The 962,922-nt window shown below is 44.0% G+C and overlaps 15 protein-coding genes, 6 long non-coding RNA genes, 3 other non-coding genes and 1 pseudogene across 47 annotated transcripts; 13 read left to right on the top strand and 12 right to left on the bottom strand.

The window, feature by feature from the left end:
• Positions 1-7,181: 7,181 nt before the first annotated feature.
• Positions 7,182-102,533, bottom strand: SCN10A (sodium voltage-gated channel alpha subunit 10). Its single transcript, XM_032459183.1, has 30 exons — positions 102,429-102,533; positions 101,432-101,602; positions 101,225-101,303; positions 83,205-83,483; positions 81,690-81,808; positions 77,909-77,989; positions 64,605-64,733; positions 63,911-64,002; positions 61,221-61,412; positions 60,722-60,788; positions 57,352-57,493; positions 56,546-56,743; positions 55,680-55,850; positions 52,823-53,116; positions 50,286-50,394; positions 44,111-44,349; positions 41,360-41,533; positions 34,319-34,678; positions 32,538-32,984; positions 31,032-31,172; positions 29,291-29,414; positions 28,228-28,382; positions 24,994-25,167; positions 21,060-21,182; positions 19,507-19,791; positions 18,674-18,727; positions 17,738-17,875; positions 17,391-17,495; positions 11,588-11,858; positions 7,182-8,924 (listed from the first exon to the last, which is right to left on the bottom strand). The coding sequence occupies exons 4-30, from the start codon at positions 83,472-83,474 to the stop codon at positions 7,717-7,719; spliced, it is 5,862 nt and encodes a 1,953-aa protein (XP_032315074.1). The 5' UTR covers positions 83,475-83,483; positions 101,225-101,303; positions 101,432-101,602; positions 102,429-102,533; the 3' UTR covers positions 7,182-7,716.
• A 17,024-nt stretch (positions 102,534-119,557) lies between these two features.
• On the bottom strand, positions 119,558-125,435 carry LOC116657265. The gene is made up of 4 exons (XR_004312353.1): positions 125,363-125,435; positions 124,583-124,801; positions 120,495-120,618; positions 119,558-119,692 (listed from the first exon to the last, which is right to left on the bottom strand). It is a non-coding gene; the product is annotated as an uncharacterized LOC116657265 (long non-coding RNA).
• A 2,048-nt stretch (positions 125,436-127,483) lies between these two features.
• On the bottom strand, positions 127,484-250,406 carry SCN11A (sodium voltage-gated channel alpha subunit 11). Its single transcript, XM_014552505.2, is given in 35 exon segments — positions 127,484-129,142; positions 132,054-132,324; positions 134,603-134,707; positions 139,720-139,857; positions 142,453-142,506; positions 143,201-143,470; positions 143,949-144,050; positions 148,512-148,685; positions 152,290-152,444; positions 155,098-155,212; positions 155,926-156,039; positions 163,694-163,866; positions 163,869-164,124; positions 165,361-165,708; positions 167,743-167,931; positions 171,419-171,657; positions 172,687-172,816; positions 175,470-175,643; positions 176,534-176,731; positions 177,343-177,484; positions 179,708-179,771; positions 180,523-180,699; positions 184,407-184,501; positions 185,767-185,895; positions 189,051-189,149; positions 190,392-190,510; positions 193,863-194,136; positions 201,291-201,425; positions 203,015-203,159; positions 204,320-204,474; positions 219,369-219,523; positions 221,441-221,645; positions 245,803-245,920; positions 248,930-249,168; positions 250,290-250,406. Coding segments are annotated over 29 exon segments (5,535 nt in total). The 5' UTR covers positions 203,086-203,159; positions 204,320-204,474; positions 219,369-219,523; positions 221,441-221,645; positions 245,803-245,920; positions 248,930-249,168; positions 250,290-250,406; the 3' UTR covers positions 127,484-128,117.
• On the top strand, positions 250,378-288,728 carry WDR48 (WD repeat domain 48). 2 transcript variants are annotated; one of them, XM_032459185.1, is made up of 20 exons: positions 250,378-250,476; positions 260,802-260,942; positions 262,832-262,910; positions 263,621-263,703; positions 263,821-263,950; positions 265,897-265,985; positions 266,382-266,483; positions 270,452-270,676; positions 272,351-272,425; positions 273,316-273,418; positions 274,258-274,355; positions 275,470-275,577; positions 275,889-275,985; positions 278,612-278,707; positions 280,876-280,981; positions 281,910-281,997; positions 282,735-282,770; positions 284,411-284,487; positions 285,915-286,107; positions 286,725-288,726. In XM_032459185.1, the coding sequence occupies exons 1-20, from the start codon at positions 250,429-250,431 to the stop codon at positions 286,818-286,820; spliced, it is 2,070 nt and encodes a 689-aa protein (XP_032315076.1). In that variant the 5' UTR covers positions 250,378-250,428; the 3' UTR covers positions 286,821-288,726. The 2 variants fall into 2 exon arrangements, with proteins under 2 accessions (XP_032315076.1, XP_032315077.1); XM_032459186.1 differs by lacking the exon at positions 282,735-282,770 and having other exon boundaries at positions 286,725-288,728.
• Positions 288,729-299,452, bottom strand: GORASP1 (golgi reassembly stacking protein 1). Its single transcript, XM_032459191.1, is given in 10 exon segments — positions 288,729-290,814; positions 291,056-291,208; positions 291,621-291,771; positions 292,501-292,723; positions 292,961-293,016; positions 293,018-293,092; positions 293,242-293,328; positions 294,541-294,744; positions 295,311-295,391; positions 299,244-299,452. Coding segments are annotated over 10 exon segments (1,347 nt in total). The 5' UTR covers positions 299,307-299,452; the 3' UTR covers positions 288,729-290,560.
• Positions 299,453-299,606: 154 nt separating this feature from the next.
• On the top strand, positions 299,607-330,854 carry TTC21A (tetratricopeptide repeat domain 21A). The gene is given in 30 exon segments (XM_014552507.2): positions 299,607-299,633; positions 300,925-301,054; positions 301,832-301,942; positions 302,654-302,820; positions 304,361-304,483; positions 306,325-306,482; positions 310,298-310,382; positions 312,096-312,194; positions 313,166-313,358; positions 316,786-316,883; positions 317,055-317,255; positions 317,919-318,048; positions 319,765-319,922; positions 320,115-320,330; positions 322,458-322,696; positions 323,494-323,566; positions 323,661-323,771; positions 324,055-324,193; positions 324,372-324,475; positions 325,691-325,879; positions 326,770-326,880; positions 327,536-327,617; positions 328,424-328,574; positions 328,802-328,922; positions 328,924-328,964; positions 329,111-329,294; positions 329,394-329,618; positions 330,027-330,147; positions 330,288-330,355; positions 330,441-330,854. Coding segments are annotated over 30 exon segments (3,933 nt in total). The 3' UTR covers positions 330,519-330,854.
• Positions 330,855-333,375: 2,521 nt separating this feature from the next.
• CSRNP1 (cysteine and serine rich nuclear protein 1) lies at positions 333,376-346,459 on the bottom strand. 6 transcript variants are annotated; one of them, XM_014552511.2, is made up of 5 exons: positions 346,378-346,457; positions 338,555-338,806; positions 336,421-336,680; positions 335,642-335,956; positions 333,376-335,529 (listed from the first exon to the last, which is right to left on the bottom strand). In XM_014552511.2, exons 2-5 carry the CDS (start codon positions 338,766-338,768, stop codon positions 334,549-334,551), a joined length of 1,770 nt encoding a protein of 589 aa, XP_014407997.1. In that variant the 5' UTR covers positions 338,769-338,806; positions 346,378-346,457; the 3' UTR covers positions 333,376-334,548. The 6 variants fall into 6 exon arrangements, with proteins under 6 accessions (XP_014407997.1, XP_014407996.1, XP_032315078.1 ...); XM_014552510.2 differs by lacking the exon at positions 346,378-346,457 and adding an exon at positions 346,339-346,362; XM_032459187.1 differs by lacking the exon at positions 346,378-346,457 and adding an exon at positions 345,167-345,358.
• Positions 345,474-362,995, top strand: LOC116657264. Of its 3 annotated transcripts, XR_004312352.1 has the most exons (5): positions 345,474-345,700; positions 345,987-346,224; positions 360,690-360,712; positions 361,942-362,282; positions 362,718-362,995. It is a non-coding gene; the product is annotated as an uncharacterized LOC116657264 (long non-coding RNA). The 3 variants fall into 3 exon arrangements; XR_004312351.1 differs by lacking the exon at positions 360,690-360,712 and having other exon boundaries at positions 345,475-345,700; XR_004312350.1 differs by lacking the exons at positions 345,987-346,224; positions 360,690-360,712 and having other exon boundaries at positions 345,477-345,700.
• Positions 362,996-367,108: 4,113 nt separating this feature from the next.
• Positions 367,109-377,081, bottom strand: XIRP1 (xin actin binding repeat containing 1). The gene is given in 3 exon segments (XM_032459184.1): positions 367,109-373,696; positions 373,698-374,004; positions 376,947-377,081. Coding segments are annotated over 2 exon segments (5,526 nt in total). The 5' UTR covers position 374,004; positions 376,947-377,081; the 3' UTR covers positions 367,109-368,476.
• A 125-nt stretch (positions 377,082-377,206) lies between these two features.
• On the top strand, positions 377,207-490,886 carry CCR8 (C-C motif chemokine receptor 8). 2 transcript variants are annotated; one of them, XM_032459192.1, is made up of 14 exons: positions 377,207-377,315; positions 390,630-390,964; positions 393,115-393,221; positions 445,036-445,268; positions 449,181-449,828; positions 451,024-451,116; positions 452,447-452,561; positions 470,478-470,648; positions 475,356-475,490; positions 475,720-475,763; positions 476,950-480,195; positions 484,139-484,258; positions 484,947-485,041; positions 489,473-490,886. In XM_032459192.1, exon 14 carries the CDS (start codon positions 489,503-489,505, stop codon positions 490,565-490,567), a length of 1,065 nt encoding a protein of 354 aa, XP_032315083.1. In that variant the 5' UTR covers positions 377,207-377,315; positions 390,630-390,964; positions 393,115-393,221; positions 445,036-445,268; positions 449,181-449,828; positions 451,024-451,116; positions 452,447-452,561; positions 470,478-470,648; positions 475,356-475,490; positions 475,720-475,763; positions 476,950-480,195; positions 484,139-484,258; positions 484,947-485,041; positions 489,473-489,502; the 3' UTR covers positions 490,568-490,886. The 2 variants fall into 2 exon arrangements, with proteins under 2 accessions (XP_032315083.1, XP_032315084.1); XM_032459193.1 differs by lacking the exons at positions 377,207-377,315; positions 390,630-390,964; positions 393,115-393,221; ... (5 more) ...; positions 475,356-475,490; positions 476,950-480,195 and having other exon boundaries at positions 475,525-475,763.
• On the bottom strand, positions 431,389-444,466 carry CX3CR1 (C-X3-C motif chemokine receptor 1). The gene is made up of 2 exons (XM_006194695.3): positions 444,353-444,466; positions 431,389-434,353 (listed from the first exon to the last, which is right to left on the bottom strand). The coding sequence occupies exon 2, from the start codon at positions 434,342-434,344 to the stop codon at positions 433,268-433,270; it is 1,077 nt and encodes a 358-aa protein (XP_006194757.1). The 5' UTR covers positions 434,345-434,353; positions 444,353-444,466; the 3' UTR covers positions 431,389-433,267.
• A 2,393-nt stretch (positions 490,887-493,279) lies between the features above and the next one.
• On the bottom strand, positions 493,280-494,009 carry LOC102516523 (annotated as a pseudogene).
• Positions 494,010-499,017: 5,008 nt separating this feature from the next.
• On the bottom strand, positions 499,018-519,320 carry LOC116657263. Its single transcript, XR_004312349.1, has 3 exons — positions 519,309-519,320; positions 510,133-510,140; positions 499,018-499,092 (listed from the first exon to the last, which is right to left on the bottom strand). It is a non-coding gene; the product is annotated as an uncharacterized LOC116657263 (long non-coding RNA).
• Positions 504,693-515,224, top strand: SLC25A38 (solute carrier family 25 member 38). 2 transcript variants are annotated; one of them, XM_006194697.3, is made up of 7 exons: positions 504,695-505,065; positions 508,991-509,112; positions 509,806-509,890; positions 510,532-510,711; positions 510,956-511,127; positions 512,898-513,064; positions 514,415-515,224. In XM_006194697.3, the coding sequence occupies exons 1-7, from the start codon at positions 504,997-504,999 to the stop codon at positions 514,535-514,537; spliced, it is 918 nt and encodes a 305-aa protein (XP_006194759.1). In that variant the 5' UTR covers positions 504,695-504,996; the 3' UTR covers positions 514,538-515,224. The 2 variants fall into 2 exon arrangements, with proteins under 2 accessions (XP_032315073.1, XP_006194759.1); XM_032459182.1 differs by lacking the exon at positions 512,898-513,064 and having other exon boundaries at positions 504,693-505,065.
• Positions 518,500-534,913, top strand: LOC102516775 (caspase-14). Of its 2 annotated transcripts, XM_032459179.1 has the most exons (8): positions 518,500-519,161; positions 520,664-520,716; positions 521,646-521,795; positions 525,425-525,650; positions 526,124-526,240; positions 528,772-528,810; positions 531,879-531,988; positions 532,942-534,913. In XM_032459179.1, exons 1-8 carry the CDS (start codon positions 518,810-518,812, stop codon positions 533,041-533,043), a joined length of 1,149 nt encoding a protein of 382 aa, XP_032315070.1. In that variant the 5' UTR covers positions 518,500-518,809; the 3' UTR covers positions 533,044-534,913. The 2 variants fall into 2 exon arrangements, with proteins under 2 accessions (XP_032315070.1, XP_032315071.1); XM_032459180.1 differs by lacking the exon at positions 528,772-528,810 and having other exon boundaries at positions 518,523-519,161.
• A 2,078-nt stretch (positions 534,914-536,991) lies between these two features.
• On the top strand, positions 536,992-542,876 carry RPSA (ribosomal protein SA). The gene is made up of 7 exons (XM_006194699.3): positions 536,992-537,104; positions 537,964-538,129; positions 538,991-539,109; positions 540,530-540,775; positions 542,021-542,149; positions 542,259-542,424; positions 542,716-542,876. The coding sequence occupies exons 2-7, from the start codon at positions 537,997-537,999 to the stop codon at positions 542,808-542,810; spliced, it is 888 nt and encodes a 295-aa protein (XP_006194761.1). The 5' UTR covers positions 536,992-537,104; positions 537,964-537,996; the 3' UTR covers positions 542,811-542,876.
• LOC116657354 lies at positions 538,770-538,919 on the top strand. Its single transcript, XR_004312473.1, has one exon. It is a non-coding gene; the product is annotated as a small nucleolar RNA SNORA62/SNORA6 family (small nucleolar RNA).
• Positions 540,835-540,988, top strand: LOC116657353. Its single transcript, XR_004312472.1, has one exon. It is a non-coding gene; the product is annotated as a small nucleolar RNA SNORA62/SNORA6 family (small nucleolar RNA).
• LOC106731046 lies at positions 542,424-567,939 on the bottom strand. 8 transcript variants are annotated; one of them, XR_004312344.1, is made up of 11 exons: positions 567,378-567,939; positions 555,446-555,597; positions 554,440-554,562; positions 554,220-554,314; positions 553,161-553,373; positions 552,524-552,755; positions 549,927-550,001; positions 549,620-549,794; positions 548,900-549,003; positions 543,675-543,756; positions 542,424-542,630 (listed from the first exon to the last, which is right to left on the bottom strand). It is a non-coding gene; the product is annotated as an uncharacterized LOC106731046 (long non-coding RNA). The 8 variants fall into 8 exon arrangements; XR_004312343.1 differs by having other exon boundaries at positions 554,220-554,376; positions 554,459-554,562; XR_004312345.1 differs by having other exon boundaries at positions 554,220-554,372; positions 554,459-554,562.
• Positions 567,940-572,393: 4,454 nt separating this feature from the next.
• LOC116657262 lies at positions 572,394-737,697 on the bottom strand. Its single transcript, XR_004312348.1, has 3 exons — positions 737,627-737,697; positions 669,331-669,431; positions 572,394-572,469 (listed from the first exon to the last, which is right to left on the bottom strand). It is a non-coding gene; the product is annotated as an uncharacterized LOC116657262 (long non-coding RNA).
• Positions 581,536-625,260, top strand: MOBP (myelin associated oligodendrocyte basic protein). Of its 4 annotated transcripts, XR_001367476.2 has the most exons (7): positions 581,536-581,679; positions 587,643-587,720; positions 602,997-603,206; positions 603,509-603,799; positions 610,087-610,291; positions 622,002-622,084; positions 622,202-625,260. XR_001367476.2 is itself a non-coding variant. In XM_032459175.1 (4 exons), the coding sequence occupies exons 3-4, from the start codon at positions 603,001-603,003 to the stop codon at positions 603,762-603,764; spliced, it is 462 nt and encodes a 153-aa protein (XP_032315066.1). In that variant the 5' UTR covers positions 581,536-581,679; positions 587,643-587,720; positions 602,997-603,000; the 3' UTR covers positions 603,765-603,802. The 4 variants fall into 4 exon arrangements, 1 of the variants encoding a protein (XP_032315066.1); XR_001367479.2 differs by lacking the exons at positions 622,002-622,084; positions 622,202-625,260 and adding an exon at positions 611,695-612,764; XR_004312336.1 differs by lacking the exons at positions 603,509-603,799; positions 622,002-622,084; positions 622,202-625,260 and adding an exon at positions 611,695-612,764 and having other exon boundaries at positions 581,537-581,679.
• An 8,301-nt stretch (positions 737,698-745,998) lies between the features above and the next one.
• MYRIP (myosin VIIA and Rab interacting protein) lies at positions 745,999-899,823 on the top strand. The gene is given in 19 exon segments (XM_032459177.1): positions 745,999-746,479; positions 767,172-767,316; positions 818,069-818,290; positions 844,047-844,183; positions 849,600-849,680; positions 851,335-851,432; positions 851,658-851,684; positions 851,686-851,739; positions 853,189-853,332; positions 860,449-860,597; positions 865,989-866,499; positions 866,501-866,623; positions 875,135-875,374; positions 884,926-885,120; positions 889,085-889,246; positions 892,146-892,250; positions 892,363-892,423; positions 893,830-893,948; positions 897,661-899,823. Coding segments are annotated over 18 exon segments (2,571 nt in total). The 5' UTR covers positions 745,999-746,479; positions 767,172-767,206; the 3' UTR covers positions 897,694-899,823.
• On the bottom strand, positions 878,000-920,555 carry LOC106731044. 3 transcript variants are annotated; one of them, XR_004312337.1, is made up of 4 exons: positions 920,349-920,555; positions 892,997-893,109; positions 883,669-887,463; positions 878,000-882,577 (listed from the first exon to the last, which is right to left on the bottom strand). It is a non-coding gene; the product is annotated as an uncharacterized LOC106731044 (long non-coding RNA). The 3 variants fall into 3 exon arrangements; XR_004312338.1 differs by having other exon boundaries at positions 878,000-884,121; positions 884,538-887,463; XR_004312339.1 differs by having other exon boundaries at positions 878,000-885,108; positions 887,158-887,463.
• A 164-nt stretch (positions 920,556-920,719) lies between these two features.
• On the top strand, positions 920,720-923,299 carry EIF1B (eukaryotic translation initiation factor 1B). Its single transcript, XM_032459176.1, has 4 exons — positions 920,720-921,002; positions 921,926-922,089; positions 922,502-922,603; positions 922,906-923,299. The coding sequence occupies exons 1-4, from the start codon at positions 920,972-920,974 to the stop codon at positions 922,948-922,950; spliced, it is 342 nt and encodes a 113-aa protein (XP_032315067.1). The 5' UTR covers positions 920,720-920,971; the 3' UTR covers positions 922,951-923,299.
• Positions 923,300-948,314: 25,015 nt separating this feature from the next.
• LOC116657322 lies at positions 948,315-948,478 on the top strand. Its single transcript, XR_004312445.1, has one exon. It is a non-coding gene; the product is annotated as a U1 spliceosomal RNA (small nuclear RNA).
• The last annotated feature ends 14,444 nt before the right edge of the window (positions 948,479-962,922 follow it).

Raw genomic sequence — 962,922 nt, 5'->3', positions numbered from 1 at the left:
GGGGAGATGACAGTATCACTTCTGGGTGGGACCCTTTGCACACCCCACATAACCTAGGGGAAATGATCCCCTTCCTGCAGACCTTTGCCCAGGAGCCATGGATAGCAAGTCTGCAGATAGGCTGATGGGCATGTGGACAGCATGAGGAAGCAGCTTCCTAATTCTGAAGAGGGGGATACCTGAGAGTTTGTCTTAGTTTGTATTCCCCCAAATCAGGAGCTGAGACAAGGATTTGGGAGCAGGTAGTTTATTTCAGAGGTGATGCCAGGAGGCAAAAGTAAAGAAGCAGAGAGAGAATTAGCTAAGGAGGGGAGAAACTCCTCAAAAGGCTGGCTAGTGCTGTAGGCAACTGGGCAGGAAAGGGTTAAGGTGAGCCCAGAAAGGCACCTAGGGTACAAAAGGTAAGGGGTATTTACTCCCAGGATTGTGAAAAACTGGCCCAACAATGAGGGCTCAACTTCCTATGGATTCTCAGAGAAACTTGACTCAGAACTGTTCCTCCATGGCATGGGAGGCTAGGGTATTTATGGATCTTTCAACTCGTGTCTTGTGTTGGTTGAGGACTGTTAAGGATGTCAACATCTCCCCTTCCCTCTGTACTTCTGGGCTGCTGTGCCTGTGTAAGGAAAAGCTCAGTGGCTTTAGAGAAAGCCCTGAAACAAAAAACTACCTAGTTCTATCCAAAGTCAGATGAGGCCAGGAATGTGGCATGGGGCACCAGTAGTATCTGCTGTAGGACCCAACAGTAGGATGCAAGCATGGCCTCCCATAGTGGATTTTGGAAGAACTAGCTTCCATCCTGACCACCAAAGTGCTGGTCGTGTCCAGGGAGGGCCCCGCATGTGTTAGATGCTCCTTTGCTTGTGAAGCACAGTGTTACCCACCCAACACCTCTATACACACTTAATGGGGGAGGGGCACAGCATTGCCCTGTGTGAGGACTACCCTGGGACAATGTGTGGCAGGATGGGTTCTCTAATTTTCCCCCCTTTTATTTTTCTGCTTCTTCCAGTGGGCAGAGAGGAAATTTTTTTTATCTCCATTAAACCTCTTTGGTGGGTTTGGCAGGGCAGAAATCTTTATTCCCATTGTATAGACAAGGAAGGTTGTTCAGAGAGGTCGTGACATGTGAGCAAGAGAAGGTCTGGAATCAAAGTGGGACTTTCTGCCCTCATCCAGAGTTCGGTCCAGAGCACCGTATTGTTAACCGATGAGTTGAGTGTTTCTGTGCGGCTCATTTGCAGACAGCTTCAGCTACCACGTGGTTCTGAGGCTCCCTGTTCTAACTACAAGAAGCATCATTATTCGGCAGGCGCACACACATGCCTTTATATTGCTTTATAATTTGATTAAATCTGTAAGCAAGAGCAGCCACATTTCTAATAATCAATTAACTCAGGTCTGGTCAGGAAGAAAAATGAGTCCTCTTCATGCATACCCCTTTAGAATTTGTTATCTTTGTACAATGAATCATATTGACCAAATTTTATTGTGGTTGTTGGCCTTCTTGTCAGAACTGGTCTTTTAAAGGGGTCAACAGTAGAGCCGAACTTTCTTGGTACAGATTCGATGCCCACAGGCAAATCCTGCCTTCCTCTGCCTGAACTCACTTGGATGATGATTCATCTGGGGCTTCTCAGGAGAACACACTTCAGACATATTTCCACTTCAGGGAAAGCATGATCGATTTCCTGAAGACAGAGTGCAGTGCTGATATTTGGGTCCTAGGGAGCATTTATTTGGAGGAAAAGAACTTGGACCTGTCATCAGAGATGAAGATGGAAGCTGGCACCCTAGTCCATGCTGTAGGGGTTCTATCTGAGCAGACTTAGTGACTTTTAGTCAATGTGCATGAGAGACTCAAAAATCCATAGTTTAGGTTCCCCTTTTGCACCAACTTCAACTTCTCTGTTAATTTATTACTGTTGCCAGAGGGATCTTTACAAAGCATGAATTTTTGCCAGCCCAGCCTCCTTCTTTCATTTGTTAACAGTGCATTAACTTTTTTTGTGTGTGTGGTGGGGTGGACAGATACAGAGGGGTGGGAAGAGGCAATTGACTGCAGTCCTGTTGGAGCTGTCGATCAAAATGCCCCTCCCTTTTCTTTCTAGAGATGGGCCAATCAGATGCTCTTTCCTTGGACTCTGAATCCTAACTGGACACCCTCAAGGAAAAAAGAGGGAACTAACTGGTTCTGGCTCTATGAAGAGATTGTCTATTGGCTGCTGTACTTGCTGATTGTTTAGCATTTAGTTCCATTCTGAGCTTCCCCATAGCCTTCCAGTAAATTCTTTTTATGCTGGAATGGGTTTCTGTTGCTTATAACCAAATAACACCTGCTGACATAGAAACTGATACATGGAGACTGGTATTACTATTAATAGAGCTTAAAGTGTGGCATTGGCCAAGATGAGATGGGGTCAGACACTGAGAATCTCCTATCCCCAGGTCTGAATTTTGAAATTCCTATTATGCTTTTATCTGTAGTCTATTATATCTGGAGACTCGGACCCCCTACTTCTTGCAGCAGGAGTTTAAGGACCTTGATAGAAAAACCTCTAGAATTTTGTAAGGTGTGGGCTACTTCTTGCAGACTTAGTAAAGACACACACAAAAAGACAAACTTGGCCTAAACAGGCCCATATGAAAGCAGAAAGGGAGGCCTTTTCTGCCTATGACCAGCAACCCGAGATCTTATAGTCATGCCTTGGAGAGTAGGAAAAAAAGCAAATTTCTTTCCCAAGCTAATATTGGTGGAGAAAAGACAGGGAGGTTGGAGACAGCAGTGTGCTGGAGACAGCTTGTACTGATTCGAGTCGACGTCTCTTCCCAGTTCTGCCTTCAGAGGTGTCACATCAGTAGCTTGACGTGGGCCACGGTGGGAGTATTTACATCAGATAAGTCAGAAAGTGCTACAAATCAGGGATTTCCTTTTTTCTCCTGAACAGCTAATTGTTAAACATTTACCAGCATGCTGATTATTCTAATAGAATACAGACTAGAGTAGGCGCAGGTGAGCTGTGCCTCTATACTCAAGCCAGCTGTTTTTCAATAATATCTATAGATGGTGGCTGCCTGAGGCCAGGAGGCAGGCAATTCACCTGAGGGGTGAAGGAGGGCAAAACGCCTATTGCTAAAAGACAGTAATATCCAGTCCTAATTCTGGATCGAAGGACCATAACCCAACAAGATCTATTGAGTTGGTACAATGCTAGAGCTAGAAATCATGCTAGTGTTTTAAGGGAGTTGTATGGCCAGAGAAATTTCAGTCCAGGGAGATAATGGCCCATGACTGCTCAAACCTGAAGACAGTTTCCAGGGCTCACTGATAACCAATGGCAAGTGCAGTAAGCTGTCCATTCCTCTGAAGAAATTTCTTCCCAGAGCTCCTGTCTCATGAGAGAGTAGAACAGTGGATGAGGAATTCTCCCAGAAGCAGGACCAAGGTATCTTTCCACTGTCAAGACAAGCAGTCCATGCTCCAGGGTATCCTGTGGACTGGCACTTCTGAATGTGTTTTCCTTTTCTAAATAGAGATGTTTTTTGAAGTTAGTATGTTTTATCTTCTACTGTCATCTATGGGATGGCTAGCTGTTGGGTACTGGGCCATGAGGGAGCTACCTTTGGACTGATTAAGAGGAAAGAACTTAACTCACTGAATGAATATTGCGGATTTACTTTGACACTGTTCTAGGTGCTGGGGATACATTTGTGAGCAAGCAGAGTCCTTGCCCTCACGGAGCTTACCTTCCAGTGGGGAAGACAGGCAATGAGCAAGTACCTATGTGACATCCCAGAGGGTGATCAGTGCTGGATGTGGCTGGTCATTAGATAGGTTGGTCCGGGAAGAACCGAAGAAAGTATAGGAGTGAGTTGCGTGGATGTAACAGCTGAGGGAAAAGCAAGTTCCATGGGCCTTTGCCCTGAGGCAAGACATGCCTGGTGTATTTAAGGAGCAGCAAGGAGGGCAGTGTGGCTGAAGTACAGAGAGTTGGGGGGAGATGAGGAGAGGAGGAAGGGCCAGATTACACAAAACCATTGTAATGATGTTGACTTGGAGTGTATAGAAGCCAAGGGTGGGTTTTGAGCTCTGGCTAGTATTTCAGAGTAGACTGCTGGGGACAAGAGTAGCAATGAGGAACACGTTGGAACTTTATGGAAATAACACTGGTGAGAGATGGTGGTTACTTTGATAAAGCTGATAGTTGAAAGTTCCCTTTCTTTCGAATTTTCTCTTCTATTACCCACTACCGAACTCCTATTCCTTTTACAACTCAGCTCAGATAATCCAAGTCCAAGGTAGAAATGCTAAAATTCAAAGCAGCAGATGGTAACTGCTTCTGTGAAGATGCAGAATCTAACCTAAGCTATTCAAAATGTTTAACTTGTGAGATATGACACACACATAGAAACATGCATTAGACATATATGTTTAGCTTAATACGTGGTTATAAAGACAGCACTCAGAAAGAGAACCACCTAGCTGGGAAATTAGAACATTGCCAAAGACACAGTCACAAAGACATAGTCCTTCCCCCTATCGGTAACCTCCAACCTGACTTTTATGGACTCACTGTTGCTTTTCTTTATGCATTCCTAAACAATATATTTAACTTTGCCTGTTTTGGGACCTCATAAAATTAAGTAGTATATATAGTTTGGTGTCTGGCTTCTTTCACTCAATGTTATGTTTCTAAGAAGCATCTAGATGTGTATGAGGCTATAACTCATCCATTCTCATTACTTCATAAAATTACATTTAAAAAATGTACCACAATTTATTAATTTATTCTACTGCTGGTGGACATTAGGTTTTTTTCTAATTTGGGTCTATTATGAACAATGATGGTAAGAAATCTTGTTCATGTCTCCCAGAGCATGTGTGCATGGATATCTCTAGGTTTCAAACCTACCAGTAGAAAACCTGGGTCACAGGTATATATACCTTCAACTCTTTTAGTAAAGTTAAACTGTTCTCCAAATGATTGTGCCAATTTACACTCTCCAGCAGCGCGTGACAGTTCCTGTTGCTCTCCGTCTTTGCCAATGCTTGGTATTCGTTAGATTATAAGAGTTTTAAAGATGGGATAGATGTGTAGTGGTATTTCACGATGGTTTTAATTTGCATTTCCCTGATTACTAATTAGGTTGTGCACCTTTTTATATGCTTATTGCTTATTCAGGTTTCCTCTTTTGTGAAGTGCCTCTTCAGATCTCTTGCCATTTTTTCTACTGTGTTGTCTATTATGTATTGATTTGCAGACGTTAATAAAAATCTCCTCTGAATATTAGACTTTTGCTGGATATAAGTGTTTTATATATTTTATCCATTCTATAAATTTGCATTTTCACTCTTTTTGATGATGTATTTTAATGAAAGGTTTATGTTCTAAATTTTAATGTAGTCGAGTTTATCAGCCTTTTCTTTACTCCACGGTCATGTAGATAGATAGTTTTCTGTATTAAAAGCTTTATAGATTTGCCTTTCACATTTAGGTTCACCTGCAATCGATTTTAAGTACAGTTTTAGGCCATCATTTTCTGCTTCTGCCTCTGTCTTCACATACTTGTCCTCTCTCTCTTTCTCTGTGTCTTCACACGGCATCCTCTTCTCTGTATGTCTATGTTCACATTTTCCTCATGTTTTAGGACACCAGTCATTGGATTAGGACCTACTTTAACCCAGGATGACTGCATCCTACTTTGATTACATCTGGAAAGACTTTATTCCCAATAAGGTCACATTCCCAGGTACCAAGGGTCAGGAATTATCTTTTGGAGGGACCCAATTCAGCTCACAATCTGGGGCAAAACATGTAACAAGAATATTTTTGAAATATCTTCTAATACCATCTACTTAATAAAATTAGTTTGATGGTTGGGTATGTTTAATTCTTCTACATAACACTGTAAAAGTAGGCCAGTCCCCAAGCTTTCTGTCTACTCAGCCATCTTATAAACACTTGGGCAAGCATCCTCTCAGATGGCATTTTCATTGACTGCATGAGATTTAACTATTGAAGAAGCTGTACAGTCAATATGTGTCTGCTCTGGTCCAGTGGAACTAGGGAGGAAGAGCCATTTGGTTAAAGTCATTGTTAAGATACCAACCAGGCATCCGGAGAATAGCTGATTTGTACTGGGTCAGCCAGTACCTTCAGATATTCCATCATTATCTTATTAACCTGTATCTGTGGGTGCTTGCAAACCCCAACAAGCATTCTGAAAGCCTCTTTGGCCTCTGATGGGCCAACTGTGACAGAGAAAGGAGAGCAAGAAAATCTGTGTCCACGACGCATGTAAGGTAAACCAGTCTCTAGGCTTTGTAATTATATAAATAGGAAATCTTATGAAGCCATCAAACACGTATCAATGAATTGACCTGATCCTTGTCATTGTGGCAGAGAATGTTCCAAGAGGTACTAGAAAATCATGGCTGTCATTAGATCCTTTATGTCCTACATTGTCACTCGAACTTCACTCTCCTTCATCTTAAGACCTGCTCCATGCCTTTGGCCTGAATACCATCCCCTGACAACTCTCGCTCCATTCACTGCATCAATCCAGTTAATCTTTGGGGGCTTAACTCCCATTACGGAGTTAGAGCAATGTCTGTCATGTAATAGGTACTTAATAACTTTTGTAGGATGAATTAAAGAAACTATTGGCCGTACCTTTTATCTTCCAATCATTTTCTCAAAATGTCCCTTTTCTTTTGATTTTATAATTATGGCGTCATGCTCCAAGAGAAATGTGAAAATCTTCCTCTTTAAAGTCTGTGGGATGTGAAACAGGTTCTGGAATATATTCAAAAGTTGCCTCTTGGCTACACGGCAGAAAGGTTTAGCCACTGCAGTTTCAGAAGAGAGTGTTTTTGTCATCTAAGTTGGTACAGGGCCCCACTGAGTTCTACAACATGAAATGCAAGGGCTGCAGAGAGAATCTGCTCTATATGCCACCACCATGGGGAAAGAGGTTCACAGGGGAAAGAGTTTGGCTCAGGTCAGCCAGGCAAGCAGTGGAAGAGTTAGGATTAGAACAAGCTCCCAGGACCATACTCCTTCCTGCCCACCCAGCCATAAGCACAAACTGCAAAATATCAGGAACCCTGAAAGTGAAGATGTGATTTATGACACATCAGTATCACATAATTTTTAAAAATGATGCTTTAACATATAACATTGGTTTTGACATACCTTTAAAAATATTAATTTTAATGGATATCTCAAAGGACTTTCATGACATAGACCACAGATGTTACCTTGGGCTGGAGCAATGGTGTGGCAGCTCTCAACATGCAGTCATGCAAAATCCTAAATAACACTGCCAATCTCAGTGTGGTGTTTCACAGAGGACTAGTTGGGACCTTCAGCAACATCCTTGCCATATATCTTTGGAAGGTCTGGTCCTGAGATGTTGGTCTTGGTAAATAGGAGCTCTGGTCACAATCAGAATCAAAAGGACTAGGGTTATTTTCCGGAAAGCAAGGGAACCCATCATCTGATACTGAAATTTAAAAGGGAAATTACAGTGGAGATGTCCTTGCCTTCTGACTCCTGTTGGTGTGTGAGGGCTTCTCCAAAGGTGGGTACCAACTGCATTCCCTGTCCAGTTCTGACAGTGTGACCAGTGGCATGCATTGGTGAGGTGGTAGTGGTAAGCTGTCACAGAGCAGAAGGACACATCAGAACTGGATATGCCCATGCTAAAGTGTCCTCAGCAGGGACTACTGGCTTCCTTACTGACAGCATCACCTTCATTTTGCACTGAGCTAGGTGTGTGCATGTTGATTTGATCACCGAGGCCTCTAGTGACACTGTCGTAGGATGGTGGGAAAGATGTGACAGATGTACTTGCAGATTTGTCTGGGAGCACACCATTTTCATTTGCCATGAATGCAGCAAAGCCTTCATCTGGGAGTGACACAGCCTCCTCCTCAGCCCTGGGCACACCTAGGGGGTTGGAGATGGTCAGGGAGCGGTGCAGCACATAGCTCCGATAGGCCTTTTGGATAACAGTGGCTGAAATGTCTTCTTGCTTCCACCGGAGCGTGGTTGCTATTGGTTCATAGGATGCTTTTGAAAGATTAGTTGCCATAAATTTCTCCTCCATATTTGACTTCAAAGAATCCAACTCCCCAGATTCTCCCAGAACATTCTTGGTAAAGGCAAACAGGATATCCAAACAGTGGATCTTATCTCCAGGGACCAAAGGCAAGTCCATCTGGATTAACGTGTTGCAATTGGGTTTGGGGATTCGCAGGGGGCCAGAGAGGGCGTCTGCAAAGTCTGAGAGGGCAGAGAAGGTAATGAACTGAGTGGCCTCTGGGTCGAACTTTTCCCAAGTCTCATAGAACATGTCAAAGTCATCCTCACTCAGGGGCTCTGTGCTCTCTTCCGTGGCCACATTGAAGTTCTCCAGAATCACAGCGATGTACATATTGACCACAATGAGGAAGGAGATGATGATGTAGGTGGTGAAGAAGAGGATGCCCAAGGCTGGGTTCCCACAGTCCCCTCTGACGCCGTTGTTGACCACATTGGGGTCGCAGTAGGGGGGCCCCGTGTTGAGGATGGGGCTGAGGAGACCGTCCCAGCCAGCCGATGTGGTGATCTGGAAGAGGCACAGCATGCTGTTGGCGAAGGTCTGGAAGTTGAACATGTCGTCGATGCCAGCCTCCCACTTGACGTAAGCGAAGTTGGCCATGCCGAAGATGGAGTAGATGAACATGACGAGGAAGAGCAGCAGCCCGATGTTGAAGAGGGCGGGCAGGGACATCATGAGGGCGAAGAGCAGCGTGCGGATGCCCTTGGCCCCGCGGATCAGCCGGAGGATGCGGCCGATTCGGGCCAGGCGGATGACTCGGAAGAGCGTTGGGGAGAATAAATTTCCAAGTGATGTAAGAATTGCAGAAAACACCAGGCCTTTAAAAAGTAAGGGGAAATGATCTAATTAGTACTTCCAACCATCTGACAAAGTTGGCTGTCATCACCCGCCCCCCGCTCCGTATGGACCTCCATCTGAGAATCTGTATTCAAGGACTCTGGGTCCTCTGAACCTGGCACGGGGGTTGGCATAAAGTAGGGGTTCAGTAGGTGTCCACGGCATAAACCCTCTCCCCCTCAAGGCTCACCCTTCCTACCGTTTTCTTATCTTTCCCTCCATCCAGAAATCTTCTTAGTCCACCTCCATGATCAGAACCCTACCTTCTGCAGCCTAGTTCGGCTGGAAGCGACTACACCCTAGTCCACACGAACATAGTGCTTTGTTTCTGTCTGTGACACAGACCCTGCTCTTCCCCAAGAATTCAGCCTTTAGGTCGTGCCTTCTCTTCCACCCCAGTCCTGTGCTTGTGAAGGCTGGGACCCCTTATGATTTATCTCCCTATCTCCTACTGTGAAGATTGACTTAGTTCCTGGCATATGGTCCTGTAGATAATTGTACAGAGCCTAGTATTAATTATAAGGGGCCTGAGGAGTTGGGCAACTTGCTGACAACTGAAGCAGAATGGCTTTAATGGCCAGCTGTCTACATAATGGCTTTTATTTGTTTCTTTCATTTCCAGCTGTGTTTGAACTCTGTGTTAGGGCCTGGAGATCAGCTTGTTTAGGGTCAGTTACAGAACCCCCACTACCCGAACTACGAATAAGGTTGGAGAGATGGAGAATGTATACGCCTTCCTATGTGATATCTAACTTGAAGGTTTGTGAAGCTTGGTCTTGGGGACCTGTGGAGCCCTGTTAAGACCACCAAAGATTAGGCAGGACCTTTAGATCACACAGGATTCAGAACCTCTCTGGACAAATGGTGAACGGTATGGTAGCAAGAAGGGCAGGGTGGCTCTCTCTCCTTGCAGGGCTCCCTTGACCCTCTTTCCCTACTTGTCTTTGTTGTGTGAACGTGGGTGGTCACAGTATTATGTTGGAAGGAGGGAGGAAATGAGAGGAGAATTGGGAAATAATTATAATTTTGTATTATGAAATCTTTACGAAAGCCCCTCTCTTAAAGTCCAGAGTCTTCATACTTGGAACGTTTACTCAGTACATATCTTACTGGTGGCAAGAAAGAAAAGGGGAGAGGGAGGGAGGGCAGGAGCATGGTTGGTGGGTTCTTGCAATTGTTTTCAAGCTGTCTCTGTGAGTGATTTCTGCCCATGAAGGGTTTTGCTGTGTAGGTCATAGGAACTGGTAGTTAAGGTGTCCCCATGATAGAATGGAGTACTTTAAGAAATATTTCATGTCTATAGTATTGACATGGGAAGTCACATAAGCAAGCTCCCTCTTCTAATATAAAACCAAAAATGGCCTTTAGAGTCTCTCACTTTGGAATGCAAACAATCAAAACAAACTTCCTACAAAAAAAAAAAAAAAACCCACAAAAAACCCACAGCAGCAGTGGGAAAATAAAACAAAACGAAAAAACAAAACCAAATTTAAGCACCTCCCCCCAAACAAACACGCCCCCCAGGGCTGTGTGTTTCAGCCCCAGGACAGGGAGATTAAGTGCTGCCACGCTGCATTAGATGCTATTAGCTCTTGATGGTAAATCAACGGAAAATGAAATCCACAGCTATGCCCTGACAGGAAAAGTAAGCAGGTCGTGATATAACAGGACAGGATATATTTATTATGCAAAGTAAAGCTGGTGTGCTGGGATTTGGCCTTTATAGGGCCAAACTTTGGCTAAGCCACATGAAGGCCAGGAACAGTCTCCTGGTTGTTGGTGGGAGGCTGTTAGTTTATTAAAAAGAACATTATTAGCCAGGTCTAAATTCAGCTCCAAACGATATGACTTGGGATAACTTAATCTCTGAGGCTCAGTACAATGTTTAAAATGAGTACAGTAATATTCCTTCACAGGGTTTCTGTGAAGGTCCATGGATCCCAGGCCAGTCCTCAGAACTCAGCTAGCATTCAATTATGGTGGCTCCAGCCCCAGCTTTAGCCTCTGACTCCATTCATTTTCTCTGAACACCACTGGCCCCCAAATACTGGACCTGTCATTCAACCACACCCAGACTAGGTCATAATAGCATTGATCTCTTGGCACTGGTCCCTTGACTTTTCTGTCACTCATATTCCCTAAGTGGACAGTTATACAGAGATTTAATTCCAGACCCTTGACTCAAGAATCTCCTTTGAACAATGTCCTCCCAGTCTTTCCTCACTCTTCTGGCAACCACCTCCTTTTCCAGAAAGCATTTTATGACTCACCTCACACCACACCACCCACTCTTTGCTTTGAAGGACATAAAGATAAGACCCACTGGAAACTCCATCATCTTAGGTTCTTTGGCGAGTGATTGTTTCTTTTCAGGCCCCAATGTTCTGGCGATGGCTGTGCACACAATAGGTGCCTGAATATACTTCATGGCAGCGTGGAGAAGGTCAGTGGAACTTCTCCATTTCACTGAGAGGCCCGGGGGCATTTTAAATCTGCTGCTCTTGTGAAGGAGCAAATACTGGGCTCCTCTAACATACAACATGCGTTTTTGTAAAACTTTGTTAGTTGTCCCCTTGGATTTGAAAGAGCAGCCGAAACAACCCCAAGCAGAGGCTGGGCATCCCCACATGTGATGCCCACTTACTCGTAATGGAGAGGATGACGACGATGAAGTCAAACACATTCCAGCCATTGGTGAAGTAATAATGCCTCAAGGCGAATATCTTCATGACACACTCGCCCGTGAAGACGGCCACAAAGAACTGGTTGATTTTGTTCAGGACTTTTGTCTTTTCTTCACTCTGCTCATCAGTCTCCACCATCATGGTGATCATGTTGAGGCAGATAAGGACCATGACGATGATGTCAAAAGTCTGCCTGGTCACGATGTCAAAGACAAAACCCTGGTACTTGTTCTGAGGAAACAAGACATGGTACATCAGGCCTTTCTACCAACATAATAAACAGGCATCTGGAGAGGCTGTGTTCTTCATAGATGGGTTTTTACAGTCTGTCTCTTTTGTCTCCCTCACACTCCACATCCAAGTAGAAGCTGAGTTCTGTCCTTACCTCTCCCCAAATCTCATTCTTAGTTGATTCTACCTCATTGCCTCAATTCAAGTCCTCATCGCCTCTCCTGGCCCCATGAAGTCACCAGGCACTTTGTCCTTGTCCATGCTCTTTTCTCTACTTGCAATGCCTTTCTGCTCTTTCTCTTGGCCATCTAAATTCCAATAGCCCTTATCACCAAAAAGAACACAAGTAACAAATGTGGGCAAGGATATGGAGAAAAGGGAACCCTCCTACACTGTTGGTGGGAATGTAAATTGGTGAAGCCACTATGGAAAATAGTATGGAGGTTTATCAAAAAACTAAAAACAGAACTACCATATAACCCAGAAATTCCACTCCTGGGTATATATCCAAAAAAAACACAAAAAACAAAAACACTAATTCGAAAAGATACATGCACCCCAATGTTCATACCAGCATTATTTATAATCGCCAAGATATGGAAATAACCTAAGTGTCCATCAGTTGAATGGATAAAGATGATGTAGTATATATGTAAATGGAATAGTACTCAGCCTTAAAAATGAATGCCATTTGCAGCAACATGGATGGACTTGGAGGCTGTTCTGCTAAGTGAAATAAATCAGACACAAAAGACAAATACTGTATGATATCACTTATATGTTGAATCTAAAAAATACAACAAACTAGCGAATATAATAAAAAAGAAGCAGACTCACAGATATAGAGAACAAACTAATGGTTGCTTACCAGTTTGGGAGGGAGGGAAAGTATAGGGATGGGAGAGTGGGAGGTACTAACTACTGGGTGTAAGATAGGTTCAAGGATGTATTATACAACACGGGTAACAGAGCTAATATTTTGTATTAACTGTAAATGGAAAGCAATCTTTAAAAATTGTATAATAAATCAGTCAATCCCAATAGCCTTGAGTAATCCATCTCTCTTAAGCTCCACTTCCTCCAGGGAAGTCTTCCTTAATCACATCACACCACATCTCTCTGTCCCTTTTTTGGGCTCCCACGGCCTTTACAGTCAGTCTTGAGTTCTAGTATTTCACGCATGCTTCTTTTCTTTTTCTAATAGACAATGAGCTCTTTGAGGATGGAGCCATGTCTTATTTAACCCTGTGTTTCTGTAGTGCAGGAACTGCATAGGGCAAGAGTTCAAGAACTGCTTGAAAAATTATTGATTCGAGGGTAAAATCAACTGTAATGATTCACCTTATTGTTCTGCAAATGTTCTCTTTATTTCTGGGACTGTGCAGATGTCTAAACAAACACAGGTACAGGGCATGGAGTCAGGTCTTGGTTGTTTGCATTCTTGTAATGAGGTAGAGTGGTCCGGACAACACAGAGATCATTTCTATTTGGCTATTTTTTTATGGTGTTTAAAAAAGAATTCCTTAGTATGGCCCTCTAGTCATTCCTGTGCTGTTAGCATCTTACTGCTCTGTGAGTTCTTAATTCCAAATTTACCCTCCACCCTCACCTTCTTTTGGACACTTCTGAACTCTGCTTTGATTTTGCAAAACTCTCCTCCTACTCAGTGGCTGCTTATTCTCCCCACCCCATAGACTCTAGGGCTGAGGGACAGGCCTGAGGTCCCTCTATTCCCCACGGTCACTCCCAGATCTTTGCTCCTCCTGTGTCTCGTAAAACCCTTCCTCCTTTGATGCCTGTGTCATCGAATTAGCCCACCTTTGCCTTCTTTTCCTTGCTGCCTCTTAACAACCTCCTGGTCCCTTTGCTTCACTACTCATGAGTGAGGCTCTTGGCCACTCTCGGTTATAACTTCTCACTTCATTAGCTACGTCTCTAATGACTGAGTTTTCCTAACTTCAAGAAAAGTCTTCCTGAACCTCACATCTCCCTCCAGCTACCACCCTACTCCTCTCCCCACTTCCACAGTTAAATTTCTTGAAAGAGTTGTGTGCAGTCACTATTTCCCATTCACTCCTCAACCAACTCCAACACAGCTCTTGTCCCCATCCTGCCATTGAAATGGTCCTTGTTAAGATCACTCATAACCTCCGTGATACGAAATCCTCAAACCCTTGTTTGGCGTGGCTTACCACCCCTCCCACTGAAACTCTCCTTTCTTGGTTCCCATCAGGCCTTACTTCGCTGGTTCTTTGCTTGCCTTCTTGGATGCTCTTTTTTGAGTCTCCTTTATTCAACCTTTAGATGTTAAGAGCTCCTCAAGGCTCATTACTCGGTATCCTTTGCTCCTCACCCATTCTTTCTCCCTCAGTGATCTCTCCAGCCTGTGAATTCATATCTGTGTGATTTTTGCTAATTTTTTTCCTGTGTCTCTGGACTGTCATCTCTGTGAGGGCAGGAACTTTGTCCATCTTACTCCCTGCTCTATCCCTAGTGTCTGCACGGTACCTGGCATGCAATAGATACTCAACAGATAGATGAACAAATGGATGACGGAATGGACAGCTCTGAATTACCCACACCTCAAATGAAACTATAAAGCCACTCCAGTCAGTTGGTTAAATATACTTCTGGACAACAGGCACTTGCTGAATGTGTACTATATGCTGGGCTCTGCATGAGTGCTTGTGAGGGAGAGAGGACCCTGTTACGAGTCTCACCAGGGAGCTCCCAGGAGCTGCAAAAGCAGGCGGAGGGGAGAAGGGCTGTGACAGAGGCTGGTTCCTGCTTTCTGCTTCATGGTAGAGATGGGTTGCCACCCTGCAGGGTTAGAGCAAAGACTCAGACCCCAGTGGGCTTGGCTCCAGTTATAACTGCTGGCTCACGTCTTTTCTGGGATGGAGAGGCAGATTGCAGAGCCACTAATAGCTTTCATTTCATCACTGAAAATGGTGAAAAAAAATTAAAGGCCCATTCATGGCCATGTGACTTCTAATTACATAGAGTAGGCGACGGTTACTAAGATCTGGGCATCAAGTTTGCCCTGGATCTTCAGCTGCTGGGGATGGAGCAGCTTGCTGGCTTAGCCTGTGGGCAGGGATCACTTCTTTGCAACCCTCAGTGCTCTCGGAGATGATGAAGTGGGTGAATGATGATGTGATATTCTACAGCCTATTATTTTCCTATAAAGTGGAGTATGTTAAACCTGCTTTTAGTGATTTCTATAGCAGGGAATTGTATAGAATAAAATTTACCAGTCTCATGGAAGGCAGGCTAAGACTTCATTCATAGCAAAGATTAAGCCTTAGTCTTTGCTACAAATGAAGCATAAGATTTAGAATTTGGACTTCACCTGTGGCAAGGAGTACTATGTACATGCCTGTATTGGGGGTCCCTGTGTCACCTGAGGTTGGCCCTGCCATGAGCTGGAACCAGTGCGCCTGTGGAATACAGTCCTACAGCCTGTGCTCAGCTTACCTGAGCAGCTCGACCCATTGGGACCCCTCAGGGAAGAAGGTGGGTATTCCTGTGCCGATAACCTGGTGAAAAGGAAGCTGGACCTGGGAAGGTGTGTTTTAGGTGGGAATTCATCTTTTTGCTTGGGTTTCTTTCTTGGCTCTGGACTTTGTGGAAGACACATGATCAGGCTTGTCTCATGGGGTGGTGGGTGCCAAGATGCTGCCTGCCATATGGATGCCATCCAGGAGTTAGGATGGACAAAGGCTGTGTGCCCTGGAGAGCAGCCATGTGCAATTGTTGCTTGGGCCCTGCTCTGCTAGCTTCCCTTCTGGCATCCCGAAGCCTCAAAGTCTCATTTAAATGTTTCAGGCTTGCCTCAGTTATGCTAAGGGGAGCAAAGGAAAGAATGTTTGCCCTGCTTGGACCAGAATATTAAGGAGAGAGCCATGTTCCTACAGTAAAGCCAGTATAGATTTGATAGCTAATTAGTAATATACCACCCCAACTCCCATCCGAAAGAATGGCTAATCTCAGGAACACAGCTGGGCTATGAGGTCTCACTTCCCTTATCCATGTGGAAGACCTCCTCGAGCACCAGCCTTGGAGGAGCCTAGTTATGGCTTAATTAGGAGACATGATGACCTTGTTGTAGGTCTTCCTGCCCAACCACTGACTTCTACTCCTACTGCAGTGCCTAGAATTGCAACATTAGGTTCCTACCTTTGTAATTAACATAGTGTTCTCTCCAGGGTCCCTTTTTGAAATGCAGCTCACCCTGTCCAAAGGAAATCGTCCTCCTGTGAAGAGGAAGCTATGGTGGTCTGTAGGATTGGCTGATGAGAGGGGAGAAGCTGAGATGTTATAGAGAAATCGAGCAAGTATGTAGGGAAAGGGTTGCCCCAGCATAGGGCTTCCCGGTGTCTGGTTCAAATGTGGGTTCAACATCAGTCCAGCTCCTAGTAAAGACCAGCAGGGACTCAGCTGTTTGCTTCTCAGTGGGTCTTAGGACCCTCCTCCTGTGACCCCTACTTGACTGATTGGCTGGGCTCAGCCTTTCACTTACATCTCTTAATTTTGAGCTTGTTCTTTCCCATTGAACCTTGGAGGGATACTCCCTGAGCCTTAAGGACTTTCCCTCAAGCTCACTCAACCCCAGTTATCTAGATCTTATGGGGGATTTGGAAGGAGACCTCTGCCCCTACAGAGGTCTGAACACCCTATCACTCCCCATTGTAACACTTATTATCAGAATTGAGAATAGTAGTAAATCTGTGACCACTGTTTCCAAGTAAAATGTGTAAAAGGTCATAGAAAGCATATTTTCCCCCTCCTGTCAATGTTTTCAGAACCTCATGTTCATGAAGTTATTTGTAACTGATGCAAACCCCATGCCATGATTTAGAAATCCTAATGCCTTAGCCAACAGAATGTATGTCTCCTTAATTCATGTAGGGAAAGGCCTGTACCTTTGTTGAAGGTCCTTAGGCTTTGCCCTTGTGTGGGGAAGGGCTCATGGGATTATGCCATGGATCTCTGTGAATGAAGGAACCAAAGGGAAGTATGTATCTAAGTTCTGGTCAGTCTTTAACACTAGAGTGGGATAATTTTTGGTTCCTTTTGTGTCACCTGATCATGACCAGGACTGGGCCCAGGATCCCAGGGGGGTTGCGTCTGGCCATTTCCTTTCTGTCTACCTGTAGGCAAGGGGTGGCGTGTGGCGTGAGGCTGGTGATCCCTTGCAACCTAGATGATGATGCGTAACCACACACATTTCATCTCAGGGCTCCTTACTGTCATTTAGCCTAATCTGCTCCAAAACCTGTGTGGAATCCTCAGCCTGTTAGGCAGCTCAGCACCTCTCCAAGCAGTCTATCTGGAGCCCCTGTAGGAGATACGTTCACTCCAGAAGGCCAGAGTGTCTTCTTCCAGGCTTTTCATCCCTTGGGCCTGGGAACGTTCATTATCTCCTCCCCAAACTCACCCCAGGTCTCCTCCTCCACAGAGAGCACTGGCCGGACCTCCCAGCCTTAGATTTCCAGACTCACTCTGCTAGAAGGGAGCTCTAGGACTCACCAGGGGCCGTGGGATGGGCTTCTGGGGCTTCTTGGAGCCCAGCTTCTTCATGGCATTGTAGTACTTCTTCTGCTCCTCTGTCATGAAGATGTCCTGGCCCCCTAAGTGCAGAGACAGAATAACACACACTGCTGTTATTGCCCTCAATTGCAGCCAACCCCCCTGGGGTCCCCATACAGGGGTGAAGGCTGCAATCAGGGGGCAAAGGTCAGTGTTGGTGCTCAAGGCCAAGACTGGGATCCCAGTAAGGCATGAGGGCTGTGAATAATGTTGGCTTCAGTCATGAGGCCAGGGGTCTGGAAGTAGAAGACTTGCCACTACTGCAGAAAGACCTGAGCCCCACTTATCTTTTTTTTCTGTTGGTTGAAGTTGTCAATTATGACCCCAACGAAGAGATTGAGTGTGAAGAAGCCACCGAAAATGATGAAGATGACAAAGTAGAAGTACATGTACACGTTGTCCTCCCACTTGGGCTGCATGTTGACCTGTGAGCACAGTAGGAGGGGGCATCTTAGTTTGTGTTCACCTCCAGGGAACCCTGAGACAAGGACCTGGGTGTAGGTGGCTTATCTGGGAGGCGATGCCAGGAAACAAGGATGAAGGAGGGGGAGGGGAGGCAGGAAGAGGATGAAGGCAGTAAAGGGGGTGGTCAAGCAGACCATCAACCTGGGCAACCGGCACCATGGCCTCTCAGGACTGTAGAACACACATGAGAATTGTACCTCCAATCTAAAGATTGCCAAAGCTCATCTGGGAGGGTTGCCCCTGTAGGCTTGCAGTCCTCCACCTGCACCTCCATCTGAGGCACTGAAGAAAGTCAAATCGCAGACAGAATCAGAAACACAGCCTGCGAGTGAACTCAGAGGTGGGCTGAGCGGGGGTGCGGCAGGGCATCAGCAGTGTCTGTGTAGTGGGAAAGGGTCCTTCCCCAGCAGCGCGCATCTCCCCCGCCTGGCTGCCAGGCTAGTCCCTGAAATTCCATTGTTCTAGCCACTGCCCTCGCTCCTGCCTCTGCCCGGGGAGCACCCTCACACACAGTCCTTCAGGCGTTATCTGATCATTTCCTCAACGGTGAGCAGAGGAAGAACTTGATAAGCCTGGAAGACCAGCTTGAACGTCCAACAGAGGTCCAGCTGGAAAACTCTTCCAGGGAGGGATAGTGCCAGGTGGCTGGGTGACTGCCTCTTCCAGCACCAAGGCCACTTTCACTCCATTTCAAAAAAGACGAACGTGGGCGGGACACACAGAGGGGGAGGCAGCAGGCGCCGTGGGCTGAGACTCACCTCCCGGGAATCCACAGCTGCATACATGATGTCCATCCAGCCTTTAAAGGTTGCCTAGAAACAAGGAGCAGAGGCCGCTCAGTGTCTGCCCATCCATCCACGCTGGCCTCTATCTTGATTCACTTATTTCTCTGTTTTTCTTATAGAGCATTGACCTGCCTAGAGCCAGATTTGACATGCTTCTGTATCTCCCAGGGCTGATTTCACCGCCCGGCACACCGTAGCAACTTGGGGACTAGCTTTTCAACGAACTCATGAACAAATGGTGGAGTGCAGGAGGTTGTGAGTAACTGCATGACAAATGTATAAGCGACTGCATTAACACCTGAATGAATGGAGGACTGAATGAACAAGTGGGTGAAGGCAAGGGAAGAATGAATGAATGAATGAATGAATGAATGAATGAATGAATGAAAGGAAATGTGAATGTTACTGTCATCATCACAAGCATTACCTATCATGACAGTAGACCTGGCATATAGTTTTACTACCCTCTAGGAGATGATTTGTGGTGGAAGACTGACCCTGTGGCTATAGCAGGTCTATTAGCACAAGTAGTGAACTCGAAGTCTTCACTTGCTAAACAGTCCCACTGCAGGCCATCCCTTTGTTCTATTCTATGAGCCCACATTGGTCTAACTGCACCACTGTGAGATCACACTCATTGGTAAGGCCCTCAAGCCTCACGGTGTGGTCTGCAGGACTAGGGAATGATCTCGGGTCACACTGAGTGCTACCCCTTGCAGTCTCCACATAGCATCTTCTGGAAGACTCCAGACCCTCCATGTTATTGAGCAGCCAAAGGAAGAGACGTGGTTGATCTCAGGACTCACCACCTGCAGAAGTGCGAGGTAGCCCATTGCAACGTTATCAAAGTTGACCTTCACGTTGACCCAAAAGAACTTTCCAGTGTAGTTTTGACGTTCACATTCAGACATGTTAGTCACAGTAGTCCAAGGCACAAGGGAAAAGTCTTCATTGGTGGTGTTGATGCATCTCTGAAACTTCCCCGCGAAGAGGTTCACGCCCATGATACTGAAGATGAGCCAGAAGATGAGGCAGACGAGGAGGACGTTCATGATGGATGGGATGGCGCCCACCAGGGCATCCACCACCACCTGGGAGAAAGGAAAAAAAGACCTGGAACTCCACAAACACCCCACCCTCCTTGCCAGATTCCACTTCCTTCTACCCTCATGCAGGCTGCTTCACGAGCCAGTGGCATTTGGAAGCAAGAGAAGTGAGTTAATTAGAGCCATAATTCAAACTCAGAAGACTGAGAGACCCTAGGCAGCTGAAGATGGCTTTATAGCTTTATACCTTCTCTGTCAGTTTCATTTAGGGCAGGTTTCAGTTTCTCTCCTCAGACTTGGGGAAATGGACAAGTTTACAAGTACATACATGCTCATTTAGCGGGGTGAGGGCGTGTGTTGTGCTTGCACATACTAACTTCTAGAACCTTGCTTTCTTTTCCTGAAATACAATACACAACATATAGTTTATGGTGTGCTTTGGTCAAGAATCAGTGAAAACCCAAAGCCATGTTCACCATCGTGCTTATCTGTAAATCAGCAACCCAGAAATAAATTAAAATCAAAGTATTTCAATCATAAGCTCCTAGCGTTTGTAAAGATGTAAGTCAATTTTAGAACTCCACTTTTGTTTCAAAGATATGATGTCTTCTTTGAAGCAAGGGTGGAGGAAGAAAGCAAACTTTACTTTCTGTACCAGGAGGCTTTCATAATCATGAAGAAGGGGAGGGGGAAAACTAGCAGTTCCTCATCCTCCCATAAGACAAGGGCCAGGCTTGTTAGCATTCCATCCTGAGGAAAACGGTGAGAGCAAGGTGGAGGCTGATAGTGAAGGATGAGGAAAGGGATGGATGAAAAGGGAGAACCCTCAGGACCAGATAACTGCCCTAAGTTGGACAGAAGATGCATTCCAGTTGGTGGTGGCTGAGCTGATGATGTCACTATATTTAAATGGCTTATCAGAGGAAAGACCCAGTTTTCATGGAAAGATGAAGAGCTTGGGTTCCGGAGATTTCGGCAATAAGGACAAAAGGCAGGGCTGGTGGGGAGATTGAGGTAAGAGATGTTTGTGAAGCCATGAAGCAGGATCACCTCACTAAGAGCAGGAGAGAGTGAGGCCTGAGTCCTGGTAGATGTGGTCTTTGAGGTGAGAAGGGAGAAGGGCTTACAGACAGACTTGAAGGAGAACCGGGACTGAGGACACTGTGGCACCACCAACATGACAGCAGGAAGTGGGGACCCCGAGCCGACCTGTGGGGGTGGGGCCGGAGCTCAGGGTCAGTGGTATTGAAGGCATAAAGAGGGGAAGAGGTACCAAATTCTGCAGACCAGAATGGTTTGGAGATAGGTCTTACCCGCATGCCTTCAAATCGAGACAGGGCCCGCAGTGGCCGCAGGGCACGGAGGGTCCGAAGGGTTTTGATGGATTCCATATCAGAATACTTCATCATCTTCGCTATAAGGCTTGTCAGTGAGATCTGGGCATAGACAGAGAGGAAAAGCATCACCCTAGGGTTCCAGAAAGACGGCCCTGGTGGAAGGAGGCAGGAAATCCCTCCCACCTCCTACTCTATCGGAGCCATCATCCTGGCTCCCACCTTATTCCAAACTCCAACCAGAGGTAGATCAAGAGTCCAGTCCCTTCCCTTTCATAAAAGATTTCCTTCATCATTATCTGAATCTTTGAGCAAGAAAAACTCAGTCTCCCACATTGCCACCCTTGGTATGTAAGTGGTCAAGCTCCCAGTGTAGTAGATCAGCCTTCCCTTTCCCCTCTGTGGGTACCAGCCTGGTCCCAACAGCCTTGAAAATTTGACTGACTTTCAGAGACTTGGAGAGATGATGGTCGTTCACGGGGGTTATACTGAAAGTCTATTTTGATGAATATAAAGTGAGTCTCAATTGTTTTTGCTTAAAAAGTGGAGTGGAAAGAGTCCTGGGCTGGGTAGGGTCTAGTTCCCCCCAAACCCTGATTTCATTGTGATGCTGGATCAGTGCCTTGCTAGTCCAGGTTGCACTTTCACCCCCTATAAAATGAGGAGTCAGACTAAGAAAACTCCGAGGCCCTTATGGCTCTGCAGTTCTTCAGTAAGAATGACTGGCATGGGGCCATGAGATCCAGCTTTGACAGACAGCTGAAATATAATGACTGAGTCATGAGTCCCTGTTGGTTGGTCAATTCTGCATTCTTTTAAGTGTCGGACCAAGGACTGCAAAGGACACAAACTGACATCGAAAAATGGTCCACCTCCCAGAACTTTGAAGGTGCCAGGGGATACCATATGCATTGGCTTAAGCTTGCCAGACACTGTGACCCAGTCCTGGGAGACCCCAACTGCACCATGACTGGTGGGCTGAATTCAGGCTCAGCTTAGCTTGACAGCTAGGTAGGGATGGACACCAGAACCTCCGAAAGGGAAGGGTTTACACTTGGGTGCTAGAGCCTCAAACAAGGTCTGTTCTCTGAATAGTGGCTTATTCCACCAAGACAGAAAAAAAAAAAAAAAAAAGCAGAATAGAAAGGACCCCCTTCCTTCATTCAGGCAAGGCTCCAGACACCAGCAGATGGTACCCAGCTGCCTAGCTGACTGAGAATAGGAGGTTTGGGGCCAATTCCATGCTGGCCCCTGTTCAGTCCTTTGCTCAGCCCCTGGGAAGGCTGCCTCAAGTGCAGAATCTGCAGTTGGGGCGATCAGGAGCTGGGCCTCTCCACCAAGCTCTCCCCTCAAAGCCCCATTCCTTTCCCACTGCTTAGGCCACTAGCCTCCCAATCGGTCTCTAGGTCCCAGTATTGCATCCATCCCATCCATTCCCCACTGCAGATTTGATTATGGTCATGTTTCCCTCTTTCTCCCAACCTTCACTCATGCTTTATCATCTTCAGGATAAGCTCCAGACTCCTGAGCCAGTATTATATGGCCACAGCCTGCTTTTCTAGTCATATTTCACCCATATCCTCCCCGCAAATCAAATTATTCCCTAAATGTACCTGTGTCTGTGCCTTTGCCCAGGGTCATTCTTTAATTAAAATTGGCCATCCCCAGTCCTTTTTGCACCTTGTGGCTCCTATTCATTTTAAGCCTTACACAACCCCTAGAGTGGAAGGAGGCTCATGTCTCTGTGTCTCATAGACACTAATTTCCAGCAGTGCTCACTACATCCCCCCTCATCATATGTTTATTTCTCTATGTGTGTCTTATCTGCTGGAAGATTAAAGTGTAAACCCCTGGGGGTAGGGAGTTTTAATTTCTTGGCTTCTATCTCTCCCGGAATAGTTCATAAAACAATCCTATATTCAGTAGTTATAAATAAACATTTGATAAATTGAAGAAAAGCTGGAAGCATGTTGGGATGGATGGATGGAAGGAAGAAAAGAAGGAAATAAGAAATCTTGATAGAAAGTTGAAGGATGGTTGGATAGAATGAATTAAATGATACAAAGATAGATACGATAGTTGAAAGGAAGTGTGGAAGAAAGAAAGCAAAGAAGAAAGGACAAAATACAGAAGCATGGATAGTGGATGGATGGGATGGATGGCTGGGTAATATGATTGATGGATGAGTGAAAAGATAGATGGATAGAATAGACAAATGGAAGGGACTGGAGAATGGGTGGAGGGTTGACTGGATGGATGGAGGGTTAACTGGATGGATGAATGGATGCGTGGATGGATGAATGGAAGAAAAAGCGATGAATGGACAGATGGGTGGAAAAAAGGAAGGATAGATGGATGAGTTAAAGGAAGAAGAGAAAGATGAAAAATGAATGAATAGAAGGATGCTTGGATGGAAGATGCTTGAATGAGTGAATAGAAGGTTAGATGAGAGGATAGTTAGAAACACAAATCAAAAAGTAGGAAGGAAAAAGGAAAGGTGAATGGTTGGACAGATGGAAGGAGGGGTGTATGGAAGGAAGGGTGGATGATCAGAAGGAAGAATTAGTAGGAGGACGGATGGATGGATGAGTGGGTGGCCATTTCAGGTGATCAGGAATGAAACTAGTGAGACTTACTTAGGTAGGAGTGACTGTGCCCTTAACAGGGGTGGGTAGCCAGAATAAAACATTTCCTTTTTTTTATGAATATTTGATATACACAAAACTATCACCTGTGACTCAGACTTCAGGCCTCACAGCGAATCCCTGTGGTACAGTGGCCTGATGCTGCTAGTGCACTGGTATCAGGAGAGAAAAGAATTGGGTGCACAGACCTGCTGTGGAGGGCCTGCCAACACAGGAGGCTGGACAGAATGTTCTGAACTGGACCCAGTCCAGCTTCAGGAGGCAAGCACCAAATACAGACACATTTCCTAACACCTCTGATGTGCAGACCTTGGCACTGGTGACTGCGGGAGTGTGGGAGGCAGAGACAAACATAGCACGTGCCTCCTCCTGCCTGCAGGGACCCTCAGATGTGCAGCAGTGAACAAATAACTCAGACAGCCACCCTGCAAAGCCAAGACTGCAAGGGCCTGGACGGATATAGGGCTGTATGGCTAAGAGGAGGGAGAGACCACTCCTGGCTTTGGCGGCTAGGAAGGCTCCTAGAGACTTTACTGAGGATGGTCCCCTCACAGCTTTGAGGAAGCTCAAGTGTAACATGTGGGAGGCACCTGGTAAATCCCCTAATGCAGGGTTAGTGGACACATGTTAGTCTGGACACACGAGCTCCAGCTCATAACCTCTGCAAAGGGACCCTCTGCCCCTTTTAGTGCCACTGAGGAGATTCCAGTAGTGTAAACTCAGTGGTTCTCAATCCTATCTGCATATTAGACGTGCCCAGAAGCTTTTACAAAATCCTGATGCCTGGACTCCACCCAGGATCAGTAGTAAGACCCAAATCTCTGGGAAGAGTAGCGTTTGTTCACTGTGTTCTTAAGAGCTCCCCAGGTGATTCCAAAGCACAGCCAGGACCGGGGACCACTGAGTCAGTGGGAGGGCAGGTTCTCTGCGCTGGGCAGTCCTCAATATCCCTAGGTCCAGAAGCTCTGTCAATGGACACAAGGGCACGTGCCATCTTGCTCTGGATGTAAAATATAGAGGGCGGTAAGTGGGCTTTCTGGATGGAGACCTAGGAACTGAGGACTCATCTGAGGGTCACCACTGTGTTGGAATCATGTACTGCCTAGACCTTATCATTCACAGGTATGCAGGGCTACCCTCGGACCCCTTGCTAAGACTTCTCTTTGGAGTAGCCCTTGAAGGCCAGGCCTCTGAGCTTCCTTTGCACCAGCTGCAGCCATCAGCCAGAGAAGACCCCAAACCCCACAAGTGCCCACTGGGCCACTCACATTCACGATGAGGAAGTCCAGCCAGCACCAGGCATTGGTGAAGTAACTTTTAAAGCCATAGGCCACCCACTTGAGCAGCATCTCAAACACAAAGATAAAGGTGAACACCCTGTCGGTGTACTCCAGCAAGGCCTTCACCTTGGGCTTCTGGTCGAGGTAAAAATCTTCAAAGGCCTGGAAAGAAGGGAGCAAAATGGTAGGCGGCCTGAATCCACAGCACTAGGGTTTGGGGACAGGGAAGGACCAGCCAGCCCTGCCTGCAGCCCCGGGAGAGCTTTGGTAACCACCTTGCCTGCATCATTTTGTTTTCTCTGCTCTGGGGAGATAGTGGAGGAGGCACTGGGAGATACAAACCAGGACTTCCTCGGAGCGGACGGGGACACACAGCCCTGCTTATATTTTGCAGGGGAGCTGAACACAAGTGAGAAAGGAAACCTGCTCGAATTGGATTCTGGAAGTGAACCAAAGGGATCGCTAACAGTGACTGGGTTTAAAAATAAAAGCATCCAAGGATGTTCTTCACGAAAATGAAAGTAAGACTCGCCAATGAACTCTGAAAAAGAATGTTCCATCTCACTGGTAATCAAGGAAATTCAAATGAAAAGAAGCTGCCGTGTCTCTTTTGTCAGACTGATGAAGATGAGAAGGCATGGGTGAGGGAGACGAGGGAACCCTCGCATTGGGGTGGCTGAGGGGAAGCAGCTACTCCCCTACAGGGCTGAGGGGAGGGAAAACCAGTTCAGCCTTCTGGGAAGCCGATTTGGTAACATGACTCAAAGGCTTTAGAGACTCAGCAATTCTGCCTTCACACTGTAACTGCAAGTACTTAAAAAAAAAAAAAGCATGTATCCTAAGGACACTAGACATTGTGAGTGCCCCACCCACATCCTGTTTAAGGGGCCAGTGTGACCATACCCAGCTGCTGTGACCGTTGGCTGCCAGTAGCTGGTGAGTGCCTCCATTGCCCGAGCACACTTCCCTGGGCTGAGGGGATCTGCCCCCAACTTAGGAGATTATGTCACTCCTCTGGGGGGCAACCACAGGCCCTCTGATCGTCCCCTTGCTTCAAAGTGGGACAGTCCCATGGGCCCTCTGGGCTTCAGAGCTTCCATGAGATCAGGCTGAGGCTGGACCTTTCCCTGCTCTGCCCTCCTTCCTTCACATGCTCCAGCTCAGAGCGCACCTTCCACATACTGCACCCGAATTTCTGTGTCCTAAGACTAGACCTATGTTGGGAAATAAGCCAACGTCTCCAAAGAGTATATATAAGGATGTTCAATCCTTTTTAGAAGAGAGCTTGGGATGGCAGTTAAATAAATGATGACACACTCCTGTCATGGAATACTCTGCAGCCATTTAATGAGGTAGGACTGGATTACTGAGAAAATTGACTGAGAAATTACAGAATGCACAAATGAGGCTTCCGTTTTGTAATATTTATGTATTACATGCCTGAGAAAGATGGGAAGGAAGTACACCAAAATGTTTTCAAAGTGAGATTCACTGAGTGATAGGGAAATGGGTGATACTTCTTTCTTTGCATTTTTCCATAATTTCCAAGTGGTTTTTTTTTTTTTTGCACTTTGTCAGATAAAAACTCATGCTATTTATTTTTTTAAAACGTACTCAAAGTAAAAGCATAAGGAAGACTAAATTTGGTGCCAGCCTGTTCAGTCCCTGGGGGAAGGAGATGGGGAGGTGAGGGAGAGCAGCTGGGGGCGGGGCCGGCAGCTGGTGATGGGAGCTCCCTGTGGGGAGGGAGGGGGAGGGAAGGAGAGAGAAGGGAGGGAGTAAGGGACAGCGTAGAGGAGAAATGAGGAGAGAAGGCCCAGGGGAGCTAACGAGGTGATGAAGAAGGCACCTAGTCCCCAGCACACATGGTTATATTCCCATTAAATGATCAAGGTTGTTTTCAGGACAGAGGGAAGGGCAGGTGTGGCGAATGCTCTGCCCAGCCTCCTCTTGCTCTGCAAAGTGGCAGCTATTCTGGGTGGACAATGGGCACTGTCAGATGCCACCATCCCTTCTCCACTCAGCCAAGATGGCAGATCAACCTGCTCCGTGCAACTCTCTTCTCCCTTGGCTTCGTGCTATCGCTAGCCTAGTCCTCCTCCCACCTATTAGCTCTCCAACCTCTTCTCACCTGCCTTTGCTCCTCCCTCAGGCTGAGACAACACCCTGAGCAGTTCTGCTCCCTTCCTGGGAAACCTGGCATTAAAGGCGGTGCCCAGGTGGTCAGTAGATTGTTTTCAGGGAATAAATGACATGTAGGGAGCAAGGCAAGTGGAAACACTTGGAGCCGTGAATCAAGAGACGGCTCTAGTTCTCCCTTTAACTAATAGCTGGGACCCTGAGCAGCTCCCTCTGTGTCTTTGGACTTTGACTTCCTCATCTATGGAATGTGGACAACTGGGGATGAGGAGTCCCTTCCTGTGTCTACATCTATCTTGGTTCATTGGGAAGATTGTTGAGACTGGGTAGTGAGCCTAAGCCATGGTGCAGAGAGAAACATCCTTCCTTGTCCTACAAAGCTGGGTGTTCAGCAAGGGGCTTAGGAATTGTCTCTTAACTCTGAATCTCTTGGCTGGTAAGGCCTTGTTATTCAAAGTGCGGTCTGTGGACGGCAGCAGCATCCTCACCTAGGAGCTTGTTGGGAATGCAAATTCTCAGGCTCCAACCCAGCTCTACTGAATCAGAATCTGCATTTTAACAAGCTCCCCAGGTGATTAAATTTTAAGAAGTCCTGTTACAATGATTTGCTGTGAGCTATGAATGAGTAATAGCCATATTTGCAAGTGGCTTGCTAGGGCAGGGAGGGATGGTCGTCTTTGTACTGGGCCCTCAGGAAAGGTCTGTGAGTTTGAGAGGACAGAAGGTGGAAAGGTGGAAAGTCAGGGGCTTTGGGATCAAATGAGGGCAAAGTTAGGTTTTGGTACTGACAAGCTGGATAACCTTGCACAAGTCAAGTCCCCTAAGCCCTCTGAGTGTCAGTTTCCCCATCTATAAAGTGGGCTGAATACATGCATTGCTTGAAATCCTTGCAGCCAGTACATCAGGCACCTCAAACACCTGCTCAGAGGAGCTGGCAGGCTGGGCTGCAGCTCGACTTCCAGCCACACGTTGGGGACTTTCAGCCCAGGAAGCAGGGGAGCCCACTGCTGCAGCTCTGGGGCCTTTGGATTGTGGGGGAACCCGCCTGGAGGGCTCTGGGGCAGGGACCCCACCTCCCCTTACTAGAGATCCACTGCTGAGCAGGATCATGAAGACGATGAAGCTCTCGAACCAGCTGTGCTCCACGATGTGGTAGCAGGTCTTGCGCACCTGCCAGCCCACGGTCCAGGGAAACTTGGTGACGTTCACTTTGCAGCAGGGATAGTAGCGAACGCAGCCTGTGGGGAGAGGAGACTGAGAGTGAGTGATGTCCCACTGGTAAAGGAGGAGTGTTCTTGCTTCAGCCTGGTGGGGAAACCCCTCTGCTGGGAAATCCACTGGCCACTCCTTTGGAAAAGAATTCTTTCCTGGAATAGGAGAGAAGTGGGGTCTCTTTCAGGCAGCCTCTCCATCCTGCCCTTCAGGTGTCCCTTTCCTCCCCCTGGTCTTGCCCAGTCTCACCTCCTCCCAACCATCTTCCTCCCTACAGATGATACCAGTGGTCCCTGTCCTGGTGCCCGTCCTCTCTGGAGGCTTGAGAAGCCACAGGGCCTGGGCCTGGGGTTGTATGAGGGGCTATGTTCTGAGCCAGTGCTGAACTGAGAGGTCAACAACGTGGCTGGGATGGGGTCTGGGTGCAGCCCAGCCCAGGGTCATGTGAAACTGGAAACTCATTGAAGTGTGTGTTTTTTTTTAAATTACTTTTATGGTATGAACTATATGATTATTCATTTATTGCACAAATATCTATGGACAATACAATGGGCCCCGCTGTTCTAAATATCCAGGAAAAAGAAGAGTAAGAGGCAGGTTTGCCTTTCAGAGTCACACAAAAGATGGAGGGACACAGACGCATCATGGCCTGCCTTTGAGTCCTTTATGTCCCAAATCAAGAGTTTATGGCAGTGGCTGTTTTTCCCTTTAAACCTCAAGAGGGCCAGTTTATAACTCAGGTGTTTTCGAGGGTGATGAGGAAAGCACAGCCTTTGTTTGCCTCTGTGTCTGAATGAGGCAGCCAGAGGCCCAAGTTGTCTGTCTCCTGTGGACCCCAGGCCACGGCCCTGGACAGTGGTGGTGGGATGTTTGTGGAGCTGGATTCTGGCCCTCAGGAATGTCAAGGGGAGGAGGCCTGTGGCTACCACTCTACCTTCTGTGAAGCAGTCATCTGGTTCATCGAGGTCATCTGCCAGCTCGGGGATCTTCCTCAGGATCTCCTGGGGATCTGGGCAGTCCACGGTGCTGCATTCCGAGGAGCTCATGTCATCCACTCCCTGCAGGGCAGAAGCCCCAGCAGTGAACCCAGCTCTCTGCAGGGCCCAGGAATCTGCACATGGTCACTGCAGGTCTGACCAGCCCAGAGCTCCAAGACACAGCGAGAGGCCCTCAGGGCTGGACCACCACGGCAGTCCCTTATGTTTTGGTGCCTCGCCAGCTGAGCCCCAGAATAGCACTGCTCTCTGCAGAGCCCCAGAGGTTCAGCTGTGAGAGGCTTTAAACCTCCAGGCCCCTGATGGAGTGCTGGCGATGGCCCCGAGACACCGTAATTACACCCATAAAGACTCTCAGCCTTCACTGGGTTTGAATATTTAATCACGGAGCTATGCTGCAGGGGCCCTGCTGCCCTCCTGGCAGCTTCAGCCCTATCGTGTCTCCAGATGAATTCAATTAGGAGCTGAAGCTGCTCTCATATTAGTAAACCTGATCGCTTGGCTAATGGACCCAAGTGGAGGGGTGGGTCTCCATCTGTCACTGTCAGGCCCCTCCCTGCCTGGCCAGGGTCATGGACAAAAACAAAAACAAAAACAATCCCCAGCAGCTGTGTACTGAAAACACCCAGTAGAGAAAACTAGCCAGGGGAGTCCTTAGAATGCCCAGGAGAAACACGCTGTCCATGTGTAGAAGGTGGTAGCCCTCATCCTGCTGGACCCAAGTGGCTGGTGTTCACCCAGGGCCCTCAGATCCCATCTCAGACCCCTCTCTTATCTCACCCCGCTGGGTAAGCCTTGCCCAGCGGCACACAGCCAGTGGCTGGCACTCCTCAAGCTGATGGGCTTGATAACTTTGGGATGAATTATGTCTTTCTTATCTTTGCTTTCCCAGTGCCTGTCACCGCCAGCACTCAGTGGCTAGGTGTCAAGTTAAATTCTTGAATTTAATACAGTGCTATTACAGATGCTAAATCTTTATGGATACCTCTTTCAATGTAGCTTTTTTTTTTTTTTAAGATTTGTAATGAGACTACCAAGTTTATTTTTACCTTTTATATGATGTTCCTAAACCCCGAATCTTCTTCCTGCTCAGTCTCTGTAAGGCTGTCAGCACACCGTTCAGCACAGACAGCCTCTGCCCAGTACCAGTCTGGTTTTGACCAGAGAAGACAGTGTGGACAAAAGAAAGCGGGGGTTGGGGGTGGCTACAGGGAAGACTTCCTCACAGCAACTCTGACTTTCATCTGTTGGCTCTTGAAAGATACTTAACTTTTCTCTGTGCATTGTCTTTTGTTTCCTTTTTTTCTTGGTTGTCATTTTCTGGGCATTTATTCCATTTCTGGCAGGAGCTAAACACTTGACAAGCAGCATCTCATTTAAGCTTCAAAAGAATCCTACCAAGAGGCATTACTGCTCATTTTTACAGATGGAGACATGGAGGCTCAGAGAGGTTGAGGAACTGGTCTTCCATCCCCAGTTCATAGAACCTCACTCTTCCTGCTGAAATCATGCTGATTAGCCCAGAGGTTAAGGAGGACTTTAAAAATTTCCAGGAAGAGACATGAGGTTATGTGGTTGAGTGCAGTTTGGAATACTCCACCCCCATCCTCCAGCCGCCACCATCCCACTGGTCAGTGTCCAGCAGACTGTTCAACCTCTCCAGGAAGCTCACACACCTACCTCTGCAGGGCCCTGCGCAGCAGCCTCGTCTTCCCGCTTCTCACCTAGGTTCGGAGCTAGGTCCTCAGAGGACATCCCAGAATCTGGGCTCCTGGGCGTCAGGTGATCCTCGTGTCTCCCAACTTGCAGCAGCTGCTCCTGCTAGTGAGAGAGGGTCCCAGCTTGGGTGCCTGGGCCCATCCTCAGCTGACTACTAAAGTTGAAGAGATCTTGCCCATACAATCTGCCAGAACCAAGGACCTAATATATGCAACTAACGTACAGACATACATACACTTGGGTAGAGTGAGCATGGAGAACTCTATAGCCAGACAGATCTGTGTGTAACTCTTGGTGTGTCATTACTTACAAGCTGTGTGACCTTAGGCAAGTTATTTAACCTCTCTTATCTTCATTTTTTTTTTCCCATTTGCAAACTTGAGAAGGCCAGTTCTACTTCATTTGGTTATTTTGATGACTTAATATGTTAATACTTGCAAAACACTTCCCATGCAGTGCTTGGTTTCACAGATGTTAGCCGTGACCATTATTACTTGTCCAGAGGTCAGAATTAGGCCCTCTGGAGACCCCAAGAACCCCTAAAGTTACTAAAAATGACTCTGAGTGGAGACAGCCATCACAGAGTTCATGTCCTTTATTCTGGGGATGGTGACGCCCTGCCCTCGGCTGTCACCCAGACAAAGGCATGTAAAATATGGCAGCTGATAACAGCAGCTGCTGGAATGCAAGAGAACTGACAGCTGCAGGGGAAGGAGGCTATGGAAGAGCTCCAGACTCAAGGCACAGCTGTCTGAGGCCACTTAGTGGCCTGGCCAGCAGCACTCTGTGTCCCTGGGCCCTACAGGGATCCCCGTCTCCCTACCTTGTGCAGATGTGCGTGCCCCGAGTTGTTGAGATGAGGTTAACTAGGGTTGACTTATCAGCTTAAGGTGGTAAGGAACTGTGCAAAGCATTTAAAAATATATATTACCAAAAAATGTGTTTTACATTCTTTGGTGTCAAAGGAACAAGTGTCATTTCCCTGTGACATCCCTTGTGGCAAAAAGCTGGATGAATGAGTCACATAATGATCGGGACTCTTTCGTCTGCTGGTGAAGATTAGACGAGCCTTGCTCTTGGACAACATCCCGTTCTTAGAGGAATCTTATTAGCATCTCCTGCACAGAGCCTGGCTTGGGCAGAGTGAATGGGGCAGCTGTGTGAAAGACAATTCCAAGCACCTCGAAGTGGCCAGGGCCTCAGGCGCTACCCCTCCTCCCTGCTTGCCTGAGGAATTCTGACCCTTTCTTCCAGGCCCTGTTTAAATGCCACCTCCTCCAGAGAGCTTGGCACAGTTTAGTGCTTCCTTACGTCAAGGGCTCTTCTGCCTTGCTGGCCTGGGGCTCTTCAAGGCTGTGCCAGCCCTGAGGTTGGAAAACCTCTTTATCACAATCTCCCTACTGCCCCTGGTCACTCCAGCCCCGAGGCCCCTCCCTGCTTCCTGTGGCGGTGCCGTAGAACTCTCACCTGCCCTTGGGGGATCACTTGCTGCTGGGTGCTCCAAGCATCCTCCTCACCATCATCTTCCAGTTCATCAAGATCAGATTCACCCTCGGCAATGGGCACAGAGACCCATATGTTAGGATTGGTGATGAAATCACTGTGGTCATCCCTGGGGCCTTGGGGAGCCAGGAGTCCTCCAGGACTCCCCACGGCCGTGTCTGCTGCAATGTGGTTCTTGGCTTTGGTGGTGGACAGTGGAAGTTTCACCACCAGCTGGGGCTCTGATTTGGGCCGGGGGAGCAAGCAGGGTCGGCTGAGGAAGCTGCGAAGGGCCTTCTTGGTGCGACGGCTAAACACCTGGATCCGTGCAAGGGCCACCTGCAGCTTGTTCACCTCCCCGTCCTCCTCTGGGGCTGTGAGGTTGTCGGCGCTAAAAGAATTCAGGAGCAGGGCGATGAAGAGGTTAAGTACCTGAAGAGAAAGAGTGGAAGGGAACATCACTCAATCAATGAGCTGAGCCCCGCCACGGCCCACCAGGTCGGCAGCTGGGTGGCAGGACAGCCGCACCTAGGCTTCTCCCTGCCCACCCAGGATGCTTTCCCTCTTGGGGGAGTGGACACTCTGACAGCAATTGAGGGGGTCCTTGGGGATGCCCCAAGTGACCTGCCTCATGTGGACAAGGCTTGGAAACACATTCTCCACCACAGAGGAGGATCACCTCTGCTGAGCAAAGGGACATCCAGGGATGACAAAGAGGAGCAGGCGTGGGTTTGCCCCAGGACTACCCTCATCATCCACACCCTGGGTTCTGTTGCTTATTCTGGAATCCTGGGCACATCTCCTGTCACCCATAAGCAGAGAGGGCATTATACCCAATATCTTTTAATAACCTATAATGGAATATAATCTGCAAAAAAAAAACCCCAGTTGCTATGCTATACATCTGAAACTAACACAATATTATAAATCAACTACATTTCAATAAAAAAAAAAAAAAAAGAAAGGGGCTCCTGGAAATCACATCTCCCACCTGAACCCTGGCCAGAGCTGGGAGAGCAAGGGTGCCAAGAATTTGAGTGAGTTAGAGACAAGCTGAGGATGTGGAGCCAGGCTTGGCCAGAGGAGGGGTGCTGGGACCAGTTGGAAGAAAGGTCACCAAAGGGGCTCCCCCCAGCCTAGTTTTGGTATTATCATCGCGTTGGCTGTTGTCCATGATCCAGCTCCTCTCCTTCCTCTTGTCTCATTGTGTTTGCCCACCTACTCCTACCGAGACCCCGTGTAGCTTGGAGACGTCAGCTAGTTCCTACTCCCCTGGAAAAAGATGTCTTCTGAGACCCCCTAGAGTGGGCACAGGAAATCTCCCTTCAATAACTAACAGCTACTGTTAATTGAGTGCCTGTTGTGGCCCAGACACTGCACTAGGCAATTTGCATATATCATTCCTGTAATTTAATTCTCCCAATAAGCCCATGAGTAAGCACTGTTTTCTTGATTTTAAGGAAATTAAAGCTCGGGAGATTGTCTCTTGTGCTGGGTCACCCAGCTTTATTAGAAGTGGAGCTGGGATTCTAAACCAGGTCTTTTCTTCTCTGTCGTATCTGCTATTTCCAGCTGCGTCCCAACCAAGAGTTCTTATGATGCGTCATCCCTGGGGCCTCGGGGAGCCGGGAGTCCTTCAGCCGGGGTGGGGGGCCGATGTGGGCAGAACATGTGCAAAACTTCCTAGGGTCCCCGGGATGTCTCCTGCACGGCCCACAAGACAGTGGGGGGCTCAGCACTCACCACCCAGGGGGCTCAGCACTCACCACCAGGTTCCCCAGAACCATCACGGTCAAGAAGAGGATGAGGCAGATGGATTTATCACCGACTTCCATGCAGGCCCACATGTTCTCGATCCACTCTCCGCAGAGGATCCGGAAGACGATGAGGAAGGAGTGGAAGAAGTCATGCATGTGCCAGCGCGGCCAGTCTTCGTTGGGCGCAGAGATTTTGTGCCGGTTTTTCTTGTAGTTGTCCCCAAGGAGCTGTTTGCCAACCAGGGCGAAGACAAAGACGATGATGGCCAGGATGATGGTGAGGTTTCCCAGAGCACCCACCGAGTTTCCGATGATCTTGATGAGCGTGTTTAAGGTTGGCCAGGACTTGGCCAGCTTGAAGACCCGCAGCTGCAGAGAAATGGAGACTGTGTCAGGTCCTGGAGGCTGCTTTCATCACCTTTCATCTCAAGTCTTGGCCAGAAACCAAAGGTGTGGGAAAAGCAGGTGGCAGCTCATTCCATTAACATGGGTTGATCCCGGGAAGCTGCTTTCAGAGAACTTTCTTCCTATGTCACCAGTTACTCAAAAATATGACCAGCCCTCTATGGTCCCTATGTGCTCCACTGTCTGTAGCAAAGTCAGGAGTCTCATACTGGCATGGGGGTCTTGTGACATGTACTCTGTTCTGTAGCCACAAGCCTCCTGAATGTGGATCTATTCTGTGGAGTGGAGTAGGGTATGATGGAGCTCACAAATGTGTGAAAACAGCCCACTTTTGACCTGCAGAGAGGCTAGCCTCCTGCATGTGGGGCATGACCCACTGCATTTGAGAGATATTGGCTAACCATCATCTTAGGGCATTTTTCATCTGGAGGGCGGACAACATCCATTGTCCTAATCAGCTCTGAAATGGCAAGTATGCGTGATTTCATGGAACTGGGATTCGTAAGTTTGTTTAATTGACCAATCTACCTATTTTGTTGAATGCCAGCCAGGCATGTGCATGGCACTGTACTAACCTGTGAGGTATATGGGGAGAGGTACATGGGCTTCTACCCTCATGGAACTAATGGTTAGTTACAGAGACAAGGCAAAGACTCAAAGTCTTCATTGTCAACCCAAATGTGCTAAGTCCCACAAGAGAGCAAAAGCACCATGCATGAGATGTCTAAATATTAAAAAAAAATACATTTGTGTAGTTCTCTAATTTGTTAGAAAGAAATATGTGAGCTTAGCGATCATGGATGGGCTATTTACAGAGTACTTATAAGAGCCAGGCTCTGGCCAAGGTGCTAGGATGCCATGCTGGACAGAAGAGCAGTTTTATCTTCCAACACAGCAATGAGTAAGTCCCAAGGGAGGAGATTTAATCCTCTTATACAGAAAGTTCCATATCCATTTTTTGATGTGATTGGGGAGGCGGTCTATGTTCCCTTTAGATCTAACCTGGAACTTACTTTAATGAGGATGCTTTACTTTTAGAATAGAATGCAAGGTAAGTCTAATAGCTGTCCTCTATTGGGGAGGTCACCACTTGATGGTGAAATGAGTCTTACACTTGTGAAGAGTATCAGAAGACAGAGTAATACGGTAGACTACACTGGGTCCCCCGTGGGTTCCACTTTCCATCAGAAAGTTACTAAAAATGCTAGGTAATAAAATCTTAAGCACATTGATGATATGTCAATAAAGTAAGTAATTCTTTAGCCAAAAATTAAGTGACTATGGGAATTTAGAAATATAAACAGATTGCTGAGGCCAGCTTTTTCTCTGAAGACATTTGCAAAACTGAGTGAATCTGAGCATACGTTTTAATGGCCTCATGAGGCATAGCAAGCAGGAAACACATCCTAGGGCCTGCCTAAGGTAGAGAGTAAACAGGAATTTCTACCCCTGCCCCATTAAGGCTAGATTCCATAAGAAGTATCTCTCAAGACAAGGGCAAACTGAGTGGCAAATTTTAGATAAAACTGAGAGAGGTTACTGCCAGAAGGCATTCACTAAAAGAAATTCTAAATGAAGTCCTTCAGGCAGAAAGAAAGTGATCCCAGAAGGATGGTATTCTATGCAAGAAGTATAAAGAGCAAGGAAGGGCCAAGTATGAGACTGAATCTAAACAAACCCTGAATGGACACAACAATAAAATCTCATGGGGCAGGGCAGAGCCTGCCTATATGGTCCCCATGCACATTTACTCATCTCAGACACAAAAGAAGACTTTTCCAGCTTTACTTGCAAATACTTGTGGTCATATTATTGGATTCCGGCTGATGGAATAGAGATGGGGATGGAAGTAACATACACTACTTTCAGGCAGAGCCATAAAAAGCCATGCACTTTCTCCTCCCCTCCCATGGCCGCCATAGAGGCCACCCAGTGAAGATGGTGACATCACATCATCCTGGATCCCTGAGTCACTACTTGGAGTGGACACATCAGGAAAGCTTCCCAACCAGCACTGAGTATGTTGCAAAACATAAACCTTTATTACATTAACTCACAGATTTAGAGATTGTCACTGCAACTACTTGTACTTATCTTGAGTAATGTAGCAATTGGTACACTGAAGAGAGCCGTTGCCATATCAACATCATCAAATGCATGACACTGGCTTTGTGATTACATGGTGGACAACAGGGAAACTGACATGAGGCTTGGAAAGTGGTGATCTGTGTTGTGGTGGCAAAATGATTGCCTGCAATAATTCTGGGGCAGATCGTGAGCCAGCAGCCCTAGGGAAAGGGTCTATAAAACAGAACCTTAGCATTGTGTGTCAGTTGTAATTGGTTATGTTTGTCGAGATTGCTACAAGAACGAGATGAGCTCAGGGACTATTTGGCTGATTGATAAGAAATAAGAGGAAATAGAATCCAGGAGTTTAGAGTCTTGAAGGTTTAGGGAAGTACACTGCTTTAGATCTCCAAGAGCAACCAAAGGGATGAAATCTTTATGTGTTGAAGACCAGTTAAACTTGTCAATGAAATGAAGCAAATCTTAGCGAAGATCATATTAATGGTATAGCTGCCATTTGAGAGAAAAAGGCATGGAGACAAGGGGGAAATAAAGGCAGAATTGAGAACCTTGTTAAAGAAAGCACACAGAGAGGTCTGAAGACATCTCAGTTTTGGAGGACTTGTACTGCAAAAGAAACGATGGCCCCTGACTGAAAAAGCCTTTGACTGTGTAAACTTGGCCATCTTTCTACAAGCAGAAGGCGAACTTTGAAGGTCATACAGGTCTTCTTCATACATGGCACAGTCCCTTCTAAAAGGAGTCCCACCTAGAGCTGACTGGCTTGCATCAGACTATGATGTGAGTACGGAATAAACCTTTACTGGGTTAAGCTGCTGAATTTTGGGTATAGTTTGTACAAATCGGGGATTATTTATCATTGATTAAGTCACATAGCTTTTTAAAAACAAGATAAAATGAAAGTACTTAAGACAACAGTTGGAAAAGGGTAACTGGAATAAAAAGTCATCCTGGGAAATAACAATATTACCTAGATTTTAAGTTAACTATACATGTTGTCATTTCTAAGGTAACCTCTCAAAGAATAAAAACAGAGTATTTAGTTTCAAATCAATAAAAGAGGAAAATGGAACAGGGGAAAACAAATAGTCCAAAATAAGTCTATAAGATAGAGAGAACAAAAATACTAGAACAGAGGAAGGAAATAGAGAACCCAGAATACAATGATAGAACACATACCCAAATATATCAGTATTCGCAATAAAATAAGTGGATGAAATGCTTTGGTTAGAAGACAAAGAGCAGATTGTCAGAACTGAATAAGAATCTAAAATCCGACCGTATACTATTTATAACAGACATATAAAAACTCTAATGATACACAAAGGCTGGAAGTAAAAGGATGGATAAAGATATATCAGGCAAATTCAAAACTAAAAGAAAACAGAGTTGTTTAATTAATATTAGGCAAAAGAAATTTTTTAGAGCAAAAAAACTTCTCTAGTGATAAAGACGCTCAATTCTTACTGATAAAAGTTTCACTTTACTTACCGGGAAGATGTAATAACTTAAAATATGTATGCATTTAATAACACAGCCTCAAGATAGAACCACAAGGAAAAACAGACCATGCCGTAAACAGAGTGGGAGATATTTTTGTACACTACCATCTCAGTAATTGCTAAAACAAGTAGACAAAAATAAGCAGGGTTGTAGAATATTTGGACCACACACTGAACTTTCTCTATCCAATGGATATACATGCAGGGTGCTACATCCAACAGCTGCAGAAGACACATTCTTTTCAAGTGCATAGGAACATTTTCACTATACTGAGCCAAAAGAAAATTATCAATAAATTTCAAAGCTTTAAAATCATACAGTGCATGTTCTCTGAGTATAATACAATTAAGCTAGGCCTTGGTGGCATAAAGATAACTGGACATACCACGTAACGTTTCAAAATTAAGAACCAGGCTTCTAATTAACCTTTGAGTCAAAGAATAAGTCAAATTTGAAATTAGGAAAAATTTAGAACCAAACAATAAGGAAAATTCTACATATTACAGCAGTTCTTAGAAGGCAATTGAAGTCTTAAATGAAAATACTGGAAAAGAAAATAGGTTGAAAATTCCATCTAAGAAGTTAGAAAAGAATAAAATATGTTGAATGGAGGATGTAATTAAGATAAGATGCAGGATTAATTGAAGTAGAAAACATCAATGAAGTAGAGAGGATCAACAAACTGAAAGTTGGTTCTTTGAAGAGACTAATTAAATTGACGATCTTTGGCAAGACTAATAAAAAGAGACAGGAGAAAGCAAAAATCACTATTTTTAAAGAAAGAAAAAATACCGTAAGTATAGGTGATAGAGAGCATTAAAAGATAACGGCACAGCATACACAACTTTATGCCAATCAACTCGAAAATTTAGATAAGAAGGAAAAATTTTTAGAAAAATATAATTTACCAAAACCAATCTGAGAAATAGAAAATCTGACTAGTTTCACAACCATCAGGAAAATTAAATCAGTAATGAAAAATCTTGACCTCCAGATGGCTTAATTAGTGAATTCTACCAAACTTACAACGAACAAATCAGTCCAATCTTACCCAAAGATTGGGTGGAGAAGAAGAGGAACACTCCTCACCTCTTTTTATGGAGATTAGCATAACTTTGATAACTAAATACCAAAACCTAGCAAGGACAATGCAAATAAGGAAAACCACAGGCCAAATATTACTCATCAATATGGATGCAAACATTAAAAAAACTATTAGCAAACTTAATCTTACAATGTATTAAAAGTGTATCATGATCAACTTGGGCTTATCCCAGGAATGCAAAGTTGATTTAACATTAGGAAATCAATTAGTATAATTCACTACTTTAACAGATTAGAGAAAACCATGTGATTATCTTAATCATGCAGAACAATTATCTGATAAAATTAAACATCCATCCATGATTAATATTCTTAACAAAAGAGAATTTCCCTAAAGTGATAGAGGCTTTTTTTTTAAATCTTGAAAAAAAAAAAAAAAAACCTGCCACAAATATCAGACTTGCTGAAATGCTGAAAGCATTTTCTTTGAGATCAGGAAAACAGCAAGGATGTCTGCTATTAACACTTCTTTTCAACAGTGTACTGAATGTCCTAACTAGCACAGTAAAGTAATAAAAAAACCAAATGGTATACGGATTAGAAAGGAAAAAACAAAACACATCATTTGCATATGATGCAATTGTGTTAACGAATGTAAAAGATTAAGTAGATAAATCATGAGAATTAATAACAGAGGTATCTGGATAGAAAAACATTAAATGACAAAATCTAGCAAAAAAAAAACAACACTCAGAAAAGGCCATTGAAAAAGAGATTTCATTTAAAATAGCATAATGAACTATGGAATATCTAGGAATAAACTTAACAAAATATGGAGAAAGCCCCGTATGGAGAAATTATGAAATGACTGAAAGACTGAAGTAAGTGGAGGGTAAACCGTGTTCAGGGATCCGAAGACTGCGTAACATAGCGGGTACATTTCTTCCCAAACCGATCTATAGATTAGTGCAGTCCCAATAGGAAAACAAAACAACAACAATTCTGTGTGTATGTCGGTGTGCGACTTGGCAAGTTGATTCTGAAACGAATACAAAGTGCAGGGGCCACGATATTCCTGAAAAAATACAGCAAGGTGGGTGACTTGACTTACAGACACTGGACGTATTCAAGGCAATTGCAGTCATGGAGACAGTGCAGTACTGGTACCAGGGCAGATCAATGGGATTAACGGAGCCAGGCTTTAAATGATGGGGAGGGAAGCGATGCTACTTTGAGAGGAAGGAAAAAGTAAGAATGAAAACAGAATTTTCATTCCTTCCTTCTTTCCTTTTTTCTTCCTTTTTCCTTTCCTTCCTTTCTTCAATCAACAGGCGTTGATTGAGTTCCTAGGATGTGCTAGGCTTTGTGCTAGGCCCTTGGGATAGAATGGTAAACCATCCTGAAACATGAGGCTAGTAGGAGGCAGTTTTTGAGGTGCGTGAGACATCGGGGCTGTGATCTGGGGATCCGGGGAATGACCTCCTTGGGACAGGAGCTGGGACTCTGGAGTCAGGCAGCCTGGCTTAGAGATGCAGGTCTGAGGCTCACTCAGCAGCGGGGAGACTTTGAGCCATCGTTTAGCCACCATGTCTCAGTTTTCCTCGTCTATCTGTGGGGACAGTAAAAGCAATACTGTCAAGGGTGATGGAAGCATATAGTAAGGTATGTTGTGTCGAGGGGTTAACTCTGTGTCTGACGCATTGTCAGAGCTCAAGAAACCGTAGCTGCTATGACGGTTGGTCGTTGTTACTGATAAGAGAACAAGAGGGTGCTGGGAAGTCCCCTCTTGGTGCAGATGAGGGGCCCCAGGTCTGGAGAGGAGAAGGCCGACCCTCACTTTGAGTAAGTGGAAAAGCACCAAGTTTCCAGGTCCCAGGAGCCATGCCCTGCCTCCTCCTACAGGGACTGGAGAGGAAGAGAGAGCTGGCTGGTAGGGTCCCCAAAGGACAGTCTGTTCCAGGGGAGCCTGCCTAGATGTGGTTTCCCCAACTCGCCAAGAGAGCGCATTACCAGGCGGAAGGTCCGCAGCACCGTCAGGCTCCCCTTCCTAGCTGTACCCAGTTCTATCAGGCTCACGGTGACGATGATGCAGTCGAAGATGTTCCACCTCTTCTGGAAGTAATAGTAAGGGTCGAAGGCTATGATTTTGAAGACCATTTCAGCAGTAAATATCACGGTAAAGACCTATGGACAGAAACAGGGATCCGTCTCAGCTTGGTCTGTGGAGTCAGGGGACAATGACAAATAGGGTGGGGGTGGGAGAAATGTCCTGTTTATAAAACAGCAACTCCTTTTACTTTGTTTTTATTCGGTTTCCATGTTATCTGTGGGCTCCTGAAGGACCAGAGATGGGAACGCTCAATGTGGCAGCATAGGGAAATCTCTGGACCAGGGAATACACATTACTGTTTCTGTGCCTCAGTGTTTCCCTATGAATGGTGTTAGACACGGAGTAAGCGGATAACCATTAGGATAATAATTATATAATTATGTGAATGAGAAGTCAGTCTGGTTCAGTAGTTTAAAAGCAGAGATTGTGGGGCAATACAGACCCAGATAAAAATCCCAACTCAGCCATTTCCTAGCTTGTATAAGCTTGGACAAAGAGTGCATCCTCTCTACCTCAATTTCTTCATCTGTATAATGGGCTTAACATGAGATAATGCATATGCAATTCTTAGCAAAGGTCCTGGCAGATAGTACTTCATTAATAAGTAATAGCTATTAGCAAGAACAATAATAATACATTGTCTCAAGTTTCTTTCAGCTCTGAGTAGCCTAAATGGTCTACAACAGGGCAGAATTCTGACACTGAGAGAGGTCAGGACCAGGCTCAGGTCACACAACAACCAGCAGGGAAGGGAGACAGGCAAGGAAGAAACCAAAGACCAGGGTCAGGCAATTTTTTCTCATTTGCTATCATCCAAGCCTCTCACCAGCCTGGGAAACAGAGGCAGTTGCAACCCTTTTGCAGAGAAGGATATGGCTGAGAGTTTAAGTGACTTGCCTGATGCCGCAAGGCTGCAACTGTCTGAGTGCCCTTTGTGGGCAAATCAGTGTGATGTGGTGGGTGGTGGGGGTGAGGTCCTATGCCCTAGACAAACTGGGGTCACCACTGGCTCCACCTTCACCAGCTATGCCACCTTGGGCAGGACACTTAACCTCTGAGTCTTAATGCTCCCTTCTGGGCTGTGAGGGTGGTGATAATTTCATAGGATTGCTGTGATACTGAGATGACACTTCCAAAGCACCTGACTTGTAAGCACCACACGGCGCTTGCCTTTCTTCCTTTTTTAAAAATGGCACTGTGCTCTGTCACAGCGGTCAAGCCTTTGGTCTTTCTTGACTCAACGTCTCCAACTGTAAGGTGTGGGGTGGGCTCCAAGCTCCCTTCCATAAGACTCTCTGGGATCTATGATGACTTCTTGGCAATAAGCTCTCTCTTCGCTTCCCATTTCCCCTTTTCCCACACAGAATGTGATCTCTTAGCCTAGATGCTGCTGAAACATATGACATGCTGGCTCCACAGTGTCCAGAACACAGTGGCATCCTTGGATTCTGGGGGAGGCAGGGAGGTTCCTAGAGAAGATTAGTCACACTTCCTGTGGGACCCTTCCTTCTACCTTAGCCGCCTACAAGGAGTCAGAAGAGCTGGATGTCCTGGTAGACCTAGTAAACCACCTGCAGAAGATGGCCAATGGTGTGGACATGGAGGCAGGACCCTGACCTTCCTAGCTTCTGCTTTTCTTGTGTGCGTGTGCGCACACACATTTACACAACACACACAACACAAACACTCTCTCTGTCACACACACACACACAGCAGTAGGTCTTGTGAGGGAATTTAGCCCAGTAGTTGAAAAGGGTGAACTTCAGAGCCATTTGGCCTGGTTTCAAATCATAACCCTGCCACTTACCTCTATGAACTTGGGCAAATTAACCTCCCATGCCTCTGTTTTTCCACCTGTGAAAGGGCATAGTAATAGTGCCTGCCATACTAGGTCTTTGTGACAATAAAATGAGATAACCTGAGAGAAGCATCTGAGACCATGTCTGGTCTTGAGTAGGTGTCACTGTTACTGTTTCTAAGGGGGCTGAGGACAGATGTTCTGCCTCTGAGTCAGATACTTTACCCAGCATATGGTGAAATCCAGGATGGATTTTACCTTGTTAAAAGCAAATAATACTAAAAAATAATGGAGGAAAATTTAAAGGAGCATCATGTCTAAACCAGAAAAGAAAAAAGTTCTGACTCCCTGATGCCTTTACTACACCAACCACGTTCTCACGTTCCCTCCTTATTATCTTCCCTTCCCTCCCCTCCCCTTTCTGCCCTTAAATGACAGCTTTGAAAAGCCAGAGCCACTGTGTTTAGCAGTCACAGAAGCAATCAAACCAGAAGGAAATTTGCAAGTTCATAGATTACCTTAAGATGGGAAAGTGGCATTCATTTTAAGGTAGAGGCAGCTGAGATCCAGAGAATTCTGTAGGTTCTGTAAAGGGGGAGCTGGCTGCCCCTAGGTCAGGGCTCTCTCCATCCTCTTCTCTGTGCTCCTTCATCCCAAAGCAGTTCCCACCAGCTCAGCCTTGTCCTCGACTTGACTTCCCCCACTCAGTGTCCACACATCTCCCATCCTGCTGCTCTGCTCTCAGCAAGCTTGACCAACACTCCAGGGAGGGAGGGCATGCTGCCAGCACCCCTACCTCACCCCAAAGCCCCCCAGCCATGACAGCGTGGGCAGTGGCTGCCAGTGCACTCACAATGTTGCCTGTCTGGAGCATGGTGTCAAAGGCGAAGCTCATGCCATAGTGCTCCATGGCCATGAAGATGGTGTTCACCACGATGCACAAGGTGATGGTGAGCTCTGCAAAGGGGTCCGTCACAATCCCAAAGAGAAGTTCCTTAAGTTTCACCCAGGTGGGGCAGCACTCCCAGATCAGATACTTCTGCGCCAAGCTGGTCAAGCGGGGTGGGCACCTCTGTTTAGACTCCTCCAACTCTGCATCACAGGTGTGGTCATTGACAGCTGTTAGCCAGGCATGGACTCAGACGCCCAACCCATGGCCAACCCCTAGACCTTGTCATTCCCAATAATGGCCAACTCCAGTCTCCACTGCAGCTCTCTCTCTTTCTCTCTCTGATGATCAGTTCCTCCTTTTTGAGCTCCCGTAGTCTAGCAAGTGCAACCCAATCTCTGTCCCCATTCAGTCCTTCAAACCAGGGACCTTATACTTTATAACTGCCTATCGTGTAGGTCATGTCTTCTCAACTCCCCAACTTAGATTTCAGGTCCACCCCTCTTTACACTCTTGCTGACTCCCCCATTCCCTCACTCTCTCCCCTCTCCGTTGTGCTTGCCTGGTAAAACCCTAGCTTTGAATAAACCCAAGAGACAGAGGACTCTATACCTGCAGCCAACCAGCTGAACCACGTTGGAAAAAATACACAACCATGCCGACTGGTCCCAGCTTGTCACTGCCCAGAACTTCTGCCGCATTTCTCTATTTCAGTCAGTTCCTTCAATCTTACAGACCAGCACTTCTCACTTCCTCCCTTCTCCTCCAACCTCCACCTCCTCCTCTCAAATCCTTGCTCTCTGCTGATGAGCTCCCTTTGATTTCCATCAGAATACAGAATCACAGGCATATGGACTTCCTTTTCTTCCTATTGCTGAGCCTCCAGTCAATCTGCAAGGCCATCCCCAGATCTGCCTCATGCCCCGCCCAGCGCGTGAGCTGGCTCCACTCCTCCCACGTGTGTAGGGACCCCCTATTCTCACACCTACTCATGCCTGTGTCATCCCCCTTCTCTCCCCTCTGGACCATTCCCATCATCATTCAAGCATGTTTTAGTTTTATCTCCACTTTTTAAAAGGTCTCCCTGGACCCCATGATATCCTTCATCAAATGTCCTCTGAACAGCAAAATTCCTTATAAGAGTTTGCTACACTTAACCTCCACTTTCTCACTTCCTGTTTCCTTCCCAGCCCCTGGAATCAGGCTATTATCCCTTCCAAATTCAAACCATCAATTTCCAGTCCTCACCTTACTCTGCCTCTCACAGCAGATGACAGCGTTTATAATGCTCTCTTTGAAACCTTCTGTCTATCTGGTCCAGGATGTCATGATCTCGGTTTTTCTTCCATGTCAGTGACTACTTCTCAATTTCTGTTCCTGTCTCCCTCTTCCCTTCCTGCCTTTAAAATGTTGGAGAACTCAAGCATTCTCTCCTTAGTCTCTCTCTCTCTCTCTCTCTCTCTCTTTTTCTCTCTCTAGGTGATCTCGTTGAGCCGCCTTAACAAATAAATCATCTCTAGGCAGATTCTTCCCAAATTATATGTCAAGTTTCTGATCTCTTCCTTAGGATCCAGATTCACATCTCTAGCTGCTTATATAAATTTCCACTTGGATGTGTAACTGGGGCCACCTCTATGGAGGTTAATTACATAGCTTTGGGTCTATCTATGAATTTCACTGCAAGATATACACACTGCAGATATACCACCTCTTTCTTTGTGGACCACTGTTTATAAGAACAAAAAAAAGGAAACTAGTAAAATACATTATGAAAAAGGATGAGGCAGATATATTTCTGGAGATATAAAAAACTTTATATATATATATATAGTACACTGTTGATTGGAATGTAAATTGGTGCAGCTGCTATGGAAAACAGTATGGAGCTCTCTTAAAAAGTTAAGAATAGAACTACCACATGATCCAACAAGACCCAATTCTGGGTCTATACACAAAGGAAATGAAACCGCTGTCTCAAAGAGATAGCTGCACTCCCATGTTTACTGCAGCATTATTCACAGTAGCCAAGATATGGAAACAATCTAAGTGTCCAACAATGGATGAATGATTTAAAAAGATGTGGTATATAAACACAATGGAATATTACTCAGCAATGAGAAAGAAGGAAATTCTGTTTGCCCTTAACCATGAGGGCATTATGCTAAGTGAAATAAGCCAGACAGAGAAAGACCAATACTGATACTGCATGGTATCACTTGTATGTGGAATCTTGAAAAAAAAAGGTCACACTCAGAAAAGTGGTTGCCAAGGGCTGGGAGTAGGGGAAATAGGAAGAGTTTGGTAAGGGTACAAACTAGATTCAGCTGTAAGATGAATGATGTCCAAGGATCTAATGTATAACATGGTGACTGTAGTTGATAACACTGTATTGTATCATTGAAATTTGCTAAGAGTAGAAAATAAATATTTTCACCAAAAAAAAAAAAAAAAGATAAATATGTGAGGTGATGGAGGTGTTAACTTGATGGGGGAATCCTTTCACAACGTGTACTTAAATCATCTCAATGTACACTTTAAGTATTTTACAATTTTATTTGTCTATATCTGTATATACACATATTGTCTACTGGGTTCTGAATCTTATGCCCCCTAGATAGCTCTCAAATCCTTCCATTTCCCATCGTCCCCTCTGCCACTTCCCCAGAGCCCAGCCTCTGCCATCGCTTACCTGGTTTCCTCCTAACTGGTTTCCCTGCCAACAGTTTTCCCCTCTTAATTCCATTCTCTGCATGTATTCAGAGTAACCTTTATAAAGCACAAATATAGCCCCTGCCTCCAGTCCTTTAATGGCACCTCACTGCTTTTAGGATGAAGTCCCAAGTCCTTAGTATAGTGTAGGAAGTTCCATGGGTCTGGCCCCAGGCGGTCCCTCCAGCCTTATTTTGAGCCCCTCTCCTCCTTGCTCTCTGTACTCCAGCCACATTGGGCTTTTTCATTTCTTCAAGTGTTACATTCTTTTCTGCTTCAGGCTTTGGCTGTCCTTTCTGCCTAAATACTTCCCCAACCCCAGGCTAAACTTTCCATATTTCCCTTAGCATTCTGCACTTCTCCCCTCAGGACACTCAGCGTCCTGGTAATAACTTGTTCCCTGTCCTTCTCTCCCACTGGTACAGACTGGGCTGTGCTCACAGCTGTGCTCCTGCTTCTGGTTGTCTGGTTTGGACAACTGTCCAGTCTTAGTTTGTATGCTGGCATACACGGTTCACATGCCCGGAGCTCAATGAAATGCCAAGTTCTTACTGGCTTGGGCCAGAACTTCTCAGGCGCAAACACTCCCAAAGAGGTGACCTTTGTCAATCCTATAACAATTCTGACAGTGTCAAGCAACCCTTATGTATTCCATGGGCGTGGTGGATATAATGTCCAACCCAAAAGATCACAGGTCACCTGCCCTCTACTCAAAAAACTTTGATCTCTTTGACTTAACCTAAGGTTGTCTTTATCCAGATTCTTTAAAAAATGTCAGTGTTTCCCCTGCCTTTCCTAGTCTACTCTCACAGAATCTTCTTGAGGGAAAGTCTAACCTACTTCACATTATCTGACCATTTCTTCTTCTCCTGTTCATCAGCTCAAGTCATTATAAATTAGCATCACACCCCAAACATCACCTTTGTGCCTCCTACTCATTCAACAACTGTTTGTTGAGTGCCTATGCACTGCTCTTCTGGGACCAGAAATCCAGCTATGAGCAAATCTTTGCCCTTGTGGAATCTATAACCTAGTGAAGAACAGCCAGTATCTGCTAAGTATCTCCTCTCTGCCGGTCACGGACCTAAGCACCTTCCTTACACTAACTCACCAACACAACACTGCAAGGTAAGTACATTTCCCCTATTTTACAGGTGAGAAAACTGAGGCACAGAGCAGCTGATGGCGCTTCAAGGTGGTACATCTTAGCAGAAGTGGCAAAGCCGGGATGCAAACCCTGACAGTCAGGCTCCAGGGCCTGTGTTCCTAACTCCCACCTCTGCTGCTTCTCGTCCATCTCACGACCTCTTTAGTTCTTACCTCAGTTGGAGTGTGTAAAGGACACTCGTTTTGTTCATTCCTGCCTCATTCCTGCAAAATGCATTGCATTTGCTGTTCATCTGTCTGGAACCCTGTCCCCCAGGTTCTCATAAGGCAGATTCCCTTACTTCATTCAGATTTCTGGTCTCCTTGAAGAGCAAGGCCTTCGGCAACCACCTTCTCTAAAACAACCCCTTCTGCAGCCCCTGTATTCTATCTCCTTCCCTACTTTATTTTTTCTCCTATGTCTTATCACTACCTGAATATCTACTTGTGTTCATTATCTGTAGACCCCAGCCCCCAGGATGGAGATTCCATGAACACAGGCTTCTATCTTGTTTACCAATGAATCCTCAACACCTGGAGCAATGCCAGACCCATAGCAGGCACTCAACAAATGTTTGTTGGGTGAATAAATGAAAAAAAGAGAGAAGGAGGGAGCTGATAGCTCTCGGGAGTAAGTGAAAAAGCAAGCTGTTTGTATTTAACATTTACTGTTTGAGGGCTAACATCAAAAAATAAAAAAAATCCAAGCAACCTACCTGGCTAACAAAAAGTTGTGGGCATAGTAGCAGGGTGAAATTCTATGCAGCCATGAAAAATGTTAGATGTGCAGACACCATCACAATGAGAAGTCATTATTGGTAGTTATCCATGAGGAAAAATAACATAAGTGAGTATGTACAAATTGTTTTTACTGGAATATGTACACATTTCTCAAAACTCAAACTCAGGTATGCAAGAAATATAACTTAAGGGTTTTTCCCCCCACAACTGAATTCAATTCATGCTGTGTCTGAGTTCTAGGGAGCTCAAGGTTCATAGAGGGTTGAACTGGTCCTTAGTCATTGCCAAATGTATTTCACTTGAGTCATCAACATTCTCATCTGGCTGCTGGTGGGAGAGCCAGGGAGATGGCTGTTCCCTCTTTGCCTTTCCAGGTTCCCTCTTTGGCTCTCACTCATCTCCTTCTGTAGCCTTCAGTGGGAGCAAGGTCATCATCCAGATACTCTCCTGTCATGCAGGGACCGCAAGGGACCCTCTAAACAGCCTCAGAGCATCTCTACTTGGGAACATTACTAGCACGTCCTACCCCACAGTTTCTGTCATGCTGGGCGTGTGGGTCTCTCTCTAAGACTTGCCACTCCCAGATTTACCTAGACATTAAGGCACAGATTGGCTCTGTTTTCAAATACCTCAAACATCTTTTTCGGTTTCTTTTGTCCACCATGCCCTGCCCTGCAGTTAGGATTCAGCCCAGGGCTCGGAGGGGAGACCACAGAACCCCTTCTCAGGGACACACCAACCTCCAAGCTCCCTTCTCCCTCCTCCAGCACAGGACATTTTACACTTGTCTAGGGCAGGTAAGTAACTGGATATGACTAAGGCCATATTTTTCATACACTGGGGCAAAACAAAGGTTGGATAAGAAGACAGGTCTTTTACTCAGGTGAGAAGGATGCAGCCATGCTCTCAGGGAACTTGATTGTCATGTAGTCGTTTTCTTTCTCCACCCACTTGACTTAGCGTAAGCAGCGGGAACTTAGATGCATCCCTGTGAAGACTGAGTGGATTCCCACTTGATGACAGAACCCTGAATTGACAAGGATTTAGTTAAATTGACTAATTAATTTGCTTAAATTGTCTTCCAATGCTCAGCATGATAGGGGCTTGAGATGGAAATTAAATTACAACCGTAAAAGTTACAGCCATGAAATACATCAGAATAATTTTTCTATATTTGAAAATTAAAGATTGTTAAATTTCTTGCATACCCGAGTGGTAGCCTGAAAATCTCTGGTGCCTGTGGATCACTTTTTCAAATCTACTTTTGTGAATACATATGAAACAGATGTTCATTTGAACAAGAGATGAACTACGGCATTTCATTCATTGGAGTCCATTGTTTTAAAATTTTTATCCACATTAAAAAAACACCCACATTGATCAAGGGTAACAGAGCCAAGGATATAAAAAAGAGGAGTATTTAGAATCTCAGGACACAGAGGTGGGTGCCCTTTGACACAGGTTTAGGAGGTTCCATCTTCTGCTCATAGGGGGACTCATCATTGTGGCACAAAGAATGGATGTTCCAATGAGCAATACTTACCCTCGAGGACGGAGGTCACGACACTGACAACACTCAACGCCCTTTGAACTCGAAGAGATTCGTCTAAGTATTCCGCTGTTAAGAAAGTCTTCTGTCCTGCATCCAGTGCCTGCTGGGACACAGACAGAGTCAGGACACTCCCCCAACAGGAAGTCTTCTGTGGCAAGGACAGATCACAGCCTCTTACTGGCCTGGCTCAGGTGGTTGCAAGTTGCCCCATGAAGCTAAGATCCTCTGCAGTCATGCTTAGAGTAAAGGGGCTGATGCATGAACTTGGGGTAAGAACATGAGGAGCAGGACACAGAGCTGAGGTGCAGCCAGAGCCTGGGTTCATAGCTAACAGATGACCCGTGCAAAGTCTGCCCTTGGACAAGCACCTGGGTCCAGGGTGAGGATGAGGCTGCCTCAAGTGCCTCTGAGGTTTCCACCAAAGGGAGGTGAGAGCTGCAGGGGGATCAGGCCAGGCGGTCATTATTAGACTTCTTCTGGGCTGTGCATATGACAATTACACAAATTCCTACTCCATGACAGGCCTCCTTGACCTCCCTCCTAAGAGCCCTGTTTCTCTCGCCAACATCTGACCTAGTTTCAATTCCACCCCATCTCTTTCTTTCTGAGGGAATATTTGTGTCTTGATTGCCCATTTCTCAGTTTCTGACACAATCCTTTTGACTCTTCCCTCTCTGTGCCTTCACTGGAAGTTCTGTCTGGGTCCTGGGCTAGGCCTTTAACTCTGGTCACATGCACACCCTGGAGGTGGGGCGTCCCAGGCCCACAGCAGCTGACTCAGCACTGCACAAACCATCCAGAATCCAAATTCAACAAACATTTATTGAGCACCTGCCACAGGTGAAGCTCATAGGTATACAGTCAGTGCTTGATAGATATACAGAAAGTCTGGAAAGTTTTCAACCATGAGGACTCAACTAAAGACACTAACATCTGCTATTGTTATTGGTCTGACGCATATATAAATGGAGGCAATCTGTGATTCCATTAGCCTTTTAGCTATTTAGAAACTTTTCTTAATCAGGGGAGACATGGAGGCTTGAAAAATTTAAGGGACTTGCTAAAGGTAACTCAGTAGGTAAATGGCACAGCTGTGACTGAAATCCCAGTCCATCTGACACGGAAGGGCTTAAGAAGTTATCTTGCCCTAGCCAAATAATTTCACTAAAAAAAATCAAGGTCGGAATATCTAGGAAAGTAGTAATCTAGGCAGCAATAACAAGCTTTCTTGAATGTGGCATTTTTGAGTGTTAAAGCACCTCCAAGAGAGCCCTGCAGCCTGGCTTTGACTTGAGGACTCTGGGTTGGTGATTCTCTGTTGGTCTATCCTCTACCATCCCTGTCCTGCTCTGTACCTGGGGATGGTGACCTGGACAAACTGCATCACCCTCACCCCCTGGTTCTGGTCAGGTTTGGCCAATGAGAGGCACAGACAGGAGATGACACTGGAAAGAGAGAGGAGCTGGCTATCTGTCAGCTGGCTTCTTCCCTGCTGGGCTGTGTCTGAGTAGTGGCTGTGATCCACCACCTCTGTCAGGCTGCCTCTCACATACAAGGGCAGTTCTCACTGGGTTCTGGTCCTTCCCCTCCCTCCTTCAGCCTAGGCTTGTAACACCTTCCCACTGTGGCTAGTCTCTCAGTGCCTCACTGCTCCTTCTCAGTTCTGGAGCCCAGTGCACACCTCTGTAAATACTTTAATAAGTTCTCTCCACTTGTCCACTGGGAGTGTTCCATCTGTTTCTTGCTGGGACCCTGAATCCCAGGCATCTAATCAGAGATGGAGCAAAGGTAATTCTGTAAGACTTATCCAAGTCACTGGAGCCACAGAATGGCCAGCCTACAAGTCTGTTTGCAGTCGATTCTGTGTCCTGGGCTGGTCATAGGGCAAAAGAAAAACACTCGAAGCATCATTACTGAAGCTGGAGGGAGAGTTTAAATTAAATCACAGCTCCTATCCAATGAGGAGTCCCTGAATTGCCATTACACTCCGTGATTATTCTATTAAGAGCGCTGGTCAGCTAGTCACTGTTGTCTAATTTGTGCATTTCAGCAACTTACTGCTTCTCCGAATAAAGCCAGGGATACTCTGCTTCAGCTAAGATCTGTCCAAGGCACCTTCCAAGATTTCTCTGAGTCTTAACTGTCAAGCCCAGGGTAGTTTGTACAGTTACAGGCAAAACGAGAAGAACCTTTAATTTTTTCATACTCATCCAGGGAGAAGGCAGGCCTATCTCTAAAGCGGTGACAGTGAGAAAGGACAGAGAAACACTGGAGAAAAAATGAGATCAGCTGAAAAATCATCTGTATCACTATAGTGCAGAGTAAACCAGAAAACCTGCTTGACCTCAGGGAAACCCAATCTCTCCCTCTGGGTCTCACATGACCGGTCTGTAAAATGAGGGTAGATGGGAGATGTTGGGCAGAGTGATGTCTAAAGGATGGGTCCACAGGTGACACTCAGGGCTCCTTGGCCTGAGTCCTCTAGCTGGAGAGCAGCCCAAAAGAGTCTGAAGCATTCACAAACTTACCGAGACTTCGACGGCTCCAGGGGAAAGCTCACCAGTGGGCAATGTGGGGTGGCCATCTTCTCCATGCCCTGAGCCAGGGTTGAGGGTTTGAGGCAGTGGACTCCCAGGGAGGGGGCCTTGCTGGCTTGCACCCCTATCCAGCAGCAGAGAGCCCCGATGGCTTTCACGGTCTCCAGGAAAGATTCTGACATCTGTGACCTCATCAGGGAATGAGATGTCTCGGCCGATGGCCTGGAAATGGAACACACTGCCATGGCTAGCTCGGCGTCTTCCAGAGGTGAGGCCTAGGAAAGACTGGGTGTGGCCCCAAAAGAGCCCAAAAGAAGGCAAGCTGGAGGGTCATCCTGCAGGCAAACCTGGAATTCAATACTTCCCTCCACCCACTCCCATTTCCCTGCCTTTAGCTTCCCGACTTTCCAGTGGAAAATCAGACACAGACCTAAGGGGTATTCTAGGTAAACATGGAGAGAGGACTGGAGAACAGAATATTCCTGATACAGCGCAGGAAAATGCCAAGAGAGATGAGAGACTGCAAGGTGCAGAAGATCAACAAATAGGTCATCACAGCCAAGGACATATCAGAGGACAACCTTGTCACCCAGATGACAGTTGTTGGCCAGCCTTCTGCCATGGGGCTGGACCAAACTGTCTTAAGTTCCCTGCTTTAATGCAAAGTTGCGATCTCAGAAGACTTATTACACCAGGACAGGAACAAGCTTGGTAAATGGTTGTTGAATGGCTGAGTGCTCTTTATTGTTTGAAAATTAGGTTCTACAATTCATCAGATCTAGCCTACAAAGGTGTGAGAGTTTGTGCCGCAAAGGAGGAGACAACAGCTTTGTAATATAATGAGCTTCCAGGATCCCTTGAGGCAAACTTTGAACAGTCAACAATGGGGAGATTGAAGGGACAGTTGCAGCCTAATTTCCTGGAAGAATAGCGCCATTCCTCCCAATCAATAAACATTTCCCATCAAAATCTTCCTCTAAGGGAACTATGTGGCTTACAGTTGCCAGAGGAAAGGAGCTAATTCATAGGGCCCAGAGCCCCTGGGGAGTCAGTATGCTGGGTTGGCTAGTTCCCGTGACCACTGTGCGAACCTGACCACAACAAGTTACCAATTCTGTCTTCAGGTCATAGAGAGTGTTTCTAAAATCTAAACACTGACTTCCTATCAAACTTTGATCATACTGCTGAATTTCCCTCCCTTCCTTAATTCATTGTATTTACTAAATTACTAAAGTTGAGACATTTTGTCAATTAAAGTCCTCCATACTTATTCCCCTCTCCCACATAACTGAGGTTTGCTTTCTTGATAATTGGGACCTCAATCCTCTATGAGAACCAACACTGTAATTTGGTATTAAAACCACAGCACTCTTTGCATAGAATATATATCTATGGCCCATGAGTTCATAAGAATCCATGAATCCTTCCTACTTTTAAAGCAAAGGAACAGAATTGGCAAATCCTTAGTAAAGATGGGACAACTGAGCTATTTGCACTTGGGCACTAAGCACACTAATAAAGACACTAAGCAGAAAAATTTGTTGTTGAATTAACAAGACACAGTTCCTCTTTTTCCCTTTGAAGGTAAACTAAGCAGTAAAGACAAGCACATACACACACAGAGAACAAACAATTATTGGACATCCAAGTGCTAATCTATGTGGGGCTGACTGAATGGGAGAAATTAAAGCCCAATTCAGAATGTCACTGACATTTCCGTGGAAGCTGTGATTCATCCTGTTCTATGATTGTCAGAGCCCTACTCAAAACCACTCTGTAACAGCTTCTGAACTGTGCCCTGTCTATGCCAGGTGCTGCTCAAAAGAGGCAGAGCAAGGCCAGGAAGGGCACAAATACAGACTCTAATAAATGCTGAAGCGTGGGTGTCACCAAGGCCAGTGCACATGTGAGCGTGTCTGTGTACGTACATGCACACATCAGTCTGGGGGTTTTAGAGGTTGTATTCCAAAAAGTAGGGAAGAGGGAAGTGAGCAACAGCAGGCCTGAAAAATATCCATGTTGATCCCCTTCTCCATATGATTAGTGTGGGACCTACTCTACCACAAAGGGGTTATTACCTCTCAGGCGTGTAGAAAGGGTCTATTTGGAGTACACGGGACTTTCAAGGGAGAAGGAGCTGGCAGGAGGAAGCTTGATAGGCACAGGGATCTGGGAGTAGGAGGCAGAGGGTTATGACGGTGGGTAGAATCACTACAGGGTCTGAAGTGAGGTACTGGAGTTATTCCTAGGCTGGACTGTATCACAGAGGTGGGTGTGTGCTGGGATCTCTTGTGCCAACAGTAGGTGAGAAATCTGAGCTGCGGAGGCTGAGGCATGAGGTCAGAAAGCAGCTTGTAACTGATTTCAGCACAATGAACAAGGACCCCCTTTCCTGCTCCAGAACTGCTGGTCAGAGTGTCAGAAGGAAGCCAACCCTTGATGTCCACACGTCCACAGACACCTCAAGGTCAGCATGTTCAAGGTCACCAACTTTCCTTACACCTTCCCACCTTCCCTACCTTCCTCCTGTGCTTCTGTCTTAGACTCATCACCTACTTAACTGCCCAACTTGAAACCTGGAGTCATTTTGGACTTCTCCCTTCCTGTTCAACATTCCACAGTCTCAGGCTTGTTGACTCCCCTCAGCCCCCATAAAAGTCTTTATAATCCACCCTTCCTCCATCTTGTTTAGGCTACCATTTTGGGGTGGGAATCTGGATTACCAAAATATCCTCCTAGTCTTTGTGCCTGCAGCTATCTCTGCTACAAACCTCTTCCCATGTCAAAGTATTATCCATGGCAGCTGCAAATGTGGGTGATCCTTAAGGCACAACCCTGAGCCCCTTACCATTCGGTGCTGGTTGTAAGGCTCAGATTGGAGTGATCTGTTGTCATCTGTGGAGCCCTCTGACACCCTTGGCTTCAGTATATGCCTTCTCTCACTGGCATTTATGGAGGTTAAAGGTGATCCATTATAGGATTGGAGAGAGGCTGTGTCAACCCCCAGTGCTACCAGCACCTGAAGAGAGAGAACAGCAAGTGTAGCCAACAGTATCTGGTTGAACTTAGCATAAATGTATGTCCCCCCCAGACCTGGGGTGACACAGAGATGAGAGCATCTAAAACAGAGGAGGTCAGGATTAAGACCAGGGTGGTGGTGGGACTGAGACATGGCAGCAAGAGCCACCTCTGGGTCACCTCTGTCATTCATATCCTGTAGATTCTGTTGATACCCTGCCCAGATCTCTTTTACCAGGAAAGTACACTCATCTCCAGTGATTTGAACATTACCTACTAATGGGTTACAGCTACAGCCTTCCCCAGACAATTTCCTTTGACTGTATATTTGGTTGGGGCCAGTATAAGGGGTAAAAGGGCTAGCCCTCTTGCCTCAGGGTGGAGCTAACTCTGGTAGAAGTCATGCCCTGGAGCTCCCCATGGAATCAGGCTGAAGGTAGTCTCTAGCCAAGATCACTTTCTTGTTTAATTCTTCCCCTGTCTCATCTTGTTTCCTTCACTCCTCTCCTGAGAGCACCCCTCAATGAATCACTTCCACAAGCTCTTCATTCATATTCTTTTTTGAGACAACCTAACCTAAGATGAATCTTCCTATAGTTCCCTAAAATGACAGGCTTAATGTAAGAGGCTGGTCCAGATCTCTGCCCAAGAACGTACAGTCTGCAACTGACTCCACAAAGATCCACCCCAACAGACCTCTTGTTCCTTCCGGAGCAACTTGAGGGCCTCTTGGAAGTTCTTCTCCCTGGTTTCAGTTTCATCAATGGTTGCCTGGTTCTGCTCCTCATATGCCATGGTGACCACAGCCAAGATCAAGTTAACCAGGTAGAAAGACCCCAGGAAGATAACAAGCACGAAAAAAACCATATACATTTTCCCAGAAGCCCTCAGGGTCTGAAGATTCAAAAGAAAGAAGAGAGACATGTACCCAGAGAACATGGGCCTCTGACATGGTCAGGGTTCTCCAGGAAAACTGTAGTCAAGCAGACTTAGAGATGATCACACTAAGTGAAGTAATATAGAGAAAGACAAGTATCATATGATAACACTTACATGTGGAATCTAAAATAAGATGCAAATGAACTTATTTATAAAGCAGAAACAGACTCATAGACATAGAAAAGAAACTTATGTTTACAAAATAAAAGGGAAGGGAGGGGAGGAATAAATTAGGAGTTTGGGATTAGCAGATACAAACTATTATATATAAAATGACAAACAACAAGGCTTCCACTACTGTGTAGCACAGGGAACTATTTCAATATCTTATAATAACCTTTAATGGAAAATAATATAAAGAAGAGTTTATGTACACACACACACACACACACACACACAGACAGACATATGTATAACTGAATCACTCTGCTGTACCCCAGAAACTAATGCAACATTGCAAATCAACTATTTAATTTAAAAAAATTTAAAAAATCTTAAAAAAAAAAATGTAGCCATGCATACAGCCTTCAACTCAGTCTGTATGGGGACATGCAGATCAGTACCTGCTGGTAGAGGCGTTCCCAGGAATCCTGTGTCATGAGGCGGAACAATGAGAGGAAAGCCCAAGCGAAGGAATCAAAGCTGGTGTAGTTAAAATCTGGGTTGCTGGATGTTTTAAGGCAGAAATAACCCTCAGGGCAGTGGCTGTAGCAAAAACAGAGACAGTCATCAGTTTCACAGCCTCCTAGGCTTACTAGGGGCAAAGCAGCCCAGGGCTGCGGGAAGAGCACAGGGTTTGAAGTCAAAGACTGGAGTTCAGGGACTAGTCTTCCTTCTATTAGCTGGTGACCTTGGTCACTCAATCTCTTTAGGTCTCAGTTTCTCTTGCTCATCAAATGGGGATGAGGAAATGTTTACTTCAGGGTTTCATGTAGAGGGAAATGCCCTGGAGAAGGCTAGTTGGCTGCCCAGACAGGATCCCATAAGGTGGAAAGCTCTTCGCAAATTCATACCAGATGAGGGAGAATCAGTATCAATAATGCAGACTTAAAACCTGAGCCAGCTGGCATCACCGGCAGAGTTGTCTTTGAAAGAGGACTCACATTAGCCAAGTTCAGTGACCGATTATATATAACAAAGAAAACAACTGTCACTTACTGAGCATTTACTGTGTGCCTCTCTCTCCCCTAAGTGCTTTACAAATGCTGTAATTGAATCATCGCAACAATTTTTTTTTTCTTGCGAATGTGGAAGCTGGGGTTCAGAGAGAAGTCAGTTGTCTAGGACCACACAGATGTCAATGGATTTATTTAAAAGGAAAACTATAACTGTCAAGTAGCCTATGAAGACTGACCTATGAAGGAAGGCCAGATTGAAGATGATTGGTAAGTGCTGGGGTGGGGAGTGCCATACTGCTCTCTCTCTCATAATAAGGGGTGAGTTGATGTCGTGAAGTATCTCTAAGCTCAAGGCATGTGAGGTGCTCTCCTCCACCCCAGTGGGATGGTCTGTTTAAGGGAACAGTAATGCCTTTTTTGTGGTGCGGGGTTCTACTTTAGGACTCCTCCACCAACACCAATCTTATTCCAGACATGCACGTAAACATACAATCTTGGGACCCATACAATTGATTAGGGCCAGACAACTTGATTATAACCAAATCCCTATTCTATCCCCAGCCTTGGTTGGAGATTTGTGAGTCCCAGACTCTGTGGACCCATATTTAAAGACAGTCTCTTGGGAGCTAGTTAACCTGTAGGTTTGGTAATTAACTCCAAGGGCAGCCTATTTCTACATCTTCTGTAGAGCCCCCCTGTAGCTGCTACACATCATCAGCTAACTGCTTTGAGAACTAAATGAGACTGAGGTGCAAAGGTTCTTGCAAAGTGCCTTCAACACAGTAAATATTATATGCAAAATGCAAAATTAAAATTCTTGGTGTTTTTAACCTGAAGCTACCAAAAGGATGGACTGGAATAACATATGTGAAAGAATGCTGAAAATCATCAAGTAATTCCTGGTACTTGTTCTCCACCTTGAGACCCCAGATTTTCTTTCTACAGTGCCACTGGTCAGGGTGGGCTTTTGCTCAGGGCTCTGGCTTTTCAGAGGCTCAGCACAGTACCCGGGTTTGGTGTTGACAGCATGCCCGTTAGGGCTCACTCCACCCATCGTCTGACCTGGCCTCTACTTGACATCCCAGCCCAATCCTTTCCTTTCCCATGTGGCCAGGGCCTACCCAGCAGGGTATCTGGTCTCTCTCAGAGCTTGGATCCCAGGGACCGATCCATGGAGCTTGGAGACCACAGACAGGGCTTGTGCTACTGTGGAACCATCCTCATGAGAAATGCCATTATTCAGACAGGAAAAGGACACTGAGGGGCCCTCGGTTTTGATTTTAAGTCAAAGGCAAATGTATAGTTCTGTTGGCCACTCGGGGAGCAAGGTCATGTGGGCTTGGGGTTCCAGACGCCCCCACCATGGAGATTCGGGAGATGAGCCTTTCTGATCTGCTGCCTGATCTCTCTGCTCATGCCTCCACCTGCGGTCAAAGCAGCAGGCAGACCTGAGGAGTCCCCTACCCCTTTGCTTTGTCTCACATTCTGTTCTGCCACTTGGAATGGCTCTGTGCAAACCCTCTCGTGCTCACCCAGCCTGGAGACATCCCTTCAATCTCACTTCAACCACCACCTCTAGGAAACCTTCCCTGACATCCTTCCTGCTTCACACCATCATCTCGCTGTGTTTCCCCAGCCTGTGGAGCTTCTAGGACAACCCTGGATCTCCACAGTATAGCATCTTTATGTATGTGCATCAGAGCTCACAAACTGGCAGATTGCTGGCTGTTTTTGCACTGCTGAAACATTTTGTTTGGCCCACAATATGTAGACATTTTTGGAATTGGTAGCCAATGTTTATAGTTAGGAGAGTTCACATAAAATTCTAAATCTCCCATCTCTCTTTTAAGATTTGGAAGGTTTGGAAGCAGTGGACCCACATTTCCACATGACATCCAAAAGCTGGACTGGTCAGTGGCTACCCCTTTAGATGTGGCATGAACTGTCATTGCCGTGGTTCCCACCCAGCCTGCTCCTCACATTTGTTGTTATGTGTCTGGCTTCTGTAAGGATTTGAGATTGCCAAGTCTGATGCATGTGTTCTTTCCTCTGTTATGTGAGGATAATAAAACCCATGTGATGAAGTTGTGATAATTAAACGTACAGCATCTGACACAAACCATATTTAATAAATATTGGTTCCCTCCTGGGGTAGACTGTTTGCAAAAATGATTACAATTATTCCCCTCCCTGTATCCATATCCCTTAGCAATGAGATGTTGCAGGTTCTCCCATCAAGAGATAGAGTCTGTTTCCCCCACTGCTTGGGTCTGGACTGGCCTGTGCCTTGCTTTAGTCAATAGGATACAGTAGAAGTGACATTGTGCCTTGGCCTCAAGAGACCTTGCCCACTTCCACTCTTTCTGTTGGAATCCTGCCTCCACCATGAGAATAAGCCTGGGCTAGTCTGCTGAGGGATGAGAGAACAGATGGAGAAGAGACAAGACACCCCAGCTGAGGCTCTCCTAGATCCGTTGGACCCCTGCTAATCTGTCCACTTTGTAGATGTGTAAATGAGCCCAGTCAACGCTAGAAGAGCACCAGGCTGATCGCAGCCCAATGTGCAGATGCACAGAATCCTGAGCTAAATAAATGGCTTATGTTTTAAGCCACAGAATCTTGGAGGTTGCTGGTTATACAGCAAGCACTAACTCATACACTCCCTCTCCATGAGCCTGGGATGGCAGAGGCCGTAACTCATTAATTTCTACATCTTCCTCAGGACTTGCAACCCAGGCTTCACCCAGAAAGAGCTGATGACAAGAAGAAGAAAGGGCTGCTAGGCATTGTGCTTTGTCATGGGTTGGACACTCACCCTGAATCAGATCCATTGCCACACAGTAAGGGATCAGAGGTGCCTGATTTGTTTTTGTAGAAATCTGCAAAATAAAGGAAGACATGAAAGCCTCATATAGGGTTTTGAAGCCTCAAGTCAAGCCTTGAGTGGTGAAAGCAACACTGGCTGAGTCTTCTGCCCAAGCAAGGAGAGCTCCTTTGGCTGTCTGCCCTCAGTGGACAAGCTTGAATGCAGGGAAGGGAATATGTCTCATCTGGGAAGAGAAAAGCTGGGGACTGGCTTCAGCTCTGAGCCTCCTCCAGCAGAAGCAAAATGACCTGTCCCTGGATTTACAGCTCATTTCCTTATAAAAGGGACACTGGGCAACGGAAAATGGGTGGCCCCTAAAGTAAAACCCAACTCAGGAGAAGCATTTCAGCAGGAAAGAGGAATCAAAATATATGTCTGTACATGGATGCAGGTGCTTAACAACCCCGGCCAACCAGACCTTGGTCCCTACGACAGAAATTTCACTTGCGTTTTTCGTGAGAAGAATAATTGGCTGTCTCGTTGACAGCTGTGCAATTCTTGACACATTTGTTCTTGAGGTTGCCCTTGAAGAGCTGCAGGCCGACCAGGGCAAAGACACTCAGGCAGAAGACGGTGAGGATGGTCACATCAGCCAGCTTCCTCACTGAGTGGATCAGGGCCCCCACGATGACCTTCAGCCCTGTGGGAAGATGACAGTGATACTCCCACGTGGATGAGATGCCACACACAGAGCACACGTGTGTGCCTGGCACGCATGCATCTTAGCTGTCCTACCCTCTCATCACGTACGGGTGTGAGGTGTTTTGCAAACTGGCAGCTCCAAGCCCAGTTCCTCATCCGAACTTTACAATAAACCCAAGAAGCATGCAGGTAGAGATTACTGTCCCATTGTAAAAATGAGGTAACTGAGATTCAGGCAATGCATTTTTAAAATCAGTCTGAAGCTAATAAATTTTTGACAGTAGCGATTTCAATTTGACAGTAGCAATTCAACTCAACTAATTGTTGAGTACCTGCTGTGTTCCTGGCACTGTGCTGGGGGTAAGACTACTAACTTCACTCCAGTCATTTGGTATTTGTTTTTCTGTCCTCATCTCAGTCCTGGGAGGCAGCTTGAGGCTGGGGACACATGAACCTCAGTGCATGTATGCGTGTGTGTGTGTGTGTGTGTGTGTGTGTGTGTGTGTGAGAACGAGAGAGAGGTGGGAAGGAGGGGGAGGAAGAAGAGGAGGAGAGGGAGGAAGGGGGGTGAGGGAGAGACACACAAGGGAGATAGAATGAGACAGAGACACAAAGACACAGAGAGATGAACACAGCAATAAAGCGAGGCCATGAGAGACACCGAGAGTCACTGAGGCAGAAAAAGACTCTGAGAAGGAGCACAGCTGGTAGCAAAGATGGGGCCCCTGCTTGTTTAAAGAAGGATGATTTTTTGCTCTGGCAAAGGAAATCACCTTCTTTGGGGAAGCAGCTCCACAAGTAGCAGAAAGAGCTGTCTGACCAGGGAAGCAGGTGGCGAGCTAGCCTTGCCTTGTCATTTTGATCAGCAAATAACCCACTGAGTACCCCTTGGCCCATGTGGTCCCTGCCTGGGAGCCAAGCAATTGTTAAGGCACTGGCGTGGGGTGGTGTATGCAGTGAGGGGAAACTACATTACTGAGCAGGTGGGCACACTTAGGAACAGCGCTCACAGAAGCCTGGGGCTGGGGTGGGGTGGGGTGGGGTGGGGTGGGATTTGGGGAAGTTAGGGGAGGACCAGGCAGTCTCCTTGAGGAGGTCAGACCATGGCAGAGCCCTGAGGATGAGTATGGGTTGAATGAAGAGAGGAGCAGGGATCCTCCTGACAGAAGAGCAGCGTGGCCAAAAGCTGGAAGATGAGCAAAGGCATGGAGTGTTTGTGGAACCACAAGCTGATTCTGGAAGGTGATGCAAGGTGGGTGGGTAGAGGAGAGAGATGAGGCAGGAGGAGGGTCTGGAGAGGCCAGGTCTTGTATACAATACTCAAGGTCTTCCTGGCTAAGAGCTGGTGAGAGAGACACAAAGCAGCAGAACTGACTACTCATTGCTATGATTTTCTTCATGAAGAATCTTCCCCAGTAGAACTTGAGCTTCATTATATGCTCACTGTAACACGTTAGCATGATAAATAACATGCCCACAGGTGCTATGACAGTCCCAAGGCTAACCACAAAAGGTCAAAGAGTGGGCTGCGGCCCAATTCCTGGGAATCCCAGCCCCTTCCACAGGGTAGCTGGAATACTCCTCCCACTTGTAGGCGTGGAGCTACTGAGCCCGTAAAAACTGCCAACACCACGCCTCATTGCTGCCTGTTTTTGCTCCCTCATATTTGGAGGCATCCCACACTCTGTCTATGGAGTGTGTACCTACTTTTACTTTAACCTGAGCTCCTAACTCCCACACCTCGTGGCTTTTCTCTTGCTTTACACTCTATGCAGTACGTATCTCTCCAAATAAATCTACTTTTACTCAACTGTGGCTTGCTCTTAAATTATTTCTTGCACAAAGCCAAGGACCCACACTTGGCAGGGCACGTCCCAGGGACTCAACCGAGACCTGGGACATGGCCCTACTCATGCCCAACATCCGTTTTTCCTGCATCAGCAACAGAGATCTTGGCGCCCACTAAGATGAACCCGGCTGGACTACTTTGGTTGCTGAATTGTCTGTAATCAAGAATTGCCTAATTATTTTCTCTTCTGTAGGACCAAAGACAGGGCTGAGGTTCAAACTTTCAGATTCTTGGAAATGGTGAAGACACTCACCAGACACTGCCTTTTCACCCCTTCCCTGTTTTCAAGTTTACACTTTTGGTATAAAGTATAAATGAGAATCTGACTAGAGGCTTGCCTGAACCCCCCAAATGCAAACATATAACAAGGACATGGCCTTCTCATCATTTATTGATGGTGGGGTCATGTGTTCTATGGACAGAGCGTTGGTTAGGAACTGGGATGTGAGGTTTCCAGGTCATACTTCGCCTTTAGGGATGAGGATTTGGGTTTTTGTTTTCTACTCTCTGGGCCTCAGTTTCCTTGTCTCTCAAATGGGGACAATAGTCCATGCCCTGGAACTTTATGGGGCTTTTGTGAAAATCAAAGCAGGCTGTGGAAACAACACACACTCTATGAATAAACATGCTGGTTTAAAGCAGCTCACCCGGGATCACAGACACCGTCTTTAAAGCTCTAAGAACTCTGAACGTCCGCAGGCCTGAGATCCCTCGGCGATCTATTGCTTCACATATGTATCTGTAGGACCAGAAGTCAGTCAGCAACTCTGTAAGAAGAGAGTCTTGGGGGAATTCATGCGGCATAAATAAATAAGAACAACGTTGGGTAACATGAGCCTAGGAAGGACCCAGAACAGACACTGAGAATCTACTAGCACTTCTACCTATAGACTGAAGCCGACGCTAATTTAATTATGGCACTATTTTCCAGAATGGCCCCTTTGAAAAGATGCATTATGATCTAGGAGGCTCCGTGGGCTACGGATGGATGGATGGATATTCAAGCATGTATGTGTGGCCAACCAGTCTCCTCAGGCCCTGGTTCCTCAGGGAAAGGCCTTCACGTCTGGTAGGTACAAGACTGAGCTTTGTCTGATTCACTCTGGCGGGCCAGTTATCAGCTCAGATCTGAGGTCTCCAACTTCTCCCCAAGAGTGTGGGACTAACCTTAGAAAATGGCTCCCGGATCAACAGTCTGTGTCAAAGAAACCCCTGGCCATGCAGTCCCGAATAAGGAAGCTGAACAGAGAGAGATAAGGGAACACTCCCAGAGTGGAAGCCTGGACACAACGACAAGCCCCACACAGACATACAAACAGATCAGCATGGAGAAACACTCACGCCAGGGTGATGACACTAAAATCCAGCCAGTTCCAAGGATCCCGCAGGTAAGTGAACTCATTTAGACAAAATCCTCTTGCCAGTATCTTTATCAAGGCTTCAAAGGTATAAATGACAGTGAAGACATATCTGGAAGGGAAGGTGGAAAAGGAGTATTAACTGTTCCTTGGAGAGAAGTCAGAGGGAGCGTTGCTGTGATGGTTCCAAAGGAAAACACGTGAAGATTATCACCGAGGAGGGGAAGGGGAAGAAGGGAAGGCAGGGAGGTGAGACACAGACTGAGGAACTCAGAGGAGGCACACAGATGCTGGAGAGTCCGGAGGAGGGATGGGTGTGGCTGAGATGACTGGCAGCATCTGCTGCTCAGAAGGTAGGCAGAGGTCAATGACCGGCAACCACCGCAAGGTTCAGAACAAAGTTTCTTTAATTCTATGAGGTTCCCCGAGGTTCCCTGCCCTGAGTGAGGGAAGCTGGCAGCTCCTCTCTCAATTTGTTGACTGCTGAAGATTTGAAGGAGGAAGGAGGCTCTCCTATATCCCTCCTCTCCAAACTTCGTTACTGTCTCACTTCTTCTCACCCCATGCTTGGTCTGCTGGCATTTCTGGCTTCAGGGATCCCAGTCTAAGAGCCACAGAAGGCAGTAAACAGGTAGGGGCCATGGAAGAAAAAAAGGACTTAGATTCACAAACATTTTCTCAGGAAGATGGATCCTGTTAGAAGAAGTCATCTCAAAACAGCCTTTTTATTGTGCTGGGCACTTTGTGGTTTTGGATTTGAAGTGATGGATTAGAAGCTGAGCTTGAGAGGAGGGCCGTATTTCTCAAATGTTCAGAATCCCTCAGTCACTAACAGCAGTGGTTCTCAAACTCTAGCCTGCATCTGACCGACTACCTGATGGGCTTGTTCAAATGTAGATTTCTGGGCTGTACCCCAGAGTTTCTGATTTGGTAAGTCCGGGGTAGGGCCTAAGAACTTGCATTTCTCACAAGTTCCCAGCAGCGGCTAATGCAACTGACCTGGAGAACTACCCTTTTAGAACCACTGACCAAAGGAATTCGGACGCATGCATAAATCACACTTAATTTTGGCTACATTTAAAAAATTGTAAACACTGTATTATGTTTCATACCAAGAAACACTGGTATAAAAAATGAAGACTTTTGATTAAGTATGGCAGATTGAACCTTATGTATTTACACCTCTATCCTTTCTGAAACCCTTCTTAAAGGTAGTAACAGGAATTTTTTAAAAAGCATACATTCACTAAGACAATGATAATGGAGAGCACAACAGCATTTTGGAAATTAGAGTTAGGACGGATGAGTGGTAACTGACAGAGCAGACCCTAGAAAGCTGAAACCTTAGCTGGAAGGAGGGAGTCAGAAGCAAGGCAACCCACACCGCAGAGCTTCTTAGGACTTAGGGATGCTAAACACCTCTGAAAGTGGGGTTTGGGGAGATGGTGGCAAGTGGGGCTGAAAGGGCAGTTTAAAAGTCTTCACAAGAAGTGTAATAGGGAAGAACAAATCTGACTCTGTATTAGATCTGTTCCTTCAGCTCTAACCCTGGGCTGTTTCTTATGCTTAGTTATACTGGCTCTGCACCTTTTGTAAAAGAACGTTGCCTACAGCCTGCAATATGCAAGATAGCCCATTCCCAAGGCTCTGATCTTGAAGGGTCTAACACTTTCCCATTCATATAGAGATACAAAGTTGCAGGACAGAGAACGGTATTTGTCTTGGTGGTGGTTTACAGGGACACCATAACCTGACCAGCTGCAAGAACAAAGGATTCCAACACCAAGAAAACCAACCACACCCCTTCCCCTTTTTAGTGTAAAAGTAACTTGAATTCTGACTTGGGTAAGATGGTTGTCTAGGACATTAGCACCCTAACTTCTCTGCCCCCTGGCTTTCCAAAAAAAAAAAAAAATTATTTCTTGCCTTAACACCTGTCGGGCAGCAAGCAGAAAGAGTTTGGACTTGGTAACAAATTTGGGGGAAGCCAGCCGGGGGCCCTGCTGTTCATGGCCAGCCAGCCCTGGTTGGGCAATTTTGGAGTAAGGCTCTAGCAGCTTCTGGGACCACCTGTTCTGAGGATCTTCCCTTCAGAATTCCTGGAAGCAGCACTGGCTGCCCCAGTGCTTGGCAGTTAAAGCAAGAAATTGGCATCTGGGAGCCGATGGGCTCCACACAGTGGGGTGAGTCGCTTCAGTGTGGATAGCCGGAAGCTTCATTACTTTCCATTTGGGTTTTTTTTTCCCCCTCCAGAATAAGCCAATTTTGTTTTGTATTTGAGTGGGGTACCCTGTTGGAGAGAGGAAATAGTTGTTAGACTTTTACCCGATTTATGAACTGGTTCATTTGTTTCTTTAGATGCTAGCATTTGTGTGCACTGTTTGTGTTTTGTTTGACCTGTATTTCTGTCTTTAAAAAGTGGGGAATATTTCAAACATCCCTAAGGAAAGTCTTCTGAGGTGCATTTTGGATAAGTGGTCTGATTCCAGCTACGAACTCACACCTAAGAGGAAGATGAACAATGTGTGGCTGTAGTACCTGTTCGGATCCTCACAAGCGGTTTATGCAGGTTAATTCCCATATGCTGCCAACCTTGCTGTGTTGATTACACCATTTGTGGTCTCCTGTGTCCTTGGTATATGGAAGACCCGATGGTGGTAAAAAAAATGGCTTAAGATTGTGCCAAACCCAGGAATACCAGTCCCACATATCCAGCTGGTAAATTAAACTTCTCCAAAAGAAAGAGGGACAATGTAGGATAGGGTAAGCCAGAACATGAGCTGAGTGAGGTGATGATGAAGGATATAGGGCAACCTTGGGTAAAGTGATGAGCTTCCAGAATGAGTGTTTCCCTGTTGTTTCACACTTTAAAAGCAACATCTATCAATTTCTCCAAACTGAGGGATCTAAGTATTCAGTTAAAAACACCCACAAGTATTCAGGAAAATGAATGAAAAAGGCTCATATCAAGGCATAACATCACAAAATTTGGGAACATTGTACACAAAGAGAACCTAACTTTTTTTGAGGGAGTGAAAGTCACAGCTCATATATAAAAAAGATTGGGAATCAAAATATCATCAGATTTCTTAACAGCAACCTTGGAAGTTATAAGACAATGAAACAATGCCTTGAAATCTTTGAGGAAAATAATTTCTAATATAGAGTTTCTTTTCCAGTTAAACTGCTTAGATGAGGGTAGAATAAAGACAGGCCAAGTCTTAGAAAATTTACATCCCACCTACTCGTCCAAGACAGAGTTACTAGAGGATGTGCTCCACCAAAAACAAGGACAGAACCAATAAAGAGGAAGACACAGGATGCGGGGGAGTGACAAATGGAATCCAAAAGATTCTATAAAAGAGCTGTGAATGAGGATCAGGAAACATCTAGACCAGACTGAGGCAGGAGGGGGGAACTATAAGAGGGATTTTCCCAAGAAAAATGGAAACTGATGGATAACCTGATGTGTTCAAGTAAACTGAAGCAATAGTTAAACCACTGGAGAAGAGTTTGGGTACAAAAGAGTGATACATATATAGAAAACTGAGCAAATGAAGAAATGAAATCCTTCCTAACTCCACAGAAAGTAAAAACACTGTGCAAAGAGGAAATGTAACCAAAGTACACTGCACGATACAGTTGTGAATAATATTTGCCTAGCAATACAATTATATGGTCATATATGTAGTCAGACTGTGCATGTTATCAGGTTATCTAACAAAAAATTATAACTATAATGCATAGGTGAGTGTGAGAGGAAATGAGTGGTGTGTATGTGGACTGAAGTTTTTCCCTCATAACAAAAAGCTAACAGATAGTATCTAACATGGAAAAATAAAAAAAAAATAGTAGTCTGAGTATATTATTAGAGATAGGGAGGTATCAGAAGAAAGCAGTGAAAAAGCTGAGAGTGGTTGCCTCTAGAAATACAGGATTAGGGGTGAGGAGATGAGAAGCATGAAATTGATGTTTTTGTTAGAATCTTTATGGAACTATGTGACCTTTTGAACCATGGATCTCTATACCTTAAATAAAAGTAAAAATCAAATTTAAAAAAGTGAATAGCAGTAATTTTTTCCCCTCTCTGTGAGAGGAGAAATAATGTTTGAAATCTTTCGCGAAGCAATCTGTATCTGGCCGGATAGCTGCTTGAGCTGTCAGCTACCATAGCTTGCTGGGCTTCCCCCCACTCTGTGTTTTCTAAATTAGAAAATCTTAACTCAGAATTATAGGTTGTTGGGAAACTTTGACAGATATTTCTGGCTTTTCAGATCAAATGCAGATTCTGAAAATATGGAGAGAGTTCTCTCTAAAGACTATTTGCAGTGTTTCACCAGAGGACAAGTGCCCCAGTTTAGTGCCACTGAAAGCTAGAAGGTTAAAGGTCTCAACCTGGGAGACAGCGGCTGATGGAGTCACACCCTCCCTTCGGTGGTATCTGGCTCCGAAGGTATTTGTGCATGTTCAATTGCAGCATTTGGATGTGATTTTTAATATGCAATGACATATCTTAGGCGTTTTTTTCCTGATAAATGGAGAAAATCGTTGGTGTGGGGGAAAAGTGAAACTTTCAGCCACTGAGCCCCTTGCACCACTGTTCAGTTTTAAGAAATCCTGATGTCTAGTCATTAAAAATCCTGATATTTGGCCCTGAAGTCAAAGACCCATACTATTCAAAATCTTAAGTGTAATACTGAGACATGCCATGTGTATTCACAGAAATGGCCATTTAAAAAGATTTCATTCCTTATTTAAAACATTGCAAACCATTTTTTGTTTGCCAGCCAGAGCAATTTAGCACTGGAGAGCATCTTATACTCGCTATTCATTTCATCCCTGTGGTCTGGAGATACATATACTAAGTGACCGCAATCACATTGTAGTCACAACTTCCATGATGTCCCTCAACAGCAAATCAGGGCCTGGAGGTGTGCTATGGACCCCTGCTGTTTTCATCAGTAAGGTACATCCGGCATTTGGACACATTTTCCATATTTGTATAGCGATGCCTTTCCTTGCTAACTATGTAGTGGAGCTTCCTCGGTATCAATTCAACCATCTTTTTCTCTTCAATTGTGTTAAAATATAACATGAAATTTACTACTTTAACCATTATTAATTATGCAATTCAGTGGTATTAAGTACATTCACAGAACTGTGCAGCCATCACCACTATCCAGCGCCAGAACTTTTTCATCATCCTAAACAGAAACTCTGTGCTCATTAAACAGCAGCTCTCCATTCCTCCTTCCCCTGATTCCTGACAACCTCTATTCTCCCTTCCGCCTCCATAAATTTGCCTATTCTAGGGACCTGATATAAGTAAAATCATACAATATCTGTCCTTTTGTGTCTGGCTGATTTTACTTAGCATAATGTTTTAAAGGCTCATCCATGTTGTGACATGTACCAGAATCTCATTCGTTTTTAAGGCTGACGAGTATTATTCCGTTGTATGTATATACCGTAGATATAAGGTAAAATGTCTGCTTGTTTACATACATAACAGTCACTAATTTTAAATGCCAGTCACATTATAAGAAATACAGTAGTTCTGATAAAGGAATTCTACCGATCATTTCCTGCTTTCTTTCCAATTATAATTATTTGTCATTGGTTTTTAAGCTGGTTTCATATCTTACCAGCAAGGGTATAACTTTGCTTGTTTTACTATGAGGGCAAATGATGACGCTACAGTTTTCATGTCTTTCAACCTTTAACATCAAATTTTGACAATTTTGTACTGGAAATCCTTACTTTGTATAGAGAAAGTCAATTGGTTTAAAAGTGATAAACTTTTTTGGAAAATGATATGAAAGCTTTGGTAGCTTTCTGTTATTATTTCATAAAAATGTTAACAGATAATGAACTAAGTACTAGAAAAAACGGATCATTGATCCAATAAAATTTAATGATCATCTTTCATTGTCAGGCTCCCTGTTTTCTTACTTATCTTTATCTGCCTTTGTGAGATTATCCACATCCATTGCCCACTTGTCTCATGACATACAGATTCAAGGTTTATATTTGTGACAGAGTCCATTCATATTTGTGACCTTATTTCATATTGTAGGATTTGTTTTTCTATTTTCATCACCATTGTTATGTTTCTGCAAACTGCCTGTGAAATGATGGTTCATTTTTTTGAATTGTGATATTTTGCAACAAGTAGGAATGACAAATGCAAGTTTAACAAACGTAAACCACAAATGTGAATGTGATGTCAGACGACAATAAAATCGTTAAGGTCAACTACCCATGATTAACTCCAGGTTAACCAGTGTGAACTAAGTCAGTCCCTGAAGCACAAACACAGCTTTTAAAAACATAAAAATTCAGAAGTTCTGTGAAAATTGTGATTAATCTTCTATTTCAGATTTTTAAATTATCTGTGCATAAAATGACTGTATTGTTTTTTCTTCTGAATCTGTCAAGTGATTTAGAGGCTACTGAGATACTTCGATCACTTATTGAGAAACACTGTAGGGGATGAGAGAGCTGAATTGCTCTGCAGAACAGAGGGAGAACTTGGAATTCCTAGGGACAATACAGAAGGAAGACCACAAGGCAGAAAGACGGAAAAGCAACCCAAAGAGACAGCTTTCTTCTTCACTTTGTCCTGGTGATTCTCTGGTTTCTTTCTGAGCACTAGAAGCGATTTAAAAAATGGAATACACACATACATGGAATGGAATATATACATAACCCTCTCACAAGCAGACAGATAGGCAGGCAGGCAGGAGGCAGGGAACTACCTTTATCAGCAGGTAACAGGGCAAAGTTAATGTTTCAAGGAGGTATAAGGGCAAGGAGGGGAGATAAGGGATGGAAACCACTTGTGTCCAAAAGACTGTTTCAAGAACATGGCAGTAGGGTTGGCTCCTGGTGCTGCACTGACTACAGTTTAATTTTTACTAAAAAATACACAGCATGATCGTTGCAGCCCCAGTCTACCCCAAGGAGATCTACTCTTTTCCTCCCAGAGACAGTACTTAACCCATGGCTATTACCAGTTTTGTTATCAGTTTTTCAAAAATAAAATCCAGAGTCTGATAATTTTCTTGAGGCCAAGGATGCTATCTCTTTAAACAATATCTCTTATTTCCATTAATTCTCTTTCCTTTCCCTTCTGTGTCACTTAATACCTGTCACATAAATTTCTAGCACTAGGACCAGATAGGTTGATTTTTATCTTTGCTGTTTTTAAAATTGTGTTTATAAAGGAAACTTTGTCACAATTTAATTAATACAAAGTCTGAAGAATAGATTTAATAATTACTGGGAATGGAAATTGGTACAACTTTGGAAAACAGTTTGGTAGTATCTCACAAACTAAAATTGTACATCCCTTTGAGCCAGCAATCCCATTCCCCTCACATTTACGCACATTGCGTATGCAAAGATACATGTGTAAGGATGTTCACCAAAGAATCATGATGGCAAAATATGAGGATTATGTTGATTAGGATCAACAGAAATACCTAATCCATAGAATAACAGTTACATAAATTTTGCACCATCCATGTAAGTAAAATCTTTTCAGTCAGTTTCTGCAAAACATGCTGCTGAGATTTTTATTGGGATTTCATTGAATCTATAGATTAATGTGGGCAGCACTGACATTTTTAACAATAGTGAGTCTTCTCATTCATTAAATTTATTTAGATACTTTAAAATTTCTCTCAGTAAAGTTCTGTCATTGTCAAAATACTTTATACTGTCATTTTTTTCAGCATAAAAGACTTGTGCATATTTTTTACATTAACTTTTGGGTTTATAAGTTCTGTTCTTTTCTTTTCTAGCTAATTAATTTTTTCTTTTACATTATTCATTTCTTCTTGCTGTTTTCATTTATTTTATTCTTCTTTTTATAGTTTTAGGTTAAGTAATTCATTTTTTACTGATATAAATATTCTATGCTTCAGTGCTATGGATTATCCTCTGTGCTCATCTTTAACTGCACCCTATAGGTGCTGATTAAAGTGTTCTTGAATTTTTTCTACCCTAGAAATTCTATAATTTTGGTCTGTAGCTTTTCTTTCAACTAAGATTTCTTTAAGAGAGGTTTTAAAAATTTTACCAAATGGAAAGACCTCTCTTTTTTTTTTTCTGATTTTGTTTTTATTTTCTCATTTTATTGCAGTGAGATAAAAGGATATTTTATTATTTCTACTTTGGGATATTATTAAGGTTTTTTTGTTTAATATTTGGCTGATTTATATGATTATTCTTCAGGGAATATAGTTTTAAATGTATTAATTAGATCTCATTAATTATGTTACTTCGGTCATCTATTTCTTTATATACCTTTTAATGCATTTGATCTGTCAGGGCTGAAAGAAATTAATTACACTTTTCTATCTCTATAATGTTCTTGTCTATTTACCCTAATATTCCCATAAGTTTTGATTTGTGAACATTGTTGTCGCATTATTTGTTTGTGAAGATATACATTACTGTTTATGAATTGTTAAGTATTACTGTGTGTCATTTTTCTTCTGTTTAATAATTTTTGGCCTAAAGCCCACCTTCCCTGATATTAAGATCATGCCTCCTGCTCTTTCTGTTTGCTTTTGCCTATATCTTTGTCCATTCTTTAATTTTTGGCCTTTCTGTATTACTATGAGCAGTACATTTTTGAGTTAACATACAGTTTAATATTGCTTTGTTATAAAACACAAATTTTTTTAAGCAGATGAGTCAAATTCATTTATATTTATTGACATGATAGATTTATTTGATCTAAGTTTGCTTATATTCTGTTATGTTTTTAATCATTTAAAAAATATTTCATTGTCTGGTATATTTTACTTGCTTTATTTTTCCTCTGTATGATTCTGAATGTTGAAAAGCTTTTATTTTAGTTCTAGTAGTTGCCTTAAAAGTATACATGCACAGTTATAATTAGAACTCTGTACGTTGCCCTTAGGATGCTATCTCTTTAAACAGTATCTCTTAATTTTCATTAATTCTTTCCTTTTCCCTCTGTTTTATCCATCATATGATTGTATTTAATATCTTTTTCCTGCTTACCTTTGTACTGTTAAATATAATTTTAAACTTCTTTATACATCAACTTTAAAGAATGCACTTTAACTTCTCACTATAATAGAAGCAACAATAAATGTACATCCTCAGCTCCCACGTATTCCCCTCTTCCTAGTCCCAGTTTTTGCTATTTGTACCCTGTCAGCATTTTCAGGGCCTCCGGGATTTTCGGGGGTAAAATGCCCTGATCCTCATTTTTATCCCTCTCTGCAGGCACTGTTGTTTAACAAGCCCTGGTCTGCTGAGTCATTTACCAGTCCTCCACCCACTTTCGGTCTTCGAGATTGTTTTGACATCTTTTGTCCTCTGTGCTTCCTTTTCTACTTCTCTTTGTTCTTGTATATTCTTATTCCCATGCTGTCATTTCATTGGCATTTTGAGAGGGCTGGGGTAAAATATTCATGCTATCTTCCACATTTAACCAGGATCCCCAAAATAACTCTTACTTTTGAGAGAAAATGCTTTGCATTAAAAGTTTAAAAGGATAAAAATTTTACATGCCATATCATCTCAGCATACATATAGAGAAAATAAACTAAAACACTAACAGCGATTTATCTACCTAGTTGCTATCTTCTGACTTTTGTTTTTCAGTGTTCTGCATTTTATGCAATAGTCACTTACTTTAAAATTATTTTTTTAAAGCTTTTCATTATGATATGTAATATGCATAATGAAAATGAACATGAAATTGAAATTAGTTGTAAAGTGAATGTCTGTGTATTAGTCGGCTCAGGCTGCCATAACAAATACCATAGACTGAGTGGTTACACATCTAATATTTATTTTCTCACAGTTCTAGGGGCAGGTGCTGGCATCATCAGATTCTGGTGAGAGCCCTCTTCCTGGCTTGCTAATGGCAGTTTCTTGCTGTGCCCTTACATGGTGGAGAGAGAGCTCTGGGGTCCATTCTTCCTATAAAGGTACCAGCTCTGTTGGATCCTAGCTCTGTCCTTACGACCTCATTTAAGCTAAATTGGCCTGCTTAAAGTCTCCTTCTCCAGTACAGTCACATGAGGTAGGGGTTAGGGCTTCAATACATGAGTTTGGGAGGCCACTATTCAGTCCACAGCAGCTCTGTGACAACTAATCATGTCACTAAATTGTACATTTTGAGCACCCACAAGCCCCTTCTCTCCTCTGCCTTTACAGGTTACTACTATCCTAATTTTTGGTGGTTTTTTTTCTTGCCTTTTAAATTTATATTTTTACCTCCTAAGTATGTATCCCTAAACAAAACAGTTGTTTTGTTTGTTTTTGAATTTTGTATAAATGGAATCATATTTTTGTAATATTTTGTGTCTGGCTTTTTTTGTTCAATATTATATTCTGAAGATTCATTCTTATGTGGAGATAGTTTATTCATATCCACTGATGTAAATGATCCCTTCTTAAGGATTTAACAGAGATATTTAATGTATTCAAAAATATATGAACATTTTGGTTGTTTCTACTTTGGGGCTTTTATAGGGAAGGTGCATGGACTTTCTTGCAGCTGTACCCTGGTGCCTATAAGTACATATTTCTGTTGAGTGTATGTATCTAACAGTATAATTAGAGGATCACAGTATATGTGTGTTTTCACCTTTACTTGATAATATCCACTGCTTTCCAAAAAGGTTGTACAAATTTACATTCCCACCAGAAATATGAGTTTCTGTGGCTCCATATCTTTCTCAATACTTGATATTGTCACACTTAGAATTGTCCTCATTTGATGAGTATGTAATAATCTCTCAGTGTGATTTTATTCGCATTTCCTTGATTAAGAAAAAGGTTAGGAATATTTTCATATGTTTATCAACCATGTGGATTTCTACTTTTGTGAAATGCCTATTTAATTTTTTTGCTCATTTTCCAATTGATTGCTCTGACATATTTCTAATTCATTTGCAGGGGGCCATTATTCTGGATATAAACACTTTTTAGGCATATATGTTGCAAATATCTTCTACTCTGTAGCTTTACTTTTTCACTCTCATAAAGTTGTCCTCTGATTAACAGAAATTCTTAATTTTAGCATACTAAAACATATCAGTATTTTCCTCCATGGTTAGTGCTTCTTGTGTCATATGTAATAAATCTTTCCCTAACCTGAGGTCATGAAGACATTCTCCTTTGTTTGTTTGTTTTTTAACCTTCTGAAAACTTTATGTCTTTGTCTTTCACAAAGAAATTTTGATTCTTTTTTTAATTAAAAAATTTTCTTTAAATTTTGGTGGGAGAGGTAATTAGGTTTATTTTCTTTTAATGGAGGTACTGGGGATTGAACCTAGGACCTCATGCATGCTAAGCACGCACTCTACCACTAAGCTATACCCTCCCCCAGAAATTTAGATCTTAATCCACCTAGCATTGATTCTTGTGCATGGTGTAAAGCTGGATGTTCAATGTAATTTTTCTGTTCGAATTTTTAATTCTTTAGCATCATTTACTGAATACCGCCCTTTCTCGGTTGTTCTGCAATGCCACTTTTGTTGCCAATTCAAGGTCTGTATGTGCATTGGCCTATTTACGGGCCAACTGCTCTGTTCCACTGGTCTGACGAATCGTATGCCAATGGCACACTGCTTCAATTATTAGAGCTTTATAGTAAATCTTGATATCCAGTAGAGCACATTATTTTCTCCCACCTTGTTTTTCTTCCTCAAAAGTGTCTTGGTTATAATTTGCTCTTTGCATTTTCATATAAATCTTAGAGTCAGTTTGTCAATTTATACAAAAAAAAGCCTGTTGGGATTTTGATTGGAATCATATTAAATTTATTAGTCATTTTGGGGAGTCTTACAATATTGTGCCTTTGAATGTAAGAATATAATATATCACTCCATTTTGGGGGTTTTCTTAATATTTTTATAATTTTCTTTATAGAGATCTTACTCATACTTTGATAATCTTATTTCTAGAAACTTGGTATTTTTAACTGCCAGTGTAAATCGTATTTTTAAAAACTATTTCATTTTCTGTTTGTTGCTAGTATATAGAGATACAATTGATTTATGTGTATCAATTTGTACCTAGCTACTTTCCTATACTCTCTTATTAATTCTAATGGTTAATCTCTGGATTATATTGGCCATTTTATGCTCACAGTTATAGTATGTGTATATCGTGGCATCTTTGGTATTTCTTTCCTTATTCTTATACTTGTTATTTCTTCTCCTTGTCTTACTACACTGGCTAAAATCTCCTTTGCAAAGTTGAATAGAACTGATGAAACAGACATCTTTTCCTTTTCCCCCCGTCTAATCTCAAAGAGAAAGTTTGCCATGTTTCACAATTAAATATGATGTTTGCTCCTTTCTTCCAGTGGTTACCCTTTATAATAGTATAGCAATTCCCTTTTATTCCTACTTTTCTAAGAGTTTTTAATCACAAACAGGTATCAAACTTTATGAAATGATTTTTCAGCATCAAGATGGCCACTTGATATTTCTTCATTAACTGATTAATAGAAATAGAACATATTTCCTATTGTAGCAGGTATTAATATAGTCAGAAAAAGATAAAAATAAGGAAGTTGGAAAAAGAGAAAGGTCTACAGAACACCAAAAATATGTCTGGCTTGAGCTGGGCCAGGGGCACCCCTCCCAGATGTGTTGGTACAGGATGTTTTTGAAAAGGCCCCATAGTCTGAAACTACAGAGATTCCATCACTAACCCAGGGAGACAGAATAATCTCAGGAATATTAAGGTCACTTTGAAGTATACAAGTCATGATAACTTAAACAGCTTCATTGATGGGTCATTTTCTGATACGTTCCAGGACCATTTGTTCTTAGCTCTGCCTCACTTTTGCTCCTGTCTCTCTTTCCAAGTGGCTCTTCCCTCAGCTTCACTCAGGTGTGCACATAGCAGGTGAATGTGTGTGTGGGTGGGGTGGGGTGGAAGGCAGGGGGTTCATCTGCCCAGGTCACCCCAGACAATGACATCAGACCCTCTGGGGTTGGGACCCAGGCATCCATATTTTAAAAAATCTCCCCAGGGGATTCCAACAGGCAGTCAAGGTTGAGAATTTTTAATCTATAGTTCTTTGAAGCTGAAAATCAGATGTACATTTATGAAACAAAGTCCACAGAGAAGACATTTAACCATTACAAAATCAAATAGGCAATAGGATTCCACGTTGCCTGGATGAGACCCAGCAGGATGAATAAAAGAAACAAGCCGCCCAGTGAAGGAAGAGAAGGAGAGGACACAAAGGAAAAGCACAAGAATGACAGCAAATCTACTCACTCGATTTTCTCTGGAAGTTCGGTTTGGGTCATGCCCACACAGTTGACCAAAATAGTGATTGTTATAAATAAACTGAACCACCTGAGAGGCCTGTGTTAAGGAAAAGCTGAGAGTCACCATGTTTTCCACATGTCACTCACGATCACCTAGACGCCTGAATTGATTAAATTCATAACTCTTTCCCGGGATCAGCTTTATGGTCTTGTCACATGACAACTGCTAACACTTACTGAGTGCCCACCCTGGGGTGAAAACTTCATCCACGTTACTTCCAATACAACAAGTCTACAGGTGGATATTATTACCTACCCATTAGAGCTAAGAAAATAGGCTGACAAAGCTTGAATATTTTTCCAAGGTCATACAGATAGTCAACCATGGCGCTGAGATGTGGACTCAGACTGCAAGATGAAAGGAAACAGAATCTGTTCCAAAATGTTCTTCTGCCTTGACATCTGCATTTCACTATACAGTATGGCCTGAAATTTCATCCTGCAAATGTCTTTTTTCCTCAAAGACAAAGAGAATGCTATGGTCCCCCTTATCCATGGTTTCATTTTCTGCCATTTCAGTTAACCATAGTCAGTGGTGGTCTGAAAATATTAAATGGTAAATCCCAGAAATAATTCATAAGTTTTAAATTACCCATCATTCTGAGTTAGCTTGATGACATCTCAGCCATGCTACTCTCTCCCACCAGGGACCCCCAACCATCAACATTGTTTCTTTTTTTTTTTTTTCAGTGGTGTGAACTCAAGACCTCATGCATGCTAAGAACACAGTCTACTACTGAGCTATTTCCCTCCCCACCGACACTGCTTCTGACACCCAACCATCAACATCATCATGTCCCCACAATACAGGATCACCCGAAGCAGATGATCCTCCCTCTGATTTATGGTCAGAAGGTCACTGGCAGCCTGACGCTGTGTCACAGTGCCTATGTCATTCATCTCACTTCACCTCATCACATGGGTTTTATCTCACCTCACATCATCACAAGAAGAAGGATGCGTAGAGTACAGTAAGAAATTTTTAGAGAGAGATCACATTCACCTAACTTTTATTACAGTATTTTGTTAGAATTGCTCTATTTTATTATTAGTTATTGTTGTCAAATCTTTTACTGTGCCTAGTTTATAACTCAAACTTTACCATAGGCAGATATGTATAGGAAAAAACGTAGTATATATGGGCCTGGTACTATCTGTGGTTTCAGACATCCACTGGGGGTCTGGGAACGCGTCTCCAATGGATAGTAGGGGATGACTGTACTCCTAGGAAGTCAGAGATAAGGGGAGGGCTACAAGTTTTCATGGGAATTAGGTTAGTCAGATTGTCTGAGATCAGTCACACTAAGGAAATGGACATCTGGTTAGGAATGGTAGAGGCAGCACAGGGGAGTGAAATGCTGGCTCAAGGAGAACATTCCAAACAGGATTAGGCTGTCATGGAGAACTCTGAATAGCAAGAGAGGAGAATTTTACAGGAGAGGTTGGGGGCAAAGGGATTACCAGAAAGGGAAGGAGACACTGAAAAGGAAGGTGAGTGGAAGAGGGTAAATAGATGGAGAAGAAATGTTGATAGGAAAATCCACAGATAAATTTCTCCCACTGGACATTTTTTTGAGGACTAGGCGGGTTCCTAACAGTTACTTCCTAAAGAAAGACAATGCCTGAAGAGAAACTTGACCTACAGAGAGAGTGAACTACTCATCTTTCATAATTTCAATTTGAGCAGAAGTATCTAAATCTATTTTAGGTTTCTGTAAATGCCTTTAATGTGCCCTGTTTTGCAGTTACTTAGGAACACATCTATTTTGAAAGGGGAAATTCTACTAATTAAGCCACATTTTCCTGTTGACTTGCAATTAAATTAAGAAATGTGTTCACATAGGGGGAAACGTTAACCCAAGGATTAAATTAAAATCATATCTCCAACTCCACAAGCCTTTGGAAGAATTATAATTTATTCTGATAATATTACTTATGAAAACATTCATAGCAAATTTTATTAGAATTATAATTTTGGTGAAATATTAATAATAGGACATTGAGAATTCCATACCTTGAAGAATATTTTGGGGGACTGGAGCTACCAAATTCATGAGATCTAAATATATAAATGCAGATTTTTATGAGGAGACCCTTAATAGCTTTTCTGTCTGGCTGTGACTCCACCCAGAAATTATTTACTCATCAAGTCTCAAGACAAAAAGCATATTTACTGGTTACTTGGTTCTTTAAGGGGATTTTATTTCTAATTAGTTGTTTCTTAGTGAACTAGATGTAATTCAACCAGGATAGATGAAGAGGTATTTGTATATTTGCTATTTTTATTTCTAATTTTTATGTAATTGTATATATTTTTAAAAATACCCAAGTAGAGGTAACATACTGAGAGAATAGATTACTCTAATTTATTTCCATTAACTGCCTACTTCCTTATTGCTGATACTGCTCTAAGCAAGAGGCAGGCTGGACCTTATAACAAGCTGTGTGACCCTGGACAATTAATTTAACGCCTCTGAGTACCAGTTTCATCATCTGTAAGATGAGGATGCTAATCCCTTCTTCAGGGGTTTCTATACCTATGACAATGTTGATGCTTGGAAGATATTTAGCAAATGGTAGCCTAATATTATCATTAAATACTCTTCTACAGCATTAGGAAAGCCAAGACTGAATGAAGAAAATATAATTCCCACTAGTTGGCAATAAAGATAAAGCACGTAAAGGGAAAATGTAATGCAACTGTATCTAGCAGTGCAGTTCCATGTGGAGATGACTGTGCCAGGTCTGCTAGTTCACTGAGTGCTGTCCAGCGATCCAGCAAGCTGCCCCAGAGGGTAAGGAGAGAGCTCCTTTAACTGCACCCTCCCTGAGAAAAGGCTGGCTACCATCTGCCAGGCAGCTGAGGCAAGACTGTTCTTGCAAATCAACCTCGTAGAAGCCAGGGCTGAACTTGTTATTAGGAACCTCCAATTTGGACAGTCACCAGGGAAGATCCTTGGAAACCAAGCCAAAGTCTCTTGTTTGTCCTAGTTTGGCTTGCCTTGGGGGCGGGAGGGAAGAGAAACAAGAGCTGGAGGCAGCTTCTGAAGCTACCTAAAGCAATTAATTTAATACAGACATTTGACCAATGTGTCTCTAATTATGACTACATTCCCCAATGGCATGAACCTCAGATTACTGACATTTTTAACCTGCTAGTAGTTTGGGGGTAACTTGTGCCGTAGGCAGTGTCCCATGACCAATATGGTCCCATTGAGATGGTCTTCGTTCTGCCCATTGCAGTCTGTTCTCTTTGCCCTCTAGGAAGAGCTGCTCTTTTGCCAACTAAGCAGCCACTCCAGCATCATGGCAATGGCACAGAGTAACAACCCACACCCATCTCATTTGCCCAAAGAAGCCTTGGGGCCTCCTACTGGTTATTACTTTGTGGGAAGAGCAGGCCACGTGTGGTGAGAATGTGCCTGGGTGCATCAGCAATCTCCCCTCATAAAGAGGATATTTTTCAAGTTGTGCATCCACAGATGTGTCCAGACTAGTCTAGGTGAACCCAAACCCACCTGTGGGTTGCTTGAACACCTCCTGTGTCTTGGGACTGCATTCCGATGTTGAATATATTAAAGCCACAAACTCTTTTTTCAATTTAACGATCTCATTGTTTTAGGATTCAACTGGAGGAAGGCTCTATTGTTAACCCCTGAAGAAGGTACTGGACACAGCAGGCAAGGCCTGATTCTAACACATGCAAGAGGCAACTGTGCAAAGGATACGAGTGGACAGACACTTTGATGGCTGTTCTTCTGATCAGGTTGAAAGGGCTGAATAACCACAGGGCCCGAGTGGCACTAAACCGTGAAATGGTCCTCTCTTTGTTGAGCACCATAAATGTCTACAACAAAACAAAAGAGAAGGTGGATCTCCAGTGAGAAACACACATCCTCCCCCAACCATGGTTTTCAGCATAAGTGAGATCACCTCAGGCTCAAGAGAGAACCCATGGGTCAATGAGAGGCAAACGGAGGGGCAGGGAGTTAGGGAGGATTAGGAACTAAAAGCCATATCTTCACCCTCCTAGCAAGACCCCAAGCCCCATGGCTGACTGCATCAAGGTGGGCTCCTGAGAGTGCCCAGTGAACAGGAAGCTGACCCGGGGGCTGGTGAGATGCATCGTGCCCAGGGTGAGGACTGGCAGCAGGAGAGTGGGGTTCTGGTTGCATGTAATTCCTCTTCTGATTAGTGGATCATCCCTGGTCTATGATGGTCCTTCTGTTCTCCACCTCCTAGGTCTCCCCTTTTACACCCTGTACTGTACCCTCCTCTGAGCATCTAGGGGGATGCAGGCTTTTAGCAGGTGAGAGGAGAGAAAAGACATTCCAGTGCCTTTTAATTTGCTCTACAAACCATATTTGAGGTGATTCATTCCTGCCCCTCCCAACTCCCAAACACACACACACCACTGTTTTCATCCAAGATACAACACAAACTGGATAATTGGCATGAAATAGCTCTTGTTTAAACTAGTGGTTCACAAACTTTGATTTCAGGACCCTTTATACTCTTAAAAATTATTTAGGACTTTAAAGGTTAATGTTTATACCTTTTTGCTTATACCGTGTGTGTATGTATGTGTGTGTGTGTGTGTGTGTGTGTGTGTGTGTGTGTCTATAAGCGCGCGCATGTGTGTGTATACTATTAGAAATTTAACACATAGAAAATTTAAAAACACAGGCATATACAAACATACATTCTAGTAGACAGATGTGATCCTCCATCAATAGCCTCTGTGTTCACTATTACATGTTCATAAAAGTGTGAGTGAAAAAGACAAATGACATCTAAGTATTGTTAAGAAATACTTCTGAACTCCTGAAAGGTTTTGGGAACCCCAGGGGGTTTTAGATCATACTTCGAGGACCATTGGTTTAAATCACCCTGATTTTGGTTCCCTTTCCTTACTCTACCCACTACCTACCAGCCTCAAGACCTCTGCTCCCTGCTTGCAAAGAGAGCTAACACCTCTGAAAATTTGAGGCCAGAACTCATCCAAGGAAACAGCCAAATTCCTCTGAAAACTCCACAGCAGCTGTCACTGCTTTTGAGGATTGGGGTTTAATTAACCTCTATCATAAACACCATTGAGATTCAAAGACAGCATCAAGGAGGTGAGTTAGATCTATTTTTCATTAATGGAGTCCAGTTTACAGCCACATCAGCCAGGGTGCAGGAGGGCTCCCAGGCTTCCTCTCCCAGAGCAGAGAACAGCCGTTCCGGCCAGCAGCCCTTACCCGGTGTGTATTGTAGAAGGGGTCCAAGTCCTCCAAGGGCTCCCCGACCAGCTCTGCCGGGAGCTTGCCATAGAACTTGGGCAGCTTGTTGCAGGCTTTCAAGCATAGCTGTGGCCGAGACTTCTCTTCTTGGTCCTTCTGCTTCTTGGGCTTCTCTTGGACTTTCTTTGCCGCCTGCTTGGCAGCAATTCGTTTTTCAATAGCCACCAGGGACTCTGGAGTGAATCGACGGAAGTGGGGAGCTTGCGGGGACCCAAAGGGGAATTCCATCTTCTCATTCTTCTTCAGGAAGAATTTATACTCTTAGGAGGGTGGACATAACCACAGAGAGGTAACAGTGTGCCCACTGGCCCTTTCCCTCCCATCTCTCCCACCCTGATTGCTAGAATAGAACAGTTTCTTCCCCAACCTGTCTCCAGTTACTTCCTTAACTCACACTGAGCTCCCCCGGGACCTCACTGCCCCTGCAGCATGCTCAGGGGGAGGCTGTTTATTCCACCCTACTCCAGGTAACTCAGAGTCATGTCTACACTCTCTGTGAGCTTCCAAGTCATTGCCTCTTCATCACTTTGTAACACATCCCCACCAGATTCAACCATACTGCCCTCTCTCCTTGTTTCTAGGACCACTGAACAGCAGTCACTCTCCTGCATTCATCAAAAACTTCAGGTCATGGTCTACTTTATCTTGAATCTCATCCTACTTTTTGACCACAACTTTTAATATATTTTTATATTATTGATTTATATATTTTTAAATTAAAAAAAATTTTATTGAAGTATGGTCAATTTAAAATGTGTCCATTTCTCAACATAACACCATTTGCAGCAACATGGATGCTCCTGGAGAATGTCATTCTAAATGAAGTAAGCCAGAAAGAGAAAGAAAAATACCATATGAGATTGTTCATATGTGAAATCTAAAAACAAACAAACAAAACATAAATACAAAACAGAAACAGACTCATAGATATAGAATAGAGACTTGTGGTTGCCAAGGGGGTGGGGGGTGGGAAGGGATAGACTAGGATTTCAAAATGTAGAACAGATAAACAAGATTATACTGTATAGCACAGGGAAATATACACAAGATCTTATTGTAGCTCACAGAGAAAAAAATGTGACAATGAATATATATATGTTCATGTATAACTGAAAAATTGTGCTCTACACTGGAATTTGACACAACATTGTAAAATGATTATAAATCAATAAAAAATGTTCCAAAAAAAGAAAAATTGTCCATTTCTAGTGCACAGAAATTAACACGTTTCAGTCATCCATAATGCATACATATACATACATGCCTTTTCCAATCTATTATTTATTGACATTTTCAATGTTTCTCCCCCAATCTGAACTTCATTTGGACCCCTGGGCTAATTTCTCTTTGTCCATAGCTGAATACTTCTCTCCACATCCAGATCAGATCCCATGGTCTACCATTTTGACCACTCCCCTGTCCTTACCCTAAATACCAAGTCTAGGTCAATCTAGATGAGTCTAATTCAGGTTTCTCTGAATCTGAACTATTGAAGGGTGATGGGGAACATCGATGCCCCTTGGGAATCATAGGGTTTCTCTAGGAAACAGTTTATTCTAGTCTGATATTTCAAATACTGTTCATCTTTTCTGACTACTACTTTCCATTTCCTCCTGCAGTAAGATAATAATCATGCTCCCTACCTCACAAAGGAAACACAGCTCCCTCAACCTCATGCCCCCCAAGCCTCCAGCTTACCTGTGTTTACATGCTCCTTTCCTCCCTTCCTCCTGACACAGCCGGGAGAATATCACCTCTCATTCTGACTGAGGCCAATCTTTTCCTTCTGCTTTGGATCTTACCCCCTCACTACCTCATTTCTCTCTCTCTGCTGGCTCCTTCCTGTCAACATTTAGAGATGCTTAAGTCTCCTTCAGCTTTAAAAACTTTTACCTGATACACAGCCCGTCCAGTTCTTCCCTCTTCTCCTTCCATCCTCTACTGAGTTTCATAAAGAGCTCATTTCCACTCACTGTCTCAGGTCATTCTGCAGTTTTAGCAGCTTGACTTCTGTGTCCAGTGACACACTAAAATGCCTCCTTGCAAGGACAGCAGAGACCTTCCTGAATTCAGGGGGAACTTCTCAGTTCTGATTTTGATGGGGCTATTGGCTATTTTGACTACTTCCTCCTTCTTTAACCACAGTCTGTCCTCAACTGCTGTGACACACTCAATCTCCTTTTCCTCACTTTCTCCCATATGTGACTATGACTCTTGGGGCTCTACATTATGCTTTTTAAATTTTTGAATAATGGTAATAATAATAACATCAACAGCACTGATAATACCTAGCATTTGCAGAGACCTACTATGTTCCAGATTCTGGATTAAGAAATTTGCATGCATTAACATATTAATCATCACTGTACCCAATGAGGTATTACCTCTAATACATAAATGAGAAACCAGAGTGGCAAAGTTGACTTTCCCAAGATCACAATGTTAGTAAGTGGCAGGACAGGTACTCCATCCTGGGTCTGTCTGACACCATCTCCTGAGAGCATTTCATCCATACCCATGGTTTCAGTTCTCATATATCTGCAGATGACTCCTGAGTCTTTATCTCCAGCTCTCATTATGTCCATGGGGCTCAGACCCTAATTTGGCATCTCCACTTGAATGTCTACTGGGCACCTCAAGCTCAACATGCCCCAAACGGAACTTATTATCCTCTCTTCATCCTTTTCTAATCAGTACCTGCCTCTCCTCTAAGGCTCTCTCCCTCTGTGAATGGCCCCAAATAGCCTATTTCAGTACTTGCTCACAACCTAGGTATCATCATGGTGTCCTTTCTATTTCATTCCCACATCCAATCAGACATCCAGTGCCACTGATTCCATCTCCTTAGTATCTTCTCCCCATGTCCCTTTAGTCTCTCCATCATATACTTGTGGTTCAATCACTGTCATCCAATGACCCACTATGCATCATTTTGCTTCCCCTTTAGTGCTTTTTCATCTTTTCTCCAACTGTAACCAAATGATCTTTCCAAAATGCATATATGGTTATAATATATTCTTATTTAAAATCCTTCTAAAGCTTTTTACAGCACTCAAGATAACCCAAACTGTGTGCTTAACTCTCTAGCACTGTGATTGCCAGACATACTATTTTTATTAGTTTCTCCTTGAGCCAGACCCATTCTTTTTCATTTTAAGACCTTTCTATGTTCTATTTCCTTTGTCTGAAATTATTCCCACACCCTGCTTTGCCTGATTAATACCCTGTCATTCTTTAACTCTTGGTTTCTAGATAACTCCTCCATTCCTACCCCTATATGAAGTCTGTGCTTAGGGTCCCCATTTCATGCTCCCATAACTCACTGCATTTTCTCTATAAACCTGTGATTTGTAATTGCTGTTTGCTTTTCTATTTCTCTAACTAAATTGTAAGCTCAGTGAGGGAACAATTTATCTTTTTCAGCATTGATACTCCAGGTCCTAACATAGTGTCTGGCATTTAGGAAATACTCAGCAGGTATTTGCTAAATGAATAATGTTAAACGAATATAAAGTTCAGAAACTGAAAAAACTAAAGACTGTTTTGTTTAGAAAAATACAGCAAAACCCACAAATCCAATCATAGGAAGACACGGAATCAAAGAGATTACTGAGTCTACTGACATTTTTGGCTAGCACACCCCAAAGTCAAGGAGATGCTGGCAGAGACAGCTCTTGAAACTATATCCCTGTGATGAAGACCCTGGTCACTGCTGCCAGTTCTATGTACTGTGCTTCTAGGAGAAGCCCTCAATTCTCTGACATCACTCCTCTTCATTAATGCCTTCCATGACTTTCTCCAGGAAACTTTCTCTTCCTCCTTTTCACTTCTCTGCCTTCTACCCATTTGTACTTGATCTATTAAGGAACTTCCCAAAGTTTATCTACATTACAGGACTGAACATCTGTATTCTATCCTAGAAGTTCTGTGTGCTTCATGCTCATGTCCTGATTCATGTGATGTTTTTATGTGATGGTCACTCAAAGGGTGTTGACTTGATTGAATCCCATCAGTGTCTTTAATTCTTCCCTTCTGAGCAACAAGAGCTAAGCTAACTTTCTCTTCTTTGTCTAGGGGAGAAGAGCTACTTATATGTCAGAAACAAACTTACATCCCAGGACTCAGTTATACAGGAACAAGGCAAGAACTCTCTCAGTGACACTGGAATGAAATGTTGAAGATTAAGTGCAGGACTAAGCCAGAATTCCAGGTGCTAGAACTGGAGCGTGGGGTCAAAGCAGACTCAATCATAAGGCTGACTTGATGCCAAATGTCTGTAATAATTCTGTTGAATGGCCAAGGACACAGTTGTTTTCAGTGTTAGAAGGTGGAATTATATTCACAGGTGGGAATTTGTAGTGATGTGATATAGGTACAATGGTCTAATTCTTCTCCCAAGATTTTCCAATCAGGAGAGAGCTCTGGAATTGCAATCCTTTGATCACAGTGCTCTGTCTCTTTCCACCTATTGCCCAGTGATTTTACATGGCATCCTGAGAGAGACATTTGGGTGCAAGCAGTTTGAGAGTTAATTCCAGGAAACTCAAAGATGAGTGGAAAGGTAAGAAAGAAGAAAGCCAACAGTATTTTTACAATCAGATTACTCTTGTGGGCAACCAGGGCTCAGAACTGTTTCACTGAAGGATAAGGATATTGAGGTTTTATCTACCAGTCCCACCCCTCATGGGCTGAGAGTTATAATAAACTAATAATCCAGTAAGTAAAATGTTTATCTAAGTTCTTTGAGCTTCTCTAGTGAATTAATCAAACTCAAGGAGGGGGTCATGGGAACCACTGATTTTTAGCCAGCTGGTCAGAAGCCGAGGTAACAAACCCGGGCTTGTAATTGTTGTCTGAAGATTGGGAGGCAGAAGAAGTCTTGTGAGTTTTTAACCCTTGATGCTACCTCCAGGTAGATAATGTCTGAATTGAGTTGAATTGTAGGACATACAGCTGGTGTCTGGAGAATTGCTCCTGGTGGTGGTGGGGCGGAAACACCATCCCACCTCCCTGGAAACACAGACACACACATATTGGAATTGGGTATTAGAACATCTTAGCAGGACAGAGTGTGCTTTCTCCTAGCTTCTGTTGTTCTTACTAGGAAAAATATTTCTCTGATCATACAGCAAATCTGAGTTGATCACAAAGATGGCTGAGACTCATGAGAAGAACTATTTAATTCATCAATCCATAGGAACAATAGCAGTGGGCATAATTATCTCTTTTAATCCCCACAGAAATCCTTAAGAGTAGATAGAAGGTATTTTCTTCTGTATGAGAATGAAGAACCACTAGGGTCTGTGCTAATTATAAGTTATAAAGATACTAACTGGACTAAACAAGTTTGTCTCTGAGTCTTTTGAGTCCATATCCAGTGTTCTCCCATTTCTGGGACAGTCTGGCTGGCTGAAGCAGCTCTGGAATCCTACTGACTGGGGCATCATTGGAGGTCTCTGGGACTAAACTGAATGCATTCAGATTTGCTGAGGTTTTAAGGAGCCTCTTTTTGTCTTATATAGCTCACTGAGGCTCTTAAAAATCCAATAGAGGATGTTCTCCACTAATGTAGCATTTGTCTCTGTATGGCAGATACGATGTGGGCAAACAGATAATTACAGTTTTTCCAGAGCCTGATTAGTAGGTGAAAGTGTCAGCCTCCTATCCCTTATAGGATTACATCTCCTCATGCTTCTTGTGGTCATTCTCATCTACTTATATACAACCAAAGTTATCATTTCATGCAGGTGACTCCTAAATCTCACATTTCTCCTGAGCTCCAGACCCACTAATCCAATGCCTTCGTATAATACTCTTAAGTGCTCTATAGACAGCTCAAATCATTGTCTCCCAGGATAGTATCTCTACTCCATCTTCTTCTGTGTTGCCTATCTCAAACTACATAACAGTTTTTCTAATAATGGAAACCTAAGGGTCCTTCCTTTATGCTTCTTTCTGCCTCAAGTCTTCCTCCATTATGCCAGACACTGTTTTAGATTCTGGGGATACAAAGTGAACAAGTTATAGAGCTATAACCTTTGGGAGCTTAAATGTAGCTCTGGGTCTCAGCCAACTTTTCTGGCCAGTGTCCCAGGCAGACACTTTTCAGAGAAGAATAAGACTGAAGTTATTATGACAACATGGGTAGTCTGGGGTCACATTTGAAACACAGATCTAAATGTATTATCTCCAGCTTGGGCCTTTCACCTACATTCCAAATTCTTAAATTCAACTGTCCACTCATCACTCCTCACCTGCACGTCTGATTGATTTATAAAGCCTACCTATTGATTTCATTATTCCAAATGTACTTCTTTTCTTAGTCATTTTCTTTTCTTTTCTTTTTTAACATTTTTTATTGATTTATGATAATTTTACAATGTTGTGTCAAATTCCAGTGTAGAGCAAAATTTTTCAATTATACATGAACATATATATATATATATACATACATACATTGTCACATTTTTTCTCTGTGAGCTACCATAAAATCTTGTGTATATTTCCCTGTGCTATACAGTATAATCTTGTTTTAGTCATTTTCAATTCAATAAATCAAAACTTTATCCTTCCAGTGGTTCATGCCCAAGTCTTGAAACTTCAGAATTAGCTATTACCTTTCCTTCTCAAATCTCAAATTTGTCCCTCAGAAAATTCTAATAACCCTGTTTCTGAAGTGTAGCTGTCTGCTTCACATCACAGCTGTGGCTACTACCATACTCAAAACCACTAATCACCCACCTCCACTGCCACCTCCATTCATCATCATCCCTTTCCTGGGCTGCTTTTCTGTCTTCTCAATGTGTCTCACTGCTAGCATTCTCTCAAATCCACGTAGCCTATACTTTTGAATCAGTAAGAGTGATCCTTTAAAAACATGCTCTGAAGTGTGTTCCCATAATTTTATCCCTGCGCTCACCTCATACTATTCTCTCCATTGCTCCCTAGCCCAGTCCCATAGACTACCTTGCTGGTTTGTTGGGTGCATTGAACACAGTCTTGCCTCAAGGTTTTGCTGCTATCTCTGCCTGGTATTCTCTTCCCATTTATAACCACATGGCTCATTCAAATATCACCCTTTTAGGGAAGCTTCCCCTGACCAGGTCCCCCCCAACAACAGTCCCTGGCCACTCTCTATCCCTTTACTTCTCTTCATGTTTCCACATAATCTACTTTTAATCAACTAATATTAACATTTTATTTGTTTACAATCTATCTCCTTCAACCAGATTTTTTTGCTCCCCAATATTGTGGATTTTGTCTGTTTGGTTAACTATTGAACCATTAACACTCAGAACAGTGTTTGGCACATACTAGGTGGTCAACAAATATTTGTGGAATAAATGAATGAATAAATCCTGACTGGCTATGTACCCGAGGTTTATAGAACACTGCTAGAGATTTTTATCTACCACCAGAATTGAGTTTTAGGAAAACAAGGAAGAGACAGCACTAGGACCTGGGCTGTGAGACCAGGGTGGGTAGAAACTGACCATATACCATGTTACTGGGGAAAAAAGCATTTTCTGTTCACTAACAACTTAAGGTGGGCATTCCTAAAATCCACCCTAATTTGATTAAATTTGTTTTTCAAGGTGGAAGGAGAACAGTGAGGGCTGTACCCTGGAGGGATGTAGGGGTGAAGAGGTGCTGAACATTACAGAGGTGCTGTAGCCAGAAAGGAAGAACAAGGACCTGTCAATGTTGTAGAAAAGCAGGAAGAAAAGTTTTAAGAATTGCCGAGTCTTATTCTAGTAACGGGAATGGTTTTAGTCATGGGGATTCTGGGGGAGTGTGAATAGTACTGTGGAGCAGAAATAATGTGACTAGATTGCTTGAGTTGCTGAAAGAGAGTGGTTGGTATATGGGTGTAATTACAAACATGATTAAACTAATTATGAGGGTACCCAAAGAGCAGGACCATGATAGTGAGCTGCGTCAGGTTCTGCATCTGTGACTTGGCTGCCTGGTGGAGCAGCAAGCTTGTCATCAGGATGTCACTAGGACTAAGAATGTGGTTTGGACCTTTCATGGGTGGATTGTAAATGTGACTAAGCTGGTGCTGAGAAATAGAAACCAAGCTACTGACAGATCTGAGTGAAACTGTGTTGTGCATGGTGCTGACAGTGTGGTTAGGCTCTTTAGTTAGTGGAATGAGCAGCCTAGCTAGCTTTAGCACTGGGGATATTGTTGGGCTCTCCATGCTAATGGGAGCGTGGAATTAAATGTCCCTGTTTTGAGGGCTGTGGCCAGACTAGTCAAGACTTAGTGTAGTCCCCAAATGTCAGCATTTTAGATAGTTGGTGATACTGACATATGTCCAGCTGAGCTGTCCATTGCCCTGAAAATTTTAATTGTAGGCATCTGATTGGAGCAACAGGGAAACTGGACATGTGGGTAAGCTGTCCAGAGAAGAGATAGAGTTTGAAGTATGATGCCACTGGGAAAGTGCAATAAACTGTGGTGACGAAAGTGAGACCACATTGTCCATGGTCCTGCCCAGTCACTGGAGATTGAGCCTCAGCTATCTGGGACATCAGAAAAATATGTCTAAGCTGTCTTTGAAGTTGAATAGCCCTGAGTTGCCCCTGGTGCTAAAGGAATGGGGCTATGGGATCCTTGCAGAGCATAATTTACCTCAAAATGATTGAGAGATAATAGCTAGCTAAGTATTTACAGTGTGGAGAAAAATGGCATGCACTGTTCGTGGTGCTGAAAGAGCAAGGGAGTGCCGAGTGTGCCCTTGAGCTGTCCGTGGTGCTGACCAAGACCTGTGGAGATGGGTGAGAGCTGAGTGGGAATGGAATTCTATGAGGCTTGGTAAGTAACTGACCTGTTTGTAGTGCTCGATGAGTGTGCCAGGATAAAGTTCTGAGAATAATCAAACTTCTGTGGGGGATACAGTGAAATAAAGGAGTAATTCAAGGAAGAAAGAAATGTGGGAGTTTGGGGGGAAAGTGCCTAGCAATAATTTAATCAAAACATCTCTGCCCACTAGAACAGAGATCCAAACAAAGCTGAAGAGGAGGAAAATATTCTTTTCTCAAGGGTCTTTGTATCCCAACCCCAACCTAATGAAAACAGAATCAGAATGAGGGGAAATATTTTTGTCAGTAAGGAAAGAAATAAGTTCTTCATCACATGATGTGGGAGTGTTATGGACCCAGAAACTCAGGATGCTGGATTGAGTCAGTATTAGAGACTTCAAGTTATAACTACTAAAAAAAAGAAAAACCAGAGAGATAGTGTGATTTTGTTAAAATAGCACTGGAATTGGTTGTCTTACCCTTATTTCTATAATTTGTGAACTGCAGACAATAACATCTGCCCTCCTAATCTGACACTGTTGTTGGGAGAATCAAATAATATATGTGAAAGCATTTTGAAAGCTAAGTGCTGTGTAAATGCACAACGTAACTTTAATATTCCCCATTACACGTGCGATTTAATAGCCAATAGCCACTTAGCCTATTTCAATTCCCTACCACTAGTTCTCAGAATACAAACTAAACATGTGAGGTCATTTACAATTAAACACAATATAAAAACTCATGGAGGGGAGGGTATAGCTCAGTGGTAGAGTGCATGCCTAGCATGCATGATGTCCTGGGTTCAACACCCAGTACCTCCATTAAGTAAATAGATGAATAAACCTAATTACCTTCCCTCCTAAAAAACTCATAATGTTTCTACTTTATTTCTCCATGCCAAACCTTTAGTATATAAATACTTTTGAATATGATTCAGCTGCCCCAAATTAAAATGTCTATTTAATGAGATAATGCAAATTACAATATACTTAATAATTTGAAGGGAATGCATGCTAGGGATAAGTGTTTTTATTAAAAACATATAAAATCTTTTATCTTTCTCCTATTTCTGATACCCTCTCCCAACAGAATTCTTATCCTATCCAACAGGTCTCTATCAGAGTGTATCATTAACAAACCTTCAGAATTCTTGGGTGAGGGAACCTGGCAAGCACTGGGAGTCCTCATAATTTTTAAAACTGTGGCTTACACATGCCCAGGTATATTTAAGAAAGCTAAACACTTTCTAAGGATAAAGTGCAAGCTTGATTCAACAAGAATACTAAAATCACCACATAGACGATTTTTTGCCATTTGTAAATTCCTGGATGTCAACTGCATAACTGATTAAGGGTTTTTAGGGATGTTGGGGTCTTCTAGCATCAGACTTAACTAGATGACATAATTTCATAAAGGACATCACGGCAAATGCATCCTTTAATACATGGCATTACTCTTCAACACACTCTAATATGTCTCTCTCTTTCACCAAAGCTTTATCTAAGTTATAAATGACCTCCAGGGTACCAAATCCAGATGAACTTTTAGATCTTGACTTATTTTGTTCTCAGCAGGACTTGACACAGTTAACCACTCTCTTTTTCTTGAAATTCTTTCTCTTTGTTCCATCTGAGACTTCATTGAAGACTTATTTTCTACCTGGCTGTTAAATATTGGAGCTTCTTGGGGTTCTGTCCTAGCCCTCTTCTGTAACTCCTCTAATGGAAATATGATCTTTTCACATGGATTTAACTTCCACTCAAACTTCTCTTTTGTGCCAGTCCTGACTACCTGCCTCTTCTTTTTGGATATCTCCTTCATCTAAACTGGCTTCTTCCTCTTCCTTATTTTGTTAAATAGCACCATCAAGCACCTAGATGCACATACATCATAAACCCATAGGCTCTCTAGCTCTCCCTCACTCTTTAAGCCCATCCATCTTTTATCTGACCTCTGTGCTTAGTTATTATCTGGTCTCTCTGAATATTCTATTTTGCCTACATACACAGCAACCATCATAATCATTTTTAAAATGTAAATCTGATTATAAGCTCCTCTGACTACACCTTTCAAAGGCTTCCTATGCCCTCACGACAGTGTCTAAATTCATTCACATCACATGTAAGGCCGAGCATGGTCTGGTCCCTTCCCATATCTCCTTCCACATCACTCTTTCCCTTGCCTTCCTCCCAGTAGCTACCCTGGTATTCCTTCAATGACAAACTCACCAAGTTCCTTCTGCTTTGATAGCTTTACACATGCATTTTTTTCTCTCAATAATTTTTTTCCCTTTCTTTCCTGACTCGCTTCTATTTTTCCTTCAGTTTGGCTTAAATATCACTTTTTTACAGCAGCCTTTCCTGACCCTCTGGACTAGACTAGTTTTCTTTTTCACTCATTTGCACGGCAGCCTGTACTGTCATGGTTGCCAATGATTTCAGTAATTATCTGTTCAGCATCTGCTCCAATGTTAGGAAGTAAGCTCCCTCAGGCCAGAGACCATGCCTATCTCTCCCCCTGCTTTACTATTAGTACCTAGAATAAGGTGACACATGTAAGTGTTTGATAAATATTTGAGTGAATGGTGCTGACTTTCTTGCAGACAGGCTGTTTTAAAGGAGGGTGATGAATGTGACCCATGATTGTTCAGTCTAGAATTTTTGTTGTCAGCGTGCCTGATTTGACCTTGGTGTGGAAAAGATTGTTCCCACTCCCCAGACAAGCTGAGCCTGACTGGGCTTCTCTGGTGTAGAGAGAGGAGCCTGGAGCTATATGTGGAGGCAAGAAGGCTGAAGTGGGGAGAAGACGACTGAAAGAGAATTCAATTACATTTACCAAGAGAGAGTCGTTGCAATACAACAGAAAGAACTATGATTTAGGAGTGAGGAGACCTGGGTTCAGTCCCGGACCTTCTGCTGACTTGGTTTCTGATATGAGGTTTTTGTTGTTGCTGTTGTTGTTTGTCTCTGAGAAGCAGTTACCACACAGGAAGATGAGAAAGTACTCTGAGGTGAGTTTTGTGACTGCTGGTGTCTTATGAATCTGGAAATAATGCTATGACTTTGACTCACTCTGAGTGTGCTCTTATGAGGAAACCAAGGTTTTGTCTAGTTAAGGCTTAAGTAGGTTCCATGAAGACAGGTTGACTGCAACAGCAAACATCAGGACTGGGTTTGGTCATGCACCTGCCGGAAGTACTTCTCCTTGACATGACTGATCTGTTCAGTTGCCTTCTGGATACTACTCCTGGAGGAAGAAGATGATTGTCCTTCTTATTTATTTTGGTTCTTGACTCTCTAGGGAATGGGAGACAACAGATCTGTGATCTCTTGGCTCCAGTCAAATGTGAGCATGGCCTTAGGCCTTTGAGCTTTAGGGATTCTCTTTGGAAACTGCCATAGCCTGGAAGTGCTCAGCTGAGCTGCTGGAGGTTGCAAGGTGAGTCAGGAATACTTAGAATTCTTCCATTCTCAGTCATTGCTAAAGGCTTACTGTGCATTTAGCACTCACGGGTGTTGTGGAAGATGGTGTGGTGCAGAGGAAAGAGCACTGGGCTAGAAGTTAGAAGACTGGAATCCCAGCCACAGATCTGTAATAAACCTTGCTCAGTCTTCAGGTATCTTCTCTCTCTGGATTTGTTTTCTCATTTGTACAATGAGGGAATTGGTCTCGATGTACACTGAGGCCCTTCCATCTTGACAAAAAGCCATGTTTCTTGCTTTAGAGACTTTTGAGTCTTCTCAGGGAGAAAAGAAACCCTAACAATTAGGAAACAACTAGAAAAAAACACATAGGCTATATTATGTGGTTCTGACAATGGGCTTTTAAGCCATAAAGACAAGTGCCGGAGGGTACTGAAGACACATCACATAAATGGGAGAAACTGGTGAAGGCTTCCTGCAGGAGACTGTTTGTAGAGTGTTTTTTATGACTGCATGTGTCATAGTATGTATGTCACATACTGTAGCTGGGAAAGGCACAAGTGCACTGTGTGCTCAGGGACCTAAAAGAATATGCAAATTCACACCTAGGCTGACAGCTCCCACTGGAGCACTTTCTCTCTGGGTCTGGCCTTGGCTGAACACCTCCTAAAAGCATCAGTAATTATATAAGGCCCCCTTCCAATGAAGCAATTCTATGGTTGTTCATCTTCTTCTTAAACATTAATTATTTCAGAGTCAAATATGTTTCTTGTGAACAATAATCCCCCTTTTTTGTTGCTAAGTTTCAAAAGAAAATATATGCAAATTCTGACAGGTAGAAATGGGTTTTGGACAAGTTTCTAAGGCAAGAGCGCTGTGAATATTATGCCAATGCCAACTAATATAATGCAGTCCATTCATTTATTCCAGGGAAGCAAAAGGTACTCAGAAAATCCTGTGCTGCTGTGTGGCTCTGGACATTGAAGGAATCCGCCTTTTGTCCACAAATCACATTCTGATTTGGCCCTAAAATTCTGCTCTCAAATGGCAAATGACAAAAATAGCCTATCTCCTTTCAGGTCACTGCTTAAATGTCACTTCCTCAGAGAGGCCTTCCTTGATCTTGCCTTTCTAAATTAGATGCCTTCAAGATGCTCTCCCAAAGAATCCTATTCTGTCTTAATACTTATCACAGTTTATAATTCTCCTTATTTGTATGTTTGTTTAATATCTGTCTGTCCCAGTAGACTGTAAGGCCTTTGAGGGCAGAAACAAATTCATTCTGTCCACAGCTGTGTCCCCCACCCAGTGCCTTGCACAGTGTACAGCATGAAACGTTGTCATTAGGTTAAAATGGGGCCTCAATGAAATAGTCACACTTAAAAACCTATATGGCACATGGTTAGTGTTTCAGATCTCTCAAAATGCACTATGTGATTTCATCTATTATTTGAGCCTTCTAAAACTTTTAATGCATTTTTACCTCTCCTTCAATATAATAAAATATTTCCCATTGTGGGGGGTAAGAAGCCAATATGTAGAGAGGCAACAGAGTGTAATGGTTAAATTCTTGGATTCTAGAGCCAGACTATCTGAGTTAAAATCCCCACTCTACACATTTCTAGCTGTGCGACACTGGGAAGTTTACTGAATTTTTGTGTCCCCAGTTTTCTCATCCATAAACAGGCATAATAACAGCACTGTGAGGTAATCATGAGATTAAATAAGTGCTTAGAACAACACTGTTATATAGTCTTAAGAACAATGACTGGAACATAGGAAGCATATATTAATTTTGCTGTTAATATTATTACTTCCCAAGGAAACATAATTATTAGGTAGTTGACCCAGAAGTGCTACACAATCCGTCTGATTTCACATCAAACCTCACAGTCTCCTTGAAGTACAACTATCTCTAGTCAACAGATGAAGAATCTGAGACTCGGGTGGATGATGGCATTTGCCTGAGTCCTCCAGCTAGAAAGAGGCACAGCTGGGACAACCCAGATAAATGCAGTGCTTTTTACATTCCGGCACCCACGCTGTCAGTTTCCCCAGGGTTCCCTTTCTCCTGCCCTCAGGCTGATGTTCCAGAGCTAGGACTGGAATAGATGGGAGCAGGAGATACAGTGCCGTGTCTGGACAAATGCTGAACCAGCTGGCCAGCCTGGACGTTCAGAGATAACCCTATTACTAACCCATTTCTATAGATTAGGCACTAAAGCCTTGAGGTTGACGTAGCCAAGGTCAGAGCCTACTGGGGACCTAAGTCATTATTCTTATCTGTTCTGCCCAGAAGGTAAAGAAAAAACAACATTTGCACTGATTCCTTTGGGGATTATTACTGGTGATTTCTTTCAATAGAGGGATAATATACATACATGAAATAAGGGGATCTAACCTTAAGTTTACAGTTTGATGCTTTTTTTTTTAACTTCTGCAAACACCTGTGTAACTACTCCCAAGACCAAGACACAGAACATTACCTGCACCCCAGAAGACTCCCCTGTTCACCACTATTCTGATTTCTGTCATCAGGGTCGGCACTTTCTTAGGTATCTCAGATCCTTTGCCTATGTCTCCTTGCCCTGCACTTCTCTCTTCTTCATCTATCAAAAGCCCACCCACTCTTCAGGGCCTCCCTCAAATCCTGTCTCCTTTAAGCATCTCTGATTTGTCCTGCCAGTCAGTTCTGTGAGCACCACAGAGTAATAATAACAATAATAATGATAATAATGATAATGATAATAATAATAATAATAATAGCAGTAACAACAATACTACTACTAGCACGACTCAGTCCACCTCCTTTCCGTAGGACTGTGTCTAACACAAGGTCAAGCTCACACCTGCCGATGCATTCGTACTCGGCTTTGAGTGCCTCGGCCCCTCCCTGCAGAGTGTGAACAAAGCATTTCAGTAGAGCTCCCCTCCTGTCACCTCAGAGCCAGTCAGTGCCATGTGGCAAGGAGAATGCCTCCCAAGTGGCAGGGAACCTGGTTCCTGCTCCCTGTGCCAGTAACCAGCTATGGGACCTTGAATGATGGGTGGGCTTTGAGAATAAGTCACTGAAACTGAAATTCCAAGTCTCAGTTTCTTTAACTATAAAATGAGGGCAATGGACTAAATAATAAGAGAAATAGTAACTAACAGCCCTTACTAAGTCCTTTATACATCCCCCTGTTTGAACCTCATGATCGTCTCATGAAGTAGGTATTACGGCCATTTCACAGCTGAAGACACAAAAGGGAGCGGGGAGAGTTGCCTAATGTGCTAATAAATAGCAAAGCTGGGACACTATCCAAGGTCTGGCTCCTCCAGGAGGCCTGTGCTCTTAGTCCCTGTACTCTCCACCTGCCTGTGGTCACTATTACCTCTTCCCGCTCTTCTGATCCAGTTCATGAAACATGACTCCAGTCCATGAAACATGACTCCAGTCCTCTTTGGAGAACCAGGGGAAGGCATGACAATGACTAGCAAGGAGAGAGGAGTGACCATGGGGTCTAATAAGTAAGACAGACCACAGTGACATCTTCCCAAAGGACAAAGAGTTCTAAGCCTCCCAGAATTGATGCCAGAAGGCAAGGGAGAGAACACATTTGCTTGAAGCGGGAGAGTGGGAGAAGGTGCTACTATGTTTGAATCTTCTTCCCATATGACCCAGAACCCCAAGCTATGATTTTTATTCAGGAAGCACTTACTGAGCTGCTGGTGTGTACAGAGTTGTGATGGGGGTATAAAAATCAAGAAGGCTGAGACTCTGCCATTCAGAAACTCACTCTGGTGGGCACACACCATACAAAGAAATGTAAATGAAGCTGTGAAGCAGAAGCAGAGAAGGGGAGAGAGGGCACTGCGTCTTTTAGGAGAATGAGGTCTTTCCAGGGCTTTGAAGGACAGGTGAGATCTGGGCAGGAAGTGATTAGGCAGAAAGGGTGAGCCCAACGATGAGGAACGCATGAGGACAGGCACAGCAGTCATGGGAGGAAGGGGCGGCGTTTCCTTCATGGGATCCGGAGGTACGGACCCCACGCACATGGTGATGGTTTGTACATGGGATGTAGGATGGGTCTGTTCTGGGAGATGGGGAGCTAATGGAAAGCAGGAGGCTGCTGCTCATAAAAAGCTGAGGTCTCAGGAGTCTTTTTGACTTGGCTGGGCTCTGACACAAGGGAATGCACGCCCAGAGCGGGCGATCACTGGTTCTTCTCCTCCCAGAACAGCATTTCCTTGGCAATATTTATTTGAGAAAGACACCTTATCCCCCATTTACCATTACAGACCCTTCTCTTTTTCCATTTCCTTCTGATAATGATTTCCTTAAAACCATCCTTGCAGATATCTACCCTTACATGTATCTGGGGCAAAAAATGCTAATTTTTCACTTTAAATGCTTGTTCATTATTATTATTATTATCATCACCATTATTTAATTGCTAAGTGAGTGGACAGGGAACCAGCAAATTACTTCCTAAGACCAGTCTAAGATCCTCCTAACATTTGAAACCAACTTTACGCCATTTCAAAACAAATTCTTCCATCAAACTAAAAGCAATTCATTTTGCTCTGTCATTTCCGCCTTCCTCCCACACCAGGCGGCTAGAAGCTCACCTTTTAGGCTGCTGTTACTCAAAATACATATGTGTGGTTGCTTCTACCTCCTTCATTCTGCAAGTTCAATAAAGCTTGCGTTTTAAAATCATAGCAGACTGTTCTCTCTTTTTCTGGCACTCATCCAAGCAGGTAATCTCAAAGAGTAAATCATGATCAAGAATCAAATGTACACTAAGTGCACTTAAACTATGAGGGGAAAATAAGCCAAACAGAGCCAGAACCATAGAAATTTCTGAATGAGTCATTCTTTCGAATTGCAGATTTGGGGCTAAAACCAAAGCAGAGGTGGCTTTAAATCTACCTGTTGTCATCCTCTCTAAACATGTATAAATGCTCCCCAGAGGCTTGGAAAACACCCTTGGTCACCTGGTTTGTCTTTTTCACCACAATCTTAAAGCAGGAATTCCTCAACCTGCTTGCCCATCAGAATGTTCTGGAGAGCACTGAAAAAAATATAGATTCCTAGTGTTCACTCCTAGAACTTAAGATTCAGTAGGATTTGAGTGGGGTCCAGGAGTCTGTTTTTAAAAAGTTCTCCAGGTTATTCTGATTTGTGACCAAGAGTGGAAACCACTGCTTTCAACCTTACTCATATTTCTCTAACAAAAGGACTTGTTGCCTTGAACTTGCAGCAAAACTTATCTCTAAAGCAATGTCTCACCTCCTACCCAAAGACCATGGATTCTCTACTTTCTATGTCCTTTCTTATTTAGTTTTAAGTGTTTTCATCAACACTCAGGATATTTGGCCTCTGTTACCACAGCTTTGGTAAAATTTCTGAAATCACACATGCTAATAAAACATCTCTTTATATCCGTGTGACTCTTTGAAGAGCGTACACTTGACATTGATGTGGCATACACTTTTGATCGTATTTGGATTTAGCCATAATTTCCCCCACCCCTTATCCTTCAGAGGAAGGGAATCTGTGAGAGTTGTCAATATAAACAAATTAACAGTAACTACTCTCTAAGAACAATGTGTGTTTGGGGAAGGGAATGGATTCAAACAGCCTCCAGAACATGCCTCATTTTTGGATCATGGACAAAACCTGTAATTCTTCCCATATTGCCCCAAACATAAATCTTTACACCATTAGCCAGAGACAGGCCCCCAAGTCCCACAGTCAAACCTTTGCTGCTCAATCTTGTCTTCTAGGTGAGAGATCGTCTCTTCTAGCCCAGACTGCCTCCACTGGAAACCATGAGCTCCTGGAACAGATGCTCAGCTTAACACTCAAGCACAGCAAGAAGATACTCCAACTGACGTCTGCTTGGAGGCTGTGAGCGACTCTGGGAGGGGAAGCACGTCCGGGAGCCCCAGTTTGGCAAAGACTTACACTTAGGTTGTCCTCCTCAGTGAGGTGGTTCGGCCTGTCTGATGGGAACCTTGCTGTTGTTCACGGAACTGCAAGGCATCCTGCTTTCTTGGGTGTCCTTCCCATTTCCCGTCACGAGATCCACCCTGGCTGCGGATGCTCTAGAAAGTGCACTCTTCGGATGGATGCGGGCTGTGGGGAGGGGGTGGAGATGCTTATGTGTGATTAGATGGTAAAGTAACAAATGTGATTTTAAATGATCTCATGGGAAATGCTGAAACTTGAGGAAGCAAAGAAGCTGCACTTTAGATTACAATGCCTCCAGCGTCCAAGATAGAGTCCCAGTCCCTAGCAAGGCTGCCTTGGAGAGCCGGACAGGCAGTTTCCCACCATTGACCCAGGAGGGCAGAGCTGCACTCATTCATATGGTGCCTTCCTTGTTTCTATGTTCTGGTCCCAGAACAAACACTCACATTTATTATTGTTCCCCCTCCCCAACCAAAACTTTAAAATTGTTTTGCTTGTATTTTGAAAAAATTTAATTGAAAAATGTATTTGAGTAATTCTCCCATCTTTTGTGTATACTCAGTAATCGGTCAGGTCTTATGAAACATAGGTTTGAAATGAAATTACAAAAAAGGTCTAAAACCTCAGATTTGGTAAAAGAAAAGAGCAGGAGAAAAATAACCTGTCCACATGGTCATGGGACCAAGGCAGAGGGGAGTGAAGCTGACAGGTCAGCCCATCCTGACTACTCTGAGGCTGCCTGGCTCACCCTGGGCTGGCATGGGAGTCATCCATCAAGGCCAGTCTACCTTGTAGGAAACTGGCTGAATGTTTTATTGCATTACAACTTCATTTATTCAAAATTTCCCAAGTCAAACAAAAAGCAGCTTCTTCAGGTTAGGAATAAGTTCTTATGAATCAGCTCTTATGAAGTCTTGGTCTCTCCCTACAGGAGCTAAAACCTTGGAAGAAACAGGCCAAGGAGGGCCGACACCCTTGCTCTAAGGCATACCTTGGTAGAAGGGTGGAGGCTGGAAGGTTTGGGCATCACAATGTCTCCGTAGAGGGAAGGAGGGGAGGATGGTTCTTCTTCTGCCCCAGCAACCTCTTCAAGATGCTTGTGGTCCATCCAGGCCATGGCATCTGAATAACTGCCTCAAAAGATGAAGCTTCCAGAGTATTTACGGATGGAATGACATGATGTCTGGGATTTGCTGCAGAATAGTCTAAGAAGGAGAGGATGAAGATGAAACAAGATTGGCCACAAATAGATAATTGTGAAATTGGAGAAAGTAAGGATTTATTATCCTATTCTTTCCAATTTGGTGTATGCTTGAATTTCTATAACAAAATGTTTTAAAAACATTTTCCTACAAAGGTATTAGTAATAGGTTGTTCTATTATGTGGATTATGACACTATATTGATCCTAACTTTATAAAAAAATATAGCTATCTCCATGCCCCACAGATACTGGGCCACTGTCAGATGCTTGAACACATCATGCTGTCTTCCAATTCGGAGACTCTGGAGATGTTGTCCTTTCTTGTTTTCTTATATTTCATTTCTTCTTCTTCCCTTCTCTCACTCACTTCTAGTGATCCTTTTTTCTCAGACTGAACATGACTCCCTTGAGATTCCCTGATCCCTCCAAACCAAACTCATGTTATTCCCTCCCATGGATTTTTTTCATTCACTCCACACATATTTATTGAATACCACCTACATGCCAAGAGCCCACTGTCTAATCGGGAGACAGACATTGGACAAATAATTCTGAAAATGGCTGTGATAATGTGCCTTGTGATGACATATCCCCTGATAATGCAAATCCAGACAGACAGCAATCAGCGATTGGCTCTCAGCCGTGGTCACTTCGTGAGCCTCACGTTAACGCAACACACATGCTACACGACTGAACTTTTGGGGCCTCACTTAAGGCGTGATGAGAGGATTTTACTGTGCAACCAATTTATATCATTGAAAATGTAAAGCATTTCTTCAAGCCATTTGTTCTATGCCTATCTGCCCTCGTACTGTATTTATTTAACTAGTGTTTCATAAGAACCTATGATGCATCTGTGCTGAGTGCTGAGCTTATAGAAATGAAAAGGTGAAGTTCTGCTCTCACAGACCTTACATTCAGGGGGTGGGGGGTTGGGGGTGGAAATAAGCAGTTAAGAAACTAATGAATGCATATGTGATGTGATTTATAACAGAAATACATACTTGACCTTCACCCCCGTTTCTGGCACACAGTTCCTGAAACTTGAAATTTCCTAGGTGATGAGAGCCCCTAAAGGTGACTTCTGGAGTGCACTTAAGGATGGTTGTATGTTAAAGGATTAGAACTTTTGGTCTCACCCTTAACCTCTGGGGAGGAGAGGGGGCTGGAGGTTGAATCAGTTCCCAACGGCCAATGATTTGATCAATGGTGCCTCTGTAATGAAGCCTCCATAAAAATCCAAAAGGATGGGATTTGGGGGAACCTCTGGGTGAGTGAATAGCTGAAGATTCAGGGAGACTAAGGCTGGGAGAGGTCATCGACAGTTCTCGGCCCTTGCCTGTACCTTGCCCTGTGCATCTTTAAAAAAATTTTTTTTACTATTATTTTTAAATGGAGGTATTGGGGATTGAACCCAGGGTCTCGTGCATGCTAACTAAGCATGTGCTCTATCACTGAGCTATATACATGCCCCCACCCCCATGCATCTCTTCCACCTGGCTATTCCTGAGTTATATCTTTTTATAACAAACCAGTAATCTGTGAGCAAATGAGTTCCCTGAGAGCCATCCTAGCAAATTAATCAAACCCAAGGAAGGGGTGATGGGAACCTCTGCTTTATAGCCAGTTGGTCAGAAGCACAGGTGACAACTTGTGCTTGTAACTGGCATCTGAAGAGGACGGTGGTCTTGCAGGTCTGAGCCCTTAGCTTGTGGAATCTGATGCTTTCCCTGGGTAGACAGGTGTCAGAATTGAGTTGAATTGTAAGACACCCAGCTTGCTGGGTGTCAAACATGGATTTGCTTGGTGGATGTGAGGGAAACCTCCCTACCACACACACGTTGGAACTGGGTGCTCAGGACACTTCTAGCATATTTAAGAAGAAATATTTTTGAGAAAGTAACATATTTTGCAGAGTCTTCCTCTGCTCCAGACAACCAGAGAATTATTTTTCACCCCTTTTAATTCAACCTCACAAAAGTCTTCTTCCCCGTAAGTTACTGCCTTCCTTCTGTGTTTCACAGGTATGTCTCTTGTGTTCATCTCTCTAAGCTTTATTTGTGCTCCTTGAGAAAAGTGTGACTGTCTCGTCTGACATGCCTCACAGTACTGAGCACACAGTAGGTCAACAAAGACACTTTCTGTGAGGCTAGGAGTCCCTCCAGGGCAGGACCCAGGACTTATCATGGGTCCCCAGCCCCTGGCACCATGCCTGTCAGGACAGAGAGGTCTTGAGCTCGGATTAATAGAAGAAAGAAAGGAATTGCTCCTTTTCATCCATCAGCGAATTGTTGGGCTTGCATTTATCTAATTGTTTTGGATAAGATGTTTTTAGCCTGCTAGTGTACCAATTGCTTATACGTACGAGGGCTTTTTAGCTTACACTTTACTTTGAATAATGATTCTTGATGGACATCTGGAAGAGCAAATGGTCCGTGTTTTATAGGTGGGGAGACTGGGTGTAGAGAGGCTGAGAGGCTTCACCTGTGACCCCTGGCTCTCCAGTATGAGGACAAGGGATAAGAACACAAGGTCCCCTAATCCAAGGCTCTTGATACCACAGGTTCCCCAGATGTGACCCCGCCTCCTTCCGTTCCCTCTCCTTGGAAAAGCCATCTCCTTTCAGGCAGTAACCTTCCCCGGGAATCATGACAGTGGTAAGATGCAGTGGAAGGAAGAGAATCATTGCCAGTTTCTTGTCTCTCTACTCTCCTTTCTTCTCTGAGCCCCTGCCATCCATCTCTGTGCCCGAGATGTGCCCTGGACACAGGCTGAGAGGGCGAGGAGGAGTCCAGTGGCGAGGGCGCTCTGTGGAGTCTGGGATCCCTGTCAGAACTCCAAGCACCAAGGAAAGGCGAGCAGCTTGGTTTCCATGGCGACCTGCCCACCCAGTCCCTGCAGCTGCAGCCCCTCTCTGGCCCCCTGAGGCGGGGGCTGCGGGTGACCCGAGCCAGTCCTGTGCCCACGTCGGCCCCCGCCAGGTTCAGGCCTGAGGCAGGCTGTTCATTCTGAGCTGGAGCTCTGCCTGACACGGTTCCCATGGGGACGGCTGTGGGCACACGCTGCCTGCGGTCAGATCCCCAGATCAGAACTGCCCTGCGATTCAGGCAGCTCCTCTCGGGCTCAGGGCCTTTGGAAGAACAAATGAATTTCAGCTGCCCTAGTCCCTCAACTCGCCCCCATCCCCACCAAAGGTAGATTCAAGAACTTGGCACTGTGGGGCCTTTTGTGCCGCATACAGGGCATTCCCTCTGTGCCAGGGCCTGGGGACGCTAAGATCCCTGAGGCACAGTCCTCATTATTAAGAGGGGTGAGCAGGGAAGACAGTTCATCAAGCTGGTAATTACAGCACAGTGGGGCCCAGCAGCAGTGGGACTAAGGACGAGAAACAGGAGTGACCGCTCAGCTCTGGGAAAGTTTCAGTAGGGGAACAGGAGGCATCCCAGAGGGAGGGAGGGACTCCTACAAAAATGTAAGAGAATATGTAAGGATTTGCTGTGTAGAAAAGCGAAGTTCCAGGTGTTGTGGAGGGAGGGGGATGTGCAGGAGCCCCGTCCTGAGCCGGAGCTGGGCTGTGTCCTCTAGGGAAAGAAGAGTCATTTTACACAGGAGAGCGGTGTAGCTGGATTTAGAAAGTTCACCGAAAATGCTGTGAAGGGACCGATTTAAGGAGGAGGAGATTAGAGGTGGGGAGGACAGCGAGGTAGCTACAGAAATCCTGGTGAGGTCCCAGAGGCTAGTGACTCATCCCTCAGATTCAGGGCCTCCTTTCCCCCAGGTGTGGCTAAGGGCATCCAGTCTGGTACCTTCATGTTGAAATGGCAGGAGACAGGAGATCTGGCTGACAGCTGCCCCACTCACCTGCTCTCCTGGGTCCAGAAGACTTTCAGGGAGGGTGGCCTGCCAAGGTCATGTTTGTTAGGGAGCATCCTGGGTCAGCACCTGTGAGGGAAAGGCAGTGGCAGGACTGGGCAGGTAGAAAGGTCAACTGTGACCGACCCAGCAGGCAGCTCTGGAGCTCAGATGCCTGTCAGAGCTGTCTTGTGGCAGGTGGGTGGCTGGGCTGTAACATCCCCGCCTTGGTGGGTCATGGATATGGGCATGCCCAGAAGGACAGGGCCTGGAAGCCGCTACCTGCTACTGAGTGTGTCCCCGAGTGCTGGCAGCTGTGTCCGCCTCCAGCATTCCCAGAGCCAGGCGCTGAGTCTTCACTGCAGGGGATTTGTGCACAGTTAGTCCACACCTACAACTTTGCCCTGCTTGCTGTGGGGCCCTGTACAGCTCTCCCCACTGGCAGATGGATGGTCCAGGAGATCTAGAAAGTTCTCTCAAGCTTGATTCTAATCCTGGGTGTCTCTTAAGTCAGGGAGATGGTACTAATAGCAAAAATAACTATCATATGCTGAGTGCCTACAACATGTGTACTGACTTTACTTAATATCCTCTCGTTTCATCCTATGAGATAGGCACACCTGTTATCTCATTCTGTAGAGGAGGATGCAGGGGTCTGAGAGATAAAGTAATGCCCAGGTCCACAGCACTTAAGTGGCAGAGTCCAGCCCCTGTGCCAAGTGTCTCACCTCCAGGCAGAACGGCTTCCTTCCTCATTGCAGTTCACATGGCCGTGCAGGAAGGAGGTGACTACATGACCATCATACAATTATGGGCCAGTCCACGAGGTATCGCTACCTGCCAGGAGCCCTGGGTACCAGGGTGAGGCTTGCAGCACCTTTTCCCACTCACCCACTGTCTACTTAAGCATCCACAGCTAGGGCCTAGGATTGTCTTCCAGGCCTTGGGAATGAAGCAGTGACACCTAAAAGAAAAGATATTGCCCTCACTGAGAAATACACTTGTCTGGTTTATAAACAGAAATCCATTCACTGAAAGAGGGGGAGGGGTGGGAAGCTGAGCTCTGAGGACCTTAGATGTAATTCACTTGTAATCTTCCCCCAGCACCTGCATCCCCTTCTCCTCTCTTATAAGTTCTGTCCACGAGGTGGACTCTGCTCCTCTCTCCACCTCCAGACAGCTATCCTTAGCAAGACGGTCACCTCCATTCACTGAATGGCCAGGACATGCCAGGCTTGTGCCTGGACCTCATCTCACTCTCACGACAGCCCTGGGAGACAGGGGCTGACATCCCCATCTCACAGAGGAGTAAATTGAGTCCCAAATGCATTAAATCACTCACCTGGGTCACAGTCATTATGGGGCAGGTCTTGAATCTAACCAGTCTATCTGCCCAACCGTAGTGTTGAGGGGATTGAGAGAGTCTGGATAAAGGGGCCAGGATTACAGAAGGATGTAGTCTCGTGGGCCATAGTAGGAAGGAGTGGAAAGTCATGCACACCCACAGGGATGCTGGGGCTGGTTGTTCTGGAAGCCATGGCAAGGGGAGCTTCTGGGGCAGAATCTTGGGGGGATTTGGAGTTGTGGGAAAAGGGCAGTTTAGATGAGCTGGCTTGGTGACCATTATGGGTGATCTTGGAGTGGGTTTAAAGGCAAAGCTGAATGATAGCCCACTGGGGACTCAGGAGACCTGGTCTCCTGTGTCTGAGTTTCAGGGTTCTTTGGTATAAAATGACCAGGGAGGTGGGGGTAGGGAGAAGATGAGATGGAATGGTTTAGAACATGGTTCTCAAATCTCAGTGTGCATTCAAATCACCAGGAGAGCATGTTAGAACACATCCCTGGCTCCATCCCATTGGCTCTGACTCCAGAGGGGAGGTCGGGGGTGGGGGATGTTTTTCATTCCTAGTGCAGGGGATGCTGATGCTGTGAGGAGCACTGGTGTGATGGCTTCCGTGGGCACCACCTCCTCTGGCATCCCAGAGATTATGAGTTCAGCTTCCCAAGCAGGGCCCCTCTCCCTAGGGATGGCCACTGCTGACTCAGGCAGGAGAGAAAGGACCATCTTGCTCCAGAAGCCATGACTGAGAGTGGCCGCCGCTCTTAACATGCTTTTTGTGCCAACTTTATAGATACTAAGCCTGGAGCTCAGAGAGGTGGCCCCAGAGGTTACACAGCCAGTAAGTGCTAAAGCCAAGATTAAATCCTGGAGCTCAGCTGAGAACCAAGGGGATGAGGTTGCAGGCACTAAGGGGACTCATGTGAGACTCTTCAGGACTTGGAATGCCCACTGCTCTGTGGGAGGTATAACAGGATACTGGTCTGGGAGACCTGGGGCTCTGCAGGCACGAGATTCTTTGATTCACCTCCCACCCCAAAATCCTGACACAGTGAGGTCACTAGGATGAAAGAAGGACACCTTGCATAGGGTCACGGAGTCCTCTGGGAGGAAATAGATTGATACCATGGCTTCCCCCGGGACCCCAACTTACCAGGACATGGATGGACCGAATACAGTGAACACAACATTTCAGTTCCTGAGCTTTGCATAAGAGGACGTTACTAGGGAAGAAAGACACCTTCACGGGGAACAGAACAGAGCATGGAGTTATATGAGTCTGAATACTAAAGGAGGTGTAATTTTATTTTGTACCCCCAGCTCCTCGCTACAAAAGGATTAGATGGGGGTGTTACCAGCAGGAGAGTGCGTTACCACTCACATTATCTTTAAAACAGATTCACGTTCATTAAAATGACAATTGTTTTAGAGTCATAATTGATACCTGTTTTCACAATTTCAAAGTAAGACAAAAAAAAAAAAAATAGGTAGAAGAAAAGAGGCCTAAATCAGCGATGGCAGTGAAATCAGGAGATGCCAGCCTAAAACAATGACACTTCATTTTACATTCCTGTAAAATTTCCTGTAATGTAAAAAATGTAAAATGTAAAAATGTAAATTCCATTTTACAGAACACTGTTCAGAGGAAAACACATTACCTGATGTGGATTCAGTAGAAGTTGGCTGAAGAGATTTATTTTTCTAAGAAGAGAAAACATTTGGGATCTCAGACCTCTTAGCCCTTATCTGGAGGAAAAACTCAGAGCTGGGCTGGAAGAAACAGGGTGTGTTCTAAGAGCTGTGCCGTGCCCTGGAGACTCGGGAGCTCGGAATACAACTTCATCTAAATGGACAAAGGAAATACAGGATGGATGTTAATGGATATTTCAATCCAAGATGAAATATGAGTCCAAGGAGCATTTCAACATAATATATATTTAATTGAAATGAACTACGTATCTTAAATCAAAAATGATGTTAGCAATTCCATACCGATAGAGAATTGCTCTGTGACCTTCATTTTTCTCCCTCTCTCTTGCTTACTTGGGGAAAGAACTGTTAGCTCAAGGATTTGCTGAATGAATGATTGAATGAATGAATTTAAATTGGCAAAGGAGGTTTTTGAAAATGTCCTTTTAATAATGTTAATTTCCTGTGCTTTCCAGGTTTTCTCCAGTGAAAAGAAATTACTTTCACAGATTAGAACTTGGTGGGAGGGCCTGGGTAGGAATCTGTTCTCTTAGGGGAGAGCTTCTTGGGATGGGTAGTAAGATACCCACTCTCCCAGGCCAGAGATGATACCCTCCTGACCCATGACCCAACCCAGAGAGAAGGATGATGGAAGATGCTGGTCAGCAAGGCTGGGATGGTGAACTGGCTGGGACTGAGTCTTTCTGTGTCAGGAGCTGTGCGTGGAGCTGGCAGTCCAGGGAAGGTACTCAGACGGCCTCTCCCTCCACAAACTCATGCTTTTGGCTGTGATAGTTCATGCACTTGGCACATGTAATTCTGGAGCAACCTGTCTATGTCTGTGGCCAATAAAACAGCAGAGCCGGAGCGGAGCTGAAGAAAAACAGCTGGCAGATGGGTGGGAACCGTGTCGGTTAAGAAACAGCTGCTAATGCAAAGGAGAATGGTGGGTCCTGGCCCAAGACCTCTCTCACTGGTCAGAAACGACTGGAACATGACAAATCCTCTCAGATCTCCCTAGGGCACGCTTCCTAGCACTCAGAGCAGAAAATCCATTCAAGGTTTTCACTGGAGGGGGGTGGGGTCAGGGTGGACTGGAGCCTTCCTGGAAGGGGCAAGGCTGTATCTGGGCTGCTCTGGATGGGAAGGGGATGGGGGCATGGGTGGAGACCCAGCAGAGGGGCATCTAAACGCTGTTGGCAGGAGTGCTCTGTCCAGCAGCATCTGTCCAACTTCAGGAATTGCCTGGGTGGTTCTGAAATGCGCAGTCCAGAGCCCCATTCCTAGAGATTTCTTTTCTTTTCTCTTCTTTTCTTTTCTTTTTTTCTTTTCTTTTCTTTTCCTTTCTTTTCTTTTTTCTCTTCTCTTCTCTTTTCTCTTCTTTTCCCTTCTTTTCTCTTCTCCTTCCTTCCTTTTTTTGTAGGTTTGGAGTTGATTCCAAGAATCTACATTTTTCACAAGTACTCTGGATGATTCTGATGCAGCATGTCAGGCACAACACTTTGGATACTGTTTTAGCGTTGGGCTGTCATGACAAAATACCACAGGCTGGGTGGCTTAAACAACAGAAGTTTATTCTCTTGTAGTTCTGCAGGCTAGGAAGTCCCAGGTCAAGCCTGGCTGGATCGGGTTTCTGGTGGGAGCTCTCCTCCAGGCTGTCAACAGCCACCTCCCCTCAGTGTTCTCATCCGGCCTGTCTTCTGTGCCCATGTGATCTCCAGTGTCTCTTCCTCTTCCTATAAGAAGACTAGTCCTGTCAGGTTAGGGCCTCGTCCTTATGATTGCATTTAACTTTGGTTATCTTCTTAACTATCTTCTGTCTCCAAAAACAGTCACATTGGGAGGTAGGGTTTCAAACCACGAATTTGGGGGGACATAAACCAATCCTCAGCCAGTACCACTCCTGTGGAAAGGGAGTGGGGCTTGAATACCTGGCAGAGGATGGTGGAGGCTGTTTACTGAGACAGGCCAAAACTCTGGCAAAGGATCTTGTGCAGGGAAATGACTGATGCCAATACTGCCACCTGTTTCAGAGCACTTGAGAATCTGCGTGTAGTAAGCAGGGGTTTTGCTGCTCTACAATGCTTGGGTGCAAGTTATGCTACGAGACTTTATTTTTCTAAAATTAAATGACATATGTCTGTGAGCCCCCACACCTTTAAGGAATGATAATTCATCTCGGTCATCCCTGGGGCTCTTCCTCTCCCTACCTCCTCCCAGGGGCTAGTGAGGCTCTCCAGGCCTTCCTGACAAGGACTGGGATACTTGGGGAAGATGCACTGACCTTGCGCCCACACCACTTGCAGCAGGCTTGCTCGTTGTCTAAACCTGTGTGGTCTCTTGAAGATGGCAAGTGACTGCATGGTACCCTGCATGGCAAGACATCTTTTGCCAGGGCTGGGACACCCAGAGCTTAGAACGCAGCTTCCCTTTAACATCACAAGGCTATTGTGCTCTGGTTCTCCCTCACCCCTGAACACCCTCATTAGTCCTAGCTCAAAACTTCTCCCCAGCTAAACTGAATAGAGTGTGCAAAGCATTGAGGTCTCTAGCGCTCAAGAAAATCCCCTTCCTGGTTCCAGAAAATGTACACTTCATTCTTAGACCCAGGCCATTACTCCTACACCACCCTATGCCTCGCTGCCCTGGGAGGGACCCCATGATCTGTGCCAGGAGGCCTGTGATGGAACAATGCTGTCCCTATTCCTTGGTCAGGGATTGGATAAGAAGAGGTGAAACCTGGTGATCTGGTGAACGCTGAAATCGGAGAAACACTGCTCTGCAGAGTTTAATGATCTACCCCTCTTGGCTCCCTTGGAGTGTTCAGGCTTCTGGAAGCCAGGGAACCATATGCAGTATCACCCAGCCCTGGAAGGCAGCAAAGAACCATTGGGGCATATTTCCTAATTATCTGAAAAGTAATGGGGCCAAAAGGATTCCAGAGTGTCTCCACAAGAATAAACAGACCATAGAATGTCAGCGCTGGAGAGAACCGAGAGCTTATCTGACCTGTTTTCTTGTTTCTCAGGTGGGGAAGCAGCACTATTGCTAACAGTGATACTCGCTGACTCTTATTGGTGCTTGTAATGGGCCAAGAGCCTTACGTGGTTATCCCACTTAATTCCCAGAACCAAGTGAGGACAAAGGTGGTGGAGCTGCCGGTGAGGAGAAGGGGTTTGCCGAGTGACGTTTGGGAGGCTGGGATGGATAAAGCTAACTGAGGAACCAATGTGAGGCACGAGGGAGAGGAAGAACCAAGAGTGGCCCCAAGAGTGGTCCCTCTGATGAAAATGTTCTAAGCGAGTTTGGAGTCTACCTCTGAACTCACCCCCAAACTCTTCAGCCATCAGCCACCCTGGTTGGTAAAAGCAAGTGTCTGTGTGTGTGTGTGTGTATGTGTGTGTGTGTGTGTGTGTGTGTGTGTGTGTGTGTGTGTGTGTGTGTGTGTGTGTCCTGCTGGCCATGGCTCCACAACAAGGGTGGATAGAGAGCAAGGGAAGGAGACTGATTATGGCCCCCAAACCATATTTCCCCTCCTTCCTGGACCTGGTACCTGAGGAGCTCTTCCTGACCTGGCTGATGCTGGGAGGGGCCCCACCAGCCATTAGGGGCAGAACTAGGCAGCTCTTGGAAAAGAGGGGAGGAAAGATTCCCTTCTGCAGGTATTTCTCCAGGAGGCAATGCTGGGGTGGGCACAGACAGGTCTCAGGCAGGCAGACGTTAGAGGCAGCACTGCCCTCACTGCCTTGCCAGGGAGTGACTTGTTTATTTGTGTAAGCGTCAGTTTATCATAATTATTCTTGTGATTCCCCCTTCTTCCTGTCCCTCCAGGTCCAGCACCAAGGGGGGCTACTGCATTTGTCCATAGCCAGCCCTCTGGGCGGCAGCAGTGGGTACTGGTATGTGGACCCCTCAGTCTGAGAGGTGCCGAGAAGGAGGGCAGGCTGGGGCCTGGACTCACAGGCTGACTTACTAGAAGGAGGATGGACACCAACTCTTACCAGGTGACGGGCAGCACACCCACCCTCCCCCTACAAGCCTCCCTGAGCTCTCAAAGCATCCCTGAGTCACTAGTGATTTTATCTTTCTCATATTAACACCAAGGAAACTGAATTAGGGACAAATTTTTCTAAATCAAAAGGGAAAGGCCAGTGCCAAAACATTACTGAAGAAAATGAAAGAGGCTGGAGGAATAACTCTCCCAGACTTCAGACAATACTATAGAGCTACAGTCATCAAGACAGCATGGTATTGGTACAAAAACAGACATATAGACCAATGGAACAGAATAGACAGCCCAGAAATGAACCCACAAACTTTTGGTCAACTAATCTTCGACAAAGGAGGTAAGAACATACAATGGAATAAAGACAGTCTCTTCAGCAAATGGTGTTGGGAAAACTGGACAGCTGCATGTAAAGCAATGAAGCTAGAACACTCCCTTACACTATACACAAAAATCAACTCAAAACAGATCAAAGACTTAAACATAAGGCAAGATACAATAAACCTTCTAGAAGAAAATATAGGCAAAACATTATCTGACATACATCTCAAAAATGTTCTCCTAGAACAGTCTACCCAAGCAATAGAAATAAAAGCAAGAATAAACAAATGGGACCTAAGGAAACTTACAAGCTTTTGCACAGCAGAGGAAACCATAAGTAAAACAAAAAGACAACATACAGAATGGGAGAAAATTTTTGCAAATGAAACTAACAAAGGCTTGATCTCCAGAATATATAAGCAGCTCATACAACTTAATAAGAAGAAAACAAACAACCCAATCCCAAAATGGGCAGAAGACCTAAACAAGCAATTATCCAAGGAAGACACACAAATGATCAATAGGCACATGAAAAAATGTTCAATATCACTAATTAATCAGAGAAATGCAAATCAAAACTACAATGAGGTATCACCTCACAACAGTCAGAATGGCCATCATTCAAAAATCCACAAATGACAAATGCTGGAGAGGCTGTAGAGAAAAGGGAACCCTCCTACACTGCTGGTGGGAATGCAGTTTGGTGCAGCCACTGTGGAAAACAGTATGGAGATTCCTCAAAAGAATAGGAATAGACTTACCATATGACCCTGGGCATATATCCAGAAGGAACCCACTTGAAAAAGACACCTGCACCCCAGTGTTCATAGCAGCACTATTTACAATAGCCAAGACATGGAAGCAGCCTAAATGTCCATCAACAGATGACTGGATAAAGAAGATGTGGTATATTTATACAATGGAATACTACTCAGCCATAAAAACCAACAACATAATGCCATTTGCAGCAACATGGATGTTCCTGGAGAATGTCATTTTAAGTGAAGTAAGCCAGAAAGAGAAAGAAAAATACCATATGAGATCGCTTATATGTGGAATCTAAAAAAAAAAAAAACAAACCAAACAAACAAAACATAAATACAAAACAGAAACAGACTCACAGACATACAATACAAACTTGTGGTTGCCAAGGGGGCGGGGGTGGGGTGGGGGTGGGAAGGGATAGACGGATTTCAAAATGTAGAATAGATAAACAAGATTATACTGTATAGCACAGGGAAATATATACAAGATCTTATGGTAGCTCACAGAGAAAAAAATGTGACAATGAATTATATATATGTTCATGTATAACTGAAAAATCGTGCTCTACTCTGGAATTTGACACAACATTGTAAAATGATTACAAATCAATAAAAAATGTTTAAAAAAAAATGGAAAGGCCAGGCAAGACCGTGAGGCGGCCGTTCCTTGAAGACCTCTGCACTGTTCAGAGCACCCAATGAAAAACCCATTCAGAACTCACCCTGCAGAGTCCCAAGGGACTTTGGAAAACAGACTCCAGGGAAAGTGTCCACCCAGAGGCTGGCGGGGCTGGGTCCCAGGATACAGGCTCACACACAGAGCTCTTTCTTTGGCAGCATCTGAATGATTTCATAACAATCAAGGCAGGCAACAACCATCTTTAAGGAATGAGACTGGGGATTCTTTGGAGGAATAGGACTACTTTTCTGTCATCTTTGTACTCCCATCCCAACCCTTCAAAATCTAACCAATAAATATTTCATTTAATATTATTTCATTTCATTCAATAAATATTTAATACAAAGTAATAATAATAATATTAATTGAGTCATATCTCATTTAAAGATCATAACCTCCTCATGAAGTAAGTAGGGTCATTATCGTCTCCATTTTTTAAGTGATTAGAGCCTCAGAGAGACTGAGGACTGGGTCCAAGGTCAACCTGCTGCTGTTGGGTAGCATGGATGTGAGACCCATCCAAATAGCCTCCACTGCCTGCCATGTTTTCAGCCCAGAGAGAGTAAAAGAGTCCTGGCAGTGAGGGTGGTACAGGGCTGGGAGCCGACTGCATTCACAGACCCAGTGGCACCCTTTCTAGCTCACCCCACTCAAATTTATCTATTTCTGGTCATTTTAAATCCAATTTAAATTCCATTATTTCATTCTGGGAATGGAATACATAGGAAATGTTGTGTCACCCTTTAAGGCTGATGACAGAACCATTGTTATCAGTTAGAAATTCCCCGTAATCACTTGAAACAGACTCACTAAAGATTGGCTTAAAGAATTGGAATCTCTTTTTCTGTTACATAATGTAATGTGCAAAGGTAGGTGGTTCAGAGCTAGTGCAGCAGAGCCATGATTCCCTCAGGTCTCACACTCTTTCCATCTTTTGGCTCTGCCATCCTGAGGCTGTGACTTCCATTCTTTAGTGTGCCTCATGGTCACATTATGGCTATTGGAGCCCAACCATCACATCTGTATTCCAGGTATGAAGAAGGAGGAGGTGGTAAAGAATAAAAAGGCATATATCAACTGATTTAGCCCCCTCTTTTAAGGAGCTTTTCTAGAAGCCTCATCCAGCAATGTCCACTATAACTCATTGGCTAGAATTTAGAGAAAGTCTACCCCTAGGTTCAAGGGAGAATTAAAACCGTATTTTTTTAAGGTGGGCTGACAAAAATCCCATTTTTTACTAAGGACAGGAGACTGGATATTGGGTGGGACCCTCATCACCTCTGCCACAGCTTTACTTTGTCTTGGCTACTTTGGTCCCAGTAGTTAAGGACAGTCCTGGGGAGCACTTTCATAGAGACTAAGCTGTGAGTGGCCTGGTCATCAGAAACCTGGGGTGAGTCTGGCCTTGCTCTAAACCCTTCCCATTAGCAGCCTCAGTAGCACAGCCTGTCAGTCAGTGGGCTGGCCTCAGTGCGGATATCTTGTATATCCCAGGAGAATAAATACCTTTGACTTAACTATGTCCCATGGCTGCCATGAGCCTCAGGGATGCTAATATACATAACAGCAATTTATAAACTATGATATCCAGGACGTCACTACTAAAATGGGGCCCACAAGCCAACAGCATTGGCATCACAGCTGGGAACTTGCTAGAAATGAAAATTCTCAGTCCCACGACAGCCCTACTGAACCAGAATCTGCATTGCAACCTGGCTGCAGGTGTACGTTAAAGTTTAAGAAGCACTTTCTTCTAGAGCTGTGGGCCTGAATCATAAAGGAGGTCAGGTGACAGGAGACAGGTAAACTGGCCTGAGACACTTCCTCTAGCCTGATGAAGTATCTTGGGAAAGTCATGCCCCACCTCCGTGCTGTCTTCCCCCCTGTTAGAGGAGGATATGTACTAGACCCTTGCTCCACAAAGTGTGGTCTTGGATCAACAGCATCAGCATCAGCATTACCCTGGTAGAAGTGCAGAATATCAGCTACCCCCTCCTCCACCAAGTGACTGAATAAGAACCTGCACTTTGGCAACCTCCCCAGGCGATGCATCTATGTATTCCAGTTTAAGAGATTTGCAGATACTAACTACTATATATAAAACAGATAAACAACAAGGTCCTACTGTATAGCACATGGAACTATATTCAATGTTTTGTAATGACCTATAATGAAAAAGAGTATGAAAATGAATATATGTATGTATATGTATGACTAAAACATACTGTACACCAGAAATTGATACAATGTTGTAAACTGACTATACTTCTATAAGAATAAATTTTTAAAAATAACATTTGAGAAACCCTGTACTAGATGTTCTGTGTGCTCTGAAGTGAGAAATCAAAGTAATTAAGGCAACTGGTCCTAGGGTCTCAGACCAGGATGTGGATGATGGAAGACCACTGATTCCTGGAGCCTCTTGGGTTGAGCTGAGTGGAGATAAACTCCATTTGAAAGCTCAGTGACTGGCAGACCACAGGGTAGCGAGCCACATGGTTGGTACTGTGGGTACCTAGACTAGGTCTGGAGCAAGGGTCAATCAGGCTTGGGGGGTTCCTCATCAGGCATTCCTCCTCTGGAGCCCGAAGCAGCAGCTACAGGCAGCGCTTTGGGGATGGCTCTGGACCACGCCTCCCTCCTCCCCTTCTCTCTCTCCAGGGCAGAGGTGGGCACACCTGAGTTGCACAGGTGAGCAATGAGGACACCATGGAGTCATTGCTGCCGGTTTTCATCAGGAGAAGGAGGTGAAGCCTACCTCACCAGCCTTCTTGCCACTGAGCACTGTGTTATTTTAAAAAATCCTTTAAGACTGTTTGATGTTTTGGACAAAATAAAGCTGTACTCCCACTCCAATTGAGCTTATAATGGAGTCTAATTTTATAAAGAAGCCAATTAATGGCTTTGTAAATATAAAAGAAAGGATCCCTGCTTTTTTCTTGACCAAAAGGCCCCAGAAGTTAGTCCTGTAAAAATGTCAAATCTTGCTTTAAAGAATGGCAGGACTTCTCCGGGGAGAATAACAGGAAATGACTCACAGAGGGTGCCCCGAGGCCACTCAGCTGTACAAAGGGGCCCCCTGCGCAGTAATGCGAGGCTGCGGGCCCACTGCGGGGAGGAAAGTGCCCCGCCCACGGCAGGGGAAGCTGTCTTCTCCAGGCTGGGGCTCTCTGAGGGCCCAGAGATGCTGGCACGCTGGCTCGCAGAGACAGAACATCACAGTGAGGCTGAGGGCCTGACAGAGTCAGGATTTGGCGCCTTGAGAAAAACTTACCTTGAAATAATGCCAATTTAACCACACAAAACTGCCAGTCCAGGGACTGTTATCCATACTGGACTCTCTGGCTCTCACCCTGGTCCCATTTGATGAGCAGATGGAGACCGGGAAGATGCCTTCCTGGTTTCTTGTCAACTAACGCAGGCCTGAATCTTCTATTCTGCCATCTAGCTCCCTATTTGCCTCCCTTCCACTTTCTTTCTCCCTCCACCCACCTTGTCCCCCAGGCCCTATACCCTCCACAATCCCCAGTCTTGTCCTGTCCAAACCCGCACTAAGGACAGCGGCTCAACTGCAGATGCCCAGATCTTCAGGTGATGGATGGGCTAGAAGATATTCAGATGGAACCCATCAGTACAACCACACCATGGTTCAGATATTGAATTTTTTTCTGTGCTGGTTGTGAAGTGACTGCTGCCTTGAGCCCCTGTACTAGTCAGAGAGCAGAATTCACCTCAGATGATTCAGGAAACAGGAATGCAGGACAGAGGTGTGGATGAGTTGCTTTTAGTTATCTATTGCTGTGTAACAAATTACCCAACATTTTGCAGCTTAAACCAATACACATTTATGATTTCACATAGTTTCTTAGGGATGAGAATCTGGAAGTACCCTAGCTGGATTCTTCTGACTCAAGTCTCTCAAGAGGTTTCAACCAAGCTGTTCATAGGGGAGCAGTCATCTCAAGACTTGGCTGGGGATGCAGGGACCATTTCCAAGCCCATGCAGGGGATTGTTGGCAAGCTGCAGTTCTTTCTTGCTGGCTATTAGTGAGAGACGTCAGTTTTTCACTAGGGTGGGCTTTTCGGTAGGGCTGCTCATGACCTGGCAGCCTGCCTCCCCAAGAATGAATGACCCAAAAGAGACCTAGAGGGGACCCAAGACAAGATCTGTCATCTTTTGTAACCTCACCCCCAAAGTGACATACCACCACTTCTGCCGCATGCTATAGTGGGAACAAATCCACAAAACAAACCTGGTACAAGGTGGAAGAGGACTACTCAAGGGATGAATATCTGAAGGCAAAGATCACTGGAGCCATCCTGGTGTCTGGCTCCCACAGGCGTTAAGGATCTCGAAGCACTCAGGGATCAGCCATGGCAGGAAGCATTTCCATTCCTATACCTGAAGAGGGAAGGGAATCTACTGTTACCAGAGCCTAGGGAGGGCTAGACCCACAGAGAAGAGGAGTGCACAGCAGGAGCTATCACATTCGAGGAACTGCTAGATGTATAGCTCTGAGCAAGCAGGAAGCAGGGAAGAATACCCTGGCTGCTTCCTCTTTCTTCTCTTCAATCTCATCTTGGTGCCTCCCATTGGGTGAACCCAAGTGGAAGTCAGGGGACAAGTGAGTCTGACTGATGCAGCCTGAAGGGCTCTGTCTGCTTGGACACTGATCAAGGAGAAGAAAGGCAGAGAATGGATCTTAGGTGGGCATGTGGATAAATGGATTCTAACCGGCACCCTCAAATGACCTCTGGCTGCCCAAGCTGCCCTGGCTACTCCCCTGGGACCCCCACACCCACCATATGTCTTGTGAATCAATAACTAAAGAGTCACACTGGCCATCCCTCTTATCCTCCCCCATATTACCTCCACTTTGGCCACTCCCAAGGACCCTCTCAGTGACATCCATTCTGTTTGATCAATGCCCAAGTCTTACCAGGGTAAATACTTCGAAGCCAAAATAGACAGCAAAAGAATTAATTTTAACCAATGTGGAGAATGACGGCCCATGGGAAGTTAAATAAGGGAGTTCTGTCTGGAAAGGGGAGAACCTCTGGTTCACATACTGTTCCACATTTTTAAAGCAGCCTCAACCAGCAGCAGAATCAAGCTCTTCTGTCCATGGGGAAAGACTCCCCTGTCTCAAAAGAGCTCCATTATTGGATTTGGAATAAATCTCTCAGGGCCACCAGAATTTTACCTGTGATTTGCTGTGCTGTGTAGGGCTCCAGTGGCAAGACAGGGGCAGGGTCCAGTTCTGGGGGCAGCAGACAGAGCTCGTGTTCCCAGACAGAGCCTCTTCCACCCCGTGTTTAAGCTGTTCCCTGCATAGTGACAAGATATACAGGTTTGGAGAGAAGGCAGGGATCTTCTAAGTCATCTTGGCATGAAGTTAAGCAGAGAGGCTTCCTGAGGTCGAGTCCAGAGCTGCTTTGGGAAGGGGACAAGAAGCAGGGGGCATTCTAGCAGAGGGGATTGGATGGAAGAAGATGTTGGGGCAGAAACCACCAGGATTCTGCAATGATCAGCCTGAGGGCTGGCAGGGCCTGAATGAGAAGTAGTGAGTGGGTGGGTCCATTAGAGGTAAATTGTCCATCGTGACTACACGAGAAGACCCAGGAACCTTCACTCTTCCTCTCCCTGGGGCCTGCTGGAGTCACTTGGCCCATGCCTGAAGACAGCTGTGCTACATCTAGGGCCAGCTGATGAAGGTCTGCAGCAATGGATGGAGTTGGACGCCATACAGGAAGGGTGGCCAGGTCGCTGTAACCTGGACTGCGCTTTGCAAAATTCTTGGCACGTCAGTTCTAATGTGTTCACCCTCTAAACAAACAGAAACCCATGCAGAATTTCTCTCTCTTTTCCAACACCTGTTTTTTTTTTGTTTTTTTTTGGCATTTCTGCCTCTGACCATCCCCTTATAGGTCTCCTCCAATTGCTGTTCTTGCTCTGTTCACCTAGAGATGAAGGGCTGTGAAGAAGTTAAGCACTTGCCTCAGAACCTTTGAGGCAGCCTTTCCTTTTCATTCATGTCAAAGTTAGGCCTGTAGAAAGGGCTGGGCCTTGCTCAAGGTCAGACAGCAAGTTGGTGGCAAAGCAGAGCTCAGGCTCCCTCTGCACGGTGAGGACAGGCAGGGAGGTTTTCTCAGCATCTTGTAGAGGGAGCGGGAAAGCAGCTGCAAGCCCCAGTGGCTCTGAGAAAAGGCTGCTGTGGGCTCAGCAGAGCATTCTTAAGTGTAATTGACTTTAAGGCATTAAACTTTTACCAGAATGAGCTCACAAAGTCTTCAGGGAGAAGGAAAGTGCCTGGCATTTCCTGCCTCTCGGGGCAGCATCTGGGGTACAGAGAGCCCATCCTCCAGGCGGCAGGATGGAGCCTTCCCCTGGGAGGGAGAAGAGGGGTGAGGCCCCAGGAGAGCCTGCAGACTGAGTGTTCGGTGGCCAACTGGTCCTCACTAATTCTGGTGTGTGGGAGACAGGGATTAAGACCACCCACTCAACAGCCCTCCAGCAGCGATGTCTGTGCAGGGAGTGACTACTGCAGGGGTGGGGAGAAGAGACAGAGAACTCAGTCCCTGCTCGCAGGGACAGCTCCTGTACCTTGACCATGTTCACTCACCTTTTGTCCCTAAATCTGTCCAACCATCAATCATGAACCTGATTTAAATCCCTACCAATCTCTGGACATCAGTTTTCTTATCTGTATAATGAGGAGCTGGACAAGATGATGTCTTGAAATTTTTTGAGCTTTTCTTTCCCTAATGAGGGAGTTATACCAATTCTTATCCCAGGGTATCTTTCCAAATATTGCAGCAGCCATTCCTCACCCCCAGGCAGGGGATCACCTTGGTTTGATGTATCTGCCAGGTAGACGGGTGGGTGCCAAAGCTTAGAAGCCATCCCTAGAACAACAGCAGCCTCTCCCTTCAGACTTCAGTGCTAAAATAAGAGATCCAGAGGCTTACTGAGACTTCCATTTAGATTAAAAAACTCAAGGGCTTTTCTTCCCCCACAGGCTTATTGAAGTATATTTGACATACCGTGAACTGCACATACTTGAATACAATTTGATAAATTTTGACATAATTATTCCCTTGTAAAACCATCACTGTGATCAAGATAGTAAACATATTCACCATCCCCTCAAGTTTCTTCATGCCCTTTTTTCCTCACTTTTTACCAACACTTCCCCCATCCCCAGGTTATTGATATACTTTGTCACTATAGTTTAGTCTACATTTTCTAGAATTTTATATAAATGGAATTATATAGCACATACTTGCTTTTACCTAGTTTCTTTCACTTAGCATACCCATTCTTTGCAGACCCATTCATGTTATTGCATGCATCAATAGTTCTTTGAAATGAGTCACATAGCATTGGATGGATAACCACAATGTATTTATCCATTCACCTGCTAATAGACATTTGGGTGGTTCACAGTTTGGGGCTATTAAAAATAAAGCTGCTATTCATACTTGTGGATAAGTCTTTACGTGGGCATATGCTTTCATTCCTATTGGATAAATACACAGGAGTGGAATGGCTGAGTTGTGTTACAGGTGTATGTTTAACTTTGTAAGAAATAACTGAACTATTTTCCAAAGTGTTCACACCATTTTATACTTATCAGCGATGTATGGCAGTTCATTTGCTCCACAGCTTCACCAAAACCTGATGCTGTCAGTTTTTTTTTTTTCCTCTTCTCTCTCTTTTTCCCCCTTTGGGCCACTTTAGTAGGTATGCAGTGGTATCTCACTGAGGTTTTAATTTGCATTTGCCTTGTGACTAGTGGTGTTGGGCATCTTTTCATGTACTTTTCCTGTCATCTATTCAAACATTTTACCCATTCATTTATTAGATTGTTTTTCTTCTTCTTATTGAGTCAGAAGAGCCTTCATATGTTCCAGATACAAGTCTTTGTCTTACATATTCTTTGAAAATATTTTCTCCCAGGCTGTGGCTTATCTTCCCATTTTCTTAAGACTGTCTTTTAAGAGAAAATGTTTTCATTCTGAAATCCAAGAGTACTACCCTCAGCAAAATTTCTGTTCAGAAATGAAGGGGAGATCTCCTTTAGCTTTTGTTTATTTGGGAATGTCTTTATTTCACCTTCATTTCCAAAGATCTTGATACCACCACTGTCTGACTATCACACTTGAAATCTACACTAATACAAGTATAGTGTCCAAAAGGAGGGGAGAGCCTCCTCCTTCCCCCTGGGCACCAGGTGCTAGAGGAGACAGATTAACCAGAGTTTGCCTGGAGAAAGGGGGAGAAAATAGTCAAAGGATAGAAACTACATCAAAATATGAGGGAACTGAGTACACTGACAGAATTGACGGTGTTAAATTTGGAGAGGGAGCACAGTGTCTCCCACATGGAGGATGTTTCCACAGTGTAAAAACTTTGAAGACAGGCGTAGTCTCCAAAGGAGAAGAAATGGATGGTAAAAGATTCACAGATGTAACCAGGAAAACTCTGTACCCTCCCTTTAACTTCAGTCACACTATCCCTTTTTGTCTGTAGGCAGGGTGGTGTAGCAGTGATAGCCTGAGCTCTGGAGCCAGACTGCTGGGGTCTGAATGTTGTCAGGGCCACTTATTGGTTCCATGGCCTTGAATAAGCCTCTTATGTCCTCTACATCCCTCTGTTTTTTTCTCATCAGAATAATGAAAACAGTTGATCTCTAATAGAACTGTTGTGAAGATTAAACGAGGTAATACTGGGAAAGTGGCTACTGAGTCCAGACTAAATGCTCAATAAATGCTCGCACTTGTTTTCTCACTGCCTCTTTGATTACTCCTGTACAGGGAGGGACGGGATTGCCCACTGAATGACCCTGGAGTTTCTATCTGGGTTGCCAGGCAACAACCATCTGGGATCATCGGCTCCCTCTCCCTGAGCAGGAGATGCTGTACAGGATTTCAGCCTCCCCAAGGGCACTGGGCGCTAGTAGCTGACATTCCAAGACAGCTCCCCGGAACACCTGGCCCATGAGCCTGGATTGTTTTAGAAGGCAAGCTCTTACGCTTGTTCATGAAAAGGTAGAGGGGTAGGGAGTGAGATACCTTCCTGGAACACAACCATGTTGCACCCTGGCTTCTTGTATGCTTCTTTTTTTTTTAATTTTTTTATTGAGTTATAGTCATTTTACAATGTTGTGTCATTGTATGCTTCTTAGTGGAAGGGATGAAAAGGTGGGACCCTGTCTCATCTCGTTACCTGTGAATTTCTCACATTCTGTTCTGTGTCCATGCTGCCTGTCGTGGTGTGACCTTCACTTACCTTCTCTGAACCGCCTCACTCCTCATCTTTAGCCTCTGAAAGCATGCCCCCAGGCTGAGTCCTCTGCCTCCATCTAGAGCTGGGGATGCTCACTCCTCCATGATTTCACCTGCTCCTGGGGCTTCAAACGTCACCCTTGTGCTGAGGACTCTTGTCTAGGCCATGTCCTCAAGTTCTAGGCCCAGCTGAACAATGTCACTTGGACCTGGCATCTTAAACCTTCAAAAATGTTCAAAAGGGAATTGATTTTTAGATTTTCTTCTGTCTTAGCCATGAAAACAAACAAAAATAAATGCAAAAAACACTCGTCCCTCCTATGCTCACTAATTTGGTAACTTGTACTGCCATCTATATTGTCACCCTGGCCCCAAACCCTAAGGTTCCCCCTAGTCTCCTCCCCCACAGTCAGGCGTTTGGCACAAGCATCCTAGTCACTCCACGTTGCCCCCTGCCTCCCTCCTCACTCAGTGCCTCTTCCACACCAGGATCAGGATTCTGGTCTCTTTCTCCCCCACTTCACCTGAACACTCTGTCCGGTTAATTTTCCTCCCCTGCTCAAGCACCACCAATTGCTCTTTATTATCTAAGTATGTTATTACTCTTCACTCTCCACAAAACACTCCACTTCTAGATTCAGTTTCTGCTGCTCTGAGTCCAGTCAATTGGGTGGTTCGTACTCCCTTACACAGTCTACGCTCCTTACCCTTTGATGTGCTGCCTATACAGTCTCCCCCCTTTCAAACACCCTCCTGAACCATCTCCACCTGTCACAATCCCCACCTTTCTCTTGTGAAACTGTCCGAAGAGCCTGTCTTCACTCACACTTTGAGAGCAGAGCTGTGTCCTGATTTATGCACTTGTTACTTCGTATTGTAGTATCATCCCATGAACACTCATCTAATTCTCCTCTCAATTAGCATATATACTCTTGAGGTGAAGAGCCATTTGTTAGAAGCAGTTTGCATAAGGTGGTACTGCATCGGCTCTCAGGAAATTGTCTGTTGATTGAATTGAGCAGAGGCTGATTTGCCTGGAGAAAAGAAGGCTCAGAAGACAGGACTGGATTCATGTGCCTGTGGGACTGTTCGCCATGGACATTCAGCACGGCCCCAGGAGGATGAAGCTCAGACCAACATCTCTGCCTCTTGGGGGGTATCCTGGGTCCTTGCACAGTGAGAGCTATCTCTGGGGAGTGTGAGTTTTCTACCATCCATCAGGGGTAATTCATTACTTCCTGCCTTGGCTGTCTTCTCCCTTAGCCCTGTGGCTCTTTGAGTGCTGCAGATAGACACTGTGTAGCTCTAAAAAAGAATGTGTCAGGTACTTGCTGCCATCTAGTGAAGGAAGCATGGTTCAGTCTCTTGCAAATACCAAACAGATCCTGTGCTCACCTCAGGAGCTGGCTCCAAGAATTCAGCACTGGGGAAAGGGGACCACATGGGGGTGGACAGGTATGTGTGAGAATGGCCGAAGACACTGCATAGAACAGAAGATATTCAAGCCCCTAAACTGTAATCTGAAATAGGCAAGACCATACCCTTCCAAATCCTCCTTTATCTCCAGCCAGGAGTTATCCCTACTGGAATGATGGCCAGCCATCTTTGCCAGAAAACTTGGTAGGGATCCATAAAATATCCAGAGTTCAGAATCAGAGGCATCTTTTAGGAAAGCCATAGGTAATCCCCAGTGCCTCAAGCACAACTGGCTCTGGCTTTAGAACGGGTGATTTCCACAAGGCTCCTGCAGCCAGCCCTGCATGGGAGCCCCTGTGACCCTGTCTCAAAAGTACCCTCGTTCTGGGAACATCCATTCCCTCTGCCCCAGCACAGCACAGAGGCTCAGGTCTACCTGGTGAGTGACTGCATACTGACCGAGTTATTGTGAGGTACAAATGAGATTTTGCAGGGCAAATGCTCAGCCAGTGCCTGATGCAAAGCAAATGCTAAGTAAAAATTAGATACTGATAGTGATTAGATAATGATATTAATACTTTTTGCCAGTGCTCCAGAGCACGAGGCTGCCCACAGAACTCAAGACTTAATTCAGAGCCTGGACACTGAGTCATAGTTACACATGACAATCCTATACACATTGGAAATTACCACTCCCTCAGTGCACCACAGCATCCGGCACTGGTCTTCCCTCCACTGGACAGCGAGAAGCAGGTCAGAGGCTCAGGCCTCAGACTCCAGGCTGCTGACAGACACATCAGCTCCTCTAGCCTGTCTGAGATACAGGGCTATTTCTGCAGGATTTTCCTCTGTGTCTAAATTATCACAATGTAGTTCTTTGCCCTCAATCCAGTCTCTTTGGGGGCTGACAGCCTAATGTCTTGTTTGGTTTCTGGGCATCTCCAATTTTTAGAGAGGTGCTGGGCTGCTCCTGGGGCCAGGCCCTTCTGTTATACCTGGGTTGTTCTCTGGGCTGAGTTTCATGCAGACATTCAGCCAGAACTGAGTGTACGGCTCATCAAATGGCTGAGATTACTGGCTACGCAGTACATCTTACGGCTTTCCCACCTGTGGGGTCCAGGTGTTCTAAGAGGGTGCTCTTTCCATCCAAGGTGCCCATTGCAGATATTTTAACCAGAGGCAAGTGAGACCATCTTTCTGGTTCCAGCCAGCGGTGTGCTGAGCCAGCTCGAGCCAGCTCATGAGAACTGATGGTGGACGCCTCTTCCCAACTCTACGTTCAGAAACATCACGTTGGTAGCTTGAAATTTGCTGTGATGGGAGCATTCACCATAGAAATCAGTAGATGCTACAAATCATGGCTTTTTTTTTTTTCCTGAAGAGCAACTGTTATACTCTTACCCACATGTCACTGGCTCCCACGTTTAATTCCAAGCAAAGCACCACATTTAAACTACTACTCGCAGAGCCACTAAGCAATCTGAATGAATTGCAAACCCAAAGTCTCATTTATTTATTTATTTTCCAAATATATATAACAGATTGCAGCTGGTGAAAGATAGAGTGGTACTGATAAGTCACGATCATGCTTTTAGGAGGCTTAAAAAAAAAACCAAACCTGAAGTATTTAATGTTGGTAAAAAAAATCTGTAATAAGCTATTTATTTATTGGCAGGTTTTGAATTTTCACTTAGCATGCAGAAGAGTTACATGTGATAAGCCGCATACTTTTACTGGGAAAAACATCAGGCAAAGGTATTGGATATTAAGGAGCATCTGGAAAAACACAATTTAAAAATTTAATGTGTGTGTTGTTTGTTTGTTTTGGTTTCTTATCCTTTTCTTTTGCCATAATTTGAGCTGTGTTTCAATCCTCTCATTAGTGTGTCCTCTCCAGCCCTTTCTAGGGCCTTTTTCCTTACTAAAACAGTACCAGTGGTTATAGTCAGGAAGTCTCTATAAGAACCATTTGAAGTGAATCCTGAAATATCATTTCTTTTAGCCTGGAAAAAAATGGAATGTCTAGTTCAGTAAGTCCACTGTTTGTTCCACACTGAGCTGTGGATCCCTTGGAGCTCAGAAGCTGGAGGCAAGGCTGTGAGGTAGGGGTGGAGGTGAGGGGCTCAGTCATAGTGGACCTTGCCCTCGGTGGCCCCAGAGCTGGACAAGTCCCCATTGCAGAGCACCTGGAGTGGTGAATGAGGCCTGTCTTCCAAGGCACACTTGGTCATCTTGTACTTTCGAAAGGCCTTTTGAATAACAGCAGCACATCGTTCTTCTTCCTTCCTTTTGGTGGTAGTGACTATGGGTTCATATAACTTCTTGAAAGGGTTGGCTTCCATGAACTTCTCCTCCATCACTGCTTTCATGCTATCCAGGCCACTGGATTCTCCAAGTACCCTAGCGGTGAAAGCAAAGAGAATATCCAGGCAATGGAGGCGATCTCCGCTCACCATGGGCAAGTCCATTACTAAAAATTGGTACCTATTTGGCTTTGCCACTCGCAAAGGCTCAGGAAGGGCATCAGCAAAGTCAGAAAGGGAAGAATATCTGATAAACTGTGTTGCTTCTGGGTCAAACTTTTCCCAGACTTCGTAGAACATTTCAAAGTCATCTTCCCCCAATGGGTCCTCACTTTCTTCAGTGGCTGTATTGAAATTCTCTAGAATCACAGCAATATACATATTGACAACGATGAGAAAGGAGATGATGATGTAACTAACGAAGTAGGCTATGGCTATGGTAGATAAGTGACAGTTTTCTGACTTAGGGTTACATAAGTCTTCTGATTGCAACATGGGGTTGAGGAGGGCATCCCAGCCTGCTGATGTGGTTATCTGGAAGAGGCAGAGCATGCTGCCTACAAAAGTCTGAAAGTTGAATATGTCATCAATTCCAGACGCTGGCTTTACTTTGTAAAAACAGTTCATACCAAAAATGGCATAAATAAACATAACCAGAAAGAGTAGAAGACCGATGTTGAATAGAGAGGGAAGGGACATCATCAGAGCAAAAAGGAGAGTTCTGATTCCTCGTGCTGCCCGAACGAGTCTCAGGATTCGGCCAATCCGGGCCAAGCGGATAATTCTGAAGAGTGTTGGAGGGAAAGGAATGTGCTCCTGGTTCTCCAAGGCAGAAATCATTGTACCTTAAGAGAAGGAGAAGGTTCGATCAATTTCCAGCATGTCGACTGGCTTTAGACCTTGCCTGTCTCTCCTATCATGGATAATGAGTGGAACTAACTTTTTATCATTACGTTTTAATTTCTGTACAAAATTTAAAAAATTTTACCCATATCAGGGAATATATATATCTGTGCCTTAAAAGTGGAAAATAATTTCCAAGGGTCATACTGTTTTAGATGAGACAGGTCTAAAGTACCGACGACATCCAAGGAAAAGAAATGAAACAGTTTATGAAAGGCTATTTTGTGAGTTATCTTAGGCACTTGAAGTACATTTGTCTATGTTGGGCATTTAAAGTCACTCATGGGGTAACAAATATAATAGTTTTCCATATTTATTATATAAACAGAATGGAAAACAGATAAACTACGGATGCAGTCATTTAGGTTAGAATGCAAGAAGAAATTTCTGCTACTGAAGGTTGGCTTGAGCCTGAGCTATCAGTGGAAACTGTACAGCCCTTAACCCCAAAGTTTCTTAAACAAACAAGTTCTTATTATTATAGAGGGACTTGGATGCAGCCTGCTGCAGGAGAGGACAGGACTGGAGGAAGAGGGTCGTGTTGGGAATGTTTATCTTTTGGCTGAAGCTGCCATGAATCTCTCATATTTGCCAATATGCTCATTCCAAGGACTCCTGGAAGTCCAAAGTCAAAAAGCTTAAGGGATTAAACTGGAGATAGTTTCTCCATTGTTGCAGACACCCCAGAAATGACACCTCAAGCAGAGGTTTTGGCAGACTGCTGAATATTTGGCCTAAAATGTCATCTTGTTTTCTCATTGCTTGCTCTGCAAGCAAGTAATACAAGGATTTAAAAAGAACTCACATTTTGGCCCAAATATTACAGAATGGCTGGAGCACGCCTGCCTTGTGTAGATCTGGCCTTGTTCTTGCTCTGAGGATCCTCTAATGACTTTAGCCAAAACTATCTGCCATCACTTGTTGACTGAAGAGAACTAGTTGATGATATACTTCATTGGCTGCCCAAATGTGCCAAGGAAGTTTAATTCATATGCTCATTGGGCAACCAACTCTGATGAGATGTGGAACGTACTAAGTATCGACTAAGTAACAACTGGAGGAGGTCTATCCTTCAAGGTCCACTGCCTCCATGAATTTTTTTTGAGTAATCAAGTCCACAGTAATCTGTCCTTCCTCTGAGCTCAATTCTTCTGTGTAACATATGATTTTGTGTTCAATTAACTTCTCTTTTTCTGACCCATTAAGGTGGTAGATCTTAATACTTCCACTGGATTTTTAATTCCTAGAGAGATTCACTTTCACTTCCACTCATTTTGTATTTCTTTAAAAGTTTAGGAGAGAGTGTGAAAAAATGCAGAGAGGCTAAGTGTTGGATAGCAGACCATCTGGCAAAAGCATATAAAATGCTGTCCACGTTGGTGAGTAGGATTTGGCATAATGTGTGGATTTTCTCATCTGTTGGAGCAAGCTGCTGTACAGTGCTATGCAGTGCAGCTGCAATTGCCTAGAAGTTGTTCAAAGGACAGAAGTCAGAGGTAGTTCCATGAACTCTACAATGCCTGGCACTGCCTGGAAGTTCAATAAATAGTGGAATGAATGAATTGTTCTCTGCATATTGGAGGGAGAGCTTTTTAAGCTCTCTGAGGGCTGCCTCAAACTCATCCTATCATCATTTTCTAACTTTATTCCTGCTGTCAATTTCACCAGGACTTGCTTGGAATTGACTAAAGATTAACAACAGCCTTATTTAATCATAAGCATGTGGAAGCATCTATCACTAAACTTTATCTACATAAACTTCATGGCTTAGAAACCACAATAGACCATGAACTGTACCATTTTCTTGATCTCTGAAACATCTGCATTGCTGTGGTAGCAATAGGAACCAAAATATTTTGATCCAGTTTATCTGTTTAATGCAACCCTTCTGAGATTAGCCCAAGACCTTCCACTTATGAAATCAGTTTTCATTGTCTCCATTGCTTTTAGAACTATGAGAAGGGCCCCTGGGCAGTTTTACATAGTTAAAAAAAAAGTCAAATTATTGGTTTAGTTAAAAGTAGACGTCAAAAACCCAGAGTAAAACTGTATAGTTTAGTCATAAAGAATTCAATTTCAAAGTTGGTGTGTGTCTGTTTTATAGAAAGGTACATGGCAATAATCCTCTTTTTTCCTTTATTTTTCTTCTATAAACCTTACAGTTAATTCCTGTCTGCAGTTGAGAAAAATATACTGATTATAGAGTGAGGCTGGTTGGTGAATAGGGTCCAAGCTGTTGAGACAAGTGTAGTTCACCCTGTGGTTTAAGTTGGCTTGGGATACAGAATAAAGAGAAAGCATTACTTGTCCTTATGACACATTCTTGGGAGCCTAACTGAGGTTGGGTCCTGAAGGCCCTGCACAAGGAGGAGGTAAAGGAAGTCCTGGCAATGTCATAGGGCACAATAATTGTGATCTGATACCCACACGGATTTTGAACTATGCAAAAACATGGAAATTAAATGCCAAATTCTTAAAACAAACAAACAAAATGCTCATTAGGGCTTATAGTTGCACACGGAAGGTAGAATCTTGACTCAATTCCATGGATAAAGCAAGTACCCCCATAAAACTTTTTAAGTCATCTTAATTTTGTCTGTCTCCATTGAATAAATTATGCACATAATTAATTAACTCTATTTCAACTGGGTAGACAGTCAAGGGAATGGAAATCACCGTACCTCCTAGCTACTTCCCAGAAGAGAATGGCATTAGTTCACCTATTTTTACAAAAATCACATTAAGCCTAATTTTCTGCCTTGTGGATACTTTGGACACACTTCCAAATGAAAAGATTTACAAGTTTACCTCTGATTCTCAAATTAAAGCCCTTTGGCTGCCAGTTTTACTTACTAACAATAGAAAGGATCACGATCACACAATCAAATAAATTCCAGCCATTGGCGAAGTAGTATTGTCTCAAAGCAAAGATTTTGATGAGACACTCAATTGTAAAGATGACCACAAAGGCCAGGTTGAGATGCTCAAGGATGAGTTTCTTGTGATCGGGCTGGCCATATGATTCAGCCATCATGCTAATCATGTTGAGGAGAATGAGGATGATGATGATGATGTCAAAGACCTGGCTTGTGACCAGGTCAAACACAAGACCCTGGCATTTGTTCTGAGGGAAAAAAATAAAAAGGAATCATAGATCATTTTGAGTTGTAGAAATGAAATCACATACATAAAAGGCACATATAACAGAACCTGTCCTCTCTTACAATTAAAGCAGTTTATTGGAAAATGTACAAACCCCTTTTAAAGGGCAGGAAATTCTTCTATATATATATTTTTCATTTAAATTTAATCAGATTACTGGTTTTAAGCTGTAGGCTTATTGTGTTCATTCCATTTTAAAACAAAAAGCAAAAAAAATTTTTTTAGTAATAACACAACTTTGATGCGGTGGATGACATCATTTTGCTGAAATAAAACAGCTCATGTTGAATTATTAGTAAAAAAGGAACTCTAGTCTCTATACTTCATCTGCTTCTATATTTTGACTTCAATAATATTAATACAAAGACTATCTGCTGACATAATTATGTTGGGCAAAATGGAATTAACATCTCCAAAGCTCCATTTGTCAGTTCAGAATAATCAGACTTTATACTTAACCAAAACCCTGTATTCAAGCAATTCTTGAATGCCAGCTTTCTAATTCTTGTTCACTTGAAGATAAAGCTAGATAAATGGGATTATGATTCAATGATTACTAAAAATGGAAACAGAAAAACTGATTATTTCACGTTATCACTGTTGGTAAACTTGCATGTTGGTTTGTGCATGGATGGCCTGCTCCAAGCTAAGGATGTGCTGATTGCTCTGGTACAGGTTCTACCTCAAATCTGTCTGTCTAATCTACCATGTGCAGTGAAATGACTCAATTATTCCACTATTTTCTTTAATCTAACCTCTATAAGGTACTACTTTGTTCTTTATTTAGGTGGAGAACTGTTCTTAAACACAAACTCAGACACTGATATTGTATGGCATTCTTGGATATACATTTTTACAATATATGTATATATTACACTATTTTATATTATATATTATCCAATCTAAGTAAACATACAGTATTCTATTTAGAAACCTCATAAACCCCTAAGAATTCACCTTTATAATCCCAGGTATCTGTTAAGGTAATCCAGGCAAAAAATGATGTTGGTTTTTGGTGGTTAACAATGGGGAAAGACATGAGCATTTAGGTTTAAGAACTAATATGGAAGTAGAAGCAGGAGTCAGAGACTGTTTGAATGGAGTAGGTTATGGGAAAGTTAAGGCTGAGGCTGTCATTTCTGGTTCGTGGAGCATTCAACCAACCAGAGAACAGAGGATGAGGAGTTTTGGGGGGAGAGGATAGATCTGTCCCAAGCACTTGGAGTCTGAGGTGCCAGTGGGACATCTAAGGGACATGGGCAGTTAGAGGTGTAGGTCTGGAGCTCAAGCAGAGAGCTGGAATGCAGATGTGGAGTTCAACAGCATCAGTACTGAAACGAATTAAAATCAGAGAGTGAATCACAGCAGTCAGAGAAAGCAAGGGCAATGAGGAGAAAGAGGGTAGGTATGCTGTACACCAGAAATTGACACATTGTAAACTGACTATACTTCAATTAAAAAAAAAAAAAGAAGAAGAAGAAAGAAGGTAGGGACTGCAGTAGAAGTTGATGTCTTTCAAACTTTGCTCCAGGAGCCCTAAAGCTTATCACCTGTTTTTGTAACCCATGAGCTCAGAATGGGTTTTACACTTTTAAATGTTTGAGGAAAAACTCAAAAGAATAAAATTTTGACATATGAAAATTATATGAAATCCAAATTTTAGTGTGTATAAATAAACTTGTACTGGAGCACTGTCAAGCACATTTATTCTGTATCATCAATGTCTGATTTTGTGCTGCAACAGTGGAGTTTAGTAGCAGCAGCAGAGAACACATGGCCTGCAAAGCCTAAAATATTTACTGTCTGACCTTTAACAGAAAAAGTTTGTCTGCTCCTCATCTAGAAAGTTTATCATAAGTACTTGTGAAGTAGAAGTGAGTATGCATGACCTCAACTTCACACCAGAAGAAGCTGGTAAAAGATCTTATAAATGCATTTTAAATTGGCCAAGATTAAATTAAAACCAACTGCTAAATTCACATCATTGCAATAAGTATATACTAAACACCTATTGTGTGCTTGCTAAAAACCAAACTAAAGTTGTTGCCCGGGATCATACTGTTGAATTGGAATGTATAATTTTCCTAACTACTTGAGCCGTACACCAGTGTATCTGGGTTCCTATTGAGTTCTTAGATAAAGTCTATAAATTTAAAAATTAAAGAAGACTGGTACTGCAGATATCTGGGTTCCTCATAACCATTTAATGCATCTATGTATTTAGAATTAAGTGCTCTCACCAGAGGCCTTGGAATGGGCCTTTGAGGTTTTTTGGATCCTAGTTTTTTCATTGCATTATAGTATTTCTTCTGCTCTTCTGTCATAAAAATGTCTTGGCCACCTAAGTATATGGAGAAGATGAGCGCTAATTATCATTAATGGATTTTTGGAAATAAGTTTTGAATTTTCAGAAACAGTTTTCAAGTCATATTACATTTCTATCAACAATTCCTAAAATTCCAATGGGAAGCAAAAAGAGACTCTAAGGGAGGGCTGAAAGGAAACAGGTTTTAAATGATGGAATAAGGGAGAAATGTTACTTTTATCAGTTATATTTCACTTTTATAATATAAACAAAGATTACAAATTTTTCACAAACATCACAGAATCTTTACAAAAAATGAATACATTTCAAGTTGCATAAATCAAACCACCATGCAACAAAAACAGAAATTAGTAACAAAAATTTAAACAAACAAAAAAATCCTCCAAACTACCAATTAAAAATTCTCCTAAATATGTGAATGCATGTATCAATACTAATAAAATCTGTCCAGAGCCACTCTCAGAAAAAAAAAAAAAAAAAACAGAGCTTTAAATGTTTTCACTACTGAGGAAGAAAAAATAGAAAAATGAGCTAGGATTTTCATTTCTGGAAATTTGGGTGTAGGGTGGGAAATAACCAGAAATGCTGGATAAAATAGAACAGAATTCCTTTAAAATATATAGCTGAACTTGCACAAAAGTAAGGAAAATCTCCATTGTCTGAAAATCAAGAGAGATCAAAAAGGCAGAGTAGTAAATTAGTCCTGAAGCCATGGTTGGCATAAGAGCATATGCTAATCTCTATAAAAATTAGAATCTTGGGGCTTAATAACTACATGGGGTCATGGGGAAAAGGCAGTGGGGTTAGGCCAAGAAGCCTGAGTGAGTTTGGGACTCTCCAAGTGCTGCCATTAAAGGCTGAAGAAGAAAACCAAATCTGTCGGCAATGGAAGACAACCAGGAAACTGTTTCAGTCTGTACTATGGGTAAAAACCTAGTGTTTCTTAATAATTTGTGAATCCAAGCCTGCCTTGATGAGGGTGTGGGGTTTGAATTTATGCTACCAGTTCGAACCGAAAATAATCAGTCCTAGGACAGTCTTTTAAACAAATGATGCTAGGGAAACTGGATATCAACATGCAAAAGAATGAAGCTGAATGATTATCTAACACTATATACACAAATTAACTAAAAAATGGATCAAACACATAAATATAAGACCTAGAATAATAAAACTCTTAGAAGAAAACACAGAACAAAAGCTTCACAACATTGGATTTAGCAATGATTTCTTAGATATGACTCAAAAGACAAAAGGAAAAATAGACAAATTGGACTTCATAATAATTTTAAAATTTTGTGCATCTATGGTACTATCAACGGAATAAGAAGGCAACCCACAGAATGGGGAAAATACTTGCAAATCATATATCTGATAAGAGATTAATACCCAGAATATAGAGAGAACTCCTAAAATATGACAACAAAAAGACAAACAACCAGATTCAAAAATGGGCAAAGGGCTTGAATAGACATTTCTCCAAAGGAGATACATGAATGGCCAATAAGCACACACAAAAAAATATTCAGCACCACTAATCATTAGGGAAACGCAAATCAAAGCCAAAATGAGACACCTTACCTCCATAAGAATGACAATTATTAAAAAAAAAAAAAAGAGAGAAAACAGGTGTTGGTGAGGATGTAGAGAAATTAGAACCTTTGTACACTGTACATATTACCATATGATCCAGCAATTTTACTTTTGGGTACAGACCCAAAAGAACTGAAAGTAGGGTCTCAAAGAGGTATTTGCACATCCATGTTCATAGGGTCTTTATTCACAATAGCTAAAATGTGGAAGCAACCCAATTGTCCATTGAGAGATGAATGAATGAGCAAAATGTGGTACATACACACAGTGGAATATTCAGTCTTAAACAGGAAGGAAATTCTGCAATATACAACATAGATGAACCTTAAAGACATTACGTGGAATGAAATAAACCAGTCACAAAAAGACAAGCACTGTATGATTTCACTTACATGAGATACTTAGCATAGTCAAAATCATGGGAGACAGAAAACAGAACGGAAGTTGCCAGGGGCTGGAGGGAAGAATGGGGAGTTATTGTTTAATGGGTATAGAGTTTCAGTTTTACAAGATGAAGAATTATGGAAGTGGATGGTGATAATGGTTGTACAACATTTGGGATGTATTTAATATCACTTAACTGTGCACTAAAAAATGGTTAAGATGATAAATTTTATGAGTATTTTGCCACAGTAAGAAAAAATCTTTTTGAAAAAAATATAGCCCTGGAAATTAACCAGGTATTTTCAAGATGCCTGGCAGACACAAGTGTCTTTGGTAACCATATGCATCTTGATAATATTAAGACTATTATTCTGAGACTGTCCCATGTGTGCGTTGTGGGATAAAGAAAATGAGTAATTATGGAAATTCAACTTCTGTACCCATGAGAACCAGTTTTTTCAGTGAGGAAAAGAAGATATACAGATGTATTAGGTAAGTGAAAACCTTGAGTCCTGAATTTGAATGATCAGTATTCATACTTCCACAGATATATTTCCTTGCAGACCTAAATTTGAAGTAGCTCTGTCCACTGAAAAAGCCTCAGAACAATGACAATGAGCATTCCAGACTGTAGTCTTGGAACACCACCCCCTGCAGCAAAACCAGCACTACTTAAAGAGATGGCTGATTCCAGATCTGGGGCAGGAAGGATACAAACTAAGCCTAGAACATACTGTCATTCCAGACAGCAAGGAAGTCATCAAATGGGAAGAACTCATTTGAATCTTGATTTGAACAGAAACGAACTTTAATGTCAATCAATGAAAGAATTAATATTTGAAGGACATAAGAGACTAGAGGTAGTTGATGAATTTAGAGAATTCATATTAAACTTTTTAGGTGTGATGATGGCATTGTAATTATGTTTAAGAAGAGATATGTTCTGAAATATTTGTGAATGAAATGATATGATGTCCTGGATCTGCTCTATAAAATATACAGTGGCAGGATTGGGCAATGACACAGATGCTATAAGGATGTTCTTAAGTTAATAAATGTTGTGTTGAGTGAAGGATATTTTAGGTTCATTTTACCATACTCTTAACGCATGTTTGACATTTTCTGTAATAAAAAGTAAACCAAAACAGAACAAAGATGCTATGGACTGATCAAAACAGTGATTTCAAATGTAAGGTTAAATCCAAAATCACAAGGCCGGACGTTCAAATTGCAGGTATTGATTGCAATCAAGCTGCATATTACAGAGGTGGCTCTTCATAGCACACTCCCGAGTCACAGTAGCGATATCATTGCTGAAGGACTGTGACTCTCCCAGCAGACACTAAGAGAGCTGAGCAGTAGCAAGGTACATTTTAGATGTATTAAAAAAGCTCACCAGAAGAAAGTAAAAAGAGCCACAAAACAATTAGGAAAATCAAAGGTGAATATTTACCTGATTTTAAGATTAAGAAATGCCATTAGTATATAAATGCAAGGAAAAAAAGCCAAGAAGGACCAGATTGAGAGTTTGATTCCATAAAAATGCTAAACATATAAGTCAAAAATGTCATTACAAAAACATAAGAGGCAAGTCACAAACTGGACTTACTATATAAAAAACATAAGAAAAAGATGATAATGTCAATTTTAAAGAGATAAAGACCAAAACCAGATAACGCTTAAGGAAGAAATACTTATGACCATCAACCTATGAAAATGTGTAGAACCTCACAAATAAGCTAATTAATAAATGAATGTAAAACTATGAGGTAACACTTTGACCCATTAAGGTAGAAAAGACAATTAGAAATTACAGAAATCAGAATGATGAGAAGAGAGTAAACAAGCATTTTCATGGCTTATAAAAGGAGCTTTTCATAGCTTTCACAGCTTACAAAAGCACAGCATTTGACAATATATCTTTAATGCCTTAAATTCTAGGAATTTATCCAAGGAAATAATCAGAGATACACAGAGAGGATTTCAAGAATGTTCATGATTATTTTAGAGGAGCAAAAAATTCGGAAATGACCTAAGGGTCCCTAAGATGGGGGGAATGATTAGGACAAATTATGACCTATCCATAACATGGGATGGAATTCAGCCCCTAAAATTCTCATAACAAAGATGATCTCATGACATGGACTCATAACTAATGGGGAGGAGGAGAACCCACAAAATTAAAAATATCATGTAATCTCAACATGGGACACAAGTTTACTGAAAGAGTTTACAGACCTTCCTGGACTTACAATGGGATTACATCCCAATAAACCCATTGTAAGTTGGAAATGCATTTAATACACAACCTACTGAACAACACAGTTTAGTCTAGCATCCCTTAAAGGTGCTCAGAACACTCACATTAGCCTACAGATGGGCAAAATCATGTGACACAAAGCTTGTTTTACAATGAAGTGTTGAATAGCTCATGCACTTCATTGAATACTGAACTGAAAGTGAAAAACAGAATGGTCATATGGGTATAGGAATGTTGTTTTTAAGTGTATTGGCTGTTTACCCTTGTGATCGCATGGCTGACTGGGAGCTGTGGCTGCTCCTTCCAGCATCATGAGAGAGGACAGTACCACATACCTCTAGCCCAGGAAAAGTTCACAGTTCAAACTCTGAAGTAAGGTTTCCACTCAACGCATATCACTTTCGCATCATCATAAAGTTGAAAACTCCTAAGTCGAACTATCCTAAGTTGGGGGTCATCTATACTGCTTTTTATCCTAGATAACAAAGGTACACTTGAAAGGTTGCTATGTCATAAATACTAATCCTGGTAGTTGTTTTTGAATTAGGATTCAAGAGTGTCCTTGGTTTAAGAGGGTAGAGTGGAGAGTAAAAACAATGATTTAATAAAACCCAGCTGTTTTCAGTCCCTTTTCAGCTACATCTTCAAGAATCTGCTCCAGAAGGCTCCCTCTCTGTTGTCATGCAGATGATAAACTCTGCTTTGCACAACAGCCTAGAACAGATTTATGCTCCATTCAAGTTTTTCAGAGAAGAGAGGCGAAAATACCAAATCCCGACAATCCCCATACTTATCTTTTTCTGCTGCTGGTTGAAGTTGTCAATAATAACACCAATAAAGAGATTCAGAGTGAAGAATGAGCCAAAGATGATAAAAACTACGAAGTAAAGGTACATATATAGGTTCACCTCAAACGCTGGCTGCTGTCCTTCCTGTTTGGGGTGTTTTAAATGAGAGAAGAAAACAATTACTAGAGAAAAAGATAAGCTATCCGAACTGCCTGGTCCAGAGGATCAAAGTGTTTCTCAGCAGCATTAACCACTGAGCTTCCTCCAGTTAGCTGTGGTCCTGCAGGGAGCCCCCTTCCCTTTTTTAGTTTCCCCCTGCGCAGCTTGAGTGGTATCTTGCAGTGGGGAGAGGATGTGGTAGAGGATTAGGCTTTTTCTTCCAAGCAATGGAGAATCATTGCAGGGTTGTGCGAGAGGGGAGTGGCACAGTCATCTTCGGAAAGGTCTCTAGGATGTCCATGCGGACACATAATTGGAGGGAGTCAGACTGGAGATGGCCACCAGAGAAAGGGCATGTTCACCTCAGGCAGAGGAGATTGACTACCAACTCTTGTTGAATGGCTACGTCCTTCATGCAGAGCCCACTGTTGTATTTAGTCTGCACTTGTGTCCTGTCACTCTTGAACTCCTAGTGCCTGGCTTAGCTGACGGCATGTAGATTCTCCATACAAATTGAATGAATGTATTAATGAATGAATGAATCATCAAGCTCCAGAATGGACACAAATGGACTACAACCAAGCTCCCTTGGTCAAGGTGTGACCAACAGCATCTGAGATCTTTTTTGTCCAAGTTTTTCACATTGTTGTTGGTTTTAATCAGTTTGGGGATAGGTGGTGGGAGCATTTCTCTTTTCTTTCCCCTGATCACATTCAAAGATAGAGATGAGTGTTGATGGCTCTCTCGTCTGTTGAATGTACTTACAGTATGTTATGCAAAATTCACCACATAGACTAGTGTGATAGAGTTAAATATTTGAAACAATGATTTTTCTCTTTTGTCTTGAAGAGTACCTGACTTTAGTCCCAGTTGGCTTGAGGTATCTACTTGTTTGAATTAAGGGTAAGCATTAGTCTAGAAATAATGTAATGGGAAGAAAGAATTAATATTCAGCATCTGACATTTAAAATAAGATTATGCAGCAGGCTAGTAATCTTGCAAAGGGAGATTCAGATAGAAAGAGGAACAGACAAAAGCTGACCTCACTTGTACCCAGGGAATTGTCAGAAAGAGAAACAGAGAGGCAGAGAACATCAGAGCTACGAGATGTGCGTCCTGAGACTTTTCCTTCTTTGGGTTTGGAGAGGGAACTTGGGGTCTAGTAAATTGAGGGGAACATGGAGGGCAAAGAGTGTGTTTTCTGGTTCAACTTTGGTATTTTTCTAAGAGAAAAGTACTGCTGGGAAGGCCTGGGATACACTGGGCAGGCAGGATGACTTAAGAGGATGGAGTAGCATAATTGGGTAGACAGAGGTCTCTTGAAGCTTTTTCAGTTCTCATATGGCTTGGACATGGAGTTGATAGCCATGGGCTTGCCATGGCTTAAAAGCAAGGGATAGGAGTGGACTGCTGGGCCAAGGGACCATGTGAAGAATATGGCAGAAAGACAGTGCTTGAAACCAGGAGGAGTTGAAGGAGGAGAAAGGCTTGTATTTGTTACCACCAGGATGCTCTGTGACTACACAGACAAGGGCCATCATGCTGAAAGCCAGTACACACCAGTTAGAATGTCCCAGGACCAGCATCAGGATAGGCACACCTCCACCCACCTATCATTCATTCAGAGAGCATATGTAAGACACATACTACTTCTATCAAACAGAAGACTTCCTCCCCATCCCCCATCTCTGCCTCAAGGCAGATGGATGTCTAAGGTAAATTAAGGATGAAAATCACGTATTTAGACAAAAAATGAGCAAATTAATATTTTAAAATATTTCCTTTGTTATAAATTGCCCCTACTACTACTATAACACACCTATACCACTTCTACTGCCACTATCAGCTCACATGTATTGAACACCTACTATGTGCCAGCCATCAACTGGGCACACTCTCAAACAATAGCATATAACTGTGTGATGATAGTAAAACAAACTACAATGCTGGTTCCATTCTTGATTTTACCATTTGTTAGCACTACGACTTCAGATAGCACTCTCTCTTTCTATTCCTCAGTTTTCCCAACTGGGAAATAGAAATGTACTAGATTGTTGAGTACTCTTCTAACTTTGGGAATCCATGATCACTTTTTATTTAACTAGGATGTAACAGCTGACAATTACTAGAAGCCCCCTTAGTCTCTGGGCAGCCTGAAGCCATTGGAAGGGTCCCTCTTGTTCAGACTGAGTCCAGTCTTAAGGTTCTGCCACCTTAAGAGAGCAAGTACCCTTTGAAATGTGGCTTCTGCCTGTCCACTCAATTGAAGAAGAGGTGAGAGAGGGAAATAAAGGCATCCTGTAATTCTGTTGCTTCTGGCTCCATCTCCTACACGAGTGGTTTCTCCTTGGTCACTATAGAGAAAGAAGACTGGACTTTGGAGCATGCGAGCATGTAATACTCACGGCAGGACGAACACCCTTTTTTATCACTGTTTCATAGTGTTTGGCCTAATGAAAACAAGATAAAGAACGCTGCCCACTGGAACTATGATACAGGAAGCTCTCTGGACTGTCCTTGTCATCATGATATTCTTGATTTGATCCTAGCACTCTAAAACATGGTAGAACACAGGCTCACCTCTCTGGAATCAACAGCTGCATACATAATTTCCATCCAGCCCTTAAATGTTGCCTACAACAAAAGCAGAGAAATATCAACACAATTATATAGACTTGCCATCACCAGACAAGTGTCATGCAAAAGCCAGTGGGCAGATGCATGTAAGATGATGTTCTACCTTTCCAGGACAGAATATCCACATAAAAGAAAAGCAGAAGGAAATTCAAGGATAGGTGCCTTGGATTTGTTTTCTTCTTCACTTGTGCAAGATAAAAAGTTTAAAAACAAGAGAAATTTTTGCCTTAAAAACTGCTAGAGAAGCTATGGACCAACTGCTGCAAAGAGCCTGATTAAGACTCTTTCCTGATGCCATAATCTGTTTGCACTATCTGTCCAAAATTTTGAGACCAGGGTTTGATCTGGGACCGACTTCCAACAGGGAACTGTTACTAATGGCATGGCTTAGTATCTGAGGTTCCACAGTTCTCTGGCTGGAGCTCTGGAGAGCAAGGAACTGCTATATGGTACAGGTGGCATATACAGGGTGCTTAGAGGGCATCACTTGAAGGTTGAGGCTCAGTAGACAATAAAGTTGGAGATGCTCAGTAGGGAACAATTCCAGAGGGTATTAGCTTCCAAATAAAAAAATTGGGATTTGCTTCTAGGGAATCTCAATAGAGCCACTGTATTTTTATTAGCTGAGGAATGATTATGATTCTTTAAAGGTTTCTTTCCCCAAAGTGAAACACATATCAACAGAACTTACCACTTGCAGCAGGGCGAGGTAAGCCATTCCCACATTGTCAAAGTTGACTTGCAGGGTGCTCCAGTAGTGGTACTTTTCTTCACATTGACTTCGGTTTGCAACAATTTTGTAATCTATAACTGAGTTTGCGCCTGTTACATTAACACATCTTCCAAATTTTCCAGAAAACAAATTTACTCCCAGGATACAAAATATGAGCCAGAAAATGAGACAGACAAGCAAAACGTTCAGAATGGCAGGTATGGCACCTACTAGAGCATTAACTACCACCTTAAGGAAACAAAACAGAAGAAAAGCATAATAGGTGTGTGAGACTCACCAAGCTCTTGACCTCCCAGGATAGCCCTGATGTGTGGGACTGGACCTTTTGGAGTTTCATCTTTACTTTCCAACCCTGACCACCCATCCCAAGGAAAGCCCTGCTCTCAGCTCCATATGTCACGGGTCCTTTCTGTTGCCACTGAGGATCACTTGAGAATTGTACTCTGATGACAGTGTTGGAGATTTATGGGACACTTGCTCTGGGGTTAAAGGGAGGCCACAGACTGTCTCAGCTGTCACAGAAGTGCTTTTAGGATGAAGGCTGTGTCTTAGACTCTTCTCCATCCCTGAAATTCTAAGCAGTGGGCTGGTTGGGAAGGGTCCAGGAAAAGTCTGGCAATTTAAGGAGTCCAGACCAAGAAGAGCGATCAGACTCTTCTCCCTTCCCTGCTAGCTGATCTCCCTCCCATCCATGTGAAGAATGTACCTTCATTCCTTCAAACTGGGACAGTGCTCGCAGGGGCCTCAGGGCTCGTAGAGTCCGGAAGGACTTCAAGCCCTTTAAATCAATGAGACTGGTCACAGAGACCTGGTGGAAAAGAAGTCACAGGTAGTGCACCCAACTTGATGCCCAGAAAAGCCTGTAGGGGGCTGAGAACCCTCTGTCTGAGAGGCAAAAGCATTATGGCCACAGTGGATTACCCAGACACAGAAACCAGCCAGACCCTGCTGGAAGGGGAGAGCAGGTAGAGAGGCTAATTTTCTCCTTGTCTGGCAAAGCTACTGCCCATCTAGGTGAGAATGCATTTACATTATTTGTTTAACACAGAAAAGCTGAGAAATTGATGTGAATTAAAGGAAACCATAGAGACACGACAATGATACATCATGAGGGGTCCTGAGTTGAATCCTGGATTGGGGTTGGGTGAAAGGTGATGGTGGGTGGGCAGGGAGAAGTGGCCATAAAGGACCTTGTGACAACTCACCAAATTTGAAAATGGATGTGGGTTTTAGTATTGGATCATGTTAGATTTCCTAATTTTGATAACTGTATTGAGACTGTGTGAGATAGTATCTTTGTTCTTAGGAAATATACACTGAAATATTGACGGGTAAAGGAGCATGGTGCATACAGCTTAATCTCCAGCAGTTTAGGAAAACAATAGAGCAAAAATGATAAAGCAAATGGGGTGAAAGTTAATTACTGGTGAATCTGGGGAAAGAGTATAAGGGGTTCTTTACATTACTTCTTGCTACTATTCTGTAAGTTTGAAATGATATCAAAATAAGAAATTACAAAGAAATAATAATTCTTTGCTAATATTTCCCCTCACTCAAAATAGCTCCTTTTTGGGAAGTTGAATCCAATTTTCTCTCCCAACATACTTCTTCCCAATGGAACAGAACTGAGGATGGGTAAACTCTGTGAGCACATTAGATTAAAATTTAACAAATAAGCTGAGCTTAAACTGAAGACCACTATTTGCAGCTCTCCGGCTGTTCTTACCGATTATGCAGAGCCTTCAGAGGCTCAGCTTGGAAGGGGAGTTGCTCAGCAGGACAGAAAGTGAGTTACTGATATTCCTGACTAAGCCGATGTCAAAGTTCACTATTATCTAAAAATACTCCCTACTAATCCTGCCAATCTCACTGTGGTAGTAAAATATTTGCAAACTGAGAGAAATTGAGTGAATATGACAGAATAGCCAGATTTAAAAATTTGTAATCAACTTTTAAAAATCACCACCAATTCAAAGTGTTTTTATTTATTATTATTTTTTTCCAAACAGGCTTTTTTTGTTCTTTGGTTTGTGACAGTATTGTCTGTAGGGAGAGTTACTTAAGCAACTTTTCCAAATACTCCTTCTTTGTTCCTAGCCAGAGGGTAAAGAACGGCAAAGCTTAGCAGTTCTGACTTTACCAAGTGACTGTTACCACGGGTGGGAAAGAAGTGTTTCTAGAAGGACACTGTACACTTTCATCAGGAACCTCACCCCTGGTTTCTGTTCCAGTTCTGAGGCATTGATGAGACAGGCAGATACAAAAACATCCACACTCTTTCCCACTCTACAACATTATTCAGGGTGGGAAGTCTTCTGCTAGTTTTATTTCTACCTGACTTGATTTATCACTCTGCATTATGTTTTTGAGATTTATCATGTTGATATATATTCTTTTTAACTGTTATGAAATATTACTGTATATAAACATTCATATTTTATGGATCCATTCCCCTTTGGTGAATATCTAAGTTATTTCCATTTCTTCGCTACTATGGACAACAGCAAACTGAATGGACATGTGCATTTTTCCTGGGTACACACATGAGAGTTTTCCTTAGATGTATAACTAGAAGTGGTATTTCTGGATTGCAAACTGGGCTCATTTGTAATTTTACTTAATAGTGCAAAACTTTCCCCAAACTGACTATAACAATAATTAGCAGTAATAAGAGATTCCATTTTTCTAAATCCTTCTTGTATTAGATATTATCCAATTAAAAATTTTTTGTCTATCTGATGAGTAAAAAGAAGTCTCTCATTTTAATATGCAGTTCTGTGCTAGCTTGTGATATAACTAGTATGCATATGTTCTTCACACATTTATTAGAAAATCGAATTTCTGTGAATTGCCTGTTTGCATCCTCGTCATTCTTACACTGGGTTGTCTTTTTCTGGTTGATCTGTAGGGAGTATTTATATACTGTAGATTATAATTATTTGTTATGTATATGACAAATACTCTCTTCAGGGCCTAGCCTGTCTTTACCTCTAATTATAGTACTGCTGAATAGAAAAACAAAGGTTTACACTTTAATATAGTTGAACTTATATATACAGTTTTTGTGGTTATGTTTTACATTTTTCTACTCCAAAATTATAAAGATCATTTTATGCAATCTCAACTAATAAGCAACATAAAAGGATTATTCACATACATTCTCTCTCATTTAATCAGCACAGTAATGTTCTGAATCAAGCAGTGTTACACATCACCACCACGTTGTAGATAAGGAAGCCTGAGCACAGGGGATCAACTTCTTTCAGGTAGAATTGGGTCTGTTGGATGCTAAGTCTAACAACAGTAATGGTGCACCACACTCTGAGTGCTTTCTTTGGGATTTACAAAGCTATCTCATTATAAGATTATTTCTTTTCTTGTTCTACTCATTTTTGTTCCATTCACCATTATCAAGGTTTTGCTAGTCCCATTACGTAAGTTTGCAAGCCTCCTCTATTTTTCTGTTCTTTGTAACAATTTAAATAAGGTTGGAGTTAACTGCTTGTCTTAGTTCAGGCTGCTATAACAGAATACCATAGCCTGGATGTATAAACTTATGCAGAGTATCATTTCTCACAGTCTGGAGGCTGGGAATCCCAAGAGCAAGGTGCTGGCAGTGTCTGGTTGAGGGCCTGCTTCCTGGTTCACTAAAGCCATCTTCTTGCTAAGTCTTCACATGGTAGAAGGGGTGAGGAAGCTCTGTGGGGTCTCTTACAAGATCACTAACCCCATTTGTGAGGGTCTGTGAATGCCTTCTTGTCTTAATCAAATGGCCCACCTCCAAACACCAACATACTGGAGGTTAGGTTTTAACATATGAATTTCTAGAGGACACAAACATTCAGTCTGTAACACTGTTCCTTGGAAGTTCGGTAAAACTTGTCTGTGAAACCACCTGGGCCTGTGCCCTTTTTGACAGTGTAGTATCGGGCTACTGTTTTGATATTTTAAATGGTTATTGTTAGATTTATGTTATCTATTTTGTATCTAGTCAAACTTGGGTAATTTATAGCCCACATTCTCATTTTTATTCATATGGAAACTTACGTCAAAACCTTAAGCACTTTGCTTGAGGTTACACAGAAAGAGAGCAAACAAAGGAACTTGAGGACCAGTCTCCTAAATTTAGGCCAGTAAACCACGTCCCTAGAATAGACACACCAATCTGTCCATCACCTTATGGAGTTTTCACTATAATCTAATAAGACAATTGGTGCGCAGTAATTAGCACTTTGGAAACTGACAGGGTGCCACACAATGAACACGGGGATGCTTGTGTTGGAGCTCCCATGGCACTGACACCTTTCTAAAATGCCTGAACCACATGGCCTATTTGTGCCCTCCAACAGCATTATGGCTCTCCATGTGGTGTGCTGACCACATGGCTTATGCTATGCACTTGTTATATCTACTTCCTTAAATAGCACAGACAAAGTCTAATTAGCTCCTGGAGAAAAAGGATATAGATATTTAAATCAAGGGCTTTGGAGTGAGGCTTACTAGGTTTGAGTCTCATCTCCATCACTTCTAGCTGGACAATCTTGAACATGTTTCTTAGCCTCTCTTTTACTTAGTTTACCTACCATATGAAATGGCTGTGATAATTAAAATAGAGAATGCATAGGCACATGGCAGAGTACATGCTATAGAGAAAGCAGTTGAAAAATGCGATCTACTATGATGACTACTGGCCTTAGCGTCATACAGAGTGAGGTGTGAATTCCAATTTCACCTGAAACAAGTTGCTAACTCTCTGAGTTTCAGGTTTCCTTGTCTGCAATATGGTAGGTGTGTATGTAATATGGTAGGTATAACTCTGCTTAACTTGAAACACTGTTGTACAGATTAAATGCAAAAAAAAATGTATTTGAATAATCTTTTTGTTGCTTTATAATCAAGATGGAGACCAGTCTAGTCTGTTGGCTGCTAACCTGCTTTGAGAAGTCTTGAAAGGAAATGAAAGGTTGGGAGGAGAAGGAAAACTCAAGGATATGTAAAGTTACTCTGGGTGTACATCAGACATAAGCAGTGCTTATGGAAAGAAGTGGATGAGCACTATCATGGAAAGGGTTGGGGTGGTGAGTGTATGAAGCATGAGGAATGGGACACAGGGAAGGCTGGACTGCTGATGGATAAATATGAAGAAAACTATTCTGGAGAGGCACTCATATGAGGCACACAGGAAAAGCAGCTCCCACGTGATCCTCTCCCCGATCCCTTCCCACCCCGCACCCACTGCCTACCTGAGACACAGAGATGGTAAACTTACAATCACAATGATGAAATCGAGCCAGCACCAGGCACTGGTGAAATATTTCCCAAATCCAAAGGCCACCCATTTCAGACCCATCTCCAAGATAAAAATGTATGTGAAAATATTGTCAGTACAATGAAGCAATGCTTCGATTTGAGGTTTTCCATTAAGGTGAATATCTTCAAATACCTGAAATGATAAGGCACAGCCACAGGCCAGGTTGAATTCCCTGCTGGCTTTACTTATTATTTTTCTTCCTTATTTGAATAAACTAGTATCTCTCTTGGTGATGAGGTTTTACTTAAAAAGTATTAATGCTGAATTTTTCCAATGGAAACAATTCATTAAGTAAAACCAGAAGAATGAAAATCCTATTTCTAGATTTCTGCTGCCACTATAGTTTCCCAGGCTCTCATCACTAACCTCTAGAATTAAAAATAATAATAATCTTCCTAATGGACAACCACACTACTTACTGGTCTTTCTAATCCTTTCAACTCTTGCCAACAATATCTTGTAAATTTTTCCAGAACCTCCCAGTGGCATATACCCTCTCTTTCATCCTCCCAGTTACCTAAGTGGCTCTATTCTGTGGCCCTCCATTGCTTATAACATCAAGTTCAAATGCCTTAGCCCACACTCTAGATCCTGCCAACCCTAAGGCTCATCATCGTCCACCACAGACAGCATTATCCACTTACCCCAGTGTTTCCTACAGATCTGATCATTTTGTATGTGGACCACGATATGTAACAGTTTGAGAAGCATTGGGCTAGAGCTCCCAGTATAAATTATTTTGACTATTAAACCTTCATTAAGGGTGACTTACAAAAATAAGACAACCTAGCTTTTGGAGAGATCCTTTTCCACATTACATACAAACATTTCTCTCACCCAAAGTGTATGTATGTGTTCATGTGTGTGGTTCCTCAGGGTCTATATGACTTAGGGTATAAGCTGTCCCTTTGGCATTTACAGTGTTACTGAGGATGAAATAAAGGAGAGAAGGGGCCTGGGCACTAAACTTGCCAAGACGTTAGGGCAAACTCTGAAGGCAAGAAAGAAATCAGCCCTGCTGTCAGGGACTAAGGATGTCCCACAACCCCATGACCCTAGGGAAAAATACTGCAAAAGAATAAAACAGTCTCACTTCCAACCCCCAAGTGGGCTTTTGACTGAAGAAGACCCTTAATCTCCCCCACTGGCTCCTCGCCTGCCTTTAGATTGCAGTTTAGCTCACATCTTCTATAGGAAACTGTCCTTCCACAGGAACGGGTTAGACGCCATCCTGCATGGCCCCATGTCCCCCACTGCTTCTCTGAGTGTATCACTATGGCCCCGGGCTATTACTGCCTAGACGCCACCTGTCTTCCTTACTAGCCTCCCAACTCACTCAGGTCAGGGGTTGTCTTTTCGCCTCTTTTTTTTTTTTTTAACATTTTTTATTGATTTATAATCATTTTACAATGTTGTGTCAAATTCCAGTGTTCAGCACAATTTTTCAGTCATTCATGGACATATACACACTCATTGTCACATTTTTTTCTCTGTGAGTTATCATAACATTTTGTGTATATTTCCCTGTGCTATACAGTGTAATCTTGTTTATCTATTCTACAATTTTGAAATCCCACTCTATCCCTTCCCACCCTCCACCCCCCTGGCAACCACAAGTCTGTATTCTCTGTCTGTGAGTCTATTTCTGTCCTGTATTTATGCTTTGTTTTTGTTTGTTTGCTTGTTTTTTGTTTTTGTTTTTTAGATTCTCTTCAGGAGAGACAAATCTGAATGGTGTTGGAAGCTCATTTCCTCTCTCATTTTGGAAACATAGCAACAGGCTGTCACAGCACATCTGAGTTTGCTCAGTGGAAGAGCTGATGTTAGCAACTGAGCTTTGGAGGCTCCCACACTATAACTAGTTATAACACATTTATAACTAGGCTATTTCCTAATCCAGGAAGTTCTTATTATTACCTAGTTGCCCAAATCAGAGTTTTGCAAACTCTAATGAGCCCCAAATCACCCAGGTTCTGATTCAGCAGGTCTGGGGTGGGCCCATGACTGTACATTTTTAACAAGCTACCAGGTGGCACTGGGGCTGCCGGTCCATTTACCACATTTGGTGGCAGGGGACTGGATGTTTTTTGTCTCCTTTTCTCTACAAATATGTACAATGAAACAGGGCCTGGGTCCCACTCTTGAAACCCTCTACATTGTGTGTTCAGTCTCACTCTGCCCAGCCTGTGCTTGCCTCATCTGAAGGCAGATAAGAGCCAGGAGGATTGTGTGACCTCTGCTACTTCTCTGATTATATGCTTTCTCATGGGGTGCCATGCGGCATGTGTCTGTGACCTTTTGACAACACCACTGCTTTCACACTGACTGGTACAGGGCATGGTAAACAATTACCATTTGTGGAATAAATGCAAGAACCCTATCACTTGAAAGAGTAGACAGCTAGAGAAATGTAATGACCAGAAGATTACAGGGAATCCTAGACTGAGGGTTACCAATAAAAATTAATCAAGGGAGTTCTCTGGGATAGTTTTAGAGAAACTTGCTTTTTTGTTTCAGGAATAATTTACATTGCAGAAGTAGGTAAACGAGGATGTCTGTTGATCACAGGCTCTGGTGGGCCCCAGTATGTGTCCCATCTCCTTTCACCTAGAGTTACAAAGGTATAAAGCACTTACCAGGAAGGCAGGGGTGCAGAAGCAAGACATTTCATTGTCCCTGCTAGCAACTTTTTTTTTTTTTTGAGTAAAGGTAGATTTATTTAGAGAGATACATACTGCATAGAGTGTAAGGCAAGAGAAAGGCAAGGAAAGAGGTGTGGGAATCGGGTGCTCAGGTTAAAGTAAAAGTAGGTACACACTCCATAGACACAGTGAGGGCCGTCTCCAAAGAGGAGGGAGAGAAAAAGGGCCCCTGCTAGCAACTTCTTGTGAAATGTTCTGTGACTCTAAATCAATAAGGGGGAATCAGTATTCTATTCACTTGACATGACAAAATAGTAAGGGAATTTAGTTTTATCTTATGGCCATTTTAAGAGGAGACACAAGACATAATGGGAGGGAGAGAGAGAGAAACATGTAGGTGATAAGAGAGATCATCCTGTTGTTCAAAGTGGGGGTGTGTGTGTGCAGAAGGGGAAAGAAGGACCAAAAGGTAAGGAGAACGAGCAGAAAGGAGTTTACGACTATATGGCCAGGAAGGCTGATGGATTCAGTTATTTCTAAGCCTCACTGGAAATCACACCACACCTCAGTTTTGGAAGGATCTGTCACGCACAGAAAGCAATATCTCTTTGTCCTGCCCCTCAAGGGATCATGAGTGGAAAAAATAACAAGGTAACTTATATCCTAATCTGGTCCCTGCAGCCTTCAAATCTATTGTTTTACCTTTTAGAAAGCAGCACTATGGTCTTCAGGAAAAGAGAGAGTAAGAACATTGCTGTCTAGAGGAGGAAACATGTAGGATATGGTGAAAATTTCTAGAAATCCTCCAGGAATAATGGACAGATCTGGAGTCCAGGGCTAGGCTCCAACAGCCACTTTAAAGTGCTGATGTGGGTCATGCTTCCCACAGATATAGCATCTTTGGCTGGGGGACTTCCCAGTTGTAGCATGCCTCCAGAACTTGTGTAAAATCCTGTTGCCTAAGTGGATCCACTAACAGAGATCCCACTTCTGCCTGGTCTCCCCACATTCACAGCCCCATGAGGGGCCAAGTCAGAATGAAGCCTCCCAGCTGACTTGATCCCCAGTGTCCCCAAAAAACCATGATAATTTACCAGTGCCCCACTGCTCAGCAGAATCACAAAGATAATAAAGCTCTCAAACCAGCTGTGTTTCACTATTTGGTAGCAGGTTTTCCGTAGGTTCCACCAAATGATCCAAGGGGACTTTCTCTTGTCCATAGCACAGCATGGAAAGCAGCAATTCAGGCCTGCAAGGAATTAGACCAGCACATCATCATTAGTGTCTGTAGTAAATCTGCACTCATAGCCCAACTCCACACCCCTACCTGTACACACCACGTGACTTCACAAATCCTCCAGCTAAAGAAGTGGTGTCGTTTTCCCAACCCTGGGAATCTGGGCTCAGCCATGTGACAAAATTTGGCCAATAGAGCAGAGTAGGAGTCATAATGTGCCAGGTCTGACTCAGTGAAAACTTCAACAAAGACACAGAAACTACAGAAAATATTAAAAAGAACCAATCATAACTGACAAATAATTGACATTAAAAATGCCCTAGAGGGAATTAACAACAGATTAGAGGATGCATAGGAACAGAACAGCAGTCTGGAAGACAGAGCAGTGGAAATCACCCAATCAGAACAGTAAAAAAGAAGAAAGAATTTTTTAAATGTGGAGTGTTTAAGAGACCCCTGGGACAACATCAAGCATACTAACATTAGCATTATAGGGAGAACCTCCATGAGACTATTGGTGAGTTTTCAGCAGAAACTTTACAGAGCAGAGGGACTGGTATAATATATTCAGAATGCTGAAAGAAAAAACTTACAACCAAGAATACTCTGTCTGGCAGGCGAACATTCAGAATTGAAGGAGAGAGGGTTTCTCAGACAAGCAAAAGCTAAAGGAGTTCATCACCACTACACCAACCTTACAAGAAATGTTAAAGAACTTATTTAAACAAAAAAGAAAAGGCTATATAACTAGAAACAAGAGAATTATGGAAGAAAAACCTCACTGGTAAAGGCAAACATATAGTAAAGGTAGTGGATAACCATCTGTAAAGCTAGTCTGAATTTATTGTACCAGGTTCTCTTGTATATGACTGATTGTTTTTCTCCAGCTGCTTTTAAGATTCTCTATCTTTAATTTTTGACATTTTAATTATAATGTGTGTTGAGGTGGATCTCTTTGGGTTCATCTTGTTTAGGAATCACTATGCTCCCTGGACGTGGATGTCTGTTTTCTTCCCTAGATTAGGGAAGTTTTTGGCCATTATTTCTTCACATGACATTTCTGTCCCTTTTCTCTTTCTTCTCCTTCTGAGGCCCCTATAATGCCAATGTTAGTACGTTTGATGTTGTCCCAGGGGTCCCTTAAACGCTTCACATTTTTAAAAATTCTTTCTTCTTTCTGCTGTTCTGATTAGTGATTTCCACTGCCCTGTCTTCAAGACCACTAATTTGTTCTTCTGTGTCCTCTAATCCATTGTTAATTCCCTCTAGTGTATTTTTCCTACATTTTCTAAGTCTTTGTTAAAGTTCTTCCTGGAATTAAGTTCTCCATCTTTCTCCCTAGTTTGGTGAGAATTCTTATGATCATATCTATGAACTCTTTATCAGGGAAATTACTTACCTCTGTTTCTTTAGGGTTTTTTTTCTGGGGTTTCATTTTGTTCTTTCATTTGGAATATATTCTTCTGCCTCCTCATTTTGTTTGACTTTTAGTTTTTGCTTCTATGAATTAGGTGAAACAGCTACCTATCCTGGCCCTGAAGGAGTGGACTTGTGTGGGTGTGTCCCCTGTGTAGACTGCTTATGCCTAACAGCTTTAGCAGGGCAACTGGGGCTGGAGCATGCCTGGGGCACTACAACCCAAGGCCACATAGGCAGAGCAGCTAGGGTTAGAGTGGGCTTGAGCTGGGGTCAGTCTCTGTGGAGCACTGAGGTCACCTTGGTGGGACTGCTGAGGCTGGGCAGGCCTAGGCTAAGGGCAGTCCCTGGGGAGTGCTGAGCCCAAGGCTGCCTTGGTGGCATACACAGAGCTGGAGTCAGTGAGGGCCGGGCGAAGTTCTGGGGGGAAGCAAACAAAGGCTCTTGCTGGTACCTCGGACCCCACAGAGGGCTCCAGCAGTTCCCTGCCCATTTGGCAGAAGCTCTAGGGTTAGTACATGGATTTCCTTCCAGTATAGGCTAGATGTCATTTAGGACATCTTTTGCTGTGTCCTAAGGTGGGAGCCAGTACTCAGGCCCCTTAGTAATATCCCTTCCTGTTGCACATCACTACACTGGGGGTGGTGTTCCCATGGATACCATGTCTCCATATTTCCGCCCTGCTTCTATGTGGTCCTTCTATATGTAATAGCTGTTCAATCAGCCTACACTTCTTTTTCAGGAGGAACTTATCTATATGTAGGTGTAGATTTGGTGTGTCCATGGGAGGAGGTGAGCTCAGAGTCTTCCTACATCACCATCTTGGACCCCTTCTCCCAGAGAAAAATCTTGAGGGATGAGTTGAGGGCCTGGTAGGAACTCCAGCCAACCCCAGACTTATGGTCAAATTCTCCTGGTCTGTGACCTCAAGTACATCCTGACAATTGATGTCCTGGGGACTACAAAAAGTGGCAGCAATATTGGCCAGTAGGTTTTCCAGGGAAAATTTCTAGAGTTTCTACCCTGGTTTTGGGGCTGTATAAGTTGAGCCCACTTGAATCAAGAATTTCCTAAAATCCTTTTTGCCTGGACCTGATAATCCAGGGGAGACCTTTCTTTCTTTTTTTTTTTTTTTTTTGTCTCCAGGAGAAGTAGAAAGAAGGTATCTATCAAAACTATACAGCTTCAAAGAATAACAGAATACCATCCAAATATTCCATTAACTGAATGTAGAAATACTGCCACTTACCTTTGGGCAAACATCTCTCTGGTTCCTTCTTGGAAACCATGTCAGGTATCTGCCTGAAAGGATCCTGTGGATCAATGGTGCTACATTCTGAGAGGACACTGGTATCATCAGACTTCTGTACAGCAGAACAAAGGAAAGGAGGAATCATTTACCAACACCCTCCCTCACCATGGTAGTACCTAATACTTCATTTTGTGACTTTTTAGGCATGAAACTAGCTTATGAGGGTTGTCTAGAAAGCATCCCTCTTGTTAGATCCTTTTCTAATGCTCTGACCAGCCCTGAGTTCAGGAGAGAATTCTCTAACTGCTCTTGCTTGGCTGATGAAAGGCAAGGCACATGAAGATCTCAACTTCCTTCTATCCAAATCCTACCTCTGATCCACTAATCTTAAATACAGAAGCCAGGTGAAGAAGAGGAGGCCACTTTACTGAGACTGAAATTATCAGCTACCTCAACTCCCAGAATAATAGGCCTAGACCAGTGGTTTTCCTGCAGGAGGAATCTTGACCTCCAGGAGACATTCTGACAATGTTTAAAGACACTTTTAAAATTTTTAAAATTGGGGGGGGGGGGATACTATGGGCATCTAGTGGGTAGAGGCCAAGGTGCTACTAGTCACTCTCAACACACAGAATAGTCCACCACAATAAGGAATTATTCCAAATGTCACAGTAGAGAGGCTGAGAAACTCTGGCCTAGAGCTGTACTTAACATCTAATTCTGGCAGTTTGCTCTGCACAAATCTTGATATTTTCCCATAGTGACTATCTTAGAGAAGGTTATGGATGAGCCATGTTTTGTCTGGGAATAACTTGGGGAAATTACCTTTTGGGGATTCTGTATTGACAGATAAGGATCATCTTCAGAGAATACATCAATTTCTACACTTTGAGCTCCTGGACTGGTGGACTCCTTGTTCTTCTGATGTAGTTCATAAGCCTGACAGAGAAACCCAGAATAGAATTAATATTCCTCCTGGACATCTCACTTGAGATGAAACAAGTTTAAATTCCTTTTGGTTTTCTGTTTGTTATGAAAATTGTGACATTATTAATCTTTTTCTTTTTACTTTTTAAAAATGCTCCCGGAAAAACTGAACATATAATAATTCTGGGAAAACGGCTATACAAAACAGATAAAAAAAACTTACTCATAAGTAATATAACCAAAACAATATGGTTTGGGTACCAAATTCACTAGATAATTAAGAGGTGAAACTTACTGTATCCTCACTCACACTCAACCCCAAACAGCAGAATACACATTCTTCTCAAGTGCACATAAAATACTTCCAATATAGACAACATGCTAGGCCATAAGGGAGCCTCAATAAATCTGAAAGGATTGAAATTGTACAGAGTATGTTCTCTGATCACAATGAATTAAAATTAGAAATGAACAACAACAACAAAAATTTGAAGAATTCACAAATATGTGGAAATTAAAATATTCTTAAATAGACAACAGGTCAAATAAATCACAAAAGAAATTAGAAAAGATTTTAAGATAAATGGAAATGAAAATACAATATGCCAAAATTTGTTGAATGCAGCTAACAGTGCCTAGAGGGAAATTTATAGCTATAAATAGCTATAATTTAATAAAAGAAACATCTCAAATCAATAGCCTAAACTTCTATCTTAAGTCACTGGAAAAGGAAGAGAAAACTAAACTCAGAGCAAGTAGAAAAAAGCATGAGCAGAAATTAATAAAATAAAATAGATAGACAAAATCAACAAAACCAAGAGTTGATTATTCTAAAAGATCAACAAAAGTTGACAAAACTAACAAAACTGACCATGAGAGAAGATCAAATTACTAAAATCAGGAATGAAAGAAGGGATATTACTATCAACCTTACAGGAATCAAGAAGACTTTAAGGAAATACTATGAATAACTGTATGTCAACAAATTAGATAATTTCAATGAAATGGACATATTCCTAGAAATACAAAAACTACCAAAACAGACTCAAGAAGAAATAGGAAATCTAAATAGCCATATAACAAATAAAGAGATTGGATTTGTAATTTAAAATCTTCCCATAGAGACTTCCAGTTTCTGGTCTGACATGTAAGAAGACATGTAGGTCTCCACTCTACCTTAAGAAGTAAATGCTGGAACAACTGGAAAATCAACAAATCTTAGATTCATAAGAGAAGTGAGATCCAGGGCAAACTGCTGTCTCCCAAGCTGGAAAGACAGACAAGCAAGTACAGAGAATCACAACTTACTGGAGCAGAAACCCAAGAGCAAAACCAGCTGTGGGAACCAGTGTCAGGATAGGGAAACCTGAACTATTATTGACAAATTGCCAGTGGCTCAGTATGCACAAGTCTAAGAGATAAAAAAGCTCCAGGGGACCCAGCCCTCAGGAGGCCACCACAGTTTTGTGGGTTTTACTTCTTGGAGCTCTACCAGGTTCTCACAGCGAATATCAGAGAAAAATCCCCTCGTGCTTCTGAAAAGGGGAGTAGAAAAGGAATCGCTTCAAAAAATGGGAGAGCGTTCTGTTCTTAACAAGGTCTGCCCTCCAAAGAAACTAGTTAACTAGTGCCTAACCTGCTGGGGTTTTATCAGGGCCTGACCTGGGTGATGGAAATACCCAGTTGCAGCCAGCTTTAGGTTTCCACATGGAGGGAGGGAAATATCCAACTCCAGGTCACTCTAGCCATTCTGTCCCACCTAAGGTGGTGAGTGGGAGGGGGGTACTGAGCAACACTGTGGAGTTCACAGTCCAGAAGCACAAGTGACTAAAAGACTGAAACCTAAACATAGGACTACAGAACTCTTCCATTCTCCCCACACCTTACCAATACATTACCAAAGGCCTATCTGCAGCCATTCCATCTATCCAGTACATCAAGTCTGACAATGAAGAAAAAATTTAAAAACATACCAAAAGGCAAAAAATGCAGTTTGAAGAGGCAGAGAAAGCTTCAGAACTAGACTCAATATGGCAGAGATGTTGGAATTACCACTTTAGGAATTTAAAATAACTATGATTAAAATGTTAAAGGCTCTACTGGATAATGTAAGCATGCAAGAATATACAAGCAATTTAAACAGACAGACAGAAATTCTCAGAAAGAATAAAAAAGAAATGCCAGAGATCAAAAACACTCTAACAGAGCTAATGAATGCCATTAGCAGGCTTATTAGTAGAGTGGACACCGGTGAGGAAAGAATCTTTGCACTCAAGGCCAGCTCAATAGAAACCTTTAAAACTGAAAAGCAAAGAGAAAAAACACAGAACAAAACAGAACTGAATACCAAAGACCTGTAGGGAAACTACAAAGATATAATATACTTATAATGGGAATAGCAGAAGGAGAAGAAAGAAAAGAACAGAACAAATATTTGAAACAATAATAACTGAGAATTTTCCAAACAATATTAAATCTCAATTATAGTTTGTAACATTATTTGGATGGACCTTGAGGACATTATGTTCAAGTGAAATAAGTCAGACTGAGAAAGATAAATACTTTATGATATTTATATGTGGAATCTTAAAATATCAGAATTTGGAAAAACAGAGAGTAGAATCATGGTTACCAGGGGCTGGAAAGTGGGGGAATTGGGGAGATGTTAGTTAAAAAGTACAAACTTCCAATTAAAAGATGAATAAGTCAGGGAATCTAACATACAGCATTGTGATTATTGTAAACAATACTGTATTATATACTTGAAGTTGCTAATATAGTGAACCTTAAATGTTCTCACCACAAAGAAAGAAATGATAATTATGTGACATGATGGAGATGTTACTAATGCTGCTGCTACAGTGGTAATCATATTGTAATAGATATATGTACTAAATTGTGTTGTACACTTTAAATGTACACAAGGTCCTATGGTGGTTATATCTCAATAAAGCTGGGGGAAAAAGAAAAAGAAGAGGAGGAAGACTTCTCAACTCATTTAATGAGGTCCGTATTAACCTGATACCAAATCCAGGCAGACACATTACAAGGGAAAAACCTAGAGATGCAAAATTATTAACAAAATATTAATAAACTGAATCCAAATATATATAAAAGGATAATATACTTTAACTGAGTAGGGATAATCCAAGGAAAGCTGCAGTTGATTTAACATTCAAAATAAACAAGAAACTATTAGTGAGACTGAATATCCTATTGGTAATTTACATTTTCTGTATTTATGTGTAGCCTTCGATTTATTTTCTATTGATTTATATTTATATGTATAATTTATATGGGTTTACTATCTATATATATAGACAGACCATATATATATATACCATATATAAATACATAAAAAAATTAAGATTGCCCCAACTCTCAATTCTACTAAAAATAAATAAATGAGAAAAAAAACCCCTATGATTATACCAATAAATATAGGAAATGCATTTCAGAAAGTTCAATATGTATTAATGGTTTAAAAAAAAAAAACCTCCTAACAAACCAGGAATAAAGGGAACTTCCTCAACTAAGATCTTAATGGGGAAAGGCTTTATGTTTCCACCTAAGATCAGGAGCCAGGCAATATATACACTCTCATGACTCCTAGTCAACACTAAACTGATGGCCCTAACCAATGTAATAAGGCAAGGAAAAAGAAAATTGTTTTAAAAAGTAAAATTATCTTTGAAGATGAAATAATTATATGCATAGAAAATTCTAAGGCATCTATAAAAAAAGCTTTTGGAATTACCAAGTCAGTTCACCAAGGTTGCAGGACACAAGGTCAAAATACAAAAGCCAATTACATTTCTGTGAACTAATTATGAACATTTGGTAATTGAAATTCTAAAAATTACCATTTAAGATATCATAAAGACATTAACTACTTAGGGGTAAATTTAACCAAATACGTCAAGACTTCTACACTGTAAACTACAAAACATTGTTAAGAGAAATCAAAGAAAATCTGCATAGGTGGAGAACTATACACGTTCATGAATCGGAACATACAATATTGTTAAGATGCCAATTATCTACAAAAAGATCTATATATTCAATGCAATTCTAAACAAAATCCCAGCAGTCTTTCCTATGAAAAGTTGGCAAGCTGAATGTAAAATGCATAAGGAAATGCAAAGGACTACAACAGCCCAATAGCCAAAATAAATCTGATAAAGAGTGAAGTTATGTAACTTGCTTTAAAAAATTATTATAAATCTACAGTAATAAAGACAGTGCAGTATGGCTATAAAATAGATACACAGATCAATTAAACAGAATTAAGAGTTCATAAAAAGGTATATATCTATATATACACACACACAATTGATTTGTTAATTTTATTTTATTGAGTTATAGTCAGTTTACAATGTTGTGTCAATTTCCAGTGTAGAACACAATTTTTCAGTTATATGTGAACATACATATATTCATTGTCGCATACTTTTTTACCATGAGCTACCACAAGATCTTGTATCTATTTCTCTGTGCTATATAGTATAATCTTGTTCATCTATTCTATATATACCTGTCAGTATCTACAAATTTCAAACTCCAATTTGTCCCTTCCCACCCCGCTATCCCCTGGCAACCACAAGTTTATATTCTATGCCTATGACTCTGTTTCTCTGTTGTATTTATGTTCATTTGTCTTTTTCTTTTCTTTTCTTTTCTTCTCTTTTCTTTTGTCTTCCTGTCTTCCTTCCTTCCTGTCTTCCTTCCTTGCTTCCTTCCTTTCTTTCTCTCTTTCTTTCAGATTCCACATATGAGCGATCTCATATGGTATTTTTCTTCCTCCTTCTGGCTTACTTCACTTAGAATGACATCCTCCAGGGACATCCATGTTGCTGCAAATGGCATTATGTTGTCATTTTTATGGCTGAATAGTATTCCATTGTATAAATATACCACTTCTTTATCCATTCCTCTGTCGATGGACATTTAGGCTGTTTCCATGTCTTGGCTATTGTAAATAGTGCTGCTATGAACACTGGGGTGCAGGTGTCTTTTTGAAGTAGAGTTCCTTCTGGATATGTGCCCAGGAGTAGGATTACTGGGTCATATGGTAAGTCTATTCCTAGTCTTTTGAGGAATCTCCATACTGTTTTCCACGGTGGATGCACCAAACTGCATTTCCACCAGCAATGTAGGAAGGTTCCCTTTTCTCCACAGCCTCTCCAGCATTTGTCATTTGTGGACTTTTGAATGATGGCCATTCTGACTGGTGTGAGGTGATACCTCATTGTAGTTTTGATTTGCATTTCTCTGATAATTAGTGATACTGAGCATTTTTTCACGTGCCTGTTGGTCATTTGTAGGTCTTCACTGCAGAATTGCTTGTTTAGGTCTTCTGCCCATTTTGGGATTGGCTTGTCTGTTTTTTTCTTATTAAGTCATGTGAGCTGCTTATATATTCTGGAGATCAAGCCTTTGTCAGTTTCATCTTTTGCAAATATTTTCTCCCATTCCACAGGCTGTCGTTTTGTTTTGCTTATGGTTTCCTTTGCTGTGCAAAAGCTTGTAAGTTTAATTAGGTCCCATTTGTTTATTCTTGCTTTTATTTCTATTGCTTGGGTACACTGCCCTAGAAGAACATTTTTGAGATGTATGTGAGATAATGTTTTGCCTATGTTTTCTTCTAGAAGGTTTATTGTATCTTGTCTTATGTTTAAGTCTGATCCATTTTGAGTTTATTTTTGTGTATGGTGTAAGGGAATGTTCTAGCTTCATTGATTTACATGCTGCTGTCCAGTTTTCTCAACACCATTTGCTGAAGAGACTGTCTTTATTTCATTGTATATTCTCGCCTCCTTTGTCAAAGATTAGTTGACCAAAAGCTTGTGGGTTCATTTCTGGGCTCTCTATTCTGTTCCACTGGTCCATATGTCTGTTTTTGTACCAATATCATGCTGTTTTGATTACTGTAGCTATGTAGTATTTGAAGTCTCAGAGGGTTATTCCTCCAGCCTCTTTCTTTTTCTGCAGTAATGTTTTGGCAATTCTAGGTCTTTTGTGATTCCATATAAATTTTATTATGATTTGTTCTAGTTCTGTGAAATATGTCCTGGGTAATTTGATAGGGATTGCATTAAGTTTGTAGATTACCTTGGGCATTAAATATGACCATTTTAACAATATTGATTCTTCCAATCCAGGAGCATGGGATATCTTTCCATTTTTTAAAGTCTTCTTTAATTTCCTTCATCAATGTTTTATAGTTCTCCGTATTTAAGTCTTTCACCTCCTTGGGTAGATTTATTCCTAGGTATTTTATTATGTTGGGTGCTATTTTAAAGGGGATTGTTTCTTTACTTTCTTTTCAATTCTTTGTTGATTCATCATTAGTGTAAAGAAATGCAGCTGATTTTTGAACGTTAATCTTGTAACCTGCAACCTTGCTGAATTCTTTGATTAATTCTAGTAGTTTTTGTACATACAATTGATTTTTAACAAAGATAATAAGTTGATTCATTGGGATAAGAATAGTCTTTTCAATATAATGTACTAGAATTACTAAATATATATACAGGGAAAAAATGACTCAACTCATACCATTTATAAAAATTAAACTGGAATGCATTATGGACTTGAACCTCAGAATTAAGCCTATAAAATCCTCAAAGAAAACATTTGAAACTTTAGGTTTTTTAAATACTTTTTGGAATGGAAACAAAACACATGAACCATAGTGGTAATACTGATAAATTATATTTCATCAAAATTGAAAATTTCTGCTCATTGAAAGATACCATTAAGAAAATTAAAGGTGAACTACAGACAGAAAATATATGCAATATACATATCAGAATAAGGACTTACACATATTCAGAATATGTAATAAACTCTTACAACTCAATAATAAGAAAACAAATCCCTCAATAAAAGTGAGCAATAGATACATCACCAATGAAGATATTATGCAATATCACTATTTGTCATTGAAATAAAAATTAAAACCACAGTGGGGTACCACTACAAACCTATTACACTGGTTAAAATTTTAAAAGGGATTTAAAACATAATGTTTGATGACATCAAACATTGGCAAGGATATGGAGTAATGGAACTCCTGTACATTGCTGGTGGGTGGGAATGCAGTATGTTACAACCATTATGGAAACCTCAGGAATATACAAACAGCCCTGCTGCATCCAGAATGAAGTCTGTAGGTGTCCATTTAGGACATCCATCACCTGCCACTCCCTGACAGCCCTCATCTCTCACCACTTCTCACCCATGAGCCCCTCACTGGTCCCTGCAGAGACTCTAAGTTTTTTTCCCACCACTGTCTCTTTTGCTATGCTACTCTTTTAACCTTCCACATTCCCTTTCCTCACCTTTCAGCCAATTCAAACTCTATATTTCTTCTTTCAGGGCTCAACCAAAGGCACTTGTTTCCCCTGTTGCCCCAGCCCACTCTGATCTTGCTCCCCTCTGAATCTCTCTGACACCTCCCATCTGTACCACATGTGCACGACCATGATTAGAACCAGCCCTGGGATGTGTATATTGGTCTTGAGGGGCAGCCACTCAACAAACTAAGGGTACATTTTATACCCTTATCATCTCTGCACAGTGCTCAGAACAGGGCAGTCAACCCGGTGCCCCATGGCAACTCTAGCTTTAGACAACATCTAAGTCTACGTGTGAACCTTCATACCTGTTTTCCAGCCTCAGGTTGTGTGACACACTGTGTCTTATCTTCATCAGGAGATTCAGCATTATCTTCTTCCTCTGCAAGTGGGGCCAACCAAGTCCGATCATGTCCGATACTCAAGGTCTTTGGTGCATAAGTCAGTACCCCAAACTCCTCCTGGGTCTCTGGGCCCCTTTAATCTCTGTAACCAGGGGAATGACGTCTTTGTTCTCTGCAGCAAGGCCTCCTGTCACCTCTTTTTGCTTTGGTAAATGCTGCCTCCTGTACTGCTTGCGACAAAAATGCTCAAGAGTATGTATCACAAAACAAAAAGCCCGGCGGAACCTATCCAGGGCTAACTGTACTTTGGTTTTCCTGGCCTCTCCTTCCAAGTGGCCATCTCTCTCCTCATTGCTGAAGGAATTTAGCAGCAAGGCAATGAAGAGGTTGAGTACCTGGGAAGGGGCAAAGGAGAGGGGTGGGTTATAGCTCAGTGGTAGAGTGTATGCTTAGCATGCACAAGGTCCTGGGTTCAATTGTACCTCCACTATTAAAAAAAAAAATTAGCAAAGGAAAGAATAAGTAGGTTTCCAGAACTTTTCCCCAAGACCCAAAACAAAGTCAAATAAGAGTTCTCTGTCCTTCTGTCTTCCAAGAAAGTTCATCTATAAAATAAATAAAGAGGACAGAAGACTGAGGAAGTTTAGAGACATCAAGATAAGACTGAAGAAAAACTGAAGTTAAGGAGTACAGAGAGCCTCTATTTGCTAAGTCCTCTTTGCTACTTAAGTGCCCTTCTCAAGTACCGTGTCTTCCTAGTGCTCCCTTTCCACTCCCTTGGGTGATATCTGATCTTCTGATCTCTTGTATCTCTTACTGTCTATCAACAACACTTATAAGGTACTTAGGATAAAGCTATTATGTATGGATAGATTTGCATTATAGCCCCAACTTGATTCTGAAGATCTTGTGCTCAGGTATCCCTGTCTGTCTCCTGTCTCCTCACACCCTCACTGGTGTACGCCTAGTTAGCCTCTCCATAAATATCCACATTTCCAGCTGCAAGTAACAGACTTAGCACAGCTTACACAATAAGAAAATGTAACATGACAAGATGATTGACACTAAAACAGGGGACCAATTATGACCTGACGATAGGTTTGTTCCACCTTCCCTCTATGTTCTTCAGTGTTGACTTCGTCTTAGTTTGGTTCTTCTAATGGTCCCATAATGGCTGCAGTTCTACCAGGAACCACAGTCATAAAAGGCCCAGAGGAGGTAAAAAGGACCATTTTTCCCCCCTTATCCCTTCTTCTCCTTCTCCTCCATCATCATCTTCTTTTAAAGAACAAGAAACCTTCCGCAGGGGACATCTCTTTACATTTTACTGACCAAATTCAGTCAAAAACCCCTACCTCAGCAAATCAGCAAATCAATGGTTTTTGAATAATTACCTAGCGTAGAATAGACATTGGGGCATTAGTCTTCATGAGTACTACGTGATAAGGTTTTGTTTCATGTTTACTGTAGTTCCCTCAAACCAAATTCAAATGCAGATTTTTACATACAATAAATTTATAGTTCCATATTTAGAATAACAATTTTCACTAGTGAAGTGCTGCAAAAGAAGATAATGCATTTTTTAGTTCATGTATTAACTACAGCAACAACAACAAAACTAAGACACTCACCACGAGTTTTCCCATCACCATGATCAGCAGAAAGACAATAACGCACAGGTATCGATCAGCTTCTTGCATACATTCCCACATGTTTTCGATCCATTCCCCACACAGGATGCGGAATACCACCAGAAAGGAGTGGTAGAAATCCCCCATGTGCCAGCGTCGGGGTTCTTCCGAATTACTCTTTTTATAACTGAATTGAGAGCCAAAAAGCTGCATGCCAACTACTGAGAAAATGAAGACCACAATGCCCAAGACCACAGTCAGGTTTCCAAGGGCCCCAACAGAATGGCCAATTATCTTAATCAGTGTGTTTAAAGTTGGCCAGGATTTGGCTAACTTGAAGACCCTCAGCTGTAAAAACAGACAATAAACAAAAAGTGGAAGAAAAGCCAGTTAAGGACAAATTCCATCTGCTCAGCTATAATTCAAATGACATGTTCCCAAAACACAGCATTTATGACTATCAAAAATCTTTTCAAAGCCAAATTCATCTTAAACATTGTCACCAACACCATGTCCTAATATAATATTCACCTGTATCTACTTTTTGTTTTAAAAATGGAATAGTTTGGTCTAATTTTTTAATGATAAACACTTTAGGATCATAACGGTGGAATTCAGCATACATATTTATTAAATAAAATGAATGTTTTGGAACCCTATATAATATACCAAGGGTCAAAAACTCTGGCCCCAGTGTCAAATCCAACCTACTGGCTGTTTTTATATGGTCTGACAGGTAGGAGTGTTTTTTACATTTTTAAATGATTGGAAATAATCAAAAGAAAAATATTTCATTACACATGAAAATTGTATGAAGTTCAAATTTCCATGTCCATAAATAAAGTTTTATTGGAACACATTTATTCTCTGATGTCTACAGCTACTTTCGTGCAACAATGGCAAAACTGAATGGTTTCAACAGAGAACATGTGGCCTGTAAGGCTGAAAATATTTACGATCTGGCCTTTTACAGACAAAGTTTGCTAACTCTTGGATTATATAATTAAGGTTACAAGTTTGAATATAGACTTTGTAACAATAATGAGAGTAACATGATGTTTTGTACCTAAGAGAGAAAAGGCACTCAGCTACTCAAGACATGCTCTTCTTCCAAGGAGAAATTTTCTCCATGGAAACTGACAGACCTCATAGGAGACAATAACCTTAGGAAAAAACACAACAACTAGTTTCATAGATTCTTTCTGATATTAACTTCCAATGTAAACCGTGGTTTCACCCCAAAGTATACTCCTGTTAAATATCAACTATTTAGGGCTAGAAATATTCCAGGTCAGTAAGACTTATATCATAAGAGAAGGACCACCACTGTCTACTCAGAGGAGAGCGGTGGGCATCTCAGGGAGAAATCATAGTTCTGTTCTCATACACAGATAACACCAGAGTTCCTTGCCTCAGAGCATGGCTGTAATGAGCCTAAACAATAGTAATACAAATGTAATTTTGCTCACCTAAGCACCAATAAAAGTTTAGGGAACAGCCTAATTATGCCTGACTTTAAGCAGTGTGATTTTCTAACATATGCCAAGTATAAAATATATGCTTAGGTAACTGAATCAAATAAGTGATTATTCTACAGGCTTAGAAATCCTATCCACATTAGAAAAAAAAAAAGTAAATCTTTGAAAGAGGACAAAAGGCCACCTTTCACGGTTTCCCCAGTCCCCTCTCAGATGTGATTTCTCTGTAGCTTTCTATCCATACCTCTTGCGGGGTCTGCCATACTCTACTGTGCCTCATGGTCATTTCTGGGCCTGTCTTGTATCTTCCCTAGACTGCAAACTCCTTGAAGGCAGTGCTTTCCTCATCTTTGAGCCTCCCCTTGTGTCAGCTCACAGCAGGTACTCGCAAAGGTTGCCCTGATGCTTCCAAAGGTTAACAGATGGAGTGCAAAGATTGCAGAACAGGAACATGACAGTGGCAGCAGTGAGGAGGGACCTTAAGAGACAGTATCTGCTGGCAGCACTGGTTCCCCTCGTAGGCTCCTGTAGGCTACATCCCTTGATGAACCCCGCCGAGAGGGTGCCTAGCTCAGGGCTCCATTGGGGAAGAGATAACTGGAGGGGTTGTACACAAAGCAAGGAGCATAGTCCTGACACTGAAAGACACAACTTTGCATCGGGTTGCCTGAAGGGTTATCTTGTGTGTTACAGAAGGCAGGTGGAAAAAGTAGGGGTTCAGCTGGTAGAAGACACCCTGGGACTCAAAAGGGTTATTAAAGACCTGGGTGGGAGGAGTGCAGTTTTGGTTCTCAGGTTAAGATAAGATGGTAAAGTTTTATCCAAAATAACCACTGAACTTACTCAAGACTCTCCAAATCCTGGCAGCTAAGTTATTCAGTAAGATAAGAAAGTAGTGCCTTACCACTCTTAAGGAACGAAGGAATAACATCCAACTTCGTTTCCTTGCAGCTGTACTAGCTAACATCGCGTCTATAAAACTCAGAAGAGCAACAATGCTATCAAAAATGTTCCAGCCTCGGCGAAAGTAATGGTAGGGATCTAGTGCGATGATTTTTAGGCACATTTCAGCCATGAAAATGCCAGTAAAAACCTACAGTGAGACAAAGAAAAATGAGAACAGGAAGTTACCTCTTCTTGCAGATACACTTTTAAGAACAGTCCAAGGGAATTACAGAGGTTATAAAGAAATAAAATGTATTCTTATGCTTGATACAATACACCCTGAAATTCATGAAAAAGAACCATTTACCACTATAGCATGAACCTCACTCTACCTTTGCTCCTCACTCCATCCCCTTTCTATGGTGCCACTCCAGTGTCACCAAGCTCACAAACATCAGGATGGAGAATAAATATTATTTCCCATTTTGTTGAAAATGAAGCAAAATTGGCTTCTTGGTAGATGGAAGAATAATAGAAAGTGTCAAGCAATTCCTCTTCTGAATTCTCTTCAAAATACTAACAAAAACTTCAAAACAGGGGGTGTACATAACAGCCCTGAAACTAAATTTAAATACTGTCCATAAACCAGAATCCAGGAAGAGTTCACCTAATCACTCAATCTCAACACCGCTTGATCAGAAAAAAATTTAAAAAGGGCCCAGAGCAGAGAACTGAAAAATAGTACCAAGGACAAAAAAATGTCTTTGAGCAACCTAATACATAGGATAAATCCTAGATTGGCTATGGTTGAAAAGAGGATTAGTGAGTCAGAATATAATCCTAAAAACTCATTAGAATGCATGGCACATCATGCCAGAACAAAATATCAAAGAATTAAAAGGAAGGGCAAGCGTTTAAAAAGTACTAAACTATGTGTTTTCCTTGGGAAAAATTAGTTTTTTGTCTTTAACAATTAGATAAATTCAGGCTTAAGAAATTTGCAAAATGTTGAATCTGTTATCTTTGCAGAAGATAAAGCAAAGCATTTCTTCATAGCAAATAACACATTCTCTATCACACACACACAAATTAAACAGAAATGAGAAAAATGATAGTATGACAATAATATGATAATATTAAAAGGTTAAAGCCTTTAAAAATGTTGTCAGTTATAAGACTCTCCTCTTCAGTTCTAGAAAAAGCAACAACAACCCATAAATGATTACATCTCCTTATTAAAAGTAACAGATGATGTAGTTTTATAAATAATTCAATGACTTACTATTTATAAAACATATCTGTAAAATAAAATGGCACAAGCTAAATAAAAGGTTGGGCAAAGATAAATCCAGGATAGGCAAATAAAAAGAAATCAAGGGTGGCAAAGAAAATTCAAAGCTTTAAACTTTCCCTTTAAACACTGCTGCCTACCCCTGCCCAATGCCACAATCAGTGCCTAAAAGCACATGGAGTTCCCTGTTCCGGTTAATTGGGCTGGACTGATCCCTATCCCCTTTTGACTCGCTCTTCCTCCTCCTGTCTCCTTTAGGCTTTAGGTATCTTAGCCCTACAGCATCCCCAGATGCTTTGGGACCATTGGTTTTACAATCCAACTCAACTGCCATTTATAGCTTCTAGAGAGCTCAACATACTCCCCTGATTCAAACAATCCCAAAGTCTGCAGAGTCCATTCTTAAGTCTAGTCCATAGATCTCCACAGACCAGCTTAATCCTGATGCACTCATCAGAAGAGGGAGGTCTGAATGTGTTCTCTGGAGCTCAGGGCTCCAAGGCCTCCATCCACCACCACTATGGGGGCACAACAGATGAGGTGGCTGCTACTTTTTAGTGCATGTCTAGAGAATGGGGCACATGGTGTGGAAGCACAGGCTATGTAAGCAGCTCTGTGTGTTACTCTTCAGTTTTCAGGACCCCAGCTGCTGCCTGTGTCCTCAGATACCAAATGTCCCTATGCCTCCTTCTGTATCTGGAGAGGGTGAAGAAGAATGTCACTTAATTAGTCAGTTTCAACTGCAAAATACAACTTCGCCTCAGCACCCAGGACGCCTGGTCAGTGGGAAATCTGAGAGGGCGCTTTGGTCATTTCCCACAGTTGGACCAGCAGACGAAGTGACTGGATAGACCACCTCTGCAATTTGGAAGCCCTGCCCAGGGGGATGTCTCTGGGTTCTTTGGTTATTCTCTGGAACTTATCCAGTAACTCCATCTACCAGAAGGTGATAAAAGATGGGTCTGCCGAACTTGTTGAGGTTGGGACAGTGGCCCTGAGGGCACAGCATTGTGCCTCCAAGTGAAACAACATGGAGAGGCCATTCTGGGATACCTCAACAGGAGAGAGCTGAATACACTTGCCTGGAGCCCAGAAGACCCCCGCCTGTTTGAAGGTACTGCATGTGTTAGGTTTATGGTGCAACATGGAATTGAATCTGACCAATGTACACCCCACAGGGTACTTCTTCCCAAAGGCAGCATGGAGAAAGGAAATTAAATGCAGACTGTCTGTAAGGAGACCCAACCTGGTCTTTATACTGCAATCCCAATATGTCCTGCTCCTCCTGGGAGGGATGTGGAACCAAGGGTGACATGCACCTATCTACAGTTCTACACCATCCTAAAACTGATGCATGAAAGTAGCTCTGTGGATCAGCTTCTGATTCAATAGATACAATGGGTTCTTGTCAATGTAAAAAAAAAAAAAAAAACTTTAAAAAAAATGCATACATATATACATACTGCCTGAAAATACTCTGCAATGCTAAAAATGATCATCTTTGCTAGTAAGACCACAGGAAACGAGTTTCTTCTTTGTATTTCCCTTATCTGTATTTTTCCTTATTCTTAAAATAATTTAAAAAAACAAGCACTGCCTTTTAAATCAGAAAAATGAAACTTTAAAGAAAGGGCTAGATATTCTGGTAAGATTTTTAGCTAATTAACTCATTAGAAAATTAGGGTAGAACATTCACTGGGTAATTACTTGTTATTTCTGATATTTGGGAGACTAATTTTCCCTTGGGGGAAATGTCTTCTGCGGGAACTATAGATTAAAGCGAACAGTTCTTGAAAAGTCTGTTACCCTATTTTAGTTTCCCCAATTTAACTGAGACTAGATCCATCCAATGAGAAATATATCGAAGCAGGCTCAAGTCTGAAACCTCACCCCACCCCACAGGCCTCAAACCCCCACTTCTAGAAAAGTAAACCTCTTACTGCTTCTAGGGGACTCTTTCCAGGGGAGTAACACGTAGTAATGGCATTCACATTATTTTGTGACAAATGATGTCATCAGTGTCACTGGGGCTCATGGTACTCATCGTCATGGGTCTCTGAATATGGTCAATATTTTCTTGATTATCTGAAATAGTTGACCTTTAACAAGTCTCCTTGCTTCTGGCTTGCCACAGGATGACTCTTTAATACTAGAGGGCCAACACAGGCCCATGGAAAATTACTGAACTGGGTAAAAATAAAATTCTAACAGTCATCTCTTCCCTCTACTCAACTTAAGGGGACCAAAGACCTATGTTAGGTTAGGCCACTCACAAAATGTTTAGGCTTAACAAGAATTATAATTCAAAGTTTGAAATCTCTACACAAACACTACAGGCCAGAAGGCAGTGGCAAGATATATTCAAAGTTCTGAATGTTTTATATTTTAAAAAGCCTGAAGTTACCAAATTCCCCGTGGACAACATTTTCTCAAAACCCGGGTCCATTTTGTAATGTTCCATGGCCAAGAAGACAGTGTTGATTATGATGCAGATGGTGATGGCCAGCTCAGTAAAGGGGTCGGTCATCACAGTCCTCAGGGCCTTCTTAATGCACAGCCACCGGGGGCTACAGTCCCACACGAGGTATTTGGATGCCAGGTTTTCTCCACACGAGAGGCAAGGCTCCTGTGATTTTTCTTGTTCTGGAGAAGGAGAATGAAAGAGCACTTGAGGAGCTAGCTCTGAACCAGTCTGGCTCCTCTGTGCCTGAGTGCACTGCTTCCTCCCTCTTCCCTAGCATCACTACAACGTGATCAGTCAAGAAGGGCACTGAGTGGTATAGCTGACAGGCTTCCTACATACAACTTCCATGTGGCAAGTTCATCAAGTCTTTATACTTATAATGAGCATCTGGGAGCTGGGCTGCACTGTGAGAGATATAGATGGGGAAGTCAACACCAACTGGCTGTGAACCCATAAGAGAGATAAACACAGCCCAAGTTATGTTCACTCAAGGCAGACCATGGTGATGGCTGTACCACACCACAGGAAGCTACCAGGGCTCCGGGCACGAGGAGACATTCAGGCAGGGGTATCTGTAAGCACTGAAACAAAAGGCACTCTATCAGCTGGTTGAGTTCAGGCCAGAAAGCAGCTGCACCCCTAACTTCCCCACAATTTCAGGGACTTACACAGGACAAATGAGGTGATATAATGGGCTCAAAAGTGCTAAGAATCTATTTAACCCCATCCTTGCTGGGACTTGAGTCTTGCCGTTAAACACCAAACCCCTTAGTTGAGTCCTTGTTAGCTGCTGTTGTTAATCAGGTCCATCAGATGGTTCCAGCCTGTCTACACAAGTCTTCTATTGTCCATGCCAGATTCCTACTCTAACTTCAATGACAACTGTCACCTCCTGGAAACTTCTATGTCTTCTCTTTTCTGGCTGACCATCACTGTCACTGAGAACTCCTGTGATGGCCTGGCCTGATCAGGAAATCCCAGTGGTACTCTTGGTCCCACCACTACCCAAGTGTCAGCTAAGGGTGGACCCACAGGATAGGTCCACTTCTTCCAAGCCATTTTGCTCACATGCTCCAAAGAAGCATGGGAAGTCACACTTAGCAGGAAGTACAGTGGGCTGCAGGAGGTTTCTCGGGGGCTGGAGAGAGGAAGAAGGGAAGGACATCATTGCAGTTAGGCTCCCCCTTGGCCTGGGAGGCAAAACTTACCGTGCATGGTGATAGTGAGGATGCTGACGGCACTCAGAGCTCTCTGCCTTTGGAAGGGGTCTCCGTGCTCATCACTGTAGTCCACTGACAGATTCTGGGACAGTCGTTTGGTTTGCTCTAGGAGGTGTGACTATAAGAGAAGGCGTGGCCCTTCTAAGGGAAGGGGCATCCTCTCCTCAAAACTTGACAAACTACTCTGTTCCAATGCCACATGCAGTGAAGATGTTCTACTCACTTCAACTTCGTGGCATGCCAAATGTTCAGTTTTCTTAATTCACATTTAATAGATAAGAGAAATACGGTTTGAACATTCATATTTCTTATGTACGCATGCTTCTGTGTTTTATTCATTGTCAACAAAGAGCAAACAAAATTTTACAAAAACTAATAAGCAATGGTTCAGGGTGTGAAAGCAATGAAAAGAGTAGTTTAGAAACAATGTCTGCAAGGGGTGAAGTGGGAGATAAATTTAGAAAGGTGGATTGGGGCCAGACAGTGAATGCTTTGAGTGGCTGCCTAAAAAGATTGTGAAAAAATCAGTAACTAAAAAAGAATAGTCAAAATAAATATCCTCAAATCTATATACTAAACTTCAAGTACTCTCTCAGTGTCTGAGAGTTAACTGATTCTTACCTACAATTCTAAAGCCTCTAGGGACTAAAGGACATAAACCTTCAGCTACGCAGAAAACTCAGGCATTTTTAATGACTTATTCCCCTTAAGTTCTGACCAACCAGGGAGAACTGTCCCTTTGTGGAAAGCTGTTTCAAAGGTAGCCTGTAGTCTTGGTACAGATATTTTATGGCCTAGTTAAGGGAAAAGACACTTTATATTAGATGTCTGGGTCTTTGTCTATTTTGTGAAATGAGGAAAAACTTTCAAAATGTTAAAAACATATATGCAGTCTCTTCAATATGCTGCAGTCTGACAGCAAAGAAGCCCCTAAACCATAAGATCTTTCCCTGTCACTCCACCGGAGAGCTGCTCACAGTAGAGGGTGAGGTTTGTCCATCCACGTCTACAAAGGCCCCTGAACTCCCTCTCCCCACTCCATTCTCAGGCATGCACACCCGCTTTCTGCCTACATCATCTCCCTCCTGCCTCAGGAAAGTGACACTGGCCATCATTCCCTGATCCATATCTCCAGCGTCTTCCTCTCTTCTGATTTCTCTCTCCCCAATTAAAACAGGTTCCAACATCCCCCACTTCAATGACAAGAATAAGCATTTTTCCCCTACTGCACATCCTTTCATAGCTTCATTTCTGCATATCCCGCTGCCTCCTCAGTGTCTTGGCCTGGATGCCCCACAGCCACCACAAAACTGGCATGTGCGAAGCTGGACTTGCCATCCTCCCCATCCCCAGAACATACTCCTCTTCCATCTCGGTAAATTACCTACCGTCAAGTTGGCTACCCAAGCCATACACCAGTGTCATTCCCACCCTCTGCATCTAGTCAATTGCTAAATCTTGTCTTCTGTAGATCACTGCAAACAGTTCATCTCTCTTCAGCCTCACTGCCCTATCCATTGTTTTAAACCAGTTTCACCTCTGACTTGTATCACCGCAACCACTTCTTAATTGGTTGCCTCCAGACTCGCCCTCCTTCAATCCCCTCTCTTCAACATACCCAGGATTTCCAAAATATAAATCTGGTCGTAACACCCTTTTGCTTAAAACCTTTCCATATTTCTTACCCCTCTCTCTCTCAGTATAAAGAATGAACTCCTGAGCTTGGCTTCAGGGCCTTTTGCAATGGCCCCTATCTTACCATTAGAGCCTCTTGCCAACCCCCCAACCTCATCTCACACACACATACACACACACACTCACTCTCACTCACTCACTCTTTCTCTCTCTCTCTCTCTCTCTCTCTCTCTCTCTCTCTCTCTCTCTCTCGCACGTTTTCTCCTGGGTCATGTTCTTCTGCTCTCCTTTGCATCCAGGCCTATGCATGTGCTGTTCTCTCTCCCTGTGGTGCTTCATGCTTCCTTTTACCTGGTTAATTCATCCTTTCAGTTATACGCTGCTTCCTCGGGGAGCTCTTTCCTGATCCACTGCTCTTTCCCCAGCCTCCACCAAGTCTGAAGCTAGTGCTATTGCTGGCCCCATCCATATGTCCTCAGGCTTTCTCTGGCAACCCAAACACTTTTCCCCTAACACACAATAGAAAAATTATTGTTTCCTGACCCTAGGAGTCCTGAATCAATGATGGACCAAAGTTGGTGCATAAATACTCTAGTGCCCTCACTTCAGGGAGAGTAAGCTCCAATTACCTTCAGTGGTAACTGGCTTAATAATACATCTTAATTGGGCACCTTCTCTTCCATTATCACTTGTCTCCTCCCCTCTCAGTGTTTCCTGAGATCACTTCCCAAATAATCTACTTGCACTCTAATGTCTCAGGGTTTGCTTTGGAGGAACAAACATTGCTCTTAAAACGTTGCTCCTCCTCTGCTCTCCCTCAGTGACCATCATGTCAGTCAATATGTTGGACAGTAACTGCCTCTTGATCAGTGTGTCTTCATTAGATGTCTGTATATCTCATGTATCCCCAGTACCTATCTTGGTGCCAAGTAGATGTAAACACTGTCAATACTTTAAACAGATATTTGTAAATAAATGGATAACTGAATAGACACATGGATGCAGGGAAGTATGTGCAAATGAATGAATGGATAAATGAGTGAATGAATGAATGAATCCTTTCAATCAGATTGACAACTTGACCTGTCCCCCATGAACAGTGCTAAAGTATCACTAATCCTTTGGCCAAAACTTGCCTTTTTTGAAGAATCTTCATCAGAATCTGATCCTGAAACCTGTTCTTTCCCAGACTCTCTCAAAAAGAAGGATTTTCTTCTCTTATTACCAAATAGCTTTCTCTTCTTTGGGGAAAAAGATGACGCTTCAAGGGAATTAAGTGAACTTCTGTCAATTCCCATGGCAACCAGAGCCTGAGAAAGTGAACAAAAACAATTAATGGACAGATTCCACCTCCCTATGGAACACTGCAAATGACCTCGACCTTGGTGAGCATTCTCTCCTCTCTTCTGGTAGCATCAGACCATTTCTATTGCTCATCACCCAATAGGAATATGCTAGCTTTGTCCTAGTTTATCTTGGGGAACATGTCCTGTTTGCCCACGAGGTGGCAGCTCTCAAAGGCAGGGCTGACTCTTCCATATCTCTGTATCACTAACTTTTAGCACAGGGTCCAGCATGTGCTAGGCACTCAATGATGCAGATATTAAGCATTCAGGATGGGTTTCCTCCTGAAAAAACTCTGTGGAGGATGAGAAAAAGTATAAAACATGGTTCCCCGCCCTGAAATCTTAGAACTGAATTTTAGAATCTTAGAATTGAAAAAAATGTAAAGATGCCAGGGAAATAGTAAAAATGGATTGTAAATGTAACAGGAATTATAAGAAGGGAGAGATGATCACAACTGTTATCTCTACAGCCACTATGATTGCTCTCCCAAATTCTCAAGTCCCTGAACATGAACATCTCCAGATTCCCACAAGAAAGATTGGAGCAGAGTCTTAATTTCCATCAACCCATATTTTATCCTCTAGCCAGCAATTTGGGAATCTGTCTTTGAAGGCTCAGGTTTTAGAAGCTCAAAGATCATCAAGATCAAGGGTCCCTGTTCTCAAGAGCCCTGTGCCTGGACATCTTAATGAGAAACAGCAGCAGAATCAGTCTGCAAGGGGCTTAAACTCTCAGAAAAGTGCCGTTAGGGAAAGCACTGAGGCCAGGCCTCGTACAGAAACTTTGGATATCAGACTCTATGGCCTCTGGGGTCCCTACAGCAGACCCACTGTCTGACACCACGTGCCCCTACCTCCTTCTCCTCCTTTAACAGCTGCTGAGCTTCCTGGAACATCCTCTCCTTGGCTTCCGTCTCAGCAGCTACGTTCTTGTTCTGTTCCTCGTAAGCCATGGTGACAACAGCCAGGGTTAAGTTAACCAGGTAGAAAGAGCCCAGGAAGATGACCACCACAAAGAAGAAGACTGAGTAGAGCCCCGAGGTACGCAAGGTCTGCAAAGGACAGAGCACACGCTTGCATCTGAAGCCCTCCTCTGCAGAGGGGCGACTTCATCCTGAGCAGAGATTATACAGTAGCGATTGGTCTCTCCCCAGCACCTGCTGGCTCAGCTGTCCACAGCATCATCTACTGCCTCCCCAGTCACCCAGGAACACATGATGCCCTATCCCTCAGCAAGCCATCTGTACATTCATATGGAAGTCCTAGTGACTTTACTGTGAACTTCTCAAGGGTATTTGCATTTTTTTTAAATAAAAAAGGCAAGAGAAATAGCAATGTGCATGAAAACTGAAGCACTAGTGGTGGAACTTTCATCAGTGGGGAATCTGGAGAAGAGTGATATTTCTAGGAAGAGGAGATTTTTTTTTTGGACTCTTCTTCCAAATATCACATTCATGGTTTTTTTGGTGTTTCTAATGGAATTTCTAAAACAGAATTTAACAGTACTGTTAAAGACAAGAAATAGATGACAAAGGTGAAGGAGAGATGGTAGGTTATAAAAATGATAAAGAGGGACAGATAAGCGATGCAGAGGGGAGAGGGAAGCAGGGAGGGAGACGAGCAGGGAGGGGAGGGACAGAGAGAGAATGAATAAATAGATAACCTGTTGATAAAGCTTCTCCCAGGAATCTTGGGTCATAAGCCGGAACATGGCAAGAAAAGACCAGCCAAAGTTGTCAAAATTCGTGTAATTATAGTCAGGATTTGTCGTGGTGTGCCTGCATTCAAATTGTTCAGAACAAGTTCTAGATATTGGGAACAAAGGAACAGAGAAAGAATTACATACCCTGCTGCCCAGGTTCCCCCTTCCCTCCACCGTCCAAGGCACTGATTCTTCCAAGAACCATGGGCTCACACCCGAAAGTCCTTGGTGAAGAGAATATTTGTAGAGTGGCCATCCACCGTCTTCCAAGCCTTCCAGCCTATAGCCACACTTGATTTCCCTCATTTCCTGGTCACCATTCAAAATACAAGCTTGTTTTGTTCTGTCTCCTTCTCTGGATACAGGTGGTTATGTCTCTCCTCCAGCGTTCCTATCTCAGCAAAGGTATCACCAGTCACTCACACCAGAAACATGGATAATACTTTTCTCTCCACTGCACTTCTGACGACTAACCTACACGTACATTTGCACACACATATACATGCCAACACCCCCTCTTTAACCCACAAGTCTTGTTCTTTCTGCCTCCAAATGTCTTTGGGATCCATCCATCCATTTCTCTTCATCTCTGCTAAACAGCTTTGTGACTCTTATCTGTATTAAAAGAACCTCCTAAGTGGCTGTCTAATCTACTCTATTCATCTGTTCTCCAAGCAGCAGCCATAAGTGACTTTGAAAAATACCTAATCTGCTCAGGTCTTGATTCCTTTATGATCGAGGTCAACATCTCTGACAGTGATGGGCTACCATGTCCTGCGTGGTTGGCTCCTGTCTGCTGCTGGGCTTCTTACTATCCCTGACATGTCCCCATATCCCAAGGCCTTCACCCTTGCTATCTGTACTGTCTGGAATTGTCTGCTCTATCTCCTCATCTACAAGAACCTCCCACACATGCTTCAGATCCACCCTGTAGTCACCTGTCAGCCAGTCCTCAGGGAAGGAGGCAGTGGGCAAAGGTTGAAAACCAGGACTTGGCCCTGAATAGACAAAAGCCTGCCTGGGAAGGTGACCTCAGATCTGCCATCTCCTTAGAGACTACTGTGTTATGATCAATGTGGAAGGTCATGTATTAGGAGCAGGTTTATTATAAAACTCCTGAGCTTTGAGACTATACCTATACTGAGAGAGCTGTGATTGGCACACAATCTTAGACAGATGAGAACATTATCAAGATCGGTTGGAAACCAAGGCTTCTGCATCTGTCTGCTTAGGAGGCCTACCCACCTTAGATTTTGCTTACAGTAACCATACTGGCTCTGCATGGATGATGGATGACAGAAGCACTGTTGTGACAGCTGCTGGGCCCTCACTGAATGAAAACACTGTAGGTGCAGTGTGTCCTGTCAAGGGTCATTCTAGAGAGCTCAGTAAACCTTGTGTTAGATTAACGCCTAATAAGTGCTGGGAGTTTGACCTAACCCAAACCTGTGACCACCACAAGTGGCATTAGAGAAGACTTCCCTCATTTTATAGATAGGGTTACATCCCTGTTATCTCCCTCACTATCTACATGTCTCTCTTGTAACACTCATCACACTTTCAAGGGTTTACTGTACATCTCTCTTCCCTGAAAGATGTCAGTTTCAAGAGGGCAGCACTCCATTGTTTGTACTCGGATTCCTCGGGCCTAACACAGAGCTTGGCACACTATTGGCTCTTGATACTTGTTTTAAGGAATGACTGTAGTCGATTTCATCAGAGTGACTAGCATATTATCTTAATTTGAAATACACTCAACAAATCTACACTGAATCTCACCACAGAGAGCACTGATATCCTGGAAGAGGGAAGGGTATGGAAGGGTATCCCAAAGGGCCAGGGGGCTACTAGCTATTGAGGTGAATGTGTATGAACACACATACAACAGTGTGCATAATTAGAGGCGGTAGCGGTCACAGACCAACAAACGGAAGTGCACATGTGGTCTTGCATCAGAGCCATGCCACTGAACAGGAACTAGGTCTAAATGGGTCTTTCAGTTACAGCCTCATTTCTTACCTTTGATAGTCTTGAATATTTACTCCATAAAGTTGAAATATCACTATAATTTTCAGTAGGCTTCTTATCAAACAGAAATTCAACATAATTTAGGGGAGAAATCCTCTCTAAACTCTTGAAAATAATTTTTAATTTAGTAATGCCCATCTAAACTTGCTTAGACACATGAAATAATCAGCAGTGTTTGAGAACTACCGCCACCGCTTCCATAAGACTGTTTTCCATATCATGTCAAAAGGTCTAGCTGTATTCTGCTTAGGAGAAAAATATACATATTTTTATTTAATATATATTATAAACATCTTACCCGTTACCCATCCAGAGACCACACATTCTGAATTCAGTGGAATCTTTCTTTTCAAAGCAATATTCTGAGAAGGAAAGAATCATATTCAGATTTAAAAAAAAACACTGAAAGAAAAGAGAATAGCAAATATGCCAGATTATACTTGAAACAGATGGTTCAGAATCCTCCAAAATGATCAAAGTGGGTGTCCAGAGAGGAACTGGAGCCTAAGCCCTCAGAAAGGAGCAAGAGGAAAGAAGGGAAAAGAAGAAGGAGGAGGAAGCAGTGAGACCAGCACCACTCTGCCTCTCAGGACATAAAACTGAACCAGAGACCACCCACTGGGGGAAGCTGGACACAAGGTCAGCCCATGAGACACTCACAAGCCAAGACAGATATGGAGAAAGTGTAGCCACATGAGACTCAGGACACATGAAACTGAGATAGGGTCGACCTCAGTGCAGAGAGGGGGCAACATAAAAGAAGTGATATCATTGGAGAAAATATTTTGAGAACAGGGCTGGGAAGTTGCTGGTTCCCTTTGGCCAAATCCAGACATTCTGAAGACTTCTGCAAAACATGACAATGAAGGGGCAGAGATGGAAGGTGACACCCTCTTCTGAATGTGGCTTCAGGCTTTTCCTTCTCCATGGAAACCCAGGGAATGAGGCTAAGAATTTCTTACAGAAATGCATTTGCCTGCATGAGAACCCTGGAGGGATCAAGTTACCCTTTGCTCTTAAGAGACTCTTTAATGCAGATCTGTAGCTAGTATGAGTGGGGATAAATAAAAGCTAACCATGCACAGAGCAAGAACTGAAAGGTGAGGTGTTTACCTTTACTGTTAGAGTCACAGTCCTTCATGCCTTTCCTGACACATTTCCGGTTCAGATTTCCCATGAAGAGCTGCTGACCTACCAGGGCGAAGATGCTGAGGCAAAAGAGAGTCAGGATCATCACATCGACAAGTTTCTTCACAGAGCGCAGCAAGGCCCCAACAATGACCTTCAGACCTGAGGAGGAGGACAGGTGTGGAGGACACACACTCACACCAGATGCAGACAAGGAGCAGAGATGAAACAGTGTGGCCTCGAAAGTTGTCTCACTGGGGCGGGAACTGGAGACTGGCCTGACCTGGGACTCTGATGCCATAAGTCCTAGTTCTAACCCTGTGCCTGAGAAGCTGTGTGTCATCAGAGTGGGCCACCAGTCTAGGACTCAGTCTCTTTGTCCTGCCCCAAGTCTGCCAAAAGGCTGCTCTGAAGAGCAGGTGAGAAGACTATGAGCCACACATGCCACACAGACACAAGACAGAACTTGGTTACAGTTGTGCCGGCCCCCCCACAGCTGGGGGGTCACAGGCAGAGTTAAGGCCAAAGTGAGGCCTCCCTAGAGAAGGCACTAGAGCTGTACATTTCATGGCTACTACCTACTACAAGGTACAACAGGCACCATGAGCTATAGCTAAATTGGGGGGGTGGGGGTAGGGAGTTGGAAGGAGGAACTTTGTCTGAACCCAAATAATAAGAATGTCCGAGGAAAAAAAACTCAGATTATTACTTACAATAAGGATTTTTTTTTCATTCGTTCAAGAGATACTTACTAAGCACCTATTGTGACCATGGTACACTGTTAGGCTGCCAAAGTTACAAGATAAAAAGGACATAGTCTTGTAGTATGCTGGTAAATGTTTAAAATCAGCTGTCTGCGGGGAGGAGGGGGGTGCAAGGAAAGTCCTCATTTGTAGCATTTACAGATGTCCTTGTTTGCTGAATCCACAGTGTAGATCCTTCTCCCTCCATACACCCTTCTCCCCCAGCTGGTTTCAAGCTACCAACATGACATCCCTAGATGTGGCATTAGAAAAAGACGTGCACAGTGCCGGGGAGCCAGGACAAGTCAGCCCCACCAAGTCACCGGCTCTGCTCTCAATGCGGCTGGAGAGATCCACCACCAGATGAGGTCTGTAATGTGGGGCATGACACTAAGTGACAAAGTTTCAGTTGATCAGCGTAAACCATGAATGGTAGACTTGAGAACACAGAGCAGCATCCATCCCCAAGCCCACAGTTGATGACCTTCCTGCCAAGGGTGATGCCCCATGAGGATGACATTTGGGCCAAGCTGGGACATTCCCTGGTTTCACCACTGCATTCGTGTCCATATCAAGATCACGCTTTCCCTGCACGGTCAGGGGCACCAAACACAAAAACACTCTTAACCTCATCTAAGCCTGATTTTTACCTATCATGAGAGGCTTAAGTCTTCTACAAAGCAAGATGATTTATATGAAAGATGGTTGCGATTCCTGAATAATTTTTACATAGTCCCATAAAAGATTGTCCCTCATACCCTTACTTCCAAAAAGCATCAAGTGATCTCACGTGTTTCATGAGTCAAAATGGAGACTATGTTCGCTCATTTAGAGATAAAGAAGGGAACATGGAAGCTGTAAAGTTACTGCCTGGATGTATATTTTACCCGCATGAAATACGAGGGACTCAGCTCAGGCAGAAAGCCTCTAAGTCCACCTGGGAAACCAAGGTCCACCTTGCCAAAAAGGAAGAGAAAGAAGAAGAGGGACAAATTCTATATAAAGGGTCCTCTGACTGCCAGTTTCTTTATCATTATGCAGTTGTTCTTCTGGAGTTTCCAAAAATAACCTACTCCCTCTGATTGAAAGGATCCAAATTGCCTGGGGTTTTGATGGAAGAGACTAGAAGGGAAGAGAAAAAGAAGGGGGGAGAATGTAGTCCAGGGAGGGAACATTTTTTAATTAAAAAATTTTTGTAAGGGAAAGAGAGGAAAGGGGAAGGAGAAGAGTGTGCCATAATAACCTCATTTTTGATAAACTGGAATTCATATTCACAACCCATCCTTGGCTTCATCCTGATCCACACAGCCCATTCCTTGCCTGGCTTCTGGAAGACCACCTTTGCTCTCCTTCCAACTTTACAAGTGGCTCCTAGTCGTCTCCATTGCTGTTTCCCTTTCTCCCCTGCCCTTTAAGGCTGCAATACCCAGGGACTCAGCCCTTGGTCCTCTTCTACTTCCATCAGTGCTCATTTTTTGGGTGATTTTATCAGATTTCGTGGCTCTAAATAGCATCTATAGTCATGTAATCTCCAAAAATTGTATCTGCAGCCCTGGGACTCCAGACTCGTATATCTAATTGCCTCTTGGATACTCTGACTTGTATGTCTCAGAGCCATCTCAAATGGAACTTGTCCGAAGCTAACTCCTAATCTGACTTCCAAGGCCTGCTTCTCTCACTGACTACTTTTCCATCTTTCTAGTCACTCAGACAAAAACCTTGACTCATCCTTGACTCTTCTTTTGCTCACATAATGTATACAATCATTTCCTGTCAGGAAATCCTATTGTTTCCTCCTTCAAATTTATACAAAATCTGACCACTGTCCACCAACTCCTCTTCCACCGCCGGATCTGAGAGCACCACCACCTCTTGCTTGGACTATGGCAGTAGTCGTGGGTGTCAGTCTGGTTCCCCTGAGAAGCAGATTCTCTGGGACCGATGTACAAGACATTTCTTGGGGAAATGCCTGTGAAGAATAAAGGGGAGGGAGCAGAGGAGGCCAGAAGAGCCTCAGATCGTGACACAGGGCTGACACCTGGGAAAGGAGAGGAGGAAGGAAGCAGGGTAGACAGGAAGAGCCTCAGACTGTAGTGCTACTGTGAGAAAGCCTCAACCAGGTTGCTGGGGAGCTCCCGAGCCAAAGTACCCCCACAGAGGAGTCCCATACCCTTCAGGGTGGGGCCAGTACTTGTCCTCCCTACATGCAGGGAGAGCATGATCTTGGTATGACCATGATTGCAGTGATGAATCCAGAGTGGAGGCAGCTGCGACCATTAGTCAGTTGTGCTCCCTGAGGCAGGAGACCTGAGCAGCACGTTTCCATAGTGACCACCATGCCTCCTATCAGGTCTTCCTGCTCCTACCTTTGCTCCCCCACATTCTGTTCCCCACACAACAGCCAGAGTAATCCTTTTAAAACCTGAGTCAGACCATGTGATTCTTCTGCTAAAGCCCTCATTTGGCTCCCATTTCTCTCAGAGCAAAGCCCGAGTCCTCCTGGTGCTTCTATGCCTCCCCTTCACCTCTGTGGTCCTGCCTCCACCACCGGGCTCCTTGCTCTGTCTGCTCCAGCCCCATCCACAGCTTTTTTAATTCTTCTGTCTTTGAACTGGCTGCCTCCTATGCTCAGAACACTCTTTCTCACATATCTGCTTCTGAAACTCCCTTACCACCTTCAAATCTGCTCACATCTCACCTTCTCAATAACACCTATCCTGACCACTCCACTGAAAACTGCAACCTGCCTCCCTGAACCACTGTAACTTTCAAGAGTCCCTATGTTGTTTACTTTTCCATTTTATTTCTCCATGGCACATATCACTTTCTAGCATGCTATACAATTTACTTAGTTACAGCTTAAGTCTGTCTCCCAGCTCCCCACCTAGAATGTAAACTCCGTGAGGGCAAGGATCTTTGTTTGCTCCCTGCTATATCCCAAGCAGCCAGCACAGCGCCTGGACATTCTAGGTGCTCAATATATAGCTGTTGAAAGAGCAAATAAATGAATAAAGCAGGGTTTGTTTGTTAGTTTGTTGTTTGTATGACATATTGAAAAACTTTAACTATAATAAAATAAACATTCTCTTCTGCTAAGAACCAGTGTTGAAAGTTCGGGTGTCTTACCTGAAACTACTGAAATTGCTTTCAAAGCTCTGAATACTCGGAAGGTACGCAGGGATGACACACTGACCTTGATATTCGGTAAATATGATATAAACCTACAAGACAAAGCACAGGGCTTGCTTAGTTCTGTGAACATCTCCATGAAGGCGTCAAGGAAGCACAGCCTGGGGCCTGTGTCCCCCAGAGGGAAATTCGCAACCTCACCTCCCAGCCCCACCTTTATCTTAGGACTTGGCAATACCACTCTCTGTTGCTATGGACTCTAGATTGCACAGGAATCTCTTCTCAGCTCATCTTTATACTTGGACATAGATGAAGATTCCTTGAAATAGTCACCACAATTGTGGCTACATCCATGGATAACAGAAATCAACTTAAATGTTTATGACTCGCTACCTAGTTCTAGGCCCAGTGTACTTTCCTAAGGTCTCACCATGCGGCAAAGCCCAGGAGGAACCTAGGCCATCTGGTTCCAGGGCTCACCATCTTCACCACTGCACTGCACCACCTTTCAACAACCGTTGAACTTCAAATGGTAAACTCTGAAATTAACAGCACTTACATCAAAGAGCTTTCGTGAATATTAAATAGGTAAATATATGCAAAGTGCTTAAAATAATGGCTGCCACAAATTAAACAATGTTAGGTTTACTATTATTGTGCTGTCAATGGGCCACTGCTCCTCTTGCTTTTTATTTTGCTGACTCATAAATTTGGCATCTCATCATTCAGATGCCAAATTGAGTTCCTTCAGGAAGAACTTCAACTCTCACCTCATGCCATATGCAATAATTGACTCAAAATGGATCTGGACTTAATTAAACATAAGAGCCAAAATGATAGCATCTCTAGAAGAAAACATGAGAGAAACTCTTTGTGACCTTGTAGCAGACAAAGACATCTTAGACTCCCTGGTTCCTCCTACACACTGACTGTCAGGTACATGCACAGCTCCTATCCTAGCACTCACTGTAGCAGGTTACAATGGTCACTTATTGCCTCACTTCTTCTCTGGACTATGAGCTTCAAGGGGGTGGAACCATGCATGATTTTTTGTCATTATCATAACCCCTGTATCTTGCAGAGAATCTGGCCCATGACAGGCCAGTGTTTGATGAGTGAATGGCTGAAGAAATAAGACCATGAATGTTGGCCTAGAAATGGATTTGTCTGTGTGAAGGCCTCTGGCCAGTTGGCTACATGGTACAGTTTAGTAACAACCAATGCTGCACTCAAGAGTTCTAGGCTTTACCTGGCTGCACTCAGCCACTCATGTGGATCCACATAGAGCCCCATCAAAAGCCAAAGGGCTTCTTTCCTACCCCAAGTCTCTTCAGTAAAAGTCTTTTAACATTCTTACGCTGTTGCAATGACAATGGAGTCCAGCCAGTTCCATGGATCTCGAAGGAAAGAAAACTCATCCAGAATAAAACCTCTTGCCAATATTTTAATTAATGCTTCAAATATATAAATCCCCATGAAGACATACCTACAAAGCAAATCATTCAGAACAAGAATAAATATGATAAGAGATGTGAAAAACAGAGAGCCCATCTATCTGATCTGATCTTCATGAAGTTTTACTGTGTGACATTTAACATTCTGGTCTTAACATACCAGAATTCAGAAAGGTAAGGTCCTCAAGTAAGTTCTGGTATTTGGGATTTCTGAGAAACAGTCCCATGGATAAAGTTGTAAAGCTGATTTTCAATGCTTTGCTTCACAGCTATATTCTTGAGAGTAGTTTTAGCCAACAGGGGTCCCTAGGACTGGGGGCTGTAGTTTGTCACCGTTATTCTAGAGTTGTCTCTCTGATGTACACAATGGGACAATGGCAAAGGAACAAAAAGAGTAAATGACAAGGCTAAAAACCAGATCTTTCTACATCTCATGCTCATGGAGTGGAAGATAATATTGTTAAAATGTTTATGTTACTCAAGGTGACCTAAAGATTCAATGCAATCCCTATCAAAATCCCAGTGGAATTTTTTTGTAGAAATTGAAAAATCTGTCCTAAAATTCATATGGAATTTCAAAGGACCCTGAGTAGCCAAGACAATGTTGAAAAAAATTAAATCAAAATTCTTATATCAAAATTTATCACAAAGCTACAGTAATCAAAACAGTGTGGTACTGGCATAAAGGCAGACATACAGACCACTGGAATAGAACAGAGAGCCCAGAAATAAGCCTTCACATGTACAGTCAAATGACTTTCAACAAGAATAACAAGACTATTCAGTGGGAAAAGGACAGTCTTTTCAACAAATGGTGTTGGGAAAGCTCAATAGTCACATGCAAAAGAATGAAGTTGGACCCTTCCCTTATACCACGTACAAAAATTAACTCAAAATGGATTAGAACTAAATGTAAGACCTGAAGCTGTAAGACTCATAGAAGAAAATATCTGCAAATCATATGTCTGATGAGAGGTTAATATTCAGGATATATAAAGAACCCCTACAACTCAACAACAAAAAATTAAATAATTCAACTTAAAAATGGCCAAATGACTTGAATAGACATTTCTCCAAAGATGATATACAAATGGCCAACAAGCATATGAAAAGATGCTCATTATCACTAATTATCAGAGAAATGCAAATCAAAGCTACAATGAGCTATCACTATACTTTTAAAAAACTGGAAAATAACAAGTATTGGTGAGAATGTGGAGAGATTGAAATCCTATGTACTACTGGTGGAATCGTAAAATGGTGCAACTGCCATGAAAAGAAAATGGGAATTCTTGAAAAGATTAAAGATAGAATTACCATATGATCCAGCAATCCCACTTCTGGCTATATATACAAAGAACAGAAAGCACAGTCTTGAAGAGATATTTGCACACCCATTTTCATAGCAGCACTATTCACAATAGCCAAGAGAGAGAAGCAACCCAAATGTCCATGGATATATGAATAGATGAATAAAATGTGGTATATACATGCAATGGAATATTATTCAACCTTGAAAAGGAAGAAAATTCTGTCACATGCTACAGTGTGGATAAACCTTGAGGCCATATGCTAAGGAAAATAAATTAGTTATGCAAAGACAAATATTTTATGATTCCACTTACATGAAGCACTTAGAGTAACTGAATACATAGAAAGTAGAATGGTGGTTGCCGGGGGACTGGAGGTGGGGGAAGAATGGGCAGTTATTGTTTAATGGGTACAGAGTTTCAGTTTTGCAAGATGAAAGAGTTGTGGAGGTGGAAACTGGTAATGGTGCACAACTATGTAAATATACTTAATACCGCTGATGTGTGCACATAAAAATTATTAAGATGGTAAATTTTATGTAATGTGTGTTTTATCACAATTTTAAAAAATGATTCCCATTTTCTTCCTTTAGTCCTTCATTGTCTGTCCTCTAATTTATTTCCCTTCTTCTCCTTCCTCCTTCTCCAAAAAAGCAAAAAACAATACTCTATCTCTCTTGTTATGATCCCAATAAAAAATGCTGGGTCATCACACACACACAGGTTCCACATTTAGGACAAAAACAATTCAAACAATCTGTTAGTCCAGAGTAAAGGAAGTAGACCTTTTCTGGTAGAGTATCCAGCCATTGTTAGCTCTCAAAACTAAAGAATTAAGGTCTTGGGAACTTGAAAAATCCCACAGCAGCCACGTTCAAGAGCAGAAATGGTCATGAGGCTGCCGTAGGTAAGAGCTACTTCTGCTTCAGCCTTTTTCTAAGCTGCTCACTTTTTAGGTGACAAATAAACACAGCAGATTAACTAATGTCTGCCCTGAAATGCCGTCTTTTAAATTCAGATATAACTGATAAAATTATAGGTATCTTGAAAAAAGTCTGTAATTGCAGATGTGTGGGATTCTGCAAGTCTTCATCTAGATCTCAAACAAATGAGACAGCCAACTCTGACTGCAATTTCTGGCTGGCCATCTTAACCTTCCATCTCCCACTCCTACCATTCTCTCTATTCCAGCAGAAGCCTGACCACTGGTGGGACATGCAGACCAAGATGACATCTGATGTGGAGTACAACCATGCCCACCAGCGGGAAGCAGGGCTTGGAAGCTCCGTGATAGGGAGATCTCAACCCGCCAGGCAAATCAGGCCCTCTGGAGTGTGTAACTGTCAGTTCAACCACAGTTAGGGTATCTAGTCAGGGCCATGGGTATCCAGCTAGTAAACCCTTTTCTAAGATTCCATTCTAAGAAAATAATGATTTTTTAAAAGCTTTATGCCAAATGATGCTTGCTGCAATGCTATTTATAGTAGTAAAATATAAGAGTGGTAACTGCCTGCCTTTTGACTTATCTCCTTCTGAGGCCACAGGATCCCATAAGTAAATTATGGTTCAGTCATCAGATAAAATATTGTTTAGGCATCAACACTGACTCCTATAAAGCCTATATAAGCACAAAGAAAACCACTTAAAACTAGACATAAAATTTGAATGTGTGCTGTTTATTTCTTAAAAGGCCTTTCTAAAGACAGTTGTAAATATATACACACAAAAATGAAACTGACTCTGCCAGCATTTGTGTTGGGGAATTGGGATCACGGGTCACGTTTTCTTCTCTACAGCTAAACTCTGATGTAATCACAATTCTTTCGGGTCTGTTCATTTAAAAACGTAGGACAGGTGAGTGCAGGACAAACACTTACTCAGCGCTTTCAATATTTACATTGCTGCTGTCCCCGCGAGCTGAGGCCATAAACACGCAGTTGATGATGACGGTGCAGATGATGAACATGCTGAATAATGTGACCGGGGTCTGTTAAGGCAGGTAAACTGCAGGATGGCACGTGTCATTAGTCATTGTAGTGGAGGCTGTGGGTGTCCCTGCAGGGCCCCTTTTCTGCAGAAGCATCTGTCTTCTGTGAGTGTTGGCTAAGAACAACTCACAGCTGTTTCCGCCCTTGAAGAACTGTCCTTGGCTACATGACAGTCTCCTAACCCCGGAGGGCTACACACTCTGGCCTCTGGCTTTCAAGCCGGGCAGCTCCAGGGCTCCCCATGGGCTTAGGTTGATGCCTGATGCATGCTCAGCTGAGACCCTGCCCTTGCTTGGCTCCTCCTTTTGCTCCATGCTGCTTCCCTTTTTCCTTCTCCAGAGAGCACCACCCCCCAAACCCACTACTAAATCACTTAAATAAATCTCATCTCAGGCTCTGCTTCTAGAGAACCCAACTTAAAATAGTTGTCCCTTCCTGTTCTCCTGAGTACTCCATTATGTCTACCAACCCATGTCTTTTTCACTTCCCCCAGTCTAAAACTGCCTACTGTCTCCCACCTTCTGCACACAAAAGAAATGCCTAAGACTTCCTACCTGTCTCTATCCTCTAAGATTGCGGTTGCAAACTTAAAGTCTCAGGAACCTGATAAATCACAGAAATGGGAGAAATGGACTGATGCTGGGTCACAGGGAGGGTGGAGATGTGGTGAAATGGAGCTTGCACATCCTCTAAAAGAGGCGGCCATTTCTCACTGCACCCATTCTTGCCAGGCAGGAATACAGGCCTAGCCTTGCCAGAGGTTCCATATTTCAAGAGAAGCTGGAAATCTAGATTTTTAACACTAGAAACTGTTTCAAAATATTTTTAAAGACTGTAGTTCTAACACATTTATCGGCTAAACATGGTATACAGGTTGACAGTTTTCAATCTTCATTTGGGTCTCAACCTAGATCTTTCTTTCTCCAGGAAGCCATCCTTGATGTCTCCAAAGCACAGCAGTACCTCTCCTCACTCCCACTTCCAGATTGTTCATCTCACTAAAGAAACTGCCTGCCTTTTGACCTGTCTCTCTCTGAGGCCACAGGGTCCCAGCTGGGGGCCACGCCTTGTTCACAACCAGCATCAGCACGGCCCTGCCGAGCAGCAGGGGCACTCAACCGTACTTGTTGTAAGAATGAGCTGTTTCCACTCAACAAACATGTGAACACCCTGGGGCTTGTGCACGCTTCACCTGACCTGGACTTAGTAAAAGAAGCAACAAAAGGATATGAATGGACTGAGATTCTAATGGCTAAACTTCTGATTGAATTGAAAGGTCCCAAAATGAACAAGGCTCGTTTGGCACTAAAGCGGTAGATTGTTCTCTTTTTGTTCAACACCATAAATGTCTGCAAAAAAACAAACACAATAGGAATTACATGCAATGACAAAACAATATTTACCATGAGTTCATTTAGAGAAAATACGGTGGGACGACAGGTTGAAGCGTAGTGTGTCATTATGATGACTATGACTTCTGATTGGAGAGCTGTCTTCTGAAGCCAGAGGTAGTTTCTGACCACTGTTACTATGGAAGCCAACAGAACCCCCAAGTGGCTTAGGTCTCACCCAGAGTCCCAAGGTAAGTGTTGGGACTCAGAGTCCCATGACTCTGATCTATTGAAAGGCAGCCCTCACTCCCAAAATAACTGTTGAGCTGTGGACTGTTCACCCAGTGAATACTCAAGAGGCCCCAGAAATGAAGCACATGGGCCCTGCAAATAAAAAAGTAGGGGTGAAGAGTAATAACTGTGGCAAACAAAACCCTTTGTACTGTACTCCATGGCAGATATTTATGAAGACAAGGACTAGAAGAGAAGTTAAAGAGACAGAAGTAGAATTGAACATTCACATTTGGCAGATTTTTAAAAATTATTTTGATTACTAATAAAGACTTTGTAATGAATCTTAGAATAGTGAGGGAACTAGAGAGTTCATATTGTTATGCCTGGGCAGTTCTACGTGAAACAGTCTGCCTATCAATTCTAACCTTGAGGATCTTCAATAAAAAAAGTCATCAAGGTTCCCAGACTTGCTCTCCCATTCCCCACTGGACATAGGCAAATTTGCCTGTAGTTTTCAACCAGAAGGGGAGGCCCCACAAAAGGCATCTAGAAATGTGTGTGGGTGTTTTTGGTTGTCTGTCACAAACACTGGAGGATCTACTGGCCTTTGGTGGGTACATCCAGGGATGCCAAACCCAGGACAGACCTGCCAAATGGTGCACTGACCACCCAAAGTGTCTAATTGGGCCCCAATGAAGAACACCAAACTTGTGCCATTTCCTCCTTGCATGTCTTCCTGGGCTCTGGGCATGAGCTGCCCCTGGACAACAACCTAGCCCTCACAGACTTCTAACATCAACCCTCAGATCTCCCCCTTTCCATTGAACTGTCATCTGGCTGTCTCCTTATGCATCCCTAAGGCTGCTAGTTACAAAAATCTTCACAGAACTAGGGTCGTTCCTATCTCCTGTGTCTGTGGTCCTTTCAGATTTGCAAAAAGTAATGTTTGACACAGAATCCAGCATGTTCTCAGACAGGAGAGACAGGTCCTGTCACCCAGGCACAGAAGCAGTGGGGCAGCTGCAGCCTTGGCTGAGGCACCAGAACTTCAGTCACTGCCAGGCCTCAAACCTTCCTTCACTGAGTTGCTGGACTTTGCTTGTCTGCTGGCCACCTGGCTGCAGGGAAAATGTGAACTAGGATATTTTCCTTTGCCTCCATAACAAAATGAAGTGGGCCACAGGGTTCTTTAAAAGCTATGAGCCCAGGGGCCCAAGACTCACTTTGGGAATCCTATGCCCTTCCTTTGGCTAGAAAGACGATTTTAGGGCAGACAGCAAACTTCTCCTTGACAGAGGTCACCCCAGATTAATAGGGAGCATGATATGGCTCTGCTTCTGTGCCCTTTGATTTTGATATTTTATTAATGCCTCCTCTGACTGCTTTCAATATTTCAACTAATGGTGTATTTAACTACACTTGCCAGGGTTTTAATGATTTAAATGATAGGTATCAGCTCCTCCTGTCTGCTTGCTGACACTTCTCCACCCCTTTCCTTGTAGCGCTTCAAAAATGGAAATTTGGAAAGAAAGGAAGTGAACTGCGACTGCAGAAAGAATCCTTGGGTTTGAGTCCAGCTCCACCACTGATTGGCTGTTTGACTGGGTGTAAGCCACTCCCAACTAGGCTTTGGTTTCCTCATCTGTAAGGTGCTAACGACACTACACACAGCTCACATAACTGCTAGAGCACTGGCCATGCGAGGTCATGGGTATGCAGAGCTCTGAACAAGTATCATGTCTCCTAATTTAAAGGGAGAACCCAGGCTGAGAAGAGGTGGTCCTAGAACATCCACCCTGGTTGGAAAAGAGACTGTCCTCCCAGGACTATCCACAACGCACTAGGCTGCCTGCCTTGTGGGTCTCCTGCCCAACCATGAGGCAGAAGGAAGCCTCTAAGAGTTAACTCACCTCTAAAAGCTCTGCCTCCAAGAAGCCCCTGGAATTCTGGGGCATTAGGAAAAGGAGAAGCATTGGAGTGTTTTTGCTCCTTCATCTCTTTTCCCCTTTCTTGTCCTTCCCAGTCATCCCCCACTTCCCTCTATACACACAGTCCCTATTTGGCTTGGTCTAATTCAACGACATACAAACCAGGCAATCTTTCTTTGGAGAGGTCAGTTTCCCACTGGTGCCAGCGAAGGATGTTCTGGGTATCCCATATCTTCCAAAACTTGCCCCAGACTCCCCAGCCTCCTTCCTCTCTGTCCTCAGTCTGGCTAAGTAGGTTTTCCATTCCCTGCTGGATCACATAGTAAGATGATGATGGTTCGGTCTTCTGAGTCTTTCTTGAAAGGGGATGGTCTGTAAAGGGCTGTTCTCACTATCTCAGCCTTTCAAACAGCTATCAGGAGAGCCTGAGCTCACATTTCTTCACCCAGGAGCCCCTCTGAAGAACTTTTATGAGAATTTCCCTACATCCAAGTAGATAAAACAGCAAGCCTGTCGCACATTGGCATGTGGTTTACATATAATCTGCACATGCCCACTTGATTACAATATTTTTAAACTTCATTCATTGAGCTCCTCTTGTGTGTCAAGTGTTGGTCTAGGACTTTAAACTTCATAAATCTCATTTAATAGCCTAAAAAGCCTATTGTCTACGAGTTTTTCAAGGTAAATGCTTGTTCCTGAAACAGACATTCATGGACAGTGATATTAGTCTTTCATATCAGTATAATGCTTTATACTTTATAAAGTACCTCCACAATATGTCTATACTGTAATGTAGGGAAAGCAGGCATTATTCCCATGTTACTGATTAGAAAAGTGAGAATTAGTGAAGTGGTTCACCCAAAGTTATAAATCCAATCACTTGAAATGGACTACACCCAACTTTTCTGACTGCTAGTCCAATCCTCCTTCCTGACACCATTTTATGTTTTATCTGTTCTCCTTTTAATCTCTCTGCTGCTCCTAGTCCTCATCTTCTTCTCCAAGACACACATTATTACAGAGAGAAAATTAGTACTGAAAGCTGTTCTAAGAATTATGAAAGCAATGACAGGGGATGATAGCAAAGGAGAAGCTGGGTCTGACCTCTCTATACCCCAAGATCAGTATTTGGAGATTCTTGTAACACCAGTTATAATCGGTGGTTAGAACATGGTTAGAACACCCCAAACTCCCCACAGAGGTACCTTATGATTTCTGTAGAATGGGTCCAGGTCTTCCAGGGGTTTTGCTATCAGCTCAGGGGGAATATCTCCATAGAGCTTGGGCAACTTTCTGGAGACCTTTAGGTCAAGCTGAGGTCGAAGCTGGGGTTCTGCTGATTTCTGGTCTTTGGACTTCTTTTCCTCGTTTTGGATGGCGATCTGCTTCTCAATTGCAGCCAGAGAGTCAGGAGTGAAGGGGCGGAAATTCCGTGCATCTGGGAAGATCACTGGGTAGCACCTCTCGTCCATCTTCTCCCTTGGGGCAGAGACAACCAGCAGACCCTCAGAGAGCTCTGGGTGGTAGAAATCACACTGTCTGCCCTGGGATTCCACTCTCCAAGGACAATATCATGGAGTCTAAAAGAGTTGAGACTGAGGTGAGGGAGCTTGGGAGCTCATTAGCTATGGGGAAAGTCAGAAGAGGTGGCCACCACTGTGGATATAGCACGAACTTTGGGCATTGGCAAGACCAAAGCAGGGCATCATTCCTGGAAGACCTGGGTATAGGTGGGAAGTTGAGTTCAAGGTCAATATGCAGAAGAAGTTCAGTCTCTAAAACTGAGACCCAAGCATTGAGCAAGACAATAAGGCTGAACAAGCTGAAATATAAAATGGGACCTGCAGATGGCAGACAAATGGCCACAATGTGACCAGAAGGGGAAGAAATAGGGAATCAAGTGAGCCATAGCTGTGGGTTGTAAAATCAAAACTATGAGTGCATGAGTCTTTCCTCAACTTTGGTCAGCAAAGTTCTTAAAATGTGATGGAATGGAAACAAAAGATCCATAAACATAAAATGAACATTTACATTAACATCTATGATCCTATGCTAGCTCCCTTACTTATGAGACCCAGACCTGGCAGAAGTGAGACCCCAAGAAAGCAGAAAGGATTTGCCAAGGCTAATATGGTCACTCTATCATGGGATAGTAGTTCTCCCAGTCTCTACCCCTTTCCTTTCTACAAGGGCTTTCTCTACAGTCTCAGGTTTAAAACTAGACTCTGAGAAAAAGCAGTAATGTTGAAGTTGAATGCATTTATTCCCCATGCCAGGAGTCCTCTTCCTTTCTAATTTACTGAATGCCAATCTAGGATTGACTCCCAAACCACTCTGGAGAATTACAATGGGGAATCCAACATGCGACTGGTTTTATTCATTCAACAACCATGTGCTCAGTGTCTGTTCTAGGCACAGTGCTACCAGGCACTAATGGGTGAAAAAACCATAGTTACTTCTCTGGGCCCTACAGCTATGCTGCCCTGATATAGTGGAGAAGACAGATAAAAGACAGGAAGTTACAATAGAGTAAGACAAACGTTACTATAGGAAGAAATAGAGGGTGCTATGTCTGTGCATAGGATAAGCATCTAACCAGTTTTGTGGAATCAGGGATGGCTTGCCAAAGCTTTAATGTCTCAGCTGAGACCTAAAGGAGATGTAAGACTTAGAGAAGAAAAAAAGGGGACATTAGAGTGTTGCAGAGGGAGCAAAGAACATGTACAAGGATCCATGGGTGAAAAAGAACGTGGTGTCCATCAACAGGTTTTGTTTGCCCAAAATGGAGATTTTGTGGAGCAGAATGTCCAGATAAGGCTCCAGTCAGCATGAGAGCATATGGGGGCTTGTAATCCCTAGCAAAGACAATGCACTTCACCCTGAGGGTAGTAAGAAATTGCTAAAGGGTGGGTTATTACTATTATTATTATTATTAGAGAGGGGTAACATTATCATTTTTTAAATATCCCACTTACTGGTGCGAATGGGTAGGGCTTGGGATAGGGGAATGAAGGAGTTGAGGAGGCTGCAACAGGAGAAATGAGCTTGGAAATAGTTGCAAAAAATCATAATCACTGAGGACACCTAATGGAATGGACAGATTTGAGACCCACTAAAAAACAGCCTTCATGAGTGGGATTCACGAGAAGGGAGGGATCTGAGGGATAGGAAGGAGCCAAGACTCCCAGCTTGGGCAAGTGGGTCAGCAGTTGTGCCACTCACTCAGATAGAAAGCACTAGGGAAGGAGGAAGCTCTGGGGGAAGGGATTCAGTTTAAACACATGGAGTTGAAGCTGCTGATGGAATCTGCAAGTGGAGAGAACCAGGAGGCACGTAAATATGAGAAATCACAGCTTATACATGTTAGACTCTGAAAGCAGCATGTAAGAAAAAAACAGAAACAAAAACATAATCAAAACTTCTCTTGCAAATCCCTCAGGAAGGCACCATACTGAAGAGGCATCCCAACAAACTGGTCAACAAATTCAATACAGCCAACTTTTCTTCCAGTGCCAGAACCAGTCACTCTTTCTTTAGTGAAGCCTCAAAGTAGCTGGACTGTGTTTAAGGGCTATAATAAAGGCAATATGTGTGTCTTTAAACGCACTAAGGGTAATGAGATAGTCGCAATGTGTGAGCCGCAAGTCAACAGAAATCAAATATGGGACAGCAGATTCAGTGCATTCTATCCTGCATTCATTCAGGGTCAAGCTCTTAATGGATGAGCCTGGATGATGGAATTGGCCATACTATGTAAATTACTCGCTTTCCATTCCCCTCTCCTCCATTCTGCTCCCACTCCACTTCACTCCTCTCTTTCTCTCTCTCTTAAACATATATAATTAAATTTGTATAAATGAAGTGAGGGTATAATGAGACTCTGTTGTATTTGGCTCTAGATCTCATAAAAGACATTTAAGACAAGGATGAAGTCTTTTTCAGTAAGCAGCATAGAAATGTTAGCTGATCCTTTAAAACGGATGAGCCTAGAAAGAACCTGAATGGTAAAAACTGGACTTTATGCTAAGTTGCAGCAAGGAATCCAGTGGAGGGCTGCTGCCACAATAATGAGACCACTAGAAAAGAAACTGGACACTCTGACCCTGCTGTTCTGACCCTGGGGTATTCTGCCTGGGTTCTTGAAGAGACTCGATAAAAATAAATAACGCAAAATAAAACTGACAACCCCCGAAACTGCACACATCAAAAATTTGTTATAGATGATGTCATAACTAAAGAACCACACCTTAAAGGTAACACTGAAAACAGCAAAAATTGACCCAGGGAAACGAGGACTTTATAAAATTATCAACTCGAATCTGACAAAATAAAATCACATGGAGTAAAATTTTCCAATTAAGTGAAAAAAATTGATAGAAGAATCAAAATTTTTTTTAATAAAAGTAGACTCGGGAAAACTGGACTGTGGAAATAGAGGCTGCACATGCAAAATTAAATTAATGAAGTAATAAGCATCAATATGGCACATATTGTAAATGATAACATTTGGAAATATTCAAATCTTCACTGTGAAATTTATACATAAATACTTAATTCTGAAAATTTCTGTACAGAAAATAATTGCATTGCTTGGAAAATTAGTTACACAATTAAATTGGCTAAGTGCAATTATTTCCTAAGCCTCACTATTACTCACATATGAAGGCAAATTTTTCAGACACTAAATGTCTCTTTACAAAAAAATTATTTGCGCATATGCTCCTAAACAATGATAAGGGAATCCAAAAAATGGAGAGTGCATGGAATCCAAGACATAGTGTACCCAATCCAAGAGTGCACTAAAAATATTCCAGGGTGACAGCACCTCAACTGTCCTGAAAAGCAATTGATCCAAGTAGAATTAGAAGTCAGAAAGCCCCAAGAAAAATTCTTCAAGAATAAAGTAAATTTTCTGTAACAAAGAAACTGATTTCTTAACAGGTGAAAAAAGAAAGGTAATTGGAAATTCCATGAAAACAAAATGTTCTTCAGAAAGTCATGTTTTACATATGAAGCCAACTAAACAATCTGAGCAGTTGATGGAATATAAGAAGAGGAAAAGAAGAGAGTCCACTTGACCCTCACACTCAGAACATTCTCCCTTATGCAGCAGAAGGTCACTGACATCAGAATCCATCCCCTTGTTTATGGGTCCAAATATAGTACTTGGTTTTAGAGACTAGTAGCTACAAAGCCATTGTATCATAAAGGTTATATATTAGTTTTTGATTTTTAACAATCATCTGATAGATAAAGAATTAATTATAATTACAGAGTATACTTCAACTGTTATAAATGTTATAAAATTTTGTTTTGCAAGCCAGAGTTGGAGAGAAAAGATTAAGGGAAGTTCAGAGGCATCAATTTCCTCATCTTAAACACTTGGAGAATCAAGACATTTTATGGAAGTTCAATGGATCAAGCAATACAGGTGTAAGTCTATCTGTTAAAATTATCAGGTAATCAAGTGCAAAACCAAATTTGAAGTATAAGCAACAAAAACTGGAAGAAATCATGAGGAGGGCAGAAAGATTGCTGTCAATAAGCTAAACTCATCTCACATACAGACAATTCAGTAACTTCTACTTAAACTTGACAAATCAATAAATAGAAGTATAAAAGAATCATGTAGAGTTAGCAAGACAATGACCAGAAGAATGAAAACTCAAATGGTTAAAATGGGACTGGGCATATAGGTGAAGATGGAGATATTTTATTTTTTATGTTATATCCTTCCCAACATTTTCCCCATCTGAGCTATTTGAGTTACCTGCATGTACATGTCACATTTATAGGACTGCAAAAGGATTGTAAAAATCCTTCAAAGGCTCAGAACATCCTCTGATTCAAAGTAGAGTTGAGGGGTGGGGATATAGCTCAATGGTAGAGTGTGTGCTTAGCATGCACGAGATCCAGGGTTCAATCCCCAGTACCTCCGGTTAAATAAAAAAAAGTAGAGAGTCAAAATATCAGATATAATGACAGGTTCTAAATCTCTTTGAGTCATAAAGGAAACAAGCTATTTGCAGTCCTAAGCCAGGAGGCCAGTGGCATGTGAATTATGATTTGACACTGGAAATCATGGAGACATGGAGTGATGGGCTAGACTTGCAAGGGAGGTGGGAAACTACCTGTTACCATGCTTCTCTGAGGACTGGCTTGGGCTCAGCAGTCTCCCGGGTCCACTTCCCACTGAACAGACAGAAAACAAACACTTATGGGGAATCAGGTAAATCAGGGAGGACGGATGAAACCACACAATGGGTGTGGCTGCACTAGGGAAGCACTGAGTGCTGTGGTGCAAAGAAGGGCATGGTTATGAAGACTGGAAGTCACTGAGCTGGGAGGAGAGAGGGAGGTGTACGCATGTATGAAAGCACTGAGCGTAGCAAAGGGCTTTTGTTTCGTATTTATGACTTTATCTATAATTACAAAAGTTACATAACCTTACTGTGCTGGCCACCTTCAGTTTGCCCTCCAGATCTCTTCACCATCCTTCTCCATGAGTGCCTGTGAAGCTGATTCACATGGACGCCTCACTGGGGCCCCTTGAACTCTGGCTTCTGGTTGAATTTGGCTGATGGGAGGCACCAGAAAGAGACCCAGAGAATGGTGGGGAGTGAGGTCAGGGATCTCTTTCCCATCTCTCTTCCTGATGGTGGCCTTGTGCCACAGCTCCTGTCAGATGGCCCGTCCACACAGCTTTCTCTCCAGTTCTTTAGTAGCTCCCTCCCCTGCCCCTTCACATGTGGGATGTAATGGCACCCCACTCCCACAACCCCTGAGAATAGCACTCTCATTTATTTCTGTTACTGTAACTGTGCTTCAACTTTTGTAAAATATCCTTCAATACAACATCCTCAAAATGCCCAGTTTGAATGCATCACATGTTTCCTGCCAGGGCCCTGGCTGATAGAATCATTTATTAAATAAAGTTTAGAAAACAAGAAAAGGAAATGATCACCCACAAAACAAAGCTACCTAACACATTCATGTTACAACATTCTGGTGTACTTTTCCATAGTCTTTTCGTGAATATGTTTATATAACTGTCATTTGTGATGCATATGCAATTTTACCTTGTGATTAATTAATCACAAACTTTTTCACAATAATAGATGTCATTTAATGGTGTCTACCCTGTTCCAGGCAAAATCTTGAGTGTGTTGATATATATTATCTCATTTAATCCTCAGAGTAATCTCATGAGATAAATATTATCCTTGGGGGATTTCTGAAAGGAAATACTCAACTGGAATTAAGGTTAATTCTTCTCCTAAGCGGCAGAGGTAAATTAACCCTACATCTTCCTTTTACTAGTGTTTTGCTCTAGTTTTTCCTCCAAGCAAGGAGCCAAACTAGACAACCTGACCCTTACACTTTACCCTAACCGGTGAGAAAAGTCACAAAAGGATTATACCTGCACAGCCAAAACGTTTTAGCATGGATCCGGCTGTCACAAGCCAAAATGCCCAAGGTCCGTGCTGAGGTTAGTGAGAGTTCTGAGCTATGGGCTAAGCAGAGTCAAACGCTTTAAATGGATTATCTTTCACAATTTCCCAAGAAAGCTACAGGGTAGATATTATTACATCACCCATATTTTACAGAAGAGAAACACTAGGGCTTAGAGAAATGGAGACACTTGCCTATGATCCTGTGAGTGCTGGAGCATCTCAACCCCAAACAATCACCACCATGCAATTCCACCTACATGCCTAGTTCTTCATACTCAAGCTAAGACATCCCACGGAGGTGAGAGGAGGGAGTCCGGAGGAGAAAGCCACACAGCTTCCAGCAGGGCTGGGCTGGGTTGATGGCACCCTCGGTGGGGGTGATGTTCTTCCCTCGACATCAGCGTCGCTGCCACCTCCCCATCCACATGTCACTCCCACAGGCATTCCACTGGCCCCACCATGTCACCCTCCCACTCACCCAAGCCAGACAGCCCAATGGTGGATGCATCCTACAGGAAGGGGCATCCATCCATCCAAATCCTTCATCCATTTTTGGGTGCTGGTTTGTATAACACGTTCCTAATTTTGGTGACACATAGCCATGCTTGTTAATGTGGGTTACAAATATATATATATATATACTCTTCCTCCTTCATAGATCCCAAAAGAAAATCAGAAAGCAAAGGAACATGAACAGACTTTAACACAATTTGATCTCAGTCCAAAGCCAATCCCAAGATTAGGTTGCTAGCCCTTCAGAAAAACAAAACAAGAAACAAACAAACAAAAACCCTTGCATACATAAATTTCTGATTAAGTTAACTGGCCACAGGGAATTCAGAAAATATTTGGAGGATTTGCACTACAGCCTCCGATGGAGACAAGAGTTGAGCACATCATTTCTAGAAAAGTGCAATTCCTGACACAAAGTCCAGGGTTGCGAGCACCTATCAGGCCAGCCATCTGGTCTCCATGCCTTCATGCATTTGAAAGGAGGAAAACCACCTCATCACCCTGAGCCACATATCTTGTACCTGCTCTCTGCCTCTTATTTGAACAGGAAAAGGTTACAAAAGGCCTGTACTCCATCCAAATGAAAAAACAGAGCAAGTTCCATAGTGGCAGGTCCAGCCTTGGAAGGACAGAAGAACAGGGCTGCCCCCAGCCCAGAGGACTTACCTGCCTTCTGGTAAGATGGCTCCAGGCAGCAGCCCTGGGTGTACCTCGTGAAACTCTCCACAGAGCAAGTCCCTCACGGAGTCCGAGCTCCTGCTCCTGGCAGTTGAAGCCCTTCTAGGAGGGGCGGCTCCAAAGCTGGGTGGAGAGCACGGAGGAGGGCAGATGGGAAGAGAGCCAAAGTGATTTTAAAGAATCGTGTAGGAAACCCTGTAACTGGAGAAGTGACTGAGATGGTACTTACATTTATACTTTGGAAGCATCTGCCTTTAATCAGTGCTTAATCTAACTCTGCAGAAAGCATCATTAATAAAGAAACAGGTTGGTTTTTTTTTCCTTTGGTCTCATCCAAGTGGGTGCGAAAATACAGAAAAGTCTATCTGAAAAGCCATGCTGTTTCTGTATTCAGCTTAGTCTGCAGGCAGCCTAACTCGGGGCCCCCTAGGGTCCTGCCCCCCAGGACCTCCCAAGGTCCACAATGTGAAACTGTTCACAAAGCACCCATTCATTTCCTCCTCCTTGCTTTTTTCTTATGCCATCAACACTTGGGTTCAGACCTATGAAAATACATGTTTGCTTATGTGTTTGTCGTAAGGGACACTAAGAAGACCCCTTGGCCACCAAAGCAACATTGCAATGGACCTGTCACCATACCCAAAACTCTCCCATGTAGGCTTCTGTTTTGTTAATGCTTGGGGAAAATTGAAATTTCTCTGGGCAGTGTAAGCATAAGAAATTCTCAACCACGTCACCTTCCAGAGGCTAGCTGAAAGCCAACTGAGGTAAAAGACAGAGGACGTGTGTTTATAAGAAGTCAGGAGGTAGGAAGTAGGTATTTAAAGGAGTGTCGGATTGGAATCACAGGCAGATTTTGGTCCTGCCAGAAAGGGCACTGAATACTAGTCAAAAGAACTGGGCTCTACCACTGTAAGCTGTGTGATATTGGAAGGGTCATTCAATTTCTCTGAACCTTAATTTTCTTCCTATAAAATGGGATAATCTTTCAAATCACCTTAGTCTTAAGAAGCAAATGTGATAACAGCTGTAAAAACACTTTGCAAGCACTAGATATAAGTACCTTAATTTAACAGAGAAAAGGCCTGGTTGCTTTTCTCCCCCTACTGACTCAACATCTGGACCCCATGGAAAGGATGAAATCACAGACATCGGATGGGATTAGAACCAGGCCTGGCACAGCGTATATGACCTGACTTTTTAAGGCAGTGATCAGAAATTCTAAACCTTTGTCTGATTTCAGGGTGACTCTCGGAATAAGGGAAGATCAAAGAATAAGCGAAATACTTAGAGTTAATAAGCATTTTTTACATGGATAAAAATGTGTGCATTTGAAGAGGTAAAGGAGGCCTCTAAATCCATTATCTTAAGAGGCCTGACCTTTTTTTAATATAAACTCTTTGCAAATATTATTTTCCTAAGCTATTAAGTCAGATTCAGACTTCCCACTCTGAAGTTTAAAAGAATCTTTCCAGCTCCATCTTCAAGCAAGTGAAAATGATTCGAAATGCAAGGACTGAAGCGACAAAGAGTAATACAAAAACACAGGCTGCCTAAGCCATTTGGGGTTTGCGTTCAGGACTTTCCCCAGACTCCCCTCTCCTATGGAGAACTTAGGGAAGGCAAACATGCATTTGAAAGATGGAGCAGAGCACCTGTGCTGGATCCTCCTTGGAAGATATGCCAACACCAGAGCACCCACATTTGCATACCTCAAGCCATACAGCATCGCCGCTTCCCTCAAGTGCTGCAGGCAGCAAGACCTTGCCAGTCTCACCACCATCTGATACGCTGATCAGCTTCAGCATCAGTGGCCAAGTATGGGGCAGCGGCTTCAGCAGCAGCCACGCCTCCCATCTGTTGATTTAGCAAAGATGACATTGAACCTCCACTACTGCAGAGCAATACCAAAACAAGACCTGAACCTTTGAGTAGCCTGCAGTCTCTTTATGACAAAGAAAGGTGTACACAGAACTATAAAGCAAGAAAGAGAGCATCAGGGAGTTGAAAGCAAGATGCAAACAGAGGCCTTCAGAGCATGGAGCAGAGAGAAACTCAAGTTATACAAAAGTACAGCTCTATTATTATTTGAGAACCAGTATAGTGTAGAGAGGAAACACATACACACACACATCTTAGAATCAAAGACTTGGTCTGAATCCCATCTTGTTCTGCCACCTAATAGATCTGTGATCAATCTTTTTGTAAAACTTCTCTGAGCCTCAGTTTCTTCATCCAGAAACTGATAAAACCTACTGCACAAAGGATTCGTGAGATTAAAATATTCAGGAGATAACACTTTGTAAGGTACAAGCTGAAATAAATGCATGTGTCTGCAGTAAGAGTTAGCATTTATATATGGCATCTTCCACTAACTACCATGTCCCTATCCTTCACATGCGTACAAATACACACACACTCCAAATTCTTTATACCCACCACAGCCACAACCACATTTAAGCTCTAGGAGGTCGTAGCTACAGAGGATTGCTGACTTACTTGTGCAGGAGGGAGGAGGGAAGAGGTGGTGGGGAGGAGGGAGGGAAGGAACAAGGCAGGCAGATAGGCACGCCGCCAGCCTGAGGCTGGGATAGGTGGCCAAGTCTATAAGGAAGGCCAATGAAGGGACTGGCTGGAAGTCAAAAAGGATATAATTAACTTAAGAATTACAATAAACTTGTAGCCACGCTTAATAGGTTTCAAACATTTTTCAATTTACCCTGGCTTCATTCTTCTCCGTTTGCTCTTGTTGGGGAGGAAGGGAAGAGGAAAAGACAACATAAAGTCTTAAAGAAGCAGCACCACCAAGCTTGTAAAAGGGAGGAATGGGTCTAGGTTTTGAACAAAAACTCAGTGGCTTGCAGTGACATCAGATATCTGCACAGTCACTCCTTAGGGAACACAGAGGAAGGGAGTTGAGCTATAGTGACAGGAAGAAACACATCTGAACTGACTGTGAAGCTGCCGTCCTGACCTCCTCCTTCCCATCCTCCCTCTCTGCCCCCTCCCCAACATCCCTTGGAGGCTGAAGGTGGTCCAGGGGATGCAGTTCAGTGTCCCCTGAGATGACATGTCAGCTTTCTTTCTCTGCTTTTTCCTGATGAGGCAGAAAGTGGATGTTGCTATTTCTACAGCAAATTCAAAGTCTTCTGGAAATGAATTCACAATGTACCTGGAAGAGATACAATATCTGCTGAGGCTCAAGTTCAGAAATAGAATGACTGGGCGTCACAGAAATCGGAAGACCTTCCTCCTCAGTTCACCACGTGGCCCCAGGTTAACTGCTTCAAGTCAAAACCCTAAACTGGCTGAGACTCAGTTCTCTCTCCACGAGCACAAAACCTCCCTGGCTACCTCCATGTAAGGTGGCTCAACCAAAACCCCCAGGCGTGCTTGAACCTGTGGCCATCTATTACATTAAAAGAATGTGTCCTTTTATCTGTAGTGCCTGTGTTAGCTGCCTGTCCCTCTGCTGTCACCTGTGTCCACTCCTGCCGCCCCTTGCTTCTGGCCCTGGAGGAGCTCTCTTGGCCTTCCCTGACACCACTGGACCCTCAATTCTTTCTATTCATCTAAATTTCCTACTGCCTTTCCTCTCAGAAATGAGAAAAACTTCTTTAGATGTCTTGAGTGTAACAGCTTCAAAGATGCCCCTCTCTATTTTTTTACATGCCTGCCCTTGGGGTCTTAACTGCCATCTCAAGCAATTTATCTGAGTATTTTTTTCAAATAAATAATATGCTTTCCCCAAAAGAAATTTTAGTAAAGAAATATGTCTCCACTTCATTGGATTCCCATAATTTTGAATTAAAGGGAATGTTGTCTTCTTTTATTTGGTCTCAATTTTACATTTAATTTTAGAAATTAAAATAAATACCAGAAATCTTAATTTTTTCTTCCCTCTGAGGCCTCATTTTTAAGACATTTTAGCCAAGAGACACCTTGAAGTGAGAACATGAGTACAGGCTCCTAGATGCCTGGAGAGTCAGACCTCTGAGGTCTGTCCACAGTTTCTCCCTCCTCAGCTCACTCTCTGGGATGATCTGTGTCTTGGGCAGTGCTGCCTCTTAGTGCCTTGGCTCCTTGGAAGTCCAGTGGGACCCCTCCCCCAGCACATTGTTTCCTTCTGAAAAGGGGTCATTGTGCTGGGCTATGGGCACACTGACCATGGGATCTTAAATGTGCCCTCCGAGCCCTGGGACCTTGCTCAAGAGGAGGGATCTGCACTGGGTGCTCCCCCAGCCCCTCTGAAGGTCCAGGCTTCCCTATCTCCCCATCCTGAGCCCCAAACTCCACCATCGGGGAGCTGACCAGGCTGCAGGTAGAGACAGATCTGCCTGCTATCAGGGCCTCTTGGGGGCCCAGGGTCTTATAGCCTCAGTGACTCAATGCTATGGTCCCTGCTGCCCCAGTTCTGTTATTACCACTCCAGCCTCAAATCCAGAAACACAAGTGTGTGATGAGAGTCCCTGAGAGTCAAGGTGTGCATTCATATGCACTCGATCACTCATACACACACACAGACACACACACACACACACAACACACACACACACACACACACACACACACACACACACATGCAACTACATACAGCCCAGAATACAGCACTGAAAGTAAATAGACCCAGAAGACCTAAAACTTCACTGGGGCCACTGCCTGACTTCCTCTGCAAGGTTGGGCTGTCCACACCCTAGAAACCTTGGGGTTAAGGAAAGAAGGCTCACAGGTCAGGTGATCCCAAAGATAAGATAAACTAGCAAGCAGGCAGACAAAAGGCCCCTAACAAGCACTAGCCTGGATAAGGTTCACATCCCTGACCTCACCTTACCTGCCCTCATGCCAGATTGCCCAAATCCACACCTGTGTGCCCACAGGGCCCCTGCGTAGGCTGCCCTCTCCTCTACTGCCTCCCCAAATCCACAATGACATTCAGAACTCAGTTTCAGTCCTTTCATCCAGGGAGCTTTTCTCACAGCCTTACTGTGCTGACACTGACAAATACAGTCCCCTCCGTCCTCCTCTCACTGCTTCGTGTTGGATAAGTCTCATCTCCCCAGTTAGGCTGAAAGCTGGTCCAGGGTAAAGACAGTACCCTCTTCCCTTGCACCTCTCAGCACCCAGCTTGGAGTTCATGCTCATAAATTAACACTTAAGCTCCCTATTAAATGGGATAAGGATGCTAGAGGAGAGGTGGCTCAGCTGCTTCCAGAAAGACACTAGTGCTTCAAAGCTCAAGAAGGCAGGAGGAGGGAGGGAAAGTGGAGGGAGGGAGGGAAAACACTCGCTAAAAGCTTATGGAATACACAAAAGAGCTGAGCATCAGAACAAAGACTCATTTAAAAGGGCAAAGGAAACACTAGATGGCTGTTAATGGTGAACTGAATATGATAAATTATTACTTAAATCACTTGGTTTCACTCCTTGTTATTATGCACAGTTAATTGGAGGGAACAAAATGCTGGGCCTGCCTGAATGAGGAGGGGAGGTGGGAGCAGTCTCAGACTTGTAGCTTCTCCAGGACCACATAGCCATCATGCAGAGATGACAGGTATTGGGCCAACCTCCCTCCCCAGCCCCCTGCAGTGGCCAAGGCCCATTTACCAACACTCCGATGCCCCTTTGGCTGGGGCTGTTGGCAGACAGGTGGCCTAAGAGAGAGAGAATCAGAGGGGTGGGCTGAGTGGCAGGAGATCACCTCAAGATTCCCCAGGCTTTGAACACCAGCTTTGCCGCTGCTGGGCCCCACTCAGATGTCTCGCACCCTAAAGAAAGCCAAGTGGCCTCAATAGCAGATTTAATTACTATTCAAAAACTTGGATTTTGACTCTGTTTTTCTTCTTATGTTTCTATTCTATTCATCATATTCATGAGTTCCTACTAAATTATAAAGCACTTAGACACAGAAATGAGTAAAACACAGCTTCTATCTTCACTCAGTTGAGAGGGTATATACAAGCATATTGAACTCACTGTGGGCTGCACAGAAAAAAAAAAACCTTTCAAACATTCACTTTATGACAAAGAATGTGTTATAGTCTGGGAATAAATTAATATTTCCATGGTCAAAGACAGAAGAGGCAAAGTGAATCTGACACCATCAACAAAGAAAGAAATTAAGAAACATATAGAACTGTTACAGACCTGGATTTCACAAGTAATGCTTATACGACAGTTATTAGCAAGACCTGGAGAGTTACAGTTACATGATATGGCAGATGACATTCAAATGTGGAAGTCCACGTGTCTATGAGACAGTTTAACAAACATTAGCAAAAGACACTTTTATGATTACAGAACTAGAAAAAGAGAGTTTTAAGACATAGCACAGGTAGAAGTTTGAAGGCCATGTTCCTTTTCCTAAACACTCATATAAATTTATATTTAATTTTATGTTTAAAGACTATTCTCAACCTTCAGTTTTATCACACACACAAAATATTAATTGCTATATTCCTTTCCATGAAGCTTTTGTGTAAATAAATGTACTCTCAAGAGAAAAAAACTTTTTCACAAGCCTGTTAATTAGAGGCTCACAGGTTCTTCTTAAAGTCAGGAGTCAGTACTGAAACTATATATATACATATATACATATCTCAAATCAAAATGCTAACAAAGAAAGGAGTATGAGATAATGGCTTTTATATAAAGAAAATGTGAAGCTTCAAGATGACCCTGGAGTGACATTTCCATCAGTATAGAGAGTTAGATACCTTAAATAATTCTTGCAATTGAAACAACTAAAATATTGGATAAAATATTAAAAGATGAAGAATTAAAACATTTAAAAAGCTCTGAGAACTTTAGAGATAAAGAGATAATAGAAGGCCTTGGATGGAAGAGAGTGTTGGCACTACCTTTTACTGGAAGGGTCTCTGCCACACCCTCAAGACCTTATGCGTCCATTTAGATGACCACACAGAGTGTGGAGCAGGACAGAAGGTCTGGGGCCCTCTAAAGTGGGATGTTTAAGAGGAGTCCACTGTGTAAAACTGGAGCATCAAAGGGCCATACCTACAAAATAAGGTGAGCAAGAGATAAAATTTGCCTCTAGAAAGAGGCTAGCAGACACAAAAACAAATCCTTTCTGGAGAAATTCAACTTTTATCCCGACCTCAAGCAATTCCCACAAATAAAGTTTTAATAAAAATTAGCAGTTCACAATCAAAATCATAAAACATAGAAGGAAATAAGTCACCATTTGTGAGAGCCAGTCAAAACAATGGACAACACAAAGATTTCAGGTACTGGAATTATCAGACAGAAAATTTAAGAACTAACAGAAAGCATATGAGGGAACAAGAGACTGTAAAGAATGATCTTGGCAAATTTTAAAGTGAAACAAATAGAATGACTAGGATTTAAAATATTTAGCAACTGCAAGTAGAAATGAATATGTAGGTTAAATAGCAGATTAGACACACAAGCAGAGACAAATTTTTAAATGGAAGGTAAATATAAAGAAATTAAACCAAAGTGCAGCACAGGAACACAAAATGATGCAAAACAAAAAGAGGAGTTAAGAGACATGGAAGATAGATCAAGAAAGTCTAATATTAGTCCAATTAAATGGGCACTTAGGTTATTTCTGTATTTTGGCTATTGTGAATGAAAATTTACCATCTTTTAAATACAAATTTCAATAGTGTTAAGCATTCACATTGTTGTGAGACCAACCTTCAGAATTCTTTTCATCTCGCAAAACTGAAACTCTGTACCCATTAAACATCTCCCTATTCTCCCCTCCCTCCAGTCCTGCCAACCACCATTCTACTTTCTGTCTCTAAATTCACTACTCATAGGTACCTCATATAAGTAGAATCATACAGCATTTGTCTTTTTGTGACTGGCTTATTTCACTTTGCATAATGTCCAACAATCTCCATTCTTTACTCCTTTTCTTTTTCTTACCATCATTTTCTCCTCAACTTATTTGGAAGTTACACATCCTAATTCCAATCAAAGTTCCAAAAAGAAATAATAGAGACAAAGATAAAAAGACAACAAAGTGCATTATAATAACGGAGAAATTCCCAAAATTGTTAGAAAAACACAATATTTGAGTCCAAGAAGCTCAATAAATCCAAAGAAAGATTTTTAAATCTTTTAAAAAAAACCTTTACAACATCCAAGGCAACTAGGTTTTGAAAGCTGCCACAGAGAAAAAACAGATCATGTACCAATGAATGGACAACTGAATTGATGGCTGACACCTCAGCAGCAATAAAGGAATACAGAAGGGAACAGAATAAAATGCCTAATGCACTGAGAGTGAGAAAAAAAACAAAAACCTGTCAACCTAAAATTCTATGCTGGTAAAACTATCTTTCAAGAACAACAGTGAAATACAGACAATTTCAGACAAAAACTAAGAAAAGTTTATCATAAAAAGATCCTCCCTAAAGAAAATCCTAAAAAATACACTTCAAGCTGAAGAAAATTTTTCCCAGATAGAAAGGCTAAGACACATGTAAAAATGATAAGTAAAAATATACTAATATGTGGCTTAACTAAGCAAACACTGACTCTGAAATTAATAATAACGCTAATGATAATAATGATGATGATAATAATAATAATAATGCCTAATTTGAGGGGTGAAAAGGAAGGCTAGAAGTAAAACATTGGATAACTGGGAGACGATCATTGTCTAATTCAGCACGGGGATTAAAATGTTAACTTCAGACTAGTGTAGGAATGTTAAAATAACTTGCTAAAGAAATAGACACAGAAAGTGCAAATTATAACTTTTATTTATAATAGCCAAGATATGTAAACAACCTAAGAGCCCATCAATAGATGACTGGATAAGGATGTGGTACATATACAATGGAACACTACTCAGCCATAAAAAAATAAGAAGACCCCGCCATTTGCAACAACATGAATGGACTTTGAAGGCATGATGCTAAGTGAAATAAGTCAGATGGATAAAGACAAATACTATATGATTTCATTCATATGTGGAATCTAAAAACAGAAAGAAACAAACAAAAAATTGAGCAAACAAAATAAAACAAAACCAAACTCACAGATACAGAGAACAGATTAATAGTTACCAGAGGGGAAGGGGATTGGGGGTGGGTGAAATGAGTGAGAGGGGTCAACTGTGTCATGATGGGTGGTAACTAAACTTGTGATCACTTTGTACTGTATACAAATGTTGAATTATAATGCTGTACACCTGAAACTTACATAATAAAAAAGATGATAAATTTTGTTATGTGTATTTTACCACAATTTTTTCTTTTTTAAAAAAAGACAATAGAGTTGGTTTAAAAAATAAGAAAACAGAAAGTGCAATATAAAAAGAAACATAATAAATTAGTAGAAATATATCAATCTATCAGTAACCACTATAAAGGCAAATAGGCTGAACTCTCCAGTTTCAAATAACATTGTATTAGATTTAAAGTAAAAAGTCCAGTTATATGCTTGTTATGAGATATAACTAAAAGAAAACAGAAATACTGAAAGTTAAACAACAGAAATACATATACTATCATAAACCAAGTTCCCATATTTATGAGGATTGTTTCCATTTTCACACACTCAAAACCATCCACTCACACTTCATGTAAGACATTTTTGAATGCAGGGGACTTGACTGAAGGCCTGGAGAGACGAGGGCAGGGGTTTTATGTAACAGGAAAACAAGCCATTTCACATCAAAGATTGCACACCCCTGATCTGAACAGCTCTTTGGTCACCTTCCCCAAATCCCCCATCTCACACGATCTCCCTGGTTCTCCTATCTCCCTGTCTCATTTGCACCAGGATCAGCTCTTCCTGCTCTTCATGCTGAGCAATTCAGCTTTCTCCAGGCTCTCTACCCAAATCCAGGCTTTTTACTTACCAAGAGCCTTGCTCCTCAGAAGGTAGTGATTTATCATTACATGTATGACTAGGAGTAGCCAGGGAGATATTTAATATCTGTTCAGAGTGTGGATCATTTCAGAGCAGTGGTTCCTAAACCAGGAATGAGATATAAGCTCCCTTAAAAGTTTCTCTTCAGAGATAAGATGTCCTATGGTGAATTTAGATCCATAAAGCATTTCTGTTCAATAACAGAGACAACAAAAGGAATTATTGAATTGTTGCTGAGTACATAGTAGTTACTAAAAAATAAAAACAGAAAAAAAAGAAGAGTGGGTTTCTGCTCCACTCTGAATTTCCACCAGCCTAGACTGGTTCTTATAAGTTATCTGAAATGTTACCACAGTTGCCTCTCTGGCCAGCCTGCCTCCCAATCCTCCTGCCCTCCATCCACCCTGCACATGCCACTTCGGAGACCAGAGCTGCTCAGAAGGCCTGGAGGACTCCCCATTAGCTACTGATTGAGTTACATAATCTTGAACAAGCATCTTAACCTCTCTGTGCCTCAGTTTCCTCATCTGTAAATTAGAGAAAACAGTCATTGACATGAGGTCATGAGATTGATATGAGAATGAAGAGTTAATATTTGAAAAATATTTAGAACATTGCCTGACACATCATAAGTGCTCCACAGATGTGAGCCATTACTATTGTTAGTGTTATTTTTCTTTTCGCTCAGTCTTGTTTTGGTCATAGTTACCTACCCTTCAGATTAAGCTGCACAGTATGACTCTACCCTCACCTGCCTTTCTGGACTCATTTCCCACTCTAACCCAAATTGGATCATCTCCACTCCCCTGAACGTGCCGATGATCGCACTTCTGCACCTGTACTCACTGTATCTTCCACTTGGGATGCAGGGTGTTTTTTGGTGTTTTTTCTCTCTACATATTGATTAACAAGCAGATTGGCCATTTTTTAAAGACATAACTCCAGTGTTACCTTCTCTCCAGTCTTTCCTCTTCTTGCTACCACCCTGTGTCACAATGTGTCACTTCTTTCCAGGAATATGTGAATAGTCAAACTGCCCTCAGCCTCTCCCCACCATCACCATCCTGGATGCTTCCAGAAAACTTTTTCTCCTTCGAAGAACATTCTCTGATTGTCTGTGATGTGCCAGGCACTGTGAGAACCTTCTACAATGTTTCATTACTCATCGCAGCCACTCACACAAAGCAGGTATTATCATCCCTATTTTACAGAAAAGAAAACTGGTGCTCAGTGCCCAGGTCACAGAGCTGGTGGTGCAGGGGCCAGGATTTCAAACCAGGCCTGCTCCCTCCAGCATCCACTGTCCTTCCACAAGAGTTCTCTGTGCCACGTTTGTGATTCTTGCCAGTTCTGCCTGCCACCCATATAACAATTAGCTTACTATTTTTACTTAACTCAAGTCAGCTTTCCATCTTAAATATATTTTTCTAAAGAATCTGTATGTCACCATTATCCATTAGAAACCAATAATACTTGCCATAAATAGAAAGTAATCCTAAAAAAAGTAATACAGTGAAGACAACATGATGTGATCAGACTTTAAACACAATGAGCAAGGATAAAGACAAGCCCCTTATCATCGTGGCTCACAGGCCTGGTGGGGTCTGGCCCTGCCCTCTCCAGCCTCCTGTCCCTTCATTCTTCCCCTTGCCCTTTCCACTCTGGCCACAACAGCTTTCTTTCTGTCCTTACTGCTCTCCAAGTCTCCACAGGATTTTTGCACACTGCTGTTCCCCCACCCCAACCTCAGAACCCTCTTTCCCACCCTCTTAGCTCACCTGAACTCCTTCCAGTCTAAGATATTTTCTTGAGAAAACCTTCACAGACCTCCCTGATTGGGCCAAATCCTCCCACTCTCAGACCTTAGAGCACTGGGAGTCTCCCCCTAGAACTTATCCCAATGGCAGTTTTCCATTTGTTTATGAGATTGGTTAACATCTGTCTTTCCCTCCAGATTATGTAAATTGCACGAGGGCTCTGACCATTCCTGGTTTTGCTCACCATTAAATTTCCATAATCAGGCACGGTGCCTGATACTTCGTAGGCACTTGATGGTATTTGTTGAATGAATGAGTGGATGAATGAATGAGTGGATGAATTAATGAGTGAATGAATCTTAGATTTTTGAGATATAAAGTTGTAGAGTCCTGCAATTCCTTGTGGATATAACTTTTATCTTCCTTATTCAGCCTCTCTGTTTCCATTTTGATAATGAGGCATGGGAGATACTGCAAGCTTTCTTCAGTGAGGCCAGAACTGCTTCCTGGGACCACAAAGGCACAGCAGGGTGTGCTGCTCCCAGGTTTTGAGAATCAGAGCTTTCTGAACCTTTTGAGTACTCGAGACACTACCATTTCCATATCCATTTTCAGCAGACCTCCACCATGTCATTCATGTGAGACCATGACAGGCAGGGACTTCAACACATAAAAATAAACACATAACTAATAAAATTTTCAACGGACTTCCATCAACCTTTTAAACTTCACCGTTCATAAAATACTTCTCTGCTAAGTCTGCATATAGCTCCTCTGAAATCTCTTCTAACTTTTTTTCTCCATCACCAGTGCCAATCCTGCTCCCGTCCTCTGGCATATGGACCATTATAATAGACCCCTCCAGCCCTTGTCTTCTCTGATCGATTCTCTACACAGTCAAAAATTCATATATGGGCAGGTTATCGCTTAGCTAAAAAAACTGAAGTCTCCCAATTCGCTACAAAATCTCTTCAAGAATTCCCCAGCAAACATTTAAGATCCTCCTCAGCATGGCACTAACCTCACCACTTGGCCTCTTTCCTCAATAAGAAAGCTGTTCTGTGGTCACCCTGAGATTTAACCCAGGCCTGCAGCATGCCAATAGCCCACTTCCAGAGGCAAAGTGGTTTTTTAAACATCTTTCCAAGGAGAGAAGTTAATGGGTGAGCAGTGCAACAAAATACCCAGAACCAGTGCAGTCAACTGTGTACAGTGATCTCAGTCATTAAGGGGAATCAGGAGATGCAGCTACCACATGTGCTGACAGCAGGAGCCCAGGCAGGCCACTTCCCTCTCCAAGTCTGCAGTATGGAGACTACAAACTGAACACCATGGGAAAGGCAAGAGGACAAGGAGAGACGTGTGAGAGTCTTCAGGTGTCTCTGAACCCAGGAGAGTTATGGGGGTTTTCTGCGTTTCTGGTAGGTGATTGTGTCTAGCAGGGAGGAACAAAACTTGACACTGATCGATCTCTGGTCTTCCTTTGTCTACTTCCACCCTTCTCCCTACATCTGTCTGCGTGCGTCACAATTTCCAACGTTACAGTTCACTTTATGTGGCTCCTTATCTTCTCATTCAGAAAAACCTTAATCTCATCAACCACAAGCCTTCTCTGGAGTTGGACCTTCCATCTATTATGGAAATTCTTATTATCCAAGAATGTCACTTCCTGACCTGATGGGCAAATGCAAAGAGTGCAGCTGTCTCCCCTTCCACCAAAATTACATTTCCCAGAAGTAGTTCAGAAAAACAGACCTGGAAAATGGCTTACAGTTGGCTCCAATAGGAAATACAGCTCTGCCAGCTGAGGAAAAAGTGGCAAACTTGAAAACCAGGGGAAACCAGTGGCTACCGGGCCCAGCACCATGTGGTGTCTTTAGAGATAGGTCTTCAGGTTCTCTTCTTATACTCTTCATCTCTGGAAAGGGCAGCAGGCCATCTGACTATGGCAGATTTGGGGGGGGTCAAGTGCCATGGTGGCCTTCCGCAAGGCAAAGAAGGAGGCAACAGGGCAATCCACAGGGAGAATTCCAGTTCAAAAACCAAGAGGGGCAGAGAGTGCTCCCATTCAACCTGAGACGTTCTAGTGAGGGAGATGAATCTGACAGGGAGAGAAAGTGAGGTGGCATTAGCTCAGAACCACAAGAATAAGTATAGGTCAAAAGTAGAGACTGAGGCCAATACTAGGTCCTGTTTGGAGCTGTTAGGGCCAAAAAGCCGAGTGCTCAGGGGGAAATGGTAGTCCTGTTGCCTGCTCTGTTGGGACCACACCTGGATGAGCTCAGGATGCAGAAGTCCCGGAACCTTTAATGAGTGTAAACAGCATTTTCCACAGAGCAAGAGGAAATTAGCTTCACTCTCAACAAAGTGCATAAATCGTCCTAGCCCACGAAGCAGCATTTTTCTTAATGGTTTAATGGCCCTGGGTAAACAGTAGGTGAGCCCCTGGCTTAAATAGAGAAGTCTGAGTTTGTACAATATAGGCCCTTGGAGTTAGTAAAATAGGGAGGGAGGTGCTTCAAAGCTGATAGTCCTATGTGAACTTAAAGGCAGAAGAAAGAACTTTGCGGGTTGTCTGCTGAAACAAATTTAAAGAAAGGTTTCGTTTATTCAGGGAAGGAGATTTCTCTAAAAATAGGAAATCAGCAGAAATACAGTGGCAAGTAGCATGTGGTTACCTAAATGTGTCATGCTACACAATGAAGGTGGTTGATGGCCCAGGACAGAGTTGGGGCAGGAGAGGGAAACCAGGAAGGAAGAGCCCCAGCCCAGGGTCAGAAGCCTGGGTGGGCCAACCTGTAGTATCTACCACTGTGAACCTGTGGAGTCCCTTCTGGGCCTTGGCTTCCATATCCATGAAGTGCAATAATAATGACAGAACCAACACTTACTGAGACCTTCCTCAACATACCACATGCATGTTCCAAGTACTTTAGCTGGATTACTTCATTTAATTGTCAGAATAATCTCATGAGGTAGGAGAAAAAAAGGTCTGGCTTCTCTTGAAAAATCAGAAAATCTGACAACGTTGGGTACCAGTCCAACATGGCAGAATAAGCCAGCGCTGAGAAGAAGCCAGGTTGTTTTAGATGAGGCCATCAGCCGCAGCCCTTACATGCCTCTTGTCCCGCTTATTTTGCTCAAGGCACTTAGTACCTGAGTGGCTCTTGCAGCCTGTGGGCCTAAGGCCCCTGGATTACATGGTCTCAGTGATTTCTCCTCCATGAAAGCTGATGCTCTTTTCTCTGTGTCACTTTGTCCAGAGTGGTCAGGCCTCAGACAAAGAGCACAGGACACTGGACTCCCCCACTTGAGGACTCCCAAGAAGCAGAAACACTGCGGACTGAGAAGGGCACTGCTGTGCCCTATAAGATAGTTTCAGTGGACACTGGGTCCTCTACAGCCTGCCCTCCCCTGTGCTGGGAGCTTGAGTCTCACTCGAATGGAGAAAGGAAGTAATGGAAGAATGAGCAAGGAAATCCTGAAACCCCCAAGGGCTAGGCTCAGACAAATGATAACCCATCTATTCTAGGAGCAAGAAAAGGCGATTACTTAACCTCTCTATGCCTCAGTTTCCTCACCTATGAGTTAATAATAGCTCCTAGCTCACAGGGGGGTTGTGAGAAATAGAGTAGAACCCCTCTGAGTTACTAAGGACTCTGAATTTTCTGGTTCTAGCCTTTGGCCATTATGAATGACCAGTGGTTTCATGGAAGAATGATTTCTCTCTATTTAAAAAACAAAGCCACTTTCTGCTTAAGCTAAGCTTGTGTTGGGTTTCACCCACCAGGAAGTTAAAGACAGAAATTACTTAGAGATATATTTACACACTACATGTCCTTTGGTTCTATGTGCTTTTTCTATGTTCTGTTTCTAAATGGGCCTCTGGTGAAGATAATGATCAGTTCATTGATTTGTTCCCAGGAGAATGGGGTAAAATGAAGTCCTGCTCATCACATTTCTAATTCTTTTTAGTCTAATTACTTCGGGAAGGTTTCTACACGAGTCATCCTTCTCCAAGCTCTTCTTTCCTCCTGACTGTGTCGGCTCCTTGACCACCAGGCCATAGGAGGAATCCCAGAGTAGTCCTGCTCTGTGACCAGCAGGTCTTTTTTAATAAGAGCTCTCAGACTGCACTCCCCAAGTTGGGCTTATTCATTCTTCAACTGAAGTCCCCCCATTGGAATGGTACCATGTCCAGCTAGAGATGTTCAGAGCCGCCTGTTATCTGGCTTTTCCTGGCTCTTCAACATTGCCTTCAATCAAATGAACTCTTCTCCCATCTTTCCACCATTGCTATTTTAAATAGGAAAGAGTCAGTTTCCGTTGTTTGCAACCCAAGAACTGATATGGTACCTCAGTGGTGAGAGCAAGGGAGTAGATGGGAAAGGGAAGTGTTTATATTGAATTGTTGAGAAAGGCCTTTCTAAGGAGGTGAAATTTATGCTGAGCCTTCAATAAAATGTGGGAACAAGGCAGATGAAGACCTGGGGAGGAGCATTCTAGGAAGGTAACAGCAAATGCAAATTTATTGAGGTGGGATAGTCAAGGAGCAGTAAGGAAGGCCAATGCGGCTACAGCCAAGTGAGGGAGCAAGAAAGTGGTTAGGAGATGAGGGCAGAGAGCTAGGCAAGAACTGAATCATGGAGTGTCTCTGGGCCGCAGTGAGGAGTTTGCTTTATGATGTGGCATTAGCCACCAGAGGGCCTGAACAGAGGAGTGACGTAAGCTGATTTTTAAAAAATATATCTTTCCGGCTAGTTGTCTTGAGAACTGACTACAGGAGACAAGTGTAGAAATAGAAAAATGAATGAAAACACTGCTCCAGGAGTCCAGGCAAGAGGTGACAGTGGCCATGGCAGTGAAGGTAGAGAAGAGCAGACAGACTTATAATGCAGTTTTCAGGAAAAGCTGTCTTAAAGGACTTGCTGATGTGGGATGTGAGGGGAAGAGAAGGATCTAGGTAGACTGCTGAAGTAGATGGAGCTGCCATTTGCTAAGATGGGAAAAACTGTGGGCGAGATAGACATCATTTAATAGTCTGTATTAGTCATCTACTGCTACATGAGAAATGACCATAAAACTTAGAGGCTTAAAATAACAGTCAACTGTTATTATCTCACAGTTTCTGTTGGTCAGGAATTCAAATGTGGCTTACTAGGTGCTTCTAGCTCATGGTCTCTCATGAGGCTGCAGCCAAGACATGGGCTGTTGTCATCCAAAGTCTTGACTGGGGCTGGAGGATCTGCTTCACAGGTGGCTCACTCACTGGCTGGCAGGTTGTGCTGGCTGTTGGTGGGAAACTTCGATTCCCCACTACCTGGATCTTTCCACAGTCTGCTTGAGTGTCCACACACATGACAGCTGCCTTACCCAGAATAAATGATGTAAGAAAGTAAGGAAAAGCCACAATCTCTCTTATGGCCTAGCCTCAGAAGTCACACTTTGTTATTCCCACAGTTTCCTCTTGATTACACAGCTCAGCCCTATTCAGTGTGAGAGGAGACTACACAGGGGCGTGATCCCAGGGGGCAAGAATGACTAGAGGCTATCTGGTGGCTGGCTCCCACACTGTCCACACAGATGCCAGAAGGAAGTGCAGATACAGCCAGTAGGTGTGTCAGATGGACCCGACCAGCAGAGAGAAAGTGGAGAATAGGTAGGGCTGAAGTGGAGTGGTGAGGTTCTGAGAGGTACAAATGGGTCCAAGGGAGTGGTTCCAGATGTGTAGAATAGACTTCAGTGGGGCTAGATGTTCCCCATTCAAGGAAGAGTTTGGCTGGACAGACCCTGCTTCTGCCCTGTTTTTCAAACTCTTCATAGATTCCTGCTTGGAGTTCAGAATGTACAAAGGGACCCACCAGAGTTAATGAATGGGCGACATGACCAATTGAAGGAAAAGGAATTAATGGAAGTTCCAGCTAAAGATGTAAAGGAAATTGACCAAGGCTACTAATCATTGTCAAGGTGCAAGCATTTCTCTCTCTCTCTCTTTCTCTTTCTCTTTCTTTCTGATACATACATACATACACACACACACACACACACACACACACACACACACACACACACACCCCTCCTGTTTTACAGGGATCACTGTCACTCTGCTGGGCTGGCTAGTGGTACAGGCGTGCCTGGGGTCCATATCCCTAGCTTATGGCTTTTTCCTTACATGACAGGGTCTCTCCAACGCCTGAACTCTCCCAGAGACTCATGAAGGAATGTGGGTTGACTACTGAAGAAGGAAGTGATCTCCCCAACTCTGAGACTCAAAAGTTGCCTCCCAAGACCAGGCCTCACATGAAGGAGGCAGCTATCTGCCCATGTCATCTGAAAGACTCTAACTTCACCCCCAAGTTGGTCAACCTATGAAAACCATCAAACTCATTCTGTGCACTGACATTTTAGTGAATGCTAATTGATCAGCTTTACTGAGTCTTACCTTAAAAATGCAAAGACCAGAAGATTCCAGCCTCCAGCTGTCAAGTGAACCCTGTCAAGCAGGGAATACATGTCCTTTCAGCTGAGGCCCCAGACATCATGAAGCAGACAAGCCATCCTCATTGTTGCCCTGCCTGAATTCCCGACTCACAGGATCTGTGAATATAAGATGGTTGTTGGAGGACAATCAGTTTTGGGGTGATTTGTTATGCAGCAGTAAATGGAACAGACACATACAACCCATGCATCTGTCCACTAATATTGAAGTCACAAATTTGACATGACTTCCTCTAACAGCTTTTCAGAATTCTCTTACCAGGAACCAAGGAGGTGCCACTTTTGGAGAATGTGCTTAGAGCAGGGTTTCCTCCCTACTCATCCACACTCCTCACTTTAGCCAGGTCTGCTTTCTGAAAGAAGTGGACAGGCTAGGGTGTTAATTCCAGTGTGATATTAAACTCTCTGAAGTTCTGGGCCTCCTCTCTAAAATGAGAGATGGAGAGCAATTCTTACTGCATGGATCTGTTGGATGATCTAGGAAAGCAAAGGCGTAAACCTGCTCTGAGAACCCTTCAGCACACTTTAAGGATAATCATGAAGGCCACCTATAGCCTGTTTCCCCTCTCTGCCCACGCCACAGCCCCTCCTTTTGCCTTGAAGCCTGGTAGATATGGTCTGACTCTGCTGAAATAATTTTCCCAGCCCAAGCCATTAGCTCTGCAGAGCCTCACACAGCTGCCATCCTTCCCCTCTTGTTTTCACCTTTCCAATAAAAGCCTTGCCTCTTTTGATTACAGGAGAATTCTCCACTCTAATTGACTTCCAGGCATTAAAGTTTTACTGAGATGATCTCAGAGGCTCCCTGGGGAGAGGAAAAGTGCCGAGCATTGTCACCCTTAGGGCCCTGTTACTAGCAGAGAGTTTCTAAAACTGCTCTAACTTTTGGCAAGGCATCTTGTGGGGAATATAAAGAGGAGCTCAAAGCAAGGGAAGCACTCGATTCCCCTCTCCCCTTCAGCACCAAGGGGAGGGGCAGCTGGGTCTTGAGCTCCCTGACCTCTCAGTGAAAGCCAGCAAGCAGGACACAGACCTGGAGGTCCTCGCACCTACATTCCTGCCCCACCTCTGTTCATGCAATGCCTCTGCAAAGACACAAAGAAGTGAGAGGCATGACACCTGCCCTCGACAGGTCAACAATGCGCAGGCACATATGACCCATGTTGAGAAAATTTGGTGGCATAATTAGTCCTAAAGGAGGTAAGGTGGAGAAGGAGAGAGGAGCAAGAACTAGGGATGATTGAGAAAGGTTTCGTAGTAGAAAGGAAACAAATGCTAGACCTTTGAGAACAATAATAATAGTAAACACCCATACACCACTTGATCTGTGCCAAATCTTGCCCCAAGCCCTTCATATATCTTAACACATTTAATTTCAATATAATAACAACCCTTTGAGACAGATTCTACTTTCAGTGCCCTTTTCATAGACGAGAAAATCATGGCATGAGTAATTTCAGCTAGAAACTGAGCTAGTAAATGGGAGAGCCAGGATGTGGAGCCAGAAAGTCTGACTTGGGGTATGTGTTCTGCACTGCGCTGCCTTTAAAGGCATTCACGCAAGGAGAAGAGGAGAGAGGCCTTCCAAGCAGGAGACACTATAGACATAAAGACACAGAGATGGGACTGTGCTCTCTGTTCAGTGGCCTATCACATTTCTCCTCTGCCTCCTAGAAGAAAAAAAAAGAAATCATGTGTAGGGTTTTATATGCTTAGAAAGTTTCTGGAATAATAGACAAAAAATGTTATCAGTGATTACTTCTTAGAAATGGAAATGGAGAGGAGGAGAGAGATGGGAGGAGAGCTCTCACTTTTTATTTTCTACTCTCCAAATGTTAGAAAATGTTGCCTTGAATCACTTTGACAATTCCACATTGTTTTGTAAAAAATAAACAAAGGAAAGACTCTTCTCTCCATGTGCCCACTGTTTCCCTCAAGGAAATCGCTGCTATGTGCAGGGAGCAGACCAAGTCAGAGCCAGTCCCTGGGCTACAGGAGTGTGCTAGGAAGACGCACCTCTACATCCTGTCCTCCATCCACAGAGAGCCGACGACCAGCCCTCCTGACAGGAAGTGTCCATCACTCAGGCCCAGGAGTCCAGGCTCACTGCCACCCTCTCTTATCTCTTCTCTGAACTTCCCCAGCTTTCCACCCATCACCCTGTGTTTGCAGAGGTCACAAAGAAAGCTGCAGATCCATGTTTTGCCATTTTATTAAAGAGCTGTAAAAAATTGAGAAATTCCATGTAAACATCTAGATTTCTTTCTTCTTTAAACCAAACCAGATCATCTGGCAATTCTAAGTCTGCATTCTCTCCGAGCAACTTGGAAGCTGAGCTGGGGCTACTGCCCCTTTGACATGACTCAAGCTCTGTTTGCTCTGTCTTCACCATTCCTGATATTTTCACATTAAGGTCCAATGTCATTTAGATTCCATCCATGCAATTGTTTTCTTACAACTGGCGTGCTTCCTTAGATACATCACCTGCTGGGTCCCGGTAAGCAGTTGAACTTGCGGTCTGTGGTTTAGACTGCAAAATAATCTCCAGTTGTTTCACAGTTCTGTTCTCCCCAAGATCCTTAAGTGATGAAACCAAGTCCAACACAGCCTTTGCAATTCACACATGCTCTAACAGTGAAGCTTTTCACCGAAGGCCTGATGAACTGACTCATCATAGTTAAGTAACAGAATAAAGACCTAGATTTCAACCCATCCAGGACTGGCTGTGGCCAAATCATTCATGGAGCTCAATACTCAATCTTCGTCAAGAACGTGCTGTGATTTTTGCCTCAAAACACTTGATAGACAGCAGACTGCTCTCCCCTCAGCCTATAGTTTTACTAAATATGACTACTGACTTCTGTATCTGTCTTACAGACCATCTGCATCCCTCTGGCTGGTTGATCTTCCCCTTCTTGACATTCAACTTCCCATTACATCCCTCTCCTGCTCACACAGTCTACATGATTCAATGAAAGGAGGAATTCCTTTACCTTCTACCTGATACCTTTTAAATAGTTAAAAAAAAAAAAAAAAAAACCTTTACAGTCATTGTGTCCTGCTAAAACTCTCACACCTTTAATCTCACTTACTCCTTACAGAAACCCCATCAGAGTGGCATAGTCACTACTTTTGAGATTAGGTGACCAATCCACAGATAGGTTAAGTGACTTGTCAAGCATCACACAGCCCAGCTGGCACCTGACTCTCATCCGGTGCTTTTTCTTGATTTCCAAGGACAGGGAGAGTTTGGTTGATTCTCAGGAGCAGTGGATAATGCTGCACTTGGCCCACCAGCCCCAGAGAATGGGCTGCAATGAGAAGAGGAAAGGAAAATTCAGTTCTCCTGGGGCACCTCTTTATCTCTCAGGCTGGTTTGACTGATCTTTCCTGGGCTTGCTATCATCAACTGTTGGGTTGGCTGGATGCTGGATGATCTCAGATCATCTGTTTGACACTATTATGTCACTCATATATCTGGCAACTGTTTGGCTATCAGCTGAGGTGAGGATGGCCTTTTATTTGCTGGGAGGCTAGCTTGAAGCTTGTTCACATGGTGGTCTCAGATTTCCAGCTCAGCAAGGGAAAGCAAGCCCCAGTGTGCAAACATTTCTTAAACCTCTATTTGTATCACATTTACCAATGTCCTACTGGTCAAAGCAAGACATAGCCAAGCCCAGATATAAGAGTTAGAGAAACAGATTCTATTTCTGGTGATGGAGGAAGCTGCATAATCACATTGCAATGGAACATGTGCACCTTATAAGCTCATATGGGGTAGAATTAAGGAGTTCTTAGAAGAAAAGTTTCTGAGGATAATTAACCCTGGGGAAAGGTCACTTTAAGTGAATCCACTTAAATGAGAAGCAACATTTTAGAACAAATAGTGTGGGAGGGAGTAGAAGGAGTGTGAATTGGGATTTCATCTTAAAAAGAACTAAAAATTATGATAGTAAATTTATTTTTATATTGGATTACATTTTGATTGTAACTGCAAAAAATGGACTAATTCTTAGAACAGAAAAATGATTTAAGACTCGTTTGGGGAATGCTTTTTTCCTGAAAAAAAAAATTGTAAGACAGCAAAATATGACATCAATCACTTTTCATTTGACGGTCACAGAAAGGTTTTTAAGAAGCAAATTTTGCAAAATAGTCAAGGGGTTCATCACTTTTCCCCAGGACTTCTCTGAACCTTTTGAATTTCCAATCATCTCCTTCTGAAACCTCTATTATATCATCATCTTTGGTGATTTTCTCTTTTTCAGTTGTAACCAGACAAACTCTGCCACATTATCATTTCTTGGAGGTTTTCTGACAATTATTGAATCAGTCCTCTACCATCACTTTCATTATTTTTATGAAATCCTGCATCTTTTGCAAGACTGGCAATTTCACTTTGCAATTGGTTGGCATGGTAATCACAGTGACAACATCTGACAGTTATGTTGGGTGGGGTGTAGATACCAGTGTTAAACCAGAGGAGGTGTGAATGGGGACTATCTTTATATGGATTGATTTAATAGTGAACATTTCATATTATGATGGACTTTACTTCCCAACTTGTAATTATGGGTACTCCAGCAGTAAGTACTCTGGGAATGAGGTTCCCTTGCACTCAAAAACAGGAATTAGTATTGTAGTTTCTGGGTGAAAAGACTCCACTGGGGAAAGTGTGATGAGACTACCACTGATGAAGGTGGTCAACTGTAAACTTTGTGATGCTGGCTGAGGATTGACTAAGGTCCCTACAGGCCCTGGCTTCCAGACCCAGTGCACTTAAGCCCTAAAGCTGTGGTCAACACCTAAAGCTAAAATAACTGAAAAGAAATACAAATATCTGCTTTGTCACTACTGCCATCTACTGAAATTAAGCTTCACTTCCAATTTTACTATTACTGACACTGTAACTGACTCTTGGGACCAATGCATTGCAGTCCAATCACTTGGATACATTAGCTTAGCTCTAAACAGGTCAGAAGAGCTTTGCAAGGTCTGGCAAGGCTTAAAAGCCCTTCTTCCTGTTGAGAGATTCTGGATTTGTGTCTGGTTTGGCCTGGACTGGGTGAGGTCTGGCTCTACAAGTCTTCAAGGCTTGCACAGTAATTGGGAAATTCATTCTTGGAATATGGTTCATCCTTTTAAGTCTGACTTTGCACATATTCCTTATACTGCTCACCCACTTCTCCACTTGGCAAACTGTTCTCCTTCAAGATTAAGTTCAAATGTATCCTCTAGAAAGGCTTTCTCAATCTCCCCAAAGTTGTTCACCCTTTCTTCTGTGCTTGGATAAGTTTTACTCGGTTCTATTACAACACTTACCATATGCAACTTAATTATTTAATAGTCACTTCCTCCTCTAGACTAAACCATTTTTGGGTACAACAGTCATGATTTAACCTTGTTAGTATGTGCGTTTCACTACCTAGCACACTGAAGATACTCACTAAACATTTATTAAATGAATGAATAAACACCATGCTCATGTCAAATGACCCAAGGTTACATCAGCCTCCCGAACTTAGTTTTTTAATGACGTAAAGTTCACCATTTAAATCATTTTAAAGTGTACAGTCAATGGCTTTTAGTATATTTACAATGTTGTGCACTAGGATTATAGCCATTCAAGTGGATATAAAGCGGTATCTCATTGCAGTCTCGATTTGCATTTCTTTAATGACTAACGATGTTGAGCATTATCATGTGTTTATTGGCCATTTGTATGTAGGGGCTCAGAATATGTCAGCTCAGAATATGTCACCCCAAAATATGTCACTTTGGCATACTGATTATGTTGAATTAAAGGTATCTGAAAAACAGCCAGTGCAAGAAGGACACTCTGACCCTCCTCTGTCCCCCTGAAAGCAGGAGATAAATCTCTCAGGTGAAAGGTACTCTCCATGTACCAGGAGGGTAGAAGACATCCTTAACACCCAAGACAGGGAACTTAGGGCCAAGGGGGCTCTATAACAAACCTTGTTACTTCTTCACCATTTCACTACCCTTAGGCCAAACCCCTTTGTCTTGTCAATTCTTCAAAGATATATTGTTTCTTTGTCTAAAAGATATAAGAGCTTCTTCCTTTGGTGACTTCTTTGAGTCTCATATATTTGTGGAGTTCTCATACATATATACTTAATTAAATTTGTTTTTCTCCTGTTAATCTGTCTTATTGCCAGGGGGATGGGAGGGATGGGAGAGGGTGTCAGAAAAAACCTAGAAGCATAGAGGGAAAATTACTTTTCTTCCCCTACATGTATATCTTCCTAGAAGAAATGCTACTGAGCTGTTTGTCTCTTTGTTGTTTAGCTGGATATGAGACCCTTATCAGATCCTATGATTTACAATATTTTCCCCATTCTATGAGTTGCCTTTTCACTTTCTTGGTAGTGTCCTTTAATGCACAAAGTTTTAATTTTGAGGAAATCCGATTTACCTATTTTTCTTTTTATTATTTGTGATTTTGGTGTCATACTTAAGAAATCATTGCCCAGTCCAAGGTCATGAAGATTTATAGATATGCTACTCTCTAAGAGTTTTATAGTTTCACTACTTCCATTTAGGCCTTTGATCCATTTTGAATTAATTTTTATAAAAGGCATGAGGTAGGGAGTCCAATTTCCTTATTTTGCATGGGGCTATTGAGCTGTTCCAGCAGCATTTGTTGAAAAGGTCATTTTTTTCCCTCAATGAATACTCTTGGCATCCTTGTCAAAAATCAGCTGATCACAGATATATGGATTTACTTATGGACTTTCAATTCTATTCCATTCATCTCTATGCCCATCCTTCTACCATTAGCACAATATTTTGATTACTGTAGTGTGCAGTAAGTTTTGAAATCTGACCAATGATTATTAACCAGTAAGGTACAAAGAAGTCTAAATGAGATACAAATATTGTGAAATGTGTACTTGTAAGTTTATTTTGCCTGTAATATGCCCCATGACCAGTGCTACGATAAATTTTCCTTACTCACAGATACTTTGTGTAAATGGAATATTTTTGTGAAGTAAAAAGAGAGCTGAGTTTCACCAGCTGGGATGATTCATTCAAGCAAAAGCCCATGGGCAAAAAGGACCATAAAAACTTCGAAGTAACCAAGATGTCCTTTAGTGGGTGAATGGATAAATAAACTGTGGTACATCTAGGCAATGGAATATTATGCAGTATTTAAAAAGAAATAAACTATAAAGCCATGAAAAGACATGGAGGAAACATAAAGGCATATTACTAAGTGAAAGAAGCCAATCTAAAAGGCTACAAACTATACAATTCCAACTATATGACAACCTGGAAAAGGTGAAACTATGAAGACAGTAAAAATACCAGTGTTTGCAAGGGGTTAGGAGTCAGGGAGGGATGACTAGATCCAGCACAGAGTATCTGTATGGCAGTGAAACTATTCTGTATGATACTATAACGTTGAATACATGACATTATACATTTGTCAAAATCCATAGAATGTACATTACCAAGAGTGAACCCTAGTGTTAACTATGGACTTTGGGTGATAATGATATGTCAGTGTAGGTTCATTGATTTAACAGATGTACCATGCTGGTTTGGGATGTTGATAGTGGAAGAAGCTATGCTTGTGTGGGGGCAAAAGGTATTTGGGTACCTTCTGCTTAATTTTGCTGTGAACCTTAGAAAATAAAGTTTACTTAAAATTTTAAAATTAAAAAAAATATTTGAGGGGTACTGGGTGGACTGATAGTACCTGTAATAGGCACCATCCTCAAATTAGAAGGACTGAATATTTACTTGCTGAATGCTAAGATTTCTAGTGGGCTTCTTCTGTGGTGCTCCAGAACACTGGTAGCCAGATCTATACTCTTGTGAGACTGTGATTTATAATAAGAAACATGTATTTGACCTTTGTCCTGTTCCTGACACAGATCTCCTCAAACACTTGTAATTTCCTAAGTGACAAAGAGTTATGGTAGCATCTTTAACTATAATATTTGGTCTTTTGTCCTTGGTTCCCAAAATAGTTCCAAAGGGAGCTATTAACCCTATAGGTGAAAGGGATATCTTTTATCATTCCTAACAAGTTCCTTTCAATCACACTTGAGTTTATGTTAATGAGGTGATTTTTGGAAAGCCCCTAGATAGCCTCAGGATAGGGGCTGGTTGCCAGGGAGCACCTAGAGAGTTGGAACTTTCATCCTCACCCCCTGACGTCCATATAGCAAAGAGGGACTTGAGGTCGAGTTAATCACTGATGACCAATAATTCAATCAGTCATGCTTACATAATGAAGTCTCCATACAAACTCAAAAAGACAAGGTTCAGAGGATTGCCAGGTTGTTAACAACCTAGAATTGCTGGGAAGGAGTGCACCTCAAGAGAACATGGAGCTCCACACCCCTTCTGCCATACTTTGTCCAATGCATCTCTTCCATTGGTAATGGTAAGTAAACTGTTTTCTTAAATTCTCTGAGCTGCTTTAGCAAATTAATCAAACCTGAGGAGGGGGTTGTGGAAACCTTCAATTTATAGCATGTCAGAACCTGGACAACCTGGACTTATCACTGGAGTCTTAATACAGGAAGTCTTATGGGACTGAACCCTTAACCTGTGTGATCTGACATGATCTCCAGATAGATAGCGTTAGAATTCAGTTAAGTCATAGGACATTCAGTCAGTTCCAGCAAAGAGCTGGAAAATTGCTTGATGTGGAAAAAAAAAAAAAAAAAACCACACACTTGGTGACCAGAATCAAGAATAGCAAAGGAAAAAGAAGAGTGATTAGTCTTGTTTTGCTATAACTAAATACCAGATTGGGTGGCTTACACAACAGAAATTTATTTCTCACAGTTCTGGAGGCTGGAGACCAGAGAACCAGCATGATTGGGTTCTGCTAAGAGTCCTCTTCCAGGCCAGACTTATTGTACCCTTACATGGCAGAAGAGACAAAGGTGCTCCCCTGGGCCTCGTTTATAAGGGCATTAATCTTATTTATGAGGGCCCTGCCCTAATCACCTCCTAAAGGCCCTAGTCTCCTTATACCATCACACTGGGAGCTAAAATTTCAACGTATGAATTTGAGAAACACAAGCATTTAGACCATAGCAAGGAATGTTTTTCCTTTACAACCCTCTAGGCAGGAGATTGAAAGAGGCTTCTCTGGGGAATCTGATTAGCCCAATAAGAAAGATTTAATGATACCAACATTGAGGTTTCCTTGACAAATGACCCAGCCATATAATCCTCCAGTGAAGCCCACATTTGAAATGTCTGATCAAGGGTTTTCATGGCCCACCATTATATAACCAACCAAGAATCACCAGACATCTAGAGAGAATTTTCAACATGAGAGATAGAGACAAAAATAAAAAATAAAAAAACTAGAGGAAAGAGAGATTCTGAAGGGAGAAGAAAACAGGAAAAAAAAGTCATCAATATCATCAGAACACTAGGAGAAGATATTGTAGCCAAGGAACAATATAAATACACTATTTTAAAAAGAAACATTCAGAGGACTTTAATGCAATTAGAAGATAAAAAATTTAATTCAATAGAAGAATTGAAAAATAAAATTGAGAAAATCTTAAAAAAGTAGAACAAAAATAAACTAGATATTTCTAAAAAATGGAAGGGGAGGATGATTAGTAAACCAGCCCAGAAGGCCCAAGATCTGAACAGTAGTTTCAGAAAGAGAAAAGATTTACGTGAGACTATCAACAAAGGAAAAATTCAAGAATATTTCACAGAAAGGAAAATAAAGGGAAAAGTGTTTTTCCACACTCCCAACACTTCTGACATCAAATGTGTGTGTTTTTTCATCACATCAAGCAATTCTGACACTAAGTACTTAGGGTCAGTAGAGACCCCACAGGTTAAGGGCTCAATCCCACAGGACTTCGCCCCACTTCAGACGCCAGTCACAAAGAAGAGGTCCCCGGGTTACCCATCCTTCTATCTGATATGGTTACAAACTGGAGGTTCGCACAACCCTCTTCTCAGAGTAGACAGTTTGCTATAATGACTCAAAGAACTCAGGAAAACACTTTCCTTAATATTACTGGTGTATTACAAAGGATATTACAAAGGATACAAATGAGCAGCCAGATGAAGAGGTACATAGAGTGGGGTCCACAAGGATCCCAAGGAATTTCTGTTTCCATGGAGTTTGGGGTGCACCACCCACTCAGCTTCACCAATGAGTAAGCTTTCCAAACCCCTTCATTTAGGTTTTCATGGCGGTTCCATTATATAGGCACTAATTAAACAATTGGTCATTGGTCATTAGTAATTAACTCAATTCCCAGTCCCTCTCCCCTCTGAGGAAGTTGAGGGGTTGAGACTGAAAGTTCCAACCCTATAATCACATGGTTGGTTTCCTCTGGCAATCAGCTCTCATCTTTCAAGAGTCTCTACATCAGCACAAACTAAGATATGGTTGAAAAGGATTTGTTACAAATAACAAAAGATGTTCCTCTCAACCCTACTGTTCAAGAATTTCCAAAGGTTTTAAAAGCTCTGAGCCAGGAAACAGAGATGAAGATCAAATATATATTTATTATATCACAATATCACAGAAAGACAGAATTTCTGAAATTAAGGACTCAGAAAATGCCAGCACAGTGAGCTCACACCAGGATTTATCATTGTGAAGCTTCAGAACACTGAGAACAAGGTTCTCTAAAGTCAAATAAATAGGACCAGGAATCAACATAGCTTTTGACTTCTCAACAGCAACATAGGAAGCTAAAATAATGGATTAATGCATTCAAAATAATGATGGAAAAATCATTTTCAAGTTATTATAAATTCAGCCAAGTTCTCAATGAAGTATGAGAATAAGAATAAAGTCATTTTCAGACATGCAAGATTTGGAAAAGCGTTATCTTCCATGAAATCATTTCACAGAAGGCTACTGCAAAATGTACTCTACCAAAGCAAGATAGAGAAATTCTTGGAATCTAGGAAGCAGAGGATACAGAACAGGAGAGAAGTGAAGAGAATCCCTTGGATTTTGGTAAAGGGAAATCCCAGGATAATAGCTGGGCACCAGATATAGAGGGAAACCAGTCCACACTGGACCAGTCAGAAGGATTCAAAGCAATTTTCTAAAAGATTAAATTGTTAGAACACCTGTTGTATCTAAATATATTTAGATCAGTAATTCTCAAAGTGAGGTCCAGTGACCCTAGGGGGTCCTCAAGACCCTGTCAGGCAATCTGCAAGGTCAATAGTATGCATTTTCACATATCTCATTGTCTCATAAGCATACAGTGAAGTTTTCCAGAGGCCACATAATACAGAACATATATATAACAGATGGAATGCAAAAGCAGAAATAAGAACCCAGCTATCTACTAATAAGCCCAACATTAAAGGGACTTGGAAATATGTAAAACAGTATCACTCTTCTTATTAAAGTTGTTTTGTTTTATAAAATATAGTTACATTTCATAAACATGTTATTGTTAATATGAAATGGGTTTATTACTGTTCTAATGTATAAATAAATAAATATTTAAATATTTTTTCAGTTTTGATTTCTACTATGGTACATGTCAATAGATATGATCCACATAAACAAAAACTCTTTGGGATCATCTATAATATTAACAGTGAAAAGATCCTGAGACCAGAAAGTTTGAGAACTGCTGACTCAGACAATGAATGGAGTGTTTGGATTGACTTTGTGTTAAGCAGACCTAAGCAAATAAAACAAACAAGACAATTAAAACTCCAGAGGAAAGGAAAAAAACTGAATTGAACAGAAAAGGAAAAAATAATCATAAAACAAAATCAAAGATCTTTAAGTGCTCTCATGGACTGTAGATAATATTCTGAGCCATATCCTTGAGCTGTTTTGCAGATATTAAAACCCCCACCAGGGGGAAGGAGTTAACTGCATGCTGACAGCCAGCATGTAGACCCCAGACTGGTTGGAACTAGGCTGTGATGTTGACTCCCAATTGCCTCAGCACCACTTAATCAGAAAAACATCCATGAGCTGATCAGGCACACTGTGACCTTCTCCTTCATCTTATCTTTTAAAAGCCTTCCCCTGAAAGTCATTGGGGAACTTGAATCTTTTGAGCATTAGCCATCCATACTCCTTGCTGAGCTTTGTAGTAAATGCTGCACTTTCTTTTCTGCAACTCTATGTCAACAGGTTGGCTTTCCTGCACATGGATGAATGAACCCAAGTTTGGTTCAGTAACAATTTTTCCAAGAAGCCCAGCGGAGCTATTTGACTCTTTGATTCTAATCATGCATAGTTTTGTTAAAGATAAAAACTGAAAATTGAAAGAAGATAATACAAGTAGAAGTTTTAGTGTTTTTTTCTTGACCCCCATTTGAAAACCTCTGCATAAACAATAAGCTCCTGAATGAACAGCAGGATCTGTGCCTCTGGAGCCCATCACAGAGCCTGGGGCATGAATGTAAACTTAGGAAATGAATGAAAAGAAACAGATAAATACAAGTTTTCTTAAGAAAAGGTATTTCAAGTTATCTATAGCCCCTATCATGCAGCTATGATCCAATTTGTTTCAGATTAACATGGAGATGATCAAGTTATTTCTATATCTTGCATATATATTTTTCTGTGGAAAAAAAGAATAGAATCTGGAAAATGGGATTGATTTGTTCATAAGAGATAGCAGCTTAATCTTACGATGCAGAGACTACCATCATAGTTAACTTGGGATTTTTACATTTTGATTTGAGAAATGGAAGATTATAAAATGTTGGTTTTCAACTGGAGGAGGGAACATAAGAGAATTACAAGAATGTTGAACAAGGGTACCTGTAGTTTGAGAAAACCACTGTTTAAGAACCACTAATATTTATAGGAAGCAAAAAAGGTAGAGTCAAGAGGATGGTTTATGGTTCTGGTTTTGCCAATTACTCACCAAACCAAGTCATTTGGTTTCAATTTCCTATTAAATGGAGAGGGTTGCACTTGATGGTCACTAAGATTACAATTAAGTCTAAAAATTGTTTTATGTTCTACCAATATTCTGAACGGCAAAGGCAAGTCAGAATGATCTAGACAAGGAAATTTTTATCCTTAAAATAGAAATAAAAACATTTTGGAAAAGAAAGTAATATTTGATTTGGGCTTTGAGATTTATCAGTTAAATAATATATAATTCTATTTGTTGAATAAAATAAGTTGTACTTGATAGTTTCTTTACATGAAAATGCTATGGTGTTTTTATTTTACTCCTTGCCAACAGCTTCCCTGCTTCATAAATTCTATTTAGATGTTATTTTCTCTTCCTGATCTCCATGTGGCTAGAAAAAAAGGAATCATGCTTAAGCAGTAAGTGATGACACTCATTTCTTTTTCTCTTTTCATTTCTGTGATCCACTACACTTATATTTCTTTACTACAGATGCCTTAAAATGCCCCTGCAGCAAGAGCTTGTAAATGCAAGGTAAATGCTTGATTAGCTGCAATTAGGGGTTCATGAAAATAAATACCAGGTGATAGTTTGCACTATTCATCAAAGAGCATTAATGAAGGTGAGAGAACATATTTCTTTTTCTGTTTTAAAAGTAACCAAATGAGGAAAAGTCATCAATAATGCTAACCACTTGGAGAAAACCACCCTTAATAGACTACATCATTAATAGTGTCTCCATTCCTTCTCCTGGAGCTATAGCAAGCACAGTGGCCTAGAGACACATTTCAAAGTCTTAGCACACACACAAACTTTCACATGCATAAAACTCTGTATGTGCCATAGTTGACCTATGGTGGAGACACAGCCCTTACCAGAGATGATGCTCAGGACAGAAAGGAAAAAATTCCTTGGCTTCTTCCTTTCTTTTTTCTCCAGTTTCCTGGTAGTGCTGACCCCAGCCAGAAGCCAGCTGACAAGAGATTCTGGAAAACGTAGCCTGCAGCGGGGAATCCCAGTCAATCAGGGTGGGGCATAAACAAGCACAGGATCCGCACAGGCCACCCCTTTGGCTACTCAGCATTCACCCTCATCCTTCTACCCACACTTAACTCTCTGAAACGACTTTGTGCTTCTGCCTAACACAAGACGATAGTCTAAGTGTCCGACATTAGGCTTTTTAATTGTAGTCTAAGTGCCTGGCATTAGGATTTTGATCGCTGAGGCATCCATTTCAAAAGATATACATCTTGAATAAGCATATTGCCAGTTGTATGACACAGCTACTGGCAAAACAACCAGATAACCAGATAACAACCAGATAGGCTACCACCACCCATGAAGTTCCCTCTTTCAGAGAGCCCCAGAGAACCTAGGTAACTGACCACTTGAGTGACCTGCTTCTCCCTTCCCGTGCCCTATTTCCTACTCTTGTGCTTTAAATTAGCCAACAAAGAGTGAACCCATGAAACCCTGGACACCCTACCATGAGACCCTAACAAAGACAGAGCCTAGGTTCTCTTCTCTCTGATTGAAATGCAAATACTAAGAAGTGAATGAATCCTCTGATTCCAGACACAGCCTTATCTGTCTCCATAGTATATAAATTCCCCCACATCAATAGAATCATTGTTGTTTATCCTGATGGAAGCATTTCACTTTTGGGAATAAAGACTTCTAGATAAGAGAAGCCAAGGTCACAGAGATGAGAAGCCAAACTCTTCCACATAGGTTACTAGCTGTGAGAAGTCCCTGTCACTTTTATCCCTTTGTTCCCAATCTATGTGCTCTTGCCATGAGAGATGCAATGTATTTGTTGGTTCAAATCATATTCTATAAGACAACACCCCAACTTGGTAAGGTGCCACAGTGGAGTCTTCAGCAGATTATTCCAACATTTCATTAGGCCAACTGCTTCTAGATTTGGGGACACATGGAAAGACTAGTTGAATCTCTTGCTGCAGTTGCTTATGATAACAGTTCTTTGGATGGAAGCAATGTTGTGTGATGATGAATGGGAATGACATAAGTCCCTGGATAATGGTGCTGGCAGAAGCTAACGGACAAAGAAAAATAAACTATGTTCAGAAAAAATCAATGAGGGCAAACTGCTGCCCACTTAATGATGGAAGGGCTCCAATGTACCTGACCTACCACCAGGTGGTAGGCTGGTCCCCAAGGAAATGAAGCCATATGAAGGACTCGGAATTGACCTTTGCTGTTGGCATACTGTGCACTCAACAGTAGTGGTAGACAGATCAACCTTAGTGTAAGAAAGTCCATGCTGTTGAGCCCAAGCATGGCCTGCATTCCTAATGTCATGGCCACTTTATTCATAAACCTGAGTAAGCAACAGAGTGGCTGAAAAAGAGAACTAAATTACATCCACAGGATGATCATCCTGTCCACCACATTACTGTGAGGCTCCACTGATATAAATGTTTTTTGGCCAGTATTTACATTGGGTACAGACAACTTGATACTCTGTGCCTCTCCTAGGCCAGGTTTCCCAGAAGTAGAGCTTGAGACAGAGGTTCATATATTGTGATATATTTTTAGAGCACTCTCAGGAGAGTCTTATAAGGGAGTGAGGGAGGCAGAATAGGGAAGGGATTGGAACTGTGCAAGAATGTGGTTTCAGGTGAAGCCTAGCTTTGTCCTGATCCCACGGGGAGCTCTGAGGGGTAAATTGTACCAGAGAATTTTCCCGCGTTGAGCCAAAGGAAAGGGCTTTTACATTGGCTATGGGCTACCAGGGTAGGGAAGGCAGACTAATTCCCAGGCACCGCTGGATAAAATAGCTTCAATTGCTCAAGGGTAATCATCCTGATGAAGCTGTAAGTATGAAGCATTGCCTGAGCACCCACGTCAGCTCAGAGATGTGCACCCAAACCAAGCATTAAAAGAATCCCATTCTAGTGGTTTTCATTCTCTTGTATAGATTCAGATTTCTATCATATTACTTTCCTTCTACCTGAAGGACATCTTTTAACATTTGTGTTACGTAGTAGTGATTAATTCTTTTGGCCTGTATAAGTCTGAAAACATCTTTATTTCACTTTCAGTTTTGAAAGATTCTTACTGGGTATAGATTTCTCGGTTGATAGGGTTTTTTTTCTTTTAGTTCTTTAAAGGTATTGCCCCATTATCTTCTCACTTGCATTGTTTACAACAAGAAGCCTGAAGTTATTCTAATCCTTGTTTCTCTAAATGTAGCATGCCTTTTTTTCTCTGGCTGTTCTTAAGATTTTCTCTTTATCACTGGTTTTAAGCAATATGATTATGATGTGCCTTAGTGTTGTTTTCTTCATGTTTCTTGTGCTTGAGTACTTGTGGACTTTCTTCAATATATAGGTTTACAGTTTCCATCAAATTTGGGAAATTTCCAGCCATCATTTCTTTAAATAGTCTTTCTGTCTTTGCCTCTTTCCTCTCCTTTGGGGACTCCAACTATACTTATATTAGGCTGCTTGAAGTTGTTCTACAGTCCTCCTACATTACTCTCAAAGCTCTGTTTACATCTTTTAAAAAAATTTCTTCCATGCCTTCACTTAACTTTTTGAATATATGTACACTGTCAATAACTTTTAATACCCTTTCTGCTCATTCAAATGTCTGTGCCCATTCTGGGTGATTTCAACTGAGTAATTTGTCTTCTCATTATGGGTCATATCTTCCTACTTCTTTGCATTGCCTGATGACATTTTATAGGATGGCAGATATGGTAGAATTTACCTAACAAAGTACGGAAATTTATCTCTCTATAAATATCCCTGTGTTTTGTTTTGAGACACTGTTAAGTAACCTGGAAAGAGTTTGATCCTTTTGGGTCTCGCTTTTAAGATTTGTTAGGTGGGACTTTAACAGTGTTCATTTTAGGGCTAATTATTTCCTGTCATTACTGAGGAAAGATTCTTCTATGTAGTCTACCCAGTGCCTGCTGAACTTTGAAGTTTCTTAGTCTGGCTGGTGGGAACACACACTGTTCCTGGCTCTGTTTGAGCACTGGGCATTGTTACCTCTCCTCCTCTTTGGTACTTCTTTCCCTGGCCTCGGGTTGTTTTTTCACATACATTCGCTGATCAGTATTCTGCTGAATACTTGAAGAGAATCCTCTACAAGCCTCTGGTTTCTCTCTGTGTGCAGTTCTCCCCTCTTTGGGAGCCTGTCCTGAGAACTCTTGCTGTCTTATTCTCCTTCAAACTATAAGTTTCTTCTCCTCAACTCAAGGAGTCTGCGGCTCTACCTGGGTTCCCCTCCTGTACCAATACCTGGAAATTCAAAGAAAGGCTCAATTCCTGTTTCCCATCAGGGATTCCTGTCCTTTGTTGCCTGACACTGAGTATCTTAAAAACCACTGTTTAATGTTTTGTCTGTTTTTTGATTGTTCACGCAAGAGATTACATTCATTTCCTGTTATTTCATCTTGACCCGAATTAGAAGTCCTCTCTTTTGTCATTTGTATTAATTTCTTACTTCCTTACGTCTAAGGTTAATTTGTTCTTTTCCTAAACTTTTGAGTAGAATGTTTAATTCATATAACATCACTGTTATTTATAACGATATTCTTTTTTATCACAGCTTTAACAATAACTCATAAATTTTGCCATGTAGGGTTTTTCTTATCATTGCTTCTATTTTTCTCTGTAGAGAAATTCTTTAATTCCCAAATGGTTGGCATATTTATTGGTGGATCATTTATATCATTGTTATTATTAACATGTGGGAAAGCCACATTATGATTAAAGGCTGTGGGGAAGCACATCCCATAGTGGTTAGCAGCTTGCATTCTTGAGTTAGAACGCTAGGGTTTAAATTCCTGCTCCGTCTTTTTCTAGCTATGACCTTAGGCAGAGTATTTAATTTAAGGTTCAATTTCTTCATTTGTAAAATTGAGATAATAATAATACCTACCTCAGATGGTTGCCTTGAGAGTTAAATTATGATAATTCATGTAAAACACACAGTAAGTGTTCAACAAAACTTAGTTAATTCTATTTGGGGGAATTTATAGAGGGATTCTTTGTAGTTAACTTTTGCTGTTCAAGTGGCACTTGCAAGAATTACGAAAAAGGATGTTCTCTGTAAGTGTAAAATTCAATTTGGCAGCACATGTCTTGATCCCAGCTCCATAGCCCCTTGGCCCTCTCTGAATTTGCCTGCAGCTGTAGGGGACAGTGTGCTGACAGTCCCTTCATGGACCTATATATCCTTGCTTCTCTACTGAAGCTATCCAGCAGGGTTTGGGACTTCAGACCTTTAGAAATAATTCTCACTCAAGGAGGGACAGGAGAAATTGGACAAATACCCCATCTTTGCTGTCCCTTCATAGATCAAAGTTAAGGTGCATACCATATGTTCCTCAGAGAATCCCCAGAGGAACTAAGCTTCAGTTACCCACAGAGGAAACATGCTCATTTAATTCTGGCTGGGGTTTTCCTCCTTTCTGTCTTACTATCCATGTTCTTTTCCTTGTGCTTCCTGAGATTACTTCCTAAATAAACCAGTTGCACTAAGACCTCACACAGAATCTGCCTTCTGGAGGAACACAGACTAACACAGTTACATATGTATTAGATTATCCTAGTAATTGTATTGTTCACATCCTCTAAGGAGAGGTTCTCAAATCTCATTTCATATTATAATCAACTGGTGAAAAATATATCAAAATTTCTGGGGCTTGTCAAATAAAAAGATAAATCCAGATTTAGTAAAGAGAGACTTTATGTAAAGGATTACTGTAGTCTCTTCAGCAAGTGGTACTGGGATAACTGGACAACTGCATGTAAATCAATGAAGTTAGAATACTCCCTCATACCATACACAAAAATAAACTCAAAATGGCTTAAAGACTTAAACATAAGACACTATAAACCTCTTAGAAGAAAACATAGGCAAAACATTATCTCACATAAATCTTAGCAATGTTCTCCTAGGGCAGTCTACCCAGGCAATAGAAATAAAAACAAAAATAAACCAATGAGACCTAATTAAACTTATAAGCTTTTTCACAGCAAAGGAAACCATAAGCAAACAAAAAGACTACCTACAGAATGGGAAAAAATATTTGCAAAAGACGAGACTGACAAGGGCATAATTTCCAGTATATAAACAGCTCATACAACTTAAGAAGAAAACAAACAAACAACCCAATCCAAAAATGGGCAGAAGACTTAAATAAACAGTTCTCCAATGAAGACATACAAATGGCCAAAAGGCACATTGAAAAAAAAAAAGCTCAATATCACTAATTACCAGAGAAACGCAAATCAAAACTACAATAAGGTATCACCTCACACCAGTCAGAATGGCCATCATTCAAAAGTCCACAAATGATAAATGCTGGAAAGGCTGTGGATAAAAGGGACCCCTCCTACTCTGCTGGTAGGAATGTAGTTTGGTATAGCCATTATGGAAAACAATATAGAGATTCCTAAAAAGAATAAAAATAGACTTATCATATGATCCAGCATTCCCACTCCTGGGCATATACCTGGAGAGAACTGTGTTTCAAAAAGATACATGCACCCCAATGTTCATAACAGCACTATATACAATAGCCAATACATGGAAACAACCTAAATGTCCATCAACAGAGGAATGGATAAAGAAGTTGTGATATATTTATACAATGGAATACTCAGCCTTGAAAAAGAATACAATAATGCCATTTGCAGCAACATAGATGGACCTGGAGAATGTCATTCAAAGTGAAGAAAGCCAGAAAAAGAAAGAAAAATACCATATGATATCACTTATATGAGGAATCTTAAAAAAAAAAAGACAATTGAACTTATTTACAAAACAGAAACAGACTCAAAGACATAGAAAACAAACTTATAGTTACCAGGGAGGGAAGGAGGTGGGAAGGGATAAATTGGGAGTTAAGAGATTTGCAGATACTAATATAAATAAAATAAATAAACAAGTTCATACTGTATACCACAGTTACTACAGCATCTTGTAGTAACTTATGGTGAAAAAGAACATGAAAATGAATATAAGAATGAAGCATTATGCTGTACACCAGAAATTGACACAACATTGTAAAGTGACTATACTTCAGTACAAATACACACACAAAATTTTTTTTAAAAAAAGGATTATTGCAAAGGTGGGTGGGAGAGACCTTTGCACTAAGGGGAGGAGAACTATTAGAATAGGGAGATGCTCTGACCATAAGATCTCAAGGGTTAGGCAAAAAGAGTTTTTCTTTTATAGAGGAGAGTAAACAAGTCTAGAAAGAACCAGGTGTGGGAAAATGGGGTGAAAGAGTGATGCTGGGAAGAGGGAAATTTCCCCCACTACCCCTTTTGAGTCCCTGTACCTGGACTAATACTAAAATTGACACAAGACAGATTAACAGGAGAAAAAGAAACCAATTATAATTTGTGCACGTGGAGGTCTCATAGAAATGGGATCTAAGAAGTGGCCAAAGCAGGCAGCTTTGATATTTTTTAAAGAGAAATAATACATTTGTGAGGATTTGACAGGACAAAGAAACTTGGGCTTTGGGGCCTTAATGAGTAAGGAATTTAAGCATAGTTTGGGTTTGGGTAGTAAATTAGTGAAGTAACAAAGTTTGTTTGCATAGGCTTCTCAGTCCTAAATTCTCTCTTTCTAATGATAAGGATTCCCTTTCTACCTACTGGTACAGAGAGGGAAACTTTCATAAGGATAATTATTTCCTGTTTTTAGAGAGACAGAGAGGAGGGTCAGTGTCCCTTTTGCCCTGGCCATTCCTTAGGTAAGTTTAACTCAAAATAATCAATATGCCATTTGGGGTGTATTTTGGGATAGCCTGCCCTGGGCCTCAACAATGACCTGATGGGAGTAGATCAGAGAATGTTGTACCCTGAAGCCAGCCTTTTCTCAGGAGAGGTTGTTAAGGATACTGACTTTAAGAAAAATGCACAATATGAGATTTGTGAGTTTAAGTTTTCTTCACGGTCTCACTGAGAACTATAGCCTGGGAGCCTGCCACTCAGTAGCTCTGCTCCAAAGAGGTAGGGGAGGAGCCAGTATTTTTCTAAATTTTTTGGCTAGAAAATATATGTAGTCAACCATACATCTCTCTAAAAGATTAGTGCTAATCACAAACAAAATCAAGTTAATGATTTCAGTGCTTTTGCATATATAAGAAGATGCAAGAATCTGAGATCGCTGAATTTCTTCCTGAGATATGCATCTTAACTATCTAGGGGCCCAGTTATGTTTATTCAAAGAACAGAATGCCTCATTTTGGTTTTTCATCCTAATTCCCTGCAGGGCGCATTATAGGTAGGTGACTGCAGTGGGACTGTGACTTAACCCTTGTAGAAGCAGATGGTGAGGGACATTCTTCATTCTTTTTTAGTTCACAAGGAGCTGTGTGCTGGCTCAGTCTGGGGGTGGGCTCAGGGACCTGGAAGGACAGAATCTTAACCAATATTTGGTCAACAAGAATTTTGTTCTGATTGGTCAATGGGGATAAGCAGTTCAGTTAATCATTTATGAGGCCAAAAATGGGAACTTAGAGAGTCTGTGTCTAGTCTTGTCATAGGTAAACAAGGGGGCACACATGAGTCTTACCTAAGTCACATGGAAGATGATTATTCTTTGCAGTCTTTCCCAAAACACAGAAGAGGCTCTGTGTGCATGTGCATGTGCGTGTGTGTACTTCTTTAACTGTCACCGTTTTCCAGGAGCACAGGGCTCAGGCAAAATTCAATATTGTCAGGATGAAGCCTGGACTACATTATTTCTACAAGTTCCCAGGTAATGTATAGATTATAATAAGAGACTTGAAAGACACATCACCTAAGCAAAATGCATGGACCTTATTCAAATCCTAATTCAAACACAACTATTTGTAAAAATGATCTTTATAAAATAATTGGAAATTTTAATACTGAATCTTTGATGAAGTTAAAGTATTACTGCTTTTTTTAGGTGGAATAATGATATTGTGCCTACGAATTTTTAATTTTAAAAAAGTGATAATGGTATTGTGGTTATGTTTTTTAAAAAGATTCCTTATATTTTAGAGATACTCACTGGAGGAAATGTTTATAGGTTAAATGATACAATTCCTGGGATTTGCTTTCATATAATACAGAAGAGAGGAAAGTTGGTCATAAACTGGTAACTGTTGAAGTTGGGTGGTGGGTCACGTGGGTTCATTAGCTTGGTCTGTCTACTCTTGCATATGTTTGAAATAAAAAAGCTCTTCTAAGCTCCCTCATTGTTCTTAATAGGCAGCACATGTTAAAAACGGCATATTACAGCCTTAATGATTTTTTTTGCCTGCTCAATTGCCAAGACCTGAAAGAGGTCTCCTAAGGGCTCTCCTCCCATGGCAACTGCATTTCTATCCATTTCTTCTTGTATTTTCTGCAATGCTTGATTTATATAATTCATTGCTTTATTATTTGTCACACTAAGTTTATGAAAGATTTCCTTTTCCTTAAAAAAAAAGTTCATGGCAAAACAAAAGAAATCAAGCAGTATAAAAGCGTATAGAATGAAAAACAGATTTCCCTTTCATTCCCAACTTTCAGTCCCCTCCAGAGTGCCAGACACAATTACTAATTTCTTCTGTCTCCACCAAGGAATAGTCAATGTGTATGTGAACATATGTATGTACACACATACATATACTTGGAAGGCAGCTATGCTCACCACTATACCACCAATGCCATACTGATGTACATATACTTGAACATCCTTTTTTTTTAATGTATGTAATTGGGACCACAGGATTTTACACTGTTAGACTCCTTGCATTTATCACTTATATCTTATATAGAAAATAGCTTCAATGGAACACTACACACTTTGGTCAACCCTGCAGCATTACTGATTCTGTTTCTATGAAAGCTATCTTACAACTCTGCAAATTACAGATAACTGAAAACAAGGCAAAATAACTCCTGTCTATAGACATGCAAATCAATTCTGTCAGGTGCAGAGACAACCTCCCCAACCTGTGAAAAACCAGTTTGGCCCCTATTTGCACACTGATTTCAACATTCCTTACTGCACATAAATCTGTACTTCTTTGACTTGTCCTTTGAGCCAGTTATGATATCTGCCTAGTTCTGAAACTTAGCAGGACCCTGCGGGGCCCTCCTAAGTACAAAAGTCTTTCTGTGTCCCCGTTTCTTATTTGTAGAAAAAAGGCCTCAGTCTCCTAGGCCTTCCTGATGTTCCAAGGGGCAGGCTCAAGCAGTTAAAGATTAGGACAATAGAATCACAGGACCCCCTGACTGGATATAGACAACAATCTGATGCATATCTTTTGAGTTATTCTGCAGACACTAAGACCCTCACCCAGGTAGAGGATGGTGACTACATGCAGATCATAAGCACACAGACCCCAGTCTGGTTGGAACCAGAGGTTGAGACTCAGGAAACATCACCATGTAACCTTACTACCAACCAATCAGAAGAAGGTCCATAAGCTGATCGGGCATTCTATGACCCTCTCCCCTAACACTGTCTTGAAAAACCCTTGCCTGAAAGCCATCAGCGAATTCAGGTCTTTTGAGCACTAAACACCTGATATCCTTGCTTGGCCCTTGCAATAAACCTTTCTCTGCTCCAAATGCCAATGTTTTGATTTGTCTGGCCTCACTGTGTGTTGAGCACACAAAATTAGGTTCAACAACAGTTCCTTCACTATGAGCAAAATGAAATCTTTAACACTTGTTCAATTTACATCTGTATGAGAGTCATGATTTTCCTTTTCCTTTCTTTCTTTTTTTTTTTTTTTTTTTTGAGTTACCCTTTAACAATGTTTAGCAAATAGGTTGAACATACAACTCTGGGATTTGAGGAAAACCCAACTTTATTTTTGTCTCTCATTGTCTAGTGTGAACAACTGTCTGGATGTATCAATAACTTGCTTAATCTGTCCCACTCGATTTGCACCAACAATGCTTCAATAGTCTTTTACTTGTATTTTTAAGTCAAATGTAATTATACTTATAGGATGAATTTCTAGAAAAGAAACTGCTAAATCACTCTCCAAAGAGATTATACCAATTTACCCTCCCACTAAAAGCCCACTATAAAATGATGGGTCTTCCACATTCTTTGAACAGAGTACGTTATCAAACTTTTAGATCTCTTCCAATCTGGTAGGTGAAAAATGGAATCTAATTTAAATATGCATTTCCTTCATTATGAATAAGATTAAAAACCATTTTCATACAATATAAGCCATTAATTTTCTTTTTCTGTAAGCTGCCTATTTGTGTCCTTTGCTCACTTTTTTCTATTGTTTTGGTATTGCTCATATTAACTTGTAAGTTCTCTTTGTATATGAAGGAAATTGGTCCTTTGTCATGTGTGCTGCAAATATATTTTCCCATGATGGGGCTACCATGAAGAGATGGGGCAAGACAAGTGTAGTACAACTCAGTGGATTCAGAATGCACTGTTTCTAGAAAGGCTGTAGTTCACATCTCCTCTGGCCTTAACTGAGCTGTTACCTACTCATTCACAGCAGCTCAGCAATGAAGATCTAATTGAAGTGCAAGAAAAGGGGTGCATTGAAAAGTTACCATGGAAACAGCTCCTCCCACAGCATTCACCATTCAAAGGCTTCTGCAGACATTCATGTACAACAAATTATCAAAGGAAGATTACCAGACTCACAACCCTAATTCTGAATGCAGTTTAAAGGTGTTTGGAGGCACAAAGAATACCTGTGGTTTCTATAGGAAGATCACTAGGAAAAGAATTGTCTTGGGTTCCAGCTTCTGCACAGGGTAATTTGTTGAGACATTAGTGGGTATTTTGTTTTTGCTGCAATTTTCCCTCCTCCACCTTCTGCTGATGGTTGCCAGTCTATAGTGCTTGCTGATCTCAAGAACAGTTCATAATGGTGGGCCTAAATCTACCTCTGGCTTTGCCTTTAGTGAAAGTCCAAGCTCACTGAAAAGATTAAGCTAGGAGTCTAGGTGGGAAAGGGTGTCCAGGGGAAAAATGCATTCTCTTTGTAGAGCCAAGAAGTAGTCACTGAATGCAGGAGGAAATGTTCTGCAAGCAGTGAAGACTTGTGACCACTGTTAAAAGCATCCTGGTTGGTGACAGAAACTGGTCAATGGTGGCTGGAAATCTTACGGAGGTGGGGCCCTAGGGACTGGGATTTTCAACTGTAACAAAAAACCCCAGTCACAATGGAGGTACAGAACAGAGGCCTGGCCACTTTCAAAGCTCACTGGATACCTCAGCCCTAACCACTGTGGCCTGAGGACCGTTGTGCCTCCCAGTGTACGACCCATGGGATCTACGAGTGACCTTACGGTGGATCAAGGTAGTCAGGGGAGTCTTACCAATGACTGAGGTTGACTTTCCAATCATTTTGGCCATCGAGAAGCTCAAAATTATAATTAATTTAATTTTAATAATCTAACATGATATATTATCAGAGTCTTGGAGTAAGAATCACACCCACTGTACTTTTTTGGACTAGTATATTAGGAAGCCTCAGTCAGTTCAGCTCCTATACAAAAAAAATCCCACCACAAAAAACAACATTTGCAATGTAGTTTTAATTTTCTTTTTTTGCCTATTTAGTAAATATTTATAAATGCACACAGTTTGTTTTATTTTTATTCTCACAATCAATTATGTGTTTTTTATAGGAGTGAACAGGCTTCCTGAAAAGGCATTTTGATTATGACATTTTATCAGGAGGAAATATGTATTAAGAATTTTAAGGTCTGACTTGTCACACTAGAGTCAGTGAGGTTCAAAATCAGGGATGGCCTGGATGGTTCTCTACTGCCCTCCAGTGGGAAAGCGAGATAGAGGTCAAAACATTTTTGGAATGGAAAAGAGACTGGTTTGCATTTCTAATGTTGGCATGTAAAAATACAGACAGAAAGAGACAAAAAGAACTAAAGGATATTTATTTCCTAGTGTGTTGAGAAATAAGTTAATGTTGAGTAATGAGTCATTTAGTACCATGCCTTCTACAAGACTGTACTTAAACCTCAGGATTTGCTGACAAGACACAAAATAGCATATAACTTTTGACATAAGCATCTTAAGCATTCTGAGCCTCTATGTTTATATAATACTGCTTCACTTATACATACTTATTTAATTATGCTCTTGTAATCTACCATATAACACCCAATTTCTCTAGGGAAGCACTGTTTTAGGGAATCATCGAAGAATTATATGGAAATTATGCAGCTTTTCAATTTCTCCATGAAATCTGGTTGGTATCATGACAGGCTTGCATGAAAAAGTTTATTTATCACTTCTGCATTACCTACATGAGGCTTAAAATTCTATTCTTTTTAAAATTCACCTTTAAAATACCCAAATCAATGCATTTAAGCCCTAGCAGACAGTAGTAGTTGCAAACCAAGACTCTACATGATTGCATGTTTTTAAATAAATTTTCAAACCATATTAATTCCTCTTAAACAATCAAAACAAAAAACATGAAAACATTCACGTCTCCCACCCAGTGGCGGTCCTAGGGTAAGTTTGAGGTATGGTACATACCAGATCACCATCACTTCCACCAGAAAATGGATTGATCACGGAGCCAGAAAACATGTATTTCAGCATGTGGACAATCTGTTAAAAGGCCTTATCACTTCATGAATCTTTTTCTAGGCTGCTGAAAACAAGAAGCAAGAACAAAAGATGAAATTTCAAACTTTAAAAAGTGATACAGGCTACATTACATAAAACTTAGAAGGACATCTACCCTAGGAAATTACAGCACTTTGGCAGTGTTATAATACCTTGGCAATGTTTCCTGAGCAAGGTGATCATTAAAAATGATACCTAAAATATACTGAATATTTCCTACCTACTAAGTACTGTGCTAAGATTATTTTATAAGCACCACATGATTACAGACACAGAAAACAAACTTGTGGTTACTAGGAGGGAAAGAGGGGTGGAGAGATAAATTGGGAGTTTGGAATTTGCAGATACTAAATACTATATATAAAATAGATAGACAGCAAGGTCCCACTGAATAGTACAGGGAACTATATTTAATACCTTGTAATAGTCTATAATGAAAAAATATGGAAAAGAATATATATATGGATAACCGAATCACTATACTGTATAGCAGAAATTAAGACATCGTAAACTGACTATACTTCAATAAAAAAATTTTTTAAAACTATATGAAATAGGTTACTGTTGCTATTCCATTTTACACATTAAAAAATTGAAGATGCCAGAAATTAATTAACTTGCTCAAGTAACTCGCAGAGCAAAGGGTCAACCTCCAGAGCAAGATTTAAGAAGTCTGGTTTATTTGGAAGTAGAAGTCTTCCAGAACTCTTACTTACTTTTTAAATTGATTGTATTTTAATTTAATATGTGTGTTGATTTTTTTTCAGGATACTAAAGTTTTCATGTTGTGTAGGACTTTAAACAGACTCAAAATCTGAGAACAATATAGTAGGTGTCAAGGCTTCTTAAATTTGAATAAAGATGCCAATCTTCCTGTGTAGGAAATTGAGAGATTGATGGAGGAATTCTGCCAGAATAAGCCTCCTGACAATTACAGGAGAGAAGACAAAGAATTAAATGGAGACTGAAGAAGCTGATAGAATATCTTTGTAAAGTTGTGAAAGTGCTGTGATGTTTCCTCTTCTGGTGGAGAAGGGAGAGTGATTAGTTATCTGCTGCTGCATAACAAATGAACCCACAATTATCCGGTAACAGTAAACATTTATTATCTTACACAGTTTCTGTAGTGGCAGGAATCTGGGAGCAGTTTAACTGAACAGTGCTGGCTCAGAGCTTCTCATCAAGTGACAGTCAGGATGTCATCTGATTAATCAAGTCAAGGTCACATGCACACACTCTCGCTATAAGAAGGCTAGAAAAACTGAGTAACTGTCTTTTTTCATTTTCTGTAAGCAGTGCTCACCACCACTGAGACACACAGTGGGGAATTCCCCAAACACAGAAAGAGAATGATGGACAGCAGAAAACAAAACCACAAAAACGTCAAACATAAATTCAAACCTCTGGCTGTCCAGCACCAATATAACCACTGCTCTCAATGCTTATACTTCAAAAAAAAAAGTTGCCACTTAAAATACTGCAACTATCATTTACATGGTCAAAGATGCCCTCAATTCTGTCACCCTCCAAGAGAGTCAACTCAGTATTTCAGCAGTTACCACATCTATCACCCATTTCTAAGTCTAGAACCTCTAGCTGACATTCCTCTGCAACTTATGGACTAAATAATGAAGTTCACCAACAGTAGTATACCCCACATATAATAGCGAAATAAAGAGTAAAGAAAGAAAATAAAAGTTAAAACATTTAAAAGTATACATGACACACCAAGAAAGGAAAGATGACTGCTTTTGTTTCTTCCCCTGATCATGAGGACTTCACTTCTCTCCATGACTTCTTTTCCACCAGCTGCTCTGTTTTCCCTTTACCTTCAACCAACACCTTCATTTCTAAGGGATCTATTTGATAGGCCTGTTTAAAGCTATATCAACAAACTTATTTCTACTTAATGATCAGGGTTAATTACTCCCACCAAAATCATAACCTTGTTCTTCTCTTCCTCTTGCCTAGTCAGTGACACAAGACATACAAAATGGTGAGATGGCAGTCCCAGCTCCAAATTAATGGAACCATTGTTCAACTTTGTTGGTAGATTTCCTTTTATGGATAACCTTTAAACCAGCAAAGCCCAGAATCTCAGAGAATAACAGTTGAAAAAAATAAAGTGGGGGGGTCATTGGGTATAATTTCCCTTTGTTTATAAATCCACTAATTTTACCTATGGAAGTGTAGTACTTTCAAAACATATCCACAGAGTCTTTCACATTTCTCCCATTAAAGAAAAAAAGGAGTCTCCTTAGATATAAGCAGCCTTAGTGACTAAGTCCTAATGAACTGAATGTGGCCTGAAGTGACACCAACAGGACTTCCATTATTAGTTTAGAAAAAGCATTACTACTTAAAAAAAAAAAAAAAGACATTACAGGTTCCACGTGGATTTCTCTCTTTTGGGATGCCTGCCCTTGGAACCTAGCTACCATGCGGAGGAAGCAAACAGCACAGTGGAAAGGCCATGAGTAGGTGTTCTGGCCTCAGATTCAGCATCAGTCACCAGGCATGTTAAGGAGTGGGCCTTCAGATGATTGCAGGTCCCAACTTTTAGTTACTCCAACTGGCGTCAAGTGGAAAGTGGAGCTGAGATAAACTGTCCCCACTAAGCCCTACATAAATTACAGATTTGTGAGCAAAGTAAATGTTGAAGTTGTCTTAAACAACTAAGTTTTGGGTGGTTATACAGCAACAGATAAAAGGAACAGGAAGAGCACCAAATATTGGACACTAGTTCAAAGCACATACTGTATCCTGTAAGACAGCATCAAAAATGGTTATCTCCCAGAAAGCACCATAACTACATCTTCAATAAGACCAGGTGCTTCTTGGTGATAGACTATTCAATTAGACCAATCAATTCTGTGGGCAATAGCCCATTGCATTGCTTCTTTCAGTAGAGTGAGCTTCTTGGTCAGAAGCAATATAGAGCCGGACACAATGTCAGTGTAAGGAGCATTCAGTAAGTCCCCAGAAGGTGGTGCTGACAGAGCACAGCAAGAAGGGAAAGCAAACCTAAACTTACTCTAAGTGTATCTCAGAGAGGACAAATACGGATTCCACAGTGATCAAGGTGGGCCAATGAAAGCCACTTGCCTCCAAGTGGTTGCCTGAGCCTCCTGGAGCATGAGGTACATCACCAACTCAGGTCTGGTCACTGCTGCGAGCAACCTGAACACTCAGCAGTGGCTTGGTGATCTATGTATAGCTCCAATCTTGTTTTCACCGCCACTTCATTCATGATTCCACTAGCAAGCACTGAGCCTGGAAAAGGAGGCTGAGTTTAATCCACAAAACTGGTTCATTTCATCCATGATTCTTAAGATTCATTCTGCAAAGTCCACCACCCTATCCCTTCCCAAGTTCCCCTTGTCACCAGTTCTCCAGTCTTGCTCTTTCCAAGTCCTTGATCAACTGGCCAAAAAATTAACCTTGGACCTTGTAACCCAAGACCTATAATTAGAGTCAGGAAAACTTCCTCAAGCCAAACCTTCATCCAGAAAGGTCTAACTGCCCCAGTATAAGAGATGATTTAGCCGGGGAGGTATAGCTCAGTGGTAGAGCCCATGCCTAGCATGCACAAGGTTCTGGGTTCAACCCCTAGCACCTCCGGTTAAAAATAAATAATAACCTGGCTGCCTCGCCAACTTCACTCAGTCTATGGAATGCATCACCTCGTGGCCTTTATCTTGCCTTTGGAACAGCCTACACTCTAAGCAGTATGTATCTCTCTAAATAAATCTAACTTTACTAAATAAATAAGTAAATAAACAAACAAACGAACCTAATTACCTCCTTCCCTACTCCCAAAAAATGAAAATGTGAACTTATAAAAAAAAATGCTCAAAAAGAATAATTAAATTTCTTTAAAAAGAGAGAGATGAATTAAACCAGGTATCAGATAAACGACATGGGAGTGAGTCCCAACTCCTTAAGGACCTGGAACTTAGAAAACTGTCTCTGTAAACAATTTTAACTAGTGTGGGGTTTTTTTCTCCTTCCTATAACATCCATTTATTTATGTGGATACTTCGCTCCTCCTGAACATCGGGGCTACCTCCTTTGCAAACCCTTCCATTTCTCCTCCTTCCAGGCCAATTTAAAATTCGCCGCAATTTTAAGTACTTCTGGCAAATTCATGGGGATTCCCTTGGCTGCCTAATAAAGTTTGTCGGGCTGGCGTCCAAGACGCCCGTATCTAACATTATTAATTCTGTCAGCGCTTTTCCTTTGTCCGCTTGGGCCTCAGGAGGAGACGCTCGGAGAACAGCGCAAGCCAGGGTTCAGGCCCAAACAGAAGTGGATTCTGGTTACTCCCTCGGCTCAAAAATCGGCTCTCTCTCCGCCAGCATTATATGCAAGCAACAGTTTTCACGTGTTTTTACCTCACCACAAGGCCTCCGGCCACAGCGACAGACAGCCCTTGGGCCTCACACCACCTGCCCTTGGCCAAAGAGGAAGAGGCGGGACATCCGCCCGGTCTGAGCCACTTTCGGAAGTGACGTAGGAGTGTCAACATGCAAGATGGCGGCTCATCACCGGCAGAACACGGCAGGGCGGAGGAAAGTGCAGGTAGCGAAGCCCGGCTCCTCGACCTCCCGGGCGTGGCTGGCAGCCCCAGGCCCACCTCGAGCGAGTAGATGCCTCGGGCAGTGGTCGACCAGGGTAGCGGCTTGGCGCGAGCGGGACGGGGCGCGGCCGGCGGCGAGGGGTGGGGCCGCGGCGTTAACGGCTTGAGGAAGGGGCGGGAGGGCGGCCGACTGGACCTGTTGGGCCCAGTCTTGCGACCCTCGGGCTCGCGGTTGGGAGCCCGGCGTTGCAGTTTGCCCGCTTTCTCGTAGACTTGGGTTTGCGGGGTCGGGCTGGGCTCGTTCCCCTCCCACCTACCTCCCCCTTCCCTTGCTGTCTCCAAAGCGCTCTGCCCTAGCCTCGTCGGAGCGGAGGCCTCCAGGCGCTTTCTCGCTTGGCGCGGCGTGGGTGGGCCAGTGCGGGGGCGTGGTGGGGCGACTGAGCCCTGTGGGGTTCCTGCGCTGTGTTCTGCACGTGGAAGCCCCGGCCTTCTTTTATGCTGGAGCTTGCTCGCGGGTGAGGTGGAAACGACGTGGGAGTGTGCTGGTGCTAGTGGGGGAATTGTTATTTTCATTCTCTTGGAATTTAATTTCGTCTTCACCGTTTTTCCATCTTCAGTGTGCATCCTTGAATCTTTTTGTTTCTCTAATGTATTATCCAGAGGTAAAGAGTTATCATAACCCTTATGGGTGTGCTTTATGCCTTCGTGAATCCATTTTTGTTTTGGATACATTTAGGAGTTATTGCTGCCTATTATTTTCAGCGATACAGGGAGAAAAACCCTATTACAGGTGTTTATTTGCATGTATATTGTATGTCGTGGTGATAGTATGGTGCACTTATTCATTAAACATTTACTGAGTACTTAGTTTAGGCTCTAAAATGTGCAAAGAATTGAGAGTGTAGGAATCAGTAACACCCAGGCTTTCTTTATAAAACACAGCATTGTATGTAGTTTTACACGTTGAAATCAGTGAGTGTTTACTAGGTAGTCAAGACAAGGAATTCCTCCATTGAGGTAAAACCCAGGACGTGGCTGTGGGTTATAAAGTCTTCTGGCCAGTTCATTTTTTTTTTCAATTGATCTCATTGATCAGTACAGTGTACTAAGCACTCACTAGATGTTTGTTGAATTGAGTGACATGAATAAAAATCTAAAATAGCTTACTCTGTTAGGTGACTTTAAGTGCATCAGTGAGGAGATTAAGTAATCCCAGCATCCAAGTCAGGTGGTGAAAATGTCTGTTCCTGACTAAAATGTAACTCAAAATCATAACTTAATTGTATTCTAGACGCTAGAGTGGTAGGTAGTAAGAAGAGTTAGTCTTAGTTTTTTTGCCTTTAGACTTAAAAGGCAGTTTAAAAGTACAGGATGGGGAAAATGTAAATTAGCTGCAGCATGTGTGGAAAAACTGAGTATTTTAATAAGCTGAATGTGAGCCATTGTATGCAGAATGAGGGTGATGACAATTTCACTCTTCACTAATCAGAGTGAAAAACTAGAGTTTGGGGATCAGTACTGAGCACCTTGTTCTTAATAGGTGTAGCAATTAGATTGGTGAAGTGACTTGAAGCTATTTCTTAGGAAGAGCATTCAGAAGAACTGTCTTAAGACCAGCCTGCTGAAGGGAAGATTTATTGAGTCTTGTTAGCTGGTTTCAGAATTGATCTCTAAGGAATAGAACTAATATGGGAAGCCATAGAGATTGATTTTACCTCAACATGAGGGAGAACTTTCGTTATGGCAGTGTTTTTTAAACTTGCAGTGCAACCCCCCCCCCCAAACAATACAAAAGTATAAATGATAATTGTCCTTAACTCTTCAGAGAAAACTATCGTGGACAGTGATATATAATCCTGGACCAGAGTTTTTTGTTCTGAGCACTTTTGGCATTTTGGGCCAGACTATTCTTGATGGTGGGAGGGCTGTTGTTTTGCATCATCTTACCTTCCCACTAGACGTTGGCACCTTCCCAGTTGTGACAACCAGAATTGACTAGACATTTTCAAATGTCCCCTGGAGGGCAGAGTTGTCACTGGTTGAAAACTAATGTTCTGTACCTCTTTGTGTACCAGGCTTATTTGATTTTTTTATTCTGAATAGAGTCATGGTATTCAGTTTCACGTCTTGCTGTTTGTCAAAATTTTAAATACACGTTCTTGACCCAGCAATTCCTTATCTAAAAAAATTGTTTTACAAAAGTACGTATGCATTTATCTTTCTCTCGTTATACATGGGTGTTTATTATAGGAATGTTCTTCATCAGAAGTCAAGTGGTAGATAAGTTAGGTACGTTTATATAATAGATTAATTTGCAGTTAGAAAGATAAGCTAGATCTATATTATTAAAAAGGAAAGATACCCAGAAGTCAAAATAGGAAATTAACATAGCATAGTCCCATTTCCACAAAGGAAGTAATGCCTTTTCAAAGTCTGGAAGGATATCAATAGTGATTATTTCTGGGTTATTAGATTGTGTGATTATAGGTAAGGCAGGAAAGAGGGTATCTTTTACTTTAAACTACATAAACCTTTTTACAATATTCTTCACGCTTATAAATAAATCCATTTTGGAAAAAATATATGTGGCTACACAGATATATATTTTGCTGTTTGGCTCTCTGTGTCTTGTACCAAGAGGCAGTAGCCCTGAGCTCTATTATCAAATAGTAGGCTAGAAAGAACCCTTGAGACTTAACAATATTGATAAATAACCAGTGGAGAAGGGTCCAAACATACTACTTATCAATTATAGACATAATGAAGAATGAGCACATGTCCTTCCGTCTTCAACTTCTAAGGAGGCTGGAGGTGAGTATAAGGAGGTGGGGTGGATTTGTGTTTGTCAGAAACATGATCAGACAATTGTGTGAATTTAGGTATATAATGCAGCTTTTCTCCTGGTAATCAAGATATCAGAGAAAGTCTTTTCATTCCCTGGCAATCCCTTTAGCGTTATGGTTTTCCAACAATCTGGGTCTGTTAGTCAACTCCTGTGTCTCCATCTTTGACTCAACTGTGGCCTCTTTCCTTTCTTGCTTCAGAACTGTTGGGATGGAGTTGGACCAAAGTCACTAGTATTCCTGGTTTGGGAGTAGTAACCATGCCCTACTACTCGGTGTTAGTTCAAGAATAGAAATACTTAGTCTTTCATAACTGGAGGATTCTTTTGGTTGGAAATGACCACAAATCCACCATAACCAGGTTCACATAATAAAGATATGTATTGGCTCTTGTGAATGATAACTCAAGAGGTGGTGCTAGTTTCATGCAAATCTTGAACCAGCAGACTCACTATGACTCTCTACCCTAAGAAGTGATATAAAGTCATCTTTACCATTGGGCTGCCTACAAGTTGTCTACTTCTATTTCCAGACTCTTAGATCTATGGCAGAACTAATCTATGGTAGAACTAATCTATGGTGAAAAAAGTCAGTTCTAGATTGTCAAGGGGTAGGGTATAGAGATTGGGAAGAGGATGAGAGAACTTTCTAAGGTTCTTGATGTTTTGTATCTCTAGGTAGGGTTTTGTATTACACGGGTGTATTTGTCAGAATTATCTATGTATATTAAATTTTTTACATTTCACTGTATGTAAATTTTACCTTTAAGAAAGGCATAAATAAATAATGAACTCTGGTCAATGATATACATGCTGAAGTACTTAAGGGGAAATGTTATTTATGATGTGCAACTTACTTTGAAAGCCATCAAAAAATAACATGGATCAAATGGATGGATGGGTATGCAATAAGCAAGTATAGAAAATGTTCGTTGTAGAATATACGTGGTGAGTACATGGATGTTTGCTGTGTAATTCTTTCAACTTTTGTATATGCTCTAAATTTTTCATAATAAAACATTGGGGGAAAATAACCTTTAGAGGTCAAAAAATGATTAGATACTGATAGGCAGCAGAGGCTGGGGAAGACAATTTTTAGCTGTAGCCAGAGAAGGCCTTATTGAGAGGCTGACTTTTGAGTCAGGACCTGAAGAAAATGAGGAAACAAGATCGCCATCTGGGAGAAGAGCATTCCAGTGAGAATATCAAATGCAAAAGTCCTGAGGTGGGAATGTATCTGCCTGTTTGGAACAATGAAGATGCCTTTGTGGCTTCCATGAGTGAGTGATGGGAAGAGGAGTAGGAGATGAAATCAGAGAGGTCACTGCAGGCCAGATCATGTAGAGTCCCGTAGGCCCTAGTACGGGCTTTGGCTTTTACTCTTGAGTGAGATGAGAAGCCGCTGGTGAATTTTGAGCAGAAAAAATGTGTTTTTTTTAGGATCACCTGACTGCAGGTGAGCAAGGGCAGAGCAAAGAGACCAGTAGCTATGTAAGAAATCCAGATGCTGTATGATAGTGGCCCCACCCAGGGTGGTGACAAGTGGTTGAGTTCTGGATGACAAGACTTGCTGACAGGTTGTGGGATGAGAGAAGTTGAAGTAAGAATGGCATTAAGGTTTTGGGCCTGAGCTACTGGAAGAATGGAGTTGCTATTAACTCCATCAGCAAGGAAGACTGCAGGAAAAGCTTATTGGGAGAGGACTATCAGGAGCTCAGTTTGGGACGTGCCGTGATTAAGATGTCTGTTAGACACCCATGTGGGGACAAGTTAATGAGTTAATGCACACCTCCGGAAAGCCTGTGGAAATAACCCAGAGTGTCCCCTTTGTGAGGCTGAAATGTTTTTAAGTCTCCCTTCTTTTCTTAAAAATACTGTGATTTTGGACTCATTCCATAATAGATCCACATTTGTTTTCATACAAAAAATTGTTTAGTTACTATGGTGGGCAGAATGCCCCCCCATACCAAAATGCCCATGCCCTAATCCCTGGAATTTGTGAATATGTTATGGTTATATGATTAAAAAAAAGATTTTGCAGGTGTAATTAAGGTTACAGACCTTAAAATAGGGGGATTATCCTGGATTATCCCAGTGGGCCCAGTTTAATCACATGAGCCCTTAAGAGCAGTGAACTTTCTCACTGGAGACAGAAATCAGAGAGATATGAGGCATGAGAGGGACCGTCTGTTGCAAGAGAGAGCACATAGAAAGCATGAGAGGGATTGCAGGCAGCCTCTGGGAGCAAGGATCGAGCCCTAGCTGACAGCCAGCAAGGAAACAGGGCCCTCAAACCTACAACTACAACTACAGGGAGCTGAATTCAACCACTAAGCTGGATGAGCTTGAAAGCAGGCTGTCCCAGTGTAACCTAACTGGATATTTGCTGCTGGGGGACTGCCCTGTTATTTTTCTCCCTGTCAGAATCCCTTTAATTGTCTCTTCCAAGTACATGCTTCATGCTGAAGGTCTGGCTTCCCATGCTTTGCAGATTCCCTATAGTACCTTCTCCTTCTTCCTTTTAAAAAAAATTTTTTAAAGCAAATCAAAACAGGTATATCTTCATCTCCTCTGGCTTTGCCTGTACTCTTAACTTTGCCTAAATGAAGTTTTTCCAGAACTTTGTTCACTCATCTGTTGGTTCTGTCTCCAGCACCTTCGACTTTTCTTTTTCTTTTACTTCCATATCTTCTGCCTGCAGAACTCGCCTGTATCTTGAGAAGAAGGAAAAAAACTTGCTGTCACTCCTAGTTATGTTCTTTCCCCCACTATAATAAAAGCTCCAGGAGGGCCTCTGTGCTCACTATTGTATCCTCAGCATTTAGAATAGAGCCTGGCAACTGGGGATGCTTAATCAGTATTTGTTGAAAGGCTTGAATCCTATTTTTCTTCTGTCTACAACCAAATTTTTTTTTCTTTAACAAGTTGTTAATGTAGTTATGTCTTGGAATATACCATTGTATGTAGTTCATTCTCTAATAATCATGTAGAATGGATGTACTGTAATTGATCTAGCCATTTCCTTATTGAAGATACTGTTATTTTGTCCATCATACTAAAATTTACTTTAAAAATTAATAGAATTATGAAATAGTAAAGGAAAAGGAAAATAAGTTTTACAAAAGTAAGCAAAAGGACAGAGATAGATAATACAGAATGAGTAAAAGATGAAGAATCAGTTTGAAAGTTCCAACACATGACTGATAAGAGTTAAGAAGGAGCAAAGAAAACAGTTATTAATGAATTGATACAAGAAGATTTCCCTCAGCTGCAAGTTTCTAGATTGAAAGACCTTTCAAAATGCATAGCAAAATTAATGATAAAATGACCAAAAATGATAATGATAAAGAACTCCCGCCCCCCCCCAAAAAAAACCCACCAAGTAAAAAGAAGATCCTAAAATCTTGGGGAAGGGTGTGTAGGTGATGGTGCAGGAGAAAATAAAAATGGGATCACCTTATAGATGAATGAAACAGAATGGCACTGAATTCAGTGGCGGCACTGATGCTAGAGGAAGTTTGAGTAAAGCCTTCAAAAGCTGAGCTTTTTCTATTTTGTTTTTTGTTTTTGGAGGGGAGATGATTAGGTTTATTTATTTTTACTAGAGATACTGGGGATTGAACCAGGACCTCGCTCATGCTAGGCATGCACTTTACCAGTGAGCTATACCCTCCCCCCAAAAGCTAAGTTTTTTCTGCATGGACTTCTTTATTCTGCCAAGTCAAGTGTAAAGGTAAAGACCTTTTCAGACATGCAAGGGCTAACTCCCCTCCATGTACCTTCTTCAGGTTAGTTTCTTAAGGTCCTGGGAGTGTACTGCTGCCAAACTGAGAAGTGAACAAAGAATGGAGACACTGGAATTCAGGAAACAATGGCTCTACCCTAGTAAAGCAGTAGAGGGACACACGAGAGGTGACAACTGTGCTAACAGACTGAGAGGGCAGCAAGCCCAGATTGGAGTGAGAACATGAAGGATTCTGAAGGGGAAGCCTTCTGGGAAAAGGAGGGTAGAAATGAGTTCTTGCTGGACTGTCTAATATGGTCCAGCAATTAAAGAAAATTGAAGTTAAAGTAAAGGAAATCATTGAAGAAAAGAAGGAACTCTAGGGAAAACAAAGGGCTCTCTGAGGAGGAAAATGTGTTCGTAATATAGTACTTGGCTAGACAGTAGACAGCAGTTACAGTCAGTGTAGCATTGATTATTTATTTAACCAAAATAGTGATAGATCTATCTATATTAGAAGAGAGAGGGGAAGTTATTGAGGGAAGTGTCAGAGAGACATCCTAATCTAGTATAGCTTGAGCAGATAGGCAGTGTCTAAATGGATAAACCAGAAAGTTGTAGAATAACACAATATTCAAAGAAATGCTGTAGCTGTCTAGTAGAAACAACAGATAAGGGGGCCTTGAAGCCCCAGAGAAAGAGACATTGAGAGAGACTAAAATTGGCATTGAAACCAGCTTGTTTCCTGATGGCTTTTCAATATCAGATTCACGCAAGAAATATTTATGAAATGTTTATTATATGCCAGATACTATAATTAGGGTACAGTGGTGGGAGGGACAAGGCAGACAACTTCCTTGCCCTCTTGTAGCTTTTATTCTAATGGAGAAGATACTACAAAAAAGATAACCATGGAGTGTGGTGAGAGAACTGTAAAAGATATGAGTAGGGGAAGGAAATGGGGAAGGGCTTTTAGAGGAAGTGACTTTTCTATTAAGACCTGGAGGGTGAGGGTGAGCCAGACAAAATAAATGCTGGGGGAAGAGTATTGCTGTGGAGATTGGAGAGGTGAGGAATCCTCTTGGCGCAGGGAAGAGTAAATTGGAGACCCTAGGATGGAAAAGAGCTTGATGTGTTTAGGGAACAGAAAGGAGTTTGGTGTGATTGTCATGAAAGAGGGTAGGGGAGGTTAGTGTGAGGATGCAGGGCAGAACCAAAGCCTATGAGGAATTTGGACTTGACTCTAAGAGCAGTGAAAAGCTTCAGCAAAGAAATGTCATGATTTTATTTTTAAAATGTCCCTTATGAGTCATGACAGTATTTCCTGCCCTTGGGCTTTGTGAGATATCCTTGTTAAATTCTCCTTTAAAAAAAAATTAAGCTAGTTTGAGTAGATTTCAGTTACAGTTACTTGCATACAAAAGGCTTGGTTAAGATAACATCCTTGCCTTTGTGTTTACAACTCTGACCCTTTCTATGTCTGATTATTTATGTGTTTGTTGGCCATTTTCTTTTCTTTTAAAAAAATTTCCTCTTCATAATCTTCGTTCCTCTTTCTGTTGGAGAGTTTGACTAAGTTTTTCTTAGTGTTTTCTAAGAAATCTTTGTGTGTTGTCAGAGCAAACTTTTGTCTTTTGTATTTACTTCATTTTTTTTTCCCAGTTAGATGTTTCCCTTGTAACCTTGCATTATTTTTTGACGTTCAGAAGTTGGTTTTGTTTTAAATAACAGCTTTAATGAGATAAAATTCACACAAATTCACCCTGTTAACGTGTACAATTCACTGATGCTTTTTACAAAGTGTGTTAATCACCTAATTCCAGAACATCTTCATCACCCCAAAAAAGAAATCCCATACCAGTAGTAGTCATTCCCTATTCTCCTCTCCTCCAAGCCTGGTAACCATTGATCTACTTTCTATCTCTGTGGATTTACTTATTCTGGACATTTCATATAGATAGAATCATAAAATATGTGGCCTTTTGTAACATGCTTCTTTTACATAGCATATTGTTTTAAGATTCATCCATGTTGTGGCATTTATCAGCGTATCACTCCTTTTATGGCTGAGTAATATTCCATTGTGTGAGTATACCACAGTTTGTTTATCCTTTGTCAGTTGATGGCCATTTGAGTTGTTTCCACTTTTTGGCTATTGTGAATAATGCTGCAGTGAACATTTGTGTATGTACAGAGAGTTTTGGCTTGTGTTTGGTCAGATCAACTTTGCTCTTTTCCTTCATAAAGATCACTTTCTTGTCAAGTTACCAAAGCCTTCTCTATGTAGAGACTATATAAATACTTGTCTGTCTTTTTTAAAGTATTTGTATGATTAGAGTATTAAATTTTGATCTTTGGTTCATATGAAAATTCATTTTGGTTTACGATTTGGAGAAAGGATATAATTTTTCCCAGTAGAATAACTAGATGCTCCTAAATAATTTATTAAATAATTTATTATGCCCTCATTGATTTGACATGCTGTTTATATCAAAATAAAAAATGTATCATGGGAAAATGTTTCCAAATTCTGTTTTATTCTGTTGATCCTTTTATGTATTCCTATTGTGGTCCTCCATTGTAATTCTGGTAACCTTATAATACCTTTTAAGATCTTTAAAATTATCCTTTCATTTAAAAAAATGACTGGGTATTCCCTCAAAGATTGTACTATATATTTGGTCAACTTCTAGAAAGAAATCCAGTGAGACTCTAACTAAAGTTGGGTTGAATTCACAAATTTAGGGGAAAAAAATGTTTATTTTGAATTTTCTGTGCCCCAATATGGCATGTCTCCTTTATTCAGGTTTTTCTTTTATGTACCTTGTCCCCTTGATTGTGTATCTTCTTTACAAAGTGTATTTCTAGATATTTATTTTTGTTGCTGTTTTTAATTCTCCCCCCCCCATTATATCCTGATTATTTTATTAGAATAGAAAAGTTTTGGTTTTGGCTGCCAGTCAGCTTGTTGAGTTTTTCTTAATTATAATTGCTTTTGGTTGGTCCTCTTGAGTTTTCAAGTGGAGCAGACAGAGATTACCGACAATAACAAAGTAGGGGAAAGCACCCTGAAGGAAAAGTTTAGTGTGTTATTGGAGCACAAAATCTCATTTTGCTTTGGCAGATCAGAGAAGGCCTTTTTGAGGAAGCATCTTTTCAACAAATCTAAAGACTGCAGTAGGAGTTAGCCAGACAGAGTGGGAGGAAGAGCTTCCAGACGAGGGGACCAGCGCATGTGCCGTTTCAGAGGCACAGTGTGTGCAAGGATGGGAAGCAGTGAGCAAAGATGAGTGTCAGGAGAGGGCTGGAGGCCCTGTTGAGGATTTAAATCAGATTGTGAGTCTAGCAGAGTCAGCAGCCAGACAGGCTTTTTGATGGAGGAGGATGGGGACGATGACAACATCACTATTTACAATTTTTAAAGACATTCCTGTTTCTGTTTTTTAAAGATTCATCCAGCTGCTTTGTGGAAGATGGATTAAAGACAAGCAAGGATGGGAGAGGAGTCCAGTTCGGAGGCATTTGTAGTAGTTTAGCCTCAAACTTGCTTGTCTTGGGCAAGGCTGTTATGACTGTCACCCTTGTTTTCTCCTCAGCCCTTCAGTCTCTATGGAGTAAACAAAAATTTTTATTGGATTGGGGAATAAGTTTTGTATTGGAAAACATGGGATTTTGAATTTCAAATGGGCCACTAGTAGGCTACATTTTATTATTGCATGTTTTATAACTTCATGAACAGCCAATCTTGACATATTTGTCAGGTCTCCTATGTTATTCGCGATGAGGTGGAGAAGTACAACCGAAATGGAGTCAATGCCCTGCAGCTGGACCCAGCGCTAAACAGACTTTTCACGGCTGGTCGAGACTCCATCATAAGAATATGGAGTGTCAGTCAGCACAAGGTAAGACAGGGATTGAGTCTATATTTTAAATCTCTACTCAGTAAGTTTTGGTCTGTCTAATACAATGCCTTTCACAGTTTCAGATTTAATTTCTTTGAGCACTGAGGTATGTGGTACACTCAGAATTCAGTAAGCCTCTGCGAAAACACTCCTAGGAGAGTTTCAGAAGTGTTTTAGCTAAGACAGGGACTCCGTAAACTAGGTTTGCAGTAAGAGTTCTTTGCTACAAAGGAACAAAGAGATTCATCTGGTAGGGGGATTTTTTTCAACAGTTTTTCTGTTTTAAATGTGTGCCCGAAAAGCTTCATGGCAACCCGAATTTCCAGTGGTACTAAAAAAAGACTGTATATGCTTTTACATTTATAATTAATCTTGAACTTTTATTTAAAGGTGATTAGAGTGCCCACAAAACCCATAGGGCCTTATTATGTAGTATAAAGTTGGTGTAAAAAATATGGAAACAGGGAGCAGGACTTAAGTATATGTAAAGATAAATCCCCAGTCAAATGGAAAGGAACTCTCTTTGTATTTTGTTTGACTGCCTGTATCATGAATGACAAGAGAAAGGAAGATTCAGGGAAGAAGGAGCATTTCTTGAACTCCTAGCTATGTACCAGACACTCTTAGCACTTTTATGTCCAGTATGGTTTTAATTCTCAAAATAATCCTTATGATCCAGTTTCATAGATGGGAAAACAGGTTCAGAGAAACCCATGGTTAAATAGCTACTTAGTGACAGAGAGTTAGAACCCAATCTAACCTTGAAACCCTGATGCTAGACCTTGTTTTAAAAGTCTGTGTCTTTAGCAAGCTCTACAAGTCTGATGTTCAGTCTAAAAAAGAACCACTACTTTGCACAGTTGCTGGATGGTTTCTTTAAATGGACTTTAGTCCAGTGGGCTTTGAATTCTTTAAGCAGTGGAAACAGTAGTGGCATAATGTTTAAAACATGGAAAGTAAGAAAACTATGGCTCTGAAATGCTTTTTGGAACTTATATTTGAATTGGAAAGTCACCTTTCTGGGCATTTACAGTATTTCAAACAAATTAAGGAAAGCACTCACAAGAGCTAACCTGAAAGAATCTAGAAAGCTGCCTATCCTGCTTTCAGACATCTCTTTTTCTGGTCTTCATTTTATGACAAGATTGAATAGCATCATTTCTCAAATAGACTTGTAGAGAGCTGTTCTCTTTGCCATGAAGCATTTTGAATGTGCCTGTCTTAGATGTAGGAGGTAACTAAATACTCTTCTTTAAAAGGCCTCTCCTGGTAGTTAAGCCAAGTGACAGGAATAGAAAAATCTTGAGTTACAGAACTGAAATGGTGATCCTTTAGCCCTTGGCTTCCATTCTTCTCAGAAGGACTGTAGATACTGTGAAGAAAACATTAAGTTCACAGGTAGAAACAGCAATAAGAAGCTAAGAGCAGAAGTGTGCATCTCCCTCTGCAACCATTAGAGGCTTCTCACCGCTCTCATCAGCTTCCTTTCTGCCCCTGCTGTCTGCTCTGAGCCTTTATCACTGCTGATTCATATCCCCCCAGCCTGAAGATTTGTTCCTGTCCTGTCCTTTCTAGTAAACCCTTTCCTGTTTCATACACAATGTGTAGTCCAGGTCTTGTTACCTTTACTAACTCAAGGCATTAAAAATTAAGCATTTGTCCTGGAAACCTAGACTTTCGTCCATAATAAAACTGTCCTGAAACAAAACTTCCATTTGCATCTGTCATATTGGAAGCATCAATTGTTTGATGAAATTCTACTCTGAATTCAGTTGTCGGTTTTAAGACCTTAGAGCAATGTATCACATTAATTGAAGAACCTAAACTTCTATCTATATCTGGTAATATATTTTATCCTCTAATGACATTCTTACGATTTTTAATTTCAGCAAGATCCATATATAGCATCTATGGAACACCATACTGATTGGGTAAATGACATTGTTCTCTGTTGTAATGGGAAAACATGTAAGTATTTCTTTGGATTATTGGGCTTCTGGAAGTTTTTAATTCAATTTGATTTTTTTTTTATTTTTCATGTGAGTGTTTTATTGGAGTATAGCATATATACAGAAAAGCACACAAACTTTGAGAGTACAGCTTAATAAAATTTTACAACGTGAACACCCGTATTAAGAAACAGATTATCAGAACCTCTTTATGCTGCCCTTTCAGTCACTACTCCTTGCCCCAAGATAACCGCTCTCATGTCTTCTAAACACTCTTGGTTAGTTTGCCTGCATTTGCACTGTATATAAATAGACTCGTACAGTATGTATTCTTCTTTTAGCCTTATTAGTATCTTTTTGTTATTATGGTAAGATCAACTTACTGGTTTTGCAGTCTGTGTTAGAGCAATTTTTCTCAAATTAGTTGTGCCTTCAACTGGAACATTAAAAACGTTTTCCCTTCCTATTTCAAAAAATATTTGAGATAAAATACAATAGGTTTCTAGAAAGAGCTTTTAGCTATATGTGTACGTATGTGTATGAATATTAAAATGTTTGAATTAATGTTAGGAATATTATAAATAAATTATAAATACTCAAATATATATTTATGTATGACCATTTTGTATGTATGTATGAGAGTTTGAGACAATGTTACATTGTTTTAAGTCTTTAAAATGGTGATAAGTCACACTACTAAGGGGTTTATTAATTCTTTGCCTCTTCTAGTAATATCTGCTTCTTCTGACACGACAGTAAAAGTATGGAATGCACATAAGGGATTTTGCATGTCAACATTAAGGACACATAAGGTAAAACAGTTAACATAGTTTGCAATATCTTTAATGTAATACTGGGATCTCAGTATTTTATGTGGCTCACTTGATTATATCTACAGAGTAGATTATAGTATTTGTGTTCTGTTACAGGATTACGTAAAGGCCTTAGCTTATGCCAAGGATAAAGAACTGGTAGCATCGGCTGGGTTGGACAGACAAATATTCCTGTGGGATGTGAATACTCTGACAGCATTGACTGCCTCAAATAACACTGTCACAAGTAAGGTGTTTGAAGAATATTTCATTGAAAGTGATCCAAATTGACATAAATAAAGAATGGATTATAAAACATCTTTGATAAGTTTGCATCAAGACAGTGGTTCATATTTTGAGAGTGCTTCTACCTACAGCGTTCTAGCCCCCAAGAGTATGATTGAACAACAAGGAGCTAGTTCCTCACTATAGTCTAAAAAGGGTAACTTCTCCAGGTGTAACCTGGTTATTTTTGAAAATGTGCATGTATTAGCTCCCTAGCTAAAGTGTAAGCTCCTACAGGGCAGAAGTGTCTGTCTTATTACTATTTTGTATCCCCCACAGTTTTGCCTAACCCAAAGCCACATTCTAGACAGATATTATTGATAGAAGTGGTGATTACCTGGCAAAGTAGGCAACTTTTGACTTTTAAAAGTGCTACTATATACTAGGAGCCTTTGAGTTAATAGCCAAGTTGGAAAACACCCAAAGAAAGATTTTTAGTGCCAATATTATGGGAGCATCTCAGAGCAGCCCTAAGGAATTGAGCCAATCACAGAAGAATTCAGGGAGGCCAGGGTGCTTCTAGAGGCAATTCAGAGACATTCACAGCACCTTAATAGCATGGCTACCTCATCAGCTAGGAGATCTCAGATTACCCAGTTAGACCGAGACAGGTCTAGACTTGAAACTCAGCCTCACACTTGGCCCAGCCTACTGGAGTTCTCTGGGCCAGGTGTTGGTAGAGACTTTTAAGAGCACATGTTCAGCTAAGCCTGGCCTAAAAGGTCTGTGTTCAGGATATGGGCCTGAACTATCTAGATCCCTACATAATAGGTCCAGTTTGTCATGACTCTGTGGAATACTCACATTGACATTAACTAACGGTTCTAATATAACCTAGTATATGCCATGAAGGGCAGGTTGGGAGACTGGGGTTTATAATATCTTGAATGTTATTTTGCCCTTTTTCTCAAGAAATACATGAAAGTCTGAACACCTTGTTCTCCATGATTTTTCACCTGTACACAATCTCAGAGATTCAGCAGCTGGTGCCTACTGGGGGCTGTCACAATACATCATTTAGTTCTCTCTAGATGTAAGGCCTGCCTGAAAGAGACACTAGTAAGAGAGAACAAAACAAAACAAAACAAAAAAGCAGGATTGTGCCAGGGTCAGAGATCAGGCTTAGTGATTATAGATTCTGCAACAGATATGTTTTGCTTAGACTTGTTTAGAGAAGATATCAAATCAATTTTTTATAATTATGGGAATAATAATAATAGCTAACATTTATTGAGGACTTAATACAAGCAGTTACTTTTCTAAATACATGTACTTTCCTTTACTCTTTAACATGTTTGTTTGTTTGTACTTATTCTTTGTTGTAAAATTAGAATCATGCTATGTAGAGTTTTATATACATACTTCAGTGGTATTGAGTTCTGAATCAAAGGGCGTGAATATGATTCTTGCTATACATTGTCTAATTTCCTTCCAGAGGTGTTGTACCAAATTATCCTTCCACAAGTAATAGATGAGAGTGCCATTTTAACTATTTTTTAAGAATTAAGTATTGCTTTGTTTTTTTAATCTGATTTGGTAGGTGAAACTTGTATTTTTATTTTGATTTGTGTTTTCTTGTAAATAGTGCATTTAGCCATAGTTTTCATATTTATTGGCACATGTGTATCTTTAAAACTACATGACTTACGTGAATTGTTTTTAAATGGCAGTGCAATTGAATTTAACAAATATTTATTGAGCACATGTGTATTCTCAAATCCAGAAGAGATGTAAGTTTGGTTAACAATAATATTATCTAGAATTATCCCCATTATAGATAGATTTCTTTTCCTTAGAAATACTCAGAAAGATAAGATTTTCTAAATCAAATAATAAACTTACAGTTTGTGCTGACTAGCTGCTCAGCAGCTGATGACTTTAACATTTAGCTCCATTTATTTTTAATAGCTTCTTCTTTAAGTGGAAACAAAGATTCCATTTATAGCCTGGCAATGAATCAACTGGGAACAATCATTGTATCAGGGTCCACTGAGAAGGTAAGAGGAGCTTAAAGGGTGTATTTTAACACTAGAAAACAAAGAAACCAAAATAGTTTGATCTATGTAATTATAAAATATATAGACAGTGTTTTTGCTTGGTAGATGCTAAAAGAAAGGTTTCATTTGAACAAATGAGAGTACAACTGTATAATTACTGTCATGTGTGGTGATGGGTGTGGAGGATGGCGTGGAGGGGTGGCCTGTGCATTTTTGGACATTAAAAACGCTTCTTCCTACCTGAAAAAGTTAGGAGCCTTGGACACTGTCTATTGGCAGAAGTATTACTTCCCTTTCAGAGTCTAATAGTTGTCATTTGATTTATAAAAGCCATCTGTTATTTAAATTTGATCATGTATATGCTCAGTTTGTGTGATACTTTGTTAAAACTCACAGGTGTTAAGAGTATGGGATCCAAGAACATGTGCAAAACTGATGAAGCTGAAAGGGCACACAGATAATGTGAAAGCATTGCTGTTGAACAGAGATGGCACACAGGTAGGCAGTGTTAAATGAGCACTTACCTACTGACCTTGTCAAAAATTTAATATGGCAGAAATTCCCCCACTTTCTATATTGCTGCACAGTTGATTGAACCAAAAGCCACACATAAACTGTGGTCTAATTTTTAAATCCTTAAAATACTCAGTTGCACATATAATAATCCACATTTTGAAATTACTCTGTTTACATCACTTTTAAACAAAGGAATTTCCTAAAATAAGGAATTTCCTAAGAATAATTCTTTATGCAGGTGAGTATGTGCAATTATGATATGTATGGACTAAAATAATTTAAAATGTTCCTTTGTGTAAAGCAGAAGGAAACTGGTATTGAGTGCTTTCTGGCAGTGTAGTAAATGGAAGATTTCCTCAGTGGGTCTGGTTTCGGGGCAGATCTTGTCTGTTGACTATGTAGATATGGTCTATAAGTTTAGTTGTCTAAAACAGTACTTAGAGCCAACATTTCAAAGAAAAACATTCAAGTCATGTTTGAACATGTATTAGCACTCTGTTGGCCACGTAATTTGTGAATTATAAATCACAGTTCTATCTGTTGTGTAGCAGTAGACAAAATTATCTTTCATCAGTGTAGATAATAAAAAACAAAAACTGAGCACCATTTAATGTTATGACACACCTCTAACATGTGCCCCTGCCATTCTTTTCATAGGACAGGGATACTTGGAATTGATTGTGATGGGGTTAGAAGAAGGAGGGTAGGGATGTGATGAGATGAAAAACGCTGTCAGCCCGTTACTCCTGTGGAAAGTACAGCATGGAAATTGCCTCACACATGAGTTAGAGAAGCCTTTGTCTCCAGAGGTGAAAGGAAAGTTTGAAAAACTAGCTAAAGGAAGGAAATCATTTCTCAGAACCAGGCAGAGAGGCTTAAAGATGCCCATAGGGGTCTTTGGAGATGTGGGCGGGTCTTGATGTTAATGTATTGTGTGGCCTTGAGGAGAGGACTCTTCTTTACTTGTCCATAGATTGCTCATCTGCAAAGTGGGAATCATAGTATTTAGTTAGTATGGTTGGTGAGAGGAGTGGAAGTAAGAGGTATATTCTTATCTGTAAGCCACAGCATTTTCTAAATCTCCTGAGTTTCCTTGCAGCAGCATTTTCATTTGAGTCTAAAAAGCCCAGTGCAGTCAGTTCCTCACTGTTTTGTAGTAGCTGCTACACTGCACATGAGATGGTCATCCATGCCATATTCTGTTAGCTGTGTCCAGGGTTGATCTGTGTCATACCATCTCCATGGGACTGCCCTTAAGAAGGGGCTGTAGACAAGATGGTTTCCAGAAGTGAGCTGTGGGCCTGGTGGGCTTTCTTAAATCTCCTCCTGTCTGCTACACTCCATGCCTTGTTTCCTGTACATACAATTATGAATATGCTTTTACCTTTTTCCTCCTCTGTTTCCTCCTCCATTCATTTTCCCTACTGGCAACTAGAGACTAAATGTAAATTTAACCACCAATAATAACAGGGCATTTTTACATTAGGGAATTGATCAAGAAAATAGTAACTACTCAATTGGGAAAAAGAGAGGAGGGAGAAAGAAATTTTTACTTACTTATTCTGAAAGTCTTGTAATACAGAAGAGATAGTTATCAGTTACTGGGCCAGAGTATATATTGCATCCTGCAGAGTTGCCTGCAAGCTTCTCATGTAGGGTCTCTGATGGCATCGTATCTGACTTGTGATCAGATATGTATAATAGGCCAGTGAATCCCATGGGTGTCAGCCTATTGCCTCACTTCCTTTGTCGTAGTAAGATATTTAGCAAATCCTACTCTTTGAGGTCTGTCACCGTTGTAGTTGTTTTGCTTGGTGCCAGCTTTACCGGGCTGAGCCAGTACCTGCTTGGGCTGTTGCTAGAGGAGCTGGAGCAACCTACCATCTTGCCCTGAGTCAGTCACGTCCTTGTGTGTCACTCACAATATTTTCCTTGGTGGGACAAGTCCTGCTGATCCTAGCTTTGGGTCTGGGGGTCTCTAAGCATTAGGCCACTCCTTGCCCCTGATTTGCCCACTGGGCTGCTCACTATTGGCATTTACAGTCGTGTATGAGTGACCATCCCAAACACTTTGTGTACATTGACAGCATCCTGGCCCCAATACCCTGGTACCACTCATCTCTGTTGGCAGAAACACAGAGCACCTGATCAGGCTGTAGAGTCTGTTCCCCTACATATGACTTAGCAGAACCTTTTAGGGCATTCTGTCTTAGTCCCAAAAGCCACCCCATAATGAAGGGGTCTTCACGTTTATCCAGTGGAAGGGTGGAGGGGGTGGGAAATGTTTTCATGATTCCTCTAGCTCCTACAGAATATCAGGCACTAGAAAGCCTATAAAATAGACACATACTTCAACTATACTACCAAATGCTGCGAAGATGTTCGCCAACATTATGTTTTAAAAGTGATTACCATCTATTTGTGGGCCTGATTTTTAGCAGTCTTAGAATACTGACTACCATCAAAGGTTATTTTGTGTTCTGTATCAATATTGATACAGAACTCTGATATACTCTGTGTTTCTTCATCCACTTTCAGCTATGTATTCTGGGTTTGGGACTTAGCTCTGTATTGTTGCAAGTCACCCAGGCTGTGAGGACTTCCAGCCCATCATCTTTGCCTTCCTTGTTCTAAAGTTCTCAGACCCTACTCCCTGTAGCTACATGGTCTAGGGTCTGAGTGAGCATAGCTTTACTCATAGCTTTGCCACCGCAGAGTAGCATCTCTTCCTGGAATGGAGAGCTCCTGCCTTCTCCCCATCAGCCTGCCACAGTGCTCCTGCACACATGATGAAGATCTGATTGTGACCTTACTCCTGACAGATTCTTCATTGGTTAGTCTCTTGGTTCTCTTGTGAACTAGTTGTAATAGGTGATTAAAACACTGATGATCCTGACAGCTTGTGGTGGAGTCTGTTAGTAAGTGTTTGTTTAATTAAACATGGCCAGAGTTTTGAAGGCACCTTCAAGTCACAGAGCAGGCCAGTAAATCCTTAATATTCCTGAAGGCCTCATCTGTTCAAACACTGTCCAGATCTCCAAACCCCTCAACTGTCTTCTCTCCTTTGAAAATCTTTGCCCACTTAATTTCATATGCCAACACCAGTTGCTTTCTCCTCGGGGCCATGTTTTCCCCAAAGAAATAAGTTTTTGTCCTCTTCTTCAAGTCACCAGAGTAACTGGTAGGGAACACCAGGTATGCTGAATGTGAATGTGGGGTGGCGGATTCCGTCTGTCTCTGTCAGACTCACAGTGTGCTCAGTCCTGACTGTGAGCCAGAGACTTCCATGTAGTTAACGCTGCTGAGCCTGTAGAAGCTGTCAAAATTGTCAGGGTTAACTCTGAATGCTGAGGGTCCACGCTTTGTACTAATGGATGTTGAACTTGAGGCTTATATGGGAAGTACTCAAGGTCACAGAGAGTGAGTGGTAAGCCTGGATTTTGCTTTTGGCTTTTGTCAGTAACCTAAGAGACCTGGCAGGCCATCAGGAATCCAGAGCCGTGAGGGAGGGAATGAGACAGAGTTGTGACTCAGAGCTCCAGAAGGTTTGTGGCCTAGTGCACTGCCTGTCAGACTTGGCATACCTGGAGAGAGTGTCAGAATCTCCACAGATTGCTGGACCCCTGCCAGAGTTTCTGCCTCAATAGGTCTGGAATGGAACCCAGGAATTTACATTTTTAAAATGTTCCCAAGGGATGCTGATGCTGCTGGTGGCCAGATACAGAGGATAAAGGAGGTTGGCTCAGAGGTTTCCCCTCCTTGAGCCTACGCTGTTGCCTTTGGTCATTTCAGTCTGTGGTACATGCTTGTCAGAAATCTTTATCGGAGGCAGGAGTACAGGTTGTTAGAGCTGTGTTAACGACATGGAGTCAAGAGAGAAGCCAAGTGCAAAACACAAGAAAGCAGGAACTTCTGGGCAGGTTTCTAACCTTAGCTTTCTTTGTTCCCAGTGCCTTTCTGGCAGTTCTGATGGGACAATTCGCCTTTGGTCCCTTGGCCAGCAGAGATGTATAGCAACGTACCGAGTCCATGACGAAGGTGTTTGGGCTCTGCAGGTCAATGACGCCTTCACACACGTTTACTCTGGAGGAAGGGACAGGAAGATTTATTGTACAGACCTAAGAAACCCTGACATTCGGGTGCTGATTTGTGAAGAAAAAGCACCAGTTCTCAAGGTATGTCATATATTTTAGTTTTACAATTAAGATTGTTACATGTGCTAGCCAAATACAGCTAAATCAATATTAAAAACACAAGTCAACTGTGGGGTTGTAAGAGAGATACTTTAACATAATTATTAGTCACCTGTAGAAGAAATGTTGACTTCTTGGGTACATCAGGGATGGATGGCTCCCCCACTGGCAAATCCTAGTGAGGTGGCCCCACAGTGTTCCTGAGCTCCCTGGCTCTCCTAACCTGGCCTTAGAGCAGGAGTGTGAGGAGTTCAGGTGTCTGTGAGCAGACAGCAAAGCAGAAATGTGTCCACTGCCTCAAGAGGATGTGAAGGACTGCTCCTGAAGAAGGGAGAACGAGCTGGTTCATATTCCAAACCACTGCTGCCTCACAGTAGTCCTGGGAGGTGGGTAAAAGGGTACTTGAGAAGCCATCCATGTTGACACTTCCTAAAAATGAAGCCTAGACTAAAACTTGGCCAGTCATCATCTGACGAGATGTTCAGTCTCACTGATATCCACAGAACTGTACATTAAAACAACAGTGAGGAGATTTCCAGATTTAAAATGGAGGCATGAAGACAGCGGTATTCACTCTTCTCAGAAATCATCTGAAAACAAGGAAAGCAAGAAACAACTGCAGATACCCATCATTTACGAAACTAAGTGACATCTGAAACCCAGACCACAGTGTAGAAGGAAGGGCTAAAGGGGAGTGGAGGTCAAATGAGGCATTGAGAGGATGCCTGTGGTCTAAGAGCTCACATAAACTTGGCCAAGTAAGTTATTTAAAAGAGATGACACAACCTAATAGACGCAAGCAATAATCCTTTAGAGAAACAGGAGAGTTGAAGCTTGCAGTCACACAGACACAGCATGTGTGCAGGAAGCACGCTGGTGGGGAGAGATAAGTGTGGCGGAGAAACACTGTGTCTTGACTCCTGCAGCTGCCAGGATCTCTTGGTTGTGGAGAAAAAGACTAGAAGAATTTAGCATAGACATAACCATGTTACAAGGAACATCCCTTTGAACTGAAGAGGATTCCTTCTTGCCAGTGGTTCAGCCCTGTCCCCATGTCTCCAAACCTGCAGTTTCCTGTTGCAGGAGGAATGGTGGGCAAGTGCAGAGTGATTCCATCTGTGTGATATATACATGGGTATATGTATATTTTATATTGATAGTATATTAAAAATACAGGAGGACATAATAAACTGTCTACAGGGTGCAGCTGTGTTCCTGAGACAAGGTAGGGGGGGTGAATTTTATTGGTACTTTTTACTTTTGCTTTATTGTTAGAATGGTTTTGGGTTTTGAGGGGGTTTTTTTCTTTCTTTCTTTTTTGCTACAAACATTTTCAAAGAAAAAAGAAACATATTTCCTTGTTACTAAAAGCATAAAAACAAAACAAAAGGATGGCAAAGCCAAAAAGTTATGGTAAGTCATCCTTTTCACTGTACCCATTTAGAACCCTTAAATTAACCACTCTTAAAACTCTAAGCTACTGTCTTTGGTAAAAGTCACCTCTATTACACGTTTATATGGCCATGAGTTCCTTTAGCAAAGAGACTCTCATTTTTCTGTGCATCCCTGGCTGTTAACACATGCCATGGTATAGTCAACACACAAATGTCAAAGAGCGAATATTCCACAAAGCAGTATTTTTGTGGTTTGTTTCAGATGGAGCTTGATAGATCAGCTGATCCCCCTCCTGCAATCTGGGTCGCAACAACGAAGTCTACAGTAAATAAATGGGTAAGTGAACCACTAGCAGAGGATTTTAAACATGGTTTGTTATGACAGGCCTGCTAGGTACCAGTGGCAAATGCTCAGTATAAGCCTGACTTTCAGCGTGGTTTTGGGCTGTGGCAAAGATCTAAAAGCCCCAGCGAATGCAGGTATAATCCTAAGAATTGTACAAAAATTAAGGTCTTAGTCAAAATGCAGCTTCTGACTTCTTTGTCAGGAGCCAAGATATACGTTTGATGTGCTCACAATAGGCACTGTTCCTTGATAAAGCCAGCGAAGACTAGTACAGCTTCTGACCTCACGAAGCTGCATTTGAAAAGAGGCAGGCCGAGTACCAGCACGGCAGGGAGACTCATTAGGATTCTGTTTTTCTAAACATAAGAGAAAGCAGAAAATTGTTTTTTCAAATTCATTTCCTTTTTCTTCGTAGCATAAAGAACAGGGATAGAAATAGAGAGAAGTCATCAAAAGTACTATTAATTTTTAAATCTTAAAGATTTTACATTTTCTTGCTTAACAGACTTCTTATGAAAAGCAGAAGAGAAAGTGTTTGCATTCATTTCTGTTTATATACCAATCAGGTTGTCTTTCTCTGTACCTGTAATTAAAAGAAAAGCTATATATCCTCTCTAAATTTCATTGTGCCAGTTTGAGATAAATATAGCTTTACCTGAAAGAATGCCTAGTGTTCTCTCCAAAAAGACAATATTCCCTTTTTAATATTTTTTTATATTTTTTCAATCACGGTAGATAGTTGTACTTTGTGACTATTTTTTTGATTAATGTTGTTATTGTTGGGTTTTTCTCATTTGTTCTTTGTTTTTCTTGCCACTTTGAACAAATTGGCAAAGCTTATAAAGTATATAATGATTAAATAATTAATTTTATTCCTTTAGATATTGAAGGGAATTCATAATTTTAGAGCCTCTGGAGATTATGACAACGACTGTACAAATCCTATAACACCCCTTTGTACACAGTCTGACCAGGTTATTAAAGGTAAGTAAGGGTATTGGGAGGGATTGTACCTTTTATCGAGGTTAATTATAGTTACTAAGAGACTGACAAAAATAAAGGAGATGACCTTCTTTTAAGTGTAATTCTGATGTCAACAAAAGACTAATAGTATATTGGTATATTTTTAATAGAAGAAAAAAAATTTTAATGCTTTTTAGTGACTTTAAAAGTTGAGCTTTCTTGAGTTAACCTTTTTGCCCAGCATTAGGATAATCATGGTCTTGGTAAAAGTCTTTGTAAAAGGTGTAAAGTTTGATGTTGTCTTTTGGCACAACCAGAAAGGGTCAGATCTGGTCCTAGAATTCTGCACGTTACAACTGGGAGTGGCAGCTCTGACTTCAATGTCACAGTCTGGAATTAGAGTATTGAATGACACATTTATCTGTAGTTAGATGTCAGTGCATTTAGGACAGGATGTCCATTTAGTAGACATAAATGAGAAGGAAAAAAGAGAAGGAAGATAGAAAGCAAAAACTGGTAAGAGATGGGACTATTCAGAGATTTCCTGTCATCATTTGGACTTTTTTCAGTGGATAAAACTGTTTGCCCTTAACAATTTTCTACTTGTAGTCCCTTGAAGTAAAGAGTCAATTGCCTTAGACATAATTTTTATATATATTAAATTTTTATATATATATAAAAATATATATTATTATTTTATATATATATATAACTTAGATATAATTATATAGTCTTCTGATTTACCTTCTTTCTGGAGGCTAGTATGGTTTACATTCTGTTACATGCCAGTTAAATTCACAGTACTGCACTAATGTTAAGTGTAGGATTGGTTTGCTAATTGTGTGGATTTTTTTTTTTAGGGGGTGCTAGTATTATTCAGTGTCACATTCTTAATGATAAGAGGCATATATTAACCAAAGACACCAATAATAATGTGGCATATTGGGATGTACTGAAGGTGAGTATCTTTTTGTAATTAAATATAGGTTACTGGATTATATATCCCTTTATTTTTTATTGTAATTTGTGTGTGTTGTATATGTGTGTGTGTATAATAACCAGGATAGTAAATATATAAAGATTTAATTGCAGCCTAATTTTGGGGTGGATACTTTTTTATGTGAATATTAGATGAGAACGTAGTTTATCTTTTTAGTTACCTAGAATTTGAATGGAACCATGTTCTCTATTTAGTGTATTATAAAACTGTGTTATGCTGCCTTCCCTTAAAATGAATATGTCGGAGTCTGTCATCCTTGACACTATTGACATTTTAGGCCTGATAAGTCCTTGTTGTGGGTAGGAGAGGGGAGCGGGGTTTGTTCTGTGCATTGTAGAATGTTTAGGAACATCGCTTAGCCTGTACCCCGTAGATACAAGTAACCACCTTCATCCCCGCCTCCCACTTAATTTGTGACAACCAAAAACGTCTCTAGACGTTGCCAGATATTTGGGGGATGAAGGAAGAATAAGTATACAAAGTCACCCTTTGAGAAGATGACTAACGAGGTAGGACCATCAGGAAAGAGCCAGGTTGCTGTTAGGATGAAGAGGTGGAGGGAGCATTCTGTGATACAGTTCAAGATTGAGATGTACTGGGATTGGAAATGTTCTGTGGCACCAAGAAAAGTTCATGGCGTACTTTTGGGAAGCATACATATTTAGGGAATGAATAAGAAAGATTACAATGGTCAAGAAAGAGAAACTTAAAATTGCTGCCTATGTTATAGCTGTTGTCTGAAGGTAGCGTCACAATTCTCTTAAAGTGCTTAGAAATTGTTATTTATTCCTTGAAGATTTTTTTGCTTCCAGATACATGTGGTATATCAATTTCAGCAAAATTACAGTTTCCAAAAAAAGAACATTTTGTGTTTAATTTAAAACTTTAATAGGAGGTAGTTATTTGAGGGTAAATGCTTTAAGATAAAAATATTTGACCACATTCTTCTTAAAATGTATTTTAGAGTCCATATTATTTAGACAGATCTATAAAATTTTGAGTAGCTAAGTCAGAATCAAATCAGTAGACCACTTAATATTGATAATTATCTTACTTTCTTTTTGATGTACAGGCATGTAAAGTTGAAGATCTGGGTAAAGTGGATTTTGAAGATGAAATTAAGAAAAGATTTAAGATGGTATACGTACCAAATTGGTTCTCAGTAGACTTAAAAACTGGGGTAAGTTAGCAATTGATACTTGTGCAGTTTGGGGTAGTTGAAAATTTCTAATATAGCTCATAATCAAGTATTAATAGTTACACAGACCTACATTTAGGTGTGAAAGGAAAAAAATCTTATGCAGTTTTAATGCCTCTTTGTATCCCAATAGATTAAATTGTAGTTGCATTGAATCACATGAAACACATTTTGGTTCTGAATCTGTGGCTTCGCACTTCAGTCAAATAGTACAAATAAATAAGGGGGGTTTAGAGACTTATTTCAAGGATGTATTCAAATGGAATGCCACTAACAATTTTTTCTCTTGATAGATGTTGACAATTACTTTGGATGAGAGTGACTGTTTTGCTGCTTGGGTTTCTGCAAAAGATGCTGGCTTCAGCAGCCCCGATGGCTCAGATCCAAAGTGTGAGTTTGTGTCCTTCCTTCACTTCCTCCTTCCAAAACAGAAGGTGTATCTTTGCTGTTTTTTTTGCTATGTGTTCATCTTTTTTTTTTTTAAATAATATTTGGGGTTTAAAAAAATCATTTTTCAAGAAATCTATATATTCTCTCAAGACAGAAAAAGGGAAGTAGTCCTAATTCTGCTTCCTCCAGCCTACAGAGAGCCAACCCCTCAACTGTTTCCTTCTTCCCCAGTGCTCCTCTCTATACGTATATGGTTTATGGAAAAATGCAAAGAAATAGAGTCTGGGTCTCTTTTCTCTTCACTTAACTGTGTCCTTGTACATAATTAAAATTTGCCACGGTTATTTAGTAAATCTTGTGCGGGCCATCACTTTGTGTTTCTCTCTCTCTTTTAGTGTTTCTCTCTCTCTTTTAGTGTTTCTCTACCTGGATGTTGGAGCCTAAGGGTTCCACATAGAGCTCAAGTGGCCATACTTGGAGTCATAGTTGGGGGTGGGGTGGGGAAAGAAATCCATATATTCTCTCATATGGAAATGGAAAATACTATTCCATTTTAAATGTTTTGGGGATCTTTATTTTTCTCACAATCATGATTTACCTTTAACAATTAAATATGCAGCAAACTTTCTACCCTTAAACCACTCTGGAAATCTGTTCAGTTAAGAAAAGTGAAGCTGGAAAATAGTTTCCCCAATTTAAAAAAAAATGTATTGAAGTGTAATTGATATGTGCTAGTTTCAGATGTACAACATAATGATTCAGTATTTGTATATATTGCAAAATAATCACTACAGTAAGTCTAGTTAGCATTCATTACCATATATAGTTAGGAAAATTTTTTTTTCTTGATGAGAATTTTTATGATTTACTCTCTTAGCAACTTTCAAATATGCAATATAGTGTTATTAACTATGGTCACCCATGCTGTATATTACATCCCCCTGACTTATCTATTTTATAACTGAAAGTTTGTACCTTTTGACCCCCTTCACCCATTTTGCCAATCACCCTAGGCCCCATCTCTGGCAGACATCAATCTGGTCTCTATATCTATGAGCTTGAGTTTTTCTGGGTTTTTTTTTTTTTGCTTTTTTTGCTTTTAGATTCCACATATAAGTGAGATCATATGATACTTGTCTTTCTAACATCGACTTATTTCACTTAACATAGTACCTTTAAGGTTCATCCCTACTGTCACACATGGCAAGACTTCATTCTTTTTTATAAGTGAATAATATTTCTCTCTGTGTGTGACATTTTCTTTATCCATTCATCCATCAGTAGACAATAAGGTTGTTTCTAATATCTTGGTTATTATAAATTATGCTGCAGTGAACATGGAGGTGTATATAGTATTTTGAATTAGTGTTCTCATTTTCTTTAGATAAATACTCAGAAGTGGAATTACTAGATTATATGATAGTTTTATTTTTGAGGATCCACCATACTGTTTTCCACAGTGGCTGCACCAGTTTACATTCCCATCAACAGTGCAACAGATTCCCTTTTCTCCACATACTCTCCAACATTCGTTATTTCTTACCTCTTTGATAAAAGCCATTCTAACAGGTGTGAGGGAATATCTCATTGTGGTTTTGATTTGCGTTTCCCTGGTGATTAGTGATGTTGAGCATCTTTTCATGTACCTGTTGGCTATCTATCTGTTTGTCTTCTTTGGAAAAATGTCTATTCAGATCTTCTGCCTGTTTTTTAATTGGATTTGTAAGTTTTTTGCTATTGAGTTGTAGGAGTTCTTTATATATTTTGGATATTATAACCCTTCTTAGATAAATGATTTGCAAATATTTTCTCCCATTCAGTAAGCTGCCTTTTCATTTTCTTGATGATTTCCTTTGCTGTGCAGAAGCTTTTTAGTTTGATGTAGTCCTCCTTGTTTATTTTTGCCTTCATTGCTTTTGCCTTTGGTTTAAGATCCAAAAAAACCATTGTCAAGACCAATGTCAGCAAGCTTACCATCCACATTTTCTTCTAGGAGTTTTGTGGTTTCGGGTCTTACATCCAAGTCTTTAATTCATGTTGAGTTAATTTTTGTGTGCAGTGAGAAGAGACTTGTCTTCTTAAGAGTCTACTTTATTTTGTCAATTATGTCTTTGATCTGTATTCTAAGAATGTAGCATGTAGAAATACCTGATGTATATAAATGTAGTTTAGTGGCTTTATATGGAAATAGCTCTTTAAAGAATATAATTGCTATTTTTGTTTGTTCATTTTTAAATAATGACTACATCTGAACAACCAAATGGAATATATGTTTGCTCCATGTTATCACTGCTTTAAACATTCTAAGATAAAATTTAATAAACATAAAATCTCTGAAGTCTTTTAAACATCATTGGCATTGGGTTAAGAACGTAACATCAGAATACGTGAAACTTTTAGAGGGATGGTATAGCTTAAGTGGTAGAGAGCATGCTTAGCATGCACGAGGTCCTGGGTTCAATCCCTAGTACCTCCAGTAAAATAAATAAATAAATAAACCTAATTACACCCCCGCAAAAAAGAGTATGTGGAAACTTTTAATTTTTATTTCTTTCCCTCTATTTTTAGGTTAAAGCTAATAATTCTTTTTTCCATTCCTTTCCTTTTTTTAATAACTCTTTTGCAGTGAACTTAGGTGGACTTCTACTCCAGGCACTTCTAGAATATTGGCCTAGAACACATGTGAATCCAATGGACGAAGAAGAAAATGAAGTAAACCATGGTTCGTGTTTTTATATCACAATAATTGATTTAAAAATTACTTAGAAGTAATGTTTATTATTATCCTGAGAATGTTTAAAAAATTTTTAAGCATTTGCTAAGTGTGACATAGTATTTGTGGTGTTTCCAGTTTATTAAGCCCTCCCTTCCTAAAGTAAGAACTATACATCCAGTCTTGACTGAGATTCCAAGAGAGCTTTTAATTAGTGAGACTACACAGGACGTATAGAATAAACCTTGTGTATTCAGATGACCTTTGTCCTTAGAAGAAGGCAGCTTAGCCAGCTTATTCCAAAGGTGGACCTGCTGGATTTACCTCCAGGCTAGCTAACGAGCTGCATCAGAAAGCCATGATTTGTCCTTGTGTGGTCATACTTCACATTGGCCTGAAATGTAGATATCACCTACTCTATAATCTACCTGATGTTGGCTCTGAATGTTTCAAAAAATCAGATCCCCAACTCAGAATTGTCAGGGTAAGTAAATGAGTATGTATAAAGAATTCATGTCATTGAGGACATTCAAAAGCTGTGTGTACCACAGGCAGTGGCAGTACCTTTCTCTGGGCAGCAGAGGAGAATTTTGAACGTATGAGTTTGGCTCAGTTTGATTAAAGAACGGGGGGGAAAAAACTTAAAAGTTCAGAAGTCATATGTTACCTACAGCTGGTTGAAGAGTCCTTGAGTCCCACCCACCGAGGACTTATTCTGCTGAAGATTGATTGCCCACCTGTGACAGTGACAAGGACCTCCTGCCAGAGACTTTGTTCTGGCTGACTGATTCATCCATAATGATTTTTGTAGTTGAAATCTCTTTTGCAAGGATGACATGGCTCTTTGAAAGCCAGTCTCCTGATCTCAGAGAGAGAGCACTGACCCCTCCCATGATGGCTTTTCTTTTATGTCACCTGGCCCACCTCATTTCCCTTCAGAATTGTACTGCAGACTGTGAGCCAGAGAAACTCAATGGTAAGGTCTCTTCACAGAGGATTGAGAGGGCTAGATTCTGGTATGGGCTCTGCCATTTATCAGCTGTATAGCTATGGGCATGTCATTTCCTGTTCTTGGTTTGTTTTTCTCCATCTGTAACATGACAGGGTGCCCTCAGAGGCCCAAGTAGCCAATAGATTAAATAATCAAAAAACAGCACCTCTTGGATCCAGGCTTTGGTTCAGGGAATAAGGAAGAAGTCACGGGAAACCCCAAATCATCCTTAAAATCAAACTGCCGTAGTAAAGGCAGGGCAGGGCCCACCCAAGATCCCAGGCAGAGTTCAGGACACCACATGCTGTACCTGTCCAGTAATCTGCTACTCCTGCCCCGTACTCAGTGGATACTCAAGAGTTGCTTAGATTGTACTTGATGAGCTGCTCAAGTATTCAGAGTCCTGTAGTGAGTTGCAGGTGGGGGTAAAAAAGATAAATGGGCAAGGACCCCATCCTTCAGAGACTGGCTTTCCAGTTGGGCAAAGGGCCGCTTACATCAAGCATTGAGATGAGAGGGTTGGTGCTATGAGAGAGGTTCTGAGAGTGCTGTAGGAGGGATTTCAGACAGTGAGGTTGTTTCCAGATTCATTAGGGAAATGTGAACAAATTGGTGCTTGAGTTGGGGGGTCCCCTGCACTTGGTTCACGAGATTACAAAGGCAGCAGAGTGGAATGAAATCTACAGAACAGTAAAAATGAGATAATGACTGCTTTGAGATTTTTATTTTTTACTGACACCTCTGCCATTAGTTATGGCTGCCAGTAAACACAATTTTTTTTTTCTGGCACAAGAAACTTTTCTGAGCTTGGTATTTGATGCAACTCCCCCCACCGACCGCCCCAAAAGAAGCAGATCATCGTTTATAAAGAGGCTGCCCTAGACATCCCTGTGGCTGAAATGGTTATGTTTTTGTTTCAAATCTCAAACATTGATCTCTTCTATTAAAATCCTCTAAAATGTAGTCATTTCTTAAGAGGTACATCGCAAGTTACAGTATTTCTTATTTTCAGGAATTCAGCTTTTTTTTTTTTTTTTTTTTGGCCTTTGTTTCTGACTCTGGCTGACTTACAGGGCTTTTGATTTTAAAAATCTTGCAGTGGTTGAACTCTGTGGAAACAAAATATTTAGAATCTGTGTTTTTAGCACTAACTCTGGGTACTGACACCATCTGTACCTTTTCCTAGTAAATGGGGAGCAGGAGAACCGAGTTCAGAAGGGAAATGGCTATTTTCAAGTGCCCCCACACACCCCTGTGATCTTCGGTGAAGCTGGAGGTCGCACCCTGTTCAGGTATGGGTCATGAAGGCTAAGAATGCATCCTGTTTGCCAAGAAGTATTGATTCAAGCAGATGTTACACATTGTTTATCATCAACTTCTAGGGGTGTCAGGGGTTTGGAAGCATTTTTAGCTTCATGAAACAGTTAAGTGTCTGATGCTGTTGGGTCACATTCTAATTGAACCTTGCCTCAAAGCAGCTTCTTAGCAGTTACTGCAAGAAACTCATTTTTTCACAGCCAGCATAACTGCCAGGGTCAGGGAAAAGATAGAATCACCAGAAGTCCCCACCCACAGGACAGCATCAGAGTAGATAATTTCCCTCAGGCTGGGCCAGGTAAGATGGGTTGGGCTGCTCCTGGGAACTGTTGTGCCCAACGGTAGACCAGCCTGAGGTGCGAGGCAGTCCTTGTGAGGCCCTGCAGGCAAGAGCTGGACTGGCTTCCCGTCCAGGTTGCCAGCAGGGCCCAGGGAGAGTCATAGGGGAGAGCCTTCTAGAGTCGTCTATAGGGCCAGAAGTACGAAAAATGTTTGTCTTGCCCTTGAGGCCAGGATTCTCTTCCTTTATGGTGGTTTCCTGAGAGTGTGGTTACCAAAAATATCCTGACCCATTACGTGTGGAGGCCTGTGCTCTGCACTGTAGCACTGGCGGGCGACCTTTCTTGAGTGCTTTGCCTCCACCCAGGTTTCCTGTCATCACCCAGGGCCTCAGAGAGGCAGCTGCACTGTATGCCTGGCCTCAGAATCGGGGGCCTGGGTGTTAGGGCCTTGCTCGCTCTCTTAACACAGTGAGTCATTCTGCCTGGTTGTGCTTTGTTTCCTCAGCTGTCAGGTGGGGGTTATCCTAAATGAACTCTGTAAGGGTCCCTCCCTCCAATGTTGGCTGACAGTGACTTTGTTATCTGTGTTTGTGTCACTTACTACCTGATGAATTATGTTTAGGCTGCTCTGCCGAGACTCCGGGGGTGAGACTGAGTCCATGCTTCTTAATGAGACGGTGCCACAATGGGTAATTGACATCACTGTGGATGTAAGTGTCCTCCACTCCCATTTTGCCCTTTTATTTTTTTCCAAACCATGAAGAAAATTAAGAACTGCTTTAGACTGTTCTAGTTGGAGTTCTAGTTCTAATAAAAACTAGACTGCCAAGTGGAATCCTCTTCTGCTTCCCTGCAGTTCCAAAGTTGCAGAAAGTATTCATGATTATATTTATCTTTACTTTTAATCATATAAATAATATATGCTTATCAAAGAAAAAAAATAAGGTGAAATTCCCATCTCTTTCCCAATCACTCCTTCTATTCTACTCACTCCCTGTTCTCCCTAGAAGTAATAACTATTAATAGTTTAATATGTAGCTTCTAGTACCTTTTTCTATGCCTACACAAGCATATATTATTAATGTGTGTATATATGTGTGTGTGTATAGCTCATTTTATTTTGTACAAAATCTATTATATATAGATTTTTAATACATGTATTTAATAAGTATATAATATATATTATATTATGTATATTATACTGTTCTGCAACTTGGTTTTTTGGGGTTTTTTTTTTTTTCCACTTAAAAAACATCTTGAACTTTTTTTTCATGTTTGCATATGGATCATTCCTTTTTAATGACTGCATAGTATTCCATTGTATAAATGTACCATGATTTATTTAACCAGTTCCTATTAATGGACGTTTAGGTTGTATCCAATGTTTTCTATTACAAACAATGCTTCAGTGAACACCCTTGTACATATATCTTTGTGTACTTTTTAGGATAAATTCCTAGAAGTGGAATTGCTGGATCAAAGGGTATGCACATTTTAAATTTCGATAGATATTGCCAAATTGCCCTCCAGAAAGGCTGTATCAGTTTCCACTCTCACCAACAGTATATGAGTACCCAGTACCCCACACCCTCACCAACGCTGGATACTTAAAATCTTTGCTGAAAGATAGGCAGATATTATCTCATTGTTTTAATGTGTGTTTTGGGGTTGTTATTTTTGTGTGTGTGTAATGAGGTTAAGCACCTTTTCATATTGGCCATTTATATTTCTTTTGTGAATTGTCTGTATTCTTTACTCAGTTTTCTATTGGGTTATTTATCCTTCTTATTGATTTGTAGGAGTTCTTTGTATTGAATATTAACCCTTTGACTACTGTCCTGCCTCTCAATTGAATTTTTACTTTGTTTATAGTGTCTTTTGTCAGGCAAAATGTTTTCATTTTTTATATGACCAGATTGATCTTTTATGGCTCTGAGTTTCATGTCTTGCTTAGGTATTTCCTACTCCAAAGTAACAAAAATGTTCTCTTGTATTCTCTTCTAGTATATTTATGATAATGGTTTACATCTAGGTCTTTAATCTATTAGAATTCATTATGATTGGTGTAAAGTTGGATGCTAACTTTCTCCAAATGGATAGCCAGTGTGCCAACAGTTTACTGAATAATTTGCCCTTTTCCTTCTAATTAGAAATGCTGTCTTTATCATATACTAAATTTCTGTGTACACACGGGTCTGTTTCTAGACTCTCTTTTGTGCTGTTGACCTATCTTTTAAATTTCTAAAGCCATATGAAAAGAGATTTAATCTCTAGAACCTTCAGAAAATTTGTTTTCTGTCCCAGATACACCTCCAAGAACTTAAAACCAGTCTGACACCTGATGGATATTCTATAGTCTTCTCTAAGTCCTGAGTCGCCCATAAACCACTACTTCCTTTGAGTGTAAAACTCACCTAGGATGCATTGTTGACTTTAGGCCTGTGGCTTATTCCTCAGAGGAGACATTCAAAGACAGGATATGACGTGGAGGCTCAGAGGAGATTAACACCCAGAGAAAAGATGACCAGTTAATTTTATCCTTCATCTAACTATGTTGTTTACTTCATGGTAGACATCTAGGTGGTTGGTTGAAGTTTCTACTCTTGTTTAAACTTCAGACCTCACTCTGATGTCAGAGGGAAGAAAGTGGGAGAGGACTTGATTGGCCTTTTCAGTTTTGGATAATGGGCCTCACCAGTGTAGAGTATGGTTTTGCTCAAAAGTGAATGTTCTGGGTTTCTCTAAGACAATTACTTTTTTATTTGGGCATTTATTGTACAATGGAGATTTTTGGTTTGTATGGCTTAATAATCATTTAATTCATAAAGTTTGTTTCCCTTTAATACTTTGAATTGTTACTTGAGAATAGCGATGCTGCAATTTCATATTGACTGACAATGCATATAATTGTCTTTATGTTATCTTTTACTACAAAATGAAACATTATACTTTTCTGTTCTCTAAGGCTGATGTAGATAATTTGATAGCTTACTATAAATTTAATAGAAAGTCACTTTTAATTGTAAAATAACTGTTAACTTGTAAATCATATTTTCCTATTGACATCATTTTATTTTATCAGCTAATAGAAACTATTACACTTTTTTCACTTTAATATTTCAGAAAAATATGCCCAAATTCAACAAAATTCCTTTCTACCTCCAACCTCATGCATCTTCAGGAGCAAAAACCTTAAAAAAGTAAGTAAATGGAGTGTCATGTGATAACCTTGATCTAATTAATTACCAGAGAGATTTGTTTAAATTCCCTATAGTTGCTTTTATAGCAGAGGAGACAAGTACAAGATCTAAGGCTAAGTTCATAATATTGAAAGTTTATATAATTTAACCATTTACCAAGTACCTACTGTGGCTGGTTACAGATGTTCAAAATAAATAAGACATAGATTTTGTCTCTTGTCATAATGCGTAAGTTAGGACACAGTCTGTGTATAATAACTCTGTTTTTATGAATACTTAGAGAATGATGAGAGTAGGGAGAAAGAAATAAATTTTTGGCTGGTGCTTTCCAGAAAAGTTTTTTGAAGGACATGGAATTTGAACTAGACGTGTAAGGATGGATAGAACTTCAAAAGAGAAATATTCCAGGTCTAGAAAATGGTTTGATCGGGGATATGGAAGGAGGAGCATGCATAAGATAAGTTAGCGAGGACCTATGTAGCTGCAGCATAGGGTGGAGGGGTGGCCGAAAGGAAGGCAGTCAGAAAGGAAAGGAAAAGTTTCATTGATGTGTATCCCAGCAAGTAAAGTCAACCAGACTTGAAAACCTTCTGTTAGGGAAATGTACAAATGTATGCAAAAAAAGAGAATGGGAGAATGAACCCCCATTATCCCATCAAACAGCTTAAGTAATTATCAACATATGGCTAAACATTTTGTTTCATCTATACCTCTACCTACCTTCCCTCCCACTGAGCCCACCTACCTACACACACAAACACTCACATGCACACACGGGATTATTTTAAAGCAAATTCCAAGTATCACTTCAAATAGATTTAATGACTGAAGTTCAAGGTGGCTTTCCTGAGCTTGAGCTACTTTGTTAACTGATGTCAAAAAATAGGGAAGTAGGTTGAGGGGTAAGGAAGTTGCTGAATCTAGTTTTGGACATGTAGAGTTTGAGATGCCCTTGGGACATCCAGCTGGAGATGCCCAGCCAGCTTTTGGGTTTGTTGGTCTGGAGATCAAGCAGGCAGTTGAAACTGAAGGTCTTAGGTGTAGGAGAAAGCCCTGTGAGAAATGAGCACATGCATGATCGGAGCCTGGTAAGCACTGGGGGCTGCCTTCCCTTCCAGGAGCGTTTAGTTTGCCCGTGCTCTGGGAAAGTCTTTAAGGGAATAAAACCCAGAAGCCTATTCTGTATGTATATGTAGGGTTTAAGAATGTGTATTTAATCTCACTTAGTTGCACGTAACTTGTGTCTTAGGACACTATAGAAAACCTGTTGGCAGTTCTAATAATGGATTGAAGCAGTGACTGAGAACATTTAATGGTTTATGTTTCTGTGGTATGTTTTATCTTTATCAAATGTTAACACCAAAGAATATGGAAAAGATAGTATCCAGTGATTTCCTGATATCACAATCTGCCCTTGCTTTTTACAGAGACAGACTTTCTGCTAGTGACATGCTTCAAGTCCGGAAAGTAATGGAACATGTCTATGAGAAAATCATCAATTTGGATAATGAGTCTCAAACCACTAGCTCTTCTAATAATGAAAAACCAGGAGAACAGGAAAAAGAAGAGGATATTGCTGTGTTGGCAGAGGAGAAAATTGAACTTCTGTGCCAGGATCAGGTAAGTGGACTTGAGGACACTGCCCCATTTTTTCCAGCGCTGGTTCTCAGAATTTCATCATGTAGTGGGATTGTGGTCTCCAAGTCTGTTGCCTATGGGGGGTTTCTGCTTTTAGAGAGACTATAAGGAGCACTGGGTCTTTCCCACCCATTTGTGAGGCCCCTTCTTGAGGGGCTCTTCAGCCCACCATAAAGCTTCTATTTACCCCAGGGCAGTTTTCAGGAAAGGGACATGGAGATTTCAGTGTACACACAGACCATTGTGGATGTGCTGGTGACATTTTTTGCCTGACAAGAAAAACGCATGCTCGTCTTGATTTGCAGAACAGTGTCTGCCGTGTTAGTTTTGAAGATCTGAAGTGGTGGTGGGTGGAGTAGTGGTGGAGATGTTGTAAATGAGGATGCATTCAGTGCATTTCTTCAGAGGAATGGCTGAACACGGTGTGTCTGGCTTAGCCACACAAGCTGCACGTCTCACTGCACCCAGGTTCATGCCTGAGTGCAAGGCAGCTGTGTCAACAGGAACAGGCCACCAGGCATAGGTGAGGAGAGTGCCAGAGTTAACAATAACTGTTGGCTCTTAGATACCTTTTTTATTATTTATTTTTTGCTAATCAGGTTTTGGATCCAAATATGGACCTTCGAACAGTGAAACACTTCATATGGAAGAGTGGTGGTGACCTCACCCTCCATTACCGTCAGAAGTCCACGTGAAGGGTGGGCAAACACTTCTGGCTATTCATTTACTGACCTTCCTCTATGGCCCCAAGAGTAGTCCTAGGAAGCCCACTGAGCCCCAGCGGGAACAAGACTTCTAACGGCCGTTGTGATATGGACCGAGATTCTTTTTAATTGAAGTGACTAATCGAGATGTAATATAGAAACCAGTCTCCATGTGTAGATTAAGCTGTCCCCAGGAAGGCAGAGTGCCCGAGCAGACTGTGTCTTGTGATGTACAGAGAACTGACGACAGGCCAGGACAGACTTTGCTTCCTCCTTTTGTTTCAAAGGACCTTATCTTGATCTGTTAGCACTTGTTAGAGACACACTGGTAGGGCCACATCTATCACTGTGTTTCAACTCTGAACCCATACACTCTAGCTTTTCTAAGAGTACATTCCATTCATGCAGTATCTATGAAGGCTTTTTCCAAGTTTGTCATTAAAAAAAAAAGTTGTTTTTGCCGTTTAAGACAGTTATTTTTAATAGGAATTTACTGCTGCACAATTCTAGAGCCAGCCCATTTAATAATAAATGATTATTGTTGGGCTTCTTTTTAATATTGTATCTCAGATATGTTCTTGTAGGAAGACCCGTTGGAATTCCAGGTGCGGGATCGTAGCACTTGGACTGCCAGACTAGAGCACGCCCAGCGATGCCGCCCCCAACAGTGCCCAGGCTGTGGCAGCCACAGGGAGGTGCGGCTGTGTGACTCCTTCCTCCACTGTGTCGTTTTATTTATGGGCAGAGTCAGGTGACATCACAGGCTCTTGCTCTGGTGAGCAGCTTGATACCATCCAAACTTAAGACCATGGTGAAATTTTAATTTCATTGAAATGCTACCTAATATTTATGGTGTCAGACTGAAAGGATTTCATAGTGGGTTGATTTGATATTCATATTCTGAAAGTGTACATGTTTATTTTTTCCAGTTTTATATGCAGGTTTTTGTTGTTGTTGTACCTGTATCCAGATTTCTTTTCACTGTTCTTTCTAACAATCTAAAGCTTTCATAGAATCATTTGGATCTTGTACAGAATATAACTTATTGGGTATAAACACTTCAACTTTTGGCAGAAAAAAATACTTTGGATTCTCCCCAAGGTCATTTGTATTTGGGAGAGAACAATGGCCCACCCCCGTAAAACTACATAAGACAAGCCTCCTGTATGAAGCCAGAAGCACAAGTGCCTTCAGAGGGCAGTTTATTCCAGACCAGTTGCCTCCCCAGCTTGTGTGCAGCCTGTCCCTACAACAGCAGGGACTGGGGAAGGAGGGGGTGGGGCAGGCTTTCCCTTTTCTACATCTTCACAGGTTCAGCTGGAGGCAGCTGACCTGGGTCCAGACCTTACTATTTGAGATACTCTGATCCGCACAACCGTAGAGACAGGGTTCCCTCACTGCTGGTCAGCCTCCTTTGGAAAGTGGACAAGTCATTGCCTCCAGCACTTCGATGAAGTGAGCAAAGACACACCACATTTCCAGTGAGTCTTTCTCCCTTACGCAGAGAGCAACCGGCTTCTTTTTTTAAAAATACTTTCTATCTGTTGAATACAACAGTGTACTTTTGGTGCACATTTTTTAGCAATAGTTGTGAACTAATGGCAAAAAAGAAAAAAAAAAAAAAAAAACCTCATTTACCAGCCCTGAGTTGTGTTTGCATGAGGGGCCCTTGGGCTGAAGGAATGGGTCTGGCCGGGCCATGCTGCCTGTGTGCTGATCCTGAGGGTGGCCACGCTCCCTTTCTGTCATAGGTCTGTCCCCCAAGCATGGTTGTGATTTTTTTTGTTGTTGTTCCAGTCAAACCAGTAATAGTTTCCAGAAAATCTGACAGTCTGCAATGCCAAAAGGGTAAAAATCTGTATTTCACAGTTGTATAGAATAAAGGCTTTAGTTAAAATATTTCAGAGTGTAGTACACATTTATTTATTTTTTCATTTGTCATTTTCCTTCATAGCAGGTTACAGAGAAAGTAAGAAACTTCTGGTTTACCCTGGAAATAATTAGCATTGGTATCCATTTTATCCCCCAATTTAGGGAAGGGCGGGTGTAAAAGTGAGGGAGGAAAGAACCAGGTCTCTTGGGGGAGAGTGACTCTAGGTCAGTGAAGGGAAGCTGGCCTCAGAACAGTCCCGTGGTGATTCCATTCTGCTTCCTGGATTCCTGCAGGCAGACACCGGGCTCCCAGACAATCCAGGAACCAGGCTCCGGCACTGGCTTGGACACAATGCCTCTCTGTTCTGCAGGCTTATCAGCTGCTCTGGTAGACTTGACAAAGGCTTGCTTTTTAAATGCAGTCACAGTGCTAGAAACTTGAAGTGTTGGCTAATTTGGTGCCCTCCTTCCATATACTTGGTCTTTGCCCCCCACAGCAGTCCTTGTCCTATGAGCCTAACAGAGCTCTGAATTCCCTGTAAGTGTAGATATTCCAAAACAACTGGTAAAGTTGGGACATTTGACTGGGCCAAGGCTAGAAGGCAAGGCCAAGGGCAGCTTTCATGGTAATCAGCAAGGGGTGTGGGAAGGTGAGGGACTCTAGCCAAAGAGGAGAGGACTTTGGTGAGGGGCCATCCTTGGTTGGAGCCTCCTCTTCCTGCAGGAACCAGGCAGAGCAGAAGACCCAACCTAATCTTAGCTTTCCGCAGCACTGGAGGTGAAGGGAAAGGCTTCCCATTGCTGTGGGAAAGTGCTTTCACCCACTCTTGTCCAGGCCCTGCGTCCCCTTTGGGGTAGGAGTTCTTTGTAAAGAGGCCCTGTCAGGAGGACTGGCTTTGAGCGTCTGCTTAGGATGGGGAACTTAAGTTTGTAACTTTTATTCACCACTGGGGCTGGCTGGCTGACTTGTATATTTAGAAGAGATGGTTACAACCAAGTTTGGGAGCAGACAGGAATCACAGCTGGGGATACTAGGTCTGAGGGATGCAAGCCCTGGGGAAGAAGCAGCATTGCAGTCCAGGCGCAGGTGAGTCTCTGCTAAAGGGCCTAGAATTTCCAGCCCTCCTCCCTCAGGAGACGTTGGCAAGTTTTCTTCTCCAACCGCAACTGGAATCTGCAGTCAGCCTGAGCCAACTGTGCAGTGTAGCGGAGGGATGGGGCCACAGAGGTTCCCAGGGCTTGGGGGTGCCTTCCATTACAGCTCAGGCTGGCTGAGCTACGCAGGAAGAATCAAGGCAAGCCCTACAAAGCAACCAGGCAAACACCCCACACCAACCCCTTCCTCCCTTACCCCATCTTCACACCTGGTCCAGCCTGGACTCTGCCACCTCCCATGCAGCCGTAGTGACCAGAGCAGGAGCAAGCACTGGACCTGAGGGTCCATGGCCAAAAGATGCCCTTCCTCAAGGCCCTCTTTTACTCTCCCACTGAGGCTCCATGCCCCACCCAAGCACAAAGAATCCTTTCCTACCCTAGCTCCTGGAAAACTAACTTACTCTGGGAGTTTCTCCCAGCCCCCTAGCACCCCAAAAGCACTTGTTTGAGATTCTCAAACAAGTGCCCAATACCCCAAAGCCAGGACCATCAGGCAAAATAATGCTGGAAGGTCATCTGCTGGAGACCAGTAGAGTCTGAGTGGACACAAACCCCCTGCCAGCAGCAGCCCCTGCACGGCCTCGGAGCCGCAGCCTGGGGAGCTTAACGCAGGGGGCTGGGCCGCACAGTGTGGCCCGAGCTGCTTCCCTGCTGCCAGGCCTCATGAAATGCCATCAAAGCCCACCGTGTCACAGTGCAGGGTTTCATTGAGGGGTGGAGAGCTGGGCCTGGCTGGCTGCCCCCTCAGCCTCTGCCACAGAATCTGGGCTCCCTGTGCGTGCGGGCTCCTCCTCAGCCTGAGCTTCGAGCAGCTCGGCAGACAGCCCGTCTTCTGGTGAGGCTGCAGAGGTGAGGCTGTCGGGAAGTGTCAGCTGAGGCAGGTGGTCCGGCGGCACCTGGGCGCCTGGGCTGTCTGGGAAGGAGACCTCAAACTCTGACCCAGACCATGTGGCCTCACCTGAAACACACAGGGTGGGGCTGAGGAGGCCTGCAGAACAGGGCCAGTGTGGCCTGGGCCAGTAACCCCACTGCAGCTCCCACCCCTGGCATTGATGGGGGGTGGGAGAGCTAGTGTACAGATGCCTTGATGTAGCTGTATTCCACCGCAGGCCCGTCTCTAACCCCACTGAGAGTCAGGGCAGCCTTCCCCACAACCCGGGGTCCTTCCCAGAAGGTTTCAGAAGGTGCCGGCCACTCACCGCCATGCTCGTGAGAACCGCTGCTGGAGCAGACGTCCTCCGGGCCTGAGGCTGAGACCGCTGTGGAGGTCAGCTCTGTGGAGGAGGGCAGGCTGGGCCAGACGCTGGTGTTGCTGCTGTCCAAGAGGGAGATGCCCGACACGTCCAGGAAGCCTAGGGGAGGGGGCGCAGTTCTCTGCCAGCACAAATCCCTCACCGTGGGAAGGCCAGCACCCTGCACTCTGCCCTGCTCCCGGGGCATCAGGGGACTGTAATCTCCTCAGCCCGTGGCAATGCCCCCACACAACCCCAGAGGTTCCCCACTGCCCGTTTCTGAGGAAACAAAGAGGCTGGGTATCATGGGGATAGCCCAATGGCAGAGGGCCCAGACCCCACTCTGTGCCCAGTGTGCTGTGTGACCTTAAGCAGGCTGCCTCTCTTGTCTGGATGGCAGTCTCCCCATCCATACACTGGTCAGATCATCTGCAACCATCTTGGCAGGTAAGAGATAGGAGGGCTCAGCGGATCCGGCCAAGTCCAGCCCTGAGCCCAGGGCCCCTCAGCCTCCTCTCGGCCTGCTCAGTACCTGGGTCCATGACTCTCTGCACTGGAGGCGGAGGCTGGAGAGGAATCTCCATGGAACGTGCAAGATCGCCAAGGTCTAGAGCACCATGGCTGGGACTCTCAGGCCCAGGAAGCTGTTCCTCCGTGGAGGAACCAGGTGCCTGCAGTAGGGCCTGCGGGGAGCCAGGGGAAAAGAGGAACAGGAGGGGCCAATCGAGACAGTGTAGTCTCACGTCACCCCCAGCCCACACCCACCCCAGAGCACCACTCAGCTGGAGGGAGCACACAGCCGTGGTGTTGCTTCCTCTACAATGGGTGTGAAATCAGGCAAGAGGGGCCTGGCTGACCTCCCATGTGGTGCTGATACAGTTGGGGGCACTCTGTCCACTCTATTGAACAGCCCCAGGGGCCCACAGGAAGAGTCCATGCCTGGGGAGCAGTCCTCCGGTACCCTCCGTGCAGACCCCAGGCACCAGCCCAGTGCTCAGGGGGGACTTAAGGGACCTGTTCAACAGCCATGACCAGGCTGAGACCTGGCCAGACAGACCACCCCTGAACACCCAGACCCTGGCCCAACTTTACCAAAGACACGGAGGCAGAGAACAAGGCTCTGCCCACCTCTGAAACTCAGTTTCCCACTCGTGAAATGAAAATAACAACCAGCACCTCACCAGTGCCCTCATCTCCAGACCCAAGTGGCAGGAGAACCAAAGTAGGTTTCAGCTGTCCCAGGAGGGGTATATCTGCTCCCACTGGTTCCCATAAGCAGCTGGGCCTCCCAAGGGCTCCAAAGACAGGCCCCTGGTGAGGCAGCCTCCAGAGTCTTCTCTCTTCCCAGCTGTAGGCTCCTCTGCCCAGATGAAGCTCCCTCTTCCCCCAGCTGGCAGGTGCTCCCCATGTACCTCTACGTAGTCACCCTGCTTGGAGCCTGCCTCCAGGCCAGGAGGGGCAGGAGAGTCCTGCGGGGTGGGTCCAGGTGGTGGGGTCCCAGGTGGTTGGGTCCCAGGTGGTTGGGTCCCAGGTGGCGGGGCACCAGGTGGTGGGGCACCAGTTGGCTTCTTGTGGTAGCTTGGGGGCTGGGTTGGGATCCGGTGCAGATACCCGTAGCCAATACCGCACCCCAGACTGCCAAAGGCCAGAAAACATTCGCTCCAGGGGCTTGTCCTACAGCCCTTCCTATCTCTGCCACCCCAACCCACTAGCAGTGAGGGGCCTCCCAGACCACCAGTCAACCTCAGGACCCCTGGGCCCAGGACCCAGCCCTCCACCCCTACTGTGGGATTCAAGGTCCATGCCCAATGGCCAGGCCCACCACAGCCCCACCAGGGCCCCACCCTGCAGCCCTCCAACCCCAGGAAGTACCTGCCCTCTCCACCCCAAGCTGCATTGGGAGTGACAGTCACCTCCCGGCAGGAGTCAGGACTCGGAGTTATAAATCATCAGCTTCAAGGGCTTCCCCTCGTGGGACTCAATGAGCGAGAAGAAGTCCTCAGACTACAACAGACACATGGCGCCTGAGCCCTGCTCCCGACACTGGGGTTGGAAGCCTCAGCAAAACAAGACAGTTCTCATAGACAGTACCCATCTCTCCATGCCCCATCCAAGGGGCCAGGGACTGAGGGGGCCAGCCACAGGTTCCTCACCTCCTGGAGGATCTGGTCTGAGCCAATCACATAGTCTGTGTAGGGGCGCAGGCCAGCAAGGGAGGCAGGTGAAGAGGGTTCCACATCCTGAGGAAAGAATCAAGAACAATTAAATCATCAGCCTTGCTGGGGGAACAGGGGCTGGGGGAGCTGCCTCCCCAGGTGGTAAATAAGACACCTGTCCTCTGTCCCTAGGCCAGGATCTCAAACTCTGACTCTCCCACTAGCGCGTAATTCCTCAGCCTCCCCCAGGTCCACAGCCTGTCCAGCAGAGGGCAGCACTGTGTCATGGTGCTGAGCTCCGGACTCGACCTGGCGCAAACTCCAGCTTTCACCAGCTGCTCGCTGGGGTGCTGTGGACACTTAACCCCTCAGCCTCCGTTTCCCCACAACTATAAGTGGGATACATAGTACTTACTCACAGGGTTGCTGAGAAGATTAAAAAAATATATGTATATATGTCCAGAATGAAAGCCACACCTTGGCCCACAGTAAGTACCCAACTGCATTGCTGTTACTGCCGCAGGCATATGGCTGAAGACCCCCAGGTGAGGCTGGAGGCGAGGACAGTGAGAAGTGGGTACGAGGATTGCCTTCTCCCTTGGGAAGCTCCACCACTCCCAGTCTCCCAGGGAAATGTAAAGGGATTTACATCATCACTCCCACTGCACTCATGGACAAATTGAGGCAGGCTGAAAAGGCTGAGAAGTCTCTGGCAAGAAGTCAGCGAGCAATAGTGAGGGCTAGAAACCAAATCAATTTCCAGCTCAGGGCATCCTCTGTTCACCAAGCCTTGGGACTGACCATTCGAGAACTTAGGGGACCATCAGTGAATGTGCGATGAACAGACACTAACAGACACATCTGGGACAACCCAGTCATGGAGCTTCATTAAGGTTCAGGCCCCAGGCACCAGCCCAGTGCCCAAAGGTGCTCTCGGGGGACCTGCCCAAAGAACCATGATACTGGTCTACCATAGAATATACCAGAAAGCACACTACAGATAAAGACTCCTAGCAGCAGTAGCAGCATTCTGGCAGCACAAGCATGCTTCCAGGAGGTGGCACCCCCACCATCCAAAAGAAGAAACCAAGCTCTAGAGGGCAAGAAATGGCCCAGAGTCACAGGGCAAACAAGAAGCAGCGTGCACTGTTCAGGGGACAGTGAGTTGTCCTCTCTGGGACACTGGAGCAGGTGAGACCACACCTGCCCCTCCCAACCCTCTTAACAGACCTGTTGGCTGTTGGCCTCTCCCAGGTGCCACCCCGCCCCACCCCCACGTGCCCCGCCCCCACTCACCAGCACGTGCCACACGTGCTCGCTGGCCCTGCGGAAGCTGCAGAAGCGCACGCTGGCGCCCAGCAGGCCCTGGCCGCCCCACATGTTGCTGGGCACCACCTCCACCTCGCGCACCTTCATAGTCTTCATGTTGAACACCTCCAGCTTCACGGGCTTCTCCACGTTGGCCTTCAGCAGGGCCTTGAGCGTGTCATTCTCCTTGTTCTGCAGGGGCAGCGGGGCTGACTCCGGGGCACCCCCGCACCCAGCCAGGCCCCCCAGACGAGTGTGGGTCTGAGATGGGGTGAGGATGTTGGTGGCCAGCTGCCCCTGCAGGGCCTGATGCAGGGCTGGGCCGGGGCAGTGGCTGGGCCCCGGGTCCACAGGTCGGGCCTGGGCCTGTGGCCACTGTGACCCCCAGCACCCCTAAGCCCTGCTAAACCTTCCTCCCTCAGTCCCCTGCCAGAAAACACAACATAACCCAAGAGCCCCTGGGTCTAGAGCACTGAGGCACTGCCCGTCTCAGAGTCCCCACACCTCTCAGGCCCCTCTTGGCAGGCCACATAGGCCTTGCAGCCAGTTCCAAGAGTCCATCTGCCTCCAGTCCACTCCCAAGGGCCCAGGAGCTGAGCTCCAGGCCGGACCCCAGTCAGGCTCAGTGATGCCCTGGGAGAAGGGGACATGGGGCTCGGCCTCCCTCCAGCAGAAAAGGGTGCTGGGGCCCCCTGAGGGACAGAAGGAGACACATGCACACACACAAGCAAAGCAGAGGCAGGACAGGGGCTCCTCACCAGCCGCAAGTGCCCGATGGTGATGATGAAGTCGAAGTAGGGCTCCAGGCCTGCCTGCTGGGCAGGGGAGTTCTCCTGCACCTGCAACGGGCAGAGGCCACAGTCACTGCACCCAGCCCAAGACTCTCCCAGGAGCCCCCAGCCCTCAAATTCTAGACATACATTGGCATACATCTAGACACATACACTGGCATGAACTGTTCTGAGGAGGCCACGTGTGGGTGTGGTCAAAGTTCACTCCATCCTCTCACTACCTTCCCTGGCACAAGTTTTCCTCTTTTGGAAAATGACTCTTTCCTGAACCTGTTCCACAGACCATGCTTCCAGAGATGCCTCCAAGGACAGCCCAGGGCAGTAGGCCACACAGAGACAGGGCAACGCAGATACTCCCCCGGGGGGCTGGTCAGGGGCCGCTAGAAAGCCAGAGGGGTTGACCAGAAAGCTTTAGATGAGGACAGGAAGGGAGTACCCCAATGGACAGAACCAGGGCTGTGCCCAGAAAGACCGAATGGGGAAGGCAGCCTGGGGCCAGATCCCAGAGGGCCCCAGACCCTGTGGTAACAGATTCAAGCTCAGGCCTGCAGGTGATGGGAGCTATTGAGGCGGGGAGGCTAAGGAAAGCAGACCCCAGGGTCTGGAATGAGTCTGAGCCACGGAGCTTGCAGCCCGGAAGTAGCGCCAAGTCCCCCTCACAATCTAACCTCATCCTACACAGGACGGCTCCTCCAGGAGCCATTCCTGGCCCAAGGGTGCTCTCTGCCCTGCCCTCAACTCCCAAACTCACTGCTATCTCCAAAAGCACAACAACCAGGCTTGTAGCCATGGTGGAACTCCATCTCAAAGGCCCCATTCACAGAGCCCTGCTCAGACAATGTGGTCTTTATCCTCAGGTCTGGACTGAAGGTGGGCCCCACACCCTCAGGCCTTTGGCTGTGAGCATTTGATGCCCTGCCGGTCAGGTCTCAGCCAGGCCCCGGCCCACAGGGCACAGGGCTCATGTGGCCTCAGGTTCTGGATGCCTCCTTGAGGGGAAGGGCCCATGGCTTCTGCCAACCACCAGCCCCTCCAGTCTTGGAGTCCCCAGACAGAAGGAGAGGCCAATTTGCCCCTGGAATCGGGACTCCTTCTAGCAGTGTCAGCAACAGAGCCCCTCCCTGCCATCTCCAGAAGCTGTCACGGCTTCCACTGAGAATGAGTTCAAAAACCAACTCCAGCCCTAGGTGGCCTGGCCCGGAGGGCAGCTGCTCAGAGCCTGCCCTGTCTCTTCCAGGGAAGCCGGGATGAGGTGTCTTTTGAAAATCAGAGGACAGTTAATCAGAGAAAGCTAGCAGGGAGACGCTCCCTGCTAGCTCTCTACCCTCCTCAGTGCCGTGTGTCAGTCACCCTGTCATTAATGAGGCCCAGAAGCTCGGAGTCCAGAGCACATGCCCGGCCCTCTCCCAGCCCATCCAGCGCCTCTGCCTACCCTCTCCTGTGGCCTAGTCCTCGGTCTGGCCCTACTCCACTACTCTTGTCGTGGGCCTTGTCATCGCCCACTCTTGTCTCCACAGCAGAAATCACCTATGCCACTGCCTCCTTGCACACACAGGCCTGCAACCAGCACCGCCCTCTGTCTGGCTATCCCATGGGGGCTCCCATTACACCCAACCCCGCAGCCCCACAACACATGCTGCTTTCATAGCACTCCCCTAGAGTTCCCCATCAGGGCACCTGATTAACAAGGACAGCAGCTTACACTTCCTGAGGGTTGGCTGGGCGCCAGAGCCTGCACCACCTGCTTCTTCTGTCATTTTACCCTCTCACTAACCCCAACAGACACAGGAGGAAAAGTACTCAGTTATTCAACAACAATCTGACCCCAGGAAATATGATCCAGAGCCTGCTCCTGCCCACAGCCCCCAGGAACAGCCGTTTCCTGGTGAATCCTCCACTGTTCTAAGTTTGCTGAGGGAAGGGACGTCGCCAGCATGCCTGGGACACAGTGGGAACGCCAATATTTACAGAAGGCAGCACACGTGTTCTTTGGTTTTTAAAAACGTTAAGTAGGTAATGTCATACTTCCACTTAAAACCTTCCAATGACTCCACATCTTGGAATAAAATCTTAAATCCTCAGAACAGCACGCAAGGCCCAACACAACCTGGCCTCGTCCTTTACCACTCTCCTCAGAGGGGCCACGCCATCTAAGCACACCAGCCCCACGTCCCTGCTTCTCCTCAAGCACAGAAAACACAGTTGCACCTCAGGGCCTCCCTCTGCCCAGTATGCTCTTCCCCCAAATATCTGTACTGTCCACTCCTTTCTTCCTTGCAATGTGTCTGTTCAAATGTTACTTGATCAGAGGCCTTTCCTGACCCCTCTATCCAAAACAGCACCCACTCATCACTCTGGATTCCCCCTACCTGCTTTATTTTTCTCCCTAGCAATGATCACCACCTACCATATATTTCTATTTCTTGTCTGCCTCCCTTTCCTCCCTGCCAGCATCCAAATGAGAATAGGGACAGTGTCTGTTCTGTTCACTGCTTTATCTCCGGGGCCTAGAACGCTGCCCACCACCGAGTATGTGCTCAAAAATCACTGTTCTGTGAACGAAGACCTCCAATCCCTCAATCTCTCCTCTCTGTCCCCCTCCAACAGGCCCTTCCTGTCTTCACTCCCACCATGGTCCCCAAGCCTTGTCAATATCCTCAATTTGCCTTCCTGGAAAACATTCTCCGCCGCATGCATTCCCCTGTCCACCTTTGCTGTCTGGTGCCTCTCCATGATGTCCACTAGGGAAAGTCCATCACGGAGCACAAATCCTGTCACCTCTGGGTTCTGAAGCCATCCTGGCTTTCCTTTTAGAAAACCCCTTCTTTAGCTCCTCAGCCTCCATCTCCTGGTTGGTAACAGAGCCTCCCATCACAATACAGAGACCACTCAACAGCCAGGCACCAAATTGACAGCCTATCTATGCCCATCTCTGCAGCCATCCACCATGCAAAAGAGAAAAAGGAGTCCTGGCTCTAGGGGCAGAGACCTTCCAGCCCCTCTCATCTACGTTATAGCCCCTCCTTCTCAGCAGTACAAAGCACCCCAAATCTCCATCTGGACGCAGGCCCCTCTCCTCACCTTCGTACTCTAGGAACCCACTGCATCTCCACTTTCCCCGGGATTGCTCACCTAGACCTCTCTGTGGCGACACCGAGGGCACATTCTCAGCCGCAGACCTTTACCGCGCTTCTCCTCAATGTTCCACCTAGGGACCCTCCCCTTGCTGCAAACTCTCTTTCCGAACCCTCTATCGCACTCTCTTGGCTCTCCTGCTCCCATTTTCTCTGGATGGTTCTCCCTGATCCTCTACCTCACCCCAGCGGATGGCACCACCATTTGATCCCCCAGCCATTACTCTTCCCCATACCCATCTCCAGATGCTATCGACCTCACGATGAGCGGGATACGCGCCAGCGGGCTCCCCTAAAAGGTGGCGTCCACTTGGCTACCCCGACCCCCTGGATCCAAGGCCGGGACTTGAGCGTTGTCGGCTCTCTCCCCAGGCCCAGTGCGGAGCGCGGTGCACAGCAGGCGATCATAAATGTGACTCAAGTGCATAAAGGCGTATCGACTGGACCTGGTGCACTCACTCTTCACCCTGGGATAAGTGCCATTCCGGGGCGGCCCAACCTGACCAGGAAACGCTCCGCTTCCTGCAGAGCTGGCACTCGGGGCTGGCACCGGGCCGACAGCGGCCACAGACGGGCCGGGGCCCAGAAGTGCCGCGGGACCGCCTCTCGCCCGTGGCTTCCACTGGAAAGTGGCACCACCGTCTCCCCCGGCGGCCGCACTAGGGCCGGGACCCCGCCACTGTCGCCCCCCCGCCGGCAATCGGGAGTCCCAGCTCGTCGGTGCCGGCGCCAGGCCAAGGTCACTGGCGCCGCGGGGACGACTCACCCCGTGCAGGTGGAAGCCCTCGGCACCGCCCGCAGGCTGCTCGGCACTGGCGCCCAGCCCCATGGTCACCGCCGGCTCCGGCACCTGTGCCCGGGACCGCGGCGCCTAGCGGGGAGGCCGACCCAGCGCCACCAGCGCGGACTCGCCCTCTCGGCGCTCGATTACCCTCGCCTTGTCACGTGAGCGCATGGCCACGCCCACCCTTTACAGAGACGCTCTGGACAGCTGGTGGCAGTTCCGTTTCCAAGGACGCGCGCGCCTCCAACTTCCGGCCGCGAGAGGCGTGCCCAGGACCCTAACTTGGGAATCCCGCTCCGCGCGGCACCACCAGACCTAGACTCGGACGAGCCGGGACGCCCGGAGATGGGCAGCAATGACTCCTCCCTTATGGTGCGTGGCCCAGGCACTGCCCAGCTGCTCCCTCCGGGACTCTTCGACCCTGTCCGGTGACCCCCGCGCCCTGCAGCTCTCCTGCCACCACTCTGACCGCTCCTGCTGTCCCCTCTGCCCGCCTTTTGCTGTCCCCGGCCGCTGCAAGCGGTCTTGGTCCCTTCTCGCCTCACTCTCCCTGGCAATTGCATCCTCTCTAGTGTTCTGTGTGCACCCTGAGCCCCCAGTCGTCATCCCCACCCAGTCCGTTCCAAGCTTCCCCAGACCAAAGCATCCAAAACCCACCTCCACCATCTTGCCATTATCTCCCCTCTCTGCCTGTGCCTCTTTCGTATCCTTCACCCCAGTGGATGGCACCACCGTTTGATCCCCCAGCCATTACTCTTCCCCATACCCATCTCCAGATGCTGTCTATCGGCAGGAAATGTCAGCTCCTAAATGTCCTCCTGAGATCACCCACTTTATCTCATAGCCCAGGATCACCACCATATCCTCCCTGGGCACCTGCGACAGTTCCCCTCCTAACTGGTTTCTCTGCTTCAGCTGTCTTCACCTGCAGACCCCGCCCCACCACTACCAAACACCCCAACACACACACAGCAGCCAGAGTGGTTTTTGCAAGAACACCCCTCTGAACACACCCATACCCCTACTGCCTCCACACTCAAAACCATTCCAACTGCTTCCTGTTAGCCTCAGGATGATGTCTGAGCCCTTTCATATGGCCCACAAGGCAGTTTACAATCCAACCACATCTATCCCCAACCCCAGCACCCACAAACCTTAGGGGAAGTGAGACTTTGCTTGGAAATCTCAGCCCCTATTGTTGCATGACCTTTGGCAAGCCACTGTCTGCATGGGCTTTGGCTTCCTTAACTCTGAAGGATATGGAGAGGATAATGCATAAGATAATGTGTGTAAAGCCCTTGATACAGTTTCCAATGGGTGATTAGCCCACAATAACTTGTAACTCTTAAACTACTGGTGCAATGATTCTCATTATTGGTCCTCTCTCTTTCCCCTTATTTCCTTCCTAAGGCAAAACCTGTGTTGAATTCTCCATCACCTTTGAACCAGAATCTGGATAATTCCAAAACAAACATCTCCAGACTCCTTCCCAGGGAAACTTCTGGAGTTGTTCCTGGGGCTGAGGAGAAGCAGGATGAGGCCTGGATAGTCTTTCTCTTCTCTTTACAGAGCTGAGGAGGATCAGAGAATAGGGGAGAGGGCAGGTCAGAACAGAGACAGAGAAGGAACTGGGGCTATCGCAACTATGTCTTTCTCCTCGCAGGCTGGGATCATTTACTACAGCCGAGAAAAGTACTTTCGCCATGTGCAGCAAGGCGCAGCCATGGGCCTGGAAAAATTCAGCAATGACCCCGTGCTGCAGTTCTTTAAAGCCTATGGAGTCCTCGGGGAAGGTAAGGGCTTATCAGTGTTGGCCTCCTAACCCAAGGCGCTAGCCCAGCACTGACTTGCTGACTCCACCTTGATGTCTCCTTCTACCCTAGCTGTGTTCCCATGGAAACAGTCTTACACTCAGTGGCTAGATTCCCAGGTTAATCCACAGAAGGCTGTGTGATCCATATCTAGTTGACTTTTGAGACCTTAGAGAGCTCACTACCCCTGCTCTGCCCCTGAGTTTCCCTGTGTGTAAAATGAGTTGGTGGAGAGATGACTGCAGTTACTGAATCAATCCCAGGCTTGGAAACAGAGAGCCAGTAGTGCAGAAAAAGGGGAAGTGATGGGTGTGAATCCAGGCAGATATGGGACAGGAGCAGAGAGAGGAGTGGGGCCCATGCAGGTGCTGACTCACTGACATTCAGAAGGTAGTCCTGGGGGTGGCAGGCAGCTGAGCTGTCCATGGCCAGTGTTAGTGGACATGGAAGGAGAAAGGTAAATGGTGGCTCTGAGCAGCTGGCTTGGAATGCCCAGAGGTCGTTCTTCAGAACCGACCCACAGGTATCCCTGCAAGTACTCACAGGTACATCTCTCAGCTCCAAGCCCTCCATCCCCTGGCAGCCCGGACCATGGTGCTAGCAGCCCTTTCAGGAAGCTTCAGTCTTCAGGGAATTTGAGCCATTTGGGACCTTTTGGACCCATTAGTCCAAGTCTTGGGTCAGCCTGTGTCTGCCATGGAGCCTCCTGCCCTCTGAGCATGGAGACCAAGAGCATAACCATGTGGGCTCTCTCCACAGAGCGCATCCAGGATGCCATCAGCAGCCTGGAGAGCATCCGGAATCACCCAGATGTGTCCCTGTGCTCCATCATGGCCCTTATTTATGCTCACAAGTGCTGCAAAACCATTGGTGAGTGCAGCCACGCTCCGCTGGGCCTGGCTTAGCAGAGAAAACAGAGCCCACCCCACCCCAGAGACATAGCCCCGCTGAAGGCTACTTCAGGATGTGTGTGCAGTTATGACTGCAGATGCTGTTGGCCAGTAGTGAGGAGTGGCTGTGCTCCCCTCCCCACCCCAGAGACCTCAGAAAAGACCCCATGCCTGGGCCCAGTTGAATGGGAGCCACAGGCAGAGAGCATAACAGAGAGCGGGGGGGCCTCCTTCCAGATCCCAAAGACTGGGGAGACACCCTGCTTTCCTTTGCCAGGATATTGTCAAGAAAAATTAAGCTGATAGAAATAATTCTACCCCTAATCTCCACCCCTCTGGAGTCAGGGAGAGATTCCAAGAGACTGTGGACAGACTGTTTCACTACCCAAAATAGACTCTGGGCCTGAGGTGGGGATTCAGGTTTGATCTGTCTGCTTAGCAAACTGCTGAGCCGAGAGGAGAAAAGGTAAATCCCAGCCAGCAAACCCAAGTCCAGGCATGGGCAGCCCCTGACATCGCAGGAGCTAGTGTTGCTGGTTCCCAGGCCCTGGGCTGTGGGGTAGTTGGCTACATGTGTACAGGGAGGCCCAGACTGTCCAGGGGCAGTTCCCTGGGCCCTCAGTGTCCCCTGCAGGACCAGACAGACTTCCTCACCCTAACTTGCCTACTTCCTCCTCTCTGGGATTCCCAGACCAAAAAGAGATTCAGGAGCTGGAGAGCAGCCTGAAGGAAACCCGCAAGACAGCCAGCAGAACTGCCCTGTACTATGCCGGCCTCTTCCTCTGGCTCATAGGCTACCATGACAAGGCCAAGGAGTACACTGACCGCATGCTGAAGATCTCCAGCAGCTCCAGAGAGGTACCTGCCACAGGCATTGTAGGGGTAACAGCCGAAGAAAGCAGCCTCCAAACACATCATAAAGGGTGGCCCTTAGCCCCACGGAGGGCCCTGGGGCTGGGGGAGGGCCACACCTAGGCACCGACAAGACCCACGTTGGCTGGGTTTGGCCGAGTACACACTGGCCTTTTTCCATACAGTATGATCTGTGGATAGGTGTTTTATGGCCTGCACTCTCTATATATATACGCATGTGTGTCTGTTTTACACAGATGCTCAAAGCAGTTTTATTCGATCTCAAACTGGAGTAAAGATATTTTAAGTTAGAGAAACAGTGAAAAATTAGCCATATTCATCAGTGTTTGCAAAAATAAACTCCCACACTAAGAAAATAAAGTCTGCACTATATATTTTTAGAATCTTGAATTAGTTGCTGACCTTTAGAAATCAGATTTTTGCCTAAAATTCCAGATGTCCTGGTTCTTTTTAAAAACTAGATGAACTGGCTCCACTGGGCCTGCATTCCCTTCATGCAGTGATGTTCTCGGTACCAGTGGAGTGCACTGCAGTAGATCTCATATGTGGTGGAGTCATATACAGTAGATCTCTTATGTGGTAGAATTGTACTAATGGTAGAATTTGAAGCCTCTCTAGGGCATACATCTCAGCAGAAGACATATCACATCCCATCCCCACACCCCTGCCAAGGGGGTGAAAATTGGTTCTTGGAGGAGGGGGTGAAAAAATCTTATATGTAAAACACAGATATACATACAGCACAGAAAGCATGTATCTGTGTTATTAACATTTCTAGGAGAAGAGGGGGAACGATTAGGGGAGGAATGTCTAAAAAGGCTCCTTAGGAGGGCAGTAATGGAAAAGAGTTGAGAAACATGCTCCAGGCCATGAGGGATGGTTGAGGGCAGGGTCTTCCGAGGCCCCTCTGATCCTACCTCCCAGGCCTGGCCTGCTGCACCTGTTGCACCTGCACCTGCCTCTGCCGGGAGAGGCGGTGAAGGATGAAGACAGAGGAGTCTGGTAGGCCATTTGCCCACCCACAGGGCATTCCTGGCTTCCTGGACAGGCCGGGACTTGCACTGGTCTAAACTGTGGAGAGAGCCGGGGCAGCCCTGCCCTGGTGCCCTGCGTTGACCTCTTGACCCCAATGTAAAGTAAACTGGCAATGACAAGACAGGTGGTACCATCTCTGTAAGGGTCCAGAGAACTATGGCGGGTCATGGGGAGGGCCCAGCCCCAGCCTGGAAGGTCAAGGAAGGTCAAAGACGGCCTCCTATAGGAGGGGCCCTAGGCTGAGTTTGAAAGACTGTGGTAGTTTATCAAATGACAGGATTTGGTTTGCGGCGGCATGTGCTGGGCAGGGCATCCCAGGTGAAGGAACATGAGGTACAAATGCCTGGCAGTGAGAGAGCAGGGCTGCCCTGGGATCTGGGAGCATTGGTTACTGGCAGGGCCTCGGGGAGTGGAGTGACAAAGGGCAGGACAGGAGGCAGGAGAGGCAGGCGTGAGGAGGACGTCATATTTCCTCTTGTTCTTATGCCAGGGCTGTGTGCTCAGAGGCTGGGTGGACCTCAGTTCGGACAAGCCTCACACAGTGAAGAAGTCTATCAAGTACCTGGAGCAAGGAATTCAGGACACCAACGATGTGCTGGGGCTGATGGGAAAGGTGGGCATTGGTGCAGGGGATGGAGTGGTAGTGTCCCCACCCTGGGACTTCAGTCTCCATGCCTCCCACCTGGTGGATCCCGAGACAGTCAGGGTCACAGAGCAGCCCCGGGCCCACTCCAGTCCTCCCTGCATCCTGCCCTGTTGGAGTTTCCATCCTCTTCTGTGTGGGGTCTTCTCGGGGGCTGGGCTTCCTGGGCTCTTGGGGGCTTTCCCTCTTTGCCTACTGGTTTCACCCACTGCCCCTTTTCTCTGCATCCTTCTTTCATACTCTCTCATCTCACTTGTTAAATCCACATACTTGGCCGTAAGAGAAGGGAGGTCTTGTATTTTCTGATCTTAATTTAAAGTAAGTTCCTTTTTTCTGATATGACCCTCATTGAATCAATCTATGAGAGAAAAACCATCCACTTATTCACTTCTGTTTGTATATAACTTTCGTACAATATGAATATGTACTCATAAAAAAAAAACCCAGAAGTCTAAAAAAGTCAAAAGATGAATTAAAATGGCACCCTTAGCCCTACTGCCCCCTAATAACCCCTGTTAATATGGGAGGGCACTGTCTCGGAGTCTTTCTTCTCCGCATTGGTTCAGGGTGTGCTTAGGTGGTTTTCTGGGAAGCAGAGGCTGTGAGGTTATCATGCAGGAGGCTTAGCAGGTTGTGCTCTTGGGACCAACACCTGTGGGGAAAGGGAAAGGAGTAGGACTGGGTGGAGGGAGAGTCTGGGCAGTGAAGCAGTCCCAGCAGAGGCCGCAGCCAGCTCTGCTTGGAATTGTGGTGCTGGGATGGCCCTTCACTGACGCCCTCACAGGCAAGATGCTGGCTGTGGGTGCCCTGGGGGAGGGGTGTGACTTGGTACCAGGCAGCTCCCTTTAGCCACGGGTGATCCCAGAAACTGCCAACTCCCCTGGTCCAGAAGGAGCTCACACACAGCCGCACCGTGGATGGGAGATAGTGTGGTTATTTCATCTAGTTGTAATCACGGGGGTGTCCTACAGTTTAGTTTCTTTCTCTTCGTGTCAGGTGCTGTCATAAGCACATGCCATTTTGAACTTTCTATATGAAGCCGGTCTCCTGCTGTGAGGGCCTAATGTGACTTGCCAGCCTAACCGCCTGCCCTTTAGATATTGAAATTGTTTTCAGTCGCACACGTAGAAAGTGCTACAGTAAACACCTCTGTGCATAAATCTTTATTGAGAAGAATCTTACTCTGGTTTTTAATGTCTCTTAATGGAAGCTGACTGTAAGGCTTAAGCCATCCTTTCAGAGTCCAGTTTCAAGCCTTTTGTGAACACTGTCCTCTGCCCCTCAGGCATCTGTGTCATGAGTCACCCAGGAGAGCCTGCTGGCTGGCTGCCTGCAAGGGCCATGACCCCAGCCGGGTGGGCCTTGACGGGGTTGGGGGGAAGTATTGCAGCTTTGCTATGGCGGGGAGGGGGTTACCTGCAAACCCTAACTGACTCCAAGTTGCTGCACTGGCCTCGATGAGAGTTTTCAGTGAACTTCAGAAAAGCAAATGGGATGAGGGTCTTGTTGTGGACTTGGAAATTTCCCAGCAACCCCATCTTCCCCGCCAGAGGTGGCTCTCCCTGCTCCCCATCCCCCCAATAGCCTTGCTTTATCCTAGGTGGGCTTGGGGCTCAGCTGTCTGCTGGAGCCCCTGCCTTGCCTGTGCAGGAACCCAAGACCTCCGTGGACCCTGATTTGTCACTCAGAGTGATGACTTCCTGCCCGTGTATCAGGCCCTGCTCCTGTCCTGGTGGGAACACTGACGCTGCCCACCCAACCCCCAATCCTTTGTGGGCACTGACAGGGCTCTTCTTGTTGGCTTTTGACAGGCAACTTACTTCATGATGCTGCAGAATTACTCAGGGGCTCTGGAGGTGGTGAACCAGATCACTGTCATCTCGGGGAGCTTCCTGCCCGCCTTGGTCCTAAAAATGCGGCTGTTCTTGGCTCGGCAGGACTGGGACCAGACGGTAGAAATGGGACACAGGTGAGGGACGGGGCCCACCTGCTGCTTCCTTCCTTTGCCAGCCTAGGGGGCTAATAGGTTCCCATCTTACCAGGTGGGGGATGGGAGATACTGTGCAGTTGATGAAACGAGACATAAAAGTCAGTGTTGTCACCAGAGGAGTTAGGAATAGTGATATGATCATACTGGGAGGGACAGGAGAGGGAGAATGGATGTGAACGAGAACCCGTTGTAGCAGGAAGCCAGCAGCAGAGGCCTGCGATGGCAGAGTCAGGAAATAGGGGTATCAAATAAATAAATAAATATTTAGCATAAAATAAAATTAGGATCAATAAATATGAAAAAAAAAGAAATAGGCATATTGAGAGGTATAAGCATAGTGTTTAAGAGAGAGATGGAGGGAACTACCAAAGGAACCCAAAGCAACAAGAGTTACAGGCTGGAAAGCAGTTGTCTTTGAGGAGTGCAGGGGAGGGGAGAGTAAAGGGAGAAAGGGATTATTGTATTATTTAATTTTTAAAAGTATGGGTGTCAATCAAAAAATGGGCAGAAGACCTGAATAAACATTTCTCTGAAGACATACAGATGGCCAACAGACACGTGAAAAGATGTTCAGCATCACTAATTACTACAGAAATGCAAATCAAAATTACAATGATGTATCATCTCACACCAGTCAGAATGGCCATCATTCCAAAGTCCACAAATGATAAAGGCTGGAGAGGCTGTGGAGAAAAGGGAACCCTCCCACACTGTTGGTAGGAATGTAAATTGGTGCAGCTACTATGCAAAACAGTATGGCGGTTCCTTAAAAAACTAAAAATAGAGTTACCATATGGTCTAGCAATCCCACTCCTGGGCATATATCCAGAGAAAACCCTAATTTGAAAAGATACATGCACCCCAGTGTTCATAGCAACACTATTTACAATAGCTAAGATATGAAAGCAACCTAAATGTCCATCAACAGATGACTGGATGAAGATGTGATGTATATATACACAATGGAATATTACTCAGCCACAAAAAAGAATGAAATGGGCAGGGGGCAGTTATAACTCCGTGACAGAGTGCATGTTTTACATGCACAAGGTGCTGGGTTCAATCCCCAGTACCTCCATTTAAAAAAAAAATGAAATACTGCCATTGGCAGCAGCATGGAAGGACCTAGAGATTATCATACTAAGTGAAATAAGTCAGACAGAGAAAGAAAAATATTATATGATATCACTTATATGTGGAATCTAAAAAATGATGCAAATGAACTTATTTATAAAACAAACAAATTCACAGAAAACAAATTTATAGTTACCAAAGGGAAAATGGGGTTGGGGATAAAGTAGGAGTTTGGGATTAGCAGATACAAACTACTACATATAAAACATATAAACAACAGGGTCCTACTGTATATAGCACAGGGAACTATATTCAGTATCTCATAATAAACTATAATGGAAAAGATTCTGAAATATATAGGTATAACTGAATCACTTTGCTGTACACCTGAAACTAACACAACATTGTAAATCAACTATACTTCAATTTAAGAAATAAATATATACACACATAAATATATAAATAAAACACAGTTAAAAAAACTATGGGTGTGATGGACTACAAACTTCAGGGGACAAAAGTCATCACTGGCCGAGAGAAGACTTTAGTTGCAGGCTGGGTGCATCAGGAAGACAGCAGAGGGTTCAGGAGAAACTGGGACTTTTGGAAGCCAGACGCCAAGTAGAGGGTGATCTTGAAGCATTTTGGTTGTGAATAGAGATGAAGATGGCTTTGGAGGAGGGATGTTTGATGGAGGGTTTTTTGAAAATGGAATTTTCTGGATAACTAAAGCTTATCTCTTTAAACTCTAAAGCTTTAACTATTTTTTATCCCAGTAACCCTCAAATGTATAGTACTGATTTTCTTCCTAAAAAGAGTCAATGGACTATGTTTTTTCTTCTGAGTGACGACAAGTCACCACTGCAAATTGTTACTAAGTGGTATGGAAAAAAACCGAAACACAAACAAACGTCTTCCTTCGGTGCGGAGGGATGATAACTCCTCTGACGAGACCTGGAATCTGAGGGGTGCTGTAGGAGACTGGAAGCGATTCCAGCCTGTGTCAGCCCTGGGCCATCAGACTCCCTCCCTCACAGTTTACGCCTTGGCAGGAGTTGGGTCAAGAGCTTGCCTTGGAGGCCCCGCCTGGGGCCCACAGGGTACCTGGAGGCACCTGGCTGAAGGCCATGCCCATCGGTGGGTGTGCTTGTCCTCCCTCTCCCAGGCCTTGCCGCCCCCACCTGCAGGGAGACGATGTTGTGCCAGCAAATTGAGTTCAAGGCCCAACGGAGGCCTTTCACAGCTCAGAGTTCCCCCTTTAACTTAAAATTTAACGTCCTTGAAATCTCTGCTCTCTCTATGTGTCTTTCTCTTTTCATCCCTAATATTGCTTATTTTTCCCTTCTCCCTTGTTTTTCTTCACCAGTACGGAAATCATTCGTCTCTTTTGTCAGTCTTGTTAAAGAACCAGCTTTGAGTTTTGTTGATGCTGTTATATCTTTGTTTTCTAATTTGTTCGTTTCTGTTCTTTATTATTTTCTGCCAACTACTTCCTGTGGAGTGACTCTGCTGTTATTTTCTGACTCTCAAGCTGGATGCCCGCCCATCCATTCTCAGTCTTCTTTAGGATATAAGCATTGAAGTCTCTGGATGGCCCTTGAGGTCCCATCTAATGGTACCTACACATTTGCATGTGTAGTGTCTTCAGTATCATTTGGCTCTAAGAATTTTCTAATATCCATTCTGATTCTATTTTGCTCTATATGTCATTTAAAAGTGTTTTTTTTTTTAATTTCCAAAGTATGAGCTTCACAGTGCCTTCAAAATTATCATAAATGCTTAGAACTCTGAATGTTGACTGTGTCTAATCATGTTGGAATTTTACACAGTCAATTAGAGTAACCCTCTGTTAAGAAGAAGGGCCTTTCCCTGACCGAGGCTGAAAAGTATGAGATTTCCTATAAAGATACAGAATATTGAAAACTCCATTGTGTGATCAGAAGCTGCAGATTCACAATGACACATGATGGAAACTAACGTTCCTTTTCCATCTTACAGCTTCAGACTGCCCACCCTCCTCCCCTAAGCAGTGCTCTGGCCACCCCCCAGACCATGGTGTCATGGTCATGCCTGTGTTCGTTGGGTTATAAATGGGCTACTGTCACAAAGACACCCCAAAATACATGACTTAAATGGCAAGAGGTTACCCCTCTCTCAGGGAAAAGTTTGGGTGCTGGGCCAGGGCTGGGATAACAGCTTACCTCTGGAGGGTCCCAGACCCTTTCTGTCTCACACTCTCTTATTCCTAGGATATTGCATTCCAGCCTTCAGGAAGGAGAGAAGAGAATAAATGGAAGCATAAAAGAGCATAAAAGGGGGCACCACTGGACACACACTGGGCACTTTCACTTACATCCTATTGGCCAGAACTTAATCACATGATCACACCTACAAAGGGAAGCTGGGCAATGGAGTCTTTATTCTGGTAGCCATGTGTCCCACCAGTTTGGGGGTTCTATTATTAAAAGGAGAAGGGGAGAACAGCTATTAGAAGACAGTTAGAGGGGGAGGGGCAATACAGGTGTGGGAGGAGAAAAAGGAGGTAGTATGGGATTATATGAAATCATGTGGGTGAAACTTGAAAATTGTAAAGCACTACAGAGTTTAACAAATCTTTCATCCAGTTAAAACAAAAAGAAGACAATTAGAAGTTGCCACCACACCATCCTAGCCTTGCCTAGGAAAACCTTCAATTCATGTGGCTCCTCTCCCTGTTTCAGAATCCTAGAAAAGGATGAAAGCAATATTGATGCCTGCCAAATTCTAGCTCTGCATGAGCTTGCAAGAGAAGGAAACATCACCACGGTAAGTGCTTTCGAGACTCAGAAGCTGAGCCTGGGAACAAACACAGCCAAGGAGGAACCCCTCGTAGCACCTCCATCCCCTTGGCCTTGGAGGGCCCTTCCTGGGTCTCAGCTCCCTCTCACTCCCCAACACTGCTGGCCAAGGAGGTCTCCTCCTGTTTGGCCTTTGAGCCACACGGTTCCAAAGGCAGGTAGTGAGGCTATGTGACCCCGGTTGGGCAGGTATCTTCACCTGGATGAGCCCAGATCTGCATTTGTAAAATGCAGATCATTCCACCCACTCTGTGAGGTTGTTATAAGGACTGAATGAGATGACAGGTGGGACAACTTGGAACAGTGCCCGCTACACTAAAATAATTGGCTCCATGTTAACTGATAGACGTCACAATTCTGCTTCAGATTTCTGGAAATGCCCTTTTTTTTCTTTTAAGGGAATGATTGGAGTTGCTCAGTTATTGACCAGGCAGTACCTGGCCCCAAACTTACTCCTAAGCCTTGTCGTTTTCCAAAGAAACCCCTAACAGCCCTCAGATGCAGTCGGCAACACCTAGAATTCTCAGTGAAAACCTCAATGCCCAGACAGGTTCTGATTTGCAAAAAGAGTCTTTGTTTTCAGCCAAAGCATTGCCTTCTGAATAAATATATCACCTCTGTGGAAAGTGTGAAAAATCAAGAGGCTCTTCGGGGGTCATGGTGGGAAGAGGATGTTTCTGGTTCCTTCTGCCCAGCTCTGAGATTGTGGATTTTGCAGGGTGGGGTGAGGTGCAGGGCACTGTCCGTCTTTGGGAGGAACCCTCAAAAAGCCCTGACACTGTCTCTGGGGAGGAATAAGAGAACAGGCCTGTCCTCAGCTCCCTGAGATCCCAGAGCCCTGGGCAGGCCTTCCTAAGGCTTGGCCTGAGGGTTATTCCCAAGGGCGGAGTTAGTAGTTAATGCCCCTCCTTCGTCCCCCGACCTCAATCCCTGGACTCTGCTTCCCTTGCCCGGCCTTGCTGCTCAGTACTCAGCTTGCTGAGCGGAGAGGCTCCACCCGATCCAGGTCTTTCCTGTGACACTTCTTTGCATCTGGGAACTAAGAGCTCCCTACCCCTGCAGAGAGAGCAGGCAGGTGAGGCCACTGGAAAGAACACAGTCTTTGGACTCAAGTCAGCCACCTAGTTGGCTGGGTAACCTCAGGCGATTTACCTAACCCTTCTGACCCTTCCTCTGCCGGACTGGAAAATGCGGGTTGTTACACTGACTTACAGGGCCCTTGGGAGGATTCGCCAGAATGACAGAGAGGCACCGATGTGGTGACTCACGTCAAAACGGAGCAGAGGTTTGGGGCCAGGGACCTGCCCTGACCACTGGCTCCGGGGGCCAGCCCAGGTGTTTTGCAGCCAGCTTAGTAGGCTGTGCTGTGGGCACAGTGACAGTTGGCTCCTGCCCCAGCTTGGTGCGTCCAAAAGGGCAACTGCTCTTCACGCATTCATGAACAGAGGGGCAGTGCCAGCTCTTGGGGGAATAACGTTCCTGAAAGCTCCACCTATGGGGCTCCAATGTCATCCTGAAGCCGCCCCCCCCCCCCCGAGGCCAGTTGAATCTGTATTTCTGGGGCTGGCATATGGGCCCAGGTGTTTTTAAAATCTCCCAGCTGCTGCTTGTGGGAAGCTAGGGTTAATAACCAATTCTATGGTACATACTGCCTTTGATATTGTCTGTTTTGTCCCTGCAGGCTGCCGAGCACATTAGAAATCTGATTAAGGCGCTGGAGACAAGAGAGCCCCAAAATCCAAGCCTCCATCTTAAAAAAATTCTTGTAGTGGGCAGACTGGTAAGAAGGTTCCTTCCTGGTTTCTGAACTAGAGCCTCTCGTTGAGTTCCTTGGGGAGACCTGGGGGCCCCCACCCCTCATCAGAAGCTCCCTGAGGACCCTGCCCCTCCACTCTCTAGCTCAAACTTGGCCTCTGAGGCTGATGGCCCAGACCCCAGGGCCCCTGCTGGCCCCTAGTCAATAACTGTATCTTGTGGACTCTGTATCCTGTGTCCACATGCCCCTCAGAGATGCTATGAAGAGCCAGGAGATGAGGTCTAGAAGCCCTTTCAGAGTCGGAGGCGCCAGTGTTTGAGGAAGGAGGGCAGTGTCACAGCTGTGGTCCAGCAGAGCCACGCCCGGCTCCAGCCTAGGGGTGCTGGGGCACCGGACTCCCATATTCTCTCTGTGGAAGTGAGCTGGGAAGGCTGGCCTGCCTAGGCCTCTCAAACACCAGGCAAAGTGCAGACAGACCAGTCTGCCAAACCGTCTGTCTCTATCTGACACTTCAGCCCCAGAGCAAGATTTACTGGAAGGAATTGCCATAAGAACAAGGGCAGGTCTGGGAGTCGAAGCCACTGGGACATCACCTCTCCCTCCACATCTGTGTCTGATTCTCTCTGCCTCACTTTCCACACATGGCAGGGAATGTGGCTGCTTGAAGCCTTCAGGGCCACTCCCCACCAGTGGGACATGAAGAGCTTCTCGCACCCAGCTTCAATTTGTGAAGATCCTCCTGGTGACTCAGACCAATGACTATGGCCAGACAAGGGATGGGCCCCTTGGAGGACCCCGTGGCTGGAGGCAGCTTCCACAGATGTGCCCAGTGGGGGATCTTGGGGAGCTAAACAGCTACTCGGACCCAGCTGACCAAACTAGGGTACCTCTTGGGAACCCCCTCAGGCCTGCCAAAGTGCCCCCCATTGGTGACGTGGCCTTGCTCAGACAGGCTGGACTGACTGGTTTCCCATTCCTGTCTCTGTCCTTTGCAGTGTGGGAGGCACCAGACGATTCTGCAGCTAGTGTGTAGCTTCATTGAGCGAAACTTCAAGGCCACATCCTCCTACGCCCACGTGGCCACCGAGCTGGGCTATCTCCTCATCCTGCAGGACCAAGTGAGGGAGGCGGCTCTGTGGTACTCGGAGGCCATGAAACTGGATGTGAGCAGTGTGGCCGCCTTGACAGGTCTGTGCAGGCTGGGCAGGGTAGGGGACAGGATCCAAGCAGGGTGGCCTCCATGGGTCCAGATGAGAGGCTAGAAAGCATTCTCCTAAGAGAGTGTGTGAGTTTGGGGGCGCATTGTATGATGGGGTGTCTTTCCACAAATCTACAAGTATAGACGTAAGAAGCACAGGAATTCTTGAAAGTGCTCAAGGCCATTATGATCTACACCAGACCTCCAGTATCCACACTCTGAGCCCCCAGAAGACCGATGGCCTGCCCATCACGCTTGGTCAGCTCTGCCTCTTCTCAGGCCTCACAGGCCAATGTTGGAGATAGTCCTGCTCCCAGGGCACCCTCTCCCCAAAGCCTCTAGCCTCACCTCTGTAGAGTTTCCCTCTGCAGGCCTCTGAGCTGAAAGGCCATCAGAGTTAGTAGTTTTGAGAGTTTTACTTCCCTGTCTGTCCCAATGCTTCCCCCACCCACCCCTCACTTTATATAAATGTCATGAATTTTCCAGAGTCCAATTTTCATTTTTACACACAGCCCTCAAATCTGTGGTCTCTGGTAAATCCTGAACCAGCAGTGTTTGATTTTCATGGAGGTAGCCTTATGATCAGTGCTCCAGGCAGGCCAGCTTCTTGTCCTGGCTCTGAGGAGTTGGGTCTTTTTGCAAAAGTGACTTCTCTCGATGCTCCAGGCTCCCCATCTGTGCAGCAGAGTGTTTGGTCTTGATTCCTGGTTCAGCACTGTCAGGCTGACTCCTCAGTCATTGCCTTTTCCTCCCTCCCCAAATCCCACCAAAGTGATGGATGACGTTTTAAAAAGTTAATAAGTCCCCACTGCAGCCCCAGGAAGAGGACAAGGTACCTTCAGTGCACCAAAAACTTTGAAGAACTTTGCATTTCCTGAAGAGATAAAGCAGATTGCACCCAACACATGGAAACCCCAAGCAGGGCTAGAAACTTATAAGCCAGCATGGGCAGAGCTGGGTCAGCTAAAGAAATGAGTAGATCAGCTTTCCCCCAAAGGGCTCCAGGAAAAACAAAAACTGGAAAACATAAGCTCAGGGTCCCCAGAGACTGGGAGCAGAACACGCTGTGGGGCAGTTCGCGAGACAACAGGAGAGTTATCGCAGGTCAGAGGATGGGGCCAAGGGGACTCTTATGGGTGATGGGGCAGGAGGCAGCAGAACAGAGCCCCTGATGACGTTCCACCGCCATCAGGGACTTGAAGAACAAAAAGACACAGAGGCAAAATCCCCCGAAACACTCCTCCACCAGGCTGAGACCTTCGCCACTTCCTCATTCAAGGGAGAGCCCCAGCTGGCCAGCCAGGAGGGAAGTCCACTGGTCAGAACGTCTGCCTCACACACTCCAGCCCAGGCATGGAGGGGATCCGCGGCTCACCCATCTTATCTGGCCTGGCTGAGGAAACCAGTGACCTTAATAGTTTGGGAAATCTGGCCCGGTTGCTAATACTCATCACTCTAGTCCATTTATAAATCTGCTGGCAGTTTGAGAGAGGGGCCGAGTGGAACATGCAAAGCAGTGGCCATCTGAGGAGCAAAGTTAAGGCCAGATACAGAAAAAGGCCCCCCTCCCCTGAAAAACCTCCCGCGCTGGCTGGCTCGAGAGGCTGTGATGTCAGTGTGGAAGGAACACGCGTCTATGAAAATATACAGAGCACAAAAAAGAGTGGCTGGAGATTAAAAATGAGACCGCAAAGTAAAAAATTCCATAGATGAGCCAAATAGTGGGACGGATACAATCGAAAACCAAGGTGGTGATTAGGAAGACAGGAATAAATGCATCAAAATGGCCAAGGAATGTATCTTATAAAAGAAGAACAGTGGGGGCAGAAGGGATTTGTCCTCCCCAACAGCAAAACATATCACAAGAGTAGTGAAGTCAGTTTGAGGTCAACGCTGGAATAAACAAATAGATAAATGGGACAGAAACAGGTCTTATGATAAAAATGACATTTCAAACCAATGGAGTTCCAACAACTCGTAGTCGGACACCTGGCTATCCTTCTGAAAAGCATGAAGGTAAATGCCCTTCTTACACCGTACTCAAAAATCAGTTCCAGATGAATTAGGCATTTAAACATAAACATTAAATTGGACTTGGCGTCCCTGGGGGATTCTAAGCCTGACCACAAACTCAGAAGCTGTAAAGGAAAATATTTTACTAATTTGACTATGTCAAATGTAAAACCAATGGATGGCAAAATACACTGTAAAAATAGTTAAAAGGTAAATGGCAAACTAATGGAAAATGTTTGCAATAAAAGGTATATATAAAGAGAATATAAACATTTATAAATATATATAATACATTTATATATTTACATATAAAATATTAAATGTTTATTATATAATATACATATATATAAAGAAAATACATGTGTGTGTGTGTATATATGTATAGAGAAAGAGAGAAAGAAATCAGTCCAGAGAAAATCAGCCAAAGGCTAGGAACAGAACAGAAAAAAAAAGAACAGAATAAAAAAAAAGGCTATGAACAGGAAATTCACAGTAGAAAAGAAAAGGCTATTAAGTATATGAAAAGATGCTCATTCTCCCTAATAAATAAAAAGTAAAATGAATTAAAATGAGTTACTACTCACTTTTTAGAGTGGTAAAGAGCAAAACGTGTTTGTGAGGTTGTGGGAAAAGAAAGGACACTTTCAAATTCTCGGCAGTAAGATTAATTTAAATATCCTTGGAGGGCAAGCTGACCTCACGTAGCAACGTTTTAGATACGCGGGCCCTTTGACCCGCCTACTCTATTTCAGGATGCAGAACACACAAAAATGCTGACCATGGCATTGCAAGACAAACCAAATATGAAATGAGGAGGCCTTCAAAAGGGCAATAGTTAAATAAATGGTTACATCCACAGTGGAGTATTAAATCATTAAAGAGCATGGGGTAGATTTGTATGAACGGATGGGAAAATGTGGTAAACACTGATAATGTGAAATGCTTTGAAAGATGTTTGAAGGAATATATCTTCAAACTGTTAATAGTGTTCCTCTAGAGAGAGACACGGTTAAAGCCAGAGTGTGAGTTAGGGGTGTTTTTCTTGCCTTGTAATTTGAATTCTTTTTTTTTAATTGACGTATAGTCAATTTACAATGTATTTCTGGTGTACAGTACAGTGATTCATATATATATATATAAATATATATACACACACATATATATACACATACATATGTGTGTGTTCCTTTTGATATTCTTTTTCACTACAAACCATTACAAGGTATTGAAAATAGTTCCCTGTACTATTTGAATTCTTTACTATAAGCATTTATTACTCTTTAACTTTATGAAGATGTTGGAAGTTCCCCTGCCGTCCGCTGTCTCATCCCTGCGCCTTGGCCTGCTGGACTGCTGGCTCTGCTTCGGAGCTGGATGCTCATCCTTCTTCTGTCCCCTTCCCAGGGATCATCTGGGGCCAGATCTTAGAGGGCCACCTGGAGGAGGCCGAGCACCAGCTGGAATTCCTGAAGGAGGTGCAGCAGTCCCTTGGGAAGTCTGAGGTCAGAGCTCTCTGGGGGCCTGGGTTGCTCCAGGATCGTGTCGCCCTCCCTCCTCCCAACCCCAGCTTCCAGTAGAGCAGCCAAGACGGCCTAGGCGTCTCCCTCGCCCTGCGGGCCTGCTGACTCTGCCCAGTGGGCGTGGCTTGCAAGACCAGGGCCTGCCTCCCACAGGTGCTGGTTTTCCTCCAAGCCCTCCTGGCGTCCAGGAAGCACAAGGGGGAGCAGGAGACCACAGCGCTGCTGAAGGAGGCAGCCGAGCTGCACTTCTCCAACATGCAGGCCCTCCCCCTGGGCCCTGAGTACTTCGAAAGGCTCGACCCCTTCTTCCTGGTCTGCATCGCCAAGGAGTACTTGTTCTTCTGCCCCAAGCAGGTTAGAGGAAGGTACTTCTTCATGGGGAGGGGTCTGGAGGACAGGTCTGGACAGAGGCAGGACCTCACCTTGCCAGACACCTGGCTGCTCTGAGCCTCAGGTGGCTGGGGAGCCCAGTGCTCTCCACACTCACAGGTGCAGCGAGCCAAGCTTCTGGGAAGCAGCGTGCGAGCCCTCCATCTCCCAGGTGATGCTGATGCTTGTGGTTCAGGGCCCGCCGTGAAGGAGCAGGGCACTGGCCCAGGCCCCTGCATTTATCCTAAAGAAGACCTGGGCTCCCTTTTTCCCAGACGTCTTCTAAGAAATATATTGGTCTTTACTTGTTTGTCCTGCTTTCCCAGCCAGTTGAGATTCCTTGTGGGCAAGGGTCGTATCTTACAGGCCTTAATATCCCCCTAGTGCCTTATAATGAGTCTTTCCACAAATATTTATTGAGTGCAGTACCATGTGCCAGACGCCATGCAGGTAGTGGGGACACACAGTGAACAAAAGGAAGTCCTCATTCTCTGGAGCTTATGTTCTAGCAAATGTACGAGAGATGGTACAGAGTGGATGATGAATATGTGTGGAATAAAGTAAAATTCCTTTGCTGTTTTCTGAGTGCTCCAAGAGTCTCTCTTGGCATAGTGGAAACCATGCAGCCAGACCCCCGTGTTCCTACAGCCCCGGTTGCCAGGCCAGATCGTGTCTCCGCTTCTTAAACAAGTTGCTGCGATCCTGAATCCTGTAGTCAAGGCAGCACCAGCTCTGATCGACCCGCTGTATGTCATGGCCCAGGTCAAGTATCTCTCAGGTGAGCCTGTGGGCCCTTGTGGCCAGTGGGGCCCCTGGGTTAGCGTCCACAGGCTTCATGCCTGGGCTACTCCACGCACACACCCTCACCCTCACCAGACCTGCCCACTCCTTCCAGCCTCCAATCCCCAAGACTCCGTCCTGACTCCCCACCAGCAGGGGTCTCTCCCACTCAGCCCTTTTGCTGATTGCTGACTTGATCTGTGCCAGGTAATAATCACTGAACTTGCGTTAGGTGCAGGCACTGCTCTAATCCTGGGCTACAACAGTACTCACAACAGGCAAGAAGTTCATCATGGAGTTTGCATCCTCCATGTAAGGATGTAGGGGACATAGACAATAAACGTAGTCTTGCACTGGAGAAAAGTAAAGTGAGGAAGGGGTGCGGGGGTGACAGGGTTGCAGTTTTTAAAAGGTGGTCAGGAAGGTCTCATGGGGAAGTGAGACCCTGTACCATTCGACTTTCAGAGCCTCCAGCAGCCAGAATGGTACCCGTCCACCCTCTCATATCAAGGCCCAGATCCCAGAGAGAGAAGGAGAGGGGAGCCTTCCATGGGTGCCTGTTACCCTCTGAAATACTCTCTCCCTTCGGCCTTTTACCCCTGTCTGCCTGAAAGCCAAGCTGATCTCTTGTCCAGAGGCTTCCAAAGAATCCAGAATGCTGTGGCGTGCCTATGTGCTCTGGCTCTGTGTGGGTTGCCCTCTGCTAAGAGCTCCCCTGTCTTCACCCTCAGTCCTCCCAGTGTCCATCTGGGTGCCAGGTTTACTCACAGCTTCAAGGTCTCCTGGGTACAAGGCAAGGACAGAACCCCTGCCACCACCCTCCATCCCCCCAACCCCACAGGGGTGCTGCCAGCTGCCAGCAGCTTTAGGGACAAAGCAAGGTCTCCAGCTGCTTAGGTTGCCATGGTGACATCTTCACATTTCTGCAGTACACAAGGAAGGAGCAGGGAGTCTGGGACCCAGAAGCCAGTGCCTGGGTTATAGACCCCGAGCAGGAGCTGTTGAGGGACCTGACTGCAGAGAGAGGAGGGCTTTCCCACCACCTCACTGGACCTGACCCCTGGGCTGCCACTGCTGCCTGCGAAGGGCCAGCCAGGCTGCAGGGGGGGCTTCTCAGCCCATGGTGCCCAGGCATTCAGAGCTCAGCTTCAGAAGCCAGTGGCCCTGGATTTAACTGCTGAGTTTGTCCCTTCTAAGAGAGTAACTTACATCACTGAAGTTTCAGTCCTACGTGTAAAAGACAAGCATGGTAATACCAAGCCTGCAGTGAGTGACAGGCAGGTATTAAACTAGCCTTTCTGAAGTGCTTTGCCTGTGTTGGCACAGAGCAGGTGTTTCTTCGGTTGTGGCTATTATAGTTGCTATTATTATTAGGTTTTGTTCTGCTCTTAGGGGTGGGAATCGAGACTTAAGTGTTTCCCCGAGCTTCCAGATGGAGCAGTGCAGTGACTTAGCCATCTCCCTGAGGGTACAGGGAGAAGGGAGGGGTCACACCAAGGCTTGAGTTTCCTGGCTTTTGTCTGGGTCAAGGCAAAAACTGTGCAGTTCTAATTTTAGGAAGAGACCTCTAAGTGGAGCAGAACAGAGCTGGATAAAATGCCCAACTTGGGTATTTCTGGGGAAAAGGACATGTAAAATTTATTCTGCCTTTACATATCCAGTCCTGAGAGTCCCCAAGCATCCCTGGATGTAGAGCTTTGTTTATTGTTTCTAGGAGAGTTGGAGAATGCCCAGAGCATCCTGCAGCGTTGCCTAGAGCTGGACCCCACCTTCGTGGACGCCCACCTCCTCATGGCCCAGATCTACCTGGCTCAGGGCAACTTTGCCATGTGCTCCCACTGCTTGGAGCTGGGCGTCAGCCACAACTTCCAGGTGCAAACCCCTCTGCCCTGTCACCCACTCAGCGTCACACAGCTCAGTTAGCTGCAGCCTTCACTTGCCTTGGGAAAGCAGCCCTAGGAGCTGCCTGTATCCCCCAGTCCCTTCTGCTGCACAGGCTCTGTGGGCCCCTGTGGCTTTCTGTCCTCTGGGTGCTGGAGCCCCACCTCTGCTCTGTTCCTCTAGGTCCGAGACCACCCCCTCTACCATTTCATCAAGGCCAGGGCCCTCAACAAGTCTGGGGACTACCCAGAAGCCATAAAGGCACTGAAGATGATCGTAAAATTACCAACTCAGAAGATGGAAGAAAGCAAGAAGTTCCGTGGGCCCTCGGTGCGGTCCGGTGAGCGGGTATCCATCCTACTGGAACTGGCAGATGCCCTCCGGATGAATGGGGAACTGGTAAGAAATGCCACACTCTCTTCCTTGGTGCTCGGGCAGGCTGGAGGTCCAGAGTGGGCCTGGGAACCAGGCTCTTTGATTCTGGCTGATGTCTCCTTGTGCTTTATTTGAGTCTTTATTCATTTGGGAGCCTATTTCTCCCCTGCCTAAAAGGCTTCAGTGACTCCCATTGACCTCAAGATCAAGTCCACGCCCTGCTGAGCCCTGCATGATCTGTCCCCTGCCTACCCCACTGTCCGCATGAGGATCTCAGGGAGGCAGAGCACACAGGCCCATCAGGGCCACCACAGATGGTTGTGCAGGTTGGGCAGTACACTGTTCCAGTGGATGCTGGTTGTGTCCCCTTGGAATTTTGCAGTGTACAGCCTGCTCAACTGTATGAGGCAGCCCTGGGGCCTTGGATGGAATGGCTGAGCAAAGGCGGGGAGCACCTGGGCATCCTATGCTGGTACACAGGAGCAATGGGGAACACAGAGTCAGGGGCAAAGCCTAGGGGAGCTGGATTCCACGTACTCCCTTGGCCTCACTGGCCTCATCTGCTCACCTGCTCACCGGGAGGGTGTTTGCCAGCAGAGCTCCTGGGACATTGGACTTTCTCCTGTGATGATCCTGGCATAGAGAAGAAACCAGCCCATGTGGCCTTTTCTCCTTAAAGTTAAAAATGGCAAAGATGGGAGTGTGAAATCCTGTTTATTGTACTTTCCTCCTTTAAATCTGTCAAAAAAAGAACACAAGAATTAAGAGTAGAGAAGGAATCTCCATCTGTAACAAAATGTATTCAGCTGTTGATTGAGGGCCTGCTATCTATGCCAGGCGCTGCGGTGGGGCCTGGGGGTAAAGGAGAACAGGCCAGCAAGAGTCCTATCCTTTCACAAGTTCCCATCAGGGGAAGAGAGAGAAGTCAGGGTGCAGTGAGGGGGGAGTGAGGTTCCTGCATTTGCTTGAAACTCTGAACTGGAGATGTGGTCACACCAGGAAAAACAGGGGCATCCCTAAAGGAACCCAGCTCCAGGGAGGGTTACTGACCAGGAACTCCCTGTTGAAATGTGTCCGTGGTTTTCTCTGCCCTGGGCTCCTGTCTAGAAGAGATGGGCCAGAGGAAAGAAAGGAGGGAAGTAACCTGAAAACCAGTTTTGCAGCTTGCTTTGCTAAAATAACAGATCTGTGAGCTGTGGCCTTCCCTGGGAGCCATGGGGTCCATCCTGAGCCCAGCTTCTCACCGCCAAAGGGAGGACCCACAGAAAGCTAAGGGGAGATGTGCTCCCAGGGCCGCTGTGCCAGGGCGCTCTCTCCCCAGCCTGGTTCTTGAGAAAAGGGCAGGGTTAGATGGAGCTGTTCCCCTTAGAGGATGAGTGGTGATGGGAAGGGGTCCAACATGGAACTATAGATGGTTATGAGAAAGGGAGGGAGGGAGGGAGGGATGGGAGAAATGAAAGAGAGGAAAAAGAAGGGAGGGTGGAGGGGAGGAAAGCAAGAGAAGAGAGAGAAAGGAAAGAGAAATAACAAGAAAAAGACAAGTAGAAATTACACTTTGGGAGAAAGAATACTATAAAAAATAGAAGAAATATTTTTTCAGGAAACTTTACTGCACTCAAGGAAAGTAAAAAGAACATGGAATCTTGTAAAACCAGCTCAAAGTAGAGCATAAGAGATCAACAAAGGGGTCCTAGTAAAACAGGGAAAGATGATAGGTCAGCTGGCAGAGTTAAAGAAAGCAGCCCCAGGAAACAATGATAGCATTATAAAATTATAAAATGCAGTCCCTTGAGAAACCTAGGAAGTAGGCTTGCCCTTGCTGAATTGACAACAGACTTTGGGATGCCCAGGGCAGGTGCTCACAGTCAGGGCTTTGGTGCACCCCAGCTGACCCCACCCTCCAGGAACAGTGGCCATGGACACGCAAGGGCTCTCTCTCCTTCCTGCCGCTCTGAGGTGGAGGTGGGCCATTGTGTCTTGGCTTCTGTGTTGCAGGATAGCTCCCAGCTGTCTCCGTGTCCCGTGTCTCTCTGGGGGCAAGAGTGGAAACGGGAGGGCGGCTTTAAGCTTCCCAGAAGAGGTTTTAAGTGTTGTCAGGCCACATGTGGTGGGTGACGGCAGATGGAGGTCTGTTGGCTCCCCATGTCTTAGCACGAGGCCACCAAGATCATGCAGGACGCCATCAATGAGTTCAGCGGTACGCCAGAGGAGATCTGCATCACCATCGCCAACGTGGACTTGGCCCTGAGCAAGGGGGACGTGGACCTGGCGCTGAGCGTGCTGAGGAACGTCACACCCAAGCAGCCCTGCTACACGGAGGCCAAGGAGAAGATGGCCAGCATCTACCTGCAGACGCGCAAGGACGTCCGCCTCTACATCGGGTGCTACCGGTGAGCTCTCACAGCCTCCGCCCCAGGAGCGTCTTAGGGAGTGTTTTCTCCAGATTGTCCCCTGCAATCTGGGTCTTCAGAGTGTGTTTGAGGAAAGTATGGACTTTCCCATGGGTTAGAATTTGAGCGTGATGGGTCGGTCCTGTCGCCTTGCTGCTGAGTTGTGAGGATACAGGGCTGCATCTGCCCTGAGTCATGCTTGCCCATGCCACCATGTCTCACATCCTGGGGGAACCATGGTTCTGCCCTGGCCCCTGGCCCCACTACTCCTTGAGGAAATGTTCAGCAACTCAGATGTGACCGATGTGAGCAAAGGAGGATGGAGAGCACGGGTGGATAGCCCCAAGCTGCTGCCTCTCCGACTTGACATTGGGACCTCAAGGGTCCCTTCCCTGTCCCCTTTCTCAGGCAAAACTCCATCTCTGCAGGTCAGGTGGAAGGAGAGTGCTGTCTGGGGCATTGGGGAGGTGATGCCAAGAGCAGTGGGAAACCAATAAACAGTGGGGTGACAGTCACACTGGAGGTTTAGAAAGAGCAGGCTGCCTCGTGAAGAGGGTTGAGGGGCTGGGAGCGGAGGTCAGAGGAATGGGTGGAAGTGCTGGCAGTGGTCCAGATGACAGATGAGGGGAGCCCGGACGAAGGGCTCCAGCACCTGCCTCATATGAACTAATAAGTATTGGATGATGAGTGACTGAATGAATGAATGAATGTCAGCCAGAATGAACGGGAAAGAGGAGGCAGTGGATTCAGGAATAGGAAGGACACACAGGTCTAAGTGCAGGTGCTTACTTTTGCAGGGAGCTCTGTGAACATCTGCCCAGCCCCCACACCAGTCTGCTACTGGGTGATGCTTTCATGAACATTCAGGAGGTGAGTGAAGGCCTCATGGCCTTGCCAAGTGGACCCCCAGTCTCACTTCTCCCATGAGAGAGACGAGAGAGACCCCTGACCCTTTCCCCCATAGCCTGAGAAGGCCCTGGAGGTCTACAACGAAGCCTACAGAAAGAACCCACACGATGCATCGCTGGTCAGCAGGATTGGGCAAGCTTACGTGAAGACCCACCAGTACACCAAGGTCAGGCTGGACTCGGGTGGGGAGGGCCAGCCCAGCAGGGAAGATGGAGGAGGGTGCACGGGTGAGGGGCTGCATGGGAGGGGAGACCCTGCTGAACTGGGTGCCAAGGGGAAAACTCAGCAACTCCCCACCCCCCACCCCCACGTACTGAGGCTGAGGTTTGAGTCATGTGCCAGCCAGGAGGCCTTCACCTCAGAGGCTTCTGTGTTCTGGAGGGGCACGCAGTGTGCGGTGCTCAAGCGTATAACCAGCCCTGATGCCGACATTTCCTGTTGGCACCAAGGCAATTAATTATTATGAGGCTGCTCAGAAGATTAGTGGACAGGACTTTCTGTGCTGTGATCTGGCTGAACTGCTTCTGAAGCTGAAGAAGTTCAACAAAGCAGAAAAAATTCTGAAGCAGGCACTGGATCATGACTTTGGTGAGGCAGCACTGTAACTCAGTCCCCTAGCATTCGGAGCAGACAGACTGCCCTCGGCCCACACCCTCTTCTCCTGCAGAATGGTGCAGGGGACGGGCTCTGAACCTAGCCCCCCTCCTTGGTCCATCCCCCGCTTCCCAGGGGCCAGAAAGCACTAATTTGAGTTTCCATTTTGCAGTCAAAGACATCCCATCCATGATGAATGATGTCAAGTGCTTACTTTTGCTGGCAAAGGTTTACAAGAGCCATAAAAAAGAAGATGTGGTAGAAACTTTGAACAAGGTAATTGACAAGTAGATGCAAGCTCTTTATCTGCTATTTCCTGATGGGAGCTGAAGATAGGATAGAATAGATAGGACTGGAAGGCTCCAGGCCTGGTCCTCAAAAGAGGATCTAGGTTACCACTCTGCCCTCCACCTTCCATTCATTCCCCCGCCCTTGCTCTTTTACTGATGGTGCACTCAAGTCCTCTGAGCCCAGCTGAGCTGGGCTGGAGAAGGCAGGGGGTCAGACAGTGCCTTTGTCCTCAAGGATGCTGATGCTGATGGTAACAGACAATGCCAGCAGCTCCCTTGCACTGAATGCTCTGTGCTGAGTTCTGTACTCGGCTTTTTGTTTTCTTATTTAATTCTCACAGTAGCTCTTTGAGATGAGCTCTGTGACATTCTATTTGACAGGTAAGGCTCAAAGAAGTTAAGAAATATACCCAAAGTCACTGCTAGTAAGTGGTGGGACTGAGATTTGAACTGGGTCTGGCTTGTCCCAACCCACACTCTCCCCACTGGGCTGCCCCTGACGGGAGACTCCTGGCCATTCTTGCCACGCCCTCCTCACTCCTCTATCTGAGCATGTGGCCTGGCACTTACCCCTGGGGTGTGTTCTGTGGTTGGAGAACATCTCTGCTTGAGATGACGTATTCTTTTGTTTCCCACTGGCTTTCCATTCCTCTGTTTGGCCCTCGGTGAACCAAGGGCAGACTTGTGCCCGCTTCCCAAAACTTAACGCTGGCATCATCATTTCCTCTTGCCCTGATGCTCTCTGTTTACTCACTGGATCATTGTATGTCGTGCACATTGGTGGGGGCTGCCTCAGATCCCAAGCAGGGCATTATTCAGAATGAATACACCCATCAAAATGCAGCCTGTGTTGAGTACCTACTGTGTGCTTGGTCTAGCCTGTAGGACAGCTGAAGCAAATTAGACGCAATGAGTGCCAAGGTGTGATGGAAACAGGTAAACAAGTTGAGTACAATAGAGTGTTTTGTTCAAGTGCCTTTGCTTCTGCTCCTGCCCCAGAGGCAGTGCCAGCTCGCCTCCTGAGTACTCAGCCAGTGGTCTCGCCTGTCCGGAGTGACCTACATTTGCTCAAGCGCCCTTGAGATGCCCCTTCTAAGACGGCTGGCCCTGAGATGAGAGCTTGGGGACTTACTGTGAATTGGCCTGAGATCTGGCACATCAGGCTCCAGGTTTCTGATGCTGAGTTTGCTGGTTTCCCAAGGCCATGGACCTCCAGTCTCGGATCTTGAAGCGTGTCCCCCTGGAGCAACCGGAAATGATCCCCTCCCAGAAGCAACTAGCATCCTCCATCTGCATCCAGTTTGGGGAGTACTACCTGGCCGAGAAGGAGTTCACCAAGGCAGTGCGGTCTTACAAGGACGCCCTCTCCTACTCGCCCACTGACAATAAGGTGGGATCATTAGAGTGAGACCCTGTTCCGTCTCTTGGGGCACAGAGCCTTGCAGAGCTCCCTGTCCAGGAGTGGAGGCCAGCTCCCTCTCTGTGTCTCCCTGAGGAGCTGCAGGTGCAAGGGGCAGGGACCCCTGGGCCCCCACCCACTGCAGCCCTCAGAGCAAGGCTGGAAGCCCATCTTTGGACAGCCATACATGGTGGGTGGAGCAGGGAAGGCATTACTGAAAGACACTGCAGGTTAGTCTGGCGTTTTCAGGTCCCCCTTATAGGTGGAGAGACGATGAGAGGGTAGTTGGCAGGGGCTCTTTGGGTGTGAAGCCCAGGCTAAGCTTCCAAGGAGGTTTAGAGTTGCTCAGCAGGTGTGGCTTCAGGTAGCTGGAGTTCACGCTAAGGAGTAGATGAAGAGCTTAGTGACAGACCCACTCGTGTATTTAATATGCTCTCACTGAACAGGTTCCCGGTGTGTGCCAGGTACTGTGCTAGGCCCTGTACCTACTCCTTGCCCACAGGCTGCCCTCAGGCACAGGGTACAGACAAGTACATACACAGTTCTAATACCATGTGATACCCGCAGGGGGCTCAGGGCACTATAGGAACTCAGAAGAGGGGCACCTGTCCCAGAGTCTGGTCTCAGAGGGCCTCCTGGAGGAGGTGAGGTCAGAGCTAAAGCTGAAGGATGAGTATGAGTTAACCAGATCCTGACTGTCAGAGGTTAGTAAAAGGCCTGGTGTGACTGGAGTATTGGGTGGGAGACTAGGAGGACCAGAGACATTTTCCTAGCAGATCAAAGACATATTTGGAAGGCAGAGCTGATGCAGGAACAAGGCATCAGTCCCCAAGTTTTCCCATGATGCTCATTGCTTAGTTATCATATCCAATCTTGTCCAGGTGGAGCTGGAGCTGGCGCGGCTCTACCTCCTGCAGGGGCACCTGGACTTGTGCGAGCAGCAGTGCGCCATCCTCCTGCAGACCGAGAACAACCATGAGATGGCCTCTGTGGTGAGAGGCTCCGGGACCTCTTCCCTGCCCTCCCCAGCCCTGTGACCACATGCCGGCTACTTCCTAGCCCCATAACCCCAGATGCCTGGCTGACCTGCCCCCAAAAGTGGACTCAGCACTGGACCTGCTGTCCTTCGGACAGGAGGGGTGGGCTGGCAGCAGGGGGCAGCATCGACCTCCCAGGCCACTCTGAGGGAAGGTGGGGAGGCTGATTCACTCCAGGGGAAACCACACCCACGGGTGAAGGCACGGGTGGGCCAGGTTCCTGGGGCTTCGGGAAGTGTGTGGGAACAGCCCTCCCCAGTGCCACCTCTCTCTTCCTGGTCACCCAGACCACCTCCAGGGCTGCCCCAGCGGAGGTGGAGAATCCCCATTCCACCTCATCACCTGGAGCTGGCAGTTCTCAGATGGGGGCGGAGGGACCGGTTCCGTGGGTGTCTACCCCTGGCTTTTCCTTCCCACTTCCATCCTCACCCACCTTCCCCTTCCCCAGGGCCGCCCCGCCTCTTGGGCTTCTCCTGTGGCAGCTTCTCCCAGTGCCCAGAGAGGCGACAGGAAGGAAGTCCTCTCCCACTTTCCCTCCTTACTGCTCCCCACAGCCTCCCCAACACGCCCATGCAAGTGGCTGTCCCAGCATTGTGGGTTTTTCTGATAGATGATGGCTGACCTGATGTTTAGAAAACAGAAATATGAAGCTGCCATCAATCTCTACCACCAAGTCCTGGAGAAAGCGCCAGGTAACTGCCTGCCTGGAGCTGCCCACTGAGACTGCCTGTGTCAGTTCCCACCAAGCCAGGGCTGCTCTCTCCTAGAAGGGTGGGCCCTCTCCCCTCCTTCCTGACCCGGCAGGGAAGCCCCTTCCTCTCTGATTGTTCCCAGAGAGGCAGGAAGCTGATAAAGTCCCAGTGGAACATGCTGGCCCTTCCCAAGTCCAAGGGGCCAGTTCCTGGTCTCAGGCAGGGCAGCAGTTGGCACTGGACCCGAGACAGCCTGTCTGTCCCCAAATCACAGACACTGGGGCTCAACAGAAGTCCCTTTTTGAGGTCACAGCCACCTGAAGGTGGCTAGAAATTTACCTCGATATACAGCTCCATTCCCACTCACTGCAGCATAAAACCACCTTTTCTTGCTGGAGAAGGCTTGAGCCGAACAGGAGACTCAGGCTGGAGCCCCAGTCAGGCCCACAGCAGAGTCGCCCAGAGGCCCAGCAGATTGTAGCCGTTAGCAGTGTGGGTCCTGGAGCCAGACCAGCTAGGTAAGAATCCTGGTCTTTCACTTACCAGCTATGTAACCTTTGGCAGATTGCTGCACTTCTTTGTTCCTCAGTCGCCTCATCTGTAAAATGGGGACAATAAGAGTACTTACTTCATTGTGTCTCACTGGAGACCAGTGGAGACACTGGAGCTGCTGGGATATCCCTGCTCAGTTCAGATGAGTAGTGTCTCCTGGTCCTCCCTCCCCTCTCCCTGCCAGGTCACAGAGCACCCTGCCTGAATTAGCAATTGGTTATCACAGCCTGGAGATTTCTGCTCTCTTCTTTTAGACAATTTTCCTGTATTGAACAAACTAATCGATCTGCTGCGAAGAAGTGGCAAACTTGAAGATGCCCCTGCCTTCTTTGAATTGGCCAAGAAGATGTCCAGCCGGGTGCCTTGGGAGCCAGGGTTCAACTACTGCAGGGGCATCTACTGCTGGTGGGTTGTAGGGGGGCGGTGTCTGCAGTTATGCGCAGGAGGCTCTCCCTAACAGACGTACAGGGCTTTGCTAGGGAAGCAGAAACTCAGTTTCCAGATCTGGAAGTAGGGAGACCAGCGATCCTGCCCCTGCTTTATGCAGATTCCCAGAGTGAGCCTTGTATGTCCCTGCAGTCTCCAGGCCAGATTCCCTATCTGATTCTTGGTGCTTCTCTCGTCCACCACAGGTACCTAGGGCAGCCCAATGAAGCCCTGAAGTTCCTGAACAAAGCGCGCAGGGACAGCACTTGGGGCCAGAGCGCCACCTATTACATGGTGCAGATCTGTTTGAACCCAGACAACGAGATCAGTGGGTGGAGAAGCTTTCGAGAACCTGGTGGCTGAGAGCAAGTGAGGGCCTGGCTGGGCGGCGAGGCAGGGGCGGGACCCTGGGGGAGGCACGGAGAGCCTATGGCCTCTGGGTCGAGGCCCGGTGAGGGTCACAACGGCAGGCTGACGCCCTCCAGCTCAGCGTCTGATGCCTGCGGCTCCACCAGCAGGAAGGAATGGGAGCAGCACGGCGTGCGCACCGCAGAGAAGCTGCTGCGGGAGTTCTACCCGCACTCCGCCTGGGGCCAGACCCAGCTGCGGCTGCTGCAGAGCCTGTGCCTGCTGGCCACCAGGGAGAAGGCTAATGTGGAGGCGGCCCTGGGCACCTTCATTGAGATGGCCCAGGCCGAGGTGCGCGGGCTACTGGGAAGGGATGGGCAGGCAGGAGGGCAGGCAGGCGGGGAGGGTCCCAGGGCCCGGCACGACAACGCCTGCTTCCCACCCCCACAGAAGGACAGCGTCCCCGCTCTGCTGGCCATGGCGCAGGCCTACATGCTGCTGAAGCAGGTCCCCAAGGCGCGCACGCAGTTGAAGCGTCTGGCCAAGGCTCCGTGGGCACTGGCCGAGGCTGAGGACCTGGAGAAGAGCTGGCTCCTGCTGGCCGACATCTACTGCCAGGGCAGCAAGTTCGACCTGGCCTCGGAGCTGCTGCGGCGCTGCGTGCAGTACAACAAGGCGAGGAGTGCGCCGCCGTCGGGACGAGTGGGCTTTGGGGATGAAAGAGGTGGGACAAGCCGGGGCACATGCACCACAGAGCATGGGGAGCAAGGTAGCCCCCGACCAGGGACAGGGAAAGGGGAAGAGAAATGGGAAAGGGCCTCAAGGTCGAGGGGCCTGCCGGGAGGGGTGGGTGGAGCCTGGAGAGGCTTTGGCAGGTCAGAACTGGACACATTAGTTTCAGAATAACTGAGAAGGGGGCTCACGGTCACCCCTCGCCAAGAATGCGAGGTGCTGCTGGGGTCTCCTAGTGGTTTGGGCTAATGCAGCCCACTGCCCATCCCTGGCTCCCACTGTGTCCCACCCCAGCGCTGGGACGGGATGTGGCTTCCCCTCCGCGGAGGCTCTGACCGGCTTTCCCTGCAGTCCTGCTGCAAGGCCTACGAGTACATGGGCTTCATCATGGAGAGGGAGCATTCCTACAAGGATGCAGTCACCAACTACGAGCTGGCCTGGAAGTACAGCCATCACACCAACCCCACCATTGGTAAGGCAGCCAGGCCAGGTGTACCTGGTACAGGAGGGAGGTGGGCACAAAGCCTGTGTTCTGACTGTTGTGGGAACCCGAGGAGTTTTCGGGTCATCCAGGTGCCAGCCCTTATCTGTATTCTCCCTGCCCCGGGACAGGCTTCAGACTCGCTTTCAACTACTTGAAGGACAAGAGGTTCGTGGAGGCCATCGAAGTCTGCCACAATGTGAGCTGCTGGCAGTGGCGGGGGGCTTGGTACAGCGGCGGGGCCCCCTGCCTGATGTTTCACACCCCTTCTCTCTCTGTCCCAGGTCCTCAGGGAGCACCCCCACTACCCCAAAATCAGAGAAGAAATTCTGGAAAAGGCCCAAGGGTCTCTGCGGCCATAGATGTGGTCAGTGGGAACCAGGGTGGGTAGAAGCCATCAACCTACAGAAGTTTCATGGAGGAGTGGGAAGTGGGTCAGGGGAGAAGAGGTTCAGAGAATAACATATTCTTCCCCATTTCTTTATTGTGTGTGGTTAATTTGAATCATGCCTCATCTGGTCTAAGGGGCACCCCAAGGCTTTGTGTTTTTAAGGCACAAGAAGCAGTTTTGCTCTGGGGAAGAAAGAGATCAGCCACCTTAGCTTCTGCTGGGCTTATTGGACAACTTCTAATGGGCCCCCCTTCTATCCCAGACTCTCAGGGAGCAGAGAGGAACAAAGAGGTGATTAAAAAAAATACCCTACAGCTATTTTAATATTTTTATGTCAGCCCATAAATGCCTCCCCTCTCCTGTCTGGTCCCCAGAATCCTGGATTAAAGAAGCAACCGCTTCTCCCTGCCAAGCTGCCCACTGCATCCTTCCTGGCAGTGGCCCAGAAGTCCTACTCTGTCCATACATTCTGTCTCCTCCTCCCCATGTCTTAAGCGGGCCTCTGCTGGTCCTTATCAGTTTGGGACAAACCTGATTATTCTTGCTTTGGGCAGGAACATGCATCCCAAGGAAAACTAGTTCCCATTTCAGCTTTTGTAAAAGACAGTGACCAACTAATTCATCCTCCAGAAACCCTTTTAAAACCTAAGGGGACAAAACCAGTGGTCCCTAGTTAGATGAATAATGTTGATTGTCACTGACAAGAGGGTGACAGCAGTCACCTTTGCTGTGTTCCCAATACCTCTCTTCCTGTTTTTCAGGATGGCAGTAATGGGCCAGTCTGATCTCATGGGAAGGAACTCTGAATTGGGAGGCCTAGAGTCTCCCCAGGTGACCTTCCCCTCTGGGTCTGTGTCCCCCTCTATGGCAGGAAATTAGACTAGGTCTGTGTGTTCCCAATCATGACAAATCCCTGCCAGTGATATCCAGCAAACATTTTTAAGTTTAATAACTGTGTGTTTAAGTATCTTCTTTATATAACAGAGAAAAATAGCACAACAAACTTGAGAATTCGTGGGTGTTGTGGCATAGAATGGTTCTAACTTTTAAGCATATTGATAAAACTGATACAAAGTAAAATACTTAGTATGAGTAGAACGCAGATGTGGCAAAGTTGTCCAGTGACGAAGGTTTGGTGACAGTGAACGGGTAAGGATCCCTTCTAGCCCGAGTTGTCCTTGATGGCTGCGAGCTGTGTTTTTGTAACATATTGCTGATCAGGTACATGGCCTCTTGGTATGAGTCAATGATCTGGAACTCTTTCCCCAGGTAACTCCCATCATTCCTATGGGAAGCCAGCTGCCTTAATTATGACCTGCTTTACAGCCTAGTTTCTTAGAGTGGGTTCTGTTGAGAGAAAAAAAAAACAAAAAACAAGAAGTGATCCTGTGGCCCTAGATGGGGAGCGGACAGGCTTAGTCCAGCCACGGGCTGTGTCCTTGGGTTGGGAGCCTGCAGGGGCTTCCTGCTAGGGTATTGGAGCTGTGGGGGGCTGCCGCCCAGATCCCCAGGCTGGTTTTGGAATATGCATGCTGGAGCAATCTCTGCAAAAGAGTTCCCAGGGATCAGTGTGATGGGACACAAGGCAGCTTGATGCACCGAGGTACTCCACCCTGAGAAGCCTAAGACCCGGCTGTCCCCACCCAAGCTGGTTACAGGGACAGGCTGCCCCACCACAGGCCAGACTCCAAGCCCTGAGCTCTCTAATGGCCACTGACGATATGGCCATGTGACCATGGCAAGAGATAGATACCTAAAGGGTGACAGAACTGCCAAAGAGGAGGATAAAACATATAGAAACAGAGGCAGACACAGGAAAACAACTTAAGCCTCAAACATGCACACGAGGCTTGCACATTCCAGGGCCTCCTCTGAGTGCTGGGTGCGTATGAACTGAGCAAGCACATGAGGTGAGCAGTGTGATTATTTGGACAATATTGGGGACACTCAGGAACAGAGAGGGGATGTAATTTGCACAAGTCACCTCACTAGTTAGTAGAAGAGCTGGGATTTGAACCCCAGCACTCTGGATCTCTGCTCTTAACCAGTAATCCATAGAGAAGAAATGAGGGGAGCCCAGCACAGGCCAGAGGCAGATAATTAGAGCAAGAAATGGAGACCCAAGTCAGGTCTCTTTTTGGTGCCCCCTCCCAGTGCTTGTATAAATCACGACCATTCCTAGAGGGGAGGTCGACCTTGCTCCACAGGCCCCTAGACTGGGGCTCCCCAGGGCAGGGTGCAGCCTGCTCTTCTGGCCTTTGGCCCGAGCTGCCAGGGACAGGTCAGACAGGTCTGGTTGGTGCAGATGGATGAGGTTCTGCTGCTTCCGGTGCTCAAGTCCCCAGGGACCTCAGCCACTCAGTCCCACACAAGGCCTCCACCAGCCACAATCCCACTGCCCGCCCCCACCGAGAGGGTATGACTTCATCCTAGGGCCAGGACCCAGCTCAGTGTGGGTGAGCAGCAAGTATGCCCTCACCCATCCCAAGCAGGTAGCCCTGTCCCAGAAGACTGCCCTGCTTCTGCTCCCTACCTCTGCCCAGGTGACCACTGGAGATGGGTTCATCCAAGGGGAAAACGGCTCCATCTGCCTGGCCAGCCTCTTCTAGCTGGCTTCCTGTCTCCAAGTTAACTGACTGGCATGGGAAGAGGCCCAATGTGTTGTGTCCCCCACTTCTGTCCCCAACACAGCCTTAGTGTCTGTACTGCCCGGCAGGGCCTGTCTCCCTCTCCCTCTCCGCTGCCTCCCCGTCTCTCCCCACTGCCTCCGGAGGGTGTACCCGTGCTCCCAGTCCCAAAAATGTGTTCCCAGATCCACAAACGCAGAGCACAGTTAAAAATAGAGTCTCTTTATTGGTACCTGTAAGCTCAGGTACAAGGTGTTCCCACAAGCTCACAGGCTGGCAAGGCCTCCTAGGCAAGAGGGCAGGCCCAGAGCCTGGGCTTCTTGGCACAGACACAGAAAAATGAATAAATTATAGTTCTAATACTCAGGGACAATATAGAAATTATGATGCAAAATTCAACATCAGCAAACAAATGGCATAAAAGCCATAGTCACCCTTCGCCCCAGCCATCTGGCCTTAGGGTGCAGGCAGGTGGACCAGGCTGGAGTGCAGTGCCCAGAAGGCCCTGAGGGGCGTGCGATGGGCCCTGAGGCAGCCCCTTACCTTCTCTGGGCCTCCTGCTTCCCCCTCCTGCGTTGATGGGCTCAGGATAAAGGCTGTGGACTTTGGTGGGGAAGGAGGGAGGCAGGGCCGAGGACAGGAAGCAGAGGGGGCTGCATGGGGCAGAAGAGGGTTTGGTCACGGTTGGTCAGCCCAGCCCCTCCCCCTGCCCAGACACTGTCCTGGGCCAGCCCCTGCTTGCTCAGCCATCCAGAGCCAGGAAGCTGCCATATTAGACAGAGGGCTCAAATCCACGCCTGGTCTACCCCAAAGCCCGGACAGGGCAGGGCTGCAGGACTACAAGGCAAAAAGACTCACAGGGGGTCTGTGCCCCACCCTAAGCCCAGCATTGCCCACCAGTCAGAGAGGAGAGGCCAAAACCACCTAATCTCCAAATAAATTATGGAAATAAATTACAGTTTTCACAGTCCAGAAGATTCAGCCACCCATGGGTCTAGGGCTCAGAGTGGCAGGAGAAGCCATAAGAAGTGGCTGATTTCCTCCCCGTCTGGCTGTCTTTGGGCTGAGGAACATTATACAAGACAGAAGAGGAGTCTACAAAGCTCCAGGGGAGCCACATTTCTTCCTGGCCCGTGCCGTAGAAATGGAGGAGATGGTGTGGGCAAGGGGGGCTGGGCAGCCAAAAGGGGACCCCCCCCACCCCCCTCAGCACAGAAAGTTACAAAAATAAATAAATCAATCCAGAGTGTTGCACGAAAATTAGGAGTGCCCACATGGGAGCCGGCCAATACATACAGAAAGACCTCAGGGAGCCCCCAAATTACAATGAAGCAGCAACAGGACTCTTGGCGCCGGAAAAAGGCACTGTAGCCCTCACACCAGCACAGGCTCCACCAGTGAGGCCGGGGCAGTGTCCTCAAACAATTGGCTGTCCACAAAGGGAGCCAGGGCCTCCGCAGCTGGCTCAGACAAGCCCATGATGGACTCCAGGAAGCAAGTACTGGCATCCCCGGGGGGAGAAAAGGCAGGCAAGGCAAAGTGGGGCACCTCAAGGTGGTCAAGGCTGTCAGACACCTTCCGGGAGGTGTAGTGGGGCCCCAGACTATAGTCCGGCAAGGCCTGGAGCAGCTCAAAGGAGTCACAGGAAGACAAGCTGAGGTCCACTGAGCTGCTCTGGTGGGCATCCGTGCTGGTTGGCACTGGGGGGCCAGGGAGGCTGCCTTCCCCTGACCCTTCAAGGCCACTGTTGAGGAAGCAGCTGGCGTCCAGGTTGGCGTTCTCATCCAGGATGCCTGATGTAAGGCTGGAGCTGGAATAGCTATGGGTCCAGCTGGCCAGGCCAGCGGGGTCACTGGTACCAAAGATGTCAGCTGGGTGGAAGCAGCTGAGGTTGTCCAGGCCGCCCACACCCCCTTCCTCCTCCTCCTCCTCCTCTCCGCCCAGGTCAGAGTCACTGAAGCTCAGGATCCGAGCCAGGTTGTCGTCGTCCACACCAGGCTGGAAGCCAGGGCCGGGCAGGGCCGGGTGGGCAGGGCCATCAGGGGCCTCGCTGGTGCCCGAGGCTGTGGACGAATCGGTCATGTCGCTGCTGCAGCTGTTGTCTCCCAGCTCACTGCTCACGGGGGGCTTGGCCAGCGGGAATGTGGAGGCCAAGGCCTGCTCCCCAGGGCTGGGTACACCACCCTGGGCTGAGGCCTCCAGCTCCCCAAGGCTCTCGGCTCCCTGCTCTAGCTGTAGGCGGGTAAGCGTGTGGATAAAATGGGTCTGAACTCGAGCCTGGTTAAATTCCACACGGCCCTTGGGGTTCTCACAGCCCTCCCTGCAGCAGCCACAGGGGAATGCTGTGTGGTCCATCTGCAAAGACAGCAAAGGTGTGGGGGTAGGGTGAGGATCCAGTGGAGCTCGGAGAAGCCCCCAACTCAGGCTCACCCTCCCAGCCCAGCCCAGCCCAGCCCGGCCCCCGTACCTGACACTTGATGCCCGCCAGGCTGCAGCTGCAGGTCTCAGGATCACAGACCCTGTCACAGCGACAGCCGCAGTCCTCCCGGGACTGGCGCAGAGCCTGGAGCTCTCGCTTCTCCTCACGATCGATCCTCCGCACACCCGCAGTCCGCAGCAGAGCCCGCCGCTGCCGGGCTGGGTAGGGCTGTAGGAAGGTCATTTCCTCCAACCGGCCGCCTGCCACGGCCACTGCCAAGTCCTCCTCCACAGAGGCATCGTCTATGGCATCCACTGTAAGCGGCAGGCCGGCCTCCGTCTTGGGTACCCCAGCCTCTGAAAGCTGTGTCCAGGGAGACAGGAGGGATTTGAGAGGCACGCCATCGGTCACTTAAATGCCCCCCAGGTTGGGGACTTGTGGATGCCATGGCAAACGAAGAGCCAAAAGCACACCCTCGGGGCATTTGCAAAGAGATTTCCTGTTCTGTCACTCCCCAGTTCATGGACATACCCCCTCCCACAGCCAGACAGATACACCAACCCCCAAGTCCTATCCACTCCCCATCCCCAGTGAGGTCAGACAGATTCGGGCACTACACCCCCTGCCCTGCAGCAAGCAAACACATCTGTCTGCAGATAATTCAGCAGCAGACCCTGATCAAGCCAATCACAGCCCCCCCAGACCTCTTTCCCCACATACACAACGAGCAAATCAGCATCCACCTCCCCACGCCTGTGCCCATTCCCCCCACCCAGGCCAGGACTTCAGAGCTGCCCCGGGGCGTGGGCCACGGAGGGTCTCCCCACCTTCCATCGTAGCACCTCCAGCTTCTCTTCCTTCAAGCGCAGGCGCAGCTTCTCATGCCGTGCCCGGGCTTGCTCCTGCGTAAACTCAGCCAACGAGAAGCGGCGGCAGGCACTGTGGCGAGGGGCCATACCCAGAGTGCAGCCGCCGCGGCTAGGCACGCTAGTGAAGCCCTGGCACCGAGGGAAGTAGAAGACGGTGATGCCATCGAAGGCTACGCGGCCTGGGCGCTTCCGGGGAGCCCGCTTCAGGATGGACAGGGCTGGAGGGCAGGCAGGGGAGGGGCAGGCATTAGTTCTCTGTGAGGCAGGGCCTGGCCCCTAGAAGATGATGCTGAACTATATCTCTCCTTCCACCCCACCCACCTCCCAAAAAAGAAATGGACCTGAGTTTAGGAGCCAACCTGGCTGAGAATGGAGCTGATAAAATCCAGTATCACCCTTTGTCAGCACTGGCTTATTGTTATTTATCAGTCCAAATGAGAGCATGTGTAAGATTAAACATCTTTCCCATCTTTAGTAGCCATTTACAGTTCCCTTGTACAGTTTTCTATAGTTTAAAAAAATGGATTTGTAGGTGCTTTTACATTAGACATGGTAATCATGTGTCTAACCTATCTACACAAATATTTCAGTCTTTTATTTTTGCTCATGGCCTTTTACAAAATAATTTCTAAGGTTTATGTAATCAAAGATATATTGCTCTTTTCCTTTATGGCTTCTGCATTTTGCAACAGGCCTTGAAAGGTCTACCCTTTATAAGTTATTAAGTATATTGATTAGTAAGCTATGTATTGGTTTATTCAATACGCATATTGGTATTTGTTGATTTTTATTAGGTTGAGCCATAAGAAATTACCATAAAATAATCAAATCTTGGCAATTCCATATATTTAAACTTAATATTATATCCAGCTACTTGAAGGAATTCCCTTTACTAGGTTTCCTGTATACATATACTTAAATTCACCACATGGTAGTCAACCACGTGCAAATGATGGCAATTCTGCCTGTCCTCACCCAATATATTTAATTCTCATCCTCTCTGCTAACTGAATTGGCCAGCACTTCCTGAACAAGGTTAACTAACAGTGGTGACAGTGTCTTCATCTTGTTCCTGACTTAGTGGCACTGCTTCCAGTATTTCCTCATTAATCACAATGCCAGTTTTGGGGTTGAGACATATCTTCTTCTTCTTCTTTTTTTTTTTAACCATTTAGCATAGAATTCTCTTCTTCCTATCCTAGCGAGGGTCTTATCTAGACGGAATGTTGCATTTTATAAAATATTCTTTCAGTATCTACAGCAGCTCTCCTATTTTCCCTCCTCTGACACAGTCACAGTAAACTATATGATTAGATTTTATAGTATTAAACATCCTTATATTTCCAGAGAAAACCCATAGTAGTTTAGTCAGTTAACGTACTGTTACATTCTATCTGCTAAAAATTACTCTTTTCTACGTATAATGCACAGATATGCATATAGTACATAAACAGACATATCCATAGTATTAAGATGTCACGGTGGGGATGATTAGGGAAAAAATGTCTAATTGGGCTCCTTGAAATTGGGGGTGCAATAATGAAAAACAAGGTTGAGAAACACTACTCTAGGGCCATCTTTTGTCAGTTTGGAATCAGAATTATGCAAGCTGGAAAAATAACTAGGGAAAAACCTTTTCATTGCATTCAGGCAAAGCCGAACAGCATTTCGACAGGCAAGGGACTAGCCTGACAGGCCCCAACGCGGAGAAGCATGAGGCGTGGGACTCGGGCAGCTCAGCTGGTAGAGGAAAGGGTTCCTTCCAGCTGGAGAAACGAAACTAGAACTAAAAGACGGAACCAGGCGGGAAGGTCCCAGGGCCACTGAGCAGCCCTGCCCTGAACAGATGACTTCGAAGCTGGAGAGTCCCAAGGTCAAAGGTGAACTGAGTTGGGCCCAAGTGCTTCTGGACAGGGGGCATTCCTGAGTGACCCATGCGACGGAAGTGGAGGAAGTGGAGAGCCAAGTAGGGGAGTTAAAGCCATGGGGACACGACCTCCAGAGGCTGGGACGACTTTGACGGGGCCTCCTGATTTCGGCCTCAGGAAGGAAGGAGGTGTGTGACAGGGTCCCCAGGGGCAGAGGGACTCACGGGTAAAACTTCGCGGGCCACAGAAGTCACGATCAGGTGGGGGCATCTGATCCCAGGGGCTCTCCTCCTCGGAGTCCCAGGCGGGGGAGGCTGACGAGCTCGGGGAGCAGGAGGGAGAGTGGTGGCCGGAGAAGGACGAAGAGGAGGAGGACGAGCAGAGCGAGGAGGCGTCCTCATCCAGCTGGTCAAACTTCCTCTTCAGCAGCCCGGTCATGGTGGCGAGGGGTGCTCTGGGGTCTGGGCACACACAGCCTGGAATGGGAAAGGGTAAGCTCTAGATGGCAGGCCTGAGGACAGGAGATGGGCGCCCAGCCCCCGCTGTCACCTCTCCCTCCCACCCTCCAAGGTGGCCCAGGCCTCCCTGGAGAGCTCTGCATGCCAGGCCCCATCTCCAGGAGGCTTCCTTCTTTGCACAAGACAGAGCACAAAGGTCCAAATCCACATTCTGGCACTTGCAGACTCTAGCCACCTCTGCTCCAAAGCCTTCCTGGGACAGCGCCAGGCACCTTCCCCACAACCCCCTCCAACCCACCTACACGCTTGCATACACCAGACCGACAGATGGACCGACAGACCTCAGCCTGGCCTCACTCATTCCCCGACAGGAATCCTGGGGGCTGACTCACGGGCTGGGTGATTCACACGGCTGCATCTGTGTGCCTTTGTGTGTGTGAGGCCGTCTGCGCGCCAACAGCCTGCACAGCCCTCATACGGTGACTCGGCTTCCTCCTCCTCCTGCCCCCCGCACACCCACAGATACGCCACCCTGCACACACCAGCCACCCTGCACACACCAGCGGCGGGCCCTTGCTCAGGGCCAGGCTGACCAGGGCACGTCAGGGAACAGGCTGGCTTTGACACTGGCCCTGATTCCCAGACGCAGAACTTTCCTGAGCCCTTCCTCTCCAGTGAAGTTGCTGCTCAGACTTTCCCTCAGAAACCCCCACACACAGAAGTCCCCTGCCTCCAGGCCTGACTGTGGGACCAGAGCCACCTGGGCTTCGTGTCTCTTTAGTATCTCCTGTTTGATCTTCGAAATTCACCTTCACCTTGCCCTCCACTCCCAATATCTAACCCTGTTAGTTTGAATTACAAACTTCCTACGGAAATTATTTTTTCTCTTAAAAAAAAAAAAAACACAACAAACCTTCTTCTAGTGAAACTGACCGGCCAAGATGATTTCTCACTCTCTCCTGTCTGTAGCTGGGTGACCCCAGGACACACTGCTTGCTGTGTCTTCCCTTTAAGGGTCTCAGCCTTCCATGGGAATACAACCAGAGACTCGCACAGCCCGGCTGGCCTCCTCCGAGTGGAGGGGACTTGGGGTTCCTTCCACTAAATGCTGCAGCAAATAATAGCCCCTCCCACTGCTTGGGAATCCCCAAAGGACTCGGTCCTTAGGGTTGAGCACAGCTACCTTGTCTCTCTGTGGTCCTGCGGCACTCAGGGCTGGGCCCCAGGAGGTCACCAGGAGGAAGGGGAAACGATGCAGAGGCCCCAGTGCTTGGGAGCCCCTCCCCCACTGCCATCACAGGAAATGAGAGAGAACAGGAAAAACCAACAAGAAGGCTGGCCATCTCCCCTCCTCAGGTGTCCTTTCTAAACACCCCTATCCCTCCTTGCCTATCCTCCCACAAAGTCCTTGGATCCCAAACTGGGGTGGTATGCTGTCAATCGACTTACTGGATGGAATTCACCCCAGGGACAGCCTCTCCCCACAGGGACAAGAGCAGCCAGAGAAGCTCCCTGGCTTGCCAATCCTCCAATAACGCTGGGCCCAGGGGAAGAGGACACACAGGTGTTTCCGGGGGCTTCTCAGCAGTTTCTCAGGCTTGGCACCCCCCACCCCAGGGTCAAACCACAAACAAAAACAACCCAGCTCTCAGCTGACCTTGAAGTCTCTCCCAGGAGATGGGGGAATGCATGGCCCAGAGGCAGGCACACATATACACACATGCAGACAGAGCACAGAGGCACTGAGACGCACAAACACGCTTGGACAAACCACACCCACACATCTCGTCCCCACCACAATCCTGCTGGGAGACCCCATCCTTTCCTAAACTCCAGATGCTGTGCACAGGATGCTGAATGCCTCCCTAATCACATGCCTGAGACTCCCCCAAACCAGATGCCCACTTGGTCTCTGCCTGGTCATCCCTTAGAAACAAAATTCTGCAGGCCTCAAATCGAACCCCTTGTCTCTGTTCCCCACCCCCCATGCCATCTGTTCCTCTTCCTGTGTTCCCTATCTTAGTAACAGCACTGCCACCCACCCAGTTACTCAAGCCAGAAACCTGCAGTCATCCTCAACCCCTTCCTGTCTCCCTCCATCCACATCCAATCACCGGGTCCTGGAAGCACACATTAGCTCATTTAATCCACACAGGGCCAGGCACAGACTTGGCAGGAATCATGGAGGCCACCCAGCATTAAGAAACTTGACTCCAGAATCAGACTGCTGCCATTTGAACCTTGGCTTGGCTCTCAATTCATTGGATGACCCTGGGCAAGTTTCTTAATTCCCCTGTGTCTTCAATTCTTTGTCTTACAACCTTATAGGGTTGGGAGGTAAACATGAACCCATACATGTCAAGTTCTTAGAACAGTGGTAACTGCTTAGTGAATGTGTCATTCTACACTGTGAAAAAAGAACGAGCTTCTGGATACACACAACACAGATGACTCTCTGTGATACTATGCTGAGTGACAGAAGCCAGACACAAGAATACACGTGAATGAAGTTTAAGAAAAGGCGAATCCAATCAGTGACAATACAAGTCAGAATTGTGGTTACCCCGACAGCTGTGAAGGGCATGCACTGGGGACAGTCGGAAGGGAATCTTCTGGGGGGCCCTGGAAATGTTCTATGTTGATCCGGGTGGTAGTTCCGTGGGTGTCTAAAACTGTAAAAATTCATCTCACTGTACACACAGGACTCATATACTTTATGCATTTACATATGTCACCTTCAATTCTGCAGCTTTATTACCCCTATGTCTCTGTCCCACAGCTACTACCCATGTCCCCTGCCTCTGGTCTCGTCCTCTCCCCACAGCCATTCTTTACCCTGCAGCCAAAGTGATCTTATTAAACCACATATCTACCTGCCACTCTCAGGCTTAGAATCACTCCTCAGCTCCCCTTAGGGGAGCTTGCCCTCAGGATCAAGCCCAGAATTCCAAGAGAAGCTAAAGCACATCTGGCTGCTGCCTCCCCTCCAGACTCATCATGCAAGGCTCTCCCGACCCCCTCACTTTACACTCCAGCTGAACTTGCAGTTGTCCTGATGGCCATGACCTGCTCAACCCTTGGCCTCTGCACAAGCTGGAACCCTGCCTCACCCCCCCTTAGAAGTCATCTTCAAGAGGACCTCCCTGAAACCCTCACTCCTCCCCACTACATGCCTCTCTGGGCTCCCCTGGGCCCTGGGATTCCCCGATCACAGCCCTTATGGCCCCTTCCTGCAACGGCCTCACAGCTCATCTTCCTCACACCAGGCTGAGGGCCTTTCTGCCTGGCTGTCACTGTGCCTGTGCCTGGAATGGAGTCTGGCACAGACAAAGCACCTGAGGACCATCAAGGGTAGGCAGGCTGGCACTGCAGATCAGGTATAAACAGAGATAAGATTTAGGCACACCAGGCTCTGGGGGCCATTGGTCAGTGTGCCCTTCTCCTGCTCCTTCACAGTTAGTTTGGAGGCAGGGCACATGCTCATCCCCCAGCCTGTGCCAGAAGGTTTCAGCAAGAAGAGTACCCAGAAGGGGGCAGCCCTCAGGGCAGGAGCAGGAAGCTCAGGCTGCAAGCAGGTGCCAACACAGGTATCTTAGGATGCAGGTTCAAGCCAGACACCCTGGCTTTGCCTCAGGGATGTCTACAGAATGAGAGCTTAAGGTGAGGGGGTTATAAACTCCAAGGCTGTAGACAGGGAAACCGGGACACAGGGAAGCCACAGCCATGATGCAGGTTCTAGTGATGAGCCCCTAGCAAAATCTGCAGAACTGGAAGTGAGAAATTACCTCCTCCCTGATGCTGGGGGAGGAGGAGGAGCCCCTGGGTCTTGTGCTTGGCTGTCCCACCTGGGAATCCAGAGGCTGAGAGAGGCAGAGGCAGATGAGACAAAAAGCCTCAGCCAGAGACAAGGAGAGGCCAAGTCAGAAAAGGAATGAAAGATAGTGAAAGAGTCCAAGAAAAGTGTCAGACAGTGAGTCAGAGGGTGGGGGAGGGGCCCTAAGCAGCTACCCAGGAATCAAGATTCCTGACCGTGGCACTGTTCCCAGGGTGAGCACAGCCCCCTCCGAGGGTCCTGGAGGAAAGAAAAGCAATTCCCAGGAGCTGGCTCAGACAGAAATACCACACCCCCGAGGAGCCCCGGAGACAGGCCCTGAATCAAGGAGAACCAGGCTTCTTCCGGGATCTGCCTGGGCCCTGAGAATCAGGCCGCCCTACTGCCACCACACACAGGAGCTGACAGCCTGTGATGAGGGGGTGACCCCCACATCCAACTCACCACCACTGTCTACACCCTCAGACCACACTCTGTGAACTCAGGGAAGGCCACCTCATCCTAGACACCAAGCAAGTAAAGGCTATTTGGGTGCGGAGATCCTCAGGCCTCTGAATTGTCACACCAACTCCTCTTCAACCTCAGCAGTCCCAAAGCCCCAGCACCCAGTCAGAGCTGCTATTGGGAAGTGGGGCACCTTCAGCTGCCTCCACTCCCTTTCAGGAACCTGAAGAATGAGTCCTTTAACCTCACAGCCCCAGGCCTTGGCCAGGTCAGTTCCCCCCCCCCCCCCCCCCCCCCGACACCTGGGGTCACATGACCTCGGACCCGAGGAACTCCTTCCTGGGAGAAGGTGGGGTGGGCATGGGGGCTGGCTAGAAAAACAGCCAGGGCAGCCCAGAGAGGGCAGATAGGAAGCCTTGGCACACCCCCCCCCACCCCTCCCTCTGAAAGTGATCCCTGGGGGAGGGGACAGTTCCTCAGCCTTGGCGTCCAGGGCCTGGCACTGGAGAGGTGCCAAATGTTTGCTGGCTACATAAGGCAATTGCTCCTGCAGAAGGGAAATTGCACCTGACAGCCACTACTTCCCCCACCAAGACTCCTTCACTTCCATTCATTCATTCATTCCCAACAAACATTTATTGAGGGCCCATGATATGCCAAGCCCTGTGTCAGACACCTGGGCACACATGGAGCAAGACATACATTCCTGCAGCCACCTTGAAGCTTTGAGTTTAGTGGGGAGGAGTATAATCAGAGTTAGGAATCTTGTTGACTGCTGGGATGGAGGGCAGGAGGGGTACAGCTGGGGGTGAAGACTGGTCTCTCAGAGGAAAGGATGGGATGTGCGAAAAGTTCTAGAAAGAGAGAGAGGGACACAGCAGGTGCGAGGGACTTGAGAAGGGAGAGCCAGAGAGGTGAGGGGGAAGGGGTTTTTTCAGGAGCCAGCGCTGACGAAGCAGGCTTTACCCTGAGGGCACAGGAAGCCACAGAAGGGTTAAGTAGGGAGTGACAAGACCAGATTTGCATTTTAAAAAGATGGCTCAGCACTGGGACAGGAGGGGGTGTGACCGGTTGGACCGAGCTGCCAGAGCTAGGTGAGAGATGACAGGCCAAAGGCTTAGGAGAAAGGGGAAAGGAACTTGGTGACCTCTGGATATAGGGACAGAAGAGGGCAGTGATGTCAAGGATTTGGGGGCTAGTGATGAGTTCCACCTCGCGGGACTGTGAGACATCTGAGTGGAGGTGTCGGGTGGGCAGTAGAACCGAAGAGGGACCCTCCCGTGTCAGGAGTGTGGGCTGTGTGTGACTGTGCCAGGGAGCAGGAGTGACTAAGTGTGTGACGGCTGCTGTGGTGTGGGCATCTCTACTGCGCGTGCCGATGAAAGGGCCCCCGGGGAGGGGAAACTGAGGACAGGGAGGACGTACGTGCTGGGGAGGGGGCCGCGCGTGGGAGAAGCCTACGTGTGCCCGCGGGTGGCCGGTGTAGCTGCGCCCGTGACTCACAGCGGTGGCCTCTGCGTGTGACGGTGACTGACAAACAGGTGAGCGTACGACACAATCCCTCCTCCTCCCTCCCTCCCTCCTGGGGTCCATGACTCACGGAGCCTCACTCCTCGCTCATCCCTCCACTCCCTCCCTGACCGGCGCCAGGCACTCGCCGCAGCCCCGGCACCCGCCCCCGGGGGGAGCCCGAGGAGGAAGGCGACAAATGTCACCTGCTCCGGCCACGCGAGGAACTTCTGAAAAGTTCTCAGGCAACTAGGTCAAAAGGGAACTCACCCGAGGACACGCGCCCGCTGCCACCCCGCCACCCGCGCGCAATCCCGACTCGGCCGCCACTTGTCCGGCGCTCGGGGTGCTCGGACCTCTCGGGGTCCCGAAGGCGGGGCGGGGGAGGGGACCGGAAAACCCGCGACTGTCGCCTCCCGGGCTGCTTGCCCGGACTCTGGCCATGGCGCGCAGTCCGGGGCCGGGCTGCCCGGCCCCATCGCCCACGAAGAGTGATAGGGGGCAAACGGCAGGGGCTGGAAAGCAGAGCCCCCAGCGCGGGACGCCCCCTCCTCAAAGTCCTGTCCCGCGGGCCCGGAGCCGCCGGTGCTTACCTGAGATCCCCACACTAGCCAAGGGCAGCGCAGCGATCCGCGTCCCGGCCGGGGACGCCCCCCGCGCCGCGACCCCGCGCTCGCTCGCTCGCTCGCTCGCCCGCCGGGCCGGCAGCCGTCGGCCCAGCAGCCCCTCGCTCCGAGCGTCCGGCAGCGGCGGCGGCGGCGGGAGACTGGCTGCTCCCGGCCCCGCCCGTCGCTCCGCCCTCCTCGTCAGTGGAAAACTCTGGGGCTCACGGCGCTGACGCACGCCGGGCCTCCCGCCCGCCGCCCCGCCCCGCCCCGCCCCGCCCCGCCCCGCCCCGGAGGCACCGCCCCCTCCTCCGCCCCAGCCGGCGCAGCGTCCGCAGGGCCTCCGGGCGGACTCTGACCCCGCGCCAGCGCCGAGGCCTCTCCGCCCCCAGCACCCTCCCGCGCCCCTCCGCCGCCCTCCCCGGTGCTCTCCCGCGCACCTTCCGAGAGTCGCCGACGCTCAGGGCCGGCAGAACAGGGTCGCAAACTTCGCCCCCCTCACCTCATGGCCCCCGTTTACAGGTGGGTAGACTGACGCCCGGAGCAGCGCGGAGCGTCCGTCAGGCCCCCCGGCGAGACAGTGGCAGAGCCGAGGCCTCCTGCACGCCCTAACCCTCACCCCGTCCGAGACAGTGTACTATAATCCCAACAAAACGTTCCTTCCTCCGCCAACGCCGCACCACCCACTCCCAGATCCTCCAGGAAAGTAAACTCTGACAAGAGATGAACCAGAGGTGGGGGGTGGGGATTCAGGGAGGGGGTAGGGGGAGGAGGTCCTCCTTGAGTCTGACCTTCACCTCTACCCAAGGGCCAGACTCTACAGAAGCCTTGAGCTTGGGGTTCCTGGAACCAGCTTACTCCCATCACTCCGCACCACCACACCATCCTTCCCCTAAAAAAGAAGAAAACGGCTGGATTCTTCTGAGCCAGACCCTGGCCACTTAAAATGGCCCACTGCCTTCTCTGCTCCCGCCAAGGCCTTCCTGACTAGAGGCCAACTCTCACTGTATTACTGCGCCGGGGAAAGTGTGTGCATGCGCCGGCAGGTCAGTGAGTTCTGGCCCAGGAGCAACCCCCCCTCCCCTCCCCACTGCCACCCTCCCCCACCCCACACCCCCACCCTTCCCCCTCTACCCAACGGCTGGTCAGATCCTACCCACCATGTGTCCCGTGTCCCCTGAGCGTTTCTACCCTCACACCTTTGCTGCTGTTCTCTCGTCTGGGGTACCTTCTTGCCCTGTCGCCGCTTAGCAGAATCCCATCGCCTTTAAGGTCTCAGCTTGCACTGCCTCCTCCAGGGAGCCTTCGTGGGAGTCTGATCCTCCCCCTCCCAGCCGAGCTCCCGCTGCATTCTGGGTTCTTTCTGACTGTCCTAGATGAATGCTGTCTGTGACTAGCCCAGCCCTCGGGATTTCCTTTCTACCTAACTCCAGGTGGGGGTTGGAGGTGACCTATCCTGCGTGGATGGCATCTAGGGTAGAGATAGTGGTGAGGGCCCCTCTTTAGCCACGGGTGTGTATGTAGAGGGGGACCAGGAGGGGTCTGCCTGCCCCTTACCTTTCCAAGGAAGAACCATAGGAGAAATGCAGGTTGGGGGACGCTACAGCTCCTGTCCCTCCAGAAAGCTTTGAATGTGTACCTGGGGGGCCTGCAGGGGGTGGTGTCTGGACAGACAGCTGAAGCTAAGCTTCCCAGAGCCCTTAGAATGAAGTCTTAACTCCGTGGAGCCTACAAAGCCAGAATAATCTATCCCTTCCCCACCTTTTCGGCCTCACCTCCCGCTCTTCAAACTCCCATCCCCCACTCCCTTTCCTGCTCTTCCGTTTTAACATCTTTAATGTGTGCAGATCTTTTTATTTGTACATTGTGCTTTAACATTGTACAACTGCACGTGGTTTTAATTTGCACACGGAGTATTCTGTTCTGTACCGCCTTAAGTTTCTTCCACCCTTACCTCTGCCCTCCTACCCCACACCCTTGATAACTGCACGCCAGCCCTGATTGCCAGCAGTCAGTTCTTGGGGTGTGTCCTGCTCATCCTGGTTTAAACTTCCAAAGATGCTTATCTCCAGCCTGTACCTGCCTTGCACCTACTTAGTTGTATGGTTTCCTTGTGCATTTCTTTGTGAGTCGTCCGTGAGCACTGGGACGGCAGAGGCTGTGTCTGGTTATCCTCTGTGCTGGTTAAGAATGTACTGAATAAATTAAGTCTGCCTAGTACATATGTACAAGGCAGCTGACGCTCAAGGAAAGGGCAGGGCTGGAAGTGGAGATGGCAGGGTCATCAGCATACAGCCGGTGAAGCCATGGGTGTGGCTGAGACAGCTCAAGAGTGTGTTTAAGGTCTACAGAGCTGAGTGTCCGTTGCTAGAGGTGACTCAGCCCTTAAGGGCTGTGAGGCTGGTGGCCACCCACCCACTCTCACCCCCCCATCAAATACTCAGCTGTGCTGTCCCCTGTGGCTGCTGGTTGCAGACCTAACTGGTCCCATGGAATCATTTCTTCCACTGCCTCCTCCTTCCTGCCTCTAATCTGCTAGCTAGGTCCCCAGGAGAAAGAGCGAGTCTCTGGGACCTACAGTGAAGTTTTAGTTTTCTCTGTCTTTCTCTCTCTCTCTTAAGTCTTCCAATTTGTAAAATGGGAACGCTGGACCAGTGAACCCCACCCCACCTTCAACATTCCTTGAGTTAGTTTCTAGAAGATGCTGCCTGCTAATGAGGGAACTGGGCAGGGTTAAGCACTGGAGTTTATGAGGGTCTCAGGCTGCCTCGGTTTGCATCCTGCTGGGCTGTGTATGAGGGAAACCAGACAGGACAGAATCCAGGGCAGGGAATTGGCTAGAGCTGGAGGGGGTGCTTAGAGCAGGGAGCCCAGTGGGTGATGGGGTTTGGGAGGCAGGAAGAGAAGGAAAGAATAAGGGCAAATATAGGCAAGTAAAAAAAAAAATCAAAGAAATGATGTGTTTTCTCTAGACAAGCATCACCCTGTCCTGGGATGGGCTTACCAGATGTTCCCCAGATGTTGCTGGTGATGGGAAACATCTTCCTCTGGGATCCCAACTAAGCTCTTCCTGTTGGTGGGGAAACGAAGGGTCTGTTCCAAGGCAAGGAGGGTGGGGTCTGGAGCAGCATCGATCTGTGACTATGGCACATACATAGGCAAAAACACACCCACACATCCTCAGGGAATTTCTGAATACTTAGGAGAGTCTGATGAGTTTCTCAAACATTCAGTGTCCACAGACCACCCACTTTTAGGTACATAAAAAATTACTACTAGTTTTAAATAAACCATTTTAAAAATTAAAAATTAATGATGCATTTCCATCTAAATGACTAAAATTAAAAGAACAATTTCTTTTAAGGAACAAAATGTGGCAAGATTGAGAATTCGCCAGATTTTATCATACATTGTAGGTGGGAGGGTGAATTGATAGTTTGGAAAATAATTTGGCAGTACCTACCAAGGCCAAACTATAATGTTGTAATTCTACTCAGTATATTCCAAAGAGAAAAATGTGCCTATGTCCACTGAAAGACACAAGCAGCTTTATAACAGCCTAAAACTGGAAACACCCCAAATGTCTAATAGGTGAGTGAAAACAATTGTGATTTATCATATAATGGAATATTATACAGGAATGAAAAAGGACAAATGATTGCCTTATACAATGACAGGGATAAATCTTAAAAAACATTATGTTGATTAAAAGAATCCATGCACAAAAGAAGAATAACTATGATTCCATTTATTTATATGAAGTTTAAAAACAGGTGGAACAAATGCATAGTGATAGATAACATTACCTTCAGGAGTATCGGCTGGGAAAGGTGACAAAAGCCTTCTGGGGTGCTGGAGACGTTCCATGTCTTGTTCTGGACAGTGCTTGGACACTACATATGTAAAAATTCAACTCCTATACTTAAGATTTGTTCACTGTATGTAAGTCTTACCTTGATAAAAGGAGGGGAGTAGGGGGTGACAATCATGGTGCTATAACTGTGAAAAGGATGCCACTGTTCTCAGGCTTCCACCAGTAAGTCTGCCTCCTGACCAGTGAGGGATACCTGAGGCTGAAAGGTCAAGTTCAGCAGTTTGGGTTTCTCTCCACTTAAGAGAAATTAGTGTAAGAATTTTATTCCACCATGATTCTTAGTTGCAGGGACGTTCATACTTCTTGCGTGGTTTTGCATGGTTTTAGCTCTGACATTTACATCTTTGAATGATTCAGAGTTAATTTTTGTATATGATATAAGGTCAAAGTTCAGCTTCATTCCTTTGCATGTGAATATCTAGTTTTCCCAGCATCCTGTGTTGAAAAGAAACTATTTTTCAAAATCAAATCAAAACAGCTAAGTCCCCAGAAGACCTGCAACCTCCGTCAGCCTCCCATGTGCTGCCTCCGGGGTTTGTCTGAGGAATGGGGACGGCTTCCTCTGTCTAGGATGGCCTGGCTCTCTGTCCAGGTTGTCTGCTTGTGATAACATGCCCTTGTAAATGCCTGTGGATTCACCAAGAGTAGGTGGTGGGCTCTGCTGTTTCTGAGCCACCCTTGGTTGTGGGGAGGGAAGGGAGGAGTCTTTAGTGATGCTGGGAACAAGGACTAAGGTCTTATCCCCTTAGGAGGCTCAAACATCCCTCTGGGGACAATCCCACTCTACCCTCCTCCTCTTCCCAGTCCTGGGGAGAGTCCTGTACCTCTCCACCGTGCCTCTTCCTCCTTTCCCTCAAAGGAACTCACCTCTCCAAGCCCCCATCTCACCACCCACCCTAGTCCCTGAAACAGGCTAAAGGTGTGGCTCCCAGACCAGTAGCATCAGCATCACCTGAGAACTTGTTAGAAATGCAGATTCTTGGGTCCTCCCGAGACCCACTGAATCAGAAAGTCTGGCAGCGGGGCCCAGCAACCTGTGTTCTAACAAGCCCTCCATTCATTCCGATGCACATCAAAGATTGAGACCCACTGACTTAAGGCTGTGGAAAGCAAAACGCAGGAGAGGGAACTGTCTTCAAGCACATTTCTTGAACATCCTTGTTTATCTAAAGTGAAGACTTCTTAGTATAGACCTGTCGATTGAAAATCTGAGCGGTTGAGTTCTGGGTCAAAGGATTTTAACAGTATCTGCCAAATCACCCTCCCAAAAGTTGTGCCATTTTCAGTTTCAACCAATAGTATTTGAGCTTGCCTTTTTCCCAGTAGCCTCCCTGGCACTGAATGTTATCAAACTTACTGACCTCTGCCAATCTGATAGGAGAAGCCAAGAAGAGATCTTACTGTTTTAATTGCATTGCTCTAATTATGAGTGGAGCTGAGGCTCTTATAAGCCATTTGTGGTTCCCTCTAAACCCCTGAATTATACTCTTTATTTATCTTGTATTGTGTTGTTTTAGGTCTTTGAGGATTAGGGAAGTGAACCCTTCTGACTATCACACATGTGGCACTTAATCTGGTTTGTTTTTTACCCTGGTTGATAATATGTTTTATCATACAGAAGTTTTAAATTTTTATGTAGTCAAATTTCTTCATTATTTAACTTAGGGATCCTGGCTTCATGTGCTGCATTCTCTATCATAAATATTACAAACAAATCCACCTACTCTTTTCTCTAAAGTTTTATGGTTTTATTTTTAATATATAAATCCTTTATCTATTCGGAATTTATTTGACTTAAGGAATGGTATAGGATTTCCACTTTATTTTTTCTTTCAAATGATCAGTTAACTTTCCTCCCACCTTTCTCTTTTAATTTAAATGTCATCTTAAACAGAAATTGAATTCTCATGTGTAGTGGGATCTATTTCTGGTTTTCCATTCTGGTCGACTGGGTTGTCTGTTTCCTCTTTGGGTACCAAATTGCTTTACACATTACAATTTCATAACGTGTTTTATCATCTGATAGGTGTAGGCCCATCATGTTACTTTTCTTTTCAGGCTCCTTATTGAATTCCCAGTTTGAGTTTCATATCATTTTTTGGTAAGCTCCCCACCTGACAAAAAAATCCTACGAGTATTTTAATTAGAGTCACATTGAATTGATATATTAATTGAGCATTGACAGTTTTATAATATTGCACCCTTCTCTTCGAAAGTACAGTGTAGAATGTTCCCTGTATAATTATAGTATTCATAAAGGCCTTTATATGTCTTTTAAATATTGTTCTGAATATTTTATCTTTTGATTGCTATTGTAACTGCAGTTTCTATAATATTTTTGTTAAGTTGTATTTTTTTAATGTAAAGGAAGGCTACTGAGTTTTGTACATTAACCTTTGTAAACTGCCACCATCCTGAATTCTCCTATTGTCTGTAACAGTTGTGCATTTTTCAGTCAAATCATCTATACATAACTTTGCCTTTCTGTTGTGGTTTTGTTTGTTTTAAGCAGGAATGGATGTGGGATATTTGTCAAATGTCTTTTTGGCATCTATTGAGAAGACATTACATAGCTCTCCTTTGATCTATTAACAGGGTCAATTTTATTAGAGATTTCCTAATATTGAACCGCCTGCATTACTAGAAGGAACTTACTTGGATATGATAAATAATCTTTTGAGGGTATTGTTGATTTTATTTGCTAGTCTTTTATTTAAGATCTTTGCACCTCCTGTTTTGTGATATTTAATTGCTATTATGATTCTTTACATTCCTCCTTATCTTTTGTTTCTAAATAGGTCATGAGTTGATGAGGTCAATTAAAATGTACTCATGTCTTGTCCAATTTTACTTGAATTTTCTTTACATACATTATTCTTAGCTCTCATATCTTATTCTTGATTTTGAAACTGTGCCATTTGGGGCATAGAGATTTGTAAGACTAGATTCTTAATGTGGATACTGCTTTCTCTCCTGTTTAACTTCCGTTTGTCTCATTTAACATTTTTATTTTGAATTTGACCTTGATTGATGGTAACATTGCAGCCCCAGCTCAGTATTTTCTTGTATATCTTGGTTTATATTTTATTTTTAACTTTTCTGAGTTATTTTGGTAAAGATATATCTCTTCTATACAACATACAACATTATTTTCTCATCTGATGTGAGATTTTTTTCTATTACAAGGATGGGTTTAACCTATTTACATTTGTTGACGTAGCATATATTGGCCTTACTTCTGTCATCTTACCTTCTGCTATGTTTTCTATTTTAATGCTTCCTCAGTTTTCTATGTTTTACATGTCTATTTTTCTTATGATATGCATGTGTGCTCGCATGCATGTGTTTGTATTTTTGTCTGATGATTTGAAGGTTTATAGTCTGTTTTTAATTTTTCTAGTGGTTGCCTTTATATTGATGTATTTCTCTGCCAAGAGACCTTCAAATGTAGGGAAAGAGTCATATTCTCACAGGCTGAGCCTTGGCACCACTGTTTGGTCTTCAGATTCTTGATACCCTCAACATGAAAAATGGTGATGGTCTTGCCCTGAAGCCAAAGGGCCAGGGTAATCAGGATGCTGAATGTGTCACTGAGATGGTTCTTGAGTGAGCAAGCCACCTACAGCGAAGGACCCTTGGAGCCACAAAGGGGTGCTGTATCTCATCTCTTATTTCAAAACCTCATGTGAATATCTTTCCCTCAACACCCAGGCTCCTTTGTTCAACAGTGTCTTTTACTTGCTGTCCATTTCTCTGCACAGTGTTCTGAAAAGGCATAGTCGGAGAGGCCGTGAATGGAGGGCATTGACTCTTCTTGCTGTTTGTTTCTTCACATATCCAGATCAGGAGCCAGATTGTTGCCTGACAGCTGGTCTTTGTGAATACAGTGGTGTGTGGTTAGCGTTCAGATGCAAGTTTATGTGTGTGTGTGTGTGTGTGTGTTTTCTTTTAAACCTGATGCTGGTTGATTAGTCAGTGTACCAACAGATAATGGCATACTCAAAATAGAATCATTTTAGGAAAGCTTATTTACAAAGGGACTGTTTACAAACCTGTGGGTGTAGGGGCACCCCAAGGGATGGTACAATAACCTGGATAAGCAGCAGCAGAGCTGTTACCACCAATAGGCCTGAAGGGAAAAGGGGAAGGGAGGGTCACTAGAAGGAGGAGAACTGAGCGGGATGGCTGCCTCAGGAGGACCAGTGGCCTCCTTTGGAGGATACATTCAACCCATGGAGACACACAGGCAGGAGACCAAAGGACTAAATGCTTTCATCTCTCTCTGTTCCCTCTCCTTTCCCTACTGGGGCTCCCCATGGCTGAACCCTACTAGAAGCTTGTAAAAGCATTAGTGATAAATAGAACAAGAAGTCATCAGGTACATTGCCCTCGTGTGTTTTTGGAAAATATGAGGAGAGCTGACTCATCAGAGGTAACCCATTAGGAATGCTTTCAATTACTAGTCATAGAGGATCCAGCCCAGTTTACTTCTGTACTGTAACCAGAAGGCTGGAAGTAGGAAGCCACTGACATTCAATAATGTCAGTGCTGGTGTCTCTAGAATCCTCTCAGCCTTTCCTTTGAGCTGCTTGCTTCATGTCTGCAACATGGCTGCCCAGCTCCAGGCATCACGACCATGGTTAAGTTAGGAAGAAGGGGAAAAAGGAGTACCAGCATGTATGCCCATTTTCTTAAAAAAATGTATTTTCATAGAAGTGCCCTCAGCAGACTTTTCATCATATTTCATTGGTCAGAACTGGATCTCCTATAGCAGCAAGGGAGACTGGGAAAGTGGGAAATAGACTGGTCGTGATTGATTTAGACCACTTGCAATTGATTGCCTGAGACTGGAGACTTTGGTGCATGGATCAAAATCAGGAATCTGTTACCAAGAAAGAAGGGATGGAATAAATTCTGGATCAACAATGAACAAGGCTTGCCACAAGTGGTTTGTATGCAACAATAAGGCCAGTTGTCTGCTAGCACTCACTCAGGACAGCCACTGCTCTTTTATACTACGTGCCACTGATTTTATGTGACATCCAGAAGTGTTGTTTGATCAAGAAATTTTTCCAGGAGCTTGCTCTGCTTTCCACGGTAGCCTCTGACTCAATTTACAAGTTACAGCTAGAACTAGTTTTCACTGTAAGTTGGGTAGTTTTAATGATGCTTCTCTGGGTTTGATCTTTTCTCTGCCTTTTGTGACAAATGTATCTTGAGCACACTGGACATTATTATTTTGCCCATGTTATGGAAAGATGTGATCAGGTTTCTAACAAGCTTACAGGACCTGATGTGAAGATGATGCAAAAGTCTCAGTGGGCTTCCTGCCAGTATTTGACAAAGTTTCATAAGAGATGATGCCTCTGGGACTAGAGGAAATGATTACCAACTAACAAAATTCCATTTTTAGATATTCCTTCCCATATCTGTCTTTCTGAGTCACACTTTTTTTTTCTCCTTGTGTAAAATTATCTCATTCTACATACTTATTTACCCTGGGCATATGTGATCACGTTGTATATTGCAGTGTTTTTGTTAATATTTTCAATACCACTTTTACACTTTAATGAACCTCTTTTGAACTACTGATTCATCTTTATGATTTGGAGCCATACTAGAATACTACAGGAACAATAAAATGGAACTATGACACACATAAACAATCACAAGAAAAGGATGTGAAAATCTTTTAGCAAGTTGAACGACAGTCAGTGGCATTCTCTTTACTATGAGCTGAGCTGAACTGGCCTGACTCACTCTTGGTGGCAGAGGTGCACCTACCAGACCAGGATGAAGACTGCAGAGGCAATGGGATTTCTGTGGAAATGATTACTGACCTCACACTTACGAAATGTACATGAACAAAACTGCTTGTTTGTGTAGCATGCCTTGCTCACGTCCCCTCCGACTCACAGTTCTCACATGTGCTGATGGCTTCTCACTGCAAACACATGCGACTCCCAGCCTGGGGCAGTTCTTTGGCCACAGGACCATGTTCACCTGGCACACAGTGTAAACTGGGAGGGCCAGGGAGCTGATGACCGGATGCAGCCCTTAACCTGCAGTGGGCCGGGGCGGGGCACTCTGAGGCATGTTCCGCACAGCATCCCAGAGGTCTCAGGAGGACTGAGGCCCAGTCGCCCAGAGTGGCAAATACTCATCAACACACCCTTCCCCTCCTTCCCTTCTCTCTACTAGTACTTCCTGGGGTCACTTCCCAAGTGAAACATTTGCATTCAGATCTTTGTCTCAGGGTCCACTTCTGTGAGAGATGAACTCTGAAATATCCCATGAGATTCATGAACGCCACTTTAGGGAAAACTGCTCTAGACAACTCTGGTCATTTTACAGATGAGAAGACTGAGGCTCAGAGTAGGGGACCTGATATGCCCAGGGCCACTTTGTGGTCAGAGGCAGCCCAGTTGGCCCTGGAGTTCCCTGTGACGCTCTCAGCACAGGCAGGGGTCCTGATTCTCGTGGGAGCTGTACTGGAGGGTCTGACCAGGACTCTCTCACCAAGGCATGGCATTCAGGGGCCTCGACCTTTCTTAGACTTACCTGGAAGACCCTCTGTGAGAGGAGAGGAGCCTGCTCACATAAACTGGGGCAGAAGAGAAGTAAGAGAAGCGGCAGCTGAGGCTGGTTGGGACTGCGGCCAGTTGAGGGGCTGGGTCCGACCTCTATGCATCCTCATTCCCCTGAGCCCATCCCCGCTTGTTCTCCAGCCCTTGTGTCCTCCCACTCCCTGCTCCCACCACTGAAATGAAAGCTTTTCGGGGTCTTTCCTGGATAACCCCTCCCAACATCCCGTATAAACACACACTTGCTTCTTTCTGGGATTAGACTCCAGCTCTGTGGATCTCAAAGACACTGTGAGATGGATTCATGTCCTATAGAAGAAGGGAGATTTCTCTCTGCTTTACCTTTTCCTTTTTCTTATGAGAGAAGCTTGTGACCCTGTGATCCATTTCCAGAAGAAATTGCCTTCTAGTCCAGCTTTCTAAATAATATGGCGATCTGTTCCAAATGTTCTACCCACAGACCTTTCCTTATTCCCATTTGACAGACTGGGACACCTAAGACCCAGGCAGAAGTTGTATCATGAGCCCATGATCTGACTCCCAGACAGTGATCTGGCCATCCTATCTTCAGAGCAGGCCTGTGAGGGAGTTTAAGCTATAAATTTACCCTTGAGGTCACCCACAACCCCAGGATGAGTAGAACCTGCTGAGGTGGTGGTCCTGCTGGAAAACCATCTGCCCAGCTCCCTCACCTCAGTTTCTGTGGGACCAAAAGTGATACCATCCCGTGGAACTGGAGCACCACATCCAGGGCCAGCTCCTGCAAGAGGAAATTCACTTCTATACTGTTTATTGAGCTCTGCGGCAGACAGGGCCCTAGGGTCACTGGGAGCGATGAAGGGGAGGGACCTTAATGAATCCAGTGAAACCTTGCCCTCCCACATGGAGCTTATAGATAGGGAGTGAGATAGTCCACTTACTAGAAGCTAGAGTCTACTAAGGGCCACAGTAATAATAGTTGTGATGGGTTAAAAATATAGTTGCAAATCCTTTCACATTCTTCTTATCAAAACAGGGAATCTAATTCCTCTCCCCTTGACTATAGGCCAGCCTTAGAGACTTACAATGAGCAAAATGTAGGAGAAGTGATGCTGTGTAATTTCCAAGGTAAGCTGGGAAAGGTGATATAGCTACTGCCTAGAGTTTTCTTGGAACACTCACCCTGGAAACCCAGCCACCATACTGGGAGAAGCCCAGGTTACAAGAAGCCACAGGTAAATGTGCTGATCAATAGTCCCAGCCTGGGGGGAGGGGGTATAGCTCAGTGGTAGAGCACATGCTTAGCATGCACAGGGTCCTGGGTTCAATCCCCAGTACCTCCACTAAAAGTACAAATTAAAAAAAAAAAAATAGCCCAGCTAAGTTCTCAGTTGACAGCCAGCATTAAAAGTCAGAAGTATGAGTGAGCAAGGTTTCAAGGTTTCAGATGATTGCAGTCCCCAGCCTTCGTGCCTCTCTGATTGTGAGCTAGCTTTACTAAGTTCTGCCCATATCATAGATTCATTAGCAAAATGAAGGTTGTGTATTAAACCATTAAAATTTGGAGGTGGTTTGAGATGCAGCGATAGATAACTGGAACCATATTAAAGTGTATTGTGTATTTACTAGAAGCCAAACATTGTACTAAACACCTTACAGGGCTATAGTCACACTTAATCCTCCAGACATTCCTACTAGGCAGAGACTATCTCCACCTTACGGAGAACTGAAGCTGAGAGTGATTGAGTGACTTGTCTGAATCATAGAGCTTGTAGGTGGCAAGAAACGGGGCTGGAGGCAGTTGCAGTATGTTGGTAAACATTTAACAACCAGTTCTCCTCTGGGAAAAAAAAAAGTCATGATTTGCAGTGTTCGCCAACTTGCATGGTGTAAATTTTCCCACCATGGCTGATTTCAACCCACTGGGAAGAGATGTGCACACTCAGCTCTCCAGGCAGTTTGTGCCGGCTCCAGGGCACTGCTGGGTGGAGACTGCCTACCCCAGGAAGCAGGTTCTTAGGAGATGATGGAGACAGTGTGTGTAGTGAGGGATGATCAGGAGAGTCTTTCTTGAAAGATAGGTTGAGCTGCAGAACAGTCATTTCGGGCATTCATTCGTGCTGTTTGCCAAACTATGTACAAAACACTGTTCTGGTCTCTGATCACTAATGACAAATAACACAGACAAGGGCTCTGCTCTCATGGAATCTTCTTTTTAGCACGACAGAAACAGAGAGACTCAAAGGCTTAGGACATATTGAGAAGTTTGAGTTATTCTGGGAGTGAGAGATGGAGAGGGAAGTGGGGCCCAGACTTAACATGTCATAGTCAGTCCCCAGGAGGGGAGATGGGCTGGTGACTCCCTTCCCTCTCTGGTCCTTCCCTTTGGGGGAACTTTGAGTCAGAAAAGTCTCAGGTCTGTTAGACTGGGAGTGGCCCCTCTGAGCCCAAGGAAGGAGCCCCAGGAAGGAGGGCACATGAGTTACCTAATGCTGCCTCCACCAGCCTCCCTCCCACTCCCCTCCCTCCATCTCTAGGTAAAAAGCTTCCTCAAATTGGTCTGAGGCTCCTGAGAGGCTGGTTCCACTGGGATGCTTAACTAGATCCCCATCCTCATGATCAGCAACAAAGATAAGAATCAGTGCACAATCCTGAAATAATTTCCACTTGGAGCTGATTCTTAACTGAAAAAAAAAGAGAAAAGTTTCTAATCCAAAGGATTCTTTGCTCTGCGGAGAAGAAATACCGTGTCCAAGGCACAGCTTCATCAGAAAGAAAACTATGAGGATCAGTCTCTTCCAAGAGGACACCATCCAAGTTTGTGTGATTTCATCCAAGAAAGGGTATTAGTTTTTTATATATACAAGATTAAAAATACATAAAGCATGACATGTACAATTATTTTAAAAGATATTAAGATGCAAAGAATTAAGTTTTCCTGAGGTCTTAGATTGGGCAGAGTTGGGGCAAGTAACTCAGGAAGATTATAGCACATCACAGGACACAGTCCAAGATGGATTTCTGAGGCCACTGCTCCTAAAGCCATTGGCTGGATTGACTCAAGGAAGAGATCCTTCCAGCAGCACTCTCACTCAGACTGCATCAGTTGTCCTCCTCAAGCCGCAGTGCCACCCCACGCATGTCTTCCAGTTTGTTAGGGAAAACTGTGGATCTGCTCTTTCTGTAAAATTGTATCTCTCCAGCCATGGGAGAGTCTTAAAAAAAAAACAAACTATATGGTCTTCCCTTTGATAAAATTCTTATGTGTGCATGATTACAAATATCCACAATGGAAGCAAAGGAAAAGCTGTCTCCTTTCCTTCTGCTTACCCTAGGTATCTCTTTGCAGAAACAGTGTATGCACCTTGTTCTCTCTCTCTCTCTCTCTCTAACTTTCTCACACACACACACACACACACACACACACACCACGCACATATCCCTCATCCTACGTGACCTACTGGGAGCATGTGTCCCAGCCCGCCCTCTCCCTCCCTCTCTCCTTCTGGACATGCTGTGTCCCGTGGTCGTGGGCATGGCTCCCTTTGCTCTCCTGTCTCACCCACTGCTCCTCTGGAGGAACCTATCCTGGTTCTACTTTATCTCCCAATTTCTAAACATCAGAGGGACCCAGAGCAGTGACCTCTGCCCCTTTTCTACCTCTGCTCACTCTCTAAGTGGCCCCTTCTCCAGCCATGGCTTTGCACATCATCCTCACTGCTGACCCTTGCCTTGGGCATCTTCCATTCTCCGCCCCAGACCCACTCCCACTGTCTCCTTTCAGCTCTGTGCCTGGGGACTGACCTGTGTGAGCCGCCTCCGTGGGCTCCCTTGCCCTCCCGCTTCCCATGGGGCCCACAGAGACATGAGCTGAGCTTGGAGGGAGGGAGGGAGGAAGGGAGGAAGAGGTCAGGATGTATGTTTTCCCTGTAGGGCTGCCCTGGACTGGCTGCACTCATCCACCAAAGGCCTCAGCGCCTGTCAGTTGGCAACCTCCAGACTTTTCTATCAAAAATAAATCTTCCTTGGACAAAATCACCCAGGCTTGGTTATTGTCCTCTCCACTTAGCCCAGGTTCCAGCAACTCCCTCCTTACACCCCTTCAGAACTATAGATGGTTAAGCCCCCATTGCTAACCCTGGGGTCCTACGTTGTTCCTCATGGTTTCTTTATACCCTGCTACGCTTCTGTAAAGAGTCCTTTTATTAAACCCTCCTCAAATTTCTCAATCCAAGTGTGCCAGCTGTTTCCCTCTGGGACCTTCTCTGCTACAAATTCCAAACATCTCTCTTATTTCTATGACCCCTGAACTCCTGACCTACATAATTAGCAGCTCAGACTACTAAGTCCCACCCCACTCTCTAAAAAGCCTGCTCCTCCACAGTCTTCCTTATCTTGGTAAATGATAACTCCAAGCTTGTAGTTACACAGTTACTCTTTTTAAATTAAATTAAATTATTTATTTTATTGAAGTATAGGTGATGTACACTATTATATAAATTACAAGTATACAGTATAGTGATTCACAATTTTTAAAGGTTATGCTCCATTTATAGTTGTTATAAAATGTTGGCTCTATTCCCTGTGCTGTACAGTGTATCCTTGTAGCTTGTTTTATACCTGATAGTTTGTACCTCTTAATCCCCTACCACTATATTTCCCTTCCTCATTTTGATCTCCCCACTGGTAACCACTAGTTTGTTTTCTACTATCCGTGAATCTGTTTCTTTTTTGTTACATTCACTAGTTTGTTGTAATTTTTAGATTCTATGTATAAATGAGAACATACAGTATTTGTCTTTCTCTGACATTTCACTTAGCATAATACCCTCCAAGTCCATCCATGTTGCTGCAAATGGCAAAGTTTCATTCTTTTGTTTTTTTTTTTTTTTGGCTGAGGACTATTCCATTGTATATGTACACCGCATCTTCTTTATCTGTTCATCTGTTGATGGACACTTAGTTTGCCTCCATATACTGGTTATTGTAAATAATGCTGCTGTAAACATTGGGGTGCATGGACCTTTTGAATTAATGTTTTTGTTTTTGTTTTTTTTTTTTGATATATACTCAGGAGTGGAACTGCTGGGTCCTATGGTAAATCTATTTTTAGTTTTTTGGGAAACCTCCTTATTGTTTTCTACAGTGGCTGCACCAATTTACTTTCCCACTGACAGTGCACAAGTCTTCCCTTAAACAGTCACTCTTGACTCCTCTTTCTCTCACACTCACATCTGGCCTCTCAGCAAATTCTGTCAGCTCTACAATCAAAATTTATCTAGAAGCACATCACTGCTTGACACTTTCTACCGCCCTGGTCCAACCACTCTTGTGTCTCACCAGGAGGCAATAGCCTCCTCCCTGAGCTCCCTGAGTCCACCCTTCTGCCTCTGTTGTCTGTCTCCACTCAGCAACTAGAGTGATTTGTTAGAACCTAAGTCAGATTATGTCACATCTTTGCTCAAGATCTTCCGCTGGCTTCCCATCTCACTCTAAAAACCAAAGCCCCTGCAAGGTCCTATGTGGCTTCCCTCCCTTACCTTCCCAACCTGGCCATAGTCCCTTCTACCACTCGGCCCCTTGCCCATTCTGCTTCAGCCACAGTGGTCTCCTCACTGCTCTTCATGCTTCAAGTAAAATCCAGCCTCAGGGCCTTTGCACTTTCTCTGCCTGACAGATATCTGAAATTCTCTCATCCCATTCTCTGCTCAAATGCTAACATGTTCAAGAAGACTTCCCTGACCATCATCTAAAGTAGCACAGTGTCCAACATTTTCTGAACTGTATTTTCTCCTCATTTTCCTTTATGGTGCTTATCCACACCCAATGCATTTCATTTGTTACCCCCACCTCCCATGAACTGCACAAATCAGAGCCTTAGTCTGATTTGCTCACTGCTACATCCCCAGTATCTGCAACATGGCTAGTACTTGGTAGGCGCTCAATATATATTTGTTAAATGAATAGCTGTCTTTAAGAAATCACCACAACGGGGAGCACAGACAGGAGTTTAGAGGATGCTCCTTGGTTTTGTTCACCTAACACTATATCCTGGACATTTGGTCCATAAACAACTGCCTCATTCTTTTCTATAAGGCAGAGTATCCCAGGGCACAGAGGACCTTGTCATTTATTTCACTAGTTCCCTACAGATGGACATTTAGGAGGGTTTCCAATCTTCAGTATTTCAAACAATGCTGTCCACTTTCTGCATTTATCCTTGTATTCACATTAATCCTTGTATTCTTGTCTGTGGGACAAATCCCTATATGCGCAATCGTTAGGTCAAAGAGTATGTACATTTAAAAGCCTGATCCTGTTGCCAGGTTCTTCACTTCACTCCAGTCGCCAACAGTGGATGAGTACTCCTTTTGGATCAGTATGTTGGTTTCACATGGCATTTCTACTCTGTGGGAGTAGTGAAGCATCTTTTCCCTTGGACCTTCTCCTGGGGTCAGAAGACGAGGCAGGAGACGAGCGTGGGACTCAGCCCAGCCAGGCGGCCCCGCCGCCAACACCCACGGCTCCTCTCGCTCCTCTGGCTCCCCTGTTTTCGACGCTTTCCTTCCTCCCCCACAAGCTTCAGATTCCTGGAACCAGGCTCGGTGACCTCACGCCGGTGACTTCACATCCGGAACCTTCTGGGAATTCTCAGCAGCACTTTTTCGTAAGAAAACTAACGGGGAGGCGGGAGGGGAGGAGGAAGAGGGTGCATCGGGGCGGGGGAGGGGGGACGGGGGCCAGCTTCCTCCTTCGGATGGGGAGGGGTGGAGCTGGCCGCGGACCCGAGGCCCCGCCCCCGAGGCCCGCAGCCCGGCACACACCTCCCCCGGGACGCGGACCCCAGCGCCCCTGGCTACTGATTTGGGACTAGGGGGCAATTGCCGGGTGCCGCTAGGCTGAGCCTCTGCCTGCCAGTTTTCTTTGGGAATTAGATGGTCGTCTAATTTGGCAACTCAGCCACAGGTGGGGAGCGGGTACTCCCAGGATGGAGGAAAAGGGGGTGTGCGTGTGTGTACAAGGGCTACTGACTTGCAGGTACTAACGGGAAGTAGGGGAGGGGGACGACCCACAAAACCGAATATTTTGTTTTCCAAACTAGGAAACTGCATAAGGTTGAGAGGTCAGAAAAGGACACTCTCTATGGCTTTTGCTTCCTTGAAGAGGTTGCCTCAGAGCTGAGTCTTCAACACCAAGCTTTCCAAAAATGACAAGGGGGTTAAAAGGGGAGCTGCATTATGACTTTTGTAAGCCCTAGGCCCTTTGGCCTACATGGGCTTCTTCCTCCATAAAAAAATATTTTAAAATATCTTACAACTGTGATGGTATAAAGAGGAGTATGTTCATGTTATAAATTAAAGCATTTTCTTCTGCCTAAAAGTTCTTTTTTTTTTCTTCTTGTTGTAAGAGAAGTTAAAATATTTTCATGGACCCCTAAAGTATTGTGGGCTGGAGGACTCCATCCCCACCTGCTGTGCCCAGTGGGTAAGGTGGCCCTCACAAAACCAGGGTGGTATGACGTGGCCTGGATGCAACACTAAAGGACCTGGAAGGTATGATTCTCTTGGGGGAATGGAGCAAGAGAGGCTATAAACACAGGTTACAGTTGCACAAGAAAGGCCTTGAATGACCTGAGGAGTGTGGATTTTATGGCGGAGGTGGTGAGGAGCCACTGCAGGGCTGGACTGGAGGACTGACAGTTGAGGGTGGCACTGGAGGTGGGAAGGGCATTGGGATGACTGTTGCTGAAATATGACATCCAAACCCTTTCCGAGCAACAGCGGAGATGGAAGGGAGGGGAAGGGGGAAGCCACAGATAGATGTGAGGGGGTAGGGCCAGGAGAAACCTGGGCTGACTTCTCTGGTTTGCCCCTCATGGAAAAGGAGAAAACAAGAGGAGAAACTTCAGGCTTCAGGACTTTGGGAAGATCAAATGGAAGATCCTTCACCAATAACAAAGCAGGGAGAGTTTGAGTACCTTAATAGGCATGTGAGCGGCTTCAGGGCCACCTCTTGCCCAGATCTCTGCAGTGGCTCCTACGAGCTATTCCAACCCCCTCTCTGCTGCCCGAGGCACCTCTCCAAAGCTCCATTCCCACCAGGCTGCTTTCCTGCACCCCATGGCCCAGAGGACAAAACCACAGTCCTCACCTGGGCATTTCCAGAGTTCAGAATGAGAAAAAACAGACTGGGTTTTCAACACCCCTTACAGTAGAACACTGTTCCAGAACCTCATTTGGCTACACATTTCTCAGTCTCCAATAACTGCCCTTTCTCCCCCACCTTCCACTCCCCGCCAGAAAACAAAAAACAAACAAAAACTATACTTGACTCCCACCTTCCAGTGCAAATACTGGGCTTCCTCCAAAGCAAGCCAGACCAAAATCAAGGGCTGGCATGGGAATTATACTTACAGGGAGAAGAGCGGGGCTCAGATGACTTCTTAAAAGACAAACCTTCATTTACTCACTCTAAATCATGGCTTGAGCCCTACTATGTGCTTCTGTACCATACTAGGCACTGGAGATGCAACAGTAAACAAGTGAGCAGCCGTTGGCATGGAGATAATATTCTGGTGGGGGAAGACTTGGCTGTGGAAATGGCACTTTCCAAAGACGGCTACATGTTCTTCCAGAATGTTGCCTCTTTCTCATCAAAAGGTGGTGTCCTTAATTCTCCTTCCAGTCAAACTACACAGACTTGTACGTCACTTGTAACCAACAGAATGCAGCAGAAGTGATTTTGCATGACTTCTGAGGCTAGATCATAAAAGGCGATACAGCTTCTGCCTTGTTAGTTGGGACACATGCCTTTGGAGCCTTGAGATGAAATGCAGGAAGTCCAACCACCTGAGACTGCCATACTGTGAGGAGGCCCGGGCCACACGGAGAGGCCTTGCGTATGTGTTCTGGCTGACAGCCCAGCTGAGATCCCAGCCAATAGCCAGCATCAACCGCCAGACATTTGAGTGAGTGAGTCCTCAGATGTTTGCAGGCCCTAGCTGTCGGATTATCCCCAGCCTTTGGGATTTCCCAGCAGAGGCCCCACACATCATGGCACAGAGACAAGCCATCCCTGCTGTGTTCTGTCCAAATTCCTGACCCACAGAATTCATGAGCATCATAAAATGGTTTAAACCACTAAATCTGAGGTAGTTTGCTATGCAAGAATAGTATACAGACACTGACAATAAACAAGCAAATAAATGAGAGAAATAATTTCATATTGTGATAGGTCCTCCCTCAGGAAAACAAAAAACAGCACGATAACTTGGAGGAAGGTTTCTTTTTGATTGGGGTGGGTGGGGGTAGTGCTGGGATAGGTGGGCGAGGCAGGGAAGGTATGCATCAGGAAAGGCCTTTCTAGAGAGATAGGCTTTGAACTGGAATCTGAGTGAGAAGGAACCCAGCCACTAAAGATCTGGGAGAAAAGACTTCCAGGCAGAGGGTACAGCAAGTGCAAAGGCGCTGAAACAGGAATCAGCTTGGTGCGTTCAGTGAAGATCTGGGAGGCCAGTGTAACTAGAGGGATGTGGGTGAGGAGAGTGGGGCAAAGAAGTTGGAGAGGAAGGTAGAGGCAAGTCATTCTAGTCATACAGGCCGCTGAGAAGATTTAGATTTCAGACTGGGTGGGCTGGGAAGACGGTGAAGGGTATTATACACAAGTGACTTGGTCTGGTAAACTCTTCACCGTCTTTAGGTGCCAGGTGGATGACAGACTGTAAAGACAGGGCAAAGGGAGGAAGGCCACTTAGGAGGCTATGGCAGTGGTCCAGGAAAGGGGAGTGGATGATGACCTGCGGCCAGGACTGGTAGACACACTTGAGACGCAGAGGCAGTGACAGAAAGTTAGGAGAAGGGAGAAGGCGCCCGGCAGGCAGGACGGTGCCGGGCGAGGCCGCGACAAGGGTGAGGGCCGGAACCGGCATCCTTCTGGAATCCGGGAGGGAGGCTCCGAGCAAGGGCCGGCCAGGACGGCGCGTACTGGCGTCCGGCGTCTGCCTCGCGGAGCCGGCCGCTGGCTGCGCGCCTGTCCCGCGTTTCCTAGCAACAGCTGCCGCCGCCCGAAACGTTCCGAACCCTGCGGCCCCTGTGACGTCATCGTCACCTTGGCGACGGAGGACGGGAACACGCCCCCCTCCCCCCCCCGGCTCCGGGGCGGAGTCTGGGCCTCGCACGCTCCGCCTCCCGCCGCAGCTTCAAGGCCCACCCCTTCCCCGGCTGGAGGAGAGGCAGCACCTAGGCCTTAGAGGTAGGTGTGACAGCAGGTGTACAGGGCACTGGGCGAGGCGTCACCAAGCGGCCGCTGCTCTCCCTGGTGCGAGTTGCCTGCTGGCGCGCTCAGCATCCGCACACCAACCTCTCCCCACTCTTCCTCCTAAGCCGCCACCTCCAGGCGTTAGTACTGGCTCCTTTGTCATTCAGGTCACTTCCCCAGGGATGCCTTATCCACCCACCAAAGCTAAAGTAACTGCCAACCATTTTCTCGTGGACTGACCTTGTTTTTGCTTCCTTTGCACTATCGCTCCCTTCTAAACTTATCTGCTTATAATATACTGTCCTCTTTAAGTTCCATGAGGTCAGGAATAAATTCTGCCATGTTCATCTCTATTCTCAGCACCCTGGATGGAACCTGTCACGAAGTAGGTGCTCAATAAATGTTAGTTAGCTGAATCAGTGAATTCACTCCATCATTTTACTTATCTATGGGTTCATTTATTTGACATTTATGCAGTGCTTCTAGGCACTTGTGATAAGCAGTAAGGACACTGAGATGACCAAGACAGGGACTCCACCTGGAGGTGAGAAAAGAGATACAGTAAAACTAATAATTACAATACTAAAAGTGAACATCCTTGAGTTCCAGATGCTGGGCTTAGCTCCAAACACTTTACACATATTAATTCACGTAATCTTCACAATAGTAGGCACTATAATTGTGCCCACTTTACAAATGAGAACACTGGGAACAGTCATGCTATAAGCTGCTGGGCCCTGTAATCAAGTGAGATTCCACAGAGGGCAGGGACATGTGGTGAGGGGGTGATAGCAAGGTGTGTAACAAGCCCAGGTAGGTAGATTTGCTATCTTAATTGCTCTCATACACCACAGTCTTCCAGGGGACAGGCTGCTTCCAGCTCAGACTCTGCTGCCCTAGGGGAATGTCAGTGGAGCAGGCAATTAGGGGCCTGGGAGGGGGATGGAGGGCTGAGCCCTTGGCTGCTGGTGGGATGGAAGCCTACCTGTTCAACTGAAGCAAAGTGTGGGCATGTTCCCACCTAACCTTGTGGGGGACAGGATGTGTGTATGTGTGAGAGGAGTGGACAGTCGTAGTTGGTAAACCCCCTTCTTATATGGAAGGGTATCTAAGAAATCCAGGAACTACACTTACTCCCACCTCTGGGTTTTTGCAGGTGCTTGTCCCGCTGCCTAGCAGGGACTTCCCCCTAATTTTTCCCATAACTGGCTCTTTGTTATTCAGATCTTAGGTGAATTTTTTTTTTCCCTTTGCAGAGGTCTGCCTTGGTCACATTCTCTAAGGCAACCCCCATCACTGTCACATCATCATGTTTTAAGACCCCTACCCTAGAGTGGCAGATGTACCTAGTCAGGTGTACAGCCGTTATTCCTGATCAGATTTTTCCTGTTTACTCATAGTCTCTCTGCCTTTTCATCCTAGAAAGTCAGGTCCCTGAGAGCATGACCCCATTAGACCTCACCTCTGGGTCCCTGCTGCCTATTACAGGCCTGGCATGCAGCAGGCGCTCAATAATTTTTGAGAGTGTTGAAAGGACCCTTCACCAAGTCATTCTGACTTCCTAGGCCAGGATCTATGCTCTTCCCTTCCCAGGAACCCCTGCTCTGCACATTGCACCTGGCCTGACCGGAAGGAAGTGGTCCAGCCATCTTGGCTACTGGAGTTCTATTGGCTTGTCACCCTCCCTCCTTCCCAGGCCTGGCTGGGCCATTCGTCCACTCTGGAGCAGGAATCTGTTCAGATTTCACTCCAGGATGCTGCCTGAGAACCTCCAGGAGGGAAATCAGAGATAGAGAGGCAGCAGTGTGTGTATGTATGGGGCTTGGGGAGCAAGGAGAACAGGGGATGGGCAGGCCTTTCTGGTTCCCAGCAAGATGGTAGAAGGTGTGGCTTTTTAGAACCTTCCAACACTTTTGCGGCTGGGAAAAAGGAGCACCTGGAGGTGTGGCTGTTTTTCCCCCACAGTGAGGACCCAGACTCTGGGACATCCGCACAAATAGACACGAAGAGGAGAGACTAAAACTTGGGTTTATTCAGACTCTATCCTTCCCATTTGGGGTGCAAAGTGAGGGGCAGTAGGAGTGGAGAGGCAGTACCTTTAGCTTCTAGGGACACTGCTGATCGCTGGCCTTTTCCCTGTGATCTTTGGGCTGCCAGGATGAGCCGCTGGACATTGGAGATAGTGATGAAGGGGCCTGGATCCAACCAGCCCTATCCTCTCCAACAGTGAAGGGGCAGAAGACTGAGAACATTAGACTCATAATAAAAGAAATAAAGGCTGAAGTAGAGGGTCACTCGCGGGGGTGGGGGGGCTCCTTCCTGCGGGTGCGCTCGTGTCGCCGCGCGGGCCAAGCCTGTGCAAGGAGCGCATGCGTCTGCACGTATGACGTCGCCGCGAGCTCCTGTGCTCCGGCTCCTCAGGCGCGCCGTCTCAACTTTTCCTTCCCCCTTTTTCAAGAAACCCGCCGACAAAAGGGACACTGCCCACAAGTCTCGGAAGCTGCCCTTTCTTCTTGGTCCTCTCATCTGTGTGAGAGGTAGGGACCCACCTCCGTCCTCAGGCGCTGGGGATGGGTGGGAGGCCGTGGCGGGAGGCGGAGAGGCTCACTGGGCCGCTGGCTGCGAGTGGCCACAGGGCACGCGCACCATCCCGGCTTCTGCCAGGCCCCCGCTGAGCCCGGCGGGGCTGCGCAGGAACTGTCGCATCAAGGGGGAGGCATGGAGTCCGGGGTGGGGGCCTGGGCCCCTCAGGGACTCTGTAGGCTCAGTGACCATGGTGGGTGATGTGAGCGCCGTGTTCCCGCACTGGTCCACACTCTCGTACTGTTCAGTCACCGTTCTTGTGGCTCCGTGGCACTGAGAGCCTCCCGGCCTGGTCTGCAGCTCCAGAACGCTCTTCTGCCGCCTGGTGGGCAGGGAGCTGGCTGAGGTAGGGACAGGCTCGGGCTGTCCAGAGCACTGGGTGACCTCTTTTTTCCCAGCCTTGTCCTGGACACCCTTCTGGTAAAGCTGAGCCTGGCCCACAACCTGGGTGAGGTGTGCACTTTTCACTGATATTTCCGGGCTGCCTCTGGGGCTGGGAGCTTCTGGAAGCTTCCTTGTGGCTGACTGGATGGAAATGAAGCTTGAGGAGGAGGGTGAATCTCTGCTGGGAGGTAACACTCTAGGGAGGCCGGAATCTTCTCTCAGTGTCTCCAGACTTCTGGTGCGAGCGGTGGTCAGGGCTGCTTGACTTCTGGCTTCTGTGTGATTTCTGACCTTGGCTTGATGCTGGACCTCAGAATGGCATGTCACCTCCTTTTGGCTCTTGACTGCAGTTTGAACCCTGATCTCCTGGCCTGTATAGTCAGGTTTGTCTCTACTGCTATCTGTAACACTGATCTTGCGGGCACCGTGGTCCTTTGGGGTCACCTGGGAATGACCCCTGGTGTTAGCCCCTGGCTGGAGGCTAGACATGGAGCTGAGGGCCTTGTGCACAGCCTCCTCAATGTCCATCAGCCTGGCTAGGGTCTGTTCCTTCAGCCGGGCAACCTCTGTGCTGACTTTTGTCAGCTCCCCAAAGGCCTGCTCCACTGAGACCTCAGGCTTGCAGGGGACAGCAGGAGCCTGGGGGGCCCTTCTCAGCTGGGGCACAGCCTCAAAGAGCCTTCTCAGCGCCTGCACGTCCACAGTGCTTTCAGCCTCCTTCTCCAGGGCCTGCACCTGGCTCAGGAGGCCCTGGAGCTCTTGCTGGCTTCCCTGCAGAATCTTGGGGCTCTCAGGGGCCCCTTGCTGGGAACCATCCATGCACTTCTCTTCTGGGAAGCTGGGGCCCTGTTGCAGTGAGGTGAGGTCACTGCTGAGAGCTAAGAGCTTGTGGGGCTTGGGGCTCTGGTCACTGCTGCCTGCAGCCTGACTCTTGGTGGGCCTGGAAGCCATAATGCTAGGGCCATGTTGGGGGCTGGGATGGCTCTGTCCAGTGGAGCATCCAGCCAGAGATACTGGGCCCTGGCCTGCAATAGTGGGGACTTTGGTTGGCTGAGGATCATGGTTGGCTGTACCAGCTTCACCCTGTTTGTGTTTTCCTTGTCCTATTTCCTTAGAGGAGCTGGGAGAGAGGGCTGAGGGCTTGGATAACCAGTGAGGAAGGGGGATCTGGCTTAGGTGTGCAGGTTTAGGGGGCAGCTGGGGCTTCTTCCTTGGGGGTGTGGTGGGCTCCAGTTTCAGGGTCTTTGCCTGTGATTCCCCAGGACTTCTTTGGCCAGCAGGGCTGCTGTGGGAGTGAAGAGGGTCCTTCTGGGGCTTGGAGGCCTGGTGGGTGGTGTCCTCATCATGGCCGCCTTGTGCTGGGAAATCAGGTCCTGTCACAGCAGCTGGGAGAGGAGGAGGAGGAGGAACAGAAGCATTATGGGAATGCAGGTTGGCACCTGCAGCCTGAGGCCCAGAGGCCAGAATGTGGTGGGCTAAAGGGGCAGCCTTCAAGGTGTTCTCTGCAGCTTGGAGGCCCCCTGGGCCAAGTCCTGCCATCACCTTCTCTGGAGGCCCCCAGGCCTTCTGTGTGTGGCCCCCAGGCTCCTCTTGCCCAGGCCCAAGACCCTGACCTGGGTCTTCCGGGAGTGGGCCGAGAGCCTGGGCTGAGGGGGCAGACTCCCTGCTCCTTGGCAGGGGTTCTCTCTCAGAAGCCCGGATACCCCCGGGTGGGTCAGAGGTCCTCACGGGGTGAGCAGTGTAGATGCCATCCTGAATAGTTACCCACCCCCCAGACAGCCCTCTAGGCAGTGCTTTCTGTTCCCCACTGACCTTTCTGGGGGCTGCTGGGATCCTGGGGTCGCCTCCAGCCAGAGGCCTGATGTTGTTCTGGGCAGTCCCAATGGCCGTGGCTGGTGCTTGCAGAAACCCACCCTGGAAGGGCATAGAGGCGGCTCCAAGGGCGGAGCCCTGCTTGTTCTTGCTCTGAACTTGCTGGTGCAGGCTTTGGGCTTCAGTTGTTGCCATCCGCAGACTCTGCATGGCGGCCTGGAGGTCTGGGGCCCCGGTCTCTGGGGGCATAGTCGTGGCTCCGTTCAACTTTCCCAAAGCTGCCATGCCTTTCTGCCCAGTGCACCTCCTTTCCTGCTTTTCTTCCCCAGCCTGAGGGACTGCCTTAGTGGTCTGTGGGGGACAGGGGGTGACCCCTGGCCCTCTCAGATGCCCCATTCCCATGTTTGTGTCCAGTGGGGGAACATGGATGATGCTGTCAGTCAGGGGCAGCCTCTGGGTACCTTCACTGGCCAGCACTGGACTTGAGTCAGCTGGTGGCTCCCACCGCAGACTGTGCAGGCTACTGAGGTCTCCTTTGTCTATGCAGCTGGCCAGCAGCTGCACACTGCTCCTCTCGGGGGCCCTGCTGATTAACCGGGGCTGCAGGGAGTAGGCCGTCAGTGCAACCAGGCCCTGCTCTGTCTCCTGCATCAGTAGCCCTGTCCTTGCCACCGAGGTTCCAAGGCCACAAGCCAGCAACTGCTGGAACTCAGGATCCATGTCTTCCACATTTCCATTGCTGCCTGGTGCTGGCAGCTTCAGTGGCTTGAGTCGAAGCTGGCCCACTGGGTCCTCCTGCACCAGCAGCCCTTGCTGGTCCACATCTGGCCTGCGCAGCACTTGGCGGACGATCCTGGGAAGCTCTCCAGACACCAGCTCCTCCTTCCGTACATGGGGGCCCCCCTGCCCTGGGCCTGGGATCACGTACTTGGCAAGGCAGAGCTCCCCTGGCCCTCGGGCCTCCATGAGGATGCCTCTGTGGTGCAGGATGCCAGGCGTGGCGTGCAGAGTCCGCAGGGTCCCCTCAGCTGCAGTCTCCTGCCTCTCCAGCGCCCCGTCACCTGAGGGGCCCATGGGCTGCTCTTCCTGGAGGTTGCCGCCTCGGATGCTTTCAGCTGCCAGGGATCCCATGGGGCAGTTCTCAAAGAGCCAGGTGAACTTGTGCACAGAGCCCGCTGGGATGGGCTCAGGGATTACCCTGGACTCCTGATCTTCCCTCTTGCCTGCCTCCAGGGCCTGGAAAACCTCCTTCTGACGAGACACCTGCCCTGAAGGGATGTCCACTCTGCTGCAGTAGCGCACAAGCCCTCTTCCACAGGGACGGCCTGAGGCCTGCAGAGGCTCAGTCTCAAAGACATGCCTGTCTGTCTGTCTTTCCCCCATTTGGACCTGGCTAACCCGAAGGTGCTGCTCCCTGGAGCCTTCTGGCCTGTCCGGGGTTTGGGGTGTGAACATCCAGGTGCAGGACTGTGCCTTGGCCCTCGTTGTGGGATCTGTGACCTCTGACCCCTGCTTCTCGGCCAACTCACTCATCGGGCATGTCTCAAACAACCATCGGATGGTCTGCACATCACCCTTGGGGGATGCATCAGGCTGAGGGCCTCCCTGAGGCTTTCCTTCTTCTTCCCGCCGTTCCTGCTGCTCCTGTTGGTGGATTACCTCCAGGGGCTGGGTCTCAAAGAGCCACCGGGCAGTGCCCACATCTCCAGCCACTACTTCCTGTCGGGTGATGCCGCGTACCACGTCAACAGTACTGGGGCTTCTTCCTAGTTGGTCCAGGGGCTGTGTCTCAAACATCCACCTGTAGCCCTGCACATCACCTCCAACTACCTGCTCTCTGCTGACAGAAGTCAGGGCATGGAGGTGGCCTTTGCCATCCTGCATGGCGTAAACTGGGGATCCTGTGTCCTGAGACTGCCCGGCAGAATCAGTTCCTTCTGCTCTGCTTACATTCCCATGGGCCAAAGCTTCACCCTGCCCAATGCTGTCCAGGGGAAGGGTCTCAAAAAGGTTCTTGAAGGCCTTCACATCTCCCTTCACCCCATCCTTCTGGGGGGCACTCTGAGAGAGGGACAGTGCTGAGGAGCTATCACTGGGTAGACGTTCATACATGAACCCCTCACCTTCCGGGGAACCCACCCGCTGCAGGTGACCCACTTGGACTTTGTCTTTGAGTGTGTCCAGGGGCTTTGTCTCAAATAGCCATAGGGTGGAGCGGACATCACCAGGAACCACTTCCTCTTTGGGTGGGGCCTCTGCTCCAGACTCTTCTTCCCCCTTTAGAGTGTCTAATGCTCGGGTCTCAAACAGATGCCGCTGCTGCTGTACATCTGGGCCAGGAGGGATAAGGTCTGGGGATGGCTGGAAGTCCTTCTCGTCCACCAAGATCTCCCGGATGGCATCCAGGGGCTGTGTCTCAAAGATCCAGCGAGTAGCGCTGACATCGGGCCGGGCAGCCTCCTCCAGGGAGATCCCTCGGATCACCCGCACCTGGCTAGGATCCCGGTTGATGGCATCCAGAGGTTGGGTCTCGAAGAGCCAACGGGCAGACCTCACCGCATTGCTTTGGATCTCCTCCCGGCAGGCGGCCTTGACCTCATGGATGGTGCCCTCTGCATCCTGGATGGCACACAGCGGCTCCGTTTGAAACAGCTTCACAGTCTTTTTCACATCGCCCTTCAGCTCCTGGATCTCCGAACGCAGCTCCAAGGGGCTCTGCTCCTGGGTAGAGGGGCGGGAGCCCAGGCGGTCTAGCGGTCGTGTTTCAAAGAGCATCCTGGTACCCTGGACATCTCCGCTGGCTGCAGGCTCCCTCACTGTAGCCTCCGCTGTCTTGGCCTGGCCTGTCAGCTCATCCAGAGGCTTTGTCTCAAACAGCCAGCGGGCTGCACGAACGTCCCCTCTGGATGGCCGGGGTCCGGCTGGCTCCTGGTCTATACTGTTGGCAAAGGAGCCTTCCTCAAACTTCCGGGAGGTGGCCTGCACACTGCCTCCAGGCACGGGCTCCTTGGCAGGTGGCTTCTCACGGTCCCCAATGGCATCCAGCCAGCCAGTTCTCAAAGATCCAACGCATGCACTGGACGTCACCCTCGGTGGGCTCCTCAGAACCCAGGACTTCAGCCAGGTCTTCAGCCACAGCCTCTGCCAGATTCTTGCGGAGCTCAGGGTGGATGTGCTTGTAGAGGCGGCGGAGCTCGCTAGCTTGCCGCTGCTGGTGGAACTTCGAGAAGGACTCTTTGGGTGGCGGGGTTGGCCGATCCTCCAGGGCAGGTGGTGGAGGGAGGGGCAGGTCCTCTGCAGTTGCCACTGGGACGGTTGATGTGGGGGCCACCTGTGTCTGGGCGTCGGCCATCCTTCTGAGGAGAGGGGGCAGAGATGAGGATGGGGCTGGGGGCCTTAGGTGAGATGGGGGCTGTTTGCTTGGAGAAATGGCAGGAGGCAGGGCCCAGGGGCATGTGCTTAGAGACCTCCTCCCTTTCCAGACCTCACCTGGGTCTCACCCTGCCACCAGCATGGTTGATGTGTGACAAGTCTTGAACTTAGGGCATATGGAGTCATCCATCAAGCTGGTCCCTACTTCCCCAGAATCACCTGGGTTCCTAGGGAGCAAGCAGGATACTGCTGTCTGAAGCTCTGTCCTTCAGCCCCACAAGGGATGCCCAAACCTCCAGTGGGCAAGCTGGACATGCCCCATCCTCGCCTGCCTTTGCTAAAATCAGTTTTTCCCTGGCAGACTTCCAGGAGAGTGGCCTGGGGGAATTCTGACTTAAGGGATCTCCAGCCAGTGACAGGTGGGTCCCTAGACTGGTGACTATTTCCCATGGAGAGGAAATTCCTTTCTTAACACCAGAGGGCGTGCTTGTCACTTTCACCCGGGAACCTGCCCAGCCTTTAGTTCCTGGCTCTCCATTCACCCTCCAACCCAGGGAGGCAAAGCAGGGGCCAGCAACCCGTGCTATAGCGGAAGCAGTCAAGTCTGAGGGAGGGCCAGCTGTTCACCAGGTATCTCCTGGTTAGGCAGAGCCTGATTCTGAATTCTAGGTAGGGGTTTTCTGTGCCAAGACTCAGAAGATCTGAGCTAGAGGCACCTCAAGTTTCTTCTGGCCTGACCACTCTTAATTAAAGATGAGGAAATAAAAAATGTTTATATATATATATATTAAAAAAAAAGATGAGGAAACCACCAGAGATTGACACATTGTAATTGACTTCAATTAAAAAAAAAAAAAGATGAGGACACTGAGGCCCAGAGTCAGATCTTGGTGAATGAGCGGCAGGCAGTGCTGGCTCGGGGTTCCTACACCTTATAGGTAGGGAGTGTGATGCTTTCTGAGTAGCTGTGGTGTCCGTCTGTTCCCCAGCAGGCACCCCAAGAGGGTGTGAGGGTGTCACCTACAAGGAGGGGAGGCAGAGGGACCGAGGGCCTTCCTTCAGGGATGGCCCCACCCCCTTGCTCAGGGAGCCTCATCCCCAACTGTGTGCAGCTGGCCAGTCTTCTGCGCCCCTCTTTTTCCTCCCTCTGTGTCCAGCTTCCACGAAAGCACTGCCTCCCCCCACCCCACGGCCTCCCTCTGCTCAAGCCCTTCTCTGGTCTCTGTCTTCTGTGTCTTATCTGTCTTGTGACAGGTGTACTAACAGTCCCCAGAGGCCAGTAGGGAAAGAATGAGAAGCATGTCCTCCGCTCTTGCTGCCCCTGACCCACTGCTCTGCTCCACACTCAGTGCTAAATATAGCCGAGGTCCTGGCCTCAGCACAGCAGCTCTGGGCTCGGGAGGGAGGTCAGACTCAGCCAGTGGGACCCTGGGCGCCCTACCCACCTCATCTCCTTCTCTGACCCAGGCTCCCTGACCCTGCCCTCTGCCTCCTGAGCTGGTGTCAGGCCCCTGACCTGCCGGAAGAACCCTCCCCTGGCCGAAGGGACCTGGGGGTGGGGGAAGGCCTTCCTCCTCATGGCTACCTCAGAAGAGGGGGAAACTGAGCCCTGCTTGCCTCACCTCCACCCCAGCATGTCCACCAAAGGCATCAGAGCCCCAAGGAGTGTGAACTCTAAAGCCAGCAGCCTGAGTCTCATCACAAGTTCTAGGTGGTTCCTTGAGTTTCCGAGTTCTGTTGAGGGCCCCCTGCCAAAGGCAAACTTTGACTGTCCCCATGTCCTTCCTGTCCTGTCACCAGTGTGGCCTGAGCAGATGGCATGTACAGGCTACCAGCTCCACCCCACCCCCGCCCCCAGGAATCTCCAGAATCCCTGCTGTGGTCACAAGTCATCAGAGTCACGGAGTCCAGGGATGGCAGCCCTGAGGACCCTCCGAGATCGCTGAGCCCAACCCCCTCAGGGTTCAGATGGGGAAACAGGCCCCAAGAGGGGAAGGAGCTGACCCAGGAGACTCTGCCAAGCAGTGGCAAGACCTTCCCAGCCCACCCCTGCCTGGCCTGGGACCCCTGGGGCTTCAGTTTCTCAGGGGCAGGGACAGGGGCAAGGCAAGGGCAGAATTCAGAACTGGAACCAGACTTAGGGCAAGGGCCTGAGCCCTAAGGAGTGTCCCAGAGCTTGTCCTCCTAGGGCTGGGCCAGCCTCTCAGGGCGACCCCCGCTTTTGCCTCCAGGTCTGCTCGTTCTTGGCCCAGCCACCAGACTCAGATCTAGTCTCCCCACCTTGTGCCCCGCAGGTCTTCCCCAAGGGCTTTCCCACTGGGCAAGACGGTGGTCTGTATGCCATCGCAGGCCCAAGGCCATGGTATGTGGGGAGCTGGGCTCAGGCCAGCCCTGGGGGGACATTCCTGGGGCCAGATATGCCAGGACTTTCACCCACAACAGTGGGGCACGGGGCTTGTCCTGGCAGTGCAGAGTCGGGCCTGCTTACCACCCTCCAACCCCCACGTCTCCTCCCCCCGTCCTCTGTCCGCTTTCTCCCAGACACTGGGCCTAGCTGGGGCTTCCCTGGGAAGAAGCCATGGAGCCTGAGGAGCTCCATACCTGTATGTTAAAAGTCACAACTCCAGGCCACTTCTTCCTGAAAGCCTTTCTGTATTATGCCAGGCTGGCTAGAACCTGTCCCTCTGCAGGCCTCAGGCCTGTGGCAGCCACTCTGAGAGCTCTCAGGGGCTCATGTAACTCTCCCTTAACTTCTCGTGGAATCTTTGTATCAGGCCCCTCCACTCCTCTGCCTCCAGATACTCGGTACCCCCTTCCCCCTCATCAGCCTCCCCTAAAACACGCTACCCCGAGCGGGTCCGGAGGGGATCCCCGCCTGGAGAGCCAGCCCTGCCATGAAGAGACACAGGGGCAGGTTACTCACCTGAGGGTCCTGCTTGTCTGATGGGGGCTTGGGGTCTGTGGCAGGTTTGGCCTAAGGGTCTGTCGTTCCTCTTGTTGGAGGCGAGTCTTGCTCTGCTGACTCTGTCAGATGCTTTCTCGCTGCCCTGGCTCTGGGTCTCTGTCCCCTGCCAGCTCGGGCAGCTGCTTTTATCTGGCTGGCTAGGGGGTGGGCCAAGGTAGGGGCGGGTAGGGGAGGCTAAGTTCAGAGTATGAAGTGGTTCAGTTATTTTTAGGGCCTGTGGAAGTTACTTGTCCATCCGGGGCATTGGTTACATGTCCTTTCTGCTGAGGAGGGGGAGCGGAGTGAGGGGGAGAGCTTCATTCATCCGAGTCTGATCTGAGGATGGAGGTCAGTGACTCACCCACTGGGGTGTGGGGTGCGGACATCCCAGACTATTTTGAGGGAGTGAATGATGAGGGGCATCTGACACCTGCGTAGCCCTGCCCCCGATCCTGTGAGCCCCCACCTCCCTACTCCTTACTGGCCTCTGACTATTCCTGACCTGCAATGTGTGTGTCCACCTTACCAGGGAGACTGGAGGCCCCCTGATGGCAGACCTGGGCCCCTCGGTTCCTGGCCTGGGTACCTCTGAGTGCAAGGCCCAGCCCTCCTTCTTCCGCACTCCATCTGCACTAAAGACATCCCCCCCATCCCCCCCATCCCCCCCATCCCTCCTGTCCTCCGAAGCACAGGTGTGTTCAGCTCTGAGTGCAGCTGGGTTTGGGGCAAAGACATCTGAGTTTCTAGACCTACATTCTTTTTTTTTTTTTTTGGATTGGGGAGGTAATTAGGTTTGTTTTGCTTATTTGTTTGTTTATTTGACTGAGGTACTGGGGATTGAACCATCATGCACTCTACCACTGAGCTATACTCTGCCCACCCCCCACTCCACCCCCTGCCAGGCCTCTATTCTTCTTTAGGTCCCTGATTTATCAGAGAATTCCACTGTGGCATTCACGGCAGATTATCTGGGTCCTTGCTTACTTTCGGGCTCTTCCCTCTGACTCAAGGCCCAGACTTTCTGGGAAGGGACGGGAGGGGAGGGGTGGCACACAGGGAGCTGACTGCGGGGTTATTTCTGACCCTGGAGTCATCAGCTTCCCAGTCACAGATGGAGGCGGGGGGGTTCAAGCCTGCTGCGCAGTCCATGGGGCTCAGTAGGCTCAAGAGACCCTGGCATTTAGTCCGGGAAGGGCAGCATGGTGAGGGGCGTCAGGGGACCTTGCAGGGCACACGTGAAGGAGGCACTGCCCAGGCTCTGTGTCAAAGGCCATGCAGGTGCATTCCATCACCTGACGGAACAGGGTCTTCCTTCTGACATCCTGAGTGTCCCCTGGTGCCAGGGAGTGATGCCAGGCACAGCTCACTCTTTCCATGAGTCACCATCAGACAGGCAGTGTTGGCCTGGGGGTAGGGAGAGGGGGGTGTCTGGGGGCCCCCTCTCCCTGGCTTCCTCCCTCTTCCTGCTTTTCCTGCCCTCCCTCCTATCCCTCTGTCTACTCCCCGGGCTGCTTGGCTGTCCCTGGGAGGGGCAGGGAGACACACTTCCTCTCAGGCCAGGAAAGAGACGTCTTAGTGCCTGCCTTCTAGTGTGGCTTTGAGAATTGAATGAATTCATGTATGAGAAGGTTTTCTGAGAGTGCATGGCACAGAGCACATGCTATAGAAGGGCCTGCTGTGGTTACATACGTAAGAAAAGTGCCCGGCGGAACCCCCTTTGTATTCATCTCCAGCGTGATAACTCGTGGTAGAAATGTTTCAGGCCTCATTATTAAGAAAGAGGCTTTCCCCGACCACCTGGTTTGTTTTTATCGAATACAACTGTGCTGTCCAGTACAGTGGCCACTAGCCGCATGTAACTGTTTTCATTTAAACGGATTAAAATAACATCAAATTTAAAATTCTATTCCTCTATCACACTAGCCACAGTTTAAATGCTCTGTAGAAACATGTGCCTAGTAACAACTATATTGGACAGTGAAGAGCTTTTCCATCATGGTGGAAAGTTCTATTTGATAGGACCATTACAGACACTGAAAATCCCATAATGGATGGTGTTTCCCTCTTTGCCCTGGCTCTGAGGAAGCTCTGAGCTAAATTTTTAGTCTTCTAGCAAGTAGACTTCGTGGGCTGCGTTGTGTGTAATGAGGGTGACCAGCTGTCCCTGTTGTCTGTCTCTGAGGAGTTTCTCAGAACAAGGGACTTTCCGTTTTAAACCTGAGAAGGCTCTAAGAAAGCCAGGATGAGCTGGTCACCCTATGTGTAATGATCTGACAGCGTCACATCATCAAGGTGTCAGTGAGCGACAAGGCCACTGAGGCAGTAACCAGGTGTTATTTATCAGAGTATCTTTGTAGAAGATGCTGTGCATTTATCTTTTTTAAGCCCTCTCAAATCATTTTGGGAACGAGGCTGGGGATGAGTAATTACACTGAGGTCAAGTGGCTGTGCTGATTAATTGATTTCTGTGGAAAGGCAGAGGGGCCCTGGAGACGGGGGCAGAGAGGGAAGGGTGTTGTTTTCCAGCGATTACGGTCCCTCCTTCTAGAGCTTACTGCTTCCCAGTCTTGGGGGCACCTTCCCCTGCCAACTCTTCCCTCTAAGTGGGTCTCAGCTAAAGCTGGAGTTTGGTCAGAAGTTCATCCCTGTCTCCCCAAAGAACTGGCGCTTGGTGGCAGAACTCAGAATGAGTAGCTGGCAGTAGACTCACCTGAAGCTTCAGGAGACGCAGGATGCAGGGATGGTTAAGAGCCAGACTGCCTGAGTGTGAATCCTACCTGTGACACTTATTAGCTGTGTGACCTTGGCAAGTTACTTACCCTCTCTGTTCCTCAGTTTCCTCACCTATAAAATGCGGACAACAATAGTGCATACCTCAATGGGTTGCTGTGAGGAATATATGTTTATTATACACACACACACACACACACACACAGCACATTTGAAACAGTGCCCAGCATATATAAGCTCAATAAATAAGTAAACTTGGTAAGTTTTTCCCTGGATCCCTGCCACTCCCAGCTTCCCTGGGTCTCAGATCCCAGTGTGTCCTCTTGGTCCAAAAATGAATGCCCTCAAGGCACTGGCTGGCAGTCCTGGCTTCCCTCCAGCTGGGAAGCAGGCACTGGTGCCAGGGGACAGCTCTGGGCAGGCCAGGCTGGGTCTGTTCCAGGTCTGTGGGAGACAGGTCTACTCAGCCTCTTGACAAAATCATCTGAACTTAGGGAAGGACTTTCTGCTCTGCTCATGGGTCAGCTCAAAAGTGGGCAGATTTGAGGGGAGAGTCTCACCCTCCTCCCCAAGGAATGTCATGGCTGTGGTGCACGGGGCAGCAAGACGTGTTTTTTGAATGTGGGATCTGGTGTCAGGCTGTTGGGATCAAATTGCCAGCCTGTCTCTTCCTATTTATACGACCTCTGAGAGTCTTCCAGCTCTCTGTAGTCTAGTGTCTTAGTTTGGGATCTGCCAAGAGCAGACCTGAAAGGAGCATCTGGGTGCAGGTGATTTCACTGGGAGGGGAGGAAGATGGTGGGGGAGTAAAGAAGTGAAGAGGGTGCAGGAGGAAAGCAGGTTACTTCTGTGGACAGCTGGGGCTGGATCCCACTGGGGACCCTCGGAGAGCTAGTGTAGAACACGCCTCACTGGAGTGAGGGAGCTGGGGTGTTTATCCACCAATCCTCACCCTCTCTGGTTGAGGGCTGGTTCCAGAAGCACCAGCTCCCTGTACTTCTGGTCTGCCCCTCAGGCAGAAAGATGCATGTGTTTGAGGACTCTGAGCCTGCACAGGGACTGTCCCCTGAAGCTGCAGGTGACCCCTGTGAAGGGATCTGGGGACACTGGCAGCATCTGCTACTGTAAGTTCTCCCATCAGTGAAATGATAATCACCTATGTCATCGGGTTACTTTGAAGATTTAGACCAGTGCTGTCCAACAGAAAAACACAGAAGTCACAAGCCACAGAAGTCAATTAAAATTTTCTAGTAGCCACATTAAAAAAAAGGGGGGATGACATTAAAGTTAATAATATATTTTATTTCATTTGACTCAGATCTCCAAAATATTACCATATGTTCATGAATTGATAAAATTAATGAGGTATTTTTACATTCTTTATTTTGAATTGAGTCTTCAAAATCCAGTGGGTTTTTTTTTTTTAAATAGACTTAATTTTTGTGGAGTAGTTTTAGGTTTGCAGCAAAATTGAGGACAAAGTGCAAAGTTCCCATCCCCGCACAATGCACAGACTCCTCCACTATCAAGATTCCCCGACAGATGGTAGATTTGTTGCAACTGATAAACCTACACTGACGCATCATTGTCACCCAAAGTTGATAGTTTACATTAGGGTTCATTTTTGGCGTTGTACATTCTGTGGGTTTGGACAAATGTATGACTTGTACCCATCATTGTGGAATCTTTCAGAATAGTTTCACTGGCCTAAAAATCCTCTGTGTTCTGTGTTTCAGCCTTATGATTCCCTGAGCAGACAAGCCAACCCTGCTATGTCAGACTTCTGACCTACAGAACTATAGGCTAACAAATGGGTATTGTTTAAGCTGCTAAGTTTGTGATATTTCACTGCGTGGCTACAGAAAACTAACACAGAATGGAAACTGGAGCAGCTAAGGGAGGAGGGCAGGAGACCTTGTCTGTCCACTTGCGATAGTCAACCAGTCAGCCTGGAGCTTGGCCCAGGCATTCCCTACCAAGTGGCTGGCTGGGGGATGCTCGGCCGCCGTGCTCAGTACCCCCAGGTCACCGCCAGAGGGCCTCTGAACATCTCCAAATCAAGAAATCCTGATTAGGGAAAGTCAGAGAAGGAAGAGCCCGTAGTCTTGCATTCTTCCCATTTTACACTTGGGGGAACCGAGGCTCACAGCAGAGCCTGGATGCGTTGGAGCTGTGAAAGGAGCTGGTTTCAGGCCATCCTCCTTCGGAACCCCAATGCCACCACTTCCCAGCTCTACAACCCTAGACAAATTGGGTCAGCTCTCTGAGCCTCAGTTTCCCTGTCTGTAAAATGGGGATGGGATGCTTTGGACATGGGCAGCTGAGAGAAGGGTATTCCTGGCAGAGGGAAGAGAGTGGGTAGAGGCACACAGGTGTGTCTGGTGTGACATGTGCAGTGTCACTTGAGGGCAGGGTGGATGAGCAGAGGGTGGAGGTTTGTCTTGGGCGGTAGTCGGAGCCAAGCTGTTGATTCCAGGCAAGGAATTTGGGCTCCAACCCGAAGGGTTTTAACCAGGGACTGGACTTGCCGTGAGGAGAGGGTGCTCTTGGGGTGGTGCCTGGCTGTCTGGCTTGGGGAGGTGAGTGGGTAGGGATGCCATTCCCTGGGCTGGGCGATGGGAGTGAGGGTGGTTGGCAGAGGAGGGAGAGGACAGGTTGACTTTGGACGAGATATACATGAGGTGCAGGGTCGGCAGGCAGAGCCAGTCTTCAGGGGGCCTGATGATCTGGAGCTGGGAGAGAAGACTGGGCTGGCAACAGAGAACTGGTTGCCCATTTGTGTGCAGACAGAAATCAGGGCTGCGAGGGAGGCGATTTCCCAGGGTCTGTGAGGAGAAGCTGGTACAGGACAGACCTGGAGAAGGTGGGCTGTGGACTAGTGGCAGAAGAGAAGCAGCTGGCAGGGAAGCAGGGGAAACGTCAGAAGAGGAGTTCATAGGGGAAGATGCTGAAGGAAGAGCATATTTTGAGGAGGGAAGAGACTGACAGTGTCTGGTGCTGCACAGAGTGAGATGAGTGGGAAAGTGTTCCACAAGGGCGCCCTTGAGAACTTTGGCCAGAACAGACACAGTGAGGTGGAGGAAGCAATACCAGGCTGTGGAGGGCTGAGGTAGGGTCCAGGTGAGCATGATAAATAACTCCTCTGGTCCTCATGGTTCTCATGAGTCAAATGGAATCAACACAGGAGTCAGGATTGCTGTTAAAACCCAAATCACCCTTCCAGGCCTCCCAAACACAATAAAGTCAATGCCACTATTAAGAAAAGAAATCAATCAGTCATCAGGAACATCTAGCAAGAGATGGGGGTGGGCGGCAGAATCTTTCCAAAGACAGGTGGGAAAACAGCTTTAGAAATGACTGGTCATACCCCCAGTGACCAGAAGGTGGCAGCACCCCATCAAGTAACACCATCTCACAGGACCAAGTACTGTGTTTCATCATTTCATTTATTTATTCTACAAGAATTTTTTGCACAGCTACTATGTACTGGGCTCTGGGCTAAGCACTGGAGATTTTATCTATCTGTCTGTCTGTCTGTCTATCTATCTATCTATCTATCTATCTATCTATCATCTCTCCTCATGGCACACACATTTTATTTAAAGAGGCAGATAATACAAGTGAATTATTTTCATACCTGTCAGTCAGCCCTCTAAACTCCAAAGCTTTATCTTCTCCAAGTTGCAGGAAAAACTTTCTAGAATGTGTGACATATATTCCTCCTTCTTTGAACAAAGCATACTGAATAGAACTCGAGTTCATGTACTGGGTCCACCACTCCGTGATGTGTTTGCTTATTCATGGGACAGATTGTACATATTTTCCAAAGATGACTGGTGCACTATCTCCCATCCCATATGAACTTCTTACAGTGTGAGTTTGACCTTCCTCCAATTGAGAGGAAGGAGTCTCTGTGCCACCCCTTGAATCCAGGCAGGCTGGTGACCATAGTGGGAGGATACGTCATGACTTCTGAGGCTGGGTCATAAAAGGCAACCCAGCTCCCACCTTTTACCTCTTCTCCTGCCCTACTTCTGAGCCTAGGCTCTAGAAGGGTCAGAACCCTTGATGGGCAAATTGGGCAGGCAGGGGAGGTGAGCTGGTGGGGCCCTGGCAGGCTGCCCTGGCTCAGCTTGGAAACTCAGTGGGGAGGGAGGTGTGGCTGTCTTCCCCACAATTCTGTCTCCCTGTTCTCAGTCCTCTTTGCCCTTCACCTATTTATGATGTTACTCTGGACTCATTTTGGGTGAGGAGAGGAGAGACCAAGGGGAAAAAAAGTGTGGGTAGCACCCTCTGGTGGTGGGGTTGGGGGGTGTCAGATGCCCAGAGGCTGGCTCTTCCTCTTGTGGGCTTCTCTGCCAGTGCGTTGGAGACTCCACCCAGGGGCGCACCATTCCCTGACAAGAGTGACATAACCTTGTGTTGACTGTTTATGACATCTCCCCTTCTGCCCTGCTGGCATCCTCTCAAGTGGCCTCCTGACAAACCTTAGCAGACCTCTTCATGCCTGCACCCTAGTCAGCTCCTGGGAACTCAGACCAGGCTCCCTTGAAGCCCCCCCTATCAGACTTGAGGCAGGAGGAAGAACAATCCTTTCCTTCCAGTAACCCTCTTTCCAGTTGCACTCCTGGTCCCAGTCCCTTGCCTGGTGGTGGGTGATGGGCAAAAGGTCAAGAACCAATTTGGTTGCCATCTTTCTGTAAGTCTTATGCTTCACTCCAGATTGTGGGGCACTTGGGTGCATCTTTTCTTACCTCTGGAGTTTTGAGAGAGAAAATGCCCTTTGAAAAATCCTGTTACATGAAGAATGGTTTTGCACTTGCAGGGATTCAAAATGTACCTCAACGGCATAAAGATTATCTTAAGCCAAAAACATCTGAACCAACAGCAGCCACAGAAAAAAACCTTATCTCAGCTTCTTTTGCAGACTTAAGCAGGATCTCCTGGAAAATATGGTTGCTATAAGTCCTCTCTCTGGCAGGTTTACAGCCAGAAAGAAGACTACCATTATCATAAGGATGAGTAATTGCTTAAACAGACTTTATCTGAAACTGTCCTACTTCCCATTTATTCTTCCACAGAAGCCCTTTCTCCCGCCTCTCTTCCTCTTTCTTAAGTAGGTTTATAAACCTCCATCTTTGGATGTCTTGGGAGCCCATTCATCTGAAGGCTCCCTGATGAATAAACTTGTCTTCTCTCCTGTTAATCTGCCTGGTGTTAGTTAATTCACAGGCCCCCAACCACTGAACCTAAGTTGTTAGAGGAAAGTTTTTTCTCCCCAACGTATTCTTCTTTTGACCACGAGAGTGTAGGTGACTGCCTGAGATTTTCTCTCTGGTCCTGGAGTTTATCTTCCCGCTCTGCCAGTATCAATGCAGAGCAAAAAGTTCACTCCTTTCCCCCCGCACTTCCCATGCTTGTTAATTGGACTGGAAGAAGGGATGGGAAAAAAGAGAACATGTAGTAGATGATACTGCTAAATTGATTACTTTTTCATATAAACATTTAGTCAACAATAGCAAAGGGCTGATGTGTGCTGGAGAGCAGCTGCACAGAAGGAATGCTTTCTTGGTTCCAAAGCATTAATGGCTTAGAGAGTGGATGTGTGATGTTTGTTTTCATTGTCTGGTGTAATTGCATTTGAGTGGAATGTAAATGTTATCAGGGGGCTGATTACACAGTGACTGGACCGAAAAAAAAAATCAACATCTTCTGTATTAGTCAGCTGGGCTGCCATCATGAAATACCTTAGACAGGAGGCTTAAACAACAGGAATTTGCTTCTCACAGTTCTGGAGGCTGGAAGCCCAAGATCAAGGTGTCTGTTGATTTGGTTCTTTGGTGAAAGCGGCTTCCTAGGTCGCAAATGTCAGCCTTCTCACTGTGACCTCACTGGGCAGGGGAGAGGGAGCACTCTGGTCTCTTCCTCTTATAGGGACACTAATCCTATCAATGGGGTCCCATCCCCATGACCTCAGCTAAACCTCATCACCTCCCGAAGGCCCCACGTCCGAAGACCATCACATTGGGGGTTAGGGCTTCAACATACAAATTTAGGGGAGGACACAAACGTTAGTCTAGAACAGCTTCTCTACAAAGGAGGACTAACCAGTTAAAAAGTGTCATAATGTATCCAGTGCAACAGGTCTGTGCTGAAATGTGTCATTTTTGTTTTGCTTTCTGCCCCTCTCTTGTTGGATCTTGCTAGCAGACATCCAGGCTTATTCTCCTGCTACGAGAAACTCAACCCATCCTCCCTGGGACTTACATGCTTGAGCACTGTGACAGGAGAACCAGGTGTAGGAAAAAATTCTGTGTTGCAATAGAAAAATTGTGCACCATCTGCAACACAGCTTTGTGGGTCTTCAGGTTCTAGTCCTGTTCAGTTTTGTCCCTGTGTGCAATGCATCTCAACATTCCTTTTGCTGTTTTGAGTTTTCCTTGGAATCGGTTATAATGTCTGCCCGGTTTTCCCAGATCATATGAGTAAAATAAATTCCTCAACAGGTGTTCATTTTAACAGCTGTGCTGAGAGTCATGAGTTTGCCTTTTTCTGAAGTGTATCTTTTACCACAGAGAAGCCTTTGGGAGGAGAAGCGGCGGGACCCAGCTGAATCTCAGAGCCCGTGTCTTTCCCATCTTGGGTCATAACTGCCCCTCCCTCCAGATGCTTGAGCCCCCAAACGTTGAGGCCATTCTTGGCTTTTCTCTTTCTAGCACCTCCTGCCTCATGGTAGGCTGAATAATGGTCCTCCAAAGACATCCGCATCCACGTCCCTGGAACCTGTGAACATGTTACCTGACAAGGCAAAAGGGACAGGTGTGATTAAAGTAAGGATGCTGGAATGGGGAGATTATCCTGGATTATCAAAGTGGCCCCCATATAACCACAGGGAAGACAGGAAGGGCCAAAGTCAGAAAAAGGAGATGAGAGAGTGGAAGAAAAAAGTGGGGTCATGCACTTTGAAGATGGAGGAAGGGGCCACAAGCCAATACCCCAGTCAAGCAGCCTCCAGAAGCTGGAAAAGGCAAGGGAACAGACTCTCCCCCAAGCACCTCCAGAAGGAAGCAGCCCTGACAACATCTTGATTTTAGCACCAAGACTCTTTTCGGATTTCTGACCTTCAGAACTGTAAGAGAATAATCTGTGTTGTTTTAAGCCAGTAAATTGGTGAAAATTTGTTATGCAGTAAGAAGAAACTGATGCAAATACCAAAGCAAATTATGTTGGGTTTATCTTCAGAGTGCACCCAGGTTCTGGCATCCTGGGCCAGGCCAGCCGCACCCCTTGTCTGGGTTGATGCAAAGGCCTGCTTACTGGGCTCGCTGTCTACCCTGGCCCTGCAGCCTTTTCTGCCCTCTGGGGTGCAGGAGATGAGATTACTATATGCTGCCCTCTGGCCTTCACTCTTGGCATTGCCTTTCTCTGATGTTTCAGTGTCTCAGCAGCAGCCAAATGCATTTCTGCTGTCCCTCTAATTACTATACATGCCCTCTAAAGTCCTGCTCCATTACAACCACTAGGGAATCCTCTTCCTCCATGTAGCATCGCAGTTCTCCACCAGTGACAGTTTTGACAATTGCACTGCCGCAGCTTGCCAGGGGCTAGGCAACGGGGTTCTCACTGCCAGCTAGCTCAGATGACCAGCTCCCAAATCCCGTTTCCAGAGTCTGCTTCTGGTATCAGCTTTCTCAGGTCAGATTCCCTAAGACTCAGGTGCTGAGTTGCAGATTTGCCGGCAGGAAGTTTTCTGGGGAGTACTCACAGGATCAAGCCCTGGGGTTGAGGAGAGGAGAGGGACTCCTGTGAGGAGTGGAGTCCACAGCTGAATAGCAGTGCCGTTGCAACAAAGGTTGCAGTTGCAACAAAAGTTGCAGTTGCAACAAAGTTTGCAGCCACAACAGGGGTCACAGCTGCCAATCCTGTGAGGAGCTCTGGGGCTGGAGCAGCTCTTCCGAGTTGTCTGCATGTGGGGCGGGAGGGCCAGGCCTTTATGTCCCTTGGTTGGGGAGTCACTGACTGTGATTGGCTCCTGGAAGTGGGTGCAACCTTCGGCAAGGCAGTTTTCTTTGGCCCTGAGCAGCCATTGGAGGGACACTCAGCTGAGAGCTTTCAGCCACCAACATTCTCAGTAGTTGGGTGGATGAGTTTGAAAGGGGTGAAGGGGCAGGACTGGATGTCATCTATCACAGAGATGATAGCTCTGACAGATTTTATCACAACCCTGCTTACATTCCTCCAGGTACTTACAATAAAATTCATGGGCAATACCCCTACGTATTCTGGCCATTGATTACCTCTGACATTATCTAACAGTGCCCCCCAGCTCACTGTGCTGTCCTATTAGCCTTCTATTCATTCGCCCAACAAATACCTATTGAATATTTTCTACTGACTAAACAATGATCTGGATCTGGGGTCCTGTGGCCCACAGGCCAAATGATGCAGCTGCCTGTTTTTATAAATAAACCTTTGTTGGAGCACCTATTTTAAAAAATATTCTCTATGGCTGTTTTCATGCTACCCTGGCAGAGTTGAACAGACACCATACAGCCCACAAAGCCTAAAATATTTACTATTTGATCCTTTACAGAAGATGTTTGCGGACATCTCTTCTAAATCAGTGATGAAATAGAAACATATATGTATATACATTTATTGCAAGCCTCAGATTTGAGCCACATATGTAATTTTTACAAAATGGAAACAGGAGAAATACATTTCAATAATGTATTTTTTGTAACCCAGTGTAAACCCACGTTTAGTTCCTGGAGTGTGCATTTGTATGAATTCTACTGAACAGCCAGGGATATAAACCCTCTTTTAATATGTTTCAACTTGTAACCAATATAATACAGTATTTATGAAATACTTTACATTCCTTTTTTTTTTTCTAACACGATGCCTTTAAAATTCAGCGTGTAGTTTACACTTAATGCGTTATCTCAGTTTGGGCTAGTCACTCTTCGCGTGCTAACTTGCCGTATGTGGTCAGTGTTCCAGTATCAGATGGTACTGGGAGCAGGTGATATAGCAGTGAATAAAGCAGACAACCCCCCCCCCCATCCTCCGTAACGTACATTCCTAATGGAGAGGAGAGACGACGCACAAACAGGTCAAATGAACTTTGCGCCTGATGGTGTTAAGTGGTGACGTGGATTCTTGGAGCGGAAGTTGCATGTTTAAACTATAGGGAAAGTCACGCTGAAGAATTCGCCTTACCCAGAGCGGGGTCTGGCTTTTCTCTTGGCTCCTGGTTGGTGTCTCTAGGCCCCTGTAGGGCATGTCTTTGTTTGCCTGGGGAGTTTGGCCACTGGACAGCCTAAGCAGTGTGACTTAAGATGGGGGCTTCTGACCTCCAGCTCCTCCGGAGAGGGCTGGGGACGGCAGGTCAGCTACATGGGCAGCATGTGACCAGAACCTACTAAATATTCCGGACACCAAAGGCTCGAGTGACCTTCCCTGGTTGGCAGCACCGTGTGTGTATTGTAACATTTTGTGACTGGGAGGAGGTCACGCAGCAGCTGCGGCTCCGCAGGGAGACGGCAGGGAGCTTCTGTTTAGGCCCCTCCTGGAACTCTGCCCTGTGCCCTTCCCGTGGCTGAGTTCCACCTGTATCCCTTCCCTGATAAACCATAGCCGTGGCTCAGTCTGCTTTCAGGGAGTTCTGTGAGTCCTTCTAGGAAATTATCAAACCTCAGGGAGGTTTGGGGGAGACCCCTGAACTTTGCAGAAGTGAGGGTGGTCTCTGGTGGGGACAGGTGGCCCTCGGTGCTGTGTGGATGGTGGCGTCTGAGTAAAGACCTGAAGGAAGTGAGGGGATAGCGGGAGGCCAGAGGGCTGGAGCAGGGGCCGGCAACGGGGAACGTGGAAGGAGATTCCTCCTGTACTTACTATTTTGATAAACCACTTTGCACAGGGGCCAAAATCTCATGTTTTAAAAGTACAGCATGTGGATGAAGGTTTAGGGTAAGATTTAGGCTGGGGTTGGGTATTGGGATTAGGGTGAGCCTGAGTGCTTTCTTTTGTTTAGTCTAGGATTAGAGTTGGGCTACAATTGGGGTTTCGGCTTCAGTGTTCAGTACTCAGTGTTAGGACATTTATGGTTGCCGTTAGATGAGTGCTCCGGCTGGGCATAGCTCATGGAATTCGATACTACTGACCACGTTTAGTTCCTGGAGTGTGCATTTGTATGAATTCTACTGAACAGCCAGGGAAATAAACCCTCTTTTAATTTAATAATAGAAATCAGGGGGAGAGTATAGCTCAAGTGGTAGAGCCCATGCTTCACATGCATGAGGTCCTGGGTTCAAGCCCAAGTACCTCCATTAAAAGTAAATAAATAAGTAAACCGACTTACCTGCCCCCTTAAAAAAAAAAAAAAAGAAAAAAGAAATCAGCTGAGCATTGTTTTAGAGTTAGGTTGAAGAAAATGTGTAACCTGAGAAATTATGCCATATAATTCAGCCAAATGAAAAATAAATGAAAATGAAGCCAACTTTGGGAATAAAGAGGTGTTTATTTATAGAGCCATGGTGAACAATGAAACTGGTTATAAATAGTTAAATCTAAATATTTTTGATGAAATGAAAAAGGAAGAGGTTTGGTGTGAAAAATTCATAAGGAAGTAAGCATGCCTTTCTTTCCAATACTTCAAGCCATGTGGGAAGAGAAAGGGGAGTAAACCTCTGGCCTAGAATTTCCCTTTATTGTTCTTCTAAGATGGATTCACCAGCTCTTGCCTTTTTCTTTCTCTGTTTATTCCCTTCTTCTGTTGGAATACATCCTGAATAAATGGATGGTGTGTTTATTCTACCCTCGTGCTGCGTTGGTAATGAGCCTGGGTCTGGAACTCTAGAACTTTGAAGCCTTGGTTTTTGTCTTCTAGTCCCTGGGGTTGCTGATGACCTTCCAGTGTTCCTTCTTTTGCAGGTGACAGCTTTGACTACTGCTACCAGTTGTGTTTTCACACCAAAGCCTCTTCGTTCCTGGTTCTGAAACTTGGCCACAAGAAGTGTCTGGTTGTGGACCTTTTCCATGTAGTCTACTCGGCACGTGGAGGGTGCTTTCCGTCCGAGGAGCATGTCTTCAGTCACCGAATTAATCCAGACCCTCAATTACTTATGAGTGGACAACCACTAGGCACCAGACATTTCTGCAGAATCAACAGCAAAACTGAGAAGGATCAAGATTAACAAACAGGAAAAAATATATATATAATTCGGGGAACTGAAAGTGAGAAAGCACCGACTGGTCTCTAAATCTACGTGAGTCCTGAAACCCCAGTGAGGGCTGTTCGGTAGTCATCCTTCTTTTCCCTATTCACTCACTCCCTTCTTCCTTTAGATGATGATTTTCTATCTCTGCCTCTCTTTTTGGGCCTCCCGTGTGGCCTTCCCCAACTTCACCCCCAGCTGATTACCTCGACTTCCCTGAGAATTAAAAGAGTCAGAAGAGAATTCTCCAAAGTTCCCATCACCTGATCTATCCAATTACTCGATCTGGTGCTGTGTACTCTGTCTTCCTCCCTGTTATATATGGAGCAATTGTCCCTACTAAGCCCAGCTCCTTCCACCATGCCCTGTCCCACCCATCCCTTCTCTCCTCCTTAAGGACATAGCTTCCCCACTCTCTCCAGCATCATCTTCCCCCAAGTCCTGCCTCCCACTGGATCACTCCCATCTACCTGCAAACATGCTGTTATTTTTCACATCTTAAAAGACAGTAAATAATCCTCTGCTTCCACCTCTGGCTACTGCCTTTCTTCCTTCCTCCCTTTGCGGAGAAACTTCTTGGAAATCCTGCCTACACTTGCTGCCTCCAGTTCTTCATCTCCTATTCTCTCTTAATCAAGATTTTACTCTCATCATTCTACCAAAACAAATCTTGTCTCCGGGACTCAGACCATGAACCTTTTCTCTTTTTAATCGACACTCATCATGAACTTCTTTTGTCTCTTTAGAGGCCATCTGTATACAGTATCTACATCCCTAACTTCTCCCCTCTGATCTCAAGACTCGTGTATTTAAATGCCAATCTAATATCTCCCTTCAGATGTCAAATAGGTACCTCATGCTTAGCAAGTTCAAAGCTGAGCTTCTGAGTTCCATCCCCCACCAAGTAGCTCCTCCCCCAGTCCTCCCCCTCCCCCAGTAAATGATAAGTCAGGTCCCCCAGTGCTCCGAGGACATGAGAATCCTTTTTCCTCACATGACACATCTCATACATTGTATACTATATATCTGTAGATATCCAGAATGTGACATCTGGTAATCACCTCCACCTGGCCCACAGGCTACAATTATTTCACACCTGGACCTTCTGGAATAACCTCCTAACTGGGATAACCAGCTCCTCCCAGTTTGCCTTGTGCTTTCCCAGTTTTCAGTTTTCACACTAAAAGTCCCGTCTCAGAACCCCCCAGCTCTGGGGGAAACCAGGGTAGTTTTTCACTCCGCTTCTAACTGGGCTGTTTCTTCTGTGACCTTCCTACGGTCTATTCTCAATGGAGCTAGGGTGATTCTTTGGAAAGGAAAAAAAAGATTTTTTTATTGAGGTATAGTCAGTTTACAATGTTGTGTCAGTTTCTGGTGTACAGCACAATGCTTCAGTCACACATGAATATACATATATTCATTGAAAGGCAAATTTTATGATGTTCCTTCTCTGCTCAGAACACTTCAGTGGCTCCCCATACCACTCAGAGAGAACAGCTACTGCTGGCCTGCAAGACTGCGGGGTCCACAGGCTTGTAGGCAAAGATGGAGAGCTGATTTTGAGCAGGCTGATGTTGAGGTACCTGTGGAATTCTCAGCTGGCAACGTCCAGATCAGAAGGACGGATTGAGAGCATATTTTGTTAGTAAAACAAGAGCAGATGGTTATTGAAAAATTGCAAAAAAGAGTTCTAGGAAATTATAAACATTAGTTAAATTGAAAAAAAAATCAATAGTAGGACTGAGAGATAAAATTGCAGAATCTCTTTCTGGGAATACTAATGATAATCAATAAACAGGCAAAATACATAAAATTTACTTAAATTTTATTTAAAATACAAAATATATAAACATAATTTGCAACATGATGCCCTAAAGTCCCCAAATCTCCATTGTGTATCTTCCCAAACCAAGGCCACCCTTCTACATAACCTGCATACAACCCTCCAAATCAGAGAATCAGAAATCAGCACTGGTATAACACTGACATTATTCAGATTTCACCAATTATCTCCACAACGTCCCTTTCCTGTTTGGTCCAGGATCACACTTTGCACTTGATCATCACATCTCTTTTGTCTCCTTCAGTCAGGAACAGATTCCTAGTCTCTCCCCATCTTCACAACCTCCATAGTTTTAAGGAGTACAGGTCTTTGGTTCTGTGGGCTAGAGCTCAGCCTGGTTCCACTGATGCTTCCTCAGGGCGGGACTCAGACATGCATCCTTGGGAGGAATACACAGAAGCGGTGCTACGCTCTCCTCGCTGCATCGCGTCAGGAGGCTCATGATGTCGACCTGTTCTACTGCTGGTAAGGTTCGTCTCCATCACTTGGTCTGGCGTCTGCCAGCTTTCCCCACAGTTAAGTCCTTATTGTCCTGTTTGTAATTGGTAAGTATTTTGTGTGAAATGTACTCTCAAACTATGCCAATATCCTGTGTTTCATTAAACCTCCATTCATTTGATTTAATAGCCATTGATGATTCCTGCCTGAATTAACCACCATTAACGGTGGTTACCAAATGGCCATTTTCTGTTACCACCACTCCTGCTACACTAATTAGTTGGCATTCTGCTACTGAACTAAACTTGGGTCTGTTTGCCCACATGCAGTAAAGCCAACCTACTGACCTGGGGTTGTGGTGAAGGAAAGTGCAGCATTAATTGCAGGAGCCAAGCAAGGAGTCCAGGGCAGCTAGTGCTCAAAAGACCTGAACTCCCCAAAGGCTTTCAGGGAAAGGTTTTTAAAGACAGGCGGAGGGAGGAGAGTTGTGGCGTGTGTGATCAGCTCAGCGACGTTCTTCTGATTGGTTGGTGGTGAGATAATTGGGAGTCAACGTAAAAGTTTTTGGTTCTAACTGGTCTGGGGTCTCCATGCTTGTGGTCAGCATACAGTTAACTTCTTCCACCTGGTGGAGTTTTCAGTATCTGTAAAAGAGCTCAAGGATATGGCTCAGAATATTATCTGTAGTCCTTGATGGGGAACTAAAGGTCTTTGACTTTGTTTAATGGCTAAACTAGTATTATTTTTTTGTCCTGCCTGACTGTTTTCCTTTCTTTCTACATGTTCTCACTTCTTGGATTAAATGCACTTTTTTGGAACTTGGGGAAGTCTAGGAGACTAAAGTGTTTCTACAGGCAAGAGGCAGGTGGAGGGCATGGTGGGGGCAGGTCTGTCCCAGGATAAAGTCCTGCTTGATTACAATTCTACTATAAAGAAGAGATGTCCCTTTTCCTTCATTTACTTATATCAGTTTAGGCTCATGGATTCCTATTTTATTCAATAGATTTAATCCATTATTATCATTATATCAAATCATTTCAGATTTGGCTAGCAGGAGAACCTCATCAAAATTGGCTCCTGTGACTTTTAGCTATGTCCCCATAATTTTTGGAATGATTCTTTACTTTCTGGCATAAGAAAATGTTCCAGGCTCATCTTGTAATTTCCCTGCCTCAGCCTTGGAATCGACTATTTCTCCAAGGAGTCCTGGAGTGAAGAACGATGTTTGGAAACTAAAGTCTGGATATTCAGTTGCTTCTTGATTCTGTGGTGTCATCAATTGTAGGCCTTCTCTGTATGCAGACTTAGGACATGTCTGCATGTACACATACATGTGTGCTGTGTGTGTGTACTCTACATAACAACTATTTCTGTGTCTATCTCAATAGATTTTAAAGGCCCATGCATTTGCCCTGGTACCTCCAGTTCCATTGATGGTTATTTTTAGCCTTTCCCCTTTCCATATATGTAAATCCCTCTCTGACAACAGGAAGAGCTTTCATTATCTTCTGTATGGTTATTTATGTACTCAGTCTCACTGTTGGTAAGTAATGTCTACCATGCTGGTCACCTCCTTGGCTCCCAAGCCCTCTGCTGCTACCTTTGTGGCTGCAATCACCCCTAAAAGAAGCAGAGGGAAGAGACAGGGAGGAGAGGAGAGGAGAGGGGAAGGGAAAGGAAGAGAAAACTAACTTATTCCGAAGGAGGGAAGGAAGGAATATGCATTTTAAGTTCTCTTTTTAAACATTATTTGGGGGGGGAGAAAAACCCTTCTGGAAGTTTTTCTTTACAGTATGAGGCAGAATCTCCCTCAATCTTCTCCCAAGCATGGGAGTCAATTACATTTGTTGAAGAATCTGTCCTTTCCTCTACTAAAGTCACAGTTCCTTTGGCTGTGGTTTGTGTAAGGATACAACTCAAGAATGCAAGGATAGAGATGAGGCCAAGATGCCGGAGTAGTAGGACGCTCGTAGCTCACCCTCTCCCACAGATACACCAAGACTCACATCCATGGACCCACTCAGCCAACCAGAGCACCTGTGGAACTCTGACAGAATATTGTCCTCTTCAAAAGACAAAGACACCAAAAATCTGTTTTATTCCTACATAGGCATTAGATAAATAAATAAACAAACTCCTTTAAGGACCACAATAGATAACTGATACTCCATAAGCTACAGTGCCAGAGAGATATGAGCAAGACGAAGAAGTAGAGAAACCATTCCCAATTAAAAGAACAAGAGAAATACCCTGAAAGAATGACCAATGAAATAGACATTGATAGCCTACTAGATCAAGATTTCAAAAAAGGAGTGATCAAAGTATTGAAGGAACTAAAAGAGATAGTGTTTAGAGATATAAAATATGTCAAAAATGAAATCGAAGCTATAAAGAAGAGCCAAGTAGAATTGGTAAACTCATTGGCTGAGATGAGAATGAAGCTAAAGGCTGTGCAAAGCAGACTAGATAATGCAGAGGAACGAATTAGTGACCTTGAAGACAGGACAACAGAAAGCACCCAATCAAAACAACTGCAAGATAAACAAATAAAAACAAATGAAAGCAACATAAGGGACCTGTGGGATAATATAAAGCATGTCAATCTTCGCCTAATAGGGGTCCCAGAAGGGGAAGAAAGATCAAAGGGGATTGAAAAGGTTTTTGAAGAAATCATGACTGAAAACTTCCCAGACTTAAAGAAGGAATCAGATATCCAAATACAGGAAGTTCAAAGGGTCCCAAACAGGGAAAACCCAAACAGACCCACAGCAAGACATATCATCATCAAGATGGCCAGAGTCAAGGATAAAGAAATGATCCTAAAGGCAGCAAGAGAAAAGCAAAGAGTTAGTTACAAGGGAACCCCCATAAGGCTCTCAGCTGATTTCTCTACACAAACACTACAGGCCAGAAGGGAGTGGCAAGATATATTCAAAGTCCTGAATGAAAAGAAGATGCAGCCTAGGATACTTTATCCAGCAAGGTTATCCTTTAGGATAGAAGGAGAGATAAAGAATTTCACAGACAAGCAAAAACTAAAAGAGTTTAGCAACACTAAACCCATGCTAAAAGAAATATTGAAAGGTCTACTCTAAATAGAAAAGAAGCAGGATGCTACAGAAATGAGAAACTCACAACTGGAAAGGTGATAACTCATAAATTACAAATAAAATAAACATGAAATTGTAAAAGAAGACATTGAAATCATTAAGAGTGGGAGAGGGAAGCAAGAAAATATAGAGTATTTTTTTCTTTCTTTTTTAAATTGTTTTTGGTAGGATGGGTTCGAGATATAGCAATGGGCTAACAGACTTACAAAAAAGGGTAACCACAAGCCAAAAACTTACAAGGGAGTCACAAAAACTAAGTAAAATCCAAGATAATACAAAGGAAAATTACCAAACCACAAAAGAAAGAAGAAAGGAACAAAGAGGAAATACCAATTCGACTGCAAAGAAAAGTTGAAAATGGCAATAAACACACATCTATCATTAATTACTGTAAACGTTAATGGACTAAATGCTCCAATCAAAAGACATAGAGTGGCAGACTGGATAATAAAGCAAGAACCTTCAATATGCTGCATACAAGAGACCCACTTTAGGGAGAAGGACACATATAGATTGAGAGTGAAAGGATGGAAAAGGATATTCCAAATGGAAAAGCCAAAAGAGCAGGTGTTGTAGTACTGATTTCAGACAAAATAGACTTTAAAACAAAGGTCATGAAGAAAGATAAAGAAGGACATTTTATAATGATTAAAGGAGTGATACAAGATGAGGATATTACACTCATTAATATATATGCACCCAATATAGGAGCACCTAAGTACATAAAACAATTACTAACAGAGATAAAGGGGGATATTGGTGGGAATACAATCATAGTTGGAGATTTTAACACTGCATTAACATCACTAGACAGATCTTCCAGACAGAAAATAAATAAGGCAATAGAGAAATTAAATAATACAATAGAAGAATTAGATTTGGTGGATGTTTTCAGAGCATTACACCCCCCAAAAATAGGTTATACATTCTTTTCAAGTGCACATGGAACATTTTCTAGGATTGATCATGTACTTGGGCACAAAAGAAACCTCAACAATTTTAAGAAGATAGAAGTTATCTCAAGCATCTTTACTGACCACAGTGCCATGAAACTGGAAATCAACAACAGAGAAACAAAGGAGAAAAAAAGGAAACCATGGAGATCAAACAATATGCTATTAAAAAAACCAATGGGTCAATGAGGAAATCAAAGCTGAAATTAAATAATACCTTGAGACAAATGAAACTGAAAGCACAACCACACAAAATTTATGGGACACAGAAAAGGCAGTGCTAAGAGGGATGTTTATAGTGATACAGGCCTTCCTCAAAAAAGAAGAACAATCTCAAATAAACAATTTAACCCACCAGCTGGAAGAACTAGAAGAAGAAGAACAAAAAACCCCAAAAGGCAGCAGAAGGAAGGAAATTATAAAGATTAGGGAGGAAATAAATAAAATAGAGATTAAAAAAACCATAGAAAAAAATCAAACGAAAAGCTGGTTTTTTGAAAAAGTAAATAAAATTGACAAACCTCTGGCCAAACTCACAACGAAGAAAAAAGAGAGAACACAAATTAGCAAAATAAGAAAGGAAAATGGAGAAATTACAACAAATAAAATAGAAATACAGTATATCATATGAGAATACTATGAAAAACTATATGGAACCAAACTGGATAACCTAGAGGAGATGGACAAGTTTCTGGGAACATACTGTCCAACAGGACTGAACCAAGAAGAAACTGACCACTTGAAGAAACCGATCACTAGAAATGAAATCGAAATAGCAATAAAAAACCTCCCTACAAATAAAAGTCCAGGACCAGACGGCTTCACCAGGGAATTCTACCAAACATACCAGTCCTTCTCAAACTCTTCCAGAAGATTGAAAAGGAGGGATACTCCCAAACTCATTCTATGAAGTCACCATCACCCTGATACCAAAATCAGGCAAAGACACTACCAAAAAAGATAATTATAGGCCAATATCACTGATGAACATAGATGCCAAAATCGTCACCAAAATATGAGCAAATAGAATCCAACAAAACATAAAAAAGATTATACATCATGACCAAGTGGGGTTCACCCCAGGGACAAAAGGGAGGTTCAACATACGCAAATCAATCAATGTAATATATCACATCAGCAAGAGAAAGGACAAAAACCACATGATCATCTCAATAGATGCAGAAAAAGCATTTGATAAAATTCAACACCCATTTATGATAAAAACTCTCACCAAAGTGGGTACAGAGGGAACATATCTCAACATAATAAAAGCTATATATGACAAACCTACACCCAGCATAGTACTCAATGGTGAAAAACTCAAAAGCTTCCCACTAAAATCTGGGACAAGACAAGGATTCCCACTATCACCACTCCTATTCAACATAGTGTTGGAAGTCCTAGCCACAGCAATCAGGCAAGAGAGAGAAATAAAAGGGATCCAAATTGGAAAAGAAGAGGTAAAAGTGTCACTATATACTGACGACAGTTACTATATATAGAAGGCCCTAAAAGGTCCACACAAAAACTACTAGAGCTGATAGAAGAATTCAGCAAGGTAGCAGGTTACAAGATTAACATTCAAAAATCAGCTGCATTTCTTTACACTAACAATGAATCAACAGAAAAAGAAAGTAAAGAAACAATCCCCTTTAAAATAGCACCCAAAGTAATAAAATACCTAGGAATAAATCTAACCAAGGAGGTGAAAGAATTATACACAAAAGACTATAAACCATTGATGAAGGAAATTAAAGAAGACTTAAAAAATGGAAACATATCCCATGCTCTTGGATTAGAAGAATCAATATTGTTAAAATGGTCACACTGCCCAAGGCAATCTACAGATTTAATGCAATCCCTATCAAATTACCCAGGACATATTTCACAGAACTAGAACAAATCATAATAAAATTTATATGGAACCATCAAAGACCTAGAGTTGCCAAAGCCTTACTGAAGAGAAAGAAAGAGGCTGGAGGAACAACTCTCCCAGACTTCAGACAATACTATAGAGCTACAGTCATCAAGACAGCACGGTATTAGTACAAAAACAGACATATAGACCAATGGAACAGAATTGAGATCCCAGAAATGAACCCACAAACTTTTGGTGAACTAATCTTCGACAAAGGAGGCAAGAATATACAATGGAATAAAGACAGTCTCTTCAGCAAATGGTGTTGGGAAAACTGGACAGCAGCATGTAAAACAATGAAGCTAGAACACTCCCTTACACCTACGCAAAAATAAACTCAAAATAGATCAAAGACTTAAACATAAGACAAGATACAATAAACCTCCTAGAGGAAAACAGGCAAAACATTATCTGACATACATTTCAAAAATTTTCTCCTAGAAGAACTAAAAGCAAGAATAAACAAATGGGACCTAATGAAACTTACAAGCTTCTGCACAGCAAAGGAAACCAGAGGTAAAACAAGAAGACCACCTACGGAATGGGAGAAAATTTTTGCAAATGAAACCGACAAAGGCTTAATCTCCAGAATATATAAGCAGCTCACACGACTCAATAAGAAAAAAAAAAATAAACAACCCAATCCAAAAATGGGCAGAAGACCTAAACAAGCAATTCTCCAAGGAAGACATACAAATGATCAAAAGGCACATGAAAAAATGCTCAATATCACTAATTATCAGAGAAATCCAAATCAAAACTACAATGAGGTATCACCTCACACCAGTCAGAATGGCCATCATTCAAAAATCCACAAACGACAAATGCTGGAGAGGCTGTGGAGAAAGGGGAACCCTCCTACACTGCTGGTGGGAATGCAGTTTGGTGCAGCCACTATGGAAAACAGTGTGGAGATTCCTCAAAAGACTAGGAATAGACTTACCATATGACCCAGGAATCCCACTCCTGGGCTTGTATCCAGAAGGAACCCTACTTCAGGATGACACCTGCACCCCAATGTTCATAGCAGCACTATTTACAATAGCCAAAAATTGGAAACAGCCTAAATGTCCATCAACAGGTGACTGGATAAAGAAGAGGTGGTATATTTATACAATGGAATACTATTCAGCCATAAAAACCGACAACATAATGCCATTTGCAGCAACATGGATGCTCCTGGAGAATGTCATTCTAAGTGAAGTAAGCCAGAAAGAGAAAGAAAAATACCATATGAGATCGCTCATATGTGGAATCTAAAAAACAAAAACAAACAAACAAAAACAAAGCATAAATACAGGACAGAAATAGACTCATAGACAGAGAATACAGACTTGTGGTTACCAGGGGGGTGGAGGGTGGGAAGGGATAGACTGGGATTTCAAAATTGTAGAATAGATAAACAAGATGACACTGTATAGCAAAGGGAAATATACACAAAATGTTATGATAACTCACAGAGAAAAAAATGTGACAATGAGTGTGTAAATGTCCATGAATGACTGAAAAATTGTGCTGAACACTGGAATTTGACACAACATTGTAAAATGATTATAAATCAAAAAATGTTAAAAAAAGATAAAAATGTTATCTCCTCCTTGAACATAAAACTCAAGTCTCGAATATTAATTGTCATGAAAAATAAGAGGCCCAGCAGCAAATACAACCACAACAGCAAATGAGACCCAAGATTTGCTATAACTGGTTCTTGCTACCCCAAATTACCCAATGAAAGATATCACATACATATGCATTTGTATGAATACAGACCATCAGTCAGAATCATGAGAAGAGAACTTTAAAAGAATCAAACATTACATACCATAAGAATATTATTTACTTTAGTAAAATATTACTGGGATAAAAGCACTCTTCCTTCTCTTTGGGGAAATTTTTCAAGAAAATTGTCTTTTTGAGGGGGCTTAAATAAAATTTTATGTCATATAAATACAGTATCATCTCATAAAGATACCTGGATGTTGATATATTCTTGTTTATATATACAGTGCATTCTCCCATTAACAGATAGCTACAAACCAATAATAATTTGAAATATTGCTTTAAGCTGAATAAGTCACTTGAAGCTGAATAAAAAATCATAATAAGCATTACTAAAAATTACTCACGAGACTAATAATTACTCTGAAGTAAGATAGTTTTTTTTCCTCCCAGTCTATCTGTTCTTTATCCTAAGCAGGTTCTTTTACTACAATTGTAAGATTTAAATAGTAGTTATAGAGAGTATCTTACTGAGAAGATTAAACAGAAGAAAGAACATCAATACCAATCATTCTGGGCTGTCTTGATATTATGTATGATACTGCTATTGTCATTCAAATTCTCGGTATGTTAGGGGAAATGACACATCTACCCAGTGATATTTTTATCTTTACCTCCAGAATCCCAAGATCAAAAAAATCCTAAGAGACATTAAAAAGTGCATGTATAGTATTTTGAAAGCATACTATAGGAGACATTAAAAGTCAGAAATATAATATTGTATACGTGAAATTTATGTTATAAACCAATGTAACTTCAATAAAAGATAAATTGAAAAAAAAAAGACAGCATGGTATTGGTACAAAAACAGACATATAGACCAATGGAACAGAACAGAGAGCCCAGAAATGAACCCACAAACTTTTGGTGAACTAATCTTCGACAAAGGAGGCAAGAATATACAATGGAATAAAGACAGTCTCTTCAGCAAATGGTGTTGGGAAAACTGGACAGCAGCATGTAAAACAATGAAGCTAGAACACTCTCTTACACCATACACAAAAATAAACTCAAAATAGATCAAAGACTTAAACATAAGACAAGATACAATAAACCTCCTAGAGGAAAACATAGGCAAAACATTATCTGACATACATCTCAAAAATGTTCTCCTAGGGCAGTCTATCCAAGCAATAGAAATAAAAGCAAGAGTAAACAAATGGGACCTAATGAAACTTAGAAGCTTCTGCATAGCAAAGGAAACCATAAGTAAAACAAAAAAGACAAACTACGGAATGGGAGAAGATTTTTGCAAATGAAACCGACAAAGGCTTGATCTCCACAGTATATAAGCAGCTCATACGACTTAATAATAAACAACCAAACAACCAAACAACCCAATCCAAAAATGGGCAGAAGACCTAAACAAGCAATTCTCCAAGGAAGACATACAAATGATCAATAGGCACATGAAAAAATGCTCAATATTACTAATTATCAGAGAAATGCAAATGAAAACTGCAATGAGGTATCACCTCACACCAGTCAGAATGGCCATCATTCAAAAGTCCACAAATGACAAATGCTGGAGAGGCTGTGGAGAAAGGGGAACCCTCCTACACTGCTGGTGGGAATGCAGTTTGGTGCAGCCACTGTGGAAAACAATATGGAGATTCCTCAAAAGACTAAGAATAGACTTACTGTATGACCCAGGAATCCCACTCCTGGGCATATATCCAGAAGGAACCCTACTTCAGGATGACACCTGCACCCCAATGTTCATAGCAGCACTATTTACAATAGCCAAAAATTGGAAACAGCCTAAATGTCCATCAACAGGTGACTGGATAAAGAAGAGGTGGTATATTTATACAATGGAATACTACTCAGCCATAAAAACCGACAACATAACGCCATTTGCAGCAACATGGATGCTCCTGGAGAATGTCATTCTAATTGAAGTAAGCCAGAAAGAGAAAGAAAAATACCATATGAGATCGCTCATATGTGGAATCTAAAACAAACAAACAAACAAACAAACAAAGCATAAACACAAAACAGAAACAGACTCATAGACATAGAATACAAACTTGTAGTTGCCAAGGGGGCGGAGAGTGGGAAGGGATAGACGGGATTTCAAAATTGTAGAATAGATAAACAAGATTATACTGTATAGCACAGGGAAATATACACAAGATCTTATGGTAACTCACAGAGAAAAAATGTGACAATGAATATATATATATGTTCATGTATAACTGAAAAATTGTGCTCTACACTGGAATTTGACAGAACATTGTAAAATGATTATAAATTTAAAAAAAAAAAGAATGCAAGGATAGTTCATGCCTCATGTTGGTGCCAGAACAGGGAAGTAAAACATGAGAGCACTCTGCATCTCTCAAGAGCCAAGCTGTTTCTCATTTCTCATGAGCCACAGGACTTACTCGTCGCTGCTTCTCTCTGCTTCCTCCTCTTCCTTTTCAGTAGCTTGCTCTGCTTGCGTGTGGGCCCAGGGGCCCCTAGGCTCAGTTTGTCTAGCTCCTCCACTGGACTGCACACCGTTCTTGGCTGCAGAATCTCTACAATGCCCAAGCTTTGAGAGGACTAATCTGCCTGTCTCAATCTAGATTGGTTTACCTTGGGTCTGAGGTCTGGGCCAATCGCCTTCGGTCAGAGTGGGGAGCAGAATTACAACAGTTCCCGGGGAGGGCCCTGCAGGCTGGAGATAAGATGAAGCAGTTTCTCTAAGAAGATTGGGTCATATGGAGGGACCCTGAACACATCTGCTCCATTCTGTAGTCACATATTAAACTCTTATAGGGCAGTTTTTCTTTTTTTACTGGCTTATAGATTTTAAGAAATGAGGACATTTGGAAAGGGTTTTGTGGATCTGAACGTTAAGGATCTGTTTGGGTTTGTGGGCATTGTACAGAAACACTGATCTAAGTCCAGCACTTTGATTTCTCAGATGAGTAAACTGAGGCCCGGAGAGGACAAGGGATTTGTCTCTGTCCACATAGTTTGTCAGTGGCAGACCTGGGATTAGAACCATAGCTGGCACTAGGGAAAGGTGCGCAAGGGCCCTATGGTGCACAATTTAAGGAGGCCCTTAGTCTCAGAGTTGTGCAAGTGCCCTAAGTACCTCCCTGGTCTTACGTTAGGTCCAGCCCAGATGAAAACTCCAGGGTCCTGCTTCCCAAGAGGGAGAGATCATGTCTGGCTTGGAGGGTTTGGGTGAGGGGGACTTTTGGGGAGGTTTCCTGTGTTGCTACTTTCAGGGAGAAGTAAGCTCCTGGGGAAGGCTGGTTAAGCGAACTTCCCCAAGATGAACTTGGTGGCATCTTGGGATGGTCAATCACTGGAGAAGCCTGAATGAGCTTGTGTACCCAGAGCACTGAGGGCCCCCCAAGTCTTGGCACAGAGTTCCTGGCCTGGGTTATCTTTAGCTGCTTGCTGAGGGTTGCAGCATTTCTGAGACCTACTGATGAATACTTCTCTTTTCTCTTCTCATAAAAATAGACCTTCAGTCCAGTCGGTCTTGCATAGTCTGTTCTTGCAGAAATGGGACACGTAGGATTTGGGTCTCTCTAGTCTCCTGTCTGGTATCTGCTTCCTTCATGCAGATTTTTTTTTTTCAAACACAAGAGGATTTTAAGAAAGTTGGTACTGCCTTTGCTGTTGGTTGAGACAAAAAAAAAAAAAAATCACCAAGATGGTCAGTAGGACAAAAAAGAGATAAAGAAGAGAAGAACAAAAGAGAAACACCCTGAGCTGCTTTGTGACCTTCCTTCTGCTACCACCTGGTCCAAGGCACAGCCCTTTCTCACCTGGACTCTTAACTCCATCCACTCTTGACCCTGATTTGGTGTATTCTCGACAAGGCAGCCAGAGGCACTTGTTAAAAGATAAATCAGGCAAGAAAGTGAAATAAAAGGCATTAAGATTGGAAAGGAAGAAATAAAACTGTCCCTATTTGTGGATGTCATGATCTTGTCTTTCCATTTTTCAGTTTTATTAGGTAGAATTGTTACAATCAGAATGCACATATACAGTATATTGTATGTAAATACATAGACACAATATACTGCACATGTTTTTAAAATTTACATATATGTACTGTTCATTGTTTCTAAGAATGTGTGGAGCTTTAGCTTTTTAAACTTACATAGTTATCAAAGAAATAAAATCAACCACAAAATAAGATTTAATTAAAAAAGATACATACACCCTGCTAGTGGATGTCATGATCTTATATATAGAAAATCCTAAGAAATTCTGAAAAAAAACTATTAGAACTAATTAATGAGTTCAGCAAGGTTGCAGGATATGAGATCAATATGTAAAAATCAATTGTATTTCTATACACTTGCAATTAATAATCCAAAAATGAAATTAAACAGTTTTATTCATGATAGATTCAAGACAAGTAAATGCTTAGTGAATAGATTTAACAAAGGAAATCTAAAACATATTCTGAAAACTACAAAACATTGTTGAAAGAAATTAAAGAAGACCTACAAAAATGGGAAAGGATCCCATGTTCATAGGTCAGAAGACAGAGTATTGTTAAGATAGCAGTACTCCCCAAATTGATCTATAGATTTAATACAGTCCCTATCAGAATCCCAGCTGGCTTCTTTATAGAAATTGACAAGCTGATCCTAAAATTCATATGGAAGCTCAAGAAACCTTAAGTAGCCAAAACAATCTTGAAAAAGAAGAAAAAGTTGGAAGACTCACACTTTCCAATTCCAAAAACTTACTGCACAAGGCAAGACAATGTGGTACTGGCATAAGGACAGACATAGAGATCAATGGGATAGAATTGTGAGTTCATAAGTAAACCCATGTTTCTCTAGTTACTTGAATTTTGACAAGGGTCCCAAGACCATTCAATGGGGATGGAATAGTCTTTTCAACAAATGATGTTGAGACAACCAGATAGCCACAAGTAAAAGGATGAAGCTGGGTCTCCTATCTCACATCATGTATGAAAATAAGTCAAAATGGATCAAAGACCTAAATATAAAAGCCACAATTATAAACTCTTAAAAGAAAACCTACGTGTACATCTTCATGACCTTGGATGTGGCAATGGATTCTTTGCTATGACACCAAAAGCATAAGCAACAAAGGAAAAAGGTTGATCACTAGGACTTAATAAAAAAAAAAGAAACTTTTGTGCTTCAAAAGACACTATCAGGAAAGCAAAAAGAACCCACAGAATGGGGGAAAATATTTGCAAATCTGGGATGTATAAAGAATGCTTAGGTGGTAGAGGTATAACTCAGTGGTAGAGTGCATGCTTAGCATACACAAGGTGCTGGGTTCAATGCCCAGTACCTCCATTAAAAAAAGAAAAACAAATAGCAAGAATGCTTACAACTCAATAATAAAAAGACAAATAACCTAATTAAAAAATAGACAAAGGATCTAAATAGACATTTCTCCAGAGGAGACGTGCAAATGGCCACTAAGCACATGAAAAGATAATCAACATCATTAGTCATCAGGGAAATGCAAATCGAAACCACAGCATGATAACACTTCACACCCATCTGTTCTGTGATGAACAGAATAAAAATAAGATAATATGTGTTAGCGAGAATGAGGAGGAATAACCCTCAAACATTGCTCGTGGGTGTGTAAAACAGTGCAGCCACTTTTGGAAAACAGTCTGGCAGTTGCATTAAAAAATTAGACATAAAGTTACCATCTGACCCAGCAATTGCATTCCTAGGCATATACACAAGAGAAATGAAAATACATGTTCAAATAAAAATTTGTGTATGAATGTTCATAGCAGCATTATTCATGATAGTCAGAAAGTGGAAACAACCCAAAAGCCCATTCACTGATGAACAGATAAAATGTAGTATATCCACAGAATGGAAAATTATTTGGTCCTAAGAAGGAATGAAGCACTGGTGCTGTGTGCTACAACGTGGGTAAACCTTGAAAACATGGCTGCGTGAAAGAAGCCAGTTGCAAAAGAACACAGATTATATGATCCCATTTATATGAACTCTCCAGAACAGCCAAATATACAGAGACAGAAAGTGGGTTAGTGGTCACTTAGGCCTGGCATGGAGGTTGGTGAGAAGGTTGGGAAGTGCTATCAAAAGGGGAAGGAGTTTCTTTCTGAGGTGATGAAGAGGTTCTAAAATTGACTCTGGCGATGTTGGCACAACTCTGTGAATATAGTCTACAGCGATGAGGTACACACTTTAAGTGAGTGAGCTGTGTGGTATATAAATTCCATCGCATTGAAGTTATCCATATCTATATCCATATCCGTATCTATACCATCATGTCCTGGCTTTGCTGAGCACCCTCTGAGGACGCCTACTGCATTCAGAAGAGTAAATTTCCAAGTCCTTTCAATGACCTACGAGTCCAGTGGGACCTGGAACCCCATCACCTCTGTGATCTCATCTCCTACTCCGCCCCTCTTGGCTCTTCCTCTGACTTCCCTCCCATATAACTGCATGGCTCTTTCCCTTCCTTCTTTCAGGTCTCTACTCAAATGCCACATTCTCAACGCAACTCACTCCGACCATCCTATTAAAAAATTGCAGCGCTTACCCCATTGTCTTGCTCCATTTTTCTTTTTCATAGCACTGAGCATTTTCTTAGCAGGAGTGATAGCCAAAATATTGAACAACCCATACCATAAGTATAGGGAGTGGAATTGGGCATAGATCCTAGAGACACCTCCTGGGCAGGGCATTAACCCTGTGGTCACTGGATCATAGGAAGATGGTGCGGGAGATGGTGTTTCTGGGAAGGGCCAGGGAAGCTAGGGGGCATATTTCAACTGCTCTGACTTGCTAGCACATGCCTGATGAAGATCAGCTCTGCTTGTAATATAGTAAATCAATTTCTGATTATATTATTATTAGAGTATAAGTTGTATGAATGCAAGGAGTTTTGCTTGCTTTTTTTCAGTGATGTATCCTCAGCACCTAGAGGAGTATGTGGCACACAGTAGGTTTTTAAAAAATATTTGCTGAATAAATGAATAACCTATTTAAGAAATAACAGCATGCAGATTTTGGAAATGGGTGCTGAATCTGTATAACCTGGACCTCTTGATATTATGAATTTTTCCAGCTGCAACATGTGTTGTGCTGATGGCCCAGGGCAAACAACCTGGTTCTATCAGTCATTGAAAATGCCTAGACAAATTTTTAGAGCGAGAGACGGGGAGAGAGTGAATTAGTTAGAACCCTTGGTTGCAAGGGATAGAAACTAAATTCAAACTGTAGGGATGGGAAAGAATTAATTGCTCACATAACTGAAGCCTGGCTTCAGGTGCAGCTGGATCCAGGAATTCCAACACTCCATCAGGAATTTGTCTCTCCATTCCTTGGCCCTGCTTTCTTCTAAATCGCCTTCATTCCCAGGCCACCTCTTCCTAAATTGTGGCACATATGGCCACAGGCCTCTCTAGATGTAGTGCTGTCAGCTGAGTAAACTCCTGTGGGAAGACAGGACCCTTTTCTGAATCATTGGCCCAGGTTGGGTCACATGCATTTCCTGCACCAGCTCTGAAGCCCGAAGAACAGAGATGGAGAAGGTAGGAGGAGGCAGATCTTGATGCAAGTACACCAAAGCCTCCGAGGACCTTGGAGCAGGAAGCAAGTCACAGACTGGGGGCTGGGATTCAGGCAGACCCCTGCCTATAGGAGGCAGCCCAGTTACCCACAGGGAGGAGGGAGGCCGACTGAGTTCACACCAAATCCTTTGTGGCTCTCAGCCGTTATGGCTAAGGGTCAGGATACAGTGTTGGATTCTTGGCATAGTTTGATGGTACAATGAGAAAGATTTACTGATGGATTAAATGGGAGGAGTGACAGGAAGAGACGAGTCTAGGATGCTCCAAGCTTGGGGGTGGGGCGACTAGAAGGCTCGAGATGCCTTAAGCCAAGATGGGGAATATTGAGAAGGAGCTGGTTTTGAGTGCAAGTCAGGAGGTCAGTTTTATTCACCATATTTTGAGATATTTATTAATGTACCAACAGAGGGGGATATTAGGGGAACAACTGGACATACAAACCTGCAGTTTGGGAGAAACATCCAGGCTGAGACCATAAATAACAGAGTCATCAGTAGATGGATAATATTTACATCCATGAGGCTGGATGAGCATCTAGGGAGTGAATAGAGATAGACTATGGAAAGATTGAGGACAGAGCCCTGGAATGCTAAAACATTAGTAGATTGTGGTGACAAAGAGCCAGAAATGGAAATGGAGAAAGTGCATCCAGTGAGAGAAGAGAAAAACCAAAAGAATGAAGAGTTCTGGAAGCAAGGCAGAAGAGTGTGTCCAGGAGCAGAGAGCTCCTCAGTTGTGCCAAATGCTGTTTGTAGGTGAAGGTAAGGCTGAGCCTTGACCATGGAGATTAGCAATGTTGTAAATGACCTCGGCCAGGGCTATTTTGGTGAAACCATGGGGGCAAAAATTTGATTGGAGTTCATTTCAAAAAAAAATGGAGAGAGAGGAATTGAAGTCAATAAGCAGAGAAGAAAACTATTTTTTTTTTTAAGAGTTTTTCTGTGAAGGAGAACAGGGAAATGGGGTTGTGGTACAGAAGGGGGAAGTGGTATCAAGAGACATTTTTAAAAATTAATGTTTCACAATTTTTTTCCTGTCAGTTTCCTTTTTTAGTATTTTTAATTGAAGTTTTTATTTGGAGGTAACAGTTGATTCACAGGCAGTTATAAAAAATGATGCAGAGAGATCATTACCCTTTACCGGATTTCCCCAAACGGCAACAGCCAAGGAGACAGGATACAAAGTATTTTCATCACTGCAAGGATCCCTGATGTTGCCTTTTACGAGCCACACCTCTTCCTTAACCCCAGAAACCACTAATCTGTTACCCGTTACTATAATTTTGTCATTTCCAGAATGTTGGTATATGGTGGAATCATAGAGTATGTGACCTTTTGGTACTGAATTTTTTTTTTTTTCACTCAGCGTAGTTCTCTGGGAATTCATCCAGGTTGTTGCATGTATCAGTAGTTCGTTCATTTTATTGCTGAGTAGTATTCCGTGGTATTGAGGTACCACAGTTGGTTTAACCATTCCTCTGTTGAAAGACACCTGGGTTGTTTCCAGTTTTTGGTGATCACTAATACATCTGCTGTAAACGTTTGTATACAGATATTTTGTAACATAAGTTTTCATTTCTCTGGGATAAATTCACAAGAGTACAATTACTGGGCCATATGGTAGTTGCATATTTAGTTTTTAAAGAAATTGCAAACTGTTTTTTAGAATGTACCCACCAGAAATGCACGGGTGTTCCAGTTTCTCCACATCCTTGCCAGCATTTGGTGTCTCCGTTTTTTATTTTAGCCATTCTGATAGATATATAGTAGCACCTCACGGTGGCTTTTATTTGTATTTTTCCTATTGGCTAACAGTATGGAACATCTTTTCATGTGCTTATTTGTCCTCTGTTTGTCTTTGGTGAAATGTCTGTTCATGTGTTCTGCCCATTTTCTGATTGGATTCTTTACTTTTTTAGTGTTAAGTTTTTAGAGCTTAAAAAACATATTATTGATACTAATCCTTTGCTGGATATGCTGTTTGCAAATATTTTCTACCACTGTGTAGACTGGTTTATCCTTAACAGTGTCTTTCACAGGGCAAAATTTAAAATTTTGATGATGTCCAATGTGTAGGATTGATTTTTCGTTTCATGGGTTGTATTTTTGGTGTCAAATTTGAGAACTCTTTGCTTAGCCCTAGATCCTGAAAATATTATCCTAGGCTTTTTTTCCTAAAAGCTTTATGGTTTCATGTTTTACATTTAAGTTTGTGATCTATTTTGAGTTAAGCTTTGTAGAAGGTGTGAGACTTAGGTTATATTTGAAGTGAGTTTCTTGTAGACAGCATATAATTTAGTCAAGTTTTAAAATCCTCTCTGCCAGTCTTTGTGTTTTAATTCATGTTTTTAGACCATTTTCGTTTAATATAATTATTGATAGGTCAGGACTTAGGTCTGCAATTTTATCTTGTTTTCTTTCTCCTTTGTTTCTGTTTTCTGTTCACTATCTTCCTGTGGAAATTGGTTACTTGAACACTTTATAGAAATTAATTTTGATTTATTCATAGTGCTTTTGAGGTTATCCTTTGGTAAAGCTTCTTCAGTGGCTGCTTTAGGGGTCACCTGATACATCTAAGGTATCAGTCTACCAGTGTTGACATTTACCAGTTTGAAGTGTAGAAACTTTGCCTCTCTTTACATCCCTTACCCTTCCCGGTTTCTAATGTAATTGTCTTAAATATTTCTTCTACAAACATTGAGAACCACATGAGGCAGTGTTACAATTTTTGTTTCAGTTATCAAACATAATTCAGAAAACTCGAGAAGATAAGGAAAATATATTGACCCCAATTTTTGCTTAGTATATTTTTCCTTCCATCTTGATGTTCCCAAGTTTTTTCTTTCATTGCTTCTTTTCTCTTTAGGGAACCTCCTTTAGTCATTCTTTAGGGTAGGTCTGCAGGCAGCGTAGTCTCTCAGGTTATCTTCACTTGACAATGTCTTGATTTCCTCTTCATTTCTGAAGGATATTTTCAGTGGGTGTAGGATTCTGGGTCCAGAGTCTTTCAGCACTTTCCTTCTGCTCTTTGGTTTCTGATGAGAGATCCATGGGCATTTGAATTCTTTTTCTCATCAGTAAGTTGTCAGCTCTAGCTCTCTTTTGCTGCTTTCAAGATTGTTTTCTTTGTCTTTAGTTTTGTTTGGCTATCATGTGTTTGACTATCATGTGTTGGTGTGAATTTCTTTGGTGTCTCCCATTTGGGGTTTACTCAGCTTCTTTTTTTTTTAACAACATTTTTTATTGATTTATAATCATTTTACAATGTTGTGTCAAATTCCAGTGTCAGCACAATTTTTCAGTCATACATGGGCATATACACACTCATTGTCCCATTATTTTCTCTGTGAGCTACCATAAGATTTTGTGTATACTTCCCTGTGCTATATAGTATAATCTCGTCTATCTATTCTACAATTTTGAAATCCCAGTCTATCCCTTCCCACCCTCCACCCCCCTGGCAACCACAAGTCTGTATTCTATGTCTATGAGTCTATTTCTGTCCTGTATTTACACTTTGTTTTTCTGTTTGTTTGTTTGTTTGTTTGTTTGTTTGTTTGTTTTTGTTTTTTAGATTCCACACATGAGCGATCTCATATGGTATTTTTCTTTCTCTTTCTGGCTTACTTCACTTAGAATGACATTCTCCAGGAGCATCCATGTTGCTGCAAATGGCGTTATGTTGTCGGTTTTTATTACTCAGCTTCTTAAATCTATAGGTTTGTATCTTGTGCCAAATTTGGAAAGCTTTCAGCCATTATTTCTTCAAGTACTTTTTCATATTTGTCCCCTTTCTTCTTTCCTTTTGGGGAAGAAGACGTGAATGTTAGATCTCTTATTATAACTTGAATGTCCCTGGGACTCTTTTTTTTTTTTTTTCCAGTTTATTTTCTCTTTGTTGTTTAATCTTCAAGTTCACTGATTCTTTCCCTTTGTCCCTTCCATTTTTCTGTTTAGCTCACCTACTGAGTTTTTGTTTTGGTTAATGTATTTTTCAATTCAAAAATTTCCACTTAGATCTTCTTTACAACTTTTATATATTTACTGAGACTTGATATTTGCTTGCTGAGGCTTTCTATTTTTCCTTTGGTTTCAAGTACATTTGTAATTGCTTCTTGTAGCATTTTTGTGATGGTTGCTTTGAACCATCATCTAATAATTCTGACCTCTTTGGCATCTTGGTGTTGGCATCCATCAATACTCTTTTTGTTCAGTTGAGATTTTCCCGGTTTTTGGTGAGATGAATGGTTTTTAATTGAAACCTGGAGGGTTTGGGTACTCTGTTATAAGACTCTGGATCTTACAGAAACCTTCTATTTTGGCTGACTTCCTTTGACACCCCTCAAACAAGAGAAGGGGTGGTGTTGCCTCATTATTGCTGGTGAAGGTAGAAGCCCAGGTGTCCCTCTTGTTGACACCTGAGGAGGGAAACTCCTTGGTTCTGATGAGTGTTGATGGGGTTTCTGCTCCCACCCAGCCTCCACTGATACCTCTTTGTCCAGAAGGAGTAGAAGAGATGGGAGTGCCTCGTTACTGCTCCCCAGGTGACCTCCACTGACACAGTGGGGAGTGAGTGGCCTCATCACCAGGCAGAGGTCAAAGTCCTGGCTCTCCGGTTGGCCTCCATGGACACCACCCCAGTGTTGGGGAGGTGGGAGGGGGCCTCGTTACTTCCTGGTGGGAGTGGAAGTCCAGGCTCCCATTTGGTCTCCACTAACACCACGGGGTATGGGGGTGGGAGGGCAGGGCTTGTTTCAGCGTTAGAAAGGTTAAAGCCTGGAGTCCCCAAAGTACCTAGATTCCCTCTTTACCTGGGTTATGATTCTTTACCTGGAAATTGCTAGCCTTCAGACTCCTTTTCCATCTTTGGAAATTGCACAGACTTTGACTAGTTTCATCACAGCTCCTTTCTCCCCTCCCCTTCCCTAGACCATTGGGAAGTGGGGGCAGGGAGAGGCTTTACATATTGAAGGAGGAGGGGAGGAAGGCTTTCCTTTTCGGCATTCTACCTTTCTTCTTTAAAACTCGGACATCTCACTGCTTAGACTGATCTTCTGTCACTACTCAAAAAGATTCATACATACTTGATAATCTCCCAGGCTAGTATAATTTTTTGACTTTATGCTAGAAGAGTTTCTGTTTGCTACACCCACTTGATTTACCTTACAAATCCCCTCTGTTAATTTCCCTTGGTGTTGTCTGGCAGGAACCTCTTCCCCACTCCAGGTTCCCCGATCCCCCTCCAGTTGGAGGGCTAAGGGTCATCCAGATGGAAACTCATCTTTTATGTCAGTTTCCCCCAGTAGACAGTGAATTCACTGAAGGCAGGGTCTTTCACTAGCTCTGCGTCCAGGCTACGTGGGATCCATGCGAATGATTATGTAAAACACATGCCTGTTGAAACAGGGAACTCTGGTCTAGGATTTGGTGATAGGGCCCAGCACTCTGAGAGGCGGGGATGTCGAGGGATGAGAGGTGGACAACTGCGTTCTCAGAGTTCTCTTCTCTCTCCAGGCAGGGAGTGTGACTCCATGGCATGCAAGTAATGGGTGTGTGAGGATCACAGAACCTGTAGTGGAGAGAAATGAGCAAAACAAATGGAAAAGCTGTTGACCTTAGGACTTACTGGCCAGAAAACTCAGTGATACTGCAGGGCAATGTCCTCTGTCTTGAAGAATATGGGTTACATTTCTTTGAAAAGGAGCTGAGGGAGGGAGTGGTTCTGCTTCCTGCCAAGGGCCGTATATCTACTGAGACCCCAGCAGCAAGTGGGTGTCTTCAGCTGAGAAGTGAGAAGAACACACCCCGTGGCACCCCCGCCCCCCGCAGGGTTGGTGCTCGCCCCTCCTCGCCTGGGTTAGTGTGGCTGCCTGGGTGAAGCATCCTTGCTTCTAGATGCAAAGACTCTTGGTTGGAAGGACTTGAGCTGCACCTTCCTGGGCGAGGTTCCACCAGCTAGGAGAAAAGTGACTAATACGTGAGAACAACTTGACGTTTAAAGTTGTTCAGGGGAGTAGAACACAGTTAAGCAAGCTCTGCCGTGGAGAGGCTGGTAGAAATGTTGGGAAGCCAGCTCCCCATTTTCTCTGCTTCCAGATTTCCCAGGCGAGATCCTTCTCTTGTCTTGCACTCAAGAAATAGGCAAACGTAGTCATTCTTGCCTCCCTCATTTGTGAGTGGACACATAGCATCTGTGCCAAGCTAGTCATGGGAAGGCAGGTTTTATTTTCTCTTTTAACCACTGGGCAGGATTGATTATCTGAAGATGTGTTTTATTTGGCCCTCCCAGTATTTTAAAAAAATAATTTGAATCGGCTGCCAATTCAAATCAGGATATTTCTTGCTAAAAAAAAAAAAAAAATCCCTGTTTCCAGATACTAAAATTTTTGGAAATGCAATCCTGAAAAAAATCGCTGGGTCCCACAGATGAGTGGCAGCTGCTTCCTTATGATGGGACACGCCTACTCCAGTTTACTGAAGACCCAGCCCCCTTCTCCCCCCAATTTCCTCACTCCCATAAGTCGCTTACCTGGCCTTTGTTGGCATTTGGGTCTGTGACCCCTGCTTTAGTGGCTAGCAGGTCAGATAAGGGACCTGCAGGCAGGAAGGAGTTTAAAATTCTGGGCTTTGGAGACCACCTGGGCCATCTCAAGGGCCCCATAATAAAGGACAAAGGGTACTCCTTATCTGGTAGGAAAACGAAAATTAATTAAGTAATCTTTAGATTCGAGGTAATTATTAAAATAGTCCAAGAGACAGATAATAAAGGGAGTTGGATGGACATCAAACATCCAAGCTTCTTTACTGAAGCCGAAGCAAGCAAAGCAAGAACACGGGGGGTTCTGTGCAACCCTGCGTCCACCTCTGTCAGAGCACTTCCCACTGGAGACTATAGTGAGTTCTTTATGGGCTTGCCTCTTGCTAGAACTCGCGGTTTTCGTCTATAAAATGAGGCCAGTAATCCTTCCTGCCACACCCCAGGCACCCAGTCTTCTGCAAAGGCACCCCATATAATAAAGCACTCTACCAACTGTAAAGTGCTGTGTTGTTAATTACCAAATAATGATTAAACTAAACTTCAAAGCAACCCCTAAGACTGCTGCTGAGTTTGTTGGGATAAACTGAATGCACTTAAAATCAACTAACCTATATTGGAATATATATGTTGTATTAGGTTCCATGATAGTTAATTTTATATGTCAACTTGGCTAGGCTACAGTATCCAGTTGTTTGGTCAAACACCTGTCTAGGTGTTGCTGTGAAGTTGTTTCATTTTAAAATGTTATTAACTTTCAAATCAATAGGCTTTGCTTAAAGAAGATCACTCTCCATAATGTGGGTGGGCCTCATCCAATCAATTGAAGTCCTTAAGTGAGAATTCTGAGGTCCCCCAAGGAAGAGGGAATTTTGTCTCTAGACACAGCAGATTTCAGACTTGCTAGCTCCTACAATCACATGAACCATTTCCTTAAAATAAATCTCTTTCTCATATATATAAAAACTAATCTAGCTATATATCTGTATATCTGTATCTCCTATTTGATTCTGTCTCTCTGAGAACTCTAAGACTAAGGCTAAAGCATGCTTTCACGTAACATAATTTATCTCATTTAATGTTCACGATGTTCTCTCAGAAGTAGGTACTGTTGGCCCCGTTTACTCTTGAGAATGCTGAAACAATACAGGTTAAGAAATTTATTCAGGTTATAGAAGAAACAGCTGTTTGAAGACTGACATATTTGGATGCAGAGCCACCACACTGAGTCCCAGGCTGAGACCAGACCAAGGTGTGGGTAGGAGAAATGGGCTTCTTTACTCTTCCAATCCTTCTATCCTGTCATCCTCTGTCTTGCTGTCCTTCTTGGTCCCCCGCCAAGTAGCGATCATCCAGAGACCATCCGGGAGCCACGCTGAACTGGACAATGGCAGAGTCCCTCTAGGGAGAGTGTGTGTATAGCTTGGACAGAGGTCTTTGAGGCAGAGGTGGTGGGAGAGTCCTAGTCTCTGTAAGAGCGATCTCAGGGTGAGATTACACCCCTTGATCTTTATTGCTCAATTCTTTAAGTTGCAAGTGATGAAAACCTAAATCTAACTGAAGTAAATAAAAAAGGGAATTTACTGGCTTATGTAATGAAAAGGCCAAAAGTTTGGGTGTGATGGGATCCAGATTCTAAAGCTAAGTCATCAGCAGTGTCTCTCTTTTCATCATCTTTTGGTTCTGCTTTTCTTTGTGTTGGCCTGATTGTCTAGCAGATTCTTCCCTAATGGTAGCAAGACAGTGATGAACCTGTCCAGATTGCCATCCCACCAGCTGAGGCTCCCCAGCAGAGGAAGAGAGGGAGTACCTGCTTCCCAGCAGTTCCCACTATGTCCTGGAATTGACTCTTACTTTGCCATCTCGGAGCAGCTGTTTACTCCGATCTCTGGGGCCAGAGGTGTGGAATATGATGGATTCCCCATTGGGGTCCCTCCAAGTTCTGGACAGCTTAGAGTACATCAAGGTCCTTCCTGACTTTCTGACATAAAAGAACTCACAAAGGAAGTAATTAACCGATTTATCGAACTGAAAATTAAGAGTTTGGATGTTAACATTTATGATAAACAACAAAAAAAAAGTGAAAACAGAAAATGGAACAAAAATATTTGCCAAATTTATGGTTACTAGTCTTAGTATAGTCTTAAGATATAAAGAGTACACACAGGCAATAGGGAAAACACTGGCTTTTTGACTTAGAAAAATGGACAGTTGGCACCTGACTTGGGCATCCGATAGGTGCCTCTTTCACTCTCTCCTCTGTCTCCGTAGAGATTGGACAGATGTGGCAGGTGGTTAAAACTGGTGAATCCAGATAAAGGTCGTATGATGTTTATTGTAGTACCCATTTAACTTCCTAGCTTTGAAATTTTTCAAAATAAAAAGTTGGGGGGGAAAGATGAAAGAAATTTTCTTACTTCTAACTTAATCTAGTTAAATATTCCAGCAGTCAGTTTCTAGGCTGCTTCAAACGGTTCATTTAACTTTTTCAGAATTTGAAGGTGAAAAAATTTGAAGTGCATTTTCCCTGAGTTCCTCTGACATTCTCTTCCTATTTCCGTGGGTAGAACATTAATTCTTGTCTGAGGAGGAGACAGCTGAGTGCTTTCAGCCCAGGTGAGGCCCGGGCAACACCAACCAGTGGGCTGAAAAGGAAGGTTACCATGACTTAAAAACCTCTAGTTACACGCTAACAACACGAGAGAGGATTTCTTTTGAGTGCCTAAGGTTTAGTTGTGAACTTTAAGGAATGGAAGTTCCCAAATTAAATACAGCTTCCTGGAAAGAGTGTGGCTTGTGGAGTGTGGCTTGAAGAGTGTGGCTTCAATTCCCAGCCTGACCGCTTTCTGCTACTGGGACACATCCCATAATGATCACCGCCACCACCTCCACAACTAATAATATTCATGGAGCATTGGCTCTGGGCCAGGTCCGGGTCTAAGAACTTCACAGATATGAATTCATTTAATTTTTTAATTCAGTTAATTATGAGGTGAGCTATTAGCGTCGTTCTCATTATAGAGGAAGAAACGGAGTCCAAAGGTGTTAAGACCTTGCCCCGTATCTCACAGCTGGTGGGTGAAAAGCTGGGATTTGCACCAGGCTGTGTCTCTCTGGAGCCCTCACTTGCCACTGCTGTACCGTATAGCCTTTCAGACATGGCCTTAGAAAGAAGAGTTGTGGTTAAAGGCAACTGGCCGGTGGCTGGGTTTTGAGGAGGGGCCGGTTCACAAGGATACTGACCTTTAAAGCCCTCAGGCAGAGCGTGCGCTAGGTTAACCCTAGAGTTACCCTTAACTCTTGGGCCTCTCCAGGTGGTGTCTGTAAGGACAGCTTTTAAGGGAAACAATCTCCATCCACAAAATGGGAGATCCTTTATAAAGATGGAAATAAAATTCTGTCACAGTCAGTTCTGGGTGGCAGGCGGGTCAGCCAGCAGGTTCCAAGGAGCCACCCTGCCTGAACTTCCCCCTCCTTGTGAGAACCTGGGTTCTTGCTCGTCTCTCTGCTGCTCACTGTCCCCCTCCTCCACTGACAGCAGCAGCGCACACCCAGGGTGTGTTTCAGGTCAGCTCAGCCAGAAAGGCTCCCTGCCTGGAGGGCTGGGGCAGGAACAGGTCAAGAGGGAAAGCAGCTCAGAGAAAGATCACAGATCACACACTTGACTTTGTCAACCTGATGTTCTACCCCAAACCCTGTTTCTTAGCCTCTGGCAGGTAACAACCTGCACGATGGTGTGACTCTGACTTGGAAGGACACTGTGTGTGATTTCTTAGACTTTGGGGGCTGCCCTGTGGTGAGTACTGATCAGGCCAGTGGCTGTGGAGGGCTGCAGACAGCCTCGCCACCAGTACGTACTTTAGAGCCTCTGTGTAGCAGACACGCAAATGGTAGTTCCCTTCTTAGAGTCGGTTTGTACTAAGACGCTGGCATTTCCTGAAGTGGGGTGATGCCACTCTTTGTGTATGCATCAGTCCCAGACTACTCCACCCCAGCTGGGTTCCTTGAATTAGAAACACGAAGGAGGGTGTCAGCTTGTCCTGCAGACTGAAAGCCGTCCATTACAGAGGTGCCCCTGCTGGAACAGCCCTTCTCAGTCCTCTCCTCCGAGGGTCTTGGACTCATTTCAGGCTAAGTCATGGCTTCTTTCGTCTAGTTTTAGAAAGATACTATTTGGATTTTGCCCCTAGCTGTGAAAACAGAAGCAGGATTTAACATGCCGGGGATTGAGGAAGGGTTTTGCAACTTCCAGCCCAAAGGAGAAGTATTGGCTTCCTCAGCTTCCCCCTGACAATGGAGACAAATGTCACCCCATCGCACTGGTGACTAACAACAGGCAGTAGGAACTAAAATAGAACTTCATCCTGCCGGGAGGAGGAGCGAGGGGACTGAAGGCACCCAGCTTCCCTCCCTTCTCGGCTGAAGGACTGGCAGGTGAGGGCTGGGTGCTGATTTTCTCCCTAAGGGAAGTAATCCAGGTGCCAGTGCTCCGTGTGGGGGTGTGGCTGCCGTTCTGGGGGCAGCCTCCGCCTGGACCACACTGTGTCTAAGGGGAGGAAGGGGCGCGGGGCAGCCTGTCCAAGCCTTCCCTCTTCCCATCAGGACCCTCCGAGCCCTTCCTGCCATTCCTCTCCCCTGACCCTCTGCAGCGTTTCTGGCTGGGGCTTGTGTCTGAAGGGCAGAACTGGGAAGGGACTTTAAAGAGAAAAGGAAAAAGATAAAAGAAGAAAGAAAAAAGAATGAAACCAGGGGGGCCATTTCAGTAGAGGGAGCACAGGATAGTGGGAAGAAGGAAAGGGTCCCAGAGGGCTGGAAGTTGGGGACATTTGTGGTGATTCAATCCAGCTCTGTTTTAAGCACCTTCATCAGAATCAAGCAGTTCTTAAATTCTTACGACATGAATTGACCGCCGTGCTCTGTGTGGTGCCCCCTCCAGTGATGAGTGTGGCAGGAACACAGGGCAGGTCCACCTCCCGGGATTCCTCTGGTAGTGACTTTGGCTCCATGACACCCCAGTGGCTTTGCCAAAACTGTCCTTCCCTCTCTCCAGCTCAGGAGACACACCTGCATCTCCGAAGGCTCTCCCAGTCCCCCATGTCTCCCCCACCTCCCTCACAGGCATTTTCCCTAACACATCACTCTTGCGTCTAATCCCTTCCTGTCTTAGCATCTGCTTCTGTGACCCCCTAAAGTAGCAGAAACTCTAACACTAAGTACTAGTGTTATGTTTATTTTAACGCCTGAGAAAACCAAGGCACAGAGAGAGACAGTGAATTCCTTCAAGTTTTAAAGCCAGTATGTGGAGGAGCTGAGACTTGAACCCACTTGTTTAACCACAATGCTGCTCTGTTACCATTTCATTCATGAGGCAGCTGAGTCTGAGACAAGTTCGGAGATGAACTCATGGTCACTTGGCTAGTGTGGCCCAGGAAACATATGAGACTCAGTGAACACAACCCTCTGTTGTCTGGGGCCCAGGGGTCCCCTGGGTGAGGACATCTCCCTGTGACTTTCTGGAGTCACAGGGGCAGCTTACAGGTGTCAGGGACAAGTTTGTGCTCTCTGATGGCATCCCCCATGTCGGTCATACATCAGCTGTCTCCTGCCCAGCATCCACGTCTCCTGGGGAGCTGTCAGGGGTGCACTTGGAGGCTCCAAACAGCTGCAGCCTTGGTGGCTTCTGTGTGGATCTGGGGAGATGATCTTGCTCCTCAAAGGGTCTGGGAGGTTCCCAGGAAGAGCTGGGGCCTGACGCCACCTGCTTCTCCTCCACGCCTTTCACATCTCGGGGCCCGGGAACCTCTGCCCAGAAGTAGCTCCCACATCTACACACCAGTCCTTCCAAGAACACAACAGCCTGCTGACCAGGGAACAGCCCACATCTGGGGCTGGGAAGTGCTGGGCTGAGACGCAAGCGTGGATCTGCCTCTGAGTGCAGAAGCCCCACTCTTCTGATCACAGATGGAGGGACCTGGGAGACAGGGAGGTAATAGAAACTAGGACGCAGTGTGACGAGTGGATACAGGGACAGCGATGCTCTGGAACGAGGAGAGAAAAGGAGACAGGAGGGAGGGCGCATCACTAAAGAAGTCAGGTTCACCCCAGGAGCAGGGCCTTTGGGTGGCCGCACGCCAGGGGGCGTGTGCTTGGCCTGCCTGGGCTGGGTGGGCTGCTTGGGGGAAGGGTCCACCTGAGAGCTGGGGGCCTTTGCCCACACGTCATCAGGACCCTTCTGAGCCTTCACGATCACTGCTCTTTCAAGCAGTCACCAACCTTCTCCACTGGCTGGTGGCTTCTCCCAGCGGCCCCCGAGTTCTCCTGGGGCTTCCTTCTTCCTCTTCTGCAGACACAAAATACACATTTCTGGGTTGTTAAGCTACAACTGCTGTCCTCTACAGAGCTGGCCCCTCTTTTTGCCCCAAGGAAGGGGTGTGTGTGTGTGTGTTTGTGCGTGCGCGCGTACGCACGTACCTGGGATAGTTGGTATAAGGGTTCTGTTACTTCAGGTCATCCGAGAAGCTCAGTGGCTGGTGTGTAGATGGGAGGGGGCCGTCTGGTGGGCAGTGGGAGGCTTTGTGAATTCTGCACACGGAAGTCCAGGGTGGGCAGCCCAAAGTACCACGTGCCTTATGCCTTCCTTCTTTACCATCCTGTTATTAGGGGAAAAAGGTAGCAAATTCCGGGTTTTGATTTAATAAATAAATTTAATTCATGCAAATGATCTGTCCTCAAAAAATCGGTCATAAATACAGAAGAAATGCACCCTTCTTTAGATGTGTTTAAATACAGCTTGCAAGCATCGACACACTGCAAACTGTAGCTACTTCTCCAGCTTCAGGTTGCCTCCTATTCAGCCAAATGTGGAAACTTAGTCTCTGTTTTAATTTTTTTCCCCTAGCTTTATTGAGATATAAATTACATACAAGATTGTGTAAGTTTAAGATGTACGACATGATGACATGATATACGTGTATATTGCAAAATGATTACTGCAATTAGATTTGTTAACACATCCATCACCTCACATAAATACCTTTTTGTGTGGGTGGTGAGAACATTTAAGGTCTATTCTCTTAGCAACGTTCAAGTATACAGTACAGTATTGTTAACTATGGTCACCAGGCTGTATGTGAGATCCTCAGAACTTACTCATCTTACAACAGGAAGCTTGTACCCTTTGAGCAACATCACCCCATTTCCTACCCCCAACAGGCCCTGGTAAACACAATTCTACTCTCAGTTTCTCTGAATTCAGCTTTTTTAGATTCCACATGTAAGTGAGATCATACAGTATTTGTCTTTCTCTGTCTGACTGACTTCACTTAGCATAACGCCCTCAAGCTTCACCCATATGGTTGCAAATGTCAGGATCTTCCTTTTTATGGTTGAATAATATTCCATAGACTGTATATACCATATCTTCTTTATCCATTCATCCATTGATGGACAGTGAGTTGTTTCCACATCTTGGCTATTGTAAATAATGCTGCAGTGAACATGGAGGTACAGAATTCTTCAAGAAACTGATTTCATTTCCTTTACACACATACACAGAAGTGGAGTTGTTGGATCAGATGGTAATTCTAGTTTTAATTTTTCGAGGAACCTCCGATTGTTTTCCGTGATGATTGTACCCAGTTACTTTATCAGCAACACTGCACAAGGGTTCCCTTTTCTCCACATCCTTGTCAGCATTTATCTCTTGTCTTTCGATAATAACCACTGTAACATGTGTGCAGTGATATTTCATTGTGGTTTTGATTTGCATTTCCCAGATGGTTAGTGATGTTGAGCACCATTTTATGTTGTTGGCCACTTGTGTGTCTTCTTTGGAACAGTGTCTATTCAGGTCCTTGCCCATTTTTTAATTGGTTAATCACTATTTTTTCTTGCTCCAGTAATTTTTTTGGGGTGGGGAGAGGTAATTAGGCTTATTTATTTAATTATTTTTTTTAATGGAGGTACTGGGAATTGAACCCAGGACCTTGTACATGCTGAGCATGCGCTCTACTGCTTGAACTATACCCTCCCCACTGCTCCATTAATTTTACCTCAGTAAATTCTGAGGTAATAGCAGGTAATAGCATTCTGAATAGCAGCTGCTGACATCACCCAGCGCATGTCACTAAGCACAGAAGTCATATATTTCCGAGGCATATATTTCACTCGTGTTAACTACAAAACAGAAGACCACTTCTTGCATCCTCACTCTCTACACCCTCCATATTCTGGTAAGCAAAACTGGGTTCATGAAAATGTATATAAAGGTTCAGGTTCTACTTAGGGCCCATGTTGGGTCCAAATCTGCATATGCCACTCTGACACTTTGGGAATCACCATAGTTACTTGGGATACCTGGGCACGTGAGATCTCAAGCTAATGAACCTTCACCCCATTCCACTCATGAAGAGGGAATATAACTGAAGGGCTCACGGGCAGGTTTCCAGACACTGGAATTAAGGCCAGCAGGGCTTGGGAGGAGGCGTCCTTAAACTCTGGGGCAGCAGACAGAGGACAAGGGATGTGAACCTGGGTTGAGCTCCTGCCTTGTGCTAGACACAGTGGGAGCTGCTTTGACTGCAATCTCTCATTTTCTCCTCTGAATATGAATATCACCACCCCATTTTTATGATGAATAAAAGGCCCAAGGCAATTAAGTAATTTCCAAAGACCGGCACTCTCAGAGCAGGGATGCCTAGCTTCCGAGTCCAGGCTCACTGTAGGGGGAAGGTAGACCTTCATGAACAAGAGAGTGGCAGGATGGTCTCGGCGTCCTTCTGGCCTTGCTGAAGGCCCTGTGAAGTCATAGACGCCAGGCTCAGGGGCTGGCAGATCTGTAATACTTGGAAGAAAGCGGGAGCCTGTGGGGCAGGTGTTCCCTTAGCCTGAGAGTGACCAGTGGTGACCAGGGTGAGTGGAATAGAACTTCCCGAAAGACCAAGCTTGATAACCTGGGCTCCTTATTTTCCTAAGATTGTTCTGATGCCATATATAGGGTCTGCACATAGTGTTTTCAAACCTCCTCTTTGGCCAGTAAAAGCACAGGAGATTTCAGACATAATCTCAGTTCTTCGTTGTGGCCATTGTGTCATCCCTAGACCAAGCATTTTCAAAACCCCGCGCTTCTCTAAGGCTCTGGGCCATCTTACTGGTTCATGCCTCTTCAGATAAGACACCTGGATGCCTCTAGGGAGTAGCCAAACTGAATGTGATACATACCCAAAGAACTGGCATCAGCATCAGCTGCCTGTGATTTCCCCAGCCTGTGAATAGCTGCCTGTGCTTTGAGTAATGAGGAGTTTATGCAGTGTCATTTCTGCTCCTTCCGAACAGTTCACATTAACGACTGCAGTAAATATGTCGTAGCTAAGTCATGTCCCTGACTTTCAGGATTAAATAGCACCTGGCTAGCAGCCTCTGGGCAGCCCCTTCCAGTGTTTTGTTAAAGTGCTAGTGAACACATAGGTAAAAATGAAAATGTTCGATAATGTTACCCACTAAGACCAAAAGCAACCAACAGAACTGGGGAGGGACCTGCATTTACTACAAGGTAGAGTCACTTTTAAAGAGAAACAGCTGTGAGTTCTGTTTTATGAAACAGAAAAATAGAAAATGACAGGAAAAATACTTATTATGTATGACAGACAAAAGATTATTTTATTTCCTCTACAGTCAGCTCTTAAAAATCAATTTTATTTAAAAAAAGTTTAAGTATATTATTATTGAAGTACAGTCAGTTTACAATGTTGTGTCACTTTCTGGGGTACAGCACAATACTTTAGTCATATAGGAACATACATACATTCGTTCTCATATTCTTCTTCACCGTAGGTTACTAAAAGATATTGAATATGGTTCCCTGTGCTATACAGTATAAACTTGTTGTTTATCTGTTTTATATAGATTAGTTAGTATCTGCAAATCTCGACTCCCAATTTATCCCTTCCCACCCACTTCCTCCCCTGGTAACCATATGTTTGTTTTCTATGTCTATGAGTCTGTTTCTGTTTTATAAATAAGTTCGTTTGTCTTTAAAAATTAATTTTAAAATGTCAAACATACCAACATGTGCAAAAGACACCAGGAGGCAATTCACACAGAAATATATTAATTTAGTCGGTAAATGTTTGTTCCTACTACATGTCCGGTACATTTGCGGTGCTGTGAGTCTGGTCCTTACATGGCAATGGGGAAGAGAAAAAAGAAACAGACAAACATGTAATATAATGGCAGGAAGAGATAAGGGATAAGAAAAAATAGAGCCAGGAATAGGGGTAGGGAATGAGGTGGGGGTGGGGTCTGTGTTTTAGGTGGCGCGATTTGTGAAGGTCTGTCTGCAGAGATGATATTGAAGCAGAGGTTGAGTGAAGCTGGAGGCTGGGCCATGCATAGTTCTGATAAAAGAGCTCCCTACATCCAAAAAAAAAGGGGGGGAAGGGGGGCCCAGGCAGAGAAAGGAGCAAGTGCAGATGGCCTGTGGAAGAGAAGAGCTCAGCCTGTTTCAGGAAGAGCTAAGAGGCCTGGGTGGCGAAATTGAGTATGGGAGGCCAGTCTTGGGATACGAGACTTGGGACGGGAGGTGAGGGCAGGATCACATAGGGTCTCGTAGATCCCAGTAGAGAGCTTGGGTTCATTTTCAGGGAGGTGGGAGCCACTGGCTAGTCTGGGAATGGAGAAGTGCCATGATCTGACTGGATATTAAGAGGACTCCCTGGGGGTGGTGCAGGGAATGGGCAGTGGAGGAGAGTGGAGTTGTCTAGGAAGGAAGGAGAAAGGAGGTGATGTGTTGGAGGGAGGACAGTGGTGGGAGTGGTGAGAAGCAGTCTGGTGCAGAATCAGTTTTGAAAAAAACCTTACCATCTGTATCCCATCATCTGCCTGTTCATCTGTGTCCTTTATCACATTCTTTAATAAACGGGTAAACAGACATGCTTTCTGAGTCCTTTGAGCTGCTCTGGCAAATTAATCCTACCAAAGAAGGAGTCGTGGGAATCTCCAGTTTGTAATCAGCTCAGACAGGAGTTGTGGGTAACCTGGGAACCTACTACTTGTGATCAGCATCTGATGTTGGGTGGGAGCAGTCTTGAGGAACTGAGTCCTTAACTCATGGGATCTGATGTTATCTCTGGGGAGAGATCTCCAGGCAGATAGTGTCAGAATGGAGTTAGATTGTAGGACACCCAGCTGGTGTCACAGAGAATTGTTTGATGTGGAGGAAGCTCCCCACACACTGGGTGATCAGAGGTGTCAGAAATGAAATGTTCTGTGTGAGCGGTAGAGGAGACACACAGGTGGGAAACACAGTGCGGAAGAATTGGAGTTTTCCCTACACAGAAGGAGGAAAAAATCTGGATTTTTCCTTTCTAGATCCATGTAAACCAGTAGGGGCTTGGCTAGATAAAGTACATAAAGACTCCTGTGCAATCATTAAAAATCATGTTTGACTTTAATACATGGGAAAGTGTCTATGCAATAATGTTAAGTGGAAAAAACAACTATCTAAAACCCTTAGGATCTCAAATCTTTTTATTAAAAAAATCGTATCTGCAGAGAAAGACATGGTGGAAAACTACCTCAGTGTCAAAGAGTGGTTATCTACAGGAAGTGGAATATTGTGTAATTTAAAACTTTTATACATTTCTTTATTTTTGGTGTTTTCTAAGACTGTGCATCTCTTTGATAATCAGAAAAAGACATAAAGAGTATAGAACAAGCACTTTGAAAACTGAACAGTCTTACCTTGTAGTCAGAGAAATGCAAATTGAAATTTTATTTTTGTTTCTACCCAAATAAATGAGGGGTCATGGGGTAAAACAGTAATTTTTCTGCTGAGTGTGTCTGTGGTTTCTAGCGCTGTCTAGGGTGTGTCTGTGGAGGAACTTTGTTGCCTAACAGCACGCCTCATATAACAGAAATAGAGACATGGCACCTTATGTCCTCAGGAAGACATCTTGGCCCTCCTGTGGATGGAGGGCATCTTGAAGAGAGACCAGGTGTTTCCACATTTGCAGAGACTGACTTCTCTCAGTTGCTCTTGGATGATACTGCTCTTGGGTAGCCCAGAATGCAGTTGCAAACTCAGTAAGTTAAGCAAACAGTATTACAGGTCTTGTTGAAACTGAAGTGGTCCCCATGGGCTGGGAGAGTGGGTTGCAGGTGGGAAAGAAAATTTGTTTCTGAGTTGAGACAGATTGCTCCAATTTTGAGGGCACTAATGGGACATCGTCTAAGGGCCAGGTGGTACCCAAGGTGGACCTCTCAGAGTTAGGTTGCCAAATTCCCCAGTGTGGTTGTCAGCCTTTTGAGGCCAGAGGAGAATTCTCCCACTGGGCCTGAGGGACAGTGAGCGTCCCACGGAGAGGGATGATGAAAAGCCCACCAGACCCTATCGGCATGCCAAATGCAGTGGATTATAAGGAATGATTGCGCTTCCCAGTAACCAAAAGCATGTATTCTCCATCTTTCTTGATGGCAAGATCCCTGGGAAGTCGTCTTCTCCTTCAGATGGTCATTTAATGAGCACAGAATCAGCCTAAAGTGAATAGGATTATTTGGAAGGGACCCGGCATTTCCCGGAGCACTAGGGCAGCCGCAGAATGTGGCCTTCCCTCTGCAGTGGCCTCTTTCCCTAAGGCTTGGTCCACCCACCCAGGTCCTGCTGGGGCCGGCCCATAGCATTTGCCTCTGGGAATTCTGGTGCCCTTGGCTGGTGGGTCCCTGTCTGTTCACCATCTTTCATTAGAGATACTGATGTCACAGAACAGCTGTCGTCAAAGGCTGAACCACCCAGGCTGCACCTGTCAACCATGAGCAGACTGATTCTGTGAAACTCTGCATTCTGGAGGGTAGAACTTTCCTTTCTGCCTAAATCATTTGTCTGCAGATCCTCTTTTGGCGGTTTTTCCATTACCTCCCTATGTTCTCTGTTCTTAGAGGCAGGACTGATCTGTACTTTTCCCCCAGTTTTATTGAGACATAATTGACATATGACATTGTATAAGTTTAAGGTGTACAACATAGTGATTTTATTTTTGTTTTTTAAATTTTTAATTCAATTTATTTAAAAATTTAAAAAGTTCATCCATTTCTCCCACTCCTTAACCCCACCTCTTGCAACCACGTCTGTTCTCTGAATCTATGAGCTTCATTTTTGTTGTTGTTGTTGTTGTTGTTGTTGTTGTTGTTTAAATTCCACATATAAGAGAGATGGTATGGTGTTTGTATTTCTCTGCTTGACATATTCCACTTCGCACAATGCCCTCAAGGTCTGTCTATGGTGTCACAAATGATAGGATTTCATTCTTTTTCATGATTGCATAGTATTCCACTGTGTATATTTACCACAATTTCTTTATCCATTCATTCATCAATGGACACTTAGGTTGTTTCCATATCTTGGCTATTGTAAATGCTGCAATGAACATGTGTATATGTGTGTGTGTATTCTTGAATTATTGTTTAAAAAAATTTTCAGATAAATAGCCAGAAGTGGAATCACTATATCATATGGTAGCTCTAGTTTTAATTTTTTGAGGAACTTCTATACTGTTTTCCAAAGAGGTTGCACCAGTTTACATTCCCACCACCAACGCACAAGGGTTCCCTTTTCTCCACATCCTTGCCAACACCTTGTCTTTTGATAACTTCTTGTATTTTTGATAACACCTTTTCTAATAGGTGTAAGATAATATTTGTGGGTTTTGTTTGCATTTCCCTGATGATTAATGATGTTAAAGCGTCTTTTCATGTACCTGTTGGCTATCTGTTTGTCTTCTTTAGAATTGTGTCTATTCAGATCTTCTGCCCATTTAAAAATTAGATTGTTTAGGTTTTGCTTGTTTGCTATTGAGTTGTATGAGTTTTCTCTGTATTTTGGATATTAGCCCCTTATCAGATGTATAATTTGCAGTTACTTTCTCCTAGTCAGTAGGTTGACTTTTCATTTTGTTAATGGTTCCCTTTGCTGTGCAGAAGCTTTTTAGTTTGATGTCATCACTTGTTTATTTTTGTTTTTGTTGCTTTTGTTGTCAGATTCAAAAAATCATTGCCAGGGTCTTCACATAGTCATACTGCTTGTTGTTTTCTTCTAGGAGTTTTATGGTTTCAGGTCATACATCCATTTTGAGTTAATTTTTGCACATGGTATAAGATAGTGGTCCAATTTCATTATTTTGCATGTAGCTGTCCAGTTTCCCTAACACCATTTATTGAAGAGACAAAAATACACCATTGTGTATTTTTGGCTTCTTTGTTAATTGGCCACATATATGTCAGTTTATTTCTGGGCTCTCTATTCTGATGCATTGATCTATGTGTCTGTTTTTATGCCAATTCAACAGTGTTTTAACTACTATCACTTTGTAATATAGTTTAAAGTCAGGGAGCGTGATGCCTCTAGCTTTGTCTCTCTTTTCCAAGATTGTTTTGGCTATTTGAGGGTCTTTTGTGGTTCCATACAAATTCTAGGAGTTTGTTTTATTTCGTGAAAAGGAACTTTGGTAGGGATTACTTTGAATCTATATATTGCCTAGATAGTGCAGACATTTTAACAATATTAATTCTTCCAATATATGAGCATGGAATAGCTTTCCATTTATTTGTGTCTGTCTCAATTTCTTTCATTAGCATCTTGTAGTTTTCAATACACAGGTCTATTACCTGCTTGGCAAATTTATTCCTAAGTATTGTATTCTTTTTGATGCAGCTATTCATGGAATTGTTTTCTTAATTTCTCTTCCAGATGGCTTATTATTTTGTAAAGAATCACAACAGATTTTTGTGTATTGATTTTGTATCCTGCAACTTTACTGAATTTATTAGTTCTAACAGGTTTTTGATGGAGTCTTTAGGGTTTTCTACATATAATTTTATATGTGTATAAAATGATTATCACAATAAGGTTAGTTAACACATCCATCACTTCACATAGTTACAATATTTTATGTGTGGTGAGAACTTTTAAAATCTACTCTCTTAGCAACTTTCAAATATACAACACATATTGTTAACTATAGTCACCATAGGGATTGGTCTATATTTTTATCAAGAAGAGGAAAGAATCAGTAGACTGAGAGTCAAAGGATCTCCCTCTTTCATGAACTCACTGTGTGATCTCGGGCTAGCCTCTGACCCTCTCTGGGCCTCCTTTCCCTTTCCTGCAAAGCGTGGGTTTGGATCCAGCTATCTCTGATCACCCATAATTCTGTGATTATGGGACCGAAAAAGCAAGACAGCAAGGGCAAGACAGTGTGAGTTTCCTCACTAGGAAAGGTTCAATCCAATAAAAACAAAAAAGGATCAGAAGAGTTGGCACATTTACTTGAGCTTGCTTTGCTTTGCTGTGAGCTTTGTAGAGGTAATCTTACTAAATCCTCATAATAATCCTAGGATGTGAGCACTATTTTTATTCTTCTTCTCCAGATGAGGAAACTGAGCCTCAGAGGTGTCAAAACACCTTGCCCAAAGTCACAGAGTTAATATGTTGGGACTCAGTCAAAGCTCTCTCTCTGCCTTTGGAGTTTCCTTCTGCTTTTGGGAAGCCCAGAGCCCACAAGCCGTGGTGGGTGTGATCCAGTTGTGTCCTTAATACCAACTGTCCTTTTCAAATGTGCCTTCCTTTATTTAGATAACAACATCATTTCTAAGGGTTTTCAGTGAACTTCCTTATTTTCTCTCTATTCTGTGTTATTCAGCAAAATGAATGAATGAACATTTCTTAGGATACAAATCTAATTTTATTCTAGAAAGGAAAGCGTTTGTCTCTCTTCTTTGTTTCTCAAGCCAAAATATTTTTTTCCTCTTTTCTTGGGAGTCCAGAAAGAAGCTAAAAGTTTAATTAAAAGCTTTATGATTCAACAGTTGGAACAAGAATCAGGGTAATAGTGCAGCAAACTGTGAACCCCCTGAGAATGCCCTCCTCCATTGGCTGTTTGAGGGGATTCCCTCTCCACACGCTGCTCCCAGTGCCTTTCAATATTCTCAGGCTTTTCTCTTAAGGCCTTAAGGCTCAAGTCAGGTATCTCAAGACCATTAAAGACTCAGGTCAGATGTCACTGCCCTTGTGTTACCAGTTAATGCCAAGTATGCTTTTTTGAAAACTTCTAAGTTCTGCATTTAAATGTTAAGCACTGCTTGAGCGTTGAGGGCAGAGGCCTGTTCTCACTCACCCTGGAGCAGCTCTGGATCTGCGCTCCCATGTTGCATATAACATACACATAATTTCACATGTATGTGTCGAAAGCTAAAAAGTGCCTGTGCCCTTTGACCCAGCTATCTTCATGGCAAGGAATTTATCCAAAGGAAATAATTGAAGAGGAGAAAGGAAATGACACAGAAAAAATTGCTGTTAAAATATGTATTTGCTAAATATTGGAAACAAGTAGAATGTCTGTTAACAAGGTAATGGAGAGTAAATTACAGGACATGATCTCGATGGAACATGATTCATTCTCTCACTGGGTAAACAAACATACTGACTGCCAAGGAGTGAGAAATGTAGCGATGAGTCAGATGCCTTCGATGAGTACACAACCTGGCAGAGATCATTACAAAACTTAGAGAAACAGAGAGAGTTATTTGTGGCCTCATGTTAAGAGGGAAAAAAGTAGATGATATAACTGTATATTATGATTGCAACTCGAAACACGTGATGGTGTGAACCATGTCTAATGGGCGCATGAAAATATTGTGTGGGTAGATCACAGATGACGTCTTCTTTAGCATCACTGCAGTTGTTTTTCAAGCTTTAAAGTTTTAGACCATTCCAAATGTTTACTGAGAAAAGGAAGCTTCTCCTGGGACCCTGGTTCTCCAGGCTGGCAGTGGCATGAATGATGGAGGTTCTCTCCAGATGGACAGGGGTTGTCACCAGGCGATTGGGAGGCGGTATCCAGGCAGTCTGGGAGGGTTGGGTCAGGGAGGACTGTCAATCTGTGCATCTAGGAGCATCCACTGAGAGCCACCGTAGGAACCAGCCTCCTCTGTTTCGGGGCTACATCATGCAGCAGAGCCCGAGAGGCTCCTCCAAGCTCTGTCAACAGCACCGCTGAAGCACGGTGCTACGTGGGGGAAGAGCTGAAGTCTGGGAACCAGACGAGAGGGTTGGGATCTGCAAGAGTTGGAGGCTGGCTCCTCATGCTGGAAGGGGTGCTTCCTATGTGAACAGTGCTCTTATCTCCATTCTACAGGTGAGGACCCTGAAGCTCAGCTGGCTCCAAATTACCCAAGGGGCAAGTGATAGAGTTGGGATTGGAAACCATGCCTTCTCAGTTTGGGCCAGTGTTTCTCCTGTTTATCTCCCTGGGCCCGGGGGCAGGTGGCAATGCATGAGGCCGAGTGGAAGAGACCTGGCTGACAGAGCGGCTGGAGTCCTTTAGGAAGGAGAGGCACTGGGGAATCTGTTGGTGGGACCTCATGATGGAGGCTCTCAGAGGCCAGGTATTTGAACGTGGACTTGATGCAGTGGGTACTAGGAAACCATTGTAGGTTTAGGGACCTGACAGAAGGGGGTTTAATGAAGAAGAGGCTGACAGTGTGTGCTGGCTGGTATGATCGCAGGGAGGCTGGACCAGACAAATGGTAAAGTTGGTGGACAGCTCTTGTTCTGTCTGATCAAAGCAGCACCCACTCTGCTAGCTTCTTGGAAATACATCTTCCTGTACCTCTAGCCACAAGTTTGAACAGAAGCTGCTATCTTATTTATCCCTGCCCTGTGGGTACCGCTGCCTGGTCCAGGGATGAGCGTTTGATAAAAACTTTGCCAATCACAGCCCTTCCCTGGGAGTTTTGACCTTGGGACCAGAGGGGACTGGGTCTCAGTCCCTCTCTGATGGACAAAGCTGTGATATATGAATCTGGGAGCTCTGTCCCCACTCATATTTGAGAGTCAGAGAGAGGAAATCCTAGCTAGATTCCAGCTCTAGTTTTCACTCACTCTGAGGACTTGCCACCCCCTTACCCTCACCACAAAGTGAACGATACCGCCTCCTTTCGGGTTAAATTAGTCTGAGTTGAATTTTTGTCATTTGTAAACCAAAAATCCAGATATTTACAGTAAGAGATGTGCCTATTGTTCACATTTTGAGCACAATCCTCTTGTTTTGGGGACATTGGGTCCGTCATTTCTTGCATGTAAGAAATTTTAAAAATCTGTCCTCGTTATTCAGTGTCAGACTTAGGAACTCCCGGCCTGCTGGAAGGACAGGGCTTCGGGGATCCCTTCAAAGAATGATGGATGCATCTCCATCACTGGTGTAATGAGTAAAATTGCTGCTGAGAACACTTTCCCTCCTGCTCCTTTGGGATTCAGACAGGGAGGGGGAGAAAGTGACATGACCGGGATGGCAACACAGGACAGCCAGGCATTTCCGATACAGGTAATAAGGGTATCTTCTGAACTTCTCTCCAGCGAATGCATAGATAAGAGGATTGAGGCAACAGTGGGTGAATGCGATTGTCTCAGTCATACTGAGGGCCAACCTCAGATCCCTCTTTATGGCACAGGAGGGAAAGAAGTCAAAGAGGTTGAGCGTCTCTAAGAAGATCATGACGTTGTAGGGTGTCCAGAAAAGGAAAAACACCATGACCACCAGAAGGATTAGCTTCACGGCTTTCATTTTCTTGTGGTTCTTGCATGAGAACAGTGTCTGGATGATTCTGAAGTAACAGTAACTCATGATGAGCAGGGGGAGCAGGAAGCCGAGAACATTTGTTTCCAGGTTACAGAGCACGGGCCAGATATCCTGCAGGACCTCAGGGTAGTCACTGAAGCACTCGTTTTCTATTCGTTTGGTGAACATGAACTGGGGTGTGGCCACCAGGATGGCTGCTGCCCAGACACCGAGGCTGATGATGACACCATGCTGCACGGTCCGGTTGTTCATGGAGTTGGCGGCCAGGACGATGGCCAGGTACCTGTCAATGCTGATGATGGTGATGAAGAATATGCCTCCAAAAAACCCGACAAAGAAGAAGGCAGTGGTGAGTTTGCACGTGCTGTTGTGAAGGCCTTGCTCGTTTATCAGATAGTGAGTCCAGAAGGGCAAGGTGGCTACAAAGAGCAGGTCGGACAAGGCCAGGTTCAGGAGGTAAATGTCGGTGATGCTCTTAGGCTTCCGGCTGTTGGTGAGGGCAAACACCACCAGCAGGTTTCCCACCAGGCCACAGGCAAAGACAACGGAGTAGAGCACGGCCAGGAAGACTTTTCCAAAGGCCACGATGTCCCCCATATCACAGGCTTCAGCAAAGTCATCATACGTCAAGGTTTCGAAACTTGATTCAGGGAAGCTGGTAGGCATGGTGAGCACCTGGGTCAGGAAGGAAGACAAGTAACGCATTAGTTCTCCGAGAAACAAAGTGGGAAGTCTGCCCTTTACATAGGCCGACGGCAAGAAGCAGACGTTGGTTGGATGTCTGACCAGTACATTTCCCAGCGTCACGTCTGCCATCTTGTTTAATCCCCACAACAGTCTCTCTGATGGAGGCTGTGACAGACCCCTCTGACGGACAGGAAGCCAGTCTCTCAGAGGCTCAGCGACTTGCCAGAAACTAAGCAGTAAATGGCTCAGTTAGTGTTCAAATCTAAGCCTTTTGAGGCTTGAGATAGATTTTTTTTTCCTTTCATTTTCTAAAGTCTATCTGAAAGGTAGCTAACTTGACTAGGGTGGGGAGAGAGGACCTCGGGCGGGAAGGAGAGGGAAGGGGTGGGGGCAGAGCCACCGTAATTCGCACTTCCAGGCCAAACTTCCCCAAAGCAGTTTTACACACCCTGCCTTTACTCCCTTCTCTCCACCCTCTGGTCCCTAATTTCTCCTGCATGAAGCCAATACTGAAGAGAGAGGTCTCAGACACTACAGAGCCCTGGGCACCCAGAAGCCTCGTCTTTGTTTTTGAGAGCCATTTCTCTTCCTCTTCCTCTTGGAATCAACTTAAGTCTTTCTCTTCTTTAAGGGATAAGACATAGAGTCAGGCACTCTAGGGTGACTGCCTTGCCTTGCTTTGCCCAGGACTTTTCTGGTTTTAGCACTGAAAGTCTCACATGTTGGAAACCCGTCAGTTGTAAGCCAACCCGGACGGTCGGTCATCCGTCAAGTCCACGTGCAGAGGACGTGTCTCCATCATCCGGGCTCCTGCAGTCACGAAAGGGTGGATGGCTCCCAGATGGAAGACTGTGATCAGCTAGGCTGCTTTAACCTGATAATTAGCAGCCCTGCACATCACTGTGGACTGGCCTCCCCCACTGTTCCTTTCTTATTTCCTTCTGGACAAAAATGGAAAGTCAAGACTATTCTGCACAGGTTGGGAAGTGCCTTTTGTCCATCCCCTCTTCTCCCAGCCAGGACTCAGTCCCTCCTCACTCCAGAGGCTGCAAAGGCAGCCCTTTCACCCTGCTTCCCTGGCACCCGTCCCACCCCCACACTCCTTGTGATACCACAAGACGGGCCCTCAGAAACCTCAGAGCACACCTCCTGGTTGTCACTGCCCCACACCCAGCACAACGAAAACCAAAGCTCATGCTTCTTTAACCAAGGGAGTTTCCACACCCGGCTACATCCTTTTCGTGCTGTTTGCATTGAGATGGTGTCTCTGCCGAGCCGAGGGCCCACCCAGCCAGGATTTTGCTGCTCCTTTCCCAGCCTCCGTCTGGGGTCCTGACCCACCTCTGCCTCTTACCCAGACTCTTCCAGGTGAAGTAGATCAAGCCTTTTTGACCTGGGCTGTCTCAGGCTGGGACGGAGCTCTCGACCCCAGGGAAGCATGTGCTTTCTTTGTTTTTGGCTGCAAGGCCCTTATCTTGGAGAGGAGCCTCTGGCTATGACCTTGATCAATGATGGTTAGGTTGAACCATATAAAATGGCTGATAGGCAACCATTTTCAAGCGACACAAATGTCAGTTTCAAATGGCTCAGCTGAGATGTGGGGAGGCAAGGAGGCTTGGTGCGAGTGGCTTATTGCTGAAGCCCTCTTCCCAGGCAGGCAGCTGTGAAGGAAGGTGAACAGTCAAGCCCCGGTGGTCCTAAGTTAGGGCCCCTGGGGCTGGCATCCTTCCCTCCCCACCCCCTCCCTCATGAACTGAGCTGGTAGAGCTGACCTTGAGGGGAGGCCAAGATCTCTTTCTTTTGCATCTCTTTGGATCTGTATTCTGTCCGAGGACTTTGTGCTTTTGGGTGGGCTTATTTTGCCAAATCTGCATGACATGGCTTTGATTTCCATTTCTACTCTAGGCACAGTGCCTTACACACAGGGACCTCCTACAAACCTTTGGGCAGGTGTCCCTGGATCATTGAGGGGGAAAAGCAGGGAGGTGGGCAGGAAGAGGATGGGCTGCGGGCTCAGGCCCTCTTGAGATTGCAAACCACATCTGCCCTCCTGGCCCAGTGACCTTGGGTGAACTTGGAGCCTCTGAGCCTGACATTCCTCATGTGTAAGATCGGGATCCATTCTCATGCCTTCTATCAGCACTGTTCTGAGAGGAGCACCTGGTACAGTGCGTTGCATAGAGCAGGTGCTTAATAAATGCATCAGATGAGGACACAGAAGCATGTTGGGCCTCAGGAATCATCCAGGCTGCCTGTGGACCCTCATGTTTCACTCCCACTCTAGGCATTGTGGGAATTTGGTCTATAAAGGTTTTTTTCCCTGGAATAAAAATATTTTCTTTTTCTTTTATTTTCTTTTTAAATGGAGGTACTGGGGATTGAACCCCAATGCATGCTAAGCATGTGCTCTACCACTGAGCTATACCCACCAACCCCAAAATGTTTTGTTTTAAGATTTTTTTTTTGAGGTGAAAAATGGGAAGTAAGCCAACTTTTACTGAGCTTTTGTTAAGCTGTCAGGCTCATTACTAAACATTCCATGTTATTATTTATTTAATCTCTGCAATTCTGAAAGGAGAGTCCTGTATTTAATTCACTGCCCTAATGAAGGGCTCCGGGGTTACGCATGACGGGCAGACAGGGAAGGTTGGGACAAGAGTGCAGAGAAGGCCAAGATGTCCCAGGATATCAGGATGTGAGTTCCAGGGGAAGGGAGACAGTTTTCACTGCAAACCTGTGGATTTTTTTTTTTTTTTTGTCACGTACACATATTACCTATTTTAGAAAAAGTTTTCATGAATTGATTTGAAATTTAAGACGTATTACATTTCTATAATATGAGTTATACAAAAAATCAAAATAAATAAGCAAATAGCCTAAAATAGTAACTGGCAGCAAGTTGTGCACACTCAATAAATGGTAGCCAGCACATAAGAGGATTACAATCTTTGCTTTATGGGCAAGTGGAGGTACTCAGAGAGAGTAAGGAACTGGCTGCAGGCCACACAGCTGGCACATGGCAGGGCTCAGCTCAGGCCCAGATGTGGACAGTGTCGGCAATTTTTTCCAACTTTGTATTACAGCTGTTCCCCCTTTGCAGGTCTCATATATACGGGAGGAGTATGGGTGTCTAACACAGGTCCCATCAGCTGAGGCTACACCTCACACCTACCTCCCAGCTGTCCTCGGGCCTCCCCACCCTCTGTTCTGATAAGCCAGCGTTTCACTAAATGGTGCTGAGCTGAGAGGGTCTGAGCTGAACCTCGAAGCTCAGCTTTGGGTGCACGTGCGTCTTAAACCCAAGTAGAAATGAATTTTGTCGACCCCCGCTTTTAAAAAAAACACCCGGTTGCCTGTCCTGCCGACCCTGTTCCACTTCCTCTGGCCACTTCCTTTTCTCAGGACTGCTCACTTATTTTTTAATTTTTTTTTTTTTTTGTCATCATTACCCACTGTTTCCAAGCAGCTTCCCTTTTCTACACTTCCCCTCTCACTAGGTGGCCCCCATCCACTTTCTTCTCCCCGACATCATTTTCATGTTTCTTCCCCCCCCAGAAGAGGGGCTTCCTCTAAAAAAGGAGTCAAAAGGGCTTCACATCCTGATTTCTGTTTTCTAAATCTGGTGTGTCTTCTTTTGTTTGTTTTCTTACCTTACTTGATCTCTTTTTATGGCTTTTTTAGGTCCTTGATTACAGACCAGGTTTGAGGTTCAGTCTTTTGCCAAGAATATTGTAAAGCTTAATTTTTTTCCCCTTTGGACCAAACGAGACTCGGGAATTTCTTGAGCCCAGATGCCAACTTTCCCCATAGGGGAGCCACTGTGCTTTTGCGGTTCCAGAACCTGAGGTCCTCCTTGGACAGCCCTGTTTAGAAGGAGAGGGGTTCCCGTTCCCCAGTACCTGCTAAGTGTCACGCTCCACACACAAGATCCCATTTAATTCTTGCCACACCTCACAAGGGAAATGACTACCTCCCTTGCAAAATAACCAACAGCAGCACGGAGAGATTTGGGTGACTTGTCCGAGGGAGCCACAGAGCCAGGATTTCAATCTAGATACGTCTCTCCACAAAGCCATGCAACCTACCCCGTGCCGTGCTTTTCCTCTTGGAGGGAAATCCCTCAGGTTACTGTAGGCCACTGCTCTAGAATGAGAGTGGGAAAAAGTAGAGGTGACCCCTCCTGAAAAGGATAAGATTCATGATGTGACCCTGGACACTCTTCCCGGGCTTCTCCTTCTAGACTCAGAACCCAGTAGGCTGACCCTCCGTGAAACAGCAGGCAGGAGATGGGGCCGGGAGAGCGGATTGCTATTTGCCTCTCCAGCCACGACTAGGTGGTCCTCACTGCCAGATGCCCAGAATCTAGCTCTCATCAGAGAGCTGTTTTCTCTGGAGAAGAAAAAGCTGAAGGCTAATGGGTTGGCTTGTCGCCTGCCTTCAAGTATCCAGTGATGTGCTTCAGAGCCGCATCCTTCATGACGGTCCACACCCGCCGAGGACGGCTGGCAGGACCCAGGCAGCTCACTCCCAGCTCTGCCTCAGCTTCTTGATGTGTGTCATGAAAACCCTGGACCAGACCATCTCTAAGGGTCTGGCCAGGTTTGGATGCTCAGTTTTTTTTGTTTTTTTTTTTTTGACAAGGACCAAACAGAAGGAAGCAATCTTAAAGAGCAGCGTGAGTCCTGGGTCAGGGGAGTGTGGCCTCGTGTCCACAGACTGGCTGCCCAGCAGCCTGCCCGGGAAACATGAAACTTCTGGGCTCACGGGTGGCCAGCATTCAATGAGGTTCTGTTTGCAGACAGAGAGCCAGTAGGTGATTTTGCATCCTGACGAAGTCTTGAACTTCACGTTAGGCTATGTAGGAAGAATATGCTCAGTCTGGCCCCAAGCCCACACCCCCTGGCTGCTTGAGCCCCTGAGTTTTAAGGTCCTGATGGTTTTCCCATTTACCATGACAGCTATTTTTATAAGAGACCCTCCTTAGGATGCAGAGAGAGCTAAGGCTGAGAAGGCAGAAGAGGGGCAGGTGGAGGGGTCTTGAATTCCACGCTAAGGAGCTAGCAGGGCACATTTCACAGCTTGTACTCTGTCCCCCCGTGCAAGTGAATAGACCGAGTCGCTATTCCTACAGCAACGTGTTCGCCTCAAACAAATCGTATGACCCACTGACCAGCAATTTATATGGGCCAGACACACCCCCCAAACGAAGGCCAGCCACGGGAGAGAACTACACTGGGTGAGGTCCCTCTGCTCTTGCGTGAGCCACCCCTTCACAGAACCTGCCCTTGTTCTCAGCTTCACACGCCTTCCTGCCCTTTCTTCCTCCTCAGAGAATTTTATGGTATTTATTTATCTCTGCCAGAGTAAACTGTGATCATTTAGAGAGGAAATGCTTTTGGCTTTTCTTTTTTAATAGTTGAAAAAGAGATGGACCTTATTAATTAATTGTTGATTAAGCCAGTATCCGTTATGTGTCTTCACCCCACGCTGATATAAGGACAACTAAAAATTAAAAATAAGAGGCTCAGTTCTCCCTGTTGAAAGTAAGGGAAGAGAGTCCCCTTGCCTCCTTTTTCCTAGAGCATTTACTTTAGAAAACATATAACTGTGAGGATCTTCTCCCCTCTTTGAAATGTGGGTATCTATCCTTTTGAGAGTGTGACAGGTTCTCCCGTCAACTTCAGGACCCAGGACTGTTGCTCTCCAGGACCAGGGAGCCATCGCTTCGAGTTGCAAACATCGAGGTGCCCCGGGCTCCTGTGGGAGGGCAGTAGCCTGCTTGGGCAGGAACCTGGCTCCAAATCGCACAACTACCTCTGATCATAAAGAGACGAGAAAATCGTTTCTCTTTTGGATGAAGCCAATCAGCTAATACAGATGGTGACCCCCGTGACAGTGGGAGATTTGGGATGAACTCTGTGTGACACATTCCCTTACTTGGGGACTAGTTATTACTTATCTTGAGAACGTGTGTGTAAGGGCTTGTATCTAGTTATGTACAAGGGTCAGTTTTTTTGTGTCTTGACAATCTCTTAGCAGGTGGCCTGTGATGCACATCACGTTTAATGCCTATTTAATAATAAAAGGGTCCTCTTTCTCTACTATCTCTGCTGTTGTGGAGAGGATTTTCTAGGTTGGAGATTTTGTTTTTCATTCTGTTTCCCCAACACTAGGCATTGTGTTCAATTCTGTGGAGGTAAAAGTGTCTAAGATACTATCTCTGTACATTTTTAGTATTGTTTAGTGACAGAATATAAGAAAAGTTGTGGGAAACCCAAGGATTAGACCACTGAAGCTGAGTCTTAAAGGCTGGGAGGGTCTCCCAGGTAGACAAAGGTGGCGGTGGAAATCGGGGAGGGTTGTGGTTTGAAGCCAAAGGCACTGAGGGTCTGAGCATAGGGAGGATTCCTGGGGCCACAGCCAGGTAGAAGGGGGTGCAGAGAATATACAGAAACAGAAGTAAGTGAGAGTGGTGGGGTTAGGGGAGGCCAACCTGTTCCCAGAACTTTCAGGAAAGTTCAGTTTAAGCTGATTGGAAGGCTCAGGAAAGGATGCAGAGAAAAGACAGAAGAGGGGTAAACAGGGGGGGCCTCGGATTCCACACTGAAGAACTATAAAGAAAAATTACAAAAGACTTTATTTATTTCAATTTAAAATTTTTTTAATTTATTTTCTTTTGTGGGGGGAGGTGATTAGGTCTATTTATTTATCTATTTATGTATTTATTTATTTAGAGGAGGTACTGGGGATTGAACCCAGGACCTCATGCATGCTAAACATGCTGTCTACCACTTGAGCTATACCCTCCCCCACAAAAGACTTTAAATGGCAAAAACAAACAAACAAAAAACCCTTTACTGGGTGTCCTGTCTAGCACACCATTTGGGGCCATCTCCCCCTTTCATTGAGCTAATTTACAATCCTGTGAGGTGTAGGCAACCCAGGCAGCGCGATCATTCTTGTTCACGGAAATAGAAATTGTGTCTGGTGGAGGTGCATCTGATAACTGATGTGGCTATGGACCGATTTTGCATTTATCTGTAAATTCATCTCGGCATTTCTGTGAATGTCTCACCTATACTATTTCTGTGGCTGCGGTCTGTCCACTGTCATTGCTGACTATCATTGCACTGTGTGAGTGTCCCATGATTATTAGCTATGCTCTGCTGATGCATCCCTGGGTGGGGGGGGGCTTTCATTTGGGGCCACTGTGAGCGACACTGTCATGAACCTTTTTGTGTGTGTGCATCTATATCTCCTACAACATGGTTGCATTTAAAAAAATGCAAACCAAAAAAGCAGACCTACTATATGAATCCATGTACATGAAGGTCAGAAACAGGCAAAGATCATCCGTATTGTTTGGGGATGCCTTTCTGGGTAGTAAAACTACAAAGACAAGGAAGGGAGCAAGGATCATTAAAGTCAGGATTGGGGTGACTTCTGGGAGGGCAGAGAGGTGGTCAGGAAGGGACCTGAGGGAGGCTGCCAGGGGCTGGCCCGGTTCACTCCTGCTGCCTAGGTGGTGGTTAAGTGGGAGATATTTATAAGCTGTCCACCTGCACATTGCTCTTTGAGAGTGCTATGTTTTCCAGTGAACTCAGGTGTAAGGAAAAGGACAAAGAGTGCCTGGGAAGATCTCTAAAGAGATGTGATATAGGTTTTCTTCCCTACCAAGATTCATAATCCAAAATAGTTGCACTTTGGCCAGACAAAAAGATGAGGTGGTTGAAGTGCCCACTGTGGCCAGAGAGCGGGGGATTCCAGCCCTCGGGGCGGTCAGAGCATCCTGAGCCCAGGGAAGGCAAGCAGTAGCAGGAGTCAGCTAGATGCCTTGACCTCCCTTGGCTCTCCTGGGCAGAGTGACACAAGAGAGCTCAAGTCCTTGGAATCCCTGGACTGTGCTTGCCAGGAATCAGAACAGGTTCCCAGAAAAGCTGGCAAAGACCTGGTGTCTGCCCTCTTGGCTCTGGCGCCTCCTGACTCTGACCCGTCCCAGAAGCGCCCCTCCCTGTCTAGCCCGTCGGCTGCAGGTGCTGGCTCTGACTGTCTCCTTCGAGGGAGAAAGTCTGAGCCTGATTAAAACGGGGGTAGCTGAGGACTCCATTCCAGGCTGGGGAGGAGCAGTTGAATGTCCCAGATCCCAGGAAAGGGGTCCTTTGAGGCCAAGGGCTCTGTTGTGGGACCACAGGTGATATGGCTGTTCTTCCGCAGCCCGGTCAGGGTGGGAATAGGGTGCCTGCTGGGGAGGTGGGAGGTGGGGGATGGAAGTTGGTCCTGAATTGGGTCAGCTCTGCCATGTCCCTTCTTCTCCTGCCCCTCACAACCCCATTTGAAAGTGGTCAGTAATCTTAAGATGCATACGCTTTCTGAGCCTCAGTTTCCCGTAATGACAGCATGCACTGTTTCCTGAGCACCAAATATGTGCTGACACTGTTTCCTGCCCTCCATCCCTTTGTGAAAATAAAGCCAAACCAAGAGGTGAAGGTGAAGGATGGGAACCCATCTGGGCGCCACCCACTCCCACCGGTGGTCCAAGGCTCAGAGCCCAGGTGCCCTCCAGAAGCCCTGGCTCACAGGGAAGTCTTCACGCCTGCTTTTACTCACAGTCCAGTCTTCTTCTTTCCTTTGCGTTCAAGTTTTTTCTACCTCAAGTTTTCTATCTCAAGTATTTGAAAAAGAAAAAGAACCTCTTTTTGGGGGAGAGAAATCCTAAAATTCCCCACCGTTCTCTGGGCTGGGCTGTGAACACACAGAGCAGACACTGCAGAGTCCTGTGAGGGGGTGACGGCCAGATGCAGGTCAAGCAATGAGAAAGGACAGGTCTCAGCCAGACGTAGCCCCGGAGGTACTTCCCTCCATCTTGCACCCACGTGTCTGTCGTCCACTCATAATTTCTGTCTGAAAATTGTGTTTTCCAATGACACAAACCTTCTGACCCGAACGTCCTCACAATGACTATATAACAGCATTATTAATGTTGAATATAAAGTTACGTCAGCAATTTGTTATTAAAATAATTTTCATTATAGGGCAGAGGGTATAGCTCAGTGGTAGAGTGTGTGCTTAGCGTGCACGAGGTCCTGGGTTCAATCCCTAGTACCTCCATAAAATAAATAAATAAATAAACCTAATTACTACCCCCCCCCAATAAAAAACATTTTTAAAAAAGAGAAAAAATTTTTTCATTATAAATGGAATAGATGCTCATTATTAAAAAAAGCACAAGAAAGCATGGAAGAAAAATGAAAAAAAACCCTCAAAACTATCTTCAATCAACTTCCCAGAATCAACCACAGTGAGCTTTTAGCTTTTTCCACCCAATCTTTATGCATATCTTTATATTCTGATTGAGTATATTTATATTAAAATTGCAAACATTATTTTAATAACTTTCATTATACAATTTCCAAACCTACACAAAAGCAGAGACCCCCATGCACCCACCCTCAAGCTTCAACACTTAGCAACTCACGACCCGCATTTCGTCTACTCCCCACTGCATGCCCTGTTGGATAGTTTAAAACTAAATCCAGATGTCATAATGTTTCACCCATAAATAGTTTAAATGTGTTTCTAAAAGAATAAGAAAGACAAAAATAAAATTATTAAAAAAAATAACAGTAAGTTCATTACTATTTCTCATCTTAAGACGTTAACAATAATTCCTCAGTATCATCCAGATGCAATTTTAAACGATGCTTGCTTTAGTTAATATCAAATCGTGAGCATTTCTCCCTGTCCCTGAAATGTAATCGCTAACGTTTCTAATCATATTCTGTCATGTCAAGCGTATCACCATAAATGATCTTATCACTCACTGCCCCCCCCACAAGCCCCTTGGACTTTTAGGGTGTAACATCCCCAGGACAATCATCTCCCTTGATGGCATGTAAAACAAGCCAGCATCACTAACTCACTTTGACATCTGACCACAGGGCCCCACCCAGCACACCCACAGGTGCCGACTCGGTCCTCTGCTCCTACCTGGCAGGACCTGGGAAGGGGACCTCAGGAGGTGCCAGTCAGCTGCCCTGTCCCTCGCAGACTCTGCCAGGGAGTATTTCCCTTTCCCTTCCTCCAAGAGCATCTTTATTTGCAAAGTTAGCCAATAGTATCTGGTTTCCTGTGAGGTAGACTGTCTGTAGATGCTGCCGCAGCCAAGCTCAGAAGCTCCAGGCTGGAGGCCAGCTGACAACAGGAGGGTCTGAAGTCACAGACCTGGAAGACCGCAGCCCGGGGGCAGAGCAAGAGGGGCTTGGGGGGAGTGGTAATTTGAGGGCTGTGTGTTATCTCCCCCGATGTGGGTAGAGGACAGGGAACAATGCAACTCTCATTAATGGTGTCTTCAGGCAAGCCCAGAAATTGAGCTTCAGTCTTCCTGCCCATAAAAGGGAGCCAGTAACACTCACTGGATAGCATTGAGCTGCAGAATAAATGACCTACAGCTCTTCTCCTCCAAGTGCGATCTCAGCTGGGAGCTTATTAGAAATGCAACACCTTGGGCCCTGCCCTAGACCCCGCGAGTTAGACTGCATTTTAATGAAATTCTTAGGAGATTGGTAAACACATGGAGTCTGAGAAGTATTGGCACAGAAAACTTCTAGTGAATGCTTGGTCCCCTGGTAGTTGCTTAATAATTACGTTTCCCCTCCCGTCCCTCCTTCAAGGCATTTGGTGGTTCCCTATACCCTGCAGTCAAGCCCCAGTTACGTCTCCGATGGACACCGGCTTCACCCACGAAGTGGCCCAGGCTGCTCCCTGGGATGTGGCGCCCAGCTAGGTCCTTACATCCAGCTCCTGATCCCTGCCCCAGCCTGTGTTCTCTGACTGCAACTCGAATCTCAAACCACAGCCGCACTGCCTTCTTACCACTTCTTTACCTGCCCGAGTCATGTTCAAGGTGAGGACTCCTTCTGGTCCGTCCTTATCCCAGGGCCTGGCCAGGGTCTGTGACTGGTGGGCCCTCAGTACACGTGTTTATTGAGTGGTCAGTGAGTCCCCCAAGGCCCTCCCTGGCTCCCCACTGCCCTTCTTGTGGCCTGTGCCCAGTGCGCCCCTGGCTCTAGTCGCTGTGGTCCTGAGAGGGTGCCCACTGCATGCTCCCTCCTCACCTCCTCCTCATGTCCAACGCAGACCTGCTGCGCTGGCCAGGATGAGCTGCGGGTGGGACTGCAGAGCCGCAGGCTGGGTGGCCTGCTGGCGTTTGAGGACGTCCACTGCCCAGTTTCCATTCTTGGTCTCCCCCGGCCTCCGAGTCAGGCCACCTTTCCCTGCCTTTGGCCAGGCTAAAATTTGTGCTAAAAATAATCCAAAGACTGGTGCTAGACCTGCCCCCACCCCAACAATGGGAACTCAAAATGGAAGAGCCTGCCTCACTGAGGATTAGCAGACCCACTTTACTCAAAAGCCTACGGGAAACTTCTGATACTTGTTAGTGTTAGTGGACACCGTTTCAGGATGGGTGGAAGCATAACCCATCCCAACAGAAAAAAGCCTCTGACGTAGTTACAGCCTTCCTTAAGGAAATTGTTCCCCCAGCTGGATTGCCTAACGCCCTTCAAAGTGACGTTGGGCTTGCTTCTGTCTTCTGTGTAACCCGGCTGGTGTCCAAAGCATCGCATGTTGACTGGTGACTGCGTTCACCCTGGAGACCACAATCAACAAGAAAAACTGAGACAATGAATCACATGCTGAAAAAGAGCATTTGGGGTTTTTTGTTTTTAACTTTTGTTGTTTAATTGAAGTATAGTCATTTCACAATGTTGTGTCAGTTTCTTGTGTACAGCATAATAGTTCTGTCATACGTATACATACATATATTCATTTTCATATTCTTTCTCATTGTTGGTTACTATCAGGTATTGAATATAGTTCCCTGTGCTCTACAGTATAACTTCTGTCTTACATATAGAAGTTAGTATGTGCAAACCTCAAACTCCCAGTTTATCCCTTCCCACCTCCTTCACCCCCTGGTAACCATAAGTTTGTTTTCTGTGTCTGTGAGTCTGATTCTGTTTTGTAAGTAAGTTCATTTGTGTCATTTTTTTAGATCCCACAGTAAGTGATACCACGTGGTATTTTTCTTTCAAAAGAGTGTTGTTAAAATATGTTAGTAGACTAATTTAACTTGGGATAAGGCCTTGCCAGTTGCCCTGCTACAGATCAGCATGGCTCCCAGAAGCAGGCTTAAATTAGGCCCTCCTGAAATGTTGTTTGATAGGTCATTCCACCTGTCTGCCCGAGCAGGAGAATCTGTAGATGTCTTAAAGGACCTAGCAGTTGCCAACTATGTTAAGACTTTAGGGACTCTCTAAGCTTCTGTTCATGAGTTTGCTTCCAATAGGTCCACCTCCCCCTGAGGTGGTCCTGCACCCCTACCAGCCTGGGGATCAAGTCCTTCTCAAAACCTGGCGAGAATAAGGACCCTGGCATTAACTTGCAGCTAAGGGGACAGGACTGTAGGAAGTACTGCTGAACACCCTCTGATAAATTAGCCCAGAGACGATCGTGGGTTTACCATACCTGAGTGAAACTCACTCCTCCAGAAAGGGGATGGGATGAAGAAAATCAGACTTGATCTTGTGCGCCACTGAGAGGATCTTAAGTTGCTGTTTCGAGCCCAGCCTCCTACCAGATAAGGAATGATGGCTTTTGCTCTTCTCTTGTGTTTCACTACTGGTGACAGCCACTGGTTGGAAAGGAAGTGCTTTAAGCAGGTGATCTCAGAATGTGGTCAAAGGGGAAATAACCCCACTTTCAGGAGACAGAGATAGCACAGAGCAGAGCATCTGGGCATCCTCATCCAAAGTGCTGGAGTTCATGAGTGCAGTTCAGGTGCTTGTCTGAGTGCTGCAACAGGGTCATAAAAAAGGGATGTGTCCTCATAATGCAAACTGTTCATGCCCAGCCTGGGACTCGGCAATACTTCCAGTCCTAAGTTGATCAGTTGCACTCCACCCCAGCACCGTCCCCCCATCGCCCTTGTTCAGCAGGAAGTAGCTGGAGTGTCCGTTTTCCCACAAGACTGTAGGATGGACTTTGGCAGCGGGGAACTGTACCAGAGAAGAACAAGCCTGACTTGGTGTCAGATCCGTTCCTTTATCTCTCATCTTCATGCTCGGCTGCCTGTGCTTAGTCAATTATACTCAGTAAAGCTGGAAATAGAGAAATACTGGGAAAAAAATTTTAAAAAGAAACTGTCATTCTCCTCCAGGAGTCTCATTTGGGTTGAATTATTTCTAAATCTCAGTAGGATGAAGAGAAGTCCTACAGGCTCACTGCAAACTAAAGCAAAAGAGCTCTAATATTCCAAAACAAGTCATTGCTTGCACACTAACGCTTAAGCTGTTTCTGTAGCAGCCACCATGCAGCGCTGCACGCTTGTACGTATAATGCGCCTCATCAGCCTGACTCATTGTTCGCTCTGTCACCCACCAGGTGTTTAGTAAGCACCTACTGCATGCCATTGCCCTGTGCATGGGGCTAGTTGCTTGCGACATAAAAATGAACAGGGCAGGGTCTCTACCATGTTCCTCCACAGTCTTGGTCCCAATTTGGCTTCTACACTTCAAGATTGCAAAACCAGACAGCTCAGGGAACACTGAGCAATAAGCAGTTATCAGAAGGAAGGGGGAGCGGTCTGTGTTGACTCAGTCCACCAAGCACTGTCTTGGTAGATGGTCATTTTGTTGTTGTGGAGTGGCTGTGTCTGAGCATCTCTGATGTTCAGGTAGGAACTTCCCAGTCAGGACAGCCAGCAGGGGAGTTTGTCCTCTTTTCCTGTCTTAGGCAATCCCATAATGGGGACAGTGGAAAGGACGGCCATGATGTGCATGGGCAGGCAGCTCAGGGCACAGTTTACAAAGCTCTCCCACAGGTGCCGGCTCCCTTTTAGGGTAGGAAACGGAGGCCCAAGGAAGTTAGAGAAGTAATTCCAAGGCTACTCAGCTGGAAGGTTGAGGGGGCGAGCAGGAAGTCCACCTCAGGTCAGAAATTTACATACATGCAGTGTCTAGCTGTTTGCTGACCCCAAAGCAGATGCCTCTGGGCAGACTCAGGGTGGACAAACATCACCCCTTCCTGAAAGGCTTTCGTCCCGGCCCTGGGAAAGCAGCAGACAAGGGGGATCTGGGGAAAGGCCAGGGTTGTTGGTGGTGGTGAACCATTTTCTAAACGGAAGCCTTAGGGCTCCCTCTTGTGGTTGTGAGATGAACTGCTGGCCCCGACCTGGCTGAGGCAGGTGTGGGCGGCAAGGTCCCCTCCGCTGCCCTGAGTCGGGCAGGCCCTGTGCCAAGCACACCACTGTCCAGGGTTCATTTGACCCTCAACCCGTTGACCTGCGAACTTGGTGTTCTCAGCCCTTCACAGAGATGACAAAACAGAGCTGAAGTCAGAAAAGAGTGCTGAAACTGGGCTTTCCAGCCTCGCCTCATCCAGGGTTGGAGCTACAGATATCACGCAGACTCCCCTTCCCAACTCTGAATTTGTAAAGGCTGTTTAAAGTCAGACCCTCAGCTAGGCTGTGGGACTGACGGGTCCTGTTTGGACTTGATAAAGGGCTTCCCAGTTTTACAGGGTGCTTTCACATTCATCGTTTCTCATAGGCCTCACAGAACCCTATAAAGCGGGTTCATGAAGCATGATTATCCCCACTTTGCACCCAAGGAAACAGGGGAGCAGGGATAGTAACAGGTAAGACATGACAGTAAATCATCCTAGTTATTAACGTTTATCGTGTGCCAAGCTCTGTGCTAGGCGCTTTGCAATTGTTACCTTGTTTAACGCTCAGACTGGTGTGGTTCCCATTTTACAGATGAGGATGCAAAGCCACGGAAAAATGCCCAGTCCAGAAACTGGAGCTGCAGCCTGACTAAATTTAGAGTTGAGCTCTTACCTGCCTCTTACACTGTACTGACATGTGAACGCAGGTCGGATAAAAGATGGGCAGGAACGGATTCTGTCTTCTCTGATGCCCTGGGCAGTGTTCTTTCTGCCACATCACACTGGCTCTGATGTCCTGGTTCAGCACCTGCAGGTAATAATACAGGAGGAAGCTTAAAAAAAAAAAAAAAAAAAAAAAAAAAAGACCAGTTTCACCCAATTCTTTGGGGAGATAGAAAATGCTGGGAGGATAAATGAGGGCCAACTCAGGGTCCCCGGGAGGGGTGTTTGATGGGTGCCCTGCAAGAGGGAACTGAGGTCTAGGCTGTGCTGCAGGCCAGTTCCTCACCAGTGAACCTGGCTGCATCTCTCTGGAGTAGGGAGCGCCTTGTAATTCCATACAGGTTGCTGTAAGTGCTGGCTGCCTCCCTGAGTCTTCTTCTAAAGCTTCTCTGGCAGGTGACAGGAACCTGTGCTGGTGGGCCGGTCTCTCCTGTGGTTTCGATACTGCCATGTCTAGAGCCGCACCATCCGATGCAGTGTCCACGGGCCGCAAGGAGCTCGGGGCCCAGGAAGTCTGGTTAGTGTCAATTGCCAATGGGGTGTAGATAGAAACTACCAGCTTTTGGAAGACTTAGCATGAAAAAAAGAATGTACCATATCTCATGCCTAATTTTCATGTTAATTACTTTTGAAATGATAATATTTTAGAAGTATTGGGTTTAATGTAATATTTTATTAACATTAATTTTACCTGCTTCTCTTTACTTTTAAAATCATGACTGGAAGATTGTGTGGGTGGCTATTGCTATTGGACACTATTGGATGGCACTGATCTAAAGCTTCTGGTCCTGGTGAATTTGCTTATGACAGATATTGGAAGCCAGACACCCCTCAGAGCTGTCCCACTCTCTGGGAGGTGTTAGAGGCAGCCATTGGTGAAGTGGGGGTCAGGGAGAGGTGATCTGAAGGCTTTGTCTTCTCTGCCAAGTAGGCAAACTGACAAGTCCCTGCAGCCTGGTGACAGGAGAGCAGGGGAAATTCTTGTTTTATACGTGAACTACCCTTCTTACCTTGGCAGTATCCCTGGTTTAAACTCATGTTACACAGGGGAGGGTGTAGCTCAGTGGTAGAGCGTGTGCTTAGCACGCGTGAGGTCCTGGGTTCAATCCCCAGTACCTCTGTTAAAATGAGTAAATAAATAAGCCTAATTATTCCACATACCCCCCCAAAAAAAAACAAAAAAGAAAGAATACTTAAAATATAAATATATATATAGATATCGATATCTATATCTATATCTATATATATATAAATTTATGTTACACTGCGTTCCAGCCACTATGAACTCACTTCAGTTCCTAAGATTCTTGAGTCTTTTTCTAGTCTTGGCCCTTCCCCCGGCCCCCACCTCTCCCTCTTCGGTTGTCTCTTCAGATGGCAACTGGGTCCTGTACAGAGGCCTCCCTGACCCACTCAGCTTTATTAGGCCCCCAACCCTGTCCCTTCTCTCAGTCCATTATTTCCTCTTCACAGGACCCATCACATGTCACCACCACCCTCTTGGGTGTGGAGTGTGTCTGATGTCTGTCTGTCTATTAAAAGGAGCCTCATGAGGCCCGGGGCTGTGTCCGTCCACTGCTGTGTCCTGGTGCCAACATGGTCCCCTCAGTGAGGATCTGTCGCCGACTGCCCACACAATTAAGGGAGAAGTGGCCATTTGCCTCGCGTCCACCCAGTGCTGGGCCCTTTATGATATTGTCATCACTTCCCAGGGCAGCCCCCCGCCACCGATGGAGCCCCCTCACCCTCACGCTGTGGAGGACAACCCCAGCTCGGAGGGGGACATTGCCCAAGGTCACCACATGGTAAGTGCCTGACAGGCACTGGAAGCTGGATCTGGCGGGTTCCCACACCCTGGGCTTCGGCCTCACCGAGCGCCCCCTCCCCACCGCACTTCCAGCGTCCATCTCAGCCAGGCTGTGGCCATCCAGTCAAGCCCAGCTCTGCCCCGTACTTTGGGGGCTCCCATGCTTCTTGGGAGGCAGTATCCAAGCGCTAAAATCTCAGTGTTTGTGCTTGTCTTGGGGCCCCCACAGTAGGTCGGGGGCCAGACTGCTGGTGGTTGCAGGCACTGAGTGCAGGGGTCGGGGGCACTCCTCAAGCCTGGGGCTCCTTCCAACCCGGTGGACGAGTGAGAGCTGTTCTGCTCAGAAGGGTCCAGAAGCCTGGCAAGGCCGGGGACTTGGGAAGCAGGAGCCCCTCCCTCCCTCCTCTCCAGGCCCAGACCTGGGGGCCCATGTTGTTCCGAGGCGCCCATCTCACCTCGCCCTATCTCCCCTATCTCCAGGGGAAGGAAGCAGGTGCAGAGACAGACAGACAGACAGACAGACAGGCTGGCTGGCGGGAAATAAGTTTGACAGGCAGGAGCATGAATGAGGGAACCCGGGGCTTCTGGAGAGAAAATGACTTGAAAGGACATCAGTGAGAGAAGGCTGAGGGGGTGCCCTGAGGGAAGGTTCAGGAGAACAATTAATTCACCGAGCGCCCTCCCACCCCTGCTGTCAGCTGGGAGCCTTTGCAGGCAGGCCTGAATTCATGCACGTCTTTTAACCACAAGTCCTGCTTGGCTAGGCTTCTTCCTGGCACCGAAACACTCAGACACCACAGGAACATGGTCAGGTTTGCCACAAACAAGGAAAATGGTGAAGCTTCAGAGTAAACAGAGGATTTGCTGAGGACAGAGGGAGGGGGGAGATGGGGTAGGAGAGGAGGGACACAGACGTTGAAAAGGTCTGGCGGGGAGGAGAAGCCTGAGGTTGTGCGGTCCGCCAGCCGGCTCTCCGGGGCCCTTGGAACATCCAGGGTCCACTCCTGTTCACAGCAAGGGGCAAGGCAGCCAGGCACAGGAGCCAAGACCCGCCCCTGTCCTGTCTGGAGTTTTTGCTGGAGGCCCCCATGGAAAAGCTGCTTGAACCACTTTCAAAGCACCTCGAATTCAGTTGTGCACCTGGGACCCCCCATCCCAAAGATGGGTGACCAGGCCCCGGAAGGATACCCATTCCAGTGACACCTGGGCTGGAGGAACAGTCAGGAAGGCCCTCAGAAAGGCAGGCAGCTGCACACAGAAGATTCATGAAACTGCTCATTCCTGTGTCTCTGTTCACACCTGCTTTTTCTCTGACCCTCCATTGCCAGGTGGCCGGTTCTGAGCAGTAGGTGTGCAGCACACAGGCTGATGCTGGGTCTCACCCATGATGGCCCTTGGAGCCTCGCGGTGACCAGAGGGCACACACTGCACTTTCTCTGCAGGGTAAGTCGGAGCCACAGGTCAGGTTGACTGACTGTGGCCACGGGCAGCCATTTCAAAACTGCTTTCGAGTCTTTCCTTCAGCCCTCCCTCCAGCTGTGTGTGAGAAGCAGCGCTGGCTGGCTGGAGGGCTGAGCCCACGCGTGCCTGCCCGGTTCCCACCCTGCACAATGGGAAGGCAGGGCCACGTCCTCCGAGGATGCACTTGCCCGCTCTTTGCCTGACGACCCAGTTCTAGCAGGTTTATCAGAATCTCTTGTAAATGCACTACAAGGAGCCCTGAGCTGGGGCTGAGGGGTGCAGAACTTTGAATCCCAGAGACTCAGTCTGGAGGCTTCCCAGAGACACACCTCTGTCAAATCCTGGGAGCGGTGAAAGACAGTGGGCCGAGGAAAAGAAAGAGGAAGAGAGAAAAAAATAAAGGAGAGGGGCAGGGCACAGCTCAGTGGTAGAGCGCCTGCTCCGCATTCATGAGGTCCTGGGTTCAATCCCTGGTACCTCCATTAAAAAAAGAAAGAAACAAATAAAACTAATTGCCCCCCCAAAATAAATTAAAAAAATAATAATAATAAAGGAGAAGGAAGGAGAATTTCCAGGTAATACAAGCGGTGAGAAAATGTAGAGGCATCCTCCTGGTACAGAACAGCTAAGGTGCTGGATAATTATTTTAAAACACCTTTTTAAGAAAATGACTGATGCAAATCCAGAAAGGTGACGGAGGCCGAGCCTGCATCATCTGGGGCACGCCATGGCCCCTCTGGCTGGAAGCCTGGTGCCCCTGCAGTGAGGAAGATGGAGACTAGGTCTGGGGTGGGAAGGGTGGGAGCTTTGTCTGAAGCAGACACAAAGCCAGATTCCCCGAAAGGCAGCCCCCTCAATGCCTGTCTTAGCTCCTTGCCCAGAAAACAGAGGCTGAGGCAAAGCCTGTGCAGTAATGCCGTGCTGGGATGTGGAATTCAAGGGAACAAAGTGAAGGAAAAAGGGAAGTGAGGCTGGGAAAGGAAAGATGGTTTATTCCTGAGCTGGCCGCAGTTACATGAGAGGGTACGGCTGGTCACCTGGTCACGCGGGACCTCTGCTGAAGACCCAGGGGACCGCTGCCTCTTGGAGCAGTCAGGGACAGAGAGCAAGCCATTTAATCCCCAGCTCTTTCTCTTCTCCTGTGTCTCTTTGGTCAACATCTCCCCTGTGGGGCACTCACCTTCCTGTATTTCTGGGTTGTGGGACCTGGACTCTCCGGGCAGCTGCTGGGAAAGCTGGAGGCTCCGTGAATGCAGGCAGATCAGACCTAGAACCAGAGCCGTCACGTCTCCCGGTGCTGTGGGGATGACAAGGGATGCCCTATGGCCTTCCCCTCGTCCCTTGGGAGGCTGAGACATCAGCAGGACTAGGAACTGGGGCTCGGAGGTGGAGGCCTAGGCTTTTCAATGGTGGACACTGCATGTGTCCCCGCTGGGGCAGTCTGGCCAGGAAGCAGCCAATGTTCAGAAGGCCGGCAGTGCTGAGCAGTCCAGGGGAGGCAAGGAAGCTGGGCCCAGTGTGGAATCTCTATGGAAACAGATGGTTTATTTGTAAAGGGCTATTTACAAATGAACAGACAAGTAGAGGTACCGGGAGGGGGTGACCAGGTCATGCACAGTTCTCTGACCGGTTGATGGTGAGGTAACAGGGCGGTGTCAGAGATGGGCGGGTTGAGGCAGGGGAATGTAAATGTTATCAATCAGGCTCCAGTAGGTCTGGGGGCTACATCAAGCAGTTAACCTCTTCCATTTGGTGTGAGTTTTAGCATCTGTAAAACAGCTCAGGAATTGTGCATCGGATAGTGTTGTTTAGGTACTTCAGAGAGGAGCTAAAGCAGAGAACCTCGGGCAAGGGGTCTGTCCTGGGAAGGACCCATGGGGTCTCGGTTGCAGACAGAATATAGTTTAAAAAAGCAGAATCTTCTCCCAACCCAGAAAACCACTCCACAAAGGTAGCAGAGGAAGAAAACAGTTTTATTATTGAATAAACTATATTAAACCAGAATATGATTGCATCACAGGGAATCCACTAAGAGACTGCAAAGAAGGAAAGCAATCCCACCCTTTACATAGCCAAGCAGTATAGCACCTTACATACACGTTCTCAAGGTGAACAATAACTAGTCCTCTAGTAAAAGGGCTCAGTAGCACCTTGTATCACACGTAGTTCATTGCAAATTTCCCAGAGTAACTGGGGAGACCCCTTGTGTTGGTTTTATCCAGAGGAGAAACAAACTTCTCATTGCAAATTGGAATAAGGGACCACCAAATTAGGAGGTTCTTATCCTCTGACAGAAACTGGGAGACAGTTTGCATTTCAGAAAGATGGCTGAAATCAGAAAGATCGTCCCCAGGTCCTTGAGGAAGTAATCTTCAGTTGTGAGACTGGTCATTATAAAGACTTAAATACATTTGAAAAGGACAAAGAAATTCTGAAACAAAATGGAGAAAGGAGGAAAGTCTCTTCCCTTACTTGCAACCAGGAGAATTAACCCTCTATTTTTGTTTTGCATTTGATCTTACACCATCCAGTGTATTTTTTGTGGCTATTTTTCCCCTCAAAGTTGACAACACACTGTATACAGACTTCTAAGTCCTAGGAATTTTTAAATGTCATTGAAAATTTCCTCATTAGTGCCATTTTAATGCATAATAGCTAATTGATAGGAACATTTGAAAATGTAGGCATGTAGAAGACCAAGCAAATGAATAAAAGCAAGATAGCCAATAAAGGAAAAACAAAAAAATGGTTTAAGAAAAGAAATGTAACAATGCTTTTTTTTTTTTTGAAAGTATGGTCGGTTTGCAATATTGTGTCAGTTTCTGGTATACAGCATGTTTCAGGTGTACATATATACACATTTATTCCTTTTTATAGCCTTTTTCATTATAGGTTACTACAAGATATTGAATATAGTTCCCTGTGCTATACAGAAGAAACTTGTATATCTACTTTATGTATAGTAGTTAGTATCTGCCAATCTTGAACTCCCAATTTATCCCTTCCCACTCCATTTCCCACCAGTAAACAACACTTTTTATGTTGTAATTGTAACATAATTATATGTTATGTGAGGTTAGAGGGGGGAAGGGTAAGAGAACTAAGTCCTCAACCATCCCAACAATGAATCAGTAGAAAGTAGAAGTTGTGAATTGAGAAATAGTAGGATGAGCCTACTATTTAGAAATTTGGATGGTAAATACCAGAGGGGAAAAACAACCAGAAGTATTCTGGCTGATCTTTTCTGGAGTGTGGGACTAGCACAGGGGTTCGGGACAGGGGATAGCTATGTTTTGCTATAATCTTTGAGCACTGTTTAATTTTTTGGCTTATATTACTGAGCTAAAAATAAAAACTAATTACAATTTAAAAATCCCCTGCCTACCGCTTCTCCCCTCCACCTCAGAAAAAGTATATGAGCTAACCTTTATGTATTTCATAGGTCAGATAGCTATTTTTATTTCTGTTCTGATGTTTATCTGGAAATAAAACTGCTTTGACGTTCTCAGTGAACCCTCTGACTCATACCTAGACAGGTATTAGCGTTTATGACCTCAGATTTCTAGCCCTCTCCTGCGCATTTGATGGACTTTGTAGCCCTCCCCTCACTTCTTTGAATTTCCCATCTCCTGGCAGTTATCGGGGGCTGGAGAGAATGCCTGTTCCACCCCAGACAGTGGGCAGTGTTTTGGGAAGAGGGTTGAGATATGACTTCGCTGTAAAAGAGTTGGCTAGGGTCAGGGTTCTAATCTGCAGCAGGTTCCCTAGAGAATGGTACCTGGGCTTGAGCTGATCTCGCCATTGATTAGAGCTGTGACCTACCACAAGTTACTTAGCGGATTTAAGCTTCTGCTTCCTCCTTAACAAAGTGGGAATAACATTAGTAACCCATCCTTCTTAGAGTCTGGTGAGGACAGTGTGTGTGACCGTGCATGTAGTGTACGGCTTTGTAGTGGTCTATGAATTAGCTATGATCCGTATTATTTACAAGAACAATGTTGAGCCTTTGCAAATCATGCAGTTAGCATGAAATGGTACTGACTCTGTGTGTGTGTGTGTGTGTGTGTGTGTGTGTGTGTAATTTCCCTTGAGATTTTCTCTTTGACCCATGGGTTATTTAGAGGTGTGTTGTTTACTTTCCAGGTGTTTGGAAATTTTTCTTTTTCTGCTATTAATTTCTAGTTAGGTTTCATTATGGTCAGAGAATACACTCTGTATTATTTAAATTATTTTAAACTGGTCGAGGTTTATTGTATGGCCCAGGATATGGTCTCTATTGGTATTTGATCTTTGAACACTTCAAAAGAATGTGTTTTCTGCCATTGGCGGGTGCTCTATAAATGCCAATTAGATCCTGTTAGTTAATGGTGGGGTTGATTTCTCCTCTATCCTGATTTCCTGTCTAGTTGTGTATCTATCATGGAGGGAGGGCTGTTAAAGTCCACAATTATAATTGGCTTTTTAAAATGTTTTTTTTCCCCTTCACGGAGGCACTGGGGATTGAACCCAGGACCTCGTGCATGCCAAGCATACACTTTACCACTGAGATACCCCCACCCCGGCCCCCATTCGGTTATAATTGTTGATGTGTCTTTTTCTCCTTTAGTTCTGTCAGGTTTTGCTCTCACATTTTGCAGCTCTGTTGATTAGTACATACACACTTATAAATGGCATGTTTTCTCGGAGGACTGACTCTTCCATCATTATGTGAAGGCCCTCTCTGTCTCTGGTGGTTTCCTTTGCTCAGAAGTCTATTTTATCCGGTATTAATGAAGCCTGTCTGCTTTCTTCTGATTAGTGTCTGCATAGCTTACTTTTAATCCATCCTTTTTTTTTTTTTTTTCACCCTACCTATGCTTGAAGTGAGTTTCCTACAGACAGCATATAGTTTGGTCATTTTTTTTAGCTTATCTGTTAATCGATGTACTTAAACCATTTACATCCAATATAACTGTTGATATTTTAAGGGCTAAGTGTTTGGTTTATTAAACACTTTATTTTTTGTTTTCTGCTTGTTTCATTTATTTTGTTTCCCTGTTTTCTTTTACCCATCTTCTATGGGTTAATTGAGCATTTTTTAGAATTCTGTTTTGATTATATTGTAGAGGTTTTGAGTATATCTTGTTGTATAGCTGATTAAATGTTTATACCAGGTGATAGAATCTACTGGTATCAGCGTTTTGCTGGTTCAAGTGAAGTGTTGAAATCACCTCCTTTGACTCTCCTTGTTTATAATACAATGGCCTTAAACATTCCTCTATATACATTTAGAAGGACATTGGGCAGTGTTACAATTTTGCTTCAACCATCAAACAACCTAGAAAACTCAAGTGGAGAAGGAATATGTATTTAACCGTATTTTTACTCTCTCTCTTTTTCTTCCTTTCAGACATCTCAAGGTTTCTCCTTTTAGAGACCTTCCTTTAGTCATTCTTTTAGGGCAGTTCTGCTGGTGAAAAATTCTCTTAGTCCTCTTTCTTCATTTTTATGACTCGATTTTAACACTTGAAAAATTTTGTGCCACTTCTTTCTGGCCTCCATGGTATCTGCGGAGAAATTCCCTGTCATTCAGATTGTTTTTCCACTGTGGGTAAAGTGTCATTTCTCTCTTACCAAGTTCAAGGTTAGTTCTTTGTCTTTAATTTTTAGGAGTGTAGCTGTGAGGTATCATCCTGGTTTGGGTTTCTTTGGTTTTATCTTGTGTGGGATTCACTTACCTTCTTGAATCTACAGGTTTGTGTCTTTTGCCAGTTTGAGAAGTTCCCAGATGTTATTACATCAAATACGTTTTCAGTTTCCCTGTGCCCTTTCTCCTCTCCTTCCGAGACTCTGATGGCACAAATGTGAAATATTTTGTTATAGTCCCACTGTTGCCTGAGGTTCTGTTCTTTTTTTTTCTATTTCCTCTCTGTTGTGGGCAGTTTCTTTTGTTCTGTCCTCGAGTTCACTCATTCTTTCCTGTGCCTCCTCAATACTCATCCATTGAGTTTTTTAATTTGTTGTTGTATTTTTTCACTTCTAGAATTTCCGCTTGGTTCCTCTGATATCCTCCACTTCTTTGATGAGGCTTTTATTTTTTTCATTTCTTTCAAGTAATGCTCATTTAAGCATTTTTATGATGGATGCTTTAAAAATCTTTGACAGGTAATTCGAATACCTCTGTAATCTTAGTCCTGGTGTCTATTCATTGCCTTTTTAATTCAGGTTAAAATTTTCCTGGTTCTTGTTAGGACAAATGATTTTCTATTGAAATATGGGCATTTTGGATACTATGTTGTGGGAATGTGGTCCTTATGTAAATCTCCTTTTCAGCTGGTTTCCTCTGAGACTGCCCTGGCAGTGGGAGGAAAATGCTGCCTCCTTACTGCCAGGTGGGGGCAGACGGCCAGGTCTACTTGGGCTCCTCATTGGCTTTGGGTGGGGGTGGGAGCTCTGGCTTTCCTCAAGGTCTCCACTGAGACCACCCTGGCCGGGCGGGGCAGGAATGCCTAGATACTGCTCCCTGTGTGGCCTCCACTGACACCACAGATGCTGGCCTCATTACTGCTGGGCTACTGTTATTACAGAAGTCCTGCCTCTCCACCAGCTTCTCTGCCATCACCCTGGGGGCTTGGGGAGGGGGCGGTCAGAAGGAGGTCGGAGTGCTTCATTATAGCCTCGAATGTGTGAACGCCTAGGCCCCCCTTGAGACCCTACCGTTGCTGGAGTGGATGGAGACTGGGCCACAGTTTTTTTCTGCAGGTATTGGTCAGATTAGAGAGGTTATTATCTAAACCTTTTCCGTCTTGCTAACTACACTGCCTTTGTCCAGGTGGGGAGTCCAAAAAAGTCTGCTCCTCTTGGAGTTTCCAGGCAACTGGCTGCTTCTCCCACTGCTTTGTTACACCTTGGGTCCCAAGTGCCTACCTGGTCTGCATTTTTCACCCCACGTTTTAGATGATATATGCAGTGCCCAGGAGTTTTCATTGTCTTTAGTGAGAGGAATAGGGAAAAGCACACTCATTGCACCTTCCCTGCAGCAGAAGTGTAGATGCATTTAAGCAGGCCACTTTAACTTCTTTATAGGAAGACAGTCCTAAAGAAGAAGGAAGGGTAAGAAGCGAGTGCTTTTCCTGTACTGATAGACTCCGATACAGGTGCGAACTCACTTTACAGGTGAGGACCACGTGTACTGGCTTCCAAGGCCCCACAGGTGGGACGTGGCAGAGCTGGGATTCAAGTGGCACCCGAAGCCTTGATTCTTCATTCCCACCTCGTTTCTTGCCCATTCATCTTGTTCCAGTTGCTCATTTCCGGTGAAACCTGTGTCCTTTCAGGCCCGTCCTTGGGCAGCTGCTCCACTACAGGGCGGTGTAAGGTGGAGGTTAGAAGCACACACGCAGGGGCCACGCTGCCTGGTTCAGAATCCTGTCTAGATTAGCCAGGTGACCTCAGCCAGTTACTCAGCCTCCTCTGCCTCACATTCCTTATTTATAAAGTGAGGGGAAGTAATGCATTTGCTCCATAGACCTGTTAGAAAGTTAAATAAGTTGGTATTTGTAAAACTCCTAGAATAATGCCTGGCACTCTAAGTGCTGAATCCTTGCTGTTATTTTTTTCCACGCCTTTACGCAAGTGGTCCCTTTTCCTGAAAATGTCTTTCTCCATTGTCAACTCTATGCAAAATCTTTTTTTTTTTTTTTTAATTTGCCTTGTGGCTTAGAGTGCCCCTGGCCCACTGCCACTTGTCACCGGGTATATGTGTATCCACTTTGAGCAACTGTGCTGAGCAGAAAGACTGGATTCTCACAGGTGCTTAGTAAATGATTGCAGTTATGAGCTATGAGGGAAGAGGGCTCCCTTTAATTCTCTTAAAAGCTCCAAGAGGCAAATCCATATTTGTTATTCCCACTTTACAAGTGAGGAATGTGAGGGACAGGGAGGCTGAGTAATTTTGCCCAAGGGCACATGGCTAATAATAGGTAGGGTTTTGAAGCAGGCCGTCTGGCTCCGGTGTGTGTCCCCTCACCTCTGCCTGACGCCACCTCCCCGTGAAACAGCCTGTGCAGGACAGACCAGAAAGTAGACAGGGTCACCAGGGTGGGGACTGTCAAGGAATGAGTGACTGGGGAGAGTGAAGAAGCTATTGCTAGAGTTCGAGTGAGAGATGCTGGTGGATTTGGATATATTTTGAAAGTAGAAGCAACAAGACGTGCTAATGGATTGGATGTGTGGCATGAGGCAAAGAGAGGAGCTGATGAGTTAGGTTTGGGGCCTGAGCAGCTGGGGATGTAAATGTCATTTGTTGAAAGGCAAATCCCAGGCGGAGGGCCAGGTTTGTGGAACGTGGATCAAGAGTTTTATTTGGGATATATTACACTCAGATGCTTCAAATGGAATTGCCGAGTAGGCTGCTGTGTGTACAAATCCAGTTCCAGGACGAAACACAGACTAGACTAGGGGAGCGTGGGCATCACCAGCCTGTTGGTGGTGTTAAAGCTGTGGGAATGGACAACTGTACCTGGTGGGGTTGGCAGAACAGAGGCGAGTTCCACGGGCTTGGGCTGAGCCCAGGGCCTCCTGACAGGGACTGAAATTGACTAAGGGCTGGCAGTGTGTGAAACAGCTCCTCTGGTCGATTCTGGTTTTTCAGTGAAATCAGAAGCAAGGCCATTGGCTGAGAATGCGGACAGAGTATCTGTGTGAAATTGTTGTTTCGGAAGCTGAGAGGCTGAGTTGACCAGGGACATTGAATAGAAATCACCTGAAAATGTGGAAAGCCTGAATGAGGCTTGTTGTCAGGAACGGAAGTGCAGCCAGGTAGGAGGTAATGTGTGTTTCAACCAGGAGCTGCTGTGTGCACAGGAAGAAGGTGGGTTTATGAGAGTTGAGGTTCAGGTGGGCGAGTGGGAAAGAAAGAGAGATGGCGGGAGGTTCAAGAGGTGGCTTCGTTGAATCAGCCTCCTTTCTGCTCCCACAGACCTTGGTACTGTTTTCAATGCTGGTTGAGTTTTCACTGGTGCCTCCCTATCTCTTTGCTCCCTATCTATCTCCCTGCCTACCACATTCACCTCTGTGGACCTCAGCCATCCTCCTCCTATTCCTCTCCTGCGCTCTCCTTCAGTTTCTTATCCTGAGAAACCAAGCCCACAAGCCAGCTCAGCCAGAAGAATTGGCCCCAGCACTTCAAAGGTACAGTCATACTGATCTTCTGTGTTTGACAAAGACTCCTGCCTGCATGCTAACGCCATGCTGATTTTCTTAGAATGCAGGCTCACTGAAGTCAGAGGAAGTTCTGTTCTGCAACTGGTCCACCGATCAACAAATGTGGTCCGAGGCTTACTAGTGATGGGGTCCATTGTGAGAGGTGAGGGTGGTCTCTGAGCCGTTCCCTTTGCCGTCTTCTGTAAGGAGCTTGTCGTCTGGTGGAGGAGACCGGCTGACTCAGGTGGGAAGGGTGTGGTGGACCTTGGGATGTGCCCCCTGTCTCCTTGTCTCCCTTCAGACACCTTCCCCCAGCTTTGGGGAGCACAGCTGGCAGATGGCCCTCTGCTATCAGCCCCCTTAGGAAATGCTATGGCTGAAGGTAGCCATTGAGCCAGAAGTCCGGCTCCTTTTTGAGGCAGCCTGTGTCCAGTGACTGGTCAACTCCAGGCTGTAAAGGCCCAACTCTCTCAACCCAAACTGAGCCATCTCAGAAGGGTCATTCCAGTTTCTGAGCTCCCTGGGGGGTGAGCTGAGGCCTTCAGGGCTCGACCTCTTTGTCTCCCCAGTTCTTATCCCCTTCCCGTCCTTCCTCAGATGCTGTCCCTGAGGGCATCCAACTCCCTTCACCCTCACCTCCCTCTCAGAGTCGCTACTGGGAACCCAGTTTGCATTGGTTGGTTCTGGGAGTGAGCCACGAAGGTGGACGCTGAGATGTATTGCCTTTAGGAACTGGTTTTCTTGGCAGAGCATGAAAACCACACCAGTACTCAAAAATCATCCCTTCCCTGGATTCCTTGTTTTCTGCAAAATTATAATTGCACATGGCATCTTCTGGGCCTCAAGCCCATATGCTTCCACAAGTGGAAGTCGTGCCCACACTTTCTCCTCTGCTCCCCAGTCTCCAGACCAAGGCCCTCCTTCTTGGGTAGGCATGAGGACCCGGGGGCTGTGCCTGCTCCTGTCATGCTGGCATCGTGTATTCTGGGCTGAGAGACAGGTCAGAGCTCAGGACTTCCAGAGAAACTGGAAACTATGGGGGCAGGAGTGCCAGGAAGGAGGGAGCCAAAGGCAGAGCATTAACACTTATGTGAAAACTCCCCTCCCGGTCTGGGTCCACCTCCGCTGTGGGCTTATTTCTTAAAACTGAAGGACATGGGCTGGGCCCTCACCATCTGGGCCTGGAGCTCGGGGGGACCTTTTCTGAGACATCCACAAAGATGCTCCATGGGAAAGACGCAGCCTTGGGCACTGCCACACAGAGGGCATCCCTGCCAGGCTGTTACCAGAGCAACCCGATACACCCTCTGCCTCCCACCCTGCCTCCCGTCCCAACCCAGCCCTAGAGGAGGGAGGGCAGCAGAGTGAGTGGGGAGAAGAAACGGAAGGATGAGGAGGCAAAGCCATCCTCTCCCCATTCCCCAGGGCAGTTTCCTCAGCCCAGGGAGGCCCAGGCTGCAGGGCCAGGAAAGGTTAAATGGATAAGAGATCAACGATATTTGATTGGACTGAACTCTTAAAAATACCTAAAAAAGAAGTATTAACACCGAAGTGTGACTCAGAAAGTTGTGGGTTCTGCCTGAGCAGTCATCCATGTAGAGCAGGATGCGTCAACAGTCAGCAGTATGTGTCTGCAGGGGTAGTGGTGGGAGAGAAAAAGGTCACTTTCTGCTACTGTCCTCCTGGGTTCATTCACTCAATAAACCTATGTCCTCCATTCTAGCTTTGCCCAAATGTGCCAAAATGACCCTATTTAAAAATTCTGTACATATTTCTAAGGTTTATTCAGAACCTGAAAGAGAGGTTGGTTCACTGGCACCCTCGGTTCCCCCCGGTCTCCACCCCCAGCCAGTGAGGGTGCAGCGCCTGTGTGCTGATTGCTGTTTTCAAAGCAAGGGGGCTATTGGGAACTGAGGAGCCACCCCAACTGTGCCTGCTGCAGCGTCTCCCCCCAGAGAGGCCCCAGAGGTGGAGATACAATTAGAGTAGCCAAGACAGAAAGCTCTGAGAACTAGAATATTAATAGTAAGACTAGAATTGACATTCATCCAGGGCTGACCATTACTGCCGTCCCAGCTGTCTGTGGCCAGCATCCCCATGAAATAGTTTGAATACCGTCTCTGAGAAAAGCTGGACGCCACATGCTTGTTGACGGCTCAGTGTTGGGTGCCAAAGGGACTCTTCTCACTCGAGACAATAGAAGGAAAGGATAGTCTAGTTCAGGGCTTGCAAATTTCATGTGCACATAGATCACCTGGGCTCTTGTCAAAATGCAGAGTGGGATCTAGAGTGCGGCCAGGATTATGCATTTCTAAGTAGCCCCCAGGTGATGGCAGCACTTTGGTGCATGTACCACATTGCCAGTAGCAGAGACCCAGAACAGCGGGTCTCCGCCTTGGCTGCACATTAGAATCACATGGGGAAATGTGCAAAAAAAAACCCTCAGAGATTCAGATTTCGTTGGTCTGTAGTGGGACCCTGACACTGATATTTTTAAAACTCCCCTATAATTCTATAAACTGCTAAGATTGAGAAGCACTGATAATAATAAGAATCGTAATTGTTATTTATTTCACAAAGTTATTGATTTATAGACGATAAATGTGGCTGAGGAGTTAATGCCTGCATGGACAAAGGATGATTCATTTAATTCTCTCCAGGTGAGATTAAAAACGCCAAGGAAGTATCACCCTGCCTACACCCTGGTACCTCATGCCATTGTAGGAAGTGGCTGCTGATAAAGCTGCCCTTCCACCCTCATCACATCCAGAAAGGCCCCACTGAATTGGTTGTAGTTGCTCTGAATCGTCTGTGCAGGAGGGGAGGAAGGGTACAAGTGGGTGCGTAGGCTTGAGAGACATCTACGCATCTGCGGTGGACATTCTGCATGAACACGCTGGACTGAAATGCCCTTGGTACGTGAAGCCTTCCTCAAGTCTCACAGTTTAAAAAGTACTGTTTTTCATTTGCCACAAGGTGTTGATGGCAATACTTTGAGAACAGACACCCTGTAAAGTTCTTCAGTGCTTTATGTATTACTTTCCCAGGACTGCTCTGACAAATTGCTGAAAACAAAACGGGCGGCTTAAAACAACAGAAATTTATTCTCTCACAGCTCTGGGGGCCAGAGTCCAAAATTAAGGTGTTGACAGGGCCGTGCTGTCTCTGAAGCCTCTGGGGGAGAGTCTGTTCCATGTCTTCCTCTTAGTTTCCGGTGGTTTCTGGCAATCCTTGGTTTTGCTTGGCTTGTAGATGCATCACTCCAATCTCGGCCTCCGTCATCACGGAATCTTCCCTGTGTCTGTCCTCTTCTTCTTCTAAGGACACCACCCTACTCAAGTATGACCTCATCGTAACTAACAACACATGCAATGGTCCTATTTCTAAATAAGATCACATTCTGGGATTTGGGGAAGATCATGAATTTGGGGGAAGATACTCTCCAATCCAGTGCACTTTTCTTACCTAAAGATGGAAAGATTCTGGAAAAAAAAACCAAAACATGGAAAGACTCCTAAGGGTATCACAGATACATATTAGAAACACCTTGTCCAAGTGCCTTGCGAAATGACCCTTAAATGAGAGTCCTCTGTCTTACACCAGAGCCCACCCTGTTCCCTTTCCAGCAACTTCTCGGGCAGTGCACTGCAATGGTAACAGAACGTGGAGCCTGGTGGACCTGAGGTTGCTTCTCCGCTTAGCTGTGTGACTTTGGTTAACTTTCTTGGGTTGCATGATCTGTAAAATGGGGCAGTAGGGGAGATAATCAAACATCTGTGGGCACTTTCTTCTGTGTGATACACCATACAAGAGCCTTTAGAGATGTTATTGGATTCACAGAAATATCGTCCTCATGAAGCTGTGAGGATACAGTAGTTAACATATAGCCTGTACCTGATAACAGCACAGGTGATGAACGAATGAGTTCCTTTTCCATTATTCCTCACTCCAGGGGCTAGCAATTTCTCATACTTCCTAAGCAGAGCCCAGATAACCCACCCATGCATTTCTGATGGGCAACCTGGAGTGGGAGCATTGCAAGTCAGCTCTGCCAGGAACTCCACTGTGACTTGGGCAAGCCACTTAAAATGCTTTCCGTCGAGTGGTTCACACTGCTGCCTACTCAAGGATGAGCAGCATCTAAGAGCAACATGCCAGTGTGGAAAGTGGAGGCCCAGGGCCTGGCGGGTGAGAAGGTGCGTGGGCTGTGGAGCAGCCCTGTCCCGAGTCCAGTACCAAAGTGGTCCTGAGCTCACCTGCTACACCCCACCATCTGCCCCTCTGCGCACCTGCTCTAATTTTACCAGGCTGTGTTCAAAGCTCTCTGTGGATCTACCAACGGTTAATTGGCTTCTGGCCTTTAAAGAAAATGTGAAACTAACAGAAGAGCCCCTCTGTGGTTTGAGACAGTGTGTGTGTGTGTGTGTGTGTGTGTGTGTTGCCTTGCTGTCCTGCAGGACTTCCTGTTTCTGCAGGTTCTTTCTCCACCCTATTAGCTCTGGAAGTCACTGGGCCCTCATGCAGATCTGCCAGCCAGCATGTCACATCTTTGATTTGCTCTCTCCAGGGACCTCTCCATTGAGGGCTGGTATGTCCTCCTGGCACAGTTGACACTTCTTTTTTTATTTTTTTTAAATTGAAATATATAGTTGATTTATAATGTGTTTCAGGTGTACAGCAAAGTGACAATTATACATATGTATATAAATCTATTCATATACATATATCTAATTCTATTTCTTTTCCCTTATAGATTATTGCAAGATATTGAAAATAGTTTCCTATGCTCTACAGTATAAACTTGTTGTTTATCTATTTTGTATATAGTAGTTTGTATCTGCTAATCCCAAACTCTTCATTTATCCCTTCCCCACCTGCTTTCCCTCTTTGGTAACCATGAATGTATTTTCTATGTCTGTGAGTCTGTTTCTGTTTTGTGAATAAGTTCATTTGTATCATATTTTAGATTCCGCATATAAGTGATACCATGCTGATATTTGTCTTTCTCTTTCTGACTTACTTCACTTAGTATGATCATCTCTAGGTCCATCCATGTTGCTGAAGATGGCATATTCCATTCTTTTATGGCTGAGTAGTATTCCATTGTGTATATATACCACATTTTCTTTACCCAGTCATCTGTCAATGGACATTTAGGTTGCTTCCATGTCTTGGGTATTGTAAATAGTGCTTCTATGAATATTGGGGTGCATGTATCTTTTCGAATTAGAGTTTTCTCCTGATATAACCAAGGAGTGGGATTGCTGGATCATATTGTAAATCTATTTTTAGTCTTCTGAGGAATCTCCATACTGTTTTCCATAATGGCTGCACCAAGCTGCATTCCCACCAGCAGTGGAGGAGGGCTCCCTTTTCTCCACAGCCTCTCCAGCATTTATCATTAGTGAACTTTTGAATGATGGCCATTCTGACCAGTGTGAGGTGATACCTCATTGTAGTTTTGATTTGCATTTCCCTAATAATTAACGATACTGAGCATCTTTTCATGTTGGCACAGTTGACACTTCTGATGGGTATGACCATCTTTCAGGTGTCAGGCAGTGAAGATATAGGGGATCCCACTCCCAGTTTATTGGACAAGACTTGTAACATCCCAGCTCCACAATAATAACAACCCATCACAATTTTAAGGAGCACTAAATTTTCCCAAGCACAGTCACACATATTATGTCGTAAAGTCACAGCATCCTCATGGAGGCTTTGTGCCCATTTTACAGATGAAGATCCTAATCCCTTGTCTAGATGTGATCTGCAGACAGCAGCACTGGCATTGCCTGGGGGCTGGTTAGACACTACAGAATCCCAGGCTCAGAACTGCTGAATCATGACCTGCAGTTTAAGACGATTCCCAGGTGATTCGTGTGCACATTAAAGTGTGGAAGCCCTAGACTAAAACTCAAAAAGATTCAGTGACTTTCCTAGAATTCTAGGGCAACATGGTGGCTCACCTGGGACAAGAACCCAGGCTCTGAGCCTCCCAGAAAAATGCTTTTCTTTTAATAATGTTCCACTCTCTGCTTGAAGGCATACCCATCCATTAAGTCAGCTCCCTCCTGAGCCACCTCCACATTCTCACCCTGAAGACCCAAGCAGAGCCTGCGTTTGCTCCTGAAGCCCTGGGTGGGCTCCTCTGTCCCAGTAGTGAATGCACTGAGCCTTGTAACGAGGTGGAGAAAATCGAATCAAATGTCTTCTACGGGCGGCCACTGGGTTTGTCCGGAAGAGCTACGTACATCACTTGAGGGGCATACCTGAGCAATGGGGGAGCAAAGGGAACAACCTATTGTGCAAAAGGAGGAGTTTGTGTTGGTCCTGAGAATGAGGAGGACCAAGGTAGGGAGAGAAATTGGAAGAAGAGAGAGAGGAGGAAAGAGTACCAGAATCTTGTAAGAGGTGGTACAGTAAAATTTCTAAATTCTTGGTTGGAATGGATTGCTTTTTGTATTTTGTTTGGTGGTTGGCTGGGTGTGTGTGTGTGTGTGTGTGTGTGTGTGTGTGTTGCGGTGAATGGGCTGTGTTTTGCACAAAGTGGAGGCTTGGAGTGACGCATTGAAGCCGAGAATTGACCGGTGCCAGAGAGGTGTGAGGCCTCAGCAGGCCCCCGGGACTGCATAGTAACAGGTAGAGGACAGCTTGTCTCTCATTTTTCTTGGAAGCCCCAGGACCTAGCCCAGTGCTCCCAAAGTATTTCTCCTATGAATGAATGAGAGCTGAAGAAGTTCATAAATATTATCCAGTCCAATTCCTTTTTGTTTCTACTTGTTATTTAATTTTTAAATCATACTATGTATTAAATATTTCAACATGAAAATGTAAATGTATATTAAAAAAAATAATGATCAGATAAACACCGATATACTCATCATCCAAGTTAAGAAACAGAACATCAAAATACCTTCTGTCTTCTGGGTGCCTCTCCCCAAATACATCCCCTTCTCGCCCCTACTCAGAGATGAGCTGGCCAGACTTTGGTATGAAGCCTTCCTGTTTTTTCCCTTGCAGTTTTACCGTATGTGTAAATGGAGTGATACTGCATGTATTATGTTGCACCTTGCTTCATGAGCTCAACATCCGCGTCGAGGAGTGCAGTGCGATGTTTTCATTTTCACTGTGGCATATTCCCTTGTACAATTATCCCAATTTGTTTAGTCCATTACATTGCCAGTGGATGTTTGGTTTGTCTTGAGAACTTTGCTGATACGAACAATGCTGCAGTGACCAGTCTCACCCATGTCCATCCATGGAGTTGCTCGGTCCTAGAGGATGCCTATACTCAATTTTACTAGATAGGACAAACTCTTTCCCAGAGGTATGAACAAACTTACACTTCCACCAGTTAGTTCTACTGGAGCGTTCCCAAAGCTACAGAATCCTTGCCAACACCTAGTAACGTCAGACTGAAATGTTTGATGATCTTGGGAGTGTAAAATAGCACCCCAGTATGTTTTCAATTTTGATTTCCCTGACTGCTAAAGAGGTTAAGCACCTTTTCCTCTGTTTATCGGTCATTTGAATTTTCTTTCTTTTTTTTTTGAAAAGAGCCTATTCAGATCTTTTATCTGTTTTTTGGGGTTTTTTTTTATTGATTTATAATCATTTTACAATGTTCTGTCAAATTCCAGTGTAGAGCACAATTCTTCAGTTTCTTTTACCTGTTTTTAAAAAATGCTGTGTCTGTTTCTCACAGGTTTCAGCTTTATAATAATTACTAGTTATCAGTTATTGTGAGACCCTCTTATCTTTTTTAGCAGTTTCTTGACTGTTTATAAATTTCTAAATAAATTTTGGAATTGTTTTGTCAATCACAAAAAATACTGTGAGGATTTTTTTTTTATAATTATATGGAATCCTTAAATCAATTCAGGGGAGAACTCACATCGTTTGATATTTCATCTTCTAAAATGTGAACATGAAATTTCTCTACAGCTATTTAGAAATTCTTTTAATAAATTTTATTAATAATGTCTTCTAATAAAGTTTTTTTAATCTAATAAAGTTTTTTTCTCTATAAAGGTTCTTGTTCATTTTGTGAGATTTATGTACCAAAATTTTATATTTACAAATTCTATAATACAATAAATCTTTGTTTTTGAAGAATGATATTTTATACGTTTGTTGCTGAGACATAGAAATGCAGTGGAATCATGTGTTACCAGCTTTCCATTCAGCATCTTTATTAAACTCTCTTGCTAACTTTAATATTTTGTCTGTAGATTCTTTTGGATTTCCTTCACTTACAGATTCATTTGGGTTTTTCTCCCCCACATCCCTTCCTCTGTAAATGGTGATCTCTTGCTTTCTTCTTCGCTGACCCGTATGCCATTTATTACTTGGCTTATTATGCAGGTTAGTATCTCCAGTAGCAGGCAGAAGTCGTGATAGAGAAGGCATATTTTTTGTGTGTGTGACAACTTTATTGTGGTGTGGTTCCTGTACAGTAAACTACACATATTTCAGATGTACAATTTGATGAGTTTTGACAGATGTTCACACCTGTGAAACCACCACCACAATCCAGATAGCTAGAGAAGGCATACATTTCTTACTCCTAATTTCAGAGGGATTTGTTTTGACATTTCCTCATTGATGATGCCTCTTAATGTAGGTTTTTGTAGCTATATTTGCAAGTTAAAGAAGTCTCATCTTTAAGAATTCTTTTTCATGAAGAGATACTGATTTCTTTTTTCTCTTAAGAATGAAGTGGAACAGACGTGGAACGAAGAACATACGTGGAAAATGCCTGTATCATAAACATATGAATTTCCACAAACTGAAGCCATCGTGTGACCAGCACCCAGATCAAGAGAAAGCTTGTCGCCAGCTCCTGAGAGGCCACCTTTCCATCTTATCCCTCAATCCATGGAGGTAACCAATTTTCTGATACCATAGGTTAGTTTTACCCGTTTTTTAGTCCCTTGTATAAGTGGGGTTATAGTATGCTGTCTGTGTGTCTGAAGTGTTCTGTGCAACATTATGTTAGTGGGATTCATCTATACTCTTTTTGTGCAATTGTAGATCATCTGTTCTCATTGCTATAGTGTATTCCATGGTGTGAATGTACTGGAATCTCTTTATCCTGCTATTGATGGGCATTTAGGTAGTTCCCAGGAGTCTATTATGAACAGTGCGGCTATGGCTATTCTAATACATGTCTTTTGTGAAATATATATGCTTAGATAATAGACCTAGGGGTAAACTGATAAACCATAAACTATGTGCATGTTCCACTTCAGCAGAAAACGCCACCCCATTTTCCAAAGTGGCTGCAACAGTTGACGCTCCCATCAGGAGAGTTGGAGAGTTTCACTTGCTTTATATGCATGCTGAATTTTATCAGTGTTCCTGCATCTATTGAGATGACCATGGGATCATCTGATTTTTTCCATTAATCTATTAATGTGGTGAATTATGCTTATAATTTTTCCTAATGATGAAGGACCCTTTCATTCCTGGGAAGAATCCAACTTGGTCAAGATGTACAAATTGTACATTGTTGGATTCCGTGTGCTGCTATTTTGTGTAGGATTTTACCTCTGTCTTCATTGGTGGGGTTGTACTCTAGTTTTCATTTGGCAATGACCCTAGCTTCCTGAAAGGTTATGAATGCTAAGATAAACCCTTCACAGCCTCCATCTCTAACAATCTCTGACTCCCAGATTCTCCCATACTGTTCAGAAAACTGCAGATTTGATCCTCTCTCTGTTCACTTGACAGGGACTTGGCCTAAGGATTCCCTAGGCAGAGAGTGAAGCATGGCTCTTACATTGACCACCCCACCTCCTGCCCCAGGAATCTTTAGTGCTGTGTGCATGTCTGCTAAAGCCCCCGGATCACATGAGCTCTCACACACTCACAAGGAGTGGATGGAGAGTGCGACTGTAGGGGCAGAGGAAGAAAGCCTTTGCATTCATGAACCTGAGGCCCACTCTGCCGTGTTGGCACTAGCTGTCTCTAACTCTGCCTCCACTCTGCTGCTGGGGGCTCCTCTCCTGGCCTCCCCCGGCCCCACCCTTTCTCTGGTGCTGGTGCAGGATGGAGAGCTCCCGGATCACAAGGCTCCAACTCGCCCACCCCTCCCCAGTCACTAACCACAATACTCCCACACAGGAAATTGGTAAAAATGAGAATTCATGCCTCTTGAAACAAGGTAGGACAGACATTTTTCAGTGTGGCATCTCCAAGAGAACTTTTTCCACAAAAGCTTCCAGATCAGCGCCCCTGACAGTTTGATGGGAAATGGGATATTTACGTTGTCTCAAAGAATGTCTCACAAACAGCTTATTAATAACAAAGGGGGAAAAAAGCAACTTTACCACTGACAGACATGTTAATCAAGTGAACAAGGGTAATATCACCAACCCTGGGGCTCACTGACATCATGTCCCCTGAGAAGGACTCACCTTTTCCATGATGTGTCTGCTAAAATCACAAGGAAATATCAGAAAAATCCAAACTGAGGGACGTTCTGAGAAGTAGCTGGTCTGAGTTCTTTTAAAAATGTCAATGTCTTAAAAAAAAAAAAAAAAAACGGAGGCAGAGGCATAGTTACAGATCAAAGGTGAGTAAAAGGACTTGACAGCACCATCAATGTGTGATCCTGGGTTGGATCCTGAACCAGGGGCTGTAAAGGACATGACTGAGATAGTTGGTGAGGTTATAAAATAGACGTCTTAGAGAGTAATATTGGGTCAATGTTAAATTTGACCCTGATAATGGTGCCCTTGTGACATAAGAGAATGTCCTTGTCTTTCGGACATTTACACTGAGGGGTTTAAGGATAGAGGAATATGATGCCTATAATTTTCCTCTATTGATTCAGAAAAAAAAGTTGTATCTATCACATACGTAGAGTGAGAAAGAGTGTTCACACTTGGTCAATCTGGGAGAGTTCTTTGTATATTCTTGCAATTTTTCTTTTCTGGGTATTATCTCAAAATAGTAAGTTTAAAAAGTACTTCCCTGTCTAGCAAATGAAAACCCACAAATGTGAAATGATAAGGATCACTTTGGTGGTTAGAAATATAAAGTGTAGTTATTAACACATGCTTGGTGCTGGAGACCTTGAGAGGAAATTGCTTATCTTCTTTACCCTTTGAGGAAAGGATCATCACCCCATGTGTACAGATGAGAATGATGAGGTCTACAGAGGTGAAATAAAACACTCAAGGTCACCCATCAAATAAGCAGCAGGACTGGGATTTCACCGAGGTCTGTGTGACTCCAAAGCCTTCAGGTGCCACAAATTCCTGGGTATGTGACCCTGACAAAAACTGACCAGCAGAGACGGTGGCATTTATGTCCTCTTCTGAGCTGTTGGGTTAACTCATCCTGAGTTTTCTGAGACCTACCTCATGCCAGGCACTGCCTTGGACGTAGTGGGTGGAGACCAACAAAACAAAACAAAAAAAAACCAAGATGGGAGTAGAGTCTGGTGGGGAGGACAGCCCAAAGAACAGGATGGTGGATGTGGACAAGATCTACCATGAGAAGCAAGAGCTTCTGGCAGCCCAGATGTGAAGGATGTTGATTCTGCCTGCCACGATGGCTTTGAGTAGCCTTAGGTAGCTCACTCTGTGTCTGATGGGGATTGACGGAGGTAAGGGAGAGGGCCCCCACGTCCGAGTGGACGTTATAACCTGGACTGGTACCAGTTCTGCCTCTTGGGAGCCGTGCAGGTCTTGGAGAAATTGTCTAAAATACCTGCAGAGTTGATCTGGAAACTGGATCGAGTGTAAGTGGAATGTTCATGTGGCTGGTTCAGGGTCTTTTTTAGGAGCTGTGGCTTTGTGGGGACCTAGGAGTAGCTAAAAAGAAGACAGTTTGGTGGTGATTATACTGATGCTCCTGTGTCTTCTGGTCACTAAGGAAACCAGGACAGAGGTGTCCCCAAGCCTGGTTTCAAAATGGATATTCTGAACCAAGCTCAAATAATACGGGGGAGAAAAAGAGGAATAATAGATTATTTCACAAACTCTTTTTGTATGCAGGGAACAGGGATGAATAGTGTCAGGAGAGAAAAGGAGAAGCATAATTTTTTAAAACTAAATTTTACATCGCACTGCTTTTTCTTTTTTGGAGGGGAGATAATTAGATTTTTTTTTTTTAATGAAGGTACTAGGGATTGAACCCAGAACCTCATGCATGCTAAGCACACGCTCTACCACTGAGCTATACCCTCCACCTCCAAGAGAAGGATCTTAACGCTCTACCTTCAACCTTAACTTGGGAGTGTTTTCCTGGGGTAGAGATGGAAGTCCTCCTAGCATTGCCTTAAGAGTTGTTCAGATGCCCATGAGCTCTGAAGCATACTGTTGTTACCAGACACCCTGGTCTCTAGGTTTCTCCCTCAGAAGTTGGAATCAATAGATCAGACAATACCAATAGGTACAGAGGTACAAAGGTGCCCACCCTAAGTCAACACAGCCTGAGCACAGGTTTCCCCAGAGGTGGAAATGCCCACTGCCTGAGAGCTGGTACTCAGTCCTAGGACAGACCCAACCTCAGGCCACTACAGCTTAAGAGAGGAGCCCAGGACGCTCCCATAACCCCACCGGGGGCCAATATATGAGCAATGGCTGGCCCACAAAGGGTACTCACACGATGGAGAGTATCATTATTATGTGAAGTCAAAATGCACCACTTTGGCATAAGGATTATTTTGAGCTAAAGGCAGTTGAGAATCAACCAGTGCAGAAAGAGTTCTCTGCCCTTCCCTCACCTGCCAAAAGCAGGGGATAAATGTCCCAAAAGCAGGGATAAAATGTGGCCACCCCGTACCAGGAAAAGGAAAGTGACTCTTATTATCAAAGATGAGATGTTGACACCAAGATGAGTTTGCATAAACAGACCTTACTTCCATTAGTTCTCTCATATGTTTCCTTGTCACTTCCCCATGATTTATCACCCCTTGAAGCCCAATCCTCCTTTCCTTTGTTAAAATGGTATGTAAGCCCCCAAGTCTAACTGCTTCTTTGAGTTTCAGTCTTTTTCTGTGAACTCCCATGCGCCCGGACATTAGTAAAAATTATGTCTTTTCTCCTGTTAATCTGTCTTTTGTCAGTTTAATTCACAGACCCCCAATTACTGAATATAAGAGGTAGAGGAAGCTTTTTCTGCCCAGAGTATGATTAATAATGTTCATCTCAGACTCCCCGTGTACCGCTTTTTGTCACGCAGATGCCTTTTGCTCTCCAAGTCATTGGGAGAGAATTCCAGGTGTGGACTAGTAAATTAATCTACGATTTAATCAGAAAATCGTCTACAAAATGGAAACTTCTCTGCTTTGAATTTGTCACTGATTGCCATTTTCTATTCCCTAAAAACTTACTATTGAAAAAAACATGTCATTATCAAAGGCAACTTTCAAAATAAAGAGGAATAGTCTGATATCTGACTGTTTTCATTTATGCCTGTTTCATTCTGGAATGTGATCACATGCATCTGTGTCTTGGCACAGATAATCTTAGTATATATTGCCACCTTATTCTGGTTTTTTTGATCTTAGAGATTTTTCTGGGTTTCTACGTAGTTTTCACAATGATTTTTTTCCTTTCATTATTCGTCATTCTTCAGAGAGCATTACCTCCTGGGACTCCTGTGATGAACATACCGTTGGTTGCTAAGCCTCTTCAGCGGGGAATTCCTGTAATTTCACTTTTTCATCTCTTCCAATGACTAGAGGAGTGCTGGGAATATGCAAGGTCCTCAGTAAGTATTTGTAGCCTTGGGAAAAAAAAATGTTAGTAGAAGATAAATTCTGGGAAAATAAAAGACCATGTAAAAGGCTGAGATCTAATCAGTTCTTCTTGCCTACAATGTAGCATAAGTTTCCTGACAATACAACTAAAAATACAAATATTATGCTATTAACCGCACACTTGTCTCCATGTTCAACCCTTCAAAGCAATATTGTGGTTATACCTTTGATTGTATACAGGCAATGTTCCTGACCACTCGTGCACAGGAAATAAATATTTAGCGGTAAGAAACAAAATCTGTTTATTGCAGCTTTTGGTGGCAGAGTAATTTACGTGGGGAATTAAATGATATAGATGGCCAAAATATTTTCTGATAAGCCGGCTTTATTATCAACAACATATATGCTTTTATTAAACTCAGGCTTCTGTCTACCACTTTTTGTTAAGTAAATGCTTTTGTATCCTGCAAATCATTGGTGGACTTATAGCTGGAAAATGTAGAAAATCCAAAAAGACTCCCCCAAGTTTTTATCTACAACTCTGTAATATTGTCATATGAGAATTTAAAAAATATAGCATCATGTGAACAGAACCCTGGGCTGTGCTTCAGAAGACCTGGGTTTTTTTCGGTTCTGACTCTGCCACCAACTTACGGCATGTTTTGGGGGGTGTTCTTTTACCTCTCTGGACTAAAATACTCCTGTTTATAAAGAAAGAGTTTGGGTCATTTTCTGCCCAATGCTCTGTGATGAGTATCTGTGACGGTAGGAATGTCTACCTTTACACTGAGAGTTGATGTCAACGTAATCTTTTCATTTTAAGGGAAAGGATATAGAAGGTGCTGTGATTTAATATTTGCCAAGGTGGAGAACAGACATCGTTTTGCAAGGTAGCTGCCTTAGATGCGGTTATTATAAGATCTTAAAGCAAGACAGGGCTAGCCTATTCAGCCAGAGGAGATGGAGTGGTTTCTGATAGCAGAGGAGGCTCTGGGGAAACCAGCTGTCCAAGGGTCTCAGAAGTCTAGGAAGACAACTCACATTTAGGAAAATGTCCTCCCATCTTTCCTGACTTTAGAGGAGCTCCAACCCTGTGCTGACACACATGTGGGGACTGCATGATTGCATCTCTGACATAAGGTCAGGCCAGATCTCTTCACCAGATAGATTTCCTTGGAAGCACAAATAAAGTAGGGTACCCATGGTTGCGCATCATTTCGTTCCTGTGAATCCCATGGTTAAACTGCTTTGCCAGAGACATCAGCCCAAGACGTTATCTCCCAATCTGTGCCCATCCCACAGTCTGCATAATAGCGACAGTAGTTTGCTGCTCTGCCCAGACACCCCCGGCTCCTCCTGTCCCCACTGATGGCAGTGCAGTGAGCCCACTTCAACTCGAATCAGTCCCCAGCTCAGCACTTCGTAAAGACTTTTGGAGCTTCCTTTATCAATCTGTTTTTTCTTTCTGAGGTGAAGGAACTGGGGCCCAACAATTCAGAGTCTCCTGGCCCCCTAAAGAAAAAGGAGAGTTTTCATACTAAAAGAAGGACAGTGGACACTGGATGGACACAGAAACAGCAATGACAGCAAACGAAGCAAACACCTACCACAGTGGAATCCGATCACCTCTAGGTCAGGGTATTGATCAGAATTCTTTCAGTTGTAAGAGACAGAAGCTCAGCCTGAAGCCAGTTAAATGTATCAGCTCGTGTGATCGTGAAATCCTCCCCCACCTTAATTTGGGTCCATTTCCATTCATTGTACTTGGCACACAATGAGCCCTTTCCATCTGGGAGCTGGTGACATTTCATTCTGGGAAATTTTCTTGAATTATTTATTGGATAATTCCTTCTCTTTTGATTTTCTCTGTGCTCTTTGTCGAATTCCTAAAACGTAGATGTTGGACCCTAGGAATGGTCCTCTCTCTCATTTTTCCATATTTTGTCTTTTTTTTTAAACCAGAGATGGCCTTAACTTCACTTTCTAAACCCCTGTTGATTTTTAAAATCTGACAGGCTTTTAATGTCCGGAGCTCTTTTTGTACTATAAATGTTCCTTTTGATAGCATTCAGTTCTTGTTTCAGGCATGTCCTATATCTTCTCTTTTTCTCTGAGGACAGTAGCATTTATATTTTTGAAGTTTTCTTCTCTCTGCCTAGCCTCTGATTCCTCGAAATCCTTGCTTCCTGTCAGTCCATTTGATCTCTGTCTTTCACACCGGAGGCTGTCCTTTCATGTCTTGGGGTTCTCAGTACTCTGTTGGAAGCTCTGAGCACTTGGCAGGGGTTTGTTAGCTGTGAGCTTCACTAAATATTGCCGGTTTGGACTCTGGGGCAGGGAGATCAATAATGCCAGTGGCTTTGCCTGTTTCCTCTCAGACCAGTCAGATTCTATGCTGGAGATCTCCCAGTCTCCTCTTGACTGCTGGTTTTCTGAGTGAAGGATGCAAGCAAGAGGGGCCTTGGTTGTGTGTGCATGTGGTCACTTAATCCCTTCTCCAGAGAATCCCAGTCTTCTCTGGGGTGAAGGAGGGGCAGCTGCCTGCTGCACACAATAGGGAAGGGAACCCAGGGATGGAAACCGTTTCTTAAACAGCTTTGTACCAATTCCCCTCTTTAAAACTATCCCCTCATCTCCTTGAAGGCACCTTTCAGAGACACTGGGTCCAGTCCCTTCCAGAGCCTTCTGAAAACTCCGTAAAATAAACTGGACCAGCTCCTAGCTTAGCATTTGCCTTCTGGGGTTTGCCAATTCAGTTAGCACATGTCCATCTACCTTCCTGGTTCTAAACTTTTGCTGTTGTTGACGACTTCGAATTTTTTTCCATTCTTGTGACTTTATGCCTTAATTAAAAATAAAACAAAAAGGCATTGTTGTTTCAGAGTGTTTCCCAAGGGAGCAAAACTAGACCTTTATGTTCAGTCTGCCCTCTTCACCTGAAGTTCTCATGCTTCTTCTTGCTTTAGGGTCTTTAAAAAAAATACTCTTCCTTCTACCCTCACCCTTCACCTAGTGACAACTGCTCAGCTGTTGACTTTGCTTCAAGCCGATAAGGAGACCTTCCCCGGTCACCCCCACACAGACATACACGCATATCAGACAGGAACCCACTCGTTCTAAGCATCCTTAGTACCAGCACTGCCTAGTCAGCTTATCACAGTTAATATCAAACATTCACATGATTAGCTGTTTGCCTTTCTGCCACCACTGCCCGTCCCGCTACAGGACAGGAGCCCTGGATATGTCATCCACCCCTGGATCCTTATGGTCCAGCACAGACTCTCACATGCTAAGCACTGGATAAGTATTTATAAAATTAATGAAAAAATGAATTACTGAAAGGAGTCATTAATTCTAGAAATGAAATAGCTTGAAATATTTAAATGCCAGTTCTTCAAAGTTTTTCTCGTAATTATTTCAAAAAATCTTAGGATACAGCACCCCATTATGCCAGTATAATTTAGATATTTTAAAAAATCACTGATAGGAAGTACTTGGAGGTATCAACCCTGTGCTCCGAATTCCAGCAAGTCACGTCCCACCAAACTGTAGGATGTGGCTGACAGGCTAGGTCTCTGAAATTGCAAAAAATTAGGATATATTGGCCCCAAACTCACTATGTAAAGCACATATGCTCATATCATAGAAGCTGGAGGTGCAAGCACCATCTCACATTCCACACAATGTTAAGGTGCCTGAAAGTCTTGCACCTTAAGACTACGAAATTCCTAGATACCCCAACCAGAAAAGTCGATATGCTCTGTGAAGAGAGTACTCTGAGCTCTGCAGCGTTCTTTAGTTGTCAGACCAGCTACAGGGCTGAGCTGGAGCTGTTTCTTTAGAGGGATTGCTGGTGATTCAAAGTAATGGTGCATTTCATCATAAGATGTGTAACCCAATACTAAGAGACTCAAAACTACTCCTTTCTAATCTAGCCTGTTTATTGACCCCACTAATTATGATGGTGTTTGTTTTATGGTTTTCCTGGTATATTAGGGTTCTCCAGAGAAACAGAACCAACTGGATGAATAGATATACAAAGAGAGAGATTTATTTTAAGGAATTGGCTAATGTGACTTTGGAGGCTGGACAAGCCCAAAATCTTCAGGGTAGGCCAGCATCTTGGATACCCAGGGAAGTTGGAGTTTGAATTCAAAAGCAGTTTGGTGGCGGAATTCCCTCTACTTCCTGGGAAGTCAGTCTTTTTTTAATTAAGACCTTCAACTGATTGGATGAGGCCCATCCCACATTATGACATAATCTGCTTTACCCCAAGTCCACTGATGTAAATGTTAATCTCATATATAAAAATACCTTCGCAGAATATCTGACTAAATATCTGGGGATCATGGCCTAGCCAAATTGATGCATAAAATTAAGCTTCACATGTGGTGATTACTGGAACTATTCATAGAGTTTTCTAAGTTTTGGAGACTAGCTAAAAAAAAAAAAAAAAAGTAATGGATTTCAATTAAGACTCTCCCCAAAGACTTGGGAATTGTATCAATAATAGAAGTTGCAAATGTTATGAAAAATATGCTTTAAAACATGTCTGGCCCTGAGGGCATTCTTTCCAGGATGCAGTGAAAGTTTCTGTGCAGGAGAAGGTAGACTTGGAGAGACCATTGATTCTGAGGGTCTTACATGACTTTGGCTGTGTTGTTTGGTCTAGCCGCCTTCCTCTGAGGTGCTGGTATCCCTGCTGTGTGCCCAAAGGTGAGGAACCAAGCTTCTCTTTCTGTTTTTGTTTTTTTTTTATTGACATATAGTTGATTTATACTGTTGTGTTAGTTTCAGGTGTACAGCAAAGTGATTCACTGATACATATATATATTCTTTTTCAGATTATTTTCCATTATAGGTTATTACAACATATTGAATATAATTCCCTGTGCTATACAGTAGGTCCTTGTTGTTTATCTGTTTTATATATAGTAGTGTGTGTACGTTAATCCCAAACTTCTAATTCATCTCTCCCCCCAAGGCTTCTCTTTAACTACATCACAGTCTGTGTCTTAAGAGCCAGAATGTAGTAGCTTGGATAAAGGTCACCCCAAAATATCAAGTCCTAATCCCTGGAATTTGTAAATGTAACCTTATTTGGAAAAAAAGTCTTTGCAGATGTGATTCAGTCAAGGATCTTATGAGAGGGAGATTATCGTGAATTATCTGGGTGGACCCTAAATGCAATCTCAAGAGTGTTTATAAGATAGAAACAGTGGGAGATTGTGATAGTCCACAGAAGAGAAAGGGATGTGAAGATAAAGGCAGAGATAGGCATGATGTAACCATAGACTAGGATTGCCAGGGCAGCCGCCAGGAGCTGGACGAGGCCAGGAAGGATTCTCCTTGAGAACCCTGGAGAGGCTCAGCCTCAGTAAACTGTGACCCAGGGCAAGGGGCAGACACAGGTCTACAGGGGCCCATGCCAGCCCTGTGCAATTGTCCAGGAGCCACAACAAGGGGCATCCTTCAGCTCAGGCTGTGCAGTCCTCTCCCCAGCTCTACACCTGCCTCCCACATCTTCATTGTGCCTCATATACCATTCAACAATTAATTGAGAAGTGGCAGGGTACCAGACACTGAACCTAGTATGGAGGAGCAGCAGATAAAAGGATCTCAAGGGCCTCACAATAAAGACTCCTTGGGGTATAAATCAGCCCCAGAATCACCTCTGCTGACTGCCTTGCCCCTGACAAGTCAGGTTTCTGAGTAAAACTCAGCCTCTCCCAAGTGGCTCAGCATTGTGGAGTTGAGGAAATGTTCAAGACAGAAGCCAGCCCACTCCCTCTGACCTCCCTCCATCCCCTACTCAGCTACCTTGCACAAAGTAAGGACTTCTCTGCCAAGTCCTGTGCTGTAATTCTAGCCCAACTTGGAAATTGGGTTTGTGGGAATTCTACTTAGTCCCTTAGGCCTGCTCAGCCGAGCTGGGAAGGGGTGCATGGCTCCTTAAACGACTTTGGGTGAAACTGGTGTGGTAGTTTCCGCCGTAGTGACATGAATCAGCAGTATCTCTGGGCCCTGAGTCTCACTGTCTGTGAACCATTGATCTTTGCTTATCAAATTTAAAACCCTAATAGACGATCTGAGGTTTTACCCAAACTGCGTCAGCGCATGAATTATGCGGGTGAGGGGAGTTACCTAGGCAGGTATGAACTCAACCACCAGCGGATATTTCTTTTTCTTCTTCTTCTTTTTTTTCCCTTTTCTTTTTTTTTTAATTGGTGTATAGTCAGTTTACAATATTGCATCAATTTCTGGTGTACAGCCTAGCGGTTCAGTCATACATGTACATACATATATTCCTTTTCATATTCTTTTCCATCATTGGTTACTATAAGATACTGAATATAGTTCCCTGTGCTCTATAGTAGAAACTTGTTGTTTCTCAGATTTATATGTAGTAGTGTGTATCTGTTAATCCCAAATTCCCAGTTTTTCCCTTCCCAACCCCTTCCCCCCGGGTAACCATAAGTTTGTTCTCTATGTCTATGAGTCTCTTTCTGTTTTGTAAATAAGTTCATTTATGTCTTTTTTTTTTTTTAGATTCCATCCACATATAAGTGCTATCATATGGTATCTTTCTTTATCTTTCTGGCTTACTTCACTTAGAATGACAATCTCTAGGTCCATCCATGTTGCAGCAAATGGCATTATTGTATTCTTTTTATGGCCAAGTAGTATTCCATAGTGTGTGTGTGTGTGTGTGTGTGTGTGTGTGTGTGTGTGTATACACCATCCTATAGCTTTTTAATCCAATCATCTGTCGATGGACATTTAGATTGCTTCCATGTCTTGACTATTGTAAATAGTGAACAGATATTTCAAAGAGAGAAAAATTGTTAGGCAAAAGAGATTAGACTTGGAGGACGTGAAACAAGACTTAGAGGAATACATACCATTCTAAACTGCATCTAAAGAAAGAAGTTGAAGTGTAGTGAAAGGTGTGTCATCTGCTTGTGTGAATGCTTACCTTGCTTCCTGTGTTTCCATGAGGCATTTCCACATCCCTCCAGGAGCAGTAGTAGAAAGAACAGCTCTGGTCCCACCTCCTCATTGGAGGATGATGAGCTCCTTTGATTGGCAGGTGGGGAGAGTTTGTCACTTGTCATCTATTAGACTGCATAAACCAGAGGGATGGGCCCCATCTCTGCTGCCTTCTTGGGATGGCCTGAACCCCGCAGTAAGGGTGCCTGTGGCTTTGTGGTAAGTTGATCAAGTGGGTCTGGTTTTGTCAGGCTCAATTAGGTCCTTGACTCTTGTAATTGAGACAAGAGATTGACTGACCTCTATGCAGGGAACCGAACTTACCCCACTGGCCTGGTCTCAACCAGCAGAAATAAACCATGTGTTCATCACTTCACTATTCTGTTCCTGAAACGCCTGTTCTCGTCACTGTAAAGAAGAAATCTCCTGCATTTCTACACATTAAAAATGAAATCTCAGAAAGAGACAGTAAAAACAAAAAAATCCCATTTAAAATTGTATATTTTTAAAAAACCCACCTAGGAATAAACTTAACTAAGGAGATAAAAGACCTATACTCTGAAAACTATAAAACATTGATGAAGGAAATTGAAGATGGCTCAAAGAAAGAAAGATATCTCATGTTCTTGAATTGGAAGAACCAGCCCCCTTCCTCCTGAACCCCAGGCAACCACTGGATCATTTACTGTCTCTATAGTTTTGCCTTTTCCAAAATATCCTATAGTTGGAATCATATAGCATGTAGCCTTTTCAGACAGGCTTCTTTCATTTAGCAATATACACTTAAGGTGTCTTCTTGTGGCTTGATAGCTGGTTTTTTAAAATCAGGGAATAACATGCCATTGTATACATGACCTTGGTTTGTTTATCCATTCATCTATTGAAGGACATCTTGATCAGTTCCAGGTTTTGGCCTTTATAAATAAGCTGTTATAAATATTTATGCTCCGGTCTGTATGTGGCTATGTTTTCAATTCATTTGGGTAAATACTCAGGAGTGTGATTACTGGATTATATGGTAAGCCTATTCTAGCTTTATAAGATACTACCAAACTGTCTTCCAAAGTGGTTGTACCCATTTGCATTCCCACCAGCAATAAATGAGAGTTCCTTTTACTCTACCTCCTCTCCAGCATTGGGTATTTTGATTTTAGCCATTCTAACAAGTGTGTAGTGGTAACTCACTGTTGGTTTAATTTACCATTCCCTAAGGAGAGAATGTGTTGAGTGTGCTTTTCATATGCTAATTTGCCATCTGTGTGTTTTCTGGTGTGATCAATTATTTTGCTTTTAATTTTAATTTTTTTGTGTTTTTTTGTGCATGTGTTTTCACTATACATGATTTTTAAAGCATTTTTAAAATTGAAGTGTAGTTGTACAATATTGTGTAAGTCACAGGTGTACAATATGGTGACTCACAAATTTTAAAGGTCATACTCCATTACAATGATTATAAAATATTGGCTGTATTCCCCATGTTGTACATTATATCCTTGTAGCTTATTTTATACCAAATAGTTCGCACCTCTTAATTCGCTACCCCTCTCTTGCTCTGCACCTTTTCCCTCTTCCACTAGTGTGCTGTTTAGATGAGATCTTTTTTTTTTAACTTTTAAAATCACTTTCAGGTGCAGTAGTAGACCAACCCCCATTCTGTCACTCACCACAGGCAGATAAGATACCTACAGAGGATCTGTTCTCCACTGAGCTGTGCACACACGACAGTGCAGACTCTGAGAGAAAGGAATGAGCAACACTGAAAACCTCCAGAAGGAAGGCTCTCATTAAGGTATGTATTCATAAACATCCTTGGGGAAGAAGGACATAAGAAGCAGGGACACTTTTATGTCCTAGGAGGAGAGGCAAAGGGAAAGCCAATATTTCAGAAGTCTGGCACAAGAGGTGACTTTTTTCCTTTGCATACCCCCAGAGTCTGCAAACCCTGCATATGTCTTAGTGGCTGCCCCTGGCTCTGGCAGAGAAAAGCAAGCCATGCCATTCTCTCTGGTGGATGCTAGGAGGGTGTCAAAGCTCCTCCAAGAGTGGGAAGATAGATCAGAAAAGATCTCTCCCGTCACCAGGCGTCTGGGGGGAATCTGTCTCTGTGCTTCTCGGAGATCACGGGAAGACACTTGGCTATTCTCAAGAAACAAAGCTGGCAAGCACATGTTTAGCCCTGACTAGATGCTAACTTAAATGATCCCAGGCATGTGCCAACAAAGCCTGAAAAGCATTTTTAAGTCCCTTTTTATAGGAGGAGAGCCTGAAACTCAGTTTGAAAACCCAGCCCAGGTTTACTCTGCTATAAAGTAATCTAGAAGTTAAGTGGTCTAGATTCCAAAAGATTGGAGCTTTTTTCTTTGTGGTTTTTTTTTTTTTCCCATCCCCAAACAAATATAGAAAAGAACAAGGATTTGGAGTAACAGGTGTGTTTGTCACGTACTAGCTCTGTTGCCTCACTTTCTGTGTAATTTTAGGCACTGGACAGAAGCTGAGATTCAGGTATAATTGCAACTCCAGAAATAGGAAATATTACTGCCTGCTTCACAGGGATTCAAGAGGAATAAATGAGGTGATGCGTCTAAAATTCCTGGTCTACTTGTAATAAATGGGAGCGATTGTTGATACTGTCCACAGGTTGTAATGATAAAAGAGGACAGGGGACGTGTGGATCGGGGGTCTGTAAGAAGGATTTGGGGAAGAGAATGAGTTGAAGACCTCTGCTTATTCCAGGATATTAGGAGAGCAGGGCAGAAGAAAGTTGAGCTGAAACTTGTTTTAAAAAATAACTGTAAAAGACAAGTAGGAAGGAAGATGTAGGAGGGGAGACTTGTTTTGAAAATGCTGGCCACAAAAAGAAAAAAAAAGGCCCACCTCCGTGCTTCAGAAACTGGTTTTAAAAACCTACTTTAAGTACATACTTAAATGAAATTGATATATTTGAAAAGGGCTAACTTGGTGGAGGGGTATAGCTCAGTGGTAGAGTGCACGCTTAGTATGCAGGAGGTACTGGGTTCAATCCCCAGTGCCTCCATTAAATAAATAAATTAAATTAATGAATAAAAAATGGCTAACTTGCTTGGCATTTTAAATTATAGAATGGTGGCATAGTGGATAGAGATGTCTGAACATTCAACAGTCCAGTGCCTTGGAAAAATAAGATGTCTAGACTGAAATTGCCTTGACTATGTGTTTATCAGTTTGAGGCAAGTGATCCTGTTTTAAATGTTGAGTCTTCCTTTCCATAAATATAATATATATTCATTTTAGTTGTGTCTTCCTTTATGTCCTTTAACAAAGTTTTTATAATATTTTGCATAATTGAACTGCTGTTTTTATCGGGCTTATTCTTAGGAATTTAGTAATTTTTGTTGCTTGTATGAAATGGAACCATGCTTTCTGTTGCGTGTTTAAATTAGGTATTTATGGAGCTTATGATAGCAGTTAAAGGCCTGAACTCAACTTTTTAGTATCATGTGACTCTATTTCTGAAGCAGCAGGCTGGGAGAACAAAAGCAAGATATAAAATGAGAGATGTGATATTAGGCCATTTATGTAAGTTAAAAGCGAACACAAAACAGTATTATATATTGTTTCTGGAGACACGTAAATGTGCAGAGGTAAAGGGGGAAACCATTTGGAATGATACTTACCAAGTGGGTTGTAATTGCTAAACTACAGAATTCCCTGGGGTGTGGGGATAAATTGTGTTGTCAAGGGAACTTCCGCTTTATCTCTATTGCAGAAGGAAGGAAGGAGGGAGGGAGGGAGGAAGAGTGGAAGGAATGGGAAAGAAAATGAACCAAAAGCAAACGTGTCAATATGGTAGCAGTTGCTAATTCTGGGAGGTGGAACTATAGGTGTTTAAGTTTTCTTTGCAAATTTTGGCTTTTCTTATCCAACCCAACCGCTCGGTGTTAGCCTGAGCAGTTTTTAACTTTAAAAAAAAAGCTAATAGACTTTATTTATTTATTTTTTAATGTCTGTATTCTCATGTTGAATCATTAAAATGCCCATGAGTTTACCAAAAAGAAAGTGTTCACAGCAGTTTGCCACTTAACAAAGTTATTACCACCAAAGAATTTGATTATCCTGTACAATTTTATCTCAGTGTATAATTTCATGTTGACCGAAGGGTATATTATTGGTCGTCAACTTGAACTGAAGGAGTATTAGTATTCTCAAATTCTACTTTCAAGCTAACAACTGATTCCAGATACAATCATGAATAAGGGCAAGGAAAAAAATTAAATTCATATTTCTAGGTAGTTACACAGCATATGACCAGGTCAATATAGTATAAAAAGACGGCCTATCTAATAGCACAATGAGATGTTAAAAACTGTGTCTAAAATAGATAAGCAACAAGAATATACTGTATAGCACAGGAAACTACAGCCGTCATCTTGTATTAACTTACAGTGGAGTATAATCCACAAAAAATTCTGAATCATTTATCTGTACAACTGAAAATAATATAATATTGTAAGTAACTATACTTCAATAAAAAAAGAACAGTATTCAATAAGTATTTTTAAAAATTAAAAAAAATAGTGCCTAAATTTCTCATAAACATGATTGTACAATCACACCAGGGGGCGCTCTTAACAATGAAATGATGAATGACTTCTTTTTAATTTGAAATATAGTCCGTTTACAATGTTGTGCCAATTTCTGGTGTACAGCAGAATGCTTCAGTCATACATGAACATACATATATTTGTTTTCATATTCCTTTTCACCATAAGTTACTACAAGATATTGAATACAGTTCCCTGTGCTATACAGTATAAACTTGTCTATTTTATATATAGTAGTCAGTATCTGCAAATCTCAAACTCCCAATTTATCCCTTCCCACCTGCTTCCCCCCAGTAACCACAAGTTTGTTTTCTATGTCTGTGAATCTGTTTCTGTTTTGTAAATAAGTTCATTTGGGTCAATTTTTTTTAGATTCCACATATAAGTGCTATCATATGGTATTTTTTTTTTCTCTTTCTAACTTACTTCACTTAGAATGACAATCTCCAGGTCTATCCATGTTGCTGAATATGGCATTATTGTATTCTTTTTTATGGCTGAGTAGTATTCCATTGTATAAATATACCACAGCTTCTTTATCCAGTCATGTGTTGATGTACATTTAGGTTGCTTCATGTCTAGGCTATTGTACATAGTGCTGCTGTGAACACTGGGATGCATGTGTCTTTTAGAATTAGAGTTCCCTCCAGATATATGCCCAGGAACGGGATTCCTGGATCATATGGTAAGTCTATTTTTACTTTTTTGAGGAATCTCCATATCATTTTCCATAACAGCTGCACCAAACTACATCTCTGCCAACAGTGTAGGAGGGTTCCCTTTTCTCCACAGCCTGTCCAGCATTTATTGTTTGTGGACTTTGTAATGGTGGCCATTCTGACTGGTATGAGGGGATACCTCATTGTAGTTTTGATTTGCATTTCTCTGATAATTAGCGATGTTGAGCATTTTTTCATGTGCCTTATTGGCCATTTGTATGTCTTCATTGGAGAATTGCATTTTTAGGTCTTCTGCCCATTTTTGGATGGGGTTGTTTTTTTCTGATTAAGCTGTATGAGCTGTTTATATAATCTGGAAATTAAGCCTTTGTCAGTCTCATCTTTTGCAAATATTTTCTTCCATTCTTTAGGTTGTCTTTTTGTTTTGCTTATGGTTTCATTTGCTGTGCAAAAGCTTATAAGTTTAATTAGGTCCTATTTGTTAATTTTTGCTTTTATTTCTATTGCCTGGGTAGACTGCCATAGGAGAACATGGCTGAGATTTATGTCAGAGAATGTTTTGCCTATATTTTCTTCTGAGAGGTTTATCGTGTCTTGTCTTATGTTTAAGTCTTTAAGCCTTTTTGAGTTTATTTTTGTGTATTGTGTGGGGGAGTGTTCTGACTTCATTGATTTACATATAGCTGTCCAGTTTTCCCAACACCATTTGCTGAAGAGGCTGTCTTTACTCCATTGTATGTTCTTGCCTCCTTTGTCAAAGATAAATTGACCGAAAATTTGCGGGTTTATTTCTGGGCTCTCTATTCTATTCTCTTGATCCATATTAGACTTTACTTTTTAGAGAAGCATTAGAGTCACAGAAAATTTGGGTAGAAAAGTCACAGAGGTCCCATATAGCCTGTATCAGCCTGTGTGGGCTGTCATAACAAAATGCCACAGGCTAGGTGGCTTAAATGACAGAAATTTATTTTCTCCCTGTTTCGGAGGCTAGAAGTCCAAGAGCAAGGTGCTGATAAATTGGATTCCTGGTGAGACCCTTGGGCCACCTTCTTATTTTGTCCTCTTCCTACAAGGACACCAGTCTGATTGGATGAGGGCCCCACCCAATGATCTCATTTAACCGAAATTACCTCCTTAATGGCCCGTCTCCAAATATAGTGACATTGAGGGTTTCTTGGTCAATTTGGGTTCCTATAACAGAATACCATGGACTGGGTGACTGATACACAACAAAAATTTATTTCTCACTGTTCTGCAGACTGGGAGGTCCAAGATCACGGTGCCAGCACAGTCAGGCTCTGGTGCGAGCCCACTTTCAGGTTGCAAACTGCTGACTTCTCACTGTATCCTCACAAACGTTAAAACACAGAGAGGAAGCAAGCTCTCTTGTGATTCTCACGAGGGCACTCACCCCATTCATGAGAGCCCCATCCTCATGACCTCATCTAATCTAGTCAGTTCTCACCTCCTAATACCATCACAGTGGGCAGGGGTAGGGTCTCAATAGACAAATTTTAGGACACAAACATTTAGTCCATAACAGGGGTTTGGAGTGGGGGGCCCAATTCAGTTCATATTTATTTATTTATTTAAAAATATATATATATATTTTAAATGGTGGTACTAAGGATTGAACCCAGGACCTCATGCATGCTTAGCATGCTCTCTACCACTAAGCTGTTTCTCTCCCCCTCAGTCCATATTTTTAAATAAAAATATTTTGAAGAAATGAATCTCTCTTAGGTACCTTTGTGACCAGACCCTTCTGCTTGGATGGATTCTACACTGGAGCCCAATGTGACAACAGTAACTGACTACTACTATCCTGATATCATCTCAAGCCCCTGCGATGGGGAACTTACCCAGAGAGACAGCAAGTTGCTTCTGGCCATCTTCTACTGTCTCCTGTTTGTATTCGGTCTTCTGGGAAACAGCCTGGTCATCCTGGTCCTTGTCGCCTGCAAGAAGCTAAGGAGCATCACGGATGTGTACCTCTTGAACCTGGCCCTGTCCGACTTGCTTTTTGTCTTCTCCTTCCCGTTTCAGACGCACTATCAGCTAGACCAGTGGGTGTTTGGGACTGTGATGTGCAAGGCGGTCTCTGGCTTTTATTACATTGGCTTCTTCAGCAGCATGTTCTTCATCACCCTCATGAGTGTGGACAGGTACCTGGCTGTGGTCCACGCCGTACATGCCATAAAGGTGAGGACAGCCAGGATAGGCACAGCCCTGAGTCTGGCAGTGTGGCTGACTGCTCTCTTGGCTACCAGCCCACTCCTAGTATTTTACCAAGTGGCCTCTGAAGATGGCACTCTACAGTGTTACTCCTTTTATGATCAACAGACTTTGAAGTGGAAGCTCTTCATCCACTTTGAAATGAACATCTTAGGCCTGTTGATCCCGTTCACCATCCTCCTGTTCTGCTACATTAGCATCCTGTACCAGCTGAAGAGGTGTCAGAACCATCACAAGACCAAGGCCGTCAAGCTCGTGCTCATCGTGGTGGTGGCCTCTTTGCTCTTCTGGGTCCCCTTCAATGCGGTCCTCTTCCTTTCTTCCCTGCACAGCATGCGCATCTTGGATGGATGTGTCATGAGCCAGCGGCTGGTTTATGCCACCCATGTCACAGAAACCATTTCCTTCACCCACTGCTGTGTCAACCCTATTATCTATGCTTTCATGGGTGAGAAGTTCAAGAAACACCTCTCAGAAATCTTTCAGAAAATTCGCAGCCACATCTTCATCTACACAGGGAGAAAAATCTCTGGGGAGGCCTGGGAGAGGTCATCTTCCTGCCAGTACTTCTCCCGTTCCTCCAGTGTGGACTACATTTTGTGAGGACAATGCGTTAAAGCAGACCACTGCCTCTGTCACCAGACCTCCTCCGGGAGACAAAAATGATTCACATTGGAGTCTGAGGCTACATGAATGATACTCTTAGAAAATCGGTTATAGACATGTTGACTGAAATAAATGCGCAGCCTACAAGTTAAAAGTTATGTTTTATTTGGCGGTAGGACTCCAGCCAGGACAACAGCCTCTCAGATCGCTCTGAGGGACTGCTTGAAGAGGTAGGGGAGGAGCTAGGATATATAGGAGCTTTACAACAAAGACCAGGTAGTTCGAACAATAAAAGATTACTTGTTATCTAAAGAAAACCAGGCATCTCAAGTTAAAGAATTTAGTACTTTTCTATATATGGGAGGAAGCAAACATTTGGGCTCATTGAATTCATTCCTTTGACAAGCATCTAGCTATCTAGGGCCATTATCTTGTCCTTTATTTTTCTGAGTCCGCTCAGAATGCACCATTGTGAGTGGCTGCAGAGGCCGGGCTGCAGGCTTGTCTTCCCTGGGAGGGTGGCGGCAGCCGCTGATGACTTGGTTACAGCATTCTTTGTTTACTGATATGGTTTACAGTATTTTTTGTGTCACAGATACAAGACCTATTACATGATGTTAAATGAATACTTACTCTTGCAAGTTAATCTTCTCAACTCTCAAAGACTTTTACTATTTTCTGAAAAGAATGTATATATTTCACTATCCATTGTAACCTTAACTATGGGGATTTTTTTCCCCTTAGTTCTTGGTGTCTTTATCACATACCAGTTTAAGTTTTATCAGATGTTTTTTCCTTATCTACTGAGGTGATCATGAAGTTTTCCTCCATTTTTCTGTTAATTTGGTGAACTCCATTGTTTGGTTTTCTTATTTTAAATCAACCCGTATTTTCCTCGTGGTCATGATCATTTTAATAAATAATTGAATTCTCTTAAAATTTTCATATCTGTGTTCATGAGAGATATTGTCCTGTAATTTTCCTTTCTTATAATGTCCTGGCCAGGTTTGGTCTCCAAAAATATGTTGGGAAGTACCCCTTTTTCTACTACTTTTTATACTAATCTCTGAAAGAGTTTGTATAAAATATTGGGTATTATTTCTTCCTCAAATGCTTGATAAAATTCATTATCAATTCATTATAATTCATCTGGGTTTCTCTACAGGAAGATTTCAAATTATTTATTCAATTTCTTTCACAGAAATTACTCAGAGTTTTTTACTTTTGCTTGTCTCTGTTTTGGAAAGTTGTGATTTTTAAGGATTTTCCCATTTTATCTAAATTGTCACACGTATTAGAATAAAGTTGTTCCTAATATCTTTTTATAGTCTTTTATTTCCTATTCTTTTTCCATTATAGTTTATTACAAGATATTGAATATATTTCCTTGTGCTAATCTGCTACTTTATAGTCTTTTTTATATCATAAGGCTCTGAAGTAATGTCTCTTTTCATACTTGATATTGGTAATTTGTATTTTCTCTTTTTTTTCCTTGATCAGTCTTACGGGGTTCATCAGTTTTACTAATCTTTTCAAACAACAAGCTTTTGGCTTTATTGATTCTCTGCTTATGTCTTTTCATTGATTTCTGCCCTGATCTTTATCTTACCTGCTTTCTTTGGGTTTAATTTACTGTTTTATTCTAGCTTCTTAAAAATGGAATCTTAGATTCTTGATTGACAACCTTTGTCCATTCCTGAAACATGTCTTTAAAGCTTCAAAACTCCCTCTCAGCACTGCTCTGACTGCATCCCGTACATTTTGATGTAACACATTTTCATTAGTTTTCAATTAAATTATTTTCTATTGTGAACTCTTCTTTGAATCAGGAGTTGTTTTAGAAATTAATTAAAATTTTCCAAACATTTGGGGATTTCTAGTTATCTTTATCTTTTAATTTCTAGTTTGCCTCCACTGTTCTCAGAGAACACACATATGTGTTCAGTTTTTGAAATGTATTGAGAATTGTTTTATGACCCAGCATGTGGTTTATGATGGTAGATGTACCATATATACTTGAAAAGAATGCATATATTGTACAGTTGTTGGCTGTAGATGGTTAATCAGATTGTTCGAGTCTTCCATATTCTTGCTGATTTTTTCTGTTTGCTTATTCCGAGTGACTCAGAGAGGTATATTAAAATCTCTAATTGTAACTGATTTTGTCTATTTTTCATTTTAATTCTGTTAATTTTTGCTATCTGTATCCTAAAGCTGTGTAATTAGGTGCATACAAATATAGGATTGTATGCCTTTCTATTGAATTGACTCTTTTGTCAATATGAAATGTCTTTTTTCCTCCAGTAATACTTCTTGTCTTTGGGTCTGCTATGACTGGCATTACACAGCCACATCAGCTTTCTCTTGATTGATGTCTGTGTTTCTCTATCTTCTTTTACTTTAAACCAACTATCTTCCTATATTTAAAGTTTCTCTCTTGTAAAATTTAATTGAGGCTTTTTTTTCTTTTTGCACAGAAAGTTTTATTACCATGAAGATAAATAGTATGTATAAATTCTAAAAATTATTTTTAAATGAAATATTCTGTTGGATTCCATTACATAGCATGCAAAAGATTGATGTCACATTTCAGAACATTTTTTTCTTTCCTTTGACAATTTAACAGCACAGCTTCAATTCAGATGATACATTCTGCAGAACTGACACACGCTATACTAACCGTGTAGAAGAAATATGCCTGGAGGGCAATCTAATCATCTCTGGAAAGCTTCCAACACTTTTATCTTGAAATGTTTAAATATGTGCTTACGATATTGACACCACTCCTCAAAAAAGTGTAAGCTTCCAAAAAACATGAAGCTTTCTTCTGCTCTAGCCACAAATTCTGATACTTCATTCTGAATATTCTGTGAGCTCCATATTATGTTGAGGTTGCTATTAAGAAAAGACAAGCTCTCCTCATTCTGAATGTCCAGAATCTAAAATTCCAGCTGAAATGTAGCCAGGTGGCAATTTCCTAATAATTTGTAGAGTTCTTTGTAGAACTTTCATTGAAATCTCTTCTGTCATCTCAGTGCTTAAGGTCTCTATTTTCTTGGAGTAATTTCTTATATTGATGCCAGTAAGTGTATTTAGAAATGAAGTTCTGATTCCTGGGGTGGGTAGAGTGCATGCTTGGCATCCACAAGGCCCTGGGTTCAATCCCCAGTGCCTCTGTTAAGGGGAAAATAATAATAACAATAAATAAAACCATCAAAAAAAGGGGAACTTCTATTAAAAAAAAAAAAGAAGACTCTGATTCTTAATGTCCAAGCTGATTTCTCAGATCTTTTGAAGATTCCCATCCTTCAGAATCTGATTGGTGTATTTCTTGAAACAATTTTCAGGCTCTGGAGGTCTCTTCCCAGGGCGCCGGCAGCTCCTTGCACAACTGGCTCACGGCTGCCACCTCAGCTTCCAAGGTGCAGCCCTTGGGCATTCATGCGGCAGCACTGACTGGTACCTGGCCCCCCTGGGGTCACCTGTCACTTCTCGACAGCCATGTGTGCCTCACCCAATACAAGGAGCCTGCACAGCTTCTAGCCAGTGCAGATCTCCTGAGCTTGGCAGGTAGATGGAAGAGAGGGACACTCTGCACCCCACTACGTAGAACCCCATGTCCACAATATCACAATTATGTCCCTGTGCGCATTGCCAGTAGGTGTCTGTAAGCAGCCCCTGCACTGTAGGGAGGTGGTTCATTCACTCATGCTGTTCCAGCCATTCTGGCCTCCCTTGAATCCTAGGAGATTGGTCTCCACAATTTATGCAAATGATTCTTCTCAATTTGTGTGTGTATATGGTCTTTTTTCCCCCTGAATTCTAGTTACCTGAGTGTTAGTAGTTTTACTTTTCTTATCCGTATCTTGTAGCTTTATTTTATATTTTCTGGGTTGTTTTTTATTTTATTTATTTATTTATTTATTTTTTTATGAAAGAGCTCTTCAATGTGCTTTTCCAATTTTCTAACTCAAGTTTCAGCCATCTATATTTTTTCACACTGGCACAGTGATGCCCTCAATACTTGCTGGGTTGAAATAAGGAGGTCAGGAGGGGTGTGGGGAAGGGAGCAGAGGAACACTCAACATTTTTAGGCACCTGTTTATTCTAAGCTGGGCACTTCACCAGTGCTTTATCATTAATCTTCAAAGAGTCCTTCAAGATGATTATTGTTAACCTAAGAGGCTGCCGTGTTAGAATCCCAGAGCATGGTGTCTCCAGAGCTACGTGAGTTCCACCGTGACTTCTGCACTGGCCAGCAAGTCTCCTGTCTTCTCATGCATGCCCTGTGCTCCTCGGCTGGGCTTCCCTGAGGCTGGATTAGGCTGAGTCCTGCAGGACACGACTCTGAGTTCAGCCAGCCCCTTAGGAGGGGCCATCACAGAGGCACCACCAAGGTGGACTATCCCTACGGTCAGTGTGTGAATTGGGGAAGGGTCTACCTGTTGCTGGACTGCAGCCTGCCAGGACTTTCCTCTTTCCCACCGAGCAAAGACCATTTGGAGCAGCCAGCACTTGTGAAGTGGAATATACCTCTGGATCTTGGACCACGCCCACCTTTCCTGAGGGGACACTGTGAGGGCCATCTCAGAATGTCCTGGAGTCTGCTCCTCACTCACAGGCCGGCCTAAAGAGTCAAGGCAGCCACGTGTAAGGTAAGGTTGAAGATGGTCATGATGATGCTATCTGTCTTCTCTGCTCCATAGAGCTGCCTGGTGTCCCATCTGTAACCCGTAAACCTCTTTGTACACATAAAAGGCTAATTTATCAGCACTGTAATAAAAATACGCAGCATACAGCCTTGCACTTTAGCTGTGTAGCTTTGGGCAGCTCACTTTCAGTGTTTTGCGCTTCAGTTCCCCGACATGTAAGATGCAGATGGTGATAATGCACTGCCTCTGATTCATACGGGACTATGAGGCTGTGTTCTGACGCCACCTACCATTCACTGGCTGGAGGTAACAAGAGTTGCCTACAGCAGGATACAAAGGGTTGAGGCTCATTCCTGTAGGTATCTGGGTGTATGTGGGTGGTACATTAAGAATGTGTCTGTCCACAGAAAACAAATTTATGGTTACCAAAGGGGAAAGGGGAGGGATAAATTAGGAGTTTGGGATTAGCAGATATATACTACTATACATAAAATAGATAAACAACAAGGTCCTGCTATACAGCACAGGGAACTATATTCAATATCTTGTTAATAACCTATAATGGAAAAGAATACAAAAAAAGAAGAAAAAGTTATGTAACTGTCTAGGAAAGGCTGAAAAATGATTCCAGATGAAGGGAAACTCAAGAGACATGACAATTAACTGAAATATATGATCCTAAATTGGATTCTGGATTGAGGAGGGGTGGGAAATGCTATGAAGGACAGTTTGGGGACAAGTGGTGAAATTGGAATTTGGAGTGTATATGAGGTAACGTAAGTATTAAAAGAGATAACAGAGAAACACTTAGAACTGTGCTTGTGTATAGAAAGCACAATTCATATTCCGGTTTTTGCCTGCAAGGGTGTCATTGTCTGCATCTGCTTCATACACTGCTGCATCTCCAAGCCTGGAACAGCCCCTGGCACATAGCATGTACTTAATTAATGTTTGTTGGATGAATAAATGAACTGACACCTGAAACAAGACAGAGTTAAGAACTAGGGTGAGGTATCGGGGCCGTTGGTCCTCACACACAGAGACGGAGGTTATCCACTCTAGTTTCCAGACGTTGTTCGTCACCTCGGTGACCCTGGCCTGCAGAGCATTCTGAGATCGATTCGGTTGTTCCAGGCACCTGGTTCACACAACCAAAAAGGCATCTGACAGCTCCCCAAATCAAATTCATGTGCGATTTACTAATTTGCGATTGCCTAATGTCCCTTCTACTTCTGTTCCTCGCTGCTTTGCCTGGCAAGGAAGGGAGGGAGGTGGATTTTGCTGCATCCTCTCTCTGCCCCTCAGGGGACCCACACAGGTGCTCATTGGCTGAGTCCAAGCCTCAACCCAGTGCGAATCTTCTAGGAGGAAGGAGGTTCAGATGGCAAACCTCAGATGGACATCGTGCTACAGAGAGGTCTCCAGGGGCTGGTGAGGCACCGACAGGCAGCACCCCTTCTCCCAGTGCTGGCTGGCCACCCCGAGTTGTTCAGGTCAGCCTGGATGCCAGCCCCACCCATCACAGCGAGTACCCGCGTGGCTTACAGATGCCGGGCAGCTGTGAGTGTGGTCCGAGGGTCCCAGACTGAGAGAGTTGGAAGGGACTCTAGACATCACCTAGTCTTCTGTTCTCCTCTGACAGATGAGAAAACTGAAGCCAGGAGATACAAGCAGCTTTCCCAAGGCCACAGCAGCTAGCTGGTAGAACAGAGCCTTAGAGCCAGGACTCATGATTCTTAGAAGATGCTTATTCCACTTGGCCATTTCATCCTACATTGATGGGTGGGTCCTCAAACTGGGGGCTTAGAGATAACATCTGGAGGCCCCTCTGGTCTTACTGACCCTGCTGAACATTTCCCATATGGGAAAGTGGGGTTGCTGATCCCCAGAGTGAGCAGAATGAGGGAGAGAATCCGATTAGGGGCAACTCAAAGGAAAGTAGCAATTACATTTTAATGAGGCATTTTCTGGACCAAAAAAAAAAAAAAAAAAGGAAGGCATAATTAAAAATGAATTATGTGCAAATTAAGTGCTGAAAAGTAGCATCAATCAGATGTCACCCTTCTCATAGTTTCATAAGATGGGTAAATTCATTACAAAAATATTTGAGTCCATGCTTGGTGTCCTATGATCAGCACTAGAAAAGGATTCTTTGGGATGAAACTAGAGAAGGGGAGACTTTTCCTGTTGGATTCAGATGAAGCTAACATCTCGGAGTGCTTGTTCTGGGCCAGGTTCTGAGCCAGGTACATTCCTGTATCATGAGCTCAGGCAATCCCCACAGCAACCTACAGGGAAGGTGGTGGTATTCTCATTTTACAGATTTAAAAATGGATGCTCAGAGCAGTTAAGGGACAAGTAGCATCATGTACAGTGTATTAATGGGAAGAAGTTATGGAGACTGAATTCAAACGCCACTCTATCCTCTACCAGCTGGCAAAATAACTCCCTGCAGGAGGGCAGTAAGGATTAAGGGCCATTCCTGGGTGTTAGACTTTCCCCCGCTTCAGAGCCCATGTGTCCACAAACAGGAATCTCTGTTTTCTCCATCTGTGTAGGTAAGGAAGAGCATATACAGGGAACCGTGAGTAAGCCGATAAATCAGCCAAAAAGCAGAGCAGGAAGGACCGACTGGCACCGGTGAATACGAACAATAACCAGGCAGAAGGTACAAGAAGATGTTGCCGTATGATGAATTATCCAAAATTCCTGGGAGGAGGACTGGCCACCTAGACTGGTCCTCTCCTCTGTCTGCCAGAAAAGGGGGTCTCTGGCTGAGCTTCCAGGTGTAATGGGACAGTAAGGAGTCGCAATAAACCAGAGAGTCAACTGTCTTGGGAGAAGAGCCTGGAGGACTTGGAGGAGCAGGAGAGGGAAAAGGCCAGGAAAAGACCGGGTCTTTGAATTGTTCACCAGCCAGGGTTCTAACGTTATCGAGGCTCCAAGCTCCCATGTGCAAGTAGAAATCCTTCTAAAGTGCACATCTGACCATTTCATTCCTCTGCTTGTAACCCTTCTGGATAAATCTCAAATTCTTCAGCATGACAGCTCAGGTCCCAGTCTTTCCTTCTGATCGCCTTCTTTGCCCCCCTTCCCTACTACTAAACGCTTCTACTTGTATAGTTCTGGGAACCTGACATGCTCTCTCCCATCTCTGGGCATCTGTGCACACTCTGCCTGGTGAGAACCGGCCCATCTAGTAAATACACACAGGAACAAATGAGTCACATTGGAATGGGACCAGGCAGAGTCTGCTACCTCTTTTGGACTTTTCAGGTCTCAAGTAGCCACCTGCATTCTGATACGAAGGATTATTCCCTCCCCAGTGCCAGCTGGAGCCTCCTTGTGGTGGGGCTGTGTAACGAACTCGTGGAGAAGACTGTGGATGGGACGTGGACATGACTTCCAGGGTGAAGGTGCTCTATGCAGCTCCTTAAAGAGGCAGATTTTGCTAGGATTGCTAAAGCTGTCCCTGGTAAGTTCGCACCCCTAACTCAGGAGAGCTTAACCGGGGCTGTGGCGGGTCTCTGGATGATGATGCAGAGTTGTTGGCAAATCTGTGCTTATGTGTGTGCACTCTCCTCCAGGAGCTCTGGGCCCAGCCCCGGGCGGCTAGCATTATCCTGAGAGTCAGGTATGAGGCAATCTGGACATTGTGACCTAGACTCACGATATTCAGCCAGAAAAGGAACATGGAGGCCACCTTGTTCAACCCGCTCATTTTACAGGTGAGAAAACTGAGGCCTGGAGAGGTGACAAAGTGAGTGTTTGGCAGATCCTGGACTACAATCAGGAATTCCTGACTCCTGGGTCAGCCCCTCTCTCCACCCCTGTCTGCAGTCTTCACCCCTGCTTGGCCTCTCCTTCCACCTGCCAGCCCCACCATCTTCTGTAGACCAGACAGGTGGAGTGTGAGTGAGGAATTGGGAAGGGGCAGTGCCTGAGATTAAGGATCAGTGCCCTCACCCGTGGTAAACCCAAGGCTGGTCGCCAATGGGCAACAGTCCGGTACCTCACTGACCTCTGAGGCCAGGAGCCACAACCTGCTGGGGACTGGACTTGTGCGCCCTCTAGTGGTCAGTTTGAGCTGAGATCGTGAATGGGAGAAGGACATTGGATGGAAAACGAAGGTAAATGAGTCCTGCATCGGAGAGACAGGAGGAGCCAGCCAAAAGTCTTCTAATATTATATACCGAAGCTGTCATTCAAAATTCTGCTTTGAAATTCTTGGCAAAATTCAGGTGTTTGATGAGTATTTGGATTTTATGTATTGGAAGCTTTACCCCTGACCTCTAAATAGGGCCTCTAAACTCTCTGCATTTCCCTTGGAGGTCATACTGTATAGATGATCTCACTTAAATCTCAGACCTCTGGGATTGAGAGGGGACATATCTACTTATTTTACAGAAAGGATTTTTGCCTACTTATTCCTCAATCTGCCACGGTCAGATTAGTATTTGTGATTCAGTTGATAGGAACAAGGGAACCCTGAATTCACGGCTTACTCCTCTTCACTGTCCCTCCCACTACGGATCCCACCCCCTTATTGGAAACTGCTCTTCCCCTTCAGAGGTTTATGGGGCAATTCCGGGCGGCACAGATAGGAAGCTGAGGGCAGTGGGTTTTCCTGAGGACCTCCTCCAGACAGGTGCTTTCTGCCCTGGAGACCTGCCCCGCCCTGCCCCGCCCCGAGGTCTTTCTCACCGACTCAGTTCTTGTCTCTAGCCCAAAAGGCAGAAGATGCCTGTCTCTTTCTCCAGATCGCAGAGATGGAGAGACTTGGCTTTGAGTATGTCATCTGCCACAACGACTCGGGGAAGAAGTGCATCTGCTTGTTCCAACCTGGGCCCCTCCTGGACGGGCTGCCTGGCTGAGGCATGGAGGACCATCCTAGCCGGCGGCTCAAATGGGCTTTTTCTTGATCAAAGAGCCAGGGGGATGAGAGGGTGAGAGGCCAGCTGGCAGGTCCATGGCTGCCTTCAGCAGGTTCTCGGTTACTGCAGCCCAGAGGAGCATAACCCTTATTCTCCACCCACATGAGGTGTGGCCTCACCTTGTTAGGGACCAATCCTGCGTCTCCTAAATGGCAGGGGGGTAAGCAGTGAACATTAGAAATGAAAGGGGGGAAAAACCATTCTTGTGCAGTGGCTAGTATATGCTAGACCCCATATGTGGAGCTTCAGCTGTGTTAATTTAATGCTCACAAAAATTCTTAGGAGGTTTTCCTTGATCCTGTCTTATAGGTGAAGAAATAGATGCCCCAAGTGGTCCCGTGACTGAGGTCGCATGGCTGGGAATGTGGGATGTAGAGTTAGGTCTCTGCCTGCAAACCCATGCTGTTTTCACTGCACTATTCTAGTTCCACCTGAGACCAACCCAGGAGGGAACACAAGATTCACCAGAATTTGTGGTTGGGGCTGGTGGGGGGAAAAGGGGTTCTTCTGCTACTTTTATTTTATTCTCTTCTAAGCAGATGCAACTCACTTCAGACAGCACTGCTCGTCTCCCCTGTATTTGTTTGGCTCTTACTTCTCTGCTCTACCCTGAGCAATATAAGAGTCTGGTCCTGGATTGCAGGGAAGCCTCCAGCCTTTTACTCAGTGGAACCTGGCCCTGCGGAGCAGAATCCTGGGTGACTCTTTCTTTCCCTTTCTTCCCTCGTCTGGCCCTGCGGGATTACCCAGGGTGGTGCTCTGGGGACCTGGAGAGACACCATGGTGTACAACAGTGCCAATGCATTCTTTACAGGGACCACGACCCTCACCTTCAGGAGGTCTGTTTCCTTGCCTGTGTGTGTGTGTGTGTGTGTGTGTGTGTGTGTGTGTGTGTATAACACATATAAAAGATTATATTAATATATTAATCAATATAGTGATTATATGTAATATTAATATATTAACATACATATATAGAGAGATTTATTTCAAGGAATTGGCTTATGCAGTTGTGAGGACAGCCCAAAGTCTATAGGGTGGGCCATCAGGCTGGAAACTCTTGGGCAGGAACTGAAGCTGCAGTCTTGAGGCAAAATTTCTTCTTCTTCAGGGAAGCCTCAGTCTTATTCTTAAGGACTTTCGACTGTTTAGATTAGGCCAAACCAGATTATTTAAAATACTCTCCTTTACTTAAAGAGAACTGACATATGTGTGTGTTTAAATGATCACTATGCTGTACACCAGAAATTAACACAACACTGCAAATTGACTCTACTTCAATGAAGTGAATGGATTGTAGATGATAACCATATCTACACAACACCTTTTCAGCAACTCCTAGATTCATGTTCATTGAATAGCTGGGGATTACAGCCAGGTCAAACAGACACATGAAACTCACCGTCACCAGAGGAATATTTGTTTACACGGAGAGCCATTCTGCCACAGATGAACGAAACCTTCCACAGGTGGGGAGAGCTATTTGATATCAGGCAAAGCATAAGTGGGTCCTGCTCACCAGTGAGGGCAAGTCAAACCCATCCGGAGCCGGGAGAACCATGGGCTTATGTTTATGAACTTTTAGCCCAGATGTAGTGTATGTTTCCTCACTGGAAAGATGGCAGGAAAACAAGAGGAGCTTGGTCTTCCTAGAGGGTGGGAAGGTGGTTTGTCCTGATGCTGGTGGAGTGGCTCCTGGCTTCCATATGATGATAAAACACTAAATGCCACATAGCCTGGACTTGCTTATGGTCTCTTTCTTCCACAGCCCCTGATGCCTCGGCTCTTGGAGTGGAATCCCAGGGCCCCCACGCTGACAGTCTTCCCCCCACGGAGGCGTCCACCAGCTTCTCGGAGACCAGCCTACCAGCCCATTCATTCCCCTGATGCTCTCTCCCAGCCGGCTCCTCTGCTCAGTGGTGAGGCTGGAGGCCAAGGTCACTGGCATGGAAGGAGAAAAGGTATTTCTTGCTTGCAAAGCCCACAGCTGCAACAGCACCATCCTCTTTGCCGAAGCTTCTGGTGACGCCACTAGACTGTGTGTTTTCCTGCCGTTTGTGCCCACATTTGTGACGAGGCACAGAGGGTGACTTCTCCCGCTGCTGCGCTGAGGGCGGTGCCTGCCCTGGGAGACTCTTACGGCTGCGTGTTTGGGGCGAGAGGATTAAAACGGAGAGGAGCCTCTACCGTTATAGGATAGAGGCCATGATAACACACCCATTCTCCTGTCTGGGGGGCCACCTGGCATGAAGAGGCTCATGAAGATGGAGGGGTGGGGGTTGTGGCAGTGGAGGGGGCAGGTATCTCCCCTCCTGACCCCCTACTGGCTTCCAAAAGGCAAAGGTGGGCTCATTGCTTTGACAACAACAGAGGGAATTTAGATATTTCCAGAAGCAGCTCGGGCTCCACGCAGACAGGAAAGGTCTCCCTGAATTGGTTTTCCTGGAAGCATGGGGGGCCGTTCACCGGCGTGCTCCTCAGTCTCCCACCATCTTCTTCCAAATGTAGTGACACAGGTGCCCGGCACTGTCCTCCGGCCCCGGACGGCTTGAGCCCAGAGCCTCCTTTGGAGCCCAGGTTCTGTCTCTCCCATTCATCTCCAGCATCCAGCGTTTACGCCGCCAGCCCTCTCCTTCTCAGATGGTGGAAAGCCCAAGATGTCAAAGCCTGTTGTGAGTAAAGCTTTAAGAGGGGTCATGTATCTAAATTGATGTATGTGAACCTCCTCCTGGATAGAGATTGTCTGCAGTCACTGGGATGGGGACATATCATGTAATGTTCACACCCACGTCAGAAAAGAGAAAAAGGGCCAGAGTGGGTTTGAGGGACCCAATGTGTGACTGCAGGAGTAAGGTCGTAGAAGCAAAATCACCTTCCACCAACTGCAAACAAGTCAGGGAAGCCTTGCCCGATATTAATGACCTTGTTTGGAACTGAAGTCACACACAGTGTTTTCACCGGATAGTTTTCTTTTATTTTTAAACTCACTCCTCCAAGTTCTGCCATTCAGTAAGTCCTGCTCCAAAACCCTCACTCATCGCTGATGGGTAATGCTCCTTTCATGTGATCTTATTTATCTCTGCATCCCCACGGACATAGAGAGGACTGAGGGGATGGGGGCACTCTGGACTCCAGGGTTGTGACTGTGCAGGAACAGACACAGAGGAGGAAAACCTGGCAGACACCAACTGCCTTTGAAAGCCAGTCCATTTCTTCTGAGCCTGGAGTCAAGCCAACATACCTGCCAAGGGTGGGGCAGTGGGCAGCAGGCTGTCACACTGGGTCCCATCTCTGCCCTCACCCTCAGGGTGGCCAAGAACAGCGTCTAAAATACACCAAGCCATTATTTCTCATAAGTAGGGATTCTTGCCCTATGGGGAAAGAAAAGTAGGTCTTCCTTTAAAAAGAAGTTTCAGCTTAGTTCAACATTGCACAAAGGCAGTGAGCCCTGCAGCTTAGAATAGGGGGTAGCAAAGTATACAACACTCACCAGGTAGGTTTGTATATATATTCTTAATGTTTATGCTTTGCTTAATCCTCGCTGGCAATAAAGAGTCTACTTTCTTGCCTGTTCCTTGTGCCTCAGTAGCACAGGAATTTAAGCCTTAAAAAAACAGCATCTTGCTCCTTAAATCATCAGTTTCTTTCCTGACCTAGATTTCCTGGGTGGTGGGAAAAGTGAAGGCTGTGACTATGAAAAGTCTGGACCTGATTCTGCAGATAACCAGGGCCACTGAAGGTGTGTGCCTGCCTTTTCCAACAAGAGTGTCAGGATCCCAGCAGGAATAGTGTTCCATGGATCAGCCAGACAGAAGTAACGAGGCGTTGGGAGACCAGAAAGTTTATTGACAGAGTCCAGATGAGAGATAAAACCATAAACTTAACCATCTAAACCAGTGCTGTCCAATAGAAAAGCAGTTTGAGTTGCTAGTGTACTTAAATGTTCTAGCAGCCATATTAAAAATGTAAAAGAAGTACAGTTAATTTTAATAATTACTTCTCCAAAACACATTTCAACATGGTATAATGTAAAAATGATTCTTGAGATTATTTTTACTTTATTGCTATGTCTGAGAAATCTGGTATGTGGATAACTTACAGCATATTTCCGACGCGAAATTCTCAGCTTTTAAAGGGAATTGTGGGTCTTGCCACAATAATAAGAGTCGTGTTTACCGGAAAAATATTTCACACTGCTTCGGTTTTTAATACAAATTAGTTCAAATTAAATAGAGTTTAAAAGTCTGGTCTTCAGTCACACTAGCCACGTTTCAAGTGCACACTGGCCACATTTCAAGTGCTCAGTTGCCACAGTTGGCTACTGGTTACCGTATTGTGCAGAGCAAGTCTCGACTGTAACTGTGCAAACGTGGCACTCAGAAGCGTAAATCCGTGCAGATGCCCCATTAAGCTCCGGGCGCCGGGCGGCGGCGGATCCTGCAGTTCCGGATGTCTTCACGAGGTGGCACTAAGGAGCACAACTCTCAGCAGCTCGCGACCAGCGTCCACCCCGGAAGCTAAATCCCGCCGTTCTATCTAGTTCCTCCGGCTTTCTCCACCCACGGATGCACCCTGCCTAATAGTCTTAAGTCCTGAAACCTGCGATCGGTCAGAATGGGCCGGGCAGCGGAGCCGCGGAGTCTGCGGAGCGAGTGAAGAGCGGCGCCCCGAGCCACGCACGGGCGGTGGGCGCGCAGGACCCGACCCCCTCGACCCGCGCAGACCGCAGAAAGCACCCCCGCCTTAGAACGCGTCGCCCGGCTACCGCCATCGCCAGGGCCGGGTCTGAGCTCCCACCGACAGCACCCCGAGCTCAGTGCATCCGCAGGCCTCCCCTCCAATGATTCAGAAGTCACGCCCGGCGCTGCTGCAGTCTCAAGATGTCGGAGACAGGGTGGAAACGCTTATGGTAAACTGCAGGGAAGGGAAGGCAGGGGTTCCGGGACCGCAGGCTCGGGCAGGGAAATTCGGAAGGTTGCCGAGGGTCAGCGTCCCTAGAGGAACCTTTTCTGTGTCCCGGGTGTGCACATAAACGGTTGGGGACGTGGCGGCAGAGCTGGAGTTTGACTAAAGGAACTGAAAGGGGGGAGGGAGGAAGGAGAGGAGCTCCAACCCAGTCCTTGGGATAGGCAAGCAAAGGTCTCGCTTTTGCTTTGGTATCTGCGTAGAGATAGGCACAGTTGCCGGGACCTTGGGGGAATGTGCCCGCTTGGCCTGGAACGAGGTGCTAACGCTCCGGGACGTTGCTTTGAGTTGGATGCCTAGAATGACCGGTGGGAGAACGCTGGGTAGATATTTGGACCATTGCAAGACCGGGTGATAGTGCAAAGCCTGGGAAGCGGTTAGTGCTCGAGCGACGTGTGTTGGGGACAGCTCAGCGCCCGCGGGCAGGACGAGAATTTCCTGAGTGTCCACATTCTCCCCATCTGCCGGGAATCCGGGCGGTTGGTCTGCACCGCGGGGCCACGCCCCTCCCGCGTCTGGATTGGCTGCCGTGGTCGCGCTGCGGGGCTGCTATTGGTGGAGGCGGAGGCGGGGCTGGGCAGGCGGTCCCGGAGGATGGTCCCGCTGAGTCGCTGCTAGCGGTGGGTGGGAATGCGGCTTGGCCTTAGGCAGGGAGGACCAGTTGGCATCAGCTACTTTTCTCCCTGAGGTCAAGGTTACCGTCCAGTTGCGCCAGGGGCTGGGGAAGAATGGGATGTGTTTTGTTTTGTCTTTGTTTTTGCTTAACAGGTCTCAGCGGCCACTCTACGTTTGCATCTTTGAATGTGTCCTTCAGCTGGGTCTTCCAGCTCAGGCCTCTAGATTGATTTGAATTGGATTTAGGATTTAGATTTTTAAAAAGGAGTAGTAGTTGCCTGTGGAGCATGTTTGCTAACTATATAAATGCTACTTATTGCCTATATGTATCTGTATTATTTGGTTGTTTTTGCCCTTCCTACTCCTCAAAACAACAACAACAACAACTACAAAAAAAACAAAACAACTGTATTAACTGGTTTCATTTACCTTGAATAACTTTGGGCTGCTTAGGAAAAAAAAAAGCAAACATGCCTTTAAAGAATGTGCCATCCACCACTGACAATATCTTAAGACTATTCAAAATGAAAGTGTAAATTCTGTTTGTTTTTTTTTTTAACAATTATGTTGCTTTTTTTTTTTTTTAAACTGTTAGAGGTTAATCTCTACTGCTGGTATATATTTAGCATCTGCTCTATGCTGATAGACCTGGAAAATTACAAAGTTTAAAGAGTTATGGGCTATATTCATGTATTCCACAAATATCTGTTGAGCCAATAATGTGTCCAAGCAAGGTGTTGTGAAAATAAAAACATAAAGAAGATAGTTCCTGCACTGGGAAAGGGTGTATTGTGTGAGTATTGCAGTGCGAGTGGGTGCTTAAAACAAGTTCCATACAATACCCGTGAGAGCCCTGGGGAAGCAGCAAAGAGAACTGCTTAGAAGCTATAACTGCAGATCATTCCTACAGCTTCACTGGAGCAAAGGCCTGGAGGGGCTGGGGGGAGATGGCCCTGTCCAGCGATGCTTAGGGGCATGCAGGTCCCACTAAGCTTTATCCTGTGGAATTGTGCTGGAGGGAGAGCCAAGTGCCAATTTCCTGTTACATGTGTGATTCATTCATTCTTGACTGTTGAGCATCTGTGGAACCTGAGCTGGTGTATCTGGATGTCTCACCCTGTGTTGCTCTGGTAGGGTGGGATGGCACTGCTGAGTCTGGAGACCCCCAAGAAAGCCACCAGGATGGATCAGTGCAGGGCAGGCTCCAGGAAGCAAGAGGGGTCATCAGCAGGAGTTGGTCATGACACAGGAGGTAGACAGAGGAGTCTTATTTGTCTCCCAAATGTCCTGCTGGAATATCTGAGTGTGGACTGAAGAAGGGGCAAGCAAGCCTGTGGAGACCTGCTGACCAAGTTTCCATTTTGGACATTGAGTCTGAGATGCATGCAGGCCATGCAAGGGGAGATGGAGGAGGTGTGGGGATAACAGTCTGGAGAGAGACTGGCCTGGAGGTGTGGGCGTTGCTGGCCCCAGTGTGTAAAGTGTGGTGTGTGGGGGTGGGGGCGCCCTGAGAGGCTGCTGCTATGGGAGATAAGAGAAACAGCAACATCTGTGGGCTGACTCTGTGGGCTGACGAAAAGGAGACTTAGAAGGGCAGCCAGAAGAGGAGAGAGAAACCGAAAAGAGAGGAGAAACAATCACCTGTTTCAGATGCACCAGAGAGGCCAAGTAAGAGAAGACCAAGGATGGGAAAGGGGTCCTGGGATGTGGCGGGTCCTTGGTGAGCACTAGTGGCAGCCTTAGTGGAGGGGCTTTAGCAGGATGGCAAGTTCTGGGGACCTGAGCAGTCACTAATGGAGAGGGCATCAGGCTGGAAGATGCGGGGGTGGGGGCGGGGAGGGCTTTCAAGTTTGTTTCCAGGCAAAGGAGAAGATGCCGATGGAAGTAAGAGGCTGAGTGTGCAGGGAAGAAGAGCTCACTGAAGCTACAAAGTCTAGGATGAGGCTGAGAAACCAAACTCATGGGAATACAGCTTAGCAAAAGGAGCAGGCCGCCTCTCCTTGGGGGAGAGGGAGCTGCTTGCTGACACGCGTGATGAAGTATACTCATTTTGCTTGGCTGCACTTGTTGTCTTAACCATTCTACCCGCTTTGGCGCTTTAAAAGCCGTTTGAACGTGGTTATAAGTGCCAGTATTTTATTATCTGAACTTAGTCAGTCCTTTTAAGGAATTCCAGTTATAATTTGAGACTTGCATTTTTGGTGGAAGGTGAAATAATCTCTTTTCTCTGTGAAACAAATAGCACAGATTACAGACATTTTGGTTCTCGGTAGGTAGTTCCGTGATGTGTTTAACAGGCAACTTCGTATTTATCTTAGTAGCGTTTTAGGACAACAGTATGCCATTTATGAAGAAGTAATAGTGCAGGTGCCATTTAATGAGGATGGAGAAGATCTTTTTGGATGGGCGCCTCTTGGAAAAGAGTGCTTTTCTTTCCTGCATGGAATTTTTAGAGCGCCTTTACACAACCCTTTGACTGAGTCTGGATTCCAGGGCGTGCTGTGAAGCCTCCGGAGAGTGCTTGGGGGAAGTACAATTAGTCTGCGAGGGAGTGCTGCCTTTCTAGATGGTGCTTCTAAATTCACCAGTGTGTGTGTGTGAGACTCTTCTGGCTTAAAGAACAACCAGCCAACCCAGGAGTGGCTGCTGGCCTACGGTGCCCCTGCGATCTGTTGAGGTCCCTGCCAGATGAATGAATGTAAGAGAAGGGAAAGTTTTAAATTAAGGAAATTTATGGGTTTTACAGGATGTGACACATTCTGTTACATGTTGGACCTGCTTAGTTAATGGTTTCACTTCCTCTGTCTTAACTCTTGTAAGTAATCTACAGGTTTACAGCCGAGGGAAACTGAAACCAGCAGTTCAGAGTCAAAACACTGTTCAACTGATTTTGCTCGTGACGATAAGAGGTTGGCCAATAATTTACCATTAGGACAAATGGGGAAGTGTGGTCAGTGGCATGATTTGCAGATGGAAATAGGCATGCTGTTCAGTAGGAGCAATGTTATTAACAGTAAGTTTTTCATTATCAAGAATTATCAAAGCTGTTGTCAGTAAACCAGAGAGATACCTCCTGCAGTCTACCATGTTCTCAACAACATTCCAACACTGTAATTCCCAGCCACAATTACCCCTTCTCTGAAGTGTGAAGATAATCCTGGGGGCCTCCAGGAGATCCTAGAAAGGAACTGCCTGGTCCAGGTGTGCACAAAGGTGGGGCAAAGCTGCTGACACAGCGTTCTCTTGTCCTGCAGTTGCAGCCAGTGATCAAAGCCTTCCTGTGCGGCTCCATCAGTGGGACCTGCTCTACCCTCCTCTTCCAACCTCTGGATCTGCTCAAAACGCGCCTGCAGACTCTCCAGCCCACAGCTCATGGGTAAAGCCTGCTGCTCCTCCAACCCCGCCATTGCATTGAGGACCCTGTTTCAACAACTTCTCTCAGACACAGGAGCATGTTTACTGTGTTGAGTCAGCTTCCATTCTGTTGGATGCTCAAAGAGAAACCCAGGCCAAGCCCACCTCTCATGTGTCTGGTATGTGTATGTATGTGTGTATACATATGTACACAAATACATACACATATGTATGTATCTGTATATATATCTGACATATCTTGTATATCTTATATCTTACGTGTGTATCTGACATATATCTTGTTGATTAAGCGGGGTCCTTCCCTGAGTAACTTCCTGGGATCTGCCTTGGTGACATTTGCATGGTGCTAGCCTGTGACATCATAACTGTGCTGCCTGGCACAAGGAGTGGGTGGGTTTCTGGAAGTAGCCTGAGTGCTGAGTGTCCCTTGTGCGCCCCCTCATTGGACTCAGCACTGTGAGAACATGGGTCAAATGGGAGGTCATCCTGTGGTTTGCAGTGTGAATGGACAGGCAATCATGTATGTGCCACATCATGAACACGCAGGAGCTCAGTAACTCCAAGAAGATTCTTGTAGAGATCCTTAAGTGTTCTAGAAGAGTCCATGCCGAGAAGTCTTTGAGTGGAGCATTCTTTAATGAGGACGTGGTCTAAGTGGTTTCTCCTTCCTTGCCTCTGTTTTGTCTGCTTTCAGATCCAGACGCATTGGGATGTTGGCCGTGCTCTTAAATGTGGTTCGCACGGAGAGTCTGTTGGGCCTTTGGAAAGGGATGGCCCCTGTAAGCTGCCTTTTGGGTCTGATCTTCCACCCCCCAACCCCGCCGATAACCAGCCCACTCACATCCACCTCCTGTAGCAGTGGCCTTCCCGCCCGGCTTGCTTACTGTCGCTGACTTCCACTTGAGGGCTCTGGGAGGTATCACACCGTGTGCCCTGGGCGGGACTTCTCAGTGCAGCAGCAAGTCCTGAGAGCCCCCCTGTCAGCAGATCCTTGCCCTGAACCCCCCCAGGGCCTCCACACCTGCAGTTCTCTGCCCAAAGTCTTCTTCTGGTCTTAAGAACTCACTTTGCTGGAAATGCCAGGGAGTTGATGCTCACGCCAGGCCCACAGCAGCCCTTAACCTGATGTTTAAAACCTTACTTCCCTCCTCAGGTGGAGTGATAACTGAGGTGTGCCCTGCATCGATTTCCAGAGTTTCCCCCAAAGGATTCAGTTGCCCACGGCAGTAACCTGTTAGATAACACACCCCATGTTGGCTGCCTTCTCTCCCACCTCAATTCCCCACTCTCCCATTGTTGCTCCTCCACACCTCAAATCAATTATTTCATGCAAATCCTGGGTCTTCTTTTGGGAAATCCTAGCTCAGACAGTATCTTACGTGTGGGTCTTTGATTCCTTTCCCTCCGACTTTGTCTGCAGTCCATTGTGAGATGTGTCCCTGGCGTGGGAATCTACTTTGGCACCCTCTACTCTTCAAAGCAGTACTTCCTGCGAGGCCACCCACCCACGGCCCTGGAGTCGGTCATCCTAGGGGTGGGCTCTCGCTCAGTTGCAGGGGTCTGCATGTCGCCCATCACTGTGGTCAAGACACGCTTCGAGGTGAGTTTGACAACTTCAGGTCCTCAGGGTGGGCAGACAGAGGCTCTGGGCTCTTGAGTCATGTGGCCACTGATGCCAGCTCCCGATTACAACCTAACATAGAGGCCGATGTGGTCGGAGAACCCATCTGGGTAGTCCGGCCAAGCTACCTAAGAATTGGAGCCCCCAGTGCACTGGTGATGTCCCCGGAGGTGGGCTTGGTTCAGGGCACAAACCCAAGGCTGGTTCTGAGCTTCCTTTGCAGAGCGGGCGGTACGGCTACGAGAGCATCTATGCGGCCCTGCGGAGCATCTATCTCAGCGAGGGGTACCGGGGCCTCTTCAGTGGTCTGACGGCAACACTCCTCCGTGACGCCCCCTTTTCTGGAATCTACCTGATGTTTTACAACCAGACCAAAAACATCGTGCTCCACGAAGGTGGGCTGGAAGGAGGTCACATCCTCACCTCTCTCTGTGCGATAGGAGACTATTTTGTTCCCAGCAGCTCCAGAGCCTGAGCCTAGTTTTAGACACTGAGCTGTATCTGCACTGCGTCAGGCAGGAGGCCCGGTGCTGGGATAGACATGGTCCCTGCCCTTTTGAGTTGATAGTCTATTAAGGCAGAGCACTGTAGTATGTAATTATTGAGTGAGGGAGGGGGTGGAATAAAGCACATTTTGCATAGGCCTTGCGACAACGCTCTCCACATTTGCCTGATCTGAAGGTATCTAGGTCCTACCCAAGGCCTCCTGAGTCAGAAACTCTGGGGTAAGAAGACCTGGGAGACTGTATTTTTCAAGAAGCACTTGCTGTGATTCTTATCAGACAGGTGTGGGAAACGCCTGTGAGTTAGGGGCCGGGGGAAAAATACTATCTTCACTTCCCTTGCTGGGCTCCTGGTTACTGTTTTGAGGCTTCCATTTGGGTGGAGAGAAGGATGCCAAACCTCGGACAGTCTGGCACACTCACCCTACTGGTGACTCATGCTGCACAAGACATGAGCACAATCAACAGGCAGTAAACATCCACCACAGCAGAGCCAGGCGTTGATAGAAACACATCCTTCGTAGAGTGAATCTGCGTTCCAACAAGGTGTCCTTGGACAATGGGAGCCAGGAATTGCAACCAAGGCCATTTAGTTGGGAAAGCCAGAATGCCACCATCGTGGCTGTGGTGCTACGCCGTAGTTGGGGTGCTCTGGGAGATTTGCTGCTTCTCCCCAGGTGCCAGGAGGGGGAACACTGCAGGTCACAGCCTTATTTTGCAGTAGAAAGTTAAGGCAGTCTCAGAGCTTGGATGTACATTTTCAACTTCTCGACCCATCTTTAAAATTAGTATTAGAAATTAGAGTCCTAATTACTATTTAGAAATCATTGTAAACTTACCCCAAAAAGCCACAAGAAAGGTACACATAACCCCATGGCCCTTTATTACTCTTTCTATATTTGTAATTGTTTTTTTCCAAACCGTTTAAGACTAAGTTGCAGACATGATGCCTCTTTGCCCTTAAATACATCAGTTTGTATTTCATAAGAACAGACATTTGCACATAACCATCTTACCAAATTCAGGAAACTTCACATAGATACAATTCTTTAATCTAGAGTCCCATTGATAGTCTTAATTTCTCCAGTTTTCCCAATAATGTACATTGCAGCAATATTTATTTTTTTATTTTAACTTTGGTGTGGGTTACCTGATGTTTTCTAGTGACTAAATTGATTTTACCTTTTTAACAAGAGAAGCACGTAACTAAAATTGTGTCCCTGGTGCCTTATATCAGGAATGACATATGTATGATATTTGTTTGACCCACTGTGGATGATGTCAACTTTTTATCACTTGGATTTCATTTCAGTCTCCACTGAAAATTCAATTGTTTTTTTTCTTTTGTAATTTGTAAGTATCTCTCTGGGGAGACCCTCTCACTTTATATAAATATAAAACCTCCTCTTCTTCCGTATATTTTAGCATCAGTCAATGATTCTTGCCTCAATTATTATGCTGATGGTTGTCAAAAAGTGAATTTTTAGTTCCATTATTCTATTTACATTGATTAATTATACCTTTAAACTTTTAATTCTTAGCCTTGTTTGAATCCAGACCCTTCTAGCTTTTGGGAAGAATTAGTGGGCAACTTGGCATTGGTATTTATCTGATGAATATGAGATTTATTTATAACTGAGTGTTGCCTTTGTCCTTTTTCAGACCAGTTGGGTGCAGTCTTTGTTCCCGTTGTAAATTTCAGCTGTGGGGTATTGGCCGGTATTCTGGCCTCGCTGGTAACTCAACCTGCAGATGTTATAAAGACTCACATGCAGCTCTCCCCAATGAAATTTCGGTGGATTGGCCAGGCAGTGGCCCTCATTTTCAAAGTAAGGCTTTAGGATAAATATTGGTTCATATTGTGGTTAAGGCAGTCTCTCTAAAGGAGTACCTTTACGCATCAGAATCACCCAAGGAGCTTTTAAAAATCCCCATTCCCAGGTCATATCCTGGGCTCATCATATTAGAAGCTCTGGCGGAGGTGAACCCCTGGCATCAGTATTTTAAGTTCCCTAGTGATTCCAGTGTGTTTCCAAGGTTGAGAATCACTGCTAAAAATCCATGATTGTGGGGTTTTTTGTTTGTTCTTTTTTTTTTTTGTGGTGGTGGTGTTTAGGGAGGGAGCCCTACGTTAGGGAGGACAACCTGTGACACTTGTTTAACATGCATGTTGTTGGGCCCTACCCCACACCTACTGAATCAGGTGATCTGGAAGGACTTAGGAACTTAAATCAAGGACGTCGGAGGAAATGTAGTCAGAAAAACAACAAACACATTGTTTTGTTTCTACGACTTTGCTGTAACACAAATAGACAAGGAGTATTGAAGATAAAGTGCAGGAGATGTAAAGCACACTAAGATCCTATTTAAAAGCCACCGAGTTGGCCCTTTGGAAACACGTACTGTTATCAGATATTCTTGTTCAAGGTAAATTTGTCCCCTAGATCTTTAGATTTTTCTGTAGTTCTTTCAATTTTTCTGTGTAGCAGAGGAAACGTGTAGGCATATGCGCCAGGTATCTGTCTTACCCTCGATATAAGCCAGTGTCTGTGAATCTGATCGTATTCCTCCCACTTCTTCGGTGTCTTGCTTTCTTATTCTCTGTACCTAAAATCATGAAGTTTGAAAATATATTCTTCAGTATATGTGAAAGTGGCAAGAATGATAACAACAGGAAGGAGCAATCCAGATCATGAGGTGTTTTGTCTTTAATTCTTACTTAGGGCCACCAGGAACATACAGTGGGTTAAAAAAAAAAAAAAGACTGTCCTTCCAGGCAGCCAAACTGCCAAGAAGGCATTTTTTTCCTTCCACCTGGAGCCAGGGCCCAGGGCTTGGCAAGCAGACCTTGGTCTGGATTTGATATGCCACTTGGGGCTTGGGGCTCCTGGGCACCGTACAAGCTGTGCCACTGGACACTATATAGAAACCCTATATAAGGTTTTCAGCTAAGAAATAGATCCCCCTAGATAGAGCAAGCCTAAAAAGATTTTAAAAGTTTAGCGACTGTGCCTAATTGTCTTTTTGGACCCAGTATTTATAGTCTTGACATGATTTATAAAAGTCTAAAAAGGAAGACATAAAAATGGGGTATCACAGAGAGGGACCCTCACTCGTGCCAGGTGTGTAACTGTATTGCTGCTTTAGTTTCAGAGTCTCTATGTCCATTTTCCTCCTAGGAGTACGGGCTGCGTGGCTTCTTTCAAGGCAGTGTCCCCCGGGCCCTCCGCAGGACTCTGATGGCAGCCATGGCGTGGACCGTCTATGAAGAGATGATGGCCAAGATGGGCCTGAAGTCCTGACCGGGCGAGGACTGGGCGAAGATGGGATTGGCTGCCCTGCCTGGTTTCTGCCAAGGACCTTTTCACCTCACTGTCCTGGAGTGAGATAGAGTCGTATCTGGAGAGCCAGGCAGAGCCGTCACCTTCAGTTCCCCAGCTCAGGTAGAGGATGGGGGGAGCCTGACTCAAGCCTTCTGAATCTCCTAGAAGGGGAGTCACGGATACAGACAGCACACTGGGGAGTTAGGAGAAGGGTTTGCATACCCTGCAAGGTACTTGAAAAGACATTTCCAGAGAGATCTCCGTTGGGGGGCTCCGCTCAGCCACCCACTCACCACGGTGCCTCTTTGGATCTGCTCTTGGGCAAGAATCATAACAGTGGGGAAGCCGTGGGCCGCCTGCTGGGGCCGAGGAGTTCCTGCAGGGAGGCTGGGGCTGGGGAGAGAGGAGTCGCTATCACCAGGCTGAAGGCTGCGTCCGAGGTGATGTTAGGATGAGGAAGAAAAGATGTCACTACTTACTTGGTTCCTAATCAACTTCTCAGAGGCTCTGGAGAAGGGGGACAGTGACTTCCTAGCCTCTCAGTGCCCAGGTAACATGGCTTGATCTCAGCCCCTGCACTGTGTCAATTCCAAGCTGTTCTGGCTTTTCTCTGCAGCTAAAGTTGTGATAAATAAAGCGAAGCACTTTATCATGGAAGAACCTAAATAGTGTCATGCCTCTGTTCTAAAATGACAGTATAGTCAAAGCCAGCTGGCTCTTAACCTGTATAGGTCCTCAAACCTAAAATTTTAAAAAATAGGGTTTATTTTACATATCCTACATTTCACCCATTCCAAATACACAATTCTATGATTTTTTTTGTAACTTTACCGAATGGTGCACCCATCACCATAAATCAGTTTTAGAGAACATTCACTCCCCCAATAAGATCTCCGATCTATAATTACCCCTTGTTCCCAGCCCCAGCAGCCACTGGTCTGTTTCCTGTCTATAAATTTGCCTTTTCTGCACCATTCCTATAAATGGAGTCATACAATGTGAAGTCTCTTGTGTCTGGCCTCTTTCACTCAGCATAAGATTTTTGAGATTCATCCCTAATGTGGTGTGTTCAACACTCTGTCCTTTTTTTATGGCCAAATAATCTATTGTATGCCTAGATCATATTTTATTTATCCATTCATCTGTTGACTTTGTTTATTTGAATTGTTTCCACTTTTGGGTACTTGTGAGTAATGCTAGTAGGAACATTCACACACGAGTCATTTGTGTGGACATATATCTTCATTTATTTTGTGTATATGCCTAGGAGTGGGGTTCCTGGATCATGCAGTAACTATATTTAACCATTTGAGAAACTACCAGACTGTTTCCAAAGTGGCCATAACCTGTGACATTCCTGCCAGCAGTGTATGAGTGTTCTCATTTCTTCACATCCTCCTCAGCACTTGTCTGTTTTATTTATTTCAGCCTTGCTAGCAGGTACCCTAAATTTTCTGTCATCTCTCAAGCTTCAGAAAGGGCCGTGATTTTATCCAGACAGCAGAAGGGGTAAGTGTGGTCTCCTAGTTAAGAACATTGGCTGTGATCCAGGCAGCCCAGTCTGAAAGCCTGGCTCTCTGCCTACTTAGTCACATTGGACATTGTACCGGGGGAGGGGGGGGTGCAGGGATAGGCATTTTTGCTGCCTCCTAGGGTGGTGGCAAAGGGTTAAATGCCTAGAAGTTTCTGGCACACTTATATTACTTTCCCAGGGCCACCACAACAAACTACCACACACTGGGTAGCTTCTAACAAAAGAAATGGAATCTCTTTCAGTGCTGGAGACTTCAAGTCTGAGATCAAGGTGTCTGCAGGGCCATCGCTCTCCGAAGCCTCCAGGGAGGATGGTTCCTTGTCTCTTCCAGCTTCTGGTGGTTGCCGGCAATTCTTGGCATTTATCACTCCAATCTCTGCCTCTTTCTTCACAGTGCCTTCTTCCCTGTCCCTCTGTCCAAATTTTCATCTATTTTTAAGAACACCAGTCATTGGATCAGGGCCCACCCTACTCCAGAATGACATCTTGATTACATCCCCAAAGACCCTATTTCCAAATAAGGTCACGTTCCTAGGAACTGGGGGTTAGGACTCTAACGTATCTTTCGTGGGGACACAAGGCAACCCATAACACACATATTAAGTTTCAGTTTATACTTTAGGTTTTAGGTTAAAATCAAAATTATAATGTGGGAGAGGACAAAGTAGGATCCTAGTCTCATAGTGGCACCCAAGCCACTGGTGCTTGGTGACCTGTGCGTGTGAGGCCCTGTGCTGGGGCAAGGGACCACTGAGGGCTGGAAATGGTGCCGGGACAGGAACGCAGGGAAGTCACATTGACACAGATGATGGATGGAGTGGCTGCCTCCTGAGAACTTAGCTTCTGAGGCAGAGGGTTCAAGTTTCTCGGCCTCTTCAAACTCCCCTGACCCTCATCTTGGAGTCTGATGCCAGGGAGGGTCCTGCCAGGGGCCCCTGGAAGGGGAGGGAGGGACTGAGATGAGGCCCAGAGGTGTGGCCTTCAACTCAGTACAGATTTGCTCACCTACACGGCAGGTGAATTTCAGCCACGAGAGACCCCTGCTCTTTGTTCTTTTTGGGACAAATAATCTTTAACATCTGGGGAAATAGTCTAATTTTCTCTAAGTATGGGGTAGCACTGAAATTGGCCTTTGTGAACACTGACTCCAGAGGCGTGTGGCCCTGGGGCCTGCATATCCCAGGCCCCAAGAATTTGTTTTTCCCTCTCCTGCAGTCTCCCACAAGTATTCACGTTCAGAAAGGAGGTGGCTGACTAGCTTCAGTTCGCTTTGGAAACATTGCCCGGGGCCCCACCCCCCCCTTTTAAAAAATTGATTCATTCTTGGCTGCCTCAGACTTAAAGCAAATTATTTAGAGGCGGGGCTTTGTGGGAGTAAACAGTCTTCTGGTGGCTGGAGATAAGGCCCAGTCAGGCAGGAGGCAAAAAGGACAGAGGCAAAGCTTTCAAGCTTCATTACACTCAATTTCCAGCAATATATTATGAAATACTCCCAACAATCACAAGAGTAGAGTAAATGGTACATTGCCCCTTCACTCACATCACTCAAGTGGAGCAGTTACCAGGATTTAGCCACTGTTGCTCACCTCTCCCCTCTCCCCCTCCTTTTTTCTTCCCTTTAATGAAGCTTTGAAAAGCAGATTCCAGACATCATGCCATTTCACCCTTCCACACTTCAGTATGCATCCCTAAAAATGACGGACATTTTTCTTAGATAACTACAACGTTATTATCCCACCTGAAAAAATTAACTTGGTTTTTTTGCTTATCATCCAATACCCAGCCCATACTCGGGTTTCCCTGATTGTCTCAAAAATGATTGTTTACAGTTGGCTTATTTTCAATCAAGATTCAAACAATTCCTGAGATTCTTTCACCAGCTGTTCGAAAGGGTAAGTAATTTTGAGGCAAACCACGATTAGAGTGAGTCAGTTCCTGAGGGCCCAGTCAAGTCAGAGAACCTAGCAATAAGGACTGGGGTGGTGGGGAGGGTTGCAAAGCTGAGATCTTGGACAAGCAGGGCTCGTTCCACGCCCCCAGGCCCAGCAGTGTGCATTTCTAACTTCCTCCTGACTTCAGATTCTCAAATGTCGGCTCTTGTCACCTCGTCGTCTCTAAAAAATTTGGCTCAATGCCATAACCTGTAAGCGTTCTTTCAGCTTCCAAGTTCTCCCCTGCTCCTCGGGAATTACTGGCTTAGGTAGCTGATAAACCCTCTGGAGTCTGAGATGAGTGGTTCTCAAACTTGGCTGCATACTGGAATCACCTGGAAAGCTTTAAAAATCACTGATTCCTGGGTCAGCCACCCAGAGGTTCTGACGTAATCAGCTTACACTGTGGCCGGGGCACAAGCAGTTTCAAAAGTCCCCCTGGTCTTCGCGCGCCGCCAGAGTAAAGAGCCACGGAGGGAGCACTGCAGGGCCAGCACCACTCAGCTCTGCCAACCCAGCCTCCAAGGGTTAAGGCGGGGAGCTCCGGCGGGCGGAGCGCGGGCGCCAGGGTGAGGGGCGTGGCTCCGCCGGGGGCGGGGCCCGGGCCCGAGCCAGAAGGGAGGCGGGAGCTTCCCCAACGCCTGGGGTTTTGCTCGCCCGGCTTTGGAGGACCCGGCGGAAACCCCTCCACTTTACACAACAAAGAGAAGGTGCGGGAGGCGTGTGAGGCGCCCAGGGCTCAGATTGGTCCCTCCCGCCCGGGCTCTTCAGCATCGTTGGGTGACAATGGAGGGAAGGCCGGGAAGCGGCTGGCGCTCGGAGCCCAACGGTTTGCAGGCGTCTCCCAAGATTCCGCAGACCACGGAGGAACTTCAGAGGCGCTTGCAGGAGACCCTGGACCTGCTGTCCCCGCAGGAGCTGCGCAACTTCTGCGTCATCCTCGAGAAGATGGGAGTGGAGCCGCGCGTGAGCCAGCTGCGGCTGGAGCTGGAGGGCCGCAGCGCGTCGGGGCTGGCCCGGCTGCTCGCCAAGCACTACTGCCCGCCGGCCGCCAAGCGCGTCCTGGTCAAGGTGCTGCAGCAGCTCCCCCGCGCCGACCTGCTGCCGCGCTGGCAGAACGCCGCCGCCGACGGCCGGGGTGAGCGCGCGGGGATGCCCGGGCCGGCGAAGTGGGGAGACCGGAGCCAGGGCTGGGTGCGCGCGGGGTTTCGCCCAGCCGCCCGGGGATTCCCGGGCTGAGGGAGGGGGTGCTGGGGGGAGGGGCTGAGGGGGAGTGAGGACTGACCGGAAGAGGGTCCAAGGTTAGCGCGGGATTTGGCCCGGGCGCCCAGGTGAGCAGCGGGAGACCGAGATTCACTGGGCCGTGGGGGGAGCCGAGCAAGGAGGATGCCGGCGTGGAGAGACCGAGTGAACGCGCGGCTGGAGGTAGGAACCCGCGGGCAAGCGGGCGGGAGAGACACCATTCCCAGGCGCGGAATCCAAGTGACCATTCGAAGTGGAGCCATTCTGGAGTGAGCTCAGAAATCAGATTGACTCTGCAGGCCTGAGATGCCTTTTTTAAACAAGTACCTCCAAGTGATTATGATGTGGGAGGTTTTTAGATGATTCAGTGAGAAACCCAGGGTTGGAATCCCTTCTGCCACATGTCCACGCCATTAGAACATTTGCCATAAATCTGGGAAGATGTGGCTTAGGATCAAGAAATAATAACAAGTTGGAGGGAGGTTAGGATTTCCCCCCGCAAAATCAATAAATGTTATGTGTGTATACTATGTGAGTGTGTGTATGTGTATAGAGAGAGAGGAAGAGAGAAAGAGAAAAGCTGCACTTACACTGAATGCATTGAGATAGACACTAAAATGTATCATTGCTGGTCTCAACTCTTCCCAGCTTGAGTTTTGAGGTAGTTGCTCTGCTGACTTTTTTGGATTTGTAGTGGAATGACAACTGTAAACGACCACAGAACATGACCTGTAGGCAGAATAGTGACCCCGTGAAGCCTTAGAGTGTGCCTTTACTGCACCTGCACAGCGCTTGTCATAGTCTCTCCAGGCTTAGTTTATGTATCACTTTTGTTATCACCCCTTTTAGACTGTGAGTGAGTGTCCCGCAGTTGATAAAGTGGTTTTTTTTTTTTTTTTTGGTTTGGTTTGGTTTTTCAGAATCAACCAAACCACACAGTATGATGGCTGCACACTGTAGGCACTCAATAAATACTTGAATTGAATGCTAAGAGATTGTTTAATTAAAAACTTAAATAGGGCCTAGCTCCTTTATTATCATTTTTCTCTTTATTGATGTCTTGGTCTCCTTTTCAGAAAGTGCATGTGCAGTAATGTTAATTGGTCCTTAGTCTTTTCATCTCTGGCCCGGGTCTCCCTGCCCCTGAACCTGACTAGGGTGTCAGGGAGTTCTGCTAAGTTTCCATCCTCATGAGTTTGTGAGAGGGTGTTCATAATCCTAGAAATCCTAAAATGAGACTGAAGCCTGATGGATCCCAAAACCTGAGAGGCAACGGGATTCCTTGGAAGGTGCTTTCTATTAACCGGAATGACAGCAGATCTTGATTAAAAAGAGAAAAAATGGGGGGAAAATGGTCTTTTTTTCTGTTTTGTTGTCTTTTCATGAAAATTCATTCAGGGATTCCACGAAAGATTCCAAAGAGAAGCTATGACTGCGTGGAGGATGAATTGGTAAGTATTTTGACTCTCACTCTAACACTACGCGTTGGTCAGCAAAGATAGTATTTAGTCACCATTTAAACATTTTTTGTGCTGCTTCTGTTGGGTTAAAGGCAATTACCTGCATGGTTGCCTCAAAGGGTCAGATCGCCCTGCTTTCTGTTATAAATAGTAAAAGCAAAACATTTAGCCAGTTAAAACCACTTTGCATGTATTAACCAAATGAGGTAAGCACTGTCATTATCTCCTTTTGACAAATCAAGGGAAAAACTGAGGCACTGCAGACTGTATGGCCTTCGGCAACTACGTGAACTACTGGCTTTCACTTTCATTGCATAAATTATTTGTATGTTTCAGAGAAACACTTTTTTCAAAATGTAACCTTAATACTATTATTCTACCTTAATCTTGGCAAAGATGTAGTTAGCCTTCAGAGTTCCTTGACTGGTTCCTCTGTCCTTTATAGCTGGATTGTTCAAGTCAGGGTCTGATTGAAACAAGGTCTACACAGTTACATTTGATGGTTTGTCTCGTAAGACTCTTAATTTACGATACGTCTCCCCTTAACTTATTTTCTTGTTTGTTGATGAACCTAGGTTATTTGTCCTGTAGAATGTCCCACATTCTGGACTTTGATAATTGTAGCCTTGGGTTGTCATTTACCATTTTCCTTAAACAGGTAGTGGCGGCTAGGTATAGGAGTTTAAAAATGGGATTGGCCTCTTCGTCCTAGTTTGAGAAAGGCATTTGAAGTAATTACAAATCAAGTCATGCCTCCCTTCCAGAACTGATAAGAGTGGAAATCAGTATTGTGCTCCTGCCCTGCACTGGGAAACCTCATCATTCATCCCAGAAAAAAACTCATTGCACATATATGATGTATTTGAATTTCCGAGTTTGGTTTGGTTGAAATATTGTTTCTTGGCTTTCCTTGGAAACAGGACTATTATGACCTGAGTGGCAAGAGGAAGGCCTTCCTGATGTGTGAAATGAGGAACAGGCCAGGTGCTGAGCAGGACGTCCTACTGATGGAGGAGTGGCTTGACCAGTGCCAGTTTGAACATACATTGTGCATCAATCCCGACAAAATGGTAACAAGTTTAAAAAAAAAAAAAAAAAGGAAAAATTGTAGCTTGGATATTATAACCTTCCTTCCTTTTTTTGTTACTTTTTTTTAGTCCTTTATATTTGGTTAGAACCAGGTCCTGCAGAGCAATGGACTTATTATGTCCCGATGAAATTCTTACCCAGCTTTACCTGTTGGGTACAGATGCTTTTGTCATCTTAAGTGTGTGATACTCCAGTTTCCCTTCTAGTCAAGCAGGAACCTCTTGGGTACCAGTCTTGGCTAGGGCTGTGCAGTTAGTGGAGAGGGAACCCCAGAAGGTGTCTTTTTAAGCAAGATGGGCAAGGAGTCCCAAGGACAAGCTGTGAGTCAGAGTAGGCAAGGTCCAGAGCATTTGGGATCAGGAGGACCTCGGAGACAGCTGTGAGAGGTCAGCAGGAAGCCAGGCCAGAGGGATCCCAGCAGCATTGGAGCCCAGGGGCTTTGAAAGGTCCTTAGGGGGACTCACTTGGAACCATGGGAGGGGCGGGGAGAGGGACTGCTGAGAGCCCTGGGCACAATTGCATTGTGATTTAACACAGGAAGAAATGAGGTTGAAGAGTGTTGGTGGGTAGGTGGGTGGATGGGAACTTCATTTTGACCTCTCTGACCCTTACCTGAGTCCTGGCCTGGCCCTGCCCAGAATTGGGGTTGATAACAGAGGAGAGTTCTTCGTAGATCCCAGGAGTCACTGCCAGTGAATATTAAGGGACTGCCCAGCAGAAGGGCTATGAAAGGAGTGGTGCACTGACAGGGTTGGAATCCTGTCTCTTAGTAGCTGTTACCTTAAATCTGGGTTTCCACTGAGGGTTATTTTGTCCCCCTGGAGGACATTTGACAATGTCTGGACACGTTTTTGGTTGTCACAACTGGAGGGTGCCATTGGCATCCAGTGTAGAAGCCAGGGTAGAAGGTGGGGGTGCTCCTGAGCACCCTACAGTGCGCAGGACAGCTCCCACAGCAGTCACCCGACACAACGTGTCAATAGTGCGGAAGTTCTAGAAATTCTGCCGTACATTCATTCACTGCTTATCTCTAAAATGGGGGTGATCTTATCTCTAAAATGGGGGTGATGATAGTCATTTATCTTGTAGGGCTGTGGTGAGGAGAAATGTATATAAAAGTCCTCAGAATAGTAGCTGGCTTATAGTAAGGACTCAGCAAATTTTGATTTTGTTATTTCAAAGCTAAAAATAGACTCCTTCCTGTTTCTCACAGACTGTACCAGAATCTCTTCCACATTACATGATTTTTTTTTAATCCAGTCCTGTCCATTCAGATGATAGATATTGTCAGTATTGTTTTGATTTATTCTCCCAAAGGTCCAGAAGTACCTCTTTGTCTACAGCCTATCAACATTTATTTGTAAATATTTAGCAATCTTACTGGCAAAATTATTTCACTGTTCTTTTGTTTGTTTTGTTTTGAGGGGAAATTAGGTTTATTTATGTATTTACTTTAATTTTTTTAAACGGAGGTACTGGGGATTGAACCCCGGACCTCATGCATACTAAGCATGTGCTCCACCACTGAGCTAAACCCTCCCCACCATACTTCACTGTTTTAAGTTTCATTTTCCTGATTATTAGTTGGGTTGAACTTATTTTTGTCACTTTTTTTTTCTCCTTCTGCAAATTACTTGTTTGTATCCTTTGCCCTGTCTTTGCTTCCTAAGAAAAGGATTTTCTTTTTCTTTTTCTTATTCTGTAGCTCTTGTTCCTGGATTTTAGACAACGTAGAGTGCAGATATTTTTCTCCTACCTTGTTACTTGCTTTTTGACTTTCTGTTGTCCTGGAATGGAAGTCAATGGAAGTCTTTTAGTTTTTGTGACTAAACTTGTCCATCTTTCTGTTTGTTGGCTCCTTGGGTTTTGGGTTTTGACTAAACCCCATGCCTTCCCAACTTAAAAAATGTCTTTAAATATTTTTCTGTGATATTTTATGTTTAAGGTTAGTCTTCCACTCACTGGAATTTTATTTTTGGAACAGTGAGGTGGGAGTTCTCACTTTATTCCAAGTGCATAGCCATCTCCCTGTTGATGATACATCCCTTCCCCACATATGTGAAATTCCACTCTTATCGTGAACTAAACCCCTATGTATACTTGGATCGACTTCTGGATTCTAAAATATTCCATTCATGTGTTTGTTTATAGTTGCCAGTACTTCGCTGTTTTACTCACCATGGTCTTACAGTATATTTGAATGTTGGTTAGGACCTAGTCCCCACTCATTGGGTTTTTCGTTGTTTTATTTTTTCACTTCTGAATGTTCTCTGTTATTGTTCTTTTTTTTTTTGTGTGTGGCGGGAGGAAATCAGGTTTGTTTGTTTATTTATTTATAATATCTAACAGAGGTACTGGGGATTGAACCCAGGACCTAATGCATGCTGGGCACACACTCTGCCACTGAGCTAAACCCTTCCCTGCCCCCTCTGCTATTACTTGAGCGTCTGTTCTCTGTGACCTTGAGAACCATCTCGTTAAGTTTGCCAGAAATCCTTTGAGATTTTGATTGACATGACACTGAATTGAGATTAATTTGGAGTTAATTGGCAGATCGATAGCATTCGGTCATCTCAATTCAAAGCATCAGCTGGGAGGAAGGGATGGCGGGAAACTTAATCTGGGATAGACTAAATTAACTTCAGTCCTGGTTTTGTTTTGTTTGTGTGTTTCCCTGGGAGGGGATAATTTGGTTTATTTATTAATTTTTTAATGGAGGTACTGGGGATTGAACCCAGGACCTTGTGTGTGCTAGGCACACACTCTACCACTGAACTATACCCTCCCCCTAGTGTCTCCTGGTTTGTTTATGTTGCCTCTTAAAGTTTTTTTTTAAATAATTTTCTTCATTTAGGTAATCTGCATTTCTTGTTAGGTTTATTCCTACTATTGTTTAAGTTTTGTTGTGACCATGAGTGGATCCTTCTTCCACTCTGTGATTTGAGTGATTATTGCTGGGTAATTGGGGAGCTATAAATCTTTGTAAATTAATCTTGCATCTGATCGACTTGCTGACCTCTAGTTCTAATAGTTTTTAGTTGATAATTTTATATTTCTAGATAATCATATTATCTGTAATTCATGAGGTTTGGTTCTTTGTTTTCAATATTTAAAATCATTTCATTTTTACTTTATTGAAATGGCTGGGGTCTTTGTTACAGCACGTATGAGGCTAGTGACAGCAGTCAATTCATGTCTCTTTAGTGGGATGATTTTAAGGACGTCTTCTCATAGATTTGGGCAGGTGGATGTGACGGGGTAAGCTCCGTTCCCTTCCATTTCTAGCTTATTGAGGGAATTAATTTTATAAAATAAGTTAATATAAAATAAGTACATTAACTTTTTGGGGGAGTTATAATCCTGTTGTATTTTGTGGTAGAGAATCATAAATGCCCTCATTTTGTCAAACAAGAACCACTGGTACAAGAAGAAATCATATGAATTCTGAAAACAATCAAAAGGGAAATGACAAGTCATACTGACTCTGTTGGAGAAGTAGGTATTTTCAAATTTGTCATCTCTTTGGATCACCTTGTAAAGGGACCATCTCTGGCACTTCTGATTTTTTTCCTACCTCCAGTACTTTTTAATATGTTATCCTATTTTACAGGAATTACTTGAAAAAATAACCTCATTCCGTGATGGGCTAAATGAAATTAAAGATGACATCGGCTGTTGCCTTGTTACTCTTATGTCCCATGGAGAAGAAGGCTTTATTAGAATGAAAGATGGTGGAAAAGTCAGCTTGGAAGGCATTTTTGAAATGTTTAACAATAAAAATTGTCCAGCACTTCAAGAGAAACCAAAAATCTTTATAATCCAGGCCTGCAGAGGAGGTAAGTGGAGACTTCTCTGTGATAGTCCTGGGTCTAGGAAATTCTCATATCGATGGTTGAGGAAAGAAAATTAAGTTTAAAATATTATTTATTTTACATTAGAGGACCCTCAGCTCATGTAACTTTAGTTGTGGCGCACAGGAGGGACTTTGAGCTGGGAGGAGGGGATGGAGGGGAACTTACCTGGGATAGACTCGTTAACTCAGGCTGAGGGAGAGTCCAAGTCATCGACCTCATGAAGGTAGGTCAGGGAGCCTCACATTCTGAGAGGGCGGCAGGCAGTTTCCAGGGGATGTCCCACCATTTATGTGATTCCAGGTCGCTGGTGGGACTGACATCTGAATTATGCAACGTTGGTGGCTATTTCTCTCTCTGATGGAGATACAAGTGTGTTGTGACTTTCGTTAAAGATTACTGGTGTCGGTGTCAATGGTGTATGATTGTAGTTTGTATTTTAATTCCTCAAACAACAGAGAGAAGAGACAGTGGTGTTGAAACGGATGATGAACCCATGGACTCTGACGACGGATCAAAGAAGAGGCGGCTGCCTACCTTCAGTGATTATTTCATCATCTATCCCACCCAGGCAGGTAAGACAGAGCAGGCACATGACACTGAGGTACGGTCCTTCCTCCCGAGGGTTTAGGTTGTTCCTAATGATTTTTAAAATCTTAAAAAAAAAAAATTATCTGTTCTTTACAAATTGATGTGTGTAAGGAGAAATTTTCATTAACCCATCCATCTCCCTTTAGACACTGTTCTACCGTTAGACATGGAAGATTTACATCTTACTGTTCATCTCTTCCAGGATGACACCAACCTCTTAGCAAAGGATAAATAAATAAAGTAAATAAAATCATCTGTTCTCATGTGAAAAAGATCTCGTCCCCAAAGCCAGCTCTGTTGCTTGCTGTCTTTGAGACCTTCGATATCCCTTAGCCTCTAGATATGTGGGTTTGTGTATGCAAAACAAGAAAGATAAAATTAATCATTGTCATTGGGATGCTGTATAAATTAAATTACCTAATGCAGATGTTGTGCTTATAATAACTGGCATGATAAGTTTTAAAAAAATTAACATTATTACCAATATGTTATGCTGATAAACATTATTATCATTATTATTACTATTACTCCTAAATACTTAAAATCCAAAAGAATCTTACATGCTAAAAGGGCAGACTTGATTCAGTCGTGAAGGGAAACAGGAAAATGTAGAAAATATACAGTAAGTGGTCAAGGACATTTATTTAGCTGTTTTTTTTTTTTTTAATCTTTTTTTGGGGGGGGTGAAGGGAGGTAATTATGTTTGCTTATTTATTTATTATTTTTTTAATGGAGATACTGGGGTTGCACCCAGGACCTCATGCATGCTAAGCACACACTCTACCACTAAGCTATACCCTCTCCCCCATTTAGCTGTTTCTATCTTGACTTTACTTTCTTCCAAAAGGATTAAAGTAGTTTACAAATATACACACAACTCAAGATAAAGTGTTAGAGAAGGAATAGAAGCAAAGGAAAATAAGAAAAGTGACGTAAAAGGAAAATGTCCCCATTAAAATTAGATGTAACTTTATTCGCCCAGGAGAGATGGAAGTATATGTCCTGATTGGGGGAGGGTTTAGCTCAAGTGGTAGAGCGCATGCTTGGCATGCATGAGGTCCTGGGTTCAATCCCAGTACTGCCTCTAAACATAAATAAACCTAACCCCACCCCCAATGCATACATACATACATGCATACATACATACATACATAAATGCCATATGTCCTGATGGACGCTTGCACACAAATGTTCATAGCAGCTTTATTTGAAAGAGTCAAAGGCTGGAAACAAACCAAATGACCATCAATGGGTAAAAGAATAAATAAATCGCGGTATATCATACATGAGCTACTACTCAGTAATAAAGAGAAATGAACACTTGATGCATGTGACAGCATAGATGTCAGAATAATCCTGCTGACAGAAAGAAACCAGACAAAATAGATACCGTATGGTTCCATGTACATAACATTCCTGATGATGCAATCTAATCCGTAAGACAGCAAATCAGTGGTGCTTGGAGATGGAGCGGGAAGGACAGATGACAGGGGCATTGGAGGAGGCTGACTGGTATGTTCATTATCTTGATAGTGGTGATGACTTCGCAGAAGTATGTCAAAACTTACTAAATTGATTGCTTAAAATATGTACAGATGATTGTCAATTATCAATTCGACTTTAATAAATCTGTAAAAAATTTTTGAAAGTTAGGTATGAGACAAGCATGCCAACCTTCCTACTACCCTAGCCAATGCATTGAGATAAGAAAAGAGGGATAAGGATCGATATTCTGAAAGTCAATCGTTTTGAATACAGTGGCAATAACTGACTTAGAACATATAATAGAGAAGATAAAAGATACCATATTATTTTTTCTTACTTTAGTGAGTGATCTCTAGAAATGACTAACAAAAGATGAACAAGAACTTTATTAGAGAAAATGATAGGACATTCCTGAAAGATGTAAAGGAAGACCTGAATCAAGGGTGAGAAATACTATGCTCATGGTGGGAAATTTCAGTATCATGAAAAAGACAAGTTTTTTTTTTTCTTCTAAATTTGTAAATTGAATTCTATAGTGTTTTCATGGCATTTGACAAACTAATCACAACATTATTATGGAACTGTTAAGGATCAAACAAGGAACCTTGAGCTCCAACTTTGAATGAATTTTGTGACTATGTGCTGGCCTATTTATGTTTGAGGAGTAGAGATCAGCTTTGAATGAAAGAACTAAAAATCTCTGCCTCCATGGAGCCTGTGTTCCAGCAGAGGAGACAGACAGTAAACACGGAAAATAGATACAGTGTTACTTTATGATTCTGTTTGTATAATGTTCAAAAACAGGCAAAGCTAAGCTATGGTGGTAGAAGTTAGTGTGCTGCTTGCCCTTGGAGGTGCACAATGTTTGGAGTGGTAATGACCAGAGCTGGCAAGAAGGAGACTTCTGTATATCTATATTTTTTATTGAAGTATAGTCAGTTTACAATGTTGTGTCAATTTGTGGTGTACAGCATAATGCTTCCATCACACATGAACATATATTCATTTTCATATTCTTTTTCACCATAAGAAGGAAACTTCTGGAGTGCTGGTATCATCTTGTTTCTTGGTGAGGATGCCAGTTATGTGAGTGTGTTCACTGCATGAAAATGTATTGAACTATCATATACCCACATGCTTTGTGCACTTCTCAGTACAATGGTTACCCTTTGGTGAAAAGTTTACCAAGGGGGATGGGTGGATAGCTCAGTGGTAGAGAGCATGCTCAGCTTGCATGAGGTCCTGGGTTCAAACCCCAGCACCTCCATCAAAATTTTACTAAAAATAAAATATGTTGGATGGTGATACGTGCTATGGAGAAAAATAATGTAGGAACATGGGAGAGGGAGTATTGGGGGTAGAGTGGGGATTGTAGTTTTAGAAAGAGATGCATAGGGATGGTCCTACTGAGAAACTGATCATTCGTGGAGGACTTGGAGGATATGAGAGAGTGAGCTATGCAGGTATTTGAGAGACTTTGTCTTGTACGATATGAATACTCAGTGAAAGCAGTAACCAAGGCTTCGTGTCAGCCTGTGTGTAGGCAAACAGATCCTTGGGATAGAACAGAGAACCTTGAGGTAGAACCAAATATAATGACAAAAAACCACTTCTAGTCAATGGTGAACGAATGGACCGTCCAATAAATAGTGAAGGGAAAACTGGCTTCTCAATGGGAGAAAAACAAAAACTTATTTTCCTATTTCTTGGCATAGGGTTCCTTGTGTTTTTAATCATGTGAAATCTCTATCTCTAGTTCTGTTCCCTTGTTGACCTCTAATATTTGTGGCTTTCTCTTATTCTTTTTCAGTCTTGCCAGTAGTTTATTTATTTAATTAAGAACCCATTTTTAGTTTTCTTAATCGCCTCTGGGATTATGTTTGTTCTTGATTTCATTTAATTTTGGCTCATATTTTCATTTTTTTCTCCATTTTTGAGTTTTATTCCACTCTTAATTTCCCAACATTTTCAGTTAAGTACTTGGGTCATTATTTTCTACCTTTAAAAAAAATAAGCATTTTAAAACCTGTAATTTCCCTCGAAGTACTGCCTTCACTGTATCTTTTTTATTTTAATGTGTAATATTTTTATCCTTCAGTTCTAAGGATTCTTAAATTTCCTTTGTTCTTTTACCCAGTAATTTAGAAATACGCCTCTAAATTTCTGGCATGGGGATTTTTAAAGTTACCCTTTTTTTAATTGATGTCTAATTTGTGCTGTGAACTGAGAAAGAATATGGACTATGATACCAATTTAAAAACTGTTGAGACTTGATTTATGTCTTTATCAGTAGTAAATTTTTAATGGCTATCAGTCTGTCATAGTCTATATATGCTTAAGAATATGTGTTCCTTTCTTGAGTACATGTTTCTATATATTTCTGCTAGTTAAGTTTAATTGTATTGTCCCAATGTTTTCTGTCTGCTCAACCTGCCAATAGTTGAGATGTTTAGTTAATACGTCAGGTTATCATGGTGGACACTGTCAGTTTCTTCTGTAGTTCTATTGTCTATTTTTGTTTTCTTTATAGATTTTGAGGCGACTTTAATAGAGGCGTATGATTTTAGAATTGACTTTGTGATGAAATAAATATTTTAATCATTGTTTGATGAACGTACTATCCCAAATAGTGCTTTTTCTTGGTATTAGTTTGTTTTGTCTGATATTAATATAGATACCCCAGTATTCTGTCCTGTATCTGCCTGGTATATCTCCTTCAGATCTCGTTCTGTTAGCCTTTCTGGGCCCTTACGTTTTAAGTGGTTTCTTTTGAACAAAATATAGATGCATACTGTTTTTAATCCAGTCTGATATTATCAATCTATTTACTGGTGAGTTAGGACAATTTATCCTTCTTGTGACTATTGATATATTTACACTTTTACCAGTTTACTTTGTGCTATTTATTTTTATTTGCTTTTTCCCCCTCCTTTTTTGCTCTTTTTTCAAAATTGAAGTACAGTTGGTCTGTGCGATATTATGTTAGTTTTTTATTGATTATGAGTTTAGTTTGTTATTGTTACATTTTTCTCCGTCTACTGACTTGGAACGTATGCAGCTTACATCTTTCCTTCTCATGGTTTCCCGTGAAATTTTATACATGTGCACTTAGTCTAAAGTTAATAAAAACCTTATCCTTACTCCCTGAAGATACACGGAACCTCAGAACACGAATTCTCATCCCCTTCCACACTTAAGTGCTGTTGTTTAACATTTATTTCTATCCTTTATTTTTTGTACCTTTATTTTTATGAAATTATTTATGTATTCTTACACACCTCCTTCCACCCTGATTTTCTTCTGAGTTAAGTCAATAATTCAACTTTTTTTTTTAATTTGCAGGGGGGAGGTAATTAGGTTTATTTATTTAGTTAGTTTTCGATCGAGGTACTGGGGATTGAACTCAGGACCTCCTGAACGCTAAGCCTACACTCTACCACTTGAGCTATACCCTCCCCCGAGAGCATGCAGTTTTGATATTTCCATTGAATTTTCACACTAGACAGTCATGTTTCATCTTTCTTTAATCTAACAATAAAAATAATTTCAGTAGATAAACTTTTGAGAACCCCCAAATAAATTCTATCTGGCTGTATTCAGGGCTATTTAGCTTAAAATGCTATAGCAAAAGTCATCAAAAAAAATTAAAAAGGGATAAATAAAGCAAATATGACAAAATAACTCTTGAATCTGAGGGATGATTATATGTTGTTGAACTGTTGTTTCTATTTTTGTGGATATTTGAAAACTTGTATTTTAAAACTACATCTAAGAAGAATGTCCTCTGGAGGGGTTATGTGCTATTGGTCACATGAGTCCCCTGGGGAGGGGTGGGGGCTCAGGTGCTTCTGCCTGTGATTGTGTCTTAATGCATGTATTTCTGTATTCTCAGTTCAAAGCCATTTGCTAGGTTTTACTTTTATTTATTTGTTTGTTTATTAATTTATTTTAATGGAGGTACTGGGGATTGAACTCACGACCTTGTGCATGCTAGGCACATGCCCTACCACTGAGCTATACCCTTCCCCTTCTAGGTTTTAACTGTGGGTAAAATAACAAGTTTGCTGCGAGTAGAGGAGGAAATGGAGAAAATGTTGGGGTTTGTTTTTTTGTTTTTTTTTTTTTTTGCCTTTGTAGATCATGTTGCTTTACGTGACCCCCACACCGGCTCTGTGATGATCAGAACAATGACTGATGTCTTTAAACAGTATGGAAATAAGTGGCACATCGCTGACTTCTTCACCAAGGTAAGTAAATTCCAACGAACATGTGGTCCATTCAGTCTAAAGCTAATGCATTTGATGAGAACATGATTTCACATGTTCCTGTAATAACCCTTTTTTTCCCCTACCCCTATGTTACTTCTCTCTGCTTCCCAATATTTTGTTCTCTGTATCTGTAAGTCTGCTTCTTTTTCATTTTATTCACCAGTTGTATTTTTCAGATTCGATATGTAAGTGATATCATTACAATAATCATCTTTCTCTGCCTGACTTATTTTACTTAGCATAACATCCTCCAAGTCCATCCATGTTGCTGCAAATGGCAAAATTTCATTCTTTTTAACGGCTGAGTAATATTCCATTGCACATAAATACCACATCTTCTTTATCTATTCATCTGTCGATGGACATTTAGGTTGCTTCCATACCTTGGCAATTGTAAATAGTGAACATTGGGGTGCATGTATCTTTTCAAATTAGTGTTTTTGTTTTTTACGGATATATACCCAGGAGTGGAATTGCTGGGTGATATGGTATGAACACTGTTCATTTTCCAAGCACTTGCTGCATAAACACTAGCAAGAAAGTCCCAAGATGGGCGTGATGTGACCTTTGCATTAAAGGCATTTGTAGCTTAGTGAGGTAGTAGATGATAGTCGAGCTTACAGCCAACCCGGAAATTATAGAGCTGTTCAGTACTTTGGACATAACATAATCCCACCCTTTCATTTTGCCATGATTTAGCAATGCTCAGAGAAGGTTAATATCTTGCCTGGTACTACCCAGGGGCGAGCTGAGACTCAGACCTGTGCACTTTCCATGCTGCCTTCCAGGCAGTTGGTGGGACGTGGGTTATGCTTACATTATTTTCCTGGTGCAGCCAGAATAATTCTGCCACCTCCTTCTGTGGGGTTTACTCAGAGGCTTTTGCCGAGGGTTTTCCATTCTTTTGGACAGTTTGTGCTTTTCTCTTACAGGTGAACAACAGAGTGGTTCACCAGGAATTTAATCTACGTCGTGAACCAGTAAAAGTGTCACTTGTAATGGAATCAACTTTAACTAAATTTGTATACTTTTGACATCAGGAAGAATTTAAACATAAGGCCTGCTTTACAATAGACTCTGTAAAGAGCCGTGAGCTTTTGTAGCATTGTACTAATGGTTACCATTTGGCATTATTCTTGTCACTAGTATTTCTCCAGTTTGTTTCGTATATGTATACATTATTTTTCTAAGATTTCACTGCTTCTTTGATACTTGTAAATAATTTGATTTTTTTTTAAATCACTGTTTTCTGGAAAAAGGACTTTTTCCTGAACCGTTATCCAAACAGACATGCAGGTCCATTTGTGTACTGTTTTTATCACGTGTTTCTCTTGCTGATGACACCCCGTCCTCTCCGTACTCAGTTTGGTGCTGGGGTTAAGCCTCGTTTTCCTGGCTTAGTCAAGAATTGCCTTTGGTCTTGTCCTCTGTTTCACCTTCTTTCCCCAGATTGCTGTCTGCTGCCGGTCTGATCTCCTCTGACTCTGTAAACCATTCTCAGGTCTTACCTGGAGGCCTCTGTGCCCTGGATGCCTTCATGTTGTTACCTTCTGCCCACTTCTGAGCTGCCTCCTTGCTGCCTCATACCTTCCAACTGCTGTTTTCTCTTCTGGAACCCCTTGTTCTGCCCCACCTAGGTAAGTCCTTTCTGTCCTTCAGAGTTTGGGTCAAGCATCACTTGTACAGGGAAGCTTTCCATAACCCCTCATGCTAGGGCGGCCCTTTCTGAGTGCCCCGCGACCCTCTGCTCCCCTTCTGTGCACTGGAAGGACTGTAGTGGCTGTTAAATTTCTCTCTCCAGTTCAGTCCATGTGTCTCAATCATTGCTGCATCCTAGCTTCCATCCGTGCCTTTGGGCACAGAGAAGCCATGTGATGAATGTTTGGTGAATGACTGGTCCCTGCCTTTTCATCATCTTCTCCATCCTCAGACCTGGCCTCATCACTTCTGCCACCTGCTACTCATCCGCACATACTCATGGCCGGTTGAACTCAACAAGCTGAAAATTAACCTAAGTTTCCCCTAAATCTCTTCATAAAACCCATCCCATTGTTAATAATCCTTTCACTCCCCACTGCCTGCAGGGAAGTCCCCTAGGACAATAGTCCTAGTCTTTCTCGGCCAGGCTTAGTCTACACTGCCAGCATACTGCCAGTTTGTCCTGGGTCTTGGCCACACCAGATAATTCGCCCTTCCCTTACTAATCATCTCTCGCAGAATCGGGCTTGTGGATTAATGAATGTGAATGAACACTCTTGGATATGTTACCATATCATAGTTCCCTCTCCCCTTTCTCCTGAAAGGCCCTTCATTCTCCCTGAATGCTTCCTCTATATCGTGCATTCTTCAGGGTGTAACCTGGGTCCCATCCCACTGTAAAGAAAACCTGTATGTAGACTGGTATTTTTAGACTAACAGACTGTGGTTGAGTATGAGTTTTAACTGTAACTGTGTTCTAACTTTTGGTGTAACTCTGGGCTGTGTTTGGACCTCGGTTTCCTCATTTGTATAAAAGGAAATTTGGCTTAGCAACTCTGAGAACTCATCCCACTGGACTTCAGTGACCTTTGACTTCTTAGGGAACTCGCGCCTGAGCAGCTGCAGATGTGGCTGTTCCTGGACCTGGGGGTTCAAGATGGCAGTTGCATAAGACTGTTGGGCCTGCGTGAGGATGCAGGTGTTTAGTGGGATTGCTCTGAAGATTGAAAGCCAAACTGACTGAAGCAATCTGGATTCTCCAGGCCTGTCTTCATTTCAGGGATTAATTGTGTCCTTTTTAGTTAATATGATTTATTAAGTATAAATACATGTGATTTAATTTTTAAGCTTTTGAGTTCTGATATTTGATCTGTAGCTTTGGTTTTGTGTAGAGCATTAAAATGTCTGTGGTTCAGAAAACATGAACATCAGGTCAGGCTTCTCTTTTCACTTGGATCCTAGAGGATTTCCAGACACAGAGGCTCGTTTCAGGGGGAACAGCAAAAGGTGCAACAGCAACAGCTTTCATTTCCTGGGAGAGGTTACGTGACTTGTTCAGTCACAGCTGGCATGTGATGAAGCTGAAATTCCAATGCATGAACTAATAACACAAGACACAAGTGCCAAATGATAGAAGTTTTAAGACAAAATGCTTTTGATGGATGGAAGGAACCACTTGCCTGGTGGAATGAGGGCTTCGGGACAAAGGAGGGGAAAGTGATTTCAGAACCCTGCTCAGGCCACTACAGGTCAGGGTTGTGGAGAGAACTGTATGACAACTGGGTACCAGACAAATAGATGAAGAGGAGCAAGGAGGAATTCTGGTTAGAAAGACCCAAAATGAACTTGATGACTGGAGCCAGCCAGGTGCCCCCACATTCTCTCAGCTTCAAATCAGAACAGAGACTCTCCTGGTCATCTAATGCCATGTGAAGTAGAGCCCCCAAAACTAGTCCCTAGCACAATTTTATATTTGGAAAAAAAGACTGTTTAAACCCATTTTTTTAAAATACAGATTCCAGAAACCAAAGTTTGCAAAAGAAAGGCCCCGAGATTTTTATTTAAAATGTGCATGAATAAAAACTAGTCGAGAAACTTGCGCAGAGGACCAGGAGGCTGAGAGGTGGGGAGGTGGACTTCTGGCTGGAGAGCCGCAGCCATTCTTTGACAAGCGCCTCTGAGGCCAAGGGCTCCTCACCGTGGTTTAGTAACAGTAATAGTACGTTTTCATCTTTGGATGTTTCTCAACTCATTTCCTTGCCACAAGTTTTCATCATACAGATCAGTTTTCAAGGACAGAGTTGTTTTGTGGGGGAAAATACTATTTTGCAGAGAAACAAAACCTAAACAGTACAACTTTCTAGTTCTTATACTGGAAGTATTCTTGAGATTCTGTGGTGTACAGGGGAGGGGGCTGCTGCTGAAATAGTTTGGAAGTGTCCCAGAGGGCCTTCCAGAGATGTCCTGCAGTGACTGAAAACTGCCCCTAAAAGCCAGCCATATAGCTATTTTGTCTTCCTTTTTTTTTTTAAGAGCCAAAATGTCTACAGATATTTCATCAGTTTCTAAGGATGCTTAAAGCCATGACCAAGTTTACTCCTTTCCTTGTATGTCAGCTCTTTATTTAAATACAGTGGGGTTTGCTTTGTTTCAATTTAAAAACCTCTGTTCCTCATAGACAATTTCAAAAAATAAAAAAGAGGCCAAAACCCTACTGTTTCTCTACTTGTATATCTGTGGTTCTCACCCTGGCTGCACGCTAAAATTAGCCAGATTTTTTTTTTTCGTTTGGAGTTGGGCATGTTTAAAAGCTCTCCAAGTCATTTTAAGTGCGGTCAGGTTTGAAGCCTACCTTGTAACTAATACTCTGCCTATTGGTTATTTTTTTTTACAATCATCATTAAGTGCCTAGGGATTCAAAACTATAGCCTTCATCCTGCTACTCCCTCTTGTACCATAGAATATATTTTAATTATTTTTTTAGTGGCTGTATGGTATTATGTTGGGCAGGATAAATATTAACTAATGGATCTTGCCATTTTTCCATGAGAAAATTTCCATGCATACCACCCGTGCAGTTTTGTCTCCCCCCCCCCCGCCCCCGGGAAACTTCTGATAACTTTTTAAAAATCTAAATTACACACTACTACTTCTCGCCAAAATATAATTTCTTCAGCTTTTGTTGATCCAGCACAGGCTTGTGTTCAAAACCCCTTCCCACGTAAGGAAACTGCAGCCTGGGTTAGCGACTCGCTCGAGTTCCTATGTACAAAAGGCTGGAGAGGAGCTCGAATCCCAACTAGCTGGCTGGCTTCAAACCCGCGCCCCTGACTGGAGTGGCAGTCGGGGCGGAGGCCAAGCGCAGACTGCTTCTGCAGCACGAGAAAGCAAACTGCGTTCCTTGGTCCGCCCGCCCCCAAGCGCCATGCCCTAGCGCCCGCGCAGGCGCCGCAGACCGCCTTCCGGAGGAAGACCTGCCCCCTCGACGCCCGCCTCTCCCGCGTTTCCGCTCGGCGTTCGTTGTCATTGGCTGGCGGCGGACTTTATAAGGACGTCATTTCCGCCCGTCAGTCTTTTCCGCGCTACCGAGAGAGGGGTCCATACGGCGTTGTTCTGGGTGAGTGTTTTGGGGGTTCTTGCGGCCTCCAGGGCCACTAGAAGGAGCTTCCTGCTCAAACGAAGGGTGCGGGGACATGGGGTGAAAGCTCGCAGGCCGCGTGCGTCTGTCTCCGGCTCGGCACGCCTCCCGTTGGGTCTAGCGGTCTGCACGTGGCCGGGCTCGGGCCCGCGGGTTCCCACAAGGCCCCGGAAGCGGGCGGAGATCGTGCTGGAGCCCCGGAGGCACGGCCAGCGCTGCGAGCGGGTGGAGGGCATGGAGTTCGGCCTGTGCGTCGCGCCGCAGTCGCTTCAGCCCTCACCCTCGGCAGTAAACCGAGATGCCCAGGCTCTGATTGCCTCCAGCTGTTGGGGCTGGTTGGTTTTCTTCGTTAATGTTAATTTCGATGAGGAGTTAAGGTTCTTGGTAGGGTTTTGAGGAAAAGTAGTCGTGACTGTAGGGAGAATTAACGCCGAAACTCCAACCTTCGGTTTGCTTTAAATTTTGACATCACTCCTTTTTCAGCTTTTGAATATTCTCGAACACGGCTTTCTCATTCACACCTAACTCCTGCTTACCTTGAGAAGTGTTAACCTCAGTTTACTGTTTTCGTTTAGTTTCATTACCTGATTGTTCTGCCCTTCTCCATGCCACTGTAGTAGGATTTGCTGCAATTTATAAAAGGTGGCGTATAACTGTTAATACTGCGTCTTAAGATTGTACTGGACAGCCCAGTACCTGGCGCTGTAAGTATAAATCGTGGTTGGATTTAAACATTAAGGTTTTTTTGTGTTTGACTATTAAGTAGTTAGGATGTACCTGTTACCCTATCCCACTTGAGTCACTGGAGTAGAAAGAACTTGTAAGTATTGTTTTTCAGATTCCCATCGTAACTTAAAGGGAAACTTTCACAATGTCCGGAGCCCTTGATGTCCTGCAAATGAAGGAGGAGGATGTCCTCAAATTCCTTGCAGCAGGAACCCACTTAGGTGGCACCAACCTTGACTTCCAAATGGAGCAGTACATCTACAAAAGGAAAAGTGATGGTCAGTCACTGTTTAAGGTTTTTTCTTCTTTGTCCTTCCAGCTGTAAAGACAAATTTTGACTCTTATTTTGGTGGTACTGGGTGAGGTAATTTCTAAAATACCTGCCTTGCAGGGCTCCGTACTAAGTAACAGAAGAAACTAGATCCTTAGATTGGAAAGAAGCTTTAAACCTAAGTAGAGGGAAGGAAAGGTTTCTGGGCTGCAGTGGAAGATTACTAGGTTATGGAACTTGGGTCATGAAGTGTGGCATAGAGATGGTAAGGGAGTTGATTAGCTTAGTTCCTAATAACTCATCTCCCATAGTGCCTTATATTTCATAGGTAATGATACAAGTTTGTATAAATGAATTCTGTGAGAAAAATAGAGCAAGAGATGAGACTAAAGGTATCAGAAGAGGGAAGGGAGGTTGTGACAGGAATATGGGAGGCATTAAGTTGGGTAAAGCAGCTCTTCAGCTTAGAGCTAGAACCACTGAAGGGCTTAAGCCTGTGAGTGGCATGGTTGAAAGAAGTTTGGGATGCATCTGACATCAAGGCGGGTGGTAAGAGGCCAGGAGATGGTAAGAGGTTGTAGGATTCCCCTTGTGGGGCCTGAGGGAAGGGGACGAGGAGGCAAAGATGGACTGCCGAGTGAAGCAAAGCTGCACACTGTTAAAGCTCAGAGTGGAGGCCAGTCCTGGCCGGTGAACTTCTGGGTGTCGGAAGTGTGCTATAATAACGGCAGGATTTTCGCTAACACCAGTAGAGCTCGCCTCTGTGACTGGAATTGATAGTAATCGCTGCCACATACATTCAGCTTTTTAGATGAATGTCTATTTGCAAAGCTTGGTCAGGTGTTTAAAGCCTTGTGTCCTCACCTAGGTATCTACATCATAAATCTGAAAAGAACCTGGGAGAAGCTTCTGTTGGCAGCTCGGGCCATTGTTGCCATTGAAAACCCAGCTGATGTCAGTGTCATATCCTCCAGGAATACTGGCCAGGTTTGTGGAACAGTGTGCTTGGTTTTTATTACACATGTTTTGGGATGTATTAGAAAAGCGTAAGAAAAGAAGTCCCATAATTTCATTGTTAAGCCATTTAAAATTGGCCTGAGTCATAGGAATTGCTAAAATTAAACCATTTCAACATATTTGTCACTTGGCATTTGATAGTGGTGAGGTTTGTGTTTTTAAGTTATTGTGAGTTTTTCTTGGTGCCACTAAATACTGAGAAATGACCCTGTTAAAGTGGCTCACCACATTTTTCTGCAGTGAGTTTTTTAAATTTAAAATGATGAAATGCTAAGTTAAAACATGTCTACGAAATTTTTTAGGAGGGTTATCTATGAGTAGGGTACCAGTCCTTGTCTCATTCAAGTCTCATAAGCAAGAGTAAGAATCTTTGCCAGCTTAAAGGAATGAAAAAGGCTTAATTTTTTTTCAATGACAAGTGAGGTAGAACATTTCTCTTTTGTCCCCCATTTCTGTTTCGATAGTATTTTCTTCTTTTTTCTGTTGAAAACTAATGGGAATTTTTAAACTTGTTTTAAAGCACTTAAAAGGATTTCATTTACCCCATTTCTAATTTTTAAAATGTTTGACTTGAATTTTGACACATTTTTCACTTACGTAGTAAGATGGTCTTTCACTATTTTGTTGCTTAGGCTAACTGCTCCCATGAATTGCAGATGTGTTTTTACAGTGGGTTATTTCCCCGGAGGCTGGGTTGTGACTGGTCGCCTCTGGTTTGTTGCATGGTTGACAGTTCTTAATTACTGCTGTAGAAGTGAGCTTAGTGACCATTCTCACACATCACTCAGCAAAAATTTACTGAGTGTCTAGGTTGGTCCAGGCAGTGCTTGCTGAGTGCTTGGAATATAGCAGGAAAACTGAAGAGATGCAGAAAGTAAGCTTTATGTAGAGGAAAAGTAACGGAGAGTGAAGAAGGTGGGTGTGTACCTGCTCTGTACAGGGTAGCTGGGGTGAAATTCGACCAGAGTACACAAGTGCTCGCTGGATGCCAGGCACTCGTGTGTGTTGTACTGATTCATGCGATTTTTACAATCCTGTGAGGAACTTGCCCAAGTCACAAAGTGGCCTACTTGATACTTTGAACCAGGCTAGTTGGCTCCGGATCCACCAGATGTGAGGAGGAGGCCAGTGAGCCAGATGCCTGGGGGCGGGGGCAGAGTAGCCCAGGCGGAGGGGCTGGGGCTAGGGCAGGGGCCGGGCTTGGCATGTTTTCTGGCTCTGGTTTTACAGTTTTTCAGTTAATAAATGGAAGGCGTAGAATTACTGGGTGCTTTAGGTGTTTGATTTCATGCTTGTTTTTGAGGAAGGGATTTTGGGGGGTTCTGACTACATAGGCTACTTCCTGTGGCACCGTCTCCTGAGGGCTGCTAACTCTTAATATTAATTGTAGCGAGCTGTGCTGAAGTTTGCTGCTGCCACTGGAGCCACGCCTATTGCTGGCCGCTTCACGCCTGGAACCTTCACTAACCAGATCCAGGCAGCTTTCCGGGAGCCGAGACTTCTGGTGGTTACCGATCCCAGAGCCGACCACCAGCCTCTCACCGAGGCATCTTACGTTAACCTGCCTACCATTGCCCTGTGTAACACGGACTCCCCTCTGCGTTACGTGGACATTGCCATCCCGTGCAACAACAAGGTAACGGTTTTATGATTTATACTAGAGCTCGAGAAGAGTGCTCTAGAAACAGCTGTTCCTCTGCACATTGTTAGAGCTTGGGGTTGAGGCCACCGGTTGGCCGGTGAACTCACAGGTGTAGGTAGTGTGCTACACGAGGGGCAAGTTTCTCACGAACACCACGCGGGTCTCTGGCCCAATGAGTGGTGTTTGACAGTAATACTTGCTACAGGTCCCTTTTTAATGTATGAGAGGTGAACATTTTTAAATGATCTGTTTTCTTCTGCTTTTCTCCATTATTTCTTACTCTGTCTGGGTCTCTCGGGCATTACTTGGCCTTTCTGTTTTCAGACCAACTTGATGGATCTTGCTCTGAGATCCTAAAAAGGTGGGTCGCATATGGTTCACATTGGTCCAGTTTGTCACTGGTTTCACAACCCTGATTCCATAAAAGAATCAGGCAGAGTTTTTGTTTTTTAGCTCTACCAGTGTTGAAGCACTGACTCCAGGTAATTCATTTTGTTGCCTAGAGTGGAATTCTGATTAATCCTCATGATTCCAGTGGCAATCAAGGTTGAGAATCACTGATTTATAGAGTAAGCTTGGTGTAAAAATAAAAACTGTCGAATGAAGAGCCATATCTGTTGTCATGGTGCCAGGGGACCTAGATGATGTGGGGACAGATTAGGTGGAATAGAGAGGTGCTCACTGGGGTTGGCTGGGTGTCACTTTATATCACAGTCTGGCACTTTTAATATATATTTTTTATTGAAGTATATAATCAGTTTACCATGTTGTCAGTTTCTGGTGCACAGCATAATGCTTCAGTCATACGTGTACATACATATATTCGTTTTCATACTCTTTCACCATACGTTATTACAAGATACTGAATATAGTTCCCTATGCTATACAGTATGTATTTGTCTATTTTATATATATCAGTATCTGTAAATCTTGAACTCCTGGTTTATCCCTGCCCCCCTCCTTTCCCCTTTGATAACCATAAGCTTGTTTTCTGTGAGCCTTTCTGTTTTATAAATAAGTTCGTCTTTTTGTTTTAAGATTCCACATGTGAGTGATTTCATGTATTTTTCTTTCTCTTTCTGGATTCACTTAGAATGACAATCTCCAGGTCCATCCATGTTGATGCAAATGGCATTGTATTCTTTTTTAAGGCTGAGTAATACTCCATTGTATAAATATAGCACATCTTCCTTACCCAGTCATCTGTGGATGGACATTTACAACCTGTCACTTTTGCAGGGAGCTCACTCAGTGGGTCTGATGTGGTGGATGCTCGCCAGGGAGGTTTTGCGCATGCGTGGCACCATCTCCCGGGAGCACCCGTGGGAGGTCATGCCTGATCTCTACTTCTACAGAGATCCTGAAGAGGTAAGCTTCCTCTACAAAGGCTTGTGGTCACATAGCAACTGGACTTGATAGTCTGCTTCTTGTAAGTATTTGTCACGCTCTATAAATTAAAAAATCTTTTCTAAACCAGATTGAAAAGGAAGAGCAGGCTGCAGCTGAAAAGGCCGTGACCAAGGAGGAATTTCAGGGTGAATGGACAGCTCCTGCTCCTGAGTTCACTGCTACTCAGCCTGAGGTGGCGGACTGGTCTGAAGGCGTGCAGGTGCCCTCTGTGCCTATTCAGCAGTTCCCTACTGGTACGTGTCGCAAGCCAAGTGTGTCAGGCTGGTGGTTAGAACTTCTCTTTTTAATCCAGCTTGGAGCATCTCTATGGCTGCACACACACAGTAGCCTTAAAAGGTTTTCATCCCGCTGTGCTGTAGCCGTGCTAATAACTTGAGAGGGTGGTTTCAGGTGCTTTTCAAATGATCTGTTCTTAGTCGTGATTCTTGGAAATGTATACCTGTTGGAACACAAGGCAAATTGTTGGTGGGGTGACAAATGCTACGGGAATGGGGCTGATGGCTTTTTTTGTATTTTCATAACAGAAGACTGGAGCGCTCAGCCCGCCACTGAAGACTGGTCTGCAGCTCCCACTGCTCAGGCCACTGAATGGGTTGCAACAACCACGGAGTGGTCGTAAGCTGTTCTTTAGACAAACTCTTAAAACGGAAATAGGTGACGGAAAATAAAGTTTCTACAAATTGTGTCCATTTATTTCAGCTTTTTACTATTACAGTTTTTTATTTCAGATCAAGATGGCCTGCGATTACTTTTAAAGGCTCTTAACATCAGTTTCACTTTTAAAGCCCGCTGTAGGTAAAAAAGTACATTACTTTTCCCTTGGAGGTTTTCCTGAGCCTCCTTTTTGTGTTTGTTAACAGTCTGCTTTGCTGAATTCTGTAGAGGCCAGGTTTTAAAGTAAGTTGATTTTCAGTGACAGTGCTGCTAATTTACTAGCTGTGTGGCCAATGTGGAAGTGACATCAGGTGTCCAGGCTTTCCTTTGGGCAAAGAAAGGATACGTCTTTCCTATTCTGAAACCACTGAAGGGGCCACACCTTTCCCAGCCTGGAGAGACACTGTCTACCAACAGGTAAGCCTGCCTGCTTACAGGTTCTGGGAAAGGGCTGTATGGGTGCACACAAGTTTCATGTGATAAAATGTTATCCGTACTTACCTTTTTCTTTGCGTTTCAATTCTGTTAATACTAGTGGCTCCTTCCTGGACAAATTTTATGACACTTAACCTATTGAAAACCACTGTCTTAGATGGAGTGAGTGGATCCAGGTTTTGAGGAGCCAGGACGAATTTTAATTGATTCATTGTCCCCTTGAAAAATGCACAAGAAAATGTCCATGTGACCAGATTCCCAGAGCCCCTTGCAGTGATGCTGAGGCAGGGGGGGGGGGGCCCTCCCCCTTCCCCCTGCAGCTCTCAAAGCAGCATTAGCTTAAGAGAAACTGCCACTGTGTTTAGGAGCAAGTTTGTATGAATGTGCCACATACCTGCAAAGCTCTGTGTGTAGGACCTGACCGCATGCTGTCCTGGTGCTGAGTGGTCCGCACCCCTTGCGGTAATTTCTGGTGGCTGAGGAGGAGGGAGAAAGCATTTGTTAGCATGCTCTGGGTTGGAGGAGGTTGTAGGGGCAGCAAGGAATAGAAAAACGTTTCTGGCAATTTCATCTGTGTTGTGGTGAATAGTTGTGGCATCACAGATGGACTCCCCAGCCCCCCCCCGTTCCCACACCTCAAACTCCACCCTCAAATTGTGTGTCTAGTGCCGTCTCCAACCTAGAGCTCTTTCTGCCCCTTGCTCTGGCACCAGCTTCCGCCATTGATCCATCTTCCTAAGAGTTGTCCTCTCCTGGCAACTTTGGTTTATAGTGAGCATGGTGGAAGCCAGGAGATCCCAGGACTAGGAATTTGATGAGGAATTTCTAGTGGCTCCACTCCCTACTCACTTGGTTTTAGGACCAGGGACTCAAGCTTCACGGCCTCCCAGAGAAGACTCCATTCCTCATGTCAGCAGCTGCTGATTGAGATTTTGCCCCAACTCAGGACCGCAAGATGGCCCAGACCTGGGGACCCGGCAGGCGCCCTGTGGCTGCACTACCAAGCGCCCTTGGGCTGGCGCGAACCAGAATAGGCATCTTAAATTAAACTGACCAGTCCAGACCTGGTTTTCTTTCTGGCTTGGCCCTGCTTACCTGATCTGATGGGCAGTCCGTAAACGCTGCTGAATCCAAGTGATGAATTAAATCTCTCCCACTTCAGGTGTTCACCCTGTAACCTGCCAGCAGCTACTTTCCTTCCTTCCTGGGTATCAGCAGCCTTGCCCCTGCGTGCGGCCGTGGTGGGGGGGGGGGTGGCGAGAAGCCCTCTGTCCTCCAACCGCACTGGGTTTGGGTGGAGTGTTCCTAGAAATAGCGCCCTTGTCCTACCAGATCTTGAAAACACCCTGCTGTGAATACATGGCTTAAGTTTAAAGTGAGATCTAAGCTTAGGATTTTACTCGTCTCCCAGCATCCAGCTCCTGATGCATTTCTTGGGGCTTTGTCTTCTAAGCTCATAGAAGCAATCTCATGCAGAACTTCGGAAAGTCTGCCTTTCTTACCCTGCCTTCCTAAATACCGTAGGTTCTCTTCCATGGGATACATTTTTTAAATAGGTCCCAATGCAGGAGCAAATCAACAGAAAACAGTTAAGTACTTTGAGTGAATAGAGAAAATGGTGAAGAACAAATCTTAAGAGATTTACTGAGCATGTAAGAAACAGCTGGAGAGGTAAATTCCACTTGGCAAGCCTGAGGTTCCCAATGAGACTTGGGGTATCCACTCCTGCAAGGTGTTCAGGGCTCCCATTTTTAGGACCCTCCCTCAATAAAATTGTCTAATTTTCCCCCAAGAGGCTTTACACAGCTTTTGGTAAACTCTTAGATTCTCAAGCTATTTTAAGTTGTACCTTAAATGTTTCAGGGAACTCGAAATTCGTATTTTACACAATATGAATATCCAGTGGTAAATGTCACATTGCCATGGGGTTTCTCACCCTGCCTGAGCAATCCAGGCCTTTGGGCAAGGCAAGGATGAGATTACTAAATACCATCCATGAAAAGCCTTCAAATCTACATGCCAAACACTACGTATTTAGTAGAGCAGAGCCTGCTGTGCTCCACGTGTTAGAAAGTTCAGTGAGTCTCACAAATAACCCAAGGATTAGCCAATTATTTGCAAAGAATCTCAAGAATTAAAAATTCACCAAACATTTATAAGCACCGGACACTATTTTAAGCACGGGGGATAGAGCAGTGAATGAAGAAAAAGTCTGACCTGTGAGTTACATTTTCATCTGGAAGGCAATGACAAAGTTAATGAATAAACCATTTTCTATAGGATCAGAAGTGAGAATGATGTATATCCAGAGGGAACTCTAACTCAAAAAGAGACATGCACCCCATGTTCATAGCACCATACAGAATGGCCAAGATGTGGAAACAACCCAAATGTCCATCAACAGATGACTGGATAAAGAAGCTGTGGTATATTTATACAATGGAATACTAATCAGCCATAGAAAGAATAAAAATGCTATTTGCAGCAACAATGGGTGGCCCTGGAGAATGTCATTCTAAGTGAAGTAAGCCAGAAAGAAAAAGAAAAATACCATGTGATATAACGTTATGTGGAATCTTTTAAAAAAAAAAAAAAAAGACAACTTATTTACAAAACAGACTCAGAAAACAAGGTTGGGGGGGAGGGGTGGGAAGGGATAAACTGGGAGTTCAAAATCTGCAAATGTTAACCACTATATATAAAAATTGATTTTGAAAGAAATTACTGTGGAGCACAGGGAACTATATCCAATACCTTGTAATAACCTTTAATGAAAAAGTTATGAAAGATGAATATGTGTGAATATGCATGACTGGGGACACTGCTGTACACCAGAAACTGACACACTGCGAACTGACTACTCTGATTTTAAAAAGTTAAAAATTGATGATGGAAATAAGGTTTGTCTAAAACAAGAATCACAGGCATCAGGCTATAGCAGAGAGACAAATGAAGGGACTCCCAGGGGAGAATCAAAAGAGCAAAGAAACCCCTCTGAAAGGCCCAGTCTCACCAAGTTGAGCTGCGAGAGGTCCTACCCTCGGGGGTTGTCCCGTGAGGGTAGGACGGGAGGTCATGGAGTCTCCTGCAGCCCATGCTGTGTGACAGGTGTAGACCTCCACTGTCCAACCCGTGGAATGCTCTTTAAAGGTTTTTTTCTCCTTTAGATATTTCTGGAAATGGGTTGGGGACCAGAAAATAAAAATCACTAACTGTACAGTCATCTACCCCAGTTCTGCCCCCTGCTGTACCCTCACTGAAAGACAGCAGGCCTGGGAGCCGTCCTCCTCCATGTGTGGCTAGCACAGTTCACACATGTGCCAAGAGCACATGAAATTGCCAAAAGTGTCCCTCATCATGTTCCCATTGGAAGGCCCTCCGCCACCTCCTCAGTCACTGGTCTCTGCATTTCCTTCCACCCAATACTGTATCCCAACCCAAGGGATGTCTCCCATTTACAATTTTCAAGAGGAAGTTACAGCTTTCAGCACAGGAGAGGAGTCCTCCAGACCATCAGGACCACACACAGGATTCCCTCACAGGATTTCAAGACTGAAGGAATGAATAAACGGGCTGGCTTGACATGGTTTCAAAAATCCCTTTTGGAGGATTTTTTTTTTTTTTGGTGTGTATCACTTCATATAGTAAATTGCTAAGTAATTTGTCTTTTTAAAACAATGTCTAACGATTAATAATCTACTTTTGCAATTTAGAAATGAAAAAATATGATCATCACAAGTTGTAACACAATGGGAGTTTGGGAAACTAGAAAAATTTATGAAGGAATTACTCACAGAGACAGGAAAGAGAAGTTAAGATATACAGAGGGTGGAATGAGAAAGTCAAATGTCTAGTTGGAATTCCAGGAGAACGGGATGAGGAAAGTCACGATCAAAGAGAAAAGTCTGAGAATTTTCTCAGCTTCTCATGAATCCACACATTCAGGGATGCCCATGCGAACCAAGTCAGATCATTTTTAAAAAAACCTATCCTTAGTTACACTGTTGAGGAATCATGGAAAAGCCAAACACAGAAGTGTCCTGGAAAGTAACCGAGGGGAAGCAGCAGCCTGCGTGACTGCCCATCAGCAGGGACAGCAGGTAGACGACAGAACGAGGAAAAGGAACGTCAGCCCAGCTCTGTCATCCAAGACATAGGACAGTACACTTCTCCAGAAAACAAAGAGTTTATAAGCAAAAATAAAAAGTGATGCCAGAAGGAAGCTGTGGCCAAGAGTGCTGGAGGTCCACTAACGTCCACGCTCCCTTCTCCAGTAACAGACCCTGACTTTTAGCTGGTGCAGGGTCAGAAGCTGGTGCCTCTCCTTACACAGTAGTGAGGTGCTCAGTCAGGTTTTGAGACCTGCATTACTTTGCAGGATAGACTGTAACTTGACCAAATCTGTGGCATTAGGGAAAAGGTGAGAGAGATCCAGAATGATGGGCTATACTGACAACTTTTTGTCTGCTGTGAACAAAATCCTATGAGAAACAAGAACTCCAGCTAAATCTAGGCAGCCCATAAGCAGAAACGGGAGAATCCAGGCACTCTCTGTTTCCGGCCCGGGCACACTCAGCCACGCATTTCTGCACAAGCAGGTCTAGCGGTCCTGAGCTACGCGTCCGAAGTGGCAGACTCTGAAGGAGGGAACATTTGCTCCTTGGAAAGACAGCACGCAGAAAAGGTCAGTGAAGGTAGGGTTAAAGGTGGTGTTTTCCATTACAAACCTATGACACAATCTGGCAAAATCAGATTACGGTTAGGCTTTGGAACAGGAACTCTTGTGCTGGTTGGTGGGAGTATAAATTGGCACAGTTCGGCATCGTTTAGTAACATCAGCATGTGTAACACCCCTCTTGGGGGTAATACACCAAAGAAACCTGTGCACCTTTGCACTAGGATATGTGGACAAGAACGCTAATCAACAAACCTGGAAATGGCCCAGGGTCCCTTTGGAGCACAGCTCACACGCTGGCGTAGCTCGTATCAGAGAGGCAGGCAGCCGAGAAAATGACGAAGCACAGCTACTTGCAACGACATGCATCAGTCTTATAAACGTAACTTTGCAAAACATAAGAAAGCACTAACAGAAATTATTCCTAATCATGTGGTTCCATTCGTTAGAAGTTCAAAGGCAGGCAAAGGTGAGCTATGTTCTTTAGAGATGTATTCCTTGGTGTCGAGCATTATAGAAATCAACAAAATGTCCAACTTATGGGGTAAAAACCAAGCAAAAGCATTCAACAAAATATACACAAAGAGCATAGCGGATATGTTGAAGATCTAAGTATTTCAACGTCTCTGCTAATGAGCGTTAGAATATAACCACGTCTCATCCACATGCTCGCTGTACGACTTGAACTTGCCATCACCCCATGGGTGGAATCTATGTCCTCTCCCTTTTAACCCGAGTAGGACTTTGTGACTCTGTCAACTAACAAGGTACGGTGCAAGTGATGCTACGTGATTTCCAAGTACAGAGCATGAAGGTGCCACGCCCTTCTGTCTGCATCTCTTGGGACACGTGTTCTGGGAACTCAGCCATCACCCAGCAGCGAAGCCCTCCCTCCCAGGCCCCGGACCAGCTGAGCTGCCAGCCGACAGCCAGCGGTAACTCACCAGCCAGGAGAGGGATCTGTGTTCAAAGCGGACTGTCCAGTCTCCATTAGAGCCGTCTCAGCGGATGCTGTGTGGAGCAGATGAAAGTCATTCCGGTCAAGCTCCTGTCAAGACAAAAATTTGCTTATTTGTGAGCAGAAGAAATGACTGCTGTTGTTTTAATCAACTGGGCTTCAGATGCCGGGAAAATTCTAGAGGCAATTTCATTCAAGTCAGAAACAAGACCTGGATGTCCACTATTACCACCACTTTATATCAGAGCAAGGAGCTGATGAGGCAATGCAATTAGGCAAGAGTCATTACTTACACATCTAGAGCCCACCGACTTTTCCTTATAGAATTTACCATAAGCACTTCTCCACGTTATCATACTGTGGTACCCACTGTATATATCAACTATATAATAACACATTAAGTGGCTATAAAATAATTTATATATCCATTTTCTTCTTTTTAATAGTTTATAAACTATCTACATTTATAACCATAACTGTCACAAACATCCTGTGGTTAACTGGATCAAATAAGGGACATTTTAAGGATTGAAAACAGAATCATTAAGTGTTCTGGAAGTGCATTTTTAGTAGCAACAAAAGAGACTGCAGTTTTCCATTTATCATCAGCCACAGTAATGATACATCTTTGTTAATCTGATTAATGAGAACTTTTGTTTCAGTGTTGTTTCTTTGCGATTCAATTAGGTAAAGAGCAGTTGCTGACCTGCTTTGATCTGGACACCCAGAAAGAAGCTGCAAGCCTCGATGCTCCCAAGGGCACTTCTCCACGTCCTGGGAAGCGGGCCTGGGTGGCACTACCGTCCCCTCTGCCAGCAATCAGCTATACATTAGATGATCAGATAAAGAAAAGCCACTGCCTCCCAGGTTTGCTGCAAAAACTGAGAAAAATAAACTCTGATAGCTTGTAATTTCACTATTCAGTAACATTTACTGAAAACCACGTGCTCTGCACGGAGCTAGGAATATGGGCGCCGACAGAGCCCTCGAGATTCCCGCCCCCAGGAACTTACTCTGTAATTTGGAGGCACGCAGTAAGGCGCTTATCATGTGAAGGTGCCAGAGATACCTGTGCCACCTCTGTTCTCCTGTCAAAACAGTAGATTGATGAGGTAGAGACAGAACTTGAGAAAAACGTCCTGTTTTATATTTCAAAGAATTTCAATATTTCACCTTATCCATGCCCATGGAGAGGTGACCATCTAAATTAAAATGGGAAAAGAGAGGAATTTATGGCTTTACAACCTTTAAATCCAGAACCCTAAACAGGGTACCTGCCAGGGCACTGTCGGCCACTCTGTTAACCACACAGGGGACAGAGACAATCTTCCCGGCAAAGGCTTCCTCGCCGGCCCTCTCCCAAACCCTGGTGAGGAGCTGTGCCTTCTCCACCGTCTGAGATCTGGTGCTTAGGGACAGAACCTGACCCAGGGCGCTGAAAACATGGTTTCTCACCTATTAACCCTGCACAAGGGTTCCACCCGGGGATAGGTCAAAGGCCAGGAAAGAATGTGCCCCCTGTATCTTGCCAGTGATCGGCAGGCAGAGGGGCTCAGTACTGCAGAGGGCTTCCTCCAGCTCAGGTGGGCACGCGGGGTGAGACGCGCCATGGGGGAAATGAAGGTCTTTCTTAGAGCACTTCCCTGAGGCCAGGAAGGCCACACTGCCACCACCAGCACAATTCCTGTTGTCTGCATAGACCCTGAATGACCCGCCTCTTCAGCGTGAATTTTGTTGCTTTTTCTCATCTTTTTTTAGACGCTTTCATTTTATTCTAACTTTCTAAAACCCAGGCTAGTACACTGTTTACTAAGGCACAGACCCCAACCACTTGCTACTGTGTAAGTGCCGTCCACTATTACTCACGTAGTGGGAACCATAAACCTAAGACTGAAAACTTTCAGCAGGTGAAGAGCTTCCAATTTAATTCTGTGCAAGGAGCCTGCTGCATATTATACACCTTCTGGATTAAAGCCTGCTTTTGTGAAACAGCTCAGAGAAACTGAGTCCTTGTTCTTGCCCCTGGGCGGTGGCTCGGCCACTTCGCCTGGGAGCGCCGCTCACTACTGTTCTCGGGCGACCCCGAAGCCTCTGGCTCAAGGGGCTCTGAAATACTGTTTTTAAGGTGGGACATCCTTCAGAGAGTGGACTGACTTTCTGATACATATTGAACGAAGTCTGCCACCAACGAAGTGAATAAACGCAAACTGCGCACTCACATTCAAGATGGAAAATGGGAACTGCCTCTGCTGGAGTGAAACCAAGCTCTCACAGGCCAACCAAAAACTATTGCTGGAAGATGCTGGAGAGAAAACAAGCAGCACAGGTCCTGGGGGAGGAGGTAGCCCTGTAAGAAGGAAGCCACTAGATGGTCTCCCAGTCTCTGCAGCTTCTGTCCTTTGGTCAGGACAAGCAGGACAGCGAAAGCCCGGACAGAGTCCACTGGGTCTTCTAACTCGAAGAACAAGAACCAGTTTGAGGCAACGGAACGAAAATCGCCTGTAACCCCACTGGCACACACTGGCTATCCTCTCAAAGAAAGAACTGCGCTTCCCACGCCTGCCCTCCCGTGTGCAGACATGGGGACGGGCGCCGGAGACGCTCAAGGACAAAGGACCGAGCACAGGGGGCGGCGCGAGGCGGGCGCACAGGAAGCTTTCCTTCCTCTCTCCTCCTCCTCCAGAACAGTAATAATACTCTCAGAATTCACATTCCACGTCCCCGGAGTCCTCTTTTGGTCCCTTCTCTGAACTCGGATAGTCTAATACAACTTAAAAAAAGGGCATCTGTCTGCGGATGACGGTCCCATACACATTACTGAGCAGAGAGCCTTCAAACACCGAAGAAACCGTAAGTCCAAGTCACTGCTAGGGGGAAAAAAGCAGGACAAACTCGCTTTGGGGGATCCTTACTGTTCAGAGGAAAAAGGCACTTGTAACGACCGCAGGAGAGACAGCGCAAGCCTCTCCTTTCATCCACAAACAGGACTGGGCTGGCAGGCTGGGGGGTGGGCCCGGGGCCCGGCCCCATCACAAGCAGACCGTCATGATTCTGTCTTCCTTGTGTACTTTCATGTCTGTTTTAACAGTGTGGGTTTAAGAAGCCACCTCTGTGGTGGCTAATTCTTAGTGGGAAGGGCACAGCCCCACGGCGTCTGCCGAGGCCTTCGTCAGAGAAGCTCTCAGTGAAAGGGGACAGGTTTGCTGATCTAAGCCTGACGTGGAGAAACCGTGCTCGGGAGTCGGGCTTGGGGGGTCAGGGCGCCTCAGGGCCCTCACAGGCTCACATCGCCAGCACTGGCTGCACCGTCGGCAAGGCCCGTCACGCCCTCACGCCTGGCCGGGCCTGGGACGAGCCGGTGTTAGGTGAGGGCGGCGGCGGTCCCGGGCCCCCTTCTCTCTGAGGAACTCACTTCTAGAAGCGGGAGATAGCAAAGTATAGGTGATGAAATGGCTAATTCTATTCTCTCTAGGGCACATATCCTGGGCTCTTTTTCTCAGAAAAGCAGGCTCAGAAGCACTGCAAAGAGGGAATTACTGTCCAATTAATTTCCCCTCAGTTGACTCCTAAATGCAGTCAGAAGTGAAAACCACTTCCCAAGACCTCACACCTTGATTCCTCCTCCAGTTTCATCTTCAGTCTTCAGAAGTCCCTGGGCCGGGTGCATCAACCCGAGAGGAGGCTGGCCCTGTGAGCCAGCCCCCTGCGGAGGGGCAGAGATGGGGCAACTGGACTTCCCCAGCTCTCATCTGCACGTGCGGTACTGATGACGTGCGCCACATCCTCCAAGGTTATCTTCTTAGGTCAGCATCTGGCTGGGGCAAGTGATGACAGCGCAGTAACTGTGGGTGAGAAAACTATTAAAACGTGTCCAATGGGACAGAGGGACTTGTCAAACTGGAGAGTCATCCCGCCTTCCCCAAGACTCCTGGCAACTCCCAGGACTCAGCACTGCCAAAGGTTCTCCAGGCAGTTCTGATGCAGGCGGTCCATGTAAAACTTTTTGGGAAACACTTCTTTAGAAACCCAAGTGGGGCTCCTCAAGGCTTGGTGTCCAGAGTGGCAGGGTCTGGATAAGGGGTGGGAGTGGAGAAAACAAAGGGATTTGATCTACGGGTTTGAGATGTATATACATCAGCTATTGGTATATAATCTACCTCAAATCAACAACACTTACTTAGCTCAAGATTCCCCTGGGCCGGTCTTATGTGCTCTAGGCTCAGCTGAACTGGGACGGATTTACTCACACGTCTTGGGGGCAGGGGGCAGGTGGGCTGGATGATTCAAGGCAGCCTCTCTCTCAGCTGGGTCTTTGCAGGTCCTGGGCCAGGGTTTGGGCACAAGGAGGCAGGTTCCAGGAGTAACAAGCAATTTTCAACTTTTCTCTTGCATCACCTTTGCTAATGTCTCATTTCCAAAACAAGTCACTCGTCCAAGCCCAGCCTCAGTGTGAGGGTTACCTAGGAGGGTGGGTACAGGAAGGCATGAGAAACGCAGGGGCTGAAGTCTACCCCACGGAGGAATAAGAGACAAAAGGCAACTAATTATAAAAATAAATAGAAGGTTACTGAGACTGAGTGGGGCAGGTGACACAGGCCCCGACTTCAGGAGGAAAGAGTACTGAGCAAGCCACCTAGACCCCAGCTCCCTTGGAGTGAGTGAGTGGAGAAAGTCTCTCAGAGCCTAAAGTCAGAGATGCTCCCTGCCCCAGTCCTCCACAGCATCTAAAATTGGAGCCTGTGCTCAAACAGGTCTGGAAACAGCCACAGGAGGACAGGGAACTGGGTCCAGTCCAGGATCCCACTGCTGCTCCCGCAAGCACAGGGCCGAGGCGGTGGGGGCCTCCGGGCTCTCAGCAGGGGCGGCCCTGGATCTGGGGGCGAGCTGAGCCCCCGGAGAGTCCAAGGGGCTCGGCCTCCCCTCCAGACCAGACCCGCTCCTCGCCGCAGGGCCGCCCTTGCCCCGCTGCCTGCAGCCTGCCTGAGGCAGGGGGATACTCGGGGGCGCCCAGGCTCTCGCTCATCGCCCAGCCTCGGCCCCTCCGCCGCTGGCGGGTGGCCTCGGGGTCGGATTCTCCCTCACTCCAGGTCCCGGCGCTGGTGGGTGGGCAAGTGTCCCTACACCGCCTACTCCTTGGCCTCTACCTCCTGATCCCATTTGTGTCGGCAGATGGGCAGCTCCCCCAACCCCTGGCAAGACCTCTCTCAGCAACTGTCTGCAGCCCTAAAGGCCCCAGCCAATCCCCAAAGGCCCCCAGCCAAGCCCACAACAGCCCACAACGACCCTGGATTCAGGTCTTAACTTACTTCCTTGGTGGGGTGCTGGGTGGGCTCCCTGGAGGCAGCAGTGTTTAGGGGGGCTGGAAGCTGACATGTGGAGAGGGTCTGCAGGGTGCTGTAGGCTGAGAATAAAGATGGTGCCATATCCTGGAGAGGAGCCCGGAGAAGGTGCAGCAGGCACTGTCTGACAGAACCAGAATGCTCTCTCAAAAACGTTGCCACAGGGAAGAGGTGTTTCCATACCCACCTCAATCCCGGGAACACACAGTGGAGCTGAAGCTTCACTTCCTGTTTGCCTTTGTTGGGTCCATCCCGCGGTGCCAGTCTGAGAGGCAGGGTGAGTGAGGAGGCAGAGACGACGTGTTTAGCCCTATGGGTGGGGTTTGGGTACTGATAAAGCCCACACGCAAGGTAGGAAGGTTGGAGTCTGGATGAGATTGATGGCAATGACTTCCTCTTTACCCTTTGCCTGATGCCCAAGGCCAAGGGGAAGGACTCAGACCTCAGGCAAGGGCACTGCTGGGGCTGGGAGCAGAGCTGGAGCCCTGGGTTTTGGTGAAGACAGGGTCAAGCTGGAGCCTCCCAAGCCTACGGTGCCCCGGCGGATGGGAGGGTCACTCCGGGGGTAACCACAGCAGGCCAGGTGCTGGTATCTCCCCCCACCTCCTCTATCTGCCCTGTGCCCCCTTGTGAGCCCTCCCCCACCTCACTTCTTTAGGCCTCTCCTCCCTCCCCCATGCCCCTATTTCTCATGTGTGACATTCTAGCTTGCTCCCACCCCTACCCGAGGACATCTCCTTCTGGTTCTGGCGGGGAAATAAACATGTAGGCTTTTGCAACCAATATCAGAATTGCATTTTGTCTCAAAAGAGCACAGTATGGGCAGTTCTGGAAAATGTCAGATGTCCTCGTCATCTCCAGGGAAGAGTTCTTACAAGATCCCGAATCTTGCAGAGAGCCCAGAGTGTGGCCAAGAGGCAATTGGGAGATTGGGGGCAGTGAAGGGGGAGAGGTGGATGATGGCTCAGAGGGGGCACCCGTATTTCCAGTAAGGGTGCTCTTCAATGTGGTGGGAAGGCCCAGCCACAGGAGAGACTGGAGGCTCAGGAGCTGGCCCAAGGGCAGCAGGTGGTGGCAGGGATTACGGAGAACGATGTTCTCTCAGGTCCGGCCAGGCCGGCTGCCTGCATGGAAGAGCCGGTGCTGGAGCGTGCGGACCGTCCCCGGGACTGGGAGAGGCCGCTTCCACTCACCCACGCTGCGTGCGCTGGGCCCGGGTCTGTGACTCAGGCAGAAGGAAGCCGGAGCGCTGGAGGGCGGATCTGTCTCCCGGGAGGGCTGGAGCTATTTTTGCTTGACTTTGCCCTCTTCTCTGCTGTAGACGGAGTCCAGCCAAGAGAGAAAACTGAGAAAACAGGTGTATCTTCCAGTTCTCCACTATATATGTATTTCCCCCCCACCCAAAATAATACCATGTAAATTGTTCTCTTTTTTTGATTTCTTTTTTTCCCCTGAGGTCACAGAGCTCCCACTCTTGTGATGCCTAAATATGCCCCTCTGATTCATGAGTTGTTTCGTTTTCTTGTTTGTTATTTAAAAAACTTTTTTAAACATTTTTTATTGATTTATAATCATTTTACAATGTTGTGTCAAATTCCAGTGTTCAGCACAATTTTTCAGTCATACATGGACACATACACAGTCACGTTATTTTCTCTGTGAGCTACCATAAGATTTTGTGTATATTTCCCTGTACTATACTTTATAATCTTGTTTATCTATTCTACATTTTTGAAATCCTATCACTTCCCACTCTCCGCCCCCTTGGCAACCACAAGTTTGTATTCTATGTCTTAGTCTATGTTTTGTATTTATGCTTTTATTTGTTTGTTGTTTTTGTTTTTTAGATTCCACATATGAGCGATCTCATATGGTATTTTTCTTTCTCTTTCTGGCTTACTTCACTTAGAATGACATTCTCCAGGAGCATCCATGTTGCTGCAAATGGCATTATGTTGTCAGTTTTTATGGCTGAGTAGTATTCCATTGTATAAATATACCACCTCTTCTTTATCCAGTCACCTGTTGATGGACATTTAGGCTGTTTCCATGTCTTGGCTATTGTAAATAGTGTTGCTATGAACACTGGGTTGCAGGTGTCATCCTGAAGTAGGGTTCCTTCTGGATATAAGCCCAGGAGTGGGATTCCTGGGTCATACAGTAAGTCTATTCCTAGTCTTTTGAGGAATCTCCATACTGTTTTCCACAGTGGCTGCACCAAACTGCATTCCCACCAGCAGTGTAGGAGGGTCCCCCTTCCTCCACAGCCTCCCCAGCATTTGTCATTTGTGGATTTTTGAATGACAGGCCATTCTGACTGGTGTGAGGTGATACCTCATTGTAGTTTTGATTTGCATTTCTCTGATAATTAGTGATATTGAGCATTTTGTTGAGAAAATAATTCACATACCATCCAATTTAGCCATTTAGAGTGTACAATTTCAGTGGTTTTTGATATACTCGAGGAGTTAGCTGTGCAACCATCTCCATAATCAATTTTAGAACATTTTCCTCATCCTGAAAAGAAACCCTGTGTCCATCAGCAATTATTCCCTGTTCTTCCACCCTACCTTCTGCCCTAAGCAACCACTACTCTTCTTTGGGTCTCTAAAGATTTCCCTATTCTGGACATTTCATATAAATAGAATCATACGACATACAGTCAGTCCTTTGTGACTGGCTTCTGCCACGCAGCACAATGATTTTGAGGATAATCCATACTGTGGCAGGTATCAGTGCTTTATGTCTTTTTATTTTGGAATAATATTCCATTGTATGGATACACCACATTTAACACATCTGTTTATCAGCTGACAGACATTTGGGTTGTTTCCACCTTTCGGGTGTAAGAAATAAACACTATTATGAACATGTTGTGGACAAGTGTTTGTGTGGCTATGTTTGCCTTCTCTGCCTCTTGTGTCTATGCCCAGGAAGGGAACTGCTAGGTTACACCTAACACTCCGAGGAGCTACCAGACTGGTTTCCAAAGAGGCTGCACCATTTTACATTCCCACCAGCAGTGCACAGTCATACCTCAGGTGAGTCCCTCCTGCCAGTCAAATAAGGCTCACTAAAGGGATCCCTCTCAGAGCTAGGAAAGCTCTACACAGATGACCAATTCCACACATGTTATCAAAGAAGGCAGTTTGACAAAGCTTGCTTTATCCTGTCTTCCAGGATCAAAGTTGCTGAAATGCAGAAATAAAATCACTTTTCTATCCAGTTTTTTTTTAAGCTCTTAAAAATCACCAGACTAAGATTATTTTACTGCCTTATTGTATTTAAAAAATATATATCCTTTAACGAGGTAGGACACTAAGACAAAGAAAAGGAAGAGAGAGAAAGTGAACCACAGCCAGGTTCAATTCCGGACAGTGGTAGAGCGATACTTATAAATGTTGCATAATTTGTCAGAATCGAAAATAAAACCATAAGCCTCTGAGAGTTTCACTTTGTTTATAAAATGGGGGATTTGGTTAAGTGATCTCTAGGTTTCTTTTTCTCCCAAGCAATCCGCGTTCGACCCAGAATCAAAGTTCCCAGGAGATGTGGTAAGACTCAGCATGGGAGTGGACAAAGCAGTGGGGGCTGCCTTCGGGGTCTCCCAGCTGCCTGGCGGCAAGTTGGAGACGGGTCCCTGCACCTCCGAGAAGAAGGGCAAAGCTCCGTGTGCATCACATCCCCAGGCACTGGTCACACTGGTGGAGCCTGACCCCTCTCTCCCTACGCTGGGGTTTCCACAGGAGCTGACAGATGCTGGGAAGAGATGGCTTAAAACCACCTCCTGTGACATCGGGCTGCAGGGGCAGAGCAGGCGCTGTCGGGGTCTGAGAGACTTCGGACCACACCTGGTTTACTCTCCAGACTCAACAGCCCAACTCTTTATTTTCAAGTTAGCATATTCTCAGAGCACGTGAACTCACTTGACTGGCTGCCTAAGGAAGCATAAATCCATGCTAGAAATCATGTTTTCCACAACTAAAGAGCACGCTGCAACCACAGTTTTCTCCAGTACTCACAGAAAACTAGAACTGGCTAGACTGAAAACACGAAATATAATCAAGATACATTTGTTACACAAAGAGTTAAAAAAAAACAAACCCCAAACCCAACATCTAAATTCTTTAAAACGCCAAGGCAGGAAAATGTAGCTAAAGAACTGAATACTTTAAAAAGCTCACCCATCATCAAATTTCTGGAAAAACAAATGTTACAGAAGCCTTCTGTCCTGTTCCACAAAGTCCCAATGGACTTGAAGTAAAAGGAAATCAGATCATTAAAAAAAATCAAAAGAAAGTCTTAAGTATCATAAACTACTTACAAAGAAGGGAATAATTTGGCCCATATTTTGCAGGGGGAAAAGCACAAGCCAGGGTTGAATGCCCAACTTTGAAAACCACAACATACAACTCATAGCCCTACGCGCTCCTCTGAATTGATCTATGCTCACTTGTACCCCATACATTCTCTCTGACCCGTGCGTGTTGGAGACCTTGTGTCCAGAGATCTGTGGATAATTGCAAGCTCGTACCAATCAGCTATTGTGAGTAATAAGCAGAAGTGGTAAGTTCTGAAATATTTGAAAGCTCACTGAAATTTTTGAAACTCACTGCACCAAAAAAGTGATATGAAAGTATTTATAAGCCTATTAAATGCAGGTGCATGTATTTTAGATAGTCTACCAGTTTCTGGACCAATTTGTAATTATCTATATTGGTCAAAATAATAAAGACTTTAGATCCGGCATAACTAAGTGCACTAGTTAGGATTTTGCCTCGAGGTTTGCACATACTGGAATATGGACTGTATAAATCAAAGGCAGGCTTTTCACCTGAAAACACACTGAAATGCACTGGCGACTAAATATACTCCTCAATAGGGTGGGTTGCTTTTCTTTATCCTTTAACTCAGTATTTTATAAGGTTCTCCAGCCAAGCAGCCCCTTCCCCTTTAGCAGGGGAGGGAAAAATGAACCTGAACTCAAATCTAACTGGCTCTGGGCAAGCAGCCCAAATAAAGAAGAATGGTATTTCTATAAAAGCTCTTGTTTGTGTTTAAGAAGATTTTACTTCATAATACATCTAAGTAAAACTGACACTGCATGAAAATGCATCATTTTATTCCGTTTCAATAAACAAAGCAGGGATGGGGGACAAGATGGCGGAGTAGACGCAAAGCTCATCCTCTCCCACAAACACATCAAAAACCACACCTACAGATGGAACAATTTGCATAGAACACCTACTGAACTTTGGCAGAATAGCTCTTACTTTGGAAATACAAGATTCCTCACAAAAACATGTAGGGGGGAAAAAAAAAGAAAAAGGACATTGGTGTGGGATCTGACCCACGGAGAGGGAGCGGCAAAGGAAGAAACGTGCCCTCACTCTGGGACGCCCCCTTTGCAGTGGGGAGGTCAGTGGGGACAGAAAGGGAGCTTCCAAGGCTCAGAGGAGAATGCAGCAGCCACTCGGCAGACAGAACTGAGAGGAACCAGCACAGAGGGTCCCTGTGACCACCAGACCAAGATGCAAGCTGGCAGGAGTGGGCCAGGATCGGCTGCTGGAGCTCAGACTTCTGCAGATTAAACTGGGGAGAGGACTGGGGCTGGCTGCAGCTCAAAAACGGGTCTGGAAAGCCTCTATTCCAACAACAGAGGAGCAGACCTGGCCCCTGTCAGGGCTGTGACAATCACAGAACAAAAAGGAAGTTGTGCCCAACAGTGAGGGCAGGCTCTGATCACCAAAACACCAACCACACCCCCAATCAAAGAGATAACAGCCAATACACATGGAAGAAAGATGTGACAACCATCCCGACTAAAAACAGCTCTCATGACAAAATTATTAGATGTACACGGTCTACACAGGAATGCTCCCACTTAAAAAAAAAAAAAAAAAAAAAAAAAAGCCCTTCAAGACCACAGCATGTAACTGATGCTCCTAAATCCATACAGTCAGAGAAGCATAAGTAAAATGAAGAGGCAGAAGAACCACTTCCAATGAAAGGAACAAGAGAAGCTCCCTGAAAGAACAAACAATGAAATAAGACCTTGACAGTCTACTAGATCATGACTTCAAAAAGGGGGCAATAAAAGCACTGAAGGAAATAAGAGAGACTATCCACAGAAATGCAGAATACTATAAAAAAGGAAATAGAAACTATAAAGAGAAGCCAATTAAAATCAGAAAACTCAATTGCTGAGATAAAAGCCAGGCTAAAGGCAGTCAAAAATAGACTAAATAATGCAGAAGAACAAATAAGTGATTTATAAGGCAGGATAACAGAAATCACCCAGTTGGAACAGCAGACAGAAAAGCAAATTAGAAGCAATGAAAGAAATATAAGGGACCTAGGGGATAATATAAGCACACCAATATGTGCATACCAGGGGACCCAAAAGGAGAAGAGAAAAGGGGGCTGAAAAGGTATTTGAAGAAATGACAGAAAACTTTCCAAACCTAAAGAAACATAACCAAGTACAGGAAGCACAGAGGGTCCCAAACAAGAACAACGCAAACAGACCTACATCAAGACATTATGAGATGGCTAAAGTTAAAGATAAACAAAAGATTCTAAACACAGAAAGAGAAATAAAGAGTTAGTTACAAGAGAACTCCCATAAGGCTTTCAGCTGATTTCTCAACACTTAAACTGCTGGCCAGAAGGGAGTGGCAAGATATAGTCAAAGTCCTGAATAAGAAAAAGCTGCAACCTACGATATTGTACCTAGCAAGACTATTCTTTAGAATAGAAGGAGAGATAAAGAATCTCACAGACAAGCAAAAACAAATAATTCAACAATACTAAACCTATCCTAAAAGAGATATTGAAAGGTCTACTCTAAATAGAAAAGAAGCAGGAAGCTATAGAAAAGAGTAAAGCATAATTGGAAATATGGTAACTACAGTGAGCTACAAGAGAATAAACATGAAGATGTAAAAGAGGACAACATCATAGAAGGTGGAAGAGGAGAGAAAGAAAATGTAGGTTTTCTTTCCATTCTTCTTAGGATAAGCCTATGTGACTACCAGTCTAAAGCAAATAGATATAGTAATGTAATGGGTTAACACACTTGGAAAACAGGGTAACCATGAATCAAAAGGTCACAATAGTCACAAAAACTAAAAACAAACCAAGCTAACACACACACACACACACACACACACACACACATCAAACCACAAAAGGATAAACAAAGAAGAAATGCCAAGTCAACTGGAAAACAAAGAATAAAATGGCAATAAACACGTGTCTATCAATAATCACTGTAAACGTCAGTGGATTAAATGCTCCAATCAAAAGACAGAGTGGCAGACTGGAAAATAAAACAAAAGGCTATACTATGATGCCTACAAGAGACCCACTTTAAGGTGAAGGACACATATAGATTGAAAGTGAGGATGGAAAAAGATATTTCATGCAAATGGAAATGACAAGAGAGCGGGAATAGCAATACTCCTATCAGACAAAACAGACATTAAAACAAAGACCACAGAGAAAGATAAAGAACAACATAATAATACTGATAAAAGGAGCCACACAAGAAGAAGATATTATACTCAGTAACATATATGTATCCAATATAGGAGTACTTTATATATAAAACAAATGCTAACAAATATAAAGGGAGAAATTGATTGGAACACAGTATTAGGAGACTTTCACACCCCACTAACATCATTGGACAGATCTTCCAGACAGAAAATCAATAAGGCAACGGAGATACTAAATGAGAACAGGAGAAACAATAGAACAGTGGGACTTAGCTGATACTTTTAGGACATTACATCACACCAAAACAGAATATATATTCTTCTCAAGTGTACATGGAACATTCTCTGGGACAGGTCACATACTCGGACACAAAAGAAGCCTCAACAAATTTCAGAGGACAGAATTTATTTCAAGCATCTTTTCTGACTACAAAGGCATGGAACTAGAAATCAACCACAGAATAACAAATGATAAAAAAAAAAAAAAAACCTGCATGGAGACTAAACAACATGCTACTAAAAAAACCAATGGGTCAACAATGAAATCAAAGAAGAAATTTTAAAAATACCTTGAGACAAATGACAATGAAAACACAACTACACATGGGGGAGGGTATAGCTCAAGTGGTAGAGCACTTGCTTAGCATGCATGAGGTCCTGGGTTCTATCCCCAGTATCTCCTATAAAAATAAATAAACCTAGTTACCTCCCTCCACCAAACTAAAATAATTAAAAAATACAATAATAAATAAAACACAAAGCTATTTTTTAAAAATTAAAAAAGAAACATTTAAAAGAAAACACAACCACACAAAATCTACGGGATATAACGAAAGCAGTCCTAATATGGAAATTCACAGCGATACAGGCCTTCCTCAAAAAAACAAGAAAAATCTCAAATAAACAACCTAACCTACAACCTAAAAAAAGAACAAACAAAACCTAAAGTCAGCAGAAGAAAAGGAGTAAATATCAGAGATGGAATAAATAAAACAGATTTAAAAAAAAAAAAAAACAGCAGAAAAGTCAATCAAACCAAGAGCTGGTTTTCTGAAAGAGTAAAGAAAATTGACAAACCTCTGGCCAGGCTCACCAAGAAGAAAAGAGTGAGGACACAAATAAACCAAATAAGAAATGAAAATGGAGAAATTAGAACCAATTACATCACAGAAATTCAAAAAAAATAAAAGAATACTATGAACATCTATATGGCAAAAAATTGGACAACCTAGAAGAATTTGACAAGTTTCTAGAAACATACTGCTCACCAAAAGTGAATTTTAAAAGATAGATAATTTGAACAGATCGATCACAGAATTGCAATAGAATCAGCAATAAATCTCCCTGCAAACAAAAGTCCAGGACCAGATGGCTTCATCAGAGAATTCTAACATAACAAGAAGAACACATACTGATCCTTCTTACTCTTCCAAGATTGAAGAGAAAGGAACTGCTCTCAAACTCAATTCTATGAGGCCACCATCATCCTGATACCAAAACTAGACAAAGACACTTAGCAAAAAAAGAAAATTACAGGCCAATATCATTCATAAACATAGATGCAAGAATTCTCAACAAAATATTACTAAACAGAATCCAACAACAAATAAAAAAGATCATACACCATGATCAAGTTAGATTCATCCAAGAAACACAAGGATGGTTCAACATACACAAATCAATCAATGTGATACACCACAGCAACAGAAGAAAGGACAAAAATCACATGATCATCTCAACAGATGCAGAAAAAGCATTTGATAAAATTCAACACCCATTTATGATTAAAAAAAACTCTTCCCAAGATAGATATAGAGGGAACATATCTCAAGAAAATAAAAGGTATTTATGACAAACCCACAGCCAACATAATACTCAACTGTGAAAAGCTGAAAGCCTTCCTGCTAAAATCTGGAACAAGACAAGATTCCCACTCTCATCACTTCTATTCAACACAGTCTTGGAAGTCCTAGCCAATTAGACAAGGAAAAGAAATAAAAGGGATCCAAACTGGCAGAGAAGAGATAAAACTCATCGTATGTCGATGACATGATACTATCTATAGAAAACCCAAAAGGCTCCACACATGAACTACAAGAGCTGACAGAATTCAGCAAGGTAGCAGGATACAAGATTAACATACAGAAATTAGTTGAATTTCTTTATAATAACAGTGAAAACATCAGAAAAAGACAGTACAGAAACAATCCCTTTTAAAATTGCATCCAAAAAAAAAAAAAAAAAAACCTTAGGAATAAATCTGACCAAGGAAGTGAAAGACTTACATGCAGAGAACTACACTGACACAGGAAATTAAGGATGACTTAAAGAAATGGAAAGATATCCCATGTTCTTGGATTGGAAGAATTAATATTATTAAAATGGCCATACTACATAAAGCAATCTATACATTTAATATGATCCGTATCAAATTACCCAGGACGTTTTTCACAGAAATAGAACAATCCTAAAATTTATATGGAATCACAAAAGACCCAGAATTGACAAAGCAATATTAAAGAAAAAGAATGAAGCTGGAGGAAAAACCCTCCCAGAATTCAGACAATACTACAGAGCTACAGTAATCAAAAGCTTGGTATTGGTACAAAAACAGACATATGGATCAATGGAACAGAAGACAGAGTGCAGAAATAAACCCACAAGCTTTGGGTCAATTAATATTTGACAAAGGGGGCAAGTACATACAATGGAGTAAAGACAGTTTCTTCAGCAAATGGTGCTGGGAAAACTGGACAGCTGCATGTAAATCAATGAAGTTAGAACACTCCTCCACACCATACACAAAAATAAACTCGAAATGGCTTAAAGACTTCAACGTTAAGACAAGCCACTATAAATCACTTGGAAGAAAACATAGGCAAAACATTCTGTGACATAAATCTTAGCAATGTTCTCCTAAGGCAGTCTACCCAGACAAAAGACATATAAGCAAAAATAAACAAATGGAGCCTAATTAAACTCATAAACTTTCACACAGCAAAGGAAACCATAACCAGAACAAAGTGACAACCCAAGGAATGGGAGAAAATATTTGTAAATGATGCAACTGACAAAGGCTTAAATTTCAGAATATGTAAACAGCCCATACAACTTAATAACAAAAAAATTTAACAACCCTACCCAATAATGGGCAGAAGACCTAACTAAGCAATTCTTCAATGAAGACACACCAATAGCCAATAGGCACATGAAAAAATGCTCAACATTGCTAATTTTCATAGAAATGCAAATCAAAACTACAATGAGGGGGGTGGGAAGGGATAGACTGGGAGTTCAAAATTTGTAGATACTGACAGGCATATGTAGAATAGATAAACAAGATTATACTGTATAGCACAGGGAAATACATACAAGATCTTGTGGTAGCTCACAGCGAAAAAAAATGTGACAATGAATATATGTATGTTCACGTATAACTGAAAAATTGTGCTCTACACTGGAATTTGACACAACATTGTAAAATAACTATAACTCAATAAAAAATGTTTAAAAAAATAAATTAAAAAAAAGTTAACTGACGAAAAAAAAAAAACCCTACAATGAGGTATCACCTCACACCAGCCAGAATGGCCATCATTCAAAACTTCAGGAACGATAAATGCTGGACAGTGTGTGGAGAAAGGGAATCCTCCTACACTGCTGGTGGGAACATAATTTGATGCAGCCGTTATGGAAAACAGTATGGAGATTCCTGTGAAGACTAAAACTAGACATACTATATGATCCAGCAATCCCACTCCTGGGCACATACCCAAAGGGAACCTTAATTCAAAAATATATATGCACCCCAAAGATCATAGCAGCACTATTTACAATAACCAAGACATGGAAACAACCTAAATGACCATCAACAGATGGTTGGATAAAGAAGCTATGGTATATTTATACAGTGGAATACTACTCGGCCATGAAAAAGAATAAAATAATGTCATTTGCGGCAACATGGATGGACCTGGAGAACGTCATTCTAACTGAAGCCAGAAAGAGAAACAAAAATACCACATGAGATCACTTGTATGTGGAACCTAAAAAAAAAAAAGAAAAAGACAAATGAACTCATTTACAAAACAGAAACAGACTCACAGACTCAGAAAACAAACTTATGGTTATCAGGAAGGGCAGGAGGTGAGAAGGGATAAATTGGGAGTTCAAGATTTGCAGATACTCACTAATATATATAAAATAGACAAATAACTAGTGCATACTATATAACACAGGGAACTATATTCCATACCTTGTAGTGACTTAGGGTGAAAAAGAATATGAAAACAAATATATGTATGTTCATGTATGACTGAAGCATCATGCTGTATACCAGAAATTGACACAACATTGTAAACTGACTATACTTCAATAAAAAAAAAAACACAGAAAAAGGCAAAAATAAACAAATGGGACCTAATTAAACTTACAAGCTTTTGTTCAGCAAAGGAAACCATAAGCAAAACAAACAACCACCTATGAAATGGGAGAAAGTATCTACAAATGATGAGACTTAAAAAGGCTTAATTTCCAGAATATATAAACAGCGCATACAACTTACTAATAAAAAAACAAACAACTTAATCCAAAAATGGGCACAAGATCTAAATAAGCAATTCTCCAATGACCAATGGTCAAAAGGCACATGAAAAAAGGATCAATATCACTAATTATCAGAGACATGCAATCAAAACTATAATGAAGTATCATTCCACATCAGTGAGAATGGTCATCATTCAAAAGGCCATAAATGATAAATGCTGAAGAGGGTGTGGAGAAAAGGGAACCCTCCTACACTGTTGGTGGGAATGTAGGTTAGCGTAGCCATTATGGAAAACAGTATGGAGATTCCTCAAAAAACTAAAATTAAGAGTTATCACATGATCCAGCAATCCCGCTCTTGGGCATCTACCTGGAGGGAACTGTAATTCAAGAAGAGACAAGCACCCCAGCGTTCACAGCAGCACTATATACAATAGTCAAGACATGGAAGCAACCTAAATGTTCATTGACAGATGAATGAATAAAGGATCTGTGGTATATTTATACAACAGAATACTACTCTGCCATAAAAAAGAATTTGTAGCAACATGGATGGGCCTGGAGATGGTCATTCTAAGTGAAGTAAGCCAAAGTAAAATACCATATGATATCACTCATATATGGAATCCAAAAAAAAAAAAAAAAAAAAAGGATAGAAAAGGAAAACACTAACGAACTTATCCACAAATCAGAAAGAGATTCACAGACATAGTAAACAAACTTATGGTTACCAAGCAAAAAGGGGTGGAATGGGATAAATTGGTATTTCGAGATTTGCAAATATTAACTATTATATATAAAAAAGATAAACAAGTCTCCTGTATAGCACAGGGAACTATATTCAATATCTTGTAGTAACCTATAATGAAAAAGAGTATGAAATGAATATACCTATGTATGTATGACTGAAACATGCTGTTCACCAGAAATTGACATTGTAAGTGACTATACTTCAATAAAAAGTTAAATTTAAAAAACTTACACAAACAACACAGCACATTGAATTTACAAATCTGTTAAAAAAAAAAAAAACCCACATAAATCCTAAAATTAAAACAAGCAAAAAACAGAAAAACGTTACCAAATCAGGTTCTTTTTGTCCGACATGCAGCAAGCCAAAATGCTGAGAAGCCAAGGTCTGGAGCAAACCAAAACGCTAAGCTGCCGAGGTCTGCAGCTACTAGCTAAAACGCTAAAACGCTGAAGTTTGCAACAAGCCAAAACACTAAAATACCGAAGTTTGCAGCAAGGCAAACGCTGAGACGCCGAGGTTTGCAGCAGAGTGGGTTATAAAGAGCAGGGCGGACCCAGGGGTGGGGCCCGTGGGGAAGGTGATCGTGAAAAGGTGTGGAAACCATCGTTCTGCGCAGATGTAACTAAGATACACGCCTCTTCACCTTCAAAAATGGAGGCACTGAGCGTCATTTGAAGGTGGAGCTTTCCGGCCTCTGACGTAAAAGGGGCGTGGAGTGGACACTTGCGCATGCCCAGTTGTAGAGTCTGCGGTCCTATTCAGTCTTAACCAGCCCAGTCTCAACTAGACACAGCTGGGTCTCAGCTCTGTTCAAACTGCAGGCAGCTGACTCTAAACTCCTGAAGACTAACTCCCGCAAACATCTAACTGTTTAGACCAAGTGCGACTTGGAGAGAATGCAAGTCTGAAAAAGACCTTGATTAGTGAAGGCAGGTGAAATAAATTCAACCAATAATTACTCATGGTTTCAAAAAGATTATTCCCAAAAGAAAAATTCAAGACAATCGGAAACAAAAAAACCAACTTCACTAGTAAAGAAAGAAATGCGAAACAGAACAAGATATCATTTTTCGTGTATCAAATTGGCAAAGTACTTTGAATTCTAATTCTGAGTGCTGGAAAGAGTGTAGAGGAGAGATACTGGTTGGATGTAAACTGGTAAAACCTTTTGTAATTTAATAAAATATGTGAAAAGAAATAAAATGCTCTTAATCTTTGGAAAATACAAAGCAGGAACATATTCTGGAAACTGCAGAATCTTAATACTGCTTGGAAATTTACAAAACAGAGCATAAACATTTTATTTAAAATCAGGGATAGGAGAAACTTGCTATGTAACTTCACCTTAAACAATTCTAAATAGAAGAGCAGCTGTCTGTTTTTCCCCCAATTCACTGAATTTACAGAAAAGATTAGCAGGTGAAGTTGAAACCAAAGCAAAATTCTATGACAATTTGTATTTTCAAAATAACAAATTACTTTCTTATAATGCCAATTTCAATTACTGATTATCAGCAACAAGCAATGAATTATCATGTTAGCTATGAAATTATTGTTAAATTGTTAGGTGTGACAATAGCATTGTGGTCAACTTAAAAAGTCATAATAACTTGTTAGAGATACATCCAGGACATAGTGCAGATATATGGGTGAAACGAAATAATGAGTGAGATTTGATTTTAAAACTTCTGAACCACCCCCAGCAAATAAAGTGTATGTGGGTGGGGGAGAGAATGAGTGAGGATTAGGTATAAATGAAACAAGAAGAGAAAATGTTGATAGTTACTGAAACTAGGTTAAAAAAAAAAAAGAATTCTTCCCCAATTTTGTGTGTATTTAAAATTCTTCACAATAAAAACAAACTACTAAGTTATCGTGTTGAACATTGTAATTCATTAAAATTTACTAAGAAAAGAATAGGATTGACTAATGTCAAATATTTAAATAAAAATGCTGACCATAAAATATAGCCTTCACTATGGGTTTCCTAAAATAAAGATTCTGTTTTTAACCAAAGTCTTTGTTGGATCTTGGTTTTCAGCCCTGTGTGTGTTTTTGAAAGTTAACCACTGCAATTAAATAATATTCAAAAAGTTAATAATTTACAAACAAATTAGAATCCATGTCATAAAATGACTATGATTGCAACTGGCTCTGCTCAAATCTGTACAAAGACTAATGGCATTTGTAATTAGAATGCAAAATCACACTTTGTGTGATTAACAAAGACACTGCAGATGCAGGGAGATGTAACAAGTTCCTTATTTGCAAGCCTGGATGCCCCGCCTTTCAGTGTTCATTCCTTCTAATCACTGGTTCCACAAGACCAAGTCTGTAGCCTCACACGCGAGGACTTAATTGCTTTCCTTGTGTCACTGACTAGATGTGCACTTGTTTGTAATCTCCAAATGTTCAAGCATAAAGTTGTTTTCCTTTAATAGTCAGAGAATGTTACACATTTATATAATCAAACAGAATGTTATACATTTATATAATTTAGCATCTATAATTTAGTATATATAATTTAGAATGTTGCATATTTATATAATTTAGTATATATACACATTTATATAATTTATACATTTATATAATTTAGTATGTGTAATCTGTTCATATTATTTTTAAAAAAGAGAATATTTCTTGGAGCTAATAATAGTCTAAAACAGAGTGTCAGGGTAACGCTTTCCTATAGAGACGTCCCAAGTTTCAACGACTATTAATGGACTTGCTAGAGCAGAAGCTGCTTATGGGAACAAGGAAGACTGTGGTGGCATCTGATTTAGCAACAATCACTTGGCTAAATCATATCAAAATTTCAGGGTGACCTGGGACTAGGTTGATCTGGATGGGGAATCTGACTTCCCATACAAGATAGTCACAGACCCCAAGTTCAATGAGGCCCCTCCCCAGCCTCCATTATGTGAAGGAACAAAGAGCAAGGCTCACAGGAAGACTGTCCAGTGGTCTAGACTTAGAGTGGGTCCCCCCAGGAGTAGACCCAGGGACAAGAATTCTTGTACAAACAAGTAACTGGGGAGGTGATCACAGGAGGTCCCCACGTGTTGGGGAGTAGGGAAGTGAGACAAGGATGGATGCTTCCTTGAAGAGGCAACTGGGGACGCTGGAAGGCAGCTCAGAACACAGAGTATCTCAACTGAATTACTTGACACGTTTCTCGGGTTTAATGATAATTGTGATTTGCTAAAACGTCAAAAGCTGAAGTTTTTGGTGCTCCATTCTTTGAATATCTTGATTAAAGAGGTCTAATTGATTTTGAACAAAACACAACCAAAATTTAAAGTAATTCACTTACAAAAGTGAGTAGGCCCACATAGTTAGATTTACCAAATAGTTTTTCAAAGGCTCAAACATTTCTAAAATCTGATGATTAACACCAAATTTTGAATGAAAAATGAGCAAAATTAAAAGGACAGTCATTTGATCTAAACTGAAAGTCACTTCATGGAGTGATCTGTAAATGCACATTCTGTAACTGACCTGTTGAACTGTCACTTTAGGATGCAGTCTTAAAACACTTTTGAAATGGACATTGATGCTTTGTCAACAGATTTCTATCTTTTCGGGAGTGGGGTGTGGGAGGACCAGTGGCATCACCACAGCACCAACAGTGGAATATAAATGCTTATACACATTTTGTACAAGTTACACATTCATCATCAGTTTTCTGGATAATCTGAGATTCAATACTTAGTTTTCAGGGGAGGGTATAGCTCGGTGGCAGAGTGCATGCTTAGCATGCACGAGGTCCCGGGTCCAAACCTCCATTAAAACAAACAAATAAATAAATAAACCTAATTACCTCTCCCCTAAAATTAAAGAAAAGAACACCTTAGTTTTCTATTAAGCCTTGGCTTTCATTTATTTGAGCTCTTTGCCATCAAAAGCTTTATTGCAAAATGATTGCCTAATAATTAAATAGCTATAGATTTACAAAGTACTAAAAAATTTTTTTAAACCACTGTAGCAGAAGCCATCAGACTACTCTTTGTCACTGTGCATCTGGCTGGTACTCAAGTCTCCAGCAGAGGCAGCAGCTTGGACACAAGTAGGAACTGACTGTCCCTAGGTTCTCACGCACCAATATATTTATATTCCACTGTCGGCACTGTGGTGATGCCACTGATCCTCCCACACCCCATTTTAGCATTTTAGCAAGTGTCATTTTAGCAAGTGTCCTGAATGCCGTTCTTGAAAGGGAGGTGTAATTTAAGCTGCTGCTTCTGGAAAGAATAGAGAGATGGTTACTGGGGTGATTTTTCAGACGTAAGCACATCTAAGTGAGAGTTCCTTTCACTGCATGCGTGTCTCACACACCAGCAGAAGGGGTCATGGCAGAAGCGAACGGACACAGTGGAGGCCTCCCAAACTCATCCTGGCTCATCTAATGTAGCGATTAAAAATAATATTTTGTTACAAAATCAAAATCCCAGACAAGTGATAAACTGGAAGGGACACAGGGAAAAGAGACACAAACTGAGTCTGTACCGGCCCATGGGGATGTTTGCTCACCTGTCAGGCGGGTCACCTGCTATGGCTGCGTGTGAGCCTTGGTGGAGAGAGGACACTGCTTTGGCTGACATCTCACCATTGCAGCCAGGCTGAAATCTAGAAAAATCCCATTCCCAAGCCAGTAAGAATAAGAAGTCCTTACTCCGTACATTGTGTCACCATCCTCCTGCAGAGCTGTTTCTACTGTCTTGGCTGGGCCCCATCCTTTGTATACAGCAAGCAGATACAACCCACTACACGCATGCTCCCAAGATAAATAACAACTAGTCCTCAAGGAAGAGGACTTGACAGCACCTCTTAAGACAGACATTTGATAGAAAGGTCACTTGGTTCTTTACAGAACGTGCATTTACAGATCATTCCCTGAAATGACTTTCAGTTTCGATCAAATGACTGTCCTTTTAATTTTGCTAATTTTTCATTCAAAATTTGGTGCTAAGCGTCAGATTTTAGAAATGTCTGAGCCTTTGAAAAACTACTTGGTAAATCAAATTAAGTGGTCCTACTCACTTTTGTGAGTGAATTACTTCAAATTTTGGTTGTGTTTTGTTCAAAATCAATTAGAACTCTTCAATCAAAATATTCAAATATTTTGAAATATTTTAGAAGAAAGAAAAGAAAAAGAAAATCCCAGAACGTTCAAAGAGATCCTAAGTACATTTGGTTTGCAAACTTTGTCACATATCTTTCATCCTAAGTTCAACTGGTAGCTGGAGTGACCACCTGTATCAGCTAATGGGCTTTATCCAAAGGGAGAAATAAATGTCCTATGTCTTTATGACAGGAGGTCGTTTTGCTACTTAGAGTGAGGCTCCTACCTTCCCGCAGGAGCTGGGAGTTGGGGCACCATCTTCCTTGACGATGTTGTTTCAGAGCTGGCTCCCAGGTCCTGGAGGGAGACATTCCTGGGCTGGAAAACTGGCAAGAGGCTTAGTCTGCTTTACATATGTTTCAAAGAGACAAAGAACGTATAATTACAAGTTTTCTAAAGTAAATGCTCTAAGAAGAAGGAGGGGCGAGTCTTTTATATTCAACAGGGAGAATTAAGTCTCTTCTTAAAAATCTTTCTTAGTTTTAATCTGTATTTTCCCTTACCCGAGTAATGCAGGCAGCCTCCTCAAGGAATGCAAGCTGGGAAAGGTAAGGGAACGTTTTCTCCCCTGGAGTCCCCAAAGGAATGTGGCCCTGCTGATTTCTCGATTTTAGCCTAGTGGGACCAATTTTGGAGTTTTGACTTCCAGAACTGTCAGATAATGAGTTTGTGTGGTTTTCAGCCACTGAGTTTGTAGCACTTGGTTATATCAGGATTAGAAAATGAATATACTAATAAACTCCGTATCACATGATAAGAAATACTATATATACATAGTAAATCCCTATTACATTTTATCCATCTATAATCTATACTGATATATGGAATCGACTAACATATATAACATACATAATATATATGTCATATGAGTGTAGTTTATATGAAAATCACTTGGGAATTATATTTAACCTTTGTGATTGCAAGTATTTTCATCATAGACTGCTGAAGTAGATGACAGAGTTTTGGGTGAGACATTTGACTTAGTAATTGATGTATTAAAGCTTTATGGCACAAATATTTATTACAAATAGGAGTCAGTTCCAACGCTGTTGCCGCTCTCCCATTCCCCATGGAGACCAGCTTGTATCACTCAGAAATTGGCTGCTAGTTAGAGGCCTAAAATAACAGTGCTTTAATTAAGATGGGGCCGTATTTTTCACTCTTACAAAGTGACTTCCATAGCTAGGCAACCCAAAGATTGTTCGCATTTTCATTCCCAGACAGGGGATGAAACAGACAATTACTTATAAAGGGCTCGAAGAAGGGAAAATGTTCGATCATTCTGAGTCCTCCCATCTGTGCTCTGTGGCCTTGGTTTTTTATTCCTGTGGTTGTAAGCTGGCCCCTGCGGCTCCCTTTGAAACACCTCATGTTACAGGCGGGAAGAGAGGGAAAGGGAAGGAGCAAGGGTGAGCGAGTCATCTTAAAGAGCCGCCCTGGAAGCCCACCAAGGCGGCTGCCTCCACATCGCTGGACCACCGCGGGTGGCAAGGCTGGGATGTGTGGGTTCTTGTAATCGCTGAGCACATCACTGCTGCAGCATTAGAGGGGCTCTGTGACTTAGAAGGAAAGGTGGAGGGAGTATCAGGGAGGCAATTAGTGGTTCCTGATGCACCATGGCCCCTCCCAGGTAGCCCAGGATATTTCAGATGCTCTGCCCTGTCCTCCCGCTGTCACACCCTGGGTGGGACTGATGCGTCTGGATCAAGGGTTTAGAAAAATTCATGTTTGTTAGCTTTTCATGCTGTCCTCTGTGTTTTTCAAACAGTTGCTCTGTGGGGAGACACAGGGCTCTTCAGAGTTGCTTCAGGGGTTCCAGAGACAAGAAACAATTTTCTGCTAAAAGTGAAGACGACGCTCTTGTGGAACACCTCTGTCATTTTAATGTTTTATACCAGAAATTCTTGAGCATTTCAATGCAAGGAGCTTTCAGGGTTTCTGTAATTTTTTTTCCACAGGCCAAAAGAAATACGTAACAGCTCCTTTTATGAAGTAATTAGGCCCAAATAACTTAATAGGCATTTATGTTCTAACAACTAAGTAGTGATTTGAAAAGTAACACACACATTGAAAGGAATAATAGTCTTTTAATTTTATCCCTGGACAACCACAATTACCTGCTCATGGGGTGTGTGCAGGAGTCAGGTTTTGACGCCATTCTCATTCCCTGTCATGCATGATTTTCCTGCAATTCTTGCTGTTTATCAAGCAAACATCTAAAAATCCACCTTTATAAAGAATGTGACATTATCTTAAAGGAACATGGCACAATGTGCTGCTGAAATGGTGAACTAGCTCAAGCCGCTGGCCCACGGGGTGTCAGAGAGAGGTCTAGAATTCTTGTGGTTTTCTTGACATTTTAAGTATTCCATGGCGCCCCATGAAACTGCTGTGCACACCAGAGCTTCTGCAGCGTTTGGGAACCAAGGGTTTCATATATGGAAGTGCTGTGTGACGTGTCACCCGGGATCCTGCCTGGGCCCATCACAGCTTGTTGGCTTGGGAGGAACAAAGCCTGCACAGAGGACATGGAGGAGGGGCAGGCAGGACACGGCCACGAATGCACTCGTGGGTGTGTGCAAATAACATCTTGTCTTTACTTTCCAAACAAATTTATTGTACTTTCTTATACAGCTCTGAACCTGGACAGTCAGTCCCTTCGGCCCTGTCACCATGAGAATGTGGACAGCGGGGTGTGAGACAGGAAAACGCCACCCAATGACCGGACTCGACAGACAAAACCAGAGGAATGAAATCCCCAGCGTCATTTTACTTGGACAGAATGGAGGCCCTTCCTCACAGATAACGGCTGCTTCTGACAAAAATGTTTACTATGTGGGTTTGACCCAGGACAGAGTTTCATTCTGGGATTTCTTTCTATGAAGTGGAAGGACGTTGCGTTGTTTACTTCAGATACTGTATGAAATTCTCTCAGTGACTAAATTAGTTCAAGGTGTGGGTTGCCACACTTTTAGCTCTTACCTCCGTCAGCGTTATGGTGAAGTAACTACTGTACACTCTGCGGGGAATGATTAAGCATTTCCCCCTCCCAGAGCCCTTTCAAAGCAATTGTCTGTTTCATTCCCTGTCCGGGAATCAGGGCAGACCCGGCCAAGTTTACTGCAAATGCAAATCCACTAGTCACTGGCCTCACCAGGCACTGAACTTTGAGACAATATTAATCGGTGGAGGTGGGTGGGGGAGCTTTTTAAAATTAAATTTTAAAAGAAATTTTATATACTGTATAGCACAGGGAAATATATTCAATATCTTGTAGTAACACAGTTAAAAAGAATATGAAAACGAATATGTGTGTTCCTCTATGACTGAAGTATTGTGCTGCACACCAGGAAAAAAAATGTAAAATTATAAAGAAAAAATTGCTATGTTTAATTAATTCTTTTTGTTTTGGTAACAGAGATATTGGGGATTGAACCCAGGACCTCGTGCGTGCTAAGCAGGCACTCTACGACTGAGCTGTACCGTCCCTCTGGCCCCTTCTTACTGAAAAGAAATCTTGCAGGAGTCCTGGTGTACTCTTAGCCCTGGGAGAATTCTGCCAGTGGAACTGGTGAGGCAGCCCCGCTGAGAGGAGAGAGAACCCAGGGGCAGCAGAGGGTGGTGGTGAGACTGAGAATTCCCACAGGGAGACAGATTTCTCCCTCAAGAGAGGCTGGGACTGGCTCTGTCTCACCGTGGGACGGGATATGGGTCCTTCTCACATTAGACCACACGAGCCAAGAAGCCGGCCTTGGAGCAAATGGAAGAGAGTCAGTGTGAACTTCGGGTAAAAACTTCCATAAAGATTATTTTTTAAAAATGGGCCGTTTTTGGTTTAGTCACACGTGCGCTGCCTACGCTTGGTTATGAATTTCAGACCAACAGGGTCAGAAACCAGAGCTTTAGTTTGTTAAGGGGCAATAAATTAGAGAAGGTAGCTTCTATGACAGGGATCTTGCTGTGTGCCAGGCAGCATTAGTATTATTTTTAACAGAGCTCGACAATTAATTCCAATCTATTAACTAAATGGCAACAGATTACCCAGGATCTGTGACTTTCTCAAGGCACTTTCACGATGAAGAGGAGCAGAATATGACACCCTGGAATGCACCACTTTGGCACGTGAGTTATTTTGATAACAAAATAATCGGTGCTTGGCAGCTTGGTAAGTATAGAACTAAAACAAAGAGAGTTCTTTTTTTTTTCAAAGGTTATTTCCATTAGTAGTAATTAATATTGTTAATAATGAATATAATAGTTCAGTCTTGCTCAACTGCGCATATCCCTTGTCTCTGGATAACTGATAACAGTAATTAGAATCAGGGCTGCCCCGCTGCAACATGCTGATGTCTGACAAAGACCCTCCTGGACCAGCTTAAGCCAGGCCCCTCTGAACCCTCTTCCCAACTAGCCTTGACCTTGGGACTTCAATGTCTGTCTTTGCATCACCCAGTTTTAACAAGAGTCTTGTTAAGTCATCTGAGCAAAAATCCCCCATCCTCAACACCCTATCACCCTGGCTGGATTTCAGCAAGAATCCTGTCCAGCCAGTTTAGCTAGAAATCCCCTCCTTACTCCCAATTTTTCCTCTTAGTGATTTTCCATCCACCAACGCCTCTAACCTGCTCTCTGGCTATTAATCCCCACTTGTCCATATTGTATTTGGAACTGAGTCCAGTTTTATATTGAGGTCTCTTTTCTCCGATTGCAAAAGTTCCTGAATAAAACCTGTTTTTAACACTTTAATTACTATTCAGCTCTGGTTTTCTCTAACACAACACACAGATACATTCTTACCCTGAGTCTCCACTTTTGCTAGAATCCTTGCATATTGCTACCCTGTGTCTACCCTTTCCTTCTTTCAAGGTAACATGACAAGGGGTGAAAGCTGGGGCTGGGCCCAGGAAGTTGAACAGCAGAAGCGTGTCTTCTGCAGACTGAGTTTTAACAGAGCAAGTTGGATAAAAACCCAACCCCTTAAGGAGGGAACATAATGTACATTTACACAGGTCACCACTGGCCAGAACACAATTGTGACTGGGCCCAAGCATAGTAGAGAGAGAGAGAAAGAGAGATTGGGTGTGGAGCTTGGGAACACACAGAAGCTTTGTCTTTGGCTGGCAGCTCAGTCAGTGGGTGTCCTGTTCCTCTGTTTACCATTGAAAGCTGAGGACTGTACAGCTAAAAATCTGTATGATCAAGGTCAAAGTCTTAGAGGAGACTGATTTGCTCTGAAAGTGAGGCTTGACGGGCAAGTGAAGAATCATTTAGGTCTGTCTCTCTCAGATTTGATCAATTCATAATTATTTACCTTGCAATAATTAAATGGCTTATAACTATTTATAAAACTCATTTAAAATATTTCTACAGGAAAAATAACATTGTCATTAATCTTAATATCTCTGGCCTCTCTTTTTTTTTTAGCTTTTTTTTTTTAATTTATTTGAAACACATCTTTTTTTTTTTTTTTTGTGGAGATTCTGGAGATTGAACTTAAAACTTCGTGTGTGCTAAGCCTGCACTCTACCACTGACCTATATCCAGCTGCCTCTGGCCTGTCTTTTATCCTTTTAATCAAAAAACAACTTTTACAACACATATTTTGATACATGACTTTGTGAGGTAGACAGCAATTGTCTAATTGTGAATATGACTTTATGTATATTTAAGTACTGAGATGTCTTCATCTCGTCAGTGTCTTTCTCACGGTCACTTTCTTCTATACAAGACTCACTCACTTTATACTAACTTTTAGTAATCCCTCTAACAATGTTTGCCATACCCGCTAATCCCTATTATGCTTGACTCTATGTGCTGATATAAAAATAGCATTATGCTTCACTGCTAATCAGCATGGATTTATTTTTAGGACGATGAAAATGTTACAGAATTTGACAGTGGCGATGCCTCCCCAACCTTGTGAATATATGAAGAATCTCTAAATTTTGCACTTTAAAATTGTGAATTTTATGGTAAAATAAAGTAAAATAAAAACAATAGCTGTGTTTGTGGTTAAAAGTGGCAGGTTAACTGACACATGCTTATTTTATCTACTCTTTCTTCCCCCACATATTACTCTAATTATAGTAGTAAAATATTTTTAAAAGGTGAAGAATTTTTAAAAAAGTATTTCACTCCACAGGGGCAGCAGAGAACTTTTTAAAAGGTGTTTACCCACCAAAGAAAAGGAGACACCAAAAGATGAGCGATTATGATACAATTTTGGGAGATAGAAATGAGTGGAGACTCAGCACACTGGAGGAAATTCCATTTTAAGAGAGAACAGAAGATTACAGAAGACAAAAGAAGTAAACGATTATCTGGATGTATTGTAACGCTTTGAAAAAAAATTACTGACAGATCTGCCGGAATATTTAGAAAAAATGAGTGGTGATGAAGAAACTAAGCAGATTAAAATAAATAAATGAAAGCGAAACCAACACAATGATCAGTTCCAGGAAAAATAAAATTGTACAAAGAAAGGAAACAATGATAGCTGATCTCCAGGTATGCAGGAAATAGTATTTCCATGTTTATAATAATATAAATACTGACTGATAAAACTACCTTCGGTGGGTGAGGGAAAAGGGAGGAAGAAGTAGCATGTAAGAAAAACAAACCCTCAGAGGAAGCCAACAGCCTACAATAAGTAAGTAGAGAAACAGCTGTTTGCTGTACATTATCTAGCAATATGGAGATAAATACAGAAAAAATATTTTTTAAAAGTTCAACCTTAGTTATGATGTCTGGCGAGTGGGATTATGGAGTGGGGATGAGGTGGTAAAATAAGATAAGCCTCTGAATACTATCATAACTTTGTGCAGCATTATTTTGGTAAATATAAAAAGGAATTAAAATAGTCCTTAGAAGAACAGTGCTGTGTTAGTTTGCCAAGGCTGCCACAGCAAAGCACCACAAACTGGGTGATTTAAACAACAGAAATTGTCTCATGGGTCTCGAGACTAGAAGTCTGAGATCAAGGTGTCAGCAGCATTGGTTCCTTCTGGGGACAGTGAGAAAAGGGTCTGTTCAGACTTCTCTCCTCAGCTTGTGGGTGACCATCTTCTCCCGTGTCTTCACATTGTTGTCCCTTTATGTGTGTGTCTGTCTCCAAATTTCTGTTTTTATAAGGATACCCGTTCAATTGAATTAGAGCCCACACTGATGACCTCATTTTAACCTGATTATCTCTGTAAACACCCTGTCTCTAAATAGGGTCACACTCTGAGGTTAAGTCTGAAACTTATGAATTTGGAGGGGACACAGTTCAACCCATAGCATGTGTGCATTGTCAATAGTGGTCAAAGTTACTGTGAAGAAATCCTCTGTAATATTAGCAAGTTACTTAATTTTGACCATGATTCCACTTGGACTCCTGGGAGGCCTTGCCCTCTGTGGAACACAAAACTGTCATTCAAGAGGAGTGACACTGATGAGGACGTGGCCTCCTAGACTGTCTTTCTGGGACTAAGAACACCACTGTCTGAATGGCAAACATCTAAATTTAAGTAGGAATGAAAAGAAATGGCTCAACGAGCATTTTGAGGGACCTCCATACTTTGGTTGTGTAAATCGCACATCACTCCGTATATTATGGACTAGAAGACCAAAACAGAACTTCATAAAAATTTGCCATTAAGGACCATTGTTGTAAAGATTTGAGAAGCAAGAGGGTCCTTTACTAAAGATGGATATTTACAAGCTACTCATTCTAACTTGCACTTTTTAAATAGCCTGAATTCATCCTTGGCTGCTTTCTGAATTGGAAGGGTATTCTTACAATCACTGCCAGTCCCCGTTTTACAAGATTCTTTAGGGCCAGGACCACAATAGCTAAATTTGATGCAGCACTAAGCATGTGCCAGGCACTGGTCCAACCAGTGTACACATCTTGACTGACTTAGCGCTCAGCCTAGCCCTATGAGGGGGGTCCTGTGATTATCTCAGTGTCCAGGACCTCCGGAGCCCATTCTCTGAATCACCTTACTCTCCTTAACCCTCAAGTGCATCCACTGCAGCACAAGCAAAGCCCTGGCCTCACAGGAGGAGTGAACCAACCAGCATGCATTTACAGCTCGTTACTCAGGGAATGAATGTTTAACTAGCCATGAAGTTAGTGTACAATGAGATTTATACTGGATGTTGTAGTCTCATTGGATTGCCTTTTCATTGTTCCCTGGGTTAATTTTTTTTTTTTTTTTTTTGGCATCCACTGAGACATGCACCTAAAAGGAAACTTGACGGCAGTGTTGGAATTTATATCTCACCATCGTGCAGGGAGCTCTGGGAATTCAAGGGACAAGGTTACTGTTGGTTAGATTAATTTCAGAAGAGCCCTGTCATCTTTCAAATCATTAGTGTGTCATTCTACATATATAAAATGAAGTTTTTCAGAAGCACAAGGTTATAGGACCCACAAGATTTAACAGAGGCATAGAATTATAGTGTGATCACCAAATTTTAGGACAATGATAAGATAATGCCAGTGTCTAAGACTGAAGCTAATATTATCATGTCAATTGAATGAGATTCATCATTTACAGAAATCATGAATCAAAAGTGATTTTTTTTAAAGTTTTAATAAATTTGAATGCAAAGGGTAATTGTCACAGAATCTTCCAAATCCAGTCTCAGTTGTGACTAGACTGTGGTCCTTTTATTAAGTTAAGTGTGTGGAGGGTATGAGCGTGTGAATGTTAGACGTGGGCATGTGTATGTAGGTGTGTTAGGGAGGGAAGTGTGGCTGGGTATTTAATCTACAGAGAGTAGGGAAACAATAGGGGTTTATCAGTGTGACTCCATCTCTGTTCAGGGCTTGTGGGGTGTGGTGTGAGGTATAGCAAGGCAGGGTGAGATGGCTGCTGAGGGGCGGTGGTGCACTGATGGAAGGGTGTGTGGTTTGGTGGGGTGAGTTGGTGGGTGGTGTGGTTGGACCTGGTATGTTGGTCTGATGGGGCACAGCTGGTGTGGAGGGAGCCTTTGTGAGGGGTTTGGCATGGGGCGTTGATTATGTGGGATGTAGGAGGTGGAAGACTTAGAATATGCCAGTGTGTGTGGGGATATAGTGTAGACGGGGTGTGCGTGTGCGTGCGTGTGTGTGTGTGTGTATGTGTGCATGTGTATGTATGTGTGCATGTGTGATATGGTTGTAGCTTAGCTTAGCTTTTGTTTAGGTTTTCTTTTGCCCTTTGTTTTGGTCTTTGTTTTTGTCTTTCTTTGGCCTTTGTTTTGTCTTTGTTTCACTCTTTGTTTAAACTTTCTTTGGCTTTTGTTTGGTCCTTCTTTAGCCTTTTGTTTAAACTTTGTGTGGCCTTTTTGTAGTCTTTGTGTAGCTTTTGTTTTTAAGTGGATCTGGGCTGAGAATCCATCAAAAACACCTTGTGTGATGAAAAACCCGGATATATAATCTCTCCCTATATATTCTGCATGTGCATTGAGGTAGCCTCAACCTCCCCCCAGGGACCTGGTGCAGACGTGGAACCTGTTTCACACAACTGCTGCCTGACGGTAAGGGGGTCCCACTGGCTTTCATCTTACTTGGTGTGTTGTTCTTCATCTTCTGGCGGCAAGTGCTCGTTTCTGTATGGGCCATTTCATTATATCCCAGGGGAAATTCGATACACTAAACAGTCAAGGTTGGGAGGAGAAGGAAGGAGGGAGGAAGCAAGCACAGAGGACACCAAGGTTATTCTGACGTGGGCAGAGGGCCTTCCTAGAAGGTTCTGGCCAGTGTTTGAGAATCATCTTCAAACCTTAACCCAGATTCTCCTGGGTTTAAAGCTCTGTGTTACTGGAGCCAGACCAAAAGCATTTATGGGCGTCTTTTTTTTTTTTTTTCCCATTTCTTCTTTTATTGCTTCTCACAATTTGAAAATTATTTATTCTTCTTATCTAAGAACGACTTCTTTCCTCACATGTCTGGGTTTTGGGTGGGGGGGGGTGGAAAGTACTAGTGGAACAGCAGAGCCCAGATCTTGTTAGAATTTTGCTCCCTGTAGATGAGCAACCTGAAATGGAAAGAAGCTAATGCTTTGTCTTATACAGAATCTCCTAAAAATCACAGGATTTTTCAATGTTGTGGCTGATAAAGGAATGAAAAGAAGTGTCGGGGGAATAAAGTAATGAACTTGGCTACAATACTGGGAGGAAAATGGGGAAAAGAACTTTGAATGCTTTGTTAATAAAACAGGGAGGCAGAGAATAGACTGCTGTCAGATATGCGGCTGTGCTATTTTACGTTTATTTAGAATAAAAGGAGAATGCCTTGGTGAGTGGATTTTTAAAATTGCTTCAAATTTACCAAAAAAATTGTGAACAGTATACAAATTTCAGATGTATCCCTGTCACCCAAATGCTGGCCTTTCACCACATTTGCTTTATCACACTCTCTGTGTATACACATTTACGGATTATTTATTTTTTTCTGAGCCATTTGAGATTTAATTATGGCATGATCAAAATCAGAAAATTAACATTGAGCAAATGCTACTGTCTAATCTACAGTTGTCCTAAGAGTCAATCTAGGGTCACCCATCACCTTTAGTTCATCACGTCTCTTTAATCTCCCTTAATCTGAACGGTACCTGAGACTGTCATTCTTTCTCATGCTCTCCACAGTTTTGAAGAGTATAAGCCCATTATTTTGTTAAATGCCCTCAATCTGGGTTTGGTCTGATGTTTTCTTGTGATTAGGTCAAGATTATGCAGTTTTACAACCCAATCCAAAAATGGGCTGAAGACCTAAACAAGCAATTCTCCAATGAAGGCTTACAAATGGCCAATAGGCATGTGAAAAAATGCTCAGTATTGCTAATTATCAGAGAAATGCAAATCAAAACTACAATGAGGTATCACCTCACACTGGTCAGAATGGCCATCATTCAAAAGTCCACAAATGATAAATGCTGGACAGGCTGTGGAGAAAAGGGAACCCTCATACACTGTTGGTGGGAATATAATTTGGTGCAGCCACTATGGAAAACAGTATGGAGATAACTCCAAAGGCTAAAAATACACTTACCATATGACCCCGCAGTCCCTCTCCTGGGCATATATCCAGAGGGAACATTGATTCAGAAAGACACCTGCACCCCAGTGTTCATAGCAGCACTATTTACAATAGCCAAGACATAGAAAAAAATCTAAATGTCCATCAACAGATAACTGAATAAAGAAGAAGTGGTATATTTATACAATGGAATACTACTCAGCCATAAAAAATGATAAAGTAATGCCATTTGCAGCAACATGGATGGCCCTAGAGAATGTCATTCTAAGTGAAGTAAGCCAGAAATAGAAAGAAAAATACCATATAATGTCACTCATATGTGGAATCTAAAAGAAAAAAAAGACAAATGAACTTTCATATAAAACAGAAACAGACTCATAGACATAGAATACAGATTTGTGGTTGCCAGGAGGGAGGGGGGTGGGAAGGGATAAAATGAGAATTCGAGATTCGCAGATACTGACTGGTATATACAAAATAGATAAACAAGTTTATACTGTATAGTACAGGGAAATATATTCAATATCTTACAGTAGCTTATGATGAAGAAGAATATGAAAATGAATATATGTATATCTATGTATGACTGAAGCATTGTGCTGTACACCAGAAATTGACACAACATTGTAAACTGACTATACTTCAATTGAAAAAAAAAGATTATGTAGTTTTAGAAGGAATAGGCTTGCATTTTAGATCACACGTATCCAGATTCATACTTGGATCTTGAATTGCACAAACTTTAAAAACAAGGTCTTATTCATCTAATTGTAAGTAGAACTTTAAATGAGTACCTAAGATTTTGCAAGAGAATACCAAAAAAAAAAAAAAATCTGGAGATTTTACATGAAATTCTCAAGTATTCACCAAAAGTATGGAAAGGCTGTCCTTTAACTATAAATGGTAATTACAATGATATGTACATGAACTTGATAGGCATGCAGTGAAGTATTTAATCAAGATTCTTTGTGTGTTTTGGATTCATGTCTACTGCGTTATGAGTATTCATTTCGTAAAGGTGGTAATTCTTTTCTAAGCAAAATCATCTGCTGAAAACAGATATAGTTCAGAAAAGAGCTGTCCTGAGCAGTGACTCCAGGTTCATTGGCGACCTTTAGCATGTTGACAGTGTGCCTGGAGAAGAAAGAACTTTTGTTTCGTTTGTCTCTTAGTGGGAAAACTTCTGTGTGGAGGTGGCTGGCAGTTACCATTCTGGAAGTGAGAGACTTTGACTTCCTAGCAGATTTCCTTTGTTTGGGGACTATTGCTAAAATGAATCTTTTAGATATACAAATATAAGGCATTCCCACCCCCTCCCCAATGAAATCCCTGAAGTCAGCATGAATCTGCATGTGGGGCAATTGACTAACTTGTTATATGATCTCTATAGTCAAGTGAATGTATTATGATTTTAACAAGACTGTTCCCTGGATGAGGTAAATATTTCCTTCCCTAGATATGGAATTAGATTAGAAGTCTGGGGTTCTGTGCCTGGTGCTATTTAATGCTGAGGAACAAAAGTTTTGGAAAGATGTAGCATTACCTATTATGATTGCCTTATCTGGGCCATAGAAGTCACTCTGAAGTTTGAGAAAAAGCATTTTTACTTAAAGGATTGTGTTCCCATGATGAGCCAAGGCTTGGAAGGCCAGGAGAGTCTTGGTGGATGGGAGTTGAGTTGCTTTCCACTGCCTGGAAGTCTCTGGGGCTGGGCTGGGCCCCCAGGATTAGGTTCCATCCTGTGGGCTCCAAGACTGACTTCTTCTATTGCATGTGCAGTCTATTCTGTTTCTGTCATCCCATTTTTACCATTAGGTAAAAACCTGCTCTTAGTGCTTCTCTGGGCAGTTAAGGGACCAGTGTGTTTAGAAATGTACCTGGAATTTTGTTTTTATTTAGGTATGGTGAGGCCAGCAGATCAGGAGATGATGGCCACTGAAAAGATAGTTTGTTATTCATGTTTTCCAAGAGAAGAGGGCATGCCAAGCCACACAGGGCCACATGGGGAAGCACCAGGGGGATATAGAAGGAGTGAGGGGAAAGCATGGGTGAGAAGCCTTCACTGTGTCTTTGTGTATGTATATGTGTGTGCGTGTGTGTGTGTGTGTGTGTTTGTGTGTGTGGAGGAATGGACAAGGGAGGGCGAACAGGCCAAGAAGGTTTAGGATTGGCTAGTTTGAATGGTTTCAGTGGGCTCTAGGATAGAGGGGCTGTCCTCAGTTGTCTGGGACCTGGCCCTGGGATGATTAGGATTGAGGATATTGGCTCAATTTGTGAGAGCTTGATAAATAAGGTAATTGGTAAGTTTAGGCTCTGGACTGGTTCATTTGCAAATAAAAGTGACCCTCACAGGGGAGTCATTTGCTATCTGTAGGAATTAGCTGGCCTTGGGAGGAGCAGTTTCTCCAGGATCAGCAAGGCTCCAGATGCAAGAGCATCAAGAACACAGAAAATAAGAGAATATAGTTAATATACAATCAGTGTCCACATTTGGAGCGAATGGGCATGGGGAAGGAAAGCAGCATGTAGAGCCTAGAGGGGCAGCCTTTAAGAGCCAGGGCATCTGATACAGATCGGTTCATAGAATGTGTATCTATTTCTTATTGGAGTAACAAATCAATTATGAGGAGAGAAAAATTGATTTTTAGTGATACACAGCAGTGAGTATAGTACTTTTATACTGCTGTGTAACAAATTAGCACAAACTTAGTGTCTTAAAACCATACCTATTTATTATCTCACAGTTCTGTAAATCAAAGGACCAGTAGGCTTGATACTCTGCTTAAGGTCTCACAAAGCTGAAATCAAAGTGTTGGCTGCCTAGGCTCTTATCTATATCCAAGCTCACTCAGGGTGTTGGCAGAACTCATTTCCTCCTGGTTGTAGGACTCAGGCCCCTGGCCCCTCCATCTTCAAGCCAGCAATTGTGGGTTGAGCTCTTCTCAGGCTTTGAATCTCTCCAACCTCTTCTTCTGTTGCATTTCTCTGATTCCAACTGGAGAAAGTTCTTCTTGGCTTGTAAGCGCTCAAGTAATTAGCTTGGGTCCACCCAAACAATCCAGGATAATCTCCTTATTTTAAGGGCTATAACCTTAATTATATCTGCAAAGTTCCTTTTGACATGGAATATTACATATTCATTAGGTTTCAGCAATTAGAATCTGGAAATTGGTTGGGAGAGCCATTTTGCCTACCAGAGGAGATTTATGATTAATATAAATGTTGAGTACTTGGTTAAGGTATTTGCCAGATTTCTTCATTATGAAATTACTGTTTTTCTTTTTCTTTTTAATTAATAAGTATTTATTGGGGGGTATATTTTGAGACTATGCCCTCTTTTTCTTTAAACTTTCACTTGCTAATTTTAGCTTCCATTAATGAACGTTGCTTGTAGAAATTATTATTGTGCTGTTTTAGTGGTGACTTTCTATTTCCCTTATTGCTTCTACATTTATTGATCAGAATTATTCTTTAAAGGAAGAGTGTCTCTTATACCCCATTTCTTTATGTATTCAATTATTTATTTAAATCAGCCTGAGTCCAATGACATTTATTTTAGTTTTTGTTTATAATCTAATACTGTTTTTATTTATTTTCTTGCTCAAATGGCTTTGGCCATTGGGTGCTCTTTAGGTTGGCTCCTGTGCCTTTTTAACATGTCCTAGTCTTTTATGAGCACTTTATTATTATTACTTTTTTCATCACTACAATTTGCTCCAAAATCAACTTGTATTTTCTCTGCCTCAGCCTGAACCTAAGCCTGTCAACTAAGACAACCAATCAGAATTGCAGGTTTTCTTTGGAGGTTCTTTCTGTGCCTAGAATCTTCATGCTCTTGTAAGACCTTTATTTAAGCAAGACTTCCAAGATCTGATATATATTAAGAGAGAATGGGACAAATGGTATGAATAGTCACATAAATCTCCATATTTCATGAGAAAATAATATCGATATTTTGTAGAAGTTCTCAATTTAATGCCTTATCAAAATGGATTCCTTCATTGAGTTTATAATCCAAAAACCACATCTCTTTCCAGAGCTGGAGGGGAAGAGGACATTCCTTCAACTCTTTTCTTGAGATGCTTTACTTAGTTGTGAAGACTTGCATTTTTAGAGTAAGATTTTGGTATTTCATTCATTAGTATTATAAGCAAAAAGCAGGTGTGTAGAGCTCAGATTTACTAGAAGAAATGGATGGATAGTTTTTACTTAATGGCAGTGAATTGACTAGACGTACAGAATTTTTCCTCTGTAATGATAAGGTGGACTTTAAAAAGTCTGCATGTGATTTTTGTGATTATATCCTTCCCAACCCTCTAACTGACAGTATCTAGATCAAACTTTGTGATCCTTCGAAAGGCTGTGAATGTGAAGCTATGTGTATAATACACTTGAGTTAATTACAACCTCAGTAATCAAAACACTAAATTAACCAGAACACATTCTACTGCTTCATTTTTAGGGAAAAAAGAAGCAAATGATACCCAGAGAAGCTCATCACAGAGATCTATTCACCAGATGTGTACGGATGAAAATACAGGTAAAAATGAATCTTTTATACTCTTTCAGATCAGCATCTAAATTACTGGATAGTGATTACTAGTTTTCAGAATGTCAAAGCAGAATGTAGCAGTCAGCAAAAGACTGAGAAATCAAACTTTTGATAAGAGTTAAATGCTTTAAACCACCACTCCTCAAAAAAGAAAAAATGTTACCAAAAAAATCCACTCCCTTAAAAAAAAGAAAAGAAAAAAGTGTTTGAAAATGATTCCAGGTGTCTTCCAGTATTCTAGGTTTGGGGAGTAGAAATACGAACAAAACATTTCTCTGCATCAGTTGGAGGGTCTATGACTCAAGCCACCCTTTGCTCCCCTCTGGCACACCCATGTACCATAGCGCATAGTGAAGTGAAAAAAGGAGAGACTTCACCCCTTGTGTCTTTAAACTCTACTCAGGAGATTCCCTCATCTCATTGTCTTAACTGAATCCAGCCACTCTTCTGAGAACAAGGCTTCATGTTTGCCTTTCAAATGAGGGCCATTCTACTTTTCAAGGAGCTCCCCATTTGAGAGTGGGGCTGGAGTCCTCCGCACTGCAACTTTCAAATTTTGAAGCTTGTGCTCCTTTCCTTGTGTCAGTCTTCATCTGATTTCCCAGTCACTTCTCTTCCTCGGCTGATAATTTTGTTCCCAGACTCCCCAACACCCCATTCCCTCCCCACTTCAACTCCGTCCATCAACTTAGATGACTTTAGTGTCCATGTGAATAAACTATTCACTACTCCAGTGAATTATCCACTCTGCCTCATCTATCCATTGTCATGCTGTGGAACTTAACAATACTTGAAACTACTCTATCTTGGAATCAAACAGTGCAGACATCCAGCGCCTCATTCACAGCCTTCCTTTTTTTCACCTTGCTTTGTTGAGAGCCCCACTGCAACTGTTCTTCCACCAGATACTCCTGATTGACTTGCCCCTTCATCTCCCCATCCATTTATGAATCCATTCTCCCCTGCATTCATCAATCACTCATTTCTACGTTTTGGATAGATTGCAGATCTATCACATCAATTGTTCTCCTGCAGATTCTCTGGCAAATCCCAATCCTAGGCGAACCTATATGTCTTCTTCATGTCTGCACTCAGGCTGCTGAAAACACTTAGAGAAAAACACAATGAGGCAGATTGGTACCACCACAAATTCATGGTCAGTGACCTCAACTAGACCATCAGAAATACCTGGTAGCTTGGTCTTCAAATTTCTGCAAAATCTCTTCTCAACCCATTCTATTCTTCTCCAGTCTCCAACTCTCTGCTTCTCAGCTGATAACCTTGCCTTCGTTTCACTGGAAAAATGGGAGCTACCAGATAGGAATTTCATACAGCCAGTGTTTTCCCTCTTCCACCAAAGCCAACCCCTTTACATGTGCTCTGAATTCCACCTCCTCAGGCTTTCTTCAAGAATACTAACTATTTTGTCTCTTTCTTATTTTGTTTCAATCTCTTCCTCCCTACTAGACCTTTCCATCAGCACTTATGTATGCCCTCATCTGTCTCATTATAACAAAAAACAAATCAACAAATGAACAAATCACCGCCCCCCCCACCAAAAAAAAAAAAAAAAAAAAGCCCCCTGGAAACCATATGCCTTTCTAGGGACCACCATTCTCCTCTTTATTCTCAAATTTCTGGTCTGAGTTGCCTATAGTTTCTCTTTCCAAATTCTCACCTGCTTTTCCCTCCACAAACCCTCTAACCTAAATTGTTTCAGTCACTCCATGGAGACAATTCTTGTTAAATTCACCAGTTATTTCTGTATCCTTTATGTGCTCCTTACAGTCCTCATATTTCACTACCTCTCAGAATCGTTCTATAAACTTGGCCACTTCTATTGAAGCACTCTTGCCTTTGGCTCCCATGATAACTCACACTCCAGTTTCCCTCCTACCTCTCTGGTTCTTCTGTTTATCATTTGCCAGTCACTGCTCCTCCCCCTAACCAGTAAATGTGGGAGTGCTCCAAACACAGTCATACCCTCTTCTCATTCCACATTCTGCCACCTAGGCAAGCCCATCCATCCTATGGCTTTAATTGCCACATATACTCCAACAACTTTTGAGTTCTGTCTCCCATCCAGACTCCTTTGAACTCTCCCCTTGATGTCTCCATCTAGATGCCCCTCAGACACCTCAACTCAAATGATCTAAAACTGAACTCATGATGAGCCTCTTCCCTCAAACCCTCTCCTCCAGCAGATGCTCCCACCAGCGACCTAGTTGCTCAAACTGTGTACCTTGTAGTCACCCTTGACAACCCCTTCTTCTTTGAATAGGAGAATGATTTCAATAAAACAGGATAAAGATAAAATATGGTAAATATAAATTGCAAAATGGAGCAAAGATACAGTGGCATTTCATCAAACCGAGGAAGTCTACCAGTGTCCCTGCTATTGGTGACTCAGAGGGTGGCCTTGGACACAAAATTTGGGGAAAGGTGTGGTTGACAATCAGTGCTTATTTCAGCTTGTCCCCGGCCTGGTCTCTTCTCTGTCTCCCTGAGACTGATACCCTTGGAGAACCCAAGGCAGGACCCAAGGCAGGTTAGAAGCTCTAACCATACAATAGCTGTCAGCATAGCAATAAATCAGCCCATCAGGTGTTTTAGAGTCTCTCTTAGCTCCCCACCATGACTATGGGCCAAATTAACATTTAGGTTTTTCTATAAGACAGTGCATATCTGCAAGATTGGTTTCTTTCTCCAGATGCAGGAAGAGATTGTTCAACCTATCTATGTGTGCATTCCGAATTCCATCATTTTCATAGAGAAGGAGAAACACATGACCCTTATTTCTTACATCATAACCACTAGATTAAGAAAGAGAAATACTTTTTGACAACTTGAAAAAAACAATACTTTCTATGGAGAGACCATTTCATGTTAAAATCTTGATTCTTAAAATAGTTATACTGGGAATCTGACAAAAGCAGCCTGAGTCCTACATGACATCCCAGGGGACAGAAGCACCTGGGGATTTTAAAGACTCAACTCAGTTATGGTTAATACTCAGCAGAGCAGCAGAACCCTGGAGGATTCGGACAGAAACCCTTCCCTCAGAGAGTTCAAGCTGAAATCACAGACATACAGCCACATTATTATAACATCGACATAGTGTGATGTGTTCACCAACAGAAGTATGTACAAATTATAGCCCAGAGGAGGGTCGGGTCCTTCGATGAGGTGAGACCTTAGCTGGCTTGTTTGGAATGAATAGGAGTTCACTACACAATCATAGTGGGGGAAAGGCATTGCAGGAAAAGGAAACAGTATGTTCATAGGCACATCTTTTGGTCATAGGATGATTTTTCTGTCCTATAGCAGGGCAGGGGTGGGAGGAGATAAAGGGAAAAGGTAGACAAGGACCAAATCGTGGGAGTCTTACTAAGAAGCAATGATTTTGCTTCGTAACCGGGAAGAGCCTCTGAGGTTTTGCGTAGGGGAACTGATAAATGAGGAGATAGACTCGTGCTTTTGGTTCTTTCCCCTGGACTCTCTGGCCCCCTGTCTGTAGAAAAGTATGGAATTATTCATTCACATATAATTCTAGCGTAAGTTCACATGATAAGCTAAAATAGTGTATTTTGTGATTTTAGATGGAAGAAAATAAGGAACATTGTGTTATTAAAATTACATTCAGAAAATTACTGTATTTTTTACATGTTTATCTGGCTCCACTAAAACAAGGAAGATTTTTACTCCTGAAAATTGTGCTAAATATATTACCTGTGTGCTAAGGCTACCAACCTTGGGTCACATTGGTTCCCTTCCCTAGCATAGCTGGAGTTAGGCCAAGTTTATTCAGTCAGAAAGGGCTTTTGTGTGAGTCTGTGAGATAGCAGTGAGGTCCTTGGTCCACTTTAATTTGTCTTCATTGCCCGGAACAAACCAAAGCAATGAGAATTTTCTTTTCCCAGATGAGTTGCCAAATCCAGGACAATCAGGACCCTCTTCTGCTGTTATTTTTTCATAACCTCGGCAAGTCCCCAGATCTGTACTGGATTTTGGCAAGATGCTGCTCTCTGTGGAAAAGCACTCTAGCTCAAAATAAATATCTGTGTGGAGTCTTGCATTACCCAGAACTGGTTTCCCACCAAGAATCTACTATTCAGCATTCACTGTACTAAGTTACAAACATTTTGGTTGCCAAGGAGACAAAAGATTAAAAAAGGACAAATGGATAAAGCCATCCTCACAGACAGCATGTAGTAGCTCCAGGGAAAGTTCACTTCCTACTTGTATTTTTGCTGCTTTGGACCCATCAACACGGAAGTCGTTGTCTTTCACTGTGTAAATCTCCTCTCAGAGGAAAGCACTAGCCCTGCCTCTGAGAGGGAATTAGCAAGGTTTTAGAAATTATTCAAGACCTCAAAGGGAGATGGTGACTGCGGAATGAATTTGCTCATTAGTGATAATGGTTCTCACAGCAGGAGGATTTGGGGCTTAGCGGCCTTTGGAAGGATGTGGCAGGGCTAGGTGAAGGAAGCCCAGGCCTGCAGTGGAATCTTTGGGCCCCAGTTTTATTCCAGAAACAGCTCCTCAAACAGCACCCAAGTGCATTCCCCACCTGCAGGAGCCATGGGCTCTGACAGCCTGTAGCCAGGCTCCAGTTGGGTCCCAGTTTGCTGAATGCACCAGCTCCTGTGCCCCTCCCCACGCTCTGTTGGCCGCATTTCCCCCTCCTTTATAAGTCATTACCACCCCTCCCTTTTGGGCCAATCGGAAGGGCCGTGAATTGACATTCCCTTGCTGTTATTTTCTCCTGCCTTGAGTGCTACAGCGTTAAACATATTTGTATACGATTACTGGCTTTTAAAGATTCTCTCTTTCTATTATTTGCCCATTAAAAAAAACCGTATAGCTGTTTTTTCTTAAACATTCTGATTATTAAAACTTTATAATTTTATTTGTTTGTATATATTCTTCTCTACTGGCACGGGTCTTTTAACTTGTAACCTCGTGGTGTCTTTCATTCTACAAAATCATTGTCTTTGACTTGCTTCCCCTCCCTTCCCGTCTGCTGTGTTAGAAGTTGCCTAGTGTCAGGATTAGGAATACGGACTAGTCTGCCTTGGCTGGGATCCTGGGGCTCGTATTTTCGAGCTGTGACCTCGGGTGAGTTCTCTGACTTCTCTGTGTCGCGGGTTACTCATTTTGCAAAGCGGGGCTATTGTGAGCAAGTAAGGATTAAATGAGTTAAATACATAAAGCCCTTGAATAGTGCTGGCTTCCACCTCATGACGTGTTTGCTATTATTTTTCTTGTTGGGGTCTTTTGTCTACTTTCATTTTGTCTCTTTTGAGTAGTTCCACCATTTTCCATTTTTAAAAAAATGCCGCCTCTGTTATGAACCATGCTTCTGCACATATATGGGTCTGTTTCCAGTCTCTCTATTCTGTCCCATTAATAACTGGTCTATTTCCAAGTCAATACTCTACTGTTTTAATTAGTATAATTTATGATGAGTGTAGATACTTGGTAGGGCAAAACCCTATTCTTATGCAAAATTGTCTTGGTTTGTCTTGGTTTTTTTATACTTCCATAAGAACCATGAAATCATCTTGTTAATTACATGAAAATCTGATATTTATTGGAATTGCATTAAATTGATAGGTTTATTAGGAGATATTCAGCATACTTAGTATATTGGCTATTTCTTTTGCCGCCTTCCAAGGGATTTACAGATTTCTCTGTGAAAGTCTTGCATTTCTTTTTTGAGATATACTTCTACCTGTAGGTGCTCTATAGTTCTGTGGTCAATGGGAACAGCTTCTCTGTTTTACATTTTCTGATTGGATCTTCCTGCTCTCTAGAAATGACTTTGATTGTGTTATACTGATCTTGGGTCCAGAAGTCTCGTTGGATTTTTCTTTAAGTTCTAACAGTTTGCAGAGTCTCAGTCTTTTGTTTTCCTTTGCATTTTGTACTAGTTAGGATTTCTGGTGCCCAGGTGAATAGCAGTCATGAAAGCATCCTTCTTGGGGTATCTGATTTGGATGACAATGTTTCTAAGATTTCACCAGCAGTAAGCTGTTACTATGGATAGTTTGGTAGCTAGCTCCTTATAATGTTAAGGACATTCCCTTCCCTTCCCACTATGCTAGGAATATTCATCAAGAATGAGTATTGAATTTTTTTTCCACAAGGATTTACACGTTTTAATTTCTGCTTTATTTCTAGGAATTTAAAGAGCCTTGTTGCTATTGAGAATAAAAATTTTTCCCCAGTTATTCTTTTCCCACTCTTAGACTCCCTCTCTCCCTGGGTGTTCTCCTGTGTTCCCTTGGCTGTAAATTTCATCCGACTGTCAAATACACTTAAATTTATTTCTCACCCTCTCTCTCTCCAGATCTCCTGACCTGTGGGGCCAATCACTTCCTTTCACAGCTGCTTAGAGGTTTCATAAATTTCTCAAACTGAACATGCCTAGGACTGAACTTTTGACTCTTTCCTTCCCCATCCCTAAATCTGTTCCTGTGTTAGTAAAATGATTCATCATCTAACTTAATTTGTCTTGGAAAAGTCCTGTTTGTCCTTCCTTCCTGCATGTCCCATTCATTGCTGGGCTTCCTCTCCTTCTCAGTCTCTACCCTGATCTTTAGCAACTTTGAGGCACACGCCTGTGCTCCCGGTACAGCTCATCATCCGCGCTACAAGCATCTCTGTTTTATCCTGTTTAGCACACAGTAGGTGCTCAGTTAATATGCTGAATAAACAAATGTCCCAAACTGCACCCTCCCACCCCCTCCCCGCAGCCTTCCTCACCTTGGTGAATTGCTCAGTTGGACATTTGCTCCAGCCCTAAGCCTGGCAGTCATCCTTAATATATCCTTTCCAACAAACCCCACATCCAATCCATCCTCAGGTCTCCTAATTTTACCTCCAAGTTCCTCCTCCAGTGCCACTGCTGTAGTTGAACTCCCTCCCACTCTCTCACTGGTCTCCTTACTTTCATTCCTGCCTCCTTCCAATTGATGTTGATAGGAGCCTGAGTGATCTTCAGACAGCAAAAATAGGAAGATTTATTTCTTCTGATCAAGCTCTTTCGATGTCTTCCTATTCATTGGCTCACCTTCAAGGCCCACGTCTCACCCTCCAGCCTCTTGATGCTCCAGCCACGTGCTCCCTTCTGGATTCCTGAGCACACCAAGTCTCGGGGACTTCTATCTGGAACTCTCTCCTCTCTTAGGCATGGATAGCTCCCACTCATCTTCAGATCTCAAGTCAAGTATTGCTTCTTTAGGAATCCTGCCTCAGCCTCTCAGTCTAAATTTGTCTCACTGTTACTCTCTGCCTACACCCAGGAGCCTAGTCACATTTCAGAATGTATTCATAGACTGTACATGAGATGCTCTGTTCAAGGCCACTTCACTCTACCCCAAGCTCTGTGAGTACAGGCACCTTCTTTGTCTTGTTCACCACTGTTGTTTTTAGTATTCACTCAACAAACATCGGAAGGAGTGGCTGAGTATTAGTATTGTATCTGGCTGCATTTACCATCAATCTTTTTCTGGGTATATTCTTTTTTTTTTGAATCTTTATCTTACTGACATATAGTTGATTTACAATGTTGTGTTAGTTTCAGGTGTACAGCAAAGTGATTCAGTTATATATATATATATATATTCTTTTTCAGATTCTTTTCCATTATAGGTTATTACAAGATATTGAATATAGTTCCATGTGCTATACAGTAAATCCTCGTTGTTTAGCTATTTTATATATAGTAATGTGTATATATTAATCCCAAACTCCTAATTTATCTCCAAGTGTATTCTTTATACATGTAGCCTCATGTCTCCTGGCCTCCTCTGTCCGTGGGGTCCACTGAGGTCACAAATAGTCTCAGTAACGCCCACTGGCAGCTCAGAGGGTCTCTGCCAGCCTGGTCTCGTCTACTCAAGGCAGGGTCTGTGTGTGCAGCTCTCCCCTGCTGGGGTCCCCCTGGCTCCTGTCCCAGCTTCCTGCTGAGGGTGCTACTTCAGAGGGTTCCTGAGGGAGCTGAGAGCCCTCTTGACGTGGGTGCCACAGTGACTCCCAACCAGCTTCGGCTGGGATGGGGCTGGCTAACTGGAGTTGATGACATACAATAAATAATCGAGCTTACTGCTGCTTTCTTCTGATATTAACAGAAGTACTTTCTTATGTTAGCACAACCTATTCATAAGCACCTTTAAAAATGGCTGCCTGATAGTCAGCTGGTCTTCGAATGGCTACCTAATATTCCTATGAGTAAACAATTAGAAGAATATTAATAATTAAACAAAATTCAAAGCCTTATTGCTTCCCTGATATTTTTATGAAGTGCAAGAATTCCCTCACTCATCTCCCCTTTAATAAGCTAGCCTGGTTTTAAGAAATGGATAGAGTTATGAATGCTTCATTTTTTTTTTTTCTGTTCTGGCAATTTCTTGAAAGACCATTATTGTGTTTCTGGGGAATGTGCAGAAATTAAGTTTGGAAATTCCTACCACTCTCCTCAACCCCACCCCTCCATCCCTCCCAGTGAGTAAAATTCCATTTACTAGTCTTCATCCATATTCTTACGTTACTACTGAAAACATATTTTATTTCTGTCTCCTTATGTAAAGTGAAAGGTTAAAAGGTTTAATTGCTCTCAAGGACTTCGATTTTCAGAAAATAAATACTCAGTTGTGAATTGGAGGCAAGGTTTAACAGAAATTCATTCAAGATTTATAAATATCTTAAGCACTTGAAGTCAATTCAGCATTTTAAATGCTAGACATTTCATCTCGTCTTGAAACCAGTCTACGAAAATGGCAATTCTCAGTTACTGCCATCCCTTGCTTACAATTTTTCCTAATCTTTGGAGGCAGGGAGGGTGGCAGTGTGGGTTTTAATGAGAAATCACAGGCATGTACGGGAAAGAGTTGGGAAAAGGAAAGAAAAGGCCTAGGAAGAGCACGTCTTCATTTGCTCAAGTCTCCCTCACTTTGTGAATTTATGGGAGAATTCTGAACCCTATGGAGCACAGCGTATTGGGAGAGAGAGACAGAGAGAGAGACAGAGAAAGCAAAGGAGGCAGACATCTATGTTCTCACTTTTCTCCAGACAAAAACCTCAAAAATCATGGTAGGGATGTGGTATGGGTTGCAGGGGGGAAGGTCCAGATAGGTTTGAAATTGTGTGTGTTGGTTGTAGGGGTGAGTCCACTCCAGGTCAGCCCCAAGGTGTTAGAAGCAGTTGCAGTATAACCCTTGTGTGGGAAGGAAATAGGGGCAAGGAGCCCTATGACTCAAGGTCCAGAGGCTTGAAATAATCTTACCTCTTGGGGGTCAGGAAAGCTGGCTTGGGCTGGATGTACTCATCAGGGGAGAGGAGGGTCCCTTTTTGGTGGGGGGAGTTAATTAGGATTTATTTATTTATTTATTTTTGATGGAGGTACTGGGGATTAAACCCAGGACCTCATGCATGCTCAGCACATACCCTACCACTGAGCTACACCCTCCCCCGCAAGAGTCCCCCCTGCCCCATCTTTTTAAAAAAATGGATGTATAGTTGATGTAGGGGTGAGTCCCATTTTGAATAAAAGCCTTCTTACTGAAGAAAGGTCATCTTCCCCTGGACTTTTGCCTATATCTCGTTGACCAGGATGTGGTCACAGGGGGCGTTGTATATATTTAACTGGTCACATCATGCTGCCAATCAAAATCGGGGTTTGTTATTGAAGGGCAGAGTGGATATTGGGCGTCAGTTGTCATGCTGGCCATTGTGAGTTTTCTATCATCATCATCATCATCTATGATTTTGGAGGATTTACTTAACTCCTTCAGGTCTAAATTTCCTCATCTCTAAAATGGGAACAGTAGGGACTACCTGGAGGGTTATTTTGGGAATTAGAAATGACAAATATAAAGCATCAAGAAGGCAGTAGGTGCTCAGTAAATAGTGAGGGGAGGTCCTTGTTCTCTCTTGGGCTCCTCTCCTACATTTCCTTTTCCTTCTTCAAACACCTGCCTCACTTTCCTTTCCTCTTTAGTTTTAGAGTCTATGGAGACATCTACAAAGCCTGGAAGAGATTATCTTTTACAGCTTCAGATTCAGTTATTTTTTTTTCTTCATCCCACCAGACAGTTCGTAATTATATTCTAATTATATTTGCTCTGCAGTTAGGTGGTACAGTTTGTGAAAACATCATGTAGTGTTTATAATGATTGGCTTGTAGCCGCAAAAGTAAATAAAGATGTCTTTACATTATTAAGTATTTAATTAATGCTTGAATTAAATGTCATGTGAGATATAGAAACGGTGTCTGAAGAATTCAGTAGAATTAGACAGGTCACTTGGGTGAATTCTCAGTCAGTGCAAGGGAAATCGAATTTATGAAGCAAGTTATTTGTATTAGGTAGTTTTGCTAGGTTCTTTACCTACTTTATTTAATTCTACCAAAGGCCCTCTGAGTGAAGTATTGTTATTATTTGTTATTCCTTCTGTTACGGACTGAAAGCTGTATCCTCCCAAATCCATACACTGAAATCTAATCCCCAGTGTGATGGTATCCGGAGGTGGGGCCTTTGGGAGGTGATCGGGTTAGGAGGGTGGAGACCTTATGAATGGGATTAGTGCCCTTATGAAAGAGACCCCAGAGGGTTCCCTCACTCATTCCACCACCTATGAGCCAGGAAGTGGGCTCTCACCAGACACAGAATTTGCCAGCACCTTCGTCTTGGACTCCCCAGCCCCCAGACCATGAGAAATAAATGTTATTCATAATTTTCCCAGTTTGTGGTATTTTGTTATAGCACCCAAATCAACTAAGACACCCTCTTTTAAGTGAGAACACTGAGTATATTAATTCAGAATTATATGTGACTGCTTGTAGCTGAAATAATAGTGGTTTAAACGAGGTGGAAGTTTGTCTGTCTCTCCCGTAAAAGGTGCTCCGTGTTCAAGGGTCCAGGCCTAGAACAGCAGCTCTACCCTCATCAGTCTCCTCCAACTGGCTTTATCTGCAAAGTTGAGCCACGATCCAAAAATAAATTGCTAAACTGTAGTTTGTCCACATTTTTATCTTCACTAGATAATTCCAAACTGTTTCTGGAAATACATAATCTTTCAAAGCACGTGTGGAACATTCTAAAATGTTGCAATGAACCATGAAACTCAACCAATATCAAAGGGTCATTATCTTACGGACCACACTCTGACTAGAATGTATTCAGATTAGAAGTCAGAGTAATAAAAAGAACTCTGTGCATTTGGAAATTGTACAACAGATTTTTTAAAATAATTGATGACTAAAAGAAGAACTCATGCATATTTAGAATGAAGTGAAAATGAAAAATGTATGTTAATACTGTGGTATGCAGCTGAAGATGTATGGAAAAATTACAGTCAAAAATGCACATGTGAGAAGGGTTTGATTCAAGAATAGAGAAAAAGAACAAGAACATAAACTTAAAGAAAATTGAAAAAAGAAATAATAAATACATCCAGAAATTAATGGACTAGGGAAAAAAAAGAGCAAAGAAGAGCAAGAAAACCAAGAGCTTGTTTTTTAAAAAAGAATAATAAAGTAGATAAGTTCTGGCAAGATTGCTCAAGAAAAATGAGAGAAGATACAAATATATGTTATAAACCATAAAGGGGGCTGTGACTATAAATTTATCACACATTTCGAAATGCTATAAGCATTAGGTCTATATCTATAAAACTTAAAAAAAAAGATTTTCCTAGTATTTAAGTTGAAAAGTATGTAAGGTATGGTCTGACTTTTTATTAACTGTATATTTACGTGTAAATATTCTCAAAGAAGAAAATGTTCAGATATTTTACAATAACCCACAATACAAGTGGTTAACTATGGGATAAGAATTTAGGCATTTTTATGATCTTCATTCATCCAAGTTTTCTAATTCTCAACAGTGAATATACATTCTAAAGCCTATGAAGGACTGGTGGGGGAGGGACAGAGGAAGCACCTGTGGGTCACGTTCTCTTCAGGACCCTGTCTGAGTTTGTATTCCAGCCCCTCACCAGGAGCCTTCAAGCTCTGGCAGGAGGTCCTGGCCACATACAGTCCTGATCCGACCTCTACCTTTCCTTTCTAGAGAGCTGTTTCCCCAGCTTGCAGTCTTTTTTTCACTCTGGGGTGCAGACCCATGCATCTCTGCAGCCTTAGCCCATCTTTGGGCCCATCTCCAGTCCCCCAAAGTCCAGGCTGGCCCCATTGCCTGGACCCCTGTTCCCTGGAGAGGAAGGCTGAACACAGGGAGCGCAGACAGTGTTGAGCCCAATCAGACGGCACGGGACACTGGAGTCACAGGGACACGGGTTCAAATCCCCGTCTGCCTCTTACTGCCTTTTTGAACTTGCTCATGTTCCTTAGCTTACCTCATCTTTAGTTTGTTGATAATAATGCCATATTATAAGAATGAGGTAAAGTATATAAAGCGATCACCATACAATAAGGCCTCAGTAAATGTGAATTATTTCCTCTGCCATTAGTCATTTGCCTATAGTTATGAACTAATTTACTAGTAAGCCTAGTGGGGTGTGAAGGGACAGCTTGGGGGTATATTGCAAAAGCTTAGCATGTGGACCTTAGCATTCCTAAATCAGGGCATGGTGTGGGACAAAGAGCTGAAGTGGGGTATATGTAACCAGTTAGCCATGCACCCCAACTAAATGCAGTATTTCTGCTCCCAGGGGCAATAGGAGCCAGAGCCTTTCCAGACTACAAACATTTTACTAAAGGATGGGGGGAAATGTAATTTTAAAGCTGGTTGGATTTCAGCTGGTTGCTCTAGAAGAATGTCAGGGTTCCAGGGAAGAGAACTGACAGGAATGCACGTGATGGGTAACAAGTGGTGAGGCTGCCCTCTGCTGGACATGGTGGGAGAAGGTGGAGAGGAAGGAAAGTTACCACGGAATAATTGGAGAACTCAGTAGATGGGTTTTGTGCCATTAGCACACTATGTGCATCCTTGCCTGTCTTCCCAGCTGGCAGATACATTTCTCAAGGACTGGACTAAGCGTAATTCAACTTTGTGTCCACTACCGTAACTTAGCACTAAGGCTGGCACAACCTAAGCATACAATAAACGCTGAATCGGATGATTGAAGGGAACTCGGTTAATCATTTAGTCTTTATTGTACCTTGAAGGACTCTAACATGAAAAGTTTGGGATAAAGCAGATGAGCCTATAAGAGAAACTGAGAAGGAAGGGCTAGGACAGAAGAGGGAACCTAGGAGACTGTGGTAGGACGGGGCAGGGAAGAGTTTCCACGGAGAGAGGGGTCAAGTAAGAAGAAGGCTGTGTTGAGCAGCATGGTGGTTTTTGGGGAGCCTACAGAACCAGTTTTCTTTGGGAGGACAGGAACAGAAGCCAGATCAGGGTGCAGCAAGGAGGAAGAGATGCAGATATGGAGAAAAAGAGTACTGATGACTTCTCAAGAACATTGCCTATAAAAATGAGGAGTTACAGGGAGGAAAAGAGACAGGAAAGTGAGATCCAGAGAGGATTTGCTTTTAAAATGGGATGTCCATGAGTATGTTTAAGAGCTTCTGAAGTAGGGGAGACTTTCCCAACCAAAATGTGAAACCCTGAACAAGAACTGGGAAAATTAATTACGTGAAAATTAATTATATTTTGCATGATAAAAGCAAGTGAAACATTGGGAAAGAAAACACGCACCATACATAACAGATGTGAAGCACAATTTGGACTGTACAAACGGAGGGGCAAAAGAATGTATTTCCTTTTTACAACTACACTCAACTCGCTCCTCGGCCCTCACTTCTGTGTGTAGCAGAAGACGACCACATCAAAAAACAAACAAAACGACACAACAGTGTAAATCAACTGTACTCAAATAAAAAGAAAACCGAAAAATAAAATCAAAGTATCCCCCAAGAGTTGTTTTTTATGTATTCACCCTGAAAACTCATAGATTTTCTATTCTGTCTTCAAAGAATGCATCCCATTTCTATGTTTTCCTTGAACTTTGTACAAGCTTCTACTGGTTGATGTCATGTTGTCTTGTAATTATGTGCTGCACGTCTGTGTGTCCAACTTGACCTTGAGTTTGTTGAGAGCAGGGACATTCTCAGTGCCCACTATATGCGCGCCACCCATGTACATTTGCAGACTCTTGTTGAAGAGTAGTCATTTAAGTTCCCCATGTGCTTTAGTGTTTGGGAGTGTTAGGTGGGACATAGTCCTACAAAAGATGTTGTAGTATGTATGTATGTATGTATGTATGTATGTATGTATGTATGTATTTATTTATTTTGCTGGGGGAGGTAATTAGGTTTATTTATTTATTCATTCATTTTTTTTTTTAAACCAAGGTACTGGGGTTGAACCCAGGACCTCATGCATGCTAAGCATGCACTCTACCACTGAGCTATACCTTCCTCTGCCCTGACAAAATATGTAGTAATTAAGTTTTTTACCTCCCTTTTGGATTTTTTTTCAAGAATCAAAATTCTCTTTTTAGGGTCTCCCCCCCTCCTCCTCTTACTCCCTCTTTTTAACTGAGATAAGCAATAAAATACACAAAACTTATGTGTACAGCTCACTGAAGTTTTAAATATGTATACACCTGTGTAATCGTCTCTCAGATCAAGATCCGGAACACCTTTGGCCCCCAGCAGATTCCCCCCTGCCTCTTCTTAGTCAGACCCCACATTCTCCAAATGTAACTATTTTTTATGTCCTAATTTCTAGCACCATAGTCTAGACTAGTTTTGCCTGTTTTTGAACCACATGTAAACTGAATCATACAGCTTGTATTCCTTTGTCTGGTTTCTTTTGTTCAGCATTACGTTTGTGAGATTCAAACGCACTGATGTGTGTGTCCACCGTCTGTTCTTTCTCGTTCTGGTGTAGTATTTCATAGTATGGATAGTGATTATGCTTTTGGATAACAAACCTTTCTCGGTGTTTTAGAGAAACGGCCATTCCTACGTCTAGAGTATTGTTCTGCCATGGAAATGCTTGGCCTTGTAATATTTTTCCTGCCCTAAATAAGTGGCTAAAACATAAGGGAAAAAAGAGTCCATTTTCAGAAAACACGATGAAAAATACACAAATAAAAATGAACAAGCCCTTAATTTAGCCCCTTTCCATAGAGTTGGACATGAAGTCGATCTTCCAGATTCAGGGCACAGGACAGCCCTGAATGTTACTTTGGACTACGGGAGCAGCAGAGAGTGGGTGCCTTGAGTAGAAATCTCCCTCACCTGATGTGCTGTTTTATGTCTCCCCGCCTCTCCCCTCCATCACTGATTTCCAGTGAGATGAGTCAGAAAGTGGCTAAGGAGGGCCCCAGACTCTCCAAGAACCAGAAGTTCTCCGAGCACTTCAGCATACACTGCTGTCCGCCCTTCACCTTCCTCAACTCCAAACGCGAGATTGTGGACCGCAAATACAGCATCTGTAAAAGTGGCTGCTTCTACCAGAAGAAAGAGGAGGACTGGATCTGCTGTGCCTGCCAGAAGACCAGGTGAGTGGTCCGCGCGGCCTACCCGGCGCCTGGGCCGGGCGTTGGACTTCATCTCTCAGCTCCGAGTCCCCGCTGCCTGTTCTACTCCGCGATGCTGGGTCTGGGGCTCGGCAAACGGCTCCCCCCAAAACCCCCCCGACAGTCAGCTCCCTGTTAGGTTCGGCCACTGGAAGGTACTGGAGGGAGATCGGAAGGTGGGAGGGGGAGCAGGGCCTGCCTTCCAGTTTCCGGCTCCTGCCAGCATCCCTTAAGCCGCAGAGGAGAGCATGGCTCCAGCCTCCAGCTTCTTTTGGCCCTCTCAGAACCAGCCGCCGTACAACGTCCCCTCCGAAGCCCAAGCTCCAGCCGGCTGCACCCCCTGCGGTGGTCAAAGCACCAGCCAAGCCACGGTCCCCTCCGAGGTCCGAACGCCAGCCACGCCCCCGCCCGGAAGTCCGACCTCCACCAGCCAAGCAGCGCCCCCCTCAGAAGGCCAAGCCGCCGCCGCGCAGCAGCCCCCAGAGAGGGCCAGGCACCGGCCGTGGGGGGTCCCCCGGCAAAGCTCCTAGGTTCTGGTAATACCATCTCTTCCCTTGTGCTCCCCCGCCCCCAAGGTTAGTAGCTGCTCCCTGTGTTTACTAACAACCGGTTATCTCAATGGCCCTCTTTCTGGCCGACCGAATCTGTGTAATCAATTCCCTGCGTTAAACCCCCTCATTTGAAACCCCTAGTGTGGCTTCTGTTTTCCTCATAGATGGTGTTGGTTCAATACTTCAGGCGGCAGTACTGGTTGCTTCCTTTGTTTAGCGGGACCGGAGGTGATTAATTTATCAATTCAGAGTATGGACCACAATAACTGATTGAATAAATGAGGCCCCTGATTCCTAGGCCCCAGAGAGAGGAGGAATGGTGACTCTAAGGGGTATCTGTGTATCTGCCAAAGGAGAGGTTCAGCCAGCTCAGCCGTCCCTCCTCCCAGCACCTTCATCCGGGATTAACCTCGGTGGCAAGACCATTCAGGCTGGGAGGCAGTGCTGAGGGCTCACTGTGCTCTGCTGGACGGAGCTGGGTCGGAACCATGTGTTCTCATGGAGTTTATTCTCCAATGAGGGAAACAAACTATATTCTCCGAAATTGCCAGTGGAATCACCCAACTCCACACCGACAGCCTGCTTTTCTTCCAGTTTGCTTTGTCAAGTGTCCTCAAAGCAACTGTTCTTAAACTTCACCAGGTGCCTCTGGTACTCTAACCCCTCATTTTTCCTTCTTCATCCATCAGACTCGTTCCTTCCCCACCCCTCCTTAGTTTGATTTTAAAATTTTTATCATCATTATTTATTATTATATTATTACAAATTATTCAATGTATTTAAACTAAAAAAACCCCAGTTTACCCATTTTTCTCATTCCTCATTTCCCACCTCTGGCAACCACCAATCTGTTCTCTGTATCTATGAGCTTGTTTCCTTTTTTCCCTCTATTTTTTGGTTCCAGATATAAGAGAGATCATATGGTATTTGTCTTTCATTGCCTGACTTGTTTCATTTAGCATAATGCCCTCAAGGTTGTTGCAAATGGCAAGGTTTCATTCTTTTGTATGGAGAAATAATATTCCATTGTGTGTATATATATACACACACCACAGTTTCTTTATTCATTTATTCACTGATGGACACTTAGGTGATTTCCATATTTCCATACCTTGGTTATTGTAAACGATGCTGCAGTGAACATAAGGGTGCACGTGTCTTTTCAAGTTAGTGTTTTCATTTTCTTTGGATAAATACCCAGAAGTAGAATTTCCAGATCATATGGCAGTTCTCTTTTTAATTTTTTGAGGGAACTCCATATTGTTTTCCATAGTGGCTGCACCAATTTACATTCCCACCAACAGTGTACAATGGGTTTTCTTTTCTCCAGATCCTGGCCAACACTTGTTATTTCTTGTCTTTTTGATAATAGACATTCTAACAGGTGTGAGGTGATATCTCACTGTGCTTTTGGTTTGCATTTCCCTGATGATTAGTGATGTTGAGCATCTTTTCATGTTCCTGTTGATCATCTGTATGTCTTCTTTGGAAAAATGTCTATTCAGACTCCTCCTTTCTTCACTTTCCTCCCTTGCCAAGTTAGAGGCTATGGCCCAACGTTTTAATCTCTCCCCAAAATACCCTCAATTCCCCTACCCTTTGAATATCTGTCTCACATTCTTGGGAAGCACTCCAACCCTGAATGAATCCAACCATCTACCTCCACCATGTCTATTTCCAGGCAGTTGAATGTTACTGGGGAAAAACACACAGCAGGGCAGTAGTATTTGGGTAAAAGCAGGATTATGGTCATTATATCACTAAGCACGGTTTACTTTTGGAAAGTCGTAGTTCAGTTACTTGCATTCAGATAAAGGAGAAAACCATGAACCTGAAAAGTGCCATGTTTGTTTATATAACACACAAATGTATTTAACATATATATCAGATTTACGTGCAAGCAGTAGAATTCAACATTTTCGACAAACAGTTCTATGCAACAGTCATGCAACCACCACCACAATCAAAATATACAGTATTTTCATCATCCTCCCCAAATTTCCCTCACACTTCTCCTTTGAGGTCGGTCCCCAAGCCCCTGACAACTATTGCTCTGTCTTCTGTCCCTATAGTTCTGTCTTATTTAGAATGTCACATAAATGGAATCATACTGTATGCACCCTTTTGAGTCTGGCTTCTTTCATTTAGCATAATGCACTTGAGATTGAACTATGCTGATGTTGCATGAATCAGTAGTTCTTTCATTTTTATTGCTGAGTAGTGTTCCATTGTATGCATGAACCTATCACAATTTTCCATTCATGAGTTGAAGAATATTTAGGTTGTTTCCAGTTTTCTGGAGATTATGAATAAAGCTGCTGTAAATATTCATGTGAGTGTAAGTTTTCTTTTCTCTTGAATAAATAACTACAACTGGTATTGCTGGGACATACGGTAGGCATATGTTTAAATGTATAGGAAACTGCTAAATTGTTTTCCAAGGTGGTGGTATCATTTTGTATTCCCACTAGCAATGTGGGATGCTCTGCATTCTTGCAATGCTTGGTACTGTCAGCTTATAAAATTTTATCCATTGTAATACATGTATTGCGGTACTTCAATGTAGTTTTAATTTTGCTTTTTCTGTTAACTAAGGATGTCCAGTTTCCTTCAATAAGCTTATAGATCATCCACCAAAAATATTTATTGGTGAAGTGTGTGCTCAGTCTTTTGTCCATTTAAAAAAGTGGGTGGTTATTTTCTTATTATGTTTTGAGAGTTTAAAAAATACATCTGGATACAAGTCCTTTATCAAATACATGTTTTGCAAATATTTCCCCCCAGTTTGTGGTTTGCTTTCTCATTTTCTTAATAGTGTTTTGTAAAGAACCAAAGTTTTAAACTTCAGCAAAGTCCAATTTATCAGTATTTTTCTTTTATAGATCATGTTTTTTTGTATTGCATGTAAGAGTTCTTTGCCTAACCCAAGGTCACACAGATTTTTGCCCATGTTTTCTTTTAGAACTTTAAAATTTTAACTTTTACATTGACATTACTATCTATTTTGAGTTAATTTTTTGTAAATGGTGTGAGATATGGATTGAGGTTCAATTTTTTTGCGTATGGATATTCAATAGTTCCAGCATAATTTGTTGAAAAGATTCTCCACTAAATTACTTTTGCATATTTGTCAAAAATCAGTTTACCATAATGTGTGAGTTTATTTCTGGACTTTCTATTCTATTTCATTAACTTATGTATATTTCCTTCACCAACTTGATTACTATAGCCTTATAGTAAATGTTAGCGTAAATTCTCTACCTTTTTTGTTTTTACTTTTGAAATTGTATTTTTGGCTATTCTAGTTCCAATACTTTTCCATAGAAATTTTAGTGTCAAACGTATGAATTTCTAGAATACATCCTGGTAGGATGGAATTGGGATTGTGTTAAGTTTGTAAGTCAGCCTGGGGAGAACTGTACATGGTATATCTCGCCATTCAATTAGGTACTTTTTGTTTTGTAGTTTTCAGCATACAGATCTTGCACACATTTTTTAGCTTTATACTTAAGCATCTCATGCTTTGAGATACTATTAAAATAGTACTTTCGTCTATTTCAATTGTTCATTGCCAGTATATAAAAATATAACTGATTTTTGTATATTGATCATGCATCCTGTGATCTTGCAAAACTCACTTATTCTAGCTTTTTTGAGGGGAGGTAGACTCTGGGATTTTCTACATAGACAATCATGTTGCCTGTAAATAGAGACAATTTTATCTTTTCCATCTTGATCTGTTTGTCTAGTTTTTGTATGTGGTTTAAATTGCTGTTTCACTTAGTTCATTTTCTTTTTAGAGAAGTATTTTAACAAGATCAAGTCCTTGACAAAGTGGCTTTCTGAATCATTAGAAGGGGTTAGATCCCAAAGGCTTGAGCCCAACCAGATAAAGTGCTTGGGTCGAGTTGCAGGTTCATACCTGTGTTTTACCTCATATCCTCATTTCAAGATATGGTTCATCTTCCCTCATGGTTCATTGATTGACATACTTTATCATCAAACTAGAGAATGGGCATGAATGTGCTTTGGATTAAAGAATCAAAGAGGTTCTAATTACTCCTGGAATGATTAACTTGGGTAATTGCCCAAGATCACCAGGTACTGATGTCACCTGAGGCTTATGAGACATGAAGCCCCTGGGATTGGATTTACGTGATGGACTCAGTTCCAACCTACATTTAGGGCCAAGCTCTTCTTGGAGAGAACTGACGCCCTGAAGAACAATCATGTGATGGCCATCCATGTGTGGGCCAAAGACCCATGCCTCTGCCTTCCCCAGCCCTGCACGGGCCTGAGCTGTTTCTTCTGCTTTGCTACGTGGACTGTCTTTGTCATTTCCACCCTTCAAAGCTATGCTACAAGAAGACAGTTAGGACATTTTATATAGGATTTTTTTGCATTATAGCGACCTATTATTTTCCTATTTTGAATTGGTCAAGGGAGATGATGTTACAGGGTATTTCATGTGAGCAGAGGACCCCTCTTCTGTGTCTGCAGAAGCAACATTATTATTGTCAGGGTTAAGGAGCCTTAGAATAGCCCTTAGACTTAAGAGCCTTCACACTGAGCAGGGGCCACCACCTCCGTGGGCTCAGCTGGGACCTGCACAGCTGTATCTAACACCCCAGTGCCCATCTCCCTTGCCGGAGTGTGTGTGAGTCAGGAGCAGGAACTCTGTCTTACACTCATATCCCCAGGGCCCAACCCAAGGCTTCATTGACGTTACTGACTGAATGAGACCTAAAAATACATCTAGCAGTCAGTCTGGCCCAGTGAAAAGGGCAAGGGATCTGGCATCAGGTTGGAGTCTGAACACTGCTGCCTGCCCAAGTCACTTATTGTCTGAAAGCTGTACTATGCCCATCTGTAAAATGACGATATTATCTACCTCATGGGTTATTATTGTGAAGTGCTTAGTTGCTAGTCTTATACTTCTAGGTAGGGAGATGTTATTAGAACTATTGTTTAATGGATACACTGTGTTGCTTAATCCTAACAACTAGCTGATCCTCCCCAACTCAGTTGCTTCCCCTGGTTGAATAGGAGTTCAGGTTGCCCAATTTGGCCACCTCCAGGGGCATCAATGTGGCTTCTATTGCCAGGGGAGTGCTGATGAGATAATTAGGTGCTCATATTACCCAAGATGCCACAGTGGCCCATTTGCAGTGGTACTTCCATCGGGTAATACCCAGGAAATACGGGCTTCCATGCTAGTGTCAGTGCCCAGGGTATCATATTCAGCAGGACCTATAGGGAATTCTAATATGAACAGGCTGTCCCATGCCTGGAGGTCATGGAAGCAATCCACAAAACATAGATTCTCTCCCCAGACTTCAAGGGATGTGTTCCAACCTTCCAGGCTACAATTCACTCTGCAAGTTTCAACAAAGTATTTCTTCATTTATTTTTCCTGACATCCTCAGTCCTGTCGGAGGGGCACCAGCATTGTTAGCTTGACATATAATTTGGGGTTTTGGAGAATGTTACGGTTAACACTTGAATATTAATTTTATTTCTAATTTTTAAAACTCCCCGAATTACAGGAAAACCTGTGATCTCTGTAAGATCAGTCTCTAATGTAAAACTGTGCCCCACTGATGAGTGGTATTCTTTTTTTCTTTCTTGTTTATTTTTTTAAATTAAGAACTTTGATGGTGTTCTCATACAATTTGACATGACCTTATTTTGAAGGTGGTCACATAGACTTCTGCTATCTAAGTAATTTAATCCCTTGGTTGGAGAATAAGCTTGCAATGAATAGTTTTTTGGGGGGGCCACATATTTGTAACATCTTTACTGGATGTTGTTGATCTCCTTCTTGAAAAGTATGTTCCCCATCAAAATAAGAACATGTCAATATGGTCACAAATTTACAATGTGAGTACATATTCCCTCGGGGTATATGTGCATACATTTAGGTGTTCATGTCTATGGGCACTCCTAGTAAAAACTCCTAGGTTTTTCTAGGAGTGGGATGGTATTTTGATTTATTCTGTGTTTTTTGGGTTTCAAAATTATCGGCAATGATTGAATGGAAAAGCAATAATTATTGTACATAAAAATAGAATATCTCTTAAAGAATATCTTTGGTGGGCTCAGTCCAGGAAAAAAAATATATTATCATGTTATTTTGGCGAGTTACTTCCAGAAGTGAGAAATTAAAAAGAGAGATTTTTAAGGCTGGATTTCCCAGACGAGTAATAACCTCAAAGGTGGTCTGTAAATTTACAGTCCTATTAACTGAGCATGGAGAAAGAGTACGCCGCTTAGCAACACTGTGGATTTTCATGTTTCTCTTTGTAAACCAGATTGAAAAAGAAGACCAAGCCGACCCCTCGGAAGAAGTGATGGAGAAGCTCCAAATGAGTGGACAGCCTCAGCTCCCGGACTCACTGCTTCTCGACCCACACGCCCTTGGGCAGGTTATTTGGCTCTGAACATGATGCAGGCGCAGACACCTGCCGACGGCCACAGTCCCCACAGCACCGGGGCCGTCGGGCGGCCTGCCTGGAGGTGAGAGGGGGCACCTCTGTGCGTTATGCTCTGGGTGGTGGGTCCCAGTAGCATCCCTCAGGCACCAGAGCTCAGTGCACGGCGCTTCTGGTCTCAGCTATGGTTCTTTCTCCCCCGGGGTGTGCACAGGCCCCCAGACCTTTAGCTCAGGATGGCCCCAGTGCCAGCCTATGTATTGTCCTCCAACCTCTAGGCCCCTCTGTCCCTGGCATCCCTGCTGCCTAGTCTGACTTCTGATCCTTTACTTTCTTCTTTGTAAGTAAGCCTTTACCTGGGCTCCTCTCTCCCCCTGTGCCATGGTTTCCATTTGACCTCCTTAATCAGTTCCCTGTCCTAGCTCACAGTCAGAGGAACAACTGGCTTTGGGGGAAGATCCAAGTTCTTTTCTAATAAGATATGAAGCCACCAAATGCTGCAGAGCTGCAAGCAGAGTCCCAGGGAGGGTAGGGGTTGTCTACATCAACATGTCAGATGCAGCCGATCTAGGGTGTCAGAAGCTGAGAGAAAAGCCACGAGGAAGGAGGCCCTCCTGCTCCTCAGGCCGCATCTCCAGCCTCACACAGGGATTTGTGAATGTCTCCTCCTGATCTCCACCTAGGGGGAAGCAAACACTCCCTCTGAGCCTTGTCCAACCCCTCTGGACAGTCTTAACTCCAGAACTAACTGCTTTGCAAAACGTGAAACCTCGGGCGAGTAATGCGGACTCAGCGCACGATGCCCTCCCCCTTTCCCTCCCCTGAGGGCTCCTGGAGACCAGGCTGCCAAGACGGCCCTCCCTCCCTCCCTCCCCCCACCTCAGGAACACAGGCAGACGGCCCCCAGGTGCTTTCACAGGACTAGCAGGGCTGCTCAGAGAATTGCTGTTTTCAGTAGAGCCTCAGATTCCTGAGGAGCCCTGAGGCCTGGTCACCCCAACTCCATGCTCTCCCTGGCTGGGCTCCCCACATGCTGTGTAGGAACAGAAAAACTAGGAGAGGAGAATGAACAGTGGGAAGGGGTGAGTTAGGGCAGGTGAGCAGGCCAAGACTTCCCTCCCTGTGCTGGAAGCCATTCCGTGGTGGGTGGGGGCCTGAACCCAATTATAATGGAGCAGGATTGGGGCGGACTTCTCACCTCCTTCTCTTTTTGATTTGCTCCCACTCTCCGTAGCCCCACAGTCTTGCAAAGAACTTTGATCCTGAGCATGGGCTCTCGATCAGGGACATAGGAACTAACCCCCTCAACTCTACCCTGGTTCTACCACACTCTACACACATACACATGCTGGGGGGAAGCCCCCAGGTTAGACGGAGGACCCTTAGATCACCTGGTGCTCCTGTGGATTGGGGTGTGTGTGTGTGTGTGTGTGTGTTGAGGAACTTGGCTTCAGGAGAATATCTCGGGGCTCTCATTTTCTCTCCCAGGCACAAACACTGGAGAGCCCTTCCAAGTCCATGCCCTTCCAGCACCCTGACCCCTGAAGCTGATCAGGAGAGAAGACTGGACTCTAACACGCTCCCTCAGGGGCTGACCTTGACTCTGGGTCCCACTGTGTGCCCAGCAGTGGCCTCCTGGGAGCCCCTCTTGGGCTACTTTCCCTACTCAGCTCAGAGCTGAGGGACTGAAGGAGCAGGTTGAGGGGATCTGTCTCTTCTCAGGCTCTGGCGGGGTCCATTCCAGAAGCCATTCCAGCTTGTTTTGAGCTCCTGATTTGCTTATTAGCTTTTAAAGTTAGGATTGAAGGGTGAAAGATAGAGGAACAGATCGTCCGCCCACTCCTCCAACTTCTACCTAGGAGGCCCGTGGAGGGTACAAGGCTCATTATTCTTCCAGGCTTGGTCCACTTCACCTGTCACTCAGAAGCCCTTTCCCTTCCCAGCAAGACCACACTCTCTTTCCTCTTTCCGTTCTCTCCCTTTTTGTGTGTAAACAATACGGTGTCGCATCTATTCCAAGCTGGTGCCAACCTCAGGGCTCCGTTCTTGCTGTTCATTCTGCCTGTGCTGTTCTGGCCCAAGATCTTTGCACTAATGCCAGCAGCTCAAGTATCATCTCAGAGAAGCTTCCCTTGGAGACTCAGTGTGGTTTCCATAGTTACTCTCGCTCCCATCACTCTAGTTTTGTTTGTCTTCACAGCACTTATCACCCTCTGAAATTATCTTGTTCATTTATTTATCTGTTTATGGCTTGGGTCCCCTTCTCCTCCTAATGTAAAGTCCATGATTGCCAATACCTGTTGACTGCCATGTTCTGAGTTCCCAGCACTAGAGGGACCTCAATAAATGCTTGTTGACTGAATGGATGCTTGTTTGTTATTTTTTAAATAGGAATAATTTTCCAAAGTTTAGATCCTTTTGAGAAATCAAAGGTGACTATTGTATTGAGCTGCAAGGATCCCTGTAGGGTGACCTTGCCGGGCACCCTCTGTGGGAGTGAAGGGAGGCGAGGACAGGGTTGTGTGAAGGTAGATGCAACTCCTTCAACTGAGTTTAACCAGGAAGGGAAGCAGAGGATGGGGCAACAGCTGGAGCATCCCACAAACTCAGCTGACACTTGGGCATTTGAATGCTGCTGGGAAGGAGGCAGCAGGGGGGGTGTCAGAAGAAAGAGGAGGAGATAGTTGGTGGAGTTGAGAACTGAGGAGGCTGGCGGGAGGAAGCCGGGGCACAGGTGAGATCAGGCACGGAGTCGGGGTTCCTTCTCAGTGGACAAAAGGGAAGGAGGAAAGGAGAGTGTAGACTCTGGTCAGTGGCAGGAGCTTGTGGCATTCCTGCCTGTAGCTTTGATTTTCTTTGGAAGTGGGAGGCAAAGTGGTTTGTTCACAACTGGTGGTTATGGTGGTGTTGGATGTCAGAGATATGAGGACAGTGGAGAGGATTATAAGGAAATCAATTCATATAAGTTCTTTGAAATCGTCTAAAAAAACCTTTCTCCAGATAAGTTCAATTAACTAATTAGTTAACTTACAGTTCAAGGCAATATTCTGCCACTAAGTCGTTGCCTACAACTTCTCATTTAAATGTAAATCTAAGGTCTAAGCTGGAGACTCATATGGTCTCAGATGGAAGATATAATAGTTGGAGGAGAAAAGGCAGAGTCTGATCTTCCCTATAGAATCAGGAGCAGCTTTCACTATGGGAAGCTGCAAAAGTGCTGACAGATCACAGCGAGATGGGGCTGTGCTGTGAGACAGCGATTTGCTGAATGTCCATCCGGGCTGCTGTCCTAACACAGAGAAATGTGAAAACTCTGAAAGGGTCCTGGGGGAGCTTCTTGCCCGACTCCATGGTACACATCTCAGTCCCACTAATAACATCATTAGCAGGTGCTTACGATCTCTGCTTAAATAAAATGAAGTGTTTGTTTTTAACAGACAAAGATGATGCTGTTGACCTAACAGCAGGGTGTATATTTGTAATTTGGAGATATTTTGCATACTGACTCTTCTTATTTGTAACACAGGTACACACTTGCAAGAGTGCTGGTTAAGGATAGTGACGACAATGTCTTTTTATTAAGTATCAACTACGTATCTATCCGGTACCATGTAGTATTTTATGTTTGTAAACAGGAGAAGTTGGTTATGGTCTCCAGGGCCTTTGAAACCATAACCTTGACCTTACTGCTATTATGTTGGAACCTAAAAGTTACCAGACTTAGCTTGGGGGAGCCTTGGGGTACTTGCAGATGCCACCTTATGAGATGAGGGGGAGGTTGAGCTGACAGGGGTCAGGTCACTTCCACATCAACTAAAGCAGCTTTTAGGGTCTATGTTGACTTCTAATTTTATGCAAATAAAGGGTCCCACTGGGATAGAAGAGTCACAATCTCCACTTTCACAACTGAGAGAAATTGATAGAAATTGATAGAATACTTATGTTAGTAATTTTCTAAATGGTTTCTTGAATTGAAGAGCGTATTCTTTGGCATCACCTTATAGGTTTGGGTTTAGTTGATGGGTCTTTCAGCAACTAATTATCTCCTCTTAGGCAACAGTTCACCTACCACCAAGTTGAGTGTTTTGACTTTTGATCAAGGTTTATCCAAAGTACGGATGAGCAAAAGGATATAGATGAGCAAACAGTCCTGATATTTATTCCTACACTCTTCCTTTCAAGCAAATCTATGTAAAAGTATTACATTCAATGTGGATTATATTCAACCCCATCTCTGTTGCACAAGCTACGTTGACTATATAAACTACAGTAATAGTACAGAAAAAAGGTCTGAGGAGAGTGGAGAAAATGAGAGGCTACAGCTGAAGGGGTGGTCTTACCTATAGCAAATCACAGATCGATCAGATTTGAGTGATTTGATTCAAAAAGATCTCTTAGCAATAAAACTAAGCTCTAAAATAGTATTAATCTAATTACCAAAGTAACATTCACACTGGATTTTTGAAGCACTTGAACTGTCCCAAAGGTCCATTCATAACCTGAGACTGGAAGCCAATGGGAGCCAACAGTGATATCTGGAGAGGCTCCTCTCTGGAATCCAAAGGTTGTATGTATTTTGCAGAAAGAGAAAGGTCGATCATCTTAAATAATTAAGGTCAAGAAAGATGGTACTTCCTTATGGCAAGAGGGTCTACGTTTCTAAAGCTCTTTTAGCAAGGAGATATAAGCTTACCAGGAAAAAAAGGTTGGGAATGTCTGGGTTCATGTTTGAGAAAGTGGCTGATGGCAGTGGAAGTCCTTTATGTGCTGAATTAATGACAGATATTCTTGATAAAGACAGGAAGTCATTGGCATCAGCATTAGCCAAACCAGCCCTCCCTGCAGAAAGTAAGAGCTCCTGGGGCCATTCTTTGTTTGTATTGTTTGCTTTCCGAGGGGGAGGTAATTAGGTTTCTTCATTGATTTCCACTTGGAGGAGGTACTGGGGACTGAACCCAAGACCTCTTGCATGCTGAGCATGCGCTCTACCACTTGAGCTGTACCCTTCCCCCGTGGGGCCATTCTTTGTTAATGAAGCCCCACTAAGGCCAGTATTAGAGGCAGATATTTTCTCAGACACTGAACACAGTCCTTTGGCCCAGGTGGTGGTCCATGCATAGCCCCGTGTTGACCTCCAGGCAGATCTGTTCCAATACTGATGAAATGGAGATATTCCTATTGTGTCCACCTTCAAGGAGGGTTGGGTAGTCTGTCATTCAGAGGGTGTGGGATTCAATAGACATTCTGGCAATTTTTCGTCGATTAAGTCATGTTTGCTTGCAGATCAGAGGGTAAAGTTTTTCCTGACACCTCATAGGTCCCTCTACTCAGGTGGCAGCCCATTCTCAACTAATTCCCCTGCAGGCGTGCCTCTTCTATAACAAGAAAGAGTTGGAACAGCACTGGTGTAGAGTGGGTGGTAAGGAGCCTGGCTTCCAGGACCTTTCATTGATGGGACTTAGTGGACTTCCTGGATGTGGTTTATTTCTGAGATCTCTATAATACACCAATCTTTGGGTTTGCTATCTGCAATTTCTGTCTCCAGAAGGCAGTATCTCTCTTCTCTCCAGAACGAAATCTTAATGCATCAGAAGGAAAAAGCCTGGTGTCTTGGGATTTTTTTTTCCCCACAAAATGATCCAACAAATTTTTATATAATCTATCTTCACTATAATTCACTCTCCGTTTCTTGAATTCTCTGTGAACATCCCCATCTGCAGCTGACGGCTTCTGTTCTTTCTCTTCTGGATTGTAAGCTTTTTGAGTCAGACCCTTGCACAGAATCTTAGTTTTCTGCTGATGGAGATCATTAAGGATCTCTGCTGCCAGCTGCAAGATTTTGCATTCATTTTCAACTAGAGCTTTGGCCGCAAGCAGTGAAAAAAAGGAATCATTTTCCAGCTTTTTTCTTCCAGCTGATGCCTTGCTGACACCTCATTATTTGGCTTGGAATGTTAATGGTGTCTGTTTTCCTCAACTCTTGTTAATGCGGATTTTGGTACCATCTGAATTCCCTGACTTTTCATCTTCTTCTGTGGTAATCTGCCAACCAAATCTTTATGTTTAAAATGATCCTGCTCATTTCCTTCCCTATGGCTTTCCTCCTCAGATGCAAAGATTGTGATGACATGGTTTTAGCTGCATATTTATTGAGAACTTCAGCTCCATTGCTTTTCTAAGCCATGGATTCCTTCTGAGACTTGAGATGGTATTTGGTTTGCTCACTGATCTCAGTGGGTAGGGCTGGGAGGGCAAAGGAGACCACAGCCTTCTCTCCACTCTGCCGCCCTCCAACTGCCACCCCTTCCTCTCCTAGCTCCTGCCTCCCTTCCATCTCTTTCCTGCACTCATCTGTTTTCCTACAACTTAAATTCCCCAAAGAGCTTGGTGTTTAGATTGCCAGAAGAGCCACCAACAACCTTTATACAATTTTCTTGCTCTGGGTTTCACGCCGTCTTCATTGCCTTCTCCAGGTCTTGTTCCCAGCTGCTAACTGAGATCCTGCCCAAACTGGCACCACTTTGATTCATGCAGGTCTGTACTGTCAGGTGACCAAGGATGAACCTGAGAGGGGTGCTGACCCACATCTGGGTGCACCCTGGCTCCAGGTCTCTCCAATCCCAATTGTCTTCGCTTCCCCAAATGGCCTGGTGTCAAAGGGCCATCATGCCTTGCAGATGGGCTCTCCTGAATTAGGCTGGTTCCATCACTGCTGAAGCTACCTCCCTAACTTGCTTTCACCTACAGTTTTAATTTGCTTAGACTTTCATTGTCTCGAGTCTTCAAAAGTCCTCAAATACTTGAACCCAGCTTTTTAAGTGATGACTTCCCCTTTCTTCTGGTGTAAGTTTCCCTTCAGTGAGGCTTTGGAGTCCTAATAAGAGAACCACTGGAGTCCAAAGGAAGAGCTGGGAGCATTTAGCATCAAACTTGTGTGTGTGTGTGTGTATGTTTGTGTGTGTGTGCGTGCGCGTGAGAGAGAGAGAGAGATTCTTCCCTTTTTGTGGTTTCTTTTGTGCTGTTTCATGTGCTCTGGGAGAGGTGAGTTCCCTCCCTTCCATTCCCTGATTCCCCGTCTTCCTTGTGCTCAAAATAACAAGCAGATGGGAAGTCCAGGGCTCCTGGCAGGGGTAAACCCTGTGGTGCTCCTTGCCCAAACAGAAGAAGGTTTGGTTGGCATGTCATTCCCATTTCCTGCCTCAACTTGTGAAACTCAAGTTGCTGTGAAAATGAAACACTTTCGTGTACACATATCACCCAACAAAGCTTCATAAAGCTGTTTCTTAAGGCAGCTCTGTTTTCTGAACACTTCTAACCCCCGCGGGGATATAACTGACTTAGAATAACGTTAGGTAGGGGTGCATTATGGCAATGAACTTGTTTAAACCCAGGACATTATTTACACAGAGGTAAAAATCAAGTATGTGTGTGTGTGTGTTTTCTTTCTAAATAGAAAACTCATTTTGTCTCAACATCTGAGCCCCTATTTATAAACATTTTTGGGGACTACCTGACCTTTGCCCTCTACCCATGTTTTTTAGGAGCTCTCCTTTCACATGGGACCCTGGAGCAGTAAGCACTTTTATACTGATACCTAAGAGGTCAAAACAAAAGGGTCTGTCCTCAAGTGCACGGACAAGTCTGCTCATCACCAGTGTCACTGACCAATAAGGTCAATATCTGGGGACTGAATAAGTAATGAAAACATATTGAAGGAAAAATGGTTCAGAGATTTACTGAGTACTATGTAAGTAAAGACTCAGAAGTGAAAGTTCCATCCACCAGGCAGAGTGGCCAGACCACCACTTGAGACGCTCGAGCTCACACAACTATTCCAGCAGATGGCTGAGCGCACCCAAGCATGTAACACCATCTCCTCCATCCACACGGGGCTGGCTGCCAAGGCTACAAGGTGCCCTTGGCGTATCCTGTGCTGGTGAGCGCTCGCTTTATTGGTTGGCGTTCTCGTAGGTGGGAGGGTTTGGGTACAGGTCTGCGCCAAAGGCACAGAACAGGGGCGGCTCTCACACGCTCAGCAGACGTGGGAGTTGACCACGGCAGCTATCACCTAACCCTTATTAGGAGAGGTGGCGCGTGCAATGGTTCAGTGTGAGGGATCTGAAAATAAACAAAGCTGTGGCCACACCCCTGCCTGAGTGTCACTGGCTGTGTGAAGTTGGGTAAGTGGCGGGAGCTCTACAGGCTTCATTTTACAGGCGAGCACCATTGAATAGGAAGAGTGTGTACAGTAATGAGCACAGAGCTGGCAGGTAGGAAGCGCTCCCTCAGTGAAACAGGGAAACAGGATGCTCATCTCCTAGTCAGAGTTCTCATCACTACTTGTATTTACCTCCTATACTTACTTGTATGGCTGTCACCTGTCTCCATCACTAGAACGCAATCCTCAAAAGAGCAGGGACCATGGTTTCATACCCCTATGTTGTCTCTCATTCCCCTTGATTATATGATATGGACAACTGTCATTTTCTGGGATTTATGGAAACAGCTTGGAAAACATGGCCTTGAGGGGGGAGGGTATAGCTCAAGAGGTAGAGCGCATGCTTAGCACACACAAGGTCCTGGGTTCAATCCCCAGTACCTCCTCTAAAAATAAATAAATGAGTAAACAACAACCCACCCCCCCAAAAAAAGAAAAGAAAACATGGCTCCCTTTTCAGCCTTCATATCCACCATGCTATTGACTTGGCCGAGTGTGGATTTGGTATACTTTCCACACTGCTATGATGAGCAGACTTTACCCAGAACTGGACCATCTTTGCAACTCCTTTTTAAAAGAGAATAATAATAGTAAGGAAAGGATCCTCATTAACATAAATGTGTTACTGTCTTTCTTAAGATGCGCAAGGTATCAGCATTTGCACAAAAGTTCCCATACGCTGCACGACTTGCCGCGAGACACTTCCTCCTGAAATTTTCAGCTTGCTCTCGTCCTCCAGATCATCTACTCAGGGATTACGTCTGTGACTTTGACAAAAAAATGTGATTATTTTACACGTCCTGGCCCCAGTGAGGATTAAGGCACTTCGTTTGAAAGGCTGCAGCCAGAGACTCTAAGGCAGTGTAAGACCAAATGTGAACTAATGCCATCTGCTCAGAGCAGAAGTGGGCAGTCCTTCCTCTGCTGCAGGGTCCTCTGCCTTCACTAGTCAGAGTATCTAGACATAGATAATAATACGATGTCAGACCCCCCACGGAGCCCCGCCACCATCCCACAGAGTAACTCTCATGACCAAGGTGCTTGATCTTACTTAAGCTAACAAACAGCTGGCTTTTGGAAAATAATCCATTGAACTAAACTTCTTTGAGCCTACAATTTTTTTTTCTGCCCTGAGCAATATTCCTATGAGTATTTCTATTTAGGCTTTATCCAGCATTAATATTTATAAAGTAAAATTTCATTTGAATATATTAACCTCTAACATATACCTTGATTTTTTTTTTTAGGAAAGTTAATTATCTGGTTTCTAAACATACACTCAACTTCTTGATATTTCTTATTTTTCTGTTTACATTTTGGTGATTTTGCAAGAATTTAATACCTTCACATGAAAGCAAATACAGTAAATCAATAAGTTTTCCAATTGTTGGCATTGAAAGTAGTGGCTCAAAAAAAGTTTCATGAACATGGGCAAGAAGACTGGATTCTGGAAAGGGCATTTATTTCCCTAACAAAAACTGGGCTGGGACATGGTTTTGTTTCTCACCAGCTGTATGATTTTGGTCAAGTCATTTAACCTATCAACATCTTGGTTTCTTTAATTGCAAAAGTGGAAGGATGACGCCTACCTCACCCTCCCTTCCTCACGGGGCAACTTGGTAGAACAAAGATGATGAAATTTTTAAATCTAAAAGATTTAGCACACTTAGATGGAAACAAAATTTCAGAGGGACAATTATGAAGGGGGCTAGTGGACAGAGGTCACTTTTTAGTCATCTAGAACTCCAGGAACCTGACTTCTGGGGTGACTTCTGCGATCAGTCTAGCCAATCTGTTTATTGATATAGAACAATGTCTGGAGCCATATTGGGATGAGAAAAAGGATACATTGGTCCCATACTCTGGACCTAAAACCATGTGTGCACTATAACGTACCCCCTGGCTAAATAAACTGAACGAAGCTCCCTGAGGTAGGGCAGGCTTCAGGAACACGAATATCTGCCTAACCAAAGTACTTTGCCTTGCCAAGTGGTGTTTACAGTCCTGGGGTAGAGCTAAAGAGCTCTGGCCAAAAGAAGGGGAATTTAGGAATTGTGGGGTGGGGGGAAGCAGGAGAGAAACTCCCCCGGAGTAAAGCATATGAACAGAAAGATTTTAGAAAGAGAACTTAAAGATTTGATGCCAAAATCTAACTAAGTTTTACCAAATGGATTCTGAGATATGTCCTCTCTACTTCAATGTTTCTTGAAGGCTGCTGCTTTTTTTTTTTTTTTTTTTTTTTTTTTTTTGAGTAGGCTTTTCTCTTTTGGGAATGTGCTAATGCTGAGTGTGAACTCAAGGAGCCCTTAGGTTAGGAGCAGAGTCCACTCCAGATTGCTGGGCCACATTTGATTTTCCCGTATCACTGTACTACCTGCTCCAAGACACCTTTTCCCACTCCATTTGGCTGTTATAATGGCACCAGGCATGAGCTAACTCCTCCCACACCCAGTGAGTGGTAGGGTCTTCAGCTTCATGGTAGGGTTGTAGAACATCTGCTTTATTATCAAACCCAAGAACTTTCTAGCAGAGGAAAAATGGAGAGAAAAGGGAAGAGAAAAAAAGGACATACTAAATAGCCAGCATTTAGAAAACAACTACTACAGAAAGCATGATGCTAGGACATTAGGAAAGTTACTCCAAAAATTCAGTCCCTATGGATGCCAAGATAGCGTGGCAAATGGGGAGGCAGAAGTGACTCGGGGGTTAGGAGATCCAGGTTCTAGTCTAGATCTGTCATGAACTAGTTATGTTACTCCAAGCAATTCACTCTGTGGTCTTTGATTTACCCACCTATACAATGAAAGGATTAGATTAAAAGACCTTTATGAAATCTTCCAGTTCTAAAATTCTGTGATTTACATGGACTATGTTGTCTTTGGCTTGAATAAAGAAAACATAGATATAACACAGGGACACTCAGATTCACGTGGTTTCTGTGCTTATGGTGAGAGAGCACACAAACTGAGATGCTCTATTTCCCAAGATGGAAATTGTTGGCAGGTGGAGCCTATTCAGAGTTTATCCACTGATGGACAATGCTTTTATCTGTTGCTTTTTCTGGTTGCCTCTGTCTTCCATCTTTCACAGTGGTTGGGCTACATCTTTTCAGTCCGCACATTCCATCTGCCCTCCACCACTCCTACACCTCCAGTCAGTAAAAAAATGAACTCTGAGTAGAACTTCTTAGAGTGTCCTCCCCCACCGTCCCCGCTCTTTCTCTGTCTCTCTCTCCCCTCCTTATTTCTTCCAAAAGCTCCCTTTCAAAACTCTCAGATGCAAGGAACCAAAACAAAGAGGATGCATCTGCAAAGCATGGAGAGGGCAGGATGGAGAGTGACCAAAGCGATTTCTGTCTTTCTTAGTTTCTGTGCCTCCTCTTTGGACCAATCATGTGAACAGAGGGAATGAGTTTCTAGGATGTGCCCAGCTTCAGACATCTACCATCCCTTCGGTCAAGGAGCAGTATCTATTTCTGAATAAGGTGGGGGAGGCCAGTAGAGGATGCATGGACACAACCATTGGGAGAATAATATTGAGTTCGAGTTTGACAGGTTTTTTTTTTTAACCCCAACAGTATTTTGAAGATATCATCCCATTGTCTTCTGACCTCTATAATTGCCATGAGAAATATGTTGTCAGTCTACTTGTCCTTCCATTGTAAGTAAATTGTGCTTTCCCTCTGGTTGCTTTTAAGATTTTTCTCTTGGTCTTGGTGTTCTGAAGTTTCACTACGATGTCACTAAGTATGGATTTATTTTTATTTTTTTTGCTCAGGACTCAAGTTTCTTCAATCTGAAGATATATATCTTTCTTCAGGGATATGTAAAAACAAAGATAATGTTGAACAACCATTGTAATGGCAAAAATTAAAAATTATCAAGTGTTGGAAAGGATGTAAGCCACTGATGAGAATTCATAAACTATTACAACATTTCTGGGGTACTAGCAAAATGGGATATTCTATAACCTATGATCAAGTAATTAGAATTTTAGGCACCAATCCTGAGAAAACTTGCATTTATAGAAAGAAAAAAAAGATACATGTTCAGTGAAGCATTGTTTGCCATTGGAAAAAGAGAGAGAAAGAAGTTAATCAAAATTTCCATCAACAGAATGAATGAATCGGTAATGTAATATTCATAAATGAAACCCTGAATAGCAGTTAAAACAAACGAATCAAATATACTCATACCAGGTCGACAAATTTGGAAGACAAAATGAGGAACATAAAAAAGCAAAAAGTAGATGGTAAATACAATATGATGCCCTATGCATAAATTTTAGCCTCCCACAATGCTATAATTGTCCCAAATGCAGAAGCCATATGATCTCACACTCCCTCTATAATGCAATAGAATTTTTAAAAAAATGACAACAGAATAAAAGGCAATCCAAGAAATATCTCTACTCTTGGAAATCAAAAAGAAGATTTGAAATAATTCCGGTTTGGAGAAATAACAGAAATTAAAAGCTATGTAGAAATGATCAACAATGTATTAGCCAGATACAAATGCGTCTGGGGCGGTAAGGGAGATGAATGATCAACCTGGGGTCTCTCCAAGGTTGTAAGTCTTAGAAAACAAAAATACTTGTTCTGAGTCAGTTTTTAAAATCTGGGCTGTACTGGGCTTCTGCTAGTTTCTGACATGGGGAAGGGGGGAGGAGCTAGAATATACCTCCCCACCCCCCAACCTTCCTTTAGTAAGAGGTAAGAAAGCACAGTAGAAGATACTAGAATGTTGTAGAATGTGGAGGGATGTAAAAAGGGCAGTATTAGATGGAGGGAAACTCAGAGCAAAGGTGAGCGAGGGCGTGGGGTCAGTTTTGTGCTGGGAGCTGGGGTGGCCATGCACAGGCAGGTGCCTGAGACACCAACAAGGCCATGGATCTGTGTCTTTGAGTGAACACAGCCAGACCTAGCCAAGCTTGAAGGGCAAGTGAGAATACAGGGGCAGTGCCAGAGGAAGTCCTGCTCAAGGAGAGGGAGTGCCAGTAGTAGGGAGGAAGCGTCTAGACTCAGATGAGCTCTAGCTCTGAACATCACACTCCTGGAAAGAGGAAGCAGGCCAGGTCCTGTCCCAGGGCAGTGGGAGGGTGAGGCCAGGTGCCTGGCTTCCTCACCTGGGGACGTCACTTCTCTGGGGAAGTGGCAATAAAAAGGCAGGGAAATCGAGCTACACAGAGCCTTCAGGTAGAAATGTTCCCTGCCTACATTCAGGTGCTAAATGAACAATAAAATGAGAACCTCTACTGTGTACAGTTTCCAGTGATGAGATATCTGAGTCCATGCCATTCCTGGGAATAACACTGGGGGTGCCATGACAGACCACTACAGAGAACAAATTAGCCGGCCAGCCCCACTTAGACCCAATAAGGAAACAATATTCCTTTAGTCCATGTTAGATTTTGGCAAAGCCAGACCCCACACTCCAAACTTGCTGGGTTCTGTCCTCCATATTATCCAGAAGACACACAGTTACTACAGAACATGACACTGAGGAGAGAGCATGGTGTGTAGTAATTCATATAAAAAAAAACCCCCTGTATATCAGCACAGAAATGTTAATAACTAGAAATTGCTGAATTCTCTATGTTGTCTGTTGTGGAAATAAAGCCCTCTGGGGATGGATCAAAAACATCTGGAAATTACTTGAAACTGGTGAATAACTAAATGGAATTATAACTAAAATGCACTCTAATCCAATTGTATTTTTTGTCTTTTAAGGGTTGGTTCCGGGGAGCACTATGCAGTAAATATTACAAAAATTACAAAGCTCCAAAAGTTACTCTATGTAAATTTGTTTTTTTTTTAAAATACTTAACCAGTATCTATTCAATGCCTACTAAGTGTAAATCAACCTTTTTTTTTTTTTTTAAATGGAGGTACTGGGGATTGAACCTAGGACCTCGTGCATGCTAAGCACGCACTCTACCACTGATCTATACCCCTACCCTCCTCTATGTAAATTTCTTGAGTGGGAATTCTCAGCCATAATGTTTGGCATATCACTCTGATAATTCTGCATGTCAGTTGATTTTTACGGTCTGACATTTTGACCCGTTTGGGGAAAACTGAGATATGTACCCAGAATTGTCCCAGTAAATGCTTAAAAACTGGCCTTCTGGGTGGAAAGTCCTGATTGATAGTGTTTGCCAATTTCCATGGTGTAAATACTCCCACTATGGCTGATTGCAAGCTAAGAATGGGTATCCTGAATGCAGAATAGGAAAGAGATGTGCACAGTCGATCCTTGAGAGTTGGTACAGGCCACTGTATATACCCCATGGAGCTGGTGTGAAACTACAGGTTTTTACTAAAAATGTTGTCCCCTAAATACAAAATGGCATGAATGAAAGAAAAAATATAAAGGGAAAATAAATTCAAATTGGGGAGCGCTATTGGAGAAAATTGACAGAGGATTTTTTTATAACTTTGAGAAGTGTTATTTGTCTATATTCTACATTTTATTATTACCTTTTATTAAGCAGATGGGGTACCTGTGTCTCACCTTGAGTGTTTTGACCTCTTAGTTTCTTTGGTGTTCCCCTAGATGGAGCCTAGGGTTTCTTTCCTTTCAGATATTGGTGCTAAGATGAGGACCGAAGAATCGATGGAAACCACCGTGAAGCCGGTTTCAGGATGGCTGAGCTGAGGGTGGAGACGGAAGAAAAGACGTGGAGCCTTCTGAATTTGGGGAGGCGATACTCATATTTACACTTACGGTTTGGTGTGATAACATATTGCTTTTAAAAATTTAATGCTAATGGAAACAAGAAAAGTAAGTTGTTCAAAAATTGAAAAGATGGATTAATAAACTCTTCTATTAGAGTAAGGCAAGAAGAATTTATTACAATCGAGGTGAACTGGAAATACGAAGAACCCCGGGACATATTTTTAAAGGAGGCTTTATCTGTTCTGTCCCTACGGTGATTTATGCCATTGGATATCTTTGCTGCCATCTGCCATATTCCAGTCAGAATGTGGGACAAGTTTATTTGTAGGACTAGTGCTGTGGTTTCTAAAACTATTCTCCAGTGAAAGGAACAAATACCCTTAGAGGAGAGTTGATTCTATATTTCTGGGCAGGGGAAAAAAAACAATCAGGATTCCTTTGTGAATTCTAGATGTTGAAAGAAAGCAAGGTTGCATTAGGATATCAGAGCATCACAGATTCATAATGATGCAAAGAGAAGATGAAACAGAACTGCCTGAAAAACATAGCCTGTCTCTGAAATTGTTTACTGAAAAGGCTGTCTATTGATTAACAGAAATTATGAGAGTCATACACTTATTTTTTTAGAAGCAAGAGTTTGAAAATGCAGGATGCTGTCTTTTTCTATTAGGAGAGGAACCTGAAGCAGGACACATTCGGAAGGGGTATCTATCACAGGAACGATATTGATATTCCAAAGGTCTCTGGGAAATGTGGTTTATTTGCTAGAAAAGGATGCAAGCGGACTAGAGAATTTTTGGTGATGCCAGGGATGACCTTTAAAGGTCTTAAAGGATGGCCGTGAAGAGCTGTCTCTCTTATCTTCCCAGCAGTAAATTACAGTCTTTCCTAAGTATGGCCAGCAGTGGTTGCACAGCAGACAGAGGCATCCTCTGAAAACTGTGGCGCTCTCTCAGCCAGCACACACGCACGCCTGCAGGTTGTGTCACACTTATGGCCACTTACCCAACAATGATTCACTTTGCACAAGCAGGGGCTCTACATCCTATTTCCATATTATTTTTATTACCACATGGCTGTGCCTCTCAGATGGCAAATCTGAACCAGCTTCTCTACCTGCAGGAGACTCACCATGCCTCACTACAAGGGAGGAAAATCCTACAGATGTCAGAAAATGTTAGGTGGACCCTGATGCACTGGAAACTTTGATAATCAGACAAACAAGAAAGCATGTTGGTGAAGAAGTATCAAAATCAGCTAAAAAGTAAAAGAAGAAAGATAAAGAAAAAACATGCCACAGAAATGTACATTTTAACTGAGCTTCTCTTTCTAGGGAGATTTTAAAATTAAGGAAGCATAGAACATAGGTGCAGTAACAGAAAGTAGAATGGTAAGGGGTAAGTTTGGTCATAAATATGTAAGGAAAAACATGCTTGCACTAAACATTACCAAAAGTACAAAAATCAAGTGGAAAAACAGGCCAATATAATGCAAGCTGATGTTTACAAGAACTAAACGTATGATCAAACAAGTGAAAAAAGGTCATTTAAACACCAATTGGTGTTTGTGATAACATCAGGTTCTTTGCAAAATCGGTGTCTTAGACGCATACTATATAGTTTACAAAAAATTAGAAGGAAACCAACAAGCAACAGGTTTATCATCAACAAAGGACAGCACAGTGCCAAACGTGCAAGGAGGTCAAACCCTCCTCCCAAAGGAGCTGGTGGAGGGGCCTGCACTGGGCAGGAAGTCAGCACATGCTGGGGCTGCCTGGTGGGTGGCAGGATGGAGGTGCTGGGTGGAAACCAAGTGGGGTGAAAGGAAGAACAGAGAAAGGAGAGGAGGGTTTGGGGTTTATTTAAATACGTAAGTCCAAGGATGGGTGTCTGTGAGCCTCTGAGTACTGCCCGTGGTCAGGGTCAGTCACGCTGGATTGTGTCAGTCACGCGGGATTGGCGATTTGTTTTACTTACTCTCTTCCGCCCACGGGTGTCACAGTGAGAACTCACCCCGGGGGTTTGTGAGTCAAACTGGACTCCTACTGCTTTAAGCAAACTGCCCTCGTTCCTAACATCTCTGACGGAAAGTTGAGACCCCTGGAGGGAGAGTGAAAGGGGGAGCTGTCAACATGCGAGCATCAATCCTGCCCTGGCTCTCTAAACCACTGAACATAATTTGTGGCTGTTTGGGGGACCCTGCTCTGAGCAGACAGGTGGCCCTGCGACAGTGGATTTCAGAAATATACTTCCTGTCTACAAGGATACACACTGAAGTGACAAACATACATCTCTTGCACAAACAGAGGGCTGAAGGCTCTGGCAAGATGGGGAGGAGACTGAGTGGAAACTACGTGAGAGTAGGAGAGGAAACGTACTGAAAATTGGTGAATAGCAAGCAGTGGCAAATTTCAGAAAACATCGAGAAACCAAAACCTCCAAAACAGTGAATATACCCACCTCCCACAGACAGACAGTCAGGGAAGTCCAGCTAATTCAATGCTGAGAAAAATTAAAAGGAGCTGATCCAGCATGAATCAGTGTAAACATAAAATTTAAAAAGGTGAGCAAAATTTATAAGGAATACCAGAAAACCTTGCAATGTGATGGATGAACGTTCTAACCAAATACCTTGTTATTAATTTTTTTAAAAAAAAGATAAAAACCTTGAGAAATCAGTTGCCAAGCAGAAATGACACACCCAGGGGAGAAGATACAATGTGAGCTGTCAAATAAATAAATACATAAATAAGAATAAAAAGCAATAACTCAGTACAAAGCAACCTTGCAACGCCCTCATTTATCTTTTAATTCGTAAATTCTATCAGTAGCTATCTGTAAGGGTTCTGGCCAGGAGTCAAAGTGCCTCAGGCATCCCCTAGGAGGGAGGGACAAGTGCAGACCTGCCATAGCACCATTCTTCCCACAAATTTTCTGAAGAAGAAATACACACACAAAACAAACAACTGTGTTTAAAAAAAAACTATTAAAATATGAGTTAGCACCAAAATGTAGTATTTAGAGTAGCACTCTTTATATGCTAGTGTGCCATTGGTACAAAAATAATGAATGTCTATGCACAAAATTACACAATGTTAACATTTGTAAAACTGAAATTTCAGGATATTAAAGCAAATAAAGATCAAAACACCATCTCAGATGACTTTAATTTACGTCTCTGGGTCCATAACAGAACAAGTAGACAAAAAAAGTAAGCAAGGATATAGAAGTCTCAATAATACAATTGATAAAGTAGATGTAATGGACATGCATGGATTGACATTATTCCTGAAAATATAGTTGACTGAAGATCAAGAAATTGTCCATTTTACAAAGAAGACATACAGATGGTCAAACAGATACATGAAAAGAGGCTCAACATCACTAATCATCAGGGAAATGCAAATCAAAACCCCAATGAGCTATCACCTCACACCTGTTAGGATGTCTATGATCAAAATGACAAGAGATTCAAATATCAGTGAGGATGTGGAGAAAAGGGAACCCTTGTACACTGTTGGTGGGAATGTAAACTGGTATTGCCATTATGGAAAACAGTATGGAGGTTCCTCAAAAAAATTAAAATAAAACTACCATACGATCCAGCAATCCCACTTCTGGATATATATCCAAAGAAAATGAAATCACTATTTCAGAGATATCAGTACTTCTATGTTCATTGCAACATTATTTACAATAGTCAAGATAGGGGAACAACCTAACTGTCCATCAATTGGTGAAATGGATTTAAGAAATAGAATATTATTCAACCATAGAAGAGGAGAATCCTGGGGAAGGACAGTGTAGCCCACGTGGTAGAGTGCATGCTTAGCATGCACGAGATACTGGGTTAAATCTCCAGTACATCTTCTAAAAGTAAGTAAGTAAATAAATAAATAAACCTAATCATCTCACCCCCACCAAAAATTTTTTAAAGTATTTTTTTAAAAAAGAGGGAAATCCTGCCATTTGTAACAATATGAATGAAACTGGAGGGTATTATGCTAAGTGAAATAAGCCAGACAGAGAAAGACAAATACTGTGTTAGATCACTTATATGGGGAACCTCCCAAAAAAGTCAGACTCAGAGAAACAGAGAAAAGGATGGTGGTTGCCAGTAGCTGGAGAGTGGGGGAAATGAGGAGATGCTGGTCAAAGGGCACAGACTTAAGTTTAAGAGAGTCAGTTCTGGAGGTCTAATGTACAGCACGGTGACTGTAGTTAATAGTACTGTCTTATACACTTGAAATTTGCTAAAATAGTAGATCTTAAACATTTTCACCCAAAAAGTGGGGGGATGTAACTAACTGAGGTGATGGTTGTATTAATATATATGATTGTGGGAATCACCTCACAGTGTAGGTGCATATTAAATCATCACCATGTATGCTCCAAATATATTGCAACCTTATTTGCCAATTATGCCTCAATAAATCTGGAGAAAAATTCTTAATAAATTCCATAATGTTAAAAAACAGAAAACAAAATTTTTTTTAAGTTTTCTTTTTTTGGTGGGGGGAGATAATTAAGCTTACTTATTTATTTATCTATCTTTAATAGAGGTACTGAAGATTCAGCTCTGGATCTCATGCATGCTAAACACACACTCCACCACTGAGCTACAACCTCCCTCTGAAACAAAATAACAACAGCAAAACACAGAAGGACCGTTTCTTCTGGAAATTAGAAATACCACCATCATCATATCTCTCTCAAATGATTTTTTGGTCAAAGAGGAATCACAGAGTCAAATTTCAGTATTTTGAGAAAACAATGAAAACACTATGAATCATAGGGGATACAGCTAAAGCTATGCTTAAATTAAATTCTCATATCAATAAAACAAGAATGAAAGTAAATGAAAGAAGCAGCCTACTGAAATATTAAAAAAAAAACTGTAAGTAATAAACAGCAGAGAAACTGGATTGATGAAAGAAGAAAGAAATGATGAATATAAAGGCAGAAATTAATGAAGCAGAAAAGAGAAAACCATAATGTTTTCCCGAATGGTCCACAGAAAGCTTAAATAATGACTGTGCCTTGGGCCAAAAGTGTGTTGCAAGTTTATACCAAAGTGAAGAAAAACACCAAGATAATTCGAATTGCCACTTGCCAACTGAAATTCATTGCCAGCTGGCAACTTGCTGGATTATGAAGAGAATGTGTTCAGTCACCAGCACTTATCAAACTTGTTCCAGTGCTTTGCCAGAGCACCAGCAGAACACCAGGGATGCTGTAGGCTGAAAAAGGGCTTGACTACATATAAATCAAGAGGTATCTTACAGGTACTAGTCCTTTACCTCATTCAGTTATAAACATATTGGTTCTGTGGTTCAACAATTTGGGGCAAACAGCTATGTGTGATGGTTAATTTTACACGTCAACTGGACTGGCCATGGGGTGCCCAGATTAGATGTTATTTCTGGGTGCGTCTGTGGGCGTGTTACTGGATGAGATTAGCATGAATGCTGAACTCAGTAGGCTGCTGTCCTCAGTGAGGGCTGGCATCATCCAATCTGAGAGCACGAAAAGAAATAAAGGTGAAAAAAGTGGGTATTTGCCCCCCTCTTCCTTTTTCCCAACTCACTATCTGGAACATCGCGTCTCATCTTCTCCTGCCTTCAGACTAGCATTTACATGATCGGCTGCCCTGGTTCTCAGGCTTCTGGACTGGGACTGAATCACAGCACTAGCTCCCCTGGTTTCCAGCTGGCAGACAGATCACAGGACTTCTCAGCAATCATGTGAGCCAATTCTTCACAGTTAATCTCCTTTTATATATACGTATCTTCTTGCTTCTCTCAGAACCCTGATTATAATACACTACATATTGTATTCCATTTATGGAGAGTAACTTTAGCATGTTAGAAGCTCTGAGGTAGAGTCTATCTTTTTAAGCAAACAGGTTTCTATAATATTGCCCAAACTGGTTTGACCAGAGATCCTTTTTGGCACATACCATCTCATAAATGCTCCATGCAGTGCATGTTGGGATGTGCTGTTTTAGAGTTCACTTGCTTTATAAGAGTTGATTTAGAAAGATGCAAAATATTATTTTAGAATTAGGTAAGTATTTGCTCAGTGGTCAACTTTTTATGTGTATTAGTAACTGTTTATCTTAATTGTCTAATATAACCCTAAAAGCTACTATGTGAATTCTCTTCTCCAGAAAAGAGAGGTCCTCTTCCTGCCAAATTCTTTCTCAAGGCACTCATGTTATTTGGATGACGGTGAAAACCTACTGATCTTTGCTGATAACTGTAACTTTTGTTAGCTAAAGTGTAAATTAGGAGGGATATATATTCTTTATAAACCTGACTTGCCTGACTATGCAGGCTGAGATTTGCAGCTGCAGACTGAGACCCAAGACAGCCGATGCTGTACTTCTAGTCTGATCAGGTCCGAAGGCCTGAGAACCAAGAGAACTGACATTGTAACTTTCAGTTCCAAAGCTACCAGGTTCAACACCCAAGAAGAGCCGACATTTCAGTTCCTCTCCAAAGGCAGGAAAACTGATGCCCCAGCTCCGCTGTCAGGCAGGAGGTGTTCCCTCTTACTTGAGAGAGAGAGAGGGTCAGCCCCTTCGTTCTCTCTGGGCCTTTAACTGATTGGATGAGGCCCACCCCCACTAGGGAGGGCAATCTACTTCACTCAGTCTACTGATTCAAATACTAATCTCATCCCCAAAACACACAGACACACTCAAAATAATGTTTGACCAAATATCTGGGCATCCTGTGGCCCAGTCAAGCTGACATGTAAAATTAATCATCACGTCAGGTAAGCCTTGTTTTTAAATGATCTAGTTGCAAAGGTAAATGACTCATTAAACAATAATAACTTTAAAAGTCTTCAGTTCTAAAAGAACAAGGGTTATTTCATTTCCCCCAGAATTTGCTCTCCAAATAAATAGCCATTAGAGGGAGCTCTGGTTGCAGCGTAGAAACAAATTATCCTCCATGAATTGATACTGTTAACTCGGAACTTTAAGTTTCCAGGTTTTAATGGAGATGCTGAGAACATATACTACAAACAAGCAAACAAACTAAACTAAGAAACATTAAGTATCCTTTAACATCAATATTTTGTGTATCTGAACTGAGCAAGACCAGACTTGCTTCATGAAGTACAAGAGCCAAAATGATACCGAGACAAAGCTGGATGGAATGCGACAGGCTCTGGGCTCGAGTTTCAGCTCTGCCACAAAGCAGCTGTGTGCCCTTGCTTCCCATCTCTCCTGACCTATTTCCTCTCCTGAACAATGGAGAAGATGACAGACATTAGAGTTTATCACATCTTGATAACTGTGGATGGGAGAATTCTAGGAGAATTAAAATTTTTTTCCTTCCAAAAGATAACTTTCTTGAAAATGTTATGTTCTTCTAAGGTCACGATCTTGAAAGAATTATTGCAGCCACACTCAATCATATGGATAAAAACACTCACAGTCAAAATAGCTTCTGCCAAGCAGTTTGTGAGCTGTGTTGACATTATATGGGTACCGAGTGAACCCTGTCTTAAAGTGACAGCACTTAACTTTTAATCTATTGCCAAGCCTCTTTTGGATGACTTTTGGTGGGTGTTGTCAAAATGACAACAGTTGACTTATATCACCATTGTACTCATGTGATAAAGACAAATTTTCTCTTCAGCAGAGATAATATGTAATTGGAAAGCACTGTCACGGAACAAGGTTTTAGAATCATAAGTCATTTTGCAAACTGAGATTCTGATTTGACATAAGGAAAACTTTTGCAAAAGGGGAATGTACTTACTACTTTCATTGCATTTTATGGTGGTTCAGAAACAGAAAAGAGGTAGGAGAATTGAATCCTTACTCAGCACCTTCGTGATAGACAAGCTGAACTCCTGAGACCAGATCATAGCAAACAGAAATACACTCATGGATGGTACAAGTTTTGTGTAGATCTTGTTTCTGTGTTGCCAGCTGAAAACTATTTAGCAGCAGTAGCTGGGAAGATTTTTAATCCATTCTCATCATTTGGACTGCACAATTTTATTGCTTGGCTTATTATAATAATGGATCATTATTAAATGAAAACATAGTGATGACTCAGCATGCTCAAAAATAAAAATAAAATAGTAAAAAAAAAAAAAAAAAAAACTAGAACAATCCCACAAATATATTTTTCTATTATAGTAAAACAGCATCGTCATCCCACTAAACTTGCTAATGTGAATGAAAGTAGTTTGGTAGTTTTGTTTCTGCACTACGATCAGAAAACACATCATGTTCAATGGCCTCCCGGAGTCTCTGCTCTCTGGTCTCGCATTCTTCCTGCTCTTGGGTAGTCCTACAACCTGACTAGATGGAAGGAAAAGAGGAAATACCAGCAGGAAAGTTCTTCCAAGTGGTTAATCTCTTTACAGATCACTGGGAATGGATTCTGCTATGCTAACTCGGCATTCTGGTGTCTCCTGCTAAAGCACATGATTCTGTAGAGGACAGCTGAAGGTGTTTTGCTGGCAAATATAGCTTTGAGCTCCTTTTGTTAGCTTGGCCCTAACTCAGCAAAGTCTTGACTCACAAGAAGGTGCTGAGAAGAGGATCTGCAGAAAGGTGTTAAGCAAACATTGGAATTAGAGGGAAAGCTTTGCATACCCTATGCTTAAGTGGAGTAATGGTTTGGGATGGGAAGGGAGAAGATCGGCATTGGGGGCCACAGTTGATTGGGATTTCCCATGTATAGTGTGATTTGGGGAGAAGTGGGGGTTTCCTCTCTCTCGTTCGCTGTCTTTATTCTTTCCCATTCTTATCTCTGTTGAGAACTTTTATAGTGAAATTTCACTAAAAAAGGAAATCAAGACTGTGTTCCTACACTGTGGTGGGAATGTAATTTGGTACAGCCACTATGGAAAACAGTATGGAGATTCCTCAAAAAACTAAAAATAGAGTTACCATATGATCCAGCAATCCCACTCCTGGGCATATATTCAGAGAAAACTTTAATTTGAAAAGATACACACACCCCAATGTTCACAGCAGCACTATTTACAATAGCCAAGATATGGAAGCAACCTAAATGCCCAACGACAGATGACTCAATAAAGAAGTTGTGGTATATATATTTGCAAAGGAATACTACTCAGCCATAAAAAATAATACAATAATGCTGTTTGCAGCAACATGGACGGACCTAGACATTATCATACTAAGTGAAGTAAGTCAGAGGAAAACAAATATCATATGATATCATTAATATGTAGAATCTAAAAAATAATAATACAAATAAACTTGTTTACAAAACAGAAACTGACTCACAAACATTGAAAACAAACTGATGGTTACCAAAGGAGAATGAGGTGGGGAGAGGTAAACTAGGAGTTTGGGATTAGCAGATACAAACTACTATATATAAAATAGATAAACAACAAGGTCCTACTGTATAGCGCAGGGAACTGTATGCAATAGCTTGTAACAACCTATAATTTTTAAAAATGTATATATATTACTGAATCACTATGCTGTACACGGGAAACAAACATAACATTGTAAATCAATTATACATACTTCAGTTGAAAAAAAGAGTGCTCTTATTTGTCTCACAGATTCTCAACTTTACCCCTCCCAGAAAGAAGTTGAGATGAGGTCTTTCTTCCCAGCCCTCACAAAGGGACTATGACTATGGCAAGATGGAACTGGGTCCCTGTGGAGGGAGCAATTGGGTAGCAAAAGAGGACACCAAAGGAGAAGAGGCTTTGCACCTACTTAAGATGGATTCTGGATGGACTGAATGTGGCCAGAGGAGAACAGGAAAGAACGCTTTGCTCCATCTTCAGGACTTTGAGGGTATTCATGTGATACTGAAGCTCTTGGGAGCACAGTGACAGAGTTATGGGAATGTGGTCTAATTTAAGTTTCACAACAGAACTGAGAGGTAAGGATTATCATAGCCATTTGAGAGTTGAGGAAACTGAGCATCAAAGAGGTCAGACAATTTACCAAAGATCATAAAACTAGCAAGTGGCAGGGCGAAACTTCAGCCCCAAGTCTACCTGATTCCCACAATGGGGCTCTTCTCACCACGCCACCCTGCCTCCCCTGTCACTACCCCTGTCTTTCAAACCCTTCCTCCATTTTACCTGGATCCATTCTGACAGGTGGGGCACATGGAAGAGATGCCGAGTTTGGGTGCAGCCTGAAACTGTAACTGGAAGATGCTAACAGCAGTGAAAATCCACAACTGTAGCAATATGCTCTGTGCCAACTGGATCAGAATCACCATGCTAGCAAGATCTCTGGGTGACTCACATGAGCATCAAAGTTTGAGAATCAGGCAACCTGTTAGATGGTGATACAAATTTTAGGGCCCTGTCATCAACTTATTTTAAAAATAGTAAAGATCATCAGTTTAAAAGCTTACCATCTCAATTCAGGACCACAATGGAGTGGATTTATTTCCTCAAAGGGGCATAAGGCAGTTGAGGATTTTATTGGCATTGCATGGAAAATATTCAGAGCACTGTTCACCAAACACCTTCTACATGCCAGACACCTATTGCATCTCATTTACTCCTCATGAAATCCTTGTGAGATCCACAAGCCTCCAGTTGCAGGCAAGGAATCTGAGGCATAGAGAAGCCAAGTGACTTGAGTTCCCTTATTTGGTCAGTGACAAGGCCAGAACTCGAATCCCAGTCTTCAGGTTCCAGGCCAGCCCTTTTCTGACCAGTGGGCAGGTCCTCGTGGGAGTTCACCCCAGAGACGGTCCTAACTACTCCTGACTCACTGGAAGCAGGAATCAGAGGCTCACTGGCTCAAAAGTGAAGCTAACCCAGTGTCACACAGCAAGAGAGCAAACTGTGGCTGAGCTGGCAAAAGTCTGAGTCCCCTGGGCAGGTGAAAGCCATTCTTGTCTCATAATGTGATCTGGAGATGTCTGTGCGTTGGGATAAAGTATGTTCTTCTATGTCACCAAGAAGAAGCAGCCTCATGAAAAACATCAAACATGCTGAGATCGCCGAAGCCTTTAGGACTTCCAAGAAGTGATCAAATGTTATTTCTGCTCTCTGCTAACACACAGGGATCTAGAAAAATGAAGCTTTAGGCTTTTGATTAAATGTGATAGACTGAACACCCATGTTTATATCCATCCCCCCTGTCAAGCCCCAGTAAAATGACTGTAAAAAATAAATAAATAAAATGAGTGTAAATGAAGAAACACCTGTATTTAGGGAAACATCTTGATGGGTTTTAGGGTGATGAAATGTGAAGACTTAGATAAGTAGAACAGAAGAAAAATTAATCGCTCTGAGAAATAAAGCAAGGAGTTTTGGAATTACCCTCTGGCAAGCAGTCTGGAGATTTCTGGGGACTAGAGGAGAAAACCTTGTCAAGAAAGATACTGGGTAAGAGGCCCAGGAAAAGGCATCACCCCAATGGCTCTCTATGGTGGGAATGAGTGAGGAACAGTCAAATGTCAAATATTCTATTTCTGATATTTCCTGTCCCCTGGTCTGCTAGAACTAGCTTTCACTTTTCCCAATTAAACACTTAAAGACTGAAATGTACATTAGGCTGGTGTTGGCATTCCAGGAAATCACGGGGGAGGGGCTAATCCACACTAGGAATGAAGCAGTGGGGAGAGGGCAACAGGTGGGGAGGAGGGAGGATGACCGGGAGCCAACAGGACAGGTTCTCAGGCTAAGAGGAAGCCCGGTGCAGGAAAACTGCCTCTATCTTTCCCCACCATAATTCCAGGATCTTCAGTAAGGTAATAAAGACCTGTTTTACACACCTATTTGGGCTAATGATGCTCTGAAGAATGAAGGGAGAATGGCTGCTCCTTACTGGGGGCAAAGTGAGGTGGACAGAGGCGGTAAGACCACTAACAGGGTTAGCAGCAGAAAAACTCTGGAGTGAGTGTCATCTCCCACTTTTCCTGTGAAAATTTGCAGGTGGAAGACTTGGGGACACTTAGACTACAGATACACGGTCTCACTTAAGTCATTTGATTTAATGATTTAATTCTCATCGTATCTTGTGAGATTCATTTTTATCTTCCCCATTTTACATATAAGAAGACTGAGGGGAGTGAGTTTCAGTATCTTGTCCAGTATAATGTAGGTAAACAGTGATGAAAAACTTGAACCCAACTCTGTATTACTGAAAAGTACCTATAATTTGCATTCTGATTTTATTCACTTAAAACATTTTCATCTGGGAGGCAGAAAACCATTATAAAATTATATATTTTATTTTATTATTATTATTTTTGAAGTATAGTTGATTTATAATGTGTTAATTTCTGTGTACAGCACAGTGATTCAGTTATACATATATATATATATATTTCCTTTTCATATTCTTTTTCATTACAGGCTATTACAAGGTACTGAATATAAGTCTCTGTGCTATACAGTAGGAAAAAAATTATATATTTTAAAGGCAGTGTTAATGGGCTCCCAAATCCTTCCTCTCCACTTTGCCCTCCTTGGCAGGTGGAGGGGCGGGGGATGGGGTGAGGAATTTTGAATGGAAGCATGATCCTATAAACATCCTCTGTCTTTTCTCCCATGGCTTGTGAAACTGCGGTGACCAGTGTAAAAGGGGGGGGGGGGTGCCAAGACAGACACCATATCTTTGTGCTTAAATAATTGCCCTGCTTGGGCTTCCAGAACTTTTGGTCAGATCCATGTAGATCCCTTGGTCAAGGAGGTCAAATATTTTTTTGTGTGTGTCTCTTTCTCCACTTTGAGCCCCAGGAGGAAGGGCAAGAGTCGTATGAAGTTTGTTTCTTAATTTCCCAGATCAAACCCAGAGCTGTGTCCATTCTGTGTGAACAACAAACACTTGTTGAAATGGAATTGGGTTGAACCTGCCTCCTTACAGATGAGTCCATCTGCCATTTCCTCAGAGCCCACTGAGAAATGATGGAAAATAAGACTCCAGTCCGTAAGGGCTTAATAACAATTCTCTCCATAAGCTAAAAAAAAAAAAAAAAAAAAAGCTCAAAAACTTGCACGCAGGGATATCCTGACACGCTCAATTCTCTGCACAAAATAAAACTATCCTGGGACCTTGTCTGGAGCCTGATTTTGCTACCGCACTGTTACCCTATGCATGGCAAACACAAGTATTGAACGGGCCAGACGAGTTGAGTACCGCTGAATGGGGGATTGGTTTGGCTCAGGTCATCCAGATGACGTGTAATCCCTAATAACTGTGTTCTCACCCTTATGCCGCTCTACAAGATTATACCAAAGAGATTCAGTATCTCCCTGGCTCCCCACCCAACACAGGTAATCACAGGGAAATCAATCACACATGATTATTCCAGAAGCCAAATGTGTGAACGTGCTACTCTTTGAGGCTTTTTTAGGATTTCACCCACTAGTTTTATGTTTAGCAGTTTGTTTCGGCCAAAGCCTATCTTGTGCAAAAGAATCACTTCAGAACTTTCCTCTGAGAACCAGCAGCAGAAGGAATTTCCACCTTTCTACTAAAATATTAAAGCACCCTGCTCAATTTTTTTTTTTTTTTTTTTACTTTTGGAGCAAGGCTGTTTGTACATGAGTTTATTGCCCTATAAACATGGCTCAAGTATTACTGAGCCAAATCCCCATATTAACTAGAATGAAATAAAAGACACAGAATATCTTATGAAGAATTTAAAAAGCTATTTTACTTATGTCCCCAGGATTTGGTTATACTGTCCTCAAACTGAACAGTCTGTCGTGAAAACTTGTAAGGGTAGGAAAGGTCTGTCCAAAGCTTCAATGTCGCAAACATGATAATAATTTCCAGGAGAGAAAAAGTCAAGTCTTTTTTTTTTTTTAATTGAGGTATAGTCAGTTTACAATGTTCTGTCAATTTCTGGTGTACAGCAAGTCAAATCCTGAAGAGGAAAATTCCGAGGGAGAAGGGAAGAGAAAAATTCTTCCTTGAGGTTTGACAGAACGCTCCAGACTTGTTCCAATTCAGGCAGTGATGGATCTAAACTGATTATCATGATGAAGTCATCTCCCTCCTGTTCTGGTTCTGCCTGGAACCAGCAGAAAATGCATGGGAGATATCTGTGCGGTGGCCACTTAATCCTTAGAAGGAAATTCTCTTCTCTACCCCAAGGGAAGATGTTCATCCAAGTCTTTGCAGTGAGGAAGGGCACACATTCCCTCTCCTTCACTTTTGAGATTCAGGAAAATGCATGAATCCATGCGGAAAGGGTGTAGATGTAACCCAGTGAGATCCCAACTCAGCGGCCCCTCAGACAGTGCAGACTCTGCACGGTGCCCTCCTGCAGACATTCTCCCCCAGGATCTCCTGGTGGGATGTGGGTGTGTCCTCTCCACATCAGCAGTCGGGGTTTGGGTATTGTCTTCGGTTGTTTCTCACCCAAGGATGAAATGGCTCAGAAACAGCATTTGATGACTTGTCAGGAAGAGCCTCCTAAATTATCTCGTCCCTGCTAACCCTTGGGTTTGTGCCTATTGTTCCTTTGCTTATAACTTTTCCAAGGTTCCCATCATGACAGGATAGACTTTGACAAACCTGGGATCCTCTGTGGCCTGGCCTCTGTCTGACTTTCCAGCCCCACCTCTCACCGTACAATTAGCATTTTGACCACATCAAACTACACTGGGCTGTTCTTGCCCCTGAGGTTTGCATTTCTCTGGGGCTTGAGAATTAGAGACCCCTTGAGCAAGGAGCTCCAGAAACGGAGACAATATCCCTTCTACTCGAGCTTTGTCATAAAAACTAGGTGTCTCCCTTCATGCTACAAGGAAGAGCTCCCACTGAATGCTTCCTGTAGTCAGGGCACTATACGAGCAACGCTCCACACCTTGTCTTACTTCATCCTTGCTACAACCCTGAACTTTAGGTAGTTCCACCACTCCCACTTTACAGATGGAGACGCACAGGGAAGTTGAATAATATCACCCAGATTAGCTTACGAGTAACGATGGTGTGAGGATCAAACCAGCCAGCCCGAATCCAGAGGGAAACTCTTCCTTCCCTGCTGTGTCCTGAGTTGACCACCTTGGATGGTTGGGCCATGAGCACATATCTGACACACACATTAACCCATCTGTCTCTTGAGCAGCCAAGGGGAAGCAGGGGAGTCAGGGAATATTATCCTCATTTTGCAGAAAGAAAAAGTGAACTCAGAGGCTAATATTCTCTAAATATTAACCATGACAATGACAGCAATGATATCCCACCCAGTGGCTGACACACGCTGGAGAGCATGTCTCCACGGATGGTGTGCGCAATAGCCACGGTCACACAGTACTCACCTGGAGAGGAGCCTGGCCAGATTCTGGGGCAGGGGGGCGTTATCCAAGGCTAAAAGAGGAGGTCAGCAATAACTCAGAACCAACAGTTATTACTCCCAGAGGCAACCTAGGGGGACAGGAGGGAGTGAAATAAAAGGGGCTGACTGGTCATAGTGATGGTCCTCACTTGTCCGGGGGCAGTTCTCTCATCTGACTTGTGTAGTTTGTCTTCTTGTTTACAGCCAGCACTGTAAGTCTGAGGAATCACCACCTGCATGTTGGGCTGCCGTGACCAACATCTTTCCTCTTCTCTGGGGAAATTCTACACTTAGTGACTCCCTGAATGTTTGGTCTCAGGACCCCTCTACACTTTTACAAGTTACTGAAGACCACAAAGAGAAATTATTGATATGGGCTATATTTACCATATTAGTAATGAACAGCAAGACATAAAAAATATATATGTATTAATTCAGTTGAAAATAACAATGATAAGCCCATTTCATGTTAACATCAATGGAATCTTTTTATAGTAACTCTGTTTTCCAAAACAAAAGCTACTTGACTAAGAAGATGGGCCCTTTTCTGTTTATGAACTACCGTTGGTGCTGGGAGGCAGAGCTTGGCTTTATAGGTCATGATTTTGCAGGAGTTTGACTGAAAGCATTTCACAGCCCCCTTTCCCCCCTCAGCATTTAGATTATATTTAGATACAATTTTAATGGATTTCTTTGGATGCTTAATGCCAGCATCTACACTTGCAATTAATTGTCAACTCTGCAGTTCCTGCAGGCTAACAGAGTTACCTTCCCAAATGAGCCTGGGCTCTTTGTAATGAATAATGTGACCTTCTGAAAGGGGAACGGAATGCTCTGGAGCAGGGAAATTGTTCACCTGCATTGGGTGGATGGTGGCCAGAGCCAGGCCTGAGCTGCAGCACCTGTCAGTAGCAAGGCCACAAGTCAGAGCACCTAAGAGACTCGTGAGGGCAATGGCGGTTATCCATGACTTCCGACTGACCGGGTCACCTGTGTCCTGTGCCTCCTACCATTGTTCTTTTCCGAGGGAGCTCCCTGAGCACACACGCTTTTCCTCACTCATCTTTTTAAAATTATTATTATTATTTAAAAATATTTTGGGGGGGTTATTAGGTTATTTATTTATTTATTTTTGATGGAGGTACTGGGGACTGAACCCAGGACTTCGTGCATGCTAGGCATGTGCTCTACCACTGAGATATACCCTCCCCCTCTAAACATTATTTTATTATTTTCATTTGTAACTGAAATAAATTCCATATACATACAATTTATCATCTTAACTATTTCTAAGCAGACAGTTCAGCGGCAGTAAGCACACTCACACTGTTGTGCCACGATCACCACCACCGGCTCATCTATAGAACCCCTTTCTTGCCAACCCGAAACTCTGTACCCCTTAAGCAATAACTCATTTCCCCCTCCCCTCCAGTCCCTGACTACCACCAGTCCACTTTCTGTCTCGATGACTCGGACTACTCTAGGTGCCTCACATAAGGGGAATCATACAGTGTTTGTCCTTTTGTGACTGGCTTATTTCACTTGGCATGATGTCCTCAAGCTTCATCCATGTTGTTGCATGTGTCAGACTTTTCTTCTTTTTTAAGGCTGAATCATATTCCGTGGTATGGATATACCACACTTCCTTTATCCATTCATCCGTCAGTGCACATGTGGCTTGCTTCTACCTACTGTTGTGAATAACGTTGCTATGAACACAGGTGCACAAGCATCCATTCGAGTCCCTGCTTTCAGTCCTTTTGGGTGTATATGCAGAAGTGGAACTGCTGGATGATACAATAAATCTATTTTTAATTTTTTTTTAGGAATCATTGCATTGTTTTTCATAGCACTGCATTGTTTACATTCCCACCAGCAGTGCACAAGGGTTTCAATTTCCCCGCATCCTTGCCAACACTTATTATTTTCTGTTTTTTTGATAGCAGCCAGCCTAATGGGTTCTTACTCAAATTTGTATCCTCCACAACAGGACATGATACAGTGTCTGGCCCAAGGGATGACCACAATGAGTGGCGTTTCGATGGGATGCCCTTTTGTTTCAATAACATGGTGAACAGAGTCTCCCTCTGGCCAGCCTGCTCAGCCTCACCAAAGCCATCTTAGTCCATGCACAGTGGTGACCTTTATCAGGGATGAGAGACCTTTGTACCTAAAGACAGTACCTTCCAACCCATCCTGTCCACACGTGGCAAGATTTGACATTGCAAAGATGTCAATCTTTCCCAAAACAACCTGTAAAATCATATTGGCACTTGATATCACAATATAAAATTTATCCAAAAAATTAGCTCGTGAGATAGACACAAAACTCCTGGAATGGAAGAATGGGGCGGGAAGCACAGGCAGATTATATTCTGGGGCTATTTATACACATTAACACAATGCGTATCTGCCTTTGCAGAGAGTCAGAGGGTTGCTGCCGGCTTGGTGTGATGCAGAGATTTCTGTTCGGCTCCCTTTCCTGGCTGTGGCCTGAGGTTCAGTATCACAACTGCAAATCACAGCGGCCGCTATCAGCACTGCCCTCAGGGTAACCTTGTTCCTTCAGCCTATTCACCACCCTCTGCTCCCAGCTCTGGTTCCAGCTCAGAGTTTGTTACCCTTTCTTTAGGAAGTAGGATTCCTTGGCGATGTTGCCTACTTCCTGCAAGCACAACAACCCAGAAAGTAAATTTCCTTTAAGATTGAGGTGTTCTGGAGCAAATGGGGGCTATCGGCAAAGTATCTACTCGGTCATTGTGCTAAAAGTAGATTCATTTGAGGAATTCAAATAATATTTTAAACATTATAACTATTTTGCCTTAGTGGAGCCAGGGTAGGCAGAACCAATGGTTAGGCAGCGGCAGTGGCCTGACCAGACTTACAGCCTCCAGTGCCCAGGGAATCCCCCTTTTCAGATGCTAAGATGTTGTGCTGCCTTTGTCTAGATGTTTGTGACTTGGTAATCAGTGTTTTGTGATCCGTGAGGCCAGTGAGGTCTCTAGACCAACAAGGAAGCAAGGAATGACCCCGTCACTGTCCCCTTCTCTCTACCTTTTTATGGTTGGGCCAACCAGCTATTCTGATTGTGTATTTTTCAGAAAGGCTCCTTCTAGGCTTCCTGATGAGCCAGAGTTCTTGTGTTGTGCTTGCTGAAGGCGATTTTTTTCCCTTTTCTTCTCCCAGCTTTATTGAGATATAACTTCCATAGAACACTGTGTAAGTTTAAGGTGTACAATGTGTTGTGAAATCCAAGTATTTTTTATGCTGGACAATGAAGAGCAAGAACAACCAGACACCTGCAGTCACCGACACCCTCGTGTTTCTCCCTCACTTGTCAGTGGGACACTCAGGCATATAGGAAAATCCCAAGACCTGTTCCTCCCCCAGAGCCAGGTAAGACTCATCTGAACCTGGGCTGGGAAGCAAGACACCTGGATTCTGATCCAGCTTATCCTGCACATAGCACTTTTTAACATATGAGGAAATCCACTGCCCTACCTGGATCTTAGAGATTACTTCACCATACAGCGATTAAAGAGAGATTGTGGAGATTAAATGGCAACTTCAGAAATGTCTTTCAGGTGGAGAACAGTAGTGGCAGTGGCATCAAAATCTTACCCTAATAAAACTGGAAAAGGAAAAAAAAACTTACCGAACACTTAAAATACACAGAGCTTGGTGTAAGCACGATGGGACAGCCATATAATCAGCCTAGATGGAAAGACTGGATCACAAATAAAACCTAAAAAACCATGTGAGGAAGTACATAATCATATGTGCCTTTCTGAAAGTTTGACCCACAGGAGAGGTCCCTCAAAATACTTCATAAATAAAAGTTTCATGTTTAAATCAGTTTGGAAAATTCTCTTTTGTATCCACTCCCTTGGGAATTTACAATGGTTAGTAATTTATCAAACATTTTGGTAGATCCCACAGCAGGTAGCCCATGTAAGCCATGATTTCCCATGTTCACTTGACCACAGAGCTTATTTTAGGTAACACCTACTGACATCAGTAGGAACACATTTTGGGAAAGCTGACCTGGACCTTTATACTTTGGAAGAACTGTCACACAATAAGAGCTCAGGGGAGACATGAGTGAGCAGGGAGGGTCCACACAAAGGAGAAGAAAAGGAACCAGGGCAGAGCAGTCTGGCAGGTAAGTTCAGAGGAGAAGACAGTGCCAATTGGAAAGGCTTGAGTGCCAGGCTAAGGGACTAGACTGGTGAGAGGAAGCTGGGTGTCATGTTCCTGGATGGGCCTCCTCCTGAGAGACCCGTGTGAGCTCACAGGTTGCCCCTGCCCTTGGCAAGCACAACAGAGTCCCTTGGGTGTCTCCACTTTCCAGGCAGGAGAAGATCAACAAGTTGGGTCTGTGTTGCCTCCAGCCCTTGCTTAGATCAGCAGTTCTCAAATGTCGGCATGATTTAGAGGAACCCACAGAGCCAGGCTCTACTCAGTGGGTTTCAGAAGGGGCCTGAGAATTTGCATTTCTAACAAGCATAAGGTGATGTCAAAGTGGCTGGTCTGGAGCCCACACTTCAAGTAATCCTTCAGGAATATATTTATCCCTGACTCTCTGCCCACCAACAGTTTCTGCCCTGGTGGCACACAGAGGACACAGATGATGGGGGTATTTTCAATGGAACTGGAGAGACAGATGGCTGCAGCTGTCTCCCTCACTTACCTGGGTCTTAGCCTCCCCACAGAAACTGGAAGTGGCCTGATGCTTGGGCCAGCTCAGGGCTTGCAAACTCAGATCCTGGATGTGTCTGGGTAGCCAATGAAGACAAGTGAAACAAGCTACAGAGCCCAAGTTGAGATTCAGCTCATGTCAACTGGTCCCACGCTAGGGTGGGGGGCTGATGTCACCAAGTAGGTATCACTGTCACCCTTCCACAGGTGAAGAAATAGGCTCAGCGAGGATAGATGATGGGTTCAAAGTAACTCAGCTAGTGAGTGAAAGAGTTCAGACGCCAATTTAAGGGGCTTAATTCCAAAGACTAAGTCTTTTCCCCTATACAACATGGTTTCTGAGTGTATCCCACCTCCAGGTCATGGCACAGGCATTTATAACAGGTTTGCGGGTTAGGGAGGAGTGAGGAGGTGTGCAGAGCCCTCATGGAGATCTGGAAAATTTATATTTGCTATTTTCCCCTATTGCTATTTTGAGGCAGAGCCACAGGCACAGGCAGACTCAGGCGAACAATGGCCGGAATTTGCTAAATGCTCTCCGCTATGCTCCACCAGGTTTCATCCTCCAGCTTCTCTAGTACCAGCTTTTCACCCCGGTTCTTTGCCTCGGAGCTCATTAAGCCTTAATTGGAAACAGAAACGCAGCCTCCTGCCTGAGTCACAGGATGACAACAAGCCCGGATAAATTAGAGTGAGGCTTGCATGATCTTGAGCTGCTTCTGCTAATGAAGCTAATGCAAGCTGGAAATCTGCAGCCAACTGAAAGAGATGGTCCCTGTCACGGTCTGTAGCACACAGGGTCAGGTGGCTGGCTTTTATATTTGTGGCGGCATCAATCTCCCAAGTGTCTATTTCAGATTCCTCATCAATCCTTTTTAGAATTTGACTAGGAATAATCACCGTCACACCAAATATCCCCCATGTCACATCACACAGAATATAAGGAAGCATTAGTGAGTGCAGCCCCACAAGTTCAACGCACTTATAAATTTTGGTAGCTAATAAGATATGACAGACAGATTAAATTTATTCATTAATTCCCAGACTCATTTTAGACCATGTTTTGTCCCAGGCTTATTTTAGACCATGTTTGCCCCAATACCCAATATTTTTTTTTGACATATTAGGGTATATGGGGTGAGTTGAACTTCATTTCTCTTCCATGCATTGCCTCCAAATTGGCTAAAGGTGAGGGATGCAGAAGAGAAGACAAGGATATAGATGCAGAATTAATAGAATTATTAGAATTAATAAGTGAGATTTTAGAATTAGTAAGTGAATTTTAAAAGTCCTTGAGCTACAAGGGCAATATATAAATACCAACTGTATTTCTTTATACAAACAACATAGAAAATAAAATTTAAATTTTATTTTACAAATACAATTGCACAAAATGTATCAAAGATTTAGGAATAAATATAATTTAAAGATGTTCAAGATCTCCACAGTGGAAACTAAAAGTCACAACAGAAGACTTAAAGACTATCTTTATAAATAGAGGAAATATACAATGTTCATGAAATAGGGCACTCAGTATTGTGAAAATGTCAGTTCTCCCCCAAACTAATGTATAGATGCAATGAGATCAGAGTCAAATCTCAGAAGGATGTTTCTTGGGGGAAACTGACAAGTAGATTTTAAGGAAATGCAAAAGGGCCAGAATAGCCAAGCTGATACTGAAGAACAAAGTTGGAGGATATTGAGACCTAATTACAACTACATTAATGCAAGTTTGGGCAAAGAGATCAATGGTACAGAACGGAGAGTCTGGAAAGAGACCCACACATGTGCATCAGCTGATTGTCACACGGGTAACACTGCTGTGCAGCTGGGGGAGGAGGGTCTTTTCAATAGACAGTGTTAGATCCCCGACTTCACACTATTCATAAAACCCAATTCTAGATCTATCACTGATTTAAATGTGAATGGTAAGCTGCTAAAGCTTCTAGGAGACAGCACAGGAGAGTATCTTCATGACTTTAGAGTAGGTGAAGACTTCAATGGGACACAAAAAGCATGCATACTTAAGGAAAAGACTGACCAACTGGAATTCATTAAAGTTAAAACCATTTAGAGACCCTTCTCTAATCTTCCCTCTTTACTATAAGAAAAAAAAAAAAAAGAGAAATAAAGATTAAGAGATTTTAGTTATCAAAACACCATTGAGGAAGTGAAAAAGGACCCACAGAGCAGGAGAAATATTTGCAATACATATATTAACCACATAAAGAACTTCCACAAATCAATAAAAAGGCAACTCAATAGAAAAATGAGCATTTACATAAAAGGATACAAAATATAGGAAATGTGCTCAATATCAGGGCTGTGCAAATTAATCATCAGGGAAATGCAAATTAAAACCACAAACTCTATTACCCAGTAATTCCATGATTTGGTGTACATACCAAGAAATGCTCTCGTCTTTCTAGTCTCCCTGCTACATTTTTGAGCTCCTAGGGGCCTCTCTTCCCAGTTCCTCTAGCCCAAGGGACAGAGGACAGATCTGCCTGTGACTTGGGCTGCCTTCTGAGCAAAGCAGTGAGAGAAAAGAGAAGAAACAAAACAAAATGAAACAGGCATCCTACCCCCTTCAGGTCCTCTGGCTAAGGAGACAGCTGTTCCGCTGTTCTCTCAGGGCACAGCTGGGTGAGAGAGAAGAAACAAAAACACAGGGATTTCTCCCTACAGCATTGTGGAAGTGTGGAAACTGCAGAATGCATAGAAAGTGATTAGATGGGGTACAATTACAGCACAGACCACGACAAAAATTAAAATCAGTAATTGAACATTATATTTCTTTGTTGCTTCCTGACAAAAAGGGGGAGGGCAGTGAGACTGTCAGCCTTTTTGTTTGTTTTATACACACACACACACACACACACACACATATATATATATGTACACACGTATATATAAAATGAATAGAAACTGATATTCTAAAATAATTAATAAGATTGTCAATGTAAATCTCTGGGCATTAAGCATTTTACCCCAAGATTACTATTAAATGCCTGTGGGTAAAATTTATAATTCAACAAATATTTATTAAAGACCAATTTTTTCCAAGTTCTTTTCTATGTGATGGGGATAGAGAAGGGAATGAAAAGGGAAATTCTCTCCCCTCTAAGACTTTATGTGGGGAAAGATAGAAAATAAACAACAATCTCTTTCTCTCTGTGTCTCTCTTTCTCTTGCACATATAGATAGATCAATATTTCACATACACACAGATAATAGGAATAGTTAGTATCAAATGGAGAAATTCTAAATTAAAGTTTAAAAAAATCAGTTTCTCAGTTTCACTAGTCATTCCAATTACTCAACTGAAATTGCAGCTAGTGGCTACCCTGCTGAACAGTGCAGATATAGATCATATTTATCATCACAGAAAGTTCCCCTGAATGGCACTGCTCCAGCATAGCTGTCTGCGTGGCTAACTCAGTTCTTCTTTAAAATTAAGCCTCTTCAATTGTATTAGAATTTTCCAGAGAAACAGAACCTATATATATGGTGAAGCTGTATATATTTATAAAGGGATTTATTACAAGGAATTGGCTCATGCCATTATGGCTACGGACAAGTCCCAAGATCTACAGGGTGAGTCATCAAGCTGAAGACCCTAGACAGCCAATGATGGAGTTCCACTGTGAGTCTGAAGGCCTGAGAACCAGGAGAACCATCCAAGGGCTGGCACACTCAAAGCCCAGGAAGAAGTTCCCATTTGCGTCTGAAGGCAGAAAAGGCTGATGGCCCAGTTTGAAGGCAGTCAGGCAAGAGGAATTCTCTTACTCATGAGATAGTCAGCCTTTTTGTTCCATTCAGCTTTCAGCTCATTGGATGAGGCCCACCCACACTACGGAGGGCAATCTGCTTTATTCAGTCTACCAATTCAAATCTCATCCAAAAACACCCTCACAGAAACACCCAGAAAAATCTTTGACTAAATAACTGGGCACCCTGTGGCCTAGTCAAGCTGACACACAAAATTAACCATCACATTAAACAAATCATGTTTGTCATGACTGTGACATTCTGAAACACTGTCAATCCACACCCAACCAGTCTAGCTACAAAATATCAATTCTGATTTCCCTTCATTTCGAGGGAAATAAATGCTGAAGCCAGAGAGAGGAAGCAAGCTTTCACTGGAATTCTATCACATGAAATTTTAGGGCATTTCCTTGGGATGATATAGCCCATGGCATACTGAAAAGAGCTTCGATTTATGGTGGCATGACATGGGTTCAGATCCCAGCCTTGACACGTGCTGGCTGTATCACTTTGGGCAAATGGCTTAGTATCTCTGAATCTTGGTTTTCTCACCTGTAAAACAGGTGACAACACCTCCCACACTGTTCTGTAATAAATGAAATAAGGCAAAAGAATATCTGAAAGTCAACCACGCCAACACCTCCATAATGTGACTTTGAAATGGGGAAACCAGAGCACAGAGGATACTGATTTACCCTCAGTGTACCTTCCACATGGTAGACGCTAAAGAAACATTGAATGATCAAATCCATACATGAATTTCAGGTCCAACCAATTGTGAGTTTCTAAAAAGCAGATACCAAATTTTGTCTTCCTATGTTTACAACAGTACTATGTCCACACACTAGGCTTCCAAAAATGTATTAGGGTAGGTTATTAAAGCTTGAAATTCAAAAAATGAAGAGTTTGTTCATAAGAAATTCAAGTCTTGGAGATTGACTACTTTATGAAAATGTGAAACTATTAGATATTCATCTTTTGTGTCATTCCTTTTAGTGTGTCAGAGATTAAAATCACATTTAATAGCTTTTTATTATGTTCACACCATCTAGCCACATTTTCAGTTCAATAATCCACCCCCTGCTGAAGCCATTACTTCTTACTTGGGGGAAGAGAATAATTGTTTCACTCAAAGAGGGCATGTTGGTCTATTTTACTTCCTTCAGTATCACCTATGAAATAATTTCTGATTTTCTATTTTTCAATTTAATGTGACCTTTCTCTGTAATGAATAAAAATGTGTTCATCAACTCATCTCCGTAAATTTTCTTTCTGAAAATGAATGCCATGACTCTTATGTCGAGACTTCCTCCTTCTGTTAACAAAAGAAAAAAGGCTGAGTCACCAATGGATTGTGACTCATTGACTTAGCAGGACAGTGAGTCAGTGGGACTCTAACTGGAGACTGGAAGCATAACAAGGGAGCCAGGTAGATGGGGCTTCTTGAGTTGCCAATACGGAACTAGGGAGCAGGTCTACAAACAGGAGCAGAGAAGGAGGCTCTGCTGATTCAGGAGACAGTGGACTTACAGAGAGGAGCCAATGAAGACAAGAGGGCTCCCACCAGGTTAGCCCAGAATGAAGGAGGAGGTGTGTGAAGTTTGGCAGAGACAGCAAAGATGAATCAGCCATGTGAGAGCTTGTTCGTGAAGTCTGGAAATCAAAGCAGCCTCGCCCTGGGAGAAGTTTGCAACGGTATTAAAAAATAGTCCTTTTCAACAAAGCATGTAGTGAAAATGGAAATACTCATTCCTAAGGGTTGAAAGACAAGACATGCAATTGAGTTCAGGAGAATTAGAGGAACTAGAAACATACAGTATGCACCTACTTTGTGAAGTACCGCATATATCATTCTATTTAATAATCTTCAGCACTCCTGAGGGTTGTGGTGAAACGTACGTGTTGGGCAGGCTATGACACCGCTTTGTTTAATGATGGTGCTCAGCAAAGTGCCATGTTATGCGCACTGTGCAAACATGAGACATTTCCAAGCAGGAAGGTATTCTTCTTGTCATCCTTACACACACAGCTAGGGGGAGTGCACAGCTTTTGTGGAGCAAAATTCAGCAACATTGTTCAAATTTGCATCTAATGTCCATAGAATGTGGATGTGCACAAAAATACAGTGACAAGGATGTCCTATATGGTGTTAAGAATATAGAAAATGTAGAAAAGACTTTATATAGTAAGAGAAGACTAAATAAATAAAGGTATAATGAAATACTATTCAACAACCTAAAATGGGTATGTAAAAGAAAAATTAATGAAATAGTGAATAATGAATAGTGAAAGAAGGTTTGCAACACATTATTGTATGAAAAAGTTACAAAACAGCATGGAAAGTATAATACAGCACAGTTGGCAGAGTCTTCCAATCATCTATTTCACTCTAACATCTATGATTTTTTTAAGTACATCAAATAAAATTTCCATTGCAGTTCCTTAAGCCAGCTCCCACGTCACCTCCTTCGTGAAGATATTATGGGCTCTCTACCCTGGCTGAGATTTCCCTCACCCTCCTCTTACCCCAGAGCACTTTGTTTTAACCTCCTTTTTGGAACATTTGTCTTCCAAATTGTATGATGTCTTAATGCTTCGACTACTCTTTGAGAACTTACAGAATTCATCATTTGAATTTTCTTAAATAAATAAAAATACATGTTCTTTCAGAGGGTATGAGTTATCCTCTTGGGATGGTGGGTATAGCTCAGTGGTAGAGTGCATGCTTGGTTCAATCCCCAGTACCTCTGTTAAGTGGAAATAAGTAAGTAAATAAATAAATAAAGATATTTATTTTTAAAAAGTTATCCTCTCTTGACTCCTGTCCTGTTAATTGTAAACGATTTAGGTCTATCGTTTAAGACAACTTTGGACCTCAGCCACTGCCCTCCACTTGGCCTCACAGACAACCTTCTCAACAAAGTGACCTTCCACTGACTCGTCCACTCCCTGCACTGGGCCTTTGTTCTCAGGGATGCCATCTTTGTGCCTGGTGATTCCATATGGTTTGCATCTGCTTCTTATATCTTGGCACGTGTCTTGATTTTGAGCCTTCTTGACTTGTTTTGGCAATGACAGTTTTGTGAAGTTTTGCTTTGTGAATCAATCCCCAAATTGTGTTCTTGTAATAGATGAATTACAGCTGTTAGATTTTTTTTAAAAACTAGGATTGATTTGTTGAGTCTGTTCTCAACTCACAGGATTCTATGTTATATGTCATATGATTTTGTTATGTTCACTTTATATATTATGTCACATTCCATTGTGGTCCATTTTCTCTGCTATTTGTTTTTTGTATTTCTTTTGGTATTTAGAAGACTTTGTATTTTTGTTCTTATCATTACCTTTATACAAATGCCTCTTATAATGTCCTTAGTTCCTTTTTATACTTAGGCTTCCAATAAATGGTTTGTTCAGCTTTTTTTTTTTTTAAGATTTTTTGGGGCGAAGATAATTAGGTTTATTTATTTGTTTATTTATTTATTTTATTTAACGGAGGTACTGGGGATCAAACTCATGACCTTGTGCATGCTAAGCATGCACTCTCCCACTGAGCTATACCCTCCCTGCCAGCTTTAAATTATATCCCTTTATTCTTAACTATTACCCATGTGGCAACCAATTTGAATATTTTATTTTCCTCTTTCTGTCTTCAGTCTTCTCCTATTTTAAAGATGTTCTCCTGAAGAATACTTCTGTTATTTTGAAAGTTTAATAGGAATTATCTTGAATAAAACCATTTTGGATCAATTTTCAATATTTAGATTTAGGCCTTTTATTTTTAAAAATATTTTTAGGCTCTAGTTTCATATGTTAATTAATTGTGTTCAATTAATTGTGTTTAAATAAAGATTTAATTTTAAAGATTTAAAAAAAATTTTCTGGGGGTAATTAGGTCTTTCTTTCTTTCTCTCCCTTCCTTCCTTCCTTCCTTTTTTTCTTTCTTTCTCTCTTTCTTTCTTTCTTTCTTAGGATGTACTAGGGATTGAACCCAGGACTTTGGGCATGCATGCACTCTACCACTTGAGCTATACCCTTCCCTAAAAGACTCTAATCACACATACAGTTGTGTCTGTTTTCCACTTATATTGTTATTTTCTCTTTGATTCTTTGTGTCTCTTTATGTTGCTTTTGTTCTTCTTACTGTTTTTATTCCACTCCTCAATGCTCCTCATTTTGGTCAAATCTATTTTCTCTTGTGTATTCGGAATTTAGTTCATTTCTGAGATAATTTTGCCCTTTTTGCAACTTATTTCTCGAATTGGTGAACTCCCATTTCACATTTCCTGTCTTTTGTCCATTTCTACTATAATTTAAAAATTTCTGATTCAAGATAATTTTTCTTAGACTAATGCTTTTTGTTAATTTTTAGCTTAGGTTGGAATGTCACACAATTGTTTCTCATTGCTTCATGGCTGGTTTACAGGGGAAAATATTACTAGGTGAAATGTTTTATTCCCATTTAAAATTTTCTTCTTAATATAGCTGTGTATAGATATGGCCGGCCATTTCCCATTCATTAAAAAAAATCTAATTAAAAAAATTTTTTTTGGCAAGGGGGAGGTAGTTAGGTTTATTTGTTTATTTTTAGAGGAGGTACTGAGGATTGAACCGAGGACCCCATGCATGCTAAGCATGCTTGAGCTATACGGCTTGAGCTATACCCTCCCCACTCCATTCATTTTTAAATCCTTACATTGTTTTGGATCAGAGATAAATGCAGGGATCTGTTTTTGGGTGGACCACCCTCTTTGCTGGTATGCTGAACTGCAGTCTCTTTAATGGAGGGGCTTCCTAATTTTATGAGCTTTTGTTTCTCTAAGACCCTTAATTTCCATCTCTTATCTCCTTCTTTCCATTTACCATGAAGAGTCCAAGAGCTATCTTTCCTTTTAGTTGCCTCCCTAGCCCCCAGAAATGGTGCTTTCCATTTTGATCCTGTATATTTCCACGTTTCTTCCTTTCAACTTCCCCATGGCCGTCCAACCCCATCCATAGCCACTGCTCTGGGTCACCAGGTTTTAGATCTGTTCTCATTCTCCTCCACTTAGGGTGGGACCATCTTTTTCTGGTGAGCTTGAATGTGTAATTTCATCACAGTCAGGCTCCTGCTCCTTTTCTTTCCCACGTGGTCTCCGTCCATGCTCCATTTGGGTGTGAGGGCTGGAGCTGGCTCTGGCGCTGCTGTTTTGAATTTTATTTTACTTGAATTTTATTTTACGTTACTCCCCTACTTAGATATAAGTTGATGATGTTATTAGTCGTCTGTGTCTCCAAGTTATGCCATAGCATGGCTCAAAGGTGGTTTCCTTTGCTTTCTTCAATGGCCTGTGTGTTTCCTGGAGGTTGTAATGAATACATTCCAATTTAGATGGTAGCCAATTTTCCTACAAAAACCTTAGAGCTCTACTGAAATAATTTTTGAAGGCATCAACATTTTCCAGAGAATCCAAAGTGTAAATCTGATTCAAGTTGAACCACTCTAGCGTAAACTTGGGGGGGGTACATATGGTATATTGGGGGCTTCAGAACCTTGTCTGCTCAGTCTTTTCTCTGTTCTTGGGACAGTCCTTGAAGAGGATCAGTGAAGTCCTTCTAGAGAGTAGTATGAAGATCCTTGGACTTGATGTTTGCTATGATCCCTCCAAGCCCTGAGATCCTACAATTACATGAACCAGGAGCTTGTCACTGATGCTCAGAGAACAGGAAGACTCAGTTACCTGGAGAAGTATCACACGCAGTTTTGCCAGTTGATGCTTCTCAGGTTTTCCTCCTCTTCTTTCTGCTCTAGATTGTCTTGTAAGCAATTGTAGAGACACAAGTGGGGTACCAGGATGAATTCGTTACTGTGTATTGTGACCCCTACTAGAGTTAAGCTAAAATCTCTAGTTATCATGGACAAATGTCATCCTGCTAGAAAAACTCCCTTCTCTGAAACAGAGTTTATACATGCTTTCTCTTCAGAATCATCATTTTCTGAAGGCTCTGTATTAGACCTGCTAAAAACGCTCTACAATGTTCCTTCCTGCTTCTTCCTAATTGGCTTCCATAAGCTTTTGTCTACATTGACAAATTCTGAACTCCTTTCTGAGTGTCTGGTCTGATGCCTGAGTGGTCTTTACACACCAATAAACCATTTCTAATCATGGTGCTCCTTAGTATGAATATAATGCTTTCATTTTTTCCCCCTAAACTCTTTCAAATCCATTAGCTCATCCAACTCATTCTTCCTGAGCTAAGATGGGAAGGTATTCTCAAAAGTGTTTTATTTTTTACAGGACAAAACTAAGGCTAGGAAAAGTGAGGTGACTTGTCGAAGGTCTCGTTGAGAAAACTAGACTTAAGATTCATGTTTCCTCATTCTTCAGACAAATAAACATGGTCTGCTAGGTTTCCCCCAAATCTATAATTAATATAGATTAAATTAACCTATATTTCATTACCAACCAATGATATTAGCAACATACTAGCGAGTATAAGGGGTTACTGTCGCCTTAATTATGGGGGCAGAGGCCTTTCCATCAAGTTCCTATGTCTGTTTTAGTGGTTACTGACATTTTTGAGTCATTGACCATGTGAGTTGTGACTTTACAATTAACTAAGATCCCTGCCACATTCGGAAGGCTGATGAGGTAATTTATGTGACCATGGAAGATGGGGAGCAGGAGGAAGAGTAACTAATTTAAAGGTCTGGGGTACTTCGTGGTTCCTCCAAGGCACCTGGAAAACCAACCCACCCTCCGGTGTGTAAGGAATAAGGGCAAATGATGGCAGTCAAGTGGAGTGACCATGTTATTGTGACTCATTTGGGGACAAAACTTGATTCCAAGTCGAAGCAATTATCTTTTTTTGCTTTCATGCCAGGACCTGGCATCAGAAAAGGGCAAACTGCCTCTGAACATCCCCCAGAAATGCCAGGAAGGCCAGTCAAGGTCTTCCGCTCACAGAAGAGGTGGCAGAACACACTGCTGGCAACAGAAGGTTGTTCCTCCCTCCCGAGAACACACTTGACTGCACATGGGAGGGGTGTTGGAGAAGGACAGCCCAATGGACACAAGGAAACTATTTCACACCCATCATCTCTTTGGAGACTCACGTCGCCTCTGAGGTGGGCATACTTACAGCAGCCTTGTAAGTAAGGACACTGGAGCTCAAAGAAGTTAGTAAATTACCCAATTAGTAAGTGCTGGAATTCAGAAGGGACCCAGGTTTGTCTGAATCCAAAGCCTTGACTTAATCAACATGTTAAACTGCCCTGGGATCCACCTCTTGATCAAACAGGCAGGTCCTTCACCATCTGAATGCATGATTCCTCTGTTTAAAACACCCATTCTTCACCCGCAAGCAAGGATGATGCTTCTGCTTTGCAGCAACAGCATGAGGATTGAATAAGGAACTAGGGGGAATGTCTGGCCTGTGGCAGCCAGTCATCCTTCATTGACTGATTTTATGTGGCCATTGTGTTTTCATACCATTAATGCAGAAACTATTTATTGATCCATAGAATCAGCCATTACTTATTTGTTGATCATTTCCATGTGCCAGGCACAGTGCTTGGTCATTTCTAGTTACTATTTTATGGAACCCTTACAATAACTCTACAATGTCAATATTATCATCTTCGTTTTACAGATGAGGAAATAGACTCAGAAAGACTGAGTGATACTAAAAGGCCAAGTCTCTGAAAATTAATTTCCCCAAAGCCATTTCACTGAAGTTTGCTAACTTTTTAAGGATTTTTAAAAAATGTTTATTTTTGCATCCGCACTGTCCCTCCTGTACTAGCCTTTACATGCTCCTGCCTCTTTATATCATATGAAAGTGGATGACATGGCCCTTAAGTGCAAAACACAGTGTTGCATAGTGTCTTCCCTTGCACATGCCCTGCTTCTTTTCTGGAAATCATTCAGGGAGTTGTCTTACTCCAGTTTATTTTCCTGAGAGTTTATAGGGAATTGTTATTCAGTTAAAATACACCAATGATTGATCAGTAGATAATTGGATAAATTTATGAAAAGCTACTTATTTATGAAAAGCTGAATTTCACCCTATTGACCCAGGACAGGCTGGGAGCTAGTTTCTTATCGTGCTATTATTGTTGGTGATGTTTTACCAGATGGCAGGTAACTGACACCAAGGACTTGGAATGAACCCTTGTTCAGTATATTTGGAATTTAAAACAAAACTGATTCTTCTTGATCTTAGGAGTCTGTGTGCAGAGAGCAGGATGATTTCTGGGGAAGCCAGACCTGGCATCCAGTAAATCCCATGTTTTTAAAAAAGGCAACAATGCACATTATTTATTTTCAGCTTGGACTAGTCTGGCAGAGTCTCCCTCATATTATAGAAAGACTAGGGCTGGCTCTGTTCCCCTTTCTTCACTCTCTAGTCTAAACCACAAATGCTCTGCTCTTTCCCTCACCACACTCCACCTTTATACATGTCAATTTCTGCTTCTTAAATCCCCTCATGTCACAGTCCGCTTCTATGTAACCTTCCACTACTGCCCAAGACAAATCCTCCAATATCTCTTTCTCAGTCATTAAAACAACCTTCCAAAAGCTCTTCCACCTCCACCTCCACCTCTTCCTCACCCCAGTCTATTCACAGCACAAACGAACCATCCATCTAAAACAGAAATGCCACAGGGTGTCACTCTGCAGCGCATAGGCTCCTTGTCACCCTAAGAATAAAACGCACATGAAAATGTATGGCAGCCAAATTCTTCACGGTTGGGACCCAGCCTCTTCCCCACCTGGACTCTCTCCTCCTGCCAGAGTGAATCAGGGAAGTTGCCAAACATAGCAACCTCTCCTCATGTCTGGGTCTTTACACATGCTGTTCCCTCTGTCTAGAATGATGTTCCCCCTTCTCTGTCTGACCACCTCTTACTCATGCTCCTCCGAGTCATCGTGATGCAGTTTCAGGTACTCACATAGCACTTCCGCCAGAGTAGCAGCCATGCTAGACTGCACTGATCGTGATCCCTTTTGTGGCTTCACTGTGAGACGAACTCATGAAATGCAAGCACACAACAGGTCAAATAAATCTTTGCTGAAGGACTGTGTGAAAATTAGATGGTTTGCACTTTTACCCACGGAAGATAACCCCCACCTCCAACTGAAGGCAACTAGAAAACTTGAATAAAGGAAAAAAAAACTCTTAAAGGCAAGGAAGAAGAAGCAAGATTGGGAAGAATGACTGAACTGAATCCAGACAGCAGTGAAGATTTATAGATATGTGCTCAACTAATTTGATCGGTCACCTGTGATACAGGTATTATAGCAAAGAAAACTTATCGGAAAGTCTTATTCCCGAATAAAGATGCAAATAAACCTAAGTATTAGCAAATTGAATATAGTAATATTTTTAAGTGGCAACACACAACACCAAAGTGTTTTTGTTCCAGGAATGCTAGGTTAATTTAACATTTGAAAAATCAAACAATGAAATCATCCATGGTAATAGAATAAAGCAGGAAAATCACGTGACCATTTCAAGGGCTGCAGACACATTTTTAACCTAACGCAATATCCATTCTTATAAGGGCACTTCAAGAACTAGGAATAGAATGAAAGTTCCTTACTCAGATAGAAGGTATCTACAAAATACCTTCAAGCAAACAAAACACTTGAAAGTCAAGTAGAGAAAGCTTGCTCACTGAGATCAGAAACAAGACAAGGATGCTCACCATCATCAACTTAATTCAACACTGTTTTAGAGGTTCTAGTCAGGGTCATAGGAGCAACAAAAAGAAATAAAAATTTTGGAGATTGGGTATGATTAAATAAAACTGATATCATTCACAAGTAATGTACTTGTTTATGTAAAAATATCTAAGATGCTAAGAATCCAAAATTCATGTCACTGTTCTATTACCATAAACCTAGTTGCTTTAAACAGCCTACATTTACTATCTCACAATTTCCATGGGTCAGCAGTCCAGGCACATCTCAACTGGGTCTCCTGCTAAGGGTCGTAGCAGGTGGCTATTCAGGTGTCAGCGGGGGCTGTGATCTCTCATCGGAGGCTCAGAAACTTCTTCCCCATTCATGCAGCAAAATTCATTCCTGCCAGCTGTAGAAATTTCTGCAGCTTGTTTCTTCTTTGAGGCTAACAGGAGAATTCTCTGAACTCAGAGAAGGCCCCAGTCTATCCTTTAAAGTGTTCCTTTGATCATAATCACCCAGGTAATCTTCCTTTTGATTAACTTAAAGTCAACTAGTTAGGCACTTTATGCATATCTGCAAAATTCCCTCACAGCAGCATGCAGACTGCTGTTTGAATAACTGGAGATTGTATTTCAGCTTTGCCCAGTTGACACGTGAAAAAGCCATCACAGCTTGGCAAGTTTATTGAATAACCATTAATAATAAAAAATCAACTCTCTGTATCCCAGAAATCATTCATAATGACATAAAAATATACAATGCGTAGTAACAGATCTAACAAAAGATGGGCGGAAGTTTATGTAAAACAATACATGTTATTGAGCTAAATTAAAGAAGAGCTGAATAAATGGAGGAATAAATCATGTTCATGGACTGGGAGATTCAATACTGTGAAACTCAACTTTCTTAAAACTGGTCTATAAAGGCAATGCAATTCCAATAAAAATGCTAAAGATGTTGTGGAAAATGATAAGGTGATTCTAAAATTTATATGGAAATACAAAGAAACAAAAATAGACAATATAGTCTTGAAAAAGTAAATAAATTGGGAAAACTTTCTCTACAAGATATTGACATTTATCATAAAGTCAATTTATCATGAAGTCAATGAGTCATTTGTACAAAAATGTGCAGATAGACCACTGGAACAAAAGACCCCAGAAACAAACCCACGTATATACAATACTTGCTTTATGACAAAGGTGCCACAGCAGAACAGTGAAGGAAATTATAATCTTTTCCAAAAATTGTGCTAGGCAATATGAAACTTGACTGCTATATCATACTATACTAAAAATTAATTCTAGCATTGTAGATCTAATTGTGAAACACCAATCAGTAAAGTTTCACAAGATAAGAGAAGATAACTTTACGACTTCAGAGAAGGGACAAAACTCTTAATATATAGAATTAAAAAACTAATCATAATGTATAGAAGAACACTGATGAATTACACTACATGAAAACTGAGAACTTCTGTTCAATAAATCATTAAATAGGCATGTCAACTGTTTTTCTGTATCTCAGAAACCATTCACAATGACATAACAAATATAAAATATATAGTAGTCAGTCTAACAAAAGATGAGCAAGAAGATTGTAGAAAACAATTTGTTATTATTGCAGTAAAGAAGAACTAAAGGTATATTAAAGATAAATTAAAGGAGATAAATTACAGAAGAAATGATTAAGAAATTAATCTAAAAGTTGAAGAGAAAATTACAGATAAATTAAATAAGAAGATAAGAAGAAAGGGGTAAGAAACCACACAGTGGGAGAATACTTTTGTAGTAGATAAAACTGATAACCTGTTCGTGTTAACATATAAAAAAGACCTCTCATCAATCAGTAAGAAAAGATAGACAACCCAAAGGACAATGGACAAAAAGCTTGAACAGGAATCTCAGAAAAGAATATAAACAAAAATTCAATAAAGGAATAAAAAAAAAAGTTCACCTTCATCAATATCAGGGAGATACTTGTTAAAAACAGTAAGTATGCACCAGAATTGATGAAAAGTAAAAAAGATTACCACAGCAAGTGTTGTTGAGGATGTGGAGCAACAGGAACTCTCACTCACTTTGTAAAACTGTTTGAAATTCTCTACGAAATCTGAAGCTATCCATAACTTAGGACCCAGTAATTCCACTCCTCAGTATAAACCCCTAGAAATGCACCATGTGAAGCAACAGATGTGAATGCCAAAGTCCGTAACAGCACTATTCGTAGTAGACAGAAGCTGGGAACAACCCAAACGTCCATCAACAGCACAACAGATCGGTAATCCATGGCATATTATTTGCTTAAATATGATAGAGCAATGTCACTGAATGAGCAGCTGCTACAGGCAACATGACGAATCTCATAAACACTGTACTGAACCAAAGCACCTGTCTGCAAGAGGATTTTTACATTCTATTTCTTAGAAACATTTTTTTCTCCAAGTAGACAAATGAAGCTACAGTGTTTTGAGAAGAACACTTGGGTGGTATGAGTACAAAGAGAAGCAGGAAGAAATAAGCACATGAGTCAGCACAGGGGTTACTTGGGGAAGGAGAGGTGGGCAGGAACCGGAAGAGATACTCATATAACTGGTGATGTTCTATTTCCTGAACTACGTGGTGAGTACATAGGTGTTTACTTCACCATAGAGCCTTGCTCTGCCTATCTTTGCTCTATTTCATGAAACAAAACAATAAATAAGAATTCAAGTGAATGAATGAATGAATAAAAGAAAAGTTTTTGATAGCCCTGAGGAGCTTTCTCTAACCTTTCCCTCTTCCCACACTTCCGGGGAGGACGGCGAGGAAAAGTGCTGAGATAGGCGTTCCTTCCCTTCTCTCACTGGCGGCTTTGCCTGCCACATACCTGACTGCCCGTGTCGACCCAGTCCCTGTGGCCCCTCCTATGTCTCAGGGAGGGAAGAGCAGCCACCCTGGTCAGCCTAGGGGCTGCTGACCACAGAGGCTAAGGGTGGAGAAAGCTCTGAGGCTGTGAGGGCACTGGAGAGCAGCCCCATCTCTCCATCACTCCCAGTGGACATTAGCCAGTGGGCAGGTGTTTCTAGCAAACATGCAGCAGGAGGCAGCAGGCCAGACCACCAGGGTCAGTCCTCACAATATATTGCTGGGCCGTGTTGCCACCTTCTACCGGTCTGGGCTCTAGTTAAGTCACAAGCACTGACAGTGAGGACTCAGCCCTTAGCGTCCTGGGTGTTGTGTCAGCAACAGCTGGCAGCAGCCACCGGTCCTCACAAGCTAGAGCAGTGAGTGTGGGAACACAACGCCTGTCTGCGGAGAAAAGACTAGTGAGCCGGAGCTCTGGACTTCACCTGACTCCCTTGCTTTACTATGAAAAAAATATATAAAAAAGAGCCTGCACATCTCCCGAGTTCCTGACCCCAGGACGACTCCAGCTCTCCCTGCCTCTCACTATTCTGATTGCCCCGCACTGGCCGGGAATGGACAGGACATCTGCAGAGATCCCACAGCAACCTCGAGCTGCACTTGAAGATGCCTGGAAGAAGCAGAGTGTGTGCTTTGCTCTGTCAACAATGCCTGGAGGATTCTGCTGGTGAGCGGAAGGAAAAATCAATATGGCTGTTTAAAAATGTTCTGGATGCTGCTACACAGTGCAAAAAGAGCGTTCCAAGGAGGACGTCCAAGACCTTGGAGGAGGCCATGCCCCAGTCTATGGAGGAGGACTGTCCAAGGAAGAGAATTTCCAGAAAAGATTAGATGCTTCTACATTCATCTTTCCCCTACTTCTGTTGTTTTTATTGTTGTTGTTTTTCCCTGGTGGAGGTCCTGGGGATTGAACTCAGGACCTCGTGCATGCTAAGCATGTGCTCTAGCCCTGAGCCATTTTCCTCCCACACCCATCTTCCCCCTTCTTCTGAATCATCTTCCTCGGAAGCCTTCTTACCTCTCTCATCCTACACGGCATCAGCAGTAGCTCTCAGATCTCGAGTACCCCGCTCATGCTGGGTTTATTCAGCAATTTTCCCTGTCTTCAAAATATGCTAAATGACATATGACATGTTACATTTATGAAAAGGGATGTGTGGGAGTGTGAATAATCCTTCCCCAATATAAATCCGTGCTCAGAGTACACGTATAGTGGTCTAAACAAGATGCTTATTAAAGAAGCCATTATTCTCTGTGGCTTCAATTTACTTTTCTGCAAAATGAGAGGAATTCGTTTGACATTTTTACTACTGCTCACCAAACATAAACAAAGAGCAGCTAATTCAGAGTGAGTGGAAAGGGGCGTTTGTAAAAAGAGAAGCCTTCATTTGCATGTCTGGACTTTAATCCACATTCTCAATTAAATATTTTCTACAGTGTCCCATTTCCCTTTCCCGTGAAAACAGGAAAGCTCTCCTATTCCTGAGCAACATGTTTATGTGAGCCACACTCCCGCACTCATCAAGTCCACGACAAAATACCCAACACAAGAAGATGCACCAGCCCAGTTCTGTTTCCATAGCGCTGGCCAACAGAAAGCTACGTGGTGACCAGGTTTATAGAGCAGCCTTTTATGATCAGAGACCTCACTGGCACCACCAAGTCCGGAAGGAAAACGGATCCTAATTCTGCCGCCTAACTTCACAGGGGCCCTCAGTGCTGCCGCACCGCCTATGGGATTAAAGGACGCTTTGAGCTGAACAAGAAATAAGGACATCCTACGTGTATTTTAAAAATATTTATTTCTTTTTAATGGAGGTACTGGGGATTGAACCCAGGACCTGGTGCATGCTAAGCATGCGCTCTACCACTGAGCTATACTCTCCCCACCCACAGGACATCCTAAGTATTTTTGAAAGATAATTTTTTTGAACCAATATGTGCTTTATGATCCAATGAGGGAGAGACCACAGGACTATTGTAATATAAACAAACTGTCAGGAGGCGGCAGGGCTGTGACATTAGGTAAGACCCGAGGCTGCTCTGGCATCTCCCTCAAATTGGTGGTGACATATAACTTTTTAACATCTTTGAGTCCCAGTAGTCTCGTACATAGCAAGGAAGATAATAAGGTCTATCTTTGAAAATTATAAGGATTAAACAGCGGTAAATGAAAAGTGCCTGACATATAATAGGCACTTAATAAAACGTTATTTCTTTTCCATGCAGTTTCAGGATGTTTTGTGAGAAGTCATAAGGAAGCCTAGCCAACTGTTCTAGAGAGAACTCTGTGTGTGTGTGTGTGTGTGTGTGTGTGTGTGTATGCATGTGTGGAGTAGCAATCACAAAGAATCATGCACAATGGTGTGGATATTTAATTAGAGGTGGAAACTGAAACCTAAAAGATCTGGGAGAGAGACGTCTAGATGTCTAGTGTAAAAGTTAAGAAGAATGAGAAATAATTAGCCAACCCATTTGAAAAGGTCAGCCAAACCTAATTATAGGGTCAGAGTATATTCTAGTTCAAAGATATTTTCAAATTTAATTATGTCGGATTTTCTTTCTTTTTGGATCTTTTCCACTGTCTCAGAGTTTTTGTTTGTTTGTTTGTTTTGTTTTTTGTTTTTTTGCAACTTAAGACTTGGTACTAGTTTTGATACTTAACACTTAATACCCGAACAGAAAGTTTGGAATCACCTTGCATTGAAAATAAAACCAAGGTTGAAAAAAATGAAAACTTCAAGTTTGAAAAAAAAAAAAATCCTCATTTTTCAACCAAAACAACAATAGCAAAACACAACAAGGTTCAGGGAAAATAAAGGAATTGCTCAAGGTCACACAACACGTGGGCAGAAATGGAAGTCGAACATCCCCAGTCCCCTTTTTCTGGAGGAGGTGGGGCTCTCCTTGCCCTCTGAGAAACTGCTGGCCTTTCTTTGAAATGTCTGTGTGAAAAGACCCTGTGCTAGAGGCTGGGTGAAGCAGGGTGTATACCCACCCTTCAGTGCAGTGCCAGGAAGGAGGGGACGGGAAGATGGGGAGAGGGTGTCACAAGCCAGAATACGGCACACCCACAGGTGCCAGCCCGCTGGTGCTGGAACACAGCACACGTGCACACATCTGCACGTAGATGTTTACGTCACATGGGGTTATAGCAGGTTGCTATTTGTCATGGAAAGTTCCACGGAACAGATGTCTAGCCTGTTCAGCAAGGAGAATATGGCTCTTCTGGAGATCACCGAAGAAGGTGAGTGGTGACACTTGATGGAAACTGAAAGAGATATGTGAGGATTGCAAACATGCTGGAGTTTGTCAGGCCATGTGACCTTAGGAAACTCACTTGACAACCCTCTCCTCACTTTCGTTTTTGATTATGTCGTCCTCACCAGCCCAGGACTACAGCTGAGGTCATGGGCATGTCAATGGATAAATGATTTAGAACTGCTAGTTGCATATCCAGGACTCGAAGCCCTTTTCCAGCTTCTTCTCTGTCCTGGGGAAAGTCTAGGTCTTCTGAAGGAAGATATGTGGGTGTTTCGCATAGAATTTTAAGCCAATGTCTCTGCTACACTGGGTATCAGGTGGCTAATTCATAGAAACTCATAGAAAGGGCTTCACATCACCCTGCGATCTTGGACTCTGAGCTATGTGCAGGGTCACAACAGGACTTTAGGTTGTGTCTCTTGCATAAGAGGTTTTGGATGTCCTGTAAGCACAAGGAAGAATAAATTGGGTATCTGATAGACTACCAGACTGTGGTGGTGATCACTGAGGGTTCACCAAAACCCTTTCCTTTTCCCCCAGGGTACACAGTGAAACTACATTTCCCAGACTCCCTTGCAATTAGTCATGGTCACATGACTAGTTCTGGCCAACTGAAGATGAGAAGAAATTATGTATTTATAGCTGAATGTAGAAGGGTCTGAGGAGCTGCCTGAGGGTGGAGCTACATGATGGAAAGCTCATGAATCAATAAATCACTGAATTACATGAGCAAGAAATTCTACTCTATTCCACTGCTAATATTTGGAGGTTTATCTGTTACAGCATTTAGCCTGTCCTACTTAATATGTTTCATCAGCCCTAAAATGCATATATTTCCATACTTTGATACTTCACCTTAGATGTGATGAAATACAGTCATACAAGAAAGCTAAGAGAGGCTTATCAACACGCTCATATTCACAGCTAGTGTGACACTGATACTCCAAGTCTCCTCAATACTGGACCAGAAGCTACTACAATTGACTGACTCCCTCACAGCTCACTGTCACAGTGCCTGCAACCATGGAATGTTACCCTTAGTATTTTGAATACTAACTATCTGGATGCTGGTTGTGGCCAAAGTAGGGATCAAAGTTTGAACACCAGTGAGATTTGGGAGTGGTAGAGGGGAGGGCTGGTGAAACTGGGAAACCACTGAGAGCCCTACTGTGTCCAGGAAATGGGAAGATCGTACTCTGAAGAACTGAGCTCAATTTCAAATCCTGTCAGAATACAGAAGAGAGATGCCTCAGCCTACAGCGTTAGTGTGTGTTCCCGTCAAACTGCCTTTGGATGTTAGATCTGCCATCTGTACCATGGTGTCCGGTTGCCAGGGTTACAATGCTCTCCTTGAAGAGAAAATCAAACAGTTTCCTAAAACCTGCAGGTAAAGGTCATAGTGGATAGAACATGCCTCCTTTCTGGAATAAAAAGGGAAAAGTATGCTGTAGGGAAAGCCAGTACTTCCGATTCCTCCTTTGAGGCCAAGCTGGTAAAGATGACCTGGGTAGAAACTTCAGAGATGAGCTATACATAAGACAGCATCTTGATAACGCAGTAGAAAACCCATAGCTGGACGCTGGAAATGAATGTGGAAGAACTGCACACAAGATCCCATGTCTTTGGGGGTACATGGTCCCATGTGAATCACCCTGCATTCCCAGTCTCAGCTAACCCCTTTCCTCCCCCCAACTTTTACAGTGAATTAAGTCCACATGGCCGAGGAATGGGAAACTCTACAAAAGTAATGATGGAGCATTGGAAGTACATTTCCCAGATCCCATGTGTGACTTAAATAATGGTTTGATTTTCTGTCTTTTCAGTGCTCAGACAGTCTTGGGGGTGGTAGGGTAAAGGGGAGGGAGATATTCTCTGGCCAGGATAATTTAGTTTTGCAGCCCAAGCTTAAAGAGACAGAACACCCCTGCTGGGAGGCAAGAGGAGTAACGGTCTTTTTATTTACTTTTTCCTTTCTTTCTTTTCTTAAAAATTGAAGTGCAGTTGAAAACTTTAAGAGTCAATGAGCCTACTCCGTCAAAGGTAAGCATTTTAGTCTGTAAGTGGAGTATGCTTATAACATCCCCGAAACCTTAATCAAGGTCCTCTTGATCAACAAGACCCATGATTTTCAAAATTACATTTTATAAATCGAAGATTTTCCAAGCAATCCATGTAGAATTCTATTTTTTCAAATAAAGAATGTAAAAGTTTTTCTTAAGATGCCTGAGTGTGTGCGTGACTGTTTGTGTGTGAGTGTGTGTGTGAGCATAAGGAGGTTAGCTGGGGTTTTGCCTGCTCCTCCTCCTTTTCCTTATCTCAGCAGCACTTAGACAGCAGTTTGGAAAATAGTAACAGAATTTCTGATATAGTCCAACTTTACTGCATGGACACGAAGCCCAGTCCTAAGTCTTCATTCCAGGTTCACGCTGGGACTAGAATTCTGAATCTCCTTAACACTTGGCTACGGCTGCCGCAGGCTCCCTACCCTGCCTCCCATATGGTCTCTGGGACACTCGCAGGCACTTCCTTAAGCAGATCCAAAGCATCTTAGACTTGGGGAACATATCATGTGGAGTGGTGGGGTTAGAACAGGCAATAGAACAGACTTGGGAAGGACTGTGGTGCACGCCAAAAGAAAAAAAAAAAAAAAGAAAGATGTGGAGCCAATATTAAACCCAAAAATGTATTTTCTGTTGACTTTGTTCTCAAATCTGCCCAATACTTATGTTTAGGGATGAGCAAGTCTTAATGCCACCATTTTATCAACTCATTAATCAAGGGGAAAGGCTTCTCATTCTCACAGATGTTAAGGATGAATTATTCTCGAAGCACGCAGGCCATACACAACAGGTACTCCATCAGCCTAAAGTATTTTTGGAAGCAGCGGAAGTCAGTGAAAACTGACCTGGTTACTAGACTCAGTTGGAATGAGAAGCTATTTTGATGGTTACCACAGGAAGCAGCTTCTACTGAAGAAATCATTGACCTATCTGTTAAAATAATCTAATTAGGAATTGGCTGTTTGGGCTTTTAATTTAAGTCTCCATGTAATAGCAGACTAAAGGCCATATTAAAGCTGGTCTGAGAATAAGGCCGATCAGCCTTTGAAACTTAAAGCACAAACCGAGTAGTCTACATAATGAACTTTTGGGACATTCTCTTATTGTTTCTCCATGCCGTTGAATTTCCAAACTTGGGCTCCACATCTACCACTTCTGATGTGTTTGCATTTTATTTTTCTAGAAAAACTCTAAATATTTACTGACATTTATTATCACAAGTAAACATTTAAAGGAAATCATCATTGCATTTGGATTCTGGACATGGGACTGCTCCCAATTCTGTCTTAGTGATTGGGAGAGCTTGGGGCATTGGTCATTGAAAGCTGGTCACTAAGCCTTGTTCCAAACCTAAGCCATCTGTGTCTACCAACCAGTACCCAATTATCTTCATTTTTTGGCAGCTTCTCTTATATAAAGTTGAGTCTAAGTTCTTGAGTCGGCATCTTCCCACTCAAAGCCTATTTATTCTCTACACTTTCAGATACATTTAAGCAGCAGGCTACATGGCTTCCTGACCCATGTTAAAGCAGGTTAGAAACAGAGGATGTGGTGAGATGATGGCAGAAGCCAGGAACACAGGAAAGATGAGATTAGACATATGTGAGGATCAGGAACCCCAGCCCCACTCACAGACCTTTTTTCAGTTTGCTAAGGTAACTGGGTAGCTTAAATGATGGAACTTCATTGTCTCACAGTTCTGGAGATTAGAAGTTTCAGATCAAGAAGTTTGAGATCAGCAGGGCCATGTTCCCTTGGAAAGCATGAGGGATGGATCTGTCCCAGGCTTCTCTCCTAGTTTCTGGCAGTTCCTTAGCCTGTGGCAGTATGATTTCAGCCTTCACATGGAATTCTCCTTATGTGTGTGTCTGTGTCCAAATTTCCCTTTTTCCTAAGGACACCCATCCTATTGAAATAGGGGCCCATCTATGCCAGTATGACCTCATCTTAACTTAACTAATGCATTTGCAAAATCCCTACTTCCAAAGTTCCATTCTGAGACATTGGCAGTTAGGGCTTCAACATATGAATCTTGGGGGGACACAATTCAACTCATAAAAGACCTCAGTAGCCTCTGATGATTGAAATCACATCACAGAAAAGTTTATAATAAACTTGAGCCAAGAAGAGGTTAAATGAGAGGACAGATGAACCAATTCGGCCCTGAATTAGGATTTAGATCTGTATTCTTTCTAGCTGTAATTTCAGGCTCATTGCTTAATGGCTCAGATTTTTTTCCTTTTACTCTAAAAAAGTGGATAATGAAATCTTTTCTTGTCTTAGGATGGTTGGAATCAAAATACATGTGAAAGCCCCCTAAAACGTTAAATTCTATTCATGTCACATACAGAATATGTCTATAGTCTACTTAGAATTAATATAATAATTTATGTAAAATATGAAAATTTTGCAATGTAAGCTTAATTATTACCCATTATTCTTCATACTACAGTTGTCAAATATATCACATTTTCAAACGTTATAAATCTGACAAGGGAATGTTATAAGTTTAACTTTAAACAGTCATAGTTATTTGAAACAACTTAAGGCAAAAAAATATCTATTATATTTGCTGAAATACTCACCATTTGAATGCTCTCTCTACATCTTTTAAATCTGAGTTTCCCTCCGGTGTCATTTTCCTTCATTCTGGAGACCATTCTTTGGCATTTCTTGTAGAGCACATCTGTTGGGGACAAATTATCTTAGTTTTACTTGCAATGTCTTTATTTTGCCAAAATTCTTGATGGATATTTTTGCTGGATATAAAACTCTGAGCTAACAGGATTCCCCACCCCCATCAGCAATTTAAAAGTGTTTTCCACTGTCATCTGGCCTCTACGGTTTCAGATGAGAAGTATGCAATATTTCAAACCATTTTCTTGTATATAATTTGTCACTTTTCTCTGTTGCTCTCAAGATTTCTCCTTTATCTTTGATTTTCAGCAGCTTGCCTGTGACCTGTCAGAGCATCTTTTTTGTTTGTGTGTTTGTTTATCCTGTTTAGAGTTTGCTGAGATTCCCCAATCTTTAAATTTATAACTTTCATCAACTTTGGGAAGTCGTCAGTCATAATAGGAGGATTAGACTACTAGGAGGCTACACCATCATACCAGAAGAAGAACTTATAAACCATAGTGGTTCCAAAGCTAAAGACTGGCAGAGCTATCTGGGGAAGTCATCCCACGGGGTATATGTCAGAACCCCTGGGAACTGAGCAGAGACATACCAAGGAGTCCCAGTTAAGACCATGTAATACCACTCTCATGAGGTGATGCAGGCAAATATAAAGGGTGCACTGCAAGGGATAGGGTTTTGTGTTGGGTGAAGGGGTCCTAGATGAACCTGAGGACGTTCAGGAATACTTGGGAACGCAGAAACTGGGGGGGAGGGGCAGCTTCCTGAGAGCATTTGTTTCTTAGTTAAGACTGCATAGTAGTGCCCCCTCCTCCATGCAGGATGTCCAGTGACTGTGTGAGAATGCAGGGATCCTGGACCTGTGCTGGTGGGTGGCTCTGATCGTAGATACACACAAAGGGTCATCAATATTTTTTAGAAGTCTTTACTAGCCAGATGCAGCCTCGAGATTCAAGGTCTCACTGCCCCCTGAACCATGAACTACTGAACAGAGGCTTGTATTCACTCAAATGCCTTTGGTGTTACTTCTCTTTCTTCTTTCTCCTGAATTAATAAACAGAACCAAATTAACTCTGTGAGAAGTTAATAAGATGTGATTTTTAGATACAGGGAAATTCTGAGTAAAAAATGATGGCGTTCTTAGATTAGAATAAACAGCACTAACACCCAACCAGATGATAGACTAACTTTCAAAATGAGAACACATGTGCTCCTTCTGAGTTTTCAGTGCTTATGGAAAATCCAACAAATCAAGCAAGTTCATGCGATTTAACTAGATCACCTATCACGGAGTCACAGCTTTTCCTCTGCAAATTATTTACATCAATAGAAAAATCACTGGTGTGTGATCCAGACTCTCTAGCTATGATTCATCAAGAATGAACTTTAGTTAACAGATTGAATGCCAAGCTGCCTTTGGAAAATTAGGACATTCAATCCAGATTCTACTTAGAGTTTTAATGCAAGAAATACAACAACACTTTCTTCCATCATCAGAGTGTCTAAGAACTCTAGAAAAGTGCTTTTGTTCAAAAACAGTGCAGTTACCAAAGGCTGAATCTGAGGGCTTTTTCGCCTATGACCAGAGTAGATGGGCCACCAGACTAGAGAATCAGGCACCATCAACTCGAATGAGTTTTTTTGAGACAAGATTCCACCCTAAGAATTTTCACTTCTGGTAACAGTACCTAAGTCACTCAGACCAACCTCTCACCAAGAATGACAACTAGAAAAATAGAAGAAAGCATTTTTAAAGAATCTGCTTGGAAGCATCAGGAAATTAAGAAGAGAGTGAAGAATTATAGGCCCAGGAACTAGGAGAGAGAGAAATGAACCCCGCATTTGGGGCCACTTTTCTGTAGGGTTAGCACGCGGGAGGAGAACCTGTTACTAATTTTCCAATTGACCTGAGTGCAGTGGGTTAGAGCTGCTCTCCCAATGTCTTTCTCATTCAATTCCCTTCTGATTCCTTTGGAGAGCTTCCTGCCCATTTCATGTACTACTAGTGGGGGTTTTCATCATGAGCCCCAATACAGTAGGCATATGATCCAAGCTTGGGGCAATCAAATAATATGGCACCCAGAACACCAGTATTAAGATAAATAATAAGGTTGAGAACTGAAATCCTAAGAGGTCCAACCCTTAGATGTATCTGGGCAAAGGGTCTGAGGGAAGAATTCAGTCAACCAGTGTGTGATCAGTAAGCTTTGGAGTGAGTGCTGTCATGGAACCCAAGAGAAGGGAGTGTTTCGTGACAACCAGAGAGGTCAGCTATGCCAGATGCTACTGAGAGGTCAAGATGACGACTGAAATGTACAGCAATGTGGAGGTTGTGGGTGACTTTTGACTAGAGAAGTTTCAGGCAAGCAGTAGGGGAGAAGCAAGACTGGAGTGGGAAGGAAAGAAAGCAGGCAGTGTGGAAATGGAAACACTGTGTAGACCATTATTTTATGGTTTGGCTTTGAAGAGGGTAGAAAATATGACCGTATCTAGAAGCAGGTAAGGAGTCAAAGGAGAGTTTGTTTTGCTTTACTTAAGATGAAAGACAGTCAGGAATGCTTGTATGATCTCTGAAGTCGAATCGATTTTCACAGAAACCACCTTTTGTCCCGGTTTTAAGGTCTTCTCTACTTTGTTCCCTACAACCAACTTCTTGGTGTCAGATGTTGACAACAAATAAATCTGTAAGTCCTGCATTTGGACATAAATATTTGGGAGCTTTAGAATTATCATGAGGTGGACCCTAGGTCATCGAGTCCAATCACAATGTGTCTTGCCAAGTTCTTCCACCTGGTTAATGGTGGGATATCCTCCTTGAAGACTAGCAAAGCCAGACATAGAACTTCCGCCTCCCTGCTGAATCCAACGGCTTGCAGGGCTCAGATTCGCTCTCAGAGCTGTCACAGTTATATACAGAGAGAAACAATCTGAAAGCCTCCTTTCACCAGTCTCCTGAGAGTGTGCTATGTGTGAGCCTGTTCTTTAGACCATGATCATCTTTAGGATATTGACAACATTGCGTCTGTGCACTATAAATCTGGGGGTTGGACCTTATAGTTGGGCAAGTATCTCTGATGTACATTATGAGACCTTAAGTGTTCAGTCAGTTGGACTCCTCAGCTAGCATGTCTGTTTGGGGGAGGGGATAGTTCAACATTCAATATTCTTACTTCTAATTAAATAATTGGCCCAGGGAGGCTCTCTGACAGCTCTAAGCTCCAACTCAGAATCTAGATAAAGCTGCGGGCAAAGCAGTGAGTATACAATGCCTATTTAGGAGTCCTTTTAGCAGGGAAATGTCAAAATGGGTGAGAAAGAAAACAAAAATAAAGTCAAAGCGTAAATTAAACAAAGCATTTGAAGCTTTAAAAAACTTCCATTAAAAAATAAACTTTTAATTTTGAAATTAATTTAGATTTATAGAGTGGCAAAGATCATGGAATTCCTGTCTACCTTTCACCCAGTTTCTCCTCCTGTTAACACCTTACATAACCACGGTACATTTGTCGAATCTAAAAATTAACTAGTGCTAGCGCTAACTCATAAGAGTACAATGTTATCAACTAAACTTCAGACTATTCAGATTTCACTGGTTAATAAACTTATATTAAAAAAGAGAAAAATGGATGAATATTTCAAGCAATGGTCAAACATCAGAGTCTGCCTACATGGCTGAATATATCATGAAGACCTTACATAGTGAAGACAAAGTTACAAATTTACCATCTTCTTGAAAATGTAACTCCAAAGTTCCTGTCATGGTCAGCAAACTTTTCCACAGATACAAAATTACTTGGAATAGATTGGTGCCCTCATTCCAGGCAAGCCTCCTGATACAAATATAGCTGAGACTAACGTCTTATGACTAAAACGACCAGTCCTTTCAACTGTATGTTAAACATCTGGCTCAAGACTTAAAAATCCATGAAACTACCAGACTGCTATTTCTGAAAATGCTAGGCTATTAACTACATTTGGCATGCAGGCTGGGGGGAGGGGGAGCAGGGAATAATTCTATATTTGAGCAAGGCATCCTTCTTGAAAAAAACTTTGGTTTTTCAGGGCTTCCTGTTTTCTTTTGAATTATCTAGGTTATTGCATTTTTTACCTTAAAATTTTCCCCTCAAAAGAAAGATGCAAATAAGCTTGCATGTATACATACACACATACACATACAGTAGATGAATTTATTTCTTCTAGAACAATCAATAATGCACATTCTTGTAGTTTTCTTTTTTTTAAAAATAACTCACATTGGAGGAAGACAGTTGTGACTTAAGCAGGGGTAGCAGTGAGGGTCTCAAGGGCTTCTCAGGTTAGCATCAAAGGCCAGGGAGTTCTGCAACAGAGATGAGCTGGGAGAGCCAGAGGCGAGGACAGGCACTATAGCTCATATTAGCTTATATTTTCCCCCAAATACCTGTAGTGGTTACTAGAGGCAAAAACACTGTCCTGGGTATTTTATTTTGGCATCTCCTTTAATTCTCAGAGCAATCCGGTTAGGTAGGAATGATTCCCATTTAACAGGATCAGAGAGGTTAAACGATTGGCCCAAAGTCACACAGCTGGAGGTAAAGAGAGTGACCCACCGGCTTGGGATGATGCCTCCAGCCTCAGCTGGACATCTGCTCATGGAGCGCCCCTCCGCTCGCTGCTATCTCCACTCCTCACTTATCCCAGAGTCATTCTTCCCAAGGCCAGCTTGGTGCAGGGAGAGGCTCTCAGCCTTCCCCTTGTCTGGTTAACTCCAGCTCTGTCTTCAGAAAAACCCTGAGTGCCACTGCCTCCGAGAAGCTCTCTTTGATCACTCCTAATCATGCTCTGGCACGGCACTGTCACAACGACAACACTCCACTCTACTGCGTGTTCACTCCATTAACCCGTCTTCCCCACTAATGTGGAGGCGATATTTGTTTTCACTCTCCATTGTTATCCTAGGGTATAGAACAGTGCCTGGCAATGCAGCACATCTTGAGAGATATTTGCTGAATGAATAAAGGAGTATTTCAAGTGGAGAATCTACTCCTGGGATCATTTCTATAGTCCCTTTACTGATGGATTTCCCTGGCACATTGTGCTGGGATGGCCCTGTGTGCCTTTAGACATGGGTCTCTGTTGTATGGAGGCCTGGGCTAGATAAGAGGGAATTAGGGTATAATCTTGATTAAATTCCTTTTAAAAATGTAATATTCAGCCAATTTTTCTTCGGAGGTTCTGACATAGTTACTATAGTCTAGGGATTATGTATTATTAACAAAATTTCTTCTTAAGACACAGAGAAAAATGAAATCATTTCTTATTAAAATTGAATTGCCAAAGTGAAATATGGAAAGTTCCATTATTAAACATAGGTCTTCAGAGATTAGCTTATACTTTATAATCTAGTAAAATAGTTCACAAACTTTATACATTCTCTATCAATAACTCAGTTTCAGGAAAGCAAGATACTTGCGCTCTAAAAGATTCAGATGCCTATAAATTGAGTCAACTATAAACATGTTAAATGTTTAATGTTGAAAGAAATAGACTTCAAATCATATATCTAATAAGAGATTTGTATCCAGAACATATAAAGAACTCTTGCAACTCAATAAAAAAGACAATTAAGCCAGTTCAAAAAAATGGGCAAAGCATCTGAATAGATATTTCTCAAAAAAAGCTATACATATGGTCAATAGGCACATGAAAAGATGTTCAACATTATTAACCATCAGGAAAATGAAAATCAAAACTACAATAAGTTCCTACTTCACACACACTTCAATGGCTATAATCAAAAAGACAGATAATAGTAAGTGTTGGTGACAATGTGAAGAAATTTGAATCCTCATATACTGCTGATGGGAATTTAAAATGGTCCAGAACAACTTGAGGAAACAGTCTGGTAATTCCTCAAATGGTCAAACAAAGAGCTGTCATATTACCTAGCAATTCCACTTCTAGGGTTATACCCAAGAGAAATGAAAACATGTGTCCACACAAACACTTATACAGAAGGCACATAGCAGCAATATTCATAATAGTAACAAAGTGGGAACAAGCCAGTGTCCATCAACTGATGAACGAACACATGAAATGTGGTCTATGCATACAATGGAACCATATTCAGCAAGAGAAAGGAATGAAGGGCTGATACTTGCTACAACACAAATGAACCTTGGAAAACACTATGCTAACTGAAGAAGCCAGGCACAGCACACCAAATATTGTATGATTCCATTTATATGAGCTGTCCAGAAGAGAACTCCACAGTGACGGGAAGTAGGTTAGTGGTTGTCAGGGGCTGGGGTTGGGGGGAAATCTGAGTGACTGCCAGAGTGTGCAGCACAATGGAAACAAGAGCAGTTCCCAGAAATCCACCCAGAAGAGGGGTGGCCAGGGGTCCCAGACAAGAGAGTTGCTGCCACACAGTCACATATCAATTTCTTCTAGATTTTCCACTTTATTACTATAGTAATGTTTTGTCATCAACAAAATCTGTTTCTTAAGTGACAGTTATAGTTTCTAATGCTGCATGTCCAGGCTTTCCTTAACGATCATAGATAACACTTACTGACTGCTAGCTATGTTCTGGCAGTACTTCTTAGTAGCTAAGAGGACAGACACTGGAACGACACGAACTGGGTTAACACCCAGCCCCATCATCTGCTATGTGAACCTCAGGCAAGCTGGGTGCATTGGGATGAGTTATCCAAATCTGCCCAGGCTGTGCTGTCATCTGGAAAATGGGAACAGTAACAGCACTGATACCTTAGGGCTATTGTGTAGTGCTTAGAACAGTGTTGGTTATGATAAGTGTTTGCTATTTTTCCTTCTTTATTAATTGTAACAGAGTTTCATCCTGTTTATTATTGTTTCTCCCACCCCCAAAAAACCAGTGCATCGCCTAATTGACCAGTTCTATTTCATTATTTTCACTTAAAAAAATAATAGACTTTATTTTTTATAGCATTTTTAGTATTAGAGAGACATTTAGGTACAGAGTTTCCATACCTGTCCCCCACCTCCGACACACACATAGTTTTCTTTTTATTAACGTCTTGCATTTGTGTGGTGCAATTGATACAACAGATAAGCCAATATTGATACATTATTAACTAACGTCCATAGTTTATATCAGAGTTCACTTTTAATATTACACAATCTCTGGGTTTTGACCAATGTATAATGACGCATATCCACCATTACAATATCACATAGAACAGTTTTACTGCCCTAAAATTTCCCTGCATTTCACCTGTGCATCCTTCCCTCACCTGATCCACTAGCAACAGCTGGTCTTTTTACTGCCTGCAGAGTTTTGCCTTTTCCAGAATGTCACATAGCTGGAATCGTACAGTACATAGTGTTTTCAGCTTGTCTTCTTTCACTTAGTAACATGCATTTAACTTTCCTCCACGTCTGTTTGTGGTTTGATAGCTCATTTCCTCTTGTCACTGAATAATATTCCATTTTTTTTTGATGTACCTGTTTGTCCATTGACTTAAAAAAGTACATGTTGGTTGCTTCCAAGTCTTGGCAATTAGGAATAAATCTGCTATAAACATTCACGTGCAAGTATTTGTGTGGGCATACATTTTCAGCTCACTTAGGTAAATGTCAAGGAACATGATTCCTGAACTGTATGGTAAGAGTGTGTTTAGTTTTATAAGGAACTGCCAAACTGTCTGTACCAGTATGAATTCCTATCAGCAGTGAATGAGAGTTCCTGTTGCTCCACATCTTCACCAGCATTTGGTGGTGTCAGTGCCCTGGATTTTGGCCATTCTAACAGGTGTTACGTAGTAGTACCTAACTACAGCCTTAATTTGCAATTCCCTGATGACATAGGACTGAACATCTTTCATGCACTTATTTGCCATCTGTCTTCTTCGGTGAGGTGTTCAGATCTCTTGTGCATTTTTAAATTGGGCTGTTCATTTTTTTATTGTTGAGTTTTAAGTGTTCTTCGTATACTTGGATATCAGTCCCTTCTTAGACCTCTGTTTTGTAAAGATTTTCTCCCAATCTCTGACTCGTCTTATCATTTTTTTAACATATTTGTTGTTTTTTAAAATCTTCTTTAACCTTGATGTAATCTTTCTGCTCTTTTCCAGATTTGTTTTGTTTATTGATGTGACTTCATGAGTCAAATGTTTATCAACTGAATTTCTTATTTGCTGTTGTTTAAACATGAAAATATGCGTCTTCTGTGGTTTCTTCCTGATGCACTGTTGGCTGAATCCCATATTTTAAAAAAATAACTAGGGTTTTTAAAATAATGATGAAAAGTGGTAGGTCCATGGGAATTTAAAAAATAGTAAAGTAAGATAAAAATGAAAAGAAGATATGTGCTACATGTGATGAATAGTTATTAAAATTAAATGATAGCAGATTTCCACTTCTAGATAAGATGCAGTGACTTGCAACAGACTGGTGGTCTCCTAAGACTGACTTGAGAAGCTGGATAAAATGCAAAATTTCATCCGTTTGGAGGCCACAGAGAACTCCTGAGAAAACAAGACTCTGGGCCAAGATTCTGGAGGAAGGAAACTGCAGACTAGTGAGCCGAAATTCTAGACCTGGTCTGCCTTCAGGGAATTTGCCAGTTGTTGGCACCGATCCAGGCAGAAGGCAAAGAAAGGAAGAGAGAACCAAGCAGAAATTCTAGCAATCTCACAGAGCTGGGGACGAAAAGTGGAGTTTGGGGATGCCCAAACAGCCACAAGACCCCAGTGAGAGAAGCTGTATTTGGAATTGAGTCCAATGCTGTCAGTTTTCTTGGAAGTACTTGTCAAATTCTTAAACAGTGCTGGGAGGAAATACAAGACCCTGGGAAGAAAGACCAAGGGCAAAGCAGAATTTTCTACATTTTCATAGTACTGAGAAAATTAAAAATTGCGTTTTGGACTGATATGGAAGAGAGGGCCAAGTAGAAATCCCAAAGGATCATACAGCAGAAGCAAGAGGAATCAGAGGTAGACTAACTTGTGCCGAAGTGTAACCCAAACCTGGATCAGCTCGGTCTCTGAATGGATTAAGGTCATCAACCCATCACCTCACTATCTGCTTACCAGAGGAGACACTGAGCCTTTTTAGAGAAAGAAAACATCACTCAGGGTTTCTACAATTTGACACACAATATACAGCACTCAACAAGAAATTACAAAGCCTTCCTAAGAAACAGGACCAAGAGAAATACCAACAATAGAAGCAGAATCACAGATGAGATGTTATTCGAGCTATCAGAGAGGGGCACTACAATTTTTTATGAATAAAATGTTCAGGAAAAGAGAATTTTATAAGAGAACTGAAAAATATGAACAAGAATCAAAACGTAATGCTAGAATTAAAAATTAGCGCGTTTGCATATGACCCAAGAAGTCTGCTGCTAAATATATGCAGAGCAGACGTCTGTCCTCATATTCACTAAAGATCTGTATAAGAATATTTTTGGAAGCCTCAGTTCATAATAGTTCCAAACTGGAAACCACCCACGTGTCCATCAATTGGTGAATGAATAGACAAGCTTTGCGGTATAGCAAAGAAATAGTACACAGCAGCATGAAAGAAGAACTACTGATACACCCAAAACTACACTCTGCTTTCCGTAGTCCCCCTTTTGCTCTGTCAAGCTTGCCCCTCTCCCTTTTCTGCTCAGAGCAAAACTCATATAGTCAACCCTGACTCCTCTGGTTCCTGCACACATATGATCTACCAGCAAGTAAAGTTGACTCTGCTTTCAAAACATCCTTCTTTCAAAATATCAGTTTTTTAAAAAATTTTGAATCTAGCCACTTCTCATGACTCCCAGCCCTACCACACCTACAGAAACCATGACCATTTCTCTCCTAGAGCCTTCAGGTGGGCTTCAGGCATCTGTACCTGCCTCCCTGCCACCCCCAGAGGTGGGTCTTCTGAAAGGGACACCCAATCATCTACCTTAGCTGCTCATGACCACCCAGTGATGCCATCTCACAGAGTCACATCTCGACTTGCAAGGCCCCACATCGTGTCTCTTCTTCTTTTGCAAGCTCTAGATCCGCAGGCCTCCTTACCCCCTCAAACCGACTCTCGGGAATTTTCCTGGCTGTCTATGACCTTCTCCTTGACTGACAGCCTCCTCACCTGGAGATGCCCAAGAGCGAAACCCCACCCCGAGGCCCAATGATTGACATGGGGCTACAAAACGCTGTCTCCCTGCCTCACCGTGGAACGATGCTGGGATGAAATTCACACTCCAGAGCTGTCTGAGGATCAGGCCGTGGCTGGGCTTCACCAGGGACCACATCCCTGCTCAGCTGCTTCCCTCCTTCCCCTTCTCCTAGGAATGCTCCCCCAGTAAACCTCAAGCATCCAAATTCCTACCTCAGACTCTGCCTCTATTTAGCCTAACCTAAGACACAGGGCCACTGAAGAAGAAAGTGCAGTGATGTGGCCAAAGAAACAGGCTTCAGGAGCCAATTTCCGGCACTATCCTCGTGGATGTTGCCCGCTCCAAAGTGTCCAGCTGGGGCTCACACGTTGTGGAATGCCAAAACCTCAAACCTGCAACAAGCCTACTCGTTAATCAACGACATTTGAAAAGAAATCAATGGATTACAGGTAACAGACAAACTCTCAGAAGTCACTGCACCCAGGACAAAAGCCTCGGCGTATTGTCAACCTGGAAAGTTAAAAATTCCGGAAACTAAGCCAAAAGAGAGAATACCAAGATAAAAGACCCATACATCTACGGGCAGGAGTTCTCCCTGTACCCAAGAGGAAGGAGGAGGTTTTTTAAGCACCTCCTGTGAATACGTCTACATTTGAGAAGGCTTAATGGAAAAGTTCTAGGGAAAAGGCCAAGAGTTCTCAAGAGGAAAGGCATACAGCCTGTCTGGATCCCCCCCCCCCCCGAGGGACAGGGATTTAATCTCTCAGGACGGTTCCTGGTGAGGAAGCTTCCATGAGCCACAGCAATCTGGGGATCTCACCGTGTAAGCCATTAGCCACAGTGCCTGCAGTGGCTGGGGTGGTAAAGAGAACTCAGGGGAACATCGACAGGGTCCACCATACTCTGCCTCCAGTAAAAGCTCGTAATATGGTGGGCTATGAATCTCTGGCAGAGTCGTTCGAAACCAAAAAAATTTCTTGCATGTCACTAAAAAGTAATTCAAACAGGTCATTCAGGACCTCTGCCCCCGACTCCTCTGGAGGTGGATATGTATGTGTTTGGAGACTCTTTCTTGAAAATATCCAATTCTTTCTTCTTAGGTTTCCCATGACCAGAATTGGTCCCCTTTACCCCCAAATTAGGGCTACTGTAGACTCCTTACTCTTGTCACCCGAAGTATTAACCCAGCGTGAGTTCAACCTCTCACACCGGCAAATTCAGAGGGCTGTCCTCACTGAGATCTCTGGAGACCCCAGGCTCAGCCAGCTGTCCCCCCCCACCCCCATGCTCATCCCACAGCCTCTTCAGCCACGGTAATGCAGACTATCCAGGAGCTTTGCTATAAATCATAACTTGAGCTGAACTTCCTGGTGAGTCATGTATTATATTAGCTCCTCCACTCTCTTTCTTTTAGTTTAATTTTATTTGAATCCAAGTAATATACTTACATAGATTTAAAGGCTTCAAGTCTCCTTCCTGAGATGCCTTTGTTTGGCACCAGAATTCCCACACCAGATAGGGAACGAGGTCCATGAATCAGTATCACCCAGAACGGAGGCTTAACTCCTCTGTACAACGTCTCACCCCATCCTCAGCTGTGTAAACTTTCCAGCAAATAAATCTCTTCCTGCCAGCATGTCCCTCAGCTGCCTGGGGTAGGGGGGGCCAATCTGGGGGTGACGTCTATCAGCTCCACATTCAAACTATCCACACATCCTTTTCAGCTTCACCCTACAGACCCTCTCCCTGCACTTAGAGGTTATTGGTATCTCTAAATCCTGCGTCTCCCTTGGGTTCTGTGCCGGCGGTTCACCACTTGCTTCTTGTTGCCTTGGCCATCTGCAGCACCAGGTTTAAGATTTACCTGCTTAGCTAAGCTAATTACCAGGGAACCATCTCACTTTCAGCCTTTCAAAATTCATGGGAGTTGAGGCAAGAGGGTATAGCTCAGTGGTAGAGTGCTTACCTAGCAAGCATAAAGTCCTGGGTTCAATTCCCATTACATCCTTAAAAAAAAACAAAAAATAAAATCTAATTACCAACCCCAAACACACACACAAGAGTATACTAAAACTGGAAGGAAAGAAAAAAAAGAATGACTTTTTTTAAAGCAAAATTCATGAAAATTGGTATAATCTCTGCTTTTGTTTGACTGAACTATTCTCTTTGCTCTTCTGAATGGATGGCCTTTGTTTTTTATTCTTTAATTCTCACTTTCATGGGGTTTGTAAAGGAACAGATATATGCACTTGGCTTCAGCCTGCTGTATTTCTTCTGGTCCAGTCTTTTCAGAATTTTGTCTATTAGTCTGCCTTCTTCCATAGGATCCTTGCTCAAATCTGTAACAACTTATCCAGAGAGTCCGAGGTCTATTACAGAGAAGATATGATCTTAATTTCTACCATATTTCGCCTTGTCCAAGCCAGCATATTTTTCTGGTGAGTTGGAAACACTGTTGGGGCTGTCAGTGCCCCATTTTCCCATCCCAGGAACCAAACTTTAAATAGACTTTTTCAAAAGCCATTGGAGTGGGGTTTTCTGCTGTTTTAGACTTTCTTATTGTCAAAGCTGAGCTGTGAAAGATTGCTTACTTCACCCTTTAAATTTACAGAAAGCTTGTTCAGAAATAGAGAGCATCTGTCACTTCTCGGTGGTCATCAAAAAACACTCAAGTCCTGCCAAAGAGCACCCTTTGACTGAGCTTGCCTGAGTCCAGTGTCTAGAATACAATTTTTTCTTGAAAATGTGGTCCTATTTTCAACTTTGCCTGTTTCTAATTCTGAAGTGTAATCCCACAGGTGACCATTAGGGGGTGCAAGAATTTTAATGTATTTTCATGTAAGGTCCTCAAGGCTACTACACCTTTTTAATTTACTGGGCAAAATGGACTTTTTCATATACTTTTTAGAAAAACTTTTCAAACCACCATATATTTAAATATTTTTGTTAGAGCACCAAATACAAAGTAAGAAAGATAAACTAATAAACAGACTACCAGTCCATGTTTCCACATGAATCCTATTCAGTCATTCATCCAACAAATATTTATTAAGTACCCACTACACACCAGGCACTACAGCAGCCACTGAGGATTCAGCAGTGAATATGCTTTCACTTGCTTTCTCTCTCTCATATTGCTTATCTATAAGAATTCTGAATTCACTCACAGACTTCTTGCAAATGACATCAGAATATTTTAGGAGAATTTTAGGTAAAGATCAGAGGAGAATCATTTTGCTTAACTAGGTACTGAATGAACGAACAGGTACCTTTAAGAAGGTCATGAGGAGAAGACTTAGAACGTTAGAGACATACATCAATCAGAAGATGTTTTGGGCAAAACTCGATACTCCTCCTTCTCAAGATACATGGAGCAAAAATTTGAAGATACCCTCATTTTTCCCCCTCATTCTCTGCTGGTGACACATCCATCCTTTAATTGTATCAAAGAGCAATCATATCCAGGGATCACCCTACCCACTGTCTTAGGAGGAGACAAATAAAACATTCATATAAGAGAAAGAACTACAGACATGAACTAGTCAATGCTTCTCCCTAAAGGATACCTGCATCCCTCGTTTATGTCCAGGATGACTGGTGGTGATGACATCTTATTCCAGGTTCTCTTTTGACATCTGAGGCTTTGTCTACTCTCTATTTCAAAGTAGCAAGTGATCTTCAGCAAATGGTGTTGGGAAAACTGGACAGCAGCATGTAAAGCAATGAAACTAGAGCACTCCCTTACACCATACACAAAAATAAGCTCAAAATGGATCAAAGACTTAAACATAAGACAAGATACAATAAACTTCCTAGAAGAAAATATAGGCAAAACATTAGCTGACATATATGTCAAAAATGTTCTCCTAGAACAGTCTACTCAAGCAATAGAAATAAAAGCAAGAATAAACAAATGGGACCTAATTAAACTTAAAAGCTTCTGCACGGAAAAGGAAACCATAAGTAAAACAAAAAGAAAACCTATGGAATGGGAGAACATTTTTGCAAATGAAACTGACAAAGGCTTGATCTCCAGAATATATAAGCAGCTCATATGACTTAATAAGAAAAAAACAAACAACCCAATCCAAAAATGGGCAGAAGACCTAAACAAGCAATTCTCCAAGGAAGACATACAAATGATCAATAGGCACGTGAAAAAATGCTCAATATCACTAATTATCAGAGAAATGCAAATCAAAACTACAATGAAGTATCACCTCACACCAGTCAGAATGGCCATCATTCAAAAGTCCACAAATGACAAATGCTGGAGAGGCTGTGGAGAAAGGGGAACCCTCCTACACTGCTGGTGGGAATGCAGTTTGGTGCAGCCACTATGGAAAACAGTATGGAGATTCCTCAAAAGACTAGGAATAGACTTACCTTATGACCCAGGAATCCCACTCCTGGGCTTGTATCCAGAAGGAAATCTACTTCAGGATGACACCTGCACCCCAATGTTCATAGCAGCACTATTTACAATAGCCAAGACATGGAAACAACCTAAATGTCCATCAACAGGTGACTGGATAAAGAAGATGCTGGTATATTTATACAATGGAATACTACTCAGCCATAAAAACCGACAACATAACGCCATTTGCAGCAACATGGATGCTCCTGGAGAATGTCATTCTAAGTGAAGTAAGCCAGAAAGAGAAAGAAAAATACCATATGAGATCGCTCATATGTGGAATCTAAAAAACAAAAACAAAAACAAACAAACAAACAAAAACAAAGCGTAAATAAAGGACAGAAATAGACTCACAGACAGAGAATACAGACTTGTGGTTACCAGGGGGGTGGAGGGTGGGAAGGGATAGACTGGGATTTCAAAATTGTAGAATAGACTACACTGTATAGCACAGGGAAATATACACAAAATGTTATGATAACTCACAGAGAAAAAATGTGTCAATGAGTGTGTATATGTCCATGAATAACTGAAAAATTGTGCTGAACACTGGAATTTGACACAACATTGTAAAATGATTATAAATCAATAAAAAATGTTAAAAAAAAAAAAGAAAAAGAAAAAAACAAACAACCCAATCCAAAAATGGGCAGAAGACCTAAACAAGCAATTCTCCAAGGAAGACATACAAATGATCAATAGGCACATGAAAAAATGCTCAATATCACTAATTATCAGAGAAATGCAAATCAAAACTACAATGAAGTATCACCTCACACCAGTCAGAATGGCCATCATTCAAAAGTCCACAAATGACAAATGCTGGAGAGGCTGTGGAGAAAGGGGGACCCTCCTGCACTGCTGGTGGGAATGTAGTTTGGTGCAGCCACTGTGGAAAACAGTATGGAGATTCCTCAAAAGACTAGGAATAGACTTACCATATGACCCAGGAATCCTGCTCCTGGGCATATATCCAGAAGGAACCCTACTCCAAAATGATATCTGCACCCCTATGTTCACAGCAGCACTATTTACAATAGCCAAGACATGGAAACAGCCTAAATGTCCATCAACAGATGACTAGATAAAGAAGATGTGGTATATTTATACAATGGAATACTACTCAGCCATAAAAACTGACAACATAATGCCATTTGCAGCAACATGGATGCTCCTGGAGAATGTCATTCTAAGTGAAGTAAGCCAGAAAGAGAAAGAAAAATACCATATGAGATCGCTCATATGTGGAATCCAAAATTAAAAGCAAACAAACAAGCAAAGCATAAATACAAAACAGAAATAGATCCATAGACACAGAATACAAACTTGTGGTTGCCAAGGGAGCAGGGGGTGGGAAGGGATAGACTAGGATTTCAAAATGTAGAATAAACAAGATTATACTGTATAGCATAGGGAAATATATACAAGATCTTATGGTAGCTCACAGAGAAAAAATGTGACAATGAATATATAAATGTTCATGTATAACTGAAAAATTGTGCTCTACACTGGAATTTGACACATTGTAAAATGATTATAAATCAATAAAAAATGTTAAAAAAACACACAAAAAACAAAACAAAAAAACCCCCAACAAACAAAGTAGCAAATGAGCAAAAATGTCATGTGGTTGTACAAGGACATCACATTAATTCATTCATTCACTCCCTTCTGTTGTTGTAACATAAAATTAATCTCAAAAAAACAGATCTACCTAGGCATTGCTATATCCTGGTCTCCTGCTGAAAATTTACCATCTCATATCTTCCCAGATCAAGAAAGTCTTAGCTGATGGCAAATGGTCCAGAAGCCCTCTGGGCCTGATGAAGAAGGGCTGTGCTAGGCTCCTAGACATCTGCCCATCTTTGTAAAGGCTTTGGTGGGAAATATGACAGTATCTCTTATTAATTCTACCACTGGAAAGAAACTAAGTCTCTCAGTTCCAATGCAAAAATAACTATAAATAAATAAATAATTAGATGCTACTCATGGAATAAGCAAATGTGACCAGGGGAATGGAGCTATGGACAGGTCTTGGATGGGAACTGCATGGCAGTGATGGAGAAGCTCCCAGAAACAAGCCATGTTCCCAGATGGGCATGCTCTGAAGACAAAGCAATAAGAATCCACCGTGGCAAAGTTCATTGTCCCTTTTTACCAGGAAATTAATTCTGGCTTTTGGGTACAGAGTTATTTTAGGCATGATTGATATGGAAAAAAACTTTGACCTTTTTTCCGATTCAACAGAAAGAGGTAAACAATTTCAAGAATGGGTACTGTTTAAAATGATACTGAGAAATCTTTGGAATCATTCCATATAGCACACTACAAAAGAGGCAAGATATCTAATGTCACTGATTCCAGAAAACCTCAAAAATTAGTCTTTCATCTAGCAAAAATGAAACTTTGCCCAATTCCTGGTAAAAGGCACACTTTCCCAGACCCCATTAAATCTCTCGTTTCCAAGCCCCTTACATTCTTACCTTTGATATTGGAGGGCTAGTGGCAGCAGAACAGAAGCTCATTTTAATTGTCCCATCTAGAGAAAAAAGGGTGATCTCTAGAGAAACACAGTTTGAAAGTATCTGAATTTAGCACCTTTAAATTATCAGTGGCAAACAGGCAGATCCCGCATCTGGCAGGGGAAAGATTTTCAAGTATGAAATTGCATTTGGTTCCTGCAGTCTGCAAAAGCCCTAAATATAAAACTCTGGGAGAGGCATAAAAGTATCTGTGGCTGCTTCGTTTGAAGGAATTGGCTTTTGCTTTGTTTTTATGAAAAGATTCATCCTTTAATTAACGAATGTGAAGAGGAATTTTAAAACATTTTAATTTCACATTCAAAGGTAAATTAAAATGGTTTAATTTATATATCCAATGATTAGAGCTAGATTTTATTTCTCAAAGATTGTTGCATAATACCTACTTAAAAAAATTCTTATGGAGGTTTAACATACACCTCAATGCATGCAGCTGGATGAATTTTTGCATGTGTATAGATGTCTGTGTGGCATTCCCCGGATCAAGACACAGAACATCTCCAACATCACAGAAGACCTCTACATGCTGATAGGGTCAACTCCTACTCCTATCCACGGTCCCAGAGGTAACTACTATTCCAACCTTTATAAACCATTTCAGTTTCGTTAAAATGAAAAATTCGGTACATTCTTTTATGTCTGGCTTCTTTCACTCAGTATTACTTCTCTAAGATTCACTCATGTTGTATCATGTAGCAATGGTTCATTTGTTCTCATTACTCAATATTATTTCATTGTATGAATAGACCACAACGTCATTACCCATCTATTCTCTTTTGGTAGACTTATGCACTCATTTCTCTTAGATATACCCTAGCAGTGGACTTGCTGAGTCACTGGGTGGGCAGCTGGTTAGCTTGACTAGATGATGTCTGTTGGTTATCCAAGATGACTGTACCAAGTACGCTGCAGCAAGAAAGGAGAGTTCTGGTTGTCTCACACTTCTAATAACTCTTGGTTATAATCAGTCTCTTTTAATTAACCATTGCAGTGAGCACAGAGTGCTTTGCTCACTCTGGGCATTTGGAAACAACTCAAATGTCCTTAAATGGACAAACAGTTAAACAAACCACGACAGAGCCCCACCACAGAACACTACTCAGAGGTCAGAAGGAACAGAGTGGTATCTTACCGTGGTTTTACTCTGCACTTCCCTGAATCCTAGTGATGTTGTTCTTCCTTTCCTACACTCCCACAGTTACACAAAAGAGGCTCAACAAACCCACACAGGCTTACACACAAAGAGAAGCCACCCAGACGCATCATATTCAAATCGATGAAAACCAAGAAAAAGAGTAAGTCTTGAAGCTGAGGGAAAGTGCACTTATATACATAAGGATAATAATAAGAGTCCCTACTTATTTCTTATCAAACACAATGCCACCAGAAGTCAATGTAACAGCATGTTTAAACTGCTGAAAGCATAAACAGTTAACTTAAAATGACATATCTAGCATAAGGACCTTTGAAAAATGCGGTAGAGACATTTCAGATCAACAAAAGCTGAGGGAATTTACTGCCAGCAGACCTGCACTAAAAGAGGTCCTTCAGGCAGACGGGAAAAATAAAATAATACCAGAGAGCAACCTGGATTTACACAAAGGAACAAAGTTTACGAGAAACAGTAAACATATAGGTATGTAGAATTTTTTTTTCTCATTCATAATGTAGAAATAAAATGGGTGACTGGAGGGGGTTCAATGAAAACATTTTGTTGTAAGATTCTTAGATTCGATGTGAAGAATTATAATATTAAAGCAAGGTACACTGTGAGTAGTTACAGATATGCAAATACCAGCCATAAGAAAGGCAATGTCCCTATATTAATATTAACGTTCACTTCAAGGCAAGAGAGATCTTTCAGTTCATAAAAGGCGTAACAATCCTAAATTATTATGCATCTGTTAACAGCAATTCAAAATATATGAAGCAAAAACGACAGACCTAAAAAAAGAAATAGATGAATCCATAATTATAGTTGGAGATTTTATGACTCCTCCCTAGTTACTGTAAGAACAACTAAATTAAAAAGTAATACGTAGAGGACTTGCAATAATATCAAATAATTTAACCGATTCGAGACTTAGAGAAAACCTCACCCAATGATGGAAGAATACACTATCCTTTGAAGGGCACAGGGACCATTCACCAAGCTATGCCGTATGCTGGGCCCAAGGAAAGTCTCAGTAAGTTTAAAGGGATTGAAATCATATCAAATATGTTCTCTGACCACAACGGAATTAAATTAAAAATTAATAATTAAATGATACATGAAAAATATCCAAGTATATGGAAATTAAACAACACACTGCTATATGACCCACAAGCCAAAAAAATAATCTGAAAGGAAATTGCAAAAGGATTGAACTAATGACAGTCAAAACCCAATAATATATCAATGAAAGAAGTCCTTAGATGAGAATTTATAACTTGAAATGCTTATAGTAGAGAAGTTATAAAAATCATTGATGTAAATTTTTGTCTTTAAAAAGTAGAAAATAAGAGCAATTAAACTTAGAAAAAGCAAAAGAAGAGAAATGGTAAAGAGCAGAGATCACTGAAATAGAAGACAGGCAAACAATTAAGAAGACTAAAGAAAGCAAAAGTGGGTCGTTTGAAAAGTTTGAGGTGGGGAGGGTATAGCTCAGTGGTAGAGCGCATGCCTAGCATGCACAAGGTCCTGGGTACCTCCATTAAAATAAAAAAATTAATAAACCTCATTACCTCCCCCTCCCCTGCAAAAAAAAATACAAAAGTTTGATAAAATTGATAAACCCTTATACAGCTGAATCGCTTTGCTGTACACCTTGAAACTAACATTGTAAATCCACTACACTTCCATAAAAAATAAAATGAAAAAGATTGATAAACCCTTATCTAAATGGACCCCTAGCTGGACTGAGAGGAGAAGAGAGAGAGAGCACAAAGTACCAATATGAGAAATAAAAGAAGGGATATTGCCAAAGAACATACAGACATCAAACATTAATACGGAATACTATGAATTGTTTTATGCCAATAAATTACTTAGACGGAAAAAATAATTCTTTGAAAGACGGAATTAGCAACAGTGGCACTAAAAGAAATTAAATGTCTGAACAGCCCTGTATCTATACTAAAGAAATTGAAATCACTATTAAAAAGGAACTTCTCACAAAAGAAACTCCAGATCCAGATGGCTTTCCCAGTGACTGCTGTCAAACATCTGAGGAAGAAATAATACCAATACCACACAGCTCTTTAAGAAAACAGAGAACGCTTCCCAGTGCATTTCTGAGGCCAGCATCACCCTCAGAACAGCACCAGATAAAGATGTTTTAAGAAAAGGAAAAAAAAAAAAAAATCGGGGGTAGTAACTGAGCTAATAAGGTCGTGTGATGGCTTTTTGATGTGTCAACTTTTTAAGGCTACAGATCCCAGTTATTCAAACCAACACCAATCTAGGTGTTAACTGCAAAGGGACTTTGAAGATGCAATGCCCTCATCAGTTGTCTCAAAGGAAGGAAGATTATCTGGGTAATCAGGGTCAGCCTGAATTAATCAGTTGGAAGTCCTTAAAAGCAGAGCTGAGGCTTCTGAGAGACAGGGAGGATTGGAGAGGAAAAAAATTCTGCCTGTGGGTAACCATTTCAGCTGATGCCAGTGGAGTTCCAGCCTCCTCCCTGGTCAGCCATCTCTGGCTGAATCCTCACTGGCACAGGAAGGGCAGCTCTAGAAGTTAGAAAAATTCACAGAACCCAATGATGCTAGGCCTTACAGGCCCTGTGAACAAGAAGGGATATTTTAAGTGTAATTGGATATGAGTGGGCATATCATCGAAGAGTTTTCCCCCCAATTTGCTAATTAATACCAACTTCTGCCCAGCGAACTAGACAAACAAAATGACATCACAATGTTGGCAGGTTTAATAGAGAGAAACCAGAACCACTTTATCTTTGGAATTATATCCCAGGGAAATCATTAAAATTTAAAAAAAAAGTGTGTGTGTATATGTGTGTGTATGTGTGTGTGTGTATATATATATATATATATATATATATATATTTTTTTTTTTTTTTTTTTACTACTGCATCACAAGGTACCACAAACTTAGCAGCTTCAAGTATAACGTACATTCATTCATTTACTCCACAGTTCTGCAGGTCAGAAGTCTGGCCTGGTGTGGCAGAACCCAGTTCCCTGTAGTAGTTCTAGGACTGAATCCTTGCTGGCTGTGAGCCGGGGGCCCCACTCAGCCCCTAGAGGCCACCCCACGTTCCTTGCCATATGCCATGTCCGTCTTCGACAGAGAATCTGTGTCATATTGAATCCGTACCATGCTTGGATTCTTTCTGACTTCTCAAACTCCGACCTCTACACCCAGAATTGAAGGGCTCACATGAAAATCTTCCTTTTTTAAAGACAACATAACCTAGTCCGTGGAGTGAAATTCATCGTACTCATGGTCCTTAGGATTATAAAGCACTGAAGGAGCCGGCAGCTTGGGCCCATCTTCAGAGTCTACCCACTGCAATATCCACATCTGCATGGAATCTAGACAGACGTGCAGGTTGACAGGCACACAGAGTGTTTATTCCTGCAGTAGGTGGTGGATGTTCAAACACACGTCCGCTTGGAATGACCCAATTCCCAACTCTAGGCCAGGCAGCCTGTGGTATGTCGGATAATGGTATACTGTCAGCCCTTGGAGACATGTTTCTTTACACGTTCTGTGACATCCTTGCCTACGTGCCACCTCCAATGGCACTGTCAATGGGAAAACCCAACGTGGAATGATGCCTGTGCAGTGATGTTAGGAACTGCAAAATCATAACAATATTAGAATGACTAAGAAGATCAGATTGCAAGTAGGGAAGACAGGGTTTTGTTACTGCGTAGTTGTTGCAAGGCAGGGGAAGGCAGAGAGAGAGAGAGAGCAGATATCTTAAGATAAACAAGTGGGTTTCTACCATCCTTACCCTTGGGGTTTCTGCCGACACGAGGCAAAATTTTCCAAATAACTGGGCAGAAGTGGAATGAATTTGGCAAATGCACTGCCATCAATTGAAGCCAGGCTCCCTGATCACTTCAAGGGGAAGTTGGCTTCCAGAGGCGGGGCTGCTAGGGGAGCCGCCTTCTGCAAGGGGAGTGGTGGGGTGGAGTGACTCCCTCTCCAGGGCTCCCTGGGCTGCTGCTGGCTCCGTCTCCTCCTGACTGTTCTCCTCATCTCTGAGGCACTGATTGTGAGTGACAGCTGGAGTAAATATAAAGTCCCTCTCTCCTCTCTCGGGCCAGACTCCTTTCCCCTCCAGCTGCCAGGCTGGGATCCTACTTGCTGACTGATCTCTCTAGGCTTTGGGCAACCTTCCTTTACACTTTGGGCATCAGACCGCATGCTTCCTGCTTTACCCATCAGGCTTCCCCTGTCAGAGGGCGAGTCGGGGAGCAGGGCTGGAAGCTCGCCTTCACACTTCAGAGAGTTTGGAAAACGAGTTTTTCTTCCCAGTAGTAAGAGCGCGGGGACCAAGGGACCGTGTCTGTTTGAAGCTTGTAATTCAGACATCCATCCTCTCGGTGAATTTGTGTTCTAAATTTTCTCAGAAACCACAGAATGAACTAAACTTCTTAGGAAGCCCCCAGATTGCTTTCCAACAGCACAGGCTGGGAGACCAAGGCCCTGTGACCGACGCCCCTGCTCCCCACAGCCCCTGATTCAGCCTTTAACACTCCTCTTTCCATTTCAAAAGAATATTTTTAAGCTTAAAAAAAAAAAAACAAAAAACCTCTCTCCATTCTCTCCCGGCATGTCAGGGAGGGCTCTGAGGGGCAAAATACATCTTCCTGCTTCTGAAGTCTAAGGTGCTTGGAACAAATGTGGGTGGGGTGAGAAGGGGAGTGTGATGTAGCTGAAGGGCAGAGTGTTTTTTGTTTTGCTTAATTTTTTCTCCCGCTCCCAGGTCCTGTCGCTGACTTTAAGTCACACAGGTCTGCACCTGTTCACAACTGTAAGTAGCATATTTAGGTCCACCACAATTGAGGTACATTGTTTGAAAACTTCCTGAAGTCTCCATTAGTCTTCACAGCAAGTCTCTGAGATTAATGCACATCTCTGAACCTGAGATTCCCCAGGCTGGTGACATATCCCCACTTTTCAGACGAGAAGCAGGCCAATAGAAGGCCCAGAATATAATTACTGAAAAGAAAAATATCCATGAAGTGAGAAGACCTATGACAAATGAAGAAAGACATTTCCTAGAAAATGTAAGAAAAAAAGCGCAAATAAGGGTCAATCATTAAATGTAAAATTGCAAAGCTTTCTTTCCATTTGTCCAAAATGAAAGGAAAAAAACAGAGTATGTCTTAATTATAACCAATTTGGAAAACAGTTTGGCAGCTTCTTTAAATGTTAAACATTTCCTTACCATACAACCCAGGCAATCCTGGATATTTACCCCAAATAAACAAAAGCATATGTCCACACAAGGACTTGAAGATGAATGTTCACAGTGGCTTTATTTGTAGGAGCCACAAACTGGAAATAGCACAAATGTCCAGGGACAGGTGAATGAATAAGCAAACTGTGGTTCACACATACAATGGAAAGCTACTCAGCAATAAAAAAAAAGATGCACAATTGACCTACACAACCACAAGGATGATTAAGAAAATACTCATGCTGAATGAAAGAAGCCAGACAAAAGGAGAATACAAACTGTATGATATCATTTATGTAAAACACAAACTAACCTACACAGATAAAAACTGCATCCCTTGTCGCTAGGGGGGAAGAGGTGTGGACTGTAAAGGGGCACAAGGGAACTTTGGGGACAACTGTCTTCACTGTGATGATTGTTGAATGGGGTCATCAAATTGTACACTTTAAATATATGCAGTTCGTTGTATCAATCATATCTCAACAAAGCTGCAAAAACACAGCAATGATTCTTTCCTTCTGTTCAAAATGAAAAGAAAAAAAAAGAATATGCCTGTGCACTCAAGAACTTAGAAATAACTTTAAAGCTTGTAATGAACAATGGTATAGACTCTTTTCATTTGAATGTTGGGCATGGGTTAGAAAAATAATTTCCACTGTTCAGGATCTCAGATAACACTGAATTATCTGATTGGATGGTACTGAGCTTGGGGTGACTTTCATGGCTTCACGTGCTGTTTCCCCATGGACGGTGTGCTTGCAGAAGAGGAGGTATATTTATATTCCTACTACAGATACCCCTCACTGGGTCCATGGAATAGGATTTGTCAACACTTCTACTCAGGCAGATCTGGGGGAAAGCTTTTGCCCTCACCCTGCTCCATGGCAGCAGGAAGTGACTTAGGAAATTATTTTTCTAATCCACGCCAAACATTCAAATGAGAAGAGTCTATACCATTGTTCCTTACTCTCGTGGATGAGATTAAAAGAAGTGTGCCTCTCTCTGGCTGAGCAGCATGGAGGCAGCTGTTCTTTTCCCTCTTCCCCTCCTTCTAAGTGGTAAGTACAGTACACCTAGGTTGGGTGTCTGTCCATCTGACTTGGTGGGGCTTGAGGTGCACCCAGATCCCTCATCCATGTGACTGGAGGAGTCACCTCTGCAGGCGGAACTCCTCCCCTGCGTGGTGGCAAGGTTTGGATATAAGCTGAGGTGGAAAGAGGTCCTTGAAAGCTGAGTTTGGCCTCAGGTCTGAGTCACACTCTACAGGCCGGCTAGTAATAAGGTGGGTACTATGATTCAACTCCCATTTCTAAATTGGTTTAGACTCCATAGAGGAGGGAGTTGTGATTAAACAGAGGATGGGGTCATATCAGGTGGTGCTGTTGTTGCAATGGCCTTCTGTATGGAAGGGAGTGACAGGTATATTGTCACTTTTCCAAAAAGAGAAAGAAGATTTCTATAGATAACATTAAAAAGTAAAGGACTTCCAATTATTAAAAAAAAAAAACTCATGGGAATGTAATGTACAGCATGGTGACTATAGTAAATAATTATTGTGTATTTGAAAGTTACTAAAAGAATAGATTTTAAAAGTTCTCATCACAAGAAAAAATTTTTTTGTAACTATGTGTGGTAACGGATGTGAAATAAACTTATTTTGGTGATCATTTTGCAACATACACAAATACTGAGTCATTGTGTTGTACACATGAAACTAATAAAAATGTTATATGTCAATCATATCTCAATTTTTAAAAAGAACTGACAAAAGAGTAATTTTTTAAAAGTAAAGGAAAACACAGGTGAAATTTTTGTCATATTACTAGTTAAACAGGTTTCCTTCCCCTCATCTGGCATTTTGATATGACAATTATAAAAAAGCATGATACCTTTAAATCAACAGGAAGAAGAGATTAATCACACTTCTAAGCTTAGAATGTCAATGTTACCTGTTGATATGCTAGAATGTCTTAATATATGAAGGTATTTTTTGTCATTCAGTTGCCTAAATTGTCTAAGAATGATGCAGAAGAAGGAATTGAAGATTTGGGGGAAGTATGATTATGTAATAATTAAATGATTGGATGATTTTTCCTGAATTCTTTATAATTTTAGTTCTTTAAAATGGAAGAAGCTGGGGACCAAAAAAAAAAAAAGGGAAATAGGTAAAGTCACCCAAAGATCCTTTTTACTTTGTCACACGTCTCTCCATTAATTTCTTTTTTTTAATTGGAGTATAATTAGTTACAATGTGTCAATTTCTGGCATACCGCACATGTCCCAATCCATTAATCTTTGAACTTCTCATGGCTGAGGAAGTGTTGGAGGATTTTTGCATAGGTAGAGCCAGAGATATCACATGAACTGTGTTCCCTCTGGGCTCAGATCAAGGAGGGAATAACCAGAATCCACTGGATACAATGTGAGATTTTTCACTTGCTGTTTATTGCCTAACTCTCAAGGAGCAATAATAGTAGTAGTTATAGCAACAACTGCTTTTTCTGGAGTGCTTACCACATGCCAGGCATAGTCTCAGCACTTTACATGCATGATTTCATTGAAATCTCGCATTACATCAGTGAAAAGGCTGGAACAAATCTTAATTCATCAGCTGTCTTCATTCCACACGATGCCACTTATAAAGTCTTATGATCACAGCCTCTAAGTTTCCAGAAGATGATTTGTATACTGAATTTCTTTTGCTTTTTTAAAACATATCCTTTAAGGATGGTCCAAACTGTGAGCTATGTATTCAGGTCAAACGAACATGGAGAGGGAGAGAGAGACAGAGAAACAGAGACAAAGAAGTGGTACTGAAAGAAATGACCTTTCATAACAAACAAGTACTGACTGTCAAGATGAGGGCTCAGAGCACAGAAAAGACATGTGTGATGGCCCCATGGAATGATAAACCCACCATCACACCACTTCTTCCTGTCATGGTACACTCACAGGGAAGCTGAGGGATTAATAGTCTCCATCAAGTATATGTCCCCGACGGGGCAGCTCTGTGAGCAGTTCCACCATACACTTGCTGGAGCTCTCTTGTCTTCTCCTGTCTTCTGCTACTGAGCCCAGAACTGCCACGAGACACCTCATCTCCCACCAGGTCTTGATTCTCCATTGTTCCTTTTCTATCTCCTTCCTCCTACCAGTTCCCTCATTCCCCTTTAACCATCGTTTTTTTTTTTCTTTTAAGCCAGCCCATCCAATACCTTTGTTTGTTCGTTTGTTTTAAAGGGACTTAGGAAGGTCTCTCCAGGTGCAGCGGGAGGGGTTTCAAATTCTTGGGTTGGACAGGAGCCATCAAAATAGTTTGGAACACCATGGTCCAGGCTTCATACTTTCTGTATATTTCCAGTAAAACAGTCTGCTGTCCTAGAGCAAAGAGCCTAGAGAGTTGATCAGATTTACTCAAAAACAACAGTGTTGGGATAACAGAGCTTCCATGAGGACAATGAGGTTAAGTGCTTTTTCCAAAAGAGAGAAGGCTAGAACCAGCCAAGATTTGAACTCAGCTGTGTTTGAGCTCAGAACCACACTCTTTAACCACCACTGCCTTCCAGGCTTCTTCCCATCTCTTCTCCGTTCACTTGTGGAGCATTTTAGCTCTCTCTGCTTTCATGTCCAAGTTGACATACCTCCACAAAACTGCTGAGAGTATTGTCAAGGGGATCAAATGCTACTGTTTCTGAGTATAAGGAATTTTGTTTCAACTGAGCAAGCAAGTTATTCTTAATGGATAGCCAACCATTTTATAGACAGTGAGATATTATAAGTATTTAATGTAGAAGGAAGCAAGGTAATAGAACCAGTCAAAGCCCACCTGGTTCAGGAGAAATGAGAGGAGAGATGGTTAGGTTTTTTGAAGAGCCACTCCTCAAATCTTTATAATGAACATGCTTTTTGTTCTCATGAAAATATTTGTTCCTGGAGAGGCTTCCTCACCTGAAAAATGAGGAGGTTGGAGAAGACATTCTTTGACAAATCATTCATCTGCATGAGCCACCATAGGGACCAGTGGGGCTGGAATTCACATGTCCAATTCTAAAGACCAGGTGGGAGGGTCAAGACCTCCCCAGAAGAGGTCTCAAGCCCAGCCCAGACTTGGGTGTAAAGCCAGTACTGTATTTGCTTCCAAAATACTTTTTAAACAGCTAAGACTTTACATCCAGTGAGGCAGAACAATGATATTTGGCAGAACAAGGATAATGTGGACCTAGAGACAAACAACTCCATCCATTAGACACACATTCTGGTATCTTTTTGTCTTTATCAACACTGTCTCCTGCCATGCTGACGTGGAGAAGGACAGGGCACTTTTGTGAGGCCTTGCATGAAACTACAGAGTGCAGTAAGCCTCCTCATACCCTGCTGTCTCCCTTCATGGGCTCTCCTGGACTCCCAGTACCTCACTCACTTTTCTCTTCAGCCTGAGTGAATTACAGGAGAGGCTCAGTCCTATGACTGTGATGATTCAGGATTTGGTATTTGTAATGGAGAAGCACCTTCAATGGAGAAATGTCTTTACTTCCAGCCTTTCTATGTCCAAACATTGACTGTTTTATTCTGCCAGCTACTGAAGACCCTTGTGTTGAGCTATATAAGCAAGAATGAGCTCTCCTCCCCCTGACCCAGGATAAGAACCAGAGAATCTGCATTACTCACAAACTCCTGTGACTAATGTTTATGCAAATTAAAATGTGATAACCACTCTGACACAGAGGGAGATTAGGGGTGGAATCTAACATAGGAGACTCTATTGGGAAGGGTAGTGGATAGTGTTGGTATATGTGGACCAAGGATGGTTTGGCAGCCTGGGATGCCTTTCAAGGACCGAGAAAGTTAATGATCAGTTTTTGGTGGTTCCTTCAGCACTTTCCTATCCCTTGTCCCCATCCCCTCAACCTTAGTTTTGGGTTGACATACATCTGGCTGGCTGCAAGGCCAGCAAAGGTCTGTTACTGTCCCACTGCCTCCCTCTCTCCCTTAGACACAGAGCTGCTAAGATGAGCTGGTTCATAGCCCCTGGAGAGGACTAGTGATGACACATTTGCATTAACATCTGTCCATCTGTCTCCAGACACAGTCTCGGTGGCCTCATTTGAGTAGATGCTGCACACCTGTGGCCCCTAATTATCTCTTGCACCTGTGTGTAGTCCTTGTCGCTGTTCTGGAGTCCCAGGGGGCTTCCACAAGGCCCTGACAGGTTCCCTGCCCATCTGTCAGCCTCTCCATCCTTCCTCTTGACAGTGGGACTCAGCTGCAGCCAGAACACAGAGGTCAGAGCTCCAACTGGCCTTTACCTGCTCCATAATCATAGCTAGAAATGGAGAACAATGTCTTGAGTATGCTGCTGCCTGACTTTGCTGAGGCTCACAGAGGCTCCCCACCTAGGAATCCTGAGACCCCTTCCCTGGGAAGAAGAGAGGGGACAGCAAAGAGAGCTGAAGACTCCTCAGAACGAGAGCTGAGCCAGAACTTTGAGTGGCAAGGATCTGGGGTCAGAGCCAAGGAGAACTCAGCCCAGACTTGGTAGCTGTGGGGAAGGGGGTTCTTAACATCTGTTCCAAGGCTTTCTCCTGTCTTGGTGACTTCATGTGGTCTCCTTTAAAGATAAGAGGGGGGAGTGGTTTTCATCTTGAGAGAGGCTCCGCAGAGGCAGGAGCACATTCTGCATTGGCTGGCCTCCCGCAAGGGTGTTTTTGCCCTCTGGAAAGAGGATAAGCATGTGATAACTCTTTAGGGAACAAGGTCAGGCTCTTTGAGCACAATCATCCCCAAGCTCTTATACCCAAAGAAAAGCTTCTCTGATCCCTACTAATAGGATTGATGAAAGACGATGAAAGTAGGGAGAAGGGAAGGGGGATAATAACCCGCGGGGCTTAGCCTCTTGGTCACCAGTGCAGTGAGAAGTGTTAGAAAATTCTCCATGTTAATAGAGTAGGGGCTGTGTTATCAGATATGTGCTCATCTGTCTTGAGTTGGGTTTCCTAGAACAGAGCCTGCAGGAGACTCAAGGTTACGAGACTCACTGAGGGACTGTTCTTCAAGAAAAACCTGTAAGTGAGGCATGGGAACCAGGACAGGGAGGGGGAAGAGCTGGGGAAGGATGAAGTCTCCGTCTGATCCATGGAGAATACCTGCTTTGCCCCAGGTTTGACTTCACTCCCTGATGATGTTCATGTCCTTCACTCATGTTTTAACCCTTGCCTGACCTCAGCTGCCCCACCTGCACTGGGCACTGGAGATGGACCAGTTCCTGGAGATGGACAGTCTCCCTGACTTGAAGGGTTCACAGTGGTCATCAATGCATACAGGCAAGCAAGTATCTGTGTTATTACACTTTTCACTATACTGGACTATTGCTATATCTTGTACTGGGAAGTGAGTTATTTCCAGTCAATCAGTCTTGGCTCATGTGCACACCAGTTTACAAACACATTTCAATCCTGGCTTTCTAATGATTCAGAAATCACATTCCCCACCAAGTTCTGTTCCAGGCTACAACAATGGGTTGATATTTCCATAAAAAGAGCTGCAAATTTTGGTTCCCATTTAAAAATCTACTTATATAAATCTACAGGCAAGTTTCTTTTAATGTGATGTTTAAAAAATGATTAACATATTGAGGATTTTTTGCATTTTTAACTAAAGGTTAACCTCACCTCAAAAAAGACGATAAAATCAATGTGTTTATGCCCTAATTCAGAACATGCTGGTAAAAGTAGTTTTATTTTAAAATTAAAGTTGATAGCTTTAAATAAAGTCATCTGACTATTTGTTTAGTGTGTATATTTAAGCATGAAGATATGTTATAATTGATAAACAGAGGAAGCTTACTAATGATGAAGACAGAGGACTAGTAGCTTAAAACTGATGTTTGCAGTGTTCAGTTAGCTCTAACAGGTGGTAAAGAGCTGTTCTCCACATTTTGTGTAATGTGCCCAGAGAACAGAGGTTCCTTGTTTCCCCCTAAAAAAGCCTCATTTGAGAGCTAATGACTTCATGTCTCTGTGATGACATCTGTCCTGCTTTGGAATTATTTTATAAGCAAACAACATAAGTTCCTTGTTCTAAAAGAGCTAGAGCTTCTAGGTTACCTTCTCCTATGTTTATTTGAAACTGTATTATTGCCCTTCTGGTTAACAAGGGAGCCAAACTACAACCATTTTTTATTCTCAGGGCCCTCTACGCCTATCATAATCAGGTGGCCAATCTCCTACAACCCTTTTTTTAATGTTGAAACGACTTAATGGGATGGATTGGAAGGCCCTGGAGGTTTGTTAAGGCTGTCAGTGGCCAAATATGTTCTTACCTTCAGGATAATAATTTGGCCTGATCTATATAAAATAGTTAGATATAGATAATGTGTTATCCATGAAAGGATTCTATCCTCCTCCATTTGAAAATCTCGTTTGTCACTGTAACAAATTAAGTACAGTCATTTTGTTTTGTCATTAGCAAGTGGTTTCTCTGCTCTCCTCTCATTTTGCCTGAAGGTCTGTCATAAGCTACAGGTCAGAAACTAGGCCTCCTGAAAGAAACAGCTAAGAAGGACAGCCTTGGAGCATGGGTAGGAAGGGCCACACGAGAGAACGATGATTATTGATACTGCAAGGAATATACTCAAGGCTGCAGGTTTCCCAGAGAAGCTAACCTTGCCTCTGTGAGCAGAGACCTGTCCGTACCAGTGACATCAGTCTGAGCTTCTGGGACTCTTGAAACCCAGGAGTAGATGACATTATGAAAGTAGATAGCTGATCCAAGGTCGGATGAAACAGGAATTGATTATGCGGACAGATTGAAATAGATGAGGGAAATACTGCTGTATTTGTTGCCATGTCTTTAATGCTCTATTTTTGAGGGGCAAACAAAGAAGCCCTTTTTCTGTATTCTTAGGACATCTTTAACCTTGCAAATAGTTGGTGATAGTTGGGCAAACTGGAATGAAACTGTTTGAATGGTGCCTTATCCCAACTGACCCCTCATAATTCATGAAAGACATTCTAAGGGAAATATTTCATTTATTCTTTTTTTTGGAAAGAGGAGGTAATTAGGTTTATAGATTTATTACTTTTGTTGGAGGTCCCAGGGATTGAACCCAGGACCTTGTGCATACTAGGCATGCACTCTACCACTGAGCTACAATATAAGTAACAAGCTAGTGAATCATGGAAGAATGTAAGGATGATAATGGCATTGGCAACTGGAATGCAGATGAATGTTTTTACGATGGACTATGCTTAGTTGTAATAGCACCTACTTAAAGTGTTCTTGTGAGGATTAAACCACTGATCTGTGAAAGCAGTTGACTACAATGCTTGGCCTGAAGCAATTGCTGAATAAATGTTATTATTTAAGGTTATTATCACTGATATGATTGCATTTGATCCTCATGGTAACTCTGGGAGATAGAAGTGCAAACATGAGGCGACAACCATCATACTGGAGTTAGAAGGGATGTGTCTTCCATAAGGATGCATACTGCTGCTTATAGACTCATAGATTTCAGTCACTTGCTGCTCCCAGACCACAAGGGGGAAAGGTGCCTTCTGCACTTAAGTAGGGCACAACATGCACAACTGTACATGGCGATTCTGGGTTAGAAGGGGACATTGGGTAAATATCTGAAAGTGATGACGTAGCAAATCTTGCAGATATTTTGGAAAAGAGCATTCCAGGCAGAGGGAACAACAGAGGCAAAGACCTCGAACAGGAACATGGCTGGTGAGACTGAGGAGTAGCCAGGAGGTAGTACGGTAAAGGCACTTTAGGGCGAGGGAGAGTAGATGGCGATGAAATCAGGAAGTTGCAGGGCATCCTGATCGTTTGGCTCCCCAGGCTCTGGTGGGGTCCTTTTGCTTTTACCCCAAGTGAGATGAGAGCCGTTGGAAGGTTTTGAGCAGAGTTGTGACATGACACTAAAAGCTCACTCAGGCTGTTGGGTTAAGGGGTAAGTACAGAAGCACAGAGATAAGTCAGGAGGCTGTCACAAAGGCCATCTCAACCTTATAGGCACAGGATACAACAACGAATAAAACCAAGGCCAGGCCTTGCTTGTGTCCTAGCTTGGAGAGATGGAGAGTGAAAAATCAGAGAAGCAGGTTGAAAGGCAGTACGTCATGAAGATGAGTGGGTAGAGGATGGTGGGAAGATGCCTGCCTCCAGCTGAGATGGAGCAGTGGCAGATCGACGCTCCTACTATTAACGACCCAAACAGCCAGAGACAACCAGTACAGTGGTTGAAAATCAGCTGCACATTTATCACCTCTCCCCTCTACACACCAACTGAGATTCAAGCATCACTGTATGACACACTGTATCTAACTGTGACAAGGTCCTTAACCCTTTTGGTCATTGGCCTTTCTTATTTCCTAATGCATTCATTCACTTAGAGAAAGCAAATTGAGTCACCTATCAAGCCCTATCTTTTCGGATGTAGGCTTCTTAATGTTCTGCGGACTTCTGAGTAAAAAATTTTCATCACTAGATATTCATTGTTTAGGTTCAGCACAGACAGACCCAGGCTCTAGGCCAATAAGCCAGTGGTGATCTGCATGCCTTCCCAGTCTGATCCTTTTATTATCTTAGCAAAAGTAAGTTCTCATAAAAGCAATTTACTAATAATGTCTACTTTTATTATTCAAAGAGCTCTTATGAGTACAAGTGTCTCTTCAATGATATAAAACTTCCCTTTCTTCAATATTAAATATAAAACTTTAATTAAAACACTCAAAGCAACAAAGTCAAATTCTAATTCCTTTATGTAGTCGATGAAATGGAATTGAAAGAGAGAGGAATAGTGGATTTTTTTTAATGATCCATTCAATCTTTTCAAAATGTTCATTATCTTCCAAAAGTAAGTTATCTGCAACAATAAGTTTCTTCTTTAGAGGAGGCAGAATTTTCCGATGAAATTGTTATTATTCACTCAGTCAATATTAAAATAATCAGCTACAGGGAATATTGTATCTACAAAATTAATGTCTGCTATTAGATGCACATCATCCTTTTGTAGACCACTTCTGTGCAATTTTATTTCATGTATATCTATACCACCACAGCATTCATTATGGAAGCAGAGGTAATTCTCTAATTTTACTGAATGCAAATGCACCAGCAGCAAGCAACTGTGCAGATGTGTAACTTTCAGTATTTGTGCTACAATATTTTAAAACACACCATCCACACCTCCAATTTCCTTCCCTGCCTCCATAAAAAGTTGTTTGACCCCACCTGCCATAAAAAGTGTTAAAGTTCATTTGAAATTACATATACAGGTACAATGGAAAGGTTCTCTCCAGCACCACAATTATGCTGTTACACATCTTGTGCACTGTGAATAAATCATCGAACTATTCTAAGTGCCTCTTCTTGCACAAAGTTGCCAACTCTCTCCTTTTTAAGATGAGTAAACGTAAAAAAAAATTAATATGTGGCTATTAAAAATTACAGCTAAAAAGAGAACCATCATCTTGAAGATTAAAAGAAAGAATTGTCTTTGAAAAAATGACTTACTATTGACAATAAAATAAAACCTAAAAAGCTGTCATGCTTTATGGAACCAAAGAAGAAAGCCAACATCATGAAATGGAAGAAACTGTACCTTATTCATGAACACATACTAGAGTATTTGCCACATAGTACTCACCAAATAAATATTTCTCCATTTAATAGTTGAAGAAAAATTTTCTGAACTAAAAATAACACTGGGATATGTCTATCAACGCCAAACACATCCTGTGTAAATTTCTTTTTTGTATTTAAAGAATGAAAGGTAGATAGATAGGTAAATAAATGAGAGAAGGAGGAAGAAGAGATTTCTATAAGCACTGAGTAAAGGAAAACAATTAGGAATGGAAATCAGATTGGGTTCAGATTTCTCTGGAAATACTTAATCCCAAAGGACAATGCGGAAACCTCCAAGGAATTTAAGAAAAAGTAACCTCCCCAAAATTCATATCCTGCTAAACTTTTACCTCTAAAATCAACAGAAAAATATTTCGAGCATTCTATTCTTTATAATCACCTTGACATATAATTACATACATATTTTATACCAGCAGTTCAGGAGTATACGAAGATTTTTAAGGAGATGAATGGGCACAGAAAGCTTTATAAGAATCAGTTCTTAGATCCTGAGTGTATGCATTATTTTTCAAAGCTCGTTCACTTGGTTCTTCTGTCTGAACTCTCAGTTAATAATCATCCCCTTCCCACTTGACAGAAGAAAGGTCCACCTCCTACTCACCCAGAAAATTATTATTGGACATGATTGTCCTTCATGTAAATATCTCTGGAACAATTCAGAATAATAGTATCAGGACTGAGAAAGTGAATGACTCCGAAGACTTAGTGAAAAATGCTTTTGCTGATCAGGGAGGTAGCATCCATTGTATTTAATAAATTGAATGTTAAGCTAATGGATCATTTTAAAAATTGTTTCATACTAGGGAATGTGGTTATCTCCTGACACTCTGCCCCTTGCTCTCTAAGCTCTAGTCACAACTTCAGTTTCTGAATTCGTAAAGCCTTCATAAAACTTATGTCTTCAGACATGTTGTTCCCTCTATTTGCCATGGTCTTCCTCTCACTCCCCACCTGGCTAACTCCTATATTCACGCTTCAAGTCTCAGCTTAAATGTTCTGAACGTGCTCCATCCCATCTGGGAATTGCTCTCCACCACACTTTCTCTTAGCACCCCGTACTATTTCTTTAGGTACTCAGCCATTTGGGTTCTTCCTGTCAGTATCCTTCTTATAAATTCCATGCAGGCAGGGGCAATGTTCACTTTATATACCACTGTGTCTCCAATGCATAAACAATGCCTACCACATAGTAACTGCTCAGTAAATCCATATTGAATAAATGTGGGATAAACTATCAGTGTCCCTCTGGACTCTAAAATTTGATCCAAAGTGAATATCCCAGTTTTTAAGCCTCTTCAAAATATGCTACTATAATTAATGGTTAACAGCACAGCATACTTATTTAAATAACATGCACTACTAGAATGCAGATAAAACATTATCCCCTAAAAGAATAAAGTACAGTTTTGAATGTGATGCTACCACGTGTGATCAGATAGCTTAGAATAAAAACAGTTTTGCAACAATTTCCGATAAATTATTTTACTCTTATGTACTTTCCCCAACCATTTCCTTCAAAAATGCTCATGAAATGGTAAACAGTTAATAATTTGATTTTTTTGTAGTGGTCTCCTAATGTGTGCTTGACTCAGTGATAACAATCAGCAAAGAGAATCCAAGAAGTGTGCAATATGGATTGTCTCCTCAGCTACTAAGTGTCAGATCCTGTTTGTGTTCATCTACCTGTTTGCCATTTGAAGCAGCACCCCAAAGTTGAGGTAATGAGGTTGAAGCACCCAGTCTGCCTTTGCACTGGCAGCCCCATCATACAGCTCTACCTTCCATTTTTCAGTTGCTAGACAACTACTGTGTCCAGTTACAGTGTGACAATAAGGAAATCAATGATGTTGACCATTTTGCTCCTCGCCTAATGCCTTGTTTAATTAATTGGTTGCCAAGCACAGCAAATACTATTTAGATGGCCTAAGACATTCCTAATCTCTAACAGACTCAGAATCCAAGCGCTAAATGGAACTTTGAGATCAGTCCAAACATAACGACAGCATCATAATGTCAATAAAGAGACATACAGCTTGATGAATAATTTGGGGGACATTCATTCACAATTTTATATTAGAATGGTTCCAGGAACTCTGAGAACCAAATTATCCTAGCTACAATGTACAGAAGAGTCTTTTTCTCTTCTTTTAAGAAACCAGCGACATAATGAGTATTTCCAGCGTCCAAGGCAACTTCCTGACCAATAAAAAGTAAAGAGGCAGGGAAATGGATTAAACTCCTCTCCAGCCTCACTGAGAAGTTGGGAAGGGGCTGTTGGCACAGGACCACAAGTGGAAGAAAAACCATGAAAAGCTTACACGATACCAGGCCCCGTAGAATTGGAAAAGTTAGCAACTATGGCAAAGAGTGAGACAGACATAGGGAGAAAAGACAGTGACAAAAATGCATTCGGAGGATCAAACTGAATGAAATGGTAGAATTCAGTGCCCATGAGCTGGTGAGCATCTGAATGGAGTCCCACATGTGTGAGGTAAATGTGTTTTGCAAGCTTTTATCACTTAGAAATTCCAGCGGCTCTATCTATCTATCGATCTATCGATCTATCTATATATCGATAGATCGATAGATAGATATTTTCACATATTGAGGTGTGGGGAAGTCATTCTGGCTTATACATAAGTTAACTTAAATTTGATGCCAATAGCCTGTTTTTGGTCTATCAAACACATGTTATACCTCTGCTTTAATTATTAAGAAAAGGGTGCATTGACCAGAAATAAAGAAGGTTCATGTTAAAAATAAAGATTAAATGCCTCCTTTCCTGGGACACCAATGCTGGTCCTCCTTTGATAATAAGAATCCCTTCCTAGGTGCCAAGAACATTCTGAATTGCTGGGTTCATGCTGGTCTAAACCTTAAAGGAATGTATCCCCAACTTGTTTAGTGTTCTTTGTCCTCATAAGATGTAAAACTGTGCTGAAAATTACGCTTCTCTGGAAAAGTTCCCCAGGGTTATCTGAGAGGCTGCCTTCCAGGCTATAGTCCTCAGTTTGGCTCAAATAAAACTCTTTTCTATTCCTATTAAAGATTGTTTATTGATTATTTTTATCAACTATACACATATATACATACATACATACTATGCCATATATATATATATATATAGAAAGAGAGAGAGAGAGAAGTATTTTCTCTTATTTAAACACTGCTTGCCCAATGTTTCAAATAATCTTCGACGTGTTGGGAAAGGGGGTTGCAGTACCTGACAATATTCTATGAAAATCACTCATTGTTTTCTCTTTCATTCTCTCCTTTCTAAAGTAACATCCAATTTATTCACTTATTAATATAGCACAATTCTGCCCACACCCCTAGCCCCTAAGTCTCCCTTCTTTTCATGAGGCAGATCCAGTTCCCTAAGTGGAATCCCAGAAATATCTATAGTTATAACTGTTGTATGTTATACAGTTGAGTGATATGACTTCCAATAAGTGACATTTAGGAACAGTCAGAGTTCTGTATGTTCATTCCTGGGGAAAAGAAAGCCGTGCATTAGGCTGCTGTGGTCAATTTTGGGATTGCCGGTCCCAGATGCCCTTTATGGAGCCAGTGGACCCATCTCCCAGCTTCTGGGAATGTTGGCTGCTCATGGCTCTCAGCCTTCTCCCTTCTCTGGAGAAGAACTGCCCTTGGCCAAGGGGACCTTGCTCTGGAAATGCCCAGAAGGTTGTGTCCTCTCTCTTAGGATGGGCCCCCACCCCATTATGATTGATTGATACCTGGTTCATCAATCACTAGAGAAGACCGAGCAGGAGGATACAGGAAACATCAAAAAGACTTGTTTCTTTCCCAGAGGTGACCCTTCAAGGTTAACTGAATGACCCAGGAGTCACTCTCCTGCCCTAAGAAGTAAAGTTTAACATCTGCGCCAACTCCACCTCCACACTGGGGAGAAGGCATGCATCTGGCTGGGCAGGAGGCACAGAATCTAAGAGCTAAAAAAAAAACCCTGAAAATGGCAAGAAAAGCCATTTCTGAGGGGAAGTAAAAAGCCAGGAGCCAGAACTTTGGAGACACCCCTGAAGGACACAAACCTACTTAGGACAAGTGAGGATGGAGATTCAGTGCTTAAAAATGCATTTGGAACAACTGTAGAAGCAGAACTAAAATTAGCTGCAATTGGTAATAAGAACCTCACATAAAAATAACAGTAATAAAATGTAACAATAGCTATTGTTGACTGAGCATCTGCCAAGTGCGGGGCTGGTGCCAGGTTCTTTACATTTATTCATCATAATCCCTGCAACTAATCTGTAAGGCTGGAATGAGGCCAACACCCATCTCTGCACAATGCTTCGTCTTATCCCATTACAAACCCACAGTAGGAAAGAGTAGAGTGGAACAGGCAGAAAAAGGGAAGTGGAACCCACAGTATGATGGAGGAGAACAGATCTGACTCCACACTGGGTCTGTTTCTTTTACTTTAACCTTTGTATTCTATTGCTTTTGCTGCACAGGAAGAATGTTGCCCAAAGCCTGAAATATATATAGGAGAGCCCATTCTCAAGGTTCTGAACGTTAAAGCTATAACACTTCATATAAAAAAGTTGTAGGACAGAGAATAACACTTCTCTTGTTGGAGGTTTACAGGAACATTGTGATCGGATTTACCAAGACTGATGCCAAGAACACAGGATTCTAGCACCAAGAAGTTAGCAGCAACCAACTGCACCCCTCTCCCTTTTAAGTATAAAAGAAGCCTGTATTCTAACAGGGACGATAGTTTTCTGGAACACTAGTGCACCATCTTCTCCATCTTCTGACTTTTCACTTGCCCCAACAACTCGTCTCTCAGTTTACTGGCCTGTCACAAGGCTAGCAGTACAAGCCTGAATTCGGTAACAATAGTATCATTTCTTCCTCCTTAGCACACAGCACAGTGCCTGGCACACAGTAGTCACCCAATTAATATTTGTGGCATGAATGGAAAAACAGAAACGTATACATCAAAATCTTAATAATGGCTAACTTTGGGTGGTGGGGCCAGGAGCTGCATTTTCCTTTGTGTTTCCCCAACATTTCACCTTGCATTAAATTTATAGTTTTGTAAAGTGGAAAATTATGAGCACCTAAAACTGTACGCAATGTTTAAATATTTTGAAAGTTCTGATCAATTAAATTATTAAATGAAAATTCTGCTCAATTCAATTCTTTTTTTATACTTAAAATCTTACTTAGACTTCCCATATATCATTTTAGGCTGTAACTTATTAGCACACATAAATCCAAGGTTGAATAAATGCCTCTGAGAAATCAACTTACAGCACCAATGACAGCATCTCCAAAACGCCGTGGTGAAGGTGGCTCTGAATCCCAACTAGAGAGAAGGCTTTCCTCTCTCCTTTCTAGGTTCTTCTGGCTAGTCTAAGAATTAAACTGATGTTAGACAGATAAACAGGAGAAAATAAAATTTAATTACCTACTTCCAGGGGCCTCATCAGAAAAATAAGACCCAAAGACAAGTTTTGGCAATAGAGGCTTATGTGCCATCTGGGAGAAAAACGAGTGGGTAGGGACTTGGGATTTCAAAGGGGAGGAAGGCAAGTCACACAGAGATGGAAACACAAATGTGTGGCAAATAAATGTTTGCTGTGCTACTCAGAGACAACAGGACAGAGAGGGCTTTGGTCTCTAAGCCCTGCCAAGTTCCCCCACCACACCTAGTCCATATTCTTTGTAGATATCTCTGGTCACAGTGCTCTTCTTGGACCTAAGTCCTTTATCTAGACTCTTTTAGGTAGTTAAGGGGGAGGTAAAAAGAGAGACTTTCTGAGTTTTCCATTTCTTAAAAATAATCAGCCTAAAATAATCCTCATACAAAAGAGACACACTTGGGGGCTCCCCTACATTCGTAACAGTGAGCAATGAACAAAGGAAACCCCAGCAAATGTGGTGGCAGTCAACCCCTCCAAATTAGGATGCTAAGGAATCTACTTGTATTATAATAGGTCTGGGTATCGTGACTCAGTTTTCTGGAATTATGCCCTAAAATCCCATCTTTAGGTGGGATGACAAAAGTGCTCTGGAATGTTGCCTTCTTTCCCCCAGTGAACCACGTTCTGACAAGCAGTCTGGTCTTCTGCTAGCTAACCTTGACTCAAAAACTGCTTGAACTACACTCCCATTTTATAGGTGAAGAAACTGAGGCTCAGAGAACTTGAGCCATCTGCCAAGGAGCACAGCTAGTTGAAAGCAGGTCTGAAACAAGAGAGCAGGTGTCCTGCTTGTCTGGTGATGTTTCTGTGGTACCCATGGCAGAGGAGAGTTTGTTCTGGCTCTTCTGGACACCATCTGGTCCGTCTTTCCTCAAAAGCCTTTTCCCCATCCTCAGCTGACAATTCTCCTGACTTCAGCCTATAGGGGGCAGGTGTGCTCCTTTCTGAGGGTCTCTTGTTCCATAAGTATCATGCACAGGACCCTCTGGTACCACTTTTCTCTGACTCTCTCTGCAAGTAGCCCCTTTGTTGATTTGATGCTGCTCTTGGCAGGATGGATGCCTTATTTTAGCTGTAGTTTAATGAAGGTCAGACTAGGTTTTGACCAAGCAGCCCAGATCAGGAGCTTAGAAGCAAAGCGGCTCCTTACATTTGACGCTGGCCCTGTTCTCAGCCCAGCATTTCTGACAAGACAGCATTTTGTATTTTTTGCCCCATTTGTAGCTGTGTGGTCCTGTCCCCTTGCCCCATTCATGAGATGCTGTCTCTAGGGTCTGCCAGCTTCCCCGTTTCCTCTGAGTTTGGGGCCCTCCCTTGCGGGGACTCCTGGAGAAGGGTTCCTGCCTCTTAACTCCACCCTGCTGGTTGCTGATTACATATTAGGTTAAACCACATTACCCGTATTTGTTACCTACAAAAATGTCAGTTTCATTTGTTTTAACTTAATAAAGGAAAGTCCTACATGAACCCCAAGACACCAGACATGGTTGAATTGTATGTAACTGGGTGAAATTTGGAAGCAAGGTTATCTTCCGGGTGCTGTACTTGGATTTTTGGAGACCCTGAGCTTTCCAGTCACACACACACGGCATAGGCATCGTAATCCTCGGGCATACATGTGACTCTGTGTGTGTGTGTCTTGATACCTATTTATGTTATTTTCAATGACCACCCTTTCACATGGGAACATACTTGTTTATAATTAAAAACGAAGCTAAGGCCCTAGGTCCTGCACTCTCAGCAGACACGGAGGGCTGTTGTTCACAGCTGCGCCCGGGGTGGGCGGATTCTAGCTGGGACCACAGTCTTTGGATGTCCTGAAGTGGACAGGGCAATGTTATCCCGCCATAGGCTTGGTTCCCTGCCGAGGGTGCAGCCAGGCTCCAGAACAGGGAAGCCCGCACATCTGCTTGCTTGGGAGGATGTTTTGGCTTAGTCACCACTGAAGGTCTCATAGTGAGGCTGGAGCAATTTGCAATTAGACGTTCTCATTTGCATTTTTCTTACTAACAGCTATTTAGAGAAGAGCTTTAGATGTGCTGGCTGATGACTCTGGGAGCTGGGTCTGCTTCTATCCACAGACCTGCAGGCAGAAGGGATTTCAACCTCGCTATCACTTAAATACTTAAGGGAAAACACTTAAAAAAGCAGCCATCCCATCTCCCTTCTTCTGTTAGTAACAGTGTATCTGTTCTCAGGACTGTCTGCCACAGCAGACACTGGATTCCTCTACATATTATCTGTGTAACTTTAGACAAAGCGTTTGACCTTTCTAAATCTCAGTTTCCGCGTCTGTAAAATGGCATAGGAGTGTGTTCCTTGTGGGATTATTGTTAGGACCACACGAGATAATATTTACATTCTAGTGGGGCAAGCAGACAGCAAGCAATGATTCTACTAGTGTTTCGTAGTCATTGTGATGAACAATGAAAAGGAAATATTCAGGGTGCCATGAGAGGAATGTATGGGATCTGGGTCAGTCAGGGGTGCCAGGGGAGGTTTTACATCTCAGGGAAGATATACTGAAGATGATATCATTATTATACCCATTTAGGAAAAGACAAAGTAAGCATCTTGAGATTATTGCAAATGTTGAGCTTTGGAATGCATGGCTTTGGATAAAGGAAGCAGGTTGGGAACCTGTGGCCATCAATAGATGCTTTGTGTTTCTAAATATGCTCCACTAGGCAAAATAAAGGAACTGAATAAATTACAAGCAGGCTCTTACTTCTGGTGCAAGGTTCTCAACAATGGCACTCCTGACACTTTGGGTGGGGTAATTCTTTGTGGTGGGGGCCTGTCCTGTGCACTGCAGAATGCCTGGTGGGCTGCATCCCTGTGCCTACTCACCCTCTAGTCATGACATCCAAGAGTCTCCCAGCTGTGGCCAAATGTCCCCTGGTGGGCAGAATCACCCCCCATTGAGAATCACTGTTTTGGTGAATTCATCTTAGACTCACATAGCATTAGGAGTAGATAAACCAGTAATAAACAGTCCTCCACTTTTGAGGACAGGGGAGAATATACAAAGGCAAAAACAAAGTCAGCCTGAGCCTTGGGCGGAGTCTGGGGTGGGTCATTCAGCGTGACAAATTCTGCCTGAGACCTGGCTTTGCTGGGTTGCTCTGTTTCACTGTCATAAGCTGGAACTAGGTTATGCAGAAGCCCCATCCTTGGGTGGCTCCAGATAGCACTGGTCAAAAGGGGAACCTGCACAAAATTTGGGAGGCAGAAGTGAAGCACTGGCCATCAACCTCAGGACTTCGGGGTCTGATACAGTGATGGACATTTGCACCACCAACCGCTTGCCCTCACTTTTCTCCGCTCCTTGTCCAGTTCTTCTTCCCAACAGCTGGTCTCGCTGACCTCCAGCAACCCCAGCTCGCCACCAGAAATGTGACTGTGGAGGTGCAGAGCTGGTAGCCTCAGAGTGACAACAGCGTTCTCTCCATGACAGTTCAGCTTGGGTAAGTGGACGTACTTGGCTTTTCAGAGTTCCCTGCAGGCTCTGGCTCTGACTTCGCCATCTGATGAGGGCTTATCCTCTGACCTCATGATCCCTCTTCCAGAACTTCACTTTCCCGTCTCCTCCCACAATTGGGTGCCACCCAGTTTCTATGATAAGTGCAACCCCTTATTCCATAACACTGACAGTAGTTGAGGGATTGAATTTTGATAACATCTCTCTATCCTTAGTCTTCCCCAGAACCGGAACTTCAGAAGCCATTGCTACCTAACCCACTGTGAGTCACATTTATCCTCAGGGAGGAAGCTTAAGACATGAATCATCCATCGCCCAGAACAGAGGTGGAGAGAAGAAGGACAGGCAGTCAACTTGCTTCCTAATTCAGTGGGTCCTAATACATTTATCTCTACTCTGCCTGTTCCAAGAGCTCAGTTTGTTTTGTCTGCACTGGAAGATTGTAGAGGAGAAGAAAATTAACTCTTTGTAGTTTGAAAGGATAAAGTTTTCCCCCGAGCAGCCCCAGGGTTAGGATTTAAGCTGAGGTGATAAGTTCAGTAGAGAAGGAGCCACCACATCCCGACTAGAAGTGGTGGCCACACTGCAACCCTGGGATTCCCTGGGTCTTAGCTCAGGTTCCTCAGAGGCAGACCCAGAGACAAGGGTTTGAGGCAAGCTGTTCACTTAAGAGTTGCTCCAGGAGACACAGAGAGAGGCGTGGGGAAGTGAGGCAGGGCAGGCAGATAACAAAGCATTTGGTGACCACATAGGTAACTGGAGCTCAATTTCACCGGGAGCTCTAGAAACCAGTAGAGAATGCACTGAGGTATTCCGCCTGGGGTCAATCACTCTTGGGAAGGTATTCTTGACATATGCTTCTGACCTGCTCGGCACACAGGCAAGACACCCCAGCTGCAAGAGATGCAGACGCTAGCAGCTGGACATTGGCCAGCGTGCACTGAAATGGTTAGGCTCCTGGGAATATTCAGAGGCACTGACAGCATCTGTTTCTCCCTGCAACACCAGATTTCATGCATAAGACTCAATTAAACCATTGAAACAGCAAACAATTAAAAAAGGGTGTGTCCTGTGTCTTGCCTCTAGCCTCAGGAAGAGGTTAATAGCACTGTCTTTGACTCTTAAGTCCTGCAAATATGAGTCTTCCCTATTCATATTCCTCTGGTCAGTTCAGAACAATGTGGAACATGTTACGTTTATTTGCTCAGCATATTTACTTCCTATTCTTCCTGGCTTTACGTCATCTTCAGACGTGATGGTCTTTCCTGTTTCTTCTTCTGTTGGTTCCATTGAACGAAGTAGAGGAAAGAGTTCCGAGGTTATTACTGGAAAGTTCACAAGGTGGAATTTGATCGGCAGTGCACTTTGGTTGTGAATTTTAGCTTCTTGGGAAAACTGATCCCACGACCTTCTGATCTGCAGGGAGACCTGCCTTGACCTGTATCATGCACATAAGGGAGCATCATAGAGAGATGGCCCCCTAATTCCCCTCTCCACACTGTGAGTTGTCTATTTGGTAGAAAGGACAAAGAGATTGGGACATATCAGTGCACATGCCTCTCCTGCAGGAAGTACCTTTTACCTTTGGGTTCTTTCATGCTAAAGGAATGAGATGGGCCAGGGCAGGGCTCTGGGGAGTTGATAGTTGACACTGGCACCCGAGGACTTGCTCAGATGGAGCCTATAATGGAGGAGGGACAAGGGTCTTGGAGGTTCCTATGTGGCCCAAGGTCACTCGAGAGCATAAGGACGAAACTAAGAGTAATATATACCTGTGACTGGAGTGTCACTTGTCATGGAATTCAAAGGAGAGAGAGTGAGGGAGGTATGAGAGAAGGAAGAAGGGGAAGGAAAAGAGGGAGAAAGAAAGAATGAAGAGATGGATTACAGCATCTCCTGCTGCCCAGCCCATGAGATGGTATCATCTTAATTTTGAGATGGCATCCCCTGAAGCTCAAGGAAGTTAAGCGACTTCCCTAAGGTGACTGAGCTAGTCAGTGACAAAACTCAGATTCAAACCTGGTCTGACTTATTCCCACACCAATACTCGTTCCACTTTGCAACCCAACACAAGCATTATACTCGACAGGCAGCTGGACGAGGTGCAGATCTAGCAGAGAGGAGGAGAACCCAACAAATGCAGCTACCCAAGTGGCACTCACTACTTAGTCACATCACTAACAATAACTGAGCAATAAATAACATTTGAGAAATTACTGTAGGCTATAATTACCATGCATGTCACTTAATCTTCAGGACAACCCTGACAGCACATTAAAGAATAAGCTGGGGAGCTTTTAAACATATGAACACCTGATGGTCCCACCCTAGATTATTATATTAGACTTGCTTGGGGTTGGAGCAGAGCACTGGTATATTTTAAAAGTCACCAGATGCTGGTAACAAAAAACTAGGGTGAAGAACCATTGCTTAGGACAGTGGTTCCCAGACACTAACAGGCATCAGAATGCCCTGGGTTGATAAATCTGATAAAACAGATTTCTGGGCTTCACTCTCAGAATGTATGATTCAGTAGGTCGGGGGTAGGGACTACAATTTCGCGTTTCTAACAAATCCCCAAGTGACACTGATGCTGCTGGTCTGGGGACCTCCCTTTGAGAACCATTGATTCAGAACGACTTTGAGGATGGTGTTAGATTCCCACTTTACATATTAATCGACTGAGGCTTGGTGATGACTAAGCCAGAACTTGCACTCAGGTCTGTGATCCATGCCCTTAAAATCTATGGTCTATTTGCCTCATCTTGTAGCCAAGTTGATCAGGCCTGACTGCCAAGTGCTTCATGAAGAGCAGTTACACATGAACCCCAGCACTACGTAAAAGTCTGCCTGGTGGGCTGCATTAAGTCAGTTCCAAATTCTTGCTTGCCAGCCATAAGGAAGAAGCATGAGAGATTACAAAGCTAATTTAGCTTCATTAATCAAGATAACATTAATTGCTCCAATCTTCCTAATGAAAGGCCACTAATGCATGCAAAAACACTTCATCCGAGGCAACTTTCAAGTGCCTCCTCCAGGGCCTGTAAAAATGTTCTCCCCTGAATGGACTCAGCTCTCCGTACTGCCTGCCTACGCAGCTAGGATGTTCCTTAGAAAGCGCAACTCTTGTTCCAGGCAGTCCCTGGGGCAAGCCTCAGATGCCCCAGTGTTGGAGGGCTTTGGTCCATGTGGAACTCAGCCATGGTCTCCCAGGTTGATTCTAATTCTTTGTAAATACCAGAAGGTAAAGCCAAAGAGCACCATAAGCAAACTGATTACAAATTCAGTTTCCTCCAGCACTTTTTTATTGCCGTAAAGGTGAACTTTAAGACCTCAAGAACCCAAGTGATCGCACTTTCAACTTTAATCAGTTTTCTATTTCACTTCTAGGATAGACTGAGGGCCTCTAAGATTCTTGGAGGAGGCCAGCTTTCTGCCTATGTGCTCCCCTCCCACATCCTCCCTCCAGGCAGGCTTTCTCCTTAGAACAGTGGTCTCTTCATTCAGGAAAGGGGTATGGAGCTGAGATATGCCTTGATAAGATTATCCCCTGACTGTGCTCCTTCCTTCCACCTTCTCCTTGCTCCATGTCTTTTTTTTTTTTTTTTTGAGAGCCATACAACTAACAAGCTGAGAATAAACATAGGAAACCGTCTTGAGTAGATTCTCTAAAACCAGAGCCTGAAATGAATTTTGTGCAAATGACTGAGGGAATGCTTTCAGTTCCACTGAGAGTAAGGAAGTCAGGTAGGAGAGGCGAAGAAATGAGTCAAAGTGTGAGTTCAGCTGGGGTCTAACCTCAGCCTGATACCATAAGGAGCTCTGGAGTGGGAGTTGTATCACCCGGGCATATATCCAGAGGGAACCTTCATTCAAAAAGACACATGCACTGCAAGGTTCATAGCAGCACTACTGACAATAGTCAAGACATGGAAACAACCTAAATGGCTGTTGACAGATGACTGGATAAAGAAGTTGTGGTATATTTATACAACGGAATACTACTTAGTCATAAAAAAGAATAAAATAATGCCATTTGCAGCAATATGGATGGACCTAGAGATTGTCATACTAAGTGAAATAAGCTAGAAAGAGAAAGAAAAATACCATATGAGATCATTTATATGTGGAATCTAAAAAATGACACAAATGAACTTATTTACAAAACAGAAACAGACTCACAGACATAGAAAACAAACTTATGGTTACCAAGGGGGAAAGGGGTGGGAAGGGAAAAAGTTGGGAGTTCGAGATTTGCAGATACTAACCAATATATATAAAATAGATAAACAACAAGTTCATACTGTGTAGCACAGGGAACTATATTCAATATCTTATAGTAACTTACGGTGAAAAAGAATATGAAAATGAATATATGTATGTTCATGTATGACTGAAGCATAATGCTGTACACCAGAAACTGACACATTGTAAACTGACCATACTTCAATGAAAATATACATATACAAAAACAATAAAAGTAAACAGAGTGGGAGTTATATCAAGATGTTCCTTCCTTGAAGCAAAGGGGACAGCCTTTGTACCCTGTATCAGTCAGTGATGGGCTGTGGGCCACTGATGGGAAGGATATAATATCCCAGGCATTTCCAAAAGTGGTTCCCAACAAACAGAGGGCAAGTCTCAGGATAAAGGGGCAGCTGCCTAACACTCACAGAAGCCGGTGACAAGTGCACTTGCCCAGTGAAGGGGATCTGGGCACCAGCAGCATTGGCTACAGGAACTTTGCAGAATCAAGGAGCCTCTTCCTCCTGTGTGTGTGTGGCAAGCACGGCTGGGAAGTGGGTGACGTTTTCCTTCTGTGGCCTTTCTTCAGGACTATCCAGGGCCCTTGGTAGCTTTCCTTCTCTCTGTATTCATACCTCTGCTGTAGCCCTTAGGTGTGTTAACCTGTTTTATTCTAAGTGTCAGTCTCCACATTGAGACTAAGAGCTTCCTGTGGTTGGAACCCTGACTCACTCATTTTGTATCCTGAGAACTAGGGCAGCACCAGGCACATGCTGGAGTCCCCAGGTTTGTTAACGGCATGACCCAAAGCTTTCCTGTCCCTTCTCTTCAAAGACACCTCTCAGTCCAGGTTCATCCAGACCACGTTCAGTGAAAGGGACAACAATCAAGACCTTAAGCTTGGGAAGTGTCTTAAAGTAGCTGCAGTCGTGTAGAAATGAAATTAAGACAGATGGTCTCTGTAAATAGATGACAATGCACAGACATTTAGTCATTCTTGAACTCACTTTGGTCCAAAGACCCTCTTAATGACTCATCTAAGCAAGAGGCAACAACCTGCACAGAGATAAACAAGAGGGACATGGATCATTCTTCAAGGTACTGACTGGCATGTTCAGAGACAGCATTTTGCACAGCAGAGGTTGTGAGGAATAAAAGCGGAACAACTCAGGAATAGAAGCTGATTATGCAAAGCTGCTAACCTGTAAGTAGGCATCATTCTGGCATTATTATGATATGTAAAAATTGGATCTTTCAAGTATATTATAAAACAACATCTTCTAGTTAAACTAAAGCGCTTTCCTTTCCATTTATAAGCATGAAAAATTTATCATTGCACTACGATATTCATAAGCAAAAAGTAACTTGCACAAAAGTGATGCAAATATTATTTCAAAAGAAGCAAAGATTGTGTCACAATGGAAGATTGAATGCATTGTTTTGCTTAAAATCCCGCCAAATTAAACAAAAATAACAAAATCAGGTTCTTGATTTGGAGTGAGAAAAGCTCCAACTGGCACAATGTTTCTAGAAGATTATGTGAATGCTGGAGGGGGTGCTCTTGGACCACTACCCAGCCACTTAGCCATTGTGATGTTCTAAGATGCATGATTGGTGGAAGCTGGGTGATGTGCCTGAACCTAGTTCCATTTTTATGGTCCAGTAGGTCTTCATCCAAAGGTGGTTTCTCTGAACCAAAGACAGATCCTTCTGTCCTGCCTTGGCCAGGTAACGTGGCATCCTTAACAGCTGGGGTATTTTACCAGAAGGAAAACTCTACCTAGCACTCATGGATATCAGGGCTCTTTCTATAGGTCTCCACTCCTGCCCACTCTTCCTGGACTCTGTTCCTTTTTTGGTGGTTGGTGGTGAGGAGGAGGAGGAAGCTGCAGTTTGAGGGGATTGAAAAAGAGAATTCCTAAAGCATATAATGGAGATAGAGGTTGGGAAACCCTGGACAGACAGCTCAACAAGCCATGGAAGGATGATTACTGGTTCTTTGATTGTTAGGATTCCTGAGGTTCTAACTCGAGGACTGGCCCCAGGAGGGAAGAATATATTTGCATCACTTTCCTCGACATGGCCAGGGCTCCCCGCTCAGGCCCTGATGTGGGCGGCGGGGCATCAACTGCTCTTCTAGATCCTGTTGCAGAGGTTTAGAATTAGTGAAAAGCCTACTTGATCCTGGCAATCTGTCTAGTATGTGGTACGTTACCAGGAATATGTGAGACGCTGAGTCAGAAACTGAACACTGCATGTCACTGTACACCAGAAACTCTTAACTTCTTAGTGGAATGTAGTTAATGTGACTGCTTCCACCTCCAGCTTCTTATGACTAAGCTACTTGCATGCCCTACTACCTATGTCTTACAAGACAGATCTTTCTTCCACACATTTATGAAATATGATATTTGCTCATCTACATTTTTTTTTTGGTTTGCTTTTTAAATGGTTTTCCATAGGAGTCATTTTACCACACAAGAAAAAATTTCAATGATCTGAAAACTACCTCTAATATTTATTTTTCTAGTTAATTAAAAAAATTACCCAATTCTAAGTTAAAAAAATTGAGCTCTAATTCACATATAATAAAGTGCACAAGTATTAAGTATACTCTCTAGTTATGACACTAGGAGGTTCCCCCATGCCCCTCCCACATATCCCCTGCAGCCCCCTCCCTAAGAAGTAACCACTCCTCTGATTCCTGTCCTCACAGACTACTCTGATCTGTTCTTGAACTTCATATAAACATATGCTTTTTTTGGTGGGTTTTTTTTTTTTTTCATTCAACATAATTCACTGAGATTTATGCTTGTTTCTGCAAGTATAAGTAGCATATCCTTTTTATTGCTGGGTGGTATTCCATTGCATTCCCTGTCCTTTTATGCATAAGCATTTCCCTTCGATTTCCTTAATTTAAACCTTACAGGTACAATGGCTTCCTATGGTTACATTAGGGTCTTTTGAGCTAAGCAGTGAAGAAAGCAGTGAGCTAAGCAGTGAAGAAAGCAGTGAGCTCTTAGCTAAAGAACTGCATGGCAGGAGCCCTGAGGACTGAGCTGAGAGGTGGGTACCCGGAGCCTGAAGTTAACTGAGCCTTTCAAATGATTTCTGTGATTGATGGATAATTTATATGAAATTTCATATTAGTAAAATAAAGTGTTGCCACCTGTGTCCCTTTCTGTAAACAGAGCAAACAATATATTTTTCTCTGTTAGAAGAAAAAAAAAAAGGAGAAACCATATAATAGCTTCATTTGCTGTGATTTGGGTGGTAATGTCAACTCCCTAACATATTAAACGAAAGATTTTGAAGGCAATATGCGTCTCAGCTGGGAAGCCTAAAGTAGGAATAAACAGAAGGACTGTGGGATGGAAAGGAAGCAAATAATCATGCAGAGTATTTTCAACTCTCAAAAAAGAAAAAATCTGAATGTAAGCTTTGCTACAACAGGAAATATTAGAGCTATTCCAAACACCTATTAAATATATCATCAACCTGTCTGAACAAAGCTGGGATCGCTTCCTGGGAAGCAGTAATATTTCCAGAAAAAAAAAAGGTAAATATTCTTTTTGCCCCTTAACTCTAATATTAAGAAATACAAACCAATTACAAGCAAAATAGAAAAGATCAGAAGAAAGATGGAAAGTAACAGGGTACAAATGTATTTTCCCAGTCTCTCCACTTGGCTTCATAAATCTAGATAAGTTACTTAACTTCTCTGAACCCATGTTTTAACATTTTAAAATGCAATTACCATTAATAATGTAGTAGAGAATATTATTAAAGTGAATAAAGCAAATGAAATAAAAAGGCTATATATAGTATGCTTCTTTTTGTATGAGAGAAATAATGAAGTAAGACAATATACATGAACCTGTTATTTATTTTTGCAAAAGGAAACCTCAAAGAAGGATAAACCAAAACTGAATGAGACAGTTTACTTAAAGGAAGTGTGTGGGATCTGGGTGGCAAAGTTGCCCCCAACTGCACAAACTGACACTCTTCTGAGTAGTTGGCTTTATGCAGTTTCAATGTTTGGAACCATGGTCATGTTTTATAAACAAAAAGTAAAAAAAAAAAAAAACCAGTGGGAGTGAGAAGGGAAACTCTAAATACCAAAAAAAAAAAAAAAGTATTTACCTATATTTCAAACAAATAGCATAACCAAAATGAAAGGGAAAATAAAAAGAAATAACCCACATAACTTGGAACCCAGTATTTTGACTCTATGCCTTAGACTAAACTAAAAAAGAACTTTAAACGAATATTGAGCTCTAGATAGTAGGAGCCCCACCCCACCGTGGTGTGTGTTAGCAACTCTATCTAAAACAACTTTTCATACGTTCTGAGATTGAGAAAATAAGTGAATATATTAAGGATGGGGAAGATAAAATTAAATCTGTGGTTTGGGATTGAAATTGAAAACACCAGCACAAACTCACGGTTTCTAACATAGTGCTAGATAGATGACAGACAGACGGATGTATATTTACACGTACGCGCATACGATTCCCAGCGCCGTCCACCGAGTCTAGAAGCTATGACCCAGCAGTAGCAATGAGTACATCCAATACCCAGATTTCAGTTTCTAAATACCATCTTCAAATAAAAGAAACCAGAAGCCCTTGGAGAAATAAATGGCTGATTCCAGGGCTGGGACTAGCAGAATCCAAGACGCGCCGTGAACATTATGTTGTGCCAAAAACCAAGAAACTGCTCAAAGAATGACAGTCATGCTAAAATGAAGTAAGAGCTAACTCCAAGGGACACACTTGGCCAAATACAGGACAATCTGAGCACCAAGTAGAATAATGACAGTACGTGATGGATCAGAATGTGCTGAATTAGAAAAGAACCCTGAGTCCACAGCGACACCCAAAAATAGAAACATAGGGGGAAACTCTTTACAAAAGAAGGCTGGCTAATAGATGTACAGGGATTAATAAAATTGGTGGTGGCAGGGGAAGGGGGAAAATGACTTTGCAAACTCTATGTAATAATTGATTCAGGCAAGAATTATCAACGGATACTAACCTCATTAAGTGACAAGTTCTTGGGAAACAATATTCAAATGGATTCAAATTATCTCCCTATAAACTACTCAGCAGCGAAGGGAAAAAATAAATATCTTTACAATGGGAGATATGCAGAAGCTACTTTTGCTTAAGAAAGTACCTTGATTAAATAGCAGATGTAAAGGAGAAGGAATAAGATAGAGAGGCCAGCTTTTCCATTTAACACACAAGATTATAATATAGACCTTTGTCATTGCAATAGTATAAGAATATGAGCTATAAATATTGTCCTGAAAAGATTAAACTCTATGTGTAGATGATATGACTATGTGCCTAGAAATTCAAGAGAATCAAATGAAAAACCACTTTAACCAATAAAAGAATTCAGTAAGGTAGCCAGAAATAGAATCAACAATCTAAAATCGTCTTCTGTACATCAGAAAATGTAATAAAGAGATTGAGTCACAAAGGAAATAAAAGCTGTAACAAAAACAACACTCAGACTATGTGCAAGACTTGTATGAAGGAAACGATAATTAACCAGAAAGACACAAACCTTCATGATCTCAGTGGGACAACCCCATGATGTAAAAGTCAACTGTTCTTTTCAGTTTAACCCATGATTTAATTCAATGCAAAGCAAAATCAATATTAATCAAAACCGTTAAAGTATTTAATTTCCCAAGTTTGTCTTAAGTTTATCCAATGACAAAATTAGCAAAAATTACCCACATATTTCTGAACAGCTTTATTGCTATGAAATTTACAAACATAAAGTTTACCTGCTAAAGTGTACATTTCAGAGGTTTTTAGTAAATTTAGAGCTATGAAACCATCATCCAAATCTAATTTTAGAACATTTTCATCATCCCAAACAGAAACTCTATACCTACTTTCAGCTTCAGTTTTAATAATAGCTTTATTGAGATATAATTCATGAACCATAACATTCATCTTCTTAAAGTGTACAATTCAGTGATTTTTAGTGTATTGACAAAATTGTGCAATTTACCACTCTCTAATTCCAGAACATTTTCATTACCCCAGAAAGAAACCTCAGACCTATTAGCAGTCACTCCCCTACTTGTCCCTCCCCTGGTCCGTGGCAACCACCAACGTACTTTCTGTCTTTATGAATTTGCCTGTTCCAGACATTTCATCTAAATGGAACCATGCAGTATGTGCCTTTTTGTGTCTGGTTATGTTGAAAAAATAAAGAAGAAAGAAATGGAAGAGTTTTTGCCAGATACCAAAACATACTATAAAGCAACAGCATTAAACCAGTGTAGAATTTTGATAGAAAGAAAAGAAATAATGAATCTCTCTCTTCTCTCTCTCTCTCACACACACACACACACACAAAGAGCCCATGGCTTAACGCATGATAATGGTGGTAATTCAAGCTAAGGGAGAAGAATGTTAATAAGTTAGGACAAATGAATGCAAATATGGAAGAAACAAATTTAGAGCCTTGTCTCCTGTTACACCCAAAATTCAATTACCATTAGATTAGGTAATTAAATGTCAAAGGGAAAACTGAAAGGAAGTACTATTAATTATTTGGGTGGGAGGAACCATCCTTAATAAGATGTGAAACACAGAAGACATAGATAAAATGTTGACACATTTGAAAATAACAAAACTCAAATTTCTGTAATAAATTGGATTATAATCTAAAGAATAAAATACATATTCACAAAGTCAGACTGACATAAATGAACAACTGAGTGAATAAATAAATTAATGAAGGAGAAGGGACAAAGTTCTTTACAGAAGAATTTCAAATAATGAATGTGGGGTCTCTCCCCGGTTCCAGGAGGCTGAAGCTTAATTTCCTTCCTTTTAAGCAGTGAGCTGGATTTAATGACTTGCTTCCAACGGAGAATGGAAAAATAATGACTCTACAGTGGAGAACTCCTGCAGACAGCACCTTAACCACATGATTAAGGTTGACATCGCCGGTGGCAAGTCATGTGGCTCTCATGTAACCCCTGATGTGATGTGGTGAGCATGGCCTCTGAGGTCTTCTTCCTCCAAATCCATAACCCCAGTCAAATCATGAGAAAACACCAGACAAACTCGAATGGAGGAACAGTCTACAGAACACCTGACAGGTACTCCTCTCAAGTGTCAAGGCCACGAAAAATAAGGAAAGACTAAGAAACTGTCACAGGTTGGAGGAGACAAAGGAAACACGATGACCAAATGCACTGTGGTGTCCTGGATGAGCTCTTGGAATAGAAAAACGAATTAGTGGGAAAACTGGTGAAATCTGAATAAAATCTGCAATTTGGATAAATTGCTGGTTATGGCTTATTTGGTCAAGGTTTCCATAGTTTGAGATCTTCAGTTCATAAAGCTAATTCTTTGTAACTATTTGAACTTTATTAACCCAAGAAGACCAGTATCTTCTTGTCATTAACAATATTGAAATAGAAAGAATATATGATTTTCATCTTAAATGAAATCAAGATACTCTGCATTGTGAGTGAGAAATACTGGAAGGAAGCCAATGCTTTTGTGTGTTTCTTTGGTGTTGTGTGGATGTGGACTTACTGTTTTCCATGGGTGTGTCTTTGTATGTGTATCTGGTGTTTTGTGTGTGTGTGTCTAGGAGGGTGTGTCCGTGTGTGTCTTAAAAGGTGCTGGTTCTCACCGGTCCAAGAATTATACAAATCACCTGCTGTCCTGGTCCCTTATCTTCACCCATGACAGCTGCACTGGCATACAAATGTATCTGATCTGGCCAAACGGTTCTGTCCAAATGGCAACACTAATTTTTTGGAGCAGACGCATGTCAAACTTTATCGGGGGTAAAGGGAAAGGCTGTTCTCATGCCATATCTCCAACCACTGCCTAAGCCAGTCTCAGTTTAAAATAGTTCATTCTCCCTGCAAATCAGAAAAGCAGTCTTCGTCAGATAATGCATCTCACTTAGCGGTTCAAAAAATATGGCTGTTAAAACCAAACTAGGGGATACTGTTCAGCATAAAATGGACCGGATACCGACTACCACATGAATAACCTCAAAAACATTACGTTTGGTGAAAGAAGCCAATTACAAAAGATCACGTATTCTGATCCAATTTACAGGAAATGTCCAGAAATGACTCTAGAGACAGAAAGATTAGTGTTGCTGGAAATTGGGGGTGAGAACAATTTATAGACAATCTCTATAAATGGGCAGGATAGATTTGGGGGTGGGTGACAGGAATATTCTGAGAGCGGATTGTGGTGATGCTTGCACAACTCTGTAAATTTACTAAAAATCAGTGTACACGTAAAATGCGTGAATGCTGGTGGTATGTAAATTACACCTCAGTAAAGCTGACAGAACTACTGACACAGTCGTGAAAAGACAGAACAATCAGACGCATTGCTGGGGTCTGCATGGTACCGAATGCCTCACTGAGGCTTAAGACTAGATTTCATCTGTCTTCACCCAATGTGAGTTGCTGCTGTTTCTCATTTGATGGTTTACTTATTCACTGGAAAGTCTCAAAGGCAGTGGTGGCAGTTGGCCTTCACCCACCGGCATGTGGAAGCCCTCTCCATGTGGAAGTCCTTCCCTTCACCCGCTCCCCGCTCCAAGCCCTTACACTCCCTAATGGATATACAACCAAACAGCTGAGGAGTACCAACCATCCATATCCATACCCAAAGAGGTGTGGAGAAGGTCAGGCAAAGGCATGGCTAAGGATAACCACTCACATTATTAATTACTGGGCAAACAGCAAGCCCAGATAGGAATGTCCAATTTCTAATTTCACTAACAAGCAGGGACGTCAGCAACAAAACTAAATGATGGGAGCCTGCAACGGCCAAGCGTCAGGATGAGATTTGAAAAGACACAGTTCCCCAAGATTGTGGAACTCCAACCAAAGGAGTGTCCTGTCTTGAAAAACAGGAGAGGTAGAGAAGAAACAGCAGGTGAGGTTCTATTAAGATTCTAATGAACTCCAGTAAAGGCATCTGTGCTCCAAAAGCCAGGCTGCCCAGAAAGCTCCATTTTTATCCATTTCAGGCAGATGAGGAAGAAAACTGGAAATCTCTGACTCCACCCTGAACAAGTCCATCCATTATAGAAGACCTGAGGCATATGGGATCAAATATGCCAGGAAAACTAAACCCAATGCTCCCTAACTAAAGAATTTATTTCAAGGTAGAACCCGGCCCTTTCAAAGGAAGAGGGAGAGGGAAAAAAGAAAGTAAAAGGAAACAGAGAAGCTGTGGCATTAAAGGGCATGGGAAGTCTTGACTCCATTTAAATGTATTATTATATAAAAATGTGTATCTATGTATGATATACAGACATATATTAATCTTACTATATAAATATATAACATATATTAATATGTGTAATTAATATACAATCAACATACACATGATAGTCTAATTATAATATTGGTTGCAAATAAAATGTACATGTATACTTCTTAAATGAAAAGATAAATGATGTAGAAAACAATTTATCTTTCACAGAAACAGCTCAGAGGATACTTATGAATAATGGGAATCGGGACAAAGTTGGGAGGAAACACAAGTTGTTAATTCTCCCATTTTAGTTGGGAGACAATAGAAATGTCTTCGTTTCTGAAGTTGTTACACTGGTGTTGGCGTTGAGCATATTGACTTTAATAACCAAACTCCGATCTCACAGTATCACAGGCTCTCATGAACTGCTGGTTGGAATGTAACTGGTTGTCACTTTTCTGGAGAATCAAAGGGCATAACGTATCAAAGACTGAAATACCTTCATAATCTCTGCCCCAGAAATTCTACCTTTCGGAATTTTTCCTAAGAAAGTAATCAGATGTACACAAGACAACCTGTGTACAATCCAGGGTGGGTGGCAATATCAGTTACAGCTCAAACAGGGGTATTTCTGAAAGTGAATGGCAGTGCTCTTAAGAATTACCCCAGGACAACAGATGCCAACAGAGATGGTGTCAAACAAGCCAGCATGTATGACAAGGACCAGAAAAATGTATTATTTTTATAATTAGGAAAAGAGAGTTAGTTTAAAATCTACTAAATGGTAGGAGAAAACAAAAGGGCAATGAATAAAAACAGGGCAGGAGTTGCAGGGCCTTCCAGCTTACCCAGACTGATTCTGCCTTTGCAGCATCAAAGGAATAGGCTACTTGGAGGATGAGATGCCTGGCTCCCTCTCCGCTCACCTGCCCACAGCCTGCTGTTGGACAACACGACCCTCTCCTGAATCTACATCAAGGATCACTCCATCCATTTTCTTAACCTTTAGGTCATCAGAACAATTGAACAGTATCTTAACTACATGACGAATCAAACATCCAATAAAAGAAAAGTCACCCATGAAAAGGAAGCCATTCCTTCACGCACATCTGTTAACGCACCAAGAAAGACCACACCGAGAGAGAAGCTCTTACAGAGTTTTGTCGACAACCAAGAGTCATGGCCACTTGGAGGGTTGTCTCATTTGGCCAAACTTCCTTGAGAAAAATAAGATGAGGGAGGCTCTCAGAGAGGAAGAGATATTGGGATAAATTCTTGAAGGAAGTCTTCGTGTTCAGGGGCTGCAAGGAATCTTAGTGTAGCTGGTGCTTGAGATATGAGTGGAGATCCCAAGAGAAGGTTCCAGGAAGGGCATACTGAGAAGGGTGCATGGGTCCTTCCACTCCCCTGTTTCCCACGATAACTCTCAGGGCTCAAGCCTGGTACCTAAGAGTCATTGCTGATTGTGTCACGGGTGTAACTGCTTTGCTGGGCTGAGAATGATCTGTATTACGTTACATCTCCGTGTTCACGGCTTCCTTCAGCAAAGATGACAATACAAGACACACCACTGCTCCTAGCCACCTTTGTCCTAACTCTAATGTACACAGGATGTGGAAACACTTGATGGTGTTGTAGCTGTAGGAGACCCGGGGGTGGATGCTCTTTCCACCGTCACTGTCTATCCAAAGAGAAGTGGAATTAGCAAGTCTCTTCTACAAATGGGAGCTCTCTGAACTATGCCAGGTAGGAGCAGACACAGTGGGGCTGATCTACAGGAGTGGTGTTACAGCAGTGGGTTGTCCCAGGTCTCTGAGAGGATTAGCACTTAGAAAATAATCTCATTGTGGGTGGTGGTGTAAAACAAAGGAACACAAGGGCAACATGGTTAAAGGGTAGATGGTAGCCAATATGCAGATCTCAGGACTATCCACTGACCTTCTTTGAGAAGGAGGTGGGAGATGCTGCCACCCTCATTCTACGAGAATGCACACGCTAGCACCTTACCTGCAGCAGAGCACAGATAGAGACATCTGTTTGATGGTGATGTCCTTTCTATACGGCACTAGTTTTTAACCTTGACTGCATTTTAGACCCACATAGGAGCTTTAAAGAAATAGCAGTATATAGCCACCTCCTCCCTGAGACTCTGACTTAATTGCTTTGAGTACCTAGGTGTTGGTATTTCTTAAAAGGTTCCCTGGTGACTTTGACGTGCAGCCAGGTGGCCAACCTTCTGGTGCCAGGGTAATACTGAACGAACGCACCTTCTGGGCAGAGCCAATTATAAGGCACTCAGGGATGAGACCCAGGAACCGGAGTGGGTCTCGGCCCTGCTTGAAGAACTCACAGGCCCAGAGAAGGCTTCACAGTCACATGATCGTGTCCTAGTTAGAACCCTGAGAACACTCTGCGGTTTAAGAGTTCTAGAGATGTGTAAAACTTAGGAAGATGCAAGAAAAGAATGGACAAAAAGATTTGACGAGTTTGGAATATAAAACATGTGAGGCAAAAGTCAGAAGTTAGATTTATTTAGCCTGGAGAAGCACCGTTGGTAGAAGAAAAGTTAGCAGAATTAGAGTTAATTTCCTGACCATCTTTAAGTGTCTACGTATATTCCACATGAAGAAAAATCTAACATACAAAAATCCAAATGTGTGATGTAGACACAGGAGAGGGTCATCATTTATACCTGACCTACGTTCACAAATACACATAGATCAATTACAGGCAAGTGTTTACATAGCGTTTTCCATGGGCTGGATGCTGTTCTAAGTTCTGTGTAGACCTGTGCATATATTCACTCATTTAGCCCTTATAACAATCCTGTGGAATAGACATAAATATCACCCTTGTTTTAGGATGAGGAATTTGAAGCACTCAAAGGTTAAGTCACTTGCTTTCATTACTATGTGGAGCTGGAATTTAAATCTAAGTAGATTGGTTGCAGAGTCCATACTTTTGACCATTACTTTGTACTGTATGTACATGAATACATATGTATATGTGTATATGTATGTATGCATACGTGTGTGTGTACATATATATGTTACACTGTGAATGAGCATTTGTGTGTCCCTCTAGATACACACTGATAGGTAGATATGTACTACTGTGTGTGACACACACAGATAAGCATATATGTGTGTACATAATGTTTTAGTGAACATATGCACACATTTTGCTTTACAAAAATAGGCAGTTTCCTTTACACACTAAGCATACTTATTTAAATGATAATTTATAATATTGGGGTTTACAAGTAAGTACGCAAGACCTTTAAAGAGAAAAACACTTCTGTGATCATGTGATAACCTGTTACAAATCCTTTGCAGTGAAAGTATTTTTGAGACAGATTAATAGGAAAGCACAAGAGGCTCAATGGAAGGTCTTGTACATTTGTTCTGGGTCGGTTTAGCATGTGATGAATAAATGCGGTGAAAAATGTGTTCTTTTGGGATTTTCCTGCTGGACAAGAAACTAGAAGTCTGGCTCTTAAATATTAAGGCTGCAGTTTACTGACTGAACGGCACATTGTTCTCCTAATTGGCTAATTGGCCTTAGGGGAGTTTGGGGGGTGGTTTTGGGGAGGATGGCAGGTTCCTTCCTGCACACAACAGGACCATTAAAAACAAAGCTTGCGTGAGATTTGCTTTGTTTTCTTTTGCTTTGCCTGTTGCTTTTTTAAAATGCATTAGGCAGGGTGCTTAAAGGATTGTCCAGCAAAGTAGTTGAAAGTCTCATTTTCATAAATGTCATCTAAAATAATTTTGGAAGTAAGGTCTGGGTTTTATTGCAATGATCTATTCAACAATGAATATGCACATGGTAATAAAAATTAAAATATCCCTCTTTTTCCTCTTGATCTACTTAAGATAAAATTTAGAAACTTTCCTATATTGGATTGAAATTCTTTATTTTTTTCACATTTTAGATTTGATAATTATAATGGGGCCTTAGTTGAAAGGTTAAGCCAAAATAAATGCACAATATCACCAGTTGGTCAATTTAGTTAAATGGTACTGAGATTAAAGAGTGCGCAATAATAATGAAGAAACATAAATTGAGGAAGAGAAGTAAAACTCTCAGAAGCTTGAGAATGATGAATAAGTAGGAAAGATGATACCAGTTCCACTGGCCTTTGCTTCCATTGTAAGGAAGTTGTAGACAGGTGATGAAATATTTGAGCAGTGAAGATAAGAGACAGAGATGCTTTATAGAATACTGATGGTGAAGCTCTTCTTGTAAAAGGGCAGTTGTCAACTTGGTTGACACCTATTAAAGACCAAATTAGCCTGTTTTTTAAAAAGAGAAGCCCTGCAGAGTCATTCTTTCCCTAGGCTTACATTTCCTTTGTCTAGAAGGATGTGTGTTATGAATGTAAATGAACTTTTCAGACTCAGTTATAAAGTGATTTGTGGGGCATCGCTAAATTTCAGTCCTCTCCTTTAGCTGGATTTCCTGGGGGCTGTGTCCACCACCTCTCTTCCCATACGCTGTCCAGCCTCCCCTGCGATTAAGGTCTGTTGGGGACAGGGCGTATTTTGCCCCTCCAGCTTGCACCCTGCCCTTTTCTAGCTAAGTTTCTGCTCTAAACCCTTCCCTGTTTCCTTGCCCTGGTGAGTGAGGCTACAGCTCTAGGACCCCTGCTTTTATCCTTCTTGACAAAGACCTAATGCAGGTGTAGATCCTGGTACTATCTAGAAACCCTCATCAGGTCCTTCCAAGCAGTAGGTACCATTAGATCATATCTCCCTAGGGGAGACAAAAATCGGCCATCTTAGGAGGAAAGGACCTACACACTTCTCAAAGACACAGGACTTGTTTTAGTCATCTTCACATTTCCAGAGCCACCAACAGTGCCTCGTAGTCGCAGGTGTTCAATAAATACTGGTTGCACTGAACTTGGACTCTTCCTCTCTCCCCCTCCCACCTTCATCCTCAGGGTCAGTGGCCCCATTATGGGTTTCTTTATGAAGCTACCATAAAAAATATTTTACTTCAATATCCCATGCTCTTGATTAGAAGAAGTAATGTTGTTAAAATGGCCAAACTACCCAAAGTAATCTATGACTTAATATGATCTCTATCAAATTATCCATGTAGGAGCTCATTTATATAAAGTAAAAAAAAAAAAAAAAACAGGCTAAATTAATCTATGCGATTAGAAGTCATAACAGTGGTTACTCTCAAGACAGCGGTTCTCAACCAGGCATAATTTGGTCCCCATGGAATATTTGGCAGTGTCTGGAGAGACAATTTTGGTTGTCATCCTGGGGAAGAGGGTTGCTACTGGCAGCTAGTTGGCAGAGCCCAGGGGTTCTGCAAAACATCCTACAATGCACAGGACAGCTCTCTACAGCAAAGAACTGTCCAACCCCAAACCTAATAATGCTGGCGTTGAGAAGCACTATCTACCACTAGGGGTAGTGGTAATATTCTGCTTCTTTATCTGCATGCTGATTACACAAATGTGTTCCATTGGAAAATTCATCAAGTTATACACATATGGTATGTGTACTTTTCTACAGGTATACTGACTTTTAACAAAAAGTTTAAAAGCTACGTATGCTTGAGAAAACCTTTGTTTAATAAAAATACATCCTAGGATTCAACTAAATCAAGACTTAGTAGAAACAGAAAAAAATAATGTTTTACAGAAAAACCTAAATGTTTAATGATAAAACACAGTGCAAATATTTCACTCATCAAACCTTGTATTAAACACCAGGATTTAGGATGCACTCTAAAATGGCAACGAAAGCTTCAAAAAAAAAAAAAAAAAGCATCATGCACTAAAAAAAATGCATGAATGTTTTATTTACCAGAAAATCCTGGTTGATCTGTAGATAGGAATCTGGCCAAATCACTTAGAATCAGGACTGTGGTGTTAGCATCTGCAGACACCAAAGAAGAAAACAGCTACTTTAAAAATGCCTCAGTGAGGCACATTTTTTTAAAAAAAAGCTCAATATTGCTAGTTATCAGAGAAATGCAAATCAAAACTACAATGAGGTATCACCTCACACCAGTCAGGATGGCCATCATTCAAAAGTCCACAAACGATAAATGGTGCAGAGGATGTGGAGAAAAGGGAGCCCTCCTACACTGCTGGTGGGAATGTAGCTTGGTGCACCCTTCATGGAAAACAGTCTGGAGATTTCTCCAAAGACTAAAAACAGACTTATCATATGATCCAGCAACTCCACTCCTGGCATATATCCAGAATGAACTCTAATTCGAAAAGATATATGCAGCCCAGTGTTCATAGCAGTGCTATTTACAATAGCCAAGACATGGAAGCAGCCTAAATGTCCAACGACAGATGACTGGATAAAGAAGTTGTGGTATATTTACACAGTGGAATACTACTCAGCCATAAAAAAGAATAAAATAATGCCATTTGCAGCAACATGGATGGATTTAGAGATTGTCATTCTAAGTGAAGTAAGCCAGAAATGGAAAGAAAAATATATGCTATCACTCATACATGGAATCTAAAAAAAGAAGAAAGAAGACACTAATGAACTCATCTAAAAAACAAAAAGAGACTTGCAGACATAGTAAACAATCTTATGGTTGTGGGGGAAAGGGGGTAGGAAGGGATAAATTTGGGAATTTGAGATTTGCAGATATTAACTACTATACATAAAAATAGATTAAAAATATTTCTTCTGTATAGCACAATACAATATTTTATAACAACCTTTAATAAAAGAGAATATGAAAATGAATATATGTATGTATATGCATGACTGGGACATTGTGCTGTACACCAGAAATTGACACTTCATAACTGACTATACTTCAATTAAAAAAAAGAAAAGCCTCAGTGCCTCTTGCAGGACTTTGCTCTGCAGCCTGCACATCTGCAGCATCAACCTGTTCTGTGATTGCTGGTCTGCAAACTGGGCCCTGCACACAGAGGGCAAGGAGAGACTGAAACGAGAGGCAGACCATTCCAGATAAGTAAGTAGCAGGCTTAACAAGCAAGGGAACTTACATAGGAGGCTCGTCTTGGGCGGCTGCAAGACAAGTAGATGTCAACTGCCTGCCAGAATGTTATAAGTTTATATAGAACTGGGTTCAATCACATATACCCTTCAGATGGTCTCAACCACACTTTATGCTTTCAAGGATGTGTCCTTGAAATAGCTCCTAGTGTTGGAATGGTGACCAGAATGAACATGCCAAGGACAAGTCCAGCTCAAGGGTCAACTGGCTGTTATAGCCTATCAATTACCTTCTCCAGCAGTGATGGGGTCCTTTGTTCCATGAAATTTACAAAGTTTTTCACAGCATAAATTGTCCTTGACAGAGTATTTTGAATGGGAGAGTCTACCGTGGTCATCCTGTCCATTTCACACCTGTATGCTGGGTGTGTTGAGGGCCTAAAACTTGTCTGTTTAATTTACAGGCCTCCAATCAAGGGAAGCCCCCTGGGGCAGAATGCAGGTCCCCAAATCACAGACTCCAGTCCAGATGGGAGGAGAACTTAGGAGGAGGTAAGTGTATTTTGTATGTTGAAGGGACATGAATAATTGTGGCCAGAAGATGGACTGTGGGAGACTATTTACAAAAAGGCCATAATGATTTCCTTCCCTGCGTGTAGGCCTCGAGACAGTGTGACTTTGCAGCTCTTTCCATATGGGAGATGGAGTCGATTTCTCCCCACTCTGTAAGTCTGGAGTGGACTTGAGACTTGTTTTGACCACGAGAATATGGGAAAGTGAGGCCACCCCAATTGAGAGCCTGGTCCTCAAGACGCCTTGCAGGCTCCTGCTTGCTTCCTTGGAACCTTGCCTCTGGCACATGAATAAGCCTGGGCTAGTCTGCTGGGTAACTAGAGACCACGTGGACTAGAGACAAGCCACCCCCTGTGAGGCCATCCTCGTGCGGCTGGCTGATCCAAGGGCTGTACACGCATGTACCAAATGAGTCCAGACAAGACCAGAAAAACCCCTCAGCTAAGCCCAGCTCACACTGGCAACCCACAAAACTATGAACAAATAATTCGGGATGATTTCTTATACAACATATACCTTTGTTCTCAGAAAAACGACTATAAACAGCTCTGGCATTTATTCTGTTTGTATCAAGTCCAGTTTTATTAACAGCCTCACTTTCTCAATAGTTGAGTGGAAGTCCCTAAACTGAATATCAGTGACCTTATGCAAGTAACCCAGCTCAAACACTGTGGCCAGGGGGTTAGACACTTGGTGGCCATCCCTGGGTTCTTCCCAGAAGCTGGGGCCATGGGATGGAGTGTGACAAAGTGACGATTCCCAAAAGGTTGAAAAATAATAGATGTCCAATGCACAGGACGCTCTATCTCACTGCCTCTAATGTGAGAATTCAGCTGCTATGATGTTTCCAGCTGGTTGATCACTCATTGCTTTGTAGATTCTGCCATCACCACAGGCAACAGAGCAATTCATTCATTACTTATTCTACTTGCATAATTTGAAATATGGATGATCACTCGGAAAAAAAAGTCTATTAAGAACAAATTCTGTATTTTGGATGCTTTAGGGTTTGGATTTCAGGATAATTTATTTTCTACCATATTTTATTCTTGAAGCATATCAGAGCTCTTTTCTCCTGCAAATGAAGGAATGGTGTGTTGGACAATTTTGTGCCCTGACATACTATGGAATGAGATGCATTTTAGGGAATATCTTTTTTTTTACAGGAAGTAGAAGGACTAAGCAAAATATGAAGAAATGTTGTTAATGCTTGAAATAATAAGTATGGAAAGAATGGACAGATAATGGACAAAAGAATACTATTTCCTTTAGTCTTATTTAATAAGCCCTGTCTTCCAGCCTTTTGATTTTCTCTGGCTGACTTGCAGATGTGCTTGACTTGAATTCATTTACCGTCAAACGTAATGAAGACTAGAGGTGGACCTGGCATATGAGTGGGAAATCCGATGGAAAGAACTGACAGGACTTAATCTTTCAGCAGATGAAGACAGTCTGTGCTCCTTCTGTTAAATCACTGATTTTGTGATGGGTAATTCACCAAATCACCCCAGTGACTAAACCACTGGGGAGGGAAGTATAATATATTCATAGGATGGGCTAATCTGCGGCTGTTAAAATAGTGTTTCTGAGGAGTATTAGTTGACATGGAAAAGTGTACATTTTTTTGCCAAGTGAAAAAATATTTCTAGAAGTGTATTATATCATCATTATATGTGTGTGTATGTTTTGTTATAGATACGTGTATATATACACATTCCAAGTGGGATTTCTAAAGACAGATAATTTGAGTTCATTTCTCCCTTTCTTTATGCTTTATAGGCTTCCAGTGTTAGAATGTGTTACTTTTGTAATCATAAAATATAAAAATGAAAATGCAAAATGTATCAATTAACTATTATGGTACCACATTGGAAGTCATGCTGTCAAAATATTTGTAACTAGATTAAAACAATTCCCTAGCTCCTCAAGATGCACCCTCTTGTGTGAATTTTGAAATTAGTATTGCAGTCTGATGGGGATGTTCTTCTGAGGGCTGCCAGATCTAAGCGAAACGAAAGAATTACCGACAGCTATAGAACACACCCTGCGTGCCAGACCCTGTTCTACGTATTTTACATGCTCTAATTCATGTCACACTCATACCATTGTATGCGGTAGTTACTATTATTATCATTTGATACGTGAGAAAATTGAAGTACACTTTTAAGTTAAGATGGGTGGAGTCAGACTCCAGAGTTCTTGCCCTTGACAACTACTCTACAGTTCTCTCCTGTTTTGTGAGAGAGGGCATTCCAGGGATTCCTCAACTGAAAAGGAAGGACTTCTCAGAAAGAAAAGCAGAACTGGGGGTGCAGAGTTCAAGCAGTCATGAGAAGGCCTTGACCTCCCTTTCTTTGTCTGTTTCACGGAGGAATTCATCTTGAACTTTGAAGACAGCTTCTAACATGTAGAAGCTGAAGGGGGATGCAGGAAAGAAGAGACACCAGCACGATCTCTACCTTAAGCGGTCCCATTTGTAAAGGCTGGGATATCCCAGGGCATGCTGTCCATAAGGTATTGGTTGTGTGGTAAAATAAAAGGTTCTATGTTTTCATAAGCTTGAGAATCGCAGGGACTAGGAAGAGCTATTGCAGGACTTCTCAGAGCCTTTATTATGTTCATGTACATTTTAGTATCTGTGCACCATTTAGTATACAGTGTGCACCATTTCTCAACTTTGTTCAATCACAAAACGTCTTTCCCATGGAGCATCTTCTAACATTTCCCCAAGTTAATGTTCTCTGGAAAAAAATCTGGGAAACTGGTCTCAAATAATGGTACTCTCTGTATTATTTCAATTTTCTCTTGATCACCAATGATTTTTTTTTTTAACATCCAAGCCTTATCTTAAGTGTCCTCTGGAGAAAGAAGGAAAGGATTTGGATCCCTGTTTGGATGTATTTATTAGAGGAAGGGTAGCAGTCTCCTGAGGTCAACATGATAGATGCAGCCATGAGCACCTATGGGAAATACATTTTGGTAATGAAACAGGAATGGTGTCTAAAATGTCACCCAGTCCTCCAGGAACAGCACAGTCCTCCATGTAATAAAACCTGGGAGGCTTATTGTTAATGAAGTGGCATTTCTTTCTAGTAATGTTAATTGAGGTTGGTTCACTGAATTGCAGGACTTCCTGGATGAAATATAGTTACCACATAAGCATGTGGAAGAGCTTACCATCAGTGATTTAAGTCAAAAGACATGATGGCCACGACATGGGAATGATGCTACATTCTCATTTTTCAAATGGCAAAGAAATAAGACAGCTTCGAATAACTCAAATGTCAATGTGGACAGCCCCTCCCAGAGCCTGCCTCCTGCACATGCTCATCTTAAAAAATACCGTCAAGTATACATGTGTTTGAGTTGTCAGGTCATAAATGGAAAAAAGTTGAAAATTCACGTAAGGAGGAGACTGCCAGGTAAATTATTACTAGGGAGCAACACTGCTTGCTGATGTAATTAACTGCTACATATTCAAAAATGTTTTTGGAAATGCTTTGAAATTGCAACTGTGGCTTATTTTCAGAATGGTGGAGTGAGAACGAGAATAGTGAAGGAAAGGCTTAGAAAATCACTAAAATAAATTGTCAGATGGCCTCTGTGAGTGAGACCTCCCTAGATCGTCCAGCCATCAGCCAACCCACTTCCTGAATGGGCAAGGCAACGTAAGCTGAGCCAGCCCCATTCCAAAGAACCACCCAGCCAACCCATAGAAAGATGAGCTAAATAAGTGCTTGTTGCTTTAAGTTGCTACGTTTTGAGATGGTTTGTTACATAGCGGACTAACTAATACAGTGTTCTGGGCACGGTGAGGGTTTGGGGTCCTTCCCTTGATGACCTGACCCCACTGTGGCTCTTAATGTCTTGACAGAGCCTCTGAATTTCAGACAAATTCTGCATCCGGTCCCACGGCAAGCCACCTCACATCCCCTGCAAGAGGATTGCCTAGTCCCTCCCAGCAGTGGCCCCTACAAGCTTGCTGGCTCTCAACTCCTAGTACCTTCCACATTCTTTCTCAGGGAGTATCCAGAGATTGACGAATTCCTCCTTTGCTGTGTAGGAGCCCAGGGAGTATCGGGGTACCATCTCCTGTGCTTTCTCACCTTAAATCTGCCACAGTTCCATTCCTCTTTGGCAGCAGCTGTGCTGTGTCACCAGATGGGATCCATGTGAGGCTGTCTCCTTCTATAATTCCAGATGGGCTGTGGAAATAAAGGAAGACCACGCAAATAAGAAAGCCACCATCACTTGTGTTTGGTAAAGTCACAGGCAGGCAGGAGTGTAGGAATGTTTCCTAATAAAGGAAAAAAGGAAGGCTTTAGAGATGCTCTGATTGGAGGCTGTTGGCATAGGAAATCTAGCTGCAGGTTAATTAGAAGTGGGGCATCTTATGCAATCGGTTTGGAAAACGTGTCTGGCTTTCTCTGGTTGGTCCTGCGTTGGAAGCTGGGCTAAAAATATAAAGGTTGGCAATTATTAACAAAGTGCTAATTGTTGTAGGCTAATTGCTACAGAGGCTGTGTTTTCACTCCCTGAACTGGTCACTGTCGAGGTGGTGAGTCAACAGTCTATCGTCACTTATGGGCTGGCCACTGTCTATTTGTGTATCAGTCTCTCAGTCCCCCTCTTTGGCCACCGTTTCACTTTCACGATGTTGACCAATTCAGGGAAGACTCCAGATACAGAACATCACTGTTTAGGGGGATTGTTCAGTTGTCTCCATGGTCAACTGTACTGCAAGATCATCATGAGCTTTTTGTTGTTGTAGCATCACGGTGATCAGCAGGCAAGAGAGTGGCTGTGCAGGAGGACTGAAGACGCTGGATAAAATGCAAGGGGCCAGTATCATGACAACTGACAAAAACAAGAATAGTTAATAGTCCCTAGGAGATAAGACGCTTTAGAACCAGGAACCCAGTGGCCCGACTTAGGCCAAGTGAACGAATCCCATGGGCCGTAAGGAACAACCTGAAAAAGCCAAGTATTTTTTTTCCTGAAGGCACTGTCTTGCTTGTTCTACTTTGCCTGTTTCATTAATCCAAGTACAGCAAGAAGCGATAGCAATGGCACAGACACCTCTGTGGACTAGCCTACAAGAAATCTAGAGCAATACCGTTGTTCATCACGACTTGTGCCAATGAGTTAAGATCGCTGTGTTTCACCTAGGATGGAGATGGGAGTGCTAATAACTTCTGCCAAAGTTAATAAGCTTGTTATAGTACTTTACTTGAGCGATTCACACCATCAGGGGAACACTGCTCTGATTGTTCACATAAACAATTAGTCAGTAATTTCCCCAGCTGGAGTGCCTGAATAATCAAGGGTAGGCTCGTCTGGGAACTTACATTTGAGTTGGATTTTTCTAAGTTGGTAATAATATAGAATTAGGGTCTCTGTGTACAGACAAGCCTTGGAATACGACTCCTAAACTGCATGAGGAAAACAAAACCAGAAGACAACAATAACAACAAAACCAGGCATGCTGGCTGCAAAAAGAGAAGTATCCAGTAAGGGGCACATGGAGACCCAGGAGAAAAGGAGTTGTTGCCAGAGGGAAATCAGAAGAAAGGCCTTACATTAGCCAAGTTACATATCTATCAGTCCTCAGTCTCTTCCAGGTGGCAAGTAATTGGCCTACAAATGTTACTGAATACAAATGATGTAGAACCAATTGTAATAACTGATTCTTTTCCAGAGAGAGAATTGACACGATCAAATTCACATGCTGATTTATTTAAGTTCATTTATTTATGTAGATGTAAATGCCATTGGCTATAACTCCCTATGACCTTGCTTGACAAGACTGCAATTGTCCAGAGGTTTTTATCGTGATGATCTGGTGATGGATGAAATACATAACAACCAGCAAAATTCGGGTTAGTGGCTTCTGTCTGGGTGTTAGAAACTGTGCTCTGACCTAACGATTATAATAAAAAGGAAATAAAAGAGAAAAAGTGTCAGAATGGATGAACAAAAACCAAGGTTCTGTAGAAAATGAGAAGGAAAATGGTTATAAGCAAGTAGATGAATAACAAAATAGGAATTAGTCAGGGGTCTTAACCCCATGTCTTGGGCAGAAGCTGTCTACCACCCTAAGTCAGCTGCATATTCCAAAGGTCTTGGGTCAGCTGCTTACTTCCAAAGATTGGCTGCAACTAGATGATTTCTGAGAATCCTAAATTTGAGGTTCCTTCAAACACAACCCAAGACAGAAACACAAAAGAGAGCAAAATGGGTTGATTCCACCAAGGATGCCAAACAAATGGGACAAGTAACAAAACCCAAGCACCAAACTGAGAACAAACAGCTGAGGAATTCAACACAGAGAGAGCAGAGTTCACACCCAGGGCTGACTTGCCATGTTGGTGAGAACTTAACAAGCCGCAAGCAGCTCCGTGTGCCTGGATGAAGACTGGGGTCTGCAGTGGTAAGCAGAGCAGAGCGTCTTGGTGGGACCTTTAGGAAAACTGTGGAAATAAATGAAGATCACCAAATGAGAACAAAAAGAGGCTTCTGCTTTTGAGCTTGTGTTTGGCAGAGACTCAAAGGCAAGCAGGGGAGCAGGAAAGCTTCATAATGAGAAAAAGAAGGCTTCACTTGTGCTCTGATTGGAGGCTATCAGCATGGGGAAGCTGGAGGTGACTTAGCTAGAAGCAGGGTGGCCTGTGATGGGTTTGGGAGCATTTCTGGCTTTCTCTCCCTAGTCTATTTGTGTGTGGGGTTGGGGGGAGGTAATTCGTTTTTTTTTTTTTTTTTTTTAATCGAGGTACTGATTGAACCCAGGGGATTGAACCCAGGACCTTGTACATGCTAGGCAGGCGTTCTACCTCTGAGATATACCCTCTTCCCCTCACTTCCTAGTCTTAATTGGAAGCAGGGACAGAAAAAAAAAAAGGGGGGAAGCTGGTAACCACTGACCAAGTCCATTGAGGGCTGATTGCTGCAGAAGTTGAGGTTTGTCTCCCTGGGCTGGTTGCTGGAGAGGCCATGGGTCAGAGTCCTATTGCCATATGTGGTCTGGCCATTGTCCATCTGTGTATTCAGTCTCTCGGGAGCTCAACTCTACTATTCAGGGTCCACCTCAAATGCTATATGGTTTCCATCTTCTAGTCACCCTTCCACATTTCCCACCAAGGAAAGATTTAATCCTAGATTCATGGGAGAACCAAACAGTATCTTTCCACGGTACTCACATTCCTTCCAAATTATTCTCTTGCTCTCTTGGAAGAGAATGTGCTTTTTTCTTTCTTCCTATAGAGTAGAAGCTACTCCTACTTTACACCCCTTTCCCCGACCCTTAGATATTTATGTTCCAAATAGGATCCACTATTCTGTCTCCTGGAGCCAGAAGCCTCTTGGCTCTGCCTTAAAGGTAGTGGTGGTGCTGGTAGAGGGGAGATTGCTGACAGCTGAAATATCCTCAATGAACTGGTAATATCATTGCAACCAGCACAGAGATTCTTCCAGTCTCGAAGGAACTTGAAAATACATGAAAATTCAGGTCACCTGATTGGAAAGATCAGTCTGAATATTCAGCAGGCATGGAAGCCTCTCAGCATCTTTGAATTGTAAATGGTGGTGTAAATTTTCTCTTGCATCCTCATTTATTCAGTGCATATTTATCCAGCACTTCCTTTGTGTTAGGCTCTGTCCGAGGCACTTCGAGATACCAGTGAACAAAACAAAGAGCTCTGCCCTCACACAGCTTATATTCCAGTGCAGGCATACAGACAATAAATAGGAAACAGAGTAAGAAAGTGAATAGTGTGTTAAAGGGTGACAAGCGCTATGGAATAAAGAAAACGCAGAGCAGGGAGGATCAGGCAGAGGAAAGAGGGCAGGTCCATCTGTCTTCTTTTCTTTGCCATTTCAATAACAACCTTATTGCTAAGCCTCAGTGAATAAGATCAAGACGATTAAACCATTCCTCAGGGTTTGAGGATTGTTATGAAGGAGGAACACACTCACACATACGGCCCTGGACAAGTTTTTGGGCCTTATTGCTAACTTTTTTAGTCATTAGCACAGCTGCAGGCTCAGTCAGCTGCTGTGGATCTGAACTGGTTCGAGATTCGGAGAAGTAGTGTATCTGATTTGGCTATAAAGGTTATTCACCAAGTCTGGGCTTTATTGCAAGGACCTGATTTATAGTTAGGAAAAGTCGTAACAGGAGACAGTCACAAACCAAGGCTCTGTAAGTCAGTAATCATCTACATGCCTGTAAAATAATGTTGCTATTGTCAGTAGCTCTCAGCAACTTCAAGGTCCCTTATTAGATGCCCTAGTCAGTGAATGACAAATTTTTTATTATTTCCACATTGTCCTTCCGGGGTGGAATCAACTTTGCTGAAGAAAGCAGCAAAGCTTTTTAAAAGCTGTTATTTAGTAGGAAATGAAGAGCTGCATAATAAAATATTAGTTGTTCTAAAAAAAAAAAAAAAAAAAAACAGAAATTGTTCTAAAAAATAGGAAAATTCTGTACTTTCCAGAAACAAATTCTTTTCACCACATTTCTATTTCTACTTAGTCCAGTATGATCTGTTTCCTAACTGAAGATACATATCTGGTCATGTGTCTTTTATTTTTCTAATTCATCACTGCTGAAGGGCAGAAAATCCAGAATTTCCATTTTGAAGCCTCCCTTCCCACTTGAGTTGCCCAAAGACACGCGTGTTTACTTAATCCATTGGGGTCCATCTTGTTTCCTCACACAGCAGGCAAACTGGACGTGTGTCATGGTCCTCTGGTCTCATGGTGGGGCTTTGAGGGCTGGTCTGATGTGGCTGGGTTTGTACAAGCTTTTGTGTGAATGGAAGTTTTCATTTCTCTAGAATAAATGCCCAAGGTGAAAAGGATGGGTTGTATGGGCAGTGGGGGCGCTGGGGGGGTCTGATTTAGTTTTAAAAGAAATAGTCAAACTATTTTCCAGAGTGGCTGCACCATTTTATATTCCCACCAGCAATGCATAAGTGACAGTTTCTCTGCCTCCTCCCCAGCATCTGGTGTTGTCATTATTTTTTATCTTACCCTTTCTGACAGGTATGGACTGATACCTCATTATAGTTCTAATTTTCTTCCCTAATGGTTAATCATATTGATCATCTTTTCACGTGCCTATTTGCCAGCTGTTTGTCCTCTTTGGTGAAATACTTCTACACGTATTTTGCCCATTTTCTGATTAGATTGTTTGGGGGTTTATACTGCTGAATGCTGAGAGTTCTTTATATATGCTAGATACAAGTCCTTTTCAGATGTTATTTGAAAATATTTCCCCCGATACCATCATTTGTCTTTTCATCTTCTTAACAGGGTCTTTCACAGAACACATTTAAAAAAATTTTTTTGATGACGTCCAATTTTTCCTTTCATCCACTTACTTTTCATTCAACACTTAATTATTGTATGTCTACAATTTATCAAGGTAATGTTCCAGGTACCCATAGGAAACAGAGACGTGACATGGTCCCAACTTTGAGGCATTTCCAGTCTAGTTGAGGAGACTGGAGATACACCCAAATAACGCACATTATATAACAAGTGCTAAGTGGCATAGGAGAGGGAGAGAGACATTTTTTGGAAAATCAGATACGTTTTGGCTGATAGGGAAGTAGTGGGTGAAGGTCTCACCACTTCTATGCCAGAGAATGCCACAAAATGGCATTGAAACGTCCTCTATAGACTCATTTTTTCCAGGTTAAAAAATATAATTTTTAGATAACATATATTAAATTTTATTATGTGCAAAGCAATTTCATATACATGGTATCAATTAATAATAATCTTGTAGGGCAGTGGAGAGGATTACACTATATTTTACATTTAGGGAATCTGGGTTTCAGCACAGTTAAGTAAGCTGGTCAAGGTCACACAGACAAGAAATGGTAAGCTTGTGATTAATGCCCATTTAATTTTACCCAGAATCCTTCTGAGACACGTCCTTTTCCAGTATAAACTCATCAATCTTCTGGCTAAGAAATGGGCTGTCTGATTCACATTTTAAAAGAAGGCACAAAAACATTTCCTTGGTACACAAAAGTCAATGAGCTCTTCATGATAAAGGGAGAATCTATTAAAACTCTTACAGTGATCAAGATTATGCAGAAAATGGAGAAGCAAGCACTGCCTGTGATTCATGAGGGGGCAAAAGAAGGGATGGATATTGCTGGACTTCAATAAAATTTTGCTGGATGGCAGCTCAGGATGGAGTAATCAAGGAGGTAGCATTTTAAGTCACCTTCTTGTTACTCAAATCATCTTCAAATGCCAAACCTTTCATGGGGAACGTAAAAAAAATCAGTAATAGCTCTAGTGAAGTACTGAACCTGCGCTTGTTTCTGACCTAAAGGACAACAAATAGGGAACTCGGGCTCTTTCTCAGTCATCACATCTCTGGATTTCCATCTGTACTTTCTTCCTGTTTTATTTGTGACCTTGTCCAAATCACTGAACAATTCTGTATTTGTCTTTCCTTTAAAATGTTTATAACTTAGGGAAGATATTAGGATCTTGTTTCTGAAAGAGCTTGTAAAGAGGTGAGTTTATATTTTAGGTTAGTTTTGCAAACAGTTTTGCAAACACATGCATGATGTCAAATAACCTTTGAACCCAGCCCCCATTCTTGTCCTGATGCAGCCACTGGCAGGCTACATGTGGACTACAATTGTTTCACATTCTTCATTCCACCTTTGACCCTGCTGGCCTGCAGAAGTGGAGGTCTTCACAATGTCTGGACATAAATGAACATGCGTGTTTACATGTGGCTTACTGTGGACCAGTCATGAACTACCTGCAAACATTTGGGCAGATTTACTCTCACCACTGTGTTCACCTCACTGCCGTTGCAAACAATCAGAATCCCCAAGTTCTAGACAGCTCAAGGGGTAGGGTATGACTGAATCAGGGCAAATGAGGCTTCTTGGGTTTAATGTGCACTCTGGGAAAGAAAAGACTCGCCTCATTCTTGTATCCTTAGGGTTGAGAAGACAAGCTTGAAGCTGCCAGGGACCACCACATGGAGTAAGTCAGCTTAACAATGAAGCCCACAGAGAAGAAACAGAGAGGAGATGGGGAAGGAGAGAAGAGGAAAGAGGGAGGGAGGAAGAGAAAGTTCTACTTTTGACATCACTTGAGAACCCCTGAATCCACCTGTGCCTGAATTTAGACCTACCATGTTATATACAACAAAAGGTAACAATAACTTAGACAAATACGTTTGGTTGTGTATATATAGATTCTCTCTAGGAGTGTACACACCAAAGTGATAGCAATGGTTGCCCCCAGGAGGAGAAATTGAGAGGCTGGGAGACAAGGGTGGCAGGGAGTCTTGTTGACTGTGTATTCATCTGCACTTTAAAAATTTCGTACCACTGTCAATGCTAATGGAGCAGAGATAAATAAATTAAAATTGAATGTAAACGAAATAGAAACAAAACACAAACTGTCTTCCACTTTGACCAGTTTGTGGATAATAAAATCCCCTTCAGAGAGGGAACCAGATCTTTAGAAAAATCAACTCCTTTACCTTCCAAGTTCCCTTCTTAAAGGATTTTTTGGTTCTCTTTTGGCTGCTGCGGACAGATCAGCAAATGAGCCGTCCATTTCTACTGCGCAAATTTACACGGCGAGGACAGCCTCAATCCAGGGTCCTGAGAGAGGATTTCCAGGGTTTTAGGAATCACCCATGTAGCTTTATTCTGATGGCGCGACTTCTGTCCTGCAGCGAAAACTGACAATGCGTTTTCACAGCCGAGTTGTTGGGGGCTAAGGCAGTCCGTGTTAAGAGAATTCCGGGCCCTGTGCCCTGATGGATGCAAATACGCAATGAAGCCCTGGCCTGGAGGGGACCCGTTCCGGGCCCTGGAACTCTACGCAAGAGCCCAAACGCGTTCTTCACCCGCAGCAATCTCTGGGCGTTCTTCTGACAGCGTGGGCTCACTAACCCGGCGGTGCGGCAGAAATGCGGGCTTTGGGACACTTGGGCGCGCAATAGCCTGGGACAGCAAGCTCTCCGAGCCAAGCTCGAAACCAGTCAGTCCGTGTTGAACGAAGGAGCGTCGCTAGCGCAGTAAATTCAGGAGAGAATGAAACGGTGACTTGAAATACCTAGGCACTGTGAAGTGAGGAAGAGCTGCTTTGGAAACGCGCTAAGCCGGCTCTGGTGAGTCCGGGTTGGGGGAGGGCGCCCACACTCCGGGAGCCAGGCCGGCCCCGGATTCGGGTGACCGGTCACCCGGCTGTCAGGGAGGGTCCGGGCACCCCGGGCTCAAGGGCAGAGGCAGGAAAAGCCTTACTTCAAAGCTAGGAATGACCTGAGGTCTCGCCTGGGGACTCGCGGGTCACGGCCCCAACACCTCACAGGTCGCCGAGGAAGAGTCCAGCCTGAGGCGCGAGGCCAGGTCCCTGGCGCGCGCGGCCCCAGCCCCGCCTCCCGCTGCGCCCCGCCCCTCCCTGCGCACGCCGCCCGCGCGCACGGGGAGCGCCGGAGAAGCCCGCCGGGCAGGCACCCCCGGCCCCGGCGCAGGCGCGAGCACGCGCTCCCCTCCCGCTGGGCGCTCCGCTCGCGCCCCCGCTCCGCCTCCGCACGCGCCTCGGGCCGGGGGCGTCTCTGATTGGCCGTCGGCCGGGCCAGCAGGTGTCGGCAGGGGCTGTGGCCAGGCTGGCCCTGGCTGCCTGCGGCGTGGGCACCTCCCTCGCAGACGTTGCCGCCGCCACGCTCCCGCCTCCTGCGCCCGCTCCGTGCTCCCGCTGCGGCTGCGGTTCTGGCGGCCGAGTCCCCGCGGCGCTGCAGCTCATATCTGGCGCGCCGACCGCCCCGCGCCCCTGCCTTGCTGCCCGCAGCCTCCTGATCCACGGGGCGCGCTGCGGCAGGTACCCCAGGCGTCCTGAGGCGCGCTGGCCTGAGCCCGGCCGCCATCGATGACCCGTGTCACGGACCTGCTCCAGCCGGGCCACTCCGTGTGAGTACCGCCCCCTCCCCTTCAGCGGCTTTGCGCCACTCTCCCTCTTACGTTGCCGCAACTTCGGGGGTGGGCGTGTGGAGGTGTCTAGCGTCCCCGCTAACCCTGTGCGCGTCCTAAACCAGGCCCCCCCCCCCCCCGGCGCGGCCAGTCAGCCTCTGCGGAGGGGCGTGGGGGTGGGTATCGAACTTGCTAGGGGGTCGCCGCAGAATCGAAACCGCCCCTTTCTCCCACTGCCGGGGTCTGAGCTCGGCTCTGCGTTTCCTTCGCGGTTTCCGACCCCCTTTGGCCACGTAGCTCTTGGGCTGCGGTTCACCACGCACCTACTACTCTCCGGGCGCGCCGGCTGGGCGCCTCAAACCCTCGGGTAAGCCCCGAAGAAGCCCAGCGCGGCGGACTTGACTCTCACCTACTCTTGATTTCTGTAAAATGGGGCTAATCGGGGACTCGCTCAAGGTCACGGCAGGTGCACATAATAAGAATCGGAGTTGAGAGCTTCTGGCCCGGTTCTCGGATAGCCTGGGGAAGGGCGGCCGTTCGGGGTGGGATAGTGCTCGCTTCAGCTTCATCCCGGTCTCCTTGCGCCAGCTCCCTCCCTTCCAACTCCGCCGCATTTGGAGGGGTCGGGAGCTGACTCTAAGGGACCATACAGAGGTTTGGAGGTAGCCGCGGGGGACCTTCCGGGAGCGCGGGACGGAGCGGTTCCGCGTTGGAACCCCTGGCCCTACGGCATCTGCTGCAGCCCCTCCATCCCCTGTCACTTAATTTACTGCCTCCGCAGAGTAGGGGAACTCGCTAGGTCCCTGCCCTTAGATCCATCCCGTTTTGTTTCCCAAGTAAGCCCTATCCCCGAGGATAAGTATGTGAGAGACTAGAACTACACACACCAGTTTGGGCCCCGGGGCTTCCTAAGAGAAGCGGTGCGCTCTTGGGTTAGTACCCATCTGCTCTTAGAAAATGCCCTGAGTCTGGCTTCATTTCTGCCAGCTCCGATCCTTACCACTAGATCTGGATTTGTTTCACACTTTTCCAGGGGAAGGTGGAGTCCAGTCCCAAAATGTGTAAATGTCGCCAGAAGTGCCTCGTTTACTCCAGATCCTTTGAGGCAGCTCCTGTGGGGCTCTGGGCGGATTCTCAGAGCTCTGGGCTGGGAGAGGATCACCCCTCCTCTTTTGACGTTATCACCCTGTTCTTCCAACTTAGCCTCCCTCGCCCCAACTCAGAGATGAGATGACCACTTAGTTTTATGATGTCTGACAAACATCTTTGAACCTCAACTCTTTAATCTATAAAATGGAATAATCCCTGCTTTTAATCTCACTGAGGCAGTTGAGGGTTCAGAGGACATGACAGATGTGAAAGTCAAAGAAAGACAATCTAAGAGGATCTAGCTGTGGGTGGAAATGGGGGTGATTTAAATAAATTTTCACAGCAGCCTCTGGGACCTATTCACAGATCTAAAAATCCTTCTTTCCAGACAAATTTAGTTTGGTAAGGCTTTGAAGTTACTCCTCTCCATCTTCCCGTTGATGTTTCTGGCCTGGCCATGGACAGCCCTATCTCTCTTAGTTACCCCCACCCCAACACATCTGCGGCGTGTCTCTGTGGGATGAAAGCTAGCTGTCTCTGTGGGGCTGGGGGCAGTCTCTGTGGAGCTGATGGTTGTGTCTGGTTGGGGGGTGGGGGCAGTGTGTCTGTGTGTGATGGTTGTCTTTGTGGAGATGGTGTGTAGATACCTCCTTCGTGGCAGGATTCTCTTTGTGATCTAGGTTTCCCGTGTGGAGGAGGAGGGGGAATTATCTGCTCCAGGATCTGTTCACTTCTGAGAAAGTGAACTGTTAGCCACATTCAGCAATGTAAGTGGTATAGCTTGTGTCCTGTCTCCTTCCTCCCTCATCCAGAAGGAGAGCTCATCCACAGCCATGGCCTTTAGAGCAATTGAAACACAGACTGAAATAACTTGTAGAGAACGACGCATGCCCCTCTTTTTTGCCTTCCTGGTTATTATTGTGTTTTCACATCCTTTTGTCTCAGAGGCAAGTTAAGGAGGGTTGACTAACTGGTCAGATCTTTGAGGTATAACATCACAGAAAATCGCTCAGACCTGAAGTGTACACTCAGTGGATTTTCACAGACTGCACACACCCGTGTAACAAGTGCCCAGAGTAAGACCTAGAATATTCCCAGCCTCCTGGTTACCCCAACAGGCAGTATCCCTCCAGGGTAGCCAGCATCCTGCTTAGTTTTGTCAGGCAAGTTTTATTTTGATTACTGTGATTATTTATCATTTTAGCTTCAAAGCTAAAATGAAACTGCCTAATGTTTTTCACCTCCCTTTTTATATATGCAAACCAAAGGTAGTTATACCTATGTGAGTCCTGAAAGCTAGAAGGAAGAATTTGGTCTTAAGACCCAGATAAAGTCTGATCTGATTGTCCCTCCACAATCTGATCGCCCGTTCTTGAATGATGTAACAAGCCCAACCCCAGTGCTGACTTTGGAGGCTGGTTTATTCATAGAGTGCATATGAATACTGTAAGTCTGAAATAGTGTGATAATAAAATATGAATGAAGAAAAGATGTGAGTGAATTCTCACTTGATGTATAAAAATAGAAGTATTTTGAATTCCTGAAAGTTAAAAACTGGTGGAGAAACAGAATTTCAAGGCTGAGTGATTTATGAACTCTCTGTGCTCTTGCCACAAGGTGGCACCACATTGGCCAGATAACTGAAATATCCACCATCCTTTCCCATGCCCTCCGGAAGGAATCCCAGGAATAAAATTCAGCAGCGTAGCATCTCCAAGAGTGATTTCCAAACACTGTGGTTTTTCCAGTGGCTGGCAGGCAGGCAGGCAGGCAGGCAGGCAGGCCTCCCCTCTGGTGCCTGCTACTAAGTCCATAGATAGCACCCACCCCAGCTTTTGAGGAAGATGGCTTGTGGGTTGGAGGCAGGAGTGTGTTGGAGGTGGTGGAGCTGAGCCACTGTTGCCTTCTCTTTAGTAATGCAGAGCTGTGGTATGTCCTTGGAATTTTAAAGAGGGTTAGCAGAGAAGCCAGCTCAGATGTGTTGTGATCCTTTTGGTCTCATTTCACCCCAGAATCCCTCCAAAGGTGTGAGAGAGAAGGAATTCTCTTTCCTGAGTCAGATATCTCTCTTCACCAAGCACTGTCCATGGTGAACTCAGATGAGTAAATGGGCTTGGGCACAGCCAAACTGCTGCTGGAAGAGATACCCTGTGCTCCACAGGGAGGGGGCCAAGTCATCAGGGGAAACCACAGAGGGTGGGAGTGTTGTATCCAGCCATGGAGAGAGCTAACTGGACCCATCTAGCACCCTTCTCCCATCCATCACCTTTTCACCATCCATGTGATTTAGATGCTGTTTAAAAGATTGTATTCACAGGATGGCTACCGTGCCCAGGATTGTTGAGAATGCTCAGTATTTGCATGTGTTGGACACTATATATATATTCATTTAATGTTCAGGATAAGAGGAGGGTGGCTTTCCTATTTTATAGATGAAGGAACTGGGCCTTGACAGTTAAGCACTCTTTTTAAACACTGTGTGAGCCAGAGTGAGAATTGAGAGCCAGTCTTGCAGACAACTTCCCTGGCTGAGTTGTACCCTCTGCAGGATGAGAGGAGTCTTGCATAATTCTTTTGTCCTCCCCAGCACCTAGCATAGCATAGCATGTTACATTAGTAGCTACAAGTGTGGGATTGCAATAATAGAAGAAAATTCTCTGCTGAGCAAGAGGGAAATCCAGGCAGTGAAGGATGAGAATTTGGGGTTGAGTCTGTGCAACCTGTAACATGGGGACTGGGTGTGTGCCCAACAGACTGTGCAGTTTCATTTTGTGTTTAAAATTTTATGTGAACGGAGGCCTATCATTGATTTGGGTGACTTGCTTTTTGCACCCAAATAATTTTTTGACCCATGTTGATCATACATCTTGATGATCGTAGATCTAGTTGATTCATTTTGAGGTAGTCTTTGTTTGCTGTACCAGGGTTTCAGTATTCCCCACTGAAGGGCAAAAAAGATGCTCTTACCTTTTGCCGTTATAAAAAAAAAAAAATACTGCAAGAAATATCCTTGATAGGATCTTGTAGAAATGTACAAGAGCGTGTCTAGGGGATATATCCCCAGGAGCGGAGTAACTGGGTGGTAAGGTATGCTTACATCACCATCTATCTGTTACTTTGACTCCTAGATTTTGCAAATTGCCCTCTGAAGCAGTGTGGCCACTTCACACTCCCACGAGCACTGTCCCGGAGCTCCTTGTACCCTACCAGCTCTGGCTGTGCCCGCCGTTAATCAGATGTTTTATTTTTGATAAATCTGGTAAACATGGAGTATATTTCATTGCTTTGACTTCACATTTCCCTTAGAGAGCTTTGAAAAAAATGTATTTTAATTTTCAAGTTTTCTGTGCACCATTTGTTTTATTTTGTTTTATTATTACTAGATAAAATTTTCAGATCTTCAGACTCATCTGAAATTTATACGTCTGTACTGTGTGAGGCAGGGATCTAATTGTTTTCCATACTGGAAACCATCTACCCCACTGTCACTGAATTATTGTTTAACTGTTTTCGCATTTATTTTGTTGCCATCTCTGTCATATACCAATTTCGATTATATTTTTGGATCTGTTTCTTAGCTCTGTTCTGTTCTATTAATCTTTCTGTAATCCCCGAACTAATACAATTTTCATTTAATTATTAAAGCTTTACAATAAATCATCCCTTCTTAGCCTTTTTCTTCAGAATTGTCTTGGCTTTTTTTTTTTTTTGGACCCTTTAGGCTTCAACATGAGTTTTAGTCTCTATCCTAAATATCACTTCTCATGAAAAATAACTATTATCAAAATTTGGTAAAATAGAAAATAAAATATATTTTCTTGTTTATTTCCCTTCAAATATAGTGCTAATCAAACCTTTTTATTTCTCATTATTTACTGTGAAAATTTAAGTGAGTCTTCTCTGATACCATCTATCTTTGAATAATAAGGACCATAGGAATATAATTTTTAAACACAAATAAGATTTTTTTAACTCAACAACATAGGAACAGCATTAATGTCAATGATTCTGTGTCATTTTTCTATCCTAATAATCCATTTTATCTGTGTACCATAATTTATTCAACAAAACCATTCTTTTAAAACAGTAAGCACTTAATACTTTTTATTGTAACTCTGTCTCTGCGTACATCTTTATTTTCTTAGGGTGAATAAAGTAATTATATATAGTCAAAATTTGTTTATTTTTCTTTAAATTTTTGATACTCATTGCCAAATAACCCTCCCAGACAGTGTTTAAATTTATTTGGCTATTGAGAATGTATGAGTGTCCCAGATCCCCCTGGCTTGCCAGTGATAAATATAATTATTATCAACATTGCCACTTTCATAGGCAAAGGCAAAAAGAGCAGAATCTTGTTTTTTAGTTTGCTTTTCTTTTCTAGTGAGGCAGAATGTATCTTCATGTTTGCTGGCTCTTCGTAGACCACTGTATAGTTTTCCATGAGGATTGTTTCTCTTTCTGTGAAAGAAACTTGCATTATCACTCAGTGTTTTTGAGAGAATTATCAGATTGTTTTACAGATTATGTTCGTATTTTTAACTGTTAAATACCATTCCGTCATAGGAAAATGCCATATTTTATTAATCTGTTGCCTCCATGATGGACTTTAGATTGTTTCTGTATCTTTTGGTGTGGCTATTATATAGATGTGTGCAATAAACATCTCAGAACTGTATTTATGCGCATGCCAAAGAAATTCTTGAGGATGTATGCCCAGAAGCGGAATTGAAGGGTCATGTTTTATGTAAACCTACAACTTGACCGTCTGATGCCAAATTGCTCCCACAGTGGCAATACTCACTTAACATCCCTAGCAGTATCTCTGATAGTATCAGTCACATTAAGGAAACAATAATGCTAGAGAAGAAAGAACAAAGGCTTTAAAGTAAAAAGTATATATGTATGTACATTTGTGTATATATTAATATCCTTAAGTTTGTTTAGAAAGCTCGGAGGGTTTTTTTGAAATCTTGCACCATATAAATGGTTATGTATAAGTGCATAAGTCATAAACATCGTGTAAATATTTACTTGGCTTAGGAGAACTGGGAGGAGTTTAAGGTGTGCGATTATATAGTGCCTTTATTCAGGGCAGCCTACAAGAGGAGGTGAGCAGTTGAGAACCAGAAAAGCCCCTCTACCCAGCTCTGTGCCTCCCAGCCACAGTTCTGCTGTTGGATAACTGTCCCTTTCCATCATTCTCTTCTTTTCCAATTTAGAAGACCTTGGTTGGCATAAGTCTAAAGTAATAACGTACCATTAACATCCTATTGCAAAAGAGCTTGTGTCATCAATTGCTAGTGACAGTAAGACCAGAACAGCATGAAACCACCAGAAGATTACTGGGGAAAGGCTGAAAGATGGACTTAGTTGGGGGATGGGCTGGATACTTCAAGGAGAGAAACCTCACTCCAAACTTACTCTGAGGATCAGTTCTGTACTTGTGCAAGGAGAGTAAAGAGAGCTTTATGAAACTGCCTAAATGCTGTTTGAAAACTGGTTTTTGGTTTTGCATTCAGCCATGTATTACTTTCCCCCATTACCTTCCCTAGGTAATTATGGGTTAAATTTTGTGTATGTGTACATTTATGTGTCATCAACTGGGGAAAGAAAACCACTCTATAGAAAGTCCTTTTGTGGCTGTGATTTACAGCATAACGCCACTGATGTGACAGATATGTGATCTGCAGCTAGGATGCACATCCATTCTGTGGGCTGACAGTTTAATCTCACCAAGCAGACACTTGGAAAAAGAACTCAAGACTTTTGAGGAAGGGCGGGTGCCTAGAGGACAGAGGTGCCTATAGCCCCAGGATCTAATAAGGTTATTTGCCAAAGACCCCCAATAATCTGACACTGATTCGTGGCTCAGATAATATGTCATCCTGTATGGTTCTCCTTTTTGGTATGAAATGTGACTACCTCAGAGTATGCAGGGTCATTTTCTAGGCTTGGAAGCCTAGATACCACTGCAGAAAAGGAAACTAACCCAAGCCCCTTCACATTATGTTTTTTTCTGAAGATAGCCCGGTCTGCCTAAGCGGTGCTTCCAGCCTCAAACCTCTTCCTCACCTCCTGTTGAAAACCATTGTCTCAAGCATCATTTCACTCTGTCTGTGTAGCTCCAGCCTCTGAACATCTGACAGGTGCTGTTTCTGTGTTTGTGTTCTATAAATGTGATTGTGTTGTTTTGCTTTCTTCAAAAAGCAATTTATTGGTCATTAGGGACTTTGATTTACTGGAATGACGTGTAACCAGAATATTCGACATTAGTCTCTTTCTTTTATGGCTAATTAGAAGAAAAAACTTTTAAATGCTGTTTTAATGGAATCCTTGTTTAAAGTCTATTAGAAATCCGCCGGCTGGTCTTTAAGCTCCATGGTCCAGTGAATGTCAGTCTGGTACCTTTCCTAGGACCGCAGATCTTGCAGCCCGGTGCTTGTGTGTCTGCCGACCCCAACCGTCCTTGTGCTCCCAGTTCTGAATCCTTCCTCCCGCAGCTCCTGGTACCCGATGATGCTTGCTCTTCCCACTGCCACCACCCCTGCCTTCTGCCCGAGTTCCCCTCCCCTCAGACTGCTGCTGATGGTGCGTGGGGACCGAATGCTGATGTTTCCCCCTTCTCTTCCCACTTGTGGCAAATCTGGGAGATAGTTGGATTTGCTTCCCCCAAAAGGTGGATGAGCTGTGAGAAGTGAGATCAAGTTGGGGTGCATGGGAAGAGGCATGGAGGGGCTCTGTGTGTTGTCAAGACCACTTCTCAGGGAGATGAGGACTCTCATAGGGTGCACGACCCAAGTCCTAAGTCCCAGGGGGATGAGGAAGCCTGTAGAGGTGGCCACCGCTTTGTGCTGCCCAGCTCAGCACCTTCCCTCTCTAGCTCCTGATCCATCCCACCAGAACTGTTGTGGATTCTTTTCGGACTCTCCAAAGAACCGACTTTTTGCTTTCTCTTCTCTCTTGTGTCATTCTTTTTCATTGTATTTAATCTCTGTCCTCATCCGTATTATTTCCTTCCTTCTACTTTTTTTTTTTTGGCTTTAGTCTTTTTCTCAGCTCTTAAATTTACAGAATTACCTCATTAATTCCAGCCTTTCTTTTCATATATATGCATCTAGTCCAATAAACTTTTCTCCAAGTATTGCTTTAGCAATATTTGTATTTCACAAGTGTTGATAGGTAGTGGGTTTTGTTACTGTTCACGTGTAAGTTTTTAACATTTTTTATACAATTTTTTTGTTTATTGAGTTACAGTCAGTTTACAATGCTATGTCAATTTTTTCTTTTTCAAAATTTATTTATTTTTTAAAAAATTATGTTTTATTGAGTTACAGTCAGTTTACAATGTTGTCAGTTTCCAGAGTAGAGCACAATTTTTCAGTCATACATGAACATACATATATTCATAGTCACATTCTTTTTCACCGTGAGCTACTTGACATTTTCATTGTGATTTTTCCTTTGACTTATGACTTACTTAGAAGCTTCCATTTTATTTTTCTTAAAGAACTTTCAAGCAATATTTTTCTATTTTCATAGTGATTAGAGAATGTGTTCTACCTGATTACAACTCTGAAATTTATTCAGACTTGTTTTATGGTATGTAGTTTTCACAAATGTTCCATGTTTTCTTGAAAGGAGAGTTATTGGTTGAAGTGACCCATATTTGTTAATTAGCTTAAGCTAGTTAGTTTTGTTATTCATATCTTCCATCTTTACTCTTTTTTTGCAGCTTGATTGATCAGTTATTGAGGGAGACATATGTAGAGGTGAATGTTTCAGTTTAATCTTGTGCTGCTTTCAATTTTTGCTTTGTATATTTGACAGCAAGATGTTATTAGATATGTTCTAGTTTAATTTTTCCCTGGCCAATTGAACATATATCAATATGAAACAACTCTTTTAATCTCTAGCAGTGCCTTTGTTTCTAGATCTGAGAAAGACAGATATCATGTGCTATCACTTACGTGGAATCTAAAAAAGTGATACAAATGAACTGATTTACAAAGCTCACAGACACAGAAAACGAATTTATGGTTACAAAAGGAGAAAGGGCAGGGGGGATAAATTCATAATTTGGGATTAACAGGTACACACTACTATATATAAAATAGATAACAAAATCCTACTGTATAGCATAGGGAACTATATTTAATATCTTCTAATAACCTATAATGGAAAAGAATCTGAAAAAGATTATACATATGTATGTGTAACTGAATCACCTTGCTGTCCACCTGAAACATTGTAAATCAACTCTACTTCAATTAAACATTTTTAAAAATTAAAAAATAAATCACCAAAAAAGTCTGCTTTTAGTAGAGCTACACCAATTTTCTGTTGCTTAGTACTTGCCATTTTCTTATCCTTTCAAGAACAACAGTTCTGTCTATTTTTATGTCACTTGTGAAACTGTTGTAAAGAGCATAAAGTTACTTCATTTTTCTAACCTGAATGTTTTAGTCTGGAAGGCATGTTCGTTTACAGACCTACTATTAATATTTTTGGATTTACTTTCCCATTTTGCTTTGTTCTCGTTCATTGTCCCGCTTTTTATACACTTGGTTACTATCGAGTTACTTTTTGTATTAACTTAGATTCTCTCTCCTACCCCACACTGCTTTTCCCTCCTCCACTTATGCAAAAACTTTACGCTTCATTTCTATCTTCTAGTGTTTATTACACGGCAATTTTAGCACACATATTTACCTTAACAGAATCCAGACTGAATCAGTCATTTCTGAGCTCCTGAGCAATTCAAGGGCTTTATGCTTAACGCTGATCACCCACCTCCAGTGGAAATGGATGGCTTGCAGTGATTCTGTTCCTCTTGTTAGACACGTGAGAAATTCGCTGAATTGCCAGAGACACAAAGGCTGACTCTTGTGTTTCTCCGCTTTTAGACTCGTTATTCTGAAATGTTCTCAGAAAGCAAGCTTTTGGGGCTTGGGAGGACAGACATTCAGCACCTAATATGTACATCAGATAAACCCGATAAGAGTGAAGAATTTCAAGAAAATGCCAGCAATCTGTAACATGGGGAGTTTGGAGGATATGGCACTCATTTCTCTTCTAGTTAGCACAAAACAGGTTTTTGTTTTTATACAATTGTTTGGGGTTCACTGTGGAGGCAAAGACCTAAATGTGGTGTTAAGCAGCACCCCCACTGAACCTGCGCAATAAGGCAGTTCAGCGGGAGTTGTGTGTCCTCTGGGCCAGTTTTATACCCTGAAGTAGTTCTGCTATTTAGATGTTGTTGTTCAACTCGACGCCTGGAAATGTATCTCAGGGGCCTTAATATTCTTAACCTTAAACGTAGTCATTTTTAAGGGGGGGGGCATCCTTAATGTGGAAAACACTTTTTGCACAGAGATGTTTATCATGGTTTTCTATGAAATAGTCCAGAATTGGTATCAGCCCTGCACTGGGAGCAGGTCAGTAAGTGTATCCACTTATACAATATAATGAATCATTAGGAGTGATGCTTGACAGTGATCGTGCTAACATGAAAAAAAAAAAAAAAAGCTTGAGATGGAGTTCAGCGAGAAAAGATGTGTACTTCTGTGTAAAACAGGTTAAATATGACAGCAGCCCCTACAAAGAGTGGGGGAAATGAGACTTAAATGAGCCAATGGGTTAGCCCTGGTTGTATTTATTTGATGGTGTCAGATGATTGATTTTCTTTTGTGATTTTATCATATCTTTCACATTTTCATAATAGGGAATTTAAGGGTACTGAAAAAAAAGCCACACAAAATCGCTAAAGGAAAAACTCCAAAAGGCTGAGGGGAGCACAGAGCTGTTAGAGGCCCCTTCTGGTGAGCACCTGGCAGGGTTGTTCCCCTTCGATAACTTTTTCAGAATCGAGATTCTAGAAGATAGAGGTGGCAAAGAGATGGCTCAGGAAAGGGGTCCCAGCGGGGCCCGTTGGGGGTACACGTGGTTAGGGGGCCGTCTCCCCCTGCACCTGTGGAAATTCAGAGCAGGGCCACGTGCTTTATTCCTGGATTCTCTTTTCTGGCACATCTCTGGGTCCAAGTGGGCACTCGAGCAGGGTTTGTTGACTTTATAATCAGTGGGTAGAAACTAGAGCAAATTCTATTGGCCACATTACAGAATACTTACATTATGCTTTTAGGGTGTTACCTTTGGATTTTGAGGGAAAAAAAATGAAGATAATGTGTTTTTCGTTTCTATCCAGTTTGAATGAAGTGTCCATGGCTATTTCTTCTCCATACTCGGCTGCCTTCCCTGCCTGCTGTGGCCCCTCTCAAATGCTGAGCCACTGTATTTCAGACGCAGCTGCAGCTGTTTGGGTGAGCGTGTGCTTTTGAGTTCTGCAATCTTGTCTATAGACTTCTGTAGCACATCTTTAATTATCTTTGAAGTTGCCAACTTTAAAGTATGTGTGTCCGATCCTCCTGCGGATGGCAAGATATGTTACTGAAGTGTAGCTGGTTGGTGAAACCCGCCGTGGGCAGGCTAACACTACAGATCATTAACCAGTTTCCCTCCTGCCATGGCACTGAGAGAGTTCTTTTCTTTTCTATTTTTTTTTAATTGCCTGGAGCAACTTTTCTTTCCTCTTTGTTATATATCCAATAGGACATTATCTAGGATCAAATCTCTCTTTAATGTTACTGCTTATATATCTTTGAACATAACCGCAGTTCGAAAGGCCTAGCTGAGCATGATATTTTATTGTAAGCATTTCTATTTGAAACTATTTTCCTTTTGAGAAATGTACACTGCATTCCAGCTCAGACATTTATTGCAACGTTCACTTTATTGAGGCTTCAAAGAAAGAAAGAAACCTATTTATTGCACCAGGCCCTGGGGTCATTGCAGAAACCACAGCATTCAAAAAGATCAGATCAGAGAACTGTTTTGAAGATCATCTGGTCCTGCGGTAGAAAACTGGTGGATCTAGAGCCATCAGTAGGTCATTCCACCAGCTCACCAGGTGATGCAGTGTGTTGGTGAGATGGGTGAATTCCACAGACGTGAGTCCATGGCCAAACCTCGTCTGCTGTAAAATGAGTTTCTTGGTCAGTCATGCTGGGGAGAACCATGACAGTGAATTCAGTACTTAGTGAGTGATGGATAAAGGCCAGGCAGGAGCAGAACGGGGAGAGATGGAAAATGTGTACGTTTCCAGGGGGCGACTCACTGCGCCCTCTGTGACAGAAGATCTAGTGGGATCACTGCCACTGGCTGGTTGACTGGTCCGCATCCGGGGCAGGGGCTCAGCACTGGTCTCTGCTGTTGGGAAGAGGGGCCCTCAGCAGTAGTGATAGTCAGACTGGGCTTGCAGAGAGGAAATCTGAGAGGCTGAACCCATGTGTAGCCATGTTGTTGGACCCTCCTGCCATGTCCATGTGGCACCAGGGCTCACTGAATAAGCACTGGGAAGGAAGCTACCTGGCCTTCCCAGGTGTCATCTTGTCCACCAGATTGTTGAGAGCTTCCACACAGATATTCAAATATCAGCACACTCTGCTCCTCTGAGACGTCCTTCATCCACATAACCTATTCCTCAGACCTCCCTGTCACTCATCTCCCAGTCCTGTTCCTTCCCATCCTGCCATGCTGCTGGCTACTGTCTGTGAGCTGGTGTCAGGTCCATTCTTCCAGGCATCTCCCAGTCCAGACAGTGTGGAAGACGAACAGACTGCTTGAGGTCCTGCCCGCCAGCAGGATGAGCCCTCACTGCCGTCCTTCAGAGCCACCCCTGAGTGGGGCTGTAACGCTACAGTTGTCCACTTGTGGTTGGAGTTGGTGACATCTTACAGAATTATCCACAAACCCAGCCTGAGGTTTTCCCTCTTTTGTTGGTTGATCATCAGGAACATCCTGTGAGGAACCGGGTGTGGACCGAGAGAGAGGAGACAGAGCAGCGGACAAAGGAGACGTGGGAGTCTGAGTCCCCTGCCCACACAGCTTACACCTTCTGGAGCTGCCTGGGTCTAATTTCTTACATAGCGTTTCCACTTGACAGTGGATGCCTACTGTATACTCCAAGGCTGACGAGAGGCTCAAAGCTAGCTTCTTCTGGTTGCGTGGTCACGTGACGTCCCATAGTTAGCCATTCAGTACCAGGGCCTGGTAGCAAGCACAAGCTGTTTCTCAACAGGAGCATCGCGACCTGTAGAGGAGGGTGCAGTTCTGCTCTAACACCCTTAAAAGCCTTCGCGGTGCTTCTACAACTTCCCAGCCGTCCCAGGTGGCATCTCTATTTGCTGTGGACACTCTGTTGCCAGTAGATCTGTCGGGTCCTGCACAAACCAAGGGACAGAGCAACTTGCACTGCCGCTCGGACCTTCTGCAGAGCCTTCTCTTGCTCTGGGCTCCACTCAAGCCTGGATGCTCACGGTTTCCTTTATAAATGGCCAAGAGCAGCACCCTTGTATGTTTCTACGTGTCATTCCCCAAATCCAAAAAACCCCACCAAGCTTCAAGCCTCTGTTTCCACTGAAAGGCTAAATGATGGTTAAAATAATAACAATAGCAATAACACAATAGCCCTGGACAGCCTAGGACAATCCATCGGAGAAACAACAGATGGAACTCCGTGGTTGGGATTGCTGGCTGCGGCTGGAAAGGCGGCGTGCTGACTCTGTCTCTGGGGCACAGATGTTTGCCCTTGAAACACCTGGCTTGATGGACAGTGGGATCTGGTTTAGAATTTGACTTTTTAAGCACACATTTGAAAAGTCTGCCTCATTTGGGAGCTTCCTGTTGCCTGTATTTCTGTGTCTCCCTTTAGCTTGTAGAGGGCTATGATTGGAGTCATTTTCTTTTCTATTGTGTATAGAATGTATCTCTGAGCTTCCAGGTCGTTCATTGAGTTTTAGACACTCAGCAGGGATTTTGCACGCTTTTATTTGGCACAGGATAGTTGGCACCTAGTAAATTTAGCACGTGTAGCAGGATGTGGTGAAATTTGGCAAGAGTTCGTTTTGATAGCCTGCTCTCAGATCAGTCAGTCAACAAACAAATGCCACTAACCCACGCGTCAGCCACACACAACAGCCGAGTGTGCCACTCCTGACAAAGGACAAAGAAGACATGTTCTTCCTTTAAGGTTGATATGGTCCAGACACCAGACCAGCCCCCATGGCAGAGCCCAGCCTCGAAGGACTCTGTGTGTTCTGGTCACCCTTTCCCTCAGTGCCAAGAGCCTGCCCCTCCTGCTGTCTTGGGAGGGAGGAGGGAGCGTGAGGAGTGGCCCGTTGGGAGTCGAACTTTGACCTGCCTGAACATTTGCAGGAGGAAAGAGTTTAATGAGAGAGTAAACGGCAGCTGTGCATCATTTTCTCTTGTTTTCTTAACTTCACGCTCCCACCCAGACCACTACAGTGGCTTCTGCGTGCCTGCCTCTGTCCTTGTCCACCTCCTCCCCGGCTCCCCTTTACTGCCTGAGGGGTCCGAGGGAAGCACGAACACTGTGTCTTGGGTTGCTCACCTGCTGAGGACCCTGCGGGGCCTCCCAGGGCCCTCGGGTGAAGCCCAGGCTCTTTAACATGACTTCCCAGGCTCCCTCTGCAGCCCTGCAGTGGACGGCATGTCAAGGGACATGAGCATGGCTAAGGGGAGCCTCTGCCTGTGCTCCTCCCTCAGCCCCGCTCCTTAGGGCCCCGGCATCACCCACTCCCGGGAGCCTCCCCATCTCTGTCTCTTGCCCTCCTTCTCCCCACCCCCTCCCCACCCCCGACCCAGGGGCAGTGACTCATGGCCCATTCCTCAGGTAGCCCTGACTGCTCTGTGCCTGGTTGTCTTTTATCGCCAGCCTTTCCTCAGCAAAGATGTGAACAAACAGTCCTCACCTCGGGTCCCGAGATTGTAAGTCCCAACATTCATGACCAGGGGAACCCTCTGCAATTTGCGACTAAAAACCCAGGCTCTGTTACTCGCTCACACTGAAGCTGTGGTGTGTACGTGTAAACTGATTCTTATAAGAAAATGCCTAATAGTAAGTTGCTTGCTTTGGAAAGTGAATTGTCTCCTTTTCTCATCTACTATTAGTTGTCTCAATCCCTTTGTTTTGAGAACAACTGGAGTGGTAAATTTTGCCTACCATATTGGATCACAAACTGGGAATTGATGAAGTCTGAATTAGTGAGGTTTTCATATGTATTTTTTCATAGTCTCACATTCTCCACTGTAACTATGTGGTCAGATTCCAAAGGCAGCCGGCTGCCAACTCTTATCTTGACACACCTTTATTACAGTCAGAAGATGCATACAAGACTTTTATATAATAGAAGGATCAAAGAGCATCGTTATCCAAAGAGGAAGTTCTCAGTGGGCTGAAGAGCTGTGTATTTTTATCGAGTGTTCATTAGCTGTCCTCTGTGCAGGGGATCAACATGAAAACACCCACAGGATGAGAAGCAGACAGAGAAAAAGCCCAAAAGGCAGGAGAGCCATCACAGGGCTTGCACTACAACCACAGGCTCAGAAAACAAAAGCAGGGGGTTGTAGGCACTGCTCTAATTCAAGACAGCAGAGAAATGCACTGGGCTCTAATACAGACCTGTTGGTTTGGTCATTGCAAGTAAGGCGAGAAAATGCGATCAAGGTGTATAAATCAGGTCATTTATTTGCCAATAAAGTGTACTGTGTGTCTGTTAGATCTAGGTAGCTTATAATATTGTTTAAATCATCTGTATCCCTGATGATGTTTTGTTAGTTGCTACATCTGTTATTGGAAGTTGATACTGAAGTCTCTCTCATTGCCAGATTATCCATTTCTTCCTGAATTCTGTCAGTCTTTGCTACAAAGTGTGTGTATATACAGAGCATACATTTCAGTACTGTTAAGTAGATTCGTGCTGTTGTACAACCAATCTTTAAAGCAGTACATGTTTAATATTGAGTCCTATAAGCTGAAACTCTCTTGATTATTCAAGGGTGATGAAACCACTTTGTGTATTGTTCCAGTTCTTTGGATCTGTATCCTCTTCCCTGACACAGCCCTCTTCACACCCAAATACTTACTATCAGCCTTGGGGGAATCCGGGAATAGAGGAAGGTAGGACCTATTTCGGCTAATATTAGGCAGCTTAAATTCCTGCGTTGGTGGACAAGGCAGCTAAGATGTGGACTAAATGACATTTGAGCCTTTTGGGCATATTGCAATGAATTATTCTGCTTGGAGGCAATGTGTCGCAGTGGGCAAAACATTGACTTTGGAGTAAGACCAATGATTATTTGAATAACTAGATTTGTAACCGTGGATAAATTACTGGATCTCTCCAGGTGAGTTTCCCCATAGGAAGAATGAGACTGTTGATACCCGTTGCCTCGTTAGGTAAGGACTTATGTAGTTATTATTATTGGCTGTCCTTTTCGTTTGTGAAAACCTAAAGTTACCTTTGCCTCTATCATTTCCTTGTTACTTAATTTATCACCTCCTCCCCACACAAAAATTTCTACCATAAAATTGTGTGTCTGTCCTTCTGTTTTATAATACCCGTATCATCTAATCAAGGCACTAACAGTGGCTATTTCTGAAAAATTTCATATATAATTAGTAACAACAGTTGATATTTTCAAGCGTTAGTTTAAAATGCCCAGAAGGTGATTTTAGCTCCTCTTCAGGCGAGGAAGCAAAAGTCCTATTATTCAGACATATGATTATGCCAGTTGGAGCTTTTTTTATTGCAGGGGACAGCAGTAACCTTTACCTAATTTAAGCAAAACAAGAAAATTTTTGGAGAGAGACTTGGAGGCCTCTGAGAGAGAAACTAGGGTGGCTCTAAGGACCCTAGTACTTGGCGGTATGAACAGATGGAGAGCCTCTTCAGTGGAGGGGTCTTTGAAATTACTCAGCTCCAATCACAAACGATCTTTGGGTTACTTTGTACAGGATTAAAATTTGAGGGGAGATAGTTCCCCCCACCCCCTTACCAAGTGAGCCTGGCATGAGCCTTGTGCTTATATTTTGCCTGGAGAGACAAGCGCTTCAAGATGGACAGTTCCACCAAGGCCACAGGAAACGTAGGAGTGGAAGTTCCCAAGAATGAAGTCGGGTGTGTTAACAAATGGTTGTTGGCGGGGGTGTGTGTGGATATTGGTCCTAGGAAAGCAACTTGTGTCTGCTCTCGGAGTTCAGATTTATGGGAACTATGTGAATCGATCAAAGCCCGGAAGGCACTAGCCGCTTCGATGTGAATGGAATAAACACCACGCTTTAAATTCAGGGGCTCTAAGAAACTTCTCTCCACCCTGTAAATCTGTTCAAATATATAGTCAGTGTTTGGAAATTCAACCGGTAAAGATTTATAAAGTAGTAGATGGGATGGTGAAAAGTCATGTTATCTGAGAAATGGCCTCAGGAACTAGTGGAATTCCAATATTTATCTATCAGGAGAGATGTTTAAAGATTCGTGCCCTCCAAGTAGCTCCCTTGAGCCCAGACTCAGCTGGATTGGACTCCACCTCTTTGACCTCATTGACATTTCATCAGGCAAGTGTTTAACCGAGCTAAGCATTGGTTTTATCATTTGTGACATAGGACTGGTAATTCTACCTACATAGTTTTGTTAGTGTTAAATGCATGATCTGTGGTTCCCAGTGCATTCTCTGATAAACTCAAAGTACTGCGACCCCTTCTCCCAAATTTCTCATCACCCGCAAAAAAACATTTATTCAATATTTTCCTGACTAGGCATTGAGGAAACAGACTAAAAATGTATGGTCCCTACCCTCTGTCTTTAAAGCTGTACCCATTTAGTTTCCTTTCTAAGTCCTCAGCTTCTTCTAAAGCTGATCTAATTCTGTAGCTTCTTATGAGAATTACATTAAAAAAAAAACCCAGCTAAATCAATTCAGTAATTATATTAGAGTAGCTACTGCAGTTTGTCATCATGGGATGGACTTTTGGCAGTAATTCCCAAGTAGTCATTTCTTTGGATGTGAAGAGGTAGCTGTTATCAAAGAAAGAGGTATCTACAGACACATGCATTTGAGAAATACAGGGGTAAACAAAATAAAACCGGTTCTTCAGTGACAGACTTCTTAGAGGCTCTGATAAGCATCCCCAAGAGGGCGATACAGTTTGAAGCCTTTTCTCAGGTTTATCTCATCACAGAGCTCCCCTTTCTCAGGACGCTTGTGGGAACAGGGACCTGAGGAACACACGTTAGGGAAATGGTGATAGAATTAAATCTTGCAGTTTATTAATTTTCTCTTCTCTAAATTTTAAAAGGTATTCTCTCTGCTACCATCTCCGTTGGATTTAAACCAGAGAAATCCAGGGACAGGAGCATGGGACTGGAAGTTAGAGCATCTGAACCAGTTCTGTGTCTGGGAAATGGTTTCTTTCTCCTGGGCTTGTATTGTAGTCTCCCATCTTTAAATGAAAGCATCGTACCTGCGTGACCTCCGACTCACGGACACTGAGGCTTCTCCAGTTTTATGCAAGGGAATCTAATTGTGTTTAATGTAGAAAAAGGAAGAAGCTTTTTCCATTTCCCCCAAAGGGTTTCTCATTATTCTCTGTCTTGCCCATTTAGAGCTTCTTTATTTATTTTTTTCAGAACCCATTTATCCCTCTTGAGTCCCAATCATTGTTTTTAGATTTGATATGATCAAAGTTGCCACTTCTGTCTTTCACTAACTGGGTATCGTAGGATCTCGTTTAGAATTCTCGGAAACCAAAAGCCAGTAAGTGAAGTGAAGGGGGCAGACGTGTCACCTTCTGGGAAACTCCACGGTGCCATTATCACTCTAATGGGGATGTTTTAAAGGGAGAAGGCAGTCTGTATTTTCCCCGTGCTGTCTGATCTGTTTCTTCCTGCTCATCAGGAGACTTGATGCTGGAATAGGTTAAGACTTTTGTGGCTGTTGGGATGGGGTGAGTGTATTTTGCCTGTGAGAAGGGCATGATATCTGGGGGACCAAAGGGTGGAGTGTTATGAGTTGAGTCATGCCCCCCACCAAATTGAAGTCCTAACCCCAGTACCTCTGATCGTGACTGTGTTTGGAGATAGACCATTTGACAAGGCAATTTGTCTAAAATGAGGGTATTAGGGTGGACCCTAATCTGATATAACTGATGTCCTTTAGGAGAAGAAGACATTTAGACATAGACATGCAGAGGGAAGGCCATGTGAAGACCCACGAAGAAGACGGTCACCTATAAGCCAAGGAGAGAGGCTTCAGAAGAAATCGACTGCTGACATCTTGATCTTAGACTTCTAGCCTTCAAGACTCTGAGAAAATACATTTCTGCTACTTAAGCCACCCGGGTGCTCTGTTAGAGCAGGCCTACCCTGCGAATACACCCACCTGTGTGCCGACACCACCCCGTCCTGATTAATGTAGCATTATAATAAAGACATTCAGTATTGAGGAGAGGTTGTGAGAGTGGACATTGTTGCCTTTTTCCTGATCTTAGGGGAAAGCGGTCAGTCTTACATCATGGAGTATGATGTTAATTGTGGGTTTTTGTTGTTTTTATCTTGTGATGCCTTTTATTTGATTGAGGAAGTGTCTTCTAGTCTTAGTTTTCAGAGGGTTTCTTTCATGAATGGGTGTTGAAGTTTGTCAGATGCTTTTTCTGCATCTTTTGAAATGATTCTATGATTTTTTTTTTTCCTGTTCTATTAATGTGGTGAATTGATTGCTCGGATTGATTTCTGAATGCTGAACCAACCTTGCATTGCTTAGATAAATCCAGTGGGTCGTGGTATATAATAATCCTCTTGAAATCTTGCTGCACTCCTCACACTAATATTTTGTGAAGGATGCTTGCATTTATGTTTGTGATACCCTTTGGTTCTGGGCAGTTTTCTGGAATGATTTATTTGATTTTGTCCCTGGGTGCAGCCATTTATTAAAAATGATCTTCAAAAATATATTTTCCCATAATTTTTAGATATGCACTGCTGGGAGGTGTGTTTTTGAAATACCATCTTTTCTAGTGCAGAGAAAATGGCTAAATAAGATTGTTTCATTGTGTGTGTTTTTTTGCAAAAGAGTTTATTGATTTTAGTTTACATTTCAATCATGTGATGAAAAGTACAAGAGGTATAGTATCTATAGGATATTTTTGAAAAAGTGTTATGATTTATTTTATCTTGCAATTACATGTAGTCTTTAAAATTTGAAAGTTCAAACCACAGAACTTTAGAAGTTTTAGATAATTGTCTTTTGACATTTTGTGGAAATTCACACTGTCTCTTGTGTGCTTCATTTTGTTGAAAAGAATACTTTATCATTTTTTTTTCCTAATTTAAGAGTTGGGATAAATGACACCGTTGAGGATCAGTTACTTTCTCTTTTTCTTTGCGGTGTTGCTGAAGTCGTTTGTAAATGTTTGCTGGATTATGAGAGCAGAGCAAGATACTCCCTTGTTTAAACACTATTTAATTCTGCTTAATAACAGCATTGGTTGGTTTTATCCTTGGAGAACTTTTAACTTAATTTTTTTTTTCAATTGAAGTACCGTCAGTTACCATGTGTCACTTCCTGGTGTACAGCACAATGTCCCAGTCATGCGCACACACACGTGTGTTATATGTATGTATATTCGTTTATCCACGGAGAACTTTTATCTTGCTCTCAATTTGTGGTCTGTCCTTTGACTTCTCAGGTCTCAGTCTTCTCGTCTGGGTGTGACATTAAACCATGGGGAGGAAACTGGACCTGTCTGGTCTGACCGATGATGAAACAGAACATGTTCTCCAGGTGGTTCAGCGAGACTTCAATCTCCGGAAAAAAGAGGAAGAGCGACTAAGGTGAGATGCTTTCATTTCCCACCTGGGTACAGTGAGCCCTCTGTGGGCAAGGAAACAGGCTTCCTGAGAGTGTTCCTTGCTGTGAGCCCCGCATTCAAAGTCTTCGTGTCGTGTAAACACACATGAGGACGAATGCCCTCCCTTTGTAGTCAGGCTGGAGGACGAATGCCCTCCCTTTGTAGTCAGGCTGGAGGACGAATGCCCTTCCTTTGTAGTCAGGCTGGAGGACGAGCTGAGTCGGCGGAGGCATGCCCTCCCTTGAGGACGAATGTAGTCAGGCGGGCGAATGCTTTGTCGACAATGCTTTGTGGTCAGGCACAGCTTCGACGCGGGGCATCACCGTGTCAGCTCAGAAGTGTGGCTCTTCACACTCGCAGTCAAGGTTGTGTTTGGGCTGCTCACCCTGTAGGTTATTAGCTATAGAATGAGTGGAGTTTGTCATGATGGTGGTGCTTTTGAGCTTGCTCGTGGCTTTAATTGTCTTGTCGGAAGGTACTAATGGAAAATTACCAAAGCGCTATGTGAACTGTCCTTGGGAGATTTAGACTCATAGCTGTCCAGTCTTCTGTTAGAACTCTCAGCCACCGTGGGTCTCGTTCCATCCGCTTTTGCCTTCCTCTCCTGGTTCTGCCAGTGCATGTGATGTGCCTGCCTTCCCTCTGCCACCCCGTCCACTTTCTTTATCTCCCCCCTGTCCCCACGACGCCTGCACTCTGAGGCCGTCCAGGGGCTGTCCTGCAAACATGCACTTGAGTCTTTCCATTCTGTTCAGAGGTTGACGCTAATGTTGAAAATCAGTAAGCAACCCTTAAGCGATTAGGATTGAAAATAGCTTTTGGTGCTCCATCTCCTTTTCCAGAACTTCATTGAAATCTGTAGGTGGCTGATGGGTCTCTGTCTGCCTTTACTTTTTACTTTTACCACTGAACTACACTTTTACATCTTTGCTGTGATTTCAAAGGAGTCTTGGGAAGGAGGAGAGAGGCCACTAAGTGTTTGTGGAGTCTGTCAGCTGGAACCCAGTTGCCACAGTAACTTACTAGCTGTTCAGGGCCACGAAGGATGGGGTGGGGGGATGTGCAGATGGCAGGAGCGCTTCCCATGTGCAGCGTGTACCCTGAGCACACTCTGGGGTCAGACAGATGTGGACGTGGATCCTTCTGCTGCTGCTTACCTCATTGTTGGATGGAGGGAGCCTGACGCCTAAGACACCAGATGGAGGGGAGTTTCTGATGACCAGCAGGGGACTTTGTATCAGAAAGAAATACATTTTTGTTGGGTTAAATCACTGAAGCCTCAGGGTTTATTTGTTACAGCAGCGTAGCCTGGTATCACTCTGACTGATACAGCTTCTGGGAGCTGAAGGGGACCAAGTATTCATTACACCCCCAGCCTTGACTCTGCAGCTGCAGAAGTGGGCTCAGTGGTGCACAGGCAGGTGGTGGTGGAGTCTGGCCTGGACTTGAGGGTCCTGATGCCAAGGCTCCTGGTCTTCTGCCAGTAGGCCCCTGGTGTAGAAGAAGACACCTGGGGAAAGATCTCTAGACTTACACTAGCATCATAATTTATATCCTGTGATTTTATATTGTTAGGCACATTTACAAAGTGGTTTTAAAAATGAGTGTTAATTGCACAGTGCTCTGGTGTTCAGACTGAGTCTCAGGGATGTTGATGAGCTCGCCACAGCCTTTAAAATTTCGCATTTAATGTGTGCTGGCCAGAAGCTAGTTAGCAGCTGGATAACTTCCAAAGATTTGCCGGTGCTCTAATGGACTTGGTCCATTGGGGAGCAGGGGTTAAATTTGATGAAAAGGTTTCCCGTAACTGCGACTGGCCATTAATTGTCAGGGTTTGCTGAACTAAGAGTGTGCTTATGTCTGCCAAGGACTGCTGGGCCCAGGCTGGGCCAGGCCAGGCCAGGGGAAGGAAGGGAGGGGAGGACAGGGAGCGGCAGTGGCGGAGCACTTCCTGTCTAGTCCCCGAGAGGCTCAGCGGCTGCAGCCCGGCAGCCGTGGTGTGCGAATTCCTCTTCCTCTGGCCTACGTTGAGGGAGAGGACTAAACGCACTTGCAGACCTATTTCTATTGCTGGAAATAGTGTCGGCTGTGCACTTGCTGACGTGGCCCACGCCGTCTCTGCCACCTTGGTGGCGGGATGCCAGAACCATCGTCCGTCCTGCAAGAATCAGGTCGAAGTGTTGTGAGAAAATAACCGAGAGCTGCCGGCGGAGGGTGGTGGGGTGGGGGTTGTGGAAGAACCACTGCGGGGAAGCCAGAGCATCTCCTCCAACTAGAAGTGCTTTGTGTTTCTAGGCTAGTGTACAGAGACTCCTTGGAGGTTTAACCGCTGTTTTATAAAATAGAAAGAACACAGTGTTTTTAATGAAATGAGTTAATAATCTTTCTTCCTACAAAATTCATTTTAAACAAGTTAAAATTTTATTCCAAGAACTTAATTTTTAAAGAAGTTTTCTTTTTCAAAAAGTAAAATGCCTTTGTTCTCAAGGTCCCTGGTTTGGATGGTTAAGTTGATGGAATTAATTAATTAAACACTCCTGGTCTTATCCTGCCGTGAAGCTGGAAGTCAGATAGCCTCGACTTCACTCTGTTGGAATAAACCTGCCCTGTGGGTTATGAAATAACTATGCATTCCCAGAGCGCACCTGCCCGACATCTCCTCACTGGCCCTCTGTCGCTCCTGAGATGCCACACTAACCCTGGGGCGTTAACCTGTCCAGGTGAAGCATCCGCTGTCTCAGAGGGGCGATGCTTCAAGGCAGGAATTCCCTCCTCTGCGTTGCTAGAACAGGTTGGCTGCCCAGTTGCCTGTCAGGGCTCTGAAATATCAGAGCCTGGAGCAGGTGCATTTTATGGAAGGTCGGACACAGCTCTGTTTGAGAGTCACTTTGTGATGTGGGAAGGCCCAGCAAATGGGAGACACTAGAAGTCGTGGAGACTCGTGTGGGGCAGGTGTGAGGACCCCAGACGCAGGAGGTGGGTCGGATAGACTATCAAACTCAAACCTGGAGGGGACCTCCCCGCTTTTTAAAAAAAAAAATCACCTTTTTACTTCCTTTTTACTTCCTAATGGTATTTTTAATAGTGAAAAGGTCACATATATTAAATCAAAGCTGTTGGATAGCTACTTATTTGCTTCAGAATCATATATTGAATGTCAGGAGCCTCGCGGGGAAACATGAGGGGGATGAGAGGGTGGAGGACGGAGAGAGGGAGACACAAATTAGTAAGTGCCTTAACCATTGAGGAGAAGTCCAGAAGGCGAGCTAAGTCTGATATGAATAATTAGGATGCTATAGAGAGTGAGAAATAAGAGCATTAAGGCAGACCCAGGGGAATACTCCTCTCTTGGAGGTGGGAGGCAGGAAAAAGGAAGACTTCCTGAAAGCGAGGTCTATTTGATTTGATCCTTGAAGACAGACAGGATTCTCTCAGTGGGTTGACACTAAGGTCTGGGCAGCAAGGAGCATCTTGGGCAAAGTGATACGGATAGAAAAGAGGGTATGTTTTCTCAGCCCCAGTCAGGAGCTGTGGTGGGGCCGCGGCCGAAGCGACTGCTTTGACAGCAGTTCTCCAGCCATCATCGCTCATGAGTGGTGTTCCAGGAATACCGCCTCCTCTCATTCCCAGCAACCCTGGGGAAAGCGCTGTTCTTATCCGTTTCCAAAATGGGGAAAGTGAGGCTCTAAAAAGATGTTAGAAGCTGACTCGAGTTGCACAGAGTGAAAGGTAGCATCAAACCCAGGCAGTGTCCCCCCAGAGCTGGGACAGCACACGGTCTTGGTGCTGAGAACACGGGCACCCAGGCACCATGGGACAGAAGGGGTGAAATTAAGGCCATCCTGGAAAATCTGGTACCCGTGCTTGCTAACACTTGGGGGTATGTTCAGGAGAGGGTAAGTAGTAGGGTTTAAATTGGGGTATTTATGGGGCAGGGTAGCGGGGACATTCCAGTGTCATTAGCCAGGCGTGGTGTTGAGCACTTCATACATGGCTTCTCCAAACTGAGACGCAGTCCACATGTAAAATACACTCTGGATTTCAACGCTCTAGAATGAAAAAGAATACCAAATATCCCAGTGATAATTTTATAATTGAAAACACATTGCAATGTATCAGAAATTATGTTTCAAGTAAAATGTATAATTAACATTACTTTCACCTGTTTCTGTTTTACCTTTAAGAATGTGAGCGACCAGAAGACTTTATATATGTGGCTCACATTATGTATGTACTGGTCGGCACTGGATTGTGGTGCTAGGTTAAGCAGTTTGAAATATATAGGATCAGAAAGTAAGCTTTCTTCCTCAGTTTTGTTTGAGGCTAGTCCTTTTCTCTCTGAGGTTTGCAGGTATCTGAAAGATCTGGCAGAAGTCTGAGCTACCTAATTGTGCATTGGTCTTTGCTCTCAATAATTGCCATATCTGTCATGTGAAGGTGATTTCAGAGTTATGGCCTAGAATTGGCTTTACTAGCACAGTTTAAAAGGAAAGCACGCTGTGATCAAGCCTTATTCACCACGGAGAGTTTGCGCATCTCGAGATGGAATAAACCCTTTGATGTTTCTTTGAAATTAATGGTTGACCAAGTAAATGTCATGATTTTTGAAATAATAAAGTGGCCTTAGGATGGCCTCATAGTCATAATTTGTGTGATGTCTCTGGCACCGTAAAATTGGAAGTTATCATATATTCGCCCGCAGAGGTCTGCTTTTAAGAATGGCCGAGAGTTTGATGCTGCAAATGTGGTTACAATGTAGAGAACTAACCATGCTAATGCTCTTATTCTCTTTTTTGTTTGTAACCCTTCAAAGATGTGCAGTGACGAGTTTGGAGATTCTGGATACCTTCTCCCCATAATTCCTTATTCTTTAATCACAATCTTCCACTAGATCGCTTTCGTGGCTCTAAGTTCCTGATCTTGTTTACTTTACCACTGCCAATGTCAAGGGCTCAACTCTGCTGGACTCTGATAAAGCTTTTGTGGTGCTAATTCTTGGCCAGGCTTTCATTCCTCAGACCTCTGGCTCCAGAAAGCGTTTCTTTGGCATTTGGTGTGCATAGAATTCAGGACTTGAAAGAGAATAAGGAGGCAAGTGTCTGCAGCTACTGGAAAAGGAGCTTTCTTCAACCACAGTAATTGAGGCACGCCCACAGTCATTTAGCCAGAAATGGTCTGAGCACAGACGGACAGTGTGGAGAGCAGAGTCTCACCTCCACCCTGTGCTGTGCTGCCGGAGGGACAGCTCCCTTGTTCCCATGACCTTCTTCGGTTCCTGGAAATGGGCCCCCGCCTCGGTGGCCAGCAGTTGCCTTCAGCTCCTTACTCAGCTCCTGAAGAACACACACCCACCTCCTAGTCCAGTCTCTAAACTGGTACCGTCATGAAGGAAATTCATGAGCAACCTGTCTGACTCTCAGGATAACTTTTAATGAGTTCCTTCTCTCAGATGGGCAGGTGCTGCTCCAGCCTCAAGACTCCTTTGCTGGAAATCTGATTGATGCTTTAAATCCCCAGAGGAGCTGGGTCCCAGATGCCTCCCAAGTCCCAGCCCCTTGCAGTTCCTGCCACCTGCTGGCCTGACTCTCGGCTTCCTCCTGCATCAGCTGTTCCTGGGTGTGGGCCTAGGACCCAAGCCGCCTTCTCGGGCTGGTTCTCATCCCCAGGCCTCTGGCTAGGGCCAGAGTCCCTGGCTCCTGTATGTCTAGCTGGATCTGGGTTTCCAGATGTGACCTGCCTGGTAGGTTGGCAGGGCCTGTGGTTCTAGCCACTTCTGGAGCCAGTGCTGGAATGGTGTGTCCTTGGCCTCTGCCGGGTTCCCCCAAATATTTGCGTGAGGTCAGCCCCCGTAGCTGTGACAGTTACCCCAGTCTACCCACTCCCACCTTGTAATGCTTAGGTTGCCTTTCACTATTTCTGGGCTGAGCACCTCACAGCCACCAGGGCCCGTCCTCTGCCCAGCATAAGATGGCCTGGGCTGTGACTTAGCCCCATTCCATGCCAGGAATGTGCCTGCAGCCTGGGCGTCCTCACTTCTACAGGCTGCCTGGTTGGACGGACATGGTTTTGTGTTGCTCCCCGAATCCCATCTGCAGAGCTCCCTACCCCACTGCCCTACTCATCAGTGCTGGAGCCTACCGGAGTTCTCTTGCCATGTCCCCACCCTGCCCTGATCCAGGGCTCAGGCAAGGTCCCAGGTCAGTCTGCCCATGGCTACAGCTTATCCCCCTCCCTGTGCTGCAGCTCTGAGCCCCCAGCAGACGTGCATTTCCCCAGACCCTAGGCTTATGCCAGGTGGCCCTGCCCTCCCCTTCTTCCTCTCCTGGGTTGGCACCCTTGACACCAGGTTTACCCAGCCAAGTGGGTTCAGAACCAGCTCTTTAAGGTTCTCTTGCTGTGAGAGCATAAACAGCTTTGTGCGGTCCTGATGTGGACCCGTGATCTCCTACCCTGCCTGCCCTGCTTCGGGGTATGTGGAGCACGAGATGGAGAGAGACTGGCAGAGAGAGTCGATTCATTGTCGACTGTACTTTTCATCTTCCTTCCTTCATACCACATTTATTCATTTTCCGTGAATCTCAGAGCGAAAACACGGGAGTGGCATTTAATGCCAGACATGCAGTGACACTACTTGCTGAAAATATAAGAACTCCGGGTTTCATTGATGCTGGTTTGTCTTGTAATCAGAAAATCCTCACCTGATGTGTGACCTTGGGCTGTTCCTTCATCTTTTTCCATCTCCAGTTTTCCCACTGTACGATGAAGATGATGGAGGTACCCGACTGGCACGTGGGGAGGGTGAAGTGAGTTAATAACATGGGAAACCCCGTGTGGACAGCCCCGTGAATACGGTCAGGACTCATAAGAACTCAGAGTGAGGTCTGTTACTGCCTTACTCTGGGCTGGTATATCAGGTCCATGAATTATATAATTAGAGCTCCCTTTAAATTTTCATGTCTCTTTAGTAAATTCAAATGGTTTTATGGTGTAGCTTTTCCTAAGGCAAGATACTTTCCTCTTTTTAGCTATTAGAAGATTCTCTGCAGGCAGAAAGAAATGCTAGTGTTTGTTTTACAGCCAATGGTTAATTATTTAGACTTTCGATGTCTCTTTTCATTTTGTACATGCACTTGTATGCTGACCCACTGTGGCCTGAGGGAGACTCTTGGCTGCCAGGATGTTTTTTTCCTTAGAATCAGAGGCTCTGATGCTTTGATTGATTGATTGATTGATTGAGGTACTGGGGATTGAACACAGGACCTTGTGCATTCTAAGCGTGCACTCTATCACTGAGCTATAGCCCCCTTTTTTAAACGGAGGTACTGGGGATCTGACGCTTTTTATTTAAGGTGATGGTTCTCTGCATTTTCTGTTTCCCTACCTACCTTCTCTGGGAACTGTTCAGTGGCTTCTTTCTTTCTGACTGTAGAAACAAAGTATTTCTATATGAAGTAGAAACAGGTCAGTGGGCAGATGAAGAATGAATTTCTGAGCAAATCACATGTTCTGCTCTGACAGCTTAAAGATGAAAGGGAAGCTTTTCAGCAGGAAGTAGAAGCTCTGGACATGCAGCCACCACGGCAGGACTCACTGGCCTTAGATGCAGCCACTGAGAGTGTGTGTTTCTCCTGGAGAAACGTCTCTGCCTTGAAGGTGGTTTCCAAGGTCTTGCAAGTCACAGACCCATAGTTAGACAGGGCCTCCCTCCTGGGCTGCTGCTTCATGAATCACACAGGCCAGTTCCTGTCCCGAAGTCTCTTCACTCAAAAGGCTCTCTGCTCTAGTCTGCCATTAAAGGCCTTAGTGTTGTTGATGTACTCAAAATATTGCCTGACACAGAGGTGATTCTGGTGAACTGGTGCCATCACTGAGAACAGCTAAGGGTGCCTCTGGTCAGAAAAACCTTTAACTATGGGAAGCCTGCCCCTAGAACTGACATGATCAAACTTTGAAGTAGAGAAAGAATATTCCAGAATAAATGGTGCAGTTTTTTAAATTGCAGTATAGTCAGTTACAGTGTGTCAATTTCTAGTGTACAGCGTAATGTCTCAGTCATGTATATAGGATGCAGTTTTAGAGCTAAAGTGAAACTTAAAAATCAGTCCTGAATGCAAGTATAATCTGCTCATTTTATAAACAGAGAATTAAGTCCCCAGGGCATTAAACATGTTACATAAAATAACACAGTGAAGTGAGCACTGACAGTCTCATCCTGTTTCCTCAATTGTGACAGTGTGTCTCTTGTTTAGTTTTGTTTTCCAGTATAGTTAGGTAATCAGTTAAATACCAGGAGATCTACACCTCCCTTCCCCTCCACAGCTAGTTTCACAGAAGTGTTTAAACTCACTGTATTGCTTAAATGCAAATAATCATCATTTAAAATAAATCTGATTTTTCGTGGGGGGGGGTTGACTTTTGAAAATTGAGAAATGAATTTGTATCCTGTGTTAGGAAATTCACACATATTCATGCACGATATTACAGCCCAATTCTAGGTATGTTGTAAAAATACTGACAGCTGGCTGACTTCTGTTCTGGGGAGAGGCAACAGAGGCACTTCTCCCTACTCCTCCCGCTAAGTACACCTCAAAACCCTGGACAGTGTAACTAAGACAAACATACAAAGACTGAAAGGTGGACAAAAAAGGCAGACTAGCTAAGGACCTGGGAACTGAAGAAAGACAGTGGTGAGTTCCTTGGGTTTTGCCACATATACCTGAGACTTGTAGGTAAAAAAGCTGTCAACCTGGAAATGCTATTAGTCACAGGCAAAAAGAGTCCCAGCCTTCCGCACCCACAACCAAAATAGAAAACAAAAAAAACTAAAGCCAAAAAACAATCAGAAGGACAGCAAGTTCCTCTGCAGAAGCCATGGAGACCAGAAAGAAGAGGCACATTGTTTTTCAGAAGCCCACCTGCCTTTGTGCTCTGGCTTGGTTTAGTGCTTCATATACTTGGTCTCATTTAGTCCCCATGTTCATTATGTGCGCTAAGCATTATTATCTCTAATTTATAGCTGAGGAAACCGAGGTTCAGTGAGGTGAAGTCACTGACCCAAAGTCTCCGAGCTCTGCAAGGGCAGAGCTGGAATTCAAGCACAGAACTGCCTGCCTCTTCAAGCCTCAGCACTTTACTGTTAGACTCCAGCACAGGTAAAATCACTTGGTGCTTCCAGCCACTGAATCTTAGATTTTAGAGCTGGAAGGACCTTTACAAGATCGTGAGTGGCCCATTCCTTGCCTTCCTACAGGCGAGATGTTTTTATCCCTGTATTAGAGAGGAGCTGTCCGAGGTGTTAGCATTTTGCAGGTGCCTTGCACAAGGGCAAAGAGTAAAACATAGAGGAGAAACTAGTTTTGCATTTCCTTCTGTCAAACTGTGCTGCCCTTTTCTTGGCTTTCACCATTAGGAAGGGACAGTGTAGCTTAAGGGATCAGCAGATAATTTGAAAAGGTCATGGCAGACAGACCTGTCCTTTGTTCCTGCCCTTTTCTTTGTCAGATCACTGCTTGGCGTGATTGACCATGTTTGGGTTCTAGCCCACCCATGCTGAGGATTCCTTTTTCAGCCACAATTTAAATCAGGTGCACGAATCTGGCTGCTTTCCTAGTAACAACAGTCTGACTCTGGTGTATTCATCTTCCTAAAACAGACAGAGCCGCCCTCAGCATCCCAGGGCAAGGTGCCTGTTTGCCTGAACAGCAGCAAGGGTTCTCCTTATGACTGGTATGTTATCCTTACTGAAAAATAATCTTCTTTTCTTACAAGTCAGGGTCTAGGACACTTCTCTTCACCAGGGTTTCTAGGCAGAGACCCAGTACATTTTGCTCACGTCCTTTGTCTCCTTACTTTTGAGAAGCAAGAGAGTGTGAACATCCCAGAGTGTCTTCTCTGCACCAGGGACCCCCTGAAGAGCATCTCAGGCCAGGGTGAAGCCTCTGGATCGGGATACAGACACACTCCTGCTCCTTATCCTCAGCTCACTCCCACCTCTGTGATGTGAGCCCCCCCCTGGTGCTTGTATGTTCAAAGCCTGCCACCAATCAGAGGAATCGGCGTTGGTCCAGTAGCATCCAAGGTGGTCCTTCTTTGGGCCTAACCTTCATGGATGAGTCCAAATTAAAAAGAAGCTAATGAAGGAGACTCCAGAAAGAGCTGCAGAATGATTGGAGGCCTGAAAGAGACCTGATAAGAAAAATGAAAACAGCTAGTGAAGGTTAACCTCTAAGTTATGGCCCCTGCAGACATTAACTGCCACAGCTATCATGAATTTTGTTTAGAGGTGCTAAGAGACCTTTTATTTTCCCTGAATTATAACCGGAGAAGAATTAACGTCTTTTTATATGTAGGATAGCCCTGAGCTTTTGGGGGCGAAGAAAGATAACTTAGAACTGTAGTGAATTAAATCATAGATAGCTAAACTGTAGCCCCATGGCCAGGAGAAAACAGGGAAGCTTGGCAGCAACCTTGAAACTGAACACACCTGTGTAACCAGCTTCCACAGCAAAAAGCAGGACATGATCAGCTTCCAGAAGCCATGTGGTGCTCCCTTCCAGTCACTACCCCTGAAGGACAAGGCCGATCTGGACTTCCAGTGGCATGATCAGTTTTGCCTATTTTTGAGCAAGTAGAACCATGCAGTATCTTGTCTTTTAAGTTTGGCTTCTTTTGTTCAGCACTGGTTTGAGATTCATCCACGTGTGCATGTAGTTGTAGACTGTTTATTTCCCATTGCTCTGTGGTATTCAGTGTTTTGATCCATTCCACGGGTCTACACGGGCATCAGAGTAGTTTCTAGTTTGGACCTGTTGTGTGCATTGTGTCTTGAGGTGGTCGTGAGGGTACACTTCTGTCACGTCTCCACCTAGGAGTGGGATTTCTGGGTCATAAAGCACGCATTTGCGGGAGGAGACATGGCTGAATAAGGTTTCTAAGCAGTTGTCATAGTTTAAGCTCTCGCCAGCAGCGTATGAGCGTTCCGATTAGTCCGTATCCTTACCAAAACTTGGTGTTTTCTGTCTTACTATTAGCCATTCCGGGGGTTGGTAGGTGCCAGTATAACAGAGAAGGCTGAGGCATGGAGAGGTGCCTGATGTTCTGTCGCATACAGGTGGCAAAGTGGGACTTCGAACCCTTGAAGCCTGGCTCCGGGGTCCATGCTCTTCCCACCCCATCCTCCTCCTCTCTGCAGAGGAGGTGCTTCTTCCCCAGAGTGATGGCCCACGTCGGTGGTCTAGACCAGCCACTGCACTGGGGGCTCAGTCAGCCTCTGTGGACTCCCTTCTCAAGTATTTTTAACAGAATCTCAAATGTCAGCTATTCCATTGTTGAGCCAATTTTGAAATGTAATTTCTGGACCTGGGACCTGGAGGGAGGCTACAGGCTGCCTCCAGATCTCACTTTGGCTTCGTATTTAAATTTCATATCCCATTCACTGTTTTCCTAATGAGCCACAGAATCGGCTCACTTTTGGTTCCTCTCTTTGTCTTCTCTAGCTGGGCTCCAAGGGGAGAGGGTTCGGTTAGACAGCAGGGGAAGAGCAGCCAGCTTGCTGCAGAGCCTTCCAGCCAGAGAACAGCCAGGGAGGCAACGTGCCAGCACGGTCCAGACCTTTCTGCAGATCTTCATGGAGACCCTGAAGCTACATGGGAAAATGGGCAAGGACTAGTTCAAAAAACAAAGCCAGATGTAAAATGCTATGACCATCAGAATTACATCTGATAACACACACACACATGTGTGTTTACGTTAGGAAGAAAAAGCAAAGGGCTAATAGTGTTCGTCTTGGGTTGATAAGCTAGTGCGTGGGTTTATAGTCTCTTTTGTATTTTGCAGAATTTTTGCCAATTGCTTACATTAGTTTTGTAAAGAAAAAATATTCAAGTTTATAATTTCTGAAAAGATTTTTCCTTTCATGTTTTTGCTGCCTAGATTTGGGGAAAATAGCTCAAGGTGTAGTCATTTTGAAGCTTTGAAATTATTATGTTTAAAAACCACAGAACCATAATGTAATGATGAAATGAATGACAGTTCACAGCCAATTTTCCAGTGAGGGAATGAGTTTACATTAATAAAATAGGACTTATTCCAGAGGTGGAATTCAGGAGAGTATAATCTCTTTGTGTATATAATATATATGTATCAACAGGTATGTGTATGTTCATATACGTGTGTGTATATATGCACACATGCTCAGACTGACCATACACACATATACATGTTTATGTTATTTATCAGTCTTTCCAGGTTCTTCTTCTAAGAAAGGTAGGGGTGCTAAAGAATTAGGAAGTAAAATACGTATGGCGTATGTATAACAGTAGATAACTAAGACATTAGTTAACAAAATATACGTGCTTACATAAATACACATTTTATATGTGGGTATATTTTAACACAGTTGAGTCACATATACATAAACTGCATGGAAATCCACAGAATAATGTCGCCAGTTATTTTTTTAATGCTGGTATTAGGAATAGTTTCCCTTTATACTTGATTGTATTTGCAGAATTATCATGAACATATGTTTAAATGACTAAAAGGCATTAAGTCCTAGGTAACATTTGAAACTTGTAAGTCTCCCTGATAAGCTGGTGCGAAGATGCTGAGAAGGGAAAGGCAGTTCTATAGAAAGATACTGCTGTTGTCCGTTTCCAAAGGAAACGCTGAGCTTTGGTGTTCAAACCACAGCTCTCTTTGTGTCGCCAGTGTAGGAGAGGGGTTCTGAGTGTTGTAGTAGCGCTGTTGCTGACAGTAACTACATGTTCTTGGCCTTGTTCTCTTTTCAAGAGTGTGTTTTATTTTTTTTTTTTTATTATCAGATTTATGGCTTCTCAGCCCCCATTTTCTTTACCCGTCTTAACAGAGAGAAACTTACTCATTTTATTCTTTAATTGCACATGATTTCTTCTTAATGCTCAAATGTTCCACCCTACTGGATGGTGAGACATTATTGGTTGTGTGCACTTATATATTTGTCAAACCAAACAGTGGAATAAAAATGTATTAGAAAGCAAATAGGTATATTTTATTTACTAAAATTCACTTATTAAAAAAAAAACTACTTTCCGATTATAAACATGTGACAATATAGAAAACTAGAAAAAGGACATAGAAAATAACATAACAATTGTTATTTAAAGAAAATAACAATTATGTGTAATTGTGTACCTTAGAAGTAACCACTGTAAAAGCAATGGTAGGTTGCCTTCTAGACACTAGCATTTATTACCGGCATTTATTGAGCTGCATGGTGTGCACTGCATGGGGAAAGGTTTGTGAGCAGGAGACACGATATCCTGCTTGCAGATAACCGACTGGCCAGGGGTCACTCGGTGTGTGTGTGTCTGTGTGTCTGTTTGTCTGTGTTTGGAGAGAGGCATACAGGAGGCGGGGAGGGAGTGGTGGAAAACAAAACAGAAAAGTACTCTGGCAGGCAGTTCAATGTGAGAAGTGCTGTTATGGGGGAAATGTAATCTTTTAAAAGTGTGTGCATGTGTATGTATGGTAGACAGATATTTAAAAACCAAATTGGCATTCTGTCTATATATAGTTTTCTCCCACTTATATTAAGCAGTGTCCTGTGTCATTAGATCAGACTGTTTTGTATCGCATTGTATAGCGATATCATCATATCATACATCAATGCATCTTAGTCTAGTCAGCCATTCCTTCATCAGTGGATATTTGGGTTTCTTGTGATTTTTTATAGCATGAAGAATGCTGCAGTGAGCATCCTCATAGTCTGTGAAATTTTGTCGTCTTTTCCAATCTTTTGCCCTTAAAATCCATTCCTGAAAATCAAATGACTGGCTTACCTGTGTGAAATAAAACTTTTCCAGGCTACTGAGCCACACCAGTAAGCTGGTTTCCGGAGGGTCACACCAATTTTGTTTGCTCACTAGTGAGGCATGTCATGTTTGCTCCTGAAACTTGTGGACCGCATCCAAGTGAACGTGCCCTACGCTGAGTTCTTTATGGCAAGCACTGTTTGGCAAGGGATCTCAGTTTATAGTCGATTAAGCAAATAGACAGCTGAGTTCCATGGAAGGCACGGCCACGTGGGCAGCCCTGTGGACTTAGTACCTCTCCGCGCATTCAGAACAGGGAATGTGTGTCAAATGCAGGTCAGAACAGCAGAAGGGAGCCACGCCACTTGAGTTGCCTTCCTTCTCACTGTGTGTCAGGCCCGGAGGGCGGAAAGGACCACCACGAACTTTCTAACAAACAATAAGCTCTTGAGATTTGGTGCCAGGATGAAAAATGTGCTCTGTGAACCCCACTGAAAGCCTTGCGTTTTCTCATATCTCCTAGGAATTAGCGTTGATCATTTCGGCTTGACATGCCAGATGTTTGGATTTTATAGAAATGGGAATTAGCTAATTTCCCTTGTACGTTAGGTATGTCAGTTCGATCAACAAAGACAAATCATTTTAAAAAAATTGAATGAAGTGCTTGTTTGCTCTGGAGCAACTTTCCTGCTGTGGGATGTGATGATGGAGCTGGTATGAGCACACTTTTCGTTCTGATGACTTTGATTCTTGTATTCTTTGGACTCATCTAGGGCACCCTTGATGGGGATTGTGTTTGGGGATAAGAAGCTGTCTTAATAGTGTAGAAATCTCCTCATTCTGATTTGGATGAGACATATAGCTCATAAAACTTTGAGGGCATGATGGCTCTGATGGCCGACCATAGTTTACGGCAACATTCTCCTTTGTTCTACATTTTTATAGACCCCACCCTTCTGTTCAACATAATTCAAGTTTTACAGTGGCCCCGTCCAGTGAGGCAAAACAAATGGAAACACCTCATCATTGTTTCGTGTCCTTTTTGCCAGGTGGGGGGCCTGTTTTTGGAGTGCGTCCTTAGGGTTGGAGCGGAAGTGAGCGTCCTTTCTGTGTTGGGAGGAAGCTCTCAGCTGAGGATGGTGGCCCCGGGGGTGGACCTGGGAAGGCATGACTTTGCATGTGGCGGCGCCTCTGCCCAGTGCTTGAACTTTGGTAGCTGCTCTCCTGTCTCCTTTCCTTACGTTACCCAGTAGAAGGCCACTGTCCTCCGACATCAGTACATTCTCCTGGAATTACCTCTAAATTAACTTTTCTGGTGCTTAATCACCAGAAGTGCTGTTTCATATTTAGGCAGTGTAAGAAAGTGCCAGATAGGATTTCTTTTCTTAGCAATAAGATAAGGTCCTCCAGAGTCTGTTAAATCGGTTCTCATTAGGCGTGGATTCAAAGGGCCAAGAGTTCACTAGGTCTCTGCCGTCGTTCCATTGCAGGTTAGCGTTTAGATGGGCTTTATAGAGACACTCAGACTTAATGGACTGTGGACCCTGGTCATTTCAGTATTTCTTAAATTTGTGAAACTTTATAGCAATAGTGTGTGTTTTGTGGTAGGGTACACACACACAGGCAGATACACACACACACGCAGATACACACACACACACACACACACAAGTAAATTCTAAACAGGAGGAAGGTTGGGTATTAATGCCACATGAGAATTTAAGGCAAGAAGCATTAAGTGGGACAAAGTGGGTGTTTCAATTTTATAAATATATATAAAAATAAACATTACATGGTTAAGATAGCCTCAGATTCTACTTTTAATGAGGCAATTTAAATACTCAGAAGAACAGTCACTCAGCCATCGACATTAGCACGCTTGTAACCACCCAGCAGGTCAAGCAGACGTAGGATAAGTGGGGTTGTGAAAGTCTAGGACAGGATTAATAAACCTTGTCCGGACGATGCTCTGAGGCGACTGATCCTCTGAGTGCACCACTGTGGACAGACCTGAAGACTTACAGCCCACTCAGCATGAGAGAAGATCCTTACAGCTTCCAAGTTCCCAGAAAAGGGCAGCAGCATCTGAACACGGGGCAGTTCCTGTGCTCACTTCATCCCCAGGCCGAGCTGGCCGTTCCTGCAGGAGCCAGCAGATGGTGAGACTCCGGGGCTGTCAGCTCCTCCTGGTCAGTCCTGTTCAGGTCCACCTGTGGGTTAGCCCGGCGACCAAGCTCACTCCTTCCCGCAGAGAGTAGCCTGAGCGTGAGGGGCTGTCTTGAAACCTGCGTATTACTGCTGCCGCTTCCAGTCCCAGGGCCCCCTGCATGGGTTAGCATTGCAGTTAATCCTGCCCTCCCATAGCTCCTCAGGGAGAAGGTGGGGACTGCACGGGGCAGGGGCAGGAAAGCCCGGGAGCACATACTCAAGTTCAGCTGCAAACTTGGATGTCTGATGTCTCTGGCCTCACAAATAAGATATAATGGAAGTAAATGACATTTTATAACCTACATAAGTTATACAGACCACCCCTCCCCCCCACTACCACTCCACCTCCCGGCCCCACCAAAATCTCATGAAACACTTAGAACTTGGTTAGAGTGGGTGTAAAAATTTTTTAAAAACCACATTAAATTGTCTAAAGTAGACATTGTACAGTCTCTTTTCTTGGATCACAAAGTAGTAGGACTAAAGCGTAATGACAAACTTGTAAACAGAAGGAAGCTCTCACCTGAGTGCCCCTGCAGTTGCACTCACCTCTGAGAAAGGGTTGCCGGTGACAGGCGCTCTGCAGCGAGCAGCCGGGCCTGTGCGAGGGAGGCCTTTCGTTTCGGTAGTTTCATCATTTAAACAGTAAACGTAGTAATAATTAAACCAGGGATTCAAAGGCTAGGAAGAGAGTAACAAAAGTAAACTTGGGGTAATAAGAGAAAAGAATGAATAAAAATAAAAGCAGGCATGATTTGTAAGACAGAAAGGAAATGGTAGAATTAGCAAATTAAAGTCAAATCTGGCTAACTTGTTTCCTGGAAAAATAATGATAAAATGCCCCCAAAACACTCCAGACAAGACTATGCAAGGAAAAAAAGAGAAAAGAACAACTCATGGAACATGAGGAATGAGAAGGGAAATATAATTATGGGTGCCAAGGAGATAAAATTTAGAAGAGAAAAGTGGTCTAAATCCTTGGTACTCACAGTGTGGTCCACAGACCAGCAGCAGCAGGGTCAACCTGGGAGCTTGTTAGAAATGGAGGCTCCCAGGCACACCCCACACCTGCGGAATCAAAATTTGCATTTTAACGAAGTCCCCAGGTGGTTGATGCGCACATTAAAGTTTGGGTGGCATTGCTGGAAGTCAGTGCTTCTCAACTTTGGCAATACATAATAATCACTTTCAGAGCTATTAAAAAAGAAAAAAAAGCCCCAAGAGGTTCTGATTTCACTGGCCCTGCCATCAGGATTTTTGAGAATTGCCCAGGTGACACTAATTTGAAGCCAGAATTGAGAATCACTGCTCTAAATTATTCTATGCAAGTAAGTGATTTTGCAAACAAATGCAAATCTCGATGTAATGGATGACTTTCCAAGGAAAACAAATTCTCTGGGGAAAAAATTTAAACATGTGATATATCCTGTAAATAGACCACCAGTCTTAGAACAACCTAAAGATATGTCAAATTACAACCTCCCAAAATACAGTGGGTTCTTACGGGCAAGGAGAGACAAAGCAAAGAGTGCTTTCAATGCAGGGCGTCTAACAAAGCTTACACGTGAAGCATTAGATCTTCTGGGTAAAGATATGTTAGAAGAATCTTCCTCCCTTATCACAGAATCACAATGAATATCACTCCTCTACAATCTTGGCCCTAAGGGGAAAGTGAAAAAAGATACTCCCTTGATCTCCCATAAGGTATTCCTAACCATAAACCTTGGTGTCTGCAGCCTCAGTTTCCATTACCTTGTGGCACTGAGACCCTTAAAGTGGAGGATTTAAAGGGGCCCCAGGCTGGTAGTGCTCCCAATAGCCTAACAGAAGCCAATGCAAATTCTTTCTGGAAGGAACTTACCTTCATTTTGGGCTCAAAATTTTTCTGCAGAGAAAGGTTTTAATATGAGCAGTTAATATTTTAAAATCACTAATCGAGAAAGTAAGGTGATGTAAGCAAAATCCAGAAGCAACAGAACCAAGTCTATAAACATAGAGATGCAGAAATTAACAGCTACAGAGAGCAAAAGTATTGCTTACTATGTTAAAGAAATCAGGCAGATGTGAAATATGAATAAAGAACAACATTTAAAGGCAACCAAAGAACTCACTAAAGTAAAATAAATAATCATTTAAATTAAAACCCTAATGGATGAATTACATAGCAGATTAAACACAACTGAAGAGAGAATTAGTACACTGTAAGGTGAATTTTTTTAAAAAAATACAGAATGCAGTAGAGAGAAACAGATGAAAATATGAGAGAGTAGATGGCGCGAGGAGGGCTAACCAGAGTTCCAGAAAGAGAAAGAGAGAAAAAATGGGTTGGAAGCAATATTTGAAGAGATGAAACACCCCACCGAGGTTTTCGTGAAGCCCAGCGTTCCCAAGCATGATAACAAAAATGAATCTAACTCTAGACTCACCTTGGTGAAACCGTAGAACAACAAAGACAAACAGAAGATCTCAAAAGTAGCTGGAGATATAAGATACACTTCAAAAATATAACAACCAGACTGATCCGTGATTGTCAGCAGTAGTGGAGACACCTTCCATGTGGTGAGAGTTATTTCAGAATAAAATTGCCAGGCTTTAGTGATGGGTTGGACATAGTGTCATGGAGGAAGCATTTCATAAGTATCTGTCAAGTTCCCGGAATGCACACCATGCCTTCACTGAGAAAAGGAATCCTTAAAAAAAGCCAGGTTTGTTCATGAATTTGCTTTTGGGCAAGGTGAGTTTGAGATGCTTTGAGATGTCCAGAAGAAGATGTCATTTCTTTTCCATCCATTATCTCACTCACAATTTCTGTCTTGTCTGAAAACATACTACAAAGACCTCGGTCAAATGTCTTGCTGAGATTGACTCAGACTATGTCTGTGATGGTCATGTGTTCTGTCAGCAATGAGGTGAGTTTGGCTTGAATTGAATTTGAGTCATAGCTCAGCTAGTTATTATATGACCTTGAACATAACATACTCAGTGTTTAGAAACCTTAGTTTCTGCATCTGTATCGTAGCAACTGAGTTGATGTGAGAGACATTTTTTTTGAAAAATCTTAGTTATATAAAACACCACACATTTTAGTTCGTGATTCCTACCTCCTCAGAATCAGCCTTTTTTCCAAATGCTCATTTAGCCCCTGCTTCATTCATTAGCTGTCTTTCCAGAATTTTATCAGGCATTGGTTTTAAGCTTTATATTTAAACAGAATCCGCCTTCTTCTCTTACTTGAAAAGTGGAGTCACACTGATCTGATTCCTCCTGGTGCCTGTCCTCAGAGACTGTTGACTGTGGTTTGTAATCACATTTGCAAGTTCTTTCGGGGCCCTGGGATGTGATTTGGCTCAGAAAGTTGGTGTTAAGTAAGGCACCTGTGTGTGCTTTTTTTGTTTTGACTAATTTTATCTCTTGTCTTGGTTCTGGTTTCTTATTTTCACTGGGTAATAGTATCTTCAGTGGGGAAAATGGAAGAAAAAAAGACGTTGAGGAGTTCTGAACTTCCCACTAGCACCTGTTAAATAGCATTATACCATCTGCCCCAGGCAGTATCACATTTTGTTTCTTATTTCTGTTGCCCTGGAACATAATTTTAGACACCATTTATTTTGAATGTCTTAGCTCATTCTGAGCTTTTCTGTAAATATTCTTATAAATCTCGGCCATTAAAAAATTTTTTATATATACTTTTAAAAAATATGAGTTCTTCCATCTTTAGCTTGTACTTCTAAAAATACCACCTCATGAGAGCACATTACTTATTAGCACATGGCCGAAATTCCATGTTTGTTTGGGTGAATGAGTGGATGAATGAATGAACCAGAGAATTTTTCATAGAGCCACATTGGTTATTACGATTTCATCTCCTTTTTTCCTTATTGGTGTCATTCACAATTATCTTTTTAATTTCTATATTCTGTTCCTTTTTCTTTTTTCTTTTTCATTTTTTTTCAGTGGAGATACTGGGGATTGAACCCAGGACCTCAGGCACGCTAAGCACATACCCTACCTCTGAGCTGTACCCACCCACCCTGTTCCTTTTTGAGTTGCATTCCATTATGGGCTTGACCTTTTGATAATACACATTTTTTTTTTGCATGTTTTAGGAAAATATGCTTTCCAGAGGTCCTTCTCTGCACTTGGTTATGCCCAGGTCTTCATTTCTTCACTGTTATGAATTCCACAGTGGCGTGATCATTTGCTTTCAAGGTTTCTGTCTCTTCAGTATCACAATAACTTTTAAATTTTGGGTACCTGGTTTCAGCTGGGACAGCTGGGATGACTGAGTCTCTCTCTCAGTTCGGCCTTTCATCCTGAGCTTCTTTGCAGTGTTGTAGTCTCAGGATTTTAAGAAAACCATGAGTAGAAGCTACGAGAGCTCTTGAGGTAAAAGATAAGGTTAGACTAATAGACCCCAACTCTTTTATTTTATTTTTTATTAAAGTATAGTTGATTTATAATGTGTTAGTTTCAGGTGTTCTACAAAGTGGTTCAGATATATAAATGTGTGCGTATATATGTATATGTTCTTTTCCATATTCTTTTCCATTATGGCTTATTATAGGATACTGAATATAGTTCCCTGTGCAGGACCTTGTTGTTTATGTTTTATATACAGTACTTTGTATCTGCTAATCCCAGACTTTTAATTTAACCCTCCCTCACTCCCCTTCCCCTTTGGTAACCGTCAGTTTGTTTTCTATACCTGTGAGTCTGTTTCTGTTTTGTAAATAAGTTCATCTGAAATCCGCTCATTCCACCTCATGACCACAGTCTGTTTACAATGTTCCTCTCCTGCCCCCTTCTTTCCTGCTCCTCCCCTGTCGTCTTCCCCAAAGGCCGTCACATCAAAAGTGAGGGTCAATTCTCATTGAGCATTTATTCCTGAGACCCTCTTGTAATAAAGTAATTATTGAATAATTACTGAGCCCAGTTAATAAAGCAATTATTGAATTTTACTTAGGGAAGCAAAGTTTAGTAATAACATGCAGTAAACTGTGTTGGCTGGTATAAAATTGTTCTTTTTCCTTCATCTCCATGTTTATAACATCTGCAGTTCATGAACAGGTTTCCTATCCTATCCACCAAACAGAATTTTAAGAAACCTATGCAGCTTTGCACAGGAATAATATTATTATAAAGACAGCATTGTACCTGCCGGTAAACTAGCACGGCTAGCTTATGTATCGGTGTATGTATTGGCACCACATACATTTGTTGTGTGTTTCTTTTGGCAAAGTTACAACTTTAAGAAAAAGAATATTCTGGGGCACCATGTGGTGGTTGCTAAGGAGGGAATCAAGACAGAGGCAGACGTCACCTTAAACGTGCGCTTACATAAGCCACGCTAGTCAGCGCTGGTTTCAAACAACTGCATTTCTCAGGAAGCAAGTTGTGCATTGGCTCCTCCTTCCGAAAAGCAAGCGGATGCCTTCCCCTTCGTGAGGGGTGGCCTGTGCTGGCAGGAACCTCCGGGGGAGGAGAAGTGCCACTTGGCTCCGTTGCTGTGCTTTCAGTGTTGTGCTAAGTGGATCAGCACTTTGCAATCTCTCAGCCACAGCGGTTTCCTCTGCTCATTCAAATCCAAGCATACAGACGTTTCCCTACTCCTGGTTGAATCCAAAATGTTTATCTGGCAGACCTGTGCACGTTGAATTCTGGAAGGAAACCTAGCTTTAAAAAATATCTTAGAACATCATGTTCCAGGGTTGAAATCAAGGATCATGTTTCCCATACTTGTTGATTTCCAGGCAGTTTTCCTTGAGGGTTTTTGTTTTGTTTTGTTTCGTTTTTTATCAAAGAGCTTAGAATGGTGCCTGTAGGTGGAGCGGACATGGCAGCAGGAGGTACAGAGAGCAAAGGGACCGACATGCTTTTCCCTGACAATGCTTACTTGATTCATTTACACCCCAGTCTTGCTTCAGAAAGCATTTGAAGTGGCTTACTGATGTAACCACAGTTCCTCCAGAAGAGACAGCCAGAGGAAGGTAACAGCGAGGAGATAAGAGAGCAATCAGCATTACTCTGGAGCAAATCACTGGAGATTCTGCCCACTCGAGCCCATTTTCCTCTGGGGGTCTGGGAGTCCAGGCATTCGAGGAGAGTGTTGAGTCTGTCCGGTTGAGGCCCAAGGGTGAGGCACTGGCATTGGAGGACAAGACCAGCCACAACACCCTCATTTCCTGGCCTCACTCTCTGGAAGAGTCCAGATTTGGATTTTGAATGAAAATCCTCCCATTTCTAGCAGAGGTGTGTAATGTCAGGGCCACAGAGCTACGTCTTTCAGTCCTGTTCTGTCATGTCTAGTTCTGAAATTAGCTCCTTCCATACATTTTTCTCCTCTGCTGTTAGAGACCTGTTTCTCCTTATAGCCGTCAGCCACGTTGCTTAAGAGTAGGGCCATTAGTTCAGCAAGTGGGACATTAAAAGGAATTAAAAGCAAACGTTTCCGGTAGGCCCAAGGCATAAGGGTATTTGGTGGCAGGTTACATGGATGGAGCATAAGGCTTAATATGGTCACTATGTGATTCTGTGTCGTGAACAGGGAATGAGTAGACTTTTGGGGAAGATGTCGTAAGGCTGGTTTAGCATGCACACTTGATGTCTATAAGCCCCTTACTCATCTGGGTTCAAACTGCTGATCCAACATTTTTTAGCTGTTATGACCTTAAACAAGTAACTTCATTCTCAGAGCCTCAGTTTGTCCATCTGTGAAATGGCTGTAATAATGCTAGTCTCAGGGTTATTATAAGGGTCAAGTAGAATTACATACATAAAAAATTTAGGCATCACTTACTGACATGTAGAATCTAAAAAAAGAAGAACAATAATGAACTCATCTATGAAACAGAAACAGATTTGCAGACATAGTAAACAGTCTTACGGTTATGGGGGAAGTAGGGTGGGAAGGGATATATTTGGGAGTTTTAAGATTTGCAAATGTTAGCCACTATAAAAATAGCTATAAAAGTTTCTTCTGTATATCACAGGGAATTATATTTAGTATCTTATAATAACCCTTAATGAAAAAGAATATATGTATGTATATGTTTGACTGGGACATTGTGCTATACACCAGAAATTGACACATTGTAACTGACTGTACTTCAGTTAAAAAAAAATGTAGGCATCACCAACATTTGGTAATCCCTGCTAAATGCCAGTGGTAATTGTGTCCAAACTCCTGAACCTGTGGTGGTGGTTATCACATTGTCACTCTGCATTTCCCTTGTTTAAGGAACTAACTATTAAAGGGAATAAAATTGCCTGTCAGTCTGCTGGAAAACAATTTGGAGATGGGGAAGAACCTGGAAACACTAATGGCTGTGTGTTTGTCTGGGTGAGAGGTTTTTCACTTGTTGAGTGAAGAGGCGGGAATGAAGCATCTGTGAAGTCCATTCTAAAGTGAAAATTCTCTGTGGATGAGGGGGTGCTGTTTGCTTGTGCAGAGACACACATCTCCTTGAGGAAGGGCCTCAACTGCACTCCAGAAGGAGGGGATCCCAGGCTCTGGTGCAGTTATCTCTGCAGGACACGCTGTCCCAGAACATTCCCCAGCTCAGGACGGTCCAGTCCTGGGTCCGGGGACCAGTGCATCCCAGGTCTTGGGGAGTCAGGCCTCATGTTTTAAAGCCCAAAATTGCTGACTGTGGCTGTGACTTAGACTTACCATGTAGGAAGATGGAACAGTGTCCACCAGCTCATTTGTGACCAAGATGCTCAGTGTAGAAGCCAAAAATCACTTGACTTGGAAACAATTTCTGTGTTAGAATGGTAGAATTATGGAGGATTGATTTTTTTTTTCTATTTAGTTTCGTATTATAAAATTATCACACTTCAGTCTTATGAGAGGACATAGGCATAAAATGAAACAAAGGTAAATTAATACAATTGTATGCAAATACTTGGATAAACTCCTGTATAAGAAGGGCTTCATGGCACCTGGATGTTGTACAAATGTGAACAGAAAAAGTGCACACATTGTGTTAAGCAAAGGCCTGGATATGAACCCAGCTTCAGTGCTTTCTGAGTGACCAGTGCCCGGGCATGCCTCTTCTCAGAATGTCAGTCTCCTTATCTGTCAAAGGGACAGGGCTTGCCTGACTCACCAATGATGCAGACTCAGTGAGACGACATGTGTGAACTGCCTGGCAAAGTCGGTTTTCATCCAAGGGCTGGGGGGGGGTGTTGATGGCGTGAGGAGTGAGCTGTGAACAGCTCCTCCAGACTAGTGTTAGAAGTAGAACACCTGGGGAGAACATTCACTCCCTTTTCAGTTAAGCCTGTCTGGTCTTCCTATCCATCCATCCATCCATCCTTCACCTTATTTACTCATATATGCATGTATTCATTCATCCTCTTATTCATCCAGCCGTTTTTCACTGAGGATCTTGCAGCGTGCAAGAGGCTGTTGATGCAGAGATGAACAAAACAGGTGGTTTCACTTGGAGGTTGTAAACGTATTGCATGAATGCAGAGGTGGCACCTTGCTTCCTTAAGCACTGTCCTGTGTGTTGGGTTTTTAGATATAAAAACATGACAACATGGAACCATAAAGCTTAGTCCCAGAATCAAAGGTACTAAAGAAGTTGATGTTCTGCATATGTCCAGAGTTGAATAGTTATACATACGTGTGTGTGAACATGTGTATATTTATACTTCTACTAATCACTTACTGATATTAAGGGTAAAATCAGTATTCTTCCATGTCATCTCATTCATTCTGTGTTTCCTGCTTGTGTTACCAAGAAATCCACATGTTCATGTTATGTACTGGAAATCTGCATCTTCAGAGATCAATTATTTTAGGTTTATGTTTAAGACTGAGATTAAGTCCAGGAGGATTATATGTCTAGGCAGTTACATGCTATTCTTAATTTTAAAGTCAGTATTAAAGTATGTAAAACTCAATACTAAAGAGGGAGCTGGGGGAAAAGAAGTACCCTGATCCTGAAAATAAACTACTCTACCCCTCTGGTCACTGCCTGGGTCCCCACCTGCTGAAGCCACCAAAAGTCAGAGGGCTACGGAGTCTGCTGACGTGGTTGCTCCAAGCCAGTCACCTGGTGGGCACAGTGGAGGGTGGACCCGGAGGGGCAAACAGAAGATTGTAAGCCTCCCCGTTAATGTGATCATCAGCTCCAAGTATGTGAACTTGAGCAAGCAGTGTAATTTCTCTGGCATTCACATGTCAATAGGGAAAGAAGTAAAATATTCAAGAAGCATTTTAAACTGTTTTAGAACAACTGTAGCATCTTACATATAGTATATCTTCATAATGAATAAGACAAAACTCCCATCTCCTCCAGGTGCTCCTTCTGACCATACATTTTCACCTTTCCCTACCCATCTGCCGAGGATAAAAAAGAACATGAATGAACTACCCCAGTTTGAATTCCACTTCCCTCCTATCTACCTCGTTGCGGAGAATTTAAAGACAGGGATAATGGCCAAAATTTTCAAATCAGTGGAAAGAAATTGAGACTAATGCACGTTGCCTGCCTTTGCGTGTTGTTATTATTTGATGTGATTTCATAAAAACTGTACCAGGCAGGTAATATTAGCAGCATGGTATAGTAAATGTACTCACCTAGGTCATTTCTTTTCTCTGTAGTGTTTAGGATGGTAAAAGAGGATTTATAGATACAATAACATAGATAATCGTGCATATATAGATAGGGTAGATTGCTGTGCTGTGTTTTTAGAATTATGATTTAGACTGTAAGTCAAATAGAAAGCCAAATGGAAACATCTTAAAAATTCATCTCAGAGAAAGTTCAAAGGGAATCTGTTGTCTTCACAAGAAAGCAAGCTGCACCACCAAGGTTCTGGGGTCGCCAGGCTGATTTTTAAAGAAATTCTTACTCATTCCTTGTGGCAGGCATTCTGTGCTGTCTGCATGGATGAGACTCCTGCTGTGAATAAAACCAGGTCTGAGGTTTGGCTTCAGTTTATCATATTACACTGATGAATAATTCATGAGTCATTCTGTTGACCATAAAGCCAGTTAAGGAATTCTAATAAGTGCATGATTTCTGCTTCCTAGGGTAAAGCAGGGTTGGCATTTACAACCTTCCTGAGCAATAAGATGCCACTAAAAATATAACTGATGGTTACGGATCTTCGCTATTCCTAAGTATGCATCACCTCAAAGCACAATATTGGGTGCCTGCATTTCTGGGACTATTAGCTACAAGATGTTGGCAACATGTGAAACTTCAGTTGCTTCTTAACAGTATCTTATATTCACATGAGTAAGACTTAGTGACTCACAAGACAATTTGGAATAAATATGGATATTCACCCTGGAATTTTCTCTTTCAGTGGCAATAATTATTAACAACACTAGTTCCTCAGCTAGTAATTTTTGGCAGTTTAGTTCTTATTCAGAATGTGCTGAAGATGTGATTATTGTTAGTACCGCTGTCTTTCCCGGCATGTAATTATTCCCATATTAATTTAACTTCTTTTTTATTGGGTGAAAATAGTACTGTATCAGCAGAGGGATATGGTTTTAAAGTATCGCTGACACAAAATGATTTTAGCATAGAGTTCAACTTTAACTGTGGTAATTCTCAGTTACTTTCAAAAGTCACAAACATTGCCTGTTGGGTGCCACCCCTTAGAGCCCTCAGAGATGAGTTCACTGTATAGTTAGAACCATTAACTCTTTGAACTCCGGGTGTGGTTCTAGACCCAGGCTTGGTGCTGATGAGGGCTGGTACTAACTGATGCCCTTGAATTGAGTCCTGGGGCAGCATCCAGTGCACCCATGAAATTAGCAATGTGTGTCATAGACGTCTAGTGTAAAAAGAGAAATTCAGGCAAGCTGCATTTTGTGCATTGGTAGATATCAGACCTATGTGACACTGGAGGCTTTATTTTGTCGGGATAAGGGTACTGGCATAAAGACTCTGAACAGGTAGCATCTCAGTTTGAGACAACAGGTCAAAAGTGGGTGGTGTGCACTGTGGATTTGGGGGCCCTGCACGGCGGAGTTTGACGGCTGTCTCGCACAGCAGTCGATTTGATCTGCCTGTCGTTAGGTGACCTTGGCGCTGTGCAGAGTGGGGTACAACTCCTCCCTGATTAAATGCAGCTTGTCTCTCTTACATTGTGAAAGTGACCATGGACTCTCTGTTCCGCCTAGGATTTATGATTCCTCAATGCCATATGTTTGTGTTGACATAAACACAATTTCTTCCCAGAAATTTGGCGCAAGCCTGGCCACCTGCTGACTGGGGACAGGGCTTCTTCAAGATCACCAAGAAATGAGTTCCAGCTTCAGGCTAATCACATCTCTATGTTTGAGTTTAACGCTCTTATCTTTTAAGTGGGTAGCTCTGTAATCTTGTCAAAGGCGTTTATTTGGAAGAAAAATGCTTTATAACCTATCTTTGTGTTTTTTATTGAACTCTGTATTGATTTTTTTCTTAAATGTTACCAGAATCCTCACATCTGTCACCTGGATCCCTGGCCTCTTTTATGTTCTAAGTTGCAGCATTTTCCCACTTTCAACATGTTTGATCCAGGAGTTGCTTATTACCCCATTTTTGAAAGAAGGTAGAAAAATAGGAAATTATACAGGGGAGAGAGGAGGCTGTTTATAGAAATGGACCCTGGGTTCATTGAACTTTAGTGTTGAATGATGTGTGAAAACAAACTCAGTAGCTGTGGAATATTTAAGTTTTTCCTATGTCACTTGTGGAGCACTCAACCCAGATCTTTTAAAAAAATAATTTTTATCTTTTTTAAGCTTTTTTTTTTTTTTTAACGAAGATTCTGGAGATTGAACTCACAACCTTGTGCATGCTAAGCATGCGCTCTACCACTGAGCTATACCCACCCCGCCTCAACCCAGATTTTTAATGAGTTTGTCCCTCTTGGGATTTGCACTGTTTAGTAATTAAAACTGAGCAGCTGGCTTGACAAGTATGGTCAGATGAACAGTGTTTTGTCACGCATTCTGCTGGAGGATGCAGGTGCCATTTGATTTCATGGCATTTAATAGGTAATTTTTAAATGGCAAGTAAACTGGCAGTCGATTATATTTTCAGATGAACACAGCCAGCCCAGAAGTACTTTGTCACCTTCAATTAGCATCAGTGGGATACTTCCGTAATGAACATTAATGTCAGTGGTGAAGAGATTCCTGCAAAATCCGAGTAAAGTCTTCGATGAACGTGGGCCACTATGGTTGTTCCTGAGGAAGCACAGGTGAGCACAGCTCACAGCCCAGGGGGCAACACACATTGGTGGAAGAATCACTTTCCAAAGAAGGAAGTGAGACATCACAGCCGTGGCTCAGGTTGTGGAGGAGAAGGGCCATCATGCTGCTTGGGATGGGTTCTCTGGAAGCAGAGCCTGAGGCCAGGATTCGGATGCCTGTGATTTGTCAGAGAGGGGTGCTCTCTGGAGAAGGGGGTGTCCAAATTAGGGCTGAGGCAGGGAAGAGTGAGGTCTCAGCTGGACCGAGCTTCAACCTCATCCCACGGGAGCTCTGGAGCTTGAGTTGCATCAGAGTTGCCCCACCTTGAGGCAACAGGCTGGCGTCTTGTAGTCTCCCCTACCTTGCACTAGTCAGACATTAAACAGGGTCTGATCTGGGGTGGATGGGTATGGCCCCTGGGCAAGGGGGCTTCTGTAAGGCCAAGGGCAAGGTTCCAGAGAAGAAGGGCAGCGACCAAGAGAATGAGTACATTGTTGGGGGAGGGACCACTGCAGATGCTAAGAGAACATGTGATATGAAGTTCTCCTTTGTTCTGAACCCTCTGTTGGCCCCCATCTCACTCAGAAAAAGAGCCAAATCTGAAAAGGACTGCCAAAGCCTGTGGGACCTGGTGTCCCCTCTGACCTCATGTCAGGGATGTCTTTGGGTCACTTTGGGTCATCTCAAGGATGTCTTTGGGTTCAGTGTGATATTCATGGTCAGTCGTGTTAACCTGGCCCTGGCTGGGTTTTCAGTTATCTTTTTTATTGAAACAGCAGCATGTATTTTGGACATTATTTTACATTTCATCAGTGTGTGTTGCGGCCTCCGGTTTGGTTGTGTCAACATTTTTATTCCAAAGACCTGTAAGTGCCCTAGAATTTTGCTTTAAGTTAAAGCTTGACATATGGTGTGACTTTCCTGGCTCCAGAGAAATCTTTTCTCCTTCATCAGACATAATCAGAATGACTGTCTTCATTTGAAATTGGCCCAGGGTAGAGAATCTTTGAGGTCAAAATTTGTTTTCAATTTCACACAAAAAAGATTGCTGGATACCGTGGGCCTCCTTATCTGGGCTGTATCCCAACCTGACAGCTGCCTTTCCTTCCACATTTGGGTTTGTCTCTTAGATCTCCACTGTCTGGGCTTTTTTCACAGCTTTTTTTCCTCAATAGTAGCACTTTATTATTTGATATCTAATAATTTTTTTCCTCCTTGCATTCTTCACATTTCTGAGTTCTGTTTTCACACCCAGTTTCCATAATCAAGGGATACTATGGGAATCTGGTTTTTTTTGTCAAAATAAGAGGCTGCCTCGTTTCTGAACAGACAATTTCATCTGACAGGTTTCCTCCAATCCCAGGAATGTATGTTACTTACAAGACATATGACTGAGGACTCATTTAACCTTGGATGTGAGGACACATCAGCACATGAGTGTGTTCCACTTGTGGGACCCAGTGCGAGGGCCCACGGGGTGGGGAGACTTTGGCACACGGGAGGAGCTTGGGAGGTATACATAGGTTGAATAAAAGTGGACTGGATGGGTTGGAGAACACGTGGATGAACCAACACGTGATGATGATGACTGTACTATGCCTCGGTGTCCTCCTCTGTACACTGGGGCCAGACCTATCTTCTGAGAGTATTAAATGAAATGATGTCTGTAAAGTGCTTAACAGAATGACGGACTTAACAGTGTTAGAGCACTGCTTAGTAAAGGTATGTACAGAACAGGGAGGAAGTAATCAATTCTACAGAGAGTGGTGGGTGGACAAGTATATCCAAGACTTAATAGGTTGGTCCTGAGATTTGAACGGGGTTTTGTGGGTGGGTCTACCCCCCCCATTCACCACCTCGGTCGGCAGTAACACCCAAGTCTGTTGGTGGCACCATGTACATTTCTGTGGGATGAGAAACTAGACCCCTATAGATAGATTTGATCCCCTAATATTGCTTGGCTTTTTTTGTTAATGAAATAGTCAGTTTTGTTACCAAAGGAACCACTTACAGCTGCGGTTAAACATTATTTACAGATACTCGGTGGTCTTGATTGTGCTAAACAGCAGTGGTTGCTAATCATTGTATTTCCGAAGCCCAGGGCCTGCCAAGTCTCTTGGGAATGACACGAAATATTTTTATAACAAATTTAGTAACTTCAGCATCATAAAACAGCTACTAGGGAAATCTAACCAGTGAAAATTATTAATCTTAAAAACTATTTTGAAGAAGGGGAGGTGTGTTTTTGGTATCTGCTCGAGATACTAAATTTTTTTCAGTTTTTCAGTGTCACCAATTCAGTGTTTTTTGTTGTTGTTGCCTGAATCATGATCTCATGGTCCTAATTACTAGTCCCTGTTTCCTTTGAAAATGGAATCTTGAAAACACTTTCTCATTTCCGAGGCAAAATTATATCAGGGCGTGTTGACAAATTCTCAGGATTATTTACCCAGCAATGTCCAACTCATAGATGAGAAGATACCGTAAGTTTGAATTGTCTAGAATAATATGGAAAAGCATTTTTTGTGATTATAAATGGGTAGCAAGTGTTTAACCAAAGATTAGAAATATTTAAAACCTATAGCAGTCATAGAAACTTATTTCTTCTGAAAGCTTTTTGAAATTTTGCTTTAGATGAGGCTTAATCCATAACCAAATACCGTTGCTAAATAAAAACCTGAAATACAGGTTTCTGATATTTGAAAAGGCGGCCCTGGATTACATTTCGGTCTTTCTGTGATCCAGGTCCTTTATCCCTTCCAGTGTCTGAGCACTCTAGGAGGCACTAAATTAAACATCGTCAGGGAAATGGGAAATAGTACTGCAACCCAAGAAAGAAAATCTAAAAGAAGGCAAAAGGTAATACTGGTTTCCTTGGTCAAAGCTGTCTCCCTCGGAGATCAGGTATATTATGTATACCTGAATATATGTTTACCTCTGTGCTGAATAACGTATTTATTAACACCAAAGTTTGCATAATATGAGATACTGATTAGAAATATTCTCCATCAGAAATTACTAGGTTTAGTTTCTTATGCGAGACTAGTTTGACTCTACCGGTTTTAGTTCTTGGAGCCTCTCCTGCTGTGATCACCATGATGCTTGACCTCTTCTGTTGATTTATTTAGTCAATAAATAGCTGACAGCCTGCTGCTGGGCCCCGTGGGAGGGCTGGGCCTGCGCTGGTGAGCCACCCAGACAAGAGCCCTGTCCTCATGGAGGTGGTGTTCTCATGGAGGGGACAATTAGCAAACACGGGAAGTAGATACATAAAGTCATTTATTACAGATTGTGATAAGGGCTGGGGAAGAAATAAATAGAGCTCAGATGGACATTAGTGGGGACATACTCTCTGCAAAATATGTGAGGACATGAACCTTTATGTCACTTGATTCCCCAGTATAAACACCCCATGAGAAATTTAATTTAGAGTTAGGTTCCCGGAAATGCTACCTTCTGAGACGAACTGGTGAGCTTTCTTCTTTGTGGAACTGGAAAGTATGTAATTTACCTTATTTCCCTTTTTTGCTATGGCTTCCAGGAAGCTTGGAGAAAACTTTGATGCCCAATGAAAGCATAAAAGTATGTCTTCTGGTTAGTTTATTTGCGGAGCAGATGAGCTAGTTACTGCCCTGGCCCTTGCACCCCCACCCAAAGAGGGTGCTTGTAAGGTGGTAGGTTTTGGCGGAAGGCCAAGGGCCAGCCTAGACGGACCAGAGAAAAGTTGTTCCAGGCTGGAGCAGAGATACTTGAAGGAATTCTTAAAAGGAAGTTTCTCAGTATGATGTGCAGCATAACTCACACCTGCATTTCTGCACAGCCCTCTCAGTAAGATTGACACGACTTTCTAGTGTTTGGTAGGAATTCAATTTGTGTTTTGAGGATGCGTCCAAGTGTTGAGACTGGCCTGAAACTGGCCATAGAGGTAAAGCAGATGTCCCGAAGGGGCCGGCCTCATCCTGGTTACATTTGGTTCCTGATCCTTTTATCTCTTTTTCTTACTACTTCTTTTCCTAGTTTATTGATTTTATTGTATTTATACATTTATGTATAAGAACGTTGGTTTAGAACTATAAACAAATCTCTCTCCATCTCTCTCTCTACTTCCCTGAGAACCTAAGGTGTGATAAGCAAACAGAACGGAATTAAAATCCTTTCTCTGACACCCACCCGCAGCATCCCTGGACAGGGTGCCTCGTAGTAGGTGCAGCAGAGCCCCGCCCAGGTCCCCTTTAATAAGTTCAGTGCACACGTACCCCAGTGGCTCTGAGTGTTGGCTGCTGATGGCTCCCGTCTCAAGAGAATTTTCCTCCCTAGAGATTATAAATCCCCTTTCGTCAGGAGTGGAGTGTCTTCCCAAAGACGTGACTTGACTAATATAAGGGTACAGGAGGCTGTCCTTTCTTCTTAGAGTGGGACCAGCTCTGCAGGACAGGTCCCGCTCCAGAGCCCCACATGCGATCAGACTGAAGCAGACTCTCACTGAGATCACAGCTCTTCTTGCCTCCTTCCCCTGCCCCGTGCTGCTTTCTTTATGTCTCTTAAGAGCATCCCTACAATGAATCATATGCATAAAATCCCTGTCTCAGGACTTTCTCTTTGGGCCTCTCTTTTCTTATCTGTAAAATGAAAACGGCTCATCACTCATAGAATTATTTTGAGGCTTAGGTGAAATAATACATGTATAATATCCAGAAAGACTTTAAAAAGCAGGCATTCAAGAACTCATATGAATTGTTGCTAGGATGTAAGGCCACGTCCCATAGATAAAGAAATGTTGAAAAACTGAAACCTCACTGAAAACTTTCAGAGTGTCTTGTTATTCATTCTGATTGTACTAGTCATCGTGGTCCAATAACTGACATAGTTGAATGGCTGGGTGGTAGACCTTTTCCTGTGTCTAAGTTCAGGGCTGCCCTCTAGTGGACTCTGTGTAAATGCTAATTGAGGACCATAAGTTATGAAATATAACCCTTGCAGCCAAATGGCAAATGGTATGAAGGAAGATTGGTCTATCTAAGCTTCAGTCTCAACAAGCTTCTAGTGACTTCCAGAGACAAACTCCTGCAACAAGTTGTCCTCAGAATTTATGTCCCTGTTCCCTTGGGGCTTAGGTTTTAGAACCATATGGAAACTTAGATCTCTGCTGCGACTTCTCATTTTTAGAGAAGAAATTCACAATTCAGAGAGGTGAAATGACTTGTTCACTGTCCCATGGTGAATGAGGAGAACTAAATTCTAATTCTGCCTTGGCCCTGGCTTCCAATTCAGACCATTTTTATGCGATATGCTGCTGTCCTTGTAAACATGGATTCTTTCTCTATAAATCTCACTCATTTGTTTGATCATATTTTCTACTAATTATTTTTACTGCTTCCCTACATCTCCCCTCTGTACTCACTTTTCTTTAACCACCTTGTTCTCTTGTTTTTCCAGCACATCATGAAGAATTCCCACTTCCAGGTCTTTGCACTGTCTGTTCCCTCTGCCTACCATGCTGTTCCCTGCACTACCTTCAAGTCTTGGCTCAGATGTCTTCTTCTCACTCTGACCACCCTATTTAATATTGCAGGCCCCCACCATCAGCACTCCAGAACTTGCTTTCCCCTGGTCTACTTTTTCTATTTTCCATAGTACTTACCACCTTCTATCATACTATATAATTTACTTATTCATTGTGGAATATAATAAATACAAGTGTCTGAGAGCAGAAATGTTTATCTCTTTTGCTTACTGACATAGTCCATGTGCATAGCACACGATAGGGACTCAGTAAGTATGTATTGGATCAATTAACCTTCCAAAATGAATGTATCACCTAATGGAAGGGCCACTTACTTGCTTTAACGTGGAGGTACAACTCTCTGTGAAGTTTGAGAGAACTTATACAAGTTTCTTGTGCTTTGTGAAAGACTAGGCCACTGCTGCCTTAACTCTGTCCACTCCCCAGCATTGCCATCACGGTTCGCTCAAGAGACCAGTTTCGAGAGCAAGGCTGCAGTTAGAACCCCTCAACCATTCTCTCCTAAGAGGCCTCCAGGGCCATTCCATGAAGCCTTCATCCCTCTTTACCCGTCCCATGCCCACAAAGCCAAGCCTCCTCCATCCCTCGACTTTCTCCCCAGGCAGTGCCGTTCAGCCTCTTCCCTGACTCCATTTTAACACCCCAGTTCCCCAGACCCTTCTGATCCACGCTCCAGAGCTCACCACCATCAGCAGCAGAGGCCCTCTGTCCTTGGCCCAGGCTTTGAAGGTTGCCATTGTAGCCTTGCTGTGAAGCGTGCCTCTCCCCTAGACACACTGCTGCTCCAAAGCTTTTTCAAATGGTGGCTGTGTCTTCCCTTCCTTGTTGTAACTCTGGGCCGGCTCCAGAACAGAACCCTGGGTCCTTTGAAGCATTTGCCATCTGAATGTAATACCCACCACCCCTCCTTGTTCTGGCCATCTGTCAGCCTGGTGGCCAGTCTCCCTCCTTCACAGGACATTTTATTACCTGGACCTCTGTCTTAGTCTCAGCCACGATTCCTGTGACCCTTCTGCTCTTCTTTGGGGACTTCAGCATCCCTGCAGTGACCCATCCAGCATCCTAGTCTCCAGTTCTCTGCCTTCCATTAACCTTCCCATCCACGTCCCTTCTGAAGTCCTTGTCGTCCTCAACATTGCTCAGCCTCCAAATTCTTGACCTCAAGCATCCCAGTCTCCAACCATTGCCTCCTGTCTGCTGGTGACCCCTCTCCAATAATTCTTCATCCCTGGGGTCCAGTAACTTCCACTTTTTCATTGTCAGGACCCCTTCCTGTCCTGACCGCATCCTTACTAAGCTTGGACTCCATTAGTTAATTCATTTCTTTGCATTCACCTTTTGCCTCTGCTCCTTCAGCCAAACTCGCCTGGTTAACCTCCACCCATGGTTAACCTCCAGTCTCCCTCTCACCCTCCCCTTCCACCTGGGCAGCTGAGTGTGGATGGAGGGAAATATACCACCGTGACTGCTTCAACTTTAAATTTATCACAAGAGCCAGCAGGTCCTGAGCCCCACCTGTCATCCCTTAGTCATTTCCCTGGTCAAGCTCTGTTCTCCAAGATGCTAGTTATTCATGCTTTGTCCTCACTCCTCATTCCTCCTCACCCTTGCCACATCCTCATTCTCAGCTAATTAAACCTTTTCTTTTTTTTTTTTCTTTTTTGGTCTGAAGACAAGTATTAATTATTTAGAACTACGAATAAAGTTACATGTTTTATTACTAGAGGAGCACCATCCTCCCAGGCATGGTTGCTTAATAATAATGACCCAGGAATTGAAATTTCAATTGGAAGTAACTTGGCCCTGAGAGAAAAATCAGCCCTCCATCATTCAATTTTTCTGTCTTCTACTAAGTTTTTTTAATAAAGAAATTAAGGCTTCAGTCACTTTAGTCTAATCTTTGCCCCTCTTGGAAGATGGGCAACTTCCACTTTAAAGAGAATGGGGGTTACTCTCTAGCCGGAGATGAACACTGTTAACATTTTGGTGCTTATTATTATGAAGGTGTTTTTTTTTTTTTTAGATCATTTCTTAATTTGATGAGAAAACAGAAACAATTGGAAACAAACGACCTCGTCTTTCCACCCCTGAATCTGCTCTATGGTTCTTCCAAGAGCAGATGACGAGATATTAAGTGTGGGGAACAAGAAACAACCTGTGGGCAGATGCAGTGATCCCAGCATTTCAGGACATGCGAGGGGAGGGCACAGCAGGCCTGGAGCCTTTGGATTGTAAGACCTTTATTCCACGTGGTGCTAAGTCTCAGAGCTTAGTTCTGTCCCACTTAGCCTTCAAAGACGGTCAGCCTTCCAGTGACTTTTTTCCCGTGATTTCAGTTAAATAATGACATTTTTAATCATGTGTCTTCCTGCTTTTAATTCGCCTGCTAAGTGGACATGAACTTAATAATTGGAAAGGTGACTCTGAGCATAACTTAAAATATAAACACTTCTTTTATAACAGTGTTTATAATTGAAAGTATAAATTTTAACTGACTTAACGTTAAGGATAAACACTTCAAACACAGTGGAGTTCCAAAAACACGGAACTTATAAATGGGAAAAGAACTTACAGGTGTAAACTTATAAATGTTATAAATAGATGTATGCCACCTGCTTACTGCGATCTGAAGTATTATCATCCATAAAGACAGTTCTGAGTGTTTCCAAGTAAATTGCTGTCAACATTTCACTGCAAGGAAGAGAGTAGACGTGGTGCTGCCAACAGCATATGCTCTTCCCAGGAAAGGCTCCTTCCTTCCCACCACACTGCTGACTTGGATCTGAAGTTCCAGAGCCAGAGAGTCATGTAAAAAACCCATACAGGCTGCCGTTGGAGTCCCCAGACCATGTTATGGGAAGATACAGAGTGTATCCTTACACACAGACACACACCTTGGAGGTGCTTGTGGGACTTGAACTTCAAAGTCTGTAAGCTGCTTTCTACTCCTTCCCTAATTTATTTGAAAGGCTTAATTTTGTGACTATAAGCCAAGAAACCTGATGAGTCTGGCATAAAGTACCCCCCACCACACACACCCTATATGGCTGGTCATCCCCACAGACAGCCCTGGGCAGTCCACAGCCATGATGACGGGTCTTCTGCAAGGTTTTCCAGATGGACATTTTAGATGCTTATGCATTTTTCCTAGCAATGCTCTTAGATTAGAAACATGGCAGGTTACCAGCTCCTTTCTCCTACCTTGGATCTGAATACCCAGAAAACATTAGAAGCTTCTGCATTTCAGTCATTATTTTTATAAATTCCTTGTAGGAGCATTTCCCAAAGTGTGGCATGTGGACCACGGCTGGTAGACCAGATGAATGTGGGTGGTGCAGGACTAAACATTTTTTATATAAATAGTTATGTTTTTGTTTTACTGTATATTAGGAAAAAAATTAACAAATATATCTAGTCTAATATTTCATAAACATAATGCTTAGAATTTGTCAATGGTATATGATTTTTAAGTGAGATGATTAAAAGAGAAATTTTAAGTAAATCATAATAAAGTTGATATATACGTTTGGCAAAAATTGTGAATGTGGTTGGCCTACAGGTTCACAATAAGAAAATGACATGTGCTTAACAGGCAGAAGTCATCAGACACAGTTTCTTAAATGGCAGAGGATGTGAAAACTTTTGGAGACAGTTCCATAAAACAATAAATAACTTGGCATAATTACATATGGAAAGAGATTTTTTCCACTCAGGTTTCCCCCACTGGAAAATGCAGCTGCCAGTTATACTATCCATGCAGAGTGGGGTCATTTTGCTGTTCTTACGGGGTTTGCTTCATAAAGAAATGGTAGGGCCCATCGAGTTCTCTCATTTTCAGAGTCAGAGAATAACCACGTAATAACTACAACTGAATTCTATCAGTCAGTCATTCAACAAACACTGCCCAGCAACCTTGTGTGTCGGGCACTGGGCGAGGTGCTGGGTTTAGAGGAGTGAGAAGGCCATACCTCACAAGTTTTTTAAGCCTGGGAGTGACTTACCATATTAGCATTTCTGAAAGGTCAACCTGCTGTCCCTGTGACTGGACAGGCAGCAGAACTGGGACAGAGCAGAGAAGAGGTGATTGTGATAAGACATGGCTTGGACCAGCATGGTGGCAGTGGCGATGGAGAGAAATGAGCAGATTCAAGAGGTGTTTCAGGGTAGATCCCATAGACTCTGGTGATGGATTGGACATCATGAGTAACAGAGAGGAGTCAGGGAGAACGCTAGGTTTTTGGCTTCAGAAGCCCCATGGAAGGTGATGCCAGGTCCTGAGAGCTCACACAGCACTCCCTGCTGGGGTCTCAGTATTACATCTGCCAGGAAGTACTGCAGTGTGTGTCCCGTGTGCTGTCCCTCCTCAAGGGTACAAGTGGTGTACAACGGTTGAATCTCTTGACTCAGGATTTCACTGGTTCAGAACAACTTCAGAGCTGGAGACCAGAGCTGAGAAATTGGTCTACCTGAGGCATTGGAAATTTCGTGCCCTGACTCACGGTGGTAGCTCTGGATACAGCATGGTGGGGCAAAGAGGAGACAATGGTCTGGCTTCCCTGCGTGCACTTTTTTCCATTCCAGTCTGTACTTTTGTGGCTAGCTCTATATACTCTTCCTCCTCAACTCTCAAAGATACCTCCCCAACCAGGTCGGAGCCACATTCAGTTAGTATTAGGGTTATCGTATTCTTGCTTCTGTTCCTGAGAGCTCACACCCTGACCTCTGACCACGTGGGATAATTCATACTGTTTTTCTGACCCCAAAACTAAGGCGTGGAGGGCTTTGTACATGAATAATTTCCCCGGGCCAGATAAGTGCTGCACAGCTGATGCAGCCCGAGGCTGACTGTGATGTTTATGAACTTCCTTCTCTTCCCACCTGCCGTCTTTCCTTTTGGACTTTTTTTTTTTTTTTTAACTATGCAGAAACTTCCAGACAATTTCAGAGAGTTTATAGCGCCCCTAGAGGCCTGCCTCTTGAAACCCCGAGGTGTCCATGAACAGATGAGTGTTAAAACGTGGAAAAGAGACTTCATAGGCAGGTGATTTGACATCACAGGCATCAAAATGAAATATTTCATGATGGGAACATAGCAACGTGGCTCCTCACAGCCAGTGGCCCACGTTTCGCATGCCAGTTGTCTTGGACACATGTCTTGCTGATCTTTTGAGCATTTTGACTGTATTTTGCAATGTGGTACGTACAGTATCATGCAATACTTTGCAGATCTCCCATGTAATTGACTCTGGTGGCTAAACAGACATTAAACAAAATACAGTAAACTGTCAATATAATGCACATACACACATAATTAGAAATTGTGGAACATCTGTAGGGAAGAAAACTTAAGTACTGTGAGGGAGAAGCAAAGGGGGACTTAATTTACTTTCACAGGGAAATGGTGGAGGGCGAATGGACTTAGGCTGAGGGAACATTGGCGAGCGGAGCTTTCAAGAGGAGGGATCATATGGGAAAGCCTCAAAAAAAGGCAAGAACATGGCATTTTCAAAGAATAGCAAAAAAACTGAACAGGTGGTGCGGTTAGAGAATCGGGGAGGGGATGAGTTTGGAGGCACACAGGCCATGTGGGCTTCTGTTGTATCTTGAGAAAAACTGGAAATCTGTAAACGCATGCTAAGCAGTGGGAGACCCAATCCAATTTTGGTTTTTAAAAGGTCCTTCTTGCTGAAGTTTAGAGATGGAGATTAGGGAAGAGGAAGAAGTGTCTCCAGTTTAGAAAGAGGCAGAGCCCTGGTCCCGGGGAGAGGAGGCTGGGTCGCATGGCGAAGATGGAGACAGACAGATGGACGCCGGGTGTTTTTTTATTTAGGATCTAGGATGTATGGAGCTGGGTTGACTGTGCTGCATCAGGAGAGGCAGGACCAAGGCAGTGTCCTGTGGCTTTAGCAGGTGGGTGGGTGGAGGGGCCAGTCACTGAGTGCGGGATGCCTGGGGCGGGAGCAGCTTTGCAGGGACCGATCAGCAATCTAACACATGTGAAATCTGAGGTCTCTTCGAAATGACATCTGTGGACTCACTTCAGGAACCTGCGATTGAGCACCTACCCTTCCCAGTTTTCATGGCAAAGATCAATCCTGCTGCCCCCATCGATATACAGACGAATGGTGCTGCTCCAGGACATTCTGTATTTGCAGCCTGCACTGTCTAGCATGTGTGCTCGCTTTGGGTACTTACTCAAGTCGTGGGCATAGCTGCTGGATTAAGTGGAAAATTACCTTGGCGTTTTCCCTTACGTAACCAAACGGAGTGGAGCCTGTTGTCCTGAGGGTCAGTTTCTCCTCTTCGCTTGTCTGTGATGGCCTCAGCACACGCTTGGGGAAAATCTCTTTGCTTTGGAGAAGTAATTCATATTGGTTTAGTCTTCAGGGTCACTTGGAGGCAGAGGCAGCCTCTATTTTTGTCAGAATTCTGTTTCAGGCTAATGCATCCAGCCGTGGAGAAAGCAGTTTCAAAATAGACCTGATCAGTTGTCAGGGGACAATTCACGTTGAGATAATAGCCCCGAGGCCCTGACCGGCCATCGCTCTTCTATGAGCTACTGAGCAGGCTGTCCTCCGATTTTGCATTTGTTTGAACACATTTGGGGAAAAAAAAAAAAAAAAAAGAACATGCACAGAGAATCATTTTTAAGATAGTGGCTACAATGAGGAAGTTGTGGGAGAAAAAGGAGAGAGAAGCAGAGTCTCAGGGATGCCCCCAGCCCTGCTCGATGTCCCCCCTGCCCTTCAGTGTGCATGACCTGGGTTCAGACCCTCTCTCAATCCCTCACTGGCTCCGAGAAGAGAGAAAGTAATTCAACCTGTGTGAACCTCAGTTTCTGCTTCTGCACGTGCTAGGAAGGGGCGTAGGAGCCTCGCCCATAGCCGGAAGGAGTAGACAGAGTTCTCAGAGGAACAGAGCCAGTAGGATGTGTGTGTGAGAGAGAGAGAGTGTGTGTGTGTGTGTGTGTAGAGAAAGAGAGAGATTTTTAAGGACGAGATTCACATAATAGTAAGGGCTTGATAAATCAGAAATCTGCAGAGTGGGCCAGCTGGAGACCCAGGGAAGAGCTGCAGCTCAAGTCCGAAGGCGGTCTGCTGGCAGAGTGCCTGCTCCTTCCCGGGAGGTCAGCCTTTTTATTAAAAATCCGGCTGACTGGATGAGGCCCACTCACGTTAGGAAAGGTGATCTGCGTTACCCAGAAGCCACTGATTCCGATGTTCTAAAAAATACCTTGACAGCAACATCTAGACACACGTTTGACCAAATACCTGGGTACCGTGGCCCAGCCAGGTTGGCATCTAAGATGGACCATCACAAAGGTTCTCAAAAATGTCATTTTAGACTTCTCCAGCTCGCCCTGCTCAGTTTAGCTCTCAGAAGGGCCTCAAGTAGAGTTCTCATGCTCCCTGTTATTTGCCTTTATGATTCTGTCCTTCTTGTGTGTCTGAGCCCCCCACTCCCTGCATTTAAAATATTATACAGCACCAGGTAGCATCTCCATATCTGTTTACTTAATAAAGGACAACATGTCGGGTTCATTTATAAAAGCAACAGAAATTTCAACAAGCTATTCGTTCATTTATTCAGTGAGCATTTTAAAGCAGTGGATAATTTTAGATGCAGACTTCGGGACACACACGTCATTAAAATAAAAATATACAGCTGATGCCTCTGAAGGCCATTAAACTAACGTTGTCCCTCTTTCTCAAATGGTCTCTTGTGTGATCAGTCTCAGACCATGTTCTCTGGCTTAGCCAGGCTCTAAGCTCCCCCCCCGCAACTTTGGCCCCAGTTTTCTCTCCAGGGAAACCGGAGCATGTGGTACGAAGGGGAGAGGGCGCTACACTGTCACTGTGATTCCAGAACCAAGAGCAGTTCAGACAGAGGCGTGAGGGCAGGAAGACAGAGCTGGGCGAGAGAGCTCTTCAGCGACGCTGGTAATTCCAGCAGGCCCCTGCGGGACACCTAACGTCACAGCTCTCCACGTGGACACTCAGCATCAGGAGGGCTGACAGTTCGAAAGCCAGAAAACACACTGACACTGGCTCCAATCAGCCCCCCAGAGCAGTAGTGCTGAAGGAAGGAGAAGTGTACCAAATTCTGGGCTCTCCACAGTCAGTTTTGCCTCTCAACCTGCATTGTCCTCTGACAACTGATCAGAATCCCGCACTCTCTGCCCCACCTCTCAGCCTCCCCTGCCCACCCTCACCTTGTTCTCACTCTCCTTGTCACCCGCCCTGCCCACCTTTCTCAGCGTCAGGTTGATCTGTGTATGCGAGAGAAACATGAAATAGCAGTGGATAAACAGTGCCGGACCAGCACAGAATCGATTTCTCTTTCACCTGAAGGAAACCCAGGGCTGGGTTCAGGACCAGTGTGGTGGCTCCCCTACATCGCCGAGCATCCCAGAGCCTGCTTTCTGAGCCACACAGCATCGCAAGGTCACATCGTAGGTCAGGATGGCAGTTGGAGCTCATGCCATCATGAACACACAGTGAGATGGGGGAGGAAAAGCAGAAGGACAAAAAGGGAGCCCTTCCCAGCTGAACGAGCTCCCCCCAAGCATCATGTGTCCCCAGGTCCCTTCCACTGTTGTCTCTTCGTGGGCCAGAACTTAGTCACGTGGCCACATGTAGCTAAAAGGGGTGCTGGGAAGCCTGGTCTTGCTTCTGGGAGGCGTTGGCCCGGCTAGAAGTCGAGGTTGTGTCATTGAGGAAGAAGAGAAGAATGAGTGCTGCCCTCCCCTGCCCCGCTTCTCCTTCTCTGCAGTGACCAGGCTCACCCTCAGCCATCATGGACTGAATTTTCCTTCTGGGTTCAGTGTCTTAGGCTGTGTGATATGGGAGAAAATGAACGTATCTTAACTTGGCACCAAGATCCTAGCCAGGCTTTGAGTGTATCCGTCTTGCCACAGGGACAGTGTTACTTCCCACCGTGGTTGCCCAAGCCTCCTGTGTGGACCCCGACACCTGCCACGTTGTGATTGTGCCCAAGGGAGGCAAAAACATTGCAGCAGCTGGAGGCAGCTACAGTTCCATCCTGAATTCTTTCTCTATTTTTTGTCTAATGAACCAAACTTTACAGACAGAATTAGAAACAGGGAAGTAGAAATCCTGGGGCATGTAGAAGATAAACAATCCCCTTTCCAACTGTAGAAGCTCTTTTAGGCTAAGAAGAAGAAAAAAATCACATAAAATGAGAACGCTCAAAAGCTACAGCCTCAAGGCATCCTTGTTCAGTGACTTTCCATCTAAATAAAGGAACCATCTGAAAAATAAAACCGCAGGCCGATCCCTAGCATGTAAGGATATAAAAGCAGTTTTTCATTTCCATAAATTTACTTTGTACATTCAAAAGTATAAATATTTACTTTCAAATCCCAGGAGTTAAGCAATGAAATGAAGCTGTACCAATGAGCAAAACTCCTTGAAATCAGGACTCGTAGACGTGGTCTTGTCACAATGTTAGTATCCAGATTACTTTGTATGTATTTTTTTCATACATAATATATTTCATAATTAAGGATCTAGAGACACATAGGTTGGTAGTTATTGGAAACAGTTACACCCTGTTTCCTGCTTGTCTCACAACTTCAGTTACGCTCTGCCATCCAGCGTAGACAGCGGGAGCAGCTCTGTTGTGAACCTGCCCAGCGCGCAGTGGTCAGGGACCCTGAACAGCTCAGGTGAACCCACTGATGGCTTCAAAACATTAGCATATGATACACACCATGTTTGAATGTGACGTTGCTTTTTCTTACAACTTTATAAATAGTTAAATGCATTCAAAATGAAATAAAACCCAACGGCAGTGGCAGCCCTGGAAGTCACAGCCCATGGAGATGTCTCCAAGCATCATGTCTCAAGGCTCCTGCCACTTCTCAGGGTGTGTTGTGTCTGTACTTTGAAGGAGGGGTAAGCACATCCTCTTCTCGCCCTCCTGCCTGCAATGTTGCTGTTTGCCACAACACCCCCACCCTTCTCTGGTTCTCAGCCTTGCCGCTTCTCTCTGGTGACCCCATCCCCCCTCCGCACGTCTTTGTCCGTGTGTGTCCTTGTCGGAGGGGGCCCGGGTGGCTTTTGTGCTCTTCCTTTCCTTGCCCTTGGCATCAACCCTGGAGAAGGAAGAGCCCTCACAGTGTCTTCCCTCTGTGCTGTGTGTGCCGAGACAAACATGCAAAGAGTTTCTCTGCCAGAAGGCAGGACCCTTTCATTCCTGTGAAAGGAGAGAGGCCGTGGATGGGGTTTGCAAAAGGGAACGTCTGGATCTTAGGCGCCTGAGCTGTGCGTGTGTGCCTTGGAGGTTCGAGACTGGAGGAGGATTCTCATTCTGAATTGTCTGAAATCCTCCCTGAAGGTTAGAACAGGTCCCTCACCCAGCAGCGTCTCGCTGGAAAGAAAGCCCTTCTTCATTTACCACAGCATCTCACCCGCCGTGGGCGGTGCCTGCAGGTGGGAAAGGGAACCTGGGGCCTTGAGTGGGGTGCCTGCACTCAAGCCCAGGTTCCACTGCGTATGCACTCGGGAGAGACTCAGCAAGTTTCTTAACCTCTCTGTGCCTCAGTTTCTCTATCTGTCAAATGGGAAAGTGAGAGCTGCCTGCCTCCATCACACGTGGACCCTGGACCACTGCATGGTATTAGCATTTGTGAAAGCTCCTTGTACCTGGAGCGGTGACACAGGGTAGTTTTCGGCAGGTGGGCAAATTTGAGAACCAGTAAGCAGCCCATCAGTTTAAAACACAGGAAGATGCTTAAATTCTCATCTGTTTCCTCATCCCTGTCTGGTTCATATTCTAAGCACAGCTCTTATTGTATTTGGCCCCAGTGCCAGAAGCAGTAAAATCTATTGATGTAACATAAGCTATTTAAGTATTCGTAATCGTAGCCTCATTTTCATAAAGAGGGGGAAAACACAGATCTCTCGGGGCATTCCTGGAGATGCTCGTGTTTGGGAGGATATTTATAAGGAGCTGTTTTTTTGAGTTTGCTCTGCTGTGAAACCGTGTGATGAGTTAAGACTCTTATTTCACTAAATATCTCTTTTGCCATTTTTTCCCCATATGAGCAAAATTATGAATGATTTGTAAACATTTCCAGAATTCCCAAGATCAAAATATTGTCTTAGAACGCTCCTTTGGTATAATTGATTTGGGTTTTATCCCTGTGCCAAGGAAAGCACAAAAAATAATTCACCAGCATTTTTAATGTGAAGCAATATATGTAATTTACCAAAATAAGGTAAGATCTTAAAAATTTTAAGATTCTTTGACATGCTCCCCCCCCCCAACCCCTTGCATATTATTTTCCTGCAAGCATGCAGGCATTGTGAAGCTGGAAGTCCTCAGGGTCTTAGGAACAGAACAGTTATTTCCACCTGAGTTCTGAGGGTAACGGGGGACACTGGGAAGCGCTCAGGTTCTGTAGAGGGTGACTTGGACTCACACACAGAGCCCACTGCTCTGGGCAGCCATCCCCGTCCTGGGCCTCAGTTTCCACACGTGTCCAGTGAGGACACCGAGCTGTGAGTTGTCCCCGGGCTGCCTCTTCCTCCCGCCATCGCGGAGGTGGTGGCTTCCGTCTTCCTGGGCAGGTCGTACAGGTCAAGGCATGTTACCGTGGGGTCTGAATGCTGGCGCCCTTTGGACCTTAACCTGACTCTCCGTGTTTTATTTGATCCATATGCTATTTTGGAACTGGACAGTTTACAGAGAAGTCCAGTTGGGAACTCTTATTGAAAAAAATCAGAGGATTTGCAACCCTCGCTGCACATCACAACTTCGGTCCGGCTTGAGTTACAGCCGCCCCTTTGTTGGGTTGGAGAGTCTGGGCTCCCCTGCCTCCCACCTGCCCTGGTCTGGCCCACTGGTGTCACCTGCCCGGGACCTGTGCCCATGGGAGTTTGGTGACCCTTATAGAAGAATCCATTCTGTTCTCCTTTCCTAGTGGAGATTTGATTGTTAGTGGAAGTGTCTCTAAGAATAAAAGAGATCATCCTAACCTTTCGTGGGTCTATTTTAAGTTTAAGAAAAACCCTACCTTCCCAAGGTGCATTTGGCCCTTGCCGATTCCTCACGGAACTGTGCTGCGTTGTTCTGGCTTGTGTAATCAGCTCAGGTCTAAGAAAATCAGGCTGCAGGTGAGTCCAAGTTCAGTTGTGAACTGGCTCGGGGTCTTTGTAGGATGCTGTGGTCCACCTGAAGGCCCCAGGGAGCAAGGGCCAGGCTGTCATGGCCAGTCACCAGGAGGGTGGGGTCTGCTGCAAGGACAGGTGGGAGAAGCTTGGATCAGGGTCCAGATGTGACCCTGAGTGACATTTGAGGCTGATGCCGGTAGCATTCCAGCAGCACCCGCCAAGTGGACATGGAGTATGGGACCAGCAGTGACACAGCAGGGCACCAAAAGAGGAGCAGAGATCTAGGGGTCCCTGCTTTCCCCTCTGCCAGGGAGCCAGACCCTGCACCAGGGGTGGGCACCATGTGACCAGCTTAGTAGCATGGCTGGAGCAGGGTGTCTGCTGTCTGCTGTTCCTGCCCCAGCCCTGGGCCCCCACCTGTAACCACCGCACGGCCTTTTATGCATGCGTGCTCTTGGCCACTGATGTCATTTTTGTACTTTGTGTCTTTTAAAGACATTGTGATGCTCATAAATGAAACATTTGTGACAGAACACCTATTACTACATCAAAACATGCCTATTTAAAAATTTAGTTCGTAAGAGTTTATTTCACAAACCACTCTTAGCTGTGGTCCATATCCTGCTGGTATCCTTCTTTGATGAAAAGAGAGCAAGGAGGGGAGGCTATAGCTCAGTGCTCAGCATACACAAGGTCCTGAGTTCAATCCCCAGCACCTCCTCCAAAAATAAAACAAATAAGTAGACTTAATTATCTCCCCCCCTAAAATTTTTTTTTAATGAAACAAATTTCTGAAAAAAGAAAGAAACCAAGGCTTAGGAGAGCTGAGTAACTTGCAGCTGTCAGGAGCAGAGCCAGCATCCTCACCTTCTCTCCAGCATCCATTGTGGTACTAAGCCGGCTGCAGAAATTAAGGCTGATGGAGTCCCTGTAACACCTTCACAGACGATGCTCACGTGAACTGTGCAGGACATAGTGGACGCTCCAGCTTACAGGGCTGAAGGGACCATCAAAAGTTCTGTTTTTAAATGGTCTGCTCCATTTCAGAGCTGGTAATCACACAGTGTGTTTGGTGTGTGTCCATTAACTCTGTCATCCAGAGGGAATATTTAAATGTTTATTTTCTGTACTGTGATACACTGAACTCTATTAACCTTGAATGGATTTTGATAACACCATCAGGGGGCAGCAAACAGATCCTGCCTGAAATTACACAGTGAGGGAGTGATATTACCCGTGACATATTAAAAGCAAAGCGTTCTGTTAAATGATCATGACTGTTATTAGCCCATCCATTGGGTTCACCCTTTGGATCCTGGCTCTTAAAAGCATGTATAAGGTTCCTGGTGGAAGTTTTCCATGATTGATCCACTGCCTCCCCTCCTGTTCGCTCTGCCGTCCACAGCAGAGGCTCCTGCCCCACTTCCCTGGGGAGACTGCTTTCGTAGGGGCACCTGTAACCTCCATGTTGCCAAACCCAGTGGGCACTTCTCTGTCCTGATGGCAGACACAGTCAGCCATTCTCTCTCTGAAGCCTCTTCTTCCTTTGGTGTCTTTCTCAGTCTCTTTCTCTGGCTTCCCCACTTCAACTTTTCTGCCTGAGTTGTTCTCGGCCCCTTTGTTTTCTCCTTGCTGCCCCCTCTCCCCTGGGGTGGCTCATCCATTCCCATATTTATGAAGATGGGGATGAAGGTGATTCCCAAACTTACGCAGCTGGCCCAGAACCCTTCTCTGGGATGCTCAAATGCCTATCAGTTGTCCACATGGCAAACTCTTTAGATGTCTCACTGTTGTCACTAAAATGTGCACCTATCACCATGATCTTCCCTCGCTCCATAAACGGCTTCACCCGCCACCCAAGCCAGAATCCTGGGAATGATTCTTGGTTCATTCCAGATCGTTCAGCAGGTGTGCCCTGCATCTGCCCACACCTCTCCATCTCCTCTGCTCCCACCCTTGCCCAGACCTCAGCCATGGACCCAGACTGCTGCCCTGCTCCCCAGGCTTCTACACACGGCCCTCTAGAAGTCGGTCTTAGCGTAACAGCAGGTGATACTACAGTGAAAATTGGGTCCTGCTCTGTCTCTGCTCACCATCCTCAGTCACTTTCCAGGGAACGTAGAATCAAATCCAGACTCCCTCCCAGGGCCTGTGTCTTGTACCCCCCCCACCCCGTTTCCCCTGCTGTCACCTCCCCAGGAAGGACTTCTCTCACCACCCAGTCTAAAGTAGGTTGCCATGGCATTCTGAGTCTCAGCACCCTGCTCATTCTGCCGTAGAATGCCCTACAACGTGCAATCCTCTTTTGTTTTGAATCATTTGAATCCACACTTGAATACGTGTGTCACCAAGGGGAGGGACTATGCCTTGTCTTCTTTTTGCCCCTAGGGCCTGGAGTAGTAGGTTCTCAGTGAGTGAGAACTGCGTGAATAATTGGCAATCCAGACAGTAGTGTCTGCGGCCATGAAGTGGCGGCTCGTGGCTGTGGGCTAGAGCTAGTCTCTTGGCCTGTAGGCCGTAGAACTGAGAAGTAAGAGATGGTTCAGAACAAGGGCATTCTGCTCCTCCACTGCGCCTGGGGAGCAAAGCTCCATCTGCTTGGAACAAACTCGAGGTGGGGTGAGGTGGGTGGGGCGTTGGTACCATTTTATTATTAGATTCTCAGCGAGTTTTTAAATGCCATTGGAGTTTGCCGTCCTGTGTCTCAGGAAGCAAAACTCATAAAGCTCAAGAGATCTTGCGGATTGAGTTCACAGAGCCTTTCTGATCCCCAAAGACCTTCCTTCCTGGGTGTTTTTATCCCGTTTAATTTAGTGTCTTTGAAAGATCAATAGAAGAAGGTCAATTGCTGAGGCTGTTCTTATATTGTTTACAGATGTCAGAGCTGTTGACAGCCTAGCCCGTCTTCTGCTCTAAATCTGAGGGACTGGATAACAGCATCTTCCTATCCTAAGGGGAGAAAAACCTCTGTCCTGTTTGCCTGTGAATATTTTGTTCAACCAAGTATGCATGTATGATATTTTACCCTATACAGTTATCGGCTGGCCTGATGTAGCCTCTCTGTATTTTTCCTTTTTGCTCACCTGTGTCCTGATTCATGGACTCCTGTGTACACAGCCACTGTTTACCATCTAGGGCATGAATTTTGAGAATTCAGGTGGGCCATGGAGGGGCCAGAAGGGAGCCTGGATGGGCAAAGATGGGCCAGCGACAGGGCCAGTGACAGGGCCACGGGAGGAATCCTAGAGATGGCCAGGACTTCTTAACTTGATGTCCTCTCTGCTGCGTCTCTTTGCGTTTAGAGTCCACCATGTTTAATCCAGGATGACCTCGCCTCGAGATCCTTAAATTAATTACATCTCCGAAGACCCTTTTTGAAAGAAGGCAACATTTCAGGCTCTGGTAGTTTAGAGCATGGATGTATCTTTTGGAGGACCACCATTCAGTCCACCAGACGGATTATATTTTTCATTGGCCATTTGTATTGATGTTTCATACAGTTTTCAAAAGTTATACCCCATTTACAGTTATGACAAAATATTGGCTCTGTTCCCCGTGTTGTACAACACATCCTTGTGGCCTGTCATACACCCAGCAGTTTGTGCCTCCCACTTTCTGTCCCCTGTATTGTCCCCCCCCCCATGCTGGTAACCACTAGCTTGTTCTCTATACTGCAAAGTTTGTGTGACTATGTTTAAAAACTGATGGGGAAGTTTCTTCTGTGCAGCACAGGGAGCTGTGCTGTTCAATGCCTTGTAATGACCTTTAATGAAAAGGAATATGAAAATGAATATATGTGTGTATATGCATGACTGGGACACTGTGCTGTGCACCAGAAACTGACACATGGTAACAGACTGTGCTTTAGGTAAAAAAAAAAAAAAAACAAACCTGATGGCGGTAGTATGGCTCTTCCTAATAAGCAAGATGTACAACTCAGAAGCCACAGAAGAGAAGACTGGCAGATTTAATTACAGAAAAATTAAATGCTTCTAAATGATGAAAGATACTGTAAGCAAAGTTGAAAAGACAAGAGCAAAATGAAAGAAAATATTTGTCACGTACATCACAGATTCATCTGGGATGAATTGCACAGTCGCAAGATGGCTACAGAAGGATTAATTATTTTTCTGTTACTGTTTGTGGGCGTCCATTTTTAAACAGGAAAAAACAGCTCAAGCTGGCCAAGGTAGAGAAACTTGGTCACCTCGGTCAGTTTTCTCCTGAGTAACCCAGTGTGTCTCGAGTAGATCCTTGCCTCTCGGGGTTTCTCCTTTCCTTCTTAGAGTGTAGAGAGGAGGGCATGCGATGTTGTGTTTGCATCAATATGGGTGGTCGTGTGCCCAGTACGTCCACGAGCTCTTTGGAAGAAGAGGGTTGTCTTTTATCCAACTCTGAATCACCGGTGTTTAGGATTAGCCCATCACTCAGAGAATCTTTACTGACTCACATCGATTGGAAAGCTTTTAAAATCCCTGGTGCTTCCGTTTCCAGGGATATTAAGGGACAGGACTGCATTTATCGTATTCCCAGCAGGGCTGTTGTGAAGATTAATGTTTTAACATAAATGATCTCCTTTCAAAAGGCATTCATTAAGCTAAAGGTTTTTTTTTTTTTGAAGTGTACTTAGTTTTATAATAATCTGTATTTCAGTCGTGTCTGAACTATAAGCAGTAAGTTATTTGTGCTTTCTCATAGAACGTATGACATACAGAAGAACACAGAATTATCACCTGTAGTTTTACAGGAAGATCCTACACGGGAGCTTGGCGCACGGGAGGGCCAAGGTGGGGTGCTATAGGAGCAAGCCCCCTGACCTGATGTGCTGTTTCTCTTCTCCCCACCCTCCCCCCACCCTGGCTCCCCAGCGAGCTGAGGCAGAAGCTGGATGAGGAGGGCAGCAAGTGCAGCATCCTGTCCAAGCACCAGAAGTTCGTGGAGCACTGCTGCATGCGCTGCTGCGCGCCCTTCACCTTCCTCGTCAACACCAAGCGCCGCTGCGGGGACTGCAGGTTCAACGTCTGCAAGGGCTGCTGCTCCTACCAGAAGCGCGAGAAGCTGTGGCTCTGCTGCGTGTGCCAGCAGGCGAGGTGAGTGGCCGGGGGCCTCAGCTGGTGGCCCCCTCTCCCTTCTACCAGGTGCGGGACTGATTCCACCTGTCCTGCGTTTCACGCCGTTACACCCAGGAGGAGCCTGTGGCCCTGTTTCCCCTCGTCCCCGCACGCTGCTGAGCCTCAATCTGCGGGTCCTGGCGGGCAGGACCTGGTCTTCGTCATCTCGGTACCCGCACAGGTTAAGCACGCCGCCTCGCGCACGGTGCAGTGCCCAGCGCGGGTGGGCTTGATGGCTCGGGACCCAGGCTGTGTCTCACGGACCAGCAGTTCTCTTTCAGGGTAGAACAAAGCCCGGAAAAACAGACGAGTGATGACTTAGCTGAACTGACAGCTTCATGTATGCCCCTCTCTCAGCTCTAGCAGAGGTACCCTTTGTCGTGGTGGAGAAGGGGCCCGCGGCTTTCTGCACAGCCTCTCAGGGGCCCCTCGGTGAGAGGAGAGGTGGGTTGAGGATGGCAGTGATGCCCACGGTTTCAGAGCAGTAGAGATAGAAAGCGGAGAAGCAGACCTCTCAGAGGAGACCAGGAAGTCCTGTGTATTGCCCAGTCCCTGCGACACACACACACGCAATGGCCACCTTGTCCTGCACTTCCCAGGTGCATTTGGAAGATTCTGCCTTGGGCGCTCTGACACACACAGACTGTAGACTTTCTGGGGCCGTTAAGGCCATCCTGAGATGTTAAAGGGACTCACTCTCCAGACTGTACCTCTGGGGGAACAGTATAATGTTTAGGTCTGGAGAAAACCTTTTTCCTTTATTTTTGTGACATCTCTACTCTGGCCCAGAAGGTGTTAGCAGTGTCTGCTTGGAGGTGGAATGAAGGCTGTTAATAAATTCTGGTTTCAACACTTTAATAAGAATTTTAATCTATTACTCAAAACTCCTGACATAAATGAAAATCTATGATCCCCTTGAGGGTGTCAGTCTCGTTTAAATGTGTGGCAGATTCCTGGTTCATGAATTCTTGCTGGATTTTTTTTTTAATTAATGAATTTGGAAGTCCTAAAATTTACTCAATGGAATCTTATTACAGAGAAGGTGCTACATTCTAAGTACACTTAGTATAGTCTTAGCCACTCATCTGGGTAGGACTTCAGTTTGTGTGATAAGAGCAAGTGGGTGACTGGAAATACAAGTTGTGGTCTAAGGTATTTCTGATGTCGGCATTGCCCCCGACTTGGACCTCCTGTATTCCTAGTAGATAACCTCTCTCTACAGCGTAGGGTTTATAATGCGTGCAGATATATCATATGTCCAAGTAGGATGTACGTGTCTGTGTGTATAACAGACTGAGATCTCTCCATGAAGTGGGCAACTTTTACATCCTTTTGGCTTTTCTGTACTTTCCACAGTTTCTACACTCAACACTTACTACTTACGCTTATGTACTCAGGAAAACAGTGAGTGTTATTCATAAACATATGATGACCTTTCAGGAAGAAACAAATCCTAAAACCAGGTCAAGAATAAAAACAATCTTTTTTCTTTTTTTCAGAGATTGTAGGAGTTCAGGGTAGTAGAGAATTTTCTAACTCTGGCTTGGCAGAAGCGATCTGGAGTCCTGTGTCTGCAGTGTAGAAATTACATAAAATAAGGAAGCATTCAGAAAGCCCTGCATCGCTTATCCCCGCGTGGATGCGCTTCAGCAAAGCTTGTATGCAGTTGTGAAGCAGATCTGAGCCCGGGTGAGGGGCGGACCCAGCGGTTCTCTCAAGGGTCTGTGTCGCTGCCCAGGGGGAAGTTTAGACGTAGCATTTGCAGGGATATTTTGATTATCACAGTGACTGGGACTGCCACTGACCTCTGGTGCCTGGGGGGTGGGGAGCAGTCACAGGCCGAGAAGAGCTGTTCCCTCTAAAACCCCAGGAAGGTTCTACGTGAACGATGGCAGGTGACTAGACCGAGCGGGTGTTTCCCGAGTAGAGAGGAGAGAGAAGGGGTCCTGAGCCTGGGCTGGATGTTGTGCTCAGAGTGCGTGGCAGGCCTTTGTTTCTACCCAGAGAGACCCGGTTAGCACTGGCTCCATTGTGAAGGGGATTAATCCACATGGAACCCAACTTTTCATCTTCCCGATACGCCACAGACGCCCTGAAACGAGGCCTCAGAGGTGGTGATCGCAGTGTCGACTCAAACATTTATAAAGTGCTAGTCAGCAGCCAGGCGTGGTGAGTGAGCCACCTCAGTGGAGTTGTCCTCACCTCCGCGTGTTGTTATCCATACAAATCCATTTTTACGTGGTGGTCATCGTGGTGACACCTGCTGCTGCTTTACTTAAATGCATCCGCTCTTATCCACATTTCTATGCAGTATTCACAGTTGAGTGCCTGTTTAATTGTCTCTCCTGCGGTGGTACCACGATTGATTAACCCATTTTTGTACTGTAAATGCTGGCATTTCTCTTCCCAGTTTTATTTTGCAGCTACAGGCAGTGCTCCCATGAGCATCTTTATACACATGTCCTTTTGCTTCTGGTTATTTTCTTGAGAAAATATCTAGGAACAGAACTCTTGGCTCAAAGGCTGTGTATGTTTTTGACTCTTTTTAAATAGGACCATTGTGTTTTCTCCCAGAGTCGTACAGACTTGTTCTGCCATCAGATATAAACGTGAATTTCAGCACAAACTCCACTGTCAGGGTCCCTCATTTTTAAAATAATTACGATTTGGCTGGGAATAAAATAGCGTTTTCCTGGATGAGAGTAAAGTGTACCAGTGACTTTGAACTGTGTTCCTCCAGTTTCCTTGAAAGAGTCTGTTAACCTCTTGAGGTGGTTGGGGATATAATGTCAGATTCATGACACTTAAAACCACAGTCGCTCTTGAGGATGGATTGTCTAGGATTTTCTCTCAGCGAGATTATTTAGCCCGGAAAGTCAAACAGCAACTCTGCACAAAATCCCATATTCATTCACCTTTTCAGCACCTCGGGCAGATACGAAATGGCATCGAATATGTATCCGTCGAGGACGTGGCATTCGAGTGGTGCGCAGGACAGCGGGAAAGGTTCCCCCAGTCACCTTGGGTGGTGGTGAGTCACGGAGGCAAGGAGGGGTGAGCGAGAGGAAAAAGGACCTCATCTCTGGCTTTAGTTCCAAACCCTTTGCTGGTTTTTCATTAACGTTTTAGCTTGTGGCCGTTACGCTTTCATGTGGAGAGCACCACTTCGGTGTTGCCAGGATCGGGGTGAAGGGTTCATTTCCACTGTTCGCTGTCAGGAAGCTGTGAAGATATTATTGGAAAACACTCTGTTCTGTGTCAGCAGCTGGAAAACCCTGGCAGAGCCCCATTTTCACTCATCCCCCTTTATATTATACATATATGTATATGAATGAGAAGCAAAGCCTGGCTTGTCCCATGTATCTCAATATATAGTCTTACAGTCCTGACTTTCTAAATAAATGAGGGTGTGGTAGCTGGTTACTCATGGGAAAATGATTGGAGACAACAAGTAGGTTGAAAACAGGACTCCTTGGAAGAGCAGAAGCTCAACACCCATTTTAAGGGTGCCCCTGGCTGCCCCTTCTCCCCCACACCCTGGCAATGGCCTCACAGAAGCCACACACACCCCCCCCCCGCCGCCACCCCCCCCCATCCTTACTGCTGTTACACACGTGACTTCTCAGGTCCTTTTCATTTGCTCATTTCATCTAAAAAAATCAGAACATGTTCTAATCCAACCTACCCCCAGGCCAGATCTCACAAGATACGTGTTTTTAACTTTTAAAATTCTAGTAAAATATACACTTAACCATTTTAATGTTATTTTTAAAAAAATCATGGGACAGCATCTCCTCCTCCTCCTTCTGCTTCCCCCTCCCCCCACCACACACACAAAAACCAGCATGGATTTTACCTCCAGATATTTCATCTTGATCTGGAGGGTAGGATTATGGCTGATATTTTTTTTCTTTACAGTTTAATGTATTTCAGAAATTCCAATGTTATTTTTTTAAGCTGGAAAAAAAAAGAAACATCCAATTTTCTTTTGAGTTTTGTGAAATAAACAGACAGTTCTCGAATTACGAAAATAAGGTGGCATTGCTATGAAGTCAGTGTGCTTCAAGACAGCTGTCTACAGTGACATTCAGAACTGAGGCACAGTAATAAACAGATATGTAGACAGCATCTCATGAGCTAGTCCCGTGACAATCCTGCAGACACCATGAGGGTGATTTTGTTGATATCAATAACCCCCTCCCTCTGCATGTGACAGGTTACAGGGCACCTGCTCATTTCAGTTAAGGGGGACACAAAACCATGAGCCTTTTGTGCCCCATTTTAAAATGCATTTTCAAATTTTAAATGGTGTGTATCCCAAAACACTGCTGAATTCAGGAACCCTATTCTTCACCTCGACCTTTGCAGATGGATAGCCTCTCACAGGTGCCTTGGGCGCTGGTAAGAAAGATTCCAGTGTCTCCTCTGCCTGCCTCACCCCCAAGCCTCCCACCTTAGCACTTGGGACGTAGCTTCTCATGCAGCAGCAGGCAGGTGGTTCTGCCAGGGACTGGCTTGTGCTCTGGAGAGAGGAGCCCAAGTTTAAGAGCTGCTACAGACCCTAGGTTTGGCAGGAGGGGTGAGGTGGTGCTGAGACTTCTGCCTGTCAAAGCATGATTTGGAGTTCCTTTGGAAAGTGGAACGTGCTCGGAGACCTCAGGACCCTCCTCTCCCTCCCTCCCCTTCCCTGTCTCCATTTCCACTTCATTTGAACTCTTTAGTCCCTGGGATGAGGCCACGTGGTGAGGAGGGACTTTCAGGAGAAAGGACTGGATTTTTCATTCAGCAGTGAAAAAACCCAGGGAGAGTAGACGGGGTTTGTCAGAGAACCCTCTCCACTGATACTTGTCAGCAGAGATAAAGGGATTTTAAAATGTTGTCTTTAGAATTCGATGACATGTAAGGTCACATAATTTATCATTTAAGCCTTCTGGGACAGTTCTGAGAGTGAAAGAGAGTGCCCTTAATTACAGTAGGACCGACAGACATAAACGGGGATGGCTGTGGGCCAAGTGGACTACCTGGTGTTCCTAATTAGGTAACTCCCGTCGCTTTCGTCCATGGAAAAGCTGTCCTTGGTGTGTATCTCTAACTTTTCAGTGCCCGTTAGGCCTGGGCCCTAGATCTGGGGAGCCCTACACAGCTGTTATACTGAGTCAGGGAAATTCAGCTCCATCTGGGGGACTACAGTGCCCCAGAACCCGCCTGGAGAGTCGTGTTGGTAGCTCGCACCTCTGTCAAAGGCAGCCAGACCCTAAGCTTAAAGCCTCTGGCTTTTAGATCACTTACATGTGCTAAAAACAGTCAGGACTTACTCTGGTTTTAAGTGAGACAGAACAGGAGCCCAGGTACCATGCACTTGCTTAAGCATGCTGTCCTTTTGTGAATTCTTGAAACTTTCATCCCAAAAGCCTTTGCAAAACTGATCCCGGATCCTAGAGTGCATGTGTGCTGGCTAATGGGTATTTCATGTCTAGTTCCTTTGTAATTTTTTCAGTGTATGTTTTACACATTTTGAGGCTATGTTATTAGATACCTACACGTAAAATTAATTCTAATTATATGTTGATTTTCAGGGTTTTCTAGGAAAGTATTCCTATGATATACCAGGAAATTTATTTTTTCTTCCTTCCGAACCTTTATAAATTTCATTTCTTATTTTGCTCCCCTGCCCAGACCTCTAGAAAAATTTAAATAACATTAGTGATCACCATCAACCTTGGATGGTTCCTGATCTTAAGGGAAATGGTGCTGACATTTCACCAGCATGTGTGATGTTGGCTGCAGGGCGGTGGGGGTGCTCCTTTCCAGAGTTAAGAAAGTTCCTTTTTATTCCTAGACTGCCAAGAGATTTTAACATAAATGGGTACTTTTTCTTCTTTCTTAATTTGCTGGATTATAATAATTAGTTTTCTAAATTTCTAAAATTGCAATAATTACTTTTTTAGTCTTCTAATAAGTAAGCCAGCTTGCATTCCTGGCAGAAACTCCACTTAGTCATGTGTCTTTGTATACTTTGAATTTGTTAGAATGTTTGCACCTATGTTCACAGCTGAGATTGGCCTGTAATTTTCTAATCTTTTGCTTTTCTTTGTCAGATTTTGGCTTGTGGTATTGATGTTACACGATCCACACTGAGTGGGAGTGAGTTGAGTATTGTGCCTTCTTTTTCCGTTTTCTCAAAAGCTCCGTATAAAATTAAGTGACTTGTTCCTTACTTTGTAGTAGAACTTGCTTGCTTGGGACTGGTGGCTTCTTTTTAAGAAGAACATTTTACTGCTGATTCGGTTTCTTTAATGAGTGTAGAATTATTCATGATTTTCTCCTTTATCTTGATTTGGCTTTTAGTGAGGTGTGTGCTCTAGAATTTGTGCTCTGACTTTCCACTTAGTTTGCATACTGTTGTTTACAGTCTCATTTTATTCACTCTAATTTGTCTGCATTTATAGCATCATTTCTATTACACTTTGTGCCTCTTTTATTTTTTAAGGCAGGGGGTTAGCTTTTTTTTTTAATTTTCAGAAACCAACTTCTGACTTGCTAGGCTCTCTCTATTAAATATTTGCCTTTTTATCCTATTAATTTCTGTTCTTTTTTTTTCCCTTCTACTTTCTTTGGGCTTTTTCTGCTGTCCTCTGTCTAATTTCTGAAGTTGGATGCTTAACTCATTTACTTTCAGTCTTTCTTTTCTCACTAAGTGCCTCTTTATGTACCACGGTGACTGCATCTCACACAGGATATAGTTTTATCGTCATTCATTTCCAAGAATTTTTCATTTCTATTTTGATTTTTTTCTTTGACCCATGTGGTATATAATAATACATTTTTTAAATTGCCAAACTATGAGGTTTTTCTGATTGTCTTTTTGTTATTGTTACAAACTTAATTACATTTTGCTCAGAGACTGTGGCCATATGATACCGGGTCTTTGAAATTTGTTGAGGCTTGCCCAAGTTGTGGTCAATTTCCGTAAATATCCCACGGGTATTTGAAAAGAAAATATATTCATGAATTACTATGTAGAACATATGATCATCCTATATATGGTAAGTCGATCAAGCCTGGAATTGCGTATAACCTACATTCTTAAATATCCTATATTCTTGCTCATTCCTCGCGTGCTTGATATCTTAGTTACTAAGAGAGGCATTTCAAAATCTATGACAATAGTAGGTTTGTCTATTTCCCTTTCGGTAATTCTTTCGGTTTATGTTTTATACGTTTTGAGGCTATGTTATTAGGTTTACAACATTCCTTTTTCACTTTGGTTGTCTGTGGTGCATTATGGGTAATTTGTTTACATCTGCCCTTCATTTCACTAATTCTCTGTCAAGTTTTGTTTAATCTACTGAATAACCGATCCATCAAGACTGCAATTTCAACTATAGCATTTTTTTTTTCACTTTTGGAAATTTTTTTCTTTTCCAATCTGATGGATCATCTCATAATTACTGTTCCTTGCTCATAATTTCAATACTCTTATTTCTTTACACTTATTAAACATAGTTATTTTATTTTCTATCTGATAATTCTAGTATCTGAGAGATTCGCTGGTCTGATTCTTCTGGCTCTTGTTTCTCCTGACTCTTGCTCAGGATTATCTAGATTCAGCAGATCTCTGAGCCTTAGATTTTGTTGTCGTTGACGACCAATAGAGATAATGAGAATTCAGGCTGAAACTTGAGGAAAGGTTTGTGGTTATGACTTGAGTTGATAATTTTTCAGAGGAGATTTTTAACATACCCATTTTCAAAGAAGATTCATTCCATTCATCACCAGATGTTCCTTTGCTGCCCCCTTCTGCATGGTGGGTTTATTTCTAGGTGGCTCTAAACACTAAAACATACAACCCTATGGTGTCCAAGCTTCATATGAAAGGTCTCTTATTAGATTTCCCCATGTTGGTGGGAGCCCTACCGTTTATTTCTCATGCCTTGCACCCAGCACAGTTATCAAAAGAGCAGCTTCGGATTGTCTGGATTCAGCTGAAATCCTCTGGGCAAAAAGCACCTCCATATTTGTTTACTTCCTTGAATTCTCATTTTTGCATAGTTTTTAGCTTTGAAGATTTCTAATTTTCTTTACTTATTTTCAGGGAATTACAATTTAGGGTACCTAATTCACCAGACTGCTGGAAATGGAAATCAGCCTGCACATGTTAGGTTACGACAGGACCACAGTTCAGTGGTACCGTCCCTCTTGGACGGCCCTCAGACCCAGCCTGGCGTTTCTGACCCTCGCAGCAGCTGAAGCCCAAGAGCAGGTGGCTGAAATCAGTAGCTCCCTGCCAGTCCGAGAAGTCTGCATTTAACCCATCCCAAAGGCTTTGGACTCTCTCAAAATGTCAGGCACCTGCCTCTTGCATGTGTTTTTCATTAACGTCTTAGTCAATTTACATTTAATTACCCAAAATGATGAACTTCAAGCTCATCTGTTTTCTGGGCCGGGAATCAACAATTCATCTCTCCAGTATTTAGTGCTCTGTGTACTTTTCCTGTGATCATTAGGCTTCATACGACGTGGGAATTCTATCATCTTAATTAGCGCCTAGTTACCAGCTTATTTAAAGGATTAATCTTATTGCCAATGACAGTGGCTGGGGGAAAACAAAAACAATGAGTTTTCACCCTGCTTCTTACATGGCCCCTTGCAGTGTGGCCACCTAATCAGAAAGGGAGATGATGTGTGTGTAAAAGGTGCAGTCTTCATCCTGACTCTTGGGGAATCAGTGGCGTCTCTTGAGCAGATAAATTGGGGGAAATGGTTCCATAACTCTTTCTACAGTAAGATACTTAATAAAATAAAAGTCATATTAAAATCAAAGTTTCTGTCTGTAAAAATAGTCCAGAATAATACTGGGTCATTTTGAGTGAGGAACCCAATTTGAAGAAGCTGAGCATTATCTTAACCTGTAATAGCTGTTGAATAGATGTTTGACTGATGCCAAGATTAGAAAACCAAATCTCTTGGTAGCTCATTCAGGAGCTGACAGGGATTCAGTGATTCCTCTGACACCCATTTAATGAGTGGCCACTATGTGGTAGGCGCTGTGTTCCAGCATTAGGGGTCCAGAAATGACCAGAATTGGGACACCAGCTCTTTTTTTTTCTACTGAATTTTTAATATAGCTTAAATTTAGCCACTTTAAGAAGTGGAGGGGAAGGATATAGCTAGCTCAGTGGTAGAGCACAGGCCTAGCATGTAGGAAGGTCCTGGGTTCAATCCCCAGGCCCTCCATTAAGTAAATAAATAAATCAATCTAATTACCTCCCCCCAAAGCAACAAAAAAGGTGGTTACTGTTGGGGAGGGTATAGCTCAGTGGTAGAGTGTGTGCTTAGTGTGCAGGAGGTCCTGGGTTCAATCCTCAGTACCTCCATTAAATAAGTTAATAAATTAATTAATTACCTCTCCCCTCAAAAAATCCTAAATAAATAAAAGTAAAATATTAAAAAAAAAAAAAAGAAGTGGCTACCAACTGAATAGTACAGTTCTAATGTGTCATAGGTCAAAACCAGTGGTTTCTGTGAGGGACTTCTCTAATTACTGCTGAAGGGTAGTTGGGTAGCTGTTAGTAGAAAGAGAAGAAAGCTCTTAACAGATCTATGCAGTCACTGACACAAGACCTTAACTTCCCCACAGCTTCCAGAGCGGTAGGTAGCACAACCTGTGTGAGGGGTCTGAGGGAGATTCTTGGGGAGACCTGAGTGTGCCCTGCCAGCTCCTGGCTAATGCCAGTGGGAGTAAAAGGCCTAGGATTTTGGTCACTCAGCTGGGAAGAGGGCTGTGGTTCCACTCACAGAGTCTGAGGCTGGGGCCATGCCTGAGGCATCTGTGCATGGAAACCATTGCGGTGGGGCTGGCGGGGAGCTGGAGGTGGGCTCGCTTCCTGACAGGGCTTCCAGAGCCAGAGGAGGGGTTAGAGGTGGAAGGAGGACCTGAGGGCCCTTTCTGGCCACTTGCAGGCTGAATAGGCCCTTTCGTTTGTGGGGATTAAGGTCTTGTTCTTGTTCTTGCACACTGTGCAGGGATCCAGCTTGCTCACAAAGGAGCTGGTCTTTTCCTTGAGTAGGTGGGTGATGTTAGGAATTTAGGAATGTATAGAGCCATACAGTTTGAAATGATGCAAAGTCTGGGGAGATGTGAAGGTGTATTCCCCTGATTGTGTTTATTGAAGAGGTAAAAATTATCCCCTCTCACCTTGCTTCCAAGGATTCACCAGGAAGGGATCAAAAACTGCTTAAAGAGTACTTTAGGAATTTACTCAGACCTCTTCCAGTTTAAGTCAGTAAGATCTTCCTTCCAAAAAAAAAAAAAAAAAAATTCTTCCTTCCTGAATCCCCTATGGCTAAAAATAAGAGAAGCGTAATCTCTATAGCAAAGTAGAACAAAAATGGAACTTCTGCTACACAGTGGGACTGGGGCAAGGGCCATCTCCAGTGTCTTTGTGAGAGTGTGTATGTCCAGAAACGCATGCACATAGATACCCATGGCAGCTTTATTTGGAATGCCTCAAAACTGGAAACCACCCAAAAGTCCATCAGCAGAGAATGAGTATGTAAATTGTGGTGTAGTCATATGATGAAATACTATACAGCAGTGAAAAAGGAGAAACCGTAGATATATGCAACACCATGAGTGAACAGGTGTGATGTTGAGCCAAAGAAAACAGATACAGATAGCACATACTGTGTGAGTCCATTTATGTGGAGTTCCAAAATGTTCATGCTGATTTACAATGAGAGAAATCAGAATAGTGATTGCTCTTGTGGGTAGAAGGGGTTCCTGAATGGAAAGGGATCCAGGGATCCTACTGGAATGATCAGAATATTCTATACCTTGACTAAGTGGTGGCCTTATGTGTGTACACCTATGTAAACATTCACTGAGTGTGACACTTCAGTGCACTTTACTACAGGTGAGCATTTCTGCCGTAAAATAACTTTTTTTAATTTCTTGGCACATTTACATTGGCTCTGCCACTTAACAGCTGTGTGGCTACTGTCCAGTTGCTGAGCATCTTTGAGCATCATTTTCCTCACCTGAAAGATGGGCATGAATGACAGTGGGCTTAGAAGGTTGCTAAAGAATTAGAGAAAGGATGAAGTGTGCCCCCGTGGTGTCTGTCCCAAGGTTAGGAGGCTCCGGTGATAAGAACTTTAATTTCTTTTACTGTAATGGTGTGCAGTCCCCCAGCCCCTGGCTCTGATGGCTCTGGCTCTGACGACACAGCTGGGAAGCCATGCTGAGTCCCTGCGGGTGGGCCAGAGGATGCACCTCCTGTGACAAGGACATCACTTCTAATCACACTCAGGAAAGTCCTCCAGCTGTGCTTCTTATTGCATAGAGGATTTTCTAAGCATGAGTGGAGAAAATTAGGAGCTGCTGGGTAAGACTTGTGGGTCGTGCTCGAGGGAAGTAGAAACCAAATAAAGTCACTGGCTGATTTTGAGGAGAAAAGGTCGTTCTCTGAGAATAATGCTAGAATATGTCCTTGTAACCCCCTTGAAAAATAAACCCACAACTTGGAAAACCAAATACATTTAGATCCAGGCCAAGATTCATAATAATTAAACTTCTAAAAGCTAAAGAACAAAATGAAAAATCTTGAAAGTAGCCAGATGTCAACAGTCTGTTTCTTATAAGGGAAGATCAACTCAGACGACAGCTGATTTCTCAGCTCAAACTATGGAGGCCAGAAAAAAATTTTTTAAATAAAAAAAGGTCCAGTCAAACTAGGGTGTTCCAGAGTAACCCAGAAGGAATGGAGATGGTTTCCTAGTGACCCGAACTACTCTTAACTTAGGCGTCACCTTAAGACAAAGTTAAAGAGCTTGCATTTCGCAGCGTGGAGGCTGTCTTTCGGGGGATGAGAACTTTGCGGCAGTAGGGATCTCAGTTCGAGCAGGCCCCCCCCAGCACAGAAGGAGGCCATAACTCAGCCTGCAGCAAGGTCCTGCTCCCGGGGGTCTGGGACAGGAGAAGGAGCTGCAGGGCCCACCGAGAGGGTCTCCAGGGCGGGGCCCACTGCTCTGTGGGCCAGGGGCCAGGACATGGCAGTGGGAAGTGGCTCCTCTGGCCATGCAGAAGCCTGTCCCCTGCCTTACACTCAGGACCTCTGGTGTTGTGGAAAGAACGCCAGCCCTGCCATCATATGGAAACCCTGGCTTGGCCCCTTTCTAGCGCTGTTCCCCCGCCTACTACTATCCATCAAATGGAGCTGATGCTGGTTGGGGGAGGTGCCGGGAGTAATAAACGAGGCAGCCCAGTACCTACTGCCGTGGACCTCCAGTGAACGTTCCCAAGGCCAGGTTCAGAGAAGTGATGTGGACAGCTGTGGCCCCTGGGAGCCTCAATCCGGAAGGAAGAGTGTAGCAGCAAGAGACAATCAGGGTGGGCACTGAAGTCATTTGGCATTCAGAGCTCTAGGATGGGGACAGGGGAAGCCAGCCCCGTGCCCCGAGCCCAGGATGAAAACTGGGGGCCATTACAGAATTCATAAGATGTCCCAAGGTGTGATCAACAAAGTTCCCTTGTGCCACTGCTACATGGATGAAAACAACCACAGAGACTCATGCTGGACCTGCACAGAGACATGACCCTGGGGCGAGGGGCCACAGGAGGGTAGCAGGGAAGTGACCGAGTGAGGTGATGTAGCCGAGTTGGCTTGGGTTCTGATGCTGGCCCCGTGGGCAGGATCCAAAGCCTGGCTTTCCTCCTGGGTCAGATGAGTGTAATAACAGTTCCAGCCTCACAGCACTGTGGACAAGATCCAATGAGAGGCGTCTGCCAGTGCTCAGCCAAGCAGCTGGCCCGTGGTAAGTACCAATAGATGCTTTGTTATTGTCGCTATCACTGGGGAGTGAGCCAGGCAAGCAGACCATAGATCCAACAGTACAAACTGAAACGTCTGCTTCAAGAAAGGAGGGCGTCACGACACACCAGATTTTACTTCTGGTGCAGAGAACCTTTGTCCAGCATGAATGTGGCAAGCTAAAAAGCCAAGGTGAGAAGGCTGGTGTGGGGTCAGTGGTTTCCTGGTAAATTTTTGACGACCAGCTCTCCGGGGATAAAGAAAAGCTTGATTTGTAGCATTTGCCAATTTCCATTATGTAAATGTTCCCACCATATTTGTTTTCGAGCTACCAACACGTGTTATCTCTGAATGCTGAGTTGGGGAGAGGTGCTCACAGTCAGCTGCCTGCAGCCGGAACAAGTCTCCACTCCAGCAGAACACTGACTGGAGTGGAGAAGGGTGTCTCCAGGAACAAGAGGAAGAGGCCCCCACCCTGTGGGAGCTCAGAGTCTGATCTGGAAGATCGGAAAGTCCCAACTGTAGACATGTGGAGTTTGTATCCAGCACCCGGAGGCAGTGCCGAGGCCCTGGAGGGTGAGCCAGGGGACCTGAGAGTGTCCTGCAGCCAGAGCCTGTTTTGCACCAGTGGGTAGACCGGGCTAGGGCTGGGCAGGAGCGCGGGTCCCTGCTCCACATCGCCCGCTCGGACCTATTGCATTTATCTTGAGAACAAAGGACAGCCATCATCTGCAGAGGTGTGATGTACTCAGAATCATGTTTTAGGAGGATGCCTCTGGATGCTGTGTGAAGAAGGTGCAACCGGAGTCAGGGAGACAGGATGGAGACCTCTGCAGTCATCTGTGGCAGGGGCGGGGGCCTGGACTCAGTGGTGGCCATGGGGATGGAAAGACGCAGATAGACTTAGGAGTTAGTTAGGAGTGATGCTATGATGTCAGCTGAATGGATGCTGGTGTCATTCCCAGGTAGACCTCCAGGGGGAGCAACAGGGGCCGTCAGCATCTTAATGCCTAAACACAAAACTGGAGTCTAGGTCATTAATAAGAATGCAACCGGACCTTATCATATTTAAGAAGCATTTTTGTTTGCATTATGTGGCTTTAACCTCTCAGCCATCGGTGAGGTATGTGGACCCATTCCAATTTTGTAGCTGAAGAAGTTGATGCTTGCCAAGTCGTTATAACATCGTCCTTTTGCGTTGGGAGCCCTCAAACATCATCTTTGAGCTTAGCAGCTTTCCATGCAGGTTCTTAAATCTCCGAGATGTTCTCCTGGGCCTGAGACTGGGATGTATTCACAAAATAGGGAAATTTTGGTCCTAGACATGGTTGGAGTATGCCAAACTGCTAAAAGTGGTTATTAGACTTGTCTGTAGCTTAAAAAAAAATCAGTCCTAACAAGAGCCAAAACAAGCAAACCAAACTAAAAGGGGTCATGAGACTTGGAATTTTTACGCAGTTCTTGGAAATGTAACCATCATCACGAAGCTTTTATACATTAGTTCCGAGGGAAACGCCTCTCTGTTGGATGTTTCTGAGCTTGCTGTATTGCAAAGGCCTTGGCAGTGTTTATGCAGAATTGCACTTGCTTCCCTAAAGACCACTTTCTGTCGGTTTCTGTTTTCTTGTTTAAAATTATAGGTGGGGTCTTCAAGCCAAGGTGTGTGTGGATGTGTGAGAGCCTGTGAGTCTGCTTCAGTGGGACAAGGTCAAGGAAAGTCACTTCTGATATACCACCTGCACCTCTGACAATAACGTAAGAGTGCTCCTCTCCATCCTTTTATTTTTGACCTTGGGACAATGTCTCTCAAGGGTCTCCTAATAAGTACCTAGTATGGTGTTACCAGACGCTGAAAAGCATGCCAGGAAATCTTGTTGCGTTCAAAATCTCATCAAGGAAAATCAATATACTCAGCTTTATGTCTGATCAGGCTGTTTTCTTGCGTGGTAAACTTTGAGACCTTGTACAAGATCCCTGACATTTCTGGGCCCCTCCTGAGAGGTAGACAGTGATTAGGGACCCTGTGACACATTCCTCAGAGCGTCTGGGGGCTGGCCAGTGAGGAGCTGGCCCGATGTGCTGGCTGAAACTTGCCAATGTTGTGAAAGGCAGCATTTGTGGGTTGTGTTTAGGAGGCACCAGGCACTTGTACTTAGAGGGCAGTGTGACTTCCCAGGACAGTTGGGGAAAAAGAGGAATCTGTTTTGAATATGACAGGCTCCCACCTGGTGTGGAGCGTGAGGCTGAAGTCGTGCAGAGAGCCTGTTCTCCTTGCAGACCAGCTGGACTTGGTCCTGTCACCATTTCTGCTGAAGGATGGTTTCTAGTCTCCAAGAGCAAGTCAACTGTAAGCATTGTAGGATAGGGTTTCAATTTTAGGAAATGAAAATCTAGCTCAGCTGACCAGCTTCATTCATTTTTAACTCACCATCTATCAAACCTGCTGGCTGATGCATTTCTCTGCCCAGGGCTGTTTCAGAAATGTCTTTCAGAAATGCGAGGCCACGAGGTGATGGCTGACGTGACCCACGTACCCTGGAGTGGCGGCGGCCCACCTCCACTGCTGGAGGCCTCCTGTCTGGACGTCTGTTGAGGACGTGCTGGGCTGAGTTGTATTCTAGTGTGGTGGGCTGTGGAGGCTGAAGCAGGTGCCACATCAACGCTCAGACAGCTTGGGTGAGCCTTCTGGAAGCACTGAAGAGGATTCTTCTTTTTTCTTTCAGTCGTGGTGTCTCAGGTGTGAACTGCAGGTCAGCTCGTGTATGTGGCACCTGCCCCTGGAGACTGGCGGTCCCTAGCAGGAAGCAGGCCTCTGCCTGCTGGGGAGCTGATCCAAGCTGTGGTCCCCACGGTGTTCCCCTCTCCTGTGCGGTTCTGGACCCTTCGTTCAGGTCTCGGTGAGGCTTTCTGGCCTGGTCTCCTGGGGAGTCTCCCCAGTTGGGCCACTGAAGGGGGCAGCCCTCACGGGGAGACCAGGTAGAGTGGGGTATGGCTGTTGGGGTGAGACCACCGAGTTTAGACTTCCTGATCCAGATACTCCATCCTGGTTTAAAAAAAAAAGTGACGCCAGCCACTTTTTAAAAATTAAAGAATATGATCTTTCTCTGCAAACACGGTTTTAATGGCCATGTGACAAACCAAGGACAACCCAGACCTCCCCACATTCGATTTAAATCACTAGGCACATATTTTAGCCGACAGTCGCTAAGTAGATCCTTGGTGAACTTGTATTTTATCTGAAATAATAGACAAGGATGGTTCAGTGAGTATCAGCGCCATGGCACGGGGCGTTTTGCTGTCATTTCTAACTCTCACATCTAACAGCCTGCTTGCTCTGCAAATCAGACCGCAGGACTCTTGTCTGAGCGGCATCAGGGGCCGGGGAGGGGTGGGGGGGATTCAGACAAGGTAAACGCCCTGCCTGGATTGTTGCTCTTCTTCCCGGAGCCTCCCGGAAGGAAGGTTTCATGCTAACGTTGCCCAGAGAAGTCTGCCCCTTCCACTCACTGCCTGGTAACGGTGCCAAGGATTGAACTTGCCTGGGAGGAGATGACACTGCAAAGAGACCCGTTAAAATGCATTTCAGAAGCTATAAATGGCTCTTCTGAGGCTCTGTTAAGCCTGGAAGTGGACCCTGTTCTTGCAGCGTCTTTTGTGCCCTCCGTGTATCCGTTCCCTTTCCCCGACCTGCTAGTCTGTGCTGGTTCTGAGGACGTGGCCGCTGCCACTGTGGGACCGCAAAGGGGCACGTTCTTGGGGCTTGAGGGTTTGAAACTGCCAGTAACTCTTTTGCCATTTTTATTTATTTATTTTTATTGAACTGTAATTGATTTACAATATTGTATTAGTTTCAGATGTACAGCAAAGTGATTCAGTTATAGATATATGTATTTTTCAGATTCTTTTCCATTAAAGGTTATTACAAGATACTGAATATAGTTCCCTGTGCTGTACAGCAGGTCCTCGTGGTGTATCTCTTTTGTGTTGTTTATCTCTAGTAATATGTATCTGCTAATCCCAAATTCCTAATTTATCCCCCATCCCCTGCTTTTCACTTTGGTAGCCATAAGTTTGTTTTCTGTGTCTGTGAGTCTGTTTCTGTTTTGTAAATAAATCCATTTGTATTATTTTTTAGATTCCACATATGAGTGATACATGATATTTGTCTTTCTCTGTCTGACTTACTTCACTTAGTATGATCATCTCTAGGTCCATCCATGTTGCTGCAAATGGAAATGGCCACTAATTCTTTACTCAGAAACCCTGCCTGGGGTCTTTGCTGCCTGTTCATGGTCAGCACCCCAAAGATGTCCTCCCCTCAGGACGCTCTGCACCCTTCCTGGGCTCTCTGTCCATCTCCCCTTGATCACAGTGAGACACACACACACACACACACACACACACACACACACACACACACTCTCTCTCTCTCTCTCTCTCTCTCTCTCTCTCTCTCTCTCTCTCTCTCTCTCTCTCCAGCCCTTTGGACAACACCTGCGACCCCTGAGCCTTTGAAGCTTGGCCTCCATGGGTTCTCAGGTCTTTTCACCTCTGGATACACCCCCAGATGCCTGTCAAATCCTAAAAGGATTCCAACTTCGAAGACTGGACTCACATTCTTGTGGCATGCCTTAGATAAGAGAACTGTGGTCAGAGAAGGGAAGTGATCTGCGTCTGGTCACACAGCCACTGTGTGGCAGAGGTGGCAGGGACTTTGTGTCAGTGCATCTAGGACTAGGGCTGTGTTCATTGTTTGCTGCAGCTGCAAGTGCGAGAGGCTTCGGCTCCTTGATTGTCCTTGTTTTTGTCTCCCTCATTGTCTTTGGCTTCCCTAGGATACAGTCTGTCTTTTATTCCTTGGGCCACAGTGCACTGGCCTCCTGTTGATGTGCTGGAAGGGAAGCGGGGGAGGAAGCATTCCATAATATTATGATTGAATCCCTTTATTGGACCTTGCACTTGGGCTAAACCCAGCTCTCTGACCTCTAGGCTAGGAATTTTCCATGTGTCTCTTCTGACTTAAAGTGCATCTCCCAGGCCTGAATCCTCGCCAGGTAATAAGGGAGCTGCGGTGAGGACGAAGTCATGTTTAGCACATGACAAAGGTGGCATGATAGAGCAATGGGGAGATCTCTGTTAATGATTTTGAGTCCCTAAGTTTGGCTCAACCTCCAACAAAACCCTAAGGGACCAAAGAAATAAAAGATTGTTTTTAGTGGGTCTGGCCACGGTGGTGACCATCCCAGGCCAGCATTTCTGCGTGATTTCATGCCAAGGACTGAATAGATGGGTGCTGGACAAGCCTCAGGGGAACTGCTGAGAGAGCACCCTGGGAAATGGGGTTCAGCCCAGCAGCTTCTCCCAGAGCCTGCATCTCAGAGCAGAAGGGCTGAGGGCACAGGCAAGGATGATGCATCGGGTAAAGACATTGACATCTTTGAAATGATAAAAACCTTCTTTGCCAGGCACAGTGACAACTGTGAGAAAAACCTGGCCACTCTGAGAGGCAGCATCTGTGCGGCGTGGCAGAGCTCCCGGTGCACTGTTTGGGTGAAGCAGACACTCCAGGCCATCGTCCTGACTCCTCATTTTCTGCATCCCCGGGGCTTGGGATCAGTGGCCCCGCCGGCACCCAGGAAAACAGGCTCATCGGTTGCCATGGAAGCGTCCAGCTTCTGCAGAGGCTGGGCCTTGAATCACTGCCTTTGCAGACGGATCCTACTACCAACAGCAACAAAATAAACCCTGTGGCAAAGGAAAATTCCTTTTCTGTAGAATAGCTAACATTATTGAGAGCTTCTTCTGTTTTTATTCTGAGTTACTGTTCCAAACAGTCAGTTACCCTCACAACTCCATAAAGCCAGGTATAATGCACCCATTTTACAGATGTGGAAACTAAGGAAAGTGAGGTCAAGGAACGGGCCCCAGGTCTCACAGCTAGAAAGAGTGGGAGTCAGGATTTACACCTGACAGGCTGGCTCCAGAATGGGTACTTTTGCCCTCTGTTGTGATGCCCTCCAGGACTCCAAAATCTGCAGACTTTCCAGAAGCTGGGTTCTGGGGTGCTGAGTTGAATCCTGGTTCAGTGGTTTCAGTTTTGGTGAGCATTTTGTTAAAGGTCCCTCTCAAAGCAGTGTATGTAGTTTATTCAAGGCTTCTCTCGAGAGATATTTTTGGCTTTTTATACAGATGGGGTAGATCTTTCTGTTCAAAGCACTGAAGTCCACCGTGGTGGATAAATAAAATACCCCTCACCCCCGACCACCTCCACACAAGATCTCTGGCCAGGCTCCCATTCTGGAGGCGGGGACTGGTAGCAGATGCACACGATTCCCATTCCTGAAAGACGGGTCCCCCAGCGGGGTGCCCAGAGCTGCTCTGTAGGAAGAAGAAATCTGCAGAGGCCTGGGGACACTCCTGTGCACACTGGGACAGGGGAAACGGGGTTTGTGCTCCACTACCGACAGCATGGACAACGGGGGTGGTGCAGACCTTGGCGTGGATGAGCTCGGTGACTCACCGAGAACAGAAATGGTACTAAAGGGACTCAGCCCGAAGGCTGTGAGAGAATCTCGATGTTCCTCACCTGCTCTCACCTGTCCACGCAGCCCTGCGAGCTCTGACCTGGGCTCATTTCTGTGCTCCCTCCTCAGTCGGATTCCCTGGCACTTCCACCCTGCAGATGACAAGTCTTAATAGCTCGGCAGGTTGGATGGCTTGTATTTGAACCACTCCACAGCTTCAGCTTACTTTTCAAGTCAAGGGACAACAGCAGCCTTTTGTTTTTTGGGTTTTTTTGTTTTTTGAGGGGTTTTTTTTGAGATTTCCATCTGAGCAGATGTGCATTAACTTCGTGTTTGATTTGCAGAATATGAATGTGTTCCCATTTTTGTCAGTGGCCATTGATTTTTGCATGAGAAAGTGGGTGAGGTCTGCCCGTTACAAGATTTGTATTGATATCCTGCATCTTGAAGAGAACCCATTTCTGATGCAGTCCACTCCATGAAAATGTAAGCAGAATTTTGCACACATGCATTTGTCTGGAAGAAAGGGACCCATCCGCAGAGGATGCAGTTAGTTGGCAGTGGGCAAAAAAGAACCAATTTCTTCCTTTCCTCCTTAGCACCCTCAGTTTATCCATAGGCTTTTTTTCTAAGTAGGTGCTTCATAAACAGTGGTGCACTGTAAGCAGAGGGCCCTGGGTCCTCATGAATATTCTGAAGCGTGCGTATTTACTGACACACAGATGGGTGCTGTTGTGATGACTTGCAGAATGTTCTGCTTGCCATTTCGCAATACAGGGATAAGCACATCCTTCAAAATCCTTCCTAGATCCTGTAGAGAGAAGCTTCCCCAGTTCTTTCCTATCAAATGTTCTGCTGCCTTCCTCTGTGTGTGTGTGTGTGTGTGTGTCTATTTGAGCAGGAATTTCAAGTCAAGACCTCATGTTTTCTCAGCGGTGGAATGAAATCTCATCTGAAAAATCTACATTGGTTTTGGACAGAGGAGAGATTAGCCCAGTTTAGAACTGGCATTTGGAATCACCAGCTCTTCTGGGTGGTTAGGCAGCTCTTCTTAGTAGAACTTGCTTTCCTGCTAACTGCCTGAATTTGCCCTGCCTACGTAGAAGGGAGGGGGACTCAGAGCAGAACAGGAGGAACGTTGCAGGGGGTACATTTTAAGCAAGTGCCTGGGGTTGCAAATAAATGTTCTGTGATTGCGCCTTTGGAGTTAGTGTAGTCTGAGAAAAACGTCTGTGCTTGCTTAGCGTATTAGTAATAATGCTCTGCAGTGAAATGCTACTAGTATTTGAGCTAGTAAATATGCAAAGTATCGTGGTTTGGTCCACTGCAAGCATGATCTCCTTGATTCTTTCAACAGGGTAAGGGATGGGGATGGTGCCCATTGCACTAATGAGGGCACCGAGGCCCCTAGAAGCAAAATCACTTGCTGTGGGCTCAGCTGGCAGACAGTCTTGTCCAGTCCATCACACTGTGGCTCTGTTTACACGTACAGTCCACGTGAAAGGGCCGAAACATCTGCTCTTGTGCACCACAGGGAGGAAGTGTGCCCACTTGCCTGACAGAAGAGACCCGAAGATTTCTCTTCCATTCCTTCCTCCCTTCTCCCCCGTCCAGTCTCTCGCTGCTGTGGGAGGCATGCTTGTGTTGAGAACATTCAGCCAAGCAAACCGGGTTGTCAGAATGATGAGAAATCACAAGACAAAACCATGTCTTGGGTTTTTCTATAATGCAGGATCTTGAATTTGCAAAGCAAGAAAAGAAAAACAAAGTAAGAATTCACGTGACATTTCCTCCACCAAGTTTAATTAAATTGGGCAGCTTGAAATGAGCTTTGGTCCCTCTCCCTCCCCGTCGCACACGTGTGGATGAGTTTTCTCTACTTGTTTGTCTGAGATTTCATAGCTCTCTGTCACCTCCCTTCTGGAGCTGGTAAAGGAAACAGGCGATGGGTCTGTTCCTTCACTCCTGACAGCTCTCTGCCAGGAATGCTGTGTCTTCCTAAGAAGGATTCCTGGTTCATCCTCTGTCTTTGGGCTTCTGTGGCCATGAGAACACGGAGTGAAGATTTGGGGCCTCCGTTACCTGGGTCCTGGCATTTAATTCTCTTTCAAAATACTTGAACTAAGTCTGGGTAGAAGAATTTGGCAGAAAGAAAACCACTGTTTCTGGTAATTTTCATAACTAAGCGATACTGACTTCCCTTTTCATGGCTTACTATTACTGATTATTTACTGTGATCCATTCGTTATAGGCTGCCTGGTCATTGTCCTTGGTGTCTTCTAGCAGAAGTGAGTCATTTTTGTCTTAATTTGTGCATAAGTTTTCAGCATTTTGTGTATGAATAGCTGTGCAAACGTTAAGGAATGAATTTTAAAGGATGTTTTGAACTTTTGGTCCCAAAAATATGGGGGAAAAAAGCATTTCTTCTCTTTTTATTGACTGCTTTACAGAAACAGGTTGAGTTCTGTTCTTCTGCTGGGAAAAGAGAAACCTGACGTGATGAGTGTGTTACAGGCGTGGCTGCCTCCCCTGCACACATGCCGTCTCTGAATCTGTGCCTGGACCCCTTAGTTTATTCCTGCAGCGAGTGGGAAAGTCGCATCTGAATTTAAGGACATTGACTTATTCCAGGCTAAGCATACACACAGACTTTTGGAACAGCAACTGATGAGACATGCGTTCTTGGAGATTTCATTGGTTAAGCTTGGGCGTTCACACAGCAGCCACAACATAACTGTCCATCTCCAGGAAAGGATGGAAAGAGATTTCTCTAAAGCTAAGACTAAATCCTCAGATCTTTTGTTTACTGCCCTCTTCAGCCCAAGTTTTTGTGCCTCTGGGAGGACCTTCTGTCCAGTAAAATGAATGTTAGAAATGTGAGCCGGGCTGAGTGTCACGAGGTGCTGAGTGGCCACCAGTTGCCCTTTCTGTTTCTGAACAGGTGGCCTCGTAATCCACGTGGCCGATTTTACGTCTGCTGTACAAACCTGAGAACAGGCTTTTCCCTCTGAAATCAAGGGTTAGAAGCCCTACCAGATATTGAAATCTATTATAAAACTACAATCATGAAAAGAGCTTGGTCCTGCTATATGAATGGACCTTTATTATTTATTTTTTTATGACTTCTTTCGGGGAGGGGAATTAGGTTTATTTATTTATTTTAATTTTCAAATTTTTAATGGAGGTGCTGGGAACTGAACCCAGGACCTCATGCATGCCAGGCACACACTCTACCACTGAGCTACATCCTCCCCCCGAGTGGACCTTTAGAACAACAGGAAAGAAAAGAAAGCCTGGAAACAGACCCCCAGATCCATGGGGAGATTTAGTAGATGATGTAAGTGTCATTTCAGGGCCATCTGGGGTGGTTATTCAATAAATAATGCTGGGACAACTGGTTACCCTTTTGGAAAAAAATAAAAGTTAAATCCCAATTTACATCAAAATAAATTCCAGATGGTTCAGGGATCGAAATGTTAAAAGTAAAAATACGAAAGTATTAGAAGAATCCGTGGGAGAATTTACTATTATAATCCTCTTGTGGAAGCAGTCTTTCTGGGAAATATATGAAGCCCATAAAACTTAAAGGAAAAAGAAATGGTAACCATTTTGACCACATAAAATTTAAAATTTTCTGCAAGACAAAACATACCAAAAGTAAGGTCACAAGACAAGTGATAAGATAAAGGCGGGAGACATTTGCAGTCTACCAAAAATGAACAAGCATGTATATAACAACAAAGTGCCCATTTACACAGCATATCAAGAATTCTCATAAATCAGGGGGAGGGTGTAGCTCAGTGGTAGAGCACATGCATAGCATGCATGAGGTCCTGGGTTCAATCCCCAGTGCCTCCTCCAAAAATAAGTAAGTAAACCTTATTACCTACCCGTCCCCCCAAAAAAAACTTTAAAAAATGAATTCTCGTAAATCAGAGCCAATCCCAACCTTCCCAGCCCCCATGCTCTTACTCAATGTAAGAATTAAATAATAAGCTTTTGGCACAGTGCCTAAGACAGCAAGCACGCAAATAAACAGCTGTATTCATTTCTATTAATGGTAATGATACCGGTGACAACAGCACAGTTTTATATAAAAGGACGCTACATTTGGTATACTGTTCTATAGCTGTCTCTCTCCCTCCATGAAGACAAGCCTCTAACTGCTATCTTGGCCACCAGACTGGAGCGGAGGAGGTGATGTTTGCCTCCCGCCCTTCTGGCTCCTTCCGTTGCTGCACTCGGGGGGCCAGACGTGGGCTTTGCTATGAGGAGCGACGGGCCACTCACTCCGTCAGGGGTTCCTTCCCCGCGGGAGGCCCCTCTGAGGGCTTTAAACTCTCACACTGCGGGTGAGGAGTGACACTGGTACAAGCTTTCCGAAAGACTAACGTCTTTGAACCCCGCGATTCTGCCTGTAGGATCCATGGCATTTAGCTGCCAGCACAGGCATCACACAGTTGTTGTCCTTGGCAGCAAAGGAAATGGACGCAGTCAGTGTCCAGAGACAAGAGACCAGTGACATAAAGCAGGCTGTGTTCGTGCTATGGAGAGCTCTGGGGCTACTGAAAACGCTGTGAGGGAGGACTAGTCAACGTTAGAGTCAATCAGGAATATTAAGTGGAAAAAAACAGGTCTAAGCCTGTGTCCCCCCATCCCTTACCGGACTTTATTGAGTGTCTCCTACGTGCACTGCAGCCCTAGGCACCTGGGATACAGGAGTGGGAAAAAGACCTATCTTCCGTGAGCTTATGTTCCACTGGAAACAGGAAATAGATAATAAACAGTTTAATAATTAATTGTTAATTGATATACTAATGTATTGGTTATCTTATAAATAATGGATTCCATAAAATTCAGCATCTGGTACAGAGAAGCACTGTGTAGAAATGCGGGGAGGGAAAATGAGACGAAGAACATAGGAGATGTGTTGGCGTCGTGGTGGGCGGGGAGTTTTTTGGGTGTTTTTATGGTGGTCGGGGAAGGCCTCCCAAGGGGGTGACTTTGGTGCAGAGAGCTCCACGTTTGTTAGTTGGGCAACTGGCAGGCTTGGCTTTGGGGTCCACGGATAGGATCTGGTGAGGCAGGCACTGGGGGCTCCCCCAATGCCAAACAAAAAGGGCTTCGCTGCCAGGTGGTAACCCCTGTACTGAAGCCCTCAGCCTCCTCTAGCGGATTGTTCAGTTTTATCAGAGAGCTGCTTTCTATTTCTGACCCAGAACAAAGCATCCTTGGACCCACTGTCCATTTGTTTGGGATAAGGATGGGGGCCCAGTGGCCTCAGTGGTGTTGATGTGATAACAAAGCTATTAAACTTTGTGAGTTCTGTGAGCACTCTCTCATAATGCAGGCCTCTCTGCACCAGCCAGCTCCGAAGGGGACCTCTTGGCCTGTAAGTCCCAGCTCTTCTGTCTGATTTGGAGGACAGCTTTCTCTGTCACCTTGATCCTATCACTCACTCTCAGTTTTCCAGAAATCTGTCAAAATCTCTGACTCCCCCCTCCCCTCCATTCTTCGTTTCTAGAGATTTCCTTCCCCTGGGCTGTCTCCCCACATTGCACTGGCATCTGGGGAGGAAGAGCATTGAATTAGAAGCATTTCTATTCATTTTTGCTTTTCCAGACTGTTTAAATGAGTACGCATTTTTACATTCATAAGAAAAATAACAACAAAAGCTATTCCTAAAATGGGAGGGATCTAGAAATATGTCCTTGCCAGGCGGAAAAGAGAAGAATCGTGTCAGCATTTTGTACCGGGTGTTACAGCTCTCACCAGGAAACTGCTTCCCCACCGTACTTTTTGCCACAGAGCCTCACTTGTGCTTTTCGTTTTCCCCAAGCCGAATTAGAGAGTTCGTTAATGCAGTAAGAGTGTCAAATACAAAGCTTGCTATTAAACAGATGTGTCAGCTGGTGGCGTCAAATGGTGAGTGTTTATCAGCTTGCTCTTGGGATGAACTCGGGTACCCGCTTCTTCTGCTGGTCTTACCGAGGTCACTGCTGCATCTCCAGGCAACTGGCAGTCGGTGGCCTCACTCACCTATCTCCGGGCTGGCTGGCTGCCAATTGGCTGGGGCAAGACGGGTGATGGGGCCAAGTGTCTCTCATCGTCCCAGAGGCTAACTTGAGCTTGTTCACGTGGTGATGGGTTGCAGGACTTCCATGAGCAGGAAGAGAGGATGCTGCCAGGCTCAGGACTCACACAGCATCACTTCCACCGGTCTCCATGGTCACGAGGGCATAAGTCACAAGGCCAGCCCAGATTCAGGGAGTAGAGAAATAAACTCCACATCTTGATGGAAGGAGCTGCAAAGTATTGTGGCAACTTTTGCAAGCCTCCACGTCATCAGTCTGCTTCCTAATTCTCATTTTGCGTTGTCTAATTCTGTGCCGTCCTCAGGGTTCTCCGGACCCAGTCTCTGGAATGGTTCTACAGTAACGTGAAGAGCCGCTTCAAACGCTTTGGCAGTGCCAAGGTCCTGAAGAACCTGTACAGGAAGCACCGGCTGGAGAGCGGAGTGTGCTTCGACGTCCAAGGTACACCAGCCGCCGGCCACCTGCGAGTCCTTGGGGGCTGGCGGGATAGGAGAAGTCCTGGCTGGGAGGCCCTGTGCACTGCGGCACACTCACCCAGGACAGAAATAGTTGCCTAAATATCTGGGTCTAATGAGGAGCAGAAATAGAAGACCACCTACCGAAGATTCTGTGAAGTTTTGAGTCTTTTAGTTCCAGCATCTCCGCTGGGCTGGGTCTGTTAGGAGCTGGGAGGACCAGAGTGCTCTGGTATATTGTAGGCATTTCAATTCCAAATCCCGAGAAAGTAAAGATTTGTAATCATCTTTCCCTAATGGTTAAAACATTGGAAAATCATCTTTGGTTGTGTAGACTAGGTCTGCACTCGGAAGACAGGCGCCCCCAGCCGCACCTTCCTGCCTGCTCCCAAATTCTGTTCATACCAGGCCCAGAGTTTGATGTAATGGGAGAGAGGGGAAAGTACCCGCGTCCACCTGGGAAGCATGAAGGATGAATTCTGCCTGTGCTTTTAAGACAACCAGTGTATTTAGAATGAGAAATTATATTCTTTATTTCTATTAGACCCGCAGTAAGAAAGAAATTGTTGTCAGGATATGAACAGCATGACCTCCCGAAAGAGGCTGGTTTTTTTTTTCCTGCCTAGAGGCATTTTTTTCATCACTTTGCTGACACAAAAAGGAGGGGGAAAAATCTCAGCCATCCCATTGGGCGCTTTTTTACTGTCATTATTTTTTCATTGTTGGATTCACCATCAAGTCTTCGGTTGGGCCTTCTCTAAAAACACGCCAGCCACTGAGACAAGGGGGAAATAAGATGGAAACGTTAAACACAGAGGATCGTTAGGGCCTTTGGTGGTGGTCGTTAGAATCTCTGTCTTTCAAACCACTCAGGGAGCCTGTAGTTAAGAGAGCAGGGGCCTCAAGGTTTCCACATACTATTTCTATCTTCTCTTTGCTGATTTTTCTAAAAATGTTTCTCTAGGAACGAAGGCCAAAAAGAAAGAAAGCTTAAAAGTAATCCTGGTCACCATAGGTTTTCAACCCAAAGAGAGATCTCAAGAAAGTTCCAGAATGGAACTGGTCCACTCAGTGGCACCCCATCCTTTCTTTCCTCTCTGGGTCACCCTCACATCTGCTTTACATGTCACCACACTCAGATCTCATAGGTGGTCTCCACTGCTTCGTGCAGAATGGGGGTGGGAAGCAGACACGATTGGAGAATCCTGTAAACAGAGCACAAGTCCGGCCTCTTCCTGTTCCTCCCTCGGGCCCCACAGGTGGAGCTGGGGGACATGCATGCCAGGGGGGCCAGCAAGAGGCTTTGGAATTTCCAGGTGTTATTTCCAAAGGAGACTCGTGTGCTGGGAATGACTTGGCCACAACTGCAGCAGAGTTAGGTCCCGGGCCGTCTGTGATTCACCACATCTTTCTTCTGGGTTTTAGACACAGCGCTTACCACGTTGCATTCAGGTGATGGTTTACAAAGCTGCTCTCCTGCTGGACCAGCCGGGGGCCGTGGCTGCTTTATCTCTGTGCTCCCAAAGCATGGCCTAAAGGCTGGCGCCTCTCAGGTCCTCATTATTGCACATTTCAATCTGGAAAGCATTTTGTGGGTCCCAAGACACTGCCTAGAAGCACTGGAACCAGTTGCTCTAATATGATTCCTGTTTCCATTTAAACTAAAATTTCCTTTTGACCAACATGAAGACGAGCAGGCAAGAGACAGGTTAGGTACGCCTAACTTGTAACTAGGTAGGTATGACAGTACGCAAACCTGTAAAGCCGACATCGTGCAACAAGATTTATTCTACATGCCCCCTCGAAAACTGAGTTACACCTCAAGTGTGGAGAAGCCTCCCGGTGCTTACGTAGCCCCCTGGTTGTGTTAGGTGACTGGGGAGTCATCAGCGGTGGCTTCTGCCTCCCACCCAGCAAGTATGGGTGTCATCTGCTGTCCTCAGTCCTGACTCCACGTTAGACTCACCTCCGGAGCTTTGAAACAACTCACAGTGCAGAGATCATCTTCCACCCCCTGTCACTTACTTCCGAGTCTCTGGAGGTGGGCCTGGTACAGATATCTTTTAAAGCTCTCCAGGTTATCTTAGGACGCAACCAAGACTGGGATCCTCAGTGAGAACTTCACTACAAGTCGAAGAAGATGGTTCCATCTTTAGCTCTGTCTGAGGGTACTTCGTGTCAGGATTTTGATGGTCAGAATGTGGTCTGCCGTGTGCATGGCATGTGCTCCGCTTCAGGACTCTCAGTAGAAAACTCCTTTTATCTCCACTGCATGGACCAGGGTAGTTTGCCAGAAACACACACAGCTCATTGAAGATTTATTGAGTTCACAGAGTCGTTACAGGGCACTCACCACAGGTACCCCGGGCACTGCCACCGTCCCTCCCCGGCTCTCCCCAGCTGGCTCCCTCCTCCTGCAACCTGTATCAGGTGACCAGGTGAGGCCTGAAAAGAGACCCTTTCATTTTGTCAGATAAATCCAAGATTTCTTCATTCCTTCAGCAAATGTTTATTGAACACCTGGGTGAAGAGTTGGCAGGGGGACAAGATGGGCAAGACCCTGCCGTTTCAGAGCCAGGTTCCAGTGGAGAAGTCAGATCAATACGGAAATAGATTTATAAAATATATATTTTTTATATACATATTTTATAAATGGTAATGAATGCTCACGTGGCTTACCTGAGATTCAGCATGACATTTTAAACAGCTCTTCTAAAAAGAAGCAGTACATGAAAAGATAAAAGTCACCCTTATTAATAGACTTAATCCCTAGACAGTTTGACAAATAATATGTGCTTTTATTTAGTATTGAATCAATACAATGGGAAAAATAAACCCTGCTTTTATTTATGAATATTATGTGTCTGTTTCTGACACGATTCTTGAAAAGAGCTCTGACATCTTTCACGTAGGATTTGACTGGCAGGCATGCTCTTTGAAAAGTGCTGAGTCATGCGAAATCGGAGGCTCCTCCAGCTCTTGAAAGATCTGACTTGATAGTGATCTGACTGCTGTTCTGTCAGTGCTTTCCAGAACAGTTCAGTGGCTTTCCATCCTTGGAAAAAATCCCATCATCCTAAACAGCACAGAAGCTCCCACTTATGAATTTAAAGGGACGCAGGGAGAGTTGTTTTATGAGAAGATGTATAGTCGTGCAAAACCAGAGCTTGTCTTGGTCAGCTCAGTCTCCCAAAGGTGCTTTCCGGTCTCCTCTCTCCTCACACTCCCCAGTCTCTGCAGACGGCCTCACCGCCTCCTTCGCAGGACAGACCGTGTGCCCCTCTGCATCTGATCCCCGTCACCTTCCACGAAGGTCTCAAGGTCACTCAGCCCTTCCTTCTTGCCTGTTCAGCCTCTCTCTCAGCTGGTTCCTTCCTATTGATTTGTAAACACGCCCCGTCTCTCCCGTTTCCTGAGCCCTTCCTGGACTGCGCATTTTCCTCCGCTGCCGCCCTGCCACCTCTTTTCCATCACAGGGGACACTCCAGAGGGCAGGCCGCACCCACCGCTTCCTCCTTCAACACCCACCCTGTCACTCCTCCGGGCTGTCCTCCACACAGCAGCCAGCACCCACCTGACCAGATCACCCCTGTGGAGGCTTTACTGGCTTCAGGTGGCTGTTGGGACAAAGATTGGAACACTGATGTGGCCGCGTGACCTGCGTGGTCTGCCCTCAGGTCCTCTCACCCCAGGCTCCCTCTCCTCCCTGCAGCCCAGCCCCACTGCCTCTGGTTTAGCTCTTAAGATGCACCCTGCTCTCCCCACTGCCGGTCCCTGTGCAAGCTGCTGGCTCTGCCCTGGACTTCCTCCCATCCCCACACCCCTTCGGCTGGTCACTCGCTGGCTAGGTCAGTCTTCCCTGCCGAACACTTTCCCCATCCTGTGAGCCACCCAATCAGAGTGCTCAACATACCTGTAATTTTATATTTATTTATGTAAAATATTTGGTTAGTGAATTCTCACCCACTAGACTATCAAGATTATCAAGGCAGTGAGGATTTCTGGCTTTGCTCACCCCTACACCCTAACACCCAGCCCAGGGCTGGGCACCTTCTGGGTTCCCATGGAATGGTTGCTGGGTGCATGAATGGATGCTACATACAGCCATGCCAGAGTGAAATATTTGCACTTAGATGTACAGCCTGGAAACTGAGGTGATGACTTATCCTGAAGCCTTATTTTATAAGTGAGGAAACAGAGACCCAGGAAGACGAAGTCACTTCCTTACATTCACAGAATAAGTGAACTTGAGGTCTTTTGAAAGCTTGGTCAAAAACCGCAAACACAGAATGGTATATGGTCAGACTGAGTCCCCACGACGGGCTGCACACTAACGGTCGGCTTCATGAAGGCGGCAGCCTGCTGACCCCGCTGCAGGTGCCTGCGGCAGTTCCCCTGGGGCTCCCGCACAGCAGCCCCGTGCCCACCCATCCAGGGAAGCCCGGCTGTGTTCTGTGTATCGAAGGACTGCTGCTTAGTTTGACTTGGCATCAATGACATTTCCCCCTTTTGAGCTAAGACTCGTAGACGCACATTTATTCTCTTGGTTCTATCAAACAGTGTTTTCCACCAGCATCTAATTCAACAAATTTTTTTGAGTTCCCTGTTGCCTCGGTGGTGTCTTGGACACTGTGGATACAATGCAGTGATTTAAAAAGGAAAGGGCCGTCATCCACACCTCCACATCATCAAAGATCTCATTTGGTGAATTAATATGTTAACACAGATGGTAGATCCCCAACTTAAAAAGAGCTTAGCCAACTGCTCTTTCCAGCCTGGAACTAAGACTAGGGTGTGTGTTCAACTAAGGTAAGAACAGAGAAGAGGCAGTGGGGCCTTAAGACGTCAAATGCCACGGATTACCTTGTCTCACTCTGGGTTTGTTTCTGTGAACTGCTAGTTACAGTTAACTCACTGACTAAAGGCAGCTGTTTGATGCCATGGGCAGCAGCTGAAGGCCAGCATGCAGTGTTTCATCGCCCATCCTGAGGACAGTGCTCTCATGATCACAGTTTTTCTAGTAAGGAAGTCAAGTGTCAGGTTGAGTAACTCGATCAAGATTGGACAGCTAATAACGTGCAGGTCCAGGAAATGACCTCCTCTCTCTCAGACTTCAATCTGTTTCTTCCATGTTGGATTCCATATCGAGCATCTCTGAGAAGGCTCTGGCAGAGGCTGGGGGTGGCAGCAGAGCTACACCAGGAGTCAGCATGAGAAGACAAATGTGATTGGTCAAAATGGGTAGCATTGTTGTGGAGCCCAGTGATTCCCTACCCCCGTGTGCGAGGCTAACAACCAGAGTGGGCCATGGGGGTCTGCCGGTCACTGGCTCCGTGCCTCGGGCTCACTGAGGACCTGGAATCATCTTTTATCTTCTCCATCTCTCTGTCTCTCTCTTCTAGGAGGAAGTTTTTTTGAGGCAAACCTGGAGAATGAAGGAAGTATTTCAGGCAGTGACTCAACATTTTATAGGCAGTCAGAAGGTAAGGTTGTTTAAGAGTTTACATCTAATCGGAGGTTGGAGGACTGTCACAGCCGGCCTGTGACATCCTCTGCAGCTGCCTGGCGAAATAAATGGCTTTGACTTTTGCTGGGTTGGTTTGGGAGATTTTATGATGTTTGCCAAACGTCAGTTTCTGTCCACATGTGTGCCTTTAGGAACTTAAGAAGCTTGAATTGGGTTTTTTAATTAAAGAGTTGATTAATTAATGAGTTGATATGTTTACACCTTGTCTCATTCTACAAAGAATCTGAGGCTGCTTTCAGGAGATTTGCACGTGTTAAATAATGCATGACTAGATTATAAATGGAAACGGCAGGCTGAAATCGGGGAAGGAAGACGTGGGCAAGCAGCCCTGCAGACCTCTGTTCTTGCCCCTGACGGGAGTTGGGCTCCTGGGGTTGAAACAAGAGAAATGATGAAAATTGTCACTTTCAAGTAAGAAGCAAAAATCCAGGAAGCAGCACTCTTTCAAGTACTTGGCTCCAAAAAGGATTTTGTCACCTGTGGAAGTCCTTTGACTTGGGAGCACTTCCTCCCATTTGTTGCTGTATGCAAAAAATAAGTTCACTAAATACATGACAGCATTTCAAAACAATTTTTTTTATTGGAGTATAGTTGATTTACAATGTTATGTTAGTTTCAGGTGCACAGCAAAGTGATTCAGTTCTCTACGTAGATAGCATTCTTTTTTAAAGCATGTTGGCTTGTATTTATCTCACTTTTGTGGTTTAAAACATAGGACTTAGAGACAGAGAATCCTGAATTCGAACCTCAGCTCTCGTTACTGTCTCGCTGTGTGACATCGGGCAGGTTGTTTGACCTCTCTGTGCTTCAGTTCACTCATGTATAAAATGGTGCCCCTCAATGGGTTGTTGTAAGGATCAATTGTGGTCCTGTACGTGGTTAAGCTCGGCCAGATTGGCCCGTGTTGTTGGTATTGATTTAGAGCCTAGGAAATTCTTCCATGGATTATGTATTTCTGTTAAAACCATAAGCACAGCCCTTAGAAGATTCACAAGTTTCCTCTGTCGTCACAGTGATACATATTATGCCTTAGTTTGTGCATCTAATGTATCTGAGGAAGTAGATGAAGAATCGTTACTTCCTTCTCTTGAGTCCTTTTGTCCAGACGTCTTTCAGCTGCTCCGTCTGCGGAGCTGTGCTCAGTGACGGTGGTCACGCCTTGCTCTCTGAGGTGACCTGTGGGAGGGGTCAGGGGCGGAGCCTTTCTGGCTGTGAAGGCAGCAGGCCCAGAACCTCGGATGGACATCCAGCCAAGGCAGGCACAAGGGAGAGGGGCTCTGAAGAGGTTTTCCAGAAGAAGAACCCTTGGGGTCCTTGGGAAACAGCTCAGTTATGAAGCAGGGGACCAGAGGGAGGAGGCATGAGGTAATGGAGTCGTGAGGAAAGAGGCAGCAGCTCTCAGAGAATCACAGGTCGCAGGGCAGGGATGCGACTGTCGGGCGGGAGGCACTGAGGCAGAGGAGATGGGGAGCGGCTTGTGTCCCTGGCAAGCCTGCCTGTGGAAGTGTCGCAGGGCCCCTAAAGATTGAAGCAGAAGAGCTTCAGGTGGGACAATCATTTGACTTGTCCTTGCCTTTCAGAAAGTGGTCTGTGTTCCATTTCCCGTCTAGGACATAGCATGATGGACACATTGGCTGTTGCCCTCCGGGTGGCTGAAGAGGCCATCGAGGAAGCAATTTGCAAAGCAGAAGCCTACGGGGACAGCCTGGTATGCCCGCCCCTCCCTGTGGCCACTCCTTTCCAGGGGGAGGTGTGGGTGGGGTCCCAGCTACCAGGAGAAAGTTGTCGGGAGACCGACGTCACGATAGCCTTCCTTGACGAGAGCCTTGCCCGACCTCCCCCTGCCCTGGTGGCCAGGATCCCAAAAAAGAGATCACAGCCCCCCCCCCCCCCCCAGCCACAGCTCCCTCCATTCCCCTGCCTCCCTCCACAGGACAAGCAGAACGAGGCCAGTTACCTGCAGGGACCACAAGGAGGAGCTGACTGAGGAGCTGGCCACAACCATCCTGCAGAAGGTGGGTGGGCCCTGGCTTCCTGATGGCTGGAATGCGGCCCCGGCCCAGACCAGGGCCTCTGGGGAGCAGAGGAGCCACCGCTGTGGTCTTGGGCACTGTTTGTTCTGTGCCTCCTCCTTTTCGCCTTTTGTCTCTGGGGGCTAATGCACAAGATTGCCTTGCCCCGCACATGCTGAGCGTTGTGAACGTGGTTGCCTTTAGGGACTGAGCTGGTGGGTGAGGAGCCGGGAACTCAGCACTGAGTAAGCTCACTGGCTTCCTGTGTCCTAGGCTGTGTGTGTGTGTGTGTGTGTGCTTGTCTTCTCAAATAGTCTCTTGCTGGAGCAGCTCTGCCATCACCCCTGCTCCCTCCACGCCCCCAGCGACCTCACATGGTGTACCAGTTAATTACCACAGAGAAACCAACCACCCAAGAATTCGGTGGCTTTAAACAAGGATTATTCCTGTGTTCCACAGCCAACTGTCTGACCCCAAATGAGTGTCCTATCTTTCAGTTCAATTCTGACACTGACCACTCGGGGTTATTGGCACAGACCCCCCAGTTTAAGGGCTCAGCCTCACTTGACTGCCCCCACTTCAGATGCCAGTGGCAAGTCTCAGGTTTCCCCAGGTTACTGAGCTTCTGTCCAGCCTACCACAAATTCAGGGATTCCCATGACACCCCCTCAGGTTAGGTAATTTGCTAGAATAACTCACAGGACTCAGGAAAGGGCTATTACAATTACGTTTACCAGAAAGGATACAAATGAACGGCTAGATGGAGAGACACACAGGGCAACGAGGCCTGGGGGTGGCGAGGGGCATGCAGAGCTCTCTCTGTACCCACCTCCCCCAACGCACCAAAGTATGTGCCAGCCAGAAAGGCAGCCTCATGGTTTCAGAATGTTTAACTGAGGTTTCCTTAAGTAGGCATGATTGATCAAATCATTGACCACCTGACTGATCTCAGTTTCCAAGACCCGAAGCCTTTCCTGATGACATTTGGTACCTGCCCCTCCTTAGGGCTTCCAGAGGCTTCCTAAAGTCAGGATGTCCAACCAGAGACTCTGGGTTTGAGATGCAGCCCCACTGTTTATGAGTGGGGCATCCTTAACTGATAACCTCTGTGAGCCTGTTTCCTCATGTGAAAACTAGCGAGAGTTATAGGATGGAGCTCATGGAATTATTTTGAGAATTAAATGAGGTAAAGCGTATCTGATGCCAAGCACGGAGCTTGGCACGCGATACGCATTTAATAAATAGAAAAGGTTGCAAACTGTAAAGTGCTGTAGAATGTTCGTGGCTTTACGTGTGCTGTTTGACCATAAGGCAGAGCTGAAACCAGCTGGTATTCTGCTGAAACCGAGCTCTTACGTGGCGAAAACACTCCCAAAGGTGGTCCCGTTTACCCCCGTAGCACGGGAGGCCTCGCCCGTCACTTGCCCCCTTTTGTCACCGCCTCCTCCCCAGATCATAAGGAAGCAGAAGAACAAAAGTGAGCAGCACGTGGACGAGGAGCCAGAGTGGCCGCAGCCCCAGAGCTGCGGGGTGAAGGTGGCCGGCGAGGGGCCCACCGCCGCCCCGGGAGGCCTCCGAGCTTCCCCCAGCCTCTGGGTGAGTCCCCACGCGGCGCCAGCCCGCCCCCCCTCCCCCCTGGGGCCCTGGTGTGCAGGTCAGAGCCGCTTTCCCCCATGGAAGTGAGGGCCACGCTTCACATCTGGAGTGGACACGTGTCCTCCAGACAGCGCAGGGTTCCTAAAGGGCGGGGAGAGGTGGAGAGAGAGAGTTGAGCGGGGGCCTGTGCGAGAACGTGGAGGTGGGTTTCCGCGCAGAGACTCATTTAGTAAAAATAACGACATCATTCAGCTTTTGAAAAATTCATTCTGAAAAGAGTTGTACTGAGTCCCAGGAGGGGAAAACACATGGCTTTTTGACAGCCGTGTGTGTCCTTACAACTTGATAGCTTGCTTTCCTGAAACTTGAATAGTGACAGCGAGAGAATTGTCATTGGCTCTGAGCCACCAAAACGGTCACATCCAGACATGGGTGGGAAGTCCTGATATGGACAGGCCTTTCTGTTCGTCACCCCCAGTCGCGAAGCACAGTGTCCTTCCTGTGACCCCAGGGTCTGGGCCTGCTGTGTCTGCAGCGAGTCACCAAGCCCGTGAGGTCCTCTGTGTGAGGACACGGGCGTGCTCAGAAGGGAGCCGGAGAAGGGCCGGGCCTCCACGTGGAGGGGCAGCAGGGGCAGCAGGGCTGGTGTCCTGTCGGCTGCAGGCGCCCCTGGTCTTGTGTGGGACCAGGGACAGGGTGATACATGGGTGCTGTTTAAAGCTGGGGAGGCAGAGTGGAAAAGCATGAAATCATGCCTCTTGCAGCAACACGGGGGGACCTAGAGATGATCATACTGACTGAAAGACAAATACCATGTGATATCACTTAGACGTGGAACCTGAAAAATGATACAAATGAATCTATATACAAAACAGACTCGCAGACATAGAAAACAAACTTATGGTTACCAAAGGGGAAAGGGAGGGAGAGACAAATTAAGAATTTGGGATTAACAGATATAAACAGCTATATATAAAACAGATGAGCAGCAAAGATTTATCAATATCCTATAATAACCTATAACGGAGAATAATCTGAAAAATACGTGTATATATATAGCTGAATCACTTTACTGCGTACCTGAAACTAGCACAGTATTGTAAATCAACTACACTTTAAAGAAAAAAACCCTGGAACGGCAGACATGGGAACAGCACCCCGGGGTTTACCTTGCTCCTCCTGGGGGATCAGTGATACTCGCCCCTGCAAGAGCAGGTTGAAAAGCGGGTGCCCCGCACGTCCGGGAGTGCTGGGCGGCAGCGTCACCCGCGTCAACTCTCCCCGCGTCCTCACCAGCTGCCAGGTGCGTGGGGGTGACCAGGAGTATCTCTACGACTTTATCAGAGATTTAACTTCATTAAAAATCAGGCAGACCCTTCCCTTGTCAACATGCTGTCAGCTTCTTTTACTGGCGTGGCACCAAGGAGAACAGAAGCAACTAGAAGTCTGTCTCTGCCCTCTGGGACCTTACAATCTGTTAGCAGAGCGCACTGGCCACGTTTCAGGGCCTCAGCACCACCTGGGGCTGGTGGCTACTTGATGAGACAGTGAAGAGAGAGATTATTTTCGTCCTCCGTGAAAGCTTTCTTACCCAGCACTGGCCTCAGGGGGTGAGATGAAGAGAGAGTGAGAAACAGAGCATAAAAGCAGAAATGCTCCAGGGTGTGACCCAGCAGCCCAAGCCTCGGTCTCTGGGTGCCTGGTGCCTGGCTCTCCCGTCTTTCCACAAGCTGTTCTCACCGTGGACGCTCATCCACAGCAGCAGCCCGAGCCCCACTCCAGGGGCCCTGACTCGGGGTCTGGGCTGGAGCCTGGGTGTCTGTCCATTGGCCCTGAGCTCGTGGGTGACGCAGCAGGCCGCAGACTTAAGGAGGGTCTCTTTGTGATCTCTCAAGGGGGCGCAACCTGGCCTGCAGGCCCTGGAGGGCCCTCAGCCAGTGGCCTCCTGGCAGTGCTTCCTCCGGTATCAGGTCTCGGATGACACGAATGCTCTGGCTCAGGGAGTCACTCTGCAGAACCCCCAGAACACCCCAGGCCTCCCTACTCGGGCTTAATGGCCAAACCCAGACTCCATCCATCCCCGTTCCGACAGGATTTCTCGTCTGTTTTCCTGAAAGAAAGTTCAGTGATTGTTCTCTTTTTAATTTCCTGCCTTATTGTGTGGTTCTCTGCCAGTAGAGGGAGGGGTCAGTGTAGTCAGGCTTCCAAAGACTTAAGATGCAATATCCTAAAAGGCGCCAGTGCAGGGGTTATAATTCATCAAATGCCTGTCTCTTTGGGCGCGTGTGTATAAAAAATCATCTCTGTAATAATGTGGTGATGCTGTTGATAACGGTGATGACCACAGCAGGGGCTGGGCGTACGCTGTGCCCGGCGACCAGGGTGTGTCTCTGCCTGTCTCTGTCTCCTGTCTGTTTTCCTCAGCCTTTTCTCTCTGTGTCTTTGTCATTTTCCTCCCTCACATTTGCTCTCTCCTTTAAATGACCATAGTACAAACCTAAAGGATTTTTCATTATCGTTGTAATGATTGGGTTGAATTTAATGGCTCCACTGGACCCTAGAAATACACAGCGAAGCTAAGTCCCAGGTGTTATTCATCTGGACACTGTTATTTGTCCCTTTGCCTCGATGCTGAAAACATTTTCTCCCTGTTTTATGTCGTGGGCTCCTGTAGAGCAGAGATTATCTTGAAGCCGTGATCGGGGCCTCAGGGAGTCTCTGCCCTGGCGGTGATGATTCTCATTGCAGTCATAGCAAGAACGTATCCTCCCAAGAGATACAGCAGAACAGGGCACTGCTGCCCACACCTGGGGACTCGCGGCTGCCAAGGAAGCGTTAGCAAAGGTAACTGATGATCACACTGTGGGTTTCACCTAAACCTGCAGCACCAGCCAGTTTGGATGGCAAGTCCTTCTGGGTTGGAGCATGTCCACCAGGAGTGCCCTGTCCCCAGGCTTTCAGCAAAGGCTGTCGGGGTCGTCACTGAGAGGGCATGGAAGAGCATCCCCTTGCAGCCAGGCAGACCCTGCCTCTGCCCCCACCGGCTGTGTGCTTGGGCAAGTTACTCTGCGCTGCCGCAGCTTACCCACACGCACGCGGCTGGACTGAGTGAGGGGATGGAGCTTAATAAATGCTCCTGTTTTGACTATTATTTACTGAGTGCATTCTGTGTGCTAGGCGGGGCGCTGATCCCTTTCTGTGAGGACGCTGAGGCTTTGAATAGCTGAAGTTCCTTCCGAGAGGGCTCAGAGCAAGAGGAAGAGCTGGCTCTGACCCAGCACACTCCCTATTAATGCCTGAAGAGCTAAGAGGCAGGGCCTGTTTGAAATTGTCAAGGCTTTGCTGGCAGGCTAACATTCCCGGACCCCTGGACTCCACCCACCAGGCCAGCCCCCCAGCAGAGATGTGGACCCTAGGGTGGGTGAGAGGAAGGAAAACAGAAGCTGTGAGTGGGAGTGAAAGAGTGGGTACAGAAGGCCAGCCAGGGTAATAAAGCAAATAAATTAATCAAGGTCCCAAGAGCTACAGAGGTTGAACCGACTGGCAAGTAAAAGCGTTGTGGTGGCGCCACCTCCTGGGCCATATGCTGATTGCAATGCATTTGAGGCAAACCGAGGTCTAGGTCCAAAACTGGGGCTTTTCCACCCTGACTGGAGACAGCCGGCCAGCAGTGCCTGAGACGTGTTGGAGGCAGCTTTTGGGGGCTTTTTTGTGATTGTCAAGATGTAGCTTTTTTTCCCCTAATGTGAAACAGTGGCCTGCCTGAAATAGATTATAAAAGCCTGGCATCTTCAACTCTTACGTGACAAACATAGATTCCATCTTCCCTGCTGAGACCAGAGAAGAGCTTTTCATTTCTTGGTCTTGGCTTTTGTAAGTGAGGGAGCACTTTATCCTATAGAAATGGACCCCAGCCACCTCCGACAGACACACACATACAGAAACCAAACATCGTTGGAGCCACTGCTAAGTGAAATATTAACTATTATTTCCTCCCTCTTTTAAACATGTATTCAGTGATTTACGGTGACAAGCTTGAAGTTAGAAAAATAAAAGCCAGGGTATAGAAGATGCTCGGGTGAGGTGGCAGTTTGCCCGCACCTGGCAGTGAGCCGTCAGCTTCTTGCGGCCAGACCTGTGTCTCACATCCTGCAAAGTCAGTCACTGACATGGGACCGAGGGTCACACCCAAAAAACTGTCCCTGTCCTTCAAGGAGCTCACAGTCTGTGGAATAGTCGACAAGTCTGTAAGCAGAGACAGAAAGGTCATGTGGTGACACCGAAGGGGGTCTTCTCGCCACTTCAAGGTGGGAGATGTGTCAAGGATATGTCCCCCTGAATACATGGGAGTTTGCCATGGAAGGATTTTTTCCTTCATTCTGAATAAGTTCACTTGCCAACAGACTGTCAGCCGTGATCTCTGCTCTGTAATAGCCGCCTGTCATCTATCTGTCAAGGATTTTGCAGAATCATAGATGGCTTCCTGAATACCCAGCCCCAAGAAAACCTTGGTTGTTGTCAAGGGCCAGAGCTGTTCAGGTCACTAGGGACAGGATCAGTGCTTACGGAGCCCTCAGAATGACAGAACTGGTGCCCAGCTGGAGCCACTTGATGTGTGTGTGTTAGCTTGGTCTCCTCCAAGTGGGACCTTGCCCTCCGGAATGTAAGTGAGGGTGACAGCGGGCCACGGCTTCTTTGTTTCTATTGCTCCCCAGTCTTATCCAAGATGCTAGCAAGGTTAGAAAAAAAAAATAATCAGGCACTTCTGAAAATCTACCCTGTAGCCCACCCCAAACCCCACACAGTCCACAGTAAACATTCATTGATTTCCAGTTCTGTACCAGTGACCGTGCCAGGGTTGGGGATGTCACTGTGAACAAGCCATTACCTGCCCTCAGCTGCTTGCAGTCTGGTGGAGACACCAGGCGAAAAACCCAGATGTTTGCAGTAGAGTGTAATACAGCCCGGGAAGCACAGACGAAGCCCAGGACCCTCAGCCCAGCGTGGGGAGGACTGTGGCTGGCTTGAACTGAATGCACACGGCATCTCATCCAATTGACAGAATGGGGAGAGTCATTCCTCCCCAGGCTGTGCTGACCTATGACCACTGCGTTGAACAGCAGGTCTGGAGACTAACCTTACTCTCTTAATGTCATCCGGATAGGAGGCAGGTTGCCACCCTTGGTGCACAGCTAAAGGGTTCCGTATTTGTCCCGCAAACCCATCTTTCTCCTAGACTGGCCTCCAGGTCTTATAGGTGGAAGCAGAAGAGGTTTCCTATGGCTCTTTCTGAACCAGAACTGGCTGCACCACCCTCTCCAACAGAGTGTGCCGGACGCCCTCCATGTGAGGGCTGCTGGACCCTGGGTGGGCCCGCAGTGACGGGGAGGCTGAGCCTCCATCCTCAGCCGAGCCTCCATCCTCGGCCTCTCTGAGTCTTTCCTCAGACCATTAACCATTCTTTGGGCAAGGCTACATTCAGAGAGCGTTGTCTTCCCCCCAAACCCTAGTCATGAAGTTCAATTTCTCAACTAAATACTTTTTTAATTTTTAAATTTATTTATTTGTTTGTTTGTTTATTTATTTAATGGAAGTGTAGTCGATGTACAATGTTGTGTTAGTTTCTGGTGTACAGCAGTGATTCATATACACACACACAAACATACACGTTCCTTTTTATATTCTTTCTCATTAGAGGTCACTACAAGCTATTGAATATAGTTCCCTGGGTATGAAGTAGGTCCTTGTTTATTTTATATATAGTGTGTGTATCTGCAAATCTCAAACTCCCAATTTATCCCTTCCCTCCTCCCCCGTAACCATAAATTTGTTTTCTATGTCTGTGAGTCTGTTTTGTAAATAAGTTCATTTGTGTCCTTTTTTTTTTTTTAGATTCCACATATAAGTGATATTATATGGTATCTTTCTTTCTCTTTCTGTCTTACTTCATTTAGAATGATGATCTCCAGGTCCATCCATGTTGCTGCAAGTGGCATTATTTTATTCTTTTTTATGGCTGAGTAGTATTCCATTGTATAAATATACCACAGCTTCTCTATCCAGTCATCTGTCGATGGACATTTAGGTTACTTAACATCTTGGAGCTGGTGTTTACTATTTTCCTTTTTTTATTCTCAAACACCTTTTTTGAGCTTCCACTTATTAGACATTTACTCTGTGTGTGTACAAGACAAGCTAATGTTTTCACATCTCTCAAGACATTGTCACTCAGCCAAGCTGTTGTGGAATTGGAGCCCAGGAATGGCTGAGTCCTGAGTCCAGCCTCAGCCATCCCAGGGCTCTGCCCACAGCTCCCCCAGAGATGCTCCCCTTTTGTCTCCCACTCTAAGAACCTGTGGTGGGAGAGGAAGAAAGTCACCAAGATGAGCCCATTTCTCCCCAGGAGAGAAGGCAGTGGGGCTGGTGGCGTTGAGGTCCGCCAGCAGGTGGCGCCAGACTGCTTGGGGCCTGAGTCAGATCAGTACTTTGCTTCATTTTATAGTCAAAGATACTTTCCGTGGCTTGACCCTTTCCTTCCTCAGTTTCATCGATATAAAAAGAGCAAAGCAAATCACCAGTGCAAGAGAATGCCTTCATTAAACGACAAAGGAGAAAATTGGTTTCTTTCTGTTTGATGAAATTCCCTATATAGAACATTTGAGCTTCAAATTCTCCCTGTAACACCTGTAACAATTAAATGATACAGTTCAAACATGCATCCCGTCGGTCCTTTGAAATCTCATCTCTACCACTTGTCCTTAGGTTAGCGTTTACTTTCCTTTCTTTAAATGGGAACATGTTGCAGTCGCCCTCAGGTGTGGACTGAGCAGCCTCGGCACACCTGACTGTTGTAGCATTTAATGCTGTGCTTTCTCCTCTCGCTGCTGAAACGCTCAGGCATGGAGGTCTTTGAAGGGACGATGCTGTCATTTTCTTCACGCACAGTTGGCCGTAAGAAACTGTGGCTGGGAGGATGGCTGGAAAAGCAGGAGCTGGGTGAGGAGTGCCATCAGCCGTGTCTTCTCCACTGCCGTGGGGCGCCGGCCGGCTCTGAAGGCACCCCTCCTGGTGGCCGTGCGTCACCAGTTCGCCCCTTCCTCTCTTTTCTTTCCACAGCGGTCCCAGTCTGCGTTCTCACTCAGCAGAGAAGATGCCCTGAGGACCTCTTCGCCGGAGGCTGCAGCCAGGCCACCGAGGGACCAGCAGCCGAGGGAGGAGGCGGCGTTGCCCAGCTGGAAGAGCATGGACAGGCTGGACGAGACAAGTGAGCGCTCTGGGCGGCATCTGCGTGGCCTGTGGGTTTCACAGACGCTGTTGTGTGGCCACTCAGCCCTTCCTCCCATCGGGCTGAGTTGGGGGTGTGCCTGTTTGGGGCAGCTGCGCTGCCAGGTCACGAGGCCTCCTGCACCGCACACAGTCTGTGATGTGGTCGTGTTTCCCACGTGCACGTGGGCAGTTTTCCTGCTGAGACCTGTGGGGCTCCAGGGCCAGTGTGCCCAGCCCCACTTCAGCTGTCTGTTGTGCACAGACTAGGAGGAGCTGTCTTATGTAGTCCAGGACCCCCACTGCAACCTAGCAGGCATTCATGTCAGCCTTCAGAGGGGTTTGGGTCCCAGCATTGGTCACTTTTCAGAGTATCCTTTCTGAAACCTGACGTATGACTTAGGGTAACACTCGCTGCTCTAACACGTAAACCAGACATTTAGGTGGCTTAATGCAGTAGTTTTATTTCTCATCACACAACAGTGCTGTGCAGTGTCCTGGCCGTGGGAGGCCTCCAGAGGCCCCAGGCTCCTTCTGCCTTGTGGCTCTGTAGTTATCTAGGGCCTCTGAGTCTTCTGCTGGGTCATTCACATCGGCCAGCAGGCGGAGGAAGAGAGAGTGAGGAAGACAGGGCACCTGCTCCCGAACCACCTCAGCAGGGAAACGGCACTCATCGCTTTCACTCCCCTTCCATGAGCAAGAGCTAGTCACGTGGCCCCACCTGGACGCAGGGGGCCCTGGGAAACGTAGTCCCAGCCAGGCAAATGCATCCCAGTAGCATCACTCGGCCATGACAGGCGCCAGGTGCAGGGTCTTTGCTGGGCAGCTGGCGTCCCTGCCACAGCTGAGGATGGTATGCCTGCCCACTCTTCCCTCTCCTGGTCCTAGACTATCCCAGTCTCTATGCAGGGCAGTGAACTCGCCTCTCCAGAAACTCCTCAACGTCTGCAACACACAGTCCTTTATAAAGCTGTCTAGTCAGGCAATCCCTCATAATGAGGAGGCTCAAATTAGCGGAGTCACTTTCCCGAAGTCACACATCCGAAGGCTGTGAGGTGCTTGGGGCCACGTGGGTAACCGCCGAGGGCCTGTGGAGCCCCATGCTCAGGCCAGCTAGTCTCCTGGGCCCCGCGACTGACTGTCCGAGGAAAGGTGCTCGCCCTGCCCCCGCACAGTCGGCTCCCTTCCTCGCCCGGGTGTGTGTACCGGCAGTGGGAGCTGGCACCTCGTGCTCCCGAGAGGAAACCACTAACGGTACTCTCTGCCCGTGTCCTCCGTCAGCTTAGGCCCCGTTCCTGGACGACAGCAACAAATCTGCAGCAAAATATTCATTTTAGAAATACCCTTTTAAAGGTCGTGCTATCATTTCTTCTCAGTAAGGGAAAAGGTTGAACTAACAGCTATAGAAACAAATTCCATCATTACTCCAGTGCAAAGAATCGAAAAACATTAAATATGTTTTAACAGTCATTCTACAGATTTTCCAAGAGACATCATTTCCTTGTTAACTTTTTAGTACGTGCCAGTAGAAACTAGAGATTCTGTGAGCACATGACATTTTCTTTACTTACTGTATATGTTTTTGCTTTTTTAAGTGCGTTTTTCTCTTCTAGATCTGCTTTTCTTTCTCCTGGCTGCCAAACACAGCCATATCCATTCATTCGTTCATTCATCATTCGTCCATTCATTCATATTCTTTCTTTCTTTCTCTCTTTATCTCTCAGTTTTCAGGAACTGAATATCCCCACCGAAAAGGGACTCTGATTCCACGGGGCTTATGAGAATATCACATGTAGCTCCTCAGTAAACAGTAGTAACTGCCTTTTTAAAAATCACTTTACCATTTTTGACGTTTACAGAATCCATTTGCGGACACTGTTTTATTTATTCCTCCAGTAGCACTGCTGTTCCTCCAAAGCATTGCCATTATCTTGTGTGGCAGATAAGAACCTTGAAGGACAGGGAGGGTAAGTGACTTGTCCAAGACGCCACAACCAATGTGGTTCTCAAACCCAAACATCATGGTTTCAGTTTGCAGGGTTTGCAGCTATACTGCCTGATAGTAGGGATCTCCCGCCATAAAAATAAACAAATAACAAAAACAAAGAAAGAGCACTTCAAAATTCAGACTTAGAAACTGGCACATTCAGGGGGTCTTAGAAGCACTTCTAAAAGACTCTCCATTTCTCCAATGCTGACTTATGAGCATTCCAGATAAATTTGTAAAGGGCTTTGGTTTACATTTTTTTATTTTTAAAATTTTTTTTTGGTGGGGGGAGGTAATTAGGTTTATTTATTTATTTATTTTTAAAGGAGGTCCCGGGGATTGAACCAAGGACCTCATGCATGCTAAGCATGCACTCTACTGCTTAAGCTATACCCTCCCCTCCCCACCCCTGCCGATTTTGGTTTTCAAAATGATTTTGTGTATAAATTTCTCTAAGGCACCCACGTGTAATTTATCGATGCATAGAAATGTAAAACTTAGTTCAACAACATCACACAAACACACACACACACACATTTCATACTCAGCTCAAAAATCCTTGCATGTCTCAGGATGAAGATTTGAAATAAAGACTATAGAGCACTTGTGCAGAAAACTGCTGGCTTTTCTGGGGGCTGTCCAGTCCAGTCCTTGATGTGCTCAGATGTCCAGGCCAGCCCCAGAGGTCTTGAAAGAGGTCTGGTCTGTTTAGCAGAAGCAAGTTATTCCCTGGGGCCCTGCTCGGTCTCCGCAGAGCAGAGGCGGCCCAGGGGCAGAGGTCGTCTTAGAAGGTCAGCGTCCGCTGGGCTGCTTTCAGCAGTTCTGTTTATGCCTCAGGACAGGGCTTGGTTCTGGAGCCTGTTGGTCCCCAGTTGAGGTCAGCTGTTGGGACCCCGGGGGCTGAGTAAACCCACCTTTGTCTTCAGTCTTGACAGGGCTTCCAGCAATGACTGGAGCTCCCCCCAGACACATTTTCACTCTGCAGACCTTGATTGAGCACCTGCTGTATACACAGTGTGTGCTTAGTGCTGGGAATAAAGATCACGGACAGCCCTGGCTCTTGAGTTTCTCCCTGTGGGTTGTGTCTGCACAGTCATCAAACAGTGCGAATTTGGCCAAAGGAGAGGGTGGAGGAGAGCAGGGTCGCAGAGGGGGATTCTTGATGCACTAAGGGAATGTGGTCCTGGAGCCCAGGCAGGGCTCTGAGGGGTTCCAAGGATGCAGGTTGACAACCAGGGTTTTCATAGGGTGGGGCGTTCACGGTACGTCGCTGCTTTTGCTGAGATAAAAGTTGGCCAACTTTTAGCTTCCCCAGCGGAACGTGCCACTGGGGATTATAAAAGGCAGGAGAGAAGAGGAGCTGTTCCTGTGCAGTGAGTGTTGGAGGCAGGTCCAGGACCACACTGACAGCTAACCCTGGAGCCAGGCACAGGGTGGCATCATCAGGGCCTTCCCTCTTTGGTTTCCTCCTGTGGCCCCAGGAGAGGCTGCAGACAGCAGGGCTGGTACACAGCCACCCATAAAGAACCCCGACTTCCCCTGTAGACTGTGGGTGCCTGTGTTCATTAGTGAGTGGTCGTTTCAGGCCTAGGATGGGTTGCAGAACTGGCCAGGGGCTGAGGATCCAGCCGTGAAAAAGACACAGCCCTGCGCCCGGGGAGCTCAGGGTCGGGGGTCGGGGGTGGGGCGACAACCACAAAAATAGCTATTATACAGTTTAAGTGTTAAAAAAAAAGTTTTTTGGCAAAGCTTGGAGAACAGAGTGGCCACCTCCTCAAGCAAAGACAGCCAAGGGTGTGCCACTGAGGAGAAATGTCAGACTCAGCGCCCCAGAGGTGGACCAGAGGGCAGCCTCAGCCACTAACTGTAAGGCCCCCAGGAGGCACCTTTCCCTCAGAGCGGACAGGGTGAGTCTGCTTTGCATAAGGTCAGTGTCTGCTCGGCTTCCCCCGGAAGCAGACCCTAACACAAAGACTCGGGGCCTGTAATTCATCTGGAGGTGAACTCAGGGACCCCAGGGAGGGGAGTGGGGTCATGAGGCAGGGAAGGGAAGGCAGGCAACAAATGACTTGTTTTGAAGCAGGGTGCGACCGTGGGTGACGAGCTTGCCCACTGGGGAGCTGAGCTCCAAGTCCCAGTGGGCAAGGGACCTGGGGTGCTTATCCACCAGCTTCCCCAGTCACTGGTCAGGGCAGCTCCCAGAAGGTGGTGATTCCTCCTGTCCCAGGGCAGTCAGCACAGGCTTTGGTAACCAGAGGAAGCCTTAGGAAAACCAAGATTGCTGCTTACAGGCCATTAATTGCTTCACTGAGAGAGTCTGAGCATTTTCAGAGACACCCAGAGTGGATGTGGAATCCCCCCTCTGCGCTACCTGACTGATGATCTCGGGATCTGCCACTGGGGGAAAAGCCAACAAAATAGAACCCTGTTTCCCGGCAGACCTACCATCATCACGAGAGAGCTCGTAACAGTTAAAGGTCATAACACCCTGGTTGGCCTCTCTTATGAGCGTTCAGGCAGTCGGCGGCAGTACTGTTGCAGGTGCTGAAGAGGAGCCGCAGGATCCACACACAGATGTGTGTGTGTGCACGTGTACGCGGAGCCCGTGGGTGCTGCGCATAGTCAGGCGTTGAGGATTGTCAGCGTAATCCAGTTCAGCAGATGGAAGATGCGATAGCGGGGGTCTTGAGTGCGGCAGGCGCTGGGTTGGATGCTTCACATACGTTGTCTTCTAATAATCGTCGGCAGCCCAGGAGCGTCTCCCTGTCCCCACTGACAGGTCAGGACACAGGCTCAGAGATGCTCTCTGACCAGGGTCACCTGCTGGTAACAGCAGTGACTGGGGCTCAGCCCCGGCTTTGCCTGAATCCCAAGTTCTTGTTCTTAGCCCTGCCCCTCAGCGGCCTTATTTCGGGTTGGGAGAGAGAGCTGTTAAGAATTCCTCTTCTGAGCAGGTACGTGTGACACACGTTATGAGCCTCTCTCATGTCATCCTCAGAGCATCCCAGGGAGGTATTAGCTGTGCCCTTTTTGCCACCCAGGGACTGAAGCTCAGCTCACGCGGCTGCCAAGTGGCTGAGCGCACTCTCCACCAGGCCCTCTGACTTCACAATCTCTGCTCTTTCCTCTGCACCAGCTGACGTGGGGACACGGCGGGCCAGAGAGATGCCCGACGGCCAGACCCTGCCGTCGGGGAGGAGGGCTCAGCCCCGCACATGATCGGCCAGAACACAGATCCGATCACAGAGTGACCAGACGGGCTGTCACAGCAGCTCCGGGAAGGAGGCGGTCACAGTCTGGGCAGGGTGACCAGAAAGTGCTGTAGGAAGTTGAGGTCTTTGTGGGGCCCCTGGCTCTAAGGTGGTAACAGCCCCTTTCTGGCTCTCTCCCCCTCCTGCCCGCAGACTGTGGTCCCTGTTCTGCAGAGCCCCGATGGGAACTGGATGGCCCTGAAGGATGGGGCTCTGCCCCCGACCCGCCTGCTGGCCAAACCCAAGAGCGGCACCTTCCAGGCCCTGGAGGCGGCCTCCAGTGTGGCATCGGCCTACGACGAGATGGGCTCCGACAGCGAGGAGGACTTTGACTGGCGGGAGGCCTTGAGCTCACTGTGCCCTCAGCCCCAGGGCCTGCCCCGGAACCCCTGGCTGCAGCCCACGCAGGCCCAGGGCTCAGACCAAGGCCCCTCCGCCACCTCGGCCTCCCCCGGGCTCTCCCCCAACCCCGAGGCCATGTGCTCTGACTCGGAGACCTCCTCAGCCGGCTCTTCCCGGGAAGCTGGGCGCCGGGCCAGGCTGTCCTGGTTGCAGAGGAAGGCCCCCAGGAGCGCCGCAGCCGAAATGCACCTCCAGGGAGAGCTGGACGTGAACTTCAACCCCCAGGCAGCCAGTAGGGAGACCTCAGACAGCAGCGAGCCTGACTGAGGCGCCCCACGCTGCAGGTCGTCGGGCCCGGAGGTGGAGGAGGGCCCGGGTGGGCTCGGAGGAGCCAGGCAAGGAATCACCTTCCCCCGAAGCCCAGCCGCCGGATCCGGACACCCACCAGGTAATAAAGCAGTGCCTTCTATTAGACACTGTGAGTCCTATGGAAGACCCAGCTGTGTTGCCTCTGCCTTGTGTAGGCATGTCCCTGCCACTCCCATTACTATCAACTTGACTTTCTCTGCTCTTGGAGAAACCACACCCACTTTCTGAAGTCACTGCCTTTCCCATGGTACCCAGCTCCCGGACCCTGAAGGCTTAGGTTGAGTTCCACCAAAAGCAGGTCCTGAGTCCAGGATTTGGATGCAGGTTTACGTGGGAGGAGAGCCCAGGAAACCCAAGAGTGATGCGGGGAGATGAGAAAGGCCAGTTCAGATACACGATAGGCAATCTGGGCTCCATCCCACGAGGGACCCTCTGAGAGGCCATGTGGATCCCAGCTCAGAATTCCCCCACTTGAGGACAGGGAGCAGTTATCCACCATCTCCCATCTCCCACTGGCAGAGAGTGGTCCCACCCAGGGTGGGCATAGACTCAGTGCACAGCCAGGTTTGCATGCATGGTGCCTGAGAAATCCCTAAGATGAAGAAGAAAAGAGAGGCAGTCTTAGGTGGGAAGTTACCAGTGAGCTAGAAGCTGTCCCCGAGGGCTGTGGGCAAATCATATAGGTCCAGGGGAGACAGCCTGGGACATCTCCAGGATCTGCCACAGTGAGTGTCTATGAATGAGTTAGCCAGATCCCTGATCCTGGGGCTCCCACCAAGACAGCTGTGAACTCAGAGGTCCTCGGGTCCCAGAAGGTCACAGAATTTAGCATGAGTGCTGCCTGACCAGCTATGTTGCCTGGAATTTTGGCCCAAGCTCTCATTTTTCTCCTGTGTAAAACAAGATCATTACAAACCTGCCATGTGGGGCTGCTGTGATCTTAAAGCAGAAATACAAAATCCTGTTCCACTGTGAATCATTATCCTCCAGCTCAAGTGGAGACTGTTATCCAGGGACTCTGAACTGCCTCAAGGGATACTCTTGAGGATTGTCTGCATGATTCACTGGCAGGCATAAAATGCCACATGTCCACCATAACTCGGTGCCTGAAGCCTCCTATCTATTGCAAAGTGGCTTGAAAGTTAATCTTTGCAAGGCATCAACAGGGAGAAGGCAAGAAGGGCAGGCAGTGGGGAGGCAGAGGGGAGGCAGGACCCGCGCTGCATCCACCTCCCTGGCAGTGTCCTCTTCTGCCCACTAGGTGGCGGTAGCCTTCCATGTCTGGGGACTTAAACCATGGTCCTCGTCCCCTCTCCTGTTTAGTTTAGTAGCGCAGTTCTCTTCTCAAAATACACGTATTTTAAAACTGTTGGCATACTTTTAAGTTATATAAATAAATGACTAGAAAAGTTATTAAAGCATACAGATATAGTTTCCCCTGACCGCAGCCCTAAATCCCTGCCGTCTCCCCCCGAATGACTACAGTGGTACTTGTGCATCACGTACACATAGCACATAAGAGACAGAGTTCTGTAGACGTATCTGTGTTTAAGCAGAATCAACACCCACTCTCCGTATGCTCCCACCTCTTCCTCCTAACAGTGAGTGACAGAGACTTCAGGGCACGCGGCCTCTGGGGCACCGCGGTGGTCCCCGGGGGCAGTGAGGGGGCGGGAGCTATCCGTCCAGGGTGCACACAGCTTTCCTCCACTCATTTACTTTGAGTAAAGTTGTATAGATGTTTTTCAAAGCTCTACTTTTCTCTTGAAGTAATTTTCAAGTAGGTTATACATTTTGTTGGTCTTGTGAAATGAGATCTTTTTTTTTATTTATTCCATGTTCTAACTGGATTTGGCTGGTGTACGGAACATTACTGACTTTGTGTTTTATAAGTCAGCACCCTAGGAGACTATTAATTCTAGTAGCCCTTCGGCCGATACGCGTAGCTGTTCCAGGCAGACAGTCACACGCCTACAGGTAATGACCTTTCCATCTTTCATTTCCGCTGTTTATACTCGCTTCTCTCACGCGGGCGTCGTGTGCGTCACACTGTGAGATGGTTGTGACATCTGGCATCCTGTCTCTGTCTCGCTGCTGAATCCAGAATCGTCTTCTCATTCGTTGCAGAAATCTTACTGGATTGTAATTCCTTTCTCTAAGAACTGGTTCCTGTTGCAGGTCTCCTTGTTTATGCTGTCTTGTTCAGTTTGGGTATCAGGTTATACCAGTGACTCGGCAGGGAGTCTCTATTTTCTTACTGTTCTCTAGAACTGTCTTACTACTGCCTATAATTATGGCCTTGTTTTGTTTTGTTCTGCGGCGCGCATTTATCTTACATCCCAGACCAGGGCTGGGGACCCTGAGAACAGGGTCAACGATTACTGTGCCTACTTAGAAGAGGGAAAGAGTCGACGGGTCTCCAATGCATTTTTTTCAGTCCACTTCCATGGGCCTTGCAGTTTGTGAAAAATGCTCCCGTCCATTTACTGGCAATAAGCTGACTTCTGTCAGTGCTTTTGAGTTACGTAGGTTTTCACCATTTGCTGTATCTTCCCACACAGTTTTGGTGGGAACCTTGGAGAGGTTGCAGAGAGATGTTTGCCAGATACCATTTTAAAATGGAAACCTGCTAATTAATCTTCGGGTGTTGGAGACGTCAGGATTGCAGGAGGCTGCTACTTTAGGTTCCTCTGACATCTCATCTTATTGTTGAGCTCATTGGTGAACCCTGCCCCCTGTCTAGCCTGCTGGGTCCTAATTATTCTTAAAAGATAAGTTTAGAGTCTTGCCACATTGAGAAGCTGCCAATTCTTTATAGCTAATAACCTGTTAATATTCCTTTATTTGATGCCTTGTTACAGGAAAAAGACTGAAAGTGGTTTACGTAAACATAAACACAAGAAAATAAAATTAAAATATAATGATGAGAAAAGTAGGACAAAGGAAAAGCCAGAGTAGGAAAAACAAAATGAAGCCAGGAGTCATGTTAGTTCACAAAATGGATGCAGGGGGGTCCTACTCCTGAGCTGGAGTTGTCAGAAACGTGGCTCTGAGCTCTTTAGATAACAACAGAAAGAGAATGTTATGAACAGCTTCCTGAGCCCTGGAAGCCATGTTAGGGTAATAAACACATTCCTTAAAAGATGCTGCAGGCTCACCCCCTGGGTCCTTGTGGAGAGAACACAGAATACAGCCCCATCCACAAGAAACTGCTGCAAACACACACGCTGTCTGGGGGCTGCCCCTCACATGTCACTCAGTGTGGAGAGCACATGACTGGAGGGACAGGTCAGTCAGGTCCTGTCTGCAAAGGGCCAGAAGACGCTGACCTCAGCTGGCCTGGGTTGCCCCAGGATTAAGTTTTGGGGTCTGTAGAGGAGTGGATGGCTGCCTCCCCAAGCCCTGGCTCACGCGTGCTGTGCAGCTCTGAACTCAGAAGGATGCAGTCTGACAAGTGCTTGCAGGACCACGCCATGTTGGGGGCCCTGTGACAACACCCTCAACCCCATGCACGTTGAGGCCCCCAACAGGCACACCTGCCTCTGAGGGGTGCCCAGAGAACACCCCCTAGCAAGCCCTTAAATCTGCTCGAATTGTGTTTGAATTTCCTCCAGGACAGAGACCAAACGGTGACAGCCCCCACCCCCCAACCCATGGGTCTTCCCCGTTACCTCCATACCTTTTTAGGCACAGAACCTGTCCTTCCTTCAGTGAAAACTTAAAGAGAGCTGCTCTGAGACAAGGCTGCCCCTCCCCGTGCCTCTGACCCCCGCCTCCGCAGCCGCCTGGGCAAGGACAGGCCATAACCCGGCAACGGTTTAGAGCGAGTGTGACCAGACACCTCCTTGGCAGAAGAATCTGCGTCAGGTGATTCCCCTGGTGGGTGGGAACTGCCGGCTGGTGCCCCCGACACAGACCGGTTGCCGAGAACAGGTCTAGACAACAGTGAGGCACTTGCCGTGTGATGGCGCTTCTTAACTATCCACGTGGCGTCGGCCCTTTTGAGAACCTGGTGGAAATTAAGTCTTCTCACCACTGCCGGGAAAACGAGTGCTCAAAGCTTTACGTCAGTGTCAGGATATAGTCAACGAAGGCGGACGTGTAACATCTGAGAGTAAGCCTTTCGCCCGGTGGGCTCTTTTTTAAAAATGGTGACGAAAACCCAGAGCCTCCCACCTTCCCTCAGGCGACGTGGCAGCTGACGGACAGGCTCTGGGGGAGAGCGCCGGCCGGCCCGGGGGACGAGCGCCGCGCTCCCCTCAGACAGGCGGAGGATTCTGATGAGGATGGTGAGGACACAGAGTAGGAGGAAAACGGCTTTGAATGCAAGCAGAAAGGATTTCAAGGTCTATAAAGACACCACTAGAGTGACTGAAGCTAAGAACTGGTCCTCTGAGGAAATCTGACCGTGCCCAGCTCCAGAAAGCTCCTAAAGCCTTTACTTGGGGCCAGACTGGACCCTGACACAGCCGCCCCCTGCTACTGGGGGCTGGAGGTCAGTGGCCACAGGCAACCTGTGAGGCTCCTTCTCCCTGGATCCCAAATAAGGAATAAGCTAAATCCAGCTTTTGAAGGAGGAACTTTAGTCTCTAAGAACTCTTTCCACAAAATCTGGTTTTCTAGACTGTTAACACAGTAAAAAGGTCACAGAGTGAGCTGATCAGTGATTTTTGGGTTCTGGATCCACAGTCTCCTTCCCTGGGGTAAAACACTCACACTTAGCTTAAGAAAATGAAGATGTGAGGGCTTGCAATTTTAGTGGGAAATGAAAAGCGTTACTTTTTATTTTCAAAATACTGCCCCATGATACATACAGATGCCATTCAGTAAGGCTGGGGAGAGGGGCTTAAGACAGTGGCCAGTGGGCAAGCAATTCTGATTTTCACCAGATGACTTACTTAAAATGTTTTTATTGCTGATAATTATCCAGCTTGCCCTAAAAAATTCCATTCTGTGATTCTTTTTTTCCCCAAGTCACCAAAGCTTCTCAGAATTCCCCACTGACTTCACCATCGTCTCAGTAATCTGAGTCACTGTCCAACCCACTGTGTATATTCGGTGTTTGGGTGAAGTTGTGTTGATACACACGGTCCCTTTGAAGTAAAAGAGCATGTTCTTCAGGCCAGAGATTCAGCAGCATCCTCATCGTCTCTAAATGCGCAGTCCAGCTTCCCGAAGGCCCTGAGAACCCACCTCCCTACTCCCCTTCCTCTGAATTCACCTGGGAGTTTCCGCTCCCTGTCCAAGCACCGCGTGCCTGTCTGCCACCGTCCTCCTAGGAAGTAGACGCGCTGCTCTTAGTAGTGTTTCTTAGTTCTTCAGGGGTGTGCACCCCTGTGAAAATCTGATGACAGCCAGTAACCCTCTCCCTTGGGAAGTGTGTGTGTAAACCAAGGCTTGCGGACAACATCGGGGGTCCACAGAGGCCCATCCGCAGACCCCATGTTACCCAAGACCCCACCTTGGCCTTTATTGTCCCAGCTGCCGTGGAAACTGACATTAAAATCAGGACGTGAGGGGAAATGTGTACATTTATAACACAGGGCAGGGATCGCTTAACCCTTCACGCAGATTGAAAAAAATCTCTTTCTTTGGAAATGTAAATATGTTAATCTACTTCCTAAGTGTGACATGGCCAAACATGACTAAGTTACTTTTGAAGCTCTGATGGCTTTTGGTAACGATGCTTCCATCTGTGGTCACGGCATCACATCTCCTGGGTATCAGATCCCTGTACATATGATTACAGAGTCTTTACTGAACCCTAGAGCCATCACTTAGCCTTAATATGACTACTGACACCCAAATAAAACTTGAGGTATGTTCTGATGAGCTTTAGGAGTCCATTCTTTAAGATTCTTTTTTTTTTTTTTTTGAAGGGGGAAGGGGTGGTAATTAGGTTTATTTATTTTTTGATGGAAGTACCAGGGATTGAACCCACACCCCCGTGCATGCTAAGCATGCACTCTACCACTGAGCTATACCCTCCCCCTCATTCTTTGAGATTCTGCTCAGATGTCACGTATTCCAGTTTCCCTTGCCTGACAGCATCCACTTCAGCCAGCTGGGTGGGAGCTCCCTGACTGAGTCTTACCAGACCCTCTCGTGTGTGGAGGCTGGACCCCGTGTGTCACAGCTCCGTGGTTAGCTGTCCCCCTCTTCACCACACCGTGATTTCCACCCAAGGAGGAACACAGTCATTCTCGCCTTTGAGCTCCAGCGGCCAGCTCAGTCAGCACTCGGCAGACTGAATCGCTGTTGACTAGTTCTTCACAAGTCCTCCTGGGATAAAGAAACAGACAGGCCAAAGCTAAAGAAAAGCAAGCCAGCATTAAGATGAGTGGACAGGTCAGTGCGTTAAGTCTGCTGAGCAAGACGAGAAGAGGAGGGAACCAGCCCTGAGCCTGTAGCCAGCTGCTGACTTCCTGGCTGTTGTGGTGCAGACCCCAACAGTAGCAGCAACGCTGTTTGAGAGGCAAAGCTCAGTCCCTTAGGCTGATGCTCCGCAGTCTAACCCAGGCCTGTTTCCTCCACATCCCCAAGCTCCCCACACACTCCACTCCTGGGCTGTATTCCTCTAAGAGCACCAGGCAGTTTCACGCACCCCGGGTCTCACTGGTCCTGCTGCTTCCTCAGCAGAACACCTGTCCTCATGTCTGCATATTAAAATGTTCCTCGTCTCTCAAGAACCTGCTCAGAGCCCATTCTTCCCAAGGAGCTGCCCCAAGTCCTCGGACCAAGGGATTTCTCCTCCTCACGCATCCTGGGGGCACTCACCGCCTCTCCTGAAGCTCTCATTGTTCATTCTTGCTCAGGGCCAGAAAAAAAAAGAAATCATCATTTCCAATGGACTCTTTTTCTTTTATTAATCCAGTGACTTATTTTTTCATTTCTGTCATCTCTTTCTTTCTGATCACCTTTATGTAGACAACTGCCTTTAGCATTTGTACAATGACAAACCGTCTCAAGCAAATTTGATGCACAAACGTCGTAAGGAATCTGCCACACGTCTTTTTTAGCAAAACAAGGACGATCTAGATTCTTGTTGCAAAACGTGTGATGAAGCCGTTATTGTTGAGTGAGCCACTGAATGAAAATGCCGTATTTTCTTTTATTCTTATAAATACATTGTGACTCATTGATTCTTGGGTTTGAGGCAGTTCATCTAGGACACTGTCGTCTGAAGACTCGGTCTGAGGTTTTACTTAGACGGTCAATTTCATCATCATTGTTCGAGTCTGGGGAGCTGCTCTCCTCTTTGACCTCATCTTCTGAGTCATCGAATTATTGCGAAATATTGTTCTCTGTCAGTTTTATTTCTTTGCCTTTATCAACACTGTTGAATTCCCAACAGTAGACGGTAAGCTAAAAGCAGCCTCCAAATGGGGGTTTCTGTTGCTGTTGAATCATCCTTCTAGGCAGCTCCATTTTTCTGTTTTATTATTCTTGTCTCTTTTTAGGAGAATTGGTAATAATTGATGTGTAATGATGAAAGATAATTACCAGGGTGATGAAATAGCAAAATATATCAAAAGATAAGAAAAATAAGATCATTTTTTAAAAATCCCCTCATGTGTCTTAGGTTTATAAAAGGGTCCAATGAACCCATATAGTAATTACAAAATAGAATGAATTTTATTTACAAAATTAGTCTATTTTCTCTTTGTTCACTGGAACACCTTCCAAGAAAGAATAAAATCCATGAAATACCAAGCCTTACAAACAGAACAACTCAAAGAGAAACTCAAAAACTAAAATCGGGCCCAGTGGACTGTGGTACTATGCCGAGGGTTGGTTGTCTTGTGAGAATTCCATACACATCTGTCCAATTTAAGGTGAAGAATAAATAGAATGAGAGTTTCCATGTCCATGTCTTCCTAGAGTTCCCCAGGCCTGGTCAGGGCTCGACTCATAGAAGGGGCTTAGGAGAGATTCACCAAATAGATACAGGAGCCAGAGATGTAATTATGTAAGTATCAAGGGGATGTCACATAATATTCCTTACACATGTGCAAAGACTGCACCACCTTAAAATCTTTGTGATTTGTCTAGAATACTGTTCTTCCCTCTCTCCCTTTCAGCTGGGTAATGGCGACACTTTGAATCTCAACTCAAACATCACCTCCATGGGGGTGCTTTCCCTAACTCTCAGCCCTGCCATCAAGTGCTCCACAGTAGAACCTCCCTCCCCAGCCCCTGCTCCTCTGCACTTTCCAGGGTGTTATGTGTCTCCTCCACTAGGGGGCGGCAGGGGCCGCCAGGCAGGGTTGCTCAGCCCTGCGTCCGCAGCACCCCCACAGTGCTGCCCCCTAGTGGACATTCAATAAGTCTCTTGCGAATGAAAAAGCACTGAATGCAAACCCTTTTCTGAGTATAGATGTTCACCTGCCTAAAGCTTTTTAACAAAGTGTTAAGATGCATGTGTTTGAGAAAGGAAAAGGAAAAAGGGAAAGCCCGTCCATGGGGAAAGCAGATCAGGTGAGAGAGCTTTACCTTCCTGGACTGCCCTTTACTCGGGGATTTTTGGGAACGGCCAGCAGCATGATTGTGGCAGAAGCGTTCTCAGCTCGTGACTCTGGCTTTCATTTAGATGTCGGCTGGCTTCTCAGAGACTGACACCAGCAATGAGGCTCGGCACCCCCGGGCCGGCACAGACGCTGCAGAGGAGAAACTGAGAAACAGGTTGTATGAGCTGGCGATGAAAATGAGTGAGAAGGAGACTTCTTCGGGGGATGACCAGGAGTCCGAGCCCAAGACAGAGTCTGAGAATCAGAAGGAAAGTCTGTCCTCTGAAGACAACAGCCAGAGCGTCCAGGAAGAGCTGAAGAAGGTAAGGGCTGTGAAACCCCCTGTGGATGGATGGGTTTCTGCAGCTGGGGTGTGGAGGACGGTTCTCCATCTGTGCAAAGATGTGCTGGGCCCCCAGAGAGCGCTCCCTGAAATGCTCATCCCTGTGCACTTGCGGGAGCCCAAGAAAACCCCACTTGATTAGCCCTGAGTGATTCAATCAGGAAAATAGCACTCTGTGTCCTCGGAAGTCTCCCAAGACCCCTCATCTACTGTCCTTCACTGAGACAGCCCTTCAGTTCTGCGTCTGGTACCTGTGGTCTCTCCCACTGGTAAAGAGCGCTGCTACTTCCCGCCCCGCCCCCTCCACAAGCAGCGTGTGTGGATTGAGCACATCTAGCCAGTCCTCTTTCAGCCAGTGATGAAGCGTCACTGCATAGTGTAAAGTCTTTTTGTTGCAAGTGGCCTTCTGCATCATTCATCTCTGCGGTTTCAGATTGGGGCTTGTTTGTTTCAGCTTCACATCCTTCCTCAGACAAAACCTTACATGGAATCCCAGTGTTTTAAACAGATAAAAGCACTGCTGCTCTTGGGGTCCCCAAATCCCTAACCACTTGATCGTCTGTCCCACTGTCCTCCCTTCCTTCTCTGAAGCCAGCCTCCAAGGTCCAAGGGACATTGTGTGAAAACCACAGAAAACAGACCCTACCTCGGGCAGAGAAGGATCTCAGACCCTCTGCCCACCACCCTGCGGTGTGTACGCAGCTTCCTGCCACAGCCCCTCCAGGCACCTTCATGCTAGACTCAGCCCCTTGGTCAGGATGTCCCTGCTGCCTCCAGTGGAAAGAGAAGCTAGAATATGCTGAGTGTCTCTTATGTGCCTGGTGCTTTGCACATGTTAGTTCATTTAACATAAAACCTTTGAGGCAGACAGAGCCCCATTCTGCAGATGAGGAAACTGAGGCTAGTCCTGAAGGGACTTACCCAAGACCCATGGCCAGTAAGTTTCAGAGCTCAAACTGCATCACATACCTGCTTGGCCTCAAATCATAGGCTCCTTCCTTTACAAAAAGCTGCCTCTCCTGAAACACAGGTAAGATCTCATCTGGCAACATCCCGACTTCTTTTTGTGATCAGTTTTTTCATAATCTGAAAGTAGGCATATAAGCTAGCTGACAAGTTGCTGGTAACCCACATGTGTGGTGAATGAGCCCCTTTCATCCGCTCAGCAGCCAAGCGGGGGTACCGTGCATCCTCCACGGCTGAGCCCCTGAACCCTCCAGCCCTGCAGACCCTGCCTTTCCTTCACTCCCAGCCCACCCTCCAGAACCACCGAGTCCTCACTCATCAACATGCCCGGTCCTTTGCTGGGGTCCCCATGCGTCTTTCCTCCCATGTGTCTGTGGGTGAAGAGTGGATCTCAGCCTTCACAGGCAGCCCCTCACGGGCTCCAGCCCATCGCTTTCTCAGTGCTAATGGGCTCTCATCTTCTCTGTTACGGGAGCCGACACCCCATCACGGTCACATGTGTCTGCTGGAACTGAGAGCCAGATGGTGACTGAAGAACATCACATCATTTCTTACCATGGCTCCACATCCAACTGGCTTTGCTGCCTGGTGGTTCCAAGACTCCAGAAACGCATGCCATCCCAGTGACAGGCCAGACCACAGGGAGTCACGCACTCACACCGGGCCTTGCTTTCTGGAGGCCCAGCCACCCATCTGTACTGTGTGCTCCTGGGCAGACTGTGAACAGGGACAGCAGGAGAATTCTGGGCACCTGGACCAGCCCCTACCATGCCCCTACCCAGCCCTGTGCCCTCGCTAGGCAGGAAATTTGGGGAGTTGCTTTTATTCAAACTCCCAAATGTGTCTGTTTCTCAAAGTTTAAGTCTTCCCCACCGTCTGCCATGAATCAGTGGATTAAACTGTCAGCCAGATATGACTTGCTGTGTGTAAAAATCCAGAGAGCAAACAGAAAAGATAATTCACATATTTTTCCCCATCAGGCACGGGCAACTGTGACTAAAGGAAAACAGAAATAGAGGTTCATATACTGAAGATTATTTAGAAGCAGGAGGGAACAGAGATGGGCTTCAGGGTTAGACTGAATGTGAACCACAGCCATGCAGTTTGCAAGCGCTGGACTTTGGTTCTGAGCCACTGCCATACCCTGCCTCCCAGCTGCTCTTCTCAGCCCCTCTAGTCCTTTCTCCTTTCAGCAGCTGGAGCTGCCCTGCGATCCTTGACCTTCAGCGTGTTGACAAGTTCATGCCTGTCTTGTTTTTACATCGACCCAGGACCCAGGCCCTGACGGGACAAGCACATCTTGGCCTCGTCTGTAAAGCAGGGATGACCAGACCCCCATGTAGAGCCATGAGAGGGTTGAGTTATGAGCACAGAGGCAGCACGGAGCCGGAGTCCAGCAAATATCAACGACCTCGTATCCCCTTTAACAAACTCGAGGGAAATAAACTTCGCTGTCGGGCTGGCAGTGAAGCAGCAGCTCAGTGCCTCCTTCCAGTCCACGCCTGCAGTGTCAGGCTGCAGGTCTGCATGGCCCCAGCTCCCCCCTCCGCTCTCACCCTCCACGAATCCCGGCGTGGGCTTGCTCAGGTGCCTACATCAAACAGCTCCACCCAGGAAGGGAAGAAAAACGACCTCGGGGAAACACACAGACCAGTGGGTTTAATTTTGGAACCAAACTAAACTGCAAAGCGCACATTTTTTAAAACTTCATTTCTATCATCACCATTGGAAAAAAAATCTTAATTTTTGTAGAAGGCCATGACCATCAAATTCTAGATGATTTAAGAACGCGAACATTCCTGGAGGTCAGTTCTCTAATCTCCGTGATACTCCGGGTCCCAGTTTATTTCACATGCTAATTTATTAGGTCCGTGCTCCAGCCCCCTTGCGCAGTGCTGTGCCGCCCTCTTGCAGCAAGCCACTCTTCGGGGATGGGAGTCTGTTCGTGGGGAATGTCTTTTGACGAGCTGTAGGGGCCTCGCCAGAGCGCCTTATGTTTCATGAGAACTGAAACATATTTGCACTGAATTTTTCTAGCAGATTTCTGTCAACTATTTAGGAGGACATATGGCGTTTCTTTTCTTACCTTTGAGAAGGAAAAAAAAAAACCCATGAAATCAGGGCATTTGGACAAATTTCCTTGCTTGCTGTGGTGGTTTGATAGAAGCATTTCATAAAGCCAAGCCAGCATCTGTAATGTGGGACAGAAAAGCAGTGAGCGGACTGTGGGGTCTGCAGAGTTCCTCAGAGACCACATTCTTGTTCACTGATTGCCTCTGGCGGCTCCATCCCAGGGCGGCTCAGTGAGGCTCAGAACAGGAGCTGGTCACTCGGCAGATCTCGGGCCCTGTTGTGTGGCTTGGTCACCGGTGTGCAGATCAGCGAGCTTGTTCTGACTGCTGTCACTCGGTGGAGGCCGCAGGCCCTCTTCTCGCTGACCCGCTGTTCCCAGATCTGATTATTCAGTCAGATTCTGTTCCACCGTCCCTTTCTGCAGACCATGGGTACAGGGAATGATGCGCGTGGAGGAGGCAGTGTGACAGGTGGGAAGGAGCGTGGGCTTTGGAGACCAGTCTCTGGGCTCAAATCCCAGCTCTGCATCTTCTTCCCTGAGCCACGGTTTCTTCGTCTCTAAAGATGGGATGAGAACAGCCACCGTGTCAGGCTGTCGTGAGGGTCATGGGAAATCATTAGACGTCTGGAGTCAGACCTGGCCCAGGAGGGACACTAACACGAAGGCTAAGCTTCCTTCCTTCCTCTCTTCCCCACTAAAGGGCTCTCTCAAGAGCCAGGCATCTGAGGAGAAAAGGTGTGGCCCGTATGCATTTTATGCAGCCTGAACATTGAAAGCCTCTTCTCCTCTGCCTGTAACTCCTGTGTGGGAACCAGCGCGCCTTTAGAAGATCCCTAGTAAAGTTCTCCCTGCGCCTGGGGACACGCCCAGTGCCCTGCTCGCCCCTAAGGAGCGTTCATTTATCTCAGGGCTAGAAGGAAGACTGGAGGGCCCCCCATGTTTACCTCCTCATTTTTACTAAAGCCAGCTCTGAAGGCTGTGCCCCCCACCCCCAATGCAAACCCGCTCGGGAAACATGACAGCAAAAGTACTGCATCCAAAGCAAAGACTGAACTAATGACTTGGGGGTTACTCCGTTTTGGCATTTGGTAATCCCTCGGTCTCTTGGGCAGTGAGAAAGGAGCTTTGAAATATTGTATTTTTCCTTATTTCAAAAGCCTAATGAACTCTGCTCTCTTGCCCAGTGTTTAAGCTGCTCTAATGGCCCGGGTTTCTTCCAGATCACTAAGCCGGAAAGCACGGCGTCTCCCTGCCCAGGTGTCGTCTCCCACGGGGGCCGCGGTTCAGCGAGACCAAGGCCAACGTGTGACACCCAGGGCCCACGCACTTTTGCCTTTGTGGACCCTTTCCTCCATAGAAAAAAGAATTCAATCATATTTTACAACTGTGCGGGTATAAAGATTAATATTGTGTATTAAAACACATGCTTGGACCTAAGAGCTCATTTTTCCTTCTGCTTTTAAAAGAAATTAAAACATTTTCATGGACCCCTAAGGGAATGCTGGGCCCTAGGCTCCCTGACCGCCAAGCCCAGCGGGCAAGGAGGCCCTTTGCTGGACCCTGCCGACGTGACAGGCCCCTGGCCGCTGCCCTCCCTGTTTTGTAGACTGACCTGTGGACCTCCAAGCATGCTGCCTGCTTCTGAATCTCACAAAAACCCTAATGTCAGTGTCCCTTCAGTTTCCATCTGTTTAGCCTTTTTGTTCTTGTAATAGGTGTCAGAACAATCCCCTGGGTGGAGCTGTGAAGTGGCCTCTTCTGCCCCAGAAACCTGTACACATCATTTAATCCTCAAATGTGTTAGATTTAATCCCGCACATTGTATGAGATGCTATCATATCAAGACTTAGGCTGTATCAAGCTCTACAAATGGATCCCCCAGGCCTCTGTTGCAGCCCCGGGTCATCACACACGGCCAGACGCTGAATCTGTCTTGGTGCAGCTGAGACTGGCAGACACACATGTGCACGCGCCCAAGAGTAGAGCCGGGGCTGCGACCAGCCCTTTGTCATCCCACGGTGCTCTCTTCCTAAGCCAGGCATCTAACGAGCTCCCGCTGCTCGCGTGTCCACAAGCTTGAGCTGCGCTGGTAAGGGGCATTCCGGCCTGTTGAAATGACTTTGCATTTCTCTGTCCAACACAGAGCTTCGAAATGAATGACGACCCTGGAAAGTTCTCAGGAGAATTTGCAAGGCTCGCTGATATGCAGGGTGCATCTGGTGTTTAGGATGAAAACATTTTCCTCTTTAGAATTCTGTAGACTCAGGAGCTCCCCTGGCAACTCTGCATGCCGCACGTCTTTGGGAAATAGCTTATGAGAAAGAGTGAAAGGAGGGAGACTTTGTTTCCAGCAGCACGTGTTATAGGACGAGAAAGGCCATGGCTACGGCATGAGGAGATTGCGCTCACTGAAGCGTGTGGGTAGTGAGACAACAAGTAAAGAAGCCGCCTCTGCCCTGCGGCCCCTGCACAGAGTAGAAATGATGCAGGTGCGATTTATGACTTGGGTCCTGGTCGCCTTCTTTCTTGGGTCCACTGAATGGCCACCGTGGCGGGGCGCCCGCCTCGGAGCGGCCTGTCACCGCCTTAGAGGTCTGCATCCGTCGTGTTGCTGGTTATACTTGGGCAGGAGGCCTGAGTCTTTGCTGAGGTGGACCTTTGTCTTGCTGCCTCACTGAAGGGTGATGAAGGAAACACTGGAGCTTTCTCCTCACCTTCTGTGCCCCGAGCGTGGACGGGTGGTTGTGAAGTTGACATCATGGATCTGATGTTCCACGTGGGGCTGTGACACAGACTGGACCCTGGGGGTGGACGCTCAGAGTCTCAGTGGACACCACCCATGGTTGGGAGACGGAGGAGTGTGGGTGCATCAGGGGCTGAAAGCACCTGCTTCACCCTGGAGAAGCCACATTGGCTCCACTGGGCATTTTAAAAGGGAGTCCGTTATGTACCTGGTGCTTAATAAGTGTGTTGTTTACTTTGCATTTCTTTGATCGCTAGAAGTTGGAATTTGGTTGCTGCCATTGTCATCCCATCATCCGTGGGGCCCTTTCTGAGGCCAACCTTGCTGTTCAGCAGTAGCTCTGATTCTGTCGTCGATGTTCTCTGCACTTTCACCTCCCCCCTTTCTTTGATGCCATCGGCCTGTCCCAGTTGATCTTAGAATTGACGTCTGGAGCAATGTCGGCGGCCATAACAGAGTGCTCTCTCTGGCTCCCGAATCGTGCTTGGTTTGTGCCATTCAGCCTAGGTCTCCGGGGTTGTACGCCATAAAGCAGAAAGGCTCCTTTAGATGTTCATTTCTCCCACACACAGGGCTCCCTGCCAGCACCCCTGAATCCCCACCAGTTTTTCATGTGAACGAAACCCTGTCCGGTGCTAAATATAGCTTTATCTCACACGATTTGTAGAAGGTGCCTTCTACTTTTAAACCCAGACTGAGCAGGGAACAGGACATTTACATAAGAAGTCGGTGCTAGCCTGGTAACAAATCTTCTAATCTCTTTATTGGGCTAGTGAGTAAACTCAGGATCAAGGAGGTTAAGTGCCCTGCCCCGGGCCAGGAGCTAATTAAATCCCAGTTACTGCACTTCCAGCAGGTTCCCTGTCCACTCCCACACTCGCATCCAAGCAGGCAAGAAACACGCCTGTGCAACAGGCAAGAGACACTTGATCCCCTAGAGGTGGGATTCCAGTCCGTGTTTCCCAGTGGAGGGCCAGACTGGGGCACCGACCAACCAGAGGTCATTATGTTTCAGTCACTTCCCCAGCTGGAGGCCGGCTCCCTTGTGAAGTGGCCCAGGTCTGTACCCAGACCACGGCCCTGGCAGGTGACGCTGAGGTACTCCCCACAGACCAGCGGCCAGGACTCCTCACTCTCACTTAATGACAAATGCAGATACCTTCGGGGGCCACCGTGTCAAGTGGCCGAGCCCAGGGCACACCACGGGGATAGGGGCCTCATCCATCGTTCAGTGCTTCATCCCAGCACCTGCGGCAGAGCCGGCACACCACAGGCCCCCAGTAAAATAGGTGGAATCAGTGGTGGGGTCTGCAGAGAACTGGGAAGTGCTTATCTCGCAGAAGGCCTTCTTGTCAAAAAAGCACGCCTCCAGGCAATGTTTGGCTTCCAGCTTGCAGCTCCTATGATTGAATAAACAAGGCTGTTTAAGGATGGAAGGGAACAATGACTGCCAAGCAACTGGATGTCCAACTTACCGCTTTGGTATGTTCAGTTGGGGTCAAGAGACAGATAACTCTTTCTGTTTAAGCACCTCTTGAGTCCTTCCCATTCATAACCTTCGCCCTTCTAATGACCCTGGGCTAACTGGAGACCTGTGTTGCTTTTCCCACTTGCCCTTCCATCGTGCTGTGGTCTAACCTTTATTTTCTGAATCCCTTGGTCATGTGTGTTTCTTTTCAAAAGATGGGCAAACGCACCTCTTCTACCAACTAAGGGGCGAACTTTTAAATACAAGCTGTATTTACTAAGAGAAGGGTACCAAATTTGCTTTCAGACATACAATGTTGCCTTTTTAAAAATGGACTTAAGCAACAGTGGCAACTGTTTCATGCCAAAAAAAATTTTGAGCCCACTTCATCTCCAAAACTTGCCACGTCGTTACAGAGTTCTGGATAATGGGAGACAGCCTCTTCAAGTTTTTCCTAAGGTGACGAGTCGGCCTGGCTCTCCCTCGGACACTTCCCTTATTCTGGTGGGTCTGTGTCACTTCCCCTCCGTCCCATTTCCCTGCTAACCCAGACCCCCCCCCTTTTTTTTTTGGTATGTAGCAGTCTCTTGTACCAGAAGGAACATGACTCTTGGGTCAGTCAAGTAGCTACTGTGGGACAGACAGGCTGGAGGGGAGCACTCTGCACACGGGCCCTAAACTTAGGATGTATTGACAAGTGTGAGCCCACGTGCCAGAGCCCAGAGCCAGCTTCTAGACTGCGGCCTCAGCCGCTAACTTGTCACTTAGACACTGATTCCCTGCTGAAGTTGGAGGGCTACTGAAAACTTCCTCTGGTGAGATAAAACCTGCAGTAGAATTTGCTTGAAGGAACCAACTTTGCAAAAGTCAAACCAGAGCTATCATTAAAATTTTAACCAGAATGTATCAATCAGATAGGTACCTTGGAAGGTACCCAAAAGCATTAAAATTCCAAGTTTTCTTGAAACATTTTACTAGTTTTTTAAAAAAAAAAAGATCATGGGCATTTGACGTCCAACTTACAAACCCTGTGATGGGATCAGTAAAGTCAATTACAGACGGACACCATTCCTGCCAAGCAACATTGACCTCCTGCTTATTCCTCGATGCTGTGTGTTCAGATGAACTCAAAGATGCAGATGATTCTTTGTGGCCAAAGTCCCCTCTGCTCCGTTAATGACCTTGGCTCTGATCTAAACTAACTATAATTTTGAGGCATGAATATAAAAGCAAGAAGTGACTTGTGTCCATTAGGAATATGTTCAGCCACAAATAACAGAAAACCCGGCCAACAGGAGCTCCGACAAGTAGGAATTATTTTCTTCATGTATCAAGGTTGAGTTCCGAGCAGGTGGTGCTTCACAGCGGTTCAGCTGATCGAGTGCTTTGAGGGTCCAGGCTCTTTCAGTCCTTCTGATCCATCTGACTCAGCCTTTTGGTACCACCCTCACGCTTGGGGGCTTCCTAACTGCACACCTGTGTCAAGGCAGGGAGAAGCAGGGCAGGAGAGCATCACTGCGTCTGTTCACCTAACTAGGAGAACAAAATCCCCGCTAGAAACCCCAAGCAGACTTTCCCTTCGGGCTCACTGGTCGAACGATGTCACGTGACTGACCCGAGCTGCAGGGGAGGCTGGGGAATGGAGTATTGTTTCTGTTCAGCCTCAGTGGCAGAGGAAGACAAGGGAGAATGGGCTTGAGAATGGGTGTGTGTGAGCTAACACACAGCAGCCACCAAGAGACTGCAGAGAAACTCTTTCCAGCCCTTTCATTGTACAGATGACAAAACTGAGTTCCAGAAACGGGAAGGCGCTTGGCCAAAGTCCCACAGCTAGATGAAGCTGGAGCCAGATCTAGAGCCCAGGCCTCCTAACTCCCAGCCCACAGCAATACCTGCTGGGCCACAGCATGAGTGTAGTCGGACAGAGTCTGTGACTGAAGCTCTGAAGGACAGTATCATCCAGAAAACGATACGATGACCATGAAACCACCGGCAGCAGGCAGAGGACCTAGGAGCTCCACGTGAGCTCCCCTGCCTCCCTAAGAACCTGAAATAATTTACTGTGAGTCACAGAAGCTAAGCTGAGTCACACCGGGCCTCCTCTAAGCTCACTGAGACCGCATAGGTCTTTTTAGTGCCTCACTCCTTCAGCACATTGACGTCTGTGTGTGTTACAACAGGATCGATCTCACGGTGAGCACTGTGATGATGTAGCATTTCCGTGTCACTGTTAATGTGCTGTTCTTGTCTTCTGTCCCCCTCTGTTATTGGACCAAACAGAAGTATTCTGCTGTTTCTCTCTGCAACATCTCCACAAAAGTCCTGAAGGTCATCAACGCCACAGAGGAGCTGATAGCGGAGTCTGCAGGGCCCTGGGAGTGCCCACCTGTCCCTCCCAACAGAGAGAAGGGGGCGTTTCCTCTTGGGACAGACCAAGCGAGACTGGATGCGCAGCTGACTTCCCTGGAAGAAAACGTAAGACAGTGGGGATGTGCCGGGTCTAGGGAAGCACACATGTGAAGCAGCTGATGACGCTGTAACCCGTCACAGAGAGGGTGAGGACATACACACACCACAGCACGGCACACGTACTCTCAGAGGGCCTTAGGCTGGCTTCCCCAGAAGCAGACCCTGAGAGGAGGGTTTGCGTGCAGGTGATTAGGGAAGTGCTCCCAAGGGGAGGCTGATAAGGGAGTAGGGAGAGGGAAGAGGCCAAGCAAAGTTACGGTCTCAGAGCAGCTTCAGCCCAGTCCAGCAGGCAGCTCTGGGGTGCACACTGCATCTCACAGCTGCCGTGACCTGAGGCAAAGGAACTGGGCTTTCCTACAGCCAGCAGGCCGCTCAGTCTCTGCATGCAGGCAGTGTCTACGGTAGCCTAGAGGCAGCTTCTGCATAGATCTGAGCTGCTGGAAACGCAAGTGCACTGCAGCCTGGGAGCGGGGAGGGAGGCGTGCAGAGATCATGTAAGGGACCCGTGGGGATCGAGGTAGGACGCGGCCAGTGATGCTACAGACAATGAGAGTGGTTGCCAACAGAACTGAGGTCACTACAGCGGGTCTGGTCTGCCCTGATGCACAGACAGGTCTGCTCCTAATGGATTTTTCTATCCTTCCAACTGGTGAGAAAAAGAATGTAACAGAGTCTTACACATAAATATCTACAGTTATTGTTGAGACCTCAGGAATGGTCCAGTGAGAACTTTCCAACACTGGGAACCAGGGGTGACACAGAGAAGTGTGGACGTCAGCCACCCGGGCCGTAGCCACCTTCTCCAGTTGGCCTAGTCCTGGCACCAGGCCCGGCCGGCCAACTGCATCTTTCCAGACCCAGCAGAAGCGGCCGTGATTTGGAGATGCTCTTAACAGTGGTGTTCTCAAAAATCAGGAAATGTTATCAGAGGGGTTTTTTCCCCAGAAGTTGAAACAACAAATCAAAATGAGTCAAGGTTGGAAAAAAAACCATTACTTTCCCTTTGAAGGTTGCAGACTCTCTAAAGCATATGTCTACCTGACCTCTCACCTCACTCTGTTGCCCTTCTGTGCACGCATCTCCCATTAGATCAGCACCCTTGACATTCTGGGTTAGACAGTTCTTTGTGGCAGCGACTGTCCTGTACACTGTAGGATGTTAGTGGTGTCCCTGGATTCTACCCCCAGCTGCAGCATCCTTCTACTGTGACGATCAAAAATGTCTCCAGACGTTGTCAGATGTTAGAGGGTAGAGGAGGGGAGACGGGCACAGTCGTGCCCAGACCGGGAACCAGATATATAAATCCCTACAGACTGGGACCTGCTGCCTGTCCTGTCTACGGCCCTAGCCCTCGGCCCAGAGCCTGACACAGAGGTGCCCAAGGAACGGTTAGCTGATGTGTGATTACATCAGATGAGTCAAGCCTTTAACACAGTTCTTTCAGGTGCTGATAGTCCTAAAATGGCCCTAATCCTGCACACACAGAATCAAAAAGATTAAAATAAAGGTAAGGTTCACCAGGAAAAAAATGCATTTTTTTTTTACAAAGTATGGTATCAAAAAAACTTACAATGGATGAAAGAATCCAGATTTAAATAACAACAGTCAGTCCCCATGACACATTTAAAGCAAAGACAGCATGCTTTTTTTTTCTCTCTAAGGAATATGTTGAAAAATACAATGGCCTTCTCGGAGTTTTTATTTTGTAAGATCTTTCTGTGGTACATCATGTTCCTTTTGGGGGTTCATTAACGCTTTGAGTTCAAAACACATCCACTTCGCCACTGATTCAGGGTGTCAGAAACCCCAGCATGGATGTGCGCTGGAGGGCTGGGGAGTGCAACTTCCTGCTCCCTGTCCAGCTCCTCTATCAAGATGCCTCTCCTGTTCCCAAAGAGTTAACTGCCTACTTCCACCTCCTTCCCTTCCCCCAGCCAGCTTTTCAAATTTTCCCTCAGAAGAGACTCCATCTATGCTCCTTTGAATTCTGTGGGTCTTTGAGTCACAGAAGGAGTGACTCTTTTCTTTATCCCTCCAGCTCACCAGATCACAGAACCACGGGCAGGTTGGAACTCAGTTGAGGGGCAGAAGGGCAGGGCTGAATCTTAAACTGGCCTCTGGGTGCAGCTGATTTAATTAAACCGTGGCTTTTGTCTGTGTGCTAAAGAGCACTCCTCTGTGCTCCGCTGCCTCTCTCCTTTGTGCTGAGGAGCCCGGGCGCTGGCAGAAATGGATGCGGCAATGCTGAGTCTCCCCTTCTGAATGCTGGCTTCCTTTCGCAGACCAGGAGTCTGAGATAAGAGAACATTTGCAAGACAATGTTCACCTTTAAGAAGGCTTCCGAGCTACCTAAGATAAAACAAAAAAATGTGACATTCATGTGTCTCTGGTTTTCATAAACTGCCTTGTTAATCCTCTTAGGGTAAGACATGAGGATTTTAGAATTTTCCTAGTCTCTTAGCTTTGACACTGTCACTGGCTGCCTGGCTGTGGCATCAGCCCTGTCTCCCCTACAGGCCGGAGGAAGCCCGGACCAACAGTCCCAGCCTCCCCCGCACAAGCAGTGGGGGCTCAGTCCCCTCAACTGTATGTCTGGGTCTCTTGTACTTGAAGCTCTTGCTGAGAGCTGTGAAGCACAGGGTTCTTCTCTACCTGTAGGGGTCTGGCTGGAAGAGGACTTCAGGGAGTGTTAACTGAGGTGTGGGCCAGGTTAGGGGACGCTGTAGTCCCAAGAGTAGCAGTAGGAGGAAGGGGTCACCACCCCCAGGCAGTGCAGCCCAGGGAGAACCAGGGCAAGGAAGAGCGCCCCCTAGTGGGAGCTGCCACCATGGTGCCCAGGAAGGGGAGAGTAGGGGAAGAAAGGCTCTAACTTCTCTCTCCTCCTACCTTGGATCTCCTGCTGGTGCTTCCCACTGGCCAAACCCATCCCGGCCAGCAAGGGAACCTTAGATCCGTGTTCTGTTCTCTGCGAGCCTGATCTATATGAACGTTAACCCCAAGCTTCTCCTCCTCCTTAGAGCTTTACATGCATTGATTAAACCTCATGAGCCTCACTTTAATTATCTCCTTTAGACACATCTGGTTCCTCGTGCTGTCTTGTTTCACCACATAATTAATTGGGCTGAAGGAGTGTTTGTTTCATTCACCCTGGCTAGCACTCCTTAGCCTGAATTGTTCCAATGATTTTACTTTCTGTTTGCCCACTTTTATGAGAATCACCTTATAAACTCACAAGCCAAAATAATTTTACTTTTAATTTTCCCTTAGATTACTTTTATCTTATTTTCTCTTTAATCTTCAGTAGCTCTCAAAAAAAGTCCTAGAAATTAACACTGTAAATCTACTATACTTAAATTTTAAAAAAATGTTTTAATTAACCATGAAGATTTTGTTTCTCAAAACCACACTATTTTCTAAGAAAATTAATATTTTCCTACTACAAATTTCAGGTTCATTTCATTCCCTTAACCAGATTCAAGCAAGCTGACATTAATTAATCAGAAATAATTCACTCAAAATTCGTCATTATTTTAAATTAATTTCACCTCTTTCATGGTTTCTGGCTTGTTCTCCATTACCAAATGCCAACTAGAAATTTTTACCAGAAAAACTGCATCATGAGTTTTTCTCTTTATTTCTTCTGTCTTCATATTGTTGTTACAGTCGCTGGACAAATTCACAATTTATGTAGCTGATGCCACGTCTTTTTGTACTATTTTATCATATTTTTAAAACTTACAACTTGTTTTCTTGCATGAAAGGTTGGGGGAAGAGGTGTGGTTGACAGTGAGGGGAGTGAGGGAGCAAGACCTCAGGCTACCACTTCAGTGTGAAGAATGTCTGTGAACGGGGATTCCCTGTCTCTTCCCCGAGAAGTTAAGCCCAGTGCTCTCTCACTCCCCTGAAAGGGCCCCACCGGTCCTGGGACCACAGACGTGAGCTCAAAGGTACACCCGTGCCTCCTCTACAGGTGTACCTGGCGGCAGGCACCGTGTACGGACTGGAAGGCCAGCTGAGTGAGCTAGAGGATGCCGCCCGCTGCATCCACAGTGGCACTGATGAGACTGAACTGGCAGATCTGGAGGACCAAGTGGCCACGGCGGCAGCCCAGGTCCACCACGCTGAGATCCAGGTACGAACGCTCCTCTCTGCCCAGATGGGGACCACCTGGCAAAAGGAGAGGGTGCCCCATCTTCCAGAGGAATCGTTTCAAAGCCTTTGTATCCATCAGATCCTGCCATCTCCAGCAGACCTGCGTGGACAGGGTCCTTCCAAGTGGATTCCACCAAATGCTTTCTTAAAGTGCAGCTCTCTTCTCCCCACATTACAGCCTTGGTAATACACCTCTTTAATACCTGTGCCATTTTCTTTTCCTCTTTGACAAATTCTCTGACACAAGACCCCCCATCCCCTAACCTTTATCACACTGTTTACTTACTTAATGCCAGCTTTCCCCACTATACACTGAAAGCTCCTTGAAGACAGGAGTTGTGCTTAACCTCATGACTGTATTTCATCCTTTCAGCAACCTCATGAGGTGACTACTGTTATTCTTCCCTGCTTATATCTGGGGAAACTGAGGCTCAGAATGTTTAAACCAAAGTCAGATAGCTAGAAACGGATGAAGCCAGGATTTTAACCCAAGTCTTCCTGACGCCACCACCATTCTTCACCAGTCTGTGCTGGGTGGTTTCCTGAGAAATGTGCAGGTCCTGCCCAGGCGCCTGTCCACTGGTGTAAGAGCTCCTACTTCGCCTGGGGGTTGCCAGCCTGCCATCAGCTCTGTGATGATCTTCCCAGCGTGGAAAATGTTATGAGCGTGGAGACCCTCCTTGCCCTGCAGTTGCTGCCAAAGAACAAAGCCTTAGACTCCCTGTTGTCTTGTCCAAAGCGGACTCTCACAGAAGATGTGACAGGTGTCCTGCTGATGACAGGAAGGTCCGCACTGAGGTGTGCTTGCATTAGGTCATATTCTAGGGATGGTTTCACCTTGGAGTTGACCTTTGGGACAGGACTGACCGGCGCTGAAGGAGGCTGCAGGATGACCCACGGGGAGGGGTGCGGACGCCGTCCACTGTGCCCTGGCAGGTCCTCTCTGTGGACACTCCTGTGGAAGGTCTCTCTTAACTCTTAGTATCAGGAAAAGCTATTCTTCTGGTCTTTATCTTGTGGACAGAGAGTCCTACACTGATCTTTTCACTTTAGCTCCCAGGAAATTTGGAGCTGAATTGGTCATGCCCTTCTAGCAAGTGTAAGGGTTCCTGGATATGCAGTCTTAGGAATTAATGGAATACAATTAGAGAGAGAGAGAAAATGCAGGCCAAGCAGCCCTCAGTAGCTTCCTTTCCTCTTTCTCCATCCTTTGCCCTATGGACTAAAACTGGGGAAATTAACTCCTTCTTATTCCAGAACCTGGCAGTCAGCAAATCAGGAGGTCAGCCGCTTGCTCTCCCAACTGACCTGGCTCCAGGGCCATCTGAGCAAAGCCCTCCATCAGAACTGCTTCCAGGAGGAAATGCGAACAACTGATGACAGTGTAGCCTGCGGGCTTTCTCAGAGGCTTATGCCGTTTACTGGTCTATAAACCAAAGGAACGCAGTTATCACTGTGAAACTGGAGGAATCAGAACAGAAAGGCGCCTGGGGGACAGGGCCGCACGGGGCCCCTCGCGGGGGCTGGCTGCCTGCAGCGTGACTGGGATTCTTTCCCCAGCTGCCACAGGCTTGGCCTTTCCTGCCCCCTCCTCATCCAAGTCAGATGGCCACTCCTCCCGGATAGGGGAAGCATCTCCCGTGTTTACTGACCTTTCACATCTTCTCGCTATACTTCCTACAGCACCTTTCCCGGTGGCCTTTGTCCAAAGAAGCCCTAGGTAAATGACCGTGGAATCAGAATTTGTCTCGCTCAGCACAAACAGCTTAGGGACAGGGGAGGCCATGGAGACCTCGGGGTGGGGGGCACACACCTTGGCAGCTGGGCCCGCTCTCAGGTTTCCCGTTCGATGCCCCGGCAGCACTCGGGCTGTGCCATCTCAGCAGGACGGCTGTGATCCTAGCCTCCTCCCCGGACTCTGCCAGTTCCTCCTGGCTCCCCAGGTGCCCCCATGCCGGGCCAGAGCATGAGCTCGTTCCAGGCTCTCCTGTGAGATGTGGGATAGGTCACGTCACTCTGCACCAGCTTCCTCGTCTTCAAAACCAAGAGAATGGTACCTGTGTCACAGGATTACGAGTGAAGCGTGAACGAGTTCACGTCCTCAGAGCACTCAGCGTGCTCACGGCACATAGTAACGCCCTTTCTAGGAGCCAGGACCATGTCTTCTTTACCCCTCGGGACGGGGATGGACCAGGGTTCTGAGTGGGCTCTTGTTCTCTACATCCGCCTTATCCCTCCATCTCTGTATCCACCTCAGAGGTATATGGTTATATTTCTTTATCCATCCCCTGCTGGAAAAAATCTGAGCTCCTTCTGACCTTCCAATGTTGTAGATAGGGAAAGTGGTACCCAGAGAGAGGAGGGAGTTTCTCGAGGCCACCTGGCCTCTTAATAGAGGAGATGGACTTGAACCAGGGGCTGCTGGGCCTCCCTCCTAAGACCTGGCGCTGTGGTTTTAGATTCAAGGAGTCATGGAAAAAGGAAGCAGGACATCCAAATCGTTGTTGCCTTTCAAAGCTCACCACACATGCTGCCTCCCGTGGAAGCCTCCCCTGACCTCCCCACCCCTGTGCTGAGCCAGATGACCCTGGACCAGGGTTCCCATCATGTCCTGGGCTTCCGTTTATCCTTAGGGGTCCTCTGGCAAAGGTGACCTGCTCTAGAGCTAACTGGAAAATTAAACTTACAAAGAAAGGCCTGTGTTTTATTTTCTCACCACAGTACTGGATAGAGATGTGCTTGGTAGAAGTTGAATGAATGAATGAGTGAATGGCATACATCAAAGCAGACTTGTTCTTTATAGATTCGTAACACTTTTAACAAAGATTTTCCCCTTCTGGGCTTTCTCCCAACTGATTCTGTCTTTCTGTTGCATTAAGATTTCTGACATCGAGAGCCGGATTTCAGCCCTGACCATTGCAGGGTTAAACATAGCACCCTGTGGGCGCCTCACAAGGAAACGAGAGCAGAAGCAAAGGAACCAGGTGAGTTTGTCTCTCACTCTCTCTGTTGAAATTTTGCAAGACCTGGAAAATGCAGAAGATAAAGTATCTCTGGCTTCGCCAAGGTGTACCGATTCCTGTGTTCTGTTTGTAGGTACAAACCATAGACACATCAAGGCAGCAGAGGAGGAAGCTGCCTGCTCCACCGGTGAAAGGTATGCTTAAATCAAACCACACGGCCACCAAGGAATGAAGCCTGACTCATTCACTAGGAGTAACTGAGATCTGCGTTTGAGGACCAGATCTAATAGGGTGTTCTCACCCAGAATCATCCTTGTGAAGAGTCTGTCTTGACTTGGATCTCCCTACCATGAAGCAGTTTTGGGGATAGGGATGTGATTTGGGAGGTAATTCCAGGAAACACTGATAAGGGAAGAGAGAAATGATTCAGGGAAGGAAATTAAGCCAATACAATGTCCCTTCATTGGTAGTTTGCTTCTTTGGGCAAATGAGGTTAAAACCTGCTAGAGATTTTTGGGAGGCAGTATTAACCGCACCTGAGTCTCCTACTCAGAGTAGGAACATGAGGTATTTCAACTCTTATCTTTGCTTGAAGCTTATTTCTGGTGGGGACGTTAACTCCCTGCTACTTCTGGCCCACCCCATTCATGGGCCGAGAGAGTGGTGGTGCCTGCCGTACGATGCTGGCAGGATACTGGAATGGGGACTGTCAGGGAGATGTGGGAGATGTGGGCAGGGCACCAAAAGCGTCTAACGTAGACCCCCACCTGCAAGGGATTCCAGCAGTGCCAGTCACATCACCTTCATCTGCTGGACGTTTTCAGTGATTTCCTTGGATTCAGAAGCCACAGAATGATGCTGCTGAACTAGAAATTTAGACCTACAAATCAGAAGAGGAGAAAGTCAGAGGATGTATATTTGAGTCCTGGTTCCACCATTCGTTGTTCAACATTTATTGAATGCCTACTTTATATTCCATGTATTTACATATCTAATTGTATATTATATTATTATACAGTTAAGATATATTATAGATCCACGATCCCTTATTTGAAACCCTTGGGGTCAACATGTGTTTCAGAATTTTTTGGTTACCTTAGAAAGGTAATATGGTACCTGAACTGTGTACTTCCTAACAGCCCCCTCACCATGGTGTCTGGGCCAGTGTCTGATAAACACATTCACATCCTTGCAGCAAAGTCTGAGAATTCATGCTCAGTGGGAGGAACAAGGACTTTAAATGGCTGCCTGTCTGTTTAAGTCAAGTTTTGCCATCAGGCAATTTTGACTCCAAAGTTACAAAGATGTGCAGTTTTTAGAGCCTTTTATATTTCAGAATTGCAAATAAGAACTTGTGGACTGTGCTGGATCATCTCCAAGCTAGCTTTTCCCAGAAAGCCACTAATGATGTCCTGATTTATTTGGTCCACCATAAAAATAAACACAAAGCAAAAAGATTCCACAGTCAGACCCAAGGACCAGAATGAGATGCCACGTCTGGAACAAAAATCTGGGTAATCTGGACCCCTGGGCTTTCTTCCTTAACCGGTCCAGCTTCTAGATAATACTTATTCCTATGTGGTTTTTTTTTTTTTTTTAGCTGAAAAAATGGAAGCATCTTCAGTGACCACCATTAAAACATTTAATCGCAACTTCATTCTCCAAGACTCCTCGACGAACAGGACTAAAGAAAGGAAAAGTGCCACCAAGGATTTGATGGTAAGTCCCCTCTGTCTTAATGCCAGTTTCTTTCACTGTTGATGGCACCTCCTTTCTTTCGCCCTTCTTTCTGCAGTCAGAGCTCGAAGAAGCATCCTTCCTGCATGGTCTCCTGGTCGGTCTGTCGGTTAGGTGGGGGGGCTGCATTATACAGCTAGCCGCTTGGATATGTGTATACAGCCCCTCAGCTCTATCTCCAGCTCCTTGTAGGAACCAGGTTGGATACTAGAGAAATAAAAATTCATACACAGGAATGTAATAGTTGAGATGTAAGAGTTTTTATTCTGCTTTTGGCCCATATTCACTCTTCCTTAAATTTCTTGTTAGCCATTCATTTAATTACTTGTGTTCCTGAAAAAAAAGCCGGCAGCTGCTCATAAATGCGACAAAGGAAGGGACAAAGTAGGTAATTTGCTTAAACCTGAAATCACATAGACAGGGCTGATGGGTTACTACCCTCACACCAACAAATGCTTCAGAATTTTGGCAAATGCTTGATGCTGCTTCTATGGGAGGTGGTGATCCAGATGAATGGCCTTGGTGATACCAGGTATGCTGAGGGACAGACGATGGCTGGGTGGCAAGACTGAAGCAAGGGGAAATCTAATCTGTTGTCTTTTATGCATCACTTGTCACTCCCTTCCCATTCCTCCCCCTCGAGGTACCTGTGTCATGAGCACAGAAGCACGAGGTAATGGCATAATGGTGGGCGTGCCCTTTTGGATTACAAGTTACCGCATCTCTTAGGCACCGTATGGTAACAGTGCTGCCACTCCCTTTGCCTCACTGGCCAGCCATTACCCCTGACCTTTCCAAGTCCAATTACCTGGCTCCTGGCCATTACTTAAAAGAGCTAAAAAGATGCATTATCATACTAACAGGGCAGACCACTAGGGCCAGGGAAGGGATCTTTTATAAATGAGAGAGTTAAAAATAAATTACCTTCGTAAAACAGAAACAGACTCACAGAAACACAGAAAAAAAACTTATGGTTAAGGGGGGATTGGGGGGAGGGATAAATTGGGAGTTCAAGATTTGTAGATACTAATATATATACAACATATATATGTTTAATATATAAACAACGAGGTTCTACTGTATAGCACAGGGAACTATATTCAATATCTTATAGTAACTTATGGTGAAAAAGAATATGAAAACGAATATATGTATTTCCTGTATGACTGAAGTACTGTGCTGTACACCAGAAATTGACACATTGTAAACTGACTATACTTCAATAAAAAATATATATACACACATACACACACACACACAAAATTACCTTCCATAGAGACAGAACAGAAGGATAGATCAATGGTTGCCAGGGGCCATGGGGACAGGGGATACGAAACAATGCTTAATGGGGAAGACATTTTACTTTAGTGATGGTATGTTTTGAAACTTGATAGAAGTGGTGGTTGTACAACATTGTCAATGTACTAAATGCCAATGAATTGTTCATTTTTCAAATGGTTAATTTTATGTTTTGTGAATTTCACCTCAATAAGTGATTTTTTTAATAAATTAATTTTAAATAATGCAGAGAGTTAAAAAATGAAAGAACAGACAATATTTGGTAAGCAAATGCTAACAAAATAGAAAGGGCAGGAATACTACTTTCCAACAAAGTAGAATTCAAGGCAAGAAACACTCAAGAGGAAACAGGGAGGAAGCTTTAGATGTTGATAAAGTCAGTCAACCATGAGCCTTTCCCGAACTAGCAAAGAGCAACACAATTTACTGTGCCATGGTCGATGACTTTAAAATTCCCTCATCAGCCCTTGAAAGCCCAGACCCCCAAATAAATATAAATTAGATAATTTGAATAGTCTAATTATTAAGCTTTAATTAAGAAATGTATCTACTTTATACTTAACAGAGACTTCACTTTCTTTCCAAGTATCAATGGACTATATATAAAAATTGATTTTATACCAGCTACAAAGAAAACCTCAATAGGTTCCCCAAAAGTAGGAAGTATAGAACCACCCTCTGTGACCCCTAAAGCCAAAATTCTCAAACAGCACTCAGTATGTCCAATAGAACCTTGTGAAATGATGGAAATGTTCTGTATCTGCAGTGCCCAGTATGGGAGCCACTAGCCACAGGTGGCTACTGAGCTCTTGAAATGTGGTACTGCCTTGGAGGAACTGACTTAAATTTTATTTATTTCTAATTAATCTAAATGTAATAAACAGCCACGTGTGGCTAGTGACTACCATATTAGACATGGCAAATGTCGAAAATTAGAAAAGTTGAAATAATCAGAAACTCCACCTGGAAGTTATAAAATATGTGTGCACCCACGTACACAAATACACACGTACACATACAAACGTGCATGTCCCATGCACATTTCTGAGAAACCTGAACTAAAGTTTGAGAAAAGCTAATCTACAGAGCATTTACAAAATGAAAAATTACATATATCAACACAAATGGGATATATACAGAGCTATACAGAGTCAAATTCATAGTATTAAATATTTTCTTCATTATTAAAGAAGCAAAACAAATGAACTAGACAAAGATAAATGCATAAATCAATTAGTTAAAACCAGAAAACTACAGAAATAACCATAAATCCAGGAGCTTATTCTTTGGAAAAATAGAAAAATGTGTGTAAGCCAGCTCAAGAAAAAAAATCAATAAATAAAAAATGAGGAAGTCTGAGATGATGTACATTTTTAATTTAAATATACAATGTGATGTAAACCTATGCTGATAAATCTTTAAGTCTTAATGCTAATAAAATCAGAGTATTAGTAAAAACTGAAATAGAATTTTTAAATTTATTAAAACTTCAAAAAATAGGTATCTCTGGTCAAATGATTTTGCTGATAAATGTTTAAGGAACAGTTCATTCCCATGTGATGTAAAATATCCCAGAGCATTAAAAAAGTTGAAAACTAAAAGATTCATGACATGGCTGGTAAGTGTCTACACATCCCCACACCCACTTATACACAAGACACACAAAGCCACATACAAACCACACACCAAATAGTACTCCTTCAGAGAGATGAGGCATGCTCAATAAAATATTAGCAAATTAAATGCAGCAGTACATTAAATAATAAATTACCAGGTAAATTTTACACGAACGCGACGATACATTTAATACTGAGATACTGATTAATAAACCCCACCAGCAGTTCATTTCTCCCCAAATTAATTTATAGTTTAATCCAATTCTCACTGGGATTTTCTTGGAACTAAAGTTTATACAAGAATGAATCAGAAAGAATAGACAAAAGTATTTTGCAAAAGTGAAGTGATTTTCCTGTCAGATTTTAAAACCATTAAAAGCTGTAAAGAAACTGATGGTTAATGAAACAGAACAGAACGCTCAGAAATAGATCCAGGCACATGTGAAAATGTGTTATATGATTTTTTAAGCATTAGGAACCAGTAGGGAAGGTACAGATTATTTAAAAAAAAAAAAAAAAAAAAAAACTAAGCTTGGGAAATTAGCCAAGGGGACGTAGTGGGAAGGGAATCAGTTTGCCTTATTCCACATACCAAAATGAATCTCAGATGCATTAGAAAGTACATGTAAGAAATGCATCACTTTCTAAATACTGTGAAATACTTCACTGGTCCGTGGCACGAATACCCTCTGTGACCTACAAAAGCAGCAGAAGTGCTGCTCACTTTCTCCTCACTTTCACCAAGTGGCTGATGGCGTTTGCTCGCTGTCTCGCCTCAGGAGCCCACCCTGGAGTCTGCTGTGATGTATTAGCACCATGGAACTCCACTGCCAGTGACCCACTGCCTCCGGCCGTACACGACAGTGCCTTGACCCAACAGCCATCGAATACTGCATGGATTTCCACCTGAGGAGAGGGCCTGGGGAGGCCACAGTGCACCCCTGCACAGGGCTGTCCTGATACCTCAACCAGAAAGCAGTCCGGACTTCAGCATCAAGGTCTTGCCTACTCGCTGCCTTAGGCTCCCAGGGGAATCCAAGACAGAAAACCAAGACGCTGGCTTCCAACAGCAGAGCTCCACGTTCAAAAGACGCATCTCTTCCCTGTTCGCTTGGCTACTGTGTGTTGTCTTTAAGATCTTTTTTTCTTTTATCCCTTTGATTCAACTAGAACTACAATGTCAACAGTTTGTCCCCTAAAATATTGTTGGGGTCAGGAGATAGTTGAGGGAAGGGAGATGGGTATTAAAATTTAACTCATCAGTTCTTATTAACCTCTCACAAGCATCTTTGTCCTACAAATGCTAAGGAGAAAAGTGAAATGCCCCTGTAGCGAGCACCAGGGACGGTCTAACTTGGGGAGCGCTCAGTTGTCAAGGTCTCCCCCAGCCACCTCCTTCCTGCTGGCTCCTAGCCCACCGCATCACCGGTTCCTCCCATTGCTTTGCTATCACCAGCCACAGGACAGAAAGCCCTGACTCGCCCATGCCAGGCCCAGGTCTGTGAGAAGTAACATCTCACTGAGATTTCAGGGTTCTTCCCTGGACTTGCTGGGTGTTTCCTGGCTCTGATGGGGAGAGGGGCTTGAGAAAGCCCCTGCTGGCTTAACTTTAGGGCACTGTCCATTATCAACATGATGCAGTTTAGCAATGGATGCATCTAAATGAGGTTTAGGTAACTGGATTATTGCACAATACCACCACATGAGAAAATACCATCCTCCAAAATTTATTTCCCAATAAATACTCAGCAAAAAGTAATTAAGATGACCATAAAGACAAAAAAGGTTAAGGAATAGCCTTAGAAAACTTACTTACAGGTCTGAAAAAGGCAAGGGCAAACTGAATTCAAAGGATGCAACAGTTGACACTAATTCCACACATGTGACTCCAAATGCATGACTATTTAGAGTGTGTTTATAAAAGCAAATGGAACTGGAATTTCACTCAGTTGAGTGTTGGCAACCTTTTTTCATTTGTTCCTGATACATTCTCAATCTGAGGAAGAAGGCAAAAGATGGGAGGCAAGGGAAGAGCATGGCTGATGTTTACTAAGTGGCCTCTGAAGGAGGCAACATTCTTCTCACTTCAATCCTTACAGCAACCCTATTCAGTAGGTGTCCCCATTTTTCAGATTTGGAAACTGAGGGCCAGTTATTAATTTGCCAGTCAGACCTTGCAGCTAAGTATGATACAAAAGCCTGACAAAAGCCTCCCTCTGTGTCGTTTTCAACTCCTACGTTCCTTTGCTGCCGTGCACATTTCAGGACCTGACTTGTTGCTGAAATGTGTGTTGTGATCCAGTGCTGGTGGGGGTCTACCTATCTTCCAGTAGTACTCCTTGCTGATGCTGTGATGTGTTATCCAGCAGAAACAACTCCTTTGAAATAAAGTAAGTCTTAGGCTTTTTGTTCTGTTGGTGTGATTAAAAGCAAACAAATACAAAATTTAAAAACACAGCAAAAAAGATCTGAGTTCCAAATAGAGCGTTTCTTTAAGAGGCATGAAAAGCACCTATTGTTGTGTTACAGTGTTAAAATATTCAGTTTTCTTTGACAAAAACGTGTACTGTGTGAGCCTTGCAAAAAAACAAAAAGAAAAACAAAAAGAAGCAGCAGCCTGCTCTATGGCATTTGAATTTTTATAAAAGTTTCCTTGTGCCAAGTAAGTGCAAAGATTTAATTTACTATTAAAACCCATAAGCATATGTTATAGTTCCAGAAGAATTATTTTGTCATCAAGTGATTTTGATCTTCAGTGTCAATATTTATATTTAGATTAATTTTTATAAATGAAAATATTTTAATGGTTTAAGAAAATGAAGCCAATAGGACCATCTCTTTGATGACTTCTGAAAGTACGCTTGCCTTCATGTTATACACATATTGCAAAGAACTACTGTCAAGAGAAATGATGCAGAAGTAAAAGTCATTTATGAAAATAATGTGTGTAGGCGTGTGATTTCTTTGGTTTGGGAAAACTGGGCGTGAAGAGGGGAAAGAAGTCAATGGCTGGTCATTGGAGGGGCCAAGTGTCAAAGAGTCAAAGCCACTGCTACCCTGTGCCCCGTGTTCCTTCCAGGTACACCACTCACCTCTCCATTGCTCATCCTCCTGCGAACAGTGGTCACTCAGGTAAGACCAGCAGTTCTCAAAGCAGGGGTGAGGGGTCAGTGTGACTTTGTGCCTCAGAGGACATTTCTGGTTGTCACAACTTGGTGGGGACAGGACGTGTATATAGTGGATAGTGTCCAGGGATGCTGTTAAACATCCTACAGTGCACAAGACAGCGCCCACAGCAGAGATTTCTCCAACTCAAAATGTCCTGGGTTAGACCCTGGAGCCTGGTCATCAGGGGAGAAGCCCCTGCCAGCCTGTGTGTGAGCTGAGCCGACTCTCCCAGAGTCCTCCACAGGCTCAGAGGCTGTTGTGGCTCCTTGAGGCTGGCCTGCCCAGATGCTGGCCCCTGCCATCCCCAAACAGAAACAGAACCCCCTACTACCCTGAAATGAATGAGGGAATAAAAATATGAATGGAAGCCAAGAGCCTTCTCCAGCCGGTGGGCTAGCACAGTAGGACTCACACTTGAGCGGGCATCACAGTCACCTGCAAATGATTCGTGGGATGAATCCGATCATCCCCAGTCCTCCGCCTACGTTTCTCTACGCTACTGGTAACGTGTCTGGCATGGTAACGTGTGCTAAACATTCATAACAAACAAGCTAGCATTTAGGTCAGCGGGGCACTTCACGTGGGGGTAGGGGGAGAACACCAGGAGACCCATCTGAGATTCCCTCCTGGCAGCATTTCTGGGCCAGAATTCCTGACCACCCGCATAGGATAGCAAGGCACGGAAGACAGCAAAGAGGTTCCAGCCACAGTCCAGTTACCTGAGAATTCACCCTCCCTAACCCAGAAGCCCCAAAAGCTTGTACTGAGCAGCCAATATGCATCAACAGTCTGAGTATTCAAGAATGGTTTGAGTCAACAATTCAAGTATCAAGAGTGATAGGCGGGGGGGGAGGTGCCAAGATGGCAGAGTAGAGGGACCCAGTTTGCCCCCTCCCACGAATACACCAAGAATTACATCGCACATAATACCTACTAAACTTTGGCAGTGTCTCTCACTACCAGTACTGAAATTGATACCATCAACAAAAGGAAAAAACCTACAGAATGGGAGAAAGTATTTGCAAATGATGTGACCAACAAGGGACTAATTTCCAAAATATACAAACAGCTCAGACCCCTTAATATCAAAAAAAAAAAAGGCAACCCAATCAAAATGTGGGTGGAAGACACTAAATAGACATCTCTCCAAAGAAGCCAGACAGATGGACAACAAGCACATGAAGGGATGCTCAACATCACGAATTGTTAGAGAAATGCAAATCAAAACCACAATGAGGTATCACCTCACACCAGTCAGAATGGCCATCATTAAAAAGCCCACAAACGATACATGCTGGAGAGGGTGTGGAGAAAAGGGAGTCCTCCTACACTGCTGGTGGGAATGTAAAGTTGGTATAGCCATTATGGACTACAGTATGGAGGTTCCTTAAAAAACTAAAAATAAACTTACCATATGATCCAGCAATCCTACCCCTGGGCATATACCTGGAGAAAAATATAATTCAAAAAGACACATGCACCCCAGTGTTCAAATTTACAACAGCCAAGACATGGAAACAACCTAAATGTCCATCAACAGATGACTGGATAAAGAAAATGGCGGGGGGGGGGGTGTATGTATCTATATATAGTGGAATACTACTCAGCCATAAAAATAAAATAATGCCATTTGCAGCAACATGGATGGACCTAGAGATCATCATTCTAAGTGAAGTTAGTCAGAAAGGTAAAGAAAAATTCCATATATCGCTCATATGTGGAATCTTAAAAAAAATGGACACAAATGAACTTAATTTAAAAAACAGAAACAGACTCAAAGACATAGAGAACTTATGGTTACCAGGGGGTAAAAGGGGTGGGAAAGGATAAATTGGGAGTTCGAGATTTGCAGATCTAACTACTATTTATAAAATAGATAAACAGTGAGGTCCCACTGTATTCAATACCTTGTACTACATTCAATATCTTATAGTAACCAATAATGAAAAAGAATATGAAAACAAATATATGTATGCCTATGTACACCAGAAATTGACACAACATTGTAAACTGACTATACTTTAATTGAAAAAAAAAAAAAGAGAGTGACAGGCAGCTGCACTCACAGACCATTTACAGCTCTTCTTGCTTCTAGGGTAAACAGGAACAGATAAAGACAGTATTTTCCTCTAAGAAATAAGTGCTTCATTTGCTATGACAAAAAAAAAGTGACCCAATATTCACAGCATTTGAAGCCTGCCATAAAAAAACTAGGCTCCACTCTTAGACTTCCCAAACCCCAGCTCTGTGGCCTATCACCTCATCTGTAAAATGGGGCTACAAGTATCTTCCTGTGTTGTTGTTAAAGGGTTCAATGAAATAACACACGAGAAAACTCTCAGCAGCATGCCTGGTGACTATAGGTACTCAGTGCTGGTTTCCTCCTTTTTCTCTTAGAAATAAGAAAATCATTCAAAAATCAACACGATTTATTTTGTAAAATGCTGTGCCTCGATTTTTCTACTCATAGTAGAAGAGATTATTATTCTGCAAATATTCCCTCTCTTAACCCCTTAACTCTGGGAGGACCACACTGACTCACCCCCTGAGGCTGGGCTTGGCCATGTGATTTGCCTCACGGTTGGTGAGCATAGTTCTGTCTTCTGGCCGCTATAGTATAACACCAAAGACTGGGCAGTTTATAAACAACAAAAATGTATTTCTCACAGTTCTGGAGGCTGGAAGTCCAAGACCAGGGTGTCAGCATGGTCGGGCTGTGGTGAAAGCTGCTGCACACTGCCAGCTTCTCGCTGTCTCGCTGTCCTCGCCTCACGTGGCAAGGGACTGCACTAATCCCAATCAGGGGGGCAGCGCCCTCCTGACCTAGTCACCTCCCAAACACCTTACCTACTAACATCATCACCTTACAGGTTAGATTTCAACATATGAAATTTGAGGAGACACAAACATCCAGACCACAGCATTCTCCAACCCTTGCTTTGGACTTGGCCACATAGCTTGCTTTAGCTAATGAGATATTAGAAAAAGAGCTATACAATGGTCTTGAAATATGTTTATGGAGTAAGGTTTGTCCACTTATATTTGCCAATCACTGTGAGAACATGACACAGGCAGCCCACTGGTCCGAGGAAAAGATTCCCGACCCAACCTTGCAGCCAAGCTGAGCTGAGCCTAGCCAAGAGCATCAAAGCCACCCCAGCCAACCTGTAGACACAGGAGCAAGAATAAGAGGGGAATGGTCAAGACGGCAGGGTAGGAGGATGATCTTAGCTCACCCTCTCCCATGAATACACCAAGAGAGACATCCACGGACCCACCCTTTCACTCAGAACACCTGCTGAACTTTGACAGAATATCGCCGTCTTCAAAAGACAAAATTCATCACAAATCTTGGCCGCCACGATCTGACCCATGTGGACAGCTGCAAAAACAAAAGATTCCAAGAACAAAGAATTCCTACACCAAGAAGCTTGCAACAACCAAGCAACCCTCCTCCCCTTTTTAGTATAAAAGTCTGAATTCTGACTAGGGGAAGATGGTTCTCCAGGACCTTAGTCTGCCATCTTCTTGGTCTGCCAGCTTTCCAAATAAAGTCACTTTTCCTTGCCCCAACCAAAAACATAAAATAAAATAAAATAAAACATCGCTCTTTTAAACCACTGAGTTAGGGGGTGGTTTATTACACAGTAAGAGCTAACTGATAAGACTACATGAAAAGTTAGTTTTATCACCTTAGATTAATCCTTGTGTTAGTTAGTGATGAAGATGAGCAAATATTGAAAGTGAAACCACATGCCAATATAAGGTCTATAGAAGCCACTACTGAGCTACTTGTTTTTGACATTTCACAATTCATATATGAAACTTGTTACGTTTTTGGAAGTGTGTGTGTGTGTGTGTGTGTGTGTGTGTGTGTGTGTGTGTGTGTGTGTGTGTCGTGTACGTGCCGATCTTTCACAAAGGGTCCTCTGTTCACTGAAATGTTTGATGAAACTTTAAAGTACAGGAGACATTTGGCGCATCCTTTTAAAAATAACTTCTCGAATGGCAGCCACTCTGTTTTCTCCCAGGGGAAGTATTTCCCATACACAATTTGCATTTTATGGAACAGTTGGTCGCATGAGCCTTCTGTCTCTGCAACTGAGTTATAATTACGACAAAGTGCAGGTAAATGGAGTTGCATTTTAAAAGCGCTTTCAAGGAGCTGGAAACCTCTATTATCCACTTCAAACACTGGAAACTTCAAAGAAGTTATTCCAAAAAATCCAGTTTGGTAGGATCAAGTCCTCAAATATAGAAAAGTATGTTTTCTATCAAAGTTATCATGTTTGATAAAGATGAAAGGCTGAAGGCAGCGCTTCTCAAACTTTAATGTGCAAATTCTGAGTCAGCAGGCCTGGTGGAGCCCACGATGCAGCATTTCTAACAAGCTCCCAGATGACAACAGTGCTGCTGGCCACACTTTGAGTAGCACAGGACTTCAGGAGGAGCTGAAAGAAGGCCAGAGGTGGGGAGGTAATCCAGAGAGCCCCAATCTACTGGTTGGGCCCTGGGATGAGTGTTGCTCCGTCTCTCTGGAGAAAAGTTCTCTGTCGCTCTTGTCTGTTCCTCCCCAGTCCAGCTATCTTAACTGAAGTTCTGGAAGACAGCAGGTTACTGTTGCCCAGAAACAACCCAGTGGGTAGCCTTGAGGAGTGGGGATTTCCAATCACATTTCCTTGTGGCTTTTTGAAGTGGACAAAGTTCTATCTCTGTTAGTAGGGCTGAGTGAGCCATGCTTGGAAGCCAGGTGGACCAGGGAACGGCCTCCTCCTCTATCCAGCTCCGCCTTCCTTCGTATCACGGTGCCCAACGCCAGGCAGGCAGGCAGGGGCAGCAGTTTGCAAGCCCAGCAACCTGAGAACCTCTGTGAAGTACACTTGCCCAGGAAAAGTGCACCAGACATCCCTCACACACGTCAACTCTCAAGATCTTCCGTGAGTCCAGGAGAGTCTTTCCCCTGCTGTAACCAGAGCCATCCTGGGAGTACACCTTTGGCACCTCCCAGACAGCACCGGCCACCAAGTTCGCAGCTTTGTACTTGCTCAGGGAGGCTGGAGGAGACACAGGGCTGGGGGCCTGGTGGCCTCAGGCTGGGAGAGCTGCCTTTTCTATGTACTGCGCGTATCAAATGACGAGGAGCAATGCTGGCCCAAGGCCAGGATTTGCCCCAACCATGAGGCGCTAGGTGATGAGGTGACAGGATGAAAAGGCATGTAATTGCTGTCCTCGTTCCCTGCGCAATGTGGTCATTACTTAATTGAAGATGAAAGGGCTATTTGCAGGCAGTGGTGGTGGTAAGTGTTTTCTATCGCACTTCCATCTTCAACCTGCCCTTTCCTGCTTCCTGGTAATGACGATAATTTGCACTTTCAAGCCTGTCCTTTCTGATTTATTCTCCCCTACTGTTTCATTCATGTCATAACAATCCCACTGGGAAGTAAGTAAAAGATTTTTCATCTTTGAGGAAGGCCAGTCTTTAAAAGGGAAAGGCTGGACAAGTATTCTTTATCCTGATAAACACAGACCATGTGTCAAGAATGCTCTACCACCGAAAACAGACTCTATGAATCAGCGTTTCCAACCCGTTTGTAATTCGGGTCTTTGTAGAACCACCCTGCGATGAATGGGCTGCTGTCATCACTCTGGCAGAGCCGAGGTTCTTCTTTGTCTTTAAATGACTCTGTTATTGTCTTTTCTGTGTCCAGCAGCAATTCTTCCTAGTGACCCCAGGCTGTTGAAATGCTGACTGTCTGTGGTACAACAGCTCTGCTGATGCCATTTGGCCAGATGTCAGCTTGGTGCCCATCGATCCTTCAACTGTCTGATGACAAAGGAGTTATTCACTCCTTCTTGACTCAGTTAGGATTCTGGTCTCCTGGCCTCCACTCTGTCTTTGATTGCAGGGGAAATGGGCACATCTTGGCTAATGCTAAAAAGACAGATTTAAATGTGGCTGGAAAGAGCTGGCCTGTAACCATGTATAATTCTGGACCGCAGCTATTGGCAGGGCCCCATTTAAACTCTGTGGGTCACAAACCATTAAAGCTAGGACCTTTCTCAACTCTGTGTCTTCCTGCATTATAGTCAATCCCCTGGAATGCCTCCCTCTGACTTTGAATATCCCTACTCATCTTTTTAAAAGGCTCAGTTCAAAAGTCACCTTCTCTAGATGGTCCCTGACCCCTCCCCAGCCCAGGAGAATCCTAGCGTAACCCAGATGGTTGGCGGTGAGAGGAGGTGCCACAACACGCAAAATCCAGGTTCAAATCAACACTGGTTCAAACCTCTAATGCTATTTCCTTTGAAGCCCAAAGCCTTTCCCAAAAGCCTGTGAATCTGTGCTTATGGAGACCAACAGTTTTTGGTCTCTGCTTCCTTGTTGCAGCCTGTTTTGCACTGCATCAACCCACAAGGGAAAGTCAACCCTTTCACCATTTTCACTTAACACAACATCAACAATGAAGAGACCAACCACCTCTACAGCAGATCTCACCGAAGAGCAGACGGGCAGCAGGAGTTGGCAGAGCATGGGGGTGGGCGAGAAGTCAGGGAGCAGGGGCACACAGCCTATCACCTACCAGCTGAAAATCCAATTTAGACATTCCTGTTCCACAAAAGTCCTCTTTCCAACCAATAGCAGGCTCCCCACCCAGCACCTGTGCCCTGCTGTGCCCTGACTCCTCGTCTTTGATCTACAGAACTGCTTGGCCAACTCCCAGGGCCTCCCTGATGACTTCGCTCCACTTTAAACTGAGGGCATACGTATCCCACTTTCCACCCCAAGCACTTACCCAGGGACAGTCCTCTACCTGCGCAGAGCACTAGGAACTCACTGTTAAGATACCATTTTCCACCTAGTGACATGACCCACGCCTTCATTTGCATATAGAGCATTTTGCATGTTTCCCTATTTTCATCCCATTTATCACAGGTACATATCACGTATGTGCATGTCTGGATTGATATGGTGCATTCTGTCTTTAATCCATGATTAATTATAAGGCACTGAGAAACTCAAGAGGGAAGTGACCTGGGCAGATTTGCGAGTTTCTTTTGTTTTTAATAGCTCTGATTTTTTAATATAAGGAATACAATGTATGAGGTCAAAGAGATAGTAGACAGACAAATGAGCAGACTTCCTATAGAGTCCAGGAAGGAATCAAGACAGCTTAGATTAGGGTAGGGAGGAAGGAGAATTCTGTTGGATCCTGGAGACAATTTGGAGGCAAAAGCAGGATTTGGGAACTGGTTGGATATGGACAGCGAAAAAGACTGAGGTGTGAAGAATGCCCTCAGACCTGCGGCCAGAACAACAGGTTCTATTCACTGAGCTGGGGGATGAGGAAGGAAGACAAATTCCTTTCTGTTCAATTTGAGATGTTGGCCAAGTGGAGAGGTCTAGGAGGTGGGTGGGTCCACATCTGAAGAGATTGGGGCTGGAGTTAAAGAGATCAGAGGGTTGCTGGGACCTGGGTAGAACTGGCAGTTAAACTGTGGATGGGATCACTGAGGGGGCTCACACAACAGCACAAGGACTGAGGGCCCTGGACTTGTGGAACTGTACTGGCAGGGGAAGAGCAGTCAGAAAGGTAGAAGGAAAATCAGAAGAGAATCATGTCTCAGGGAACAAGGAAGTTTAAAAAGGATTAAGTGAGTGAGTGGCCACTGAGTGGTCGAGTAGTATGAAGGCTGGGAGACACCAGGGCTCAGACTGCATGACCGATTCCACCAACCAGTACAGAAATGGAAGCATAAGGCTGAGCAGAATCTCAATAATAGGATCAATTTGGGTCACACTGAGGTTAAGGTGCTTCTGGGACATGCTGATAGAGACAGCCATGTGGCGATATAAACACACATTCACTCGCTGAATTCAGCAACACGTTAGTGCCTACGCTTGGCCAGGCTGGTACCTGGCACAGACAGGTGGAAAGGAAAGACACATTCCTGCCCTCTGAGTGCTTGTGGTTTAGGAACAGAGCTAAGACACAGAACTAATAATGCTGTCATACCCTTTAGAGGAGGAGGCACAGCTGGGAGTGGGCAGAGTGGTACTGAATTGCCCAGAGACAGGCTGGGGGAGGTGCGTGCAATGGGGTCAAAGATCTGCATGGAGCATCTCAAATCCATGTCTCTGGCTTGTCCTGCTTTCTCTCCTGTTCTCTCATGTCTCCTTCCCAGTGCCTTCTGCTCTTTTATTTTGACTGAATGATGCATTTGGGGTTTGGAAAATCCGTTCTTGCTGCGAAAGAACCTGTATCCCTATGATCTTGAGATTCTGTTATTATACTGAGGCTCTTAACAGCGTTGAGCGGCAGGGCGACTCCGAATCCCCCAGGGTGCTTTTTAAGGATACACACGCCAGTCCCCAGCCCCCTTCCAAAATCCTAACATTTCACACAATTCTAGTCCCTCACCACCTGCCCACCCAGAACCAAGACAACAGTGAGGCTGAAAGTAGGTGCTCCTGAGTTGGAGGCAGACTCAGAGACCAAGCAGAAGGAGTGGAGAGGAGGGCAGAAAGGGGTGGAATGGTCCCCAAGCTTCCTGCCAAGGCTGCTGGGCCGGTGGGCAGCTCCATCGGCCCCATCGGTGGGAACAGATCTGGGGATTGGTAGTGCTTTCTTTCGCTCAGAAGTTTGCTCAAATTTTCACTTGAACTGATTCTGCGATCTGCACATTTTTTAATTAGCCACGGTGAAAGACACCTAAAATTATCATTCTGCGTAACTAAAAGAGGTCATTCGTAGACTGGGTCTACTGTTTCTACCACTATTTGTAACTCAGCATTCCAGCTCTACAGCATGCTGACTGAGCTTATGGCTAACAATTTCTAATATTTTCACAACATCCTAGCTCATGCATGAAGACAAATCTCACCCCATCTGTTTTTTCTGCTAATGGGTCAGTGATGCCCCCACAGCTAATTATAGCAATTACATAGAAAATAACATGTTTACTTTGAAAAGCCAGATTTGGTTTTTGTGATGGGGTAGTTCTGACAGATGCACAACTGTTTCTAAGAGGGTGAAGGTCTTTATTCTTTTTCATCTGTAAGAAAAAGCCACGTGGAGTCCCTCTCTGCAGTTACCGTGAAAAATACTACTGCGGACATTGTTATATTGCCTGGGGTCCCTTACTTATTTTGGAATTATACTCCGAGAAGCAATGACACTGCCCTCCAAACTCACTGCTATTACTAATAGTTCTGCAAATTCTCACGTGCCTGTGAAGGAATATTATTATTAAAGAGGCCTAAGAATTAAGGTGAACTGAACTAAAAAGCAGATTTTCTTTTATTTAATCTGTTTTCTCGCCCTCTCTCCATGTCCTACGTATTTCTCTAAGCTGAATGGCTTTATTTACATAATTGTCCATCTTTGTTTCCTTTCCTCAAAGATGTCTTTGATGCAGAATAACTGCCTCTTCATGTTCATTTTTATTTAGCTCCAGGGAAAGTTCTAATGCATTTCCTTCTTGCTGGTAGCTTCTTACAACCAGTGTAACCCAAATAGAAATGATCTGAGACCCTCCTTACTGTCATGAATGTTTGGAAATAGCTACCTCCTCTACTGCAGCTCTATCCCCCTCTTTCTGACACCAGGAAGTCACTGAATGCAGCTGTGAGGTTGCCAGTCCACTGGGTTCAACTGTCCTCTGCTGGTGAAGACCACTCTCAACTCAGCCTTTGGGATTTACACTTCCTTCCCTTGGCTTCCAACACACCACCATCTCCTGATTTCTCCTCTTATCTTAATGAACGCACTGGCACAGTTTGAGCACAGAAGGAATCAAAAAAGGAGTTGGAAATAGTGTGACCAATGATATGGGTGAACACCAAGAAAGGGTGATGTCACAGACGCCAAGAGAAGAAAGTAGTAGTTCACTTCTCAAATGCTGCAGAGAGGATCAAGTCAGAAAGAAACAGTGAGAGGGCACTGGGCTGGCAATACGGAGGTCAAGCACACTTGGGCATGGGTGGTCTCAGCAAAACAGTGGAGGTGGAAGCCTGTTCGGAGGGACTGAGGAGAGACAACATGAGCAAGTGGGGAGAGTGACTATAGACAACGTTTCAGAAGAGCAGAGAAATGGGTCCTGGCGAGGAAAGAAATATAAGTAAAAGGAGTTTTTGTTTTTGTCTTTTTAAGGTGGAAGATTCTAGAGAATATCAGCATTCTGGTGGAACTAACTCTACACAGAGAGAGAAATGATAAATGCAAGAGAGAGAGGAGAATACTTCCAGGAGCAACATCCTTGAGAGGGCAAAAGAGGAAAACAGGGCTACTTCACCCATGGTAAGAAGTTGGCAAGGCTGAGAGCAGAGGTACCAACGCAGTGAGACTTGGAGATGTGGTGGCCAGGTGACATTTGTTTCCATCTGACTGCCTCTATATTCTCAGTCAAATACAAGCAAGGTCATCGGCTGAGAATGAACACAGGGGAAGGAATTTGGCTTTGAGAAGAGGAAAGGTGTATGAAATCATCACTGCAGAGAGTGGGAAAAAGAACATCCTAGGAATTGCAGCAAGAAGTATGGTGCTGACTCCCCATTTGGGATTTGTGGTCCAGAATTTAAAATGAGGCTGGCTAAGGAAAACAGAACTATTGCATGTAAACCACTTAGCCCTGACCTGGTACACAGTGCACACTCTGTAAATGCAAGCCATTATGCTTTTGCCACTTAAATATCTCTTTTTTGTTTGCTTAGATGGGATACAATCCTGTCAAAAAAAAAGAAAAGAAAAGAAACTGAATCTTGGGTGACATTGTTTTATCAGCATTGTAAATCCATTAAAGAAAGAAAATGTTTCCAATAAAGAAAGGTGATTAAACTCAAAAGTCTTGAAAATGTAGACCCCACGGCCTAAGAAACTGACAAAACACGAAGAGCTGATCAATTAAATAAGATTTTATAAAGACCTGGTGCCGCAAGTTCACGTCTCGATGTGGCTGTTACCAGCGCTTTGTGCAGCCCTGTGACGCAGGGACGTGGTCCTTCTGGGATTACACACCATGGTGGGCAGGCTACGACACGGGCATACTGAATGCAAAAATAAATAAATAAATAACAGGTGGCTCAGCTAAAAAAGTGACAGAATCGATTAAGTAGCTCCTATATTAAAGTGAGCTAAGAAAAGAATTCGGGCGAGCTATTATTACAATGAAAATATCAGCATAAACTTGAGACTTGGAAAGGTCACTGGTCTACCCTTGAAACAAGCAGCAACGACCTCCTGTGTCATCTCACTTCCAGAAACTGTATGAGATAATATAACATGCAGCCCTAACTCCCAGGCTGTGGTCCTCGCCCATCCCTCACTGGAGGGGGGAAGCGGGCAGTGCCCTTGGAGAACAGAGCCAGGTGATCGATCAAAATCCATTTGTTTCATCTTACTGAGACAACCAGAGCTTGTGTCCTTTAACTTGTCAGTGTATCGGGGAAGGGAGAGACCAGTGTCTTCACAGTGATGAAGGTGAAGGAGATCCAATTGCTTTTTTTCTTTCCAATCAATTGTAACACTATGGTTTTATACTTAATTCGTTATCAGCTAAAACCTTGTAATTACCACAAAATTAGCTTTCGTGTTCACTTGAAGCAAGCTTCAGTGACTTCTTTATTCATGAGTGATTTTAGGTTATTTGTCAGCAACCACTGAAACTGTACCTGACTGATCCGAGTCGTACATGTCACCAATTGGCCAGATTTGCTCATTCTTTCCCTGTAAAAATACTAATAAACATAGCATGACTCAAATGGTATGCTTAACCTCCACAAGGGAGTAAGAATACAGGAGAAAGAATGTGGAATTTGGAGGCAGACAAACCTGGGCTCAAATCCTGGCTATGCCACTTACTGTCTATATGTTCTTAAGCAAGTAATAAACTGCTGAAGGTCTCATTTTCCTCATCTGTAAAATGGGATAATAAAAGCCACTTCATAAAATTATTATGAAGAGTAAATAAATAATACCATGTGCTTAGCACATTTCCTGGCCCACAGTGAAATATACAAAATAACAGCAACTCCCTTTGCTCCCTCAGCATATGCCTCAGTTCAGAATGTGCTTCCTCTTTGCAGCTATAAAGTGGGTCAACTCATATTTACCATGTATTCACAGTATATTTAACTCCTGACACAGTACTTGGAAATACTACGAAAATCTGCAAGCTCTCAATTATAAAAGTGGGAAATGGTCAAACCGACATAACAGAAATTCAATTACATGATTTATAAGCTGGTTCATTTCCCTGCCATAAAACAACCCAAAGTTTCCCTGCGATCAAATGGCACATCCCTAAAAGTCTTCTGAGGTGCAGGTTTTTAGAAATTTATACCACCGGTAAATAAAGAAACACACACACGCATGCACACACACATTTACACCGCTGGTGAGTAAAAGGAGCGTCGTCTAAAAAAGCTGATTTTCCTTTCCTGAGTGTCAGACACATTCATAGCTAAAGGTTTAACCTCATGACAGATGCCAAGGAGGAGCTTATTCATTCATTCAAAACACACATACTAGACTTTTCCTTTCAACTAAGGTGAGTTAGTTCACTGAATTTACTCTCCCACCTGAAATAACCAAAATGCAGGACAAAAATGTAAAAAACCACAGTTTTCCCAGACACTCCACAGGAAACAAAGGATAGTGATCCCTGGGAAATGGAAAACAAATGAGGTGAGCCCTGCAATCGCCCCACCTAACTGCCTGGGAAGAGTTTCAAAGGCAACAGGCAGAGCCCTGCAGACTCCTTAAATTAAGTAGAAAAAGTTAAGAGCCCAAGGACACCAAGGCTGCTAGAATTCACAAGCAGAATATTGAGAAGGAAAGAGCTTCACAAAGAGAGAGGAAACTAAAAAGTTCTTGGGTGCCCCTCCAGTATTCAGAAGACTACTGATTGGCATAAGAGTGTGTAAGGAAACTATGTGAATCCTGGGAAAAAACCACCCAAAAGGATTAGGGAGAACAGTACACAGCACTCGCACAGGGCTGGGGATGGCGCTTCTATACATCTCTTACTGGTCCTGTTTCTCTGGTGGAATGCACACAAATATATAGAAAGGAATTTGTTCCAGGGAATTGGCGCACGCAATCATAAGGGCTGGTTAAGCTGCTTTTGTAAGGCTGTAGGCTGTATCTCCACATCTAATTGATGCACAGTCCACAGGGAAGGATGTCAGTAAAGAAAAGTCAGGACGAGAACATCCAAGTGAGCTGGAACCAGACAAGCATGAGCTGGAAACCCATGAGGATGGACTGAAACCCATGTCCTTTCTTGCTGCCTCTGAGCTTGGTGCAAGGGTATCCTACAGAAGCTGGGGTTCTCATTCATGGAGCTAAAAGCACACACCTGGCTGTGAGTAAGAGAACCTGAAGGAAAGTCGGGGAAAGGCAGGGTAACTGCAGACCCAGATATTGCTTTATGTCATGGAGGTGAATCAGCTACAAAAGTGATTCTTTCCTTCTACCTCCCAAATCTCTTAAGCACAGCCATCACGTCTTGCCCAAACTGGAAACATACAAAGACGCATATTCTGGGAAATGCAGTTCGGCCTAGCAAAGTTGATACATCATTAGTCATGACACAGAGAGCAAATAGAAGAAAAAATGAACAGAGTATCTGTAAGCTGTAGACAACTTTCAGCAGCCTAATATATTTATAACTGGAGTCCCTGAAGGAGAAGAGAGAAGGATGGAGAAAAAAAAAATTTGAAGAAACAATGAACAAAACTCTTCAAAATGTGACAAAAATTATAACCGTGCAGATCCAATGAGCTTAGTGAAACTCAAACACAAGAAACATAATGAAATCTACACCAAGGCACATTATAATCAAATTGCTCAAAACTTGTAATAAAGAGAAAATCTTAGAAGCAGCCAAAGGAAAAAAAAATGTTTTTGTACCTACAAGGGAATGAAGATATGGATGATAGACGATTTCTCACTGGAAACCAATGCAAGCAAGACGACAATGATGCAACATCTTTAAAGTTCTGGGGAAAAAAAAAACAACAACAAACTTTCAACCTAAAATCCTATACCCAACAAAAATAATCTTTTCAAAAATAAAGGTGAAATAAAGATACTTAAGACGTACAAAAACCAAAAGAATTCATCACCAGCGGACCCACGCTACAAGAAATGATAAAAGCAGCTCTTCAGGCAGAGGGAAAAATAATGCCAGGTGAAAATACGGATCTATGCAAAGCAATGTTGAACACTGGAATGATAACTACATGGATAAACATACAGGACCTTTTTCTTATTATTCAGACCTTTCTGAAAGATAACTGACTGCCTTAAACAAAAATATAAACAACGTCACGTAAAAGTAAAACGTGTGATAACAATAACACAAGGATTAGAAGAAAAGAAAGGGCCGTGCGTGGTTGCGAAGTTCTCGTACTCCATGGAGAGTGGTACAAAACACGTGTGCTGAACACATTTTGTGGGCAGACCCTGTTAGGCACTAGTCATGATGAAAGCAGCTTAACCTCTCGACTGGAGTTTACTTCCTCCTGTTCTCTCTTAGGTAGCTTAACTGGCTTTTTTTCTTTTTCTTTTTTTTTTCTGCTTGAAGTGATTAGCAGGAAAACTGTAGGGTAGGACATCTTGTTTAATAAAGTGACCATCTTTTAAGCGCTTCAGGTTTGCACTGGCAGTGCATTATGAAGCAAAGGACAGAAGATGTGGTGCTGTCTGAATGTTAAAGAAATACACCCCTGGAGATGAGGCATACTGTTATGTATCACCATTAAAACCATTTCAGTGCTCAAAATAAAGGACTGAAGGCTCTACCTCCAGGTCAACTGAGGTTATAATCAAGACCAAATCAGCAGTCCCCAGGTTCATTCATAATAAATCCCTGGAATTAATAATATTCGAACACATTTTCTAAGCTTATTTCAATTTAAATTACTTCCACTTAAATAGATGTGATTCCAAGAACATCTATTTTTAAGTGGGGAGTTGCACACATTGCCAGGAACGAATCTGGCCATGTCAAGGTCATGTCTCATCGAAGACAATTTAACCTTTCGGGACGGGGGGAGAAAGAGAGCAGGGGATGTACTAACCCACATTTCCCCTAGAGCAGATGGATGTGTGAACAGGTATGGCGAGATGGGGTGACAAAGGATGGGGGTTTCTGCCTCAGGCACCTGACGCTACACGTTTGCTCTTTTCTAAGGTGAGAATATACACATAAATCATACAGCAGCAAAGGAGCTTTATTTCCGTGCATACTGCCACCTCTCCTGGACTGTGCTAATGGTCAGACTGCATGAATGGACAGCCACCGTTCCAAGCAAATTTGATTATGATGAACCAAAGCGACTGTGGCTATAACGAAATCTCACAAGAGCACTGGACCAGAGGAAGTGGGAAGAGAAGCACCATCTGTGTTCTGTAGGAACATCTATACATTTATAACTCTCCATCTACTGCCCCAACATCACAACGGAAATCACTTCCAAACATTCTTATCATACAACTCCCAGAAGACTACAGACAAATAAAGCTTCGTCTTCTGTGAAAGGCACTATAATAAGTGCCTTTGATACATACATTTTTCAAATGCAATCATTATAGAACCCTATGAGATAGGAATTATGATGTCCTTTCCACGGAAGACTGAGACCTAGAGGGATCAAGGTCCCACAGCTATCAATGGCTGAATAAGGACATGCTATCAGATACAACGCTAAAGCCTAGACCCGAAATGCCACGCCAGAAACAGGCCACTGGATCCAGGTATATTCAAAGCATATACTTGACCATAAGCCACCACTGCTGTGGAAGTCCACAAGGGAGGTTAATTCTTGAAGGTTGGTGGGAAAAGAAAAAAAAAAAAAAAAACCACTCTTGCAGCACAAGCTTGTGATTGAAACCCCAATGCTGAGCTCTCAGGAAAGTGGGTCTGGAACAGAAGTCAAGGATTGGGGGCCTATGAGGCCATCTCCTTCCCCCAACACCCCAGACTCAACTCCCAGGACCAACTGGCTCTACAGCAAGAAGTTAAGGAGATGAGAGGGCTCAAGGACACAAGAGAGGAAAAGGAGAAGGGAGTTGGCTAGTTCTGACCCCTGAACTTCCACGCATTAAAAAAAAAAAAATAGTGAGACCTATCTATGTCCGTGACCCACAACATATAGGAAGTTACAGGAACCTTGTCTTTTTACCTCAGGGAAACCTCCTCAGATTTCTTGGGTTAACTCCAGTAAGTCTTCAACTTCCCAGATCCCTGAAATTTTCTTCCTATTATTTGCTTCGTGATTACACGCTGGCTTGCTTTAACTCTTTTAGCTTCACAAGCTTCCTGAAAATTAAAAAAGATACTGACCCTTTAATACATGTACACTTTTTCTGTTCAATGTAATACTCTCCAGATACTCAACACACAATGTGCTAATTGTCATCAACATGTTGATCATCATCGCTATTTTTACTGCCTATATACACAAAACCTATTCACCCACCTCTCCTTACTCTTCTCCCAGCAAAATGGTTAAATACAAAGTACCTAAGATTAGGAAAAAGGCCTAGGTTACGGCTTTCTCTTCTCTAGGTCTTCTGATCCACTCTACAGAAACTGCCTCAGTAATCATTGTTTTAGACAGGTAGCTAACTGAGTTCTGTTCAGACCCTGTAAGTTGTTAAATCACTTGGCAACATGGTTCCAGCCAGGAAGTGCAACTTTAAACTTTCATCTATGTAACTCATTCAAAGCTGAGATGTGACAAATACTAGTTATGATGCTCAGCGTGTGACTAAGACATTCACGCTTTGGGTTTTCTCTTTGCCCTTAGTATCCTGGGAGTGCTAGCCTCATTGGCCGGTCATTTGGGATTTGTGACTTCCCATTTCACTCATGCAGTGACAAGACTCTGGAGCCAGCTGGAGGTGGATGGGAGCCTTCCCTAGGAGAGTAAAATTGGGTGTCTGCTCTAAGCACTGGGCAAACATTCTTTTTTGCCTGTCATTGTGTTCACATTTTCTTACCTTCAGATGTGCAAGATACAAAGAGCTTATTTCAGGCTGTACACCCAGAAGAAAAGACTGCCTGGACTATTTTCATACTGAAGGCCTTAAGCCTTCAAGCAGGCTATACAAATGTTCTCTTAGCCTCATGCATAGCTCACTAGGAGATTTCAGGGTTTGGAGGAAAAGCTTTGTGGTAATATCTAGAGTTTAACTAGAACTTTCATTCTGCTGTCTCCTCACCAACCAGAATGGAGTTAGGTGGATCAATCTGGGTCCTTTGGGGAGCAAACGTCAAGACAAGGTGAGATGCGCAAGACATTTACTGGGGAAACACCTGTGAGGGAAAGAGGAAGGAGCCAGAGAAGGTGACCCTGCAAAGGAGAGAGGGAAGAAGGGTTGAATAAGAAGAGTCTTAGACTTCAGCACAAGTTTAAGAAAGTTCAGCTAGGCCAATGGCAAGTCATGGAGGAAAGTCGCCTATCAGAAGAGTCCCACATCTCTCAAGAACCGGCCCGCAACAGGATCCTTGTTGAGTCACCAGGAGCAGCCTGTGGGAGGCAGGACCTCAGCGATGTTGAACTTGGAGGGCAGCAGCTGGTGCCGTTGGTCAGTTATGCTCACTGAAGCTGGAGACCTGAGAGGCACACCATCACAAGGCCTCCACAAAAAGCAACCTCTGGATGGACGAGGACCCGAAAGTCTAACATGTCAGCGTGTCTTCAGGACCAGGTGACTCAAGAAACCACTGCATAAAACCCACCACTGTCTTCATGGTAGGCAAACTGCTGGGGACGCTGCCCACTACATCACAGTGTCCCCTTTATGAGAGTCCAAGAAAAACACCTCCTGTGGCTCAGGGCCAGGCAAAGTCATTCCTCCTGCACAACTGGTATGTTTTCACCCTGTAGACATACGGACTTTCTAGCTGAACTTCTCTTTGTCTTAACCATTAGGAAGTAATGAGCCAGATCTGGGGTCTATTTCTAGTTTTGGGGGCTTCTCTTTTTCAACTATTCTTTTTTTTCCCTTAACCTTCCCTGATTTCTTTGGTCAATACTACTGATCTCTGCAAGTGAGCTAAACTTCCTTCAGAAATAAGGTGTGACGTATCTCCTTGAACTAGGCTCGGTACCATTTAGAACCAAAAATACTAGATTTTAAGTACTTTAGTCCTTTCATAACTTTATATATACGTCAAACCCTTTCACTCTAAATCAGTGCTGTCCGATAAAAATAGTACGTGAGCCACATGAAATCTTAAATCTTCTAGTAGCCTCATTTTAAGAAGTAAAAACAGGTGAGATCAACAGTTTAAGCCTCTGAAAAGTCAGTGTGTGCTCTACACTGAGAGCACATCACAGTTTGGACCAGCTACAGTGCAAGAGCTCAATGGCCACATGGGGCTAGTGGTGCCTGTGCTGGACAGGTCAGGTCTAAACACAAAGGGTATGAATGATAACCAAAGAGCCAGAAGCATGTTCAAGATTATAATCACAACTGTATCAAGTCATATTCATAGCTGGCTTTGACTGAAGAGTTCTGAGCTCCTGGGGGTTTCTGATGCAGACACCAGGTCTAAGAAAGCATGAGTTCTCCTGGCAGGGGTAATGACCATGAAAACCCTAAGATTTCTGGACCTTTTTAAACTCCTCTACGTTATTTTTTTTCTTGATTGGACCAACCTTGGCTCCTTCCAAGAAACAACAAAATATAAAATGGTTTGGGACATCTAGTAAGAAAGAGAGATAACAGAGATAGAGATGCATTTTATTTATTCTGCACTTCATCCAGAGCAGTATTAAAAATTACTTTAAAGTGTGTTTATAAAGGTACAAGACTAAAGAACAGAAACACCGTAGATGTAATCAACACATGAACAACAACAACAAAATTTGATTCTCATTGTTTTAGAACCAGCTCTAAAACTTTACGCTTTAGTTTGGATAATAAAAGTGTTATTTAAATCAGGACTAAAAGATCAAAAATGTAGATTCCTGAGAGCTGAGAATTTGATTTTTTTCAGGCCATGAAAGCCTCCATTTCTACATGAGTATAAAGAGTAATAACTACATCATAGAATGGCTATGAAGATGAGTAATACTGTGTATAATACTTACAAGAGGTAAATAGAATGCACTAAATAAATGGTACCTAGCAACACAGTTAATCACAGAAGATTATGAAAGCCAGGTATTCCTAACCTGGGGTCTGCAGATCCTTGGTCCCTGGCTAAAATTGGGGATGGGGATGGGGTTGTGGTTAAGAAAGGGATTCCTAAAATTGGATGGGAAAAAAAAAGACTACACCTATATTTTCACTAACCGCTTACTTTTTTAAACTTAAAGTTTAAGAACAAAATTTAGCTTTTCCTCCATTATGAATGCTGGCAACATCCCAGACGTATGTGAAGGATCTGTAATTTTGCACCAATGGAAGTCACAGATATTTTCATATTACACTTCTGATGTTACAGACATCTCAAAATACCTTTTGAAAATTCCAGCCGCTAATAACTAACAGACCTGCTGCTAAATCTTAATACATTAGTAAAGAAGCAACATGATGTTACCAACTTATTGTTTCTAATTTCAATAGATTAGGTTTCCTTTGTGTTTCCTATGTTTTATTTCAAGCACTTTGAACATTATTCTGAGGAGTCCACAGTCTTCACAAGACTGCCCTGGCACAAAACAAGGTTAACAGTCCCTAACTTTTAGTCTATCTCTTTGCTTCCAGAAAGCCACCCAAGTTTGACAAGTTTGACCCTGCCTGGGTGAGCGCATTCCCGTAGTCCCAGGTTTGTCGGGTATACCTTGATTAGAAACTTAATGGCAGCTCTGATACCTCTCTTATCAAATAACCTTCCTGTTCAAAATTTTGTGTTCAAGTTGACAGGCTGGTTTTCGGGTACGTTCAGTCAAGCTGGGGGAAATGCCTGGCCCCCACTGAAGCTGAGCAGTGGTTCGGAAGCGTGGTCCCAGACCAGCACCATCAGCATGTTCCGGCAGCTTGTTAGATTTGCAAACTCTTGGGCCACACCCCAGGCCTCCCAAAACGGAAGCTCTGTGGTCTATCAATCTGTTTCATTAAGCCCTCCGGAAGATGCACGCTGGAGTTTGAGAATCACCACTCTGGGGAACCGGAGGGCCGCCCAGTCCTGGGCAAGAGGCTCCCCTCGCCTCTTGGGACAACAGGCCTCCTGCAAAACGAGCGAGGCGGGATGGGGGAAGTGGAAAGGCTGAGGGGCGGCCATCGAGTCGAAAGCCGGGGCTAGGGGCCTTGTTTCGCTCCTGTACCCGGATTTTACTTACATTACCCAGGGCCTCGAGAGTGACCGGTGGAGATTATCTCCCCAACACCGACCCCTCAGCGTTGCCATTGTACGGCGAGAGAAGGGGAGTCTGGAGAGAGCCTGCAAGCCAGCTCCAAACCCGCGGTAGCTGACCCCACGGTCCTGTAGGTTCTCTCTGCTCTGACCCCACGGGTCTTCCCGGCTTTGCTGCCCGGAGCTGGAGGGCGCATTCCCTGCTGGGAATTGAGGTCCCGGAAGTCTGCCCGCCCCAGGCTTTCCCGGCTCGCTCGCTTCGGAAAAACTACAAGTCCCAGGGTGCCTGGCACGGGTGGGTCACGTGGGAGGGGGCGGCGGGCGCGGCTAAATAGTCTCTGCCGGCCATTTTGTGGGAGAAGCCGCAGCGCCGCCTCTTCTCTAGCGTCCTAGCATCCGTCGCCGCCGCCTCTTCCTCCGCCTCCTCCTTTGCCTCTTCCTGCCTCCTCCCGGCTTCCGCCGCCACCGCCGCTCCAGCCGCATCCCAACCCCAGGGCGAAGCGTCTCCTTATTTATTTCCGTTTTCTCGCCACTGCAGCCTCCTGACACAGTGATCCGGGCGGGCCCCGCAGGAATTTTATCCCCTCACCGGCCTCACACTAGTATCGCATGTCCACTATCCAGAACCTCCAATCTTTCGGTAAGATCGGGTCGCCCCGCCGCCCCCTCCTGTCCCCTTCCGTCCCCCGCGGGCCCATCGGCCGGCCGGCCGCCCCTGCCCGCCCTCGCCGGGGCCGCTTGCCGACCACCTCACCGAAGGGCCCCCGGCCGCCCTCCGCGCACCCCGAGTGGGGCTTTGTTTCGGCGCCCAGAAGATGGCGACTGGGCCCCTGGCGACCCCCTCCCCGAGGACGGCCGCCGGACCCCGGCCCCCGCCCGCTACTCTACCCGCCTGCGCCTGGCTTCTGTCCCACGCCACCTCTGCGACCGTGTACCGCCCCCAGACCTGCCCTGCCTCTCGCCAGGGAGACCCTGGCCCGGGAGCTGGGGAATCGGCGTACCTTAGCGGTCGGGGCATTTAGTAAAAGATGCGGATCAGGCCTCCGATCTGTCACTGGGCAGTGGCCCAACCTTCTCTACTTGCGTAGTAATTTGCTACATTACGCTTCTTGATTGATTCATAGGTATACGTACATTTATCTTTTTTACTTTTTTCGAGGCAGAGTTATTACCGTTAAATGACTGGGGTGGCATCTGTGAATGTTTCTGTTGTCATCAGAATGTAATCGAGATGACGCACATTTTTATAGTGGCTATAAAAATGAGATCTTAACATTTCTTTTCTCTAATTAGAGGACTGTATTCAGCGATAGCATTATCTGCCTGTAACAGCGTTTTTCTGTTTAGGCATCAGGAGACATACCAGCTTAAATCCTCTTTTTGTGAGAGTACTTGGAGGTTTTATTAATATTCTACCCCATCACCTCCTCATCCCCACCTGCAGGAAAAAAAGCAAAGGCACTAGAACCTTCTTTGCTGACTGTCTAGATTGTAGCATACCGTATATCTGGAAATTACTAAAAGATACTTTATTGCTTTGGATTTTTTGGTATCCCTTTGCAGACCCCTTTGCTGATGCAACTAAGGGTGACGACTTACTCCCGGCAGGGACTGAGGATTACATTCATATAAGAATCCAGCAACGGAACGGCAGAAAGACATTGACTACTGTTCAGGGCATTGCAGATGATTATGACAAAAAGAAACTTGTGAAAGCTTTCAAAAAGGTAAAGATGTTAGGGAGAAGAGATTAAAATCTAGTTATTGATGCACACCTCTAAACGGGATTATGGTTCACACCTTTACTTGACTTTTAGTGTGGATGAAAATGATTGGACCCAAGAAAACTGCTCATACCCTTAACTAACTTCCAGATATTTATGTCTGATCTCCCATCTTAAAATAAGATTTACGTGGCTTTCAAGCAAAATAAAATGTAAAATGCTCAGTTTGCCATGTTCCAAGTAAAATCATTTCCTTTATGTGACTTGCTGATTCATTTTCAGGTTAACTTAGGGAGTACAGGACACAAAAATCTGTTCCTTAAATGTAATCAAGCCTACTGAAATAGCTAATTTTAGTCTTAGAGTGAAAATAAAATCTCACTGTATTTGACTTATGTTGAACCTACTTCTTCAGAAATTTGCCTGTAATGGTACTGTGATTGAACATCCTGAATACGGAGAGGTTATTCAGCTTCAAGGTGACCAAAGAAAAAACATTTGCCAGTTCCTTTTGGAGGTGAGTGATTGGATGCTTTATGTACAAACTTGAGATTGCTTATAAAATTGTATTTAAGGGCAATGTGAATTACTATGTACTATGTAAAAAGAAAGTTGTGAATGAAGTAAATAAGTTAATTTTAAGTGAAGGACAGAGTTGGTACTTAATTTCAAATATGTATTGAATTGTTAACGATTTGCCACAAGTAATAGTGTTGCCATAACTTATTAACAATGATTCTTTTTAATGACCACTTCTATGTTTTTTTAGAGATGAACTTATTATTCATTAATTCTGCTAAATTAAATTTTATTTTGTAGGTTGGCATTGTCAAGGAGGAACAGCTTAAGGTTCATGGATTCTAAAATGAACCTAAATACGTGGAGAGTTTCTTGAATAATTTTGTTCTCTAAACCTAGTTTGGCTGCCTTGTGAAATGATTCTCTGCAGTAAACGGACTTTTCATTTATTTAATCATTCAAACTTCCATTCATATCTGCATGATTACAGAAAACATGGGGTATGTAGGCTAGTAACACATAAGAAAATTGCAGTAAGATGGTAATGAAACCCCGTATTCATCTTAACATGTTTCCAATGGAAAATATTTTGTTTTGAGTGTTTATTGTTCAGTTTATTACTTTTCACTTGATTAAATGTTTTTTTTTTGTTGTATTAAACCATGTATGTTGCAGCTTAACAATAAAAAAAAATCTATAAATCCTTTTGTGAGCAGTTAGGCTCCCAAATCTAAGCAAGTAATATACACATATTTTGTCTTTCATAATTGGAGTTCTCATTCTGTGTATTCTTTCTAGTTAATTTCAGATGCTGTTAAAGCTAGAGGAGAACCTTTGTTATATGTAATTTGTGTTCTTCATTTACTGATTTAAAATTAAGTATAGGAACAGGAGTATAAACTCAGTTAGAGCCAAGACTTTGTCAGAATGTACTATTACATTTTTAAAAGAAAATGAAGCATAGTTTAAACTTACGTATTAGCACATTTTATTTTTATTGGTTATGTTACTGGGATGCCAACAGAAATCTGTTCCTAAGTGCCAGACAATATAATAGACTCCTGACATAAAATAAATTTAGTCACAGGCACTACCCTGCAACTGTGGGTGGGTGGTATCACTATTCCACAGATGGCAGGCATTGGGGTTTGGGTTAACTTCCCTAAAGTGCTAGAAAGTGACAGAGTTGAGGGGCCAGCCCAGGGCTTCCAACCAGAAAAGCCATATTCTTTCAGTAAATCATGGTTTTGGTATGTGTTTCACCAGAGTAAGAGCTGTGGGTAATAGCACATAGGGGTTGAGGATTGTTTAAGAAATAGAATTTGCAGTTCTTAATTATGAGACTTCTGCAGCTCATTCTATTGAGTTCCAGATTTCTGCTTTTTATTGAGTTGTGATTAGATGCTCAGTTACACAAGCTGCGTCATTAAAACCATTTAGCCAAGACAGAGATGCATCTCCAGTAGTCCATTTCTTATCTAAGGGGGTTACATTCCAGGACCCCCAGTGGATGCCTGAAACCACAGGTAGTATCAAACCCTATGTAAACTCACCCTTCTCAGTACACTAATGGATGGGTAGCACATACAGTTTGGATACGCTGGAGAAGGGGATGGATTAGGTCCCACCCAGATGGAGCAGGATGGTGTGAGATTCCATCATGTCATGCTACCCAGAACAGTGCCCGGTAAAAACTTACAGGAATTATCACTAAGATTTTCCATTTAATGTTTCCATTTTGGATCACAGGTAACTAAAAGCACAGAAAGCAAAATCTTGGGTAAGAGGGGACTGTTGTGTAAGTAAACCTTTTAGCTTAATGCAGTGGGATAATGGTGGTGCGAAAAATGTCCTGTCTCTTGGGTCACTACGTTCTGTACCCGCTGAACTCTTGCTCCTCTCTTGATGGTACTGCTTTAGAAAAACGAAATCAGCCCTCACAGAGTTTGCCTCTTAAAGATACTTCAGTAATAGGTTTTGTTACTTTTTCACCACATCCTATCTCCGAACAAGAAAGGCTGCGAATACTGAGAAGTGAGTACACTGGAATATAGTGCCAAATGTGCTGAGCTCATTTCAGGAAAATAGTATAATATGAGCAAGAGGTTTGGGAAAATTTTCCACCGTGACTGAGAAGTCCTCACTTTTCTACCTATAACTTGATAAAGCAAAAGCATGAATTAACATTCACATTCATTCTTTATCTACTGAGATCTGAGCTAATGCCCAGAGAAGGATTATCTGTTAAGATGAGATTTAACAAGGTCGGTGGACCAGGGAAACCTTGTTACAAGGGAAGAAAAGGACCCCTTATCTTGGCACCCACAGTTAAGCTTTTGGTCATCACTTCACGTGTCAGGCCAGTCCCACTAGATGGGATCAAAAGCCTTGGGCAAACGTCTGGATTTTATGGGAAGCACCTCTCCTGATCCTCCCTTCAGCCTTTGAGCCCCAGATTGGACTTGTCACCTGTAGGACAGTCCCCATCCCTAGAGCAAGAACCATATCATGTACCCTTTACTTCTTATCTTTGAGCAATGCGATGGAAATAATATCTACAGATTTCTGCAATTTCATTGAAACCAGCCAAAAGATAAAAGTTGAACTATCACCCTCATGTAAGAATGCTGACTGGGAGCCTCAGAGATACCCAAGAGCATAGCTCAATGTTCTCGTCTGCTTCAGGGGCAAAAGGCACCAGGCGACACTATAACTGCAGAGGAAAAATAGGTTATGCCTTACAAATGCAGCAAAAATAGCTAGCCAGACAGTATCTCCTTGTGCCTCTCGTGTGGGAAGATTCTGATCTGCAGTTTTTTTAGTGGTCTGTACTTTGACAGTGCAACATGACACACACCGAGTCAAGGACTAGTAGATTTGTCCCTAAACCTCTAGACTCAGTAGAGGCCTTGGTGAAGCCAGTGGAAACTGACCTTTGGCTGGTTGAGGCACAGCCTGAGTAAACTGCTGCTATAGCAACGATGTCCTCTTCCCTTCAATCTCGGCCCCACCTGAGGCAGAGGGAAGCCTGGGGGAGCAGCCTGCTCTACCTGCTTAGGAACTCATGAGAGCTGTTCTCTGAGCAGCCCTAGAGAGGGGGCGGCTCTGACCACAGGGAAGGAACAGTTCCAGTCCCAGTCAGGACACAGTTAACCAAAATAACGTGAGAAATACAAAATGGTAACAGACTTCTGTGTGCCTCCTGTCACCAGCTGGGCTCTGGCTGAAGGAATAGGTGGTTACAGCTCAGGAAAAATCAAGCTAATTAGATTGCCCACACAGACTTGTTCCACTGGGCCTGTGAGGTTTCCCCCAACAAGCCAGAGTTCCATGCGGGAAGGAAACGAGAGAGGCGTGGTCCTGCTGTATCCAAAACCAAAGAGAACTCTCATTTGCAGTGGATGGCAGCCAGTTACCCTCACTTGACAGACAGGTGACAGCCACTGCAACATGTGCCTGTCTGGTATCAGGGGCCAAAGTGAGTCAGCTGGGATTAAGCAGGGGCCACTAAGGGGCCTTCAGCACTGACAGCTCCTTTCACAGTCATTTAACTCCCTTTTCATCTGGATAGTGGAAGCTTGGAAGAAAAGTCATAAATCAGGGGAATGGCTATTTCTTCACTCCTGGAAAACCATTCAGGGTGGAATTAGTGCCAAGTAGAGGAGAGAATATCAAACTGTCCTTTGATGTTCCAAATCCAGGCATTATTGTGTCATGACATGTGGCCTGTGGGAATTCTCTGGCCTATACACAGAATTTAAAGGCAATTTAAACTCAGCACTTGTGGTGAGGATGCCAGTGTGAGGCAGGTGGCTCACATACTTAGCTCATCAGTCTGATTCTGAACCTAGCACAAGGAGCTATAGATCTGCCAATGAACTGAGTGCATGATCTGAATTGTGGTGGTGCCTTCACATCAAACCAGTGAACAACCTGCAGGCTTCTTTTCATGCAAAAAGCAATTACATAGATACAAGCACCACTCATTCAATGCACAAAGGGGACTAAAGTTCAGAGCCAAATTCCTCTCCTGCGAATCTAAGTGATCTTGGCCCCCAAGCTGGGCTTCTGCTGCAGCCGATTGCTCTAGCCTGGAGAGTTTTGAAGGGTCTCTAGGCCTACAGAATGGTCCAGAAGGAAGCTAGCTGTGACCCCCAGGTCTATCTCCATGTGTCCTTCATCCATTCATTATCAGGACCTCAGGCCCACCTCCTCAATCCAGTGGGTAAGGAACAACATACAGTCTGGAGAGGAGAGGTGGAATCAGAAAGTACTTTAATCCACGTCAACCATGACAAATTCCATGCGGAAGACATCACCAAAGATTTGGAGAGAGATATAACCCCTTGAAGCAGAAAAAAGGCCTGTCTACTCCCTGGTCACATACGTCCATTCTGGGTGCTTTATTGCCAGTAACTTGTTAAAAACTCAGGAAACATTAGCCCAATATTCAAATTAGACTATGAGAACCACTAGCAACCTACTTGATAGACTAAGATTGTTGAAAATGAAACAACATAAGGCAGCCAGGGAATGATACTATTAAAGAAGGAAGGAAGGGAGGGAATGACTGGGGCAAGTATGTACTCCTTTAACACCCCCTTGTGGACACTTAAAAACTTGATCGCTCTTGGCAGTTCACAGTGAATTACGGGAGGTTTACATTGTTGCAGGCACTAAAGCACCAGCTGACAGGTTTAATTTTGTCATCCTTCAAATGTTATGCAGAAATTGATATAGCCAAGCCCTTATTTTTGTAACCCACAGAAACCTACTGCAGTTTGCTTTTACCTGGTGAGACAAAAAAATGCTTTCACAGTCTTGCCCTGGGGATATATAAAGCCACTTCACCTACTGTCTATCACAGTGTTATTAGAAGGAATTTAATTCAAGTGTAAACAGAGACATCTGTTTATGGCCTCCAGAGGCTGGATGATTAAGCTAGAAAACAATCAAGGCTCCTGCTAAATTGTCATCTGTTAAGGAGCACAATCTGGAGTTTTAGACACACACTATAAATATATAGCATTCTCATTTTAAACCTCTGTCTCATAGTGCTCTCAGGTTAAACCTCTGTCTTAGACCACTACGCAGGTGAGTGTGTCTTTTTGGCACACCCACTTAGAGAGTGACTTGAACGTTGGCAACTTTTGTCTGGGAAAAGTAGTGACTGGGCTCCCTTAAAGCCCTTGTGTCCACGATAATGCCATTCCATGAGGCCCAGACAACCCAGAACAGGACTCATTTGGCCGAGCAATCATTAGTAATATACTCACTGGGAGAGCCTCTGGCAGGTGTCACACCACAAGTGAGGGAAGCCTGATGCGAGCTCAGCGGTAACCTAGGAATTGTACTTCAGGGATTTGATTCTACCTAAGTGAATGACAGCAATCTTGAGTTGGGCATCTGACCAGGGAACCACCTTCCCCACCAAGAGAGGTACTGGGAGAGATTACTGTGGAAAATGTTCTCTCTCTAACAGTAGGTCCTTTGACCCTTGCTTTTCACCAAGCATTGTCCCTCATTTGCCCACTTCCCTTGCAATAAAAGTAAAAATGGCTAACCTCTTTTCAACATTTGTAACCTAGAGTTCTGAGTTCCCTACACGTATCAGCTAATTTAACTCTCACAGACCTCATGACCCAGCATCGCTTCCCTGGCTTACCATCATAATTACCTCCTCACAAATATCCTTACCTCCTTTTATCTGCTCTCTTTCCTTTGTACTCATCTGTCAAACTGCAACCCTTGTTAAACTCAACCACTGGCTCCATACCTGCCTAGGACAGTGATGGTGGCTCGGGGAAAACAGTGGTTTTCTCCTTTTCCCTTCACCCCCATCCTCCGTCTTACACAGCTGAAGGCTTTGCCTCATCCATCACTGAGATGTCTGAGGCACCTTCATTTTCCCATCTCCAGATCTTCCCATCTGAGGCAGTGATGCATGTTCTCTGTCTTCTTTTCTGTTTATAATGGACGACGTGCACTTGCCCATCAAAACCAACCCCTCAATCTATGTCCCGGGTACCGTCCCCTTTTCTCCATGAATTATCATTGTAATTACCCTCCTTTTTCTGAATCATCCATTTCTTCCTCCCTACTGGATCCTTTTCATCAATATCCCCTGATATCTCTCATCTTTCATACATAGGCAAACCTCAAATATACTGCAGTTCTGTTTCAGCCCACCACAATAAAGCAAATATCGCGATAAAAAGAGTACTGGGATTTTTTTGATTTCCCAGTGCATATAAAAAGTATGCTTACACCATACTGTAGTCTATTAAGTGTATTATGCCCTAAGAAAACAATGTACATACCTTAATTTAAAAATACATTATTGCTAGAAAATGCTATCATCTGACTCTTCAGTGAGCCATAATCTTTTTCCGATAGTAACATCAAAGATTGCTGATCACAGATCACCATAATATATATATATATAACAACAATGAAAAAGCTTGAAATATTGTGAGAATTACCAAAATGTGACACAGAGATACCAAGCAAACAAGTGCTATTGGGAAAAAAACGGCTCAGAGAGATTCTCAGCAAAACGAATACAGAGGAACGCACCTCGACGCAATAAAGGCTGTTCATGACAAATCCACAGGGAGCATCGTGCGCAACAGGGAAAAGCTGAAATGTCCTCCTCTAAGATGTGGACCAAGACAAGGATGCCCACTCTCACCGCTTTTACTCAACATAGTATTACAAGTCCTAGCCACAACAAACAGACAGGAGAAAATAAATAAATAAAAAGCATCCAAATTGGAAAAGAAGTAAAACTGTTACTGTTTCCAGATGACATGATGCTATACATACGCCACCAAAAGACTATTAGAACTAATAAATGGATTCAGTAAAGTTGCAGGATACATAATTAATATATAGACATCTGTTGCATTTCTATACACCAACAATGTACTATCAGAAAGTGAAATCAAGAAAATAATCCCATTTAAAATCATGTCAGAAAGAATAAAATACCTAAAAATAAATTTAATCAAGGAAGTGAAAGACTTATGCTCTGAACACTGTAAGACATTGATGAAAAAAATTGAAGCTGACACAATAAATGGAAAGGTATACTGTGCCATGGATCAGAAGAATTAACACTGTTAAAATGTCCATACTACTCAAAGCAATCTACAGATTCAGTGTAATCCCTATCAAAATACACAATGACATTTTTCATAGAACTAGAATAAATAAACCTAAAATTTGTATAGAATCACAAAAGACCCTGATTAGCTAAAGCAATCCTGAGAAAACAAAAATGGAGGCATTATAGGCACTGATTTCAAACTACACTACAAAGTTATAATAATCAAAGCAGAGTGACACTGACACAAATACAGACACATACATCAATGGAACAGAATAGAGAACCCAGAAATAAACCACCACACATAAGGTCAATTAATCAATGACAAAGGAAGCATGAATACGCAATGGGGGAAAGACAGTCTCTTCAAAAAGTGGTGTTGGGAAAACTGGACAGCAGCACATAAATTAATGAAACTAGACTATTTTTGCATGCCATATACAAAAATAAACTCAAAATAGATTAAAAACTTAATTGTAAGCTCTGAAATTATAAAAAGCCAAAAAGAAAATATAGCTGGTAAGCTCTTTGACATTGGTCTTGGAGTGGAGTTTTTGGATCTGTCCCCAAAGCAGAGGCAATGAAAACAAAAATAAACAAGTGGGACTACACCAAACTAAAAACCTTCTGCATAGTAAAGAGAACCATCTGCCAAGTGAAAAAGCAACATACTGAATGGGAGAAGATATTTGCAAATCATATATCCAATAAAGGGTTAATATCCAAAATGTATTAAGAACTCAAACAAATTAATAGCAAACACAAACAATCTGATTTTTTTTAATGGGCAGAGAATCTAAACAGACATTTTCCCAAAGGCATACAGGTGGTCAACAGGCACGTGAAAAAGTGCTCAGCATCACTAATTATCACGGAAATGCAAATCAAAACCTCAATGAGATACCACCTCACACCTGTTAGAATGGCTATTACCAAAAAGTTAAGAAATAACAATATTGGCAAGGATGTGGAGGAAAGTGAACTTCATACACTGTTGGTGGGAATGTAAATTGGTGCAGCCACTATGGAAAACAGTATAGAGGTTCCTCAAAATTTAAAAATAGAGCTACCATACAATCCAACAATTCCATTCTTGGGTATTTATCCAAAGAAAATGAAAACACTAATTCAAAAAGATATATGCACACCTATGCTCATTGCAGCATTGTTTATAATAGCTAAGATATGGAAGTAACCTAAGTGTCCATCAACAGATGAGTGGATAAAGAAGATGTGGTATATATATACATACATAATGGAATACTCCTCAGTCACAAAAAAGAATGAAATCTTGCCATTCGCAACAACACGGATGGACCTAGAGGATATTATACAAAAGGAAATGTCATACTGAGAAAGACAAATACTACATGTTTTCACTTGTGTGTGGAATCTAAAAAACAAAACAAATGAACAAATATAACAAAACAGAAACAGACTCAAAGATACAGAGAACAAACCAGTGGTAATAGGGGGGCAGGGTGGAGTGGTGACCAATGAGGGGCAGGTAAAATAGGTGAAGGGGATTAAAAGGTACAAAGCACCAGTCATAAAATAAATAAGTCACAGGGATGTAATGTACCACACATGGAATATAGTCAATATACAGTCAAAAATATAATAACTTTGTATGCTGCATAATGTATAAAAATATTGGATCACTATGTTGTACACCTGAAACTAATGTAATGTTATCTGTCAATTATATCTCAAAAATTTGTTTTTAATTTAAAGACTTCTGTCTTATTGAAAACAAACTAGGCGAAGATAACAGACAATGGGAGAAGAGATTACAATGCCTAAAACCTACAAAAAGCTTAGAGCTAGTTTCTAGAAAATAGAGGGAACACTTGCAAATCAGCAAGAAAAGACTTTTCTACTTGATGATGATTTTTTCCCCTAACGCTTATTAGAGTTTCTCCCCCCTTTTCCTAAATATTCAATAGCCTCCACCTTTAAAAATTAATTGATTTGATAAAAAATTTAAATTTCTGTTTTGCAAAAGCCAAACAAAATAAAATCTAAGATAATAAAATGTAAAGAAAAAACTGGAAAGGGGTTACTATCAACATATGTCAAACGGTTATCAGCCTTTCTTGCAAATCAACTTTTGAAAAATATACACAATGTACAATATGTAAAATATCCTTTCAAAAAAAGAGAAAATATCCTTTAGCAGCACTTTGAGGGGAGACAGTGTCATGCTTTGGCTATTAGTACTGCAGATCATTAAATGAAAGAGTACACATTTGAAAAATGAACAAGTAAGCTTTTAAAATTGTTATCTCTGTAATGTAGTGTTTACAGTTTCTTTGGGAAACACAAAATCCAGAAAAGCTCAAAGGAAAAAAAAAAGGTTCCTGTAAATCCACCATGCAGGGAAACTACTGTTATCATTTTACTGGATAACCTGCTCATTTTTTTTTCTCGGCATCATTATTTTTATAGTGAAAGTAGGATTAGTCTGTCCGTTATCTTTCATCACCCATTTTGCTAATTTCCCCCGTGATTAATTATTCTTCCTCCAGTGGCTGATAGGCCCCTACTGCCTAGGCCCTTCCCTGCAGACTCAGGCATGGAAATTGGCCAAGTTTCCACTACAGTCTGTGGAAGCCAAACTTTGGAGCCCAGCGGGCTTGGGTTTGAATCCCAGGTGTCACTCAGAACTGTGAGACCAGGTACAAGTCACTGAACGTCTCAGAGGTGCAGTGAGGTGTACTAATCCCTCCCTTCCAGGGTGGTTTTGAGAATCTCAAGGATTTCATTCGTGTCAGGAGCAAAGCCAGCCACCCCACCCTCTCCCTCCTCTTCCTTCTGAGTGTCATCAGTTGCAGCTGGGAGAGCATGTTAGGACAGGCCCCAGTGGGCATCGTCTGGTCTGGAGGGTGTGGAGGATGGGGCAGCAGAGAATGCAGACCAGAAGGAGCTTGAAAGATGTCAGAAAAGCTGTCCTGAAAGGGTGAGCCCCCCCAGAGCTGGCTGGAAGGGGAGAGGGAGGGAGCCCACCAGGACGGAGAAAATATGGTTTTGTTTTGCTTGTTTTCCTTGCTAGAAGTCTTTAAATCAAAGTGATAATTGAAGGCAGGGCTTGGAAAACTTTTTCGATAAATATTAATAAATATTTTAGGGCTACATAGTCTTTGTCGCAACTACTTAACTGCCGTCAAAGCAGGAAAGCTTCCAAAGACTATAAAGAATCATTGTGGATGTGTTCCAATAAAATTTTTTATGGACTCTGAAATTTCAATTTCATATACTTCCCACGTGTCACAAAACCCTACTCTTCCTTTGATTTTATCTTCAACCATTTAAAATGGGGGAAAAAACATTCTTTCTTAACTTACTGGCCAACAAACAAAAAACAAACCTCAATCACTTAGCCAGAATCCTGGCTCTAGTTCTTTCTGGATCTGCAATGTTAGGTATGGTACCCTACATCTCAGACCTCAGTTTCCTTATCTCTAAAATGGAGGTGATGATGCTAATCTCAGAGACTCAGGGTGGGGATTACCTGCACAGTACTTGGCATATAAGCATTTAATCAATGTTAACTTTCATTATTATCTATCAAAGGAGAAAACACTGCTCAGATTAATTTTATGGAAATCAATGCGGTACCTGATGTGAAAATGCAAAATGGCGAGATGTAAAGTGGAATTTCCATCCTTTCTTTACAAGCAGGGCCTGGGGACTAAACAAACACACTAGGTTTGTGGCAGGACACAGCCGTCCTGGTTTACTAATTGCCTTTCAAGAATAGTGAGCTTTGACCTTGAGTGGCTTAATCTTTTTAGCATTATAGTTAGGGGTCCTCTTTTATTCCTATTTGCATCTTCTCCTTCTCTCTCTTTAGCTTAATAACTATTCAATTCAGCATTAACTTAATAAGTATTAAATCAGAGGCTTATCAGTTTCTTTTCTTTCTTTTCTTTTTTTAACTTTTTTGGCTTTCTTGATCCTCCCCATTATGTTTATTTTCTGTTTTCTTAATTTCTGCCCCATCTTTCTTATTTTCTTTTTCCACTTTCTTTGTTCTGTCCTCTTTGTAACTTCTAAAGTCAGATGCGTAGCTCATTAACGTTCACTTTTTCTTCTTTCTGACTGTAAGAAAGCCCTTGAAGTAAATGTCCCGCGTGCAGCCCACAGGTTTCTGTAGTTAATAATTTCATTATTATTCACTAAGAAGTATTTCCTGGTTTCTGTTACACGTGGTTTTCTCCGTTCCTCGGGGAGCAGTGAGGTCTGCCCACCCCGCGCAGCTCCGCAGAGATGGGCACCGGGTCTCGGCACTGTCTTCAAGTTGGCTCATCTTCACTGGGTGTCACTCACTCTCCTCAAATAGTGTTATTTGGAGGTATCAGGTGTTAACGTGATTCTCTGAAGATAGCGCTGCTTCTTCACTTTCTTATTGTCTTTGTTACAGTGTGGCAGGGATATCTTTTACTCTGCCTTATTTAACCACAAGACCCCATGTATATTTTGTAAAATTACTAAGTCGAAAAAAAGTGGCTGCAGTACCGCACATTGCGAATAGGTGGTGCTATTGATCCGTTTAATGTCGGTCCTTAGAGTTCCGGTCTAGTAATCTAATTTCTGTTTACTTGCATTTTAGTTTGTTTTAGAGAAAAGACCTGCAAGTCAGAAGAGATGGAGAGGTTATACGATACTTGCTAAACTCTCAAATGCTCCAGGCACGCAAAAAAAAAAAAAACACATAATAAGTAAAAACTTTGATTTTTAAAGGTGTAGAAAAATGTCCCCCTAGGGACCTCTCATTCCAGAGGTCCAGTGACCCCAGGAAGGAAGAAGCATCTGCCCTCTTGTGTTCTCGTGTCTGAGTGACCTGCCTATATGTTCCCTGGAGATGCTTCCCTGGGCACAGTCACCTGGCTGACTTCTTTCTGGTTGCACATTAGCAGGCCTCCAGAAACTCACTTTCAAGGGTTAAAAAGGTTAGAGTGTTTAGTTGGCAACGATTTTCCATCAGTGTGAGAGTGAATGTGGAAGCGATGGTATTCGAGTGAGGCTTGTGTCCTCTTTGCTAAATGCAAATCATGTAAATTGGTACAACTTTCTGGCATGAAACTTGAATGAACTTCATCTGAACAAAATGCCATGTAGAAGGCCTTTAAAATGTTCAGCTTTTTCACCTCTGGGTACTGTTTTAAAGGAAACCATCAGAGGTGAGTGTTAGGAGCCATGAAAAGGTTTTGATAGTTGTAAGAAGGTGATTTGGCCATGGGCCCATGAGCCCCATAAATGCCCCACACTTGCTGGTCTAGCCATCCCTTACCCGCATGAGATCCCTGAGGGAGCAGTGTACACAGGAACGAGGGACATGCAGGACGCTAAGTTACTGCTTGGTCATTATACACTTGGTGCCTGCACCGCCCCCTGCAGGTCTCCAGGGAGCCTGGCTCCTAGTTCATGGCCCAGGGAAGTTTCCTTCCTTCCCCCTAGTCCAGCGCTGGATGAACTGGACATTAACAGCCTTGTTTGGGACCATGGAATGTTACCCACCATCCCAAACACCAAAGAAAACCTTATTATTAGACTCTAGCAGAGGCTGGCTCACCCTGAAACACACGCACTGAAGTTTCACGGCTTTCACCTGCCCAGCCCTCCTCCAGGTTCCTGAGCCCAGAGCTGCATTCCTAGGTCTTATTTTTCCTTTTCTGAGAGCTTGTTTGGAGGTTGCAGCAGGGGAGCAGAGCTGCTCATATATTCTTACCCGAGAAGAACGGTCCTCCTCTATTGGGGATAGTCGTCCTCTTCGACCGAGGACGCAGCTTTGGGAGGGACGCACCTGGAGCGGTGAGGGAGGAAGGGGGCACCTGCATAGCCAGCCAGATCAGCCGAATCAATCCTGGCGATCAGTGGGGTGACACATGTCACAGCCAGATAACCCTCACATCCTATTTTTCCTTTTTTTTGAAGAGTATCTCTAAAATCTTACAAGCATCGGGTCCCTGCAAAACTGAGATGTTACTGCTCTCAGAACCCTGAGCTGGGAAACAGGGAAATAATCAAGCAGTGAGTAGCAGGCCTTGCGGCTTTCTGAAAGGAGGCACATGCCAGGTTCTATGGGGAGCAGGAGTAAGGGGCAAGCCAAGCTTTGTCAAGGCTGGAATGATGAGGCGTCATGAGGTGGAGAGGGTGAAAATGCCTCCTGGGGTTGTGGCAGGGAGTAAATGAGTAAATGAGATGATGTGTAAAAAGGTCTGAGCATGTGCTCTGCAGAGTCAATGCTTGCTAAATGTTATTATTATTATTATTTGCATGGTTACTGTGTTACCTTGAAGACATGCAAACTCCATTTACTGAGGTCCCCAGAGCTTCCGTGGGTCCAGTTTGAGTCACCACTAAGGCCTGGGACAGCGAGTTTTCTTTTGCTAATGTCCATAGAAGTCTGTCTTTTTCATTGCTTGATTGTATTCTTGCAATAAACTCCCATCTTGCAGTGGAAAAGACCTAACTTCGGCGAGCATCATCTCACTGGCGCCTCCGGCCAGATCAGGCAGGTGACCTGAGCCCCATTTCACAGGTGAGGAGACAGTGGCTCCAAAAGCTTCCCAGCCTTGCCAAAAGTTCCAGGGCCCGTGTGTGATGAGGCTGACACCTGACCTAGGAGGTGCTTTTCTGATCGTCCGGTGACTTCTCTGAGCATTTAGGTTAGCTGGGCACTGGATGTAAAAACCAGCTTATCAGTCCCAGATCAAAGTATGGATTCTCTGTGCCCTAATTATTTTTCTAGGAAATGGGAGTGGAGGTGGGGTGGAGGGATGCGTGCATGTTAACTGATTATGGAATCAAGGTGATTGCGGGGAGGATGTCACTCTGAAGGGGAGACTTTCCATGGAACTCTAGGAGTCTTGACTAGGGAGGGGACGCTGGGTTCTGCTGACCCTATGCCCAGCAGTTTGGACAGTCATCTCTCTGGCACCTTCTTTGCTTGGGTTCCATGTTCTCATCAAAGCCCCTTTCTTTCTTCCTTCATCTTGTTTGCTAAGTAAGTGGGAAATGATTATTTCTTACTGCAAATAATTCAGTGGGCTTTAGGTGGTTTATGAGTGTGGACAGCATAAACCAGTCCAACCTGGCTCTGCTCTGGGTGGAAGTCCGAAGCTGCAGAACTGAGTGCACCCTCTCCCCTCCACATGCACCCCTGCAGCAGGGAGGGCATCGGGCTGAGTGCTCCTTGACACTTCGTGAGAGTCAGGTCTGTCTCCAAGAAACTTTTTCCATCTTGCCTTTCAAAGATCACTCCTTATGGGGGCTGGATGGGCACCTGGAAGGCTTGGGACCAATTAAATTATAAACCTGAGAAACCATTGTGCATTTGGGACCTGAGACTCTCTCCACACTGGCTCTCTGCATTTGTACTATATTCTTCAACATCTTTTTATCCCCTTTGCAAGGAAGAAGGAAATATGTCCCACAAAAGTGCCCGGGGAACTGACTACACAAGCCCGGGAGGGAGGGTCGATGTTACCAGGAGTCCCTGTGCTGCCCTTTTGCATACTTGTTTGCACTGATGACCCAGGAGGAAACAGGCAGCCCCATCCACAGCAGAGTTTCACCTTTAATTAAACTTTAATTCACTCATGCCCTGTCCCTGGGGCCACATACTGCTGGGAATCGGCGCCAAGAAACCTGGACTCAGGCCAGGGCCTCATGGAAGAACACCCAGAGGCATCACTGAGTAAAAATAGATTTTCCTGACTATTAAATCCAATGATCTACTCGGGGCCCAATGGGAACACTCCCAAAGGAAGCCCCCAGAGCTGCCTACGGGCAGGGAAGGCAGATGTTTTCAGTAAACACCCCCACCCCAACACACACACAAATTGGGATTGTGCAGTTACCCATTTAAATTCATCTCATCTCTGGTGAAAGCCATCAGGATGAGGATGGGAAAAAAAAGAGCTTCCAACCATTCACACGTGCTAACTGGGTGCCAGGCACTGTGGGCAAATGAGATGGGATCAGCCTCCAACAGACACTGCCAGTGCCCCGCCCACTGTGCACCTGGAGACCACCAACAGCTCCTACACCTGAATCCCCCTAGTGCACACCTAATAGACCACAGTATAGTATAAACATAACTTTTCTATGTTTATATACACTCAAAAACCAAAAAACTTGTTTGACTCTCTTTCTTGTGATATTTCGTCTGGAACCAAATCTCCGGGGTCGGCCTGTCTACTACTTGCACCCAAACCCCAGTCTTAGCATCTGCTTCTAGAGGAACCCAAACTAAGACTCAGTTTTACTCTTAACCTTAGTAATGAGGACATTTCCAAGTTAGCTTCACTAAAAGTGAGAGTCTCAAACTCAGATACCTCCAGAACAAAGCCAAGGAGTGAAGAAGCCGAATGGAGCCTGAGGGCGTCCTGGGGATCCCATGTCCTGTCTCAGAGCAGCTGTTACTCTACACCAGAGACTGCTGCCACCCAAGAAGATGGGGCCAATATTGCTAAATCTTCCCATTTTTAAAGAAACAGACACATAGATCAGACACATAGATCAATGGAACAGGATAGAAAGTCCAGAAATAAGCCCATGCACTTATAGCCAATTAATCTACGACTAAGGAAGCAAGAATATTCGCTGGAGAAAAGAAAGTCTCTTCAACAAGTGGTGATGGGAACACTGGACAGCTACTCATAAAAGATTCAAATTAGAACATTCTCTAACATCATACAAAAAAATAAACTCAAAATGGATTAAAGACCTAAATGTAAGACCAGATATTATAAAACTCCTAGAGGAAAACATAGGCAGAACACTCTTGGACATATCACAGCAATATTTTTTTTAAGCCAGCTCCTAGAGTAATGGAAATAAAAGTAAAAATAAACAAATGGGACCCTATTAAACTTAGAAGCTTTTGCATAGCTAAGGATACCATCAACAAAACGAAAAGACAACCTACAGAATGGGAGACAATATTAACAAATGATACGACCAACAAGGGACTAACGTCCAAAATATACAAACAGCTCAGACAGCTTAATATTAAAAAAACAAGCAACCCAGTCATAAAATGGGCAATAGACCTAAATAGACATCTCTCCAAAGAAGACATCCAGATAGCCAACAGGCACATGAAAAGATGCTCATCATCACTAATTGTTAGAGAAATGCAAACCAAAACTAACAATGAGGTATCACCTCACACCACTCAGAATGGCCATCATTAAAAAGTCCACAAATGGTAAATGCTGGAGAGGGTGTGGAGAAGAGGGAAACCTACTACACTGCTGGTGGGAAGGTAAATTGTTGCAGTCACTATGGAGGACAGTATAGAGGTTCCTTAAAAAGCTAAAAATAATCTTACCATATGATCCAACAATGCCACTCCTGGCCATATATCAGGAGAAAAATATAATTTGAAAAGACACATGCACCCCAGTATTTACAGCAGCACTGTTTACAACACCCAAGACATGGGAACAACCTAAATGTCCATCAATAGATGACTGGATAAAGAAGCTGTGGTATATTTATACAATGGAATAGTACTCAGACATAAAAAAGAATGAAGTAATGCCATTTGCAGCAACATGGGTGGATCTAGAGATTATCATATTAAGTGAAGTGAGTCAGAGATAATCAAATATCATATGATATCACTTACATGTGGAATCTTAAAAAAAAGACACAAATGAACTTATTTGCAAAATTGAAACAGATTCGCACACATAGAGAACAGACTCATGGTTACCAGTGGGGAAAGGGAAGTGGGAAGGGATAAATTGGGAGTTCAAAATTTGCACCCTTGTGGAGAGATGGAAACGTTAGCTATCTTGATTGTGGTGGTGGTTTCATAGGTGTATAAATCTGTCAAAATTCAACAAATTGTACATCGGAAATATCTGTGGTTTACTGTACAGAAATTATACCACAATAACGTTCTTTAAAAAAAAATAAAGAGAGGCTAAAATTCTGCATTTTTATCTGGGCTTTCCCAATTTTTCAATGTTGGAATCAAATCAAACCGTTTTTCTTTTTTTAATTATAGTTGATGTACAATGGTATGTAAGTTTCAGGTGTACAACATAGCGATTCACAATTTTTAAAGGTTATACACCATTTACAGTTATTACAATATATTGGCTGTATTTCCTATGTTGTACCGTGTATCTTTGTAACATTTTATACATGACAGTCTGTACCTCTAAATCCCCTACCACTGTATTGCCCCTCCCCCAGTCTCTCTCCCCATTCATAACCACTAGTTTGTTCTCTATATCTCTGAGTCTGTTACTCTCTTTGTTACATTCACTACTTCATTTTATTGTTTAAAGTTCACGTATAAGCGATATCATACAGTATTTGTCTTTCTCTGATGTGTTTCACTAAGCATAATATCATCCAAGTCTATCCATGTTGTTGCAAATGGCAAATTTTCACTTTTTTATTCAATTTAAAAATGTTTAAACACTATGAAGCCAAGAGAAACCTATTTGTCGACTGAAACCCACCCACAGTCCCCAGTTTTTAATCCCTGGTTCCACTAGATTTGTCACTCAGGCATCCACTAGTGACCTTTCCCAGGGCCGTTTAAATTGAGTGGTGAGGCCGTAAGGCATATTGCGGAGAGCTGAGAAAAGAGTTGGAGGTAAGAAAACAGAGAAGGCCAGGGTAGATGGTGCTTCCCAGGACTAGAGAGAGTGGTAGTTCTTGAGGTCAGAGAGCTATTTTAGTTATTCAAGGTTGGGCACTTGAGAATGTTTGTAAACAGAGAGAAAAGATCCAGCCGTAAAGAAGAGATTAAAGATAATGTAGAGAGGGAGGGTAACCAATTGAGCAAAATCCCTCAAGTGAGGGCAAGAATGTGTTCAAGAGTGCTGGCTGTGAGGTTGGCCTTCAACATGAAGACAGCCCAGTATTCTCTGAGATGGGGGTACGGGGGTGTCATGTGATGCAAGACACCCCAAGGTAAAGATGTTCTAAGTACCCCAAGGCACAGTGACTCACCCCTTTAAAAATAATATTTATTAGGTATTTGAAAATTTTTATTATCTAATTCCAAAATTGATAACTTGCTTATTGTGGAAATGGTGGAAATTGCAGAAAAGCATAAAGAAGGAATTAAACATTTCCTGTCATCCCACCACCTGAGATAACCATTGGTAATACTTTTTCCTTCAAAGTGCATACTGTTTTGTAATCTGATTTTTCTTTTTTACTTCATAACATGCATGAACATTTTCCCATGCCATTAGGTATTCTTCTAAGATATGATTCATTACAGTCACATGGTGTTTTCCATAGACGGTGCACCAGCTTTTATACATCCTATCCCTCATGCTCTTCCTACAATGTGAAACTGACATGCCTCCATCAAGAGGTGGGGTCTTTGTTTCCTTCCTTTCAACCTGGCCAGACTTTTGTAACTGCCACTATAAGTCGAACATGGCCTGGGTGATGCTGTGTGACTTCCACAGCAGATCATAAAGGGCAATGTGGCTTCTGCCTGGCTCTCTTTCTTTTCAACCCTGGAACCAAGCCACCACATTGTGAGGAAGTCCAAGCTGTGTGGAAAGGCCACATCTGATTATTCCAGCTGACATACCCAGCTGGCCTCTGGATGATTATCAGTATCTGCCAATATGTGAGCAAACAAGCCTTCAGATGATTCCAGCCTTTAAATCTCCCAGCTGAGGCCCCAGATGTCACAGAGCAGAGACAAGCCATCCCCACTCTGTCCACAAAAACCATGAGCAATAATAAATGATATGGTTACATAACTAGAATGGCATTGCATTGCATGAATATATAATAATTCCCCTTCCTTGGGTTCCAGGTTGCCTCCAATTTTTTGGTTATTATAAATAACATTGAAAATGAGCCTCCATCTAGCTGATTCTTTGCCTAATGAATCATCTATATCCTAAAAAATTTAAATAAGAGCAATAACTAGGTCAAAGGCCATGATCATTGGAACAGTTCTGGAAACGTCACTCCATTGCTTCCTGGAATGATTGAGTCAACTTACGCTCCCACCAGTGGGGTATATGAGAGTGTGTGAAAGCATCCAGTGAGTTATTCTTAGTCACCATCCTCTGGCAACTTCACATCTCTTTTCCTCCAACTGCCATCACCACCTCTGTCGGCCACTTTTTGAAGTACATGATTCTCGGGTTCAGAAACAGATTAGTGCTTGCCTTGTTGGGAGCTGCTCAAGGCAAGGAGTGAATGGGAACAGATGGTAGTAGGGCCATAAGCCCAACAGCTTCCCTCTGAATAGGGGGTCCCGGGGTGGGGAGGGTACTGCCAAGGCTGATCACACCACAGACCAGAGGCTTCTCCTGCCCTGATTGGATAGAGCCTGGGACAGCAGCTCCAGCCACAGCACTAAACCCAGGAAATACGCCTGCTCCTGAATGGGGTTGAAAATCGAGGCGGGAATATCCTTTCCTTTTACTCTGTTGTTGTTGAGAAGAAATTCACATTACATAAAATTAACCATTTTAATGTAATAAATTCAGTGGCACTGGGCAAAATTCCCAATGTTGTGCAATGACCACCTTTGTCTAGTTCCACAACATTTTCATTGCCCCAAAAGGAAAACACCATTCCCATGAAGCAGTTTTCCCCTTGCCCCTACCCCCAGCCCCTTGCAACCACCAATCTGTTTCCCAACTCTATGGTTTGTCTGTTCTGAGCATTTCGCATAAATAGAATCATGCAGTATGTGACCTTTTGTGTCTGGCTTCTTTACCTAGCATAATGTTTTAACGTTTTCGAGTTTCATCCACTTACAGCGTCTGTCAGTACTTCATTCCTTTTTATAGCTGAATGATACACTATTGCATGGATATACCACAATTTGAGAATCCACTGATGGACATTTGGGCTGTTTTTTTCTTGTTCTTTTCTGTAGGGAAGGGGGTGTCTTTTTCTTGTTCTCATCCTCTGCTGTTTGGGATGTAGGCTGTTATAGGGATAGGGGTAGGTTGAAAAGGGAAGATATTTTGCAATGTAAATAGAAGCAATATAAATATTGTTAGTCCAGATTTTCTGGTCACACGTGCCAGAAACAGCACAAATTAGCTTAACCATGAAAAGACAATCTATTGGTTCATTAAACTAAAGATTCATGATGATAGGTGTCTTCAGTCACAGCTGGATCTAGGAACTCAAACTACATTATCCACTTGCCTTCCTCAATAGTGTCTTCACTGCTAGGCAGTGGCTGGGGTGAAGTCTGCAGATGGAGACCGGTAATGCCTCAGAACGAAAGCCAGACTTTCAGGGTGGACGTGAACAACAGATTCTACCACAAGCGGTCATAAAGTGATGTCCACGAATCTTGCTCTGAGATACCACGTTGCCCGGTCTCACGATGCCTCTTGAGCATCTGCTCTGTGCCAAGCATGGTGCTAAGTGCTAGGAATACACTGATGAGTGAAATAGATAGTCTCTGCCCTCATGGAGTTTGCATTTTAAAGCCAATATGCATTTTTTAAAATCAGCCCAGCTGCCCTAGTCCCTGTCTTCTTCATGAATCGCCACAGAGCAGCTGATGGGAGGAGAGTCATAGGCCAGAACCAGAGACAAGGATTGGGTACATACAATTTATGGAGGGAATGCTCTTAGGAGAAAGGGGAGGGAGGGAAACAGGATGGAGCAGTGGGAAGAGCTAAGCAAGAGAGTGGCTGCAGCTGGAGTCAGCTTCAGCCTGATCCCAAAGGAAGTCCTGGAGCATGAATTGTACTGTGGAGTTGGTCCCAGCTTGAGGCAGGAGGGTGGGCCTTTTGTACCCACTTGTCAGACACTCATTGGCTGTGGGCTGCCCTAGGTGGGCTGCGCGTGTCATATTCCAGGCCAATGGGACCTGTTCTGCCAGGGCAACTCTCTGAAGGGAGTAGTTGTGAGTTATTAACCACCAACACTCCCAGCTGCTGGGGATGGGTCCACCGGCCTGGGGAAGGCTCCTCGGTGGGACACTGACAGTGTCCACTACAGAGGGGATGATGTTGATTACATTTGCATTAGGTAATGTGTAATGCCTGTCTATGATTTGGACAGCAGTTTTTATTCAATTAGTTAGTTAATTATTCAATTAGTTAAATGATGTGACCAAAGAGTATAATAATATTAATAATAATATAGGGAGATGAATTAAAACTCTCTTTAAACCTTTCCCAGGATCTTTTTTGGTGATTCTTTAAGGGAAATAATAAGAAAATTAAGGACAAACTGTAAGCTGAGTCTTTCTCAGCAATGCCCAGGGTATTAAGGGAATTTGAAGGAATGAGGTTGAATATTGTAAATTGTGTTTGGCAGCTGTGTTTGGAAATCTTTGCTTCCTAAAAATGGAAATACTGTCTGATAAAGCCAGGACAATTAAAGCCACTAATCATTTGTAACTGAAAGCTTCTAACAGGATCAAATGGGAGTTGAAAACTCCAAATCTAATTTGTCAGGAATGGACAAAAGATTATGTCCATTGGGACATCCACTGCAGATAAACAATGAGCAGTATCAGTCAAAATCTTATGCTTTCCTCAATTTAAATTGAATTTGTGCTTTAGGAATTGAAGCTTCATTGACTGCAAAAACCTTAAAAGCAGTAAGAAGATGTCGAACCATCAACTGCTTACTTAGAAAGACAACTCAAAGCCTTGGGAGACCAGAGTCAGCAGTCCTACTGTGGTCAGGGCTGGAGATTGGAGGAATGCACCACTGTGAGAAATGGCCCAGCTAAGTTTTTGTTTTGAGGAACTAAAATGAACACACACCTGCTTCCCCCTACACACACAGAGCTCAGTGTCTACTTTAACATGACTTTTCTATCCCATTGTATGCACTAGTATAACTGCCATGCCAGGAAAGTAACTTGAAAGTTAATTATGTGAATCTCCTGAAAGACACGTCAGTGCTTCTATAGGAAGCATCAACAGACAGCTGGTCTCTTGGCGGTAAATACCAACCATCGACTGACAGCTCCTAAATTTATATCTTCATCCAGCCTTCTCTTCTGAACCCCATATTCATGGAGCCAATTGCCTACTCAACACATCTCAAATTTAGTAATTCAAAAAATGAGTTCCGGGTCTTTACCCCCCAACTCGATCTACCTACCATCTTCCACATCTCAGTGGAAGGCAGCTCTAGAAAGCCACTCAAGCCAAAACCATGGTCTGGTCCTGGACTCCTCTCATTGACCCCCCCTACTAAGCCATCAGGAAACCCAGGTGACTCTGCCTTCAAAATACATCCCCAATCCAATCACTTTTCCCCACCTCTACTGCTGCCACCCTGATCCACGCCACCATCATCTCCCACCTGAGCTATGGCAAAAGCCTCCTAGCCATCCCTTTGCCTCCATTCCTTGTCCCCCTAGATTCAATTCTTCATAAAGTCATCCACATGAGGCCTGGAAAACTGAGATTATGACATTCCTTTGTCCAAACCCACTTCTCCAAGAGGCTAAGTCCTGCAAAGCCCTGCAAAGCCCTTCAGGAAGTGTGCACATATGCATACACACACACACTCACACACACACACATTCACACACATACACACACACACCCTCCACAAGGGTACTACCCTCAGTCCTTCACTGAGCACCTACATTAAACAGCCATCTGTGCCCCCACCCTGTGCTCTCCATGCCCCTTATTCTTCTCTACTCGTTTGGAAAACATCTGTCTCTTTCCACAGCATATATAGCACTACTTTATAATTTGCTTACTCATTGTGAGTATAGCTTAACAATCTCGTGCTAAAATGAAAGCTCCACACTGGCAGGGATCTTTGTTTTGTTCACTGAAGGATACTAAGAATCTGTAACAGTGCCTGGCACACCTTAGACCCTCAATAAACATTAGCTAAGTGTATATGTACTTTTTTTAATGCTGAGATGAGACATTAGCAAATTTTGACCATTAGGTCACAAAGGGAATGTTGACAAATTTCAAAAAGCAGAAATTATGATGACCAAAGTATAACAGAATTACAAATTAATAACCAAATAATACCTTATAAATATTTCCACTATGATGTTTTACTATACTTTTGATGTCTTTCTTTTCGTCTTCCTTTCTCTCTCCCTGCTGCACCCTGCCCGCCCTGCAGCCTCGCAACAAGCCTGACATACCCTGGGATACTTCGTGTTCTGTTCTACCAACATCCTCAGTTCGGAGCTGCAAGTCTTCAGTGAAAGAGAAGCCCCTGGAGGATGTGGTGTGGGGCTGCCACTTCCCATCAACAACCATTCACACCCAAGTACATGTAACCCAGCAGAACCCTGTGGAGCCTTCCTGAGACCCAGCCCCTGCCCCATGTCCTCTGCCTGCTTCTTGTCTGTAGAAGAATTTTAGCCTCCTTGGCCTTTCCTGAGTTTCAAAGAATAAATTTAATCAGAGGAGAAAATGCAGAAACAAAAGAAAACAGTCAAGCAAGACAAAACAATAATAAGTTGGCTATTAAACTCAAGGACCTTTAGTTCCTCCTCAAGGGCTACAGACAATATTCTGAGCCATATCCTTGAGCTGTTTTGCAGAGACTCAAACTCCTACCAGGTGGAAGAAGTTAACTGTATGCTGACCACAAGCACATAGACCCCAGACCAGCTGGAACCAGAAGGTTGATGATACTGACTCCTGATTACCTCACCACCGACCAATCAGAAGAATGTCCATCAGCTGATCACACACCCCACAACCCTCTCCTTCAGCCTGTCTTTAAAAACCTTTCCCTGAAAGCGTTTGGGGAGTTTTTTAAGCACTAGCTTCCTGGACTGCTTGCTTGGTGCCCTGCAATAAACACTACACTTTTCTTCACCACAACCTGGTGTCAGCAGATTGACTTTACAAACTTGGGTGAGCAGACCCAAGTTTGATTTGGGAACATACAGCCCACAACCTGTTTATGGGATCATCAGCTCGATGAAGGAGAAAACTACACAGGGGATGAAGTACAGTGTTCTGTGTGGGGACAGTGAGTACTTTGTTATGATCTAAGATATGATGTGCCCCTACAGCAGGGAGTCAGGCAACGAGCCCACACCTGGAGACTGGACTGGGTTTTTCACTGGCCGTGAGCACTGGCCCATCTCTGCATAAGTTGGTTGTGTGGCCCATGTGTCTCTAAGAGCAGTTGTGACCATGGGACTTGGATATCAGATGCCCATCATGCTCTCTTTCATTTTACTTTACTGAATATGCTTTTTAATTGAAGTATAACATACATTCAGAAAGATGTACAAATCATAAGTGAATAAATACCTCTGCTATGGACTGAACTGTATCCTCCCACACTGAAAATTCCTATGTTGAAGCCCTAATCCCTAATGTGACTGCACTTGGACGTAAGGCCTGTGAGATGATAAAGGTTAAATGAGGTCATAAGGGTGGGGCCCTAATCCTATAAGGCTGGTGCCCTTATAAGAAGGGGAAGAGACACCAATGTGTACTCTCTCTCTCAATCTCTCTCTCTCTGCCATGTGAAGTCACAGGGAGATGGCAGCCATCTGCAAGCCACTCAGTCTATGGATTTTGTTATGGCAGCCTAAGCTGACTAATACAAACTCAATGCATTTTCACTAAGTGAACATACCCATGTAACCACCATGGGGCTCAAAACAGAAAATCATCCATATCTCCACTCCCCATCCCCCGCTTCTTCTTTGTGGAAAAGCTTTAGCCCCCAGGCCTTTCCAAATTCCAAAGACCAAATTTAATCAGAGAAGAGAGAAAATGTAGAAATAAAGGAAAACCTTCCAGCAAGACAAAATAATAGTTTAGCCATAAAAACAAAGTCAAGGATCTTTAGTTCTTCCTCAAGAGCTATAGATAATATTCTGAGTCATGTCCTTTGAGCTGTTTTGCAGACATTAAAACCCCCACTGGTGGAAGAAGTTAACTGCACACTGACCACCAGCCCATAGACCCCAGATTGGATGGAACCAGAAGGATTGATGATTGAGATTCCCAAAACATCACATTGTTACCTCACCACCAACCAAACAGAAGGATGTACACAATTCGGTCACACACCCTTCTCCTTCACTTTCTCCTTAAAAACCCGTGCCTGAAAGCCATCATGGAGTTTGGGTCTTCTGAGTTAAAAGTATGCCTGTTCTCCTTGCTTGGCCCCATGCTGGGCAGGTTGCAATAAACTTCACCACAAACTCATGTCATTAGACTGGCTTTGCTGAGCGTAGGGCAAGTTTGGTTCAGAAACACATGCAGACACTGAAAAGGTCAGCTCTTTTCTACCAAGTCCATGGCTGGGTTGTGCTGGGTGCCTCACAGGACAGCCAGCAAAAGGAACAGTGGCCTTGTTGTCATCACCAGGCCACATCCATCCCCGAATCCTGCAGCAAAAAACTGTCAAGTCCTCTAAAGCCCCAGCAGGTAGAGTCTCCGCACACAAAATTTATTTTTAATCTTTTATCTTTTCAAAAAGAAATTTAAGATACGAGCAACCTAATAGAAAAAGATGAATAAATTATAGACTCCCAATTCATCAAAACAAACAAAAACAGCAAATGGTCAATAAAATTTGAAAAGATACTGAAAATATCACCAACATTTGGATACAGTTACATCATTCTACCTTTGTTCTAAGAATAAAGGGTGGAATACTTACCTGGCAGGGAGATACCATGATCAAGAAGGTGGTTTTCCCAGGGCAAGGCTTATCCATTGCACTCCAGATGTGCTGACCCCTGCCATTTCCCCAAATGTGGGAAACTCGACTGCATAATTTGTGGTAGTGGCTGGACTGCAATCGCGTTTTCCCCTTTGGGAAAAAATAAAAGAATAAAGGGTGGAAAAATTAAAATTCCCCTATATCTCATATTTTCATCAGTTTTTAGAAATGAGCAAACATCTTTCTCTTAGCCCATCATACTTTTTTCTTATATCAGAAGAGCAAGACAGGCTCAGAATTTCAAAATAAAAATCTAACTCAAAGGAAAAAGAGCCAAAGCATAATCACTTCTTTAGTCCTACTGCTCGTCTCCTCTGATTCCTATTACCCATGGTCTGGTTTGTTCTGGTATTGCGTTCATGCTAATATCTGGAGCTGTCAGTATAATTACTGATGTCATCTTAACTGCAGTGGTTTTACAGCTTGATATTTCTGTGTTTAACAATGCCATACACCTCACAATTAAAACTGAAATTTTAAAAGTTCAAAGTACAGGCTAGCAGACTACATACCACAGCTTCTGACTTTGCTCTGGAATCATTTTTAAATTACATTACTCGAAGGAATGCATTTAGCTCTCTCCTCTGCTCTAAAAATAACAACAGGAGGTGGAGGAATTTAAAAATGAAGGAACGTGAGAAAGGCCTTGAGGATGAAATGTGACTTGTCCGCCTCTGAATTTTGTCTCATTCATGTCATCAGCTGGACTTTGGGGTGGGAATCCCAGAGAATCTACTGGAGTTCTATCTTATCAACATGTCACATAAGCAGCATTCCTGATCATATCCAAAAAGCCCACCTGAGTGGTTTTAAGAGCTCTGTAGGTCCTGAGCATTCTTACTTTTGAAAGTCCCACCTACAGCCTTATTACATCCTTCAAAATCCTTTACAGCCTATGTAATTTATATACAGTTGACCCTTGAACAACACAGGGGTTGGGAGCACTGACCTCCCGCACAGTAAAAAATCTGCATATAACTTTTGACTCCCCCAAAACTTAACTACTCATAGCCTACTGTTGACTGGAAGCCTTACCAATAACATAAACAGTTGATTAACACTGATTTTGTATGTTATAGGCACTATACACTGTATTCTTACAATAAAGTAAGTTAGAGAAGAGAATGTTACTAGGAAAGTCATGAGGAAGAGAAAATACATTTCTAGTACTGGACTGTCTCAATACCATAAGTTCACATCGTCTGTTTACAAGATGAATCACCTGTCAGAACCTATATCAATACTGTCTTACAGGACACAGAGCACTGTAGATGTTATTATATGTATTACCAACACTAGACATCACGAATGAAAAGATAATGGGGAAAAAAGAAATTCATACTTAGTCACAGGTAGAATGCTTCATGCATTGATAAAGAAGCAGCAGCAATATGATTGCATTATGGTAACCTAGTGTAATCAGTATGACCCCTTCACAGTAGCCTAACCTATGAACTAATGAATGAATCATTATAAAATTTTTGTGGCATGCAGTATTTCAGTCATATTCATGATAGAGTATTGGAAACATTGTTACTTAAAAAAAAACCCACTTATCTGTGATAACAGGCTGATATGTAGCTTCTCCAACTATGAGAGAGAGTAAGAGTGAAGACATATTGTATGGTAATGCAATTCTTTGAAAGCAATGTTACAAAAATTACGCTTTATTAATTTTATATTACTATCACTCACCTTATATGCATGAAAGGATAGACTAGTATCTCACATATTTTATGCATTCATGACATATCTTTTTCTTTTTCTTTTTTCTATATTTTTAGGCCATGTGGTTTGTCTGAGTTTTTTCCCAAATTGTCACAAATCTCCAAAAAATTTTCCAATGTATTTATGGAAAGGAATCTGCATATAAATGGACCTACATCTTTCAAACTCGTATTGTTCAAAAGTCAGCTGTACAATTAAGGAAGAGTTGGGGTGAACTGAGTTGAGTATAGTTGACTGGTTGGCATGTTACATTAAGTAGACACTTGTATTAGTTAGGTTAGGCTAGACTATAGTAGGTAACAAACAATCTCCCAAATCTCAGTGGCTTAACATAACACAAGTTTGTTCGTGACTCATTACATGGCCAGCATAGGTTGGAGGTGCTCTGCTCCATCTAGTCACTTGGGAACCAAGACTTCTGAAGACATCACCATTTTGCAGCTGCACCAATGAGAACATATGACTCCTTCAGTCTTCATAACTGGGAAGGAGTAAGCTGGAGAGTCCTGTACTGGCTCTTAAGTGCTTCATTCCAGAAGGGACAAACAGTCACATCCAATAGCCAGAACCAGCCACAAGCCCCTTCCTAACTGCAAGGAAACTAAGAAACATGGGGGAGCCCAGGACTATTCATGGCCAGTAAATGTCTCTGCCACAAAACTTATGTAATATTCATTGATTTTATATTGCAGTTTTCCTTTTATATTTTAGAGTCAATAAATGTTTTTTCAAGCCTCAAATATTTGCATGAAAAGCCATAGGCCCTAAGCACTGTTCTATAATTATAATAGTTTGTATTTACTGAAAACTTGTTATGTGATGGGCAATTCCGTGACATAGGTAGAATTCCTGTTCCCACTCTACAGCTGAGGAAGTAGAGACATGGAAAGGGTGTTGCCTGCCCAAAGTCACACAACCGGGAAATGGCAGTGCCTGAATCTGTACCGCCTAGTTACACTGTCTTTAAGACACAAAGAGGAGATGGCCTGTGGGACATGCAGGATTTATCTTTTCTGCCTGTGCCAACACTTATGGTAACACTAATGAAAGAGGAGAGAAAAGAAAAGGGAAAAGCAAGACTCCTCCTGCCCAGTTCAAGGCCAATAGTGAGCAGTTCTCATTTTCTTCGGGGTATGTTTCTACCCAGCATGGTGCTATAAAGAGATAGGAGAAATGGGAGACGGCCTTCATCCTTTTGAAGCTTGAGATGTTAATACCCACTACAGTCTGCATTCTGATCAAATGGGATAAAGCACTTTCTCAAGCTGTGCTAACCCGATGGAGTTAATTTTGTTTCCAAATGAACACCTAACGTGATTAAAGAATGCAAGTTATTAAACAAATAGATAAAGCTCACCGAGGCAATGATTTTCATTATTGTGCCCGAAACAAACACAAAGGCAGACAATTCACTCGAGATGTCCTCACCCCAAACCCGACAGTTAGAGATCTACAAACGTCCGAGGCTCAGCTTACCCATTCATAGTGCAGGCTGTTTGTTTCTGGTTTTATATTCAGTGTGTCACCAAGAATGGCAAACAAGACTGGGCAGCCCCGGAGCATGCACCAGCACACACACACCCATCACTTAGAGTAAGAAGCCGCACTCTGGAGCCCGTGCTGCGCCATCCCTTCTGCAGGGAGCTCAGGAACGGGCAAAACGTCTTCACGGCAACAGATGTCATAACAGTGATGCCCTTGGGAGGACGTATGTGGAACATTCTAGAGCAATGGGAATGTTCTATATCTTAAACTGGGTGGTGTTCACACATTAAAAATTCATTGAACGAAGCGTTTAAGATGTGTGCATTTTACTGTATATAAAGTATACCTCAATAAACTTGCTTTACTCTCTTCCCTCCCTGGAAATCACTAATCAGGTAGCATACAGTTCCAACATGCTGGGGTCAGACAAACCAGGAGTTACTTTTATCACACAATAGCTGGGGGACCTTGGCCAAACCACTTAAGAGCTCTAAGCCCCAACATTTATAAAAAGAGGCTAGTCACAATGCCTACCTTGAGGTGTTTCTACCTACACCTGCCTTAGTCCTAGACAGGAAAAACTGCATGCTGTATTCATAGATATAGATATAGATATAGATACAGATATAGATGTATTATTTGAAATATATATTAATTCAAATATATATTTATAAATTTTATATATGTATATAAATACATATAGTTACGCAATAATCTTGATGGCCCATCAGTACTGGAGACAGAATCATTAGCATCCAAAACCTGGCTCACAGTTTTAAGGGCAGGAAGAACTTTATCTTCAAACAGTCCCAAAGGTGAGTGGGGAGGGGCTCAAGGAGGTGCACACCTGGAACTTCAGCTTAGAAGCTGACCCTGCAGAAGTTATGGAGACAAACAGGAAAGAAGTGAGGAGCAAGGGGAAGCCTCTGCGTCCAGCAGGCCGAGGCCACTGTGTTCGGCTGTGTAGGCTGCACACTGCACAACTCCAGGGCTACAGTCCATGTGAATGGCGCCCCCTGCAGTTGTGTTGGGCAGGATCACTGTGAGAGGAGGCTGAGGTCTCACCAGCTGAATGTCTCACTTTCTCCAGAATTTCTTCTCTTGGGTCAAAAATCTCAACTTGGCTACCTCAGGTGAGCCAGTTACCTGGTGATTTCTCAAAGGAGCAACACCCATCACTGCAATGGGGGCTTTATTTTGCCCCTAACTGAGTGCCCTGCTGCATTCAACTCCACCCAGTAATATCCCAGGAAAATGTAAACCTGGTGGAGTCCACAGTGCTGGAGGTGTGGAGCCCTGTGCTTGCACTTGGGGAGGTGGGGACCCCTGAGTGCAGTCATGTTAGGGACACCCATCCCCACTGTATCTGCTGATAGTAGTAGTTGTAGTAGTAATACTGATAAAACTTCTAACTGTGACTTCTTTGGGGCTTTGATGTAGCAAAATTCTACAAGGGTGCCCAGAAAGGGCAGGGACTGAGGCCTGAGGGCTTATCATACCAGAACGAATCAATTACCTACATTCTTAAAATTTGTAAAGCCTCAGAAGAACTTCATCCTTCATGCAAACTTTTTGCAAATTTCCCCATCCCCTCACGACCCAGGGAGGTATAAGCTGAAGGAGATATGTTTAAAATGGTGAACCAAAATTTAAAAACAAAACAGTTTTCTCCAAAAGGGCAATGCTGAGTTTTACTGTCTCACCCCGATGTTACGGCAAAAGGGGCACCTTCACGGGCACAGAGCCCTCCTGGAAGGATACTTCGCAGCGTGCCAGGCTGCGGAAGCCAGGCCGTGAGGGGCGAGGAGGAGGGATGTTTTATTCTTCCATTAAAATCTGTCTTCTTCCTTATAGAAACATGTTCATTTTAGAAAGGGAAGAAATAATGATTGCCTCACCATAGAAATGAATTCAGTGCAGAAGTTCATTCATTTCTCTCATTTTTAAATTTTTCCTTTTCCTTCTTATTCTTTTATAAAACTCCTAGTGGATTTGCTATTGAAGTTGATTTTTGAGGCTTTTTAAAAAAATTGCCCAAAAGGGATTGCTCAAATTTTCATAAACACCCTGGAAAAATGAGACTTACAGCTTCTCAGGAATATGTGGATGGGAGAGGAGTGGGGCTAAGGGTGCAAATTCTGACTGGACAGGTTCTGCTTCTGTATTGCTCAAAGAGTGTGTGTTAGAGTATATGTCTGTATATTTTTATGGTTACTGTTATTTGGGGACTATTTCATGAAATCAAGTGAGACCACAGCTCTCAGTGGAACTGTTCACTGCAATCATTAAAACACCTTACAGTTCCCTTCAAAAACTCATTTACCAAATGACTGCCTTCCAAATGTAATAACACTGAAGCCAATATTCACTGAGCCCTTAATATGTGTCAAGCCTTAAGCTAAGTGCTTCACACATTCAGTTATTTCATCCTCAAAAAACCTCTATGAGTTGTATATAATCCCCCAAAACATTATTTTGTATAAACTCCATGAGTTAGATAACCCCCAAGAAAATCTTCTTGTAAAGGGTAATTTATAAGGAACTTGTAAAGAAACCAGTGGGGAGGGTATAGCTCAAGAGGTAGAGTGCATGCTTAGCATGCATAAGGTCTGGGTTCAATCCCTAGTACCTCCATTAAAAAATAAATAAACAAAACAAACCTAATTACCTCCCCCACAAAGAAAACTTAAAAAAAAAAAAAAAAAAAGGAAAGAAACCAAAGCAAAAAGGAGTCAAATAATTCACTGCAGGTTACACTGCAGCTCGGGACTGCAGCATTAATTCACAGGCAGGCAGCCCGTCCTCAGAGCGCAGCTCTGATCCCCTACATTGGCCGCACTGATTCACCTGTTCCATCGCGAGGTCAATCATAAGAGCAATTTCCATCTGAGGCTCTCCTAACAGGCGACTGGACATTTAGGCAGGGATTCCACTTATTTGAAATCAATAAACATGGTGTCCACTATGCTCTGAGCTATGGACTGAGGCTAAGTGGCTCTCCAGGAATTTGCAGTCTAATGGAGAGAAAGAATACATGACTCAAACACGAGGGAGCTTTGGCTAAGTAACAGAAGAGAACAAAGAGCAGAGAGTTAGGTCTTCTGTCAGCAGGGAGGACTAAGCAGATGTGAGCAGATCTCTTCTCCAGACAAGTGCATAGAAATGCTGCATAATGATACAAACAAATCGTTAATACATAGATGAAGTCAAAATAAGTAAGGGAATGGTGCCACAGACCACAATGGTGCTGTAAACCAAATGGGAAGTTCCCATAAACAAACTGACTCCAGATCGGATGGTTTAGGGACAACCATAGAGGGAGGTGGGATTCAGGAAATAAAACAGTCATGAGAAACAGAGAGAAGCTGTTGCTACTCTCAGGCTGGAAGTGATAAGGGGAAGGACAGTTTTGCCATACTTCAAAGGATGCTGGAGCCCTGGAGGAGAGATCTCCACAGGCTCTACCATCTTGAAGAAATGTGGCTTCGGCCAGATAATGCAGCTTGGAGCGAGGAGGGAGGGGCAAGAGATGCTTGACCTCTTTCTTCTCCATTCTTACATCCCCTGCCTCTCAATGGCAACCTAACCACAAGGCAGATGGCAATGGAGCTTGGGTGATGCAGTTTGTGGGCCAGAGCAGGGGAGAGAAGGGTGGGAAATGCATCTGGGAGCAAAGGGCATGGCAGTATTCATGCCTGACACAAAGGACTTTAAGACGAAAAGCATTATTAGGAATAAAGAGGAGCTCTGCTTAATGATAAAAGGAACGAGTCATCTGGAAGCTATAACAATCCTGTACCTGTGTGAATCTCACAATATAGGTTTCTCAGTATATAGAGGAAACACCGCAGGAGACAAGAGCAAATATACTATCATACTGGGAGGTTTTAACATATCTCTCCCAGAAAGTGACAGATCCAACAGACAAAAATTTTCTAAGTCTATAGAAAAGTTGAACAACACAATAAGCTTCATATAATGGACATATATAGAATTCCACCCCCAATAACTTAAAACATATAGTGTTTCTGAAAACCATGCAACCGTCCTTCAGCTGGTGAATGGATAAACAAACTGTAGTATATCCACATAATAAAATATTATCCAACAATAAAAAGGAGTGAGCTATTGATACATGCAACGACATGGACGAATTTCAGTTGCATTATGCTGAATAAAAGTAGCTGGACTCAAAAGATTACATATTATATGATTCCATTTACATAACATTCTAGAGGAGCCAAAACAAAAGGAATAGAATACAGATTAGTGATTTCCAGGGATCGTGGATGATTGAGGGGCGACAGGGGGGCACTACAGAAGAGCAGAAGAGGATGCCAGGACTGTCCTGGTTCTATTGTGATAGGTAGTCCCTTGACTGTGTGCATCTGCTAAAACTTATAGAACTGTACACCAAAACCAGAAATGCTACTGCATACAAATTTTTAAATTACATTTTTAAAATATTAGTCTATCCAGGCTCAACAAAACGTATCTAGAAATTTGACCAAGTACATGACCACAAAGGCAATTTTAAGAACTATAAAAGATTAATAACATACATGCTAAATTTTCTAACTACAGTACAATGAAACTCTAAATCAATTATAAAAATTTTGCTCCCAAACCTCATACTTTTGGAAACTATGAAAATGCATTTAAAAAGAAATCAATGGGTCAAAAAATACCATAATAGAAATCACAAAATATTTAGAGCTAAATAAAACCAGAAGTGTTAGTTATGAAAATTTGCGGAACATAGCCGAAGTGGCATTTTGAAGTGAGGAACACAACCTTAGTTGCCTTAGATTTTATGTATAGAAGACAGGAATTTTTTTTAAATAGTAAGTTAACCATTTTGCTCAAGAAGTTATAAAAAGGACAACAAAAAAATTTAAAGTAAAAAAAAAGGATATTTTTAAGAACGAAATTAGCTGTAATTGTAAACAAAGGCACAGTGTAGAGAGGCCTGTTAATAAAATGACAATAGAATTGTGGCTGACAGCCAGACAAGAAAACTATGAGAAGAATGCAGAATCCAATCAGGCAGAAGAAAGATAATCTGGAGCCAGTCAGAAGAAAATTTGGCAAAGTCCAGCTAGGAGTGTAGAATTTCATTCCCCCAAATCAGGTGATAAAAAATGGAGAGATTGTAATTAAAATTGGTGCCCAAAGGGACAAGTGAAGCACTTGTTTATAAATCTTAACCCACCTGAAAGGTTTTGGCTGTGCATCCAGGCTCACCCATTCTCTGGCATAGACACGGCTCAGTTCTAAGAAAGGGTGTAGTATTTGCCAATCTGTGACTCAGGCAGAATTGGCCTACAGCACAAGTTCCCAGGACCCCCAAGAGCTTTTCTTTTTCATGGGTTTAAGCTACCAATATTTAATGCATTTGCATTTAAACCTAGGAATTTAAAAATACTTTATTCACTTGAAAATAACAATAATAAATCCAATACAACATTGTTTACAAACAATGCAAAGTGGAAAAAATCCAGATATCCACAAATACAGAAAAGCGTAAGGGAGCTATAGTTTACTTATACAATAGAATACTACACAGCTTATTTCTAACTAAATCTATAGATAAAGACATAGATAAATCTCGGGGGAAAAAAACCTTTTGAATGAAAAAGGAAAGTGGCAAAAGAATAGAATACATCTACTTAAATTTTTTAAGGCAGAAAAAAAATTAATGGGTAGAAGATCTTGAATGCCAGGCTGAATTTGGACTTATTTCTGTAGACAGCAAGAGTTCATTGTTGAATGAATGAGTCATCAAAAGATTTTGAGCTGGAAACCCACAGCTCTGCTATAAGATTCATCTAGCAGGTTCTTAACCACACACAGAACTCAGAGGGCTGGTGTCCTTGCATGGGTGTGTGTGTTGGGTGGTACTTCTTTATTTTCAGGAAATGGAATATTTCCTTCAATGATGAGGATAGTCAACAAAGCACAATGGTATTGGCAAGATCTGTGACTTTGTCACTGATAGAAATCACAGATATTTTTATGTCACCTTATAGTTGTGGTAGATGTGTTAAATATCCTTTATGCTTATCACACTTTGGAATTAGAGTAGGCATTAGATCTGCTGCTGGATCGCATTTTTTAATGAGTTAATAAAGAAGCACATACGTCACAAATTTGACTCCTAAAACATTTTGAAAATGCATTTCGATATTAAGGTTTCCTTTGCAATTCTATGGGTTTCATTTTATACATTTAAAGAAATGATTCTGAGAATGTCCATCAGCTTCACCAGACTGCCGAGAGTCCATAGCACAAAAAAGGTGAAAACTAAGTAAGATGGCTAAGAGGGAAAGATGAGGGCAGATCTTGGAGGCTATGTAAAAATCTGATCCAGTGGTGACAGGGCTGGGGTGAGGGTAAGAAGGACGGGAATAAAGCTCAGTCCTCCAAGTGTCTGACTCATTTCCTGCCCAGAGCCGGCACCTAGCACAGTGCCTGGAACACAGAGGCGACCAAGTCAAATTTGTTACATGAATGGAAAACGGAACTGGTGTGGGAGGCTCATGAGGTGGAATATACTGGGCTGGTCCAGTGAGTAGGCTTATGAGGTTAGAAAGACGGGTCAAAGGGGATAGAAGGTGTTGCATCAAACCTACCTGCATTCAGTGAGGTCTGGCACTAGAGCAGGTGTAGGGAGCTGGAGACTTGCGGAGAGCTACAGCACGTAAAGGGCTCATTTGTCTCACGAGCCTCCAGAGAGCTGGGAATCACACACTGGTCTTAGTTTTTAATTTCACTGATCTTGTTCCAAATTTGCCTTTTCTCCTTTATAAGTGGGACTTTTGAGCCATTGTTGCAAAGAACATTTTTCAGTCTTCCTTAACGTCTTCCACAAAAGCAGGTTGGGACAAAACTTTTTCTTGCCCAGAGCTTCTATTGCAAGACATGGCTTGCTCTATATAACGTCACCCCTGCAAGTCCAGGATCTGGAGCCACAGAAATCACAGAATTCAAGAAAAGGCAATTGGATTTTGTAATGGTAAATTTTATGTGCTAACTTGACTGGATCATCAAATGCTCAGATACCTGGTTAAACAAATACTGGTAGAGGAAGGGAAATACACTCTCTGCCTGACCATCTCTGAGCTGGGACATTCATCTTCTCTTGTCTTCAGACATGGACTCAAACTGAAACTTACACTGTCAGCTCTCCTGGTTCTCAGGCCTTCGGACTCAGACCAGAATTACACCATTGATTCTCCTGGGTTTCTAGCTTGTCAGCTGAAGATCCTGGCACTTCTCAGCCTCCTTAACCACATAAACCAACTCCTCACAATAAATCACATATAGATTATATTTACATATCATATATATAGTATACATCACATACATGATTTTACATATACACATATAAATCCATATATATCATATATATGGTTTTATATATCATATACACATATGTATTATTTCATATATGTGCATATATATATGATTTATATATATATATATGTATAATTGGTTCTGTTTTTCTAGATAATCCAGACTAATATGGATTTTTAGAAATACCAGATGGAAACAATCTTCTTGGTCTACAGTGCTCCACCTACAAAAATGTTACATAACCATAAATTCAGAGAAAACCATTCCCATTGTGCTCATGACGTACATCATTATTTTGAAGCACTGAGCTTTCAAAACCAATGGAATCATACACAGATTCTACGCAATGCCTCCATTTCGCAGTTAAAAAGACCCAAGCAAACCTGAGGATTCTGGAAGTCTAGAGATGTGTACAGGGTCACGTAGATACTGGTAATTAGAACAGTTGAGCCTAAAAGCCAGGTTTCCTAGATAGCAGTCTAGCACTCCCTTGGATAACCCAGTTGTCCCTCTGGTCTATATTTTAGATAGCTGTGAACTATCTACAAATAGAAATCTTGTATTCAACTTAGATACTACAAGACGCAGCATGCAGTCAGAAACAGTCACTTATAAAAATGTGGAGTTTTAAATGGAAAGCTGGGGGAAAGTTTGTGTCACATAAGATAGTCAAAGGGTTAATATCCTTAATTTGTAAGAGTGCATCCTGTTCTTTCAACACATATTTATTGAGAGTTCATTAGCTACTGGACTGTGGTAGACATTGAGAATACAATGCTGAGTAAGAACAGCATGATTTCTACTTGCATGGAGTTTACTGTCTAATGGGCAGAGACAGACTTATCAGAAATTACTGTTGGGAAAGGCATCATGAGCAGCTTCTTGCCTCCTGCCTAGAAGGGCTGCCCTGGGCCTGGAACATTACCTTAAAAGAGATGAAGAGCCCTCACAGCCTGTACTAGCCATACCTCTTTGCTACAGAACATCTTCCCCTGTTCCAGGTTTGATGTGTACTTCTTTGTTCTGCTTGAGCGTGTGGGTCGATGGGCCTCAGGCATGCCCCCAGCTTTCTGTATTTCAGACTCCCGGGGGAGGTGGAGGGGCTTTTTCACCCGTAGCACAAAAGGGGTGTGTGCAGGTCGTGGCTGTGGGATAAGATCTGGCCTGCCAACCGTAGGGGATGGATGCTGGCTATTGATGCTCCTCTTGCTCTGTCTCTTGTCTATGGGAGGAAAGTGTTGTTCCATCCAGAGCCTGTAAGAGTCATGACTTTCTTGGCAAACCATGCAGCTGGTTGACATCCTGGGACTCCTGTTCTTGGTAGTAGGCAACAGATATCACTTTCTCAACAATTGTCACAACAAAACAATAGCTTAAGGAAAGGGATGCCCGCTGAGGAAGCATTAACTTCCTCTAACTGAGAGACTGACCCATGCTGGATATGTGACCCAGGTTGGGGAGTGTCAGGGAGTATCAACGAAGTGATTGTGCTGAGAATAAAAGTATAAACAAAAGCCAATTAGGGAAGGATAGAAGAAGGTACAGACATGACAGGCAAAGGAAATTATGTGCAAAGGCAAATATGATATATTTGAAAAACTAAGACTAGTTGGTGCTGCTGTTGTATTCACTAATTTGTTTTATTGTTTAGATTTCACATATATTACACAGTATTTGTCTTTCTCTGTCTGACTTACTTTACTTAGCATAATGCCCTCTAAGTCCATTCATGTTGCTGCAAATGTCAAAACTTCATTCCTTTTTTATGGCTGAGTAGTATTCTATCATATATACATACATATACATATATATGTATGTATGTATATATATATATATATCACATCTTCTTTATCCATTCATCAGTTGATGGACATTTAGGTTGCTTCTGTATCTTGGCAATTGTAAATAATGCTGCTATGAACACTGGGGTGCATGTATCTTTTCAAATTTTCTTTTCTTTTCTTTTCTTTTTTTGGATATGTACACAGGAGTGGAATTGCTCGGTCATGTGGTAGTTCTATTTTTAGTTTTTTGAGAAACTTCCATACTGTTTTCTATAGTGGCTACACCAATTTATATCCCACCAACAGTGTAGGAGGTTTCCCTTTTTTCCTCATTCTTGCCAACATTTGTTATTTATATTCTTTTCGATGATAGCCATTGACAGATCTTTTTAAGTTTGCTAAACAGAGCCCTTTTTCTAAAATCTTATTTTTTGCCATATTTATTGACCATTTATTCTTTTGTAAGTTGGCCAGTGCTTGTCATTTGTCGATTTTTCTACTTTTGATATTTCTATAGATTTGTGTGACCTCATTATATATCATGATGTTTTACTCTTTGCTATTCACATTTTAAAATATTTCCCAATTTATCCTTTTTAAAATGTCTTTTTGAAAGTTGTTTTACATGTTTATGATGCAAATTTGTTTGCTTTATCTCCCTGCTTTGATCTCATGCTAGAAGAGGCTGTTCCTTCCCAAGGATTATAAAAATGTTCTCCTCTCTTTTCTTAGGATATTGAGTCCTTTTTAATATTCAAACATTTAATCTATCTAAAATCTGTTTTTATGTAGAATGAGTGATTGGGATTTTTTCCCAAAATGTAAAAAGTAGAGGTTTCAACACCAGTTACTAGATAATACACTTTTTCAATCTCTCGATGTTATACTAGGTCCCATACCCATTAATTAGTCTGATATTGAACTACCTCTTTTGTTCTTTAGATCTCTCTGTACATTCCTGTACCCAAACCAAGAATTAAACTGTTTTAACTACTGTAGCTTTACAGTATGGTTTGATGTCTGGTAAGGCAAATCTGTATTATTTTAAAATCAGGAAAAAACCATAGAAGTTTGCATATGTATGTGTATGTATACATGTTTGTTCCTGGGGGTGGAGGGTTGATGGAGTAGTGTGTGTGTGTATGTGCGTGCGCATGTGTGCATGTGCATTCTTACACATGGAAGGTTGATGGAGAAATGCCTTTAAATGAATAAGACTAGTTGCGGAGCTGCAAGTCTGAGACAGTGCCTAGAACAGAGAGTTTCAGGAAAGTTTGGAAAAATAAAAGTAGCTTTAGGATCTCAAAGGAGGTGAGTGCTCACACTTCTGTGGCCTGTAGACTGAAGGCAGAAAGGAAAGCTGGAGACAGGGATCGATCTCTGTTACTTCTAGACACTAGCACCAACTGCATTTCAAGGCCCCAGCAACCAGGAAACCGGTGGGATGTTGAGGTCAGCTGTTCCTCCCTTCCAGCCAGTGTTACTGACCCCAGTTCTAGGTGCAGTGTCAGCAGCTCTTTGTGGGTTTCCGGCCCTCTGGGTGCAGAGGGTCCCTCATCTTTCAGTTGTATGCTTTGTGTTTCATTGGCCCACAGCTTTTAATGAAAACAAATCTTGCAAGTCAGCAAATATTCCTTGAATGTCTGACACCTTCACTGTAAATCCTGTACAAATCTTCTGCAAGGGCCCATGTCAATCAAAGTCGGAGAGAGTGACTGGTGTTCTTGTTTACCATGTGTGTAAGCACACACACCTAGCTTGGGGCCCTTCTCTCTGGGCTCAGAAGTCTCAAAACAAAGGCTTTCTTCTCTGAAGGCCCTCTTATCTCATAGTGGGTTTGGCCTCACCTGTACAGGACAGGAAACTAGTGGCACACAGGGTCTAGCTCTCCAGGACAGAGCTGGGCCTCAGCTCTTCCTTCCAGGCACCAGGAGCCACAAAGAGGGGTGGTCTAACCAAAGCCTGCTTAGGCCTCTTGCTGGGATCATTCTGAGAGTCCTTGGGGTCACTGCTGCTGCATTAAAAACAGACTCCTGGGGCATTTGAATTGCTGCATTTTTATCACCTTTCCTATTTGGCCTCTCCCAGGCAGTGCTTGTCCTGAATTTTGGCCTAATGACACCCTTATAAGACACGGTAGGGGAGAGCATTGCTCAGTAACCAATGAGAACGTCGCTGGGCACA

This window comes from Camelus ferus, chromosome 17 (genome assembly GCF_009834535.1).
Source record: "Camelus ferus isolate YT-003-E chromosome 17, BCGSAC_Cfer_1.0, whole genome shotgun sequence".
NCBI lineage: Eukaryota > Metazoa > Chordata > Mammalia > Artiodactyla > Camelidae > Camelus > Camelus ferus.
The sequence above is the reverse complement of the archived record's forward strand: the minus strand, read 5'-3'. Positions and strand labels throughout refer to the sequence as shown.

What these genes read in the sequence shown, in the direction of transcription:
- SCN10A (XM_032459183.1), bottom strand. Translation starts at nt 83,474, where the DNA reads ATGGAATTCCCCTTTGGGTCCCCGCAAGCTCCCCACTTCCGTCGATTC. An exon ending in GGCAATGGATCTGATTCAGG is followed by an intron (nt 57,494 to 60,721) that starts GTGAGTGTCCAA and finishes TTTTTGCTACAG; the next exon opens with CCACTGCCCTGAGGGTTATT. An exon ending in TGCTCCAGACAGGCAACATT is followed by an intron (nt 41,534 to 44,110) that starts GTGAGTGCACTG and finishes TTCTGTCCATAG; the next exon opens with GTCTTTACCGTGATATTTAC.
- CX3CR1 (XM_006194695.3), bottom strand. Translation starts at nt 434,344, where the DNA reads ATGCCTACCAGCTTCCCTGAATCAAGTTTCGAAACCTTGACGTATGAT.
- EIF1B (XM_032459176.1), top strand. Translation starts at nt 920,972, where the DNA reads ATGTCCACTATCCAGAACCTCCAATCTTTCG. An exon ending in TTGTGAAAGCTTTCAAAAAG is followed by an intron (nt 922,090 to 922,501) that starts GTAAAGATGTTA and finishes CTACTTCTTCAG; the next exon opens with AAATTTGCCTGTAATGGTAC. An exon ending in TTTGCCAGTTCCTTTTGGAG is followed by an intron (nt 922,604 to 922,905) that starts GTGAGTGATTGG and finishes TTTATTTTGTAG; the next exon opens with GTTGGCATTGTCAAGGAGGA.
- SLC25A38 (XM_006194697.3), top strand. Translation starts at nt 504,997, where the DNA reads ATGATTCAGAAGTCACGCCCGGCGCTGCTGCAGTCTCAAGATGTCGGA. An exon ending in ACAGGGTGGAAACGCTTATG is followed by an intron (nt 505,066 to 508,990) that starts GTAAACTGCAGG and finishes CTTGTCCTGCAG; the next exon opens with TTGCAGCCAGTGATCAAAGC. An exon ending in TGGTCAAGACACGCTTCGAG is followed by an intron (nt 510,712 to 510,955) that starts GTGAGTTTGACA and finishes CTTCCTTTGCAG; the next exon opens with AGCGGGCGGTACGGCTACGA.
- CCR8 (XM_032459192.1), top strand. Translation starts at nt 489,503, where the DNA reads ATGGATTCTACACTGGAGCCCAATGTGACAACAGTAACTGACTACTAC.
- MOBP (XM_032459175.1), top strand. Translation starts at nt 603,001, where the DNA reads ATGAGTCAGAAAGTGGCTAAGGAGGGCCCCAGACTCTCCAAGAACCAG. An exon ending in TGTGCCTGCCAGAAGACCAG is followed by an intron (nt 603,207 to 603,508) that starts GTGAGTGGTCCG and finishes TGGCCCTCTCAG; the next exon opens with AACCAGCCGCCGTACAACGT.
- LOC102516775 (XM_032459179.1), top strand. Translation starts at nt 518,810, where the DNA reads ATGGAGGGAAGGCCGGGAAGCGGCTGGCGCTCGGAGCCCAACGGTTTG. An exon ending in CGCCGCCGCCGACGGCCGGG is followed by an intron (nt 519,162 to 520,663) that starts GTGAGCGCGCGG and finishes AAATTCATTCAG; the next exon opens with GGATTCCACGAAAGATTCCA. An exon ending in TCGCTGACTTCTTCACCAAG is followed by an intron (nt 531,989 to 532,941) that starts GTAAGTAAATTC and finishes TTTCTCTTACAG; the next exon opens with GTGAACAACAGAGTGGTTCA.
- CSRNP1 (XM_014552511.2), bottom strand. Translation starts at nt 338,768, where the DNA reads ATGACCGGGCTGCTGAAGAGGAAGTTTGACCAGCTGGATGAGGACGCC. An exon ending in TGGCCCGCGAAGTTTTACCC is followed by an intron (nt 336,681 to 338,554) that starts GTGAGTCCCTCT and finishes CCTGCCCTCCAG; the next exon opens with CCCTGTCCATCCTGAAGCGG. An exon ending in TGGAGGTGCTACGATGGAAG is followed by an intron (nt 335,957 to 336,420) that starts GTGGGGAGACCC and finishes CCCTGGACACAG; the next exon opens with CTTTCAGAGGCTGGGGTACC.
- WDR48 (XM_032459185.1), top strand. Translation starts at nt 250,429, where the DNA reads ATGGCGGCTCATCACCGGCAGAACACGGCAGGGCGGAGGAAAGTGCAG. An exon ending in CAGGGCGGAGGAAAGTGCAG is followed by an intron (nt 250,477 to 260,801) that starts GTAGCGAAGCCC and finishes CATATTTGTCAG; the next exon opens with GTCTCCTATGTTATTCGCGA. An exon ending in CATATTGGGATGTACTGAAG is followed by an intron (nt 274,356 to 275,469) that starts GTGAGTATCTTT and finishes TTTGATGTACAG; the next exon opens with GCATGTAAAGTTGAAGATCT.
- RPSA (XM_006194699.3), top strand. Translation starts at nt 537,997, where the DNA reads ATGTCCGGAGCCCTTGATGTCCTGCAAATGAAGGAGGAGGATGTCCTC. An exon ending in CCTCCAGGAATACTGGCCAG is followed by an intron (nt 539,110 to 540,529) that starts GTTTGTGGAACA and finishes TATTAATTGTAG; the next exon opens with CGAGCTGTGCTGAAGTTTGC. An exon ending in TATTCAGCAGTTCCCTACTG is followed by an intron (nt 542,425 to 542,715) that starts GTACGTGTCGCA and finishes TTTTCATAACAG; the next exon opens with AAGACTGGAGCGCTCAGCCC.